At 37.0% G+C, this 1,116,416-nt stretch overlaps 102 protein-coding genes and 2 long non-coding RNA genes across 193 annotated transcripts in view; 56 read left to right on the top strand and 48 right to left on the bottom strand.

The window, feature by feature from the left end:
• Positions 1–10,825, bottom strand: part of LOC132194128 (hexokinase type 2) — a 14,704-nt gene extending 3,879 nt beyond the window's left edge. Inside the window, exons 1-5 of one of the 3 annotated variants that reach the window (XM_059615235.1) lie at positions 10,668–10,825; positions 1,337–1,499; positions 1,075–1,217; positions 803–1,018; positions 478–577 (exon numbers count right to left, since the gene is read on the bottom strand). In XM_059615235.1, coding sequence (XP_059471218.1) covers positions 478–577; positions 803–1,018; positions 1,075–1,217; positions 1,337–1,499; positions 10,668–10,823 — 778 coding nt within the window. In that variant the 5' untranslated portion in view covers positions 10,824–10,825. Of the gene's footprint in view, positions 1–477; positions 578–802; positions 1,019–1,074; positions 1,218–1,336; positions 1,500–4,916; positions 5,095–10,667 lie in introns of those variants that run through there. The other 2 variants (XM_059615226.1, XM_059615245.1) reach the window with 2 other exon arrangements.
• A 1,944-nt stretch (positions 10,826–12,769) lies between these two features.
• LOC132201675 (BLOC-3 complex member HPS1) lies at positions 12,770–17,678 on the bottom strand. Its single transcript, XM_059628036.1, has 10 exons — positions 17,277–17,678; positions 16,417–16,569; positions 15,651–15,763; positions 15,344–15,589; positions 14,938–15,292; positions 14,600–14,826; positions 13,797–14,178; positions 13,628–13,741; positions 13,481–13,566; positions 12,770–13,359 (listed from the first exon to the last, which is right to left on the bottom strand). Exons 1-10 carry the CDS (start codon positions 17,535–17,537, stop codon positions 13,182–13,184), a joined length of 2,115 nt encoding a protein of 704 aa, XP_059484019.1. The 5' UTR covers positions 17,538–17,678; the 3' UTR covers positions 12,770–13,181.
• A 1,136-nt stretch (positions 17,679–18,814) lies between these two features.
• On the bottom strand, positions 18,815–25,006 carry LOC132192518 (uncharacterized). The gene is made up of 4 exons (XM_059612516.1): positions 25,001–25,006; positions 24,356–24,398; positions 24,149–24,201; positions 18,815–23,828 (listed from the first exon to the last, which is right to left on the bottom strand). Exons 1-4 carry the CDS (start codon positions 25,004–25,006, stop codon positions 19,005–19,007), a joined length of 4,926 nt encoding a protein of 1,641 aa, XP_059468499.1. The 3' UTR covers positions 18,815–19,004.
• An 875-nt stretch (positions 25,007–25,881) lies between these two features.
• On the top strand, positions 25,882–28,142 carry LOC132195775 (brachyurin-like). Its single transcript, XM_059617979.1, has 7 exons — positions 25,882–26,038; positions 26,090–26,267; positions 27,016–27,211; positions 27,261–27,424; positions 27,482–27,583; positions 27,638–27,777; positions 27,916–28,142. The coding sequence occupies exons 1-7, from the start codon at positions 25,976–25,978 to the stop codon at positions 28,084–28,086; spliced, it is 1,014 nt and encodes a 337-aa protein (XP_059473962.1). The 5' UTR covers positions 25,882–25,975; the 3' UTR covers positions 28,087–28,142.
• Positions 28,143–30,972: 2,830 nt separating this feature from the next.
• On the bottom strand, positions 30,973–275,312 carry LOC132199845 (cytoplasmic polyadenylation element-binding protein 2). Of its 2 annotated transcripts, XM_059624901.1 has the most exons (10): positions 274,988–275,312; positions 274,194–274,906; positions 171,094–171,214; positions 88,655–88,705; positions 41,000–41,260; positions 39,976–40,088; positions 39,706–39,916; positions 39,469–39,650; positions 38,762–38,872; positions 30,973–38,434 (listed from the first exon to the last, which is right to left on the bottom strand). In XM_059624901.1, exons 1-10 carry the CDS (start codon positions 275,115–275,117, stop codon positions 38,318–38,320), a joined length of 2,010 nt encoding a protein of 669 aa, XP_059480884.1. In that variant the 5' UTR covers positions 275,118–275,312; the 3' UTR covers positions 30,973–38,317. The 2 variants fall into 2 exon arrangements, with proteins under 2 accessions (XP_059480884.1, XP_059480875.1); XM_059624892.1 differs by having other exon boundaries at positions 274,194–275,312.
• A 1,106-nt stretch (positions 275,313–276,418) lies between these two features.
• Positions 276,419–279,182, bottom strand: LOC132205644 (coiled-coil domain-containing protein 149). Its single transcript, XM_059634860.1, has 8 exons — positions 278,958–279,182; positions 278,731–278,898; positions 278,164–278,394; positions 278,019–278,102; positions 277,759–277,935; positions 277,473–277,696; positions 277,226–277,425; positions 276,419–276,928 (listed from the first exon to the last, which is right to left on the bottom strand). The coding sequence occupies exons 1-8, from the start codon at positions 278,988–278,990 to the stop codon at positions 276,822–276,824; spliced, it is 1,224 nt and encodes a 407-aa protein (XP_059490843.1). The 5' UTR covers positions 278,991–279,182; the 3' UTR covers positions 276,419–276,821.
• A 4,229-nt stretch (positions 279,183–283,411) lies between these two features.
• Positions 283,412–289,823, top strand: LOC132205605 (mediator of RNA polymerase II transcription subunit 15-like). Its single transcript, XM_059634764.1, has 3 exons — positions 283,412–283,518; positions 287,165–289,086; positions 289,155–289,823. The coding sequence occupies exons 1-3, from the start codon at positions 283,482–283,484 to the stop codon at positions 289,221–289,223; spliced, it is 2,028 nt and encodes a 675-aa protein (XP_059490747.1). The 5' UTR covers positions 283,412–283,481; the 3' UTR covers positions 289,224–289,823.
• A 110-nt stretch (positions 289,824–289,933) lies between these two features.
• LOC132205687 (uncharacterized) lies at positions 289,934–340,613 on the bottom strand. Its single transcript, XM_059634939.1, has 6 exons — positions 340,585–340,613; positions 334,057–334,154; positions 291,004–291,177; positions 290,692–290,840; positions 290,332–290,565; positions 289,934–290,279 (listed from the first exon to the last, which is right to left on the bottom strand). The coding sequence occupies exons 1-6, from the start codon at positions 340,594–340,596 to the stop codon at positions 290,194–290,196; spliced, it is 753 nt and encodes a 250-aa protein (XP_059490922.1). The 5' UTR covers positions 340,597–340,613; the 3' UTR covers positions 289,934–290,193.
• LOC132197123 (uncharacterized) lies at positions 307,859–310,916 on the top strand. Its single transcript, XM_059620206.1, has 4 exons — positions 307,859–307,965; positions 308,254–308,454; positions 308,511–308,644; positions 308,708–310,916. Exons 2-4 carry the CDS (start codon positions 308,262–308,264, stop codon positions 310,199–310,201), a joined length of 1,821 nt encoding a protein of 606 aa, XP_059476189.1. The 5' UTR covers positions 307,859–307,965; positions 308,254–308,261; the 3' UTR covers positions 310,202–310,916.
• On the top strand, positions 315,340–330,820 carry LOC132198691 (uncharacterized). The gene is made up of 2 exons (XM_059622867.1): positions 315,340–315,435; positions 329,840–330,820. Exon 2 carries the CDS (start codon positions 329,843–329,845, stop codon positions 330,224–330,226), a length of 384 nt encoding a protein of 127 aa, XP_059478850.1. The 5' UTR covers positions 315,340–315,435; positions 329,840–329,842; the 3' UTR covers positions 330,227–330,820.
• On the top strand, positions 333,498–343,861 carry LOC132205625 (uncharacterized). 4 transcript variants are annotated; one of them, XM_059634848.1, is made up of 5 exons: positions 333,498–333,616; positions 341,214–341,334; positions 341,511–342,136; positions 342,193–342,329; positions 342,662–343,861. In XM_059634848.1, the coding sequence occupies exons 2-5, from the start codon at positions 341,327–341,329 to the stop codon at positions 343,709–343,711; spliced, it is 1,821 nt and encodes a 606-aa protein (XP_059490831.1). In that variant the 5' UTR covers positions 333,498–333,616; positions 341,214–341,326; the 3' UTR covers positions 343,712–343,861. The 4 variants fall into 4 exon arrangements, with proteins under 4 accessions (XP_059490831.1, XP_059490821.1, XP_059490812.1 ...); XM_059634838.1 differs by lacking the exon at positions 333,498–333,616 and adding an exon at positions 340,876–341,011; XM_059634829.1 differs by lacking the exon at positions 333,498–333,616 and adding an exon at positions 341,106–341,149.
• A 1,537-nt stretch (positions 343,862–345,398) lies between these two features.
• On the bottom strand, positions 345,399–347,741 carry LOC132205652 (SET and MYND domain-containing protein 4-like). Of its 7 annotated transcripts, none has more exons than XM_059634909.1 (5): positions 347,621–347,741; positions 346,889–346,970; positions 345,905–346,545; positions 345,667–345,803; positions 345,399–345,533 (listed from the first exon to the last, which is right to left on the bottom strand). In XM_059634909.1, the coding sequence occupies exons 2-5, from the start codon at positions 346,894–346,896 to the stop codon at positions 345,426–345,428; spliced, it is 894 nt and encodes a 297-aa protein (XP_059490892.1). In that variant the 5' UTR covers positions 346,897–346,970; positions 347,621–347,741; the 3' UTR covers positions 345,399–345,425. The 7 variants fall into 7 exon arrangements, with proteins under 7 accessions (XP_059490892.1, XP_059490865.1, XP_059490883.1 ...); XM_059634882.1 differs by lacking the exon at positions 347,621–347,741 and adding an exon at positions 347,105–347,567 and having other exon boundaries at positions 346,889–347,039; XM_059634900.1 differs by lacking the exon at positions 347,621–347,741 and adding an exon at positions 347,109–347,567.
• Positions 347,442–351,712, top strand: LOC132205613 (uncharacterized). Of its 4 annotated transcripts, XM_059634787.1 has the most exons (5): positions 347,544–347,609; positions 349,159–349,211; positions 349,540–350,159; positions 350,267–350,403; positions 350,557–351,712. In XM_059634787.1, the coding sequence occupies exons 2-5, from the start codon at positions 349,207–349,209 to the stop codon at positions 351,619–351,621; spliced, it is 1,827 nt and encodes a 608-aa protein (XP_059490770.1). In that variant the 5' UTR covers positions 347,544–347,609; positions 349,159–349,206; the 3' UTR covers positions 351,622–351,712. The 4 variants fall into 4 exon arrangements, with proteins under 4 accessions (XP_059490790.1, XP_059490770.1, XP_059490779.1 ...); XM_059634807.1 differs by lacking the exons at positions 347,544–347,609; positions 349,159–349,211 and adding an exon at positions 347,442–347,516; XM_059634796.1 differs by lacking the exons at positions 347,544–347,609; positions 349,159–349,211 and adding an exon at positions 348,702–348,980.
• Positions 351,713–366,431: 14,719 nt separating this feature from the next.
• LOC132205560 (uncharacterized transmembrane protein DDB_G0289901-like) lies at positions 366,432–370,799 on the top strand. The gene is made up of 3 exons (XM_059634659.1): positions 366,432–366,497; positions 367,531–367,599; positions 368,596–370,799. Exons 2-3 carry the CDS (start codon positions 367,575–367,577, stop codon positions 370,395–370,397), a joined length of 1,827 nt encoding a protein of 608 aa, XP_059490642.1. The 5' UTR covers positions 366,432–366,497; positions 367,531–367,574; the 3' UTR covers positions 370,398–370,799.
• A 3,536-nt stretch (positions 370,800–374,335) lies between these two features.
• On the top strand, positions 374,336–375,596 carry LOC132197057 (larval cuticle protein A2B-like). The gene is made up of 2 exons (XM_059620103.1): positions 374,336–374,454; positions 374,976–375,596. The coding sequence occupies exons 1-2, from the start codon at positions 374,443–374,445 to the stop codon at positions 375,552–375,554; spliced, it is 591 nt and encodes a 196-aa protein (XP_059476086.1). The 5' UTR covers positions 374,336–374,442; the 3' UTR covers positions 375,555–375,596.
• A 132-nt stretch (positions 375,597–375,728) lies between these two features.
• On the bottom strand, positions 375,729–408,455 carry LOC132197047 (mucin-2-like). The gene is made up of 12 exons (XM_059620091.1): positions 408,287–408,455; positions 394,928–395,004; positions 384,436–384,473; positions 381,283–381,370; positions 380,958–381,076; positions 380,673–380,907; positions 380,268–380,521; positions 379,697–379,825; positions 379,033–379,209; positions 377,255–378,596; positions 377,096–377,195; positions 375,729–376,575 (listed from the first exon to the last, which is right to left on the bottom strand). Exons 2-12 carry the CDS (start codon positions 394,953–394,955, stop codon positions 376,362–376,364), a joined length of 2,724 nt encoding a protein of 907 aa, XP_059476074.1. The 5' UTR covers positions 394,956–395,004; positions 408,287–408,455; the 3' UTR covers positions 375,729–376,361.
• Positions 408,456–409,808: 1,353 nt separating this feature from the next.
• On the bottom strand, positions 409,809–413,599 carry LOC132193113 (beta-taxilin). 3 transcript variants are annotated; one of them, XM_059613513.1, is made up of 12 exons: positions 413,477–413,599; positions 412,673–412,842; positions 412,430–412,570; positions 412,119–412,316; positions 411,918–412,064; positions 411,675–411,869; positions 411,413–411,520; positions 411,196–411,354; positions 410,924–411,134; positions 410,576–410,861; positions 410,373–410,526; positions 409,809–410,137 (listed from the first exon to the last, which is right to left on the bottom strand). In XM_059613513.1, exons 3-12 carry the CDS (start codon positions 412,496–412,498, stop codon positions 410,111–410,113), a joined length of 1,554 nt encoding a protein of 517 aa, XP_059469496.1. In that variant the 5' UTR covers positions 412,499–412,570; positions 412,673–412,842; positions 413,477–413,599; the 3' UTR covers positions 409,809–410,110. The 3 variants fall into 3 exon arrangements, with proteins under 3 accessions (XP_059469496.1, XP_059469505.1, XP_059469514.1); XM_059613522.1 differs by having other exon boundaries at positions 412,756–412,842; XM_059613531.1 differs by lacking the exon at positions 412,673–412,842 and having other exon boundaries at positions 413,477–413,582.
• Positions 413,600–413,709: 110 nt separating this feature from the next.
• Positions 413,710–415,200, bottom strand: LOC132193138 (endocuticle structural glycoprotein SgAbd-2-like). Its single transcript, XM_059613565.1, has 2 exons — positions 414,403–415,200; positions 413,710–414,093 (listed from the first exon to the last, which is right to left on the bottom strand). The coding sequence occupies exons 1-2, from the start codon at positions 414,546–414,548 to the stop codon at positions 413,883–413,885; spliced, it is 357 nt and encodes a 118-aa protein (XP_059469548.1). The 5' UTR covers positions 414,549–415,200; the 3' UTR covers positions 413,710–413,882.
• A 131-nt stretch (positions 415,201–415,331) lies between these two features.
• LOC132193127 (myophilin) lies at positions 415,332–422,619 on the bottom strand. 2 transcript variants are annotated; one of them, XM_059613543.1, is made up of 5 exons: positions 422,458–422,619; positions 416,586–416,722; positions 416,325–416,535; positions 415,783–415,873; positions 415,332–415,626 (listed from the first exon to the last, which is right to left on the bottom strand). In XM_059613543.1, exons 1-5 carry the CDS (start codon positions 422,509–422,511, stop codon positions 415,547–415,549), a joined length of 573 nt encoding a protein of 190 aa, XP_059469526.1. In that variant the 5' UTR covers positions 422,512–422,619; the 3' UTR covers positions 415,332–415,546. The 2 variants fall into 2 exon arrangements, with proteins under 2 accessions (XP_059469526.1, XP_059469534.1); XM_059613551.1 differs by having other exon boundaries at positions 416,331–416,535.
• On the top strand, positions 421,831–423,274 carry LOC132193144 (uncharacterized). Its single transcript, XR_009441410.1, has 3 exons — positions 421,831–421,970; positions 422,026–422,136; positions 422,429–423,274. It is a non-coding gene; the product is annotated as an uncharacterized LOC132193144 (long non-coding RNA).
• Positions 423,275–425,537: 2,263 nt separating this feature from the next.
• Positions 425,538–429,432, top strand: LOC132194012 (WD repeat-containing protein 6). Its single transcript, XM_059615046.1, has 14 exons — positions 425,538–425,734; positions 425,799–425,973; positions 426,037–426,189; positions 426,247–426,562; positions 426,613–426,717; positions 426,800–427,067; positions 427,115–427,389; positions 427,444–427,658; positions 427,706–427,895; positions 427,953–428,190; positions 428,246–428,432; positions 428,487–428,815; positions 428,872–429,025; positions 429,082–429,432. Exons 1-14 carry the CDS (start codon positions 425,647–425,649, stop codon positions 429,146–429,148), a joined length of 2,760 nt encoding a protein of 919 aa, XP_059471029.1. The 5' UTR covers positions 425,538–425,646; the 3' UTR covers positions 429,149–429,432.
• Positions 429,166–436,120, bottom strand: LOC132194021 (malonyl-CoA decarboxylase, mitochondrial-like). The gene is made up of 9 exons (XM_059615055.1): positions 435,978–436,120; positions 435,452–435,917; positions 431,600–431,734; positions 431,408–431,548; positions 430,976–431,128; positions 430,352–430,547; positions 429,698–430,165; positions 429,536–429,641; positions 429,166–429,397 (listed from the first exon to the last, which is right to left on the bottom strand). The coding sequence occupies exons 2-9, from the start codon at positions 435,767–435,769 to the stop codon at positions 429,277–429,279; spliced, it is 1,638 nt and encodes a 545-aa protein (XP_059471038.1). The 5' UTR covers positions 435,770–435,917; positions 435,978–436,120; the 3' UTR covers positions 429,166–429,276.
• Positions 436,121–437,369: 1,249 nt separating this feature from the next.
• Positions 437,370–439,317, top strand: LOC132194051 (uncharacterized). Its single transcript, XM_059615111.1, has 3 exons — positions 437,370–437,608; positions 437,667–437,882; positions 438,556–439,317. The coding sequence occupies exons 1-3, from the start codon at positions 437,536–437,538 to the stop codon at positions 438,747–438,749; spliced, it is 483 nt and encodes a 160-aa protein (XP_059471094.1). The 5' UTR covers positions 437,370–437,535; the 3' UTR covers positions 438,750–439,317.
• A 456-nt stretch (positions 439,318–439,773) lies between these two features.
• On the top strand, positions 439,774–450,033 carry LOC132193983 (paired amphipathic helix protein Sin3b). Of its 4 annotated transcripts, none has more exons than XM_059615022.1 (17): positions 439,774–439,922; positions 443,025–443,312; positions 443,372–443,517; positions 444,323–444,510; positions 444,574–444,697; positions 444,811–445,040; positions 445,194–445,461; positions 445,523–445,747; positions 445,838–446,128; positions 446,179–446,458; positions 446,712–447,796; positions 447,936–448,119; positions 448,337–448,521; positions 448,582–448,764; positions 448,816–449,120; positions 449,180–449,348; positions 449,434–450,033. In XM_059615022.1, exons 2-17 carry the CDS (start codon positions 443,045–443,047, stop codon positions 449,728–449,730), a joined length of 4,428 nt encoding a protein of 1,475 aa, XP_059471005.1. In that variant the 5' UTR covers positions 439,774–439,922; positions 443,025–443,044; the 3' UTR covers positions 449,731–450,033. The 4 variants fall into 4 exon arrangements, with proteins under 4 accessions (XP_059471005.1, XP_059470996.1, XP_059470978.1 ...); XM_059615013.1 differs by having other exon boundaries at positions 444,161–444,510; positions 448,352–448,521; XM_059614995.1 differs by having other exon boundaries at positions 444,161–444,510.
• On the bottom strand, positions 450,031–451,568 carry LOC132194043 (methionine aminopeptidase 1D, mitochondrial). The gene is made up of 6 exons (XM_059615100.1): positions 451,244–451,568; positions 450,969–451,185; positions 450,712–450,903; positions 450,504–450,654; positions 450,341–450,451; positions 450,031–450,282 (listed from the first exon to the last, which is right to left on the bottom strand). The coding sequence occupies exons 1-6, from the start codon at positions 451,396–451,398 to the stop codon at positions 450,083–450,085; spliced, it is 1,026 nt and encodes a 341-aa protein (XP_059471083.1). The 5' UTR covers positions 451,399–451,568; the 3' UTR covers positions 450,031–450,082.
• Positions 451,569–451,671: 103 nt separating this feature from the next.
• LOC132194031 (BRISC and BRCA1-A complex member 2-like) lies at positions 451,672–453,734 on the top strand. 3 transcript variants are annotated; one of them, XM_059615076.1, is made up of 6 exons: positions 451,672–451,886; positions 452,150–452,249; positions 452,327–452,508; positions 452,568–452,732; positions 452,800–453,189; positions 453,247–453,734. In XM_059615076.1, exons 2-6 carry the CDS (start codon positions 452,168–452,170, stop codon positions 453,598–453,600), a joined length of 1,173 nt encoding a protein of 390 aa, XP_059471059.1. In that variant the 5' UTR covers positions 451,672–451,886; positions 452,150–452,167; the 3' UTR covers positions 453,601–453,734. The 3 variants fall into 3 exon arrangements, with proteins under 3 accessions (XP_059471059.1, XP_059471069.1, XP_059471050.1); XM_059615086.1 differs by lacking the exon at positions 452,150–452,249; XM_059615067.1 differs by lacking the exon at positions 451,672–451,886 and having other exon boundaries at positions 451,950–452,249.
• LOC132194005 (protein wings apart-like) lies at positions 453,735–459,480 on the bottom strand. Its single transcript, XM_059615034.1, has 15 exons — positions 459,228–459,480; positions 458,763–458,970; positions 458,393–458,675; positions 458,161–458,332; positions 456,935–457,714; positions 456,095–456,343; positions 455,783–456,040; positions 455,509–455,727; positions 455,242–455,458; positions 455,076–455,191; positions 454,919–455,018; positions 454,671–454,847; positions 454,523–454,611; positions 454,370–454,471; positions 453,735–454,315 (listed from the first exon to the last, which is right to left on the bottom strand). Exons 2-15 carry the CDS (start codon positions 458,962–458,964, stop codon positions 454,211–454,213), a joined length of 3,069 nt encoding a protein of 1,022 aa, XP_059471017.1. The 5' UTR covers positions 458,965–458,970; positions 459,228–459,480; the 3' UTR covers positions 453,735–454,210.
• Positions 459,481–459,733: 253 nt separating this feature from the next.
• On the bottom strand, positions 459,734–462,629 carry LOC132205088 (phenylalanine--tRNA ligase beta subunit). Of its 3 annotated transcripts, XM_059633960.1 has the most exons (12): positions 462,579–462,629; positions 462,417–462,520; positions 462,241–462,296; positions 462,007–462,161; positions 461,885–461,951; positions 461,565–461,831; positions 461,330–461,509; positions 461,096–461,271; positions 460,756–461,038; positions 460,293–460,503; positions 460,071–460,232; positions 459,738–459,976 (listed from the first exon to the last, which is right to left on the bottom strand). In XM_059633960.1, exons 2-12 carry the CDS (start codon positions 462,472–462,474, stop codon positions 459,825–459,827), a joined length of 1,767 nt encoding a protein of 588 aa, XP_059489943.1. In that variant the 5' UTR covers positions 462,475–462,520; positions 462,579–462,629; the 3' UTR covers positions 459,738–459,824. The 3 variants fall into 3 exon arrangements, with proteins under 3 accessions (XP_059489950.1, XP_059489943.1, XP_059489933.1); XM_059633950.1 differs by having other exon boundaries at positions 459,740–459,976; positions 462,417–462,611; XM_059633967.1 differs by lacking the exons at positions 462,417–462,520; positions 462,579–462,629 and having other exon boundaries at positions 459,734–459,976; positions 462,007–462,187; positions 462,241–462,271.
• Positions 462,630–462,874: 245 nt separating this feature from the next.
• LOC132202166 (2-hydroxyacyl-CoA lyase 2-like) lies at positions 462,875–465,671 on the top strand. The gene is made up of 11 exons (XM_059628948.1): positions 462,875–463,191; positions 463,283–463,441; positions 463,500–463,644; positions 463,693–463,857; positions 463,928–464,039; positions 464,091–464,191; positions 464,247–464,575; positions 464,626–464,784; positions 464,832–464,965; positions 465,016–465,289; positions 465,348–465,671. The coding sequence occupies exons 1-11, from the start codon at positions 463,048–463,050 to the stop codon at positions 465,528–465,530; spliced, it is 1,905 nt and encodes a 634-aa protein (XP_059484931.1). The 5' UTR covers positions 462,875–463,047; the 3' UTR covers positions 465,531–465,671.
• Positions 465,672–466,050: 379 nt separating this feature from the next.
• LOC132194180 (ankyrin repeat and KH domain-containing protein 1) lies at positions 466,051–483,706 on the top strand. 5 transcript variants are annotated; one of them, XM_059615340.1, is made up of 27 exons: positions 466,051–466,404; positions 467,855–468,017; positions 468,150–468,306; positions 468,931–469,030; positions 469,146–469,293; positions 469,352–469,632; positions 469,810–469,905; positions 471,665–471,863; positions 472,461–472,978; positions 473,039–473,846; positions 474,013–474,426; positions 474,568–475,316; positions 475,380–475,617; positions 475,959–476,396; positions 476,508–476,675; positions 476,731–477,096; positions 477,152–477,306; positions 477,358–477,666; positions 477,717–477,848; positions 477,901–478,769; positions 478,825–478,923; positions 478,977–479,147; positions 479,242–480,247; positions 480,472–481,202; positions 481,401–482,097; positions 482,210–482,407; positions 482,513–483,706. In XM_059615340.1, the coding sequence occupies exons 1-27, from the start codon at positions 466,186–466,188 to the stop codon at positions 482,534–482,536; spliced, it is 9,453 nt and encodes a 3,150-aa protein (XP_059471323.1). In that variant the 5' UTR covers positions 466,051–466,185; the 3' UTR covers positions 482,537–483,706. The 5 variants fall into 5 exon arrangements, with proteins under 5 accessions (XP_059471323.1, XP_059471305.1, XP_059471314.1 ...); XM_059615322.1 differs by having other exon boundaries at positions 468,886–469,030; positions 471,665–471,854; XM_059615331.1 differs by having other exon boundaries at positions 468,886–469,030; positions 481,413–482,097.
• Positions 483,707–483,895: 189 nt separating this feature from the next.
• On the bottom strand, positions 483,896–485,646 carry LOC132194216 (alpha-2-macroglobulin receptor-associated protein). Its single transcript, XM_059615372.1, has 7 exons — positions 485,501–485,646; positions 485,179–485,398; positions 484,794–485,118; positions 484,639–484,740; positions 484,478–484,568; positions 484,269–484,425; positions 483,896–484,212 (listed from the first exon to the last, which is right to left on the bottom strand). The coding sequence occupies exons 2-7, from the start codon at positions 485,389–485,391 to the stop codon at positions 483,997–483,999; spliced, it is 1,104 nt and encodes a 367-aa protein (XP_059471355.1). The 5' UTR covers positions 485,392–485,398; positions 485,501–485,646; the 3' UTR covers positions 483,896–483,996.
• A 269-nt stretch (positions 485,647–485,915) lies between these two features.
• On the top strand, positions 485,916–492,203 carry LOC132194666 (cytosolic carboxypeptidase-like protein 5). The gene is made up of 10 exons (XM_059616096.1): positions 485,916–486,298; positions 486,491–486,622; positions 486,700–486,845; positions 487,404–487,696; positions 487,839–488,165; positions 488,370–488,869; positions 488,934–489,072; positions 489,133–489,337; positions 489,398–489,565; positions 489,797–492,203. The coding sequence occupies exons 1-10, from the start codon at positions 486,208–486,210 to the stop codon at positions 490,634–490,636; spliced, it is 2,841 nt and encodes a 946-aa protein (XP_059472079.1). The 5' UTR covers positions 485,916–486,207; the 3' UTR covers positions 490,637–492,203.
• Positions 491,610–493,585, bottom strand: LOC132194672 (group XIIA secretory phospholipase A2). Of its 2 annotated transcripts, XM_059616118.1 has the most exons (5): positions 493,452–493,585; positions 493,121–493,346; positions 492,639–492,706; positions 492,050–492,218; positions 491,611–491,997 (listed from the first exon to the last, which is right to left on the bottom strand). In XM_059616118.1, exons 2-5 carry the CDS (start codon positions 493,335–493,337, stop codon positions 491,843–491,845), a joined length of 609 nt encoding a protein of 202 aa, XP_059472101.1. In that variant the 5' UTR covers positions 493,338–493,346; positions 493,452–493,585; the 3' UTR covers positions 491,611–491,842. The 2 variants fall into 2 exon arrangements, with proteins under 2 accessions (XP_059472093.1, XP_059472101.1); XM_059616110.1 differs by having other exon boundaries at positions 491,610–491,997; positions 493,121–493,560.
• A 644-nt stretch (positions 493,586–494,229) lies between these two features.
• LOC132205473 (glucose-6-phosphatase 2) lies at positions 494,230–497,461 on the top strand. The gene is made up of 6 exons (XM_059634533.1): positions 494,230–494,453; positions 494,521–494,685; positions 494,742–494,939; positions 494,996–495,129; positions 495,716–496,008; positions 496,064–497,461. The coding sequence occupies exons 1-6, from the start codon at positions 494,368–494,370 to the stop codon at positions 496,301–496,303; spliced, it is 1,116 nt and encodes a 371-aa protein (XP_059490516.1). The 5' UTR covers positions 494,230–494,367; the 3' UTR covers positions 496,304–497,461.
• Positions 497,462–500,275: 2,814 nt separating this feature from the next.
• On the top strand, positions 500,276–513,458 carry LOC132205050 (embryonic polarity protein dorsal-like). Of its 4 annotated transcripts, none has more exons than XR_009442658.1 (9): positions 504,649–504,967; positions 508,651–508,721; positions 509,064–509,269; positions 509,344–509,584; positions 509,643–509,786; positions 509,844–509,942; positions 510,007–510,140; positions 510,194–512,105; positions 513,396–513,458. XR_009442658.1 is itself a non-coding variant. In XM_059633914.1 (9 exons), the coding sequence occupies exons 4-9, from the start codon at positions 509,126–509,128 to the stop codon at positions 511,451–511,453; spliced, it is 2,022 nt and encodes a 673-aa protein (XP_059489897.1). In that variant the 5' UTR covers positions 504,649–504,967; positions 508,651–508,721; positions 508,816–508,891; positions 509,064–509,125; the 3' UTR covers positions 511,454–512,162. The 4 variants fall into 4 exon arrangements, 3 of the variants coding, with proteins under 3 accessions (XP_059489887.1, XP_059489897.1, XP_059489875.1); XM_059633914.1 differs by lacking the exon at positions 513,396–513,458 and adding an exon at positions 508,816–508,891 and having other exon boundaries at positions 510,194–512,162; XM_059633904.1 differs by lacking the exons at positions 504,649–504,967; positions 513,396–513,458 and adding an exon at positions 500,276–500,542 and having other exon boundaries at positions 510,194–512,162.
• Positions 513,459–515,399: 1,941 nt separating this feature from the next.
• On the top strand, positions 515,400–544,709 carry LOC132195019 (protein expanded). 2 transcript variants are annotated; one of them, XM_059616710.1, is made up of 14 exons: positions 515,400–515,702; positions 525,862–526,057; positions 530,779–530,878; positions 532,067–532,146; positions 536,494–536,573; positions 536,936–537,122; positions 537,183–537,407; positions 538,085–538,156; positions 540,137–540,308; positions 540,363–540,551; positions 541,016–541,692; positions 542,053–542,469; positions 542,604–542,866; positions 543,080–544,709. In XM_059616710.1, exons 2-14 carry the CDS (start codon positions 525,905–525,907, stop codon positions 543,297–543,299), a joined length of 2,835 nt encoding a protein of 944 aa, XP_059472693.1. In that variant the 5' UTR covers positions 515,400–515,702; positions 525,862–525,904; the 3' UTR covers positions 543,300–544,709. The 2 variants fall into 2 exon arrangements, with proteins under 2 accessions (XP_059472693.1, XP_059472700.1); XM_059616717.1 differs by lacking the exon at positions 515,400–515,702 and adding an exon at positions 523,720–523,860.
• Positions 544,710–545,476: 767 nt separating this feature from the next.
• On the bottom strand, positions 545,477–553,184 carry LOC132194208 (4F2 cell-surface antigen heavy chain-like). The gene is made up of 9 exons (XM_059615360.1): positions 553,002–553,184; positions 549,933–550,099; positions 549,412–549,507; positions 548,091–548,500; positions 547,344–547,618; positions 547,027–547,278; positions 546,513–546,717; positions 546,203–546,453; positions 545,477–545,864 (listed from the first exon to the last, which is right to left on the bottom strand). The coding sequence occupies exons 2-9, from the start codon at positions 550,096–550,098 to the stop codon at positions 545,627–545,629; spliced, it is 1,893 nt and encodes a 630-aa protein (XP_059471343.1). The 5' UTR covers position 550,099; positions 553,002–553,184; the 3' UTR covers positions 545,477–545,626.
• On the top strand, positions 553,150–560,814 carry LOC132194224 (mitochondrial basic amino acids transporter). The gene is made up of 7 exons (XM_059615385.1): positions 553,150–553,389; positions 553,551–553,710; positions 556,156–556,199; positions 556,275–556,358; positions 557,488–557,691; positions 558,129–558,430; positions 559,435–560,814. The coding sequence occupies exons 2-7, from the start codon at positions 553,677–553,679 to the stop codon at positions 559,853–559,855; spliced, it is 1,089 nt and encodes a 362-aa protein (XP_059471368.1). The 5' UTR covers positions 553,150–553,389; positions 553,551–553,676; the 3' UTR covers positions 559,856–560,814.
• Positions 560,815–561,345: 531 nt separating this feature from the next.
• On the top strand, positions 561,346–563,938 carry LOC132195308 (thyrostimulin beta-5 subunit). Of its 2 annotated transcripts, none has more exons than XM_059617230.1 (3): positions 561,346–562,061; positions 562,602–562,834; positions 563,579–563,938. In XM_059617230.1, exons 2-3 carry the CDS (start codon positions 562,610–562,612, stop codon positions 563,804–563,806), a joined length of 453 nt encoding a protein of 150 aa, XP_059473213.1. In that variant the 5' UTR covers positions 561,346–562,061; positions 562,602–562,609; the 3' UTR covers positions 563,807–563,938. The 2 variants fall into 2 exon arrangements, with proteins under 2 accessions (XP_059473213.1, XP_059473220.1); XM_059617237.1 differs by lacking the exon at positions 561,346–562,061 and adding an exon at positions 562,107–562,148.
• A 5,036-nt stretch (positions 563,939–568,974) lies between these two features.
• LOC132195709 (thyrostimulin alpha-2 subunit) lies at positions 568,975–573,599 on the bottom strand. The gene is made up of 4 exons (XM_059617880.1): positions 573,313–573,599; positions 571,486–571,609; positions 570,375–570,550; positions 568,975–569,459 (listed from the first exon to the last, which is right to left on the bottom strand). The coding sequence occupies exons 2-4, from the start codon at positions 571,604–571,606 to the stop codon at positions 569,367–569,369; spliced, it is 390 nt and encodes a 129-aa protein (XP_059473863.1). The 5' UTR covers positions 571,607–571,609; positions 573,313–573,599; the 3' UTR covers positions 568,975–569,366.
• A 1,439-nt stretch (positions 573,600–575,038) lies between these two features.
• Positions 575,039–579,223, top strand: LOC132198206 (N6-adenosine-methyltransferase TMT1A-like). 5 transcript variants are annotated; one of them, XM_059622110.1, is made up of 7 exons: positions 575,039–575,247; positions 575,304–575,464; positions 576,008–576,249; positions 576,305–576,390; positions 577,731–577,866; positions 578,134–578,416; positions 578,520–579,223. In XM_059622110.1, the coding sequence occupies exons 1-6, from the start codon at positions 575,159–575,161 to the stop codon at positions 578,281–578,283; spliced, it is 864 nt and encodes a 287-aa protein (XP_059478093.1). In that variant the 5' UTR covers positions 575,039–575,158; the 3' UTR covers positions 578,284–578,416; positions 578,520–579,223. The 5 variants fall into 5 exon arrangements, with proteins under 5 accessions (XP_059478093.1, XP_059478083.1, XP_059478076.1 ...); XM_059622100.1 differs by having other exon boundaries at positions 575,043–575,247; positions 575,996–576,249; positions 578,134–578,462; positions 578,520–579,221; XM_059622093.1 differs by having other exon boundaries at positions 575,043–575,247; positions 575,996–576,249; positions 578,520–579,219.
• A 383-nt stretch (positions 579,224–579,606) lies between these two features.
• LOC132198233 (N6-adenosine-methyltransferase TMT1A-like) lies at positions 579,607–597,159 on the top strand. 2 transcript variants are annotated; one of them, XM_059622139.1, is made up of 6 exons: positions 579,632–579,932; positions 579,989–580,149; positions 581,400–581,653; positions 581,734–581,819; positions 582,207–582,640; positions 596,568–597,159. In XM_059622139.1, the coding sequence occupies exons 1-5, from the start codon at positions 579,727–579,729 to the stop codon at positions 582,373–582,375; spliced, it is 876 nt and encodes a 291-aa protein (XP_059478122.1). In that variant the 5' UTR covers positions 579,632–579,726; the 3' UTR covers positions 582,376–582,640; positions 596,568–597,159. The 2 variants fall into 2 exon arrangements, with proteins under 2 accessions (XP_059478133.1, XP_059478122.1); XM_059622150.1 differs by lacking the exon at positions 596,568–597,159 and having other exon boundaries at positions 579,607–579,932; positions 581,721–581,819; positions 582,207–582,248.
• LOC132198261 (N6-adenosine-methyltransferase TMT1A-like) lies at positions 582,719–584,393 on the top strand. The gene is made up of 5 exons (XM_059622198.1): positions 582,719–583,118; positions 583,168–583,328; positions 583,391–583,644; positions 584,018–584,103; positions 584,159–584,393. Exons 1-5 carry the CDS (start codon positions 583,003–583,005, stop codon positions 584,328–584,330), a joined length of 789 nt encoding a protein of 262 aa, XP_059478181.1. The 5' UTR covers positions 582,719–583,002; the 3' UTR covers positions 584,331–584,393.
• On the bottom strand, positions 584,414–585,445 carry LOC132198270 (DNA-directed RNA polymerase II subunit RPB9). The gene is made up of 2 exons (XM_059622210.1): positions 585,205–585,445; positions 584,414–585,140 (listed from the first exon to the last, which is right to left on the bottom strand). The coding sequence occupies exons 1-2, from the start codon at positions 585,331–585,333 to the stop codon at positions 584,862–584,864; spliced, it is 408 nt and encodes a 135-aa protein (XP_059478193.1). The 5' UTR covers positions 585,334–585,445; the 3' UTR covers positions 584,414–584,861.
• Positions 585,617–587,088, top strand: LOC132198249 (post-GPI attachment to proteins factor 2). 2 transcript variants are annotated; one of them, XM_059622184.1, is made up of 5 exons: positions 585,617–586,066; positions 586,194–586,440; positions 586,523–586,738; positions 586,802–586,943; positions 587,013–587,085. In XM_059622184.1, the coding sequence occupies exons 1-4, from the start codon at positions 585,848–585,850 to the stop codon at positions 586,924–586,926; spliced, it is 807 nt and encodes a 268-aa protein (XP_059478167.1). In that variant the 5' UTR covers positions 585,617–585,847; the 3' UTR covers positions 586,927–586,943; positions 587,013–587,085. The 2 variants fall into 2 exon arrangements, with proteins under 2 accessions (XP_059478167.1, XP_059478158.1); XM_059622175.1 differs by having other exon boundaries at positions 585,649–586,066; positions 586,802–587,088.
• LOC132198174 (phenylalanine--tRNA ligase, mitochondrial) lies at positions 586,150–589,003 on the bottom strand. Its single transcript, XM_059622032.1, has 7 exons — positions 588,323–589,003; positions 588,107–588,263; positions 587,911–588,042; positions 587,691–587,851; positions 587,468–587,590; positions 587,091–587,260; positions 586,150–586,454 (listed from the first exon to the last, which is right to left on the bottom strand). The coding sequence occupies exons 1-6, from the start codon at positions 588,878–588,880 to the stop codon at positions 587,093–587,095; spliced, it is 1,299 nt and encodes a 432-aa protein (XP_059478015.1). The 5' UTR covers positions 588,881–589,003; the 3' UTR covers positions 586,150–586,454; positions 587,091–587,092.
• LOC132198240 (dysbindin protein homolog) lies at positions 589,022–590,450 on the top strand. The gene is made up of 6 exons (XM_059622163.1): positions 589,022–589,188; positions 589,351–589,510; positions 589,569–589,701; positions 589,763–589,918; positions 589,970–590,110; positions 590,197–590,450. Exons 1-6 carry the CDS (start codon positions 589,133–589,135, stop codon positions 590,385–590,387), a joined length of 837 nt encoding a protein of 278 aa, XP_059478146.1. The 5' UTR covers positions 589,022–589,132; the 3' UTR covers positions 590,388–590,450.
• Positions 590,022–602,568, bottom strand: LOC132198180 (calmodulin-lysine N-methyltransferase-like). 5 transcript variants are annotated; one of them, XM_059622081.1, is made up of 6 exons: positions 602,414–602,568; positions 591,935–592,007; positions 591,292–591,603; positions 591,006–591,240; positions 590,751–590,949; positions 590,022–590,692 (listed from the first exon to the last, which is right to left on the bottom strand). In XM_059622081.1, coding segments are annotated over exons 1-6 (1,032 nt in total). In that variant the 5' UTR covers positions 602,416–602,568; the 3' UTR covers positions 590,022–590,481. The 5 variants fall into 5 exon arrangements, with proteins under 5 accessions (XP_059478064.1, XP_059478038.1, XP_059478046.1 ...); XM_059622055.1 differs by lacking the exons at positions 590,022–590,692; positions 590,751–590,949; positions 591,006–591,240; positions 591,292–591,603; positions 591,935–592,007 and adding exons at positions 592,049–595,356; positions 596,611–596,871 and having other exon boundaries at positions 602,414–602,537; XM_059622063.1 differs by lacking the exons at positions 590,022–590,692; positions 590,751–590,949; positions 591,006–591,240; ... (1 more) ...; positions 591,935–592,007; positions 602,414–602,568 and adding exons at positions 592,049–595,356; positions 596,611–596,871; positions 601,928–602,401.
• Positions 602,569–602,573: 5 nt separating this feature from the next.
• LOC132198165 (RNA polymerase II-associated protein 3) lies at positions 602,574–604,577 on the top strand. The gene is made up of 8 exons (XM_059622020.1): positions 602,574–602,802; positions 602,875–603,033; positions 603,083–603,196; positions 603,255–603,382; positions 603,432–603,699; positions 603,757–604,059; positions 604,115–604,301; positions 604,361–604,577. Exons 1-8 carry the CDS (start codon positions 602,665–602,667, stop codon positions 604,447–604,449), a joined length of 1,386 nt encoding a protein of 461 aa, XP_059478003.1. The 5' UTR covers positions 602,574–602,664; the 3' UTR covers positions 604,450–604,577.
• Positions 604,578–604,580: 3 nt separating this feature from the next.
• Positions 604,581–616,765, bottom strand: LOC132198149 (voltage-dependent calcium channel subunit alpha-2/delta-3). 4 transcript variants are annotated; one of them, XM_059621982.1, is made up of 28 exons: positions 616,585–616,765; positions 614,714–614,903; positions 614,275–614,491; positions 614,082–614,213; positions 613,401–613,660; positions 613,142–613,252; positions 612,888–613,089; positions 612,695–612,831; positions 612,376–612,516; positions 612,233–612,319; positions 611,977–612,033; positions 610,359–610,439; positions 610,229–610,303; positions 610,071–610,175; positions 609,948–610,019; positions 609,753–609,894; positions 609,084–609,138; positions 608,814–609,016; positions 608,281–608,331; positions 608,128–608,221; positions 607,940–607,972; positions 607,392–607,508; positions 606,940–607,195; positions 606,639–606,887; positions 606,462–606,579; positions 605,859–606,096; positions 605,609–605,804; positions 604,581–605,248 (listed from the first exon to the last, which is right to left on the bottom strand). In XM_059621982.1, exons 1-28 carry the CDS (start codon positions 616,695–616,697, stop codon positions 605,150–605,152), a joined length of 3,831 nt encoding a protein of 1,276 aa, XP_059477965.1. In that variant the 5' UTR covers positions 616,698–616,765; the 3' UTR covers positions 604,581–605,149. The 4 variants fall into 4 exon arrangements, with proteins under 4 accessions (XP_059477965.1, XP_059477991.1, XP_059477974.1 ...); XM_059622008.1 differs by lacking the exon at positions 607,940–607,972; XM_059621991.1 differs by lacking the exon at positions 611,977–612,033.
• A 680-nt stretch (positions 616,766–617,445) lies between these two features.
• On the bottom strand, positions 617,446–634,005 carry LOC132195985 (voltage-dependent calcium channel subunit alpha-2/delta-3-like). 2 transcript variants are annotated; one of them, XM_059618344.1, is made up of 27 exons: positions 633,805–634,004; positions 630,248–630,329; positions 630,064–630,174; positions 627,883–628,201; positions 627,420–627,551; positions 626,550–626,809; positions 625,999–626,109; positions 623,783–624,002; positions 623,587–623,723; positions 622,755–622,865; positions 622,025–622,126; positions 621,893–621,973; positions 621,764–621,838; positions 621,543–621,650; positions 621,008–621,082; positions 620,814–620,952; positions 620,691–620,748; positions 620,494–620,627; positions 620,374–620,439; positions 620,226–620,319; positions 620,071–620,172; positions 619,905–620,017; positions 619,690–619,844; positions 619,156–619,416; positions 619,003–619,102; positions 618,552–618,945; positions 617,446–618,092 (listed from the first exon to the last, which is right to left on the bottom strand). In XM_059618344.1, exons 1-27 carry the CDS (start codon positions 633,924–633,926, stop codon positions 617,768–617,770), a joined length of 3,987 nt encoding a protein of 1,328 aa, XP_059474327.1. In that variant the 5' UTR covers positions 633,927–634,004; the 3' UTR covers positions 617,446–617,767. The 2 variants fall into 2 exon arrangements, with proteins under 2 accessions (XP_059474327.1, XP_059474335.1); XM_059618352.1 differs by lacking the exon at positions 622,755–622,865 and having other exon boundaries at positions 633,805–634,005.
• Positions 634,006–635,975: 1,970 nt separating this feature from the next.
• LOC132194731 (protein rolling stone-like) lies at positions 635,976–639,530 on the top strand. The gene is made up of 5 exons (XM_059616198.1): positions 635,976–636,380; positions 636,994–637,264; positions 638,406–638,510; positions 638,579–638,808; positions 639,021–639,530. The coding sequence occupies exons 1-5, from the start codon at positions 636,045–636,047 to the stop codon at positions 639,225–639,227; spliced, it is 1,149 nt and encodes a 382-aa protein (XP_059472181.1). The 5' UTR covers positions 635,976–636,044; the 3' UTR covers positions 639,228–639,530.
• Positions 639,531–640,030: 500 nt separating this feature from the next.
• LOC132193863 (protein rolling stone-like) lies at positions 640,031–649,420 on the top strand. Its single transcript, XM_059614798.1, has 5 exons — positions 640,031–640,086; positions 644,885–645,000; positions 646,171–646,429; positions 646,499–646,606; positions 647,321–649,420. Exons 2-5 carry the CDS (start codon positions 644,905–644,907, stop codon positions 647,737–647,739), a joined length of 882 nt encoding a protein of 293 aa, XP_059470781.1. The 5' UTR covers positions 640,031–640,086; positions 644,885–644,904; the 3' UTR covers positions 647,740–649,420.
• Positions 649,421–650,143: 723 nt separating this feature from the next.
• Positions 650,144–653,078, top strand: LOC132196338 (protein rolling stone-like). Of its 2 annotated transcripts, XM_059619027.1 has the most exons (5): positions 650,144–650,315; positions 651,316–651,565; positions 651,648–651,761; positions 652,245–652,630; positions 652,692–653,078. In XM_059619027.1, the coding sequence occupies exons 1-4, from the start codon at positions 650,217–650,219 to the stop codon at positions 652,625–652,627; spliced, it is 846 nt and encodes a 281-aa protein (XP_059475010.1). In that variant the 5' UTR covers positions 650,144–650,216; the 3' UTR covers positions 652,628–652,630; positions 652,692–653,078. The 2 variants fall into 2 exon arrangements, with proteins under 2 accessions (XP_059475010.1, XP_059474926.1); XM_059618943.1 differs by having other exon boundaries at positions 652,245–653,078.
• Positions 653,079–653,281: 203 nt separating this feature from the next.
• Positions 653,282–656,390, top strand: LOC132196450 (protein rolling stone-like). The gene is made up of 4 exons (XM_059619160.1): positions 653,282–653,559; positions 653,973–654,219; positions 654,501–654,608; positions 655,796–656,390. The coding sequence occupies exons 1-4, from the start codon at positions 653,464–653,466 to the stop codon at positions 656,164–656,166; spliced, it is 822 nt and encodes a 273-aa protein (XP_059475143.1). The 5' UTR covers positions 653,282–653,463; the 3' UTR covers positions 656,167–656,390.
• Positions 656,391–657,291: 901 nt separating this feature from the next.
• LOC132196257 (protein rolling stone-like) lies at positions 657,292–660,655 on the top strand. Its single transcript, XM_059618819.1, has 4 exons — positions 657,292–657,520; positions 658,560–658,830; positions 658,884–658,991; positions 660,106–660,655. The coding sequence occupies exons 1-4, from the start codon at positions 657,419–657,421 to the stop codon at positions 660,501–660,503; spliced, it is 879 nt and encodes a 292-aa protein (XP_059474802.1). The 5' UTR covers positions 657,292–657,418; the 3' UTR covers positions 660,504–660,655.
• A 3,556-nt stretch (positions 660,656–664,211) lies between these two features.
• LOC132196523 (protein rolling stone-like) lies at positions 664,212–665,896 on the top strand. Its single transcript, XM_059619283.1, has 6 exons — positions 664,212–664,260; positions 664,345–664,439; positions 664,526–664,646; positions 664,751–664,997; positions 665,057–665,167; positions 665,221–665,896. Exons 3-6 carry the CDS (start codon positions 664,554–664,556, stop codon positions 665,622–665,624), a joined length of 855 nt encoding a protein of 284 aa, XP_059475266.1. The 5' UTR covers positions 664,212–664,260; positions 664,345–664,439; positions 664,526–664,553; the 3' UTR covers positions 665,625–665,896.
• On the bottom strand, positions 665,340–669,284 carry LOC132196187 (zinc finger and SCAN domain-containing protein 12-like). Its single transcript, XM_059618699.1, has 11 exons — positions 668,695–669,284; positions 668,270–668,631; positions 667,913–668,220; positions 667,669–667,856; positions 667,526–667,615; positions 667,101–667,472; positions 666,870–667,050; positions 666,641–666,817; positions 666,503–666,577; positions 666,280–666,449; positions 665,340–666,197 (listed from the first exon to the last, which is right to left on the bottom strand). Exons 1-11 carry the CDS (start codon positions 669,112–669,114, stop codon positions 665,955–665,957), a joined length of 2,586 nt encoding a protein of 861 aa, XP_059474682.1. The 5' UTR covers positions 669,115–669,284; the 3' UTR covers positions 665,340–665,954.
• Positions 669,285–670,561: 1,277 nt separating this feature from the next.
• LOC132201453 (uncharacterized) lies at positions 670,562–679,029 on the bottom strand. 2 transcript variants are annotated; one of them, XM_059627629.1, is made up of 6 exons: positions 678,857–679,029; positions 677,085–677,225; positions 675,662–675,768; positions 675,372–675,596; positions 674,314–674,802; positions 670,562–671,151 (listed from the first exon to the last, which is right to left on the bottom strand). In XM_059627629.1, exons 1-6 carry the CDS (start codon positions 678,906–678,908, stop codon positions 670,909–670,911), a joined length of 1,257 nt encoding a protein of 418 aa, XP_059483612.1. In that variant the 5' UTR covers positions 678,909–679,029; the 3' UTR covers positions 670,562–670,908. The 2 variants fall into 2 exon arrangements, with proteins under 2 accessions (XP_059483612.1, XP_059483622.1); XM_059627639.1 differs by lacking the exon at positions 677,085–677,225.
• Positions 671,968–673,246, top strand: LOC132201464 (uncharacterized). Its single transcript, XR_009442283.1, has 3 exons — positions 671,968–672,107; positions 672,755–672,849; positions 672,906–673,246. It is a non-coding gene; the product is annotated as an uncharacterized LOC132201464 (long non-coding RNA).
• A 1,709-nt stretch (positions 679,030–680,738) lies between the features above and the next one.
• LOC132201443 (DNA polymerase delta subunit 2) lies at positions 680,739–682,918 on the bottom strand. The gene is made up of 10 exons (XM_059627619.1): positions 682,634–682,918; positions 682,441–682,574; positions 682,247–682,370; positions 682,079–682,193; positions 681,869–682,023; positions 681,689–681,816; positions 681,541–681,633; positions 681,291–681,483; positions 681,131–681,232; positions 680,739–681,068 (listed from the first exon to the last, which is right to left on the bottom strand). Exons 1-10 carry the CDS (start codon positions 682,800–682,802, stop codon positions 680,926–680,928), a joined length of 1,356 nt encoding a protein of 451 aa, XP_059483602.1. The 5' UTR covers positions 682,803–682,918; the 3' UTR covers positions 680,739–680,925.
• A 25-nt stretch (positions 682,919–682,943) lies between these two features.
• LOC132201430 (probable ATP-dependent RNA helicase DDX10) lies at positions 682,944–686,034 on the top strand. 2 transcript variants are annotated; one of them, XM_059627605.1, is made up of 13 exons: positions 682,944–683,129; positions 683,192–683,383; positions 683,438–683,588; positions 683,647–683,768; positions 683,820–684,143; positions 684,195–684,357; positions 684,410–684,596; positions 684,652–684,828; positions 684,881–685,053; positions 685,108–685,313; positions 685,371–685,534; positions 685,589–685,837; positions 685,897–686,034. In XM_059627605.1, exons 1-13 carry the CDS (start codon positions 682,968–682,970, stop codon positions 685,976–685,978), a joined length of 2,352 nt encoding a protein of 783 aa, XP_059483588.1. In that variant the 5' UTR covers positions 682,944–682,967; the 3' UTR covers positions 685,979–686,034. The 2 variants fall into 2 exon arrangements, with proteins under 2 accessions (XP_059483588.1, XP_059483580.1); XM_059627597.1 differs by having other exon boundaries at positions 684,881–685,313.
• On the bottom strand, positions 685,903–693,152 carry LOC132201423 (thyroid adenoma-associated protein homolog). The gene is made up of 27 exons (XM_059627586.1): positions 693,086–693,152; positions 692,806–692,968; positions 692,552–692,664; positions 692,363–692,472; positions 692,074–692,304; positions 691,738–692,002; positions 691,454–691,671; positions 691,192–691,406; positions 690,952–691,133; positions 690,703–690,894; positions 690,562–690,650; positions 690,275–690,503; positions 689,887–690,222; positions 689,685–689,836; positions 689,478–689,633; positions 689,275–689,420; positions 688,922–689,219; positions 688,486–688,870; positions 688,150–688,431; positions 687,922–688,098; positions 687,639–687,867; positions 687,274–687,589; positions 686,972–687,218; positions 686,801–686,918; positions 686,574–686,746; positions 686,423–686,515; positions 685,903–686,368 (listed from the first exon to the last, which is right to left on the bottom strand). The coding sequence occupies exons 2-27, from the start codon at positions 692,921–692,923 to the stop codon at positions 686,060–686,062; spliced, it is 5,379 nt and encodes a 1,792-aa protein (XP_059483569.1). The 5' UTR covers positions 692,924–692,968; positions 693,086–693,152; the 3' UTR covers positions 685,903–686,059.
• Positions 693,153–693,339: 187 nt separating this feature from the next.
• On the top strand, positions 693,340–694,954 carry LOC132195648 (DNA polymerase epsilon subunit 4-like). 2 transcript variants are annotated; one of them, XM_059617799.1, is made up of 4 exons: positions 693,340–693,429; positions 693,489–693,821; positions 693,879–693,971; positions 694,037–694,954. In XM_059617799.1, the coding sequence occupies exons 2-4, from the start codon at positions 693,492–693,494 to the stop codon at positions 694,184–694,186; spliced, it is 573 nt and encodes a 190-aa protein (XP_059473782.1). In that variant the 5' UTR covers positions 693,340–693,429; positions 693,489–693,491; the 3' UTR covers positions 694,187–694,954. The 2 variants fall into 2 exon arrangements, with proteins under 2 accessions (XP_059473782.1, XP_059473773.1); XM_059617790.1 differs by having other exon boundaries at positions 693,388–693,433.
• On the bottom strand, positions 694,252–698,975 carry LOC132195642 (uncharacterized). Of its 2 annotated transcripts, none has more exons than XM_059617785.1 (11): positions 698,893–698,975; positions 698,239–698,581; positions 697,910–698,174; positions 697,271–697,856; positions 697,080–697,220; positions 696,904–697,030; positions 696,304–696,597; positions 696,094–696,247; positions 695,807–696,034; positions 695,334–695,564; positions 694,252–695,279 (listed from the first exon to the last, which is right to left on the bottom strand). In XM_059617785.1, exons 2-10 carry the CDS (start codon positions 698,571–698,573, stop codon positions 695,334–695,336), a joined length of 2,361 nt encoding a protein of 786 aa, XP_059473768.1. In that variant the 5' UTR covers positions 698,574–698,581; positions 698,893–698,975; the 3' UTR covers positions 694,252–695,279. The 2 variants fall into 2 exon arrangements, with proteins under 2 accessions (XP_059473768.1, XP_059473758.1); XM_059617775.1 differs by having other exon boundaries at positions 695,338–695,564.
• A 476-nt stretch (positions 698,976–699,451) lies between these two features.
• LOC132193471 (sialate O-acetylesterase-like) lies at positions 699,452–701,929 on the bottom strand. Its single transcript, XM_059614177.1, has 11 exons — positions 701,821–701,929; positions 701,612–701,761; positions 701,474–701,544; positions 701,326–701,415; positions 701,120–701,261; positions 700,882–701,053; positions 700,556–700,781; positions 700,090–700,241; positions 699,930–700,026; positions 699,796–699,882; positions 699,452–699,745 (listed from the first exon to the last, which is right to left on the bottom strand). The coding sequence occupies exons 1-11, from the start codon at positions 701,867–701,869 to the stop codon at positions 699,542–699,544; spliced, it is 1,440 nt and encodes a 479-aa protein (XP_059470160.1). The 5' UTR covers positions 701,870–701,929; the 3' UTR covers positions 699,452–699,541.
• Positions 701,930–702,349: 420 nt separating this feature from the next.
• On the bottom strand, positions 702,350–705,082 carry LOC132194355 (sialate O-acetylesterase-like). The gene is made up of 11 exons (XM_059615586.1): positions 704,928–705,082; positions 704,719–704,868; positions 704,588–704,658; positions 704,446–704,535; positions 704,254–704,395; positions 704,023–704,194; positions 703,587–703,812; positions 702,999–703,150; positions 702,844–702,940; positions 702,707–702,793; positions 702,350–702,639 (listed from the first exon to the last, which is right to left on the bottom strand). Exons 1-11 carry the CDS (start codon positions 704,974–704,976, stop codon positions 702,439–702,441), a joined length of 1,437 nt encoding a protein of 478 aa, XP_059471569.1. The 5' UTR covers positions 704,977–705,082; the 3' UTR covers positions 702,350–702,438.
• Positions 705,083–706,435: 1,353 nt separating this feature from the next.
• Positions 706,436–712,983, top strand: LOC132192495 (uncharacterized). Its single transcript, XM_059612484.1, has 18 exons — positions 706,436–706,537; positions 706,606–706,860; positions 706,915–707,078; positions 707,134–707,394; positions 707,579–707,693; positions 707,755–707,935; positions 707,992–708,109; positions 708,248–708,395; positions 708,459–708,635; positions 710,457–710,582; positions 710,647–710,901; positions 710,953–711,116; positions 711,180–711,440; positions 711,665–711,779; positions 711,838–712,018; positions 712,080–712,197; positions 712,337–712,484; positions 712,538–712,983. The coding sequence occupies exons 1-18, from the start codon at positions 706,447–706,449 to the stop codon at positions 712,714–712,716; spliced, it is 3,057 nt and encodes a 1,018-aa protein (XP_059468467.1). The 5' UTR covers positions 706,436–706,446; the 3' UTR covers positions 712,717–712,983.
• Positions 712,984–713,568: 585 nt separating this feature from the next.
• Positions 713,569–716,712, top strand: LOC132196904 (methyl farnesoate epoxidase-like). Of its 2 annotated transcripts, XM_059619846.1 has the most exons (10): positions 713,569–713,713; positions 713,822–714,076; positions 714,137–714,300; positions 714,366–714,626; positions 714,809–714,923; positions 714,977–715,157; positions 715,209–715,326; positions 715,379–715,526; positions 715,580–715,785; positions 716,574–716,712. In XM_059619846.1, the coding sequence occupies exons 1-9, from the start codon at positions 713,623–713,625 to the stop codon at positions 715,762–715,764; spliced, it is 1,518 nt and encodes a 505-aa protein (XP_059475829.1). In that variant the 5' UTR covers positions 713,569–713,622; the 3' UTR covers positions 715,765–715,785; positions 716,574–716,712. The 2 variants fall into 2 exon arrangements, with proteins under 2 accessions (XP_059475829.1, XP_059475838.1); XM_059619855.1 differs by lacking the exon at positions 715,580–715,785 and having other exon boundaries at positions 716,574–716,684.
• Positions 716,713–716,954: 242 nt separating this feature from the next.
• LOC132196946 (uncharacterized) lies at positions 716,955–718,940 on the top strand. Its single transcript, XM_059619918.1, has 4 exons — positions 716,955–717,082; positions 717,176–717,511; positions 718,114–718,551; positions 718,610–718,940. The coding sequence occupies exons 1-4, from the start codon at positions 717,032–717,034 to the stop codon at positions 718,736–718,738; spliced, it is 954 nt and encodes a 317-aa protein (XP_059475901.1). The 5' UTR covers positions 716,955–717,031; the 3' UTR covers positions 718,739–718,940.
• Positions 718,941–719,111: 171 nt separating this feature from the next.
• On the bottom strand, positions 719,112–766,689 carry LOC132196916 (mitoguardin). The gene is made up of 9 exons (XM_059619869.1): positions 766,529–766,689; positions 765,801–765,906; positions 765,334–765,522; positions 722,010–722,203; positions 721,851–721,955; positions 720,823–720,935; positions 720,044–720,446; positions 719,819–719,989; positions 719,112–719,749 (listed from the first exon to the last, which is right to left on the bottom strand). Exons 1-9 carry the CDS (start codon positions 766,589–766,591, stop codon positions 719,603–719,605), a joined length of 1,491 nt encoding a protein of 496 aa, XP_059475852.1. The 5' UTR covers positions 766,592–766,689; the 3' UTR covers positions 719,112–719,602.
• On the top strand, positions 735,515–764,895 carry LOC132196933 (protein unzipped). The gene is made up of 6 exons (XM_059619892.1): positions 735,515–735,706; positions 758,868–759,079; positions 759,602–759,929; positions 760,630–760,828; positions 761,943–762,356; positions 763,770–764,895. Exons 2-6 carry the CDS (start codon positions 758,875–758,877, stop codon positions 764,082–764,084), a joined length of 1,461 nt encoding a protein of 486 aa, XP_059475875.1. The 5' UTR covers positions 735,515–735,706; positions 758,868–758,874; the 3' UTR covers positions 764,085–764,895.
• Positions 766,690–766,803: 114 nt separating the features above from the next.
• On the top strand, positions 766,804–768,968 carry LOC132196894 (F-box only protein 42-like). Its single transcript, XM_059619834.1, has 7 exons — positions 766,804–767,066; positions 767,132–767,266; positions 767,324–767,538; positions 767,589–767,761; positions 767,812–768,091; positions 768,146–768,288; positions 768,343–768,968. The coding sequence occupies exons 1-7, from the start codon at positions 766,931–766,933 to the stop codon at positions 768,905–768,907; spliced, it is 1,647 nt and encodes a 548-aa protein (XP_059475817.1). The 5' UTR covers positions 766,804–766,930; the 3' UTR covers positions 768,908–768,968.
• Positions 768,969–768,988: 20 nt separating this feature from the next.
• LOC132196868 (pre-mRNA-splicing factor syf1 homolog) lies at positions 768,989–772,731 on the bottom strand. The gene is made up of 13 exons (XM_059619804.1): positions 772,468–772,731; positions 772,266–772,414; positions 771,887–772,208; positions 771,640–771,824; positions 771,466–771,580; positions 771,256–771,403; positions 771,041–771,192; positions 770,323–770,983; positions 770,163–770,272; positions 769,906–770,109; positions 769,729–769,845; positions 769,156–769,447; positions 768,989–769,097 (listed from the first exon to the last, which is right to left on the bottom strand). The coding sequence occupies exons 1-13, from the start codon at positions 772,498–772,500 to the stop codon at positions 769,027–769,029; spliced, it is 2,559 nt and encodes an 852-aa protein (XP_059475787.1). The 5' UTR covers positions 772,501–772,731; the 3' UTR covers positions 768,989–769,026.
• A 118-nt stretch (positions 772,732–772,849) lies between these two features.
• Positions 772,850–780,704, top strand: LOC132196855 (E3 ubiquitin-protein ligase UBR2). 2 transcript variants are annotated; one of them, XM_059619783.1, is made up of 29 exons: positions 772,850–773,009; positions 773,550–773,684; positions 773,746–773,907; positions 773,957–774,105; positions 774,156–774,288; positions 774,345–774,424; positions 774,479–774,752; positions 774,807–774,998; positions 775,056–775,205; positions 775,258–775,453; positions 775,509–775,693; positions 775,744–775,898; positions 775,952–776,231; positions 776,280–776,495; positions 776,552–777,063; positions 777,115–777,365; positions 777,430–777,533; positions 777,597–777,714; positions 777,773–777,881; positions 777,939–778,449; positions 778,500–778,601; positions 778,653–778,793; positions 778,861–779,076; positions 779,131–779,304; positions 779,350–779,579; positions 779,638–779,814; positions 779,865–780,069; positions 780,133–780,274; positions 780,395–780,704. In XM_059619783.1, the coding sequence occupies exons 2-29, from the start codon at positions 773,568–773,570 to the stop codon at positions 780,592–780,594; spliced, it is 5,481 nt and encodes a 1,826-aa protein (XP_059475766.1). In that variant the 5' UTR covers positions 772,850–773,009; positions 773,550–773,567; the 3' UTR covers positions 780,595–780,704. The 2 variants fall into 2 exon arrangements, with proteins under 2 accessions (XP_059475766.1, XP_059475775.1); XM_059619792.1 differs by lacking the exon at positions 772,850–773,009 and adding an exon at positions 773,066–773,185.
• A 256-nt stretch (positions 780,705–780,960) lies between these two features.
• On the top strand, positions 780,961–791,649 carry LOC132196926 (actin-binding protein WASF1-like). Its single transcript, XM_059619879.1, has 7 exons — positions 780,961–781,309; positions 781,749–781,872; positions 782,466–782,683; positions 783,239–783,811; positions 786,174–786,282; positions 788,757–788,873; positions 791,208–791,649. The coding sequence occupies exons 1-7, from the start codon at positions 781,064–781,066 to the stop codon at positions 791,309–791,311; spliced, it is 1,491 nt and encodes a 496-aa protein (XP_059475862.1). The 5' UTR covers positions 780,961–781,063; the 3' UTR covers positions 791,312–791,649.
• A 7,903-nt stretch (positions 791,650–799,552) lies between these two features.
• On the bottom strand, positions 799,553–869,939 carry LOC132196938 (uncharacterized). Its single transcript, XM_059619906.1, has 7 exons — positions 869,845–869,939; positions 868,967–869,256; positions 854,233–854,473; positions 850,684–850,893; positions 846,035–846,322; positions 830,731–830,795; positions 799,553–799,684 (listed from the first exon to the last, which is right to left on the bottom strand). The coding sequence occupies exons 2-6, from the start codon at positions 869,245–869,247 to the stop codon at positions 830,739–830,741; spliced, it is 1,077 nt and encodes a 358-aa protein (XP_059475889.1). The 5' UTR covers positions 869,248–869,256; positions 869,845–869,939; the 3' UTR covers positions 799,553–799,684; positions 830,731–830,738.
• Positions 869,940–871,370: 1,431 nt separating this feature from the next.
• LOC132196878 (uncharacterized) lies at positions 871,371–874,601 on the top strand. 2 transcript variants are annotated; one of them, XM_059619815.1, is made up of 11 exons: positions 871,371–871,522; positions 871,687–871,834; positions 871,947–872,023; positions 872,106–872,326; positions 872,381–873,120; positions 873,170–873,345; positions 873,402–873,630; positions 873,685–873,750; positions 873,817–874,015; positions 874,069–874,154; positions 874,210–874,601. In XM_059619815.1, the coding sequence occupies exons 2-11, from the start codon at positions 871,718–871,720 to the stop codon at positions 874,372–874,374; spliced, it is 2,076 nt and encodes a 691-aa protein (XP_059475798.1). In that variant the 5' UTR covers positions 871,371–871,522; positions 871,687–871,717; the 3' UTR covers positions 874,375–874,601. The 2 variants fall into 2 exon arrangements, with proteins under 2 accessions (XP_059475798.1, XP_059475806.1); XM_059619823.1 differs by having other exon boundaries at positions 871,386–871,412.
• A 338-nt stretch (positions 874,602–874,939) lies between these two features.
• On the bottom strand, positions 874,940–877,010 carry LOC132205933 (dolichyldiphosphatase 1-like). The gene is made up of 6 exons (XM_059635329.1): positions 876,761–877,010; positions 876,559–876,659; positions 876,321–876,499; positions 876,162–876,260; positions 875,977–876,105; positions 874,940–875,887 (listed from the first exon to the last, which is right to left on the bottom strand). The coding sequence occupies exons 1-6, from the start codon at positions 876,822–876,824 to the stop codon at positions 875,758–875,760; spliced, it is 702 nt and encodes a 233-aa protein (XP_059491312.1). The 5' UTR covers positions 876,825–877,010; the 3' UTR covers positions 874,940–875,757.
• A 3-nt stretch (positions 877,011–877,013) lies between these two features.
• On the top strand, positions 877,014–878,913 carry LOC132205925 (queuine tRNA-ribosyltransferase catalytic subunit). The gene is made up of 8 exons (XM_059635318.1): positions 877,014–877,172; positions 877,250–877,427; positions 877,502–877,591; positions 877,647–877,800; positions 877,866–877,998; positions 878,054–878,215; positions 878,266–878,629; positions 878,682–878,913. Exons 2-8 carry the CDS (start codon positions 877,284–877,286, stop codon positions 878,850–878,852), a joined length of 1,218 nt encoding a protein of 405 aa, XP_059491301.1. The 5' UTR covers positions 877,014–877,172; positions 877,250–877,283; the 3' UTR covers positions 878,853–878,913.
• Positions 878,843–880,204, bottom strand: LOC132205940 (coiled-coil domain-containing protein 25). Its single transcript, XM_059635342.1, has 7 exons — positions 880,045–880,204; positions 879,831–879,982; positions 879,722–879,769; positions 879,574–879,665; positions 879,340–879,519; positions 879,084–879,286; positions 878,843–879,029 (listed from the first exon to the last, which is right to left on the bottom strand). Exons 2-7 carry the CDS (start codon positions 879,853–879,855, stop codon positions 878,951–878,953), a joined length of 627 nt encoding a protein of 208 aa, XP_059491325.1. The 5' UTR covers positions 879,856–879,982; positions 880,045–880,204; the 3' UTR covers positions 878,843–878,950.
• LOC132205919 (hepatocyte growth factor-regulated tyrosine kinase substrate) lies at positions 880,198–883,710 on the top strand. The gene is made up of 11 exons (XM_059635305.1): positions 880,198–880,356; positions 880,644–880,728; positions 880,787–880,862; positions 880,922–881,110; positions 881,328–881,477; positions 881,532–881,656; positions 881,713–881,791; positions 881,852–881,956; positions 882,009–882,077; positions 882,137–882,724; positions 882,936–883,710. The coding sequence occupies exons 1-11, from the start codon at positions 880,320–880,322 to the stop codon at positions 883,548–883,550; spliced, it is 2,118 nt and encodes a 705-aa protein (XP_059491288.1). The 5' UTR covers positions 880,198–880,319; the 3' UTR covers positions 883,551–883,710.
• A 4,853-nt stretch (positions 883,711–888,563) lies between these two features.
• Positions 888,564–889,839, bottom strand: LOC132195215 (uncharacterized). The gene is made up of 2 exons (XM_059617063.1): positions 889,317–889,839; positions 888,564–888,703 (listed from the first exon to the last, which is right to left on the bottom strand). Exons 1-2 carry the CDS (start codon positions 889,744–889,746, stop codon positions 888,696–888,698), a joined length of 438 nt encoding a protein of 145 aa, XP_059473046.1. The 5' UTR covers positions 889,747–889,839; the 3' UTR covers positions 888,564–888,695.
• A 1,052-nt stretch (positions 889,840–890,891) lies between these two features.
• Positions 890,892–898,416, bottom strand: LOC132195186 (transcription factor E4F1-like). 2 transcript variants are annotated; one of them, XM_059617021.1, is made up of 15 exons: positions 898,237–898,416; positions 897,981–898,167; positions 897,781–897,928; positions 897,632–897,730; positions 897,438–897,567; positions 897,117–897,380; positions 896,800–897,059; positions 896,637–896,747; positions 896,511–896,585; positions 896,358–896,457; positions 896,085–896,302; positions 895,880–896,027; positions 891,651–891,764; positions 891,434–891,544; positions 890,910–890,979 (listed from the first exon to the last, which is right to left on the bottom strand). In XM_059617021.1, exons 1-14 carry the CDS (start codon positions 898,286–898,288, stop codon positions 891,438–891,440), a joined length of 2,013 nt encoding a protein of 670 aa, XP_059473004.1. In that variant the 5' UTR covers positions 898,289–898,416; the 3' UTR covers positions 890,910–890,979; positions 891,434–891,437. The 2 variants fall into 2 exon arrangements, with proteins under 2 accessions (XP_059472995.1, XP_059473004.1); XM_059617012.1 differs by having other exon boundaries at positions 890,892–891,544.
• A 17-nt stretch (positions 898,417–898,433) lies between these two features.
• Positions 898,434–900,050, top strand: LOC132195200 (E3 ubiquitin-protein ligase RING1). Of its 3 annotated transcripts, none has more exons than XM_059617042.1 (3): positions 898,434–898,572; positions 898,635–899,513; positions 899,702–900,050. In XM_059617042.1, exons 2-3 carry the CDS (start codon positions 898,646–898,648, stop codon positions 899,911–899,913), a joined length of 1,080 nt encoding a protein of 359 aa, XP_059473025.1. In that variant the 5' UTR covers positions 898,434–898,572; positions 898,635–898,645; the 3' UTR covers positions 899,914–900,050. The 3 variants fall into 3 exon arrangements, with proteins under 3 accessions (XP_059473025.1, XP_059473033.1, XP_059473016.1); XM_059617050.1 differs by having other exon boundaries at positions 898,451–898,583; XM_059617033.1 differs by having other exon boundaries at positions 898,510–899,513.
• A 2,569-nt stretch (positions 900,051–902,619) lies between these two features.
• LOC132198581 (uncharacterized) lies at positions 902,620–921,315 on the bottom strand. The gene is made up of 4 exons (XM_059622693.1): positions 921,174–921,315; positions 915,913–916,159; positions 914,963–915,452; positions 902,620–904,417 (listed from the first exon to the last, which is right to left on the bottom strand). Exons 1-4 carry the CDS (start codon positions 921,229–921,231, stop codon positions 904,133–904,135), a joined length of 1,080 nt encoding a protein of 359 aa, XP_059478676.1. The 5' UTR covers positions 921,232–921,315; the 3' UTR covers positions 902,620–904,132.
• A 2,147-nt stretch (positions 921,316–923,462) lies between these two features.
• On the bottom strand, positions 923,463–925,691 carry LOC132195464 (uncharacterized). Its single transcript, XM_059617483.1, has 3 exons — positions 925,548–925,691; positions 924,576–924,683; positions 923,463–924,134 (listed from the first exon to the last, which is right to left on the bottom strand). The coding sequence occupies exons 1-3, from the start codon at positions 925,689–925,691 to the stop codon at positions 924,045–924,047; spliced, it is 342 nt and encodes a 113-aa protein (XP_059473466.1). The 3' UTR covers positions 923,463–924,044.
• Positions 925,692–930,800: 5,109 nt separating this feature from the next.
• On the top strand, positions 930,801–933,522 carry LOC132195115 (allatostatin C-like). Its single transcript, XM_059616880.1, has 3 exons — positions 930,801–930,924; positions 932,060–932,173; positions 933,290–933,522. Exons 2-3 carry the CDS (start codon positions 932,060–932,062, stop codon positions 933,449–933,451), a joined length of 276 nt encoding a protein of 91 aa, XP_059472863.1. The 5' UTR covers positions 930,801–930,924; the 3' UTR covers positions 933,452–933,522.
• Positions 933,523–935,392: 1,870 nt separating this feature from the next.
• Positions 935,393–948,636, bottom strand: LOC132194965 (DNA ligase 3). 2 transcript variants are annotated; one of them, XM_059616611.1, is made up of 23 exons: positions 948,361–948,636; positions 943,451–943,588; positions 940,908–941,323; positions 940,344–940,460; positions 939,999–940,105; positions 939,719–939,850; positions 939,585–939,664; positions 939,441–939,518; positions 939,241–939,379; positions 939,029–939,184; positions 938,845–938,976; positions 938,710–938,789; positions 938,563–938,650; positions 938,428–938,505; positions 938,132–938,368; positions 937,973–938,077; positions 937,776–937,919; positions 937,625–937,717; positions 937,528–937,563; positions 937,289–937,435; positions 937,145–937,227; positions 935,726–935,801; positions 935,393–935,656 (listed from the first exon to the last, which is right to left on the bottom strand). In XM_059616611.1, the coding sequence occupies exons 3-23, from the start codon at positions 941,320–941,322 to the stop codon at positions 935,573–935,575; spliced, it is 2,607 nt and encodes an 868-aa protein (XP_059472594.1). In that variant the 5' UTR covers position 941,323; positions 943,451–943,588; positions 948,361–948,636; the 3' UTR covers positions 935,393–935,572. The 2 variants fall into 2 exon arrangements, with proteins under 2 accessions (XP_059472594.1, XP_059472585.1); XM_059616602.1 differs by lacking the exon at positions 943,451–943,588.
• Positions 943,479–948,339, top strand: LOC132194975 (uncharacterized). 5 transcript variants are annotated; one of them, XM_059616632.1, is made up of 4 exons: positions 943,479–943,620; positions 945,493–945,704; positions 946,467–946,692; positions 947,789–948,339. In XM_059616632.1, exons 2-4 carry the CDS (start codon positions 945,516–945,518, stop codon positions 947,872–947,874), a joined length of 501 nt encoding a protein of 166 aa, XP_059472615.1. In that variant the 5' UTR covers positions 943,479–943,620; positions 945,493–945,515; the 3' UTR covers positions 947,875–948,339. The 5 variants fall into 5 exon arrangements, with proteins under 5 accessions (XP_059472615.1, XP_059472641.1, XP_059472624.1 ...); XM_059616658.1 differs by lacking the exon at positions 943,479–943,620 and adding an exon at positions 944,003–944,110 and having other exon boundaries at positions 946,488–946,692; XM_059616641.1 differs by lacking the exon at positions 943,479–943,620 and adding an exon at positions 944,003–944,110 and having other exon boundaries at positions 946,467–946,686.
• A 381-nt stretch (positions 948,637–949,017) lies between the features above and the next one.
• LOC132201598 (four and a half LIM domains protein 2) lies at positions 949,018–974,663 on the top strand. Of its 10 annotated transcripts, XM_059627894.1 has the most exons (11): positions 949,470–949,497; positions 949,566–949,594; positions 950,748–950,830; positions 959,807–959,990; positions 960,361–960,594; positions 961,451–961,666; positions 969,733–969,933; positions 970,057–970,231; positions 971,777–971,946; positions 972,823–973,009; positions 973,099–974,663. In XM_059627894.1, exons 1-11 carry the CDS (start codon positions 949,485–949,487, stop codon positions 973,254–973,256), a joined length of 1,650 nt encoding a protein of 549 aa, XP_059483877.1. In that variant the 5' UTR covers positions 949,470–949,484; the 3' UTR covers positions 973,257–974,663. The 10 variants fall into 10 exon arrangements, with proteins under 10 accessions (XP_059483887.1, XP_059483877.1, XP_059483861.1 ...); XM_059627904.1 differs by lacking the exons at positions 949,470–949,497; positions 949,566–949,594 and adding an exon at positions 949,018–949,251; XM_059627878.1 differs by lacking the exons at positions 949,470–949,497; positions 949,566–949,594 and adding an exon at positions 954,559–954,755.
• Positions 974,664–975,015: 352 nt separating this feature from the next.
• LOC132201591 (serine/arginine repetitive matrix protein 1) lies at positions 975,016–978,568 on the top strand. Of its 2 annotated transcripts, none has more exons than XM_059627854.1 (13): positions 975,016–975,213; positions 975,309–975,478; positions 975,633–975,722; positions 975,781–975,906; positions 975,970–976,140; positions 976,196–976,290; positions 976,415–976,699; positions 976,861–977,011; positions 977,110–977,325; positions 977,380–977,468; positions 977,840–978,095; positions 978,151–978,315; positions 978,380–978,568. In XM_059627854.1, the coding sequence occupies exons 2-13, from the start codon at positions 975,455–975,457 to the stop codon at positions 978,458–978,460; spliced, it is 1,749 nt and encodes a 582-aa protein (XP_059483837.1). In that variant the 5' UTR covers positions 975,016–975,213; positions 975,309–975,454; the 3' UTR covers positions 978,461–978,568. The 2 variants fall into 2 exon arrangements, with proteins under 2 accessions (XP_059483837.1, XP_059483847.1); XM_059627864.1 differs by having other exon boundaries at positions 978,151–978,325; positions 978,380–978,409.
• Positions 978,569–979,060: 492 nt separating this feature from the next.
• Positions 979,061–994,881, top strand: LOC132201577 (ATP-binding cassette sub-family G member 5). 2 transcript variants are annotated; one of them, XM_059627832.1, is made up of 12 exons: positions 979,061–979,220; positions 985,280–990,237; positions 990,397–990,514; positions 991,035–991,240; positions 991,937–992,081; positions 992,139–992,411; positions 992,467–992,677; positions 993,005–993,122; positions 993,188–993,281; positions 993,358–993,496; positions 993,559–993,738; positions 994,327–994,881. In XM_059627832.1, the coding sequence occupies exons 2-12, from the start codon at positions 990,172–990,174 to the stop codon at positions 994,643–994,645; spliced, it is 1,869 nt and encodes a 622-aa protein (XP_059483815.1). In that variant the 5' UTR covers positions 979,061–979,220; positions 985,280–990,171; the 3' UTR covers positions 994,646–994,881. The 2 variants fall into 2 exon arrangements, with proteins under 2 accessions (XP_059483815.1, XP_059483824.1); XM_059627841.1 differs by lacking the exon at positions 979,061–979,220 and adding an exon at positions 982,989–983,007.
• LOC132201661 (beta-ureidopropionase) lies at positions 979,733–982,996 on the bottom strand. The gene is made up of 8 exons (XM_059628009.1): positions 982,727–982,996; positions 982,355–982,459; positions 981,983–982,137; positions 981,474–981,568; positions 981,184–981,390; positions 980,656–980,780; positions 980,121–980,400; positions 979,733–980,050 (listed from the first exon to the last, which is right to left on the bottom strand). The coding sequence occupies exons 1-8, from the start codon at positions 982,828–982,830 to the stop codon at positions 979,964–979,966; spliced, it is 1,158 nt and encodes a 385-aa protein (XP_059483992.1). The 5' UTR covers positions 982,831–982,996; the 3' UTR covers positions 979,733–979,963.
• On the top strand, positions 983,549–984,702 carry LOC132201666 (histone deacetylase complex subunit SAP18). Its single transcript, XM_059628022.1, has 4 exons — positions 983,549–983,742; positions 983,818–983,924; positions 983,998–984,198; positions 984,422–984,702. Exons 1-4 carry the CDS (start codon positions 983,668–983,670, stop codon positions 984,585–984,587), a joined length of 549 nt encoding a protein of 182 aa, XP_059484005.1. The 5' UTR covers positions 983,549–983,667; the 3' UTR covers positions 984,588–984,702.
• LOC132201558 (ATP-binding cassette sub-family G member 8) lies at positions 984,233–990,489 on the bottom strand. 4 transcript variants are annotated; one of them, XM_059627810.1, is made up of 12 exons: positions 990,026–990,489; positions 989,871–989,971; positions 989,292–989,483; positions 987,508–987,934; positions 987,219–987,445; positions 986,806–986,916; positions 986,432–986,711; positions 986,176–986,359; positions 985,849–986,113; positions 985,586–985,703; positions 985,264–985,523; positions 984,233–984,996 (listed from the first exon to the last, which is right to left on the bottom strand). In XM_059627810.1, exons 3-12 carry the CDS (start codon positions 989,475–989,477, stop codon positions 984,811–984,813), a joined length of 2,244 nt encoding a protein of 747 aa, XP_059483793.1. In that variant the 5' UTR covers positions 989,478–989,483; positions 989,871–989,971; positions 990,026–990,489; the 3' UTR covers positions 984,233–984,810. The 4 variants fall into 4 exon arrangements, with proteins under 4 accessions (XP_059483793.1, XP_059483802.1, XP_059483785.1 ...); XM_059627819.1 differs by having other exon boundaries at positions 989,871–989,976; positions 990,037–990,489; XM_059627802.1 differs by having other exon boundaries at positions 990,037–990,489.
• A 20,642-nt stretch (positions 994,882–1,015,523) lies between the features above and the next one.
• Positions 1,015,524–1,063,540, top strand: LOC132201642 (protein eva-1). Of its 4 annotated transcripts, none has more exons than XM_059627977.1 (8): positions 1,015,524–1,015,697; positions 1,049,340–1,049,548; positions 1,051,217–1,051,355; positions 1,052,381–1,052,530; positions 1,056,245–1,056,388; positions 1,057,633–1,057,875; positions 1,060,793–1,060,936; positions 1,062,772–1,063,540. In XM_059627977.1, exons 1-8 carry the CDS (start codon positions 1,015,634–1,015,636, stop codon positions 1,063,116–1,063,118), a joined length of 1,440 nt encoding a protein of 479 aa, XP_059483960.1. In that variant the 5' UTR covers positions 1,015,524–1,015,633; the 3' UTR covers positions 1,063,119–1,063,540. The 4 variants fall into 4 exon arrangements, with proteins under 4 accessions (XP_059483960.1, XP_059483969.1, XP_059483952.1 ...); XM_059627986.1 differs by lacking the exon at positions 1,015,524–1,015,697 and adding an exon at positions 1,026,258–1,026,375 and having other exon boundaries at positions 1,049,352–1,049,548; XM_059627969.1 differs by lacking the exon at positions 1,015,524–1,015,697 and adding an exon at positions 1,026,265–1,026,375.
• A 2,295-nt stretch (positions 1,063,541–1,065,835) lies between these two features.
• Positions 1,065,836–1,081,744, bottom strand: LOC132196191 (dynein light chain roadblock-type 2-like). Of its 3 annotated transcripts, XM_059618674.1 has the most exons (10): positions 1,081,627–1,081,744; positions 1,081,426–1,081,565; positions 1,081,276–1,081,360; positions 1,081,122–1,081,212; positions 1,080,847–1,081,060; positions 1,080,713–1,080,781; positions 1,078,561–1,080,657; positions 1,078,122–1,078,344; positions 1,066,601–1,066,679; positions 1,066,409–1,066,546 (listed from the first exon to the last, which is right to left on the bottom strand). In XM_059618674.1, the coding sequence occupies exons 4-9, from the start codon at positions 1,081,187–1,081,189 to the stop codon at positions 1,066,666–1,066,668; spliced, it is 2,685 nt and encodes an 894-aa protein (XP_059474657.1). In that variant the 5' UTR covers positions 1,081,190–1,081,212; positions 1,081,276–1,081,360; positions 1,081,426–1,081,565; positions 1,081,627–1,081,744; the 3' UTR covers positions 1,066,409–1,066,546; positions 1,066,601–1,066,665. The 3 variants fall into 3 exon arrangements, with proteins under 3 accessions (XP_059474664.1, XP_059474673.1, XP_059474657.1); XM_059618681.1 differs by lacking the exons at positions 1,078,561–1,080,657; positions 1,080,713–1,080,781; positions 1,080,847–1,081,060; ... (2 more) ...; positions 1,081,426–1,081,565; positions 1,081,627–1,081,744 and adding an exon at positions 1,065,836–1,066,325 and having other exon boundaries at positions 1,066,379–1,066,546; positions 1,078,122–1,078,324; XM_059618690.1 differs by lacking the exons at positions 1,078,122–1,078,344; positions 1,078,561–1,080,657; positions 1,080,713–1,080,781; ... (3 more) ...; positions 1,081,426–1,081,565; positions 1,081,627–1,081,744 and adding exons at positions 1,065,856–1,066,325; positions 1,067,187–1,067,308 and having other exon boundaries at positions 1,066,379–1,066,546.
• Positions 1,081,745–1,082,022: 278 nt separating this feature from the next.
• Positions 1,082,023–1,088,811, top strand: LOC132199813 (ornithine decarboxylase-like). 3 transcript variants are annotated; one of them, XM_059624841.1, is made up of 10 exons: positions 1,082,023–1,082,418; positions 1,086,221–1,086,357; positions 1,086,518–1,086,676; positions 1,086,845–1,086,941; positions 1,087,009–1,087,085; positions 1,087,150–1,087,322; positions 1,087,443–1,087,737; positions 1,087,849–1,088,097; positions 1,088,153–1,088,367; positions 1,088,429–1,088,811. In XM_059624841.1, exons 3-10 carry the CDS (start codon positions 1,086,596–1,086,598, stop codon positions 1,088,631–1,088,633), a joined length of 1,392 nt encoding a protein of 463 aa, XP_059480824.1. In that variant the 5' UTR covers positions 1,082,023–1,082,418; positions 1,086,221–1,086,357; positions 1,086,518–1,086,595; the 3' UTR covers positions 1,088,634–1,088,811. The 3 variants fall into 3 exon arrangements, with proteins under 3 accessions (XP_059480824.1, XP_059480833.1, XP_059480842.1); XM_059624850.1 differs by lacking the exon at positions 1,082,023–1,082,418 and adding an exon at positions 1,085,785–1,085,952; XM_059624859.1 differs by lacking the exons at positions 1,082,023–1,082,418; positions 1,086,221–1,086,357 and having other exon boundaries at positions 1,086,554–1,086,676; positions 1,086,745–1,086,941.
• Positions 1,088,812–1,088,823: 12 nt separating this feature from the next.
• LOC132199794 (uncharacterized) lies at positions 1,088,824–1,095,975 on the bottom strand. The gene is made up of 10 exons (XM_059624794.1): positions 1,095,785–1,095,975; positions 1,094,398–1,094,506; positions 1,092,572–1,092,725; positions 1,091,712–1,092,081; positions 1,091,293–1,091,448; positions 1,090,989–1,091,237; positions 1,090,651–1,090,812; positions 1,090,415–1,090,594; positions 1,090,126–1,090,266; positions 1,088,824–1,090,069 (listed from the first exon to the last, which is right to left on the bottom strand). Exons 2-10 carry the CDS (start codon positions 1,094,504–1,094,506, stop codon positions 1,089,851–1,089,853), a joined length of 1,740 nt encoding a protein of 579 aa, XP_059480777.1. The 5' UTR covers positions 1,095,785–1,095,975; the 3' UTR covers positions 1,088,824–1,089,850.
• Positions 1,095,976–1,096,048: 73 nt separating this feature from the next.
• Positions 1,096,049–1,101,287, top strand: LOC132199800 (E3 ubiquitin-protein ligase KCMF1-like). 3 transcript variants are annotated; one of them, XM_059624818.1, is made up of 7 exons: positions 1,096,049–1,096,246; positions 1,096,611–1,096,778; positions 1,097,462–1,097,718; positions 1,098,340–1,098,533; positions 1,098,587–1,098,701; positions 1,098,794–1,099,008; positions 1,099,402–1,101,287. In XM_059624818.1, exons 1-7 carry the CDS (start codon positions 1,096,231–1,096,233, stop codon positions 1,099,967–1,099,969), a joined length of 1,533 nt encoding a protein of 510 aa, XP_059480801.1. In that variant the 5' UTR covers positions 1,096,049–1,096,230; the 3' UTR covers positions 1,099,970–1,101,287. The 3 variants fall into 3 exon arrangements, with proteins under 3 accessions (XP_059480801.1, XP_059480792.1, XP_059480811.1); XM_059624809.1 differs by having other exon boundaries at positions 1,096,050–1,096,246; positions 1,098,587–1,098,707; XM_059624828.1 differs by lacking the exon at positions 1,096,049–1,096,246 and adding an exon at positions 1,096,355–1,096,512 and having other exon boundaries at positions 1,098,587–1,098,707.
• LOC132199830 (acylpyruvase FAHD1, mitochondrial) lies at positions 1,101,278–1,102,354 on the bottom strand. The gene is made up of 4 exons (XM_059624871.1): positions 1,102,161–1,102,354; positions 1,102,007–1,102,103; positions 1,101,805–1,101,948; positions 1,101,278–1,101,746 (listed from the first exon to the last, which is right to left on the bottom strand). Exons 1-4 carry the CDS (start codon positions 1,102,229–1,102,231, stop codon positions 1,101,402–1,101,404), a joined length of 657 nt encoding a protein of 218 aa, XP_059480854.1. The 5' UTR covers positions 1,102,232–1,102,354; the 3' UTR covers positions 1,101,278–1,101,401.
• A 132-nt stretch (positions 1,102,355–1,102,486) lies between these two features.
• LOC132199837 (mitochondrial fission process protein 1) lies at positions 1,102,487–1,104,148 on the bottom strand. Its single transcript, XM_059624880.1, has 3 exons — positions 1,103,883–1,104,148; positions 1,103,338–1,103,465; positions 1,102,487–1,103,108 (listed from the first exon to the last, which is right to left on the bottom strand). The coding sequence occupies exons 1-3, from the start codon at positions 1,103,962–1,103,964 to the stop codon at positions 1,102,797–1,102,799; spliced, it is 522 nt and encodes a 173-aa protein (XP_059480863.1). The 5' UTR covers positions 1,103,965–1,104,148; the 3' UTR covers positions 1,102,487–1,102,796.
• A 1,110-nt stretch (positions 1,104,149–1,105,258) lies between these two features.
• LOC132195296 (elongation of very long chain fatty acids protein AAEL008004-like) lies at positions 1,105,259–1,115,993 on the bottom strand. 2 transcript variants are annotated; one of them, XM_059617218.1, is made up of 6 exons: positions 1,115,832–1,115,993; positions 1,109,055–1,109,146; positions 1,107,951–1,108,141; positions 1,107,162–1,107,542; positions 1,106,734–1,106,898; positions 1,105,259–1,106,243 (listed from the first exon to the last, which is right to left on the bottom strand). In XM_059617218.1, exons 2-6 carry the CDS (start codon positions 1,109,113–1,109,115, stop codon positions 1,106,067–1,106,069), a joined length of 975 nt encoding a protein of 324 aa, XP_059473201.1. In that variant the 5' UTR covers positions 1,109,116–1,109,146; positions 1,115,832–1,115,993; the 3' UTR covers positions 1,105,259–1,106,066. The 2 variants fall into 2 exon arrangements, with proteins under 2 accessions (XP_059473201.1, XP_059473192.1); XM_059617209.1 differs by lacking the exon at positions 1,115,832–1,115,993 and adding an exon at positions 1,113,731–1,113,892.
• Positions 1,115,994–1,116,416: the final 423 nt, after the last annotated feature.

The raw sequence follows: 1,116,416 nt of genomic DNA, 5'->3' as shown, positions 1-1,116,416 counted from the left end.
TCGGAATTTAAAGAGCCTCTCCATTAATTAATTTTTCTAGAATTCATAAACTAGGCCAAATTTCTCAACTGAAATCGAATCGCGATAACAAAAAAGTTGCATTTTAAGGAGGATGAATTTTTTATGATTTTGATTCTATATTATTTAAATTTTTGTGTCCCTGCAAACAAAAAATAGCTTCTGGAGAGGGACTTTAAATAAATATTAAAAGTTTTACCTATGGCCCAAAATTAATTTTTGAAATGGAAATGAGACTTATATTAAAATTGATATACATTCAGCATGCATTCTTCCTCTCCTGATTGATAATTAATATGCAGAAACTCCGTCGCCTCTATTATATGAAAATGATAAATGACCCGCAACCAAAACTGGCCATGCAGCGAGCGATCCAACAGGCTGAAAATAATTATAAAGCGCAGGCAGGGCGGTTTGCTCCAAAAAATATGAAATGCGCGCGAGGCCTGTGGGCCTTACCGACTATCAGCCCGACTCGGCAGTTGTGTTTTTTGTAGGCGCACGACATAAGGGTGCCTGTTGTGTCGTTCAAAACTGCCATCACGTCGATTTGCACGTCCTGCGTTTATATAAACAAAGACCAAAAGACACACTTAAAAATTGAGTTAAAATAGAAATCTCTGCAGCCCTGTAAGATAAATAGCAATTTTTTGAAAATTCAAATTCTGGCTAAAGAAAGTTTAAAATAATATCCTTCTTAAATTCGGTTTTCACCAAATATTTAAAAAATAATCTAAGATTTAATAAAAATATTATTGAAAAAAAATAAAAATCAGTGACTCACCCCGCGCCTAGCAATGGCGTCCTTGAGCAACTGGACCACATCATTGCCCTCAACTCCCTCGCACTTGAAGCCTTTGGTCCAGGTGGACAAACGGGCCTTGGTGAGTCCCTCCTGCACGCAGGGGAAGCTGAAGGTGAAGCCCAGGGGCAACTTCTCTTTGTACACGTCGTACTCCTTCATGAAATCGGCTAAGCACTCGGCAATGTGATCAAACAGCTGCGAAAATTTATAATTCAAAACTGAGCACAATGTTTAAGAAAAAATTTATTTACCCCAGTGCCAGGTCCGAGCATGATGTCCTTGGGCACAGCGTAGATTTTGGAGTCCATGTGAAAGTGCGAGCCCTCGGCCAGGGTGATGAGAAGCACTCGGAAGTTGGTGCCTCCCAAGTCAAGGGCGAGAAACTTTCCTCTCTCTAATTAAAACAAATTTTTTAAATTAGTCTTTTAATTTTTTTTTTATGTGGCCAGTTAAAAGTTGTTCATTTCATTTTAGTTTCATGCTGAAATTATCTTTTTGAAAAAATGTGCATACCTTTGCTATTGGGCAGGTCCTGAACATAGGTGATGAAGCACTTGACAGAGGAGGAAGCGTGCGTGTCCTTGCCGAGGCCTCGCTCGATCTCGTGATTCAATTTGCTCTTGATCTCGAGCACCTGTTCTGTGCTCAATACCAGGTCTTGCAAACGCTCCTTAACCTGAGAACAGAACAAATTTCGTCAAGTTAAAAGAGGCAGTTTTGTTTCTGTTGAGCGTCTACTTTGGCGACGAACAAACTCGTTTTGCTCTCCTTGGCGGCGAAAACGACTCGCCGTCGGTGTAAAATGTGACTCATTGTCAAAGGCGTGGCGCTCATTTGGAAATGGAAATTTTGCAAAAGTTGCTAAAAACTGGGTAATTTTAACAATGGGTTTGCGTATCGGTACAACTGGGTAAAACAATGTAAAGAAATTAACTTAAATTTTGATTGTTTAAATTATATAAAATGTATTGTTCACAAAAAGCAACAGTTTCATATAAAAAATTTAGAAATAAACTAAATATTTTAATATCGTCTTATAAATTGTAATTTTAATTTATATAATGATATTAAAAATATAATTTATAAAAATTTTAAAATGCCTTTCAAGTATTTAAATCTTTGATAATACATAAGAATGAAAATTGAAACAAAAGTTCATGTAATTTTAAATAAAAATATGAAAAAACTGACCTGTTTAACATTTAAAAAATCAAAGTTAAAAGAGACTTTATTATGCGCTTTCATTATAATTTTTTAATTTCCTGCTAATCAGCTTCTTTCGTTTTTTGTTAAATAATAATTGAGAGCTCAAAGTCATTGAAAGTGATTTGTGTTCCGGCAAATCGCAACGTATTTAATCGATCATGATATATTTTCGCCTTGAAAATATTAATCAGTTCAATGGCACCCAGCCGTCAATCGCAACATGTTGCGGTCGAAACAATTTTTATATTATTTATTCTTGGCTTTAAATTGTTTTAAACTGGTTCTGCTGCCATAAAAATTATAACGTTGAATATGACCGCAGGAAAGTGGAAGAACATTGGTCAGTTGCATAATTTCACTTCCTCGAGCTATAGGCGCCGCACCGCTAATTTGTCCCTCTGCTATAAAATATAAAAACACGCTCCGGTGACAGTGGAGTGCTGCCGACACCAACAAGGACTTTCACGAACCGATCAGTCAAACAACCAGACAGGAAAACGGAATGCGAAATTAAATGACTTGTAAAATATTTGGCCTTGAAATATTTAATTTCCACAATTTTTATTTAAATGCCCAGCCTGGATAATTTAATGTCTTTTAACTAAAAGGAAAATAAATAAATAAAATGATTTCATGTAATTATCTTCTAAAAACGTCAGTGTGGGGACGTTTCTGGCCCACTTCCGGACGGATCTTGATCACGCATAGCGTTCGCTGTCGACATTGAAAGAATCTTTTTTTAGACTCGCGTTTAGGCAAATCAGACGCAACAAAAAACAGCGGTTGAAGGCAAAAGCGCATAATATACGTTTTCAGTGATCGCAGTGGTGAACGTGGTGAAATGTTATGGAAAACCAGCTGCAGCGGCAGACATATTGCGCTAACAGCCCAGTGCAATTTTAGAAATTATGTAGGTCAGCCAGAAAGTGCATGTTTTTTTTTATTTTTATTTGGCTCCATGTCCAGAGATTGACCCAAAGTAAGAAAACAACAACATAAACAAATAAATTTTGAATAAATCATACAAATTGAAATTTTTTATAAAAAATAAAATCTGAATAATTTGAACACCATTATCCATAAGTAATAAATGCAATTTTTATCTAAAAATAAAAATTTTAATTTATAATCACCCATTTGGTGTGTAAATTTAACTATAAAATTATAAAAAGTATTTTATTAAAATTTTATTTTTAAATTATTAGAATAAACTTTAAAAAAAAATTTTCTTTCTTGTAAATTATAAATAGCATTTGTAGAATTCTTAAAATTTTAATTGATTATGAGCATATTCTCATTTACTTCAGTTAAATGATAAATAATTTTGTTGTTGTGAGCTACAAATTTAATCAATATTTTGTTTAAAAAAAATATTATATACAAATACAGACCCACCTACGACCTCAGAAAAAAGTGACGCGATAATTTTGAATTATAATTGAAGAGTTAATAGTGAGAAATCATTCTGCTGATTGTGAGATTTTACGTCGCAGCTTGTAAAATCAATGAATGGTATGTGCTCGTTTATATAATGTACATGAAAACATGCATCTCTTTCCTTGTTACACTCGCGGCTGGGGTCAAGGCCTTGTGTGCTTTACTATTATTTATCGTGACGAGAACGAGAGGCAGCAAACTGGAATCACCTTTCGGTCCCAAAACTGTTGAAATCAGCTTCGTTCCGACCGAAAAACACAAACTTTCATCTCGAGAAAGAAAACTGACCGCGAGTGCGCCTTATTTGACACTCACCAAGCTGTTTTCTAGGTGCTTTTATTTCATTTCATGCGGCTGGAAATAGCACGCGCTCGTGATGCCAGTCACATACATAATGTAAATGTAAAAGTATACAAATTCACTTTTACTGCCAATCATTATCTTATAAGTGAGTAATAATTATTACTTCAAAAGATAAAACAAAAAATTTATATAAATCTCTAACCGCAGACAATTGAGCTTTCATTGGAATAAAATTATCGAAAAGATGCAAAAAATATAACCTACATAGTTCAAATTAAATATAATTCCTACAAGTAAAACAGTTTTAACATTATGCAATTAAAAAACTACCACTAATTAATGCTCAACGGGAGAATTGTTGTTGTTTGTGCCTCAAATGGAATATTTAATTTTTCTGTTCTATGGTGTAAACAATATTGAAGCATTTTAATCTAGTTTAATTCCTTTGCTTATTTCAATCAATTTTGCTTCCACTAAATAATTGAGAATTTAATGAATTAGCATGGACAATAATATTATAACTTTTAAGGGATTTTGCGCTTCCAATTTTATTCAATTTTTAAATATATTATATAATTATTGTTTTATTTTATCAAATATAATAAAATCGACCACTTCCGCCTAGTTCGATTCTCGCGCTCCTCTCTACAGCTTCTGCTCTTTTCCAGAAGACAATACACACACTGTATAAAAATATTGCTCGAGGGGTTGATAACCCTTCAGTCCTGCTCTTCCTCTTCAAAAATTGAGTTACAACTGAGCGACCAGCTTGATAAAAATTAACTAATTTCGCGGACGTCATTTGCGTTTTAATTCCAAAAAACTGGAGCCGGAGCAGTTTGAAAAGCGCGCTGCGTTCTCCGCAGAGAGCTTCTCGCTCCACACCCCCGAATCGAGCGCAGTCGATATTTCGTGTGTCCTCAATGCCCTTTACACGAGGGATGCGAGGCAACAACCCCTACAAGAGCCCACCCTGTCACGTCAACCAACACCCAAAATAAACCCCAAGGCCGAAAGAATCTTATTTAAAAAAATAACAATAATAATAAAATAACATATTAAAAAAAAATCGCGAAAAATTTACTCTCGCTCTCGGAAGAGATGGGGGTGGACTTATTATTTTCGCACCCTTGCTTTAGGTACTCACGGTGGGTTTTGGCCGCTTGTTTCTGGCGGTGGCCGCCTTGTTGTTGGCGTCGGTGTAATCCCTCATGGCGGCGGCGGACTGCAGTGTGTGTGTGTTCTTGGGTTCGGCGTGTGCACCGGTGCACTCAACGCGGGCTGCTTTGTCCGTGCTTATGCTTCCCAACTGCGGCTGCGATTCTCACTTTGGCCTGCCTGGCTTAATAGTGTCTGTGCTGACGTCAACGGCCCCCACCGATGGAGGAGCGCCTCGGAGAACGCGATTGGCGCAGCGACGGGGCGTGCGGTGCGAGCCTCCGGCCGACGGGGCCCCCCTCTCCCCACCCTGCCCCATTCAACCCCTTGCGCACGCAAACGCACCCTTGACAGGGGTCAATGAATTTCTCCGTAATAACCAGCACACATTAAAAGATGCGCACCAGTATTTAATTTTTTTGCTTAAAAAGTTTCATAGAAATAATCATTAAAATTTATTCATTTTTTTTTATTATTATTTTCCAATATGTTTTTATATGCAAAATTAGAGTCTTAAACTGCAGCAAATATTTAAAATTTGTGTTTTTAAAATACTCAAATTGTTAAATTGATTTAAACTCATTTTAGCTATTATTTATAATTTGTGTTTTAATCTTAAATTTTTGTGTACTTTTCTACATAATGTTTTAGTGGTGTTTTTTGTTAGGTAAGCCCGAGAAATATCAGGAAATAATAATGTGCCGGCACCTGTGAAAGCGCAGACTTTTTGATAAGCAGAGCAAACACCTATCATTTATTATCATTATTCCTTTCCAACTTACTCAACGATAAGACAAATTAAATAAGTAGGACGTCTGCTGTGTCAAAGAAAAACTTTTAAGTGCAACAACATCGACGACGAAAGCAAGACTTTAACCCTTTCTTGTGACTAATCCGCGTATAAACATAAAGCTAGCTCATGGTAGTATAAACAAACTTAAATGTCTCTAGAAGTAATTAAAACGACTAAACTATGCGACAGCATAGAAAAATATTAGTTTCTATGCATTCAATTTTATCAAAACAACACTCATATTCTCATATATCAAACTTTGAACTGTTGGAATTTCAAGAAATATTTTCCTCAACCGTTTTTTATATTGGATGGGTTTACTGATTATGGAATATCAATCAAATATCGATTGATTGGAAAAGAAAGCAACACAAATTTATTGTTAAATGATCTTTGCTATTAAAAAGGACAATCCAGTTCACCTTTGCTCATTCTCTGCACTTGGGATTTCCTATCACGTAGAAGTTTTTCTGCTGTACAGCCAATGACGATGAATGAAATCACTTTCCTTGTTTGTTATCTTCAACAGCAAAGGAAATTTTGTACATATTTTATTTACCACTTAATTGTCAAAAAATTTATTTAAATATCAAGTTTAAATAAGGTTTTTTTAAATCGTAACTTTGCAATTTATTTTCCGATTTACCTTTTTTTAATTGAAAGTTATGAAAAAAATGATTCAATTTGCTAATAAAAAGGAAATATTTTTATTACTCTTCATATATTTTGTGTACCTGTTTCAAATTTAACAAAATTAAATTTCCGGTTACATTTGTAGAAAATAAAATTGTATTCTTATTAATATTTAATGTCAATGTTTCCGATTATGTAATATCAGTCGATTTCGCGTCGCAGTTCCACAGCCTAGTTTAGGTTGAGGCGAATTTCTGCCACGCTGAATAATGCACCTTGTGACGTCACCGGTATTGATCCGGCGATATACAAGTGGCGCGGAAGGGGTTGCCTGTTCTCGGGGGTGTGTCGAGTTTGCCGCTGGAGGGAACGACGTCCTTCAAGGTGACCTTTGCAAAGCAATGGTGCACGTTGACCTGCTGGTGCATTACATCAGCCGCCAACAACAAACGTCGCTATAATATAACGTGGCTTTTATATTTTTATTGGTGTCAATATGCAGTGATAATGAGAAAGCCTTTAATTGCCAGCCAGTGCAAAGATCTCGCGAATGATCGACATTATTGCGACTAATTTGCGCGGACACTTTCCATTCATTGGCGCAAGTCCAGTCACGATTTTTACATTTTTTTTTTATAGCTTGTAAAGCCGGATACATGATTTTTTTTATTGTTAGATTTATGTCAGCATTTTTCCAGAAAAATTTTAACTCGGCGAGAAAACCAGGGTTGTGAAAAAGTTTTTTGGGCTAAATTTCAAAAATTTCTAACTTAATTCTCTAAATTACAATTATCACTTTTATGAATTATGATCATAAAATAAATATATTAAAAAAGGTTTAAAAAACGCGAACTTAAAAATAAGAAAATGAAAATGGAATTTTTAATAACCACCCCTAATTTTTGCAGGATTTTTTTTTTCTTTCTAACAAACTAGCTAGTTTCAAAATGCAGACAAGAATTACTCTAGCGAAACGCGGAAAGCGCCCCCCTGCTTAAATTTCAAGGCGGTTTCGAATTTCATCACATTTTCATTGTGCCGCGCGGGACCAAAAGAATTACCCTGATGTCCCTGATTAAAGTGCTTGGCGCCAGCACTTGCCAACAACCAAAACGAAGAAGGGCGCGAAAACCACTTTTTATTCTAGCACCAGTACCACTGTGCTAAACACGCCTAGTTTATCTGACACTTGTTTTGGCACAGATGAAAAACACATTATCGCAATTCAGGTTTGATTTGTGCAATTAAAGCATTGAGTGACAACCAGGTGACAACGAAAAGAAAGTTGAATTTTATTGATGCGGTGCGTACAACAGAATTTAATAGCAAAGCAATCTAATCGCGCAAATTTAGTTTTCAACAACATTTCAATTAATGCTGGGTAAAATAATTAAAATTCATAATAATATTAAATAAACTCAAATTATTAACATTTGAATTAAATATTTATTTATTTTATTTATAGTTTATAAAATAAATAGATGAATCTTGAACAACGATTCAACCTTAGCTGCTACTTTTAAACGTTTACGTAGATGAAATGTTAAGGGATGATGGAATAGTGTCAAACGTTGCATAATTTCTAGGGGCCGCAGGAGATTCTCGTCGATATGGTGCAATGCTTGGTGGCACCGACACAACATTTTTTTTTAAACTTCACGGTCAGCCTGACGAGAACAAACTTAGCAATTACACAAGAGGAAAATTTTTGATAAAAAGTGGACAAAGCAAGCCACAAGCCACTCCCTATATTGCGTGCAGCAGCCGCACGATTTTTTATATGAAAAAATTATCGCAATTAAAATACTGGGATTTTTTTTATATTTTTGCCCACGTGTCACGCGAACAAGCAAAGGATGGACCTTTGAAATTGCCAGGTACATTTGGATTTTCCGCGCTGATTCTACCGATACTGGTTTTTAAAACCAGTTAGTCTGCAAACTTTGGTATTTACAAATGTATGGGTGAGGTCAGACGTTGTCGCGCGGCGGTTTGGTGAATCCCAACAAGAAACAATGCGCGCCGTTTATGCGCTTTCGGCTGCCAATCCCATTTCGTGTCACATACAAATTAAAAGTGACACATGTAATTATGCAAAAAAGCTTGAATCAACTATGGATAGTTAAAAATAAAAAGAGATTTATCTGGAAATTAAGTGCATGTCATTTATTTTATTTAGTTGCGCTTCACAGGTTTAATTAAATTTTCTGCACTGAATATTTTTATTGTAAATTTATTTAAAAAAAATCAATTTTTACGTTTTTATTAAACCTATTCTCAATAATTAACACTTGATTCGTGAGGAAGCCGCGATTTCTGAACAAAAATCTAGTCCTTGCGGTCTTTGAATTTAATCAGTAGCTGCTGAGGTCAAATCCGAAGATCGCGGTTGTAGTGATAAATGTCGCCTTTTTCCGCAGTTCATTCCGCAAAAAAAGCGTGCACCGTTTATATCAAAGCGAAAGAATTGAAAGACAATGCCACACACCTGTGCAGTGCGGTGCTAAATTTTGCCCTGCGGCAAGGTGAACTTCCAGGCGGAAGAATGGAGAGTATAATAATTTCCAATGCAAATAAATATATAACACGCGCCTTCTTTGCAAACACACACACCTCTTGTACAGTTTGCTTTTGTTTTGTATAATTCTTTGAAATTTACTTTCTGATACAAAGAAATAATATACTTGATAATTATTTGAATCAATGTCACCAATTCTTGGCTAAATAATTATATAAAAAAAAAATTTTTTCCTCTTTTGTGTAGGAGATTTCCTGAAGTCACGCTAATTTATTTTGCATATTTTTTTTCTTCACGCCTTATTGTAAATCACGCCGCCGACGAAGGTCGATAAAGGTCAAATTTGAAACTCTTCCGGCCGAAACGAAAATAGAATCACTTTTGGATCGGCGGATGGCGGAGTCTTTTTGAAAAAGCACCAATCACCAATGGTCAAAAGCATCATGGGTTCGAAAAGTGTTTCGATATATTTTTATCCACCAAGGCCACATAAACTGAGTGGACAATAAATTAGCATGAAAAAAACTCTCAACTCTTTTATCATCGCAGACGCAACTATAACTTTTGGCACCGCTGATAACCTTTTTCGTTTGTCAAGAGCGGCAGAAGTTTCTTTTTACATAAGACAGCAGTGGCGAAATTAATTAGTTTTAGATTCATCTGAGACAAAGATTTCAGGCCTTGCTGTTTATTTTTTTATAACAAGCTGCGTCTTGTCTTGAAATGCGCACGTGCCTGTTGGTGGAGGAGCTCGATCGGGATAGAAAGGGTTTCTTTGAATGAACGCGTATCTGACGAACGGCACGTCGATTCATTTCTTCGAAAGTAGTCGATTACTGTGCCATCTGTGAAAGTACTTGTCAATAAGAATTTCTTTGATTGCAAAATTAAACTGATGTAATCAGAGTCCGTCTAATCAATACCGCACACATGGAGGGTTGATGGTGAAATTCCAAATGCGCATTACACACCTTCGCGGAAAAAATCAATACTCAAAATAGTGATGCAATTAGAAAAAATATTTGTAAAATCAATTTTGTTCTTATTTAGGAGGTGGTTTTATTTATAAATCGATTGAGCAAAAACATTAATTTTTAAAATTTTTATTTTCATTTAAAAGTAAATTTGCTTCAATGAGAGTAAAAAAGTAACTCTCCTCACTGAAAGCAAACAGCAATTTTCCCTGTTTCATTGACAAAACGTGAAAAAGTATTTTGTGCCTCTTTTCTATTTCACTTTGGCACGGGGCCGTTCGACTGGGCCGCGCTCCAAGTATGCAAAGGACCCGGTGTGGTCGAAAATACCCACACTCTGAGGGTCACACAATTGTGCGTTGTGTTTTATTGTCTGTCTGAGGATAGAATATTTAAAAATATTTTAAATATTACTCTCCACTGGTCTTGATTAAAATCAAACAAATTTTATTTTTTTTTCTGCGGAGTGAAAATCCAGAGGCCGAGCCTCTCAACGATGCGGCGCCAGCCTCCAGTCGAAATGCAAACTTTTTATATAGTTCGCCAGTGACGTATTTTGTGAGCATAACTTACGAAGCAAGGTCAAACCACGCGCCAAGAGCAAAACCTGTGCTGGTAGCTTTTTTGCATATTTATTTTTCCTCAAAAAATTAGCAACAAACCGGTTTTTAATTTTTATAATTTCATTTAATTATATCGATTAAAATTAAATCATATTGTAATAAATATTCAAAATTTGGAGAAAAATTGTTCGAGGGAGACATACATTGGATGTTGGTTTTTTTTTTAAAAATATGTATTGGAAAAAACTATTTTACTCACCATGGTATTTATCGCAGTCATTTTTCCCTTTGGTGAATGTGTTGGTTGACTTTGGCTGAAAAGTGATCTCTGATTGGCTATGGGCAGATTTAAAATTGGCGTGCGACTAGCGTGGCGCCCACAGTGCGACTGGTGTGCGTATTTTTTGGTTAACATCTTTTACAGTGCCATCATAAACAGCATCAGCGGCGCGGCTCCTCCTCCGAAAGGCCTTGCGTAATTTGCTGTTCGCGTTGCACGCCGCGTCACCTGACCGACCCACCGACCGCCGTTTGACAAAATAACTTTAGAGAGTGTGCGAATCACAGCCACCTCGCTAATTTTCCACCTGATGCATCTATGTGTGCTTGAAAAGCGACCTATAATCATAGCTAACAATATTAAGTTAATAACGAAAAATAAATTTTTAAATTTTTCCTGATTTTATTATTGAAATTCTATAAATTTTTGTATTAAACTTACGTTTAGTTTGTATAACTTTTGCAGTTCACAATTTATAACATTAAGAATTGGAATTAAATAATTTATTTGAAGAGACAGGTCTTCTGATGTAATTTTGAACGAGCTTTTCAAATAATTATGTAATTTAATTTTCTACAGTATTAACTGATATGGTTAAACGTCTAACCTTTATTTTGCAAAGATTCAGGAATTTATTTGTGAAATCCTCAAGTAATGCATTTTTTTATATTGATAGATGAAAAAAAAATATGAATTGATACTTGGATCAATAACTTTAGATAAATTATTTATCACGCATTTTATCACAATTAATTTTATTCTCATTCCACCAAACTCTCCATTTAAAAATTTAGGTTAGACTAAATCTAAAATTATTTAGAGATAAAAGTAGATTGCGCTCTTCTCGAAGAAATGCAATGACGTTACCTCATAACACACATGCGTTCTTTCGCATTTGCGTTGTATGCTGATTACGAGGAATTGTGCTAAAACTATAAAAGCGAGCGCGCTTATCATTTCAGTTTGTTTGAGATTTTTTTCTGTGAACGTCCATGAGAAACCCTTAATCGCTATCAAATAATAAAAAATAGGATCAATGGAGCGCTCTTAAAACTGTTTTTGTGTGTTTTTTGAGCAGAAAGTCAATTTATAATAATTTAATATAAAGAGCTGCTAGAAACGTTGTATCGATCATCAGAAATTGAGGAAAATTCCTTGATAAAAAATAGCAATTAAGCATGAATTCAAAATTGAGTGCCAGAAAATAAATATGAATAAAATTTTGCCTATTGTGCTTTCTATGCATAATTTCTTAAAAAAACAAGGATTAAAGAAATTTAACTACAATATTTTAACAATGCTGAATTTTAAATACATACAGGATATATAGTTTAAAATTTTATTTCAGTCTCTAAAGTGAGCGAAACGAGAATTCTTTGCGCTTTTTGGCCCGGAAAAGAAGCGAAGAACAAAATTTTAATGAAATACCTTCAAAGGTTTACTATGAATTATGTAAATTCAGCAATAAACGGGATTTTCAAATCTATTGTTTAATGACTTTGCAAAAATCAGCAAATATCCAAATCAATCAATCACATTAATAGGCGCTCTTCAAGATGAAAATTAGCATTGTCATGACAGGCATGTTTTAGAGATAATAAAAACATCTCTTCTTTCCCTGAAAGATGTAATCAAAAATGTAACACCTTTCATATAGCTTAAGATTGCAAATTACGACTTTCATTTGGAGTAACAATGACAGACAGCACTCTGTGACAAGTTCACTAATCTTTTGGGTACAAAAATAATCCATCTTACTCAATTACTGTCAGAAAGTTGTGTGTGCAAAAAATTTTGAGCCGACGAGAAATGGATTAAGATAGTGCCCGTTTATTAAACAGAAACACGACGGTTTCTTCCAATAAAATTACAGACGGTTGTAGATCAAAATCTTCCTTTTAATCCTCAATACGTTGGCAGCGATAACAGCACAAACAATAAAACCAGTTTCACCCACACTAAAGATAACGCAGGTGTGTAATTAATAAATGCGCGTGCTGCACGTTGATCCCTCTGCCCACAAGATAAATATATTTCCTAACATATTTTCGTTTGAGGTTGTTCAAAACAATCACGCCGGGTGAAGTTTAAATTGGCTCAAAAGCTGAGCGTATTTATTGAACCCATTGAAAACATAAAAAAAACCGCACATCAGAAGAGGATTAAATATTTGGCCAGTGTAAAACTAGATTAATATTTTTTGTACACTAAAAAGCTGCTTTAAAGACTAGAATTTGCATGCTTTCTTTCGCCTCTCCTTGGAATTGAGAACAGTTTCATTAAGAAACACATTACTTTACACATTGAGTTAGAATGAACAAGTATTACTTTGAGAAAATATATGGCAAAGTTAATAGAGAACACTTTTTTCTTATTCGACAAGAATATCGTTTTGATTATATAAGCAACTGAAATATTTCAACAATAATAATCACATTTAAATGGAATAAGACATGAATCTAGTGAATCTAGACTAAAAACTTTTGTAAAATTTTACAAGAGATCTGCTGGGTTCCCGTGCACTCCGGTCACTTCCCAAATTGTAGCCGCCAGTCGCCGAGTGTGCTCAAGTACGCAGGAAGAAGTGGCCAAACCCAAGTGGACACAGAACAGCTCAAAGCACTGCACTTTTCCAGGCGCGATTTTAGGAAAACATGCGCCAATGAGACTCCTAAAATTAAAAATTATTAGAAACACACATAATGTTCAAGTTAGGCATTTAAATCTAGTTTTTGTAAAAATGATAATTTAATTTTTTGTTAAATTTTGTTAGAAATATTAAAAAATCTTACTGATAAAAATCTCCGCAGAAAATTCCGGGCTGAGGCATATTTTTCAAATGAGCGGTTGGAAAAACCTTTGGCCTCATTGGCGCTCCCTGTGGAAAAATGGAAAATATTTTAGATTCCACTTATAAATTTCTAAAATTTTAAATATACCGAAGAGTCTTCGAACCACAGGAAGTAAGCGTAGTTGAATGTGGTGTCCTTCCACATCAGGGAAATGTGTCCGTCAACCAGGTGAGCTCTGCTGAAATCGACCATGGCCCAAATCTGCCAAATTCATGTGTAAATTTTTATTCAATTTGAAATTATTTGCTGGTCTGACCTTCCTCTTGGTGAGGGACATGGTTTCCTCGGAACTGAAGTCGAGGCTGGGCGTCGTCACTCGATGGTTTGTGCGGTCAATGTACAAAAAGTGAACTAAGCCTGGGAACTCCTCTAGGTATTTGTTTATGGACAAAGTGGCCCTCGAGCCCAGCGTGAAGTTCCGCATGGCTTTGACCTTGAGGAAGCCGATGAAGTCGGCAAGTCTGGCTCGCACTGCTTTGGCAACCGACTTGGCCGGGTCTGCCGAGTGCGTGACCGCAGCTTGATCCAGACAAACGAGGCGGAAGATTTCGCACAGGAGCTCCATGAATTTGATGCCACAAGACTCGACCCGCAGAACGCACTCAAGGTCCTGCGACTTGATTAGCTCAACGTATTTCCTGAAACAGATTTAACATTTTTAAATTCTTTTGAAAAAAAAATAATAATTATGAGTGCCAAAAATGGAATGTAAGGAATAAGAAAGAGCCTATTTTATAAAATGAGAACAATGGCCATTTAAATAATAGTTAGAGAATAGAGTGGAATTTTCGGTGAGGTCAAATTAAATAAATAAATATAATTAAATAAAATTATACTTATTTACAAAAAGAAGAAAAACAGCTTTAGTCCTTGTTGAAAAATTAAAGAATTTTTGTTAATTTAACGAGTTTATTTTACTACCAGTCATGCTCAACATAAAAACATTAAAAACTATAATGTAAATCGGTCTTTATTAAAGTTTTTTTTATAACAATTTTTCATATTTTAATCTCAAACTTAATTATTTTGAACTATAATTAATTTGTAGATTTTACTCACTTTCGAAGGAAGTCCCAATTTGCTGTAAGCTGTCGGTGGCACCTTTCGTAGTCTGGTCCCAATGAGCGAATTTTCTTCAAACCTTCGAGAATCTTCTTTACTCCTCCGTCCAAAATCTCAGTCGTGGCCTTCACGCCACTCAAGTCCTTTTGCAGCTGCAGAGACTGGAGCGAGTTCAAAGCATGGCAGGCCTCCCACAGACCGACTGATATGTTGGTGCTTCCAGTCTAAAAAATGATTTAATGAACTTAAATAGTGTCTTCCAAATTGGGATTCTATTAGGAATTAAAGTAATTTATATTTTAATTAAATGCAATGGGGTTTAAATAAAAATTCACCTCTAATACAAGAACAAGGGCCACTTTTTCCGAAATCGGGGCCACATGAACAACGTGCGGATTGAAACCAGGGGGTGACCCAAGAAGAAGGGCCAAATTGCTGCCAGATAGAGGGGTGTTGAGAGAAACTTTGCTCTTTGGAGAACGGAGAAGCAGAGGTCGCGAGGTGTCCTTGCCAGAGTTTCTCCGAGAATTGTTCGGACTGTCCATCGGGCTGAAAAACTCATCCTCCTCCTCTTCGGGGGGCAGTGGCTTGGCCTCTGCCGTCTTGGATTTGCTCAAAACCGGCTGGTAAACCTCAGTCAACAGGGTTAGAAACAAAATGTCTGCAGGCGTCAGATCTTGGGCTCCTCGGCTAATTGGGGAAAAACTTAGTGAAAATTAAAATTTGATCAGCGAATCAAACCTGGAGTAGAGCGACAAAAATTTGTTTTCCACAAAAACGGCGGCGTGGATTCGGTTGAAGTCGGTGGCTCCTTTGAGCCGGTCGCACGCCTCCTGAAGGGCCTTCATGGTGGCCATTGTGATTTCAGGGTTGACACTCAGTTGCTCGACGGCCTCAACCAAAAAGGACTGCTCCGAGTCGCGCAGCAAAACCCACACGTCGATCATTCTTGTCAGCAATTCCGCTCGTAATGGAATTCTCTTCAGCCTGCACAGTTGAAAATGCATTTTAAGTGCCGTGCTAATTGGCTGCAATTAAATCTCAATACATTGCCACATCTGGACCACAAACGTGCTGGACCAGAACGATGCAGGTAGACAAGTTTCTCTTCATTATTTCCACGTCCTCAGTGCTTATCATGGCAAATAGGTAGCCCAGGTACTGGAAAATTAATTAAAGTGTCAAAAATAATTTTTTTTTGTGCTACTTGTGCTTGTTTTAAGATTTTATTTGTTCTCTTGCCAAAACCAAGGATAAAAAGAGAAGAATAAATTGAAATTAAAATCAGGGTTCTTTGAAAATTTATTTTTATTGCTCTGCAACTTCCCATATTTAAATTATTGTTAGTTAATATGGAAGTGGGTAATAATTTAAAAAAAAAAAAATACAAACAAAATAGAAACTCAAGTAATAAAATACGTTCAGTCAGTGTTCGGTAAAATCATAATAAAAAAGAGGCAAAATGTTTTGAGTGTTTGCGGACAATTAATTAAAACTAATAATATAAATTTATAAACAAAATATTGTACGATTTTGCCTGATTCCTATATTATTTTTGCTTCTTGTTAATTTAACTTTTGCATTAACCTAAAAATATGAAAATTATATGATTCAAAATGACTGAAAGCAAGGGAATCCATCCACTATAAACCGGTTACTCCAGAAATTACTTGATGCAATTTGCAAAAGTAACACTGTTATGTTTATACATTTAATGGTATCACTATTAGGCCTTGGTAAAAGGAGCAAGCAGATTTGCATGAGTGAATTCACGCAAACTTTTGTTGTTTCTAGCCTTGAGACTAAGTAATTACCTCATCAAAAACCATAGAAGTTCCGTCCTGGCACTGCACGGAGGAATACGAATTACCAAACTGGCAGCTCATGATCCTCTGCGACGTGACAATTGGCGAAAAGAGCTGCATAATCACGTTTGAGCTCAGGCCAAGAAACTTTTCCTCGTCGTCCTAAAATTGAATTACATAATATGAAATTTCACACTTTTACACCAAAAATTATTTTTATTGTTAACCCTGTGATTAAATCCTTCTTGTTTTGTTATCAGATGCAAGATGCAATAATTCTTTTCAAACAAAATTAAAATTATTAGTAACCAGACTGTTTTATCTGATTAGTGATTATCTGAAATGTATTCAATGTTTGTTTTGAATTTTTAAGTAAGCCAAAAACGAGTTTATAGTTGACGTTTATAGTAAAATATTTTTTCTTTAAACATATTTTCACTTCAATAAAATAGAATAAAATAACATCCTGCAAAATTGAATTAGTTTTAACTTATATATTATGTTATTATTACCTTAGGACAACAGCAAAGACTCAATTTTACATTATAAACAAATTTCACAAAAAATTTAAGACAGGTAGAAAATATTAAAATTTATTAATAAAAAATTTTTGTCTTTTATCATAAAAAAAATAACATTAAAATCTTAATATTCATACAATACTAAAATAAATTAAAATGTTTTTTTAAAAAGATATAATTTAAATAAAATATAAGGAATTAAGTCCCTTGAATCGTAATATAAATTGTTTAAGTTATGTCTGTAGACATGCTAATTTTTGCCAAGAGACAGGAACCTGTCAGGCAACAATATTAAATTAAAGTACGTGCATCACATGACGGTAAGGTGCTCTCGGAACGAACTCTCACCTTTGTCTCGGTCTCGGGGATGAGACCCTGGATGCGGGCGAGCTTCTTGACGTGGTGAGCGAATCTTTTGTCGCATTTCGAGTAGATCAGGTCGTTCAAATGGTCAAAGATGAGCACGCATTTCATGTTGCCGACCCCGCGACCGAACACCCTGCGATTTGTGCAGTTGTTGTGTTTTTGTTGCTCGGTCGGCGACGCGGAGGCGTTGCTGTCCGCGGACGGAGAGCGCAGGATCGCGAACAAATTCGAAAGTCGACCCATTTCAAAGCGCGCCAGAGACAGACGTGCTCAAGTCAAGTGTGGCTGGCCCCTTTACTTTATATTATACACCTCCAGTTTCTCGGTCCGCGCTTTGCCGGCGACTGACGTGCAGATTCGGCCGCGGATCGTTTTTGTGACTTGGAGGCGGGCCGAATTTTTTCAAGTTACGCTTTTTTGGCTTAAGATTGGTTGCGGTTGTCGCTGTACACCGACACCAGACACATCGTTTTTCACGTGACTCGAATCTAAATTGGTATTCGCACTTTGAGTCTCCGAGAGCGAATACAAAGAGAGAGGCTATTTTTAGAAACCGGCAAACCTTGAATTTTTTTCATCGCACTTGTTATCGAAAATACGCCGCAGTAGTTGCCTCTTCCTTTCACATATAATAATGGTAAATGCTGGTGTAATAAATTTTACTCCCTTCTTATTTAAATTTAGCGAGAGTTTTTGAATCTTTTATTCATTTTATTATACTCAAATAATGTATGACCGCAGCATATATATGACTTTTTTGATTTAATAATCTTTTATTATTAATCAGCTTTTGAAAATTATTGTGTTGTTCTACTTGAACTATAATAATTCATTACTGAGTTTCATGGGAATTAATTATTTTTTTAAAATTGGCTTGACTAAAAATTTGAATTAAAAATTTATATTATTTGAAAATCTCTAAGCCAAAATACGGAGACTGAAATCAAATTACCCAATTATTATTATAAATTGCATCATATTACATAAAATTTCATTAAATTGATAAAATTTTTAGTAAAGATCACTAAACCACAATAATGTATAATGAAAAGATCAGGAGTGGCGCGTTCGCACATACATGAAACTGTGCCTTTTCTCAAAATTTTTTCCCTTAAATTGCTAAATCTCTTATCTTCTGTTTTTTTAACATTCAAATTAATATTTATTGTAAGTAACTAATTTAAATGTATTTTAATATTACTGTTACTCACATATTATATATAAATGCAGTAAAACACTGATAAACTGCGCATGGTAATGTGCCATTTTTCTAGGTTTAGATTTTGTAATAAACTTACAAATTTTTTCTATTATGTTCAACACATTCTTTCATCTCATTAAATAAATTTCTATAACATAATATATGTGCCAATAAATTTCCAGTTGAGAAATGGCAAATGGTGGACTCTCTTTTAGTATGGTAATTTGTAATTAAAACAAACATTTAAATTTTTCAATGGCGTTTACTTTTTAGAAAATCAAAATTTCCCACAAATTTTAAATAACTCTTTTTTACCCAAAACTTTATTACTTATAAGTGGACAATTTTATATTTTTGGTTCCACAATAAACTCAACCAAGGTTGAGATATATTTTTTGTACAAATTTTTCAACATGCATTAATTTTTATTGTTAACAATAAAAAGTGAATTCACTTAAAACCACATTATGAATTAAAACTACAAGATTGCTCAAAATCGGAAAAACATGTTACAAGTTGACGTAATTGTAAGCTCGGCTCAGATCAGAGTCGCAAATTGCAGCGCCTTCAGCGACATAGCTACCCTCGCCGACCAGTTCCAAGTCAACTTTTTTCGACAAAAGCCCTAATTTGTGGAATAGAACCTTCGGATCCTCTTTGCCAGCATAGATGAGTTTAAATTTCCACATGACGTAAGGGCTGAGGGGCACGTCTCCCGTGCTGAGCTTCTCCTGTACCTTGTTTCTCGTGACAAAGTTGCCTTTTTCATCACGTTCGAAACTCAGGGTGAAGGTGAGGTCAGCACCACCGATGGCGTAGACGGCGCCGCCGCACCTGAAATAACTCTCTCCGCCGTGCACCATCTCGATCCGAAAGTGCTTGAGCAAATTGTGAACTTGCCAAGCGGCGTCCTCGTCCTTTGAAGTCATGTTTAGAGCCACCCAGTTGAATTTGACGGCGTTTTTTGACCCTGGCACCGATGCCATCAGCGTCACCCTCTCTCCATTCAACAGATCAGCGATCTGCCGCGAAAACTGCACATTGGGCCAGACGAAAAAGGGTTGAGTTGACACAAATCTGGAGCTAAATTCTGTCAACACGACGTCAGCGTCTAGATGATTTTGGATCGAGGTGCTACTGGATGAAAGGTCGTCGCGAATTGACTCCAGAACCGAGCGAAGAATTTCTGCAATTTTTTCTTTGGCTTCCGAGCGTAGAGATAAATGGGTGGTGTTGAGAAGCTGCATTCTGTTGGCGCCAAAAGGGAACGAAACCTGTTGGTAGGCCGCAAAAACGTATGCAAATTCTCGTACAAGTTCATTCGTTTTGATCGATTGTGCAGTTTTTTGCAGAGAGTTGCATGCGTCTGGATCTGAAGTGCTCAGACATTTGACGCCGGCGAGTTTTCCAGCGAAGTCGGCTAAAGGCACCCTGTAACGGAGCTCCTCGATTTTATCGTAGGCGTCAATCAGAGTAGTCAGAAGTTCCTGAAGCTCTGTCAGGATGGTGGCGAATCCCTCGTCTTCGCTGAATAAATCTTGCGTCAATTTCTGCACCATTGAAACACATTTTCTGGCATAGCTTTTCAGGTCAAGTTGCTGGAATAGCAGCTCAAAAGTGTTTTGCGTTTTCAAATTTGATTTCAACGAGTCGAAAGTTTTAACCATTTGTTCAACCAGTGGTTTGAAAGTTTTATGCAAATTTTCCTCGTAAACTGCCATTTCTTTTAGGTTTTCTTGATTTTGCTTGATTGCCGCATCCACCTGATCTAGAACGGACTGGTCGTTGGAATATTGACTGAATGTTTTTGCCACTTCTAGACCAGAATTTGCAATGTACCTGGTAGTTTGCAGCCTCTTTTTCATTAAATCCAATTTTGCTATTTCATTGCCGTCTCCGTTTGAATCTTTCAATTCTGCAATTTTTGCTTTTAAATCGAGATCTACAGCTATAAAGAGAGACGTTATATCGATTGAGTTTAGTGAGTTTTTTTCTGTAGATGTTGTTAAAATGAGATCTTTAACGCTCGCAATATTTTCCTCTCTCAAAAATTTCCCATTTTTATCTGCATCGATGATTTCTTGAGCCGAAGCGATCAAATCTTTTTGCTGCGCCGCTTTCTGCCTTTCTAGCTTATCAAACAACGCTTTGGCGTTCTGAATTGCGCGTGGAACTTGTGACTCATACTGTAATGACGGTGGTCCTGATGCTGCAGCTTGAGCGATGCCCGTAACTGTGGGGCCAATGAGTGCTGCTGACGGGTAAAAAATGCCCGTGAGCGTGGAAATGGAGCTCACTACACCCATAGCCACGTTCTTCCGCATGTGCTCTACTATTTTTTTCCGGTGCTCGACCAGAACTTTGTCGTTTTCTTTGTATTGCTCTTCTAATTGTTTCGTTTTTTGCAGCAAGACATCAAATTCCGTATCTATTTGTATTTTGATCTCGTCAATTTTTCGTTGATAAATATTTTGCATAAGTTTTTCTGCATCAGCAATTCTTGACAACAGCAATTTCTTTTCGGCGGCAACCGCCTCGAACTTACCGACTTGTTCGATCGCCTTATCAACGTCAGTAAGTCGGCGAAGCTGCGCGTCTACCAAAGCTGAGAGTCGCACCACTTGCTTGCCATGCAGAAAAGCCTCCAAAGTGTCCAGCAAGCTGATCAGGGTCAATTCTGTCACCATCACGGAGTCACTTTCACCGCGAATTTTTCGCCACAAGCGCACTGATTGTAGCATCGCAGAGTAGAAGAACTTTAATCTTTGAATCGTGTCTCTCAAATCACTATGCTGTGCGCTCTTTACATTTGATTCTGCAGCGTCAATCATGTTAAGAAAATCTTGAGTTGTGAATTGAGAAATTGCTTGATCTGACGTGAAAAGGAAAGTTAAAAATTGACCTATATTATTTTCAGCTTCTAAGACAAGGTTTTGTTTTGAGATAAATTTATAAAACTCGAAAGCTTGTTCCAACAATCTGCTTTCCGCAAACTTGTATTGCCGAAGTCCTTCAGAATTTCCATCAATTCTGAGGCCGTCAGCAACTGGCGTGAATTTCCATTCGCAATCGTAATAATTTCCCGCGGATGTACATTTCACAGAAGTCTTTGAAGGAAGCGAACATTGGTATTTTTTGAAAGTGCACTGAGCACCCACCCTGCCAGCTTTTCCTCCTTGACCAGGGGCTCCATCGTTTCCATTTAATTCAATTGTTTTAACGCTTTTAACAGCTTCTTTACTTCTTATGAGCAACCGCTGCACTCCAGGCAATGCTTTAGATCCACCTATCCCACCGTTCCCTCCGACTGTCGGTGGCATGTTATCTTGCATTAGACGCACTTCGTTACTTTTACTTGTGCTGCACATGCTTGCATGTTTGTTTGAGAGCATTGGCCAGCAAATATATAAGTAATGGCTGTCCGGAATACTATCTTGAATATACGAAGGCCAGTCGTAAATTTTAACTTCGCACCCGTCACCTCCAGTCTGTCCGGCACCCCCGTCTCCACCTTCCGTTTGCACACTGAGCAAATGTCCGTTTTTAATGTTGAGGGCAAAAAGAGTAAAGGTTCCTGAACTGTATCCTGCGTTTCCCTTCATACCATTAGATGCTTCAGATATTCCTCGCACGCAGCTTGCAGCCTTTCCTAAAACACTTTTACCACTTTCCCCCCGTAGGTGCATTTTTCTTGGAACTCCTATAATTTCTACTTCAGGTGCAAAAAATTTGAGATGCGTGTTCAGAAGACTGATGTCACCGTCAACGAACAACTTTTCGCTAGCCATTAGAACAATTTCACTGGCTGACAATTTTGTTAAAATTTGCTCCTTGATTTTGCTCAAAATGATGTAACGACCGCTGAATGTAACGATAGTGCCTCTTGTTGTCACCTCAACTTCACCTTGCTTCATTTCAAGGCCCAAAATTTTAAGTGCCTCTACGTTGGCTTCGGTTGGATTTAAACTGGAAGCGGATACAGCCGTTTTCTCACCAAAACCCCACTTTCTCAGGTTAGCGGCGAAAGCTTTGAAGTTTGAAAGATTGACATTTGCAATTTCTTGATCAACTTTTGTGCTGCCGTAGAGAAATTCGTAGGTGCCGAAATCATTAATCAAGTATTCCAGAAAAAAATTGAAGCCAAGTTCTGCGTTGACTTTCGTAGCAATAGTTGATTTCAAATCAACGATGATCTTTTTCGCAACTGCATCGAAGAAATCTTTTCCCACTACCTGATAAAAGAATTTTGCTTTGTCAACCTGGAAGTGAATTTCCAGCAGGTTCATTTCTCCAACGCCTCTTTTTTTCGCGAACAACTCAACTTGCTCCATTGAATTAACGTTGCTCAGTGTTGTGAGATAATTCTGACAGAATTCAATGATGTTCCTCATTTTCAGAGATATTGGTCTCAAATTCACGCCGGTCGCTTCGTCAAAGTTTTTGATCAATCTGTACCGTAGATTCTGGAATTCATTTTCCATCGCGTCTTCGCTTTTCTTAAGCATCACTTCGTTAATGAAATTAACTGTTTCTGCAGCAACGGTGATTTGAAATTCGTGGGCAAATGGCTTTGATAACGTCAAAGTTTCAAACACAAATTTCCGCAATTGTTGCCGGTTTTCTTCGATTGACTCCATTTGGAAATTTTCAGGGCGCCAAAAGAGTCGCACATTTTCTCCTTTTAGAAGATACTCCAACAGTCGCAATTGTCTGAACCAGTCCTGCTGTTTTTTCTTGTCATCAGTTTTTTCCGCACGGGCATTTTCTTCACGGAGATGTTCCAGTGTGTCGTCCAGAAAAGCCTTAATTTCAAATAAAATGTCTTCGTCACTGTCCGAGCCGTAAACTTTGGTTGCAACAATGCCCAAGGATCCCTCAAAAGAATCAAAGTTGGCGCCGATCAGACCTGCCGTTTGCTGCAGCGCCCGCGTGAAAGAGTCGCGATTCCCGTTTTGCTGAAGATTGAAAATATTTTCAACTATGACGATTTTCACCCTCTCGCTCGAGTCTAATATTTTCTTGTTGAAAAACCCCGCAAGCAGATCAAATTCAGGACTCCTCGTGTCCTGAAATCCCGCGCAGTCGACCACCTGAGTCCCCGTTTGTTCGTCTACGTCCACGTTAGGAAAGAGTGTTTTTGATACGTGGCTCTTTGTGCTGCCGATTTTGTCCTCGCCATCTGTGAATATCCATCTTCGCCCCGAATTTCTTTCTATTTTTAAAGTTGGGTCTCGGCGGAGAAATTTGGAGAAGGTGCTTTTGCCTGTGCCCGTGTTGCCTAACAAAATTACCACAGGTTTTTGTGTGTCCAGATCAGTTGCGGTGTATCCTTCCTGAAAAAATATTTCATTAAAAAAATCATAATATTAATAATGATAAAAATCAGCAATTTAGGGCACGTGTGAAACCAAAACAACGAGGTAGCAATTAATTTTTGAGGCCAGATAAAATTAATTAAAAAGTATTGAATTAGTATGCACGTAATATTATGTCATTAATATCTTAAATTTTTTTGTAGACTAAAATTAGTTCTACTATTATTTAAAAAAATGTATGTAATAAGAGAGCAAAGAATGATAGTGGGTGGAATAGTTTATAGGCAAAATCAGTATGGATAAATTGTAGTTTCATGTAGAGATGAAAAGTATAATACCCTCAAGAGATTTTCAATGTCAGGTTTGGTATCCTCCTTGGCTCTGGTTTGCACTGTGAGTATTAGAAGAATAAACAGCACTGAGAAGGTCAAATCCATTTCTAAAGATGCTTTTTATCAATTATAAAGGTCTATCAAAAACGTTTTCATTTAATAATGAGATTTACGCTTTAAGAAAATTCTAAACAAATTAAGACGATACTGAACCTTCTTTGAAGATGTTTCCGCCACCAAAGTCCAGATGCAAATGCTGCGTCAAGTCAAATCAAATTTCTTATCAGGGAGCAATGCTCCGCTAATGCGTGCTATCATTTATTTCGCCACCACAACGGCTATAATTATATTGAGACGAAAATAGTTTTTTTTGTCATACCTTAAAAGGAATTTAAATTAAACAAATTCCGTTAGGAAGAATTTAATTGTTTGATCAATGCGCAACAATAGGAATAATAATTAGGATTATAAAATCTTTTTGTTGGACGGATGTTGCTTTAACATTATCGCAAAAACGCATCCACTAAAAAAATATTTAAAATGTAATTTTAATTTAAATTTATTCTACTGATGTGGTCTTTTATTTACAGGTATTAGTGTTGAGAAATTAGCTGCAAGGAATCATTGGCTACAAAATTACAACAATACATAAATATTTGTATAATCTCACAGCAAACTTTCATAAGCAGATTGGTACATTAATTTTATTTATGATCAATTTTATTGGGACACCAACAAACGTTGACAAACAAGGAGGAGTGCTGCCGTTTTATCTCGACTATTCATCTCTTGCAATCAGACTAAAAGGGCGGAGGGCAGGAGACATCAATTTACTCTCGCAGATTTTGTGTTTCTTACTGACATCATAAATTACATACGTGGACCATCAAAAACAAATAGCACGCTATCAGTAAGGTTATAACCCTTAAAAGTGACATACATAAGTGAAACTAATTGGAAGTAAAAGCTTTGATTTATTTTCTAAATTTCACCGTGATTGTTAACTTTTTCCAAGAAATAATTTTTAATATTTTAGTGTTTATTTATTTATTTATTTTTGACCTTACATGTACAGAGTAAATAAAAAGGTGTTGCGGTTCAAAATATATTCATAAGTTGACCGTTGCATCATTCCTGTTTAAGAAAAAACGTGACTGTGTGGTTATTACAAGTCGCTTTTAAAAATAGCTGCAATCTTTTTTTACTTGAACTTATGCTTTATTAGGCAAGTAAAACTTTTGATCATGTGAGTTTTTAATTGCAGGGCAACAGTTGTCGACAAACCGGTATTTAGAGCACCTTTTTTTCGTAAGGTTGAAGCTGAGCAACGCGTTCTAAAAATATAAAAAGTCGCTTTAATGTAAGCAAAAAACGTTTCAGAATAATTTAGCAACTTGTATTTAAAGATAAATTATTCAAAACAATTTTTCAATAGACACCACCTTTCACTAATTCTACATTAATTACATTGTAAATAGACAAAATAATAATTGTGTTCAAAAGTGCACAATTAACATTCGATTATTTTTAATGAAGGTCTCGTTAGGCAGCACATTTGATGATGAACATGGGAAAATCACAATCACAGACTGTGTGCAAATGATGCGAATTTTTTCACTGGTGCGGCGCCGTCACTCGGCCCCGCGGTTTGATTGATACGCATTTCCTCTTGCACAGGGCCTGTGACGACAATCACTATGATTTACAGCAACCTCGTCCGTGTTATATGTGCATTAAAAAACTGGAAAAAACATCTGCCTGACAATGAGCTGGGCATTGTTGCAGAGTGGCGGCCGCGCAGGTAGAAACTGGTGCGGCCCTTGAAACGAAAAAATGATCCTGCCGCTCGCTTTTTTGAATTTCACTCTCACCACGGTCTTGGGAAATGAAACCACAGTAAGAATCACTTCATTTCGTCACAATACAGCGTTGACGACATAATTCCAGATTTATTCTGAAGCTACTGGGACAACAGCACCAGCCCCAGCAGTAAAGAAGGGGCCTACAGTTTTCATTTCGCGTGGCTTCGAGGAGAAAAACGTCCCGAATTTCAATGCCAAGGCCTACGAAAAAAATAACAAACCGAAATTGGACAAAAAACCCCAAGGGAAAAAATTGCCAAACAGTAAGGAGCGAACTTATTCTGTTTTATTGGGATTCACATTGCGAATTTAATGAAAAAATTTACTTAAGTTAATTAAATATTTAGTAAAATAATTAGATTCTCTTGATGTTTGTTCGAGGATAGTTTTTGAGCAGATCATTTGCTGCTATTTCAATTACTTTTTTTATTGACAATTGTTGAAGGGAATATATCATTATATATATTCAGAAAATATGACGAAAATTTTCAACGAGCATTCCTCTAAACAATTAATTTCCTACCAGTTTCCTAGAAAGCTCTGAAAAGTCAATTTCATTTAATTTTTTTATTATTTATTTTTTGAGATCAATATATTAATATTTTGGTTAGCGTTACCAAATATTCAGTTTGAAACAGTTTTTTGACGAGCAATTAAATTTTACCTAATTTTTTTACCGTAATTGTTTCTTTTTTTAAGCAAATATTGAAGGAATTTTCCCCCCTTCCAGGTCATATCTTTTGTTGGTCAGAGATTGCTTCGTGGAACACAAATAAATACAATTATTATAACCTTTTTCTAGCTCATATTTTTTGTAGATAAGCGTCAAAATGAAAAGTTTTTTGCAAATTAAAATAATTAGTAAGTGCCTGATTTTTATAAGAATTATCTTGTAAAAAATACACAAATATTTTTTTCCCCATTTTATTGTACTAATATATTTTTATTCGTTCAAGTTCATGTATTACATTTTAATTTCTTTAAGAAGCTCATTTATTTGTTTTTGCAAAGAGAACGCTGGAAGTAGCACTGACAGCGACGAAGGAAGCATTGAGAGTCAAATTGTCGGCGGCCAAAAAGCAAGGTTGGGCCAATTTCCTTGGCAAGCCAGAATCAACCTGTACGACGCAAACGACCAGGAGTACATGTGCGGAGGGTCTTTGATCGATCCTGAGTGGATCTTGACGGCCGCCCATTGCGTTTACGGGTGCAAAAATGCCAAATAAACATTCATATTAATCTTGAAAATTATCCAGAATGGTGCGATTCAACGTCAGTCTCGGCGTGGTCAAACTTTCCGGCTCCGTTTCCAGCAGAATTAATGTGGCGACCACCGAGAGTTACGTCCATGAAAATTATTCTGACCAAACTCTGAACAACGACATCGCACTTTTGAAACTACCAGTGCAAGTTGAACTTTGTATTATTTATTCAGATTTTGGAAAAATTTGATTTTGAATAAAAATTTTCTGAGCAGCCAAGTTCGTCCAAGTTGTACGCCTTCCAGCCGCTGCTGACGCGACCAAAAATTTTGCAAAACAAAAGTGCACCATCTCTGGGTGGGGAAAAACCGGTGATGGTAGAAAAATGAATGATCAAAAGTACCACACAATTGATTTATGCATCGACACAGATAAAGGCACAAGCGACGATTTGAAATTTTTGAAGCGAATGATCGTTGAAAACACCGTCTGTGCCAGTCTCTATGGGGAAGAAACTGTGATATCTTCGCTGCTCTGTATCAAGAACGTTGACAAGCAGGCCACTTGTCAAGTGAGTAATTATTTTTTTAATGAAATTTAATTTCAAATTTTGTTTAAAAAAAAGACGGAATATTATATTTTATTTTTTTTGTCATTTTGTATTTAAATTCAATTCAAAATTTTTAATTTGACGTTTTGATCTAAAAAGGGTGACAGTGGTGGTCCTTTTGTCTGCAAAGAGAAGGACAAAAAAAGCACGCAAGTGGGTCTCGTCAGTTTTGGTTCGTCTACTTCGTGCATAAAGAGTCCAAGCGGGTTCACCAGGGTTGCCAGTTATTTGGGCTGGATTTCAGAGAAAACAGGGCTGAAGATCCGCTAACAAGACCATTTTCCCAATATTTAATTATGATCAAAATTCATTAAAAGAATGTTAAATAATTCAATACAAGAATAATTGTACTTATTCTTCAATACACTTGACACCTAAAATTAATAAGTATGATTAGTCGTTAGTTCTCATTAAACGTAATGCAAGATTTTGAACTTTTTCCTAAAGAAATATTAAGATCATAAAAATCATTATGCAACACAATAATATAAAATAATACATCCATTTATTAACTTTCTATTTATGTCTTATTCAGTCTTATTGCCGCTATTACCGGTAACTTTTTTTAAGTCTGAAAACAGGAACAATTATTTTCAACCACACGAAATTGGACTTGTGAACAACTTTTAGATGCTTTCAGAGAGGGTTAAAGCAAATGGTAAACCAATCTCTAAGAAAAATCATTTTAGTTATTATTTTTGAAATTAAGTAAATTGAAAGCTTTTTATTCAAAGCAGTCTTAATTCAAAGCTTATCTGCCTTGCCTAACTTTTCTTATAATTTCGCATGATAAATTATTATGCTTGCTTGAACTTTTTTAAACACAAAACATTTGTTTTAATAAATATGTAATAAAAATCAAATTTTTTCCTTGAATTGATTTTGCTTCATAAATAAATTTTTTTTATGTTTATTGCTTTGTATTTTATATGTTTTTTTTTTATCCGAAATTTAGTTGCAGAGTAAAGATAATATCATTTTTCTCATTTTTTCAACCAAATTCATAACATTTTGATGACTCCAATTTTAATAAATTTACATTTTCAAAAATAATATTTTAAACATCATCATATTCTATTAATTATGCTTTGTGTAAGGGTAGCTGATGTTGAAATGAAATCACGGTTGTTTTTTATTTTTAATTTTTGGTATATTGAAACGTACATGTATTTCAAATTATCCACGTACATTAACTGTAAATCGCATGTCGAATAATAACCAATAATTAGGTTGTTACATTTATAGTTTTTTTTCTCATCATCTTTTCTGTCGTATAGAAAACATAAAATGACTATCTTCAGCGTTGTCTTTGTTCTTTTCTCGTAAATTACATATCAGTGGTAACAAAACGCGACCATGTGTGTTTTCTTCATCTATTAGAAAACGCCTTTACACAATCGATCCCATGTTCAATTATATAAAGCCAGCACATCAGTAAAAAATAAAAATATCATTGCTGTGTTCATTTTTTTTTTTGCTTACACATCCGTTTTTCATGCGTGTTTTTTTTGTCGTTTTTTTATGTGTGTGAGTGTGAGTTTGTGTACATTAGAGCATGATATAAATATCCATTTCCATAATAGAGGGTTATACAATTTTTATAGTACAAATATTGTAATTGTATTAAATTTATCCTATTATCAAGGAATATAACAGTGAGGTGAGGTCGCCAATGCGTTTTCATCCTAAATCTTTATATCCTAATTACAACGAACAATTTAAAAAATGAAGCGCGGACCAGGGGCTCGAATTCTTAAAGGGATTCGCGTGTGTCGATTTCGTCGCATCCTTTCATATCATCAGCAATGTTATTTTTATGTATGAAATTACACAGTGAACCGGTTTGAGAGATTATTCTTATCAGCGAGCATCAAATCTTCTTACAAAAAATAGAAAATGTACAAAAATCCATTAAAAAATATCCAGTGGAGGTTATTTAAAAAACGATAAAAGCATTACATTATATCGTGTCATATCATCGTCGTAATTTTTTTTTCACTTTTATCAGAATTATTAATTTTTGTTTTCGCTTTTTTACTTTTACTTATTCCACTTGCAGTCACTCCAAAATTAGCTATAAACTCTCGTCACTTTTAAACAGATTCATCTCATTATAAAATCTTCGACCCCGTGTGTGTGTTTTTTTTTATGTTTCCGTGTGTTATTTCCTTTAAAAATGACCAGATACGTACAAAACCGCGTTGTTGTTACAACCAAGGAGAGCCGAATCCAAGATTTCAATTTTTTACACATCTTTTCTACCGAAAACCGAAAATTCATGTACTGGGAAATCGTCGTCGTTTTATTAACACCCTGCATTGTTGAGTTTACTTACTGACACGTTAAGTTACCCCCGTCTTTGGCTCGTCGGGATTCACCCACCACCTACAAACCCAGCAGCAGTCGTCAACTTCAGTGAGCACCCTTTATTTGATATAAAAAGTGTGTGGGCCGAGTCTTCGGTATGTAAGCGCGCGCGCCCTTAGTCCATTTGTTATTTTTTAATTAGCTCCCTTGATATCGAGAGGACGCATACACAGCAGTAAACTAACTGCACTTTTTATATTTGGAAGGTTCATCTTTGCACCACCGAAACGCAACGAATCGTGAAACGAACAACCGAAAAACTATTTAAATATTCTCTCGAAAACTGAGAAAAGGACACATCATTTTACATCTCGCACATGGGTTAATTTCGAGTATAAAAAGAGCACAGCAGTTTTTCTTGTCATGTTTCTTCGGTTTACAACCCGTAACTAATCCAGCAAACGAGCTACGCGGCATTGTTCACGTGTCGCAACGAGTTTAAAACATCATTGTGAGTGAGATAAATCTAAAAACGGGCCGACTGTTCGCGCTCGAAATCTGAACAATGCGCATGCGCCGAACCTACAGCTCGCGCACGCGCAGAGTGTTTATTCAAACTTCAGAATCTCAAATGCCGGCCTTTGAAAAAGTTGATAGATTTTGTGTAATTAAAAGAGCAAGCGAGGCCTTCGTTAGGTTGGCAGCGCTGGAAAGAAAGTGGCGCGGAATCGGAGGCGCCATTTTTTTGTAAACCGTAAAAACTATATATGTATCGGTATGGTATTGTATCTTGGAGGGCTGCTAACAAGCGGTGTATAATAATTACACAATATTAAGAAAGAGAGACTCGTGTTATTATTTTTTTTTTGTCAATTATTTATTTTTATTCATTTATAAAATGGGAATTAATGGATCAACTATCGTGTAGCCAGTACGTGAGTGCGTCTCAATTAATCGCGAGTTTTTAATTCAACCGATTAAATATCGTTCGTCGCTTTACATCATGTAGAAAATAGATTCGTAATTTTACACTTTATTAATTATACACGTCAGAAAAGCCTAGGTATGTGAGAGTGAGAGAGTGGTTCCTTCTTATATAAATCGTAGGTCCGAGTACTTATCAGAAATAGACAGAACTTCTGGCTGCATTTTACATCAATCTCTCTCTTTGGTTTTTTTTTTCCGGAAATATATAATGATCAATGAAAATTCCCTCTCCACATCTCGCGCGTGGTACACCTTAGAAAGTTTTACAAATACGAGATTTTTACACACTAGGTTTTATTATAGTACAATGCAAAGAGGAATGCGTCTCAAAAAGATATGCAAAATACCATATTGTTATTATCATGTTTACAACTTGTATGTGTAAGTGAGTGAGTGTGAGATTGCAAAATCGTAAAAAGGTCTCTCCTCTGTTTCTTTCTTTCTTTTTTCAATGAAATGCCGCGATTTTGAGATGCTCCGTTATTTCTCCCCCATTAATTGTTTCTTGGGCCACTCAATTTTTAAATATACGTATTTCGGTCTTGAATTAATTGTGCTCTCGTTTACGCGCGCGCGGCTCAAAAATGTGTTACAAAAGGGGTGTACATCATAGTTAAAAAAATTAATTGTAATTACCAGCCCTCACCACCTATCACACTAAACCTTCTTTGAATATCAAACGAGTGTATCTAAAAGTATTTTTTGTTGTTTAAATTTCATTCTCAAAGAAATTTGCACGTGGGAATAAGAAATTGATTTTGACTGCAGTGTATTGCTGATCGATTGATTACAAGTAATTAATTAATATTAGAGAGAGTATGCGTACGAGGGTCCTTTAAATGCAGCGTATCTTTTCATATCGATCTGTATGAAGCTTTTTAAGAGATTAATTTCGCGGAAATCCGATTTTGTATTTTGTGTGTTTCGAGTTAAAGAATAAGGCCACTTGATTTGAAGTTAAACGCTGGCTGAATAGCAATTATTTCATTCTTAAAAAAATTTTCACTAAAGGCAGACTCTGCTTGGTAATTATTTTTATTCTATAATTCTAGAAAAAAAAAATTAAACACACACAAAATCTCCCACCAAAATCATTTGCATTTCAGTTCGATCTCAGTAATTTTCATCAAATTATCTCCTGTTTCATTCCTTAGCCATTTGAATTTTTGGATAGCAATCTTGATTGCAGTTTAATGAATTTGAGATTGTAAAAAACGAAGAATAAAAATAAAACACCAGAGAGGTCCTTTAAACTCGCTTTTAACTGAAAAAAGTATTCAGCCATTTGTGTGTATCCATTTTTTCTGTTCCATTTTAAAATCAGATGCAGTGGAGCCAAAATTCTTTAACTGTCATTCCAAGTGACGACATTTGTTTATTTTTCCACCTTATTACAGAGATATTATTACACGAGAGTATCATGAATTTCTTTTCTGTTTTCTTCTTCTTCTTTTGCCTTAAATCCGAGGTTAAACATGAAATGTTTTACATGAGAGAACCATTTCTTTTTTTGCGATTTGAGTCGTGTTGGCTGAATTCTTCTTAAAAATGGTTAAATACATCTCATTTATACTCGCGCGGTGTTTAATTATATCACGCATGCCGTTGCTCAATACAAAAAACAATCACATCCTCTACGTCTCGCGCTCAAATAACCGTTAAAATTCACAGCTACGATGAATATTATATTAATCCATTTTCGTGGTTGGCCAAAAACTGCTCTCTAATTGTAACTTGCCCTTTATGTTAATAATGTACAACGGTTAGCGTTAGTTTTTCGTGTGTATGTGTGGTTAAAATCGAGAAGCTGCACAAATAATATAACTTTTTATGCTCACTTCGGGTGGGGGACATGAAAAAATAATTTGAGTGTATGTAATTAATTAACTCTATATATTCCTTACAACGAGACAGATTTGCTTAATTTTTTTTTCGGAGCGTGTGTGAAGAACGGTTACAATATTTAGTAGTTATTCAGAGAGCTAAACTTATCCTTTCGCGGTATATAATAATTAATTCCATTGATATAAACACCGAGTTAAAATAACACCAGCTGTGGCTTTTTTGTTTGTCTCGCTAATTTATTTTTTGTTCGTCTTTGTTAATATTATTTTCTTGTGAGTATTGTTACAATTTCAAGTGTGTTACACGAGTGTGCGAATAAGATCAGCTAATTAATCATCAACTCTCAATTGTATTGTTATCCTAGGAGTTGCCATCGCAATTGGTTGTTCAACGTTGTTTGTGACGAAGTGTGTGTTTGTGTGTGTGTGTGTGTGTGTGGATTTTTCCGACTTCTTCTTTGCCCGATTCGAAAGAATTGTAAAGTTGGCCAGAAATTATTAATTCTTATTTAATTACGAATTAGTGTCATATTGCTACGTAGGGAACCAGCTTTGTAGTTAATTTTATATTATATAATATTTTGTTAATATATGAATAATTTGCGAGTGAGTTTGTTTGTTTGTTTGTGTGTGGCCTTAATTAGTCAGTTGATTAGCGTAGTAATTAATCAATCATGTATGTACAAACGTTTCAGATCGGAACTGAAAACTTCTTAATTATTTTGTACCAGAGAGGCTATAGAGACTAAAGTTACAGGCAGTTTGATATTGGGTGTGTGTGTGTACGTGTGTTTTTCAATTGTTGCGAAATTTTGCTGTTCGTCATCAAAGCCGGGGTGCGAGGAGGAGCGTTTTTCCTTCCTTTCTCCAAATCCGTGTATACATGCAAAAGGAATAACAAAAGGAGAACAATAAAAACGAAAAGCAAATTCAAATCATCAATTTTATTTTTTTATAAAACTACAAAGAAAAATATATGAAATCAACTGAAAAAAATAATGATAGTAATAAAAACGAAATATCAACTTTGCATTGAGAAGTTTTTTGTTTGCTATATAAGATTAATTTCCATGCTATAAAGGCAAAATCAACAGCTCGCTTGCTTTTTCACCTTTTTTAACTTTTTCGTATAAAACTGCAAATGTTCCACTCTCGTATTAATTGAATTCCTCTCGAAAGAATTAAACAAGCACAAAATATTTGGCTAAAAAATACACAAAGTAGTATTTTTGGTTTTTCTGGTTTTATACTTCTCGCTAATTTTTATCAGTTACTTTTTATCGATATTGGTTATACAAAAAACAACACAGCTATTCTTCGATTAACACTAGTGTGATGTGAAAATACCAATAGGATATGCCGATAACAAAATTTTCCTTCAACTTGCAGCGCCTTTTCTGATCATCCAACTGTGAGATTTCTCCTTGCGAGGGGACAGAAAAATAAAAATAAACATATCCGGAGGATTTTTCCGGTGGGGGGGGGGGGGGGGGGATTCGTTTCAGACAAAGGCGCGCCAGTTTTACAACAAAGTATTTAACACATTCACTTGGTAAGTATATTTTTGTTTGTTTGTTTTTATATCAAGAAGCAACAACGAAAATTATACATTCTATCATAACTTATTCAATAACTTAGTAGTTTTCCACATCATCTCAAAAAATAAAAATAAATCAGAACAAATAACAGAAAACAAAGGCTGAGGAAACAAATTTTTTTGATTTTGGAAAAGGATCGTATCGTCGTCGTCAAGAGCTGCGAGTGTCGGGTAAAAAAATGGAAATTTTTCGCACCTCACCATATTTCTGTGTGTATAGTAAAATCACTAACCGTAAACCGCGACTTTTTTGTGTGTTGGGGCTTGTTGAGTGAAAATGGCAACTTTTCAATGCAATAATATTTTATCCATACATCATAGTTTAATTTTTTTTTTTTTGGGAGTTTTTAAAACCCGAAAGTGTAGCGTGTATAGTTTTATGTGTGATTTTTTTCCAAACCAGTTTTGTATGAATTTTTCCCTTAACTTGCAATGCACAATTTTGCACATTGAAAAAATGACCAACCATTCATCACATATTCCTATTCTCAGTATTTATATAGTAGTGTGAAAAGTCATACAAGATATTAAAATTAGTTTTTTTTTTGTAACAGTTATTTTTCCGAGAGTTTTCCTTCTTTTTTCACCTTTGAGGCAGAATAAAAAATTACAGCAGAATGTTCCATTTTTAAATTTTGGCATTCTACATCGCTCAGTATCTAAATCAAAGGAGTTCGTCAAGGTTAGTTTAATTCCTCTTTTTTCGCAACGAGTGTAAAAATCAGTTTTCTCCCGCACTCTCTTCCTCCTCATCGTCAACATCCAAAATTTTATTTTGAAAAACACTAGCATCGTGCATTTTTAATTATTATTATCATCTAATATAGTAGTTGTTAAGACATTCAAGTAATGACGAGTTGTAGTTTTTTTTCATATAATAATAAGTTATTATCACACAAATACATTGAAAATATTTAATAGGTTGTTGGTTGTTAATGAATTCTCCTTGTAATTTTTTTTCTCAACTTGCTTCCTTCTCAAAAGTTTTCCGTTTCATTCCCCGCACTTTACCAGATCGCGACGTTCCCGTTCCAGAGAAATTTGAATTTCTTTAGTTAAAAATTTTGCGAGTGATTTCGTGTGAAAAATTTCTGTGCCTGATTAGGTTATGTATTAAATTGCGTCATTAATCATTAATATTATTACTCGTAGAAGGCTTTGCTTGGTAATTTGCAACGGATACAATTGAGTAAAATGGCGAAAACAATCGGTTTAAAAACGGTGTTTGTTTTCTGTAGGTAACTTCTTTTTTTTTTGGCTAAAAACTAGTAATACAATAATCTAATAAGTCGTGCCCACTCGGAGTTGCTTGCTTTTGTAGACCTCGAGAGATTTTCGCAATTAAAAGAAAAATCAAATTATTTACACAGACAACTTAACAACTAAAACAATGTGTTGGCGGATTGTGTCCAAAATTAGTTATTATTACATATGTACAAATTTTTGTTTGCATATATGTACAAATAATAAAAGTCGACTGCAAATTCAATTTGTAAACGATAAAATCGACATAGGAACTAAAGTTGCTTATTATTTTCTCTCTTTGCAAAATAAATATATAACGATTTGCTGACTACTGTGTGTAATTAAATAATAGTTTAATATGGTATAAGAACTCGTTTTGATTTACAAAAAGTTAAGACCCGTCAGTTATTTAAAAAAGACTCAAATTAGGAATTAAATAACAATGAGGCGCGCGCGCGTCAGTCGAGTTGGTGCTGACGAAAGTGACTAAAGTTCTCATTCATCGCGTGGGTATCACAATTTTCTACAAAAGCAGAGCAGCTCGTACAAATTTACGTTTTGTAAAAATTCAGTCGTGCGACGGCCTACGATGGTCACGACGCAAAATCCGAGTGGGGCGCCGGAAACAAAATTCTACAAATCAAAACGACCAATTAAAAATTAATTCTCAATTTGCTTTTTCGCGTTTGTGTGTGTGAATGATCCAAGGTGGGAAGAACGAAAGAGTTTGTTTTTTATGCGTGTGATTCGTTATGATTGATTTCGTTTGTCGTTTTTACCACAGTGATCCGCCTTTCTTCTCTCTCATTCTCTATTTGTTTGTTTGTTATTTTTTTTTTCACGTTATTCCCTACAAAAAGGACCAGTCTTGTTATGCGCAGAAAATAGCATCGTTATTCAATTGCTACGTACCACTTTCTAAAATAAAAAATTAAAACCGACAAACACCTTCTGCTCTTAATTCCGCTTATCAAAAATCTGCATCTGTCTGTCTGCTATTACATGAGTGTGTGAATGCGTTAAGTATGTGAGAGACAATTAATTATTGTAATTTTTCAATTATCTGATCGACTAATTATGCGTGTGTGCGCACCGATTATTATACCCTATTCATCATGTCGTCGTGTGTAACAAAAAACCAGTACGTCTCGAACTCGCTTGTGTGTGTCGATTCGATTTTCGCTTCAGAAATTCAACAGCCTGAGCAATCTAGTAAAAATTATGTGTGGGTTCCAGTTGTTTCAAAGGTAGTGTGTGTGTAAGTTGCGTAGTAAGTGTAATTAATTAGCAAAGAAATTACTTTCTTTCTTTCTTTCTCATATCAACAAACAACTTGTACCGCGATAGTTTTCCAAATGGGAGATTCTCAACATTTTTTTTTCTTTCTAATACGTTACATGAAATTCGTTTCGAATTCTCTGCTCGTATGGAAAATAAAAAACTCCCGAGTGCGTCGAAACAAAAAATCTCTGCCAATCGCGACTTTTGCAAGTTTTGTCGGTACTCGCAAGGGTAAATAATACTTTTTATGTTTCGGATATCTTCTGTTAAGGGCTTACACTTATTAAATCACATAAAAACAGCGTTTTTCTGTTCATCATCACTAGTAAAAAGAATTTGCAACTACTCGCGCGTCGCGTCCGAAGCGGACCGACTCACATTTTATCTCCGTTTCGTGTTGTTTTCTCTTTTTTTTAGTTAAAAACTACATCCTATGATTATATACAGCTGTGAAAAATGGCTTCTTCTTTTTAATTAATTAATTATTCAAATAGAAAACAGTCATTTTTTCTGAGAGAAAAAAGCTATCACATTGAAAAAGCTGTACAAAGAGCGACTGCTGATGACGCTGCGAGCATGTTTTCGCTTGTGTGTGTCTGTCTGTGTGTGTGTGTGTGTGTGATTATTTACACGTTTTGTTTAACTAGATATTTTGTGAAGAAATTTTGGCAGAGAATTTTTTGACCAAAAACCCCCCTATGCGTGACAAAAGTGTGAAAAGTGTGTGCGTCCGGCCGAAAGAGCGCCGGACCGACGCCAACGTGTCTTTTCCGTATCGATTACATAAGGGTCAGTTGCTTTATATAAAACTGAAAAACGATTAATTCCACTAGCCTAGACATGATATAAGCATCAATTAAAACCGTGGGTGTGTGTGTGTGAGTGAGAGTGTGTGTGTGAGAGAGAGATAGTTGGGGTGACGCTCGCTAAATTTGGGCGGGGGTTCGCCATGGGTGCAGGTACTATTTTTCGCTGCCGCCCGTCGGCCGCCGCCCGCCAAAAAGAGAAGACTAAAAACAGAAAAGATAAGGACAACAAGGAGTTAAAACGCAGCGAGTGCGAGTGTTGGGCGGCGCGAGTGCGGCGCCGCCTCGAACCGAGAAGTCAAATAAAAACAGCCAAGTGCCACCCCAAAATTGAAACCTACTTAGTCAATAGATTAACATTTTCTTGACGCTAAATTTCTTGCTTAGTTACTCCCAATTCCCAAAATTTAAGCTGTGCCTAAGAGTTGCCGTGGTTAACACCAGCGGAACGGCACCGCGCGGGGTCGGTCGGCGCCCTCTTTCACTAGTGGCTTGTGGAATTCGCGGCCGGGTCTTGAGTGGATTGTGGCCCAGCAGTGTTCACAGTAGTACTGAAAAATGAGACATCTAGTTAGTGTGGCCCATAAAATTTATGCAAATGTTTTGGTGAATTTTATAAAAAGGTCGTTCTACGCCTAATTAAAAAAAAAAATTTTAATGTTGATTGATATTTTAGTACAGTAGCCCTTTAATTAGTTTTCTTTAAATTTGAATGTGTCTAAAAAAGTGTTTTAATTCCATTCGAAGAAAACTTCCAAATTTGTAAAAACCAAATGAATTTGAAATGTTTTTTTTTTTTTTTTTTTTTAAATATTTTTCAATAATTAAAATATCTCAATCAAAGTTTTTTTTTTGTTGAAATTAAGAATTTTCATTACCTGAAGACATGTGACATTAGCACAGAAGAATGGGGCAAACTTTCCTCCACAGCGTTGGCCCTGACACTCGTCACACATTTGGTCGTCAAGCACGTAAGGTTTCACTTCAACCTGCGAAAATTCCATAAGTCAGTTTTGCGCTCTCGTATGTGTAAATATATTTTTATTTATTTATATGCAACTTTTGCAGGGGGTCAAGTGTGGGAAAAATGAGACAAAATCGGATTTGCAATGCAAACGAGGGGAGGCAAAAACATGATCGCAATAAGTGGTTTTGAGGTTAACTACGTAAGCCCCCTCGGAAAGTCATAAAAATGCAAAAACTGCCTTTGCATGAATAATAAGCGGAAGGGTAACAACACTTGAGCATGGGACAAGCTTGGTTGAAAAAAAAAACCCAATCGATTTAGTAAAAGAAGGAAAGTTTCTCCAAAAGACTTAAATCTTTAATTTTCCGGTTGAATGATGTTGGGGCCTAAAATGTACAAAATGAGGGGATGTTTTTAAGTTCCCAATTTAAATTTAAAAATCAGTTTCAAGAGTTTTTAATGAACAAGGGCAAATTTTCATTTTTATTTTTGGAATGTTGTCAAATATTTCAACAACAAAACTTTTTAATATTTGTTTTGGAGAAGGAATTAAAAGACAGATTTCCAAGGGTTAAAAAAATTTAAAATAATTTTTAAGCTAAGAAATAATTTGTTTACCCTCTTGTCGATGTCTCCGTGCTGCAGTTGGACAAATCTAGCGCTGATGGCTGCTATATAGCTCTGCTGATTGCTAAATGCTACTCGACCCGCGCCTTTTGGATACTTGAGCTCAGGATCTGTGTCGATTCCAGCGTAGCAGACTCCTCCGTAGAGACGGTCCATGATCATGGCCAGTTCCACTGCGGACGAAAAATATTAGTCTCAAGAGAAATCAAAAGCCACATGAATGCCGACCAGCTTTGAGGGGCCGAGGCACGCCGCCGACGAACACCGTTTTTCGCGGGTCCAGAGGCATCGACGCGTCCAGCACAAAGTCGGCGTCCGACAGGCGCCACGGCCGGATCTGCACCGGCTTGTCTTTGATGGTGGGCGACGAGACGCACAAGTACAGCTTGTCGTCGTCCTGGATGCACGCGTCGATCAGCTGCTGCACGGAACTCTCGTCCTGATTGCAAAGGAAAATCATCAAATGATATTTGCCAATGAAAATAAACTTGGATTTACCTGGAAGAGGAGGAAAGCGTAGCCCTTGGGTGGAAAGTAGCTCTTGGACTCGGCTTTGTGCGGCCAATCGACAACCAGGGGGCCGAAACGGCGGAAACTAGCTGTGATCTCATCTGCGGAAAATGAAATTCAATTGTTAATAAGTAAGAAAAAAAATAACTATTTTTGAAAGATAAAATTAAAACTAAAAATCTGTTGCAGAACAAAGGTACTTGTATAGCAAATCGTGGCAAATGATTAAAAAACTTTTTTTTATGCTTGCTTATGTAAATTATTTGTAATTTATGGTGATTTTAATATAAAATTTGGCTTTTCCTCAATGGTTTTTTGGGAGTTTTTTTATTGTTTAAGATAAACAATATCCTGCTCTACATGTTTCGGCTGCGGGCTGCAGCCATAATTCATGAGCTGTGAAATCATTATGACAAGAATTAGTGAAAAAATAAATCTTTTATCAAGAAATTTCAAAAACGAATAATAATTTTTGAAAAAAAAGATTGATTTTTGCGCTAATTCTTGTCAAAATGTTTTCGCAGCTCATGAATTATGGCTGCAGCCCACAGCCGAAACATGTAGAGCAGGATATTTTTTTTCTTTAAACAATAAAAAAGTCACAAGAACCCATCGAGGAATAGCCGAATTTTAAATTAAAATCACCATGAATCAACTCTCGATCGTGAACTTCTGCTACAAAAGTATTTGTAATTTCTTAGAACTTGTGAAAGAGACTGCTTCTTAAACAAATTGAAATTTTAAATAAAATAAAGCTTATTTTAAGATAAATAATAAATATACAAAAGTTTAACGAGGAAAAGCTTGGTTCAAAATTTTACAAAAAAAATTAAGCCAGGTTTGGGAAATTCAAGCAAATTTTTCTTTTTTTTTCTATAAAAATGTAATCTTGCATTTTTCTTCGAAATAACATGAAATCTTCAATTTTCACTATTTAAATTCCAATTTCTTCAAGTGAAAAGTGTAAGAATAAAGAAGTAACGAGAGTTTTGTATTATTGTTAAATATGTACCTTCGTCAATGTCGGGAGGCAGACCGCCGACGAACACCTTGCGCGAGAACCTCTCGCCAGTCTCGGAGCCTTGACTGTGTGGCGACGAGCGCGACGGCGACGACAGGGGTTGCGCCGAGTTGGGCATTCCCTGGGGGCCGCCGGCCTCGCCGACGAGGCCCGGGTGGGGCCCGAGGCCCAGCCCGCCGAGGCCACCGTGGCCGCCGTCGTCCAGTAAGGCGCCGCCGCTCTCGTCCAAGCCAGTGAAGAACGGACTTTTGCCTGCAAACACAAATTTAATTCATTTTAGAGAGAAAATCGCGAAAATTGTTCAAAGGTAAACGCCGAGAGCAAAATGTTGATGAAACAACACGAGCCTTGTTTGTGTTTTTCCTCGAGTTGATTAATTTTAGTTTTTTCGTCTCGATTCATTAGTTAACTGGGGCCGCTTTTTTCGGTCGAATTAAACCGGCTGAGCCACGTGACGAAACTAATTACCATGTTCGCTCGAAAAACAAGCGCGTAGCAGAGCAAACTAATTAGCGCCGTTCGTTCCGAGGGCCAATTAAGGCCAAGGTGGAAATTTTTCGTAAAAAAACGACGCACGCCAAAATAATTGCGCACCAGGCGTTGAGCATTTTTTTTTTATTTCTCTGCCAAAACATAATTTATTTAAGCTGTTTGACTCATTTTCAAATTTGAATAAGGGCTGGTGGAAATTTTCTTGCGACTTTTTGAGTTTTTTTCCCGCGCGCTCTCCAGTTGGAGCACGTTTTGTCTCGTGCTAGTCTGAAATTTCAGCGCGTGCCTCCTCATTTCGTGCCCTCTTAAACACTTCCCAAGTAAATATTCCAAGGGACTGCTGCGTGTAAATAAAGGGCAGATGGTTTCAGCACTTTCAGCGCTGCTAAATTTTGTTCCAACGGATTTTTAGGTATTTTAATATGTTGAATTTTCTTTAAAAGCAGAAAAAATTATCGAAATTTAAAAAAAATTATTAGTTTATAACATTTCTATAAAACTTAATCATTATTGCTTGCTAATTATTAATTCACAGTATAAAAATTAGTTTATTTTATTATAGCTACATTTTAAAAATTTTATTTCTTTTGTATCTTTTTTAAGTTTCTGAAATATTTTAATAATATACGTGTAGTTGTATGTTCTATAGCATGTTCAATTTAAATATGATTTGTTAAAATATTCTTAAATTCGGCTGCAGAAACCTACCAATGTAATTTAAATTAAAAAATAAATAAATGCACGCTTTCAGTAGTGGTGCACGAAAATTGACTTCATATGTGAAACGTAGAGAAAACAATTATTAATAAATTAATAATTTTAAGATTATGTTCTTTAATTCTATGAGTTAACTAGGACCCACAGCTAAAATTTTACGGGAAAGCGTATAATGATTAACAAAAATGAGTTAATTTTGCATATAATTGTATAATTATGAAAATTCTTAATTTTCTTGTGGCTTTTATGTTCTTAAAAAATTAAAAATTGAACTGAAATTATTCTGAAGCTGGATTCTAAATGCTGGCAAAATTTAACTTAAACAAGTGCATCGAAAATATTTCAAATTAAATCATGCTCAATTTCAAACTAAAAGAAGTTTAGTATCTTTTTAATGACATTTTAATCTTGCTAAATTTAAAATTTAGAACACAAATTTGAATTCGTCAATTAACTTTGAAAGTTGTGCAACTTGCATTCTCTTTAATCGTCTCATTAAAAGTGCGATTTTCAAAGCGCACCAACAAGTCTCTGTGTTGCGGAAACTAATTTTGCAAGTTGTCTCATCAAACGAGTTAAAGGACGCAGACTGCGGTGCATCCTCTCGAGAACCGCGCCGATTTACGGCAGTTTCGCACGCGGAACAAGAAAGCAACTTTTGCCATTTGTCGTCACAGTCGAAAGGACGGACGGACATAAATACTTTGCAGAAGCGAAAATAAATAAATTATTATGACAAGCGCAAAGTTCTGGAATTATATGCGTTGCGCGCGGAAAAACAGCAGCAGACGCGAATAAACTGGAAGTTGCATCGCCGCAGAGCGTCCGGCTGTAAAATTCAATTTGCGTCTCGAGTGCGCCAAACTTCTTGTTCTTTTTTCCCAACAAGAACAACTACTACTATTTTCAATTTCGAGTCTCGAGACTTTTCCTTTGTTCCGTTCTAGGTAGGAAACGAAGCTTCCGCCTCATAGATGGAAAGAAAGATAAATCGCTGATTGGAATTTAATTAATGTCTCCCGCGCGAGGAGAGAACTTTGTCGGCCGATCCGGCGAATTAATTGAATCATTGCAGCAGCAAAAGTTTTCAGCTGCACGGAGAGAGAGAGAAAGAGAGGTGATAAGTGACCTTTTAATAGTTGCTGATTTATTGCATCCAAGCGAAATTTATTAAAGAAAAATTGTAAAAGTCCCTGGAGAGCAGGTGAAAAATGAAAATTGATACTTTTAAGCATGTAAAAAACCGAAAAAGGTTAATTTTTCTATAAACCTGTCTTAAGTTTTCTGACTTGGGGTTTTTTTTAAGCAGAAACTATTCTTTTCCAGATAAACACACCTCCAATTTGATACATTTAATTTTTAATCTCTTATCTTTTGAGCTCCACAGAAAATTTTAATAATCAGTATATTTGCAGGCATCTTCAGACAAATATTTGAAATCCAAATCAATTGCGATATCCAGATTTTACATCTCCAAACAACACTTCCGAGGTGTTTCTATATTTTCATAAATTGTATCATTTTATATTATTTAATAGTAATTTTAAATTGTGCTGCTAAATATTTTAATAAAATCTTATTGACTCAAACGTTCCACTACAATATAATATAATTCTTAATTAATTCTCTTGACTCAACGATTCAAGTCCCAGCATTAAAATTAAAAATGAAAATTTTATTGTATTTATGGGTTTTTATATTGTTGATACAAAATCCTGTAAGATCTTTCCATAAATATTTAATCTTTTGTCAACATAAATAAAATATATTTATCATTAGAAAATATTTTAATAATGTTAAAAATTGTTTTATTACGTCTTAAAAAATAAAAATAAACGGAGATTAAAAAAATTTAACAAATTATTTCATGTTACATAATTTTTAACTTAAATGATTATATATTTGAAGTCTCCAATTTCAACTGCGCATTTTACCATTGAATTGATCTGTTTCAGAGTTCATCCTTCCGCTCGCGTGCGTCCGCCTCGTCCCAGATAGAGAATTTTCCACCCATGGAGCCCTCGGATTACCTCGCCTATCGTTGCTGCTGCCGTGTTCGTATCTAACAGCAGTGCACGCGGAACGCCAGTCGGAAATTTTTTGAAATGCGATTTCTGCGTTTGACGTGCAGGCAAATGATACACACACACTCGCTGATACGAATCCGAGTGTTTTAAACGTGGAAAAAAGAGCACGCGGTGCCGCACACAAAAATAAAAACACTCGCATCCGCTGACACATTTCGCAGCGACGGAAAAAGCGGCACAGCATCGAAAATCGAAAGCTCACATACACACGTCAAAACTGCTGGATTATTTATCTTGCGCGTCGCCCGATGAAAAATACAAAAAATAAATAAATCGAGCGTGCTGAAATTGATCGCTGCCGGCCAATTTAACGTTTATTTATTTGGAGAATTTGATTGATAAAAAAAAAAAAAAAAACAATTTAAAGGTTACATAGAAAAATAATACAGAATTTTGGAAAATAGTAGTGAATTTTTCCAGGGGTTAAATAATGTAAATTTTTGCTTTGAATTAAGTTTATAATCCTCATTTTTATTACAAAATAGTGACATTTTTAAAAATTACTTTCCAATTAAATAAATGAATTGATTTTTAAAAATTAAATGAGCATATTAGAATAAAAGTTTTGGATTTTTTTAAAATTTACTAGGAAATTTGAATTGTTTAAAAATGCAACCGGCGCAACTCTAATGTAAAGCAGGTTGCATACTCACTTTTTTAAGATTTCAATGAAAAATAACTACCATAAATGGCTGACGATGAATTCCAGTACTTTGAAAAATTGCTGATCATTTTGGTAAAAAATTACCATTTACGAAACAAGTAATCCATTTTTGAGGTCAAATATTTGTTAAATTTTTTGAATTTCATTAATAAAAAATAAAAATGATTAAATTACATAAAAATATCTTCCAATTTTGAAATGCAATGATTGCAATTAATCTGCTATTTTTAATTAATTTTATTTCCATTCTTTTTTCTGCAACAATTAAATCTTTTCCGTATTACTTTGTAACTCAAGACGGGATTTCGGTCGGCTGGTTCTGAGTGTAGGGGCGATTAGCATGCAAGCGCGGCACGGGGCGGTCCATAATGGGCAAAAAGCAATGCCGTGTATCACGCCATGTCGCGCGAAACGCAGAGGCCACGAGCAGCTGGTGGTAAAAAATTCGACGACTTGTTCTACACGGGGCGAATGTTATTTACACTTTATCTGCAGCTGACATCGCGAAATGTGCACCCAGTCGGTATAAAAATTTCATAAATTATCTCGCGCTCACGCCATTGAGAAAAAAACGAAAGGGGTGGGGGGAGTGAAAATTCGGCTGCGAGGTGGTATTAAATAATTTTATGGAACCGAATATGAGAAGGACGCATTTTCTCGATTATCGCAGTTTTCACGTTTTCGGACTGGTTTTTTATTTTGTGTTTTATATTTATGGGTTTTTATATCTCGATGTAGAGGAAAGTCCATAAAAGAAAGAAAGAAAGCAAAAGGGACTGTTGCGCGAGTTGCGTGCACGCCAAATTTGCGTATGGGCAATAAAATTTGTGAGGGAGAGGAAAAGTAACAGGCAAAAAAAAGTAATAAAAACTATAAATAATTTGTCAGGAAAACAAAAAACTGAATGAAATTTTTTCTGAGTGAAAATTTGTTTAATCATTCTTAAAATTTACTAGTTTAAAAATTCCCATTCATTTTTGATGTTATTTCTTAAAATTTTTTATGAGATAAATATTAATTTGATGAAATTTCATTTTCTTCCCCAGCAATGATAGAAAATTATTCACGCTGTGATTTCCTTTATCGATTTCAATTCTGATGACCTGAACGCAAATGGCCCCTTTCCGTGTTCGGGCGGAATGAAACGGTCTGACGAGTTCTCACCACCATTTCTATACTTGGAGCGTGTTGTGCGTGTTGCATCCTCTGCAACTTTTGTTTTCCCTTTCCCGCGTTTAATTTAATCTCTCTTTTTTACTCTCCTTCGTTTTCCCGTCGGGATTTCTTCTCTTTCTTCCTCCTCTCTTTTTAATCTGTCGCGAGGAGAAAAAAGGAAAGTTTTTTTTTTCATTTGGAGCGAGATCGACTTCTTGCTCAGCGGGAATCGCATTAAGCAAGTTTTTAATTCGACTTGCGACGAGACCAAGTTTCTTTCGTTTGCAGAGAGAGAGGAAAAATGTAATTACCAAGACAAATGCGACGTAATTTGTGTACCCTATTAATTTTGAAGTACCGTCGAAAGGAAATGAAATTGGAGTTGCACCGGGACGCAAGTTTCAAAATTACAAACGGAGGTGAAAAAGGCAGAAATTAGATAAAAAAAAATATATATATATTTAATAATCTCCAAATGAATAAATTATTAATATTGAATGGAAGATTGAAATTTGCCATGTATTTGTCTTAAAAATACCCAAATATGTTGGTTGAATAAATTTTTATTCATTAAGTTTAGGTCACGTGTAAGGGAAAGGGGAAAAAATTTTCATCCTAGAGAAAGTGATTTTAAAATTAAATTATTAATAATTTTTTTCTCTAATAACTATAGAGTTTTGATATTATTTCAATTTATATTCTTGGCCAACTGAGCAAATGAAATTGAATTCAGGAATTCAAAAGCTCTTTTTCCATTGAAAAAAAAATGGGAAAATTTTCTCATATATGTTTGTGGAATAGCTAGAAAATATTATTGCGCTGAAATCCATCCCACCGAGAGTGGTCGATCGAAGGAAAGAACGATTGGGCGCGCACCTCGCTTCAGCTGATATATACATTTTCTTTCTCACTTTGAAAAGAATCCGGCGAGTGTAAATAAATGTTGAGCGGCGAGGAAGGAAAAAGAGTGGTTGGGCGGAATCGAAGTGCTGGCCGCGTTTTTATCGCGCTCTACTTTGCTGCTCAGAAGCATAATAATCGCGCTGCTCCATTTAAATTTCAATAAAGAGCCCCCTGCGGTTGAGCCGCGCGGCTCACACACCCCAATAAACCCTTTCTTATCGCCGAAATAAGCCACAAATCTGTCTAGCGACAACAATTGAGACTTTTCTAAAGAAAACTTCTCTACGTGCAAGCCAAAGAGCTGTTTTTCTATTTTTTACTTTTTCAAGCTCCGTTGTCGGGCTATTAAAATGCTCCAGCCAAGGTGAGTTTGTTTTGTTAACTCGAACTTGGAAAAATATACCAAAAGAGAAGCACGCAAGTGAGAATAATCAAATTATTTCTCCAGTTGAATTTGAAAAAGCCCGATTTTTCAAGAGAGAAAACAGGCTTGCAGCAAAAATTATAAACAAATTCAAGATTCAAACAATGAAAATTTGTAAAAAGTGAATTATTCACTTGTAATAATAAGTGAATTGGTGGATTTTTTAAATTGGTTAAAATAAAAGATCTAAAATTCAAATTATTTACATATTTGATATTTCTTACTCTTTTTAAAATCTTGAATAGAATTTCCATTATTATTTGGAGACAAATTCTGACAAATTCGTCTTTCATCAAAACTAGCCGGTCCAACTCCTTTTTGGCTGATTCCGCAACCGGCACAACACGGCGCCGGGTGTGTCATTTGCGTTCGGAGCTCATTTGCAGGCAGCGACCGCTCCGAAATTGCGGTCTGGCCGTGTTGATGTTTGTGATCTGGACGCGTATCAAAAGGCCGAATGTTGCTGCGCATTAGCATCGTCTCGGTGTGCGACGTGTGACGCACGCAAACACGCGGTGATTTATCATGTCATGTGATCGTTGACAGCGCATGAGAGAGCGACCGAGACCGACTCCACTCTGTTTTCTTACACAAAGAGTTAATGCTTCCATTAGTATAAGTGCTGACCGGCTTGACCTTTCGCGGTGACATTTTGAATTATGACAAAGTTAATTTTTTCACTCCTCGAGCTGCAGCAAAAAAATAACATACACATGGAAATATTATAAAAAAAAAAAAAAATTGTAAATAGTAGTATTATCGATAAAAATTAGTTCCATTGAAGGTGCATGAGTAATTATCGGTCTTATTGATATTTAAGTTTTGATAAAGTTTTATACATTTGTGAGATAATTTTTGGTAGATTAAATTAAATTTTTATCAATGATATAATAATACACAAAATACGGAAAATGACCAATACCATGATTGAGTGGATTGATAATTTGTTTAATATTGTTAAAGTCAGTATTTAAATTACACAGTGGCTCATTCTTTAAAAATCCTTTAAAAAAAGTACAATTTAATTACACATTATATTGAAAATTGTTGAAAATGAGCATTCTTTCAAATCTCAGGCTAAAAAAATTATAAGAAAAAAAATTTAAATTTAATTCATATTTAATTAAACTAGAATAAAATTGAAATAACTTAAAATAAAGTTATATATTATTTATTTTTATTATGTAAGGTTTTTTTAAAGTTACAAGTGATGAGCTTTTAATAAACTTATAAAATTTTCATCAAATAAAGTTTTTCAATAAAAAAGCTGGGTACATTTTTTTAAATGAAAAGGAGTTTGTATTTGACGGATTTTGTAAATGTTTCACTTCATGTCGAAAAGGAACAAATTTCATTTTCATGGCAATAAAGTTTTACATCTTGATTTTTTTTGCTTCTTTTTTATGCGATAATTGCTATTTTATTGATGCAAAATTGCACAACAGACGGAACGAAATCCCATTACCATAGTCAATCGGCAAGAAGAAATTGCCAATTGACCTCTGCTGGATGCTTTTCTCTCTCTCTCTCTATTTTTTTTTTACGTCGAAAACTGCAATTTTCCACTTCACGATCTATTTACGGCAGCAGATGCATTTCCGCTGCAATTTCCGATCAATCTGCATATCTAATTCCAGGCGCAACTGGTAAATTATTAAGCGGGCGTCGAACCCGCACAGGTGCATCGTGTCTCGCCCGGGCGCAATAAATTTCACGGAGCTGCGCTGCCGGTTGCATACAAACTACACCTGCCGTTTATTGAGAGTGGAATCGTCCTCGGCGCGTAATTTACGACCGCGCCGGGCATTAATCGCACGTACGGAATTAATTTCGATTGCATTTGCGAGAGGCCGCTGCTGGACAAAGCATTAAACTTAATTTTGCTTGATTTATAGTTGGATGAAAATTAGTTCCATTGAAGGCGCAACAGTAATTATCGGTCTTACTTCTTTTCGAATTAAATATGAAATGTTATTGCTACTTACAATTAATAAAGTTTGGAAAAAATTTTTATGCACGTTTGAAATAATTTTCGCTAGATTCTATTAAATTCCTTGAATGAAAAATTAATACATAGAAAACAATCAAGCTGAGGCCACGGAGACTGATCAATTAATCCCATGAAATGGATCATACTAAAATAAAAGTTTTAAAAAGCATAATATATCTGTACATTATATTGAAAATTGTTATAATGAGCTTAAGCTCTCAAGTTAAAAAACCAATAAAAATATTAAATTTTAAAATTTTATAAATAATGTTTGTTTAAACTTAAAAAAAAATTAATATAACTATTTATTGAAAGAAACTTAAAATAATATAATTAATGATCATTGAGTCTGCACCTTATTTGCATAATTCTCAATAAAATATTATACACTTCTTAGATTTTGAATATTAAGAGTTACTGCCAAATAATTTTGTACGTCCAAAGAAATCTTCAAATGGAAAAATATAAAATTATTATTTTTATTAAAGGATATTAAAAGATAAAAATTTTTAATCCTTCTTTAAATATTTAAATTACAATTTTCATGCAAAGCGTGTGTTCAAATTTTACTCTAGAATCTAATTTATTTAGAAAACTGTTGCAATAATTTAGCGTAAAATTATTATTATATCTCTTCAAGTTTATGCAGCACTATATTCTATATAACTTTGAGTTCCTCTCTTCCTCTCTCAGCAATCATTAATTACACCCCACGGCCATTTTGAAGGGAACTACCTCTCTCGCTTTTCAGTATTCAGCACGTCTTCGCCGCCTTATCTTACGTTTTGTTGCTCGGAAAATTCGCATTTCCATCTCCGAAGCCGTCGGGCTTTAATAGTTAAAAGCGAAATTTCGCAATAACTCCTCTCGAGACGCTCGGCACTAAAATCCGAAATCCCGCGTGCCATAAAACCGCCGACGCCGCCGTCTGCTGCGCGTGTTTTATGGCTCCGGATCTTGATGTGCAAAAATGCGCAGCTCAATAATTTTCCCCTCTGCTCTCTGCGAGTGAAAATATTTTACTGATATATGAATTATTACTAAATATAGATAAATATACCAAATTTCAAAAGTTTGACGTCTTTTATTACCTTTACATCAATAATTTTTATTCTTAATTTTGTAATATCACAAAGTTTGGAGCATGAAATTGATATCAATATTTTTACACTGTTTCGTTCTGAAAGGGCCAAATTTTGAGTGCATCAAATACTTTCATTGAAATTTCCATTCCAGTCGTGAAATTTGGCCTCCTTCCGAAATGAAGAATAAAATTCAGTACTGAAGAAACCATTTAAAAACAATTTCCGCTTTCCCCACACAAAGGAACAGGTGCGTGAGAAGTGCGTTTTATGTTTATTGATTCGTTTTGGCCGACGGAAATTAATGGAAACGCAGCCGAGCTTGTGCAGCCTTCGGACCATAATTATTTGGCTCCTTAGCGGGAGATAAGAGCGGCGGGATTCACTTGGAGTTGTTTTCGGCCGAACGGGGGAGGATTTTCAAGGAGACAGTGATTGATTCGCGCCCGAGATTTCTCCTTCTTCCTCGAGTGCTTTGTCCGTTGTGTATAATATATTGTTAGAAGAAGAAGGTGGATTTCACCAAACACACAAAAGGATCCGAGCCCTCGTCCGGTGTGCTGATTCTATTCGTCATTTCCAAATCAGGCCCCACTTGAGAGAAAGACAATAGGGACGGCCAAAGACTGACGATTTCAGTTAATTAGAGTTAGATTAATTATGAGGAACATTGTGTTTCCCAGAAATACATATGAGGCTGCGATATATTAACAATGCAATTTTAATTCATTTTTTAGTACAAAATTAAATCGCGCTTAATTTTAAATTATGTTTATTATTATAATATTTTTGTTATATTATAAATACAAAAATGGTAATTCTGGAATTTTTTAGTATGCCGCTATTTACTTTGTATTTTTGTGCATAAAAAAAATGAAAGGCTTCAAATTTCTGACGTTTGGAATGTTAAAAATAAAATAAAAATACTAGTAAATTTACAGATATTTCAGTAATTTTTATTTAAAAATATGTTATTTATTTTTACTTCAAGTTTCACATGCCATGTCAGCCCTGTCATTATTGTTTAATGTTCTCTTGCAACGTTTACTAAAAATGTTTCTCTAGCATTAAAACATTTCCTATCATTCCTATTTTTCCATTTCAGATATTAATAAAAAAATTGGTATAAAAATTCTACTTTAGTAATTTCACCACCACATTTTGAATTTGTGTTTTCAATAATCCCTTTTTTATACAAAAACATGCTGTTAGTCTTTCTGGTTAGAACAATCATGAATGAAAATGAAATTTTTTCGCGGCGAAGTCCCGCGGCGGCCTTGGCGCGAACTCTGACATTTGCTCGGGTACGGGAATCCCACTCTCGGTGGCAACAGAGCAACCCAGCAGAGTCGAAAGCCACACACCAACATCGCTCATTGTGCATGTCTGCTCCGTATGTGTACGGTCGGCTGCTGTAATTACACGCGATTCATTATTAAGCAAAGAGGAGAGCGAGAGAGATGCTTAATCCAGAACAATGGCGGATGATTCTATGAATAAATCAGCCGCACTCCAAAGGGGCGTTAATGCCGCCGCAAAATATGGAAATAATAAATATTTGAGAGTACAAATTGCGCGCCGAGAACACGCGAAAACGCACTGCACACTCGGCGCTAATGGAGCTTCCCAACTCACCCCCCCTCGTTCCTTCTCGGGCTTTTAATTAGCGGGTTAATTCATGTTTAATTCAGTCTGTCGTGCGATTTTGCTCACACACGTGCTGCGTTGGAAGGGAATTGCATCTGAAGAGACTGTTAGTTGTGAATAAACTTGGAGAATAAATAGAATCAAATTTGTTATGCAAACAGGAATTGTTGTAACGGTTGAATGTAAATTGTATCACAATATTCCAATATTTTCCCCAAGACACTGCAGGTTAAAAATTATTTAATATTATTAGAAAAAAATTTACAAAATTTACCGAGAATGTATTTCAAAAGATTATTTTTATTCTCAAATTAAATTCTTATTTACGATCATGACAAATGATTGTATAAATATTCATTTCTTTAAATGCCAAACTTCTAACTTTGGATGAATTCAAATATTCTTTGTTCTTTTTATTAAAGACTGAAATACGTGGCTCATAAACATGCAAGTTTTTGTTTCCTCGTCGCACCCCCGCTGTCTTTTGGTCGACGACGCTCACGCAAACTTTTCAAATTGAGTGATAAAACTCGAGCGAAACTATTTAAAGGAGCATCAGCTGGCGCGGGGCGAATCCGGTGTGTGCATATAAAAGTTTCTGCTCTTCTCTTTCGTCGGATAGTAAAATTGTTTTTATTATCATAAGCAAAAACACATTACGAAATTGCGGTCATTAGCAGTAAAAGTTTTTATTACCTCTCTCTCTCTTCAGAGAGGGATGCATTTTTAATTTTCCGGCGCAAAATCGCGTGACCCTTCAACCCCCAGTCGAAAAGGCATCAATATTCATGTGATCGCGGAAGAAGAGAAAAATGAGAAAAAAGTGCGAGGGAGGAAAAATAAAATACCCCGCTCGGCTGCCGTATTTGCAAAACAGGCCGATTTTACGGCGCTCTCTTTACTCGACATATGCTAATATTTTTATTGCCTATTTTTATTATCATAATGGCGGCACTTGAGTGATTCGGGGGTGGTTTTTTTTTCCAACCCTTGCACGCGCATTATGCACACTTTTTATGACACCGGAGGCTCGATGCAACCTTTACGAGCTCGCTTGTGCATTAACCCTTTTTCATATTTTTCTTTTTTGCTGACAGCCGAGAGGTATCCTTTGCGTCGATAAGGCGGTGTGACAAGAAAGGAGGATGCACCGCGAGGATTTTTATATCTTGCGCGTTAGCGAGCGAAATTAATTAAAAACTACGTCTAGAGAGGAAAGAGTCGCTCTTGATTGGAAAAGTTGGCAGGAAAAACGCGGGTGTTAAGAAGAAAAAGGCATTAAAAGATAAATATATATAGAGAGAGGTGGGTAAAAAAAGCTGGCCATTGATTGATTTATAACCTGCGGTGAACAGGAAAATTTTGCCTCGGGTGCAAATCTTTTTCAAACTTCTGGAGAGAGAGAAAAGTTTTCGCACCGTTGAAAAGAACATTTTTTAACTGCAAAGTGTGAAAAAAAGGGCTTGGAAAGACCTTTTCAGACGCGTTATTCAATAATTAAGTGGATTTTTATGAGGTGAAGAATTATTATGTGAGATTTCCACGAATTGAATCAAATTCAAGCGCAAATTAAAAAAATTTGCACAAATAATTTTACAGAATTCATTACAATTTTTAAAAATTTTTATTTTGCTGCTTTTTTAATATGAATACTATTGAATAATTTGTTAATTTTTATTAAAAAAAAAAAACAAAAAAAAAAACAAAAAGCTGTACCAGTTTCGGTCACGGTTTGCATCCTTAATTCAAGTGCAACTAAAAATACAAAAACAAATTAGCAAAATTGAAAAATCAATTCTTTCGACAATTCTTTTTTTGTTAAATATTAAAACATAAAATTCGTGTTTCATTGAAATTTCTTCAATTGCACTATCGCTGTTGCAAGTTTGTAGCAAATATATTTAAAATTAATATTTTGAAAAAATCAAATTTTTGTAAATTTGATAAAAAAAAAAACATCCAAATTGAAGATTTCATTGTGCATTGGCTTTCGAGTGGCGGAATTCAATTCGCTCTGAGATATTTGCAATTTTCCGTTCCATTTGTCCTTAAATCCGGTGGCACAGACGCAGCTGCAAACAAAGCGGGCGCGCGTTAATCTTGGTCGCAGAGGGCAAAGGTGGTGCCGTCTGATGCAAATGTGGCCGCAAGACGCCCGTTTCCGGCGCCCCAGGGCGACCTAAACGGCCATTTTGGGACGCATTAATATTAATTCCGAGGGCGGCGGCGTCAATTCGGTGCCAAACTTCATTTCAACCAGTGAGCGGTGAATTATTTACTCGGCTGCGCTCCATCTTGCTGATTAATTGTCAGCAGCCAGATTAGGGGCGGATTTCCACCAGAATCGATGGAGATTCATTCCGAAGGTGCCGTCGGGCCGGAATTGGCGAATCTATTTCGGGAGAGAGAGCAAAGTTCGCCACCGGAATTGATATTGACTTCGGCGGGACTTTGGTTGCGAGAAGTGACGCCGTTCAAGTGGGCCCTTTTGAAAGCTTTGTTCGCGGTTATTCGTGATAGAGGGGATTACATCAGGCAGGTTTCTCGAAATTTGCTACTCAAAGAGGTGTTTCTTATGGTCATGATTTTAGTGGCCCGAAAATGTCAAATAATTAAACAGTTATTTTGAAGAGAATTTGGAAAATTTAATTAAAATAAGCTAAAAATTGGTGCTTTGCTTAAATTTGGCTTGAAGCTCAAATATTTTTAAGCTAGAAACATTTTTGGGAAGTTTTTAGTTCTTTCAGTGGAAAAACTTTGACATTTTATGGATTTTTTTAATTTAATCGACAATAAATTTTACAATAAGCCATTTTTCTGATAATTTCAATAGAATTATTTTCCCCAATCTTGGTTATAATCTCCAAATTCTAGTAAAACAACAATTATCAAAAAATTCCAATACCGTTCTTATTAAATTCATTATTGATGAATTCCAGGTAAATGGATTGCTGATGAATAACGGTGTTTTTTTTTCGTTCCAGTGCTTTATTCTCGTTTTTTGTCTGCGTTAGACTTTTCCGAAGGCAATTAAACCAAGAGATCGTAATTAGTATTTTAATTCCGTAGAAATAAAAGGGAAAAGCTTTTTGATGCCCTCTATAATCGGCACGGTCAATTAGACCGGCTGGTCGCAAATGCACTTTTTAGCGCCGACTCTCGTATCCATAAAACGGAAAGTCAGTTTTATTTCCAGTAATTTTCCGCCTCATCGAACTCGACTAGTCCGAGAGGTCTGTCGAGAATTTCCATTGGAATCAACTAAAGCCGTTTAAACCTTCCGAAATTAAAATCAATTGCAAAGCGGGGCTGGTGTAAATAATAAATGGCCGGTGCAGAGCAGAATTATAATTTCGCCGACGAAGGACTTAGTTAGCCACCCCGGCGCAGTCCGAATGTATGTAAATTTGATGCAGCAGCAGCAAACTCCATTATTGTTCGGATGAGATACTGCGTTAATAGTGGTCGTTACATCCACTTTATCTGCATAGATAGGACGTTTCGCCGTGTTTGTTGGCTGTTGCTGCATAATTGATTGCGAAATGCCCCCCGCCGACCGTTGGCTCTGCAGTTTCGCCGACGCATGCATGCACGGATTAAATTTGTGCGACCGTTTTGATCGAGTACCCCGTTGTATTTTTTGCTTTAATTGATGCGCCCCCGCTGGATTATGCTGCACAAATGTGGCGTGAGTTATCGTGCAAAAGGATAAGCGGTTTGTTTGCATTAAATTCGGTTGAAACTTTTCATTAAAACTTTGCGGCGAAAACGTTGAAATGAAATTCAAGGGGGGAGAGTTTAAATGCTAATTAGAGAGGAAGCGACTTTGCTGTGCGGCGAATGTCACACCACGCGTCGTGTAAAATGAAATTTTAATTTTGGAATAAATTTTAACTCCGTAATTTTGAAGGAAAATTATATTTTTGTTGTTGAAAATTTAGTAATGAAACTATGCAGAGGAAATAATTGAATTTTTTTTTACTATCTATTTAAATTATCTTCTACTTTCTATTTAAATTATCTTCTTTTAATTCCAGCAATTTTTTTTTTCAAAAAATCTTGAATTTATTATACTTATCATAAAAAGCTTAATTTTCTTACGAAATTACTGGAAATAACTTTAATAATATTTAAATTTTTTTCTTTTTCTATAGATTTCAATCACACTGATGAGAATATATTAAAAATAGGGTTTAGTTTTTATTTGCCAATAGATCTTGCTTTTAAACAATTATTTACTCTCTATTTTCAATTTCCTTCAAAGGCTTAAAAGATAAATGGACACAAAAACAAGCAATCCCTTGATCAAGACCGACATTCTCTCTCTTTCTCTCCACCAATATTTTATTTCCACGACTATATATTCCGATGCTTGCAAAACACGCTGCTTTTGGTGGCGTAATTTATGCGTTGTCACGTACGCGGCGAAACGCAATAAACAAACTTTATTCCGATCGTTCCGGGCTTTCATTATATTTATTTTTGTACTTCCATTTCTCTCTCTTGGCCAGATTTAATGTCACACGCAGCAGCTTTGCGGTTTGGTTTAATGCTCGCAAATCCCGGCCGTCGCTTTTCTCCTCCCTCTCTTCTTTTATTCATTTATCATCCTGATCATCCGACCGCAGCCGCCGCCGCCGCCGCGACCTCCAGAAGAAGCTGCTTTCTTTCTTATACTTATTTTTATTGACTACAAAGGCCGTTTTATTGCGGCGGGACGGAAGAATATGGCAAAGGAGTGAAAAAGCGACGGAAAACGCTGCCGGCGCTTTGACAGACAGGGCAATTAAGTCTGCGGGCACAAGAAGTTTCATCTTTTGTCGGATGACAGTTTATTTTCGGTCGGTCTCGCTTTGCAATCGCCAGGGTCGGCGGCGGCAATGAGAGAGAAAGACCAAGACACAGAGCAGAGAAATAGAAAAAGAAAGACAAAGCCGAGGTCGTTTCGAAAGCACTTTGCCGGATTGAGTGAGCACCGTTAGTGTATTTTCATTTATATAAACTTGTGTGTGGGTGCCACTGACAGATAGAACAAGAGACCTGTCATTTTAGAATGGAGAGCGGAATTGTAAAAAATATTTTAATACCAGTAACGTCACATTTTGCTGTGGAATTTCTAATTTTATCATTATTTATTCACAAATAATCAACAATTTTATAATAAATATTAAATTATTGAATGAAATTAATTTATTTAAAAAGTTTTTAACTTGAAATTACGAAACTTGCTCATTGTTCAAAATTAAAGAAGTTAAAACCTTTTTTCAAATTTAACTTTGCCTGAGATTCTGTTGCAACCTTAGTGATTGAAACGTTTCTTTAGTAAATTATGTTAGGACAAAAATTTAATGCTATTAGCTCTCAAAATTTCCTCTCTTTCGGTTGTGTCTGCCACAGAAAACAATTTTAATTTTATATAATTTCGCAGTCCTGCCAATTTTTATTGAAAAATTGTCTTCAATAAGTACTCTATCAGAATCTCCAATAAAAAATTAAGATTTTACAAATTTTTCGAACCTCTATAAAATTTTTCGTGAAAACATCTCTTGCAAGCTCTGAATTTGCCTTGCTATGCAAATTTTCCTCCAACATTCATGAAACAATGCACATATTTGCTTTTGACGATTGACAGACCCGTCTTGGCTCGTCGTCTCGCGATTGATCGCTGTAACAAGGCGAATTAATGACAATCAGCGACTTCTTCGGGTTGCACTTCGCGTCGTCGCAATAAATTACGCAGTCTTAATGCACCGGCGGGGTGCTAATCACCGCGACAAATCCGGCGGCGAATCCATCCGTCTTCCTCTCGAACGAACTCGTCATCCGTGCCTGCACGCGTGTAATGATGATTACGTTCTTTGGAGTTATGCGTATGTAAGACGCGCACCCCTTTCGCCGGCAAGGAAGGCGCGGGGGTGTAAGTGATAATGGCTGGGGTGTCGCGCGCGCCGCATAACAAACCTCCCAAGCACCTGCTCAAGTTGAGTGGCAGAAAATAGACAAGATATATGTTGAATTTTCTCTCTCTCTGGCAGTTCTGCACTAGATTATGCAATTAACTTGACGTTCATGTGAGAAGAGGAGCACATGATAATCTAGCGCCGCCATCATCCCTCTTCGGGGACCTGCCGAGAGCGAGGCGTGCCCGAATTAGAGATGAGTGACGCGAGTGAGTTCGCGGAGGGATTTCCGGACTTTCGGGCCTCCGCATCAACTAAATTAAATATCTCCAAAGGCCCCGCTGTGTCTAGTATGCGAAATGGAATATGCTTTTAGTCTGGAAAGTTTCTGGTTTTAATAGAGGAGGGTAAATATTATATAAATCTTGCTTCCGAGTAGAGAAATTTAGTGTCATAATTTTTTTTCCTTTTTCTCAGCTTGTGATTTTCTAAAAAATGTGTGAATTTAATTAAATTATTGATTTCTTTCAGCTTTTGAATATAATTAGTTTTTTCTTTTTCCAAAATTTCTTTACATTTCATTTATAATTTTTGTGTATTTGAATGCATATCATAACAGGCGGTGATTGCCTTGTAAAACACCAATAAACTTGATTTGAAAAAAAAGAATGTTGAATTGTTTAGATTTTTTTTTGTGAAATTAACATTTTGAAGAAAAAAGTTATAACTTTTCTTTTAAATTTCATGATGATGTCCTTAATAAAAATAATCGGTTGAAAAACAAGAAACTAGGATTTTTTTATTTTTACTCAAAATAAGTATTAATTATATTAGAGTAATTTCTGAAAAAATAAAATTGGAAGTTTTTAAATTTATTTAGCAATTGAGTCGGTAAACAGCTTTAATTAAATCCTCGTTTTTGTCAGAAATTTCCATGGAAATTGAAATTTCGCTAGCTCTTTTGTCAAACCCTTTTCCGCGTATAGAATTTGAGAAAAATCTCAATTCCGAGGTTCACTCACGCGCATTCCTTCCTCTCTATTCCTTTGGCTAGAGGCATTGCACGCACAAACCACTTCAATTTTCAGCCGACCACGCGGTCCGACTCGGGTTTTGTCAAAGGGACAATATATGAATGCCGCAAGAATTCGGCATTCATTTCACCTGCTGGCCAGCAAAGTTCTTTCTCTAGAACTTTGCTAATTTTCATACCAAAGTCGGCCGTGCATTCTCTTCGGAGCAGAGAGGGAAAGCAAGCAATTAATCCTGTATGCCGCAAATTCCTCTCGGAGATTTACCTGGTCCGGCGCCGGCTTTTCACAGAGAGAGTCCGGCCAGGCACATTAATTATAAAGTTGTCACTCCCCGAGTGCTGGGCCGAGTCTTTGTTGTGAATATTAATATCCGCGTCAGTGGACGCGCCTGACGTAATATCAGAGCACGCTACTATGCTAGCCACCCTCGGCCATGACGCAAACTTTTTGCCCCGGCCAGAAATGTAATTACACAAGCAAAACACGCGGGCTAATCGTAAAGCTGCGAGAAAATATGACCGAAAACCACATTAAAAGCCCAAGCCGGCCGGCAAATTGGATTTTTTCCAGCACGCGTCCCCCGGGGGCGCAGTTTGCCCGCGCCAAATTGATACAATTATCTTTTATCAACCCTTGCGTTCTCCACGGCACAGGAGATAATAGTAATTTGGTAATTGATAAAGTAGCAAACCTTGCTTCTCTGGCGAGGGTTTTCCGATTGTTTCATTTTCATATATCACAGGAGAGGGACGCACACGTGACGCATGTCGATGAATTTTTCACGCGCAGCCTTCCCCCTTTCGCAACTCTTTCCTCTCCGGGGGCTAAATTTTACGACAACGCTGTTAGCTGTTACGTGAAACAGATTCTTGCTGGATGGCAAGTGGACACTTCTGTTAATAATTACAGCCGAGATGAGAAGTACGTTTCTAAAATTAATGAGAAAGCGTTTCACGTGTCTGTAAATCTGCAGTCGGGGAAAAAAAGTCAAAATAAATTGTCATATGAGGCGCAGAGTGTTGTTTTTTATTTTAAATAAAGCTAAAAACAAACATAATGCATAATAATAAATAATTAATTTTTTAATTTTAAAATATTTTTATTTTAATACTTTTATAATTTATTAATTACCTTTATTATTTATTAATTGTATTTGAATTAATCTTTCCAAGACAATGAAAAAGGTGGGATTTTTTTTATAATTCACAAAAATTATAGTGAATTATAGTACTTATTATAAATATTGTAGACATCATGTCAGTATGGATTAATTATTACGTAGTAATATATATGGGTTTACCTGTTACACTTTATCTTCTTCTAATGCAACAAATAATTTATTTTAATAATCACATAAAAACATTTTAATCTTATAAGAGCTAAATATATCTAAAAACTTGTTAGTGTAAGTTTGATGGTTTGATCAAGACTATCAAGAGCGAGCTAGTTTAATTATATAATTAAAATAATTTCATAAAATATCAAAAACTTTAACTTGTCTAGTGTTAAATCCAACTAAATTATAAAACGAATTTCTCTAATTATTTCCGTTTCAGAGTAATCGGAATTACATTATTTAATACTAGAAATTAAATTATTATTTTTGGAAACTTTTTATGAATAAACTTTCCTTATTTTTAAACAAACAAATTAAGTTCTTTTTGAATTTATTGAGCTCATTTTTTATAAAAAATGATGCATGAAGAGCATGCTCTCTCACATAATCCAATTTTGCCCACGAGTGCTGTCCCCTTGCATTATTTTTCCTTCTCCTCCGACATAATTTCATATTTCAACATCATTAATTTCAATTCGAGGTTAAGCATCCTTTTATGCTGCGCCTCATTAACGGAAATTTATGGAATTTATTCTGCTCTCGCTCGAACGAAACAAAAGCGTTTTCCCTCCATATACTAATTTGGATATTTTGCGTCGCGGGAGAGAGAAAAAAAAGAGTGCTTTGCCTCCCTCGCAAAACTAAATGGAATGGACACATTAATTATTGTGTTTTTCGCATGCGGCCCAAAAACGCTGCTACTTCCAGATGCGTGCGGTCGCCACGCGAAAAATTATTACGAAACAAAAGGAGGGTAAGGGTTGCGTTTTTTTACGCCCCTTTCATATTTCAAAAGGAGCAGAGAAAAAAATACACCTCACGCAACAAACAATGCAGCCGAGGAGGTAGAAAGAGGGCGAATTATGAATTTAACCATCCAGGACTATCTCTCTGGCACTCGGCGGATTATAATTAATAATTAGCGCGCACAATGGAACGGCCAGGACGTATGGAGGTTGGTAAAAAACAAAAATAAGGCACGGAAAAGGCGTTTGTGTTGCTTTTTATCTCTGAAAGAAAGATTAATTAAATTCGCATAACAACTCGATAAGAGGCGCCTTTGTTTTGCGATTCCTGTTGTTTTGACGTCACCTGCCTTTTCTTTCTCCTTTTTTGAGGCAGCTAGGGAGAGTAATTATGAAAAGGGGGTAATTATAAATTGCAGGAGAAATCCCCTTGTCCCCAGGGCTTTAACGTTTTTTGCCTTTTTAATTAGCACTTTCGGATTTTCAAGACGGATGGATCCTTTTAATGATGCGGCGAAAGTAAAGGGCTGGAAAATTTTTAGACTGCGGTCAAAAGTATTTTTGATTTTTATGTATCACATTTTCGCTTAAATATTTGATTTTGAAAATTGGATCTTTAGCAATCGTGTTATTTCGAAGTGAAAAATGAGACTAAAATGTTCAAAATAATAAGTAATTGAGACGATTTTAGGGTCTGTGTTGCAAATTCCTCAACTTTTTTGAATAATTTTCATTGACTTTAATTTACAATATTGCTGAATTTCCATTCTTTTTTATTTTCAGGTTGAGTTTAAAAAAGAGTTTAAAAAATTATAATATACTCAGCTTAAAATAATTTTTTTCTATCTATATTTATATCTCTTAAAACAATTTAAATTTATATTTGTCGCTCTTAAATTTCTTATGTGTTTTTTTTTTCAAAATGAAAAGCAACTCTCTCTTGGAGCTTAATTTTCTTGGCACAATCTTTTGATCCGATTAACAATTCCAAGTTCAAAGCGAGTTTACAGTTTTTGCTGTGGGGTCCGAACTTGCACCCCTCTGAGCAAAATGGCTCTTTTTTCTGACTCGAACAGGTGATTTGCAGGCCGATTAAATTTGCATCAGAAAAAGCAGGGCATGCGCTGGCCGGCGTGTACTCCGTGGCACGCGGGCGTACGCTTGATCAATAGGGCGGTTTGCACCACCACGCGCCAACACAGCCAAGATTTTCCCAGGGCCGCTGGGGCGCCGGCGCCTCGGCCGCCACCGCCGCGATTCATAGATGGAGCGACTCTGCGCTTTCGACGCGACCAGGCCACCCGAATCTTGTTTCCACTCAGGGCGTTTCCCTTTCTGTTAATAAACCACACGATATGGAAACCAGCGTGCGACGCTTATTGCGTCTGGACGAGGTCCAAATTGCGATGATATGGGCGGTGGATGGATGGTTTTGGGCGCTCTTTTGCAGCATAAGGAATAATTATGGCCCAAATAAACGATGCGTTCTAATTGAAATTCACGAATTCAAGCAGGAAACGTTGGCTTCGTTTAAAGAACCACTGATTTTTTTTGTAAAAATGTGTAATTTTTAATTCATTCTCATAATTACAAATAATTTAAATTAAATTTTAAGAAGTAAACGTGGTTTATTTATTTATTATTATTTTTATTTTTTTTATTAAAGTCATGCCAAAATTTTATTTTTATGTTCCCAATTTTAAGCAACTTAGGTGGCTATTTGAGTTTTGCGTCTCAGATTTCTTCAAAAAAATTCAAAATTGACAGAATATTTTTGAATTTGCCACTTTTTGGTACAATTATGCAAAATTTCAATTCAAATGATTTCAAATTCCAGTCATGCACCTCCAAAATCTTTCATGTTTCTCTCCTCCGGAAAAGTTTCTGATCAAATGAAGATGAAAAACTTCCTCTCCCTTCACGTGTCTCCAAATCATATCTCATTTTGACACATGAATTCGAAATCAAGCCCAAAGTTGCTGATTTTATTTTTTTCAAAATTTTTTTTTATTTCACTGCAACTACAAAATGCTAATTTATTTCCGAGACATTTTACATTTTGGAAAGGCGAGAGTTCAAAGGCTCTCATTAAGCTGCAGCGGAAAGGCCGCACGTTTTGATAACGACTTCGCAGAGAGCATCAACAAACCCCTCATTACGCGCCCAGAGAGAGCAACACACGCCGTCAAATGGCGCATGAATAGGTCATTTAATGAGCCCGAGACGCACAAGCAGCCAATAGAAATACACGTTTGCATCAGAGAGATGGGAAAATTATTTATATGGCAAAATATTATTTTGTCCGTGAAAAAAAAAACTGGACGGCCGGCGGCTGACTTTCGATCTGCCGACTTTGTTATTGCAGAGGAAATTGCGTTCTTTTCCCGGGTCCGTCAGAAGTCAGTCAAGAAGTCGGGCCTGAGGCGAATTTCGCCATTTCCAAGAGCCAATAAAAACTTTTGCCACGCGGCCAACAATAACACTAAGCGTCGGTTTCATTGGCTTAAATTCTTTCTCGGTCCGAACGAATACAATGGATTTTTTCTTGGTATTCGCGCCGATAAGAATGGTCTGCGGCGGGTTTCGCTCCTATTGAGTTTTTGGCTATATTAAATAAAATTTATTGAGAAGAAACGTATTCAATGCGGTCGGCGGACCCTTAGCTGCAGAAAGCGGCGGCTTTTTCATACATCCCTCTCTTTCTGCGATTTTTCTTCTTTTGTTGGCCGAAGGGCGGAGGAAAATACGACGAACGCTCTCCGCTGTTTGGCAACTTTTCTTCTCTGCAGAAAACGATGAATATTGACAGGAAGAGCGAATATTTTGCCTTTCACAGAAAAGGGAGAAAGACAGCAGCCGGATCTCCGCCGTTTTCTGCGTATTGCGAAATTTTAGGTGTGGGGTGGATTTTGCACGCGTAATTTCGCCCGGTGAAAAGAGACGTTTTGCGAAACGCCGTTAAAAATGTTTGCTTGGTAAAGGGAAATATATTTTCTTTGATGTCCTCACGGGGCGTGGACTTCTTTTGAGAAAGAGACGCTTTTATTCAACAGATTTTCCACAAAAATATTTAAAAAAAAGAAGAAAAAAATATCTTGCAACTTGAAAATGTTCAGGAAATTTGATTACATATTTTATTAAAATAATAGTATTCTTGCATTTTAAAATATGAGATGGATAATATGAAAATTTATTCTTGCTAAAATACGATATATAATTGAATAGAAGAGACACATGTGGAAGCGTTGTAAAATTTTCAATTGAATAAATAATTATGGCAGAAGTGTTAGATAAATTAAATTTTTTAACGCAAATTTTCATCACAAACAACAACAAATTGTAAAAAGAAAATCGTGTAAGAGAAACAAAATAATTATTTTCTCCTATACATTTTAAAATCTAAAAAATAATATAAAAATTTTAACTCCAATAAGTAAATTATAATTTCAAAATTCATACATTTTGCACATTTGTAACTATTTTTCCTCATTCTATGCATTTTAAAAATAAACGACGGAGTTCTCTTTTTCCATTTGAGCCGTGAAATGTAAAAAGCCCCCTTCGGAAAGAATTTTTGTATGTGAAAAAGGGCGGCAATTGGTGTGTGCGCAGGGTTCGATATTCATCCAACATGTCCTGGCTGGGAACACGGGTTGTTTGAACAGCATAAAAAATTCCCGGCGTCAATCTATCCATCCATCCACTGCAGCCGAGCAGGGACGTATCGAGGATCGATGCTCGCGGCGGGTGGCACGAGCCGGCCGGTGACGTCACCGCCGGTCGGACGTGCCGTGGCGCCGACACGTGGTGCGCTATCGACCCGCGCTCGCTGCACTGCCGCCTGCATGTGCACATCCGCCATTATTACTCGTGCAACAATAAAAACTAATAGTCTGATTCCCATTTCCACGAATTAGCCTCCAATCCCGCCGGTTAACTTTTATTTATTTTTACTTTTTCTGGGCCAGATAATTATTTTTATCGGATCGGCGCGTGTGCGTCGTGTGGAGAAGCAGACACGCCCTGGGAGGTTGTTAGGAGGGATTATCGTGGAGGAATTTTACGGCCTTCTTAAGCTGGACGCTCATTGTCAGTTTTTTAGGGAAATCCCACGGAATTGGCAATTACTTGGACGTTTGGACAACAACGAGAACGGAATGAAAAGGGGCTTTGCTGGAATCGTAAAAAAATATTGCTTTTTTTCACATGGTGGAAAATGAGAATGGGAACTTTGAACTTTGGGATGTCAAAACATGCTCATGAGGGGGAATTTTTTATCACATTTCTCATTAACAATTAATACATGAAATTTTCAATAAAAAAATCAAAGTGGGTTTTGAAGTATTTTTAGAACAATAATTCACTTGTAATCTTGATGGATTCTCAGTTTGATTCTAAATTTAATATTTTCCCATAAACTACTGTTTTCTTTAAATTAAGTTTTTTTTTGTCATGGATCTTTTTTCATCTCTTTCACATCTAATGAAAAGTGAATAAAATAAATTAAATTAAATAAATTAATTCAAAAGTTCATACGAAAACCTTTATCTGAAAGTTTAAAAGTTTGACCTTTTCCAGCGAGTTCAATCGTCATCAGGCGGCTCGTCCTCCCCGCCACCCCTTTCTCTCTGGCGGATTGGATTTCCACGAATGGCACACATAAAAGCCAAGCAAATTTTAATGAACCTGCAGCTCAGCTCGACGGCGGCGGCGGCATCAGTCAGTCAGCCGGGCGGTTCTTTTGAAATTTTAACAACGAACGAGAACATCGGGGGTGAAATTTCCCATCGCTTCTCTTCCAATTAAAAATGAATAACCACCGCCGGCTTTCGCCGAGCGCGATTTGATACGGACCCAGGAGAGATGCGAGCAAGATGTGATTGCAAAAAGCGGAGCAGGAAAGTTTTTCAATCTGGCGAGGCTAAACGGACTAAATCGCAGGTGGGCCGAGATTAATTACCGGCCGCTCTTTTCTTCCGGAAAAACTCTCGCATTTCGAAATTTTTATCTTTCGACACGCGATGCTTGGAGGGCGCCTGCACGGGAGCGCACTTATGCAGCCCGCACGACGCGGCCGCCCGCACAGCTGCATTCCGCCCCTGCAATTCTCAACTTTTCCAATCGATTCTATCCACACGGGAGCGCAATGAGTTGAACGACCAGCAAACACATTCCGACGTATATCGATCGTTTGGGACGAATTGTTATTGGTAACGGCGGAGTAAAAATGAAGTGGCACTTCCGTCGATCGGGGAATGATTCGAGAGTGGCTGCTATTTGCATATGGGTGTTGCAATGCACTGAGAGGGCCGAATTTATTGAGCTTTCCAAAGTTCTCCGAAAGCAGCACAAAATTTTATGCTTTCCCGAAAGAAGCTTTCCTCGCCAGAGAAAGAATAATGGAGACAGAAATTTCTGCAGTATTTCGAGAAAAGTGGCACTAAATTCACAGTAGGGAAGTTGAAAGCTTTCTTAAAGACGGGGTAAACTGAATTTTATCATGTTTTAAATGAAAATATTCTGGCCAAGAGACAAAAACGTCAGTAAAATTTTCTCAACAATAGTCAAATTAAAAGATCTTTTAAATTTTATATAGGCCGTTCTTCTGCTGGATTGAAATTAGCAATTTTTTCCTCCTTTAACATGCTATAAAAACCTCACAGGCAAAGAAGCCCCTTTTTCTCTGCGGCATATTTTTTGGTATTTTTTTTACCATACAAAATTGTTGTTCAAGCTATTTTTTTTTTTTTTTCAAGAAAAACCTTCTTGATTTAATATTAATTTGGAAATCCTGAAGCCCAATTTGAATAAAATTTTCAAATGAAAAAATTGTCTCTTTTGAGAGTTTGTGATTTTTTTTTTTATCAATTTCAATTTTTTACTCGGATTGTTTCTGAATTTGAGCTTGTTGTCATCCCGATTATTCTGACTCTAATCAAAGCACAATTTGGACAAATTTCCCAATTTTGATTGATCATCGAGCCGGAAAACGCTCCCTTTTCACTCTTGATTTGACTGCGTTCCAATTAGCGTCGCATCCGAACGTCAAATTAAGTGCAGAATAATCAAATTCCACTCGACGGCGCGTCACATCAGCTGCAGCTTTCGCTCTCGTCGGCATGCACAAGTAGTGTGATGTGTACAAATTCTCGTCTCTCATTATTCGAGCTGTGTGTGACAAAACAACGCTGCAAACAAACAGGGTGTGCGTCATCGCGCCACTTTTCCCACTGTAATTACAAAATCGATAGTGTTGGTGCGCGCGGCCGGCCCGGCGCTGAGCCGCCCGGGATTAACTTCTGATCGGGATTTAATTGTCGATTTTTGCAGCTGCTGAAAGCCTCTTTCATTAGCTTTCACGAACGACAACGTTTGACTTTTTGCAGCTTCGCCGGGGACAAGTTTTGATAGAACACGCTCTAAAGCTGCAAAACTTTGGTCCACAAACACCAATAATGGCTTCTCTTTTGAATTCTACTAGAGAGAGGCTTTTGTGAGAGCCACTTGGACAGGATGCACGACCAAAAATGCGGAAATATTGGTAAGATAAAATATTTTTTAGAAGTAGCAATTCGGCATTTTTTTTTATTTGGCCTAATTTTTTGTTATGTTAATTTGGCTTAAAAATTCCCTTAATTTTTAGTACAAAAAATTGAAGGATTTTTAAGAAGAAACCAATTCAAATCGTGATAGAAACGTTGAAGTATTTGTATATTTTTTCAAAGTTTCAATTTGTATTTGAAAATTTTAAGGATTTGCAAAAATATTTGAAATATCTTAATTATAAAACGTTTTTAAATAAGATATTTGTCAATTTTCCACAATTTAATTTTTTTATTGTAGATAAGAACAAGAATTTTCAAAATTTGAGGTCACCTAGTACGATTCATTAATTTTACCGTTGATTTGTATCTCAAATATTCCAGGACTAACTTTTTACAGCAAAAACCTTTCCTCTCTTCTCGAAAGTTTTGCCAACGAACTTGAGTTCTGGTTCACCAAATCCTTTGAGCACTTCAGTATCTTTTCATCTTTTATTGTAAGGGACGCGAGCGACCAACTTTTGGCACAAAAAGCCACGCGCGTGTTTTTGTGTTCGGGCAAAAGAAAAACAACCAATAAATTTTCATCAGCTGAAAGAGCGGCGGTCGCGTGGACCACAGACCTAAATCATCATCAAAATGCAAGGGTGGTGCGCGAGGGGACGAAAAAATGCTCACCACTGCCCCGGCACTAAATTACAAACACACAGCGAAATATGAAAGAGAAGAAACAAGGCGATAAAAACAATGTGCAAGATCGTCAGAGCATTTCTCGTTTTTCGCCCGAGGTCCGTCCGACTTGCATCAGAGGGGTGAGTTTTTCTCTCTTTCCACCCTCGCTGCTGCTGCTGCGACACCCCGGCGTACGCGGCGCGTGAGTGGAGGGGAGGCGAGGGCATTCACCCTTCCCTCCCTCGGCCCCGTCGTCAAATCCATGAATGAAATCTGGGGCCGCAAACAGCAGCAGCAGCCGGGAGTACACACGGACGGATTGCGCCGCGTAGTTTTACTATAGATACACGCGCACCACCCCCTCCCGCCGGCGCAAGCCCGGCCACCCCCGGTTCCGTCGCACCGGCCAAACATGGATTCAATGAAATGTTTCCAAACGCATTTATTTTTCGAAAGGATTTTTAATTAGGGCCAGGGGTGGCGCCTGAGCGGGTCAATTAGCATCGCAAACGTGGCTAACTCGCTTATTTGGATTCGTTTGAAGTGCTCTTTCGAATGTCCGCGTCTGTTTTCCACCCTCCTCCTTTTGCCTTGGAGGGAACAAGTAAATAAATTTTATTTAAAACGGAATATTTGATAATTTTTCTTAATAGAAATATGTTTTTTTTTTTAATTAATCAAGCGGTTTTTGAGAGTAATGTGGATGGTCAGAGTTTTGGTATAATTTATAGGGATTTTTTTAGAATAGTTTTAAAATAAATAAATGATTGATTAAATCAATTCTTATTATGAATTTATTTATTAATCTTATTATTTTGTATATTATAATTTTCCTATTTTTGACATAGTTGCCCAAATAATATAAATGATATAAATTCCTTTTGTAATAAATTTTAAGATCAATATTTTAATTTGTCTGTTTTGATAAGTTTAAGCTCCTCAGGCTATGATTATAGAATTTTTGTGCTCTTCAAATATTTCCACAGGAAGAAATACTCAATTTTGTTCAACAATTTTTTCTGGGCTCATTCTTTATTTTCTTATAAATCATGCCTGCTTTTTATTGATCTACTCGTTTTCCCGTCTATTTTCTCCTTTTTATTTGTCTTTACATTCTTTTAGTATTTTGTTTCTTTTTTTATAGCTCTCAAAGTTGCACAGCTGCTCACACTCAACGAAGTGCTGCACATCTTGTGTGTTACATCTCGGTCGTAGAAGTGCATCATTTTACAGCTTAATAAAACACCCGTGTACCAAACGGCCGAGCATTTCTTCCGCCGTAAAACGCGATCAAATTTCCCACTGCTCCAGATTCGCTGCAACTCTGCAAAGCGTCCCAAGCATCTGCCGCCGCAATTTCTCTCTTGCATGAAACGCTGTAGCTGTAAAAATGATTCACACTTGCCGCTACATTTATAAAAACCTATAGAGAAGAATAAAAAAATTAGAGCAACGTCGATCGCGTTTAATAAAAGCGGTAGTATAATTTACTCTTGCACTCACTTTCGTTCAAATATAATAAGATTTAATCTGAACGTGACTTGCTCCAAGTCAGAGAGAGAGAGAGAGAGACGGACAACTAATGTACGCATAGAAAGTTGTTTTCGGCCAACGGTTGCCACAGGCGTGGGCAATTAACAACCGTAAAAACATTCGAGGAGTGACGCTATCTGGAGCTCATTTGTAAATAAAATTAACAAACGATGCGGGCGTGAAATTCTTTTTCTCTTGTAATTGAGCCAGTGTGATCAAGGAATAATTAAAAATTATTAGTGACACATTACTTTTTTTACAATTTATAATAATAATATATTACTTATTGTACACATTTTTCTCAGTTATAAACTGAAGATTAATTTTTATTTTGAACATTTTTAAATAAAATAATAAAAAACGTTTTTATTTTCTTTTTCTGACATTAAATGGTAATGAAAAGTTTTAATTTTCGTTAAATAGCAAAATAATGTTTTGATTTGAATTTTTTAAAAAAAGCTCTGCAAGCTTTCATTAATTTTGTATTAACATGGCCAAATCGCAAATCTTTGGTGTGAGTTCTTGATAGTTAATGAAGAAAATTAAATTATTATTATTAAAGTTGAAAGAATAAAATTAAGGAATTATTACAATACATAAGATGTTTTTGACTCCCGCGCAATAACAGCTACTGTCCTTAATTTTATAGGCCCAGTTGAAATAATAAATTAGTAGCTCTATAGACTGGAGAACCGGTTCATATTTTTTTTCCATAATCAATTTCCATCACACTTTGCACGCGGTGCATGTGTGGCCGGCCAACTTTGGTCTCTGCAGCATAAAAAATACTCCAATTTCAAATCCGGCCGTCCGCGAACTAGTTTTGAGAGACTTGTCGTAGATGAAAGTGAAATGAGATCACGTGTGTCGCGGTTGGTGTTTATCGATTGTCTCTTTCTCTCAACCGCCGAGTGACGCAACTCGCTGAAATTGATACGTGCACATTATTTGTACATTACAATATAAAGCATTTCTTCCTTTCTTTCTTATCTGCGTGTGCACTCGAATGATGCACGGAATGCGACGCACCGACCAGATAAGTCGAGCGTGAAATTCAGCCACCTGTGCACATTCACCTCGCTGGATTTATTCACTCGCTAATGGATCCAGTTTTCTTGCGCGACGACGCAGCCGGTCTGATTGTTTTATCATGCAAATATGAGGCCGTTTTTTTTTTGCTACTGCACTTGTTAAAAATTTATTGCTGCTGAAGAATCTGGTTTTCGCCGGTGATTTAAATGTTCGGGATTTTAGGGGAAAAATTGTTAATTTTGTATACGTCGTAAAATTGTAAATGGAACAAAAAAATCTGGATAATTATTGTATTGATTTTTGAAAGGGAACATTAAATTAAGCAACTTTGTCAATCACTGAAAAATTGAAAAGTTTCTTCATAATTTTTTTATGACTTTGGAATCCGAACCAATTATTGGAGAGATTTTTCAAATCAAAATTTTGTGTTTTTCCAACAGCAGCTGAAAAAATGTCATGTTTGCTTATGCAGAATGTTATGAACAAGTGAATTTATGAACAAGAAATGAAAATTCATAAAAAATACCTCATCCTTATTTCCAAAGTAAGTCCGCATTTTTCAAATATAATCTTCCCTTCCTTTGCTCGCCTTGGTGATCATCCATCTTGGCGGCGTGCGTCTTTTAACGCTTCTTGGAGCCAAAAATCCATTAGGGACGCTTCCTTCCGCCGCCACTTTCGCATTCGGCAAACTTTGCACCAAAGTAAGTGTGTATGAGCATTCAAAAACAAACAAACGCCAACATTTTGAGCGCAGCACGACTGCTCTTCATGGCGGCGGCGAAATTCGAACAAACAAAGTCTCGTCGGCCTCGCGGAAGGGGGCGCATAAATTATTCGAGGCGAGGGCATTAATCACGAGAATAACAAGCGCAAATACGTACACGACAATTACGCCGTAATTTAGGCAGAGTAAATAGAGAGCTGATTACGCCAGGATGATAATTCACTTGCGAGCGAAACTCGCAGAAACCGCGTCGGCAGATTCTGCGAATACCGAAAAGCCGCCGCCGCCGCCACGTCTGCTATGAATTATGCTCGGCAACACTTGCGGCCGTCTGCGCCTTGTTCCAAACTCATTTTGGAATTTTGCACTATCGGATTTCCATACTGCAGCAACAGCGAGGGCTCAAATTCAATATCTGATAAAACCTTGGGCCTGAACGGAATTTTTTTTTTTAAGGGTGTGTTTGGTATTAAAAAAAAGCTGATTGGACGTTTTATTTATGCACTTGACTTCTGAATATTCGCCAGACACTCACTCTCGGTTTTGCTTTGGTAAAGTCGAGAGCCGCTTGCTCTTGTCGGCTCCACTTGAATTATTCATCAGCACACCTAGCGCGCCCAATCCTCGCTATTTATAAGCAAATTTCGCACTCGACGCAATAAACGAAAACAAATCCCTGTGAAACGCGACACATTGTCTAGAGAGACGGCGAAACTTTTGCTTTCAGTCTCTCGCACTGCGGGTGAGAGGAGAATTTCGTCGCAATTTCGAGATTGCGGTGACGGAGCGCGACTCGCAACTTTTGAAGAAAAGCAACTCTGAGATGACGAGAAAGACGCTTTTATCGCGCAGAAAAGCGCCAAATTGTCATTTCTACAGTGACGTGAGAAGTTGAGGAAACGTAAGTTCTGAAGACGGAAGATTTATTTAATTTAGTATAATTTTGGCATTCATATTTGGTGTCAGTAAAATCTTAATTTATATGATGGAGTTAATTTGATTCAACATCAAAACAAAAGTAATAAATTTCTTACGACTCTTAAAAACAGTTTTTAAAATTGGTCTCATTTAAAAATAAAATCTTAATTTCTTCACTACTTTATGCTCCAATTTTTCAGCCTCTATATGAGATTATTTTAATATTCTAATTAAAAATAAGAAAAATCTCCTTTGTGACTTCTTTAATATTTTTATGCTTTTTTTATAATTATTTTCATGCAGAGATTCGTTTGTATTTCATTTTGTCATAACTTTCGACTCATTTGTGTGATTTAATGAGGCAACTCTTGAGATCGAAGGCAGACGTCATCATCAAAGAAAGACTTTCGTGTTTGTTAACCCCGAAAAATGCATAATTAATCATCCCCATGCACAAAAGACGTCCCCCATCTTTCAGCCCGCGGGCGCAAAGAATATTGTCAGCGTTTTTTGATCGCGCAGACGTGCAGTTTTTCATAAAATACAAATTTGTATGAATTTTGCCGGCCAATCGAGCAGCAAATCATGAAATATTCAAGACGCTGCGTACAAAATCTCGGTTGCATTTATTACTCATCTTGCATGCAATTTTCCTCTCCTTTTCCCTTGTTTCATTTGAGGCGCGCGAATGCACACGAAATGGAACGCGCGATAAAGTGCATTATTTGACGAGAGAAAGATGAAGAAGCGGGGCTGATGGAAATTTTGACTGTTTTGCATCGTGTTTTGTCGTAAAGCATGAACGAGACGGGGGCGATATTTTGGTTGTTTCGCCGCGTGTGGGGGCGGAAAACACGGAAAAGCACCAAACTTGCGAACTTCTTGAGTGCTCCTCTGCGGACGCTTAAGCGAAAATGACGCTTTTAGCTTTTTTACCCGGCGCGGCAACTTTTATTTTTGCTCGCACACCAAATGGGAGGAAAATGTTTGTTTGTGCGTTTTATGTACTGCCGTGGTTGTGCGTAAATATACATTTGCTCGCTCCCTGGTCTTTTGACTTTGAGTCGACGTGAGAAAAGGAATAATGCAATATCGTCTCTACAAAAATGTCTTTCAGCCAAATAGAAACTAAAATTTCCTTGAACCTTTGAAATATCTTGAATAACGTATTACGAATATGCAAAATATATGATACCTATTATTTTATTGTTTACAATTAATACTAACATACTTAAATATTTATAATTGTATTTTAATCTAACTCAGCTGATAATGTTGTTCATTTTTTTTTTTTAATTTTAATCCATGAGAGTCCAGTAATTAATTAAAAAAAAAATAAATAGAATAAAATCTTGTATGGAATTTAACTTAGATATTTAAATCATCATTAAGGAAAATATTTGGTGTTGAAAGATAAGTTTACCACTGGTGTTTCTATTTCAGTGCTTATATGACCAATATTTTATTTTTCCATTGTATATGTATTGAATTTTGACAAAATTATTTTGTGCATAACATTTAGATTCATCTTTCATTTTCATCAAAATTTTTATTTTTTAAAATATCGTTTCTCTTTTCTCAAAAGTTTGTACAGGGAAGTAAGTTTCTTCTTTTATTAAATTTTCAGTTTTTCGTTTACGTTTTTTTATCGAATATTTTATGATTCATCTTGATTTGAGATTCCTTGTGATACCATCAATCTCAATTTTAAACAACAAAAATGAAAGTCCATTTTATAATTAATTGATTTAGAAATTTTAAAACTCTTTTGCAGGCGCGCCAGTTTTTTTCCAACTTCATTTTTCCATCGTTTGTGGTGCATGATTTTGATTTTCCACATTGTTTCAGCGTCGCGACATTCGGTTGAACCGTGTTTTTTTTTTTTTGACAGCACGCACTTCTGCCCACGCACGCCGTGGCAGAGAGAAATGACGGCGGCTCATCCGCCAGCCATCGCGCGACAATTTGTCACTCGGTTCGCGAGAGAGCTCTTCTGCTGCTGTATTTATTTATTCACAGGCAGCGACAGACACTCGACGTGGATGCGAGAATGCAGCTGGGGAATGCTGGTGAAATGGATGGCTGAATTCGCTGCTTTTATTCGCACGCCGACGACTGCTGGCAAATAACAATATATGCGATGCTGGAATTTTTATTTCGTGCGTGCGGAAAAAAAAACGCACGCATGGCCCGGTTTTTCCCCTTTATTTTTTAACTCTCGGACGCGTTATCGAGTGCAGAAAAAAGAGAGATGCAGCAAAAAATGAACTAGCACCGAGGGAGGAGCGGAACAATGAGCAGAAAAGGCAAACAGCAGTTTTGCGCCGGGGGTCGGCCATGGATGGATGGATGGATTTTTAAAAAATGATGAAAATGAGACGCGCCGAGGGACGCGCTCGAGACGAGAGAGATAAAATTTTCGAGAGAAAGATCGCGGGAGATGATTTGCGGCTGCTCTTGAATAAAGTAAGGGGCCTTCCTTTTCAGCAGATTGCAAGCGTTTCACCCCGAATTTTGGAAGAGACATTGAGCCCTCCTACGGTCCTCCTTTGAAAAATATCCACCGCACTTGAAATAAAAAAGAAAGACGAGCCACCGGCTTTGAAATGCTCGCTTTTTATCCATCAAGTACGAGAGTTTTAAATTTTTTTTTTAAACGCCGTAAATTGAGTTTTTTTTTTGTCAAAGGGAATATAAAAATGCCTCGTTTTGCAAAAAAAGAAGATAAAAATCAGATGTGAATTTATTAACCAAATTTTAAACTTAAAATTGAATTTCAAGCGTATTAGGTTTTTAAAGGTCTTTATCTTGGCAAAATTTTTTCAAAATAAATTTTTGTTTGCAAAAAAATGATGTTGAATGCAAAATGTGTCTTCCTGGAATAGAAGTTTTTATAATATTTGAACGATTAATTTGATGCTTCAATTTATTGGTTTTCAAAAGTGAACTTCTTTAAATTTGTATCTTACATCGGAAATATTTTATAGTAACAAAATTGATGACATCTGCAATTGTGATTTACAAAATTTGATTTTTATGTTTTTTCTGTTATTTTTTTTACAGAAATTTTAATAACAGAAATCAATTTCTAGAGCTTTAAGAAGTTCTATAAAATCTTATTACATTAATGTTTGCACAACCAACTGAACGTGCACGTTGCCATCCTGTATAATTATTTCGCGTTCAATCGCCGGACGGTGCACGTGGCCAAGGGGTGTTTATTCGAAAATTACGCACCCTGCACTTAATTTGCCGCTCTGGCGCGAGTGCTAGAGAGGAAATTTCGCATCGATTTTTGAGCCTTGTTTATCCAGCCGTTCGGCAAACAGCATTTCCAATTTGGAAAGGGTTGCTCGCGTGATTGACGGACGCATCTCTCTCTCGCCCCGGTCCAACCCCTTCAGGTGACCGTCGCTCAAAGGGGTTCACGTCATTAGTGCACTTAGCGCAGGCACCGACAATGTTGCACCCCAGCTCTCGTGGCCCTCGGGGGTGCTGCACGAAAACCACCCTGTGCGATAAATGGCCCTACCAACGCTGGGGGGAACAACAAAGCGCTCTCACCCTTTCCATGCAAATGCACGAGTCACGATCCGAGGGTTAAAACACGCTACTGCTGGGATGCGCGCTTTGTTCCGTCTCGGGGTGCAAATCGGCCTTCTCGATTCGGCCGCATGTTGTGTTTGCTGGCAAACAACGGTCCGCGCAGCAATTGATTTCGCACAATGAGCGATATTTTTTCGCGCTGTTTTTTTCGCCGGGCGTCGGAGCAAGGGAAGCGCACGAGTGCAGAAGGGGTAGATTTGCATTAGGGGGTAGTACAGAATGGAATTCCATCCTTGGGGGATGCAAAATGCAGGAATTGTGTGTGCATCGTACTCTCAAGTGGATAGTTAGTTGTTTTACTTTTCAGAGGAATTCGCTTGGCAACTGAAAATCCACGAGAATTTGGTTTTCGCAAAAGTTTGAAATGATATTTTAGTATTTTTAAATATTGTTTTAAATTATACCTTTTATTTTTCGTCCAGATCTGCGTTTTTGATCCTTCCAAAATAAAAAATAAAAAGTAAAATTGCAATATTCTGTTGAAGTCTGGACATGAGCAATGAAATTAAATTAATTTAATCAATCTTGCATTAAAATATGAATTATTGTGTTATTTGTAACTTACAAAATTTAAATTCCTCTGGTAGAATTTCTCATCATTATAGAAAATAAATATGATTAATCAGAATCCAAAATTTCAGTTAGACAGGAATTTAACTCATACTTTCAACTTTAACGACAACGCTCATAATTTCCTCAACCAAAATTATCATCTCGAGCGACTTTCTCCAAAATTCCTTCCAACGCCGAATATATAACAATTGAAAATTAAATTCCGCCCCGTTGCTTGAATTCCGCATCGGAAGCGCATCTCTGATTGAATTCCGTATCAGATTTAATTAAAATAAATCTCACCCCTCGCATTTTCATTCTGCGCATTCGAATTCTATCTGCAAATCAATCTGGGCGCCGAAACCGTTTTTCGAGTGCGAAATAAAATCGAAAGAGAGAGAAAAAAGAGCCGTGAGCATATCGGGTATCAAAAAAGTGTCAATTATGAGTGGCGGAATTCATAAAAAGGGGTGCGAGAGCGAAACGCGATACGCCCGCCTAGATTGGGGTGAATTCGAGCTGTGGATCGATGAGTGAGCGGGCGGAGAGAGCGATTTTTTTTTTCATTCATTTTTATACAGAGCGATGCACATCATCAATTCTGCGGCTGTCACGACTGTGTTGCCGACTGACGGACAAAAGGGCCGACCTGTCCGTCCGGAATCGGATCGAAAACCACATCAGAGTTCTGGCTGGATTCGAGAGAGGGTTGGTTCATGGGCAGGGGCGGATTCTTTCAAATTCGGGTTTGATGGTCTGTGGTTGATGTATGGGACGCTTCGAGTGGGCCAATTCCGATTCAAATCCTCGCTTTTATTTGTTCCAATCTGACTGACTGGATCACAAGGGTTGATCAGTTTTTATGTTTTTTTTATCTCTCCTGCAGCTCTTTTTGTAAAGCGGATATTGAATTAGATTTCATTCAAAAATGTTTGAATTGCTTTTGTTTTTAGGAAAATGGAAAAAAAAACTGATTAATTTTAATGATTATTTGAGAAGAATTTATTCATTTATAGGAATGAATTATTTTTTCAACTGAAAATTTTATTATTCTCTTTTACAGAAAAAATCAAAATTTTTCAATCATTTAGAAAAAAAATTCTGCCTCTTTTTAGTTCATCTCTTACACATTCGATGACTTTTTATATATTCTGCCGTTATTTGAATTGCAAATATATAAACATGGCAGGGCCAGACAGCTATAATTGTAATTACAAACTTTGGGTTTGCAAAGAAGTGGTAATTGAGCTGGTCGGGTGCGTTTGCTCGGAACGGAATTTCGAGGGCCGCCATAGATAAACATCATCTCATATCGGTTGGTCGCCGCATGGCAACCACTCGGCCCAAATATCCGCAAAATTCGACGGGTTTATTTGGCAGATAAACTGGGGCTAAACACTTGGCTGGCGATCGGCACCCCATCATCATCATCATCACACACAGCAGGTAGCGCCGATTAATTAAATTATGCGGTCTGCTTCGAACGCAAACACCGCTTTTCGCCGTCTGTTTGCGCTGCCGCCTAACTTTCGGCAAAAACAATTTGCAATAAAAGCACCGACAATATTGATCTAGGACTTGGACCGCCACAGTTTGCAGGCAATTATCGCCCACTCGCCAAACTTCGAATCACCGGTGTGGTTGCGAAATGCGGCTCATTTGCTGATCAAAGTCTGCGTCACCAATCGCTAATGAGTTGTAATCATGGATTTGGGATTTTAACAGATGAAATTAAACTAAATAAATCTTAGGAATATTATAATTTTATACAAGCAATTCAAATATAGACCGATTTAATTAATTTTTTTTATCTTTTTCTTCATTTTGTCTAACATAAAATTTAGTTTTAATTAATTTAATTTGCAGATAATGAAATTTTAATATTTCTTTTAATTTCCTCACCCTTCTAAAGAGATTTAACTTGTGGTCGGTTAAACTTTTCTTTTATAAATGTGCGGTACATGAACATAATGGATATGAATTTAAGAAAATAATATATAATTATTGTGACATTGATTTGTATCTTTGTGAATACATTGATGCATTAATTGAACTAAATGTAAAATCCCTACCATAAACTCTATCAAATTTTGAGGATATATTTAACTTTGGTTTTTGCTCCTTACAAACTGTTGTTTACTATTTATAATAAATTCAGTCTCAATAATTCTGAAATGTCGCCACGCTGGACCAAATTTTATTTCCTCATATAAAGCAACACAAATTTGTCTCTTCTGTCCGTCAGTTTAATCGAATCGCAAAGAGGCTCAACGGAAAATCAATTAACCCTTTTTGAGCGCGTTTTGAAAACATGACAACGGACTGGGGTGCGCCACCACATAATAATTCTTTTGATGTCGCGGCCCATTAAGCTATTTGCAGCACACATACCATCATGCAAACAGGAAAACACGATAATCATAATAATCCGCAACAGCAGACCCTCTGCTTTCGCGCTCCCTTCGCATTGTGTGTTCTGCTCTCTCGCGCCAACATCAATTTTTATTATTTCCCCACGCCGCGGGCATTACTTTTTTTCATTCATTCCGGAATCGATCGAATGCATGTGGCGGAATTTCATTTTCCGAATTGGCTGCGGTTTTTTATTATTACTATTTTTTGGCGTCATCTCCAGAGGCAGAATTATTATATTTATTTTTTCTTTGCCCTGAAAATGCGTTTGTTTGGAGAAAAGGGGTCGTTTCGGTTATATGGGCGGGCTGCATTTTCACTTGATTAATCTTCGAAACGTCTTCCCCCATTTCTCCACTGCCACGCTGAATTATTACAATTTTTGCAGTTTCCTTTAAGGGAGATGAACCGAGAACTCAAGTTTTCACGCACCGAATGATATTATGTGTCTGTTGAACTGAAGAAAATTGGATGGAAAAATCTGAAAATTACATATTTTAAATTTTTTTATTGAAATTTATTTATTATTTATAAAATAAAATTATTCGCTTCGAAAGCTGAAAGGAAAATTCGCCAATAATTGATTTTTTTTGGAAAATTCTTTTTTCTTTTGTTTATCATATTAATTTGCCTGCTGATATGAATTCATCTGCTATTTTTTTTAAATCACATTTTTTTTTCACAGTCTAGTAATTCTGACCATAGGATTATTTTTTCCAGTCCCTTAATTAATTTCGTTTTCATTCGGGGCGCCTTTTTGCAGAATTCAATTTGCTATTTCATTACTATGTTTTGCCATTTCCATCGACGAGCCCTCTCTGGCCATTCGTTTGAATTTGAAACGCCGCAAAAACAAGCCCCACTCACCGGTTATGTTTTTCTTTTTTTTTCGCCTTCAATTTAATCCCGACGGTGCGGGCGCCGTGTCGGCAATCAGCGGCGGGCAAAAATTACACACGAAAAAATAAAGGTTGGGCGGGAAATTGAATTTGGCTAAATGCACTCTGGGCAACGAAGCGCGAGAGCGAAAGAGCATCGGCGGCGGCTGCGTCCCTTATCAAATTAATTTCGAGCAAACAATGTGCACGGCCAATTGAATTAAAATTCCTCTCTCTCCGCAGCAGCAGCGGCAGTACAAAAAGTTCTGTGTCGCTTCGGCGCGAGAGCAGCGAACGAGGGAGTTAATTTCCTCTGCGGGTGTTCTGCTCCACATTCGCAAATACAACTGCGAATAATCTGATTACAGCACCCACGACTGCTGCTCGAGCGGGGACATTTGATTGTGCTCCGCAAACGACTACAGGGTTTTCCAAAATTGCCAGGGAATTGCAATAAAATTTAATTTATATGTTCATTTTTAATATTTTTTAAAATTGGAGTGGGTTTAAGCATTTTTTTTTTACATCTAAAACTCTTTTTTTGGTGTCTTTCCATGAAACTTTTCCCATAAAAAATTTAAGTAAGTTTTTCTAAAATTTTATTTTTCTAACTTGGGGTGATACAATAATAATTTTATGAAATTTATTTAATTAATTTCAGTCGACAAATTTTAAGCTAAAGATAATCATCTATTTAATTTTCAAAAATTTAAATTTTCTTTAATTTAATAGCTCAGCGTACATTACCTCTAAGTTTGTCTTGGTTTTAGTTCTTATCACTTAGTTTTTGTCTTGAAATTTTAGGTCAAATTTCTATTATTTACAAAAAAGAGTTGAACATTGAACAAATTTTATTTAAAAAAAAATGAGTGATTTTCCAAATTTTGCTAATTAATTGTGAGTAAATGTTTGGTAAATGATTTAAGTAATTTGAAATGTGAGCTTGGAACACTCTGTAAGTAAGGGAGAAGCAGCTTTAACTTGTCCTTGTTTTTCTTTCTTTCTCTCCGCCGACGCCTCCTTTCTCGTTTTGCCGCTGCGGTGGTTACACATTATGACGTTTCTTTCTTTGCAGAGTGCAGCGTGTGACGCGAGTGAGCGAGAAATCGCTTGCGGTTTTTGCTGCTGCAGAGACACACGGACCCCTTTCTGCCCGAGGAGGCCGCAGCGCCAAATGAAACAAACTGCACACTTGGAAATTGCTGTCTCGGGGCGCAATGTTTCCTCGTCTGCCTTTTATTAGTATTTTTATACCTAGAGAGCAGTTTGCTCCATATGAGGTGCAGCTGCAGGTTTATTGACGTTTGCGGCCACTTTTATTTCTTGGCATGAATCGTCAAAATTGATCGTAACATTCAGAAGGTAAGGCGTTCAATATTAAATTCAAACACTTTTTGAATGCCTTTTTTATGATTATATCCGATTCATGTCAAATTAGTTTAAAATTGTTATAACATTTGTTCATGGTCCTTTCAATTTTTTTATTTATTTTTCTTATTTGAATTAAAAAATATAGAAATTTAGCCAGAAAATTTAAAATTATGACTAAATTTTTTTGTTTCTAATAAATTTTTGCATAATTTCATCAAAATTACCGTTTTTAATTTCAATTAATTTTAAATTAAATGCTTTTTTTCAGAACTTCTGCATTGTTCCACCTTCAAGTCAAAACCGCAGATCTTCCACGCCGGTAGATTTTTCATCTTTTATGAAGCTCGATGCAAATTTTAACGACATACCAGGGGCGACTCTTTTCTCTCTAGGAAAGTGCGAATTTTTTTGCCGCCGACACTTTTCTCCAACCTCCTCTCGCGCATACGTAAATTTTTATCCCTCGCAAGAGCTCTCTCGCTCGCTCGCTAACTCACTTGATATTACAAAAGCAGCGGTGGCGAAAAAAGAATAAGGGAGTGCCGAAAAATAATCCCGTGCGTGCACGAGAGCACCTGCTGACGCTCACCATATAATAAAGAAAAGAGTTGCACACCAGCTTTTAACGCCTCGCACACGTTCTTTTATTTTTTGTCTCTCTCTCTCTCTCTCTTGCACTTACTTAAAAAAATTACGCTCGCCTAGTCTCCGACATTATTCTAATACGCGCAGAAAAGAAAAAGTTTTCTTCTCTTCCTCTCTTTTTGAAAGGAGCTCCTCGGCGGGACGTTTCATTTTTCAAACACTCTTTGTGTTTTTAAAATGGAAATATATATTTCAACTTCCTGCAACCTCTCCCGGGGGTACAGAGAGGAAGGGGGAAAAATGCAACTTTTTTTATTTCTCACACTCTGAAAAAATTCACAGATAAGCCTCATGAATTTGTAACACAGGCAAATCCTCTTTTTGAATGTTTTTTTCGGACTTTCGACACTGAAATGAGTTTTATTATTTTTTTCCATGTATATTTAAAAAAATTGTCTGCTATTCTCTTTTTTAGATATTCACGCACGCGAATTTGATTAATGTGCCGGCCGCAGGAGTTATTTTTTCCGTCCTTTGTTCTAATTCGCGAGAGGAGTGAAAAATTTTGGCGTTAATCTTGCCGAAATTTTTGGCACGCACGGGAATAAAAGGAAGAATGACGTCCGCTGTGAGCAGAGAATGAAAGAAAGAATGCGGTTTGAGCTCTTTTTATTCGTCCACTGGCGTGAATATGAAGAGATATTGCGCGGAATTAATTATTCTTTCTATTTTTGGTGTTGGATGATGCCCAAGGATTATAATTAATGAGACATTTAAAAACTTTTAGTTAAAATTAAATGAAGTGATTGTGTATTGGAAACACTAAAATTCAATATGAAAATTAAAATCCTTCTCTTTCTGTCGCTCTTTTCCGCAGGAAAAACAAATTTCTAGATGAAATTCTAGCTGTAAATACCTTCAACTACATTTATTAGATTTTTTGTCGATTTTGCTAAAATTTAAATAATTGAGGTTCAAATAACACTTAATCTGATATTAAAGAAATAAATTAAAAAACGTAAAATTAAATAACAATCTAATATTAATATTAAATTTAAAAATTAATATCTGATCTAAAAATTATCAATTTAAAAAGGCATATTCTGATAACATTGTTTTAAACTAAAGTATATTATTGATTTGAGAATTTAAGAATATTATGTATTATCTATTTCAAAATGTAATTGTCATATTTATTTTCTTCCTCCTTTCTCAATAGATTTTTTTTTCATAAGTATCTGTCTTTTCAGATATTATATAAACTTTTAACAAAAGTACATACCTTCATTTTCAATCCCAATGAAAAGAGTTTCGCCACTGCAGTGGCTGGGAGGTGCACTGAAAGGCCCATTTGTACCTTGAATGATGAGCTTAAGGCAAAATGCATGGCTCGAGAGATAATGGAAAATTAAACTCATGTCGCCAGATGAGCCATAAAAGATGCATAAATGAGAGACCCACTTGCTCGTCTCGGTGAGCACCGAGTGAAAAAGGTATACACGATATGTGCCTGCATTTTTTTTTCACGGCGATAAACTCGGTCGTGTCGCGCACAAATAATGGGGCGCATTCATAAATATTAACCAACACAACAAACTGCAGCTGCAGCACAAGAGAGAGATGCAGCCCGACGTGAATAATGAGAGAGACTGCAGCAAGTAGGTCAGCCGAGGATCGAACCCGCGACCCAGCAACGCTGCCTAGCTGCAGTGCAGCTGCATTTCGTTAGGCCTGGTAGGCTGCATTGATTTTCTGGCTGCACCCGAGCTGCCCGGCCGACGACACTCTTTTGCAAAATGAACTCTCTCGAGGTTTTTTGCTTCCTCTCAATTCATTTGAATGTGCAGCACACGTGCAGATTCCCGCTTCTTTTATTTCGAGGGAGAGACTAATGAGCCAGGCTTTGATTTTGAATGAGGCCATGTTTGTTTTCGGCCTCGCCACCCTGCGCGCTCTCTGTTCTCATTAAAATTTTAACTCGGGCGCACGTGTGCTGCAACTCTGCATCAGCTGGGCTGCAAATTGAAATGTTCACGGCTGACTTCAAACATCAAAGGAGAGATGGATGAAAAAAACTTTATCCTTGAAGGAGAATATTTTACAGCAAATTTAATTGAGATAAAACTATTAGCTAATAAAATAAATATTAAATTGAGAATAATTTTTAACTTTTCCTGCATTTTAGAGGAAAATTAGATTATTTGCAATTGAACAGATTTTCACTTATTAAATAAAATATTCTTAAAATTTCATAAGAAGCACATTCTATGAATTTCCATTAAGTTAATTTGCATATTGTTCAATTTAAATGCTTCTTTTTTGTGAACAGATTATTAGAATTAAAAATTGATATCCCTTCTGTAAATTTTTCATAACCATGATGTCACTTGAATTCATCTTCATAAAGGTGTTCTTATTTTATCTTCAATAATTAATTCCCTTTTTCCAATTGAGTCTTCGTTACATTTTACAAACCAGACGAGGGACAAAAATCACGAAGCCTCAACGCGTGCAATGAAAATAAACAGCCGGTTTAACCTCTGTCGCCCCCATTAACTCGGTCGGGTTAGTTAGTTTTCTCGCGCTACTCTTTTTCGGTCTGCACAGCTCTTCTGCATAATTGAATAATTCCTAATTCCACAGCTAAAGAAATTACAGCCATAATCACCGCACGAGGCAAATCCGCCCGCGGGACGCATGTATATTCTAATGAGCCCATAAATTGGTCTAATTGCCGCTCGGCGAGGGTCCAAAAGAGGGAACAAACTCGACGAAACGATCGGAAAAAGCGAATCTGCCGGGGTCACGTCTCTATTTTTCCAGAGCAGCTAGGGAGGCGAGGGCGATGAATGGGCCTTGTTCTCTCCTGGGGCGCGCGAGTTGAATTGAAATTTGTGGCTTGTTTCCGTCCCCTCGATGGACGAATAAATCGCACTTCTTATCCTTTGTTGTTGGCAGGTGTTCTGTTTTAATCTGCTGTTTTAATTTATTGGCCGCACCTGAGCTGCCTGCGAAAATCGACCCTCGCCGGACCGTGGCCGGCGGCGGTTTGTTCGATCCGAGGGGAAGATTGGAAAGTAAAAATCAGGGCTTGTATTTCCGGTCTCTTGTGGATAGATTTTTTTCATTCATGAATTTTATGATTAAGAGGTGATCATAGTAAAAATAAATATTCAATAAATAATTATTCAAGTATATAATTTTTTGCATCAATTTATTTTTTTTTTATTATTGAAGGAGATGGGGGATAAAAATTTATGTTTTGCCGCATCACAAATTCAATTTTTGAATTATCGTTGTTTTGTTTCAGCGATAAATTTCATTATTTTTCTTATTTGCATTAAAAAAATTCAATAATTAAAAATTGACATTTTTCAATAATATTTTTCACATTCACCAAATATCAAACAATTTTCATCTCACTGAATAAATTCCTAATATTATTTATGTTTTGTGTATTGCATCAGACGATTTGAATCACCCAACCAGTAATATTCATCAGCACTCGCCAACTCACTTTCATGATATTATTTTTGTTGTTGTTGCAATTTTACAGCAACTTTTTTGCCTTTCATTTCAAAGGCGGCAACCAGTGTGTTATTATTAGACACACACGCGACGGATAAAAGGTAATCACCGGCAGCATCTCAATGAGCAGACGGCCGGATTCTCTCTCGATATTACTCTGCTGGTGTGTGCGAAATAAAAAGGCTATTTCCTTTTACGCTCTGCTCAGCTGTCGCCTTTGGACGAAAATATTTCGCACAATTTTTATTTTTTATTTTTATATCCTTGGCGGCTTTTTTATTTCATTTTCTCCTTCAATAAAATAAAAGCGCTCCGCTTTTAAAACAATTATTATACAAGAGAGATTTTTTGGAAGAAGAAGAAACTCGCTCGGTTTTATTAAAACTGCAAAATTTAATTCACTCGAGCGGAGCTGGCGACAAATTGCAATTTTCGTGCCAAGCCGTGGTGGAAAAGAGGGAAGCGAAGTATTATTAAGTGGATTGCGCGCGCCAGAGGATTTTTTTCTTCGGGAGGAATTTGGCTGCGAGCGGAATATATTCGTGTTTATCTCCGGCGTGCTTGCTGGGCAAACACAGTGGATATGAAAGCGGAGCAGTGACACGTATTTCTCCGAATGCAAGGGGAAGAAGTGCAACTCTTGCCAAAATGCGTTTGCTGACAGCGGAAGATCAAATCAGGGGAGAGCGGAAAAGAAGAAAGAGAAGGAAAAGCATTGAAAAAGGTTTCTTTGTGAAAGGAAAAAGCGATAAATATATTCAAATATTATTCCAAGAGAAATTAATATTCATCTTGTGGGGTGATTTCAAAGGGGATCATCGCCAAAAATATTGATTTGTATTTTATTTTTTAATGTAACGTTAACTTTTTCATAGAAATTATTCATAATTCATTAGATGAATTTTACTCCATTTGATTTTTTTTTACATCAATATGCAAGTTTATTAATTTAACATTTTTTCAATTACATTTTTCTAACGATTTACGTTAGAACGATTTAATATGTTGTTATAATTTACTATAATAATATAATATAAAGAGCAAATTGTGATTGTTGCTCAAACAACAATCAAAGTTATGATTCACTGTTGTGATGCACGAACCTAGTTCGGCCTGTCATTGTTGATGAGCCAATTTTTTGAACACATGAAGAAGTGGAAATTCTGAGAATTGCCAAAATAATCTGAAAATTATGGCCCAAACACGCGCGTCACCAAATGTATGAAAGAAATGATGGAAAATTTATTTTGGCTATATTTTCCGTCCTTTTTTTTTAATCCTTTGTCACTGTGTGCATAATATTATTAACAAAAAGTTAACATTCTTGGCGACCGGACACTTTCATAACTCGGCCCGGCGCTCTTTGTCAAAGAATTATTAAAAAAAAAAAATTCTTACCTAGCGACGCTTGAAATTTGAGTATTTCATTGTAAGACAACGATAAAAAATTTTGCATTTTGCAACAGTCGAAAAATCTCAACAAGCGGATTCTCATCAGACTGGCAGGGCCGTTATATTTCCATTGTTGCATTCAAATATCAAACGATATAAATTCGCAGCTGCTTTCACCGTTCTTAAATTTTGTAAATCTCGCCGCTCTCGTCTGCAATGAACATCCCCGTGTACCTCACTGACACTGCGGAGGGTGTGATCAGTCAGTGCCCACGTCTCAACCTCTTCATGGGCACGGCGGGCATAAGAACGCACGTCAATGTTGCCACCCAGTACTTGGTCTGCGCCATGAATGACCAGCCCGTCGAATACACAGAGAGTGAGTTAATATTTCCCCATATCTTAACCGAAGCACCATTAATCTATTACGAAAATTGCTTTTCTTCAGGGCGCAGCACCCTCGCGACCAAGTTCTACAACGTCGCCCGCCGGCGCCTGAACAACAACGCCGGCGTCATTCGTCATTTGCCCCTCGCCCTGCCGACCTGCAGCTCGATTACAGCTACCTCCCTGCAGAGCAGACCGACGTCATCAGACACAACCCGTTCCGAACGTCTTGTGCGAGACCAACGGAATCCCAAAGCACGGCTGCATTGGTATTTTATTTCCAATATACTTGATCCCTAGAAGTATAACCCTAATTAATCTCAGATCGAAGCTCGCTGGCGGCCGTGATCGACTGCGAGCAGAGGCGTCGAAGCATGTTTGAGGACCTGCACCCAAGGACAAAATAAATTACTTCTAAGTCGCGCATTTACAGTGTTTGAGTTGACGCTGGGTTGAGAATCTCCTTATTTTCCTCTTTCTTGACGTACCTTTTTCTCTTTTCAAAGAAATTTTAACTGACTGATTTTTATTTGGCTTTAACGTAATTTTAATTTTAATCCTGATCTGTTATTAATATTGTGCACCACTCCAAATCAAAGCAATAAATTTCGTACTTACATGTACATAAAATATTTTTTCGTCGTGTTTTTGCCTCCAAATCCTCCCTACCCTGTATGTCCGCCACCAGCAAATTTAATTAAACTTTCAATGAATATCTCAATTCTCCATAATTATGACTGAAGCAGGCATGATCTTCTCCACCTTGCCAAGGATGCATTTTACCCAATTTCATTCGGAAGCCACGAAAAATGAAGGAAATTTCTTATCCAAAATGCACTTTTGTAATAAAATCTTCATTTTCCTCCGAGCGATCCATACGAGGTAATCAAATTTAAAACCGTTTCGTTATTCCTCGAGACTCTTTAATCCACCCTCAGAGTAAACGGTGGAAACAATTTCGGCGTGTTTATATCCCGGTGAGAGCAAACTCGGATTAAAACGTTTGCATCAAATCACTCCACGTTGTAAATCTGCAATTCAAAATTGGCTCTTCTTCTCATTCGCACCGGTGGCGAGAAGGTAAGAATCGAGAGGGGGAGGAAATCTTTAAGAACGAGATGCGGAATAATTTTTGCCAAACGTAATAGAGGGTGTAGAGAATAAGTGGGGAGCTGCGCAGAGACTATTACCATGGAAATTATTAAAATATCCCCCTGGGGAGGCGAAACACAAAGAAGGCTCTTTCTAGCGCCGCGGAATCGGCGAGCGAGGGAAAGAAAATAAATTGTTGATATTTGCTCTTGGCGAAGAAGAAGTTTTGAGTTGGTACTCACCGTGCAGCTGGGCGAGACTTTGTAGGGTTGCCGTACCGCAGTTGATGAAGCCTGAAACACGCAGAAACAAGGGTTGTTTATTAATTTCTTGGTTGCTACAAAACTGGGGGTTCATTTTCTCGCTATAGCAATTATTATCGCAGGGCGTGTTTTTGGCCTCGGCTTTAATTAAGCAATTTTCTCGTGCGTGCCGCATACCGCAATTTCGGTAATATTGCGAAATGAGAGGGAATCTCGATTATTTGCTCTCGGAATTTTCTAATATGCTGTATACTTTTCTCGTGGAATTTTACTTGGAGTTAAAAAGAGACGCTCCGAGAGAGGATCATCATCGTTTTTTCCTCGGAATATATAAATATGGTGGAGCGAAGAGGCGCATCATTCATCTTTTCCTTGGCAACACACAAAGAAAGAGAGACGATCCCTCTTCGTCTAATGGCGAATTGCATATTCAGCGGCGGCGGCGTGCAATTTCGCGCACAACAGGAGCACTTTCGCCTCTCGTCTTCTATCCTCAAAGCAAATCATTTTTCCGATAAAATTTGCACACAGAAAAACGGAGAAAAAGAGAGCGAAAGCGTTTTTAATGGGAAAACTTTTGGTTAAATTAGTCAGTTTAAATGGATTGCTGCAGCTTTCAATATTTATTTCCACGCCTGGGAGTTAACACAATTTAATTCTCAAATTTACTCGAATTAAAAATTTGATTCTTCTGAATCAGGAAAACGACAACAGATTGATAGAACTTTAACTCGGAAGCAAACAATATAATATAATTTAATTGCATCCAAAACAAATATATTTGAAGACGTGATAAAAAAAAAATACAATAAACGCTGGTGATTTCAATTGCTAAATTAAATTTATAGATAATTTTTATTAAAGCTTATAAAAATGTTAAATACTTATGTATTATAATGAAAGAATACTTTTGAAATAAAAAATTCTATTAATTTACAATATCATAAATTTTAATTAAAATTTTTGTAATGTTAACATAATATTAGAAATGTGATATTATAAGGTTTTGTTTCTTTACTTTTTGGAAAGATTTTTATCTCTTTATCTGTAGAAGTTGAAGCAGGTCCGATTATTAATTAATGAGTCCCTTTTTCTTCCAAGCTTTTCAACCGTTTCAAAATGATTTAATGACTTTCCTCCCTTTTAGCCTTAAGCAAGTTCTCCGCTTTTAGAAAAAAAATATTTACCAGCGTTCTTGCCGCGCTTTATTGAACTTTCGCCCATTAAAAGCGCGATTTTATCCGTAGGCGTTGATGCATCTGGCAAATATATAAATTTTTATCAAACGAGACACTCTGCTTTATCTTTTTTCAGCTCCCCGGAGGGAAACTCGCATAATCAGCGGATGCAAAAGCTCTCGGTTTTAATTATCGCGAAATTCAGGTTAGAATCTAGATTTTTGTTGAAAAGCGCCTGATGGACGAACACTGGAAATAAATAAGGTGCACGTGTTGTTTGTTTTAAAACAAAACACCTTCTTGACATTTCCATTTGCTCGGTGCTGGAGTCGTGACTGCGAGAGAGTAGCGAGCGAGCGAGTGCATGATCGAATTAAGTTATGACGAGGACGCGACTGCAATTAGAAAGCAAATTGCACTCGCCTGAGAGGCGCCGCACAAATATTAGAAAAATCTGTGCGAAAAATTGCACTCCGGCAACATTCCACTTTTCAAGATATTGAAATGAAAAAAAAAACAAGAAACAAAGTTATTTGTTTCTTTATTGGCCTTTGAATTAAATTCAGTTATTTCATTTCACATTGAAAAAAGCAAAGAGTCTAAAGTGATTATCTCTGCCTTTCAAAGATTAAGTTATTTCATTAAAAAATTGCATCGAATAAATGTCCAAAAGTAAGTCATCACCTTTTTAATTATGCTCATATGTGCAGGATTTTATTTCCATTTAAATAAGTCATGATCTTATTTTTAGTTTTTCATTAAAATAATAGGATTTTGTTTTTTTATTCAAATCTTAATTTTCCTATTCATGTTCCAAATTACAACCTTCCTACTTTTGAAATCAGACCTTTTTTCTGTCACGCAATTTGGCTACCCTTGGAAAAGAGAGAAAATCCTTTTTTCTCACTCTCGTCGCACGTCGCTGTAAATTTGAATTTTTATGCAATCAGCGCTCAATCTACGGCACCTCCTCAATTTGAATGGAGAGGCGGAAAACTCCGGCGGCGGCGACCTTTGAATTTTTAAATAACAAATTGCGCTCGCTCCTCTAGCCTTCTTGATGGAGCGTGAAAAGTCTTTCAACTCACTGCTGATTCGCAATCAGATGTTGACTCTGTTTTTATCTTGTTCTGTCTAAAATGTGTGAAATATTTGCAATTTTTATAATGTTCCAAAAAAAAGCTTGTCTTCATTTCCAAAGTATTTTATAAAATTTATATCAATAAATAGGAAAAAAATATTTTAGGCTTTTATATGCAAATCTTAAAATGAATTTCAAAAAGAGAAAATATGCTAAATTTTTAATCATAAAACTTCACCATCAGAACGTTACAACGAGAAGAAAGTAATTCTAAAAATAAACCCGTGCCAATTTCATTTACTTAATCCAAATCCAGGCTCATCTGCGACGGACGTGCTAATACGGCTTGAAAAGGTTAATTTTGACCGAATCTCTCTCTCAGTCAGTGGAGGGGCGACACGCGTGTAATCTTTAAAAGGAAATATGCAAATGAAGGTCTGCAAAAAGTTTCGCAGCGCCAACTACATCAAAATAAATTAAGCCGTCTTTCGGCACGCGCGCGTTAACTTTTCGGTCCGAGATATCATCAAAGTTGCCAGCAAATATACTGGGGATGAGCTAGACGGTGTAACGACTTTATATAGTTGCTACTAATTCCGCGCTAATATCTCCGTAAGTCGGCAGAATTTCAATGAAAGCCTCCTTACACAACAAGCCCTGCAGGGATATTACGTAACTTTATGACGCAAGCCAATTTACGGCGCAAATTCCCAGAAATTGCCGGTCTCGAGAAAGCAAGGGTCGTTCAATCACAACCGGCCAATCTGCCCCTCGAATGTGCGGCGATTTTCGGCCCAAACTCACAAAATTATGCTCGAGTCGAACAAACTTCACTTCTATGCACGGCAATTTTGGGGGGCAAAGGTTTCCAAAGTAATTGCAAGTTGGAATATTACCACATCATATGTTGCCTCTGCAAAGTGGACATTAAAATTTGCAAGAGGGGGAGATCGGCTCTTGGAAACTTGGCAAGTTTCAATTTCTTGAAAATAAATTTACAAAACAATAAACGAGTTTTATTTATTATTATATCTGATTTAAGGGAGAAGCAAACTTAAAAAAATTCTTGAGATTTTTAACTGTAACAAATTTATGTGACAAAGTTTTCTCACATATATTTTTTTATACTAATTGTCACTAATTTTTGACAGTCATCATGCAAAAGTGTTTTATTTCATTTAACTTTATTATTCAAATTCATTGCTCAGAGAAAGCTCATTTAAGCTCTCATTGGTGCGTTTGAGGACAGTTTTCACCTCGGAATTAGCTCTCTCAGCATCCAGCGCAGAAGCAACTCGGTTGGTTTTAAACTTTAATACATACAGTATCTGTTCTTGCACGCGCTGAAACAACACAAACGTGTGCACTTCGCATTTGCAAGTCGTGAGATAACGATTTACGCAAACAACTTCGGAGATTTGCGTGTACTACGTTGGATACACAAGAAGAGTCTCCGCGCGTATTTGTTCAGCGGGACCCGCGGCTGTGTCGGTCCGCAACACCAGAGAAGTTTGTTTTCTGCACGACGAGAGTGTAATTTCATAATGATGATGATTATTTATATGGCATTTGCATAATGTTTATAATTGCTTCGGCGAGCAGAAGCCAAGTCGGTGTAATTGCCGAGAGATTGCGTGGGTGGGTGGACCAGGAAATGACGCACTCAAGTTTTGCGTGGTTTTGTGCTAAAATTTTGAGACGTTCCTTCAGTTGTGATCAAGTGTACCAATTATATTGTATAAAAGTTCTGAAAAATATTTCTTTCAATACATTCCTTAATCTGAATTAATTATTCGAATTAAAAATTACTTTCTTTCTGTTTAATTAAAAATTCAAGTTACCATTTTATGCCAAAAAACTAGTTAAATTATTCCAGAAGTACTGTGGGTGATAAAAATCTCAAACGCATTATCTTTGTAATAAAAATTAACTTTTCTTTTCAATTATAAAATATAAAATTACTAGTAAAGTTCATATTGAAATTTACTTTAAATTTAATAAAAAAAAAATATCATTTTAATATATTAAAATTAAAAACAAATTATTTAAATATTACATTTTGTAATAGATTCAAAGTCTTAATTTATTAGTATCAAATGATTTTTAAATTTAATGTTCTTTTCCGTTTTGGACTCTTTGTAAATGAAATTAATTGTCTGACTTCTGGGACCCTAAAAGCTTGACTTGGAATAAACAGGACTTGCCGGCACAAAAATCCATTGCAAAGAGACACACGTTTAGCAAAGCCTGCAAAGTTTTCCTTTCGACTTTAGGTCTCGTCGCTCGTCGGAAAAGATAAATATTTTCGGGCCGTGTTTGGAAAGGCCGTCCTGCAGACACTGAGAGCAAGAACTGCTTACGTGCGAGTTAAGTAAGTGTACATAAAAGCTAATGAGCGGCGAGTTTTGCCTTTTATTTTCAAGCAATAAAACAATTTGGAGAAGACGACGCGCAGTGTGTGTGCTTTGGAGATAAAGCTCGTGCGATTTGCTTTCTGGGTTAAAGCGAGCGGCTCCGCTTCTCAAGTTCACTTTTATTTGCGGTTTTTTACTGGGTCACGGTATGCTATTTTTTTTGCACTCGCCGCAAGCTCGTTCCTGACCAGCTCAGCGGTTTTCGGCCACTTTTTGCGTGCAAATTTAAATCGCCCGTCAACACGTTTCGTTTGTAGCACTTTGTAAATTTGCAAGCTCGTGACCTTGCCGCCGGCGAGCAGCTGAATCGCTACTTCACGCGAGAGGTGTGAAGTTAAATGTCAATGACAGAGATATTGTTTGCAGAAAAACGATTCGCACGCACTGACAGTGACAACACTGCAAAGGTTTAAAAAAACTAAATATCAATTTAATTATAGACAAAAATAAATTTGATGAGAATTTTTTAACATATTAAAAGACAATTCAATTTCAACAAATCAATTACGTGATCTATAAATAAAATAATGTCAATTACTTCATTTTAATACATCAAAATTCAAATGGATCTCAATGGAAATTGTAGTAATTATAATTTATATTTTATATTTTTGAGGTTTTTCTCAATATTTCAAGAATTTTTATTTGATTTTAGACAAGAGTTGCCAACAAAAAGAATAATTTTAGAAAAAGGTTACTTTACATCAATAGGACTATTTAAAATCCTAAATTCTTACTACAATAACTACATTTTATTTGTGAACTTCAATTCATTCAAACAAATAGGTTTTTTCTCATTAAATAATTAATAATAAAATCGTAAAATAAATTTAAAACTATATTAAATCAAAGAAAATTACGAAATTTTGATTTTGTTTATAATGTGAGCTGCTATTGTTATGTAAAAATATGAGCAAGAAATCCCTCCCATGCCTTCACATTTTCATATTTTCCCCCGAAAAGCTCGTGCACATTTTTAATTAAGGACCTGTCGCGGCGAATGCAATTTAGCCGTGTGGCAAATCCTCGCTCGCGTCAAGCGGCGCCGCAAAATGCAAATAACAGGCCCATTCAGGTGGTGCGCGGCTGTCGGCGTGTGTGTTTGTGTTAAGTGAAAAACGCTGGCAATTCATCAGCGCGGTATTTAGCGCCGCGACCGCAAATTAATGGCAGCGCGCAAAGTACAGTGCACTTTGTTTCGAGCTCCTGCGCTGCACAATAAGGCTTCCCTGCCATGGCCATTTATCATGGCATTGTAAGCGGCTTTGCCGTGTAAAGAGTTCTGAATCGGTGAAATATGCATTTAATTCAGCAGCGCCGCTCGTCGTTAATTTCGCGAGGGAAAACGTTGCATAACCAGTTTATTTCGCACCACGTCGGAATCCTGCTATAGACAGAGGAGTTTCTAATCGCAGCAGAAACATGAAAGTTGCACGAGATTTAATGCAAGGAAATTTTTCTCCATTTGCGAGATAGAAGAATAAATTAACAAGCGTTTGTATTAATTTCACTTACAATTAGAAAATCAGATTACTTGAAAAATTTACTTAGCAGAATATATTGTAAGTTTGCAAATAATAAAATAAAAATGTGAAAATTAATCATTAAATTATTACTTTTTTCCATAAATATGACTCCCTTTTTTTAGGATGGTCCGAGTTTTATCCAAGGTATGGTCGTTTGCCTTGATTTTAAATATTTAAATACGTTTACAGATAATAGAGATTTCTAATAAAAATTTATAATTCGTTTTTTTCCTTGTTCAGTTTAAAATTCCATTTAATTCAAGATCAAACTCACCGCTTTGTCAAGTCCAGTTATTACAAAATTGAAAACTTGATTCAAAACAGAAAATTATTCACTTTAATATAATTCATACTCTGCTTGAATCTGATTCATTTGTTTATATTATGCGGCTCGTCGGGAGGTCTGTACTGGGTATAATGGTGCTTTATCCAACTCGGCAAAATTACTCAATCAGCTCTCTCGGCAGGATAATTTCCATTCGCAGGGCCAAGTTATTCAACACGTCCTCTGTGCGTCAATTAGTTGCGTACTTGCCACATTGTTTCGCCAATCGGCGGGGGTTTGTTTTGTAATTGAGGAGCGCGCACGTGAATTAAGCACTCGTCAGCAGGGCTGCTCTGCGATAAGAGAGCTATTGATGTCTAATTATGTTTCGTCCGTCTGTATAAATGGAGTGGAATGGTATGCGAAGGCCCTTGTTTATGTGTTCCGATTACAATTCAAGCCGCACACAAACACACCTCGCAAACAATGCTCTGTTGTGTGAAAGACAAGTTTAGAGAATCTTTTTTCTATTGCCATCAAGATTGGTAAAAAAAAACTTGTGTATACGGAATTAAATATTAATTCATGATAATTAAAAATTAATGAATTTTTTCGTCTTTATTCCTTCATAATGTTAATTAAACACAGACTACAAATTATTTAAAACCCCTGATTTCAGTTTCCGTCTTGCCGAGTGCTTTTTATAATCACGATTTGCGGTGTTGATTGCCGACTATCTCTCTCACCCGGCGCTTTTATACTTTTCATGGCGCATGCATGCAATTTCCAGTGAAAATAAAATAACTGGGTTGCCGGCTGGCTGGCTGCAGGTTGGTTAGCGTGTGATCGTTTTCACGACCGCCGAGCGCTATCCTCTCTGCGGCTTGCATCGAGTGCAGCTCCAAAGTATTATGTCTGTCTGCCGTTTGCGGAACGCGAGCGACACAGAAGAAAAATAAATTCATATAAATGAGCGACCGAGAAAGAAAGAAAGAAAGAAAGCAAAAGAAAAACCGGCACGAAGGGGTGAAATTTCAGGGCAGTGCAACTCACAAGACCTCGACCCATAAATTTAATATTCTTCTTATTAATTGATATAAAATGATCTATGAAGTTTTTAATCTTTGGAATTTCTTAATATTTAAAAAATAAAAATTAATAAATAATAAAAATTAATGAAGTTTTGCTTCATACTGCTTCTGGACCAACGTACAGTATATTTTGAACCATATTATTTATCAATTTTAACAATACGTCTATATATTCCTTTTGGCTAACAGCAAAAACCCAGAATCAAACCTTTACCGTGTAAAAATATTTATTTTTTGTTGAATTCTTAGTTTTGAAAGACGTTATTCTAATTCTTCCCAAAAACTTATAATCCATCTAATTAATTTGTCCTTTCTCCTCTGCTTCTTACAATAATTAGCTACATTAAAAAATGAAAAAAAAATTTCATTAATCGATTATTAAATAATTCCAAACGCCATTCAAATTTGGATTTTTACTCTTGATAATAATTGAAATTTTCCACGTCCCTATTGATTTTGCGCGTGCGTTTTTATAGATCCCAAGAAATAACCCATTGTCTTGGTGTGCAGTTCGATGAGCCGCGCGAGTAAAATAACGAGTAACAATGCCGAGAGTGGCGTCCGTATTTGTAAAAGTTTTCAATACACAAGTGTGCATGTGAGCGAGCATAAACGGCGCATTATAATGTGCATTCGATTGTATAACTCGCGAGTGCGGGAGAGAGTGCGGTGGAGAAAGAAGCGTGCGCGGCCTTGGCTCGTGACATTTCGGGCCGCGCTCTCGTGCGATCGAGAGCTGCATTTTCATTTTTTCGCTTCTCGGAAGCTCAGCTGCTGCGATTTCTCGTTTTTCGTAATTGGGGAAAAGCTGCGGATCAATACAAAATCCTCTAATGAGGCGCGAGATTGGAAAGATATATATAAAATTTGCCACACGCTAATTAAACAAAATCGTATGGACTCCTTCCGCGCACCGTAAATCACACAAGACTTTCGTTTGACCTGTCTGCATTAAGGCGGATTGTCTCTATTTGGATAAGAATTATACATACACACGCGCCTAATTGAGACGGCGTGTAAATGCGCTGCTTTCACTGATGATGAAAAAATTAAATGGATGTTTACTGCTTCAAACGAAATTTAAATAAATTGTTACAAATAACACATTTTTTTATTTATAAAACAACTGAAGTAATAATCTAAACCTTTTTTAATTTTTTCTCAGAAATTTAATATCGAATAAATAAATTCGATATATTTTTATTCACTTAAATATCAAAACAGGTTTAAACTTTTACAAAAAAGGCTTATACTTTTTATAGGAAATTTTAACTCAAAAAATACAAATTCATTCATTCATTTCACAAATCAATTTTTAAAATTATTAAATTCAGTCTTTCCTTAACACCCAAATGCCAATTCATTTAAAATCGAGCATAAACTTGTAGCCACTGGCAATTTGGAGCCCAAAATTTAATTTGGAGCTAAATTCGTGATGCTTCAATTGATTTAATTTGAATTTGCGAAATCCATTTAGCGAATTCTTGAGGAGAAAAGCGTCACGTTCGATCTTCAGGTCAATCGTTTTTATTTCATCCTCTCTCTATCTTTCAAGTACAATGGACGGTGCGTATATTTATATAGTTACGTAATTGAATTAGAGCGGTAGGTAATGGTATAGAGTGGCATTACGCGCGAGACAATTTATTCAAGTTTTAGTGCGGTTCATAGAGAGCAGTGCACCGGCCGCCGGCAATTGCTAATCCCCATTAAGGGCCTGTTCGGCCTCGCACACAGAGATTAGCCATTCAATTACGCAGACGAATATTCATGTGTCGCACTCAAAGTTAGTTGTACTCTAATGATAACGCGCGTTGTGCAAGTCTGCGCGCATATAATACACATTTGTCGCCGCCAGGTTTCGCAATTATTCAGCACTTTGGCTTCGCGCCGTGTCATTTGCAGATTTTATTATTGTTGTACATACGACCTTTGCCAAATTTTTCCGCCGCACTAGCATGCATGACGAGACGAGAGTGGTGTGACGCAGAGAGGAAGTTGTTTCGGCTGTAAGTGTCCACACAGGTACTTGCATGGCATTGGAGTCGTAATTGGGCAAAAAAATTAAGTATAAATTTGGACTCCATCATTTGAAATAAATTCACGGACGTTCAAGGTACATTAACGGACCCAAGGGAGTTTGCAAAAAATTAATTTGACCTTTGGAATTAATAATTTTTTATGGTGAAGTGCCATCCAGAGGGTCATAATATTTAAAGAGACATTAAAAGGTTTTACAAACTTAATCTGCACAAATTTCTTTGAACATTTTTTAAGTGCCTTTTAATTTTTTTTAGGTGATATGATAAATACAGCACTTTTGTTGACTTTCAAGAAGATCATTCCTAATGAAATTGTGAATTTATTAAATTTATTTTAATATTCTTGTCTCCATCTTCAGACTATATATATTTTTTGTAATTAGGACCAGTAACTATTAAGAATAAGTATGATATAAATTGCACTTAAATTATAAAGAAATAATGTACTTTTTAAATAATTTGTGCTAGTAATAGTTTCTAATCAAATTTTGTTTATTGTTGCCATGTGAGGAATAATTAAAAAAAAAATAGTCTTTTTTATGAACGAACGAAATTTTTTTTTTTTTATTAAATATTTTAATATTGATTTTAACGGCAAATTTACCAGACAGATTTAAAAGTGTAATGTTTGTATTTTATTCCAAACAATTCTAAATAGTTTTGCGAGCCACACCTGGCTTGACTCGCATGAAACCGAGAATTAAATTTGCGTCGGCATTCATAACACTGTCGGCAAACAGAGGCGCGCGACACATGCAACGAATTTATAATTTGAAATATCGCCCGGTGCGCTCAGAGCAAGCAAGATTTATTGTTGTTCCGAACGAAATCCGAGCCGCAAACACAGCACGCATAGAAACAAACAAACAAACCAAATATATTTTAATTAAAAAAAATCTTGTGACATAACTTTTCGTGATAAAGCCGCTTTTACGATTATTGAGGGACGAGCAACGGGGGTCGCCAGATTATTTCGTAATGAAAAAATAATAATAATAATAATCGCGTGTTTACGGTTGCTGGCCACGCGACTCTCGTTTATCGCCGCTAATTTTTGTCATCACGGCTTTTGTTGTTTACGTCGAAACGTATTCACGGTCATGCGGCAGTGGCGCGGAATATAAACAAATAATATTTAACGCCTGGAAATAATTGCGGCAGCTGCGCGAGTTTGCCGCGAACATTCCGCCGGCGTTAAGCATTACTTTGTGCGTCGACATTCGGTGTGTTGTTTTATCTGAGAATTACACAACAACCATGTATGTACGTAACTCTTGTGCTGGCTGCTTACTGGGGGCTAATGCGAGTGAACGTGCAGACGTGTCGCTTTGAATTTCGAGCGGTAATGAAATTTCGCTCTCTCTGCGCTCAAATAATTGCGTTTCGCGAGAACGAACCACCGCGCCGTGATGAACGTCATTTGCCAAATTAGACTCAAATTAGCGTTAAGCACGGCAAAGAGGATCAATTGGGGATAATAAGCTCCGAAACTAATTCGTATAACTTGGTTTGCATGCTTAAGTTTGATCTAATATTTACCTCTATATATTTTGTAAGTATTAAAATAAATTAACTTTAAAATTGTTTAATTATTTAATACAATGTCTAAATTTTATCATTTATTTAAGTTGATATCGTGATATTTAGCACGACATGAAATAAAAATGTATTCATAATTTATTTAAGTAAATATTTATAAGTTTGTAAGGTTTTTTTAAATCTCATTCTAGGAGCTCCATGACGCTACATTTAATTCAATGTGATATGTTATCAAATTTTGATTTTCAATTTAATAAACAATACATAACTGAAAAGTAAAATAACCTAGCCCTGATAAAGCCCAATTGGTAATAAATTAAGCCGCCCGCAAAATAGATTGAAATACTAAATAAATTATACATAAAATAATTTTTGTAAGTAAACTTTTTCAATCTCTCCACACTCTTGGGTCTTTAAATATCAGCAGATTTTTTTTTTACCGTGCTCCTGTTTACATATTTTTTTTGCAACTTTTCAAGTGCTCTCCTAAAACACGTGGTTCGAAACTCGGCCACGGACAAGGCAGGGCGTGAAGTGAATAAACAACACACATTTTAAGCAGCAACAAAACGCGCATACACGTTCGTCGGAAAACAACTTTCCAAAGTGCAAGCGGCGCAACTCTTGAGATACAACATAGCCCACCAAGCAGCTTTTGAATTGTGCAACCACGTATATTGGAAATGAAAACACAAGACGAGATGCTAAGTTTCAACGATTCGTCCGGGGTTGATAATGAATTAAGAAGTTTTGCTCGGCGGAGCTCTTATCTCTTGTTGTATGTCTCGCGCCGTATGATGCACGTGCATATCCGCGCCATAATACTGCTGGAGAGCACTTTGCCGTTATCAAAACAGGGCTAAAGAGGAAGCGCAGCGCCTCCGTCGCCGCGCTAAAAGGGGTTTTGCTGATAATTTCACAACTGATGTGCCACTTCGTATTTGTGTTGGGGCGATAGATAGTCGAGCTGCGTGTGGCCTGAAAATGCACATAGTCGTTTCCAGCAGAGAATATGTACATAAGCACATGTCTCGGCAGACACTTTTCACGTTGCGATAATAATGCGTCCGAGATAAAAAGTGAAGTAAAAAGGACACTGCGATAAAGTGAAATAAGAAAAGTCGGGAATCCTCGATTATAGAATAAAATAAATCTGATTGGAAAATTCCAGGCCTGACCTACAATTCAGACTGACAAAGGTTTGCTTGGGAATTCTTTTTGATTAAAATAATTTTGTTGGTGAAATTACAAATTCCATCATAGATAAGCGGGATAGAATTGCAAGATAACATAGATAAGAACTTATTTTATTGAATTCACTTTCCTCAAGCATAATTATATTTTTTAATTAAGTAACAAGTTAATTTGAACTTCTTTAATGTAAAATAGGCCTTTTTAATTCTATTAAATATCTGAGATGAATAAAAAGCCGATCCATGCAATTTAATTTCAACCACTTTTGCATCGTCATTTTTCATTTTCTCCAATATTGAAAGCTAGTTTTTTTTTATAATATCCTTTATAGCAGAGCTGAACGGCACCAATTGCAACTGTCAATTACCCGTCGCATTTTTCATATGAAAATTCGGACACTTTCCACTTTGCGAAAAATAAGATGATGGGCGAGCGTGAAATCCATGTGGCGCCGCCGCCGCCGTCGCTGCTAAACGGATTATTATTATTGAAAGTGCTGAAAGCTATTGACAGGCGCGGCGGCGTCGGCGGCGGGTTATGTATGAATAAAATTTCATTTTCGCGTCATTTTAAACACAACTTGACGTGTGCAGGGATGAGAGAATTTATCCGTCCGTCGGACAGCCCGCCGACACGTAAGTGAATATAAAAGACTGACTGCGTGAATTTCCCGCGCCTGGCAATAAAAAGGACTCTTTTCTCTCTATATCGTGTTTTCCAATTTGAATAACAATGGCGCCGCGCGCACTGAGTGTGTCTGTGCCTTTTTTGATTCTGCGATGCCCACTTTTGCACTCTTTGTCTCGCGGCGTCCGATGACAAAAGGCACAAGAGCGAAAGAAAAATGCTCTCCTGAATAACCCAAGTTTAAAAAATATTTGCAAATATTGAAAGATATTAAATACTGCTGAGGCCGTTTTTTGGTAAAATAATAAGAACTATAGAAAATATAAAAATATTGATTGGACTTAACTTTTATTTGTGCCTAATTCAATCAAGCAAACTTACCAAGTTGACCAACTAACAAATAATTTCTGCTGATTTCTTTTACATCATAGTTTCAGGATAAGACACATCATATAATAATAATCAACAACCACCCATCGCAAGAAAATTTCCTTTCTGCTGCATCATTTCTATCAATCACAACAGTGACTAATATATTAATTTATATATATTTTTTTTTATCAAGGTAAAAGAATCGAAAATAATAGAGAACTTCAATAATTAATATATTTTTTAATTTGCAATTAGTTTTAAAAATAATTTAATTACACTTTAAATTAAAAGTACTATTATTTATAAACTTGACAAAAGTTTAAAAATTAATAAAAAAAATTATATAAAATTATTATAGTGTATTATATTTTTTACATGCTTTTTTTATCGTCTCTTATTAGATAGGAAAATCTTCCTTTTCCGGATATAAACCTGAATAATTATTGTAGCTTCCTGCCTCATAGAAAGGCATGAATAAATTTCCCTTTCAAATGACAACCGATCTCGAGCTGAATTCCACGCCACTCACATTGTCAGAATGCGAGACGACTCACTCAATACAACAATAATTACGTGTGTGTTTTTACTTTTCGTCCTCGCGATTAAATAATATGCATGACGCTGCTCTAAAGTTATGGAGAGAGAACAAAGTTAGATAGCGCGACGTGCCGGTTCGCGGAAGGAAGGTTACTCCAAGGTGAGATTCAGCAACCACAACCTGCCCCTCTGCAAACCTGATTACTATATATTATAATATTCTCTCTCGCTTTTTATTAATAATTCTTCCATATCGGCGGACGGGGCTGCCGGTGTTGAAATTAATCCTGATTATCTTACCGCAGCTCTCTTTGTATTTCCTCAGACACATACATATATATTTATATATGCATCAGCGAAATGAGACTCCTTTCCTGCTTTTGCATTCGTAATATAGTACATGTGTCGTCAAAGCGACACTTTTTCTTTCTTCTACTGACGAGAGGAAACGCCGTTTTTAACAATATTTGACTTTTGGGCCGTTCAGGAACAGGTTTGCAATGTTTATGTGTATTTTCCTGGCCAGGGCGAACAATGACGCTCGCAAATAATGCCGCAAGAGAATGAAAAAAAATTAGTTTTTCGTAATCTCTTAAGCCAGTTTCCTTCACCGAAGTCATAAATCACAAGGAAGAAAGTGCTATTTGCCTATATGGAGAGTCGAATTTGTAAAAGTCAGAGTCATGATTTGAGGATTATTTGTACGGCCGACCAACATGGTAATGGTTTAATGACTCTTTAAGCAGGAAACATGAAGCAATTTCGATGATATATTTTGATAAGTGAATGTTGCTAAATGGATTTTTGCATACAATAAAAGTTTTGAGAACATTTACTTTTGAAGAAGAACTTCAGGCATAATTTTCAATTAGAGAAAATTAAGAAGTAAAAATTAAATTGCAGCAATTCAGAAAGAAGTTTTCAAGTAATAAATTTTAAACTGAAGTTAATTTGATAATAATTTCCCTTTTCTTTTAATTTCATATTTTTAAATAATTATGAAATTACAAATATCAGAAAAAATTCAACTGCATTTTATATTTTTTCTGCCTAATTTTCAGATGTTATTTTCATGAAATCCTTTACTCAACTTAATTGAATTTGATTTGTGAAGAACCTTCAAAACTGTCAAAAGTTTTCTCCACTTCTAGCAGTGCATCCAAATTTACACACACACACATTCCGCATCTATTTAAAGTGGAAAACAAACTTTGATCCCTCTCAGAGCAAGGAATTCCCATTTGCATCCCCCATAGCAAAAACTCCTGCGCAATCTGCAACCCTTCAACTGTCACATGAACGCATCTTCTTCAAATTTCAAAGACAAACTCGTCATCAACCGCGGAGTGAAAAAGTGCTCCCTCACATGCACACCCGCGCGTCAGTTCAATTTCACTTAATTAATTTCGGAACTCGGTTCAATTTCCATACGCACCACCCTCTCTCTACACAATTTGGACGCACACACAGTCAGCGGGCGCAAAATCTCTCTCTCAATATGTTTGCATATAATTACGTTGATGAAATGCGTGCGCGCTTCATTTGGCGAACACACACGCAGAATATGTACCACCCTCGCCACCGAAATTGAGTCAGAAATCAAAGCGCGGGGAACCATTAATCACATGCTCCATTTGCAGTGTCGACACGCCTATGTATATTTTGATGCGTTCAAACAATTCGCCGTTTTGGAATCAGCCGCGACGGGCGAGCAAGAAATTGCATTTCGTTCGCACCCCTGGCAAGATTAATATTAATTATAAGCAGCACACGTCGCGCTGATTGGCGCCTAATTAATTGACGCTGACACGCCGAAATTTGCGCAAAATTCATGCGTGGTTTCGGCTAGACTTTGAGAGAGACGATGACGACACAAACAATACGCGAGGTGATTTATGGTTGTGTGCATGATTAGCAAGTTTCCTCGCAATAACGTGGTTCTTCACTTTACACACATCCTTCCTCACAGTTGACCAAGGTCCTGTCGCCAGACACAATAAAACTGTTGTTTTTCTGTTTAATTTACTTGAAATATTTTAACCTTCGGTTTGAATCACAAGTTAATTTCAACGTTATAAACTATTTATGGATATTTAAAAGTGACCATTTTAAATCATTTTTAATTCTTAAAAAAAAATGCAAGTTAATTTTAATAAATTGTAATGCAAAAAAAAGTTTAGATATTTTAAAATTGAAAAACTTTGTTGTATTTCTTTTTATAAATTATCGAGTGGTTCAAAATATTATAATTCTATTTTTAGAATCTCCTGAAACGTAATTTACAAGTGTCGAAGTTTCCTACAATTCACTCTAAATTTAATTAACATAAACGTAATTTTGTCTAATGACTCAAACTTTTGTCCTGTGTTTTGTATTCAAATTAATGATTTTGTTGCCCAGCGGTTTGTTGAGGTCAAAACAACTTTTAATTGACCACAAAAGTTCTGGCAACCTCTTTCATTATCTTTCCATCTGTGTACTTTTTTACAATAAATAAGACACTCCTTGTTGAGAATAATATGAAATAATGGCCAAACTTTGCACTTTATAACTTCATTTCAATAAAAGAAGTCTCAAAATTGAATCGAAGCGAATGAAATTTGTAGAATTAAAAAAAAATCGACTCACAGTTGAAGTTTTTGCCTTTGGATAGGAGGTTGAAGTCCCAGGGCGAGGAGAAGACCTCGTTGACAGTTGGCTCTTGCAGAGGAACATTTCCGAACGCGCGGAACATTTTGTGGAAGTTTTTTTCTCGATCGCACTCGCAAGCCGGCTGACAAAAACGACACGCAAATCGTAGCGAGTTCCGCGACTAAAACACACCGACTATCTCGTCGTAAGTCGGTAGGGAGACTCTCCGCACGCTGTGTGTGTAGTGAGTGAGTGAGTCACAATTATTTCTCTCTGCCCCTCCCCCTCCCACGCGGCCCCCTTGAGACAATATTGTAATCTATTCTCTCTCCCATTGAGCAAAGGTTGGGAGGGGGCACCAGGTGAGCGTCGGCCGCACCACCATAATCAGCCGGCTTGCATATTTTAATAGTTTTTTTTCACTGAATGACACATTAAAGGACAAGAGCGAGAGGTGCATGTGCACGCAATTTTTTATCTTGATTAAAAACAGGCCGACCGCTGGGCATGGGAAAGGCGGTTTGCAACGAATCGGCGCTTTTCGGTATCGTTCCCTGCGAGACGAGGTCAAGGAACTTTGATAAAGCGTATGACACTGCGGTGAGGTAAATAAACTGACAACGTTTTATGTTGCATAGAGTATAAATAGCATTTATAAAAGTTATTAACATAAATTAAATAGATGATTGTTTTAAATATTTATTTATTTTACTTATTAAAAATTAAAGTTTTTTCTAAATCTTCAAATAAAATTGAAAGTATTAAATTCAATGTCTAGATCAGTCGAGATATTAAAATGAAAAATAAATACGTTTTTGGAAATTATATACCAATCAAAATATTAAATATATTTCATTCAAAAATTGCAAAACTTAAGTGGAATAAAATTTAAAAATGATTTTTAAGCATTTATTTTAATCCATATCACGCGTAGGAAATTTAGGAATGAATAAAGAATAATTTTAATTATACAAATTATAATTCCAAATTGAACTGAATGGTCATATCAGAAATTCAATTCCACACTGAATTCTACTAAAACGATGAAATTCCACTACATTACATCCTCAAGGTATATGACTTGCTAATTAACCATATGTATATAATTGCACATGTAAAGCATATTTCTTGAACATTTCTCTTTAAAATTTCACTATCGCATCTCATTATCAATTAAAGAGCGAGAGAGTTGAGATTTTGCCAAATTCACAGCTTGGATTTCGCTTTTGCAAATAAGTGACGTCTTTCTCGACCTTTTCGGATGAAAAGCTGCCTGTGCTTCTCTGCTTCTCGTTAAATAACCTAACGCAAGACGAGTGTTGCTTTTGTATGGAGGAATAAAATGTGTGTGTTGGTGTTTGTGCGCCTGATTGAAATGCACAAGCAGGCCGACGAGGACGTTTGAGCCTAATTAGCAGAGTGAGCACAGCCAGACAGACACCTTTGGCGCGATAGAAGCTCAGAGAAGAAAGGAGGAAAGACACCTTTATAAACTCACGCCGACTTTTATGGCCGGGCTTTATTTACAGCCTGCAATTAATCGGGTGCTCTGATCAGTAAGAGAAATATTTATACCTCTTGACCTTTGATCTTTGCACACAGCTGTTCATTAAAATTCAAGGGATAATTTTTATTTCATTTTAATACTTGGTTAATTTAGTTTCATTCCGCTTATATTTAAAATTAGTGATTAATTTTTGCAATTCTCTCAAGGATGAAAACTAGATTAGGAAAAAATGTGTACTCTTTCTGGTTAACACAAATTTTATATCAATTCTAATGCATTATTAAAAAATAAATTGAATGCTGTATTTTAATTTAAGTTTGAACAAAAGTTTGATTGTTTTGCATTAATTTTGGTTTGCTGAGAATCGAAAGATATTGCTAATTTCTCTTTGGTTTTTAAATTAATTTTTTTTCAATTCATCTTCTTTATGACTCCATAAACTTTTAAATTATTGGAGAGGCAGAGGAACAAAAATTTTGAAAAAAACCTCAATTTTATTTCCTATTAATTTGAAATTTTATGAATTTTTAATATTTCAATTATTTACATAAATATCCTCCGTTCTGAAAGGAAATTCTGCAGCCAAATTTCACAAAACAAAATTGGATATCATGAAAATGTTAAAGAACGCACAATTCTTTGCACAACAGACTTTTTATATATTCCTCCAGAACTAACCATTTGATCAATCTCTTGTTTATTTCCATCTCATAAATTTCCATCACCTCTTCTCCTTTTATTTACATTTGAAAATAGGTCTATTGAAAGACGATTCAAAGTTCGATTTAGCGCTCACAATTCATCACTAGACTCTTCTCCCCTTTCCTTGTATATCCACCCTCTCTTTATTTACGTTCAATTTTTTACTCTGGCGCGCGCCTCGAGGAAATTTATCGAGGCAGAGAGAAAGAGACAAACAAACTAGGATGAAATTCGATTGCTGCGCGCAGAGAGCAAACAGAGAAACAAGCGGAGCAAACAAATGCTGCGAATTCGCGTGCGAGAGTGAAACGGAAAGCGGCTCTCCGTATCCAGCGCGACCACTTTCACTCTCTCTTTGTGCGTCTCTCTCTCTCTCTTGCTCTTGCTCTCCTACGCGCGTGCGAAAGCAAAAGGGTTGTTACATTTTATTTCGGCTTCAATCGAGTCTGTCGGTTCCAGCAGGCCCAGCCGGCCGAAACGAGACGAACGCCGGCTTAATCGCATGCAAATTTATTGTGGCCAACTTTGCGCCCCGAAAATACGAGACGGACCGGAGAATCAAAAGTGGCGTGGATTAGTCATAGGCAGTGAGCACCGCCGTGAGCACAGACTGACATACCCCTTGCAGCTTTCACGAGCCATTTATGCTCTCTCGGGCCGGGAACAAAGCAGACAAAAGTTATCAACTATTTAGGCCCTTCCAGGTTTCAAATGATATTATTTTTTTTTAAATAATGTTCGTCTACAGCAGCCAATTTTATTACACAAATGTTTAGAAATCCAATTTAAAGAAAGATTAAAATTGCAAGGGGCTTGAACAGAGAAATAACAAAGGAAATATAATTACCCAATATGTCTGTAAATTTAAATATACATTGAAATAATCAAATTTTAACCGTCTTGAAGAAAATAATGAAAACAGTTTTTGAATTTCACACACTATTACGGTAACGATGGGTCTTGAACTGCATAATTATTTTTCATCTTATTAACACATTAATTTTTTTTACTTTTACTGCTAATTTATTCATGATTGGTGTTTTTGGGGTTTCCTATTTAAATATGAATTTTTATAAAAATTTTGGCTTATTATTATTATTATTTTTATTAATAAAACGAGAGTTAATTAACATTTGAACAAAAGAAGCTTGAAACGTTTAAAGGAAAATAATCTTTCGCTCTATACAAAATTAATTTTTGAGGTGCATAAATAATTTATATTATTTTTCCTTATTATCTCAGGAAGCTAGTAAAATGCTATGATTTTTCCAGATAGCTTTTCAAAACTATACTTAGGAAAAATTGTAATCTGAGATAATTCGTTAAGAAATTTACTTAAGTCTGGCTCGTATCAATATAAAATGAAATTACAGCATTAATTGTGTTAATTGCAATTCTATAATGTTGCTTTGCCTTTTATTTTAATTGCCACTTCATTTTTTTTTTTACAAATTATGGAATCTCTTGCTCAATAGTTTGCTTCGCGACTCATCAATAAATTAAATTTTGCAATAAAAATAACATATGAATTTTTCCGTGTAATATATTAGGTTTTTAAACAACCGTTTATTCTCAACTCTTTTTGTAAATAAAACTGACGACGAAAAAAAATCGCATTTTTCCCAACCATTCAAGACCCCAATATTTTTTCCTATACAAACTCGCCTTTATTGCACAGCGAGTATACATAAAGTTCAAAAAGTGGAGTGTACTGGCTGCTTATGCGGCGATATCGCCGGGCATAAATTTGCTGTCGTGGCATGAAAAAGGGCCAACTTGTTACCATTGCGCGCTTAATGGTCCACATATTTATACACACGCTTCTCACAATGAGTTATTGGAGCGCTTGTCCGCCGCGCCGGGACAAGTTTGCTCCTTATAACGGGTCTCCTTCTCTTCCATAGAGAAAAAAAGAGAACGTGCGTCCATATATACAATATATTTATATAAAGTATATTACGGTGTACAACGAGTACTACGACATGAACACGTGCTCTGAGGCAGCAAATCAATCGGACCGGCCACGCCCTAACGCTCTGGCCATTTTTCGGTTTTGAAATTTCACACAACCAGATAGTCGAGAGAGTTTACAAAGTGAGACGAATCAATCCGATTGCACTCGACTTGGTTCTTTTTTTTAATTTTATTACCAGCATGACTGTCTCACAGTAAGTTGATTAATGGAATGAAAAAAGGCAGCTAGAGAATGAAACAGAGCGGGGACAACTTTCGATCTGGTGCACCGATAAAGGCCGAATTGAATGTCAACCGCGCTATTTTTTCAATCATTATAGAGCTGTCTAGTTGGTGCTCACGGTTAGAGAGAGAAAGAGAGCTCAAATGAGCCGCTATCGCAGGCTTTGTTTGCTAAACCGACCTAGCCAAGCGATTGAACGACAATCGAACGGATTCATATTATTTTGGCATTGATTGCTCGTCAGCGATTTTCACTGGTCACTGGTGTAAGTTTATTTAAAATAATACTAATAATACTTAAACCAGACTTAAACAAAAAACAACCTTTCTCATATAAGATTAATGTAAATATTTAGGTTGAGGATCATTGATTTTTATTATTATTATTTATTATTAATTTGATTTTATATTTTATTGAAATTTTCAATAAATTAAATTGAGCTTAGATTGTAAGGAATAATTATTTTGGGAAATTCCCATGAAGAGGCAATTAAAAAAAATACAAATGTAACCAAAATTCACGAGACATTTTTAAAATTCGTTATGCTGCGCGAAGATTGGATATACGTATAAATAATTGCAGGTTCTTTTATTAAAGATTTTATAATAATAAAAATATAGCATTTCTCTTGCTGCATTATGTATTGTATAATTTGAAATTATCAATGCAGTGAGCTTTCTTAAGAGATATCTAGTGCACAAATCCGATCTCACAATCCACGTTATTTTTGTTTTCACACTGAATCAGTTGAATAATGAAGTACAGAGAGCTGAAATTACATCACAACAATTATACCACCGTCCATAAAGATGTTTTATTCAGCCTCTTATACAATTATTAATGCCACGTTTATATGTCTCAATACAATAAAATATTTGCTCAATCGTTTTCACATCCTGAATCTCCAATCGATTGCAGTAGCTCTCTCGAAAGTCACCTCTGTCTGTGTGTTTACATCTTATTTTTTGCTTTTATCGGCAGCTCGAGCGTTCAATAAAACAATTACAAGGAGCAGCCCGATAAAAAGCAGCGTTGAAAAGCTGCGAGAGAGAGCAAAACAAACGGGCTATTTTCGCAGCACTTGCCAAGGCAGTAAATTTTCTATATTTAACGCCCGGCTGTGTTTTGCTGCCGGAGAGCAATAATTTAATTAAACACATTATTTCCTGTCAGAGCAAACAAAACGGCATAAAGCACCACGTTCTCTAGCTCTTTCAATTAAACGCCGATCCGCTAATTGGAACACGAGTCGTTTGAGCTCTCGTTTTAATTAGTGAGCGATGACAACTTTAATTATGTGCGACACGCATGCGATCCGAAAACGTGTCGCGGATTTCATTAGTCCGGTGCGCACAAATTATTGCCCAGCTAGCTCTCGTTTATTTAAAATAATTTGCTGTGTGCATGACGAGCTCTGTGATGCGGAATTTATGAAATTTCCGATTAAATTTGATATGCACCGCGCAACGCTCACCCTCTGGCCAGATTTATCATTATCGGACCCGCATGACGCATTGTTTTTGATGAATTTTAAATCAAAATTTTGTGTCATTTCCAATTGTGGAATACGTGCATTTTTCATTCTAACTTCATTAACTTAATATTAAAATGAACCTTCTAAAATTAACTTTCATTTGGAAATATGAATTATTAATTATTATTATTAATAATATTTCATCACGTTGAATTCGCGCGATATTTCTCAAAATTGGCTAAGAATCATTAACTGTCATGAAGCATAAAAATATTATTAATTTTCATAATACATCAGACCAAATTAATTTTACTAACCGAACCAAGTTAACTGTGAATTTAATTGAATTTTTGGCCCTTCTTACAATTCAGCAGGAAGGATTAAATTTTTTCTGATTAATTAAGAAATATTCCTTAAAAAAAGGATGTAATAGCGATCTTTCACAATCAGAGATTTAAAATTATTATGTATATACTGAATAAATGATAATTATTCATGATTTTATGTATGTTTAAAAATTTTCTTTTAATAAATTTAAATTATCTGTATTTCGTGTTTTATTTTGTTGTTGTTGTTGTAAACGTCACAAATGACTGCAATAAATAATATGAATGAAATTAAAAGTCGTAATAATTTTGAGCAACAATATTTAATTCAAAATAAAAAAGTTGAGATTTAATTATATGTTGATTGACACTCGTGCCAATAACTACTGCAATGCGGTTTCACGCCACTTTCGATGGACTCGTCAAACTAAATCCAGGAAGCCGGCGCCAAATTCGGCAAGTGTGCGCGAATTAACCGGCTGATTTGGCGGCGCCCGCTAAAGCGCAAACATCCTAGTTGCAATCTCTCGTCTGCTGCTCTCCAATTATTCACCGCACCGACGTCACTCGGTTGCACAACGGCTGCTGCTGCGGTCGCACTCGAACAATCGGTGAATTAGGACCCAGTGATCCGAGTGCTTCCGAGCTCTCTGCTGCAATTATATATTTCCACGGCGAAGAATGAAAGCGCCCGTCATTTGTCTCCGCGAGTGTCGCGAAAAAAGAAGAAGTCGAGCGACTCGCAGTGGTAAAATAAATGAAAGTGGATCGACGAGAGCGCCGACGATTAAATGCATACACGCTTATTGATTGATCGAGAGGAAAAGTTGCAGCGATCGAAAGTTGCTCGATTTGTTTCGATTGAGTTGGGACGCGGCTTGAGCAAAAAATATCAACCGTTGTTGTGCAAAAATAAAATGCAAGCATTTGACAACGTGAGCAAAAAAATAGAGGTTCTGCTCCTTATTCCTTGCAAAATTCTGTAGAGTAACAATTTGGAAATTTTAATAGAAATAAACATATTTTTAACAGCATTTTTTTATATAATATTTATGTACATTTTAATTTTATTATTTTTGTTTGCAAATTTTTAACAGTTAAATGCATTTCTAAAATCATGGTTTAAATTTTCCAAATCAATATTTAAATTAAATTGGACACGAAATTATATTTCATTAATTATTTATAATAATAGCTTATTTTAGGAAATTAAAAACAAAGCGTTAAGTACAGCAAAGATTGCGTTTTGTAGCATAATACATATAATGAGTGTTGACTGTCTGGAATAATATAAATTTATAGCTAAAAGCTTAACAATGAATTTAAACTCTACAATCAAATGTATTGACAATCAAATATGGCTGATATTTGGTTAAAAAATTAAAAAAAATTATGCATTAAATACTTATTAAATGAATAAGTTAAAAATAAAATATGTAAGTATAAATTTTGATTTATTAATTTTCTTAATAAAAATATGAAATAAAAATTCTCTGTCTTAATCCTTGTTAAGGTTTTCCAATGAGTTATGGATTTGTTAGTTACGCAAACAATGGAGGAACAAACTCGGTTCGTCCGTCTGGAAAAGCTGCAAATCCGTCTACTAATAACTAAAAGTTTTTGGCTCTGGCGACGACACCGCGCGCGCCGAGAGGAAGAGCCGACGCAAAAAGTCTCCGGGCTCATTTCTCGCTCGCGCACCATCAATTACTGCTGTTTTTTGCAACACACAGAATAAAAGCTGCCGGCTGCTGACAGGACTGCTGATTCGAAAAGGCAATTACGAGACGCGGCCTCTCTCATTAACCGACGAGAGCCAACTTTCCGCTCTTGTTTGCCAGAGACGCAAAAATCGCCGCCACCGAATTATATAATTAATTTATCTCTCACATTCTGAAAATTCTCCAGATTCAAGCAGCGAAGAAGACGGAAATTAAGAGGCCAATTCTAGAAAACTCTCGGTGCATTTTTATTTTATTATTCTCCGAGAGAGAAAGAAAAAGGAAGAATGAAAGTCTAATTGTAGGAATTGGGCGGAGAAGCTTTTGGAAAATTGATTCAAGCTGACGCCCGCCTCTATTTCCAAACGGCAGAGAACGAAAGAAAGAGGCGTGAAATTGGCTCGTTTGCAAATCTGACAGACGATGATGGAGAATCAAAGGAAAGAAATTTGCTCTTTTCGCGCGAGACGAGATCAGTCATCTGCAATTTTATGTTCTGATTTCACAAAGAAATGTGAAAATGAGTGATTTGAAATTAAATTTGATCTATGTTACGCGTGACAAAATCATCCAAGTACTTCTAATTTCAGTTTTTAGGGAAATTCAAAACTTCCATTGAAGATTGCATTTTTACTGCTAGCAAAAAAATAATAATTTTTAAGATAGGATGTAAATATGAATTATTTAACTTCATAATCCTCCAAATGTTTAAATGCAAAGTTAAACATAAGAAATTAGACGAGGAAACTTCAAAGGACGAAAATTTAAATCCAAAATTTATGTCAAATGGAGAGACTCTTAAGATTCGATGCAATTTCCACTAAATTTATCGTATTTCCCCCTCGACTCTCTCACTTCTTGGGCAATAAAAAACTACTACTTTCTTTTCATTCAAGATGGACGACTCTCTGTGTGTAATTTGACAAAGGGCAGTTCAAAGAAAGATTCGCCAGTGGAACGTGAGCGTGAAAATCGCGATTCATTCCGTTTTGTTTCATTTCCTTGTGCAGGCTGCGAGCAAAGCCGATGAACCAAGATAGAGAGGAGGCGACAGGCGAGTGTCAGCCCGGCAAAGACAAGCGAGATGATGAGCTCGCCGGGTAATGATGTGATATTATTTTGGCGGGGGTGCCGACATAAAAGGACTGCTCGCTGTCACCCTGAGAGGAAAAGCTAGCGTCGGGGGACGGAGCGAGCGAAATGCAATTTGCGATGCACACTTGATGGACACACATGTGGAAAAAGTAAAAAAAAAAAGATAGAGAGCAGCGCAAGGTGTGCGATTGATGGACGCGGACGCAGCTGGGAAATCGACTGGCCGATCGTGCGGTGCATTTCCTATTATTTTCCAGTTCTCCCTCCCTTTTTCAAGAAGCAGCAGAGGTTCTTGTTGCAGAAAAATTTATTTAACGGCCGGTTTATTCAATCAGTTTTATAAGAAAGACGCGCTCTGCTCGTCATTTCCGATTACTTTTTATTGCGTCGTAAAAAATCTCAGTTTCCGTCCCTGTGTGATACGAGGAGCTTTAAATAAGCTCGATCGGAGCGGAAAATATAATTTTTTACGGTTTTTCCAGAGGGAATGCACTTTGCACGAGAAAATAACTTACCGGAATTTCCGGCTGGGACGCGAAAGAGGGGATGTTTTGAAGGTCGTCTCTTACCTGAAACAGAAAATAGAACATGAGTTATTGATTTAGTTTAAGGAAATTTCTAAGCTTACAATTAGCGTTCCTAAAATTTTAAGATGGCAAAAAAACGAGTATGTTCATATGAAGTTGATTTGTTGAAATGTTCATTAATTTTAATCTAGTTAATTTAAAAAAACCTCTTTTGAAAATTATTGTTAAAAGCAATTTTTAATAAAATATAATCATTCTTCAGAAATACACAATGGTTCCTCAATGAAATTGACCTTTAATTAAAAAATATGGTAGTTAATAAAGATACCCTCGATCGTGAAATTCTACTACAAAAAGAGATATAAATATTCATCAAAAACAAATTAATAAGTTTTTAGTTGAAATGTAAAATGAACACACTTAAATGATGATTATCCAATAATCTTTTTTGCTGGGGAAAATGTGTTTCTTTTGCTATTTTCATTAAATTAATGCATTTAATTTTCAAATGTTGTTGTAAAAGAGTTTAAAAAACCCTGAACTCATTTTCCATTACCATTGACAACAACATTAAATTAAAAACTCAGCGAAGTTAACATTACGAGAACTCCGTGTATATAATGCATAATTTAATTTCCTTTCCCGTCTCATTTGAATCCCAAAACAAGTATACTCTTTAAGACTTTTGTTAACTTTTCATCCTCTCCGCAATTCGTAAGTAATTCAAAACGAGCTTCAACTCTTCCGGGAACATAATCAAGCATCTCTCTCTTTCTAAATTTGCTCATTCTCCCGCTCAGAAATATGCTTTACGCGCCAAGGAAATTGCGAAACAATTTTGCATGCCTCCCCAACTCACCGCACACTCGATGAGCAACTTAATTAAAACTCGACGCGAACTGTGAGAGGAATCCATGTACGTACTGCACACACCAAATTATGATTAAATCGTGCCTCGACGCAGCATCGGGTTGAGAGAGATGCAAAATTAAAAGTCCATTTGCCAGAGAGGAGAGCAGAGAGAGACGCTTGTAATGCGTGTGTAATTGAAGAAACGTGCCGCATTTTCTCCACGAAAAACGAATTACAATCATGGCAGAGAGAGGAGAGAAGACGCAAATTGCGTGAAGATTGATGAGTGTGGGTTTGTAAATTGTTATGTAAAATTTCTTTTAGAGGAAAAGAGCCTTAATATTGTCACTAGACTGGTGCTGACTGGTTAAAAATGTCTTATTTTTTTGCAGTTCGCTTTAAAGATCAAGTCCAGCCATTCTGATTAAAAATATTTGGGACTGAAAAGGATGTTTTATACTTTTAATATGATTATATATTTTCACTTATTCTTCTTCTTTAAATATGATGATTTTGAGGATATTAATTATAATTATCGTGTTACGCACTTAAACTAATAGTACTGTTATTGACAAAAATTGAAAAAATTTATCATAAATTTCAATTTCAAGTTATTTTTTTAATACCCGTGCCTAATTTCTTATTATTTCTAAAAGTATAAGAACTTGATGTCAAAAATTTTTTAAGTAAATAGAAATAATTTAGTTTTGCTTCTATTTTGAATAAGAAAAATGGTCTCGCAATTTTTTTTAAATATTCTTTATCTAAAAAAAATCAAATTTTAATGAAAATAGCGACTTTTCCACCAGCAAGCTAAGGAAATAACTTTAATTTTTATATCAAAATACAAGGTTCAAATTTTTGGTAAAATATGTTAGTCATATTTATATTTAATATTATTTCGTATTATTTTATATTTTTCTTAACTCTCTGATATTCTGATGGAAAATGCATTTCAAAGGGAAACAAACAACATTGTTACGAATTACGATCTGCTTTTTCCTCATTAAATGTTGGTTACGTCAGGTTTGATGTATAAATTGCATTGTTGCTGTTATCTTCATCAAGCAGGTTCATTCTCACCACTGCAGACCGAAACAGCCCCTTTGACGCAAAACGATGACAGAAGATATGTATTTATGCAAACTCTCCCCTTCGCAGAGCAGTTTATATTCGCGTACACGGTGCCGCAATATAATAATCAGCCCACGCCTCAAATATGTTTTGCTCGGCAGATTTATGCAATAACGCGCGGCACCGGCGCGTTTTCATCCCCCGCAGGCTCATTATTTAACTCTCTATCTCTAGCCACCCTCCTAGCAACGACCTGCCTATGTGGTGTTGTCTCGTCTCATCCGGCTGCAGTCGGTGTATGTAAATATTTCATTAGCCGGCGAGGTTCATCTTTGTTTGCGTCAGTGACAGGCCGAGGAAGGAAACTAACTGGCCGTCCGGTGCCGGGCCGCCGTAAACAGCCTGCGATTTATCGCACCCCCAGCCACCCCCCGCCGGCTGGATTCGCGCAATTTGCTCCTCTGGCTGGCCGGCGAGCGGCGGAGAGACCACGAGCGAAAGAAATAGAGAGCTCGCAGCGCGCACTCGAGCTAATGACCGGGAAAATAAATCACGTCTGTGCGAAAAAGCAGGAACGCTCGAGTGCGTTTTTTGCGAGTTACGTACGGTTGGTCTCTGCGCGAGCAGCCGCTGATTGATCGAGCTTGAGAGATGAAATTGACAGACGCGGAGAAAGAGAAAAAGAAACTGCGGAAAGCCACCCCAAAAAATATAAATGTGGCTCGCATGTGGTTGTTGGGGTCCGGATACTTTTTTTTTTGTAATTTTCTCTTGTACGTAATATTTAGGAAATCAATTTCTGACTTAGGAAATTTTCAAGTTGAGATGAAATTTAAAATTTATTCTAAATTCTGTTTGTTAACTTTAAATTTTTAGAAAAATTTCATAGTATTTTTTTGAATTAAGCTTTTGTTTATTTTAACGCGACATGCTTCAATTGTAGTTTGGACAAAACGTCCACAATTCAATTTAGGAAAAGAGAACATTTGGAGTCAAATTCACTCTAAAATGGTCATTTTCAAATAAAAATTAAAGTTTAAAAAACCCATCTCAAAGAACCTTCAAAATTTACAACGAACATTGAAATAGATTGTTTTTTTTTTCAATTTCCTTTGTCTCTTTTTTTATATCCAATTTGACACAAAACCTCCTGTAAATTACATTCAGTTATCTTTTTAATTAAAATCCAAAATGCAATTATTCCCCTCACTTTGATAGAGATGTTTGTGTTCTCCATGGAAATTATTATTATTGTCATCAACTCTAGAGAGCTCTTGGCCTCGTCGGCGTCATCTGAAATCGTGCAAAAGTTAATTGAAAAACCAAATAATACGCTTTCGTCGGCGAGTGCACGACCGAGTTAATTAAAACGTGGTGCGCGCACCCACACTACTGCAGACGGGCCGGCGCTTAATAATAATTACAGCGCTGAGCACCGCATCGTCTAGCCGGACACACCAAGACGGATGAGACAAAGAGGACACTCGGGCGTAATCCTTATCAGCAACTCGCAGACAGGCCAGTGTGAGTGATAAAAACGTAATATCTCTCCCTTAGTGCAAAAGTGAGACTCCTCTTGACTCACCTTGCTGGTCTCTATTGAGCCGAAAGTGAAGAGGAAATATCAGAAATATATGAGAAAAGAAGGAGGAAAAATGCTGGTCTGCTGAAATTTCTCGAGATGGAATTGGGGGAAATGAAAATATAATAATATAATCAATGTGAAAGGTAACCAAGGGGAAATGGACGAGAACGTTTTGTTTCCGACAATTTTTCTAACAATAAAACAGGCATAAGATTATGAATTTGGTGATTCACAATTTATTTTAATTTTTTATCATTTTTATTTTTAGCATTAGAACAACGCGAATTGAATTTGCTTTTTTAATATTGTAATAGCTTTCCTAAAAGGTTGTATTTTTGAATAATATTGGATAATGAGGTTGGAGAAAGGAGAGTTTTAAATTTTTCACAAATTCTTATTTAGGAAGAATTGAATTATCAATTATCCATTTAGTAAATTGCTTAAAACAAAGCTGTAAACACGAAGAATAATAATTTAATGTAATAAATATATAATAGGTTTTTGCCTCCAAATTATATAACTTTAACAGGAAATTTTATTATTTCAGAATTAATAAAAAATTTCAAATAATCTTCCTTCATTTTTAAATTCAACTTAATTAAATTGTAATTTTAATATTAAAACTGCTATAATTAACGCTAAAGGCATTTCTCACATTCCCATTCAATAAAATTAATTACTTTCCACTTCCCTTTGATATAACATTCAAAGTTGCAGAAAATTCATCCGTTTCATTTTTAAATTTTAACAAACACGGAAGTGAAATTGGAAACGCATCTGCGTGTGACTCGTCTTTGTTCTGCTTCCGCTTTCATCCCGTTTCTCCCTGCGGGGTGTTTTATTAAAACCAGCAACTAAACTTCTATGCGTGTGTGTGGAGGTAGGAGGCAGGCATGTTCAGTTTAGCGGAGAGGGAGTCGGATTAGCATTTATATTTGGGTGCGTTGGGCTTGATATGATTTCAAAAGGGAAGCTCCCCGTCCGCCCCTATTTAGAGGGAGCGACGTTGTTGTGGCGCGACGATTTTCCGCACCCGAACATGGCAAGTCTTTGCTCAAACGCCGGTGAGCAGCCAGAGAGGATTTATTGCCTTTGAATGCGAAATAAATTCTAATTTCGCCTCACTGCTGACTGCTGCTAGCAAAATGAAAACGGATACACCACCCGCGCTAACACATCACGTGTTGCTAAGCTTCAGACACGCCGAAAGTGAAATGTGCGCACACAAAATACATACATATCATAGAGGGGACTTGGAAAACCACCTCTGCGCGGAAAAGTGTCAGGGGCTGTATTATGGGGTCTCGTTTTCACAATTTATTAACAAAATTGTATTAAATTATGTGTACATTTTTAACAAGGCAAACACAAGATGATGAAATTTTATTTATGGAGCTACATGTAAATAATTTTTAGGTCGGTAAATATTTTATTTGCAAAAAATCTTTATTTATCTATCTTTAAAAAATATTATATTTTGATTTTGATTCATTTTTTTTTTAAGATAGGTTTTGTATTTGTCAAATTGAAATCTCAAAGTAATCTAATATGATTTTGATTTTAATTGTCTAAGAATTTGATACATAAATTTAATATAATATAAAGATAGGTTCAAGTTAATTAAATAGTAACAAATTGAAAATTTTGCCTTCAATTGACGAGGATCTTAATAATACTTAAAATCTGAATCATTATGAAAATTCCCGCGGATATCTTAAAGTTTTGAGCTTAACTTAATTTAAGATTGTATTTAAATTTATATAATAATAATTAAATTTTCAGAACACATATAAACTGGCACATTTGTAAAATAAATATAAAAAATACTTCATAATAATATTTTAGAAACAAACAGGCCAGGTCATATTAAAAATTTATCAAAAACAGAGTAAAAAGAGATCGTGTCCTTTTTTCAAACACCATTCCCTGCTATTTTTCTAGGCACGCCATATCTGCAGCTGGTCTCGTCACTTGCGGCAGTTAATCCTGAACAAATGCAGCAACGTCGTCAGAACCGTAAGTGGAACAGCGCGTGGATATAAAGTGCGCGGCAAAAAAGTCAAATCCTGCAGCAGACAGGGTGTCTCCGTCTGGGCGATAATTAGCATTTCGTGCGAGTATAAATTAGCCGCGACGGAAGTGGAATAAGAAGCATCAGCAGCGAACCCTTTCTTTTTGCAAACAAACAGCGCGTGATTTATGCGCGCTCGGAAATGAAAAGCGCATCAGACAATGGGATAGGCAACCAGCCGCGCACACACGCCGCAACACGCGCTTGCGGGGGTGAGTGAGTTTGCAGGACGATTCAAACTATGTGCGGTCGCGGCGAATTCCATTATTCCGCGCGCACAGCGACTCGCTGGTGAAATGCTCGGTCGGCTTTTGCGGCTAATTGCAAGAATGATGATTGTTGGTCGCTCGGCAGCATTATTCACAGGGAAAGAAAGACACACCCTGCCTGCGATGGAAAAGTGGGGATGCGAGCCTGTTACACGCTTCGATTAACCTATTCAGGCGAATCTCAACTCTCAACCAAGTGAGATTCAAAATGAAAAGCTTCATAGAAAAATTAATTCAACAGAAAATTGAAAGAAAAAAATGTGTTAGATTTTTGCTTCAATTGGTTTATATTAAATTAATAGTTTGTTGTGGATTAATTTAGATTTTATTAGTTAAAAACTAAATATTAAAATTTGTAATTAACTAAATAATTATTATTATACATGATATATTAAATTTTTACAAACTATTGTTAAATTAAACATTTAAAATTTTATGTGATATTTTATTTCTTTATTTCTTAAATTTGCTAATGATCATAACTGTACTTTTTAATATTTATTCTATATCTTCAAGTAAATTTTCTTATAAATTTATTGATATTTCTGAAGAATAAGAACATTAGGCAGATGTGATAAATAAATTTAACTCTTCTTTCATGGCATTCATTTATTAATATTTTTTTTTCATGTTCATTTATAATCAAAGAAATCATAATGAAATTGACAAAAAGAGTAAGCATACTTTTGTACGACGATAAATACTGTATGATTATCCTAAAATTTTGCAAAATAAAACAAGATCAGGTGTGCATTTGTCTTTGAAAAAATGTTGATTATTGATGTAATTTATAATTAAATAAAAAAAATGATTAATGTTTTTCTAAATTCCAGTTTCCGGCTCAATCAGACTCCTCTGAAGATGCGGATGATGCGTTTATTTCCCACCCTCGCATCACTACACAAAGAGGGTGTGTACGCGTGCCCATGTATTTGCATATTAATTTAAATTCGCATGCACAGTCGACCGAGAACACGCATTTCTTTGCCATTATGCTCTCTCGGGCAACAATAATGCCGGTGGGGGTGGGGGCGGGGGGTGTCCGCCGCAAACCGCAGCACAATGGGCCAGCAACCGGCCGGCCGGGCGGCGTAACAATGTAGTTAGGCAGCACGCAATACACCTCCCTCACGTGCTGAATTAATTAATTCGCCGGCCGGAAGCATGAATGAATCTCTCTGCGAGTGCGTCCGGCCAAGCGGCCAGACCGGCCACCAGACACACATTGTTGCTCCAAATCGAATTGCTGCCCGGCCGAGCTGCATTCGGCGCGCGAATAATTAATCACGGCCGCTGAGTTTTAATTAACGCCGGAGTGCGTAAGTTGCGCCCGCGCTAAGCTCCGCGCCAAACCCAAAACGCCGTTTTTCGAGCAAGCAGGAGCAAAACTTTGAGCGAGGGAGGGAGTTACTTTTGATGGAGTAAGATGGATTTTGATGTCAAAAGTTGTCAGTTTTCTTGCGCGCAGGAACTGCTTCTACTTTAATGAACATCGGAAAAGTGCTAAACAAGAAATTACTTTAGCAAATTATACACTAAGATCAAAAAATAATAAAAAGTGGGGAAATTTAAAATTCAAATATGAAAATTTTAATTAAATTTTTTAAAAATTCTTCAAAGAGGAGTCGACTCTCAAGCCTCATATTAAAGCTCAAGTGTAGAAATGAATGTTTTTTTTTATTCGTTCTAAAAATTATGATTTTCAAGCAATTCGTGCCCATTAATGTTAAATATAAAAGTTAACTTCTAATCATAATAAAATAATAAACTGTATTTTTATTTTCATAATTTCAATTGCTTGTTAAATTGAAAAAAAAAATTGAAATATAGAATGCCATCCAATTGAGATTTCCTTTTTAATGAAATTTTTTCTAGACATTCTAGTTTTGTTCAAAATAAAATTAAAATTGTTACCAATTTTATATTTAATTTTAAATTAAGCACAAAACCATTAAGATGAGTATTTTCTCACATTTTTGTCATTAATAAAAAATTAGCATTATCTATAAATAAATTATATTTCATTGATGCTATAAAAAACTTTTTTTGTAAAGTGATCTTCAATTTTGATTTGACAAATCCGTCGCAGTGATTTAAATCCGACTTAATTCAAAAGTTTGATTTTGAATTGAAGAATTTGCAATTCGGTGCGCAATGCGGCGATGCTACGAAAGGCCGGCAATAATTGAAACGGTGGCGAGCAGAGCAGGACTAATTAATTCGACACACCGCTCCGGATATGTTTCGATTTGCGCCGAGAGTGTCTCAGGGGGCTAATGCGGCCGAAAACCAATAAACACCGCTAATTAATCACGCGCAGATGCCGACAGAGAAGAAAAAGATGCTGCGAAGAAGAAGAGAGAGAACTCGATCAGCCCGTCAAATTGAGAATGGGTTCGCTTTTTGCCAATCATGCAAAGCATTTTCGACAAGATGGTGCATAAAATTAGAGCGGCGGCGGCGGAGCGTGCGTGTTATTATCATTACTTGGCGTTTTATGCAAATTGCACGTGGGTGCGTCGCGCGCGTAATGAAGCGCGACTTACTCGAGAGTCGAAAAGCAAGAAGAAGAGGTTCACGTAAATCAATTATTATTTCCCGACGAGAGATTATTTCCAACGGGCGAGAAAGTGAGTTGAAGGGTTCAGTCTTTCTCTCGTTTAATGAATTTGGCTTAAGTTCTCAGAAGCACACGCTTGCGTTTGATTCAAATAGGGTATGGCGGGGGTTTCTTAATTTACATCTCGGGAACTTCGGATCTTTGTTGATTGGTTTTGACGTAATTTGGTTTGATAGAAAGTGCATTTCAACGAATACCCTAGTTGAAAAGGACCGGATTTGTACAATATAAAGAAAATACGAAGGATGAGTTGAAATTTACTGAATTTATAATCAGATCAAGTAGTTTCAACTTAGTTCAAAATTCTTAAAATAGATTATTTCCAATGATAATTTTAGCAATACTGCATTTTACAAGAAAGAAATTCCACTTTGCTACGATTTTGCGCCTAGCAAAGTAGCAATTTCATTAGATGTTGATACAAGCATCGCCAAAATACTTATACAAACTATAGATGATTTTAACACTTTGTTAAATTTAATGGTAAATAATAATTAATATTGACAAATTGACTTTAAATATATTCACACAAAAATATAAATAGTATTTATTCAAAAACAAACAAATAATCAAATAAAACGGTAAATAGTTTTTAAATAAAATATTTATTGTTTTTTAATTATTTGTAAAACTAAAAGTAAACTTTATGTTTAAAAAATTACAAACTACCCTTTCTTATACATTAATTTTAGATTCATAATTGTCATGATGCCTAAAATTATTGAATAAAAATGATTTCTGAATTTATCAAATTTACATCACTTACATCAGGATTCTTGCAAAAATTAGCCAAGATTACTATGATAATATGCATTTAGTGGTTTTATTCTAATTAACTTGGTTTCTGGCTGTTTTGTTAATTTATTTAGTTATAAAGGTGCACACAATTAAATCTTAGAAATACATTAAAAGTCAATTTTTTTCATATAATTCTTCTATGCAGAAAATTTAGCGCCATGCTGGTGACTCAATCATGATGAACATTGGCAATTTTTTAACAACTCGATTTATTTATGTGAATTGTTCCTCTATTATTTAGTTTGTCGCCATTAATTGAGCTGATTTTCTTCAATTACCTAAGTTTTGTTAGTGTGCATTGAAGTTGCCATGGTTTTAAATATAATTTCTATATTCTATTTTACAAAAAATTCGTGGTTTTTATTTTCGCTCTGCACTTCCACGTTTGTGTGCCTCTGTCAGGGAGCACTGTGTGCATATATGTGGTTCTATATATGTGTGACAGAGATTTCCGTCGGCCGCGCGTCATCAGGGGAAATCTCGAAAATGTCAGCAGTGCAAACCGAATGGAACGTACGGGTCGGTCGAGGCCCAAAAGAGCTTAAGCACACACACACGCACGCAAAGAAGAGGAAACTCAATTTCCTGCGGCCGAAAAAAAGCAGCTGAAATTAACCTCAAATAAGCTTCATCTGATCCCATGATGATGAATGACGGCCTTTGCCTTTATTTCGACCGGTGTCTCTGATTAAAATGTCTCGTCAACCGAATATGGGATTAATTCGCCGGGCCAGAGTCAAACGCTCCGAGCTTTGCAGAACTTCAATGGAAAACGGAGAAACGGCCCTCATTGGCTGATCCCTTTCTAGGAAATGGTTCTTTATGGTAGGAGGAAATTGCAATCATATTATCAGACTGAAAGGTAATTTTCATGACTGCTTTAATTGCCCATCCAAAATAACAAGGACTTTAAATAAATATGTATAAATAAAAATCTCTGGATGAAATTTATTTAATTGAGAATCTTCTCATACATTGAAAATAAAATGATCTTTAAAAATTTATCTTTGACATGAGGCATTTCTATTAAATTAATTAAATTATTTATTTAAAAATTTATTGAAGAAAACAAGCAGTTAACTTTAAAATTCCAAGACTTCAATTAATTATTATATTAAGCATCTGAAGTAATTTTTTTAAATACCATTTGGTTTTTTTTTACTGCGAGCTATATTAACTTCATTTCAATCTATTTGGAGGCAATAATTATCAAAAAGGATTTAAAGAAACAAATATTTATAAATTTTCCTACTATGCTGATTTTAATCTTTTTTTTCACTGTAGCATTTTTAATCCTATTAAATTTGTTTTTCCCTGCAATATTTTTCCTCTTCAATTTGCTCGCACTCTAATGCATCTCGAGTTCATATAATAACTTTGCAAATTGAGACATTTTTTGCTGCAATCGCAATTTGAAAAGAGCAACGGGAGCGTGCACGCCAGTCCTATTCATCGAGCATCAAAAGAGCCGGTTCGAAATTAATGCATTTAAACCCGCTCTCTCCCGGCTGTTGTGTTTTATCCTTTGAAAACAAGCCGGGTGCAATTAATCCAGCTTCCTGAACGAGACAAACTCGCATAGAAACTGGCAGCGTTGGACTTGATAAAAATAAAAATTACCAAGAGATTTTGCATTGTGAGCATTGCCGTGTACCTACAATTAAAAAAAAAACGAGCAGGCAATTTGCACTTGAGGGCGGAAAATGCATTTTAATTTCGCGATGGCCGACGCTCTATATAGTTTGTCCCGCTGCGGCTGCTCATTTAAAAAGCAGCTCGAGGCGAATTAAAATTTCTTCAACTCGCACGTTTTTGTACCACACAGTAGGGTTTTTACCTCTAATTGCCAGCGCAGAGAGCGCATTTTATCGAGTTAGCAAACAAACACACACTCTAACCTGTTTCGGCCATTGAAAGAGAAAGGCGTGAAATTCTCCCGTTTGCTCGCTTACCTGAAACAAATGGACAGAAAGAAGGTCAGTTTTTTTGCATGTACAGACAGTATGATTGCTTAAAATTTAAAGGTAATTGCACACAGTATGCTTAATAAATTATTAATAAATATTGTTTTAAGCCTACCATTGTAAACAAATACACAAAAATAATGATAAGAAATAGTTAGTTTTTTCAACAAATAATTATCATTTTCTATATTTTAAATATTATATTTTTAATTATATTGGATTAATTTTCAAAATAAATATATAATTGATTATTTATTTTTTATATCGTTTTTAGCTATGTAAATTTTTAATAGTTTAATGTGTTGAAATATAACACTTACTTTATTTAATTCAAAATAAAACACATGAAATTCTACGCTGCATTGTTACTCATACTTTTAAGTTGACTTGACTCGACAATCGCCCCAGAGTGTTCCTTTAATTTAAATTTAAAATCATGAACAGCACCTCAAATAATAAAATTTTTATCGAAACTAAATGTTACATGATTAAAATTACAATTAAAAGCCAGATAAATTGATAAATTTTCATTGATAAAAGACAAGAACTGAAATATAATTTACCACTGAGTATTGCCTTCAAGCAAGGGTTCGGCCAAACTTACAATTAAATAATTTTCCAATAATTTTACCCTCTCAGAGCCCGTAATTTTTATTAATTTTATGACCTCACAAATACGCAGATAAAGGGAATGAGAAAAAACCTTGCTGTGTCGTGTACATGAAATGCGTTTTTAATTAATAATAAAACTTTCCTTTTGTCGCGGACAAAAGCAGAAAAATATGAGAGAACAAGCGCGCGGACAGCCGACGAGACAGCTCGGGATTCCGCAGAAATAAATCTCGCAATCTCTCTGCAGGGACGAGCAAAAAAAGAAAAACTGTGCTCGCCGAAATGAAATAATCCGGGGCCAAAAGCGTGTCGGAAACAAAGCGCGCGCTTTAGGACGACGGGCGTGTCTCTTTCGCGACTAAAAAGAGAGGACGAAATATTATAAGGCATTTGCATAAAGTGCGGGTGTTGCCGGGCGGCTTGATATCGTAAAAAGCGTTACGTCACACGGCGGCCGCCGCCGCCGCCGAGTGAAAGCAGCTCGAAAAACAGCTGATCGCAGAATAAAGAGAAGCAGCTCCTCGGATCACTCCCATTGTTTAGTTAGTGCCGATATTATTCACCCGAAGAGAAATCTCAGCGGTCTGCGAGACTAATCGAGTCCTCCCGCGCCATTCAATTGCACGACTCCGCAACCCGCCATTGAAAATGGATTCGTTTGTTTTGTTGATAAAAAGTGCTTTAATGGTTCATTCAAGGTCCACTGCCTGAAATGATTCGGTCACTGAACTTGAAAGTAAAAACAAATTAATTAAAGCTTACAAATTATATTGAAATATACTAAAAGTGTGAACAATTTTCAAATGGATTATGTTGACCCTTGAAATTGAAAAATATCAAATCAATAATATTATAATTTTAATTGAAATATTGAACAAATTAGTGTTTTATTTGAAGATTTGAATACTTGAAATATGCAATTCTTTATTTTTTTTTTTTAGAATTTTGTATTTTACAATCCTAAACGGGTTAATTTTTTTACTATTTGTTATCAATGTTCTAGCTTTATCTCAAACAAATTTTGTCTTTCATTTCAGTTATTGCAGGTTTTGGTAATATGGAGAATAATGAAATAAATGCAAAAAAATTAGACAGCAAAATTCCTAATTTTGGTGCCTTTCTATTGCAACAATAATTTTTTTTTATTCTGTTAAAGTATAAAAGATAAATTTAATATTTTTATTAATTTTGAATGCTTTTATCCATCATTTAATGATGATTTTAGACCAAAGAATAAAATGAGGAAAGCTAGAAGTCTTTTAAATTAATATTTTTTATTAATATCATTACAAATAATAAATTTTCTGAACTAGTTTTGGTTTCTCGTTAGAAGACAACATTTTTTTAAAAACCCTTTTTTTATAAAGCAATTTTACATATTCAATTTTCTTCTAGCTATGGAACTGTTGGTTTTAATTTTGAAAGTAGAATTTAATAATGAATATTGATTGTGAACACTTGTTGAACCATCGTTCATTTTCTTTTGTCTCTTTCGGAGAACTTGTCATTTCAATAATTGAACCGTTTTCCCAATGAACAATATTTGAAATCATTTGTCGGTGAAAATTAAAATTACCCGTCATTTAGAGAAAGAAAAAAAATGGCACTTAATTGAGTGTACCTCTGTGTAACGTTCAATTAAAATTAATGGAAACCGACAATTTGCGCTCTGCACTTAATGAGAATCACGCTCGCCGCGCACTGCAAAAACTACTTGGCCTGGTGAGTGTGCAAAAAAAATCGCTCGGCGAGTGTGGAGAAGAAGAGCTCCCGGGGGGATCACGACCTCTCTGCAGTGGCGGACGGTGATTAATAACCGAAGAAGATGCGCCGACCTTTCTTTCGCGTATCTCTCTCGCGTGTGTGTGTAAACCGCTCTTTAACGTGCCATTTAAATCGCGCAAACAAGAGAAAGAAATGCATGTGTGGCGCATGCGAAGTAGAAATTTCACTCGGCACGATTTGTACACATTGACGGCGATTTAAGTTCATGAGTGAGATGCGCTAACGAGTGGTTTGGTCACGAAACAATTTTAAACGCCAATTTAGTTATAGAAGCTGTCGATTAGGTTCACAATGCGCAATGATTTTTATCTTTGTTTTAAAATATGAAATAAAAAATAATCACGAACACATTGTGAAATGGGAATTTGCTAATTATAATTTTCTTTCAATTTGATCTTTGCCAGTATCTATGTGGTTAAAATATTATAAATTCTATTTATTTATTCTTCATTCGATACAGTCATGAATACTCAGGAAAAAAACATTATCTAAAAATTATAGAAATATCCTCAGTGCCTTGCAGATTGACTTGTGGACGTTATTTGAATTGAACAATTCATCTGCTTTATGCATTATAATACTAAATAAATAACATTTTTAATTCACAAAAATTGCTGAGCAAATTAGGAATTTTTATTGGAAAAAAATGCCTTCTTGCTGTCAATTATTAAAAAAAAATATAATTAAAATTATTTTTTTCACATAAAACTCGTATAATTGTCTATTTGTTAAAATTCAATAAAATAAAAAGTTAAAATTAATTTTTATTTTTTATTTATTTATAAATTTAAAATGAAACTGATTTTTCAAAGAAAACAGGAAATTTTGAAAAACAAAATATGACTTATTTTCACAAAAAGAAAATAATTTCAAATATTATGTTTACTTGCATACTAGATTGAATTTTTAATTAACAATAAGTTATATTAAAACAAAAACCCAATTTCTACGTCTGAAGTTTCTTCTTTTCATTTCTATGAATATTTAATTAATTCCAATATGCAAGTCATTTTAAAATTTCATCTCTTACAAATAAAAAATAAAAAAAAAATATGGCTGAAGTATGACTTGAGTGCCAGGTTCGTGTTCAAGTGCGTCGAGCCGTTGGAGATGTTGAGATTTTTTTTCGCTCGACGCATTACATTCGCATCCATCAGCGACGGCGTAAGAAAGAAAGAATGGATTGTCTGCGAGCAGCAATCATTTATTTTTCTTCCCATACGCGAGAGTTGTGTGTGTGTTTGGGCGTTCGTTTTTCAATCAATATGATTGCGTGGAAGATTTTTCTCCTCATTTCTGCGCGCCGAGAAAACGACGACGGCATCAATTTTGCTTCGTCGCCGCAATTGCCGCCGAGATTGTGATTTATTGTTGTGTGCGTTCGCGATCACTCATTTCCAACGAGTTGAGTGTGAGTAACGCTCACCAGACCGCTTCTTCTGCTCCCGGCAAAAATTATGCGCGCGGAAAAAAAACGTCCATAGCAACGCACTTCGCCATAAATATACACATTCGTGTCAAATTGAAAGCTTTTGCACCGAGAGAAATAAAAAAAGAACGAACGAAATGGAAATTTGAGAGGTGGCGACGCAGTAACCGAACGATATGGAGAAAAATGTTGAACTCCTTTCAAATCAATTGGTGTTTCGGCACTTCGATTTGCTTGATTTTTATATGGCATTTTTGATCTGAATAAAAGAATTATACTGACAGAAACAGTGAAAATTGTGATGTGAGACGGATATGAAAATATTCTTAAATTGAGCCAGGCAAACATGATGTAGCTAAAATAGAGACATTTAAAACTGACAAAAACGAGACATTTTAAATCTAAATTTCATAAACACCATGACTAAACGATATATGCAGCCCAGAGCTTCACATCAATTTTCATGCATTTTAATGGCCTTGTTTTAGTATAGAAATCAGAATTTCAAAGAAAAATATTTCAGTATAAAGAACATTTTCTTAATTTAAAATAGCATTTTTTTGGGTTTTATTTGTGTACCAGAGCCATTGAAGGTAAAATATTTGAAGCTATTTTATGAAATTATGAAGCAATACTAAATTTTTCTAGCAAAAAAGTAACGTTTCTCACTACGCAAATTTCTGGTATTATTTTCGATCAAGCAAGGTTATTTTGAGTCTAAAATGGCGACACTCCAGTTTAATTAGGGCTGCGTCAAAGAACCGGCAGAACGAGGAAAGTCCCAATTGAGGCAGCAAAGCTTTCCTCGCAGACGGTTCAATCTCTCAAAGGCGCGCCAAACTTGCTCTTCTTCCAACAAAGTCCTGTTCACTAATTGATATCGCGCATCGCTGCCGAATTTGCTCTCGAACGAAATCGGCAAAAGATCAAGAACTAATGTTCGATAGGAAAATTATCTGGTCCTGCACGTTCCGGCGGCTCACGTTGCAGGCGAGACAACAAGCGGCGTCGCCATGACGACGCCCCGGCCTAGTCGATCGACGCCAGAGTAGGCCGGGCCGGCACAGCAGCCCTGCGATGAATTATTATGCGCCGGTTCTGCGAATGCACCCTTATCTATTCAAAGCGAATTTTGCTTGCTTGCTTGCGTGGCTTCTCAAGGGGCCTGCCTGCCTTCCTTCCTCGCCACTTTTTTCCGTCCACGTCTAATTGAATAGCTAACTGAGCCCCTTAATAGGATTAGAGGTGAAATTTCGGAAACTCTCCACATGCACGTGCGCCTAAAGCGGCCACCGAGCTCACAAAGTCTCTCTCTCGTGTGTAATCGAAATGAGGAAAAAAGTTTTAAGGAGCTTGCGGAGGAACCTTGTGTGTGTTTCTGAAAGCAGAAGCGAGCGTGGTTTCGTCCAGGAAACATCTTTGAATTTCGACACTTAACTGCACAGTTATAGTTTCGAAGGGAGTTTCAAACTGGCAATGAGAGAAAACTTGTCTAGCTTCAATGGTTAAAGAGAAAATTATGCAACATGCGCTGCTTATTTGAAAAGCTGGTTGCATGATTTAAAAAAAATTAATAATTGATTATATAATTATGAAAGTTATTAATTATGAAAGTTATTAAGATTGCTTTAAATTTAAATTTCCGTTTTTTAATAATTATTTCATATCTCATGCGATTGTACATTATTGAATTTCCTTATCAAAAAACATTAAAAGCCATTTTTTTTTTACATTTTATCTGATATTTTTTTTTACGTTTCCAAATATTCAATTAAAAATCTACAGCTATTTTTAAGACAATTCTAGACCAAATTTAATCGAAACCCAAGAACTAGTTATTAAGTCATTTGTCATTTTATATTTTAACATGCAAAATGATTCTTATGCACACATCCACTTTCATTTTCATTCTACTTTGAAACACAATTTTTTCTCTGAGAAAACTCATTCCTCTTAATGGAGTTGAGAGTTTATCCCGAGCAAACTTTAAGCAAGTTTTCTGCTGCCTTAAAACTTTCAAGATCCTTTTAAGAATGCAAAACGCCGTTTGAGATCTCTCGCTTTCTCTCTCTCTCCCCCGCTGCAAAATTAAAATTTAAGTGCACGTCATTTCGGATAACGTCGCGCGAGTTATTAATAGAAAGGCTCCCTGTTTCTCTCCCGTCCTTTCTGCCACGAATTACGTTCGGCCGGTTTGCGACAAGGGTCGTAAAATTAGGTTCAGCTGCAGCAACTACTGCGTGTGCACTGCTTTGGAAAAGACGCATTATTTTGCTCCCTCGCCGAGCCGGCCGACCGACCCACAGCTAACTCTAATTTTCGTTGTGCAGCACTAAAGTGGGCACGACTAGGAGCTAGAGAGGGAAACGCAGGCTTATTGCGAAATATTTGCCCAAGCGAAATGGGCGCTGTCTCGGCCGTAAAACGAGTTCAGCTCTAAAATGCGTGCTGCTGTCAACGCGCGTCAAACAAAATGTCATGTGTGCGTACAGAGAGAAAGGAAAATTTCATTTGAAATGGAAAAAAATTGGATAACACTGTTTAATTGGACCCTGATAAATTTAATTATGTTAAAAATATTTTAGTTTCAAATTAACTTGTTATTTATAAATTTTAAATTTACAATACTTTTCAAGGACCTTTTATTAAATTTCACAATTAAAGTTTAATATTTTTATTTTTAAACACATTATAATATTTCATTTATGTTGTAGTCAGTTGAGGTTAATTAATTTGAACCTAACAAGCCTAATTATTTATTTTATATAGAAAAAAATATCATTTTTAAAACTAGTTGCACGTTTCTTTAAATTGTGCTAATCAATTATATTTGGATGGTTAATCTCAAGAAGTTATTTATTATGTGTAGATCTTAATTTAAAAAAAAAATGCTAATCTAATAAAATTGTAGTAGTTATTCATTTATTTTGGTACATAAATAAATTTTAAAATTTAAGCATTTCGCAGTATGTAAACAGTACTTGAATTATATTCATGGCAACTTTTGCGATTTATATCCTGCAAAATGACGCAGTCCTGTTTGTTCCTCATTTATTTTTTACAGTTTTTTGTTTTAGGCTTGCTCACTTTTCCGAGTGCCGGTCGGCGCGAAAACACGATGCAGAGAGCATAAATTCGCACCATTCAGTGCGTGGGTGCGAGGGAGAGAGCGACCGGATCAAGTTCCTCGGCGCGAGAGAACATCAATCCGAGACGAAATCTGCTGCGAATAAGCGCTCTCGCCGTGTTCCATTTTGTACTCGTCTCCCTGTGTATGTAAATCAAAAGATGGATTTCGTATTTGGTGTGGAAATATCCCTTAAAAGGGTCTTTCGCCCTACAAGCTTTTTGCGAGCACAAATATCGGCCGCTTCCAGTCTGCCGCTTTTGATGGAAATTTCGTTACATTTTTCCCCAGCACATATACTGTGTGTTTTTTCTCCTTTTGCGGCGCCGAGCAGAAATTCCATCAAGCTCGCGGTTTGAGAAAAATGGAAAATCGCGGAAATCTTTCTTTCCGTAAGCCGCTCAGGGAAATACGTGTATGCAAAAATATAGAGCACTAGAAAAGTTTCAACATATGGCAGAGAATGGTTTTGAAATCCATAAAAAAGTTAATTTAAAATAAGCCAGGAAAAAATATATCAACTTAATTAAAATCATAAATTTAAGGTAAGATTTGCAAAAAAGTCTCAAATTTGTATTCTTTCACTCCATAATAATTCATATATACTCACAAGCCCTTGTCAATTGTGCCGTTCTAATTTTATTTATTCCTAATAAAAAAATTAATATTTTTTTCCTTTTTTACAAATATTTTCTTAGATTTTCTTCAACATTTTTAGGCATAGTTCAAAAATTTTTGAAATATATATGCAAACTTTTTAAACTGGGACTTTTTTTTAACTAAAATTTGAGCATAATTTTGTAATTAAAAGATCTAAAAATGTATCAAAATCTTATCAGAGAAATTTATAAATTCAGGAATAAATTACAATGTGGCTGAATTTAGTCAAGGTTTCTTCCAACTCAAGAAGTTCAACAACTTTGAAGACGCATTGTTTGCTGTGGAGGGATTTTGGATTTCCAGTCGAAATTCCTATTAAACATTGATATCATCCCCTCATTAAGCCCCTCGTTAGTAGTTCCTAGCTCTGTCTCAAGTACTGCTGTCTGCGCACTTGAGAATAGAGTAATACTCGACGAGTTTCGTCCTTTCCGAAACCACAACAAACAATCCGCGGCACACTCGATTTATTTGCACACTAGACCAAGAAATAAAGGAAGAAACACGCTCATTGTCCCTTCCGGCTGTTGCCAGGCCGCGTTTAAACTTGGATTACTTAGCCGTTTTATTGGATGTTCGCCCTTCATACCGCGCCGCGCACAAATGAATCCGGCCCCTCGATGCGGACCAAACAAGAAGGCAAACATCCATTTTCAATGACCGCGCACTTCTCAGCCGCTCTCCCCATAAATACGAGATGCACAAGCCATTAGTCTCGAAAATAGATCCGCGTCTCTCATTCTCCGAGGGTACGTCTTTTCCCGATAAAAACGCTGTTTGCCCGCTCCGGCGACTTCCCAGGAAGGTACAGCAGAAACGAAAACAAAGAGAGTTAATGCTGGCTCGAGTATGACTTTCGGCGAAAGACACGGACCGAAATACAAACAACAAACTCTCCCCTCTTCGATTAAGTTGAGAGCGGCGTTTATTTACAAGGAATGAATTCGGTGACCGCAAGTTATGGAAATTCGGGCAGGGCGAAGCCGTAAAATCTCCTCTTCTCTCGGCGACAACAAAAGACTCGGGATTAAATTGGCCCTGGGTCAGCTAAGAAGAAGCCACGTGGCCAGACACAAAGGCGGGAAACAATACACGACAACTTATTTGCAGCCGGGTAATCAAATTACTCTCTGCGGCGCCAAAAGTTGACACGCCGCATTTATTCGCCCTGTCATTTGCAACTGGGGTTGTCCTTCTTGACGCGGACACGAAGGGTTCGCACGGGAAATAATTCACGTCGGACCGAATTATTATTACACGATTCCCTTCGTTTGATCCTGCCGCTGACCGAGAAGGGACAAACAATGGAAAATGACGTTGAGGAGAACAAACTTGGCCTTTTAAGTGTATTTAACCATAAAATAACTTTTGACTTTTTAATAATAACATATAAATAAAATATTTATTACTAAAATGTTTTATTTAAATTATTTTATTATTTTTAACTTAAGATCGATATTTCAAATTTGTTTATTACGATTTTCACCAGCATAATGAATTTTTTTTTTTTAAATATTAGCAATAAAGCGTTAATTAAATATTTATTTCGATTTATTTAAAATAACCAGTGCCACTATTCAGCTACACATTGACGTTTAAGAATATATGGTAGACACAAGACCTAGTTTCCTTTTTATTGTTGAATTGAATCTGATAATTACAATAGATATGGCTGCGTAATAATAAATAAATAATAATATTCGCACTTAACTCGTTAACAGGTTAAACTAAATAATTGCTGATGGAGTTAAAAAATTAACATGTTACAACAATTATTAAAAGCAAATTATCTTTTCTCTCAGTTGAAATATTTAGAATCGAGATTAATCTTATCAATTTTTGTGAAATTTAAGTTACCATTAGACAGAGTGGTATTGATTTCACTACACTTGTATTTACAATTCAAGATTTGTTTGTCTTTTCAAACGAATTTCTCATGCTGGGTTGGCTGGAAAAAATGAAATTTCCCGGCACAAAATGACCGCGTTCACGAGGTCACTTGCCACCATAATTCACCCGCGTGATTTCTGCACCGCCGGTTCTTCATTCCTCCTCTTTTTATTTGCAGGGAGATGCACGGTTGGATTTGCGCCACAACGCAATTAGCAAAAAGCTGCAGCATAGAAAATCGATGTGCAGCAAAGTGAATTGCGTGGATGCATTATTGTTCGGTCGCTCGCTCGCTCGCATGTGAGCACCGGTGCAAAATGCAATAAAGCACAATTAACCGAGCGAGACTGGCTGCTGACAGCGCGCGGTGTTTCCTCTCTCTATTTTTTTGTGTGTCTCTCGCTCGCAACAAATAACGCGCTTTGCTGCGAGCAATTTTTTTCGCTGCCATTTTCACGCTGAGCGTGCAAGCCTCTCCGTGCAATTAATTGCGACGGAATTATTCTGGCCCTTTGTTTGTCGCTGTCAGCACGTCTGGTTATTGATGTTCTCCGCCATTAATTACGCGTCTGCAGCGCGAGTAGATTTTATGCAACCGGCAATGCACCGCGAGAATAATATATTAATTAATTCATCAACGCGCGGGCTGCGTCGACGGGATTAATATAAATAATCGACGAGGCAAATAATTGCGAATGAATATTTGATACGCTTGGGTGTTTCATTTGTTCGCAGCTCAAATTGCAAAAGGTGCATTAGCAATTAATCCGCGCTGCACATTTGCATGCCGTCGAGTTGATTGAAACCTGTGAATTCATACACTACTAGTTGATTATTATTTGCTGGCTCTCGTGGTTTTATATCAGAGAATCGATTAGCTTTTGCTGCTTTATTATCGTGAATAATTCAGAGTGGTTATTATCGAACGCCACAAGTTACATATTTCAGTGCTAATTGAATCCAGGTGAAAACTGTGGAAATTTTAGTATAGAAAAAGTTTGATTGGAAATGCACGAATCAGTTTTTTAATGGAAATGAAGATTCGGGCTTTTCCTCGTTGCAAAAAATTGTTTTTTATTCAAAAACAAACGGCTCTACCAGTTTCGGTCACGGTCTGCGACCCTATTTCATGAGCAAACGCGCTGCTCGCTGACTAATACAAGAATACAAGAAGGATTCTTGTATTAGTCAGCGAGCAGCGCGTTTGCTCATGAAATAGGGTCGCAGACCGTGACCGAAACTGGTAGAGCCGTTTGTTTTTGAATAAAAAACAATTTTTTGCAACGAGGAAAAGCCCGAATCTTCATTTCCATGATCATCTCCTCGAGTGTCAACTTCTTCAAGCAGTTTTTTAATATTTACTTATTGTTATAGAATAAAAAGAAACCATTATAGATACTTTATTAAATCAAAAACCTATAAATTTATTAAATTATTAATTTAATTCCACGAAAAAAAGGGTATTGAATTATTTTTTTTTGTCTATTCATTCTTGCCATTAAAAAAAGCAAATAAATATTTATAAATAATGTATCAAAATATTAATTATAAAATATACTTTTTAATGTTTGAATTACAAAAAAAAATATAAATTTAATTAATAAATAATATAAAATGCAGTTGTTTAATATATTAAATTAAAATATATTAAGTAGTTCTATATCCATAATAATCCATACCCATTACATATAAAATAGATCAGTGCATCCATCAGTCCACTCGCTGGGGTTGAAATTTCATCCCCCGCCGACGGACAGACCACACGTGCGGCCAACAGTAGCGACATTTCGCGTCACGATTCTTTTTTCCGTCTACCATTGGACGCATTAATTGGAATGCGACACCGCGGGTGCTCACTCGACCAAGATTAATTCAGATTGAATTTCCAGCCGACGGCGACCCACGCATTACACAGTGCTGAGGGAGGGAGAAAAAATTAAAAAATGGAAAAGTGCATAAAGGCGATAAAATCCAAAGCAAACAAGCAAAATTAATTCGGGGGAAAAACGCGGCGGCGGCCGGATCGCAATCTGATCAAACATCAGCACAAATTCGTGATTGATCGACCCCGGCTTCGCTTTTTCGTGTTAATTAAATTTCAGCGTCAGCAGATTAGAATCCACCACCCCGTCTGCGGCGATAGATCAAATAATGTGTATTCTGGTGGCATTCCAAAGCGGACCAAGCTCGGCCGTAATGGGGGCGTCGCGTAACTGATAGCCGCTGATACCGACCTTTGACCTTACCCACCACTAATTTGAATTTCCATCCGCAGCGTGCTAAATAATGGCAGGACGCAAAACCAACCGCCTCAGCAGCCGATCTCGTGCGCCGATAGCAGATAATTTAATGCTCGGCAGGATGAGAGATAAAGTCGCGGAATTTAAAAAAATTTTATCGTTCAAGTACGTGTGAATGATGAAATACAATTATGAAAAGCTTGCAAAAATCATTAAAATTATTTTGAAGCAAAAGTTAAATTTGAAAAATAAAATGTTAATTAACTTTAGATGGCAAAAAAAAAAATGAAAATTTTGATATCAAAATCAATTTATTTTTTACTCGATTCCTTCCATTGATATGCTGTATTTCATTTTCGATTAATTTAGTAACTGTAGTTTACTTTGATTAATCTTTGTGAATGGTGTAATTAATTATTTCATCCAAGTTTTAATTTAAATTTTTTGTTTCCTCCCAAAAATAAACGTCGGTGCAAAATTTATGCTCCCAAAGCACAGGCAAAGGTCAGAGTTGAAATGTAACAACATTTCCATTGATTTTTTGCTTTCTGCCGCTTTTCATTTCGTACTAAATCTCTGTTTGCGTGCGTTAGGCTGGAATTATTGCGTGAAAAATTTGCAAATGCATTGCGTGGTGGGCCAGCACGTCAAAGAGTCGCTTTTCGGCCGAGACGGGTCAGAAGTTATACGACTTTGTTATTACACTGGTCGGAGTAAAAATAATTTTAATTAAGATGGAAGTGCGCACCGCCGCCGGGTAATAAAACCGAAATGGAAAATTGCCGCCGGCTATTTGCGCTCTGCGAAAATTAATGCTTTTTTTCGCAAGCGTCTCTCTTGCTGTGGTGTTTGTTGCTATGCGGGAGGAAAGTAGGAACGCCTGCACAGGCGTCGGGTATGCAACGCTCGCAGCATAAACTCACAGCCGGTTGCATAAAAGCACATAAACAAGACATCGGGGCGCGGAACAAAGTGCGTTTCTTTGTCCGACTTCCGCTCGCTGCGAGGGCTGAAAGGGTTGCGGGGGAGGAATGCCTTCTTTAGAATGCTAGGAAAAGGGGTGAAGTGGGGAGTAATTATTATCAAGACGTATAAATTCGGAGGTGTCACTTTTGGGAGTCTTTTAATTCGGTCCAATTTGCCGAGCGCGCGCTCGAGGGAGCGAAAAACGGAAGAATGGGGACGTTTTATTTTTCCGGGTGCGACGAATTTAACGAGGAGTCAAACCTCTAATTAGGATTTTGGAAAGAAGGGTGACAGCCTTCTGAAAGAAACTCGCTAGTCACCCCTTCATTTGAGACAAATCAGCGAGAAATCGACTTGGCGGATTAATTAAAATGGGAATTCGTGGTTTGAATTTACTTATTCATAAAAGAGTATTAAAACTCGTTAGAAAGTTCCTAAATGAATGAAATGAAACTAAAATGCTTTGACATTAACGATTAATATTTTTTATTTTCAATAGACTCTTGCTTTATTAGAGCAAACAAAAAATACTTTTAATAAAAATATATTCCTGATTGGTAAGGGTAAGAGAAGTTTTAAATTATTTTATTTTAATTTGTAAATTTATTCCGCCATAAAATTTGATCAGATTTTCAAATTTTAATGACGATTTATTTTCTTTCCAGATGCTCATTTTAGTAACTTGACGTTTGAGCAAAATGATTGCTGACATTTCAGCTTGAGCAAACTCACTTTTGAAGCCTTCTCTTCAAAATTTTGGAGCCACGTTTGCATTCAGTGCAATCACCCCTTTCAATCTCTCTACCTCGTGTAATTCACAAAGAAAACGAAATTCCTCGCTAATGCGGCTCGAGGCGAAACTTCTTGCACGCGACAAATTCGAGTCTCTCTCATCTTCATAATTTCCACCCCACGCAATCTTCGCTTTTATATATCAGAAAGCGATTTCGAATCTGCTCGCACGTGTGGCGCGCACCTTCCTTTTCCTCCCACTCAAGAGTGACGAATTCGCCTCCCCAACTTCTTCTTCTTCTTCCCTTCTGGGAGTCGTAAATTCAAATGCGAAAAGCAGCAAATAAGAGGGATTAATAATTCTCTCTCGCTCGCTTTTGTTCTTGGAGCGTCTGCGGCCGTGGCTTTTCTCTCTCTCAACTCGCGTGATTTATTTTCATTTTGGTGTCGGCCTGTTTGTGCCGAGCGCTCCAAATTACCATCTTTGCAGGCAAAATAAATCGCGCGTCGGTGCGGCTTTCAAGTGGCTCCTCACTTCTAATTGCTGCTGGAGCGAGCGGATCAAAATTATTATCGTTCCTTTCGGTTTCATCCGAGCGACCTCTTCGCACTCTCGTCATTGCCACATTTGCACACTTCAACTGCGGCTTTCCAGACTAATTTTGCAGGGCGAAATCGCTAAATACTTCAATCTTAAAGTACAACTTGAGGATTAAAGTGACGGTAGTCTTCAGAAATCCAGAAATTTTTTGTTATTTTCATATCAGAAATCTGTAGCAGTAAATATGCAATTTACCTGTAGTTTCAAATTTCAATTTTGTACTCCCAATTAGCTCTTCAGTAAAAAAGAATGATGGAGTCTTTTGATTTCAGAAGTTTAAGCAAAATATTTGCTGTGGTGTAGCCGTTTTTTTGCAATTTTTGAACAATTGAACAATAAATCATTACAGATTTCATCTCAATAAATACCGACATTACTTTAAAAAAAAAAAAAACCAACAAAATTGAACGTCATTTATTGATATGCTAAAAAATTAAGCATTCTTAAAAATTTTGCAATAAATCAGGAATGTATATGGAAAAAAATACTATATTTTCTTCCATCTTCTCTGATATAAAACTCAAGAGACAAAATCACTTTGCCCTTTCCAGCCGTTCCGTCGTTATAAGAGAACAAAATTTTTTCTTTTATGCGCTTCTTTCTTGTTAGGTGGAAAACTTTTGGAAAACGAGCTCATTACTCATTCATACGCACTTTTGTCACGCAGCCAGAGAAGTCAAATTCCATCAAGCTTGACAAGTTTGCGAGGCGTGCGCGCGCGAGTGTGTGTGTCTGTCTGCTGTGTCAGAGAAAGAAAAGAAGAAAAAACATTTACCGAGAATAAAAGAAGGCGGCAGCGAAAAAGGGAACTCTTTAGTACCTTTGTCAAACGCGCGCAGAAAAGGAAGAATGTTTAATAACACTTGACAATTTTCCAGTCTGCAGATTTTTCTATTGCGCGTCGCCGGGCTGGGCGGCAAAAATAAAATACATAATACAGAGAGAGAGAGGCAGAAAAAAATCTTGGGCAGACGAAGAAGAAGCAGAATTCTTCCGGCCTTCTTTTCAATACTACATACGAGGAGAAACGCGCGGCGCCGGATTTTTATATTTGATTTCCGACGAGCTGCTCTCCGATGATAATATAATATCAAAAGGAAGAGCGCTCCAAAAGTGTGGAGGAAACAAACTTCGCTCGACTGCTAAATTAGATTTCGGACCTGCTGCCGTCTCAAGAATAGCAAAGAAAGCTCCTAATTTTTTTTTATTTATTTGTGGACTGGAGAAAAAGTCTCTTTTCCAAGAATATTCCACTCTTTAGGTTCAAATTTTAGTTGAAAACTCCCACGTCGTCACTTAGAGATTTTTTTTTAATTCTGTGTAGAAGTTATTTTAAGTGAAAGATTAGTGGGATTTTTCCTAAATTTATAAGAAACAAATATTAAAAAGAAAAAATTTAATTTAATACAAAATTAAATTCACTAAAAATCTAACGAGAGATTCAACGGTTCATGACGTGCGAGTTTATTTTACATGGTTTCATTTGCATGCATGCTGTTGAGCTCAGTGCCCGTGAGTGACCCAAATAGAAACGGACTCTGCTACTTGTTTGCATCCAACCCTTGCCTTGCCCGCAGCCGGTGCAGGCTGCATCCATAGCAACAGCGACTGGCCTCGTTTCAGCTGCATTCCATCTGCGGCGGCAGCGAGCGGATTTGCGATTATGGAGAGAAAATGCGCTTTGTTTGCTCGGGGGCATTATACAGAAAAGGCATTCGCTGCCTGCCAGGTAAGGAGATTTGCATTGTGAGTGCGCGCTTGCTTGATATACTGCGGAATGAATCTCCTGAGATATGAATGAGAACTTCAATATAATCCGCACAATCCCTAGGATACAACCCAAGATGGATGTTTTTGCATTATTTTTCCGTCATTTTTTTTAGTCTTGTTGTTGTTGTTTATTCTTCCGTTGTAATAAATATGGTATGGCTTTAAAAAAATGCAATTCTTCATGAATTTGATTTTTGTATTCAACAAATTATTAAAAATATAATTCATTTTAGAGATTAATTTCAAATGATTTGTAGATGTTGGAAATATAAATTGTACAAAAACTTAGGTCAGGATATGTCTATGAAAAATTTCTTGAATCATTTAATTTTCTTATAATTAGTTTAATTTGCCAAATATTTTCACCTCAATGATTAATGTTTAACTCTCAATATTTTTAATTTCTTATATGAAGGTTAAATTACTTTTCATTTTTAAATTTACTGATAATTTGAAACAAGTTATATCCTCTTATTATTGAACAAGTTCTTTTCATAAAATACACTTTTTCATTTGAATAAAAATTAATTTTGCATTCACTTAACAAATGTCAATTTATTCTTGACATCAATTGCACTTCTTCAAACTTTGCCATTCAGGCAGGTGCTCTTATTTCCAGTGCAAAGCCAATTTATGCAATTCCCTCAGACTGCGAGCAGCTTTCATAATGAAATTCCTTTCAATTTCACGCTCTGTCACGACGGCGCAGTTTCATATCTCTCGAGCAAATCATATTTAAAACGAGTCAAAGTGCATTCACCTGATGCACTAGTGGAAGAAGAACTGCCGCTGTCGACAAGTTTGGCGATAAAATCGATCTTGGGAGCAAAAAATTAATTTCCACCAGGTTGCAATTTATGTATATCCGGATGAATAATTCCCGATTCCAGTGCAGCGGGATCTCTACCGGGAAATGAATGAATTTTATCAAGCGGATTAAAAGCTAGACGCCGGTGCCGCCGCATGCATAATTTAATGCACTAAGCAAGAAAGTGCAGCCAGACGAGAATACTGATGCCGAGCTGGCACAGGCATAAACTTTGGAATCTATGAGTCGTGCAGGATGAAAACGTCTTATTCTCACAGGAGCTCACAAGGCTTAACCACGCAACTCGTGCTGCCGCGCTTAGATTTTCACTGTGTGTCTTGCTGACGAGATTTGAAAATGTGCTCATCAGGTTGTATTACTTGCTAGAGAAGTGACAATTTCAAGCTATTATTATTTTCTAATATTAAGTAAAGTTAATAATTTTAAGCTAAATTGATTTAAAAAACCTTATTTTATATATTATTTATTTTTACATTTGATTTATATTAAAAATTATTTTATTAAATATTCAATTATTTTTTTAACATATTCTCTGCATGAATATGCCATATTAGCCATGAGCATTTAAAAATATTTAGAAGTTGTAAAAATTAGAAAACAAAAAATTAATCCATAATTATATTTATATGAAAAAAGTTAAAATTATAAATACAAGGTCTTCCTTTTACGAGACTGTTAATAATTCAATAATTTACGATATTAAAAAAAATACAAATTAAAATTGGATTCAAATGAAGTAAATTTGATTGATGCAAAGTAAAAATAGAGTTGTCTAAACTATGCTGGACTTGATGGAATTTGGTCGGGGGTGTTGCGCAAGCAAATCAATTCCGGCAACAACCCTTGCTTCGCATTCTCCATCCTGAGCATATTTTCGCACGCGGCACGTAAACACTGCATGTCCACGGCCGGCACGCCACATGCATTCCAAAAGGGTGTCCCTTGTTTGTTGGCGAATTCCGTCTGTGTCCGCAGAAATTTCGACTTGTTTTGCCGTTATCAATTTAAATATGCAAATGTGCTTGGCAGGCAGGCAGGCAGGCAGGGGATTCGTTTCGTCTTTTAACAAGTTGATTGCTGGCGAGAGAGATGGAGAAACTCGCCCCCTATCTCTCTCGTCGCGTGTCACAACCCTTGCCTCACTAACTCGGCCGGGGTGCACAAATTATTTGCACTCGCTTTTTGATGTGCTTTTTGTTTTCAGTCTGCTTGTTTTATTTATTAAACACGCCGAGACGAGTTTCCGCTAATTTTCCTCTTTAATTTGAATGTCTGATCTTTGAACTTGAAAATAATGAAATGGATAAATTCTCTCCCTAATACATGTGTGCAGAGTGAAATGTAAAAGGGAGCGTTGGGAAAATAAACTCCAAGTGAGTCGATAATGAATGTGCTTTTAACTTAACGCATTTTCTCTCCCATTTACTCACTTTGGTTCTGAAAACATTTTATGCTGCTCTCATGATTGGAAATTAAATCAGTTCATAATATGATCTTTTGATTTTAGTATTAGTTTTGATAAACATGTTCTGTAGTTTATTTGGAAGAAAAAATAATTGATGAAATTTTAATAAGACAATGATAACAAATTGATTCAGTTTTCACAAAAAAGCAGTTTGAAAATTGACTTTAAATCTCTATAATCTATTTATTTTTTAAATTGATTGATGGTGAGCAGAAAATTTTAAACAGAGTAAATTTAAAATTTTACCTATTTTAGTGAAGTTTTTGTTGTTGTTATTTTTTTAAAAAACATCTCTAATGAAAATTTGATTTGAAACAAGTTTTTGGGTTTATTTGATTTAAAAATCTAGTTTTTTGCTCTCTTTGCTTAAACAATTCATTCAAGCTGAAGGATTTATTATTTTACTCTGACTGCGGCAGACGTGGCTGGAGAGCGGAGGCGGAATCCCATTAGAATGAATTTGGCGAAAGGAGGAATATTTTCCCTCGTATTCCTTCTCTCTTGCACATTTTAATTTCTGATTGCCGGTCGGATTCCGTCGCTGTGAGAGGCGATTTAGATAACGGCCGTGTGCGCCACTTGAGCGCCCATTTCGAGAGCAAAAGAGAACGAGATGTGAATCAGCACTTTTCCGAAACGACGATCAGTGAGTGATTCACTCGAATTCGAGTGGAAATAACTGGACCTTATCAATAGACTCTGTTGCCAGCGCACGCTTCGAATGACTTCTAAAAGAAATTACACTCGGTGATCTCCAAATAATAATGTAATCAGCACACTTCTGATTATTGATCAACAGCCAAGATTCAAGGGCATCTCAAAACTTTACAATCGAATTGAATCATCATTCGACCTTTGTCTGTAATTATGTGATTAATTACAGATAATTTTCTGATTCATTTCCAATATCAGACAAGAAAAAACTTTATATTAAAAGGTGGAAATTCCATTTTAACCATTTGACGTAAAAAGAGATAATAGTAAATATTTTTTAAATGAGATTTAGAAAACAATTTTTTATAATTAAAAAAATATGGATGCTTCTTTGTGTTCCTTTTTAAACAATGACACAAAAGTTTACAAATTTTACTCATTTTAAGTCTTGAAAATAATTAACTAGTCTTGTGAATTAGTTTAAATAATAATAATTTGTTTGAAGACAGCAAAAGACTTTTGCAGAACTGCGATAAAGTTTTCTAATCCATTAGAACGTACATTTGCGCCATTGTTTAACTTTGACTTGACTGGTTTCTGTATCTAATTTTCTGCTTTTATAAACAATTTGAGAGTAAAGAGGCCTCTCGCAGAACTACTCTATCCTTTTATGTATGCATCTAGGGGAAGATTGCAATCAAAGTTCATGAACGCGCGCGTCTCTTAAGGCACTTGACAATTACTCGGCTGCATCCACTCGTGCTTTGTCTTTGCCCGCTTTTAACAAAGTTAAGCTCGGCGATATTAATAATAAATATCCCATAAATTTTCCAACGAGTCGAAATGCATAATAATCGCGGCAATAAAACTTCTTGCTTCAGGTGCTCTCCGCCCGGCGACTTAATTAAAGTGTTAATAAAACTCGACGGCAAGTGCATGCATATTAATATAAACACAACAGAAGAAGAACAAGAGGCAAGTTGGCGCAAAATCGAAACTCGCACACGCGTGCCCTTAGTTAATTTTTATTCGCGCATTCATTAGGAATTTTACGAGGTCGTCAAAAGGTCGTAAAATAATCCGCTCTCTCCTGAATTGCGAAAAAAGCAGCCACCCCTCCAAGCAGGGAGGGATGATTATTCGCATAATGAGCACCCCCGCATGTGCGACCGGATTAAAATTTGGCGCGAGATTTTATTAATTAAAAAAGGAGGGGATGTGTGTATGTGTGTGAAATTACACGAGGATTTCTCCTGGTATCTCTGCTTCTTATTTTAAGGGTTGTTCGAGCGTAATTTAGAGCCGGCATTATTTTCATTTTATGGGTCATTAGTTTGATTCGAGACTTTCCCTTTCTTATTCGCAGATAAGAAAAGCGCCGACGACTAACATGGGCGAGGGCGCATTTATAAATTTTAAAGGTCTTTAAACGGTCGCGGCCGATAAGGGAAGCATGGGAGAAATTCTGTTGGGTGCGTCGAGACCCCTGGGGAAAAAAATACGGCGGTTTATTAATTCAAAATTGGAAATGAAATGTTTTGTGAATTCGTTAATGGAGTGGAAAGAGTTAATGACGCAACGCGGCGCCGCAGAATTGCTGAATTTCAAACTAATCTTGTCGGACCATTTTAAGATCTCATTCCCTTCAGATTTTCCTCTTTTAAACCCAAATGAATGAATGAATTTCCTTTATATTTCCTCTTTAAAATTAATTTTTAGGGCCTTTTTGTCCGTCAATTCAATATTTTTATCTTAATAATTTAATAATTAGATTTGCTTATAATAATTTCCAAAAAACAAATGAAAATATATAAAAAAAAAACTAAAGATTTTGTTGATAAAAAATTACTACATTTAAATTTCAAATACTGAAAAATGGGAAAGCATCAAAATTATATATCAATCAGATTGATGAATATTGTGCTTTGAATTTTACATTTCAATCAGAAATTTAATTAGTTCCTAGAAATTTATGCTATTTCCGTTTCTCGTCTTGTCTTTTACTTTTTTCCTAATGAATCACGCGTATGTTCTTGGGTGAATTCGTTCGGCAGCTGGCAAGACGTTGATGAGAGGGTGTCACTGCTAATTGCTACTCTTCTCCAATTACTGCCGACTCACTGCTGCGATTCGCACCGAGTCTCAATTTGAGGTTGTCTGCAGGCACGCAGCGCACAAAGGCCGCCTCATTATCGCCGAAGCCGAAACCGAAGCCGCCACACCACCCAGTATCATTTTCATTCAGGCACACCCCCCGCCAACTTTTTTAATTAAAACCCCCCAAATAGCGGTGACCGGCCGGCGCGTGTGCTCATTTGATTATAATTAGGCTTGCAGCGGGACAATGACTCTGGCCGGGAGTAACTCAATTTGCTCCTCATTTGCCGGCCGCTGAGCAACTGGCATCTGCATGAGTCTACGAAGGGGTGAAAATCCAAACTGCATTATTTGCAAGTCTCTAAATAAGTTAAAGTCAAAATGGTTCATTTTTATTTGAGGGAAATTCGGGATATTTTAATATTATTCTTTAATTTGTGAATAATTATCAATTTTTGTAATGCTGGAAAAATAAGCCAATTTGATTTGAAAAAATTTTATTTTAAAATATTTACCCTAAACTTCTTGAAAATTTTAAGTCAAAGATATTGCACGTGATATTTATAATTTGCTGACAATTTAAGAATAAGGGCATTTTTATTTTATTTGATTGAATTAAAAAGGAAAATTGTTTAATAAAAAAGGTGATTTTTTTTCACCATAGTTTTCAGTTTTTATAGCTAGAGTGATTGATCATTAGAGATAGAAGATCAGTTTCCTACAGGAAATGAAACTAGACGATGAACTAGCAAAAAACCCATTAAGCAGATTTAGCTCTTTGCGCAATTTTAATCAGAGTAAAACTGGCTGGGAATTAAATAAATTTAAGTAAAAAATGGAGTGACAGAGGAGAAAATAAATCCGATTCACGGACAGAGACTCAATCGGGTAAATTGCCTGCGAGCAAATAAATTTATTAGAGTGAAAAGAGAGAGGAAGAAAGAGGTGCACTCCATACATACTTTGTACGTCTCGTTCATTTCCGTTTGCGAGAGCAATCTCATTTCAGAGTGACACAGAGCCACGTGTAATTGAAAAATCACAGAGATGGAAGTAAAGCACGCGTTATTATTCCACGTTTGAATGCAGCCTCGCGATGAATGCAAGCAACGTACGAGCGAGTGTGTGTATATTTCAGTCTTTGTTCTCATTACGCGGCGCAAGACGTTGCTAAATGCGAGATCATTATTCGTGCTGCACACCCTCGTCTCGCTCGGATAAAATTCTAACCGACCTGGCCCCAGACGAGAGAGGCGATTAATTTTGCAGCGCGAAGAAAAGCGAAATAATACAACGCATCTCGAAACTATGCTCGGAGGGTGAGATGAATTCCGGATGGGGTGCCGAGGCAGGAAAATAATGCAATCCTGAGACAAATTGTACTCACCAAGGTACACGGCGGAGAAAGAAGCAGGAAAGTGTCTGGTTCTTACCTGAAACACAGAAAATGTTTTTAGTATTTTGTCTAAATTTACAAAATGGAAATGAAAATTAATTAAGCATATTCAGAAATAATTGTACATTGTATAAATTTATCATCATTTTTTTTTCTTTTATATTGGCATGGCAAATATTTCTGAAATTTAAGAATTATAAAAAGCAAAACATTGATTAAACTCCAACTGTGCAACCTTATCATTATTAGGAGCACAATTTATGAAACTAATTTATTTGCGATAGTTATCTTCAATCAATTTAATTACATAAATATTGTGCCATAATATCATTATTGCGAGTTTTTGATCCATTACATTTCAATTTAGTTTGGAAATTCCACAAGATATATCAAACTATAAATACAATTAACAATTTTTTCTGCCCTTGCAACAGAACTATGCAGAGAGTTGTAACAGATGTGTATTAATTTGTTAAGCTTCATTCCACTATCAATAACGGAACCGTGTTTATTACCTATAATAATGATAATAATGCTATTATTTATCTTCTTTATTTAATGTTGGCTTATTGCCAAGCCATTGTGTGCTTTAGTGGGACTATAAAACAAAATTAATGACATAAGTAAATATAAAAAATAATAAATTGTGGATTTAAATTTAAAATTTTAATTATAAAATATAAAAGAAAAAACAGTTAATTTTAATAATTATTGGTTATTTTTGGACAAACATTTTTCAACTGTGCGATTCTGAGCTACAAAATAATTTTTTTAAATATTTTTATTTCTAGTGTCATTTTGTATTCATTTTTCAGTCATTGCTCTCTGGACACACCAAACGTATAATAATTCCCAATTCGAATTTTTCAAATCCAAACACAAAAAACATTCATATGAAAGCGAATCATTGCCGAGGTCCCTGGACTGCAATCCTTCATCAGCGGCAAAAAACGCCAAGGGGATTCAATAGAGCAGCTCTCTCTTTTTTTGCGTGCGTGTCCACGCAGAAAAATGAGCTAGCACAGGAGACAGAGCGGATAGGGAGAGAGAGAAAGAGCTCGATTTTTTCGCAGGCCGCATTGATTGATGAGAATCAACTCGAGGGTGCGGTTTGTCCTCGATTTATATTCCGTCACATGGCGAAATCCCGGTCTTTTTTGTCGCTCGCCAATGTGCGAAATTAATCACCAAAACTTGTTCTGTACAGAATCAAAATTCAGGCGGAGATAGGCAGCCGGCGCAGCACGCGCGCACCGCCGGTTGCCTCACGCGAAAACTTCAGAGGCTTCTTTTAATTTAGCTTGAGAGGGAAATTCAGAAAAGCGGTCGGCGATAATTGACTGGCGCACGCCGAATTAGGAAAAGACAATGCGGAGGAAATTAGAACCGTCTCTTATTTGGCTACAAAATTGCGCTTCGTTATTTTCTCTTATTTTTTTATAATGTAGGAATCATCGGGGTGGGAAAAACAAAAGGATTCTTTGTACAATCACCAGCCTTTGTTTGTTCTGAGAGAGGAATTTTCTGGTTTATTTCTCCCCTTTTGTGCCAATGATATTATTCAGTCGGGGGAAAAACAGCTCCAATTTATTTCTTTTGAAACTGAGAATTTACTTTGAATTTTCTTTTTGTGAGAGAAAATTTGGTTTTTTAGTCTATAGTCTTGATATAACTAAATATTTTAAAAGAGGATTTTAATTCAATTAAATAAGTATGTGCAAGTAAATTTTTTATCATTCTTTTTGATTAAAATTTGTTTTCTAAATTTAATTTTGTCAATTAATCTCGATTATATTGTGATAAAAAGGTACTTTAGCTAAATACCCACATTTAAAAGGCACCTCGACGTCCATCAAAACTAAATAACTCGAACCCTCGCGGCGGTGTGCAAGTTCTCTCTCTGGTATAAAAAAAAACAGTACTTCAAAGCCGACGCCACGACGCCGCTCCAAAAAGGCACGGAATCGGAAAAGTCGCCAAAGCGAGCGAACAAACAATGAAATTATTCCGGCACCCGTTTTCGCTCTCACCTCATTTGCGGACAAACCTAAAAATTCCCCGCTGGGTGAATTACTCCGAATTAAATTTCCTCGCTGCTCAAAGGCTGGCAAAAGCACGCGAGAGAGACGACGACGAAGCCACAAACGCACACAGAAATGAATATATATGTGTGCTTGCAGCGAGATTCCATTTATATATATTTTTGCGTTAGTTCAGTGTTCGCTTTCTGGAAGAATGCTTTGTCCGGTTGGATGCGTGATGGCCTCGGGGTGTCAGAAAACCGTAAACTACACAGTAATTTTTCAGAAATATAAAAAAAAATTAAGGATTTTTTTTTTAATTGTGAAAATTTGAATATGTTTTACAGTGTATAGTTTATTTTATTTGAGAAGGAGTAAATTCAATTGATAATATTAGAAGCAATAGGATGAAAAACTGTATTGACATTAAAATTAATGCTGAAGTGAAGAAGTAGCTTTGAATGTGATTTAAAAATAGTTATTTATTTTTAAAAACCTTTGAAGTAATTAAATTAGTGATGTTTTTATAATTTGCAAACTTCATTCTGGCAAAGGATCTTTACAAAATAAAAAATTAAATTCTGCTTAAAAATTAATCAAAATTCCACGAAAATAGAACTTTTTCCCCCTTCACTGTGACTTTTGAACAAAGTATTTTTTAAATGTAAATTACAAGAATATAAATGAATCCAGGGCTTTAAAATTCAGATTCTTGTTATTTCCCCACTTCAACTACTGCAAATAAATTAATTGTTCCAGATTTTGAAAACCCCTCCCCCAAAACTTTGATAATTTCCAGGATTAGATTGATTTCCCATCAACATTCGACCTTTCCATCGTAAGTCTGGGGACGAAATGGCCGGCGGGCGACCTCGTCTGTGACGTCACCGGTGTGTCGCTTTGTCCGCCCTTTGTGTGTGTCGTCATCGTCCGTTTTGTGCGTGCGTGTGCATCAACCATTAAGTGTCCAGACGCGGCGTCGGCACTTTTGCGACTGCTCTTTGCACCTAAATTAGCACACAGAGTCGTTCCCAATTACTGCGAGCGGCGGCTTGTTTGCTGTTGGTTCCGGGGCGAGTGGCTTGATTGCCGACCAACCAACTTTGTATCTGACACAAGTAGAAGAACTAGGTAGCAGTGGCGCGCACCGATAAATTTTTAACACGCCTAATTGCCCCACCAAGAGACCGTCTGCTGCTGACTTGTTGTTCGGAAATTGGAACTTTGCTGATCAAACAATTTTCTGTTCAGTTTCTTCACAAATAATGAAATTACAGCATTTACGTAAAAATAAATTAAAATCATTCAATTGTTATTTAAAAATAAATTACTTGTGAATTTAATTCTCGATTTAGGAAAAATAATATGACTTGACACTTGACTGACATTCTTTGATACTTTTTTGGGATTTTTTTTATATTTTTAGGAAATTTTATAATTACACATCAGTTTTTCTTTTAACGACTATAATCCTTTGCTGATCTATATGATCTCATTATTATTATTTTTTTTTTGCATTATTCAACCTTTGATTTCCGGAATTTTTGAAATTAATAATTGAATGGAAAAGGATTTGATTAATTTCCCACATTAAACTCGATCGATTCGTGTGGGAGGAAAATTTGCTGAGGCGGCCGTGACAACAATGACAACACATACCACCCTCGACAGGCAGACAAAAAATGAATCAATGGGTCGGAATCACGCAGTCGATTAGCCGAAGCGGACCGTGCAGCAAACAAAAACTCGTGACTAGGTCGAATTTCGCGGGCCGCCGTGACAGACGGGCGTGATTAATGGGTCGACGCGTTGCGGGTGGGACACCGAAGCAAAAAATAATGGTGTGTAAAAATTTCCACACGCCGAGGCAATTATTCGGCCTGCAAAAAATATATAAATCACACCGACCGCTGTGCGAGCGAGAAAAGTAAAATATCTGACTGCATGAGACGGAAATAGAATTCGGTGAATTCTAAAAAGTAAAAGTAAATTCGTCACTCGAGCGAGTTGGACGCGAGATGACGTCTGCACCAAAACATACATAATGCGATCATTTGAGCGTCTGACACAACTCTCGTGACTGTGAAGTGGCCTAGGAGAGAAACGGGCCAAAGGAGTGACGTTCGAAGAAGAAAAAAGGCTATGATGGATGAAACGGAGTGGCATGTGATTTTCATTCAGAAGTTAAAACCCACCAGATTTTAAGAATTGTTTTATTTACAATTTACATACAAAATTTAATATAGAGGGATAACTCATTTTTTCTCATTCATTATGCATTATACATTGAATATTTTGGCGTGATATTATCATTTAAACTTATTAAATACAAAAATTGAACCATTTATCATGAAGTTATAAACCCAGGATCATTTATAGCGTAATATTAAATGAAGGTTAATTTTAATATGAAATCTATATTACAACTGCGATGACATTTGCAAAAGTAAAATATATTTCATGAACAATACAACAAGTGTTGGGGTGAAAAATTTATATGTTATATTTCTATTACATTAAATGTTTTTATTTATATAAGATACTAATAATTATATAAAGCAAAGAAATAAATTGTTTAAAATGTGAAAATTTTCTGGCACTATATTATCAAAAAAATTTTAAAATGTAATTTATTTTATATTTTACAACAGATTTTATCGACTTCGGAGCTCAAAATAAAATACATGCATCACATTCTAAATTGAACTCTTTCAACAAAGGTAATTTTTTTACAACTTTTTACAGTGTTAAGAACTATCGTTTTAAAGACTTAATTTCACTAAAATAATTGGCTTTAAATAAGCAGACCAAAATCTCTGATTGATTATTTATTTCATGAGGAAATTAATAAAAAAATTAGTACAGGGTAAAAATTTCAATTCATTGAACAATCAGAAAAATTCAATATTTTTAAAGGCTTTAACAGAAAAATTAGATAAAAATGTGCGATTAAAGTACGGAGGCTGCCTCTTTTTCACCACAATAATTCACTCTGCAATTCATAAATCTTTGCGAATACTGGAGCTGAATAACAAAATTAACACTCCGTTTGGCCGCTGTCTTTTTCTATCAGGATGAAAAATTGGCACAGAGGTGGAAAATTCGTTTTCTCCGTCGACAGAAATCGCATTTCCAGACAAACAGCTGCGAGATGGATGGACGGTCGGTCGGATGACTGGCGGAAAAGGCACGCCGAATATACTGAGAGAAGTAAGGTCGGCGGAAAAATTAGAATAAGGCAGGAAGGAAAGGAAGGTGACCTCTGTGCCGGCGGGAAAGGAGCAGCTTTATTGAATTGCGGCGGCGGCGACGGCGGCTAATGTTATGTAAGGACATGGCAAGGTTATTGTTCATTTCATGTAAATTAGCCTGGCGGCGGCGGCGGGCGTTCTCGTCGCTCCTCGTCTGCACGCCCAGTGAAATATCGGCCGGCGCACATGATCCGCCATTTATCTTGCCGGGGCCGATAATGCCGGCCGCCGCTGTCTGATAGAAATTAATGCGCCTCCGCCCGCCAATTGGACGCAAAACGCCTGATTGACTGGCTGCTCGCTTTGCTTGATTGCGCTCTCTCGCCGGCCCCAGACACCGGCCCAATTCATCCCACACGTCTGCTGCCTTTTTTGCACAAACGCGTGCGTGTGTGTGTCGCAGTTGAATGTCTTTTTTTTTCACTAATCCCCGCCGCTATACTATGTTTATTGGTGTCGACTGTGTTTGCTCAGTGACTATGCCAGGCTGGTTAATTATTTTAAAAGGCGACGTCAAAGGCACTGATTAAACTAGATCGGCACAAAATCCACTCTTTTTGTACAAACAAATTGACTCATCCGCAGATAAGTTAAAACAGAAATTGCGGATCTGTAAATTTTATAAAAGCGCTCAAAAGGTCTGTTCAGTTCCATTTCCACTACCAAAATCACAACAAGATTTTTATTTTTCTGTATTTTTGTTAAATAAAATTTTCAATACTTATGTGGAGGCTTAAATATTCTTGTTAAAAAAAATGGGGAAAATATAATAATATAAAACATCTATCGCCTGACAATTTTGGCCTTCTTTGATGGACGGGACATATTTTTGTAATATTTGAAGTTTTAGAAAGTTGTTGCTATGGGATTTTGTCCAGAAATTTCCCTTTTTTCCGAACAAATTGGTTTTTAATAATGTGGAAAAATAAAAAAAACAATAATATAGTAAAAACATGAATAGACTGGCATATTTTTCTAGATTTTGAGTGGAGAGAAAATTTGTTTATACAAACAAAGAATAATTTTGTTCTCATATCAGTTCAAGTTTTGTTCATATAAGTGTAATTCTATAATTTTTCTTTGTAAAGTGTATTCCTATCTGGTTTTGCTCTATAATAAGTGAAAAAAAAATTGAGCATTCATTATTTTTTAACTTCCTCTGTTGCTCTTTTAAAAATGATTTTCTTTATGCATTGGAAAATATCAGTCCACATTCCTCATTAATTTGAAATTCAAAGGCCCCTAGTCTGTGAAATAAAAATATAATAATAAAATATCAATATAAAAGTTTCCAATTAAACCTTGTTTGACTTCCCAGTGATAGTTTGAATTAAAAAAAGGGGGGAAAATGTTTTTACATCGAAGTTGGACAGAAAATTTCAATACCAATTCGCTTGTCTGCAGCTTTTAAAATTTCCAACTGAGAAGCCATTATTTGACGTTGCACAACAGACAGAAAATTTTAACTCTACTTTTTTCCACTTTAAAAATAAAACTGTTCGTGCAAAAAAGCAGGCTGCAAAAATGCTGACTGTCGCAACAACGGTGGAAACCGAGCAACCCTTTGGCGTCCTTTGTGCTGCGCTGTACCTAAATAATGGCGCGTACACTGCTCTTTGAAAATCCAGCAGACAGACGCATTCATTTGGAGCGAGCGAGAGAGAGAGAGAACTGGGGCAAAAAGAAAACTAGACAAAGCAGCAGCGTCGCATTTCGGCAAACGTAGTGCGAGAATTAAAAGTACAAGGTTGGAAGCCACGTTAATAACTAAACTGGTAAAGAAGTTTTTATATTTTCCTAAGGGTGACTATTAGGCTTAAAATTTAGTTTATAAAAAAATCATTTTTTAAAAATAAAAAATTTAAATACTTCAATAGCAATTCAAATTTACAAATTACAAACTATATAATTATATATTATTATTTTTATTTATTATAATTATTTATTTTGAAATTTTTAACATTTAGTATAAATACTGAATTTCAAGAAGAAAAGGGGCACTTTATTTAAAGCTATGTAATCATAAAATATTAAAATATATTTAGGTTGGTTTTCAATGCAATGTTCACTGAATGTTGTAAGCAAGTATATATAATTTTTATTGTGTAGTACTAAAGTACTCATATGAAAAATCATAAAAAATTTTAAATAGTAAAATATTATTAAAATAAGGTGAAAATCATTCCCCCCCCCCTCAATACTTTGAATATCAGAGAATGACCCAAAAAATTCATAAAGATCCTTTGCTATTAAAACCTTCGAGCGAACTTATAAAAAAAACTGACTTTTATGGTTTTACACCAGTTTGATAAAACTCTGGCGATTATTGGGTGTTTTTATTTGGCAGGTGGTGTTGCGAATAATTTGTGCTTCTTGTTGCTCTCTGGGCGGCACGTCGGGCGGTTCGGTATCAAACAGATCATGCCCTTTTTGCGGCACAGAGCAGCGCACGCCGGATGAAAGAAAAACAGGCTGGTGGGTTTGGGCGCGCACGGAAATAATGACGTCGGATTGGGCACTTTGCCCACCCAGCCAGGCAGACAGTGTGGCTGGATCGACCGAGGCCGAGCCCAGCCCTCACTCGAAAATATTAACATGCATCCGTGTTCAAAAATCACATCCCTCTTGCAGGCCGATATTGTCTTACAATTAGGTCGGCCGAGTGGAATGTGAGCAGGCCAGGCCGCTCCACTCTATTTGCCAGACGTCTCGTCTGCAAACTTTGCACAAGATATGGTTTCGGGCGTTTCGGCCAAGCGCGAAATTCGAAACTTGTTTGAATGCTTCAGAAAAATATATATAAAAAAATGGTGCAAAAAGGGAAGAATAATTACAATTTCAGTAAAAATTTTTAGAACAGAAAGTAAGGAACTGAACAAGAACTTTTTTATGTAAAATTTAGCACTTTACGTAACACTTTCAAAATATATTAAGATTTTACGGAAATTTTATATTTAAAATAGGTGAAACTCTCAACATAATATGATAATTGTCATTTTAGGAAGAAATAGATTATGATTTACTCACATATTGCCCTTTAAAGGTGATTTCAGAACTTCAATTTGAACTTTATTTTTATGTATTTTTTTTTTTTTTTTTTTTTTTTTGGAAAAAGATTTTATTGTTTGAATGGTACAAGTGCAGCCAAGCTAAAGAGCTTATTGGCTGGTGCTCATATTAACTGACGAGCAAATTTGCTCAGCAGTTTTTTATTAAAACGGTTTAATTTATTTTCCATTTCCCTAGAGTCAAAATATTCGTCAGATAAAAATTACTACGGTGGTAAAAGGGAGGAATAATCGCAGCAATCTGCGGTCAAGAGTGCACATTTGCCATTTTATGCGGCAAATTTAATATTCCGATATGACGCCCATAAAAATTGTGTCGCAGTCGTTCGCGGTCGAGTGCACGACGCAAGAGTGCCGTCAAAAGAAAACAGCCGTGTCTGCAGACCAGCCGAGTACACAATAAGGGTATTTAATTTAACGACGCGCTGTAAAAGGGGATTGGCAAGGGCGAAAAAATGCAGGCCATTTGCATGGCTGAAGCAGTGTCCACCAGATTACGCCGAATGGCGCACGTAATGTACGGCCGTGTTCAGATTTGCATGCAAAAAGAAGCACTTATTTTTTTCTACTCGGAGCGATTTCTATCGTGCGCTCCAATAATTTTGCAGCGCGCGAAAAAGACGCCGCGCGCAGTTTGTCTCTCGGAAAAGAGGCAAAAAAAGTAAGGAGGGAATAAGAGAGAAAACGCGCTGGGAATTAGGATTTAATGCCGCTCGCTGGATATAATTTCGGTCTGCGAAAGAGCACGTTATGTATTGCCGCTCTCGCTTTTTCTGCAAATACACGCCAAAATGAAAAGTGCTCTCCGCTTCGGAATATTGCTTTATTCTCGCTTTCTCTCCTTCTTGAACCAATATATGGGCAGGGAACTTGCACGATTCATTGCCTCCTTTCGATGAAAGTACTGAACAAGCATTATTTTTACCAGTTCACTTTTTTGGCACTGGAATAAGAAAATATTAAATTTTCCTTTTAGCAAAATTGCTACTTTTACCCGAAATCTATGTTTAAGAGCAATATTGTTTGATGATTAATAATTATTAATAAAATTGATCTTTCTTTCTTTCTCTATTGATTTTACACTTTATTCAACTTTTGAATCTGACGTTGTGTGGATACAATGGTGCGGAAAAAAAATTAAAATTTTTTTTATTTGCTCAAAAATCAATTTTCAATTTTGACTATTTTTTATATATTTATTATGATAGTTATCTAACTTATTTCTCAATATTAAAACCCCCTTTTTTATAATTTTGGGACTTTGTAAATTATTTTTTTTTTGGATTTTTAATGTTACTGGGTGTCACTGTTTGACAATATTTAATAGAAATTTCAGCAAATTTCATCAGGAACTTTAGCATTAAATATGATTTTTTTTTAGCTGAAACAAAAAAAAATTTCATCAACTTGCCTCTTTTTTTAAATTCAGTGCTCCGTCATTAAATTATTGAATTAAAACGGAGTAAAAATATTCCTAAACTTATATTTTACTTCAAGAGTATGAAATGAATCAAAACTTTTCTACTGAGAAAGAGACTTAACTTATCTTCAACTTTTCATTATTTAGATTGTAACTAAAAAGTTTCCTTACTTAGTTTCGGAAAATATACTTTTAATCATTAGTCACGTTTGCATGGGTAAAAATACCTAAAATTTACTTTCCAGATTAAATTCCTTAGCTTGCACCTTGTCGTGACCTTTAAATGAAAAGCTTTTAATCGTTCTCAATCTTTGTTGTGTAATGTTTACTGGCATTAATAGATGAGACTGAAACTGAATTTGCGCCAATTTTCACCTCGTTATTCGGCAGCACTTTGCTCGTCGAGCACACACGCTCAATTTACTTAGGCAATAAACTCGTCGTGTGTGTCACAGGCCATAAAAGTCGAGGTCAACAGAGTAATTATCTCTCCTCTAGTGCTCTTTCCCTGCGTCGGCGGAAAAAATGCTCGTCGCAAACGCCAATCAATTGGAAATTAATGCAGAGGAAAAACTAAAGGGCGCGTTTTTTTCTCGTCTGGGTATTTTTCTTGCTCGTCATTGTCGGATGGCCTGGACGGCCATCATAGGAAGAGCTCATTGTCGGCGCTCTGCTGCCATTATGGGCTATTTTTCTTTATTACACATAAATTGCGGCCGCCATTAAAATGACTGATACAGCTTTATCGTGGCCCCGACATAAAACGAGGCTGTCACAAAAAATAATACACCACTGCTGCTCTAAATATTATACGCCGGGCTTATTTATATACAAGTTTTTTCCCCGTCTAAATGAGAACGTCGCTTCTTTTCACGAGGATGCTGCGCAACGTTGGCGCCCTTTTATTACGTGCTAATATATATGGCGCATATTTTTTCTCGCGCTGACACGCAGCCGAAATTAAGTGACGACCCCCGCAGGAAAATTAGCCATCCATCTTGATGTAAAAAGGTGGAATTTCACTTTTGACGTTTTCGTGAATATACCGAGACTGAATTATATGAAATATGATAGATAGCCCTTTCCTCCTAAAGCAGTGCCAAAGAAATTCATTTAATTTTCATTTCAATCTCCATCAACAACTTGTTCTAAAAAAATTGCATAATGTTAGATTCTTCACTTAATAAATTGCCATTTTTTTTTAATGACATAAATTAAATAAAATCTCTCACCTCGGATTATGTAAATTAATATTTTTTAATCTTTAAATTGAAATTTTTTGGCCACTCTTCAATATATCTATAAATTTTTTATAATTTTCGTGACTTTTAGGGACAAAATTTTATTGATTAAATAAAAAAAATTTAGAAAACGGTTTCATCTTGCACATATTTAATTCATATTCTATTTAAAATCCAAAATATGAAATTTAAACCGTTAATATACCAAACACCTTACCAACAGTGGTATGATGTATGAAAAAGAGTCAACGCAAAAATGGGTAATGAAATTTGCAAAAAATAACTTGCCTGCAGATAACATGTTTGCGCCACTCGCCCGTCAGCCAAAATAGCTTTCAAGTGTGGTTTGGGCTGCGTCATGTCGGCCCCTCTCGATCTCGTTGCCTCCAAACGCCGCACACTCGTTTTGATTAATCCGCGTCCTTAATGCTGCTCATTTCGGCGGCAGACGCGATTTTTCCTCCCAAATTGTCTGTCGCAAAAAGAGCGAGCCGGCTGCATATTACGCGACGATGATGCCGCCAGAGAGGACAAACATCATCATAATTTAGGCTGGTCTTTTTTCGGCCCGACCCAGCGCCAGACGCTCGTAACCGAGCCGAGTGTCATAACATAAACACGGTCACGCAGCCGCCATTTCGACCCGGCAATGATACACTTTGATGCTGCTTATTTAGATTATATTTCGCTCCATGTCCAAAATACATGCAAGCCCCAGAGCTCGTAAAACTGAATTAATTTTTGCTCAGATTTGCATTTTAATGCGGACAAATATTTAAATTTTTACCAAATTTAAAAAAAAAAATCATTTTCATAGTTGTTGAATAATAATATTTTTTTTAAATGAAATGTATGAATTTCTCCATTTTGCTGTAAACATATTATGCAACCCGCTAAACAGGAAATTTAATTTTAATAAAATTTCATTATTTAATTTTGAAATAAATTTTCTTTTCATGCTTTTAAGATTTTGCATTCAGGTCAATCTGCCTTTGTTTGCATTATTTTGAACATTCTCTCTGTGCATGGTTAAGTTTGTTTCTGTTAATTTTAGTTGGGTCGTCATTCGGAAGCTCCACCTTTTTCAAGTTGAATTATTCTCGCCTTTTTATTCAAACATGCGCCGGAATTTCCACACGGTCTGCGTGCGCGCTCGTTTTAAAATGTTAATGTGTGCGTCTCTCTCGCTCTGTCTCTTGTTTTTGTGCTGTCTGGCGCGTGTGCGGATTTTTCGCGTTTGTGAATTAGAGCGGCCGCCGCGGAAATAACATGCAAGAGTGAGGAAATTGGCTTCCGCGTGCGTGAATTCGAGCACCCTACAAAATTTTGACGCTTTAAATACGTTTGAAAAAAAATGATGCATTATTTTAAGGGTGGCGCTGGCTGAATTTTAATTGCCAGGAAATGGAGTACGTGAGAAATTTTCGAGAGTCTGTAAAAATTAGCACTCATCCTATGCATCTTATTGCGAAATAAAAATGGAAGCTGAGAAAGGGCTTCAAATATTACAAATGATTAATTCCTTTTTAAAATTTTTGCATTAAACAAGTTATATCTCAATTTTCATTGAAGTTATTTTAAAATAATTATTCACTATAATTTATTTTATTTTGTTGATATTTTATAATTATATTAACTTGCTTTAATTGAGTTTTATATTTTGAATATACACGTCTAGTTAATTTTTTTTATAAAATGTAAAATAAAATCATTGGAAAGCATATAATTAACACGTGACTCCTACTCCATAAAAATTGAATAAATGGGATTGTAAAATTATTCGATAGTTATTATACTCTCCATGGATTGAAAAGATAAAGTCATAAATAATAATTTACTTGATATTTTATTAATAGATGAACTAAAATTACAAATAATGAAATTCAAAGCTATATTTTAATCAGTAAAAAAACCTTTAACTTATTGTTAGTACTTGTGACAAATCGCCCTTACGTGGAATTACGTTCTGAGACGCGAGATATTTCAGGGCGATTAGTCACAAGTACTAATTGAATTATTTCCAATTTCGAATGGTTTCTTTGGGTTTTAAATTCTCAAGAAAAAAAAAACATTAAAAACATTTCTTGCAGGCAATAAAAATATTAGAGATATTTAACTTATATAACTATCAACAAACTAAATCGATTTTGAATGAATGTAATTTAATTTCATATCATATTTTACATATTTCAAGCAATGCAAAATATAACAAGATAATTCGCATTTGATCAGCAGATATTCTATTTTTTTTATAATTTTCATTCGTTATTTTGTACTTGGAAATTATCTCTATAATAAAAGACATAAAATTTAAATTGAAAAAAATTGAACAGGAATTTCAAATAGGTCCTTTTCTATTATGCGTTTCAACCACTCCGCAAACCAATATCAAAAGTCGGTCTCTTGGCTTTCTGGTTGGGCTGCTGCACAATCGCGGCGGCGGCAGATATTAAATTTCAGGCGCACAAAGCGGAGCACAATTGATTCAGAGTGTCCAATAACCGTGGAAAAGGAAGCCATTGTCGGTGGCGTCAAATTATCGCAAGGGCGGACGGAATATTGTGTCTGTGCGTCTCTGTGGGCGAAACCAGTCGTCGCTTGCGGTGTGTCTGCGCCAAAAACTATTTCAACACACGCTGGCTGGCAGAAACACATGCATCGCGCAGGGAATTTACAACCTGTCATCCGCCTGGCCAGAGCAATCATCGTCTGCAAGTCGCACAAAAGACGAAGAGAGAGACAGACCGAATGGATGCCAGAATGGAATCTGTCTTCCGACTTGCTCTTCCTCCAAAGCTCGCTCTCGTGCTGATTATCATTCTTGTCGGCTGATTTGTCTCCGCAGCCGAGTGTGGGCGCACGATTGAGAGACGCGCCGAACGACTTTGGCACAACAAGAAGGCGAAACTGTCATCGACGAGACGTCAAGTCCAAAAAACTGCTTTTCCAAATATGTCTTTGCATTTCGTAACTCACAAAAAAAATATGTAAAAATTTCAGCTGCGGCAGTAATTTAAAGTTTTTGAAAATAAATAATTATTTAGAATGTTCCAATTTAATATTGAATTTTTTATTTAAATTAGTAAGTAAAATGATTTTTTTTAAATCACCGAATTGATATTAAAATGTTTCATTGGTAATGAATTCATTTAAAATAATTTGCTACTTTTTATCCTGAACTTCACGGATGTTTGATAAATATTTGATGAAATAATTTACTAATTTTGACCCAAAATCTTAAAAGCCTAGAATTTTTATTTTTAAATATTTTATTATAAAACCATTTGTATTTTAATGATGAAGTTCACTCAGAGGAATTCTGATCTGAATTTTTTTGCTTTTGCGTTTTTTTTTTTTATCGTTTTTCCTCTTTTTCTTGGGAATTTATCTTGCAGCTCAAACAATATAAATGGACAGCATTTCAGCAGCATTGAGACTTATTCAGGCCAACTGATCGTGAGAATGAATTGGTTTTACACTTGACGACACATCCGAGTCTTTTTCTTTGTGTAATACTCGCGACTGATCGGAGAGAGGAAGAATTATTGCGTTACACGGGCAGCTAGGTCGGTCGGGTTTTGTCTCGTGCTGCGGCTAAATTGGGGCGCCGTCGAACGCAATTTCGACCCCCGTTTGGCCGGGCGAGTGACTTTGATCGAGCGACACCACACTCGGGCGTGATTAGCGCCGTGGAAAAAATGTCGCAAATCCAATTTCCTGCGGCCGAGCCAGAGAGAGTTGGCCCCGAGCTCCAATACACGCACCAAACTCGATTGGCGTCGCCGCCGCGAAATTAAACCGTTCTCCGCCGATATTTATTGCCATTATCGCTTGCGGTGCTCTAATTAAATGTCGCATGATTTACAGCTTGCCCGCGGGACCCCGAGTGCGCGATCGCTTTTCTTCTTTATTGTAAAGGATTGTGGAAAATTCGTCATTTCCTGCTGCAGAGTTGTGGAGCTTGAAAGGAACAAAAACATTCTAATAATTGTAAATATGAAGTTATCGACACTGTTTTTCATTATTTTCAGCAGATTTGAAAAGAAATTCATGAGACTAAAATTACAAAACAGCTTGGAAGATGAAAACGATATAAATCTCCTTCCCTTTTCTATATTGTAAGCTACTATGTATAGGTACAAGTAAGTTTTTACTTTTATTGATTAAGATTAACTTTAATCTCATTTTGTAGTACAATATCACAATCATGGAGATTTGAATTTAAAGTCAGTTTAGGAAAAGCTGACTTTCAATTCAAATCACCTTTAATCTGATTGTTCATAAATGATTAATAACGAGTTAATAACTGATTCACGCTGTCAACCTACACAACCATAGTGTGATTTTCATTTCCAAAAACTACTTAGTTGGCTGACGCTTGCTATTTGAATACAATCCAAACCAATTTTCCAAACAAGAAAAAGAAGAAAGAAACAAAGTTTGGATTAATTTTATGTTACCCAAATTTACCGTTGAAAATAATACTAAGAAATAATAATAATAACTTTTTTTGCGTTGCATATACTATGAATGGAGAATAAATAAATAAATAAATAAGTAAATAAATAAATAACATATTTAAGTATAAAAATAAATATTAAAATGCGTAAAAACGTTTTAAAATAAGAACATTTCAATAATTTATATTATTAATACACTGCAATATTAATTTGCAACGTTGTTTGTGATTGCTTTTTTCTCTCCATGGTATGGGTTCGCCTCAGCAGCCTAGGCTCTTATGATGAGGGGCGTTTTAGTTGCAAATTTAGTAATTATTCTATTCAATTATGGGCAACTTTCCCTGAATAAATCCACATTATTAAATTTATTACTAATTTTAATTTGTGAAATTATTTCTGATCTGTTTATAATTGAGGAAAAATAATTGATATTATATGTAATAAAAATTTGATAATGTGACTAATCCATACACACTTTTGAAGTGGATAAATTAACATGCCAGACAGAGCTCCGTTTTTTAGCAAAACAGTCTCTTTCTCGTGTCTCAGCTCGTTTCCAACTCTTACTTTCCGATTGGCGCGCGGTGCACTTTACTTTTTACTTACGTGTGTATGTATTCCGCAAAACTTCTTCACTGTGTAGCAGTCGGAAAGTTTCCCAACTCGCGAAGAGAGAGAGAGAGAGAGATTAATCATTTCTCGGGCGCGCAGACGGGTGGCGCGCGAAAAAGGGGCTCATCCATTCTTCACCTCTCGCGGCGGCGGATCTACATAATTCTGTTCGTTCGTGCCAAGTTTTTTAATAAAAAGCAGCCATAGCGAAAAAGAAAGAAAGAAACTGCGTAGATTTTTAGATTTTTCCACTGGCTGCTCGCGAGACTAATGATTTGTGCCCAATTGTGCAGTGCGATTATTTATCGCCGCCGGTGCTTCATATATTTGAGGAAAAAGCAAAAGAAAGAAAGATACTATTTTGCAATGGAATCTGTAACGTAGTGAAAATTGCGAAAGCGGCGATATAAATATATTTCTGCCAGCAATATTTCGAGAAAAGTTTCTCTGGGAAAAAAATGCACTTGGAGACGGAGGTCGTTTCCTTTGGTCCCGGCGGGAGGAGAAGAAAAAGCACACCAGGTAAAAATTAGCACTTGTGAGCTCTCTGGGCAAATCCCTCGCTGCTGGCAAACGGGTCCCCAACCCTTTTCCGCCTTTTTCCTGTCCTTTGAGAGCCTTATTAATCACGTAGAGGTCAAAGCGACGCGCAGAAAGGCCGCCCGAGCACAAAGGGCTCGTTCGCACGTGTGCAGTCGGCGCTGCATTCTCGCGAATTCAAAAAGCCCTCTAAGGGTGTGTGTGCAGCCTCGAGAATAAGGAGCGCTGAATTGGACCAGGGACATCATACAATACTGCAAAGAGGAATCATTTTCACGTTCCTCTGGGCACGTTTAGATCCCTCTCAACATAGAATACATCCATTAGCTTTTGGAGTGTATTGACGTTGCAGGGGAATGATCAAAATCAAATTGATGACTTTCACCATATTTTTTATGTCTCACAAAATGTTCAGACAAAATTTATTTGAATTTATTGAAAAAAGATGTTGGTATTTTACAAGTATGATGAGCCAAGGCTATAGCCGAGCGGTCTTGGAGTTGTCAAGCTACCATCAATGTTCTTTTGTTTGCCTCCTCTTAACAAGTTATGGTCAGGGTAAACTACACGCGGAAATATCGCCCTATTTTGGGGAAGTTTTATGTTTTTAAAATACTATTTAACAACTGACTGAGCTGCAAGAAATAACCCTTCAAAAATATGAGAGGAATATTTCCAGCCTTAAAAGTAGAATTACGAGAACACCTCTTTCTGCTCCATGTTTGCCTAGCAAGGTGTACTTTATTTAAGCTACATATTATATTTAAATTTTTGATTTTGTTATTTCTTAATTTGATAGTCAATAATGATTTACATAATAAGTGAAAATTTTCTTTAATTAATATGACTTAAGTCCTAAATAAATAATAAGAAATTGCATTTCACGCAAAGCCTCGCGGAGCGCTTTGCGCAAGGAGCATTTTTACTTAGGAGCATTTTTACTAGGAGCATTTTGCTCCTAGGAGCGAATGAGCGGTGTGTACCGTGACTCACGCGACTCGTGCGGCTCGCTCAACTCGAGCAACTGGCATGGCTATGGCATGGCTATGGCTATGGCATGGCTATGGCTATGGCATGGCTATGGCATGGCTATATTTATGAACATTAAATAAATAAAATTGAAACTATCTATTACAATTTATGAAATTTTAAAATTAAAAAAGGCACATTTCAATCTACATTCTGTTATGTAAATTCTACTCATGAAGGAATTTCCCTTTTTATGAAGGTTTGATTCATATTCCAACCAATTTCGTAAAAAAACACAGAATTACAGCAAAATTATCTCAAATTGATCTTAAAAATGATAAAATAAAACAATGGTTACTGATTTCTATAAAATTTAAATGATTTTTTATTAAAAAAACTCACTTTAGATTTTAAATATTGTTCATTATTTTGCTTGCTATTGTGTAAATAAACCATGTAAATTTAACTTTCAGGAAAAAATAGATTCACTCTTACCAGTTTATAAATTGTACTTTTTTTTTCCACCTAACTGAATGTTCCTGCTGCTCAATCGACAGTTTTTCGATCTCTCCCCATCGTTCCAGGAAAACGAATTTATCCTCAACATCTCAAGAGGAAGAGTTCGTCTCTGTCACTATATATAATCCTGCATTGGCAGGGAGGGTGTTTCTCAGGTGCATCGTCATTGTTGTCGAAGGGTGGGTGCGAATTTGATTTGCGCAGAGCAGCGGTGCTAACGCGATTAGCAAACGTCCCCGTCTGGGCAGGTGAATTTTGTCAGAAAACATAATATAACCTGGGAGGAAAACTATAAGCGGCGCATAAGGGTGTATTTTGTGTGAGCTGATTAAATTTGCCAAAGTGCCGGCTCGTTAGTATGCAAATTAGCGTCTCGAATTACGCGCGATTGCATTAAAATATTATCCAATTTTCGTGCCCGTTTTATGCAAATTTTGAGTGAGTAAGTGAGAGAGGGAAAGATAAATAAATGCATGCGAGAGAGCCTCATTAAAAGAACATCGCGCGCGCATCGCATTATCCAAAGTGATTATAAAGTGGCTGCGAATATTTTACACGCGCACATACCCCGCCAGTTACTACTCGCACGCATTTTTCATTTTGTGTATTTGCATTCATTTGCGGCACAACTGTGGGTCGCGCCGCCATTGTTTCGCGCATAAATTTGCTTTCATTTAACCCAAGCCCACCGGAGACGGATTTGGTTTTGTTGCTAGACTCTTTTTATTTCATTAAATTAATTTTTTATTAATAAAATCTATTTAATTAAAAAATTAAGAAAAAAAAATTGAAAATAAAAAATTGGCTATGTCTGGAGAAAGACAGACTGACAACATGAGAAAGTCTTTGCTCCCCTCCCAAAATAAAAAACACATAAAATAAAATTTACAGAGAAAATTACTACAATTATTTAACTGATCATACCATGAAATTTTAAATCAATTGAATTTAATTCTTTAATCAATAATGGAACCTTTTCAAAATTTTTAAATTTCAAATGGTCTGTATTTTTTGTAAATACAAAATTTCGAAATTGTTTTTTCAGCGTGCTTGCCATTTTTGATAAATGATTCAAGAACAATTCTCGGAATGGAATTCTAAACTTAAAAGCTTTTTTTCTTGTTGAATTTGTTTTCTTAAAAAATTATGCCCTAAGTCTGCAAATTACTGGATATTATGCACCCTGCAAAACCAGTTGCTCATTTCTCCGATCTAATGCTATAAATTTCCAAGCTGTCTACATTTTACGATTTGTCCCGAGTGCGTTTTAAATCACAGGAAGTCCTTGTGCTCATTTTTTTACTTTGGAATTGGCAGCCAACCTGTAACAAGCGCCAGTTCGATAGGTCACGTTTCCACTTTTCTTTTATCCGTCGTCTGTTCCTGTGCCGGTCCAATAAGCGCGCGACACCTTCCTTTCTTTGGTTTATTTTTTGTTCCGAAAGAGACGAGTACAATTACTACAAGTGAACTTATTACTGGTCTCTCGGTGCGCGCTCGCTCGGTGGCGGCGAAGTTGGCCGCGCCTTTCTTTTTGCACGTCTCGGCGCAGCATCAGGTACTTTCTTTCTTTCTTTCTTTCTTTGGTACAATCTGTCGTCCCGCGCGGGCCGATTCGCAAGGGGCCCAAGAAGAAGTGCGACGAGTTGGGAAAAAGACCGCTCGGATGCTAACTTGGAAATTAGATTTCAGCGCTCTGGGTGCAGGAAAAAAGGGCGCTCTTTGAGCAGCCAACTTGTTACAGCAGCCACCGGGAGATGTGTGAGCCGGATTTGCCGCCGCGTGCAAGAACCAGAAGTCAGACGCTTGCAATCAGACAAACACGTCCGGCACACGCAAACTGATAAGACAAATGGACTTGCAGAATTAAAAATGAAATTGACGGTGTTGTCTTTTCAGTGATTTATTTGAAGTATAAGATAGAGTTAATAAATATCAAGATATATTTAAAATTCAATAGATGTTTTAATTTTCTGTTTAAACTTTCATTTTCACACTTTTTCTATATTATTTATTTATTTATAAATTTTAATTATCTTTGTCATTATTTGATTCTATAAAAATGTTCTTTTCCTTGTAATTTGAATTCATAAGAATATTCACTAATAAATTTTTATTGACTGTTGCAATCAAAGGATAATATTGCATTCAAATTAAAAATTATTTTGTTAGATTTCTTCCGCTTTTTCTTGATGTGTATTAAAATTCATTAAACATATTTGAATAGACGAAATACTTCAAAATTAGAAAATTGATTTTGAAATTATTATCTTGTCTCCAAACCAAGCAAATAAAACTGTTGTACTTTTTTACAACATGCAGACAGATAAGCTCTAATACATTTTTTTTCAAATTTATTAATTTTCAAATTTGTCAGCTTTTCTGACGCAACTTGAATGTATCATAATGAAGTATACAACAATCAAAACGGTCCCTTATGCTCTCTTTTCCCATCAAATAATGAACCCTATCGTACTCATTTTGCTCATTTCGTTTTCTCCCCAGAGCTTAGGCGGCTTCCTCGAAACGCAGCCGGTTGCAGCGACAATAAAACCGTGTCGACAACGGGCCGAGGACAAACAATAAAAAGTGGCCGCCCGGCTCACTCACTCACTTACTCGCAAACTGGCGCTTTTGTTTTGCTCGCCCGAGTTGCACTGCCCAGAATCGATCGCGTCCCAGCACACACGCGATTTTTGCTTTTTGACCGACTGATGGTGGCGGAGAGAGTGAAAGCGCAAGTGGGCGAATTACAAACTCTGTGGCGAAAGGGCCAAGTGGAGCAGAGCGTTCACTGACAAGTTGAAACCGCAAGTTGAGGCAGGAAATTTATTTTAATTCATTATTTTCAAGTCAAAATAGTGTATCAACACAATGATTGTTCAAAAAAAGTAGGTTTCTAAGAAGAATATTTGAAAAATTTCCAAATTATTGTTATCCAACAAAAATAAAATAAAAAATGTTCATTTTGTTGTTGCTATTGTTTTAAAATAAACAAGTAAGTGATAAATTTCATGAATTGCATGGCATATGATAGATTCTTTTTAATTATATTAATCTAATCAATAAAAGTAATATGAAAGAAGCTAAAATCTCAACTCAATTATGAAACAGTTCAGGTTACTGCATTAACATTACACTAAGTAGGTGCAAAGTTTATCAAATTTCTTTAGTATCTTCTTTCATAAAGTTAAATATCAACTGATTAGTAACAGAAATTATTAAATTTTATATTAATAATGCATTTAAATAATAAATAATATGTAAAATTAAAAATAACTTTTATTGAACCGCATTTAAAACCTTTAAAATATATTACAATATAAATAATTTTAAATTAACAACGTTGCATGCTATTTTTTTACAATTAAAATAACCCTTAAAGCTTTTCGCTCTCGCGTTTTTCATTGCGAGTGCCGCTAATGAGCATAAAAGCTGCACATCCTCATCTGCTCTGCAATCTTTCTCTAATGCAAAATTCACACACCTCCCACTTCAATTCCGTTGGAGGTGCGAAGGAACACAGAGGTGCTTCTTCTTCATACAAACATAAATTCTCCTCCTCTTTTGCTTGCCACACACACTATACCGGCGGCGCCAGTATTAAAAAAGAAGAAAATATGGCCAGAAGCGAAGTTGCTTGGTAAACATAACACCCTCCGGGCAGCGCAGAAATCGTTGGGTGCGAAAACTTTTTGCCCCGAAAGCTTTTACGCTAATGACTTGTAATTAAATGCTACTTGTTGGCGGATTCGAGGGCGCTCGTTTTTTTTACATATATATTTGCTCCCTCCTTTCTTCATTTGGGCCCCTTTTTTATTTTCGGGAATGAAAGAGCGCGCGCACCGAGAGAAAGAGAATCACTCTGGAAAATTGGAAAAGAAAGCAGTGCGTCGAGCTGCTTAGCGAATTGCTCTCGGCTCTAATTGGAAAATGAGAACGAGAGAGAACTCGACGACAAAATAAAAATGTAAAAAAAAGCCGTAGAAATTATGATTGCGGCGCGACGCGTTTTTCCTCTTAAGTTTCATTATGTGTTTGGACGGGACCCGGAATTAAATGGAAATTGAAATGCTTTTAGCTCTTACGCTACATTAGCAAGCTGAAAATGGCGGTTCTTTGTGAAATTTTGCTAATGACACTGCTTTTGCATTTTGTAATTATGTTTTGGCGCTCGTTTCCATTAATTTATTATGTTCATCAGACTTAATGTGGATTTATGATAAGGAAAATATATTAAAATGTAAATTTAATTTCCAAAATTTATAAAAACAGTTGTACATTTATTTTCATAAAAAATTTACGTTTGAATTCCACCTTTCTTGGAAGGGTTTTAGATAATTTTGTAGTTTCATAAACTAAAAAACAATTATATTTTCCACGAAAACAATGAACGACTCAAAAGTTCATCAAGGAAAAGCTGAATTAAAATTAAAATTAAAAAAAAATGATGCATTAATCTTACATCATGAAATTCTACTGCGCTGATTTAATATTTGGTTGTAAAAGTAGAAAATCTGCAAAAAAAACTTCATGATTCCTTGACAAGTTTATTTGATCAAATGAAATTAAAATGCACTTGTTTAATAAAAAAGGTGCCAAATTTGTAAATTATTATTCTTTTTCTACTATCAATTATTGCTTTAAAACCCTGGCAGTAACTATTTTTCTGAAGAAAACTATTTGCAATCAAAACTTTAAGCTTTCTCTTTTACTCTTGCAATTTTGGCAGATTCTACCTAGGTTAACCTTTTAATTAAAGAAAGAAAGAAAGTGTTTTCCTACCTTTGAGTTCGTGAGGTTCACCGTTGCTGGTGCCCTGGCTGCGCATCAGATCGTTGAGGTAGTGCTCGAGGCTGCGCATGTTGTCCAGGGGACTCGCTCCGTTGGTGGTCGGCAGACGGTCCTGCAAACAGAAATGTGATGCAATTAGTCGCCGTGCAAATAATCACTCCGCCGTCTAACTCTGCTCCCTCGCCGCCGAGGCAGAGGCGCAGACGAGCTAGTTCTGCAAAACTTATCTCTCGCAAGAGCTCCTCTGAGGAGGCAGAGATGGAAAATTACTTGTTAATTATACGCGTGCTCATAATAGACTTTAACAAGACGAAGAGCTGCAAAAGAGCGACGGCGACAAGAGAAGAGCAGCACTACTATTTCAAACGCAATTGTGTTACACTTGCCAGTCGAGAGAATTAATTTAGATTAAGTAGAGAAAGAAAGAAAAAGGAGAAGAGGAACAAATGAGAATGAAGAGCAAAATCTTGTTAATTTCCCTGACTTCAAGTAGAAGGTTCATTTGCGTAAGTCAATTATAAATCGAATTTATCATTATTATTGTTTGCAATTTCATTTATTGTAAAAAAAATTGCAAAAGAGTAAAAAAAAGTAATTAAGTCAAAATGAGAAATATCAAAAAGAATTATTGAACAGCAATAATTTATTTTTGAAAGATGATCGGAAATGATAGGCAAGGTTCGCGCATCATAATCAATGAAACTTTCTTTGATATTGTTGTTTCAGCGTTTTGATTGTGTGTAATCAGAGCGCTCGACAACAATCAGCATTTGCTCCAATTGTTGTTATGAGCGAACCTTGATAATGAGTGAAAATTTTTTATATAATACGTACACGATTCTAAAACCTCAATTTTAATTAATATATAACATATTGAAAGGGCTTCGTTAATATTTTAATGCTTTATTTTGAAGTATGAGTTTTCCCAAATCTAGATTAAAGTGCAATTGTAAATTATATCAATGTATTTTCTTTAAGGAATATACTGAAATGAACCACTCAAAAAGTAAAATAATTATTTACTTCTTGGACCGTGTCTCGGAATGTAATTCCACTTAATGGTGATAAGTTTAGTAACTAATAAATTAAATTACCAATTAATAAAAAAACAAAAATAATAAAAAAGTAGAATAATAATTAAAATTTGTAGGATATAAGATGACTTTGTATATAAATATGGTGGAAAAAATAAATAATAAAAATTTAAACTCCTTAACCTCAAATTTAAATTCACACTCTCTCATTTTCATTCTTTAGCCCTTGCTCCCCGTACATTTTGCAAATCTCGCAATTTTACTCCTTTGAACTTTTGCGCACCTCTGCCTCCACCCACGCCATTTTCAGCTCCGACGCCCGCGCCAGAAAAGAAATTTCGGCGTTCTCTCTTGAATCGAGCCCCGGCGTCGGTGAGTGCTGGCAAGGGCTCTCAAAATCTCCGAGTAATTTATGCCGCGTGCTCCAATTATTCGCGAGCGAACCGAGTGAGAGAGCGAGCGAGCGAGCGAGCAGGCTAATTTATCGCTAATCGGCGTGCCAATTGCGGACGAGAGTTTGAATTCGCGCCGCCGGCACCAGAATTAATGTGCTGGCGACAGACTAGCTTTTCCATTTTACACCCTTTTTTATTTTCACGTCTGGCGGATGAACTAAAAAATAAACTCTCTAATTTCATTTCGTGCGGATTTGGCCGGGCCGGATTTTATTTCTCTGCTCGTCGGCGCGGGCAGTAAAACAGTGCAGCGCTGCCGAGAATTACGTGAGTAATGAAGAAGGAGTAATTATGTGCTCTCGGCTTTTAAGACCCTTAAACGCGCTTGAAATTCTCAGGGCCCTGCAATGTGCAGCTGACAATTATCAAGAGAGAGTGGAAGGATTTTTACGGCGCTTTTTACTGTGTCGCCACACGAGACGCAACGACGCGACTTTGTCTCAAGTGAAATCGAAATAATCCCTTTAAAAGAGGAAGAGAAACTCAAAAACGCGGCGGGTGGAGCATAAAAAAAAGAAAAACGTCAGGATTATTAAACAGATCAGAAAAAAGAAAAAAATGAGGAAAAAAATGCAATTTTTATTTTATTTTTTTTTATGATCAAATCTTAATCAATTAAAAAAATGGTTTCAATTTTGTTCGACAGATTAAGGCGATAATTTGATCAACCCAAAATTTGAAAAAAATCCAGTTTTACAATATTTCAATATTCATTCACAACAGGAATTATAAATTTGATTGCAAAATATGATTCGGGCGGTAATTTGATATTTATAAATCTATATGTCGCAAAAATGAACCATTATTGAGATAAAAAAAACTTAATTAACTGTAAAAAATTCCAGAACTATACTAATGAACTTATCTGGCAACAATTTTAATGAAGAAAAAAAAACTCAATATTACACCAAAATGTTCACATTCATAAAAAATTACTTTAAATATATTTAAAACAGAGAAAAAGGATAACTTAATTTTTAAATACATCATTATTTGACAGTGACTTATTTTAATTTAAAATTCCTAAAAAAAGGTTACCATGGTTATTTTTCAAAAGCAACAATAACATTATTTCCAACACAAGAGAATTCAAATAATTCAAAACCTAACAAATTTGCACCGAGTGAAATATTGAATTACATCTTAACGATTTCAAACAGGTAAATATCCACGTCAGCTTGTTTTGAAATCAAATTAGAATCTGCACATTTAAGGCAAACCTCAAACAACTTTGAACTTTGCAGCCGACGCGCGCACCTATCGCCCGAACCGACGCGCTTTTAACGACTTGAATATTCTGCAACCGCACACTTTGATGGCGGAAGATCCCTGCAGCTTTTCCACCTGGCTGACTGCGAGGCATCAAAAGCTAGCGACCCTTGGCTGTGACTAAACGCGCGTCTTCTCATTCGACTCATGCTTTATTCACACGGCGCCCTTTTTAAATATTTGCAAAGTCGTAATTAACATGCATGATATTTAAAGCCTTTCGCTCGGCGCAAAACAGCCCCCGGAGAGAGAGAAACAGGGGTGGCGTCTCTCTTTCTCCGAGATGTTTTTGCAGCGAAATTTGTACGTATATTTATTATTTAAATATTTGTGTTTGTGCGCACGGTTCATTTTATGAATAATGTATCGTATTTGTGTGCAAAGAGCCCAGACAGTCTGTGTTTGGAATTTAAATATCTTTCTCTCGCCGCGTCGCAGACGTCGCAGCTACCAGCACATGCCAGCTAATTTAATGTATCTCAACCGACGGCAGAAATAATATGTGCGTCGTCTCGGAATTGGATTCGCATCAAACAATAAAAAGCAGACTTTTGTACGCTTGGCCCCGAGCTAGGCAGACGAAACGCATAAACTTGCAGACGTGCCCCGCAAGAATGGAAATATATATATACGATTTTTGCATGACAACGAGCGGCTTATTTGATGGGGACACGACGTAGGAGTCGATCTCGGATCGAAAAAGGCCAATGCGAGTTATCGCGTCATTTGCGAAATGAATTGGTGCACGAAACAAAGAGATCTCGCAAGAAAAAAATGAAGCAAATTAGAGAAAGAGGAGAAAATTTTACTACAGTTCTGAATTTAATTAAATTATTTTATATTTCATTCTCGAATTGAAGCTAATTTTTTCACCTATTTAATAAAAAATTCGTTCCAATGGTTGATCTTTGTAAATTTTAAATTATTTCTTCTCTAAATTACCGTGATGAAGTGTTATTAATTAGCTGATTTCCAGCCTGCTAATTAAACATGCTTTTCCCTTCTCTTTCTCTTCGATAAAAATCAACGACTTTTTCTCCTTTTTCTTCTGATTGTGAGTACGATTTCAGTCAGTTCAGCTTCTCTATACCTCTCCAGTTTGTTCTTTCCACTCTCTCGGCGCTAATTCAATTTCGACATTCGCTCGCCGCCGAATTCCTCGCCGGCGGACGCGCCTCGAATCCAAAATAAAAAGCAAACGCACACGATTCTTATTAAGATTTCGCCCGTCTTTCATTCTTTTCATCGGAACTTTTTATGATGCTCGCGTGTGTGCCATATTTAGATTTCTCATTACGTGAGGCATGTGTATAAAAATGTTACGACGGAGCGAAAGAAAGAATGTTGTGCGCAAACTCCACCCATTCTTGCTTATTTAACATATTTTCGATAAAATTTCAATATCTGCGTGCATTGAAAAGAAATTGACAGGCTTCCCTTCTTTTCCATCCGCTCGGCTGCTCCTTTCTCCTGTCAGTCTCCCTTTATTATTATATTTTCGGAAATTTCTGATAAGAAGCTAATTTCGGAGGGAGCCAGACCCTCCTCTTTCTTTTTTTGCTCCTTCTGTTTCGCCGGCGTGCGTCAAAAATTTTTTCCGCTCCGGGTCGTCGCGACGCAGATTTTCCTCATTTCGCCAGTCGGCAGGTGATTGAAAAAAGAATATGCTTCGATGTCGGTGGCACGTGAAAAATTCCGCAGCAGACTGGAATCGTTTAATGAGAGCGACGAGAGAGATAGATAGAGAAAGATGCGAAATTTGAAAAGAGTTGCTCATCAAATTTGTCCCTCGTGAATAATAAAAAAAAGGACTGGAGGAAAATTGGAAGGAAAAAAAAGAGACTAACAAAAATGGCAAGTTTAAATAAAATAATGTTTTGCCTTGTAACGAGACCGTTGATTACAATTTTTGGTTGCTAAAAAAAGATCAAACATGAAATTTTGGAAATGAAAAAAAAATATGATTTTTCACGGATTATATCATTATAGGATTAAATTCCGTTGCACATTAATAATAATTATTGTTGTTGTTTATTTTCAATGTTGTTTTCTCTGATTTAATTATAACATGTATAAAAGAAAATCTCATTTAGGATCCATTTGTATAAATAATCATAGATTTATGTTTACACAATAAAATGTTTCTCAGCAATTTCATACTTTATAGTTTCTTAATAATTTTTTTTATCAAAATTATCAGAATCTGAAATTATCAAGTGTTTCTGATTTTAATATATTTTTATAAATTAGTTTGTTTTTAAGTTTTCTGTGATTAAATAATACGATTAAATGATTTTTTTTCCAAAATTTACTGGAGGCCCTAGTAGGCTGCAAATTTACCCCTTCAAAGTTTCCATCATAAATTTTGGTTTCAGGTACATCAATCACTCTTCTCTGAGTGTCAGTTTCACTCCCCGGTTGGATGTTTGCTGGCGTTTCAAAACTCGCCAGCGGACCAATTAATGCGAAAACGGGCAGACGCGCAAATTAGTCTCGCACTTGCCGCAGGCTCGCGTCGATTCGCAACTGGGGGCTGACGGTAAATTCGCCGCCAGTTCTCGTTACTTAATAAATGGCGCGCGCGGCTAATCATAATCGCGCACCCATATTGTCGGTCCTAACTGCCCGTTTAATCTGCCTGGTAAATAATGAAATTATCGTTTCCAATCAACTCTAACGACCGGCCAGCAAGGTGAGTCGTCCCCTTTTATGGAGAGTCTGCAGCACCGACTAACCCGACACCATCTGCGTTTGGAATCTGATGGTCTTTCAAATCTTTGGTCCGGTCGGTGCCAATGTGGATGCTGCTGCACAATTTCGAGCAAACACAACAACTGGTAGGCGAAAATCAATAAAATTTGTGACGATAAAATCACTGCAGAGCAATGGGTATATTCTCTAACAATTACGACAACTCACGAAACCAATCAAGAAAAAGCCGACTTTAAATTCTAAATCACCAGGAAAATAAGAGGTTCATTTGACTTTCATTTACCGTTTCATCGATTTAATTATAATGAGTATGACGAATTTCGATCCATATTATTTGGCACATGTAAAACTTAAGTACTAAGCAGCATGAATGAAAATTATTAATTTCTTATAAAGTAGATAAAATATAAATGTGCTTCAAAAAAATTATTAATTTTTGTTTGATTCAACAATTTATTTAAATATTAACACTAATCCATGTCCTACTCCTAATTTTAGGAGACATTTTGTTATAAATGAATAATATAATTTAAAAATAAACTAAATAATAATAAATTAAATAAATAAATAGTGAATCTTAAAAAAAAAATTAAAAGTAATACTTTACTACCAAGTTTTATTAAAAAATTTGCATTATTAAATATATTTGAAAGTGTTGTTAATGTTAATATTTGAAACTAACAGATAAAAATATGGGACTCCTATTTTAATTTTTTTTTATTGCAGAGAGAGATGTATGCAAGCCACGGAGTTTTGAATCCGAGCTGATTGAACTTCTCCATTGCAGTGTTTGATCCTTTTCATCTTCCATTCTTTTCCCCCGTGCAATTCATCTAGGGAATGTTCGCCGTCTGCAGCAAAAAGCCATAATTCTTAATGAACACGCCATGCTGCGTGCACTCTTTGTCACCGACTGCTGGATGCGTTTATTTTTCCTGCTTCATTCTTCTCCATTTCCACGCTCCGAAGCGCCCTTTCTGCCGAATAAAATATATTTTCGGGGTGGAGAAGAAGAAGAAATCTCTCTCCGCGAGAGACGGACGGACACCCGCCGATATCGCAGCCGAAAAATATTAAAAAGAGAGCGCGTGACATTTTAATTTCGCGCTGATATTATCCCTGTCGAAGAGTGCGAGCGACGGAAATTGAGACTGGAATGAGAAAAGCTGCGCGAAGAATTTTTCCATTTCCCAGTGTCGGTATTCTGACGAGTTGCCACCTTATTTTTTTGTCCAACTTTTCTTTTTCCGCAGCAGACGGCGACACGCAGGCTCCCACCATATTGGTTTCTGCGAGATTTATTAATGCCTCAATAAGAGCGAAAATATTCCCCGTCCGATATTACGACGAGGACGTACATCCCGACAAAAAAGAGAAAGAAATCTCTTATGGCATGCGAGTGTGCGGGAATTGCGCCGCGTGAGAGCTTCAAGAGAGACGTGGATTATTATTTGCCGACGAGCAGAGTTATTGATGAAATTGCAGCAGTTGAGGATTGTTCATTATTTCGTCGTTTCCTACTTGCTGTCGGCATGGGAGAAGAGTCAATTTGCGAGCGACGTTGTTCCTTTGCTCGTTTCTGTCTGGTTTGAAACGCCAACCGTCTAAAAGCTACAATTGTGTGTTTTTGTACAGCTTCAATTCGACAGCAGACGTTCAAAAGCATCAAAATGAAAGTTTTCAATTAATGATTGCATGATATTTCCTTCAAGTATTGATATTGAAATGATGTTGGAAATAAACTGGAGATGAAACACAGATTTACTTGAAAAGGTTTCAGAAAAGTCACAAATTTAAATTATCTTTAGAAAAAAAAATTAATTTAACTTATTTTTTGTTTAAAAAAAAAAAAAAAAACACGTAAGGCAAAAGTATTAAATTTTTGTTACCAATTTAAGTATGAATAATACCTTTTTAAATATTAAATTTAAAAATCATTCCTTTTTCACAGCGCCTTGCTTATTTTTCCTCTTTCACAAAATTATAAAGCCACTCACTGCATGCCAACGTTCCCCTATTCTCTCTGTTTAAATTGAAGACAACAAAGCACTCACAAAGAAATAAATCTCACGAAAGAAGATAATACATTGCAAGAATATTTAAAATTTAAAATTAATATAACAAGCAGCTCATTCCTCATCTCCGTCATTTCCCTTTTCTCCTCGATCGCGTAATGAAATTTCCACCCCCGAGCGAGTACGTCTCATGAAGAATTTATCCAAATTTCATACATAATAAGCAGCTTAAACATCAGCAATCCTCAAACACAAGCTGCTGAATGCAATTGAGAAATTTCAAAGACAATGACACTTTTGCACACGTCAAGCATGCAGGGGTCTGCCCGGACGCGATTCCTCAAGGGGTTGATGAAAGAAGAGCCAAGCAAAGCCACCGATAAAACACACACACGTCGCTACAGAAAGACGGAAAGAGGCCGCCGCGTGTGCATATATCGAACCAAGCGAAAAAAAAAACTCCTTGTCAAAGAGAGAGACACACAAAAAGATGGCAAGAAAAGAAAAAGAGAGGGATATGTGCATCCGCTTTTCTTCAAAGGCGCAAATCCCGAGGGGCTGCAGAAGCGCGGAAAGGAGGCGTCGCGCGATGAATATTATCGCGTGCAAATAAGGATTTTGCTTTTGCACACACGCAGCGTGATTTCTTCGCCAATGGAGGCAAAAGTAGGGCGAATTGCATAATATCAGCAAGTCAAGGGTGAAATCGGGAGAAACATTTCACAATTTTACTGTTCCAAATTAAACAAATTTTGGGTAAAAAGTGATTCAGATCAATTTGAAAGAAGAATAAATTTATATATTCTTTTTCCGTTTGTTGAGATGATTTTTACCATTTTAACTTTCAAATTTTTAAGAAGAATTCTTTTAAATTTTTATATTATATTTTAATACAATTCGCTTAAATAACATAAAAAAACATTGTTCACTTTTGGTTCATCTCACTTCAAATCTCAAGCCATGAGCGGGGCTCAAAGAGTTGTGTAGCCTTTTGATCGATAAGCGTGCGAGTGAACCGCCCGCAGCACTTGACGTTCTTTTTTTTCTTTTATCTTTTCCAACTTCTTATTTCTTTCCCTTCTTTCTCTCGGTGCATTTAATGCAATAAATGCACCGTGTCGCCGAGAGGGCGAAAAATTGGACGAGCAGCAAATTGTTTCCTGCGAGATGCATTTTTCTCTCCTTTTTCGCACACTCTTCCGCCGCCGCCGGGCTGCTAATTGCCTAGTTGCGACGCCAAGTGCAATCTGGGACACGAGTTCGGTTGGCGTGTCTCACGGATGAAATTGCAATTAGCTGCAGCACGGCGGCGGCGAGCCCGAAATGCAGTTAATTGCGACGAGAGCTGGAGAGAGAGACAGACACTCTTTCATTAGAGACAGAACTTCAATCACGATGTGTGTAATTATCAGCTGGGAAAGGCTGCTCCAGGCTAATTTTATTGCACACCAAAGGCGCAAAAACTTTGCCAATCCTGCTCCACTGGCAAATGATGATGTAATGATCAAATTCAAAATTGCTTCAAAATTATAAAATTTAATGTTAATTCATTTTGGCTACATTTGTCGAGCAGGTAGGTTTTTCATTATCGCATCACTTTAAATAAAAAGGAACAAGAATGGGTCCAGGATAGTCTAATTAATCATTTGATTTTAATATTTGACAATTTCTCTGGCACCAGGGGTATATATTTATATAGTTTGATTTGACAAAATTGTGTCAATTTTTAACCTCTTAACTAATTAAGATTGTTTCATTTACAAATTGGTGAACTTTTTTTCATTTTAAATTAAATAACAATGAAAAAATTATGAAATACATAATTATATACAAAACTGGAAAATCTCTTAAAATAATATTTGAAAATTATAATTTTATATTATTTAATAGCTAACATTTTATAATTTTCAAGTTTATATGATAAACTCATCTGGGTACATACAAGTTTATAGAGAATATGTGCATTCTAGAACTATATAAATTCTGTTAAATTTCATATATCTCAGCCAAAAAATACTATTGAAGCTATACATTATTGATTTCTTCATTCTTGTTTCCCTGCCTTTATTTTTCTTGATCAAATTTCAGTAATTGGCCGAGCTCGTTTGATTGACGTTTGTGACAGAAATTCATCCGCCCTCCCCTTGCCGAACCTAATCTACGGTGGCGACCGATGCCCCCAGGATAAAGCTTCCTTATCACCACGGAGGAGAAGGAAAGAAAGTTCGTGTGTCTAAAAAGGGCAAAAACAAACTCATATAACAAATGCAATCGGCGATAAATCCCCGCGGCGGCCGAGAGATGAGCCGTGTGTGGTGCAATCGCTCCGCTTGTGACGATTTACTCGTGTTTTCTTGCACCCCACACTGCTATTGCTCATCAGGAGAGCTTCTTGTTTTTCTGCACGACGAAGCCAATGATAAAATACTCGACCCCTCCATCTACGAATTTCTCTCTGCGGCCATATTTCCCGATTTATACATTTCGCAATAAAGCAAAATACACACCGGGCAGAAAAAGATATACTTTTTGATAAATGGCTTCATAATTTTTAATACCGTCGGGTTTTTTATATGTACGGCAAAAGTTTTCTGCATATATCGCTAATAAAAATTGATATTGATGGCGTCGGACTCACATTTTTATGCGGACGTGGCGACTCGGCTGCCGGACGACGCAAAAAAATACTAATAAATGCCATTCGCGTCGAACGCTCTCGCGCTCTATTGGAATTATTATTATCATTTTTATATACGTATGTGAGCGTACATATTTTTTATTATCCTCTGGAAAATTTACAATCGTCTGTAATGACTTTTTGCGAGAGAGGGAGGAATTTTTATTTTACTTGTGCACCTAACGTGTTGCTATGCAATTTTAGTCGTAGATAAAATTACAGCAGACGAGGTGGAAGAGGAATGGCTTATGCAAAAAATGGACTCTGCAGGCGGGTATGGAATTGGATTTCGCGCCGACGCGCATATTTCACTCTTTGCTGTTTCGGAGCAAAAAGTGGCGAGTCATAAAGTAAAACAGATTTCTGTGAACGGGACAGCGATACATTTTTTATTTAATGTTCAGATGTCTGCCATTTATTTGCAAATCATCAAGCAATTTCACATTTGCAGGTAAATTGAGATACAAATAAAAACATCAGTTATTTATTTCTTTTTGGTTTCAAATTTAATTTTCTTTTGAAGTCAGGTTGCTGGAAAATATGGATTAGTTTTAAGCAAAACTAGAAAATTGCCTACTTTTTTAATTTTTTATTGACTGTCAATTTTTTTAGCATTGGATATTCAGATTTGCAGTTTATTTTTAGTTTTTTTTTCTATATAAAATAGCGTGTGATTCTTCAATACCAAATCACGGTAAAAGTTTTGGAAACTTTTCAACCTCCTCTCTAATCGCCGATTCTCCCTCACTGCTTTCAACTTTTATACATTTTTTTCCAATTTTATAAATGCTTTTCATACCCCCCACGGATGATTGTACACGTACGGATTTATTTACCGAGTTTTCAGCACATACGTCTGTCTGTCTGCCGCGATTGCGAGTCGGCCAATTGAGCAGCCCCGTACAAGCAATAAAACTTTTCTCCTGCTTATTCGGATGAGCGCAATCGTTCAAATAGCAAATGCACGTGAATACAAATCGCAGCGTAAGCAGCCCCGAGTGCGTGCGTAAAAATGCAAAACCAAAGTTTTTTCTGCACCCTCGCGTCCTCGATATGGAAATTGAGCTGTTTACCCGCCGATGTCATCATCCCGGCTTTCAAAAGACACTTTACTCGGCGGATCCGAAAAATCTCGGAATCTCAATTTTAAGCCTTTGCCACGGGGAGCGAATCCAATTTGCAGAACAAAACTTACTTTTGGGGGGTTTATGTTGGGAAGATTCAAGTAAATAAAGGATTTTGTTGCAAAATGATGCTAAAAAAAGGGGAATGTATGTGTGTAACAAATCTAACAAAAACTTTTAGCAGAAAATTGAAAATAAAAAATGTGAAAACAATTCAAGTGCTAAATAATTTGTACGTGAATATTCTCATCGTAAAATTCATTATTAAAAGATTTTCATATACATTATGAGATGAAATTCTAGTGAATATGTCCCTATTAGATAAATTTAAATAAAGTAAGTGGTTTTAAACGTGATTATGTACTTTGATAAAGGATCTAAATTTATTTTTACAACTTCAAATATCTTCTCTGTTCATTTCATAAGTGATTTGATGTATCTGCTATCAGAAAAAGCTAAAGGCGGTGACATGAAACAACAATTTGTACATTTTGTCTTTCAAAAGGAACGTTATTAAACTTATATACTGGTCTTTAATATTCATTTGAATTGATCCAATACCCTCAAATTATTATCCAATTTACAAAACGAAGTAAAAATATCAAAAATTCACAATATTCCTTTTCAGGGAAAAGTCCTAAAAGCAGCAGTTCTTGCTGACTGACGGATACAACTTTTGGTCAATTTTAGTTCCCAGTTCACCTTTTTTCACGTAATAATTCATGACAAATATTATTCCAATCTCCCTTCCCTTTAATATAAGAAAATTATATATATTTTTTTCCCTCGTCGGCCGTCCCTGTGCCAAAATTGCCACTCGACGGAGCGCGAGAGTCATTGATAATAGGGGGCGCACTGCAGCAAAAGTATATCTCGAGGGTAAAAAGTTGGTTGCTGGAAAGAAGCGCCGCCGCCGCCGGTCTAGCCGGCCTGCGGCATAGGCGGCGGCTGCATTTGCAGCGCGCGCGGTGGCAAATAAAATGCATCGGATGCACCCCGGGTCGTTGAACCGGCCGCCGCTCTTGCGCAAGAGCGGCGCACCCGGGGGTGAGTTGGTTCTTCTTGTAGGGGTGCAAAATAACTCTGGCTGCCCTCTTTCTCTCGCCCGCACGTATATTTATCCCCATTAATTTTTACTGCCAGACATGAATGGAGTTTGAATGAAGACGCTGGACGTGCGAGGGCGGCCCCGAATTAAAAGGATACACACACTTTTTTATTTGTTATTCGCAGGAGTTATTAAGTGTTTACGACGCGAATTTATTTTATTTGGCCGCATGGTTATTGCGGACGGAAATTGCGGACCGAGATAGGGGGAGATAAATTAATTCGGCGTGTGGAAATCGAGCTAATGCATTTTGGAAATTGAATTGCAGCGACTTTTGAATCGCGGCGTGAAGACGAGGAGCCCCTAATATTTACTCGCTCGGCTTTATTGGTCTTTTTATGGCTCTTATATCGGCCGAAAATCGAATCTGCTCCACCTTTTGTGAAAGGAGAAAGAGAGGATTTGCCTTTTTTGATTTCGCGTTTTCGCGCGTAATCCCGAAGCCCTGATAGTAAAAAATATGTGGGTGCAGCTCGTCCTAGTCGTAAAACTCGCGATTAAAAGCTTTGCTGCAGAGGTGCGGGCTCAAGTTGCCCGAAAGAGGAAAGGGATAGAAAGTAAAGAATGGAGTTTATCTTTTCGATTACCTCAAAAGGGGCTGATGAAGGTTCAAAATTTAACGTATTTATTTTATTATTTTTATTATATGGATAGTTAAATTTAAGAAAATAAAAGATATAATGATTTATTTTAATTTTGAGTATTTACATTAATTGATAATTTTAAAAATATTATGTATTACAGATTTAATGCACAAGAGTTTGAATTTTTTTTGCATATTTTATGATTTTTAAAATAAAATCAAAGCAAATTTATTTTATAATTCATCAACACACATACTTATGTGTGAATGAACTATAAATTCACTAATTTTTTTATTTCTTTGTTTTTTAATGTCTGGTGAAATTTGCAAATTATTCAAAATCTAATAATCCAAGTTATTATTTATATTTTCTATTCTTGAGCTTGTTGATGACTGTTTATTTCGAGATCAAATAAATAAATCAAAATATTCAAAACATGTCTATTCTATTTCAATTAAAGAAGGCAGTGTGTTTATAGCATTTAAAATATTTTCACTGAAAATTCTCCTTCAATTTATCCAAAACTCAGTACTTTCCTCTTCAGCAAATCCCAAATTTATTTCCCCCATAACAAAGTTTGAATTGAGGGGCTCTGTGCTCTTGGAACAAGAATCGATGCCAAACATTTCCGAAAGCTTTCCGAAATCCAAAAGGAAATTTGGCACGCTCCATCAGTCCTTTTCAAGCAAGTTTGTTTGCCTGCCAATCACGATTCGGATTTGCTTATACAAAATAAAGCGCGCACACATGCCTCTCTGGCGTGCCTACTGGGGCGTGCAGAATTCCGCGACATGGAGATGCGTGCTCGTAAATCGGCCGCGCTGCACGGGTTGCATATATAGCGCGCCGAGCCCTTTTCCTTTTCCACTCCGAGAGAGCATTGAAAAGTTAACGGCGCGCCCATAAAAAGCGGGCCGAATACAAATTTTATGCGCCGGGTGGAGAAAGAAAGAGGAGCTGAAACGTAACTGCTTCACACTTGATTTATTTGAAATTATCCTGCGGGTGCCAACGGCGAAAGAGGAATCGCCGATTCGCGTGTGCGGATCCCTTATCTCGGTTCGTTATTTCTTTGTGCAGATCCCATACGTACGTGAAAGGAAAGTTTCATTAATTCCAAAGACAAGTGCGCTCGCAGTAATTAAAGTGCTATTTAAGTGTGTGTGACGCAGACCCATTAATCAAACTTAACCCGATGGAAATCAGCCGTCGGTGGAACACATTTTACAATCAGAGATTGCTATCGTTTTGCGTTCATTGCACTTGTTTCAGAATGAGAAAGAGGAGAATCGTGTGCTCAAAGGGTTAATTTCGTTTATATCTGCACGCACTTCAATGAATGACTTGCAATTATTATGTTTTTTTTTTAAATAGGCCAAAAAAATAAATTTAATATAAAGGGAACACAAAATACTTTTACGTAATTGAAGTTAAGCATTTTTAAATATTTTTTGAGATTTAAAACCCAAAGAAACCACTCCAAACGGGAAGGAACGTAGTTCCACGTCAGGGCGATTATTCACAAGTACTAAATTAATCATTTTTAAATATTTTAATTTATCGGATTTATTTTCATATGTTTTTGTTTCTTTTTATTTCACCAAATGTTTAATAATTCAAATAAAAAGTGACCACAAATAAATGCTCTTTGAAGAAAAATAAATCAATATTATGAAATTGAAGATTGAAAATTTTACTTAAAATAAATGATAGTCTCTTTAATTACCAAAACCATTTAAATGGAATTACAATAAATTGAAGTTCTTTGCCACAAAACACACCACTCATAGGCAACCTCTCCAAGTTAATTGTTACCAAGACTTCCGACTTTGGCGGTCAAATCAAGAGGGCCATTCTGTTAGATGGAATTCCACTGTAACCACCGTTTCGTAATACCCGACTTCCAAAATCTCAATTTCCGCGTCGGCGTCCATAGAAAGCCGCCAATTCGCAAATTGGCTTTCCTCGGCTTCTTCTTCTTCTCCTCGGACAGGCCCCCTTCCTCCATTTTTCCTCATTTGCCGCAGTTGGCCTTGCCAGAGTACAAACGTCTTGCACCACAAAGCCCCGCTTTGATCCGTCCAAATCATTCTCTCTCTCCGGCCGGGATCTCTCGTTGACCCCCGGCGAGGCTCGTTGCTTTTAATGGGGCCGAAATTCAGAGAAAGCTGCTGTAAACTTTCCGCCCAATAGATTTCCAAGACGCCAAAACGAACCCCCTTCGAGGGGGATGCAACTTGGAGAGGAATCGGCGTTGGAAATTAATGTGCATCGCGTGCTAACGCCGTTGCAAGGGCGCAATTACGGCGAAGATTAAGAGATGCACTAGTTTAATTAAAAATCACGCTGCGATGGTCGACGCAGATTATACGGCAAGTTCGTCCGGCTTAAGTTGCTTTGATCTGGGCAAGCATTATTCCGGCACATTGACTCGCCGCCGCGGTTTGCTCACACTAAAACCACCTTGTTTGTCCACTTTGCGTCTCCCGGAGTGCACTTTGATTGCAGGCCTGCCTCGGACAGTTCAAGCACAGCGGGACGACGCACCCGCTTTGATCGTCGGGCGGATCGAAAAAATTCTTTGTCAAAAGGCGAAGGACCAACTTGTGGTGTGTGATAGATTGATGAGAGGGATAAAGAAAGACGATTTGGCGATTTCTGATTGAAATTTAGGGTCCTTTAAGCTGCGGAATGAGAGCTTCATTTTGACAGCCCAGACAGATCTTTGTTTTTTTCTGTTGAGGAAAATATGTAAGTATTAAATAATTTTATAAAATATATTTTAACATTTAATCAAGCATTTGCTGGATAAATTTTATTGTTTTAAAATGAAGAATTACTGTTTTATATCTCGCATTTCTGTAATTTTTTTCATCTTGAGTATGGAAATTTTAATAATTAAAAAAGTTTAATTATACTATGGAAATTTAAAATATTTCCACACATTATTTTTTTAAAGTTATAATCATACACATATTATTTGTAGCCGTTTTAAAATGAAACATAGAAAGACTTCCTTCATCCCCCGGCACATATTTCTTCTCTTCCATAATCTCTCACTCAAACAAATTCCACACGCACCATCAGCTTTGAATCCGCGCAGTGGACATTCCCTGGCAAAAATGAATATTCTCTCCAACGTAGCAGAAAATCCATTAAAAATTCCGAGAATTCATCCTGGCCAGTTTCGCGAGATTTTTCCCTATAAGAATGCGGTGCGACTTTCGCTTACTCCGGAGACAAATAAAAAAACGGGCACTTCTTTTTTTATATGTAAACGCACAGGAGGAAAGAAAAAATGACATTTCTGTCCGAATCCACTTGCGATCGTCCCCATAGCAACCAGACCGCGTGTGTCTCATGAAATCTCGAGTTATTCCGGTGGGCGGCAGCTTCTTGAAGGTTGTTATTATAATAATAACAGTTTGCTGATTTAACTTCTTTTTATTTATGCCTGCATGCAGCGCGCGGCGTAATGGAAGCTGCTTTTTATTTAATTTATGGCGCGACGAGAGCTCTCGCTTGCTCGTCTTCCTCCTCCGTGCATTTTCTGTGCGAGTGACGCCCGGAGACGGTGGAGCGAAATAAAAAAAAGGAGTGAAAACTGCTCACGAGAATGAAATTGAGACGCGTTTTTGCACCGGTGTGCTGCTGGTTGGAAGGATGGATGGATGAGCTCCTTTCGCCGCCTGCAAATTGGCTGACGACCAATTGACGCTCGACGGAAAATGGGTTTTCCGTCGCGAGAGACGCGAGATGCGATTTTCAAGACAGAATTTCGCATGCAGATTTGCTTCAAATCCGGTTACGGAATATTGTGAAAATTTCCAGTCCAAATTTTGTAATAAAGGCAACTTGTAATGCAGCTTTGCTGCACGGGTTGCATTTAGATACACCATTTTTCTAGGATTTTCTATAATTAAATTTTATAGTTATTTATTATTCAATTTAATTAATTGAAGACTATCCACAATTTTTTAATAAAACTTTTTGAAGCTGCCAAAAACGCTTTGGCCAGTGAGTTCTTTTTGAAAAATAAGGATAAAATGAAAATGCAAGCTATAAACGATTGACTCGTCTTATTTTTTGTAATTTAATTCTAAGCTATCAATTTACTTGCCTTTTTTGTCTTCAACGTTAATTAAAATTTAAACGCCGAATTTGGGAGGCAAATGACGTCATCCGAAAGTTTCTGCCCTCAAAAGACTCTAACTATGTCGCGCTCGAAACGCTCTAAATGTGTGTTCCACTAGCTGCAATTTCGTCGCTCCCGTCTTTTCCCAAAAGGTAATTTCACGCAAGAAGTTCGCCGGCAGCAGGGCGTGAGTTTCTTCCGCCGTGAATGCAGGCGCAGACACGATTTTCTCTCTCTGCAAAATGCCGTCTGAGCATTTAAATTCATATTTGCCACGGCAAACCTCGTCGTGCATGTTCTCTCTGTCGTAATCGTTATGACGATAATAATAATTAAAATCCACGTCTGAGACGCCGAGTTATGCAATCCCGCCTCGCTCTCTAAACACCGAGCTTAAATTTTTCGTTCCTTCTCTTTTTATTAATATTTTTTCGCCCCACCAGCAGGTGCATGTATTTATTCGGTTCTTCTTCAAAAGAGACAACAAACGAGAGAACAAGAGCCTCTGTGTGTTTCATATTATTTTTCTTATTTACTCTCTTTCTCTGTGCGCGCGCTCGGCAAACAAACAAAGTCGAATCTCTCTCTCTCTCTCGTGTCGTTCTCTCATTTTTTTTCCCTCTTTCGCTTTATTAAGGCGGCATTAACAAAACATTACGCACGGGTGCTGCCGAGCAAAAAATGTTTTCTCTCTTGTATTCGTCGACGCGGCGTCATTACTGCCGAAAAACAAAAGAATTTCGGGTGCACTTGATGCTAGAGGGATTTTGCGCCGACGGGCCGCGCCCCATTGTACCTGGGCAAGAAAGTGGAAGTTGACGGGCGGGGGAAAATGCCGCGGATCCGAACGAAATTTAATTTGTGCAGGATAAATACTCGGTTGAAGCGAGGGTGCAAAACATTTCTTTCATTTTAAATCAAATTTTCGTTATAAAATTTATGTATACTTCTTCGTGTCATTTAAATATAAATAATCACAGCTCAGTCAGGACCACTCAACACTATTAATATTTAACAACAGGTAAAAAGTTCCATTAAAAAAGGTTGCAGGAAATGTGCTGGGTTCCCAGCTTTGACCTCTGAGGCGCGTGGGAAGAGGGAAAAGTCGGAAAATCAATCAAGCTAACGAGTTTGGAAGGCTGAAATCGAAACGCGAGCCGTCGGATTTCGCGAAACAAATGCCTGGAGAGACGGGCATTTTGTTTGGAGAGCCGACGTGGATGGCGGAAAGTGATTGACAGCAAATTAGTCTTGCATACCAAATAAGGGGAAAATTCGTTTGACAAGTTATAAATAAGTTCTAGAAAGATTGGAAAAATCCCATCAATTTGAAATAAAAGATATCGATCGTTAACAGAATCTAAAAACAAATGAGAATTATTAAATTCGAAGGCTTACAAATTTTAACAATAATAATTTAAAATAGCTCAAAATAAAAATAAGCCCAATAATTCTTTTTTCTCTCTCTCTCAATATTCAGTGTGTATGTAAATTAGTTTTAAAGTTTATAATTATTTATCAAAGTGGTTTTATTTACATTATTTTTAATTGTGAAAAAAATTCGAATGACCAATGAAACCCATTTATAAATAATTTTGATATTACAATCTTTATTTTACCCTATTACCACCACATATCATTGTGATTCTCGTTTTTTTTAGTGACACTTGCCACTCCATGAAATTTACGAGCAAGATGCTGGGGCCCGTATCTCGCTGAAGGTGATGTTTGGCTCTCCGTAATAAAACAGATTCTCTTTTGGAGGGGCCCCACAGCCAATCAAGCCGGCCGAAATTGACCGCGTGTTGAGGTAAGAAGAAGAATAAACAAGGGCCGAAGCACTTTTGCGCGAAACGTCATTTGCATGGGGCGAGGATCGGGAGTGCATATTGAGTGGGCCGGCGGCCGTATAAAGTATAAAGACGAGACGTAAAATCATATCTGGCGTCCATGGCGAGTGGCGAGAAAAAGAAAACAAGACGGCGGCGCCCGCGGCTGATGCTTTTCGGCGCCGCCGCTTTTGCTGTGTGTGGTGCGGGCGTGGCAATTTTAACTTTATATAAGTACAGAAAGAAAGAATCATCCTTTTGTGTCCAGGAGCAAAAATCTTTATTTGATGTATTCACGAGGAAGGAAAACAGACGACGAAATCCTCCTCTTTCTTTTTTGCCGCCGTCGGAAAAGTAGCAAAAAACGGAGGAACAAGGACGACGTCTTACTTTCTTTTCTTCTTTTTGCTCGGTACAGTACACACACACACACGTGTATAAATAAAGAATATTGCCGGGGCCGAGAGAGGTCCCTCAAGTCATCTCTATTGATAAAAGGTCGCGCAGTAGTCCCTCTCACATTTTTCCTTAATCCTCGAAGGGGTGATACGTTTTAACTGTGTGTGTGCAACGAGCGTCGGACAGACGGACCGACGAGACGGCCATTGTCGCGAAACGTGCTCAAAAATTTGGAATGAGGCAGCGTGAAAAAGGGCGGAAAACCGGAAAGAAGAAAAGCCAAGTTGAACACGAAAGAAAAAAACTAAATCGTTGTGTGAATTTAAAAATGTTTTAACCTTTTGTTGAAATATCTGGAAAAATTAAAATTTGCATTAACAATAAAGTTCATAGTAAAATTATGCAATTATAGCAATTGACCAAGATTATTTTATACTATTTTTCCTTTAGGTCCATTTTGAATCATTACAAAAAACACTAGAAAAATGTAAATTGTTATTAAAATTCAGCGGATTTCTCATTTTTACAAAATAATACAAAAGTTATTTCACTTCTTTATCTGTATTCTTTTTTTTAAGTCTTGATTCTGATTTTTGACTAAAGCCTCAAAAATTACGAATTTAATAATTTCTAGTGCCACGCCCTTCAAAACCTTCTTGAACATTCCGTCCTTCAGTTGATGGAGATTGGAGCTCCTCTCTCTTGACTCTCAAGCTATTAATACCATAACTTTTAATCAACCGACCGAGGAAAGTGTATCTCTCTAAAAAAACAAAAGTGCCCGCAGGCAAGAAGCCAGCTCAGAGCTTTTTCGCGCACATACACTTTTGGGTGGTGCGCTGCTGCCTCATTAAAAAGCGAGAGACCGCGCGCGCTCTGTTGCTGCTCAACGTATTTGCGATCATGAAAAATGCACGCTCTCATTTGCAAGACGGAAGACTCTCGTGTTATTATTTTCTCGCTCATTTTTTTATCTCGTGTCTCGGCAAAAATGAGAGAAAGAAGCAGCGGATCGATGCGAACCGAAAGTGAAAGGTGCGTTTGTTTCCCGGCGGCGATGCTCGTGGCTATGGGAGAAAAAAAATGGGAAAAATAATAAACAAACAAAAAAAGGAAGAGAGATATATAAAAAAAACACGCGAAAACAAACCGGGGAAAAGGACACTTCTTGTTTCGGGTGATGATGCTCCAGATTGCTCGGCAGGAGAAATGATGCGTGTTCTGGGGAGCGAGCGAGTAAATAATGCAAAAGTGGAGTGAACTGAAAAGGAGAAGAGGTGTGCAGGATTGGACATAACGTTTGCCCGCTGCAGTCTTCGTAATGAGAGATATATGTGAACGCACCCCTAAGCACCTGGGGTAGTTGCGGACGAATCGAGGGAGCAATTTAATTATCCGTGACGCTCAGATTCTCATAGGGAGATAATCCATGTTCGTTTTTATACTTATAGATAATTTTTTTAATCAATCTCGATTATAACTGTTTGATAATAATCTATGTCTAAAATAATTAAAATTACTTTAAAACTATATTAAAAAATTTAATGTAATTTATTTTCGTTTGGAATAGGTTAGAAATTTGGAAAAATTTTATTTAAACAATTAATTTTCCGAAGTGAAATTAGAAAATTCATGGCAAGACTTTATTCCGATTTCAAACTTTGCCCCCTCAACTAACAAAATGACCAAACTTATTACGGAGGTAAATCGATAAATCAATGTGCAACTTTCAGGCAGCGGCGGGGTTAATGCTTTCCATTCTCCCTTCTAGAAGGAAATTACGGTGTGCTTATGGGCATAAGGTGTCTCTCTAGTCTTTTTCTCGCACGCCATTAAATGACAAGTGGCACTAACTGGATCAGTCAGAGCCAAGGCGCATGAAATATCAATGAAGACTAGAGAAGCGCTCGCGAATCCCCTGCGGCAATAATTCAGCCCGTTATTATTTTGCTAAGCATCTTTTAAGCCCTGCCTGCCGCTGCCAGCCTCCAATAATTTCAGACAATAAATAATAACCGAGCCGCCGAGAGTGCTTGTGGCTGCTCAAGTTTTGCGCGCCACTCTCGCCACCGAAGAAGAAAAGTAGTTGCCGATCAATACCACGCCTGCCGTCTCGAGAAGAGACGCCGCGTTTCCAAAAAAGTAGCAGACAGACGGTTTTATTCAAACACACACACACGCTTTTGCTACAACTACACTTGTGTGAGCATAAATTGTGTACCGTACGTAAACTCTTTGTGCCGAATCGCAAGCAACTCTACCGTCTGCACACTGCAATTCCAGTCTGCGAGGAAAATTGAAAGTCGCACGCGAAAGGTAAGTATGTACGTGGGATTGTCACGGAAAATCAGTTGGGAATAAAAAAAAACCACTCAGCACGTGTTTTGCACTCTTTTGATAGATATTTGTGAAATTGAAATTGCAGAATGTCTTTCTTGACATTTTCAACAGCTTTTGTTTTGCATAGAAGTAATAATTTATTTTTTTATTTCTACTTTAATTTGAATTAACAAATCGTAAGTAAATGAAGTTTTCAAAAGTTGACTAAACCTATTAAGTTCCAATGGCTCCAATTTTCAAAATTACTTATTTGTTAAAAAATTATATTTTAAAGCTTTAGGAGAACTTAAAATTCTAGACAGTAAAAAAAATTTTATAGCAGTTGTGGGGAAAACAGCTGAAAAGTTGTATTCAATTAAAGACGAGGGTTATATAACACTGCGCATTTGGACCATTGCAGTGAGATGGTTAAGTTTTTTGGAGGTTTATTTTTGTCTTATCAGTCCTTTTCTTTAGCTCCAATCTTTTTTTGGTAGCTCTTTAACTATATTAATAGTCAAACAATTGTCATTTTAAATTTGAATAAAAATGTATTTTAATTTTTCCATTTTCTTTTTTAGTGAATTTAGGTGAAAAGAAGATTACTGTTAAAAAATTAGGCAAGTTAATTCATGTTTTAAAATATATAAATACAAATTTTCAAAATGCAATCAATTTCAAAATCTCAATGTGTCAGTAAGAAATTAAAATCAAACAAATTTATTGTGCCTTTTAATGAGATAAAAATCCATTATACTATAGAGTGACAGATTAATGTTCTTATCGTTAGCGAGAATAATCAAATGGCTGGTTCTCTTTTCAATCGAATTGATAGATTGCTCTCAATGTCTGTGCCTGGATGCATTGAAACGAATCAACCTCGAAAGGTGTCTGCGTGGCTGAGGGCGGAAAATGGAACGGCGGGCAAATGGAGCACGGCGCATCGGAAAATTCAATTATACATCAAGCTCCAGCGTGCCAACCAGTTCTCTCTCTCACTCGCTCGCGTCGATTTTCCTCATTTTCCACCGGCATCTATAACAACCCGTCGATTCTGGCAGAGCAAGAAAGAGAGAGAGGCGCATATAATATATATTTTTTTTTGCAGAAAATCCCCGGCGTTCGTGCCGCTGTCGGTTGCAAACGCGGCCATTATATTGCGAAATGTCTGGCAGGCAGCAAAAGCTGATTGATTGCACTTTTGTGCATTCCCGAGACTCTTCGGCATTAGAGTCTGCAAAACGGGAAATATCTTTTTCGCCCCGACAACGAGCGCGCGATTTGCATTCAAATAGTCGCGATTCTTTCTTTCTTTCTTTCTCTCCTTATTCTTTCGTGCTGATGTTTATTTTTTCTCCCAGCCGGATTTAATGCGCCACTAGTTATTATTATCCGTATGTATGTGTGTTTTTTCTTTGTTGCCATCTCTCGCGCGGAATCTCTTCCTCCGCCGTACATTTTTGCTTGTTCTATTATTCGCGAGAGCAGCTCATGAAAATGCAAAACAGCGAGCGAGCTACGGACCAGTTCCTGCTGCGATTGTGTTCTTGCACACTGCTGTGAGCAATGATTTCGTGATTCATCGTCGCACGACCGTCTTAGTTAGAATTTCTTGCATTTGAGAGACGCAACATTCAAAATACTAGAACGTGGATGAAAAAAATCGAGAGAGAAACAAACATGTTTTACTCGGTTTTAAATGTGGGACTGAAAACATGAATAAAATTCACACCCCAAAAGGTAAAAAAAACTACAATTTGATCACTTCAATTAGTTTTGATCATCCTTCTTTAGTCTAAAAATAAAATGTGGGAATTGTTCAATTTTTGAATAGATTTTACTCATTAATTTTCATGCAGAACATAGTTTTTAAAAATGGTTTTACGATGATAAATATATTGCAATTTATTTTAGGTAATTTACTTTCAAAAGGAAACTTTTTTAGCAGGAAAAAAATAATTGAACTGGAATTAAAAATGAGACGACTTTAATTTTAAATTTTAATTGTTTTTTTTAGTTAGTTAAAATTTATAATAAAGTTCCTACATTACTTCTTTAATAAAAGCTAGAGTATTATTAATATGATTGAAATTCACTTTATTTTATTAAAAAAATGCGCCATTTATTCAAAATGTCCATCAAAGATTTCCATTCCTTTATTTTATTAAGTTAAATAATTTTGGTTGATTTTCATTTAATTTGAAGCGTCCGTCAGCGGTAATTTAAACGAAAGCCAAATGTATCCATTTGCATACAGCCAGCGGCTGTGCGAGTTCATTTCCACTGCGCTCTATTTCTGTCACACACCATTTCACATGTCCGGCAGGCGGCCACGAAAGGATCAGACTGGAGTGAGCGAGGCTTGGGTGAATTTCGTTGCTTGCACTCGCGTGCTAAATGCGATAAGCCCGCAGCCAACAGTTTTCCCCGCTCGATTGCATTCGAACGCGCGCACACACGGCCAGTTTTACAAATTAAGCCTCTGCAGAGTGCGACGCGTGTGTGCGTTTTCATCCACCGAAAACGTCGCGTTCGTATCAAAAACGTCGACGACGACATGAGAAGGAACGCGAAGTGTAATTCACGGAAATTTATTATGCATAAATTAGCTCGGATTATTTCGGGCTGGGTAATTTGTGTCGCTTTTAATTAAGATTAATTTACCTAGAACTCTCGTGTAATCGCGTTTTTCCTGCTAATTTCATTTGCGTGCCCGTGCAGGTATATTATGCTGGAGAGTGGAGAGGAGTTATTTCAGTTTTTGGAATTGGTGGGAATATTTATTTAGCATTGAAAGAGGAGCATGAGTTTTATTAAATGGTTATGCTGAGAATTTTTTAATTCCAAATAATTTTACCCCAAAGTTCTAAACAAATTAATTAAGATCTACTTTCCACAATTAATGTTTGTGAATTGGAACATGCAGTTAATATTTAAATTATATTTAATTGAAATTTTACAATACAAAAATATAGCAAGTGAACAAATTTTTCTTAAAAATAAAATAAATAATAAATGAATAAAGACGAAAATTCATACAAAAAACTTAAATTGATTAAAAATATTAAAATATAACACATTATAATACCACTAAGAATAAAAATAAAATACAATTTTATTTTAAAATAGTTATATAAAAGTGTTTTAAAGATAAATATTAAATAATTTGAATGACGATCAATGGGTTAAGCAATAAGTTGATACATTGAAAAAAGTCCATGAGATATGAAGTATGATTATACTTAGAATTTGATTGTAAATAAATAATTATATAGATAATATAAAATGAAACTCAATGTTTACACATAAGTAAAAATCATTGTAAACTCAAAAAATTAAGATTTACCTTTGGTTACGAATAAAATAAAATATGGCAAAGGAATAAATATGTTGAATAAATAATTAATATAATATTTAATTAGAATGTAACATACGAAAAATTAGCAAAGTAACAATTATCTGTTTTGAAAATAAAAAATATTAATAAAATCAAAAATACATAAAAAAATCTTAATTGGTTTAAAAATATAACAACCAATATAAGAATATTATAATAAATATTATTAAATTACTTTTTTATAGAAATGTTTAAAAGATATAATAAACTAATTTAGATGTCGATAAATGGGGCCAGCCACAAATTTCCGCCTTCTCTTGAACCTTGCAAGTTTTTTTTAAGGCGCGGTTCCTTTTTCTTGGTGGTGTGAGGCGGCAGATTAAGATCCGGAGGGCGGTTGGTTTCGAATGACTCGGCGGAGGAAAGCAAAAGAGGAAGGTGCGCGAGTATGTATGTCGCCTTAAGTGCATGTAAGACTAAAAAAGGAGAAGAAAGAACGAAAGAGTAAAAGCGTCGTCGGCACGACCACTCGAGTCTGGTACAGCATTTTGAAAAGTCGCCCTCCTCCTTCATCTTGGCAGCCCTCGTGCCTATTGTCTTAACACCCTCTGCTGCTTGTTGTCGACTTTGCATATCATCGCGAGGGCGAGCGAAAAACGCCGGCCGTGTGGACGATGATGAAGGAAGAAAAATCCATATCAGCAGTATGTGCGCGCGAGGAGAGCCGCCGCTCCTCCTCACTTTTTAAGTACTGCACGCACACGTACGCACACACGTTCCAATCTGCACCTGCTTTTCTCGTACACATACGAGGGCCGAGCATGAATAAAAAATCAACCACCCCCTTCCTTTTTTCCCAGCTTCCTTCAAAATAGCCGCGTTTTGCATTCTTTCTCAGCTACATGCTTCTGGCGGATATACCAAAGTTTGTGATCGCACACGCACTTGACGAAGGCATAAACAATATCGTGCGAGGAAAACTCTTTATTAAAACAGGAGGACTTTGCCTATAGTGTGCGAGATGGGAGACGCTTCAAAGGCGGCTCTTGATTGTTTAATGTTGGATTAGATTTCGAATCTTATCAATGTTTTCAGCAAAATTTCAATGACTATGGAAGAAAAATTAGTAACACCTATTGTGTATTCATAGCAGAGACCAATTAGAGTTTATTCCCGTAACGTGAATTTCTTTGTGATATCTTCAACTTTGATTAATTTAAGTTCAAATATCAATTTCGTGGATATCATGCTACTTGATCATAAAATTTGTATATCTAAATAATTATTTAAACTCATTTAAAATAAATTAAATATTTTATTTAAGTTATTTTGAATAAACAATAAAATATTTGGAAATGTTTTAAATAAAAAATATGATATTAAATATAAAATTATGTTTATTTTATCTCGTATTAGATAAATTTCAAATAGTTTTGTATTAGTGTTGCAACTTGAATTTCAATTTGGTTGTGTTGTAATTGAAACTTGATGTCCTTGATGCTTGATTTGATGTAACGTGTTGTGCTATTTAAATGTATCTGAATGGATAACAAATAAATAAACAAGTTGTTTTCCATAAATTCTTTACATTTCCTATTTGTAGCTACATAAAAATCATATTTAAAAAAAAAATCGATTTTATAGTTAAAGAATTCTATAATAAATTAGTCTGATTATAAATCTAACTGGAATTTGAAAAAATATTTTCTAGTAAAATAAAATTTGCGATATCCAATTAGCTTTCTAAATATTCACCCCTCCCTTTTGGTCCTTCCGGAAATCTCCTGTAATCCGTTTCAACCGAGGACGTCCCTCGTCGTCACAATGGAACAAAACCGCAACGTTCAACCAAGAATTTAAAACTTTTCAGCAAGGACCTCTGTATTATATTTTTTTCAAACCTTCCGGCTGCACTTGCAACGGATTTCCACTCAAATCCCACCGCACCCGCTGATTTGAATATTCCAACTTTGTGCATCGGAATTTCCCCTCGCTGGGAACTTTTTAATCAAGCGCAGTCCGAGAGAAGAAGAAGAAGTGCAATAATAAAATAAGAGAGAGCAACACAGATTCGGGCCGGGAATAAATCTGCGAGTAGACAAGCTGTTGTGGGTACAGGGCGGAGAACGTCTCTCTCTCGCTCATTGTTGTGCAACTCGACTGTACGTACTAGACCGAGGCCAATTTACATATGTGCAGGACGAATGTGTGTAGTGAGGGAGATAAATTCCGAAATGCATGTTAGCGGCGGCGGCGGCGCTCGGCGCGTACTTAGCGGCCGGGGCCACTTTTCATTCTGAGCTGGTCGCTTTTTGCATCTTTCCTCTTTTACAAATGCGTCGAGAGGGAGAGACGAAAGTACATTTTGCAAAGTGCGTCGCTCTCTCTCTCTCTCTCTCTCTCTCTCTCTCTCTCCAACCAGCGGAGAGCAATTGTGCGACACCCGAGAGAGAGAAAGACTTACTTGCTCCAGCGACTGCAAATTTGTAAATTGTTTCTCGCGAGTTTTCTCTAGCAGAATAAATGTACACTCTGGGCGTCATATTTCCCATTTCGTAGCAGGAAATTCTCATATCGTCATAATAATAATGTTAAACTTGCGAGTCTGCCTGCGTTCGCCGATTGTGACGAACGCTTTCAAGCGGTAATTTTAATTGTGCCGAGTGGGACTCGCAATAAAATTTCTCTCCGAAACTAGAAGGTTAATCTCCTTTGACGACCCGAGTGTGCTTGAAAATGATTATAGAGCTGTGTTTAAACAGGAATGTTTTGATGTAGAGAATCGTTTAAGGCATTTTAAAATTATTTTTGAACTCTTTAAGGTTTTAAAAGTATTTGAATTGATTTTTCAAAAAAAAAATTAAGTTTTGAAACAGACGATTTTTCACAGTTTTGATTAATCCCAATGGTAATGTAAACAATTAAACCAGTTATGTTGCTTGTTAAATAAGATTTACATTTAATAAAATTTAATTTTTAAAAAATTTATTGTTTTTTTAAATATGCTAAAACTTTGAAATGCAAAATTAATTTCTCAAAGTGAAACAAAATTCCATTTATGTTAATTGAGCTCTAATTCAACTCTAATTGAATTTTCTTATCAATTTAGAATTTGATTAAAAATATTAGTAAATCTTGCTAAGCTTTTACTACAAAAAAAAAAATAATATTAAAGAGTGAAATAAATTGAAACAAATTATCATATACATTTTAATTAAAACTTTCCTCTAGAAACATCTATGAAGAAAATGGTCTAATTAACACGTTTTTCTTAACAATCTCAAAATTCCTGCACGCGTCTTGCTGTCACTCGGTCCACCCCATGCAACTCAACAATTAAAAGCAGGAATGTGGAATTTCCTCGGATATTTTCTAATTTATTATTTCACAACCCTCTTTAAGCGGGAGCTGCTTTCACGTCAACTTAGCAATTTTCAAGCGTTGCAAGTGCCACGTATTTTTATTTTTTAACTTTACCCTCGCGAGATTCGTTAAAATATCAAAGGACGGAAGAGGCGTCGCTGGTGCGTTTGGCGCCGAGCCCAGAGGCAAGAAGGGCCCGTTTAATTACGTAATGTATGTACCGAAAGTACGAGTACGTGTTTGCTGCGAGCAGCGCGTTAGTGATTTCCGCAGCCGCGTTCGCTGCCTCTGCTCGCCTCTCGGCTGCACTTCATTACCTCCGATAAATTAAGCACACGAACATACACTCACATACTCTGCTACAGGGCCTACTTATCCTTTGCATGGAAAATTGAATTCAGACATTATTTTAACTAACCAATTTAGGACCATGAAACAAATTTAAAAACTGCAATATTTAAAAAGAAAATTTGAATCATTTTGAGAAAGAAAAAAGTGTGTATTTTTTTAAATTTAAATTTTCTCTTCAATCAATAACGTTGGTAGACAAAATATTTGCCAAAATAAAAAAAAAATGTACCCTCGACAACTTCTTTACAAATTGTAATTTTCCATTAATCAAAGGGTAGTTTTGTTTAAAAAAATTAATTAGCTTTTAGAAGGAGTTTCCTCGTTCATACCTTCTATAGATGTATTAAAAAACATTAAATTCTTCATTAAGGCTGTCAATTTCCTCTTTTCCTTAAAAATTAAATCCTCAGTCTTTTCAAGATCGCACTTTTTGAGCTCTCATCAGCCGAGAATCCGGCCAACTTCGTCAAAGAGACGCAAGGCATTCAGTTCGAGCGCGATTCCCGATCTTTCGGAGACAAATTAGCGACTAATTACGCGCCGGCGACGGCGGAAAAGTTTTTAATTAGAATCGCGCAGCGAAAATATTGACCGAGAAAGCGAAAGTCTCCGGGGCTAATAAAACTAATTCCGGGCGTCGACGATGAGAAGTTTCTCGCCGGAGCGAAATTGAGAGCTCGCCTTAATGAATTCGCCTCTTTAGCTTCCTCGCGCGAAATTAGTTTCCGAATTCGCGCAGATTGATACAAAAAGAGGAGGGCCTCATGTGCCGCCGCCGCCGCCTCTGTACTTTTGCTTTCCTTTTGTGCGACGCGCGTCATGATAAATTGCCTCCACTCTCGCTCGCCCCGTTATGGATGCGTCTTTTGCCTCGGCGTTTATTTAAAATTCAACGTCTCCGCTGACGTAATCCGCCGCCGCCGCCGTCGGTATTGAGGGAGTGAGTAACGATGGAAAGTAATGCACGCGCCAAATTTATTTTAGGCCGCGCGAACCATTACTTACAGCACTCGGTGTACACAGTAATGTACCCCCGGCCAAATGGGCTCGTACATTAATCCGCAGGGCAAAAAAAGTTGAGACGCGGAGGTGTTTTTGCCGAGGAAACGAATGGAAATTGATATTGGCCATTAAGGCCGTCGCAATTTGTTTCCAGCAAAGGTGAAAGACTTCATAAATCTTGAAAAAAATATTTTTTTTAAAAAAAGAAGGATTTTTTATTATTAAAAACAAATTATTTTTCAATTCAAAGTAAATAAAAAATTTATGATAATTGATAAATTATAATTTTGAAAAACTTTCCAGGTGTCTAATTCCGCTTTATTGTATATAAATAAACACTTCATAATTAATATCAAATATAAAAAAAAGAATAATAATAAAAACTATAGGAACAGAACGGTATGATAATTCATGATTCATGACTAAATTTGCAGTTTTGATTATTATAATTTTTTTTTTAATTTTTAAATTTGTAATTAATTTTTATTATCTGACCATCAAAAACGAAAAAGTATCATTTAAAATTTCATTCATGTGAATAATTGCGAGATTGAATTTATAAAAAAATATTTGTTGTTTTATAATTGAAAAAAATATATTATATATTGTAAATTTCCTTACAAAATATGATCAATCAATGTAAAATAAAAATATTTTAATTATAAAAATTAAAAATTTAAATGATGTAAGAAGTTTAGATAAAATTATAAGGATAATTAGCAGGATATTGTTTTTCTTAAACAATAAAAACTCACAAAAACCCATCGAGGAAAAGCCGAAATTAAATTCAATCCACCAAAAATTATAAAGTTCATAAATAAACTATTACAAAATTTAAAGAAGTTTTTATTACTTTTAACCAAGTTAAACTTTTATAAAATAAAATTAAGTGTTAACTTGAATGTCTCAAATTAAATATTGAATAAAAAGGTAAGTTCCATTATTTTTTATAGTCTGATTTGCATAAATTCCTGAAATAAAACGCAATCGATATCTTCTCTAAAACCAAAGATGGCCGATTTGGGCTGTCTGTTATGTTGCTTGTTTTTCGTGCGTACGAAAGGCAACAAAAGTTTGTTTGCCCCACGAAGCGTTTCACTTTCGATTTTCAGCGACACGCTCCTCTGTACACATTTCAGGCCGGGCGAGGCCGCACACAACAAGCAAGCAAGCAAGCCCCGCTCGATACACACGGATCGGGTCTCATCTATCACGGCTCTGGGCTGCGGCAAAAGAGATCAAATTTTCCGTGGAGAACAAACACAAGCCGCAGAATTGACATCTGACAAGGAGCTGCAAATTCTGGGCCCGGATGAATAATGCTCACGACCCGTTCATCTTTCTTATGTAATATTTTTATAATACCTACACAGCCGAGGAGTTGGGTCGGCTGCTTTCTCTGGGTCATCAATCACTTGCGCGCGAGGCCTGTTCACGTCGTGTTTCAATCACTTTCAGAAACTACCCTGGTAATTATGCGTCTCGTTACATATTTCGCAGCGTTAATTTCGTCAAGATAAGCAACTTTCGGACATGCATGACCTCGATTGGCCGCCATTCATCACGGGCCGTCCGACAACTGCGGACTTGCGATTGGGGGAGTCGTTCCGAGGGGGACATTGATTGCAGCGGCCTTTGGCTCGCAGACAAATTTCTCGAGGATCATCTCATTAAAGACGTTAGGGGTGCATAAATCCACCCCAGCAGCAGCGAACGACTTTCATTCTTATTTTCCTCCCTCTCTACATGAACTTTGAAGACGTATGGTAATTAGCTGCGTTTCCGAGCAAAGTGGGTGCATTCATCATTTTGATTGAAATGCAAATTCCTGCGCCGGTCAATGAGCTGGAGTGGAAATTGATGTTTTGCTTTCGAGACCCCGCGGCGCTCGAAATTGAAACATGTGTAATTTATGCTAATCAGCGCAGCATCACAAATGGGACGTAAAAGACGCCAAGTTCGGGCCAAGATGTTTATTCATGGCACTTTCGCTTGGTATTTAATTACGTATGCATTTCCTTGCTAACTGCGTTAGTTCGGACGACCGACCCGACTGCATCTTCCGCTACAACGACTCGGATAAACTTTGAGAGGAGTTAATTTCCTACAAATGTCTAAATACTAGTTTCAAGAAACTTCCAACTCGGGGCTCGAAGTTTAATCATGGAGCAAGTTTCGACCGCAATGATTGATGAGTTTGTTTGGAATGGTTCCCCACTAACTTCGGTGAGAAAATTTTGGAAATTCAAATTTTTTTGTTTGAAGTGGATTTTCTTTTTAATTATGTTAAATATTACCGTTTAAAATCTCAATTTAGCTTGAAAAACTAGATTTAATCCCCTCAGGATCTCAATAGTGCTCTTTTAATTGTAATTTAATTAACTGGTTTATTTTCCAGTTTGAAGAATAAATATTTTCCAAATTGAACGCGGAAAAATTTAAATTGATCGTTTGCTGCTTAAGAATTTGAAACAAAATTTTGTGTAAATTCTTCCTGTTTTAATTGGGTATTTTAAAATTTTATCGAAATTCCAAGCTCTTGAGGAATTTTTAATTCAAAAGTAACGAGGTGCCCGTTTTCGAGGAAATCGACGTTCCAGGGCGCAAACGACACCCCCCTGTATACATATATCTTTGGCAGGGAGATTAGATTTCCACGGGAGATAACCCCTTCAAGTCCAATTATTCAGATGCGCACGCCAGCCGGGCTGGCGTCCATTAATTTCGGCTGCAAAGTCCGCTTTGACGGAAAGTAAAAGAAGAAAATTACCTTTTCAGCGTGCGCTCTATTCATCATACGAACGACGGCGACGGAATAAAAAAAGGCAAGAGACAGCTGGAAACTCACCTAGAACAGAGAGAGAGAGAAAGAGAATTAGTTAAAGTTGCGTCGGCAGGGAATTCAAGTGTGAATTAATGTAGTTTTAAAGTGTAATTACAGCAGCCACGACGGCGTTAAAAACAAAAAGCGGCCAGACGAGAGCTTTGTAATAATCAAATGCCGCGGCAGGGGAAACTTTTGGCCAAATTGCGCGCCGTTTCAATTAAGCCAAATTGCGAGGAGCAATTAGAAAGGCCGCCGCCGACACTCTCTATTAGATCAATCACATTCGGTTTTGTTTCTTGCCAAACAAAAGATGACGAGGGCAATTACACTCAGAGGGCGGGCAATAAAGGCCGGGTCATTATGTATAATTTGCGAGTGACGAAATTACAAGTGACTCTGCTCTGTGCAGGTAAATGCCGTGTAATTGCTCGCGTGGAAAGGAAAGGGACCTACTGGACCGAATTATTTGACCCGAGCCGAATGGAAATTCGCTCGCGAAAAGGACCTCTCTTCCGGAAACAAAGGGCCAAAGGAGGTAATTGGCAGTTGCCGAAAATAGAACAAGAGAGAAGGCCAAATGTGCTTTAGCCTCTTTGGTACAAATAAATAAAAGAATTGGGATATTTCTTTTCACTGGGGAAATTCTTCAAACATAACATACTTAAGGTATGAAAGATATAAGTTATATTATTTTTTACTCCCGCCGCGAAAGTGTTTTATTATTATTATTATTTTTTTTTGTGTCAGGCCAAGACAAAGTGTCTTATTGACCTGTGCCCCTATGAGCTTGCAGAAGGCAAGCACTTCATTTTTTTTTTTTTTTTTTTTTTAATTTTTTTTTGTCAAACTCCCCTGGCTCGCATTTTGGCTACTTATACTTGCATCTGGATTTTTTTTAATTATATTAAATTAACAAAAAATAGTATGAAGATTTTTTATGAAAATTCCAATCAATTCAGCTTGTCATAGATAGTTTTTAATTAACTAAATTTTCACAATTTAATTTCCTGCAGCTAAAAAATGATTTTATTACAAATCTTCAAACTTGTTTTGAGATCGAGCGAGGTGTTGCCATTGAATATTTTCCTATTTAGCGGTGCAGTATAAAGTTTTAACTGGTTATTATAAATTTTTTTATTTCTTGTACACAAAAAGAATTTTGAAAAAATGCAAGCCTTCGGTTTCAACTTCTAAATAAAAAAAAATCTTTTTTAATGGCATGGAACTTCTCAATTTTCCTAGCAAACCCTTCAATATCTCAGTCGGTTTTCTATAAAATTTATAATACTTCATTAAAGGACCGTGTCAAATTAGTTGACCCTTTTCAATGAAGTTTAATTTCACTCTCTAACAACCAATTTGATCATAATTGATTTTTCCCATCCCCTGATTTTGCTGAAAAAGCCATTCTCCCGCCTTTTTCATCTGATTAATCCAAGTTTTAGCGTCGACGCAACGCTATTTAATCCGTTTGCCACCTTTTTTTCGCCGAAAAAAGCCAATTCCCGCTACTTTTCAACTGCAAGAGGGTGAAAAATTTATCAAAAACAACACATTGAGCGGGGCGGGCAGCAACTTCCGATGTAATCCAATTTCAGTCAGGTGTAGCCAATTTATCCATTAGCGCACCCTCATCCATACTAAAAAAGCAGCAACCGGATTAAAAATTAAAAAAGGCCTTTTGCGCCGCCTGCCGGTACATCCGCCACTCGCCGTTCGCCCAAATCGTTTTTCAATACAAAAATCCTCTTTCTCTCTCTCACTCTCGCCCCACCAACGGGGTGCATTATTCCTGGCCCCGATTCCGGCACGCTCATTCTTATGCAAATCAGGCTTTGCGTTTCGAGTGTCAACACAGAGAGAGAGAAAGAGAGATGCGTGCGGTTTCTGTAAACGGGATCAGCCGAATACATCAGCGGGCAACAAGCCGAGATTATTGCCGCCGGACACGACGAGCACGCGGCGGGACAAAAAGCAAGCCGGAGAGAAACACGCGCTCGGAATGCGAGTCACGCGCCGCCAAGATTAAACAGATAAAAAGCGGCCAGTTTCCATTCAATGGCCCTTGATTTGGCTGGCAGAAGCGAATTCTCGATAAAGATACGTGCTCAAATTGGAAATTTAATATTTCTAATTATTAAATGATAAAATTAAGTGTCCATATTAAATATGACTAATTTTAAATTTCATGATTCTAACTCACTTTTATGTTTGGAAATTTTAAATGACTAAATATTTCATGCAAATTAAGATCAATAATTATCATAATAATAAAGTATTATTATTATCATCGGTTTAAGCACATTGAAATTAAAAAAGTCTGATTCGATTATAAACGTTTAGAATTGTCACTATCGCAAAACCCTTTTTTATTTAACGCGTGCAATTTCCAGCAGGGGAACTGTTTTCTCCCTTTTCTCCGGTTTATTTTTTGGCGTTTTGCTCACAAACGTAATCAAATGCAATTACTTCTGAAGCCCCGACTTTTCCACTTAGAAATTTGTTCCTTTTTAATTTTCCACCACGGGCACCCTTTCGGTGTGTTGCGTTTTGCGTACGGCGGCGGGTGCGGTTTTTTTTTCATTCCTCGTCGCGCACCGTGTTTCCCGAAGCCGCAAACGCAAACAACCGATCCGGCAAAGTAAATTTTCGAAATTATGTTTGTTCTCGTTTAGTTTCCATTCTTATTCTTTGCCCGGCATAGTTGTTTGAATAATTGTGTTTAGCTTGTAAATACACATTTTGCTCGTTTCTCATTTAAAAAGTTGTTTGTTTGCGCGCGCGCCAGTCGTGGTGGCGGCAAAATCATTTATCTTTCACTACTATTATTACTTTTCCTTCACTGCGGCACAAAGCTGACGACGACCAAGCTGGAAACAAATTAAATCTGCTTCTGCTCGCGAGCGTCGCAGAATTCGTTTTCATTAAAAGTTTTGAAAGTATTTTTTTTTCTAGTTTTTCCTGTTTAAAAGTTGTTGTCTGCTAGGAAGTTTTGTGATTTGCATAGAAATGATGCTATTTTTTACTTATTAACATTCAACCAAGTGTAAAACTCGGTTTGCTGGTTTTGAATTGCGAGAGTAAAGCCATTTCCAACATAGCCATTACTTATTCAAGCACACAATCAGCTATTATAATAGTTTTTGGCCCTGTTTGATGATTTACTTTAGCAAAAGTATTCTGATTTTTGTGGAATAAAAGATGAAAACTTATTTAACAAAAATTAACTAGAATAATTTGCTCTTTCTATATTTCTTTTTCTTAATTTTGAAATTTGTGAAAAACGTCTTATTGATTTTTTTAATTTTCACTTCAAAATTCATTATGACAACAGATCTTTGAGAATTTTATCATTCTGATATAAATATCTATAACTGAAGACAACTAAATTTCCACATAAAATTTATTACTTTGAATACTTTTGACTTTTTCAAATTTTTGGATTACGAAGAGGATTTTCTTCAATTTGTTCACAATATTAATACTTCTCTCTTTTATGTTTAAGAATACTCATTTAGCAAATTTCACCTCGCCATTTTAATATACTCGGGTTAAGAAAAATACTTTCTTTTGCAAATTTAATCGTTTCGCTGGTCAAATAAAGCACACGTTGGGTTCCATCAAAGCGTTTCCGTCAACCAATTACCCATCTCGAGAAAAATGAAGAACAAACACCTCAAACCATGCAGAAAAACACACCAGTTTTTTTTTTAATTAAAAGGCACAACAAGCGGCACACTGAAGGCTGGTTCTCGGAAATGTTCATCAACGAAAAAACCAGCCCTTGCTTTTCTCCACTCTTTTTTTTACCTTTTTGAAAAATGCCACGGGAAAATTCCACGCCGCACACATATTTCGCTATGCTCTCGGCAAACAGCGAGCGTGTGTGTCTATGCGTGGGCTGCGTTTGTCGTTTTCCTCTGGCAGTGGCAGCAGAGAGAGAGAGAGAGTTTACTACTAGATAGGTCTGCTCTCTCCGCACGCAGCAAAGATACTGTTATGCAACCCGGTGGGCATCCGCGGCGGACGCGTTGCCTGCCGCTAGAAAAAGCAGGGGGTTCCCCCCATGTGCGCCCGCGGCTGCCGACATTGCTGCAATTCCGCTGTTACTGAGCGAAAGAGAGAGAGAGAGAATTCCATCGACGGGAGAGCAAGAGAGAAAACCGACGTTGCCGGAGTAAAACGGTCTGCCGGCGCCGAACGGCGGCACCTGAACGCTCACAATGAAAGCAATCGCGCACCTTCCGTCGTTGAACAGCAAAAAAAAAAGTTAAAGGAGATACACTCTTTGTGTCGGCCCCCGAGGAGCGAATTCCGCAGACGGGAACAAAATTTGTGAATTATTTATCAGCTTTTTGTGTGAGGTGCAAGCCAACTTAGCACTCTCGCTGGAAATTGTATGACTTTTTCGTCCCGCAGAGAGTAAACCGTCTGGAAAGGGCAAAGCTCCGAGCAACGCCGACTGAGGCCAATTTGCACAAAGTGTGATAGGTTTTCATCCCTTGTTACGTTCAGCGTTGAAAAAGTGTGGAAAGTAAATTTCTAGGAAATGGGAAAACTTGGATTTTTCAAGCAGAAGGGGATTTTTTGTTGACTTATTTCATGCATATGCATGCAATGTTTTTAAACTAACAAAGTTGCAGTTTAAACAAATAAAATAAAATAAACTTCGCCACTCTCAATGATTGCTCTCGAAATAGTTTTCATAAAATATATTAGTTTTTTATGAAATTTATTAATATATTTAATAGAAATTCTTCATTTAACAAATATTTTTGAAAAGAGTCAAATTTTTTCCCTCCTTACTTTAATTTAGTTGATGGTACCTTTCTCTTGCCGTTTTATTGGGTTAAATTCATTTGAAACTAAATGAAGGCCCACTCATGTTATCACTGGTAAATTTAAATTTCTTTAAAAACTTGTAAAAATGAAAAAAAATTAATTTAAATAATTATTATACAAAAATGGATTAATATAATAAGAATTGAATTGGCAACTTAAAAAGATTTCTGGTTTTATAATAATTTAATTCACTACATATTTGAATTATTCAACTAAATAACTAGTTTTCAGAGTAAGATATTTCATTCAAAACATAAAAATATTTTTTTATTAAAAATTTTTCCAGAAGCTGTATCCGATTTTAAATTCAATTTTAATGTAAATGCGATACATATTGCTCTTTGAAAAACCAGAGCTTTATTGCATTTCGCCAATCCTATAGATTCAAATGCATTTCCCATCTCTCAGCATTTCAAAACATCCTCTGATGGGATTTGACATCCTCTCTCTCAAGATATTTATTTTCCACCGCTGCCAAAGTGCACCGGAGTAAAAAATGCAACATAAAAGGAAAAATTGCGCGCGCCCTCCGTCGAGCACAATCTCTTGCAAACGAGTTGTCAAACCCATCAATTTCTCGATATTACCCGCGCGCTTTCGGATTAAATGCACGCCGCGGGTCGATAACTAATTTCATTTTATCCGAGAAACCGAACAAGAGCGGCAAAACAAAAAGCGGCCGAAATTGGAAGAGGCCCGAATTAAAATTCAACCAAGCGAGGGGGAAGCAAGAGCGTGCCCGACGTTTATTTCGAGCGCGTAATTCACTGGCAGATCTTTATTATCCTCCTCCAAGAAAAGCGATTCGAAATAGCCCCAGGCGAAGAAAAAAGTAGAAAAACCGATAGTTTTCAAGAAGTGTATCAATCTGGCGTGTTTGAATGTCAATTACAAATCCACCGAAATTGATCGCGCCAAAGTAAATATAAAACGGAGAGAAAGAGAAATGTCGGAAGACACACAGACCCGCGGCGAATAAAGCTCTTTTTCCTGCTATTTGTTGCTGCCAAGATTGAATTTGGCTTCGGCGGCGGCGGCACATGTGGCTGTTTGTTTGATATTCAAATGTGGCGCACGCACCGAGGACGGAGAGAGCCGCTTTTTTCCTCTGCGTCGTATTTAATTTGGGAACACACAGGAATTGATTCCACCGCCGCGGAAAATAAATATTGGAAAAGCGGCTTTATTCTCGGCAAAAGTGATGCTTTCTGCGGCAAAATTCTCCGAACTAGCTGCCTTTGATCTTGCTTTTAATCTGTTGTAAACGCATTATTTTTTTCTCCAAAAAATATTCAAAAAAGTTAATTAAAAGCTAAAAAAATCGAATTAAAATGAGGGAGAAGATAAATAATCCAAGCTCTGATCAAATCGGTTAAAATGATTAGATCCCTGAAAATATTAAACAAGTACTTTTAATTTTTATTGCTATTTTATATATTTGTAGAACTTTTCCATATTTTCCCTCATGAAATAGGGCTGCAGCCAAAACTTTTTTTATAAAAAAATTATGCATAATATTTATCCCTCTTTATTTATTGTTTAATAATTTTTTATGGAAGAAGAGCTCACAATCAGTTGATTACTTATTAAAATTGGCGCCACAAGAAAATAAATGGATTCAAATTTTTTTTGTTATTTCAAATTGGGTTAATTCCGAATTTTATTTTTTTGTCTTTCGTAACAAGACACTTTAACTTCACTTTCGTTCGCTCTTTTTCATTGTTTCACTCCACCTCACCCTTATTCCCTTATTCTCTTGTTGTGTTGCGAAGGTTAAGTCTCTTCTTCTTTTTTTTCTTATCTTGAGCAGTGTCATTAAAAGACACAATAAGAGGAGCAAGGCATTATAAGAAAAAAACCGAAAAAGCTGCTGTCGGGGCAAATTGGTCTTTTCTCTCTACTCTTTCTCTTTCGAAATAAAGAAAGTTAAGCACGGTGTCAGGCGAAGCTGCAACGAAGGCTCTTTCGGCTCGTTATGTATATATTTTGTGCGTTTGCAATCTGCCGTGCCTGATATAATGTATTCCCGGAGCAAAAGCAGGGAGTGACGAGTGTCGTGACAAGTGTCTGTCACGTCGTCGGCGCACAAAATTTGCCTACTATCGCCGCGCCAGCAAACGCAAAGGTCAAGTGCTGGAAAGAGAAGAATTTGCCATTGCTGCATGTGGGACAACTTTGGATAAATAAATTATTAAATATATTTATTTAACATATATTTTTTAAGAATATTATTTTTAACAATATTTTTAAATTATTATTTCATTTTCAATCTTTCTTATTTACTTCATCGTCATAATTTTAATTAATTAGTTTAAATAAATATTTACCTTAAAAGAGACAAATCATCATCTAATTTTTTTAACTACCAAGCGCGCAAAATTTTTGAAGATTATGCAATTTATTTTTAATAAAATTGGTTATGCCAGTTAAAGATCAATACTAAATTTTAGAATTCTTGAAGACGGAAAATGATTAAAACGTTCTTAATACAATATCCAGAATCAAATAAATGTAATTAAAATGAGAGATGAAATTAAAAATGGAATTTTTATAATAAAAATACGTAGTCTAAAGAACTCTAAAAAAGCATTGAAATTAGTCTTTATATATTTAAGGCCTGTTCAAATCCTTCATAAAAAAAAAATAATGAATAAAATTTCAGTGATTGGATAAAAAAAAATAAAAGTTTGCGTTAAAATGGATACGTGAAAATCTTATTTCATATAAAAGATTATTTTAGCTAGTTCTATTCCGAGAAAATCTAAATCCAGCGAACACAAAAAAAGAGAAATTCGACAAGGAAACTAATCACCAGGGCACCCTTGGACACGCAAAAGCCGCATTTTCCGTGCTCTCGCCGGCGTCTCCTTTGTCACTCGGGCGCAAACCTCCACTTTTCTTTCCTTTCTGTCACCAGTCAAAAAGAAAGAAACCCCCGTCGCGAGTGTGTGAATAATAAAAAATCAATTACCGGCCCGAGAGTGGCTGTGATGAGGACGGCGTCGATCGAAAAATTTCTTCTTCTTGTGCCTTTCCCGGGAACAAAGACATCAATTTTTGTATACGCGCCACTCGCGGCGGCGCGAAATGGCTTCTCGTTCGTGTGACCCAGAAATGAATTAAGCGGCCGACTGAATTTGGCGCCGTGTTTGTTTTGCACACCTGTCTCTCTCTCTCTCTGCGGCACCGACGGGATCAATGCAGCACCACCGGCCAACACCTACCAAGCTCTCTCTTTTGTCAATCGGACCCTTTTGTCGGAGCCGGGGCAGGTGAAGCTTTTTAATAGGGACGAAAAATAACACACAAAGGGTGACAAAAAGTAGGAGGTGTCGACTTTTTAATTCGACTTGAGTCGATTTATTCTTGAAAGCGCCTCTTGCATTTTTAATCAGTGGAAATGGACTTTCCTTTGTGTCTGAAATCATGTCGCTGAAGGGTTTACTTCCTTTAAAGAATCAATCTGAATTTCATCTGCAATTCTTTTAAAGGATTTAATTATTATTTGAATTAAGAATTACAGTAATTGGTTAAAATTTAGAACAAAAAATAATAAATCCAATTTTTTTTCCAAAATGCAGTAAGAATTTGAATTTAGTATACCTTTTTTAGCATTTTCTTGCTTTCAATGACATTAAATATTACGATATTTCCTAAATAAAATTGAGTCTACAAAGTACTTTTTTGGAGAAAAAAATTTGAAATTTTTGTCACAAGTTGTGGATTTTGAAGAGTGAAATTGGTGATTTTTTTCTTCTACGATAAAATGTATAAAATTCAGACAATGGAATTAAAACTTTCTATCCATCTAGCATTTTTTCATTTTGATTTTTTTTTTAAATTAATGTTTCCAAATAGCATTTTGACCATCCCTTGGCAACCAGTTGTACAACGTCGAGTTTTAATCCTTCCCTCTGGTTGGAAAGAAATAACATCAAATAACAAGGATGCACTCTGACGCGGGCCCATTAGCTGCTGCACCGCCACGTGTCCCTTTGAGATTCAAATGATGCGAGTTTCGGCCGTTTTTAACGAGTAGCCTTTGGCCGGAACCTAATTAAAAAGGCAACCTTTTGAGTTTTGTACGGCAACACGCGTGCACCAGAGAGGAAGAAAGAAAAAGAAATTTATTCCCTTGGCCGCATCACTCTCTTCCCTCGTCTGACGCGAGACAGGAGGAGAAACAGCGAAATAATTCTCATGGTAAACACGTTTCACACACGTCACAATTTCTGCCACGCACGAGAGAGGAGGAAAAGCTGCCGCTTTTAAAACGCCCGTTTCATTTCTCTCCGCTTTTTGCCACATGAAATGCATGTATTTTATATTTTCCCATGCGTGAGTTTCTTTTTTCTTCTGCAAAGAGAGAAACTTGGTTAGTTTTTCCGCTTTTTCGAATCTCTCTCCGGCGGTGCATAATTGACGTGAAAGAAAGATTTCGGCCGAATTGATCGGCCGCCCACGTCCATCCGCCCCAGGGGAGCCGCGCTGTCGAACAACCTGCTCGTCCGTCCGACACCAACTCCACAAGTTTAGGGTTCTTCCTCCTCCTTTTTTTTTTTATTTCGCTCCGGACATGTTGAAAGTGAATTTGCAGCCGACGAATCTGCTTGCGGGAAGTAGATAGAAAAAGACGAAAGAGAAAGTAGTGCACACACGTGTCTGACAATGAGATTCGGAGGCGAGGGTTGTTTCAATTCCTGAGAGATCGAGAATACTGAGGAGCGAATAATGTGCTGAAGGCTTGCACATCGACCATAAATCGATAATAGCAAACTTTCAAGAAGTGCCAATCGCATTGAAACATAAGTTTTAAAATATTAGACGTTGTGTTTGTTTGTTGTTTAAATTCCCTTCAAGTTCTTGATTTGAGAAATTTTTCTAATTTAATTGAAGTTGCTCATGTAAAATTTTTGTGAAGATTGGAAAAAAAATTAATAAAACTTTTTTTTCAAATTGTTATTTAGCCATATAATTTTGTAATGAATGGTTATTATTGAATTAAAAACTGCAATTATAATTTGATTAAACATTTCTTTGACAATGAATAACTTTATTCCATGGTATCAATAAATTATTTCATTTGATTAATGCATTATCAACATCAAGTGAAAGTTTAATCGAAGTGATTGTAATTTATAGCAAATTCTTTATCATCTTTTAGAGGGTTGGAGTTATATTTATGTTAATTTTGTTTTTGATTATTTAAAAAAATGACATTGTATTATTCATTTTTAAGATTTAATATTTTAAATGAATAATGATAATAATTTAATAAAAAAGGATATTTAATTAAAAATTATTATGTATTAAAAAATTTATATTGAGGGCGATCCAAAAGCCTAACCTGGCCCAGGCTAACTTGACTTAGCCCCGGGCTAACTTAGCCCACCAGCAAAATTGAATGGCGGGTTAAATTAGCCTGGGCTAGGTTAATTTAGCCTGGGCCAAGTTAGCCTTTTGGATCGCCCTCATTAATATTTCGGAAAACTGATAAAAACAGGTATTATTATTACATATAAATATTTTAAAATATTAATGTTTCTTTATTACAAGTTAAACAAGTCTTTGACAAATTTTTTTTTCAAAAATGATTTCTCTAAAAAGAAATTACAAAAATTGTTTCATGCCAGTTTCCAGTTTAGATTAGAAGTTCGTCTAAATTCACGCTCTCAATTAGCATAACCAAAGGAGCAACAGAAATTCAAACTCATCTTCCGATGGAGAAGGATTCTTTGCGGTTTAGTGAAATAGACATTGCAGAGAACTCGATCCGTAAATGCAATGAAAAAGATAAGAAAATTATAATAAAAATGATTTTGAAATCAAAATTTCAATATAATTACTATTTGACTGGGGAATAGTGTTGAGAGTAAACAATAAAAAGTTGAGTGAGCCCAACATATTTAAGGGATGTCAAATAAAAATTGGAAAAAATCTATTGTTTTCCAAGAAAAAGTGTTTTGAATAATGTTGATTAAACTTTTGCTGAACATTTTACGATGAAACTGATTTTATTTTCAAAAATTAATTAATTAACATTATATGAGACTGTTTCATAATTAGTATGTGAGAAATCAGACTGCTTCAAAAATTCATTCATCAAAAAATATTCGGATTATGATTTATGAGAGAATAAGGCACTGGATAATGCAAACAAACGAAGGGCACTCTCCCCATCTCTCTCTGTGGTTGTTGTACTCGAAATCCACTACTGAGATGCATTACTTTCCATTACAGGGCGAGCAAACAGGCGCGCGTCACTGTGCACACACAATAAGACGCGCCCCGGTGCAAACCGCATTCTAATCCCGAAGAGGCAATTAATCATTCGGCCCGCAGGCTGTGCGCTTTTTTCGCCGGCGATAGATGAGAGGAGGTAGCAAGGTGAGCGGATTACAGGGCTGTGCAGATCAAACTGGGCTCGCTTGCACGCACTTTGTGTCTGTCAAGCTGTCATCCAGGCGTTCATCTTTGTGCAGATTTGATGCCGCTCTCGGGGCTAGAAAGAGCTTTGGCAAACATCTCTCTCCGAACTTCCACACACACACGTCAGCTTCTCTCGCACACGCTAAATTTGCCCCAGCTACTATGATGTTTGAGAGAGCGTCGATTCGGATCGGGAACGTGCTGCGACGAGTAATTGCACGCTGCACGTAGAAGCGGCAATTTGTTTGCCGAACACATCGATCCGGGAGCTCATCGGGGGTCCCTCCGCGCGTTCCGAATTGGGTGAATAATGTGTCTGACGAGCAACGCAGCGGGACACGGCTTTCTTATAGTTGCGAATTTCAGTTTCTACGGAAACGGAATTTGAATAGAACAAAAACAAAGTATTGTTTTTGAAATGTTTTTGAATGATTCATTCCAAAATTATTTGATAGCAAAACAAATTTTTTAAAAGAGCAAAATAAATTTTTGAAAAGAGAAAGAATTCCAAATTAAATTGAGAATCTTTTCTCTGAATATAGATTTAATGTAGTTCCAATAAATACCTCTTAATTATGAAGTTTATCAAACTTTAAGGTGAGCTAAAGCTATAGAAATTCATATCATTAACAAAACAAATATGTAGTTCAAATATTGACCTTTTTCACAAAGAAATTGTTTTTAAAATTTGAATGTTAACATTATAATGTAACAATTGGAAAAATAAACACAAAAATTAAAAAATAGTTTTAAATACAATAACTAATTTGTAGGTAAAGTAAAGGCTTCTTACTATCGTTGAAAATCTTCATAAAATCTGTTCATTTTACTAGATGTGAAAGCTGTCGAAAAACACACTCAAAGTCATAAAAAGGTTATATAAAAAGACTCGTATGTTTTCCTTCAATACAAGTTCAAAATTAATGACTTTCTTCAACTTTTTTTCAACGAGGACAAAACCAACAGTTCATTTATGTCACCTGAAATGCCCACTTCTTCTCTAAAAGTATAAAATTACCTTTAAGGCTGCGCCACAATCCAATATTGAAAAATTAAAAAAAAAAAATGTCTGATGGCTTTTCAACAATAAATTGTCTAGATTGTAATTATTTCTGAAATTCTTTTTGTTTGTGTTTTCAGTACATATTAAATTTATATCACTTAACACAAAAATATTTCTTGCTACATTTTTCTGTAGTTCTCGGAAAAGAATGGAGTAAGAAATGAAGGAAAGCCGATCGCATTTTTCAATTTTTTCGTGAGTGTCGGTCACGCATCGCAGGGCAGAGTGACTGACGTGTGCGTCTGTGTCCTGCACGGCGCGACAAAAAGCGTCTTTGGCGTTCGGATTTCACTTTTTGCAGAGCCCATCCCTGGCCGTGTAAAGGGCGGATGACGTGGTGCGTAAGTGCGACACAGACGCACCCGCAGCTAACTAACGGGGGTGTGTGTTGGCTTTGCGGGTGACGTCAGTTGAGCATTAGCTATCGATCCTGGCGCGCATCCAGCCCGTGTCGACGAAACAGCCCAAAACGAGCGCGGATAAATCATATTTGCACCGAGCCGGGTTTCCTCTGCGTGCGCCCCAATCCATATCTCTTCTGCGACGAAAGAAAAGTAAGTGGCGCGAGCGCCGGGCGAGGGGCAAGAAAAACAAACAACCGCTTTTTTACGATCCCTTCTTCGCTATGCTGCGGCAATATCCGCCCGAGATGGTGGCCTAATTTCTTACTCGCCGCCCCAATATGCATGCAAACCTAACTAAGTGCCACTGCAAACTTTGCCGGCATTTTCCCTCGTTGAGGAAATTATCGAGAGGCGCTGAATTTCATTCCAAGAGAACCTTGAAGAAACTTGTTGTCAAGGGCAATTTGTTTTTGCTAACTTCCGAGGGACCTGAAAATCGTGAAACATTTGCGGGAATGTTTTCAATAATATTTAAAATATTAAATTTCATTTTTCAAATCATAAGAAAATACAAAAAAATAAAATAATTATCATTTAATGGGAAAAGTAAAGCTTTTATTATCTATACAATTTTTATTTTTTTATTTCATAATTTTCTTCAACACTTGGCATGCTCAATTTCATGTAAAATTTCCATTTCAAAATTCAGTAAAAAAAAATTAATAAATAAATGTACGTTACTTCCGAATTTTTAACCTCCAAAATTATATTTAAATTTTGAAAAAAAATACACATAATAAGCATGCATAATCCATTTAGTTTTATCTTTCAAAATTCAAGCAATTAAATTTATATTAAAGAAACTTAAATTTGTGAGCTACTTTCAATTTTGTTTAACTCACTAAATGCATTAACCGTCGTAAGGTCGCTTTTTTATAAATGCCCCAAATTACATTCTAGACCAAAATATCATTACTCGAGCACCCAAACAGCTTTGCCTGTAATGACTTTTAAGAAAACTCGTCGCCACTCTAATCTCGTTCCATTAATCTGAATAAAACCTGCAGCAGTTCTCAGAGATAACATCGCGCGCTCCTTTAATTTCCAAGCCCCATGTGAATAAAAAAACTGCTTTGATTCTCGCGTTCGTGTGCTGGCTGGAAAATAGTGCAAGTGGAGATGAGCGCGCACGCCATTGAAACTAAAACTAGTGCTTTTTGTGTGCACGGAATTTCTTCAAAGGAACTAGAGAAGAAGAAGAAGTGACGCGGCGCGAGAAAGAGTTTTTTGCCATCGTCAAGAGTTTCCTCTGGTGGTTTCGAGTAAAAAGAGGTAAAAAAGCAGGACGGCGCTTTGTGCATATGCGACGAGTGTTTCACTTAACGCACTCGCTCCGCAAGGCATTTATTTTTACCTAGCACGTCGGTCGCGAAAACCAATTTCGCCATTACCGAGGGCAAGCAAAAAAAGATGAGACGCGACAACGCCCGGAATGCACCTCTCGCTCTACAAGCGAGAATTTTTAATAATGGCGCTGACTGGCTTTTTATGCCGGTGGAATTGGAGTTGAGAGCTAACTTATTAGCAGAGACAAGCACTAGACTAGGATAAACAAAAAAGAGGCTGGTGTCGATTACACCAGACCAACTTTGTAACGCAATCGCCAAATTGAATTACGGTAAAAAATAAGTAATGAGCTTTTCTTTCAAGAGAAATAAATGATAATTATAATAAGTAATTTAGACAAATCACCAGACAATTTGTTAATATTATTGATAGTTGAAATTAATTTTAGTTTTTAGTTGACTGCGAGATAAATTATGAAATTTTAAAATGAAAATTGAATTTTATGAGTTAAAAAAATTTATGAAACTGTTTGCTTTCTGAAATTACAAATTGCATTACAATTTTACTCTATTAATTAATTAAAAAGCCTCTCCCTTGTCTCAAAATTTCACATCCAAGCAAACAATCACTCTCAGTTGACTTTGGAATGAAACTTGGCTGTTTGGCTGCAGGCGAGTGGAAAGTTTTAGTTAAACGGCCCGGCCCGCATTTTAATTAACCGCTTTTCCAATTTCCTCGGTACGATCGGCGCCGATAAAAGGAAAACAACATTTTTGATTGTGTGAAACAACAGCTTTTCGCACACGCGCGGAAAACAAACTTTTTAATTAACCGCAGGAGCCTCAGTCGTCTTTTTTTTAACCAAAGTTGGGCGCACAATAATCGAACGTAATGACTTCTCGCGACTCATTTCTGATTAGAAATAATTCAACTGGTGCGGCGCCCACTTGGTCGGCCTGCTTTTGCCACTCAGTCAGATCAACTTGAGACAAGAATCATTCAGCCACACCGGCTGCTGATTTGAGAGCGAGGCGAGCACTCCATTTGACGGAGCACGTCTGCGCTTGTTTCTCTTTTTTCCCAACAAACTCGATTCTGACGTTTTCAACAGCACTCTCTAGCAAATGAAAATTGAGGATGGGGCTTTTCTCCCATCTTATCTTTTATTCCTCGCAGTTAATCTATGATAATTTATTGATGGGATCTGCCATGTTCATAATGATATAATTGAGTAAAATGAGGCACTTTAGATAATGGGCAAAAAATACTGATTTTATTCAGCAGAAAAGTTTTTTTTTAGTTCAGGATAGAAAATTTATATTCATAATTATTTGTAAACCAATTAAAAGGAGAAACATTAGCAAGGATGGAAATTTTTTAAAGTAATGTAATAATTAAGAAAGAATTATTTTCGCCGAAATAATTGCTTGAAATCGATTCTAATGAAGAGCTTATTCTAAATTGATGGAGTAAATTAGATTTTGTAATCAGTTTTGATGGAGCAAACACGGTTGATTTATTTCCCATATCTCTATAAAAGCATTTTTATTCCTAATTATAAATATTTCAAAATATCAGACGATCTTTTGAAAAATTTAGAACAAATTGTGTTTATTTTACCGATTTTGGTCATAAAAACGAATTATTTATAAATACTTGCTTTGACTAGTAATTCTTTACTTTTGTTTAATCTAACAGGCGAGTGAATAAAAAATATAATTATTGAATATAATCTGAACTAATCCTTCAAGATTAAAAACAAAATATAGCCAGATATTATTATGAAATAACAGCATTTTTTTCAGTAGAAGTTTAAATTCCCACTAAGCAAATCCAATTAGCACTGATTACCACCCGAATTGCGTTAATTCCAAGGGTAGACCAATGGAAAAGGATTAGCAAACGCAAGTAATCAGACTGCTCAACACTTCAAAGCGAAAAATTAGTCGCGAGCCAAACATCTGGAAGAGCGAGGCGTGGGTCGGTCTCGGTGTTTGCGGACGAATTATCGGCGTTGGCTCGAATTTCGCGTGCACTGCGGAGATAAATCGGGGGTGTTTGTGAGCACAAAGAAGGCTGGCTGCTTTTGATCGGTTTACCGATATCTCGCCAATCGCACGCACGATCGAATCTTTTTGGGCCGGCCAACCAGACCAGGCTGGCTGACCACACTTTTAAAGGGTTGAATTAACTGGCCCGGCCGCCCCGGGTAAATAAACTGCGAACGGTGATGGATGCCTCTGTTGGCTTTCGTCCGCTTCATTTGCCCCGAAAGATATCTTCTTCTGGCGCGGCCAGCAGCCGAATGGTGATTTTTTACGTCCGGCCAGCCAAAGCCGGCCAACTTCTTTATGTGCGGCCGGGTTTTTATTATTTCTCATTCGTGCACATACACACACGCACCGCCGCGATCAAGCTTGTTTTGATCGAGATTGCATGAAAGAAATGTTGTCGCAGCCGTGTTTTCTTTCTCGGTAGTCGGCTCGGAGGGCGCACACGGGCGGAAGAATTTGATTTATGAGTGCGGACGGCAGAAATTGTGAATGGCCTCGGAGGCTATGACGCAAAACTCGCTTTCGGAAGCATTGATTCTCGTTCGGAACATTAGTCCTCGACAATGAGGAAAAACATTGTAAGTGCTGAATTGATTGTTCTATATTCAAAGGGCTCAATTATATTGACGAGGAAATTACTTCACGAATTCTTGAATAAATATCACATTATTTATTTAGACTTGTCTGTTAATTTCTCTGTAAATAATGATTTCAAAATCAGAATTTTATTCTATTTTTGTACCGTGTTTCACAAAGAAATTATTTTCTTCAGTGGAGCTTTCCAAACTTTTTAAATATAAAACATTAATGACTGAGTTTGTTCCAATATTAAATTAGCGTATAAATTCAATTCATTAACATTTTGAATTAGTTTCTGAGCTTGTCTGTCTAATTATGCATCAATTCCAAAACCTCTGCGACATTTTTTCTTAATAACTTTTTTAACTAAAATATTAGCCTAGAAAAAGGAATTCCACCGATCTAGAGTAATGAAAAAAAATTAAATAAAATGAAAAATTGAAACCCATCTTGGGTGTTACCATTAAATTTAAATAATATGCCTCAGATTTAAGCTATTTTAGATATTTCTATCTGTATATAGAAAAACCCTTCTTTACCTTAATTACTGTATTCTCGTCAGTTGAGCGATCGATTTTATTTAACAAATTAATGGCGTCGGCAAGGAGAATGCCGCAATTTGCGGCGGGTGTGTATCGCGACACTCATTTTCCTCTCGAGCGAAGCCGCGATATTTCACCGTCGGCTCGGGAGTGCGGCTGCGGCGTATCTTTCTCTCGCAACTTTGGAAATTTATATATAGAAGAACCCAAAGGTGGAATTGCACACGAGAGCGAAAGTGATTCCGCTTTATGGCTGCGGGGAGTCTTCTTCGTTACGTAGTCATGGAAATAGTTTTCCATCTCTGCGCTCGAATCACTCAATCCGGAGCGGGCGAGGGCCGAGGGCGCGTGATTTCGCAGCGCGATAATAATTCCGATGCAGGACACGATTCAATCGGCGCGGCACAAATTCCTGATCGATCCGCCTCGCCCGCCGGGTTAATTGAAACCCGATTATACGACCGTGCACTAGCGAGTGGGCGGAAGGGCGGCCCCATCGATTTTCCGCGCGCTTTTTCCGAATATATATCTCTTTTGATGTCTGCCCGAGTCGTCGCCCCGTGGTCAAGAGGCGGCGACACTCTTGTGACCATTTGCTCTTGTGGATCGAGTAGGGAAATTTTCAAGAGGAAAGAAAAGAAGGTTCGCCCCCGACGTCAGAGGAGAGACGGTTAATTTGAGGAGAAAGGGGATTTCGGCCGACGGTGGGAACCAATTTCTGGAAATTTAATTTTCTCCAAATCGTCTAGGGACGGCGAAGGAGCTCCGAGAGGAGCTTACGGAAATTCTGCCAAATTAAATTATGAATTTGTTATGAAAGTTCAAGTGAATAAGTAGTGCGACTTCTCGAGGCAACGAATAAATGTTTACATTTAGAAAATTGGAAAAGACAAATACATGAAAATTTTCAAGTGATTCTCAAATAATTTATCTCTGGGATGCAAACTGTAATTAAAACTTATTAGAATTATAGAAAAACTGAACAATGTAAAACAAAAATATTCTTGAAGGAAAAGTGACGAGCATCAATTTTTGGGTTCTTTCTTTTTCCATTTCGCTTTCCATTTTTATTTGTTCCTTTTTAACATGATAAACAACAAATTAAACTAATTAAGTGGCAAAATCTTGCACAAAATTTCAAGTTTTCAAAGGTAAAAAATCACATAAATATGAATTTCAACCCCCTGAAATTGATTTCCGCCTAAAAATTAAATTTTTCGCTCCCCCTGGTCAATATTCAATGGGAAAAGGTCACCCTCTACTAGTTTTTCGATTCCGTTTTGTGGTGATTGTTGGATCAACAATGGTGATTTTCCCATGGCGAAGGGGCCGTAAAGCGGTAGTTGGGGTGCCTTTTCGCATTCCACAAAGACCGGGGATGCGTCAAATCTCAATTTTGAGCCCGGAAATCGATTCGGGAGGGTTGAACAGAGTTTCAATAACTGGATTAAAATTGTTCAATTAAAGGTCATCGACAAAATCCGACTTATTTTTCTTTTTTAGGAAAAAAATTGTTGACAAAAGAAAAATTATTAAACTGACCACGCTCATCAAAATTTAATTTGTTTTTTGCTAATTGGATCTAAATTTTATATTAAAACAACTCAAGAATTTAAATATAAATTTTTCTCAATTTTTTTTCCTTTTTTTTTGCCCGCCGATTCATTTTTTAACCGGGACATATTCCTGTGAGGTGAGTTTGTGGCAGAAACACCGCAGAAATGCAGCCGGAGCTCGACGTCGGCCAACCGCACCGAATTCCCAGCTCGCATCTGTTATCTCTTCCCACAGCAAAAATTGTCCAGATGCCGACGATAAATTCATGCACACGAGGCATTAAATCATGAGAGAGGGAGCAAGTGGAAAAACTACTGCCGCTTTTCCGGGCGGTGGACTTTTAATCAAGCAGATGGATAGAGCGCAAAAGTAGCAGTGTGTGTACCTGGCGAACGCAATTCGGCAGAGATCAAACGCGGCCGCTTTCAATCAGTTCGAGGCCTATCCGCGGCGGCTCAGCAAGCACAGGATGATCGAAAAGACGTTGGGTGCTTCGCTAGAGGGAGCACATTTATAATCCGTATTCCGTTCAAAAAAGCTCTCTTCATTGGAGAAGCGCAAATAATAAGTGAAACAGTCAGATAATATGCTGAAGTCATATGACAATACATTAAGGAAACAAGACAGGTTTAATTTTTTTCCTCTCTATAAAAATGTAAATTATCACAAATTTAAAAGTTTGTAATAAATTCTTAAAGAATTAATAAAAATACAAAATAAATACACCCAACGATCTCCAGGCCTGTAGCCGCGCGAACTGGAGCAGTGAACTCTCTACACTAGAGCTGCCACCGCTCTAAGCTTAGAGCAGCCACCGCTCTAAGAAAAAGCCCATAACGTTACACTAGAGCTGCCACCGCTCTAAGAAAAAGCCCATAACGTTACACTAGAGCGGCCACCGCTCTAAGAAATTTCCCATAACGTTACACTAGAGCGGTGACAGCTCTAAGCTTTGTTGCGTGTATAATTAATAATTAATAACGCAGAAATTAAAAAAAATCAAAATTTTGGAAATTGAAATTTTTTATTACATAATAAAAAATTATTTATAGTGCATTTTTTTCATTGTTATTTTTTTTTAAGAGTTCTTGATCGCTTCATAAATGATCTGTCTGTCTCACATGCACCTTGAGACAAGGGAGGTTTTAGCATGAAGTCCTCGAACGACACATGGATTGCGCGTCCCGTGGGGCGGCGGTCGTCGCGACCGACCGGTGGGTGCAGCAGTCGGAGTTCAAAGGCTTTGCATGTCATGTGATTTGCCCTATGTACTCGCGGCATGTACAGACAAGTTGTAGACTGGCTTGGATTGCACCCTTTCTCGATGCCGCTCTCGGCGGCCGGGATAGAGAAAATTGCCGAGATTTCGCAGCGCCTCTCTTTTGCATCCGTGTAAATATTTGCGAGCGACGCCTGCTGGCGCCGAGCCGTCTGTCTGGCGCGCCGACGAGCGCCCTCCTCGAAATATGTACAAGCCCGCCCTGCCGCCGCCGCCGCCTCGCAACAGACACAAACTCTGCACTCGGGTTTCAACAGCCCTATTGAAACGGAATGTGATTCTGCGAGTGCTCCAGCCCCGTATATACAAGGTTAATTTTTGCTCTGCTCTACAGTTTGCGTAATAAAATTTGGCACAACAGACACACACACACACACAGCTGTCGTTTCGGCACAAAAGAATTTTTTTTTTGTAAAAAAAAAAAAATAAGCACACAACTGCTATTCAGTAACATTATTTTTATATGGTTCCAATTCATTTCATTATATATCACCACCATTTTCTAAAATAAAAATTTCATTGAGAAGTCATATTGTTTGTTTTGTAAGCCAACAGAAAAATAACTAAAGCCAATAGAGAAATGATATAAATATTTTAAGATTTTAAAAAAATTAAATTACAACGTTTTCTTTTTAATCATTAATTGTTTCAAAATAAAACCACATTTTCTATGAAATATTTGAACGACTAAAAAGAAGATGGAAAAGCAATCTTAAAATACAGATTCTTACAGTAATATTTTTCATTTTTTTTTTTTTGGTCTATTTGCAATTACAAAAAATGGTAACAAAGCTTACAATTTGAAATATTTCGTGGTAAATTTGATCTCAATTCATAATGTTTCAATTTCAATGAGAATCCCAAATAATTATTGTTCTTTTACCATTTCGAGATTATGCAACCAGCGGAACAGACGAGACGATCGGGTCGCCTAATCACTAAAAAGCAGTCTTGTTCACTTATTCATTTCAATTCATTTCGCTTTTCCGTCCGTCTGTGCTCATCTTTCTTTCCCTTCCCGCAATAAATATCGACCCATTCCAATGATCTCTTTTTTTCTCTTTCCTGCGCCGGAATGTCGATCTTCCTCTCGTTACGTATGAGGTCGAAAATAAGATGAGAGTATAATTCTATGGTGGATGATGCGAACTGGGCGGTAATAAGGGCCGAGGCAGTGCTAAAGAAGCCGTAGCGAGCGCGCCATTATTATTAAGCTCATAATAAAATGCCAACGGTGTGGCGAAATGGCCCAGATCAAATCTCGAGTGGCAGCACTGCGCGCGTCCACGTCGCACTACTTTTGTTCCAACAAATACATATAGCAAGAGAGAGAAAACAAACAAAAGAAGTGCGCCTCAGAAACACAGAGGCGCGTTGTAATCGCAGAAACCTGCGGGGAATCCCTACAACGCTCGCTCGCAAAGCTCTAGCTGCGTGGAGAGGTGCAAAAAAAAACCGAATCCGTCGTTTGTCACTCGGCAAAAGCCGCACCAAACAACACCCAGAAAGTCGTGAACGTTTGGGATTTCCACCCAATTCAAAAGATGGATTGCTTCATTTGTTGTTGTTTTAATTTGCACCAATTAACCAAAATTTATTACGCTATAAAAAGTTAGTGAATTGTGTACTTTTGATTTAAAAATACCTGCAAAATAGACGTTTTTCATAATTATTTTATTCCAAATTAAAAATTGGTTTCTGAAAACACACCTTATTTTGGCAAAGGGAATTTTTAACGTCATTAAAGGTATTAACATAGCAGTTGTTCCAATTTCAATAAGGTTCAATGTTAATATACATTAACGTAATAATATAAATCCTTAAATCCAGTTGGCGTATTCAATACATGGGAGATGTTGATGTAAATCGGGTTACTGATAATTATTTAATAATAATGGCTTTGATCAACACACAATATATTTATTACTTCATTACAGCTTCTTAAGAGTCTTTCCATTTCCTCTATGTAAGTCAAAAGAACTTTGTTTAATATAAAAAGGCAGAAATAATTTAGAATATATTAAATATATGATAAAAGGTAAATATTATAAAAAAAAATTAATCTTAGTTATATTGGGCATAATAATTATTTTCAACCTAATTTGAACTATAATTTTTTGTATAAAAATTATAGTAAAAGTTTTAAGCAAATAATCCAAAAAGTTTTCGGTCTGATGGTGAATCCAGTGGCGAGTTTGCTGCTTTTTTTATATTATTGCAATCCCGCCTTTATTTCTGTGTGCTCTCGTCGCACGCCCGGTTCTAATTGCTCCGGCGTCGGACCGAAATGGAAAAGTGGAGGAGCAGTTAACGAAATATCATTTTCTGCTCGTGTTCATTTTAATCAGCGCGCCGCGGCTAACGAGTGCAGGGCGAAGAGAGAGCTGGGTGGTGGCGGCGGAGCGGCAGAATGGAGCCGGCCGGGGCATAATCAAAACGACCGCATTGGTTTCATACTACAATAACGCCGAGCAATATTAATCAAGCGAGCTAGGCCGGCCTCAGACCCGGCCGGGTCGCACTTTCGTGCGGCCTTGTTAATTAAGGAAACGTACCGAGAGTGGAGATGGTGCCAAATATTGCAACCATTAAGTGGAAAAACTCGAATGTTCCAAACTTTCCAAAGTCGTCACAACTTAGGAAAATTTTAATTTTAAAGCTAAAAAGGGTGCGAAAATTTGAAATTTTTATAAAACAATATTTATTTACTTGGTATGAAATTAAAAAAAAAAAACAATCAGCAATCTCCTTTAATATTTGTTTTATTTATATTGAAACAACTACTATGGGATTTTTTTATTAAATCATGTTATAACCTTTTTAGCACATTCTAGTTCAAAACTTCTCATTTTATGCTTCAAAATATAACAGAAATTTTGAGTGTAAATATTATTGACAAAAATAATAACACAGTAGATATTTACGAAATTTCAAGTTTTGATTTGGTGGAAATTACGTGAAGAACATTTTGAAATCAATACCTACAAAACCGGCATTATGAGCTCCCAAATTATTGTTGTCACGGCGTGACCGAAATCGTGCTGATGAAAAAAGTAAGCCCAGAGCCTACACAATGAAAGAAAGTTTTTCCTCCTCCAATATATAAATAAAGAATTCTCACGCCTCTGCTCTTCAGCAAAACTCCCCGAGCACTTTCATTTCTGTTTGCTTTTCTTTCTATTTTGGCCCGAAACAAAACATATTAATAAAAATGGCACGAAACAAGCAACCGCGCCTCTTAGTAAAACATCAGCCGACGAAAAACGGCGAAAGAGTGGAAAATTCTTGGTGCTCAATATTGCCATCTGGCCGGGCCACTATACTACTTTCTCCTGCTTTCGGCAATAATTTACCGCCGGCCGGGCCATAAAAATAAAAATTCCACCAACGGCAGTCCTTCTCTCTCTCGCTGCTAGCAATTTTTGCGCCACTAAATTCCCGAAAACTTTTGTAGTCCGAGGAATGAACGGTTGCTTGTCTGTGTGAGTTCTGTTTTTTGTCCGTGCTTTCTGACCTTTTCGGCTATTTTTTAATCCACCCCGGCACTGCTGCCACCGCGCCAACTATCGATCCACTTTGCACCGATAACGCCTCACCTGGACTAGAAAAAAATGCTGCGACTCTATTTGAACAAAAAACGTATAATTATTTCCAACGCATAGCATAGGTTCTTGAAAATATATTAAATTGCTTTAAGCGTTAGAAATAATTAAGGAGCAAGACACCTTATGAACGAATGAAATTAAAAAAAAAATTATTTAGCCTATTTTGATAAAACTTGTACAAAACCCAGAAGACAAACAATTCAAGCAAAAATGTAGAGGTCATAAAAATAGATTTTTTTTTAATTCAAAACAGATTTAAGAGATATTTAATTTTTTAAGTGCTAAACTATAAAGGCCATTTTTTCTAAATTTTAAAATAATATTTTCTTTATTTTTAATTGTCTTTATATTATTAATTTTGCATTAAACCTTGAGATATTTTATGTTTTACATATTTTTACGTCTTTGAAAGGTTGTTCTTAGTAGCAAATAGTTTTAATAAATCACCTTGCAAATAGAATTTTGGGCCGAAATTTAGGAGTAAATTTCAATTTTTTTTCCACCTTGGGCAAATTTCATTTCATCGAGCCGTTGTTCCAATTTCTGCAAAAAAATCATCAGTAGGCCTCCAGCCGGGGGGCGGCGGCTCGAAATTAAACACACACGCAAAATGATGTGTGCACACACTACTTAAAATTCCCGCAGCATTTCCTGCATCGGGCGGAGAAAGCGGTGTGCAAATACAGCACACGATGCGAGCGAGCGAAAGGGAAAAAACGGCCCGCGGTTATTTGGTCCAATTTTCCGGGCTTGCACTTTCGCTTTGAGCCTCTCAAATCAAGAGTTCACGCGCGCCAATTGCGCCCGCCAGAAAAAAATATATTACACGCACAATTCAGGCCGGTGGGAAAGTTCCGATGGCAAAAATAATGATTTTCGGGCGGACCGACGAGAACATTCTCGCCCAAGCTCGACCAGGATGGATTTCAAATTTATCGCTCTGGCTGCAGGAACGCGCGGCTCGCAATTTTACTTTTCAATACAAAGGACTGGAGTTGAATTACAGACAACAAAAATGCTCTACTGGAGATAGTTGCCACGGAAACGGGTTAAGTTTGTTAATTTTTTTTTCTTTGAATAATAATTTTTAAAAATTTTACTGTGAAGACAGAATCGAATAATTTCATGGTCTAATTATTTTGTAGGAGTTAACTTTTTGTTTCGCTAATATCCGGAGGGAAAGTTTAAACAGAGTTAATTAGATATTCAAATTTTCCCGGAAATTTTGCCCCAATTTTTCGCCGCAACCGCAGCAGCTCCAATTTACGTTTCAACTTTAGCTGGAAAGTTATCCCGGGAAAATACGTTCTCTCTTAAATCTCACTAATTGCCGCTCTCTCGCAAAGCGCGCAGAATTTTCTTGCCGCTGCGGGCTATAGGAAAACAAACTTTTAATTTAACGCCACATACACGAGATTATGAAATCGCCAGGCGGAGAGAATTTTTCCATTCTCTCGCATTTTGGTTTTTATTTTGCTTCGAGTCTTTGGCTGGTGTGTATGAAAAATAAATGCCGTCCTCTCTTTCTATACTTTCGCTCTCTCGCGCCAAAGCTGCTTACATTTTGTAATTCTTATTTAAGCTTTTGAGGATTGGCTTTATGCGTCTGCAGGCCGCCTCCGCCATTACCCGAGGCTCTTTCATTTTCAGATAATGCTTTCCAGACCAGACGCGCGGTGCTAATTTCCTAGTCCGATTGTGCGCCACTCTGGACGAAAGTGATACTTGCAGATTTTCGGCTACTTTTCCCCTCAGCCTTTTATGTACCTCATATTTGCACGAGATTCATTTCCGTTTGCTTGTTCAAAACGTTTATCAATTCTTATTTTTTTTTTTAATCTCCTTTTTCAATGTTAAAAGCTGAGAGAAATCTCATTCTTTGTTTTTCATTTTCATCTAATCTATTAAAATTATTGTTTGTTTTTGAAATTTGATAAATATAAAATCTAGTATCAAACGTTAAACGATCTCCTTTAACAGTAAAATATTAACGGAAGCCTTGTCTTCTCCTGGTCTTCTCGTCATATTTTTTGCACCATTTTCAATTCATAGGGCAAAATCAATCGATTTTAGAAGGAGATCCTTTGTAAAAACTTCATGATGTTTTAAATTTTTACCGCTAGTTTAAAAAATTCTATAAATAAAAATTTTGCCATGCAATTTGTCGCATTTTTTTTTTAATATGTAAATATGATGAAAAGTTATAGTGAAGATAATTTTTCACCTGAAATTAATTATAGATTTTTTCCTTGTTGAACTTTCTTTTATTTGCATAAAAATTTGTACAATTTTGAATGACAATGTATCAAAAGCAAATTTCAGTATTTTTCCTTTCTAAATTACAATATAGGGATTTTCCAGACATTTTGACTTGCAAAAAGCAAATTATTTTCCTTTTGGGCATTTAACCTTCAAACGCGTGAGCCTCTCGTTTGAGCTTGGCTACAGAAAAGAGACAGATTGTCTGCGTGCAATATTCACGTGTGTGTTGGCAGCAATCTAAAATAACCTCTTTCCAATTTTTCCACTGCTTCTCTTCGACTTGTGTGTCGACAAAGAGGAAAAGCCTAGGGAAAAATGAGATAACGAGTCGCTCACTCGCTCGCTCACGCAGCGAGAAAAGAAAAAGACGCCGAGAGAGAGAAAAAAGGCAGCTCCGATGGTATTTGAGGAGTCGCGCTCGTCAACTTTGATAAAAAGCAAGCAGTTTTCAAAGAGAGCCGCCGCAGCTAGTGTTGTTTAAAAGGTCTCTTTATATACCAGCGGCGGCGGTGGCACACACGGAAAGAGAGAAGTCTACTTTTCTGCTCTCTCTCTCGCTCCTTATTATAAATCAATAAGGACGTTATATTCAACCGCCCTTGCTTTTGGCGGGGCAGAGATCCGATCCGCCCGCAGAACGGCGTGTGCGGTTTTCTTTTGTGCAGCCTTTTCCTTCCCTATCTCTTTTTCTCCACGCGCTTGTTGATATATTTTATATTCGCCCAATTGAATTTGAAATACATCAACGTCTGCGGGCCAAACCAATCGGCCGTTTTCCGATACCATTCTCTTTATGGACTGCCCGGTCATTATTTTTCGCGCCAGTTTTTTTCTGCTTCTTCTTCTCTGGGGTAATAATTTTTGGATCCGGCTCGTTTTTACAGCCAAACTTTGGTCATTATTTATCTTTAATTTCCAAGCGCGCCCTTCCTTTTGAGTTGCTCCGATTTATGTGTTTTTGTTGCCGAGGGGGGTGATTATTATGATCCGGCAGAGAAATGAGAGCGCGATGCACCCTCGACGGCTGCAGTGCGAAAATTGCCGTTGTCGAGAGGAGTGCGTGTGCGATTTTCTATGCGTCGGCCAAATTGGGAGATGAAAAAGTCGTTTTGTGAATGAGGGGTATTTATACCGCACTATATACTCTGGCCGTTATTAAGTCATAAAAAATTGAATTATTATTATGTATTTTGGTGAACATATAATTTAAAAGCAGTGGGATGAGGCCGGAAATTTAATTTATGTCAGGTTTTTAAAAATATTCCGTCTTTTTACAAATTGGAAAATATCCAAATATTGTAAAATGAACCAATAATTATAAATAATAATTATGTTCAAAGATAACAAAATAATAATAATAATATAATAGAAGCTCACATTTTAGGCTTTTCGCAACACTTTTGCACTCAAAATCAATCATTTTATTTTTTGAACATTTTCATTGTGGTTTAAACTTAATTCGATTTATGATGCAATTTCATAGCTTCCATCTTATTCAAGAAAATATGTATTATTTTAAAGAATTTGTTTTGAATAATATGTTACATTTTATGATTAACTTCAACATCAAATATCAACCAAACGTTAAAAGACTAATTTTTAGTCTAACAAAATTTCTAAATAATTTTATCGAGAATTTTAAAGAAATTTCAAGGAGAAGCCACCGTCCATTTCCAACTGGCAATCACCTTAATTTGGGAAAGGGAAATTTAATCATTTAAGTCATTTTCATTGTTAACAAAGCAATTATTCGAAATTTTTCAATTTTAAAATTCATTGACATAATAATATAAGTCTTCATATCCAGTTATAATATTAAAACTTGGAACTTTACACACACATCTTCCTGACGAAAATCAGGTTTCTAATAAATATAATATTATTTAATAAAGGCATTGTTCAACACGAAATATATTTATTACTTCATCACAGCTTTTAAAGAGTTTTCCATAATGCATGTTAAAAAAGAACTCTATTGAAAAAAAGGACAGAAATATTCATAAAAAATATAAATAATATGATAAAAAATATAATTATGCACATAAAAAGTTAAATCTTATATATAATGAAAAAAATAATTTTTCTAACACAATTTGATTGAAAATTTAAATAATTAAATATTTGATAAATTTAAATATCTTAACTAGCATTTTTCCGACTGGCTATCTTGCAAAAAAATTTGTAACTTTTTTTGCCTTTTATAAATAATTTTTATATAGTTAGCAAACAAATTTTTTTTAATTGTTACAACTTTTTCATTAATCCCTCTAACTTTTAACACCCCTTTGAGCCATTTATGCAGATTCGGCAGATTCCATTGCTTTTTAATTTCCATCAATGATAAAAACTTCTCTTATGGTCAAACTTGTCTTAAAGGTCGCTCGGTGTTGGGGATCGTTTGTTACAAAACAAAGACGGCGTGAACGGATTCCTCGTCCGACTTCCCTCGGTGAATATAAATAAATCTCCCGACAGAAACAATCGAGGTGCAAATAATTACTGTGGCGGAAATGGAGCACAGTCGTCAGTCGGGCAAACAACCCGCGTAAATCCGTCTGCCAAAGCAAGAAAAGTACTTAGCAACAAACGTGCACGCGTCCTTCACTCGGAGCGAACTGCACTTGCGAATTTATCGTCGCGCGAGCAATAACGACGATGCACCAGTTGCTGCCCTTAGTGCGCGGTTGTTTGCAGTAAAAAAAGAGCACATGTTGAACTAGGACTTGAGTTTGTGCCCAGGTTGGTCTCTCGCTCAACTAATTGCATCCGACGGAGAGTTTCAGCCGCTCGCAATTTATCGAGTTAAGATGCAATTAAGGCGAACTCGGTTGATCGAGTGCAGCAATTGCCTTTTGTTTGCAATAATAATAATTATAACGAACAGGTTGCGAGTTGAGATTCGCCGCCGATCGAGTTCTCTTGCTTGCTTGGAGAATATGATGCGACGCTCTTCTGTGTGCACAGAGAACCTGTCGGCTTTGCTTTGCGATCAGGTAAATTGCAAGCGGAGTGAATCGAGGTCGAAGCTCTCTTAGAATTATTGGAGTTTGCTTGCGCGCTCCCAATTCTAGCGTAATGAACGCTCAAATAACTTAGTATATCAAGATACGTGGTAATTCATTGAAATTAATACCAATGACTTGCAATTAGTATAGAATTCTATTTGATTTGATCATTAAAATTTAAAAAAATTATGAGCTGACATTTTTTCAGGCAATTGTTTGAATTGATAAAAAAGTACATGGGAAGTTAGGGATTTAATCAATTAATTTTTTGCTAAATATCTGCAATGAGAGTCTGAATGGGAAAAATATTTATTTCATGAAAAAAAATTAAAATGAGAATAACCTTATATATTTTTTTTTTCAAAAATAAATAAAAATAGGGTTTAAAACAGAGAGATTGAAAAAACGGAATATTTTTTCCCTACTATTAAATTAGATGTATTTTTAAAACTTTTTAGGGCCAAATTTTTATTTTGGAGGATATTCACAAGCTAAGTTAGCACCAGCAAATCCCATAAGAAAGTTAGCATGTGAATATCCCCCAATTTCGCTTGTTTTTCTATTTGACATTGAGAATTCGAACATATTTATCCTTTCATAATTATTTTTATCTGTAAAATATCGTAATTTTTTTTTTTTTTGCCAATTTAAATGATTTTAATTAATAATGAATATATTTTGTCAATAAATTCAACCGAACACTACTTTTGTATGTCATTATTTTCAATACGTGTAAAGTTTTAAAGCCGCAGATTTTTATGAAATCTTTTCTCCGTCTGGGAAAGGAGAAAAAAAGGCAGATTTAAAGTCGTGTGCATTTGCGAGAGGATGTTCGTCGTCTCGCAAAAAGGATTATCGCCAAAACTGTTGCACACTCGATCTTTTCTGCAAGCGTCGTAAACATGTCCCAATAATAAACAGCACTCGCGATTTACTGCAAAAATAAAGCTGTTGAAAAAACAAGGAACGGAAGCTGCTCTGCAAGTATTTATACGTCGGGAATTTTTCTTTTGTCGCCGGGGATGAGCGATGGGAAGAAACAATTCGCGGCGCGGATGACGTAAATCTGCAGTGAGTTGTGATTGCAGAGAGAGAGAAGAAGAGGTCGTCGTTTTTCGGACTTCTCTTAATACAATAAAGAGCAAACGGCGCTATCATAAAGACGGGAGGAAAACGTTTTATGGAGTTAAATCAGCATTCTAAGAGCGCGCACCACAAATGTTAATACACATTAAGTAGTGGCCATAAATAAAGATACAGGCCGCTGCTCATGCACAGTCGTGTCTTTATAGGTCTGGAATGAGCGCGCCCGGCAAAAAGGAAAAAAGGCCCTTTCGCTATATTATTTTCCCGCAGAGTCTCTCGCGCAGTAAAAACTTATTCATACGGCCGAACTACGATATTTCATGCACGCTGCGAGAGCGGAGACAAAAACTTCAAAAAGACTTTCTCTCTTTTGCAAGATAAGCGCGCAAAAAGCGGCAAAATTATTACCTCGCCGCGCAAAATAATAAAGTGTGCGGTTCATTTTTTCGCGTTCAGATTATTATTATTACTGTATAATACGCTGCTCTGTCTGGCCGCACAAATTCTTTTTGCTGTACTTATATTTTATTCCGCAGGTCCAGATGTGGGCAATCTCATGCGCAGAGTAAGAAGTTATGGTTGTGGTTGAGCTCGCTTACCTGAAAGCAGAAAGAGGAAAATATGGTTAGAGATTATATTCAAGTGGAATAATATTTTGACGTAATTTTCTTTTAAATTATAAAAGAAGGAAGACTTAGTTATTGTAAGTTTGGAATTGGTGAGATTCAAATTATTGAGGAATAATTTTTTGTTTTATTTATTCCAATTCTTGAAAAATATTTTTGGGGGGGGGGGGGGGAAAGAAAAAACGTGATTGTAACGATTTGACGGATATAAACCGCAGCAAACAATCAACATTTTAGACTACCACGTGAAATTAATTTTTTTTTTTTTTATTTTAGACCCTCAAATTTACAGTCAAATGGTCGAAAAGATGTGCGTTTGGAACTTACAATTAACATAGTTTGATTGTAAAACAAATTTTCATTTTATTAGCAAAATAACTTGAATAAGTGACTTAAAAATTTACTTCAATATACCTTTCTAAATATCATGTTCTGTCTAGACTTGGGCTTTGAAATGATTGTCTGAACATGCTAATCAGCTTAAGACTAAAAATAATTCATGTAGACGTTCATAAATTTAAACTTTGTAAGGAATATTTATTATCTTTCACTTCAGAATTCATTCATTTTTAATAAGAATCGAAGCAATTTCCCTGCAAGATTGATTGATATTGCTGCTTTAAATAATTCAGCAAATGAGACCTGGTGCAAAAAATAAGCATCAAAGCTGCGAATTGAGCATCGATTGCCGACGCAAGCCAGGCATAAGGAAATCGCATTCGTACCCGCTTCATTTCCCCGAAGTAAATAATTGGACGCACCCTTTCATCCGACCAAACGCATCGAAATAAAAAATTCGCCCTCTTTTCCCAGTTGCTAAATATTTAATCCGTGGATGTGAAAGTACGGTCGCCACAAAAAAGCAAACAAAAATTATGAAACGCTGCAAGAGAGAGAAAAATAAAAAATAAATCCCTCAAGCACATTTCACCATCATTATTGCTCACAAATGAAGAGATTTCTGGACGCATTAAATATAAAATAAAAAGAGAACGCGGCAGATTAGTCGAACTCTTTTTTTTTAATATTTTCAGGGCGTATAAGTTTTGGTCGCTTGGCAACACACGCGGCGGCGAAAGGCTGGAAATTTAAGGAGCTCTTCACTGCGGATAATCTGTCCATCTCTCTTTTTTCCGGCCCCTCTTGTGCATGTTTGTTGGAAAGAGAGAGAGAGAGAGAGAGAGGGTGGCCCTGCCATGCAAATGGCATTTTTATGCGATTCGCATAACAATGCTCGGTGTCATCAACAACAGCGTGCCCATCACAGCCACTGGGCTAATGCAGAATTGATACGTTTTTAATTTCGGGCACGCGGGCCTGTGACAAGACAAGGGCAATTAAAATGCGCGACGTGATGCGCCGAAAAATTATTCCAGATCAGTCGGATGAAAATGTGAAGCGTTGAGCGTTTTTTTAATTATAAAAAAGGGGGGTCTGATAGGATGCCGTACGCCCTTGGAATTTCTAATTGACCTTTTTCTAATAAAACAGTCATTTAGAAGAATTAAAAAGGTTAATGATTTTTATAGAACTTTGGGTAGAATTTTTTTATTTTATAAATCCAGACAAAGGAATTTCACGCATGATTTATATATTATTATTCGTGCCAGATTTTTACCCCTTTTTTCCATCTGACACGAAAAGCAGCCCTGTGCTTTTAACAGTTTCAGCGCTGCAGCCACATCAAACACAGACACCCGCAGAGCGGCTTGTTCCGTCCTGTGTGTTTCATTCGATTGAAACTGCGGCTGCGGCGGTACGTCTCTGGCTGCAGCTTTTCCTTTTCTGACCGACGGAACATGGTGGTGGTGCCAGATAATGGCCCTTGCATACGTTATTACAACGGCCGCTCTCAGCGGTAGGTACATCGGACGCGGACACACCCCTTCGAGATAGCGCGCGCTCTTGATGATGCATGATGTCGTCGGCAGCACCACCGGCGACAAACAACCGCGCGCCATATAAAATGCAAATGGGACGAAAGAGCAAACAGAGTAGCGGTGCGGATTTATGAATGCATTAGCACTAAAAATTGCAGTAATTACACACGTTATACGGCGAGAAAATCCACAACCGAATGCATATCGCATAAAGTGTGATGAAACATCACCATGCATTCTGCATGGAATACACAATAACAACAGAAGGGTTGCGGATGAGATAAAACTTTTGATGTACATACGCCTCTTGAGCTTTGTGCTGCGCGTAGCGACAAAATTGTTACTTTGCAGATGAACTTTATTTTGCACTTTCAGACCAGCATTATTTAATAATATCATTCACAGAGTACAAATATTTACTTCATTATTATTGATATGGACTTCATTTTTTTTTAATAAAAATTTTTATGTTTTAGCAAAGGGGATATTTAATGTTTTAAATGTTAATCATGGGTTCAGCTTCTATTTCTCTAAACTATAACTATAATTAGATGTGCAAATTATAATTTGGAAATTGAATTATTGAAACTACATACAAAATTCAAATTTATTAATTTTTGAATAAAAAATTAATTTTATTAAGTATCGTTCTGGTGATTATTAAGATTGTGTTTAAGAATGAACTATAATTTGAAGCAAATTTTTTACTTTTAAATTCTAATTATTTATAATGATTACTCTGTGAGAATTTTTGTTCATTTCCATATTTTTCGTTCATGAATTTTTGATTAAAATTTATTTATAAATAGTGGCGTAGAAACTTTAAAAATTTAGAACTGCTAGATTAGCCGACATTTGTCTTCAAATTTAAACGCCAGTGAAAATGCTTACTTTAAATTGATAGAGATGGTTTCTAAAATAATTATTTTTAAATTAATTAGTTTTTAAAATAATAAGTTTTAATTTTTTTTATTTGATACCGTTTAATCCAAAATTCACAGATTAAATTATAATTAAAAATCCCTTTAATTCAAAATGAATTATTATAGATTTTATACAAGCTGATAATCGTTAAGTTTTCATCGGAAGCCACAATAATTGCTAAAAGCCACTTCCAAAAAGGAAAACTCTCTCCCGTTCCGCTCGTTCCCCTCGTAAATTTCCGTGAAAAATGCGTTCTGGAAATGCACACACCTGCATACACGTATGTTGGTAAACAAAACGCAGCCCCTTGAAACAAAGAGCTCGTAATTAGACGGACGAAACAAACTCCCCCGGCAACGCAGGCTTAAAAATAACGTGTGTATATTTCATCCGAACACGCATTTTGCTATATCTCTGCATGAAATATTAAACGAGAGCGAGAGAGAGAAGCATAATCACGCATAAGCGGAGAAAAATACATATAACAGACACACACGTAGCGAGTCTTGTTTTGAGAGTGGGCGGCTGTTTTTCGTCCGGCCATCCATCAGGGGGTGGCAGCGCCACTCCGCCCCCGGCCGGGGCAGCATCAAGTCTCGCGTGATCTGGCGCTGAGGGAAATAATTTACGGTCCAAAAGTGCAGCCGTCGAAATAACGCCCACCAGAGAGAGAACCACGTTTGCAATTTAATTGCGAGTGGCCTTTGCTCTTTCTCTCTCTCTCCGGCTGCCAACCGAATTATTGTTTAATAAAACAAAACGATTTAATTTTGCATGCGCCGGCCGGCCGGCCGGACCTTCCTCTGCGCAAACACCAGAGTAATTTACGGCCACTTTTCAGCCGACAATAATAATGCCCGGCTGCAGAATAATGGGTCTCGCGCGCGCGGAATATTTGCACTACTCGGCGCGTCCGGCTTGAATCGAGCCCCGGCCGCCGCCGCCCCGCAATGTCACAAGTTGAACGTGCATTACATTACACACTGTGTAGCTCGGCACCGCGGTCGCGTGGTGCATGTTAATGAGGCTGTAATTGCCGTTTGCTGCGCGAGAGGGATTTATGTGTAATTTCATTTCGTGCACTTGCAAATTAATGATGGTATCGGTATTGAATCAAATCACCTGCTGCAATTTCAGTAAGATGCAAAATTTTTGTTTTCAATTTTTTATAATATCTAGTGAATAAATTCCAATGGTAATTATTCTTTTATCATACACTTGATTAACAGAAATTTTTATAATGACCTGGGAGGTAAAACTAAATATTTAAATGTAGCTAGAGATTTTTCAAAGATACGCAGTAAGTTCACTATCAATTTTTTTAAATTACGACGTAGCAACAATTAGTAAAAAGAAAGAAGATTTTATAAAATTTATGGAAATTCAAGGAATGCATACTATCAATTTTAAATTCCCCCCCCCCCCCCATAATTTCTAGTTTTCCATTTTCATTTCAGTTTTTTTTTCAATCTTTCCCAAAATTTAAACCATTTCATAATCCTTTCGAATCAAATTCAAGTTTAATTCTTTGATCTAGAAAGATTAAAAAAAAAGAGTAGCTAGATTGGTTTTTTTCCGCCTAAGTATTTTCTGCATTATTGAGAAGTTTTAAAACCCCCAATTCATCAGATTTTATTTTGAATCAAATTGCATTTTCATAAGTCCATAATATTTTATAAATTTAATTTTAATAGGTACTTTTCTCTCTTTCAATATTATTACTTTAGGCAACTTAAAATTAGCAACGGTCATTATGCATAAAACAAAGATTTATCTTGCTTTTCGGTTTAAAATAAAAATAATTACATCAAAATTCTTTTTTAATGACCTTAACGACCCAACATCACAATAAAACAAGGGTTGCAACCGGAACACACACATTGTATTAAATATATATGTTTTGAAATAATAACATTCTTTTGATGAACCAAAACAGCCCGCGGCGCTCAAATGCATAATCCAATTTACTTTCCGATGCATTTGAATAACAGAAAATAACAAAAACGGCTTCTCTCTGTTTATTTAAAACGACCGTCCGAAAGCAATTACAGTCGAATCTGCGCGCATTTTGAATGCCGCAAAAATTCTCATGTCACTCGCATATTTTAGATGCCCCCGTTTCGTTATTACAAAATTCTCCACCACCGTTTTTTTCAGTTAGCTGGCAACGTCGAAATAAATATAGGGGTCAACGCACTCCGGACTTGTTTGCGGGCGCGTAATTGATGCATTTTTATCTACCCCTGAATCGCGGCAGCTCGGCCGAACATTCTCATATTTCACTCGCGCTAGAGAAGAATGCACGCCACCGACCCTCGCGTCGGCACCCCCGAAAAAATCATGCACCCTCGTTCGTCCGTCGAGGTCGAATTAATAAATTCTGCGTGTGTGAATTTATGCACTATTTGCTCTTTTCATTATGTAATGCTTTTGTTGTCGACGGATCTCGCATTGTCCTCTCCGAATGTATTCAAAGGGAGGCGGAAAAGATCCGGTGAAAAATTAATGGACGTTGCTGGGGAACAATTCCACGGAGAGTTTAAATTTAAGAATACAAAGAGAAAAAAATGTTTGATAGCAAAATCATGCACAAGTCTGTCTAAATATGTTTGTTTTTAATTAAAACATAAATGTCTTCATAAATTTATTATTTTTAGACTCCCAGAAAATTTTATCAAATACAAAATACAAAACATTTCTCTGAATATGATCAGTAAAAAGTTGTTTTCATCAAATTCAATTCGAAAAAATGATTAGCTGAAAGTACTTTAATTAAAATGAACTTACTTCGGAATTTTCAATTTAAACCTGAACAATAAAAGTCACTTTTTTGGAAGAAAAAAAATGCCATCTCACCAATCTGTCACTGTCTTTAAATAATTCTATGCTCTATGCTATTATCAATTTGACTGGATTATGCTTTCAATTAAGAACAACCTATAAGTAAATCTGCTGCAACAAAGGGCGAACGAGCATGTTTTTCACGGACATAAAAAAGCCCATGAGCATTTTACATTTGACCCCCTGTTCGTTTCGGTTGGCGCTGCTCACCCAACTCTCTCTCTCTCTCGCATTGTGTGTAATTAACTTTCATTGTGCTGAATTTAATGGCATTACCGTGTTTGCAGTGTCTGTCAGTCAGCTCGAGCAGAGTCTGCATTTATAATTACACGGCGTATCTGCCGCGGCCATTGTGTCCGCGCAGTCGGAGCAACAACAAAACCGCGGCGAGAGTGTTTTCAGGAGAGCGTTGCCCTTCGCCGTGTCAGAGTCGTGTTTTTGCTCGCTTTGTTTTGCGTACACACGATCCAGATTCATGACTAGTCGCGGCCAAGGGGTGCACTTTTTGCGACGGAGAATTCGGGGGATTAATGATATAATATGGAGCCAAATTGGAGTAACGAGAGAAGATCAAAAGGGTTTTGAAAACGTGGATAATCATTATACTATGGTTTGGATATAAGCATAACAAAACGAGCAGTGCTTTTAATGATAATAATTTAAGATATTTAAATGAATGGTTTTTTTATATATTAAAATAAAAAATACAAAAACAACAGTCATTCAAATCTAAAAATTTAGAGAATTTTAAAAAAAAATTGGCAGTGTAATTTTGACTAATTTTTATAATAATGGGAGAAGGGCATTTATTGAAAAAAATCTGTTGGTGAAAATTTTACAAATTATTCAAACTTCAATATTTATTCCAATGCAATTCATTTAAAACAATCAGAAATTCAGCAGAAACAAAAATTTGTTAAGCACAATAAATAAATTTTGAAATTAAAAAAAATTTGGAATTAAAATATTTTGGAATTAAAAAAATTTTGAAATTAAAACAATCGTAATGAAAATGGAAAAAAATCAAATGAAGCAAAATATTTCTACAAGGAAAATGTAGAATTTTGCTGAATTTTGTTCAAAAAGGTTATTAATTTCCATTTGGAGCATATTCATTATTTTAGAGGAAATGTTTGATATTTGACAGAATCGTGTGGGCATCATTGTAATGCCTCGGGTTTGTCAGGCAGACAGCAAATTTCCAATATGGCAATCAATATGAGACGTGGCATGTTCACGCATATTTCCAGCTCTGTTTGTCGTTTTTGCGAACATGTCATCTCTGCGTAACACGACCTATACGCGTTTTTTATTGCCTGTGTGTGTGGATTTCGAGGAAAATATTTTCCAACTAATGAAAATCAAAGGCAAAATTTCCGCCGGCGGTCGCGAATTTATTAATAAACATTCGTTGGTCTCTCTCTCGCTTCAATGTATATATATTTTTTTTAATATTGTGTTTTATAACTCTGAGCTGACGTACGTATATAAGTTGTAATAATTTGATATATTCAAAGCGGGGAAATAAATAAATGACGCCGAGTCGCGGCCAAAATCGATGCAGCTCTGACATTGTTTTTGATTAAAACGCGTTCGCTCGCGTCGCCGGCTCCATTCACTTTCCGGCGTGTTTTTGCGGTCGATTTGAAATTATCGGCGGTAATAAAATTCCTCTCTCTCTCACTCGCTGCGTACGTGAACGAACATTAAAATGCTGTTTTTCCGTCCAACTGGCTGGCCACTCGTTATTTATTTGGCCGGGCCCGCACCACGTTCTAAAATAAAAAGCGCGAGAGTTGTTAATGGCCGCGATCGATGAATTAGTTCCAAAATAACGCTAGCCCAGCACCATTGTTTGTTCGCCATTCCCATTCTAGTCGCGCCGGCAAAGCAAGCGGAAAAAGCTTCTGTTTTGTTTATAACCCGTTAAAACTACGCAAACAAAATTGGTAAAAGCGTGCATGCATAGCCATTATTTTTTGCCACACTGCGTCGATTGGGCGGAATGGAAACGAAAATGAGAAGCAAATATTTGATTTGGAAAATGAACTGCCAAAAAATAATAATAAATAGTGAACACAACATTTAAGCGTAAATTTCTGTGACAAAGTTCCCAAATTTATTATAATGCGCTTGTATTTCTCTCTATCTTATTGCATATTTTTTCAAATTGTTAACAATCAATTTTTGAAAAACATTTTTAAAATATAAAAATAATTAATATAACATTAAAATTGACTATTTTGTATTAACTTTTAATTTTAAATATTGCAAAATACTTCATAATATGGTCTTTTTATCTATCTTGCAAAGTAATTTAAGACTTGTAAATGAGATATCAACTTATTGAGAGAAAAATAATTAATTTGATAATTTTCATTATCTGAATTCTTTTCCCTCCTAATTTTGTATTGTTACAAAGACTAAAAACTGGAAAATCAATAACGTTTTTGAATTTATTTTATTTTTCAACTATGTTTGGAATTAAATTAATTGGAGCAATTTTATAAGGTATTTAAACCATTAATTTTTTCTATGTACTTTTTTTAAGCCAAAAAATACGTTACGATGTTAATTCTGGTAAAAACCGACATTTTCCGCCACAGCTACTCTGCAATGAAATTTTTATTACCAACCACGTTAAGGAGAAAAAGCTGCTTACTTTTCGAATTCAAATCGAAGCAGGGAAAGATTATTTAAAACGACGCAAAGAGAGCATTATTTGCTCAAGGGCTTAATAAAAAGCCGCGTTTCGAATATTCAAATGACTGCTTAATTAAAACGCAGTCTCGCGGCCGGATAAAGACATATATAAAATAATAAAAAGGGCGGGATAACTTGGGCGATTGAAGCGTGCGTCTCTCTCAACCCTTTCCCTTTCTGGATTAATAATCCGCATAAATTCCGAAACAAGCGCACGTCTCGCCCTCGAGAGTCTGGAAATCGAGCCGGGCGGAAATTAAACAAACACACGCCCGTGTGTCTTGGGAATTAATGCAACAAATTTCCAAATCTTCCGCTGTCTCTATATATTTTACAACCCGCAGTATAAAGTTTGGAAATTCACGCACGAATATCCTAATAGAAATTAAGGTAGACGTTCTTTTGATGTCTCTGTCTTTTGTGTGCCCCCAGCAGGTTTCCTCCTCTGCGCCCCGTTTTACTGCAACTCGTAAACACGGCCGGCGCAATCCATAATAAATGAGTTTAATAATAAGTGCCTCGCGAGCGCGCGTTAAAAAGGTTTTTAATTAAAATTAACAAGTTTTGCGGCGCGGCTATATTCTTCTTCCATATACAAGCGACGCACGGGGTATTACATATTCCTCGAGGGCGATATATAAAAGTAACACATACGCGGCTTTATAGTAATTTATCTCTCGCGCGGAATTAACGAGAGCTTCTGCTCGTCGCTCTCTCTCTCTCCAATAGAGGAAATTGCGGATAATGAAAGTTGAAATTAAAGTTTCGCTGCGCGACGCCACGTGCGGTCTGCTTTGTGGCGAATAATGTTTGGTGAATTATTAACAAAAACGCGTCTCGTCACTTTCGCCGAGCTCCCTTTTTTCCGAGCGAAAATTTCGTTTTCCACCTCATTAATTCTCATTTGTTTCGCCAACTTATTCGCTAAGCGGCCGGAACTGATTCTTGCATAATTCACTCCAACCTTACTTTGAAGCGGGAAAATTTGCATTAGTTCAAATTATTAATTGAAGAGATATAATTATAAAATTAATTAATCTGGAATGAGAAATAATTCAAAAAGATATAGAATTAAAAATGAAATAAATATGAAGAGAATTTTTTTAACTTAATTAAAAACTAAGCTCATATATGCCCCAGTTATTTATATGAAAATCTAATGAGATGCCTTAAATAATAATCGTTTGTTGGTAAAAATTGTTACAGCTAAATTGTTTGAATCAAATTATTGAAAAAAAACGAGTATTTAAAAAAAATATATTAATAATTCTGGCAAATTTTATAATTTGAACTTCCTAGCTATTGATTTCCGAAGTTTTAGCAAAATTCTTGCTCCGTTAGCGGTGATGCCATTTTAAAAATTCAATGTTTCCCCCGCAACACTGATTATGTTCCAAAATGCAATTGAATTGGAAAAATAATTAAAAATAAAATAATAGATAAAAAAAATTGTGAATTGCAATTATTTCCAGGCAATAGACTTTTTTCGTGAGATCATTTCATTGTTGAATACAAAAGAACAAACAAGTCAATCCAATCACCCTAAAACGTTGGCCCCCGCAAATCAAAACAATCTCGTTTCCACGCTTTCTTTTCGCCTCCATTAGCCACGCGTTCCACAAATTCGTCTCGATCATTTCAAACGCGGCTAACCTTTCCCCCCTTTAGCAATTTTGGGGGTGAACGAAAGAATGGTATGAAGAGGCGAGCGGGCGAATTAGCGTTTTGGCAGCGACGGAATATTTTACATCGGGTCTGCAATGCAGCACGCCCAACTGCACCACCGCGCGCCCGACAAGGGTTGGGGAGGGCGAAGCACTCTATTAGAGCATTACCCTGCACGCTGCCCACCCGTGTCTCTCTCGCTCTTTCCAGCAGCTATTATTTTGTATTTGGTGCCGCGCTCGTGTAGATCCAGTCACTTGCAGCCCCTTTTGCTTACATTATTTTACATCGAGAAGGAGCGAAAAGAGCGCGGGCAGGGAGAACGTATTTGACAAAGGGAATTGGAAATTAGAAATTTTCTCGATGGCACGCCAGCCAGACCCCGCCGAGTGCGAGAGGCGAATGTTTGCTCTCGGAACAAAGGACCGTTTTGGCGACGATGCACAAAAGGGATGGAAAGTTTTGTATATTTAAGTTTTGGAATTTGAAATAGATTAAATTTCGGCGTGCGGGTGAGGAGGAGAAAACAGCAAGTTTCGACTTCTGTTTTAAAGGGCCCTTTGCGTCCAACTATTTTCTTTCAATTTAAATCACCCCTTTTAATCTCTAACAATAAGTTGGAAACTTGACGCGAAAATCATCAGAATTGTACGCCATGGCTCACATCTAAATTTATTTAAAAAGTTCATAACACTTGAATATCTGAATTTTGATTATTCAATTTTTATTTTCAAAAGGTTGGGGCGAAATTTAAAATCTCTATGTTCAAATAAGCAACTCTTTATTAATCTGAGGATTTCAATGAGTTTTACAAAATTATTCGAATAATAAATAATAAATAATGGAAAGCTTAACAGATAAAAATTTAAACAGTTAAAACTATCAAAATAATATAGTTTATTTCATTATTTTAAGTACTGCAATATTACATTTAATGTTTAAAATATTTGTATTTATAATTGTTTAAATACAAAGTCATCCAATTTAAATATAATTTTTCACCAAACGTTTTGCAGTTTTTAATTTTTGATCTCCTTTGAACATTCAACAAAAAACTTTATTCCATTAAATCATATCTAGAGCCTCTTTTAATGTTCACTGCTCCCGCGTTTCTAGAAACTTTTGCACTCGGCGGGGACGGATTCCGGCGGAACTTTGTTGCCTTTGAGTGCAGCGCAGCATCTCGTCTCACAATAAAATGCACACAATGCACCGAAGCTTTGAAAGCAGCGACGAAACAAATTATTCCTAGGTGGAATCCCCATTATCCACATAAAAGATCAAAAAGTCCAAATTGTTATTAACCAAATGAGTGCCTGTGGGGCTCCCCCGGGGAAAGGGCGGCTCCTCGGTGTTCACCATTTTATATAGAGAGCGAGCGACTTGCTTGGTGAAATGTCAAAGGAGTCAAAAGGAGTCTATGTGTGAGTGAGATGGAGAGAGAGTCGCGCGCGCAGGGAGACTTTTGCTTTGTGATTTTGCTTCCTCTCTTTTCTTTCTTTCTTTCTTTCTGCGCCGAATATATTCAATGCATGTTTGTTTGTGTGTTTATGAGATGGCTCAGACTTATTACAATAAATACTGCAGCGCGCGCGTTTGATACTTTCTCTTCTTCTCGCTCGCTCGCTCACTATGCCAGAAAAAGAATGAAAAAAGGGACTGCACCGTCACGTCCGTTGGTGAGGCAGCAGCACCCCGTCGAAATACATTATTTGTGTTTTGTGCTGTGCGCTTGGTTGCCGCTGCTTTTTACTGTTGAAAGCGATTTTTGGCTCAAACTTCCTCTTTTTGCAGAGGGTTGCTTGGTTCCTCGCTCGACGCCGTTTTTGTCCGTGGCTTTTTACATTTTGGTGCACGTCGAAACTGCGCCATTGTGCGCTTAAAAGCCCGACTGAAAATTTTACTTGATGACGCAATGTTGGAAAAATCAACTACCATTGTTCATTGCTCAGCAAGAAATATAATTGATCGTCAAATTGACACACATTTGAAATTTTGGTTAGATTTAAAAAAAAAAATCCACATCTCAGCAGATTCTAGCCTAATTTCAAACATATTTTTCTGTACAATAATGTCACCGCAATTTAATGAGAAACTTTGATGTAAGAAATAGTAGTTAAATTACTGCAAATCAGTCCTAAAAATTAACAAGATTTTAATTATTTCATACTAATTACCGCGTTCTTCTTAATCCAACAAAAATATTTCATAAGACACAAAGCAAAACCTCCATCTTCAACATTTTTATGAAAGTTAATTTTAGAGCTAATTTATTTTTAAAAAGCAATTAACATCTTATGATTTATTCTTAATCATTTTCGTACAGAGTAATCGCATATATAAAACTGGAAAATCTTGATGAGAATTTTCATAGTTGATGAAAAGCCAAATTGCTCTTCGCAACTTTTGATAGTTAAAAAAACCAGCACTGTTTTTTTCTCCGAAAAGACCGAGCGGGACCGCAAATGAAATAATGATTGCCGAGTCTTTATGAAGTGCCTCCCCAGCAACGTCAAAAATTGCCTGCGAGTGAAACGCCGCTTGGAGAGATCAAAAAGAAAAGTTCTCTCTTTATTTTTTAAGATCTAATAAAAACTTCATAAATCACAAGTCATTTTCCTCATATTCTCTCGGAGAAGAAAAAGACAAATTCGGCCGACTGTTTTGTGATGAAATTTATTATTACGATTCTCTACTCGCAGGTTCGTTCGCTTTCCTCCATGCAAGGGCTTCCTGCGTTTTTCAATAAAGCACATTAAAGGCGGCTGGCGACGGGGGCGATGCAGATAAAAAAAAAGCTAGTTGATGATAAAAGCTTATGCAGTTGGGGGGAAATTGGCTGCGTGTGATTTCCATTTCCTCTCTTTCTCGGTCCATCAGGTGCCGGCGGCAGTTGCTTTGAAAAATTCGGCCGCCGCGTGAAAAGCGGCGAAAATGAATTAAACGCTGCACGCGTGTGGCGGTGTTTGAATAATTCGGGCGGGCAGGATTTGCGCTCGATGAGGCGTGTGATGTGTTTTAGCCTGGCCCGCAGGTATGGGTGCTCTTGATTACCAGCAGCCTCCTTTTCCGACCGACACGTTCCGACTTTTCCTTTTTTACGCCGGCAGAGCGTACAAGGTAAACACCGCAGGCGAAACGAAACAAACTCCAGCCGCGCGCGCCGCACTCTGCGTTGGCTCCCGCCGGCAGGTAAATCGAAAAACCCTTTCTTTATTCCTCGCCGCGCCCTCACTTTATTTGATGATAAACAACTGGCTCGGCTGCGGGTATGAGTGCTGAAAATGCGAAAATGCAACAAACACATGCCGATATCCGAAAGGTGGTTTTAGCTTTTTAGGCGAAAATGGAGCTCAAACTGAAAAGGTTGCAAGGTTTTCTGATCTAATTGGTAAATAAAAATAAAATAGGTAAAATTATAATTTCAAATAATTTCAAATAATTTTTGAAAGAATAGATAGAAAAAAAAATTTATAGCCTGTTACACCTCTTGAATGATAGCTGAAACTTAATTATAGATTTAAATATATATTTTTTTTAAATAAAAAAAAATAATAATTTAAAACAACTTCAAGAAGTTTCCAGATTAAGTCCTGAATACTTTTTACTTTACTGTTTGTACTTACAAGAATAAGAAATCATAATAATCAGAGCTAATAATATAATTTAAATTTCCCAAATTGTTTTAATTCATATAAACACATTCTAAACATTTCAATAATGTTGAGAATTTCTGCTTGAATTTTTTTTGATAAGAAGAGTTTTGAATCCCGAGCCGGAAATTGACCACTAATACGAATAATACCTTTTCACAAATCATGATTAATTTATTTCCCCTGTGATGGCTTTGATTTTGAAATTAATATTTTCGGAAGAAGCATGCAAAGTTTGTTTTACAAATTGCATAAATTTCCGATTTTCCGGGTCGTTTATCTGTTTGCTCAGCGCTTATTTCGCATGCAAACAATCCACACCTGATTCCTCTCGCCGCAATCGAATCAAATCAAATAAACCGAAATCAAAATTGCATCAAACAACGTGCCGATTCGGCTCGGGGACGCCCAGCGCAATTACGTTATTTTTGCCAAAAGCCCCTTTCCGCCCAATTACTTGCATGTGTGTGTATTTTCCCCAATCGCGTTTGTTTGTTTTACCGCACCAGTAAATAAATGAAAGCTTTCACCAGCACTTTCCAGCTTTAGCAACAATGGCGGGCGGTTGTTCATCAAAAAGCCATCACTTTCGCATCAAAAGAGGGAGCGAAAAACTCGCGAATATATCGGCATTGTTTTTCAGTAATGGCCCCCCTCGCGAAATTAGCGCGGCTTGCTTTTAATTACACGCGCGGCCAGACGGAAATTGCGTTTGCGAATCGCCGCTTAATGGCCCGCGCGAGTGGATAAATTTTATTGTCTTTTTTTTCCTTGCGAATAGCGGCAGTAATAAGGAAATTAGTGTGTTTTTTGGCTTGTAAAACGAATCGTCTGCTGCTGCTGGCAAATATAAATTAGCGAGTGCCACACATACTCGCTCCGAGCAGAGAGAAAGAGCCAAGTAGACTGTGGTGCTGCGCGCGGGTCAAGTAGATTCGAGCCAGCGCGAGCGCTCCAGACAAATGGCATAAAAATTCCAGCCATGATAATAATGGTGCAAAAGAGAATAGGAGCAAGCGGTCGTTTCTTTCAGCGCGGTCTGCTAGTCGCGCTCGATGTGCACCAAGTTGACGTTTCCCGTCGCCGATTCGTCCAAGAGCAAAAAAAAAAGTGCAGAAATTTAAATAGAAACGAGAAAAGTCTGGTTTGAAAGCTTAGAATGAGAAAATAAACGTCGAATTTTGAAGGGTTTTGAAATCCTTGGAAATTCTTTAAGATTAAATAAGTTTCGAAATTTACTTCCAATGTAAATTACAAAAGGTTAACTAATTTTAAGCAATTTTTTCATTACTTTATTATTATTTGAGTTTTCTTAATTTTTTTTTTAATCTATAAAAAAAATTTGCAATTGGACCAAATTTCTTCAATTTTCAAAATTCAAAGGATAAAAGCAAAAAATTTAATAGATGTACAATTTCAAACTTCGTAATATCCAATTTAGAATTAAAAATATTTTTATGGGCATAGTTAATTCAATTCTTTACAACAATAGGATAAACTTCAAATACCACTTTTAAAATATACAAATGGATCGCCTTCATTAATTTATTCGTCCATACTGCAGCAAAAGAACGCCGTAATTGAGAGTTATGCAACCCCCGCGACACAACTGCTCACATTGTTGCATAACTTTCGCTAGACATGTATAATACAAATTATTCTGATTGTAAGTTTACAGTGACCAAAATAATTTAAAAACATTGATAAATTGAAGCAAATTCAAAAAATTGATCAATTAATTAAAAAAATTATAAGATTTATATTAAAAAATTAATTTCATACAATAAAAATCTTATCGATTTTGAAATTATGAAAACTCAAACGATGAAATATTTAGAGTCAATTACATTTCTCCGGGAATAATTCAATTGAAGGATTTTTTAATTATTAACTTTTAGTTTAAATTAAATGCAATTCACATTTTATTCCATCGATTTTTTCCTTGCTTCAATAAAAGTTCGATTTGTTTGCACGCCCTAGTTTCTCGGCGCGCCGGTATGTATTTTGGATCAAACCTGGTCTCGGCTGCCGTCGGTGTGGTGTTTGGGCATTAATTGCTGACAGATAGGCCGGTCAATCGATCTGCCCGTGGCGAAGGGGCGCTCCTTGCGAACAGCCACCCCCGGCGCGGCGCGCGAGTTGGCTCATCCTTTCCTCACGTGGCACGTGACCTGAATCGCAACCCCTCTGTGACTTTTGTCTGTGTGTGTTTGTAGCGAGCCAGCGAACTCGGAGCACATATATTGTCTCAGGTCAGGGATCAAATTTATCCGCGCGTTCTGTGTGAACGAACGAGAGAGAAAAACGACGACGGATAGAAATGTGCGAACCCCTTCGCCGCCGCGGGTCTGTTTATTTATTATTTATATGTGTGGCGCGAAGCAAGATCGAGGGAGAGAAGAGAATCGAGAGACTACGGAGCTTTTGACCTTTGCAAAGGAGGCGAACGTGAGCGGCTGTCGTCACATCCAAGCGCTGCCCTTTAGAATTGAAAAGTGCATATCAGATTGGAACAAAATTTGTATTCATAAATGCGACACGGTCACGGTCCCCACTTTGAATATCTTAATAAATAAATAAAAATGCAAACATTTATTTATGATTCATTTTGGAAATAAGAATTTTGAAAATGCAAAAAGAAAAATTCGAAAAATTCAAAGTTTATGTTTCTCGCCATTTTTACATTAGAAAGTATTCGAATATTTTTTTCAGTCAGTTCAATTTTATTCTGATTTTTTTTTGTCTTGTGTGGTAGGAAATTAAACGAGAAAATCTTGATGAGAATTTTTATTTACAATGGAAAGAATTGCCAAAAATAAAAAAAATAAAAAACTCTTACAAATGAACTATAAATTGCAAATCAAATTATATAACACTTTATTTGTATAGATTTAACAAACCTTTTCATTAATTTTATGAGTAAAAAATTAACTTAATTATTAATTTTGTAATTTTTTTTGTCTGGATCTAAAACTTAATCTTCAAAATTTGGTATTAATTTTTTTCATTCTTGATAAAAAGAACAACAACAAAAATTTATCTTATAATCAGAATTTTTTCTGGAACAAATCGATTAATTTTTCTGCTTTAGCTTTCTCTCTTTGCATTTCAAACGTGATTTACTTCCTGATCCGGTCTTCCTCCATTCTTTGCAGCATCCGCAAAATGCGCTCCCTGTTGCCTACCGCGCGAAATCCTGCAAATATTTGCACAAAATTGTGCGGAACAAGCCATTTCTCAGTTGCGGCGGCGGCGCATCACGTTTTTCGTCGGTAGTAATCGACACACGACTGCGTGTGCTCTTTGCTCGTAAAATTAGTCGCGAGGCGATAAAATTTTACGAGCGACGCGCACTTCTTGCTATCAGCCGTTCGACAATATTAATTATGGCGGAGAGAATTTTGAATAATGGAGAGAGACGCTTTCTTGCTGCAGCTTAAGTGAAAAGTTTTGCGCACTGCGAGCAAGTGTGTGTTTGCTGTGCATTAATTTGCACCTGAAATTGAGCTTGAGACACTTTCGGTGCATACGATTTGCATAATGCGCTAAACTTCGACCTCGATAACACCGCACAATGATGAAGCTTGGCAAAAATTTGCTTTCCCAACAGGACAAGAAATCGTTTGACTTTCGAGTAAGGTTTCACAACCTGCATTGGATCGATCAAGTATAAGAATTATGGAAATATGAGGGAAAAAATTTTTAGTCAGAAAATTATGATTTTTTTCTTCATAAAATCAATTTTTAATTTTTTTTTCTTCTCAATACATATTTGATTTTTGAAACGCACTTTTAGTTTAAAAACTTGGATTAAACTTTTTTGCATCAATTGTGAGAGAAACATTGAATGCAATGTGAAATATTTTTAACCATTCGGAAAAAATTTAAAAAAGTTGAATAGTTAAAATCTGAATTAAAATATGTAAACTTTTTCTAGTTGAAAAATTCTTTTTTCTTTTGAATATTTCATTTTCAACAATGAATAATGAAAAACTATTTTGTTAATGAAATGGTTTGTTTAATATGAAGATAACTGGAATTAAATCTAATGGCAAACAACTCTGAATTTATTGTGTCAATTTTTAATATATTTTAAGAAATTTGAACAAAGATCAATTCTGCAGGGTTTAACAAAAAAAAAATAAACCAAAATATAAATAATGAAACTTTTAATAAAATTAAACAAATCAAATTATGATATTTTTCAGAAATTAACTTTCTGCCAATTTCCCTTGGATAAGCAAAATTTATTCTCCTTCCACAGTTTTACCCTCGCTTACAATCCAGATAAACCAGCAAGTTTACATATCCCGCGGAGATTTTATCTCTGGCGTAGTTTTACTGTGGGTGAGTGAGCGACCAGACACCCACGTCCATATTTTCTCTTAGCAAACTTCGTGCTCTATTTGCACGCGAAATCATCAAGTCCCTGCGTGGCGACGACCGAATAAACACACGAAAAGCAGCTGATTGAAAACGACTGAAAAACAAAAAATTAGAAGAAGAAAAGAAAGTGCAAACGAATTTGGAAATTAATTTGGCCCAAATGTTGGCGCCCGTTGGAATAAGGAGAGCAAGAATTAGCGCCACGGCTTCTTATTTATCGACGCCGTGTTATTTGCGTTGCGCTTCGAGAAGCCCCGCTAACGAAAAGCGCACGTGAGTCGCCGCGTCACGTGACCCCGTGCGGAGAAATTCCCATTCAGTTTCTTTCTTTCTCTCTGTCGCTGCTGGCCGACCATTTCGGTTACATTTATTTGCACCTGTCCTGGTGCTCGCTCGCTTGCTCGGTTCGCCTCCGGTTCTAGGGCGGCTGCGCTGAGAGGCACCAGCCGAGTGTTCGTCTGTTGCTCGTTCGACCCGCGCCTCGAGACTTTTCTCTCCGTTTATTGCGCCTCAGAAAATTCGCCGCTTTTCTGCACCAGCCTCGATTCTTCTTTTCTCCAGCTCGGTTCGAGACTGATTTGGCACAAGAGTGATTTTTGTGGGTTTCGCAGAATTGGGAAGATTGGAAAATTGATTCAGGCAAAATATTCCGAGATTCAATCAGAAATTTCTTTTCTATTTGAATTTGATTGATGTGCACATACTTTTCGGAACTACCACGCGTGTTCAAATGACGATGCCAGAAAAAGGCTTATTTTTAGAATAAATAAATCTCTAAACCACATGATCTGGAGGGAAAAAGGAGAGAAATTGAAAATTAAAAAGAAAATTCAATAATTTTCAAAAAATATTCATAATTCTGTTGATTATAGGAAATATTTTTTGCATAATTCACGTATGTAAAAAATTATTAAGTTCCAAAGTTAGTAGAGCTATTAAATCAAAGAACCACTTAACTTAATTGTAATGCAAACTGATTAGATTAAAATTTTCATTGTTTAAACGCGCCACAGAGATGCAGATTGTTTTCCAACAAACATCAATTTAATTAGTAAATATAAAAATAAATAGGAGCAAAATTTCCATGAATGGAAATTACAAATAAAAGTTTTTTTTTCTAATATCTCTTTGAAACGAAGAACCTGATTTCAATTTTTCAGTTAAAAAAGAGAGCAAACAGAAACAAAAGAACATTAATTTATTATTAATTAACATTAAATAAATTTTTAAAAAACTCATGGCACCCCCTTGTGCATAACAAGAAGACTCTCAAGTGTTCAAATCAAATATCAAGTGTCAATTTAGCTTATTTCTGGCTTCATCAACTTATAAATTTATTATAACTTGTTTCTTACTCAATGTGATATAATTTAAAGTGTAAAACATTCCAGAAGTTCAGAAAGCTGTATAAAAATACCCTAAAATATGAACTTCAACCAAATATTTCTGCTAAAATTATTAGTCAAGATTTTTAGTAAAAACTTAATAAACTTTTTTTTTATAAAATCATATATTAGAAAAAAATTTGGAATTGCAAATTATTTCCCCCAAATCCAAACGATAACCAATTCCAATCTACGCGGAGATATCTCTGCTCCATTTTCGCGCAGAAGAGGCCAAATTGAAATTTATTGGTGCCAATCCCGGCGAGAGACGTTGAAGGGAACAAATCGCGCGCTTCAAAATCCGACTTTGATTGAAAACGCTGCTCGCTCTTGGAATCGAAATAGCAGCCGTAGAAGCTCTCTCGCCATTTTCGCCAACACATTTCCCGTTCGCCGATCAATCAAAGAGCCGCGTGCAGTGTCGCCGAAATAACTTTTTCTCCTTATTATACAAGTGGTGCGTGCGCGACCGCAGAGAGAGCTTTATAGGCCCGAGCAATAAAGCTAATCCGAAAACCACCGCCGGCGTTTGGAGTTGCTTTCTGCGAGCGCGTCACCCCGCCCGCCGCCTACGGTGTATGCAACCGAGCAAGCAACCCTTTGGCCCTTAATTCTGCCCGAGCGTGATTTACAGAGAGAGGCGGGATTTAAATTTTAAATGGGACTCTCCGTCCGCAGAAGTAGAGACGCCGAGTTTACTTTTACGCTTTTCTGTGTCGCAGAAAGGTCACCGGCAGCTATAAAATAATGGTTGGTCTCGGCACTGCCTAGCTCCGAGGCACATCCTATTGCACTCGCTCTTTGGGTGCCGGCGCGGCAGCTGTGATTTTATGGCCCATGACTTCCTTCGACTCCCGCACTCGAATTCGGCCCACGAATCGTGATCCAAACGCCTAATGGTTCATTTTAAAACCGAAATTGCGCCACGTTTTGAGTGTGATATTTTGGAATATTGTTGCCACGTTTCCATTTGTTGCAGCTGTTTGTCAATATTGGTTGAGCAATTTGATATTTAATCGTGTTTGTTGTGTTGAATATTGAATTTCCAAGCCAATACTCCAAAGCCACTAAAATTGAGCCGTTATCAATTCGCAGGAAAATCACAAATTTTTATGGAAATTGAGTAAAATTTTTATTGCTAGCCAAAGGCTGAATATATTGGTTAAAGCCTTTCGATTAATAAAAAATAAAAATTAACACAAAAGCTCAATATTTTGGTTTCCCTCATACTTTTCCCTAAAAATAAGTCGCTCTCCAATTTTAACCGCTTCAAACCATTTGCAAATAAATTAGATTGCTAGTCAGTTAAAAATTTAACTAAGCATTGATAAATTTAAAATTAACTATTGGGTAAGAATTTAGGATCGCCTTCAAATGTTGTTTAAAAACTAAAAAAAAAATGATTCTTTAAAATTTATTAAAAAAAAACTTTCTATTGAATTAATATATCTGAACATATTGATTTGATGAATATACATAAATAGTAAAGTGCTTGAGAGATGCAACTTATTTTTAGCTTTTACTGAAAATAATTGTTAAATAAAATGTAAAATTACAGCAAAAAATATAATCGAAGAGTTTTCATTACATTAAAATTGAAAATTGAAAGGTAAAATGGAAATTCACAGAAAGTTTGCCTCTGCGCCGTCTGATTCTTTCTAATGGAATTTATTTTATTGGTTAAATTAAGTCTTTGTCATCCTCTAAACCAAAAGCAATCATCATATTGGCCTATTTCGCCTCTTGTCGTATGCGCATAATCATTTAAGAGAATGGGTCAGATGGAACAACCGGGGCCGTGTGGCACGCGGCGTGCTGCGTGCTCGGCGCTCGATTTTATTGCCACGGCGATTACCATGCAGCAATGACATTCCAGGAGGCTGCTGATGACGATATGTCGTCATGCAGCACCAACTTCCTCCCTCGAGCCCGTCCGTCCGCCCGTCGGATGGTCCTTGCGGTGCTGCTGGCCAATGGAGCAAAACACACGCCGCAGCCAAGAGCTCGGAAAATCGCACCTCCTGTACTTACACACCCGTCTACTTTTTTACACATAAACACACACACACACACGGTCTCATGTTCGCCGCGACGACCGACGTCTGTGCCGGGAGATAAAATTTGCGGCGAACGTGGAAAACAAGCAAGACTTTCAGCGATTGATGATAAATTTAGCTTGGCTCACTGAACGCCGAGAAGGGCTGTTGATTTCGAGATTGATGATGATTGTTTTGGATTTGTGACAAATTGATGGAAGATGAATTCAAATAAGAGTTGGGAATTTGATGTTTGAGAAAATCCAAGAAACTTTAATCTAAGAAGTAGATAATGATTAATATTATAAATACTGTTAATAAGTTTTTTAGTTGCAAATTGTGTTTATTGATCTATCACAAAGGCAATTGCTGCCCATAACGGGATACATCATTTATACATTCAAAATTATACAAGTTAATATAATTGAGAGAAAAGATGATAATTTTACATACAAATTTTTACATAACAAAATACAAAACAAAAAGAAAAATTAACAGTAATAAAGTTCTTTGGATAACTTTAATAAAAATTTACTGTAAATTTAATAAAACTGCACAAATTAAATTGAGCTGAGAACAAATTTCTAAGAAGTTGAATAAGAATCAAATAAAAAGGAAAATCTGTTTATTTGATAAGAGAAGACTGCTGAAAAAATCTAAATTTCATACTGACAATGAATCTTTGCAAATTTTTTCATTCAGAATCAAAATATCGTTACACTAAAAAATTCTCGTACAAATTTATCTTCAATTCCTTTTATTTTTTTATAGCCCAAAAGAATTGTTTCCCTCATTCTTTAATTTAAATCATGGTCACAATTTTCCTCCGTCTCTTATTTTTTTTTTAACATTTGTTTGTCTCCCCAAGCACCAAAAAACTGCTTGTTCTTCTCCCGAGATAAAATCCCCTCGCGTGCACTCCAGTAGCCATCAAAATTCCGTGGTTTCGTCCGTGTGTGTCCCTTGCAGATAACATCCGAAACTTGTTCCCTCTCGTTCTGCGGCCGAATCTCGTAAAAAAGCGGCGGTCCGTCGCTTTTAGGACCATGCGGGGTCGAAAGACCTCCTCGGGGCCGCGGTGGGACGGCGAGTTGTTCGTCGTCGTCGGCCAGCCTAGGGCTATTTTCAGACCCTCTCCTTCGCATCTCGAGCACTCTCCTCCGCCGACCGCGTGTGTGTACCATAAAGCGAGAGAGAGCAAAAATACGGCGAGGGCCAGCAGCAGCGAGTGCACGCAAGAAGATTTCGCTCGGCCCTCGTTTCGGGTGGTTGCGCAACGTGCACGTTGCATGCTAATCAGGGGCTGCTGATTGGGATTAGCTGGCTGCTTAACGAGGTTATAACCCCTGGTCTAAAGTGTGCGGGGCCGATCAAATTTTCCAGCCCCCGGAGCTTTTAATCGAGTGGGGAACAGTTGGATTTAATTAAAGATGGAAGTTATGGTCCCTGAATTATCCAAAGTGGGAATTATAGGTTCTAACAATAAGTTTTCATATTGAGTGGTCGATCAACCAAATTCTAGATAAATGAGTGGACTATAATAACAATAAATAAATTATTACAAAAAATCAATTTAATCTTAAATAAAATAAAATTTTAATTAAATTTTGTTTAAAAATGTAAATTAAATTTGATTGGAGATATTAAAAACTATTTTTAACCAGTTTTTAAGGATTTAAAAAAATATTTAAAATTCGATTTTGTCTTCTTTTAAAACTTATCTACTGGCATTCCTATGTTGATGACACCGCAATAATTTTAGGGGCGGAGGTTGGAGTGCTAGAGAAATCTGAGCAGCCTCGAAATTGTAATCAAGAAGACAAAAGCAAAAATTGCGTCCTCACTTTCAACGCTGCTCTCTCTCTCTCTCGTCGCGCGATATGATGAAATTTGATAGCATGGGAGGCGGTGGCACACTATGCCGCGCTGATAAACTTTTCCACTCTTTCGGGCCCAATGTAAACATCCACCCACCCAGCACCAATTTGTATCGCGCTGCACACCCGCCAAAAGTAGTCGAAACGTTTTCTTTACAACGCCGGGAGCAAAATCTGACACCGAGTGATAATAAAGCATTTCGCCGAAGCAACTTTTCTCACGAACGAAAGGGAAGAGGCGCGTCGCTTATTATTATCGTCGTCTCGGGAAATTTGAAGCAAAGCTCTCCGATCTTGATGAGATGAAAGTGATCTTCATTATTTGTGCTTTTCTACCATGCCATTATTATACTTGTGAAAGTGATCCGGTTTTCCAAGCGCTTTTCAATTAAATTATGAAATTAATAACAGAAAAGTGAATATCGAATACCAATTTTGTGGAATTTAATATAATTTTGAAACACAATAACCTGAGGGAGACTTAAAATCCTGGCAATTGATTGGCTCAATTTTAATTAAAAAGATGGGAACATTTTGTCCATACAAATTGTTCTTTTAACTAAAAACAAAAAATGTTTTGAGAGTAAATATTCAACAAGACTGGCTCAAAGGAGTTTAGAATGCTTTTGTTGAAATCTCGAATTTAATTTATACCCTACAGAGATATATTTCATAACTCAAACTCAAATTTTTAAATGATTTTAAGTGCTTTTGTTTGGAAACTCTCGTGCTTTTCAGCACAAATATTATGTGAGGCTGGCTGAATTGATAAATAATCCTGTTATTAACTTGGCTGCATTGTTTACGGCCACCAAAATTTAATTCAAGTCCCAGACTTTCATCAGCTTGGTCAATTAATTTGCCGACAGGCATGATCCGGATTAACGAGCAAGTCGTAATTAAAATCAGCTGCTCTCTCAACTGGGCGAATTTCCCGAAATTTTGCGTTTTCCCGCCCAAGCAAATCCCTTTACTCTGGGCTAATCCCCTTTCGCTCCTCTGGGCAACTTTACCGCAAAGCTTTGCGGTCGACGCAGACATTACTTTCGCATTTTCCATTGGAAAAAAGCTGCTGTGTACAGTCGTGGATTATTAATTTCGTTTCCAAAGAGGACTTTTGTGTGAGGCAGACAAACGAATATGTGGGCATAAATTAGCCATATATTCCGATATTATTTATTTATTCATTCAAATTGTTATTGTTGGCGACGATAAATTAATTCACCATTCGGGCGAGTGCATATTTTCGTGCTTTCCAATTGGAAATGAATTATAGATGAGGCCGTAAACACAGCGGCGAGCGAAATAATACAAGATAGATGAGGATATTGATCCCATTCGGGCGGCGTTTTCACGCAAAACATACACCGAATGGCTGCCCCTTTTGTGCGAATCCACACACAGAGGGACAACGACGATCCATCACCGTCACTCAACCGACGATTTCCCTTGCCTTAATGCTCGGGACGTTCAATTTTTGCTCGGCAGCTCAAACTTTTTGTGATCGCGATCCATGTCAGGAAGATGAAGAGGAAATTTATTAAACGATGGTAAAATGTTTTTGCATGAGACAGGACACGAGTACATAGCGCTTTTTGCAAATTAACAACTTGAATGGGAAAAAGGGGCAATATTGGGGGAGTGAATAAGTTGATAAATTCAAAATCAAGGCCTCAAGTAGAAAAAAAACAAGCAACAACCAATATGAGTATAATTTTGCATTTACAATTAATCATAATTTATAAGCACTACAATTTTGATTGAATTTCAAGAAAAATGAATGCAATTTGTAAAAATATTTGTTGCTGACTTGGGGAATAAAAAATTAATATGGCTACCCTTGAAATTACATCAGCCCTAATCTTATTTATTTAATTTTTTGAAAAGTGGTTAAATTCCCAGTTTCATTTTTTTTACCATAATTTTTTCCCCTAAAAATTTAAAAACTGGTATTATTAATTTCTTGTACTCTCTTGCGGTGATACGATCCCTTCTCTAGACCTAAAAGCCGGAAAAGGAATAATCAATCCATGAACATATTTACCGCAAAAATAAAAAGAATAAATTTTAGAGTGGTTTTCAAAACTGCAACGTAAGCACTATGCTCTACTTTTCTGATAAAAATTAAACTTTTCTAGTGCATTAGGGAATAAGAAACTAAAAACCGATCTACCAACAAGATCATCTGTTTGAAACGCATTCTTTAGCGTTAAATGTCGCGGCGAGAAAAGTGCACTGGCGCCGGTCGCACGTTATTTGCAGCTGCCCGAACGGACAAGCGCGTCCGAGAGCTGCACTTTTTGCACAGAATAATCTGCGACGACGAGAATAATGACTGGGAAGCGGCGGAAAATTGGTTTTCCAACTCGGCTGGTGGTTTGTCGCCGTCGTCTAGACCTCTGGCGAGAAATCGCACGTCAGCCGGCAGCGGCCCTAGCTCTTCTTGATTTGTTTGGGTTGGACCGCGTTTATTTTGCAGCACCGAGGCAAAAAGCTGGCCGACGACACGACGTCGAGCCAGTCGTCAGCAGTCAAGCGGACACGTCGAGTGTTTTGTTTGTTTGCTTGCTTGATGCACCCTTCGTGCACCGCGCTCGAAATAATGGCCGCTTGATAGACAACCGGGTTAAGTGCAAAGTTAACTTGCACCGGTATTGACCGACTGGAGCGCACGGTTTGTCTAATGGAACATGATGAGTTGCGAAAAAGGCTGATTCGCAAATAATCCAAGTCAAATTTAAATTGAATAAATGTAAATAAGTGGGTTTAGAAAAGCAATATATGTTCAAGTAGGTCTTTTGCAATTTATAATTTATGCAATCTTTTCTATTTATTTAAAGCAGAACATAAAAAACGAGTTATTTCACGAAAATGTGGAAAATTGAATAATTACTATCTTTTTGTAATTACTTTATTTAGGTTTCCAGGAATTCAATTACTATTTTGCACTAATTTTACATGAAAATTGTAAAAGTTTCAATTCTCTAAATAAATATTTCACTCAGCATGTTATTATCATTACCCATGTTTTTTTTTAATTTATTAATGCTTAATTTATTAATTTTTTTTTAAAATAATATTTATTTCATTTCATACTTTTAGCTGTAAAAATTCTTATGTTTTCTTTTTAAATCCCTCTATTGAAGTTATTACTCTTTGTAAGTTTCAGATGGTTCAAAGCACCAGTTTGATCCGCTCCATTACGAAAAACAAATCCGCAGTAATAACAAAACGCAAACTCTCTGCAAATCACCGTTTTTCACCAAACAACTCGTAAATAACGACGATAAATTACCATCATTTGCATGCAACAAAAGTCAATAATAATAAAAAGCAGAGAGAACGCGTGCTCTCCATCGTGTGTGTGTGTTTTATCAAAAACGAATCTTTCTCTCGTCGGAAAAGCAAACAGGGTACAGTGGGGCGCCCTTATCCGATTGTCCACTCTTTTCTCGCACTCTCTTTCTCTCTCTCGTAGCAGCTGAATTTATTACACCAAAGAGAGGAAAGTATTTGATATTAAAACGAGTGCGGGCACGGCTTTTTCATTACATATTGAATAGCATAGACCCTCCAGCTCTCTCTCTCTCTCTCGTCTCGTGTGATGTGATGGATCTGCGGCGTTGCATTTACATTTTAAGGAAGGCCACTTAAGCGCTGGGGTCCCCACGCAGAGAATGAATGTCCCTCTTCAATAATGGGCAGTGGTCAAATAATGTTTTATTACGCCCCGGTGACAGCTGAGGAATTTCAATTTCGGAGCCAGAGCGGGCGATAAATTTCGGTTATCGATGCAAATCTGGCCCATTCATAAATTTGCCGAGCGGGGAAATAACAATAATAGGGCGCCATGATGTATTTGTACATTTGGGTCTGGCGCCGCTCCAAGTTCGTACGCAGGACTTTGTATGAAAATTTCGGTCCGAAACTCAGCCATTAGCATTTTTGCACACAAGAAGAGAAACAAACTTTGCTCAAGCTTAGCCCGGAGTCAATTTATTGTAATAAGAGAGGAGGAGAGCGCGCCGCAGAAAACTATCAAGATAATAAGCAGCAGTCATTATCAGCAGCCGACTTCTTGCGCAAGAGTTTTGGGAAATTTGTTTTGTGTTTGCGAGATATAGAGAGGGCGGAGAAGGAGAAAAGTTTGCGGAAGGAATCGTCGAACGGAATAATGTAGTGCGCTGCTGCTTTCGATTGTGTGGAACAATTGCGTTATTTCGTGGTGCGGCGCCGAAAGCAGAGCTTTTGTTTATAGTATGAACGGCTCGCCGCGTGGAAATGAGACCTTTTGCAGCAAAAAGGCCGGCAGATATCTCTCCATTATTTCCACTGGAGTGGATTTTCTCTATTCAAAGAGCCCAGAGACGCGCGCACTATTCAATTCAATTTACGCAAAGTTTGTTTTGAAAGAAAAATTTCAGTGGAATTAATGAATATGGACAGATTATTGAATCAGTCACGTTTTTTTTTTCTTCTTTTTATTCAAACTGATGGAATTATCTATATAGAATGAGTATTATTCAATAATTTATTAGAATATATAAAGAAGAAACCATTTATTATTGGTTTCTATAAATATCAAATTTAAAAATGAATATTAAGTCATAATATGAGTTGAGAATAAACAAATTCATTTTTGGTTGATTGAGTTTGATTAAATTTCAATCCTTCCATCTAAATGGAACGTTTAAAAGTTAATAAAAACAAAATTTTTGATTGACGAAAACATTAATTCTTTCTTCCAAATTTTAAACTGTTCGTATTCCAAAATTTTAACTTTTTCATTTTAGACGCCCACTAAAGCTTAGTCCACGATCAAATTTTTGTTCGCGCGAACTTTGGTCGCGCGACCACAAGTTCGCGCGAACTTTTTCGGCAGTCGCATGAAGCGTCCACGATCAGATTTTCTTCAGAAGATTGCGCGCAGCTTTTAATTGGTTGATGATTTTAAATAGTGACGCGAAAGTCTCGTGATGATTACAAAAACAAGCAATCTGATAACGGACCATTTTTTTAAGAAATCAACAAAGAAATTTAGTAATTGAAAAAAATAATATTAATTTTCAAATTATTATATTTTTACAATGTCTTTGTTTTGTTTTTCTTATATTTTAAAAAAATGGCTCGCTAAAAGTTTCGCGGGGACCAAATTTAGCTTGTTTCCAACTATTTCAATCTATTTTTTTTTCAACAAACGAATTTTGAGCTTTTTATTTTTTATTTATTTTTCCATTGTTTAAAGAGACAATTGTTCGATGCAAAAATTGAATTGTTGGACACAATGGCTAGAAATAATTTAAAAACAAAATACAAGAAGCACGGTTTTAGATCGGAATTTACAAAATTTTTCACACAGTTTATTTATTTATATAATTTTTTAATTTTCATGACTAGATAACTTTTAAAAAATGATAATTTGCAGGGAAAAGCATATTTAATATTGAACGAACGGTTTAATATCAGTAAACAAATAGAACAAAACATTTTAATCGCGCGCGAGAATGATTTTTTCAAACCTGAGGTAGGCGAAATTTTAGATAGAAATATAATTCATGTAATTAATTTAAGTTAGAAAACTTATCCTTCTAGCTTTTCTATCCATTCATTGCGACAAAACAATTCTTTTTTTCACGGAGTCTAAGATAGTTTTGGAAATAAAAACAATCCGTCGCCATGCAGTCGATGCCGTCGCTCAGCAGCAGCAGAAGAACCACTCCCACTTTCAGCGGCGCATGCGCGAGCTTTTTCGTTCATACGAATTCGCACGAGTTGAATCCAGTTCAACTCATACGAATTCGTACAAAGTTTGTGCGACCACAAATTCGTTCTTACGAACTTGATCGTGGACGCTCAATGCTATTCCCATATGTTTAACTCGCGCGACTACGACCAAAATTTGATCGTGGACTAAGCATAATGGACTGCATGTCTGTCACAACTGGTGGATACAAATGTAAAAAAATTCCAATTCAATAATCTGCGCGTTTTAATCTGGAATTCCAAAATCAATTCTCCGACAGCGCAACTACCATATCAGACATCAAAACTATAGAACGTTTATGTAAGTAGCATTGAGCGTTATTATATCGTGTGTGTAATGCAGCGCGGCACATTATTCTCTGCACATATTATTATCTCAGGCGAAACACTTACAGTGTAATTGCTCGCATCGCTAACGAGATTCTGAAACAACGAATGAAGAGAGAGAGAGGCAGAATCGAATAGAACTCTCTCGGCTGCCGCTGCAATTTCAATTACATTTTCAGCACATTCAAGAAAGGCAATTCTGTGCCGCGAGAATGTGTGTTTTCGTTTGAGAGAGCGAGTGAGCAGGTTCTACTGTCTTTTGGCGCACACACACGCACAAATCCGAGAGCTCTCCATTGTTCTCTCATGTCGCAATCCTTTCGCCCACCATCCCCCGCCCGCCCGCCCGGACCATCCACCCCCCGGCAGAACACGGCCGCAGCTCTCCCGTCTAATCCGCGGCACCGGCGATAAAATATTCAAGGTGTAATCAGCCTTTGGGCCCCGGAGCTGCTGCTGGGCACAAAATGCTGTCGCGTCTCTCGCTCGTTTCGTAATTAAGCCGCCGCAACATCGGCGCGTGGCCCACCCTTTCACCTAAATTAAACATTACACTTTGCAGCGCATGATAATCATCATTTCGCGCGCGCATCTGCAGGTGTCACCCCCGCGCAACAAAGGCCTCCTCCTTTGTCTCTCTTTTTCGTGCTGCCTGGCTGGAGCCGCTGCTCTTTGGATAATAATTTGTATACGCGCGCCGGGTCATTAGCGTCGTCGCATTTTCTTACTCGCGCCCTTTGTGACCTGCCGGTAATTAACATTTAAATTAAACCTCGTCGTGCCGAGCAGCCTTTATGTATACACACGGATTCGAGGAGAGTCGTTAGCAAATGCGCGAGACGAGAGCAGCGCTCCATTTTTTTATTACACTCGGCATTGCTGCCGGATAATTAGCACCGCGGTTTTTTTTTTAATTTTGCTCTCTGCACCTCCGTTTTTGCTCGGCGAGTTTATTCAGGTCAAGCACGTGATTTGTTTAACATTTAACAGCTTTCAAAAATTGCTTTTTTATTACAAAATTACATCTCAAATATACGAGAGGAGAATCTATTTCTTTTTTAATTATTTCATTTAATTTCATGCGAATCTTCTTGTATAAATGTTTTTGTGAGATAAAATTTAAATTAAACTTCAGTAAGTTTAAAAAAAAAATAACAGTACAGGAAACAATAATTTTGAAATAGATAAGATTATGGTGTTTTTCAAATTGTTAAATCGCATAATAGAAAATTATTGCAGTTTACAACTTTCAGGATATTAAATCTAGAAAATTTAACTAAACCCATCAATCAGCTATTAGCAAATTTGCATACAAAAAATTTGTTATTTTAGAAGATTGTTTTATTTTCTTCTCATATTTTTAAAATAAATACAAAATTAAATGAACGCAGACAAATGAACATCGTCTTTAAATGAAAATATAATTTTGAAATAAGGTTTTTTCAACCGCAGTAAAAAATCAGAGCCGATACCAATTCTTATTTTGAGTGTTATTATGAGTCAAAATCGGAATGTTAAGCGGTGCTTAACTTGATTATATCTTTCAAAAGAACACTACAAACATCAAAAAAGTTACATTGGCCGCTATAAATACGGAACCGAAACGATTTTGACTAATCCTGCAGTTTGGAGGAAATGAAATAAACTGGCTGCGTTGTTATCAAACTGTAAATTCGTCCTCGCGCCTGTAAACACTGCGCATTCAAAGTGTATTGTATGGTGAAGCAGCGCCGGCGTGGTGGCGGCGAAGGCGAGCAAACCGAATTACGACTGCTTCCTCTATTTTTAACCCTTACATAATATTTATCACCGCGAGCGCGCAACTCGGCGCAAACTGAATCACAAGAAGTTCTAATTGAATTTCGGTGTAAGTGCAAAGAACTACAAGGAGAAATCCGAGATAAAATAAAAATCCGTCTCATTATATATTATTTAAAATGGAAAAGGAGCAATTTTCCTTGTTTGGCGTGTGCGTGCTGCTTTGGCCGCGGCCGCTGCTGCGTGATAAGATAAAAATACGTTTCGAGCAAACGGACGCTTTATCAGGCCGCCCGGCAATTAGCCCATGCAGTGCTAGCTAGCAACCCACACGCATGTATACGTTTCGGGCCAAACATTGATGCGCGGCGCTAACTTTTTTTATCGCCCGCCGAGCTACACAGAGATGACGAAACCACGCCAATTAATTAACAAGGGAGACGCGAGCCAGACTGCAGCTAGCCGAGTTCAGTCGGTGCTCGACGCCCATAATGTTTTTTCGATATGCTGAGTGCGCCCCGGCACTGTAACCAATTTACAAATCCAGTCGGCTAATTTCATCACCAACTATATCGGACGAGGCTTGATCGATCCGTCATTTTCGAGCAGGAGAAAAATGAATATGAGCTGATTATCATTTTCATTGGCCACAATAAGTGACCAAAAAATCGTTGAAAATTGGTTGGATTTTTCATATTTAAAAAAAAAACAGTATGAAAATTTTCACTCACTTTTGACGAAAAAATTCATTAGACTTTCCGAAATTTAAAAAAAAAGTTAATATATATAAACAAAAATTTTTAAATATAAAACTGAGTAAATAACTATGCTTTTAATAATCTCTGAATTTAATTTATTTTCTCAAACAACCTCTAATCCAATTAAATTAAAGGTTTTTATTGCTTTTTATTTAATTGTAAGCTTTCCATCTAGTAATTATTTTTATTTCAAAATGTCAACTCGCGCTATAAGAAATATATACTTCGGTTAAATTTCGAGTAAAAAGTCGTGTCAATGCCCTTTTAACTGGTGCCTGTCAAACTTAATTCACTTCCAAACTTGTTCCTCTCTCCAACAAATTGGGACTCTTTCACCCACCCCTCATCTTTTCGGGAGACTCTTAGCTGCGCTTTTACTCCTTTCCAAGCACCCAGCGTCGCAAGCATTAAATCAACACTGACGCACGTGTGTGATGGGATGTTTCAACCCCTTCTTTGAGAGAGGTGCAACTTTTCCCCAAATGCACCTTGTCTATTTCTGGCTCCCTTTTACACGTGCAGCAGGATCGAGAACCAAAACACGAATCGGTCCAAGTGCAACAACCTTTCTTTCTTTCCGTCCCTCCGCTGTGGATTATATTTTTTTTTTCTCATTTTATTTTGGAGCGGTTGTGGCGCAGTACAGCGAGTTCAATTGGCCCGCTCCCCGCTGCACTGCATCCTCATTCATGCAGCACAAAAAGCATCCAGCGGTGCTACACTGCTGCTGTGGGGACATAAAAATAATTACCAGCGACGCGGCACAATGGAGGGCGTGAGATACGAGCCCCGTTTCTCCGCATAAACGTCACATCCGTCCAATTTAGTACATCTCACTTAATGGTCGCGACGATACAGAGAGGACAACCAGAAAGAGAAAAATTGGCCAACGGCTGCAATATTGCACACTCTTTTTGTGCAGCAGATGCACTAATGTGACGTCACACAAGAGACACTTGCTGCTCAATTGGAACAGTTGTATGCAAAAGGTCGATTGCTCCAGTTTATTCCAGCACACAGTTTTGATGAAAAATTCTAATTAAAATTTTTTTCCAAATAAAAATTCAGTATATTATCCAAAAATCAATGCAATCCTTAATATATACTAAAAAGAAGATAAAAATTTAAATTTGTGTAAGATTTTATTAAAGTATATTTCCTGCATTAATTATTTAAATAGATGAAACATTTTCCATTCTCTATGAATATTAAAAATCCTTCTATAAACTTTCAAAATATATAAATCATTTTCAAATTATGCAAAATTTCAGCGAAAATTCATAAATTCGGCTATTTTTATTAAATTGCGCCATTAATACTGAAAGTGTGATCAGATTTTGTTGCGGTCCTTTTTGAGCCACACACTCACTCAGCTGCGAGTATGTCGAGCTTCTGCACGAGGGTCGGCCTAATAATCTGCAAAGTGCAGAGCAAACATCCGATGCAAAAAGCCGAGGGACAATGGCGCGTGCCCGGCCGCGTCAAAATTGCCGTGCCGGGCTGAAAAAGATGAAACGCTTGCGTCAAGTGCGGTGTTAGTGCCGTGATGGTCGCGTGGTCATCCTCGTATATTTATTATGTTAAAAGGCGAAAGGGACAACAAACACACACACAGACCGAGTGAGTAAGAGGAGCGACACAAAAGCGAATGAGCGGGACAAAAACAGCGCTATCAGACACAAAACACACAGCCCGCGTGACCGGCCAGCAAAAAGGGTTCAGAGCCAACTTCAATCAGGTTGCGACGATGCTGATTGCAAACAAAAGATGAATGGCACACCCGCTGCTCGCCACTCGGATTATACAATATATTATCTGGTCTCGGTCAAAATTAATCGTAATCGAGATGGAAAGGGGTGAATTTATGGAATGAGAGGAGGGTCAATTAAGATGATAATTTTGTTTTTGTAATTGTGACCCAGATTTAAGATAGTCATCTCTCTTCATGTACCAGAAAAATTATGAAGAGGAAAATTTTGATGGATATACAAAAATATCTTTCACAAATATTATACAACAATAAAATATTAACCATTTTTTTAAATCTGAAAAAAATACATATAACTCTTGATTTTTACTTTTGTTAGCCACAAACAACATCGGAGAAAAATGAACAAATTATTATTCCTTTTTTTTACCAATTTCGGAGTTATTTTTAGAAATTGAATCCATTTATGAAAAATTCAGAAAGCTACTTTACTGATCAATAAGAAAATATTGCATAAAATAATATTTAAGGAGTTTTAATAATAATATCTTGATAATTTTCTGAATTATTATATATTGAAAAATTTGAACTCTTTTAAATTAGGAATCAAAGCTATATAATAGTTTTTACAGGTGTACTGTATTTTAAACTATTTCCAAATATTTACATTTTGACATTATTTTCTTATCATTAATTGAGAAATAATAGTCATATGAAATTTCAATTATGAGCCCTGTTTGTTCCAATCTGCAATCCTCACCCGTTATTTATGACAAGGTCTGTCCGAAATGCGAAACCTTTTCGCCCTCTGGCCAGCGGGTCCGGCCGGCGAGATAAGGGTGCACGGGGGACGAGAGAGGGCGCTAATGTGACATAAAGCATACGCGGCTGGCCCATAACCGTGGAGTGTCAGCTGCAGTGCTGGTGCAACCGCAGCGGGGGCCGTAAAACAAAACTGCTGCTGCAACTGGACTTCTTTACGAGAGAGCGCTGCTGTGACTAACAAGCTGCGGCTTTAATAATATGTATGCATTCGCGTGCTCGGTGATATAAAAGTTGGGGCCAGAGGTCAGCTGGCACTTAATGCAAACGAGATCAATCACGGTGTGCCGGAGAGTATTTTATTTTTCCATCTGCAGCAGCAATAAGCGCGACACAACTGCTGACGTTTATGAATAACAACGATTTGCTTGCTCGTTAAGATAATAAAGCATCCGCCGTGCAAATGCTACATTAGCTGTCGACATGCACACAGAGATCATTGCTCTAAATGGCCGGGAAATGTTCAAAATAATGCTTCTGTTGCACTCGCAAGACGATCGGGGGCTTCGGAGGAACAATGAAGGTCCATTAGAAGGACAAAAAGAGCGGCTATCAAAAGTAGAGCAAAGCATTTTGAAAAAATAATCTAAGTTTTATTTTGATAAGTTCATTGTAGATATTTTTAATTTTAAAAATGATATTTCTACTTAAAACCTCATTAATATAAATGCAATTTGTAAGGATAAATATTATATTATAAATTTACGAAACACAATCCAAGTTAAAGTTTATTTGTAAAATACAAAAGTTAAATTCAAAGAAAATAATTAACTTTTTTATCTGATGTCCTAAACAAAGTTCCATTTTAAACCATTTTTTAATCACTTTTTTGCCAAAAACACTGGACTTTTAATGGTCTAAAAAATCGAGGATTCACAGAAAAGTTTCTTTCAAACCCGGCTTTTGGCTAAGAACAGCATCGGCACGAACAACGAAAATTCTGGAAAAACACGAAACATAAATTAACAAAAAGCAAACAAAACCCGCAAACACCGCCACCAACTTCTTCTTCTTCTTCCCTTTTATTAAAATAGTACAAAGCCAGAACACCCAGTAGCAGCAGCAGTCAAGTAAGAGAGAAAAAAAGCGAGTACTGCGCGTTCAATGTAAAAAGTTTTAATGCATACATGGCCGGGACAATCGAGCATAGTCACGCACATGCAGATCCGATTCCCATTAAGAAAAATTCAAAGTGGACGCAGAGGAAATTGCGGCGGCGTGTAATGGGCCTGGCGCGCGGAACGAACGTGCAATTCAATCAATCAATCTTAGGCCGAGGGCGCAATCAAGGCGGCCAGAACCGGTGAAAATGCTGGTGTGGTTTGTTTGTCCAAACGTGCACCTCACCAAATGGATTCGACGAGAGTGACGGGAAATAACAGTGTTTGAACACTCGTTTCGAGTGAGAGGCTATAGGGCTAAATTGAAAACGTTGGTGGAAAAAAATATGGAGGAGTCTGGTTTTCCGATCCAGATGTTTCTCGCTGTTCAAAAAACGTTGAATGAGTTTTAATTTTACTTATTTCTGGCAACCAAAGCGAAATTCAATTTTTTTTTCAAATTTGTAATCTTTTTCAAATCAGGTTAAATTTTACAAATTCTTAATAAATGTATCACAAAAAAAATTCCTCAATTATATATTTCAAATTTATTTCTCAACTATAGAGAATGCTGGTTTTCATATATTATCGCCGCAAATCAATAAATCAACCCCACATATTTTGGTCCGAATACGAGGAATTTTCACATTTGGCTTGCAAATTTATTTTCCCCGCCTTTTCGGAGCCAACATTCCCTCTGCAGTCGCAAAGACACACGCATATGCAGCCGTAAAAAGCGACGAATGCAATTCTGCCGCGGAACATGTGCCAAATAACGCTGCTCTCTGTGTGTGTTTGTGCGTGTGTCATTTTTCGGCCCCTCTCTTCCGTTCGCCCGAAATGTGTTTCTGATGAAAAGCGGTGCCGCGTGTGCGAAAAAATCCAATATAGGCAAAACAGGGCGGCTTTTTTTATGCGCCAAAACTCGGGGGTGCAGCGGAGGGAAAAACCCGCATTGGCGGGAAAACGCCGGACCAAAACGGGAATAAAGAGAGTTGAGAGAGAGAGAAACGCGGGCGATTTATCTCTTTGCCTCTCGCGCGTCGCAATGAGAAATAAAAGAAAAGGGATAGATTTGTGTCGTCCGTCGGGGTGAAAATCAATAGCATGAGGGTCGACACGAGCAAAAGGAGGCCGGTCGAGAGCGCGAAATCGATCCATCGACCACATCGCTCCCTCTTAAAGCCGATCTCAACGGGAATGAAGCGGTCGCATTCCTCAACTAATGCTAAAACACGAGTAGAACTTTTAACAGCACAAAAAATATAAATCATTTTGAATATTTGTGTTCTCTCAATTATTTAAAGATTCATTTGAGAAGGTTTTTAATATTTTAATGAGGTTTTTTTTGTGCAATTACTAGGTCCAGTACACAATATTTTTTTAATTGGTTTATTAATGGAGCTGTTCTTGCTAAATTTCTATCAAAACTTAAACATGTCGTATATTTTTATATCAAGTCACCCCTAAACTTCATTTTGGTTATATTATTTGTTGATTTAGAAAAACTTTCATTAATTTTAGCTGGAGAGATTTCGAGAATACAATTTTTTACTAAATTTGAATAAAATGTAATTTTACCCTTTGGTTCGCTGAGGCAGTAGAATTATTTCTTGCATTAAAGACAAATTTTGGAACTAAAGCGCTTTGTTAGAAAGTTAAAAATGTTAATTGGAAAATATCTATTTTTGTAAAATTTATGGATTAGCTGTAAAAAAAAAAATCAATTCTATTATAGTTTCCATAGTTATAATAAAAAACTTAATTGTGATCTGGAAATTCGCTATAATTTAAAGTAAATAAAATACAACTTTTCTGAAAATTGAAATTCCAAACAATTAATATCCGCATCATTCGTTGTTAATTATACATTTTTTCAGCTTTTACAAAACTTCTGAGCTCATAATTTTTATCTTATTTAAAAAAAAAAAAATCAAATAATGTATTTCACCTCTTGTAAGTTACTCTCAAATTCGCATGCTCAGTGCAATGTTTCTTGTCTTTTATTTTCACAGATTTCCTCTGAATTCATATTTCAACGCCTCACTTAAATACAAAGTTTCTTTCTGATCCACTTTGAAAGAAAGGGTTATTGGAACGACGCATAATTCATTTCGCTGGGGCTGTCGGCGCGCGTTCGCCGTGGTGCGCTGCCTTGGCTGCTCAATGGGGCTAAATTTAAAGTGATGTATATCATTATGCGTGCCAGCGTCCACCGGCTATAAATAAATTCACCGACTTCTCGCTTGCTCTCGCCAGTTCGCTCTTTCCGTGCAGCTGCCGCCGACTCGAATCTCTCTTTCATTTCTCGGCCCATACACCTGTGTGTGTGTTTCTAATAGACCTATTAATGCGCCGAATTGCGTGTCGGCCGTGCGCATTTATTACACATATTATTGCGCTTATATTGTTCATTCTTTCTCTCCGTGTACGTGACGCACCCCCGAAGGAAAAGAAAGAAAAGAAAGCAGGCTGTTGCCGCTGCACGAATTTTTTAGCCGATCGATCTGTCATCATCGTGGGCAGGCCAGGAACACGCACCACGACACGGAAACTACGTCCAGGGACACTTTTTCATTCTCTCCGACAGTTAGATTATTTTTAAATGTAAAAAATCGTTGAATATTTTGATGAAAGAAGAAATTTGTCTGTAATCCGAATTTATCATTTTTTTTTTTTTTTATTGTAACTCTAAGCAAAGAAATTCAGTAATTTATATTTAGATAAATTATTCTTTTTTTCATCAAAAATATCAAAATAAATAGTTTCATAAAAAAATTGGAATTAAAAAAAAAAATATCAATAAATTTTTTATGCTGCAAATTGTATTTTTTTTTTCTCTGAAAGAACTTTGACTTGCTATTATTGTTCTTTTTTCCTTTTTTGATTATTTCCTGTGAAAAGCAGTTTGGTCAAATTTTTTCAAATATGATTTTGCATATCTCGCAAACGAGGTGAAAAAATTCAATTCAATATTGTTTGTTTCGTAGCTATTGTGCTGCAAAAATAAAGCGAACTAAAAATGTCAATTGCCATAAAAATTATGCATAATATAGAGCAGCGTTTCCACATTTCCTAGAATGATTCATTGGTGAATATTTTTTGTTATATCTGACCTAGACGGAAGCAAAACGCGAAACTTCCCCGGCATACGCCGGTTCCTAAATTACTCTTGCGTGCATTTTGATTTTTGCATATAGAAAATATACATGATTTTTCGTTAAAAATTTTCATTTTGCGAAATATGTTCATATTTGTCTCTATTTTTATATATTTCTTTTCAATTTCCTAACATAATTGGAACTTTATTTAATTTTCTACACTGTATTAAATTTCTTTCAAAGATGTTCAATTGTGTTGAACTTGAGGGAAAAAAATTATTTCAATACTTCGGATCAGTCGGAAGATTTGATAATTTAAAAAAAAATACAGTTCACTCAATCAATTCAATTTTTCTCACTATGTCTCAAATGAAATTTTTTTAAATAAACATCAGCATTAAAATTAATCGAGGTCTTCAATTTTTCTCTTGATAAAATCGTGTCTAATTTTCTAGGAAATTTCGCAAATTCTCTAAATATGTATATTTTTTCTAAATTTGATATCGGAGATTTGATTGCAATTTTTTTTTTTTAGTTTAAGGGCGCTGCCAACCTCTGCGAATTTTTCAGCCGGCGCAGTAGAGGCTGGAGTGTGTCGGCGGAACGGCTGTGTGGCCTCGAAATCGATCCGAGTCGCGCGCCCTGCGCCGGCAGCACACCCGCCGCTCGCTCAAATCGGCGGCGTCAAAGAAAAATTATCAATACAAGTCCAAGTAGGCCTGCCAACGTGAGCGAGCGCTTTCGCAAATCGATCCGCAGCCGCCGCCGGTCTCGCGGCACATGAAAGAGCGGAAAAGAGCGAGCGGAAAATCATGTGCGACGGACGGATGAGAGGATCGAGCGGGAAATTCGAACTGACTTTTCCAACGTGGCGGACGGACAGGAAAGAGTTTGAAAAAAAGACGAACAGTAGCCATCAAGAATGAATCAATTATTATAAGACTTTTGGTGAACAGAGAGAGAGAGAGAGAGGAGAAAAAGAGAGAGATTATATTTAAGTTGTATGGGCAGGTGGTGGGGGAAAGCAGTGCCCACCCCTACCTAGACTTTAAATAATGCTATAAAATCAAACAGTGTGCACGAAATTAAAGAAGTCTTAGTTTTTGATTTTAGGAAATTACCGAAATTTTCATGTAAATTTTAAATTTGAATGGAACCTTCACCGAGGGTTATTTTTCAAACTTATAGTTTTTTTGTTCAAATAATTGTCAAAAATATTTTTTTTTAGTAAATAAAAATCCTACCTGATAGGCGAAGGTGTCCCTGTTGTCCTCGAGGGCTGCGATGTCGTAGGCGCCGGCCGGAGGGTAGAGGGTGTTCTTGCCAGGGTAGGAGGTGCTGCGTCGGTACTTGGAGGGCGAGATGACCTGCATGTTCTGGTGTTGGTGGTTGAAGGTGGGGCTCGGCTTGCGGTTGGCCATCGGGCCGGCGGCCATCGGGTTGAGGTTGGGCACCGAGCGGCCGCGGGCGTTCCACGGGTTGTGGCCCATGGGCGGCCCCGCCGAGTTCCAGGCCGACTGCGGAGGCGGCTGGTGGGGCGGGGTGGCCCCCTGCGGAGGACTGGCCGCCGACCACACGGAGGCCGGCTTGGTCTGCGCGGCGGCCGCCGCGGCCAGGAACATGTTGGGCTGCGTCATGTGTCTGGCGGCCTGCATGGGGAAGGCGGCCGTGATGGGCCGGCGGGGCTGCTGCTGCTGCTGCTGCTGGAGGCCGCCGAAGTAGGCGGCCGCCGGGGGCAGGCCGTTGTGTACGTTGAGCAGCAGGTCGTCCGACCAGGGCGTGTTGTTCTGCTGGGAAGGGCCGTCGACCTGGTGGTGGTGGTAGGTCTGCTCCTGCTTGCAATCTCCGTTGGTGGCCGCTTGTTCGTCGACGTCACCCAAGAGGCCGGCCGCCTCCTTGGCCGCCTTGCCTCCGTCCAGTTGTTCGGCCATCGGCGGGTTCGGTGACATCTTGCTACCTGCGGACACGGAGGGTTTCTCGATTAGTAGGCTGTCAGCCGGCATGCCGCCCCCGGACGAGCCGCCTCCGACACTAATACCGGCTAAGTACGACGCGTAGAAGTCGCCGGCTGCAGACGCGCTGCTGTTCGCAGAGCTGCCGCAGGTGCTGGACGTGCTGATGGTGCCGTTGGTGCTCGCCGCCGACGCACTCAGTTTGAAATCCCCCATCAAAGAACGTCGTGGCCCGAGTTCGACTCCCCGTCCGTCTCTGACTGACTCGTCGCTCGCTGGCTCGCGCACTCTGCCTCTGCTGCCGCGGCTCCCAATCGATTCCAACGCTGACTGCTTCGTCTCTTTCTCGTCCGTACGTGCGTGCACCGGCAGTCCGTCCCGGTCCGCAGACTTGTTCGTTCTGGCCCGATCGCTGCTGGAACACAAGGTGGCAGCACCCGGTGGTGCTCAGCCCGGTTCCCCATCTCCCCATTGGTCGCCCGACGGGCATGCGGAGCCGCGGCGGGGTGGCCGCGCGCCGCGCCGCGGTCCCGCGGAGAACGCGCGAAACCCAACGCCTAATGCCTGTCGCCGTCCCGCTTTTTTGCGATCTGTGAAAAGCGCGCGAGTCAATCGTTTCATCTACATAAACTTAAAATTTGCCCAAATGGTGATTTATATTCAAAATAAATTATAATTTTGATTGGTTTTTGCGTGCTTAATACGCTAAATACCCTAAATACTAATTTTGGGCAAGTTAATTTTCCTAATTTTCATTTTCAAATATTATCAATATTTTGTTCGATCCGTTGATGTAACAAATGGAAAATTATTATTATAAGGAGCTTTGCACATTATTATTAAGTTTTTATATTCTTCGTTTTGTGTTTTGTTGATAATATTACATAAAATACAGTAGCCACATTTTTGTATACTGTTTTCCCATGGAAACTCTTTATATATTTAGTAATGCAAATGACATTTAGAAATAAAATATATATAAAATTGTCAAAATTACAGTTCCATTGATTGCTATTTGTATAAAAATCTAAAAATAATAATTATATTTTCCTTTTTCAATTAATAAAAGAGAGGAAAAAATTTCTCCAAACTCTATATTTATGCCGCAATATTCAACTGTGTCATAGCACTGTACTGTAAGTAGTGTGTTTAAATGCAAAATCTATAGTATAGTTGTAATCTTGAGCTTTTTTATAAATTAATTGTAGGTACATTTTGCTACATTCTCAATGTATGAAATTTTCCAATAAGGACACTTCTTTTATAAAACCAAGAAACTGCATTCCCCACTTCTATAGAAAAATAGCAATAATTAATTTATGAATTTGGAGAAACTCAACCTCATTTCAATAAAAAAAAAAAAACTCTAAACTTCCAGCAATTTAAATATAGAATCTAGGATTTTTTCTTTTTAAAAATAAATGCAAATTACTTTACAGTACCAGCAGCAACTATAATCCATATATCCACATCTAAACCATTCTTAACGAGATGATTCAATAAAAAATCCAACGTAATACAAATAATCTTTGCTTCAAATAAAGGATTCTTTATTTATTATAAAAATTTAAAATGGGCGAGAAAAAAATAGCAAATAGGCTAAAACTTAAAACATGATTTAGTAGATTACTTCTTCTCATCTTTGGTATGCTTGTAGGTAATAATTAAAAATTACTTTGGAATTACTCTTCAACACGTGTTGCACAGCATTTTGTTTCATTAACATATATCGGTATGCAAATAATGCATAATGAGATAACATTGTATGCTTATTATATATAATTTAAATGCACTCTATAGTGACCAGATGTTTTGACTCAAGTATTCTCTTGTTAAATCTTTCCAATAATCCTTTGCAACACTTTATCATAACGGTGTTTATGACTAAACAACACTCATGGTAATTAAAGTTTTGTAGATCTAAGTTTCAGATGTCTCTCTTCTGATATCGTTAAGGGCTTGCAAGACCATCTGCTGCAGATTGGGAGGCAATGTGTCGTCACCATCAACTTCTGCAATTTTCGGCGCTGAAATATAAACAAAATTTAGAATAAAAGTCAATATTAAACTATATTATGTAAATTTCTGCTCACAATCAGATATATAAAATATCTTAAGGAAAAATAAAATACCTTCTGTGCACCTCTCATGGAACAAAACATAGTCTCCATATTTAATTTATAAAAAAGCGCCTCTCCTTTTAATAGTTTATTTTTTGCATTAATTCAAATTATTTAAATCATTAATTATTATAAATCAAATAACTCTTCATTAAATAAAGAAATAAACATTTTGTATATATTTCCAAAAAATAATTAAAATACCTTCACTAGTTTCACTGACGTCACTTGTGGAACTATCAGGAACAGTGTCATTTTTCTCTTCAGCTTGGGCCAAAATCTGGTCGACCTCTTTGTCAATGTCCACAACTGAATACCCGTTGAGCAGAACCTTGGACGGATAGGCATCATCACCAAACGCCTCAAGTCGGCGCTCTAGTTCGGCTATCCGCTTACCCAATATTCTGCAAAGTAATTAGTTCAAGTTAAATCAGAATAATTTAATTCACACCTGTTAGTTTTCTTCTGGTGAGCTAACGCTACATTCTTGTCATTTAAGGCCTCGAGCAAAGCTAGGTACAAACTATGAAGATCAGACTGCGCTGCTGGGGTTCGGGGAAGATCACCGTTTTGGAGAAAGAGTTGCTCGACTTGTTTCTGGGAAACAACCAGGCCTCCATTTCCACTGCTCCCTAATTTTATGGCCCCCTTATTTCTCGACTTCTCAATAACACTCTGTAAATTAAAAATTAAATGTGATTTAATGCAAATTTAAAAAAAAAAATATCAGCAAATACCTTATATTTATTTAAATTGTGTTCAGCCATTTGTTTCTCTTGCTCCATTTGCTGCAGACGATCGTGCAAATATGAATTCTCTGCAACCAGAGCATCGATGTCGATGATGTCCTTGGAGCTGCTGCTCGAGTCTTTTCTCAACAACACTTGTTTTAGTTCAAAGTTCAATCTATGAACCTGAGAAATTTGATGTCATGAGATATTTTCATATAATTTAATAAAACTAAATTTTAAATGTCCCGAATGAATTGAGAAATTACTTTGCTCCGAAGTGTGTCTCGTTGAACAATTAACTCCTCCTTTTCGTCCAACATTGATTGAAGATCTTGTCGTAACTGAACACTCTGCAAATTTCAATATCCGTATAAGAATTTAATGTAATTTAAACTTTTATCAAATTCATACCTTGATATGCAAAGCTTCCAACTGCTGAACCATCTCTTCTTTTTGATGGGCTGGAAAGACGCCACTCTCCGTGTTACTCGCAGGTGAACTTTTCAAGATGCCAATTTGGGTGCGAAGGGCCTTCATGTCTCCGTATGCATCTCTCAATTTTTGCTTTAATTCTTCATTTTCTAATTTTAGACTCTTGTTTTTCTCTTCGTGAGCATCGCCAGTTGGAAGTAAGAGCATTGCCTGGAATTTAGCAGAAGTTAGTGAAAAATGATCTTATTAAATATAGCATATAATCTAGGTTTTAATAAAGAACTAACCACGATGGTTAGATAAAAATGGCCTTTGCGGTTATGTTGGCCTTCATGTAATTTCTTATCCCATAAAGGCTTTGAAATAACTTTTTTAATCATTAATTATTATAAATTTTTATACAAAATAAAAATTCCAAGGAAATTAAATTTTTGTGCCTCAAGCCTCGACTGATTATTATTTTTTTTTTATTGACAAAGTAATTTTTAGAATTATAAATTTAATTATGGTTGGAAATTAAATTTGTTAAGAATTTGATCGTCAAACCTGTCCCAGATGCGAATACGGCTTCTTCTTGAGGGCCGAATACCTCTGCTGGAGCTGCTCGGCCATCAACTTGAACTGGTCCCTTTGCTTTCGGCTGTCGTCCAGTTCCTTGGTCAGAATGAACAGCGCCTCCGTCTTGCTCTGCAGCTTCCTCTTCAGGGCGGTATTCTGCATCAAAAGTGGTCTTTTAGAAAACAGATTTGTGCAAACCAAAGCAAAATTCGTACGTCCGCGACCAAGTTTTCCACGTAGCCCTCCATGGTGGTTCGAGTCTCGCAGGTGAATAAATTACCGAGTTGTTATCGCACGCGAGTCGGGAGTTGCTCGTCGACCTCTCATTTCCTGCGATAAACGCGAGCGCTCGGGGAAAAAGTAAAAAATAAATCCAGCACGCTGCGCTCCATCGCGACGATTGTGGTTCTCGCGACCCCAGTCAGCTGTTGTTATGGTGGCTTTCTCGTCCTACTTGGCAACGCCGCACTGCTGATGCTGGCAACTTGTACGGCGCACGTGCAAAGCGGGTTGCGTCTTGCAGCGTGCAGGGGTCTCTGACGCCCGCGGGAATGGCCGAAATAGGGCAGAACTGAAAGGAAAGGAAAATCGAATAAAATATTTATTTTATTGTAACAAAATTTTTTTATTTTATTTTTCGCTATTATTTGTGTTAATAGCTCATGATTGTGTATATTAAAATCTCATTGAAATAATATTTTTTTGCAAATATTTTTTAATTATTTTGAATAGTTTATTCAAATATAATTACTAAGCAATAATGTTGAATGAACGATTTTAACATTAAAAAATATAATTTATTAAATGATTGGGAAATTTAGAAACACAAACGCTTTGTACTTCAGAACACTGAAAACACCAAATAAAAGGTAGGAATGGTAGGATTAATTTAATTTTTCTTATAAGAAAAAATGTATTCAATAATTATTTCAGTTCTGCATTATTGAAATTATTTTTTATTCTTCGTCAAATTATTGCAAACAATATAATAAAACCTGAATTTATAAAGACTTGTGATTAAATAAGGCGATTTGTAACTCTAACTATAAAAAAGACGACTTAAATTGATTGATAATCCTAATTCCAAATTTAATTAAAAGATTTTCATCTTAATTTTGAAACCAGAAATCCACTTAGATTTTAACAATTTGAAGAATTTAAAGTTTGAATTCTATTTTATTGTCCGTTTATCCTGAACTCATTTTTCTTCACTTTTTTAGGTATATTAGCTTCAAAGAGTTATTATTTACTTTAATTTGAATACTAATTTGTTTCCACTGCCCGATTATAATCCTAGGATATTCCGAATAATACATGTAAACTTAAATTCTCCAGGACTTTGTCAGATAATTTTCACGTTAGTGAAATTTTGTGTTCAATTTTTTTCACTGAATATTAAAACCAAACGAATGTTAATTTTTTCACTTCAGGAGTTTATGCCTTTTCTTAATTATTTTTTCGAGAATAAAAGACCAAGAAAATGTAAAGCCAGGCAGAAAGTGTCTGCAAGAAAAAGTGCCTTGTAATAAGTCAGGACGTGCACGGATTGCACCTTTTAAAGTGGCGGTTGTGTGAATAAGGCACTCTTCTTCTTTCCGACAACAAAAAGCGTTTCTCTGTCGCGCGCTGCACAAACTGCAGAAAGTCTTCCTCCTTCTTTCTTTTAATGAAAGGTCGTGATCGTTCCGGCGATGTGCATAATGAATAATACGTGAATCGATTTTATTTTATATAATTCTCGTGGGAAAATTCCGCTTCCTCCATTCCATTCCTGAGCAGATCGAGTGTTATAATATTCAAACAACGTTTTCTTTGTGTGTAATTATTGTTATATAAATCGCGCGACAGGTTGATGTGTAGTAATTAATAATAACACACTTTCGATTGGGAAAAAAGAAATGTCACGTTCTTCAGTGTATCAACGAGATCTTTGAGAGGCACGAACAAACGAGTCCCCATACATGCACGCCGCGGTTGTAACTTAACAAAGGCGAAAATAAAAGTAAGGCCGCCGCGCGCAAGCTCTCGGTCAACCCGCGGCTGCACTTGCACTTTCAATACTGCAGTGTGCAATACTGCATTAAAACGATCTCGATCTCGTCTGACCACGTGCGGTGAAAATTTCATTATCAGGTTTAACAAGAGAAAAATAATGCGTTCAAGTGGTTCAACACAAGAGACGAATTAAATATTGTATATGAACTGGATTAACGAGATATTGAGTTACATTGAAGAGGTTCACACAAGGTCAAAAATTAGTAATTAATGTCATCAATGATTTAATTAACTAATATATATTTTTATTTTTATTAAAAAAAAAATATGACATTAATGCATTAATTATATTTTAATTTTTTACAGTAGGGAAAAACTAATTTAAATATCATTTTTATTATATTTTGAATAAAATAATATTTTGTAATGAAAAATTTGTACCGTTTTTTCTACATTGTTTTCGGCATGATTTTCGTACTAAATAATATGAAAATGCAAATAATTAGATAATCCTTTTAATTTATAATGCTTTTATAGTGCAAAATAGCTTATATATAAGATTATTGACTTTGATTGTTTGGAGAGAGGATCAGATTGAAATTAAAGCTTGAGTGAAACGTGCTTATCCTTTGTCTTTGGGAGATTGTTCATTGAATAAAAGCAATTTCATCAGCGAGGGTAAAAGCCTGTTTCTTCACTTGCATTAGGACGTTTCCGCAAGTGCCTAAATCTTTTCTCAAATTCTTTTCAATTGTCAACTCTCAGGTTAAGTTTCACTTGCAAGAGGTAGATAAATACAAAGTTAAATCCTCCAAATTTACAATTACCATTTGAAAAAGATGAGATTTCAATTCTGCTTCAAGAATTATGTTGCAGATAATTAATCAATTATGATAATGAAACTATTTTGTATTCTCAAAAGTTTTCTTTAGTTCAGCAGAAAATAATGAAAAATTATTTGTTTTTAATTTTTTTGTTCTAGTTTACAAATATTTTCTCTAAAATGCTTCCTGTTTAACGCATCTCTCATGTAGAGTCGTAAGTCGTAATCTTGTATTTAATAGATTTTCACTTTCAATCGTACATAATAGCGCAGGTCGCTCACAGACGCTCGTGTGCTTCATTCTTCCCATAATTGCAGCAAACTGACCGAGAGGAGGTCAGCTTTTGCCGCCTCACGCAGAGAAATGGACAATTTCTCTCAAACAAACATAGTGACGAATCAAGCATGATTTTGCACTCGTTTGAGCGAAATTAATTAATTAAATTGTCTTGTTAATTTGCTGCGTGTGCGTGCGAAAGTGTGCGCGGACTGTGCCTAACAAAAAAAAGTCGCCGATAATACATAGTGAAAGGGGAAATGCGAGCAGCAGTGCATTTTTCAGAGGTGCTGGGAATAACCGGATGAGAATTAATATTATATTATTTTGTTTTAGACAAAATCAGATCGCGACGCCGGCCCTGCCATAAAACTAGAGAAATCTTTTTTGTCTCACGTTAAATTATGTATGTGCATTTTAACAGCTCCATTAGAAAGACACCTTGCTGTTTTATTTTTTCTTGAAACTTTCCAACTTGTTGTACATACGCACTTTGTTTCTGGTTCGAGTCGTTAAAAGATGCGACGGAAATTTAAGTTATGAATTTTTATAAAGCTCTCTGTTGTTTTGTTTCAAAATGCGGATAAGGCTTTTGTTTACAAAGATGGCTTAATTATGCCTTTAAGGTTTGTGATATAATGAATTGTTCTATTTTAATAAATTTATAATCGTGGATTTCCCACGTTAGATTTCCATCCTTTGCTTATCTAACCATTAACGCCCAAATACAAATCGCAAAATTAAGTCTCAAATAGGCATTTTTAAAAGATTTCCCTCCATAGAAACATAAATATTGTAAAGAAAAGACACATTACTGATGGTAATTTTTTATACTTTTCGTCACTCTTTGTGCTAAACGAAATAATTGTTTTTCTTATTTTTTTATTTAAAAAAAACCACGCATGCGGATGGTACACACAAATATACAATTAATTTTTCTGAATTTTTGGATTGTTTTTACGATTTTAAATGAAAATAAAGTTAAACTCTATACATCTAAAATTTTATTTCAAAATATATTTTATATTATATATAAATTTAAAAATTAATTTCTAGCTAATTAAGAGAGTGAAACTGAGATTCATTCAAAGAAAAAAAAAATAAAAAAGAAAATAATAAGGGATTTTTAAAGAACATCAATTAAATAAATAAAATTAAAATAACCACACATAAAGTATTTTTAATAGAAATAAAGAATTGTTGAATTATTTCTGATTTTTAAATTTGAAACTCGATCATTTCTTCTGCTCGTCCATTCTCTGACATTTTAGAGGAATTTTGTAAACTTGCGGCTAGACATGCGATCGGCTGAGATAATTAGCGCCCGGCCTTTTATTGATGTTATTTGAAAGCCAATCAATCCCCTTAAGTATATTGCTCTGTGAACTGACCTCTGCGGATTGATCGTGTTCACGATTGAATGCATGCGGTTTATTCGCGCATTGCATATATTAGCATTTGCATTTATTGGGTCCTCTCACCGCCGAACGACCTATGCTGGCGACCGACATCCCCTCCTTGACTCGCAGGGTGCCGTGGCTGGAGAGACTAAAACTCTCTCCTTAAAAAGGTGAGGCGTGGAGCGCTGCGTTTCAGTAAAGTGGTGATCGCAGAGCCGGCTCAACCAGAGCTGTTCTCCCTACAATGGTGCTCAAGATTGCTTCACTCGTCCTACTCTGCGGTAAGTCGTCCTTAAAATTTAACTAGAGGCGTTTGACATCGCAATTTTTATTGCCAACCTATAACCGGCTTGGCTAAATACACTAAAAATTAGATCAAATTCTTGCAACTTTCAATAAAATTATAGAGTAAAAGTGAAAATTAAGAGCTTTCAATTATTTCAACGATTGAATTTCGGGCGCTCATCAATGGAGTTACGAGATCATCAGATCATGAAAGTATACGTGGGATGATTAAACTACTTGTTAAGTTTTTCACTACTTTCTTTTTCATAAGCCTCATTTGCTCAATAATTTACAATTAGCGTGGACGGTTAACTTTCGCAGATCAGAATTCCGGTCCTTGTTTTAAACCTTGTTCCGTTCTCCTTATTCTTCAGCTCCATTGCACAAGCTAAATTTTAGGACAAAGTTTAAATAATATGTATATATCTATTAACAGCTACATAAAGTTTCAATTCTGTAAATTATAAAATAAATTTACAATGTTGAAAAAGTATCTTTTAAAATAGTCTACTTTGTAGGCTAAAAATTAGGTTTGAAAAAGTCCCGTGCAGTCTTTTTTTAAGCCAAAGTCTCAGAAATTTTTAAAAAAGTCTCGGTAGATATTTTCTAAAATTCCAAACTCTACAAAATGGGCAATAAAAAAGCTGAACGTAGTAATAAGAAAAAACTAAAAAAAAAGTCTTTTCCCTTTACCTGAATGAACTTTGGGTCGTTTTGTTAAAAAAATCAAAAAGATTTTTCACCAGTATATTTAAAGTTTGAAAGAAATTTTCCTATATAACGGTGAAATATAAAACCCGCAAAAATGTAATTTAGATATAATTTTACTTAAAAGTTTCCTTGTATTTTTCTCCTAATTGGGCGTGATGATCGAAGTAATTAAAAAGCACTTCAGACTTCGCCTTTTGCAATACCATCTTCTCATTGTTGCTTCACATAATTAGTGGGTAAAAATTATTTCTCCGTGTTTCTAATCAGCCACAAATATCAACAGCCGCCGGCGAAACTGCGGTAACTTTTCCAACTGGGTTTGAATTTCAAAAAAATTAGCAATCAAAACAAAGAAAGGATCGATCATCAATATGGGGGTCAAGAATCTGACACTGAAATAGAAAGCGCATGCAAAACCCGGTCGGAAACTAAGACGTCACACACACACACTCACTCAAAAATTGCACAATCGGAATGGAAATAAATTAAATTGACGCACCGGCGTGCACTAGAAAGAACGGGAGCACAGATAAGTAAAGCACTGCAGCTGGGATTGAGTTTCCACGTGTGGAGTCGAGTGACCCATGGTTGCGGGTGTAGTTATATGGGTGGAGTCGCCCGAGAAAAATTAGCCTGGCGCTGCTGCCAGTGAAAGTACATCTTACGTTATATTCTCAGCTTTGCCTATTATCCAACACCACGTTGTGACCGTGCTGATTAATATTGTTCCTGGCCTCACGACTTCCACAAAGCGCTGCCAATTTCGCACAAAAGTATTCAACGAGCTTTCATGTGTTACCTTCGAAGGGAGAGAGGCGGATGCGCAATCAGTTCTCTTTTTTTATTGCAATTTTACGGCACTACGAGTAATTTATGGAAATTTATGACAATTTCACACACAATTTTGGGGTTTTAAAATTTGAATCTCTGTTTTTTAACGACTTCTTTGAAAGTGCAGAAGACTTAATAATAAACCTTGGCGAGGATAATTTTTAATGGGGGTACGAATTGCGAATTTAATTACGGTTTAGAAAGGAAAAGCAAATCTGAATAGGGGATTGAGAAATGCAACTGTGTTGGATGCACTTGTTTGTGGTTTTCATTGTTGTTTTATGTAAGAAAAGGGAGAACAAAACCGTGACTTTTGCAATCACTTCAATCTCCTTTTGGAGTTTAATTTCATTACTATACTTGAAAGGTTTAAGGAAACGGGATAAATGTTCAATGGAATCAAATTTATTTGCTAAAAATTCGAGAAGAAATGTGAAACTATTTTGGTAAAAAATAAATAAAAACGCAAAATAAAAAATTATTCATAAAAATAAACCAAAAGATAGACACACCATTGTTTTGCGACTGAAAAAATTAAACCAGGTTAATATTCTCTTACGAAAGTTCCACTAAAAACTCCTTAGTCCTTATTGCAAGGAAAATTTTATTCAGACACGGCTTCTTTCTTGCTCAACAGGGCGTCTCTACTTGAAAAATTAGGCATACCAATTAATCTCAAGATCAGCTTGGATTAATTCTATGTTTTAATCTGGTTTAATTCCGAGCTATTTTTTTTTATGAAAATTTCAACACAATATCAATTTATTTTCTCCTTTCTGTAGATTAATTAATTTTTATCCACTTGCATTCGAATTCGCTGCTGATCTGCGAATGCTAATTCTCTAAAAATAAATTGCCCTGCTTTTTAAGTACCGCGTCAATTAATTTTGCAACATTTTTGGCACGAGCCCCAGTTGCATGGCTAACAAGCCGGTCTTGTCAGGTCTCCTTTTGGCAGACGCGGAAATTCAGGACACCTTTTAATGAGGGACAGGTCTTTCCGGTCTACGTGGCTGCTTCTCTTGTCGGTTCAATAATCTCTCTGCATAAAATTTATTAAACTGCGTTTTGAGCAAATCTTGAGCCGCATCTAACGCCGCGACTAATAAACTAGTGTGACCACATGTCTAGCAGTCTTTCAGAGAAAGTGAATCCTTCCGTCGCCTCCGCCGAGAGATTTATAATTTGATGAATATCCCCTCAGATTCTGCCTCATCCGCACCGAAATCAGAGTCAAGGCGATCGACCGACCGGCCGGCCGGTCGATGAAGCAGTGAGAGTAACACAGTGAAAGTGCTTTGGAGGAAAGTGCAGTTTATCTGTACCAGAGCCTAAGGCGCTTTCGCAGCCGATTTACCAGCATCTATAATTATTATCATTATATAATGGCGGCGCCTAGTGAGCTAACAAGTGATGCGAGTGGGCATAATTTGAGCAGATGAGACGCCGAATTTCTATTATTTGGCTTTCACCATACCGCACGCTCAAATACAAAAAGCAATTCTTTTACGAACCGTTGTTTTATTGGTTTGATAATGAAATTTTTCGTGACGCCCGGCGGGAGATAAAATATATAATATGCAGGCTGCCAATTATAAAAGTTTTACGCATCTTGGGAGCGCATCAAATGCGCCCAATAAAAAGGAAACTTTGGCTCAGACGCACCCAATTGTGACTGATTACCATGTAATAAGTTTTAATAAGCGCCGAAGCGCGCTTTTTCGCTCCACGCTAAATCCATAACACGTGAAATTCGCTATATGACCGTGAAAGTTGCAAGAAAAACTCAAATTAGCGATATTTTAAAATGAAACGTCAAATTTGAAAAAAACTAAAAAAAATTTTTGTAAAATTAATATTTTTAAATACAAATTAAATAAATTGTAATAATTATGACAAAAATATCTGTCAGTTACACTACATATTGCCGTTTATAATTAGTTTATAATTTATTAAATTTTCTTAATAAGAAAACTTTGTGTTTCTTAGAAATTATTACTGTGAAGCATTTAAAATAACAAATTATAATTTTTAAACCATTTTTTGGCACTTTTTCAATTTACATTAATTTTTTTGTATTAATTTTATTCAATTTTTCAGGTTGCATAGCCGCTGCCAAGGAAGCTGACACTCAGCATAAGAGGCAAACGTACTACCAAGGAACACCACAGGCGAGTCGCTACCTGTCCGGCGATGCCTATCAGCAGCACCAACAACGGTTGAGCGCCTCCCTGACACAGGAGCAGGACGAGGCTGTGCAAGCCCAACTTGAGGCTGAGTTGCGTCGTGATGCCCTCACCAATGCAAAGAGTGCTGCCGAAAGTTTCAAAGAGTCTTACAGACAGAGCCGCGTCCAGCAGCAGCAGCCTCAGTTTTACCAGCAGCAGCAACAAAGGGCGGCCTATGCCCCAACCCCCGCCTCCCCCCAACATGTCCAGCAGCAGCACCCGCTGGTGTACGAGCAGCAGGAACAGCAACCTGCCCAACAGCAAAGGGTAGCCTACGCTCCCACCCCTGCTGCCCCCCAACAGCAGGACTACCAATCCATCAGGGCCCTGTACCAAAATCCTCAGGCCGTCCAAAGAATCCAAGCCCCCACATCGCAGGCCTCCCTTCAGGCCTATCAGGCGCACGCCCAGCTGGCCGAAGAGGCGGCTAAGGCCTTCCAGGAAGCCCTCCAGCAGCAGAGCGGCCGCCAGCAGAAGAGACCGCGAATCCAAAGCCCGCAGTACATTCTGGAGCAGCAACATTCCTTTGTTGTTCCGCAAAGTCCTCCTCAGCAGACCGCAGAACAATACAACTTGGCCGCCGTCCAGCAGGCGTATCAGCAGATCGAGCAGCAGCAGCGCAAGGCCACCGACGAAATTCACGCCCAGGAGGCCAGACCAACTGTCCAGGCCGCCCCTCAGGAGTACACCGAGGAACCCACCTTTGGCTACAACGTTGGTGACGGTCCTGCTGACTACGAACCGGCCCGCCAGAGAGGCCAAACCAAGTACCAGCAGAAGAACCAGCAGGACGCTGTCGAGATCAAGCAGTCTCGCCGGCCTAGCCCTGTCCGGAACCGTCCGGTCGTCAGCCAGACCTATCAGGCCGAAGCTCCCAGAGCTCCTGCTTACCAGACTGAATATGTCCAACCTACCAAAGCTGCCCCGGCACCTGTTCCGGCCTACCAGCCTGTGCAATACGAGGCCCCTAAGACTGAAGAGCAAGTCCCTTATGAAATAGTCCAGAACTTCCAGCCACAAACCACTCAAGAGTCCATCATTCCCACTTACCAGCCTGTCCAGGAAATTCATAGGGCCCCAGTTAGACAGCCTGCCCAAATCCCCACAGCCGTTCCTATTCCTGCCCAGCCAACTTTCCTGCCAACCCCTACTCCTCCTGTCGTCCGAATCGCTCCTCCGGCTAGGGTGGCCCCCACTCGCATTTCCGCCCCCACCCCTGCCCCGATCCAGTCTCAAGCTCCAGCTAGGGCTGCACCTGCAGCTCCTGTCCGAATTCCGGCAGCCCCAGTTCAACTTCAGTCCACGCCTGTTCAAATCCCAGCAACCCCTGTCCAGTACGCCGCTCCCGCCAGAGTTGCTGCCCCCGCCAGAATTGCCGCCCCCTCTCCCTCAGAAGATGTTGACGGAAAGTTGGTCAATCTTGATTTGGACCTTTTGCGCTCATTGTACCAAGCGGCCGAAACTCTGGCCCAGAAGCAGAAGGACGAAGTTGGTCCTATTTCGGAAAACGACCTGATTAAGGCTTTGCTTGAGCAGGGCAAGCGTGAGCAGCAGGTTGCAGAGCAGCTGAAGAAGGCTGCCAAGGCGGAGCCGGAGCAACCCAAAGTGGAGGTGGTGAGAATCCCTAAAGCTCAAGATCAACGGCCAATCACCCAGGAAGAGCTCCAGGCGCTGATCGCTGCCGGCTACGACATCACTCCCCTCGAGGAGGAACCGACTCCTAAGAACGCTGACCCCATCAAACAACAGTACCTGAGACAAGCGGAATTCCTCGAGAGACAAGCTATTTACAGGGTATGAAATAAAAGATAATTAAAATTTTGATCAAATATATCAGTGAAATTAATTTTTTTCTATTTTAGTCTCAAAAACAAAATTCAAGAAGAGCGCGTGACGACAAAGCTGTGCAGGATGAGGTTGCCACTGATTAGAAGTCCAGACAGATCCTAACTAATTTAAGGTTTTATTGTGTTGCATTTGATGAGAAAAAGTGATTTCCTTGTAAATAAAATCAAATTTTATTTTGCCATAGCACATATAATTGATGACACTTTTCATACTTTTAATATTGCTAATATATGTACTGTATATATAAAAAAAAAATGAAAGAAAGAAGTGCAACCATAATAAAATTGTTTTTTCTGAGTTTCTTAAATTCTTGATAGTTGTTGTGAAATGAAAGTGAAAATGAAAATTTATAAAAATAACTAGAGTTTCATTATTTAATAAAAGCCACAAAAAATCTCCATAATTGTCATGGGCCTGGTGGAGGTTAAAAAAAAATAGACACTGTTGCAGCGATCATTATTTCAATTAAATATGCAAAGTTCACCGCTCCCGGTGACCTCTGATGGGCCACCTCCAGTTACAGGGTTGAACAGGAGGACCCTCGGCTCGGCTCGGCGCACCTGTCCTCTGCTAATTGAGTCGCCTCTTTCCTCCATGAAAAAAGCCTTCTCCCCGGCCCCCTTTCTCTATCAAAAATCATTAATATTAAACTTCATGTTTTTATAAAACAAAATGCTTGGCTCAAAAATAAATATTAAATCTCATAAGGTAAATTTTATTTTTTAATTCTGCTGATGCATGACCATTTTTTAATTGTATACAATTATCTATCAGAGATAAGGAAGCCCAATAAACAAATTCACGTTCACACAGTCTACGAGTCTAGTTAAATTTTTGGCGCTTGTTCTACAGGGCACCTTCTCTAAGCTTCAATTCAGTTTGCTTGAAGCTAAGAGCGTCTGCTTTTTCTCTTCAGCTCATTGGCTGCGAGAATTCCACTGTTGAAGTTCAGCAAGTCATTCTGGCGCTGCACTTCCAAGGCTGTCTCCTGAAGTTGGGCAGCAGTCAAGGTAGCCTCCATCTGGACGCTCTGCCGTTGAGTCTCCAGTGCACTTAAACAGCAGCAGACTCTTCCATTGCTGTGATAAGAGCTTTTGCTCTAAGGTGCTTGATGATTTTCTCAATCAAAAGACCCTTTTCTGAAATTGATAAATTTCCGTAATAAATTTAAAATTATAAATTTAGAATTACCTTCATCATGGTCAAAATCAATGCCCAAGGAAGTCGCAAACACAAATGCAAATGTTGGTGGGACTACAGAGCGGATTGAGTGGATTCCCTCCGTCAGGGGCTGATGATAAGGGCTTTTTGTGAAGTCTATTATCATGCTGAGGCGCTGAGAGCAATCGTCCAAGCTCAGAATAATATAATCATCGCAATTTCTGACCACAGCATTAATTGCAGGCTTGAGAACGCCATTCACGTCTAAAAACATGACAAAAAATAATTATTAATTACCAATTTAAGTTACTTTACAAATTTTTTGAAAATAATTAGAAATATACAATTAATGTTATTAAAATGAAAACATATTGTACGGAAAAAATTTACTGTCTTTGAAGTTGACGGATATGGCCTTCAGAGCAGTAATTAACGTGGCCCAATTTGGATGCATCTTCAGCCAAATTTCACAAAAATCCTTTTTGATGAAAGCGTCGAGGAGGTTGTCGTCCAATTTGTCAAACAGTTTCAAATAAGACCTAATTGTATGAACGATCATAAAATTTATAGTTCCAGTTTGTTAAAAAGAAATTTTAAATATCTCTTTAATTACTAAAATGGCATTTAAGTATAAAAATAATGCTTAAAATGTTTTATAATTAGAGTGCGTTTTTAAAATCGAATTTCCTCATTTTTACTCACTTTGTCTCGTTCCATTCCATCACATCTGGCTTTGTGCTGGAGTTAACCGCGAGGGAAGATCTGATCGAGTGTGGCGTAAGTTCGGTTGATGCAAATTTCTCCAAGAGCGTGTCCAATATGTCTTGAACCTTTTTTGCTTCCTGGGCTGCTTCAGCTACTCTTTGAGACGCTTTCCTGTAACTTTTTTACATCAGAAATGCTGATGGAAGACATTTTAACGGATTTTCTCGATATACTTTTGTAAGATGAACGTTGCCGAATTTCAAATAATATGCAACAATTGAAACACAACAAACAAGAGGACTGGTGATAGAAAATAAAATATAAAAAAATGCATGCTATAGTTTAAATGTGCCGATTGTTGTCCGCTCTAGAAAAAAGGCGCCCTTCGGAGAAACTACTGCTAAAAATATTGCCTCATCAATTAATTATGTTCAAAATTTTACGGTTTGCATAGAAAAGTTATGGCGAGCAGAAAAAAAGGTTTGCTTGACCTTTTTGACCCACTGACACTGCTCCATGTAAAGGAGTACTTTTGACCCCTCCAGATTACAACAATGAAACATTTTGAACAAATTAAAGTATTTAAATTTTCAGAACCATCCTTTAATCCTAAATGTGTACCTAATAAGGGCGAGAATGGCCCTTTCTAGAATTTATAATTTTTACTGCATATTTAGTGCAGTTTAATTTTGAGTTCAATGTTAAATTATTTTAGCCATTCTTTAGCAGTTAACACATTACGCCCTGCGCCTCCACAAATGTTGATAAATGTCTAACTTTTGCCCTATATTTTTAACTATTTCTCTCATGTAATAATAAAAAAGCCACTAAATGCAGTCAAATAATACTGAATTGATTCAATTTCTTATAATCGTATACAAAAGGAGTCTTCTGGAATCCACAAAGAATTGCGCGACTATTTTCTCATATTTTTTTAAATTTCCAATTTATATTTTTCTGCCATTTTGCCGTAATAATTGTTATTAATTTTAATTGTTTATCTGCTAATTGACCTTAAACAACACAATAATTCTCATTCCTCTGCTATTTTATCAATGGAAATAGCCTGCCACATTATTTTGTAAACGACCGATTGAAAAACAAAAATATTTACCTGGAAAATTCAAATTATCTGCAATAAAATATTACATTTTTTGGATTTATTCAATTTATTTGTTACTAGGACAAAACATTGGCAATGTAAATATTATTTCCACATGATCAATTATCAATTGAATTTTATATAAAATTTGTTTGAATCCGTAAACATTACATTTTACAATTCACGTTTCACTCAGCTGGAGACTGAAACGCCTGGATGAAGAAATATATGCAATACGCTATGCACTTATGTAGGTCCGGTTGCCTACGTGTTGATTTTAAAACGCACTCTTATTCTGTATGCCAGAATTAAGCGGCTTATTGTCAGGTAAGCAAAGCATATATTCAAAAAGCTTTGCCAATTCATTTGAAAGTCTCGAGCATTTCATTCCACTCCCAAACATTCTTTTCAATAAAGTTTCCTTTCTCAACAGAAAAAAATCCCTGTCTTTGATTGGCGGCGCAACGCTTGAAAAAATAAAATAAAAAACATGACCGATCTTAAAATAATTTAAAAGGAAAATTCAGAGTTATTTATTTCTGCTTGTTCGCACAATGCATTTTAACGATATATAATTGTCGGTGACTTTACGACGCTTATTGTGGGAGGAGCCGGAGGGCTTCGACACGAAACTGGACGTGTTTGATCAAGGTCTGTGACTAACAGCGGGAGAGGTGAGAGATCAAATGGAATCGGCAGCCTTGCCAAGGCAGTTTCCCTTTCAGCATCGAATTACTCCCGATAGACGAATCCATTGGACGAAAATTATTATTTAATCCAGCTCCACCCTTTTCAGTATTTTTTCATAACATGCAAACCTTTCCCGACCTCGAATAATTGATTTGTCTTGTCCGCAGCACGCGACCTGTGTAAAATGCAAAATAAAATAAAAAATAAACGAGAAACAATGGATTAGATAATTTTGGCGCAAGGAAAGATTACGTTGCGCTCCAAGTTAAATCAGAGCTAGGCGCCGTCGACTACGCCCTGGCCATTCACCTTGGCATAGAGATTGGCAGGCGAAATAAACATACACTTTTAATAAACCTCTGAACTGCGTTCCAGATCAAATCGTAAATTATTAATAATCTCCACAACGGAGTCGGCGCTAAATTGTTTTTGGACCAATAATTTCGGCATTGGTGCGGCAAATTGGCTTCAAGTGTGTTGTGCGTCATGCTTTTGGAATTGCTGCTGTTAATATACAAGTCCGCCTATAATCACTTTGGCCTAATTAAAAGAATCTCCATCTCGACGAAATTAGCACTTTTTTAAGTGAGAAAGTGAGAGTTAAATGTGAAAATAATTAACTACTCGAAAAAAAATCTGATTTATGTTTTTTCCTAAAAATTTACAAATTAAATTTTTTATGGCTTTAAAATCCAGTCCAATTAAACTACAAAAATAACTTTATTAAAATTTACAAAATTTCATTCTTTCTTGTTTACCAGACAATCAAATATTTATCAAAAGAGAATAATAATTTGAAAATAATATAAAAAAAATGTCAAAAACACGTATCTGTATCAATATTTGAATACTTGGAAATGCTTACAGAGACTTTAAATTACGCTAAAATAAATTTAGCAATCAAAAACGGAAAATCCCTTTTGCATGGTAATTATAAATTCTCTCCAGCATCAATACAGGACATTTGGTATAGATAATGATTTCACCTTTAAGTTAAAAGCTTACAAAATAGTTTTTTTTTCCAGTTCTGCTGCAAAAAATAAGGCGACCTAATCACTTCTCATTTGAGAACAAGAAGAATTATGTGTTTTGTTGCGAGAACAATGAAGCACTAAATTTTACAGGTACGAAGCAGAAAGTTTGTACATTATTTTGAGAAAAACCAGCAATTCCGCATATCTGCAAAACCTCGGGCAATCAAACAACGAACACTCTTTTGCTGAAAAGCTTTTACTTGGTTGCGCCAACTCGGAATCAAAACACGGCATCTTCTCTGGTTTCATAACTGGAGCTATTCTTGACGAGAGCGAGAGATAATTTTTCTCAATCAAGAATGCATTCAGCAATTCGATCCGCAGAAGCTCTATTATTTTGTAGAACTCCCTGACACGTATTCTGCTCTCGCACGCCATATATTATTCAATAGCACAGAGCCCTAGCTTTTTTCCCTCCAGCAGTTGTTGTTTTTATTCGGCTCGTATAACTCGGCTAATCCAGTTCGGAGGATCCAAGGGCGACTCTCTGATTATGTTATCCTTTCGCCGAGCATCGGCAGAGATAATTTATAATTTATTAATAACTAATTTGTAGGAATTAATGACGAGGCGGCGATTATTAAGAGCAGGTAATTTTGTAATTGGAGCAATTCAATCACGATGAAAGGTGGAATTTGTGGCGTTTATTTTACATGACAGACGCGCCGAGCCGTTAGTTAATTGCATGAAGCGTGCAATTAGAATTAATACAGTAAATTTTGTAAATTTAATTTGCATGGAACGATTTGATGAAATTTGAAATTAAAACTTATTTAATTTAATAATTTTAATAATAAAAATTTTTGTTTGATCAACAGATAAAAATTGTGAATTATTTTTAGATTTGGTAATTGAAGTCCGTGGACCTTTTCTAGTTAAACAAGAAAATTCATATCATTTTTATTGATTTTTATCACCTTTGAAATTTAAATTTGGCATTGATTTCAATTTTTCAGTTACTCATTGTCTTTGGCATCATTTGAGTATATTATTTATATAAATAAAAAAGCAATGTTGTAAAAAGCAATAAAAGTTGGCTATTATTGAATAAAATTTTTGGTTAATTCATTTTCATATCTTATTAACTCTTACTTAACTACTGACGCACCCCATAAATCACATCCAATCATTTTCAGTTCAATTTCTCTTTGCAAACAAAGCACTTATTCTCTCGTAACACTAAATGATCGCAGCCTCCAAGTCATACCTGCTTATTTTGATAACCCTGCCGTAATATATGATATTATAATAATAAAACGAAAGTCATATGCATGGAGAGAACAAACACGTCTGAGGTGACTTGCATCAATCAGGTCTCTCTCGTAATTTATTACACAAGCACTCTGCTCTCGTATATGCACATATATAAATATAATATTGAACCTGCTCGTTTCGGAGATGCGAAAGATAAGCGGCAGCTCTCGCACAGCAAAACACAGCTCCAATGTGTGTACGATTGAAAACTCGAAAATATCCGACTCGATTGCGGCTAACCACTGAAACTGCAGCTTTCAACGCGAGCTCCAAGATTCCCAGCAGTTTGGTTTAAAGTGAGATAGGAAATCTCCATTACTTTGTTATGAATCAAAAGCATTTTTTCCCTTCAATAAGGCAGGTCATTTGTTAAGGTAAAAATAATTTTATTGAAAATTATGAGAATTATGTATTTTGAAGGAAAACAAACTGCACTTCAATTATAAATTTCTAAGCAAATGCTCTAATTTTAAATTTAAAATGCCACATCAGTTATAAATTTTTTATCAACATTTTCCTAGCCACGCGGCCTAGATTTTCTTTTGCCAAAAAGCGTTTAGAAAGAGTTTTTTTTTTAAATGAGAACACGCAGCAGGTTTTCTGGCCAAAAAGGCTTTTTGCCCACAACATGTAAAATTATAATCCAAATAACAACGCATTGGGTATTTATTTGAACAACAGTAATTACATCTCTTCAGAGCAGATAATCGATTTTTCGGCGTGTGAAAGTTGCAGAACGGGTTCGCCGCCGTAGGTCGGTTCAGTGTCAAAATGCAAAGAGCTAACCATAGTGGGTGGGTCAGCGCTCTTGTGTAACCGAAATGCTTTATTAATCTGTTGCGCCGGCTGGCCGGAGACTTATTTTTTATATTTCTGTCCGAGTGATGCAATTTATCCGATCAAATGCATGAGTTATCGGATACGTCTTTTATTATTCCATCCCAGGTGCTTTATTGTTGCATCTTGGTGAATAATTTTTGTATGCATGTTGCCGCGAGGCGCTTTTCTATTTTCACAAGTACTTGCGAACAGAGAATGACTGTAATGATCTCATTGGCTCTTTGTTGTTGTGAATTGTTGGGTGCGTCTTTGCTTTGTGCCAGAGCGATTTCTTTTCCTGCGCAGACCGAATTAATTGTGGTCACGCTGGTTAAGCTTTTGTACAACAATTTTAATCGGTCTGCTTTAATGGTCTTTACCGAGACTAGAGGTACTTCAATCGCGTTTTGCAACTCCACCGCAAATGAGTGCAGCATTACAATAATCAAGAGTCGTAAAAATGAGCGTTTTTCTTTTAAATTCTATATCAAAGGGCACAGGCTATTAAGACAAGTTTGTCTTGGCCTGATAAAAAATAATAAATATTATTTAGATTAAAATTATTTTAAACTGGATTTATATTTGTTAAAAAATTCAATCTTTCAGAATTCCATAAAATCGTTGTTATAAAAAATTTATATATTATATTCCATACAATTTTATGCATTACAGCAGCTAGGATTTATTAACTAATGAGCTTTATTCTGCACATTTGCATTGAAATCCTTACAATATTTATTAAAAATAAAATTGCTATTTTATTTTATAAGCAACCCATTTTATAATAAACAATTTTTAAAAATTATTCAATATTCATGAAAAATCTCTAAATAAAATTATTAAATTTTATCATTACATATTATTTAAATTAATAAATAATTATAATAAATGTAACATAAAAAATAACTTGTAAAAATATGTGCTAATGCAATTATAAGGTTTTGTGGGTTAAAATTTTATTGACAAATGGATGCAAAATTCTTTTGGTGAACGTCTATAACATCACGTGCAACTTGACGGTCACCTGGCCTTTACTTTTCTCCCAGGCATAGCCTTAAAGGGAAATCGATCAACAATTTTGACACTCATTACACTCCGCATTTGGCTACGGAGCGAGAGACTGGCGGCGTGGCCGGTTTAATCAAATCTACATTAAGAATGCCTCTCTGAATATTTTTAGGCTCGCGAATAAAAAGTAGTGGGCTTGAATTACGGCTGTGGAAATGATTTAAGTAAAAGTTAAATGATTGTGAGTGAAATTATTTTTTATAACTATGAACCAGCTTTATTTGGCCATTGCACTCAATTTAATTAATGGTTCAGGTTGAAGAAATATTGCATGCGTGATTATGACGTTAAATGCACACAAATACATTTAAGTCGCCCTAATTACCTGGCGACTTGTGTTATGCAGCATCAGAACTTCTTAAAAGGTAAAAGTGTTTAAGCTTTTATTTAAAGCACGTTCATTGCCTTTTGAGCATAGCCCAATCTAATTTTTTTTATTCTGCTTTTATTCAAACCTGAACAAAAACTGCAAAAAGCCTGAGTGGAAAAAAACTTGACAGCAAAATGATATTCTTTTTCGTTAATTTTTCAAAGTGAAAGGACATTTTTTTTCAATTTAGCCTTTCTAATTCACTCCTTTTATTACTGATGCTCTATTGAAACCGCGAAGAAAAAAAATCCAACAAAAACATCACTGGAGAAAATAAATAAATTAGTCTAAAAATCTGCAACTTGTTTTAATGCTGATGAAATTTACTGCACGGAAGATAAAACTAAATACAGAGAGTTGTCAAACAGGATTTACTTTAATGTGGAAAATACGGCGGATCACCTTTCCACAAGGGCGTAACGAGATCGCCAATTATTTTCATCAAAATAAGCGATAATTCTCTGCAGTACGTGCCGAAAGACAGGCCAAACTGGAAATCCTGCCAATCGAGCTGCGAGATCGAATCTGGTCACCGTAGCTGCGCGACGATATGAGAGTGAATTTGGGCGTGGAGTTCAAAAACTGGATTCGGACCTAACCCTGACCCAAAAGTGCAAGGCAGCTCCTGGCCGAGTACAGAGGCGGAGGAAATTATTCGGTGCGAAAGTAATTGCGCCTCGAGGGTAATTAGACGGCAAATAATTCGACGCGTTTTGCATTGTTTGCGTGACAAGATTTGTTTGACTCGAGTACACAGTTTTCGTAACAAGGACAGATTTGCAAGTCAAAATGTGCACAAAAGCAGTGCGAAATAATATTTGTCGGCAAGAGTGAAATGTAAATTGCGTCACAACAAGTGATCCGAAGGTTAAGGAGTATAAAATGCACGCAGGTGCTGATTTAGATAAAATTTAGAGTAGAGAATCTAGAGTAAAAATAGCCTCTTACACAGCTTACAAATCATCATTGTTTTCATAATTGAGATAAATATTATTTTTGTTATGGAAATATAATTATTTGGTAATAAAAAACTGAATCTTTTGGCATCAATCTGTAATGGAATAATCTCTTGGTATTGTATCAAATAATTGATGTGTTCTACTTAAAGAACTAAATATTTTGATTTTTTTTTAATATCTATTAACATTGCAAAAATTCATTCTCAGAATCAATTATTGAGATCATGAATTAAAATAAATCATCATCTTAATAATATACCCAATTTAAATAAATAAATTATACATTCAGTAAAAAATGATAATTAAAATTATATTTGAATTTTAAATATTTACTTTATTCATTAAAGCAGTTAAATCATTGAATTATATTTCACTTTGTCTTCACAGTAAGTGTGTATATTAAAGCAGGATAAATTAAAAAAAAAAACAGATCTTCATTTAAATCAATCATATAAATTTGTAACAGCTTTTGTTGATCCCAATGGATTTAAAAAACCTTTAACTGCTGTCAGAGGAGCAGCACGAGCGAATAAACATAAATTATAATTATCCACGCAGCCAACGTGCCTGTGTGTAATTAAATAAATTAAAAGTAGAAACGTCCGGCTAATTGCAGGGCTAATATCTTAGCACCTAGTGATCATTTCGCAAGCCTCTGCGAATTACACGCAAAGATTGACTTCTGCCCCGATGGAAAAATTTATTCCGAGAAAGTCTGGATATTTGGACGACAGAGTTACCTTTCAGGTGGGGCGCTCGTTTGACTAATTGACCGCGTCTTTGCAAATATTACACTCGAATAATTGCCTTCAATTTGACGAGGTGCGTTGGACGAATTGTAATGAGTTTAATGAGCAAGCAAAAGTTATTTTTCCTTGTGCTAATTTCGAGAGTGAAATTAGCCAGCAACCTTAATTATATATGGAGTTTTGAGGCAATTATTTGAATTATCCCATTCAAAATTAATGAAGTAATGAAAAATTATGTTCTTTAAAGTAAGATAGTTGTGATTATTACTAATAATAATATAGTTTTCCTAAAAGTTACGAGATGGTAGTAAGAGTAAAATAAAATTATTCTTATTTCTAGCAAATAAATTCCTAAACTAAAATAATAATATTTCCTGCTAAAATTATAAAATTTTGCCGTTTTCATAATAATTTTAATTTTGTGCATAGCTAAATTGCATATGTACAATGATAGATTGTAAACTGATTTTTATTAACAATTTAATTACTTTTTTAATTGAAATCACCTACTGTCAAAATTAATGCATTAAAAATTGCTCAGAATAATAAGTTGATCTCAAATTTTCCCGACGATGTGTCAAAATAAGTCATAAAAAAATCAACATATTTAATTATTTTATTGAATAATTTGGAAAAAAAATAGAAATTTTGTATACAAATTGCAAATTGAGCTATTTATTGAAAGGAACCGCAGAAAACTTTTGATGTGATGCTTATTAATTTTGTTTCAGCCTTTTATCCAATTAGAGCTGTCGTCACTCTTCTAACAGAGAAATGATTAACTGCGATTTTCTCTCTCATTATTCGCACGATAGATCGATAGACACGCAAATATGCAACAATTTCCGGCACCGCTTTTAATAACACGTAAAGTCGTGAAAATCGTTTCGACAAGTAAAGGCGCGCCTCTTGAGCAACACAAAGAGGCATTAATTTCATTTTCTGATTGGACCGAATGTGCGGCGTACAATGCACACCATTATCGCATGTGTGTGTATTACATTATTTCGCACGCATGACTGCATCGCGGGCCGCGCAGACTCTCGGTGAAACACAAATGGAAATAAAAATTGCGGCGGCTCCTCCCACACGACAGAAAAGTTCGAAGCCCAAGAGAGTGAAAAGGAGAGTGCATTTGAATTCATCTCATTTGCGTAATAAGGAAAGAAACCTTTTATCATTACACACGTACACACACATCGGAATACCTGTTCTCTTTTACATAACATGTATAGCTGCAAAAGAGATACAACCCGATGATTTTTTTCTGTATGTGTGGAAATTACATGTTTTATTATTTAATATTTTGAGCCAAATTGGGTTACTTGGTGAAAAATGTAAATTGCAAGAAAATGAGGGACTTTTACTCTTTTGTTATGAAACGACTGGTGATCGACTCTCGTTTGTTTTTCCCGGACCTATTTGTCGTGATTTGCTCGTACTTGAAGTACCAAGTGTTGTGTATAATCAAGTTGGTCGTTTTTTTCTTCTGAATTTCATATGGATCATGCATCTTGTTACATCGACGATCGAATCCAGACTCGTATTTCACAGCTGCTGAAAGCGTGGGAATTGAACTCTGATTTAAAATGTTTTTTAGTCTGAAACTCACTGCCAGTGTTATAAAGCAATAGGAACATTTTAGCACCTTATTCTTGTAAACACAAAATGTATAGAAAAAGAATTATTTATGCGGATACATCATTTATTTTATGCATTATGATTTCAAATTTCAAAATATTTTCAAATAAACCAAAGAACAACCAAAGCCTAAAATTACAGACGAACAGATCGATTTCTCTAAAGTACATAAGTGGCAATGATGCTCATCAGACGAATAAATTTCTTTCAGAATATGAAAAGATAATAAATTTTACATCTTTGAAATGACTAAACTTTTCCAATTTATCGTATTCTATGTTTTGAGATTTTTTATGAATAATAATAGGATAAATAAAATAAATAATTACATTTTAAAAACTAAAATATTATATTTTAAATATTTATGGTAAAAATAATTAATAAAAAATTATTAAAACACGAATTTTAGCAAGTTTAGTTTCAATTATATTTCTTTTCTGGCGCTTGCCTTACTTTACTAACAAAAATCGGCTCAATCTTTAATGTTATATGTTATAAATAACCCTTAATGTCGATTGAAGGAGACAGTACCGTGACAAAGGTTGTCTGAATTACCCCAGCCTTCCTGCTTTGCTTTGCCGCAAAAAGTATTTTCGGAAGCTAAAGTGGTCCTCCATGAATAAATGAATTTTGAACTGATCCATCCAGAAATCAAGTATTTCAGGAGTTGGAAACCTTTGACTTAAAGGTCAATTTCAAGGTTTGTGTTAAGTGAAGAATAAAGTTTCAAGTCAAAACCTGCCACCAGCTAATTTATCTATTTGTGCGTGCTTTGGAAAAAAATTGTTGCCAAGTGAGTTTTTTTCGGCAAGGGCATTATAATTGATAAAACCGGCGAGGATTTATCGTTCTAGTTTCGCTCTCCGACAATAAAGTTTAACTTTCTACCTAGTTGAAATCCAAGTTGCTTGTTTTCGCCGTAAGGCCAGATGTTTTCAACTCCATTCATCTCCTAGTTATGTGCCCGGCGCATTATTTCAGCCCACCTTCCTCGGATGGAATTTTAGTACCACTTTTGATTTCTCTTCATGGTCTCAGCATTTTCTAGCCCTCTTTCCCTAGTTTTCGGCGAAAAATTGCAAAATTAATTAATTTTCAAAATTAAATCCAATAAATTAAATTATTTTCACATTTTCTGTTTTTATGATACACCTTTAGACGGATTTTTTTTAGGAATTTTGTATGCTAATGATTTGTGATTTCCACATTTTTTTACAGGTAAAGTATATTATTTCATTATTTGAGATTTGATTTTCCATAAATTCAAGAATAAACAATTGTTTCTTTCAGGTGAAATCAATTAAAAAAAAAAAAAAAAAAAAAAAGACAATTTGATTGACAATTTTGGATGGACCGGTTTTGTTGATCTTTAGACTGATATATCAAGTTGGAATTTGATATGGAACTTCCTATGAGAAAGTGATCACTTTTGCATTACATGGTGACTAAGCCAATAATCGGCGATTTCTATCCATGCAAAATCAGAGTGGGTTAATAAAAAATTGTTGTTTGCCTCAGGGCGATTATTTGATAAATTAAGGCAAAAGTTATAAAAACAAAAATTGCGTGTTGACAGGCGCCAGAAAATTAGAGAAACCAACACATTTCTATTGATTTATGGAGCTAATATTTTGCGTATATTTTATTGCTAATTAGCTAATTCGGTCGACCTCCCAAGCGTCCAGCATCATTAGAATATAAATCAACCAGAGACCTAAAAAGGCGTATTCTCACGCGATGATTTTTTTTTATCTAATTTTAAATTTCCTCAAAAAAATTAGCTTATATAGATAAATAATAATTATAAAGATAAGTTTTACGTTATTCATGCAGCTTAGTTAGATTGAAATCTTGTTATTGTAATATAAAACATTCTTAATAGTTAAGTCGCAGAAATCTTTAAAGAAAAATATGGGAATTCTTATGATAAATTAAAATAAATAAAGAATTTTATATCATACACAACTATATACTTGGATAATTATAAACTTGCTATAACCAGGTATAATTTTTTAAGTAATGATGACGTAATTAAAAGTTTAATTTATTTATGGAGAAGTTACGTTTTATATGTGATAGAAAACGTGTATTAAAATTTAAACTTTTAATTTACATTTTTATTTACCTTTTATATGTTCAAACTACGTGAATTGCACAAAATAGGCCGTAAAATCATGCATAACTTTATTTTGAAGGCTTTAAATATTTAATCCTCACTTTCATTGTCACCAGGACTGAACACAATAAACAAACACATTCTAGAAAATACTTCCCAAAGCCCACACCCTTTTATGAAACTGTCTGATTGCGTTCGTTACAATAAGGTGCCAACACAGATTTAGCCCCGAATAAAATTGGATTTTTATTGCTCTCGTTGCTTTGAATCGAGTCCCTGCCGCGTTTTATTTGAGGACCACCATAATTGAGACGATTATGCAACCTCTGCTGATGTGATTTTTACGACCAGTTGGCAACATATTTTTATCGGTCGCTGCTTCAGATTTCAAGGTACAACTTTTATCAACAAGGAATGCGTGAAAAATATCTGCAGTGGCCGGTCGGGAAACACCCACGAATTGTACACACACAAAAGGCCAAAACTGGAGCAGCGGTGAAACAACATTTCTTTCTCAAGGATGGCGTGCCAAGTTAATTTTTTGCATTATTCATTATCTTCATAATTAGTGCGAATTTAATCTGATTTTTTTCATGACCAGCAGGTGAAATTCAAATTATGGTGCCAATCGGAATAAAAATTCTAATAAAATTGCGAAACGTTGTAAATTTTATGATGCGGCCGAAAAGCTGCGTGCACGCCATTGAGATGGTCCAGTTCTCCTTCGGCGAAGTGACCGCGCCAAGATTTAGTGCCGTGCGGGATCGGGGCAGACGCTCGAGCGAGCGTCGTTGGCACTGCAGTGAGCGAGCGTGAGGATCACCTCCGTGGACCCGAATCTGGGTCACTTCGCGCGGCAGGCGTGCGAACATGAGGAAATTTTCAATGCAAATCCCGCCGCTTTTGTCAATATTTGTCGCATTGCGAGCACTTTGATTTGACTAAAAGTCATGAGAGTGAGAAGTAAAAGGTGTTGTGCAATTTGTTGAATAAAAAAAACCGACGTGAATCAAATTTTTTACGAACATAAATAAAATTTAAAAGTAAAAAATTTCAAATATTACAAAGATACCCTTATATTGATTTGAATTATTCTTTTTTTGGCAAATAAAATTTAAGTTTTGATTTATCTTGAAAAATATCATTGGAAACATATTGTCAAAATATTTTTACAGTTTAGAAACTTAATTAGCTACAGTTTTTTATTAAACCTTTCTACTGGAAAGGATGAAAACAGTGAAAAAAAAATTCGTTTTTCCACAATACCATACAAAAGATGGAAAACATGATTAATATATTTAAATTGCACGTTACTATGAAGAATAATATATACCAACAAAGAGTAATTGAATGAATAAATTGGTCATTTTGGCCAAGCGGAAGCTTTTATCCCTTGAATCCCAATCCATAAGATTGATGATTAAGGCCTTTTACGACAAAGAAGACGCATTAGCAAAATTGATTTCAGACCGAGGAAGCAGACGGGCTACTGACTTAAATTAATGGTCTGAAGTGCCACACTTGAACGTTTGCATTTTATCGGAATTTTTTTTTTTTTTTTTTTGAATTGTAGAAAGTTGGTAATAAAAGTATGGTTTGCAGCACCCAAAGCAGTTTGTCTCTGAAGGCGGGCGACGGCGACAAAAAGGTTAATTGGGGTCAATATGCGGCTTTCTTGTTAGACGCGATCAGTTCATATATTGTATAAAGAAAATAAGGAAATATACAAACAGCGTTAGACTTATTATACAATATTGGAAATTTGCTTAAATTTTAATTCTATAGTGCAATTTATTATAATTTGTTTTAATTAAAAATAAACATTTGATAAATATTATTAAAATGTTTTAATCTTTAGTAGATTATTCTTATTTTATGGACCATTTTTAATTTTTTTTAATCAATTATTAGCCATAATATTATTAATTAAAAATCAATAATGTGCATTAATACAGATGTCAACTAAAAATTACTGTTGAACTGTTATACATATTATTAATTTTGTGCAATAACATCTTCTCCAACTAATCAGTAGTTCTGTTGAAATGATTAATTAAAATATATGTATCCTCATTTGGTTCATTTTTACAAATTTATTTATGATTCGAGAAACACGATATTTGATAATAAATTAATAATATTATTTTGAATAATAAATCTTGACCGCGTTGAAATGGTGTATTTTATTAATAACAGCTAATTAAAATATAAGATGATAAAAAGATGTTATAAATTAGCCTAAAATAAAACATCAGCTAGGATTGAAAAAAGAACAAACCGCATTCAAAACATTCCAAAACTATAGTCATCATAGAGGATTTAAACAAAAGATTAAATATAAAATTTGTGTGTGCGTTTCAAAACGATTCAACAAAAGAGTTTCACACAAACACTGCGGCTTATTTACTTTAAGCGTAACTCGCCAGTAGTTCTTTTGATATTCAATTAATTGCCGCAATTATAATTGAATTAAATTCAAACAAGGGAGCCGTAATTGTATATGGAGAACGTCTTTTGAATTATAGTGCACTGAATCAAATGATCGCATTTACTTTTCGCTCGAATCCAACAACAGTGAAAGTACAAATTCTCTGCCACACACATTCGAAGAAAAGGCGGCGCATCTCTGCGCGCGCGAAAATCTAGCCGGCTCGATTGCAATGGAGGACTTTGATCGCTTGCGACATTCAATACATGCACACGTTCAAATTATGAATCGATTGAGTTGTCGCTCGTGCCGCTGCCGATCGCGCAAACAGAGACAATCGACAGATAAAACGCTTTCGGTTTATTATTGTCGAGGCGTAATTTGCATTCAAACGGCGCGAGAAGCAAGATTTCATATTTTGGAGTTCGTCCAAGAGTTTAATGAAATTGTGGTATGCAAATGAGGAAGCACATTGAGTGGAAGCTCGTTTCATCTTCCTACTCGTTTAGATACGGATACTTGGTTTTATAGCCAATTTGTGGTTGTTGGAGAATAAATTATGTGTAAATCTAAACTGGTGATTAAGTAATTATAAAATCAAATTTTACACTTGATGAGCATTAAACATATCATAAAAATGTGTTAGTTATTATTTAAAAAAAATCTCTGATTGTAAGTTTCAAATTACCTTCCAAGACGAAAATAAATTCAAAATTAATAAAATGCAACTATATAATTTCTGTGTTTATTAAATTGATTAAAAAAAAAACTATACTCTGAAGCGAGCCTACTTTTTGTCAGAGGATGAAAATGCAAATCTCACGCACATCAACAATTAAATAAAATTAGCAAAATTAGCAAGCAACAAATGTTGCAAATAATGAGCAACGTTTAATAGACTGCTATTAAAAATAGTTTAAAAAAACAGAAACATTCAGATTCCGCAAGTCACGAGCCTGCCACGTGCAGATCGGTAAAAATTCCTAAGACGCGCAACAAATCAAAGCGCGCAAATGCGTTTTGCGACAGCCGCGTCAAAGACCCCGGCGGCAGCTCGCGTTTCTCGCTCTGTAATTTAATGCGTTTGAATGCGCGCCCGGTCACGATCTACAAATCGGCCGCCGCTTGATTACTGTGTCAGATTAGATAGTAGTACTGTTGAGAAACTGAGCCCCATTAACGGTTCTGATCCTGAATGGGTGGGTGTCCGCACCCGGCAAAAAAAATATTTTCAAGGTCTCCAATTTAAAAGAATGCGCATTAATTAGCGGCGTTTTCTAGGAGGTGCGAGATCTATCGCGGCCCCTCAAAAATAATATTTTAATTAGACTGGAATTCTCGAGCTTGCAATTGATTTATGTGTTTGAAAAAAAAATTGGCAAGACCATTGTTCGCGTGCTAAGATTGATTGATTTGGGCCGCGGAGAAACGAAATGCAACCTGCTCGATTGACTGCTTTCTGGGGCGGGTAGACCACAAGGAAAGTTAAAAGCCAGACGGCGTAAAAGTGGATTTAATTTTTACTAAAGCGGTTTTCGTGCGTTGCTAAATACTTTTGGTTTTTTGCTGAAAGTAATTTTTCAGGTTTATTGCAATACCAACATAAATTAAACTGCACTTCAAAAATTAATAAATAAAAAGATCAATATTAAAAGCAGCAGATAAAACTAAATTTATATCCTTTTAATGTTCTTATCTCCGAAATAAAAAAGTGAAATTATTGGCGAGGAATCTGACTGTCGGCCTCTTCCCGCAAGCTGATTACCCAATCTTATCGATGATTTAGATGGCAGGAGCGCGAATTCGGGACCTCCCCCGTTGCAGCAGCTTCGTCTTCCTCGAAGAAAGTCGAAACATAAGCAAGGCATAGGCGCCGCATCTTGCAAACTGGATTTACATCGCTCACATTTAACGCACATTAATATTGCGAGGTGTGGTTTTCCCTGCTGTGTTGTACCACATTTTTTTTGCTCCATCTCATATGCATGCGAGGACCTGTCATCTTATACAAACATTACGGTCATTCATTACTTTTTTCAAACAATTTTTTATTAACAGTGCAACGTTCACTCGTGACTCATGTTACAATTTTTTTTATAATCAAGATCATTTCACTTTCAGTCTTTTTCAATGCGGAAGATTAAAAAAAGGAAACAGAAAGAAAATTAAAATTCTGATTGCAGATTAAGTCTCTATAAAACTGAAGTTATTATGTAATCAGTGGATTTTTATATATAGATTTTTTATTATATAAAAATTTCACGAGTATTTCACAATTTTTTAGAAAAAAAAAATTCATAAAATGAGATGGATTTGCAACCATTTCAATAAAGAAATTTTAAATAGTTGCTTAACCAAACGATCAATTTTATTTTTTGTTCTTTCAAAAGATCAATTGCAATTAATCACTGTGAGAGTCAACCTTCAATAGAAAAGTTCGCGATCGACGAATGCATGCCGGAACATCTTTGACCAAGATTTGCATATCAAATAAAGAGAGACATTTCCTCGCCACAATAATTATTATTGTCGAAGGGTGTCGTGTGTCGAGAGCAACGACGGGCAACTTGTTCGTCGGCTCGGCAGGGTTGTGGTGTGGAAGAGAGTGCAGGGTCCGCCAGGGTGGGGAGTGGTCCTAAGGTTGAGAGCCCGGCTATATAAAGAGCGACTACGCCTTCAACAGACGTTCAGTTCACTCTTTTGTGCACTTTTACTGACTCCTCGCCTAGGTAAGCGGGTCAGGCCTGTGTGTGTCTGTGTGGATATTTTAAATTGGATTACCTTCTGCGCCAGCCGACGCCCGATCGAGACGCATTATTTCAGACTCGCCGACCTTACGTTTGCGACTTTCCAGCCGGCGATAAAATCTTTTTAATTTCATTCTTAAATCTTGGTTTTTAAAATTTTTATTTTTCTTCAAACTCTTAAATATTTAATTTATTTTTTAAATCCGTTTATAATATTTAATTAAATTTTTATTAATTGGATTTATTTTAAATGTTAAAAAATTGTTTCAGGACGCGCTATGTTGCGGTTGGTAGTTTTGGTGTGTGCCGTGCAAGTGGCCCTTGCTGGCTATTTCAACAGTCATCTGAGCCCAGCCTCTGTCACCTATGTGAACGGCCCTGCACCCGTCGCCCTGCGCGCCGGACCCGCCGCCCATTATGTCACCCCCACAACATACGCCGCTCCTGTACACACTTATCCCTCTCACGTTGGTGAGTTTCGTAAATTTTTTATCAAAATTGCAAGCATTAAAATTATTTCCTTACAGTCAAGGCAGTGCCCACCGTCCACCACGTGCCCGCCTACACTAACGTGCCCTTCAAGACCTACGAGCACACCCCCGCCGTGTTCCAGAAGACCGTGGATGTCGCCAAGCCTGCCATCCAGACCCGCAAATTTGAGGTTCGTCCGGAAAAATCATATTTTTTTTTTTTTAATTTTTAACTGTTTTCTTGGCTTTTGCAGTTGCGTCGTCCTGCCATCCAGAAGCAGTTCTACGACATCGAAGAGCGCGTCCTCATCCGCCCCGCTGGTTCCGCCCTTGTCGAACTTGACGAGCCCACCTCCCGCACCCAGAAGGGATCTCCCGTCATCTCTCCCCTGGCCGCCATCCACGCCGTTCCCCAGTACGCTCACTACCCCGTGGCCGCCTACCCCGCTTACAAGCAGGCCGTTTATCAGGGATATCCTTTCGCCACCCCCGTCTACCCCGTAGCCACCCCTGCCTATCCCTCTGGCCCCTCTGCTCCCGCCGTCGAGGGCCCCTCCGCCCCTGAAGCTCCCGTCGCTCCTGCCGAAGAAGGTCCCTCTGCTCCCGCTCAGGACTCTCAGAACTTCAATCAAGACAACTCTCAGGGTTTCCAACAGGACAACTCTCAGGGTTTCCAACAGGATAACTCTCAGGGATTCACCCAGCAGCAGCAGGGCGTGTCTAACTTTGCTCCCCAGCAAGATCTCGAATCCGTCTCCGTTGACAACCCTGAGTTTGGCGCCCGTTCTCTCAACCCCGAACCCTCCAGCACCGAGGCTACCCTGACCTCCACCACCACCTCCACCACTACCTCCACCACCACCACCGCTGCTCCTGCTCCCTCCAACGAGCAGTACGAGGCTGAGATCCGCACCATGTTCGCCGCCCGTCGTGCCCAGTTCGAGGCCGAGCAGCGTGTCGAGGCCATGCAGAGACTCTTCCTGGAACAACAGCAGAACACCCTCCAGCGTCAGCAGTACGAACAGTCCCAGCTCTTGAACCGTCAGGCCGCCTCCGTCGAGGCCACCCCCGAACCTGCTGCTCCCGTCACCACTGAGGCCGCTCCTGCCGTCACCGAGGCCGTCACTGATGCCACCCCCACCAGCACTGAAGCCCCTGCCCCCGCCCCCACCCAGGCCATTCCTCAGGCTCCCCTCGAGGCCCGCAGCAACTTTCCTGCTGAGGCTCCTGTCCAGGCTCGCAGCAACTTCCTCGGCGCTCAGGAGCAGCAGCTTCAGCAAACCGAAGACCTTCTGAGGGAACAGGTGCTCCCTGAGGCCCGCTCCGTCATCCCCTCCGTGCGCAACCTGAGCCCCGAAGTCAACAAGGCCAACCAGCAGCGCCTGATCGAGCTTCTGACCGCCCGCGGTGGTATTGCTGAGGTGCACGGCTACGGTGCCGCAGCCGGACGCACCAACGGAAACGTCGGCGATGCTGGAAACGTGCGTGCCCGCGTCCTGTCCGCCACCCCCGCCCCCGAGAACTCCGACCCCACTGGCGAGCGCGTCTCCACCCGTCGCATCGTCGTTTCCCGCCCCATCGAGACTGTCCAGGAGATTGAGGTCGTCGAGCCCGCCACCAAGATCCACCGCGTCACCTACCAGCAGCCAACCCTGATCAAGACCGCCCGTCTCGGCGTCGCCAGGGTGCAGACCTCCGTGCCCGTCTACGGAAAGTCCCTGCAGGCTCACCCCATCGCCTACTACTAAGGCCTCCAACTGTAACACCAAGTTACCCCGCGTCCACTGCCGAGGGCGCGGTAATTTTTTAGATGCTTAATGTGTCGACTGGCAACCAACTTTATGTATTTTTTAACCGAATCGCACCGTTTTTGGCCACTTTCGTAATACTCAAATCAAAATATTACATTTTATTTGCTCCAAACTTTTCTATTCACTGCGCCAAAAACGGTCCGAATGCCACTGAAGAATGTTTTTAATATTATTTTTATATAATAATTATATAATATATAATGAACTGTTAGTTCCTTTTTTGTAGCACCAGCCGACGTGGTTCTAGTCTTCCTGAACCGCGACAATTGTTTTTATTTATTTGTCGCGCGTTCACTGAGACTTGCTGCGAAACGACCCGAGCCAATCGTGCTGATAAAATTGCGCAACTTATATATTTCTTGGCGAATTTTATCAGCACGATCTGGTCGTAAAATGTTGTAAATAAGCTCATACGTTTGGTCCGAGTTCAAATCCGGCAGCTTTTCCCTCAAAGTGAAAAGCAGACAGATTTTACCATCGGCCAAAGTTCATGTCATCATTTCCTCTCTTCTCTCTATTTATGCGTCTGCCCTGTCTTTTTCACAACTTCACCCTGTTATCTGTCTTTTTCTTTTCGTGTCTTTTTTGTACATTCACGCGCCTTATCCTTCGACTGTGTCTGAATAAATTATCTCGACATTCAAAACGAAAATCACATTGCCTTTTTAATTTCGTCTGGTTCCCAAGGTGCTCCACCTCTCTGCCCTAAATCTACTTTTCTTTTCTTATTTTTTCTCGGGCGGCCTTTCTTTTAAATTATTTCAACATTGCCCAACGCACTGCGGAATGAGATAAAAAATAAACTCGCTCGCCTGTAGCTTGCCCAGCTAGGGAGTGGTCGCGATGCGATTTATGAGTAATCTGCTGCAGAATGTACCAGAGCAGTGGCCAACTTGTGCAATCGAAAGTGAGAGGTTATTCGTCCTAGCAAAAGTGTCTCGATCACCAAAGTGCCTGCCAAATGGCATATTCATTCATCACAAACATCTCGGCCGCTTGAGCAACTCCGCGTGTGTTTTACTTGATACGCTCACTCGCCTGCGTTTTATTTCGATCGCACACGTCTATCAAAAACGCCTTGTAATTTTCAGGCAAATAATAAATCACTCTTTGAGTGCCCGTCGTTTAATCCCCCGCCTCCCGAAATTGGGTCAAATTTTAGGAACTTTTCTCCTTTTTCGTAAAAAAAAGAGAGCCGCATGATTTCTTCAATCACGAATCAGCAATAATGGGAATCAAGTGCTAAATTAATCTAGTGCCTGGCGAAATTTTGAAGTCGATTTTCAGGGCAGATATTTATGACAAATAATTATTCCAACAATAAGTTTCAAATTACAGTGTAAAAATATAATTGTTTTAAGTACTGTCCACTTTCAATTTTTTTCATCGTTAAAATTATTTATTACTGCATAAAAAGTGATAAGTAATTTTTGTTGTTGTACATTTCTTAGTTTAATTTTAAGATGGGGTAGTTTGAAAAATCTAATATCATCTAACATTTAGTTAGTTTTATGACACTAAGAGTGTTATTTATTAAAAATAAAATAATAATTTGCATTTGGCAGTAGCTTATAAACATACATAAAAAGTGATATTCATTTATTTAAGAATGCATTATGTGAAATGAATAAATACAGATTTTCTGATTTTAATATATAGGCAAATAAAGGAAAGTATATTCTGCACTTTGACGTTGTGTAATATAGTTGTAATATATTAATATAAATTTACAAAGTGGTTGAAGAAAAACAGATAAAGAGTTTTCAATATATTATAATTATAAAAAAAATGGCAAGAAAGGCAAAAAATTTCGTACTCTTCATTGCAATAACCTTATTTATTTGATTTTATTGTGGATATATATTTAATTTTTAATGACTGTAGGCTATGCAACCATCTTGACTTCGCCTCATGACATTGCTGCATAACCTAAAAGGCGCTTTGTCGCTTCGAAAAGTGGAGGCAATAGAAAGCTTTTGCTGACGAGAAACAATTACTCTCAAACGTAAGAGAAGGAGCGCCGTATTGTTATGTTTAGGTGTTATAACAACAGCTCAAGACTACGCAAATCGCTTCCCGTGCAAACAACTCAAATGAAAAATAATGTAATTTGCATTTTGAGATAAGGTGACAGTTAACAACCCTTTTAAAATCAAGTAAACTTTCTTCAAAACAGTATAGATATCAGGAGAATATTAATGAAACTTAAGCCAATGCAGAGATATTTCTCAACATTAATGTAGAGAGATATCTCTACATTATTTTGCAGGTATTGTTGAAAAAAATATTTAAAATTCAGACACTAATTAGATATTTATACTCTCGTATTTTATTGACTGACTGTTGGATATGCAACTATCTCGTCTTTGGCGCATGACTTTGCTGCATAACCTTCCAGGCACCTGCTTGTCGCTACCAAGTGGAGAAGGTTGAAAGCTTTGATCTTGCTACCTTTCGATTTCACTCAAGTGAATATTTTGTAGATTTTATCAATTAAATATTTTAAGTAATTGATATAGGGTGTTGAAATTTGTAACTTGAATTCAAGTATTTAAAAACTGTGTAGTTGAGGAAATTAAAACTGTCCTAAAGTTCCTTTTTTTTAATACAAGGAGACCTTTTGACACGGTACAGGGAAGTTGCCTTTGAGAGAGGAATCTAATGAAATCATCGACCGTCACGACAGCTTTTAGTGAGTGGGATCACGGAAAAGCCCTCACGTTAATTTAACATTAAAAAAAGGAATTATACTTCAAATGTCTATCTGAATTTTAAAATAACCAAAAATAACAATAAAATTGATATTAATCCAAAATTTGAGATTAAAAAGAAAATTAATCAAGCTCAAAAGGTTAGTTTTCTAATTGAGAGGTTGGAAAGAATAAGTTTTTGTTCTGGTGAAATTGACAGCAAAGTCGTGTGCTGTGTGAAAAGAGCAACTCGTTAAGTTAAATTGCCTGTTCGCGCTGATCAAGCCCATAGTGGCGTTTCTTTCTTTCTGGATCTAAACGCCGCCCAGAGCGACTGCTGATATGTGTTGCTCTAACGGAACTGCATCGCCGGTAAATCTCGCGTGAATTTGTGAAATGCTACAGGCGCCACATCACGCTGCCTTCTCAAAAAAGAGAGCCTTTGAATCAGTCGTTTTATTGCGGCGGAAGATTAAATTTTGCACTCTCTCATCGAGAGGTTTTGCGAATTCGAAAGAGAAAGAGCGTATTTTTGTGTGCACACTGTTTACTCGATCGACTTTTTACGACGCGTTTTCCGCGTGAGAGTGCACACCATTAAGTTTAATTTCATTTACTATGCGTATATACATGTAATTATGGCTACTTTTATTTCTGAAGTGCACAAGAAACTGAAGAAAGTAAGCGTGAATTAATGTGATAAATAAATTACAATACTTTATAAGCAAGTTTTTAAAAAGTGCAGCAGCTTTTCACTTCGTAAAATTCTACTGAATCAATTTTTTTATAATTTTTGTTTAAATAAGTCAGTCAACAACTTAACTTTGTTAAAATTTTCACAAATATATAATTTTCTGTTCAAATTAAAAACTTCATCAATCTCACTTAAGATAATTTTCTTTTTCAAAATAATTCATTTCAGGGATACAAAAATATTTTATCGTTTTATTTATGTATTTCATCATAAGTTATTATATTAATTTCAAGTTAATATCATCATTAAAATATCTAAATAAAAAAATCACCTAGTCTTCATGTTCATACATTCAAACCAATGTTGAATGATTTTAAATAAGATAAACGGGGTTTACTTCTGATTGCTACAAAAATTATTATATAAAAATCAAGTCAATTTGGTGAAATTAATTTTTTTTTATTATAGTATAGCTCCGTAAAATTATTATATTTACCAGAAACGATGATTTTTTTTCTTTTTTAAATGTAAATTTATAAAGTTTACAACAGTGAAAATCCAATAATTTCTTCATCAGAATCATCGTTTCATTTCTTTTTAAGAGTGTTTGTTCGTCTCCAAAGTTGGCTTCGAGGCCAGGGTGTCACTTTTGGCTTCTTGTGCGGCAATCCTTGATTGCACAACACCTTCGTTAATTCCAAGACTCTACGCGACAACAGCAGGAGTCGCACTCCATTCCAAAGCTGCGACAAAATAATATTTTCACCAGAAAATTTCTCTCTCCCGCGAGCGCAAGGCCGTTTGCAATGAATGCTTTTTCTGATTAATGGCTGGGCTTCAAAACGACAAACAATGCGTGTAATTACCTTTCGGGGGTTTTGCATTCTGTGCAAGTTACTCCTCTTAAGATCGGATATAAATTATAAAGCATGAGAGAATTAAATTATATTTTCCATTAATTGTGTTTAAATTCCCAACATAAAATAGTCAGTAGATTCAAAACCAATTGAAATTTTGTTATTAAATCTTGTAATTTTTCTTTTTCCATTTTCTTTGAATTTTTATTTGTAACATTTTTATCATTTAAATTATAATCATACTTTTTTATTTTCATATCATATTTGAAGTGGAATACTATTGGAATGGTATTTCTAATATTGAAAGTCCTAAATTTGCAGACATATATTTTTAGTATATAAAATTTAGAACAAACTTTCATCATGTAAGTTGAAAAATTACTAAGTCCAGGTTTCCTGTCACCCTCTCAAAATCATATATTTTAATCAATAAAGTCACTAAATTATTCAAACCAAACGGAAAATTAAAATTTACTAAAACTTAATTTAAAATAATAATTAGTAATGAAGCAGTTTTTTAATTATAAATCGTAATCATGAATATATTGGGAAAAGACAAATTTATATTGTTTAAAATCTTTGTATTAAAAAATTAATACTTGGGGTTTTGCTAAAAAAAAGATTTTTAGCGAATCATCATAAAACATAGGATGTCATTATTATTTTGAACAGCAGATTTTTTCTCTTCTCGATTCGATTACGGATAAGCAATAATTAGGATGAAGATTCGGCGGTGTTGAGCACAGGTGTTTTCGCAGCTGGCGCCACACTCGAAGACTCTGCACGTCCTCGAGGTAGGGAGGAGCAGGTGGGAAGCAAGGAAGGGAGGCCGTCGAGCGGCGCGTCCTACGGAGCCATCCATCCAGCTCCTCGCTCGCGCGGCAGTGCACATCACCACGGCCAGGGACGACCTGCGTCCATCAACTGCACGTAAGTATAACGACACCACTCCTCACCCTCTGCAACTCCGAACGTAGCAATTTTTTGTTTTTTTTTTGTTTTAATTTTGAAAAAAAAATAATTAATTACTTATTAAATGCTAATTGTTGCAAAAATTTAAGGTAAACAAATTAATTTTACTCCCAGATGATTTATTTTATTTTATTTAAAACCCAAAATACTGTAAAGGTTTAGAGCAATTTTTTGAAACAATATAATTTTTTATAATATTTACATCAGGAAATTAAACAATATTAATTTCACAAATCTATTGAAATAAATTATATTTCCGCATTACATTCCATTCTAGAAGTATCATGCTCTAAAAAAGTCAGGTAGGAAGTTAAAAGGAGCTATAACTGTGACAAACACGTGCTAAATTTTAAAGTAGAAGATCAAGTCAATTAGGTATTCAAATAAAACAGGAGGTGCGAGTCAAATTGAAATATTCGCAGGCATCAAGTGTCAATAATTTTAATGCTGTAAAAAGTAGCTCCACTTGCCAATTACCAAAAATATGCAGAGCGATCGTAAATCGGACGAATAAAATTAATCCGCGCTGATAAAAAAAGCGTTAAATGCGCGCGAGAGTCGCCCCGGGCATCTGGCACATATAAAAAATTGAGCATAATATAAATTCAGGTAGCAGCTCTCGCGGAATGCTGACCTGAAGGTTCAAGGTTGCATCCGTTCTTCGATGACGTCACAGTCAAAGTTTTTTATTTTCGTTCATTATTACGGAAGAGAAAATTATTGAGAATTCTGGTCGCGACTGCTTCTCCGCACTTTTTTATTATTTTGTTTTACAATCTCATAAAAATAGGCAACAGGGTCAGCTTTCTTTTCGGCCGAGTCCGCTTGGATACAGAATTAAATGTGCATGGATTAGCCTGCTGCAGATTTATCGAATGCTCGTCGCATTGTAATTCGGACACAAAGCGCATTGTACGCCCGGTGTCGATGGATCCAATTTTTTTTTATTAACTCTTCAAATTGATTTTGTTATTCAATGGAGAGGTGAAGAAGAATCGCCATTGTTTGGAGAAATGGAAACCATTGTAGTGCGACGTGATCCTAATTTAGAAAATCGACCATTTTCTTTCAAAACCACTCCAGTATATCTCATTTCAATGAGCTTTTACTTTTTTGTGTGCACGTGCCTTTGAAACAAAAATTGAGACTTATCAATTTCTAACCACTTTCGTCGGTGATGAAGTTGTCAGCATCCTGTGTAATCCTAGAGTTGGAAATTTAGACACGATGCTCTGGCGAAAATCAAATCCGCTGACCCAGAAACCAGTTTGAAAACGCACGCATTTTTTTCGTTTCTGTTCCGACAACATTTGAATATTTTCGAGCCGATCAGAATATCCATTCAAAATAAAAAAAATGCAAAACAGACTCGTGAGGTTAGTGCCAAAGTAATTATTGGTGCGTGATGCGAATTTAACAAACGTCTTTGCCAATCGTTGGCTGGCAGCTGGCGGAGGTCACATTACAATTTGCTAAAGGTGCAGCTTCTTTCGAATGTGGTCGAGCTTTTAATCAATTTTTATATTATAAGCTGCGCATTTATGGCAATTACGGCGGAGCTTTTGATGCGCTGCGTGCCCGTGAGGTGTGATTTATTCGGTTGCGCGAAAGGCCAAATCTTTTTGTTACATCATCATTCAAATCGTTTGACATGATTTGGCCATGATGGGGCTAAACGCAGATTTTTTTCATAATTGTTTTTTCTCAATTCAAAGCGAAATTGCACAGTAAATTAACTTTGAAGTATATATTGTGCTTTAAATTTTATTTCCTTAATTCACGAATATATTATATATCTTTGAGGCGTAAAATCAATTTCAATAGGTACAGAGCACGTAATTCATGATCGATGTTTAATGAAAATAATTCATTAATGCCAATTTTGGGAACTGGAATTTTAAGATTAATTACTTTTTAATATTTTTGAAAATTCCTTTTCGGAAATCACTTCTTTACAAAATAATGCTTTTTTTAATAACAAACAGTTTTTTTTTAATTTAATAAAACGAAAGTAAAATATTAATGAAATAATAAATTTTCTTCTTCTAAACTTAAAATATTATTCATAAAAAAAACGCACAATTGCCTTTACAATATGCGCGTTTTACCTCCTGAAAGATATATGACTACACAGTTAATTTACATAAAACATGTCTTTCGAGCACGCTTACTTACACAAACATACGAAAATCTTTAATTTTTTTCCACCACGTTGGGAGATCAGCAGGCCCTGTACGAAAGCTGGCGCTTGTTGGCTGAATGCGCGCCGTTTAAACCAACAATATAAAAAGCAACGATCATCGTCATTACTGAGGATCCACCTTTTTGCAGCCTAAAAAAATTATAATAATAATAAACCAACACTCAACCAAGCAAAACAATATTAACAAAACGCCGTAATTACCACTTTCAAAAGATAGCACTTGAATAATTTTTTGCAGACTATTTCAATCGAAAGGGAAGGAGACTGAAAATAATTAAGCCCATGCAAAAAATCCAGAATAATTACGGGAGTCATGACGATGAAACCGTGCGATATGCGTTTAATCTTTAATTGCATCACGAGCACCATCTGCGGCATTCAGAGCGGAACGCGTTGTTTTTTTTTCGTTGTTTTGCTTTTCACCGTCGGTTGCGGAGTAAAATTAAATCACATGCATCGGTTTTGCTCTCGCTCCAAACATGCATGGGATGTTATTTCATACTTGGCAGTGTGGTACGTCTGCGTGCGCTACTATGTACATTTCTTGGCGACTAAACTGCTGCATTTGTTTCGTTGCGCTGAAGAATTATAACACCGTGAGCACCCACACTTTGTGGGCACACGCACTTTCGATTTTGTAATCAAAAGGCACTCACGGTCTAGACACGTTCCCTTTGTCATTACCTAACGTTGGAATGAGTTCAGATGTGCGCATTCGCTCTGGTTTTTGCTCCAAAATTTCCTTCCTTAATTTAATTTATTTAATTTCAAGCTTAAGCTCACTGTAAATTTTGAGAAGAAATGATTGTCAGTTGAACATCGTCTAATTTTAATCATGGAAAAAGTTGGAAATGAAAGCGTTTAATTTGATTGAATTCATTTAATATTCTGGGTTAAAAATTGTACAAATGTTAAAATAATTTTTATTTAAAACTAATATTTAATGTGTATAATATGTAAAGTAATCTTGTGCAAACTTTGATAACATGAACAAATAATTAACAGATTTAATAGAACTAGAGTTCAATGATTATGGATTGATATAATTTAAGTTGAAAATCATTCAATTGCACTTCTCCATCCTTCGCTCAAAAAGGTTGATCAAGGTAAATTAATTTATTAAATCTACATTCAGATATACCTTAAAAAACCTATTTTGTTATGCTCACAATTAATAAATTTCCCGTGCAATGTTCGATTTCCCACTCTTTAATTTTCAAGTTTATTAAACTTTGCGCTTTTCTATTTACTTTTTGAGCTACGAACGATGTACTTTTAATTTAATTTGGAAACGAGATGATAAAAACGTGGTTAATTCTTTTAATATATTTTCAATGTTGAATGGAAAAAAGAATTAGTGAATGAAAATCTGACGGACAGAATCATAGAATTGGGACAAAATAGAAAAACAAATGAGGAATTTCGGTCAAGATTTTCTTATAAATAGCAATTCATCGCATAAATAACATTTAAAATTATAAATATACCAAAATTACTATCCAATGTAACGTTCAATCACATAATTCTTCTGAGAAGAAAAGCTTTGTTAAAATTAAACATTGCAAATGATGTGTCAAATTTATAATCAATAATTCCAGAAAAATAAATTATCTTTTTTTGGGAATTATTCAGCATTTTTCTAGGACGAAAAACATAAAAAATACCTATTTAAGAATTTTAAGAATTAAAAATTACAATGATTTAAAATTTAGAAAAAAAAAATATAAAACTTGGAGAAATTTATAGACTAAAAAATATTTTTAGCAACTGGTGATGCGCTTATTTGGGAAGACCGAATCTTGCAAAATCTTTCTTGTGATGAGCGCTAATTTTTAATTTTCGGCGCCACAGCTTGTATATTTTCTTTTCTCGCCGATCAAATTAGTCACAGCGCCACAATTAATCAAGAAAAAGCCTTGGCGGCAGCTAATCGACGTGATCATTGACTCCTCAGGACGTGCTTGAATTTTGAAATGGACAATTTCTCCGCGCGCGAACAACAAAACAGCTCAATTCGTTCTATCCACGGACAACTCTCGTTTTATATTAATTTACACACACACAGTCGCGCAATAAATTAGCCCTTCCTTTCAAAGAAAATTTCCATTGCTCGCTGCATGCAAAGCTTTCCTCATCTCGGTGCATCTCTTGCAAGTACACGTGGTGAGCACGCCTGTTTTTCCCCTATTAGAAATGTGTGCACTTGCAATATCTCTTGAAAGACGAGAAGTAAATGTCTGCGGCTTCTTTCGAGACGCTAATGATCGCCGCTCTGCTCTAGGCATCGTGATAATGAACTGTTTTGACGTGTGTGGATTTTATCATTTCCACGCCTGAGGCGCGTTTGACACTTCTGGTTTAATTCGCAGCAACAAATCCAGATTTCACGCCGCTTGCCAAGAGAGAGACGCGTGTCTTGTTTTTTCCAAAGCCGTTTTTAGGCAAAATGATTGGTTATGTCGAGAAGAGAAACACTGAAGCCAAAATGCGTATATGTTTTTTGATTGAATAAATATGTATATCCTGAGACACGCTGACGCAAATCAATCAAGTTTTGGAATCAATTATGAAAACCACAACACAGAGCAACCGATGTTTACATATGAAAATAAATTATGAAACTCTTCCTAGAAAGTTTCTTGTTGTTTGTAAACTTTTTTTAGTTATCAGTTTTCTAGTTTGTAAATCGATTACCAAAAGGCTTTAAAAATTAAGACAATTTTTACCCTCTCATAAAAAACCTAAAGAAATCGATTTACAAAATGCAGAAACTAATAATTAAAAAGTTCATTACATACTAGAAAATAGTTCTGCAAAAGATTATTTTTATCATTATAAAATTTTTTCAGATCATTAAAATTTGATAAATTAAAAATGTGATCACTTTACTTAAAACTAAACCAACAGAAGCAAATCTCTGTCTAGGAGTCATTTTTTTTAAAACCTGCTCTTTCCTCGCTCAATTCAGTTAAGGGCAACCTCTACCTTGAGCTTTAACTTATTGTTTATTGTGAGTGATTTCCAGGTTGACCCTTACCTGCTAGATCAAAAGTTTAATTAAATTCAATTATAGAAAATTGCTGAACAGGTGTTTTAAAATTTCATTTTTCATGGTATAGTGTTTTCTCCTCTACGTGGTGGTCATCATGTCATTAAATGTTTATAGTCTGCACTTAAATAGTTTTAAAATAAATGCCACTTTTAACAATGCAATCAAAAGTATTGTATCTTAAAAAATATATTTTCATATTTTTCTTATTATTATTCTTTTTAATATAGATATTATTGCAAGTAATTAAGAGTTCTTTTTAGGCTATGCTATGAATATTACATGATGAAGATTTAAATAATTCAGAAAATAAATTTCCAAATTTCCTAAACAATATAGTTTTTATTAGTTTTTGCTATTTTGCTGTTAGTTTTTAAACGCGTTTGCTTTAAAAATAGACTTAATTTATTAGTCCGTAAAGTAGCGTACCCAGGAGCCGCGAAATTTCTACTTTTTATCTAAAATGCCAATCTATAACTTTGAATAAAAAGCAGCACAGGTTTCTAGAGTCTCATACTTTTATAATCTGCGCATAAATCACTCTGCCAGTGTCAGCGGATCAGATAAACGCGCTCAAAATTATTCACTACTGCAGAATTTCACTGAACGCTCTAGAAAATAGCAAAAAAACAATCAAACGATATAATTAATTACGAAGGAATCGAGTGCATCTGCATAAACTGAGAGAGACCTTGCACCAAATCCATTCGTTTTCCAAAGTAGGTTAAGAGAGTGCATCGCGAATGCAGAGAGGTTCGAGCTGGGCCGCGGGCGTCCGAGTCAAGGTCCGGCCGGTGAACTTGAACGAAATCGAACGGGCGAATAAAATTAAATGCACTCGCGGCGGTGGCGCGAATGAATCTCATTGCTGCAATGAGCATCTTTAGCAGAGAAAGCAGCCATTTTACTTTCTCTGCAGCCGGGGCTTTCTCCCCGCGTGTCCGAGCGCCGTCCGATCCGATTTCTTCAATGGAGATGCTGCACTTTTCCGCCGCAGCTGCATCCCCGCAAAAAACACTCGAATGCACTTTTATTCAGAATTAAAACGCAGACCGGTTGCTGGAATAATAATCTTCTTGCGTGCAGCGACTACTTTTATTGCAAGAGTGAGAGAGAAAGCCGCGAGTCTTCTTCGGCGTTTGTTTTTATTGCAGTCGCGGCGGCGCAGGAAGGAAAGAAAGAGTTTCGTTGTTTTGTTCGGAGAGCGATTGATTTTGCGTCTCTCTGTGTGGAGAGGGTTGCGGAGAGCATCTCTTTCTTTCTTTCTTTGTAAATATACTTTCCAACACGGTTTCACAAGTTGTATTATTGTTGTTGATGTCGCGGCGGTGTGACTAATGACTTATGAAAATAACGCGCGCGCACACACACGAACTCGTCTCTCAGTGATGAATCGACTTTGCTTCTTTCCGAGAATAAAGTCGTATTTTAATAACACCACGTTTGATGACGGGAGCCTTTTTGCGCTGCCAGTTTTCCCACGGTCAAAGAGAGATTCTGAAGTTTTCAATTCGTCGCTTTGGCTCTTTATCAGCGAGAATCTCGCTTGAGGTTGCATCACAGATGATTGGCATTTACTTTAGTCGGTATTTGATTAACACACCATTCCAATGTATCTAAACGAAATTTAACCCTGCTTTTAATTAACATATATATTACATTTTTTTAAATTATTTATCAAAATTAATTTAAATCTTTTGCTTCCTATACATTTTAAATTACCTATAAAAATTAGTGAATCAAGTTTATTTAGATTTGCTTCTAATTACTGAGGTTTACTCATTGAGACATTTTAAATGAGGGCACGATGCAACAATGAAATTCGTTTGCATTGTTTTTAGCCAATTAGAGGCGGAACTAGTTTGATTGGTCCCCTAACAATGAAATCAAAATTCATTGTTGTATCAGGCCCCCAGTGACATTTTATTCTATTTATTTATTTTGTCCACTTTTGATAGAATAATAGTTACATTGAATTATTAACAATAAGTTCATCTGGCATTTTCAGCTTCCTTTTTACCTCTCATTTTGCTCATTATCCATCATAATTATTATCAGCAGTGATCAGCAGTACATCAATGCTGACTGTTTATATAATTACTGCCTTCATAAAAATTAATGCGGAGAAAATGGTGATTTATTTTGCCATTGATTTTATATTATCATAAATCACATAGTGATTAGAAGTAAATTTCATATGTCATAAACATTTAAAAAGATTAACAATTACATTGTAACAGTAACAATATGATTTATTCAATAACTAACTTAATTGACTGAATGAGCAATTTTATATATTTATTGTCCTTGTGTAATAACTTGTGATGCGATAAAATTGAAGTGGTCTTTATGTTTAGAAACACAATATTTTATAATATTACATAAACAAATTGAGTTAAACAATTGAAATAATATAAATTTGATTTTATAACTAGTAAAATTAAAAAAAAAATAGTGCAAGTAAAATTAAAATATTATAATTTTATTTAAATAAAAGTAAACTTTGTAAATTTTTAAATAATTAAAGTGCATTAAAATTTAACTCAACAAAACTTCATCATGTTATTTTGATTCAATAGAGTACCTGACGATACGGATGTAATTCACTGCTCTGCACTTTCAGCCGCATCATTAACAGCGAGATGGGATCTCTCGCGATCGAGAGTAACACGTAATTAGCTTTTGCTTTCGTGCAAATGCCATGAGACACGTAATAGAAAAGCAGGCATTACAATAGAGCGCGCGAATTTAATAATATTCTTCCTGATCTTTGCCGGCGTCGGTGAAAGGCCAAAGTCGAACACCAGCCATAAAACGTATAAAGCCACACACACCAGTTCAGAGCGATCGACTCTCGGAATTTCGGTCAAGTTCGGAGGCGGCCCGTGCTCACGGCCGAGTTTTGGTCAGAGACGTGCAGGAAGAGAGAAAAAACGAATTATCGCAGAAAGATTATCTCTGCAAGTTCAACCGCGTAAATAATTGCTGCCATTATCTTAATTTTTCAGCACTTCACCTCGATTATAAACATCAACTGAATTAAAAAGTGGAGCATTTAATTTAAAAAAAATTAAACAGAAATAAATTGTGTCTTATTGTTCAAATCAGCTCATTATTAGACCTCAAAGATCTGTCTTATTGATAGGATGTTCTACTATGTCGGTATCTCTTCTGAAGATCAAATTGCATCTGACCTTACTTTTAATTAAGCCAAACGTTTCAATCAAGTGCTAGTCGAATTGCGTGGGTGACAGCAGGGAAAACAAAAGCAAACTGCCTTTCTGATTTCAAACTAGTTTCAAGCCATGGGCGACCGACCACCTGCGAACCATATCAATATTTTATTTACGTGTTGAAAAATCAGAACACAATCTCGGTACAATAATTGGCGAACTTGTGCGCATGCACGTGTAATACTGAAATTACTTGAATTTCTCATTGTCTCTATCTCCACCGTACATTTGATCTTGATCCAGATATAAACGGGTGCTAATCACGGCAGATAATTGGATCTGTTGGCCACCGCGTCACAATTCGCCTTGGAATTATATGTGCTGCTCGTTAAATCAACAAATATTATCAAGTACGAGCTGGAAAATTGCTTTTTTCATTGATTGATTAAAGAAAAAAAAACTAATGCCTGGGAGCAAAAGAAAAAGGTCAAACAGGTGGAACGATTTATATTTTTCTTTCCCCCATTTCGTGTTACTTATTAATTTATTAGTAGAAGATTTATTCAGTAAGATTAATGGTTTGGAAACAAATTAGTGCAGCGTCACAACACGCTGAATTTATAATTAATTTCCTCACGTTGTTTACAAAAGGCTCTCCGGCCGCTTGCACAATAGTTATTTTCAAGCTAATCCTCTCTTGTCGTTCTTTCTCATTGTTGAGAGCATGTTCCTAATGGACTTTGATTTACAATTTCGAGTGACGCAATCTCCTTGACACGCTTCATTCACTTGGGTCCCGCAAAGTAAAAACAGCGAGACGTTTGTCGTCTAATTTATTGATCGCTCGGTCTCATTATACAAACCCGAAGAAAATGAAGCAAAGCGTGCGAGTACTGGCTGCGCGGTATTTATCAGAAGAGGTTGAACTTAATTGGAATAATTACCAGGCGAGTTAAATAAATTAGCTTTGAATGTCTTACTTGCAGGACGAACTTTCTATAATTTTAAACAATGAACCATGTGAAGAAGTAGTGAAAAAACTTCAAGTTTATTTATAATAATAAAAAATGTTTTTGCTGAGGTTTTTTCTTAAATCTCTGTAATTTTTATCCCTATCAACAGCGTAATCAAAAGAATTTGAAACTTACTTTTATTTTTAGTGAACTAAATAAATATTACTGCAGACATCGTGGATATTCAAATTCTAACTTGCTTGTGGGATTTGCTGGTGCTAACTTAGCATGTGAATATCCCCCATTATCTTTTATTGCTACAAAGTTATTTTTTAGTGAATAAAATTCAACGCGATAAACTGCACGTAATTGCAAATTGCGATAAGCGCGCGCGTTGAAGGTAATCAATACACTTTGTCAGACAACAAACCGCGAATCACACAATAAAGAAATAAAAGTGGCTGCGCACTTTACTTCTGGAGGAAACAACCCTGAACGAGTGACTCTCACCTTTCAATGTCAACGACACCGCAATTAACAGACTGCGCGCGCCTTTGCATAAGGTGGCGTCACCAAATAGCTCGCACAAATTGACGTGTAATCCCAATTAGCGACAGATGGCAATCCTTTTGTTCGTAATCGCAAAGTGGAATCCATCCACTGCCGAGTCAAGGAGATTATGTCATTACGTTTTTTCAAATTGAGTATTTTTCGACCTCCAACTCTCGAGATCAAAGATCCACACGCGCTTCGTTTTGCAGTACGCCCGTTTTTATTGCTCGGATTATGCAGTCGTAAAGCAAAATCACGATTGTCTGCCAGCCAGTTGCTGATTATTCTTTCAAATTTAATTGGTGCATTATGGTAATCACTACTTTACAACAAGTACGCCAATGCAAAAGCCATAAATAATTTGCAAACTGCGTGCCGGTTAATTGTGGTTTTCCTTTCGTGTTTTCAGAAGTGAATGTTGCACTGCTCCAGATTGATTTTTTCTGCTTTAGATTAGACGTGGTTAAAATTTGATTACAATCATTTATTTTACCCCCAACAGCGTAAAAAAATGTTCTGAAGGTTAATATGTTTGAATGAATTTCAATCTCAAAAACAAATTAGTTGTGTATTACGAGTTGTGTTCATTGAACACGGTTAATACCCTGATCTATAATTAAAAACTAAATGAGAATATAATTGAACAATATTATGATGTTAAATAATTATATCTGAGAAACTTAATGTAAGGAGGCTTGATTAAAATTGTTACTGGCAAATTTATAGATTGATTACTAATTTAATCCAATGAACACTGCGTAAATACAAATTCGTCTGCTTTGTAAAAAGACAAATTAACGTTCAGACGAAAGACGCATCTATTTTTCTTCAGATCATTTCAATAAATCTATCCATAAATTGTTATTTTTTGTGTTGAAATTATTTTCAATTAATTGATATTAATCAAATTTAGCAATTATTAAAAAATTTTAACTACCTTTAAAAAAACACATTTGTTTTTGGAAAAAGTTTTAAAAGCATTAAATTAAAATTACACATTAAGATTCTCAGTTACTGAATGTATAGATTTAAAAACAAATTGCATTAAAAAATTAAATTCGTGCATGAACTTGCTGAAAAAAATAAATAATAATATAAAACTAAACTTACCCTACAAGGCGACCTGCTCGTACTTTAAGAACCTAGGTTTTTAGGGGTCCTTATTATGGGGGAGGGAGGAATTTTTTGAAAATGAAATTGGAAATTAAAAAAGGTCATATATGCTGCAAAAATTTTTAGAAGTAAATTTGCTGACTTTAATTATTAAAAAACATTGAAAATCAAAACCTTTTCTAACAAATTTAACTCAAAATGTAACAACAACAAGTTTATTCAAATTAGGAGATTCAATCACTCAGTGGTTTGGGATCAATTAATCACATCAGTTCTAATTTTATAAAAAAAAAAAAATGGTGTATTCAAACAATCTCTGAAGTTATAAAATGTTTTGACAAATATCAATGCCTCTTATGGAAAAATAGCAACCAGTATTTTCGTTTCCTTCAAAAAGGAAAGACTGACAATGAGAGGTGCTAATTGAGAGTAAAAAGTGCTAGGCAGAGAAAGGAATGCCACCGCGAGCATACACAAAAAAGTGTTCCCTTGGCAGAATCGCGGGCGACGAGGAAGTGGAAGCGAATCTGAGTCAGTCAGGTCGGTCGGGTGACTGTTTTCGGTGACCTCTGGGTGCGCGCGCGCGATCTGGATGGTCCTCTCAGGGAGGCGGATTGAGAGCCAATTGGTCGGCGGCGGCGGCTTTTGTTCTGGCAATGACCGTGTTTTCCAAGGCCCCGCTACCTGGACTCCCTCTGGCCGCGTATAAAGTCAGGTTCGAGCAGGCAGCGGCTTTATTGCAGGTGCAAATCGCGGACCTAACCCTTTAGGTAGGTGCATAGGCTAGAAGCGCTCGTTGGTCAGAGAGACTGCTCTGGTGTGTTAGTGCGATAGTACGTAAATTCCGATCTCTCTCGCGTGCGGCTGCGGATAAAAGTGTTGTTGTTGAAACTTGATCTTATTTTGCAAGCGACAAATCGTAAGTACACATCCACGTAGGAATTTGGATTTCGTAAAATGAATTAAAGAATTTGGTGATTTAGAGAAAATCATTTAAATTTTAATTTTACCTTTCAATTTTTTAAACTTGAAATTCTTAAAAAAAAAAATCAATATTTTTATTGAAGCAATTTAATTAATTCAATTTTTACAATTTTATAATTTAAATGTTTTTAAGATTCAATTGAATTGAGCTGATTAATTATTACATTTAAAACTATGCTTCAAATTCAAAATCTCCCAACACTTTTTTCCTATTTTTTCCAGCAAATCTTTACTCCCTTTTCGTCATGCAGTTGCAGTCTCATTGGTCCGTATTCGTTTTACGCAACGTTAATTGCTCTTATATCCTCAGCGATAAATCTTAATTCGCCTATTTAAGTCAGCCAGGGCGTGTGCTATTATACCCGAGTTGGGAAATTCGAGCTCATCCGAGTGGAACGAAAAGTGCCGAGAAACGCACGTTCTCAATGAAATAACAAACAATATAATAATAATTATTGATACACACTCGCACAAGTCCCGCGCATTAGTGAGTGTGTAATCGACTATTATGAAAAGCGGTTTTGTAAAGGTCGGTCTCGATCGTCGGCGGGACGGATGCCAGATTAGCTCACGACGAAATAAATTCGCAACCCGAGTTGGCCGCGCGACAGTACTTCTTCGCATATTGTAAAACAGTACTCTATTTGTCACCCCGTTTTGGAGCGAAAAAAGAAAGTGTCAGCTCATTAATATTGCACCTATTGATAAACATTGCATAAGACGTGTGTGAGTGGACTTTAAATAATAACTTTCCTTTTCGGTATTCGATATACTGCGATTCTCTTTTTGAAAGGATCCGAGCGTTTTCGGTTTGTTGTTTTTGGCGGTGAATTCAATTAGAGCGCGAGGAAGCAGACTCGCGAGTGCCATTGTGTGGTAATTGGTGAAAGAGGAAGCACTTCTTGCACCGAGAGTGACTCGCGTGTTTTGGTGGTGTGGAAAAAAGTTATTCCGAATTAATTGACTTGTAAAAAAGACGAATTTTTCTTATGCAATGATTAAAAACTGGGTCAGTCTTTGTGTATCTCATTGTTTTGAAAAATTTGTAAAAGGGAAAATCGAAGAGAATTTAATATTGTCAGAAATTTCATCATGGCCAAAAGTAGAAGAGATTTGTTATTCATAATTTGTTTATTAACCTTAGAAAAACATGGAATATTTTAATTATTTTTCTGTTATTGTTTATAATTACTGAAATTCTCCAAAGATTTCTACATTTTTTAAGAAATCTTCTCTTTTTTCGTAAATTTCAACCAATAACCCTGTATTAGAGTAATTACCGTCAATTATTCAAACTGCGAGCTGAGAAATCGCATCTTATTACACGCGTTTCTGCAGCGAGACGACTCATTCAGGATTCCCAGGCCTAATTACAATTATTCTTAATTCCGCGGAAAAAGTTGCTCAAAATCGCGAAACGCGTCATCACGGCTGGCGTCGCGACTTAACGAGCCGGATGACATAACACTCGCAGACACGCGCGAAAAAAAATAGAAGGAACCGGCAGGCGGAACTACTGTGGATTCGCAGAAGGTCGCGCGGATGAGATTTGATGGTTTTGGAAGATCGAGCACGCAGATCGTACGCGAATTGGGTCACGTTCACGACCTTGGGCGGTGGCAAGGCTGCCGCCGCCGAGTGGTCCGCGGTCCCCTCAGGCTCCGAGTAAGCTCGCTCTCTTTCAAGGGTATGATCTCGGAGCAATCGCGTCATTTAAAGACGATTCCGGGTTCAATTCACCCTCAAAGGACACTCGCTCCCTTTCACTTCCATGCACTGCCGGATTTAATTTTTATTAATAACTCAGGCTCATTGACCAAGGTTGAATAATTTGCCAAAAGCAAGTCATTACTTTTTTGCTTTTTACTTTAATTAACGTTAAAATAATATAATTATTTATGAAATTATTTCTAGTTTGTTAAATTAATTAATCGTAATTCTTAATTTTTACAAATTATTTCATTTTTATACTGAATTTTATAATGGAAACACTGTATATTTCCTCATAATATAGTATATTGTTCATTATTGAATTCTTAGTTAACATTTAATTTTTAAAACTTTGAAATTTTATGGCACTCTTGCTGTATCCAGAACTCAATTAAAAATTAAGTCTGAAAATAGTTTTGTCATTTGAATATTCTGGGCAATTTACAAATTGGAAATTGATATGGAGCAAATTTATGGCTATTTAATGTTCAATTAATCTTTGTCAATTCTGTGTACCTTTTTATAACGAAGTTACAACTTAAATCAAAATCAAATTTTAAATAATATAAAAAGTGTTCACAATTCACAATGAATTGGTCTAATTTGAAAAATTCTCTCTTTGCAGAAAATGAAACAGACCACGGTGCTGATGGTGCTGGCCGCCTTGGCCGCCGCCCACGCGCAAACCTTCTTCCAACCCAGCTTCCAGCCTGTGCAGTACTCGGGCCTTGTGCCGCCGCCGCTGCCCATTTCCCGCGCCATCGGAGGCTTCCCCGTGGCGCCCCAGCAACAAGTCCGACCCGCCCATCGCGCCGTCGTCGAGAACGCCGAACAGGAGTCGTTCCTGCCCGAGCAGTTCAAGAACCCCTTCTACAAGAACCCCAGGATCGCCCAGGCCCTGGCCAAGGAGAGCTGGAAGTTGAACGGAGAGGAGCAGGTGTTCCAGCGGGAGGCTGAGAAGATCCCCCGCCAGAAGGTCTACTCGATCCTCAAGCAGGCCGGCTTCATCTAAACAAAACACGACTGCCATCCGTTCTACGACTAACTGTTCATCTCGTGGGTGGTGTTTAGCCCCGCAGTGCCAAAAATGTGTGACAGGAGCACCCACGACGCACTGATTTTTTAATTCCAAGCAGAGTTTTAAAATTTTAATTATGATTTTTTTTATTTAAACTTTACTGAACTGGATTTTTTTAAATATCTCTCTGCTGCATGTTTTTACATTTGTCGAATCCAAAAATCACAATTGACGACTAATTGTAAGAAGCTGCATCAAAATATTGATTAATTTTTATTCACGAACGTTGATAATTTTATACAATTATTTATTTCTCCGCTGTTTGCACTCGCATCGGGGCCAGTGATACTTTTTTCGTCTGAAATTTTTATTCGAGGCCTTTATACGTTTCAACGCTAACAACGTACGGTTCTTTTATTTTTATCACTGAGAATAAAAAAAAATAATAATAATAATAAACATGAAACATGCAAACCCACTTCTTCCTTCTAGCAATGTAAATACATCGTTCTTTTTAAGCAAATGAGAATGTGTGCCCTGAGCGCGTGTATATAAATAAATGTAAATAAACTTCGTTTTTAGAGGAAAGTTGCAGTAGCTTTTTATTCCCGCAGTGTGTGACCCGAGTGTTCTCTTGATGAGATGTTTCAAGTATGCAGGATTATTTGGAGAGAGAAGAAGAAACCTGCCAAGCCAGTCCGTTGTCTCTCACGCTGGAGATGCAAGAGATTTGAATAAGTGGCTGTCAAAGGGTTTATTTTAAATTAGAGCTTTTACGTGCTGGAAAGGAATCAAAGTAATTAATAGAGTGAAATTGCTTTAAAATTGCATATAAATTGGATAGTTACTTTTTCTCAGAAGACCCGACAGCATTTTAGAAACAGAAAGTCGTGCGAAAGGGTCAAGATGTAGAATACTCTATCATGCAGGTGGGACAGTTTTCGCATGAAAAATGGCTTCTGCCCACAGCCTCCAACTGACGGTGGTTCGATTAATCAAAGAAAGCAAGGGAATTCCCTGACAGAGCACGTGAAGGTGTGTTCCAATGCTGCCCTACAAGTGCAAGAAGTGTCGCTGACCATATATAAGAGGTTTAACAGATTTAATCAAGAAAAATTATTGCATTATTGCTTTTCAACTTTTTTTATCATTTATAATTGCAACACAGAGAATCTGTAATTTCTCTTGAATACTTAAAATATAAGACAGATTTTTTTTAAAATAATTTTTAAAAATCTCCAAAAGAAGAATTATAATTAATAAAAACATGAAAATTAATTATTTAATTCAATCATTATGATATTGATTATCTTCATTAGTTTGATAAATTTATTAACAAGCAAAAATTTTCTGTTCACTTTTTTGCAAACTGATGCTCATCATGCAATAAATATACAATTTAGCGCCGCCTTTCACCGGGAATATTTATTATACACGCCGAGTGTGCGCTGTGTGTGTGTTTACTGCGAGTATTTGCATCTGCGAGCGCCGAGAGCACACATGCATGTACTTTCACATTTCATATTCAGCAAAACAGAAAACACTTTCACGGGTGATCAGCGCGCTAATCAATAATGACCAAGATCGACAAATTGCGCCGTCCATCATAATCTTCCGCGCTCTAAGAGCGTCGTCGCCCAACATTATACGAATCGGAGCACTGGAGTATTGAGAGAAGATCAATTATCATGATTGACGACCGAAAGTGAGAGAAACATAAAAAGTAATAGGTAATAGTAAGTTCAAAATTTATATAGAATTTGCGTTCTCATAAAATTTTCTAAATACATCGCTTAAAAAAAATCAATTTTTATTCCTCTAGATGATTTGGAGTTAATTCTACTGCATTTTTAATTAAAGAAAAATATAATTATTTTGTAAGTTCTGGAGGCGAGTTTATTTCGTCTCCTAAAAAGTATGCAACCGGCAAAGCAATCCTGTCCGCCAGGTTGCCTATCTACGTCTTTGAGCTATTTCTTGTTTGTTGAAATTGTCTGCAGAGCTCTTCAGTCATCGAGCACCAAGAAAGGTGAGCACCGAAACCACGCGACCTGACCGACAGAGGGCACCGCCGTGACGGAATGCGTAGGTCGCCTCGGGTCGGATTCAGGTCAGAGGGAAACGCATTCAGGTGGGCGTGCTTTCTTGCGGTCCAGCGGCACGACTCTCATTAAGGTCATAATTAATGGCCAATATACGTATGCAGCAGCAGCACGCGAAATAACTGGCTGGCGCGCTATGTAATTTGCCGCGTTTTCAAAAATTCATAACTCACCGAGCGCCGGGATGAGCTACCATATCATTTGATTGCGATTATGAAACGGCGCAGATTGAATACAGAGAGGCTGTTTGGGTTTTATGCACGTTTTCTTGATTCCAAAACACGCCCTAAACCGTTCTTAGAGGTCAACAAGTTTTTCTAAGTATATAGCTTGTTTTTAAGTATGTAATTATTAAACATAAATAGCTATGCTTAAGAATTATTTGTTTTAAAGGAAAAAAATATTTATTTTAAAAACATTTAGTAAAATTTATAATAATAATAATGCAGCCAATGATCAGATTCTATTGATAATAAGCTTTATTACTTCATTAAATTTTTTAGATTTTTATATTTAATAATAAATAAAAAGTTGATTTCTTTCACGAAAGACAAAACCTAGTTTGTTTTTCAGATTGAAATGCATCAATTTTGTTTTTTAATATTCCAAATATTCATTGCATGTTTTTTACTGTTGAAATTGCAAATTACTCACATATTAATATAATCAGATTTAAAAAATTTATTATTCCCTACCAAGATCAGTAGATTTGTAACTCGATATTATCACAATTACTAATGTTTTTCAGATGTATTGCAACGACCAATTATTGAAAACAATTGCATTGCAATTCTCAGCACAAACCGTTGCAATTAACACGCCCGTCCGAAGGCAAATTGTGGAAATATGATCGCATCTCACGCGTGTTGATAGCGAAATGGACAACGGTCTGCGGTCTCGGGTCACTGCATGCAGAAAATATATGACACCTTGGACAGAAGTAAAAACGCGGTTGAGATAATCGAGGATGGCAGCCTGCAATTTGAACATGAAGCTCCAATGCGAGCTATTGCGCGACTCAAGAAAGGCCACGTTACATACATGTGTATTTGCATAACTCGCAATTCACCGGTGCGCTTATCTGCTTTGAAAAATCGTCCGCCGTTCGGAATGTTTGGTTTGAAGAGTGCACAGGTCGCTCGATCGTGACTTATCCAATTGAGAAGAAGAAGAAGTTGGAGGTTTATTGTTTATTGAGCGAGTTTTGGGCTGGCGCGACCTTGGCGTGTACGTTCAATAATTTTGTGCACGTCGGCGCAGGTGGACCACCTAATTATTCCAGGTGAACCTCGCAGATTTTAATTAAGAAGATTTGCAAATTAGATCTTCAACATTTTCTTTTCTACTCAGAATTCTCTCTAATCTGCATGCAAACCAACTAGTTTCTTTTGCACTCTTGACACTACTTGCAATAATTGTACACAATTTCTTGAAATGAACGTAATTAAGAAAATTACTTTGAGAAAATATAATTTTTGAGTTATTCAATGTAGTGGAGCTCGAGAAGAGATCTTTTGCAACAATGAATTGGAATTTACGAAAACAAAAGAAACCCGCCGCAAATTATGTAATATTTTCAATAAAATATCCGTGTACTTTTAAGGCGCGTTAATCTCTTCGCCCGGGCGAATTAGCAGCACCAAAATGGAATTCGTGCATCATCAAGGTGCGATGTCAGAACAACAAAAAATAAATGTATATAAGTTGGCGATTTCCACTTACCGCATAATGTGTATGCTGATGATGGTGATGGAGTGTAATTGCTGCGATTCTCGCCGGCACAATAAAAAGGTCGCCCGCCAGATTTCACCTCGGATGCGCTTCAACAAAAAGCATGAGTACATTAAATTTTTGACTATTAAGGAATTAAAATCGTGATACTGTTCGTGAATTACAGCATAAATATCTAAGGAGACGCGCCGCCGAAAAGGCGAGAAAATTGAAAATGCTGTTGGTTAAATAAACACGGACGGCCCAAATTGGAGAGAAGATCTCGCTCTGTGCAAGTGAATTATATGTTAATGCACATCGCACACAATCATGTTTATAGCGTTGATGAAAATGCACGACGATGAATATGGTATTTTTTTGAAAAGCGTTGCCTCACAACGGCAGCCCGATTGGCCGTTATAAATCCATAGCGTATGCATCTCTTTTATTATGCAACCGTGTTGGCGAAGTCGTAAAGTAATCGACACGAAAAACAAACTAATCAAAGTAAAGCCCGAAAAGTGGCTCGCATTGAAAATATAAAATTTTCAATGAAAAGTCGTGTGGTAACGAGAAGAAGGAAGGAAAACTTTTGTCGTTTCCTTCTTCTCAACATTCCTGGTGTAATTAATTTTCACTTTCGCTTTCTGTGTGTGCAGAGCCGACACGCACGCGTCTTATAACACCTAAAATAAAGTTCACAGACCTTGACAATCACACTTTTTTGAAAGACGCGAGCCGCACACAAAGAAAGCCGTGAAAGCGGAATGTTTATAATTTTTGTTTGACATGTAGTTATACCGCACAGGGGACGGTAAAGATGAATGATGGAGTGTAACAACTGCAACTTATGTTAATTCAAAATCAAAGAATAAACAGAAAAGATCAAGAGAAAAGAGAAGAGTAAGTTATTACAAAGAAAAAGGCAAAACGGATTAGTTTATCTGGCGGCTAGGAAAAAATACAAATGGAAAAGAATAAAGAGACACCGTTATTAATTAATTTTTGAGATGAACTAAATGTAAAGTAATCCCTTTGTTATAAAATAGTAATTCATAAAATTCGAGATCAAAAGTAATGATTTCAGTTTACACATTTAAAATTTTATATTTATGTCAAGTGTGTCTCGTGAAGATTTATGGGGTTTAATTACTTTTTTGCCGACTAGATAGCAGAAAAGTTATTAAGTGAATATTAAATGAAAGTTTAAATTTTGATATTAAAAGCAATATTCATATAAAATCTTTTTTAACTCGCGTTAATTTTGTAGCATCATATGTTTTAAAATGTGGTTTTTGCATTATGTGTTATGTTCACTTCACTCTCTTGATGTTAGCAATGTCCAGACCACTTTAAATTTCATCTCATTCGTCAATAAGATTATTAAATCACAGAGATGGTCCATCACATAAGGAATACTCTTGAACTTTGCTTAAAAATAAGCAATTTTTAAAATTAATTGCTGAATATTTTACAATTAAATTGCATCAACGCATATAAATGTGTGCATAATCAAAGAATTCAGTTACAACAAGAGGATTATTTCAAACGAGATAAAACCTAGTTTCCCTTGCCGCGCGCACATAATGCATCATTACATTTTCGCAATGTCTCTCCTGCTGACGGCAAAAGATGAAATATGAGTTTTGCGCGGAGAACAACACAATTCGCATTTTTCCGCATTTGCCAGTTGTAAGGTAATAATTAACCATTAGCCGCATTATAATTAAAAGGCCATAAGTAGTACGTCTAATCATGCACGCGAGGCAAACGTAAATTAATGCAAAGCGTGACGCCATCGCCAGACCAGAAAAGTGCAAAAATTGACGCGCTATGTTATCTTCGAAAGCTCATCACCCGCGTTGATGCAGCACAAATTTTGCGGCTGCGAATTGCAGTTAACCTCCGCGGTCGACTCGCTTTTTATCTCGTATCAAACAGGATTATCTTTGGGTTAAGCAACACCCGCGGAGTGGATATTTTATTTTCTTTCTCTCTCATTAAAAGTGGAGATGAGCTGCTGGCGAGAGTGAATTATACCAAGTAGCGCCTCCAGGCCTCCAAATGCTCTAATGACCAAACCGTGTTTTGCTCTCATGACCAAGGTGAAAAAACGCGTTTGCGTGCGAATATTCAACCAATATGCTATTAAAAAAATGTGGATGAGATTATTGCACATTTTTTGCTACACCATATCCACCAGTGTTAGCAATGACCTTACGTTAAATTGGCACAATTTTTATCTCATTTGTTGTTGAAAAAGTTTCTAGAAGCTTGAAGATCAGCAAAAAGGTTGACTGGCGAAAATCTCTTTATTTAAAATTTATGAGGCTTTTTAGGCTCACATTTTAATAAAAAAAAGACTAGGTCAAGTGATTATTATACAAACCAGATGCAAACAGCTATATTTTTGAGCAGGCAGTTGGTTCTAATTAAAAATTAATAAGAATTTAAATATAATCCCAACGTAAAAAGAAAATAAACACAATGAGAAAATTATCTTAGTTTGGTTTAAATTAATTTCGTCATTAAAAAAACAACCTGCATATTTATATGAATGAAATTACAGTTTGAGCCTTTTAACGAGCTTTTGAATTTTGTTTTAAGTTGGTTGGTATTCGCAGCACTCGCCGGTGAAGTGGTCCTTAAAGAATTGCAATGACCGCCGTCGCATTGCGTTAAACCGCTATTACACAAAAACTATGCAATTGCCCCAAAGGTATATCCCTCACTCAACTACTCAGGTACAATTGAGTTAAAAATCTCCACTTCTGCATGTATAATACGTGCATGCCATGTTAATTGCCCTCAACAATGAGGGAACAAAATTATTCCCATTTCAAAAGCGTCTTTTATTTTGAAATTACTTTGATGTACTTTCACCTCGACCACTTTAAACGGCCTCTTTGCATTCTTCTTTTGCAAATTGATTTTCAATTATTTTCATCGGGGTATAATAAAAATAAAAATGCTTCATTACTGTCTTGGCTCGCGCTATGGATTGTTCGAAGAATAACCGAGAGTAATAGGAAACGAGACGATCCGTGTCTGCGTGTGCGAGAAAATTACACAGCTAGTTAAAAACCGCCATGAACCTTTAACTGAAATAATTATGGTTGCAATTTTTTGCAATTTAATCTCCATCAACGTTATAAAGTCTGTAATTTGATGAGATAATTTATAATTTGCATTCGGTAATTTGATATTCTATTGAAGGCATAATTACTATAAATGAAGAAAAGAATAATTATAAAAATTTAATTTCTTTACTTCATTTTTCATATTATTCTTTCAATTTCATTATTTCCTGGCGAAGGTTCTTTTATTTTAATTTCAATAACGCCCAAATCTGACAAAAGTAACAAAATTATATTAAAGTAGATCAATCATTTTTTAAAATAGGAAAATTTTCTACTCTTCTAAGCTTACTCGTGTAATTGAATAAATATAGTACTAACTTTTTTGAGTTTTTTAAAATTAAGAATTTATAAATAAAAATCTGATTTCTCTTGCGAAAAATTAAACCAAGCGAGTTTCGCCATGACTGCAACTCAATGTGCACTTTTGCCAAATGAGTAATTTTTTTAAGATCTTTCGAAACGACCGACGAAAAGTAAATGCCAACAAAAATCTATCGGGTGCTGAAAAACATGATAATAAAATTTTACTGCCTCAAATTTGAACAAATTTATTGTTCACCGCGAGCACCGACAAAACAAGCTCACGATGATGTTGTTTCTCGTGCTGCTCACACTTTGACATTCAAGCGCAGTCAGTCATTACAGATCTGAATCAGAAGAGTGAGAGAGAGAAGCAAAGTTCAAGCTTAATAATGCAAACGAAATAATTTCAACAAATGCACCAACTGCTGCAACCCTGACTGTATCATTATCATACAAATAGGTCTTTTTTGGTTATGCAACCGAATCAATAAGTGGGCAGAAGATCAATATGATTTTGACTGACGCTGTCTGTGCGAGTGAAATTGTTTTCTCTGCGCAGTAAATCAAAAAGTGCGAGGGTTTGGAGCGAATCCCAAAGCGGTCTAATAACTGACATTATAGTTTTCCAGCGCGCAAAATTTAATTACAAAGACTGTCGGAGAGAAATTACGAAGTAGCGCTTATCTCAAAAAGCATCAATTAATTGTAGTTCTCGAGCTTCTGTATATTATTATTGCCGTTGAATAAACCGCATTTTCAAGTAGACTGGCTGAGATTATTTGTTAAATTGCTTAACGTTCATATTATATTCTTGTGTTCACGGCTGACGAGGTTATTTATAGATTGAATTTGTTTTAATTGAATGAGACGTCCTATATTTGTACATTCAAGATTCACACTGCCTGTGCGGTTTTGTATTAGAATTCTCCAGCCGGTTTATGTGAACGCGCTTGAATAATGATTTTATCAAGAGTGTGTATTACCAAAGAAGCAATAAAATGATTTACCTTAAATGGATGCAACATTTCCGTCGAATAAAGGAGATTTGATATTAATACGCATGGCACACCGTCTTTCTTTCAAGAACGAAAGAGAGAGAAAAGTTAATCTTCAAGCAGCCTTATTTTTTTTTTATTTTTTTTTTTTATATACTTTTTTTATATAAAACTTAGCAGAAAAAAATAGCTAAATCAATCCACTTTTACAAATATGATTCACTTAAAGGGACTAAAGACTGACTGCGCCACTTTTAATTCAGCACACAAAAAATAATTATTTGCAAATCAGAAAATTAAAATATTTATCTATTAAAATTTTAGTTTCTTTGAAATTGAATTAATTTTAACAAAGAAAATAAGACAAAATTATAAAACAAGAAACTGGTCCAGATTTAGAGCAGTTTTTGGTAAATGGTCTGTGGATTTTTTTAATTTCATGTCAAAATTTGTAAAATTTATTGCAATGCCACAGTTGATTCATTAGAAAAAAAACCTTTTTTTAACCATTTAAAAAAGATAATTAAGAATAAATCAAAAGTTCCAACTTTGGTCTAACTAAATCTAACATATCCTTGATTATAAAAATGCTTCCATTTAGAGAATCATTAGCTATTGATGTTTCTATTTCACAATGACGATTGACGATAATTAGGCATTCATATTTTTTTTTATACTAAAGAGAAAAGCAAAACAGCATCTATCACCATTATTGGCCCAAATGTTGTGCAATGTTGTCCATAATTTAGGGACTCGATAAAAGATTGACCGCATCAAATAATGCTAAACCGTCTATCGATGCATCATCATAGATCATCGCTGAGAGATTAATTAATCGCATTTGACCCTGCACGATCTGCAGCAACAAGGGAGGTGAAAGAAGAAGCATCTCATAGAATGTACTAAATAGGATGCGCTGAAAGGACTAGTCGTGTTTTTGAGCACAAAAGCCTCTCGGTTACCAATTTCGAAACTGAGGCGAACAATGGCGCACGATGGATGGGCAGCGAGCAAGGATGCGCAAAGGTCGCCTCTCTCACACTTATTTCGCGCGCGGCCACTGACGTAATTCGCGATTAATTAGAATCCAACCATGATTAGTCGCGATTCCGTCACTCGCAAAAGGGTTCGGCTCCTTTCAACCGACGAGACGAGAATCCACTTGAAAAAATTGCCGAGCGCACAACAATCGTAATAAAATGAAACGGTGTCAGATAGAGGCACCTGATTGTGATTTTGACCTCACACTTTTCTCACCTGCACCAAGGTGCGCGCAAAATGTATTATTGTGTGGAATTTTATTAAGGAGCGCACATATGCTTGGGAGGCCAATTTTGATGATTCTCTCGGCGTGTGTCACCTAACCTTTGCGACGGCCCATTATAAAAGAATTAAGCGCGCTTATGTCACTCGGTGGGTGCAGGCGCGCTCTTCCTATTAATGCAATTTCCACCTGAGATTTAAATAATGCATAGTCTATGTTTCTTTTTTTGTTCATATAAGACCTCAAAGAATGTTTTTATTACTATGTACCAGTTTCTTTACGTAGGAGCATAACCACATACCTCTCCATTTTAATTTTATAATGCATTATGATCGGGGAAAAAAATTAGTCTGGATTTATTCAAGAATAATTAGCGTCCTTGATCCTCATTGTCAGAGGTCGTATTAAAAAAATTAATATGCAATATCATTAGAAATGATAACTGTTTGAATTAGATTCGTTCGTAAAAGAAGCAAAATAAATTTTTTTTAATAACAAAAAAAGTGGAACTTAAATTATTTAATTTTTACAGATTGTATAATTTCAGGTTTTTGTCAGTGGCGCCGACAGATAATTTATTTCATTGTGGATGTTTTTATTTATTTTTTTCCAATCGTTATTAAATAAGTTTAATATTTGCTGTTCAGTAATTTGTGCGTGAAAAATAAAATTTCCTGTCCATCCTTAGGACATGTTGTAACAAAGAAAAATTAAAAGTCAGTACTGCCGAACCTGCCCATAATAGTATATAATTATTTCTTTCAAATTGTATGCTGGCATTGCACTCCTTGAAAATTGTATTCTCATTTCTCATTAGCAATAATTATGATGTACTTACATATGTCGGCATGTTGTTTTAAATCCTAGCTGTTTTCCTTTTTTCTTTATTTTTAAGAAACTTTTAGATCCATCGCGGGGACCGAGCCAAAAGGAGCGCAAAAACTATTTCAAATAACAAATTCAAACTGTTTGTCTTTCCTTCCGATTTCTCCAGCGCGATCGACATCGACCTGCGCTGTGGACGCAGTCCAAGAAGGCAAGAACAGGTTTTATCATGTTAACTTTACTATTACATACATGTCCCATTCTGTTCAAAATTACAAAAACTAAAATCACCCATCACCCCTCTCTAATATTTATGGTTATGTCGATATAACAAATTCCACTCACTCTTCAAGTACATATAATAGTGTTGGTGCTGGACGGCAAATTATATCATGCGGAATTCGGTTTATACACTCCCAATGTGAATTGCACAGTTTTTGGTAAATTCCCCACTTTTTGACGCATCACCACTTACGCCTCATAATTTTCTCTCTCGCCTTCTCCAACTTCTTTCTTTCTCACTATGTTTGTAGTGTTTGTGACAGAATGGCGTCGATAATGTCGATATCCCTGTGCGTGTGTGTATTTCATAGCTTTTCGCTCATCAAAATATGTATTAAAATATTAAATATTTCTTTTCAGTTTCTTCTGACTAAGTTGCCATAAATTTAACTCGCCAATTTCTACGATTTTTGCTGCTAAAACGTCACAGTTTATTTTTGATCAAGAAGAAGCAAGAAAAACGACAAACAGCCATGAATTGGTAGGCTGAAAAGAATGTTCTTCACATCCCTTATATCTAAGTACAGTGATAGAAATAAAATTAATGACAAGAGATTTTTGTTATTAAATTAATATTAGATAAAATTAAAAGTTTAAGATAATCGGTTTCCATTATTAATATGGCTTAAATAATTAAATTACCACATTTTTATTCAGGGGTGGCGCAGCAGACGTTTCTGAAGAGCTTGACGAAATTGTCCTCAAGCGTGAAATGAGCCAGTTCATCCTGGTGCAGCTGGACCCTGCAGAACTTCGAACAATTGGCAACAAGTTCTACAGCAACGGCGACTACTGGAACGCAATCTCTGCGTACACCAAGAGTTTGGCCCGAGCACCTGCCAGCAGCGAACTGCGCGGCCTGGCCTACGCCAACAGGAGCGCCGTCCTGCTCGCCCTGGGCTATTATGAAGAGTGCATCAGCGACGCTAAAATCGCCCTGGAGAACAACTACCCTGAGAATTTGGCCCACAAACTGCACACAAGGATGGCTGTAGCGTACAAAGCTTTAGGGATGGAAGTTGAGGCTGAGGAGAAATTGCAGATTGCTGTGAAGTGGGTTGAAGCACTTGGAGCGAAACCTAGTGTGGAAGAAGCGGCCATCAAAGAAATTGTTGACCAACTGAAAGACCAACGCACACCTAAATTGCCTTCAATTAGAGTGAAATACAATGAGCCTCCACAGCAAAGCTATGGCGCAAATCCTGAGGATCCTAAATTGTCTGCTGCTCTCACTGTTTCTGCAGATGGAAAAACTATTAAAGCCAACAGAGACATCAAACTTGGTAAATAATTTTTTTGCTTGCTATATGATGTAATTTGGGATTTTGTAATTATACAGGTGATGTGCTCCTTGTTGAAGAACCATTGCTCTATGAGCCAACTTGTGTGGTCAAAGAGGGTGAAGCCTGCTGGATTTACTGCAGTGAATGCTTCAAAATGTGCCTTAATCTTCAACCCTGCCCATATTGTTCCTGGGTATGGTGTTAATTGTTAACTCAGAAACGTTTCCTCTTCTTTTAAATTAATATTTAATAATGTCAATTTTTAACTTTTTCCTCGAGTAAAAGCTAAGCAAAGTTGATGCATTATAATAAATTAAATTTTTTGTTACGTTTTTTCAAACAGGCATGCAGGTATTTTCAAAGACCTTAATTCAATTTAAAAGTAAAATATATTCTTATTACTTGTCTCTTTAGAATTTGAAATATATTTTTAAATAAAATTAATTTTATCGGCTGAAATTTTTCATATGAATATAATTGAAGATTTGAACTTTTGGATGTTATTCGATCTTGATCATTTTTCAGGCCTGTTACTGCAGTGATGAATGCGCCTCCACAGCTTGGGAAAAGTTTCACAAGAATGAATGCTTTCCCAAACAGAAGACCCTGGAGGCAATGATAAAGAATAATGACAACACAGTCCCTGTCTCCTTCCGCAGCATCAATTTGGTCTGCAAACTAATCTCTGTTCTTGGCCTGGAAAACTGCATTAATGCTGCTGCAGATGACAAGATGCTGGCTTGTGCTCCAGAGCAAATCAAAAGTATTTTTAATATGGACCTATTTCAATTAAGTCCAAATGTCGTCAGCAATTCTGACATGAAAGCAATTGAAGTGGTGCTAGATGCCTTCGAAGTCGCTGGCGACTCTAAGGACAAACTGCTTTGCTTTTTGGTCAAAATTCTGAGAATTGTTCTCGGAAATATGAAAGATAATTTCACCGCCAAAGGCTTGCACATTGACGGACAGTTCCTCTTTGGGCAGTACGATATTGGCATGGGCGTTTATCCTAGGGTTGCCACCATTAATGGAAGCTGCGAACCCAATACCCACTGCTGCTTCTACCAGAAAACTCTGGTCCTTCATGCAGCTAGGCCCATCAAGGAAGGAGAGGAAATTTTCCAATTCATGGGCCTGAACTACTTTAACCATAATCTCCAGGAGAGGCGCGAATTCTGGCAAATTTTTACCCACGAATGCCACTGTGACGCCTGTACCGGAGACTGGCCCTTGGTCAAGGATTTGGTCCCCTGTCACAAGTTTGTCTCTGAAAATCCACTCTACGAACCACTGAGGAAGCAGTTTGAGGCGCACTGCTCCGAAGGAATGATGACACAACTGTCGGAGCTCACTCCAGAGAACTTCCTGTTGTGCAGCAAGATTCAGGAGCTTTATGGAAATAAAAGAAGAGATGATCTGCAATACAAGCTAACAAGTGACTTTGTTAGGAATTACCTCTCTTCTCTCACGAAGAAATTTGAGGTCACCTTTAATGAACGTTCCAAGGAAAATCTTGATCACTACATTCCTGCAACTGGTATCAGGCTAGCCTACATGATTTTGCTCAGCAGATAGATTTTCTCAAAATATTTTCCAACTAGAATTATATAACTATACTGTTGAAAATAATGGATTATTTTCCATTATATTGATTTAGATTTTCCAGGCTACCTTTTGTAATAGGAAAATGTTTAAATTCTAGAACAAGCGAAAATAAAAATTGAACTGAATATAATATCTGAGAATAGTTTGTCTCTCCTAGCTCTGAGAATGCACCAATTACCATTTCATTTTATCTTCAGAATTTTATTATAAGCCCTATACCAATTTACTGAATTAATTGAATGTTTCTTTGTTGTAATATCGTAATAATATACATAATAAATTACATAAAAAGATGAGAATTTTACAATTCAGTGGAAAAATATTAATTCACCAAGTGTCCCAAGATGTGTCCATTGCAATATGCTGGCCGCTCGCGCGCTTTTGTCTGTGTTACTCCCATGTTATACTCTTATGGCACGTCGATCAAAAGCGAGAGACGAAAGCGATATTTTGCAGGCTAGCTACCTATATAGTTATTAACAAAGAGACGACTAAGTAAAAAAATTTTGAGAAAATAACCCTCAAGATATGGGAAATTTAAAAAAGAAAAATTAGGAGCATAATCTTTACTTGAAATTTTTATTTGCTTACAGTACTACACCGATTATAACTTATTTACTTCATAAAAAATTGAAATGAAAATAAAGTATTATAATTACGAAAAGTAAGTAGCACCGTACACTTATATCTTGTCTTGATTGATATATATAAGAATACAAAATACATATTCATCTACAAAGTTATCTCGCTACATCAGCAGTCTAACACCAGTGGCAGAAACATAGTGGTGCAGGCCTTGAGAGAGATGCTCGACATCATCTGAATCAATGTGAAACTTTTTGGTCAAGCTGGCAAAGTACACTTCAAGGAAGTCGATTGTCCTGTTGAACTGCTTATCATCCCTCCTTTGATTTTCATACAACGCCTGAATTTCGGCACTAAGCTCAAAATTTTCTGCAGTCATCACCTCAAAGGGAAAGCCAACTTCACTGAAATCCTCTACCTCATCTTGCCACTGCCGCCTGAGAGATTCGTAGTCAGGGTTGTTGGAAACAAAATCATGGCATGGGACCAAATCCTCTCGCATGGGCCAGTTTCCGACACATGCATCACATTTGCATTCATGATTGAACATTTCTTACGCCTTTCCTCGAGATCATCGTAGCAGTAATCAATGCCCTTCGATTGAAAAATTTCCTCTCCCTCCTTGATGGGTCTTGAAGCCTGGAGCACTAAGGTCTTCTGATAGAAGCTGGGTCGGACGTTTGGCTCACAGCTTCCATTAATAACTGCAGCTTTCATGTAGAGGCCGACGCCAATCTGGTACTGTCCAATGAAGAAAAAGTCAGCAATGCGCGACAGCTTAGCACTGTGGATGGGTCGCCAATTGGATAGCATGAAATACAAGGCATCTTTAAAGAAATTGATCAAGGCCTCTTTTCTTTCTCCAGTTAGTCCAAGACTGTCCGCAATTAATTCCATGGAAATTTTGTCTCCAGCGCTGACGCAAGTGGGACAACCAAGTGATGAAGTTTTTAGTTCCAAGAAGCTTTCAATTTCTTCAGTTATGTCATCTGAAAGTGCTCCATCCTTGTCAAGGGCATTAATGCAGTTTTCAAGACCAAAGACGGCAATCACTTTGAACAAGAAATCGACGCTCCGGAAATTGATTGGGATTTTGCCATCATTTTTTTTTTATCAAAGTTTCCAGGACCTTTTGCTTCGCAGAACACTCGTTCTTGTGGAACTTCTCCCAGGCTCTGGAGGCACATTCTTCACTACAGTAGCAAGCCTAAAACAGTAATGTAAATCATTATGCAAACACGCAGTGGGAATAAAAGGATATTTAAAATAATGTATGTAATAAATTTATACAAAATAATATATACAATAAAAGTATTTAATTTTCTATCTAAAATTCTCACCCAGGAGCATGTTGAGCATGGCTTCAAATTCACACACAGTTTCAAGCATTCACTGCAGTAAATCCAAGCTGCTTCACCTTCACTAACAACACAGGTTGTTTCATAAATTACAGGCTCCTCAACAAGAATGACATCACCTGCAAGTAAAAATAATAATGTATTATTATGTTTATTATTGAAGTATACTTTTGAATAATAATAAAATTAACCCCATCAAAGTTAAGAAAAAATTACTAACCAACATTAATATTTCTATTGGCTTTGAAAGTATGAGTGAGGAATCCATCTGAGGCAGTAACAGCAGCCGAGAGCCGAGGATCCTCAGGGTTCGGCCCATAGCTCAGTTGAGGGGGTTCAGCGTACTTGACTAGCATGTGAGGAACTTGAGGCACGTGGTCCTCTTCCAGTTCATCGCGGAGGCTTTTGATGACTGCCTCCTCCACCTCAGGTCTCATTTTCCGATCTTCGATCAGCTTCAATGCAACCTCCAAGCTCTCTTGAGCCTCGGCTTCTTTACCCAAGGCTTTGTAAGCAACTGCCATTCTCATGTGCAGTTTTTGAGCCAGATTCTCAGGGTAGTTGTTCTCCATGGCGATTTTAGCGTCCCTGATGCACTCTTCATAGTAGCCCAGGGTGAGCAGGACGGCGCTCCTGTTGGCGTAGGCCAGGCCGCGCAGTTCGCTGCCGGCCGGTGCTCGGGCCAAACTCTTGGTGTACGCAGAGATGGCATGCCAGTGGTCGTTGCTCCTGTAGAACTTGTTGCCCATCATCCTCAGCTCCTCCGGATCCAGTTGAACCAGGTGGTATTTCATCATGTCTTTTTGGAGGAGAATGCTATCAAATAAGGCTTCTAGCCCAGACATGTGAGCACCTTGATGTCTGAAATAGAATTCAACAAAAAAAAAAAATTAATTTTAACAACATGACTACAAATTTGACTTTGTATTAAATATGAATTATTATTCGGCATGTTATGTTTCGCAACTGTGACCATACCTTATCTCTTTGGCTGATTTTTTTTAAGGACGAAATATTACAATAAATGGGTCGGTCAGAATAGATCATTAATTATTACCTCAATCAATATAAAACAGTAATGCCACAATTATGAGTTATGACTTAATGATAATTTATACGAACTGCTATGCATTTAAAAAAGATTTTTATTGAATAACAAAGAATATTGTTTGATATCATATATGTATTATGCGAGTATGCTTACCCAAACATTTTGTTTGCTGCCTTAAATCTTGTTTATAAACGAGTATTTATGAAATTCTGTCAAAACTAATGGCCGGTCGTGCCTGTAAACTTTTCCCTTTCAAATTATGTATTTTGTACTTTTCCTCAAATAATGGGAGTGATATGAAACACTAAAAATTATGAGAGACTATAACATCAATTGGCCATGTGTAAATTGTGCGCGAAAATGAATCACACACAAATGACACAAATATCGGTCTTCGGTCAAATTCACATTCGTCACGTCTCAGCCTCAGCACTTTTCTTACTTCTCTTCACTACTCACAATTCACATTTCGCATCGCCATAGAAATACATATTTATTTCCACAAAAATCCCCACATTCCCCACCGCAAAATCGCACACGATCGCACAGGCGCAGTCGGCGCACGCAGCACAGACATACAGTACAGTACATATGTAATATATTATTATGTAATATAATAATATATATATATATATATATTCCTTGTTGTGTTGGCCACTTGGCAACAGCGCCCAAAAAAATCAAAAATGCAGAATGCAGAGTTGCAGCGATCCATGGCAAGCATACATAGGCCGGCCCGCACAGGAACACTCGTTCGCTGCCGTGCAATGACTTGTTGACCGTAGACGGCGTAGACACTACTAATTACTTTCCTTTCTCACAAGCAAACTCTCCGGATATATAAAAATTGATCTTAATGAAAATTGGCATGGAGGTAGGGTTGACCTTCAGGAACAACGTGTCGAAGTTCATTAGTCGCGATCTAGCATGGTTCGGCCTACAGAGCCGCCGAAAGTTGCCGATTTTTGCGTATGCAACCCGCTCCACGTCCCCACCGCCGCGCTCTCTTCTGCACGCTGCTGATAGAGCGGCAGGCGGAGAGGCGAGAGCAGCGCGAGAGGGGCTCTCTCGCACAATGCATAGCGAGTTTGAAATGAGACTTCTTCGCAAACGCAATATTTTTTTAGAACGCGTTAATTTAAAATATTCAAAATTTCAGCGTTGGTAGATAATTAAATCATGCATTTTTTGATATTCTCGTTTCAAATTTATTTTGACTAGGAGCGGAGTTATTAACGTTTCCGCGAGACTTTTGTTTTTTTAATTTTAAAATTAGAAAAAAAATTTTAAACATAAAAAACCTAATAGAAAAATGTTGCCAATTAAATTTCCTACAATTTCTGTTATAGGCGTGATGACGTCAGAATTGTGTATGCTTGTGTACGGAAGGCTCAAAGTCAAAATATAATTTTTTAATATTAAATAAAATTTTTGAGAATTTTTTGAAGATAGCCAATCGATTGGAAATTTAATTTTGTTCCTGGTTTCAAAATTTCATTTAAAAATAATTAGCTGTTTTCAAGCTGCAGCTTACTTTCTCATAAGCGCTCTCATGCTGCCTTCGTCTTCAAAAGCATGTTGAGGTGCCATCACATATTGCCTTCTCATTTTGAAACGGCTGAATATTTTTGAATGAAATTTTATTCAAAGGGTTAAAATTAAATTTCCAATCGATTGGCTATCTTCAAAAAATTCTCAAAAATTTTATTTAATATTAAAAAATTATATTTTGACTTTGAGCCTTCCGTACACAAGCATACACAATTCTGACGTCATCACGCCTATAACAGAAATTGTAGGAAATTTAATTGGCAACATTTTTCTATTAGGTTTTTTATGTTTAAAATTTATTTTCTAATTTTAAAATTAAAAAAACAAAAGTCTCGCGGAAACGTTAATAACTCCGCTCCTAGTCAAAATAAATTTGAAACGAAAATATCAAAAAATGCATGATTTAATTATCTACCAACGCTGAAATTTTGAATATTTTAAATTAACGCGTTCTAAAAAAATATTGCGTTTGCGAAGAAGTCTCATTTCAAACTCGCTATGCATTGTGCGAGAGAGCCCCTCTCGCGCTGCTCTCGCCTCTCCGCCTGCCGCTCTATCAGCAGCGTGCAGAAGAGAGCGCGGCGGTGGGGACGTGGAGCGGGTTGCATACGCAAAAATCGGCAACTTTCGGCGGCTCTGTAGGCCGAACCATGCTAGATCGCGACTAATGAACTTCGACACGTTGTTCCTGAAGGTCAACCCTACCTCCATGCCAATTTTCATTAAGATCAATTTTTATATATCCGGAGAGTTTGCTTGTCAGTCTTGAAAGTCTGGACTGAAGGCGTCGAGAGCAAAGTCTTAGCGTTACACGAAACTCAAACGACTCAAGAATCAATATTTATTATAGTTACATTGTAATTAACCTCTAGCAGACAGCAAAAATCAGTTAAAAATCTAAGTGTCGCTGTCGCAACAAAATGTGGTAAGGCTATAATGCAAAAATTTGTGTTCGAAATCATGGGGAATCACCTAAAACGCGAATTTAAATAATGATTATTTTCGTCTATGGATATCAATTTTTTGTCCTGGTATAAAAATGATCGGATAATTTTAATGTTTATGCAGCGTGTGTGTAAATTAAGGATATTTTTTCACAATTTATTCCCTTTATTTCGTATAATACAAAATATAGGGAATAAATTCTCTATATTAATTATTTGATACATGTTTGAAATTAACATAGTTTTAATTATTTTAACAAAGCAATGTATTATTTTCATCCATTTTTAGTTTGGCTTCAATTTTTTTAGGTCCTTATTCAATGATGCTCAACCAATGCCTGTTATTGACCCAGGATGGAATAATTTTGGAAAACCATCCTACTTCAACAACCCCGAGGATCTTAGAGAAATAGGCAACAAGTCATTCCGAAGTGGTGACTACAGGCGCGCAATCTCTGCGTACACCAAGAGTTTGGCCCGAGCACCGGCCGGCAGCGAATTGCGCGGCCTGGCCTACGCCAACAGGAGCGCCGTCCTGCTCACCCTGGGCTACTATGAAGAGTGCATCAGCGATGCCAAAATCGCCCTGGAGAACAACTACCCTGAGAATCTGGCTCAAAAACTGCAAATGAGAATGGCGGTTGCTTACAAGGCCTTGGGCAAAGAAGCCGAGGCCAAAGAGAGCTTGCAGGTTGCAGTGAAGCTGATCAAAGATCGCAAATTGAGACCTGAGGTGGAGGAAGCAGTCATTGAAAGCCTCCGCGATGAACTGGAAGATCGTCATCAGAAACCAACGGTGTCCAGGGTCAGAGTTGAATACGTCGAGCCACCCAAATTGCGCTGCGGCCCAAATCAAATAGACCTGAATGTTTCTGCAGCTCTGACTGTGAAGGACAAGGTCTTGATTGCCAACCGAAGGATCAATGTTGGTATAAGCAGAGTTTTTGTTTAGAAATAATTATAATCATTTTATATAATTAATGCGTCTGATTCATATATAAATCATTTAAATAAACTAAAATATTTTATTTTGTAGGAGACGTATTGATCGTTGAACAACCTGCAATTTTTGAACCCTGCATCTCTGATGATTCAGATCATCCCTTTTGGATCTATTGCTGGGAATGCATGAAGCTTTGCCTTAATTTGAAGCCTTGCTCAGCTTGCTCATGGGTAATAAATTGTAAAAATTAATTACTTACATGGCTGCCTAAAATATTAAATATTTAACAAAATATAATCTGTCTGCAGAAATATAATTTACTTATTATTATTATTTGTTATCGTCAACACAAGTGGCTGATATGTCTATTTTTTTGCTTTTAGGCATGTTACTGCAGTGATGAATGTGCCTCTGTGGCTTGGAATATTTACCACAAAAGCGAGTGTGCTGCTAAGAAGAAAATCATGGAAACTCTTGCCACAGATGATTCCCGACAAATCTTTGCCTTGAATTTCCTTTTTAAGGTTATTTCAACATTTGGCTTGGAGAATTGCATCAACGCTTATTTAAATTCAGTGGGAGAAATTTCTAATGAAACGCCCATGAATTTGCAGAAGTTCTTACTCCTAGAAAACTGTGACATGGCAGTTAGATTTGCAAGATTACCTTTTTGTATGGAAGCAATCAATTTGATGGCTGAGAGCTTGGGCACCAGCAGCGAAAGGAAATGGGCATTGTTCAGGTTTTTGGAGCGAGCGCTTCAGATAATCTTTGGAAACTGGCACATTGCTGAAGACTTGCGGCTCTTCCAGGCCGGAGATGATTTTTACTTTAGCTATGACAATATTGGTTGCATGGGTTTTGGAATCTACCACTCCGTCACTTCAATGAAATCCAGCTGTGATCCTAATGTCAGCTGCGCTCACTACCTGAAGACGATTGTTGTTAAAGCTGTGAGACCCATTGAAGCAGGAGAGGAAATTACCACCTTGAGAGGGATCCATTATTCAACTCAACCAGTTCAAATGAGACGTAACTGGAATTCCTTCAATCTGAGCAAACAATTTGTGTGCCATTGTCAAGCCTGCAATGAGAATTGGTCTCCTTCATTCAATCAGGTGCTTTGCCACAGTTTTGTTGCAAGAAATCCTGCCTACACAGCTAACATAGAGGGGCAGTTCAAATCTAAAATTATGATGACCATTTCCAACAAACCCATTGCCCCAATCTCTGTGTTCACTCCTGAAAACCTTGCCATTTGCATCAGTATCATGGAGTTGTATGGAAACAAAAGGAGAGATGATTTACAGTTCAACCATGCCATGAAATTTGCGAGGATGTATTTTGGATTTGTGACTAGAAAATTCTCGCTTAAGGCAGGTGTCGCCTCAAAGTTGCACCACTATGTACCCGTCAAAATCCGGGAGGAGCATCGTCAGTTTTTGTAATTGTGAAGCCTAATGGTTCAGTGTTTAGTTGCATTTCACGTATTATCATTTCGATTTAAATTCATTTCCAAAAATTATGCAAAACATGATTTCCAATAAAAGCCTGATTTGATGAATAAAATTATATAAATAAATTATTTTAGAGAGTTCATAATTTGAAAAATCTTACACTAAAAATTTGGCCCCACAATGGGTTATTTGATACTTTTTTCTTTTTACGATAATCTGCATCCTACTCAATATGTTTCGGCTGTGGGCTCATGTAGTCAAAATTCATGACACGACAGCTTTTTGAATTATTCAAACAGGAATATTTTCAACAATTGGTTACAAGATTTTTTAGATTATAAACTATTATAAATTTGTTTGCAAAAAATAAATATTTCTCTCAGTAACGATTCACTGACACAATTATTACCAAACAAAATTAATTATAGGCTGACAGAACTGTTAATTTTTTAAGAACCTTAAATCTAAAGAGATTTCTTTTTACACCATACTTATTAGTCAATAATTATGTTTGACGTTACTATTATTCATTCGGGGTTATACCACTAATTCGCGTGTTCTACAAATATTAATTTTTAACATCACAGCAGGTCTCGCAAAATATAGGCAGACTGCAGGAAGCCGAGTAAGCGCGGATATGCAACTGGGTCGGCGATCCGCGTTCGTGATTTTTATCGGACGTCTTTTGTGAATGCAAATGAGCTCGGCTGAACGCACCGCATAAATTCATAACCTCTATTATTTTTCATTGAATAGAGAATATTGCGAAGATGAGGTCCGCTCACATTGCATTGTCCAGGAAGTGCTACTGATTTTGTAAGCACTCAAATGCGGGGCAGCGCTTTACCGCTTCCGCGGAATTGACAATTAGGAAACTAATTGAGTTGTTGCACATCTGCTTATTTTGCGTGTAAACAGGACGTGCCGCCAAAGTAGGATAAAATTCTTACATAATGTCCTTTGCGCCGAGGGAAAGACACACTTTTTACAAATTCACTTGGATTGCTTAAGATATCTTTATTTATTTTATGGAATTGGAGGTAAAATTTATAGGTATACTGCTAATTAAAACAGACTAAATATATAATCACAATGTGATAAATTATATTTCCCAAACATCATTAAAAATTTAAAAGAATTAAAAAAAAATAATATTCACTTTTTATGAGGGCTTTATTAAATTGAATTTTTTTAAATAATTAATTGTACGCAAAACAACAAAGATGCTATGAATCTAAGTTAAATCAAATTTGTAGAAATTCAATGGTTTGAAAAAATTCATTACTTGTTGCGCGATACCAATGTCGCAAAAAGCGTTTTTAACCTAGAATAATCAACGTGTCGACCGTTTAAAAGCATATTATTCTCACTAAAACCAATTATCCTTTGAACAATCGCGTCCACGAGCAGCATAATAAGTCGCATAAAAAGCACCGCGGCGCCGTTAATCCTGTGTAATTACAGGCACATGTGCTCAATAAAACTCTCGGTGCTTTACTCCATTGTGTGAGCGCTCGTAAAAAAAGAGATAAATTTTCAGCACTCCACATTTAGTAAGTACCAGTGTATTTACACAAGCTTTATTGCCGCTCTTCCTTGTTGTCAGCGTCGGCGTGACTTACTCGCATTAAAAAGAAAATTAAAAATAAAATGCATTTCTCGGTGCGATACAAATAATACGAAACATACATTTAAAGCAAGCGTGTTCAAGAGGGAGAAAGAGAGGAAAATGAAAGATGCGCCTTTGTCTGCACTTTCACAGGTCACAGGGGTCGGCCACTTGAAAAGCGTCCCTATCCGAGTAGCGCTCCTGTTCGACGGCACGACTCTTTCGTAAAAATCAAAATGGCATAATCGATTTTATTGAGACTTCGCCTTGTGGCACTTTGGCAGGGGCAGCACTAACCAGTTATTTATAGCTGTAATCATTGAAATTATTTTAATTTGTGTACTTAATAAATACAAAAGTTTTCAAATATTAAAGAAAAAGGTAAAATAATTAAATTTTTATAAATCTTTAATGAAAATTCTTTGGCCCTTACAAGAGTTAAAAATTACAGTGTCATAAAACTAACGCCAGAGAAAAAATTAAATTTTAACAGTACATAAACTTGTAGTTGGGATAGGTCAGTTGTGGGACTAATTAAGCGTCTAAAGAATTAACAAGCTGCTCGTTAATTAAACAATTTTGAGGCGCAGAGGTCAAATTAATTAAAGTCGACAATAAAACCGACCATTAGGTTCGCGGCGGCGGCGGCGTCAATAAATGGCACGCCACTGCCGAGCGGCAATTCATCCTCGTAGCACAGAAGCTCAGTCGTGAAAGTCACTTTATCATCTAATGCAGCTAGTGTGCGAGACTTCATTCCAATGAAGACCTCAAATATAATGAGCTGAAGGTGTCTCGGATTATTGGATTCGCTTCATTGCCACTTCAAGGAAAACACGCGCGTATACCACAAAAGTTGTACAATAGAGTTTAAAAATTTCATTGCGGTCCTCCATTTTTCTTCGGCCTTTATATATTTTGGCAATCGCTTTTTTATCAGTTTGCACGATTTTCTGCACTTTTGTGCTAAAAGAGTCTTGCTGATTTTGCCTTAATTGCCTCGCACTCTCTGCCAAAAAAAATTCCCAGCCTTTCTTCTGGCAGGGAAGATGACCCGTTTGATAAGCTGGATGAACCATCTTCTCTGAATTCTCGCGTGTTTTATTTCTTTTAAAAGCTGTGGTTTTTATGTTCATTTTGTCAACATTCCTGCGCTTTTCATGACTGGAGCAGCGAGATGGCTATCCTATGTTGCACGGAGAAAGAGTGAATCGAGCTGAAAGATGATCAGCATGCAGGGACCGCACGAATCTCAAATTATGTGCATTTTGTCGGATGATAATATAATTAGGTTGCATAATCATCTAACAGCAATTTGGAGCTTTGACGTCACGGGCGATACGCTTTGGATCATGTTAATTGGGATTTGTGAGTTTTGAGCAAAATGATCGAAAAAATAAAACCTCTCCAATAGGTTAGCTGACAATGAAATATAACATTTGGGTGCCTCATAAGAATGGTTCTATCGCACAATTTTTTCTTATGTACTGCAGTAGGATCGACATTTTTTATTGCATTAATTTATAATAAATAAAGTAATTTATTCCATAAAATGAAAAAGATAGTACATATTTAAAAAAAATGTTACATTATATAAAATATGATATTTTATTTTAGGCTAAATTTAAAGAGGATTCAACAAATTCAAATCTGTGCGTTATTCGCGCAAATTAGAAGAATCATTAGTTCTGATTAGCTCTTCATGCAAATTTCTACCACGCAAACGGTATAAATTAAATTATGATTTTTTTTTATGATTATACCCCCCATTATTTTATATTGAATTGCCAGTTATTTTTAAGCAATAAATAAAAATAAAATATAGAGTTTCTATCAAAATGACCATCACTGCAATTAATTAATTACCTCCCTCCGCTTTGCAAAGGTGTTTATCGTGCTTCGTGATTTTGCAAACGAAGGCGTTCCTTAAGGGCAATAATTTACAACCTCTCCAGTAATATTACAATCTTTTAATTAATCATAATGAGAGCTGACCCGCGCAAGTTGAGGAAGACTCATTTTTGCTTTCGCGCCAATCAGTTATAGATTTTAATCATGGGTATTTGCCAATAAATGCAGATTTAAAAAAAGATAATCTTCTTAATTTTGCATAAATGCAAGTGTTAGTGAAAAGTCCTGAAAGATGTAGACGAATTGCGTTGAGGAGCAGGTGGTCAAATTTATGGGCCTAATTTGATGCATGCATCGAGTTTTGAGTGGCGAGTTTGCATTTTATTTAACAACTTTTTTTATTAGGCGCGCTAAAATTGAAGACGAAATGCATGAAAATTTTTTAATGAATTGTGTAACTTGCATGCTTTCACGATTGCTGAGGTACTTTGCGCATCTTTATGAGAATTTTAAAATTAAAAAAGAAAAATATATATATATTGAAGCAAATATCACTCTTACATCATTGCTTTGCATTTTGAATTTTTTTATCAAACTTTGTGCTCGATTAAAAAAAGAATAAGTGGGTCGCAAGGTCACCGTGTTATCGGCTCCGAAAGGGGAGAATCCGAGTTATCGGCCCTTGCGATTTAGCAGCCTGTCTGCTACCACTGGTGCCTTTCCCAAGAGGGATAAACAATTATAAAAAAAAAAAAAACAAGTTGAAAAAATAATATATTAGAAGCCTGTATTTAAAAATGCAACAATAATTCATTTGATTAAGTCAACTCGAGTTCCGTGTTGTCAATGCCAATAATTTTCTAATTTCGGAATTGCCAAACGAGACCGTGTCCAAAGTCCTACCTGCCCACTTCAAAACAAACCCAATATAAAGAGCCGTATTTTACGATTCGCCTAACTCAGCGGCGAGAGCGAGCGTTTCGTTAAATATGGAAATGAATTTTCCATCCGCTTGCTTAGCGGCGAATAAAAGTGTCGCCTCCAATTATCGATGTGTGAGTTATGAATCTCGAAACATCAAAAGTTAATAAAATCCCTCTAACAAAAAAGCAGCCGAGGAAAGTGAAAATTGTTTTTGACTGCGTGTGTGTGGCTGCTTAAAAAATATGCACGCACTACGCAGACCCCACGCAAAAGAAAGGAGGAAAGATTTTAACTTCCTCTTGCATTTAAGCTTCTTGTACTTGGCGACAGAGTAATGCCTTTGCCAAAATCGCGACCGAGTAAGTAAATCATTTGAAGAGGAGTGCCAAAAGAAAGCAGCGAATTTGTCACGCAAATCAAAAGATGCATATATAGTCGTTTTCAATGGCGAAAAATTAAATGTGAAAAGGTTTTCTTAAAGAATGTTGGGAATAAATCACTGCAAGTGAATTATGCATGTATAATGGTGGTCATAATTGATTATAATTTAATGCATTGAATCTTGACGTGCAATGAAATATACTATAAACTGCAGCGGAGTTTGAAATTTAAAATAAAGTGGAGGCATTCATTCATTGGTATTACTTTAGCATTACAACAATATTTTATCAAATTGCATAATCAGAACAGCCGTAATTATTTATTATTTTTTTATGTCATAAAAGTTTGTAAACTTTTCATGATGTATAAAAAACATTTAATTTTGTTCATAATTTAATTTCAATTCAAATCACTTATGTGCTAAATTGACACATTTTCTGTTGATTGTATTTTTTAAAAATGAAAAAAAATCTTATCTTTAATTTGGCAGCTTCATATTTACAATATTTATTTCATAAAATTAAATCAGAAACTGACCTGCATCATTTGAAAACTTGTTTAATTATGCATTTATAAAGTCATATTATTCAGCAATGAAGCGTTTGAATAAAATTATGACCATCAAAGCTGTCATCATCGGGAGCAGACGAGTGTTTAAGCCGCTGCTTTCACGCAGTGTGCCATTATTGAACAAGAGATTTTTATTCTTCATAATCCTTCCTGCTCGCTTGTCTGGCCTAAATTTTCGCATTCATTGATCCGAATAAAAGATTCGCAGCGAACAAATAGAAAAGGGAAAAAATATATAAGCGACTTGAATGAATAACAATCGTCATATTTTTTACTTTCTGTTGTGTGTGGGAGTGCTGGCGAGGAGACTTGAATGCGCGGCAGAGCGGATTCGCGTGCGTTGGCCGAGCAGCAGCTGCAAAAGGAACGGAATACGTGCGACCTCCGACCCCCAGCCATTTCTTTCTTGATCTGCAGCCGCGCAAAAAACGATCGCTATCGCTTGATGCGCAGAATAATAATCCAGCCAGTACTTCCCGATTTTGCATCCAATCGAAAAAATTTTGATCGTCTTTTCGAACGAGCAAGTGGAATCTTGACATTATGAAAAATAAATTAAGTTTGTGATTTTCAGTTAAAATTGGCAAACTGAGTTTTTTATAGCCGCTGAAATGGTAAATGCGGTAATTCAGATTTAATTGGTGGCTCACTTTAAAGCAGCCTGTTGTGTGCGAGCTTTCGTTCACTTTCGATCTTCAAGGAAAAAACGTACGTCACAGCTAATCGAACCCTCGAAAAACATATTTTGGAGAAGATCAAAAGGAGGTCACTCAAATAGGATGTAATTAAATCAGTGCCAAGCATTTTTATCAATAATTAAATAATTGTTAAGTCAAAATTTAAGGGGAAAAAATATATTTTCCCCCTTTTAAACCGCTTTAAGGCAAAGATTTTTTTCAAATAGTATTTCCTTGAATTTGTACTAACTTTTATGTCAATCGGCCCTTTTGTTGGAAAAATTTATATAAAAATAACAATTGTGGAAAATAAATAACAAAAAATAAAAGGTAAAATTTTAAGGAAAAAAAACATGAAAAAATATCCAAAAAATCAATAAGACCTCAAAAGTCATTGTTTATAGTTTTTATAACATATTTTGAGTGCGAATTAAAAAAAAAAGACTTTTTCATCAGTCTACTAAACTTACAGGTGAGAAAAAGAACTTTGCAATAAATTTAGACATTTAAGCAATAGAGGAGGAATGTGTGCTAAGTCATCCTCGCACTCATCAAGTCAATGTGCATGTAAATGCGCGCGGTATAATAATCTCTCTGCGCGAATTACACGAGTGGCCGAGCGCTTTGAATCTAATCTCTGTAGCGTGCGGATTGTAAAATTTGTGCAAACTCACCGGTTTTGCAGCAAAATCCATCCAGGGATTTTGCGAATGGTGCAATAACAAGTGGGGTAATTAGCGCGTGTATGTTGCATGTAAACTCGGCGTGTAGTACATGTGGGAGGAGATCTAATCAAGGTTGCGCATTTTGCGCCGAGCAATTCAATTAAACGTGCAATGATAGGCTGATTAAGTTTAGCTGTGGGAGCGTAACTTTGGAAATTCGCAAGTGAATTATCATTATGATATGTTAGGTAATCATTTTTGATTGAACTTAATATTATACATAATTAATGCTTCCTGCAGCAGAGAAAAAGAACGTGCTGAAATTTTCAATTTATCCTTCTCGTGTCAGACGATATGCCAATTTTAATTGAATTAAAACTTTTATTACCATCATTCAGAATCTTTCAAGTCAGATTAATTTTCCATTTGCCGAATTTGATTTTATGACTAAAATTAACTTAAAAATTGAATCAATCAAGGTTAACCTGCAATGAGAAGGCAGAATTAATTGATTTTTAAGGTCAGGCAGTCTTGTGTTGTCCCAGCCTTCCTTTCCTGGTGATGCACTGCACAAGTTGCCGCTTAATTTTACAATTTTGAGTTTATCTAGATTGAAAAGCCCGTCAGTTTTTTCATCAAAGAGTCCCTGAAAGTAATCTGGTGTCTATGTTTTGGAACTGTATACAAAAACGTACGGCAAAAAATTTGCTTCGCAAGCACCTTCAATTGAGAATTATTGTTGCTTCCCACAGCTTGCATGGTACAAAGTGACACAATGCACAATAAGCTCCTTGTAAATGCTTCTGGCTACTTTTCTGTCTGATCACCACGACTATACCTTTTTATATTATTCTTCAATTCAAGTAAAGACAAATTAATTCTCTTCGCAAGGCGCACTCCGCCTTCTTACATCTGTGCAAGAAGCAATTGAGGATTTTTATACATACATTCCTTGAACCGGCTTATGAAAAACGCATGTATGCAAATGAGCACGGAGAGTAGTTTCTGAGTTGCGTAGAGTAAAGAAAGAAAGTGGTAGAATTCGCGAGTGGTTCCTGTCGCGCGGCGACGCACGCCTCGAAAAGAGCGATTTGTCAGACAGAAGAGAAGAGAGTCTCATTTGGGAGGAGATGCGGCTTCTCATGTTTGATGGTTAAATATGTCCAAGAGCTTAAGTGCCAAATTAGTAAGCCTATCAGCCATTTACATTTTTTTGAAGCTAAAGATATTCTTTGAAATAGAAATAAAACAAAATTAACTTACTTAACATTAAAATGTTATTTTTTTACTATTGATCTTATATTCTTTTAAATTTAAACTAATATTCAGGTCGTATTCCAGGCTTTACAATAATTAAATATAAATATAAACGTAAAAATTTTATGTAAACAGTAAAAAGCAATATTAACCATCTTGCAATGTAGGATTAAAAATGTTAACAGTGCTATCACAACCTTTTGATCAGGAGAAATTTTTGATTAAAATTAAATGTCAATCGAAAGAAACTTTTTTTAGAATATTTCACTATTCTTATTTATTCCTGCGTTAATTCCTCAAAAATAAAAGTTGTTGTGCTTTGATGTGAAAGAGTTTACCAAAGTAATGAACTTAATTCTTGACGAATAAATAATTTTGTTTCTTTGAAAAATAAATCGGCGTTTCGTCATGGAGCGTGGATAATTAATACGACAGGCGATGGAGGCCGATTTGATTTCTTTTCAAACGGCAGCGTAAAGAACCTTTTTTTACATCTCTCCATATTGTCTATCGCAGCATGTCCATTGGGAATTATGAAAATATCAAATCCTGTTAAAAACGCATCCGCTCGATCTCTTACTTTGTTGGAGAGTTAATCCCCAGGTTAATATTCTAGACTCGAATCGAAGACGTTAAGTCGGAATTTTTGGATAATTAGAATGCGAGAGAGCTCGCGGTGGTTGCATAATTTTGGATCTTCCCGAGTCATCTCATCATCTCGAGGTGCTGGACATGACGCCGAGAGAAAGCGCCCCTCCATTACATAAACACATCTCGCCGCTGATAAAATTATTACATGTGGACGGAAAAAGTTTTTTCGATGACGGGAGCACTTGCTTGCTCAACACATGCAGGAAAAGATACTGACCGGTCGCGCGCAGAGTGCAAATAAATAAAAATTCACGCGGCGCCAAATTAAACAAAGGCACTGATGGACTTGTTATGTTCGCCATTAAGGACCTTCTCTGCTGATAATCTCTGTCTTGTTTATTTTACGGCTCGACGAACGATTCCTCAATTTGGATAAATATATAATAAGGTGCGATATTTTTGCTCGACAAACAGAGGATCGAGGTCGAAGTAATTTCTGATGTGAAACGAGAATGAGGGTGACATATTTTTTATGATGACAAAAGCGAGGTGACGAGCAATTTGCAAAAATTGGATCAGTGCTAAACGGAGCTGTTATTTGTCTTGCAAAAAATTGTACCTTCACTCAAGACAAAAAATGGGGAATAATGATTTAGTTGAGTAAAATTGAATTACGTTGTTTACACATTTATATTATTCAGAAGTTAACATAGAGTTTATTGATTGGCATGAAATAATAGTCAGCATATAACTGTAAAATTGACAGAAAGCTTCAAAAATAAATTATTTTGTATTTATTGTATTTATTTTTATTTAAATATCACCTTAGTTTTACTCATAAGATATAAAGAATTGTAGTTAATTTTTTACTTTAAACAATTGATATAAAATTTTGGTCTGTTGCTCGTAGACATATTTAATCAACAAATGAACACTAATCATTAAATTTTAAGAAGTTATGCAAAATAAAACTCATTTTATGATCGCCTCAATCATAATAAATATGTTTATCATTATTAATTATTATTTATTATATTATACTAAATTTTGCTAAACTTTTTATTACTATTTATAGTAAAGGACGTTTATTTTGATTAGAAACCAAGTCTTCTATTTTCCAATGGAATGAAAATCTGCAATCCGAATTATTATTAAATTGTAGTTTATTCTTGTCCTAGAGATTACATACATGTTATGGCAAATATGGCAAGGCAAATTGAAAAATATTAAAACTTAATTCAAATATTAAAACTTTTTAGATGTGTATTTGATTGCGTGTCAATAAAGATTTCTTGAAAAATGTACGCAATCGCATAAATTTCCAAATAACACATTTGAGAGACAACATAAAAACTTTTTTTATAGAGAGCCACTTTGTTAATACTGTATGTTAATTAGACGACTGAATTGAGATCACGACCTAGGAAATAATTAATGCGTGTAAAATTTAGTCTATGACGCAACAGCTCTAGTAAACATATTGTCTTGAAACGGACAAGAGATGAGCACAATCTGTCCGTCAAATCGGCAGCTCAGTTCTCAGTATTGGAAAATAACATAATTGAGTGCCGCAACGCAAATCGCAAACAAAACAAAAAATAAATTTGTATAAACGAATCTCTGTCTGACAAAAGAGTGAATTTTTAATCGACTTGTCCCTCTCCTGCCTTGAATGCCGCGCTAATGAGAATATATAGATTCCTTCGCCTTGATCGCGAATGCAAATTGACACAATGAAAGCGCGAAAGTAATTAGCTATTGAGAGGATGGGCCTCTTTTGCAAGACGTAGAAAGAAAGAAAGAAACCAGATTATATATTATGTGCATTGCGGAGAGCCGCAGGATGAATCGCGCCAACCGCCACTCGATCAACGGAGAGAAATCACTAGATTTTTTTTCTCGAAGCGTCGGTGCGGTACTACATTAATAGATCGAATGCGAATAACCTCTCCTCCGCACACCCCTTGACCATAATTATTGTTGTTGCACATCGCAGATCGCATTGAGTGAGATATTTGTTGCGTCATCACATGCACGTAACAAAAAATAATGATGATGAGTTGCTTTCATTGTAGTTGACGAGAGTTGAATGAGAATTATTTTGAAAAGCTAAAAAGTGAATGCTGGCTAGACACGCTTACTTTTGTCGGACATTACACATTATTTATCTAGTTTAAGATGTGACATGCGTAATTTAACAATATTTTTTTGCTTAAGTAAAATGTACGTACTTTTTTTTGCAATTCTAAACAACAGGTTTAATTGCCTTCGTATCTTTGCCTGATCACCTTGAAATTGATTATTTTATAAACCAATTAAAAAATTTGTATTTTATATTAAAAACTAAGATAAAAATTAGTCATTTATTTTTAACTCTTTTATCCTTTGCTTAAGCGCTGCGAAGGACAACTAGCTTATTATTATTTTACCCTTGTTGGCTTATACTTCAAAAATTAAGTTTTTAGTAACAAAAAGTTCGCATTCAGAGCACATCATTTGAAAGTAATATAATGTAACCTCGAAACTGAATAATTGTAGATTTAAAATTGACCAAACGTTATAAAGTAAAAAATAAATAAATCAAATTTTATTCATTAATTCATCAATTAATCTTTTTGAGGGTTCTCTTCCACATACCGCATCCAGCAAGATAAAATAAATATTGGTCAAAAAATTAACATTACTTTTTGTTGAAACTCTCTTTTCACTCTTCTAAAAAAAAAAATACAAAAGTCACAAAACAAATGTTTTTGGAGAGCAAACTTTTAATTTTTAAAATGCTTTCTTAACGTGATTAGACAATTCAAACTGTAAAAGTTACGGTACTTCACAAATATAATTATAATTATTAAAGTATTAACTTTTAATGATGAACTTTATAATACGGTTATAGTTTTAATTTGTTATTATTTGTTTTATTTAACTTAATCTTTTGCCAAACAAGTGGTTTGTTTTAATAATTTAGTTTCAGCTCTCCGATCAAGAAGTGAGAAGTTTAATGCTTTACTCAGCTATACTCTAATGTGAAGATTTCAAAATTCCCTGGAATCCTTGTTTTATATTGTGGGGGTTTTAAAATTAGTAATAGGAAAAAATGATGTTTTAAACTTTTTGATTGTACAACAGATCTGACTAGGAAATGAACAAAACCCGCCGACCATGAAGGTGCATCATCTATTTTCAAGAGATGCATTTAATAGGCTCACGCAAAAAGCCATCAGCCGCCTGTCAGCGCAGTCGGACAATTAAAAGATCATCTTTCCGTTATCTGCTTGATAAGATCTAAAGGGTATCATTATCCACAGTATCATCACCAGGAGGTTAATTGCAAGAGCAAAAAATTAAATTAATTAATTCTTTCTGAGAGTGCACTTGACGTGAAAGGCTTTTAATATTTAAGTGGTTTGTTTCATTTCCTCAAAAATTATTATTCATCAATGTAAAAATTTCCTTCTTTGAGGTTCATTTTGCAAGAAATCTATAATACTTTTCACTTCGGAATGTAGGCTTTTCTAGGAAAGAATAAAATTTTATATAAAAATCATAACTGCGCGATGAATGTTTGTAAATAATCGACGTGAAAATCATTTGGCGCACGGTTTCTGAGGAAATTTGCAGGTTTGCTTAGTAAGGCCAATAAATTTTGATTACACTTGTTTCCTTAGAGAAAAAAAAACTATTCGGGGCTAGGCCGTGGCCTCTCTTCTTTACAAAAAACAAATGAGCATTGAATTTTAAGCTCTTCTTCTCCTAAAAAATTGAATAACCAATAACTCGCCTATTATTCTAAATAATCGACTAACTGCGAGAGTTATTTACGGCATGTGATGAAATAAAAGTCGGCGCATCTGCAGCCGCCGAGCAATAATAATATAATAAACCGCGATCGTGCACATATATTTAATTTATCTCGGTTGCGTGTAAATCGCGAGAAAATAGACACCGGTCGCCGGATCGAACTTCTTCTCATTCACAACTTACACACATTCCTGCGGGAAAGGGTACAGTGAATAAAACCTGTCGCTCGGATTGACATTTGATATCCGCCACAGACACACGCACACTTCTGATTGCCTGCGCGATAGTATTGCACTCGCGGCGAGCGCGTATGGCACAAGAAATAAATAATACTCTGCTATGAAAGACAGTCCAGCTGCATTTTCACACATTTTGAAACCGCGTTGCTTGGAATGTGTGAGAAGCGCGAGAATCGTGTTAATTATTGCAATACAAATTTCATTGATCAAATAAAATAAAAATACATTCAATTTTTCTCCACATTTTTTACCTTTTTTGCTGATAAGCAAATTTGAATTAGTTTATATCAATTGTGATAGATCAATAAACACAATTTGCAACTAGTTTATATCAATTTAAATTCACAACGCTGAAAATTTACTTTAATCTGCCCTCTTATGCCGGTTTTGGCAAGTATTCTTGATTGAAAGCTCCTATAATATAAAACAAATAAAACATTTGCATTTTTTTTTTATAAATTGATTCGCGATACAAATTTTATACTTATATTTTGACATATACTATAATTTAATGCATAAAGTTAAAAATTAAATCAATTTTAATACTTCAATTTGCAAAAACTGTGTGTTCTTTTGCGATTATTTCACATCCAAGATTGTAAGCAGTTGTATTTTTTTTTAATTTTAGGTATTTTTTTATTAAACTTAAACGTTTAAAAGCACGGGAGAAAGAGCTATTAAAAATCATTTTCAGAAGTCGGTGAACCGCGATGAACCCTCGGAAGTAATAAAAGTGGCTTCTCATTTGGCGGCAGCCGTTCGTTCCGAAACATGCAAGCGTTCGTTTTTATGCGGCAATCAAACATTCTGACAATGTGACTGATGGACCAAACGGCCGCCGAATTATTTTATTTATTTTTTCCTTCTATGCCTCTCGTCAACTGCGTGCACCGGAGAGAAGAGGTGCAGCGCGATGATGAGTTCGTGGCCTTGCAACACTAAGTGACATGCCTCTTGACAAGGTCATTATTCTCCGCCGGTGCCCGAAAACCACTTGATTCGGTTTTCACTTTCAAAACAAAGGGAAAAGTACAACACGATGATGAGATAATGTGTTTGGAGGATCTTTGAGATAATCGCTGATCCTTGTTTTAATTAATGGAAGAGCTTTGGCCAGAGTTTATTTACTCTAATGAAAATTTATGATGAACTAATTGGGATAAAAATTAATTAAAAATTGCAAAATTCCTGCTGAAAATTTTCAAAGCTAGGATATAATTTAATTATAAAAATGAAACAGTTAAATATTTTAATTTTTTTTTTAACTTTGGCAAAGTTTCTATGAAAATTGAAGAAGCCTTTTTAAAAACAAGACAAACAAGATACAGATTTTTAGGAATTATTTCAAATAGAGAGTTAATTATTGCAAAAATTGCTTTTGCTATCTAATGAGAATATTTATTTGAATAATTTAGAACAATTTTGACAAAATGGTAAGAAAAAATAAAATAAAAACCTAGAATTTTTATTAAAAAAAATTTACTCCTCAAAGCTGAACAAAATAAATGAAATTGACCTGAAATTTCCGAGCTGGAAAAAACAAGCAAAACAAGCTATTATAATCAAGATGTACTTGTAAAAATAAGGATAGAAAAAAAGATTTCATCAAAATTGCCCTCTTTCATTGATGATGACGTGTGGATGATTTCATGAATTTTTCGTTTCCATATCATAAAGCACCGTGCGTGCAAATGTAAGCAACAAATTTCCATCAACGTACACAGTAAAAGTGATCGATCCACTGCGAATCAAACAAATTGCCTTTTGCAAACGCAATTAGATTCTATCGTTGCCGGCATGAAAAGTGCTCGCTCGTTTGACGTTGAAGTATCTTCCGATCGACAGCCGGTCGGAGTGAAAAAAAATCAAAATTATTTTTATGCTTCCTGAATCGCCCTTCTCCGCCGACGAGCTATTAAACAAACATTTCGGCGAGAGGAAATTTAGAGTCGATAATTAATGGCGGCCGGCGAATAATGAGCGGATCATACGCGAAAAGTGTGCAATTATCATTTTTCGAAGAGAGGTGATGGCGAGCAGCGCGATAAACCGAAGGAGCGTGACTCGCGGTTACGTTTCTCGTTTCCAGCAGATAGAGCACCTCCTGCGCATCATTTCACTTTCTGTCTGCGGTAACCTTAGCGAGCCAAGCAAGAGCCGCCGCCGCCGCCGCCGCCACCAGACCATCCACCTCTTGCACCGGTGGTAAGGGAAGCCCGATATAAATAGCTGCTGGGGCCGTGGACCACCATCAGTAGTGCATCTTCTTCTTCTTGGTGCTCTTTTCCACGTGCACACACAACAAGTGAGTCCTGAATTCGATTTTATTTTTATTGTTCATTGTACATAATTTGAAAAGTTTTAATTTCAAAACACGCATACGTACTGGACAAAATATTAAGTATAATTTCAGACCAGCTTCCGTGGGTTGATTTTGTACATGCAGCACAATTTGTAATATGAACAAGTCATTTAAACAGTTTTATTTTAAATTTATTTTATTTTAAAATATTTTACAATTGTTTATCTTATTGTTAATTATATTTTTTATATAATATTTTTATTTCAATATTATTTGCAGCAACATAATTTTCAATGTAACAATAAATTTAAAAAATCAAACTCAAATTGTTTAATGGGCTTTAAATGTTTTTAATGTACAAATCATTCTATTCAATCATTGCCTACTCAATATATGCTGCACGCAATATTATTTGCACTGCTAATGATGTGTTTGATTAACATTATATAATTATGCAATCCATAATAATATAGGAATTTCAATTACAAAATTGAAAAATTATTTCATAATTAATATTTTAAAGTGTAAAATTGATACAGATTTTATTTAAAAAGAAAAATTTTTTGATGAAATATGTTAAAGATTAAATATTATAATATACTGATCTTGCTACACGTGTAAACTGACACAATCTTATTGTTGGCTCCATCAAAAGTTATTTAATCTCTTCAGATATTCTAAAATAAAGGCGCATATTAAAAAAAAAATTAAATTTTATTGCAATTTTATTCAATTACATTTTTAATAAATATATTTGCATCTAATTATGGAGCTAAAAAAATGGTTTTATCTAATTTATATCAATGAAGAGCATCAAGCCATAAATCACTGTTTATATCCGTTTGATTTCATTTTTTCTCCTGTCTTCCAAAAGTCAATAATAATATCAAAAAATTTGTTTATTAAAATTTTTCCTACAAATTTAAAACAATGATTATGATGAATTGCGCAATACGCACTTTCATTTTCCAAATCGTTGCTAAAAATGACCAATTTTCCATAAAGCTAAGCCTTTCGCAATGCTTTCAATTTTTAGGCAGCGCCGACCATAAAGCAGAAGACGCAACGACCGCAGTAGCCATGAAGTGCGCTCCTCTCATCCTAGGTAAGTGCCACTTTTGATTGTTCGCTGATCTCCCATTCGCGATTGGACGCGCCAAATTAGCGGTGCACAATCGCATTTCAGCAGTCAATTACCGAAAGATCGCGAGTCCCGTGAACTCTGCAAGGCCGCACAATAAATAAATTATCGGTGCGACTTCAATTTGGCCGCAGAGAAAGATATAATTAAGAGCTAAGTAAGAAAGACAATGCATGCAAATCTCAGGCAGTGGAGTAATTCTGCACCGCGGGTATTCGGAATTACATAAGAAAGATGTAGATGCTCGCGCGATACAGCCTCATTCACACACACGCTCATTCACTTTGTGAGAGTCGCAAACTCGCTCGTCCTTTCCTTCGCATTCTCCCGCCTCTTGCTTTTTAAATGTGTACGCATCTCCGGTCGCTTTGAATACCAAATGAGTTGCACTCGGCTAAAGCTGTGAACAAATTAATTACGTGGCCCCTCGTGGCTTTCGATGCGTTTCAATTATATGTTTTGTTTCGGTTTTGCCACATCAGACCTTGTTGTTACGCATCCCGCGAATTTGCATAGACTTGGCCTATTTATTTTCCGCTAAAAAAAATAAACAAAGATAGTGAAATGTCATATTGTTCCGTTGAGTTGAGCCACTTTCAAAACAAAGGAAATTTTGACTCTGATGAAAAGCGCAGTGATTGCTTCTTAATTGAAACTTAATATTAAAGTAAAAGTTTTGCGAACTTAAATTTGGAACTTCCTTAATTTACGGTTTCAATAATTTAGTTTTTATTTTGCCGCGGAACTAATTTGTGCGCATTAAAAGCATATTATTGCAAAACTTACTACATTATTTATCTATCTTATAAGCGTGTTAAAATTTCATTAATCATTGCGCTTACTTCTTATTAAAAAATTATTTTATCACTTTTTTTACTAAAACAATAGCATTTTAAAACTTTATTTTAGTTATTGCTTCTTTTTATTCATTTTTTAATTGCAAATTTCATTTCGTTGCAGCTCTGTGCATTGCCACAGCAGCGGCCCAGAGAGGCTATGACTATCCCAAGCCCAGCCAAGGCTTTACCACGGGCAACAAACCCCAGCAGCAGTCCAGTGGCGCCAACCAGCAGACCCAAAGCAACGGCCAGCGTCCCCAGCGTCCTACCACCTCTTTTGTGAGCAACGACTTCACCCAGCAACAACAGACCACCAGGCCCCAGCAGAACCAGCAGGGTGGTTACCAGCAATCGACTGGACAGAACAACCGTCCTCAGGGCTTCCAGCAGCAGAACCAACAGGTTTACAACAACAACAACCAGAATGTTGGCACCAACGGCTACCAGTACCAGAGGCCACCAAACACCACCCCTTTCGTTTCCAACGATGAATTTGGAGGCGATACCACCACCAACACACCCTTCGGAACTACTTTTGGATCGTCATTCAACCAGGGCAGCTCGCAGTCTGCTGGTAATTTGGGAACCATCAATGTGCCCTCTGGACCTTCTTCCACTGGTGCCTTCGCTGGAACCGGACCGTCTGGCCCCACTTCTGGAACCTTCAACAGCGGTTCTACCTCTGGATCTTCTGGAATCAGACCTGTCATTGGCAGCAACAATGCCGGTACTACATCTACTGGATCTTCCAGCTTTGGTCCCTCATCAGGTGGATCTAACAACTTTGGACCCGCAACCGGTGGCTCTAGCAATTTCGGGCCTTCAACTGGAGGTTCTTCCAACCTTGGGCCTTCGACTGGTGGCTCTAGCAACTTTGGTCCCACCACTGGTGGCTCTAGCAACTTTGGTCCCTCCACTGGTGGCTCTAGCAACTTTGGACCTTCCACTGGAGGTTCCAACAACTTTGGACCTTCAACTGGTGGCTCCAGCAGCTTTGGTCCTTCAACCGGTGGCTCCAGCAACTTTGGCCCTTCATCTGGTGGCGTATCTTCTTCTGGTAACGATGATGGTAGCTACGAAGGTGGTGACTACTCCGCTATCCCCGGCAACCCTGACACCGACTACCCTATTTTGACCTCCATCCCTGCCACGTCCTTCAAGTGTGCGGATCAGCAGTGGCCTGGATACTACGCTGACGTTGAAACTCGCTGCCAGGTGTTCCACGTCTGCGCCAACAACCGTACCTTTGACTTCCTGTGCCCCAATGGAACCATCTTCCATCAGGGTTATCTTGTTTGCGTGTGGTGGAGCGACTTTGACTGCAGCACTGCCCCCAGCCTGTTCGGAAACAACGCCAACATCTACGATTACTCTCAGGACGGTAGCCAGTCGGCCAATCAAAACAACCAGGGCGGTTCTTCTCAGTCGGGCCCTAGCCAGGGTGGCTTCAGCCAAACCGGACCAACCCAAGGAGGATCTTCCCTCACCGGCCCCAGCCAGGGAAGCTTCAGTCAGACGGGACCTAGCCAAGGATCGTTTGGGCAGTCCGGACCTAGCCAGGGAGGATTCATTCAGACCGGCCCTAGCCAGGGTGGATCAAACCTTGCAGGACCATCTCAGGGAAGCTTCAGCCAAACTGGACCTACCCAAGGAGGATCTTCCCTTACTGGCCCTAGCCAGGGAAGCTTCAGCCAGACTGGGCCCAGCCAGGGTGGCAACCAAGGTTCCTTCCCTGGACAGGGTGTTGGAAACGGTGGCAACTTCCCAGGCCAGGGAGCTGGAAACGGAGGAAGCTTCCCCGGACAGGGATCAAGGCCGAACCAACAAGGATCGAGACCAAACAACCAGGGCAACAACCAGAACTTCAACCAGGGAGATGATCCCGTCACCGCTCCCAACCGTGAATATCTGCCACCCTACTAAAGAAGCTCCAGCCCAGGGCCGCGATCTTCAAGTTTTATTTAATTTCTGCCAAGTACGCGGCTCTGCTCGCTCGCAAATTTGACTGAGCCATTCCCGCTGAGAATTTTCACAAGCTCAAATACAACAGAAGTTACCCAGTGTGATTTTTTTATAACATATAAAGAAGAAGTTACCATTTTTTGTACCGATGTAAATTTTAAGAAAAGCGGATTAGTAATAGTGGTCCTGTTTTATGGCATTTTTAACACTTTTTTAATTTTTTGCATCATGTATTGTACAGAAAAGCACTTTCCACCAAATTATTTATAATATAACAACAAGTGCCTGAACATTTTGGCAAGACTTTGCCAAGCTTTGTGTTTTGAAGTGAAACAATAAAGCATTATGCACGTGAAAACGATAAAATAATATTCTTTGTTTTTTGAAACTTGCAGACGCAAAAAAAAATTGAATTTTTAAATCCGGAGGGAAAGTATAATTGGTCAGGAACACATAAAATAAAATTTTGGCAGGCGGCCATTGTTTCCTCTTTTTGGCAAATCTGTCCATTCATCATAAACACTTGGCACCGAGAGTAATAAATCCGAGTTACATTCAAATTTATATGCTCACCGGATTCTTGGCGCGCATCACTTGTAGAATGCGCCGCAATAAATCTTCCTTTCAGCTTTCAAAAAATAACTTTGCATGATTCGCGCAATGGTAAAATACTCGTCTTGCATCATAATTAACGGAGAGTATTTTATTTCCCTTTAATTAGTACATACGTGCGCGTATTGTAAAATGATGCTACAGAGAGTCATTATCATTATTACTTTTACACCGCGAAGGGGTTTGTCTGACGCCTCTGAAAGTGACCAATAATGAGTTGTTTCCAAAAGTGTTGGGCAACCAAAGCTCAATTGCGTTGCGGCTCTAACAATTACCATCCGACATGCGAGTAGATTTTTTACGGTGAGGCGAGTGAGAGTTGCGAATCGTCCGAGTCGATCGAAAGGTACAAGGTATGCAACCTGAATTGCAAGTGCGCGTTGCTGGATGTGAAACTACAAGGTTTTACGTAAGGATATAATTTTTATATCACAATTATTTTTTGCTGTTCGTAATTTAAATTGGTCAACTTTCAAACATCTAAATTGATTCATTTTAAAAATAAAAAAATTGCAATGCAAGTTTCAATCTTTTTATTTTTGCTATTTTTCAAATAAAAATCACGAAGTGTCAAATCAACGAGTAATAAACAATTTCTATAAAATTTATGTAAAATTGTATTAGCTTTCAAACTAAATAAACTTTCATTGAACCAAATTTTTTATTAATAATGTACCAATTTTTACTTAAATATTAATTTTAATTTTAACAATTTTAGTAAATAGTCATAATCGCAGACTTGATGTGTATTGTTTCAATTTTATAAGTTCAAGTTATTTTACCTTTCCATCTGCACATATAATTCTCACGCGATTTTTTTATCCAATTTAATTCGTGCAGAAACCAGTAATGAACGACCTCAAGAACCTTGACCAACTCGCCGTTCGCCGCTCGAAATGAATTAATCACTCGCGAATTCATCCGTGCTGCTCGTAAAAGTGTGAAGATCAAATACACACAAAGTGCATCATCGTGTTATGCGCAACCCCTGCAGCGTTGTTATGCAACCGGCGCGACCGTGACGACAAGTGGAATGCCTAACTTGGCGAGGGTGAACTCTCGATGACGATCTTTTGGCATTTCAAGCATAATTGAGAGCGACGCTGCACGTTCATTCTTATCACCGCAATTAATCTGGTTTTCCAGTGCTGACAGAGAGGAACAATAACGTAATGCAATGGTGGCGAGACTATCCAATTATTTACGATTTTATGTAGACTCTTTTGTTGAATTGTTGTTCTCTCACACGTCATCATAAGTTATGATTGGCGCCCGACTCTCACTTTCATCGCCGGCTTTATTGAATGTGGTTCTACTTATTGCCCGCGCGTGTGCATGAGCAATTCCTACTTTTTTTACTGTCGCTTGTAGCTACGCTAGAATGGGGTTAATTTATCAAAATGTGTAATGGTGGTGTTAATTGGAATAAATAAAGAGCTTGGGCGTGATTCAGATTAGACTTTCAATTCGATCTGAAAGGTAAAAAGCTATAAATTTAACAAAAAGACTTTCAAACTATAAATTTAAAATATCAAAAAAATTTATTTGAAAATTTGTATTTTAACAGTGCGCACTAGTGGCTATGGATGGGACTGAACGACACGCTTTTTTCACAACTGTGGCCGCGTGTGGTCCCAGAGCGATCAAGGTAATAAAGTCATTGGAATTATGCTTGCGGGAGGTAATTACGATCTCGGTTCAAGTTTCGTCGCGGCAAAACCTGCCAAAATTTTATTGTTTTTTCCTTACATAATAAATCCACTTAAATACGTCGTTAAAATTTTATTGCCGATTAGTTTGAACGGCGTTGACAGGCAAAAATTAACACATTTTGATTAAGTGCTGATCAGATCATAAAAGTCAACAAAAACGATAAATATATAACAAAAATCACCGGAACATGAAACATTACAAAATTTAGTACATTAATTTTAGTTTTTATATTAAAAAAAATAGTTCATTTTAATAGACAGTTTTTTTTCACAGTTACAATTTTTTATCAAAACTAACTGTTTTTTTTTTAGCTCAGAAAACCCATAATTACATCACGCGGAGGTTGAATGAGACTAATTTCATTTTTTACTTCATATATTTTTTGCAATTGTTTTTGCACCAGTCATTATTCTCGGTCAATACAATTTTTTTTTTGTGATTTATAAGTTAAGTGTAAAGTGTTTATTTAGTAATACCAGATATGGTCTGTAACGATTGAAGGTCGAGATTGCGTTTTTTTCGTCGTAAGTAGAAAAATTAATGATTTGATTCATTCTTGCTGTCTTATGGTCACGATTACTCATTGATTTATGTTAAATTTGGTTTTGCCCAAAAATTGTGTTCTTGCAAGATCTCATACGCAATCATGATTTAACCCTTTCTAACAAATATAGATCTTGAGACAAAATATATTATTAAAAACAAACGTGGATAAAATTAAAAAAAAAAAAAAAAAAAAAAATAGAGATATATTAATTTGCAACTATATTAATTTCTTGCAACACGGTTATTTATTAAAATGTGTGCATTAAAAATAAATACTAATTATGAAGTTTTTTTTATCAATATAGAGGTACTTAAAAGTTTAATTCATTTAAAAAAGGAGTTATTAAAACTTATTAAGTATTTTCTAGGCTAAAATAAAGAAAATCAATAATTAATTATAATTTACTTAAGCTGTTTGTGGACGAATTGGATAAAACTGCCATATCTTTTTTTCTCTTCAAAACATTAACAAACAATGTAAAAACCAACGCAAAGAATTAACAGTGGAACAAATTTGCACACATTAGACGGCGGTCATTAGACGAAGGATAATGATCATTAGAAAAAAACTTCAGTCTATCTGCCTTTGTTTGTCTACCAGGCGTCAGGTTGCTCAACCTTTTCAATAATTACACCAATTTGAAGGGCGGCCTTACTCGCGGTCCAATGTCAATGAATTCTACCATCGAGGCGCAGCGCAGGATTCCTTCTTTATGATAGGAAAATCATATTTGAAATTATCATATCTTCAGACAGAGGAGTTGACCGTCGGTCAGACGATCCAGTTTCGCACGCGATTAATTGTCAAAGCTGTCGTGACCCACATTTTTCTCTCTCAAAATAATATACATGTACGTGATGCTGGAGCCGCAGCTTCTCTTTCTCGTAGGAGGCTAATATTTGTGGCCCGACAAATGCCCCTCCCTGCTAAGGTTGCCGCTCTCGAGGTGTGGCAAGGCCGCCCTGACTGGCTCGCTCAGCGCATTTCGGCCCTTAAGGCGGCTCTGCTCCGGATAACCAGGGTTAGATAATCGCAGACACACACGGCCAGGGTTACGCCAGCTCAGACGGGTATAAAAAGGCGGCGGTCACCTTTGGACGGCATCATTCAATCCTGAACGATACGCAGACCAACATGGCATTCAAAGTAAGAAAATCGCTTTAATTTTTCTGTTGTCCCCAGCTTCAGTTTAAAATTAAAAATGCTGTTTTCTTTATTTGATTTTTAAAAAAATTTAAAACTGTGCTTAATTTTTATTTCAGATTTAAAATTAATTTTGAATTGTTGAGTTTTCCAACATTATTATAATTTTTATTACTTTCATTTAATTTATATATATTTTTTTAACATATTTATTATTCATCTACAGTTTTAATATTCTATTTCGAATTAAATTATTAAAAATTTAACACAATAATAATTTTACCGGTTTGAAATTATTATTTTTATTGGTTTCTTTTGCAAATATTAATAATTTTAGACTTTTTTTTAAATTAAATTAATAATACTCACATTTTTCAAAGCTTGTAACTTAAAATAATTCTTATTCAGTACCCATTAAATTCTGATTTAAAAAATTAACCATTTTTCTGGTTAATTCCGTATTTCATTCGGTTTCATTTAAATTTGATGTTTATTTGATGATTGCAATAATTTTTGTGCTTCAGTTCGTCGCCTTCGCCGCCCTGATCGCCGTTGCCCGCGCTGGCGTTCTGCCCGCCGTGGCCACTTATGCCGCCGCCCCCGTGCCCGTCCTGGCCAAGGCCGCCGTGGCCGTCAACGCCGATTACGACCCTCATCCCCAGTACTCGTACGCCTACGACGTGCAGGACGTTCTGACCGGCGACAGCAAGAGCCAGCACGAGTCCCGCGACGGTGATGTCGTCACCGGATCTTACTCCCTCACCGAGCCCGACGGCACCCGCCGCACCGTCGACTACACCGCCGACCCCATCAACGGATTCAACGCCGTCGTCCGCAAGGAGCCCCTCGTCGCCAAGGTCGCCGTCGCCGCCACCCCCGTCGTCGCCAAGGTCGCTGCCCCCGTCGCCTATGCCGCCCCCGTCGCCCACTACGCCGCCCCCGCCGTCGCCCACGCCTACACCGCCCCCGTCGTCGCCAAGGTCGCCGCTCCCCTGGCCTATGCCGCCCCCGTCGCCCACTATGCCGCCCCCGTCGCTCACTATGGCGCCCCCGCCCTGAGGGCCTCCGCCTACGCCTCCCCCGCTGTCGCCCACCCCTACTAATTTATTGAAAAATGTCTGAATAAATAATTTATTGCGAAACTGAAAACACAAAATATTTCAATCTAAATTTTACAAATGGAATTTATTAATTAATATATACATATGAAAGTATAACTTTACTTTTACTTCTGAATATACTAAATTATAATATTTTTATACTTAATTAGGGTAAAATCAAAAAAGTTTAGTTCCACTTAACAACCTGCTCAAATTTATTGAATATTATTTTACAAAATTTACTTTCCGAATCCAACAACTACACTTGTATTCACTAAATCATCCCCAAACAAATATTTATATGTTACTTAATTTTAGGTACATTTAATTAATCATGATATCATATGAAAAAAATGGTAAATTTAAAATTTTGAATATTGACAAGCCAAAATAAATTAAATCAATTCAATTATAACATTTCCTGCTTTTCTTTAAAGCACACAATAATATTTATTCCAAAAAAATATTGAGACAAATTAATGTTCCACACAGTTTGAGATTGTGAGAAAAATACTGTTCTATATCTACAATGACACTTATTCAAGGTGCACGCGGACACTTAGGTAGATACATTATAATATTCATACACTTGTTGCAGCAGCTGCAACCACAACTCTGGAAATTCGCGTGAATAAGGCACAGACACGAATCATAAGGCGTATAAAATTGAGGCTTCTCGGATCGCGATTTTTTTGCCACTCGTTGACAAATTCGGAAGAAGAAAATTTCCGAGAATTTTTAATTTAGTAGAACTTTCGATCGATCCTTTATTGGCAAATTCGCAGCAATTATAAATTATTTTCAGGCTAATTATATCCACCTCGTCGCCAGAGAGTAGAGTGACTTTAGGATGTCTAGTGCTCGCGAGTCGGAGTGGTTGAGGCTGCTCTTGCGCGCCGTCCTGCCTGAAGACGCATCTCCCGACAAATCTTCGACAACCACTGCTTGCTCCGTGCTGGATTCGCGCTCCTTTTTCTCGATCTCTTCTTTGATCTTTTGCAAAATCTCAGCATGTTTCGCACTCCTGTGAGAGAGAAATAAAATATTACTCTTATTCACACTAAAAAATAATAATAATAAAAATTAAAACTTTAAAGATATAATTAAAATTGTATTCAATAATTATATTATGTAATTTAATTTTCAATTAAAAATCTTGAGAGCCTGCCTAAGGCCCTAAAAATTTAATCGTTAATGAAAGATACCATAAAAATTCAAACGCTTTCAATTTAATTTTTTTTCTTTCCAAATCAATTAAGCACCAAAATTTCCCAAACCATGTGTAATTGCTGCCATTTTGGGAAAGTATAAAAGTTGTTGATTCGAAATAAATTTTTGTTATAAATTTTTCAATATATCTTGATAATAAATTATCATTTCTGATTTTTTTTTTTAACATTTACACTATGAAAAAATTGCCCTTTTTCAGGGCCGCCAGCCATTTCACCATAATAAGGATTTGCTCCAAAATTTTATTTATACTTTAATACAATATCCATCTCATTATCTAAATAAAATATGTGATATTGTACAAAACTTCTTGCCTGTAAGTAGTGGCTTCAGGAGTGCTGCTCACCAACCTCTGGAATATAGGGGTTGTAGAGGGCACCGTCGCATAGCTGACACCCACTTTTGGCACATCCACTATTAGCAATAAAAACATTTATTATTTTAAAATTAGTTTACTACACAAATTTATATGCCTTGATTATTTTTCTCTTGCTGAGACTTGAGCAGCGCCTCAATCAGCATCGTCTTGCTGATGAAAGGGGTTGACGGGCCGGGGGTGGTGGCTGCGTTTTTCACGAGCAGCAGCACCAGTTTCGAGTCGTCGCTTCCGTCGTCCACTTTCCTGGCGCGAGGCACAACCTCAGTGGTGGTGACGGCCTCGGTGGTGGTGCTTGGCGGCAGGGTTGTCGGGACCTCGGTGGTCGAAGGGATGAACTCGGTGATGGGTTCGACGGTGGTTGCGGGGGTCGTGGGGGCGGGGATGGACTGCGAGACGTACTTGGAAACGCCGTCGATCGAGTTTTCTACCAACTGCTTGCTCTTGGCCGACCGGAAGGAGTTGGGGAAACTGGCCGTTCCTTCGGACACCAGTGACTCGGAGGGCAGGGGGAAGAGCAGTTTGCTGATCATGGGCCGGTTTTGGGTCACGGAGGGTTGGTTGCTGACGTGGATGTTTTGGGGAGAGGACACGATGGTCACTCGGTGGTCGATGCCCTTAGGGATGTGGACTGAAACGGAGACAGGGGGTTGAGTCGGACTGGGACGCGTTTCGATGTTCAGGATGGAGAGGGAGTTCAGGTCGGAGGGCACGAACTGGTTGATGTCGTACTGAGGAGGGTGGAAATCGACCTGAGGGACCTGCAAAGGGTCAAAGTAACTCCTGCCGGTGGGGGTGCGAGCCAGGGAGGGTTGGAATCCGATTTCAACATAGTCCCGGGCGTTGGGGTAAAATTCTGGAGAAGTGAAGGGGATCTTTTCAGGGCTGATGGGGAAGGAGGAAGGGGTGGGAATGGCGTCAACCAGGTTGGCCGCGGCTACTTCGGGGGTGTTTGGCAAATAGGTCCGTTCGTCCACATCGGGGCTGGTGAAGTCCGTCGGGGTGACGAAGGAAGCTCCGTCCGGAAATCTCCTGGCCGAGAGATACTCCTGTTGGATTTCGTTGACCTTAGATGCCACGTCGTTGCGTCGGTTGGTCACTGGGTCTTCGAATGCAGCGGTGGTGGGAGGTTCAGGGGTGGTTGTGGTCGTCGTCGGCCGGAAAGGTTTGGTCTGGGGAGCGTCTGAGAAATCGAGAACTTCGTCTTTGTCCTCGTCAAGCAAAAGGTTGTCGCTGACAAGGGGGAGAGGGGGAGGGGTGGGGTGGACGGCATTCAGGGACTCGCGGAAGGTCTCAGGGTCGTGCAGGTAGTCGGTCAGGGCCTTGCTGAAGATCTTGGCCAAGTGGCGCAAATCGGGGTTGGACGTGTTGAGTTTTGAGTTCTGCTGTTTCTGCTCGCGCATGATCGACTGCATCAATAGCTTTTGGTCTTCGGGAACCTGAAAAGAGTATAGACGACTTAAAAATTGCAAGCGTTCAAGTCTCGTTTGTTAAAAATTTTAAAAACAATACATTTTGCAGATTTAAAAGATTCTGTAAAATAGACACTTAAAAAGTAAATGTTAATTTAAAAATAAACTTTTACGTCTTTAATTATACAACTTAACATTTAAAATACTATTTTTAAATGATTTTTTATTATTATTTTTAATTATGCAGAATACGTGAATAAGAATACAATAGACACGCGTTTAATAACTGAAGTTGGACTTTGGTCAACGATGTAATTCATTATTAAATAAAATGTAAAAAATAAATGGAAATATAAATGATAAAAGCATATAATCTTTCAATCTACTGGGAAAAGTTACAAAACCTTCGTTAACTGAGCATTATTTAATCATATTTTAATAAATTTCAATTTTTCGGGCGTACCACTTTGTCCAGCTCCTGCCGAGTCTTATTGTCGGCAGCAAAGTAGGTGGCCAGCGAGTGCAAGGTCTGCGGTCTGGCGACCAACGGCACGTCCTCCAGTCGTTGCGCCCTTCCAGCGCGGCCCTCGTCGCTCCTCCGCACATTTTGCAGCGTGTTGACCAACTCGGAGATCGATTGCTGCAACGAGCGAGTCTTACATTTAAAAATCACAGTGACTGAAAAATGGCACGCGCGCCCTGCGATTATGCATGGGCGTGGATTGTGCTAAATCGCGCGGCACCTGCAGATGAAATACTGATTGGCAAATTAGCAGATCGACGTCACTGATACTCATTTGTATTGATTTTATTCATTTTTTAATGAGAAAAATCAAGATGACGGTGTTGCTCCGAGCAAACTTTTTCTTTTATGATTGAATAATGTAATTTCTTGACACTCACTCGGCTTGTTATAGATTATAAAACCAGTATTACTGCAGGCGCTTGCTCAAAGTTTGTAATTTCAACATTTAATTTTACAATAAAAGATAAATATAATCTGTTTAAAATTTGCATATCTTTTTTATATAAACTAGTTATGAAGCGCTTTAATGGGAACCGTCCGACTTAGGGTTTTGTAAGGATAATTGAAAGTCAAGAATAAAGTACGTCAAGTTTTAACTCACTGGCTCTGTGACTGGTGGCTGAGTTGTGGGGGAGTTGAACCATGAGCTGTGACTGCCCTGCAGGGATTCTGAGTTTGCTATTTGATCGTAGTCGCTGAACGTCGTGGCCTCAAAGGTTGTGGTCAGAATCTAAATAAATTAAGAAATTTAAATTAAAGTAATAATTTCAAAACGCTATTTATAAAAGTATTTTAATTTAGTATTTGTTTACGTTGATTAATAGAGGCAAAGATTAAAATTGAAATTGATTTTTCTTTTGTTGCTGTGAGAAATGAGAAATAAATTGATACTAACTCATAAAAATGAGCTAAAATAAATTTGCTTACGTCAGTCATAATTTTTATAAAGAAAAAATTATTGTTTTGATATTTCTGTTGTGAAGTAGAATAATAGGATTATTGGATTTAAGATTATTTAAGATTATAGGAAGTAAAATTAAAAACAAACATTTTAAATAAATATTAAATATAATATTATATTAAATTGAAATTAAAAATTCCAATTATTAGAAGTTAATTTCAAATTTCAATTTTGCAGTTAAATCAATTTTAAGAAAAAGCCCAACACGTACCTCAGTGGTCGTGACAGGGGCTGCTGTAGTGGTGGCTTTTGAGGTTATGGACGGAACAGTCGGCACATAAATGCTCTTCTTGGTTCCGAAATTGGCAGGCGTCGTGTTCGGCCTGGGTTTGTTCAGCTTGAAAAGGCTCCTGCCTGCCTCAGTTTCAGTTGTTCCATTTGCCGCCTTGTTTTTCTGATTCTTGGCCAGGTTGATGATCAGCGACCCTGTTTCCGCCACCTCTTGAGACTCCAAACTGTTCGATTCTAATAAACATACTATTTTGTTTTACTTTGTTCAATTATTTTATTTGACTTCTCCTTTAATTTTTATCATCTTGCTCATTTATTTTACTTGGCCATTTTAATTTATTAATAGAGTAATTTTTTTTTATAATAAGAAGAAAATTTTCCATACTGCTTTTGCTGAGAACAGGGACAGGTTTGTCGTCAAAGTTGAGGGGTTGGTTTTGGCCGGACCTTGGCGTGTTTCGGTCCTGCCGAAGCTGCTCGGCGCTCGACTCGTAGAACTCCAGGGAGGCGCCGCAGTCAACTTTATACCACCAGTCGCACGTCATCCGCGACTGCCGGAAAATGGTGCCGTTTGGACAAAGGAAGGACAGTTTTCGACCATTCTCGCACAAGTGGAACACCTTTGAAAATTTTATTAATATTTTTTTCTAATATAAACTTTAAACATTACTTGGCAGTTGGTTTCCATGTCGGCGTAGTAGCCGGAAGCTTTTACTTTCTTGCAGGAGAAAGAGGTCTTGGGAATTTTTCTGTACATCGGAAAGTCAATTCCGGGGCTGCCTCCAAGGTCTACAGAAAAATCACATTTCAATATTATATGGTGGTAAAATGACAACTATAATATCAAATTTAAATTACAAAAATAAATCCAATCTATTTACTTAAGATTTTTTTATATTTTTCAAATTTTTATTCAGTTTATAAATTTTTAAATTCATGCATAAGCTATAAAAAGATGCATTGGTTATTTTGATGCAAATTTGTGTAGAAATTACTCAAGAAAAGCAGAGGGTCGGCGTCAAAAACTTCTCCTCCTTGATTGAAGTTCACCACCTCGTCGTAATCTGCACTCGAGGCTTGGCGCTGAAAAATTGTAATAAAAATATTTTGTTAAAGAGGCAGAAAATATTTTGGTTTGCGATAAAACAAAACGAAACCTCCGCATTCAACCCATATTTTGGGAAGACAATCTTAAACTTCCATTCATATAATTATTTTTTGAGAAAATTTATTATTATCATCAATTAATCCCCGCAACATCAATAAGGAAAACTTTATTGCTCAAATGTGGTTGAAATTGTTCTTAAAATATTTTCCCCAAGACAGCGGATGTTCCTCAACATAATTTCACAACAAGTGATAATATGCGCGGGCCTTTATAAAATTCGAGTACACGTGAAATTTTACAGGGAAAATCGCCGATTCGTGCATTCGTCGTGAATATTGAGATCTTGTCGTTGAGCACAGGTCGTGCTCGCAAGTATGATGTTTGCGTCTCGACGGGTCGTATAATTACACGCGGAAAACGAGATTACGTACGATGCGAGCGAGACGTCGCAATATGCGACTGTGGAGTTCACTGAGAGCGCTTGCAAAATTCCACGTTTTGGCCTTAATAATTTGTCGTTGTTGAAATTTGGGTAATTGAGCCCAAGCTCACATCCATCTTGCTAAATTGAAGAATGGGATGTATTATTTTTGTTTCATTCAATAATTTACTTGCATGGTAAGTTATAATTTAGGATGAATAATGCAAATTTTGATACAAAAAAGAAACAGTCCCACAGGAGCCTTTGTTGAAACCTCTACATTATGACCTGCAGATTTAATAAATAATTACGATATATTAATTATTTATTTACATTTTTCTATTCATTTCATTCAATTACATTTAAAATACCTTCAAAATCTGTTTTTTAGTGTAAGCATTTAGTTAAAAAAATAATAATAATAAAGAATATAAGAAACTTATAAAAATTAATTTAAAACGATTAAAAACTATTGAAAATAGCTTTAGTTTTATTAGCTCTACATTTTATTATACTATTAACTTTAAAAAAAACTATATGAATATTAAAAGAGATCATTTTTTTAAGCTCAATGTTTCCATCAATGAAATCCGCCTATAATCTGACCTAATGACACGCGAATGAAATTCGAGACAATTTTTTTTATATCTCGGAGATCTCTTGCCGGGCAGCGAATTGAGAGAAAGCTCTCTGGGTGATCTCGGCGGCATTGAAAAATTGCTGCCGCCTACCTGCTGCGGAGAGGATTGGACGAAATTGGCTCTCGCTAGAAAGAGAGAGATGGATGCGCGCACCGTGTGAGATACTCGCTGGGTGACCCCGCCGAGAGCCAGAGGTCACTCAAAAGTTGGCGCGCGTGACGCTGAGCCAACGATCCAGATCACATATAATTACAATCAGCCAAATCACTCATCATTTTTCGTTTTTAAATTAATGAATTGCACGTTGGTACTTTCTTTTGAGTGTGTGTGTGTGTGTGGGATCCTCTTATTGTTCGTCTTTTGAGAAAGGAATCGTTAATTGTGGAGCGGAAAAGTCAAACTCCTCTTTTCGTATTTTATTTTTTACGCGAAAAGCGTTTGGGATAAATTCGTAATTGGCCATGCCGGGATTTTCTCCTTTTCTAGTCGATCTTTTCACCTGTGCTGAGCGCGAAATTAATAGAGAAATCAGCTACATTTGCACGGCCAATTTACGAATTTCCTTGATGATCGTCGTGCGGGAGTTATCAAGATGCACACAAAATATCGAGCGAGTCAATTTTTTAAATATTTTTATTGTTGAAAAAGAAAAAAACTTTTGTTGCTATTTGTAATCAAAAATTGAATTTAATTTGTAAATCTGTGCCTCAATTGTAAAAAAGTATCTTAACTTCATTATGAAACAAAAATTGTTAACAGTTATAAATGATATAGATAAATTTTAATTTACTGACAATTTCAGTGATTTTTTGTTTTTAAATTTCATCACTTTGTCAAAAAAATCACAAAATAGTGATTTTGCGTTAAGACAAAATCCAGGAAATTCATAATTTAAATTTTTCTTTCAAATTATTATTGTGATATGTCTTCAAAAGCCAAGGTATTGAAAATTTAATTTTTATGAGCTATCTTGAACGCGATCTATTCATTAAAAATAGATATTTTTGCTGCATAAACGAGTGGAGGCTACGTCAATAATTTATTTTTTAACACCTGCAGCTAGAAGTAACAATTGGAAAGAAACCAACAATCTTGTTTATCGAATTTTACGTTTCACTAATTATCACATTTGAAATAAAAAAAATAATATTTTTCATACTGAAATTTTTGATTAAAATAAAAAAAAAACTAAAAATAAAATAATAATATTAATAAATAAAGATAAAATAATTTTTTTAATTTTAATATAAGACCCAATTTAAATAATAATTAATTTTAAAACATTCAAATTTTGTTATACACCTAAAGTATAGTAATATAATAACATGCTTTAAGAATTATTATAAGAGAGCTCAAGTTTCGTTAGCGCGTCGCTCCAATTTTATAGCAAGCGTAACTCATACATAGCCATGATGCTCTCAGCTAATTCATCGAGACACAATTAGCCAACCGAGTGAGTTCTTTTCCCACGGGCCGATCGCGTCACAAGAAATTTATTAAGCCTCGCTCGCTTGAAAAAAAACTCGCGAATTCTCTCTGTAGGACCTTTTACTTGTGCTGGGGAGAATTATTATTCGAGCGCCACCCGGGTCGATGCGAAATTAAAATTAATCATTAGGAGGTGCGACGCTTGGCAAGCAGACCGCGGATAATAAAATAATATATTATTTCAGAAATTACTTTCACTGCAGCGTAAAGTACACGTGTGTTTACTCTACAATCAAAGGGGTATTACCGCTCTTTATTTAATGGCGTTAGTCGCCTCACTGTAATCTTCTTAACAAACGCTCAAAGAAACATTTCTTATAAAGAGAAAAACTTCTGAAGACACTGCTGCTGTCTCGTAAGATTAAAAAGCGGCTTACAATTAATTGATGATGTAAAACTTTCCAAAACGGGGATTTTTTATGATCAAAATTATGAATTTGATGATTCAAAAAATAATAATTCTGACGATAAATAATTTAAAACAACTTACCTTTCGCGTTTGAGCATTGCAAAGCGAGACCAGAAGAACTGAAAAAACAAAAAACAAGAATTACAAACGGGCATAGCTTTCTTAAGTGAAATAAAAATTGTAATAATATCAATTTTGAATGCCATAAAGATTCGTTTTGCAACTCCTTATTTCAATAATTTGGATAAAATATGGAATAATTTGCATCTTTAAATATAATTTAAATTAGTTATTTATTTTCCAAGTCAAACTTCGTCTGAAATTAAATACAGTAGAGTAATTATTTAAATTTTTATTTTAACTTCATTGAAGCTTAGAAATAAGTATGAGATAAAATCGGGCTTCCTCGGTAAAGATGAGCATCTTTATTGTTTCTGGATGAACATAAAATCCCTGCTCTACTAGTTTCAGTTGCGGGTTTCAACCCTAATTCCTGAGCTCTATTCTCGTCAGAAGGATGAAATGAAACTGGTTCCTCGAAAAAGGTTCCACAACAACAACTACAAGAACACCTCTATAGCAAACTATAAATTAATTATTCTAAGAAATGATTAGAACAAAGAGAATGATTTTTCTCCCATTGCATTGCTCAATCTTTAACGACCCTTCGCTTGATGTAGGAATAAAGGATACAATAATTTCACTTATTGAATTATGAGTAGATTTTTTCACTCCGTAAATTTTGAGAATAGACTTATTTTTGAAAAGTAAATTTTTTTTAATCAGTAAAAAATGGCAAAGACAAAATTAAGGAAATTTTAGACTTTGTCAGTAAATTCATCTTTGGCTTGCATATAATTTATTAAAATATAAAATTTAACTTTTCCGTCAAGAAATGTTGCAATTATTATAACTTTTTAAAACTTAATCCATTTTTTTTTTCTTAATTTGTAGTAAAATAATTTTCTTGAACCTAAAATATTTTTTCAATGAACAAGGGAGTGCAATTTTGTTCTGCAGTATTTCTGAAATTTCTCTGTATCTGAAAGTGATGTAAAAAAATAGAAATCCTCTAATTGTAGACTTTTTATATTATAATGTATTTGATTAAAAAATTTAGCAATGACATCACAGACAGAAGCACGCAAACTCTCATTTTACGACTTCCTCAAGCGAGAGTGTCCTGATTTCTGCGGCCCATTAACAGAGGAAGATGCTTCATTACCTCAAAAACGTTACGTCAACCAATTAACCCGGAGCTAATTGGTGTTTTCTTCCGCGCGCATAATTATTTCCCTGGTGTACGAAAAAAAAATCTGCGTTGATTCAAAAGTGTCACTTTCGGTGTGCTCTCGTTTTACGCAACGAATTTTTTATGCGGTCGCGAGAACGACAATGTAGGCCAATTTGATGCTGCGCGTGAATATTATTAGCCTCAGATATAAACGCGGTCCAAGTATTTTTATTCGCAATGCAAATAAGCAATTGTGCCTTTCACCTCGCTCGTCGATTTGCCGCTTGCACCACAACACCTATCAAAACAAACAAACAGCAAAAAGTACAACTAGTTTATTCGGCGAAATAAGCAATTAGCAAAGATCGACTGGCACGACGATTCAATAATTTATTCAGACTCAATCAACTCTGACTGACGGCTTTTTGAAATATATTATGTTTTAAAGCAATAATAAAAATTAAATAATCATCTTGTTACTTTGTATTACTATGACTTTTAGCTTTTAAAAAATTCACTCTACTGTTGCACAATCGACGTGGAAAAATTTTAAAATATTATTTTTATTTTTGACAAAAAAAAATATTTTGCTCCTCTATAATCTCTTGAAAGTATTTTCTAACATTTTTTAATATTTTCAAACCTTTTTTTTAAGCCAGATTCTTTTAAAACTCTTTACCTTTTTTAAATTTTGCATTAATTAAATTTTTTTATTAGTTAATATTGTTAAACATTATCAAAAGTTTTTGGTAAAACTTCCTAAAAATAAAAAAGATAATCAATATATACGTCAGGGTAAAAGAAGTGTTAAGAAATGATCAGTAAAATTTAGTGGAAGTTTTGATATTAAATTATAAGTTCCTTCCTTTTTTTCCTTTTTTTTTTTATAAAAACGACATAACGAAAAATGAAGAGGTCTTAGTTAATTTAGGCTTCTAAAATACCCAATCTATTATATAAAAGAGGCTAAATGGCTTGAAAATTTAATATAAAAAGTATTTTTTATTTAGTTCAAATATTTTATTTAAAAAATCTCATTTTTTTAAAAAAAATGCAATAATTTAAAAGTGGCAATACTTATTAAACAATTCACTATAAATAAATAAAATATATTTCAAAATGTTAAAAATATCTTTTTTCACAAAATTAACAATAATTTTTTTTAAAAATAACGCTTGCATATTAAAAATTAGTTTGTTTATTTTAAAATTAAACTTTATTTTTAAGCGTAGATTGTATGTAATTTTTTATACTTTCTGACACGGCAACGGTAGCTCTACGCAAAATCACACGAGAAGCGGAGAGTGACATAATTTCTAGTTTATTACGTTTTTCTCACACTTGCACTTTTGTTTCAGCGTCGAGTTGCATAGACACGCATTTTCGCGCTCGTTGCGTCAACCCAATTATTATAATCTGATTGCATTGTTTGCTCGCCTGTGTGTATCAAATTCGCAGGAATCAAATCCTGCTTTCATCGACGCGGCGCGGGAAGAAAAAACAGAACTAGTTCACGCGCGCACGACGAACCAGAATTCATTTTATTATTGCAGACGAGAGCGACCTTGCCCGCGAAGCACGATTATTAATTTTCGAATCGCCTCGAACTGAGTAATGCTTTTTCCATGCTAATTATGCTTAATTTCATTGCATTTCTTACAGAGGCTGCAACCTCCACTTTTCCAAACTACACACTTGGGTAAACAGGACGATTCGCCAGATTTGTTCGCACCTTGACTCTGATTGTTTTTTCCTCCTTTTGTTTTCAACACACAAATAAATCATATGCAAAAATTAGCCTTGTCCTTAAGTTTTCTCCGGTTCTAAACTGGATTTCAAAGTCGATCAACGTAAATATTTTTTAATCAAATCCTATTAGATTCATTGTTGGCCAAGGATAAATTTAATTTGCGTCCAATCTTGAGATCTTCCTGATGCACAAAACTTGTAAGTTAAATTGAAATTGGATAGAAGATGTAAAATATAAATTTCGGAGTTTATGATTGGAGATTAATTAAATAAATGAACATTTGATGAACATAGTGTTGCTGTAATCTTTCTGTACTATTTTTTTTTAATGGTAATTGGAAAAATAACTGCTGAATTTCAAACAAAGCTAATTTTACATTTAAAGTGCCTAATTATTTTACTTTATACATGAATAACTTAATCATCGCTGTAATTAGTAGCAGGCAAAGAACAACTAAATGCAATTTTTTAAATGATATTTTCCCTAATTGTCTCGCCTCACGTGCATATTGATTAAGCAATTTTAGAAAGACAAGTAGGAAGCGCAAAATACAAATCATTTTGGAGCAAAATGATTCCGAGAACAATGATATTGGTCGTGCGTCCATTAGCAAATTGTTTTTAGCGCCGCGCCGACTTATGCATATTCAGATAAGAAATTGAATCGAGTTCCGATGCCGCGTGCCGAGATGGTGTCAAAGATGTGAAAATCATAAATCAGAAGAAAAGGAGTGCAATGGTTCAAGGTAAATGGTGTGAAAACTGTGCCGACAAAAGTTCAAAGAGCGTGCGCCGCGCGAAAAGTAATTCGTAATAAAAACTCTCGCGCACCCTGTCAAAATTTCAATGCAAAGGAGAAATCTGAAGAGAGAAGTTGTATTCTGCGTGAAAATGTGTGAGAGGATTAAAGAGACGTGACTGCGGGTCTGTAATGAGGAGGAAAAGTGTTCAGGAAAGAGTTAAAGTGCAAAAGAAAAGGGAATAAATGATGATTATTCTGTGTAGGTGTTAATTTTGTCAGTATTTATGGGTCTCAAGTGCAAATTCCTGCGTGTCTTTGAATTTTTTTAATAATGGAGGAGAAAATAAGCCGTACGAATGAAACGTCTTTCAAAATTGAAAAACTAATTTTAAATTACAACGAACATGCTTGTGAAATTCTAGAAGATTACTTCTTAAGCCAAAATTTTCATAGTTTTATGAATTAAAATTCACCACAGGATATTTTTTTTATTCACAATGAAAATGTATTCATAGCGTAAATTAGCGATAAGTATCATAGTTTTCTAAAACAAAGAATTATTATGAATGAATGATGTGAGGATTATATTTACTAGCAAGAAAATACAAAAATTATTTTTACCTTACAAAAGTGAAAATGATTTATTATGTAAATTTTAAAAATTTACAATGAAATAAATAAAAAATTTAATTTTTCATATATTTCGCCGCAAAAATCTGTAAAAATATTAACTACTAAAATTATTTAAATGCTTAAACAACGCTAAAAAATCGCAATCAACATGCAACTCCGTCATTGTGTCAATAAACAAATCAACATTTAATTTTCGATCTTTACACAATTATATTTAACACCGCGGCTGACCAATTTATTGTTGCTTTAGTGTGTGAATATTATCAGCGACATTCGTGTTACCTGCATTTTTTCATCTCAACGAAAGTAAAAATGATGAGCTAAATGCAGAACCTTTCACCAGAGATGCTTGGTTGTTTGTCACTTTGAGCAAACAATAAAATTGCAATGACAAATTGCTCTCACGTGTTTCTTTAATTATTTTTTTCCATGTCTTATTCCCATTCCGGTGGCAAAGTCGTCACAGATATAAAAGCAATTTTTTTTAGCTGCAACCGCGATTATAATTATTTATCCCTCGATTCAGTTCACAAACAATTTTTGGCCTTTCGAGCACAATGAGAATATTCGTTCTGGGACCGAGAAGTGGCTTTCGATTGAATAGTTGCTTGAGTGAGGTCGTTTGTGTCCGCAGGGAATAAATTTATTAACATGAGATTGGTGCTTCTTTTCATTTTTCATATTTTGAAGGTACAGGGTAATTTAATATTAGTAATTTAATGTGATATAACATAAATATCCTCACTAATCACAAAAAAATTGTTATAATGTTTCATTTCTCTTGTTTGAATTTTAGTTCTATTATATTTATTGCGATGTATATTATTTATGAAGAGTCAGAACGGCTCTAATTTTAAATTGAAATATTCTGAATTTTTTCTGCGTCTTAAATTCTAATTAATTATTTTAAACGTGTGAATAGTACTACTAACTCCAATTGAAAAATGAGCCGCAATTGGGACAGCGTTGATGACTGGCAACCATTATGATTTTTCATTATACAATTATTAAACAGTGCGCTTTACTCTGAATTTATAAATATAGGCTATGTAGCAATATTTTACAATAACATATATATGCTTCAATTATTTGGAGCATTACCAAATATCAAATATTAAACATGTACCTTAAAAAAATATAATAATATAAAATAAAAATTAGAAAAAAAATTTATTATAAAATTAACGACGATTTTGAATTAAAAAATATTTAACTTATAATATAATAAATAAATACAATTAAAACAAACAATCAATTTAAAGGTCGTTTTACTAAACGAGCTGCATCCTCAGCAATTAAAGCTCAATAACACAATAGAAAGAGAAGAAAACGCGCTTTCTTTCCAGCTGAATGAGTGACTCTGCATGCAATTATCGCGTCTGCCCAGCACGGACGAGCACTTCCGAAGCGGACGTGCAGGACCGAATTAAAATATATTCATGTGCGGCGCGAAGGTTCAGAATCGACTTTTCTCAAGAACATATGCACGCAATTAAAACAATAGCGGGAGGAGTGAAACCGGCAGGCAACAAAGGAGCATTGAAGAATTTCCACGCCGCGCGAACACGAGCCGTGAAATTGGCCATCGCGAATCGTCTAATTACTAACCTTGCACTGCAAACAAATTGCTCTCGCCACCATTTGGCCAGGCGAGAATATTCTTTCTTGCTTGTACGTATCAGGATAAAAATCCTTTGCCTTTTTTAAAAGTACCAGAATTCAGTGGAGAAAAGCTTTGTGAATAATTTTTAGACTGGTGGAAATTATTTCTCATCTTTTGATTCGCTCAAATATTCATTCTGACAGTCAATTTTTTGTGAATTGTGTCGTTCTGATGCAAAATTTTTGTGTTTTTACATGGCAAATAATATTTTGAAACTTTTATTTAAGCACGCATTTTAATTCTCTATTTTTGCATTTCCTTCATTTGGTTCATGCTGAATTAGAAAAGAAGGATTAGCTCAAATATTTTTTGCTTGAAAAACAAGATTTTCATCTACAATTTGAACATAAACAAGCCCATTAAAAAGACTCAATTGCAGTCTTCCTTTTTTTTAAATTTCCTGATGGCTATTAAAAGAAATTTATTTTGTAAATTTAAAAATGAGTCTTGAGATCAAATGTGGCCAAAACAAAACGGAGCATGTCTTTGCCATTTGTAATTAGGAGATCATGCGCGGTGATTTGTTATTAATTATGTCCGAAGCGTAGGTGAAAGTTCCAGTTCGGCCGCGATTTTCTGAAGAGTCATGAGTGGCCAATTTTTTCGTGCCGCATTCCTTCGTTAGGGAGAATGTTAATGTTATCATTATTCAAAATGAAACATACAAGCGTCGGCAACAAAATATGAGCAGAATTCTTGTCTGAAAATGGCATCAAACGTACATTAATATAAAAAATAATGAAATAGAAATCCAAAATATGCAATAGAATGGTTTTTATTTTTATTGATTTAATGATTCAACTGAACAATGAAAAAACGTTCCAAACTAAAGTTTAAATAATATTTAAGAGAACTAAAATTGCAAAAATAAATAAAACACTACTTTAATTTTCAAGCTTGACTGCAGGGGAGTTCAATTTTACATTGTCAATAGAAAATTTATTTATTGAACAGGTCATATTATTAACTTTTGGAATTATTGAGAATTAAGCTTCAAATGTCAAAAAATTCTCCTAAATCAAAAGTTACGAGGAAATCAATTTTGAATAAATAAATTTCCACTTCACAATTGTTTAATTCTGGAGGATGCACAGTTTTTAAAACATTCAAACTAACTCAAAAAATTTGGCATTTATTAAAAATCATAATAATTCATGCACATCCCTTCACTTTCAACAACTACAGCAGTTATTGTTTTCGTGTTATTATAGAATTTTTCACGGAGCAAACAACAATTTGTCTATTTTTTTTTTGTGTGAATAGAAAATTCGAGCGTTTTCCCACCAGCCGAAATCTCACTGCGCGCGTGGCACGCAAATTTTATCTCGCTGGCCGATCTCTCGTCGCGAGCATTAAAGTTCCCATCTGTGTTTTCTCGTCGAAACAATAAACAATCATCTCTCAGCACATCCACAGGTAGCGGAAGAGTTTTTGCATTCAAATTTTTTGTGAAGCTTTACAACTCTAGCAAGTTCAAAGATCAATTAATAATAGATAAAAATATTATGTGAAGCAAAAGTTTTCAAAGGAAATTTATGTAAAAGTTAAATGGATTCATCTCCAACTAGATGCAAAAAAAGAAACAATTAATTTCAGGTTGAAAAAGTTCATACGTATTTTTTTGTTGAACTGCCTTTAGCCGCTAACTTATTTGCAAAAAGATATTTAATTTTTCATTATAATAACTAACAGCTTTTTTTCTGATGGAGAGAACTTGATTGAAATTAAAAATTAAAACTCAACATTTTGACCGAGGAAGATAAAAAATTATTTTAATTCAAGAAAGGGGCACTTTACGCTTCATGGTGATTTTATTTTTGTATAGCAAACCGTTGTGTGCAAAATATTATAATGTCATTTGAATTTTCAACATAAAAAGGTAAAGCACGCTTGAAATTTTACTCTTTGCACGTTGGAGAGAACAATCGCCCGATCTTAAATCTTTAAAGACAGGATCGTCTGCTTGACCTTTTCAACTAAAAAGGATCCGATCGTTAAAATCGCGCTGCCTTCGGCACGAATTTGACGTTTGAATTTAAAAAAAATCCAAATAAATCCACGTCAAATCATAACGAGCCGAATTTTAAACACTCCTGACAGTTTTTTTTCCCAATCGACTTTTCTCTTCCTACTCAATAATAATGTGTGATTTACTCCAGAGTTCATCAAGGCAAACAAAATAAATCTTAGCAAACAATAGCAAGTGAAGCTGCTTCGAATGCTCTACATTTCCGGTCGGCCTTCCGCGTACATATTCCAAAATAATAATATTCCGAAATCGCTAATAGATTTCCTCGACCTTTCGATTTGCATGCGGCGCGGCGGGTGACGCAACAATTGGAGCGAGCGTCTCTGGTTGCGCAATCAATTGTTGCGCCGCGCGCGTTTAAACAGTCCATTACGGAAGAAATTGTGTGTGTGAATCCACGCAAAGCTCTATTTCCGTCGCTTTGCAAAACACACACACACACAGACATACATAAGGATGCGGACGGATGCTGATTGTAGTGCGCTCGCATTTTCCCACACGCCTGCACCATTGGCCCGAAAAATTAGAAATTATGCTGATGCATTCCGAGTTACGGCACAGCATGCGGACGCATTGTTTGCGCCTCCGCTGAAATAATTTATGCACTTTGACGTAGAAAGTTGCCGATTCCTTCTTTTTCGTGTCAAAAAATTACAACAATAAAAAACTGAACATTTTTACATTAGCCTAGGTTTTGCAGTGGTGCAAATTTATTTTGTTTTATAAATTATTTTAATCTTCGTAACTTAGATTCAACTAAATTGTATGCAAATATTTTTAGATTATTTGCGTGGAAGTTAATGAGATCAAATTTTTGTTAAAATAAATCAAAAGATTTCAATAAAAATGGAATATGTAAAATAAAATATTATCACAAAGAATTTTAATTTAAAAAATTTCAATATCAAGAGTTACAGGATAGGAAAGTGACCTTTTTAATAATTTTTTTCAGTAAGAACTAACATTAGTACTAATAATGCCTAAATAAGCGCCATTTATAAGTTAAAATTCAGATTTTAGAATTTAATTGAAGTTTGCGAATATTTTCAAGGTTTTGAGGGGGGAAATAATGAATTTCTCTGACTGGTGGTCCACTTGTCTCACTTAATTAAATAAGATCTGCTTCTTTCACTATCTGCAAAATAATCGGCAGCATCTTTCTATCTTCGTAAAGAAGAAAAAATAAAGACGTTCTCCGGGCGTAAAATGAAATTCGCCACACGAGCGGTGCGCGGCGAATCGCGAATCACGCCCATAAAATTCAATCTGTGCGCGGCAGGTCGCGCTCGGAATTTGCCGATCGTTACACTTTTCTTCTATTACATTCGATCTCGAGCTGTGAAATCGTGCTTAATGATCGAGCGTTGCATAAGAGTGTGGAAGTGCAAGGTTGTTTTGGAAAGGATGCGCTGCTTTTTCATTTTATTATCATGCGTCTCTCGTTAAATGATTTGGACCGACTTCTGAAGGCGACCTTAAATGATTTAACGACGTGCGATTTACTTTTTTCCACGCCGCTCTCCAGCAAATTCCAATCACGAGGCGACAAACGGTGAATTCACCTTCAACTTTTCATATTATCACGTGAGCAAAAAAATTGAAAGAATTTTTAAACTAGAAGCGTAAAAGAAAATTTTTTACAAAAACAAAATCTATGTACTTAAAAAAAAGATCAGTTTTTGTCATTATTAGTGCCAATTTTTTTATGTTTGCTTAACTATTTTGCCCAATTGTTTGTTGTCAATTCTGGATCAAGAACTTTCAGGTTTGCATACATGAAAGTAGCTGATTATTTAGAAGAATTTTTAAGCTCAATTTGAAACCGAAAATAATATAATTTTAAAGATGTTTGAAAATTTAGTGAGAAAGATACTTAAATATCTCTAAATAAAACATCATTGTGAATATTAAAGTTAAACGTCTTGAGGAAGAAAGAGCAATGATGATATTAATTAATTTTAATTTGCGCATCTCACGTAAGTAAGATTTTTCATCTAATGTGTGTCATATAATATTTCAGAAACGGTGAACAACAAAACTTAAAACAGTTGTTAGTACTTTTCACAACACTTCATTTAATTACCTTTAGTTAATTGGAGATAAAAGTACGTAACTTTTTACAGCTCCGACGGTTCCAAGTTTTTTTTTATATTGTTTCTTACATTTTTTGGTAGTTGACACGAACATTTCGCTGCGTTTTGAGACACTAAAAAGTCTTTATCACGTCAAATCTTTTAGAATGCACGCAATGCTTGTTTTTTAAATGGACTAAATGGTCCTTTGCGTCAGTACAAGAAACTTTCCTTTGAATGCATTGACGGAATATGCTGCCAGTAGCAATTTGTTAGAGTGTAACGATAAAAGTTTTGGTGGGCAAGTTCAAGAGTCAAACGAATTATGGTGAAGCGAAGTAAGAAAAAAAAAACGCAAACGTGCAGATCACGTTTGAGCTTGACAAACAATGGGACTTTGACGCTAGCGTTTTGATGTGTGTATTAAAAATCATGATGACACATTACTAACCTGGAAATATCCAAACGAGATGATTCATGGTCGGGAACTTTCTTGAAATCACAGCCGCAGAACAGGAAAGGGAGTGCCTGGGAAAATAATCATTTGAAAAATTAGAAGAAGAAAAATCAGAAATTATCTTTACTTAATTGGAAAAAAATTAACTGTAGATATTATTATGTTTGCTCATTTGTTATCTGTTTTTAGATAAATAAAAATTACAGATTCGTATAACGAAATTAGTATAATTTTCAAAAAAATCACCAAAAGAATTCTGGTGTTGCTGAAAGTGAGACGAAGAGAAAAGTATGCCAAAAAGTAAAAGATATGAATGGGTTATTCTCTCAAAAAATTATATTCGAGTGACCTGCATCGTGCCATATTTTTACAATTTCAGCCCGTCTCTCTCGATTTGGATGAAACGAAACAACTCCGTCTCCACTCGTAAATAACAGTAATAATTCAAAACGTTTGCCCCAATAAAAACAACTTCGATCACGACCGACCCCTCACAGGACAATTTAAGCGTATGATTGGCATGAGAAAAGGAGGAGAAATTATTCATGTGAGAAACCGCCCGACAGCCTTGGGTTCATTTAATTCGCATCTTCAGGTCATCAATGCGCCTGACCCATGTAATTTTTACACATGTGTTTGCTATGAAAATTATGATGGATGAATTGAAAAATGGTTTGCTTATGAAAACAAGGCATTTTTAAGGCAATACATTCAGTTAAATGAAGCTATCTACATATCGTCGGCTACGCGGCCAAATGGCCGATCTGGTAATTACCCCTGTGGGGAAAATGGCAAGTAGCCACTTTCCCCGTTGGGGAAAATGGCAGATGAGCCTTTTTTTAAATTTTACAGGAGAAGCAAAAAACTGATTATCTGCTCCAATTTTCAATGTTCAGATTTCAAAATTTGAACCAAAGTTCAGCATGTTATTGCAGATAATTTGGTAGACTTAATTTTCTTTTAAACCTTAATATACACCTGTTGTAAGAAATTTAAAGGGAAGTAATTCCACACTGAAAGAGTAAAACGTACAATACAATCGAAATTAAACCACTTATGCGATTATTTCCTGCTTTTCTTTGTTCAATTTAACTTGATAATAATATTTTATAATATAATTTTATTTAAATTCATCGTTTTTTATAATATTTTTATTATTTTATTTTATTTAAATTAATTTAAATTTTATTCTTTTATTTGCACAATAGTAAACAATTTTGGCATTAAAAGCATTTTTTTCTTATTTCACATGACTCGGTGTCACTTCTAATTATAATCTCATGAATAGTTTTACTGATACTTTCTATAAATTGCAATAATTAGTAAAGTAAAATCTAGCTCGGATACAACATAAAGCTTCTGGTTGTATGTCAAATATTTTAATAAAAAAATCTATACTTTACTATTTATTTAATTTTCAAATTATATCTATTTTAAAGAATTATTTGCATTATCATGCAAAATGCATGAAAAAGCTATCACTTTCGAATACAATATTGACGAAACTTCAGCTTATTCTGATATTTTACTTCTTACTTAATGTTAGGTATTTTATTAAATTTATTAAAATTTTATTTTTATATTTTTTATATTTTCATTATTTTTAACATTTATGGCATTTAAAACAATTTTGGCATTATTCAGCAAGCGGGAATGCTGCCTGCTTGCTGTGGAACTTGGTAAGGGGGCGTGGCACTGCCTTACTTTTGCTCCCCGAACTCGCGATAGTGAGACATCTACCGAGAAAGTTGATACTTTTATGGTTGTTTCTGATGCAGATTTTTACACTGAATGCATTGGAACAATAAAAAAAATTTGTCCGGAAATGCTCATCTGCCATTTTCCCCAACGGGGAAAGTGGCCACTAGCCATTTTCCCCACAGGGGTATTTACCAGATCGGCCATTTGGCCGCGTAGCCGACGATATTAATTTTATTGAATTATCTGCTTAGTTAGTGCCCATAATTACTCGTATTTAATTTATTAATTCATTTTATGATTGATAAATAAATCCATGATTCTGATAATGAGTGAATTCAAATAATTACATATTCTTGTAAAGAGCTAGAAGAACTAAGACATTATTTACATACATTAACATTTTTTTTCAACAATCATGAAGCAATTTTATATACCTTTCGGGAATTTATAATACACCTACAATTATAACAAAAATTCCACTCAATGACATTAAATATGTGATCATTTTGGGCTCTATAATAAGTAAATAAATAATAAATTAAAATAGAATTATAAAATTAAAGTAAAGCGACAATAATATTTTATATCATTAAAGGGAGATTAAACTAACTGTTATTAGCAAACAAATTAAATAGGAACTCTTCAGTAAAGGCAACTTTTTATGTTCCAATTTTCATTAAAATCCAGTTGGAGTTAAAGAACTAAAATAAAATTACAGAAAATAAATATATTTTAATTAGTATTAAAAAAAAATAATAATAATGAAACGGACTTAAAAAAAAAGCGATTTGAAAAAGTCATTTGCATGAAAGTTTCTGATTAGATTTTAAAATTTTATGATGTTGTCAAACAGCAAGAACTAAGGGGTGGAAATAAAAATTAATTAAAAATGAGTCTCTAAAAAGAAAAAAATCTGAGATTCCTTCATAAATGAGTAAAAAAAAATATTTTCATCTAAAAATGTTTTGAATAAATTCAAAGAGATTTACTGTCAGAATTAAAAATAGCAACGATAACAACTCAATCGTTCTTATTGCTGCGAATAACTCTTCATAAATTTTCGCAAAAGTATGAGATGATGAATGATCAGGAGACCAGCGGTAGCCGTGGGACTTGATTCACTGTAGTGATGTCGGGGGGCATATCTCACGCGCGGCAGCTTGGAGAAAAGAAGAAATGCTTTCTCCGGAGCACTTTTCCTTTCACCCGAGGGCCACAGATAACCTCTGCCCGGGAAATTGGCCCGGCAATTAAAATCCTCTTCATTTGATCAAGAGTCAATAATCGCGTTTATAGACTCGTCTATCTGTATGCATTGGTTTTTTAACTTCTTGATCAGTCGCTCGTGCGATTCGAAAGAAAGCAGCGATATGATTTCTCATAAGACTGCCGACTAATCAGTGGAAATGAACTTGATCGCGATGATAAATTGGCCGCATTCTGAAAGCTTCCTACCGCTTAATGGTCACGTATTGTTCCGCGCAGGTTCCTTAATTTTGTTTATATTTTCTTTCGGGAATGATCTTTGCTCTGTCTGCTTTTTAAATTGTATCTAGTTGATTAAAAAGACAGATTTTTAAGTAAGCAAGCAGCTTTTAAATTGCGATTTGTTCAAATTTTTGCCATAGTAAATTCAGAATTTACTGTAAATTACGAATTTGAAACCAAAAAAATCGTCAACCTAATTTATACGTCTGTTAGATGAATTACTTTTTTTAATTGAAAATAGAATTAATTACGAGCAAAAATTTGATCTTCTTGAGAATTTAATTTTTCCCTGATTCTGAATTTGTTTCTACTTATTTTTATCCTAATTTGAATTGTCACAATTGTAAGAATGATTATTTTGAGTAGGTGTTTGATATGAGACATGATTTTAATTTGTGCCTCTTCGTGATTTAATAACATACATTTAAGATAAATTTCTCACAACTTACATGTCTATAAGAAAAAGACCACCCTTCAAGCCAGGTAATTTGCAATTATCACCCGAATTCCTAGAAAAGAAGCACCTTCCTTAACACATGCACGTGCGTTTTAAACTCCACTATCATTATTTTGATTATTTCGCAGTTCAAAGGCGAGAATCGGCAGCATAATTAAATTTTTTAAACTAAATATCGTTGGACGCGGAAAAATAGTAGTTTTTACAAGCCAGTTGCGTGGGTGCCATTTCGCAATATTGTTTATAGTTACATATAATTGTTTACGAATTAAAAATAGAAAGCCGGCGATTATTTTCGTTCTTCATAATGAGCATCTCTCGGCGCCCTTTTGCTCTTTCGATTCCGCGAAGTTCCTCGCGTTTTAGCGCCGGATTGATTAGTGATTATCTCGAGTTTCCTCAAGAGTTTGTTGAAAATAGGGAAATGCCAAGTACGTAATTATCCTGTAAAAAGCAGGGAAAATATTTTACGAGTTTTAGCAAAAGTCGAAATCAGAGAGATGATTTTTACGATTATTACTTTTATATCACTAACGACTTTTTAATCGACAGAAATTAACTTTTTACAACATCGCGTGAGCTTTTGCCAAACAAATTTATCGTCCGTTCTGCAGCTTGCGGAGAAATTGTGCTCTTGAACAGGTTCCAAATAGGGCAGATGCAAATTACCACCCTCGCCCAAATTTGGTGTGTCTTATTTGAGTCTCATCTGCCGTTTAAAGTATTGTTTGTTTTTACTTTTATCGGTCAAATTGCCGGTCGCAAACAAGCGCACCAAAAGATACCATCTGCACGTTGCTTCGCATCGATGTTGATAAATCGAAGAAAGTAATAATATTCCTCCTTATCTCACGCGGTTAATGTAATTTCGTCTCTAGTCCTTTTACAGCCTCTTTGTCTTAAAGAGTATCTCTTTAATATAGATGGAAACGCACTCTCGTTGCTTTATGGTCTTGGAAGAAAGTTATGAGTTCATTGTTCCACAGGTTTATTAGTAAAACGGCTTTTGTTGCTTCTCAAGCAATGCTCGGCCTTTTATGCAAATTTCAAACACCCTCGCAACTCAATCGTAAAAGCTGCAAAGGTTGAGGGTTAATTAATTTCTGAATGCTATGCATTCCTACTGCAATCAGAACAAAATAGCAGAGAGATTTCTCTATGAAAATATTTTTCAAAACATTCCTTCTTTGTTTTGCCCATAATGATGTATAAAATGAAACGAAAGCTGAATGCCATTTTCTGTGATTATTTTCTTGGGCGTTTGTTATTTAAAAATTGCACTGCTTAGCTAAACTCACCTAGTAGGTTCACATTTCTTTTATTTTCTTGTAATGTGTATTGAAGTTGAATGACTAGAGTGGCAATTTATTTTTTAAAATTAAGACTCAATTCTTGCTAAATTTTCTATGCATTTCATGTACAAATTGGCAAGCAAAAAGTCCGCTACAATAAAATCTGTATAAAGCTCATAATTTTATAATGTTCAACAAGACCAATAATAAATGCGCGCATTTCAATATAAAAGATCTTTAAGAAAGGTTTTGAATCTGCAAATTTGTCAGAGAGTAATTAATTAGATGATTGAAACTTATTTGTCAATGGAAACAGTGTTAGTCGGATGTATTTGATTTTGACATTGGTCAGGTTGAAGTTCATCCTATACTCAATTTATTGGTCATGCAAGGTTAATTTAAAAATATAGTGAACCGAGTTCTCGACTTGGATCTGGAATCTTGGATCTGCATGCAAAGAAAAAAAAAGCGATTTTACTCTTTACATCACTTTACAAGATTGATCCTTAAATTTTTTATTGGTTTATTAAATTTTTACAATAAATAAATGCAATGATACAAATACATCCAACTTGCTTTCACAAATTTTATGTTTTTAATAAACAAATGAAGCAACTTCAATATTTATTTATTATTAGTTTTATGCACTGGCTTTACATCTAAACAAGTATTTGATAAAATATAAATCAATTTACAAAATTGGTAAAAAAAAATTAAAAAACTATAAAATTTAATAAAAAATTTAATTCTTTAATAATATTTTATTTCAGAAATGTAATAAATTTTAAATTTTAATGTTCATTTTTAATTACATTTAAAAATTTAAAAGCAATTATATTTATGCTAAATTTAATGTGGCATTTATTTATATTAGAAGATTATGGCCAGCTTTACTTCCCACCAATACACTACTGCTTCTTTTACATTTCACAAGTTTTGAATTTTTTCTTTTGGCCAATGCAATTTTTCTACCTTAAATTGGGTTTAAATTCAGCTTTTGCTATAAAGATCCAATTCTGATACACAATGCAAAAGCTTTTCTCGTTCATAAATCGCTCTCATTAAATTCTTGCATTCAAATGCACGTGTGCAGAAAGAGAGAGGTGTAAGTAAATTGCCGAACAACTGCATTTTCTCTGCACATTATAACTGCAAAGAGGTGACTGTCAATAAAACCAAAGCACTTCTCGGTAAAGTCTTCCAGTCTCCACCCGAGGCGAAATTTGACAAATAGGAAAATACCTTATTCTTTGCGCTCCGAGTTGTTTCGAACTGAAAGCATTCGTGCTTTTTATTTTTTATCAATTTTCAAATGATTATTGCATCTCGTTAATAAGCAGAGAGTGAAATTTCCCTGCCTCTGCTGGCGTTATTTTACGACGCGGGCTGTGCAGGTTCAAGGTGCCGATGCTGTTGAATTCCCCGCGGAGAAAATGCACGTGGATTCCTGGCGGGCGGTTCGGCTTTTTATTATTGGCGGTTTATGTGCCTTTTTCGAGCACGGACGAATTTCACTTTGGATCTTGTACTCGCTTAAATGTGTGTGTGTGTGTCTAAATACATGGATACACACGTCGTGACGGACGTCCATTTATGTAATTTATTCGGGACCTTCCGATCACGACTGGAACCTTTGCTTCTTCATCTTCCTTGAGTGCTGCATATTGAAAACGGGCACTTCGGGAAAAGTGCTAATGTGTAGTTTCATGCCTTTTTACAAATCAAAAGTACCAAATTCACGCCTAGTTATTAACGCTAAAAAACTTTCCATTGCTACTTTCGCATATATTTAGAAATATTTGGCTGTTCATTCAAACGGCCTTAGTTTGTTTTTTATATTTAAAAATAGTTTATTTTGGACGTCTGAATGTTACTTTCAATTCAAACGTAGATTGTTTTGTGATCATTTAAATATAATGCTGATATAAACTTGTAGATCAATCAACTGGTAGAGAGAGCAGGTGTAGTTTACACATAAGATATTAATTTCACTACAGCATTAAGTAAGATATTTGTACAAAAGTAATAATTATAATATGCTTTATAAATTTTGTAATGCCGATAAGAGACAATTAAGAAACAATAAATAATATATACCATATTTAAAAATATAATATATTTTTAATTAAGTTTTAAATTGTTTTAAATTTAAAAAAGAATAACATTATTATATTACCATTAAAAATAGTTTAATTTGTAACTAGCGTTTATAATATTATAACTGTTTTTAGTAAAAAACGAAACAAAATTTAAATGATCATTAAGCTTGCCCTCTTATTTCTGTCATGACTCGCATAGCTGCAACAAGCACATTTTTGCTTAATAATTCGACAATGCTAGAAATTTGAGAATGTTGGTGCAACAAAATTGAGGATGCACTACTATTTATATTTCACAAGAGGCGGAATTAAAGCCACGCCGATCTATATATTATTTCTCTGAACGAAATCGTTTTGCATGAGGAAATAAACACATGAGATTAGCATCATCCTCTCTGTTTAGTACGTACGCTTGGTGCGTCGTCTGCCGCAAAACAACACGAGTTGCGCAATTGCATTTGACGGTCTATGCAAATTACACATATACAGTATAGGATGTTGCGTGAAAAACGCTTTGGCTCGTTTCCTCCTCTCTGATTATTTTATTTATTCTAATTAGGGATTGTTTCTGTGGCATATTAGAAGAAATAGAAAAAAGTAAGTGGCCGTTAAAGTGCGGGGGAGTGAGAGTCATTAAGGATTTCAAAACTCTTGATTGCCCGGCACTTTCAGGAAGCTATAGTTTGTGTACCATGCGTTGGCATGCGGCCAATTTGTTTTCTAGGCTGGTTTTTAATTTGGCAAAAGTATATAATATGCAAGAGTGTAATTGCGGTTTAAGAAGCAATTTTTGTTGAATTGGTTGTTGCGTCATTCATTGCAGAAAAGGTGTTGGAAGTTGTGCGTCTAAAGCAATTTGTTTACAATTAAACAAGGAAACATAATTTACTTCATTAAGCTCCGTAATGTTTTGTCAATCATATACATACAAAAATGATTTTTAATCATATTTTTATTTCAATTAAAATATATCGGAAAAAAGCATTTTTTTTAAGGATAGCGAGTTTTTTTAATATGGCAGGCTATTTTATTTCTTTGAAAGATTAATGTTAAAATTACGAAAATCTGCAGACATTTTAATTAAATATTTTTTAAATATTCTTTAGCAATCAAAGAATTTGCTTAAACTTTTGAAATAATATAAAAATTATTATATGTCCATAGAAAGTGAATTATTTGCTTCAATTGCTTTTCAAAAGTTGAAATTATATAATATATAACGTAACTTTCTTTTTTTTTTAAATTAAGCAATGTAACACAAAATAGCAAAATATTTATTTGCCATTGATAAGTTCGGTCTTATTTCGTCCACAATCTAACATTTTTATTTTATTTTTTTATTTTCATCTCAGTCAGTTCATCTTTCACTTCACCCCTTTGTGTTTATTTCATCATGTTATTATCATTAGTAAGCTCGCAAAAAAAAAGGCAAAGCCGCTTTATTTGGTCAATTATCCCTGGAGCGAAAAACAAAGCCTGATGGATTGGCCGCTTCGGATTTCGTGCGAACCGCGTGAATATCCAAATGATACGTCTCGCAGAGAGGATAATTAAAATAACAAATGACTGCACAAGAATGGAATGGATTTAAGGCAAGGATTCACATGCACGCTCATCTCGCACAAAAGCATTCGGCGCCGCGAGTAATTATTGTTTGACCCGACAACAGCATTTCTCTCTAATGCTCTTTGCAGCTTTCGCTCGCCTGATGTGATAAAAGTTGTCGTACTAAAAATAAAAAATATCTAGATAGTTGTTACAATTTAAATGAAATTTTATAGATTTTGAATTTTCTTTGTATTTATTTATAATGCTATATTTTAGGCGATGTGACCCCATCAGGCTAGATTATTTGCTTATGAATTATGTTAATAATGATCAAAAATAAGGATAACAGTGCGACAATGAGAGGCATTCAATGAATTTAAGAAGGAAAAAAAACATTGTCTCAAATTATCTTTCTACAAATTTTAGAAAACAACCAGAATGTTAAGAATAATTTTTAAATTTATATTAAAAAACATTCTTAACATAAAATAAATTTTGAATAAATCAAGAATTAAAGCGTTTTTTTACAGATTGACTCATTAATAAAGCTTTTTTGAAAATTCAGTCGAACAAATTAGATGTGTGCGTTCATTCAAATCTCGAAGAGAGCAAACCTGTCATTCGCTCACGCATTCATTCACGGCGTGGCTCGAGTGTGTACGTTTGATTGGAATGTGCGAGCGAATTCAATTAATCACGCTGAGTTTGCATAAAGTGCGCGGCTGATTGATCTCGACAGCATTGATTGTGTGTGTTGACTTTGTTGGACGCGAAATGTTTACTCGTCAAAAGTCGGCGCGTTTTGCTTCCTTTCGCTTTAATTGCAGTGCTTTTCATGCATAAATGAGAGCGATCTTTGCTTTTTGTTCGCATTGGTTCCGGACGCACAATCAGACGAACAAAGGGAGAGAAATGCGTGAATGGAGTTCAACTGTCAAATATATGTTAAAGGCGGGTTTATCCTTTGGATTAATCTTAACAATTTCTTTTCATTTTAAAAAATCAGCTGCTTTTGACAGCCATCATGTCTCATGACTCATTACAAGGAAAATGTAGTCTATATTAATTATGGAAAGGGCAAACATGGATTTTATGAAACTGTTCAAGAAAAACGACTTCAAACGACGGAATAATTATAGCGAAAATCAAACAATCCATGAAAAGATTTTATATATATATATATTTTTTTTTTTATTATTTCAGCGCAAAATTGAATTTCAAAACCAAGGAAAATGACTTAGTATTAAATTTTAAATTAAAAAATATAATTTCAGAATAACTTTATAATATCTTTGCCCTGTAGTGAACTTATCAAGGTGCAATTTGATATTATTTAACATTATTTAAGGTCTTGGCTCGCGTTTATGCAACAAAGTGTACACAAAATTTTACTCAATTCAAGTGTCACTCACTTAAAAGAGCACATTCTTTTGCATAAGCTTTTTCTAACCTAATCCAGGTGCAATTCAATTATATGATAATAACGCGCGCTTCCTCTTTCACTCCGATTACAGCAAGTATAACACAAAAGATGAAGCGCCGCTTTCAAAATCGCCGGACAAAAGAGCCGCATCACGCTACTTTTAATTTGAAGTGCGTCTCTAGGAGAAATTATTATTTCTAAATACTTTTTTCCAGAGCATCTTTTCGAGAGAGGCGCGCTAGTCAAAATCAACTAACTCCCTTTTCAAACAATGGTAATGAATCGAAATGAAAAGCGCACGATTCCCACGCACTCGATCTCTCTTGCTTGGGCGCCGGCGAGTTCAATCGATGCGTGATTTATGGCTTTTCACGCAGGACCAACAATGGATCGCGACCACTTTTGTTTCTTTTTTCTCTCTCCCCAGAAGATGAGTCGGTTGTGAAAAATGAGCGAGAGTGAATAGAGACTGCATGGAAAAAATTATTTCAAGGAGAGAGCGAGCGACTCTTTTGTGCTGTTATTATTTTGGAATTCCGCTATATTTGTTGTGAGAGATGCGATATCGATCTGTTATGCAACCGACGGTCCGTGCGCGAGACCCTAATTTCCATGCAGATGTATGCATGCTCGTAAAATAAATTTGTAACTCTTTTCCTCCTATTGCAGAAGAATGATATATAATATTATACCGACGATGATGATTTGCCGGCAGGAACCAATTATGCTTTCATACGACAGGAAATTTGTAATTTGAAAAGTTTGCATCTTTGAATATTGGGAGTTTTTTTCTTGCTAATCCTCTTTCCGCAAGTTGGTAAAATGATTGTGGTATATTGCACATCAACTTTCATTACATATCCATTAATGTCCCTCCGTAGCCCTTCTAAATTTTTGAAAATTTTAGCTGTATAATTTCGCTTAAAGATAAAGTTTATTTTGATTTTACTGGAATTATTTGAGCCTTTTTATGCCTATTTTTTACAAGTTTTTTTTTTAAAACAAAACATTGTAAAACCGCCACAATCCATTTACACAGAAAAAAATTCATCAAAATACTCAAAGTTTTTGTAAAATAATTTTTTTTTTTTTTAAATAACAAAACGATTAGTTAAAAGTTAAAATATACTCTAGCTTGTATTGAAAATATTGCAGAGTTCTTGCTTTATAAATGTACTTTTGAACAAGGTCTCACTTATATGGACATGAAATGCAAACTTCTCAAGGTATAATAAATTGATCATCATTAAACCTAATTGAAATCAAAAAGCAGGATCAACGTTGTAAAAATTCCTGTAAATAATAAACATTTCAATTAGACTTTCATGAATAAATTGAATTATCGACCTTCATAGAAAACCTCTGCAAACTGAATGCAAATTAGACGGAAAATTCCTAACCTTTAGTTCTTTTGCATTCAAATTTTACTGCTTCGTTTGTATAATGCTCTTAAGTTTTATTTTACTCCACTCAATTTGCTGCTTAGTTCTTTAGGAAAATATCGAAGACTTAATTGAATAAGAGTTTTACTCCTTCAAAAAAACGGCAATTTTGAATATTTTTAAGGTAATAATTAATTACCGACCAGTTAAGCAACCTCTTGAGTCATTTCAATTTTGGACTTAATTAGTAATTAAGCATAGATATTAATCAAATGTAAACCGTGACTCCCTCACAGGATTCATCTCAATTTGGATGAATTCCATCTATCATAAGCGAAAAATGCCTAACGGTTGATTGGCACACGACCGCGCCGATTGGGAAACGCTAATTGCGGCATCCAAAGGCGTAATCTGTCAATTAACGAGCGCGTTTCTCATTCTGGCCGACGCCGAGATTAGAATGAAAAGTTTAGCTATGGTAGTGCACGAAAGAGACAATCGAGAGCTGTGTGAACAGGTGATAATTATGTAAAATCGGAATTTTCCCAAAGGCTTGTTAGCGGCTCGGTGACTAGGCATTATTCAAGGGTTGATAATCGCAAAATTCCTTTCACTGTCTCACGCGCGCGCGAGCCAAACCTTCGTGCTTGATGATGATAATTAAAGCGGCGCAACATAATTTTCATTTCTATCCGCTGGCGTGCAGTGTTGTAAAAAAAAGCGTGGAATTGTCACAACGCTGTTTGCACTTCTTGCTTGATGAGAAAATAATTATAATTCTACTGCAAGTAATATATTTGCTGCAAAGTCACGTGACGGGATTAATTAGAATTATTACTATTGCACTGGGTCAGGTGTCAAAATAATACATTTTTTGTTGTTTTCCTCATTACTTACAATAAGCTTTTGGAAGCAGAAGAAAGCTTTTTTTTTATAAATATGCATATCTGCTCTATTAAAAATGAAGCAAAATCTATTAACGTTTAAAAGTAAATTACTCAGGAAGCTGATCGTGCTTGGGAAATTTAATTAATGATGCATCCAAAGAAGATGAAATTATTTTTTAATATGAAGAAGTTTCAAAATTGTATCACGCAAATTATATAATAATTATGGAGAAAGATTATTCACTTCTATTTTTTACCATTTTCTTTCCTCTTTGTAATTTATTCTTTTCTAATACAATTATAAATTATCCAATTTCTTACATTCACGAACTCCTCGTTTTGCAATTGTTCCAACTGAGGAACTCAAATGCAAATCAGTTGATTGACACAGTAATAACTTTCGATTTTTATCGCGTGCGGGATAAATAAAAATGCGTGTCTACGTTACTGTAAGACTCGCTTTCCGCCGCGAATAAATATGGATGATCAAGCGTGGAAATTTTAAATTCAGTTGCAAAATGTCTCACTGTGTCTGCGCGGTATACATAATCTCTTACAAGCTTACTTGCTTCATTTTCGCCTCAAAATTCAAAACCTTATTGCTTTACGACCCTGTTTTGAATTTAATGGCAGAAACGAACAAACGAATTTCCTTTCTACCAAAATTTAGCAATCGTTACGTAAAACTTGAATGATTTAGCTCACAATCAGTGAATAAAATCGGGGAAAAAAATTACCAAAAATAACTAGATACATTTATGCTACAAAGTAGGTGATGAAGACTTAGAATTATAATTAAGTTTGAAAATATATTATGCAGTTTGGTAATTTTTATTATTATTTATATAAATGGTATAAAAGAAATAAAAATTAATCAAAATAAGACACGTTGCATTTTAGAAATTTAAAAAGTGCATTAATGTTATGTCTCTAATGATTATTAAGGAAAACCCTATTAAATTATAAAGTTATTGAACATAAAAATGACCATTTTTATATAAAATTGTCATTAAAATACAAAATGAGCAATTTTTGTTAAAAATAAATAAATAAGAATAAAAAAAAACATTAATTACCGTGTGGTTGGCACGCAGCTGAGTTAAGGCTGCAGAGAAAAGTCTCAGGATTGTTCAGGTCTGCAAGTTTGGGCCCTCGGAGGATGTGCAGCAGAGTGTGCGAGGTGCGACCGACTGCGAGTTCTGCGGATGGATGGGATGAGCTGGAGGAGCTGCACAATTCGCCAGAGTGGGGTCCCGAAGTCGACTGACTGCCTCCTGACTCAACTGACCTACTCACTTTCCGTGCACCCGCCGCATGTGCATCTTCACAGGAGAGAGAGAGAAAGGAAATTATTGTTCTGCGCTCTCCGCGTGTTATTATTTGCAGAGGCGCGCACACTTCTATATTTCGCCGGCAGCTCTCGCGAAGGTTCTCGCTGCCTTGCAGTAATAAAGTATATTTGCGCGAAATTGCAGCCGTAATAAATAATGAGCATCACTGTAGGATCAAAGTCAGGCTCGCCATTCAATATTTTTCAATTTAGTGGCTTGTTACTTTTCAATTGGCACGCAGGTCCATTCATTTCGTTTAATTAATTCTTCATTTGAAGGCAATTGTAAAGTTTTATGAATGGAGATTTGGAATTAATTAATTATAATCATGAAATCTGGCAATTAAAAAAAAAATAAAACTTACTTCAACGCTATAATGGTGTTCCTATATTATAAAAGTCGATTGAAAACTCTTTTAGAATTTCCTGATTTATCTTAAATAAAAGGCAGGAAATTTAATTTTGATGCATTAAGCCCCCATATGATATGTAAAAAGTACTACAAAACAAAGGATTCTCTTGCATTTTCTGAATTAAAAACTTTTTTTATCAATATAAGCTTATTTTTATATTTCATAAAAAAAAATATATTTTACAAAATAATTTCATTTTTAAATTTAATATGTTATGTTGATTATATAATTAAATTTCAATTTCCTATACTCCACATGCATCATTGTAGTCTATAGTCTGTAAAATTACGAAAAATAAAATATTGTCAGAGAAAATATTATAAATTACATGACAATTTCCCTGTCGATATGATTTTTGAATCATTTTCTTGGGCGTTGACAGGATGAATTCATTTCGCACTGATCTTTTGGAGAGTAGTGTGAAAGTGAAAAGCAGATTCACAAAGGATGAGATGATTCACCGTGAGAATGTAAAAAAATTTGTTGTTCCTCGCTTTGAATCCAGAAGTCATTATTAATAAGTCTAGACTAAAAACTTCCTCTTAGAAAAATGGCAAAATTGCCGCAAAAATAAGGACGCTTGCAAAAAAATAAACATAATTTTCGCAGGTGTCAGAAGTTTAAGACGCATTATATAATAGAGGGCAGCGAGAGTGTGTGAATAAAGTGATGCGCGCTTTTTGATAAAGGGAAGATGCGACTTTCATTGTTCGCCCGTCGTCGGATGTACCGTCGGAGCACCGCGCCTTGACCCACATCCATGCTAGGAAGGCTTTTTTCTTCAATTTTATTCCACCCACCATCACTTATTCAAATTGTTCAAGGAGTGAGGAAATCAATAAAATTCAACAACGATTGATTTATAAGATTTAACTATTATTGTTTTTGTTGCAAAAAATGTTAAACTAAAACTACACATACAAAATATCCACTTGAACGATCAGCGAAATAAACCTTAGCTGTGAAACACATTCATAAATTACTACAAAATGATCAAACTATAGGTGCGAAAAATCAAGGTGGGACATCGTAAGAATCTAATGCATATACAGAGATGTAAAACAAATAATGAGTCAGTTGTTTTAATACTGGTAGTCAAAAACTTTTTAAAACACAGCCATCTGATGGCAAGTGAAACTTCAATATTGGCCCAGCGTCTATTTCTTCTTCTTGCGACCAGTCTCCTGGAAGCAGTAGAAAAGTTTGTTGTTAAACGCATAATGAAAAAGTGATTATTGCAAAACTATTTCAGGAATTTTAATTAAACAGATCAAATTATAATGAAAACATTTAAAAAAACATCAAGAAATATCAAACTTTATTTTCCATGAATAAACCCTTGATTGTCAACTTTTACCACAAAATAAAAAATTGTCTGAAGTTAAAATAAAGTCATAGATTTTTAAAATATTTGCAAACCTTTGCTTTCTTTTTATCTGGTACTGGGGTTGACTGTTTGCTAGACTTTTCAGACGAAGGCTGCTCGGGCTCGGATTCAGGCACTGGCTCATTTGTTGAGGTTGTAGTTTCCGAGTCGTTTAAGCTCACAGGCATCTTGTCAGCACTAGATTTTCTAAAGAAGATTTTTATTACATTTAGAAGTTTCAGGGCATTATTTCTACTTTTCAGTCTGTTCATTATCAAGGGAACCGTTTGTTGCGACTTCTTCTTCGGAATTCTTTGTCTCGGGGACTTCGTCGGATTTCTTAGTCTCGGGGACTTCTTCGGTATTCTTAGTCTCGGGTACTTCGTCGGATTTCTTAGTCCCGGGTACTTCTTCCTCAACATCAATGATAGGAGCTGAATCGATCACAGGCATAGGTAGCGGAGGCTTTGGCTGCTTCTCGAGAAGCTCGTCTATTTCTTCCTTTTTCATTACCGGCTGCGCCTTGCCCAATTCTTCTCCGTCTATATTTCATTTAATTGAGATTTTATTTTGTTTTGGAAAAATTAAAGTATAGAAAACTCACGTTCTCGCAACTTGGCAATGTGCTTGGTGCGCTCCTCCTGAAGGGTTCGGCAGAGCCGCTGGAGTTGAGCGACCTGTTTTCCTGCGAGCAGAAGTTCTTCGTCCCGCTGCTGCTTGTCTGCAATCATGTCACACAAGGCGCTGTGGCTATTTTCCCAACGCTGCTTCCAAGAGCAAGTCTCCTTCTCCAATTTGATGATTTTCTTTGACATCTGGAATAAATTTAAAATTTGTAAAAATAAACAAAAGATAAACCATTTTAATATTAAATACCTTGTCCATTTCAGCTTTGAAATTTGAGAAAACTTCATTGCTTTTTGCCAAGGCTTGCTGAAATTCTTCATACTTTTCGGAGTACATTCGGATCTGACCTCGAAGAGCATCCTCGTTCTCAGCTTGCTGCTTTAGCTGCGTCTGGTAGCTGCTTAGTTCCTATAAGAAATTAAGCAAGTTAAAAATTAATAAAATTATACTCTTTTGGAAAATGTACCCTTAAGAGAAGTTCCTTCTCCTGCATCAACTCCACCTGAACTTTGGCCAACTTGGTCTCGGAGAGTTTGCCCTCCAGCTGACTTTGCTTCATCAACTTTTCAACTTGCTAAAAATAGAAAATTTATTGAGGAAATTTGAGTACTACAGGAGGAATCATATTAATGTAAAACTGAGAATTCTCTTTTTATTGAAAAGGGCTAAATTGGTCCCATTTGAAATCTTTTTCTAAATAATTATTATTTGAATAAAAATGGTCTTACCGATTCTCTCAGCTCGTACTGCTCACAAATAATTTTAAACTTTTCTGTCAGAGCCTTGTTCTCCTCTCTGAGCTGATTGTTTTTCTCGGTGTTGGTCTGCATAAGCGTGGTGATTTCATTCAGAGTTACGTTGAAGCGAGTCGAAAGCTCTTTACGCTTTTCCTCCTCCTCCTTTATTCTTGCCAAACTTTCATCCTATATTTCAAATTAGAAACTAACACTTTTATAATGTCAATTTCCTACTTTAATAATCTTGTTTTGGCGTTGAAGCTCCCTGCAGAGATTCTCAAGCCGAGCTTTGGTTAGAATGGCCTTTGTACTGTCATTCTGGACGTGCTCCTTCTCTGCTTGAAGGGCAAGAGCTCTTTTCTCACCCTGCTTGACGGCCAGCTGAAGTAAAACAGTTTAGGTAATTTAAGTTTAAACCAATTTCCACAATTTTACAGCCAGCTTTCTGTTGTCCTCGAGAAGATCTGCATATTTCTCACACAGAAGAGTGATTTTCTCCTCTTGCGTGGTCACAGAACTAAGAGCTTTCTTCAACTCCTCGAGACTTTTGTAGCCGTCGTCGACTTTTTGCTGCTTTTTTGAAAGAGACTCTTTGCCATTGCGGCACTTTCCGCACTTGCTGCGGCTTTCAGGCTAAAAGTTGAGTAGATTTTAATGAATTTAAAAAAAAAATAGTGTTTACATTTCCATGGCAACTGGCTTCAAAATGAGCTTTTTTAACACAAAATTCATACAAAAGGACTCACCTTTTTCGGAGGAGCTTGTTCTGCAGGTTTTGCATCACCGTTTATGGCAGGTTGCTCCGCATTTTCCATGGCAAATCTTCAAAGTAAGCAGGAACCCTCTCAGTTTTGGGAAAGGCTCAATCAACAACCGCTGCAAAATCTCTGAAAAATTAACTAATTAATGAAAATAGTTGAACTTATCGCTTGAAATCATTAAAAACACGATACAATGATTGATAACGTAGTTAAATTTTCCAAACAAACCTGGTTGAATGGATTAAATTATTAATTATTCTCTCTGATTTGACACTTTTCGTTTGCTGCGAGTGTTGCCTAAATTTGTTTACTTTCGAGCGGGCAGCGCTTCTGATTGCTGATTGGTCGACCCTTCCCCCACTCTAGGCTCCAAGACTCCAGCGCGCGAATTCCAGGGCCTGCCAGGGACAATGTAATTTTATGCTCCACGTTTTGCACAGTTTCGCATTTAATAATATTAAAGTTAATTATATAATTTAAATGTTAAGCCCTTGAAAAAATTCAAATATTAAATTATTCTTCTTTTAAATTTCAAAGTAACCTGGTCCATTTTATAAGAAGAAAAAATAATAAGAAAATCCTAAATTCTGAAAACAGCTTTAGATTATTATTATTATTATTATTGTTGTTTATTCTTCACAAATCAAGTGACATGGGAAAAAAAATTACAAAATGTGAAGAAACGGCAACACCTCTGGCAAACAAGTTGCTAAAACGCGGGGCCTCAAGAGAGGTCCGCGCCGAGATGGGCCGCAAGCTATTTTAACTTATCACAAAAAAAGTTAATCACTAAAATTGCTGCTGCCACACGAGATTTTTGCACAGGGGGGTCACAGATCTTTAGGGATATCTGAGAATTCACTGACTGACTTAAAAGTTTTTTGCTCTCTGCAATGAAAAATCTGTCCGCCATTACTAAGAACTTCTACTCGCGTGGATCAAATTTATGCTTTCAACTCCGCCAGCCTTTCAATTTGGAGTTTGCAGTTTTGGAATTCTGGAGCCTTAAGTCTGCGAAATTCAGCTACTCACTTTCAAATCGACGCAATCAGTAAAAATTGACCCGAAAAACAGATAATTCTGGAGCGTTACACGCGTGGCCGAGAACTGAAAGCAAGCAGGAGTGCAATGCTTACGGGCTATTTTTAAATTAACTCTCGTCGGTAAATAAGACCAGGTATATTTTTAGAAAGAAAGTGAGTCGCGCACGAGACTCCCGTCTGACCAACACTCGAGTGTGCCCACTAAAAATTTGAAAACAAAAACTTTTTCTATTTATGTATTTATTTTTTTCATTTTTTGTTACAATTTACAATTATTCAGAATCGCAAGTGTCGATCGTGAAAGTGGAGACGAAGCAGTGGGAAAGGTGCTCGGGCAGGGTGTAGGCGGGAAACTCATCTTCCTCCTCCACCTCCCCCTCCCTGCTGGTGCACCCTCAGGCCTTGGGGGCCTTAGGCAGGTGGTCGCCGCGCACCCTGAAGCCGAACTCGTCCGCGATGTACGAGAGGGAGATGGGTGTGCCGTCGGGGCTGGTGTACGCAAAGTTGCCCTCCTTGACCAGCACGTTCACCGTCTCGCCCTCGTCGTTCACCAGAGGCACCAACTTGCCCTTCTCTTGCACGTGAGTGCCATCACCGGTCAGGTAGCTGAAGAATCAAATTTATTTGAAAAGTTGCAACTTCTTAAAAAAAAAAGTATAAAGAAACTAAAATATAAGTGTGAGGTGTATTTTTTTATTATTATTAAAAATATAATATAAAAATATAAATATTTTAAAATGTTATAAAGTTAAATAAATATTGTAACATTTGGTACTTAAAATTTAATTAATTCTAAATAAATTTTTGCGGTTACTTTTATTAAAATTATGTAAATATAAATTTTTTCACTTTTTAATTGTAGATTCTGATTTATTAAAAATTTCTTGCTCCTAATAAATATATAATTTTACTTACTCAAGGGTGAATGCTCCATCCCGATTGTGGGTCTCGATCCTCTTCAAAACTGGAATCGGGGGTATACGTCCCAGGGGAAGGGGTGCTTCGGCGTTGACCGCAATCACAGCCAGGGCGAGGAAAACAGCGCAGGTGATAGCGTGCATCTTGATGGTAGTATTTGTTTTACTAAAGCGTTCACAGAACTGTGTCTACTGTTGACAATTTGGAAGGTTTTATACCCAAATCATAACAAGTTTCTATCCGAAAAGAGGGGATGGCAAAACAAATCAATTTATTGGGAGGCACGGGTGTGCGTAAAATTAATTACAAAATAATGGTTGTAGTGGCAGCTTAAACATAGGAACAATATTTTGCTGTTACAAAATATAAAAGCAAACAACCCAGTCTGCCTGAGGCAACTATTTCTAATTAATGTATATCCATCAAACTTTTCTCTTATTAAAATTTAAAAACGAAAACGTGAAATTAAAACTATAATTGGTTTTTAATTCCATATAAAGGCATTTTTCAAATAATAAGAGGAAAACACTAACAAATTTATAGCATAAGGCAATAAATTATGAACTTCTAAATAATACATAACCAGCAATATTATGTATTTTCATTATTTTTTTCAACAACTTTTCTCATCATTAGCATCATGTAGAGTCCGCAACTAATTTTCTTAAAAATAAATAATTACTCTCATAATTTTTAACTAAACATAACATACTCTTTGAAGTTGCTTATTTTTACTTGGATTCTCAAGCGGCAGTTGATAAATATAATAGTGGCATTGAGTAGTATATTTCAAAATTAGTTTTGATATTATTTCTATAATTTTTTTTTCTTTTTGTTGGATTGTTTTTCTCGTTTTTCTTTTACATATCTGCATCATTAATTATATACTTAAAAATTGCAGGCTTTTTTGAAATAAAACGCATCTCTCTTACTCCAAATATATATTGTTTAACACCTTAAAATTTTACATTCGCGTTTATTCTAAATGTGGAAGAGCTCTTTCGGGCATACAAAAACAGAAAAGGGAAAAAGAGAAAGGGAAACAAGAGAGGAATTGTTGCTTTTGTTCACGTTCCTTCTGCTGACCGCAGACAAAAATAAGTTACAGCTTGTGCGCGCACGACCCGCCGAGTGCGGAAATTTACATGTGTCTTGTGTTGCCAAAGTTGATGCCGCTCTGGGTGGCACCCTTGTTGCTTCCGTACTGCAGACTGATCACGCCTATGAACCAACACAAATCACATTACCATTCACGTCACAAGACCACGCAAATAATTTATGCCCCATTCATTATTAAACTCTTGGGAGAGCACCAATGAAATTGATTTCTGATTTCAAGAATAATTTATAACTAAAATTTTGTTACAAAAAACATACCCTGTCCAGCTCTGAGCTGTTCATCAGTGAATTGGCGCACATTCTTGTCAGCTTCCTTGGGTCCAATGCCAGGAAGTCCATAGTTTCCAGCCTGAGAAAAATTTATAAAATAATGAGTAATTTTATTTCATTTAAACTAAAATTAAGAAAATGAGTTTTCCATGCTGTGTTTATAAACCAAATTAGGTGATTTTAGAACTTATTATTACACAAATAACATGCACTAAATAGGTATAAATAAATTCATCATTACACATCAAAAATTAATCACAAAACACACACAAGAAAACACTCAAATTCAAACTGCAATTGTGTTTTGTGTTGTTAGTAGTATATTATTATTGTTTATTGTTCAAAATCATACATATTGTAATTATTATTTTCACAAAATTTCTAGTCAACATTCGGAAAACATTTTTATATTTTTTATTTCGACTTCTTGTTAGTGTAAAATTTTGGTTGAAATAAAGGAAAGTGAACGGAAGGCATGCCTTACCAAAAACACACCGCGCATGCACTAGACACCCCTATCATGCACTTACAGATACCTTGCGACCCAGCGACTGCAAGCAGATGACCACTGAGTTGAGGTTCTGCCTTTCCCAAAGGTCAACGGTCTGGAAGGTCTCTTGCGCCGGCACGCCCAGGGTGCGGGCAACGTCCAGGAAGGCGTTGATGTTCTCCATGCACTTGAAGGCCATCTGCGACTCATTGATTTTCTTCACTGAGCCGGGCTTCAGTTTGTTGGCCAATCTGAACAATTTATTTAATAAATAGCTAGGTTAAATGTCACATCATTTTACCTGCACAGCCTGGTGCCATTTTTGAAGACCTCGTAGAAGTTGTCCATTTCGCCTGAGGTGCTGAAATCCTCCTCGACGATCTGCTTGACCCATTCAAGGCACTCCTGGGCCAGCTCTTCACTGTATTTGCTGTTAATCTGTCAACATATAAAATGCCATTGTTTGAAGTGAATTAATGCAAAATTAGAATGAAATAAATAGTGCTATTCTGAAATTCTGAGTGAGAAACCAAAATTTTAAACATCCTTAAAACTACTAATATTTTACTTTACGTTTATTACCAGTATTTTTATTTTATTTAAACATTTGAAAAACTATATTTGATGTTTTGTCTTGGTAACTTTTCTAGTGGGGCTCTCTCGTGTCATATATAGGCGACAAACCGCCCTTTGCGGATATGTTTATTGATACAGACGAGAGTTGGTCCCTTGCTTGGTGCACTCTCGCGCTGCTCGCTCATGAAGGGTTTCCGTGTGTGCTTCTCTTGATATTACCCAGCGCAGGGCGAGAAATAAGGCGCTCCTTCTGTGTGTCGCCTGCCACACTTTTTTATCTATTTATTTTCAGCGTATGACGCATTTGCTCAAAACGGAGGCGAAATTGCGCGACGGAACTTAAACGGATTTAATGCTGGCTGAGAAATTTGGAACTTTTTTCACTAATTTTAAATTAAGCATGTGTATAATTTGCGTAAAATGTGAATGAAAAAATAATCTCCTAGAGATAAAAATTTGTCTAAGGTGAAAGATTACACGCAGGCTCTTGACTTAAGTGGAATTTTAACGAATTCGTGTTTTAGTTGAAGAGACAGAGAAAGCTTTTATCGCAGCTTTAATACAGAACTCGTGCACCATAGTCACATTGGACTTGGCAGCCGAGGTGCTGATTGTGATAAAGACTAAAAGAGCTTTTGATAAAGGCCAGCAATCATGCTAAGGAAACACAGCTGCAACTTCTCTTATTTATTAAGAAAATTTAGAAATATTAAAATATGATTATTTGGGGATGGGGGTAATTTCACTGAATTTAAATAACATTCTTTTTGTATATAAAAATAGGAGTGCTGGATAAAATTAAAACATGGAAAGAAAAACAATAAAAATTTAATCAACCAGGAATTTGTATTCCAATTTAAGGTGCCAGTCAAAAATAAGTCTCTGAAAATGTAAATCCCCTCCGCATTGTTTATTCCGTTTAATTATCATGCAAATGAGGGGGTGGCGCGCTGAACAATGTGTCGAATTTGAAGCCCAGGAAAAAATAATATCCAGCCGCGGCGCCTCTCACAATTTATTTTCAACAGGCGTCACTTTGGTTCTTCCTCCTGCCCACACCATTTGGTCCAACGCATCACCTTCTCTCCAAATTACATTAATTACAGGCCCGACGAGAGCTGAGAGAAATTTCACATCTCTCGTCTTGAAAAAAAAGAATAATTCAGAAAGGTCGCGTGTCGAAGGCGCTCAGGCTGTTTTTGTCACCTTTGCCCGAAAAGGCAAGGTGGCGATCGATTGAAATTAGTGAGGGACAACAGCAGCAAATCCTTGCATAAATAACACACACACATGTTGAAGTAGGTCGGCCGGTTGAAAGTAAACGTGTGTAGTCGAGTGCCCACGACCCAGTAAAGAGGCGCCCTTATAAGGCAAAGCCTTTTGCAGTGATTCACCGCCTCGGCCGTATTTGGCCCTATCGCATTTCTCCGCATACGCAGTCAAATGTTATTTTTTTTCCTTTGGCGAGAAGAGAAACACCTTCTGTTGCTGCTAATTGGACCAGTGCTCTTGCTATTTATTTTTCGAGTGACATTTTCGCGCATATGGCCGAAAAATTCCTTTCGATTGCAGAAATTTGTTACGCAAGAGCGGGCAGAAAAAATTAAACTAAATGGTCAATGAGGTCGGTTTAAATTCAATTTATTGATCGTCTTTCTGCTTGGATGGCGATTTAATCGCCGCGTCAAGACTAACAGGTGCGCCCAATGACTCATTTTGCCGACCGGTCTGCGGGATTTGACCGGATAAAAGCTTTCAATTAGGAAATATCTGCGTAAAGAAATCGTATGCGGGCTTAGTTAGATTTGAAATCAAGGCTGCAAATGATCGCGTTTTCCGCTGCAGTAGTTTGAATGTGTAGATCTACAAAAGGAGAAAGGGTATTTTTTTGCTTTGTCCAAAAAAGGTGACAATTAGGACGCAAATTAATTCAATTAACGACATTTTCACTTGAATAGGATAGGCAACTAGCTAATGCATTCCACTTAAGGCAATATTTCAGAAAAATAAAAATTTAGTATACTTTAAGTGGAGATTAAAATCAGGCAGTTCATGGGGTGTATTTTTAGTGCGGCTTTTTTCAAATAATATTTATATAAACAGAAATTTATTAAACACAAAATGTGTACAACTTTTCAACGTACAATTAATTATTTATGATTCATTCTCGCAGCTTCAGACAAGCTTAAGTTATTTTTACAACATTCACTAACATGATACAAGTTAATTTTCCTCCCACATTTTTCACATTCGCAATCATTATTTACATTTAATATTTAAAATTAATTTATCGCCGGGAAAATTAAGTTTCTGGTTGGAGTTTTTCTATCTCAAATAAGTCGATCTGAACTCTGCCCGTGTGATAAACCAGAGGCAAAATTTCTGATTCCTTTTAGAATTTGAAATAGAGTTTAGAAAAAACCTTATGCAGTGCTTTTTTTGTATTATTATAAAACTGGTTTTCAGTATTATCTTTTAAAGTATATTATATAATCGTTGAAATGTGTTATCTTCCAATATTTTCAGTAATAAGCGTCCCTTCCATTTATTGGTGTGGCGCGATGGCGACAAGAAATTTGCGTAGGCGCAATGTAGGTGGATTAAAACATTCATTTTCCTCCGACGTTTTCGTCATAAAAAGATTAAGGCAATCAATCATTTTGATAACACACTTTTGCATAGTACACCCACTGTTCTTGCTTCACTCAAATATTTTATACAAAAGACATCTGGCTACATTAACGTTTTAATTACAATTTAATTAGCTGAAGTTCTCCCTTCTGGCGAAAAACAAATGACAAAGACTAGAGATTCAAATCTCACGCGCACTTGACTTTTGTGAATGAAAATTTTCGTTCCATTTCCACTGCCTCCCTTTTTCTGCGTTTGTGTTATTTTTATATCAAGATTGTCCAACGTCGTCGCGGAATGCCATTTTTAATTTGACAGCGGCGGCTCTTGAAACGACTGTTGCTTTATATATAATATGAGAAACGGTGACTTTTAAAGGATCATTATAATAAATTTCGCGGTTGCCCTTTTGCGACGACACAATGGCAAGCCCCAGCCACAAAAAAGCATTGTGTGTTCTCGAAAAATCTTTTCACGAAATCTGCCCCAGGAGAGTAATCAAAGCCGGGCAGATAATCTGATATAAAAAAAAGGATCACTCGGAATTGGTGGAAAATTATTGTTTGCTCTCATTTAGATAAAAACAGACGCGCTGCTTTTATTTGAGGTTATCGACGTACGAGTTCTGCGTGAGATAGGCAACCGGCAGATCGTAAAATGACATCATGTTTATCAGCAGTTTGATTATTATTCTCCGGGGCTTTAGTTTCGCCGCGAGGGAGTGGTTTTCGTTGCTCTCCACATCCTTCATTCGTTGACTAACAAAACCGACCGACCGACCGACTGCGGACGAAAAGTGGAAGAAGTGTTTGATTTGAGCATATTGTTATTTCTATTCTTTCGCAAGTGCGGCACGGTGTGCCAGCCAGTCGGGAATGCCAGTCTGCCTTTTCAGGCTGCTATCCGCGCGCCAAGGTTGCCCGAGAACCACCTTCGCCAGGTTTTGCATTGTCAAAGAAAAAAAGAGATGAGGATGAAGGCACGGCCTCTCTCACAGTGGAAAAAATATATGATGTGTACACTTTGGCTGCGTGGAACTCGAGAGGAAAAATGAAATAAAATACTTTTTATACTTTGCGTTGTGACCATGGAAGCCCACGCAGTTTATATTTAAAACAAAGATATAAATAAATAAATATTTATTTTTTCATATTTTTATTTTATTAATTTTATTTTTTAGAAAATTAAATTTTATTTAATTTATATATTCAATAATTTATGTAATTTATTTCCTATTTTTAAACAATTAGAGTGTAATTATTAAATACAAGTTTACAAAATATCTACGATTAGTATAAGGTTGATTGGTTCTGCTTACATTGATAATAATAATGTAAGATATTCTTCAGCTGGATCCAAGATGTTTTTTACCATAAATTTAGAATAATTTTAAAATGGTTAATGTGCTAATCAAGTTAAATTAAATTAAAAATCTAATATTAACCTATAAGTAAGATAAATTAATAGATCCTTCTGGCTTAATACATTTCAAATTAAAACATTACAACAGTTAAATTTTCGCCATATTATAAGCCCAAAATTAATGATCTTATTGTTAAACGAAGTATCAATTAATTCACCTAATATTTAATACAGAAATACTGCAGAAATCTAATATGTATAATTCAAAAACATCAGTGCTGTTTAATCTGAAAATTTGATTAATCATCTAACCATGGTCGGGAAGAGCAGTGACGTCAATGAAGCTGTACGAGGAGAAAAAATTACTAAATTTATTTTGGTTTGTACTGCATTATACATTTAAATATAAATAAGTTACATAAAAATAAAATTCTGTTAAAATCCTTCCAGTTATGAGAATCTTTAATATATTTAGAAAAAGCGACCTTTATGCTCATTATTTGCTAAATTTAAATTAATTTTTGTAAAATCGATCCGTGGGAATAAATCAATAATGGCTGGGGCTGCACCGAATTACGCAAGAGCATGTGGTCCTGGCAAAAGTGAGAGCAGCTCTAGGCTTCAAATGCAGCTGGGATGAGGAAACTGTGTCGGCACGCGGATCAATATTAAAGTTGATGGAGCCACCAAGTCCCGACTCCATGTGATTTTTCGCTTTGCCATCCAAGTATGGAAGGTCAAAAAGAAAGGTTTTGCTCGCCGGAGGGTATTTATAATTTTTTCCCGTATGAATCATTTTTCATCGCGGCTCTCAACTCGAGTGGAAGATTAAAGAGCTCGATCAAGTGTGCATGTCGTGAATGTTTCGCTTCTTTTCTCGGCACTCGCCAACCGTCCGACCAAACACGAATGCACTCACGCCCAGCCGGCAAATATTTTGCAATACATACATGCGCGACGTGCACAATCAACGACGAGCCATCTGTCGCCTTGAGTCGTTGCTCTTATCGCCGCAGAAATTTTCCAGATTGCCTGGTATAATTGTTCAGCACATACCGAGAATTGACCAATCATTCGAAGAATTAAAATCGCGAGTTTCCTTTCTTTGTTTGCAAGGGTGAATTTTATTGGCAATTCGGTTGAGAAATATTTGTACTAAAATTTGTCACCAGGAAGAAGTAAATTGCAACAGTAACGAGAGCAAAAAGGATCCAAAGATTAGCGCGTCAGCACTGGTGTCACTTTGCAAAACTTGTGACGTGGAGATTAAGAATAAAAAAGGCGTATGTGTATTTTTTTTTTTTTAATTTAGCGAGATGTTTAAAAATATTTGATATTTTGGATATTAATTATTACTATATTATACAAAAAATATAATATTTTTAGAGTCAATTTCAAAATTTAAATATTTAGTCAAAATAATGATATTTAAACTTTTTTTCATTAACAAACATCAAATTTCCAGATGGTACAAAAGTGCTGATTAAAATCAACTGATTTTTGCAACACGTTAACGACGTTAATTGATAACTCTAAACATTTATATTTATTTTTAATAAGCTTTGTTTTAATCAGAGTTCCAGAAAAATAGTGAGTTTTTTTACCTTCCTCTGGGCCTCGGCGGCGAATCCAGACTTGGCTGCTCTGTTGTTGGCCATGGTGATTTGTGTGTTGTGCAAATTGCTGCGGTGTCTTCGGTCGCAAGTTCGCTGCAGACTAACTGCTGAAGCAAAAGCCGGCGGGCACCTCAGGTTGGCCTCTTCTCTCCTGCCCTGCGCCCGTCGTCGTGCTGATAAATCCCCCTCCTCTCCGAAACCGCGAACGCACGGCGACGACTAACGACTCCTCGGCTGCATTATTTCTTTACAAGCGCCGTCCTTTTTTATACACGGCATAATACGCCTTGTATGGAGAACAATCTGACTAAACTCATTATAATCGCGAGAATTTTAAACGGGTGACTCTGTTGAACATCGTGGTCTTCTGCGGTCAGTGTGGTTGATATTTTAATTGCGTGTGTTTTCTTTTTTTCACCAAAGTTGTGGTGTTTTGTTTACATATATGTTGAATTAAGATTTTTCATCGCTTTCTAAAAATTTAATCCAACTCGTATTTTTGGAAGTGTGACGTTAACACTTGACAACACCATATTAAGTAAAAAAACAATAGCTCCTTCCTAATAATGAGAAGCACACAGAAATTATTTTATAATCATCCTTAGATAAAGTAACATAGTCTCAAAATTAATGTTTAGTATTTAATAAACAAGAATCTATAATATTATAAATTTTTTAATTTAATGGTTTATATATAAAATTAAATCAGTATAGGTAAATTATTAATTTTTATTACAAATAAATAAGTTTCTGTATAGGTTCTTGAAGTTGTTTTTGTGGAACCTTTTGGCACTTGAGGTGGTCATATTTGTTGAAATAAGTATTAAAACTTCAATTTACATTTTATTTAGTTATTTTTTTTTAAATAATATTGTATTTGTTTAATATTTCGCTTTAATTTAATTATTTTTATTATGTGTACTAGTATAATTATTAATATTTTATGGGGTTTTATCAGAATAAATATTTCTATTGTCATCAAAAAAGTAACATACAACGCAATTATTCTTAAATTATTTTAATTTTATAATAAAATAATAGCGTCATATAATATGTCGGAAAGAAACTATCGTGTATGAAGTAAACATATCCGAACCTTTTTTGTGCCTGAGTTCCATCCATGCTAAACTAAAATATATAATTAAAAAATTGATTAATCATTTCTTCTAACGCAAGTATATTTTGTTTCTTATAATTCTTTTTAAAATATATCTGCTCATCAAATAAATTAGTAAATTAAGCAAATTTGACTTTACAGCTGCATTCCATCATTTAATTCAATTTTATAAATATCAATATTAATAATTTATTTCAAAATTCTATAAATTATGCTCTTCAAATAAAATCACTCCATTTGCTGGTTGAAATAATCAAATAGCATAGGCAATGATAATCATCCATTTTTTTTCCTTCTTCTTCATCTGCATTTTCCAAATCTCAAAATTAAAAGTATCCTTCACACAAGAAAATTAACCTAATTGCGATGAAATGCCTTTAATTCTAATTATTAACAAAATTATCTTAAATCTACAGCGATAAATCATCCAATTTTGAACAATGGTGGTTCCAAAAGTGCATTAATTGACGACGGGTGCGTCGATCAAAAGACAGTTGGCCAGATCGGTGGCGGCTTGCAATGCCTGTCTTTTTTCTCGACGCAAAAAAAAACGAACGAAAGGGTGATGAATAAAGTCGCGCGCGGCGGTTGTAAAAATGACGTAATGCGCGCAGATGACGTAACCAGCAGCTCTCGTCTTGACCGTTGAGGGTCTCCATCCTGAGGTTGAACCGTCGCGAATATACACACGCATGTGGATATAAAAAATAGGAGACGGAGACGGATGAGGTAATGAGCAGTCTCTCGAAACCTCGACTCGGCGTCTGATAAATAAATTCTCCTGGCAAATGCCGCGCTAACTCCTTTTTCCCTAATGGTCTGTGAGTCTTGCGCCGAGTGTGATGGATGGGCAGGTGCGATTTGTATGATTGCAAAGTGCCATGTGCTGTTGCTGGGAGGGAAGAGAAGAATAAGTTCGCGGACCTGCTGTCGAGGAATTCGCTGACGGTTTAATTTTTCATCGCGAGACACAAAAGCATCTTGATGATAAATGGAAAGCAACGTGCAGGAACTGCGAATTAGCAATTATTGGCAGTTACAAGCGGCCTGAGCGTTTTTTTATTAAATAACCACAATTACTGACCTTTTTTGTGAGAAGCGAAATATTTGCCAAATTTTATTACTTTTCCATTCAACTGACTTCCAACTGATTTCTGAAATTGCTGATATAGTCTGAAACGGATTTACCCTGGGACCCAATTATTTAGATACTGCTCTTCAATTTATTGGAATAAGCGAATAAGAAGAAGAATAAAAGAAACACATTGAAATTTTTTTCCGAAAATAATACCTGCAGGTTAAAAATTACAATTTTAATTAAGTGGCGCTTTCAGCAATCAAAAAAAAAAAGACGTTGCATGTTCGGTGAACGGCTAGAACGTGAATATATTTTGCCAGTCATTCTTCAGCCAACGATATTTTATGAAAGACGGTTGAGGAGATTTATTCCAGTATATATAAATATAAACCTCAAACCTGCTGACGACAGAAACATGACTAGTATGACTATACATATGATTGATGTTGGGCGGTTGCCGGTTACGGAATATTTTAAAATTTCAATTTATAAAAATTGTTAGCATTTATCTTTTTTATGCATACTGAAATGCTTGAAAGTTTAAGATAATGGGTAAGACAATATGCGTGAATAGAAATTCTAATTTGAAATCATAAAAAAATAAAAAAACACTTGCACAATTTTAATACACATAATTGTTTCGAAATATTTTTTTTAATTTTAAAATTTATAAACCAAATAGGAGGAAAACTAACAAATATGTATTAAAAAACTATTTAATTTAAGTATACGAAAAAATTGAAAAATATGAAAATATAAAAGCAAATAAAAACATAAACTTTACTTAGATTAGTACATCATAATGCCGCTCCGCGCCTCATCGCGCTTGCTACTCTACTGCGCTGGCATTGGTCAATATCTGCCGCACTGCCAATGTGGTTCTGTTTACATTTTTGGCTCGGTCGGATTTCATACGTTTTTAAGGCTATTTGACAATTTTTAATTATTTATCAATGAGCTGAAGTAAGTTTTAAGCTCCAGCATGAAAAGCACAAATTTTGAAAGCACCGTCAGAATTACCACTGACGTCACAGCTCTGAAAATCCTCAACAATCGAAAAATTTTAGCAGGTTTTGCAGAAATGAAATTTCATTACTTTTTTGCCATTTAAATATTTGATTTTTTTGAACGCAGGAATTGGAGGATTTATACACGTGTTCATCTTGGACGAAACTGGGTCTGCAACGTTGGATCGCACGGTAAGAGTGCTCGAAGGCCAGAAAATCCACGGCTTTTGTGAAAAAGAGGAAAAACTGGTTGTTTTTGGAGGCAGACAATTCCTCGTTGTGGACTGCCGCAGTTTCACCAAGTAATACTTTTACCTCTACAAACAGTTAATTTGACAACTTAGTTTCTATAAAAAAAAAACTAGAGTAGAAAAGGAGTCAGCTTTTTCACAATGGATTCAAGCAGCTCAGTGGTTGGAAGACAAGTCCGTAGCTTTTGCTTTATCCAACAATTCCCTTGTGCTGTGGAAGGATGGAAAAATTTCTCAAGAGGTCATCTGCCCCATCCAGTGCATAATGTAACAAAAAGAAGGAAATTAAAATATTAAAACAATTTGAACTTCACTTTTTTACAGATATTCAGCTTTGCTGTTAGGTACAAATTGGGACTCTTTAGTTGCCTTTTCAGGCACCGTCTTCTCAGAAGTTCTGATTTGGAACACTAGTGGGCACGTTCTAAACCAGCTGAAAGGCCACAAAGGGGTGATTTTCAGCATTTCCTATGATGAACAACGACAGCATCTTCTGACAAGCTCCGACGACAGATCGGTCCGAGTTTGGCAACAAACGGAGAGGCCAAATCAATTCGAGCAGGTGCAGGAGCTCTACGGACACCAGTCAAGAGTCTGGAGAGCCCTTCCAACCAAAATGGGCCTTGTCAGCATTGGAGAGGTAGTATAGAAAAATTTTATATTAATCTAAATTAAATCAGTTCATTTTAGGATTCGGTGATTTGCCAATGGGATGAAAGTGGAAAGGTGATATCGAAATTCTGTGCCCACCAAGGTGGAAGTGTTCGGAGCGCAGACATATTCTCAAACTTGTTGGTAAAAGAACAAAAAATCTCTATATTCAATTTTCTCCCATGCTAAATTTAATTCAATAAAGACACTTTAAAACAAAATTTAGGTCACTGGTGGAGCAGACGGTGGTATAATGTGTTGGAAGCTGAGCTCAAAGTTGAAGGTGAAGCAAAGTGATCTCACGGTGGACCTGAGGAGAGTATTGTGGAATTCTGCAGGGCAGCTTCTTTTGGTCGGAGGCGATGAAAAACTTTACCTTCAGGATTCCATTGGTCCCAAAAGGTTGCTGCCCAACTACGCAGTGCAGCTTATTGACTCAAGTGAAAATTTTACTTTTATGAGTACCGTCGAAGGGGTTTTGACCATAGTTAAAGGTTTGTTATACGTTTGTATTTGATAACAAAAACTAAAATGTGTGTAGGAGATTCATCTTCTCTTGAATTGGCTGCTGAAGGAAAAGTGTCGGACGGTGCAGCAGTTTTGAGCTTAGTCCTTTTGAATACATCAACTTTTCTTATTTCTTTGAGCAATGGCGAGCGAGTATTTTGGTCTCACCATGACAAGCAGCTTAAGAAAATAGCCTCATATGTGATGGGTCCAAGGACAAAAGGTGCCTCCACCGGTATTCTCATAGAAACGTTTTGCCTTATTGGGGACCAAGAAGGATTTTTACAGCTTTTTGATATGTCAAGACAGGTAACACAGTTGTGGATTTGTTTCACTTCATATTTGAAAGTATACCAATTTTAGGAGCTCGTACAAAATTTAAACCTCAAGTCAGAGGGAATAACTGGTCTCTGTCAATACAGAGGCTTAATTTGGGCTAGTTGTAAGGAGGGAAGGCTCCTGAATTTGATTCTCAACAAAGGAAATATTGAAGTCATCAACGCAGGTCAGCCCCGACTTGGAATGCTGGCCGGCTTGGAAGTTTTGGACATAGGACTTCTCCTTTACTCATTCCACAAGTAATAGCTTTAAAATCCTATACTAACTTTTAATTAAATTTTTTTAGGGAATATTTCTCTGCATGGTCATGGGATCAACAAAGACCTATTTTCCGACTCCACTGCCCAGGTGGAGGGCATAGGTCATGGAGCTTTAAAATAAGTGACCAAAAAACCTTGTGCTTTGCATTTATCAGGCACAAAAATGCATTTTATTTAGAAAAGCCTATGAGTGATATCATGGCGCCTGCGATTAGGGTAAATTTATCATTTTAAACTTTAAGCCATTTTCATTAACATAGAAACCGTTTTTAGATTGGCCTGCATTTGAATTTGGTCAATTGTATGGTGCCTTTGGATGACGGCCACTTGCTGTCCGGAGGAGAGGATGGCTCACTTAGGATTTACAAGGAGGATGTAGGAACTCCATTAACTGTTATCCAGGCTCATTTGTCAAGCGTCAAATCGCTGCTGAAAAGCAAATCTATTCTAGTCAGTGGAGGAGGACGAGCTCAAATAACAATTTGGAAAATTTTCAACATAGGATCAAATTGTCAGTAAAGTACTTATTTTGTTGATTGTTAATTTATTCCTTTTGCACATTTCAGTGGTAATGAAGTCACTCATTAGCCACATGCTTCTTGAAAATGGCGACAAGCCTGACAAAACTCCTTGGAGAGACACATACCAGAACCCCAGGCCTGACCCTGAGACTCGGTACATGTCCTTCTGCAAAATATCCCATGAAGACGAGTGCTTGGTATTTTTGGCAGCCTGTTCCGACTCTTTTCTAAGGTTATTGAAATTAATTTCTGTTATATCTATTGCTTTAATGATTTTTTTTCACAGGTTGTTTGAATTCTGTGATGCATCTTTGGAACTGAAAAAAACCATCGCACTTCACAAAAGTTGTGTCATTGCTGTTAGTTCTTCGATCAATTTTGTTGCTTCTGGAAGTTCCGATGGTATTGGAGCTGTCTGGAACAAAAATTCCCTGCTTTCCGAGAAAGCAACACCCCTGTGGAGTGGGAGACTGCACCAAGGCGGAGTGACTTCCATTGTGGTAACAGATGAAAAACTACTGCTTTCTGGAGGAGACGATGGTATTTTGAGAATCAGCACTTTTGCCAATCAGCTTTCAACAATCCATCTATTTGAATATTCTAATCAAGTCACAGGTAAAAACATTAAATTTTATAATCGGTCAGAAATATATTTTCTTGCATATTTCCAGGAATTGAAGTCTTTGCCAACTTTGCCATATCTACAACTAGCGGCCAAAAGGTGAGTGTTTGGGAAAATGATAGCAGCACAGGATGGTGCAAAAAATGGGAGAAAACTTCCGAAGTTTCAGACCTCCAAGGTTCAGCAATCATCAAGAGCACTCAGTAAGATATTTTTGTTTTTGGTAAAAAAAAAAATAATAATAATTAAATTCATTCAGATCTACTGCGAGATTCTCTGTATTTGGGAGAGGCAACGAGGTGCTGCAATTGAATTTTTTGCAATAAAGGTAACATGCACTAGCTGATAATTTCCTACGCTTACGCTTTTTTATTATCATTTTTCATTAACATAACAAGACAACAGTTACCACAGACGTTAACATGAATTTGGTACTTTTTAATAATTTTAATACTTATGGAAGGCTCATCAACACTTTTGCCTTTTCGGCTAAGCTCATTATTTGCTCCGAGGCGTTTATTGTCTGGTCTTCCAAGTAGCTCTTACTGTTTGACTCCGCATCCTCCAAAAAGTATCTTAAAATATATACAAAATTTGAAAGTAGACTATGGCCTTGTATTTTTTTTTTATATATATATATATATATATATATATATATATATATATATATATATATATATATATATATATATATATATATATATAAAACTCACCTGTAATTAACCATGAGCCCAAGAGAGTTGTTCAGTCCTTTGACGGTGGTGTCTGCTCTCCAGTTCAACCTCCACATCACAGCTCCATTCCTCAAATGGAAATTTCCTAATACAATCCACTGTCAATTAAATCGATTTTATTAGAAAATTTGATGTTTGTACCAACACTGTCCAGGGCAAAACCTCGGCGCTTTTCCAAGTACAGGTACCTTGAGCACAATCTCATCAAAGGATCCTCCATAGTTTGGACAAAGACATGATCAGTCAGCCAGTCGTTGGTCGAAAGAAGCGTTCGCACATTGGCAGGGTCAGCAGGACAACCTAAGTGGGCCGACAGAATGTCGATTTCCTCAGAGGTGAAGAGCTGCTGCAGCTTGGAAACTTTCAGTCGATCCAGTAGCCACGAGCGAAACTGAGGAATGGGGGAAAGAGACGAGAACTGATGCACCAGGGGGAATTCAGCGCGCAGCTCCTTGACAACTCTTTTGATTAGGTAATTGCCAAGCTCGATACCTTGTAGTCCTCGTTGTGTAGAGGTGATAGAGTAGAAGATCGCAGCTTTGACAAGGTCGGCATTTTCATTTTCGGCCATCAGGAGACCGGCCAAGCCTCCAGCAGCACTTGCATCAACTATGAGGATAGAATTGTTTATTAAAAAATTCAAGTATTTTGCTAGATTTGTGAGTATTTAGAAAATTGAAAATTGCAGACAAAAAGAATTCTTAAGCTTCATTTTAGTTCTTGAGCTGATTTCCCAGGAGAGGTCATCAAAGGAACACCTGTTTCCATTATATTGAAGCACCTCTTTTGGCTCACCTGAGAGTCTTTGAGCGGCTGTTACAATGCCTCTCATGCTGGAGCTGATGGTGTCCGCCAGGGCAGTGTGCAAAACGACGATAGGCTCTCTCGGCATGCTGTCGTGGGTGAACATGAAACACCTCCTGTACGGCCCCACCCTTCTTTTGAGGTCAGTCCATCCCCTCATCGGATGCACCGCCTCGTAGTCACTCACCTAGAATAAACAAAAACACACATGCTTAATCACTTTGAAATCAAAGAAAAAGCACCCCCTTCACAGGTGCAAGTTGACTTTGAAAAAGAAAGAGATGAGAGTTAAATTTCCCAAGCTCGGAGAGTCAAAAGAAAGCTCTTGTGGCGACCTTAATTCACAGCCATGTGCTTGGTTTTGTTTTAGAGGCGCACATACACCAAAGTAGTGGTGATGCCAACCAGCCAACCCGTGTCCTTTGAAACGGAAAAGATTTGTCTACTCCGCGTGTATGCGGTATGTGTTTAAGAGTATTCGCCAAGGAAGGATATGCTCTTGAAGAGTGCTCGGTGTGCAAAACTCTCTCAAGCTTTTTGTCGAGTGCCAGAAGTGAACAAAGGAAAAAGCGCGTGAGCAACTAATTATGCGCCGGGGGCAAGCCGCGTACTCACCTTTTGCAAGAGGTCGCACGGCGATTGCCAGGTGACTCTCTCCAGACGCAAGAAACCGACAGAGAACCACATTGAGAGCAAGTCTCGTAGCGTGGCGTTCAACTGCTGCAAGTCGGCGGTCACTGCTTCGTCCTTGCTCTCTGCCAATGCGTCCTACATAATTAAGAGAAGAATAAAAGTAGTTGCAGAAAAGCACAAAATGAATAAAAAAAAATTTCTTGCACTTGATTTAATTCCAAATGCGTCCAAATGGATTGGAGCACAAAAAACACACCATTCAATCATAATTTAGAGCAGCTGAAATAATTATTTGATTATAAATATCTACAAAGTCAATTTAATTAAAAAAAAAAATAATAATCTGCTTTTACTTTTGATGCCCATTTGAAAAATATAATCAAAATGAATATTTTTTAATAAAAAAGAACTCACCAAGACATCCGTGCGCAAATCGACTAGGAACTTGACACCACCTTCCAGACGGCCCATATGCGTAAAGAGCCAATGGTACCTTGGTGCTAATTGGTCCCGCAGCTTCTCTTGCGCTTTGACAGCTCCTCTGTGGTCACCAGGCTGCAGAATTTTATTAGTTTTTCATAAATTTCAACAATTTATTGCTTTCACGTCCAAACTGAGCAGCGCTTTGGCCGCCTCCTGCAGTCTGGTGTTGTCCACTGAGTAGTCGCAAGCGATCATCTTGAGAAAAGCGTCATGGCTCGGCATGCATTTGTATTCCGCGCACAGCAGCTTCACTTTGGTCTGTGAAAAATAATAATAAAAAGATGAATAAATGCAATGCATAAGGCTAAGGAAATTTTATCACTGTGATCAACTCAATTTTTATTATAATAAATTCTGAAATTATTTCCAGTCTCATTTCATCATTCGGATTGAGAAATTCCTGATAACTTTTTTTCAGTCTGTTGATTGAATACTAAAATAAAAGTCGAGAAATGAATAATTTTTTATTGCTTCGCGTGACCTGTCCTTGCGTCACTCTTTCAATGATCAGTGATCAGGATCTCTCGTCACACCAAACAAAAACTTTGAAAATTCGTTTCATTTATTCTGTATTCACCCTGGACTTCCATGGCTTTTAGCGTAATACAAGCAATCCCATTGCGTATTCCCGCAGGTGTCAGTAACAAATAAAAAAGATGTGCCGGGCACGCACGCAGGACCGACGTTTTTTTCCCTCTCGACGTGTTTCGCACACACGGACGTACGCGGGGTGTCAACCCCCGACGGTCACGAAAGAGCATTAAAATTTTTCTGGGTCGCGGTCCCCGCACTTGAATGAATAATTTACAAGCGGCCGCAAAAATAATTAGCTGCATTAGCCTGATTAAAATTAATTCTGTCCGACACAATAATACGTGCGAGGGCTGGCAGGTAGCGTCTGCCTATCGACCTTCTCTGCGGTCGGCGGCGCCTTCCCAGAGGAGGCGCGCGCTCTGGGCGCACGGTACGGTGGCCGCTCTTGTTTTGCTCACAGTCTATGGCTGGCAAGCGCGAGGGCTTCGTCCTGCAGCATGTGAACCTGCTGCTCGGCGGGTCAGTATATAACACCCACCCTTTCTTTCCCCTTCATAATTTTTCTGATTTTCCATCTGCATTGCATTCTATATTTTAATTTTTATTATTATTCTTTTTAATTCAATTCGTTAATTAATTTTTAAAATTTTTGCATAATTTATTATTATAAAACTAAAATAGAAACACATATCTTTAGCTTTTAATAGGTTTTTAAATTCTTGGTTCATTGGTTGGAATTTTATTTTGGTATATAGCAGGCGAATCTGACCATTCTCTCTCATCACTTTGGGTATAATAATATGGGGCCAATGCGCGCGTTGCCATAGAGACAGTTGCCAAACACGCGATACTGACTTTATTTAGGCTTGCATTTTCTATTCTAGAGTTGTATATAACCATTATGGCAAATGTATGTGCACACGGTTGTACCAAGGCCTATAGCCCGCTGTCAGGGAAGTGCGACCACTTCTAAAAATTGCACGACTTGTTCTGGTCGGTGACCGAGTGAGCGCCGAACATGCACACAAAAATAGTCAGCTGGAAAAACTGTCATGCTCCATAAAACACATTAGATTAACTCCAGTGATTAAATTTATGACGAGAGAACCTTAAAATTTTATTATTTCTGTTGGCCTGTTTTTATTTTTTAACTTTGTGCCCTTACAATACCGATTATGTTAAAAATACCTTTTTAATTCAATTACAGATTTTTCGGCAATGGTGAAAAGAGAATTATCTGAATATGAATGAAAACACTTATTTGCGAATTTATTTTTTTTATCAGATTTTAATCACTCCAGTTAAAATATAGATTTTTATCTCTTTATAATAAAAAATTATCGTTAAAATATTTCTTTCTTTTTTTTAAATTTTCTGCATTTATTAAAGGGCTATGCTAGGAGGGCTGGTGTTGCTGGTGATCATGGCGTGCTGCTGCTGCAGGTACAACACTGTGCGAAAAGACACCCTTAGGACCCAGTCTTCCAGCGCGTACTGGCTCGGAATCGGAATGGAAGAGGACCCGCCCTGCAGCACACCAGCCCAACAGGCAAAAACTCATTTTTATCAATTTGAATCTTTACTAACAATAAATCTAATTTTGGCTCTGAACATATTAATTTCCACGTTGGTAGAATCATTAAAATTGATAAATTGTCTAAATTTAAATTTTTCAAAAATTAAATTTCAAAATTATGCAAGTCAAAATTTTTCAATTTTTTAGCAAGCACCGCCCCCGCCTTACATGCAAGCAGCAATGGAGAAAGAGGAAGACCCGCCGAGCTACGAAAGTGCCGTTCACATGTGAAAAAAAAATTTGCAACCGCATCCATTTGGGTTATTTTCACAATTTTCTCAACACCACTTGCCTTAACTCTTAATTAAATCTTGAACTACCCGCGAGAATGATAAATAACGAGGTGTAATTGTAAAACCAACTAGTTGCATTTTGTAATGAGAGAGGATCAAAAAAGATGAGAAACCTTTGAACTGACGATCTCAATCCGCTGCAGCATATTTGTGAACCACGCGGGAACATTGTGAATTTTAATTAATATAAATGTTCAAAGTAGTGTTGCGACATGATTTTTTATTGTATAAAATATCACATGCAATATATTCCAGGCTAATTAGCAATACATGACATGTAATATTCTAATTGAGAGTTGACGAGAGCGGAGATAATTTGAGTGTAGAAAAAGACGAAATTTGTAAGAAGAGTATACATTAAAAAAAAAAATACAATAACTTGTATAAAAACCTGTATGATAAAGCTTAGTTTTGTGAGAAAAAAAAATTAAAATTACATTTATTATGCGGTTTTATAAACAGTTAATTTTAGATTTTGCAATTATTCGACAAAAATACTTGCAAATATTAAAAACAGACAACATTACTTTTTTTTAAAAATCCTGCTTAATAATAAGATAGAAAAAATGTAAATGCGTGTAAATGTAAATATTGCATTTTTGCATTATTTTCAAGGACGTAATAATTGTATTAAGTCGATGAAATGAAAACTATTTCTACAACTTCAGCAGCTTATAGCAACAATTGATTTTGATTAAATATGAAATACAATTAAAAATGTATGTATATCTAATTAAAGTTTTAAAATGAAAAGGAAAGATTTAAAATTCAAATTAATTTGTGTTTACAACAGAAATTTCAACTTTTCTGCTTCTCAAATTGATACCAAATGCAATCAATTTTGAAAAATTAATTTTACCCTTACAGGCTGTTTAGCCAATAAAAAAAATTGGCCAAACAAAATTCATTCAAGAGGAGGAATATTGTTCTTGCAAATATAATTAACAAAACAAAATGTATAATCCTGAATGAATGGAAAAATATTTTATAATACATCATTGCCTAGCTTTACTTATAATTTTAAATTTTTTCAGTGCTGAAATCTGAAATTAAAATCAAAGAAATATACCTAATTTTATTTATTTTTTTCTTCTTTTAAATGCATAAACAAAAATAACAAAGAAGTTAATATTTTTGGGGACAATTAAATAATTTAATCATGTTTAAGGCAGACTTTTATTTTCAGTCATAGTATGTTTTGTAAATTATTTTATTGAAAAATTTAAAGTGTAGGTAGATAAATATTTATTTTTAAATCAAATTTAAGTGTGTTTTTTAATTTCATTTTAAATTAAAACTTAATCTAAAATTCAAGTCATTAAAAAAAATTATAGCAAAAAATAATAATTAATTTGTAAACTAAGCTTTTTAAAATAATATATTGCAGCTTTGTTATAAAAAAAAATCATTTCACCAATTTTGACAATCATCAAATGTACAAAAAAAAAATCCATGAAAAAATTGGATCGCTGAGCAAACAAAAATCTTAGATTGCCCAAGAGTTTTGGTCTGGCTGCAGTAAAAATAGACCAAACATTACAACTGCAGTGGTGCAATGCACAATTTAATTACCTCGACGATCCAATTGCTGACGGCAGAGTCCCTGAAGGAGAAAATTTCCTTGACCAGGTCGCCCACCCTTTGCTCGTCGTCCGCCTCGTCGAAGGCGCCGAAGGCCCCCGCCAGGGTGGCCCCTGGGGACGTTTCGTCCTCATCGAAGGTAGGCAGGTGGTGCAGCTCGGGGGTGGGCAGCATCGTCGGAGGGGCAACTGCAGCTGCGCGGCGCAGGACTGCGCGCCCCAGCGAAAGCAGCATCTTTTGGGCAGCGGCCAAAAATTCGCACTTGATTGCACCGTCACTCAATTCTTCTCTGACGGAACGTTTGCTCATCAGCTTTTCAGCAGGGTTTCGCGTTTAGAAAGCATTTTCACGGGGAACTCTTTCGTCTCGCTGTTAAATAGGCGGTGGAAAATAGTCCTATAATTGCGGTTGTGCAGTTGCAATTTGATATGGATTATAAATGACGTCGTATTTATTACTGCAAATAAATTAAAATAAAATTAAAACACGGGTCTTGAGAGGAAATGATAATGTAAACCTTCTCTCTTAATTTATCGTGGAGCTGCCAAATTTCTGTGCATAGTGAGAGCAAAATATGAACGTAACTTTAAGAACATTCGACTCGAGCCACTTGACTTTGTTTACATTTCTTTTTGCGTTGCCCCTGCTTTGCAATGCGCAAACTCAAACTTCGGTTTATTTTTTGTGCCAGCAACGCGCTAAGTTGCTGAAATATTTTGGCCCCATAGTTTTTTTTCCGCTTTTTCCTATTTATTTTTACTTTATTATTATTCTATGCGTTAAAATTTATACAGAAATTTTACGAATTTTCAATTGACCAATTGAAAAATTTTGGAAGAGAAACAATGATTGCTGGTCAAAAATGCACCAACAACAAAGAAAAAAGAGATTTTGCTAAAAACTTATGTACTATAATAATAAGATTCAACCTGTCTCTCATTTTCTTTTGAAGAAATTAACAAAACCAAATCATATCCTGAAGGAACAGGCTCAATTTTAATTAAAATTTTAATTGAATTAAAAAATCCTCTGATAATTTTTTTTTTTTTTAGATGGAAAATAAGGTTTTGTTGTGCGATCTTTGTTACTGATAAATCCCGATATATTTTTGAAATATTTTTTCATATTTAATTTTAGAGTTTAAAATTAAAAAAAATCAAAACCAAAATTTGAAGTGAGAGCGATTTCAAAATAAGATTAACTATAAAATTAAATTTACATAATATTTTGTTAATTTATTAGGATTACATGGTTTTCCGCACTAGATTTTTGAATTTGCCTTTACTGCCCTTCATTATTACAATGTAAAAAAGTAAATCTGATTGTTTGTTTGTTTCTGAGGAATGCAATGCTTTTTTTTAGCACTTTTGCGCAATAATGCTTTATGGAGTGTGCTAAAAGTAACTAAAATTTACATTAAATTGTAGATAGCCATAAGAAAATAAAAATAAGAAGCTCTTGCCAGTTATTTTAAATTTTTCTAGACATTCAAAATTCAAATACAACGTTGAATTTAATTTATATTTAATTAAATAATATAATATCAATAAATTTAACTGAAGCAATTATTGGAAAATAGAAAATAATGCGTTCATAAAAAATTAAACAATAAAAAGAATTAAACACCGTGTAAAAAATTGACTATTGTATTCTAAAATTAAATACTAAAAAGAATTAAAAATTAAATACAGAATTATAAATTAATAATGTGTTAAAAAAATTATGTTTAAACTTTTTAATTTAATAAGGACATGAAACGTGATTAGCATTTCTTCCTCGTACTTGTGCATGACCGCTAATTAACACTGATTGTGAGGCACACGAAGCGAGTACACATGGAAAATAATGAAAAAGGGTGATGATGACTGTTCTGTCGCGAGACCACGACGCATGCGGAGTTGAAACTGTTTTCTCCGTCCACGAACCGAGCGCGATCGAGCAGCTGAGAGAGCACTTGGAAACGATTGACTTCGCAGAACGAAATTCGTCAAATAACGCCGATTGTGCAACTTTGGCCGCAGTTGGTTTTTGCGACGCGTTTCTTCGACCGCCGAAGGCTCGCGCCGACCGCCGAGATGGCCCCGACGGCGCCCCAAATCCTCGTCTTCCTGCTTTCCGTCTGCCTGCTCCTGCAAGTTGCTTCCTCAGGTAAGTTGGAAAATCGGCTCAACCTGCGTAATTATCACCTATTTGTTCTTTCTCACAGCGGCCAAGGGTAAAGCATGCCAGTTCGCCGACATCGAGGCGTGCGGAAAAAACGAGATGTGCGTTCAAAGTGTCAACAAGGGTTCGGACGGCGTCTGCCAGTGCATCCCAGGTTACGGCAGGAATCAGGGCGAGTGCGTCGGAGAGCACCCTGTGCCCTCAACCACCCCAGGCTCGTTGCCCACAGCGTCTCCACACACGAATGGACCTGACCGACGTAATTCCATAATAGTTTATCAATGATTTTAGACAGTAAAAACTTGCGATCCAGAGGAAAAACCTTTATTTATTTATGCATGGCGATTTTTTTTAATAAAATTTTTTAAAGTATTACAAACACTTTAAGCTAGGCTTCTTTAAAATTCTCTAGATTTGTTCATTTAATATTTTTAAATAATGTTTTCTCTCTCTCGGTTTCTCGATTTTTTTTTTTAAATTGTGATCTAGCAGAACTAGCAATTTTATACAAAAATATGTCAAATTAAATCCGTCTCAGGTCTTGTGATTACAGATTGTGAGTCAGATTTAAAATCTATGCACTTTGCCTTTATCAGCTTCTACGTTAGTTTTTGTTTACGGCCATTCTTATCAAAACTCGCATTAAAATAAATAATCACAACCACAGTAAATCATCTTACAGTTTTACCATCTTGAAGTTTTTAATTCCTATTTTAATTTATTATCCACCAGGACTTTCTTTTCTTCCCACATAAAAATTGAATAATGTAAACTACTTTTTCTAAGAAATCATCTTTATTAAATAAAACCATACAAAAATCTTTTTAATCACCATGCTAGAAGTAATTTACTTAAATTTCCTCCTCATCCCAGTTTCGTGCAACAACAAGATATGTAATTAATAAATTAATTTTTTTTTTTAACAATTTCAGATGACGCTGTTGTGGGCCACATACTGGTTCCGGTGCTCCTGGTCTTAACCTTGGTAATCGTGCTGGTCTACCTTGGCCACAGGTACAACTGGCCGGCTCGAGCGCGACTCCTTGCTCAAAGAGCGATGGCATCCAGGAGGACCAACGACGTCCTGATCCGAGGGCCGGATGACGACGACGACCCAATAGCGTGAGACAGGTCGGCCCAAAGCTGTGTTTAGAGGGACGCTGTCGAGTGCGACTGCAGCTTGTGGGTGATTCGATTGGCTTTTCGGAGAGTGCGAGGCGGAAAACGAAAGTAGCCACCCTCAATATTTTGTACCAAATGATATGAGAAGAATATTCCATTTTTTGTAAAGAAATCCAATTATATATACATCAAACCAAGTATAGACAAAGACCGAAGAGATAGGTTTAGAGATTGTGACTGGAATCAAAACCAGGCGTGAAAAGAAGGCGAATGTTTTTTTATGAAAAAATAATAATTGATGTTCACGAAGATGTAATATGAAATAATCACCGTTTTAATTCCATCTTTGTTCCCAAGCTGATGCTATGTTGTAAAGGCGCTCGAGAAACACACACTCAGTCATTAATTTAATTTTGTAGCAAACACTGTGATGAAGATAATTATATTTCTGTTACATTGCTTGACTGTTTTAGTTGTAAGTAATAACAAATAAATAAGTACTGTAAAATCAATGCTGTATTGAATATTAAAGAAAAAACGAAATATAAACTCAAGTCGCCGCACTTTTTTTATTTACATGAGGGAATATAACAGTATGCAGCTTTTGTAGTGGTACAAATGATAATGTAATCGCGCAGCTACTGATATTGACCATGCAACAGAAAGACAGTAGTGCTGTGGAATTGGTGCGCGTCGAGCAGTTCTGTTTACTAGAAAGAAAGACACCTTCCAAGGTCAATGACCCGTTTTGTCAAAATTTTATTCTTTTTATGTAAAAAAATCCAAATAGTCAAGAATATTTTCAAGAAAATTATAATTTTAATTTAAATCTGTTATAATATATAGGGTTGCGTGAATTTGTTCAATCCATTCAAATTTATTTCGCGACATAACGCAAAAGGAAAACAGAATGTTATGTGTATATCTTGCAATGCAACATAAAAAGTCAGCCAAACTCCTGGGCATTCAAAAGATGCCGCGCCTCACTGTTGCGTTGCTTGGTGGGAGGGACTTGCAGTCTTTTCAGAGAGTCGAGCGCTCTCATTGGCTAAATTCCTACCCCAAACAATGTGACGTCACGCTGATCAAAATTTAGTGGCAAACATTTATGGCGGATGCCTTAAGATTTCTCTCCACAAATCCGCGATATTCTGGTCCATCAGCAGCAAAATCACAGGTATGGCACTTTCAAAATTCATTTAAATATTGTAAAAATCCGATACCAGTCTTAGTCTGGGCCGGATGATTGCAAAACCGCAAGAAACCTTAGTAGCAAACTAGGCCCCCAGCCAAGTCCGATCATCTGTTTTCATAGCGGGAATTCGCTGAAGAATAAACTTGCCCAAAAAGCCCATTATTTTTATTCCAAAGTCAAAATTGATTTGTGATTCGCATGCCTGACCCGAGTCTGCGCCTATTGAGGGTATAAATAAGTTTTTACGCCCATTTTTTGCTTCAAAATCGGCCGAATTCCGTCCGCCCGTTTCAACGACGAAGCCAAGTCGCTATTCGGCCTAGAAGCGGTTTTTCGCGAAATTCGCCTGCTCCCTTCTTAGTTTCAATCTTCTGTACGCCGAAATCAATTTATTATGAAAATTGGCCGAAATTCGGCATAACCAAGGCATTTGTTATTACGATCATATGATCGGCCCCCTGGCTCGTTTTTCCGCTTCTCGGGCTTTCGCACAGCCGCACGAGTCACTTTCGCTAATAAATATCGCGCTCAGCTCTCTCGCCGAATCGCGTCGGGCCGAATTTTGCACTAATTAAAAGTTGGCGATAATGGAAACCATTCTTTCGTCGTATGCACTTATATGTATATAAAAATACATACACAAAAATATATAAACGCGAGTAGAAAGACACACACTTTTGAGGGGAAACGGCACCTCGGAGGGGAACTTTTTATTTTTTCCTCCGCCGCTTGAGCTGTGGATGAGTCGATTTTTGATCAAGGGGTGTCCCGCACTACCATATCAACCCATCACTTTTTCGGCACGAATCCGTTCGGCCGACCGCCGAACTTGGTGGCGCCGCGTCAACTGACCTTGGAACGACCTGTCAGAGCCGGAGTTTGGGCCGGGGTTGCGATTTCTGGCCCGGGGGGCCCGCTCGGAGACACTGCGTTTGGGGGAGTCCATTTTGCTGGCTGGTGCTGCTGCATGGAATGAACCGACCCGTGCGCCCCCCTCCGTCCTCCTGCTGGCAATAGGCAGCAAGCAGCAGCAGAGTGCGAGCGAGCCATGTTCCTATCACCTGCTGTCACAGTGGAAATTTCAGTTCGGGTGCAGCGATTGCCAGTGTTTTTCAATTATTTCACCTGGTCTCACTCCAATTTCACATAGAGCTCGATCAGGTGAGTGTTTTAGCCCAAAACTCGGCCGCCCCGAGCCGTTTCCTGCCCCACATTTCACAACGCATGCAAATGCTCAGGCGTTCGAGGCCCACTTTCTTTCACTTGCTCGGCCGATTTTCCGTCCTCCTGCTACGCACTTGGCCACCCCAAACGGTTCCCTCCGCACTTCCGCTTGATCCTCACTGGAATTTGGCGCAAACCTGATATTTGGAAATTTTCCCGGAAAATTCTGTTGGCCCGAAAAGTGGGCGTTTTGGATCTGAAATTTGGCCAGTTTCGGGATTCGGGACGCCCAGTATTGTAAAAGGGCAATTTTTTGCTCTTGAATGTGTTAAAGGTCATCCACAAGCAAAGCGTGATGCCGTGGTAATCACACTTGGGAGCTGTTGCTTTAGAAATGCGTTGCATCACTTGGGGGTTTTTCGAGGAAAATAAAATAATAGTAAATGGAAAAGTTTGCATTTCCCCCCGAGAAGTACAAAACATCGGAATTTTCACGATTTTACGGTATTTTTCTTTCCCACAAATTTATTTTTTTTCTCTGCAGGTTATTTATTCGCAAGTGTGCTGAGGTGACCGTAGCTATTGGGACGCTTTCTTTATTACTTTTGACTTGACGGGCCCTGTGCTTGGGACTCTGGCGGCCGCGGCCCCCCTTCCGCCCAACGACCTCCTCTGCCTTGACTGGCCATTTTGGAGCAGACCGGGTTGCCCCCTTGAATGCCCCCTTCACCTATATGAGTGTCCAGCATCCCTTTCGCGGCGCCCCGACCGCCTGAAAAGCATTCCCTGCTGTTTTTCTCGAAAGTTAATCGGGGGGCCAGGGTTCGGGTTGTGTTTACCCCCGGAACGCGGTCGTCTGGTGCGTAAGGTCGAGTTTCCAGTGCTCCGACTGGGAGCCGCCGCCGCGCCAACGGTGTTGATCCGACGGACGAGAGTTGGTCGGGCCGAGCGAGATGACATTGGCATGCGCGCACCGCGGCTATCGATTGAGTCGCCGAGTAGGCGTACGTACTTTGAGGCAGCGTTGCCATGCACCGTTTTCTCTCTCCGCGGTGTGCACTAGAAATAATTTCGCGCACTCCGTTTGGAGAACGGCCAGCCAGAGCGATCGAGGGGGCACCGAGCGCCGGCGGGGGCCCCTCGGGCCCGACCCACTGCACACGCTCCCTCCCGCGTTTTATTTCGGTCGGTTAATCCGTCCGCTCGCTCTGGCGAAATAAATGAATGTTTGGCTCGCAACTTTCTTCCAATTACGCTGATGGAGAAGAAGAAGAAGTTGTGCCTGCCGAGTGAAATCTCTTCGGGGGAGGGGTCGCCTGCCTGCCGCCGCGGCTTTGTTGCTCTCGGCGATTTACACACACAGGACGCGAGAGGCAGCAACTGCCTGTTTATTGTCCACTCGCCGCGCGGAATTAATGCCGCTGACACGTACCTGCGCAAAAAAATAATGGTCTCGCGAAATTGAACGGAGCGACTCGATTGATTCTCAACTAGAATTTGCTCGCCAATTCAAACTACATTCAAATCTGCTACCTTATTTGCAAAATTCTGGCCTACATGACAATGATAAGACGTAGATTGTTTCAAAAGATGCATGAATATCCGGAGATATAGCTTCTTGTCACCTTAAATCTTTGTTTGGGCAAACGCGTAGGTTATCGAGTTCACATTTAAAACACTATGAATAATGATTAGCAAATTGAAGTTGGCTTGGAAAAGAAAACATTGAAAAGCTTTTTGATACAAATAATTATGAAATTAAGTTGATAACAATAATTAATTTCTCTCTTGCAAGAGAAAAAATGCCATTATTTCATCTATCTTTATTTTAATCATTTTTATGGCAATTGAATATTTCTAAATATATTTAATATATAATTTTCGTTCTCTGCACATAACTAATTGTGTTCCTAATTTCAGATTCCCAGATGTAATTTGCGATGAAACGACGTGCTGACGAGCTTTTAGTAGGAGTGAAGTCAGAGCCCAGCAGCGTCGTTCCGCCAGCAGCAGCTTCCGCCCTCGGCCCTGGCGTCTGCCCACCTGGGGTAAGAGGTCCCTCAGGGCTAGGTGCAGTTCCTCCACCACACACGGTGGTGTTGAGTAGACAGTCGCCAGCCCCCCAGCAAATTACTCCCCAGCTGCAGCAACACTTGCTCTCAATTCCCGCCAGCTCCCAGTGTGTGCTCACCACCAACTCAATCGCAGGTTTGCTTTTTTGCTTTGCCAAGCCCATGCCTTACCTGCTAACCGTGTGCTGTAATTAGGCCCACCAGGACCCACTGTAGTCCAAGCTTACAGGACCAGTTCGCCAGTCATAAGCAAGAGCGACGCCGCGCCACCCACAATGCCAGGCAGCATCCAGTTCCCAGTGCAGAATTACCCCAACCCTGTGCCTTCTGCTGCGCCAAAGGTATTTTTCTGCTTTCACACCTATCTCTCTCTCTCTTTTGTTACCGCACCACCCTGCCCAAACTCCCTTGAATTAATTTGCCGAGGCCTTCTGTAATTATAATTTATCAGTAGCGTCTAAGCTTGCTTAACTGAATCTACTAATTACGTTACGCAGTAGCTGCATGTCTTATTGTGAACCAACAGGGATCTCGATCACACTCATTTGAAAAAAGCTCAAATCACTTTGTGCTCAAACTCTTATCACCGAGCGGTTTTGAGGTTGGGAGTCACGGCCTTTCGTAGGGTCGGCAATTTCAATTAAACAAGCACATCTAAGAAAGTTAACATTTAGCATATCAAATCCAAGCTGAATTTTTGATTTTCAAGTAGAGGAAAATAAAATTATTGCTTATTTAATTTCGAAATATTTTAAGTTTTATAATTTGTTAACAAAATAATGCAATTTCTGAACTTACGTCACTAACAAATTAATTTTGCAATTCAATGCTGTAATTTTAATAATTGAAGTTCATGCTAATTGCAGCTTTGTTTGAAAAAAAAATTATTTTTATACCCGAGAGTGATCAAACCCTTTTGGTCCAGTTAGAGCCGCTTGCTTTTCTCTGTGCACGAGGTTTCTTACCTCATCTTGAACTGTGCAGGGTTCTGCTGCGGCTGGCGCTCCAGCCCCCGTAGCTGGTAGCTCCGCAGTCATATCTCGTAATCTCGGGGCTAGCCGACCGCCCAACAAAGTTCCGAGGCCCAGTATGTCGCGCCCCCTTCCTCCCTCTAGAAGTGGCTCAATCGATGGGGCTTCTCCTCAGGTTCCAGTCATGCCTCCAACGCAGCCCAGCAGCAACCTTTCTTCAGCTCAGCAGAGCCAGCAGCAATTTCAGCGCCTCAAAGTCGAGGATGCTCTCTCGTACCTGGATCAGGTCAAGTTCAAATTCGGCACTCAGCCGCAAGTGTACAACGATTTTCTGGACATAATGAAGGAGTTCAAGTCACAGAGGTGAGTTTGGTTAAATAGAGCTTGGCCGTGGCGTGAGTGCTTACCCTGCCGGCTTTCTTGCAGCATTGACACTCCCGGTGTGATCGCAAGAGTTTCAAACCTCTTCAAGGGTCACCCTGAGTTGATAGTTGGTTTCAACACGTTCCTTCCTCCTGGGTACAAAATAGAAGTGCAAGCAAACGACCAGGTGTGTATTTGTCCCACTCCTCGGCTTAATACCCCTTAAATCGCTAGTCACAATATTATAGTATAATCCCCACACGAACTTGTAGAATTGGCATTCTAATCAAAGCTTTGCAGGGCTATGCATTTCAGGTGTCTGTGAGCATGCCGAGTCCAACAAACACAAACAGCGTGGGCACCATAACGCAGCACCACACGCTGCCTATATCAACGTCGACAACCACCCAGGTGATTACCACAACCATCGTGCCAATCGCCTCCACTACCACGCCGACATCAGTTGTCACTCAGCAACCAGCAACACCCCCAGCACCAAGTGTTCCATCTAAGCCTCTCACCGTGGCAAGGTAAATATCAAATTAATGTTGATCCCGTTATTAATTTTGTAAACATAAGTTCAGAAGAAGAGTAGATCAGTTTAATATGCTCAAAATAATACTTGAGATCTCATGAATGCAGTGATTCAAAGTGCTAACATACTGTTATTTTTTCAAATGCAGCAGTGCACCTATTGGGTTAGCTGCAGTTCACCATGCCGCCACCTCTCTCCATGGCTATTCTACAGGAATGCCTCCCTCGAGCTCCCCTCACCACCCCCAAAGTGGCTCTCAGCCACCTTCGATACCACTGAACTCGGCACCTGCTGTAGGAGGTGGACCCTCATTATTGGGCCACGCAGGTGCCATGCTGGCAGAAACTATGCAGCCAACGCCGCAGAGCCAGCCTGTTGACTTCTCGCATGCAATTAACTATGTTAACAAAATCAAAGTAAGTTTATCAACAATTTGCAGCATAATTGTTGGTGCTCACACGCTTAAAATTATTCCAGCATCGATTCCAAGGCCAGCCAGACAAGTACAAAAGTTTTCTGGACATCCTTCATGCATATCAGAAGGAGCAACGCAATGTAAAGGAGGGCTTAGCCACTCCTGGGAAGCACCTGACCGAGGCTGAAGTATATGCCCAAGTGGCAAAGCTGTTTGAAAATCAAGAAGATTTGGTTCAAGAATTTGGCCAATTCCTACCCGACGCAACAAGTCACCAAGCAGCACTGGTAAGTGTTGTGCATACCACTTGTTTTGTTCTCTCTTTGCTTAGCATGTTGGTTGGATTATTTGTAAAACAACACCTTTATTTTTGCCAGATGGGAGCATTGCAGGGCAGTAAAGGGCTCAGCAATGACCATTCATCAAACAAAAAGCCATTGGGCTTGAAGCCAAGTTTCAATAATGCAAATGCTGGGCTGTCCAATCTGAGTATGGGCTCGAGTGCCATGAGCGCCAGCAGCAAGTTTGGTCAAGTGAAGAGATCCTCTCCATTCTCTTCATCAGGCCAGCCAATGAAGAAGGCTAAAGTGTCTGCTTGTCTTCGGGACGTAACTCTAGCTGAGGCAGGAAAACTAGGCAACTTGACCGATTATGCCTTTTTTGATAAGGTTTGTTTGGTGCAAATTTTTTAGCTTCATCCTAATCAATTCATTTTCAGGTCCGGAAGGCACTAAAGAACCCGGAAATTTATGAAAATTTCCTACGTTGCTTGGTTCTGTTTAACCAAGAAATTGTTTCTGGTACCGAGCTTGTACAACTTGTTACTCCGTTCCTCAGCCGTTTCCCAGAGCTTTTAAAGTGGTTTAAAGAGTTCCTTGGCCACAATGAAACGATGGTTGGGAGTTCAACATACCAGAGCTTGCATTGCTCCTCTGTTGATTCCACAAATAGCTCAAATCGTCAGGACAGAGCAACAGGAGAACTTGCCATGGAAATAGGTAAGCGCCATTGCACGATTGATAGGGGTTATAATTTGGCAGATAAGAAAGCTGAGGGCTATTTCATAGTAGCTCTTGGAGAGCATTTCTGCAAAATCAAAAGCTTGTTTAGCAGGTAAATCTTACTTGCTCTAGTAAAGGTTTGTAGTCAAAAATCAGGCAACAGATAAATTCAAAAGACAGTTTAATTTTGCATTGACGTGCTAGACACAATTTCTGCATCATAGAATTGTTTTTTTTTTTTTTTTTACAGATTATTCTACGTGCAAACGCTTGGGCGCTAGCTACTGTGCTCTTCCAAAGAATTATGCTCACAGCAAGTGCTCTGGCCGCACTGCTCTCTGCAAGGAAGTCCTCAACGACACATGGGTATCTTTCCCAACATGGTCTTCAGAGGACTCAACCTTTGTTACTTCTCGCAAGACCCAGTTTGAGGAGTCCATCTACCGTTGTGAAGATGAGCGCTTTGAGCTGGACGTGGTTCTGGAAACCAACGCAGCAACAATCAGAGTGTTGGAGGGGGTGTTTAAGAAGATGACTCGCATGCAACCTGATGAAGTGGCAAAGTTCCACCTAGACGATTGTCTCGGGGGAACATCAGCCACCATCCACCAACGCGCCATCCGCAGGATTTATGGAGACAAGGCGCCAGACATAATCATGGGTTTGAAAAAGAATCCAAGTGCAGCAGTACCTGTCGTGTTGAGGCGGCTCAAAGCCAAGGAGGAGGAGTGGCGTGAGGCGCAAAAAGGCTTCAATAAAATTTGGAGAGACCAAAATGAAAAATACTATTTAAAATCGCTGGACCACCAAGGCATCAACTTCAAGCAAAATGATCTAAAGACCTTGCGCTCCAAGGCCCTTTTCAACGAGATTGAGACTTTGTACGACGAGAGACATGAACAGGCTGAAGATGGCAATAATGAGCAAGTCACTGGGCCACACATGGTGCTTCGCTACAGGGACAAGACTATTCTTGATGACGCTGCCAATTTGCTCATACACCACGTCAAACGCCAAACTGGCATCCACAAGGATGACAAGCAGACAATCAAGCAGCTGCTGAAGCAATTCCTTCCCGATATATTCTTCCATCATAGGCAAGAGTTAAGTGATGACGAACGTGATGATGATGCGTCAGATAAAGAGGATTCTGAGGGCTCTCCAAGCAACAAGAAGGTCAGGGTCGACAAAAAAGAACCAGAAAAGAAGAACGGCAATGGAGACAATGCCAAAATAGAAGTCAAGGAGAAGCCTAGTACAACAACCAATAGCTCAGAAGAAGTCAAGGTTAAAGAAGATTTGGCCACTCCAGCCCATGCTATCTCTGCTGAGCCGGTCAGTATAATTTAGTTTTTTTTTTATTATCATTCGAAACATTTATTTGCTCCATTTAAAAATATAAATTTTGAAAAGATAAAAATCATAAAATAATTAGCAATGTTTAAGTTAGTTTCTATAACGTTTAAATTTTTAGGATGAGCATTACTCACTGTTCATGACCTGTAACACCTGGTACTGCTTTTTGCGGCTACACCAAATCTTATGTGAGCGGCTTACTCGCATGTATGAGTGTGCGCAAAAGTTAGTGGCCGAAGAAGCCTTTAATAAAAGTGACAGGAAGGAGTCTACAGCAATTGCCTTGAGGCTGAAGCCAAAGAGTGAGTATTCTTTAATTTTATGTTTTGATACGCATTTTGCACATATGTTCAGAATGGGAAACGGAACTAATATGCCGTCTCCCTAAACCATGGTGTGCAAAATAAACTTTGCGGAAACAGTAAGCTGCGATATTTTGGTCTCGGCTTTAAGACAACTGCCACACATAAGCCTGATCATTTAAATAGTGGACAGGATGCACGCCAAAGTTAACCTTAGTGGTGCATATTACAGGTGACATTGATGTGGAAGACTACTATCCTGCATTCCTCGACATGGTTAAGAATGTCCTTGACGGCAACATGGACACCAATGCTTTTGAAGACACCCTGAGAGAGATGTTTGGCATCCATGCCTACATTGCATTCACCTTGGACAAGGTCGTTGCAAATGCTGTGAGACAGGTAGGAATTTAGCAAGAAAAAATCTGTTGCAAAGTTGCTTATTCTTCTTTGAACTTGCAGCTGCAACAGTTAGTGGTGGATGACAGTTCTCAGGAGTGTCTTGATATGTTCAACGACGAGAAAAAGAAAGGTGCGACGGGTGGTTTGTGTTCTAAGGCAGCTCAGAATGCAATTTTGGAAATGGCATATCAAAAAAGAGCAGAACAAGCTCTTTCAGAAGAGAACTGCTATAAAATTTACATAGTAAGTGATTTTGCAAATGCAACAGTGTTGAATTAATGTAAATAATTACAGTATAAGAAAGATTGTCGGATGACAATAGAACTCCTCGATACCGACGGAGAGGAACAGGAGGCACCAGCGGAAGCAGAAAAACGAGAGGAATACGCTGACAAATACGTTGGGGAAATGGACAGCATTCCAGAAGAAATTAAGGAGAGACTGTCTCGAAAGCCAGTCTTCTTGCCAAGATGTGTAAGAAATTACATGGATAGGAGCAAACAGTTCCAGAACCAGGAGAGAAGCAGCACCGCTGTGAGCACCAGTGGTAACAACTCGCCGTCCAGTTCTAATGAGCCAAAGGAAGCTGAGGCAAAGAGGTAAATAACATTAATCATAGACATCCATAGATATTTAACAAATTTTCTTTTTTTTTTAGTGATGAAGAAAAGAAGAAAGAGGGAGGAAAAGTTCGGGCTGATTCACCGCAATCGGGCAGCATTGATAGCAACGAATGCAGATTTAATCTCAATAATTATGCAAGGATATTTTTTATGGACAAAGATGCTCTTCTCGTAAAAAAGAATGCCCTCCTAAATGCAAGAGAGGTAAGCAATTGAACATAATTCTAAAACCTTCTTTGTTTCAACAATCTTTTTTGCTTAATTTTGACATTGTATTTCCTATTTACAGGCTCATCCTAAAGTCACAAAAAAGCTTTTGAAGAAATTCCGGAGCTGGCATGAGAAGTGGGCGAGTGCGCATGTCAGCGAGGACCAGCAGAAGTCTACAAAGGATTGGCTAATGGGCCTCGGGGAGAACATGGTGCAAAACCGGACACGCGTCCTCACAGACAACGATTTGTCAAAGACACCTTATATCCCCTACAATAGGTACCGAGTGGAGTTGGAGTCTGTGGTCTCTGCCGTACCTGCGGCTGCCCCTGCAACGGCAACAACCACCACTAACGGACCACCACCCTCTCCATAAAAAGAACTAGTAGTTGTGCTCAAGCATTTAAAACACTGCACAAGCAGATCTCCTGTGTATAGTGTAATTGTGTGTACATTTGTATTTTTATACCTCAAATCGTTGAGCATTTGCATGCACACCAAAGCAAGGACTTATTTTGGAAAGAAAAACATATTTGGTTTTGTATCCACAAGATGCATGCAAGTTCTCAGGAAACGAGAGGACTTCTCAAAGTAAGAGATGTAAATAAGAAATTAAGATGGAAAGAATTGAAAAAAAATGACAAGCAATTTTACAAAGAATTAAAAATCTTAAAAATTACTAGTGCTTTGTTTAATTTCCGAAAAATTGAAACCGATATTTAAATTTATTAATCATCAACTTCAGTCAGAATAGTGGCATCTTGAGGGTTGATCAATATAGTCTCTTCAAATTGAGCCGTCCTAGCATGGTCAAGGGTCACTGCTGTCCAGCCGTCTTCTAGAATAACCACTTCTCTCGTACCCTGGGTAATAATTGGCTCAATGGTAAAAATCATTCCTGTTCTCATGAAGCCACTAAAAGAATTTTCTAAGCAAATAAAAAAAATTACTATAATTAAATTGCTTTGAGCAGGATTTATGTTTACGGCAATGATAGATGTCAGGTGGTCCGTGAAAATAGGTGCCAATTCCATGGCCTGCAAAAGCTGGTACTACATCATACCCATGACTTTTGGCTACAGTTTCAACAATTCTTCCTAGAAAATACATTAGTAATGTTATAAATTAGCTATGTTAATTTTCTCTTACCAATATTTGTAAATGTTTCATAATTTTTACAGCCCTTAATTGCTTCGTACAAGCATTTCCGTGTTACCTCCACCAATTCTCTGCCCTGATTGTCAACATTACCTATCAAAAATGTTTCAGAACAATCTCCATGATATCCATTGAAGTATACCTAGGCAAAATTATAGTATTAAAAGTTGAATGTATTTTGATAGGAAATTTTCCATACAGTAATATCGACGTTGATAATGTCTCCGTCTTCAAGTTGCCTATCATCAGGTATTCCATGACAGGCAACATTGTTGATCGAAGTGCAGACAGATTTAGGGAAGCCCATATAGTTTAAGGGTGAAGGGTAAGCTTCGTTGGCAATGATTTTTTCATGAACCAGTCTATCAATTTCGTCTGTGGTCATTCCAACCTTCAAAAAAGAAAATGACAGGGTTACAATGCAAGTCATCAGAAATTTTATTTTAAGTTCAAAACCTTTAGTTTTGTTCCAATCCAATTTAGCACTCGTCTGGCTAATTTACAAGCCACATCTGCTCTAGCAATTGAATCGTCGTCATGAAGTTGAATCTCTTTAGGTGGAGGTGGAGGCTGCATTGACTCAGCGTACGGAGGTTTCAAGATGTGATCTGGCACTGAACGTTTTGCAGACACTGAGCCTGGAGCCACTATGCTGTACTTGCCAAAGTCTTTTCTGGGGGTTCAAAGTTCAAAATTGTAATTTTTTTAATTATTTTTAATATCAAACTTACGGGGTTCTTGCCTTGCCCTTAAATAAATCAAACAGAGCAGCCGGTTTTGTGGTGCTAAAACTACAAGCAGAAGTGCCAGTTCCTATTCCGACCAAAGTGGGATAGAATTTTCTGGATATTGCTGAGCTTACGAAGAAATACTTGTGCAAGATCATTTTTAGGAAACACCGAAGTCAATGGAAAATCAGAAAATTTGAGACAAAATTGGGAGAAGCACAAAGAATAGGGCAAAAATAGATTTCGGGCAATCTGTGAGCCTGCAGTGTTTTCTTTTTTGAAGTTAGCGCCACACGTATTGACCTGATTTTTGACCAATCACGTGTAGAGACTGTAGAGGAGCCCCCGCCAAATGGGAATGCACGACTCTCGCCAATCGCTTTTTGTCGGCTTTTGTTTGGCTCAAAAAGAACAAGGTAGAACACGACGTCTCCCGAGTGATATTCGTGAGCGGGGACCTCATTATCGCTTTGTTATTGCTCATTGTAGCACCATTTGACGTTGACCTTGATCATAAGAATAACATTACAAGGTCATGCAATGCTGATCGCTAATAATGAAGTTCCTGCCTTGGTTCCTGCGGCCGGAAAGCTGGCTTGTAGCCAGAGATAAAGGAGAATAGCGCGGCTTGTAGCCTTTTGTTCTTGTAGGTTTCAAGTTGGTTTACTTCTTGCACTTGGTTTTGTTTGGCTTTAGTTGCCGATGTCAACCCTCCCCTCCTTTCTCCTCCTGTTCCTGCTGATACTCCTTCTTCCTTTTAGAAATAAAAAACAAACGAGACAAACAAGCGGATAATATCCCTTATCCCTTTGCTCATGCTCGTCGTTTTCGCATGCCATTTTCATTGCCGGTCTTAGTGCGCTATCAAGAAGATTTTAATTAGATTAACATAAGTATTTTATGGTGAAGCCAATAGAGGATCTGGAAATGCCTGTCCCGTGCGAGGCAATGATGGATTCGCACACTCACTTTGAAAAATTCTTCCGAAGCTTCTCTGCTGGAAAATTTGGTATATATATTTTTTATTCAAACAGTTTGCACATTTTTCATTTTTATTTTCAGGTTAATATCAAATTTCAATTCCAGGTACATTCGATGGCAACATCCAAGTTTCTACTCTTCCCCACAGCAGAAACTTCATGGAGGGGCTCGCTTTCGGCTCGGATAGATTCCTGTTGCAAATTCCTTATGCTGGTGACTGTTTGGAATGGCACGTCCTATTTGACAATCAAGAGCCCGAGTCTCCACCTCAGTTCATTTTCAACAGAGTACGTCTGGACATTAAAATGAACAAAATCATGTAAATAATGTATTTTGAATCATTCAGAGCTCAGATGATAGATATGAGAGATTGGACTCTGGATTCTTGGAGGATTTCAGCGTTGATCAGTTGGAAGAAATACTTCCAAGCCTGGCCAATTGGGACTCTGACAATGAAGATGCATTGGCTGAAGTTATCCAAGAACTTCTGATAGCCTTCAGGAGATATCAAGTAAAAATAGTTCATTTGATTCGGTACAAAATCCTATAATTTTAACTAAAAATTTTCCTTTTCGCAGTTGGAGAAATTGGAAGAAATTAGTGGTGATTTGCTGAGCGTGCAGTTCAAAATTCGCCAACTTCTGGAGGCCCAGAATATTTCTGAGGATGATCTGGAGCTACTCGTCAGAAGTGATGATGTCACATTGCTCGTCCGCTTGGCTGTGGACATTTCCAAGGTGCCTGAACTTCTGCTGCCACCAATAGAACGAGGACGCCTGGAAATTCTGGCCAGCGTTTTGCTCACTCTTGGCAACAACGGCCAATCCTCCAAGTTGAATTTGTCACCCAGGATGCTGCTCATTTTGGGCAACTCTGATAGGGACCTCAAAGTCCTCTTCAACTCCAGGACAAATCTTTCCAATTATGTTGATGCCATGAGAAAAGCTCTCAACGAAAAAGTCAAAATGGTTTGTCTAGCATAAATTTTTAATTTCATTTTTTCAAATTTGTTATTATTGATGCAGATTGTTGGAGGAGTGAACCACCGGAAGAATTTCCTGACAGCCTTAGTGGTTTTGATGGGTAGAGCTCTGGTCGAACATGATACTAAGAAGTACACCAAGAGCACTTTCCTCTTAGAGTGGAACAACTTCTACTTCTTAGTGCATTGCTGCTTGCCACCTTCTTTCCCAGACAGACAGCCTATTTACTTGTTCCAATCTATTTACCATAATGTTAAGCAAAGGCCTTTTACCTCCAAGTGCAGTGACTACCCTTATGACCCTAATTGGTCTTACACTGAAATGGCAGAAAAAGCCCAATCCTTCATCTTAGAATATGTCAAAAACTTCCAAAAAGATTCCGTTCGCGCTTCCTAATTAAGCCAAATGCACTTGCGAGTAAAAGGGTCTAAGTTTGAATGCCTCTTGCCTAAATAAGATGTTGCAATTTTTTGTTCACTGAAATTTAAAGGTTGTTATCTATGAGCAATAAATATAAAGAAGATATTGTTTCGAAAGTGTTGTCATTAATTTATTACGAGAATATATACAAGCAGCCAAGCGCTCCGGTCTGGTAAACTTCGGGGCTCAACGCTCAGCAGAAAATAACGCCACAATATAAAGTTACTTAAACACTTTAGTTACGATGCTATAGTTGTGCAAAATACAATGGTACGCACGGATTGCCGAGTGGAATGAGCTCTTACATTTAAACCTCAATATTTACATTTTAGCCTGATTCTTTAAATACAATACTATCCTATGGCAATAATAATTTAATTAAGCTAACAGTTGAAGGTAATTAATTTCACTCCATGAGCAGCTGTCTGGCAATATTAAGTTCACTTAGGGCACACGCAAAAAATGTGTCCACACTGCAATTAAACTTCATTTAAGGGCCCAGTACAGTTTTAGGTAGGTTTGGTGCAGATGCTGCAGGGTAGCCAAGCTAAGCATGGCTTTCCTCCTGAGCATCTGTTGGCAGATCTCAGCAAACCTCGTCAACTTCCTCCTTCATGTGGTCTTGGTCGATAGTTTTCAGGTACTCGATCAGTCTCTCGGTGTCAAGTATGCTGCGACTCTTGCTGACAGTCTGGAAATTTCAAATATCAACTGAGAGTCATCCGAAAGTTGCATCAAAACTTACTGATATAGTCAAGACCATAAAGTTGACAAATTTCTTCAGAACTTTAAGCATGGACTGGAAGTTTTTCTCTGGAAGCTTTTCGCGGACAAGGAACTCGTAGTTCTGTAAAACAAATAAAAATTTGTTCCCCACAATTTAAATTTACAGGTATACCTTATTGTCCATAACAAGATAAGCAACAAGCATGGAAATGTATGCCTGAATCAAGTTGCATTCCATATTCTTGCCAGCCTTTTGGAGTACTGTTTAAGTTTACAATTTTAATATTTTCGTTGATTATACATTTAAAGTTAAGAGTTACGTTTTTCAACAATGTCGTTGAAGATTTCATCAGGAGTTTTGGAAGCTTGTTCTTCTTTCGGAATGATTTCTTCCTTTTTGGAATCAAGAATTGCATCTGTGTTGCCCTCCTCAATCTTAGCAATGGCTTCATTTTTCATAAATAGCTCGATCATAGCATCAATTGCAGTTTGGGGTGCTGGTATTAAAAGTAAAAATTAAATTTGTTAATTAAAAAAAAAAAAAAATAATAATAATAATGATGCTTACGCAAATAAGGTTTTTCAAAGTCTGGTGGAGTCACAGCATTCATGATTAAATCTCTGTTAGAAATGGGTGCTTCTGCAAGATTTATAAGTAGACAGAGACCCTGAAAACAAAAGTTTTGAAATTTTTCCGCTTGAATTTGCTCAACAATAGAACGTACAACGACCATGATGTCAAATTGCTTCTCTTCAGGATAATAGTGTGGTAGTCTCAACACCAGAGTCAGACACATGTCTACAATGCTTGGCTGCTCTCCAAGCATTTCACTGCCAAGAGCTGAAAGACAAGAGTGTTGAAGATATTCAACCCTTCCAATTTAGGCGTACCTTTGCCGTCAGAATTGTGAGTGAGATCAACTAAGAATTTTGTAGTGGAGAGCAGAGTTTCCCGGACGCTGGTCGAGAGGCTCTCCTTGTCTGTCGAAATGGGACACAATGGAATCTCGCACAGACACAGGTTCAGCAGTTGAAGCATCATAGGAATTATCTGGCCACCCTCATACGTGAGAAGATACAACTGGTTCTCGAGGTTCTTGCTCGTAAGCTGAGTTTAAAAAAATCAAAATATTGCAAATAAATTTTACTATACATTACATTGAACAAGACCCTGAGGCATCGGTCAACCTTCTTCATCTTGGCCAAGTCGACCTCATTCCAAATGGTTGGCTGCCTATTGGAGAGAGCGCGACAACACTCAGAAACAGTCTTGACAATGTGCTCGAGTCCCCCGAGCTGCCGCAGTTCTTCCTTGAACCACTCTCCAGCCCTTCTGGAGGTCAAACTCAACAAAGACTCCATGGCCAAATTCCCAACCTAATTTAATTTCAAAATTAGAATTTAAAAAATTAGAGTTTTATTTTAAAGGTACAGTTATGTTGTCCAAGTTGAGGTGCTTGGCATGGCCCTTGCTTTTGATTTCAGCGCAAACCTCTCTGACTTTCTGTTTGTTTTTCTCCAGCTGAGAGCAACTTATACCCTGCTGGACTAAAGTGTCCAAGGCATTTGTGTGGCTGGCGTCCGTGTCCAGGAGGTTTAGCATTAACTCGAGACTGGCCCTATCCAAGTCCATGTTAAGTTGGTCCTGACTCATTACAAACATGACCGTTGCGGTGCACAAGGCCAGACTCTGCAGCAAATTTAAGTTAAAAATTGAAAATAAAAAATTGAAATTCAAACTGACCGGGTCGTGGGTTGCATCTTGGAGGGCACTGAAAAACTTGGCCACTATGCCATGAGCTCGGACGTGCATACGGAAGGCGGGAACCATGCACTTGGAAGCGAGTGAGATTGCCGACAGACATCGCGTCGCTATAGGGTTATTCGCGCCCAGTGTGTCAAGAATGTAGTCAACATCGTCATTGAAAACATAAAATTCGCCAGTCTCTTGGATTTGGTGAGCATTTTTTACATCACGAACAACAGTGAAGTACTGAAAAAATTATGAAAAGAAAAAAAGTCAACATAATTCTTAAAGGGTTATAATTCTAAGCATTTAGCTCAGTTTGTTACAAACATAACGGCAAATTGTTCAATGAAATGTGTCAAGAGGTGGTTCAAATTGGGCATCAAGCCAACGTCTAATATAGTGATGTGATAAAAAGTCACCCCATTTGGAACAAGCTTAATAATAAAATTGAAGAATTTTAAACCAGAATAATTTTAATTTCATAATAAATAAATATTATTAAATCATAATTTTTTACTATTTAAAACATACATCAATCCAACTTGTTATAATTTTTGGATGGATCAAAGAGTAAAACCTAATTTTGACTTAGACCAGAGACTGACTATTTGAAGAGATAATCGTCACTCCCAGTCACTCCATAAGTCAATAAAGATAGTAAGATTATTCTGATTACAAGTATGACTGAATAAATGAATAAAATCATCATGTGCAACTTATATTAACATATATTCTCAAAAATAATGAACTCCTGAATCATATCTTTGGCTTCTGTTTTTATCCATAAATTTTAATATTCATTTCTTTGTTTGAAAAAAAAAAATTGATAAATACCTTTCTGGCCGCTTTGTTGCACATGACGCCAGTGACATCATCCCCATCACCAGACGGGTCGTCATCAGTGGCAGCTCGTTTGACTCTCGTCAGAACAGGCGGTTCAGCAAAATCCTCGTCAAACACGGATGCGTCAAGTTTGGTTTCAGCGGCTGCTTTGGAAGAGGCGGCGGCTAAAGCTGCCTTTTCCTTCTCCTCCTTGTCGTCGCTCCACTTGTGCTTGTAAAGAGCCAATCTCTTCTTTGGTCCACCAGTCAGGAGTCGCCTGCTCTTAAAAATACTGCCCTTCTTTTCAGCGTTCGACACGTCAGGCTGAGAGAGACTCTCATGGATGACGTCTTGAGAACACTGTTCTGGCTGCACAAAGGGAATATCTGAAGGATGGATAGGCTCCGCCTCGACCTGAGGAAGCACTTCTTGCGCTGGAGGAATGGGCAGGGCTGGAGGAGGATCGTCTTCGTCCGAGTACCAGTCATTGGCAAGATTCTTCGAGGACGACATTGGAAGAATCTGCTTTGGGTCGACCAGCATTTTTTCGGTGGTTGGGTAGTTGGTGAAGGTGTTGGCCAAAAGGTCATTGCCCTGATCTTGCATTTCTTTGTCGGCGGCCTCTTCAGCTTGGAAGTTACGGTCGCTCTCTGGTTGCTCGGCGCCTTCGTGAATTCGACTCATTGCCATTTCAATCTCGTCGGGTACCTCCTCGGCGGCAGGCGGATTTTGATCTTCAGGTTCTTCAGATTGGGCACGAAAGGAACACTTCGCTTCCTCATCATCCTGTGCCTGAAGCATCATACAAAATTTTTATTATTTAAATAACTTTGTATCGATTTTAGTTTAAAAATTCATGTGTAATATCAATATCAAGCATAAATTAAGAGCAAATTAAAAAAACAATCAAATCTCTTGGCTTGCATTATGGTGATACTTATCTTTTTTATTCTAGATATTATTTTTTTAGTTTGTTCAGATATTGATCAGCCCAAAGTTGATTTAGCATTTGCTGGAGCATCAGGAGAAATGACAATTTCATAAAATTTGACTACAAAGGGCTTAAAAAAAATATATGCTATGATTCAAAGAATGAAGCGCTACAGTGATTAATAACTGGAAAGTAAATTTAATGTACTTATTTACAGATATTAACTAAATTGAATTCGTTGATAAAATTCTTTGAAAATTATAACTTTTCATACAAATTATTTTATTACAAAGATACTAAAAGTTACCATTTCTTCGTCTTCATCTTCGACATCATGCACAGGTGAGGAAGCGTCATTCGAATCGCAGTCACTCTCCTCTGTCCCACTGACAATTTGTGATGTACCCTTAGTCGTAAATATTCGCAGTTTAATTGGTGGTTTGGCCTCTGGTGGCTGCGTTGGTTCAGCAGGAGCCTCACTGGAGACAATCATCAAATTTCATAAAACTTTTCTTTCCCTCCCTGAATCTAAAATTAACCTAATCCTTGGTTTCTCTGGTGATGGCTGCGGCTTGGGCGGCGATTGGTATGGGTTTGCCATGGTCTTGGCGTTGTTCACCGATCCATAGACGGCGGGCGCCGGAGTTTGAGATTCGCTGCTGCTGCTGTCGTCCTTGGCATTTCTGCTTTTGAAAAATTTCCTCGGCTTATTAGGGGCCGGTTTGGGCTCAGCAGGAGGGCAGGACATAGCTGCGGCTCCAGCTGGAGGGTACTCTGCCCTTTTCCTCTTGGTCGTTGCCTCCGAAGCAACACTCTCAGAACCTATCAAGGGAGATGGAGAGAATTAATTAGATCATCTGCTATCAATGTCAAGCTAATTGTTACATAATTGGCTAATTTTAAACTTGCCATTCGTGTTTACGCTGCGCAGAGATGTGAAGGACGTGACACCCCAGCGGCCGACGGTGCCGGCAGATTTGGCCGCCGTCGGTCGTTTGTTGTTTTGGATCTCCAGAACGTTGTTGCCAAAGGTGATGTTGGTCGTGGGCACTGGACGGCCGCGGATCGACCCCCGGCCTCGGCCCGTGTAGAATTTGTACTTGCCCGACATGCTCGCCTGCAAAAGAAGTTTTCAAATGTGTCAACTGCGGCTGTGATCGGGGAAAATTACGCCTATGATATTAATGCGAGAGCGACTTTCAGCGACAAAAATCAGAATCCAAAATCAGAGGAAAAGTATTAATGCTCGTTTATTGACGAATTGACATTTAGGATTTTGCCGAGCATTCAAACTCGGAGTCGGAATGATATTTTCGTTCGACCGAAAGGCGCCCAGATGAAAATAAAAACAAGGCATTTCCGTGCGTGACCTACACTCTTCAAAAATTCACTTTCTCAGCCTGCGAACCGCGCATAAAATCAAGCCGGACTCCTCTGCTGCATTCTTGTGAGCACTGAGAATTTTCGGCCGGTCGAGCGGTCGCCGGAAAGTCACATGAAAAGCACAAGACTCGCAAAATTGAACTAGCTAATTTTGGCAAAGCTTTCCAAAATATCAATGTTTGTGCTGCTCTCTACAAGCCATATTGAATGGAAGAAAACTGTAAACTAAAGGCAAGCATTGGCCGAAGCTGCGCCGGAGTCACGTGGTTCACACAGAGGTCGCGAGAGGGCCGTGATGCGCCGTCGATTCCGAAATGACACGGGATGAGCCGTGCGGCGAACTGCACAAAGATACACGAGCACCCAGGAACCTCACGGGTTAACGAACAATGCATTTTTTTCTATTTTGGGTCAGGTCAGGCGAAGACAAAGTGCCTTGTCGGCCTGTGCCCTTATTAAACTAACAGGAGCCACGCTCTTTATTTAAAAATACAAATTATTAGTATAATTGAAACTATAAAATGACATTATGTGAAATATTAATGAAAATGATTTATTGGCTAGTATGTCCTTATACGGAGAATCATATTACAAGAAAGGTTCTATATTGATTTCCACAGCAGAACAAGGCATGGTTAATTCGAACTTCGTGATGACATCTGGGTGCAGAACACCAATCTTTCCAATCACATTTCCACCATAAATTATCTTTGCACAACGCTTTGGAAAATAAGTTGGATCTGGAAAATTTTCAATTTATTGTAATTTAGAATTTTTTTTAGTAAATTTAATTAGTTTAGTTGCAAATATTATTTTAGTTTATAATACTTTTACCTTCATCATGCTCCAAGTGATATCCAATGCCTTCTCCCTCAGACCTGAAAGGCACTCCTAGGAGCTGCATCACTCGATCTAGCAAACCATGGACGACTTCAAATCCAGAATTTTTGTTGTAGTAGACAGCGCACAAGTGGCGCTCATTTCGAGCTCCAACCTCTATTAATGCATTTAAAAATAATTACACAGTTGTTTTTATAATTTTAGTGTCAAGTTTACCTGTCATCAAATCTTTTAGCACAACGTCTGAAACTTCAAACACTTTGATAGGCAAAGGCATATTTCTGTTTGCAGCGATGGTTTTCAATAGGCCTGACAGGAGCGTCGTTCTTGCAACTTGGAACTCCAGAGTCTTCGGATTTGAGATATGCACTGCAGACAATTTCTCAATCGACCAGCCAAGTTTGGTAGAAATGTCATCAATGGAGCACTAAAATTAATAAGAATAGGTTTTAAAAAAGAAAATCAAATATAATGCAGCCTGTTTTGGCTTCAAGCAAATTTTTACACAAGATTTCTTAAATTAATTGTGGTATGACCTTGATTAAGGTCAAGGCCATTTTAAAATTTTGCACTACTGAGCTCCCAGGGGTGCTGCTGTTTCTGCACATCTTGATTTTTTTTTACTATACTTAATACTTTATTTTTGAAGAATTCAAAATTATAAAAATTTGGATCTTACCAAGGAGAAAGTCAGTGCTTCCGTGAATCCTGCCTGAGCCACCTCGCCTCTCAACTGGTCGGAAAGTTTATTAAGAGGGAATTGTTGGGAGATGGTAGCTGCCGTTGGCAGGGTCTTGGGAATATTGTTGTACCCATAGGCAATGCCTACATCTTCAAAGATGTCACACGGATGAATGATGTCGTGGCGCGTTGGAGGAATTTCCACCTTAATTTTTTCTCCCTCAACTTTGGTCCCCAGGCACATCTTGCTCAGCAATTTTGCAATATTTTCAGGAGACTCTCTGTGTTTCAAAATGAGTTAGATTTTGTTTTCTAAAATTTCTATGTTTGTGACTAACTGAAGCCCAATGTATGTGTTGGCTTTGCTAAAGTCAATGATTTCATTTCTGTATGGCAATGCAGGGCTGTTCATGACTTTGCCATCAGGGTACTCAACTTCACACAACTCAACCTCGTAGGGCTTTGAGCAGTACTTGCTGAACATGCAGACAAGAGTGTCCAGCACAATTTTGGCCTGAGGATAATGGAGAAGTTATAGTTATAATTGTGGATGAGTCAAATTTTTTTATTACCTTTGTGAGGTCAGTGGCGGTGACTTCAATGAAAATGTTTTTTGTGTCTGTTGAGATTTTAGAGTGATTTCCGTTGATGATAGGGGGCATCGACAGAACAACTCCGTTTTTGTCAAAAATCACTGGATAAACAGGACTGTCCCTGATGATCGGCAAGTACGTTTTCAGCTGAGCGTGAGTCTGTTGAAGAAAAAAAAGTTAATTTCTTTCAAGTTGATTTGACTTCAAAAGTTACAGAGTAAAGCTCCATTAGTTGAGCAGCATCATACTCCTTATCTTGGTTTAAGGGAACAAACTTGATTTCTTTTGGTGGAAGGGCGTCGTAAACAAATGGACCTTCGATTGTGTCTAAGTCGTGGGTACCAATAGCAACAAGAGTTCTTTTTCTGCAAATATTCTGATGCAGTTTGTCCTGCAGGTCAATGAAGCTGTTGTATGAGTTCTTGTTTAACGTGACACCTCTGAGAATTGCAGCCGCAGCAAAAGGTCTGATTTGGGCCGTCTGATATTAAAATTTAATTATGAATTTATGAGTTGCATTATAATGAAACCTACATTTTGCTTGATGACCATCCTTTCAACTTTCTTGGGCTTAATTGTTTTGAATCGAGGCATTTTCATTCTGCAAGAATAATTTTTTTATAAGAAATCAAAAGTAGTGCAAAAAATTTCATTACTTTCCGTGGAAGACATTTAGGCCTAGCACTAAGCCTTCAAGACAGAGTAGATCGTATCTATTTGCAGGAATGTCAATACGATAAATTACTTCCTCAGAAGCGCCTTCAGATTTCCCTTCTCCTTGCTCCTTGGAAATCATTTGTTTCTCCGTGGTCTATGTACAAAAAAAATGTTTCAAAGCTGTTATGAATTTCAAACATAAAGGTACATAAGAAGGTAAATTATGTACTTACAACTTCGTCCAGCTCAAGCCCAAATTCAAAACACAGATCATTGAATTCTTCATCCGCTAATAGAAAACACGAGATTTTTTAATTAATACATATGTAATTAAAAATTTCAAATATAATAGTAAAAATAATATTAAAATAATTATTTTTGTATGGCAAAGGTGGAAAATGAGACTCACTGTAACTTCTCCCCAGCGCTTCAAAAAGGATATCCCGCTTTACACCAACTGTTGGCATCTTTTTTCTTAGAGGTGAACCTTTTAAGTTTCAGTTTAATCAACAGCTAAGTAATAAAAACAATTTAAATTCTCCGAAAAACGTTAATTAAAACACAAGACTACCTCGCAAGTAGCTTGCACGTTTCCATTGACCATAAAGGGGCGTAGCTAACAAGAACGTGGGCAAAAAGTAAGTGCAACCAACGTAACAGTTTATTAATCTAATAAATGTTCTGCCCAAAATTATACAAGTTTCACAAAATAGCGTTTTATTTTTATGAAAAATATTAAAATTACTATTTTTTTTTTGTAAAATATCCGTAAATATATTTTCATATTATTCTTCAATGCTCTGGAATAATTTATCAACGGTTGGCATAATTGCTTAATCATCTGTTTCTTATTTTGAAAATCTCAGTTCCTCGGCAAATTGGATTCGATTGATGAATTTTTTGGTCCACAGAAGATAAATACATAATAAGTGTAAAGGTTGATGGAACCGAAGTGGTGATAACGTCGGGAACTGTTGATAAGATAATGCAGCTTACCCATATAAATTAAGATTCCGATCACGACTTTGCCCTTTCTAAAAATGGACTCGTCACCAAGCGTTGAAGAAGGTTCAAGCTCTGCATCTTCCTGCTACAATAAGATATTTTTTGCCTGCGGTTTTTTGGGAGTTTGTGCAGGACTATTAGTCAGAAAACTGAACTTGGTCTACATCTGGAAGCACAAGGTTTATTTTTGTTTTTAAAGCTCAGTACTTTTCTAATAAATTAATATGCATGCCATATATGTACAAATATTTTTTCTAAAAAATCGTAAAGGTAGATGCTACATCAAAGAGAAATGGAGGTGAACTTGTTGCTGAAGTTCTGAAATCCCACGGGGTCAAGTTTTTATTTACCCTTGCTGGTGGTCACATTTCGCCAATTTTAGTCGCAGCCGAAAAATTGGGATTACGAGTCGTGGACACTCGACATGAGGCAAATTACAATAATATTGCCCAGAAAAGGACCTTCTAATTAAAAAATTATTGAGCAGGTCAATGCAGTGTTTGCTGCTGATGCAGTCTCTAGACTTTCAAGGACTGTCGGAGTTGCCGCCGTGACTGCAGGCCCCGGAGTTACCAACACTGTGACTGCTGTAAAAAATGCACAGCTAGCCGAATCACCACTCCTATTAATTGGTATGATTAATCATTGAAATACAATAATTTTTAATTTCCTCCTTCAAGGTGGCGCTGCTGCTGGGATTTTGAAGGGAAGAGGCGCCCTTCAGGACATAGATCAGATCAATCTCTTCCATTCCATTTGCAAATACAGTGCCACTGTCAAGACTGTCAGAGATATTGTGCCAACCTTGAGGAAAGCTCTGCATGAAGCCCAATCTGGCACTCCAGGTAAAAACTCATTTACGGTAGTTGAAGTGCAATATTTAGCATTTTTTTTATTATTATTATTTTTAAACAGGGCCAGTTTTTGTTGAATTCCCCCTCGATGTTTTGTACCCCTACGACATGGTCAAAAGGGAGCTTTTCAACGTTCCACCTCCAAAATCTTTTGCCAGCAAAGTAATCAATTGGTAAGTCAATAATAAAAATTTAATCACTGATATTATTTACTTTGCCTTTAGGTACATGAATAATTATCTGAGCAATCTATTTTCGGGCGCTTGGGAGCCAGTAAATACAACTCCGATCGAAGTTCAACCTTTAGTTGCTGATACTGCCACAAGTAAGGGTTTGCAATTTTGCTTGTAAAAGTCATATCAACTTTAAAATATTTGCAGTGCAAAAATGCGTTGAGGCCCTTTCGAAGAGCAAGAAACCAGTTTTTGTGATTGGCAGTCAGGCCCTTTTGCCCCCCAACAGCGTCGAAAACCTGAAGAAGGCTCTCGAGACTCTGGGTGTTCCTTGTTACTTGAGCGGAATGGCCCGAGGGTTGTTAGGAAGAAAGTCTGACATCCAGATGCGGCACCACAGAGGTGACGCCCTGAAAGAGGCTGACCTTATCATCTTGGCAGGTGCGGTTTGCGATTTCCGTCTGTCTTACGGACGGTCATTGAGCAAATCTGCCACCATCATTGCTATCAACAGGGACAAAGATCAGCTCCACAAGGTATAAATGTTTGTCATCAGAACTCTTAATTTATTACAGAAAATTTTCAGAATGCTGGAATATTTTGGAAACCAACCTTTGCCGTTCAAGCCGATCCTTCCTTATTCCTCTTCAAACTAGCAATGTGCTTGTGCGACTACAAATGTGATGATGCTTGGCTGTCCAAATTGCGAGAGAGGGATGCCAAGAAGGACGAAAAAAATGAAAAAGTGAGGTTACTTTTGATAAATACAAAAATGTCATAAATTTTCATCAGATGTCCCTGGAGCCAACAACCAAGTACCTGAATCCAATGAAAATCCTCTGCGACCTGGATAAATTTTTACCCGACGATGCAATTCTGGTGGCTGATGGTGGTGATTTTGTTGGCACTGCTGCTTATATTCTGAGGCAAGGAATTTTCTACGATTTTTATCAAATTTAATTTACAAACAATACAGGCCAAGAGGCCCACTTCAGTGGCTCGACCCTGGCGCATTTGGAACTCTGGGTGTCGGAGGTGGATTTGCTTTGGGTGCAAAGCTATGCCGACCCGACGCCCCAGTCTGGATTATTTGGGGCGATGGCTCTTCTGGCTACAGCATTGCAGAGTTTGATACCTTCCGTCGTCACAACGTCCCTGTCATCGGACTTATTGGAAACGACGCCTGCTGGACTCAAATTGCAAGAGAGCAAGTGCCCATGTTCGGCACCAGTGTTGCTTGCAATTTGTCTGTAAGTAGCAATTTACTATGTTCTATTTTAGTTATTTAATAATTTTTCATTGTTTTAGCATTGTGATTATCACATCGTTGCTGAAGGCTATGGTGGAAAAGGAATATTGTTGTCGGATTCCACGAAGAGCAACACAGAGGTCTTTGAAGAGGCTACAAAATTGAACAAAGAGGGTCACAGTGTTTTGATCAATGCTCTTATTGGCACAACTAAGTTCAGAGAGGGCAGCATTTCCATTTAAAGGAACAGTTAGTCATTCCCTTTGTTATTAATTATTTCTATTTTTACGTTATGGGCAGTATTTTGTAATCTGATCATGGGCCAGTATATAAATGCGCACAATTTAAAATAATAAAAATATTTACAGAATGTTATATCAAAACCTGAGACAAGTTTTTAAAATTAATTTATTTTGATTAAATTTAAAATACACAAGAAGTATATATCCTCAAATAAGCTTCTCAAGAATTTTTAATTTAAATCTTGAAATGATTAATGGAAAATAAGCTGTGTATTAAAAAAATGTCATATAAAATAGTGTATGACATAAAATGAAAGTAAACATTCTTCTTGGTGAAGTTTAAATTTTAAAGAGATTCAACTTTTTTAAATCATTCTGGAAAACCGGCGAAGCGTGCGGTACGTTCGTGATTTCGCGGCAGATGGCCACGAGCAGGGGTGGCCTCGTGGCTAGTAACGGCCGGTTAGTGCCAGATGGCAGCACGTGTTAGCGCTCTTTCCCTCATTTTGGCATCCGGGTGCCATACGCCATATTAGACATGGCGGGTCACATCTTGGGAGAGTGATGGTATTTGTAAGCGAGTAAAACCCGAAAATTAACTCGTCTAAAGGTGATTCAAGTGTCTTTATGAACCGCTACCAATGATCAGAGAGCAATGAAGAGTGTCAAAATGCCGAACGTCGCAAAGAGTAGCCAGTCGGAAGGACAGAAACTCGAGAAAGTAAGTGCTGAGCGCGACTACGGAAAACCATCGTCAACTCCCCAATCGTCGGGATCGAGCCCGAGGAAATCAGACGAGAACAATTATCTGGCGATGCAGAACTTCATGCCAACCACCAGCTCGTCCGAGAGTGACGAGGAGGAAGTGTCCGAGGTGAGAACCGCATGCCGTTGTCCCACCGTTCGCAATCGCACTCGCCTCGAGGTTGCGAGCAAGTTTCAATGAACTCGGCGGAGAGACATCTTGTTGCCGCACCGCCGCCGAAACCTTTATTTTGCCTCGACTCTCCTTGGATTCGGCCACAATTATTCAAATTCGGTCGATTTGGGCCGCCAGTGGGACCGTCGGCGGGCGTTGGGGCCGCCGAATCGGCGGCCGCAGGCGGAAAAGTGGCGCCCACATGAGGGCGCATGCATGCAGAAGTGATCGAAGTTGCTAGGGTATTGGGACAAGTAAGTGGCGGTGTGGGGACGTGGTATGTATTTGTTATCCATCGGCCCGCTGGGTAGGGAGGCTCGAAATGCAGGAAGTGTGGATGTAATCGCTGAATATGCATCCTGATTCACTTGCCCCAGTGCATTAAAGGGCCAATTAGGCCGCTCCCCGAGATTGATTCGCGATCGCGAGACGTGCACTCGATTTTTCCCTTTCCGCCTCTGCAGTTTCTCCTTACTAATTCGCGAAATTATTTTCATTTTATTTATTTAATTTTTTTTTTTAGCTTAAAAATTAATTCCTGCTTAAATTGCAAAGGGTGACTTTTCGCGGAGGGTGACGAGAGTCGCCGGCGGTCAACACCCTTCGATGCCGGGGGAGGGTGGCGAATGCGACTCGCGTGTGCGAATTAACGCGCACTAACGGTCTCGGGACGGATGCTCCCCCGTCGCCGCCGTGTTTTGCACCTGTGTAATCTAATCAACGTGGTTGCAGCGTCCCCCTCGCTCATCGTCTGCCGAGAAAATTCCACTTTTCGTTCAGTGCATGCTTAAATAGCATACGTGCATACCTACTTGCTCGTCCCTTATCTTGCTAATGAACGCGTGTGTTCATAAATTTTATCGTCCCCCGAGACTTTATTTGCTGCATTTAGAAGAGCAATCAGGCTGGGATAATAAACAAGAAACTGCCAGGCTTTTCATAATTCTCGGCCAATAATCAGCCGACTTATGTGAGGAAGAACAAAAAAAAATTAGTAAAAATATTAAATACTTTGAATAAAAATAAGGGTACGTTTTTAATTGGCTATCTTCTGCAGTAGCACACGAGTTCACTTGAAAGTTACGATTACATAATAAATTTTTACATATTTACACCCCTAAGACAGAAGCTGAGGCAATTAAATAAATTAATTTTTGTTCGAAATCGAAGTTGTGTTCGTTTTTCATCTGCCTAGTTAATATTGAAATTAATGCAATCTGGTGCTAATTGCATCAATTGGTTGAGTTCATGTTCGTTCCGGAGATGTTTCCAAAATTAGGCCAGATTGCAGCTCAATGGAGATGCAGGTACCTGCATCCATTGTGCGCGCCCATTCTCGGTGAAATGCGGCATAAAAAAGATGTTTCACTCACTGAAACACGATTTTGTTTTCTTGTTTTGACAGGTGAGCCCCTTTGTGATAGACAACCCTGAGTTCGACGAGGTGTCCAAGACCTCGGAGAAATTCCTGGCGAGGAAGGCCTCCCTTCCCGAGGACTCGGACCACCTTGACAGAACCGTGGACCCTGAAACGCAAGCCAGGCTCGAGGCGCTGCTGGAAGCAGCAGGTAATTATTTTCATCAATTAATGTGCAAAGAATTTTTTTTCAATCATCAATAAAAAATGAAAAATTAGATAAAAGTTTTCAATATTATTAAAATCGAAAGATATAAAATTCAAGATTTTCCCAATGTTGCAGGCATTAGTAAGCTGTCGTCGACAGATGGAAAAGCGTTGGCGGACCCTGAAGTGCTTCGGCGCCTCACGTCAAGCGTTTCGTGCGCGCTGGACGAAGCGGCGGCCGCCCTCACCAGAATGCGGAACGACAACCCCCGAGCCCCCCAACAAGAGACCAGGTAATTTGGGGGTTGACCAATATTGGAGTTTGCTTTGCTCGGGGCTTGTCACATCACACGGCCAGTCCCTCCAAAAGCAGCACCAGAATAAACTCGTAAAACCCAGGGTGGTTCCATTTAAATGATTCAGCTGTTTGTGTTTTAATATAAAATTTTCACTGAAAAATTGTTCTAGTGTTAAGTGAATTCATTTGATCTAAAGGGCTGTTGAACTCAAATGGAATCATCTTTGCCTTGTAATACAATCCGCCTCAACAAGTTAACGCATTATCAAAATTGGAGACTGTTGAAGCTTCCATATGACAAATTATTTCGACACTGTGTGTATGGAATAACACCCACCCAAAATCCGCTTGCAACGTGATTATTCTGTTGTAAATATACTCGTCCACCTCCACTCAAAATTAACAAGGTCGATAGATCGCAATGTCACTCCTCTCGACTGGTGCCGAGATGGTCCCTCTCAAAACATCCCCAATTAAAAGTATTAAAAGTCAAAACTAGTGCTAGCTGTTAGTGTTGACAAACTGCTTTTAACAAGTGCTGCATGTGACATTGTGGTTCTAATGTCCCATTTAGATCACTGGTTGAAGCTTGCTCCGACGGTGACGTTGGCACCGTCAGGAAGTTGCTTTCAGAAGGGCGAAGTGTGCACGAAACAACCGAGGATGGCGAGAGTCTCCTTTCCCTAGCCTGCTCAGCGGGATACTTTGAGCTAGCTCAGGTGAGAAAATTTTCAGAATCCAATCTGTAAAGGGAGGGAAAGTTAGATAAGGGGGGAGCAAAGGCCATCAGGCAGGCAAACAAGAATGAGAAGTGAATTTGATTTTTTTTCGCAGGTTTTGTTAGCAATGAGCGCGGGAGTGGAGGACAGGGGCATCAAGGGAGACTGCACACCCCTCATGGAGGCAGCCTCGGCAGGCCACGCAGACATAGTCCGGCTTCTCATCGAAAACGGCGCTGACGTCAATGCACAATCATCCACAGGTACTTGCAAAAATTATTTCAAATTTGCATCTTTTAAACCTTTTTTTATCTTCTTCAGGGAACACACCTTTGATGTATGCTTGCGCCGGCGGCCACCTGGAAGTTGTGGAAATTTTGCTGGCGGCAGGAGCAAACGTTGAGGACCACAATGAGAATGGCCACACGCCCCTCATGGAGGCAGCGAGTGCTGGGTACGTTAACGTGGCAAAGGTTTTGTTAGAAAACGGCGCCGGGATCAACACGCACTCCAACGAGTTCAAAGAATCCGCCCTCACCTTAGCCTGCTACAAAGGCCACCTAGAAATGGTCCGATTTCTTTTGGCTGCAGGAGCAGATCAAGTGAGTATATTTTTACATTAGTAGTCTTATAATTTAAATGATGATTGCAAGCATTTTATTTTTTAATGTGGTTGAAAAATGAACCTGAAATTAAGGGGAGCTAAATTATTTTTGTAAATTTAATTGGAGCTTTAGCTAATATTGTTTTAATTGTAACCGTTCCATTTTTATTTGCAGGAGCACAAAACAGATGAAATGCATACAGCCCTGATGGAAGCATCTATGGACGGCCACGTCGAAGTCGCCAGGCTGTTGCTGGATTCGGGAGCACAGGTCAGTTACATAGCTTTCTAGCATTTGTTTTGTTTTTATTTATAAACGTTTTATATCAATTGATCGGCTGATACTGCAAGGCATTGATAGTTGAGAGATAAATTTAAGTTATTGCTTTGGTTTTTTTACCAGCAAATCTATTTCACTGATAACTGGTTCAAATTTATGTAGGGCAGTTATTTGAATTTTTTTAGATTTCTTAGTAAATTTTATAATCGTTGACCGTAAACATGCAAAGGATCTTGATTCCTATATAACTTTTATTGCATGTCATTGGACATTGAGGCTTTAGTTAATTGTTGCGTAATTCGCCTTGGCCGGAGTACCCACGGTGAATTAAACAAAAAATGCAAACACGCCCAAGCACACTCTAATTTCAAACGTGCCTATAGAAAGTTATGATGTGCAATTTTTTTTGCGAGATTTTGCATAGCCGGTGCAATGGCGTGAATCAAGGCGACTGCTCGTAATAATTTCGAGCATGCAGCGTTGCAGCGAAACGTGGGTGTGGCTGGAAATTCTGCTCATCGTCTAATCTCACGAGACAGAGTAAAAAGCAGCACTGGTTATTATGCCCCATTCGGCGCAATCGATACTTCGCAATGTGGTGCCTAATTAAAATATTGATTTTTTGTCGCCGTTCGCCAGCCAGCTTGGCCAGACGGGCCGCTCGAAATTCGCGAGTGTGAAGCGAAAGAGAGACATGTCTGGCACACACCGGGCAGAATAAATTTTCCCACAGCACTCGTCTGTGTTGAAAAGACGATAGAAAACTACTTGCGCCCCAAACTCGAACCTATTGATCGCGAGTGGCGCGTCTATGGTCGCAGCCACACCGCACGCCTTCCTTGCAAATCTCGGTGAACAATCCAGGCGCATGACGTCACGGAACTTCACGCTGCCGTGCCTTCCTTTTCTTTCTCTCTTCGATCATAGCGCAACTCTCGTTTTGTTCGCACTGAGGTTCATTAACCTGCTACATAAAATGCATCTACCAATTACCGCTTGCTGTTCATGATGGACAGGATAACAGTTTTCAGCCAGAATTGGCGCGCTCACATCCGAAACGGGACCGAGCGCTTCCAATCTGTGTCATGCGAATTTGGAGTAATTGCTATGCAAGACAAACAATAAAACAAAAAACTTTCCCCCATTTAAAATTTAGGAAATTATATAATTTTTAAACTTACACTGAAGGTATTTTCATATTTTATTTGTCACTGGATTTTTTTTTATTTTTTACTTTCAATTTTTAAGTTCGTTTCTTATTGAATGCTTTTCTAGAACGAAATTCTGGATTTTCCCAGCAACAACCACTCCTTGCTGTTTAATTCCCCCCTCGGCCTTCCTCCCCCCGCGTCGAAAAATGCATTCATAGCTCTGCTTGTGGGTCACGGCGTGACCTTGAGGTTTGGGAACGACAGCAACAGGGGAATGCCTTCTTTCTCACACGGCCGCGCGCAACTGGAACCAATTAAATTGCTCGTCGCGGCGACTGGTTGAGATTTGCCTCTCATTTAATTAATTAGTTTGAAGGAAGTAACAACTGATCAATTCAGTCCATCACAAAGCAATGGTTGTTTAAAGATGCCGCTGAATACACCCGTCTTTTTCGATCAAATAAAGCGTAATGCCCGTCTCAACTCGCAATGCCTATGCAAATAAATTTTATTGAAATGTTTTCATTGACTTAATGAACTTATTTGAGTGCATAAATTAACTTTCGTGTTAACTGTATTTTATTTTTCCTTCAATTCAGGTCAACATGCCAACTGACAGTTTTGAGTCACCCCTTACCCTAGCAGCGTGCGGTGGTCATGTCGACCTTGCGCTCCTTCTCATTGAGAGAGGTGCAAACATCGAAGAGGTCAACGATGAAGGATACACCCCCTTGATGGAAGCGGCGAGAGAAGGGCACGAAGAGATGGTTGCCCTTCTCCTTAGCCAAGGTAATTCTGGTAATTAAAAATTGTAACTTAACTTAATTTTTTTATATAATTTACAACTTTAATTTCTTTAAATTTTTTCTAGTGGATTTTAAACTTTCATTTAAGGACTCCTTATTGCAATGCTAAGAGTACCAAAGAGGTTTTTTTGATATCCCTTATGCCCAATGTAAAATTTTTGCCCCATGAACCCCCAATTTTTTTCTGCGAATCTGTTTAGGGTCATTCAATTATCATTTTGTGCAATTTTGAGCAAAAAATTTCGGGTAGATTTTTTTTAATCGCCAAAAACAAAAATCGCCATAAAACGCCTTGTTAAATTTCAAAATATCAAATTTCAAGATTAATCCGCGCGACCCCCCATTTTTCTTTGTGCAATCAACTCCACTGATGGGCAGGAATCTATAAAAAAATCTGGGTCCAAAAATTTCGGGCCGATTTTCCGCAAACAGGAGTTGTAGATGTCAATAAGGAGGCCTTAAAACAGATAAAAAAATATATGCTTAATTTAACCTACATACTAGAGTATTCAGTGCATTCTAATTTTAAAAATTAAATTTTTTCTCCAAAAAAATTATTAATAATAACTTTTACTTGTTACATTCACAGGAGCCAACATCAATGCTCAAACGGAAGAAACGCAGGAGACCGCCCTGACGTTGGCATGTTGCGGCGGTTTTCTTGAGGTTGCCGAATTCCTGATCAAGGCTGGTGCTGACATCGAGGCGGGCGCATCCACGCCACTGATGGAAGCTTCGCAAGAGGGCCACCTGGACCTTGTACGCTACCTTCTCAGTGTAGGGGCAAATGTGAACGCCACCACCTCTACTGGAGACACTGCCCTCACTTACGCCTGTGAAAATGGCCACACGGACGTGGCGGAACTGTTGCTGCAAAACGGCGCCGACCTTGAGCATGAGTCTGAAGGAGGCAGGACGCCTCTGATGAAAGCTTGCAGGGCCGGCCACCTGTGCACTGTCCAGTTCCTTGTTTCCAAGAACGCTGACGTCAACCGGCAGACTACCAACAATGACCACACACCACTGTCATTGGCTTGTGCTGGTGGTCACCAGTCGGTGGTTGAGTTCCTCCTCGCCAACCAAGCAGATCCTTTTCACAAACTGAAGGTTAGATTCTATTTAATTGCCTATTACATTCTTTACTTACTGAGAATTTTTATTCCTTAGGACAATTCTACTATGCTGATTGAGGCGGCCAAGGGCGGCCACACTCATGTCGTCCAGTTACTTCTCGACTACCCAAATAATGTGATGATCCAGCAGCAGGTGGCCACTGCTGCTGCCGCCGCGGCAGCAGCGGCTCCTCTGCCACCTGGTTCTCACAGCAATGCCAGCACCCAACCTCCATCCCCTGCGCCCACACCAACCGCCACCCAAACCACCCCTGGCCTCCACGAGGCGCCTGATGGGGTCCGAACTGCAGTTCCTCCCCATGAGGAAATAGCCCCCACGCCCTCCGCATCCACCACCTCTGCCAAGGTTGCCGCGTCTGCTGCGCCAGCACCCAGCCAGGGCAAAAGTGCAGTGCAAAAGTCCCTTATCCGCAAATTTCGACCGAGCATAAATCTTGAAGGCTCTCCGGCGTACACGCAGGATGTTGAAAAGCGGTTGATGTCCATGGCCGAGACAGACTTCTTGGCGAAAGGGATCGATCCAGGGTTGCTCTCGCAGAAGAGCATCACGCAGCTGAAAGACTTGGAGACCAAACTGAAGCTTGAGGAAGAGAAGATTCTGCAGAAGAAGATACTGGAGGAATTGCAGAGAGTCGAGGAGGAATTGCAGGTGACCTCACCCCACATTCTCTTGGGGGAACCTGTGCCCCCTGCGCAGCTAGCTGCTGAACTGCCACCCTCTGGCGCGCCGTCGTCGTCAGGGTCATCCTCCTCTGCGTCACCACCTGCCACTAAGGTCAAGGTTCTTGACATTCCGCTTGATGATATCTCAAAGGGACTCACCAACATCACCCTTCCTCCAGGTAAATAATTAGTTAAAACTTCCACTGTTAACAAACAAAAAATTGCAATAAGATTTAACATTACGAAAATATAAAATCTAATACAATTTAGCTCCGTTTCTTAAAACTAAAAGTTTTGTACTTTTTGGTAGTTTTTGCTCTACAACATTTATCTTCTTGTTCGCAGCAAGTGACATTACATTTAGTAGTTTGCCGCCAAACTTCTTCTCCCCACTTTGCACTGCCACCCTACCAGCGAGTTTTTACGGGAGCCCTGCCAGCAAGGTCCCACCCCACCTGGGCCAATCGCTCAGTGCCCTGAGCCAGCAGGGCATCGACCTAGGTGCTATGGCAAATCAAACAGGATTCACCCTAGCATCGATGCCTTCTCTTAGCTTCCAAGCACCTACAGCTGTGACCTCTGCCTCAACTACTTCCATCCAAAACGCTCCTGTTCCAACCGCGGCTCAAATACTCGGTGACGTGCCAACCAGCTTTCACGCCGTCACCCCTCCCGACTCGACCACCTTAGGCTTTAATGTTGCTGCGCCAACCCCCATTCAAGATCGGCCTAAGGCAAAACCTGTGTCTAAGAAAGATGGTAAGTGTAGAGCAGAAATTGTTTGAAATACATCCCTTTACTTTTGGTCTTAATAGACATCAATTCAGATTATATCTTTTATTATTTGTTGATTCTTATAAAAATGATACAAAATTTAAAATATTTAATTCAATGTTTCAGCTAAAAATAGAATCAGCAAACAGCAGCTGGCTGCTCTACAGCTACAGCAAATCCAACAACTGAATCAGCAGCTCCAGGCGCATGTTGCCAACCAAGCGGGCCCTCCGGTCAGTGAAGTGGCAGGAGCCGACGTTGCCAAGGTGAGCAGCGAAATGGCGCAAGCTAAATCGCTGCTGCAGCAAACGGCGCACACGCAGCAGACCCTGCAGCAACTTCATCAGCTGCAGAACCAACTAAAGCAACTTGAAGAAGCTGGAATCGCTGGCATTGGTGGTGCATCCCAAAGCCAGATTCACCAGATGCTTCAGAAGCAACTCAAAGCTCTGCAGCAACAAGCTCCAATCACCCGAGTTCAGGACAAGAGCAGCCAGGCTGTCAAAGAGGACAGTGGCGGCGAGACCAAGGATGGCAAAGAGCAAACTGTGGAAGAAACCTATCCTGAATCCCTAGAGAAGACAGCTGACCTTCTTGCAGCTCTGAAATTGCATGTCGACGAGAAAGCACTCGAGACCCAGCTCACCTACCAGAGGGCTGTTGAAGAGGCCATTAATCTGTCCCTGTTGACACCTCAACCACTGGCGCAAACGCAGCAACAACAGCAGCAGCAGCCAGGTTCTCAGCCCCTCAACATTCAGTTTCCTGCACCGCCAGCCTTGGATGCTGACGCCGCCACCCGAAATGCAGCTTTTCAAAGGCTCGAGTACATCCCTGTGAAGATGCAGCTAAAGCCAACTAATGAAATAATCGTGGTTAGATTTATCACTCTTGTTCTTTCAACGGAGTTAACTATATTTTGCAAATAATTGTTGCAGCCTGGAACAAATATCCACCTGTCGTACCAACTGCCTATGAATCAAGCGGCTGTAAGTCTGCCAGCGAATGCATTTGTTCAAACTCCTGTCCAGCCCGATGAGTCAAACTTGTTTGCCAGCGGCAGCGGCCCTCCGGGGCAGGCTCAGCTGCAGGCAATCAGTTCTCGTCTGGCACAAGCATCTGCAAGTCTGGGTGGTTTAAAACCACACAAGATACCAATGCTACCACCACAGATAGGTGAGTGCCATTTTTTTTTTAAATTTTGTAATTAGTTCTTTAGACTATTGTTCCATACTTCTAAAAAGTTCTTAAAACAATTTTAGTAAGATTGATAAACTAATGCATATTGATCATTCAAAATTATTTTTCTGGAACAATTGTCACTTCGTTAAATAATCTACAATTATTGAAATTTGCATGTCGTTACGTTTTGAACGATTTTCGCCTTTCACTGAAAATCAAGAATCTTCCCAAACTTGTAAATGTCATAAACTGAAACTAATTTGTTTTATTAACTACCTAACCTAACTTTGGTCACCTAAATTTGTGTTTGACTAACCTGCGACGCTCGACCACAGCTCCTCAAACTCCAGAGGGAGGAGCGACTCCCACGTCTGTGCCGAGTAGTGGCAGCAGGTCATCCTCAACAAGTAGTGGAAGTGGAAGCGACGTTAAGCAGGCTGTGACCACTCCAAGCTCTGTGGCTGCCACTGTGTCCGCCAGCACTCAGTCCACCACGAGTATCGCACCCTCGGTAACGCAGGCAGCAACGCAAACGCCGAACAAGAAGAAGGGCAACAAGAAAAGCCCGTACCTCCCTGCTGGAACCCAACCGGCGCGCCCAACCACCTCAACAGCAGCTGTTGCCACTCTGCAGCAGCCGGCAGTTGCCCACCAACAGCAGCAGCACACTCACCACCACCACCACCACCACCAACAACCTGTGGATGACGATAAAACGCTTTTGCCTCCGCACCAGAATATCATGCAGAACTATCAGTATGATGCGACCACAGGTCAGTTTTGCCCAACTGTCAAATAACCATAATTGTTGTTTTCATGCATGCGTTGACTGATTTGAAAATAATTTAGATATCCATTGATATGTTTACATTTAATTTTCTCAGGAGTTCCCATTTATCAAAATGGAGTAGCCCCTTACACACCGCAGCAGTTTCACGGAATTGACGTTGACTCCGAGACGGACAGCAACCATGACACAGCTTTGACGCTTGGCTGTGCTGGTGGTCACGAGGACCTGGTTGAACTTTTGATCAGCCGAGGAGCAAATATAGGTAATTGTTATCTTAAAGCCAAAGTTCCTCAATGTTCTTACAAGGGAACTTTTAGAGCACCGAGACAAGAAGGGATTCACTCCTTTGATACTTGCTGCAACCGCTGGCCATGAGAAGGTTGTCAAAATTTTGCTGGACCACCAGGCAGACATCGAGGCACAGTCAGAGAGAACTAAAGACACGCCCCTCTCCTTGGCCTGTTCAGGCGGCCGAATTGAGGTGGTTAGCCTTCTTTTGTCCCGAAATGCCAACAAGGAGCATAGGAATGTGTCTGATTACACACCTTTGAGCTTGGCGGCTTCTGGAGGCTATGTGAACATAATCAAACTGCTCCTCAATGCCGGGGCAGAAATTAATTCCCGAACTGGCAGTAAGCTTGGAATTTCGCCTCTCATGTTGGCAGCAATGAATGGCCATACAGGTATTTCAAATCCACCTATTCTGTTAAAAAAGTTCTTATTATAAAGTTTCAATAGCTGCTGTGAAACTTCTTCTTGACATGGGAAGTGACATCAATGCCCAGATTGAAACAAACCGAAACACAGCTTTGACGCTCGCCTGCTTCCAAGGCAGACATGAAGTTGTCAGTCTACTGCTGGACCGCAAAGCCAATGTTGAACACCGAGCAAAGGTGCTCATTTGCTTTCTCTGAAACAGGCTCCTTATGCAATTTCTTTTACAGACTGGTCTCACGCCTCTTATGGAAGCTGCAAGTGGCGGCTATGTGGAAGTTGGCAGAGTGCTCCTCGACAAAGGAGCCGACGTCAACGCTCCACCAGTTCCGTCATCGAGGGACACTGCCCTCACCATTGCGGCTGACAAAGGCCATGTGCGATTTGTTGAGCTCTTATTGAACCGTGGAGCTCAAGTAGAAGTCAAGAATAAAAAGGGAAACTCGCCGTTGTGGCTCGCAGCCAATGGAGGACACCTGAACGTAATAGAAATGCTCTATAACCATGGGGCAGACATCGACTCTCAAGACAACCGAAAGGTAATGATTTTGCTCAAATTTTGATCAAATTTTTAAAATTCCTTTTTCAGGTGTCGTGTCTAATGGCAGCGTTCAGGAAAGGCCATGTTAAGGCTGTTAAGTGGATGGTCCACCGAGTAACACAGTTCCCAAGTGATCAAGAAATGTCCAGATACATCTCCACCATTACCCTGAATGAAAAAGTGAGTTTTTGCAGTTTAATTCCAAAGAAGAAGTAAATAATTTGAAATTTAGGAATTGCTTGACAAGTGCGTTGAGTGCGTCCAAGAGATTAGAGCTGCCAAGGACATGCAGGCCGCCAAAGCCAGCATGAACGCTGATAACCTACTAGAAGAGCTTGATCAGGAAAAGACCAGAGAGGAATCAAAGAAAGCGGCAGCAGCCAGAAGACGAGAACGCAAAAAGAAGAAGAAACTTGAAAAGAAGGAAGAGAAACGCAAGGTAGGAGGTGATGAAAATGATGATGACAAAGAGAGTGGCGATGAGGATGACAAGGATCAGGATGAGCCCCAAGAGACTGTCGAAACCAAGGTGGACGTGCCTCCTGAGAGCCCTGCAGTAGTGGCGCCTCGCAATGAGGTAATGGTTGACAAGGAAGAGGGTGACAGTGGCATCGACGCCAACAGCCAAGGCAGCTGCAGCAGCAATGACGTCAAGTCAAAAGAGAAGCGCAAGGAGAAGAAAAAGAAAAACAAAGGCCCTGTGGTCACTACTGCTGCTACTGCTAAGAGTGATAAAGAAAACTCTCCTGTTCCCGTCCTAGAGAAGGAGGCACCCAAGTCAAAGCAGCCAGCCCCTGCTCCTCTTCCCACTTCCAAAGACATAAAACCTCCAGCCGCAATGAGCCAGCCTGTTGAAAAGTCGGCGCCCACCCCTGTTCTGCAGGGTAACAGCCAAACTCCCATGACTGAAACAAACAACATCAGCAACAAGCGTGGAAGCAACAAAGTAAACAAGATCCCTCATCTAATGTTTGAGGCGACTCCGAAGCCACAGCAACATCAGCATCCTGCTGAGAGGGAAGACTTTGAAGCCACTGGAAATGAGACATATGTTCCTTCGTCCAAGAGCAAAAAGTCATCAGCTTACCTAAGCACCACCATGTAAGTTGAAACTTGATAATAAGTAATTATTTTTCATTAATGAAACTCTGTTTAGCCAATACTGTGATTCAGAGCCTGCTCCTGTAACCAAGAGTTCCACAAGTCCTAAGCAAGGTGGTAAAAGAGAGGAAGGTTGGAAGGAAGTTGTGAGAAAGTGAGTAATTTTAAACTTTTCTACCAACAGATCTGCAAATTTTTTTCCCCCAGGTATGTCAATTCTCCTTTCAAATCTAAGAAGGTCCTTGTTCCCTCAAACGCCATCAGCAGGGTGATTGGCAGAGGAGGCAGCAACATTAACGCAATTAGAACTGCCACAGGGGCGCACATTGAAGTTGACAAGCAGACCAAGGGCCAGGGCGAGAGAACTATAACCATCAAGTAAGTATATTTACTGCCATTGTTTTCAATTGGCATAAAACTATTCCATATCCCTTTGAAAATATACTTAGAATTTGCCTTCTCTTTATTATAGGGGATCTTCCGAAGCCACAAAGCAAGCGCACATGCTGATTTCTGCTCTTGTCAAGGACCCAGAGGCGGACCTCACAACCATTTTGCCAAAAAAAGGTGCTACAGCGGCGTCTTCGGCAACCAGTGGAGTTACTTGGACAGCCGAGATGACCAAAGTTGCTGCACCTACAGGCAAAAGCAGCAAGTCCAGTGCTGCTGGTGCAACAGCGGCGTCCAAGCCTATTCCTCTGTCCGCTGCTCAGCCTAATGTGGCCTCAAAGCAGAGCATTGCCACGGCCCAGCTGCAGAAACTTGGTTGGTTCTTAGAAGGCAAAGTGGAGGCTACTCCAGAAATGCTTGCAAACGTCCTCCCAGGTGCCAGCACTAGCGCGCTGACCTCCTTGTTGAATTCTAACCTGAGAAGTGCAGTGAGCACCAAGACCACCACCACCATGGCCAGCAGCCGAAGTGCTGCCACTGCTCCGAGACATGCAGCTGCTGCTGAAAAGAGAGCCGCAGCTGCCGCTGCGGCTTCGAACAACACAAAGACCACCATGTCCTACACAACGGCCATCATGACTGCAGGCAGGGCAACCAAAATATCAACCACCACCACTCAGACCTTTGCTGCCAAGCTGACTGAGAGCTCGGCCCCAATCCAGGGCTTGACCACCAGCACAACGCCCTCGCAGCCCAAACAGTCCAGAGGAGCAGCAGCTGCTTCTTCGACTCCTCAATCCACTCCTGTCCCTCAGTCGCCGATCAAACATTCTGCTGCTCCAACGGCGTCCAGAGCTTCAACTGCCGGAATTCCTTCCTTGATAGATGCTGCACCCATGGTGAAACCTCTGATGGCAGAATCTGTTCCCAACGGGCCACCTGCTCAAGCTCAGCACAGCCAGCAGGGAAGAAAGACACCCCAGGAACAGCCACAACAGATGCAACCTCCCCAGCAACAGCCCATTGCAAGGCCGTCCAGCCGGACAGAGACTCCTCTGCAACAGTACTCCCTCTTCAACGACAGCAAGGTATTTTTTTTTTTCAAATTATTTATTATTTTAAATTTGAATATTATTATACTATACCTCTAATTGTGTAATTTAGAAAAAAAAAATACTTATTTTGAGCTAAAACTCATTTTGTTAAATCCACTTTTTATTTTTGGCAATGATGATTACAGAAAATGTTACAGCTCAAAATATTCCTTTAGCAAATATGTTTTTCGTTTACCAACATTATTTTTTGATCCTAGCCTGTCTGGGGATGTGAGAATGATGCTGCCTGCCAGAAGGGTATGAACTTTGCCAGTGTGGCTGCTGCAGGTAATGCCTCAGGCCCTGGCCAAGCAATTGCTGCCCCCAAATTCCTGGACAGCCTGCCGCCTCAGGTGGACGCCTCCAAGGCTCCCGGCTACAGAGGAAGCTCCATATCTTCGCCGGTGCTGCCCAAGGCGTCAATTTCGGTTCCTCAAGTGCCCTCCAACTATCAGAATGCACCCTCGAACTTCACTGAGCCACCACCTCCTCTCCCAACACCTATTGGAATGAACACGTCGCCCAACCAGAAGCAGGCACATCCAATTGCGAGACCAAGCAGTCACGGTGACATCGGCCCTCCACCTGTGTCGCAAGCCGAGACCTACAGACAAATGCTGAATGAGCGGGCGGAAATGCAGAGAGCCTCTGGCCACATGCACATGTCCTCGTCCAACATCATTGAGCCTCCGCCCAACCAGCAGCAGCAGCAGTACACCTTGGCGCCTTCGCCTGGTTACGAGCACCCACCACCATTGTTGAAGGTTGTGCAACCGCAATCTGGTGGTCAAGGTCACCACCAGGAGGCCGGTCAGCAACACATGATGGGTCCCTACCCTCCTACGCCACCACAAAGTGCAGGGCCCAACATGCAGCAGCACTATCAGAGCGGCGCCAATGCCAATCAAGCCTCGGCAGCCTCCATGTCTCCACCCAGCATGCATTCCAGGTAAGAAATTTCTCCTACAACATTTTTCCTAATTATCATGCTCAATTAAAAGTTTTTATCTCAAGGAAAATATCTTTTAATGTCACATCTACAGAAAACATGATTAATATCTTTAGATACATTTTTAAGGAAATCAATTTGATCATTGGCCAATACAACCAGTCAAATTGATCTGCACGCTTTTCATTCTAATTACAGACTTAATCCTAGGGCTCCGGACTTCTCAAGCTCCCTGCATGGTATGGGCGGCAAGCAGCAGTCTCAACAGCAGCAGAGCATGGGTTCGCAGCAGCAGAATGTGCAGAGTGGTGGTTCGCAACCCCAGCACCAGCAGATGTCTCACCAGATGCCCCAGATGTACAACATGCAGCCGAACCAGGCCAACGCCAACCCGATTATTCTGAACCAGTTCAAGCCGAACGCCTCAAACTCGTACCACCGAGGCTCAGGGGCGCCCCCAAGCCACCACCAGATGCCGCCCACGCGCTGGTCCATCCCAATGACCCACAACATGCACCACCAGCAGGATCTCCTCAACTATCTGCCGCAGAATATGCCGCCCGAGATCCTCGGTCTAGAAAACGGCGCCCAGCTGCACCACCACGGCTCACCAACCAACATGTCGCCGTCGGCCAACAACAACTCGCCACCAGTTGACCAGTTAGCCGCCGCCCAGTTGGCCAAGCAGTTGGAGGAGCAGCGAAGGGTCCCGAGGCCTATTGGCACCGAGAGAGCGTGGAAGTACTCGATGAACAATGCTTCCGAGCAGGACGCCTGGTTGAATCAGAACAAGATGGTCAACCCTTCTTGGGCTGGCAACCCTCCGGATCGTCTACCCTATATGATGGGTCGTCCTGGAGGAATCAGGCTGGACGAGCTTGACAATGCGTACCATGTAATTATATTCTGCAATATATTATTTCACAAAGTTTTTAACTCAGAATAACGTTTAATAATTTTTATAATTTTTGCAAATAGTTTTCAACCAAGTATATTTTATTTTACAGAACCAGCCTGATGGATCCCATAGCTTCTTGAATGGAGCAGCACCGGCCATGAACATGATGCAGCATGGCATGTACATGCCGTTTGTTGGAGCCGGGTTAGGTCCTGACATGGGCCCAGACATGATCGGCAAACTGGAAGCTCCGAGTTGGGACCCTACTGCCCGTATGGGATTGACTGAATTGCCAGACAAGCCTCAAGTAAGTATGATTTCAAATGCCTTGATGTGTGTAACTTGATTCTGGAGGACCTCATTTTTATTTGCTTACTTTGCTTGTCTTTAATTCCATTTTTGCAACTTTTAGGGTTGGAACAATTGGAGCAAATAAGAAGATCAAAGTGGTAGTTGCAGCAATTGTTGAAGATGATTTACGATGCAGCAAGATACTTGAATAGTCAATGCCACGCGCGTTTACTATCACATTTTTTAAACACACGCAAAGAATTCAATCCTACCATCCGTAGTTAAACCGGTCAAAATGTTGAAGAAAAAATTACCACTGCTTTGTCCACTCTTCTCTAATAGTTCTGGGATCCAAACGTGTTTGTAGCCTGCTTAGTAAGACCTGTTATTGATTAATTGCATTCTCAAGAGACCGCTTTGGATGCTGCTTAATTTCCAACTGAACTTAAATTATTTCATTTTGGTACGCGATTATTATTTTTTAGTAGATTCGATGATGGAAAAATACCTTCCAAGGATAAACACGTGCGTTTGCTTTTTGTTGGCTTTTCGGAGTTGTACGATAAAAAACCATCATGTGGTTCTCAGGCCACCTGCCTGATCACAAAATATGACTATTATGAAAGTATGGATATACTAAATGAGCTGAAGTGTTAAGTGGGATTGTGGAGCGGACGTCGACGAGCGCCGCCCGACCCACAGCTGCATATTATGTTCTTGCGTTGGCCCTTCGACTGAGCCGCCTCCTCCTGATGCACCGGAGGAGAGCCGCCCCGACTGGCCACCCCCACCTATGATTGCTCTCCCATTTCAATTACCTTGATAATTATTATCTCACAGAGTGTGCAAATACAGTGTAGATGATGGGATGGGTATTAAAGATCAGTTGTCAAAACCACCTGCCTCTTTCTATCACACACTTGTCTTGACGAACATCCTAAAGATAGCTAACCCCAACTAGTGGCCTACCTTAGTTTGTAGAGTGTCTTTCAGCAAAGCAAGGTCCTCTTTGTTTAGTTGATAGGAGTCGGACAGGAAGCGAGTCCTGCAACTTCTATGGCAACTTGGAAGCATTTTTTTGAAGCAGGATTATTTGTTTATCTTCCATATTTCTTTTTAGAAATGATGCTGTATTTATTTTTTACAATTGTATCTTGTGTTTATTACTACCTTGCATGAACAATGATGATTACATGATAAAGCTTAAGGATTAGAAAATCCCAAATTGAAGGGTCGCAGTGCCGTGTATAAATCATTCGCTTGTACATTATACAAAAAAATTATTTAAAATATATATCCACAATACGCACTGTAATGGTTAGAATTTTTAGTCAATCACATCCCTGACTTGAGTTTTGCATGTCATTCATTTCAATTAAAGACAAATTTTTATTGCAATTATTTTAAAGTCGATGCTGCATGGAAATGATGAACTGAACAGTCATATTTATTAAATATTAGACACTCAAACAGGTAGGTTAGTTGCTCAAACTAAAATGCAAAGTTATTTTTTTAAATTTCAAGTCAAAATTATCATTTATTAGTAAGACCAAATATGGACAAAATGCAATAATTGTTCCTAAATCTTTCGGCAAGCGCAAAACTTCACAGCTCATTGTGCCTGGACAAGATGCGAGATTCTAAATCGTAATGAAGCTTCTCTGCCTTTCTGACTTGCTTCTTGATCTTGTCCATCTGGGTCAGCGCCTCTTCAGACATCTTCCCGTCCATCTCGGATTTCAACCTGTCCTTGTGAATCTCAGCCTCAACTTGGAGATGTCTGAGCTTCAGCAGTCTATTTTCATAATGCAGAAGTTCCACCTAAAGTTTAGATAATTTAAATAAGCATTGAACACTGGTTTAAACAGAACGCTCACTCTTAGCGATTCGAGTTCGTGAGTTGTGAAATTTGACTGGGCAGCAATTCTCCAGAGTCCCTGCACTTTAGGCTCAACGAACTCTTTATTATCAGGTCCTTGTGCTGCCAAACGATGAAGCCTATCATAGCCATCACGAATTTCTTGGTGGTGTGCTCTACCATTAAAATATAAATTTGAGCTGTTAATGCAATAATGATTTTAAATACTTTAATTTTTTTGCTTGGCCAGAGTATTTCTTCTCTTTCTCCTCGACTTGCTCAATATCATTGAAACCAGTGTTTTCTTCATCGAGAGAATCTATATTATGATTTTTTTTCATTTAAGTATGACCATTTGAATTTTTCAGATTTTTATTTAATTTTCCTACTTGCAACATTTCCTTGCTCGATGTCGGAGAGCAGGCCGTGATACTGATCAATTTTGTCCTGGTGGTGGGTGAATTCCTCATGTAATGTTTTTAATTCAGCAGCTGATGGAAAATTTCTTTATTTCAAAAATAACAAAATTATAAAATGGTTTTACTTGTAAACCCAGATTTTTCAGCTTTCATCCACAGCTTGTTCAGTTTCTTGTCTCGGAAGACTAATTTGTTTAGATGTTCGTCACCTGCTTCGTTGAAAGCTGGGTGGTTATCAGGTGTTTTGAGCTTCTTTGGGTCATTCACGTCTTCAAAGTGCTCCAATAACCCATAAGTGCTCATTATCCCTATTAATTTTTTCCTCATCTCTGCCTCTTTTAAACCTTCCTTGTCCCCACCGTCAGACTTCATTTTCTTGAAAGTGAGCTCCTCTTTGTCGTGGATTTTCAGTTCGCTGAAGAGCGACTTGAGCTTTGATTCTGTCAATCTCTGAAATTGACAAAAAAAAATAAGGTAAATAAATTATTTGCATTTAATTAAAGAAAAGACTTTCTGAGCCTTTGACCACAGAATGTTAACTTTGGCCATTCTGAACGGCGACTGCAGGTTCCTAAAGTAGGATAGGTCTAATTTGGCCTCCTTTTCGTAATTCATGTTGGCCTCTTTTGAATATTTATTGTTCCCACATTCCACGACGCTGGAGAAAAGCACCAAGAGGAAGAGCAGGTGCAGCGCACAATGGATTCCATTCATTCGTTTCATGGTTTATCTGCACATATTAAATATTCAATTAAAATAATGTACATAATAATCCGTATAAAATTATGTACTAGAAAAATAACTTCAATATTGCATCAAAGAAAAACCATACCTCAATAGAATTGTCTAAACAATTAATTAAATTTCGAGCAAAATTAATTCACGATTGTTTTCATCCCTATTTGCATTATTTTTCCTCTCTCATCTCTCGTTGTTTCGTTGCTCCTGCTCACTCCTGCTCTTCTCCTCCTTCTCCCCCTTCTCCTCTCCTTTTACATTTATTGCAATGCGGCCAACCTAACTGTAAATGGATGTTTTAAAATATAAAAAATTTAATTCAGAATCCAAACGTGTGTGAAAATCATGCTAATCACTTTATTTACAACTGAAAATGGTATAGAGTTTACATTCTACAAGCAATTAACGTACTTTATTGAATTTATAAATCTATTTTGTTCCCTCAAATGACGTCATTGGTTGGCAACATTGTTTAAATGGCAAGACCCAGCCCATTTTGCATGGAGACTGGTGGGTGAAAAACAGAACAACTACAGATTACTACAGAAGGGACTCAGCTGTCAGCACAAGTTTGTGACACAACCAACTCTCAAAAATAAAAACAAAATCCAAGAGCAAGCACAGAAGCTGGTTACAGAAGTCGTTTGGTTGGAAATCCAAGTTCCTTCTGCTGCTTTTGCAAAGGTTTTTTCGCCACCAAATCGAGCGAATCCAAGAATTTCATGTTGACCCAAATTTGATTTGCAAAGAAGATTTTTGATCGAGTCGCGAATCTCGAAAACTTCGCGAGCATAGCCAGCTATGGAAGTAGAATGTGAGGGATTCACGTTCACTTCGAAATTTGACTCTGGAAACTTGGATCGGGTCGAGTTCGTGCCGAAAAACAGACCAGGTAAGCTTAAAGAAGTTTTTCCTGCCAAAATAATAATAAATTGGTAAACTGGCGTTGTCACAAAATTGCCAAATTTTTTTCCTAAATTTTAGACGAACGAGATTCTTAAAATTCATACTAAATAATCATACCTAAAAAATACATATGTATTACAAAAAAAATCGTGATCGACAATCTTGACGATGTTTCTAGAAAATCACAATGGAAAAACAAACTCTGCGTCTGAACATCAGGACTTTGAGTTCAATTTGTGGACCAAACCAGATTGTGGACACACAGAGTTTGAGAATGGAAACAGGACATGGTTCTACTTTGGAATCAAAGGTGGGCATCAAATATATTATATATTTTTTTTTTTACATTTTATAAATTAAATATCATAAATTTTATTTTAAATATAGGAGGACCTCCTTTCTCTTTGGTCAAACTCAACATTATGAACATGAACAGGCAGCACAAAATGTTCAGTGAGGGAATGGCTCCTGTATTCAAAGTTGTGCCAGGACGAAACCATTGGGAACGAATCCACGACAAGCCGGCTTTCACGGTAAGTCCAAAACTGACATGCACTTGCAAAAAAAATGTTGTGTAAGCTTTTTATTGATTTCGGTTCGCATGAACCAAATAATATTAGTTTCCAGGAATTTATTGCATAAGACTGATGGATAAAAATATTCTTCAAAGCCAGACAAGTGCAACAAATTTATTCGATTTTATTCCTTGAATTCTATTTTTGCAGTGCTTGTGACGCAATTGATCTGCTCAATTTCAAAATAAATTTTGTTTAATCACAACGTTTCATTACATGTTTTTGGCAAGGGCGCAAGCGCTTGAGACATCAAAGCATGCGGAGGGCGATTGTATTTTTATTTTGGACAAGGTCACGCTCATTTGCAATTCATATTTTCTCATGCTCCTTTTCCGTTCGACCAGTGCTGTAACTTTTTTTGGGCTGGTCTAATCACTAAAAGATTTGGTGCTGAATTATTCAAAAGTTTGCAGTTGTTTTGCTGCATTGGCCTTGGCCGTGACAATTAAATTATTTTGTTGTAGAACTTCAATTTTAATTCAAATCAAAATTAAATTATTGCCGTCTTGATTTCAGACTGAGCAGAAAAAGTTCACCCTGAGCTTCAAGTTCCGCACCCTGGAAAACCAGAACGCCACCACCTATTTTGCCTTCACCTACCCGTTCTCGTACACGGACATCCAGAACCACCTGAAACACATCGACACCAAATCTCAGCCTTACAAGCAGCAGTACGAGCAATCCAAGGATCCCAACACCATTTACTACCACCGCGAGTGCGTCGTCAGGTCCACGGAACACAGGAGGGTTGACCTTTTGACAGTCACCTCTTATGATGGCATCAGTGATGAGCTTGAACCCAGACTCAGGTAGATTAAAATTTTCATTTGGTCCTTTTTTTCCTGTGATATTATGGCTATGTATTGTTTACAGAGAGTTTAATTTAATTAGTGATTTGTAACTTACTATTTTAATTCAAAATTTGAAAAAATTGAAAAATTTTACCCTCAGGTACCTGTTCCCTGAGACCAATGTGCCAAGACCCCACAAATTCCCCAACAAAAAGGTTGTTTTCGTCAGCGCCCGGGTGCACCCTGGTGAGACGCAGTCCAGTTTTGTGCTCAACGGCATGCTCAACTACCTGCTGCAGCCCACCGACCCTGTGGCGCAGCTGCTCCGCAAGCAATTTGTCTTCAAGTTCATTCCGACCCTCAACCCAGACGGCGTTGCTAATGGACACTACAGAACTGACATGAGGGGCGTCAATCTCAACAGGGTGTATCTCAACCCGTCTCTAATCCTGCACCCCACCATCTTTGCAGCAAGATCTCTCATAAGGTAAACTTAACTCTAGTTTGTATGTAAAATAGCTGTAAATTTACAACCAAAAGAGCAAAAAGTTTCAAACCTTCCTCCATTTAAAAAAAAATTGTTTTTACGAATATAAAGAGGGTTTGTTTGTAGATTGAATTGAAATATTTATACAAAGCCATTTTAAAATGATTTTTTTTAATTTAATTTGAAATTGGTCTATATTATTAGATACCACCATTATGGCTGTGAAATGCCTGAGGAAGACAATATCCCTTGGGATTCAAATCTGTACACCACCTCTGAATCCTCAAGCCCTGACCTTCTGCCTTGCGGCTCGAATTCGGCCGTGTGTCAAGAGGAGAGCGACGGCAGCTTTTCCGACGGCTCCCCCAACCCAAAGCAAAGATTGTTGGCCAGCAAGAATGACGACGCAGCCAAGTTTGACGAAGACACCCGCAGCTCAGAGGGATTCCTCAATGCCAAGCGTCTATCGGAAATGAACATCGTTGACGAAAACAGCTGCAGTATTGTTTCCGTTGACGATATCACCAAATGCTCAGTTATGAAGAACAAGATAATCATCCAGCAATCCAACAGGACTGAAGTGGCGTCATTTGAGAATGTCCTTCTGACTGAGAGGAGCAAGAAGCAAGAGGAATTGACGCAGGAGCCTGCCGAGTCTGGTATTTTCATGTATTTGGATCTTCACGGCCACGCTTCAAAGAAAGGTTTGGTTTGAACTTTTTCCAAAAAAATAAATAAATAAATAAAAATCATTATTTTCTGTGGTAGGTGTTTTTATGTATGGAAACCACTTTGAAAACATAGAAGACAGCATTGAGACGTTCTTGATGCCGAAACTCATGTCTTTGAACAGTCTTCACTTCCACTTCACTTCCTGCAACTTCAGCAAGCGCAACATGTATCTCAGGTAATTAAATTATTAAATCAGAATTTGGATACAGGAAATTTAAAATTTTTATTATTCTAGGGATAAAAGAGATGGAATGAGTCGTGAAGGCTCTGGCAGAGTTGCCGTTTTTAAAATGACTGGGCTTGTGAGGTGCTATACTCTTGAATGCAACTACAACACTGGCCGTATTGTCAACACTTTGCCGAGCAGTGGCAAAGACAATGGAAAATCTCCTGCAGCACCTGTTGTTCCTCCAAAGTACAATCCTCCACTTTTTGAAGAAGTAATGTTTTTAAAATATTTCAATCCAATCTGAAATTTAACGTGCTTCTCTCAATCGCAGGTGGGAAAATCCATGGCAGTCTCGATCTTGGATCTCACAGGCTCCAATCCGTTGAGCCGCATCCGCCACTCCGAGTTCAGAGCGCTGTCTGGTGTAAAAGACTGGCTGAGACGCTACATCCAGACTGACCTCAGCATGCCTCGTATCCAGCGGAAAACAAGTTTTCAGGTAGGCCCTCGACATGATGACAATGAGCAGTCATTTTTCGTCTCATACTCACTGTGATTCTCAAATTCCATTTTGACGTTAGTCTATTGACAATAAAATTTTAAAAAAACCAATTGGTTATTTATGTTTGGTTCACAATTTATTTGTTTTGACCTTAGTTTGGAATTTGACATGATAAGAATTAAAGAAGGCCTATTTCATAGTTTGTTTTTGGCACATATTTGTTGCCAGGTGACCACCACCACAGGTTTGTCCTCCTGTGTCGTCTCCTCTGCTGGACCCTCCTCTCTGCCCCCTCTCGTAGACGCTTGTTCCTCTGCAGCTAGCCAATCCACCGCGCGCTCTGGTCGCCGAATTAAAACGCACCTCACACCCCTGGTCAACAAACCGGGCTCCAAAAGCGCCGTCATTGTGGTCGACCTCAAGGAAAACCTCGCCTCGAGCAGCCAAAACGCAGACTCGGTGATGAAACTGAAAAACCCAATGTCGCCCAAGGAAAATATCCTTCAGGCGCCGTCCTTCTCCAAAAGCAAACTGGGTCAAGAGGCGTCGGCGGGAAGAGTTTCCAAAACGCGCAAAGACAAGCCGAGCAGTTCTCCGCCCGAGGCGAAACTGATCAAGAAGTTGGAGAAGACGGACACAAGCGCCAAAAGCGTCCAGGTTCTCAAGCAAGGATCCAAAAGGCTGCGGATTTCGTCGGTGAAACAAGAGGTGCACTTGGAGAACACCTTCCAGGTGTTGGCGACCAAGCCGGACACTCTCTGGGACAGTCCGACGACGTCCAAGGCGAGTGGCTGGCGGCCCTTTGTGGAGCAGCAGCCCCTCAAGAAGCAGCAGTCTTCAGAGTCTGGTAAGGAGGCGCCGACTGGTGCCAAAGGTAAGCAGGTGCGCACCCCCAAGACGGCCCAGTTGCGGGGGCCGCACCTTTCGCCCATCAAGAAGGGCAACCTGACCAGGAAGAAGAGTTTCGAGTGGGAAAAGAAGAAGAACAAGATGCTGATCAAAAACAAAAAGCTGACTATCTCGAGTGAGGAGTCTCTCGAGAATGCTCCTCTGCCCGAAAACTTCTAATCGAGCGTTTCGAGCAGTCTGATTTTTTTCTCGTTGAATTTTCAATTGGTTTGCTACTGAACAAACCAGCAATTTTTACACGATTCAAATCCATTCAAGGGAGTTTACCTATAGGTCTGGGACAAAATTTCTCTCTGCTAAACGTTAACAAAGTAGACCATCTGTGATAAAAGTTAAAATCATCTGTCTTTATTTCATTTTGTGATTCGCAAGTGGTGACTTCTGAAAATTTATAATGACACAATTAATGCTATTTTTCAATTAAGATGATAAGTCCACCAAGTAAAATCTCTGATCTTCAAGTTTTTATTGTTATTATTTTTCTTGGAAAAAATAGAAAATTTCTTTTATATATTTACACCATGCTAATCAATTAAATAACCATAGTAAATAAAAGTTGAAACATTTACTATTTACTACTGAGAATAGAATAGCGAGTTTAAAAGTTTAAACCAATAATTTGGAAAACGGTACCAATTTTTCTAAATTAAATAGCATCGGCTTTTAAGGTGCAAGAGTTTCATATTGAAAATTATAGAAATATGAAAGTTGAATTACACATTTCTAGAGCTGTGCAAGATATCTATCTGTTTACAATGGAAACTATATATTGATGTGTTCTTGTGAGGCAGTAAAACACTCTGCCGTTAATATTTTATTTGAGTGAGACACTGCGATTAACGATTCAAATATTTCATTTGCTGAAGTAGCGATTAATGATTATCATGTCTAATCTCAAAAATTTTAGTGCATTATGCAATGCAATACCTAATTTTTGGTATTGTAGTCTTGTATTATTTACTTTTGAAGTCAAATTATTTTGTACATAATGGAGAAATATGAAAACCTGTTTCGACCTTTGTGTAGGCTTCAAAGTTACTAGTCTTTTGTTCCCTTCTGTTGCCAGACTAACGAGTCTTGGAATATTCAATAAAAGTACACCCTAATCAATTCTCAAAAATATATTAATCATTTTTCCATCACCCTCGGCACATCTTCCATATCAGAGGTTAAATAAAAATGGTTTGTTAAATTGCCTTCTTTGGATTTGTTAACTTTAATTAAGAATTACAATAATTGAGAATCATTAAATTTCATCCAATTGAAGCTGCACTTCCTTTATCATTGACTAGGACATTAATTTTTCACATTTTATCAAAACCATCCACTCGTCTCTTTTGTTTCTTGAGCACTCATGAAAAATAATCACAACTCTTTCTTGTCGGCACCAGTCGTGTACTTGTTGTACTTATTGTTCTTGGGTGGCAAACAGTAACAAGCCTCTGTCTGGCTGTCCATGTAGGATTTGCAGCCGAGAGTCATTGTGGCGGTGAATAGCATTTTAGACGCCGCCTTGCAACCTTTAAAGAAACCATGAAAACAATGTGAACCTTTTGGATAAAAAAAGGAAACCTTTTACAAAAGGTTCGCCCATGTGTTGGTGGGCCTCGCAGATCTTGTAGAGACACCTTTTGAAGTCAAAGTCGCACTTTTCTTTATCGACATTGCAAGTGTCGTAACAAATGTCATGCTGGTTGCAGCATTCGGTCATTTCAGCCACAGGCAAGTACTCCTCGTCAATCTTCAAATTTTATATTTTTATTTCTTAGTTGCGAGTAAAAAGAAGTACTAAACAATGTAAGAAAAGGAAAGGAAAAAATTGGCAAAAATATATATTATTCTAGTTGAGCTGTAGTTGAGTTTGAAAATGTTCTTGAATTGTTTAAAATTTTTGAAAACAAAAAGGAATAAAATATAAAACGGGAATAAACTGGTTAACGCTCATGAAATGTCATTATGAATTTTTTATCTTACTCTGAACAGATTCTGAAATTCATTAATTCACTGAGGGGCATAAACTATTTTGCTTTTTTCTTAAAATAAATTAAATAATTCTAACAAACAATCAAATTTAATTTGATTTTATAGTACTTTTTTAAGTATTTGTAAAAAATTAAGTATAATTAAGGCTTTGGGACTTGATAAGTTAAAGGGTACTCACTGTTACTCCAAGAGAGCCGCATCCATCGGAATTTGGTGTGTGATATTTATTTCGAACTGCTAACCCACCTACAATATGCAATAATACATAATGGTAAAAATCGTAAAAAAAACACACCATAAATTAGTATTTTAAGTGTAAGTAAACAGAGAAGAGTAAAATATATATAATATTTTTATTTTTTTCGTACTCAAAATGTTTTGTGCCAATCTAATGATTATGATATCCTTTGATCTTCCATTTTTAAAATTTATTAGTTTAATTCAATAAAAAACGCATCATGTGATGCAATACTATGCACAGCTAGGCTATTTTATGTGCATCATAAATCATAAAAATAAAAAAATTTAACAAATTGCAAATAATTATTATGTAAATGTGTGTAAAATTAATTAAATAAAAACTTTTTGAATGAAACCTATTAGGGTATAATATTTTATTTGAAGAAAAATAATGGTAAAAAATATTAAAGCTGACTATACCATTATTGCACTTAAAAGTACATGTCTCCTCTACGGCGGCGTCGAATACACTGTGGATGTCCCTGAAACGCCTGGCCACAGTGACGACATTGCCGAGCACGTCCTGAAAGACGGTCTCCGCGGCCAGCACCGCGTCCCTCAGGTTGTTGAGGGCGCCCGACCCGTAGCCGCTGTACGCGTACCCCAGAAATGTCAGCGCGTAAATGAGAATCTTCATCTTGGGAATCTGCAACATTTTCGAAAATTCACTCTCTAGTCCGCACGAGAAAGTCGAAACTCAAAATTAATGGCAGGCCCGATCAAAAGAAGCGCCGCCGGCTGGGTGTCTTACGTTCGGACACTCTGGTTGATGCGCTCCTCGAGGGAGGCGCAAAAATCACCCTGTTTTTATTTGCAGCCTCTTTTTCTCTTCTCAATGTGCGTCAGCTGGTCGCGCCGGAGTGCTATTTTCAGCGGGCAGTCTCAGTTCCTCTCCCACGTGACGTGATCATCCACGCCTGTCCGCGAATGAGAGAGCGGACAACGCATGCGTCGGACGTCCACGTCGCGATTAATTCCTGTTGGACCACTTGGACAAATCTTTAGTTTTTTGCCTCCTTTTAGACAAGACCACGACTTTTCCTGCTCCTAGATATTATATTAATTAAAATATATATTATTATTTACTTATTTTAATGTAAAATATTAAATTATAATAAAATAATTAATAATTTCAATGTAAAGTCATTAATTGATAATTTAATTTATTTTCTTAGCCGATAATATCTTATTTTTAATAAACTTGCTTTAAAAAATAAATTTTCTATTCCCTTGCTTATCGTTTTACAATTTTTTTTTTAATTGTTTATTCAATCATAGTGATGCAAAGGACGGGCAAAATATTTATTTTAAAAGTTTTTTTTTTAATTTTTTTTCATCATTCCGTGTTTAATTTTCATTTATGTTGCCACATTATTTTGCTAGTAGTGTATTGAGCTCTGCCGCCGCTACACTTGACTGACCTTTCAAATATATAATGCACACCCCGGGTCCCCCCACATTCCATTTACATAGTTTTGAGCTTTGTTCGATGGTGCACAGATGGCGTTTCGTACGTCCTTTGCGAATTTTGTTTTTTGTCGCAGAGAACTAACGCAAAGGCAGGCAAAACATTAAGCGAAATTGAACTTCTCAAAATGCACCCCTCTAATTAACCGCACCGTTTTCACTTGAACCAACCTTCACTGACAGCAGCCCAGCGTCGGAAAATGTACACGGCCATGGACTACTTTGCAGACCTCTACCATTCAGCCCTCGAGGCCGAGGTCCACTGGATTCATCATTTGCAGAAGAGGTTTAAATTTCGAAAACACACACAAGCCTCGTTTTAGATGTCAATAATTAATTTTATTTTTCCACAGTTTTCCCAACGGAGACCACTTCTTTCAGTCCATCACGGAGACGGCCAACCCTTACTACGCCTTCTCCATCTTCTTCCCCGTCTTTTCCGTTCTTAGTCCTCACCTGGCTGCCAAGATCCTGATGACAGCAACCTTGTCTGAGTGGATAAACGCCCTTTTAAAATGGTTAAAATTTTTGAAGCTAGATTTAATCAAATTCTATAATTTTTAATTAATCAAAGGTTGCTGATGGGCCACCGTCCATTCTGGTGGGTCCGAGAGATCCTCGAAGAGAACCAACCACTGAGCACTCCGAAATTGCGCCAGACGCCTTTGACCTGCGAAACAGGGCCTGGAAATCCGTCCGGCCACGTCATGTCTTACGCCTCCATCTGCCTGCTGCTGGTTTTTGCAATTAACGAATTCACCGAGAGGAAATTGTGTGTGCGCTTAATTTTTTTGCACTCAAGAATTTTCTAATCTTGATGTTTCGCAGGTCGGAGTCACTTCACCAAATGATCAAAGTGGCCTTGTGGGCTTTCTATGCCGTGTCCCTGGTGATGGTCAGCTTGTCCCGATTGTACGTCGCTGCTCATTTTCCTCACCAGTGTCTCATCGGAGCTATAATAGGTAAAATTCTCAAAGAGGTTTACTATTTTTTGTCTAAGAAAATTCTTTACTTAATTTTGTTTTGGGCCTTAAATAATTCAACAAATTAAAAGTGGACTTAAAAAAATAGCAAGAAAAAGCATAAATTATTATAACAAAAAATAATGGGATAGTTTAAACAAATTTATTGAAGAAATTTTTTTAATGGAAAGAAATTTAATTTTTGTAGCTCTTTTTCTAATGGAAATTGAGATATCGGGCTTTTCCTTGTTGCAGAAAAATTGTTTTTATTCATTCTAGTATAAGTCAGCGAGCAGCGCGTTTGCTCATGAAATAGGTTGGTACTTGAATTTGTTAGTTTTAAGATTTTATTTTTATGTTAAAATGTGGTGTTTTTTTTTTTTCATTTTTGCTGATTTTTGGTATTTTTCTTGCTCATGAAATAGGGTCACATTTGTTCCGTGACCGAAACTGGTAGAGCCAATTGTTTTTGAATAAAAACAATTTTTCTGCAACGAGGAAAAGCCTGATCTCTTCATTTCTATGATCATCTCCTCGAGTGTCAACTTCTTCAAACTTTTTCTAATGCTTTGTTTCTTTAAATTAGGAGTCTATGTTGGATACCAAGTGGAAATTCTGTCTCCGTGGTGGCTCAATGACTGTTCGAGACGCAAAATGCTGAAAGGAGCTGTTCTGATGATAGTCCTGGCGTTTGCTGCCTATTGGCTGCAGCGCCTTCTCGGGGTCAATCCTCAGTGGTCGGTCAAACTGGCCTTCAAGTGGTGCAACTCTCCCGATCATGTTCACGTCGCGACAACGCCAATTTTTGCCCTCACCCGTGACTGCGGCACGGCTCTCGGCCTTGCCCTCTCAATTCCAGCCATTCCTGCTCCACGAAAAGTAGCATCTTCACCAAGATTTGTGCAATTTGGTTCTAAATTTTATATTCTTTCAGCCCTGCTCGAAGTCGGACTTGGTGACCTCGTTCGTCCTGCGCGTCTCGTCCGTGCTGGCCGTTCTGTGGGTCTGTCACGTCGCCAAACAGTCCATCCCGACCAAGCACACATACATGTACTTCTTGTGCTTCTTGTTGCTCAACGCATGCATCCCAGTAATGCTGCTAGTCACTGTTCCATCCATTTGCAGTGCTGTCATGAAGACCCTTTTCGGAACGCCCAAAAACAAAAAGGAGTAATTTTTTTTTTAACTCCCAATTGAAATTTCTCTCTTCCAATTCCATTATTTGCCTTAACTCATGACGCTCTGCAATTCATTTTGATCTGCCTCTTTCTCTCTCTCTTCTAATGTCGTCCCATTCCAAAGTTACATAATTTGAACTTTTCAAAACAACTTCTCTCATTTATGATTGAGCTAGCTAAAATGCTGCTGCGCCCTCATTCACCTTGTACCACTTTGTGCTTTGTAGAAAGAGACTAAAAGTGTGGCAATGTTCATCGTTCTTATAAATGCCTTGTAAATCTAGTCAGGTAGTAATTAGCACTGGCACTTGAGTTCTTCATTATTTGCTGTCGCTCACTCATTACCTGCAATGCCTTTTGAAAATTCATTCAATCAAGTTGTGATACCAAAGTAAACAAACGCCTTAATTGCACTAATTTTATTTAAAAATCACAGTGCTTGGAACACAAGTTCAAAGTAAAATTCAAATACAATTTTGCTGTATTGCGAGAAAAATGCTTCTTGTACCTTGATATTATCGTAACGTCTTTATCGACTTGCCATATCAAATACCGAGTCCTCCTTTATCAAATGGGTTTTATTAAATTTACTTTGTGCATTTGAAAATCCGTTCGGCAAATGCTAGAAAAATACAATGTTATTCGACAATACAAATATGGATTTACAATTTTCCAATTGCAGCTTAGCTTTTTATCAGATTGATTCAAAATGTGTTTAGCTTTCTGCTAAATATTGTTGATGTGCTTTATTATGGTTGCATTGATGTGCACAAATAAGCGTTGCCTATAAGTGATAATATACAAAAAACGGTAATAACTACAATTACATAAACTGAAACTGCACCAAATATGTGGAAAACTGCTGTGAATGTCCACTATAAATTTTAAAAATGACATTTTTTTTAGATTTTGTAAGATTCAAGTCATTCATAAAAAAATTGTGCTATTTATCAATATAAATTGTTATTTTTAGCTTTCCAGTTCAAAAATTTGTTAAATACTCATTAAAACCATTTTCCTGTGCTGTGCACAAATATTTCCAAATGATTCTTGTTAAGTTTGATGTTTGAATGTCATTAAAAAATCTGAATTGTATGCTTTCATATTGACACGCAATGTTAACTATAAAAGCATTGATTGTATATGTGTGAAGTGTGAAAATAAAAATTATACAATGACAATGATAAACTCTCGTATTGTTTCTTTGTGGAATGAAAAATTATTTACAGTGTGATTCTCTTTTTCATTTTGTATTTTAATGCACCAGGAAAACGCATCTTTATTTCTTGCTTGCATTGGCTTCATAATTGAGGCTTGCAGATAACATAATTACAATTGATGAATGGCAAACCATTATACACACAAATTTTATCAAAGATTTGACCACAGCGTTTGATTTCACAATTCATTAGTTTATATCTTTTCCTTCTGGTTGTGAGTCATTCATTTCCTTTATTTGTATATAATTCTTTCCTTCAAGGAATAAATATGAAATTCACTTAAAGAAAGAAAGGCAACCAGTTCAGGGGAGTGCAGCAAATTGCATAAATATCATATATTAAGGGGCGAATCGGTCGAAAAATCGACGCTTTTAATGTTTTTGAAGTAATTTTTTTTTAATTGAAGGTTCTTAATACTGCGTGACAGTTTAGTTGCAAATTGTGTTTACTGTACATTGAGTTTTCAAATTTTCCCATATTATAAAGATTTTAAATATGATTATTGTATTGCTCGGAATCGTTTCACTTTTAGTTGGGCTTTGGGATAATTATTTATAGATTTAAGTGAGGACAGAACGCAGAAGAGTAAACTGGTCTCAAAATGCCACGGTCGGAAAGTAAATGAACTAATTGCAAACGAGTCGAGAGCATTCGTTGTGACAAGTACAAAGCGCGCAGTATTATGATGCTGGGTGTTGTCACGGCCCACGCCAACTCTCTTGAGCTTTCACTCCTTAGTGAGCCGCTAATTTCAACGCGACTCGCGCTTTTTACAAAAGTACACTCCACTCTAGTCGCATTTACGCTCTTTATTTTTTGAGTGGCCGTGAAGATGCGACCCTCGCGCGCGCTTCTGCTTTTGTGTTTCCCCAGTGCAATTCCGGATCGGCTCACCACTGCACGTGTTCACCAAATTTCGACACCCCAGCGCAGAAAACTCGGTCTTTGACTCTCGCGATAAATTAAAAAATAAGAGAGGAGCAGTGTCCTATCCTCGCTTGCAATTTTTTGTACGCAATTTTAATTCAAGAGCGCGGGATTGGAACGACTGCCAACATATTTGTTTGTGGAATGCTTTGCTGATTATAAATTACGCAGAACAGACTCCGCGAGAAATTAGTTGTGATAGAGGAGAACGCTTGCTGTGGTTTTTAAAGGCATTCAGAAAAAAAATAAGTCTAATTAATTGTTTTTTAAAACAAGCATCTTTTTATCATTAAAAATATCGGCGCATTACTTATCATAAAAAATCTTAGTTGCAGCTCAATGATGGTTAAAATTCCATCGATCTGAATTGCAGTTGATATACAAACGAGATCTAATTAAATGCTTTAAAAAAAAAAAAGAATGTGAAATTTGCAAACTTAATGAATGTAAATTCATTACTCCAACTTGAAGAATGTTTTTTTTTCGTTTTGAATTCTTTATTTTCTTGTGTCAATAATAATCATAATTTAAAACACGGCACCAGAAATGTTATATCTTCAAAATTGAATGACTAAGATTTAATTTTTTTTTTACCAAAATCTGTTTAGAAAGGGAAAAGTATAAAATTAAATTCCCAAATTTTCATTAAATTACATATTACTTTCTTTTTCTTTCATAGGAACCACGCACAGTATCACAGCTCAAAACAAAATCAAAACAACAACTCTGTTCAAATGAGTCACAGTAGTTCCTCTAATTAATAAAACAAACCATAGGGAAAGTGCGACTGTAAATAGCCTAAATTTCGCCCCCAGCGAGCAGGGCAGCGCAAATTACATCATCCCTCCAGAGTTGAGTCACTTGCTTAGGGGATGAATGGGGCGGGTGACTCAGTTAACCCTCGACCTTAAATAGCAACACTTCTGAGAATACGCGCGATCAATACCAAAGATTCAGAGAGATTGCAGAAAAGGATGTAATAGATGAGCAGCTAGTGTACAGGGGTGGTTTAGTCATCACCACCTGTTGCTTCATCGCATCCACCCCCGTTAACAAGCCTGAATCACTTGTTTACAACTTTAAATTCTTTGAATGAAAAAATAAATGCATTGTTGATTTTTTAGTAAAGAAGACGGAAAGAATAGCCAACTTTTAAGATTGCGCCTATTTCGTGTTATTTATTATTTATTAAAAAATTAATTTAATTAAAAATTTTATTTAATGAAAAATTTTAAAATATAAAATATCACCAAATTAAAAATAAAAAAATTAAATTATTTTAGAAAATGAATTATTATTTATTATTCAAATTAAATTCCCGAAGTATAAATACTTCTTGCATTGTAGATTAAGTAGATTGTGCTTAATTAATATACACGGAGCTCACGCTCCTTCATAATCAAAACAAATAGCCTCTCCTAATTAGGCGCAGCTCATTAAACTCTGAGCGTCAGCAGCTACCTTGTTTGACTTGAATAGAAACAATAATAATTCCGTCGAGCTATATTGTTTCCTATTCGCATGTGCATAAATTTAATCCAATAGTAGTTCCGCGACAATTGATAAGCTGAAAAGTGAAGCGAAGGCGTTGACGAAGAGATCCGCTTTTAATTACAAACCGACACTCCTAGAGAATTTTATAGGGCATCGGCAATCGCACTGCACAAAAATAAACGCAGTCGATTTTTCGACTTCCCCCGGAGATAATTTCGTCAAGTGCTGACTGGCGAGCTCTGGTGCTGGGAAACACGCGCGCGGTCGCGGGTTTTTACATAATCGTCGCATCCACTGGTGATAAAACTTCCTTGCTTTAGTGCCCACATAATCAGTCACGATTGACAAGCCGCCGTTTAATGACTTCATTGCGAATCGAATTTTAATAGGGTCACTCGAGATTTGTTTTGACGAAGTGCCGCAGGTGTGTTTTGACAGTTGCTTTATTTTTTTCGTCGGGCTGGACCTAAAAAGTTAGTCACCCCCGTGTATAAGGTCAGTCGGGGCGGATGCGTCACCGCAACAAAAATATCAAAATCACGTTTTGACACCGACTCGACATCAACCATCGGCATCATCCAGGCGCCGACATGCGTGAGTATATCTTTGAATCTTCTCATTTTTACTGCTTGTTTTTATTTTCGGTCGCGGCGTGTGTACAAATTAAATTAAACTATTTTGATTAATTTTATTTAATCGTTTTAATTATTAATTGCAACTAATATTTTTTAACGGATACAGTTAAGTAATTTCTCTAATTAACAATATTAATTTTTTCAATTTTCAATTTCCATGAAAATTGATTTAATTTTTAAATGCCAGACTTGCAAGCAGCATTTATCTTTCAATTATTTTTAATATACAAAAGCAAAATTGATCAAACATATTATTTTTGTTTCATTAAAAAAAATATGCACCCATTTTATTTGGGACTTTTTCTTGCAAATGCTTTGCACAATGAAATTTTAAATTATGTGCCAATTGGATAGATACGCTGTAATTGTAAGAGTGTAACAACGCATACAATTATCCTGGTTGGCTAATTTCAGGGATGGGACAAAAAAATATAATAATAAGGCGAAACAGTTTTTATTCCTAATTTTAATTTTATTATTAGAAAATGTTCAATTTTGCAAAAAATGACATCAGTTTTTCAATAGTGTTTTTTTTTATAGTTACGGTTCAATAAATTGTTTTAAAAAAATTTAAACTTTCAATTAGGAACCTCAGTATTTCTAAAAATATAAAGCCCGTTTTCAGGAAATTCATTTCTCTCATTAAAAAATAATGAAAAAATAATGAAAATCGCAACACCTTGTTCAATTTAAAAAGGATTTAATAAATAGTCTTTTTTATTTAATTAATTATGAATAAGATCGTAAAACTGCACAGCAAAAACTTGAGTACAGTTGTTAATTTTGATTTGTCATTGTCGCAAAAATTGCTGTTGGGTGAGGCAGATTTTTCTCGGAATGCTCCTCTCCTCTGCCTAATTAGCGCGGCACTTTTTGGGCGCGAAAATCAGCCACCCCTTGAGTGGTTCCTGCTGATGAACTCGCCTATTTCACCTATTAAGATGTGTGAGCCATTAGGCCACTCTTTTAAAATAAGACAAATCAGTAGTTTGCGTGCCACCACCGCCTTCGAGGCAAATTTTTCCCAACCCCACGCAACCGCTTTGTTCTTCGCCCGCCAGCTAAACTTTGGCCAATATTTTTTGCGGGCTTCTTCGGGTTGAGATCATCGCTGTTTATACAGCGAGTTTGGTGCCACCGATGCTGTTGAATGTTCGTTTTTTATTCGTCCAAACGGTGGTCGACACGCTTTGATTTCTGCGAAAATCCCTTCGAGTCTTTTAATTTTTACACAGGTCATTTGAACGTTTTAATGAGAGAGCGCGATAATATCAAAGCGAGCACGTCCAATTCCAACCGGTACTAATCCGTCGTTTTAGAAATATTTCACTTCTCACACAATCAACTCATTATTTTGGCACACGACAATTTTAATCTTGAACAGCGTGAAATTGCATAGAAAAAAATCTGGCGCCCGAGAAATTTGCTCTTTCGCAGGAGCTTATTTTAGAGTAGATTTTGAGCAAAAAAAATCATAAAGAAACAAAAATCTGAGAGGATTTTGCATATAATTATGTTGCATTCTGATATTTTAATGCAATGCAAATTTAGTGATACGTAAAATAAAACATTTTAATTTAATCTTGAGTGCCATAATTTTTGTTTTTATTTAGTCAACTTAAATATTTTGCATTTGTAAGACAAATAAAGCATAAAGAATAAAACTATGTTTCTTACATTTGGATTGAATCTTAAAATCCATATTAAATTCAAATTGGTCTATTGGGGAAATAAAAATAAAAAAATTTAATGGTTATTTGGGAAAAAATAAAAGCAAGTCATTGAAACAACTTTTAATCTGATTTAAATATTGGCATTGTTTTGACGGTGATCTGATAAAATTTAATACGATAGCGCTGAAGTGATAACAATCAGCGAATTGTGTTCTACTTTTTAATTAATGATAAGCAGCAATGGGGATTTTTATATAGATAATCAAATATTGCATAATTCAATCATTCCCCCCCCCCCCATTAAATAACAACAAATCAAAGAAAAGTAATTTAATCTTGATTATTATGAAAGATTACAAAAGGACAAATAATTTGTTGAATTAAAAAATATAATATTTTATTTGCATTTATTGTTAATAATTTTTCAGTAACGCTTTTTAAAACTAATAAAAAATAATAAATTCATGCGAGCCAAACTACTAGTGCTAGCACAACTGGCAGACTTTTTACTTCAACACATATTTCTGTACTCTTTTTTTCCAGAGTGCTTTTATATGAAACACAAACACGCATAATTATTATGTTTATTCGCTCTCTCTGTCAGACGGTGCACAACCCTTTTTGTGTTGCATTGCACCCCTTTGGCCGCAGACAGGAATTGAGATTATGGGCCCCGTCACAACATCGCAAAACGCATTTAAAAGCAGCCAGTGCGGAGAAAATAATGCGATATAATTTTTCCTCCCTTTGCATTATTTTGATTGTGCTGCAGTTGTTACGGGGCAGTATAATTCACCCCTAGCTCGGTCGGGTGGTGAGTCATCTCGAGACTGGCGGCACACGCATGGCTGGTGTGCGCCGATCTGCCGCCCACACACCCTCGCCCCGATATAGGCAACCCCTGCACGCCGCCCCGACTCACTCAGCACTAGCGGCGCCAGTGCTAAAATTGCTGCCGGTTCAGGGAAAAGACGTGCCGCCAGTGGTGCTCACACAAGAAACACACCCCGGCGGATATAAACAGCTCAAACTTTCCTTAAAAGGTAATTTATTGAAGCACTTCACACACTTTCCTGTGACGTTGTCGCTAAATTAGAAATTCCCAGTTTTCATTGAATATTCCTTCGTAATTTTTACTACCTCCTGTTTTACTTTCAAATTTAAATTAAAAGTGAATTTTTCTGATATCAAAATTTAATAAAGTTCTTCGTATGCTAATAAAATTATTGGGGAAATTTATTGTGCAAATTGATTTCAAAATACGGAGAACTCATTTTTCATCGGCTTTATTGGAAATTGATGTGAATTTAATGACGCGCGCCGATAAAATATTGTTTTCTGAAAAAGTAGCTGATTTCAAGAGGAAACATTCGCGACCATTTGTCAAATGTGCAAAGCAGAGTGGAAAAGCGGATGCAGATCGCGAGTGTGTATTGAAACGGAAGTTGTCGTATGACACGTATAACCTAGAATGACAGTATGGTCAGATCAGCAGGAAAACATAAAATTTTATAGCAAAATAAGCGCGTCAAATTTCACTACATAGATTCTGCTAATTTTTATTACCATCTTCCTTTTGGATTTTTAATTTTTAAATAATTTTGATCGGAGGCTAAATAAACGAAAAAAATTTCAGTTTTTTGAACACTTTCATTTATCATTAATCTTTTTATTAAATACTTGTACAGAGTTTTATACAATATTTAATGTTTATTTTATTTGATCAGGAAGAAAATTTGTGAAATTTATTAATATTTTTGATTCTCTGTTTGTGTTATTCTCAGTAAAAAAGAAAAGAATTAATAATTAATTATATACTTAATTTCCGTGAATAAGTAAGTAATCAAAGTGAGAGATTCACATATTTTTTATTTTAAATTTTGAATTGTTATTTACTTTTAATATTAATTAGACTGAAATAATTTTGCAATAAAAAACTATTGAATCACACAAGTATAATATAAAATAATTAAATTTAACAATATAATCAAATAATTTTTTACTTTATAATTTACTTTTTAATGCTTTTATTATTTTTATAAATTTTGTATTTATTATTATTTAAATTTATTACATTTATACATTTTTTTAATGGAATTTATACTCTAAACGTTTTTTATTCAATTTATCATCATTTTTTAATTAAATCACAATTTGATTATTTTATTTATTTCATTGATAATAATAATAACATTAATTGTACTCGGACCCTCAAGTGCACCGGTAATTAAATAAGCACTGCGCCTGTCACCACCCCTATTATTCTACCCCTTCTGACAACACCCCGGCCGGCGCCTCGTCGCCGCCCCGCCGCGAATTAGTTCGAACGCGCGGCGCCACTCGCGGATCCGGCTTCAGCTTCGCGCTGTTGGTTTTCAGTCGCGCCGCGGCTGGCTCTCTTTTCTCGCCGCGGCCTCCGTGCACCACCGTCCGTCTGTCCGACTAGCTGCACTCGGGTACGCCTAGGGTCACGTGACGCGGCCAGCACCTATCACCGTCGGGCAGATTTCTATACGCAAACTCGCAGTCATCCTTTCGGTGCTCTGAAAATAACTCTGGTTTGTGAATCCAGTGGCTGCGGACGCGAGACGATTAGAGGCAGAGACGTCGACGGTATCGGACACTCTCGTCTGCACACGCGTCGGACACCCCGCAGCAACGCGACCCCAAGAGTGGTGCGCTTTTGGTGCTCATGTGGACACGCCACTCTGGTCAGTAGTCTCTGTGGAATTTGCCCTTTCAGCGCCACAGCGGCGCCGCTTCGCCCGAAATTCAATCCGAAACGGATGGAACCGATCCCGGATGACCATTTGGCACCGATTTCGGCGCCGTTCTCTCAACTGCACGGGCGCTGTTGAATTTCAAAACAACTTTTCCTCGTTCTCTCGTTCATTTTTGCGCTTCTCCCCTGTTTTAATCAAATTTTTACAGATGATTTGCGTTAATTTCGCGCCATGTTGCGCCCATTCGGATTGGTGGTGCCGACGGCATCGACTTCGGCGCCGCAGAAAGGCCGAATTCGACGGTGCAACTTGTTGCATTCTGGCGTTGCGTGAAAAAAATAATGACAGGCCCCGCCCACCTGTACCTTTCCCTTTTCGTAGGACGGACGGACGGTCGTTCGGTGTCCATCGCCCTTTGTTTATTAGTTTGCTATTATACGAAAGCGTCAAACAGGAAGATTAATGCCGATTCCGGTCAAACACATCGTAAAATTCATCGCCGTTTTCCCGAAACAATTCAGTAATTTTCAAAGCAGAGAGAACTACGATTTTGAATTTTATCCAGCCGCACAATAATATACACACCTGTGGTAAACAAAACACAAACACAGACTTAGGTTCTCACCGGTTTATACCTGTGTGGCGCTATGTATTCTCTACTGCGTAATTCACTTTGTTTTCTAATGAGGAAAATTACTTTTATTTTTTAGATCATTAAATTTTTTTTCAGATAAATGAGGAACTTTACCGTACTTCTATTAAAGTTTTCACCGAGTTTATACTTTTTACTGAAAATTTTTCGTCTCAAAGAAAATTTACTTCAAAGGGTTTTTTGTTTTATTTAATTTTTAGTATCCTTAAATCCTTTAGAACCAAAATGCTGGCTGGAAAATGGTGTACGGAGACACAATCATTCCACCTTATGATTCGGTTATTATTTTTGTATATTAATTTATCTAATATTCTTATTATTTTCAAAAATTTACTATTTTCAAATTTGTTATTTTCTTATTTTTATTCAGTGGTTTTTTTATTTTTAGAACAAAAATACTATTTTTTTTTATTTTTTTTTGTTCAAAAGCTCAAAATAAATTTTTTCCCTTATTTAATCACAAATATTTTACTTCACTTAAACAAATTTTAGAATTAAAATTTAAGCTTAACATGTGGGTCATTTAATCCATATTGGGCAAAGGAAAGGAGATAATTTTTTGCGGTTGAGGCTGCTTCCGGAACCATTATTATTAGGTCAATATATTATTGTTGGATGGTTTAAATGAAATCAACAAAGTATCAGATAATTAATTTAAAACTAAAATGAAGCTTTTGTTTAATTTTATTTATTTTTTGAACAAGAAAATAATGAATAAAAATAATTTTTGAAACAGGCAAATTTTTATCAATAATTGAATAAAAGCCACAGACTGTTAGTATGTAAAAAAAAAACTCTTGATAAGAAAAATAAAATTTTCTGTGAAATTTTCTAATACATTGATATGTATAGGGAAAATGCTGTAATTCTTTCTTCAATTATTTCTAAACCTAATTATTCTTGTTTGCATTCTCTGCATGATTTTTCCGTTTTTGTTTTAAATCGCTTGAAAATTAAATTCCAAAATATAATATAGACAAATCATAATGAATCTTGAACTAATCTGAAATTTTCATAAAATGAATAAACAAAATGAAACGAAAGTATTTTTCTAATTTTTATTACCATCTATCTGAATATAAAATCTTTTGGCTCTTTTGTTTATGTTTTGCATTTTAATTGCTCCTTCTCAAACTTGACTTTTCTATTTTTAGAATGGAAACGTCTCAGGTGCTCGCTTTGTAGACTCACAGGTATAATAATACTAAAGTCAGGTTTTTCTCGGCGTATTTTTATCTCGGAATCGCCTGCAAAAACCAGTTTGTTACTGCCGAGAGGTTCGCGTCCGCGACCTTCGGTTTCATTAATGTTATATACCGGCCAATTTCTAGCACGAAATAATATAGTTGCAATATTTCCGGATTTTTATTTGTGGAAAAACTGAAACTATGAGGCTTTAGTCACGTAGCTATTTTTGTAACTAGTGGAATCTCTTCATGACTGAATTACATAATTAGAAATAAATTTGGATAAGGAAAATCCAATGTTAAAAAAAAGCATTTGATAAGGTTGTTAGACTCTGCGTTAATATCTCGTCGCTCCAGCTAATATGAAAGAGATTTCCGGCTGAATTTTCCCACTTTTTGCTACGTTTCCTCAAATGATTTTATCTGCTCCACCATTCATATCTAGAAAAGCAACAACTTATTTGTTTGACTATGACTTTTTTAACATAAAAGAAAGTGGGAAACCCCTTTTCATTTTAACTAGTAGTATTGTTATTAATCAGTTATTATCCAGTTATATTTTGTATAATTTACAATTATTTGATTTCTTTGCATGATTCAGATATTTATTAATTATTTCAACAACATAAACATCAATGAAAATAATTTTTAATAGACAAATAAAAAGGTGTGCACTGAAAATAAATATATATTATGAAATAAAATAAAATTTATCAAGGTCTCCTTATTGTATTCATATTTTGTTTTTTACAATGAAATGGAAATTTTAACCATCAACTCTTAATATGAAGAGACGTGATTTTGCTATACCAATAAGGAGCCCTTTTAATCATGATGAAGAATGAAAATATAAATATTTGAAATGAAATAATTTATTGAAGATTTTTATTCATATAAGAAATCTAAAATAAAGTAACAATTCCAAATTTAGTCGTATTGTTGCTTGCAACTTGATTTGTTACAAGAACTTTGCGTTAGGTATCGTTTCCACAATCAATTTGTAGTGACTGGTAGATAAATTCATGGTTACCACTTTTGTCTTTTAACCAGATTCATTTTCTCCAGAGAGGATGATGATTATCCGGATAAATTTGTTAATGGCAGCTGATTGTCAGTTAATTACATAAAAATTTAATAGAGTTAAAAATGTAATCTGTGATGAGTTCTTCTTTAAAATTAATATTAGCGCAAATTAAATTTGAGGTAGCAACAAAAATTATAATTAAATTTTGTTAATAATTAATTAAGAAGTAAAAATTAAAGATAACAATTTATAAATTTTTCAATATTTGGTGGAAATCTTATTTCTTAATAATCATTAACTGCATATTATTTGAAAAAAAAAGTATACTTTTTTCTTATACATTTTTTAATCAGAATGTATGGTGACTAATTTCCTCTCTGGAGATAAACATAAAACGAAGGGAAGGGTTGTGGCGCCAGGGTTACGTCTCGGTGCTCTTTTTGCAGGGGTTCGTGCTTGCAACTTTGCTCTTCATCAGCGCGTGGAGTGCGACGAGTCTCGTTCGGAAGCACAGCTGTCTAGAAATAGAGGCGCCCAAAGTTATTTTTAAATACCTTGTGTGTTCCGCGAGCGCGTCTAGTGTGCGTGCGTGTATATTTTTTTTATATGCGCCGAATTTGATAGCCCTAAAATGCAATCGGCGCGAGTTTTTGCTCGTTAGTGGCAGACGCGCGCGTTGACAAGTCGCGGCGATGTCATAATGCAGGCACGCTTAATTTCGCGTCGGAGACAAAAAGCAAAAAGCAGTTCGCTTACATTAGATCCGGCTTTTTAATTTTTTACTGATGGCTGGATTTTTCTGTTGCAGATGCTGAATCAAGTTTAGAGTGATGGATAATGACTATGCAGTTGAGTCTGATTTGGCGATAAGTGATGTCAGTAAGTATCAAAATAATTTCGTCAAATTTAGCTTTTCCATTCCTAATAAAATCTTAATCCCTCTGACCATAATTTTAATACATTTCATAAATAGGATTGGCTTTGTAACCATTAGTGCATGATGCATCCTTGAACTCTCAGGGCGTGGATAAAAAGAATATTAATTGGTGGTGAGTGGAAATTTTACCTAAAAAAAAAAATGTGCCACAAATTAGCAGCTTTTGGCAATCTATACACTATTGATTTTTTTTACCTGTTTGCTTTTCCTTATCACGTTGAGTCGTCTGATTGAGCGCCGTCTAAAGGTCACACTGAATGAAAATTTTCGGTTCGTTTTTGCAGTTGAAGTTCTTCAGAGTGCCGACCCGAATTTCATAGAAAATTCTCAACAAAGCAAAAGCAAGATGAACCACGAGCCGAGAGTGGAGATCATCGAACAGCCGGCGCCCAAGGCCCTGCGCTTCCGATACGAATGTGAGGGTAGATCTGCGGGGAGCATTCCGGGAGTGCACGCCACCAATGAGAATAAATCCTTCCCCACAATCAAAGTACGTCAATGGTTGAAAAATTAGAAAAATTCAAATTTATTAAATATACATTTTTTTTTCAAAAATGTGCACAGATTGTAAACTTCACCGGTCGGTGTATGGCGGTTGTGTCCTGTGTGACAAAGGACCAGCCTTACATGGTTCACCCGCACAACCTCGTTGGTAAAGACGGCAAGCAAGGTGTCTGCACAGCGGCGGTGGACACCGAGACCATGACATGTCAATTAACCAATCTCGGCATTCAGTGTGTCAAAAAGAAAGAAGTGGAGAGGTCGTTAGAAGTAAGGAGGAGGCTCAGAATAGATCCCTTCAAAGGTTACTTTTGATTACAAGTGAAATGAGAATTTTACTTTTGACCGAGATTTTGATTCAGGAGGATACGATCACGGAAGCCAGCCTTCCAATATTGATCTGAACGCCGTCAGGCTCTGTTTCCACGTTTTTGCAGAGGGCGACGAGCCTGGGAAGTTCACTAGACCCTTACCACCAGTTGTGTCTGAAATTATTTATGACAAAAGTAAGAATTTGAACACCTATTTAGAGTTAATTTATTTATTTTATGTGAAAATTTCAGAAGCCAATACTGACCTGCAAATAATTAGACTAAGCGACGTTTCGTGCAGTGTGGCTGGTGGAAAGGAAATGATTCTTTTGTGTGAAAAGGTTGCCAAAGGTGAGATTCAGTTATTAATATTTTTATTTTTAATTAAAAAAAAATGCGGCCTCTATATTTTCAGATGATATTGAAGTTCACTTCACGGAGGAGAAAGATGGCCAAAGAGTTTGGCTGGAGAAAGGAGAATTTCAGCCGTCGGACGTCCACCGTCAATACGCAATACCTTTCAGGACGCCTGCTTACTCAAATATACATGTAAAGAGTGCCTAATTTTTATGATTAAAATTATTGACGAAATTTGTTTTCAGGTGCAAAGTGAAGTGAAAGTCAAGATTCAACTGGTGCGTCCGTCGGATGGAGCGTGCAGCGAGCCTCGCGACTTCACCTACTTGCCATTGGACTCAGGTAGGCCATTTTGGTCTTTAAAAAAGTTGAAAGCCAACTACGGCGTCTTCTCGAGTATTCTTGCTACAAACACTGCGCTTATGACCGCCCCTCGCCAACCGATCACCATCTCGAACGGCCACGGTTCCGACGCTCAAGTGCAAGAAGTGCCTGATGACTCCCCGCAAGAGGTCAAAATCGAACCTGCGGAGGAGCAGCCAGGACCTTCCGAAGAGCCCGTTTACGAGTTCACTGAAAACAGCTGGGATAAAAATGAGCAGAAAATCTTGGACGCGTACTCGGAAGAACTTGCTCAAGACGAAAACTGCAAGTCTTTGAATGACCTGCTTAGCACGGTTGCCGAACTGGAAGAAATGTACCCTGAACCCCAGCCAGACCCCGACCTGACCGAGTGTCTTAAACATTCGGCCGCTTCCGTCCCTACCAATGTCCCCATGGACGTTGATGATAGTTTTGAAAGCGGACACTACACTAGTCTCCAGTTAGCAATGAAAAATCCAATTTTGATAGACATAGATTTTGAAGACCCTCCGCCCCAACCAACCCTTATTCTGCCCACGCAGAACGAATTCATTCTTCCTCCCATGGCGGAGGTTTATATTCCTCCAGAGCAAACTGTTGTAAATAACAAGAGGGAAAGTACCACCGACAAACTCCCCCCACTGCCCCCGAAACGTTTCCGCAAAAATAAGGACGACGACTCAAGCTCTATAATCACCATCGACGAACCGGCACCAGAACTGCCCCCAAGGGCAAATCCACCCCTGCCCCCTACCAAGGACGAACCCACCAACGTTAAGCAAAAGTCCAAGAACTTTTTCCAAAAGCTGTTTTCGCGCAAGGGCGGCCGCAAGAACAAACCTCCCGGACTGCCTAAGACAGGCTCTGTTCCCTGCAATTTGTCTGAAGTCAACCAGAATAGCATAAATAGTGCTATTGTGGAACCACCGAGTCCTGCGGTTGATTTGACGGAGGCCGAGCACTACGCTCTATACACCGACGTCGCCCCCAGGGCCAACTGCTCAGAATTTGACGAGACGTCATTTTACTACAGCCCGGTCGAGGGTATCGCCGAAAAACCGCTGCCCCCGGAGCCCCAGAAGAGCGAAAAACGCAACAGCGTTTCCAAAATTTCGGGCAGCATCCGAGACATTTTCTCGTAACTTGCCGACTATTCGAATATTGAACCGAGACCAAAATTTGATCACTTTTGACCAGCTACATTTTGTGATGAATGAAAAAATGCCACAAAATTTGCTGATGCCAGTGTATAATTAATTATTTCTAAATGATAGATAACGAAGCACAGCGCTCGGCAGATGACGCAGAGGTCCATATGCAACCATCATTCGATGATTAATATTTTTTCACAGCAAACTCAAAACTCGACTTCTTGTGCCATTAAATTTTTATACTAACCATATTGCGTCAAATCGTAGTTGGTTTGAGATTTTTATAACGATCGAGATGCAATATTATAAGCCACTTGAAAACAAAACTAGTCAGAACTTGAGTATTAAAAATCGGTGCCTTTTGTTGCCGCTTGCGCACAAAGCTATTTATAAATAATAAAATACTAATTAATAAATGTGCAACTTTTTTGTAAGACCGCGATTTTGCACTGGAAACAAACACAATACTATATATCTATTGATTCAATATTTACGCAATAAGTGTATTATTATGCATTGATTTGTTTGACTAATCCTGATGCTGTTTGTGTTATAGCGACCATTTTAGTCAAACGAAAGCAGTCGAAATATAGTGATACTCCGAATGCAAAGAGACATGCAGCCTCTAGTTCTGTTGAGAGGAGTGAGTATTTTTGCACAATTCTCACTTGGTGGTGGCGGCGCCGAAAAGAATATTATACATTTGCTTTGTTGCCAAAAATACCGCTTTGGGACTGCTTTGCTCTGTAATTGACTCAATAAGTCAGACACTTTTTCTTATTTTTTCCATCTCTTAATTCAAAATCAAATCTCATTCAGATCAGTGTTGTCGGAGGTTATTTCCATGCAGATATCAAAACCAACAAGTAAGTTCATTTTACTGTTATGGAAATTAAATTTGCATTTAACTCTCGCAAATCCACCAACTGCAAAACTGCTGCTCCCTGTGCTGATGCAATAATTTTTAGGAAACAAAAATCAAAATTATATGATTTTTGTCAGATGTCAGAGGCAATTTTTGGCATTTTAATGGTGTACATTTCACTCTTTCTCTCTTGTAATTTTGTTAACTTTGGATATGTATGAGTTCAATTTTTCTTCTGTAATTGTCAGAAGTTCAAAAGCATTTGAAGTAATATTTTATCATCAGCTGTAATAACTCTTTTATGAACTGTGAATCAAAATCGAGCGACTATTGTGATGCTAAATTGTGTCCTTTTCGAATGAAGTTACACACATTTTAATAGTATTTTTCAGATTATATTGTGCGATTTTTGTCGTCATGTGTTTGTCAATATGGGATTGTTCTTTTTGTCTTATATTCGATTTAAGGCTGTGCCTTGATTAATAGTTTTTTGATTATCCAACTTTTAGGATTAAAAAATGACACGTACTTTGCAGTTTGCAATTATTAATGTATGTGCTTGAATTGTTTTGTCTGGAAGGAGGTGCAGTTTATGTTATGTTGCAATCAGAGATTAAAGCGTCGAATCAAAGTTTTTCTAGAATTCTTATTCACACTCAAACTGATTATTTAATTTTGAAAAATAGGTCAGAATGCAATATCATCAACACTACCACAAAGGTACCTACAAAAAAAATATGTGTGACTGATTGTATTTTTGCTAGAATTTTATTGTTTATTATAAATTTGAAGTTTATATTTTACTAGTTTATGAATGTATTATTTTTTCTTTGATTGTAAAAATGTGTTTTTCCTGTCCTAAAACGCTGCTTTTTAACCAGCTAGCTGCTGAAATCTAACCAATATTATTTATTACAATTCAATTTGAGCATGTAAACGTTTTGATTGTGTCGCAAATTTTTTAAATTTATATTTTTATTTATTTATTCATTGCACTGATTTGCATGGTCAATGTTACTCAAATGACACTCAAAAATACAAATTCATTCAATAAGCTTAATTTTTCAGCCGTCCAAGCCCCATTGCCATCAATGTCTCAACACTACCAGCAGCACGTCAAAATGGAACCACAAGGTTAGTGTGAGTTAAAAAATGAACAATTGCAAAAATGAAATAAAATTATGTGTAAATAAAAAAAAATGTAACAAATAAATTATTTTTTATAAAAATTTGAATTTTATTTTGCAATTGTATTATTTCAAATTTAAAGTTTCATAATTATGGATATTTCTTTTTTCAGAATCCAATGCCTTCCCAAACATGAGCCCACGGCATCCAAACGTGAGCCACTCTCCGCATCAGATGAACGTGCTCCAGCAAACTTTTCCTTCTTCCCACGCCATGCCGCAGCTCTATGCAAATCCCCAGGCGCAGGAACGCTTCACCCCCGTCATCAACTTCCCCTCGGCTTTTGCCGGAACCTCACAGGCCACATTTGGGCAGCCCCAAGCTGATTTTGTCGCCCCCGTGAGCGCCATTTTCAACAACCAGCAGCCTCAGCAGGGTCTCATCAACAACCTGAGCGCCCCGACCGGAGTTCCGAGTAGTTCCGTAATCGCAGACCTGGACAATCAAAATATTTTTGCTGACGACCAGAACATTTCGGATAACCTATCGGGACAATTGAGACTGTGCGGCATCAACTCGAATGACCCTGGCGAGCAAATGATTTCGGTCGAGAACATGTCCACTGACAGTTTCTGTCGGAGGTACTTAGGTGGGGAGTAGTTAAATTGTAAATTTTTTGTACTAAATAATTTTTCTACTTATTCCTTTGAAGAACAAAAAAAATCCTCCCTCAGTTTCGGTTTTCCATTTTCCAATGCCCGAACAACTGTGATTGAACTCCTTCTGTTTAGGAGAACAAAATGCAATTTTCCGCAATTTTCAGTTATCTGACAATTTAAATTTTTATAATACACTTAATTTCTTTTGCCAGCTCAACCTTATAGAAACATTTATACTCACGTCAGTTGGTCTCTGGAGTTTGTTGATATTGGTGCTGAATCGAACAAAATGTTGCAAAATTAAATTCAACATGGACAATTATTATTGTGTTGTGGGCTTCATTCAGCTCCCTTTTAGTTTAGATACGGATAAAATGAATTATCCCCTTAATTTTCTTCCGAGAAAACCAGTTAACTGAGAGCGCTTGCTTTTTTCGCACGGAAAAAATTTGCTAAGCCTCTCTTGCTAAACATTCCAATACTCTTTCCCTCTATTTATAATATTGAAGTGCTGTTAAAATTATTATAATGTGACGTGCTGTCAGTGTTTGGAGTAATTTATATTTGTACAATCAAATTTTACAAATGATAAGTTACAAGTAAGATTGACTGTTGATACAAATTGTGACCAGAGGGCTCATCACTTGTCAAGATAAAGCTAAAGATTCAAAATTTGAGAGAGAAAATATATACTATCCTTTGAACTTCTGTTATTTGTGTTATTTCTCAGCCATTCCCATTTTCTATGACTGTAATTATAATATTAATTTCGATTGATCCAAGAAAAACAAAATAAGTTTATATATTAAAAATTCTCTTTGGTTTGTTAGTCATTCATACCTTTTTAATTAATTGTGTTGAAATCTGAAATGAAATAAAATAATAACTAGCATTTTCTTAATGCGAATAAATTCATTGCACTTATTAAAAAATTAAAACATGCATTGATCTTTAATCAATCGTGGAACACCATCTTAGCCCCTGTTGAGCATGCAATGAATGCAGACGTGCGCGGCCGGTTGCCTACGGACGCAGGTACATTCAACTTTGCGTCGGTCGGTGCTGACCGTGCTCTCGACAAAAAGAGGCATATACAAATCACACACACAGCACGCATTCCAATGGGAACACCTGGGAGGGGGAGTTATGCGGAGAGAAGGCATGCAGGAGAGAGAGAGAGAAATTTGTACAGGCGGTGAAAAAGATTTTTCTGAATCCACCTGACGTGGCGGGGGAAAAGGTGGGCTGGCGGTCGGGCCGGCAGCACGCGGCGCGCGGATTAAAGTCGCACCCTGCGAGGAGGCTAGCGCTGATCCAGGTAGATGAGGCGCATTCCTCCGGCCCTGATTCAATTGTAGTGAGACCGCCGCTCAGCTCTCAGGTGCTACGAGGTGCGCTCTCGTCGCCCCAACACACACACGCGCGCGCGCGCCACTTTTCCTCCGGCCAGTTTTTCCGCAGTGCCCCCACACCCCACAGTGTTTTGCCAGTGGTGACCGCGGACACCACTTTTGCCCAAGTGCCCATGGATACGTGCTGCTGGTGCTCGCACGAAAATGCACCTGATTTGGATTAACCCCACTTTGAGGTAAATTGAACAGATTTTCAAAATGTTTTCAAATTATTAATTAAATTTAGTTTAAATTTGTAACAACTTTATACCAAATAGTTTTAAATAAAATATAAATAATATTATTTTATTAGATTTACTTTTGTTATTTATAATAAAAGATTTTAATTTATTTTTAATTATTTTCAAACATTCAAAATTTTTAATTTATTGTTTAATATTCAACTAAAATTCAGGGAAGTATGTTTACTTTGACTTTAAATAAATCTAATATTAAATTTTAATACAGCACTGGTGGTTTATCTATTGATTGAAGACTGAATGGTTGTTAGATTTCATTGGTTTGCTTTATTTTAGAACGTGCATTGAAAAAAATGCTTATATCCTAATAAATGAAAATTTAAAACTTCTCCAAAATGTTAAAAAAAAACAGCCCAATACAATTTAACTACTTGTATACCTGCCGAAAATAAAATCCCCGCAGTGGATAGATTGTTTGGCCGGCTGGCTGGCTCTGGCTGGCGTGTTTATACCTGAGGAATGCGACCTTTCAGAGCGCGGCCTCTCCCTCTCGTTTCACAAATAATAATGAAAGAGCAGCCACTGTGTGTTTCCGATTCAGTGGAAATATTTGGGCCTCGTTTGGAAAATTTATAAAAGGTACAAACGAGCATCTGTGCTTTGCGGTGCGGGCAAAAATTCCTCCCCTTTGTGCGCCCAGGGGTAAATTGCTTTTTGCCGAGGTGCACCTGAGATCACAAATTCAACTATACATTGAACGGAAATAAAATTTTGAGTTAATTCAGAAAGTAGTTTTTCACAGAAATAAATGAAAGGAATGACGAATCGGCTGTCCTAGGAAAGAATTGGAAATCGTTTGAACGGAAATAAAATTTTGAGTTAATTCAGAAAGTAGTTTTTCACAGAAATAAATGAAAGGAATGACGAATCGGCTGTCCTAGGAAAGAATTGGAAATCGTGGGAACACGAAATCGAAATGCATTTGTTTTTTATTATTGGCTGCCGCGCTCGCATGTGTATATTATTTTCCTTTAAATGTTTCCGGTCGATTAAAATTCCGGCCGCGAGCTCCAGCGGGAAGAGCGCTTTGGGTTTTTAAGGAGCCGGCCGGCCCTTTTCGAGAAATCGCTCTCGCAAACGAGCAGCAGGGCTACTCGAATCAAAACACATTTGACGCCTCTGATATCTCTAATGAAAACATTACGATTAGTACCCATCGACCGGCCGCGCGCAGGGAAAAGTGTCACGAAGAGAGCTTAATTCTAAATGACCCGAAAACCCACTTCCGATCCACGCACGCCGCTCGTACTCGCGCTCACACATTTTCATTAGCGCCGGTCAAAAACATCACATTCATCGCCACGCTAATTAAAGTATAATTTACATTTAAATATTTTAACAAAAATGGAAAAAAAATAATGCTAGTCTTTTAATTCTTGAGGTTTGTTCAAATTTTTTTCTTCTAAACCTGCGGCTTTGAAAAGTGTAGGAAAAATATAGTTTCAAAATTCTAATGTAGGTGTCTGGCAAATTAAAAAAAAAAACTATTTTATTAGTTAAGTTAATTGTTAATCTCCTCTCTAATTTAAATTCCGTCCCCGGAGAGGTTTTCCCTCCCGGTTCTCTACTCAATGAAAGAATTCGGCATTAATGAAGAAGTGGGTGTGCCGTCCAGATCAGGAAATGGCCTTTGTTTGTACGCTGAACCTTGGCATGCGACTTTTAATTCAATTTGCTTGGAATAGTCAACGCAACCTCGCTGTGTATTTTTTTTTCACTCCCGCTCACGGTTTTTCAATGAAAAAATAAAAATTAAAAGTGATTGGTACAAATCTTGCAAAGGCCATTATAAAAATTAATTTTAAAAAATTGGAAGAGGAAGATTTTGATTATTAATCGTTCGGTAGAACTGCAAATTGTTATTAAATGATGAATTAAGTCTCTTGTGTAGTTGCCGGCGCGCTTCATTATGGTTCATTTTATCAGTGCGGGACCATTAACAATTTATTCGCTTTATTGCCTGCGTGAACGCCATTTATTTGTATACCGGGCTAGGTGAGCGCGAGAGCGTTTGATCTTGTGCCGCGCGAAATACTTTCAAAATAAATGGTCTTATCAGTAGTGCTGCGAGAATGAAAGGAACGATGAATGAGTGGGCTCGGCTCCAACCTCAGCAAGACTCAGCACACCATGAAACATTCTTTGGGATCATAATAAAGTCTCTCATACACAAATCCAAGTTGATAAAAATGTATAAATTTGTGCAAATAAATTAACTAAATGGAGTGAAGTAATATCCAGTTCAGTGAACTTCCCTCTGCACTAATAGTGCCAGGGCATGATTTGTTTGTGACGCAAATTAATTTAATTTGAGATCGGAGGGACGCGGCACCGGCAAATGCAGCCTCGGAACAATTTGCTGATAAGGCTGCTCTTTTTGTTTTGTTTCAAACTCGGCAGCCATCGCTTTTTTGGTTTTGTCGGCGGCAAACTTGCACAGGAAACATAAAAGTTTTCAGCTCTGGTTGGCACATTTCACAATAGAGCTTTGATTGCTATTCTAAAATTCAGTAATTTGGTCTTTTGAACTGTTAAAATGCAATTAAGGTTTAAAGACTTGAAGACATGATATGATTAGTGCTATCAATTTTCTAGATTTACATACAAGAAAATTCTAGTCTCAACAATTTTATTTTATTTTATCGTTGTTTAAATGTTTTAAATTATTGCAGTATGCAATGAAAAAATGAATAAATATTTTTTTTTTCTTTTCAACGAGGCTCGCTCGGTTTCAATTTTTCATGCAACCCACCTCGAGTGATACCATGAAGTATGCAATGTTTGAATTTTGAATCATTAATATCTGGTGTAATAAGCATATAATAATTTTTTTAATTTGTACTCAATCATTAATATAAAATATTTAAAACTATTAATGCAACGTTTTTCCAATTTACATTGTTTAAATTTATAGCGGAATGAAAGTTTCTTAAATTTTCTAGTTTTCTGATGCGATAAAATTTTTATTGTCAATTTCCATTAAATAAAAAATGTTTATATAACTTTCTGTATTTTTAGATCAAATTGGAAAAATTGACCCTCTGGAATCTGGATTCCTTGATGTTTTCAATTCCTCTGTGTCGCACTTTCTAAACTTGCACAAATCAGTCTAGCTTTTCTCCCGCGAGTAATTAGCACCGGCCGCCCGAAAAGGGCTGCGATGAGGCAAGCTAGAAATCGCGGTGCATACATAGCATGTGTGTGTGTGTGTTTTACGTAGATGGTCGGGTCCGTTGGGAGAGTTGCGCGCGCGAGTGAGTGAGTGAGGTTGCTCGGATCGACTCTTTGGCTTGCGAAGGTCGACAGCATTCCTGCATCCCAAAGGAGCAGCAGCAGCAGCAACTCTTTGAAATGAAAAGGGGGGAGGCGCGGGGATCGTTGGTGTGGGTTGATGCTCGGTGCCTCTTCCAACAAAGACCGACGCGGCGAGCAGGTGAAGAAGGAGCACTCGAGCCAGCCAGGTGATGGACCCTCTCGAGATGGACCCGATCCGCCCAAATGGGAATAAATTATGCGCTGGTGTCTAGCAGGCCAAGAGTCAATGCACCCTTTCGCAAATATAAATAAAATCGGAATTCGGTTGCGCATTAAAATTTCCAAGTTAAAATGCATTTATTTTGGTAACATTTTTATAAGTTTATACAATAAATATTTGAAGTTTCATTAATAATTATTAAATTATTATTATTATCTAATTTTTAAAAATTGCCACTGATTTAGAGGGGCTCGGATTAAACACTTCTTAAAGTAAATTTAATTTTGGAACAATATTTCCTCTGGAATAAAGAAAAGTTAAATTTTTGCTTTTTAAAGAGCTCAGTTAAAAAAATTAGTGTTTTTTTCCACAAGTAAATTAATATACCGTAGTTTTTTTTACAGCTGGATCAATTCTACTTTAATCCAAAATATAAAAAGGTGAAAATTGAAAGAAATAAGTTTCTTACAATACAGTTGTTATATTTAAAAATAAAAGCATAAAATCGTAAATAAAAAGGAAGAAAAATAATCAAAGAATACTGCACAATTGGAAATGAAGAAAGAATACTCTTTTCTAGAAACAGACTATTAATGTCAAAAACAAAACAAAAAAATGGATAATTATACTGAAGTGTAAAATAAATATAATTTTTTTTTATAAGATAAATCATTTAATAAAAATGATAAAAATGTAATGCGCTTAATGGATAAGAAGCGATAATAAGTGTAAACTATGTTGTAACCCTTCCATTTTAAAGTTCCAAATCGATTTTTTTTTTTTCAAATTTTTCCTTTTCACAATTGTAGTAAAAAAAGGCATGTTATAATCAATTTTCCAAATTTTTATTCCATTTTAATATCCTGCTTTTGGCAAAACAATTATAAACTTAGGAAGCAAAAATATGTATATTCGTGCACAAAAGCTGACAATTTTTTGCTGTCAGCCGTCTTGTAGGGATAACACAGCATGCATTTTTACACACGGCGAACTCGTCGGTCGCGCGTTCGTGTGCTGTGTATAGATTTACGTACACATTTCACGCGACCGATGAGGCAGGCGGCTTGCGGTGTGCAGCAACACCTGTGGAATGTGCCTGCGTTGCTACCTACTTTGATCAATAATATTTACGCGTGTGCTCCCTGCACGATATTATAAGATAGGGTTTCTCTGCGGCATTATAAAACTGATTTAAAGTGAATTGAATATGCGTTGATTTATTTAAAAAAAATTATTCATTTATTGTTATTTATTTTTACTTTCTTAATTTATTCTAAGTTAGTTTAATTAATTTGTTCTATTAATAGTGAACAAATTATTATTTGGAGAAATGGGAATAATTTACAATATGAAACTCATAGACTAAACGATTTTTTTATTTTGTTTATTTTAAATTCGTTTCATCAGCTGGAATTTGGTTGAAGTGATTGTTAAGACAATTTCATACTAGGTATTAAATATCATTTTTAATTAAATGTTTTTTGTGTTGAAACATCACTGGAAACTAATTTAACTCTTCAAAATTTAGATTGCCCTTTATGGTCTTATCATGTACCATGAATGGAGAATAAATAAATAAATATAAATAATTTTTCTTTTAAATGTACAGGACTGATTGTATGAAATTTCATTAAATCAACACAATATTAAACTTATGGTAAATGTACAAAATAAGACACAAATACATATAAATTGGATATTATTTTTGAAATAATCTTCACTCATGCTGTTTTGAACAATTTCGTTTTTGAATAACAAAATCGAAAAAAAAAAATCATCGGTCCAATTTTTTATTTTTATTTTCGGAAACGGGTCATTTAGGAACGATATTAATTAGAGGTTGGCAGAACATAATTCAGGGCTGCCGAACGGAATGCGCGAGCCCGTGGGCCTGGGGAAGACCGTCGTACTTGGATAAACATGGACATAACGAATTCCCGCAGCATCCTTGTTTTTTTTTTACTCGAAAAGCGATTGGCGCCCACAGCGAGATCGCGCGCGGTCGACGGACGAATCTGTTTCACTCGGGCCCTCGGGTTCTTTCTTTCTTTCTTTTCGAGAGAGCAGTCGTGTCAGGAAATTTGTACCAAATAAATTGTGCGCTCAAAAGAACGAAATCGGATGCCCGCACAGTTCGCCACTCAAGAACCTTGCATTCCAGCAGCCGTTTAGCGCGCGAGTGCAAAAAGAAAAAGTAGCGTCTGCGAGGAGAGCGCGTTATTTGCAACAGCAGGCTTATTTATTGCTGAGAGATGCCAAAATCCTTGAGAGCAGCCGTGTTGCTTGCCTGCCGGCGCAATTTTTACATTTTTCAAGCCGCGGCTCCACACAAAAAAACAAGCTGGTGGCTTGGCGCGGAATTTGGTGTGGCGAAATATTTATTATACACCCAAAAGCTCTACGAACCACTTTCAGTACGCAGTAAATTGGCCTTTTCCTTTTTTTCTTTAAAAAATTATGAGCTTTCCACAAAGAATGCGAATATCACAACAACAAAATTCCTTTTTTGCATAAAATTATTTTAGTTAGAGGCCCTTGTGGAAATTTTCCTTATTTTAAATGGATTTTATTTCTTTTCAATTATATCTGTCAGTACATTAATCATTTTTGTTTATTTCTCCAAATTGCTACAATGAGAGTGAAACAATTTTTGGGGGAGTAACATTGAATTGTTGCAGGACATAAATTTGCAATGATTTTGCTAAAGCCTCCAACACCAAAACACCCCGCATGTGAACCATGGTTTGTTTAGTTTTTGCTCTCATTTTAATGGTATTAATACAATTTACTTATTATTGATTTAAATTTATTGCTGCCAATTCTTATCGGGTTAAAGTACAAATTTTTTTCATAATTTCTTACTTTGCTGCATTTTTGTTCAATTATTATTTAGTATACAGTTTATTTACTTGCCTTGTTATATTTTTAATTTACGATCTGTTCATATAACAAGTTCCCAATTATATAAAAAATGAACAGTTTGAATTGGTTTGAATAGCTCGGAGCAAAAGACAGTCATTTCACAAGAAATACCGCAGCACTTTGCCCCGATCTTGAGCATATTCACACGCGTAATTACCTTCATATTTATCGGCGTCGTCGAGTTGCAGGAAAATGAAAGGTGGGGGCCGCGCGACCGACCGACTCATATTATATACACATTGAGCACATTTACACACTCTGCTATAACATAAATAATATGGTAATTCCAGGTAAATATTATTTCCTCGGTTTGAAGCGCGATTCTAATTGATCTCACGGCGTCTGCCATAAAAAAGAAACTGTTTATTATTGGAATGAGGATGTCGACGGGAGTTTGATCGGTTCAATCATGTTGCCGGTTGATTTGCGAGTCTTGTTATAAATATATAATTCTTGCTCGGGTAATGAATGAGTTAATGCAGCTTTTTGTTATTCGCACGCAAAAAACGGACTAAATTAACCGATCGCTACTTTTTCCCTCTCCATTTATTTAGTAATTGCAATCATATTATTATACATGCGGTCGCGCGGACACGCACAAGTGCACTTGATATTGAAATTTATTTGCATCCACCAATCGGAAATTACATCGAAATAAGGCGTGGAAGCTTAACATGGATAAGTGGTCAAACAAGAAAATATGTAATGATTATTATATGGAGCTGGACCATAATTTTTAATGGAATCTGGCGGGGATGCCACGTACAATATTTATTTAAAAATAAACTTTCCACAAACAATCGCAATAACTAACTGATTGTAGTTACCATTAGTGTCTCTAAATAAAAATAATATATTCTTATCCCACTTTTTCTTTCATGTGATAATACCCAACTAATGGCTGCAATAATTCAGCACACGTTCCATTATATATTTGAATATATAATCTCGCGTTCTTTTTGTAAGGAGAGACTGAAATAATTTACATAATAAATCCTATGCTATGCTTTCGGAAATAGAAGCGAGATATAGAAACTTGATATTCTCTGCTGCGGTCACGCTTGCCCAAAAGTTATCGCCCCTTTTATTTTTAAATATATTCCAAAAGATTTTTCTCCTTTTGTGGGAATATCTGCTGCTCTGATGCAACAACAAAGTCTCTCAAGAGCGTATTTATTTATTTACTTTGTCTGCTGCCGGTGTCAAATTTCCTCCAAACCTGCTGTTCTTGTTGGAAAGAAATAAGACCCACCCGAAAAATCGAATCAACAAGTCAATCTCAGCAGCCAGGTGTGAACGAAACACAAGAAAAAAGTCTGAGAAAAAGTCACTGATGAGAAAAAGCATTGATAATTTCGATTTCCACGGCCGCTTCGTGACACACAAACGCTGCACGCAGGCATTTTTCCTTCACGCATTAACAACGCCGAGGAATGCGCCAGTCGTATTATTATTATTTTTTTCTTTTTAAGATAAGATTATGTGTGTGTATTGTGTCGAGAGCGGCCGGCGCACACTCCATCTCAAGTCTGCACGACGAGAGGACGTCTGCAGTACATCAACAATAACAACTGCATAGTGTGTTGCAAACAATTTACACGCGCCGTTTACTTGCTACTTATAGTTGTTGGCGGACGACGATTGAAATCCTGCACGCTCGGGTGCGTTTGCTGCCGATTTCCACTTTTGCATGTACAGGTTCAATCTCTCGTTTAATTTTTGCTTTCATTCGCATAACTGACTCATAAATAATTTGACTTTTTTTATGTTTTGAAGGAATCCTTTCAGTTTTGAATTCATCCAGATCATAAAGTTTATTTAAAGATCTCATTCTTATGTTTTTATTGTTATTATTAAGGACTCCTTATTGACATAGTCAAATCAAGTCTTTACAACAATGGTTTGTTAAATTTCAAATAATAGCCGAAAATGGCTTATATTGTTGTAAAGACTTGATTTGACTATGTCAACAAGGAGTCCTTAAAATATATTTCATGTGCTTGATCAAATCAAGCATCAAGCAATTTTTTGCTCAATTTTGCGCTCTGAATTTAAAACTACTAATTTATGGGTCACAAGAGTCTCTCATCATATCCTCGACATAATTTGGGAGATAAAAAGCAATAGATTTTAATCGAGGCATATTCTGAAAAGTCTTGTCACGTTATTTTTTTTTATTAAACTTCCAAAATATTACTCATCCAGATCAGAATGGCAAAATGAAATCATTGATATTGAGCTTGTGGAAAGCTTTATTATTGTTGATTTTATAGTTTTACGCCGCAAAATAATAATTTCTCCCTGCGCTCTAATAACATTGAGCAAAATTGCAACGCCAAAAACAACATTTGAAAGTTTTTAATAAACGTTTTAAAAATAAAAAATTTAAAATAATAGGATTTTAAAAAGCAAGTTTAAATTAATATAATATTTATTATAATTTAAAAATATTTCTAAAATTTTTATTATAATAAATATTTAATTCAGATATTAATGTTTTCTGTAATTAAAACTTAAAAACATATTTAAATATAACCTGCTGTTTAAATAAATTTAAATATGATCATCAGTCAGCTAATATCAAATTTTCTTTGAAAACAAAATTTGTTTTTCTTTCTATGATGTAAATTTAAACCGATAAAATTATATTAATATTATCTCATTGCATTTAGCTTTGATTTCATTATCCTTCAGACAAACTAGTTTTTTTTTAAATATAGTTTATTCTTTGTGTAACTTTAACCATTTTTGTGTGTCGGTATTTTGCAGCCTAAGGTCCACATTGCAAAATATCCGCGGCGGTCAGGACCATTTACGCTGGAATTCCACCATTATTTTCCTAGCCTTCTACCTGATCATTATTTATTTATGCACAGCACATAAAAATTACACGCAAGTCACTAAATTTATTTCTATACACTCACTGACGAGGAAAAATAAAAATAATTTACGCGTCGTCAAATTATTATTCAGCGCCGAGCAATTCATCCGCGAATCGGATGTTGTAAAATTTATGCTCTCGAGCGCAGAACGCGATGATGGATCGCCGAAGTTGAATATTATTAATATATATTTGCATGCATGGCTGTATAATGGCGGTTGCACGATGTCTCTGCCGGGGCAGATTGTAAACCCATTACAATACAGGCTGCTGTAGTATAATAACAAGTGTATTATCATCATAAATCCACTTCTGGGAAAATTATATGCATTGCGATTAATGCCTTCACCATCCGCGTTCGATTTTTTCCCAACTTTATCGCCTCTCGCGCGCGCTTTGCATGAGTAACACCGCAAGTGCATATCGATTTTGCCGTCGAAATTTATTCCGATTCGCAGCCGGTGATACGCCGACGAATTTCATTAATAAATTACCGCGAGCAGGGAATATATCTAAGAAATCGAAGACTTTTGCAGGTTTATTGCTCGCAGCTATTTTTTAATTGATTTCGGCAATAAAACCGCAATAACAATGGGCAATGAAACAATAATTCTGAAATACCTCAGCGGAATTTTTTTATCGTCCTGTTGATTTCAGCCAGACGATAAGAAAGATCTCGATTTACGACTTGATATTGGTTATTTATTGCATTGTTTGCAAAATCGAGAGTTTTGCTCAAATTTCGTCCCCTCCTGTAATTTTATAATTTTCCTTTTGTATGAAATTTTTTCTGATTTGGGTGACGTGTGTGTTTGCAGGTTGGTGGGCAGGCACCGTGGATGATGTAGTTGTGGCGGAAGGATGCGGCGCGCGAGCAGCGCTGCTGGCACATCTGCACCTGCCTATCGGACAGGGGTGCCTGTGGAGCACTGCAGAGCACCCCTGTCCTCCCCTACGCTGCGCTATGCAGCAGTCAACCTCCTCACCGGACAGCCCCTCCACTTCATCGTTGAGGTAAGTTTGGCAGTTTTTCAAATTTGATCTTTAACTGAAAAAAAACCCAGCTTAATTATCAGTTTTTGTTACATAATCATGATTTTGATTTTTTTTTTAAATTTTTTGGGTTAATGTTATCAAAAAGTTGTTAAATTATAGAACGATTTAACTTCTTTACAAATTCAAGGGAATTAAAAGGAAAATCGTATGCTTTTGTCCAGAGATAGATTTTCAAATCCTTAGCGAGACCAGGTGAAAAGCAAATCACCTAATGCACACGCAAACACCGAAATGAAAAGCGACTAGGGGTCAATAACTTTGGTTAACGAGCATACCGTGTGTGCCTTTCTATTGCACGTCCGCCCTATTTAGTGATAAGAATGCAGTAAAATATTAGTTTTCGTGCTATCTCTGCGGTGGAAATGATTTTCATCGGAATGCATCTACAACACGGAAACACAATTGTTCACAAATTAATCTCGTTTTGAATTCCCTGAACTCGGTTTTTAAGGGAAAAAATAGTAGTAATTGTTTTTTTTTTAGGGTCAGGCCAAGACAAAGTCTTGTCAACCTGTGCCCTTTATTAGTGGTGCAGAAGGCACCGCCCAATTAATTATTTTTATTATTATTTTATTTTATTTTGGTCCAACTTTATTAACAAAATCATCGTTTTTTGCTGGCATATCCTTATTTTGGTCCACGCGATGATGTCAAACAAAGATGAACACTAAAAAAGAGAGAAAAGATTAAGAAAGGATGTGGATTAGGTTGGGGTAAGGGAAGGTCAGATTTTGATATTTTATGGGAGGTTGGATTTAATGCATAATTTTTGTGCTAAATTTTTATTGGTTATTCTTATTCGTGCTGCAAATAAAAAATAAAAAAAGGTTTTTAATTTATTCTTTTATTTTTGTTAAATTTTTGTGTGTGCTGGAACTGCAATTTTTGTTCAGTTTGGAATTAACGTTTGATACCGATACCATAATTTTATGTTTTCTTTAGCCGTATTAATTGTATTAAAGTTTTTTAAGCAGACAGTCGCGGCATATTAATAAAATCCCACGTTCTTTCATGAAATCTATTCTGGCTTATTGTAAGAGGCATCACTAGCGGGTCAGTTTGCGCCGTCGCTTACTTTAAAAGAAATGTATCAGATTTTTAACTTATATAATTTATTCAGAAAAGTAAGATAAAAACGGTTTTTTCTTCAAAAATTGGTAGTTTAAAAAAAATGACAATGATAATACCGTTTGTAACAGGAAATATTTTCATCTCCAACAGGCTGCACTTTTTTTCATTTCTCCGAAAGAAAAACTACTGTATGAGGAAAGTCATCCTGGGTTAAAAAAAATCAAGCGAAGGTCATTCGTGGCCGGCCAGCCCATCTGTCTCTGCCGTGGATTTGAAATTAAAATGCGTGCATGTTTATTCTCTTTGTATGCAAAACCAAGCGTGTCCCAAATTACCAAATTATTACCATAACAACGCGCGCAGCACCAAATTAGCTCTATATGTAAATCAGGCCTGATAAACATGTCAGAGATTCACCGATTTCCATTCATTAGAATTTCAATTTTTTTTTTACTTTTCAAATTGGGCCTTCTTTCGTCACTCGGCAGCAGTTATTTTTATTGCAGGTTTCCTGCTTCGGGTGGTCTCTCAATTATATTTTTCTGCCCGAGTAAAAGCAGTGGCAACAATAATAAAAATATCGCCGTGTTTAAATTGTTATCCACTGAATTAGCCTCGGTACGCTTGAATTGCGCGAGGTGCAATAAAGGAATTAAAATATTTCCCGCATGAATCACGTGTGTGGCGGCAAAGGAGGGCCTGTGTGTGTATTAATTTATATCGCTGCAGGTAAAGAAAGTTGAATTTCGAGCTGTGTGGATTTGTTGTATGAATGATGCTGCTGCTTTCTTGGTCAAAGACGTGCAACAAACGGGCCAATGCAGCAGCGCCTATAACCTATAATGGAGAGAGATTCGCGTTTCGTAACAGCTGCAGCGGCCCAGGAATTTCCTTGGCCTGACAAAGATGACTTGGCGGAATTCTTTCTTCAAATTATAAAATAATATATTCCTCCATTCTGTATGGAAATCTAGGTTTCTGAGCCGCGACAATCAAAACTGTTGCAATCAAATTAAAATTTCCAAATTGTTGTTAGCGTGCGTTATTGAAATTTTACACAATTTTTGTTTTTTATTGATCTTTCTCATTGTTAGACACAATTTGCAAAGATCCATTAATTGAAAGCATTTGACGCTTTTTAATTTAATTTATCATTACAGTTTTGTTCATGTATATTTTTCTATATTTTATAAAAAAATATTTCTGTGCAATATTTCTGGTATTTCATATTATATTAAATTTAAGCTTAAATTATTCTAGTATTAAATTAAATAATTAACAATAATTTAATTTTATCAAATTTTATCAAGTGTTCTTAATTTGGCTAGTTTAAAATTAAATATTCACAAATATAACTAATACGTAATAACAGTGAGGTAGAAAACACAAAAGTAGTTTCAAATTTTTTATTAAAATGTTTAGATGGAATGTTCACACATTTTTAAAACAAGATTTTCAATATTCAGAGGTGATAAAAACACCGATTTAATTAATTTACGAACCCTGCGTTTGTGCTCAATTACAATGTTCATACCGACATGTCGCACTAAAGTCGTACTCTTGCAGAATATCTAAATTTATTTATTTATTTATAATTACAATACCAAGTTGGGTGCCAAACGTTTCCGTGGGGCCAAACAAACATGGTCTCCACTCCGCTCTCTCGCGTCTAATGTCATTTCTCTCTGTACTCTGCACGCACGAAAACACGCATTCACTCACATGCGCGCCGAGTTGACGAAATTTGCGTGGCCAGAATACAAATTAGCGCCAATTTCTTTTGTACCCACTGAATGGCAATGAGGGGTCCGTCTGCAGTCTTTTGTGCGACTATACATTTTTTTTCTTTCTTGCTGCGTGCATACGTGAGAGAGACACTGACATTGTCCTATTCAAATAAAATATAATTCCCGAGTCGCTCCGCAAACGAACAAAAAGCAGAGAGACTTCTTGGCCGATTTGCAACACCTCGTTTAAAATTCCTTTTTACCGCCGCGAACGTTTTATTTCTATAAGCTTAGCGAATCGAGAGTTATTCTAAGAAATAATTTATAGCCTGCATGCAAATCGATATTTCCATTTTAAATTTAAATTTCTATCTGCATTTAAAATAGAGTAAAGTTATTTTAGTCACTTCAAAATTTTACATAATTACATTCCAAATTTAAAACATTTGAGTCTAAAAACAATCTTTTTTTAAAGATATATTTATTTGAATATTATAAAAGTCAAGCCAACTCCACTAACTGTTACTATTTTGAGACTTTTACTTTTCCTGTAGAGAAAAAAATGGAAAAATCAATTTTTAAATTGCAACATTGCACGTTACTGTTGATCCGAATTCAGCTATTTCGTGTTAAAATGCATAATTTATCTCTTACAAATAATTTCTTTTATTTGGTTTTCAAAATTCTGTTGATTTGTTGACATTTTTTTTTTAAATATTTTACTCTAATTCTATATAATATTCTCAATTTAAAGTTGATTTATAACAATTAACCGATTTACATTCTTAAACACCTTTGGGAGAACATTTACATCACAAAGAATTGTGGAAAAGTATTAAAAAATTTAATTCTTTGCTACATTAATATTTTGTGTTGCAACTCAACTTATTTCCATTCTTGCTGTGTCTGTTGCTAAAATCTGTTCACTCACAACAAACGCAAACGGTCGTGGCAAAAAATGCGCCAAACCCAAGGCCACTGCGGATGGCATCTTTTTCTTTCAACATCATTTTTCTTCTTCTCCGCCTCAATCGTCGCTTATGTTGCAAAAACTTTCAACGAGGAATTTCTGTGCGAAAATCCTTTGACGTCACGTATTTTTCATATTTTCCTCGATCACCAAGGTATGCCGATATTAAGCGTCTTATGCGTATGTTTACATTTGCTCCCATTTATCTGCATAAGCCAAGCACAATCGACTATTAACAGATACCGCAAAACATACACTCTCGGTGCTGTCTGTTTACTCGATTTTTTTTTCTTTATCGCATTGCGAAGTGCGAAGGAAAAATAAGAAGAGATGATTCACGCGAAAACTATTCACCGCTATGTTATTTTTTTTATACACTCAACCGAGCGAGTAAGAGATATCTTTCTCTCTGCTCTCTTGAATTTTTATACACATGCAAGTATAATAATAATAATAAAGGAGCACAAATTGCAATTCGGTAGCGCATAAATTTTTATTGCGAATTCCACTGTGGAGTACATAAATAAACAGTAGCTCGATGAGGTAATGCCTGCTGGAATTTATTAATACAAATTTTTTCTACCTCTCTCTGCGAGGGAGATTCATTCGAATGTATAATTTTTAAAATCTCAATAGACGCCTGGAAAATAGATGTATAACTATTTTTTTTTTATGTATTCAAACCTGTTCTCGCGGCGGGAGTGCGAACTGAAAAATTTGACCTTTCGTGGCCTGACAGGGTCTCCCTATAGCTGTTTGCTTTGGTGTGCTTCGTCTTGTACCTTGTCAAGTGAAATATTTTGTATTTTTTATTTTTATCAGCGTGCTGGTGTGACCCTTGAAAAAAAATGTATACAGGATGATTGATTGGAACAGTGTGTTGAAGCGTCGTTTCTCTTGCATTGTTACAGGCCAAGTCGCGAGTCAAAGATCTTTTGTCCCAGACGCGAAGACATCTGGCTGGGATGGGCATGCTCGCCTCTGAACTCCTCGGACTCTCAGTTATGCAAGGTAAGGACCTCATTTGTCATTTTCATACGCTCAAAATGCCATCACGAATTTCGAGATAGCTCTAATGGAAATAAGAAATTCCTGCTTGCGCCATAATAGTTGTGTAAAATACGATAAATTACAAACACACGTGATGGATATTGTTTTGTGAGTAACGGCCACGTTTAATGACCACGGGCGGGGCCATCGAGGTGCCAAGAAGCGCCTTAATTATTGGCTCTTTTTTTCCAAAGAAGAAAAAAAAACATAAATGCTCCAATTTTCCTCTTCTTCCTGGTTGCCAATCTAGGAAATTCCGATTTCTGCTTTCAATTTATATATATTTTAATTTTTTAAAGTGTGTGATGGATGTGGAAAAAAATATAATAATTTCTTGATCGGGTGCCGTTCATTTCTCTCTATACATTTTCATTGTGGTGCGCTTTGAAAAGCATTCTTCGTTCGATGCCAGCTAGGCCATTCACTGCATGCAGATAAATAAGCCTTTAATATTTTGTTGTTGATATAAAGGAATAAGGAATTCCTATGGTCGTGATCATTGTTGGCCGAGGAATGTGTCAGGAGCCCCCGCTGATGCTTCTTCGGCCAACGTTTCTCCACGCGCTCTTTTTATAAAAAATAAACGCATTATTATTTATGAAAAAAAAATTATAATTCATGGGTGCTGGAATTCGTTTATTGTCCTCCATCAAACATTTTTTCACTCATACCACACACAAATTTTGTGTATGATAGATTATGGATCCTGGAGGTACATTCCTCAATCGCCCTATAAGATTTGGAGCATGAAGGATACCTAAGGCCACCGCAATAAATCAAATCAATAGAAACTCTAAGATCTTACAAAATCCTCATTGAAAGAAATGTAATAAATTTTGTGGTAAATTTTTCCAATTGATTTAATTTTCAGTTTTTCTATAAAAAAAAAAAACAATGCCTACGCATAATAACAAAACAATTTAATCCAATTGCTGTTCTATGACCACCATTTGAATTTGTTTAAATTGAATTCGTGACTGCCGGTTTTCCTCTCGTTTTATTCTCATTGTCAAAAGTGCTTTAAAGACAAACACAAACGCACTTGAAAAAAACAAAGGAACATTATTTCTTTCCCTTTTTATTTTAACTGGAGAGCGTGAAATTTGCAAACATTCCACTTTATGCTAATGGCTTTCATTCATTTCGCAGATGGTGAATGGCTCTTCGTAGATCCTGAAAGCAAATTAGCCAAGTACGCTTCCAAGCAGTGGAGGTCGCCGACCAACTTCGTGAGTATTTTCCTTTTTCATCACTTTTATTTTACCTTGCATTTTTCAACCAGTCGTTTTCTGCATTTTTCAACCAAATTTTAAATGAGCAGCAAAAAAAAAATCCGGCGTGTCATTTTTCTTTTGCGTTATTAAAGTATGCAAATATATGCTTGTCTCCCTTGCAAGGTGTGTCCAGCTGTGGAGCAAAAAATAAATTTTTCATTTGCATGTCTGCCGGGTCATTTTGGCACACGTTCCTGTCGCAAAAACAACATTATATGTTCGCTCACGCCAGATGAAAAAATTCAAAACAGCTCGCACTCGACTCTCTGCTCGTCTCGAGAAGAGAAAAAGAATAAAAAAATCAACACTTGAAAAAAAATATGGCAGAAACTCGCGCGCGCAGGGGCACTCCCTGGAAATTCCTCTTTTGGCTCTGATATAAAAATGAGCAGCAACGTGTTGTTGTTGCCTTGATTTGACGATGCTGTTGATGACTACAGTGTTTGTATCGCATTCCCATGCATGTTCTTGCCCATGGCGCGGCACTGAAACACACACAACGATCGCACCGCGCCGTCGGCATCAAATTTCAACCTGTTCGAAATATTGGCGATCCTCCATTCAAATTACACTAAAAATATTTTGCTTAATAGAGAACTAAAAATATCCGCCCAAATTTTAATTGTAATTTAGATTAACACCCCAAATTAAAAAAAATTGAATAAAAATATATAAATTGTAATTAAAAATTTTGTTTATACATTTTGCTTAGCTATTTTTTTATTTCTCATTATTTTATTTACTATTATTTTTTAAATTAATCTGTTTATTTTAAAAGTAAGAAAATAGAAAGTTAAAATCAATATTTTTTATACAACTAAATAAGGTGTATTAATTACAATACAAGAAATATTCTTTTACATCATAAACCAATCTTTAAGGATTATTATATAAAAATAATAATAAGACATATAAATCACTTTTCATATACAAGTTCTAGTTCTAAATGAATTACCCAAATTAATAATGATTAGTCAATTATCCAGATATAAGATACAACATGTAGGACTATATCTTTTTTGTCAGTTCTTTAACATTCTTTAAGTATTTCATTTAACCGAATAAAATATTTATTTTTTATTCATTTCTTTCTTCTCTGTTTGATTAGCTACATATTTGAATTGTTTTTCATATACTTATTAAACTTCAACTGCATCTCAGAAGGACAACTTCAGTTAATAAAAAACTCTTGGGCAATGATTAAAAATGGTCTTCGTTGCATTCCTCCATCGTTTGCACCTCACACTGACGCTTTCGGACGTTCTTCTCTCACCTTTAATGGCAACACGCCAATAAATTATCAACACCACGGGTGCGATATTACATTGAATCATAACATTCGCGTCGGTCATTTTCTTAATCAATCGCGAGATATAACCAATTATTGCGATCCTCGCCGGCACTAATGGTGCGTGTGCCCATCGAGGAGGCGCCGCGCGGATAATTTTCATTTCTCATGCGAGAAATTGTTTTTCCATCTTGAGGAGAACGAGAGAGAGCGCGCAGCTGTCTCTCTATTTTAATATCGTTTAACCTTCACATTCCAGGCACACACAACTCGCGCGAGCAGGCAATATTTACCTTTTTGGCCTTGCGCAAGAATTAAAAAGCCAACCCGCACCTTGGATATTTTGGCTCGACAGCTCACGTCATTCGGGCGATTTATTCAGGAACAATTTATCACTTTTTTCCATAAGAGTAGTCAGAGACGCACTTCTTCTTTAATCACCTCAACGCGATCCTAATTTTTTTACTATCTATATACATGTGTAAATTATTTTGCAAGTCCTGTTCCAAGATTTTTTTTGGTAATTTTTTTCAAGGGCCTCGCCAGTAATTTTTTTTTATTAATTTTGAAATAATTTTATGACTGAAATCAAAATCGCAATTCATTAATTCATACATAAAACAAGGATTAATCAAAATTTAACATTTTCCCGCTAAAATCATTTGATAGTGCAAATTTTTGATCACTTATTTCCGATTTTACAGGAATTTTGTGTTATTCTTTCGAATTCAATGATGAAATTCATTACCGGATTTCAATATCTCAAAGTCACGTCCGCGAGCACCAATCCTTTGACAAATCCTGTTCTACGAGGAGATTATTTGAAACAAAGCCGCTCGTTGTTTTTCAGGCGGATGTCGAAATAAAATAGTTTTTGCCACGCTGTAGCTCGCAACAAAAATGAAAGGTGAAATTTATTCAGAAAACCTGAAGCGGCCATCTGATGCGCGCGGATGAATGAAAAAGCAGTCGTCGTTTTTGAGCTGCCATTCTTGTTTTTATATATTCCAGCTCCATGTTTATATTCCGCGCTTAACGAGTTTTGTAGCATTCTGCGCTGCTACTCCGCCCTTTGTTTTATTACTTGTATATATTATGCATGAAAAATAAATTCCTCTGCGATTCAGCATTAAAAGTCATGTTCGCAGCCGAGACTGGGCGTCAAACGAAATTAGGCGCAGAGAGAGGCAAAAACCGGACCTTAATGAAATTAATTGAGCCGCTCGCACCTATTACCGAATTAAGTACGTTGGGATAACAAAACAAAAAATGGTTCCTTGCGTGCATCTCCGATTGGACCACAAAATATAAAAAAGATTAAACCGTAATTAAAAACACATCATGTTTTATGGGATCGTTTTTCTTATTTTTTTCTTCTTCTCAAGATTGTCCCTATACGTGAATTTAAAAAAATGGAAGTGTGCGGTCAGTTAGTTTTTGATTGTGTCCGGAATCCGTCTCGCTTTCGGTCTGCAAAGTTTTATTATATAGCATAGCAGCCAATGTTTTGTGCCCCGTAGCGGTTTGAATTCCTGCGCTGCCGAGCCAAGGATTTCGTTCTTTCGTGGGCTGCCGGCTAATCTCAAATCTGGAGCGGACAAATATTAATTTATGCTTGCCACAAACTTGAGGCTAAAAAGCAGCAGCCTCGGATAGAATAATTCATAATTCACTGGAGGGGATTCAAATTGTTAGAATTTTTGGGATTAATTTACATTTCAAATTTTTTAAGAACAGAACGATCATATTATTAATTTGATTTGCATTGAGAAAACTAACAAAATAATAAAATATAATTTTCAATTCACGATCAAAGCAATTTTCAGCTTAATTTTTACTAGAATTTAAGTAGTAAGTAACGTTTTAATTTTGAAAATAAAATAATAACACGGTTAAATAATTTATCATTTATTAATTATTATTTTCTGTTGCGTTTCTCCTATTGTTGACTTTAGAAGCTATTTTTTAAATTAACATATTCAATATTTTTGTTACTTTACTGAATATTGATCCTTCAAGTCCTTTAAATATTCCAGATTTTGTTAAAATGATTTGTTTGAAGCAAACATTTTACACAAATGAAAGGTCAAAGAGAGATCTTGCGAACCTTACATAATTTCTACTCGCAGAAACTGATAATTATTAATTCTGGAAGATTTTAATTATTATCTCATGATAATTTAAAAAACTGTTTGCACTTAACAGTCTCTAATCTTGTTAGAGCATCAGCATTTTCGACCGAACCTGTATTCAATCTTTTTTGGCATCAATGCCAAAATGGCAAGATGTTTGAAAGGTGATTCACAGCATAGGAGTAGAAATGGTGACAAATCGCACACCTCAGTGGACTCGTGGCCCCTCACAAGTGAGAAGTAACCCCGACGGCCGGAATCGGAATATTTTATTCAAAAATAATGATATGACCTTCTGGCGAGTGCGAGTCGATTTTCGCCGCACCCTGAAGTGCCCGCGGCAGGGCGACGCGATTGGGCGAGCATACATTTTTCTCTGTTCTCCATCATCAAGTCAAGTAGCCCCCCGCTCGATTGCTGCTACCTACACCGCGCGCTCCTCCAGCCGCGCTACTGTGCAACTCCTCTCTCTCTATGATACTTATTTTCTTAAGCATTGCGCCGCGGGCCAATCTTATATACCGCAGCAGACGCCATAATTTTTTTCTTAATAAACCTTCCTCGACTTTTTTCTTATTCTTCTCTAATAAAACTCGAAATTTCTGGAGGTATTCTTTTGTATATAATTGCTACTGCGAAATGAGGTCCTCTGCGCGCACTTCTGCTGACGCAATTAGATTTATTTGCCTTAATGGCCGCAGAATATATAGAGTTGCGAAAATCCGACCTGACAACACCATTAAATTTATTGTGTCTGCGAAAACTAACTCTCTCTTCTCCTGACAAGAGCTCCAATTTGTTAGAAAAAAGTGCAGAAAACGACTGATTTCGAGCGTTGAAATCTCCTAGAGCTCTGTTTTTTTACTTTTGTTTCTTTTCTAGGGTTTGGACGGCGACGGAAATCCATCTTTAGTATTTTCCTTACGGGTGCAATATTACGTTGAATGCCCGTTGCTTCTCAGGTAATGAATTTTGGGAATTTTGCCAATTGCTGCTAATTTCAAACTAGCTAAAATCTTAATGTAATTCATTTAGAACTTGGCTATTTTAATATTGCTTAATTTTAACAGTGCAAGATGAAAAATCAAGTTCTTCCATTTAACTCCATTTTCTTTTATTATTTCGCATTATTAAACATCATGTAAGAACAATATTGCTTTGTAGGTTAACTGGGCTTTTTTCTAAGAAAGATAAAAGATTTTTTTTATATCAGAATTTTCATTTTTGTTTTTTATTCTCCTCCAAGAAAGTGAGAGATTAATTGATTTTAAATGTTCATTTATTTACTTCTTAGCGTTTGTTTAAATTTTGATTGATTTTTCAGGGACCCCATTTCTCGTCTTCACTACTACCTTCAACTTCGGCAGAACCTTCTTCAAGCTGAGCGTATTTGTCCGCACGATGAACAGTTGCTGAGGCTGCTGGGCAGTGCTCTGCAAGCTGACCTCGGCGACTACAAAGTCTCAAAGAGCAACGTCTACTTCAACCCCTCTGATTTTGTTCCTACACATGTACGTCCTCTGTTAACCAATATATACAATTTAGTCATACAATTTTTTTTCTAAATCCAGGCTGTGGAACGCATGGGAGCCGAGCGGCTGGTGTGCCTCGCCTCCGAAGTGCACCTCTCGTTACGCGGCATCTCGATTTCGGAGGCGCAGGTTCGCTTCATCAATGAGGCCTGCTCGGCCCAGTCCTCCCTCAACCTGCAACTGCACAGGCTGCAAAGGGTCAAGAAGGAGGCCACCCCATCTGCCTGGATTGGGGTGGGCGCCAGAGGCATTGAAATATTTGAGGTGAGTTTTTGACGAATTAAAAATTAAGATAATAGGAAATAAATAACTAACTTTAATTTAACATTAAATGTACCCTTTTTGAAAAATATTATTTAAATTTTATAATTTTCATTACTTTTAAATATTGACGACTTTTTAAACTAATAAATTCCAATTAAATATATTATAATAAAATAATTAAAGTTAATTATTATTGTTTATTCTACAAAAGCTATTTTTTGCTTCTGAATTTTTTTTTTATATTGTGGAAAATAATTATATTAGTTCTACAGTCCAGGAAATACAAAATGTTGATAGATTAACATCGTGTTGATATTGGTAGATTGTTGACCTGTGCTATCATATTATGTATTTCTTGTTACTCTAATTTTATTACAGTTCAATAAAATAGTTATATCAATAAATTGAACAAGATTGAAAAAGTTAGCTCTGTTAACAGAAAAATTTAAGAGTGAAAGCTTGGAACTGCATAATATCGTTTTTTTTTTAATTGTATTTGATTCTATTTTCAAATTTTATGTAATAAATTGTGCATTTTGCAGCAATATTTTTGTATGTTGACTACTAAAACGTCTGTATTAGTTTACTTAACTAAACATTTTTTTTTATTTTACCAGAGCTTATCTCCATACTTTTTCTCGCTTTTTCTAAGTGAACATGATTGGATTTATTTACAGGAAAACCAGGGGGTTGACAAGGAAATCACCGCGTCGTTCCAGTGGGTCCAAATAGCCAGGGTGTGCTTCGATGTGAGTTTTCAAATTTTTATTGGTTCTTCTTGTGCATTACCTTCAGAATTTTTTTTTTCATTATTCAAATTTCTTTGTCGCCTATATTCTATTGTACGCAGAGTTTTTAAGTTGTTTTTCTTGGATGCCTTTTTCTTTGTTTACTGATGTGACTTGCGCATCTAAAGAGAAATTGCGACAAACAGGAGCTATTTATAAAGGAAACACCATGGCTCGCTTTCTGCAGAGTCCATGAGCACTTATTCCACCACAATAAGGCAGCTATAGAGAGTTTCCCAAAATATTATCCAAGTAAAAATTTTACTGCAAATTTTTTCAAAACAATAAGAGCTGTAAACCATCAAACCATTTCTAGTTTTATAATCTCTTGGACTTTTTATATTGAAGCAAAAATGATTTTTTTGGTAAAAGTTGATAATTTCCCTGCCGCACCAACAAGAGGCGAGCAATTAGGAAGAATGAGAAAAATTTCTCCGCGCGCGATCGATTCTTCTCTGTGAATGGTATTGATCGGTGAGGCTGATTAGAGAGACCTGGCCTTTTTCCTCGGCCGCGGCGGTTATGCGGCAGGCATGTATAATATAACGTGGACGGAGGAGATACGTGGAGGTATGCGATGGCTCTCTCGCAGCCGCTACTGGGGCCACGCGCATTCCGATGTCCGAGGCAGGCGGAGTTATAACTCGGCTTTTTTGCCGTAATCACGCCACGGCCGCGGGCCATCCACCGGCTCCTCTCTCTTCTCTGCTCTCAGCCAGACTTTTTATTGCGCCCAACACCTAGCAGCACTCGGCGCCCAATAAAAATTAAATACCACTCATCCGCATGATTCAATGCACTATTTTTGCTGCCCATTTTTCCGCCAGCTCCCGCAACATTCGCAGTTTTTCCTCAAACTTGAAACATGAATACAGATGCGAAGTGAAAATATTCTCATCATTATACACAAAGAGGAGACTTTTCATGGTAAAATTTTGGTCATTTTGAAGCCATTAAAGTTTTTTTTAAGAAGTCAAAAATCATGTTAAATAAATAAAAGGATAGGAAATTCCATTTTTCTTATAATTCTTATTATTTATAAAGGAAATTGTTTTCGGAGTTGCCAATGAAATTAGAAAAGGACAGTTTTTTAATACTTTTATATAATACCTTTGAATGAAGTTGATGGTTTTGTGGTCGGCAGCTGCACGTTTGACGTTTAATTGCTGACTTAACGATTCTTTAATTTTTTGTAGTCCTTTTGAACCGTTGGAAGAAATTCGAATTTTGATTTATTTTGCCCTCTTGGCCCCTCTGGTCAGAGAGATAAGAGGGAAAATAAAGTATATTTATTATTGCTGGTAGCGTCGTCTCTCTTGTGAGGAATTTATTTTTGTGTGGTGGTAAAAAGACGCCATTGCGCCTCGAGCCTTGACATTTTTTGAATTTCCGACCAAGACAAATTACATATTTGTCTGCTCGTCAGCACAAAGACTAAATAAATTAGGCTCCATAAACGAATTCAACTTCTGTTCGTCCTATCCTTGGGGGACGAAAAATTCCTTACCCCGTCATAAATAATGAATCTCTGCGCGAGATAAATCATGCATTCTTGTGGGTGCCATTACTTTTTTCCAAGAGTGTAAAAAGGAGTAAATTATTTTTTACCCTTCATCACGCGGCCGTGCAATCAAAAGCACATTAGAAGGCAGCCATCACGAAAGATGGAGTGCTGTGAGATGCTTAAACACTCGGGTGATAATTCGATAGGCAAGAAATTTCCCAGCCTAACATTTTTTCTAAATATGATCTTCCTGCTAATTGCTAGAAGTCAGTTTTCATCTGCATCAAGATACACACTTTTTGCTAAATAACAAAATATTTATGTGCATTACTTTTGCATGCTCGAGACAAGAGGATATGTTTTTTTGTAGTAAATCATATCATATTTATTATTAAAAAAGGAGCTCGTTTTAAAACTGGTGCACTTTTGCTTTGCAGAAAAAGAAATTCGAGGTGCGTGCCGTGCAGGATGGCAAGGCGGTTAAGAGGTCTTTTTACACGGGAAGTGCCGAGAGGAGCCGACAACTGCTCCTTTTGTGCAGTTCTGCGCACCAGTTCACCATTTCCCTGGGGCCACGACTGGCCCAGCTACGCAGGGAACAGGAAGAAGGCAAGTCGATTTGATCAAGCTTAATTCTGACTAATTAATTGTGTGGAAAAACAGCGGACAGAAAAAGACTTCGGGACTGCAGTTTGGTGCCGAGGAGAATGACCACGCGCGACAGTGACCTTTTACTTCTGGGCAGCAAGGCGCTCAGAAGTGAACAAAGAGAATCAGTCATCAGCAGTGCCTCTTCCAACACAACGTCCGGAATCGTCTCTGACAGGGTGCTCAGCTTCGATGAAAGTGAAGGTCAGTGCAAATTAATAAAATTACTCAGCAAGCTATTTTAAAGAAACTGAAATATAAAATTGTTTGTACTAAATTGTATTACATATATCATATAACAATTATTAATTTAATTTAAAATTTAACATTAGAAATGATACCTTGTTTAAGTATTGTAATTAGAAATAAAATGAACTGGCAGATTATTTATATAATAAATAATTGGAATAGTGATTATTTAAAATCAAGTATAAAGAAAATCAGGAGAAAATAAAATAATATAACGTTAAATATACAATTTTATCATTAAATAAAGAAAAACATTATATTTAATAGTATTAAAAGAAAAAAATATAAATTAAAGTTTTTATTTTTAATTTCATTGGGTTCTGTTTTTATATAAATTTTTATCCAAAAAATCTCCTAAATTTGTGTTCTTGGAGAAAAATAATTTCACTGGATTTATAAACATTCGATTTAAATTTTAGATGACCTGGAGCGGGAAATCATGATCAACTCGCCTCCAGCGCCAGCCGCTGTGAGTTCGGTGGAGTCTCTGGCCTTGGAGCACCTTCAAGACCAGGAAGACCCCACCGACCAAGAAGAGGAGGAAATCGACGACGTGGTGGACGCCCCAGCTGCTTTGCCGCCGCCCGGAACCCCCGGCGCCACCGAAGGCAGCAGCCAGTGCTCCAGCTCGGGCTCCACCATCAAACACAACAAGGAGGCCTCCGGGGGCGGCTCCTCCCTCGAACTGGGATTCAGCCACACGGCCCAGAACTCGCAGTCCGAAACGGCCGCTGCCGAGTCGCTGGACTACTCGGTGACCTCCGCCCAGGCTAGCGCCGGCGCTTACCCCTCGCGCGCCCCCTCCGTCAGCCTCACCCTTGACTCAAACAGTGACTACGTCCAGCTTCCCCCGCTGTCCATGTCTGACGAGTGTCCGGAGGAGGCGCTCTTTGTCACCAGACCGTCCATTGGCGTCCTCAACGGCCATACAGTTCCCGCGCCGAGCATTGCTGTGCCCAACCTGGCCCATGTTTCTCTCAAGAAGCAGCAGCCGCTGGTGGTGGCCAGGAATAATTATCTGGACGTCCGGGCCAGCGGCGCCATGACCACTGTCTACGCCCGGCAGCTCAGCCAAAGTCAAATCGAGCAGTTCCAGGTAAATTTATGGACTTTAATTATCCCAAAAATCAAATTTATCTCTGTTCCAAAAAAGTTTATTTGACTGTTTGGTAATTTTTCTTTTCTGTTTGGGCCTTCAGCTCGGCAAGTAGGTTTTAATTTATAATTATTTTTTAATTTAGCCCTCTGAGTCCTACAATTAGTTGCCAATTTTCTTTTATTGATTTTGTTCAAGGCAAAATTTTAGTAAGTTGTTTATAAATGTTGGCTTAATGTTATCTCCATTTTTACTTATTTAACTTCTTGAGAGAGAATAAAATAGTTGATATGATTTGCATCTCTATAAATTGTTATATGGTTTCAACTCTGGAGAATTTACTAATTCTTTTTTTTCCAGCGCCAGTTGTGCTCCGACGTGGACTACGTAATTTTCCCGGTTCGAGACCCGGCGATCAGCAGACAAGAGTACGCCGACCACAAGTTGCTGACACGCCTGCTGCCCCCTCCGTACTGCAGCTCGAAGAGCAGCCTCCTCTACCGAAGTGCCCCGAACGTGCAGGCCTTGGGCGCCACCGTGCGGCCACCTTCCTTCCAGTACGGACAAAGCAACTTGGCGGCGTTGCGCTGCTTCTCGACGCACAGCCTCACCAGGGCCAACTTCGAGAATCCTCCTCCTCCAGCCAGAGCAGCGTCTGACGACAACCTGCTCTCACCACAAGCCCCGCCACGACCGCCTCCGAGGCCGCCTCCGATGACCTCCAGGGTGGTCCTTCCGTCCAGACCGCCACGATTCCCGCCAACTCATCAAAGTGCTGTGAGTGAATGAATTTAATTTTTATTTATCAATTGTAAATACTGCACATAATATTATTTTTTGTTTAAGTTTCAGTTTACACTTTTATATAAATTTCGATCAATAATTTAATTCAATGTAATACTTGATTACAGGCGTCTCCCCCACCATTGCCTTCAGTGCCTTCGATATACCCGAAACTCTCAGTCAGCACCCCAAGGGTCTCTACGTCTCCACCCCCAGTGCCACCCCACACCTCAAATTCATCCCCTGCCCTAATGACAGCTACCGGTTCCTCATCGAGTTCAACTCCGATCCTCAAAGCCAAAGAGACCGGAAGTGTTCTGGACATCCGGACGCTTCGGGAAAAAAGCAAAAACTTAGATCTGCCTCTCATCCAGGCTCTTTGCAATGACAGGTCAGTTAAAATGAATGATTGAAGTAAACAAATATAAATTATTTAAAAAAAATTCTTTTTCAAAACAAAAGCAACTAATTTTAATTCTAATTTTCAATTGATTGAATGGCATAATTAAAATATAGATTTACCAAAACATCAGGGAATTTATATTTTACTATTTCTTGACGATTTTATTTCATTGTTTTTATTTTATTTATTTATTGATTTTAGGTCTCTGTTGCGACAAACCAGAGGGGAGAACAAGAAGAAGACGGCCCACCATGCCATTTCGAGAAACAAGTTGTACCCCAGGGGTCAAATTGGTGCTGGTGGCAGCGGCAAGACAAGGCAAACGGCCCACACACACCCCACACAAGTGATCGCCACTCCGAAAAAGAGCGCCAAAGGTGCGACCGAGAGTGCCGTTGCCGTCGACCTGAAGGCGAATTGAGTGAGGACTTTTCAATTCAAACTTAAGCCTCAAGTGTCTCTACAATTAAATCAACGTTTGCTCAACTCGACTTTACCAACCAACCACGAATCAAAGTTATCGGATGGATTTTCAAAACATTTTCTGTTTGTTGCCAGTGTGGAGAGTTTCAGTTTTAAACTTCAGGAATTATTTAAGTCGTAATTTTACCTAATGACGAGGAAGAAGGAAAAGCCCCAACCAAGTTCAAATTTTGACCTGAAAACTCTTTCTATTTTTTTTTATATTTTTATTTAAAAATTATAAGCTGAATGCAATGGTGCTATGATTTTCTATGTTAAGTTCGAACCGCCAATTTTTATAACAATTCACCAGTTACAAACCAAGGTTAAGTGATTAATTGATAAATAAATATTTCTGCGTTTGTGTACCAACCCACCGAGTCCAGATGCACTCCCACAAGCTGAACCACTTTTTGTAAACTAATTGTTACGCTCACTTCATCCTTTACATTTCAACCACTTTTTAACAAATGATCCAGTAAGTACACGCACACATCAATAAATAATGTATTTATTAATTACCACAAACTATATAGGAGATGAAATCTCGCAATTCGAGTGCATGTTGAGTTTTTTTTTAAGATTTGTGCCACACATTTTTAGAAGAAAAGGTAATTGTTTTGTGTTCAAAAAAATAGGAATTTTTCGACAAAATTAATTAAAATTTAATTGTGTAAATATAACTTTAATAATGGAATGAAAAGAGAATTAAAGTTATTGATCGAATAATATATTCATATCGTAAAGTGTGATAATAAAAATATTACGGAATAAGTAAAGAACAGTAATTAAGAAGCTTTGAAAAAGCACACTTGTATAAAAAAAAAAACGACCGAGGTCTGTACTTTTTTTTCAAAATTTGTTTATTTGGGACGATTATTTGCTAAAACGTGCTTTTATTTATTCTCAGGGTGCCATTTCCCTCTTTCAGATTTATCTCCGGATTTTTCCTTCCACAAGAATTATAATAATCAAGTCACTAATTGTTGCTCAAGTGTATTACTTTGCCTTTTGTATTTTATTGAAGTATTTCTCTACTAACATGAATGGTGTGATGACTTAAATCACTAAACTCTATAGACAAAATATATTGCGCAAAAATCACCTGTGCTGCAAGACTCGCATACACGGTCGGATTTCAAATTGAAACAGATTTGTGCGTCCGAGCCTTGAATAATAAGTTCAATAATTAAATTGTTTGTTAGAGGTAAACAAAAATTACTTGGCGTGTCATTTGTTGATTTTTTCGCTATTTTTAATTATTATTTCAAAATGAATTTGTGAAATTGTTTGTACTGAAAGGAGTGTTGTAAGTGTTTTTGTAAAAAAAATTGTACATAATAAAAAATTTTAATACAATACGCAAATAATAAAAATTCGTTTTAATGGACTGAATCATTTTTGGAACATTCAACAATTGAATTAGCAATTGTAAAAAAGTTCTTATATAATTATCATCATTTTTGCGATTTAAATTTTTTACTCAACAAAAATGAAAAAATAAAAGTGCATTATTTGTGAGCAGATATCCGCTTTATTGCATCTATTAATCAGAGCCAGATTAAAAAAATTGTTTTTGCTAAAAAAATTATATTCGGACAAAAAAAAATTAAAATTATTTCTGCGATACATCCTAAGTTTTAACTGCCTTCAACGTGTTTAGGCCTTTAGGCGTAAACAAAGATTGGGGCATTAAAAATAGTGGTTACCAAGCTTTTTAAAGAGCCAGATAAAAAAAATGGGTTTTAAGTTCCTTTAGACAAGAAAATTAAATTATTTCTGTGTTCTAGAACGTTGCTTTTTAGTTATTGCCGTGTAAGAACAAAATTTTTGTACGCATATGATAAAAAATGCCAATAAAAATGCAAAATACGCAAATAATATAGAAATTGTCTCATATTTTTTTTATCGTTTGAAAATAAATGCAGAATATAATATTACACATAGAACAGTTCTGGTTTTATTGGTTTTGTCACAAAAACAATACATATTTCAAAAACGTTACAAAATAATACAATAGGGATATATAAGAAGAAATTCTAAATTTATTAAAATAAAATTTTGTGCGGGATCAATTTTTTTACTTATCACAAAAGTGTAATAATACTGGATCTAAATAGAGTAAATACCTAGAAGTTCTGTTTTTTTTTTTATTATTATTATTATGGGAGCAAAAATTCGGCAAAAATTGGCTTTCAAAAATAGAAGTTTTGCGCGAGATAAGCTGCATTTTTTCTCCTTTTTGTGAAATTTGATATAGATCCGAAAAATACACAGAGAAAACCTTCACTTGTCGACTTGCATGACCAGAACTTCGCCGGCCTGCAGGGGTAGTCTGCGCATCTTGATATCCTGACCTTGCAGGTGAGTGTGTGGGTAGGCGATGAGCACTTTTCCTCCGTAATAGTACGAGGACATGTCAGGGGCTGCTGCAGAGTAGCCGAGATTGGCGATGGTCACAATTTTGTGCCGACGCTGGAACCAACGCTGAACCGCAATCACGCCAGTCACGTTACTTTCATATCTACAAAAATTAATTATTTTAATTTCTTTGATTAACCATATAAATTTGGGATTGGTAAAAAGAATTTGCCTGAGGCAGGCCTGAGGTACAAAAAAGGTCTCATTGATAATTTTAATTTCTGGACGCTTTTTTACACCTTTTTTTATGAAGACGTCCTTTTTATATATATTTTTTTTTCTAGATTTTTGATTTAATTTTTTTTTCAAATTTCATTACAACGTCATGCAACAATTTTTGCTTTACAAAAATTCAGGTGTGACATTTTCTTAAATTTGATTCTATTGAATCTTTCTTTTTATCGCAATTCAAGAATTAAAAAATAAAAATAAATAAAATACTTGATGACAAAATTCTTGGCCCCCCTGGGCATTCCAATGGTGCGATTGGTCATGTAGAGCTGAGGCGAGTACTTTCGAAGAATGGCCATTTTGGAAATAGCCGCCTGAGCCCTTTGTGCGTCCGTGTTCTTGAGAAGGGCGTCTCCACTGGGCATCCACGGCAGGACGTTTGGGTCGGCGAACCTGTTCTGGTTCGAGTTGGCCCACAGCATTGGCGGTAACTGACGCAGATGTTGAAGCTCATCGCCGTGCTAGTAGAAAATAATTCATTATCTAAGATTAACGCATATTTATGAGAAAAAAATCTTACGTCGTCAAGTTCTTGGGACGCTCGGAGACCAATTTCGTCCCCATAGAGGATGGACGGAGTGCCTGGCAGAGACATGAGCAGAAGCAAGGCGGCTACCGTGTTGTTGTTGTTCTTGAGGCGGTCGACGAGGCGCAGGTGGCCGCTGTGTCCGACGCTCCATAGGATTTTCTGCGACCACAACTGCAACGCGCCTGATATCGAGGACCTGCAATTTTTCAACAATATGAAACAAAAAAATTCCCATTTAATATTTAACAAAAACATATAAGTCAATATATTAAAAAAAAATTATTGTTGGTCAGAATAATAAGCAAAAAGGGAGTAAATGAAAAAAAATATTTAGCTTTTCAACAGTTGATTGCAACCAATGCATGATTGACATGATTGTAAGGAAAAGATAGAGCAGCATTAATAAATCGATAATATTAATCTTTGTGACTGCCGAATTTTTAATTTCTGCTTTCAAGTCACTCTCTAGATTATTTATTTAAAATAATTTTTTTGTAAATTTTACCTGAGGGATCCTCCGTGGTTAAGGTCAAGGGAAACGTGCACCAAGTCAATAAGATCTTCCACTCCCAAAACTGGAGGCGCGATGAAGAGGTGTTTCTTTTCCACTGCTCGTCGCCACCGCTGCAAGCGTGTTCGAAGGTGCGGCTGGACAGTCTCGTTGTCCAGCCCGACGAGATAAAATCCGTCCACGTCGCAGGAGCGCCAGAACTCCAAAGCGTTCACCACGGGGTCAATATAATCCGGCCCCGCTGAGCTGAATAAGTAAGATTAATTTAAAATTCAAAAATTTTGAAAGAATAAAAAGTGTTCTAAATTTACCTGTTGTACTTGACGATATGCACTGGCAAGTCAAGGATGAGCGAAATGTTGTTGGCGTGCAATTTCTTGGCAAGCGTCCGAACGTCCTCTAGTGAGCCCAATTTCTGGTTGACGTCAGTCAGGGACTCGGCGTTGTGGTAGTCCTCAGGGTAGTTGTGCGATTGGAAAATTGAGTTGAGTCTGACGGCACCGATGCCCAGACTCTTCAGGTAGCTGATGCTCTCAGGACTCACAACGCCGTTCAGATCTCCAACACCGTCTTGATATTTTGAGTCCTGTCACATAAATTAATTTTATTTTCTACAGCAAATAAATTTATTGTAAATAATTTTGCTAAAGGGAATCAATTCGAGTGCAAGTAATTTGAGGCATTTGCTCGTATCTTGAATTAGCTGTCAAAAAATCATCAGATCACATATTTAATAATCATGCTCTATCTTCAATCAGGTCTACATAGTTATTGTTTATTGTTCAAATGATAACAATATAAAAGTCAGTTTGGGCGGAATATAGTTAATTTAAAAAATTAAAAACAAACATTAAAATTTAATGATAGCTCTCCAAAAATTTTAATTATAAATAATATAATAAAAACTGAATTATAAATTTAAAATTGTAGTTAAAACTTTTTTAAATAATTATATGAAACAATATAAAATTTAAATAAATTTTTGCAGTATTAATTTTATATAACTTTGAAACGCTTTAAAAACATGCGTTTAGGTTTTAAAATTTTATATTATTTACTTTGAAAGAGGCTGGAAAGATTTCGTAGACAGTCGCCGAGCTCCACCACGTGTGTTCAGGGTCGCAGTCCTTTTGCAGAGTGGCGACCATGGTGACGGCGACCCCAAAAGCTGCAATCAGAGTCGCGACGACGAAGAAGGAACTGATCTGTCTGATGAGCGGCCAGTTCCACGTGGTGAAAAAGTAGTCGGCCACGTTCGAGTAGTGGTCGAAGGAGAGCGGCAGGTTGACCGGCGCCCCGTTCTCCTGCAGCTGCCCGTTCGAGTCGCCGTCGCTGGTCATGTAGATGTGCTGGTAGTTGTGGTGAGGACCGAGCAGTTGGACGCACGCGGTCGGCTCGCGGCCTGAGCTGCCGGAACTGGTGCTTCCCTCGCTCTGCACGCTCTGCCGGGGCGCGCTGAATTTGGCACCTGACAAAATACAAAAAGAAACACTTGAAAATTGGTAAAATTCAAATGGTTCATGTTTAAAAACAACTATAATTTCAAATTTGAATAAATTTGAATTATTAAGTTATGAAAATAATTAAAAATTGTCTTGATTCAAAGTTTGGTAAAAATAAGAAATTTATAAACCTAGCATTTCTTTTTATTTAAATCATACCTATCACTAAATAAAAATAATTAGAATTTTTTTTAGGAAACTTGTTAGCGAGTAATAGACAACTGGTAGTGACGGTATAACTAAATGATGGCAACCTGCACTACACGCGTGCCAATATGTTGCATACACAAGCTTTTTAGCGTTAGTTTTACTTCAGTTCTTGCAAAACAAGATACTATTTTTATTTGCATTTGACTGCAAATCGCGCAAAATAGAATTAAATTCAAATAAATATTGTAGCAGATGTAAATAAAGAAGAGATTTTTTTAGTGAATTTTAAAATTTGCTTACAGTTAGAGAAAGTTTTTCTTTAAACTAATTACTTTTGTAAATAAATACCTAATGCGTTCAATTATTATTGATACTCTTGTATTGTTGGGCATGGCAATTTAGTACATTTTTTTTTACTCTAAATGAACAATTTAGTACAGATAAATTGTTAAAATATTATTAATTAAAAATTAAAAAAAGAGGAAATTGAGGACACCTACAACTTTGAAAATATTTTTTTTTCTTTGTCAAGTGGTATATATTATGGCAAAAAAAAAAAACGTTGTTTTATTGATCGAATTGCAGTCCTACATAAGTTTTGCCTGCTTAATTATAAAAAGTCATTTTACAAGTAGATTTTTGAAAATGAACTCCTTTTGGGCTTGGGCTTAGACGTTGTATTTCCTTTGGCGTGAAGAAGATTTTGGGGATAATGAGGATATTTTACCTTCAAGGGGTGACTGAAAGTGGGTGATTTCGTCATTCCCGTCATCAATCAGAGAGAACGTGGTCTCGTTTTCCGGCGTGTACTGCTCGTTTGCAACTGAAACAAATGAATTGAAAATTATGCACGTACTTAGATGATTGCTATTGCATTAATTTATAGTTTATTAGTTTTACGAGTTAGCCCATACATAAATTACAACAATTCAAGAACAACTATTTATAATCCTATGAGAAGTTAAATGAAATTTATTTTAGGGTGAACGCTGCGGCAGAAATCTAGTTTCAGTTAGAAGAATCATGATACATGAAACTACACATCGCTACACATAATATTATAAAGATATTTGAAAATAACCTTGCTGTGCAAATTTAAATCCTGAAACTTAATTGAAATAAATTGCTTAATTTAAAATAAATTGTGAAATTTTATACTAAACAATAATATTAAATCTTAAAAATGAAACTAAAAACTTTTTAAATAAAATACAAAATTTGATGCGATTCTAATATTATTTATATTACTTGCAGGAGGTGACGGCGTGAGAAGTGGACATGTAGACCGGGCCTCCTCATCGCCTAAGAACTCGCTGTTGGACGGCGACTTGGCCATATCGGAGGTGGGCAGCGCCAGTGAGGACAACGAGGTGGCCGCTTCGACCGCCGAAACCAGTTCGGAGCCGTTCATCATCCTTTGGACGAAGGCAAATTTCAATTATGATTTAACATGGTAGTCGGGTCGGGTGACGAAACGACTCTCAGCTGGGGTTTATTTTGCTGCGACGGACTGTCGTTGTCGGGTCGATATTCCCGACCCGGCGTAAATTTAGTCCCGCTGGCACATGCGCCCCGACAATGGTGTCGGCGGCGCCGCGGCGTGCTGTGGACGGACCCCTCGTCGAACACGAAGGCTTGAGCAGCGCTGCCAATGCGGTCCTTGGCTGTACTCTTACCAGTTTTTTTTATTTCTACTTCCGCTATTTTTTATTATTTGCAGTTGAAGTTTATTTTTAATTTTTATTGGTTAAATACCTGCAATATCTGATAATTATTAATGCAATTGTACTACTGTGGCTAATGTTTTATTTGCAACGTGATAATAATTTCAAAATTTGCAACTAAAAGAACTGGCATCAATTAAATTTCTATAAATTTTAAATTGCCTTTTGTTCAATAATATATAATGTTTTTCTCCAAAACATTGCATTCCTCGTTTTGTAAAATTTTTGTAACATAAACAAACAAAAAACAATTTTTTTTTTATTAAATATTATCAAATTTTTAAAATTACATAATGAGTACCAAGAATGTGGATTATTATATTTGATTACAAAAATAAATAATTAGTTTTAAATATTATTAATAAAAGATAAAAAATTTTACAGCGTGTTACGCAAATGATGACACCAAAATACAATCGCATATTGACCATTGGCTCCAAAGCGTTGAGCAAATAATTTTTTGCGTCAATCACTGCTTTTCGTGTAGGATATAAAACTGATAAGGAAAATAATTTATCAGAGGTTGCACGGGTCATCACAGTCAACTCTTCTTTTGCGCTCACGCTATCTTTTTGAGATGAAAAACGTGAACCACTCGCCAAACTTGACGTATGATAGGAATGAGGTTGAAATGTTTTTATTATCGGAGGGAAAGAGTTTAATAATAAATTAATTCAAGTGGCCCAAGGATAAATTGATTTATGAACACAACGAACTCTACTCTTGAAATAAACTAATTCAGCAGAATCCGACTTTTCTATGGGCATTTATTTCCGCACATGCGGTCGAAACTGGTTTGGAACGTGAGTGTCATTTAAAACAAGGCCGCCAGACACAATCCACCATCGGGGACTTTGTTTAGGACTGCAGAGTAAAAAAAGTCCTAATGATGTTTCATCAACGTGGTCAGGGGCACTCCTTTATCTTGAGGAAGAAATTCGCGGGCCATGAATGAATTTTAAAATTATCAGACAGCCGTCGGTGAGATTCATTCAGCCGAATAAATTGAAAAAATACTAAATGAATGAAATGTACATTACTTAAGCGACATGTTAAGGACACATGCTCCTGAATGGAGTGAAGTGTGTAAAAAAAGTCATATTTAGGATCGAAGTTCAATCACGTGCTCTGAATACGGATTCGACTGAATTGCGTCTTTCATCTGCTGATCGCGTGAGATGAGAGTGTATTTATATGAGCATCATCAAAAGCAATGACGAAACACAATGGAATTAATAAAAAACAAAACGCAGACAATCACTGGAAAGTTGACTTTTTGTGCCGTATTTATTATTTACGTTTCAAATGGACCAAAACAAACGCTCTCAATATAAATAATTTGGAAACGAATTTTGTCATTCTGAAGCACTTTGAAAATCATTTCCTTTAACAATTTTTTTGTAACTTCATTGAAGAAAAAGCAAATTATTTTGGCCCTAAATCCTTGTATTCCATGATCGCCGATGGCAATTTTAATTTTTGCCACGCAAAATACACTCGGTTTATGAATATAAGTACCAGGAAAACACAAAATAAAAAGGGAACACCTGGCTAAAATTATAGTAGGGGGCTTGTCAGTCATTACATTTTCCTCAATGTCAAAGAGAAAATCATATATATTTTAATGCGCCTGCCTCAAGTTGAAATGAGGATTTTTGAATTAAAAATTAATGATCAGCCAGTATTATTATGAAATAACAAAGAGTTACAGGTTTTATTTGAAATATAGAAACTAAAGTCGTTTTTAGATTTTTACACTACTTATTTGCTTGTTCAAAATTAATATAAACAAAAATTATGAGGAAACCTCTTAATTAAAAAAAAACACTAAATAAAAATTTGATTGCAATGAATTATATACTAAAAGATGCAAATTGATTAGCTTGGATTCTTGGTGTGCATTACATTAATAAATAAAATATGCATATAACCTGCTAAATTAAAATTGAATTTATTAAAATCCTCAAGATTTTTAACTTCCCTTAAAAAAAAATTGATATTTATGGAAAAAGTTTGAAATACATATTATCGACTCTAAGTGACAAAATAAATTTAAAAAATATTGTTAGTGCCATTCATATTTCTTACAATAGATTTGATAAATTAATTACATTAATCTTCTACAATTTTAATTACTGAAAATATTAAAGAACTCTTGATGTCTTGGTGATCCCTGAGGGCAACGTAATTTAACAGACGCAGAGAGATAATTATTCAAAATTGCACACGGAAAACTTGCTATACAAAAAGAGAGCCACTTGCACACCTGGGAGCAATTTGAATTATAGGTTTGTCTCAGACTTTCTTAAAAGTTGAATAAATTGAACGCAATATATTAGGGGATGTTACGAGATTCGTTTGAATCATTGAATTTCTTTCATTGGGTTTTACATTCAAACAAAATTCCCTGCTATTAGCAGTATTTTTTTATAGATTAAATTTAAATTAATGTATTAGCTATTATTGTATTATAATTTTTCCAAATGGATTGGTTCATTGCTCAAATCGTTTTTTATTTTAGAATTGAACTAAAAAAGAATATGTTTTTCATGGAAACAATTCTAGAAGTAAAATATATATAGCTGGTGCTCACTGATCAGATTTCTGGTTGATGCGAATTTGAGTGGAGCAGTCGGACGCACGGGGGTCCAAGGTCAGCGTCAGAGCAGAGTTGCGGAGCGGCAAAAAGGTCAGGCACCAAAGTGATCCTCTGCAGAGACTGCAGATAAACGCGAGCGAGTGGAGAAGTGGAAGCGTCGCCGCCCTTCCACCGCTGCTGACCAGCTCGACTCATACATATTACCCTGAGAGGTGGACCGGCTCGGCGGCAGTCGCATCAAAGTCGTCATTTGGGAGCTCAGCAATCCACATCCTGCGTCCGAGGAAGCCGCAGGTCCTCACCCAGAGTGACATCAAGTGTGTTTGGCAAATTTCAGCCAGACGCCAGAAAAACCACAGCCGATTAGCCAACAAGAATGAAAGTGAGTTTTCTTTGTGCGGTTTCCCTTTAGACTTAATCGTAAGACCTTTTGAAGTGTATAAATCTAAAAGAAATTTTTAAATTAAAAACATTTTAGAGACAAGCTTTTGTAAATATTTATGCAAATTTCAATTCATTTTTTCGTTGTTATTTTTGTTGAAGGTTGGATTTCGGATACGTTGCACGGATATTCGCACGCCTCTCTGAAGAGATTGCCCCGTTTCGGATCACGTGTCTGCTGGAGATTTGGTTTTTCTCGTCCTCCATATTTTTGCACCAATTATACAAATGGCTCTCGACTTCTTTGCAGGATGTGTCGGAGGTGAGTTTCAATAAACTTTTTACTCAAATTTAGTTTGATGGAATTAACTGGATCGATCTGATTGAAATGTCTGTTATAAAAGAAGCTAAAAGTAGCGTTGTTTCCTTAAAAGTGCGCCCGCGATCGCAACCGCTTCTCTTTTTCACGCGCTGACTGAGCCTCGCAGGCACAAATACAGCGGCATTGGCAAGAAAGCGCCGCGCGCGATAAATATATGGTTCAATGCGGGGCACGGCGATAATTTAAATGTAAGCACTCGCGATTCGGTCTGCGGCAATCAGTCAGATCAATTTCATCAGCAATGACAGCTATTTGTATTTTTTTTCTTAAAAAAAAATTTACAAAAATCTAAAAATATTAAAAAATTTAATAATACATTAAAATAAAGCAAAACCTCTTTTAATGCTATTAGAAGTTATACAAGGCGATTCCTTTACTATTCGATTCTAATTTAGATAATTGCACACAACTTATTTTTAATTTGTTTATGATTTTAGTTAAAGTTGATTACATAATTTGAAGGTAAATATAATGGCATTAGGGAGTTGGTAACCCTATGATATATTTAAAAATTTTATTTTTTAAATTAAATAAAAACTTTGATTTTATATTAAAAAATGTGTTTCTGATCAAAAATGGTGATACTGTGTTTATATTGATATCAAAAATGTTTAACAAATCTGGCTGGTCACTTCAATTTTTTCAAAATGTTTTTACAAATTTGTATTTGAATGAGAAGAATAAATTAAATAATGTATAATAATTTAAAACTATTCCCGTTAAAGGAGTCGCAGTTTTATTAAAAATATTATTTACAGTTTATGGTACATAGAAAGTATTAAGTATTCAAGTTCTAAGATCCTTTAACAAATTCTTTTGGCCTTATTTACACGCAAAATTTAAGACTAAAACCAAATCTAAACTATAGGTGAGTTTTAGATGTCATTGCATATTTATATCAACTGTATTTAATCGGCTTATAATGATGGTTTGATGGCCAAAGATGCAAATAAAACCAGTCCGAACCACTCCGATTCAATATAGCGCCAAATTTCACCTTTCCATGCATGTACGTCATTCAAAATCTACACATCGCGCGGGTTTTTTTTTCTATTTCAATGCCATTCCTACTACGCCACTTCTTGCATTTAAGTGTCCCAACAAGATGAATCATCCATCGGCCCCCATTAATAAAAATCAGATCACAAAATTTAAAAAAAAAAAAATAATAATAATCAATTGATAAAAACGCAGTTTGATTTTTATTTTAGACTTTATTCAAATCGAAATTTAATTTTACTGCAAGAGTAGTGATTCCGGAACCAAATTTGGTCAGGCAGAGGCGCATCATAGAAATTGAGGCGTAATTTTAGCTTGGGAAAGCCTCGGGGCGAAATCTGCGCGCTCTCCGTTTGCAAAACTTAATATTGGATGAGAAGCGTTTTGTACGCAGAACAGGAATATCTTGGGCCGAAGGAGATAATATGAAGTTTCGTGCTGCTTCCTTTGCCGATTTCTTCACCAGTAATTGCATGAAAACGAGGCAAGCGAGAGAGGGAATTTTTGCCTTAATTGTGCGACAAGATGAAAAAATCTGTGTAATTATGCGGAGAGTTTCTGCTTTTACAGCTCTCAAGACTGGCTAATTTAATAATTCTTGTCGGACCAAAACAACTATTAAGGCCTTGAAGTGTAATTTCGACAGTCAAATTCCATTTATTATGCTTGAAATAAAACTCTGAAGTTGTCTTTCTAATTTTGGACATTGTAGTCCACTTTAGATTAGCATTTGTTAAAGGCCAGGACCATAAATTTGTCGTTGGACTGAAATTTGCAAAACATATTTCTTTTAAAAAAGGCACGGGAAAAAATTAATCAATATCATTTTTTTTATCTTCCCCTTGTCTTGCTACAGAAGGAATTAAATTCAGATTTTTTTTTAAATAAATGTTAATTCAACGTAGAGTGAATTTCTGAAGAATTTATGAATGCAAAACATAAATGCAATTCGCACCCCGTGTCCCATCTAATAAAGTGGGATTAAAATAAAAATGCGAGGAAATCATTTTGGCTTGGGAAATTCTTAGTAAGGTTTTTCAAATTGCTCAATTTTTTTTCTGCAACCAACAGAACTGCGTTGTAAATTTCACATTAAATCTTGTACCAGATGAAGATTCCACGGTCTTTTGCGTTTTACTTTTTGTTTGAACCTTTTAGTGTGTTGGTAGCAATTTTCCTCCATAAATTATTAAAGTGCACTCAGTTCAGCTCTGCCTAATTGTTTTACGCACGGGAATTTTCCTCTGGCTTACGTTTTCATTCAATGTTTACTCATGTAAATTACGCGCCCCAGGGCTAAACTGCAAAACTGCGCACAAAATTTAATCACACATAAGAGATCCAATCGATATTTGACCACATTTTCCTTGTTTGCGCCATTCACAGGATGCTCCGGTGTGCTTGTCGGACACCCGTTGGACACAATCAAGGTGGGCTTCACAATTCACCATGATTTATTGATTTTATATTTTAATTCACAATTTATTTTCTATTGAATTGTCCAGGTGCGCCTCCAGACGCAGGATTTTCGCAATCCTGTTTACAGGGGAACGTTTCACTGCTTCAAGACAATCGTTGAAAAGGAATCGGTGAGACCAAATAAAACAACTTTTTATTTAGATTTGCTTAAAAAAATGTCAAAATAATCAAAATGCGAGAGACAAAGTTCAATCCAAACCCAAATAAGGAATGTTTTCGTGAATAAAAAACTTTGTCGCTTGATCTTTTGATTTCGACATCAGTTTTTTGCAATTTTTGCGAGCCCTCTGCTTCTCATTAAGGTTTTGTATACATTATAAAACAAAAACCGGATTTCTCCTAATCTGCGATGTGTCCACGTTTGATTTGAGCTGCAAACCTGTTTTGTGCCTTCGAGTGTGGAATTTTATGAGTGGCGTGACCGCCGAGGCGACGAGCCTCTCCAGTTTTAATGTTTCAGAACTGCTCCAACTCCGATTGGGTTAACTCTCGCGAGATGCATAATTTCAAATAAATTACCATGCCCTTTGCATGCAGAGAGCGATAATTAAAGTCTTAAGGATATTCCACAACGTTTGGTTGGAATGAATTTCAAGCAGTGCATTTCTGCAGACATTTTACACTCCTAAGCCGATAATTTAATCTTCAATGTTGCCGCTACCAATTGCGGAATAAATTGTTATGTTGCTGTAATTTATCATTAATCGAATGAAATTACTGGTTGAGAAGGACGTGAGATTTCAATGAAAAGTATTTTTAATTGTACTTATAACAAATAAATACTTTCTATATTACAGCTTTTCAATTTCTAAAATTTCTTTAGCATTTCTGATAAAGGAAACGCGAGTAAAATTTTTTATTTCCCAGTTGAGATTTTGTTTTCCACGGGTTGTCTTATTCTCACTTATAAATTCTCAACTCTACACACATATATAAATTCTTTTAACATTTAAATTAATATATTATGTAACATTTCTCCCCCACTATTTTCTATGCTCATTCTTATCAAAGTTTCTATAAAAAAAGCATGATATAACCCAAATACCAGCCAAATGCAATTAAAAAAGAATAAAACCAAATGGCATCTTAAAATTTTCTTTTCAATTTTTATTCTTATCCGTATATACAAAATTTCGAAAAAAAATTTTATGGTATGTTATAAATATTAAGTAATAATAATATTAACTTTTGGAAATTTATTAACACAAATTTTCAAATCCTGGTAATGCATGATTTTAGGTAAGAGGTCTTTACAAAGGGATGTCATCCCCTCTGGCGGGGGTCGCCTTCGTCAACGCCATCATTTTCGGCGTGCAGGGCAACATCCAGCGACGCCTCTCCGAGCCCGACTCGCTCAAGTCACATTTCTTCGCGGGCGCCGCGGCCGGACTTTCGCAGAGTTGGGTGGCCAGTCCGCTCGAACTGGCCAAAACCAAAATGCAGGCAAGTTTCTTATCAAAATTTTAGATGCAAATATTTATTTTGAACCCGAGAGCTGAGATATTAAAATATTAGCTAAAAATGATTTTAATTCAAACAAATAAAAAAAATTAAAAATTATATCACAAATTAAATGAGTTAGTGAAATTTATTTTAATCCTTACCTATTTTACTTTATTTTTTTGCCACTCTGAATGAAAAGCCCTTTCACAGGTTTGGATTTTTAGCTAGGAAATTTTGGTTTCTTTTTATGACTTTGGTGACTATCTAGATTAAAAAAAAAAAAATTGGAACGTTTATTTGGCTTTACGCTTGCTCTCTTTAAAGCGAAGTAAATTTTTTACTTAAGAAGATTAATAATGTGTACAATTTCATCAAATGCCAAGAATTCGGAACTCTCTTCTCCATTAAATAAAATTGTGAGCTTCGTAAATTTGCAGATTCAGCAGGGCGACCGTCCCAAGTACCGCAACCCGCTGCACTGCCTGCGAGACGTGTTCCACCGCGAGGGGTGGCGCGGCGTGTTCCGCGGTCAACTGATCACGGTTTACCGCGACGTGCCCGGCTTCAGCACCTACTTCCTGTCCTACGAGGCGATCGCCAGGGCCATGGCTGGCGACGACGGTTCGCACACGCTCGGCACAGCGGCCATCCTCTTCGCCGGCGGCACCGCCGGCTGCATTTCGTGGGTCGCGTGCTACCCCTTTGACGTCATCAAGTCGCGCCTGCAGGCTGACAACAAGTAAAATTCTATTAAAACTTTTAACTCGCTTTTCCGACGAATGAGAGGGAAAGACTCGATTAGAACGAGCCTTTGAGACTTTCAAAAAGCCACTTTTCCTCTTGGGCTAGCTGGGGAATTTTAACTTTCATCTTTTAGTCATTGTTCTTTTTTATATATTCGAGACTTATATCTCAAGTCGTCTCAACCGTCTTGTCTTACATGACGTGTAATTATATAAATAATTTTTAAACTTTGGACTTGTGTTCGGTAATAATGTAAAATGTATAGCCTTGAGCAAAATGGGATTACCAGCACATTGCGTAAAGTTAATCTCATATTTTGTGTAAAGTCTTTAAACTCGACCAGCAAAAAGCTTGATTGCGAGAAGTTAAAAAAAATTTAGAAACCACAATCAGACTTGCGGAGGAAAAGGAAGTCCTATTTAGAACTTTTTCAAGTTTAAAATTGTGATAAGAATTGAGCTTTTCAGGTTTATACGATTTAACCCAGATTTTAATAAAACTGAACCAATCCTAATTTGACCTAATTTTCACAATAAAAATGTCAAGGGCTATTAATCTACAATAATGAGTATTAAAAAAAATCATCATAACATAAAAGAAACTTTTAAGTTCATAATTTCAAAAAATAAAGCGCAACATTAATTTTTTTATTATTTTCTTTGACAGACAAAACTTAGAAACTTACATTACAATTTAAATTATTTTTATTAAAAAAAAAATAATAATAACTTTATTAATAATGCCCATTAAAATCAATACTGTCATTACTTTTTGACAAAAATAAAATTAAAATTTACAAAATTTATTTAACTATGTCTAGAATAAAAAAACAAACAAAAACACAAGATATTTGGAAAAAAAGCAACTTCAGCAAAATTTAAATAAAAACTAGGACATGTTTTGAGATCAAATAATACTTGCATCAAATATGCAATAAAATAATTTAACTTTTAGTATCATTTCTTCGTTTTAAATTTAAAATTTTTGTTTTTGTTTCAGGTACAAGGGCATGGTGGACTGTTTCAAAGTGAGCTACCGGGACGAGGGTCTGCGTTTTTTGTCCCGCGGCCTCAGCTCGACGATGATCCGTTCGTTCCCAACGAACGCTGCCACCTTCGCGGCCGTCACTTGGGTGATGCGTGCAGCGGGGGCGGTGGAGGCGCCTGCCTCCGACCACTTGTCCGCCTCCGAGTTCTTCGAGGAGATCCGAAGAATTCCTTTCGGCGCGGCGGCCTCGGCCGCGATGCCCCTGTCGCACTTCATGAACTTGCGGCTGGCCCGCGCCGAACGCGACATGCCTTCGGTCAACGGCGAGGAGGGCGAAGAGGTCGCCAGGAACATCGTCATGTCCGCCGGCAACACGATTCTGGGCACCCTTGGACGCCTCACCATCAGAGAGGTCGAGAGCGCCATCCTGTAAGGTCTGCCAACCTTCCAAATCACTTTCAAAAGCAATAATTGAATACTGGTGAAGAAGACTTTTTAGGCTCAAATTTTGAAATAAAAATATCAAATAAGACTCTTAAATAGAGAAAAAATTGGTAAAATTCTTAAATTTCTATTAAAATATTGCTAAAAGCACAATCAAATTATAAAAGTCTCAAAATAGTTAAAGTTCAAGTGCGCAAAAGGCAACAGAGTGCTTTCAGTTTCAAATTTTTGATCACAGTGATACAAATTAATAAAAACCCATTGTAACAATGAGTTTTTAGCTCACTAAAAAGAAAAGCTAATTGATTATTTTTTCACCAGTCTAGCAATAATTATAAAATTGGTTTAGCTGATGTTACGGGTCTTTTGCTCAAGCGATTTTCTCTCTCAGAATCGCGTGTAGTTTTAATTTTATTGTAAATATTAAATATTTTTATTTTCTTCCACGGATAGTCATGAACAATCCAGATGGATTAATGTAATAGTGATAAATGATAAATCTAAAGACTGTGATAAAACGGCGAATTGACCTAGAAATTGAGAATGTGTAATTCATTTTAATTGAATTGTATCGACACACAATTGATCGTCTGCCTAGCTATAAATAGGACGCAAATCAAAAGAAGAGCAAACTAATTTCTTGGATTGTAATTTGAATTATATAATAAAAAGAGGTAGCAGCTAAATTTATCAACTACGCATCAGACGAGATAATCAGGTGGCAATTAAATTTCCATCTTGCCGTTGTAAGAAGAATAGGAGGAATTCAAAAATTTGTGATTTTTTTAGAAAACAAAGTGCCAACATTGCTTGTAATCCAGAAATCAGAAAAAGCGAGATATTTTTTTATATATTTGTAAATTACGTAAAATAAAATGTAAATTTTTGTGACATTTTAAAATAAAAAATTCCCAATGCCAAATCAAATTAAACTACGTTTCTTTTCTTCTCATTTCCTAGTTCGTCAACTCAACTCAATGCATAATAAAGCACACAAAAAGTAGGAAGTCGTAAGATAAATGTTTTGTCATCTGCCCTTTTTATGTTTTTGCACACAGCATCGCAGGCGCCGAGAATTATATGATTTCTTTCAGATCATCTCTTTCGAGCCGAGCGATATCAAGTGTCGTGCGTTGTGCCGCGGACATTGCACGGGTTGAGAGGTCACGGGTCACCTCGACAGGTCACACAGATATACACACATATATGTATTCTTGCTTTGTCCATCCAAGGCCTTTCGTTTGATGCGGAGCCAAGCAAATCGTGGCAGCTCAAGTTGTTGCATAAATAGGAAGGGGCGAATTGGCTAATGGATCTGCATAAGAAAAAATAAAATAAAACAGCGTATGAAATGTGAAGTATACAAGAATCAATAATATTTTTTTTCAAACAGAAAAAATATAGTGATGACATAAAAGAAATAAAATTACTACGCGTGCGGATAATTGCTTGTGGGATCTGTTGACATCAATTAAATTAAAATGCACATGAAATAAAATTTACTCTATTCTTTTTCTAGTTTACAATTATTAAGCTTACTATTTTCGTTTCAAACAACTTTCTTTTGTAGATTTTAATTTTCAGCTGAAAAGCCTAAAACAGGATTAACATTGCTCGTTTATTTTTAAACCTCTTTTTTAAGTTACATCTTTTGCATTTTCCCAAGCCTGCAACAGAGTTCAGAGCTCATATATTTTATCACAATTGCAATGCTTTGCCTTTTGTTTGATCACAAAGCTGACAGAAAAAAGCACTCTTAAATATTGCGAAACGTAAATTTCCAGCAACTAATCCCCGTGAGTCAAGTCTCGAAATCCCAGCATGAATGGCAAAGCGCGCGGCCATTCATCAAAGTAAATAAAAAAATTAAATTACTTTTTCTCCATTCAACCCTTTCGTTACGTCAAAGTGAAAATTTTCTCCCCACCGTCGGCCGCCCCCGGGAGAAATCGGGCGAAAACCGCCCCAACGTCACAAATACGTCGGTCAACCACCCCCCGGCGGTGCTCTCGTGAATGAGCGCGCGAATTCATGAATGAAGCAGGGATGGTGACGCCCCGTGCCGGCGCCTCGCGAGGGCACGCGCCCTGCCACCCTCAGTCTCCGCCCCCGAGGATGTTATCAGCGAGCACCAGGTGGGCCAAAGGGCGAGTTTCCGCCGACGACGCTCTCTTATCTCCGCGTCCACACTCCAGGTGAGTATCGCAGCCCCTATTGCGTCTCATAATCTCCGATTTGCACTTTGACTTTTGCAGAGAGAACCCCGAAAACACTGAAAATCTGTGAGAGTTTTTCTCACTCTGGGCACAATCTTTTTTATAGTGAACATTTGATATTTTTATTGAAGATATTTCTTGAAAATTGCCATCTTTCTCCAAAAAAGATTGATGATTATTTAGGCGAACTAAAAAATTCTGAAAGTTCCAATTAATTATAATATATGTATCTTAAATTTTGGTATTTTTTTGGAACAGAAAAAAATACCATTGTTTTAATCTTTGATTTTTTTTATCTATTTTTCTCGGCAGCCTGTACAAAATTTCTGAATCGGGTTCGCTGGAGACCACAAGGGAAATCACCTGTGGTGCCTATATCCATCCCCTCTATTAGATAATTGCATTTAAAGGGTTGACCGCAACAAATCGCTGCGGTGCCACTAACGCAATTTCTCTCAATTTACCCCTTTCTTGTCCTCTTTCCGACTTATATAATAACTCTCCATTATTTTCCGGCAGACGCTGCCATGATCGCTGCTCTGCTTTGCGGGTTGCTGTTGGCGTCGGGCGGGCTGGCCGAGCTCGAGTTGAACCCCATCCTGTCTGAAATGGCGCAAATCGACATGGCCCACACCCTCGGCTGCCACCGACGGCTCTACAGTTACAAGGTCATGCAGTCCGACCCTGCTGGACGCACTTGCTGGGACGTGGTCAACGTCATGTCCTGCTGGGGCCGCTGCGATTCCAACGAGGTCAGTAGAGTTTCAGTACAAATTTTATATCAAATTTAAAATAAATTGCACTTCATGAAGAAAATTGGAAACTTAACTTAAAAGACTGATTTTTTTCTTTAAAGAAGTGCCATTTTTTTTTTGAAAACTAATTTTTATTGTTTTGCCACTAATTGCAAGTCAAATAATTATAATTCAAATCCAGAAATTGTTCATTTTTTTAATCTTTAATCATATTATGCAATTAAATGATTTGAAATAATAACAATTAAATAAAATTGAAATTTTGACAGACTTTTTGTTATGATTTAAAAGATTTTTAATTGATTTTTAATAGAAAATTTCCATTTTGTCTGTTGGCATTAAGGATAAGAAAAACAGAATTAGCTTCCACTCCCAAAATTGGAAATTAATCTCAGCTCCAATTAAAAAATTTACATCGGTTCGCAAAGAAATTGTGAATGCTTTCAGACTCTTTGGATTTATTTCTCGGCAATTTTAATTTTGCTGCGGTTTTGCCACATAATGAAAATTGATTTTGGGCTGCTGAGGTCAGTCTTGAAAACTTAGCAGCAAACATTCCGTGGGCGAGAATATTATTTTGTACAGCCGCTTTTAATTAGTTCCGAAATGCCGAGCTGCAAGATATTGCTTAAAGGGGGTGGATCGCGCCGCCGGCAAAATCAACAGGTTGGATTTTTATTTTGTCCGGGGCGCTGCGTGGAATTTCGGTAAAATTTTCACGATTTTTTCTTGTTGTTGCAGATTTCAGACTGGCGGTTTCCCTACAAACGTTCCTTCCACCCAGTTTGCATGCACGACGAACGCAAGCCGATGGCCGTCGAGTTGAAAAACTGCGACCCCGGCGCCCAGCAGGGGACGGAGAGGTACATCTATTACGAGGCGGTGTCTTGTCGCTGCGCCGTCTGCAAGTCCAGCGAGGCCAGCTGCGAGGGCCTTCGCTACAGAGGACAACGCTCAGGAAGAAACTGATCTTGAATTTGAGGAAATTGAATATTGTGAAAATTGTAAAATAAAAATATGTAGCTAGTGAAAACAAATTATTAAATAGTTTTTAAGTTACATGTGTGGCCAATTCAATAAAACAGCAAAGCATTTGCTAAATCAGAAAACGAAACTGAATTTTTGCTCATTTTTATAATCATGAATTCCTAAGAAAGAGTTGAAAGCAATACTTTATACTTACAATATTATTAGAGGTATATCTAAAAATTTTGATGGTTTAAAAAAGAATATTGAACAATGGTTTCCTGCATTTGGAAGAAAAATGCAACAAAGAGTGATATAGGCTTGTTTTTGAAAAAAATTTGGTTTTGTGAATTTTTTATTCTAAAAGCCCTTTTGTTTTCAAAATTACAAGGAAACTAATTTGGAATATCAATTAAAACTTTATTTTTTGCACTAAATTTAGAAAGTTTAAAAAAACTTATTTTAAACCCAAAAAGCTAATAAAACTTTTCAATAAATGTGATCTTCTCCAGTTTTTCCTTCAAATTTTGAAGCTGCAAATTTTCTGGAGATCTAGAATGTTTTGTTGCATAATATTAAGCAAAAATTTTAACTTTCCTCTCCAAATGAGAGTTTTGGTGTGTTGGAGGATGTGAAAAATTAGAGACAATCCATAATTTAGCAAGGAAATGAAACTCGATCCTCGCAGTTCCCGTTGAGTGGCAGTTAATTTTTTATGAAATTAGACGCTGGGCGGTGGCTATATTTACATTCTGGTGTCAAAATGCGATGTTAAGGGTGATTTTTTTATGCAATTAAAAAATTTTGAAGGTCAGTTTTACATAATAAACATTTTTTTTTTTAATTATTTTCCGCAATGCAGAACTTTTACCAAAAATTGTTTTAGAACGGTTACCATAAAATAATTAAGTGGGTTGGCTGGACGAGGGCATTGCCACGCGGCGAGAGAACATAAAAGAGAGGTAGATCAACCAACCCCTGCGCCACATCCCTCTTAACGCAAATGCAGAAATTTAATTACCCTCGGCGTCGAGAGAGCCGGTGGGCGGATAAGGTGAATTTTAAGAGCCAGGTTAGAGTTGGTTTTATATACATTTGCTTAACGGAAGCTTTTAAAAGCAGAAAGAGAGAAAGATAAGGCAGGTTTGCGAAACTTTTTCGCCTGAAATTCCTCTCTTCTGCGGACAGACGAGCTGCAATTGAATTTCGGGCAGCGAGACGTTTGAAAACCGAGAGTTTTGTTTTTAATTAGAAACAAAAATCGCCTTTTCACGGTGTCGATTCAGGAATTGATCTCTTCACGGCCGCTCAGTGGTTGTCGCACTTGATCGCCCGCCGTAGTTAATTATCAATCGAGCGCTCGCTCCCCCTCTTGTTCTGTGGTCATTTTATATCCCCTTTAACGCTAATGCACCTGTTTTAAGTGCCCCATGAATCTCAATCTGATCGGCTGCTGCTCCTCTGTGTGTGACCTGCAACTGACCACACAACTGGAGAAACGGCGATTAATCATTCAGAGCGGAATCTATGCTTACCTCAGTAGACTCGTGTTGCGCTTCTAAAGGTTGGTGCAAATTAACTTTATCTAATCGAACTTTTAAATTTTAATTAAGCTCAAATATTCAGTTTTTTATTAACAACTAAATACAATTAAATTGAAGGAATCGTAAAATTTATCAATGAAGTTCAATGACTTATATTATAACATTATTATTGTTTTACTTTTTATTTTATATATTAAAACATAATTTTATACATAATTTAATAAATTGCTGATTTTTTGGTGAGCCTAATAAGCTTAATGCTACTTACTTTCTCTCTTAAAAATAAATCAATTCAATAGCAAATTAAATTATCGTAAATTATATTTATTCTAATCCTATAAGAATATTCACTTTCAGACGTAGTCCTTGTGTGCATATAAAAGAAAAGTGAATTGAAATTGAAGTTATTCAATTAATTTTACGATAGATCCATATTAATTTTTACAATGGACATGTTGTGATGATACTTTATTTTATTTTATTATATTGAGGTCTAACGATTATTTTTTTTTTAAATAATCAAAATTATTTAAACGTCTGATAATATTTTTTCAGGATAATCTAAATATTTTTGTTGATATGGATTATTGAACAAAGACTCTCTTTCGCTGTCAAAACAATGGTCAGGTGGAAGGAACAGTTGAAATTTGATAAATAATTAATTGTAGAATCAGATTTTAGCCCCCGCAAAAACTTTTACCGATACATTTAATTGAATTAAGAGAGAAAAATATCTGGTAAAAGAAATTGGAGCCTCACAAAAAAATGACGTTGTTTCAAAAAACAAATGTTAAAACTTTATTTCCCTGTTTTCCTCTTTGTATTGATCAGATAAATTTATTCAAAAGGTCTCCCAGCAACTTGTTAAACGAGAAACAAGGGATGTGTTTAACTCAATTATTATCCGTGCCGTTTTGCGTGTGGAAAGTTTCCGATGTCGCGCGAGAAGTGTATTTCATGCTCGTCATGCGACGCCAATCCATTATTTGATCTCGCCTGACGTTGGCCGGATAGGCCGCCCGCTCGTCGCGGCTGCCTCGCGGGTTGCCTGATTTCGACGCCTTTTTATCGCAGCAAAACGAACGAGGATTTTTATTGCCGACGTTTTTCATTCTGAGCAGATTACGCGCGTGAAATGCCGCGGGTAATGAGGCTGGCGTGCATAAGTAATGGCCTCGCGTTTGTCATATTTCACCTGCCGGCTCGAGCAGCAAAGTGGAGGAATAAAAAGTGCCAACACTTTTTGGTGTCGAATGTGTGCGATTTCGCTAAAATGATGGTTCGGGGCAAACTGTGAAGAGTCAGCTCGGTTTGCAAGGTCGTTACCGAAATTGGTCCGTGACTAGAATTGCTAACAATCTGATGTAAGCAGCTCCATAAAATAGGATCCTATACGTTATAGAATTTGATATAAATAAAAATTATACTAATTATTATTGTAATTGTTTTTCACTTAATGAAATTTAAAACGTGGAAATGTTACTGTTTTGCTATTTAATCATTTAATCTCTTCCGAGAAGAAGTTAAAGAGTTTTATTTTGTTCAAATAATCATAAATATTTTTTAAATACTAACTTTTCTTGACCATAGCTAGAATAGAAAGATATTTTGAACAAAATAATAAATAGATAAATACACAACTTTATTATAAAACGATTTCCTTGCAAGAAAAATAATGTTTTGAACCATTTAATTTTAATTTCCCACTCATAGCGTTAGAAAGAGAATTAATTATTTTTCCAAATATTCTTAAAAGAAATTAATTGTCGTGACCCAAATGCATCCTATCCTGAGACGAAATAAAACCCACCACTCGAAAGTGCGCGTCATTACCACTCGGTGTAACAATTTGCGGAGTGTCTTTCTTGACTCCGGCCATTACTTACGCCGACGTCAATTTGCATAATCGCTGGAAAAGAGACTCGCGGAAGCCGAGCTAGGTGTTTAAACAACACGGCAGAATTGAATTTGCATGTAAATGCGGCACTAAAAGGGGTGAACCTCTGCTGCCCCGCAGCCTTTCCGGCCAGCGCGTGTCCATTTATTTATTATTATGGGCAGCACCGACCAGTGACGTCACGCCCGTGTTTAAGGCTGAGGTTGCATTAAATGACGCGGAAAAAACGCGGCGTGTATTGTTCTCTGCAGGAAATTAAATTTCGAGTGAGATTTGCGGCCGCACCAGAGGGTGAGTGATGCCTGCTGAAAAGCGCAAACAAATCATCCCCTTTTCACTCTTCTTGTGATAGGTACATAATATTTCGTGACGTCAGAGCTGCAAATTGCTGCGAGTGGGTATTGCACGGCTGGCAGGGAAAATAAGAGCGACTCGGTGACAGTTGAATGGGAACCTCTCTTCGGGGGCTTTATTCACACGTCACACCCTTGGCTCGTCACGTGTCACGCAGCTTTTTGTTTTGTCCCGGAAAAGGCATCAGGTTTCTGCTCTGTTGCAATTAGTTTTCCGGGACACGCACTACTTTTTTACTAATTAGGTTACTCTCCAGTGGAATCTCTCCAGATCATTCACAAAATTCCTGCTTTAAATATTTTATACCGTCACAAGCAAAAATTTACCATCACGAAAGGCTAAGTGCGTTTTGGCGTTAGTGGATAAATAAGAGGCTTTATCCTTTAAAAGCTCTGAAAACTTTTGACCTTCATGTTGTGCTTTTTTTAATGAAAAAAATCGTTATTTTTTATCTAGTGTTTTTGCCTGATTTGCTCACACCCCCTAATAGGAGGTGTGATGAGATTTTATGTAGGCCAATTTGGGAGAAATCGAATTACAGCAAATTTATTCCAATGAAAAATAGTACGTCGCCTGAATTATAATAATGTAGCCGTGCAGAAAGAAGCTAAAATTGCAGATTTGAAGAATATTATTGAATTCTTCTTTAAAACTGAACGATATCCTATTCATTCAAAAGTTGAGCAAAGAAACAAAATTCTTGCATTTTAAAACAATTTTTTATTACATCATGATATCATTTAAAATTTTCATCAAAATTTATCGCCCCACTATGACGTCAGTTTTATTTAACTTCTTCATATTGAAATACAGATTATTGTTGCAACATTTTTATTGCGCAACTCTTTCAGTTATAATTGTAGTGTAAAGCTTTAAAACTGCGAAAAAGTTATTTTTTCCCGATAAAAGTGACTTTTGAGACTCAAATTTTATTAGTAGAACAGGTAAATCCGTTTTCAAGAAAACAAATACGTAAATCTAATTTTGAGAGTATTTCCCCTTCAGATTCTATAGAAGTAAAATAAATTGCTTACTTTTTTTCAAAATTTATGACAGAACTGACAGAATTTTCAATGAGAAAAAGCACGTTAAATCAAGAGCTCGTATTTGGTGCCTCAAATGAGAAAAAAATCACATTAAAGACAACCAAATCGTTTTTATTAAAAAAAAATATACATAGTGGATAAATTATTAAAGATTCATTTCCAGAATGTCTTGTGCAAAGAATCAAAGATACACTGTACGAAAAAGATTTCCACCTGCTACATTTCAAATAATATTGAAATCTTCCCCCAAATATTTCATATATTAAACTCTCGTAAAAGGGAATACAATTTAGAATAAAAAGCAATTATTTTTTGTTTATTTTTCTGTCAGCCTTTATTGTACAAGTTTAATAAATTTATACACAATTTTCCAGAGAAATCAACCTCATTAGTTGGCACACAGGTCAAACATTCTCGTCGACTTCCAAGTGCAGAGAACCAAGTTTTCCTTCCGCCTTTACAAAACCAATCGCGCTCAAACTCATTTATTATTTTTTTTTCATTCCGATCTGTTTTTGTTGTTCTCATATTAAAAAATAATTGACTAAAATGTAGGGAGATAATCAAGAAATATCCGAATGCACATAGTTGAAATTGGAAGGAACATTATTTTTAAGAGGCAGCGCTGAAAACCAATCCCAGCCTTTGACATTCAGCGCCGATCAAGGAAATGAGTTAATCGAGACCAAAAATGTGGAAAGCGATATGGTGATTGGTGTGAATTAATCCTTTTTGCAGTGGTAACAGGAGCAGCTCTTCGCCGACTTGAACACCAGATTCCGGATGCCGTCTTTGCACAAAACCTCAGCAGTCACCTGAGAAAAAGGAAGACGAACAATTTTGCAAAATTAAAAAACATTATAGTTTTCAGACGATCAATTAAAAAGGTTCAATATTAAAATTAACTTATCATTTTCATCATAACTTCTAGCATTTAATCACAGATTTAGTGCGCAAAACTGCGTCATTCCTTAGGAAGATGGCCTTTTTATTTATAATTGAATTGAGACACAAGTACAAGCAAATTGTACCAGATTTGTGTAAACTTTGCATGAATTTTTACGTCAATTTGCTTGGATTGGCCACAAACTTAGGATTCGTAGCTTTAATAAATTTATTACAAGTGATTTAGGTTTTCTGGGCAGTATGAACAAAGTAATAATTAGACAGATTCCAAAAATTAAGTTAGAAGGTTTTGAAATAGTGGTTATTTGCTATTTTCTTTTTAAAAGGGTGCATAGTTTTACTAAATAACGCAGTTTATTAAAAAATGCTGTTTAAAAAATTTATATTATTATATATTTATATGTTTTTATAATTTATTCGTAGTAATATTAAAAATAAATTTTTTAATAATTTCAGTTTTATTACTTTTATTCTTAAAATATCATGCATATGTTTATAAATAAGAATAAACTTGTTAACATTTTCAAAAATATGTAAAAGTGGCAATAAACTATAAATTTATTTTTTCTTGATACAACTAAAACTCAATACTGAAAACAAATTTTTCGTCCTGCTGATCCTTTTCCTCGAATAATTACTTCGAATATAATTTTAACCAACACATTAAACATACAAATGTAACTTGAGAGATGGAATTTCAAGTTAACTTAAAGGTTGGATTAACTTTAATTAATTTCATTAGCGATTAATTAAAATAAAAACAAGTAAATTTTATTTTAAAAAGCAAATTTCGCCATAAGAATGTTCAAAAAATTCCCACTTACGTCTTCAGTTTCCATGATGTTGCAGCACTGCCCAACCGACGTGACCACCTGGTGTGGGTTCGCGACCACAGTATCCATCTCAGAGGGCACCGACCAAGACTCGCAGAATCCGCGACAGGCGTGGGTCGTGATGTAGAACTCGACGCAGTCAGGGATGGCCACTTTTCGAGTGTGGCCTGCAATCAACGGCAGACACATTACTTTTCGTCAAAAAAGGAAAGAAAAGAAAGTCGGCGTGCACGCCCCAGTTCACCCGCTCATTTTTCAGATGCACACATATATGCAAATTAAAAAAAAGCACGGCTGGTGTGCGAGAAGAAGCATTGATTTTTGTTTGTTTGTTCATCCGACGCCGACGAGAGAGAGAGAGAAAGATGATCATAACAATAATAACACGGACCAGAGGGTTAAGCATGCAACTCACACAGCCGGCAGGCTTAATCTCTGCAGCCGCCGCCGCCGCCGCTCTGTTACTTTCAATGTGTGGAAAAATTTCATTACCACAGGCCGGTTATTAAGGGTATGTCGTCAACGGATTAGCACGCGTTCTTTTGTTCCGCCCGCGTCATTAACTGGCCAGACCAATTTTAGTAATTCCGCACGGTCATCGCACCCACACATTTAGTTCATCATTTTTTTTAATTTGAAAAAGACAAATTAGATTCTTTCGTTTGAAACGTATTAAATAATTTTTATTGATGGCAAAAAATTTCTTATTTTGAGTGAAATCATGCATTATTGAAAAGATTTTTACTTTTATGGCTCTGGAAATGCATTTATATTTATAATTTTCAAAGTTGAATAAACAAAAATTTTTTTCAACTTTTAATCTACACAATAAAATGATGGAATTTATAATTTTCTGATGTTGATAAATTTGAGAAATATGTTGACTAAATAAATTTTCTTTAACAAATTAAATAAACTAGAATTTAAAGAAGTTTCTCTTGCTATTCTAAAAATAAAAATTATTATGGAAAAATTTGAAGAATCAACTGTTCTGATAAGTTTGCAAAATAATTTAAATAACCAAATTCAAACTTAAAATCTTGCAATTTGTTCAATAACAAAATTTGAGGGTGTGAACTTTTTAATAAAATACTTTACTCACCAACTTTGTGGCAGCCAGGCCGCTCCCACGCCTGGTCCTTCAGTCCCGTGGCCTCGCTCGAGTGCACCAGAAAGACCAACAGCACGCAGCAAGCCGCCACAGAGGCTGACACACGGTCCATGTGCTAAGGTAGGAAAAATAGCCAAAGGATTTTCTTTGTTAGTATATTTTATAAAACCTATTTTAATAAAAAAAATATATAAATAAAAAAGGTATTTTTATATTACTATTTCCACATTCTATTTTCACATACTATTTCTACATTCATAATATAATATCTAAAATATCCACATTTATTAATTTAAAGACTTTCTTGTAATTTGTAACGTTTTTAATTGCTAAACAATTACATACAAAATTAAAGGCTAATATTTATTTATTTGAACTTGGTAAAGATTTATATGAATTGGAATGAAATTTAATTGATATTTTGTGTTCTTATTAATACAACAGAATATCACAAAATCAACTTCTAATTTCAATATTGAGAAACGTAGCTCGCAGCGGTGTCAGATCTTGAATTATTAATAAAATGGTTTGATACATTAAGGTGGCTCAACGAGGAAAACAAAAGTTCCTCTGGAAGCTCCCAAACACGCAATCGTGTTATATAACCCAAATTGCTAATTGCAAAATTTCATCAGCACTAATTGATTTGACATTGAGAGCATCGAGTGGTTATGCAACCGCGAGGACACGCGCGTCGCACAGGTTGCCTGAATCCGATTTTTTTCCCACCAGAGCGCAACGTTTGTCGATTCCCGCGCAATTCAATCAAACAATTAGGCGAAATCGGTCACACCCTTGATGAGTGCGAAGAGAAGTTTGCTCTTTTACCTGCCCGACTTAGTTACACGACGTCAAAGAGAAAGAAAACAAACTTTTGCTGCTGACAAAGGGAGTCTCTCTTTCTTTCTCGCAAAGAGGAAAATAAAGAGGTTTATGCTCGTTAAACGTGCAGAGAAGGGGATATTTATTTAAAACGCTTAATGAGATTGGCCGCAAGACAAACGAGGCCTATTAAGGCGAATCGGCCCGCGACTTCAAAGGAGGGAGAAAAGCAGGGCAAACACTTGTTACCCTCCTGTGACGCAAAAGCGCCGCGACAAATCGCCTGCATTTTTCTGCCCGCGCCCGAATTTCACGTTGCTTGAAAAATCGCCCTCCCCGAGAAAGGGTGACCGCAGATAAATGCGCCCGCTTGACAATTTTCGGTGGCAAATGTTTACTTTGCGGTCGAGGGTTTCATTCACACATTGTTTCTCGCCCACTCTCAAAATTTATTGGGAATAATTCGCTGACGCAATTTGATGGTGGATGTTTGGTGAATAGTAAAATAACTGATTTAAAAAATTGCAATAATTGATCTACAGGTGAAAAGCAAGGAGAAATTTGCTACCTGCTGGATGGTTTTTAAAGCAACAAGTACAGCAAATTAATGTTTTTTAAAGTGTTAGAATTACCTTATAATTAAGAAAAATTAATTGTTGGGCTTTAGTAAATGTCCTATGAAAATTGAATGTAAAATAGCAATATTGATATAGGATAGATTTGCCTCCACTAAAAAAAAGCAGTTTTCTTTAAGTTAAATATATTTTTTTCTATTCAAAATTGAATAAGCAAAGTAATGAAATTATAATAATGCTAAAAATGACCTCTCTGATTTTAACAATAAAATGAAATTAATGAATTTTTAAATTAATTCGGTTCAATTGCAGTTTAAAATTTGACTCGTTGCAGGCAAGCATCAAGTAAATGCAAGTAAATTTCATCAAATAAAAAAAGGAGGATTTTGAGGAATTTCTAAGAAGCGAAAGGCGGACTTACGAGAACCGTCAGAGTGCTTGGGCTGAGCGAGCGGTGCGTCAGGTGGCGATGCTGGTGTCAGGTGAGAGTGCGGATGCTGCAGATATAGACGAGGGTCGCGGTGACGCTGTTCATGCTGGGGGCGGCCCCTTGCGCCCCGGAGGCGGACCCTCGGCGCAGGGCGCCACCTCGAGCGCCCACGCCAGAGTCACTGACGTGAATGGGCCCATTCATACGAATTATCCACCAACTTTATTCTCGCCGCACACACACACACACACACACACACACACTCTCGTGTCTCAATTACAGCGCCATGCATCAGAATCATCATCCCCGCGTATTTTTTTTGCAGCTAACGACGCTTTTGCTCTTTCGGGCTTTCGCCGCCGCCGCGAAAAATGAGATTACGGGCTCAGTCTCGGTAAGCGAACTGCTTTTTTGCCCTTGCGTTGAACCCGCCGCCGCCCGCGAGCTGTTTATGCTGCAACGTGCGTCACTTGCCGACTCGTCTCTCGGCCTGCGATGAAAATTTATTTTAATGCGGAAAACGGCACGAATCAAGTGTTTAATTGGACACAATCGCAATAATTATTAAATGTATCCTCATTCATTTAATATGGAATTAATATCTATTAAGAGATTTTAATTGAAATATTGAAAATTTGGCAAAAAAATTGTGTTATTTTCCTGTAGATGAAAAGTTATAAATAAAGCTACCACTCATCCTGCTCACATCAACCTTCCATACAAATAATATTTTTCTTTTATCTTAAAGGGTAGTTTGTTAATTTAATATTATTTTATTTAATTTTATGCAGAAAGTTTTAACTAAAATAATAATGTACAAAAACTGTTAGTTTTATGAAGGCCATCATGAATTTTTTCAAATTATTGTATTATGCAATTCACTTAAAATTTTATTTAATCTTAATTGATTTTTAATTTTTTTATTTTAAACTTTTTAATAAAAATTATTTGATGTTTCTAAAACAATTATATAAATAGCTTTTTTGTACTGTTTTGTACTTCATTTAAATAATAAAAATTAGTTATTACATTTTAATAAGTATTTTTATTTGCTAAAGTCGCACCCTTGTTATTTTTATTGCTGTTTATTTGTCCACATTGCTACAAATAATACATTGTCTACGTTCAATTTTTGAAAAAAATTATTGATTTGTTTTCTTAGTATCTTTTTTTAAAGTTTAAACTTTTATTTGATCTTAAATATTTGTCACCTATCATTGTAATATTGACTACGCAATTTTGAAGATACACAAATAATTATATTTTCAAAGACAAACTCTCAAATTGGCATACAATTATTCAAAATATTTGTCCTGCGGCTAAATAACCAAAATTCCTCAAAATAAACAAATAACATTTACTTTTTAGGCCAGCCGCATTGCCAGTGGCAATCAAATGTACACATTAGTTACTATCTTGTTTTGTTTTTGTTGCGCCACACGTCTCTAGTAAAGGTATAGGAATTTAAAAAAAAATTAAACTTCAAGTAAAAAAATGATCAATCTATGCTTAATTATTCTCGGGTCGATAAAAATTTCATTTATTCTAAAATAAGTTTTATATTTAAATGTACTTAACTCAGTTTTCCAATTTCAAATTTCTGTCGGTTTGATGATTATATTTAATATCTCGTTTGAGATAAAAAAAAAATCAGAGTTTAACATCTCGAAGTCTCCATCAAGAGCATTAAAAGTTGTTATGCAAATAAGTTCATGGTCCAATCTCGGACCAATTTCTCTCTTTTCATTCTCCGTCTGGATAGTTGTTGTGCTCTTGCGCTTGTCAGCAAGAGTGTGTTAGGATCGGAGCAGAAAATTTAACTTTTCAAAAACTAAGGATGTGCTTCTTTACTTTCGCCACAGTTTGCGTGGTGCTCTTTGGGCTGGGCTTCTTATTCAAGAATCAAATATTTGTTTACAAAGAGAAGTATTATATTTGCGATGAAAATAATCATGTCTATTATTAAATTCGTCTCCCGAAAGGAAATTTGCCGACTTCATCAACCGGTTCATGGCCTTGTACAACACAGCGGCAAAAGTCCACAAGGAACGCTTGTTTGCCGAGCTGAGGAAAATCAAATCGAAAGATCCGCAACTGCAGAAGGAGGGAAAACTCAGAATTTTGGAAGTTGGGTGTGGGTCTGGTGAGCTTATTTTATTATTGCTGTTATATTTGAAACAAAATTGTGTAAGAATTATACTAAAAATGAGACAATTTATATTTAAATAATCGCTCATACTTGCAAAATTTTTATTTGTAGAGATAATTTTAAATGAAAATGACAGAAAAATCATAAATCATATCATAAAATTTATCCATATGAATTTTTTTGTCCCCATTAAATTTATTTGTATTTCTTTGAATGGGAGATTGCATTTAATGTTTTATGACAAAATTGATCAAGGACAATTTCTATCTTTAAACATTTTCTTAAATATTTGTGTATGCAGAAAGGACCAATAGATAAATTTTCATTGATTTAATTATTTAAATTTTATGTCTACGCCGGGTCTATACTTTTATTTTATTATACGTTTTCGACGAAATAACATTGAACTTTGAATTTTAAAATGCGCCTCAGTGTATTTCAAAGAACATCAAATGTTAAAAACGTAGAAAGGAAATTATAGTTGCAAATTATATTATATTATATTAATTCAATTAATCTAATAAGGTGCAAATTTAGAGCACCTTCCCAAGGGCAGCCACCTGATAATGCTGGACCCGAATGAATCATTCCGCCCACTGTTGGAACGAAACCTGCAGAAGCACCCCAGCTTAAAGTTGGAGCGCTTTGTCTTGGGCAAAGTGGAGGAGATGAGCAGCGTGCGTGACGAGAGCGTGGACGCGGTCGTGTGCACCCTGGTGCTGTGCTCGGTGGACGACGTGGCCGCCGCCCTGGCCGAGGTGCGGCGCGTGCTGGTGCCCGTGAGTTTCGTTCGTATCTCTCTTTAATTAATTAATTCAATCCTCTCGCTCGCAGGGCGGCAAGTTCATTTTTCTCGAACACGTAGCTGCTGAGCGGGGAAGCGTGCTACGTGCGCTGCAGTGGTTTTTGAGCGCGTCTCGGTAAGTCCTACTCGGGGGTACCAAATTTTGTCGGAAAAATTATAAATTAGAAAAGACAAGGAAACTTAATAACAACAAGTTTCACGATCCGCAAATGTTAGAAAATAGTATGAAATCTCATCGATTTTGCATCTTTCAGAAACTTTAATTCATTTTAGACAATTAAATAATAACAAAATAAATGTCAAACAATAAATTTTGATCAGAATGTATTAATATTAATGTGTAACTAAAAAATTGGTAATTACATCATTGCCCGTTTAAAATTCTTCTAAAATTATTAATTCCTCAGTTTTTTTGTCAACATTTGGCGACCCGCGGTCCTACAAGTTCTCGTTAGTCGCTGCTTTATTTCATTTTATGACTCGCCGCTTACCAGAGAAAGAGAAAGACACCCCTGACAACTAATTCCCTCGTTCTCTGCTTATATGTAGTATATGGTATAACTAACTCCATAATACACACCGCGCGGATCTAAAGTATGAGGGCTGAAAACTACGCCGCACATACCAAGCAGGGGCTTACTTTCGACCACCCGCCCCGAAATACGCGGACGAGCCCGCGCTACTTGGGAATCTTTGAAGTTTATTTGATATTCTAGGAAAGATTGCCGCGCTCTTGAAAGTTAACCCAAGGAAAATAAACGTGCTATGCGATGCATTAATGCCCAGCTGCCTTCATTTTTTTTTTTTTGCATTCAAGACTCTAAAAACAGAGAAAGTAAAAAGGAACCCATTAAAACATATTTATCCTTCCAAATTTAAAATTGTTGATTTTTATAGTAGAAGTTCACAATCGAGGGTTGATTCATGGTGATTTGAATTTAAATTTGGCTCTTCCTCGATGAGTTTTGTGAGTTTTTATTGTTTAAGGAAAAACAAGATCCTGCTCTACATGTTTCGACTGCGGGCTGCAGCCATAATTCATGAGGTGTGAAAACATTTTGACAACAATAAGTACAAAAATAAATCTTTTTTCAAAAATTATTTTCACAGAAAATTGTCAATTTGAAAGAAAAATAATTTTTGAAAAAAGATTTATTTTTATACTAATTGTTGTAAAAAATTTTTCGCAGCCGAAACATGTAGAGCAGTATATTGTTTTTTCTGAAACAATGAAAACTAAAAAAAAAAAAATCGAGGAAAAACCGAATTTAAATTCAAATCACCAATCACCATATTTATTTTTACTTATATTCACATTGTCATTTACAAAAGAAAAGTTGAATTTGGGAAATTAATTTAGATTAATAGGGAAGGGTGTCAAAGCTGGTAGTCTATTGTGCCCAAATTGCAAACTAACATTCCAGCTACAGTTCATGCTTTTAAATTTTATTTTAGACTTTGGCCGTCTGTCTTTTGCGGTTGCATCCTCAACAAGGAACTGGACAAACTCGTGAAGAACGCTGGTTTCACAACATTAGATCTGCAACCTGTCGATATTTTTCACCACAAAATGGTCTGCATCTTCTACTTTGTAAGGTCACAACTTGCAGGCATCGCTACAAAATAAATACATATATAAAATAATTGAATACTGGACGCTCTGAAATAATAAAAAAAAAAAATAATAATATAAATCTCTAAACAATTATTATTCTGGATATTGAAATTTTACCGCTTAAAACACATTGTAATTGCATAAAAGTAAATTTTCAATAATGATATTTTCCATGTGCATTTTTGTTTGCTAAATAAATTTTATTTCTGGGGAATATTTGGTAGCCAATTTAAAAATTTTAAGCAACGCAACAAAAAGGCACCAGGCCCCCCACCACATAATTGCTGGTGTGTCTGCCGCGATCGGCTTTGCTCGCATGAGCTCGAAAGAGCCGCTGCCGTCTGCTGCCATCAGCCGCCGTCTGCAGACAGCAGCAGATGTGGAAGGCCTTAACTGTTGTGTCCATCAACAACTTTTGCGCTCAAGAAGAGTGTCTGCGCTTTTAATCTGCGCTCGGCAGACAACTTCTGAAGGTCCTCGGGGCTGAGAAGGCCAAGTTCACCATCAGGACTCTAAGAGAATTCAGGTGTGTACTATGTGTATCAACAAATCTAAAGGACAAATGTCCAAAGGTAGCTGCTTACTTTAAAACTTAAAACAAATTTTATTTTTATTTTTTTTTGTCACAGTCAAGATGTGCCGGCAATCTAATGAAGGTGGAAATTGTGAACCCAAATGGATTCATCACTTCGTGTTTTTCTTCGGCAGACAGTGATCAGACGTTTCCTCTGAAGCTGCGAATCAACAACTGTAACTTCTTGCGATCGGTAGTTGTTGTCACATCGGTCGAGGAAGATGTGAATCTAGCCTGGATCGTGTCGAAGTACACGAATGCAGATGTCTGGAACCAGATGGACAGCCCTGAAGGGCATTTAGAGGCTCTTTCCAATGTGAGTGCAAAAGTCTCAACCGTCCTATACAAAAGGATTCTGTAGAACGTGTGTCGTGTATATGAGTATGTCTTTGAAAAATTGTATTGCGGTGATATGTTTTGTGATAAATTGTTCTTTAGTAATAGCTTCATAATATGATGTTTTAAGCAAATTTTTTTATTATATTGTCAATGTTTTGCTATGTTAATTGAATTTTTAAAATGAAAAGCAGCTTGTTACATTTTAAAGTATAGCCAGTTTACTTGAATTTAAATTGATAATTAGCTCAAGTCTTTAACTCAAAATACAATTCCATTTCATTTTGCCCATCATAATAATTATGGTTTTGTACTATTTATAACTTATATGTATCTGGTAAACAGTCGAGCTTCTCTGAATAATTATCTCTTGTTTGTCATTTTGAAATATCCAATGCATATTGTTTTGCTTTTGAATCAAGAATAAATGAATACTTTAATCTCACTGAAAAGTTTTTTTCTTAAAATTATAACGGTTAATTGGCAGTTAGGATGTTGCAGAATTTATTACACACATATTTTTATTTGCAAAATCTATTTCTTTTTTTATATAATTTTTTTTAAATTTCACTTTCCTTCCCTTCACCCTTAAAATAAAATTGTACGTCGCCGAACAAGACCAGAGGCGGCGAGGGAGCTGCGAGAGTGAGAGTGCTCGCCTGCAAGTGCACTTTGCACCTTGCACGTGACGGGTGCCGGAAGGTGCGGAAAGCTCCGCGGTGCCTCCCACCTTCCGGCACCCGTACTACATGTATGAGATATAACCGAGTCAAAATAGAAGCACTTGAGATGGACAGGGTCGTTCGTATTAGTGGAAATAACCGCACATGCTTTCGCTTCCTATAAACGTTCTCTCGCGCAATAAAGTTGTTCCATTAAGATAATAGAGTCGCGCGAAGATCGACGCGCACCGGCATAAATGCATAATGGGGCCAAACTATTATTTGCCTTTCCTGTTAGTCAGCGCGGCCGCTCGAAAGACAAAGTGCAGACTGCCGAGAGTGGCTCAGTCCGCCGGACGCTCAGTCATGGACGACTGGCCGCTGCTGAACGGCCTGATGGCGCTCGTCGTCCTCGTGCCGCTCGCCTACACCGTCGTCTTCAGCGACAAGTTGCGCAAGTGGCGCCGGAGGTGTGATTAATTATTAATTCTCCTCGGGAGATAAAATTGTATGTTTTACTCTAAAGGTGGTACTCGGAGTTTGTGGGCGAACTGCGGGTTGTGTGGAACGCGGTTTTGGACGAGAAGAAGAGGACGTTTTTGGCGCCACTGGCCGAAGCGGTGTCTAACGATGACCAACTCAGATTGAAAAAGTCGATCAGGATTTTGGAGATCGGATGCGGAGCGGGTAAGAAATTTGGCTCCATCAATTTTATGATTTTAAGAAAGAGAGAAGTTTTGAACCGTCCACAACTCGTACAAGAAAAATATTTCATAAGTCATAATATTCATGAGAACGAACGGAAATTACTGAAAATAAAATTATTAAAAAAAATATACATAAATATTTGAGGCATAATTAAAATCTATTATTAGATTTTGTAACTTATTCAACTGTAAACCGACGTTGTATTTATTTAATGAATTAATGAACATTTAATAACAAAATCTTATTTGTTAGCGAAATATATTATGTTGGCCCAAAATTTTCAATAAAATACGAAAATTTCAATTTCAATTTGTTACTCTATGTGTAGTAAGAGGTTATATAGCATCACAAATTATAGCAAATTGATATTTTGACGATCTCTTTATTATTTGAGTAAATTTATACCACCGATTAGAGAATTTAAATCTATATTTGCAATTTGTATAGTTTAAATTTTAAATTAAACAAGAAACATGTTTAATTTAATATATGTTGGTTTTTCAATTAAAACTATTTATATTTAATATAAGTTTTTTAATATAAAAAGAATAAATAATTACCCATATTGTTATTTTTATATATTTTTTTTTATTTACTGTTAAAATTTTTTAATGAATTTTTATTGAATATGGGTAATTAAATGTTTATCTCCCAACTTTGCCTTCAAATGTTGAAAGATTAAAACTTATAATTTTTCTTCATGAAGATAAACTTGTAAATGATATTCCTATTCATGCTTCAACACCAATAATTAAGAAAATCTTTAAAATTACTGACGTTATAAATGTGTATAAACTATGAACTCTAGAAACACTAAAAATACCAAATCTAAATAGCGTCTTCGCAGATGAAATTGGATTTTTTTATAAGTTATTATTAAAACATTTTACAAGCTTGAAAAAATTGCTTATTTTGATCTTCTTACAATATCTATCAATCGTCATTATAAATAATTATGTTTTAATTACAAGTCAGCCTAATTAATATAATTATTACATTGGCAATGATGGGACGCTGGAATAATTATTAGTGCTGGAGATGACCTTAAGAAAAAAACGTATTTTGTTTGCTGAGTTAGCAATCTGTTGCGGTGATTAAATTAAAAATAATTTTCCACTGAATTCTGTTGCAAAAAATAAACGTAGCAGTGAATTTAACTGTTTGGATGTTTCTGATTGTGATGTTTCGCTTTGTTTTGATTCGCGCGGTGCCGCTATTTTGGTTTGCAGGCACGAATTTGAGGTACTACCCGGACGGCGCGAGTCTCGTTATGGTCGATTGCTCATCAAGCTTCGAGGAGCGACTGCTGGAAAACGTGAAAAAGTACCCGCGGCTATTTCTGGAGCGCATTGTTTACTCGTGCGCCCAAGACATGTGCGAGATCACGGACCAAAGTGTGGACGCGGTCGTGTCAACCAATGTCCTCTGCTGCACAAACGACGAGCGGCAAGTGCTGGCCGAAATCCTGCGGGTGTTGGCACCAGTAATTCTCAATTTTGACAACTTCAGTCAAACACAAGCAAAGAAGTGCGTCTTTCAATAAATAATAGCTCTTGATTTCAGGGAGGAAAGTTTTACATGATCGAACCGCAGCCTGCGGACAAGTTAAGCTTCACCTTTGCTCTTCAGTGGATACTCACAAATTCAGGGTAACACTCTTTTTATAGAATAATGATAGTAAAAAGTTGACGTCAAACTTTCATAATATAAAAAAGAAAAAAATTAAACTTTTATTCCAAAATGAAGATGTTATTAAAAGAATAGCATAGAAGAAAATTTTGAAATATTTCTCTAATAATTTATTTATTAGTAAGATCAATATTATAAAATAAATTATGAAAGAATAGAAAAATGGGAAAATTCCTAAACTTTATTCATTTTATAAGTAAAACGGAAAAAAACTCGTATAAATTTAAACATTTTTTCTTTCTAATCTTTAATTATTTATTTTATTATTGTTAGAAATAAAAGTGGAATTACTCCAAATTTTCTTTTACTTTTAACTATTTTAATTAGTTTAATATTTTCTGTGCTAGGATTTGGCCCTATTTATTTGACGGTTTTCGATTGACCAGGGATTATGAGTGCTCTGTCAGAGAAGCTGGCTTTTCAGCAGTGGAGTCGACGACTTTTGATCTGCCGCGAAGTGCACACTTTGTTTTTAGAATCGTGTCCAAGCAAATGTGTCTTGTCGCCACCAAATGAAAAATTTTTATATATAAAATTTATAAAAATGAAATAAACACAAGTAAAAATTCCTAAACACGTTTTATCATAATCCAGCTGCTACGGAGAACAAAAGAGAGAGTCAAGGTCGTGACCTTGGTATCGGGAGATCAATTCGTCAAAGGGCATAGCAGCGGCGAATGCGCTCCACACGTTGAAATGCTCTTTATTTGTCCAGTTGGGCTCATTTCGATGGTCGCATTTTAAACCACAGCATCTGAGAAACGTCTGCCCGAGCCGAACGGTCAGTTAAAAATTATTATATTAAGTTTAATTTGCACTCTCGTAATTAGGGTAGAGATAGGCAGAAACCTTAATACTTTGCTGATAAGATAAAGAGGAGTAAATATTATCACTCGAAATGGGTTCGGGTGAAGCAAGTGCAGAATAACAGGTGGACCTAAGCAAATATTTAACGATTGGAGACAAATTTAGAGTATTTTTTATTTTTTTAATTTTTTACTACGTGGGATGCAGCGGCCGCGAGATGGCTCTTTGCGAAAATGAATCACGGCAACGACGTTTCATTCAAGTACACATAGGAACGAACGATTGCGAAACATTCTAACGGAGTGCCAGTGGCGCGCGAGAGAGCGATTGAACACAATGTCCCAACTCGACGTCCGAATGAAAGAATGGGTGTCGACATTCGGAGGAATTTTTCTGCTGCTGCTCTTGATCTTCTACTTGACGCGCGGCTACCTCCGAAGATACCGAGACAAGTAGTGAATTTAAATCTCTAAAAATTAAATAATTAATTTTAAATTTAAGACTTTTCGCAAAAGGGGAATCGCAATTTGCCGAGATTTACAACGTGCCTGCGGGGCCAGTCAAGAAAAAGCTGTTCGCTTCCCTGAGTGAAATCAAGTCAGCGGACTGGGACCTGAAAAACAAGGGACTCATTCGAATCCTTGAAATCGGAAGCGGCAATGGTGACCTTGACCGCGAAAATTTATTTAGAGTTTATTTTCACACCTTTTTGGTTTGGCTTCAGGGGCCAACCTGCAGTATTTCCCAAAGGGCGCTCACCTGGTCATGGTGGATCGCAACGAGTTTTATGGACCGCTCTTGAAAGATAATCTAAAAAAGCACAATCATCTACACCTCGAGAAAATGGTGTACTGCTCGGCTGAAAATATGAAGCAAATCTCTTCGGACAGTGTGGACGTGGTCGTTTCAACCATCGTCCTCTGCTCCATCGATGACGTCAGAGCGGTGCTGACAGAGGTCAAACGAGTCTTGGCACCGGTAATTTTTTTTTTCTTAAATAGTAAACAATAGCAAATAATAATGATTTTATTTTCCAGACTTATTTGATTTAAAAAATTTATTTAATTTTCAAAAATAAATTGTGAAAATGAAGTCCTTGTAAAATTCTCAACAAATAAAACAATTTAAATAATAATATAAATATATAATTTTTTATAATATGAAAAAATAGTAAGGAAATTTATAAAAAATTGATAGGATTATCAGCTTTTTTATTACACTTATTTTCTAACGGTTTTGCTTCAATTTTTTTTCGCCCTAGCAAAAACAACTTCTGGCTGTTTTCATTTAAAAAAAACCTTGTTTTGCATTATGAATGTCTCCTCCATTCTAAAATGTATTTATATTTTAGGGTGGTAAATTTTACTTCCTGGAGCATGTGATGGCGCAGGAAGGAACAACCCTTTGCTCAATTCAAAAGTTTCTGTCGATCTCAGGGTAAGAAAAAATGAAAGTTGTAAAAGTTAATAATTAAGATTACTCTTTTTTTTAGTATTTGGCCTGCCTTATGTGGAAACGGATGCAGACTTGACAAAAAAACCGACTTTGAAATCAAAGCTGCGGGCTTTGCAGACGTGAAACTAGCCCGCATGGATATTTACACGGACAAAATGGTTGTTTTCAAACTGATCAAGCACCACATTGCTGGAGTGGCAACGAAATAATTTTTATGCTTCAAAAATAAATCTATTTTTCTTACAGTGCGTTTTTACTAACAATAATTGGATTTTTATTAAGAAGTCGTCGGTTAAAATTTAAACGTATTCAGTTTGGTTTATTTCTTATTTTACGCAAATACAGCCACGAGTCGATAACACTATTATTATCATCATTCACAGAAATGCAAGAAATTCGTTCCGAATTAAAATTTTTTTTTGATTCTAAAATACTTATCACGTTTGGCAATTGTTTGTTAAGCAAAATCGTAAAAATCAGACAAAAGTTCAGCCGGCAACGCAACTATTATAGCACATGTTTAGAAGAGGAACTTTGCGGCTGATTTAGTCGACGTATGATTAGACTGCAGACTAAGCACAAAATTGTTTTGGCAAAAACTAGGAATTAAAATCGAAGAAGATTCTCATTCCGATATTGAGAATTGGTTTTAAGTTGGATGCCAGTCATTTAAATTAAAATATTTTTCCGTGACCTTAGAACAAGAACAAAACTGTAGAATCAACCTTCCTTCTTGGGCGTTACTCGGTCCACCTGTTGAGGCACTTGCGGTTGGTGCACACGTAGTACAGCCTCATCTCATCCTCGGCCCTCCTGGTCTGGGCCTGGAAGAAAACAGCCTCGGTCTGCATGCACTTGGGGCAGGGGTGCTCCTCGGTACGCGGCAGGGTCGGGTCGGACACCACGTCCGGGTTGATGTGCTTGATCTCGTCGATGTCGTGCGTCAACTTGTTCACGTAGATGCAGCTGCGCTCGGCCAGTTGTTTGTACTCGCAGTTGCGACAAGCGTAAAGAAGCACCTGAAAAATAATTACAATTTTATAAGATGTGCGTCGTAGGGAAAAAATAAAGTTTTGTTCAAACCTTGTTTTCCTTGTCCTCCCTGGGGTACAGCATGTTGTTGCACTCGGGGCAGAAGATGATGCCCACGTACGCAGGACCGTCGTCCTTGTCGTACGCGGTGAAACCAGATGTTGAAGGTTTGCGGCTCATGTCGGCGACTGAAAATTTCCCTGAATATTCTGGAAATGTGACGCCGAAGAAGAGACCACGAGTGCGGATGCCGTGGGGGGTCGGACTTGGGAGAACTTTGGAAAGTTTCGAATTTGCCGCCGCTTCCAGCTGAGCCCAAAAAGGAGAGTGCGGAAAGTATTTTAACGATTTTCAAAACGAATTGTTTTTTGCGTTGATTTTAACTCACAAAGGCAACAAATATTAGAACAAATTATATTTTACTACAAAGTTAATAATAATTAATCGATTCTATTCTATCTGTCTTCATTTCGCACTGGAAAGTATCAAATCAACCTCATCTTCTTTTCATTACTCGATTTGAATTTGTTTATTTTTTTATCATATCAAAATCTCAACTCGTTCCATTCCATTAAAAATGCAAGTTTATTGCTGAAACATCGACTTTCTCCGACTGCATTTCTATGCATGAAGTGCACACGATGACCAGACAATAACTTCTGCCGCCGACGTTCTTGTCCAGCATCGATGAATCATGGTTCCGAGCCGAGGATCTCCGTTCTCCAAAATCGGCTACTTGCCGCTGAACGAAAAGGACGTCGGCCGCCAAAAGCAACGGAGTATCATTTTCTGCATGGTGCCCTTTGAGAGTCTGGCCAAAATCACCGTTGCTCTGCCCCTCTTGGCATTTATATTTTGTATAGTCTGGTCAGTTTTATTTCACTTCGAAACCACCGTTTCCACACATTGCAAGGTGAAACGTCAAATTTTCTTTTTTTTTTTGCTAGCATCCAATAAGTTACGCCTTAATTTTTAATTAAAAATTATTTTAATTAATTGCTCGATTAAAAATCTAATAATATTTTTATTTATTTGCATAGGTTTCAAATTGGCTACCATCCATATCTGCCGCTATTGGCAATGAAAGTCCACAAAAATATGTCTGGATGTTTTTTATCGCACTTCACGCGCCCACCAGGTTCCTTGTCGTATGGATGTATGTAGAGTACTTCTGGAAAGTGCTGCACGGAGATATCCTCTGGCTGGCCGGGCTTACTTGTTTACTAAACTTCATCGAAAATGTTGCTTTATTGGGCTTGACGTTCTTCACTTCAGCAGAACATTACCGTAAGTCCTCAAACCTGCAAGAGGAAAAAAGATTAATCGATTTTTCAAAAAAAATTAATGATTATATTTCTAATTGTTTCAGCCATCCATGAAAAATGCTTCATTACATTCATTGCTACTTCGGAGCTCTACATGATTCTCAGTAGCTACCTTTTGTCTAGAAGAAGGTCCAGACCCACAAATAATATCGAAGGTAGATCTTTGAGTTTGAAAGTGAAACTGCTCATCGTAAACGTGACGTCCTTTATGATCGCCGGCTACTTTTTCGTTCGGCACAATAACTATTGTGAACCATATGGTAAAAGTTTTCCTATTTTAAACAGTTACATTTTTCTAACTGGGATAAAAAAAAACATTTCAGTGTACACCTTGTTTGCGCTTTTTGAGTACATTGTGGTTGTGACCAACATGGGCTACCACATGACTGCCTCGTACGATTTGTTCGACCGGGTGCTCCATGTTGGCTGCCCATCTTATGTAACTTGACACAGACAATAACTTAGGCAAGACCTTTCAATCGCCTGTATCTTTATCCCCACGACTAAGATTAATAATGAATGTCATGTCCACAGATGGCTGAACGAGACACACATATTTTGTTACACATCCGCTTTTGTTACGAAATAAAAAAGTATTAGTGTTAAGCTTACTTTTAACGTAGTGTGATTCCCAAATTCTGGGTGGCTAAACTCTTGATTTCCTCGTGAATCTCGTTAACCTCAGTCTTTGTCAGGGTCTTCTCCATGTGTCTGTAGATGATCCTGTAACAATGGCTTGTTCTCTTCGTCTTAGGGTTTGTGAATTCATCGACCAGGGTCACCTTTATCAATGGTTTTGTTAGCATTTTCTTTAATATTATTGAATTTTCAAAGTGAAGAAGATCAAAATCTGAAGGGTAAAATTTAAAAATCTTATTTGCATAAAAATAGCTTCATAAAAAAAATTTAAAGAAAAGAAAAATCTTGAATACAGTAAAAGGGCACAAATTTTCTTCATTTTTTTTTAATAATGTAATTGTAAAACTCACCTGCTCAATAATATCACCTCCAACATCTCTTACGAGGTCGTAGAAGTCATTAGGTGAAAATTCAGTCTCCTCTGGGAGCCAAAAGCTCACATCGTTTGTACACTGAGGGTACACGCTTACTGTCTGCAAATTGTTTTAATTGAAATCTTGCTTTATGTTTACACTTTAATTATAACTTATTCTTCTCAGTTGGAATAAAAATTGAAATAGAGAAGAAACTTACTTTATAAATAACTTTTGAGGTAGGAGTAGCGTTTCGAAACTGGTTCACAAAGCCAGAGTCTTTGCTCCAAAACAGTCGGATGTCTGGAATTTGATAAAGGCACATGGCCAGACGCTCGAGCCCCAAACCAAAAGCCCACCCAACTTTGTCGGTGATTCCACCTGTTAAAAAAAATCGATTTAAAACAAAACTGAAAAGGTGATTTTCTTTAAATATTTACAGTTGGCCAAAATTTCCTGTTTTGTCACTCCGCAACCCAAGAGCTCTATCCACTTCCCGTTGTGGTGAACTTCCAGCTCAAAGGAAGGATGTGTGAAGGGAAAAAAGGAATCGACCCACCGCATATCAACCTCTAAAAATTATTAATTATTCCTTGTTATTATTACATCTATATAATTTTTTTTAAATTAACATACCTTCGCCAAATAAATTTCTGGCCAGTCTTTCGAGGCAAACTTTGAGGTCATTTTGTAAGAATAGGGCTGTGTCCAAAGTGTGCACATCCTGCTTTTCTGGTGTTTCCTCTCCGTTTTCAAACAAGCGAATTCCTCTCAGATCTTCTTGCTTGTAAATCTGAAATTTCATTTTATTTAAAATATGAAATACTTAAAATTTTTTAACACAAAGATTACTTCATGTTTTGAGTAAAGTCTGGCTGCGTCCAACTGGTGGAAAACAGGGTAGTGGCTGGAGTCGATCTCGTCCCTTCGATAAACGTCTCCGACAGTCAGGTAAGCATCAAGTCCCGATTTGATGAGGTCGGCCTGGTGAGCAGTCGTGTGTCCCCTGAGCAAGTGTCCCGCGTCCAGGTAGTAGCAGTCGCTCTTCGACCGACTGATGTGGTCCTTCGGCACCAGAAGGCTGTCGAAATTCTGTTCCACAGTTACAACTGGACTTAGCCGATCAAAAACGGAGAAAATTGGATTCCCCGTGCGGCTAATGTACTGCGAGTAAAAGTGGTTCACGATTCTAGTCTTCAGCAGGCCAAGAGGGTGCTTCTCCTGCAGGTGGAGGTTGCGACCGACGTGCGACAGAATTTTCGGGGTGGCGTTGGTCCATTGGTCGCGCGCAAACTTTCTGCCGCAAACTTCGATGCTTTCTTGTTGATCGACAGCGACGGTGAATGCTCGGAATTGCCCTGCGAGTCCTTTCGGAACTCTGGAGCATCTGACCAAACACAATTCCAGCATTTTTGAAGCTGATTGGAATTTCGAGGGGTGGAATTAACCCGTTAGGCCCCAGGCGACTGACGCCTGCCTTAAAAATGTTAAAAAAAGTTGAGCAGGGTTGCCGGTCAGCAGCCAGTCACAGCAGCTGAGAAAAGGGGGCGTGGCATGTTGTGAGTTGTGAAAACATGGAACCAACTTTGTGACATTTTAATTTTCCAGCTCCAAAATTTACAATATTTTGGGTTGATTAATTCAATTAAAAAAGAAGTAGTCATGTTTGGCAGCATCAGAGACAAACTCCAAAACGTGCAAGAAGGAATATCGGCTAGGTTTGTCCAGTTTTGAAGTATAACAGCCTCCCAAAATTTGACATTTCAAAAAATAATGTCAATGTGGCAATTTTATCAATACTTTGTAAAATCTCTATTTATTAAATTTTCAAATGCTTTTCTGGAAACAGAGGTGAAAATAATATATGCCTGCCTTTTCAGTTTCCGTTTGCTGACTGTGAGTGAGGTGCCCCGGAAAAGTAAGAGCTCTCCAAGCCGAAATAAGATTAACTTAAATGCTGGCGCCGAGTTATTAGACAAATACCAAACAGACTGGAAAGAGCTTCATGAGATTTCTGAAGAAAATGCTAAAAACGCAGAGGTCAATAATATAAAATCATTTTAAAACTGTTATTTAAAATTAAAATGATACTTGCTAGGTGGTGGACCAACTCATCGAAGGCCTCCACAAAAGTGTTTCTAAGCAATGGACGGACATAGGCAATCTCTGCAAAGTTTTGAATGAGGTTCCTAATTTAATTATTAGAGTTCAAGATCTCATGGATGACGTTAGTAAGTGTTGCATATTTAAGTAGCATTCCATAAATCATACTTAAAATATTTCTTTTATCAGACAATCTGAAACACACTTTTGAGGACGTTGAGCACTCTCTACTAGCGTTTGAAGACTTGGTTGAGACCCAAGCTTTGCAAGAAGAGCAACTAGAACACAGATTTCAGCTTGCTATGTACAAAGAAAAGAAATTAGCTGAGCTCGAAGACTGTAGAAGTAGGATTTTATATTTTACTCTAAATCGTGAGTCTTAAATTTTTCTCTCAGAAAAACTCGAACAAGATTACTCGGAAAAGTTAAAGCAACATGATGAGCAACAAAAAAAGGTTTTGATGGAAAGACAAGCAGCGTTTCAAAAGGTTTTCTCAGAAGATATGACCGAGTTTAAGAAATCTGGGCACATTCCAAGTAAGTTAAATGTACTTAGCAATTAATATATGTTTTTTCAAAGGAATTCTATATTTTTTAACAGTTAAAATTTTATTTTCTTTTAGAATTAGAAGTCCGAGGTCAATTTGAAAAAGAAGTATCATTGGAAGAGGTTGATCTTGATGCAGACGAATCTGCACTGGACGAGTTTTTGCGAGATGTTGACAATGACAGCGACACCAATATCGATTTTGCCGCTGCACCCAAAAGTGCCCAGACAAATCTCGAAAATCCATCACCCCCCTCGGATGATTAGGTTTTGCTATGATATTGCTGCAATTTTTAACAAACAAAATCATTAAAATATTTTCACATTGAGCTTATCGTTAGTTTTATTATATAAAAGTAACCTAATCATCATCATCATCATTTCTTTGTCGACCCCTAAAATTTTGAATTTTTCTTTTCTTGAATGCAACTGGCTCTGAACTTGACCCAGCAGTTGCAGTTGATTTGACAACTTTCTCCTTGAACTTGATTTCGGGAATTTCCTCTTCAGTAAAAACAGGCAACACAGGCTGAAATCGGTTGTTGTGCGGCAGCTGCAGGTCCACTTGTTCTCTGCTCAAGAAGAAAATTTACTTCTTTTAAATAAATTTTAAAGATTTTGATGAATTACGTCTCTTCCGCTGACTTGACCTCTGTCCAAGCACCGTAAGGATTAGGTTTTTCACATTCAGGTAGTGGATTTTTAAGCGGATTTTTCATAATTTGCCACTGCTGCTCTTTTTTCTTCAGCTTCTCCTCGTCCTCTTTCTTGTTTCTCTCCTGCAGTTCCAGAGAGACAAATCCGTCCTCTGGTTTTTCATAGGTTGTGGCTGAAATTGAAATAAATTTATTAAGATTAATGAAAAAAAGGAGCAACGAATTTAACCTTTTGTGATGATGTTCCAGTAATAAGAAACTCCCTCCTCAGTTTTTGCTTCATACCAGTTTGGAAGTTTCTTTTGGAACCTGTAATTCTTTGGACGAAGTTTCTCTGTGCCAAGAACTTCGGTCGACGTTGCTCCTGGACCCAGTTTGACCAGTGGTTTGTAAGACTCGGCCCTTTTGGCCGCAGCCTCCATGGCATCTTTTTCAGCTTGAATTTGCATTTTTTTCATTTCAGCCTGATGAAAATTTTATTAAAAAGCAAAGTATGTATGATTTTATGATCAAACCTGTTCTTTTATTTTCTTTTTGGCCTCCGCCTGGAGGTCGGCCTGGGTCTGCACAGTGGGCATTGCAGACGGTCCAGCAACCCCTTCGGCCGGCGCATAGTCCTCTGGCAACTCCACAAACTGCGAAGAGTAGTCGGCTTTCAGGTAAACGTCGTTCATGTACGACTTCATCGCATTCTGCTCCATCATCTTAACCTGACGCGCCTCATAGTCTTTGGCTTTTTGGTCCTTTTGGCTCTTCCTGCCAATGTCCTTGATTTTCTTCTCCACATTTCCAATGTGTCTTTTACCTTTTTCATGAAAATCGATGCTCTGAAATATTTCTCAAGTTTTCAAAACGATCCCCAGAAATGAATTTTTTTAATTCTGAGTGAGTTTTAGTCTTTTTCTTAAAGCAAATAATTTTGTGAAAATTTTCCTATAGATCAAGTTTTTAGAAGGTGATTTATTTGGTGTTTTTATTATGCAATTTAGTCTATTCTAACTTAAAAAAAATCAAATTTCCCAAATATATCAAATTTACATTATTTTATCTCACAACGAATAAGAAATAATGAAAATTAATAATTTTTTTTAGCTTAGTCTTCAACACATATTAAAAAAAAATTGTTCGTTGTTTAGAAAAAAGTCTAAAAATACTTACAGCTCTGTTATTCGCGATCCAGCATTTGCAGAAGTCGCAGAACTTCTTCTCGGTCGATTTCCAATAATCAGCCCTGAAAACAAAATTAGGATGAAGAAAGATGCGCTTTGCCAAAGAAAACAAAACAAGTCCCCTCACCTCATCAATCTTGAAAGCTCAAATCTATTTTTATATTCTTTCTCTTGGCCTTATGAAAAGATTGTTCATTTTTCTTTCTTTCTTAATTTTAGAATGGGTCAGAATTCATAAAACAAGGGTTCATCAGTAACAACAACCTAGTATGTATTGTTCTAAATACAGTATAACAGGCACAGTAACACCTTATGTAAATTGATACAATTGAGGAGGCATGAGTACAATAATTTTATTCAGCATACATAATATTCTTATTTGAGTACAACGTGTCTAGCTTTCTAAATTTTTTTTATCCAACGTCAAGAGAAAAATACACATAAATGTTCATGTGATCAAGAGTGCGTTTTGCATTATGTTATTGTTCCATTCCGACTAACAATCTTAAACCTGCAGGACGGCATGCCTTCTTGATTTCATTTATATTCTTATAAATTCGATGAGCATTTATAAAAATGCTTAACAATTTTATTTTTGGCATTTTCTTCAACAGAAATTTAATTTCACCTGCATTGTGCATTTCCCCAAAAACGCAGATATTAGTCGAATGGCGATAATTTACAATGCGTCTAAATTTATGTGCCGCCGACAACACTTACGCATCCAAAGGCACGCAGTATACAAATTTATTGATCTAGGATCAGTCGGTCCGCTAGAATCTCTACCTCTGTAAAATTAAATGAGCAATTTTTTTATACAACTTTCCTCCGTGTGCAATTTAATAATTTATTTTTAACCTAAACACGGAGTTGCGCATGTTTTTAAGCAAAGCCTAAGCGTGTCTTTTGCGCAGACAAACAATTGTCGAGGAATCGAAGCTGGGATGCTAAACAGCGAATGTGTCCGAATGAGATTCAGCCCCGCTCTCGGCGTTTCAAATATTATGGCATTTCGGGGGCACTGTTTACGCGCTAACTTGAACAAAAATGTCTGTCTGCCTCATGTATATACGCGTCGAGTGTTTGTAAAACATCACAGCCATATAATACAGCACTCAGCATTCTACTAAAATAGAATTAAGTATAATCTCGCCTTCCGCCGTCGTCCGGCGCTCAACCCTTCCGATTCGACGAAATCTCTAACCAACTATACTTCAAAGCGATTTCAAGTGCAATTTTTGCCTCTTGGAGGACTAATATACGAATCTAACAAGAACTAATTCATACTGAGTAGAGTATAGATATAGAAAAGGACTTGGGAGAGAGAGAAAGGTATTGCAAAATCATGCAAAATGAATAAGAAATTTACTTTGGAAAAAAATGGTCTGAGACCTTGGCAATTTTTTTTAGGGAACACATTATTTTACTCAATTTAAGTGGCCACTTTTTTGAGTACAAAATAATTAAATAAGATTTCATAAACAAGAACATTAAAAGTGGGGCATAAAAAAATCTAACACTCCAAAACTGAAGAGAAACAAAGCCAAGTGAATTAACTAAATCCATGGTTTACAAAAAGAAATGTTGATTTTCAAATAGGCTTTTTTTGAGTTGAGATGCGACGTTGGCAAAGAGAATTAGCAAAAGCGTGATAGCTGTATTAAAAAACAAAAAAACGTAATCCGCTGATATAAGTTAAAAGCTAATTTGAAGGAAGCATTTTTATAAATATTTGTGGCGGAAGAGACGACAGATTATTAGGAATTTCAAGTCATCGACGAGAAAATTACACCGAGCAAGACAATAATTGAATGAGAATCGATAAAAAACTACACCGAAAGAGGCAGAGTATGAAGGAATGACATTACATGGAATTGACAAATATAATACTTAATACAGGGGAGAGACATAAATACTGGTCGCTTTTACAGGAATTGAGGAATCGTTTTAACCTAAGCATGTAAAAATTTTAAAATATATATATTGAGAAAAATCAAGTGTATAATTATGAGATTCATCAAGATGTGTACGCTAGAAACATCAAAGCAGTTTAAAATAGAATTATAAATAGTAAATTGAACACCATATTTTGACAACATTTTCACGTTATTTGGAAATTATTTGAGAACATTTGTGTGAAAATTTGCTTTTGCCCGTTTACTATGATAGCTATGGCCTTTGTTCAAATAAGAACAGGAGAGAAGCGCAAAGATTGCCCTCCCAGTTTAAAGGATGAAATTCGCTTAAAAGATACAATAAACACCTTATAAGAAAAAAAACTTTTATAACAATTATCCGAGAAAAAAACTTGTTTCAGTATCAACTATCAACTTTGATAATATTCAAGGGAATTGAGCTAAAATCCTCTATCATATTTAAGGGAGAGGGTTAAGGCCTTATTTGTTGATTTTCTTTCAGAAGAAAAAATGAATTTACAATCCAACCCTTTTACTTTTTGCATTGTTCCTCCCAGCAGTTTTCAAATGACTTTTAAGTTTTTGGTAGTGGATTTTACCAACAGTTTCTCATTATCTGCATGAAAATTTGATTAAAATTGGTCACTGTAGGTTTCAATGTTTCAAGCAAAATATAATTAATAAAGAAAATATTTTAATCAATTAATAATTTAATACTAGTAACTAGTAAATTGTTTTGATTTTAAATAGTTTATTGTTAAATGGTTCTTCTTTAATTCTATAGGTCCTTTCCGAGTAGAAAAATTGGAAAATTTTAGATTTTTGGAACACCTGCCAAAATTTGAATTCCATCCTTTAAAGAGGGGGCCATTCAGCTGGGTTTCGTGAGCACCAGCAGCAGCGGGTAGTGGAGGTCCTCGTCGTAAAAGGGGCCTCCCTGAAGGTGGGCCTGTGCCAGGGCCTCGTGACTGGCCCAGACGGCGTCGTCGTAGCGCCTGGCGATAGAGTACCTGAGCCCTTTGCGCGCGGCCTCCTGCACGAAAAGGTTGAAGGTGCCGCCCCTGGCCGGCGCCATCACCAGGGCCGAGCCGCCAGGCTTGAGCAGGAGGTCGATGGCCTGCGCCAGCGCGGGTCGCGCTTCGTCGAAGAAGAGGCAGTCGGCGCACAGCACAAAGTCGTAGGTCGCCGCCGCCGCGGTGACCTTGACCTCGTGCCACCTGAGCACGCTGCACGCCACGTCGGTGCGCAGCTCGTTCTGCGCCACGATGCGCTTGACGTTGGCCATGGCCGCAGTGTTGCCGTCCGTCAGGTGCACGTGCGCCGGCGCGACCGCCTTGGCCACCATCAGCCCCGCCAGACACGTCATGCCGCCGCCCAGCTCGATGACGCGGCGCCCTGCGAAAAGGGCCGGACCCTGGCGCAGGCAGTAGTGTGTCAGCACCTCCTCCGACGACCACACGCGCACGTTGCCCGTGTTGTTGAACCCAGCAAGTGCCTGCGGGACCACAAAGCACAATCCATCTCGTCATTAAACCAAAATTTATGATGAAATGAAAAAAGGGTTCTAACCTTGTTGAAAAATGTATTCTATCAGAAATATTAAACGTTTACTGAAATGCAAAGAAAAAAAAATTCAAAATCAGCTTGAAAACAACACGAGTTCTTTTTATTCAAATTGTTTTCTTGCTCATCAAATCCAAATCCACTGAAACATTTATTAAAACTTAACAATCCAGACCGTTTTTTTTTTTATTGTTTTGAACGAGAATAAAACCTTTTTTCAATTAATTAAAAATTTTCTTCTCTGGATTTTTGTTCTTCAGTTTTTTTTTTTTCAAATTGATTAGTTTTGATATTATTATTTTTAACAGTATTGTGTGCAATCTCATTTTTATAAGTTTAAGTTAATTGATTATTTATGTTTCAATTTCATTTATTGATTTTTTATATCGTTTTTAATGGCTCATATTTTTTTAGAACTCGGCTTGGGGGTTATTTAATCGTAGTTGAATGACCACAATTGACTCGTAGTTTTGCGCTTACAAAATTGAGCTATTGCAGAAATTACGTCTCTGCTTCTCCGTAATTTAATAAAGTGCAAACAAAATAAAGATCATATTAGATTTTTTCCAGGAAATATTTCTTCTCTTCTCATATTTTGAAAGGTATTTGACACAAATCATAAAATATTAAATTGAAAAATAAATTAAATTAATACTTGTATCAAGAAAATAATTTTTATCAAGCAGTAAGTTCAAAATTAAGCAAATTTTTATACTAAATTACATTTCGAAATTTTGTAGCACTTGAAGAATTCTTTTGTGGAAGAAAAACCATCAGATGAAGGAAACATATTAATGAAGGTGCATGTGAACGAAGTTGATTAACAATGTAGAAATTGGAGGAAATGTAAAGGAATGAAAATCTGGATCATGCAGACAAGTTCTGTACAGAGCAGGAGAAATCGTTTTTTTTAAGACTATTGAATGCAAAAGGGAAAAACCAATATATTTAAAAATTATAAAAACACAGAAAACACATAAAATAATATCAAAAATTTAGTTAAAAAAAAACACTGTAGAATTATTTTCAGGATTGGGCTAAAAATTAAATATTTTGTCTGAATTCCTTGCAAAATACAAAACAAATCATTGGTTTGATGCGGCACATGAAAAGCATAAAAATAATATCTTTTCTTTTCCAAAGAACGGACGAAAGCAACGACATGAAAACGAGCTTGAAAGCGCACCTTTGGGGAGACGGCCTCGCTGACGTGGCAGACGAGCACCTCGAAGCCCTGCGCGGAGTACAAGAACCAGCCGTCCTCAGGGGTGGGCGAGCACCGCACCAGCCCGAAAGAGACCCCCATGCAGGAGTCGGCGCCGTCGTGAGAGGCGCCGCGCTTGAGCGCCTCAGCCAGGAGCCGCCACCGCTGGCGGGCCGCCTCGTGGCGCGCCTGGCCGATGTCGTCGGTGCCCAGGGCGACCAGCGATCCGGACATGCTTAGCACCTGAAACGAGCCAACTTTGCACAAACAACTCGCTCACTGGCAGCGACGACACAATAAGGAAACTGCGAATTCGCTTTGGGCAAATCCTGATTGACAATTGATTGGCTAAAGCAATTTTTCAATTTATATCAAAGCGGTCATGCATTGAATCTTTTTCTCTTGCTCATTGGAATTAAATTAATATTCTAGGATAACATTGACTGTTAATTTAATATTCAAGGAAAAAATATATTTCCCAGCCATTTTCGATCGGAATCTGTCATTTTTCATCCGGCATTTTTTTTGTAGTGAATGGAAAATAAATTTGTTTCATGTAAAATTAAAAATTAAATTGTCTGAACTACCCCCTATTGTAGGAATTTGATAAAACTACCCCCTTTTCAATTGATCTGCTTAGTTTGCTCCGTCCATTAATTTGGTAATCACAAATCATAAAAGCAAACAACGGTAAATTATATGGCAAAAAAAAAGAATGACGAATGTCAAATTTTGAGGAATTATTAGAGAAATTATAATACTTTGTACACCTGAAAATGCCTTTTTAAAAACATCATTGGAGTTTTTTTATAAAGCAAAATTTTTTCAGAATTTAGCTAATAAATAGATAACTTAGATAATCAAGCTAGTGAATTGCAGTATAAAATATTTATACCCATAATAAACTAAATTAGAAAGTTAAAATTTTTCTAGAAATGATTTTGACAAAACACTTTTCATTTTTTAATGTTAAAAAAAACTGACCTCAAAATTACAGAAACAAGATTACTAACTTTGGCAGCAAAAATATATGTTAGTAACAAACTGACAGAATACATAATTCTAAGATAATGCATTATTTGTTACGGATAATTATATGAGATAAATTTGTTAAAATTGGAATGTCGTGGTGAATGTTTATTTCAGCTTTTATGGAAACGATTGCATATAAAACATTATGTGACAAGTTAATCTCGCTGCGCCTGAAAGTTCCCATGTATTTCAAGAACTGATGGCATTTTCCTCGACTTTCGTGCGTCCTGTTGTGAAATGATTGATGCTCAGACCGCGCATAATAATATACATCATGTTAATCGCGCATCGAGCGGCCACCGAAAAACGTCGGGATCGCGTGCGGGCGGCGATATGAGAAGGGCAAAATATTTATGTGTGGAAAAGCCGGCGTTTCCAATACAATCCCGTGAATTGGCCGGCACGTGAGGCGCACAAAACACAAATCGGAAAATTGGAACGAGCATATAATTTGATGCACGAGAGGCGCCTTTTGAAGTTGCACTGAACTTGATAAATGAAAATGCAATGAGACCAAAAAAGAAACTTCAAAGGGCTTTTATTGTTAGTTTTGAATAGCGGGGACAAAAGAGAGCGAAATCACACATGCAACCACCCGAACTTATCTCAAATCAGCTGAAATTGCGCTTGTGGGGAGCGAATTTATCTTTCGAGTCCATCGCTCTCACATCGATTTCCACGTTAAATTTGTACTTTCAGTTGAAATTTTGTTCCGAGAAATACACACGGGCGAGACAAGATTTTTTTAAACAAAGGGAAGCCCCGCTTATTTTTTAGCCGGTGTGCGCGATAAACACACAAGGGTATTGAATAACCTCAAAGCCGGACAGAAATAGACCTTTATGGCGCTAATCTGGCGATAAAGGCGCTTGTCCTCATCAATGGCCGGCTTAAAAATTTCAACGCCGTCGCATAAGAAAGATTTTATGCATCCGGCTATAAAGAAAATAATAAACTGTGCGAACTATTGTTGTGTTAGCTGCAAACTCACCACAAAAGATATTTGCGTGCAAAAATCCGACCTTAGAAGAAAAAAAATCTAATTGAAGTTTTACTTTAAAGATTCGTCTTGCCTAGACTTAAGATTTGAAATCTTTAATAAAAAATTCCAGCTATAAACTTGTACGAGAAATCGAAAAAAAAAGATTAGAAAGTTTTATAGCTGTTTTTTGTTGTTGCTGGCTTCTTAAATTTATGGCGTTCTATCGCGAAACGCGGTTTCCCATAACCGCGTTTGCCTGGCCACTAGAGTCTATAATTGAAATACCTATTTTGGATATTTTGTTTTATTTGTCATGAGCATAAAATTACTAGCCATGAAAATTATTGGATAATTGCCTGGCAATTAAAGTGACAATAAGACATCTTCAAGGCAATGAAGACCGAATTTCATGAAGCTTTTTTCCACAAAAAAGGCTAACAATTATTAAAAGAAGCATTAAGGGATAAGCTTGATCGATTTTGAGTAATTATTAGTATTTTTTGTTTTAGTAATTTCATGATTTTCTTTTCTGACAGCTAGGAAACTTATTAACTAAATTCAATAAAAAAAATGAAGATTCAAATTAGTGAATATTTTAATGTTATCCTTTGGTATTATCGGATAAGTGGGCAAATAAAAATAATAAATGAGGGTTTCTCAAAAGAATTTCCCTCAATTTTAATCTGTGGACTGTTAACTGAAAGACGAAAATTTAAAATAAGATTTAACCAAAATTAACAATACTGTTTAATTTGATTGGACTACAGTTGAAATAAAAACTTAGACATAAAAAAATCGACGCAAATTATAAGAAAAACTTGAAATAGCTAATTATGATAAAATTATGGAATAAAGATTAATTATATTTTTGACCAGACGATTAAAAAATACAAGAATCAAAGAAAAATTATAGGCTAGTTTGAATGAGCAAAGTTTTCATGCGTTGATAATTTAATGAAATGAAAAATCTATTGTTTTCCATTTTATTATAATTCACAAAATTAATATTCGGACACAGCAGATTTTTTCTCTAATAAATATTTGCAGGAAAAAAAATTGCATTGCCTTGATTAAAAATAACTGTGAAACTTTTAGTCACCAAGGTTCCTTCTGCGACAAAAAATCTATCAATCTTTGGCGAAAGATCAAAAGTGATTTGGAGTAAAAAAATAATTATTACGATCGGAATTTCAAGACTTGCTGTGATTGCAAGTGGGAAATAAGAAGTTTCAACTAAACTTATACTAACCGCAAGTAATGCTCTTTCGCGAAAGGGAAACACATTTCCTCGCACGAGTTTGTTTGAACTGCAATGGTGAGGAGTGTGTTTGAAAGGCTGCGCGAAAAGGGAAACAAAGGGGGCAGTAAATCGTGGTGGGCGCGCGCGGCGACGGATAAATAAATGATGGTCGAAACGCGTGGTGCCAAATTGCGCGCGGGCAGGCCCAATTAAACGCGGTCGAATCAATCTTACCGGCGGCGAGTGCGAAGGGCCGTCCGCAGTCTGCATGGGGCAGCGACGACGAGTTTCCGACCCTTGCAGCGTCCGAGTCCGATTGACGGACTGACACGTCCCTCTGATGTAACCACAAAAGCGGCGGACTAATTTGGAATAATGCCTAACTTAGTGTGGCATATTGGTAAATGTCATGTCTGACACTGGTCGGTCGTCGGACGGCGCGGCCGCGAACCAACAAGAGCAAACCCTGCCAAATCGGCCCGTGCGCCGCGTGCCCAGAAAATAAATAAATACCGACCGACCGATGCTGCACCGCTCCAAATCGCGTGCGCCCGACAAACACTTGCCTAAACAAAGCTCTTTCTTCAGCAACAGTTCTTGTATACAAATTTTAATTAATCTTCGCTCCAAATAATAATTCTTGTTCACAGAAATATTTCTTTTCGTCCTCGAAGTTGGAAGAAAAAATTTTCAACAATTTAATCACATCTTTAAATTTTGAATTGTGAACGTTGTGAACATAGACAGTTTTAATTTTCTGGACTGCCGTAGTTAAAAGTTTCTAAAAATAAGAACAAAAAAGGTTCTAATCATTATCACAACAATAGGAAATAAGTTATGTTGAATGGAGAAAAGTGTAATTATTCTTAAAATGGAAAAAAATATGAACTTTCTGCAAGGTAATGAAGCGATAACCTACGCATTAAAAATTTTGAAAATCAGAAATTTTATAGGACAATGGTTTTAATCTGTCTGAGATTTGGGAGAAATTGAATGCCATGTGTGCTCTTCAAACTACTAAAACCTCACTCATTTTGCAACAAATATAGGAAACATTAAAAAATTAACGCTGGCCGGATATTTTTTAGTTTGTTGCTGGAGGGCATTTCCTTTTGGTTTCTGATGAGACCGCAAACGTTTGCAACTTTCAAAGTTTTTTAATCTACCAAGTTTTATTTGACAGTTAGTGTAATTACTTCCCAATTTTCTTTTCAATTTGCTTTGAAGCAAGACAAACAAAAATTAATTACAATAATAATTTAAAAAATTTCTTGATTATCAATGACTGCTCTCCATATAGGTTCAAAAAAATTGCCGATTTCAAATTGGAATATTATTGTCTGTTGAAAGATGAAAAAAATTTCATCAAAGAAGATTGTATGATGATGTGGAGTATAGTACAACCAGAAATGGAAATTTTGTGATGCCGATATTATTATTATTATTATTTTTTTTTTTAAATCCTGCGTGAAAATTTTATTTTTATTATTTATATACTTTTTGGCCTCGCAATTGATTGACAAGCTTTAATTTATGAGAGGAGCAAGTATAGAAAGTTTCAGAAATATATCTATATCCCCTAAAGGCATCGTTTTTAAGTGATTTAATCTTAGATGGAACTTTACAAAACAAGCTACTTGGGTTCAAGAAAAGTAGCTGCTGACCGAATTAATTAATTTTGATTAATCAAGTCTCTGAAAGAAAGGTTTCCGAAGCGTACCAAAAGCAGCAGAGCACCGTGTTCTTGTCGGTCCATTTTCTGGCGCGCTCATTATTTATTTTTAACCTGTCCCTAATGGTTTGTCATTTCCACTAATTACCTTTTGCCTCTTAATTGCATAATATATTGTTCGGAGAAAAAGGGTTGACGACGAACGCGACTTAACGAGCAGACGCCAATTAGCGCCCAAAAAAACCGTCACGAAAAAATCCAAATAAATTATCAGGCGCTTGAATATTAATGAGCTCGAACGTAATAAAAAGTAAATGGGCTGAAACCGCGAAAATGCAGGGATAAAAATATAATTATATATTTCGCGACGTACCTACGAAGCAGTAGAAATCACACTTGGCCAGTGCAGGACAATTCGCCATTCACTTTTCGCTACTGCATTGCAGAGGTGTGTGTGCCGGTCAGTTAGTCAGAAGTCGGTTTCACGCCGAAGAAGAGCAGTGGCCGCGGAAGAAGGGGTTGAGCACTGCTCGGCTTTGCTTGCGCATTGACAATCAATCTGATCTGACCGCGAGAAACAGAGGTGGTGACATGACACTCGCCACTAAGGTCCAAGATTTAAGCTTTCGTTCGGATTGATTCTTCTTGATTACGGGAGCAAATTTAGCACGAAATCTAGGGCTAAATTTAACCTCGATCACGCTCGATTGAAACCCATCAGGCCGCCGCCGCATTGTTTACTTTTCACTCGCATTCCCGGCAACGGCGGCCAACAAAAGTTCCCGCACTCGGTTTTCGCAAACTTTTGAGTTTTCGCGCCCGAATTTCAAAGGCCAAGAGAAACAAGTTTTCGACTTACATTTTGACAGGTCGTTCGGTCCCGTGGGGTATGGAGAACGGGCAAAGTTCAAAGGTGGAGTTCCTCCGGCAGGTCTTCAGGGCTCCTTCGCCGACGCCATCAAAGTCGCACCAGCTGGGCCTAGGAAAGCAACCAATCAGAGCGCGCCGATTCGCTCGATCGTCTTTTGTTTTGCCATTGCTTGTCAACGGGGTGAATTATTTGTAAATAAGTCGCCTTTGATGGAATAATTCGCACGATTGCCGGCTAACATGGACCCTGTGGCCCTTCAGAAGCAAATCAAGGACAACTCTGAGGACCTGACCAGGTTCCTGGGCGACCTGAACTCCTGGCAGGAAGACATTAAGCAGAAGGAGAAGGAACTGGAGAAAAGCCGCAATGACAACAAGGTTGGACACATGTCCTCGACGCGTGCCGAGTTAATTTTTAATCATCATTTAATCCTTGAATTTCGTATTTAGAATCAAATTCCTCCTGTCCGAAGCAAGAAAAACAAAGGCAAAACAGCCATTAATAGTGACGAAGTCGAACCTTCCCCTTCGGAGGCTCCAAAAGTGCCCGAAGAGAAATCAACCCCTAATGGCCAAGCGTCTGGTTCAGAGTTCATCAGCTACGACTTTGTAAGATAAATAATTTTTATAATTTAGGTTTAAACAATTTTGAATGTAGGCAAAGGCGACCAGTGCTTACAACGATGAGAGGGGTGGAAAACCCTTGGCGGACACAATTTCAGACGCTGAAAAGCAAAAACGGCTGGAGGAAGCCAATTATGAGAAAGAAAATGTAAATTACATACTCTGAAAAAAAATGCTTTGCAACCTATTATTTGGAAATGTTTCAGGGCAACACCAACGTCAAAAACAAGAAGTGGAAGGAGGCTATAGGTTGTTACACTAGGGCTATTGCCTACGATGCTACAAATCCAATTTTCTTTGCTAACAGAGCCCTTTGCTACCTCAAGATTGAAAAGTAATTATTTTCCGTCTCTTGCATTTGATGATAAAATTGTTCTTAATAGATTTGAAGGAGCCGTTGAAGATTGTTCAAAGGCACTTGAACTTGACTCTAATTATGTGAAAGCCTACCTCCGAAGAGGCTCTGCATTTACCAGCTTGAACGAACCAGAGTTGGCAATCAAAGACCTGACCATGGCTGTCAAACTAGAACCTGCCAATAAAGAAGCAAGGAAGTGCCTGTTGGAAGCCAAAACGCTCAAGACAAAATTAGACGCAAGTGATAATTCCATGGTCGTAGCCATCAGCAAGGCCCATCATGAGAGATCTAAAGTACCTTCTTGGACCTTTCCTATTAATTCGCCTATTTTACCTTCTTTAAAATTTCAGGCTCCCCTGAAGAGAATCAGTATTACAGAGGTTGGCAGTTGCACCGAACCTCTTGTCAAGAAAAAGGAAACAGAAACTTCCGAGTCCAAAGAAAGACCAAGCAGCCTAGAATTGAATAAACCAAATACGCCCTGCTCATCTTCCAGAACTACCACTCCAAGATCAATACCTAGGACACCTATAACTCCACTAAGTACCACACCTGTATACCTTACGGAAATTCCAGAAGCACCTATAAACTCTGTCCAACTCACACTTACTTGGAGCCAACTGAGACCTGAAGACCGATACAAATACATCTCCGTAAGATCGTTCATTCTTTACTGTGTCAAAATTGTACTTTTTTTTTTAAATTTAGAAAATTCCTGGATCTTCTCTGCCGCAAGTGTTTGGGGATTCTATGGAAAGTGAAATTTTCACTGATGTTTTGAGAGCTCTGAAATTGGCAGAAGAAGATGATCCTATTGCCGAATATTTATTTGGTCTTTCTGAAACCAAGAGATTTGGAACTCTTTCCCTCTTCATGAGCTCCAGCGACAGATCAAGTAATTAAAAATTATTTTAAGGATTCTCTTTCAAATCTTAATAAATAAATTTTTTTTAGCTGTGCTAGAGTTGATCCGGAGAAGTTTGGAAGCTCAGCATATCACAGAGAAAGAAGCCGCAGATTTGAAATCCAGATTTGGCGTTTGATCTCTTCACCAGCAAGGTATTTACCCATCCAATTCATCAATGTTCATTTATAAGAAATAAGCGTTATTAATTTGTGCTGCATTATTAAACAAAGGCAAAACAAGCTTAAAGATAAAAAGATTCTGTTTGCATTCTTTCTCAACATTTTATTTCGGTAGAAATACATTCTTTTGATAAATTTCACATAATTGGTGATGATAAGAGAGCATCGTAATAGGAAAATTTAGTATCCATGTTCCATAACCGTTATCGTTAAATTTGATTTACAGTAATCCTTCTTCCTCCGCTCACGTCATTTCAATATGTACATAGAAGTGGAAACTTTAGACACAATACTTAACAAATGGTAGAAGCACGTCATGTGATGTCACAAGTAGAAATATAAAACAACTCGTCCTATAATATTCTGTGCACCCAACATTTCCGTCGGTGGCTGCAAATCATGGCAATATAAATATGAACAAGGCATTTTATATGCGTTTTATATTCAACAATTCATGCACAGTAGAGCAGTTGACGGCGCACAATCAATATACACAGTATGCCACAATCTCGCGTCGGTGTGGCCCAAATTTTGCAAGGAGCGATACTTTCTTGGTCGATTCGCGCCGGCTCGGGCGCCGATTCACGTCGATGCCTCGGTGTGGCGGCAAAACGCGTCATTTGGTTATATCACAGTGTAGGGAAAATTGATTGGAGATTATCCTGTGGCCGAAAGCCAAACGAGCAATGCCAGGATCAGGCCGCTCCACGCGTGAAGTGGCCGGTTGGCTCGACCACAAAGCTCAATTTCTTTCTCCTGACAAGAAAAAACGAAAATTATTGATGGTCAAAAATATGATTTAAAAAAAAATCATAACTTTTCTTCTCTAATATAATTAAATTTTTCATCCTTCTTCATTTGTTTCAAATTAATTTCCCTAGTTTTTAAGTTAAAAAAAAATATATATTTCTGACTTTGATACAAGATTATTTTGTATTCATTTAGCCCTAAATCAAATCTTGGTTTCTATCTACCTTTATCTACCCATTTTTTTTATTACAAATTTACAACTTAAAAGAAAATCAGACTAAATTTCAATTTAAATGAAAAGTGGTGGGAAAAAAAATAAATCGAAAGGCAGAATCTTTTTTAAATGCTGTTAAAATTGTAGCTTACCCGTGGGTGGTGGTTGATGCAAGTGCCAAGTGTTTTGCGAGGCAGAATGTTCCCCCGAATGCGGTGGCACGGCAACGACTCATTATACGAAACTTCGCTAGGAATCACGCTCATTTCTGCGAAAGGAATTTCGCACTCGAGGTCAACGACCACTAATAACATATTGCTAGCGTCCACAGGCTCTATCAAAAACGGCCTGCAAAGTCGAAAATTAATTTCAAAATTTTTCGTTGTAAATTTATTATTATACCTGTTGCATTTAGCGTCATATCTATTATTGTTGGTGGGCGATTTGCCCTTTTTGTCGCTCGTCACTCTGGACGGCTTGTCGCTGGCCGTCCGGAGACGCGCACTCAATTGGTACAGGTCCACATACTGGTCGCACGCCTGCGGCCTGGTCCTGTTGATGAGGACTTTGCCCTCGTTGCGTTTGTGGCGGTCTCCCGGCTTGCCAGACTCGGTGGTGTCCTCTTCGTACGCGTCATAGGCTAAAATTTTCAATCGAAAACATTAATTTTAATTAAATTGAAAATGAAATCAAGAAAATTAACATGAATCGCAAGTTTGGCGCATTTTTAAGCCTTAGGAATGACTTACATTAAAAAATAAAATGATTTTCTCTTTTTACATCTGCACAGCTGCTCTATAGCTGACAATTTTGAGTTAAAATGAATTAAACTAATTTAACTTTTTTTTCTTTGAAAAATTAATTAGATTATTTCAAATTATTTGATATATTTTTTTTTTTTTTAAATTAAAGTAATAAAAGGAAACAAATCTTAAACTTAAGGTACGGTACTTTCCTGCTAAAAATACTTTTCTTTTTAATAATTTTCAAATCAAATTTGCTTACCTTCCTCAGTAACAAAGGCCCATGACATGTGCCAAATATCTTGCAAACTCGACTGCACATAAAACCAGAAAAAGCGGCTGACCAACCAATCAAAGAACCATCCTAAAATGTGCTGCTTCTGAAACAAAAATGTTTTTTGTTTAGTTTCTTTAGCATTTGTAAGATAAATTTTCTCACCACTCTGGCCGGAGTTGCGTCACTTGTAACTCCGTCTCCTTTGAAACAAACAGCTTGGTAGTCGTAAATCCGAATCCTTTGGAAAATTCCCTCGTCAATCATAGTCTGCATGACGTATCCTTGAATTTCTCCGAAAAAGTGTCCCGTCTCTTGAAGGTTCTTTGAAATAATTATGTATCCGTGATTGTCCAGAAGATAGCACGCCACATTCAGAGAGGAACACGATCTCTTGCAATTTGGACCGGTGCACTAAAAAATTTCCAGTAATAAAGCATTAAAAATTATTTTAAAATTTATGTACTTTGTATGAAGTGATGTTCATGAATCGGTTGAAGAGGGCCGACTGCAGAAACTGAAATCCAACGACCGCGACCGGAGCCTTTCGCTCGTTCTTGTAGAGGAAGAGAGCGTGGCTGGCGGTGATCAGGGTGTCATTATGGTGGCCTATCTCGTGGGGCACCGAGTACACGAAACTGTCCGGCTGGGTCATGTGCTGCTCCACAGCCCTGCGGTACCACAACTCGTCTGTGGCTCTATTGTGGTGCGAGCTGAATTGCCTGGACAATTAAAATTCAATTCTCTTGAAAAACAGTAGTTCAAATAATTTAATAAATTAATCATGAATTTCGGATTATTTATTATAAAATTAATTAATGAAAACGAAACCGTATTGTCTTTCAGAAAATTGAAGTTCAAAATTCTTTGGTAATTTTCTTAATTGAAGCATTTCAAATTTCATTAAAAATATTCTACCCTTCGACTGTGGCGTCCTCCGGGTCGAGTCCGAGTGGAAAATCGTGCCACCTGGTGAGACCGGTGTGCGTGGCGATGAAAGAGACCGTAATTCCAAAATGCTCCTTCAGTCCCTTTCTGAAATTAATTTAAAATCAGAACGAATTCATTCATTCTATTTTGATCCATCAATATTAAACATTTTATACAGAAATTAATCCTCGATCGGCAATCTCTGCTCTGAAAACGCGATATACATAGGCATGCTATTCATTTACAAACACAAATCCTCGTTAGCTTGAAAAGAATTTTTTATTGCTCCACCGTGGAAAAAAGAAGTTACAAATTAGTTATTTTCCAACGATCTCTGCTCACGCTCCTTCCTCCAGCATTATTTGTATGTTGTTTTATCAAACAAAAGACGATTTCACTATTCTAGCATGCATTGATTTAAATTCAGAGACGTTTATTTGATTTTTATTGACAGTGACGGCCAACATTCATAGACTAACTCGACTTTTCTATACAGTAGCAAAGTGATCACTGATGCGGTGCTTGTTATACTTTACCTTGTGAGTAAAACCATGAACATTGCCATTGGTCTACGTTTGTGAGAAAAAGTGGAAAATTTCAAAACAGTTAGTGCCAAGGTTGTGAAACATTTTTAAATTTGTAGAGTGATTTTGTTCATGCATTACCGAGTGGGTCCTGCTGCTAAATGACTATAGATATTAAATTTGTATTTTTCTGAACTTACTCTGAGTCGTCTTGAGTATTTGTTGTGAAATTTTGCGAAAATCCTTCTGTCATTTTTGCGTCAAATAGGAGTGAAAGGAACAGAGTCCTATCGCCTATATTGCATAGAAAATTTACCATAAAAATCTATGAACAACTAGAAATTTGAACTTACAGTAATACGAGTCCTTGTCAACTTTTCCGTTTTTCCCACCCGGTGAAATGTCTGCGTGTTTGCAAAAAAGAACAAGTTAGACTTGGTTCGGCTATAATTTTCTCTTTTAGAAAAATAAAAATAAAAAACACTGAAAAGAACATTTAACACCAAAGGGTTTTCTAGCTAGACTAACAGTGAGTGCAAGAAGTTGACAGGGATTTCACCACGTGCGCCACGCGATTATTTATGTACACATTTTAGTTCAATCCTTCTCTATATATAATATGTCTTTCGACAGTTTAGGTTCAGCATTTTATAGGTCGAGCCGACTAAAGCTAGCGTTTATCTACACTCAAACACTTAATTTTATCTCTGCTCACATCAAAAAATACAAATACTTTCTGTGTGAAATGTTTTGAAATGAACGAGTGAGTGTTTTCATATGTTTTTCAAAAATGAAACTGAATACGATTAATTAAAATTGATTTTCGAGTTTTGTGGCAACTGCTGGTCGTGGTGGGACCCCCAAAGTGCAGACTAGGCCTACTGACTGGAGGGGGGAGGGGGCCGCGTGCGCGCCCTGCCGCTGCCACCTCTACCGGCCGTCTCACCCTGCTGGCGTTCGGGTGGGGTGAAGAGTCTCCGCAGGGGCCAGTGCCACCCTGGCCGCTGGGCGCGCTCCAAAAAGTGCAGCAGCTCGTGTTCCGCGGAATCGAACGGGTGTTCCGTGTCGTAGTGGTATTTGCAGAAGATCCTGAATATAATTCAAAATTATTATCATTAAAGTCAGGTTCAAATTGATGGAAGTTTATTCAACGCACCAGTCAGGGTGGACCCTCCAGTTTTTGCCTTTGAAATACGACATTATATTTTGACCTAGAAAGAAATTGCAGTTTTATCAAAATGTCTAAAAATACTTTAAAAATAAATTTAATATTTTTAGGTGGCCTTCATGTTTATTTAAATAAATAACTTTATAAATTTTTTTTCATATTAAATTAATCATTTACTAAATTTACATTACAAATTTTGGCATCAAATCATACTAGTATTTTACTGATAAATTTATAATTTAGTTTTGTAAATGAAAATTAATATATAAATAAAGTAAACCAAGCAGGCAACTTGTAAAGTATAATGATTAAGATATAAAAATTGTAATTAAACTCTCTGAGTGATGAAGTAAAATGAAAGTAATTTGTCACTGATAACATTTAACTTTTTTAATACATTTAAGTTTTCGATAAATATTGATGATACTCTCCTCAATAATTAAATTAAATTTAATCTCAACACAACTTAAATCATTATTTCATAACTCCTTGAAATTCTTAAAAGGGATGCTGAAGCACTATGATCATTTACTCATAATCCCATTTTGATTTTCTTAAAAATAATCAGTAAACTTAATTTTGTATTTATATGTTTGAACTTAGAAAAGCTGAAAATGTAACTAAAATTAAATATTAAATTGCAAAATAACAATTTACCTTCGGCCAAACTCCTTCTAATTTCCTCAACCCCGTGCACTCTGCTGGCGCCGTACTTGTCGGGCAGCGAGACAACCAGGGTGAAGGGCGTCGAAGGTATGGCCGTGTAATAATAATGCCGCCGCATGCGAGCTGACCGTCGCTATAAAATGATCATGAATCGGGAACAGAAGATAAATAACATTTAATCATTACCATTCCGTCAAAGTGGTATCTCGTGTCCAGCGTGACGGTGCCAGTAGATTGATTAATCACGGCATCACGAAACTACAGAAAAAAATTTGATGAAAATTGTAATGACAACATCAACAATAATACCGCTTTCATGGCGTCGGTGAGATCGCGGGCCTCATTCTCAGTGTCCATCAATTCGACCTCACTCATGTCCACGCTATTATAGCTGGGCTTGAGGATATCTTGGAACTGCAAATCGTAATTAAACAATTTTGATTAAAAATAAAAATTGACCTACGTACCACCGGTCTGAGGTCAGGGTGGGTCAGGATGAAGCCGTTGTTGGTTATAATGAAGGCGTAGCCGTTGACACCAAGCTGAACAAAGGAGAATGAGTGACGGCGAACATGCCCAACTTTGACTTTTCATTACCACGTGTGGTGACAACAGCTTCAAAATGTCCTGGATGGGGACGTCCGTGCCCGCTACACCGAGCAAGTTTGCTACCCTGGTCTGCGAAAACGAATCGAGTTAGTCGGTTTCTTTTTTAGGGGTGGCGAGTTGCTGGATTATAATCTGATCGCTAATTAATTGAAACACACGCTGGCAAACGCAATATGGTTAGATAATAATAATAATGAGAGTACCATTTAAACCAACTTGTTGAGCAGCAATTTTTTAACAGCCTCAATCAGGCGAGCAATATATGAATTTTCCGATTGACTTGCTCAACAAGTTGTCAATACAATACCAATGAAAACTGAGGGCATTTTTTTATCATAAAATATAGCCATAACACTATAGATTACTATGTCAAACTAATGATCTAGGGTTCAATCAATAATCTGCTTCATAATAATAATTTCTGTTAAGGGGTACTAATCGAAATCGAGAATGTTTTGCAATAATTGGTAGCACCTAAATTAAATATATATATGGAATCGTTAAAGTAACACTAGCAGTACGGATTGTAATCATGGCAGAATAGCAGCGAATCTTTTTACCGCTTTTTACTTTTCTGCAGCACGATAAATTGTATATATATTTACATAGAGAAGTACGCAGCAAAATGCATGGTATCAATACTGCGGAGTTTTCGCTCAAGTGTTACTTAGTTTTGTCAGAACGGCATAATAAAAACTTCTTTCAGAAAGCTTCTTTTATTCCGTTCTAACAATAAGTTTATTTAAATTTATTAGTATGTTAACTACTTAAAACTATCGATTAATGACACACGTCACAAAACAATGAAAAATAACAGGCGCCTAGTGGTCTTTTGCGCATGGAAAATAGAAAATAAAAATTAGAAAAATACATTAATATATAGTAGTACCAGATTGGTGGTGGAAAATAGATTTAGCCAAACAGTCGTAGCTCAAAAATAACAAAAAATTGAGATTTAAAATTTAGATACGTCAGCGATAAGCAGAGGTTAAAATTTTTAATTATATCAGCGTGATTATATGCAGAGCGTGTTTTAGCGATTGATTGATGATGATTTAATTAAATGAGATCTTGTTTATTTTTTTATCAATTTAATTGATTGCTTTTAAAATTATCCGTTTGTTTTAAAAACTACAAACTACGGACGATTTCTATTTTTCGCCACCTCGAATAAATCCTAAACAAAATTTATAGTGGGAAGTTTAAACCAACAAGTAGTAATGAAACTCCATAATACACCGACTTAAGTAAGTAGCATAAGAGACACTAGTTAAGTATGTTTATATCAGTCGATATTAAATTAACTGAAAGGGAGAAAGCCTTGAACGCGCGCAGCACGCGTCACGAGGTGTTCTCCCCAAAGTTGGAAAAATACTATTCAAGGACAACATTTATGTGTGTATACCAAAGAAGTAAGTTTGTGGCTAAAATTTCTTTGTATACACCTGTTTAAAAATTAGTTTTGAGAGACAGTATAATATATATATAATATGTCGAGAGAAACTACTCTATGGGGGATGAGGTTCTACAGCAGTCCAAAATAATAACAGCACGGCTGCGCTACAGCATGTTGGGCTACCTTCATGTAAAGTGGAATTAGTTATACCTCTCGTGTGCGCTTTACCCAGTACGCCTCGTTAATTAGAATTCTCTCTGTAATGTTCTGTTAAAAACAACCAAGAAGCGGGAAAGAGACAGACAACGGCATTAGTCGCTTGAATCATTTAGATCAAACATCAAAAGCACATCTTGAATCCACCAGATTATTTCACATCAAAAATTTTGGCGGATTCTGCGCTTTATGTATAAAGCGTGATTCCTTATGTAAAAATTTACACTTAACAAATGTTTTCAACACTTACTGCGTTTTCGCGTCTGTCAAACACCGGCATGGACACGGAGGTCATTAGTTGATATTTGATCAAGTCGCCGCTCGTTTGATCTTGAGTCTGTTGAGATAAATTTTTTAAGTCTTTTGTGCCAGAGATTTTGAAATCTTATTTACCCTTCTGAGCTTTTTGGCAAAGCGTCGGTCTTGCTCCTCCTTTGAGTCAAACTTTTCCTTGTCCCGCCTGTAGCTCTCAAATCGCTCCTTTTGCTCGGCGCATTCTTTCATCTCCCACAACCAATCCGTCATTTTTGGATCCTAAAATTTTTCAACATTAAGACGGGGACTAATTTAATTGGGAAATAATTTGATTGAAATAATAAATAAATTTAAAAATGAAAAGCCAATTTTTTAAACATAAAATGAAATTTTCTATATTTATTTAGCATTTGTTAAAAGTAAGGGCATAATTCTTATAAAATTTTCCAACACTTACGGTGACGTCAGCGTAAACAGGAGTCCAGACGACCGGATGCTCTGTCCGATGGAGCACCATTGGTCTCGCCATTACCGAAATGTACTGCAGAACCTGCTCCCTTACTTCCGCCAACGTACTTAAATGGACATAGTACCCTAACAAATTTTTTTTGATCATGAATTTTGCCCACTTCCTTTGAACTTGAACGCACCTTGATTTGCACAAGCGACCCACTTGATGCGCTCAACGTCAGGCACCTCCCTTCCAATCAAGTACGTGAACATCCTGACCGGCATCTTTGGCAAATCTTTCCAGTTGTACTCTTGGAAGAGCTCTTCGTACATGGCAGGCACCTCGTCGGTGACCAACATGATTGCCTGGTTGCAATTGGCTCCGTATCGTTCCTCGCGAGCCTGTGAATTTTTCAAATTTATTTTAAAACACTTCATCTATTGATTTTTGTACCCATTGCAGAAGTTCAAACGCTCTACTTAGGGCAGTGGTAAAGTTGGCGATGTCTTTCGTCTCAAGTTCTTCAAGGGCTCCTTTCAACTCCCTCACATTGGCCAAAGTTGCCTTGAAAAGAAAATTAATTAATTCATCATTCAAATCTTGAAATTTTTCTTCACAATTTGCTTTAAGTTTACAGAATTCACCAATTTTTTCAATTATTTTTTACTTGCCATCTTCTTATATTACATTATAATAAATATTTTAAACTCACTTGAACAAGCGTGTCTCTGAAGCACGGAATGAGCTCTTGCGTTTCCTCCGAGAAGGTGAAAATGTTGACGAAGTCGTTGTTGCTCAGCGTATCTAAGATGTTTGTGACCGCGTGCCGAGCGATTTCCTTGCGCATCCCAGTCATTGAGCCAGAAAAGTCGACCAGGATTATGACGTCCTTGGCACTAGTTGCCGCTTCAATGTACCACCCTCGCGTCCTGCAGTCGTACAAGTCCACGGGCTCCTGTTTCCACTGCAAAGCTGATTTTTTTTCACGATTAGAAAGTTTATATTGTATCTACAGAATTATTTCAAAATGAAAATTTGTAAATACCTTTTTTAAATTTTTAGGATTTTTCAGATTAATTAAAGGTTAGAAAATTATTCAGAAAACGTGGAAATTACAATGAAAAAATCAAGAAGATGAAAACACGTACTTTTAGAGAATTGTGACAAAATTATTATCTGTAAATAAAGAATCAATTTTTATTTGTTATTAAAAATTTTATATTGTTCGCATTTAAAATATGTTCTAAAAAGCAACTCTTTGTTGGTGTTTAATTTAAATTATTAAAAATACAAAATAAGCTCCTGATTTTTTCTGATTTTATGTTTGAACTATATTTTTTTTACTAATTACCTTATAATTTTATTATCCTGATTATAATTATGATTTTTATACCTGGATATTGTCTCATGAACCCAAAAGAGCTACCAAAGTACTGCCAAGACAAAGACGGGTCCATTCTGTAATTGTTGGTGAAAATGCTGTCCAAGTTTTCGGACCACTTGATGGCGCGCATGACGTCAGGCGCTGCAATTCAATTTATTGAAATAAATATATTTAGAGTGCATGATTTATTTGATTCACTCACCGCCATCAAACACGTTAGTTGGCACATGCACTGAAGAGACGGACGTGTTTACTGGGATGTTGTAAAAGTGCGAGTTTGGGGTGAGAACCATTTCGCGGCCTCCCTTTGGAACCTGCTCACCCTCGGGCACCATCAGCTTTGCGTTCAAGTAATCGTGCTCGAGGACCAACTCGTCGTGATGGGACATGGCCGTGTTTTCCGCAGCGTCCATTATTCTCTAAAAAAACCAAAATTTTCTCATTTCAGATTTTTTACCACATTCTTGACCTAATTATTATGGCACGAAAAATATATGCTTCAAAGAGTTTTTTTTTTATTATTATTCGGTGACAAAGGAAACGGAGAAAGTGACAAGGGAGGGTGTGTTTTTGTTGCAAGAGATGTAGTGGCGAGATAAGAAAATCAATGTGCGCAGCTTCATTCAGAGCAGGTCGCCTACCTTGACGGCGCTGATTTTGAGGTCCATCATGTCCTTGACGTCTCTGGCCATGTCCTGCACGATGCCTGAGCCTGACCTCTCCATCACAGTCGCGTGTTCTTTGTACCTGTGGAGCAGTTCGTCCCTCCTCGTCACGTACTTGCCGTACGTCCACAGCTCCATGCCGAGCATCTTGGCCCATTGTTGAACGCTTAAATTATAAAAAGATAGAGAAAATTTCTGACGATTGAATTTTAAAATTACTAGTAAAATATTTTGATTCGATTTTTTATTTTTAGTCTAGAAGTTAATAATTTTATATAAAATTTTTAATCAATCAGAGATAAGCCTTTGAGAAGTGGTACGATAAAAAAGCCCGAAACCAAACAGCTCCTGTACCGTGGCAGAGACAAAACCCAAAGTTGAAAAACTATGCGAGTGCCATTAAAAAAAGAATAAAAAATGAATCTAAAACATGGTAAATTTTCATTATAGATCGCGTAACTAGCTCTACAGAAATAGGACTATACTCAATATTTAGTTATTAGCGGAGTTTTAAATGTAAACGAACGCTGTAATTCGCAATTGAAAGACAATCTCAATTCTTATGATTAACGATTTTACTTTGTGAAAAAGTTTGAATTACATGGCAATCACTTTTCAGCTCAATAAGAAAATTTTTGAAACCATTTCACAAAGTTACATTTTCAGAATGATGGCAGAAACAAAACTTTTCATGGTTTAATTAAATAATAAAGAATTTAAAATTCCTAAAATCCTGACAATGAACCAGAAAATGTATTCGGAATATTCAACCGACTAAAAGCAACACCTTATATCAATTCTAAAATTTATTTCTTTTGCTTTCTCCTAAACTTTTCTTTTTGCAATTTTACTCCAGGCCGTGCAAGACATAAAAAAAGGCCGGCACCAGTTGGGGAGAGGAAATAATATTCCAGCAGCGATCCATCCATAAAAAAAAGTTGGCGACGTGAGTGGCGCCCGTGTTGATTATGCAACTGGTGCGCGCCTTGTGTGGAGCGGATTGCATACCCACGTTCTCTGCAGGCGCATTGCGTCGACCCAGTGAAGTAAATAAGAAAAGTAAAAAGAAGTGACACGCGCGCGGTGTTCGCACAAATCTGAGACGCGAGTCTTGCTGCGATTTTCCGTCGTTTAGTCTGGGTCACGGATCGCAAATTGAAACGGAGACTGAGAGTGTCAACTGACCGCTGGTAAGAAGAAGAGATGAAGCCATATAAAATATCCATAATCAGGATCAATACACATGGTCTATTTTGAGTGGTTGCGAGAGCGACTGGCGACCGCTCGACCAATTGACTAGGAATGCGTGTAACGACGATGGATAAAGTCAATTTAGCACTTCCATAATTCAATCAGGATCAAATGTTGAGAGTTTTTACTTGCAAGGAAATTAAAAATCGGAGGAAAAGCAAAATTTAAAACCATGTAATTAATTACTGATTTCATGCCCTTTATTAAAGTTAATTAAAAATTTAAAAGGCAATTTTTTTATTATTACTGTAAATGTTGATGGAAACTTAAGAATACTTTAATATTCATTTGATTCATTTAGCATAATTTACTTTTTGGTACGATAAATTTCAAAATTGAACCAAGCCTGGGAACTAGAAATCTTTTGATTTCAAGGTTTTCCGTTCTATCCTGAGCTCAAAACTTGAATGGAGGCCAAGCGATCTCTGGTCGAGGAAGGAAAGTGGAAATCTAGGTAAAAAGTCAGATAAAAAAAGAGGCCACACCACAATTATGATCCGCGATGCAGAGTGCGGTGACGGATGTATCGATTTCCTGCAGATTTCCCACATGTCCGGGGGTAAATAAAAGGGCGCGGGAGGGGTGGGCGGCCGTACCTGTGTGAACTGATGAGCTCAGGGTTGCCTGGCTGGGCGGAGACGAGCAGCAACAGCAGCAGCAGGTGCATCCTCGGCACCGACCCGCATCTCCTCGTCTCTTCCTCTTCCATTGGCACCAGATGCACTAGCCCTGAGTGTGGTGCCCAGTGTCGGTGCCATACAGCAGAGCGCAGTCCGATCGATACCGCGCCCCGAACACACCACCCCGGCGCCAACGCCATCGCGCAGCACCCCCACGCACTCGCTCTTCGCACCCCCGACAGTCGACCAACCCTCCTCGAACAGCGCCAAAACGACTGCACTATTATCTTATCTACCTCTTTTTGCTGTAAAACATAATTACAAACAATAAAATGTTCTGTAAAATGATGAACAATAATTATTTTTATTGCTGCACCAATTTTTTTTTTTTTTTATTTATTTAATTGACTAAAGAAAAAAACAAAAGAATGGTTCATGGCATTAGCAATAATTGTAAAATATATAATTTAATCCATTAAAATGAAATGCCATCTTCTGCACCAGGGAGCATTGAAAAGGTAAACAATGAAAATTAATTAAAGTTATGTTTTATGTTGTTAAATATACTTGAAATATTTAACGTCGAATTTTAAACGCTATTTATTTTTATAGAATCTTAAATGATAAGAGATTAACATTTAAGATTTGTGAAACATGAATGAATTCACAAATATGAAATTTCTTTAGGAAAATTTGTTCGTACTCTGCAAGTTGTACATTATTTTATTACATTCAGTACCATTTGAAATGAAATTTCAGCATTATTAGGTATGGCTCTAAACTCATAATGGATTTTAATTTTTAAGTTTGGTTTCCTGAAAAAGAACCCCGCAGCCATTAGTTTTTGTGCATTTTACGCTTTATTAGTCAAAATTGAACATTAAGAATATAACAGGAAGATCAATTGGTTCAAAATACTCGTCGCTCATTTTTCTTTCTCATTCAACACCCAAAATACAATAAATAATCAATGAAACTTCATATAATTATAATGTCTATAACGATCGATGGAAGCGGATTTGTAGAATTTGATTAGGCTACTTTCCAGAGCCACCTAGCTCGTCTTGAGTTGGGGCCGAATTTTCTTCTCACAATCATTTTTAAATATTTTATATAAAAACAGTCCTTAGAGGTGAGAGAGATAGATAGAGAGTTCGTTTTAAAAGAGCAAGGATTCCACTCTGAGCATGGAGATGACCAAGGAAATCGCCAAAAGGCCAAGGCCGAGTGAGGCTCCCGAGGGAGTGGCGCGTCCGCACTTGTCGATTTCCGACTCTAGTTTGTGCGAAGAGAGACATCCTTCGAGCGGGCGCCGCCGCAAGTCGTTGTATTGCAATTTGTAGCACGGGAAGCTCTGGTTTTGGTAGTCGACGACCTCAGGACTGGCCGACCAGCGCTCAGGTCCCGGGTCCATCTCTGGACTGAGGTTGTCCACCACAACTAGCAGCAGGTTTGTGTTTGGAACTCGCTTAGCAATGACAGATCTGGAAAAAAAATTAAAAACAAATAACTTTCATTGAAATCTTGGATGAAATTTTGAGCAAATTGCATATTAATTTTACAATTATTTATCTAAGTTTTCATTTGCATTTAAATATAAAAACAAATTAATTTTATGGTTACAAAAGGATAACAATTAACCAATACCCATAAACATTTAATTATCTCTTAGACGCTTTACCATAGAAACTAAGGCAATGGAGTAAATATTAAATAGGAAATAGTTTTATATGTATATTATTTTTCACAGTCTCATCATTAAAAAATTTGATGTCCAGTAACAAGTACTTGATTAAAAAAATTCAAAGTATTTATTATATATAATAAAACATTAAATGGCAACTAAATAAAATAAAATAAAAATAAAACACACCCAATTTTTTAAAATGATATGTTTAATTTTTGTAACTTCTAATTTTGTGAAAAAAAAATGCAATATTAACCTGCTTTGGAAAACAAACGGAGCCTCTGTTGCTTCCTCTGTTGCTTCCTCCTCCTCTTCTTCGTTGTTCTCAGTGTCAGTGTTTTCGGTTTCGTACTTCACTTCTCCTTCACCGACCCCATCGATTTCTTCAACTTCCTTTGGCTCCGGCTGATCATTTTGAGGCGCTTCGGCGTAATCCAGATCAACTAAATCTGTTGAATTCAGGAGAATTTCCGGCTTGGGATCTTCGTAAACCAGGGGCTCTTCTTTGGCGGTCATATTGAGCAACGCCAAGAGACGCATTTTGTCGCAAGGTTTGCTGTCCACTTTTGCGTATGTGTAAACAGGTCTGCGTTCATCCTCCTCGGCCTTCTCCTCTTGAGACAGATCCTCGTCGTAATCCTCGTAAAACGCTGAAAAAAAATTTAAAAAAGTTTAAAATGATAAATTGTGACAAATAAAACATTTACTATTTTGAGCTTCAACGGGGGTCCACATGTAATTGTTGACTGCTATTTGCAAAAACTGGCCCACCATGTAGCTCAAAAGACCTTGGACCCAACGAACAGGCTGAAATTTAAAATTCAGTTAGAAAATAATGATAAATTAGAGGATTGAATTACCGCCAAGAAAATTTCAGCGGCACCAGAAGTGACAATGGTTTGGTTGATGCAAGTGGCCTGATAGTCGTAGAGGACCATCTGTCTGTAGGCTCCGATTTTCTTGAGCGCCACCATTGCGTCGGGAGCGACGTCTCCGAAGAATCTACCCGTGTCGTTGTACTCGTCGGACACAACAACATATCCGTTTGTGTCCAAAAGGTAGCAGGTGATTTCTTCAGACGCGCAACCACACAATTCGGTGCTTCCGGTTCTATTGACACACTGAAGGGAAAAATTTATTTAATTTATTCGGCAAGTTAAATACATTTTTTACAGCTTATTAAATTAACGTATGTGGTAATTTATTAATCTTTTATATGAAATTTTTGAAACTATCAGATGCAATAATAAAAGCAAAAAAGCAATTTTAAACGTGCAAAATGCATGAAACATGTTTTAAAGTATCCTTTTTTAATTTCATTAGACAATTATTACGTAAAATAAATTTATTGCACCATTAATTTTTATTATCTCTGAATCAAATTTAAGACTTACAGAGGGGGAAGCGAGATTCTCCGTAATTGCATACAGATGTTGGTGAAGTTTGTGAATGGGAAGTTTGAAGCCGGCGACCGCGGCCGGAACCTCGTGGCCGCCGTCCTGATGGTAAATGGCGGTGAAAGCAGTAACGGCAAGGTCAGGGTCACTTCCTAAGAATATAAATTTTTATCATCATATTTTTTTAAAAAATAATTTAGCCTAGGTCTTACCGGCTTCAAAAGGTACATTCAACAAAAGCGAATCCGGACTTTCTTCGTGGAGCAAAACAGTGGCCTTGTACCAGTCCTCGTCGATGGCGCGATTATTGAAGTCACCGAAGTGACTGTTAGACAATTAATTAGAATAATCAACGGAGATTTATTTGATTTGACGAACCTTTCGATTGCACCAGTTTCAGCGGCGTGTTGCCACCGTGTCAGACCCGTATGTGTTGCAATGAAACGCATGGAAATGTTAAAATATTCCACTGGTTCGCGTCTGGTGAAAACATAAAATGTACATTTTCTAACAGATAAAAAAAAAATTCTCACTCATTTTTATCCCTGAGATCCCAGTTATCGGTACCATACCAGTTATTAACAGCCTTTGCCTCAAGCAACAGTCCCAAAATCAGCTCTTCATCGCCTATAATATTTTTTTTTATTGAAATTTTTCTAAATAAATTTTACATTAGCTTACAATAATAGTGGTCCTCAGGAATAGGACCCCTTCCACAAGAGTAATCAGGTTCACCCCACTCTGGACCTATATTTTGTTAAATCAATATTTAAAAATATTTTTAAAAAATCAAACACATACTGAACGGTGCGATAGGGTCAGAAATCCACTTCCATTTGTCCTCTTCCTTATCCTTCTTTTTGAAAAAGTGCATCATCCGCTCCTCAGGAGTGGTGAAATTCTTGATGTTATCATGTGCATACCTGCAGTAAACCCTAAAAGGTACACAGAAGCATAATTTACTATAGTAAATCAGTTTTAAATTAAACTCAGCTAACCAATCAGGGTGGACGCGCCAGTTGTTGCCGTGGAAATAATTTGCCGAAGTGATCCCAGCTGATATAAAATTGTATATTTGGATCAATAAAAATTAAAAAGAAATCAAATTATTGGGTAAAAACCTTTTTCCATTTTCCGGAATTTGTCACCGATTTCTATGCTGAAGGTACCATAATTAGGCGGCAAACTGACTCCAAGTGAGAATGGCGTGCCACTCACTGGAGAGTAGAAAAAGTCGCGGGTCTCCACCGTCAAGCGTCGCTAAGCAAAAAAATTAGTGATTTATATTTGAAAGGAAAAAAAATATATATTTTACTTGATCATCCAAAGCAACCTTTATTTTTATATCCAAAAGGTTGCCCTCTTCGTGGGCCACCATGCTGTTCCGCAACTAAAATATATTATGCATGATTAGTGCTCAAAGATGGAAAACATAATTAAGTGCAAATTAAGTTTGAGGCCACTCTACATTTTGTGTTGAACGGTTTTTTTAAATCCTTTTTTCTGTTGAGACAAAAATATTTAATAAAATATTTTATTTTATTAATATTTAATATTTAAGACAAAATGAATTTTTCATAAAATATAAAAATATCGAGTTTAAAATTTTAATTTAAATAATATTAAAATTGTCTGAATATTTAAAAAAAAATTTGTTTTGGAATAACTTATAAATCTGAATATAATGATTTGTATACTTTTATTGACATAAATGTAAATAATAGAATAATAATTGTAATAATAGTAATATTAAATATAAATTTTGAAGAGAGAAAAACCAATTTTGAAATTTTCAGGAACTTTATAGCAATATATAAAAGATGTTTTAAATTTTTATCCATAATCCATACCAATAAAGTGTCGTTGTTTTTCTCTCGGGGTTCAACAGTTCCGTCATCAACCATTTCTATTTCAGTCAAATCAACGCTGTTGAAATTGTCGCGAGCAAAACCTTGAACCTGAAAAATTCTGAGGTTTAGAGATCTCCATTTGGCATTTATACAGTTATAAACTTATTAAATAGCTTCCTTGTCACAGAGACAAGGTATGAAATTTTGCTGAGGTCACTCACCACGGCCTTTAGCTCCGGGTGCATCAAAATGTAGCCATTGTTGGTGACCAGAAACGCGTAACCGTTCACGCCGATCTGTTTCAAAGATTGTTACACAATTTATTATATTCCCCTGATGAATTGAAGTACCTTGTATGGTCTGGTCCTCTCGTGGAACAATTTAATCGGCACGTCGACACCCGCGACGCCCAGCAGCTCGGCGGAGACGCTCTGGAATTTTAATCAGTTTCGCACGATCCCGCTTAATCAATGGCAAATTACCGCGTTGTCTCTCAGATTCCCATGCTTATCAAATACCGGGATGGACACGGACGTCAGCAACTGAAATTGCTGCACCTTTCTCGACTTAATACTCTCATCGTCCTAAGTAATAAAATTACTATAATAAATTTGGTTAATCAGAATTTAAAGCACCACTCAACCTTTTTTTTCTCAAATAAAAAATATTCTGTTCAAAATTTTTCAGTTTAGGCAATCTGTTCTGAGTGATGATTTGAAAAATTAAATAATGTTTCCAATGGTTTGAAATCTTTTTTCAATTCAAAATTTAATTAACCAGCGAAATTATTTACAGCTTCAGTAACTTCAGTTCACAAATCTCAACTTGCAGAAGAGGATTTTTTTATACACGAGGAGAAACAAAAACAGTAAAATCCTCATAGCTCATCACCGAGTTTTCAGTAACTCAACAAATATTGTGTTGGAATCATTTTGGCGAAAGTTCAAGTGGTGCTTTTTGTAATATTTCTGAAGCATTGTGTTTTTTTTTTATTCATGTGCTGTTGGAATAATATATAAAAAAGTTTTGCAAGTTAGTTCAAAATTCTGAGAAAAAGCAGCTGAAGAGCCAAAGTCGACAAAACTTTTCCAATTAGCGTTGGTTAAATCTCGAGGTTATTGGATGAAAAACTGACTTGAGTGAGTTTCTTTACGTGTTTTTTTGTTGGTGGTGATGGTCTGATCGATCGTTTTGATTAATTTTGGGTCTCACCGATTTGATGACAAAGCGCCGGTCCTCCTCAGCCTGCGTATAGGCTAACTCATTTTCTCTGTCCATGTGTTGGCCCATAAGATCTTTGAGCCACTGAGACACTTTTCTGTCCTGTGGTTGCAGCGTTAAAAGGAACAAAAGGCACACTTTTTATGAGGCTAACTACTAACTGCAGATAGAGGGATTATTCTGTGATTGCGCAACAGAGAGAGAGAGAAAGGAGCAGCGCGCCAAATAATACAGAGAGAGGCTGCGAAAACTCCACACAAAGATAAATCTATCGATACTCTCACTGCCAAAGCGTGAGTGATTTTTAATGTGAAAAATCATTAAGGGACGAGAAGAATGGGACCGTTCACAAAAAATTTAATATAAATTGGCAAACTTTTTGGCGATCATCAAGTCGTAAAAACTTGGCGAATTTCAGCAAAAGCTAACAAAATTGTTTGAAGCATTAAAAACCAAATTTTTAAAATTTACAACCACAATTAGCTGAAAATATCACCCTCCTACAAACAACAATCACACAAGCACCATTTGTGCTCAGAACTCTAAAAATATACTTCAATGGGTTTGAGGGTAAAATGAAATTGAAAAACATAGAATGGTCGTCGCAAGAAATATTAATATATCCAATTTATATTTAATTATTATTACTCGGTCTCAAATAGAGAATTTAGGAAAATAAAATGATTTTTTTCCAAATAAAAGTCATTTTTTTAAGGGTTGAAGGGAAATTAAAATTAATAATAATAAATGAGTTATAAAATAGTGAGTCGCGATTGCTGTTTTGTTTCACTCTAAATAAAGTTAATTTTGTGTCAGGTCCTACCTGGAAATCGACGTAAGCGTGGCTCCAAACAACAGGGTGCTGATCCCCCTGGAGCACCATGGGTCGCGCGATTACGTTCAGGTACCTCAACGCTTCCTCGCGCACCTCTTCCAACGACTGCATGTGCGTGTACCATCCTGTGAGCAGGGTTTAGAAACAAAATCCTCTTTTTTCTCTTCGCTCCGATTGCACGTACCCCTATTCAGACAAGCCATCCACTGGATTTCGCGCACGTTGGTGACCTCCTTGCCTAACAAATACGTGAACACCCGCACTGGAATCTGCATCTCGCCGGTCTCGTTGAATCGGTTGTAGGTCTCGAACACCTCGGTCAGGTTGCTAGGGACGCCGTCCGTGATCAGCATGATTGCCTGGTTGCAACTGTCGCAACCCTCTCGATCTCTGCCATCTCTGTACTGAATAAGATTATCATATCCAATTAAAAAAATTTGTTGCAAACTAAAATTTATTCATATACATATTAATCTAATTTTTTAATTCAAATTTATACCCCTAAATTATAGATTTAAGAAAATCTTTATCAGAATCAAAAGGTTTTGTAATAATTTTGAAAATAAAAAGAACATTCTATTAATCAGTCATCCATAGAATATAAACTATGAAGGAGAAACAACTATTAAAAGTTAATTTGTAATGGAAATTATAATAACTCTGGCTAGTTGAATTTATAAATAAATTAAATGTAAAATAAACAACTTAATTTTATTTGGTAATAATGTTAAAAAGTAGTTGCAATTATTTTTTAATGTAATAATGTTAAAATTATAAAAAAATATTTAAAATATTAAAATCTATTCATTTATTAAATGAATGAAAAAAATAATTAAATAAGGGAAAATTTTTAAAGTTTGTATTTAAAACAAATTTATTGTATAACAAATGTATATTTAACACAAATTTTTTTTCTTGTGTAACACAAGGTTCTAATAAACCAAAAAAAAAATAATAATAATAATTTGATCCAATAAAAATATATACCGAAAAGTTATTTGTGATTATCTTAATTAAATTTTCTACTAACGTTTTGAATATTTTGCTTTTTTCAATGAGCAAAATCGACTCAATAATGTTACCTGTTAAAACAAAGGAAAATTTTTCTTTCTCTTCCCCACAACTTCATTAACTTCTAATTTTAAAATAAATATATAGCTAAAGGAATCTATAAAAGCGATTAAAATTGCAATTTTTTCAGGGGAACCCGACTTAAATTTGCAAGTCTAGTTGTGACCTTTAGACAGGAAAATAGAACTTGTCGTGCGGTGAATTTAAAGTGGCTTTGCTAATTAACCGCGACAGACAAAGCCAGGGCAAAAAAATCTTGGTCTCCTATACATAGCGTCCCATCCACTTTAAACTCGGCGGTGGAACTCGAGGGCATGCTGATTTCGAGGGTGCTTTTCTTTTCCCCTGACTTGTGCAGAAAAATCGAATCAATATTACACACGCCGCATTCTGAAATTAGGGGTGACAGTTTCAGAGAGCTCACACACAAGAGCATCGATTTTTATGAACTCTCGAGTTTGTCAAAGGCTCCTCGTTGCCCAATAATAATAATAATAAGAGAGAGATGCTTCAAGTGATCTCTCGCCGGCGAGAGATGTAATCAGAGTCTCGCTTGCTCTTTCGCCTCGCCTCCCTTCGATCACTCCAGACGCAACTCTAATTCAATTTGCAGATAAATGCGCTGCGCGAGTGACTATCATGGGTCTTGTGTGTAATAATTTATTTGATAACTACACTGGTAAGAAGGACTTTTTTTGCAATTTCGCTCCTAAATTTATTCAGAACGATGGATCTCTACGAATTGAGTTTATCTATTCGTAATAGTAAAATGATCTTTTTTAAACGTTTCCCAAACCATGCTTTTATTTTTATGAGCTACTTCAATTTTTTTTTAAATAGTTTATTTTTGTCAAAAGTTAATTTTTAATCTCATATTTTTATTGTTTACTGTTTAATCAAAGTTTTAACCAATTCACGGTGTAAATAATTTTTAAATAGAAAAAAACAATGAATTTTCAAAGCTTTGAAAATAATTTCTGTGTTCTGTTCTAGATTCTAGATCTAAAAAAATATACAAATTATAAATTATATTTACATTTATTTTGGTTCCATCGATTAACAAACCTGCTAAAACAAGTTTTTTTTTTCAGATTCTAGTTTTTAAAACGACCTATTTCATGACATTTAAAATTGCTTTTTTCAGCAAAAATGCTTCTTTAACCAGTCCTATAGATATGTAACGCCAAGGTTTGCGGATTTTTTTCACTTCGCTGCTTCCAAGAATAATTTTCATTTTCAAGCCCGGAGACAATAGTGCGTAAGTGACGAGCACGAAATCTGTTCTCAACAGCCGCGGGCTCAGCAAATATTTGAATGTTCAGCACTCACCGACTCGAGGAGCTCGAACGCTGCGGAAAAGGCGATGGTGAAGTTCCCATAGCCCTCGATGGTTACATTGTCCAAAGCTTCCTTAAGCGCCTGCACGTTTTCCTTGGTGGCCTAAAAAGCAAGAAAAGTTTTGGTTTCAAATTAAAAATAAACACTCTTAAAACTTGGTTTCAAAAAATATAAAAAAATGGAGCGAAATAATTTGTTTTCTAACATTCATGCTTTCTTTTCAGATTTTCTTTACTTAATTCAAAATTCTTAAATTTCAAAAAGAGAAAACCCAGATTGCCTAGATTGCACTTATTATTGCAATGAGCGTATTTTAAAGTTTGGGTTCAAGAAGGTGTTGCCTCACCAGTAAATTTTAATTGTAAAAAAACTTTGGTTTAAAATTGATCGAAAATTTGCTACATATTTAGTTAAATGATTGCCAGTTCCAAATTTGATGTAATGACAAATAATTTTTATTTTTATTGGGATGAATCATGTGCTTTGGATTTCAGTTCAATTATATTGGGGAAAAAGTAAAAAATAAAGGAAAGTGGTCTTACCTGGACAAGCATGTTTTCAAAGCACTCGATTGGCGTTTTGACCGTGTCTGAGAAAGCCAGGACGGAGACAAAGTCGTTGCTGGTGAAAGTGTCCAGAAGAGAATGAGCGACCAATCGGGCGATGCTGAACCTCATGCCCGTCATGGAGCCAGAGGTGTCGACCAGGATGACCACCTCCTTGCTGCAGGTCACGGCCGAAATGTACCACGGCTGCATTCGGCAGTCGTAAAGATCCACCCCGTCCGATTTCCACTTCATTCCTAATAAATAACATTTGGGCAAACATTGCAAGTTTATTTGAATTAAAATATTTTAAATATTCCTATTTAATAGACCAGTTTTTGGGCAGATTAAAATTATACTTTAATAATGCAGAAACATTTTACATCAGTAATGATCTTTGTTGGAATAAATAAATGTAATAAAAAATATGTATTGTATAAATTTTATTTTATTAATTGTCGCATTAAAAAATTTTCAATTATTATTAAAAATATTATAAATAAAAAAAATTAAAATAAGTATATTCAGTTAAAATTCTTTGTTAAAAAATTACATTTTATTTAATATTAAGAAAATGATTTTTTTTAAATTTGAATGTGCAATAAATATATAATTGCAACTTTACTAAACTGGCAGTTTTTCAACGTTTATTACGTATTGGAATTTTATCCTCATGGTTACTAAATGGTGCTTGCATAATGGAAATTAATTTGATGCGAAATTAATAATTTCGAGCGCCGCAAAGCACTGAGCAGACGGCTTTAATGGATGCTGCCGCTTTTGCGTGGGGTATAAATTGCAATACAAAAGCCTGGGAGCGCAACACACACTCACAAGTTTGCCGAGTCCATTAGGGCGATTACTCACCTGGATAGGTGCGCATAAATCCCTTGGCGCTGCCGAAATACTGCCAGGTCAGCGTCGGGTCGGCCGCAAAGTTGGCCTCGAAAACAGGGTCAATCTTTCGCGACCACTGGATCGCCTCTATTACCTCCGGAGCTGAAAAAATTTACACCATTTTATAAATTTAAATATTTATTATTGTTGTCGTTTATTTCTCCGCATTTTTACAATCATGTCTTTGGTCTTCGTTAATAAAAATTTCCAAATCATTACGTTTTGCGAAAAATTTTCCTTGTTGTTAGAATACAATGCCAATTTACTACATTTCTCCTTTTTTTATGGTCATTATTTCGTATAATAACCTACTATGTTTAAAACAAATTGGAAATAATTTGTATTCATTTTTTAATAGGATTAACTTAATCTTGGTCTTGCAATCAATTTTTGTTTTATTCTCTGCTGGATAAATGAAGTGAATTTTTATTACCTCTGTCAAACACGTTGGTTGGCACGTGGACCGTGCTGAAGCTAGTGTTGACAGGGATGTTGAAAAAGTGCGGATCAGGCTCCAGTTCTATTGGCTGGTAGTAGACCGGGGGCACCTTTTTGCGATAATGGGCAATGCCTGTTGTGTAGTTCAACGGGGGTTCAGGAGTCGGTTGGGGGTAATCTTCGGCGGTGCCCAGTGGCGAAAATTTTGCGCTGCGGTAGGCGAACATGCCGCCGTCTTCGTCCTCCTCCCGCAGCAGGTCTTCCCACCTCACGTGAGGCACGTATGATTCCTCCTCAGCCCACTCCATGATGCACTGATTAAAAAACATATCCCAAAAGAAAAGTATGAAAATTCATCATATTTTTGCCAATTTTTTGACATGTGAAAATTCTCTAGATTTCAGCGATTAGATAAGATAATGAGGAAATCTTTTTTTCTTTGCAATTTAAAAAGACTAAATAGTTTGTAAATTATTAATTTAGTCATAGTTTCGTATGTTTTTGTGATAAAATAGGGATTTTTGTATATTTTGAATTCACCAAAGTTCAGAACCACGAAGGTGAGAAACTCTTAAATATGAAACAGTACTAAAAAATGATATGTTTCTCTCATCTGTCATCTCTCATCAATAGAGTATTCAGCAGATTATGCAGTTAATAAAAGATGCATTAAGTTTATTTTATTATGATTTGAGCTGCTCATGCTTTGCTAAAATAAATTAATTTACAATAGTAAAGTTTGTGGTTCAAGATATGGTGAAAATATTACAAAAAAACATAATACTTTGAGTTTTTAATTTTTAATGTTTGATCAAAAATATTAAATCATTTTTTTATATCTGCCAAGAGAGTTTAAATAAATATGATATAGTAATTTTAGTGATTATTATCTTCGTGAAGAACAAAATTAACAGAGAGTAAAAATGACATTTAATTTTTGTAAACAAAATTTTCCTCTAATTGGTTCTTTGAAAAAAGTCTCCCTTCCAATTTTTTTTGTAACAAGTTGGATGAAAACATCTCTGGCAATGGAAAATTTTGGTTAAAAAAGTTTCGTTTTACTTCATATGAGCATTTTTCATTTTCCCCTTGTTTCGGTTTATTGTCCATTAAAAACTCCTGCCCAAGTAAGAGAAAATTTCAGCGTTTAGAAAATGCTTGGTGCGGCATATACATCAGAAATTCCATTAGCTTCAGCTGGGAAATAATGGAGAGCCTCTTTTTGGAGGAAAAAGCAAAAGGGCCTTTTACGCGCAGGCCCACGGTTTTTCTGCGGCAAAATAATTTCGTGATTAAAGCCGTCGGAACGGGCAAAAAGCAGCAGCACCGAAGTGCGTGCCAGCCGAGCAGCGCAGGATAATGGGCGAATTTTCAAAGGATGAGCCGCACACGCGAAAAACATACGAGCACGTTTATATTCTATATAAAATGGGCGATAAAAAATTTACGCGAGGAAGCTTCCCGGCCGCGCTTTTCCAGCTTTTAGAGCCCCACGGGTTTACTTTGACTCGAGCGAGACACACACACACGCATGAACATTATCCCCGGCTGAAATGAGAGGGGCATCCCTCTTTCCCAAACACCAGAGAGCCTCAAAGGACGAGAGCTGCCATTCCTTTGTTTGCCTCAAAAGTTAATTCTCAGGCAAAACGTGAATTTCGGACGCACCTTGCCTAATCTGACAGACTAAATGCGCATAATCTGGAACCCCACATGAAAGATTTTATCTTTAGTTTTAAAGATTAAAATAATTTACTCAGCATATTGGTAACTTTTTAGTTTGTTTTAAAAAAAAAAATCTTTCTTGGAAACATTTGAATAGACTAAGAATTATGCACGGAATGGAAAGAAAATTAAAAATATAAATAATTTAAATAAAATCCAAATTTTAAAATCTTGAAAGTAAATTGAAGGTGAAAATAACAAAATTCAAATTAATTAATTTTAATATTTATTTAATATTTAGCAAAACAATATCAAATAATAAGTAAATAGTGATATATCCCGTTAAGGACAGCAATTGTCTCTTTGTTGATCAATTACCCCAATTTGCAACTAATACTGGTTTATTTTTGCTGTTTCAAAGAAAAAAACGTGAAAATTTAAATTTTCAGTATATTGTTATTTCGCTTTATTTTCATAGTTTGCTTGCGCAGAATAAACTTGACGAACTAACCTTGACAGCATCCATCTTCTGCTGGACCATTTCCTCGATGTCCTGTCGGATCTCCTTGATGAGCGTGTCGCCGTCCCTCTTTTTGATGGTCGCGCCGATTTGTTTGTACATCTGCAACAAAAACGTGGCTCTCAAATATTTGCTCCACAAGGATTGCGTTCTCCGCATGTTTGCACTCATTTACCTTCTTGATGTCGTTCACCCTGGTCACCTTGCGGCCCATGTCGGACAGGGTTTTGCCCAACCGCTCGGCCCATTGTTTGACTCTGCGAACACACACACACACAAGCAGAAAGTTAGTTTTTTATTTTCAAATTGGCTCTTACGCGCTCGGAGACTCAAGAGCAAACATCGTTCCCTCTTGAGCTTCCGGCACGCACTTTTCCGCACTTTCCGCCGGATTGGACCAATTTATTGATCAAATCACTCTCGGCAGGAATTATAAAAAAAAGTAAAAGCAGCAGCCAGAGGGGAAATTAAATGTCGAGAAGCAAAACATTTTCCTAGTTTTTTTTTTTTTTTTATCTTACTTTCTTTAGTTTTTACCCAACGTTCTGGAAAATTTGATATAAATTATCCATCCAAGTTTGTCTCTTTGACAACTTTTGCGCGAGTGGAAATGGAGTGCGAATTTTTTCTGCCGGCTTTTGTGCTCAACCCTTTCCCCCGCCAAACATTAGGGCCAGCAGTGCAGAGCCTTTGTATTAGGTCTAATGGCATTTTCTCGCGCTTCCCCGCCTTTTGGCACCGAGTCAGAATCTGTTGGCGGTGTTTTGAGTATTTTCACTCTGGTTACTCTCTCGTTGTGTGTGTCACACACACACACACACACACACCACCATACCACCACCGAGAGCGCTGAGAACCTCCGGACGTCTGCCGAGTTATGTGTGTGTTTTGTGCGCAGTCTGCTGCATTTCCTCGCCCCGGCCGCTGGAAAAGTGGAACGATCTGGCCGTTTTCCCAAAAGAAATCATTAGACATTTATTCAGATGTCATAGTGGAAGGACGGGAGACCCTATGAGAGAAATTTCATATTTATAACTCGACACAATTTTATACAAATTGAAAAGATGAATTGGAATTTGTGTATCATGGGGTTTTTTTACTTCAGATATTTGTTTTTTATTAATTTCAACCTTTTTTTAATAAAATGATTATTGCTCAAAATTCAATGAATAAATTTAAAACTACTAAAGAATTTTATAATTGATAATGTCCAGCTTGAAAGGGATCAAAATGGCTTCTACGAAGAAATCGATATCAATGATTATATAAAGACGCGGGTGCTGATCAAAAAATTATAGATCAAATATACCGTTTCACTTCATTCATATCAATTAGATTAAACTTTTCATTTCTATTTTGTTGGAAAAAAGTATCAAATGTAGTCTTTAAAATAATATATCAGGTCAAAATTTTTTATTTATATACAGTGCTATAGAGCAAAAATTCAGATGTCGGCAAAAGGAAGAACGGCAAGAAAAAGTATCACGAAAAAATCATTCAGGGACTCCTTGTAATAAATAATGAAATCTTTTGAAATCTTTATGTTTGCAAACATCCAACAGGAATTGTATTTAAATTTCAATCAGGCTAAACCGGATAATCTGCAAATCTGCTCCCCGAGGGCCTCGTTCCCTCGCCACAATAAGAAAGAGTTATGTTTGGCATAGTCGAGCTCAGCAAAGAGTGTTTGAATGCATCCACGTTTTGCATTCAGCTGCCATCTCAACACTGCATTTGCATGGTGCAGTGTCGGCGACGCCGAGAGATGCATTAAAATTTCAATCGTCCCCATCGAAAGTGGGTCATCCGTGGGGTGCAGATGAAAGACTGCACGTTACATAATAATAATAATAAATATAAGAGAGCAAACAAAGTTTTGAGAGAGAGCGAAATTTCGTGTCTGGGTCAAAGCAGTCCGTGATGGGTTAGCTCTCCGCTTTTGCCAAATGCGCGACTGAACACATGCGCGATATTAAATATTAAACACGGCGGCCGCCGGAAAACGTTCACGTCGATATCGCACCTCTCTCCTCTCTCGCGCGCTCTGTTTATTGGCAAAACAATGCCAAATGACATGCACAGCCGACTCTCTCTGGAACAGCCTGAAGCAGTTTTGCGAATTCATTTTGCCGGGTCTCATTTTTGAGCTCAGCCCACGTACACGCGGTTCCAAAGTTTGCAAACTCCTACTAAATTCGGCAGCAACATGTGGTTTGCGGTTTTTTTTTACTTTTAAACATTTTTTTCCAATTTGCAGGCCTGTTTGTTTTCCTTTCAACCTCAAATTACTTTTTCCTTTTTTTTAAATCAAGGCCTTGAATTTTATCACGCGCACACGATGGTTTTTGCGGAATTGTATAGAAATAAAAATCGATGTGGGAACAGGGAAAGATGGAATGAACGAAAAACCACAACATTTTGGTCATTTTTTCAGCAAGGATGAAGATGTCAGATTTGTAACGACGAGATGCTATAAAAAATATTCAAGGCGCAACAAGCAAAGTGAAACATCATCAAAACCAAGAATTTTTGGCAGTAGATGTCACAAATTTTAGTATTCACCTTTCTATGGTCAGAAACTAATTTGTAATAAATTTCCTTTTTTTAGGAGTAAATACATTATGACGTTTTTATTAATTTTCTTTAGCTGAATCATATTTAACTCCTTTAATTAAAAAAATTATAGTAATTTGCTGCATTTACAATGATATATATTATCTGATTTATCTGCCCTTGACATTGTTATAAAAAATTCCCTCAATTTTCCCGTTGTTGCTGTGTGCTCGTGTAAGATATGACGCGAAAGTTATTTTCAACTTAATGAGCTGGATCGCGGCAGTCTTGAATGAAGACCGCTCAGTGCAGTCTTGGGCATGCACTAGTGGACAAATAATGGAGAAAGAATGGATTCGTGGATATGGTAAATAATGAATAGCCCTCTGCACTAGTAATTTATATACATAAACGCCTCAGTTCAGAATGAAACGCGGATGCCGCGCATTTATATTTATCACTTTCAGTGATCTATTTATATCACAACTCATAATTATAAACATGAAAATCGTAAGGTCATGGTTAATCCAGAGGGTTTTCGTATAGGATCTAAAAGTGGACTAAAATAGCAACGTATTTTTTTAAATTGGTTATTTGAATTATTTTGCAAATAAATTTGGCAAAAACTTTAAATATGTTAACTTATTTAAATGGTCATTTGTTTTGAGGCAGAGATAAAGCAGTGTGAATTGTAATTTCTTAATGATTGTTAAAAGTGTAAAAAGCAGTTCGGCGAGTTTCATTTAATGAAATTGTGTCTTTTTTTTTTAATACCATGTGGCATGTAACATGTATTCTTTATTTAAGAAGCGCATATTCTCCAAAACACAAACGATATACCTCCTCATGTAAAAAAATAAGTAATTCATTTATATAATCACAAGCCAAGAGACATGAAACCTTTTTTTAATTAATTATTTAATAATAAATTGAATGTTATATTAAAACTTTTTTAGTGCCAAGCAGGTTAAAGTTTGTAGTCTTCACAATCTCAACAAAAGGTTCATGTTTATTTTAGAATATCACTCTGTATCTAAATTTAGCACTTTTCAAAAAATAGTTGAGTTACGAAACAACAGGAAGTGCGATATTTAAATCTTATTTAATAGCTGGTCTGCAGATGGAATGAATGGAGACTGCGGAGGAGCGCATGGACAGAAAATTGTAAGACACACTCACACATCAGGACTGGCCTGGTCGAGCCACGCAGCCTCCGAGGGCAGGACGACCTGCTGGCAGACGACAAGGGCCCCGAGCAGCAGGAGCGGGGTGCGCCACCCGCCCTTGCGGATGTGCACCATGCCAGATGCGCCTCTCGACTACCCCACGAGGGGATGTTTGGGTGGCGGCGGCGACGGATCACCCTGCCTGCTCATGCTCGCCTGCGCTGGCCCAGTGTGCGGCGCGACGCGAGCGGGCCCGGACCGCATTAGCGCTATTTTTAGACCACGGCCGCGTGTCCTGCCCCTTTCGGTCCTTTTTGGCCGCATTTTCGGACCCTCGTCCAATCTGTTTTTTCCGTTTGCAGTTAATATTTTGAACGCATATTGTAAATTGTAAAAATTATGCATTTAAATAAAAAAATAAAAATTTAACGTTTATACTATATTTTATGTTTATTTATATTTTTATATTTTTATTTTCTTATTATACTTATTATGTTATTATAAATTTTTTATTTTTAATAATTAAAGATGTTAATTTTAATTTTATTATTTTTTAAAAGTTAATTACTTTACCCCTCTAATATTTTTGAGGGTAAATAAATATTCAAATTGTATATAAAAAAGTCCAAAGTAAGGACAAAATACTTTAGTTTGAAGAAATGTTGTGTGTCTGTCCACTCGTAGTTGCCATTAATAATTATGAGATTCACTTAAATTAAAAAATTCTCACTTAAAATAAAAATAATATGATATGGCCTACATCAGTCACATCAGTGATCTGAACTAAAATTAAATAAGGACAAAAAATTAACCAAAAATATAATTATAAGATAGCATTGTGTACAAGTTTATATTGGCGAAAACACGCGGTCTATTGAGGCTTGTACTAATTAAATTAGGTATTAAAAAGTGAAACAGATATTATAAAAAATATCAAATACTCTCGTATTAGGAGTCTATCATTCCCAACCCTATAAATAAAATAAGCGCGTTTATAAACACCGAAAAACACTGTGATGCAATTTAATTAACTCCCACTGAGGTTCTGCAATATATAATTTGGGTTGCAAAATCCAATTTGCGAAGAGTCCATTCAGTCGCGGACTGGAAGGTCAGATAATCCAATTAAGCCTATTCAAAAGTGCTGCGACGGATCAAATTCTGCGAATTTGCATGCGTGCGGCCAGATGGCGAAAAGGGATACACGCTATAATATGGAGGGTTTCCCTTTCAATGAGTCTGCACTAGTGACACAACAACTTGACTTTTAATCTACTTGCTCCTCTTTCATCAGCGGTCAAGTGGTTTAAGCAAAATTTGAGCTGAATGAAAGCCCAAGTCTAGAAAATTATTCGACCCGTCATCAACTCGGCCAAATGATGATGATGAGAAGAAGGAGTTGAAAAAAAATCTTCTGGCTCGAGGGGAGAGAGAGAAAGATATAAAAACAGAAGCTTCTTGACCACAGAGATATGCTGATGTGCTATTTGTTGATATTCACATGGGGATTTATTTTTAGGGGGAAAAACTTTTAATCCTTCAATAATTTTTTTTTTCTTGTTGTTAATTTGTAAATTTTGGTGCAGGAAAATATTATTTTCTTTTAAATTGATTTGTTTAAAGAAAATTTATAATCAGTTTTTTTTTTTAAACAATCAAGGAAATTTTTGTCACTAAAATTATGATTGAAGCAATTGATCTAGATATTCTTGAAGTGAGATGAAAATGAGCTTTGTTCTCAGAATGATAAAAATAAAATATTGTGCTTTGTTGCGTGAAAATTTCAGTTTCAAAAAAATTCAACTCAAAATATACAAATTATTTTGTGATGCCAAAAAACACGTAATATTTGCAACAGAAAAGAAAATAAACAATGCAGAATAATTTCATTGAAAAATTTTAATCATGATGCATCTGCAGGGCTGATTATTTGAAAAAACTAATATATGTAATTTTTTTTTTAATTAATTTTAAATGATTTAAAGTTGTATTATGAATTAGTACGGATGATGCGATAACTGCCTAAAAATGTGAAAATTGCTTTACATGCGGCGGTGAGTAATTATCTCCAACAATAGGAAGTGTCATATATTCTTGGAGGTATGCAATAGTGCGCCTTTACTTTGCCCCTCTCCGTAAGCCATTGATGAACCACCAAGGCAAACGTGTTCGGCACTTCAGGTGAATAGGAAGGAACAAGTAGTGTGATCGCGGCGGTGGAAAGTAGTTTCAATTGAGCAAATCGGCGAGGGAATGTGTTTTTCAAGCGACTACGTGTGCAGCGAAACACCTGAAAGCGCGCGCCTATTCAGTGCCGATCGAGCGCAGGGGGGTGCGTTGGCGAGGGCGAATTGCATTTGCTGCACAGTCGCTGGCCAGCCACGAGGGTGCGTGCATCCAGCTCTCAGCTGTTCCCTGTTTTTCCACGCTCTCTTCCAGAAGGATCGGAAAAAAACTGGGATTTCAGAGGAATTCCTCACGATGCGACCGAAAAAGTGGCAGATTTTTTTCGCGTCCATCCGCAGGGAGATGCAGTGGAGCTCTCTGGGGCTGGAGTACGCCAGGCCGAATAGATTTTGCAAAAGTCAGGTAAATTTAGGCAATTTTGATTGATTTTTATATTCTGTTTAATTGGAATTTCAATCTTCTATAATTTTTTTTATTATTATTTTCCCAATGTGCAAATTCACGTCTTGCAGCTTTTATGTATTACGTTTACTGTGGGAGGTTTATTATAAAAACGGAGGGAATCAAGAAAAATACTGCGGTGGAATCATGAATAATCAATAAATTTGGTGCTGAGCAGGGGATGTATCGCTTCTGCATCTCCATTTCCGAAAGAAGGAAGGGGTGCATAAAATATTTATAGCAGATTTATAGAAATTCAATTTAAACGTAAAACTACAGAACTTTATAAAATTTAAGTATCGAAATTGAAAATTTAATATTAATACAAATTTTAATATTATTAACTTTTATATTTTATTCTTTAAAAAAATTTAATAAAAAAATATCTAGATTATTTTTTAATAAATGATAAATAATATATAATTTAATAATTAAATTTTAAGTTAAGTAATATTTACAGTAAAATGTTTTTTTTATTAAGATATTGTCAAATTTTTAAACAATCATATCCATCCATACCAACTAAGTGAATTTTAATAATTAATATATTCCACATGGCTTTGTATCATTTAAGTGGCATTGCGCCGATTCAGTGAGTTGCCTGTCAACGTACCTGGTGTTCAAAGTGGCAGTGGCCGTTTATCTATTAACTGGCGTGATGCTCAACATCATTGACCTGCACGCCCTGGAGAGAGGCCTCGAGTGGCCGCAAAGTCTGATTCACCGCGCCAAGTGGTTCATCTACCTGACCAACTGGACCCTGATGATTTTGACCGCTCAAGCCCTGATCGCGGCCGTCCTCGCCGTCGAACACCAACTTTTCCCACCACAAGGGAAATCAGCAGGTACATTATTTTTTTTTTTTTTGGACAGCTGGAAATAAAAGAAGAATGCTTATGGTGCTTATTGAGGGAACGGTGTTTGTGTTTGAGCAGCAACAGTTAGCTTGGCAAGACGCACACACACGATTTAGTTTGCACTCCGCCTGTCAGATTTGCACAAATATTTATCAGCGGACCGATCCAGCGCTCCTCGATATGCTTGATAGAGTCTTAAATGGCGCGTAGGCCATAAAAATTGTTTTTAATATTAAAAAATTATTATATTTTAATTAATTTATTAATTTCATTGTTTTTATTTTATAAATAAACATTATTCGAAATATTTTAATTTTTTTAAGTAATCTTATAAAAATACAGAGCCTGTGAAAAGTCCAAACCCACAATTCAATAAATCAATATTCAATAACAAACTCTTGTTTTATCCTGAATCAAATGTGTCTTAATTGAGACTAAGGATGAAAATTATCAATGAAGAATAAGAATACAAAGAATACCAATAATGGCTGGACATGTGGAAGTCATCTGTTATAAATAAATGTATTCTGATGCTTACAGATGTTTGGAATAATTTTTTATTCTTTTCTTCAATAACTTAAAAATTTTTTGCATTTGAAATGTTTTAAATTGACAACAAAATAAGTATGTGGCCGCTAGACAACAGGCCTTACATATTTTTTTTAAACACATTTTTTTAAATCGAAAGTAACATTTTCATAAAAATTTAAATCAATACTGAAAAACATAGAAATAATAATTTTATCAATAATTATTACAACTTCCCCAAAAATGACGGCAAGCTTAGAGATAAACCAAGAACAGTTCATCATTTTCGCCAACTACTTTTAGTGCATTTTTGCCGGGCATCAGGAATAAAACTAAAATGAGAGTGAAACTTTTTAAATTTTCTTCAGATATCTCAAACGCGCTTAAAATTTTGACAACCATGCGCTAAAAAATCAAACAAGTTTAGCCCTTGTGATTTTGTCAAATAAGCTAGAAAAACATTATGACTTCCAAATTTATTGAATGTGAATCAAAAAAGAAAATTGTCAGAAATTATCTCAACATTTTGAACCGACGGGCTTTACTTTCTAAGCAAAATATTATTTGAAAAACAGAACAAAAGTTTATTTAATTGTTTTAGGAAAAATGACCAATCTGCACAAATGGTACTGGTTCCTAAATAATCTTTGCAATGTGGGATCGCCTGCAATAACTTTGCTCTTCTGGACCAGCGTCTACAATAAAGGTATTTTTCGGTGTCTTTCAGATTTTCAATTTGTTTCGTTCAAAATTTAATAATTTTATTCCAATCAGACATCCATCGACTCGACTTCGGCAACATTCACGGTCACGTGATGAACACCGTCTTGGTGGTGGTCGACCTGATGGTGACCGCGCATCCAGTTCGACTTCTCCACTTCTACCAGCCCATGATCTTGGCCTCCACCTACTCGCTCTTTTCTATTGTGTATTTCTTTCTGGGCGGCACCAACAAGCAAGGAAACTCCAAAATATACCCCTTCCTCAATTGGCACAAACCTGACGTAAGAAAAATTTAAATTAATCAAAATTAGTTAGAAAGAGGGAAAAATTGTGTGTTGTTAAATTTAAAATTTATACATTTTTTATTATTTTAAAGAAATGAAATGAGAATTTGAATAAAAAAAATTCAAATTTTTTGTAATCGTCATTTCATTTTACTTTCAATTTTTCAAGAAAAAAAATTGTTGAAATATATAATTCGATAATTTTTCAGGTTGCTTTGACGTACATTCTGAGTGGCTGCGTCCTTTTGATGCTCATACACGTGGTCATGTGGATGTTCTACCAACTCAGAAGGTTCATCGCCCTTCAGCTCGGAACCCTGGACTACACAGATTCCAAAACTGAAAAGGTCACGGTCGTATTCACAATGGAGGAGCAGATGAAAGAAAACATGCAGGTGACAGTGGCGCAGCCGTGAATGGAAAATAATAATACGTGAGTGAACGTCAACAACCATGAGCAGTGCAATTTCTCACTTGCCAAATACGGGGATGAGAATCGCCAAAATCTACCTCAAAAACTGCTTTTAATTAGGCTTTAAGCAATTGTTTATACAAAAATTAACTTCTGTCATTGTTTAAATGATAAAACGTAGCAAGAACAGTATGATTAATGATTATCAATTTTAATAAATTCTTTTAAGACCGTTCCATTCCATTTCTAACTTGGAGTTTTAATTAGTTTTTAACCGAAAAAATAACAATGAAAGGAGCATAACTATAAATTTATAAAATTAAATGTCAACTCTATGTATTTTTTGTAAGACAGTGAAAAATTTTGTTATTTTTCATTTGTTCATTTTTTTTTAATACATTTTTTACTATAATTTTTCATATTTTTATTTTATTAAATTTTCTTGTAATATAGCTTCTTAAACTGTGACCCAAACTGACAGTGCTATTTTTTTCTCAATCGAAATAAAAATGTACTCAAACCATCTTTATCTAATTTTGATGTTGGAAATGGTAGAAATGAACTGGGACCTAATTCTGCAAGCTGGTCAGGAATCCAACTAAAAGCTGGTGCAAATCAGATATATGTACAAACTAATTATGTTTTATACATAATATAAAACAAAGCCTTTGAGTTGTTTCCACTTTGAGTGGGTCTGGGTCGATTCGCGTCGGTCGCTGCTTTGTTGCTTTTTACACGTTATGGCGCGCGATTGCGGCCGCCGGTCTATCGACCCATTCATCCGACTCGTCGCTTCGTCCTGCAGAACTGCCGCCGTATTGGTCGAGGAACATCAGCTGATGTCGGCTGGCAGGTGCCACCAGGTGAGCAAAACACGTTGGACACGAAGGGTTTGGCCGACGTACCTCCGGCTACATTGCATGTGAGTCACTTTCCTGCGAAAGGTCCTTTTCCGCACGGCCCTACCGCCGTACCCTTGCACATGGGTAGAAGAAGGCAAAACTTTGTGGCACTTCCGCCAGAGGTATTTTTAAAAAAACGTATTTTTTTGCACACTGACGGTTTGAATTTCTTATTTGGCAAAAAGGCAAAAAGCTCGTTTTTTTTTCTTGATCTGCATTAAAAATGTGCGCTTAAGAATTTTGATTTTAGAAGGGAAATAAATATGATCTAAAAAATTACCATTCCAACACAATAACTCATTTCAAGAGTGAATTTATTTATTAAAAATAAAAATAAAATTGATTGTTAACCTCAAAAACGTTTAGAGAATTATTTTTATTTTCGTCAACATAATAATTTATTGAAAATACCACGATTATTTTTATTCATAAAATAAAATTTAGATAATTTTATTATCACTTTCTAGGATAGGATAATTTATGCCTTAAGAGGTATTTGATTTTTAAGGTCTAAATAAAACATATGAAATTCTAGGAAAAGCCAATATTTGGTAACTGGGTCAGTCACAGAATTCACGAAACACGTTACAGGCTAAGAATCGATCGGTGTAATTAAGTGAAAGGGAAAACACGATTACAAATGTATGACCCGTGTCTGTGTCAAACGTCAGAAATCCAATAGACTCAGGAGCTACTTTGAGTAGGACTACTTTAAGTAACAAAAAATGCAATGTGCAAGAATTGAAGAAGCACAAACGTTTAATTAAAATACTGATTTTAAAGAATCGATATATTTAGATTCTATTATTTTGTTTCTAGACATAACAAAATTTATAATAAACATATTTTTAAACATTTCTAATAACAAGAAATATTATTGATATTTTAACAAAATTTATAATTTTAAAAGAAATTTTCCCTTTAAACTAGCTGCTGTGAACTTTGCTTATCCACATGTAATATCCTCTTCATCATTAGCATTATCAGACCTTAACATTACCCCAAGGTTTTCAAGGGTATATGTGTATAAACCATAAATGAATTTGCATATTGAATAATTTACAGTATAATATATTAGAGCAAGAACCAGGTGAACACTAAACTTAAATTCCGCACAGCAAGTGAAAGTACAGACAATTGCAGAGTGACTTATATTATATATAATTTAATTAAGAACAATTAAGAATATAAAAATAATTATTGTGACAGATGCGATTTGGTTTTGTAAATCGTTTATTAAAAATTAATAAATAATTTAATTAAATATAATATTTCATTTTATTTGAGTTATTTATAGTACACATTGAAAGTCTATCTTATTCTTAAATTTATAAAATGTGATGGAAAATATTATTTTATCAACAAAGAAGTTTGAAATAAATTTACAATTAAGCAAAACATGCTTAATGTAAAAAAGAATAGTAAATTAACGTCAAGTAAATATTGCAATTTCTCTTTTAAAAGTTAACTGCATTCCTTAAGTAATTTTATTATAATGCATCATTCATAAATTCGAAAGTAAACAAAATAAAATCAGAGGAATAAAAGTGAGATTTTTTTTTTTTATTCAAATAAGTGTTGTATTAAAAAGTAGAAAATAAAATGTAAATGTTTATGCTTGAACCTCGGGGGATTCAAAATAATTCAACAGTCTGAACACTTTTTTCACGTCTTTTTTCCAGTTTCACAGAATAGCATCTGAATTTCCGCGACTGTTTTACGCTTTTATGCAACTAAATGCATGCAAATGCACTGCCCACATCTCGCGGCTGGTCTTGGGTCGCGCGTGACAGAAATTCGATCGACTGATGGGTGGCCGAGGTCGTGGGATGACTGGCGCGGGAATCGATCTCTTTGCGATGCAAATGAAAAAAAAAATGCTCTCTCGGCCAGGCTCGGATGGACCTCCATCTCTGGCTGAGCGCGCATCACTGATTGATCCTTTTTCACGTGTGCGTGCGTGGCTCTCGCACCAGTCCCGCGCGGGTCAACAGTCACTTGACCCGACCCTTGGCCCGATGGGACTTCCTCACTTCTCAGCTTTTTCAATGAAATAATTGACCCAATACAATTTAAACATTGGAATGAATGGTTTTTGGCCCTGAATTTTTGCATTAAAAAATAAAATTTTCAACTATCGTGAACTGGCTTTTGGATAGTGGTTTGCGTTTTGAATATATTAATTACAACCGCAGACGCTGAAAAACTATTCGAACTGTTCCTGTCAGCAAAACCGCAAAGCTCAATGTTCTCTCCTAGTTTTATGCCTGTTACGGAAGCCGTAGTAGTGAGGAACCCAAATCTTTTTTCACAGCATATTTGCTTATTCCCTATATTTAATTTAAAAGAGTGGACGTGTGAGAAAATGTTATATTGAATTTAAATTTTATTTAACTCCTAAAAAAGCTCCAATAATACTGATAGGAATATAATGAGAGAAATTGACATGGCAGTAGTTTAAATTTAATTTATTTGACACAAATTGGGTCAGAATTTTAAATAAAAAAAAAAATGTCTTTTAACAGGTAAAATCATTGCAAATTACATTTTTTATCCACCTAAATTTAAGGATATATCATGCAAGTAAAATTAAAGCGAATAAAGAAATTGCAAAGCACAGTGATTTTTATTTGTATATTTACGTTCAACTTTTCTTATGTTAAATTATTGAAAATCTATTTAATTTCAATTAGGGAAAAAAGAAGTTTATATCCAATGAGGGTTTTTCTTTTTCATCAACTAGTGATAAAGATAATTATAAAAATTATAGTTGTATGGTAATATTTATATGTTGCTTGTTTAATTATGTTAATTGCTCAATAACGCATCATTGAGTGCGTCACAAAGTAAACAGAGAGACGCGCCCCTCGAGACGAACTAATCACTGTGCTTTAATTTTTCACTCATTGCGTCAGAACATTTTTTACTTTGACTCTATAAAATTTAATTAAATCCAACTCTTCCTCTCTCACCAAGCAGTTTTTCCTCTTGGGACCGAAATGGGTGCTGCGGTGGCGGCCGACGCTCCTCCTAGGGTCGCTTGCGTTTTTTTTTTTTTTTTTGCTCCATTGTTGTCGGAGAGTGGCATGACCTGCATGCAGTCTGCAGAAAAGGGAATTCCTCTTTCCTTACTCGCGGTCTGCCGTGACGTAAGCGGTGGCGAGATCGCAGCGAACATCAGACCACCGCGATTCCCCACGCCACAGGCACGCCGACTCTGCTTTCCTTTCGCATTGTATCACAATTGACGCAAATTATAAGTCATTCATAACAGTACAATTACAACTGTTATCAACATAATAATGTAGAATCCCCATGAATTGGGGTTCAAAATTTATATTTAATTTACATTATCTTACCTTTTCATTAAATTTTGTTGTTTAATTTTAGCTGAGAGGGATGTTAATTTTAATGAAAAATTACGATATATTGGTAAAATTTTCAAAACCTTTTTAGAGACAGTTTGCGATTATTTTTCTCGTAGACCCATTTGTACATTTGTTCACATTATAAACAGCAGAGCGTAAAAAGCAACTCTTGTTGAATTACTTTGTGCAGATGGGAAAGTGGCATGGTGGCTTTTGCCAGCTACTATTCGTTCTGTTAAAATGACGTTGATATCATTCGAGGAAATTAATGCTCCAAAATTTTTTGATGAAGAGAATTCCCCCAACAATTTCCTCTGCACAAAATTAATAGCGTGCGAAATCTGAAGATCTGAACAAGGAAAGTGAAAACAACTAACAACGTTGCAGCGCAGATGTTTGTTACAATTATTATTTGACCGGAGGTCATGTTATTTTATCACACAGGTCACGCTGACTCGCAAAGACGCAGGACATGCTTGGCGTATTAACCCTTTTAATTGAGGAAAGGCCATCGCCTGACACATTATTAGTTTACAAGGTATAATCTGATTTCTGCGAGTTTTCCTTTAAAAAATTGTGCAACTAGTTGAATTTAAAATTGCTTTGATTTTTTTCTCTCCTCATGATGGCCTTGATAAATCAAAGGTTAAATGTGGCTCTAAATTGTCATTCTACGAATGATTCACATAAAAAAAGGCTGGCAACAGGAATACAAAAAAATTATTATATTATTTTTAAAGGAGAATATAATTATTGTCAAATAAATAAGCATGCACTTTTATTTTGGTTTTGATCAGTTTTCATTTGATTAGTAGCCACTGAACATTTTATTCTTGTTGTTTATTTTTCCAATTGCTACTGTTAATTATGAAAGCGTAAATTTATTGAAAGTAAATGATTAAAATGAAATTACAATATTTAAATTAAAAATAATGATTTGTAAAGGGAAAAATAGTTTTTTCTCAATTACTGACATTTTTACCTGCAATTTTATATTTCAAATTATTCATTGATTACTTTTAGCCATTTAATTAAGACAAAAAAAGTAAAAATTATTGCTCAATAATAACAAATTGTCGCAAAATTTTTAATTTTCCCCACCACACCAATTTAAATAGCATCCAGGCGAATCTCTTGAGAAAATCACCTGATGGCGTGTATTGCCATTTGTGAGCGTCAGTGGGGAACTTGGAGGCCGGTACACGTTGTTTTATGCCATACAAAGTTGGAGAGCTTTTCGCGTCTCGCGGTGGGGACTAATATAATTTAAACGGCGCGCTTGACGGTGGTCAGGCCCAGTGTCTGTCGTGGTGTTGCACTCACTTGAGTTTATTGGCCGATCTCCTTCAATTCAATTTGCACACTTTGAAGTCCTCGAAACATGTTCCCAGGAAGCAGCACTCTGAAAAGGATGATCACCGCGATCATTTACACGATCAAGCGCGAGTTCAAGGCGCAATCTCGAAACCTCACGCACGACAAGCCGGACAGATTTAGCAAAAGCCAGGTAAGCAACAGCTAATTTTTTTATGGATCTTTTATTTGAATATATTAGAATATTTTCCAATAATTGTTTTTAAATCAAATTTTCTAAGTGTTCCCATGTGAATTTTAAATAGTCATAAAAATTAAATTTGGTCCTCTACAGTCCTCTATAATAAATGAAATTATCTACATTTGAACTAACTGCAAATATGTATATTAATAAATATAGAAATTTGTATTTTAATCAACTCTACAGAAGACTAAATTTTGTTCAATTACAAGTCTAATTTTAAATTATAAAATTTCAAGCAGGTTAGCTAATTTTCCTTAAATTAAATCAACAATTCAATAACATTTATTATTCAATAGTCATTTCTGTTGCTTCCAACTGTTTCGTCGCAGAAAAGACATTAAAGAAAGCATTATTATTGCGCTTTCTGCATCACGCCACATTCAATTCGCAGTGCAAGCAAAAATTGCAAAAATACACTACTTATCTAACTAATTGCAAGTGCGCCTTCATCAGACTAGAGAAATGTAATATGCTTTCCTATTATTGTGGGTTGCACCAGTCATTTCTTCCTTGTGCAATTTCCGATATTATCCGATATATGATGAAAACAATTGAGATCTCCCGCGATGTCTTTAAATAAAAAAAAAAATCCTGGTCGCCACCACGTTCTTGATAATGACCGTTACTTTCGCTTTTACTCTCTGGTGGTAAATTCAAAGACAAATACTCACGCCTCACGCCAATTACTGTGCGGCTTCTTATTCATGAATAGCTGCGGTGGCGTACTATGCAACGCTGGACGTGCGCGGCGCTCTTTATCAATGAAAGCTCAATTGTCGTGCAGCCACTTAACAACGTGAAGATTAATTAACCATTCAATCATTCTACTCAATTTTTTTTTAAATCAAATAAAAGAGTAAGAAAAATAAGTAATAGAAAAATAAAGTTTTTTTAAAAGCAAAATTTATATTGCGAAAATAATTCTGTCGTTTTGAACAGATTCACGCATTCTTAATTTAACACAAATATCTACAATAGTCTTTTGTATGTTGCCCAATTGCCAATTGCCTGTAAAAAAGGTTTTCACCGTTGAGGAAACTTTTGAAAATTGCATCAAATAGTAGTTTTAATCGGTTTTAATCAATCTTCTAATTATCATTCACATTTTTTCTCTTTCAGTGGGTCCGTTCCGAATCGCAAAAATGCACGTCCATCTACCTGTGCTACAAGTGGTTGATCGCCGCGTACCTCTTTGTTGGGCTCATCATTACCATAGTGGACATTCGCACCCTGGGTCAACTGTCGTGGCCAGAAAACGTCTTTTTCAGACTCAAATGGGCCGTCTACGTCACTAATTGGTCGGCCGTCATCGTTTTCGCCCAGGCCGTCATGGCCGCCGTCCTCGCCACCAAACATCACTTGACCTCCGGTCAATCAGGTGCGTCAAACTGACCCACTTTTCTAATAATATAAATACAAACGGTCCTAACTTGACACGTGATTCCAGATCGCCAAATGACCAAGCTGCACAAGAGTTACTGGCTGCTTAATAACATGGGAAACGTTCTCGCCCCGGCCGTCACCCTTTTATACTGGACAACTGTCTACAATTCCAGTAAGATTTACTTTTAAAATTAAATAATTGCTTGCATACAATAAGGCAAAACAAAATTGAATTAAGAAAACAGCTTCTTCATCACAAATTTGTGAGGAATTTATATTTAATTATTTTACAAAATATTAGAACAATGGCTTTGTTTGATATATTGTAAGGAACTAGTTTTGTGGCAATACTGACAAAGTTTTATTACCTAAAAGATTTCCAAGAGGCAAAGTCTGAGAAGATTAGAAAATGGGAATGGTATTTTTGCAGCAAAATAAGCGAACATTTCAAGTATTTTTTGGTCATACAATAATTAATTGTTGCAAAACATTAGATTAATTTTATTTTAAATTAAGATATTATTCTGTTAACTAATTGTAAGAAACACATAAACGCAAAACGCTAATTAAATTTTTGTTACCTTTTCTTATTTTTTAATTGTTAATTTAACCTGACAATAGCACCATCAATTTAGTTGATTTATATTTAATTTAGTCGGAAAATTAAATAGTTTTTACATCAAATATAGTAGGTTTTCTTCCTTGTTTTTCTCCGTTAATTTCCTAGAGAAATTAAGACAAAATTTATTCTGTTTGGAGAAAATTGAGATTTCTTGCTATCAAAAATATAATTTTTCGGAATTTTAAAGCAATCATTGATAGCTCATTGTCAGCTAAAAAATGAATTTTTCTATTTTTAATTTTCCCAATAAAAATTTGTTTGCAGAAATGCACAGGCTGGACTTTGTGAATGCGCACAACCACATCATGAACTCGGTGGTGGTGGCGGCCGACCTGGCGTTGGCCGCGCACCCCGTTCGGCTGCTGCACGTGTACCAGCCGGTGCTGTTCGCGATGGGCTACGGCACCTTTTCGGCCGTGTACTTCCTGTTCGGCGGCACCAATCGCGACCACAACTCGAAAATCTACCCGCTGCTCAACTGGCAGAAGCCCGGCCTGGCCGTCGCGGCCGTCGTGGCCGCCTGCCTGCTGCTCGTCGTCCTACACGCGCTCGTCTGGCTCTTCTACTTGCTGAGGAGGAAAATCGCGTTGTTCCTCGTGGCGTCGCCCAGCGGCGGACAATACGCCGTCCAACCCACTCAAGACGTCCCGCCCTCTGTTCGCGAACAGATTCAGCTCTGCTAATTGCCGTGCGACCCCGACCTCTTGTTGAAATTTGAGGAGTGATCAAGGTTTTGCATTCATTAAGTTCATTTAGGGCGGGGAAAAAATGGACAATTTTTTTAACGTTTTGTTTCATTTTTGAAACTATTATTCTTTTATATAGACATGCTTTGATTAAAAAGAATGATTTCTTGATGAAGATGAGCTCAATTTAAGTTTAACATAAATTTTAATCACGACTTGTTATAAAGCCTGAGGAGTTGAAATTTATTTTCCATAAAAATTGCATCTTTATAAAAATTAAAAAAGCGTGAGGGGAAATTTTATACATTAAGAAAATTATATTTTTCATAATACTTGGCTCAAAATATGGAAAAGATTTTAAACTTGAACTAATAAATAATTGGCTTTATGCAACACAAAACTATCAAAAATTGCTAAAATTAAATAATAATATTAATCTCTATTATCCTGACTTATATGATAATGAATGATAATCTTGGTTATTCCACCTCCTTCAAATCTTTTATGCAAGTCGAAAGGTTGATAGACGTTTTTTCCCAGCCCTAAAGTTTGGAATCATTAATATAATATTTAATTAATTTTTCGGTCAAAGGGGGACCAATAATTTTTTTGCACCCATTTGGAACTTTCAAATTTATAAGAAAAAGCAGAAATTTTTCCACCCATTTTTTCTAAAAATGAAAATAAGTCGCATGTTCCTGAAAGTCTCAATATTTTTTTCCATTCCATGAACAAAAAAAAAATATTTCTAGATCAACTCGAAAATAAAACAATTAGGTCAACACAATTTTTAGGGAATAATTGTAGTGTAAACTTGCAGTCAATTGCATTGTAACTCTTTTTGTATCTCAACCTGTTCCATGCTCATTATATTGATTTAATTTTTATGAGGACCAACGCAAAATTTGTTTTTAAGTTCTATTAAAAATGACGATTTTCTTGCTCCACTTCAACTCAATATTTAACTGATGGTTTTCGCAAAAAGGTAATTATCTAATTTTATACACGATCTAAACAATACTGAGAGTTGATCTCTCTTAACCCATACCAACATTTAAAAATGATGTGTGTTTGTGAATATTTCCTACTTGACCAAAGATGAATTTGTGTATTGTATGTTTAACAGGGCTTAGCTGTGATTGTAAAGGACGCAGGACACCTTACTTAAAATTGTAAGAAAGGAAATCATTGACTTTGGAATGCCGGGAAAGCAATTGTGTGCTATTTATTAAATTATATTGTAATTTATTGATATATATCTATTGTGTTTGTAATGTAAGTAGAAGCAAACTAGTCCTGGATGACACAATTTGTAGCGTGTTTTAGGTTTGGAAGCATTTAAAACCCACAGCTCTCTCTATGAACAAGAAAACTTGTAATTAAAATATGAAAAAACAAAAATACTGGTCTTTTCTTCTTCGATACATAATATGTACATAATTCATAAAGAAAACTGTATTAGTTCACCTTTTAATAATTTTTGAAGCAAAGGATTTTAGTGATTTAAATAAAAAAAAATCCATCTTTTCTTTCTTTTAAAAGAGACACACATTACAATTCATCTGTTGACGCACTTCGTTACTTTAATATAGATACTTCATTTAAAAGCGGCAATTGGCATGTTTATTTTTAAAGGCGTACAAATGTCATGCAGCCACAATGTTTCAACAGCTTCTAGTTCAGCTGCAAACGCTTTTTAAATTAAGTTTTAAAATAAAAATGGCTTGTGTACACAAATTTACGTTGAAAAGTTTTTTAAACAATTTTTTCACATTGACCATTGTTACAAATCAATTTTAGTTTAAAATAAAAAATTGAATTATATGGCTCTAAAATTTGCGATAAAAAGATAATTTTTAACTATGACATCTTTTTTCAGTCAAAATTATATATAATAAAATTTAAAAAAAAAAAAACATTCCTTATAGAGCAAGAGCTTGTTTTCTGTAAACTCTATCGGGCCGACTGAACCAAAAATTAATTTTTAAATATTTAAAAAAAAATAATAAAATATTAATAATAATCAAAATATTTCAGTGAATTTCATTATTTTTTTTAGATAAATCTTAATAAGCATTTTAAAATAAAATGTGGCTTAGCTTTAGAATTATAAAAAAAACCAAAATACATAATTATTGGCTTATCATATTTTATTTCCCTTTGAATTATAGGGAAAACTAAAGTATACCTGGTGGCAAAATGGATTTGGAGGCTGGGAGCGAGAGCCATTAGCACGACACTCAAGAGGTCAATAATATTAAATGCAGCACCTCTGATCTCTTTTTTATTAAGACAAATGTCGCGGAGGCGACGGACAAAGCAAATTAGCACGATGGAGAGGGGCAGGGCGAGCGAATTGAAAGGGCCCGAGCGCCGCTCCTCCGCAGCTATTTCGCAGACAGCGTCTCCAGGGCGAGATTGGACCACAGAGTCCTTTGACTTCCAAGAGTTTTCTTTTGCTACGAAACCCGTCCATGATGTTTCCGTCGGTGGGATTCACCTTCAAGAGGGAGTTCAGCGCCCACTATCGCAGTCTGCAACACGACCGGCCTCAGGATTTTGTCACTAGTCAGGTATGCAAATTTGCACAAATTTAATTTTGAAAGTGAATATTTGTTGAATTTCATTCTTTTTTATGTTTAGTTTTTATTTTAATTATGCAATGAAAATTGAGTTCAAATTAGATCAGAAAATTAATAGGAAAACTTTGCAAATTTTTTGTAATTTTTTTTACAGGGATCAAGGCAATAATTTGCCAATTTAGTAATTAAATATTTTAAACAGTCGTATATATCAAAATTATTAAATTTTACATTCAACCTTAAATTTTTTTAGTCTCCCCAAAGAAATATTAAAAACGTCAGCTGGTATTCATAATTTATTATTCTATAATACTTACAGTTCTTTTTAGTGTCTTTTAATTGATACAATTGGTAAAAAAATTCATGTTCAGAGGAAAGCAATTGAAGAGAGGGAAAAATTGAAATATTGTTGGTATTTTCATCTTTGTAAAATGTTGTTGAAATTTTCAATGATTTGCCAGTCTTTTGTCATGAATAAAGAGTGATCATTTTCATTTTATACCTGTTGCTACTGCTGGTAGTTTTAATCGAGAAATTCATTAAAATATCATTGATATTCAATTGAAAAACAGTCTCGACGGATAAAGTAATATATTGTGATAATATTATGTGATCTTCCATAAGGAGCGTTAAAAACACAATTCACGAAAATTGAAATTCTGGAGAGAAAAAAGATAGCAAAGCTCATCCATACATATTTCTCGAGAGAACTTATGAGGAGTGAAAAACGGACTCTGCCCTGGTTAAATTACATTGATTTTTATCCAATGGATCCTTTGTTTTTCAAGAAAATTAATTTTCAACGAAAGCAAATTCCATGTTCAAGTAGCAGGTACATGATATTATAAACTATAATCTATAAATCCTTCATCATCTGTATTTTTTTTACATTTTTTTTTAATGTTTGTATCAATAAATATTATGTGGATCAGTCAGTTTAAACTTGGTTTAAACTAAACATTATTATTAAATTTCTCGGTTTAAAATACAGTGGCAGGGCAAGGGATCGAAGCACTGCATTTGCACCTACTTGCTCTACAAATGCTTCATCGCCGTCTACTTGGTCAGCATGCTTGTGCTAGACCTGATGGACTTGGGTTCTATCGGATCGGCAGACAGGACGGCGCGCATTGCCAAGTGGCCCGTGCATCTGACCAGTTGGAATTCGGCGGTGCTCACCCTCCAAGCGGTGCTCTCCGCTATTCTCGTCTCGAAATTTCATCTCAGCCTCACTAACTTTGGTAATTGTTTGTCTCGTTTGCGCGCAAGTGCTTGCCGTGAAATTGGGTGAATTCAAAATTTCAAAGTTATTAATAATTTCAGCCTCGTGCTCCGAAATGACGCGGCTGCACAAGACCTACTGGGTGGTGCACAACATTGCCAACGCGCTCTCACCTGCAGTCTCTCTTCTCTACTGGGCCGCTGTCTACAAATCAGGTAATTTGTATTCATTTTTTCTCTCAATTTGATATATATTTATATACGTAGAACTAAAACATTTTAATAACTATCTTCAATATTTTCTTTGGATTAAAGTGCAATAATTTAATTATCCATATTGCGCCATATTGGAATTCTGTAAGTAATGAAAAATCATTTATTTTATAAATTATGGTTGTTGGAATCATTTTGATCCAGATTATTCGCTCAACATTCAAAAAATTATACGATTCAACAAAATTTACTACAACTAGGTTATTGTGTGCAGAACTTATATTTTGTAGAATATGTGATAAAGTTTCACTCAACTTCATAATTAAAAATAATTTCTCTAATAAAATTTACTCGTGCGGCATGACGGCTGAACATTGCTTTACAAAAGGAAAAAAGAAAACAATTTATGTTAAGTTAACATAAATTGAAATTAAACTTTTTCATATTAAAGTAAAAATGAAATAAAGAGCCTAATATGTTCCACAGATATGCACCAAATCAACCTGTTCAACATCCACAAACACCTTTTGAACACGATAATCATAGTGGTGGACTTGCTGGTCAACAGCCACCCCATTCGCATCCTCCACGTGTATCAACCGGTGATTCTTGGCGCCTCATACGGCGCCTTCGCGTGGATCTACTATTTATGCGGCGGCACTAATCGCGAAAACCAGACCAAAATCTACCCCGTCCTCGACTGGGAAACGCCGCACGTAGGTATTCTGGCGTCGGCGGGCGCCTGTGCCCTCCTGGTGGTGATTCACACCCTTTTGTGGGTCATTCACTTGGCCAGGGTGCGGCTGGCGAAACTGATTTTCTCGACGCAGACGGACCTCCAAATGACCGAGACTCCGCAAACGGCTTGAAATGTGACTGATTTTTTTTTCGCAACTACTCGAACTATATCGATTTTGTTCATTTGGTTCCCAGACGACGGCAAACACGCAGCTGCTGTGATCCATTTTAACTTGTTACTGCCTATTTGAATTCTATTAAAGCGCAATTGGTCCAACTGAACAGAGCGACGAGCTTGAGGAATATCAATTCAGCTCAAAGTTTCCGTTTGACCTTCTATCACCAACCGCAGAAATAACTTGGGAATATTTATAAAATTTATAACAGTATGAAATTAATGTTAGATTTTTTTATACACTAAATTTATTAAAAAACTTTGTTTCGCACAAAAAATATTTGCTCTAGATAAAAAAATTAATTTATTAGATTTGGGAAAATTGTTTTGTAAAGGAATTTGAACCAGATTTAAATTAATTTTTTAAATTTTTTTGCATTTTTAACCCATGAAATTTGAAATTTTTGGTTAGTTATTTTCTACTATAGCAGTATTTTTTTCCTTCTTTGAATAAAATAAATGACGTGAGATTGCAGCTATTATTAATCCAATCCTCGGTCACGGCCGAATATTAGCAAGAAAATTGGCACCTGATGCACCTGCCGGGGGTCTATTTCAGTGGGTTCTATTTAGACGCCTTGCTGGCTCGGTGCGCCACCAGCAGCGCTGAACCAGCAGCAGTCTCGGTGCAGAAGCCGCGCTACTTTGTTGTATTTCTGCGAGCTCTTTAACCAAGTTCGTTTTCACTTTTACGCCGGCACGTTATTACGCGAGGGGCAAATTTTCCTTTCCTTTCGTCACTCGCAAGAGATGAATGGTTAATGAGCAGCTCCGGTGAAAACAAACAGAGGGATGTTGCTCTTGGCGTACAAAACTCTCAAGAAAGAGTTCAGCAAAGAGTATAGGAGCTTCAATTGTGCAGACCCAACTCTGTTTCAGCAAAGCCAGGTCAGTTTTTTTATGACTAGGAAAAATATTTAGAGCTATTCAGAATCACTTACAAGGGAAATTATTCTCTAATAATTAAATTTAATAATTACATAAAAGATGATAAGATAAGACAGATTGCATTGAACGTTTCTTTTTATAATTTTTCAATGTTCCTGAATAATTAGTTGTTATAAATGCAGCAAAAGCTATATTATATAAAAGGAACGTTAAATGTTTGAAGAACCTCTGACATTTTTTAGGTGTTTCATTAAATTTTTCATTACTTTTTGTGTAATAATAAAATTTATTACCTTCTTGATTTATACAATATATTGTTATATCAGATTAAAACTAATCAATCAATTTTAAGATCAATTAAAAATTAAAATATTCAAGTGTTAATTTAATTCTTGGGATAATTTCTTTGTTAGTGGCAAAACGATGGGCGCAGGAGGACTTGGTACGTTTGCTACAAATGGCTGGTGTGCATTTATCTCCTCTATGGGCTCATTTTCGACTGGACCCTTTATGAGTTCAATGAGACCAATTGCAAGGGCAGCAAGATTGAGTGCCGGCTCAAGTGGTTCGTCTATTGCACCAGTTGGGCCTATCTTTTGCTCACCTGCCAGGCTCTGATGGCCGCCTACCTAGCCACGACTCAGCCTGCAGCCTCTGCAAGTGAGTGCCTAACGCTTAGGCAACCGTGCATGACACTCCGTTCCAGCAAGTTGCATAAACTCGTGTTATTCAGTGATGCTAAATAGTCGGATAAAAATAATTAAAAACGATGTAAACTAATGTAAATAAATAAGTTTACTTCGGCTGATTTAAATAAATAATTTTAAACTCGGCTGATGTAAATAAACAAGTTTACACTTTAATATTTCTGTCTCGAATTACCTTTAGTATTTAAGAAAAAATAAATAAATAATCTTAATATTAATTTCTGTTGTTTGAAGGAAGTCCGTTTTCAACATTCCACAAAATATACTGGATGGTAAATAATATGGCCAGCGCCGTTTCCTTGAACGTTACTCTTGTCTACTGGACGTTGGTGTATTCGCCAGGTAAGATACGATTAACATTGACGAGCTAATTAGTCTTTCATCTACTAATCGCTGCTCATTCATAATTATCTCATCTGACGAATGTTTCTAATGCGTAAACATGGCACATGTCATTTCAAAATATTACGCTCTTCTTGGGCAAGCGCACATGATTTCCCATTCAAATAAACGGCCGCTGCAGAAGAGAAAATTTTAGCTGTTTATGTTTACCTTTTGTTGTTGTCCGAAAACCGATTCAAGGTTGGCGTCTCGTCACTAAGTCAATTGTCACCACATACCACATGCAATTGTTTAAATAATCACTATTCACAATATTGCGAACGTTTTCTACGATTATCTTTGCACGAGAGAGGGTTACATGTTAGCACACACGTTACACTCCGAAGGTCAGTTATAGACTGACGCGGAGAGGAAGTGATGAGATGTTGCAAAATTGGAAGTGAATTCCTACTTGCGGTGGCTGATAAGAGAGGGGGACAATATGGTATGGGGTTGCTCTCTACTGCGTGTGTTTGTATTTGAAAAGCATAACAAAGAGCAGAAATAGAATATGCGAGAGTTGGAAGAAGTTCTATACATTAAAATTACTGTTTTGGGTATTTGGAGGAAATCCTTGGTTAATGCAAAGTGCAATGATGCAAGAACATTGCCAAACTTCGTCATTGTTAATCTATTTCACAATAAATCATTTAGAATGTAGAAATAGATTAATTCAGATGGCCAATCCAACCGTGCATTTAACTGTCATTATTCATTAGAATTAATAAAATTGTATATATATTATTGTATTTTGTTTCAGAACTAGATAATATTTTTTGATAAAAATTATCCAATTTATATAATATTTTAAATGGCACGTAAGCCAACAAAGCTTTATTTAATTAAACATATCAAACTTACAATGATTAAAATAATACAAAATATTACAAACATAAAATTTGTAGCATGTCTTTATTTACTTGTGTTTTATATTCTTATAAGGTTTTCCAATACAAAAACTTTTTGGCTCTACATAGTATTTTATCTTTAAAACTACCTTTTTTAGATAGATAAGCAGTTACCTGATCACTCTTAATTGAAGGGGGTCTAGTCACGCTTTACCGAATTTATGCAAATTTTTTTGCCAAAAAATTTATTACTGACGTTTATTTGTCCACATTGATGTAAATTGCTTTTTAAATTTTTAGATAAACCTATTGACTTCAGCAACGTCAAGGGCCATGTGACCAACAGCTTGTTGGTGCTGTTGGACTTGATGGTGGTGGCGCAGCCGGTGCGACTTCTGCACGCCGTCCTGCCGATGACTGTGGGCCTGGTTTACGCCTCCTTCACGGTGGTTTTTTTCTACATGGGCGGCACCAACAGGCAGCTCGAGGAGGCCATTTACCCGCACTTCAACTGGCGCTGGCCGCCGACGGCCGCCTTTGTGGGCGCCTGCTGCGAGGCCGGCATTCTGCTGATGCATGTGTTGGTTTGGTGCGTGTTTTTGGCGCGACGAAAAACTGCTGCGCTCGTAATCAGGAAAAACGGCAGTGACGAAAACGAGGACATTGTATGAGAGATAATGAAAATTATGGGATTTCCTGATTTGAAATGAATAAATTTTCAAGAGAAGCAATTTCCACGTGACCAAGAATATAGATATTGACTTACTTAATATATATATAGATCATATTATAGAATAAAATGTTTTGATGAATGTACGACCCTTCGAAATTGAGTTAAAATTTGCTCACAATATATTGTGTAATAAAAACGATTAAAAATGAACAGTTTTTTAATAAAAATAATTATAAAATAAATTATTTGATTTTAATGCGCTTTGTACTTAAAAGTTGAGATTTTGAATTTATTGCGACGATAATCATACTATTGTGACAAAAGTAAGTAAATATTTAAATTGTTTTTAGAAAAATTTCTTAAAAATCATTAACAAACTGACTCAAAAATCCTTTGAGGAAAAATAATTCAATAAACGTTTATTATTATTATTTTAGCAATTGCAATTACAAATTTCTTGTAAATCATTTTTACAATTATTATTGCTACACATTTGGATCAAACTAGTTAAAAAAGTAGATCAGAATCTGAAAATAAATCAACCTTTTTGTCAGCTATCGATTAAAAATATTATTATGATGCAATTTTTTCCTATAAAATCAATCAAAAATAAATATTTGCTATTTGTCATTTAATGAAATGAGCAACTCGAAAATATTTTGTAAGAGTCAATTTAATAACTACATTATAATGTTATGCTTTCTTGAACTGTTTTACCATCTTTTTTCACCAAATGCATTAAACTTACTCTCCCTTCGCGTACAATTACTGAAATACTCACTTCAACACAACTGTGTATGGCAAAATAATTATATTTGATTTTTTGCGTTCACGGTGCATTTCATAAAAATAAATTGCATAATTTTCGACACTTTGTTTCTACATTCTATAAAGAGCATGCTGTTTGAAAATAGGTTGCTGCACCAGCACATGCTGTCTTATACAGATGCAACTTTTCTTCGTTGCGCAACGCTTTCGCCTCCATGAGATAATGGCCATAATGGAAAGTTGCGCTGCTCCAGCTGAGTTGGTCGACCTGCTCTATTCATATACAAGCGATTTTTTTAATAAACATAGACGACGGCGCGCGCAGTGTTATTTTCCTCGCGTGTTTCGCTGGCGCGCACCAACTCTCACAAAAAGCCAAATGAGCACCGAGTGAGCACCACGCGTTTGCCAAGCGCGCTTTTTCCCATACGTCGTTCGGGCGTTTTTTTTTTAACTTTTTAGGCGACAAGTGAATTTGAAAAATGTTGAACTCAGTGTGCAACTTGAAGTTTTTTCGCGAAGAGTTCAGTTTGGAGAAGCGAAAATTGCGACACCACGATGCGACCGACTTTTGCAGGAGTCAGGTTTGTGTTAATCGCTGTCTTTTTTGTAACCTTAACGACGGTGTGACCAAACTAAATAATATTCACTCTTCACTTACACACGTTTAAAAGAAATTAATATTTCACAAAAATCATTAAATGGTCATAAGATGGAAAGAGAGCAATATTTGATTGCAAACTTTCTTGTTGTATAGTGTTTATAGAGTCAAGCTATGAAATTGTTAAATTTTATTTTTGTTGAAGTTTTTTTTCATAAATGTATTTCAAATAATTTTGATAAATTAAATTTTTATTCAATATTATGTGAGCTTTGTTAATGTTATTTGTGTAATCAACATTTGGCTACATTTGAAATTAAATAAATAAAAACCAGCTTGACCTCTTTTTTCTACATCTTTTGGTTGGAATTAGTAGGTTAAAACAAAGTTGACACAAAGTTTTGTTTGGCATCCTTTCTCCAATCTGTTTATGGAGAAGTATAATTTCTCAATTCCCCAGTATTTAGCAAGATGATCTCATCTTTTCCTAGCAATTCAAATGTCGAAGCAAAATTAAAAAATGTAAAAAAGTAAATCACAACATCGAATTGACACAATTACCATTACAAGTGCGACATTAATTCAATTAAAATTTTTCTTCTCTCCAAACCAGTCAATATAATATCATTGAAAATATTAGTTTTTATATTATTTTGATTATATCAATTATGATGAATATTAGGCTTTTTTAAATAAAATAATTATTTTTTAGGTTCATTTTATAATAAAAAATCTAACATACTGTTGTTTTGCGTGTTTTTTCATTCCGCATTTTACAAACAGTGAGGGATATTCTGCTCAGATGCTAACAATAAGTTAGCTTTTCGAATTTGCAAGTGACTTTGCCGGCCACACCCTTATTCGTTGGGAGCAACTTTGAAGGACCCTGAGTTATGGGTTATCACCTCATTATTTAAATTTAATTTTTAATTTTGAATTAATATTTTTTTTTAAATTGACCAATAAAGATTAAGCAGTACATTTCAAAGTTTTCATAATTTATAACTGTTTTCCAATTTTAGTGGCAACATAAGGTCAACGGAGGTCAAGCGAGCTGGAGTGCACGCGCGTATGTGGCCTACAGATGGTGTGTTTTCCTCTTCGTCCTGTTCGGCGGAATCGCCTATGACATGCTACACACCCTCGGCGAAAAAAAGTGTCGGACGTCCGAGCTGCACTGCAAATCGATTTGGTTCATTTACTTGACCAACTGGAACACCTTCCTCCTTTTGCTTCAAACTGGAATGGCTACTTTTCTGGTAACAAGACATCATTTTTTGCCAATAAAATCAGGTCAATAAATTAGTCCGAAAATAATTATTATAATAACGAGACATTGTTTAAAGGCAAAAGAATGCAGATTATTCATAGAGCGTACTGGGCCGTCTACAATATGTCCACGGGCGTTGCTCCAATCGTTACCATAATGTACTGGGGCTTCGTGCATGATTCAGGTAAATACAATATTGTATTATTTCCACTTGAGCTTCCATTTTTGGCATGAATTGGCGTTTTAATTGAAAAAATTTCAATTTCAAGATCGTTTTAATTAAATATGTATTTTGTACTTTATTAATTAATTTAGGAGCAACTTCATCTGAAACCTTTTCATTTATTTTAAATTTTTCGTTTTTGGTTTAATTTTGTAATTTTAAATTCCATTATATATACAACTATAAGAATAAAAGGGAATGAGTGGCCCAAGTAACGCACCTGCAGAAACCCAAGGCCTCGATAACACCGACACGCAGTTGCAGTAGATAAGAAAGAACACAGGAGGCCCTTGCCCTGATTTCAGTTGTGATGAAAATTTATCCAAAATGTTTCTCTTTAATATTATTTTGTCGTTCATCTAAAAATTGACAATTGATCTCTTAAAACTGTTTAACATTACAGAAAAATTATATCGAAACAGCAGGAATTACACTTCTTTTAGAGTCTTTCTTGTGTGATTATGTAAAATATATCTGCACCAGTCACGCTCACTATAAAACAACTTTTATTGAAAAAAAAATAATGTTAATTTTCATTTCAATAACAGTACACTGTTTGATGGTTTTTGTTTCTCCGCGTGACTTGAATTATTTACTGCTCTTCTTTTATTGTTGTTTTTCCAAGAGTATAGAAAATAGTATTTTCAAAAATATGAATACATTATATAATAACTTCGATTCACTTAGATTAAAAATAAGTATTGGAAATTATGTGATTCCAAGATGGACATGGCTATAAACAAAAATTTTAAAAGAAATAATTTATTCAACTTAAGAGAAATATAATTTAATAGAATTTTTCCACCATCAACATTTCAAGGAATTTTTTGTGGTATGGTCATCAAAATTAGTACGTAAGCCAATTTATTGAGCATAATTTTATAATAAATAGGGCTTTATAAATGATAAATTATAAATAATCAAATAACATAAATTACACACAATAAGAAAGCAAAAATTAAATCCAACATTTTTTTTTTGTAAGATAATAATAACGCAATTCTTTTTCACCTTAATATTTAAATGCATTTTAAATAATCTAATCGAAATTCATAGTAAAATTTCTACTTTTCAGAAATCCACATTGTGGATTATGCCAACGTGAGAGAGCACGCGGTCTTCACGGTCATCGTCCTGCTTGACCTGCTCATATGCGCGCACCCGATCCATCTGATGCACGTTTATCAGCCGGTGGCCCTCGGCCTGAGCTACGTCGCCTTTTCGGCCCTGTACTATTTCTTCGGCGGAGTGAACCGACTCGGCCGCCCGTACATTTACGCAATCATGGATTGGGACGTTCCTGACCGAGCAGCAGCGATTTCGATTATTACTATCCTTTTCGAGTGCGTTGTGTTTTTCTGCGTGTGGACTGTGCATTTAATCAGGCGGTTGCTGGCAGAAAAGTGCCTCAGGTCTAATGCTCTGCAGAACGGCTGCGAGAAAAATAGCGCGCACGAGTTTGGCGATGCTTGAAAAAAAATTGTAAGAAACAAAATATTTGTTATACATAATAAGTTCTACTTCTCTATATTAGAGGCAGAGGAAACTTTTTAATACAAGAATAACTGCAAGCAAAATTTTCATTTTCTGACAATCTGATTTGTATAAAAAAGGAATAAAATAGATTTAAAAAAAAATTATAAGTGGTTTTTTTTAATCAAACGTAGCTCAACATAAATGATAGATTTAATTATTGATATACTCATACTAGCTCTTTAATAACAACAAAACTTCTATGCTGTGTATAAAAACCCTTACTTAGTTGCAGAAAGAGCATCAGGCGGAAATTAATCGCGTGTCCCGTGTCATCATAAGCAGAAACGTAATTAGATCTGGCTGAATGGTCACCACCAAAGCCAAAAAATACAAACACAACAACAACAACAACAAACGTAGCACCCACCACCCACCATGGATTTGTTGATTCGTACATAATCTTCCGTTCGTAAGATACGGCGATACGGCCATACAGACATTATCTACTTCATAACTTAATATAACGCGTTTGCGTACAAATAAACTTGCTTGGCAGCAAGAAGTATAAAATGTCACATTTTATACTTCTTACAAAAAAAAAAGATTTTGAATTAAACGCTTTTGCATTGCATACAACTAGGGTGCAATGCAAACACCCTTGAAAAAACGAAATCTTTCGGCCCCCGGCCGATTTTCAATCCATCACTCGCATTTCCAGCATGAGAAATCAATCAGGTTTCCCCCGAGAAAAATCCGTCTGGAGTGGGAAACGAACTCACAACATCCGAGGTCTAGGGTCAAGAGCATACTCCACTTAGCCACTGCATACATGCTTGGCAATTCCACTCTTCCCGCTGATCAGAACCAAAGCAGAACAAAACGAATAAAAGTAATTAAATCTGACGCGAGCACCACCTGGTGCCGAATTGTAAAACTAGATTTAAAACAACAAACATGGCTGCAGCCAAAAGACATTTTTTCGTCTTTGAGCCGAGTTAAATTATGGTTAAATTACTATGATTGTGTTCAAATGTGTCTAAAAATGTTTGCGATTGATTATTTAAGGCTTTTCCTTATTTCAGTTGGTAAGTTTAGTTTTTTTTTTGTTATTGGTCATTATTGAAATATAATCTAAAATTGAATTTAGAATCATTTTGTTTTGCAGTTTGTCATAAATATGCATTCTTAAATTTAAAAAAAATAGTTGGTTTATTTGTTTCGGAAATTACAGCTTTGGCAGGAAGAATTTATGCATCTCCATTTGTCCATACATTGACTTGCTGTCATTGTATCGTTTCTATAGTGACGTGAATCATAGTTCATTGTTGCAAAATTCTGATTATTGCCTTTCCTCTTTTCACGCACAAACAATTCAAATTATCCGTTGCTCTTCGTTTTAATTTAAATTCATTTGCAAAATTTGAATTTTTACTTCCACTCGCTGCCAAGATGAACCTTCCGTTCGATTTTCCCGAAGAGGACGAGGAGATCATCAGAGTGGCCATCAGTCTGGGCCCACTGGAAGCCACCGCAGCCATCAGAGAAAATAATTCCGTTAGGCTCTCTGCGGTGTCCGCTGCTGTGGCAAACGAGATACGCGTGGACAGCCACACTCGTAAGCAAAGAAAAAAAAACATTTAATTTTGAGTATTTAGTACATTAAATTATTGTTGGATTAATTTTGCTTAGGCCGCAACGCGTTGTCATCTCAACTGCACGCCTGCCTTGTGGATGCGGACTGGACGCTGACGGCCAGTTAGTCCGCCTGAAATTATGGCCTTATTGTCTTTCCTTTTTTTTGCACGCCTAATTAAAATTAACCGTTGCTGTTTTTAAAATTCATTCTCAATATTGAAACATTCTGCGCCGACAGCTAAAAATGAACATCCCCGATGATTTCCCAGAGCGAGATGAAGAAATTTTTACTGAAGCCTCTCTTCTTGGCCCCCTTCAAGGCGCCGCTCTGATTCGGGAGACGATGCCGTTTGGTTCCCAGGTGTCTGCTGCTATTGCCAACAAGTTGACTCTGAATGCTCACACTCGTAAGCAAAAGAAACATAATTTATTTTGTGTTTTTAGTTACATTAAATTATTGTAAATTTTACTTTTTCTTAGGAATTGATACCCTGCCTCCAATTCTCTATGAGTGTCTGGTGCAAGCAGATGGAGTGTACTTGAGCGAGTGGAGCAGCAGCAGAGGTTGGCGGTACGTCTGGACTACAGCCAGTTCTCCATTTCCGAGCGGCAGCAGCTCGAAGCAAACCCAAAGAAAGCACGTCTCTCCACGCTTGTGACCTTTTGCATTGCAAACTGCATTAGCCTTGGCAGGTGTGTTTGTGAGTAAACATTGCTATTCCCAGATTTGACTAAAATGAACTTCTTCCTTTTCAATACAGGTCCTGTGGATCATTGATTGCTATAGGAACCAACTGAAAATCAAATATCGTGAGCGCCGAGAAGAAGATGAAGCTGCGGCCAAGGAGAATCATCAAGATGGCCAGGGACTGGTTGCCAGGCTTCTCGGACTCATCTGGCCAAGAGTTTGATCCGCAATCGTTGTCTTCTCTGGAGTTTTCATTAAATCATTGTTTTAAAGCACCTCACATGGTACTTACTTTTTTATCAATAGTTCTTTCTCCAGAATCAATTTTATATTTATATTTCGTTTAATGACATTTTCCTTTTCGAAATTAATATATTTTTAATATTTTTCTGCCTGCCTTCAATTTGTGCAAACCGTACGAAGATCTGAAATATCCTTACTTCTGCCATGTTGTAACTGCAAATTCAAATGTCGATGTTTTTAAAGTTGTGGACTGAGCCGTAATGAATCTTCTTTAATTACAAAGATGTCTATCATGTAATGGTTACAGCCAAGAGTAAGAAACAACCTATATTTTTTTTATTAGAAAGTTCTGTATCAGCAGACGGAAGCTGTACGAAAGTAAAATTATCAATAATTTTTTCGGAAATAAATTCCTAACTTAATTTGGATTAAATTAATTTTCTTGCTGGAATTTTCAATTTTTATAGTAAATTTCATATATTTTGTGGGATTAACTTTTTAAGGATGTCAGAGGGATTACAGTTATAAAAAATTATTTTCCTCAAAATACTTCAATCTCAAGTTGATTTTGCCGCATCGCCTGGCTTCAAATAACACTAAAAGTAAAATGGCTTTTGTTTTGATTCATTCAAGATGCACCACTAATCCCACTAATCTGTGAAGACTTCCAGGAGTTTGGTGGAGCCGGACAAAAAAATGTTGGTGCACCCGTGGCTGCCAACTGCCTCTCGCAAAACAACAGCTTGATCATAATTATGAGACCAAAATATATACCAAAAAATATTTTAGCGCTGCTAAGCTTTTGTTGGGTCATTCATTCGAGTGCTCTCTCTTCCACTCACTAGTTACCAAAATTGTAACGGGAGAAGATATAATTTTGCAGCATTTGCTCCCAGCGATTGCTTTCAAACTACGTAGTTTTTTTTAATGCTTTTTTCATCACGGCCTGAGGAGGAGCTTAACGCATTTTCATCGTGATAACCATTATGCTTCAACTGACCTCAAAATGAGCACCGTACCTTAAACCGGATCCCACCTCCAAATTATGCTCAAATGATTTTGACTTGGTTCATCTGTTTGGCGCAGATCATGCACAAAGAAGCATCCCTGGACAGTCTTATGGTTAGAAGTGTTTAAACTCCCTATTTCTTGCAGAGAATTAAATCAAAACGCGCGATTACTGTTGGGGTGAGCTGACCTACTATTTCCTAATTATATTCCATCTCCTACGGACTGGCGAAAGTGGATATTTAAATCATGATTTTCTGACAGGCGCTTTGCCTATATTGTTATGCAGATCGCATAGCAGGATGCAAAACTGTTGCCGAAGCAATATTCAAACCTTCAATAGATTCATTTCTACACCGGTGAGCTTCCACTAAATATAGCTTTTCTAAATAATTGCAGGGATAAATTCAATTATTACAGTCTACAAGTAAATTAAATTTTGCAGAATTTTGCAAAAAAAGACTTTTGAAAGGATGGGGTCATTTTGCATTGACTTTCACCGCGAATTCAAATTGGAGAACGCTTTGCTGGCGCACAACAATGCAGCGAATTTTGCCCAATGTCGGGTGTGTATTATTTCTAAAAATGTCACTTACTATCACACAGTTAACTCGTATTTAATATTAAAAATAAATTAACAGACAATATTAAAATCTTCAAAATATTCCAGTTATCACGATCCAACACCAGACGTATTCGTATTAGCAAGATCTACTTAAGCTACAGGCTGGCAGTGCCGATTTTCTTGATTGCAGGCATTTTATGGGACTTGATTGGAATTGCAGACAAAAAGTGTAAAGTTCCAATAGGCCTTTGCCGAGCAATGTGGCCCATTTATTTAACAAACTGGAACACTCTGATTTTGGCCATGAACACTTCCCTGGCAGCCATGCTGGTTTTGAAGGACCAAAGAGCAGGTAAAATCAAATCGTTTCAAAGTATATATATTATTTTTAAAGTCACTACAAATTTTAAGATAACATGCAAGTAAGCTGCATCGAGAAATTCTATTGGGTTCTTAAAAATCTATCAATCGGATTGTCGCCACTGGTTTCTCTCATGTACTGGACGTTGGAGTACAAACCAGGTGAAATTTAAATTTCTCAAAAAGAAAATCCCAAAATAAAATTTCATGTTTAGAAGTGCATCCTCTGGATTTTTCCAACGTCAGGGACCACATACTCAACACCGTCATTGTGTTAGTTGACCTTCTGGTGTGCGCCCACCCCATCCGCCTTTTGCACATTTACCAGCCAATGCTGCTTGGCCTCGTGTACCCGGCATTCACAGCCATTTATCATTACATGTTCCATGGGGTGAATCGAAATGGCAAAAAATACATATACGAAACAATGGACTGGGGGAATCCCACCAAAGTGCTGATTGTAGCAGCAGCAGCAATTCTATTTGAAGGATTTGTGTTCTTTGCAATGTGGTTTCTTTACTTTAATACAAAAAGATGTTTTGTCAGAGACGAACAAGATGAATATGAAATGACTGAAACGAGTGATGCAGCAGAAGGGAACACACAAATTGCTGTTTGAAATTGTGAGCAAGGACATAATAATCAAATAAAATGGAATCACTTTCATACTTTTGCCTAGGTTTATATTATTGGCTCGTCGATATCACATTTTGCAAAAGAAGAAACACTAACAAGATAATAAAACGAGCGCGAGATAGAGAATTGTAAAAACGTAAAGCTTCTCATACCAATAAAATAAATTAGGATGATTATTAGTAGAAGCTTTTGATCGTAAATGCCACGATGAATCACAAATTATGCCAAAAAAAAAAAGGAAAGAAAAGTAAATTGCAGTCAGTTTGTTTGTTCGAACTCCAAACAACCGGGGAACAAATAACAAATGCACCACTCACTCAAGGTCTCGCAGATTGATGGTCGACTCTGCAAATTCCCTCTGTCTGGTGTCCAGCATGATTTGGAACTCGATTCCCTGCGGTGTCACCAGGAGTGAATCGTTGAAGATGTCTTCGGGTAGCAAAGCAGGTGCCGGTAGAACATTTGTGGTGCGGTTGGCTTTTCGGGGAACCAGGGGCAAAGGGAGATTTGTGCGGGCACATCCAACATGGCTGTCATCTTCAGACTCTTCTGCCAACTAAAAGAAGGAAATTTTATCAGGATCGGAACAAAAATAACCAGAAAATTCTAAATTTCTTTGTTCAAACAAAGGCACTTACTAAATTAGAGAGATTACTGGTCACATTGATGCTATTCAGGTTTGTGTGGGAGTCGTCTGCTTGAACCAAAGTTGGCAACTCTGGGTCGCTGGAAAGCATTATGTCAGCTGGGTTGATTGTAGAAAGAACAACGGCATTTTCAATGGGATCGGACACTGAGAATGTTTGGCCTGAAAACAATAATTTTATAACAAAGAGACATTTTATTCTGAACAAAGCTGACCTATAAGAATCTCCTGTCCGTCAATGGGAAAAGCCAAGAAATTGTTTGAGACTGCTGGACTCTCAGTTGAAGAATCTAGATTTGATATGGAAAAAAAATAATCAACGTATACAAAAAAAATTTAGATCTTAATTGTACCATCCACAAGCTGCACCTGATGATTTTTCACAACATGGTGCCTCAAGCTTGCTTTCCGTAGGTACTTGTGATTGCAGTTTTCGAAAGGACAAACGAACATGTCCTTGGTTGTGGGGGATTTGTGTTTCTTCACATGCACATACAAACTACTCTTGGCAGTAAACCTAGCCTCACAGCCTAGAAAAGAAATTGTTGAAACAAAATCCCGAATGAAATTAACAATTCGTACCTGCAACTGGACATTCCCAGTTTTTGGTGCCTTGGTGAGTGAGAATGTGTTCGCGCAGGTGTTCTGGCCGTAAAAAGGCCTTAGGACATCCATCCATGGGACACTTAAAATTGCGTTCATCCGTGTGTTTCTGCGAGTGTCTCCTCAGCTTGCTGGCAGTCGAAAACGACCACTTGCAGCCCTGACAAGATCATTTTAGTTTTACACATACTGAGAGTGACCAAAACTCACTTCAAATGTGCAAATGTAGGGCCTGTCTCCGGTGTGAGATCGCATGTGTGCCCTCAGTCTGCAAGGCTTGTCGAACCTTTTTCCACAGCCAGCCCACTGGCAAATGACCTCCTCCTCCTTGTGCTCGTGGCCCCTGATATGCATGTTGAGCGAATTGATCGAGTAATAGCCTCGCTTGCAGTAATGACACTTGTAAGGGGCATGACTCGAGTCGTGCTCCTTCAGGTGCAGCTCCAGTTTCCGTTTTGTCTGGAAACTCGCTTCACAACCAGCTACTGTGCACACGTTCTCCGCTGGCCTTTCGTGCAGCTTCTGATGAGTGTGCAAGTTGTAGATCGTGGTAAATTTCCTACCACACCCCTCGTATGTGCACTGAAATAAATAAAATTTGATTTTGAGATTAAAAGAAATTAATAAAAAAATACCAGAAAGTCCTTTTTCTTTAAGTGGGTTGCTTTGTGTCTTTTCAGTCTAAAATGTGTGTAGAACGACCAAAAACAGCCTTCGTAGTCACACTGCGGATTAAATCGAGGTTGAATTTGAATTTTAAAATTTTATAAAAATTTGCCTTGAATGGTCTTAGACCATAATGACTGAGAATGTGGACCTTTAGGGCGCTTTGCTTTGAATACATTTTCCTGCAGTCTTTAACCGGACACATCCACATTCGATGTTGACTGTCCGTTTTAACATACATGAGCGATTCGACTTTGATGCCAATTGCAGCCAGGGCTTCAATCAGCGGCTGCTCATCTTCTGCAATAATTAATTTGAAAAAATATTTTTTATATATTTTTCAGTGAATTCTTTACCTTCATTCACTTCATCCTCCTCTTCGTCTGACTTAGCAATCATTAGAGAATTTTCATTATCCTCATCCTCCTCTTCTTCTTCTTCTTCGTCAGACATAATTTCATCAGCATTTCCAAGCTCCTCATTTTGGTCCTGAACAATTTCAACGTTGATAGCATCTTGCTTCTTAACGCTCTCCTCTGCCTGGAAAACTGTCGGACCAGTGCTGATGATTATTTGTGCTGTATTTTCATCCGAATTTGCCGATATGGCAATAATCGCCAAATCCTCCTCATTTTTCATAGAATCACTCGTGTCCAAAACCGAACTAAAATAATCATTACTCACAATGTCAACAAACTTAACAAATAATATACTTGATTAAAACTGTCTCGGTGGCATTATCTTCATCCTGGACGCTGGTCATAAGGGGATCTCTGTTCTGCTCCTTTTGTAAGTCTTTCGGCAAAACTTCGACAACTTTGTCCATTAGCGGATCTTCAATAAGCTCTTTGCTGTCCGGCATTTCAATCGAACATATCTGGTCGAACGGAGGCACCAGATTGAACTCCGGAAAGTCGACCTCCTTGACTAACTCGTGGCTCTTCTGGCTTGTGTTCGACATCAGGTCCCAATTCGACTTGTCCTTTTCCAGGTGTTCCGTCCAACTACCCCTTCGTCCGACCAGACCATCTTCATCCTTCAGCCGAGACTCCTCCTCAACCAAAAACAAGGGTGTCTGTAAAAAGGTTAAATTTTAATTTTTAATAACAAATCTTACATATTTCATTATTTTTCGCACCTCCAGAGTGGTTTTTCTGGGTTTGTCCGGCTTGCAAAGCAAATCATCCGAGAGAAGCAGACTGGACGCATCCTCGCTTAAATTCTGATTCTCGTTGGCCATGCACAGGTCGACGGCTCCCTTCGGCGTCAAGAACTGATCCAACTCGGACAGATTTGTGTTTTCCTTGGCCGCGGCGTCAGTCATGGACACGTCCATGTCCATACTGGACATTGACTCGGTGCGGCTCTTCAGCCACTCGTCCACGCAGACCAGCTCATAGGTGGACGCGGAAGACTCGGGCAGCATCTCCATTCCGCAACACATCTTGTCCTCGCCGAAGCCCTCGTTGCTGTCCTGTCCGTCCGAGCAAACGGACAAGCCCACGGTCTGCCGCTCGTACTCGGCTATCGACGGCTTCAGCACTTCCTTCCACGACATTCCGCTTTTGAATTTTGAATGTGCAGTTGCAGAAGAGAGACAAAAGTCTTGGCCGTACAGTGGTGCTACACACACATTAATTTTGGCACCCGTCTGCCTTTCAGAAGAGAAATTCGGTACGCCTTTCGAAAACAAAACAAAGTTTTGACCATTTCTTGATTTTTTTTTCTTTTGCTCAACGCTCAACTGCGAATGCGCAGAGTCGATGCGTCTTTGTCTACATTACTTGTTTTGAGTTGATATGGCGGGAAAACGGCATGACTCTTATTTCATGTGTATAATTTAATTATATTAAAATATTCGAAAAATTCATTTAAATACTATTTATTTCATGGAAAGGTTGTTAAGTTTAAAAGAATTAAAGTTTTTAAGCTTAATTTAAAATATTCTACTAAAATTTTTGTAGGAGACCCAGGACTCGGTGCTTCTTACTGTTTCAACGTTCCAGCAGACACTGAACACAGTCCCTGCTCATTGTCAGATTAATGACAATAATGACGACACGTTCAATACGGTATTAAATGAAATTATCGAAAACGCCAATTCTGGCCAAATTTGCTCTATACTGATGATGAATGATGAAGCGTCAGAATTAGAAAACCCAAATTTGCCTGAACCAGTAATGCATGGAAGGGTACTTCATCATGAAACTGATGGTATGATCTGAATCTTTATGTATTAAAAAATATTTTCCTTAATTTCTTTTGCAAAAGTAGCAGCCTTGCGTTCAAGTAATAATTGTCTTTTGGAACACGAAGACCTGCAGACCTTCCAACAAAAGTCTGGTATACTGAAAGAAATTATCACTGGTTGTTTCCTTGCAATCTCTTTAACTGGTACTAAAGGAAAATTTTATTATCAAATTATACAATTCAAGTTTTTTTTATTATAGTCTTCTGCTTGTCGTATTTTATTTTGGCTGAAGTTTTCCCGATTGCTATGATTGTAATGGGGTCCATCTATTACGGCGAGTGTCCAGCAGCACCCAAAATTCCGTTTTACCTGATCGTCGGAGGTCTGAATTTTGACATATTAACTTGCAAATAATTAATTCAACTAATGTGTCTTCATATAGGTTTAACAGTGTTTTTAGATAGGCTGGTCGGCGAAAAATGGAATGGCCCACTAATGGAAATGCTCGAATTTGCATTTGTGATTATTTGGTTTGTGCTCGGCTCGATTTGGATCTACAGACTTTACAAGCCGAGCTGCGATTTCAATGACAAGGATTATTGCCATCTACTTGTTTGCATTCTGGATCACCACTTCCCAGTGGATCTTTGCAGGGTTGTACCTTTTTTTGTCATTTTAATTGTAGCAGCATCATTTATAAGAAAATTTTAGTTAATGCTCATCTCCAATTTTTCTTATATTTAAATTGGCATTTTGATTTGCCGATAAAGAATAATGTGAAATATTTTGAAAAATTTATTATATTGCTATGAGGAATAAAAAAGCATCGAATGAAGGAATAAGTTTTTCATTATTATTTCAACAAAATTATTGTATGAGAAAATTATTAGCTGTCGATCTCTTTACAAAGTTTAGTTACCAAAACTATATTCTATTTATAGCCGCGCAATTAGCAATTATACATGTATTGTGTATGGTGAAATAAATAAATTATGGCAAACAGTATGATTTATAATATTTAACATAATACAGGTTGCGATGAGTGAAAGTTTCGTGAGTTTTGAACAAAAATAATGCTCTCAATTGTCTCTTCTCAAAAAGCAAAATAATATAGTCAAACTGCGTCCATTGGAAACGTTTTCACACACAAAAAACGATATTTTATGCTGTCGTCGTGGCTCCGGGATTGGCGTTCTTGTAGGCGGAGAAGAATGCCAATGCTTTCATGAGCTGGTAGCTCTTGGAAACGGGAATGTTCGAGTCGTACAGTTTTTCCGACTGGGCGCAATCGACGTAAACAGACCAGTTGCACTTCAGCACGCTTTGATCGAAAAGGGTGTTCTCAGGACAAAGGAAACTCTTTTGCACTAGGCCATCGTCCGTAAGGGCGCACACATGATAAACCTGTAAAAATAAATTTCGTTTTTATATTTGTCGGACAAAACAGCACGACCACACAAATACAGAATTTTGCTAAAACTTCCAAAATTAATAAAACACTATCCACCGATCCACGGCAGTGAGCATCAATAGTATTTTTGTTTTTTAAATTTTTTAAACAAAATTACATGATTTGAAAACTATTTACAAAATATACTGCGTGTTTTCTTCTTCTATCCAATTCTATCATTTACAGATTACACTTTATATTACCATATTATATTTAGTCACTTAAAGTAAATTTAACATGGGTTTTGGAAAGGTTTCTTCAAATAAATTTTCCCAATAATAATATTACTCCTTGAATGTTGCTTTAGTGTTGCAGGCCATATAATAAAGTAATGAATTTTTTTTATTCTCCGTGAAATAATTTGCATACTCTCGCCGAATTTGAACCTTAAAACCAGGGCAATTTTTACATGGAATTTGGATCAGCCACTTTTTCGGCAGACATTGATTGCACGCGGCAATTTATTTTGACGATCAAGGTCTGCGAGCACATCTTGAGTGACCTCGAAATTTCATATAAATAAAATGTAAAAAAATTCCCGCGCGTATATGAACAATTATCAACAAGCCGTAACTTTTTTCTGGTCTTAATTCCTTCTGCCTCTTTTTCACGGAACCTGCTTGCACATTAACTTTTGCCAAGGAGAACTCGTAATTACGATAACAAAAAAGCAAAAGCAGCGAACATTTCGAAAACATTAGACTAACTAAAAAGTGGTGCACAGTCATTAAATTGCGGGAAATCTTTGGCTCTCCGTGTCAAGTTAACGAGGACCGTTGTCATCAGAGGTCATCTCATCAAAAGCGAAAATTTTACAAGACAAAGAAAATGGAATTGATACGTGTTGCCTTTCAAAAAAGTCCTTGGCACGTCGACGCGATTGAGACTCTTGGTTTCTAACAACTATAAGGTTTTCCCTTTATTTATATTAATCACGGCTCTGGAAGTGTGCGTCTGTTTTGCGCAAGCAAAGAGTATGGTCATCTTATCATCATACGTCGGTCGCAATTTACTAATAACGCACTGCTAACTAAGCTCCGTGCAGTGCCGCATTAGCCTACATTCTCCAGGAAATGACAATTGAGCCTCTTTTTTCTAAAGGCCTATAAAGTTTTGTTAGCTTGATTATTGTGCTAGCGATAGAGGATAGAGATTCAATGGTGAAGATAAAATAAATTCAATCATGACAAATGAAAAATAGAGAGAGGCACTTGAAAAGGGTATTCGGGTCTTTCATAAGCTCAACACCGGTTGCTGCATTTGATTGACAAAGGGACCGGAACTCTCAAAATTCGTGCCAAGATAGGTATTGGCACGCAATATTTATTCTAAATATTTATTCTTCTTTTTAAAGCAAATATAGAGATAGATTTAACTCCATTATCAGTATTTCTATTATTTCGACATATATGAATTTTGATTATTATTTTTTTAATTTTATATTTATTTATTATACATAGTTTAAAATAATATTAAATGTTGATGTTTTTTATTTTATTTTAATAGAAAAAAGAAATTGATTTTTCTACTTAATTCAGTACGTCTCGTTTCATTCAGTGCTGCACAACCTGCTGGACCACAGCAAGAAAAGTTTCAATGTCAGATTCTGCGGCCGAGCAAGGCCAGAATGAATACTTAATTATCTTCCAGAGGTATGTAAAGGTGGAGTTGGTTATGTAACTTGATCAATAATCTACTTCCACTCTAGCTTGTATCATATAGTGAGTGAGAGGATCATCTACAGAAAAAAATGTGGAACAAAGGAACACGATCGGTTCTGTCCGTCTAATGTTTGAAGGCCACTTGTGTGTTTTCATGAAGATGCGATTAATGCAAGAAACTGCAGAGATAATATCGTTCCTTTGCAAAGACTGCAATAAATAAATTTACTTCGAACCAGTTTATTAAGGTTATGTATACTCTAACGTCACGATTTATTATTTTGATTAACAAAATTAAAAAAAGGAAATTGAACATAAATTCAACTTGTTGATGAAAGGTTGTTTAGAAAAAATATTAATCAAAATCTCTAGAAAAATAAAAATTAAATAAGCCTACTGCAATTTTGAAATTTATACTACAATTATATTGATATATAATACAAAAAAATAGTATAAATTAGCTTAGCAAATAAATAAAAATTATTTATACAAAAATTTAATTTATTTTTGATATTTTTATCCTATTGGGAATTTTGAGAGCTCATTTTTTTTATTATTATAAATCTCCTTTCGCTCTGTATCAGAGCAAAATGCACTTTCCGCTTTGTAATTATATATAAAGACTTGTATATACTTTATATTTTATATGCAAGGCGCGAGCAACGTGTTACTGAATCATGTCCTAGATTTGCCCACCGTCTCTCGCGCTTTGTTTAGTCAGGTAAACATTCAACTCTCGCCGCACCTTTTTGTATATGTCAAATCGAGCCTGATTTGTGCGCTAAGTGCTAAATAATCAGGCATTCTTTATTTTCGCGTGGATCAACAAAAGTATGCGACAGTCACGCTGGATGAGCAGATTCTTTTCAGATAGACACAAAGACAATTAAACTCGCGAGCCAGTGTGAAATCCGACTCGCAGTCGTTAAAGCGGCCGTGCAGAAAATTGCATAAAAACCTTCGCGCATGATTTAATTTAATGGCGACTCTACCCCGCATTTTGTATATGTGCAATTGAAAGTTAAATTTTATGGAAGGGCCAATTTGCAAAATTAAAAATTAAAAACTCGCATTGAAATATTTATATTCAAAGAAACAATATTGAAAAGAAAAAGTAAAAGGTGTGGAAAGAGAGAGAAGACGCGTTTTGTATGCGTGTACGTGACAGTATTCTCAATTTGCATGTCACTTGCAACAATGAACCCACAAACACACATTTCCTTTTGCATCAAACTCAAACTACAAAACTACTGACCTTGGTTGCCAGCTCAAAACAAAAATTTATTAAAATGTTTGTTCCTATTTCTACAAACTTTCTCATTCAAAAAAGAACAAGACCAATATATTTAAGTTCCCATTAAAATTTGAGCCTATCCATTTCGAAAAAATTAAATAATTATTAAATATTATATATTTTAATAGCAAAACTAAAAAAAAAAAATAGCAAAAACTCACCATGCATCCAAGGTCAACATCTGCGTAGAGTCCAGGGAAGTGCTTCTGATTTCCACACTGGAAGGACGTTGGCGGCATCTCCACCTTGGTCTTGAAGCCGTCGTCGTAGTTTTTGTCGTAATTGGCCGGATAGTACTCCTTGGGCGCGTTCATCACATACTTGGTGCCCACCTTCTGGTCCACATTGATAGTGTTGTACACAGGTTCTGGTTTGTACACCGGAAGGGGCCTGTTGGTGGTGGTCGACGTGGTGACGGCCGGCTCGCCATTCAGGAGAGCCACGGCGGCCACGGCCTGCTGCAGCTGCTCGCGGTTGTTTTTGTCCCCGAGGGCCGCTTTGATGGTGTCCACGCTGACGTTGGCCGCCTGCGCCAGCGCCTCAATATTTTGCTCCAGCTCTGCATCAATCAGGGCCAGCTTTTGCTCATCCGACTCGGCCGTCCTCGTGTCTACAGTGATGGTTGGGACACTGGCACGCTCAACAACCACCTTGGTTAAAGAACAAAATGATTTGCAATTTTACAAAATAATCAAAAGAATATTGCTGGTGGGCCAAGGCTGTGTATATTTATTTTAATATAAGTAAACATTTTTTGATGATCTGAGTGTTATTATATAACACAAATTTATTTTTTTATGACATAAATACTAATTCAGATAAAGTCATATAATTAAAATGAAAAATCACTCGGTGTAAATGTAAATTAGATAATTAAAAAAAAAATTAAAAATATTTCTTTCTTTCTTTCTTGTGTCTTTACTCTTTACTGCCCTTACAAGTAATTTTTTAATAAAATAAAAATAAATTTTTGATCTAAATTTATCAAGAGCTTCAAATGTTTAACAACACTTAAGGTAATTTAGTCAGCCATTACAATTGCATAATTATTTACATTAACCAGGATCGCCATCTGTGATAAAAATTTCCAAAATTCCATTAAGTTACAAAAATAACGCAATGAAAAAGAAAATTGATTTAAAAAAAAAATTATTTCATTATTTAAGAATAACGTTCTATTCATGGATCCGTTTTTGGCGGTCCAGTTAGGCTCTCTCACCTGCGGGACCGGGCGCACTGTGTTAACTGTCTTCCTAATTGCATTCCTGAACGCGGTCATCTCTCTGCCGTCGTTTGGTTTTCCGACCACAGCAGATCTCGAAATGCTCTGCTGATACATGGGTGCCGCAGAGGAGGCCGGGGCCGCGGATTTCAGCATCGGCATTCTTTGCGGGATTTTCTTAAAGGCCGGAGCGTCGTTCGCTTCGTCGGCTCTCTTTTGTGCCTGAACGAGTTCAAGAGAGCAAAAAAAATATAATTATTATCAAAAGAAAGCTGAAATTTTCTTACTGAAGCAGCTGCAGCTTCCCAATACGATCCGGAGACGGACCTTCTCTTGCTGCCCTCGACGTTCGACAGCGATTGCGGGAAACCCAACTCGTCTCCTACGCTCACACCTTGAACGCATTATTGAGATAATTAGCAATTGAATTTCTAAATATTAATTTTAAAAATAAAATGCACATTGCTTTTCAATAATAAAATTTGAAGAGAGAGTCGATGTAAAAAAATGCGTGCCCAATAATGTCGAGATGTCATTTTGCAGTCTCTGTATTTTCGTCTAAAAAAAATGAAAGAACCGAACTCAGGTCTCATTTCAGCGCAGAGTGGATTTTGCATTGTTGTCATTCTTAAGTGCGCGCATCACTTTTGCGTTTGTCATGCAAGTTAATTCAACGCGTGTAGTCGGCCGTCTAAACTTTCTTTCCAGGCAGCCAATTTTCTAGTGCATGCATCGGAGGTGTATGGAATAAGAGAAAGAGCAGAGGATTTTAGTGTGTCACCGTCGCGTGTGCGATTCACAAGAAAGACACAAACGTAGCCGGCCAGACGTGTTACTTGAAAGAATAATAAAAAAGCACAATGGACGTGGGAAATATACAAAAGTGACTTCTTAAAGGATTTTCAAGGGTTTTTGCAGAGCATGAAATTTGTGGTATTTGTGGCGGTGTAATGGAGAAAAAAAAACAATCATTATTTTTGTCGCGGCGCTGACCAGTCACGTACAACCAGGTGAAGGATATATAAAAATGATTAAATTAAGTGCAAAAGAAGATAATTAAATAAATCGTGCGGAACAAAATTCTAAATCACGCTACAGCAGAACTAAACAATGATATATTTTAACAACTACAACGTGCATCAGAGTTAATTAATTATTTTGATTTATTGTGTAATTTGGTGGATACAAGGAATCTATAACACGGGAAGTGAATCATTAAAAAAGCAGCATTATTGCTATTTGCTATGTGAACAAATACGCAACACGCTCAACTCTAAAATTCAATTTGTGATTTTATAGTTTTAAAATTTTAGATCACATCACACCGTTGAATTCAGGTCATATTCCTCTTCTTCTAAATGTTAATTTAAATAAAAAATAACAAATCACTGGAGAACCTGATTAGAATAGTTCTTTGAAAGATTACATTTTGCATGTTAAATTTTAAAAATGAACCACACGTTAGGAAGTTCTGGACAAATTTGTATTATGTAAGATAGAAGACAGAGAAGGGTGAATTGACCTGAAAACAATCTTCAAAAGGTTTGGAAGAAAATTTAAAAAAAGATAAATGAATGTAATTTTGTTTTAATTAATGGGTTGCAACTTGTGATTATACTGAAATAGCAAATTTAAAAAGCATAAGAAGTGTGGAATAAAAGAGGTCGTGAGACAGTGTTTGAAGGAAATTTACCAAAATGAGGGACTCACCCAACCCAATGAAGCCCTTGACACCTCCGAGGTTTCGAACTCGGAAGATACCGGACTGTTTGAAGGCGCAGTTGAGCTTGAAACCAAAATCCTGATCAAACACGCATGTGGACACCACCGGCCTAATATTGGAGGTCACCGCTGCAAAATAACATCCAGAGCATTTCGTTAAAAAATCCAAACCAAATTTACAAACATTCCGAAGCATAAATCTTGAAACTTTCATAATAAACCTTTCGATGTGTGAAGAGCGGATGTTTTTATTTTCTATGGCCCTAATTCCTGATGAGGCTCAAGAAATAATAGGAGGACTAATTTTATGAAATCCTGTCACGTTGATTCAACACATAATTTGGTGCGCGTCTTGGCATTTGAGCTCTTTATTAAACGTTAAAGAAGTACGCTTGGTGCATGTGTTTGCGTTTCCTCTTAATATTTCAAAAAGAGAATTTCCCAGCTTTCCCCCTGAGCACTCAACAGTCAAGAGCAACTGGTTTTTATTTGCTCTTATGATGCAACTAGTTATGCGGTACACGTGATTTAATCAGAGGTGATGGATAAATAGCTTCAATTTAATAGCATAGCAACTGAGTAATTGAAGAGCGCAAAAAGCAATTGAGTGCGGTATGTTATTCTCATTTACAATCACACTGACTTCTGTCAAACAAAAAATAAAAATCTTCATTATTTTGAATCTTTCTGTGCTCAAAAACAAAGGGTGGTAAAACTAATATTTTAATCTGAAAAAATTATAAATTATTTTTAATTAACAGAGCAGTATAAATTACAAAAAAAAAATATTTTTTCAGATTGAGCAGCAACTTAATTATAAAAGATAATTTCTTCAATTTTGGTTTCAGAGGTTGCATGGTCTAATTATTTATGGCGCGCTGGATTATCCTGCTGACTACTTATAACAGAAAACAAATTCTTTTTCCAATTTCAAGATTAAAACTTTGGCTTTTTCCTCCTTGAAAATTTGTAGGATTTATATTTCATTAAGAATAAAAAAAATCTATAAATATCTATATCTCCATTTTTTATGATGTGAATAATTTTCTAAATAAGAACATTTACGTTCCCTAGTTTCCGTCTGAATATTTAATCAAATCATAATAGGCAAGAATTTTTCACAGTTAATTTGCTCCCTTCAAATATTAGAGTTCTCGAGATCTGATTGATCTAATCTTTTAATTTCACGCTTAGCTTAGAATTCTCCTCTTTCTAATTTAAGTGTGAATAATTATTATCATTTATATAAAATGCAGAGGATTTTACAGCTTTAGTCAAGAATTTATAATTTTATGAATAATTTTTAATAAAGAGTAATTATGAAGGATGTTTATTTCTTACATTAGAAATCAAAATGCAGTAATATACTCTGCAGCTGCAAATTTCAAAAGAGATAATCTGATTATTGCAAGCAAGCTTTCCTTCATTTGATTAAATAAGCGCAAGGTTGAAGGCGGAATTGGAGAAATAAAGATCCGCGTTCTTGCGGCCCAGAAGTGATTGTGTGAAATATTATGAGAAAACGCGGCCTTTACATGGAATCGGCAAAGGTTGGTCGATGGACGACGCGCGTGTATAATCGCCTCTATTTTTCAGCCCAGGGCTTTTCTCGCTCTCGTGAGTGCGCGAAGGTGTGCTGGGTATACGCACAGAAAATGGAGCAAAATCATTACAAGAAGGTCACTCGCGCCGAAAACCATAAAAAAGTAGCATCTTTTCCGCAAAATAAAACACACACAAATTTGCGAAAAAAATCTCACCTATGCAAACTGCAAGCATCACACAGGCGAAACTGAAATGGGCACGCGCCATTGCGGTAATTCACACACGACCAGGGCTAATGCGAAAAGCAGCGCATAAATGCACTCGTTTGTATCCGCCGTCGGCACCGACTTTCCAAATCACCAGTCTAACGCACACTGACGCAGCCGAGCTCCTTCTCGCGGCAGAACCCCTTCCAACTCAAGCGCGCCGATATCCATCCACCTGACGCAGCCTGGTGCCTTAACCTTGCTGTCGCTCCAGCATCCATATCCATGCGAGATTCAGTCAGGAACTCTTTTGCCGGCGGATGGGCACCCGAATAACGAGTTTTGTTTTCTCTTCTGCTCAAGTATGAAGAAGGTTACACTCTTTTGACTCGTCTGATTTTCGCGAAAATTGTGTCATCCTTCATGATTCCAGCAGCTTTCTCAAAAAATGCATTAATATAAAATCGAGGCTCAAAAATATGATTAAGAAGAGTGAAGTTCAAAATAGTGATTTTTTTAATACAATATAATTTGTATTTTTCATGACAATGAATTTTATTTTGAAAAATAAAATTCAAAAATTATGTTACTAAGTTATATGAGGCTACTCCACAATAACATGGTTTGGAATTTTTGTTATTGAGAATTATTTAGTCAAAATGAATTTACAATTCATTCAAGTATTTCCTCTTATTTAACTATTATAATTTTTTTCTATAATATAATATTTCTTTAAATCTAAGTTAACAGTTTACACTAATAATGCAATTAAAATTCAAAATATTTAAATAAAATAATTAAATTATGATTCCAAAAATTTATGATTTATTACATGTAAAAAATTAGCTTTTGGGATAAAAATATCAAATATTTATAAGAAAATCTGACACAAATTACAATTCTTATGCTTTTAATGAAGATTCTTCTGCAGCTGGTCCATTTCCAAGTTACTATAATAAAACTGCAATATAAGAGGGTGCGCTTGAATGAAATTCTTTTCTCTTTTCGCCTCTCATCGTAAAGTGCACGCGGACACGATGCGAAGATGAGCACACGCGGCGCGAGATTCAGATATATATTTGTTTACCGGCAGTCTTGGCGCAGCATACCTTCAGTAGGTCACTATGCCGCAAGCTGCCGATCGGAGCAACCAACGGCTGATGTCATAACCAGAGGAGCCGTTCTATCCCAGGCGAAACGGGAAACAAATCAGCTCGGCTGCTTTACAGTGTATCAGAGAGAGGCGCGGCTTCATTAAAATTATAGGCATCAACGATTGCATTAAATAATAAAAACGAAGATTAAAATTTACGCAACGGTCGAGAAGTGAAGAAAAAATCTTGCACATTTTTTTAGTAGATTTCTTAAATTTTTCTCTTCTATTTACAAGTTAAGGCAAGTCATTTTCTTTTATGATCACGGTGTGAGTGACACGCATTCGCTTTGTTAAAAGCAATAACTGCAAATCATCTTGCATTGAAAGTAAAAACGCATCCAACACATGGACTCGCTTCTTGTGCATAAATATCGGTTTTGTCGATCGCTCATCATAAAAAAGTATTAAAGAAAGGTGCACTGAACATTATAAAGGGGTAACGGTATTAAACTCACTAGCGAGACGCCGGCGGAGAGAAACTTCCTCGTCGATCGCGCGCGACCCTACTTTTTAGCGTGTTTGCCTTTTGATTACGGCCGGCGAGCGCGCCTTGACCCTGAATTTTTCGTATTTAGCATAATGGTCCAGATTCAAGTTGGAGAGTGCCAATATATGATCTGCAGCTGCTTTCACATGGACTGTGTGACGTGCAGAGGCACACGCGGGAACCAAATTTTCAAGTTCAACCAAGTTGCGATCCAGCAAAAAATGTTCCAATTATAATTTTAGGCACAGAAAAGTAACGTAAATTTTTATTTCTGCAAAAATAATGTTTTATTTATAAGAACTCTAAAAAAAGTATGGTTTGAAATTTTTCACTTCAATGAAATATCTTCTTTCAATTTATTACAGAAGAGTTGTCAAGCTTGTACCAACTCTTATTGATGAAATTTGAATCGACATACCTCCTGTTCTTTGATTATCATCTCTCAGCAATAGCTTTTGGCAGGTCAATCGAAAAGCTGAGAGGGTGGCAGTCGAGAGTGTTGATGTTGACCATTACTGCTGTCTGGGTCTTCGAAAAAGAAGGAATGCACACAAGACAAACTCTCTGTCCTTTCTCAGCTGCAAAATAACAAATATAATCAATAAATTAAGTTTCATTTTAAAAATTTCAATTTCCCCACTTGTTATGGTTCTGGTTTGGAACTCTGGTTGGTTTCCTGCAAAGAAAATGTCAGGGCAGTCCTCAATCATGAATGGGTCATTGTGGAAGCAGGGGTAAGAATCTGCAAATGTTAAACACGATTTTATTTATTTTTTTATCAGACTTTTACAACAACTTACAAAGGGTGTCTGGACAGGTTGGAGCCATGTGACCCCACCGGATGCAATTTTCGAGCACGTCCAGCCTGTTATCAACTTTGCAGAATGAGTGAATGTCAGAAACTGGCTGTCCAGAAGATCCCAAGATGAGACAGTTGCCGACCTCACATTTGTATGGGTTTGTAACCAAGTGCAATGTGTTAAACATGGTCGACTGGAAGGAATATTAAGATATAAAACAAACAAAGGTAAAAAAAATGTTCAAAAATACCTTTGGGAAAATACATGGATGGAACGGCTGTTGCGGCAACATTTGGCTGCAGGGATCAAATTCACCAGGCAGGATGTCCACATCGATGGAAGTCTGATGATTAAATTTTTAATAAATTATTTAAAATTAGAATTCTATTAATACTTACGAGCATCTCTGCAAAGTAATCATCTAGACGTCTAGCACTGCTCATCAACATTTCTTGAGTTTGAGCGTCCACATTTCGCAGCTGCCTGGTGCCCATATTAGCTTGCGGGTGATCTTGCAAACTGTTACCTGTTTTGATTTTTTTTAAAGTTGTAAAAAATTAATTATCATTTAAATTTACCAGCAAAAATTGCTCTCACAACGTGAGACATGCGCTCCTGGTCTTCGGGACTGCCTGCCTGTCCCCGGAGAAACTCGAGAAGAATTTCCGCACACATTACACCGTCCCCGGAATTGGGATTGCCGATGCTCAAACCACTCACAAGAAGTACATATCTTAAAAAAAAAAATAATCATTGCACGCCAATCCTTTGCTCTAGAGAAAATTTACTTGTCAGGGCCTGCCAATGGTTTGTGCACTCGTTCTTTTGGTGTCGGAAAGCAACAGTCCTCAACAGTAAAATTTCCTTGCCTATCGTCCGTTCCAAGAACAGCTATTACAATTCCTGTAAAATTAAATTATAGTGACTAATGAGATGGTTTTTGAAAGCGATTTTACCGGTGACCAATTGTTGTACGTTTATGTTCCCACAGAGAGCAATTCTCTGCAGCTCATCTTCTAGCACCAAACTGTCCGAATCGTCAGCAAAAAATGTGAGTGTTGACGTTGCTTCGAGCTGGTGCTAAAATTTAGTAAACAGTTAAAACCTGGTTAAATAAATTAATTTCATTTCAGATTATTTGTTTCATTACCTCTTCACTGACTTCCTTCAAAATATTTGGCTTCAAGGATTGATTTTTGTACAATGTTCCCACAATGATGCACTTCTTGGGGTCTTCGTTACCATCCTGCAGCTGGTAGAGTTCGATAATGGGAACATCTTGGCCTAAAAGTAAATATTCAATGCTTCAGTTTGTTTTGCGCATAATCTTATGAATAACGTACCCCATTTCTTCCTGGCAAGTGCCTTCAAAGATTCACGAATGGTCTTCAGACGCATCATGTACATGGGAGCAAATTGCCGGTTGAAGTCATCGGTGTTAGGGAGAACAAATTTTGAGCTTAGATTTTTGTATTCACACGTGTCTCTATGCAAAACCTCTTCGGCCGACATTGCTGAAGTCGGTATACAATTGTAAAACAGAAAACAAGATTGAAATAGTCGAAAAATCGGCTGCAAAGGGCAAGAAGTTTTACTGTTTGTGGACAACCCAGTTTCTGGCGCGCGAAACTATTTCTTGCGCCACGCCCCCATTTTCCAAGACAGCATGAGACAAGCATGGCGTCCGATACTCACGTGTCAGATCAAAATAAGCAGAAATATCGCTATAAAAACGGCAAGAAATTTGGAAAAGTGAAAGAAAAGCGATGGGAACCAAAGAAGAGACCTTACGTTGCAGAGCTGGACAGTATCAAGAGTCTCCAGGAGAGCTACAAACAGGTTAGCACTTAAAATATTTTGACTCAAATTTTTCTTATGAATTTTTGTTGCTTTTTTTTTAGATTGATCTCTCAAAAGTGAGCAAATTTTCGGATCTCCCTTTGTCTTGGAAAACCGTGAAGGGTCTCAGTGAAAATGAATACACCAGTCCGACTGAAATTCAAAGGGCAAGCCTCCTGTACAGTATGCAAGGAAATGATATTCTCGGTGCTGCAAAGACGGGCAGTGGAAAAACATTAGCATTCCTTATTCCCGTAAGAATGATTTTTTTTTTAATTAATGATTTTACTCATGTAAATTATGAACAGGTCATTGAAAGGCTTTACTGCCTACGATGGACAAGGTTGGATGGTCTGGGAGCTCTGATTATTACGCCAACTAGAGAATTAGCTTTCCAAATTTTTGAAACCTTGAGGAAGGTTGGCCATCATCACGACTTTTCTGCTGGCTTAATTATTGGTATTAAATATATGATTGAATAAATATTGCATAATATTATGTCCATTTTTCTTCAAAGGTGGAAAAGATTTGAAATTTGAGACAAAGCGAATGGACCAATGCAATATTGTAATTGGCACCCCCGGCAGGATTTTGCAACACATGGATGAAAATCCACTCTTCGACTGCGTCACCATGAAAGTAATACTTTACCCAGTAATTTTAAACTTTTATTAAATTTGTTTAAAATAGATGCTGGTTCTAGACGAAGCTGATCGCTGCCTCGACATGGGCTTCGAGAAAACCATGAACAGCATTATTGAAAATCTGCCACCAGAGAGGCAAACGCTGCTTTTTTCAGCCACCCAGACCAAATCTGTAAAAGACCTTGCTCGTCTGAGTTTGAAAAATCCCATGTACGTGTCGGTCCACGAAAATGCCAAGCACGTAACTCCTGAAGGACTGAAGCAGAGCTACATGGTTTGTGAGCTGCATGAAAAACTGGCCATGCTTTGGTCATTCGTCAAGCACCACAAGAGGAGCAAGATCCTCGTCTTCCTTTCCAGCTGCAAACAGGTATGAAATGACCACAAAATAATTTCAAACCCTTCAAAAATATTTTTTAAGGTCAAATACATTTACGAAGCCCTATGTCGTCTTCGGCCTGGAATCAGTTTGATGGCTTTGTATGGTTCTCTCCACCAGATGAGGAGAATGACAGTGTATGAGGATTTTTGTAAAAAGAAACACGCTGTCCTTTTTGCCACTGACATTGCTGCTAGAGGATTAGGTACTTGAAACAAAAAATTTGGGAATCTTTTACATAATAAATTAAATTGCAGACTTTCCTGCTGTTGACTGGGTCCTGCAGCTTGACTGTCCAGAGGACGTAGACACCTACGTCCATCGAGCTGGCAGAACTGCAAGGTTTACAAGTATCGGAGAAGCCCTGCTTGTTCTTTTGCCAAGTGAAGAGCAGGCCATGATAGAGAACTTGACAAAGAGACGAGTTCCGATAGAAAAAATTCAGTAAGTTGAATTTTTTTTTTAATTTTTTTATTTTTATTATAATTTTTTTTTTCAGGGTAAATCCGAGAAAGCTGAATAATCCTCAGAGAGCGCTGGAGGCGTGCTTAGCAAGGGACTCGCTTCTCAAAGAATCAGCTCAGCGAGCATTTATTTCTTATTTCAAAGCCGTGTACCTAATGAAGGACAAAGATGTCTTTGATGTCAAAGCCCTGGACTCTGAAGCGTATGCCAGGTATTAATTTAAAAATTAACTTGCAAAATTTATCTAACAAAATAATTGTAAGATCACTCGGCTTAGCTCTTCCTCCAAGAATAAGATTCTTGGAAAGGAAAATTAAGGCAGAAAACAAGAAGAATGTAGATGCACAGAAAGATGAGGCACAATATGCTGAGGAAGAACTTTCGCATCAAAATCAAGCTAAAATTCCTGCACAAGATGCTTATGACTTCAAATCGAGTAAGGAGATGCAAATTTTGTTTTGCTTCAAAGCTAACTTATTGTTTTATGTAGATTTAAGTGATTCGGACGATGATGTGCTGACAATCAAAAGGAAGAACCACGCCCTGGAAGGCGCAGATGACGATGCCGACGATCTAATTGATTTAAATGAAGACAAGTTGGGCAAAAGAAAAGTCACAAAAGCAGCTGTAGCCAAAAAGATTTTAAAGAAGAAAATTGTCGCAAACAAAAAGATGACATTTGATGAGGAGGGAGAGGTGCTTTCTAATTTGAATTTTTATTAAGAATTTTAGTTAATCTGAAAATTTTAACAGGCTGTGAGAGATGGCACTAAAGAGAAGGTATCAGAGGCTGGCCAGCAGTATGAGAAGAACACTGAGGGTGGCGGCATCAACATTGAAGAGGCCAAGCAGACTATGCAGGAGGAGGACAAGTTCGACAAACAGAGATTCCGAGAGCGACTCAAAGCTAAGAAGAGGTAATTGAATAATTGGATTTTTCAATGGTTATTTAATTTTGTGATATAATACAGAGAGGCAAAGCAGAAGCTTAAACAGAAAAAGGCAGAAGAGAGGGAAGCTGCCCTCTTTGATGAAGGAGAAGATAGTGACGAAGAAGGCCCAGACTTGTCGTGGCTACCTGATCCAGACAAGATTTATGGTAAGGACAGGGAGAGTGGAGACGAGGAAAGTCAGGAAGAAGAATCTAAATTTGATGATGATAGTGAGAATGAATCTGAACAGATGGATTTGGATGAAGACGAGGAGCCTCCGTCTAAGAAGTAAGAAATCTCATATAACCAATTGACTTGTAAATTAATTTTTTATTTTTTTTTTTCAGGAAAAAGCCAAGTAAGAAAAGTGTTTTATCTTTGGAAGAAGAAGAGGAGCTGGCTTTGCAATTCCTCAGAAGTAGAAAATAATTTTTTTGTGAAGAGATTAAAAACTTTTATTATTAAAATGATTAAAATATATTCTTATTGAATTACATATATATCATTTTATCAAGAATTGTCTAGCATCAAAGACTTCTCAAATTCATGATACTGCATCTTTCGAAGTATGCAAAGTTGATGCTGGATGTCGAGAAAATGGGAAGTTGATGTGCTGAATTTTTTAACTTTAAATAGGATGTCACGGCAAGTAAATGAGCCATATGGTGTCCATTCTATTGGGGTATTCATAGCGGAATTGATAGTCTCTTTACCATTCTTGGTTACAAGTGTTTTAAGGGCTGAGGATGCAGCCTCTGAAAGCTTTAGTTCCTCAGAGGTGACATCAACATCTCCTTGCTCAAAAACTTTTCTATGGTCCTGGTGAAATGTTGAATGTTCATTAACTATTATAATATGAAGGACAATTCTCACCTCATCATCAAATTGGATAGAATTTTTGTCGCACCCAAAATCGTTCAAAACATTCTCTCCAAACGTCCATACAATAAGAATAGCCAACTTGAGCTAAATAATAATGATTCGCAAAAAGTTAATTGCATATTTAAACTTGATTATATCTTACCTCTAAGGAGACTTTTTCATCAACAGCAAACTGCTGCGCAACTGCTTCTAATGCTCTACTACGGGTTACATTGACGGTACTAGGGTTCAGTCGAAGTACAATATCTTGACCACTTGGAGAACTCTGCTGTAGAATTTCCATCACAGTACAGAACGAGGTCGCGGTGACGGTATCTAAAAATCAAGTGTCACAAAATTTACCAACAGAAAACAATTAAGCTCGATTACCAAATAGGCCAAAGATTATATCTTTATTAGAATAAAGAGATTGAGCAACAACCATGTTGCTCTCAAAGCTGAAATCTCCTTGGGCACAATCCAACAGGCAAGACGTGTATTTTAGAAGCTGCATGTTAAATAATAAATTAAAATAGTTTGGAAAAAGGTACAATATTTTACCAAGTTCTTTGAAGGCTCCTTGATTGTGTTGTGCAGCAACTCACCAGCACAGGCTAAAGTAATAAAACTGGCAGGACCCAATCGTTGCTCTTGGTAGAAATTTAGTAAGGTTTCCACTTTGGACTCTAAATTGGTAATGTGGTTGTTCCCAAAAGTCCACTCTGACAGCAATGCACTTTTGCCAAGGCGAATAGTTGCAAGGTATATTATTATCCTCGTTTCATACTGAACCATTTGCCCATTTTTCCTACAAAATATAAATATGTTTTATTTAAGGGTAAAAATAAATCAGGAAAACTTACGGGGTCCACTCAAGAGCTTTTTGTACTAAAGCTTGTGCAATACTATTGGAACTCTTGATTTGTGTATCCAACAACTTTCCTTCTCTCTTGCCAAGATCCAAGCCCACAAACTTATGACAACCTCCATTTATTTCCTGGTCAGATAGCTCTGTGTGCCTTAAAATAAAGACACAAGCTTCGTGAACAACCAATGGAAGTTGGTGGCTTAAAACGTCAACGATGACTTGCTCCTTCTGTTCGAAATTCTTAATTGCAATCGTCATTTGCAGCAACAAGCGGGCTGCTTTTTGCTTCATTACGGCAAAACCAAATTGATCTGCAGAAGGTCAATTTAATAAAGAGATAAATCAAATTATAAAATATACCTTCGCAGTGCAGTACGTCCAGTAGTTGGTTATTGATGGAATTGCTCATCAACTTCAAGTTCAGTTCACTGAACTTAGCTGCTACTTCCAACAAAAAATCAAGGAAAGCACCTTTTGTCACTGCACACTTGTGCTCAGGTTTGAGCAAATAGCTGCCCTGAGATATTTTGTCTGTGTAGACTATGACCAACTCATCAGTCACGGGCAGGTCTTTAGCTAGTTTTCCAACCTATACCATTAATAAAATAGTACATTTTATATCTTTAACAAGAAAACCAAATACCTGGAGAAGAATGCCATGCAGAGTATTTTGTGGCTGAGGTTGAAAATTCAAGGAATAAATGTATGCAGGAGCCTGCTGAGGCTCCACCAAAGGAACCAACGCTTTGGCAGCAAGGTAGCGAGTGTGCATCACTGGACTTGCTGTGCAGACACTGACGTAATCAAGAAGTGAAAGGAGCTGGTTTTTGTTTGTTAAATTATTGTCAAAAGTTTCAAATAAAATTCATACATTTAAAGCACTATCTGTGCCTTCCAGAGATGAGGGGTACAGCCTTGCCAGTAAAAGTAGTACAGGGTACAAACTGCCCGCCACAACTTTGTCTTCTCTGATGGAAGCAGAAACACTTTCCAACTCATCAGCCAGAAGGCCAAAGAGGTCTGGATAGAGCTTGAAGAAAATTCTGCCGGTCATTCGATTCTTCCTGGGCAGGTCGTCATGACCTGGGGTATGTTTCACTCCAAAAACTCTGCTCATAAGTGCGCTGAACATCAAAGTTGCAGCATTTCGTTCCTTAAAAAAATAATTTGATCAAAATTTTAAATGTGCGACAATATTTTAGCTTACAGCCCAGTTGGCACTTTTGAAAGCTTGAACTGCAACAACAAAGCCCTCCGAGATGTACGGAGCAACGTGCTCCCCAAGGTGGGCACTTCGGAAAAGGGCTCTTAAAATATTGAGTGCGTGAAGTTGTCCTTCCGATCCAGAAACTTTCGCTAGCCTTAAAAGGGTAGACACAGTTTTGTGGAAGCATTCTGGTTTGGCTCGCACTTCAAGCTCCGTGGTGATGAGAGCTTGAACTATGAATGGTACGCCTGCACTGCGACGAGTAGTGCAGAGTTTCGTCAGTTTGATCGAACTTGAATTTTTCTCTTGGTCTCTTCCACAAATTCCTAACATGAGCTCGTCTAGCCATTTTGCAGGGAGCTGTGGCAACACTCCACTTGGTACCCTAAAATTGAAATAAAGAAATAAATAAGTTCAAACTAAAAGAGGTACTTACTTCCAAAGCCACGAGCACAATTTGCAGAAGCCAACATAAGCCTGCTCAAAAGCTCCTCTGTGCTTGGTTTCACAAAGTAAACTTGTGAAATGTTCTCCTATAAGCAAGAGTTGTTGATTGCTTAGCAGATACTGTTCAGCCTCAGACGCTGGAGCTTTGGCGGCCAAATCTCCCAGGGTTAACGACACTTCTTTGACTGTGCGCCATGCACAAAGTAAAACCATTTGAGCCGTTACTTTCGGAAAGCCCTGTGCTTCTTCCATCGTCAAACTATCAATCTCTTCTGGCAGATTAATGTCTTGATAAAATATTAATTGAAGTCAAATATGTCTGAAAGGAATATTGCAACAAACCAGTTTCAAAATCCATTGGCAAGTGTCCCTCTGGTGAAGAACTGTTTACTATTGGAGCGACCGTTGCGTTCATTTCAAAGCAGAAAGTCACAAGCTGGTTGATCAAAAATCTCCAAGAATTTGTTTCACTTCCTGTGGAAAGAGATCTGCAGAAAAGATAAAATTTATAGTTGATGTGAAAAGATGGCATAGTTTTGCCTTACCTTAAATCCTGCTCAATGATCAGGTAACGCAGGCAATAGAGAGTTCCATACATCGGCCCTTGAGCAGACGCTTTCAAAATACTTTTCTTAGCCACATTCAGTTGGAGTTCCAGTCGCTGAAGTAGTTTCTCGCAGATTATTAAACAAGAGCTTGATCTGTCAAGTTTAAAAATTAAACTATTTTCCCTAAATTAAGAAGTTTCTCACTTTGAGTTGTTTAACTTATGCAGTATGGGTTCTACGTCTATGCAACTGACAATCAAAGAGAGGACGCAGGCCGCATTGGTACATTCAGGTGGTTTGTGACTTTCGGACATCAGCAAACATTTCTGCAGCAGTTCTTCCAGGCACTCTTGCTTCTACAGTATGAATACGTATTGTGATCAAATCCGATATAAAAAAAACATACATCGAGTCCCAAAGTTGGTGTAGGAAAGGCTTTCAGCAACTCCAAGGCCATCTTCTTGTTGACCTCGTAAGTGTCCGTCAAACAGCTTAGCAAAATTTCAGCATGATCGGTGGTCGTCTGCTGACGCCAAACTCCACTCCATGGCTCTTCTGAAGCCATCAAGTCTCTAAATAAGCAAAGTGCTTGCAAAGAAAAACTTCTTCTACACAAACTCGAGCCAGGGAAAAGGTCGGAAAATGCGTTGGCGCACAAATGAGACACAAAATTGACATATCCTTCGTGGATATGTTCCTTGTTTTTGGCGGCGCGATAGCTGTCAGCAACTCGTGACAATAGCTAAACATTCATCTCAAATCAGAATTATACCAAACGAATCAGCATGTTTTGCCTTCTTTAATATCCCATAAGCAGTGTGACACGACGATGGGGAATCAGAATCTCCACAATATTTGAATCCTGTCAGTAGAGACATTAGCTCAATAGCATTCAGGGGTTCCGTTCTTTTTCTGGTTTCTGTGAGAAAAGAAAGAGCAGCCAGTCGAACTTCGTCGTCCGAGTGGCACAAGGCGAGCATAAGTCGCTGCAAACCCACAACTTCCATCCAATCCTTCTTATCACTGAAATTAACATTTAATATGTCGAAGCCGGCAATGTGATCAAAAGTTGAGATAATACCACTTTGCATGCTTTTTTGCCATCATGAGGCAGCTCAGGAGAACTTTTAAGTGGTTTGCAGAATCTTTGGATGCTGAGGACTTTGATAACTGGAAATTATTCAAATTATAGATAAGTTTTGGAGCATATTGATTGTGTTACCTCATTTGAACACACTTCAATTATGAAGTTAAGCGTTTGAGGTCGAAGCTCCACCGCCTTGGACAAAACAGGCTCCAGCGCTGGACACGGCATCATAAGGACTACAGGCATGATCCAAGTATTATACCAAAGCTCAACTGGGACTTCGATATTAATATGGCTTTTCATCAAAACTTCCAAAGTGCTGCTAGCCTAGAGTTTAAAATTTGCTGACTAATTTTGATTCTGTCCATATTATAGATTTCTTACATGAGGAGCAAGCGTTGTATTTTTTAGAGAATTAAGAAGCCAGTCGACTAAGCCAGAGAAATGCATTAAAACTGTGGAAGATCCCAAGCTGCTGCCCAAAGCAGCAACACCAAAAAATTTTGCTTTTGAGTCTGATGGAAGCTTTTTAAAGCTGTTTATTACGTATGATGTTGAAGTTTCATCTGGAGATAAAAGTTTGTGTTTTGGAAAAAAAGTAAATTTTTAATAAAAATAATATACCATTTTGACAAGCAGCTAGAAATGAGGCCAAAAACGCTTTAGTGGCGTGTCGAACACTGTCCATGTGATGCTCTAAGTAAACTATGCAGTGCTCTGTAGCTTTTGGCAGCAGAGAACGAATGAGGTCAGGGCAAAGAATTGCTGCTTGGGGCAAAAGTTTGCCAAGAGCTGCAATTGATCGACAGCTGCCCAAAATTATGTTTGACTCCGAGCTCCTAAAAATGAATATAATTTTTTGTCGAATACTAAAAAAAAAATTTACCTGGCAGACTTGTCGGCCAAAAATTCAAAGACTTTCAGCAATAGATGCTCATTTTTTAAATTGATTCTTGCCAATTCTTCGACTTTATAAATTCCAAGCAAGGCAGAACATAGACTGAGTTTCACCGGTGTGCTGCAATCCTTGAGCGCAATCCAGTTTGAGGTTTCCACTTGTTCTTTTTCAACCATTATCACAGCTAACACTTGTAAAATTTTTGTCTGAAAAAATAAAAATTGTTATTTATTGTTAAAAAAATTTACAAATAAAAAATTTTAAAAACAAACTGCATTCGACAAATTTTCCTGAAGCCTGTCGGCACACAAAATTGCACTCATGGCACAGGAGCTCAAGGTGTCAAATGGAAGCTGTGGTGGTGGTTCGGCAAGAAGTTCGGTGAATGTCCCTAGCAAGTTGCTCAGTTGGTCAGTAGCTCCTAATCCAAAGCTCAAAGTTTTGTTTGCAACTTGCAAAACTGTGGATGCTGCCTGAGACAGAATATGCAGACCTCGAAAGATGATTTGCTGTTCAACCGCAACCATCTCGGAGAGACTAAGAGGAATAAAATTTAAACAATTGTTATTGCCTTCACTTAAAAAAAATAATAATAATGATCGTCTCACTCTTTCAACTCTGAATGTGTTTTAACTCCGCATTTGAGGAACTCGAGGGTGTCTTTCCAGCAAGGAATGATAAATTTTTCTGCAAGAGCCAGACTTTTTGTCAAATGAGTTATGGTGCCTGCAGCAGAAGACTGGTCTGATGTCTTTTTGACAGCGCTGCGTAAATATTGAGAAAAGAGCTCTGCAACTTTGTCCCAAGAATGCTCACATTTAACACTTTGATCCAAAATTCTGAAATATTAGAGAAAGTCTTATATAAGCGAAACTAGGTTTATATAAAATTACATACTTAAAAAATGCATTTTTGACATGACCCTGGTAATCAGCCAGAAGGTACAGGACAACCAAACACTGCAGGAATTGTGTTTTCTCAGCACTATCCAAATTATTTGGCCAGCCCTGTAAAAGACAAATAATAATTTTAAATTATCAAACCATTATAGTGCAGGTTAATTTTAGTTTATTGCTCATTTTTTACCTGGCTTGAAATTTCTTTGACTTCCTGGAGAATTTCCTCTGGAGGAGCTGCAGAGCATACTAGCTGAAAGAGTCGCACTTTTTTCGTGATAGAGGAAAATTCATGGATCAATCCTGAAACAATACATGAATCATTTTTTTTTTAAATTTCCCCCAATAAAACTAGAAGGGAATAATTTAATTTTGATGCATAATAATTTACAAAAAAAAATTCTGTGTACGAAAATTTGAAAAGAAAAAAAAATCTTTCCAGACCTGAGTGCAGTTGCTCACAAAAATCGAAGCAGTGGTTTGGAAATTGTGATGGATTCATAGACTTCACTGCAATCTTTTTCGACTTGCTGCCTGTGATCCGCAAATTCATTGTTGCCATGATGAGCTCTCAAGCTCTCTCAACTGCGATTTCTACACACAAAATCTGAAAATAATAAGAAAATAATAAGTATAATTTTAAGGTTATTGATAAACTATGAAAATAAATATATTCTCTCAAAAATTATGACGCTATATTATGGATTCCAGAATTAAAATTCACTTGTCTGATCGTCTCATTTTCATCAAGAAAATAACAACCACATGGACTCCTGTTGGACAGGTCCCACATGGACTGAAACGTCATTATGACCATAATAAATGGGCAACATCACAATGATCCACTTTAAAAATGTTGCTTTGTTTTTTGATAATAAGGATAACGTTTATCAATTATTTTTTATTTATATTTTAAATTTAATTTGAATGAAAATTTAGCATAAATTGTGTAATTTAATTAGGCAAGAAATAAAAAGATTTTGTCAGCAGGCTTTATTGCCTTACGTTGGCTAAACTGATTTCTGAGCCCAACCAAAAGCGCCAAAAAACACAGCTGCCCGAGCTGCCGTAGGTCTGCAGATAATTTTCGTTTTTCTTTTCTTCTGTCCTGCAATTTTTATCTACAGATCATGGAGTCGGACACTCCAGACACTATGCAAATGGACTCTGCCGAAACCGAGCCAAGCACACTTTTTGATTCCGACGTCGCTGAAGTCGAAGTAGAAAGTTCGGAGCCCGCTGCCGAAGAAAACAGAGCCAAAGGAGAATTTAATGAGGAGGATGAAGAGGACGACGAAGATTTGGACGATGACATGCTAGAGGAGCTCTTAAATGCAGACAGTGATGAAGAGGGTGATGTCGAAGACGTTCAGGAGGATGCCATGGCCGTCGAAGGTGACGGAAATGCGTCAAACAAGCAAAGTGAAAAGTCCGGTTTGACGACGGATAAAATTGTCCGAGTATGTCTTCTTAATTAATTTAATTGCATTTTCTTTTTATCGATATGTTATTTACAGTTGCCTCTATCAAGGATCAAGCAAATTATAAAACTGGACGAGGATGTAGATAGAGTCAATGGAGAAGCAGCATTTTTGGTGGCCAAAGCAGCTGTAAGAATTAAATATATATGTAATTGAAAATAAATTTATGCTTCTATTGATGTGTGTCTTTTCAGGAACTATTCATCCAGAGTTTCGCAAAGGAGGTGTACAAAGTGACTGCCAGGTCAAAGAAAAAGACTGTTCAACTGCGAGACATCAATACTTGCATTGATGAGGTCATGTGCATGCAATTTCTTGAAGGTTGCTTCCTCGAGCAGTTGTGAAGTTCTAGAACTCTCATTTTTGTAATTATATCCTAGGGAATATTTATAAATTACACAAATAATTTTTGAAAATTACTGTATTCATCATGTTATTTACTCAAGCGCAATTATCAGCAGTTAAATGATTTTTAAAATTACAAACATATCAGTTATTGAACTTTTTTTGCACACACAGGTATGCAAGTCAAAATGCTTTTTTTTTAGTTTTCATTCTGCCTTCAAAGTGTTACGATTTTTATATCACAAGTCTTTCTGGGCAAAAAAAATTCATTCCATAAAATACCTTGATCGCTGTTTTAATACGGCAGAGGTGACCGTTTCTCTTTTTGCTGTACAAATTAAGCATGATTTAGGTCGAGATCCACCCATCACAACAATGAAACACTATTTGATTGTTGCTAAAACCCATCAATTGGGCACAAGACAAGTTGAATCCAATCGAAGCTTTTGGTAACAATTCAAATGTTATATTATGACGTGAGGGGACTTTTGTTTAGGTGGAAATCGTGGGAAACTCTCTCAAGTACTACTTACTACTACTTCTTGATTAAAAGATTATTCATGATTCAAATATCAGGAAATCCAAAAGAACAAAATTTCATTTCATTGACTCAAGTGAGCCAGCTCTGACACCTGAAGTGGATTAAAATAATTCCTGAACTTTGGTTTCAAATTTTAGTGATTATTTCCGATTAATTCATTATTGGGTGCAAAATGACAGAATTTGGCTCTAGGAAATGGTTGTTAATGGAGATTCAAATTATTTTTTAAGAAAAAATCCACTGTCGACAAATTTTAAGAACTGAATGCAGAATTTTGGGAGTACCTCTTTGATTTTGCTGCCACAACAAAATTGCACAAACCTTACATCAGTGAAAGTAAAACAGGTGTTGCATGGCGGAGATGATGTGGCAAATTACAAGTATCTTTAAAAACAGAATTCCAAATGTGTTTTATGAGGGAAGAAGTTTACTTTTTGCGGCGGGCCTTTCGTTTTCGAGCTTGCTCATTTTGGTGATGGGGACTGTCGTTTTCCTTGCGTCCGTTGCTCTGGCTGTACAGACTGTTCAGAAAGTCCTCCAAATCTGGCTCACTGTGAAGGAGCATTACTTGTTTACTTGAAGGTTGAGTTATTTCCAACTCTAACCTACCTCGGCTGGTCCGTCTTTCTGCCGTCAGCACTGTTCTTGCTTGACTGGTTGTTGTTCCTCTTGCCCAAGACTATGCGGTATTGAACAGCGTGGCTGTTGGCCTTCAGGTGGCGCAGGTTGTCTGCTTGGCAGGCTGCCCACTCAGTAATGTCATAGACAGATCCCTCCATGCAGGCGTAGTAGTACCAGAGAAAGCCCATTACACTGCTCTCAGCCCAAATGTCACCCTAGACAAAGAGGAATTAATTTGGAAATTCTTCAACAAAAACGTTGTTGTTTTGTTTTTTTAATTTTACTAACATAATTATATGTTAGAAATTGTCATATCTTGCTTGCTTCAAAAAAGCAAGCACAATATAAGTTCAATATTTCAATAGTTTTGCTGTTGTCCGTCAGCGACACATTTTTGACAGGTGACCAAAAATGTAATTTTGGATGGACGTAACTTGTAATATGGTTTTATTGTTACCTCTCTAGCAGAATGGTGGATTTTGCACTGCGAACACATTCGGGCCGCATAGCAAGGTCTGTCGACGGGGATTCTTCTGTGCCTCTTGCCGCAGTTAGTGCATCTGATCGTGTTGGCCGCCTCCTCCATCTTCTGGTGCAATTGGTTCAGCAAATCACTCAGCTCGCTGTAAGCGGCTTCCTCTAGGTGGGAGCGAGCAAGCTCAGTGTCATAAAGCTGACGCTTTCCCTGAATAACAAAATTAATTTAGAGGATGAACAAGTATCTCAACAAATATTAAATATTACAGGTTCGCCGATAAGGTCGAAAGCGTGGACAAGAATTTTGAATGCTTCTTCAGCACCGGGTTGGCTGTTTTTGTCAGGGTGGACAAGAAACGCCTGGCGCTTGTAATATCTCTTGATGTCATCGTCCGTGCAAGAAGGTGCTACGCCAAGAATGCTGCAATTTTGAACACAGCATTAGATGATTCGTATTAAAAAATGAGATCCACTGACCTATAGGGGTCTTTTCCTCTACAAGAGAGCAGTCTCTTCATTGCCTCATCTCCTGTAGCGGGCAACGGCAAATTTGCCTCCAGTTTGGACGGCTCATTGTGCTCCCATGGCTTCTTGCTGCCCCACTTGAGCCACTTGGGAATCCACTTGTTCCACCAGCGAGGCGGTGAGGCCTGGTGACGGTGCCGAGATCGACGCTGCTGTTGCTGAGAGGACAAAAACGGCAGAGAATTCTTCACGTAGCCCCAACTATCACTCGCCAATTGTTTCACTTTGCCACAGGCAGATCCACAACTAAAACATAATAAAGCATCAAAAATTCTGAAACATTAAAATAACATATTAATTAACCCAAAAAGCAAGTAGAAAATGGTTCATATAAAAATTAAGATTAATTATACTCAACAAAAGTCTGACGGAAAATTGAATGTATTAAAAAAATGTTAAGCCGTTCAGTCTGCAATCTGGAAAATCCAAATCGCATCGCTTCACAGCAAATTTAATTTAGTCCGAGCGCGACACAACCTGTCCTTGAGAGACTGGTTGTAATTTGATGCTGGACGTTTAGAAATTTTAAGTTTTGATTCTTTAGACTCTTACAGGTGCCATCCTAGTTTTGAGCTCATGCCAAGGACGTCAGAAAGAAGGTGCAGGAACCAAGAAATGGCCAGCCAGGCCACAGCGCACCACTGGATCAAGTGGCGGTACACAATTGGCCAAACGGCACCTAACACAATTATTAGAAAAATTCAACCATTTTAGGCTTAACTACGTACTGAATGAATAGGGGCAGTCCTTCTTCTTGCCTTTTCCTTTGCGGCTGCCATTGGCGGACTTGTCTTGCCCTTGGCTAGAACTTCTAGTTTTGTTGTTTTTCCCTTCGCTCTTTCCACCGGACGAGGTTGAATTAGTCACTCCTTATTTTAAATAAATTGAATCTTTTAAAGTTCCAATGAAAAAAATTTACCTCTGCGGTCTTCACCACAATTCTTGCAGGGTTTTCCTCCACCCTTGACCAAATTCTTCTCAGCAGCCCGAGGTGGCAAGTTGAGATTGTTGTTAATGTGCAACGGGCGTTTGGCCACTCCAGGCTTGGAGGCTTTGTGGTTGTTCAATGGCACGCCTCCCTCCACATTACGGCAATCACTCTTGACAGCGCGGACCTTGAAAGAGTCTGAATTCTTAGCGGACGAGTCTCCCGACTGCGAGGAACTGTCATGGGCAGACCGGTCTTCATCTTCGTCTCCTCCGATCGAGCCGTCCTCAACAGACGCCCTCCTCTGGTACAAAATTGGCACAGGAGATGAAGTTCGAGCTTCAAGACCGACTTTCTGAGGGCAGGGCTCGTCACCTGACAGCTGTCGTTTCAAACCTGATCCATTCACACTGCCTTTCTTTCCGTTGGAAATTTTGCCACTTTTCAGGGTCGTCTTAGACGACTTGAGGGCAGCCATGGAATCGGTTTTGTTAGAGATGTTGGGACTCAAATTGCGAGGTTTTGTTGGTGGTGATTTGCTCACTATGTCCGAGTACGAAGGTCGCATTGGTTTCACCTGTGGAAAAAATTATCAACCGATTCAAGTGAAAAAAAAAACTAAATTATCACCTCAGCGACCATTCGCTTTTTAGGGACAATCTTTTCTTCCAGTGGTGGCGGGGGTTGCGGTTGAGGCTCTGGCAATCTCTCTGGAGAACTCACTATACCAAAAGGATTGTAGGTGCCGCCTCCTTGAGAGGACCAGTTGCACATCAGATTGTCAATGTAGTTTCTCTCCTGCATCGGCTGCGGAGGCAGCGGAGGCTGTTCAGGGACGGGTCTCCTAAACAGTCCAAACTCATCACTTTCGCAGTAGCCGGCAAAGTTGTTGAATCTAAAAAGGCCAGGTTTGCTATTAACATCGTAAAATTATATAGATTCAGGTCTTAAAGATCAACCTCATGGCCGACGTATCTTGAAGAGGAAACAGTGAGTTGACCGGTGGGCTGCTGTAGTTGTAGAAACCAACAAGGTCTTCGTTGTGGGCCCCAATGATGGGCTGTGAACTGGGCCTTGGGTTGCCGAGTTGGAAACGGTGCAGATGGTCCGCCTCGTGGGGCACAAAGGGCTGCGGCTGTTGCTGCTGCAGGTAGGGAGGCCATTGAGAGGCAATGGGCGAGAACCCCAGCTGATTGTACTGCCCTTCGCTGTCCACTCGGTCGGCCGACAGGTTCTCGATCAGGTCGTCAATGGACCTCTTCTGAGGACCCGCACTTTGGCGTTGATCCTCCATTTCCGAAACTGCAAAAAAAATTCCGAAATTCAGACTCACGCCATTCGCACGAAACATTAGTTTTTCAGTTTAATAAATCGTTTAAATTTCTGATTGTTTCAAATACAAATTGAAAGTTTCGACAGTGTGGCTGATGTGTCGAGAAAACTGGACTTTATCCTCGACCACAAAGACATGGGAAGCTTGTACAGGCCGTGAAAGGCGACCGAAATTGTAAGACGAGCAAAAGAGTTCGACTTGAGAAAATCATACGAACACGGCCAGAAAATGATTCAAGAAGTATTCAAATAGGATTTCAGTGGGTTCTCCACACAATTACCTTCGAGGAATCGAAATTCTACTCGAAATCACGACTCTCACAGCCTAGTTGACATCATGGCGGCCGTATGTTTATGATTCGGGTTCGGGCGGGCGATGCTCGATTGTTTTCCGCCAAGCAGCAAAACCTGCAAAGGCGCGAGAGATGTCGTAACCGCGTGTGGCACTTAAACATGTTGTACGCAAACGCGTTTAATAAAAGAATTATTACAATGCGACAATGCGCAGTTTTTTTTTAATTTAATATAATTTTGTTGCTAATTGTTGATGAATTAACATAAAGAGAAAAATCAAATTCGAGAGAGGCACTTTGTTAGACAAAAACAATTAAGGCATCTGCTGGGCATCAACATATATATAACATTTTATAAAATTGAAAAATGTATATATTTTGCATGCGTGACTTTCATATTATTAGTTTTCATATTATTGGTGATTTTTCCATAAGATATGAAAAATTCTAAGCTTTATGAATTTCTCGCTGGCCGAATTTTAGCCGGAATAAAAATTACAAAACATAATCATAAGAAGAGAAAGGCAGGAAATACCAGAAATACGTCTTTAATCGTTATTTATTTATTTATTTTTATTTATTTTTTTACTAGTGGATGTTAGTTACACAAAGAGGGTTATTATTTATTATATTTTTATTAAACTGGCAGATCCCACTGCCAGGGTTGTGCTGGCAGATCCGCGGCGTCGTCAGAGTAAATTGAGCACTGCTTGTACTCGCATACAGTTGACCTGTAGGCGTAGGTCAAAAGGACGTCATCAGCAGCGACAGCAACAGTCACAGTGTTTCCAGTGCTGGCGACGATGCTAGTCGGCACCCAAGCTCCAGCAGAATTTTGGGTCTAAAAAATTAAGTTTAAATCCATTTTACCACGATAAGGAAAGTGCCCACAGCAAATCCTTCGGTGCCAGAAACTCTGATGTTTCTATCGAAAGTGATGGTGATCTCCCCAGGCGCGCTCACCGTAGAATCGATGGGCTGCATTACTTTTTTAATTTTATTTTCTTCACAATAATTATTTTTACCCTAGGTCCGTAAGCCTGAAAATCCTCTCCGTAAATGAGTTTGCGAGCAGCATTGGACAAACGGTCAGCAACGGTCTGTTTGTCCCTGGGGTGAATGCTAAATACATTGGTTCATTAAATTAATAATTCACTAATTATTTTTTTCATAAAAATAACTTACTCTCCTGTGGGCGCATCACGGTCAGTCAGATCGTAAGCGGCAGCAAAGAAAGCGTCTGCCATCAAAGGGTTGGGCAAAACGCCTTGGTCGGCAGTCTGGTGGAAACGAAGTTTGCCCCAATTGTAGTTATCTCCTCTTTCAGTAGGTCCAACCTATAAATTTCAATAAAAATTATATTTTTAGAAAATTGCTGACAATGCTGACTTTGCTTCATTTTATTTTTTTATTATTGATGAATTTTTTATTTGTGAAAATGCTTGGCAAAAGTAAATATGAATAAAATTTATATCTTAATGCAGAAACAATTGATTCTAGTTTTATTTATTGAAAGTTATTTTATTATTTGCATTTATTTATTGAAGAATTTAAGTGAGGAACTAAGATTTAATTTGAACAAATTTTCAATTAATCCCACGCAGAAAATAAATGATCAAAAGCTTATATTTAATTGAAATTCTATAAATACCTGGACAACCCCAAAGGGAAAAGCTACGTCATTTTCAGCTCCAACTTGTCCATCAACAAAAGTTAGCTTCCAGTCTCTGACCAAAGCTGCAATGTGGCAAGCGTAGTATGTGGGATTGTTGCCTACGTTTGCCTCACCCTGGTACCAAATTGCTCCACGGACAGAGGTCTTGGTCAAAGGAGCAATCATGGCGTTCCAGAGAGCAGATTCAGAGTTTTGGTCAACGCTATTCAGTTTCGATTAATTATTCTTATTTTTTTTTATTTTGAATTTTTTTATTATATATAAAAAAAATTTTTTTTAATAAAAACGTCTTTTGCTTTTACCCATCGTTGGCAGGAGTGAGGCAGTAGACGGGCACTCTCTTGGAGAACCAGGCCTCAATACGAGTTCCACCCCAAGTGGAGTCAATCAGGCCGATGGGCCGAGTGTTTCCGAGAGCTTCAGAAATGCGCTCGCCGTACAAAAGGCAAAGGGCAGAGAAGCCAGGAACATTGCCTGCAGGCATTATTTAATTTGAAATAATTTGTTATGCTGCATAATAATCTAATCATTTTATTTTACTGGCGGTAAGTGCACTCCAGCCAACGTTAAAGCTGTTGACTTCGTCAAGTTCTGCGTCTATGGAAAATTTCCTTTCAACTTTTAAAATACGAATATTTGGATACAGGAGAGCATTGTTCACTTCTTCAGTCGAGTTGTAAATCTATTTTATTTTTTATCAGAGTTACTAGGTTCTATGGTTATTATTCTTCAATAATTTTATATACCTGACTGACGGGCATTGCCATATTGCTTTGACCACTGCAGACCCAAACGTCTCCAAACCAAGCCGTTAACACAGTTCTGTCTACGTTGTTCTAGTGTAATAAGTAGCACATTAATTTCAAATTTCAAACGTTTCTTTCCTTTTCCTACGTGTATAATTTCAAAATCAATTGGACCTCCCGCTGCGTGAGGCAAAAGAGTTACTTTCCAAGTACCATCGGCTGAAATAATTTTAATTAATATATTGAAAGTTCTATAACTTTAAAAGTAAATATTGTATTTAATTACCATTAACACCAGACACGATCTGGGAATTTTCAAAATTCACTTCAATTCGCGCACCGACTTCGCCAAATCCCCAGATTACGGCGCGCTTTGGCTCCATTTGCAGGACCATATCATTCTGGTAGTAGTTTGCTAGGCGGAAGGCGCCCTGGCCTGAAATAATAATTATAGTTTAATGTGAATTATAAAATTTCAATTAAAAATATTCCAACCGCTGGCGACGGCCAGGCATAGGGCAAGGATCAGAACAGATCGAGCCATATCTTTTCAGTTTCTGTTTGATGAACGTCGGACTTCACATTTTAAAACAATGGATTAATCTAATCTCAATCACGCTCAAGTGTGGTCCAATAAATGAAATCATTGAACTTGCTTGGACCCATCCACAGTTCTCTCGCAAGTTTGACAGTTAAAAAAATTATAAATGCATTTTTTGCATAAGAATAAGATAAAAGGTTAATAATTCACGAGACAATTATTATTTATATTATTATTATTTATTCTTCTCGGTCTGTATTTATTCTTAAATTGATTTTAAAATATTACTTCTTTTATATTGTTCATTTTCAATTATTGGAATTGTTGAAAAAAAGCTAGAAGCGCTTTTTATTATTCTTTATATACTCAAATTCGCTCAATTTATTATGATTCTTTTCTTTTATGCGTTCTTAAAAAAAATAGCATCAAAGCAGTGGCCCAAAACACAATACGTTTCATTAACAGATGAAAGACACTACAAAATTTATTCATACCAGTCTCAAAAACACTTCATTTATTTTTGCGTACAGTAGATGATAGTTATACAGAGAGCGTTACTATTCATAAAACTTTTAAGCCAGATCCCACTGCCAGGGTTGTGCTGGCAGATCCGCGGCGTCGTCAGAGTAAATTGAGCACTGCTTGTACTCGCATACAGTTGACCTGTAGGCGTAGGTCAAAAGGACGTCATCAGCAGCGACAGCAACAGTCACAGTGTTTCCAGTGCTGGCGACGATGCTAGTCGGCACCCAAGCTCCAGCAGAATTTTGGGTCTACAAAAAAAATAAAGAAAAAAAATATTTTTAATAAATTTTAACATTTAAACAAAGAAATGCTCACAGCAAATCCAGTGGTGCCTGAAACCCTGATGTTCCTATCAAAAGTGATGGTGATCTCCCCAGGCGCGCTCACAGCAGAATCAATGGGCTGCATTAATTTTTTCGGTAATTTTATTTGTATTTATAAACTAATTTTACCCTAGGTCCGTAAGCCTGCAAATCTTCACCGTAAATGAGTTTGCGAGCAGCATTGGACAAACGGTCAGCGACGGTCTGTTTGTCTCTGGGGTGGATGCTAAATAGGGAAATTAAAAATAAATTATTATTTTTTATTTGAAAAAAAAATTGCTTACTCTCCTGTGGGCGCATTGCGGTCAGTCAGATCATAAGCGGCAGCAAAGAAAGCGTCGGCCAGCAAAGGGTTGGGCAAAACGCCTTGGTCAGCAGTCTGGTGGAAACGAAGTTTGCCCCAATCATAGTTATCTCCTGCTTCATAAGGCCCAATCTGTTATTAATGAAAACTTGTTTTTAATAGTATATTTGCTGATGGCCTGATTGGATATTATCAATTATCAAAATATATTGTTTATTTTTAGCTTTAATAACTGAAGAAATACTCACACGTGTACAGTAATACAAGTACCGCATTTCCAAAATTATTAATATAGAAAATAAAAGTTTTAATTTATTTTATTATTCACTTTCATGATAAATTTTATTGCTATTTTATGATTGCATTGAAATTCATTAAAAAAGCAATTTTGATAACATACAATAAAAATTATAAATTATTAAAATGATATTACATTCAATAAATATAAATGCTTAAAAATGTTCATTTAGAAAAAAGAATGTACTTTTTTTGCAATATGTAATGTTGCTATGAATAATGGAAGATAAATAAAAATAAATAGACTGAGTAATTAAAATTTAAGAAATACCTGGACAACGCCAAAGGGAAAAGCTACGTCATTTTCAGCTCCAACTTGTCCATCAACAAAAGTTAGCTTCCAGTCTCTGACCAAAGCCGCAATGTGGCAAGAGTAGTATGTGGGGTTGTTGCCGACATTGTTCTCGCCCTGGTACCAAATTGCTCCACGGACAGAGGTCTTCGTCAAAGGAGCAATCATGGCGTTCCAGAGAGCAGATTCAGAGTTTTGGTCAACGCTAAATCAGAAAAAAATGGTTAAAATTTCATTTAAAATATCTGCCATTTGTGTAACAAAAGGCTGCAAGTGAGTGTATTAGTGTAGATTTCATTTACATTTCACACTGAAAAAGGTGAAAGCTGCGTTGATAATTTCAACAAATTAATTTAATTCAAACCATTGTTTTTTTTTATTAATAATAATAATAATAAATGGGTAATAATTTTACCCATCATTGGCAGGAGTGAGGCAATACACGGGCACTCTCTTGGAGAACCAGGCCTCAATGCGAGTTCCACCCCAGGTGGAGTCGATCAGGCCGATGGGCCGAGTGTTTCCGAGAGCTTCAGAAATGCGCTCGCCGTACAAAAGGCAAAGGGCAGAGAAGCCAGGAACATTGCCTGCGCGCAAAATTTAATTTAATTTTCATATAATATAAAAAAAATATAAATTTATTTACTGGCGGTAGGCGCACTCCAGCCGACGTTAAAGCTGGTGACCTCACTCAATTCAGTGTCAATGGAGAAGGACTTTCCGAGCTGCAGCAGGCGGATGTTCTGGTACCTGAGGGCGTTGTTGGTCTCTTCAGTAGCATTGTAGATCTAATTTCGATTTATTATAAATGACAATTAAAGAATAAAAAATACATTACTTGGATGATGGGCATTTCCATGTTGCTTTGACCACTGCAAACCCACACATCTCCAAACCACGCAGAAAAATTGATAGTGTCCACGCCATTCTAATAAAAAAATTAACTTTCAACTAGATTTTTTTTATTTGCTTTTCTTTACCTGGATGACTTGGAAATCAAAAGGACCTCCAGCAGCGTGAGGCAAAAGCTTGGCTTTCCAAGTACCATCGGCTAATATTTAAAAATATGTTAAAAACTAAATTCAATTTAGAGATAAGACTGATTATATACCGGCGACACTTGTAACGACCTGGTTGTTGTCGTAATTGACTTCGATCGACGCACCAACGTCGCCGAATCCCCAAACGACGGCGCTCTTTGGCTCCATTTGCAGAACCATATCGTTTTGGTAGTAGTTTGCCAGGCGGAAGGCGCCTTGGCCTAGAAAAATTTCACATTTTAAAAGAAAAAAAAAACTCATTTTCAAGCAAAAAATTTACCATTGGCAACGGCCAGGCAGAGGGCGAGAACCAGCACAGATCGAACCATCCTGGGAGTTGGTGTGGACAAGTGACTTTGCAATTGCCGGACCACGCGTTTTTAAACCAAAAGCCAAATCTTATCTCAATCTGGCTCAAGAGCCCCGAAAAACAAAATTGATTTACGCTCTTTCGAACCTAGAAGTCACCAAATTAAATGATTTACGGCTGTTTCTTAGGATTATAATTTAATCCTGTGGGTGAGATATCTTGTTTTTTAAGCTACGTTATATTTGGAAATTTTCTGCAATACCGGCAAAAAGAGATGCTTTATACGATTTTTCAGTAAAGAAACTTTGAATAGAGACAACATGTGTGGATTAAATAGTTGATTATAACAAAAAATGGTGATTTTGAACTTCTTTCGCATTATGTAGAATTTGTTATATAACAATTAACACCGCCCTCAATGTTGCGCGTACCCAGATATAGACCAATGTAAGGATCAATCGGCGATCTCAAGATAAGGCACTGTAATAAAACACGCTTTTTGCTGCAAATCTATTGTGGCTCAAAGTTTAAAACAAAAAGTAATTATCAGTATGGCAAAAAGTGAGAGCAAACATTATAACTAAAAGTAGTGTAACTTAAGTTGAAAAATTAATTTAATTAAATACATTAAATGTGGAGTTGTAAGTGGCACACGAAGGCTTACATCATTGCGTTGAAAATTTACCATTAATTTTATAACAAGAAATTTTTAACAAAAAGAAATCAATAAGTTATTGGATAAACGGGACTTTGACATAATATATATCCACATAATTCATCCAATAAGAAATTTAATAATTGAATTTCAGTCAGATATCAATGCGCAGAATAAAATTCACTCACAACCATTGTTTCAAAATATAAAGATTTTTTTATATTTTCTTGCAATAATTTATAAGCGTTCACTGCTACGATTGGATCTGCCGACAATTATGTTTAGACGTGCTTTTTTTTAGTATAATGAAATGTGAAATCTGCGCGGTTGCATGATAAGGTTATACTTATATTTCATATTTCAGATTGAAGAAGGCAATTAGAGATAAAAAAAAAATTGGTGATAATAAATATCAGATCAAAAATATTTAAAATGGTTGGTATAATTGCGTGCCTATTTATAATTTTTTAATTGAAGTATATGAACATAAAATTTTACATTCTAGTTTGAATACCAATTCAATATTATGGTTTATTACAATTATATGTTAAGTTTCAAGTTTAAATCAAAGTTTGAAAATATTAAAGAAAAAGTGTTGAAGAGCACTAGCAAGAACAAGATACACTTTGACATGGAAACCGATTATAAAATTAATATAGAATTTGTTAAAGCCATTGAACTTCTTGAAGGTCATACACCAGACGTAAAAGGATAAAGATAAAAAAAAATTGACAAGAATTTTTTATCAAAACACTATTAGATGGTACATATATATGCGTTCCTTTATAATGGAAGAAACCTCAGCTAAATTTCAGTTGGACAGTTGGAGGCACAATGTTGGTCGAATTGGTGCTGATTCCTCTTCTCGCGCTCATCGCCCATTTCATTTACAAAGAGTGCAGCAGGCCAAAGAATTTTCCACCAGGCAAATATTAATATATTTTAATTTTAAATAACCGGCTCATTAAATTCTTTGATATTCTCCCCTTTCAGGTCCGCAATGGTTTGTCCCCGTGTTTGGAAATTTGAACCTGACCTACTCTCTTAAAGAGAAACTCGGCTACCTTTTCTTGGCGCTGGAAAATTTGGCGGAAAAATACGGACCAGTTTACGGGTTAAAATTAGGCCAGGACGTGACCGTCGTCATCACCGATTATGAGATTATGAAAGACGTTCTCACCAGAGAGGAGTTCCAGGGACGCCCTAATGGATACGTTTTCACAATGAGAACTTTTGGGGAAAAATTAGGTGGAAAATTTTGATATAACTATTATAATAATTATGTTTTCTAACAAAATAAAGGTATTGGTTTTTCTGATGGACCCACTTGTACTGCGGTGCGCAATTTTACCATGAAATGCTTGCGAGACGTTGGTGCTGGAAAGCAAACAATGAATTGGTACATTACGGACGAGGCCTCGGAATTTGTCAAAATGTTAAAAACGAGTTGTGGAAACACCAAAGAAGTAATATTTTAATATTTAGCTGAATACAAATATTTACAAAAAATCTTTTTTATAGACGTCGAAATCGCTTAAACTAGACCAATTATTCAAATTGACAATTCTGAACAGCCAGTGGCTTTTGATTGCTGGAAAGCGTTTTGATTATGACGACAAAGAATTTATTCACCTTCTTGAATTGCTGACGGATTTTTTGAAAAATTTTGATGGCGCAGGAGGACTCGTGAGCAGACTGCCGTGGATTAGATTTGTGGCACCAGAATTATCTGGCTTTAACAAACTCAACAATGCCATCAAGCCGCTGCAAGAGTTTTTATGGGTAAAAGCGGGGTAAAGTTAAATAAATTCAAACAAATCATCACTGATTTAAAAAATTTATCAATACAATTGTATATATTATAGGGGCATTATTACAAAGAGAGAAAAAATCTAAATAATATAATGAGAATGTTTTTCTGATTATTTTTTTAATTTAATTATTTTATTGATGATATAAATAACAGAAATTAATTGGAGAACGCAAGGAAAATTTTGATGCCAATGCTGAGCACAACAATTATGTGGATTTGTTTCTGGCGGAGATTTTTAAGCAAAACAAGCCAAGCAAAGTTTTTAATGGTGATTTTACTTGAAATTGTGATATGATTTTCTTTTTTCCATAATCATCAAACGTTTGCAGAAAAAGAACTTATATCGTGCCTAATGGACCTTTTGCTGGCCGGCATGATCACAACAAGCGACGCCATGGTCGACATGCTGCACTTTGTGGCGCAAGACCCTAATTTGCAGAGAGAGCTCCATGTGGAAATTGATCGCGTCATAGGTAGAAACGTAGCTCCTACCATGGACTTCTACAATGAGTAATTCGGGAAAAAAAATATCCAATAAAATAAATTCTGTATAAATAATTATCCAGGATGATTTGGATGCGCGCCTTCAATTTGGAAACTTTGCGCTTTGCGACAATTGCGCCGATTTCAGTGGCTCGAAGGGCAACCAAGGATACAAATCTGTTGCAGTATCGCATTCCTAAAGTAAAACTGTTTTATAGCAATTCATTAAATGAATTTTTTTACTAGTTTCTTTTTAAACTGTTATTTTTCTTTGTTTAACATTTTATTTTTAAATTATACATTATACAATGCATAAGATTAATTTACATTTGTATATAGGACGCGGTAATTGTGCCTGTTGTTCACAAAGTATTAATGGACGAAGGATACTGGAAAGACCCCCAGGTTTTTCGGCCCGAAAGATTCCTCGACGCAAGTAAGACAAAGTTCATTCCGGATGAAAGGGTTAACGTTGCGTTTGGATATGGTAAGTTCTACCGACAAGTGACAACTCAAATTATTCTGTACATTCTGCTACTTTTTAATCTAGGAAAGAGACACTGCCCAGGAGACTTCATCGCTTACCGCACCATGTTCTTGTTCATGGCAAATATTTTGCAGAATTTCACTGTCGAAGCTGACCCAAATGCCGACACAAAATTGCTGTGGGATGAGGGAATTACTTTAACGCCACCACCGTTCACTGGCACATTTAAATTGAGAGAATAGAATTATTATTGGCAACCATTGGCAATTAACGATGTATTGATAAGTTTCAGAATGATGACTGTATCATATGTATTTTGCATCTAGTTTTTTTTAATAAACACATTTTTGTAAAACATATACCGTGTTTTCAACTATTTAAATATAATTTATATACAGACGAATTGTATTTTTTTTCAGCCTGCCATACTTTCAACTATAAAAAAAAATTAAAGTAAATCTGAAAATGATGTGGGGCTGTTTCACTTTTTAGTGGAGATTATTAACATAAAAATAAATTTATTACTTAATACTTATGACAGGAATAGGAAATAATGAAGGCTTTAAGAATACGATTTTTTTTTTAAATTAATGCATCCACAGTTTTTCAATTTTCTTAATAATTTCACCTTATGGCTAAAATCACACGGTGCTCAACACTTGATTGCAAATTAGTTTCAACTTGCAAACAAATCATATTGTTAAAAATAATAGCTAGTTAATAGTGTTAATACACACATTTATACAAACGAAAGAGTAATGTGTGCCAGGGCCGATTTTTCACCTTAAAGATTTTATTTCTGTATTACACACTGTATTAAAAATTGAAAATTTTGACAATTAATTGTTATAGTTAGCGGAATGCGAAAAATTTATTACTGGCGAAGTTTAGGCAAAGGGCGAGGAGCCATCAGCCTCGTCGGGCCATTCGGGGTTAAACACAAATTAATCTAATCTTACAATATCTTGTTTTTGAGGGCTCCAATCAATAAAAAAATATCTACTGTGTTTAACCTAGATTTAACGCGACCAAATCAAATGATTAATGACATTTTGTGTGTTTTTTAGGATTAAACATTATCGAAAATTTTTAATTTTGTAAGGCTGTATCAAATGTTCAGCAAATTTAAGCCTGGAGATCAGATGCATGATTTTTTTTATAATGAAACCGTTAATTTATTTATTTATTTATAATTATTAAAATAATTTCTAAATATTACTTAATTAAGTAGTTACAAATAAATGAAGGGCGATTGTAAGCTACTTTTCGAGTTTATTTATGATTATTAATATGCGTCTACAACAGTAATAATATTACGTGTGATTGACACCGCCAATATAAATATCGATGCGCAATTCAAGATAATAAGTCACGTGTACAAGCACATGCTTGTCATTGCAAATCTTTTTATCGCAAACATTAATATTAAAGCGCGGTATTATAATTGAGGCAACATTATTTAACAAAAGGAAAAATTATAAGAGCAGAAAGTATTGAATCGTCTAAAATTTCAGATAAGATGAGATTAAACTAATAATAAGTGGCATATATTATAGTATATGAGTGTTGCCCTTCAAATAAAAGAGCACTTTATATTGCGTTCTATTGCCAATAAGAAATAATCCATACAAATTTTATTTGGCCATTTGGATTCTTAAACCCTCGTTCTAAAAAATTTGAATGAAAGTTTTTTTTTTGCTTTATTTTTTTTTGCTGCAAAAATATCGCATCCAAGGTTGGCGTTGTTGAAATTTGCAAAACATTTCAAATTCGTCAATCTACCAAGAAAATTAAATTTTCGATCTTGATACAAAATGAATTTAAAAACAATTTAATGCCGATTTATTAAATACTATTAGATTCTCCTTGACAAAAATAATTAAGAAAGATTGCCACAAATTAAGTTAGACGTGCTTGTAATCTTGAAGCTGGTTTTCATACATATCGTCATGACATGCAAATATTCAAGGCAACATGCAATTAAGATAAAAAAACAAACAAACAAATAAACAATACGCAATAAACAATAATCATTATCACATTGATATTAAATGATATAAATATGCGTACAAAAATTACCTTACTTGAGATCTAAAATGTTGATCGAACTGGTGATCATTCCTCTTCTTGCGCTCTTCGCTCATTACATTTACAAGGAGTGCATACGACCTCCAAATTTTCCACCAGGTAATTAGTTTACATTTTTTTTACACGGCTCATAAGATTATTACTTTGGTAAATTACTTTTGAGGTCCGAAATGGCTTGTCCCTGTGTTTGGAAATTTGAACCTGGCATACTCCCTTATACAAAAACTTGGCTACTTATTCTTGGCCCTGGAAAATTTGGCAGAAAAATATGGACCAGTTTACGGATTAAAATTAGGCCAGGATGTGACTGTCGTTATCACCGATTATGAAATAATGAAAAGCGTCCTTAACAGAGAGGAGTTCCAGGGACGACCTCATGGATACGTTTTTACTATGAGAACGTTTGGAGAGAGTATAGGTATAATGTATTATACAAAATTAGAAAAAAAATACTTATTTTCAACAAAAGGCATTGTCGTGGGCGATGGACCCGCTTACACGCACGTGCGCAATTTTACAATGAAGTGTTTACGAGACGTAGGCGCTGGAAAGGCAACAATGAATTGGTACATTACAGAAGAAGCGTCGGAATTTGTCAAAATGTTGAAAACGAGCTGTGGGGACACCAACGAAGTAAAATTATAATATATAATCAGCTCAATTGCTTCAGTTCTAAATAATTATTTCAATTTATAGACGTCAAAATCGCTTAAACTTGACCAGTTATTCAAACTGACCATTCTGAACAGCCAATGGCTGCTAATTGCTGGGAAGCGGTTCGATTACGACGATAAAGAGTTCATTTATCTCCTAGATTTGGTGACGATATTTTTGAAAAACTTTGATGGTGCAGGGGGAATTGTGGAAAGACTGCCTTGGATCAGATTTGTGGCGCCAGAATTATCTGGTTTTAATAAACTGAACAACGCAATGCAACCTTTGCATAATTTTCTATGGGTAAACAAATTAAATAACCATGTAATATTATTATAACATATTAAAAATCTTAATTGTTTTAATTTACGTTGTGAAAATAACAACATTTTTAGAATATAATAATCGAAGATTTTAAACAACAATCAACTTATCAAAATCAAAAGCTCTTTTCTTATATTTTAGAGTGTTATCCCAAATATATAAAACATAATTATATATTAATTATCATCGTGATGATATTACAGAAATTAATAGGAGAGCACAAGGAGAACTTTGATGCCAATGCTGAGCACAACAATTTTGTGGATTTGTTTCTGGCAGAGATTTTTAAGCAAAAGGAGCCCAGTATAGTTTTTAATTGTACGCTGGAAAATTTTGTTTTTTTTTTCTGAGTGAAACCAACAATTAAACTTTTCAGATAAGGAACTTATTTCTTGCCTTATTGACCTTCTGTTGGCTGGCATGATCACCACGAGCGACGCCATGGTCGACATGCTGCATTTTGCAGCGCAAAACCCTGAGTTGCAGAAAGAGCTCCATGAGGAAATTGATCGCGTCGTAGGCAGAAACGTAGCACCTACCATGGATTCCTACAATGAGTGATTTCAAATTAAAAATATAACAGAATAAATACTTTATGTAAAATAAAAAATTATTCAGAATGGTTTGGATGCGCGCCTTCAATTTAGAAACTTTGCGCTTTGGGACAATTGCACCGATTTCAGTGGCTCGAAGGGCAACAAAGGATACAACTCTGATGCAGTATCGCATTCCTAAGGTAAAAATTCAAGCGCTTTAGCAAATGTTTTTAAGTGTTACTTTAAATTTTTTAATTAATATTTCCAATATTTTTAATATATTATGTACATATTAACGTTTTTACTTGTTTCTTTTTAAAATTTAACATCTATTTTTAGGATGCGATAATTGTTCCTGTTGTTCATAAAGTGCTAATGGATGAAGGATACTGGAAAGATCCTCAGGTTTTTCGGCCCGAAAGATTCCTCGACGCAAGTAGGACAAAATTCATTCCCGATGAAAGGGTTAACGTTGCGTTTGGTCTTGGTAATTTCGTTGACTTAAATCCAAATTAAATTAATAGAAAACATTCAAATTAGGAAAGAGACACTGTCCAGGAGACTTCATCGCTTACCGCACCATGTTCTTGTTCATGGCAAATATTTTGCAGAATTTCACTGTCGAAGCTGACCCAAATGCCGACACAAAATTGCTGTGGGATGAAGGAATTACTTTAACGCCACCGCCGTTCACTGGCACATTTAAATTGAGAGATTAATCAGAGTGCATGATGTATTCATAAGATGTTTAGGAAAAAATTGATATGTTGTGTTTATGATGTTCAATTAATTTTATTATATTTACCAGCAAAAAATTGCTGTTAATAAAAATTGAATAATTTTGAATCTGTGATAAAAATTGTAATTGCATCAGAAATTAAATTATTTGTCCATTCCAGCTTTATATTTGAGTAAATTTAGGTAAATTAATAATAGAAAATTACATTATTTGTTTTTACTAATAAAAAGTGGAAAGTAAGTTAAAATGCGAAAATATAAATATTTTTTACAAATTAGTTATAGATTAGCAATAGAGGCAAAACTGTGTTGAAATTTTATCTCCATTTATTTTAACTTTAAATTACACAGCACTGAACACCCAATTGCACGAGGTTTTAGTTTCCTAATTAGTTAAAAATTGATAAAAATCAAATCACCCAGGTTTAAATAATCAAAAGGTGCGATGGTTTGGGGCAAAATTTCATCGTCTCACGCTCAGTTTCTGTATTTCTATTCCCTATCGCAAATCGTAAATTTAGATAATTGGAAAATTAAGATGATCTGATTGCCAGTGTAAAAAATTCTGACACATCTACACTAAAAAGCATCACAAAATTTCAAAATTTGTATAGCAGCAAGAGTTTTTCTTGTAATTGAGAATCACAACTCACAAGTAGCAAAACTAAAAGGCACTTTGAGCAACTACGTGCTACGATAATTGTGTGTGGTTCTAAAGTGCGTATAAATAAAGCCAATTACACTCGACCTTCATATAAATGCTGGAATGATTCAAGCAAGATAGCAAATAGGCATTATAAGCTATTATAAAAAATGTAAATAGTTCATGAGGCACGAGCGCGCTTTTATTGAAAACAACCTCAGTTAAGTCTTGCTCGCGATCAAGAATGTTGGTGGAATTAGTGCTGATTCCTTTTCTTGCGATCATCGCTCATATTCTTTACAAAGAGTGCAGGCGGCCAAAGAATTTTCCACCAGGTAAATATTGAGTAACTAAAACTGCGGCCGGTTTATCTGTAATAAATCGTTTAACTATTTAGTTTTCATTTACAATTTTCTAAAATAATTTTATTTTTTAAACTCAAGGACCAAAATGGGTTTTGCCGGTGTTTGGAAATTTGTACCTGGTCTACTCACTGAAACAAAAACTGGGTTACCTATTTTTGGCACTGGAGAGTTTGGCTGAAAAATACGGACCTGTTTATGGACTGAAATTAGGTCAAGACGTGACCGTCGTTATCACCGATTATGAGATAATGAAAAGCGTCCTCACTAGAGAGGAGTTCCAGGGACGTCCTAACGGATACGTTTTCACAATGAGAACTTTTGGAGAAAAGCTAGGTAGAAATATTTGAAATAAATTAAAATAATAATAAATATGCTGCTGATTTTCCACAAAAGGCATTGCTTTTGGTGATGGACCCACTTGCATGGCCATGCGCAATTTTACAATGAAATGTTTGAGAGACGTTGGCGCTGGAAAGGAAACAATGAATTGGTACATTACAGAAGAGGCGTCAGAATTTGTCAAGATGTTGAAATTGAGCTGTGGGGAAACCAATGAGGTACATATACTAGTAAAATGGCAATCAGAAATAAATTAAATCAATGATTTATAATATTTTTCAAGACTTCAAAAACAATAAAATTGGACGAGCTGTTTAAATTGACCATTCTTAACAGCCAGTGGCTTTTGATTGCTGGAAAGCGCTTTGATTATGACGACAAAGAATTTATTCACCTTCTTGATCTGGTGACGGGGTTTTTAAAAAATTTCGACGGTGCTGGAGGACTTGTGAACAGACTGCCCTGGATCCGATTTGTCGCGCCAGAATTATCCGGTTTTAATAAACTGAACGACGCTATCAAGCCTCTTCAAGACTTCCTATGGGTGATAAAATTAATTATTATATAGATGAAAGTCTGGAAAAAGCTTATTGCTTTTGACATTTAAGAATTCGCAATGGAGAATTAGTAAAAAGCATCTAATTTTTAATTATGTTAAATATATTTTATCTATAGAAATATTCAAATAGTTATTAAATACTAATTATTCCACCAAATATTTCACAGAAAATAATTTCCGACCATAAGGAAAACTTTAATTGCAACGCAGAGCACAACAATTATGTGGATTTGTTTCTAGCAGAGATTTTCAAGCAAAAGGAGCCGAGCAAAATTTTTAATGGTTATTTTCAAGATTCTTTTTAAGAATTTTTCTATAAAAGATTTAAACTGCAGAAAAGCAGCTAGTGTCGTGTCTGATTGACCTTCTTATGGCCGGAATGATCACCACAAGCGACGCTATGGTCGACATGCTTCACTTTGCGGCGCAAAATCAGGAGTTGCAGAAAGAGCTTCAGGCGGAAATTGATCGCGTCATAGGCAGAAACGTAGCACCGACCATGGATTCTTATAATGAGTAATTAAAATAATAAATTTTTTAAATCTTTTATGCTAAAATATAATGCAGAATGGTTTGGATGCGCGCCTTCAATTTGGAGACTCTACGTTTTGCAACAATTGGGCCGATTTCAGTGGCTCGAAGGGCGACAAAAGACACAACTCTGATGCAGTATCGCATTCCTAAAGTACGTTATTATTCAATTAATTGCTTAATTAAAAAAATTTGTCCATTCTAAGGACACGGTTATTGTGCCTGTTCTGCACCAAGCACTGATGGACGAACGCTATTGGAAGGACCCGCACGTCTTCCGACCGGAGAGATTCCTCAACGCCGACAAAACTGAATTCATTCCAGACGAAAGGGTTAACATTGCGTTTGGTCTTGGTAATTTCTTTGATTTTAATTCAAATTAAATTAGTAGAAAACAATCAAATTAGGAAAAAGACGCTGCCCGGGGGACTTCATCACTTATCGTACCATGTTCTTGTTCATGGCAAATATTTTGCAGAATTTCACTATTCAACGTGACCCAAATACTGTCGAAGGAAAATTGCAGTGGGTTGAGGGAATCACATTAACTCCACCACCCTTTACAGGAACATTAAAACTCAGAGATGAGTAATTCTGGAGTTGAACTGGAAGTGTATGGAATTTTTAATTTTTTAAATATATCAATTGAAGTTTTATTCTTTATATTATATAATTTTAGGTAAAGTTCTAGAGTTAAAAAAATTTATTTTACAAAGTTCATATATAATAAAAAATTTAAATACAACAAAGTAGTTTTAGCAAAGTTTTTGAGGTTTTCTTAAATAGTTAACTTTATTTACAACCAATGCTGAAAATTTGATTGTTTTATCTCAACGTTAACTAATAAAAAATAAAATTCGCGCAAAAGTCTGGTGAATCCGGCGCGCCGCTCTCCGCCGCTTGTTCAGCCGTCGAGTCGTCGAGTGAGAGAGAGAAGCGACAAGCAGAGGCCGGCGCGTATTTATGCTCATAGCTCAACTACGGTTGCTCTGGGTTGCTCGAATCAAAAAATTAATCACACCACGAGATTCCCCATGCTTTAGTTATTAATCTAATTGATACTTCATTGCCCCAAAAAATATAAAACTTAGAGAAATCCAACTTCATTTTATTCATTTCATTTTGTTAACTTTAAAGAATGAAAAGATTTTAATTAAATCAAATAATACTTCAGGTTTGAATTTAATAATTAATAGGGCCACTGTATTCTGCACTTTGTTATCTATGATATAAGCCAAAATTTATAGATGCAACAGGGATGTAAAGTATAAAATATATAAATTTTTTTAATTTTCTAGGTTTGAAAGCTCAAATTAATATTGGAGTATATGATTGTGTATACTCAATAAATTTGCATACTTTCTATATCGGAAGATAAGATATTTTTATAATTAATTTCAGCGCGCTAATTGTGCTGCTGGGTGACCCTCAACCACTGATCCCTCTGCCTGGTGACAAAGTATTGAGTGTCTTTCCAGCTTTTCCAAGCCCTCAAATGGATTTCATCGTAATGACTGAAGCGATTATATATTTGGCTGCTTTAATAATTAATAATGTTTTTGTTTATAAATAATATTATAATTAAAATTCTAAAATATATATATTTTTTTACTCCTAGTCTGCACAAAAAGTTTTTGTCGCACTTTTAGTTTCAATCATGTCTATTAGTGTTTTTTAGTCTCTGAAAATTAATGATATCTCCGCGCAGAGTCATCGCTTTCAAAAAGTGCAAACAAAAAACAGAGTGTCTCTAGATTGAAATTGTTTTGAACAAAATCAGCACGCGCCCGTGACAATGGGTCAAAATATCAACAATCGCGAATCAAATTCTTCCGAGGCCAACGACGACCAGTTGCACCATGGGCGTCCTACCGACTAGTGTCACCAACCCCGTCAAGCCTCCCCAACAGGTTTGCAAAATATAATTATAAAAATGAAACCAAAATTTATTAATTCATTCATAACTAAAATTATTATCCCTTAACCAATATTTTTGTGCTCAGGATGATGAGGAGAAGGTCTTGGAGGCGGAAGACGAGGCCCCCGCTGCCCAAAAAGGGGCTGCCCACGTGCTGGCGTCGGGGGTCTGTCTGGTGACCAAAGTGCTGCTGCTGATGATGGCGGGGGCGCTGATCGGTGTCGCCCTCGCTTCGCTCCTCCGACTCATTTTGCCGCGACTGATGGGGCTTTACGAGGCGGAAGGACTTCCGAAAAGGGCCCACTTGCACATGGTCACGACCAACCTGACCGTCGGCGGTGCGTGCGCCATCGAAGCACTGGCAAGCAAACACGCGAATCGCACTTGCAACCTGGTCTTACTCCAGCAACACCCTGCAAAGGTAATGAAATTTCGTGTTCAGAGAAACTACTGCAACTGAAAAATAGCCAGGATTTAAATGGTTTTTCAATTCCTGTTTTCTCTTATAATTTAGAAACCCAATTTTTTTTAGATAAAATTCAAGTTCTTTTCCTTAGGAATAAAATTTTGGTACTTTAATTAATTTTGAAAGTCACATATTTTAATAACAGATAAAAATTTTAAATATACCTTGTGTTTAATCAATTTTTGCATTTTTTATTAGCAAAATAATATATATCTTTACGTCCACAATTCAAAAGTTTTTATAATTTTCGTGTCATTAAAAAAAACTTTTGTCACGGCAAATATAATTGCTATTATTTTATTAAATTTGATTTAATACTACGGAAATTTTTTCACTTTAAATTATTATCTTAATATTATTATATTTTACATGCGTTCATGTTTTTTTCTGCTTTACTGGTGTTAGGTTTACTTGTATAACCAGTGAAAGAGAATAATATTGAAAGAAGCGTAATCTGAATAAATATTTCAATTTTTACTAAAAATTAAATAATCCAAAATAAAATCTGCTATTTTTTGTATCAATTATTTTCGTCTAATACATCAATTTTGAATTAGGTGCACAACCTGGTCAGCCTGTTGGAAAAACACTACCCCAATCTGAAGACTCATCTGCACCCTGACGTCGACGAATACTTTGAAAGTTCGCCCCTCGAAGGGTTCGAGACGGACGTTGAGCCAGACCTGCTTGAGTTGGCAGCGCGCGTTTTGGCGCTGTGGCGTCACGGAGGTGCCAGCGTTGACCTCAAACGACCTGTCCTTGACCAACCGCTTGAAAAAGAGGTCGTTCACCGCTCGGCGGGTGCCCTGCTGCACTTTCCGCAGCCGTGCCACCCCGCCTTGCAAGGCCTGTTAACCACCCTGGGCAAGGGCAGCACTGGGTCGGCCGCCGAGGTCGTCGAACAGGCCACGTCCTGGATGTGCCGACCTCCGGCCGGGGCCGAAGACCCTTTTTTGCCAAAGCACTGTCTCGGAGTTCACGTGGTCACTTCCAAGGTATGAATTTTCATTTTGAGAAATAATTTCTCACTTTGACTTTTTTTAAATATGCCAGATTGAGCCTCATGAACAACTGCAGTGTCCGCTTGTTAGAACAATCCACACTTCCTTTGACCCTCTGGATCAATTAAAAAATTTTGAGGAAGGCATCTTGAGCAAATTTTTGCATAACAGAATTATGTGACATCTGCTCGCTGAAAATATGAATAGGTTCTCATACATTATGTGATTTTGTATTTTTGTACCATCATTATCTAAAGTTGTCAACAGTTTTTTCCCCCATTTACATATATTTCTATTATTTTTAACGATCTGGAATTATTTTTTACTTAAATTAGATAAATTTGACTAATTGCACTAAAAAAATAAAAAAATTTAAAAAATAAGAAATTGTTTTTTAAATTTGTGCAACTCGCCTTACTCAGATGTTAAGCCAGTTGCATATCTGAGAATATTTTGCACGTTTCGACTTTATAACAGACACAACAACTACTATTACGCTGCAGTTAAATCTCAATAACAACGAATTGGCTGACTCGGTGTAAATTAAATCAGGTGAAAATAATGGCATTGCCTTCAGTCAGAATATAATTTATTTTCTTACACGTAAACAAGCACATCGATTAAATATCTCCAATTCTATTTTGTCGATTCTGAGTCAGGAATGTGCGTTAAAGTTTGATGATAGTTGCCTGTGTGAATGAATTGAGAAAATGCTAACGTGGCACATTGTTGACTTAAAGAGTACAAAGTGTAGGGATTCAAACAATCCGCAAACTATTCAACCACTCGGACTAGTTTACAAGTTACTCTTAAAGGCAGTACTTATTTATTGTGATATTGTTAAATAGGGTGATGCAGTTTAATGCTTCCAATATCACAATCCAACAGGCTGTTGTATTTTTTTATGTTGCTAATTGCAAGTGTTTTTCGCACACATCAATTTACAAGAAGTGACTTTTTGATCAAGTCTTACTTATTTTTTCTAAAATTCCTAAAAATATCCAACAGTAAATAAAAACTTGACGGACAGGTTGTGGATAAACTACTATTTCTGCTGTGGTGCCAATCTCACTTTCAGTTCGTCCACTCTGATTTTCATGTTAGCAAAAATGTCTTCGCCCAGAGTGTCGACGCTGAAGTACCTCATTTTCTCAAAGCTGAACATGTCCTGCAGAAAACCGACAACTTGATTCTGAAAGAATAAAAAAAAAAAACAGACCATGAATATGAAAATAATTTAATCTAGTTAATCATTTCATACCCTAAAGTACTTGCAGGTCTCTTTGAGTTCATCATTTGTGCCCAAAAATCCCCAAGCCATCAACGGTGAAATGTGCTCCGAGATTGTGTAAAAGTGAGACATGAAGCCGTGTGGATTTTGCAGCATCCGCCGCTTTGCTTTTAGCAGCGAGTAAAGGGCAGTTGATAGGGCCTGGAATAGTACACATGTCTTTTTAGTTATATAAAAATCTAAATGGAAACTTACCGCTTCTTTAAAGCCATTGGACAGCCACCGGTTTCCGACCACTGAGGACACACAACTCGGAGGAGCGTCCAGGTCATCGAAAGCGTCCATCAGGATGAGGTCGAGGGCTATATCAAAGAAGGTCAGCGCCTTGACGTCCCTTTCGTTCATTTCGACCTCCAGGTCTTTCCAGTTGGATTCTTCGGCCAGGTATTGGATCATGTCCTCGTAGGCTATTAAAAAGTCCCTCGGGTCTTTGTCGGCGTTAATCATGAGGTCGGCCAGCACTTGACGACCTGTGTCCACCAGCCAGAGCTGGTTTTCCGGCACTTGGAGGAGCCACTTGAAGGCAAGCCGGATGCAGTGCAGTTTGCATTGATACTCCTCAGCCGACAAACACCGCACCAAGTCCGTCCTCAAACATCTGTTAAAAAAGAATAAATTGCATTTTATTTTTAAAAAGGAATGAGAAATCTTAATAATATTTAAATAATTATAATTGCAATTTAATAAAAAAAAAAAAAATTGTCGCAAAATAAATCTGAAATTGTTCTTGGATAATCAAACTTGCGGGTCTGAAAGTGATAAAATATTAAATTAATTAAAAATAGAATATTAATTATTAAGTTTCACATAAAAGAAGTAATAGTCGAAGGCAAACATGAAATATCAATAGAAATTAAGGATTATTTCTTTTTTATAATTTTAAATAACAAAAAATCATTTTCAAATTTTCAAGCGTGTTAAGTTTCTGCTTTAAAGCGAAACTTATTTTAATTTGTGAATGAAATAGTTCAGACCTGTAAGGGATGCCATTATTTTCTTGAAATTGTGTCCAAGCTGACTGATAAAGTGGCATAGAGTCCAGGTCAGGGATGTCGTTGAACTCCTCCAAATCTCGTAGGTCGGCAATCTGGGAATTATTAAAAATTTAAATTTTCAAAATAATTTGGTTACGATAAAAATGGAGAGGTTTTAAATTAAATTATAAATTTACAGTGCGGAAGTGGGCAGTAGAGACGACCATGACGAAAAAAACAGACGTCCACGCTCAAGAAATTACTTTTTATTTTAGAATGAATAACCTTTAGTAACTTAATTTTTCACAAGCAAACGCGCTGCTCCCTGACTAATACAAGAATGAGCGAACTGAAAGTGAGTGTGTGTGTGTTGATTTGGGGGAGAGCAGGGTGATCTTAATTAGGCGCCAGCGGAGGCTAAATTGCGCTTACTGGAAAAAGAAGTTTCTGCTTCCTCTGTAATAAATGGAATTCACCTTTGGTCTCATTGATGACTTAACTGACTATTAAGGTTTGCAATGCATTCTATAACCAATAATGCTTCTAGAATATTTCTTAGTTAGGCGATTTTATTACATTTCAAATTTAGATTTCAAACTGGCTTTTAAATTAGTTTAAAGATTCTAAGTGAAACTCCTCTTTGCGTTTATGTACTACATACAAATTACATTTATTCACTCTGATTGTGAAAAATGCACGTCCTTTTCCGTTATGAATAGCGCAAACTTGGAGTGTCGTTTTTTTATTATTTTATTTGACTACGTACAATTTAGACATATTAGGGTATTTGAATTGGTTTTTTTTTTTTAAATTTAATTTACCGGTTTTCATAAATAAAATATTTTTTGCGTTTTTATTTAATTTTTTGGTTCATGAAAATTAACGCTGACCAAAACGATGTAATTGATAAAAAAAGTATATATCAAGGAGAGGCCCATTTTAAAATTTATATAACTATAGTTAATGTAAACTTTGAAATATTTTTTCAATTTATTTGACCAATTTAATAAAAAAAAAATCAACATTACCTCATCTTGTGCAGAAACAAACGAGTCCTTCGAGGACCAGCTCGACCTTGACCTCGTCCGCCTGCTGTCGGCCACCGAGCTGTCCGTTCGGAACAAGACCGATCTCTGAAATCAATCGATGAGACAATTTTGGAGTTCATTAGCGATCAATCCTCATACTTGGTCAAGGAAGAGCAGCTCCGAGTCCGACTGCAGTTTGTAAGCTGCGTCGAGTAAATTCTGCAGGTCTCGCGTGAATTCGGCCTCCTCGGCAGTGGTCACCGCGAGGGCGCCCCTGTTTTCCTTGGACAAATTTCTGTACGCTTCCAGCGCGTCCTCCCAAAAGTTGATGGCCGTTTCTACAGCCTCCATTCCTGTCAATCAAGCAATTTAACAATGCTTTTATTTGCATAATATATAATTTTGATAACTATTAAATATGTACATAAAATAAATTAATAGGGTATAATTTAGATTTTTATGTAAATTGTAAATATTTAATTAAAAAAAAATTGTATACATTAAAATTTTAAATTACTAATTTTAGTGTTTATTTGCAAATTACGAATCACTGCTGCTTAAACGTAATGATTGTAGCGTTAAAAAAATTAAATTATATTACATTAAAACCTGCAAGAGTCTGTTCATGGATCGTTTACACAATACACATAAGTGTACTGAATTCTTCCTGCAATGAGTTTGCTGCTGATCATTTAAATTTTTGTCTTAATTAATTTGTTCAAAATAGCATCAATGATTAAAGATTAAAATAAATAACATAAAAAAATGAATTTCAATGGATTAATATCAAAATGTTTTTTCCAATTTACAATTTCAAATAATAAGATTAAACTTGAATTTGATAATTTAAAACGTTATTATGCCAGCTGCATTAGTTTTATCTTCAGAGGCTGTCCTATGATCTACATTTTCAAGCCCAAACACGTGTGAGAGATTAGCATACTAATAACAAAGTTGGTCTCGGCAGAAAAGTCGCGCGGCTGACAAACTAATCCAGTCAGCCGGGAGATTTAACGTGACAGGGTCTGGGCAGATTTATTAAATTATGTTCTTTTGGCAGTTTTCGCCAATCCGGTCAGGTGCCTTTTCGCTACCAGCGTTCCTGACTTCTGACCAATGGCGAAACTTGATACCTGCGGCTGGACAGCGTTTTGCACGCACGCTTATGCGACTCGTTTTCATACTGGCAGAGACAACCGCTCAATTAAAAAGTTGTTTTTGCGCATTTTCCTTATCTGGATGAAAGACGAAAGAATGAACTTTCCTTGGAAATTATTAGGTGGCTCCAAAATTCTTGTGGTTTTACAATAGGACAGGATGAAAATGTGACTTTTTTAACAAAATAAGGCATTAAAATAATAATAATTCAAATTTACAAAAATAAAATGTTATGAAAATTTGTCTTCTAATATTTATTTCTGTTTTTGGAATAGTATGGTTGAATGTTTTAAATTTTGATATTTAACTTCGTTTTAAGGCGATATTTTTCTTTCTAGTTTCATACAATCACGTTACCATTAGAAATAAATAATAATAAAAAATCCTAGCAAAAATATTTTTTCCTCTATAAATTCACATTTTTTTCTTTTTATTTTGTGATTTTAAAAGTCTGTAACATCAAACTTTGTGAGATTCAAAATAATTAAAATGCTTAATATTAAAGAAATTTTTTAAAAAAATTACCAAAATTTGTATTTAAAAAGGCAAATTAAATCAACATGACTCATTTTTGTGTCTCATTCTCCAACAAATGGCAATTTTTCCTGGTGCTCATTGCAGGGCATCACGGTGGCGTCACCGGAGACAATTGTTGTGGTTGAAACTAGGCAGGGCGGATGACACTGCCTGCGTTGAGCGTCATCCCGTCACGATCTCTCGCCTCCTCAAAGGCCTATTCGAGTGAAATGAGAGACGGTCTGCATCAGATTAGCCGGCGCGAACAGCGATTCGGCACGCGCGCCTCTCTTGGTCTAAAAACATTTTTTTTCTCTCCGAAATTTCGAAGGAGAAAAAATATCCGAGAGGTCGCAGGTGAACCCAATTAAAAGACAATAAAAAAATCATCATTCTCGTCTGGCGAGAGAAATCAGCGCTGGACGTGTCAAAGTCTTTTAATGAGCGCTAAAGGCACCTTCGGCACTCCATTAACGGCCCAATGAAGAAAAGGGCTTCGAGGCTCCAGAAGCTTTTGTCCTGCAATGAGGAAATGCACTCTTGACGACAACAGCTGTGGAGTGCAGCGGCTTTTGGATCAAACCAGTGACGCAAGCAACTGGGATTTAATTAGGGCAATAATATAATGCAGCTTTTTGTTGCTGAGGAACAATTTTCTGCCCTTGAGGGACAGAAAGTTTAAAAAATATAATTTCAAATAAATCCCAGTCATTATATTTAGACAACTTTTAGTGAGAATTATAAATTTTTCTAGAAGAAAATACTATAGAATTAATATAATAATTATAATAAAATACATTTTAATTTGTTGAATTTTTATGTACATTCTCTTAACGCCGTTTTTTTTTTTTAAATTTTATATACAAACTTATCCTAATCGTTAAATTATTAATTTCTAATCTAATTAAGTAATTTTGAATCTAATTTTGATAATAGATAAGCAATTCAGAATTGAATCACTTTTCATTACAAATTTTATGAATGCTAATAATATAAAATTGTATAAAATATTTTTTTTTAACAAATTTCCAAATGCACAGCTTCTTGTTAAGGTAATTATATTATAAAATCCAGGATAATATTGGATGATTTAGATAGAAATATAAGAAAGACTATCGTTTCCAATTTGTTTAAGTCGGTTTAAGTATGCCAATATTAATATATTTGTTTGAATTGCCGCAATTGAATTTTATTCATTTTCAATTCTCCTTATTCAAAAAATTTAAACAATCATATTTCGACAAAATGTATTATCAAGAATTTATTTCTAGACATAACTATTTTATGTATTTATTATTTACTATTAATGTATTTTATGGAATATCTTCCCACCCTTTCATAAATAAATACTACATTTTTATTGACCTTTGCGAGGATCAAAATATCAAACGGCATCCATTTGATGCATATCGTGCTTAACCCACTTTCAAATCACATATTTATTTGCTATTTGCCTTCAGTATCAGCAGATTTGAATGACTGCAGCCGTCGAAAGGCATTTGTAACAAAATTGTTCGCCGATCAAAGACAAAATCTGTGCCAGTTGGCCGCGGGCTATTTGCTCAGTCAGACCTTCCATATGATTACATGTCTCGTGTAAATGCATGTGTTCGAATTGAGCAACCGCACCCGATAAAATCGATCGCCCACTCACTCTGCGATTGCAAAAGGAAAAAAATTTCTTCTGCTCTTATATTGCAGTTTAAGAGATTTATCCCGCAGCTCCGACCTCTCGCCAGGGTTGGCAATTCATATTAAATTTCGCAGACAAAGTTTGTTTCCGGCGCCGACTGCGTTGGCGGAAAAAACTGGCAGATAACCTTTCGGCGGCTGGACGTGCTCCAGCTCTGTGAGCGCGGCGTGGAATGATAATTTTTGTAAAGAGCTGCGCACGCTATCATCTGACTTGGCCATAAATTTCCCACGCCAGCGCCATGCACTATTATTTCTTCTAGGGAATGCCAAGGACTGCAAAATTGTCTGGTGCTGAAAAGCGGCGATAAATGACCCACATTGCCAAGGCCTCGCCGCCCTCACTTTTCGCTTTTTCTTTCATCATCGTCGCAGTTCCGAGCGGAGCTCAACTTGAGCTGCTTTCGTCAGCTGCAGAAATGGAAATGAGCGTTTCAGAGAAAATTGCAACGAGCAGAGAGACGTAGTTTGTTTTTGAAAAGAAAATTGCGCTATTTTTCAACCGGAGGTGACTCGGTGATTCACAAATTGCTGAAAGTGAGAGATTATTAAAGCAAAACAGAAGCGTCGCAATAGCTTCATAATAACATTCCATGGCCGTTGATTTTTTTGCAAAGTTTGAATAATACAAAAGATTTAAGCAGTAGAATAAATTTATATTTGGGTTCAGTACTGGAATAAAATAATGAAGGATTTTATTTGATGTAAATATAAATAAAATCAATTTTTAAATACAAATTTAAAAAAACCGACTTTTGATTTTTTGCTCAAAATGATCTTCTATGAATTATATGAACACAAGTGAGTGACAATTAATGAAACAACTGTCCCATTTTTTTTAAAATGAGAAAATATTTTAAATTTAATAAAACTTAAAAATTTTAATCAATTGTTAAAGTTTGTATTTTTGTTATTATGATTTCCATTTAAATATTTTCCACACCATCGCTTTCTCGCCCTTAAGACCCTTTCAGTTCTCCTTTTATTCGTTCAAGCCTTTTATTATAATTAAAAGTATCGTCAGGATGAACAAAGGCCCAGGATGGCTTATTGGATTAGAATGGGAATTTAATTCACTCTTTTGAAAAACCAATTAATGGAATAAACTGCTTAAAATAGTCAAATAACGCTAGAAGTCAATTAAATGCTCTGATTCAGTGCTTGATTTATTTACATAATTTCTGACAAATAAAATAATAATCAATGAATCATGGATGGGTCAGTATTCCAACCGTTCCAGCACTCACTATGCATTCAGTGAATGCCGCTTGTCAAGGCAAGTCGCGCGACTGTTTTTCTTATCAATATTAAGTTCTTATTTTTAAAGTGATTGTGTACTTATTTAGAAAAAAATAATACTTTATACAACATTCAAGATGTCTTTAAGCGACATAAGCGAAATTACTGCGAATGCAGGAGTGGTCAAGAGGGCGTTGAAGGCACTTGAGTTGGGTCAAGCCACCGACTGCACCTTTCTCGTCGGCCCTGATGATGAATCAGCCAAGGTTAAGTTCAAAAAAATTTGTTTTTGGAACCGTGAAAAATTCTTTAAAAGCAATGATCTTTTATTTTGTGCAAAGAATGATTTTTTCCTTGGTAACAATTAACAAAAAAATCCTTAAAGGAAAAGCTGTTTAAAATTCAAATCATCACGAAAATATTATTTTTTATTGGATTATATAGGAAATCCACGGAATCAAATTTGACCTTCTCGCTGCAAGTCCCGAATACTTCCAAGAAATTTTCAAAAGACCCATCCGGATCAAGAACGTTGAGCCTGAAATCTTTAAAAAGCTCATTGAGTTAGTACATTTGAGTAGCAAAAAACTACTTGAAAATTAATTTATTCTATTTATTCTTTTGATTAAGATTCTCCCACTTTTCGTGTTTGCATACGGATGTGCCTGACATGGATTCGGCCCTGAAGCTGGCTAGGGCGGCTGTCGACTTTTTCATGGACGACCTTGGCTTCTTCACTTGCACAATTTTGGAAAAGATCATTGACATCGATGTGGTGTGGAAGATCTTTGATCAGCACCGCACCAACAGATTTGTAGCCCTTGTTTGCAATAAGGTAAAATTCATCTTTGATAATTTTTGAATTTTTCACTCAAGATAAAAATGAATATTTTGTTACAGTTCCTACGCGTCAGGGCCATTTCGTGTCTGCAGCACCCAACCTTCTTGGAGATCAGCCAAGAGGCGTTTGCGACCTTTGTCGCCTTTGAGGAGATGAACCTGCCGGCCGAATCAATGCTTGTCGATGCTTGCGTGAGGTTGGCCAACGCAAAAGCAACTGAAGAGGAAAAAAGGTGCGATTTTAACTGACAAACATCAATTTTTTTCTCAAAATGATTCTTCAGGGGTGTGGTAAGAGGTGCCATTGGCCACCTGCGACTTCTGGCTGTGGCTGAGAAGGACCTGAGGGACATCTTCAAGTGGTTGACACCAGAAGAGCAGGCCTACCTGCTGTACAACTTAAAAGAGGACAAACCCCTTTTGGATTGCCCCTTTCTTCGTCCCGACAGCATGTGTTCCACAATAGCTCCCAGGTACATCACCAGAAATCTGACCCTCATTGCGGACCAACGAGAACAAGTGGAGCAGGGTGTGCCAAGATGCTGTACTCTGCAGGCTGGCATATTGTACAACTTTGCTTGCAAGGCCAAAAAGCACTTGCTTGTCCACGGCTTCGACGTCCTCTGCAAAACCCTCAACGGAGACGATGTCTTGTAAGTGGAAATATTGTTTTAAATGGAACCTCTTATCATACTTTCATTGTTTGTCAGAGATTTTACGACAAAGTCGGAGTACACAAGGGACATGAACGTCACCGTCAGCGTCAGTTTAGGGCAGCAGACTTTGGAGACCATCGTGGCCGAGACACACTCGGAGTTCTTGTACAACTACTGGTCACACTTCACCCAACCTGTTTTTGTTCCTAAGGGGGCCGTTTTCAAGGTCAGCATCTGCTTGACGAATAATAACTACTACTATTGGACTCCGGGCGTAGCCGAGGAAGTGTTCACATTCAACGATTCCGTCGCCCGCCAGCTTTTTGAGGATATCAATTTTTCCAACCTTAGCCGTCAAGGCGATGGCCCTTACGTGCCCATAGGGGGTCAAACCCTTTGCCTAGTAAGAAATGTCCACTACTCTTTTGTCAGATAGATTCTGCTTTCTCTCGCGGTTTTCTCAGCAAAATGACAAATAATGAAGTCTTCCCAGGTGGAGGAAGTTATTTAGTATTTAAATATAACAAAATAGGGGCAAAATTTCACTCTCATACAACCGCATCTGTTTTGGGGGGGTGGGGGAGATAATTTAAAATCATTTCAATTCTGCACATTTATAAATTTTGATCCCTTTGGTTTCCGTGTAGTATTGTGGGGGTTTCAATATCTTATGATTATCATTATTTTATTTATTTTTTTTTATTTTTTCACAATCAAAACTATATTAAAATTAAGTTTAAAAGCCAAGGTTTCTACAACAGTGGAACAATAAATTTTTATTTAACCAAAAACTGTACTTGACGATAGTGAAAGAACAAAAACCAGTTATGAATATATTTCTGTTTAATTTAATTTCATTATCAACCTCATCAAATTATTCAATGCTTTTAAAATAAATCTTGAATAAATCATAAACATTTTCAATTTTTTAAATATCACTTAATTGCATATATGTACATAACAAGCAAAACTTGTCTTTCGTCAAACTTAATATTTACTTCTTTCGCCCAGAGTTAAAAGCAAAAAGTAATGATTTCATGCAGCTGTGCACTCAACCCACGAATTTCTCTTGATAAAAAGTGGCCAGTATAAATTCGGCAGTACTGTTAGGCTCGCTCGGCTCATTATGCAAACAGAAACAGAGGCGGCTATTGTGGCGAATTGCGCCGAATGAATTGATGTGACCTGGCACCGACCTCCGAGAGAGATCTATCTGACGAGAGGATACGCTGAGATGAACTATCACGCCCATGCACAGCGCGGTAATTTATTTTGCCATCACGATTCGAGTACAGTAAAGCGGGTACTGACTGGATAATAATGCAGAATCTCAAACACGAACTGGCAGCCAGTCAACCTGCATCAGATTCGAGAGCGAGGAGAGTCAGAAGTCAACGCCATGGGCAGATATTACAGAGATGGATTAGTTAATTTCCTCCATATTGCTCATTGACGTAATAATGTAAATCGGAATTGACTTCACTGAATACTAATGTGATGAATGCAAATTTATGGTCAATCAAAACCATATTTAATAATACCAAGATTGGTCCATTGTTTGAAAATATAAAATAACAACAACAACTTATTCCTCATTATTTTCAAAAGTTGGAAAAAAAAATCATTAAATGATTAAATCTCTTGATATGTCTTGCAAAAAATGACACAAAAAAGCCATGGATGACAAATTTATCGCGCATTGGAAAAAAAATTGAATTAATTGCATTTTCTAATAAGCTCCATAGCAGCGTATCAGAAAGGGCCAAATAGCACCCTCATTATTAATGCAAAAAAATCTCATACTTTACTTTTTAAAAACAGTTAAATATTAATAAAACTGCAAAATGCCTATAAAAATGTAAAAAAAAACATAAAAAATTTATATAGATTTAAACAGTCTGGTTGGTGATGCTTTAATGTAATTCAATGCAGCAGAATTTCACGCTTCAATGCATCTCCACAGCTTTTGTGGTCAGAGACTGAGGCACTTTTTCTTCTTTATTGTAATGACCATTGATTGCCGAGCACCTCCTCGTGACGAGCGTGCGCCTAACCCTTTCTTTTATGCTCTTCTGAACGGCCGGCAGCAATAATGCATCTCTCATTTCGCTCGTGCAGCCCAAAACTCAACTATAGTTTATGAAAATTTGTGATATCAATTTTTGAATAATAACAATTTTCGTCTCACTTTCAGCAGGAAGAGCTCGTTTTGAGACTTAAAGGCCGGTTACGGTTGCATAACGATTTAAAGGAAAGATCATTTTCTGGAGCCGCCGAGGAATTTTTCTCTTTCGTTGTTTACCTCTCTGCGGTCTGGAGATCTGAACCGGCGTTGTTTGTCAGAGGACATACACACGATTTGCGGTCTCGATTTCTCACAAGTCGGTGGGAATAACGAGATAATTGGTTACGATTTTCAGGCTTTGAGAGAGTCAAGCGCAATGACTTATGGTGTAGAGGTGAGGAGCTCCATGAACCTCTACGAAAGAATAAAATTGTTAGGTACAAATGAAATTTAGTCAACTAAAGATAAAATTATAAATTAAATACGGATTAAATACTAAATTTTATACATCACATGCATTTCAACAAAAAAACAATATCCATAAAAATTATATTTTTTCCTTTAAATTTTATTTCTCATCTGCATCATTTCTAGGAATTTTTGACCGTCTTTTCTTCTCTAATAATGAATGCAAGATTTTGCACAGAAGGTGTGTTTTGCTTGAGCAAACATATCCTATTTTGTGAGGAGAAGAAATTTTCAAAAGTTAATTGCAGCCAAGCCTATTCTGGACCGCAGTGCTAATATTTAAATTAGGCCCTTTAACTTTTTTCTCGCCTCGGCACGCACATCTGAACTCGGTGATAATCAGCTGCGATCCACTTGAGCGTTTTTTCGCCTCTCCTCCACTTTAACGAGATTTAAATTGAGGATGGCGTCTAACGCTCATTCTAGAGCTTTTGTCCCTAACGAGGAGTTTGCTCAGCATCCCGGCCACGTCATACCTTCCTTCTTTCTAATTCTTTTCCCTCCTCCGAGAGGACCGAACGACGTCACTTCGTTATGACTGCTGGACGAATTCCTCTGAGCGGCAAATTAGATTTGGAATCGGGACGTTTTATGGCCTCGGAGAGAGAAAGAGATTGGTGTTGCATCATAGAAAACACACACGCGGCTGCTGCGCGTCTCTTTGGCGACTTTTTGCCGCTGGAGAGATGAAATAACAGGCACACGCGATAAAGGGCAAAAAATCGCATTTTCACGTTAGGTGCGGCGAGACGCATTCAATCTAGAGGAAAGGTCGGTTTGCTCAAGAGGGAAACACGAATATATGTGTCACTGATGAAGACAAATGGGATTTTTTTCCTCAAGAATAGTTTACACAGGCCTTTAAATATCGAAACATGTTCAGATTAAAATCAATTTTTAGTACAATAAAAAAATTCTGATTGCCCTAACCTAATCCAGTAGAGGTTAAAAATTACTAGTGTTAATTTTGAAAAGAATTTTGTTATTTATTAGGCCAAATAGTTTTTAATATGATGCTGTGATCTTCGCTGAACGCAAGAGGTTTTATTTTATTTGAAGCTTTAAAAGAATGGCATTTAAAGACATAATTATATATTTGAAAAAAAAAATTAAATTTATTTATATTGTTTCAATAACATCGAGCAATTCTTTACAATTTTCATAAAAAAAATTCACTTTATGAATAATAAATAATCCATAAATTTAATTACTTAGCTGCATATATTGTTATTTCTGTCGTACAAAACTTAAGCATTTTTCATTTGTAAAGAAAAAGCGTGCAAACTTTTCATTTCATCCAATATTTCAGGCTTACCCCAGCTTAGCTCACAAACGGTTTTGCGCATCAATCGACCGGCAAAACACATTATCCCGGTAGATTGTGATTAAAGGGGCGGCACATATGAAAAAGTCGCTGCATTATTTTTCACCTGGGCCAACGCAAAAGCCATTAAACGCACATTTTTCACTTCGTGCTCCACTCTGCGCCAGTCAGACGCGCCGCGGCAACACCATTAGGCCCTTTCCATTTGAATTATCTGCAGTCAGGGCCGCCGACGCGTGAATCATCCGTTCTCATCCCTTTTGCTGCCGGATAAAATCAAATTAGGCGCGACTCATCGTTTGAGCAAAAAGGAGTGACGTCACCAAACAGCAGATAACATTTCGCATGGGCGAAATTGCTGTCACTACGGCCGTTGGCCAGATTTTCCTGACGTCACGGTGCTAATTAATCAAAGTGCCGCCCAAGGGTGAACTCACCTTGCAGCTTTTATTGGACCATTTCTTGTCAGGTGATGGCGTGGGTCGTTGAGAGAAAGAGAAAAAGAGCCATAAAAGACGATTCTCATCGCAATCTTCAGATCTGAATTGTAATTAAATTGCACACTTTGCGGGCTGTAAAATTGGCCAGATACTTTAGTCTTTCTTGAGATGTCCCACTTTGATTAACTCCTTATTTGAATACTTGGCAAAGTTCTCTTCCATTGAATTGCACGAGAACTCGAGAAAGTACTGCATTCTTTTTTTTTAAAACACTGCATGTTTCTTTTAAAAATTTTTGTGCATTTTTAAAAACCAGTTCATGTTTGTGTCTAATTATTTAATGGGATAAAAAACTTTTATTAACATTTAAATTTAATTTTTAAATCAAATCTATAAATATTCGTCAGAAAAATAAATAAATAAATAAACAAGAAATTTCTTCAAGAGCCAAGTTCTATACATTTTCTACCTTTTATAGGCCTGCAGGTTGAAGATTCAACAATAAACACAAACTTTTTTCTTTAGAAATTATATTTATATAAATCTATAGTTTATATTTCATTTAATTTTACGTTTTTGTTTAGAAAATAGTCAAAGTACTGAATCTTGAATAATAATTTTTTTATTAGTATTGATTAGCCTTTCTTTCTTGAGTTGTTAATTACTTTTCCGCACGAGTTTCTTCTACATTTTTATTTTTTGTACCTTTTCTGTCAGTTGGGCGAAACACGATCTGCATCGCAACATGTTTGGGTTGACAGAATGATAAAAGTAATCCAAGAAGCTCATTGATGTCCCAACAAAGAACAAACTCGCCATGATGTATAGAATCAGATTCTCGGTATGCTGGAGGGCTTTTTGTCTAACAGTGTCACGTAACTCCCTCCAGCATTGAAACGTAAAAAAGAAAAAAAAACTTCCCGTAGACTTGATGCTGAGGAAGAGACAAACACAAAATGCAAATTAAATCCTAATCACATAATACAAAACTCGTTTTGCTCTCTTTCTCTTATAAACAAATCTCTCCCGCTCGGGTTTCAGCTGTTGTCATTCAGATGAGGGTACCGCACACCTTTATATACTTTCGGAGTCGCGTGGAAGCCAGAAAGGAAAAAAGCGTTTCCAAGCAGATGCGCCAATAAATTATGAACTGATTGCTCTCTTTCGGTCCATCGACTCGCTGCCCCCCGCTGCTTTCAATTGTCATCGCTCGTAATGAAAATGAAAGGCCCAATGAATAATGCACACCCCCCTTTTGACCATGTGTCAATATCGGCCGACACCAGGTGTTTGTTATTTCAATTGGCACGGCCGAATCGCTTCATTTCCACTCTGACCGCACTCTCTTGTTTTCCATTTGGACGCCCATCCACAAAATTCGAAGGGCGGTTTGTTCCAAAAACATTCAGTTGCCCAATTAGAGCAAGAGTCTACTCTTGGCACGGGAATAATAAGCACCGAATAATTGCCAGAGAGCTGTTAAGAGTGTTGAGTAATTGCTCTGGAGTGCTTTAATGACGACAATTGCAAGTGTTCGATAGACTCGATAGTAAGTGTTTCGTAAACCAGAACCAAAGTTGTAAAGAAATTATAAATGTTTTTCAATTTGCAAGAAAATTTATGGTTTTAAATTATTAAAACACATGACAAAATTTGTTATTTCATAATTTAAATTATCAATTTTGATAAATATTTTGATATTAAAATTATATTGAAATATTAAATCACTGTTTTTTTTTTTAGCAATTTTCATTAAATGTAAACCCCTACAAATTGGAACTTTTAATAATGCTCATATTATATTTTGTAAGAATAATAGTTTAACATTTCAATTTTAAATTTTAACGAGAACCCGTTTCACAAACATCTTTCAAATTTAAATTTCGTTATTTGTTCATATTGTGCATATTTTGTTTTTATTATGATGTAACTCAACAATATTCAATAAGCCACTTCTTTAAAATTGGATTTTGAGACGTCACGTGGATAAATTTGCAAACATCATGCATGGGTTGTTCGCAGCACCTGTAAAATATTCCGCCGGCGTCTATGTTATTTACATCGATGTGTGGATGATACGCCGTCGCATACACTGAAATTACGCCGAAGTTTCAATTACGGCGCTTTATCATTACACGCCCGGCCTTTGCGGACCATGCTAAAATGAATTCAAGTGAAGTAATAACACTTGTCAGTATGGAAATGTTGGGTTCCGCATTTTTTTTTAACGCGATATAATTCAATGCCGAACGCACGCTCTCCCTCACATTTGATGATTTAATGGGAGAGTAATCAATAAGAATAACATGGACTGATGATTCAAATTAATCGAGAGATAAGTGGCCGCATCGGTCCGAAAAATCAATCAACGCCGAACACAGACGCTCATGCTGCGGTGGACGGACTGAGTGGGTTATTAAATTTGGCCAATCAAGCGGAAACTTAAATTAATTTAATACATCGCGCACGGGCAACATTGAATTTTATTTATGATGCACGCAAGCGAAGTGCCTATTCATGCCTGCGCGCGTGGGATAATAAAAACAAAATTGCAATTGGTGTTATTGACCGATTGTGCAACAACAAAATTATTCAATAATATGCGCAGCGAAAATTATTTCCAGACTGAGTAAGAAATTTAAAGGTATAAATAAAAATTATTGTCATTTTCTCTGCGAAAGTCCCACACAAAAATCATTTATTTGTGTATGGTTTGCAATTCACATTCATATTCATATTGTGTTATTATTATTTTGAAATAGTAAATCGTTGAATTTTTAGTAATAAAAAGAACATCAAAACTTAAAAAGAGAAGGTCAATGGCAGCGCAATTACCTCAGAGTTCAAATCAAACGCTACAAAACTAGCAGGCTCTGAACCTTATTTATTTTTGAATAGACAATAAAAAAATATAGCTTATAATTAATAATTGATCAAATTTTTATGAAAAATAAAACATCACCAGTTGTGTGGCCGATTTTTGAAAAAAAAAATAATAATTATGGATCATGAAATAAAATAATTATTAAAAAACATATTTATAAATAAAATAATAATTGAAAATAAACATAAATAGCAGATACAATTTTTGTTTGAAATGTCATTGTTTATCGTATCAGGTACAATGTTGGTGTCCACCCAATCCACCTTGCGAGGCGTGTTGCAGAATAGGATATGTTTTATCAGTTTGGAGAGACGCCGCCAGCAGCGAGAGACGGCGCTTTGGAAGCGCGGCTTGGGCCGCTGCTGGCTCAGTTCGTCGCGTGGCTTCGCAGCAGCAACATCGACACCCCGATTTCTTCTGCGGTGGTGCGACAACGAGAGTGTTCTAGCATAGTGCTTTTTGCCCAGTGATTTTTTATGGCGGCGTGAATACAGCGCGGATTTGTACACAAAACGGAAAAAAGAGAGCGACACCCGATCCCGTTTTTCAGATTGGATTACGTACCGCAGCATAGGTAAGAAAAAAAACAACCGAGTAACCAGGAATAATAAAGAATCAACACCGGAAACCTTTTTCCTCCAACTATTGCTCCTTTGTCTAGTTAAGGTTAACAAACTTATATATTATATTTTCTCTCAAAGTTTTAGAATTCCGTTCAACACATAATAATTATTAGTTTGCGATTCTATAAATCAGTGTGAAGGGCACTTAAATTATCATGGGAATTCGCACGGAGCAACAATCACATTTAAAAAACCGCCGGCTCAATTCGCACACTATAGTATATTTTTCTTTTACTAGGCACGCAAGTTCAAAGTCAAGTTCGGTCGTCGTACGAACTTTGCTTTTCTCCTCCGGGGGCAAACATCCCGGGCCATAAATCTCTGGGGTAAATATTTATGAGCGAGGGACTTTTTATCTTCCTGGCTGCACTCGGGGGATAATTTACCGGCTAAATTATTGAGCAGGTAAGACGACGCCGATTTTTGTCGAACTGGCGTCGCGTCTCGTTTTACAGCCAATTAGTTCGCCGTCGAGCCTTATTAATTTGATTTTGTCCTCGTCGCGGCGTTTTCGGCGGCAGTCAATGCGCTTCAGCTTTTTTCGCTAATGAACTCGTTTCTTCCCAGATACAATCTTGCTTTGGATTTATGATATGAATGACTGATGCATGAGAAAATGTAGAAAATTAGGCAGGGGATAAGAAAATATAAAAATGAGGCGGAACCTCATCAATCAAGCGTGAGAGAGAGGAAGACGATGCTTCAGCTACTGCAGGAGATTGTGTGTTTATGTTTTGTTTATATGTACGACTATTAAGATGAATAATGTGCCCAAAAATAAACAACAGACGCGTTTTAGGGACGGATTTCTCCAACACTTCTAATTACTTCCAAAACAATGAAATAAATTTAATGGAAATTATTTTGAATTCAAAAATTTTAACTAAATAATATTATTTTTTATAAAATAAGATAATAATATTGCAATTAGGAAATTGTACAAATTTAAAAAAGAAACTATAAAGTCAATAAAGAAAAACTCTAGCTTCATAATTTCATCTCATGATCTGTTCATTGAAAATGATGATTTTTTTTGGATTTTTAAAAAACAAAAATAGTGTTTTCTTATAATAATAAATTTACAAATTCCCTTAAAAATAATAATTTAAGCTTTTTATTTAGTTAATTTCTTACTGTATTTATCTTCCTACTGGCAAAATTTAAATTAATCACAATAATTTTAGCGTAAAAATTGTCATAAAAATAATTTTAGCCCATGTTCCGCATGAGATGCTTAAGTTCCCCTCCTTTCAATACGCATTTTTTTTTTATTCAATATACAATGAAATTTTCAGGAAAATACACAATGAATATTTTTCGCATGAATGAAATCATCGCTCCCTTCTTTTAGCCCGCGGTGATTCACTTATACACGGCAGTAGTTAAATTGCACATTGCCTTCACGCTCCATTGAGAAAAACGCTGATCCGACCCGCCAATATTGTTATATAACAATAAATAACCCACCTGGGCAATAAATTTGAGCTGCCCCATTCAGATAACCATCATTTTTCATTTTGCCAAAAACACGGCGCCCATTTATATTCATTTTCTGGGTCAAAATATAAATTCGCGTGCATGACACACGCCCTGATTTTGCACGTTAATCTGACTTGACACGTCACTCCTTTTTCGGCCTGGCTGTCCCTTTTTAATAAATCCAGCCGCGCTGAGATTCATTTTCGCTCATTACTCTCCGTTATCTCCACTGGGGCACGCCCGCATTTTTTGTAAGACGGAAAGAAAGCCGGCAGCCGCCGACCTCTCTAAATCCGCGGCAGACGTTGCGCCGCGAAAATGACACAAACACGCAGCCGTATATTGAAATGCGTTCCGGTTTTCAGCGCACCTGAGCACCACTTGCAAAAATCCGACGCTACCAGTTAGCGAGACGAGTGCTGAAAATTGTTTTGCTTCAAGCCTATAGCCGTGCCTCGAAAGGAAAATAAAAAACAGACCGAGACGTTTTACTTTTTGAATATACAAGAAAAAAATTATGAAGAGGAAAATTTTCAAGAGGCACGCACACCTGGCAAACCGATTTGCTTTATCTGTTTTGTTTACAACTCAACGCTGGACGTGATGATTTGAAGAAAAACCACATTTTCCTGCACTTCTTTCTGTTTGAAAACATTGAAAAAATTCAGGCATTCAAAGAATTTCTTTTTAAATAAAATAAGGATTGAATTTCCGTCCTATAAACAAATCTAAATAAAGTTTAGTGACGTGCACGCTGTTTGGTGCCGCAATTACTATTCATGTTCCTTTGTGTTGAATTTCACGCAGCCTCAAATTTTGCACTCCCCATTCAACTCGGCTGTACATGTTGTTTTTTTTTCGCAAATGGATTTCTCTCGCCGGTACATTCACTGGTTAGCACCAACGGGGCCGTTTAAATTTCACCACAGCCAACTTCAATTAATTTAAAGTGAGTCATCAGTGCTTTTTGATTCCGATTCGCGTGGTCAGTGAATCAACACAATACAAAAAGAAAGAGGAGGTTTTGTTATATCAAATTTGTAATTAGCAGCCTTTCCACTCTGTGGGAGGCTTGAATCAGGCACGAACGCGCAAGGATAATTAAATTAAAAAGAGAGGCGCTGCGATGGGTTTGGTAAATCAGTATAATTTAATAAATAGAAAAAGGCAGGGAGGAGCTTTAGAGAGTAGCCAATGTGAATCAAAATTAATTTTAGGGTTCTCCTTACCTTTTCCTGTTATGATTAATTAAAAACGTGTCGCCCGGGGTGATTTATTTGAGAGTGATTCTTTTGAATAAACACAAGAGGATTTAATTGAAAGAAACTTAAGTTTAAAAATATTATTCTAATTTAGCACAATTTTTTCATTTCTTTCTTCAATTTTTTTTTTTTACTTATCAAGTCTGGTTATGAAGGGTCTCAAAATTTGAGTTGCAAAGGTTAAGGATCAAAATTAACGTTCTCAAGTGGGACAATTAAATTGCCTTGTGGCCTGAATGTCAAAAGTTGTTCCGTCAATTGAGCTACACAACGAACCTCTTTATCTCTTTACGACAAAACTTTGCTCCTAAAAGATGAGAGATGCCTATTCATACCTAAACACACGCACCTGAATATCTTTCTTTAGAATCTAGTCTTTCACGGGTAGCTGTGAATTAGCATTTAAATAATGGAGAACATAAATAAACAAACAATTGAATTGTGCACAAGTGACGCAACTGCAGTGACATAATGACTTGATAATTCGCCAGCAGCGACACCCTCTCTCTCTCTCTTCATTACAAATGGAATTATAGCTCTAAACGCAAATTTATATTACATATGCACTCATTGTTTCAAGTGCACAGAGAGATGACTTCACTCTCAATAATAGGGAGAGAATCACAAGTTGCATCAGTGCGTGAAAATACTATATGCGGTGCTAATGCAAGTTATATTAATGTTTAATGCCAGGGTGACCTTAACTGGCATTAACATGGAAATTTATCGCCCTATTTCGCTCCGAGCATTTATAATATGAAAGGCCGAAGAAGTTTTCTTTCTTTGCAGCTGAGAGCGAGGGTGTGTCCGCGATTCTCTCAGATTGCAATTGCAGTGAACATTGTCTCTCAAAGATAATAGTGCAGAGAAATGTATATAATTCAGTTCTCGCAGGTTTCGTTTTCACATGGGAAATATGCCGTTTGAATAAAAAGCGCCGCGAGATCATGTCATTTGATTTATTCTGCATCTGCCCCTTGGCAAGAGACAAAAAACTCACTTGGCGGCGCAGGAAAGTTTCTTATTGAAAAAGAAAAGAGAGAGACAGCGTCTTGCGAGAAAACTGCCGTTTGCCAGCAGCACTTGTCTCCGCAACGCTGAATGGAATTTTTAAGCAGGAGAGCAGTTGACGTTTTTGCTCGTTGTGCTTTTAAGTGAAATTTTTGTAACATGCTAATGCAAATTTAATGGCCTGTGAAGAAAATTTTTCGTTGACGCTAACAAGAAATTATTTTTAGCATGTTATTAAAATTTTAAAAAAATTTGTACATTTTATTTAATCATATTAATTTTATCATTTACACTGTTCAAGCTCTATCAATTTTATTTTAAATAGATATAAAAATAATCGAAGTTTAATCATAAGGTGAAAAATATAAACGGCACAAACTAAATTAATTTTAACCGCAGTTATCATTATTTTCTCCAGAAAAATACCTTTTTTCAGAACGCACGAAAAATTTCAAATTGATCTGTCACGAGCTGATCAGCGTTTGTTCTTTCCGCCTAATTTGAGAGCGACCATTTTGGATTTTGGCTATGGACCTCACGTGCTCCTCGTCGGCGACGTGTTCCGCACGCACAAAGGTCCATCCAGCAAGGCGCCATCAATCACGAAATGCTCACTTGTCGCCGCGCCACTCGCTCCCTAATGAACCGTCGCGCACGGATAATACAAAAAGCAGAGCCCCTTGCTGGCTCTTTTATAAAATGATGTGCTACATCCGCCGCCACCACGAAGCGCCGATCCAAATTAATGACGAACGCGGGCCGAAAAAAACACCGCTTGTGAAACATGCGCCCTTTGTTGTGGACGGTGCTATAAAAAAAATACACGGCCGACGAAAACTGCATCCAAAAATAAATTTAAAACAGAAATCAAGGGAAGAAAATAATATAATGCTACCTCTCTTGGCCATCACAGAAAAAGGAAAAGAAATCTATTCAAGCCTTTTTTATTTTACAATTAAATTGCTTCACTTTCAGTAATTTTTTTTTTTTTTACAAAAGAGAAACTTTCAAATTTTGTATTTCAAATAATTTAATTTTCACACAAGTTTTCCTGTTGTGCTAATAATCTTGGAAAGTTGAGATAATTAAGTTTGATTGAAGTAAATCACTCTTAAATTACAAGGCAAATCACCGCGTCAGCGAACCAATTTATTCTCACCTGCACTCATTTAATCATTATTGAAAACAGGAGCTCTCGTTCTTACTGTGCTGATTAAATCTCCTCGCGTTTTCCAATCCTTTCAATTTTAATTGTCTTCTCCGACCTCGCCTGACGGCACAGTGTGGCATTAAAGAGCAAATTAAATCGTCATTCGCCGTGATCGCGGCGGGTTAAACGAGCATCGGATTATATAGAGAGACCGACGCTGCAGCCCTCCAGAATGGAAGGTTTAATTAAATAACTGAGGCGTGTTATTATTATTTGGAAGTAACGAGGGGAATTTGCTGCCGCCGCTCGTTATTTTTCTGTTATAATTTTATAACTCCAGCAGAACAAAAGGAGATTAAAGGGACGCGAGCTCAACTCGCTGGAATGGAATATATAATTTTAATGACCAAACGCACTAATAACAAAAAGCGGCGTCTCGTCGACCCTTGGCTCTTCAGCAGGCCGCTATGCGCAAAGAAAAGAGATCCTTTTGTCTCTTCAAGGAACAAAAGCAAAAAAAAAAAAAAAAAAAAGCGCGTGTGCGAAGTTGCAGAAAAATATATTTCTTCAGGTGGCTATTTACTTATCGCACCTTCCAGACGCATTTTTATGCCTTACCAATTTGTCCATTCATTAAAATAAACAAAGATAAAAATAAAAGGAAATGTACGCGAGCATATAAAACATAAATATTCAAACAAACGCAAGAATAACAATGGAAAAGGATAAAGTGCGCCGTGCACGCGCGAGAACAAATAAGGGTTTGGATTGCATTTTTCTTTCACGTTTGATGACGCACTTTATTCATTTGCTGCTTGGTTAAGAGCACTTTGCCATTTTCATAAAGGACTTTTAGAGAGCCGCATAATAATAATACCCTTTTCTTTCGCTGCCTTCTTTTTTTAACTCTAATTGCAGTTTCCATTAGTCATCACTAGAGTGGAGAGCAAATTAAAATATGTTTCTTGTAAAGTATTCTGGTTCTTTGTACGCTCGATTAGGTCATGAAGCACATGCATTCGCTCCAGTTTACTTCAAGCAGGGTCATTACCACTTCGGAAAATAGGGCATTGAGTTGGAAGGGCGATTTGCGAAAATCAATGCGCAGTCGTTGTTGTGCATTTCGTTCAAAGATAAAAGGACTCCTGCTTGAAAGAAAGAGAGATGAGCAGATAAGAGAGCAGTGGGCACGGAGAACACAATGTTCATCGGTCTTATTAGCATAATTAATTGTTCAAGCTATTTTCAACACTGCGGATAAGTGTGATGCTTGTTATCTCTGTCGACACGGCTAATAAACGTGGGAGTTCTATTTTTGCTTGCAATGGTCACTCATGACGATGCTTCTAGGAAAAATTAGCTCATGGATAGAAAATATAAAATAATTAATTCCACCATAATAATTGTAACATCAATTGAAAAAAAGGAGAAAAATCTTTACTTAATCATTCTGATTTTGAAGAACTTCAATTTTTTTATTTAAAAATTTGCTGTATAAAAAACAACAAAAAAGTCATCGGAGCTTTAATATTAAAGATTTGCAAAAATTAAAAAATTAAAGAATTACAAAAATTTTTATTTCATGAAGTCCCCGTTTTCTCTTTATAATGAATTTCAAATATTTTCACACGATTACGCCCATTCCTTTTTTAACAAATTCCGTCTTCTTTTTGTGATGCAGTTGAAGTCTCAAATTTCTGAACAAAATAGAAAGAGCGATATAGAGCCAAATGGCCAAATTCCAACGCCTGGAGCAGACACTTTGGTCATCCCCACATGGCCATAAAACGCGAATTCCTTCCGCACAACATCCCAGTCCTAACCCAAAATTCGCGTCTAATGAAGTGTTGGTCGACCGCCCCCTGTGTCTATTTAACAAAGGGTGCTGCGGGGCTCACGAAATTAATGTGGACACGCCAAACCTCCAGCAGCTTTTTTTCTTTTTCCACGCTGCAGTATCAAATTCCCTATACATCCTAATGTAAGCAACGCAAAAGCGTGAAAGCTTTCTTTCTTCTGTATTGACAGCCACCAATCTTTCTGATATAGAATGGCCGCCGGCGAGCCACAATGGCCAAGCTTGGGCCTAATTCACAGCAGCTAGCAGGACTGCATGATGTCACACACATGCCTCTCGCTTCTTGTCAAGTGTATAATTTCGAGTCTGGCTGATGACACGCGCGAAAATTGTTTGATTTGTGGGATGCATCAATTTTCATTTCGAAGCGATTTAAAAGCCGCTCGCCCACGCGCCACAACCTTGAAATTTAAAAACCTGCTGTGATAAATTTCTAGAAGTAATTGGTTAAGTTCAAAGCGCATGTTAATTTTAACCTCAATCTCAAAATGGTTTATGTGTAATTTGTCTTCAAAGAAAATGAAGAAATCTTTCCGTTTGAAGTCATAACTGTGATATTTTCCAAAATTCAGTAAAGTTATTATTTTTTTTTTAAACGTTCTTTAAACTTTCTTAACAAAAATATTAAATAACATAAAAAAAATTAATTTAGTTGGAAAACTTGCACATGGATGAACAATTGGGCAGGAATTTCAATGATGAGATTCCTCATTAATCAAGCAATTTTACATTTTCCACTTAAACATTTGGGTCTTGTAGATTTAACCCCTTCTCCTTTGATAAATGGACCTCCCATTGAGATTAACAATTAACCCTCTTGGACCATAATTCAAAACTTCTTGCTTCCGAAACTTCTTCTCGTTTATAACCACAGCAGCAATCTTTGAATTTCTTGAGCCTGCGGAGGATTCATGTATGAAATATAAAACCCAGTCTTTAATAACGCCACCCACGCCGATCTCGCGCCATATCGCACCTTCACTCTCTCCGGCGAGACCAGCCGGCTACTAATTAAGCCAGCACTCTGCTCCGAAACGATTTTAAGCGCAGCTGTGGCATATATAGGGTCATTATTATGTGCTTGTATACGCTGCGTTGTGAATGCACGCCTCAATTATTCAAGTTTGGTGTTAAGAGTTGTTTAACATCTGCGTGGGCGATCAGAATAATAATGATCGCCGCCGTTTTAATGCTTCACCAACGCGCGCGCCGGCTGGGGGACCGAAATTGGAGCTTGTTAAGAAAAAAAACTCACGAATTTCAAGCCCTTTAAAATTTTCTCATTTCCCACTCGACGCTTGCCGAATTTGGGCAGATTTAATTGCAACGGCAGATTTATGCAGAGAAAATAATTATTAAACCCGAGGGAGGGAGAAGGAAAAATAAACACCTGTCTTATTCCAAAAGGGAAATGTGAGAGGGAGAACCGCACTCGCGGGTTATTGCTTTATTTCCGCTTTTGTTTATCTAAGGGGTGCGCATGGAGTTGAAGAACGGCTTTTAATAGTTAATAAAAAAAAGAAGTGTTTATTTTGCATTGCGTAAACAGCTAGTACCATGCATATAATAATTCTTTCATTACCAACATGAAACTTTAAAAAAAAATATAGAGCTTGTCTTGTTTCAAAGCTGTGACCAAATAGTGATAATTAATTTATTGCTTAGCGTTTGTTTGAATAAGCGAGCGAGAGCATGGAAAATTTCACCCCAGAGGACCATATCGGATCGAGTCAAACGCAGTTCTCTCTGCAGAGGAAATGCAAATTTTAGCAGCAGGCCGAGCGACATTACAATGGAGCCAGCCGCTGTGCGCCAACGATATTTTAATTAATTCGCGCGCACCCGTCACAACAAGGGAGGGAATAATAATGAAATTATTGCGTCTGCATTATTGCTGGTGTATTTTGCAAATATCTCGGTCTCGGGACCGGAAATTCGGAGGAGTGATTAGCCGCGTCTTGCTCAAGACGAGCAACCTGCTTGACGAGTGAGCAGAAATGCACCCCAGATATGGAAATTATGCCCGCAGGCTGTGATAGAGTCCCCGCTCGGCTGGGATTTCAATTTCCGTGCACATCCATACGCATTAATACACTGCAGACGAGAGAGGGCGCTACGGCCAGGGGTGCTTTTTATCCCGCGCGCCACCGAGAGTTCATCCGTGTGGCGGTACGTGAGCGGAATCGTGATGCACTTGATGAAAAGCGAATGAATATTTAGAGCCTGGCAACAGTGAAAAGAAAAAAAAAAGATCCAACCAGAAAAATAAATACAATTTATTTTTATTTCACTTAATATTTATCGATATTTATGAATAATTTTAAATTTTATTTATTTCTCTAGTTTTTATTGTTATAATTAAGCATTAAATTTTTACTTTTAATATAAAAAACTATCTAATAAACTAGTCACAATGGAAATAATATAACTTTATCAAACTTTATATTAAAGCAGATTTATAATTCATTTCTTTTCCTTGATTTAATGTTAAACTTAAGACCGTTGATCTGACTTTTAAATAGAAACATATAATCATATCATGCTACAGGCGATTGTGATTTGACTTAAAATATAATATTGAAAACTTGAATTAAATCCCAAAATAAAATCAATTACTTCATATTTAATTCGCTTAAAAAATACAGATACAGAAGTACATTATTAATTAAACAACATCATTAGACGCAGGTGGCTGAGGTGGAGAGAGAATGGGAAAATAGGAATATTTATATAGCTATTGTGTATTGAATGTCCGTTAATTCAGTGCCTACACCGCAATTATTGAGAAATGCATGAATTGAACAAAAACTGGTCTTACACCGAGTATCCATTACCAAAACGATCGCGCAGTTGCAATTGATTTGAATAAATATATCGGCGAGCACGCACGTCTTGGTGCAGCCGCGCGTCCAGATGCATTTCTTTCTTTTTTTTTTTTGTATTGCGCAAGCCGGCGATCCGGTCCAGAGTGACGCAAGGTGCGTGAGTTGCACCACAAAATGACGAAGCCTCAACGTCAAAAAAGTAAAAGAAGCAATCTTGCAAAAGCATTGAAGGGGCTTCATAATAATAATAAAAGGAAGAAACAAACGTGCAACAACATTCAAGCGAAGGTCAGCCTCTCTCAAAAATGTAAATATTATTATTCGTCTCCAAGGAGATTTTGAGATCATTACACGGCGAAAGCCCTCTCGCTCGGTTTGCTCCGAGGATGCTGTGAATCTGCCTGGCGGTGCTTACAGAATAAATCTTCAAAGAAAAGCAAGCGGCTCCCTCTCTAGTGCTGTTTTCCGTCTCTTTTTTGCTGATGGTCATTATTCTAACAAAGAGCGTACGCTGTGGGAAGTGATGACAATCTTTTATTATTTTGACATAAAAGGAAGAAAGAGAGCAGCACCGATTGTCAAAAGGGGATTCCAGATACAGACAGAGCAGCTGAAAAACGATTTTTATCTCGCGCCTTCTACAAATTTACGCGGATCAAACGGATACTAACGGCTTCTTTTGTATATTACACCGCGAAAGGGAGCATTTTTTATAAAAAAAAAGAGCTCGCCTTGCCAAAAAGTCCTCCTTCTATCTCCAGAGGAATAATTGTTATTCTTCCCATTAACCCAGCCAGCCTAATGAAGTGGAGTTGCACAAGAGGAAGACATTGCCTTTTAATCACATTACCAAGTCTCCCTCTCCCTTCTTTCCCCTTTTCCGGCGGCGCATTTTTGCATTAAAATAATTATCATTGGGGCCCATTTTGCTGTTTTCTCGTTCATACCAGACATTTTAATTACAACGAGTAAAAAATTTATTTATTTTTCTTTCGATTCCAAACCAGACTTGTTGTTGTTCCCAAGGGCTGTACACAGTTTACGCCCTGAACTCAAATGCACACTGCGCCCTAGTTTATTTTTATTTTTTCCCTTTCCTAATGAGCACCTTTTCAAAAAGGCGGGAACAAGCGACGGCGGCTGACGAGGAGTATTTTCGGTGTGTGTGTATTTTATGCCCGGCACTTCATTCCGGTCGGGAAACCTCAAAACAAGCGCAGCCGTCAAAACCTTTTGGGGCGCTTGCACTTCAAATGTCGAGACGGTCTGCACTTTTTCCCCGGGGCGCACAATTTATTTATTTTCCCACCCCCGACGAAGGAAAAAAGCCCACGCGGACGAAAATGCCAAGACCTGCCACGCTTTTGATCCGTTTTGGCAATTCGGCCCTCTTTTGTGGCCGGAGAAAAGGATTTGATTGCGAAATGCAAGAGGCAACAAGCGTGCGAGGGAGTTTCTTGGCGGATCGATATGGAGGGTGCAGTGGCGAAGGCCGGTGCAGAGGGAAGAATTTTATCCTGTACTGCAGCACAGAGAGTGAATGAATGCATCCGGGAAGAAAATCCAGCAGAGACATTTAATTGCGTTTCAGGAATTCTCTCTCTTGTGTTGAATTTCTCCATGGGTGGCGATCGATATGTAGCAAAAAGAGCAGGCGTGCGAGAAGAGCCGTGAGGGAAATTAAGTGCTAATACCCGTGGTGCCGATAAAAAAGTTGGAAGCAAAAAATTGCTCCTAAACTGACTTGTGAATTTGTTACTTTTTCCGCCGCCGCCAAGATGAGATTAAAAGGCGTCGAAATCCTCGCCGTTTAAAAAAGTTGTTTCGCTCACGGCGCTACGGAGTATGCGGAAAAAGACGATTTTCACAAGTGCGATTGCGTGTAAATTTCAAAGGTGTGTGATTGACAGGCAGCAATCTCGTTTGCGAAGAACCCTTTCAGCAACGCGCAAATACAGAACTTTTTTATTAGACTAGGATTTGCGGCCCCTTCAGCTCACCGATTCTGACTTGACTGACACACACAAAGGGTGCACATCTCTCTCTGACGCAGCTGAATTATTTATTTCGGAGAGAAACTCGCAAGTCGCGTGCAGTCTTCGTGTATATTTATCGATTAGGCAGAGGCGCCGAGGTGTCTCTCTTTCTTACCCTCTCTAACGAAATGAATTTCCAACGAGCTTTTTGTCATGCAAACTAGCACGTGGAACGCAATAAAAGCGGCGCGGACCCTCTCTCTATTTTATATATACCGAAGCAATTAGCATTCGCCTACCCGCACTTTGTTTTGGAATTCGGACCGGTGGATGCATAATAATAAAATGTAGAACAATGGAAGTGCGTTTTGGTACAGAAAAAAGCCGACACAGGAAAGCACACTTGATTAAATGTGCATGACAGAGAAACATCACAACACAACAAAACGCCGCTTGGATCAAAAGCCGATTGTCCACGCTTGAATTCCTCTCTCAATCTTGCAGAGCAACGTGCTCGAAACTCAATCACGATCGCTTGCTCACATTTACAATTCCTCTTGCAGCATTATTTTCGGAAATTGAGCGCGGCGCGACCTGATTTGCCCTCTGGTGCGGTTCTCTCTTTGATCTGAGGACTTTATTAATGAAAATGCACGCCACGAGCTCATTATTGGAAAACTGGTTTCCGAAGAAGAAAGTTTACACAATCGATTGTGGCTTATTTGCTTTTTAATATATTTAAGTTCAGGTTTTGGAGCTGATAATTATCTCGCGTCCGCAGACGATTGACTTTCTCATTTACGCCGTATTAATTGTTCTCCGAAACTTTAAACGACGCCAATTAACCTCAAGTCACCGCAAGAAAAGCAGGGGGGATTAATTTTTACCCAAAACTTTCCGCCGAACTAGAAACGTGTAAGTTTAGTTATAATTGCGCTTGTGGTTTCGGTAGCTATTTTAAAGGGGAGAGCGTGGATTCAGTCACGCATGCTGCATAATTGCTATGAAGGAATTTCCTTTTCGTTAAATACTGCCCTCGTCTACAATATTCAAATTAGTTTTTGGCTGCTTATTTCTTTGGCACCTGTACATAATTCTCAGCTTCAGATATAGAAACATGTATGCGCAAATACAAACACACGTGTATACGTGACTTGGCCAGTTGTAAAAAAGCAACCTGTTGGATGCTTGCGATTTTTTTTTCGCACTCTCCTGAGAGAGACCTTCACCTTGTACAATTTTAAAATCTGAACCCGCTATGGACCGTCTTTATTCTTTATAGCGCAAGAGAATAAAAGGCGCGCGACGAGATTTTTATTTGCACTTAAAAATTTACAACTGCCGCTTAACAAGTTGACGACGAGTAAGAGTGAAGAGCTCATGAGAAAATTAGTTTTCGAGCATCCTAGAAGATCATAAAAATTATACGTTGCTGGTTTCGCGAATAACAGTTTATCATCTAGCAAGAAAAAAAAGGAGAAATTATAGAAAAATTTGATCCTAGAAAAACAGCAGCCGAGATTAATGTTTTGATACCTTTTGATTTATCGTGTTTTGATTGTGCGTTTCTGGCTAGGAAGCTTTATATATAAAGAAGATTCTTTGTAATTATGTAGGAGAGTATAATGATCTGTGTTACCCTTCCCTCTTCTCTCTCTTGCGTAGTTTTCGAACTTTTGGCCTTGAGTGCACTTGGAAACTGCACCGTTTGCTTGCACAGAGGGTGACCCTTGCAAATTACTCTCTTGTTTTTGCTCTTCCCTCTTTCATGCGAACAATGAAAACACACAATGCGCAAAAAGCCTCAAAGGAATTCCGCAGTGGTCATGCGTGGTGAATCGGATTGTGCTTTTCTCCAACGCACGATGAGGTTGCATAACTTTCAGTCAAAAATTTCGGCCTGAACAAAGAGCGAGTTCATTAGCAAGAGAGTGACAAAGAGAAAAAGAGAGGTTCGTTCTTTTATTGTGGCCGACGAACTCGGGATGAGCTACTTGCTTGCGTAAGGATAATTTCATATCCCCTTGGCCGCGCAATTAGACAGATGAATTCCCATTCATGTGTCGAAGACTGACTGATGACGGCATTGTCACGTCCTAAAAATAGACAAAACTGGTCGCTCAAAGTAACAAAAGCAAAAAAGGGACTGAAGACCAGCAGGAGAGATGAAAGATGAAAAGGTTAAATTTTTTGCCATTGTTGCAAATGCTGCGCAAAATTTTATTAAAAAAATAAATAAATGAATTAAAAATTGATTTAGAATTTGGATATAGAGATATAGATAATAAAAATATAAACATTTGAGAAACATATTAAAATAATTAACTGCATGAAAATCGTGTAAAGAATTCACCCAACTTATGAATATAATAAATCGTATTTTATAAAACGGTTTCTATGCTGATCATAATATATTAAAATAATTTAAAATATTTTTATACATAAAAGTTTTTGGTACAATTAATTTATAAATTTTATAAATTAATTCAAAAATAATATAATCAAATGTTAATTTAGATGGTAATTTATAATTATTTTTTATTTAAAAATATTAAAATTTATAATAAAATTGTTAATTTAATACAAATTTTTTTTTTTAAACTTCATTTATAACTGATTATTTTGAATTTTTAACTTGATTTTTTTTTAATACGAGAATATTTTCTATCTTTTCCATCCCATGCTCTTTAAATTTATCATTTAAACTGTAAATTTAATTGCTTTACACACAATGAATGGGAATTTTTATTAAAAAACTTGTAGCTCAAATTCTAGGAAAATTGGACTGGTGGGAGCTGGCGGTGCTGCAATAAATGCAGCCGAAAGTGTTTTCACGGTCAATGACGCGCAGTCGGAATTCTCTTTGTGTCACGAAATGAATCAAGAGGGAAATGAATGTTATAGACTGAACGAATTAGAGAGGAAGCGAGTGCATCTCTCTGCGGCGGCCTCTCATAAATTTCGTTCACACAAGAGTGCTGCCATAACGCTGCTGTTGGGAAAATTTATTTCATTAACCCGCCGGCGTCGTGCGAGTCGAAGCAGAAAGCCGCCGGCGGCTCCCCTTGTTTCGCGATTCACCTGGATGAGTCAGACTTTTGCAGAGCAGAGGGTAATTGAAATCATCAACCTGCTCTTTGGAGGGTGATTTTCCTCCCTACTCACGGTGCACGTCAAGTGCAGAAAGCAGCAAACACACAAAAACAAACCACCGCGGCGCACTTGATTGGTTTCCCTGGTGCTATTTTAACATTATATATCAATTAATCTGGCTCAAAAGCGCAAAAGCTCGCGAGAAAATAACCTCGTGTTGGATTTGAAAAAAGGAAACCCTTTCGGAGCAAAATAAAAAAAAATGTTAAACCTTGTTACAGAAATAAAAAGCAAACTTGATATCTCTTTATGTAACTGAAGAGATTTCGTCACAGAGTGGAAAATATTTTGAAAAGACTCTGCAAAGTCAGTCAACCCGTCTTTTTCCGCACTGAAAAACGCCTGGCGCCGGTTCTGAGCAGACGAAGCTGTGATTTTCGAGTCGCTGAGTAAAAATACATAAAGTGCTCAAAAAGAAGTATTAACGGTAAAGCGACTTCAGTACGGGCCGTGTTTACAAATGAGCTTTCCTGTTCCGTCGGTGTGCGACAAAAAACCTCAAACGCCATTGAAGGTAATGGCCGATTACTTGTGCAGAACAATTCCAAGTGCGTATGCCCGCACCGACCGAACTGTTTTTGGTATTGGGCACGTCAGACGCCGCCGGTGCAGGAATTAATACAAAGCCTGCATTATTTATTTGTCTTCCGAATGAGTTTTATTTTGAATCACACGCTGTGCTTTTATGTCGGGCTTATCTCTTGAAAATATTCCTATTAACCCGCTCACGGTTGATATATTAAAATAAATAAAAATGAACTGTCTAATGGAGAGCAGTGGAGCTGCTCACGCGAAGTATTCAGGGTAGCATTCCGAGAGCTCTTTTATAATTGATGTGCTTTTTTGTCTCGTTGGAATAAAATGGGTCGCGAGTACACTTGAGAAGGCTGACTCTTTTAATTAAATTCTGCACCGCGCGTAAAATCTATTTTCCTACAGCCGCTTCGGAATAAATTATCTCGACGGTGTTCATAAATATATCGTCTCGGATCTTCAAGTTCTTGAAGGTGGTCAGGAAAATTTGCAATCAAATGGCCTCTTTTACTCTCAGCGGCGAGATTTCTCTAAAGAGATTAAACAAAAAGCCTGGGCTTGAAATGTTAAGATTAGGCAGAGATACCAGCACGATTTCAAGTTTCAACCAAAGGAGAAATGTCTGTTGATTTTTCATTAGATGAAGATGTTTGATATTTTTAATTTAATATCGCAGTCAAAATAAATTGATGGCCCCGAGGTGCTGAAATACATTGTTAGAACGGTGGGAGCGAAATGAGCCCAAGAGAAAAAATTCGCATCCATCCGCCGCTGATTGCCACTGTTTGGAGAGATAATTTTTCACAAATGATGCATCATGTAATTAGAGAGGTATGTTAACGTCATCCAGCTCGGTCCGTTCACACAACCAGACACCAATAGTCATTTCGCAGCAATAAAATACGCAGTGAGAGATAAACTCGTTTATAATCCCGGTACAATTGATTGTGCGGATTTGGACAAAGCAATTAAATTGGGATAATTTTCGCCTCCGTCGTGCAACGGTTTATTGGCTTTTGGCGCCAAAATTACTGCCAGCAGAGATAAAATAATGTTATTGCCACTCTCTTTTGATATATATTTTTCTGGTAAAAGCACAGAGTGCATGTTTGGGGTGAGCAGGAGGTGCGGGGGAAATAAATGGGGCGAAAGGTGCCGGACAAAGCGGGATTGAATTTGGTACTGCGCCGAGATAAAGTAGCCAGCAGCGCAAGCTTTACATTTGGTCCGGCAGATTTGTTGCGACGAAGAATAAAAGAGACCGAATTTCTACTAGGGGGCTGCTTTTGCTGACCAAACACACACGGCCAGTGTCAACTGAATGAAAACCGGCGGTCCTTTTGACAAAATTTTATCTCTTACTTCGCAAACAGCATTTTTTATACCTCAATTTAGTTTTAACTGAACAAACTCAATTATTCAAAATTTGGAGCTCGGCCAACGCAAAAAACCCTTTTAGTATATTTGTCTGTTTGCATTGTGATAAGGGAGGGAGGGATGATCCATTGGCAATGCGGTTTGGACTGCTGGAGTGTGTTTGGATTAAATTCACGGCCACTTTACAATCAATAGAGAGACGACGGAGCGTCTCTCCCTCTCAATTCCAAGGGTCTAAAAGGATGAGAGATGCAAATTGTGCGGGGGTGAGCCGCGCTTTTATTGAAACTACACCCCATTTGCAGTAAATTTCAAGTGCGCCGGCGGGACGGATGAGCCAAAGCGGCCACATTTTGTATTTACGTCTTTATCGCTCCGACGATTACACGAAAATACGCACCTAACTGCTCGTTGTATAAAAATGAGCGGGGGTCGCAACCTGCCAAATTCGCATATGCATAATTACAGGCCATTTGACACGCACTCATTACAACCAGATTTGTGCCCGGTTTAATCGCGCGCTCGGCTTGTTCCCTTAACCACGATAATTACAGCGCGGCAATCCAGGCTTTGCACATAAAGAAAAAGGGTGGGCACCAATTTTGTATTTCTAATTTTGCTAAATGTTCTTTTTAAATGATGGTTCTATTTATAGAAGTTATAACAGAATGACTTTTTTAACATAAAATTCTCAACATCAATGGATTTTTTTTTTAATAAAATGAAAAATCAATAAATAATTGAATTTGACTTGTAATTTAGAAACTTCGACTTCCAAAGACACATCAATCAATTTGACAGATTTGACTCTTTGTCCATTCAATTACACTGAGTTGCTTAGAGATTTAAAATCCTTTTTTAACCTTTAAATAAAACTATACGGTTTTTGTTTTTACAAATTTAAAATAGAACTTTAGAATCTTTATAAAGATATGGAAAAAAATGAAAAATAAAAAATATTAATTTAATATATTAGAAAAATATTATATCTTACAAATTAAATTATGTATTAAATAATATAAAAATGAATATTTTTGTTATTGAATGTTTCAAAATAAAAAACGTGTTTGTTAAAGTCAACTGTGACTAGAAATTAAAAGAAAATTTTTACCCGGAACGAAATTTTTTTAAATGTTCTTTTTACATCTAGTTGTATCAATCTCAACGTCAGGATTCGCTAACGTAATTTCACGCCAACCAAACGAAACCATCCCTCTATAAATATTTGCGCTACATGCGGCAGGGATTTTTCCGAACACGCACGCAAATATTGACAAGCAGAAAAACAAATTCGCTCTTGCAAACATCCCAGAGAGTCCATTTTTTATTTCATCAGCCAAAAAAGTAACAACATAAAAAAGGGTGAGGAGCTCGAATTCAAAACAACAAAGAAGAAGGGGATCACTTGGCACCGGCGGAGAAGAAAGTTTATGCCTCCTGCAAGATGGTGTGCGACGGGAAAATAGGGTTGGGGCGCGAGGGGGTTGGTTTCTTTTCTCTCTCGGTACAGGGCGCGGTATCACCAAAGTACTTTAAAAAGTTACCCTCTCATTCCGGCCGACTGGTGCGTACAACGGTGCTCTTTCTCTCCCCCTTTAGGCGAACACATGCACACGTCCGTCCACCTCCAGCGGCACTATACTGGCGGTAACCATGGAAACTGCAACACTCCCTCGCGTCATCCACCCTCGCCGAAAAAGCTGCTGGAAACGCTTCCAGCAGCCGCACCACGTGGGCATCGCTCCCGCTTTTTAATATTTTATTAGGGGGCGCCTTGATGAAAAAATATCTCTTGCCACTAATTGGCTGGTGCCGCCCATCAAAATTTATTAAGCAGCTAATTATTCACCAGGGGTGTTGCTCAAAAGGTGCGCGATATTTCCGCCAAATTAAGGCGCAGTGTCGCGTTTCAGGACGACTTTTCCGCTCGGGCTGTTTGACACCTCTCATCCTTTAAAACATTCCTTGGCGAGGGGGGAGAACCGTTTGGTTTTCCACGGGGATGATTTTCCCATCCTATCATTGCTACCTGTCCTCTGCTCCCCCGCAAACGCAACGAACTAGTATCGATCTGACTTAGAAACAAAAACGCCGAGCCAACTTCACCGCACCCAATTTACAACTTAATTGGTTGAAAGTGTTTTTTGAATATTGATTGGCCGGAGAATTTTCGTCGGCGCAGAAGTCTGTTATTTGAGAGCCGGGTGTGATAATATAATAATTATTTCCACAGAATTCGTGCGGCGTTTGTAAAAATAATGCAAAATTTGATTAAATTATACACAAAGAATTTCCTGCATGCATGAGACCGTGAATCCAGGAAAACTCATTTCAATAATCATCGTTTCCCAGAGGCAACGGCACGACCACAAAAATTACATATAAATTAAGACGCGATAAAAAGGAGGCGGCGCCCATGGAATTTTTTATTCCGAAATTTTTAAAAGCATTCCCTAATAAATTAGCTCAGCAGGTATATTTTTTCTTTCTCAACTGCTCTGCTTTTGTATAATGAATATTTATGCGTCTCTCTCTCTTATCTCAAAAGTGCGTCACTTTGGAGACTTTCAAGAGTCGCATTGATTAACTTTTGTATATAATCAGGGGGAAACAAACACACCCTAAATCCTAGAAAATAATGCCCGTCATCGTATGCTTATTCAAATTCTCCGCGTGGGCCAAAGTTCCAAATCACGTCGGTGTTTTTTTATTAATTTCCAAGGTTCTTCCATATCGATAATAAAAAAAAGAAGGAAAAGGAGGGGTGAGTTTCGGTCGAGGGACTCCACCCTGTCAAGCCTCGACGTGCATCAGTCACGCGAAAGCAACGAATTGCTTGGAAAAGTTTCGAGGGCAGACGAGTTTGGTCGGAAATAGCGACAATAATAATTTATTTTTGGTGACGTCATTTACTTTCTCGGTACATGTCGTAATAAAAAGACAAATTGCCAGTACTTATTTTGTTGATTTATAGAAGCAAGGACGAGTGCCATTAAAAGACCGCTATTTTATGATCGATGAGCAAAAAATCTGTGCGAGTTTTTATTTATTCCTGCGTGGAAAGGTCGTCGCCTTGTCGGCGGAAACCCTTCATTTCCAAGAGGATAAATGGAGAGCCGACTCATTATGGAGGAGAGAATCGATTGCGTCGAAAGCCATCATCAATCTATCGAAAGAGCAAACAAAGTGACGCCGGCGAAATGGACGAGAATCCGGCTGATTGAATCGGCTGCTAACACATAAATAAATATAACGGCTGCACAAGAAGGCGCGTCGGTTATGGTCCATAAATGCCAAATTTTATGTATCAATCTCCACAAGGATTTTCCAAATTTATACGTTGCAAAAGCAAGAATTTTTATTCTTGTGAAAATCTGCAGGAATATTATAATTTACGACTGAGGGGTTTTTGTATTATGCTTGGCTCGTCATGATGAATTATTTGGAGGGAGAGGGATGCAAATTTCACAAGTAATAATTCACCCATGGATTCATCGAATTTTCGGACGAGCAGCTGGGGGAGCCGCGAGGGTGAAACTTTTCTTGCATGTGCAGGCGCGTAAAAAAGAGCAGTCGGCTGGAATGCATTCTGTGTTACATTAATGAGCGATCAATTTTCTGATATGAGATGGGATTTTTTTCTTCTTTTTTTTTCGCGGATCAAGTAATTGTGTTGGCATGGAAACAAGATTGGCCTGGATATGGAAGCTGCTCCCTGGGCGGTGATTAAATGGCAGGGCGATGGACAGGGGACTGTCTTGGCGAAGGACATTCTGTCTCCCTCCGAGTGCTTCTTAACTAACACAAGCTGCTCGCAGCCACGGGGGATCATCTGCACTGGAAACGCGAAAAAAGAGGAGGAAAATGCTTTTAAGAGGCAGTGGATATTGCGTATCGATGGATAGATGGATGTAATGCTCAGTGGATTTGACCGAAGACAGCAAAATGGATTGTGCTCTGATTACATCGTCGAGTAAAAAAAACTTCTTCATTCTGAGACGTTTGGTCAAATTGCAATGTTTGTTGGTTAATAGATTTAGACAAATTTCTTACACGAGGATTAACAAGAGATTATAAAAATACAATTTTCAACAATAAAGTACAAGAATTATTTATTATGTTTTCAATTAAAACGCTTTAAATTTTCAATGATTTTTTCCTTTTATTTTTATATTTCCAAATCTGCTAGGGAATTGGATTGAAGATTTTTTTATTATTTAGGCTTGATTAAAATTTAAAAAATCATTCAGTATCAATCCATAATTGAATGTAGATATAGATTTTTATAATTTCCTTCCTTACACTTACTAAGTAAGAGAAATTTTTTAAATTTTCTCATTTTATATTTTATTGCATTTAAATTAAAAGCACGCTGGTTATCATTTCAAACTTATGTTCTATCGGAATTATCAGTCAACTTTTTATTATTATTTTATTTTTTTTATAAATTTTTGGCCATTTTGAGTCGTACAGTTTTGCTTCCATAAATAGACACAAGACAACGCGGACTTTGATCAATAAATTTCGCTGTCGTTTTCCACCAGCCGACCTTGGCGTGCAAATTCCGTAGTGAGTAAAAACCAGTCTTGTATTTATGTACATAAAATAATTACTGCAATTTCGCGCGCTTTGTCGAGCAACAGACGTTTTAATTTGGGTAGCAATATGATTTCCTCGTTGAGCGCGCTGGTTGTTAAAAAAAAAAATTAACCATACAGCGGATCCTTTAATGAATTCAGCAGAGACTCGTGTGTTCCCTTTCTGCACGATTTATTAACACCGGCGCTCAACCCAAACAAGCTATTACTTTGAAGCATTTGTAATGCGGCGTATAATATTTTATAACTCGACTCTGATTAAGAGCATTATGCGTGTTCGCATTACTAATATAATTTATCAGGGGCAGATGCGATGAAATGCATTTTCCGTTGCTTGCCGCGTGTATATAATATTGCGAGAGCAGCTGAATGGGAAAGCACAATGCACTTATGGGAAGAAACGCCGAGTGTGCACAATTGATCGCTTTTCTTTCGTACATCATAACGTGCATGTGTAAGGAGGAAGGAAGAAGAAAGGAAGCGGGAGCGCCCCTATTTTCGGCTTGGCATTGACCTTTCTCTTTTTTGCTCGCGAGGGCACATTTATGCAGTCGATGGAGCGGCAACTTTTATTGCCATGTACGATAACAAAACAAATGGAGGGCAGGCCCGCGAGTCGAAAATTGCGTGCCTTTGAATTCAGTCCGGGGAAAAGCGCGATTTTGGTTTTCCGCCTGGAAAAATCTACAATAAAAATTTGGCTTTGAGGGCTGCATGTGGTCATTAATTCGGTCAATAATGAACATTTTATAACGTTCATAATGAGATTTTGAAATTTGGAATAATTTTTCGCTGACAAAGTTTAGATTAAGTAAAGAGGAGCAAAATTTCACATTCCAGTATTTTTGAGAATGAAATATATAATTGATGTGTTTCCATATTTAATTTTGTTTCAATTAACAAAAAATTATTATTGAATATTTTTAAAAAACTTTTAGAAAATTGGATAGGATAAATCATTATAGATGCAATTAAATCAAAGGTGTTTTCGAATTTTGGTGCTTAAATTTTGGGGAAAATTGAAAAGACGTCATTTAATAAATTTTAAATCAAAAATAAATATTCAGTTAATAATTTAGAAACGCGAAACTTGCAATATGTTAACGCTTTGCAAACAAAAAACGCGCGTGCTTGTGTAAAACGCCACTTCCTACTCTTTTTTTAACTTCATGTCATTCATATGTGGCAATTTAAATAATCCGCAGTGGGCAATTTTTCACTTAAGCTGTTACATCGGAGTGATAAAACGTTTAACACGGATGGTAAAATCGTGATTTTTTTCAAGAAGCAAATTGCACGCGACGATGATAGAAACGTAAACCTCTTTAAGCCCTCAAGTCACCTTTATAAGAATTTGGCTCGGTTCATATCGTGAATAAGAAATTATTATTCCGATATAACGCACCACAATTTCGGCCAAATATTGACATTATAAAATAAAAAACTACCAAAAACTGAGGCGGCCTCGCGTCACGCGATCTGCAGCATTAGAATTCTGTATGATTGTAGGTGCGACTGCTACGTGTGTGCCCCCCAAGAAGTGAGAGATAGTGAGGCGCATAAACTACTCAAATATTCATGGAAACAATATAATTTCCCAGCAATAAAAAGGCAAATTATATGCTCGGGTTGTAAAACGAGACGCTGCTGAAATGTAAATTGCAGAACCCATCTAATTTCGCGCGCCGCCAGAATATGAGAGAGAGAATTTTTATTTTTTACTCTCCGCCAGCGAATATAAATTTTCCGCGGAATTTCAACTCTTTCGTTTTGATCTTCAATGGTGTGGAGAAACTCGTTTGCAGATTAATAAATTAAGATTCTTTTTCTTTCTCGTGCAGCCGCCGTCGCACAATAAATCTCAAGTTCACTCTGTGTGTGTGTTTCAGTCTCGAGATGAGCAGCCCGATTGTTTTGCTGGTCGCGTGTCTGCTGCTGACGGCGGCGACGACCCACGCCGACGAGAGCGTCCGTTTGATGTCGAGAAGAGGCAGCCTGTCCTCCAGTACGCTGCGCTGGGTCGCCGGCACCGAGATGAACAATTACATCAACGAGATGGTCCCTGGTGCGCACACGAGGCGAATCGAAGACCTCGAGGAGGGTGAGTTGATATTTTTGAATTTTATTAAATTAATTAATAATTATTTTTATTCTTAGTTATTATTTCTATCTTAAAATAGGCATCTTATACATATAAGCGTTTTTCCTGATCAATTAATATTAAAGGTTTAAAATAAATTTTCCACGACTTCAAATAACACTTAATGGTTATGATTAAAATTAATTTTTATCAAGTTGCTATTAATAGATGCTTATAAATTGGAAAGAAATGTTTTAAAAAATTAAAACAATTATAAGATGCAATTTTTTTAGCTCCGAATGAAAATATTTATGTAAATTTGTTATAAATAAGAACATTTGGTTCAATTAGGTAAAATAATGATAAAAAACAAATAAATAATTCAATCAATTAAAACTGCTTAATGTGGCTTAATGAAGGAAAAACTGCACAAATTTTAAAATTAAAACCCCTCACTCAATTTCTGATAATTCATATTTTTTTCTGACAATGAGGTGAAAATTTTCGTTCATAAAATTTGAGCAAAACGCAATTTCATTTCAGGATATCTAGCAGATGCGTCGGAAGCAGATGAGGAGTTCCACAAGGTGCACGTGACCGAGGTGGACGAGGAGTTGCGGGACGAGTCGGACGAGCAGCCGTACTTTTTGTGCCGCGCCCGCCACAACGGCATCATGCTGGTCGGCGGCCTGGTCGACGGCAAGTGTTACGTGTCGCTGGCCAAGGAGGTGCGCGGCTACGAACGCTTCGACGTTTTGCGCAACGTGATGAACGCGGCGCGGCTCCAGTGGCGTCACTGGGACCAGTACAACGGCCGGCCCTACGGAGCCGTCTCGGCCGCCGAGGACGGCAAAGTCTACGTCGCCAGAAGGTAATTTGAAAAAAAAAATGGCCTCAGGGTGTGGGAAAATAAAATAATAATCTTCCTGGTGCAATTAGCCGCTCACGATGCATTCCGGCCGACTGGTTACGGAGGAATTAATTCTAATTTATGCGCCGTAACGTTTTATTAGCACTGACTCTGAGTGACTCTTTAGAATTTCACGGAGCAGGTGCTTTTAACATTGATACGTGTCAAGCCGCAAAACATTTAATTTAAGAATTGACTTTTGATTTTTTCTAAATTATGACACATTTATTATTGCAATACAAACTTTACAATTTTGTTTAAAAGTTTTGTATGAATTTCAAAAGAATCATACAATTTTTAAATGCAATTTTTCTTCCGAAGTAATCTTTCTTATTTTTCGGAAATTTTTGAAAAATTTTCCCCAAAAATCAATTTCAAGTTCGGTTTTTTTTTTTTTATAAATTTGAAACTTTTAGTGTACTTTATTAATTATAATCAAAATAGTTAAATAAATAAAATTTTAAACTGCAAATATTTAAAAAAAAAAAAAGCTTGCAAATGGAAAAATGTGCATCAAATTGAGGATGATGTAACGTTTTCCATCTTCTAAAAACTGCCTGAGAGCATTCCGACACTCGGCGCGCACAAAAAAGCCTCTGATGAAACCCGTGCACAATTAATCACACACGTTCTTTCCATTTCATATTTGCTTCTCTTTCAGGAGGGCCGACGCCACCGCCAGGCAGACGCACTACCTGGGCAAACTGGACCTGAGCGTCGGCTCGGGTCGCATCGTGACTATGGAGCCTGAGGGCGAGCATTTGACTGAGAAGGACCACTTGAAAGGCGAAGTTCTGATCGAGACCGAGCCGGTCAGCTACGAAATCAAAAACATCAACTACGACGAGACCAGAGCCAAGGCGAGAAAGAACAAAAATAACATTTATTAGCAACTTCACACAAATGTCCGAATCGACACCCTGAAATTATCAGAGATTTTTTGGTGCCTCGAAGCGTTGTGGAGAATAAAGAGAAATAGAAGTGAATAAATCAAACGGGATAAACGGCCGCGAAGGGCGATAATCAATTGAATAATAACAGGTGATCGGCAATAACGAATTGTTGCCCGTCCATCGACAGGCAGATTATCCATCATGAATCGTTTCGAGATGTAAAAAAGCTAGGCGCTGGGAGAAAAGCAAGGCGCTTGTTTATCTTGCTTGAATCTCGTCTATGGAGCGGGAATAAGAGAATGGGACTCGAAGTTTACCTGGAGCGCCGAATTATGGTCGGAATAAAACTTGATGGTTATGAGGGGTGTCAACGGAATCGGGGAAGGGCGCTTAGAAACGCGAGTTATGAGCAGAAATGTGAGCGTTTGATGTTGAGATTAAGACGTTTTGAGTCAGAAAGACAGTGAGAAATGTAAAAGGAACCCTTCCTAGGCTTACTTCTGAATTATGCCGAGTGGTTCTATAAGGAAACTAGAACCCTGCGTTTGGCATTATAATGATTTTATCAGTTTATTGTTTACAATTTATTTATTTATTTATTTATTTTATTTATTTATTTATTCTCCATTTATAGTACATACAACGCAAAAAAAAGTACACTGTACAAAAAAAAGCGGAATCATGCATCGACATAAAAAAGTACAAGCATACAAAAAAATGCCGAAAATCAGGAGATTATTATCTGTTTCAGATATTATAATTTTCTTTAACAATATTGAGGTTAACAATATAATTGTTTTCTAACAAATCAATGATAAAGGTATTTCAAAATTGATTTAAAAAAATACAATTCTTTCTATCCTTTCTATTTAAAAAAAAAAAAACAATAAACAATTTAACTATCTTTTATTTTTCATCAAATTAAATTAATCATTGAATTAATCTTTTGTATATTAAATAGAAAATTTTAGTGACTTTAAAGATGCAAATAAAAAAAAATCGGGAAATAATTAATTATTGTTCATTTTTGTAGAAAATATTATCATTTTTAGCAGATTTTTTAAAATTCTGTCTTTTTTAGACAAAGCAAACGCCGCGCACTTTGGCCACAACGACCCTGAGTCTGGAGGACGTGGTGGAGGGCAACGACGCCCTGCCGCCAGGCAAAGGCATGGTTGGCCGCACCGTCACCTACTGGAAGGACCCCAGCAGCGAGTACTGGGGCCAGGGACGCGGCATGGCCATCGGATTGGCCACCAAGATCAACCTGGCCGACGATATGAAGCCGCACACTTTGGCCTGGGGCGTCAACCAGACGTGGCCGGGGGAGGAGGTGGTCATGACCGTGGAGGCCAAGTTGCTGCCGGGAACAGGGCAGAACGTCACCGTGACCGGCAACCACACCATTAGGGAGGTGCCCTACACGGCCGTCCTCGTCTCCCACTACAAGGACAACAAGAACCGCGAGAGGAAAATCGATGGGATTTTGCACCAGGTAAGAAAACTTTAATATTTTATTTCATAAATCTCTGCAGCTTTTAATCTATGGCTATTTTTAGTTTAAAAATATTTGTTACCAAATAATGTTTAAAGCCAAATTTTAATGAATTAAGACGGGTCTGAAAAATAAAATAGTGCCAATGTTCTTCCAAGCCCTTTTTTGCAACTATAATAATACTCATTTTTATAAATTTCATAAAATCCGATAAAATCTTTACCTTTTAATTAAATAATTAAATATTAAATCTTATTGAAGGTTATAGCATTAATGACTGTTTTAATAATTTAAAAAGAAATTGGTAAAAGTTAATTGAATATGTAAAAAACCTGGATCAGTCAGGAAAAACTTCTGAACCTTGAGACGGAAATTCATATATGCTTTGAAGCAAGAAAATTTAATGTGACAAAATGTCAATTGAGGGAAGCCCTTGGTGGTGCATTTTTTAATGAGGCAGGTGAACTTATTTTAACAGCCACTTTGGCACCTGGTAGGGGTGGAAAGTGGAGAAGCCGCAGGAAACCCTTACGGCTGGGAACAAAGGGTTGGCTTGTCCGGCGGGATTTCAACAAGAACAAAAATAATAATGGCCACGTCATGTTGAGAACAAAAGACGAGTCAGTGGGGCAGAAATTTTTTTGTTTGGGACCACCGCGTGAAATTTTACTCCTAATCGAGTGAGTCTGTAACTTTTGATTATCCAACCAAGTATATCAGAATGCCTTTGATGAGTTCATCGGAATAAATTACCGTAGAGTTATCTTAAAAATGATTTCGATTCAGGTCACACACTACTGCAGGTGGTGCACTGCGCTAGAAAAAAAAACAATAGAAACAAACACACACGATCCATTCATTAATGCAGGTGCAATAAAATTGAGTGTTAGTTTTCATAATAATGACCAGCATTTCTCGGAACCGAAGAAAATACTATTTTGAGGAAGTTTACATGGGCAATTAATTAATCAGAATATAGCTCGATTGTTCTCAAGATCCTTTCTTATTCTTAGTATTAGGATAATAAAATGTTTTCTACACACAGCCTTAATTTTAAATATTTATATAATTATTATGCAATTAAATAAAAATGTTGATATCAGAGGCTAATTTTATTAAGACATTACAAGTCATCTTCAAATGATTTTAAGTCAAGAATAATTTAATTAAAAGAACCAAACTTTAAGACCTCTTTTTCTAAAATATTTAATTTTATGAATTAAAAACACAATGAGTTGTTTAAAAATATAGAAGGAATTTAATATGATATAAAAAAAGAGACAAATTTGATTAATAATTGTAATCATTTATTTACTTATTTGTTATTTATTAAATATTTTTAAATTTTATTCTTTGAAATCAAAATTCTAAAAATAATAAATTTATTCAACTTGTGTTTATTTTCTATTCCAGATTTCCCTCCGAGGCATAACCGTGAGCTACAGCCCACACTATTTCCTTCATGACGGGTCTTTGGTTCCGACGACCACTACCACCACAACGACTACCACAACCACAACCACGACGACCACCACCGAACCTGCAGTGACCACAACCATGCCCAGGTCACCCCATCTCAACCCCATGCACAACGAAGTTATCGAGGAGAAGACGATGATGATGACCGCCGGCTTGGATACGTCGGGGGCGGACGCCGCCCCCGCCCGCCTCCTTTCGACCCTGCTCTTGACAATGCTGGCGGTCGCTTTTGCAAGGATAGGCACATGAATGGGCTAAACTGATTGTGTAAATAGCGAAAATCACTCACACATAAAGGAAGGCTGCGTTTTAGTCTCTGATTTAAAACTAACGACACTATATTGATTGTACAAAATGTATCTTAGTTGTTTGTTTTGTTTACGTTGCAAAGAATTTGATAATCAAAAAGTCGCAAACGGCCTTATTATCATTGGACATCAGTAATTTATCTCTTTCTCTGCTGCTTTCGGCGACGGAAACGATTAGTTTTCTTCTCTCATTAGTTAGTTGAGCGAGTATTTTTGTAAGTTTTTGAAGGCCACATGTGATTCTAGTGAGGTTAAGTTAGATTCATTTAGCTGATAAAAAGCCACATTGTTTACTTTTGTTTTTTGGTTTTCTCATTAATTTGGTTTGCGCGTAGCCCGATTCGAAGGAGGTAATTAGTCGCAGCTTGAAAGTAAAAGGATGTCCGTGGAAATAAATATAAACACTTATGCGTATATATCAGCCTGGCAATTACATTAGCGGTCGCATTATATATATTTTCTCTACGAATTGCCGTAGGAGAGAGGTAGAACGGTTGTAATGTACAATAGCTGAGACTCGACAATGTAAATAATACAATTAGTTGGAAGGGGACGAAATTAAAAAATTTCTGCTAGTGCCAATTAATGCGTTCAGTGTAAGGATTCAATTGGCGCCGATTTAGATTGGAAGAGAAAAGTTTCCCCTTCGATTGAATTAATGATGAATTTTTGAGGAAAATGGATGTGTAAATAAAAGGAGGACAAATCCTTTGATGAATGTTGTAAAATAAAATTTTGTTATCCGCTAGCAATTTCTTGTTCTTCATTTTAATAAGTACCCCCCATTAGAAGAAAAATATAAAAAATATTTATACTTGTCACAATTTTGTATTTGGCAATATCCCAAAATTTTAAATGGTTCTTAACGATCAGAGAACCTTGCCAAAAATAAGACAATGTCAGATAAAAGAGACACCACATAACGCATAGAAAGATATTTTGCAAATTGGGTCGATCTCACTTTAGGCATTTTTGATTCCTTACATCTTATTGTTTGCAATTCTTATAATACATTTTTTTTATCAACTTTGATAATATTATATTAAACGAAGAACCGAAAAATTTGTTGATAATAATTCCTAAATATGCAGAATTTTCAGCATTATTACTTTAATTAAAAAAAAAATTAATTTTACTTCAAAACATTTGTTTAAAATTAAAAATTTATAATCTGGTTGTTTTGTACTCACCCATGGCTCCTAATTGTTGAGGCGTGAGTTGCTCCTCGCCAAACCCAGTTCTGAAGTCTCCGCTGTCCAGAGCAGTGCCCGGGACAGTGATGGACATTCTGTCACCAACTGTGGACATTTGGCGGTACAAACTTGCAGCTCTCCGGCTGCTGGCGGCGCTGATCACCGACGGAGCTCCTTGTTCTGAAGCTTTTAAAACAAAATAATAATTTTAAAACGTCATAACTTAAAAACTTACACAAAATAGATAAATAAATAAAACTGACCGCTTGGTTGAAAATTGTTCTATGTTTTCAATTTTTAAATTTGTTTCACCAACTGTAGAATAATAAATAATAATAATGATGTATAAAAAAAAATTTATTTTATTTAGTGTCTGATTGGTCTATAATTAAAGAGTGAAATTTTAAGAGCCGATGCACTTTTAATGTGCGAATCTATGTCAAGTGGACAGAAAGTTTCTTTACCTCCGTAATTGGGACGGCTTCTATCTGTCGTCACCGGCCTTCTTCTTTTGAAATAACTTGCAAGCATTCTGAGGAGACCGATTCCAGCCACAGTTGTGACAGTGATCTGAAATTTAAAACACAAAATTGGCAGAATGACACGAGAGCAAAAATCTGGTTTTAAATAAATGCATATTGTACTTCTATAAAGGAAAAAATCTGCTTAGAGCGTGCGGCAAATTACTTCAAATTTTAATTACAAATCAGATGTCAATAAAAGAAAATTAATTTATTAGCAATTTTCAATAATTTAATAGACGGGAAATAAAAAAAACCCTATGACTCATTTCGAATCGTTGGATTGTTCTGGCTGTCGTTTTAGCAATTTTTAAATAAGGAAAATTTTAAACTTTTACTAAAACCCTGAATATCATAGATTAATCCCCGTTTCAAAATTGTCTGAAGACTTAGTTCATAGAGAAAAAATCTGAGTGGGAAATTTAACGTTGGAAAAATTGGAAATTGGGTACTTTGCAAAAATTTCTAAATTCCTTCCAAGTGAAGCGAAATTGTTAAAAGTAAAAATGCAGCAAAAAAGTTGAAAATTTTCTTCAAAAACTTGGTTGTCAGTCAGAAAACTTCATCCGCCGGCGGAGTTCATCGTCGCGGCTAAAGAGTCCAAGACGACTTTTGCGAAGGTAAATTGTCATGCTAGAATTTGCAAATTTTTCAGCCTGTGGATTTCTTACCACGATCACTCCTCTGTAGTTGTTCCATGGCCCGTTGACACTCTTCACCGCCAGCATGTGCATCCGATCGTGACAAGTCAACAGGCAAAAATTCCGCCCGATCGCGAGAAATTTGCACACAGGTCGAGTGCAAATTTATTTCAAAACACAAACTGCATGTGGTGAGACAGGTGCTGCCGCGACCAGCTGTAAATTTTGCATTCAGCCTATTGGTGGCCGGATTCGGAACTATTGCAAAAGGGGCGTGGTTATTTTAGGCTTTGTTGTCTCTTGAACTGACAAGTAGACAAGTCAGACAAGTCGTGGAAAAATTTTCTTCAGTTTCAATTTTTCCACGTCAAAATTTTTTCTGAGATTTGCGCTGGCTAAATTTTTGAAAGCCGTGATTGTTATATTTTGAAAATGTCCGATTTGGAAGATTGCTTGTTGGACAGGCTGCCAGACGAGGTGCTCGAATTCATTCTCTGCAATGTTTCGCCCTATCTGGATTTGCAAAATTGCGCTCTCGTTTGCAAAAGGTGGCGAGAACTTGTCAGAAGTACGGCTTTTATTAAATATCATCAAATAATGTAATTAAAACTTAATTAATTGATCAATTTTTAGCTGTGAGGAGAAGGATAAAGTATAATTTTCATCAGGCCATAGTCGATTTCAATATTCGCTGGACAGAGATCCCAGAGGTACACCATTACGTACTCACAATCGCCAAAAGGCACTCTCACTCGGCCTGCTGTTACGGTAAATCTTGCAATTTACATCACTGTTATAATCCTACAAATTGATTTTTGCACACAGATAACTCGATGTACATTTTCGGAGGCTGCACATCAACCTCTTCAACTTACAACGATCTCTGGAAGCTCGATCTGACCAGGCGACACTGGGTGCGACCTCTCACCATGGGAACCTACCCCACACCCAAAGCGTGTGCTTCGATGGTTTGCTATAAAGGGAAACTGATCCTCTACGGGGGTTGGAGTTTTCCTTCTCCATACCCTTTGCACCAAGAGGTGGGTTCTTGATCAAGATTTGTTCACATTTCTAGTTTCATATTTTCCAGGCGTACACTCTGTTCAACGAACTCCATGAGTACTGCATTGAGACCAACAGGTGGACTGCCATTAACACAGTCACTTCTCCGCCGTCGGTTGCAGGTCACAGTGCCACCATTCACGGCTCAAAGATGGTTGTCTTCGGAGGAATGAGAAAAAACTCTCCCTCTAATTTTGAAAGGTTTTCAAAGGTTTCTTTTTTGAAATAATTATTCTTTATATCTCAACTAGATCAAACCGAGTTTGGGTGTATGATTTTGAGGAAAATGACTGGTACCACCAACCTACCTCTGAAGTCAAGCCAAAGCCTCGTTTTGGTCACACTCAAATAAAACTGAGTGAAACCCACCTGCTCATCATTGGAGGTGGAAGGCAGTTTCCTGTGGTGTTTGACGACGTATGGCTGCTAGACATGAGCAATGAAAATCCAAAGGGAGAGTGGGTTTGGAGTCAAATCGAAGTCATTGGAAAATACCTGCCCAACAAGGCCTGGTGCAATTCTTCTGTGAAGGTTTGATATTTTAAGAAATGAGGATGCTTATATTATCTTTTGTATTTTCTTCAGGTTGGCCAGTATGTAGTCACTTTTGCTGAAAACATCCATGCAACGGCTTTGCCCATTCCAAAGAAAAATTTCAAACTTGGCTCTAGTATTTGGGTCCCTCCGCGGGAAGATGAAGTCCCTATCGAAGGGCCAGCACCAAAGAGGTAAAAATCATTGTTGAATCAAACATTCTGATATTAATTATATACAAAATATAGAAATCCTGTGGCAAGAGATAGAGATGTGAACGTCAACGGTCGAAGAGGAGTTTTTCAGAGGAGAAATGCAAGTTCAAGCAGTGAAGAGAGTGATGTTGAAAATCCAGCCCTGGGGCAACCTCGTCCCAACATTTCCAACCTGAATCCCAGACCTGGTGTGTCAGCTATAGCCCAGAATGCTGGTAGACCTGCAGCGCAGCTAAATCGTCTTAGAAACAGAGAAAGGCAACTAGAGATTCTGAGGAGACAGGAGGAAAAGTTCAAGAATAAGGGCCAGATTGCCAAGCAACCAGTGGAAACGCCAAAGTCAAGGAATACAATGGCCATGTATGTGTTGGACATTTCCGAAGTTCTCAGTCACAAGAGGGCCACGTGGTTGCCACCAAAAGTTTCTGCCGAGCCGCACCATGCTCCTGAGAGCACTGTTCTCTACTCGCTGGTGCTTGGCATGAGTGAGCTCATCATGTTTGGAGGCGTCGAGAAGGACGACCAGGAACTGAACAATTACGAAAATACAGCGTGCTCGCACTTGCGGATTATTTCAGCGCCAAAGGATATTATCTAAGAATATTATAGAAAATATTTGCAAAATAAACAGCACCCAGTCAAACTTAACTAAGGATTTTTTAAATTAATAGTTCGTCAATTAGGATCTTAAAATTTATTAAAAATTAACTAAGAAAATCAATTTTCCTCGTCTTTACGCAGACTTCCGAAAACCTTTGAGGGAATCATCTGTTTCTTGACAGGCAGAGCTGTAAAGTAAATGAGATTTTTGTGTGAAAATACTTGAATTGGAAGGATAAAATCTACCTTCTTCGAGGTCTTTCTCAGTTTCATCCTCGTCATCTTCTTCACTACTTTCATCGTCAATGTCAATCTCATCAGGATTAACAACCTTGTCTTTGGCGGCCTGGCCCTGTGTTTCTCCTCTGATGAAAGAAATGGCACCTTGAGGGGCAGGCTTCTTGGCTGTTGGCTCTGCCATTTGAGCAGCCTTGGCCTCCAACATTCGCATGCCATCCTTTGCTCCAGGAGCCAAATCGGCCACAGTTCCAGCCACCTGCCCAGAGGAAGTCAGCATCTGTGCCGACATCATGTTGACCTGAATAGAATTTAATTTCATTAGTTGCAAATTATGATTAAAAGTAATTAACTATATAATTTAATTTTTAGGAACTCAGTTATTTCAAATCTCATCTGATGACCTCAACTTAAAGCACATCTTTAATACGAAAAAACACCATGGTATTAACTTATTCTATAGTTAATATCACAGGTCACTTCCCTATTAAAGTAGTGCAAGGATATCAAACCATCGAATTCGCCTTTGACTCATCATAGTAAAATTTTTAAATTTTAACACCACAGCAGATAAAAATTTACCTGGGTATTGTATGTGGCTTGGACGCTGCGCTTGATTCTGAGCATTTCTCTCATGGTATCTTCATTTCCATGACGAATTTCAAAGTCCTTCCAAGTTTGCCAAAACTCTGCAGTTACCTAGAAAATATTAATTAAAAGTAAAAATTATTTACATATTACAGAATAAAAAAAACTTACTCTTGGATCGCACATCTGGCTGCAATGAGCATAAATTGCCCTGGCTCTGTCAATTTCACCAAGTTTGGTTTCCATATCTGAAAATCGCAGGCACATGTCTCTAGCCTTCTCCTCCGGCAAAACATCAATGGCTTTCTCGTAAATTTGCCTTGTGCGGGCAACACCATAAAGCTCAGCAGCTTTATTGATGTAAATGTTGAACATCTAAAATATATCAAATTAGCATTGAAAAGGTATATATTTTTTAATTCATTTACCTCAAATTGCTCTTCAGGCAGCACAGCTTGGGTGGCTCGTTCGTAAACAGCCATAGCATGCCTGGCAAGTCCATGTTCCTCCTCCAGCTTTGCATATAGCAAATACAGGGCTGTTCAAATTAGATTAATTTAAGTTTGATATCACATTAATAGTTCATACTTTTGGCGAATTTGTTGGGACAGTGTTCCAAACACTGTTCAAAAAGATCTCTGGCTCGCTCCAATTTGGTGCCTCCATATCTTTTCAAGAACTTGGTCAAGTATGTGTTCCAGATGTCGTAAACATTCGGCCACTTGAACAGGGCAATGCCCTTTTCATAAGCACGGAAAGCTTCTTCGTAGTACTTGTGCTCCTCAAGGAACATTCCGTAGTTGATAACAATCTGCGGGGTTGCGATTTTGAGGTCCAGGATGCGATCATACACAGATTTGCAAGCTTTGAAAGTTCCAAAGCTCTCCTCCAAATCAGCAAACATGGACCAAATTTTTAGAGACTTGTACAGCCTGTTTTGCACTGTCTCTGCATCATCGTGGTAGGCGACTTTTCTTGGCGGAGGAACTGTTGCTCGGTGCATCAGTTTCAGAGCACCATCGTAGTTGTCGTGCTGCAACTCAATTTCTGCCCAGGCACACCAAACTGAGGCCAAGTCATCTACTTTTAGATAGGCTACTTGAATGGCCTTCTCGAAGACCAAACGAGCGTCCTCCAGTTGATTGTTAGAGTCATAAAATTTGGCAAAAGCGATCCACAGAGAATGCAGTTTGCCGACAGCTTGTTTTGGATCGACTGTTTGAACTGCTTCGGTGTAGGTGTTGATGATCTGCATTCAAAGTAAAAGATCAAGTAATTATGTTTATTTAAATTTAAGAGGCTATACCTCATGTGGTTTGCCTTCCAAAAGAACCACTCTTTTGTGCCACTCATGAACATTGTGCGGATTTTGGCGAAGAAGCACCGAGTTTAGGAGCAAAAGTCTGCGGGCCATCAGATGTTCGAATCGGGCCATCCGCAAATCCAACTCGATATCATCTAGAAACAAAAAGGTACAAAAAATTAGTATCGCTTATTTTATTTTTTTAATGATCATCTAACCTTCTTCACTTGGATTCTGGTTGTCGGCAACTTCCTCCATTCTTTTGGTAAGACTCAGTTCCTCAAACTGGGCATAAGCATCAAAAACTTGAGTGAAATCTCTTACAGTGGTGACCGTTTGGATGGCCTCTTCATACACATCTCTGGCCTAAATAAATTGTAAATTATAGCAATTATAGAATATCAAAAATAATTTTTTCAAAATTTTACCCTTTCAAAGAGGCCAGATCGGATGTAATAATCAGCAAGAGACTGCCACAAACTGCCTAACTGATCAGAATATCTTCGCAAGCCCCCTCTGATAATAGCATCAACGTTCAGCGACCTTTTTTATAAGATATTTTTTTTTATAAATTGCAGAATTATTTAAATATAAATAATTACTTGACTTTTCCTGGATTTTTAGAAATAAGCTCGCACAGCTCATTCCAAAGCTGGTGGTTTGACTTCCCATGTTTGGACACAAAGTTCTCATTATTGACAATTCCTGCCAGTTTTATGGCCGCTTCGTCCAATCTTCCGATGCTTGCAAGATACTCTATGTAGTCTTCAGTGTTCTCAGGGCACAACTAAAAATTTAAAAATTCAAAGTTAAGCTAAAAATGAACAGTAACATAAAAGTCTTATGTACCTTCAAGTAACGTCTGAATACTCGAATTGCAGTTTCATGACAGTCATAAAGGCTGACAAACTTAATGTACAAAGGCCAAATCCTGTGGTGCTGAGTAATTGGCAAAGCCCTCAAAGCTCGGTCAAAGGCTTGCCTCGTCCTAGTAATTCGCTTCTGGTCTACCAGGAACGAGCAATAGTCCATCCAGATTCTGGGCATTTTGTGCATGAAAACCAAAGCTCTCTCGTGAGCATTGTTGACGTCCTCGTAGCTGGGGTCGGTGATGCATCGCCCTCGAACTTGCCTCCTCCTTAATTTTAGGTAATTGTACCAAAGCTTGTAGCTGGAATAATAATCAGTTTATGAATCAACAATAGATAATTCAATTATAAAAAAGTACCTTCCCGGAAGTTCTTTCAAGGCTCGCTCGTAAATGATGTTGATGGCGTTTTGCGGACCGGCTTTCTTGTGCTCAATGTAGCGTAGCCAGTGCTTCACGGAGTATGGATTTCTTAAGATTTCCTCTTCGTAGGGAAGATCATCGTCAGTCTGTTTATTTATTAGTATGAAAATCACGAACAAGAAAAAGTAATAAAACTTACAAAGACAAGAGAACTTGTGTCAAAGTCCGGCATCTTATTTGTCGCCTAATTCATGTAATATAACTTTTGAAGAAGTTGCTTAAACTTTAATCAATTTACGCGTAAATTGATTGGATGGTTAAAAATTTGAATTATTAGTAGATTTTGGTCAATATATTGAATTTTTCCTATTGTTTACAACAACAGCAGCAGCGCGTGTGATCGCTTTCCGACTTTTTCCGTTTTCGGTTTTTGTTAGAAATGGATTAATGGAACACGGAACGGAATACGGAATGCGAAACACGCATTAGTCACGTGATCGTGTTTATCCGTCCGCCTTATCCACTATCCAACCTCCTTGGCGGCTCATGTGCATGCGAGTGGAGGTAACTTCACTTCTGTGGTTCCGTCGTGCGCCTGCTTCGTACCGATTGGTGGATTCAGAAAAAGTGCATAAAAAATACATACGAGAGCAGGCACCAGCAGCAGCAGCAGGACGGAAAATTCCTCCGCTGGCAGCTGTTTTCTGATTTATGATTTTCCTGCTTTCCCTGGACGTTTTGGTAAGAAACAAAGAGCAGTTCATTAGCATTTGTCGGGTCAGCGATTTGTCTCTTGCGTAATTTGCTGAGTGTCTCTTTGGAACGTTTGTCTAGTGGCGATGGAATATCAAAGTTGGGCTAAAACCCTGACACAGATTTTCAGGGCTCGAAATTTCAGGGTTCTCGCGTCGTGGCGCGTTTGTATTGATTTAGGATTAGTTAAAGCGTTTTATATCATTGTGATATATGGATTAAAATTGATCTGTTTGATCTAAATTTCGAACACGGAAGTTTTTCATTTTTTTCGTACTGCTTCATTTGTTATTATTTTCTGCATCTCACTGTGATTGACTCATTAGGCTAAGTGCGCGCTTGATTATCTTCTTTATTATCACATTATTTATTTAACTTAAATTGGTTTTTTATTTTTTCTTCTTTATTATCACAGTTGATATTAACGTCTGCAATAATTTAGCAGAGACTTTCTAATAATTGTGAAGAATCTCGCGCTGAATTTATTTATTTTACCAGCGTCGATCATCATTGTGTGTATTGTTTCAGATTAAATGAGCTGTAAACATGGAAGACACCAGCAGTTCAGAGGTCAAAATGATCCCCTTCAAATATCCTGAAGTAGCAACCAAATTGTTTGAAGAAAAATATCGAAAGAATGAGCTCACGTCCCTTGAATTTAGGGTAAAAAATTTTCAATAAATCTATATTTGAATTATGAATCTAATTTGTTTTTCTCAATCAGGCATTCTGGCACGGGCATGTTCCCAAGCTATTCAAAGTTGTGACCCACCCGCAAACCAAAGTTCCCAAAATAGAAACGCAGCCAAATTATAGAGATGTCCTGATTCGTCCAATTGAAGATTTCATTTACAACGCTTGTGGAAGCAAAGAGCACACCCTTAAAGTAAACCATTTGTTTGTTTTTTATACAACATAAAAATTAATTTATGCAGGAACTGAGTAAAGTTGAGTCGACGGTTACTTCTTGTGGCCACGTTTTTCGAAATGGCGAGTCTACCTACACCTGCCGTGACTGCGCCATGGACTCGACCTGCGTCTTGTGTGTTTTGTGCTTTCAGAAGTCCACACATAAACATCACAGGTCTTACTTTTTTAAATTCATAGGACCTTAATCAAGATTTTTTTGGGCAGGTATAAAATCACCTCTTCCTCTGGTGGAGGGTGTTGTGACTGCGGGGATGTGGAGGCCTGGAAATCTGACCCTTGGTGTTCGGAGCACAAGGGAGGAGATGAGGAGACTGATGTCCAGGCGTCTCAGACTCAAGTAATTTTTGTATTGGAGATCTTTTAAAATATAAAGCTTTCCAATTTAATGAGCAGGAGAATGAGTTCAGTGCCCTGGAAGAACTGAATTTGGACCTTGCTGAGAGAATGAAGTTGATTTTTGAGTCAGTTACTAGGTTCGTACATTAAAAAATATTTTGATGTTGGCTAAAATAATTATATTGTTCCAGATATGCTTTCACTTGCCTCTCATACGTAGATCAAAATATTGAGACTCCCGTCGACAGAGTAGATCCTACTATCCTGCTCCTGCCAGGTGCAAACTCTCATTTGCAAGTCAAGGACTCCTACTGCCTTGCACTGTACAATGACGAGGTTCACACCTATGAGGCTGTTTCGACTGCCATCACAAGGGCAGTAGGTTGTACGGCAAATGTATCGATGGACCACACGCTGAAAGTTGATAACATGGGCCGAGCCATAATCAGATATGGAAATTACGAAGTATTTTTTGAAAAGGTTCTGGAATCAGAAAAATACAAATTATAATTTTCAAAGGCTTGCTCCGAGTCTAAAAAGAGAATGAGAGAACAGCTGCTGAGAAACATGAGCATCCCCCTCAAAACGGAGATTTTGCACGAGTACATAATCTGCCTTCAGTTTTTCGCACTGGAGCTTTTGCAGTGGCTGGAAAATTGGGTCAAAGAAAGCAAGGCAGTGCGCCAGGCTTTGTCTTTTGTTCTCCTAGAGGTCAGTGAACTATAAACTTTAAATCAATAATGTTATATAACTAAATGATTGTAACAGAGGACTATTGAGGACAGCTCTCCATACACAATTTTGGAGGGAGTCATCAGGCAAGACCCAAAGCTCTGGAAATCTGCCAGGTCGCAGTGGAACAAACTTCTCTTCCACAGCCTCTTGTTTGATTACAATTTAAAGAAAAGATTTTCAGAGGTGCCTTTATATTTAGTTTGCAAATGTTATTCCAAAAATCATTCTTAAACAGGTCCTCACTCGGAACTACAAGTTTATACTCTCAGAATTCATGAATGACGACCACGACCTTTCTTACAGCGTTGCATCTTTGGCGGTCCAAGTATTTACTGTGCCCTCGCTGGCAGTCTACTTAATTGAGCACCATGATGTCATCTTCAGTATACTAAATTCGTTCTACGAGCATTGCATCGCCTTGTGCGGGATCAGTAATTTACTAAAATTTTAACTTTCATGCAGATCTTGTTAAAAAAATTTCCACAGGTGGGGAGCGATTGGCATTCACTTTCACCAATAACATGGAAGTGAAGCGTTTCAAGAGGGCCATGTATGTGTTGTGGGACCTGCGTTACTTGTTGACTTTTAAGCCTAAGGCGTGGAATTCAGCCTTGAAACAGAACTTTCTGCACGGATTCAGTATTTTTCTGAAGCTTTTATATCATATGCAGGTAAAACAACCATCAAAGTTTATCTCTTGGCATCTAAGATTTTCTTGCAGGGAATGCTTTCATTCACAAGATTGGTCCATCAACATGCAGAGTACGAGCAGGAGTGGGAACTGGCGTTCCAGTTGCACTCAAAGGTCTCGTCTGTGGTTGCGTTGGCCCACGAATGGTGTGGTGAAGACAAGCTTGTGCTTATAAAAGCAGTCAGGTATTTAGTTTTAAATAATAAGCTATAAGAAAATAAAGAACTCTCTTTTTTAGGGCAACATTGAAGAAGCTGAATGAAGTGTCCGTCAAAGACAGTGTTTCAGGACCAAGAAAAGATTTGACTGTTGCTAATTGCACTGCAAAGTGCTTGGATTACGACATTTCAAAGCAAAGCGTCAGTATTCACATCCCTCTGACAAGACTTTTGGCTGCCCTTTGCTTGCATTTGCCAAAGTACAACCTCAATTTTGAATCTGACGAACTTATGTGCACCGAATTGACAATCGAACAAGTGATGGAGCCTGCTTTGAGACAGATGGCCTTGAGAGCTCAAGTAATACATGTTTTTAGGTTTATGATCACTTTTTAAATTTTATGTCAGGTCCAAGCTCGAATGTGGAGACGTAACGGGCTCAGCTTACCTCATCAGTTGATGATGTGCTCCAGCAGCAAGTGCAGGGGTGAAATGTTGGACTGCGACGTCATCATGCTCCAAACTGCTCTCACTCTTATGAAGCCAAACGAATTCTTGATCACAATGCTGTGTCGATTCAACCTGACAAATTGGGTGCAGCCTTCTTACATCCACGAGCAGAGGGTTAGTAATGTTTTCTTGATTTTAAAGTGACTTTAGTATTTCTTGATGAAAATCAGAGTCCTGAGGATGACAGCATCAGGGAAAAGAACACTCTGGTTGAGGAGCTCCTATACACCCTCCTCTGTGTTGTGGGAGAAAGATTCAAAGTTGGAGTTGGCGAGGTGACCGCTCAAGACTGCTTGTGCCATGAAGTTGTGCAGCAGCTGTGCATCAAACCCATGTCACACTCGGAACTGAATGACCAACTTCCAAGGGACGTGAATTACGAGACTCATTTGGAAAGTGTGGTCGACTTAGTGGCTGATCTCAAGGACCAAGCGCAAGGCAAAAAGGTCTATGAGCTGAAGACCGAGCGACGAGACGAGTTCAACCTTTTCTTCTACCACTTTACCAGAGAAGATCTGAGTATTGCTGAGGAATATCAAAGGACCTTGAGGAAGAAAGAGTCTGCTCAGTTCAACTGCAGTCCTCCTCCGTTGCCACCCATGTTCACAAATGCATACAGCAAAGTTTTGGATGTTCTTGAATGTGAAGTGATGTTGGCCCTCATGGAAGCAGTTCTTACTAGGTTTGAAACAGGATTGAAGTTTCCAAACTTTTTACTAATCTAAATCTTCAGGATGATGAATCTGATGACACCATGTTTTTCTGAGCTTCAGCTTCAGGAAACTCTGTTCCTTATTGGGTATGCTTTGTTGGAGGAAGAGAGACAGATGAAGATGGCACAAACAGGTGTGCCTCCTGACAGACCGATCAAATTTTCTACCAGGGCAGAAGCAAGACAGATTCTTCCTTATCATGTGGAGCAGCTGTTGAAGGGCAGGAGAAATGAGGTTGAGGAACAGTTACCCTTGGTCAACTGGGTTTTAGGTAGGCTGACTTTACACCCAAAAATATTATTTCATTTGTTGTTATAACAAAAAATTTTCTACAGCCAAGTACAAGGATGTTGTCAAGCTGAGAGATCGCAAAGTTGAGGAACCTTCGAGCAGTGCGCCAGTACCAGAGGCCCCTGCAGAAGATGAGGAAGCTGCACAGGTATTTAAAATTTTTAGGCCAAAAAATTAATTCTTGTATAATATATTATTTTCTTACTTTTAGAAAGCAAAGAAGGCGCGTGCAGAGTTAGTGGCTCAGAGACGAGCTGGTGTTTTGCAGAAAATTCAGGCACAGATGTATTCATTCATGCAGGAAAATGCTGACGAAATGGCTTCTGTTGGTTAGTTACATAACTGAATTAAATAACAACTGAAACTAAATTGAATTCAAATTGCCAGATGAAGACATGCAAGAAGAGAGTGTGATCAATCCTTCTTCTGCCTCGATGGTCGGAGACCCTGTTGCTTTTGGCCCCGATTACTGGACAGTAAAAAAAGAGAAACGAAGGTATTGAATTTAAAAAAATTGCATCTCCTGTGAACTAACAATAATTATTTTCAATAGGGTCATTTGCATCCTTTGTCAAGAGACAGAACTCATCAGTTCCTCATCCAGGGATTACAAGCCGGTTGTGATGGCTGCTCTTGTACAGCAGTCAACCGTGTTGAGCCGCCACAGATCTTCTGTGATGGACGACCCAGCAATGAATGTTGACGGCAAAATCCAAACCACTCCTTGCAAGTCAGTCGCCAACCTTTGCTTGACTAGCAATCTTGGACCTGCTCCTCACGTCAGCTCTTGCGGCCACACAATGCACAAGTCATGCTTTGATAATTTCTTTGAGTCAGTCAGGAGGAAGGAAGAGCAGCGGGCTGTTCGCAGGGACAACTCCTTCTATGACGTCAGACACAAGGAGTACCCTTGTCCATTGTGCAACAGCCTGAGTAACTGTGCCATGCCAATATTTGAGGACAACTCTGATATAGAGGACAGGTGTGCCAGACAAGAAAGCATCAACACCCACGAAAACTTGGCAGAGTGGTCGGCCATTTACGAAAATATCTACCAAGAAGCAGTGCGATGAAATCGAAACGTATCTAAAATCCAACTAACTAATTTTTTCAGGTTAAACATTGGGGCTCCTTTGCTGAAAACCCTCTAAGTCGTCTGAATATTGGAGAAGGAGACAATTTCCCACCAGACATGGGACCCTTGGAAAGGAAAGATGTAGGTTCGCAGCATTTATCTGATTGCAGTTGTTCCTAAATATTTTTCCAGTGTGAAGCTACTGTTGAAGAATCTAGTCTGAAGAAGAAGATGGCTTCTTTCATGAGCCACAACAGTGATAAGAAAAAGAGGTTCAAGCTTCCGACTCATCTGAAAGACTGCATGGATGCCTTTACGGAAGTTGTGTTTAATGTAAGTTTGATCAAATTTTCATATGATATAAAATATTTTTTTAATTTTGTAAATTGTCTTTTGGTAGGCTGCCAAAATGAAGAAAGATAGGACTGACTGGAATATTTACGCATACCGACTCGCTTACCTGTGGCAAGCCAGTGCTTACACCATCCACTCTCTTGAATGGCAACAGCGTGACCCAGAGAAGAGCCTTCTCGGAAACTTCACGGAACGACAGGAAGAAACAATACGGGCACTACTACTTACTTCTGCCATGGAACCACAAGATTTACACCCTTCGGTAGAAATTTTTTAACAAACTTGCATTTTAACTCATGAAATCCATTATTTGCAGATAATACAACCAGTGGCAGTTTCTCTTTTGCACACTTTTTACCAAGGAGATGATAAAAATCACCCTTGTATTTTAGAGGTGGACCAATTTGGTTTCTTAGTGAGTCTTATTTTCACAAACTCGTACATCTTCTCCAAGAGGAATAAAGTGAAAATCCCCACCTGCTTCGAAGAGGTAATATGATAATAAGTAAACATCTCTTATTAAATTTCTTCTCAGGATCTGGCTTTGTTGAGAATGGCGTTGTTGGCCCATGTAGTTACTCTTATGCTGGGCATGGAGTGGCAAGAGGAAGAAATGCCCATGGAGGTAGAGGAGTCTCCTGCAGACGTGGAGGAAGGCAAACTGGCCATGAAACTTCTGTACGCTGTACGGTCTATTACCAATTTGCCTCTGCCTCCAGAGTGGCTCAGCCCGGCTAGTCTGTGGCACAGAATAACAAGGGAATGGTAGGATTAAATGCTTACAAAAATCTTTTGAATCTCATGTTCTATATTATTATTATAGTACTCCTTTCTTGAGATGCTGCGCAATCTTTTTCAAGTACCTGACTGGAATTCCGGATCCACCTGCATTGACCCAAAGTGGTGGAGACACTTTCCAAGAGTTGTGCAGATTCCTAGCTTTGCCGGGGAACTGTCTTGAACTTTTAGCATCTGATTTCCATTTGAAAATGGCAACAAGGTTGGTATTTGGCATTCGTTTTTGAATTCTTGTTAATTTTTTTTCTAAAGATGGTGTCAGCACCCAAGGATAAAAGCCACCCTGGAGAGCCCTAAGTTTGTACGCGGGCCCATCAGAGTAAACCAACTGGTCCCCTTGCCTATGGATTTTACAGATCTCATTAACTCGGTTTCGTCGGTGAAGTGCAGAAGCTCTGACGAGAATGCAGCAAACCCCTCCATGTGCCTTGTTTGCGGACGATTTGTCTGCTTCCATGTGAGCTCAAATATAATTTCATGCAAACAGTTACTTAAATGTCCCGTTTGTATACATATTTAGGGCTATTGTTGTGCGGTAAAACTAGAAGATGGTCAAAACGTTGGCCCATCTATGTTTCATGCATATGAATGCGGAGCTGGAATTGGACTCTTCTTGAAAGTCCGAGAATGTGAGGCTTTTGTTCTTCGACATCACCAAAGAGGTGAGAGTGATATTTATAAATAAAAACAAATTTTTTGAATTTTGTATTAATCAAATTACTTGCCAACAGAAGCCTGAAATGTCATATTAATCAGTTTCTAATAATGTTAATTATTTGCAGGCGTTTACATCACTCCTCCTTATGTTGACAAGTACGGCGAAACTGATGAGGGCCTCAGAAGAGGCAACCCCTTGACACTTAACACAAAAAGCTACAAGGAGATGCACAAACTTTGGCTCTCGCACACGCTGTGCCAATCGACATGTAAAATTTTGGAGGATGGATTTTATCCTGTCCTGACCAATTGGCAATTGCTCTGAACTAACCATTTTTCTTCGGATTGTTACCTATAGTAACCCTCGCTCTTAATTTTATCATTTTGTGCATTAAATCAAATCGATTAGAAAAAAATTGTAATCATTTATAAACAATCGCTATCCTTTGAGACATTATTATGTCATATAACCTTTGTTTTGATTATATTTGCATATCCATTATGTAACTTTGAGCGGAATTCCCTTTTTTTCATTTTCACTTTTTGCTCTGGCTCCGTTCAAACATGCAAAATTCCATTTGAGTGAACTGATCTCATCTGAGGAAAAGGTGCAGCTCACAGTCATAGTTTTTGTCCGACGGAGCTGCAAATATTTGATCTGGAGGTGTTTCGCTTTTGAAGCTCACTCGTCCCTTTCATGGGTCACTGGGGCAAACACACTTCCTCTCCTGCGTCTTCGTATAAATATATGATCTGGATCCGCTTTCGGACTATTTTCGCAGCGAGTTTAAACGATGCCACTGCACTGGTGGCTTCTCGCGCTGGCTGCCCTTTTCAGGGCGGGCAGTGCGGTGGAAAAAACAGCATCAGGCAGTGCACGCGCCCCCAACCACAGGTACTCCAATGACAGTGTGGTGGAAATCCTTAGCCCGAGGGGCCCAGCGACTTACCTCAGCACCAAGAACGTCTCCGACGAAGTACCACTTGATGTCATCTTCATTATCAACAAAAATTCTCAAGAGGCGAACAGCACCCACGCGGTAAAATTCTACAAATTTTACATACATATTCTTTTTATAACATTTTTATTCATTTTAAATTTGAAGAAAAAAAAATATCAACAAATCTGTTGCCGCAAATGATTGATTTTTTTGCGTCTTACATTTCAAAAAATCTATTAAATTTAGGTGATAGGTGGTCATTTTGACCAAAATTTTAAGTCTTTTTTGATGCCAGAGCTTAAAAAATTCTCCCATAGCTTTTCAGGGCAAACGAAAAATAATGATTAACTTGCCATTTCCCACTAACAATTTTCAGCCCTTATAGACATTTTAAAAATTAAATTCGTCTACATAAGATTTTTTATTATTAACTTTTAATGTGTTAATCTTGACATCAAGATCGATTTTATTGAGCATGATTTTTGTGACTCTCAAATAAAGATAATAAATCATAATCATCGTCTTATTTTATTGACAGGCTATAGAGTTGAAAAAGTCGATGAACGTGACAGGCGGTGCTGCTGCTGAGCAGAGGCTTTTCTGGCACCACCAGCACCCCCCGAACAACTGTCCTAATCACCCTTTTCCGCCCAGTGGACCATGTAAGTACAGACATAGCCATCGATGCCTGTCGTTTTAATTAAGCCGCTCAGATGGGGGCGAAAAAGGTCAGAGACAAACTGCTGATTGAAAGACTACTCGCCTCTCTACAGCTGCGTTTGGTGAAAATCTATATAGATTTTGAGGCAGAGAGAGAGAGACAGACGGATCCTTGGCTCTCTCATATCTCTTTGGTGTGCACCATGTGGAAATTGCCGTTCCTTTTAATAGTTCGCCTTAATATTCGCTTGTGCCTATTTTAAGCACAGAGATACATATTATACATAAGTATCAAACAGTAGACCCGCACTTCCAATAATTGACGTGATCAAAAAGCTCATTCTAAGTGCATAAATGTAAATTGTTCTGAAACTTTTGAGGGCGGAATTTGCTTTTTGCATAAAATAAATTTATGGAAGCAAATTTCGCGCCGGTGAAAAAAAATACCGTTGTCGTCCCCGCTGACATCGAGTGTGCTTTTCAAACTTTTTTAATAAACATTCCTGATATGAACTTTTTTAATTAAGCCGATTGTGATACGCATTCATATAAAAATATGCGTACATTTAAGCAAAAGTTGAAAATCTGTCGCCAGATTTGCCTCCGCCGCTGCCCCCTGCCGTGCCTTGCGGGGGTATATTTGCGAGTCAGGTGTCGGTTTTGGTCAACCCGAACCATCCCGGGCCTTATCCAATGAATGCCAAGTGCGTCTACAAAGTAAAAACGCCGCTTCTCATTCCTACATGTCTTCGAGTGTCCGTCGCGCATCTCGCGATCAGGTGGACACCAAACTGTGTCCAAGACTGGATTCAAGTAAGTTATTTTATATAGACGAGGTTTTTTTTTACAATCTTCCTTGCTGATTTTGATTCATATTTTCCTGTTATAATTAAAGTGAAATTAAAAAAATGCTGATGCTAATTGTGAGCTGTGTTAGAAGTTTTGAATTTGTCTCACTCATTGTCAGAGCTAAAAATTCAATACACATATATCAATTCAATTCTATCTCATTTAATTTCATTTGGTTTTTTTTTTAATAATTCCAGTTAATAATTATTTGAATGTAATATAATGACAAAGGGAACCTTATATTTCCTTCAGGAATTCAGTTAATACTGTCAGTTCAATTTTTATTTATATTTATATTAAATTAGCTATTTTTTTTTAATTATGCTGATTAACTTATATCGATTTGAAAGAAAGAAAAATTAGTTAATTTACAGGTAAAATCTTTTTTTCAATAAATTAATAACCATTAAATAAATATAAAAAATTTATATATAAAAAATATTTTGAATATGAAAATTAAAACATAATAAATATATTTTAAATTATGCTAATAAAATGTTATTTTAACTGTTTTTACAGATAGGTGAAAGTCAACCCCGTCTCTGCGGCGGCCTTGTGGGAGAAAAGTACTTCCGGGTCGAGGGTGGTTTCTTCCCCGTAATCTTCCACTCGGGCCGTCTTCCCGGACCTCCAGACTCGGGATTTAAAATTGTCATCTCGCAAATTCCTTGCCAAATTCTGCAGCCACCCCGGCCGCCTCCACGGCCCCCGATCCACCACCCCCGACCTCCAGGGCCGCCGATCCCTCCCGGACACTATCCTCCTCCCCACAAACCCATCCCTTACAAGTGGCGTTGGCTGTGGCTGCTCAAGTGCGAGTGGGGCGGCATCGAGAATCTGCCTCCGGGCCACTGTCCGCCCCCGCACCCACCCCGACCGATAAATCGGCCCCCGCCAGGACCGGGTTTTCCACCCCCGAGAGACAAGACCGACCCGCCGGCTCCGCCACCCCCGCAGCAACAAGGGCCTCTGTGCAACAGGGCGACGTCTGAGCCGGAATTCGTCACCGTCAGTTCGGAGTGGTTGCCGTCGCTGAGCAACCTGGGCAAGCAGCACTGGAGCTGCAGACTGACGGTCTACAAGGCGCACCCGGTGAGTCTGCAAATAATAAATATTTGGCTTTCCGCAGCCAGCGCGCCGCACATCCTTTTCCTTTAAAACACTGCTTACTTTCTTGATGTCAAACGCGCACTGTAGACCTTTTTTTAAAACTTCCTTTTTCCTGGAACTTGGAACTTCCTGGAACGGGCTTGCTTATCTGAACAAAAGTAACATTTTAAGTTATTATTCTTATTATTAATAATGCGATCCAAACGATCAAATACAGACTAGGTTTAAAAATTACTTTCACTTGCAAGAGTTACAAACGTATGTTCAAATTAAAAATTAATGTTTATTGCACGAAAATACTACTGACAAATACAACTCACAATCAGGTGCTACAATAAAAAACTAAAAAAATAAGCATACAAAAGCAGCAATTTGTGAAATTAAAACTGAATTATTTCCCCCAAAATAAACTGAGAAAATTCAAATTAAAAAATCCCTTCTAGTTTTCAAGATGTGTTGAAAATTAAATACTTTTTAATTAAAATTATTCAGTTGGAAGATGTCCTTGTGTAATATAAAAAATAGTTTTTGAATTTATTGCTGCTCATAAATCAAACTTCTGCAAATTTTAAAGCATCTTGTTGATTTTGATGGTGCTTGGCGCTTCTTTGTCTTATGGCTCGTCTGGCGCACTTACGGAGATTGGCTTTCCAATTTACATGCACTTTATATATTCAAATCGCCCAAAATGTTGAGAGAGGGGCTTTAATTTTTGTTTGCTCTTCCGGCGGACAGCAAGTCAACAATGAAAAGCTCTATTTTCAGAGCAAATTTTACTTTTGTGTTTAACTTTGAAAGTGCGCCGACGAGATTTCCTTATTGATTCGCCCCCGCCAAAACTTTTCCATTTCCTCGACTATTTGAAGAGCACGTGCTGCGCTGTTGAATGGGAGGAAGAAAATATAAATGGAGGTGATCGTGTTTTCCAGGAAAAAAACAGCTTGCACCGTATTTTCAGTTTCGCGTATAGGGAAGACGTGTACAGAAAGAAAGAAAAGCCCCACGGGTGGGATGGTTATTTTTCTATTTTCCCGAATCGCAGCACCTCTTTTTCCCATCAATAAGAGAAAAAGATGAAACGCACCGTGCAAAATCGAATTTCATAATATCATCTTTCTAAAAACAAAAAACACATTTATCTTGTGTTTTAAAAGCATGCTTCACATGCCGGAAAATTGGAGAAATTTAATCCTATGTTGTGGTTTTGTTACAAAGAGCAAGCATAATATTCCGCTAAAGAATGAAATTTTAGAGCAAACGGGATATATGTTGCTTTTAAAGTGTTATTTTATGCATAAATTAAATTGAAGTTAAAAATGGAGGTAGGTTCATGCAAAATTGAAACCAAATTCACTTTGAAAAATGAATGAATCAAGTAAATACTCGTGATATCCCCAAAAGGTGACGTGCGGGCTCAAACAACCCTAGAATTTCTTGCGTGTATTATTGGCAAAAGAATCTTATTTATTAAAATAAATAGCTAAACAGATAAATACATCTTAAACTTATTTTCGCTAAACCTTTTTTCAATTTACCGTAGTCCGCAAGTCGTCTTTTGGTATCATGTGTTCATTTATCAAAGAGAGGTTAAACTCGGGTTCAATTTATCGTTTATTTTTCATAAAAATTAAATTATACAAGGAAGGAGTGGTTGTGAGAAGACTTAAATAAGTTAAAAAACCTAGCTTTGACCTTGCTGAGAACGTTTTTTTCGTTAATCGTCGAAACCATTTTTTAAATAAAATTTATATTAATTGAAAAGCAATTTTGAAAATCTGTTTTTCCTTGATATGTGCAAATAATATTTTGTTAACTCAAATATATAAACACTTTAAACTTACCATTCACAAAACACACTTATAATGGTGAAGTCAATGTTAAAAAATTCTTAAATTAAATTGTAGAGAGAGGTATTATATTTGTTAATTTTTTTATCCCTGTATAATTAATCACAAGAAAATTATCAAGGAAATAATTATATCTATTTATAAAAATAAGCCGTAATAAGCAAGAAACACATTTTTTTTTCAATTAATCTAATTGTAAGTGTTACATGTAAAAATAAGTTAACAACTTTAGATTTGACGTTTTTTATGAAAGAGATTTCTAGAGTCAAAAATGAAATATTATTACCCTTCGCCTTCACTTTTCTTCTATGTATCTCATTTCGGAGAGCTCTCTCGCCGGCGGCGTTCTTTGTGATCTGCTTTTACTTTATACACAATCAAGTCGCAAGATATTCGATATTCCAAACACAGGAAGAGAGAGTGAGTCTTCGCCCTCGCATAACTTTGCATTTTCATATATATAAAAAATCTTTTTTACATTCTTTTGATGTCGGCAGGACGCGTGCGAGCTGCAGCTGAACCTCGAGCGCCTCGAACTGGACTGCCGGCACGAGTGGATCGAGGTCGACGGCCAAAGAATTTGCGGAGAGCAACCCTTGAGACAGCGTGAGTAAAAGAAAAATAAAAGAGAGATGATTTCGAGTATAGAGCCTTCTTTGGCGAAACCCGAGACGTTGCCGGGAACAATGGTCGGATTAAAAAAAAACTCCGTTCCGGTCTCAGCGAAAAAAAAAAACAGCCGCTCTTTATTTATTGAATTAACGCCGTCGAAATGCGCAACAACTTTCACGAGAAAAAGAGAACGAGGCCGATATATATATTTGCAGCAAACTTTGATCCCCGGAGAACCGGCTATGCGAATTATGAAAAGCAAAACAAAACAAACTCAATTATATTTTTCGACTCTCTCACGCAGCCGGCCGGCGATTCTCTCCGCACTCTCCAACTTTTTCAACTTTCACGCGGCGCTTATTTTGCCGGAAAGAGCCTTCAATTTTTCTGCACAATTCGCATCTTTTTTGCGCTTACAACACACTCTCTCTCTCGTTTAATAAAATTTTCCGCCCGGAATAAAATTCCCAGTGTCGACGAAAAGTTTCGGCCAGGCAAATTGCGGATTTAGTGACATGAAAGCCTGACAAAGCAAATTTGTTTGTGGTGACTGACAGTGAGTTCTAGAAATGGAAAATGAGTTGCAAGTTTAGAAGGATAGGGCGAGGGTAAATTTATAATATCCTCAAAATTAAAAAGCTTTAGTTAATACACAAAATTCGCCCATTAGCTTAAATTTAAAAAAAAAATCGTCCAGATCTACCCAAAAAAATTTTTTAGTTCTTCTAGCAAGGTTGAAAAATGAGTAATTTGTCAAGAAAAAGGAATTTTAAACATAATTTTTTCAATTATTTCAACACAATATGTCATCCTATATAGCATTTTGCTCAAAAAATAAGCTTTTATTTTAATTTTGTTGAAAAAAATTACCGTTGAAGCCACTTAAGAAGAAAACTTCCAGAAAATAAAAAGTTTTTGAGAGCCTGATCCAAATTTGCAAAACGAATAAACGCTTTTAAGAAAAAAAAAATTTTAGCTCAAAATCGGAGTTGGAAGTTTCCAAATTTTCCCATGCGGCAAAAATTGCTTTTTTTTTTGGGAAGCCAGCCCCTTGCTTGAGATTCACAAAATATTTCCAGGAATAAAATTGATAATTTTTGAATTTGAGATAATTATAAAATTAGATGAAAGCAGGGTGACTCCAGCAAAGGATTTACTGTGGGAAAAATTTCTCTGTGCTCATGATTTTTATTTTCCCTCGTTTTTCTTTCCATCATTCAACATTACTGAACAAAAATGACAAAGAACTAGCTCGTTTTTTTTTCTCCTTCAAGATTTCCCAGAAGGCAATTTGATATCTGAGGAAAGTGTGTCTTTGTAGTCGGTCAAACGGCGGAGTGTGTGTGTATCAAAACTTGCCACTCATCGTAATTGCTCCGTTTTCCAAATGGCGAGGGGCTTCGTTTCTCTGGTTTGACTGTCAAGAAATCTCGGTTCTGAAGTGCAGCCGCAAAAACGGGGGCTCCACAACAGCATCTTCTTCCCCTTTGAGCTCCGCTAACTGCCGACAGTAGAGAGATTGAGTTTCAAAGAGCGGCGCAGCTTCGGCTGACGTTTCGAGTTTCGCAGTTTCGGAGCGCCGCTGGGTGATTTGTAACTATGCAACCGGAAGAGCTGCAGTCCGTTCCGGTGCAGCATCCTGCTGCAGCGATTAATTATTTCATGTGCACGAAATCGAGTGAATAGTGCAGCGCAAAACGCCGGCATTTCGCAACAAAGGGCTTTTGATGAGAAGAGTTTAAATTGCATATTTCTCTCTATTTCCATTTAAAAATATTACCATTTGTTTTTATATTTCATTCGGTGATAGGAATTGAGAAATTGATATGTAAAAATTATGTGCTTATTCAAGATTCACAAAAAATTAAAAAATTTAAATTCAACCGTTTCAAAAAAATTTTGCAATGTTATTTTTCACAATGATTTAAGGCAAAAATTAATAAATTAATTAACAGCTAAGTTTGATCTCGACAATAATTTTTGGATAAATGTAAAATAAATCCTACCTAAAGTAATTTCCAAATCATCTTGATACGGAAAGTTGGTGGAAACTACAAATTGTCTGCACTACGCCGCATGCAAATTGGCAAAATTATAAATTACACCACCCGTAAATAAATACAAATGGCCGGGTGCTTTGGTCCAAGCCTGAATTCTTTAATTGAATTCGCCGCAAATTGCACTGGTGAAAGATTCCACCCGAGTTAAATTGTAATTAGACCGGCCGAGAGAGAGAGAATCCAGCGGCCATTTCTCTTAATTTGGTGTCTGCGTATAATTCGGGGGCAGCAAAGGGCGAGAATCGAGTCAGGCCTGATTCACGAGCGCCATATTTTGCGCATAGCTAGGGTCAGTCCTAATTGGACGCGTAATCTAATTAATAATAGTCCTAATGAAGTTGCGGCAGGGCGGCAACTGGGAGCTTTTTCGCCGATTCAATTAACACAGCCTTCTGTCCCCGCCCGCAGTGAGCGTTGACTTCCGAGGGCCGGAGGCGCGGATCGACTATCGCAACATGGGCACCAAACGGCCCGGCACATTCCTGGTGCGCGGCCAGCAGAGCTTCGAGTGCAACCCTCTCAATCGTGAGTACCCTGTATTTTAGTGCCTTCTTCCTCCCTCCTTGTCGCCCCGGCGCTTAAAGGGGATATCAACAATCTTAAACTTTTCTTCACTCCGAATAATTTCTACAGTTTGGTGATGAAGACTGAAATTTTCTGACAAAAAAAACTCAAATTGGAAAACCTGAAGGGAAACCAGACTTATTAGGGGAGGGAGTTTCTTTCACATAGAAAAATGCAAGCTGACAATGAGAAATTTAGAACCTTAAAGATTTTAGCTATAGTTTGACAATATTAAGATCCTCTTGACATCGCTTTTATTACTTGCATTATTATATACGCTCTATTCGTTTTGCATTTGTATCCGAAATTTAAAATCACGGTTCTTTAATTTATTAACCTTTTTTAGAGACTTTCACTTGTGAGCACTTGTGATAAAATCAGAAAATGAAATAAAAACAATTACACCTTTCTTAGAAATTTTATTAAAATTATGCTTCTTCAAGAAATTAAAATAATATATATATTCAAACCATATACCATTCTTTTGTTTTATAAATTTTATTGCTTTTCGCATAATTTTTTTATGTTGAATCTACTTATATTATCGTTTTCAAAAATGGGTCTCACATCGAAGGAAATTTAGTGATTTCAAATGTCTGCCAGCAACATTATATTATTGATTCCCATAGAATATGCAAGCCTATTAATTAAATTAGAACGAATTTGCTCTTTTCATTCAATTAATTTTCCTTGGATTATAAATATCCACTCCTTTTTGTTTTAAGATTTTGACCGTATTTTATGAATTCAAAGATCAGCCTAGACTTTATTAAACACATTTTTTCAATGCCCTTACTTTTGCGAATGTGTCTGGAAAAAGCGTCCCATTTTCATTTGCCTCCTTGCTCGTTTTTCATTCGCATCCAGACAGAAATTATTTATTGCTTTGGCGGTGGGTCCACGAAGGCGATTAATTAGATTCATTTGCATTTGCGCTGAGAAAAAATATGTATTTCGTCTGTGACAGGCGACAACGGCCTGTGTGAAAAATGGAGCGGGAAACGTCGCGCGTTTATTTCGCAGTCGAGAGGAAAAACGCAAACAAATCAAAATCCGATTTTGTGTCTGTGAAGAGAGAGGCGACGAACGGACCGGAGAGCTCTATGGATTTTTTAATAAGTTCATTACCGTTTGATCACGTAGACCCTTTTTCCTCTAATCCCGTTCGCTCTCATTAAAGATTGAAGGGCGAAAAGAGCGTCTTTCTCTTCGTTGGAGCGGAATCGGTTAATCAATTCGTTCGTTCCTACATTCTCCAGATATGAATTTTACATGAGAGAGTAATAATTGGACATTTCTTTTTATTCGGACTTTATCATAGAAAATAATTAATTGCATGTTCGCAAAATAGACGATAACTTATTATTCCTATTTTCATCTCATTGGCTATTAAATTTGAGAAGTAATTGAGGAAAAGTTGCAAATTAATCAACCGTTATTGAAAAAACAAGCTTCAAAATATGCCTCATTGTAAATTAAAATATCTCTCTCACTATTGAAAGCTGGCAATCAATTCGTAAATTTAATTGCAATTAAGAAAAACTTTGCATTCCTTTGTTTCATTTCTTGGATCCTTACTATAATTTTTTCTTAATTTCCACCCTCAATGTCAGCAAAAATTATGAAAAGAGATATATTCTGGATTTGATTGACTTTACAAGGAAATTCATGCTTTGATAATTTTTTTTTTAATGCCAAAATTGAACTTTAAAACCTTTCAAATTCTGTATTGAGAGATAGAGAGATGAGATTCTTAATTAATGTTACAAAAATGTTAAAATTCATTCTCTTGTTTACAAAATTCCACATAGAATTTCTCCTTGAAAACTAATAAAACAAAGTGGAATAAACTATAATATTGTTGAATAAAAATCAGAGTTGATTTCTTTTTGGCATTCATGCAAGATGGCTGTGAAGGTTTTTTTTCTCAAAATAAGACACAGAAGTTCTAAACAATTGTATGAAATTAATTAATAAGATGAACAAATAAGTGCTTAAATAAAATAACGATTTTAATGTTGCGCGGGCTGCATAATTATTATAAAAAGCATTAACAATTCTCACATTTAACTTTTATTTCTCAAAAACTTTGTGCCCTTTTAATGCAAATGACATAATAAAATATACATTTTGTGAGCCGTAAAAAATTTAAAGGGGTCACTGGGCGTTTCGAGGATCAGGGGTGGGGGCTTTAAGCATATCCACGGGGTAAGACAAAGGGCCGGGCTAATGAGCAGCACCCTTAATCCCCATCCTACTCGGCTTCGCGGTGTGAATTTTGATTGTTCTCCACAGTGGGAGTGACGCCGGTGAAAAAATTAGCAGCAGCCACGCCGCCCACGCCGGGCAATTACATTTCACGGCCCATCGCACAAAATCAGCCGTGGCGGAAGAAGTGAGAGGAGAGTTTCTACAGAAAAACACCAAATTTGTGTACATTGTGATGGCAAAATATTAAATTTATTTCGTGTTTAACTTTTTCTATACAAGAATAGAGATGCGTCCTTTTTTCTGCGCTGCTGTTCCCCTAGTACCGTTGTTGTTGTTTGTGTGTCGTGCGGTTTGGCTTTTTGTCCGTGCTATATGCGGCAGCACCACACGGCGCAACGGGTGTATACACGGGTGCAAAAATTGACTTGTGGCCCACGAGGGTGTGTTTTCATCACAGCGCGACGAGCACACTGCATGACACACTCGGAAATTCAAGCCTGAATAATTTAGCTCGAATTATGGCGAGAGGTGCAGCGAGGCAACATGAACTACAATATCATCCAATGAAATGGAACACGTTTAGCCGATTTTGAAATTACTTTGCTGTTGAATTTTCAAAATATAACGCTAAATTAATTTTTTTTTATTCAAATTTATTTTCCATATTTTTCTTCAAAATTTTAGGATGATTTAAGGAAGAGTTAAAACTTAATACATTCGCTGGACAGCTGTACAAATTAAAAGTTTTAATATAAAAATAAAAATTGTTAACTATTCAGAAACAAAATAATTACAGCTAAGACTTGAAAAATAAATAAATGAAATTTTGTTCTCGACTTAACTTTTTACTACAAATTTAAAATAAAAATAGCAACTTTTTTTTAAATTTGAAAGTGTTGCTGTATCATCAGCATGCAAAAATCTTAATAAAATTTACTAATCAGTTGCCATTGGACTGGATAAATTATTAAATTTTATATTAAACCCATCTTAAATTGCAGGAGCATTAAAACCTCTAATTTTTGTAGTAAATAAAGCTCAGAAATTTAGAAGAGGATAATTTTTAATAAAGTTTTGCAATATCTTTTTAAAATTCAACAACGTTCATCAAAATTCTTTCGTTTCCATGATATGCAAATTATTTTGTGGAAAATTTGATGCAGTTTTCGTCTTGTCAGAATTTAATTATTGAACCAAAGTGATCCCATTATGTCAGTCCGGGACCAACTGAAAGTCCCTCGAGCCAAACAGAAGGGAAGCAATTATATAGACCCGAAGCGATTGAATTTGGAAAGGCTCTTCGGGGAGCAAGTCAATTTAGTCCGGTACGTACTCGTCGGTGGCCGTGCGCGCCGCCGCTTTTGATATAGGTATGTATTTTAGACACTGAAACACACACACGCGCTCATGAATTCAGCGGCCGACGAAGCGAAGGTTCGTCAGGATGTTTCTGGCCGGGCGTTTGCGGTTGCAAAAGTTCACTGTCCGGCCCGAGTTGCCGCCGCGGGCCTCGTGCAGGGCCAACAACAGGCGCACCACGTCCTCGCGGCTCGGCTTGCACTCGTACCGGTCCGCGTGTCTCTTGTGCGATCCAAGTCGTCGCCGGCCGCTCGTCGTCCCGCCCCGCTTGTCCGGAATCTCCTCCACGTACAGCAGGTCCGGCAACGCGTCCAGCAAAGGCGGCATCGACTCCAGCTGCTGCCACACGTCCACGCTCGCATCTGAAGACAGAATATTATGGCAAAAATTTATTACAACTTTTATGATAAGAAAATTTTCCATGACAAATTTTAGATAAAATTAATTATTTTAGATAGGAAATTTTGATTCTTGCAATTTTTTATTTTGCATAATCAATGCTTTATACAAAACTGTCATTTTTGCTATTCACGGTTTATTTCATTATGTTTTTTTAACTAAATAGAACAAAGTGCTTAATTTAATTAAAAATTTTTTTAATAGTCACAAAATAATTTAATATCCTGCCTTGGAAAATAAAACGAATCTTCCTTCAATTGAAAATACTACGCAAAGGTCAATAATAAAAAAATGTTGTGTAACTTTCATTATTTTATCAAGTCAAATTAATTAAAAGTTATTACAAAATTTTTAGCAAAAAGTTTTAAAAAGTATTATATTTAAAAAAAATGTAACAAGTTTACCATTTTAAAAGAATGAAATATGTTATTAAAACAATTTTATGTTTTAATAATTGTTTTATATAATTTTTTGATATATTATATTATATTATCTCAAAATAAATCAGTTTATATAAGTAGTTAAAAAATTAATTTAATAATATTTTTTATATCATTTAAATTCTGAAATTTTTAGTGAGAGTAATTTTTTTTGTCCTGAGGTTGATTATGTCCATAGTACTGATATATCATTTTTTTACTTTTAATAAATTAATAGTTAAGATAAAAAATTTGATTTCATCTAAATACAAGTTAAAACTAATTATCATAATAGTTAAGATAAAAAATTTGATTTCATCTAAATACAGCGGACTAAATAAAGCGCGAATTACTACGGGGCCAACTTTGCGAAGCGACGACAGCAATTACCCCCGTGCTCTGCAACCGGACGCGAGAACAAAATTCGGACGCGAGGCGTTTTCTTACCGCGTCGTCAAACCGTGGAATGACACGCCACCCGCCTTAAAAGACTGTACCGCGGCACAGTTTCCAGCGCTGTGCAAGGCGTATCTGTGGCTAAAACTTGATCCGTAGCCCCCCTGCCCAATGGCTCTAGCGGCCGGTGCGCTCTTCTTCGAAGGAGAGTGCGCCGTGCTTTAGCAAGTTGTTTGCTAGCGAAGAGCCATTTCTCCATTCACCCCTCTAACCAACATTCTTTACATGTATTTTCAGTGTTTTATGTTTTATATTGTGTATTGACTTGATGTAATTAAGATGTTGTGTTTTTTCTATTGTATCTGAATGGAGAATAAATAAATACATAAATAAATAAATAAATAATACTATTCTAACACTTAACACGTAACTCCACAGGGTTGTGAGAATTTAAAAAAAAATGAATGTTGAATATATTTTACTTGTTAAGACCTCCAGAAATGGATTTATTTTGCAGGCACAGAATTAAGATCTGATGCACATCCAAGTTTCTTAACAAATGCAACATCACTTTTTTTTGTGAATTGGAGCAAAACATTGTTTCAGACGGTTTCAGAGACTTTTAATTAAGGCAGAAGAGAGTGAAAATTCATCCCAATGCGATACTTTTTTTAAATTCTTAATCGTTGATTAAAAAAGAATCAATGAATAATTTTATAACGAAAATGTTTAATATATTTATATTATTTTAGAAAAGGCGTGACTTGATCGTTATTTTCACTCAGGGGAGCTTATGCAGGAGAATATGAAAAGTGTAGTTGCGAAATATAAATTCTGCCCGAGTTTGACACTTTTAAAAGACTTTTATCCGAGCTCGCTGCAAACTTTGCCAAACAAAATGCACATCTACTGCTGCGCTGTAGGAAATTTATGGAAATTTTCACATCTTATTTTTAAATTATAATTCTGCAGCATCCGTGAGAGCATCTGGACGATTTTTCCCAAAGTACATGAGGAGGAAACTTTTGCTCCGACATCAGCAGAGAGCAAGCAAAAGGGACGCTATATAAATTGTCTAGCAGAGACTAATCCCGTTTCCAGGCGTGAACTTTGGTGGGAGTTGGCAAAATAATTGTTGTTGCCGAGCCGAGCACACGCAATTCGCCACATTAGAAATGCATATAACGCGCGGTTTTAGGTTTTAGCTGAGAGGGCAATAGTTTCGAGAAGCGGAGTAAGTTTGTCGACGAGGCCGCCGCCTTCTTAATAAGCGCAATTAACCCAACTTTGCATCTCACGAAAGAAAGATCAATCGATTTTCGCTTAGCCGCGGCTAAACTTTTCCCGAGTGGATTTTTTTAAGTTTGGAAAGTTTTCAAGCTCTCTGTTGAGCACTGCACTCATGAATAATTGGCCGCTTTATTATTTGCCAGCGCGCAGCAAATTGATAAATTTTCTGCTCGACCGAGAACACGTACAGAAACAATAGAAACAAATCACCGTTCGTAAGAATAGAAGCCCGTTGTTTTTACTTGAGAGTTTATTGCCCTGCGCAAGAGATCGAACAAGTTCAACTTATAATCACACCCACGCTAGAGCCCATTGATTTGTCTTGGAGGTGCAAAATAAATAAACCAAAGAAGAAGATCCAGCAACGAAAAGTTTGTAGATTTGCCAAAGAATATTAATTTTTTTAATGTTTTATTTCAACGGAATGCACTATCAAATTAATTTGGAAAAAATGAAAAATTTTATGGAACAAACAAAATTTGTGACAAAATTGATTAAAGATTTTTTCTTCTATTTTAAGTTACTTTTCAATAAATGAGAAAAACATTGAAAATAAACTTATTCAATCTCTATTTATTAAAGGCTAAAACATTTTTAATTCATTACAATATGTGCTGAAGGGTCTAAAAGTGTACTTGGTATGAATTTTAATTTTTAACCTGCAGCTTTCAGGAAGAAAGTCAAATTTAGTCATTTTTTTTTTCAAAATATTTTACTATATGAAATAAAATTAAAACTTTGTAAAAAAAAACTGAAGGGTAAAATAATTTTTTCATTGAAATTTAATAAGTACCAGCAGTAAACGTTTTAGCTTAATTTTGGAAGGTGTTCTAAAAAAAGTAATAGACGTTAAATCTATGAATAAAAGAATAATTTAAATAGTAAATCTAGAGAAAAAAATGAAAAAGATTACCAATTTCTGTGATTTCTGCAACAAAAATCAGAATACATATTACTGAATTTTGCATTAAAATGAGATTAAATAGAATTTTTTATCCAAAGGAAGTGGGAAACAGCAAATTGATATTTATTTCCCTCCGACATTTTATAAAGCAAAAATAAATTAAAAAGAAACAATGATTGATGTTGTCAAAAAGTTACTTTCTCTACTCTTTCAATCAAAAACTTCAATTTGAAATAAATTGTGCTTTCACAGGAGCTTCTAGTTGGAGAGAAAAAGAAGATTATTGGAGCAAAGCACAATCAAAGGGATTGTTAATAAGTGGAGCAGAGAATCGCGTATCAGCGGCGACCAAAGGAAAGAATGAATGCATTTGTGTGTTTGCGAGGAGGAAACCGCTGGTGCAGCAGAAAGCAGGGGAAAAAGAGTGGGTCTAGCTAGAATTGCAGTCGAGAGTGGAGTTCCAATTATGATCGCCGTCGTCTCGCGGGTAATGGAATCCTCTCGTTCCGTATTCTATGCAGCGTGCGAGCTACGTTTGCTTTGGTAAAAAAAGAAGCGCACGAGCTGCAGGCGATTTTTTCAACTCAACTAGAGCGACAGTGTTATTTTTTTAAGTGAACCGAGCCGGCTTTTGCTTACAATTGAGCCGGAAAAGCCTCATTTTACGTCGGATTACAAAGGAGCTTCCTAGGAATCCGCAGAGATTGATTTCCATTTCTAATAATAAAACAAGGAAATGAAGGCCGGTGTTGATTATTAAGTATGGAAGGTGTTTTTTTGGAAGATCGATGTTGATTTGATTACTTTGAGGTGAAATGCCCAAGGACAGAATAATTTTGTTCCTTTTGCTTGTTTTGGAATTTTTATTTATTTTCCATTTCACTGAAAACTAAAACAGAGGACAGGACATACCCTTTGAACTTTTCCCTTTTTAAAAATCGTGCCATCAAATTTTTCCTCTGCTTGTTTTACAAATTTAATGGAGCTAAGGGTCAAACACTCCAAGGCAGAATTTGTGATCGGATCAGTGAATTGAACTAAATGTAAAAATGGCAGAAGTTTAATGTCAAAATAGACTGTTTTAGCAAAAAAATGATCCCGATTTTTTTCTACCAACATTTTTTTCTGACAAACAAGGACAAAGTTAAACAAATATAAAAAGAACAATATTTTTTTTACCATTGATCGCGTGGTTAATAGTTTTTTATTTTTGTAAATGTCTAATTAAAGTATTAATAATAATTATGATTATTAAATACATTCATAATTTACACGTGTTTTTTAACAACTTTCTTGGGCTTCGTATATTAAATTTAAATTAAAGTTTGATATGCAGTTTCCTATTGCTCTTCAAATGAACATAAAAACCATTATACATTTGCTGACATTAAACTATTTTTTTTTTGTAAAAATTAAAAATTCTAATCACATGATGTTGTAAAGTAACAGTTTTGAATAGTTTGAATATTATGTAGCAGAGAAGATAAGACCAGTGTCGTATAATAATTCTGGAATTCCTGAATCGAGGTCATCAATTGCATTGAACAACTTTAAAACAGCTCTCCACTGATATTATGTTCGATAGGCGAGAGAGCAATGTAGCTTTGTGCACTTCTTCTCGATTCGAATTTACAACTTTTGCATTTAGTTGGGAAAAACAAAAGGAGTGGAGCGCGTTTAACAATAAAAGCAAAGTGTTCACGATGCAATCCAGGCCACGTACACTCGACGCGAGGAGTGAGTAATGGAGTTTCAATTGAGCGGAAGTGCCAGCTCGTTTTTGCCGCAGAGGAGAGCGTTGGCAGAAATAAGCTCGGGCGTCCGTTCGCTGGCCCGCAGACACTTTTATTAATTTTGCATCGAGCATTTCGAGTAGGTCGGTTTTTGCTGCACCGAGACTTACGCCGAGCCAACGGCAGTCGTTTGTTGTCTGGCGAGCAAAAAGTGGCCTTTTGTGTGACAAACAAACAATTCGGCCCGGGCCGCCGCTCTGCATGTTGTTTGGTTAAACGGCTCTGGTGCGCCCGAGATATGCATGTAAGTGGTAAGAAAATACATAAACATCATTAGTGCCGCTCGAAATCGGCTGGCAACGCTCCAGTTTGCGTTTATACGATTTAACAAATATTTAAAAAAAAATTAATAATAATATTCACTCTATTTCAAGAAGACCCTTTTTTGCCTTGAGAAGATAATTTTATTTCAAGCTGTTCTGTGTAATCTGAACTTAAAAGAATTTATTTTATATTTAAAAAGAAAAATCTGCAAGCTTGAATCCTGTCTGATTCCGTATGATGGTCTAGAAAATCGTATTTATTTTAAGTATGTTTTGCCAAAATAATTGAAAATTTAGTCCTTTTAAGTCTTTAAAAGTTTTAAAGCCGAACAAGCGAAATTGCAAAAATACGGGGTTTTTAATTTAAAGTTTGAAACTTCGTTTTCTCTGAGAACAGACCCAGAATGAAAAAAAAGTTGTTTGGCTGAACTTTTCTACCTTGGGCAGAAAAAAGGGAAAGAAATCGCGAAAACATGAACAGGCGCGCCAAAGCTCTGCAAAACTTTCCACTTATACACACGCATTTTTCGTCTACTGCTTTAAAAGCAGGTGGAAAAGTAGCAGCGACCAAAATCACTACAGTTCCCAAAGAGTTATTAAATTCAGATTTCCAAACTGCGACCTCGCGAGAGAAAACGGCTCTTTTATATTACGAAAAAAAAGCTAGGCCGAGACAAATATTAAGTCGGCGCAAGTTTCGAGGTGGAAAAAACTTTGCGAAATCCCGCGGGCCGCATAAAAGCTTTTTCGCGGTGTTTATCCATTAAATTTGTGTATATCTTGAAAAAGGTGGCGCAACGGCAGCGGCGTGCAATTTAAATTTCCAGCAGGCGGTCGGGCAGATTTGATAAAAGCCGACGACGCGCGCTGTCTGTCTGACTGACTCGCGCGGAGGTAAAACTATGCATGCAGCATTTTACATTTGAGAGCTTTTGCACACACAAAACAAGAGCGGCAGAGAAAGAGGAAGACGGCGCGTGGTGAGCGTGAGTGTGGCGCGATTTCAGTCAAAACTCCCCCTCACCCACACACACGGCTCTCGCTCTTTCTTTGCAGCGCCGAAACCCTCCCTCGCACGAATTTGACTTTGTAATTTTGGTTCAATTTTATTATTTGCAAATCAACAGAGTTTTCAAATAAATATCACAAAGTATAATCAGTTTTTAATTATTTCTAAAAATAAGAGGAAAGTTTAATGAAAGGAAAATTTTAGTTTCCCTCAACGTGTCCTGTTTTGTGGCTATTCCAATATGTTTATGAAATTTTTGGAAAAAACTGATGACCATAAGTTAATGACATGTTAAAAATTTATCCTTTTTACAGCTTTAAGACGAGTTTATTCTTTAATATTTGATTGAGAAAATAATTTAATTCATAATATAATTTAAAGATAAATTATTATCTACAATACAAGCAAAACTTGATTCCAACAATAAAAATGAAATTATGCAATTTTCCCAACAGCAGTGCTTAGCACGTTGCCTACTTCCACAAACGGGCGACTCGTTTTAAGTTTTAAGAGTTGTAAACGCGATGATTGTTACAAGCTGAGGAGCATTAAAACGGGTGTGTGATGAGTCTCACCTGTGGGGTCGAACTGCTTAGTGTCGAGGAAGGGCAGGTCAGAGAGGAGGAACGGCGCCTCGTTGTTTTGCAGGTTGTTGTTCGGCGGCAGCTGTTGGCTCGAGTGAGTGGCTCCGAGGAGCACGAGCAACGCGGCGCTCAACACGTGCAACATCTGCAACCAGCACAGCGCCGCGAATTAACTCATTAATAAATTATAAAAAGAAGACGGAGGCCCGGGCTGCCAGGCACTGCGGATAAATTATAATCTGCGGCCGAAAGAGAATATAGACCTAGCTAGGAAATTTGCCAAAAAGTTTGTGATTTTTTTTTTACACAAAAGAATAAAATGTAGAAGACGGAATTGGAGGAAGGAAGAGCGACCGCTTGAGTGATTTACGAGCGATTCAAATTAAGAGTCGGCGGCTTTTTTTCTAATTAATGGTCGCGGCCGTGAATGGAATAAAAATAATGCGACGAGAAAACGAGGGCGCCGACTTTGTGGAAACAGAAAGGGAGCGAAAAGAGGCGAAAACATTCTTTCCTTCCGCCAAGAATAAGAGGAGGAGGAAGAAGAACAAGAAGAAGGGGTGATTGATTCCTTTCGGCTCAAATAAAAAAGAGAAAGAGATGAAAATCATTCGCGAATTTTCAAAATTGCGATGGAACACGCTCATGGGAGCAATAAACGTTTTTGTTCGCAGTCGATTTGCTTCCGAGAAGGACGGGAATTCCAATAAAAATTTGAAAAACTTGCCGTCTGAGCTGATAGGAGCCATAATAAAACAATTTGCCGGGAGAGACGCGCGGCCGTAAATCTGCTCGGCACGCGAGATAAAAATTCATTCCGTCGGCGGAAGAAGAAAAAGCGAAACTCACCGTTCGGACTGCTCGGACTGACTGAGAGCGATGGCTGTTTTCTTTCTTTTTCTTTCGGCGCGCTCAGGAATTTAATTTCCTTAAAAAGGAGAGGGGCTTTCGGCGTGCGTGGTTCGCATCGGAAAGAGACCGCCCTATGTACTCACCCTGCCAGGCCTAGCTAGTTTCGTCTAATTCACTTTTTTCGACGCGACTTCCGAGGGGCTGCGAGATGCGGATTCGGCCGAGCGCCGTGTCACACTGGCACCCCCAGCGCCAGCCGATCTCTTTATAAAGGGGCCTGCCTGCTGGTGTCATCGCGCGAGCGTGCTGATGCCTTCATCGCTGCCGCCGCCGCCGCAGCATCCCAGCGAGCAGGACCAAAACTATTCGCGCGCGCGCCCTCTCTTTTAATTATACTCTCCACGCTAAAAATGAACTTTTTCAAAATTTTAACGCTTATATTCAATTCTTTTAACCGATTTTTTTCCTTCATCAACATTTTTCTGAAGATAACATAAATAAATAGTAGCTTTCAAAATCTTAAACATTTATACACAATGAGCAATTTTTTTAAAAATTCAAAGAATTATGTCAGGTTTTGATAAAAAAATCTAATATGATCAAAAATAAAACAAAACGTATTTTAAAAAAAAGAATTCAAAAGTTGATTGTTATTAATTTCAATTTCCATTGATCGCACATCCTATTATGAAAATATTAAATTTATTTAAGTTTATTTTTAAAATTTGTACATCATATTGTAATGCATTTTTTGATCAGTTTGAAAACTGAAACTTCAAATATAAATTTCCAACTCATTTTTTTCCCTTCGACATTGCAAACAGAATTAAAAAATGGATGCATTTTCTCCAGTTTCTTCAATAGATTCTTATTTTATGATTAATTCTTGAAACACCTCACAGACGATTATGTTTGTGACCTTTTTTCTGCAAAACATGTGAACATGGCCAAATTGCACGTGACGCTTCAATTGTTATTATCATTATTTTGTGAACCACTTTTGTCAACGGATGATCTCGGTAGGCTGAAGATTGGAACTCGCAGTTAAAAGTAGAGCAAAATTATTCGCTATATAAAGGATGGTTCAAAACATCCTCTTCAAACGCCATGGTGATTTCCTTTTTGATTCCCAACTTTATTCGGCGGGCGGCTAACTTTGAACATAAGCCTGCTGCAGTGTGTGTACTTTTATCGTTATAGGCGGCGTGTACGTTTTACATTTTCCGCCCGCTTGTGGCTTCCGAGAGCAGCGGCCGTTGCGCTCGCCTAGCGAAAGGGTTAACTCTGGGCGTGCCTATTGGCTGCTGGATGTATTTATCCCGGCGGCCGCTGCGGCTTAAATAAATCACACACGCACGCACCTTATCATAGCGAGGTCACTCCGAGCATGTAAAGGAGCGAACCAAGTTTTTTTTTCGAGAGGCAGAAAACGCGAACGCAAACATTTTTCCGGCTATTTGTTGAGGATTCGGCCGGACAAACATATCGAAAACCGCCAAGGTAGGAATTAATAATTGAGCGATTTGCCTGGTCTATCAAGAGTATTCACGAAAACACAGAACTTTATCCAAACACAAGTTGGTCATGTTCAATAATTAAAAATGGCCACATGGAACATATAGAGGAGTTTTTGTGACTTAGTGAGGGTTGCTTCGCCAGCCGGACCATTTCCACAAGTGAGTCTGTTTGTTTACTTTGTTAGCTGTTTTTATACTTCTTGCAATATGTTCTGGAAATTTGCATTTCAATGCTAGACTTTTTACGAAGGAGGAATAAATTATTGAAGAAGTTTATTGGTTCGAGGAGGGAACGGATCAAATTTCTAACAAGCATAAAATTTTTGTATCAAAGCTATATTTAATTCAGGAGTTTTTTTTTATCAAATGACTCTGATTGAAGTTCATAAACCTGCAAAAAAGCTGTCAAAAAACTAATTTTTTAAATTTAATATTTCTCACGAAAACTTAAAATTTTCAATCTTCTGATGTTTTGAAGTTTTAGTTTAAATTTGTTACAACTTTCAATTCTTTTTTGTTATTCATATGGAAAAAATTCCTTCGACATTATAAATAAAATATAAAAATGTTGTTGTCTGAAATAAAAGTTATGAATATTTGTAAATGCTGGTCTAAGTAAGCCATTCGCATCCCCCGGCGGCGTGAGTAGGGTTCAGACGCGGCCTTGCTCATTTCATAATTAAGTAGCAATGCCGGTGAAATTGCGCAGAATGTCGGCGTGCGTTTAAAAATTCACGAGCGCCGTCAAGGCTGCAGTGGCGCCGTTTTTTCCTAAGATTTTAATGCAAGAGCGCAAAGTTTGGACGAAAAAAGGGAGTTAAGCCGACGGCTTGAGCCAGGCCCAAGGCGGCGTAAATTAAAAGCAATTTTTGTCCATAACCTCATAAAGTGGCGAGATGATGCTCCGGGCGCTTAGCCGTTGCCAGCCAGCCGTCGCGGCCGTGTTTCATTTTAATGCGCACACATTTGCATTTTTAAGTAATTTATGCCTCTCAAAAACCAATTTAGCGGACGGAGAGAAGAAAAAGACGTCTTGCTTTTTCCGCACGGCTGGCTGCTCGGAGGAAATTTGCGGGGCACAGTAAAAAAAGGAGAATTTTTTGTTAATGAATCGCGATTTTGGGCTTGACGCCCTCGATTAAAAGTGCGGTGGCTTTTGGTGCTGCGAGAGGTAATTGGTGCAGCGCAGTCCACTCATTCTCATTTGGAGGCAGCCGGCCGTGCAGGAGAGAGGAACACTCAAAGTTAGTTTCTGCAAACTTGGCTAAGCAGCTTCTGATTCGGAAATTATCCCGGTGGTGTTGTGCGCAGTTAGTTGCCGACGAAGATACTTTTTGCCCTCTCCGTGACTCGAATCGCAGCATGTGAAAACGTGCTGCAAACCTCGCCTTTTTAATCCCACCGATCCGAGCTTGTTTCGCGAGAATTTACTCCGCGCGCTCCGTGATAAGAATGCGAAAATATTGAGGAAATAAAGAAAAATGAGAAGCAGTCAATTGTGAAATTGTAAAACGATAGTGAAAGAAATTTTGAACGATACAAACAAGTTGGGTTTTTTATGTCAACTTTTTGAATGCAATAAAGTTAATTAGTTGCTGTTTAAATTTTTTTATGCGAAATCTTTAGACAAAATTTTATTATCATTGTTTCATCTTTCCAGAGGCAAAGGCTAACAAAAATAAATTGATAACAACGACGTTCAAAGAGAAGCGATTTTCTTGTAAATTGTAAATTAGAGCTCTCTCTCAAATGAAAAGTGCTTTATAAAAAGAAAGTCTTTAATTTCAACTTTCATAAGTATTTGATAAAAAAGGCAAAATAACAAAAAAATTTAATAATGTTTCTATTCTTTAAAAACTTTAAAGCAATTTACGTCCTTTTGCAGTTTCTACGTTAAATTTAAAAGTAAATTTTTTCATGTTGAAGTAGGAAAATGCACAGACACAAAATAGAGAGAAATCCGCCACGATCTCATTTCAGACACAGGCGCGAAAGAGCGATAAATTTCCGCGTGGGAGGTCATAGAGAAGATCCGACTTTTACTTTCCGTCGGCCCGACCTCTACCGAGATCGCATCATTCCGACTCGTTCCATTTCATCCAAAGACCAAGTTTCAATTCGCCGGTGTGTCAAAACAAATCTCAAAGTAGCGCCATCACATCAATAAAGTGCCGCTAAAAGCCCAAATAAATACCGCCCGTTTGGCGTTTTTACAGCCGGATTTTAAACGGTGCTTTGACCCGATATAATGCACTGCACCCGAAATAGGAGATAAATTTTTATCGGCGGCCTCTCGGCTTACGATCGACCTATCAAACCAGCGTCTCGTTCACCTTCTATATAAAACCAATATACCGAGAACTTTTTCATTTAACTTTGGTTAAAACAAAACAGCCAAGCACGGTGTCTTCTTTCTCGATTTCTCTTTGGTGTGCAGAGTCAAGTGGAGGAGAGAGAGAGGCACAGGATGACTCACTTGACTCTGGAGAGAGAAAAGGGTCACCATCACTTTTATGAAACTCTTTTGTCCCAAATATGTATCTCTCATGGGGAAAATTTTCATCTAAAACCTCGTTTTAAAATTAATTTAAAAATCTTGCTAACGTAAATATGCAAACGTGTTTTCTATTTTGTTAAGATTTCAGGCATATTTACACATCGGAACCAGAAGAAAAATTAAATTATTTTAATAGACGCTATGCCCAAATCGTTATTTCCCCTCTTTATGCAATGAAAATTTTGCATTGGTTTAACAGGACGCGTTGAGAGGCGGAAATTTTTGTGTAAGTCAATTCTGAAAAATTAATTATTCAAAAATTGAAAAAGAAAGGCGACGTTTAATATCCATTTAAAATTGCAGATCATAGAAAATTCAGTTTCAACTTTATTTTGTTCAATATAACAGATGACTTTGCCCCATACAAGAATTCATCCAAAGTGCAAAACGAAAAGAGAAATATTTTTAAAGATTTATTTCCGAAATAAATCAATAAAAAATTAATAAATAAATAAAATCATGCAGATTAAAATTTTTGTTTACTTTTTTTTACAAACAATATTTTGGTGCAAAAGGTTCTTTGGTTAATTTTTTCCTATTCTTTCAGTGAATTTTTTTTACAAAAGATAAAAAGTGCACTTCGTATTTGGGACAAGTGATGGGTGCCCGTTGAACGCGGGGCCAGAGGCGGCGAACGCGGCGTTATGCTCCAATTTGCGCGGATCCGCGCATAAATCACGCTAAGATCGCAGGCAATTTCTTTGGCGTGGCTCGGCGGCGGCGGCGGCCGGGTATGTGTATATTGCGATTTATGGCACCTCGGCTATTATGTAAATTCCGCGCGGCTGCTCGTCGTGTTTCGCCGCTGCAAAAAGAATGCACCCCGTGCTCTGCAAACGCGACAACCATCATTGTGCTGGAGAGGGTGAACTGCCGCACCATTTCGGATTTATAGGGATATGCATGCACGCGGCAATCGATAAATCACACACAGGAAAATGATGGGGCAAAAATGAAATATTTCTTGCAATATTCCGAGACGCGGCGGCGGCGGCGTCGGGGCGGCATATTTCGCGTGAGAAAAGTGACAGCTCGGTAGTTACTCAAGAAAAGTGCGCGCTCTTTCTCGGCACACTCGGACGAAATTGCCACAAGAAAAAACGCAGTCAAAAAGTAATGGAAACCCGCCCCGTCGATGTGTGCTTTTCCTATTTCGTCTATAAACTATGCATGGGCGTTGATGAAATATTCAGAATATTATATGCGCTGCCCCGAGCTTTCCCTTGAGGGCCAAAATGTATTTCTAGATTTTACGTGATCATCGTGCTAACTCCAGAATAGGAAATTATCCAATGGAAAGCGACAATTTTTTTTATTTCTCTATTGTTAAATTATTTACGAAACTTGAACTTCTTGTATTGCATCGATTTAATCTGAGAAGAAAAACCATGGTAAAAGTTAGTTTGATTCAGGATTTTTCAGGTTTAAAAGTTCAAAACACATCTAATTTACTGTCGATTATTACTCAGATTTCTCTAAATAAAATATCGAAAATAAGTATATAATTATGTTTCTCTTTTGCCTGATTCAAAAAGTAGGTTCAGCAGAAACGTTTTTCCTGTGGATAATGACTCTAAACATCTTATTTTTTTCAACATAAAAAAAATCATTAAATCAATGGTTTTTCCACATAACATTGTTTTTAAAGTTTAAATCTAGTTTATTCGTCAAAATGATTTCTTATTAAAGCTAATTTTTGCAAATCAAGATAAATTTATACAAGGTTTATCAAATCATTCTACTTTTTTTCTAATTTGCAACCGTGGATATTAGCTATTTGCATATACAACACTAGCGTTTTCTAATCAAAATAATCTAAATGGAAAGCGCAGTGGATAAAAATCAAATCAACGATCGGAAGGGTTGAAAAAGCATCAACACATTCAAAGCTGCAACGTTGGCGCATTGAGGGCGAGACCATTCACGTGCATGTGTCGGGATTGACGTGGAAAAGGAAATAAATCCATCGAGAAAAAGAGAGGCGAAGACATTATGTAAAATACAACAATGCAAAGGCCACAACGTCATCTGACATGGAAACGAATGGTCATCTCGGCTGAAAAGATCCCTCTCGACATTTTTCCATCTGCCGCCGATTTCGCAAATGGATGCTGCGGTTGTGCCAGCCCGGGATTTTCTGCATTATTAAATAATCCCTACTCTCTCCTTATCGTCGACGAAAGAGGGAAAGAAAAAAACGAGACTAGGCATCTGGCAGTCTCCAATTCTGCGTCGACGACGACGTCGAGTGAGCCACTTTAGTCGTCCCATTCAGGTGCGGCCTGTGTCCTACCTGCTCTAGCTTTTATTGTGCACCCAGGCAAATGGGTCTCTGCATTGTGTCTGTACTTTTTTTGCAGCTGTTGGTGTCGGCTGGAGGCTCGAATGTGTTACCAGGATTATATTAGGGTCAATGACGGCGCAGCACCATTTTTATAGTCGCTTTAATTATTTTTACAATGCATTTAATCCGGCGGCGGCTCACGTACCGAGTGTGTACGTAATCCGCGCTGTTTTGTTGTACGAGCTGGGAAAAAAATACACATTGTTTTACAAATGGAGCACCGCTTTTTTATTGTCTGAAATAAACATCGCGCAGATAGCAAGCAGACTGGCCTCCCTCGCTTTTACGACTTCAATTCAGAAAATAGCGGCTTCCGTTTTTGTCTGTGCATGAACTTTAAAGTCGATGTAAACACCAAAGTTTTTTTTTAAAGACGTTCCAGGTACTCCTGATGAACTTTAAGATAAGAAGAAATTCAGGACAGTTGCCTCAATTTGAAGTTTATTTTAACACATCAAAAGACAATTTTGGAGTAAAAGGAAAAATTAATACCTAAATAAAAAATTGTTATTTTTTGGTAAAATCAAAACTCAGCTTCTGAATTAAATTTTCTGTTTCCACTTGAAAAATGTTGAAAAACCCAGAATTTTATCAATAATAATTTGATGATAAAAAACTGCTTTCTGTTATTTACCCTTTGTTTCCAACGGTTTTACAAGCACTTCTAATAGACACAAATCTTTATTATTTTCTTAACAGTTTGAAGTTTTAGATAATTATAATTTAAAGATTACGCTACTTTCAATTAACGCATCTCGCGGGAAACAAAATTCAAGACCAATTTATTTCGTCAATGAACATTTTGGTTAAATGTCTAAAGTTTAATTTTAAATCATAATTATATTAGTAAATTTAATTATTAAAATTATAAAAGTTAGAGTATTTTACCTAGACCCATTTCCAGTTCTGTCTGATTCCTGACTTTTCGCCTTTGAATTGTTAACCAAAATGATAAGCAAAATTGATATTAAAAATATTAAAGAAACGGAAAATATTATGATATAATTAGCCAATTTATTTATTTATTTTTGTTTATTTTTTAATTTTAGACGTATTGTATTTCTTGCCAGTTTATTGAGAAAAATTGTAGTTAAACGATAAATTTTTAGTGTGCCAAATTGCTGCCCAAATGGAGATCAATCATATAAAATTCTTGTAAAAGAAAAACTACATCGAGACGACGAAAATGCGCATTTACATTATTCTGTAAGAGCTTTTACTGATTATTTTAGTTTATGGTTTACATCTGCTTTAAAACGTTCACACAACACACACTACACGTCATGCACCAAACGGACTCATTAATTTTGCTAAAAGGAGAGTGGTGTGGCCGCGCCGAGAAATATCGCGTGTGATCTTCAAACAGACGCGATTGTGTTTGTGCACGAGGGGCTGCTGCTGAATTATTTGGTACGGGCTGCGAAATGGGAAATTAAGCCACAAGTGAAAAGCATGTGCCGGCAGATCTTTTGTTTCGCGCAAACACATGTGCCCCCGGCGCCTCTCTCTCGCTCTCTCTCTCTTTTGTTTCCACTTTCGGATTGAAAGCAGAGAGCGGCGGCAGCCGCGGCAATTTATCCCTCGATCATAATAACGGCGCCGAATCCGCGCGTTGCCGCCGCACCGAGCGAGCGAGCGATTCCCGCAGAAATCGAGGGGCTTATCTCTCTGTAGAGTTGCCGCCGCCGCAGTGGTGTTCCTGCGGGAATCCGCAAAAAGCAGCGACCTCTCGTTTTCCGCCGCAGCCACCCCTGCAGCTCCAGATGTGATTAGCGCGAGCGGAGCGGTGCGAACTGTAAAATGTGAAAGGCCCCCCTGAATCCCTTTCATTGTTCCTCGTTTGAAATCATTCCTGGAGATCAGTAGGAAAAGATATAAATCCTTGATTGATTTTAGGATTTCAACACTGACCATAAAAAATGCAGTTTTCGTAAAGACCAATTTTAAAAAAAGGGACTGTAGAAAAATGTAAATATCAAATGAAAAAAAACCTGTAAAACAGTAAGCAGGATTTTTTTTCAATATGAAACACTAAAAATCTAAAAAATATACATATTATCAAGGAAAATTTGAATTTAAAGCAAATTTAATTAAGAAAATCATTTCTTATTTTCAGCATCACAAATGAATTGGATTTTTCTAGGACAAATTTTATTATTTAGTGTATCAATAAATCAATATTTACTAAAGAACTAATCAATTTATTTTGATATGCATTGATTGTTAACAATATTGATGCTAATAATCTAATTTATCTAAATAAATAATTTAAAAGACAAATTCAATAAAAAACTTAAATTATTATAAAAACAGATCCACGTTGTGTGTAAATGATGTTATTTTTTTAATAAAAAATAATAATAAAAAATCACTCTACTAATGAAACCTGCTCTTTTTTATGTTTGTGTAAATAAATTGAATTGTTGCATTTTTACCATCAATGCTGATGTAAAATAGTAAGGCAACACTGGTAAATAAAAAACTACAACAATCAAGAACTTTCAAAACAAAAATTCACTTTCATGTCATTGTTGGATCATTCAAACCGTTTTCTCATTTTTCAAAAAACGTCTTGGCCAGTTCGGAAGCAAAATTCTTGATCTCTCTCATAAACGTCGGTGATGAGAAATTCGGCAGCTAAATTCGATAAGTACAGTCGCGAGGACGAATTCTCGAGACGACGAAATTTCAACTTCCCCGAGGAATTCGTGAAAAAGCGACCAACCGTCAAGTACAACCCGTTCCAGGCCTACTTTCGCAGCCCCAACGACGACGACGCTCCGACCGCAACATTTCCATTAGGCCGAGCGCCGCTGGAAAGCGCTTTCGGGAGATGGATTCGCATTCTGGAAAAGCACGACAAGCCGTCGTCTGACGCGAACCACCTGCTCAAGGACAAGTACAAGCTCAAATACAGCTGCGATGACATCAGGCGGCAGCCGATTCCACCCAAACACAACTTGGGCTTATTTAGAGACCCGTTTGAGGTAAAGATAATCTACTGACGTGAGAGGCGTTTTTTTCCCCAAATAAAATTATAAAATTAATCTTAAAAAAATCTTTCGAGCAGGTAAAAATGATTTCTTTCCCTCTACAAGTTTGGAACAAAATAAACGTGAAGGCTTTTAAAACTGAAACTTTTTCTAAAGCCCTCTAGATAAAATTTCTTTTACTCCACAGATCTTAAAATGGAAGTATATTTTTCTTCTTATACGTTTGACACGATCTAGTATCATTTTAATTTGGAGTAAAACCAAACACAAACAAACGAATCGATGCGCGCTCGATATTTCCAAAGTGATTTTCTGCAATGCTGTGTATTTGCAGGCGCGAACGAGCAACGGCGAGACCTACGCCAATTACTACGGAGACGAGCCAAGGACCAGGCAGATTGTCCCTGAAAACAAAATCGACCAGCCGATCGGCAAATTCCTCTTGAAAAACCGCTTTTGCGAGTTTGACGAGGAGGACGAGGAGTTTCGAAGGCGGAATTTGCACCCTCCGGCCCAACTGGTCCAGGTCTACCGGGGCTACTTTGACAAGGAGGCCAAGACGGCCAAGTTCCAGAAGGCCTTCAAGGAGTGGGTCGACATTCTGACCAAGGGCGCGCCCTTTCATAAACGGCTCGTGAAAAGGGACGCCGCGAAACGAAAGGAAGCAAAGTTGGCTGATTTTGCTCTGGAGCCTCGTCAGAGTTGTGCTGGGGTCGAAAAGTGCTGCTGCAGCAAACGACCGCCGATTCTGCCGCGACACCAGATCAGCCCGCCGCGAGGCGCAATTCAGGTCAGCACCCAGTACGAGCGCGAGTACGCGGACAAGGGCTACCACTTGCGACAGCCCATTCTTCCTATAGGTATTGTTCATTTTCTTCTTTCAATGGTGCAGTGTTGCTTTTTTCTTAGAAAAAAATAAAATTGTTAATGCTCTTTTTTTTTAACTTTCCCACTTTAGTTCATAGTTGGTGTTTCCTGTTATGATAAAAGATTTTTACTCAATTTTGAGATTTAAACTGCCGTGTATCTGATGAAAGAAAATACATATTTTACGCCCAAAGTGTCGAAATATAAATGTGTTCATTACATGGGTCATTATTTTAAGCACTTTATATTATGCTCTCTGTTGTGCTTAGATTTTTTAATTTATTTACAATTGGTCTTTAATTTACAGAATTTTTCATTAATTTTTGTGTGTGATATATAAATCAAAAATAGATTTTTTCGATAAAATTCACATTATTTTATGCAGTACTACCTAAGGAAAATTAATTGCAAACTTTAAAAAAAAAATTAGCATTCAGTTTTGTTATGCACATAAAAAAATCTGCAGTAAAATATACAACATTTTTGATAGTATGTACTCAAAGTTTATAATGTACAATTTAAACAAGTCTATATATTATTTTAGTTATTTATTTTTATTCATTTTTTTTTTTAATTTTTAAACTTTTTATCACAATATACCCAAAACTTTACTGATTTTGACAGATCGTTTATTTAGTTAATTTTAAATAATAATTTGTGCAAAACAGACTTTAAAATTATTTTGATTCAACCAATATTTTAATTTTCTCTTCTTAAAGATTTAACATCTTATTCACCAATTTTCATTATTGAAATTACAAAAGTTCGGAACTTGCTCAATTTTATTTTGCATAAAAATATTTTTCCAGATGGCATGAGTCCTCCGCACGGCGCCATTCTTTCGACCACCAATTACAAAGACCAGTTCGTGGAAAAAGGCTACGGTCGCAGAGCATATTTAATCCCTCCCGAAGGAATGAGTCCACCGCACGGCCACATTTCCTCCAGCACCAACTACGCCCACGAATTTGCAGAATCCTACTCGAAACGCGACCCAATCGTACTTCCTGGTAAATTAATTTTCCAATAATTTAAGCAATTCTGTAAAATTTAAATTTAAAAGGTGCCATGAGTCCCCCGCACGGAGCTGTGGGTTCGAACACGGCGTACAGGGACGACTTTTACGAAAGAGGGCCCTGCCGAAGGACGCCGATCGTCAGAGTCGGGGACTTGAGTCCCCCGCAATCGTCCACCTCGTACTTGAGGGACTTCCAGGAGGGTGGCCACTGCAAACGGGGCTACATCGTCCCCCAGGCCGGAATCAGCCCGCCGCATGGCCACTTAGCTGCGACCACCAGCTACGACCACGACTACTTTGAGAAAGGGCTCAGCAAAAGGGCTCCGGTGCTCATTCCGAACGCCATTAGTCCACCGAGGGGTGCCGTGCAGGACAAGACCAGCTACGGAGAGGCCTTCAAGTATAATATTCTATTATTTTTCTGGATTTTACTAATAATTTTAGCAACATATTTTGCACATTCTAGTGAATTTTGTTTGCATGCGAATAGTTTCTGTTGCTACATTAATAATTAATCAATCTAATAGTTAGTAATATTTGCGTCAGTTTTATCTGTTTTCAGAGTAAAAAATAAGTAATTTTAGACTCTATTTTTCGATATTGATAATTTAAATTACCATAAAATAGAGTAAAATTTTATCAATGTTTTGTTATAAATGAAAAATGATGGTAAATTGAGTTGTCGTAAAATTAAGTTATCATGCGCATTATTAATTAAAGTATTTTATTTTTTATTTTTTAAGTGATTTGTGTTGCTCTTTGTTTGTCGTAAAACAGAAAAATTATCCTCCTCAATATAAGTTTCATTTATTTTTCCTGATATAATAAAAGCAAAATTTCATACAATAAGTTAGGTTGAACTCTTCATAAACATCTCTTTGAATTACCACGTCTATTTACGCTGCATTTATTATTTCAGTTCTTTTCTAGAGTTTTAATAATACATAATGTACACAATACTAATCTCTTATTTTATTAATAAAATAGGGAGTGCCAGTTTTGCAAAAGATTTCCCATCTTTCGTGCCGATGAGATGAGCCCCCCACGTGGACCAATGCAGTCAGAAACGGTGTACAACAAGAATTTCACCGAGAAAAAGTGCCGCCGCAGCGCAATCAGTCCTGATAACCACGGCGAGTGTCAGCCGCTGACAAATGGTCCGTCGACACCTGAAATCGCGACTCGCAGCAGCCCGGCTGAAAAACTCGCCGTGTGGAGCGTCGAGGCCGAGGCCGAGGAGGTCGACATTTGCAACGAGGCGTTCAGCAAGTACGTCCTGGAGAGACGCAGGCCCAAAGTCAACCCCAGGGAGAGCGAGGCGAAGAAAAGGAGCAAGAATAACAAGCAGCACCGAGAGAGGGTTAAGGAGGAGCCGCTTGACTCGCCAAGGCTGGCGACCGTCTCGCCACCGCGCTCGCCAAAACCACCTCGCAGGATCAAAGGGATTTTCGACACTAGTTACTGCAAAGCGTACGGCGTCGAAGCCATGGGAAGTTTGAACTGAAATAAACAAAATGGCCGCTAATTTATTCAGGGGTGTATCTTTTTAATTAAAATAATTTTAATATTTGTTTTAACCTTGGCTGGATTGTTTCGTTGAAAAATAACCGTTAAATTATATCAATGCGCATGTAATAGGGTTGCCATGGATACAGACGCAATTAAGAAATAGTCAAGTAGCTTTTATTAAACCATTTTTAACGAGCATTTGCCCAGTTATTATATCCTTCTCATCTGCCTATTTTTTTCCCAAGGCCAAGGGTTGAAAAATCAAAGGGCAGGTTTTTGAGCTCTTTTTACCCTATAAAACCCTTGTTATTACCCAGAACAGTGTAAAAAAGAGCAAAAACGCGTTTCATCAATTTAATAAATCCGCAGCGCCATGAGTTTTTTATTTAAGAATCTAAATGTTTCAGTTGGAAATTTTTTAACATTAAATTTACAATTTAAAATTTAAGTTGTAGGATGTTAATGAGTTTAATGACTTTCAGTGAGCCTCAGAATAAAAATTACAGCACTAGATTATGTGGTTTTATATAATTCCTTCAATTCAGTTCAAATTTATCTTGGCTAAAAAAAAAAAATCCTTGTTTTAAACTATTACTATTTCAAGGGAATTTTAGTAATTTTTTCTAATCTCTTATCCTGATTTAAAAAAACTTATTGAAAGTTCCTCTTAATATTTAAAAGTTTTGAAACTACACATGACTTTCTACCGACAAAATAAGTACCTAGAAATAAAACTTTCTCAAAATATATAAGCATATTAAATTGAAGTAAAAAATACAAATAAAATCATCACTCAGCCCCTAGATTGCCTAAAATCTGTTATGTGTCACTGTCACAGCATTTTTTGTATATTTTTTCCGCATATAAAAGAGGACGAGACCTTTTGCTGTGGTTATCTTAGACCTTTAGAGTGCTTGCTAGTGGCGCAAGAATATATTCACAATCATTTCCACTCTGCTAGTTTTTCCTGGCTTTCATCTCTGAAACTGCACCCCGCACATTGTTCTGCCTGACTCTCTCCTTTATTATTTTTTTTTTATCTTTTTTGTCACAGACGTGTCTGCTCAAGTGGCTGTCAAGGAATCGATTTCCATTGTCAACTACCACGTATAGTTGTATAGGTGCCATCAAAGTCCCCCGCCGTATCTCTCCTTCTTCCGAACGAATGACGTGCCTCGGCGCGAAAATATTTTCAGCAAGTAGAGCAGAATTAGCCCAATTCAAATGTTGCGAAAGGGAAAAGCAGGGACGTGCGTGGGCTGAGCGAAATTCAAATCGGCGCGGCGGCGAGAGCACTCGGTGTGAAAACACGTGCTAACGGAGCGGAATTGCGAAAAGTTGGCCCGCCGTGCATTCCGGTGCAGGAATATATGCAAATTAATGTAAAAACACGAAAAACTTTTGCTCCGGGGGCGGAAAACGCGCGCGCGTAATTTATACATAAAAATGCAGCCGCTCCGGGCAATAACTCAGCCAGCGAGAAATTTAAATTCAAATTACGCCGAGAGCAGAGAAGGGAGTTTGAAGAGTTCTCTCGCTCATAATGTTTTAAAGGCCCGCTCCAGTAGCTACTTTTATTTTTGAACTCAAAAAAACGCTCGTCAAAATTTCACCTTTAGTGGGTTCATCGAACAATCCCATTCATTTGAAATCCAATTACAAAATTCGGGCAAATATGCAAGTTCCTTCTGATGAACCTGAGAGATTAAAAATTATTTTGGAGGGAATTAAAAGGTGAACCGTTGCGAGTGTGAATTTTTTTATTGCAATTTCAACGTCGGCCATGACATGAAATTTTTTTTAATGCAAGAATAAAATTTTTCTGCGGAGAGAGCTTTTAAATATAAAAAGTATGTCACCGCTTCTTTTTTATGCTCTCTCTGGGCCGTTATATTTAAATATAATGATATGGCGCGCTAGGTATGGCGTGAAAATTACTGCCGTGTTTTATTATCAAAGCCGCAAAGCGACGGTGGAATATATTTACACCGTGTGTGTATAATTTATAGGCGGCCGCCTCTCTTTTGCCGCGCGCACCACCAGAGCACAATTGATGTGCGGCTTTCGCCTCTTAAATTACACCGGCGCTGCCGCCAACACACACACAGAGACAATGCCGTCGAGGACGCGTGCGGTTTTAATTAAATCTCATATAATTATTATCGGATCGAGCCAGCCGACAAAATGTCTTACGCAGGCAAATTCACAATTAGTGAGGCGCTATTACTTAAACCTGATGGAGAGTGTCTCAGGTAAAATTTTGCTGACTCTTCAACAGGAGGTTTTCATAGGCGACTGCGTAAAGCATAAATTTGTCAAGTATTGTGTATTTATAGTGCTTGGTTTTAAGGCCGTGAGCCAAATTGGAAAGTGTTATCGCAATTACTGCAACTTTTTTTATGTATTTTAAATTTAGTTGCAACTTGTGTTTATTAATGTATTTAAATTTACTTTTATATTTAAATTTATAAATGTTAATTACAGTTAACATTGGAAATGAAGAAGTCGGGCTTGTCCTCGTTGTTAAACCACCACCAGTTTCAGACACGGTCTGTGACCTCATGAGCAAGAAAAAAATACAAAAAAATCAGCAAAATTGGAAAACACCACATCTTAACATAACAATTAAAATCTATTTGAAAAATTAAAATTATTTAAAATTAAGAAATGAGAATTTTTTATTTTTTATATTAATTTCTTCTTTAAACATTAATTGTCATCGACTGGGATCAAACAATAAGTGGGTGAAAGGTCAATTTCTGAATTAAATATTAAACAATCCAATATTTTAGCTGTAGTGAATCATGAAAGAGTATCAATTTTACTATAAATTTGCCCCAATATTTATTTATACTAATTCGAAATTATAGAGACTAAAAAAAAACGTAATAAATGTTTGGGTTATTTTGAGTTTTTATTGTAATTTCTTACTTAGTAATCAATTTAACATCATTTGAAAAATAGGCAAATTATAATTTCACTGAGTAAAATCTTTCTGCATGATTAACGTGACAAGGAAAGATGCTTTCATGACAGCATCATCATTTCATTCAGATTGTAAACTAATGAGAATTAATTTCATATTCATTGAATTTCACAATATCAAAGTTGTATTAAATGAGCATCAGATGATCCGCCCAAAATGAAGCAATTATTGTAAGCGCACAATCAATTAAGCCGCTTTCAACAGCAACTTCGGCCGTATAGTTATTGTGAAGCACTCACTAATTGCCTGGCGAAATTGTTTTCGGTTCCCCTTATACATATGCATAATACAGTCGGTTCACCTTTGCACTCACTTGAACATTTTGCACGTCACGCTATTGATTACCAAATTGAAACCGCCACGCGTTCGCACGCGAATACGAATAACATTAAACCCGCGTCGCTTCTGTTTCTGTTCGCGTGGGGGTTACGTTTGTGGAGCGGCGCGCGATAATGGCGAAACAGCATAGTCGGGATGAAATATTACCCCTCGGCGCTTTTGAGGCGCAAGAATCAGGAAATGACGCTCTTTGATGTCATTATCCCGCTGCCGGCGCGTGTTGGAAATGGGGAAATTTCGGGCTGCACTTGCGATTCGCTGCTCCCCGATGTGATGAGGGAGAAACGAAAAACGCATTTCGTCCTAATGCGCGGCAAAAAAAGAAAAAAAAAACTGCCGAGGTTCTTTTCCGCAGGACTACGCATTGTTTGGCGGATGACAGATGGATACGAACAAGAGATTTCGTGCAGAGCACTGCTTGTTTCTTGTAATCATTAATTATTTCTTCTGAAACTTATCCTTTCACTTTGCCAGGGAAAAATGATTTCCTGAATTTGTTCTAAAAAAAAAAATCAAACGCACACATTCACACTGCTTTCAGAATAAAATTAATTGGCTGCACAAGTATGTTAAATAAAATAGTGCATTTGACAGAAGTAATTTTTGCTTCTGGGAACTACGGATTTTTTCCCGCTCTCAATCGCTTACCCTACGGACAAAAATTTTCCGCCCTCGGGAATTCCCAGTCCCTAAAATATTTTCTGGGACTCCTGTCACTTTTTTTTTAATTTTGATAAAGATTTATATTTTTTGATGTTCGCATTTTTTGATTAATTTTTTTTTTTTGAAAGTGAGTGAAGACAATTACATCAGCTCAATGGCGAAATATATTTTTACATCAGCGCAATGTCGAAATGTATTTCTACATCAGCGCAAGACTAAAATGTTAAAATTTTTTTTTAATATTTAATTCATCAATTACACTTACATTCTTCGACAAAAGTCTTGCAATTTTAAGCAACAAATTCTTTTTTAAAACCACCTTCAAGCAATATTATTGCAACAATTTGACAAATAAAGAACAATAGTAACTGCAGCATTTAAAAATTTTCTTTGGTATTCCAAGAAATGCAACGTAGCCAATAAATTTAATAAATTTCTTGCAAGATTTTGGTGTTTTCGTTTCATAGTGTATTATGATATGATTTCAATCTGAGAAGAAGGGTGATTTTAAAAACAAAATCAATTAGAAAATTAGAAACAAAGAGTAGGGAAAAGCTAGTCTGGAAAGAGTTGGCAATAATAATTTCTCGTCGATTACGCAGCTGTTTGGAAGAGACAAGAGCACGTGTATTAATGCCGGACAGCTTTTCCGCCGAGCTGGAAATCTTCTTATCAGATTGGAGTCGTTCTGTCTTTGCCGAGCACACTGTTCTGGCCCATTAAGTACGTTGAAACGAGGCCGTTCTCTTTCTCGCTCCAGACGAGAATTACACCCCTTTTTATTGTTCCCGACTCTGGCGCGCAAGGCTTGATTAACACTTCCATCCCGGCGAACATTTTCCAATGAGCTAGAAATTTCCTCGGCTATGCAGGAGCTTCAAAGCAAACTACACAACAAAGGCCCGGCGGCACTTTTCATCCGCTTAATGAGCCAGATTATTCGCGTCACTTCGTAAATACGGCGCTAATTACAAGTACTTTGCTCTTCTCATCCATATTTATAAATCCCCAGCCGGCAAAAATGCAGCGCGATCAAGGCGAGCAAAGGACTCTCGTTTGAAGCGCACCGCTGATTAAAAACACACTGAGCGAGAGAGGAAGAGAACTGAAGTGCCGGGATCTCTTTAATGAACTATGTAACAGCCGAGCTTCCTTCCTCGACCCGCAAAGGGCAATTAGAGAGCACCGACGGGGCTATCGTCTTGGTCGTCGCCGAGAATGATCAATTTTCTCACTCCGTCGATAAACGGCCTCCGCATAGGAGCGTTTATGCAACCTGCCGGACACGGCCACTTAGCAAATTGCCTACCTTCGGTTCCTGCACCCTTTTTCCCACCGGCCCTAATTTGAAACCGAGGGAACCGCGGCAGATGGGGCTCATGGAAATTTTGGAAAGTGGCCAAGACGCTCGAAATTGTTTGCTCTTCCTTCGGGGGCGCTTTGCATTTTAAATGGAAAGTGAATTCAGGCCACCTAGAATAATGTCGAGTGGTTTGGAATAAGTAATAAGTAATTATGAGGAGGAAATGATATGTAAATTTTAGAATTCAATCTACGTAGACTTGCAAATTTAGGATAAAATTATATTTTTCAGTTAGTATGGAGGACTTTAAAGTCAGTACATAAAGCTGGAGATGTATACTTACAAAAACATTATTAAAATAATAGATTTTCTCAGAAAAATTTATATTATGAAAACATCTTCAAATGCAATTTAGAACAATGCATTTTACTATTTGTTATTGATCACTGTCAATTTTGACGCAATTTTTGTTATCAAAATTCGCCTGTACACAAATCCAATTGACCATTTTCACATTCAACATTCATTATAAATACTAAACCACTCATACATTCATATCGAAGCCTCGGGATATTCAAATTGAGCAGCAGATGGACGCGAGCTGCGACTACATCACATCAAATAATATAGTAATTGCTAAAAATTGATCATCGTTTACAACGTGTCAAATTCCCACACGACTAGCGTCGCTGTCCATTTGGAGCGAAATTCAACAATTGGAGCGCCGCCGGTTTAATGTATTATTCACAATCCGTCCGTTAATTCCAGCCCGTCAATATATACGAACTTTCACAAGCAATTAATGCCGGCAAAAACACGTTGGATGCATAATGCACTAGTCCTGTCGTGTTTTTGCTCCGCTTGCTGCATGTTTGCACAAGGCCCATTCTCGTCATACATCTCGGACGCGCGCAAATCCTCTCTCACTCTCGGCGAACATCGTCGTCAGCGAGATTAGAAAGCCGCCAACGGAGCCACTTTTAGTGCTCAATCAACTCGATGGGCTTGTTAACGCCTAATAAACACACACAGTCGCGTTAATTTGCTGCTCAATGGGCAAACACAATGAGCGAGTCAACAATATCGCAAATGCGCCGATCCGACATAATTAAGGTGCGAGCTCATTCCGTTTTGTTTGCACTGTCCGCCTGCCCGTCCGTCCGTCCGCCCACCAGACCTCCTCAAATATTTATGCCCCACTTCAGCCCACGCTCGTAGTGCAAAATCGCTTTCTCGCTGATTGGCCTGCTGTTTGAACAAACTGCGAAACTCACTAAGCGCATTACCATCCAAATTTGCAACTCAATCACAACTCCTATAAGCTACTTTGAAGAATTCGAACGTAGGCAAGACGTAGCAGTAATTGAGAAAGTTTAATTGAGCTAATTAAAAACCAAAATTTGCCTTTGCATTGGAAAATATGGTGTTTCAATAATTTGATTTTAACTTGAAATATCTCTGCTTTGCCAATCCAGAAAAACCAAAATTGATTTGTTAAATTGTTCTTTCTACTTTTGTGATTCTCTATCATTAAAAAGGCTGATTACGTTTGCTTGTTTTAAATATAAGTTAAATTTTAAAATTCACCAGATCAATTAAGTTGTGACAGTCCTTCCCATCATTTTGACAAGTTTGATACTTGAAAAGCCAGAATTGAATCCATATTTTTATCTTAATTATGTAAAATGTTTGCCCTCAAAAATTAATTTTCAAGTTTAAGGATTTATAATATTGTCTACAAATTTGGTTTACTTAAAATTTAAAAATAAATTTACAGTATTATGATGTAATAAATAAATCAAAAAATTTTTTAATTAAATCATTTTATATTTTTTAAATAAGTAAAGAAAATAGTTATTTAGGCATTATATTGACAGAAAATTTAATTATATAAACTAGATTTATTTTCTAAAATAAGCTCGAATTTGTATGAATTTCCCCATAAATACAACCCTCGAAAATGCACCACGGCTAAACATTACTTACAGCTGACTGTATAGTCATTAATTAAATTTGCTAGGTGGGTTTTCAGATCATGTCCTCTGCGGGCTACAAATCATAATATCACCCAGTCTGCGTCTGCACGATAATTGCAGTTGATGGCACTAAAATATTGGGCGTGGTTTTAGTTTGCCTCGAGCAAGACGAGCACCTCGAGCTGTGCTTTCTGCCTGGCGTCGTCTCGCTGGTGTCGCTGGCATATTAATATCGTCACGCGAGCAGCTAAATCTCCCGAGCATCGGAATTCCATTCAGCGCAGCGTCTCATTCCCCAGAGTTATATCCCGGCTTTTATTCTCTTCTTTGGGAACCCCGTATTGGTCAGAAAAAAAGCATAGATATGTTTAAATCAGAAATTAATTTCTCCGCCTTAGCAGAAAACAAAACCGTTAATAAACAAAATCCTTTGCTTGAATATTCTATAAATAAATTTGGTAGCTCTACTAAGAGATTTTTTGCACAAATGAAATTCAATAATGTCAGAAATAAATTTTTGATTCAAACTCATCCTCAAATATTTGAGGTGCACATTTTTTGCGTTCGACATAGTTTGAACAAAAGATATGGCAAACTGATGCTTTACATTTCAATTTCGTATTATTTGCTGAGAAATTATTGAAGATAAAAAATCAATCTTTTTCTTTCAATTTTGAACTCTCCTGACCAGCTCCTGACCTAATTAATAAATGATGAAGAAAAATTAATATTTTATTTCTTATCTTTTCTTTTTTTTATGAATTTATTGTGACAAATAATGAAAATCACGATTTCTGGTTGAAATATTTCTGTAGTTTATCCTTTCCTGACAAATAAATTTCTGTTCAACAACGGCGACTCCTTGCACATGCAGCACCACTCTTCACACAGAATTCACTCGCTTCCTGTTTGCATCTCTCGCTTTTGTATTATTTTCACACAGACACGTCTTCTTCTTATTCTCTCCAAATGCAAATTTCCCTCTTAATTCTGGAGTGTTGCAGTCGCGCTTGACTTTTTGTCAGCCACCGCTGGCTGGCGCAGGGGCGGAGTCGCGTGTAATTAGCGATGTTTGAACTTTCCCGAATGGTCTTCCACAATTTTTAATTACTCGCTCGCTTGCCTCCGGCGCGCAGGGAACTTCTTTTTTGCCCCAACTTTTTGCTTGCGTTGCTTTGAGGCGCTGATTAAAATTCCTTTTGCTGGAATGGCCCGGCACGCAGGTGAAACGTCGGCAGATGATCATTTGAACTTTCTATCAGGTTGGGCATTTGTTTTTAGGTATGGCAATAATATTTTATAGGCGAGTAAAGACACAAAGATAATATAATCGCTTTGAATTTTAATTTTGTAAGCGCGCTTTTGTTAGAGATATTTTATAAATTTTATCGGGGGATATTCACATATTCGCAAGCTAATTTAGCTTATATGGGAATTGCTGACTCTAGCTTAGCATGTAATATTCCTCATTTTTTTTTTTTTTTTTTTTTTAGTACAGTTGAATATTTCAGTTTTAAATAAATTTTGGGTCGTAGCAGCTTAAAAGATAATTAATTAAAATAATGCATTCATACATTTTTCTTGCTTTGAAACAAAATTACAATTGCGTACAAATTCTTAATGACAAAGAAAATTGCATGATCATGCTTAATTTATTTTTAAGAATTCCATTTATTCGTGAAAAGCAGAATTACTTTAATAATTGCACGCAACTTTTTGTTAAATCCATTTTTTTGTATTTTAGTGTTGATTTCGAATGAAATGTTGGTAATGTTCCCAAATTTTCAATGGTCATTTAATTTAGCACAGACGTTATTTTTTATTTATCTAAAATAATTAGGCATGTATAAATTCAAATAATTTAATGTGTATTTTCCTACGTAATACTTAAATTAAATTAATTTTAAAAATGTTTTCAAATTATTTATCAATTTCAATGTTACTCATCAATTTATTATTAAACATTTTTAATGAAAATTAATTTAAAAAGAATATTCAAAGTCTACTAATATAATAATATATAATGTAGTTCACCTTGGCAGAGTAATTGTAGCATTTATTAAAATTAACTTATTTACAATTCTGCATTACTGGCTTTACGAATTTACGCATTTAATCATGGTGATGTGGCGATCTCTGCCGACTCCACAACAACACAACACATACATACACTACCATTCAGTCTAACCCCAGGCCACCGGCGTAGCCCGCTCAGCTAGTGCGAAGTACAAGAGCATAGCCTCCTCCACATAGAAGACCAAGCTACGTCGGATCGAGCCAGTGTGCGGCCACACACTTTTCCCACAGTGACATGAGCAAATTAAAATATCACGAATTAATCAAAGTATTGAAAATGAACAATTGGCTACATACCTAGACCAAATTAATGAAGTCTCGTTTGCCTTAATTGAATTAATTTATTCTTTGTCTCACTTAACGATTTCCGCTCGAACAAAAAAAGCCAACTTATTTACACCGAGCGCTCTCATACATTCATAACTGCCAACTCGCATTTAAGTCAACGGCAGGATTATTCATTTCAGGCATAAAATTGAATTACAACTTGGCTGGTGGAGCTCGTCGAGTGGTTCACGTCAGATGTTGCGCGCATAAAAAAGTTCAAGTACAGACGGCGCGGGTAGGTAGGTAGGTCTCTTTGGTTTTTGACATGAAAACACATCAAAAGAGGTCGCGTCTACTCGAAGGGAGCACTTCATGTGCACTCGGCGAGTGCCGCGCGCTAGGCGTGTTTATTGAAATAGGGCAAAAAGCATGCGAGCCTAGAGCTGCTCTCCGACCGCCGTCGTCATGACGATTCAATTGACGGCCCATAGTGTGCCAACTTACATACCACAGCTCACTCACACGTGCCCGCAAAAGTCATCAAGCCCGTCGGTTCCTTGGCATTTCCATTTGTTTTTAATTAAATGCACGGCGCCCTTGCGGAACGTGAGCGAATGCCATTTGGGTCAAATGCTGCACTTAATTTTTGTTTTTGCATTTTAATCGTTTCACTCCCTCCCTCATTCTGCGCTCGGGAAAAGCAAAAATTCTAAGGGTTAGGAATTTTTGAGCGAAAAAAAAATTGTATGATTTTTAAGGGATTGTTTTTTTTCCAGAAAATCTAAATTTCATATTTGAGATCTTCAACGTAATTAAATACTAATTTTTGGCAAAACATACAAAGTCATTAACTTCCACAGTGACAGGAAAGCCTTATATGGTGTTTTGTGTAAAAAAATACCCTTAGAAAGTTTCAATACTTTGTGCTGAAAATTTTAATTTATAATAATTGTCAATTTAAATTATGCACTTTTGAATAATAATAATAAAAATATCACATAATTATACTTTAATATTAAATTATATATTAAAATAGCCATATGAGCTTAAATTTTTTTTCTTATTTCTTTAGAATAGTTTGAGTAATTTTGATCGCTTTTCAAAATTACCAAGCGAATAAATTAATATATTGCCGAGTTTGAATGGAATTTTTGCGTCTCCCTGCGGCTGAATTTATAAGCAGCTCTCTCTTCTACACTAATTTTCATCACCGTCATCATCATCATCATCGCCTTTATGGCAGGCGATATTATTACTTTTTGCAATTAAGGGACCGGCGAGAGAGTTTCTTAAGCTTTTTAGCCTCTCACAAAAGATTAAAGCGGTGAAGTCTTATTAGTAGCCGCGGCCGCGCTGTTTTCAGTCGGGGGCCAAAGTTCAAAGAGCATCTCATAATCTACAGATGCGTAAGGCTGCGCATTTCGTTCACGTACACTTGGCGGAATAAGAGAGGAACATAAATCATTGTTGCACGTCGTCGCCGGGCAAAGAGAGATTTCCCCCGGGCGGAAAATTGCTGCCCGACTTTGAGCATTCGCGTGTATAATGAAACGTAAAAGGCAGGTTTTCTTTGCCATCTTGAGTGAAGGCAAATCTATTTTTCTCGCGCACAAACACTGCTAAATTGGCAAAACACGTTTTTTCCGGGTGCGAAAGCAAATAAAAGAAAAGTGCCACGACGGACATGGCCCAGAAGCTTTTTTCCATTTCTCAAGATATGCGGAAAAAGCGAAGACAAAAGTATGCTTTTTCGAAGCGCATGTACGACTTTGGGAAAGTGCCATAAATAAAACGGCTTGACATTCGAGAGGGCACATAATCGTAGGAACTCGATCAATTTCAAGCATTCTGCTCGTACATCATTGAGAGTCAAAAACATCAACTGCATCGATTGCAGATGTTTAGAATTGGTAAAATATACAATTGACAAAACTATTTATGCTGTTTAATAGTGTTTAATAATATAAATCACAATATTTAATTATTCAATTTACTGCAACCATTATTTGATGAATCAGCCTTTGTCCCATTATTTCCAATGAAATTTGATTACCTTAACAATTTAGATGTTCATGTTAGATTTATAAATGAAAAATCATAATATTGTTATTAAATAATTTATAACGTGATGTTATTTCTATTAAATAAAATTAAACACAAACAATTTAGCTTTTTTAAATTATGCAAATAAATGTTTTTTAATAAAGATACAAATTATTCAATAAATATTTTAAATCAATTTATTTTAAAATTTATTTCTATAAAATAATATAATGGTTAATATTTTTAACATTGGCAATAATAGCTCTGTTAGCTTTAATGACAATATCTCCTATGTAGCAGTGACGAATATTTCAATTAATTTTTCTGTTTAAAAACATCTTATGCTAACAATCTTGTCCCTGACAGTTTATAAAGAAGTGAGAAGTCCTTGTGAAAAATGGCCTTGCTTATTATTATCGTGAGGCGGTGAAGAACTGGGAAATTAAAAAGTGCCGGCGCACGTCTTGACCTAAAAATTAGCGTCAGCGGCTCGGCCAATAAGTATGCAAATGAGCACGCGGGAATGCAGATGAGGCAGCGAGAGTAGGTCTCGAGAGGCGACTCCTCTCGTCAGCTCGCTCTGATAATGCGGCCGCAGACCATTATTAACGTTATTATGCAGCAATAATAATAATAACGCCACATTAGCAGTGCAATCAGTCGCGGCCAGTCTCGCTCTCGCCGCACTGACAAGGTTTGTTTTTTAAGTAAGACGGGCCCATTTTGATGTGACTTTTGCGTAGGCAAAATTTAAGCAAAGAATAATTAAGAGCCATATTTTATTCATATTTTTTTTTGTATACGTTTTATATCTTCATTGGTATTATTGTCCTTAATCTTACAAATATTTTTGTCAATTAATTCATTTTCCCTCAATTTTAGCATGTCAAGTGCTGATTATTGATGGATTTGGAGCTGTTCCCATTTTTCTATATAAATAATAAAATAATAACTATTTATATCGTTCTTGACGCAATAATATTCCGGGTACAGTAAAAACAGCGCAAATCACGTGGTTGCCGGTAAGTACAAAAATAAATAATAAGTTTCCAAAATAATCCAAATTAAATATTCACGTGAAACTTCTTGACCTGCATATTTAGTAGCTACAGCAGAAGTTTATATTCGGCCATCAAAATTCTCACAGTCTTCTGATAATGATGAGCTCAGCTGTTTCAGCGGATCTATAATAATTTTATTGAAACTTCCTTATATTCGTCAAATCAAGAAAAAGCAGGACTAAATTTCGCCAACTTTCGTGCCAATTTTAACACACAAAAATCGGTGTTTTGCTCGTCAAAAACATACCTCGTGCGCCTTACTTGTTACAATATGCATATAGGCTTTGCATACATGTGTACACAAGTACACAATTTCACGTAGCCGGGCACACATCAAATGCATAATGAAATCAGGCCGCTGTGTTGTAAAAAGGGATCAAAACTCAATTAAATCGGTGCGATTACGCGGCCAGCACTATAATCCCCCATGGAGTGGAGCCATTAAAGCAGCGTTACATCGCTTTTCCATCAGCGAATCTATTTAATTAATTATTTTTAGCGTCGACGTAGATTTACTGATGCCGAGCGGCTTTGTTTGAAAGAGAGGATTCTAATTAATTTTGGAGACAGTCGGGACGAGAGCCGCGGCTTTGCTACAAAAGCGTTTCTGTGAAAACAAGAAAAAAGCGAATACAATCCCTGAGGGGCAGAATTAAAACTAGTTTATTTGACAAGGATCCTCGTTCTATAAATCTAGCCTGTGTGATATCGAATTCGTCTTTCCTTGTGTCATAATTTAGACTTTCATTATTAATTAAAATCATCAAACTATCACATACATTGCAAGTATCGTTTGATAAGAATTCATGAACAAGAACCATTAAAAAATTACTTAAAAGAAAACGTTTTGTATTATACTGAAGTGTGGTTTGTGAAATTATTTATTTAAAATTTTAAAATGAACAGAGTAAGTAAAGAATTTTTAAAAACTTGGAAAAAACCCAGCTAAAAATGAGTTCTAAAAGTCATTAACACTAGTTTTTATATTAATTTTAATATTAAAAATAATGTATAAAATAAAAAAATATAAAATTTTAATTTTATAAATTATTTAAAATGATATATAAACATGAACTAAAATTCCTTGTTGTTAGGTAACACTGACTTTTTCCAATGTTTCATGACCAAAAACAAAAATAAATCAATAAAACCAATTTTTCAGCAATCGGCTAGTTCGGTAGCTCTCCTAGAAAGAGTAAAATAATAAAATGAATTCTCTGTTGGCACGTAACACTTTTTGCACGAGCAGTATTATTTGCATGCGAAATCGACAGACTGAATTGAAACTCTGTGCACATATTGATTTAACATAATAAGCGCGCACTTTGTGGACGAGTTAGTCAAGTATGCAGATGAGAAGCGAAATCCATTTCACTGCGCTGCATGGGGATGGGAAAATATCGCATCATTCGATTACAAAACTGATCCAGCAGGTGCATGTCTGTCTATCTCGGCCAAGGCAATCTCTCTGCTGTCTCGTATTTTTAACATTTGCCAGCCAAACACATTTTTTCCATTTTTCCACGGCAGCTTGTTTGTTTTGAATAAAACATATAAGCGGACGGACGAATACACAAAAGCGGTTTAATCCCCCTAATGCCACCGTCGCTGCTGTGAAAATGCAAAAAGCCCGCGTTAAAAAATAAATAGGAAGAGATACGCCAATAAACCGTTCTGATTCATGCGTGGCTGCCGCAGAAATAAAAGAGAAAAGCAGGGATTTAAAGTATCGCGTCGAGCGCTGAATTGAGCTGCACGAGAGAAGGACACTTTTATCAATTGACTCGCTCTGGCTCGTCGTGGAAAAATGCCAGCAAAATACTCCCACGAGTGTTCGTTCCTTTCCTTTCCTCTATTACGTGAAACAAGAAAAAATCGGGAGAGATGGTGCTGCGTGTGACTACAAAGAACGGCCCTTAATCGAATTTATTGCAAATCGCATCCATCTTCATCATAGCGTGCTGATGCAGGCGGCACTTCTTCTTTTTCCTTTTCCGCCAATTTTTTTCCCGCTCCGATAAAAGAATGTTTGGAAAGATCAGCCGATATTATCTCCCGGCGCCCCTCATTTCATATTCAGCCGCAGAGTGACACCCTTTTTCTGTTGCAAATGAGGCGCACAAAGTAGAGGGTCCTGATTAAAGTGACGGTTTCCGATTTAATAAGCAGAATTTTAAATTAATGCTATTCAAAAACGAACAGGGCCAAACCACAGCACACGGTGCTTGCTTTTTCTGCTTTGTTTGGCCAAATTGATGGCTCGCATTTCATTAATTTTTTTGCTACATGTGCAGGGTGTGTGTTTTGTACACCTTGTTTGTACGCCGATATGGATTGTGGTTTTGAATACACAGCAAACGCAAAAAAAAACATGGATTGAAATTCCTAGTACTGGTCGTAATGTAAATCCCTGCTTTGCAATTCAATAAAAAAAAGTAAGTGGCGCGGAAATTAAAAGTAAAGCTTGGCCTGTTATTGATATAAATTTAGTTGTAAATATGAAATTCTACAATGAATCTCATTTCCTTTTTACTATTGAATTTTATTTATTATTAGAATTAAAATAGCAAACAACCAAAGACTAATAAATAAAAACTAATTTTACCAATTGGTAATTTATTGGTTGGGAACATATTAAAATTTTACACTTAGAAATATCTTGTAAACTCGGATAAATTAAGTATTTTGGCCTAGAACTATGAAAGTATGAAATTACTTCCAATGAAAATAGTTTTCCCTATTTTAAAATATAAAAAATCAATGGTTAAAATTAATTTCTCTCTTTTATTTTTTTAATAGTCTTAATAAAAGTGAGTGTAAAATATTTAAACTTTTATTGAAAATAATTTAATCCTTTCTAATTTTCAATTGTAATTTTACCATCAATATTTTAAATGAGATTTTGAAAGTTGATACTTCCTAATAAAATTTCTTTTAACGCGCTTTGGGTATTAAAGGCAATATTTTTTTCCGTTTTTTTTATTGTTTTAAAAAAGTTGAGTCCGATTAAAAAATAAATGAGACGGTTTAGCCTAATAATTTTGATATAATGCTTGTAAGTTTGCCATTTTCTTCCAACAATGAGAATTCTGGCGACAAACTATGAAACGTCGTCTGACAAAGCAGCTCCGGGCAAACTCCAAAACTTGAGAGGAATTTGTAAATGAAATAAGTTGCCGGCAGGAGGGTCGGAATTGATAATTGAAACGTCCCCCGCCGATCTTTCTCTCTGCGTCAAGATCGACGGTGCACTTGGACGAGAAAGTTGTTCCGGTCTGAGCAGCTCCTGCGTAATATTGGGGCGCGAAAGAGGGCTGTCAGAAGTGTGAGAGAGAGCAAGGGTTGCTTGACTGACGAAACTAATAACAGCGATTTCCTCTCGCGCGAATTTTCCATTCGCCGCCAAAAATTGCACGCAGGCGGCAAGTTGAAAAGAAAGCCGGCGTGTCAGGCCAAGTTTGCAAGACAAATTTCCTGCCTGTGGGACAGACGCGAAAAGAGAATGCGAGGAGAGAGAAGCCGGTCCGCGCCCTCGTAATAAAACGGGGAAAATTGCAGTGACCCGCTGAAGAATCGCCGGCAAAAAATGATGACGAGAGGAGCGGCGGCTCCACTTACATAAATCATTGCAAGGCATAAATTTCGTCTATTGCTGCGAGCAGAGTTAAGAGCTTGAGAACGATGGTGGCCATTTCCCCCATTTTGAAACGGCTTCCCAGGTACTCAAGCAGTCGGCTAATGGCTCGAATGGACAAAAACTTGTAAACCCCAATGGTGATCTTTTTATTCTCAAAAAGACATTGTAAGAATAAGGAATAGTAAAAATGACATTAAAGTAATTATAGTTTTTGAAATGTGTTCTGAAAATATAGTTATTTTTTTCTTTGCAAATTTTGGTTTTTCAATCGAGTTTTTCTATTTGGTTTTTGTAGTGCAGAGGATTTTACAAAATAAATAGGCATCTGTTTAATATGAAAATCAATATGAAATCAATAAAAAAAAGTAACGTTCAGAATTTTTTTAATTAATATTTAATTTAGCCATCCACCTGAATTTTGAATTTTGTAGCTCAAAACTTGGTTATTTTAACATAAAGTTAAATACTAAAAGCATGAAGCCTGATCTTATTATCTCCCTTGCCTCAGTCATTTAGGTCAATAGAACATGATAAGTTGGCGCAAACTATGGATAGATTTTTATCTCATTGTAAAACAAAGGAAAAATGAAACGAAAAAATTCCCTATTCTTGTTCCATATAAAAGGCAAATTATGAAGCAATGGTATAGATTCATCCAGCGTGCACAAAAAACCAATTGCATTTCACTTTGTTTCCTTCAACAAAATAGAGATCAAAACAATTTCCGCAAATTTTTTCCTTCCGAGATTCCTGTTGTCAAAAAGTATTGACGGAAATTTGGTTTCGCGGAAATCGATCTATGAAGAAGAAAAAAATGCCACTCGGAAAGGAAATAAAAAGGCCTTCCTTTCGTGACTGAATGAGTATAAAAAGAAGGAGGTGGAGGGTCGCCTGTGCTCATAATAAGCCGACAGCATCAATAAGTGATGAGGCGGCGGTGGAAACTCATCTCCTTTCAATCACGATTGCAGCGCGCGACGTCGCCGTAAAATTAAGCCGCCGTAATTTCACGTGTGAGAGCGGCCGGGAAATAATGTTTCTATTTCAGATGGAGAGAAAGATCGAACGGTCTCTTGACTGGTATTAAATATTTATGTTTCAGGCGCGCCGTAAAACGGCAGGGCTCACTTAAGGGGATATAAACAAAAAGGGTGATTATGCTGGCGATCGGTCTTTTACTCACCAAAGGTGTCAGTGCTTGGTTTTGGCGACGATCTCCGCGGCCAGTCGGTACAGCTCCTCCACGTCCTGCCGGCAAAAAAACGAAAGATGCACCGTCAGGGATGAAAAAGAAAAAATAGAGCTTGATGTTTAAACAACGTGCAACGTGAAAATGAGCGCGTCTCTCGCAACAGATCGTAAAATTTTTAATAAAAGAAAGAACGACGGCGTATAAGGCTTATGGAAAAAGTTCCAGCCAGATAACCCGAGAGCAGAAAAAGCTGTCCTTGCACACACGACCCGACGAAAATGGTCGTCTCTGGAGATAAGGAACGGCTAGAAAAAGAAACAAACTCCCTGGAAGTAATGATGATTCCGGTCTGACTTGCATGATTGCGAGAAAATAAATCATTCTGTAGGATGAATGTGGTCAGATAAATCAACTTTTTGTCCTAGTCAATTCTTCTCTGAGTGAGATTTTCACGAATCCTAAGTATAAATTATAAAATATTTTTAAAAGTCTCCAATCAACACAAAACTGATTAATTGATTTAAAAGAGAAGGTTTACTTATTCTCCAATTAAATTTTAATTTTCTTTCAAAACACAATTTTATGATTAACAAAAGTGCAGAAAATATTTTGGAATTAATGATAGCAATGTAAATTCGATTAATTGTGATTTTTTTCATTTATAAAAAATTCCTTAAAATTGTCAGGAATAAAATATTTCGACGTTGTGTGATATAAATGTGTTACTTTAAAAATCCTGCTTATATTACACATCAAAAGTAAGAGTTAAAAAATCTAAATTTACATGACTCTTCAATCGATTCTTACAATTAGGTGAAACCACAACTGTAATTGCGTAAAATTCAGCCATGTACCACTTTTCGCTATAATATAATTAAGAATTCCAGCAAATCTTGATTTTTACTTGAAAACAATTTTCTTTGTCTCATAAAAATTGTTAAAAAATGAAAAAGAAAAATTATTAATATGCATCAAAAATTTAGCAATTAATTTGTTTAATTTTAAATAAAACTAGAAAAAAATTGGTTTTTAGAAAAAAAAAAGTGCATAGCGTATATAGAGCTATGAAAAATTGACAGTCAATTATTTTATTTTAGCTCAATTTTCATCTCTGTTTGAAGAGTTTGTATTTTCTGTAATGAAAATCAATAAATCATTTAAATACGTAGTTTTTGTTCAAATTTTGTACCGAAAAATATTGATTAAACTGAGTATCCCTTCAGTCGATTTCATTTCTGGCAAGTCCCACTTTCTATATTTACCAGCAAGCAGCAGGAAGTGCGAACCAATTTATCGCAGCACCGTTTTGTTTGTGCGCGTTGGCGCGCAAGTTAAATTTGTTGCTCTTTGTGAAAAAAGCAACAAGCTTTCCGGACGATTGGGCATCAAGTGTTGGACCTTTTTTCCCCGAATACATTCGCGCCGCGCACCGATCAAAGGCAGTTTGTGTTTTATGTGCGCCCGTTAACTCCGCCGCCGGTTTGCAAAATTTATAACTTTCATGGCAACGGCAGGGGGGCCAGCAAAAGGGGACGCGGAAATTGGATTTTGGGCTTCAGGTTCCGTTCGACCGGTCAAAATTACAAAAATGGAACATTCTTTATTCAACAAAGTAACCAAGGTTGACATAGCGGGGTTTGATACAAATATAAATAAATGTTAATAACACCCTAAAAGAAGTATTGTTTATTTATATTTTCAACTATATATAACGTAAATGGACAATTTTGTAAAAATTAGAATACTTTACTTTTGGGTCACAGAGTGGTGAATCAATGGCACTCTTTAGTTTTACTGGAATATCAATATCAGTATGTAACTAGAGTTTTTCATAATTAATGACAAATTGTATGAAAATTATTCACTGCATAACAAAATATTATTATTGCGCATTGCACATTTCCTCTGAGAATTATGTTTATATTTAGGATTGAAACAATAATATTTATATCAACATTCATGCAACATATATGGAGCTCGTTTTAAATTACCACTAATTGTAAAGTCAAGATCGAGTGATTTGTCCAATGTGTTTACTTTCAAATTTCAAAATAAGCTATTCACTTTTGGACTTGACTGAGTGAGGGGTCAACTATTACTATAGAGTAAATCAATGAATAAGATTATTATATTATTTGCATGTTCTATCACACTCATTCTGTATTTCCCCTCAAGATAGAGAGGGCGACGCATCAGTGCCGCACAATAAATAGAGCAGAGCGATAAAACCAAAGTTTCATTTAGTTCACAGATGATCAACCGTTGGTAAATCTTTGATCCACATCCTCTCCAGGCGTGCTGCAACCAATACCATCGAGGTGATATGAGTGATTCAGGTTTCATATATAGTATAACAGCGGCTAATAACCTTAAAAGAAATAATTTATATTTTGATTATTAATACTTTAATTTTTTTTTATCAAATATGAAAATTTATAAACTAGATTTTATCAATTTTGTTTCACAGATCAAGTGGTCACCTTTAAAAAAAAATTTATTGGAGAATCTTTATAGGTAATGTAATTTGACCTGTTACAACTAAATGTAAATCAAAGAAAAGTCTTACATTTTATTTTATCATTTACCGATTATTGTTCGATGTAATGCAAGAAACTTAAGATTAAGAACATTATTTAGAATAGGAATTTTCATATAATTATATATTATTTAAATTATTGCAGATATTTTATACCTTCGTGGGCAATAAATATTTTTTATTTTATTCATTTTATATGGGTTTTAACATTTTTTGTTGATATTTATTTTGCAGGCAATGTCAAGTACCAGCCAGCAAGAACGAAGCAGCCACCTCAATGATGTGACGTCAGTGGTCACTGTAATTGTACGATTTTATACCATATTATATAAATTATAGATTTTAAATACTAAAAAACTTAATTTCTATTTAAATTTGTGTGTTAGGAGACCCATGATGATTTAGTGACTCCTGCTTTGACTATGTTCCAACAAACACTGACATTTGATGCTATAGAAAAAATTTGCTCACGCCTGATAATGAATGAATCAGAAAACCTAGCAAACTCGCCTCAACCGGCAATGCGTGGAGGGGCTCTTCATCATCCAACTGGTGGTATGATCCATATTTATTGAAAATATTTTCCTTTTTTGTTCGTGCTAAAACAGCTTTAAGATCAAGTCATGATTGTCTTTTGGAACATGAAGAGCTGCAGACATTCCAACGGAATTCTGGTATTTTCAATGCTACCAATTTGGACTGTGTGGATGTAACTGGTACAGAGGGAAAAATTTTATATCAAATCTTACAAGTTTTTTTATACAGTCCTTGCGTGTTGGGTCGGGCCCGTAGTTTTCTCAATTGCTTCGATTGTAATGGGGTCCATTTTTTACGGCGAGTGTCCAGCAGAACCAAATATCCTGATTTACCTGATCATCGGAGGTCTGAATTTTGACAAATTTAATTGCAAAAATTAAACTAATGTTTCTTGAAATAGGAATAGCAGTGCTTTTTCTGCTGTTTGAAAAGTGGTTTGTTTGGTTTGATGACAAAGACCTCTTGAACACTCTTTATATATTCATGATTGTTTGGTTGGTGCTCGGCTCGTCTTGGATCTACGGTCACTACAAGCCAAGCTTCAACCTCACCGACAAGGATTATTGCAATCCCTCCGTCTACATGTTTGCATTCTGGATCACCAACTTTCTGTGGATCATTGTTGTGATTTTGTGCTCAATAATTTGCATTGTATGCGTGTTGCGAAAGATGTACAATCGCTCACCATGAGTGCCTTATAATATTATAGTAAGTGAAATATTTTAAAACTTTAAATACTTAGTCATTAGAGGAATAAAAAGCATCTATTGAAGGAATAAATTTTTCATTATAACTTCAAGAAAAAAATTTTATAGAAAATATTTGCTGCTCGTTTTGTTGTTTAATGTATGTCCAAGGTATTCTATTTCAAATTTTATTTTTAACAGCAGATCTCTCGTTTAAAATGTTTCTTTTTTTACTGGTAAAATTGCAAATTGCACTACCAAATTTAATTGAGGTTTGTGAGAAGGAGAAAAAATATGAAAGGATCAGCAAAATTGAAAATTAGAAAACCTTCTATTTTTCAATTTTTTTTTCAATATTCTGTCTTGGAAAGTGTCCCAATGTAAGATTAGCAACCCCGTTGTTTAAATTTAAAAAAAAAATGGCTGAAAAATAAATATATTAATGGCTTCAGATGTGTTTTATTTTTATTCGGGCTTTTTAGCAAACCTTTACAAGTTGTGATAATTTCCGGCTAATTTTTTTCTTTAATTTTTTTCATTACTTTCTAGTGTAGAATAAACAATAACAAATGGTTTATTTATTCAAACAGAAGTAAAAATTCTGCATATTTTTTCCCTTGGCAATAAAATGTGAACAAGGTAAACAAAATTTAAACAAAAAGATCAGGCATTTTTGCTCTTTAGTTTTTTTTTATCCTTTATATATAAAAAAAAAAAATATTATAGATATAATATTTTTTATAACAGAAAAACTGTTTTTAGTTGTAAAAGAAAGATGTCATGTAATAAAACACACAAAAACCATCCCATCAAAATTTGATACAAAAGAGCTGATGAGTGTCAAGAGCAGACGGTGTGGAGTAAAAAAGCTGCACAGCGCAATTTTCATGAATGTGACGCGTTGAAAAAAGTAGTGCTGGTAATTTCCATCATCCGACAGCAAAAAAGTTCCCGAATCACAATTTTCGCTCAGCTCATCGATCAATCAAAAATCGCCGCGGCCGCAAACAAGCGGCCTGATTTGGCCGGGCTCAAATCCATTTAGGCAATCAAACGACCGCAGGAATTTCGTCCCTTGTACCTGGACGAAAAAGGGACCGTCGTCTCTTCGGAGAAAAAAGCAAACACGGAGAGAGGGGCTGCGATAATTTGTTCCCGCTGAGTGATTAATTCGATTAGTTCTGGTCGGCGTGGCGCAAGAAGTGGCGTGACGCGCCATTTGAATTTCAGCCAGACCGTCCGGCGAGCAAACCGAGTTCGACGTATCAAATTCCAGCGCGGCCATAATTCAGGGGATCCGCAACAACTTTGCACGCTGATAAAGGGCCAAGTGGCCTTCGGTGGGCAATCACAACATAACCTCAGCCTCGTAAATCACGAGTGGCCAAGAGGAGAGGTGACTTATGCCGCGGGAGTCGCCTGCTGATAAAACCGCACCACCCTTGCCACTTTCCTTCCCGAATTTAAAATGTTCGCGAGTGGTTTTCGCTGTTTTTCGCCGCTGATCCGACACCAAATTCGACTCGTAATTGCTTTTCACGCCCCGCGGATCTGGAAATGTTGAAGGGAGAAACGCTTTCCGTCTGTCAAGGAATGCACAAGACCATATTTTTCTATTTGGCCCAACTTAAATATCAGATGTTCAAATCAGTTGAAATTAAAATGGATTTTCAGCCGAAACTCAAAATCTGTTTTGTTTTGTTTTCTACTTTTTTTTTAAGATTTAATCTCCGGTGTAAATAATGATTGAAAAATTGACTTCAGGTTTGCATCCTTGCTCTAAATGTACTGTAAAAATCTTTGAAAAATTGCATCATAGTATTGAATGGAGAGTAAATAAAAAGTGCTTCTTATCATTGCGATTTTTTTTAATTTATCTCTTTTGGCGTCACCCACACAGCTTTGCCTAATTTTTCCGATCAACGCTTACTTACTCTTTAGATTTTATAATCTCTATTAATTGTTAGTATAAAATAGGTACATAATTATTATTACTTTATGTTATAATCAGAAATGAATTTCCATTCTTGCATTCTTGAATGAGATAAACAATATTAACTTCAAGAGATTTTTGTGCAATGAATAGCCAATTTTGATTTGTTAAATGAAAATAATTCAGACCTCTAGATTGAACACTATTTATATTCTTTATTCTCAAAAGTAATTCGAATTCAACCATTTTTTGGAATACGATTTTGCCAAAGGCGCATCTCCCTACAACGTTTCTACGCGGAACTGCTTTGAATTGCAAATAGCCCGTCTTTAAAAGGCCGTGACACATACACTTTGGTATATGTATAATTTAGCGTCGGCCGATTCCTTTTAAAAAGCAGGTTCACAAGCCGAGTGACGGGGCGGGTGCGGACCGGCCGGGAATATCACACGGGTCGGTTGGTCTTTCAGAGCGGGCAAGGCAAGTCATCTGCCGAGAGCAAATATGCCTGCCAGCGGAGAAATGGGATTGAGACGGCGGAGAGAATTGTTTGTTGACATAACACAAGGATCTTGCGATGCGATGGGGATGCAGTGAATTTGCAGCTACAATTTTGCCGGTCAGCCCGGGGAATTTAGGGACACGCGCTTGCCTGCGCCTGCCGAGACGTTTATTAAGACATATTAGGGATACTTTCTGCGGCAAAATTTACTAGAGAGACGGCGAGGAGTGGTGAAAAAAGTGCAAAAGAGAGAAAGTCTGTGTGTTGACGGAATACACAACGCTTTTTTGCGCGTGGTTTTAAAAAGATTGGTGGCGGGCAAACGCAGCTTTTAACGGTGTTTCATAAATTGAAGTGTGCGATGAAAGCACAAGATTAAATTTTTTGCCTTCACCGCTACAATGGATTGTTTTGTTTTTCTTGCATAATTATTTGAAGCCATGCAGTGCCCGGTAAAAAACAAAACATTTTCGTAAAAATCTTCAAAATTAATTAATTTTATGGCCTGAAAATCTCAGATGATGAGATTTTATACAAAATTTATATTTATATTTGTTCAATGCTCCGACTATTTTATTGATGATTAACGGAACTCTCCATTCATTTATTGCCAGGACTAGAAGACACGAAAAAAATTTGAGAAACTTAAGAAAATGAATATGTACCCAAAACGTTTTCTTATCGAGTTAATAAAAAAATTTAACCTTTAAATGAGGCACTTAAAAATCCTTTTGAATTATTCTAACACAGTAACATTTACGTCTACATTCAAAACGTGAACTTTTATTTGAAGGTGTCGTTCTCATTTAAATTTAATGCAACCCTTTCATGGAAAATTCTCTCTCGCCATTTAAGGAGTGAATTGAAATTTCAATATAATTCCTCGACAATGCAGCCGTGCTGAGAATTTAACTTTTGCAACGTTTTCGCTTTGCTAAACGACACACGCTTTTGTTGAAAATATCGCAGCGAGGGCAAAACAATACACACGCCGGCAAAGGGAAACGAGCCCCAGCAACGCTCGCATTTATAGCTCAAAGTCTCAAAGTAGCGCCGGCAAAATTCCAGTTTGTTAAATCTCACGCACGCACACGTATTCACCAGCGCCAGATTAAATTATGCACGCGCACACTCAAATGCACAAATTGTCGCGCGCGTGCTGCGAACTATTGCCTCGTCTGGCAGCTCGGCGCGGCTACTAATTTATCACCAAACACGATTTAATATTCGCAAAGGTTGGCTTCCATGGCAGGTGTGCGCCGCCGTTTCCCGGAAGAGACAAAGTTAAGGCTGCCTCGCTCCGTCCTTTGTCCCAAAACCACCGCTCTTGCAAATGTACTTTGCACAATGCAATGATAATAATCATAATCACCCAAACGAGCAGGGCCAGGCCATGTGCACAAATGTCGTTGGCGAGAAGCAAATCACGTTTGCAAACTAACCCAAGGAACATTATTGAAGAGACGAATGACGTGGAAGATATTTAAAGCGTGAATTTCAAAAGCTGATATTTTTCATGAATTGCGTACTTTCTTCTTTGAATTTTACCACAACCTCTCGAGCATATTTAAAAGTTTGATTAAGTTCAATAAACACTTAATGGACTTCTATGCACAAAATCTATAAGTGGATTATAATGGAATATTTAAAAATTTAGGAATTTACTGATTACGAAGGCTGGAAAAACAGAAATTGTCAAGAAAAAAAATTCAATTTTGTGCTTTTTATAAGTCAAATTTTCAAAAGAAAATATTGAGTGCTTTTGCTTAATTTTAAATAAAAATAAAATTTCTTGATTCTCAGTGATTTAATATTTTACAATAAAAATATATAATAATAATTATTAATTAATTTATGATTTAGAATAAAATACAGCTTTAATATTTTCATGCATTAAGAAGTGCAATGAGCAATGAAGCTTTTGTAATAAAAAATTAACAGGATTTAAAACTAAGACCTTTTGGACAAAAAAATTAAAGAAATTTTTTAGGAAGTAGAATAAATTGCTTCTTGTGTATAACAAACACCTTGGCCATAAACACAATACAAGCTTTGGCTGCTGGAATATTGTTACAGGCGTGCATGTTATTGGTGGACTGCACGAGTAGGCTATACGGGCAATAAATCGGCAATACACACACGGACATTTGAATATTCAATAACGCTCCGGACACACGTCATAGTTTTGATCGAGTCGTAATGCAATTTGGTTATAACGTCGTGTTTTCGCAACGGGATACAATTGCGCATCGGAAACGGTGAGGCCGAAGCGGTGGAACTTTTACCCGAAAAATTGCCGCAATCATACCAACGAAAATAATCGTATGCGTGCAAACTCAGCTTCGAGGCTGGATTATCTCTGATTGGCGTCGATGCAAAATTTGTTTGGGAAAAACTAATGAACTTCCTGCTGAAAATAAACGTGATTGTCACGGTTATTATATTTCCAATCAGGCCGATGGGTCGTCATAGTTTCGCAAAACTTAAATAAAGCTTCATGTGGAACGGGAAGCCATAAAATTGATTAATTAATTTAATAGCCATTTCATTACATTCTGCATCGGAAAATATAAATGATACGCACAGTTAAAACATAAATCAGTGATAAATGCAAACCTAGAGGATATCCGCTCAAATGAAAATTTTTTACTTGGTAATGAAGCATAAAATTTTAAATTATTAAATTTCTATCAGGCAAAGGGGAAAGTATAAAAAAAAATTCAAATTAATTAATGATTTCAGCCTTTGTGAACACAATCAAGCGGTTAAAATCAAGTTCTGGCCATGGAAAATTTAATAAATTGGGTTTTTCTTAATTTCACTTTTCTTGCCTTCGCTTCAAATTTAATCGTGCACGACCTGAATTTATCACTCGATTGTATGTTTTCAGCCTTTGTGAACACAATCAAGCGGTAAAAATCTAGTTTTAGCCATGGAAAATTTAATAAATTGGGTTTTTCTTAATTTCACTTTTCTTGCCTTCGCTTCAAATTTAATCGTGCACGACCTGAATTTATCACTCGATTGTATGTTTTCAGCCTTTGTGAACACAATCAAGCGGTAAAAATCTAGTTTTAGCCATGGAAAATTTAATAAATTGGGTTTTTCTTAATTTCACTTTTCTTGCCTTCGCTTCAAATTTAATCGTGCACGACCTGAATTTATCACTCGATTGTATGTTTTCAGCCTTTGTGAACACAATCAAGCGGTTAAAATCAAGTTTTAGCCATGGAAAATTTAATAAAATGGGTTTTTCTTAATTTCACTTTTCTTGCCTTCGCTTCAAATTTAATCGTGCACGACCTGAATTTATCACTCGATTGTATGTTTTCAGCCTTTGTGAACACAATCAAGCGGTAAAAATCTAGTTTTAGCCATGGAAAATTTAATAAATTGGGTTTTTCTTAATTTCACTTTTCTTGCCTTCGCTTCAAATTTAATCGTGCACGACCTGAATTTATCACTCGATTGTATGTTTTCAGCCTTTGTGAACACAATCAAGCGGTTAAAATCAAGTTTTAGCCATGGAAAATTTAATAAATTGGGTTTTTCTTAATTTCACTTTTCTTGCCTTCGCTTCAAATTTAATCGTGCACGACCTGAATTTATCGCTCGATTGTATGTTTTCAGCCTTTGTGAACACAATCAAGCGGTAAAAATCTAGTTTTAGCCATGGAAAATTTAATAAATTGGGTTTTCTTAATTTTAATTTTGTAGCCTTCGTTTCAAATTTGATCGTGCACGACCTGAATTAGTCTCTCGAATTAATGATTTCAGCCTGTTTGAACACAATCGAGGCGGTTAAAATCTAGTTGGAGCCCAGGAAAATGCTTGGAAAACCACTTGTTATGCCATTCAACCCGCAATATCACGAAATTGAAAAAAATCAGTCTCACCAATTTTTAACGTGTTTATGACTACCAACTAGAGCAACTTTTGGCTATAATGGAATAGAAAAAAATTTATGTACTAGGTACTTTGGTGGCGTATCAAAAAATTCAAGCTCAAAAAGTTGAGCCTGAACTTTGACCTATGACCTTGGTCACCGTGGCAAAGTTGTAGGGCGTCTAATTCCCTACAACTTTGCTTTACACACATGCGCTATCTGCAACAGGATCTGAGATATGTTTGATTTTCGAAAACACCTTTTTAAAAAATCGCTAACTTTAAGCCCTTTTAAAATAGGCAATTTTTAGAATTTTCAAAAATCCTTCTAAACTATTTGTCTACACCCTAAGGGCAACTAAACTACCAATTTTCAACAAGATCCGCCGACCCCATGCCGAAAGTGGGTCCCTTAAAAAATAATAATGCCAAAAATTTAAAAAGTAATAAAAAAATATTATAAAATTAAAATGCATTTGTAGTAAATTTTTATATTTTATTTAATTTAAATAATTATATAAAAATATTATTTCTTTTACTGTTGATCCCACTCTAATCTAAGAAGGAATTTAAGAAATTGAGAACTAGAGCAAAAAGGTATTCACAAGTTACAACTATCAGGGATATGCAAACGCTCAAAATCAAAAGATACACAGCCTACGCGGTGAAGCCCCACTATCGAAAATAATAGCTAATTTTGTATTATATTTTTTTTAGCAAAATGTTTATTTGATTAATATCTCAATTTTATTGCGTGTACTGTAAAAAAACCTTGCTTACTTTAAATTATGTCAGAATAATATAAAAAATATTGAATTTTGTTTTCAAATTCTCTGTCACTAGAGACCATAAGCTCAAGAACTCCAAATAAAACTGGTATATAATTTATTATTATTATAATTGTTAAGTTTTGTAGATAATTATTATCATTATTATTTATTCTTCTCGGTCAATACAAAAAATTTAAATTGGAAAAAAGAGAAGAAAGGGTTTACAATTAGCAGATGTCTGCTAAAACGCCCGACATCAAAAGAGACGGCAATAATGTTTTAAATTATTGCAAAAAAATGCAACTCATAAGTTTTCACCATTTAAATGGAAATCGTACTGTACCCCTCAGAATTAATTAATTAGTTGTGAACTGTGAACCCTTTCTTCTCTCTTAATTCCAATTAAAAATTTTTTATGACCGAGAAGAATAAATAATCATATTATAATAATCATAATACATGAAAAAACATTATACTACATTGCAAATTGATAAATTCAACCAATCTAAGTAAAAAAACAGTTGGCAAATTTGACATTTTGGCAAATGTATAAATAATGGAGGTGGCACATTAGAGGCGCGACAGGAGGTGAGAGATGAGGGCATTCAACACGGAAATTCGATAAATTCCACGAAGGGCTGCGAAGTGCAAAACTGCGGAATATGAAACGCGCGTCACCGCGCGTCACAGAGAGAGCGAGCATTATTATTAATTTAAAGGGTGCGCGTCCGCCTGTGTGCGGATGACGAATTCGCGTCCATTACGGCCAAATGTGTTGTTGTGCATTATATTTATGAATTCGTGCGGGCCCCCCCAATAATAAAGCCTGGCAGGCTCTCGAGGACCGCCGCAGTCGGACACATTTACAAAATAATCACGTTGCCAAAAGTTTTGCATACAATAAGGATACGTAAAAAGCTGTTGCCCGAGTATAACAGGTTGCATAACAATAACGTGGGCCGCGTTCCAGCTGCCGCTCTCTCTCGTTTTTCATCCGAAATTCTGCACGTCAGCCCGCGCTATTCATGTTCTGCGGGAAATATTAATGATTTTCCAGTACCGCCGACAGCAATACGCATACATTTCCGAATTCATACGTGTTGAAAAAAGATAAGGGCCACACCACGTGGAGCACCGAGTAATGGAGTGAAAGTCAGTCGGTCTCGGAAAAGCACCAAAAAAACGGGCGGCAGTTCCGTTTTTTTGGGACTTGGCCATTATTGCGCGCGGCGAAATAAAACCTGTTGGGAATTTTCCGAGAAAAAAGAAAAGACGCAGGCTACTTATCTCGTCGCAGGCTTTTAACTTGTTAGCCGGCGTCTTTTGAGGAGACACACGCGAGCAACTAACTAAGTGCGTAGGCGCATCATAACAAATTTATCTTGCTGCATTTTCATCTTGAGAGGATTAAACGCGCCCGGGGCAGTGAGCGAATGATATATCAAAAAATCCTTATCCTCAATTCAGCATCACGACAAGGCGGGGGATGATGTCAAAACAAATTTAATGTATAACCATAATTTGGATATCAGAAATAGAAATAAAAATAAGTACATAGCACGTTTAGAATACTATTTCTTAACAGAAAACTATTTAAAAGTTTAAATTTCAAATTTAATTCATTTTTGTTATAATAACTGAACAATTTTACTTATGTTATTAAGAAACATTATTTGAAAATGAATAATTTATATTTTTGTTTAGAAAAGTATAATCAAATATTTCTATGTTATTCGTTGAAATCTTTTCCAAATTATTATTTTTTTTCTAACAGGAATTAGCATTGCTGAATATTGAATACTATTTACGCTCACCAATGTTTGATGAAATCAGAAAAAAATACATAGACTTGAATGTGCACTTCCTTGCTTTTATCTCCGATTAAAATGAATTTTGGTAATTGGCTTCCAGGAATTGGATATGATAATAATTGCCTTTCAATTCAAAAATTGCTTCTTGGCTTGGAAAAAGAGAAAGTAATTTTCTTTTCACGGATATAAATGGGAACGCTTTTCATTATTTCCGAATGGTAAAAAAGTAATTTGTGAAAGTTGAAATTTTCGCCGAGCCAAATTTTCTTTTTCATACAAAAGGACACAATGGCGCTTTTCAGCATGTAATTAAATCTCAATACAACTGATGTGCCCGGGAGAACCAATTCAGTTTCCATTTGCCCTGAATACCTCGGATCGATTTGGAATTTTTGCTCGGGATTGGGAAAATCCATGTGGGGCTGTGGACAAGCGCCGCCGTGATTGCGAGAATGAGCACGTGCGGCGAATATTACGTACACAAACACACACACACTGCGGGCAAGTGAGGCTAGATAGGGAGCAGCCGGGTTTATCGTCGTGTTTACTTTACTCGCTCGTAATTAAAAAGCTCGTCGGAGCGAGTTGGCATCCATAAGACAAATTAATAAAGATTCGCTTAATTAAAAATGGTGTTGCACACGCGGGGCGTTCCGCAGTGCAAACGGCGCCGCGCTGTTCATTAATATAATGAAAATGCAAATGAAAAGTGACAAGAGTATAATTATGTTTTATGCGCTGATGAATAATGTAGAAGTGGGTCGACACAAGGCAGGCGACTCGACTCGCTGCGGTGTGTTGTATTTGCATTTTTCACCCGCCACGGATGAGCGTATTTTTGCCTGAGATGAGAGCAGGGCGTCTTCACAGGCGTCCGACGTTGTGCCGAAAAATTGTTAATTGATGAACTAAAGGTACTAAAATTTATTGACAAAGTAAGGAAAAACAAATAATCTCCGTAATATCGGTGTTGCAAATTTTAGTGAGGTATTTTTTCAAAATTCAATATTTTTGATCATAAAAGATTTTATTATGTGTCGAAGACAATTTTATGTATTTGTATTAAAAAAGTTATACAACATAGATTTGCTTAGGTAAGTGAAGTAATTTTTTTTATAAATTAATAAGAATCTCTTTAAAAACAATTTTCTGAAACATAATTATAATTGCAAGTTTGCTACCATTTTAAAGAATTTTTTATATTCGAACAATTTAATATTATTTAATTATTTTTTTCTTAATAATGAAATTAGAATAACTAAAAACTAGAAGTATTTTAAATAATTATTTTTAGAAAAAATTTATCCTTTTTATTTAAATAAATTAATTCAACTTGTACAATTTTTGCTAACATTCACAAAACTCCTTAAAACTTCTTTGCATAATAATTGAAGACAAATTAATTTTGTTAACAAAAATTAATCAAATGGGCACAATTCTTATTGTCTGCAGCATTATTTTCGGCACATTTTTGGCGACTTGTCTCTCTCAAACAAGGAGATTTCGGAGCGGTCGTGCGCTCCTTGGGGAAAATGGAAATGTCTGCGAAAACCTGCCGTCCAATTAGTTCTCTTCGCAAACTCGGTGCGAGCTCAAAATAATGGATAATTGAAGAGGCGCACCCGTCTGATTACGTCGGCGGCTCTGCTACTCGTTTTGAAATTCACATTTTCGGGCGTCGACGTGACCCGCAACGAGGCCATTTCCACGCGCGGAGGCCTTTTGCTAATCAACTTTCCGGTGACGGGGCCCAATTTGGAAAGTTTCATATCAGGAAGCACCTGCAGCGCTCCCAATTCCTTCGCTTGACTGTTGCCCCCGGCGCATATTTTGATTCCCCTACCATTTTACCATTTTACAAACAATGCTGAAAGTAAGAATCCATTTCGAGTGGTATTCAAACGGGTTTTTTATATTTTGTTCATCAACTCACAAAATTTTTCTTTTATATTTTTAACTATACTAAATACTTTGCTTCTGAAGAGCTTCATATTCTTGATGTCAGTGGCAAATAAAATTTGGATTCATAACAAATAGACTGAAAATTGGTTAAAAATTTACTGAATATTTATTAAAACCCATTTTTTTTTAAATCTACAACAGAACGGCAACAGATGTCATGTCAATTTGAAAGAATCTTAATCACTGAGAATTAAAATTTAAAGTCATACTGTGGGTCCTTATCTTTTAATAATATAAATTTCAAATTTATTTTTGTTTCCAGAAAAACTTGTTTGGAAGATTATTTTAATTTCTGAAAAGTTTACAAAGCAACTTTTGTGATGTCTGTACACTGATAGATATTTTGAGAATCGCAGATTTGATTTTACGAAGGTTGTCAGATCCTTCTTTAACATGAGCCTTCGAACGGTACCGAGATTAAATTTATGCCCCCGGCGGCGGTGCTTCTATAAACTTTGCTTTCCGCGAAAATCCCCATGACTCGCAGTGCGCGATTTCAGCCTCATTTTCGCCGGTTTAATTTGCGCGTTGTCAGATTCCTAATTAGTAATTCCGGCTCGGTCTCAAAGTTCAATAGCCAGACTCAGTTTCAACCCCTTGCACAGGCAAGGCAACAACAACAACAACACCGGAGGGAGATTCGAGTGCAGACGCGCACAAAATTAAATTATACCTCCACTTGACGAAGGCGGGCGATGAGCGGCGACTCGTACTTCTTGTCGTCCTCGTGTTTGCCGAGCTCGGCGTCGTCAGCCTCGCCGGTGCTTTCAACCACTTGGAGGGCGTCCGTTTTCGCTGGGGCCCCGTTCAGCAGGTGACCCTTCCCCACCACCGCCTTGCACGCCTGCAGAAGGATGGCCAGCCGGGGTCGGTGCGACAAAGTCGCAGCCTCCGGAACGGGGCAGGCTTCGTCGACGGTTTCCTGCTCGCAGAGATTTTCTTCATATTTTCCGTTTTGCAACTGAAACAAAAGGAAATTTTATATATTAATAAAATCACTAAATTCAAATTTTTCTTTGTCCGAGAGCATACATTATATTATCATAAAATTGCTCACTGACTGCCAATAGAAAAACGATTGCTATGGACGTAAATAAATAAAAATGGAAAAGTTTAATACTTTTGGCGAGAACAAGAAACCGGATTGAAATTGAACCTAACCTGCTGCTTTCGCTGGAAAAACAGCTTAAATTGAACTCGGCCAATGCGTGTTGCCGGGCAGGACCGGATTTTCTCTTGTTTTCGCCCGAAAAACCCCTCTTTTCGATCAAATTTTGGACAGAAAAGCGACACACCAAATGACTAGACACATTGTAAACAAATACTGACTCCGCCCACCTAATTTCCTCCTAATTCGCAGCACACGAGGGCGCGATTGCATAGTGCACTGTTTTGCACTAGGCAGCGTCCCGGTAAAAGGTTAAAAAAAAGCTAATTATATTTCCTTAAAACATGCATCAGCACACAATAAGAGCGAAACAAAGAAACTCGGCAATCATGTCGTCAAAGTCTTAAGGCTGCTCTTTTTTTTAAATTTTGAAGCATATTTTCCAGATATTATAGCGCTTTGAACAATGCTTTGATTGCTTTGACTGTTTTCACAATTTTTAATAAAATCATGGATCGGCGCAAAATAAGAGCGAAAAAAAACTCAGCTTGCGTCGCGTCAAAATAAGTGTTAAGGCTGCTCTTTCATTAATTTTAAAGCTTTTTTTCCTAGATATTAAAGCGCTTCGAGCAATGATCTGATTATTTTCACTATTTTTCCTTCAAAAAATTTTTTTTTTCAAAACGAAAAACCAAATTGTTGAAAATTTAAACTTTAAGAACTTTGAATTAGCTTTATTCATTTGAAATGATCAATTTTGGAAAGAAAATAATTAAGAAATTTTAAAACAATTTTTTATATACATATTTATAAACAAATATAATGATTCAATAACTAAAAACAATGTGTCCAGTTGCCATCACATGACCATTCAGTTTGATCTCTTTCTTGCAAACAGCAATACTATAAAATTTAATGCCAGCTCCAGAGTGTCTATATATTTATTATTTTTTCAAAGAATTATTAATAAAGATTAAATAATAAAAAAATAATAATAAGATATTGAACATTGCTTTAGGTTCTTGATTCCAATTTAAGGACTCCTTATTGACATAGTCAAATCAAGTCTTTACAACAATGGTTTGTTAAATTTCCAATAATTGCCAAAAACGGCTCCTATTGTTGTAAAGACTTGATTTGACTATGTCAATAAGGAGTCCTTAAATTTAAATTGCTTTGAGCTATTTAAAAAATATTCACTATGAAAGTAAACATTTGAGTGGATCAATTGGAATTAAATTGTTATTATTTTTAATTCTGTTAAAAATTATAAAAATTAATAAAAATATTAAGATCGTTAATATTTTTATTGCTTTCATTTTAATCTGTTTTATTAATTTAAGAATTCGCTTAGATTGTTGATTTAAATACAAATTTACTTCAATGAAAATTCACTGCAGTGAGAATCTTTTCGCAAGAATCATTGCGCGAGAAGAATTTCTCTGATACGCTCTAATAGGATTCCAACTATTTGTAATTTTGATTTTACGTAGGTTTTCAGACCCTTTAAAGATTAATGTCATGTTGCTGTCACAGTTTAAAAACAAACAGCTCTCGCTTGTCAGATGAGATTTGCATGATCGGCCCCAAATTTAATTCAGTTTAAAATTTTTAATTACGTTCACTTGATGGCGTCACTTGCAACATTGATCAAAGGGACTGTGCGAGCAGCACCTGATTCACCATTAGTTTTGATCCATCCAGAGTGACGTACTAAATTGGCAGTTGATTATCAAAATTGGCTGGAGACCGGAGGAGCGTCGGCAGATGGGAATCCGCCCGCACTGCTGCGTCCCCGGCTGTGCTGCGAAATTAATAATGTGTTTTAATGAAATAACCGGCGACGAGCTGCACGTAAATCATCCAATTTTCGCGAGGAGCTTCTTCCTGCCTCCCTCCGGCCGCAGCCGAGAGTCCCGGAGGAAACTGCGTTTGCCTTAATATACGAGCGAGGCGCGACTCAAATTACTAACGACTTTGTCGCTCGCACATAAACGAAACAAGATCACTTTTCTACAAATAGCAATAAGAGGATTATCCAGCAGATTGCACATTTTTAATCTTTTATACAAAATGGAAATTCTGGAAATAGTTTTTGGGTTTTATCTAATTTTTGAGCTTAAAATTTTTCAATTAAATTAAGAATAAAAAATTCGTTGAAATTTTTCATCGTGTGTTGTGTAATTTCTCAACATGAATGTGTTGTGAAATTTTTCAACATGAATTTTTTTATTATATAAGAAATAATGTTATTTCTACGAAAATTTGATTGATGAATGGAAATTAAGGGAGTCTTAAAAAAGTATTGAAGTTTTCAAAGGGAATAGGCCTTATGAATTTTCAAGGGAGGAGATAATTTTAGGAATTAACGGAATTAAATATGCATAGTCTAAATTATAATAAATATTTCCAGAGACTCGTTTAAGCTTGCAATAAACTCAATTACTAAAAATATTAGTCCGCCTAGTGAAATTTGCGGTTCAAAGTTTATGAAAACGTTTAGATGAGTTTGTATTTCAAATTACAAACAACAAATTAAAATTAAAAAAGAATCAGAGATGCGCCTGTTGGAAGAGCGGAACAGCGGAAAGCAACGCCAAATAAATGAATTACCACCGGACATGACTGTGCACTCCGTGTACCGAGCAGCAACTTGACAATTACACAGGACAGCAGTGGCAATGTTTGGTGAGTCGTGAATAAAAAATGTACCAGCCACTCACGTGTGGACATGATGTCGCGGCGAGCAGTGTGTGGCGAATGCAAATATTTGGCCGAGCGCTCAATTGGACTCTGCGCAGAATGCTAGTTAAATTAACAAGACCCTCTCGGTCAGAAGTTTGCTTTTGACCGGCGGAAAAAATCTTTCCAAAGAATGTCGCCGACAGACTAAATAAATCAGCTTTCACGATATATGGGCGGCCGACGAGCCTTTGAGAGGCAATGCGCGCTACAATTTAATCAAACCCTAAACTTTTCCAATTCCTTAAGTCCTCTTATTGTTAGTGCGCCTTTTTGATTGATCGTTTGCCTATAGTTTCAACGCGAATGAATGTGTTCAATTTAGATTAAAATAAAAGTTCATATAGAACCGTTTCAATTCAATTAATTGCTTTGATCAGCATTTTTAAAGTTCAATAATAGATCGACGAAGTTCTTTAAAGACGATTAATTAAATTAAATTTAGTTGAAAATCGTATTACTGATCAATGACAAAAGAGATTGCTGCCCATAAATTTAGTATTCATCAAAATTTAATACATATGGCATGAATTGTAAGAATTATCTTCATTAATATAAGTTATTGAATGTGCGGCATGATTTCAGATCACTTATATATCACTTGCTAATAAATATGAGCAATAAGTGCATATCAAACGGTTTACAAATCTAAATATTATTGAACAGGTAACTAAAATTGTTCTTTTCGTCAATAGTGTGGGTTTATCGAGTCTCTTTTGATGTCGGGCATTTTAGCAGACATCTGCTTATTGTAAACCCTTTCTTCTCTTTTTTCAAATTTAAATTTTGTATTGACCAAGCAGAAATTATAATTTATCATATTATATTATAGTAAATATGCTAAAAAGTTTCATATTTTTATCAAAAATAAATTTTTAACTCAATGTTTAACTAAAAATATTTTTAATTTTAAGCGCATGCAAATAGTTACTCAAATTTATATTATAAATTTGGGTGTGTCAGTGCACAATAATTTTAATTTTAATTACAAAATTGATTTATGCATGTTTACCGTGCATCTCATTTTTACTTCAAGTAATAATTTTTCAAGATAAGGTTATGAAAATGGACAAGAAAAGAGGTGAAAAAGAGGTGAACCTTTAATAAATCCCTGTTTCAACACTTAGGAGTGCGAATTTTTAGATCGCAATATCGATTTCAGTCTATAAATTTTGCGTTCTTTCTAATTAAATATTTAAAAATAACGTTAAAAAACAATGATTGCTAGATAAAAACTTTGATTATTTTGAAAATTGGCTAAATACATCATACTGCACCTTAAAAGAAAATATTAGAAAATGAGATAAAATCAATTTTTCTTAATAATTATTCGCAATTCAAAAATTAAAAAAAAGCATACGGAAGGATCAAAACTGAATCTTCTGTGCGATTTGAGATACGAATGCAGGTGGCCCAGTGTGATAGCCCGAGGGAGTTGAGTCAAAAGTGCTGTGTCTCGGCGTGAGACTCACCTGCTGCTCGGTTTGTTGCTTTCCGGGGGCGGGCTGCCTCTTCGGGGTCCGCTGAACGCTGGTTCTGGAGGCGTGCCTGGCACTGCCACCCTCGGAAGGCCGGGGGCCCGACCGACGGGGCAGCAGCGGCGGCACCACTTCTTGCCCTTTGTGGGGGTCGACGAGCAACCCGGCCTGGATCATCTGCCGCTCGCGTTGCGCCTCTTCTGCCTGCACACATTAAAAAAACCAAAGTTATGCAACGCCGCTCGACAGACGTGTCGGGCGGGAAGTGGCAATTTGGAAGCTTCGACGTTCCGTGACTTTTACATCGCACACGGACCGCGATAAAAAGGAGAGTGAGAATTTCATAAATCATAAAGTTGGCGCGCTTTTTAATGACTTGCCGGAGATTGATGTTAAAATTGCAACTTTGACGCCAGTAACAAAATATTACATGGCGTGCGCTCAGAGAAATTTTTAACCGTGACGTGAAAAATGGAATTTCGCCGGAAATTATTTCTGCTGGCGCGAATTGCAAACTCCAGAACGAGTTTCCGTCGTTTTTATTATGCCAGTTTCTGTTGAATGACGTTCTCGCACCTCTCTGCAAAAACTATCAGTTTGTCTCTCTACTTCTTGCCCTAGTACGTGTGTGCACATGCTTGTTGACAGATCCATATCTCGCTTTCTCTCTCTCTTTTATCACGAAAACAAGTGTCGAGGGAGCCAAAGGTGCTTGATGGATGAAACTTCTTACCGTTGCTGACGATTGCGTTTTTACGTGAGTGTGTGCGCCTCGCGAGGAAGTGTTTTGTGCGCGGAAATAGCAAACTGGAATTGCTGCTTCCCGCGGGGGAGCCGATCCAACTTGAGCTTCTAGTGTGTGAATACGAAAGGGAAATGGTGTTTGACGAGTGACAAGCCGCGCTAGGGTGGCACCATTTACACTTATTTTCCGGCCCGCGACAATCGTTGCTTGCAAGTAAAGAGTGGTTTTGTTGCTGACAACGCCGCAGCTTTGGTCAAAATCGAATTAGTGCTTGCAAACAAATGGCAAATGTTTCCGGTGGAGCTAGAATCAAAGAACTGTTTCTGTCAGCATGGAAAAGTCCAAACTTGGCGTTTTTGACGTAGCCTAGAAATTTTAAAACTCGTCCCATAATAAAAAAGAATTAACAATTAAAACAACAACAACAACAACAACAGAGTTAATGAGATGCCTGAAATTTGGATTTTCAGATCCGATGAAGTGTGAATTATAATCAATTTAATCTATTAATATATATTGAAATGACTTTTTTTATGATAAGATATCATAATACATTTTCATGCTATTTTCAGCAAATTTGTATCTTTTGGAATTATTTTCTTGTTTTTATGATTAATTTGTTTGAAAAGTTTATGTTTGTGGCATAGATTCCCATTAGAATAAAATAAATTTATGCTTTGCAATTGAATTTAATGAATTAAACTGTAGCGAGTCTTGGCCGCAGATGCAAAAAACTATTGATTGACTAAAAAAGTACCCAGAAATCTTACATATTAAACCGATATTAGTTACATTTGAGATCTTTCAGCAAAACCACATTTCTTTTTCAGGGCCATGTCTTGATTCACGGTCTCATAATAAAAACGATAAATCTAAAAACTGCTTCAAAATCTGTTCAACAAAAGCAATAATCTATTTATAGCCCTTACAGAGCAAATTTAGAAAAGGATATTTGCACCCAATTCGATATTATCCAGAAATAGCGTACATAAATCGTCAATTGCTGCCATAAAACAATATATTCAAATGTGGCAGAGAGGAATTTACACCAGCATTTCGGTGAAAACGCCATGAATTTTAAGCAGAATTTCCGTGTCAAACGCACATTGGGCCTGAGATAAACGTTTTAAAGCGGCACCCCGTGTATGCTGATCTCCAAGAAACTTTTTTCAAGCGATCTCGTTCTAATAAGTTTTATTGCAGACCCCGAGTAAATTGCGAGTCGGTACGTTGGCTCCATAAAGTTCTCGCCGGCAAGGAGCAGCAACTCCCAACGGTCGGTTGCTCTGCCATAATTTTCACCATTGGCACCCTTTATGTTCAGTTTACACGTTCGTCGGTCGGTGCGCTCGCCCGCTCGCACGTGGGAAGAGCGCCATGACTGACAAGGCAACATGAAACTGTCAGGAAAAATAACATGTGCATGCATAATAATCGGCAGTGCAACCGGAGAGATAATTTAATGTTTGAAACGAGATTTCTTTGCTAAAAATAAATAATAATAAAAAATAAAAAAATCGCATGAGACGCTCTACATTATTTCTCATTATATGAGGAATGGAAAGGAGTTTATGTGAAAATACAAGGAAATGCTGTGCGAAATATAAATGTGAGCCGTTGACATTGTAAACCGTGACAGGGACTTTCTCAAATGCAGGCAAGTGTGTAGAGTAAAGCACTAAAATAAATGTAGTTTATCAATGTATCAAGAATATCACAATAACTTCACAAGTCATTTCAAAATATAAATCTATTTATTTATTTAAAATCTTTAAATTTCAATATTAGGAATAATTTGTAATCAATGTAATTTATAATAATGAATTTATGGATGATGTATTTGGGCAGAGAATGCCCGATGGTACATTAATAAACATAATTTGAAACTAATTTTTGATTATTATCATTTTTTTCTATTTAATATAACTTTTAATTTAAAAGTTTTAATACATACAAAAACTCCTGTAAGGGTGAATTAATTCTTTAATAATAAATGATTGAAATCTAAGATAAAATAGGTATAAGTGGTACTTTAATACGACTTTATTTAATAATTTTCCAAGCAGAAAGTACTTCTTGAATAATTTACCCTTTGAGAGCAAGAGTGGACTTTATATCTCTACTGTTTTTTTTTCTATCAGATACAAATTATAAATTACACAATTTCAGTGTGGTACACATAATAAATTAATTTGAAAATGTTTAGCCCCAAACCAATAAACTCTTTTTTATATAAACTGTTTAATTAATCCCAAATAGGCAACGCTGTTAATTTTCAGTAACAAGGTAGTCTTGCGATTATTGATAAACTGCGGTATTTGTCAGGTGTTTCCTTTTTTTATAAACATCCACAAAAATCATGCTATTTTGCCAGAAAATGGTCTTTTGTTGAGGTTCAAACTTCAAACCGCATCCATAAATACAATTGCCTTATTAATCTTATCATTGCACACAGTTCAACTGCTCACATATATGCAAATCTGTTATTGTTTGGTTATTTAAAATCCATTTGAGTATGTTTATTATTTTAAAATATTTTTCATTGGACTTTCGCACACGGCCCGGAACTCAGCGAGTCCCGCTTTTGAGCCGTATAAATACGAAATCGGCTCAGCGGATTTATTCCTTCGCGTCAGCACGACGCGGTTATCATTTTTCAACGTGACACCTGCGCTCGGAGAAAAATGGGAATTTGATATTCGGCGCGCGCGAGATAAAACAGCCGCAATTCATCCGCGGGTGTGTCGGAGTGAAAAAATGAGTGCTGCGCTTTCGGTGTTTGCTCGTTCACTTTTCACCTGTCTCTTTTTGATCCTCTTCTGGATGGCCTCCTCGTGCTGCTCCACTAATCGGCGCTCCATCTGCTGCATGTAGTCACGATCCATAAATCGTTGACTCTTGCCCGGCTCGAATTTTTCCTGGTGATGCCGCGGATAACAATGGGGCGTCGCAGCAGCAGGTCTATCTTTGCATCGGCGACCCTTGGATTTGGCCTTGGCGGGGCGCGCGAGAGGGCTGCTCGTCGGGATCGACGGCAAACTGCGACAGAAAAAATCACGTCCTCATTATTGCGAGAGCTGTCAAATAAAGTTCACTCCTGGCTGGGGGGGACGGGCGAAAATCGGAAAAATCTATTCTCTTACATAGGAGGAAGGAAACGAGAGAGAAATGGGGTACGACATGCCAAGTCCATACTGGGTTCGACGCATACCCTGCACATTCCCTAACTATGAGCCTTTGGCAGTTAATAACTTTAAAAAAGGACTCTTTTATTTTCTGATTTTATTTGTTACTTGCAATAAAATCTGCACATTATTCAATTTCAAATAATATATAAGTGCATTCTCTAATCTTCATAATTAATTTGCATTTCTTATTGTAGAGCAAGTTTTCTAATTAAAAAATAAAAGAAATGTTTTATGATTTTCAAATTGCCAATGTAAACAATCATGAATAATTTTCAACTCTAATATATATTCATCACAGAATAGTTAAAATCATCTAATTGTAAGTTCCTGATAGAATGAAAATGTGAACTGATTTAACTAAATTTACTAAAAGCAATTAAAATAATGTTAGTTTGTCAAAAAATGCAAAATATAAATAATTTTTAAAAATTTATAATTTTCAATTTATTCCAGTATAATTATTGCACTTTTTTTTAATAAATTTTTGTTTAAAAAGGTGCGATTTTCATACTTTATATGGGATGCGTTGAACCCTGTATGGTTTTGGAATACGAGTATGGGACGGATGCACACCAAAGTAATAAAACGACATCGATGCTGCGGAGCTTCTAGCTTAGCTGGTTTATGAATTGGAAAAATGAAAATCGTCCCGCTGCGGCATGCACGAGATTCGAATGACTCTCGGCGGTCGTACAAGTACATAAAACCGCCTTCGCATTAAATAAGTACACGGACTGGAAGTTGGAAATTGGCTACGTTTGAAGAAGTTGAGTTTCAATTATGGCCACAGACTGACTCAGATTCAATGCGGCTCCAAAGTGTAATGCACACAAACCGTCGTCATTGAAAAGTCACAGAAGTTACGACTAAATTTAATCGTGTGTATGTGGCACGTGTTCCCTCCCATCCGACGGAGTAATAAGTTTGTCGGTGCACAATCAATTCAATTACATAGTTGCTCTCTCGCACTCGAGTACTGCGGCACCTTCTCTTGAACAGATGGAATCGGAGGAGTGCGATACTCAGACACTTAATGTGCAGATTACATTACATTTGGAACTATGTTTAATTAACTCAACAGTAAATTTCAATTATAGGCTCTTGAATCACTGAGATAATATTATAATACTAATTTTGTTCCCTAACAAAAAATAATTTATTCGGGTTTTAAATTCTCAAAAGTCATGAACTTTTTTTTTCTTTCTTTGAATTTTGGATGAATTCTTAGATGGGGAAAAGATGCCTTATATCAAATTCCAATAAACAAATCTTTGAAGCTAAATTATAAATTTCAACGTTTGTTAAAAGCATAATTTTTTTAAATGACATTAAAGCAATTGAAGCAGAAATTGAAAATACCTGTTCTATTTTTGTTTGAGTTTTGTAATTCAAGAGGCAAAAATCACATAAGAAAATATATTGATATAGCCAAAATTATGATAGAAACACTTGAATAAATCATCTCATGGCCATCAGACAATTGGAATATATAACAACCAGCTTGATACAAAATCTAAATTTATTCTGAACAGTATTTTAAGGAAAACAATATTTGATAAAAAATAAAAAATAAATTAATGAAGAAATAAATAAGTAAATATTACATGCAAGTTTCAAGCTTGGAGCGCTTCAGGGAAAAGCGCATCTCCCTTCAATATCTCTCTACTCACAGTTAGATTTTCCAATCAGACGAACGAAATTAGAATGGAGCCGAATGTAATCAGAAAACGGAGTCTGCAATTTATAATCTGCGTTCACCTGAAGGCCCGAAGGGAGCGGCGTCGCGGAATCGGAAAGTGCCTGACGTTGTAGCGCGATAAATAAAGAGGCCTTTTGTGCGCCAACAAAGTGCCACGAGTACATAACGTGCGCGCCGAAAGTGATTTCGCCCCGCAAAGAATGGCCTGTGTGTTGTAGGCAACAATCTTTCTTTGCATAATGCGCTTAACTTTTTAACAAGTTGCACACAAGTTTTCCTCTGAAATTCTTCAATATGCATATACAAGAGAGAGAGCCAATGAAATTTCGCTCCCAAGTATACTCTTCGCCAAGACAAAGTGGAGAAGTTGAATGGCGGAATTATTAAATGGGACTCGAGCATGACAAGAAAAGTGGAAAGTTTAATTTACTGCCAACTATAAGCGTCATCAGGCGATTTCCTGTTGAGCCGACAAATTATACACACAATTAATTGCAAACACAAGAGCAGTGCAAAGTTTCGGTGCGCGCAACAAAAGTTACCGGTAAAAGTTCATGTCGAGGGACTACGTGTGCATCTCGCCAGTCGGCCAAGGGAGGTGTGAATGGAACGCGAAACAGTACCTGATCTTGCTCTGCATGCAAAATCATAAACGGCTCGGGCCACGTGATTCGCGCGAGGTGCGATGGGCAGGTGGATATTTTCACTTACACGGTGCATAATCATGTGGAGCGGAGCAAGCAAGGAACAGCCAGGCCTTCTTTTCAGAGAGATTGCGCGCGATATTTGGGCGTCATGCGAGATGAAAAAAGTTTTTTAACACGCCATCGGATCCGGCCGGGGCTGCTTTTTCTCTCTCTCATTTGATATTGTATTCCAATCGCACCCGCGAGCGACTGAACATATTCCCAGCGATGTCGTGACTCGCAATACTCCTCGATATTGTTCACGTGCGGCTGCCCTTCTTTTCCGCCGTCCACATTTTAATGCATGCGCCCTGCCGCCAACCATTCAACAGCCACTGTTTATCGTTTTAATATTTTCGTCCCCGCCGCGCTGCTGTCCCGTGCCATTACGCCCACTGCATTTCGATTCATTGCACATGGCTGCGTGTGTGTGTTTGTGTGTCACCGCCCTTTCCCTCTTTTCGTCGCCTGGCTTTGTATTATTCGGTTTGCATGCTCTGCCGATCAACTTTGAGAGCTGCCTTGAGCCACCGGCAAAAAAAGGAGAAAATGCGATTTTATGTACAGACGAGTATGTAAAAAGGGGTTTATCCTATCGACCGACTTATTTATACTCGGAATTTCACTGTGAAATTTTGAACTGCGCTTCAAGGAAAAAAGCTCAACTTTTATTGTTACTTTTCTTGCACAGTTAAAGAGTTTCAATTATTTTTACATAGCTTTTTCTACTTTTAATTTTGAATTTGAGGAAAGTATTTATGAAAAAAGAATGAAATTATAAAAACATTTATTATATATTCTTCAGTAATATTTTGACCTATTTGTTTAAAAAAATCTCAAGTTTGTCAAAACCTAAGCTAATATTAAAGTCGTTGATTTTTGCATCTACAATATTAATAATAAAATTTACCTCTAAAATTTTATTTAATTATCTGCAATTTTTTTTTTACCTTCATGAGAATTCAAAAACATTTTGATCAATTTAATCTTTTGCTATGCAATTGAACAATTAATTTTTGAGCATTTTCTTTTTATCCCTTTCCCTATTAAAATTTCAAATAAAACTGAAATTTTTCATTTAAATCGGTAGATACAAAATGTGTACACAAATTTTAATGGAAACGTGCAGTTAGGCTTTTAACAATAAAAAGCTTTGTGATCAATTGACGAGGTGGAAGATATTTTAGCTCTATATGTTGGCCGGAAATCCAATTAAAATTGAACGTCAAATGCGCCTTTTTTTGACACGTTTCGAGTTTTTATGCTTGTTAACACCGAACGAAATGGCGCTTTTTCGTGCGCAGTGAGGTGCAAAAACGGTAGTTGGAGTCGAAATAAAAGCCCCATTCAGTAAAAGTGAGCCGCAATATATTAATTTCCATAAAGGGCCGCGCCTGTGTATGTCTGTTAATTACGCTCCGCCGATAATTTTTCCGCCGAATTAATGTAGATAAAACAGACCGTTCGCGAGCACGTTCGCATTTTATCCGCATTAATTTATTTAACTGCATTGTGTGTGTAAAGTGTTTGTGGCTGCGAGTCGGGATATATTCGCCGTTTGTTATTGATTCCGCGGGCTAGTGTGTATGCATGTTATATTCAAAAGGCCCGACGGTATTATTTCAAACGCCGTTTATTCGCGATCATGGCGAACTGCACCCTCTTGACCCCGTTGCCCGCCCGAGCTTATTGCACACGTAGGCCGCAGACAAAAGTGCTAAAATAAAATAATATAATAAAAAACCACAACGTCGAGTGGGAGATATAGAGAGAGAATCGTGCTCTGGCACTTTTCCGTGGGCTACGATTTTCATTCCCCGCCAAAAAGCGTTTGATCGAAGGAGTCACCTGAATAAGTCCTAAAAAAATCTCCGATAATAAAAAAAAATTCATCATCAACTCAGTCAGTGCATTTTAAAATATTATATATTGATGCAAAATGGGTCATATATTTCTCGTTGTTCAAATGAAAGTAATTAATCTTGTGGGAGGTATAAATCCAAGTTAAGTGTAGTAATTACAGTAAAAATTTAAAAAATTAGTTAGGAAAATTAAGGCTTTAAATTTGAAAACCAGCAACATGTAAATTATGTAAATTAGATGTGCAAGACAGGGCACACCTTTTTAACTGTGCCGTCCTTTTAAACCAAATTGACCCCCTGCAAAACCTGAGCAGGACAGAAATTGAATCTCAACTCTATTGGATCGCTTGAAGAATGAATAGCTGAAAAGCTCAACACATCTGGCATAAAAAAAAAATAATAATAATAATAATAACAGAGAGCAAAATCATTTTAATCAAAATTATCAAATTTTCTAATGTATTTCCAGCATTGTACATAATTTTGATTCCTGAATTTGCGGCTTTTTTTATGTTTGTACTTTTTCATGTCGATGCATGATTCCGCTTTTTTTTTACAGAGTGTACTTTTTTGCGTTGTAAGTACCATGAATGGTGGAAAAATAAATAATTGTATATTAGTTCACAATTATGATTTATGATTGAACTTTCTGATTATCAATTAAAATTCATTTGCATTTAAACAGTGCCTAACATTTATTAATTTGCGGAATTTATTAAACTAAAAATTTGAAACCATTTTTTTACCAATTTGATCAATTTAAAGTAAACAGAAATGATACACTAACAATAAAAAACATGATTTGAAACAAGAATCTTACACTATTTGATCATATTAGATTATTCTAATTTAAATTTAGATATATATTACAGACTTCAACCAGCAATACATTGACGTTATGCACATTTGAATTTAGTGAAAACAATTATAATATTCAATTATTCTAATACCAAAATTCTCTTTTAGCACTTACAAATTTCTGAGCTAAGCGGGTCTTCCTGGTGTAGGGCCCAGTCGCGACTTGCGATTCAGGTCAGGCAGGGATGAGCCGTAAGTGGTTCTTAACTCCCACTCCATTACTCGAAATTGAAAAGTCCGCACCAGAGAGGAACAATAAAATAGTCAAATCAGGCCTCCGGCGGTGAAATAAACCGCCTGCCATATGCAAATGGATTGAAAGCCGTTCGTTTGCCGCCGATCAACTCCTGCTCTGACTGAATAAAAATTTATCCCCTAGCAATTTGGGAGAAAATTAGAAGGCAGCACCGTTTTCTTCTACGCATGCATGCATAAAACTTTAGTGCTGGGGCGCAATTTAAATTATTATTCTCGGGAGCGTGCCTGGCTGGAGGGATTAAAATTGGGCCCACTTTGATCCAATTCCTCTGCTCCCCCAGGCAGTCGGAGGAGAAATAATCAGGCTTCTCCGGGTGTAATTTGATTGCATGCTGCACCGCCGCTTTTCCTTCCCACTGATCCAGGTGACGACGGCCAAAACTCCTCCCTCCTTTGTTTGATTTTCTACTTGCGAAATTTATTACAAGCACGCCGCACACGACACACGTCCTTGTTGTATGCATATTAAAGCGCAGGTTTTGCCAAGCAGAATGTGGCAGCAAAATTTCATTTCGGAGGCACCGCCGCTTCAGCTCGTTCGTATTATGTAATTTTAATTTCGCAGCCGGGTCAAAAGCCGGAAAACTCATCTGTCGGCTTGGATTTGTCGCTGCGTTGAAATTTCGGTCCGTTGGTATAAAAGAAAACGGCATTCGCGCGAGCAACCGGCTGGCTATCTCAGCAACAATGACTGCTCCATCTCTTTGTGTGTTTGTAACCAGTTAATTTTTATGTTTGCGTGCGAGCAAGATAGGAAAACAATGGCCATAAAACGGCCAGCGGGAAACAATGCAAGGGAGCGGAATTGAAGCAAAGATATTGAAGTTTAATCGGCAAGTATTTGTGGAAATTTTCTAGATATTACCTAAAATCGCGTCTCCTCGTAAATAAACCGATGGCACGGCAATTTTGTGGAATTACATTTGTCATAATTTTATGGTTCTCAACAGTCGCTAATCTGATTTCCAAACATTCATTGTGAGATCAGACAAGCTAGCATTAGGGGAGCATAAGGAATCTTTTATATGGAATATTCAGTAACTCAATGAGATACAAGAGTACAGGGGACTTGCCCTTTATAATTAGGAAGAGTGATTTTTTATACTTTTCTATTTTATAAAGCGTTTAAATTTATTTCTTTTGATTGATTTTACATAATTTTTATTAAAAAAAACTAAATATAATAAGTCGAAACTTCAATTTATTAATTTTAATCTACATTAGTTTGTTTGATATGATTGTTAAGATTGTTTAAAATGCTTGTTACTTTGCATTGATGTTTTGTCTTATAGTTTGCATATTTTTGTTAGACGCGCCGCCAAATAATTTTTAAATACGTGCATGCAAAATCATGAGTTTTTTTTTATCTGTTAGAACAATAATATGGTTAAAATAAAGAATATTTTACAAAGTTTTTATTGTCTCTAAAGATAAAAAGAAAGAGAATGGATAGTAAATAAATAAATACAAAACACCCAACATGATACAAAAGATTGCCACGGATTGTTGTTTTATTCGCAGTATAAATCCATATTAACCAACAGCAAAGTTGTGGGCACCGCACTGAATCTTGATTTGATTCCCGGTTTTCGCAAGTGACTGAACTTTACGAGTTGCCCCCTCTAAATAAAAAGTGAAATCGGAACGCAAACCACGGCAACGTCTTCTACTTTTATTGCCATTTTATTTTCCCATATCTCCATAAAGCGAAAATAACCGGTTATGATTTTATATTGAGTGCCGTGGTTGGTTGGGAATATACAAGAACGAAGAACTCTTCCTGGAGTAAGGAAAAAGATTCCAGCGCTGCGTAAGTGGAAAGTTTCTGGCCCGAATGTAGGTTATCCAAACAAACGCGCACGCACTTCTTTCCTCGCAGGAGCAAAACTGCAAATCCCCGCCTACGTCATAATATTTCCATCCGGTTTTAACACTTGTACGAGGGCACACAAGCAACATTTAATGTTTATATACATTATAATAATGCACGGCTTAGCCGAGGCTTGGTGCCATTCAGGCCAAGTGTACCGAGGCTAAGCCGCGTTTGCCGTATGTAATGCAATCTGGATTGAAGAGACCATAGTATAAACTGGTAGAGCGAGAGAGAGACTCTTTTGGCTTATCGCAATCAATATTCACAATATTGGTCGGTCGTCGTGTATTGCAGTGCTTAGCTCGATGGAAAAGTACTGAATACAAACTGCCTCCGAGATGGAGCAAAAATTCGCCAGCCTAAAATTTTATTGTTTCGCCGTAAATTATAAGCCATCGGAATAATAAAAAGATACTAGTGGCATTTCTTTTTACGACCAATCGCGGCGTGTTTTTGGAGCTGCGTTTTTCGCATAAAAAATGAGCACCGGTTGTAACTTTTCATTCAGTCTGACCAAAGTTAACACACAACAGGCACGAGGGAAATATATAAGATGCCCAATTAGCGTAACATTACGGGCCATATAAAAGGAAGGAAGCAGCAGCGACTCGGTGAATATAAAAAAGAATGAACTCCGCACCCCCTGATTTCGCAGTCAGCATAAATAAGGGAAAAATCTGCGGGTGATGATGAAGAAAGAAACCCTCCAAGTAAAGATATTAGGATGCGAGCGGGGTTTCTCGCCATTGATTTAATTAAAAGAGGAGGAGGTCGATCTTGAGGCGCCGGCTTTAATGACACGCCGCCGAATTGAATTTTTTTCTGCGGTCCCCAGCTTTTTTCCCTTCCTGGCACCCCTGCTGCGTCAAAATTGAATTTCCCAGCGAGACAAAAGCGGAGTGTAATAAAAAAAAAATCCGCTGCCGATTGACGCGGCCACTCGGCAGTGCCTTGCTCCTCGTCGCGATTTGGTTATTGATTGACTATCTCATCAGGCCATGTCATATTTATAATAAAATATCACCGCCGACTCAGCCCGTCCCCTGCGGGCGAAAGGGCCCATCCATATAAGTCAGGCCGCTGTCTAATATGTACCCGTCATGTTATTATTGGCCGAACATCAGCCGCGAGCATTGTCATGCACGAAATTCGGGAAAGGCCTATATAGACAGCGAAAGCACACATACACATAATAAAAGGGCCGTGCGCCGTCATAAATTTCATTCGCCGACGTCGAAATTTCATGCCACGATGAGCACAGCAGCTTTTCGCCCTGATATTATATTTTAGCCATCCATTAATTAATTACCACGCCTGATTTGGACTTATAGGGCGCCCCGTCGGGACCCAAAAGTTTCGAGCGGAAATTTCATGCACTCTCGGGACTTTGTTTTGCGCAACGAAAAGTGACTGACGCGAGAGCTTTTCTCTCTCTCCGAGTGTGTGACACTTGTCTTTCTTTCAGGCACTCGCGCGAAAATTTATATGACGGCATGCGACACGCTGATAATTCTGCCTTAAGTGGCGCTGTTGTGTTTTAATGAGCGCCTGACGAAATTTTCGCTCGACGGCTTTAATTTCGGCGCCTCTCTCCGAAGAGCGAGCGGCTGTGTTTACACACGGCAATGAATAGTAATCAAGTAATGGAACACGGTGGATTTTACGGTCTGATGGAGGTGCTGCTTATGGAGTCATAAAAAAGCAATTATGCTGCGGAAAAGTCGCCGAATAAAAATATTCACAAGCTTTTATTCAAGAGTGCTTTGCAAATGGAGAGGCGCAGTGATGTGGATTTTGGACTACTGGAGCGCTAATTTATATGTAAAAAAAATGTGATGAAGCATCTGCATTTGCTTGGTATTCAATAAAAAATATATTAAAAAGGAAAAAAAACGCCCATTCAAAGAGTCTATGTTTGTTACAAGGGGAGGTTCAAGATAAGCCCAACTGAAATCTGACAAGGACCTAAACTTTATTTTTTCTACGGATCAATACAGGTATGAGATTTAAAATAAATTAATAACTAAAGTTTAAAATAAATTATAAGTCACTAATTTAGAAATCTTTTAGAAAATCTGCTGATTGTGAGAGTAAAATTAGTTACCCTAGGAAAAGAAATGATCTAAGGTCTAACAGATATCCTTGTAGAATAAAATCATTATAAAAATTGTTTGCATGCCCAATTACTTGAAAAAAATTGGTAGTGGTGATGCCGTTCTTTTCTACAAATTTCATTTCTTTTTAAACAAATTTCTTGAATAATTTTAAGTAAAACACTGTGAATGAAATAATATTGTTTTCAATCTTTTCTCTACAGTCGTTTTGAACCAAACAAAAAATCTAAAATTTATTATGATTTTGAATGCAATTAAACTAATCTACTCCTTTTTGAACGCTTTTTGCACACATACGTAACACACACAGCCATGAAAATGACATCCGTCCTGGGAAAATGCGAAAGCAACAGACCGGGGAGCAATTTTTGAGAGCGAGTTCATGTGACTGAATAATGAAGCCGCTGCTGAATTTTTATGGCGGCATTAGCAATAAAGACCACTCTTTAGGAGCAAAAAAGCGGCATGCATGCGAAATTGGCAGAGACGAGAAGCTTATTTATTTATAATTGCCGGCCAACACTATGGTACCGGTGCATATATTTGAATATTAAAACGAACACTCATAAATTATGAAACGCAATTTGGAACGTGGCGGCTGCAGCTCAGCATCATGCTCGGCGGCGATAACAAGAGAGGTGGTTAGGCAAACAGTGCGGCACGCATATCAGGCGGCTTGCATACGCATCCTCGGTGCCGCAGCACACTTAGCTGCGCTGGCGCCGAACCACTAAATCCGCGGAGAATGTATTCGGCTGATATTATGAAAATTATCTCCGAGCCCGAAATTTATTGCCCGCCGGCAGGCCCCTGAGTTTAATTTCCTAAAATAATAACGCGACCCCCAGGATTGCAGATGATTGTTTTAAGTGCTCCTTTGATGGCAGCCACCGCAATTAATGCACGGGGTGGAGAGCGCATTAAAATACCTTGCCCGCCGGCACCCTTGAACGCCTGCTTTGCTTTCGGTCTAGTTTAATACGCGGAAAGAGAAAGAGATCGAGGTGTATAACACGATCCTCGCGTGCCGCCGCAGGTACGTCGTGGAAAGTGAATTCTCGTGCCACCTGCGGCCGAACGCGAAAATCTTCTGAAAGTGGAGCCACTCGGAGAACGGCCCTCGAAAAAGCGCGGCGGAATTCGCTGCTGCTAGGAAAGCTCTCGACTTTTTGAAAAGGTGCCTTTGTTTTGGTGCTGCTCCAAAACGAGGACGCTTCAAATTTCTTTCTGTCAAGACGAGAGAGGAGAAGAAGCAGCTCTGGCCCAAGAAAGGGGCCAATTAAAAAAGGGGGATGCTGCTAAGAGGATTACTGCAAATTGCTGGTGATCTTTTGTGCCAAAACACAAAGGTTTCTGAATTATTCATGGGCGCTAAGTTGCCGAGAGCAGCGACAACCCATTGGCTAGTGTGTTGCTTGCTAGAGATGGGTGGTATAGAAATGAGGAAATGTAAATTGTGAAATAAAAATCTCACTTTGGTTGAAATGCTAAATTATATATAATAATTGCACAAACGTGGAATTTTATTAAACTTTGAGAGAGTATGAGCACCTTAAGTTGTTCTGATACATTGAAATTAATACAAATGCAGCTACACGATATTAAATAATTTAAAAAAAATTTTCAAGCAATTCTTGTATGCCTGCCGTGTCAATTTATGCTCTGAAAAGATGAGGGTACAAGGATATGGGTCAAACCTGTCGTACTCGTTATTCTCAAATGAAATTAATTTATTTTTTATTATATTCTAGGATATCTATATAGAAAAAGGACTAACTTTAAGTGAAAAATTGTGGTTTATTTCAAGCAAAAATAAGCAAAACATTAAAAAGCCTCCTGAATAAAAATGACAAAAATTATAGGCTTTAAGGTTTAAAAGACTGGAAAAGTATAATAATATAATTATTATTTTCTAAAGAACACATTAAAGACAATATTATTAAAAAAAAAAATTGGTTGCAAAAGAAATTGTGAAGCTTAACTGAGCTCCCTTTGCAAAAATTTACTTTCAAAAATCATTTAGATTTTGATATGCCTGCTTACAATAAGCGAGTGATCAAATCTACAGAATAAAAACAAAATTATGCATTGAAAATAATTTAAAAGGCATAAAAATAAAATAAAACTGAAAGAAAATATACAAAATTTAGTGAATTTAATGCAGTATTTTATTGTAATTAGAATTTTTTAGACTCTGAAGGAAATTATTCATAAATGAATAATATTCATGAATAAATCTGATTTCTTTTTAATTATTGATTAGAAAGAAATTTTTATGGCCTACGATCTGGTGAATTTAATTTGTCCATCACTCACGTTGACTTGTTTCATTGATGACTCTGAATTCCTCATTGTATTTAATTCTAGAAATGCACCTTAATTTATTAATTCTCATTGAGTGATTTCGTTGTTAATACAAAATAATAAATGATATCCACCTGTCAAATACCTTTCTTCTTTCTGAGGTCGGTCCCATTTAAACAGTTTCTGTTTTGGAAAATTTTGAGCTGATTTTTGATTGGCTGGCCGACCACGAAATGACTCGTGAATAATGAATGCTTCACATGATGATGTCGCTGCGCTTGAGAAAATAGCCAGCAGGTGCTCGTGGGTGCGAGGAGCGACTTGAAAATGTATTCGCGCCTCCGAAATTGCACCACTCACTCGCCTCGCTCACGCTAATGGCCAGGCAGGCGTCTCTGACACGCAAATTGATCCAGAATCTTCGTTCGGCACGTCTATTCATAATATTCAAAAAAGCAATTCCGTCGGCGGCGTTTTTGCGAATTATCGGCGCGAGTAAAGAGAGACACTTTGGTGGAGAAGCGCGAGAGAAAGTGGCAAAAAGTGTAAATCCGCTGCTCGGCGAGCCCAAGGGGTTGGCGCGTGACTTCGGCGAGAGTTTACGAAGGAAAACATTATTTCCTGCTCCACCCCTCGTGCTCTGCTTCTTATCAGCGGAGCAAATTGTTTTCGAGTAAAAAGTTGCGCCTAAAGTAAATAAACAAGCAGCTTGCATGCTGTTGCTACTGCCGGTTTCATTTCATAATGCATGTGCCGCTTGAAAAGTTAATAGAGACTTGAGAGGAAACATGTTCGCGAGCGTGTTTGTTGTTTTGCTGCTTCACATCATAAAATTCCGTTTCAGCTTGAGAGAAAATTGCAATCGATAATGGTAATAATATTATTATTCGCGCGCGCCCAGTCATGAAAAATTTACTCTCTAGCAGATTAAGGGAAAAATTCATTAAAAGTTTGATGCAGCTCGGAGATTAAAATGAGAAACGTAATTGCAATCATGTCCCTCTTACTTAGAAGACCTCTTGCTCGCGACTATAAGTAAATGGCTCCTCTCGCGGACGCCGGATGCTGAATCTTATTTTCTTATCTCACTGCAAGATTTATTAGCAAACTTCTCGTGAAATTCACTCCGTGGAAGTAAACACGCGCGCCGAGTCCAACTAAATGAGCTCCAAATGCATCAAGTAGAAATCGCTTCGTTTCGCTGCCCCAAAAGAGACGTGGGATAGCGAGGAAGTTTGTTTTCTAAGTAAATACACACTCTCTGCAGGGGCTCGCGAAAACAACAGTGGCTGCTGCCAGAAAGGGAGAAGTGGATGTAATTAATTATCAATAACTGTAGAATTCCTATAGGACAAACTCTAATGACTTGATTATAATCCGAGTATGTAGTACACATAGCGCGCCCTGACGGCGAATATTTACAAAACTTAAGTCGGACACCAAACCATGTCATCAAACTTGTGCAGACTTGGGATGTTGTTTGAATTTCTCCCCTCGCGCGAAATTAATTCCGCATGTTGTGTCTCTTGGTGCGAGATTCGGAAGATTCTACTGTGCAGAGGCCGCTTTTATTTGTATGCGCCCATGTTTAGCAAATTCGCTTTGCGTGAACTTCTAATGATGATTCCGACTTTGAGGCTTCTCCCTCTCTGAAGCTCGGCTGCACGCATCATTATTATTCCGCCAAGAGAGGAGAGGAGCGGCGCGGTCTCTCTTGCCATTGAAAGGCGCGTTGGAGCGCGCGCGTTATTTTCGCAGGCACTCGTTTCCACAGCAGGTACAAAGCGCGGCCTAGCATTATTTTCTCGCGCAACATTCATCAGCAGTCGGCATTGTGGCTGCAAATTGAGTTCTTTCAATACCGCACATGTCTGCCGAGCTAAAATTTCTCACGCCGCTGGGTAGTCGGTATAAAGTTTGGGATCAAACGGCGCCACCCTATCGCCTTTCGATTCTTAAGCTGCGAATCAAATGCATCATAGGGCATGTTTTTCAGTCAACGCTTAATTTGTAGAAACAAATACTTTATGCGATTTGTAAAAAAAAAAATATGATAAATAAAATAAATTTTAAATTTGAAAAAAATACGATTTAAAATTTAAAAATTTTTTATAAAAGTATACATATGTATTTCCTTTATTTCAAATGATACAATGCTATGTACTAAAAACCAATGATATAGAAATCAGTGTCAAAACTAAATCTATAAATTAGACGCGGATATAGAAAATTTTTGTTATTAAAATATATCCCACTATATCTAATTTCAGTTTTAATTTCCAAATATTTTAAGATAATTTAAGATTTTGAAGGGAAAGTGGGAATTTTGTTGAACTGGCTGCAGCAATGATCGACGATAGCTTAATTAGGATTGCAAAATAATCTGTAATTTCCATTTACACCTTATACTCCCTGAATTTTTTTTCAAACATTTCAAATTTCCAGTTTTATAGTTTATGTTAACAAAAGAAACCGTTTTGAAACTGAAAATTTTTGAGAAATAAATGAAAATATGCATGATTAAATTTCATTATTTTCTCACTTTGAACAATCTTAAAATTAATAATTATATCTTGTTTAAAGAAATATTAATTAATATCGGAAATATTTATTTGAAAAACAGCAGCTATTAATTTTGGATGTAACGTTGCTGTTGCTGTCATTTAACTTTATCTAGTTTGTAAACTTACAAGGAGGGTTGCTGCCTCTCCGCTGACGACTTCCGCCGTTTTTGCCTCCTCGTCATTTGGTGCTGTCGCTTTTTGCAGAGACGATGCACGTGGCCTCCGCCGGACACAAGCGCAGCATCTTGAAGGCGAGCCTTCATCTCCTGGCGCTCGGCTAATTGGTGTCGGAGCCACTCTTCGAGCGCGGACCACTCCTCGCTGCCATCGTTCTCGCAACGGAATCTTCTGTTCAGCACGAGGATGTCAACGGCGAACCACAATGTGGCAGCTGTCCTTCGCACCATTGTCCGCAACTGAAAACAATAGGTGTTGCTAATGAAAGGCTTAAATCAAATCATGCAGAGAAGTTGAAAACAAGCGCCGGGAATTTGTGAACAAAAGGAAAGGGGTATTTTGGTGCGAAAGATAAGTGCTGCTGGCTGAAATCTGCTGACAGTTGTTTCTCGTGGTAAAGTAACGGGAGAGCGTACGCGTCTCTTCAAAAATGAATTTTCGTTACGGCAACACAATTTTCCAACGTCAAATTATTAAAAAGATAAAATTTCTATTTTTCAAAAAACTATCTAGTCAACAATCAGGTTGTCAACTTCATTTCCAACTAATAATAAATTCATTAATTAATATAATGTAAGAACACAAAATAATAATTTGGTATTAATCAGCATTAAAAATCATAATTTATCACATATTAGTGCAAAATTTTAGTTGCGTAACAATTAATTGCTCTCTCTATATTTTAAACACAACTGTGTTAGCTTGTGTGATTTTGTGATTGATTAACGAAAATAATAGCGAGTGAACTATAGTGGTGCAAATTGAATTACTCAAGCACGTCGCAAAGTGCACTTGACGAAATTTCGTTCCAAACGTAATGAGTTTACCTGTTAATTCTGGGAGCGTGTGAGTGCGAGTGAGGGCGAGGGCGCGTGACTCCTTTGCGCCCCCGCGGCAGTCGATAGCCCTCTGCCACTTTTCCATCACGCCATTTGGCCGACAGGTGAAAATTCAACTCTTCTCATGTCTGGCACGATTTTCCGTGGCCCACTCTGGCTTCTTGCTCTTGGAAAAGCACCTTGCGTGGTTCTTCCACCGCAGCTCTCGATATAAATTCAAATCGCCAAGAGTTCCTTCCTGTTCAAAGTCAAATCAAAATCGTAATAATCATCTGAATTATTTATTGGAAAATGAGATAACAAGTAAATTTTGATTTTTTTTTCCTAGTTCCATTTATAAATCGGTCTATATATTATTTTTTAAACGATAAAATATAATAAGAAAAAATAAAGAAACTAGTAAACACAATTATATATATACTTTTTTTAATTGACTAAAAATTAAGAGTTCAAATATTTTTTTGTCGTCTTTATACAAAAACATATATATGAATAGTTGTGATTTTTCCACGAAATAAAAAATAAAATGTTAAAAAAATTAATCATACTCCTTTGGAGATTTTTTTAGATTTTTCCCCAGAAGCTCAAGAGACATATAAGAAATTTTAGAAAGCAAACAAAATATATATCTATAAGAAAAGTAGTTAATAAATTACATAAGAAAAGTAGTTACTTAGTTAGAGACAGTTAGATACTGGATCATATTTATTCACATTAGACTTTCATAAACACGCATACTGAAAAAATAAGCAATAGAATTAGAAGTTAAACTCGTGCCTAATTTCTAAATTTCATAATTTCTAATAACATTATGAAATATACAAATTTCATTGATGATTTAAAAAAAATGTTTAATTTTTATTGCTCTGAAAAAATAGAAGTCAATTAAGTAATTAAGAAATAGAGCTGACGAAAGAAAATGTGCTATGTATGCAAGGATGGACTGAAATTGACGAACAGGAGAGATCAGTACAAATTATTTTGTCGTGTTTGAAAGGTGCTTATTGGAAAGGTGTTAACATCATGGAAAAGTTTTGAGTGGTCAATATTAAATAAATTAATAAAAATGGATCCATTTCCCTAATTTTTTCCAAAGGCCAAAGGCAATTGAAATAAATGTCACGGCTCCGCGAAGAAAATTTTAAGAAAAGTTAATTTTGGTAAAATTGTTTGTTTTATTTTTCTGGTATTTTATTATAAAGGATTTTGTATTAAACGCTTTGGTGTACATTGTGTACAACTTCGGTGCAATTCAAACACCCTTCTCAACACAAAATCCTGCGGTCCCCGGCCAACTTTAGCAAAGAACAACCCTCTCGCAGTCCCAGCATGAGAAATCACTCAGGTTCCCCCGAGAAAAATCCGCCTGGAGTGGGAATCGAACCCACAATCTCCGGGATGGAGGGCAAGCGCACCGTTTTCCCTCAAACTTATTTTAAAACATGATGGTCCTGCCATCTACCGTCTCTGATTGGGTGTGAATTCTCGGCGTCTGCGCACAACAGACAGTTGGGCCAAGGCAAGAACTCCATCACCTGCATTTGCCGGTCGTTTGGGTCGGTGATACATAATTTTGAAACGAAAATAAATTATATTTCCTCGCACGGAATTTTAGAAAAAACGTCGACATTCAAAGCTTGACACCTTCGATTTTCACTTTCGCTAGGTATTTCAATGTGATAACCATTACTAATTATGAAATCTTCGATCTAAATCCAGTTTGGCTGGAGTTGCGCGCCATTTTTTTCACCACTGTTCGACCGTTTTTGTTTTGCTTCCTAAATTTTTCTTTTCGTCGCTATTAATAACCTGACTCAATGACTGTTTCAGTTGACGCTATTTAGAGATCCAAAGCCCCATCATGAGAAAGCCTGCAAGAAAAAGCAGCGTGACTCCAGCGCCTGCTGTTGTGAAGACTTACAGCAAGGGAGACCTTGTGTTCGCCAAAGTACGAGGCCATCCAGCTTGGCCTGCCAGAGTACGTACAAAATTAAAATCTCTTTGTGTTGTTCTTGATTTGATTTGTTAGATTGTTGATTAATTACATGAATTTTATGGCAACATAAATTCCATATCTTTCTTTTTTACAGATTGAGGAAATCATTCTTGGAGACAAAAATCCCTCTCTGGTCAAATACACAGTTTTCTTCTATGGCACCCATCAGTTGTAAGCATTCCATTTTTTGTGTTTAGAAATTTGATAATGCGTCGAATAATTTTTGTCTATATTTTCGCTATGAATTTTGTAGCTCGACTTGCAAGCCAGACGAGCTCTGCATGTATTCTGACGTTAGTGATGCTATGAAAACCAAGTGCAAGACTAAGCGCTTCATTGAAGCCATGAGAGAGGTTGAGGAAGCACCTGATGTTGCTGCGGAGTTGCCAGAAGCAAATAAGAAGAGTGAAGAGGAGAAACCTTCCAACGATGAAATGGAAGAGACAGAGGACATAGATGCAGAAAAACCAGAAGGTATTATTGTACCAATTTTGTTGCAGATAATAGTTTAGCATTGTGTCATTTCAGAAGAGAAACCTGTTGAAAAGCCTGAGACAAGTGCTAAGAAGGTAAAATCTTCCAAGGCTGCTGCCACTCAGAAACGCAAGTCCAAGCCTGTTGAAAGTGAGGAAGAGTCGAGCTCTACAGAAAGTCCAGTAACAAAGAAGAGGAAAATCAACACTCCCACATTGAGGGTCAACCTCGAGAGATTGCCAATACCTAAAACACCTACAAAGGTGGAAGAAACTCTTTCTGAAAGTGAAGATGGTGATTATGATAAGGTGGAACTGCATCCAAATTCACCCGAAGCAAAGCAGGATGATGTTGAAAAGGCCAAAAATTCTGAGGAGAAACTGACTGAAAAAACTCACAAGTTTGATGAGAAGTCAAGTGAGATTGAAATAAAAGATACTTACCTAGAGTACAGAGAACCTGAAGATGAAAATATGCCTGAAGATGAAAGAATTGTCAGGAGACTGATAAAGAATTCCATCTGGGATTACAATGTAGACAGTGAAGGACTGAAATTGGTCCTTCGTCAGATGGGCTACCACTTCAATGAAAACAAAATCAAGAACTGGGATTCGTCTGAACTCCTTGAAATGATTGCTGCTGAAAGATCTCATGCTGAGGAGAAAATCAAAGATTGTCTCACATTCAATCCTGACAAACCTTTTGATGAGGACACAAAGGCCAGAAAGAAAGCCAAGTTTGATGGTGACGAAGAGTCTGATGACGATTTGGAGGATCAGGATGAAATGGACAAAGTAGATAAATATGTCTGTATTGTTGTGTTCTATAATTTTTGTCTTTCAGGAGGAAGGAGTTTTTATCAAATACTTCCCAAGACACAGCGTTGATCTGATGCTGCAAATCAAAGATCTAAATTGCTGCCCTGACTACTTTGCTTACATTGTGCAGTTGGCTACCAATAATCCTGAAAATGACTTCACCATGGAAAGCCAGCCTTTGCCATTGGAGCAGCAGAGAAAGTAACCATATTTTGCTTGGTGATTACTGCGAATATTAAAATTTTATTTATATGCAGGCTTTTCATAAATGAGGAACGGTATTTGCTTCTCACTGAAGAAATTCGTGATAGACTTCGCACAGGAATCAAGCACGACACAAAGACTGTCATTGCTCTTCTGGAAAACATCATGGATTTGGAGCTAAATAATATCATGATTAGCAAGCATCCATTTGCTGTTTCCAATATTTGCCTTCTCACTCAGTACCACGGAAGTGAAATTGATGGACTGTCTAAAGAAGAATTGGTATATGTTTGAAAACTCATGTATTAATATTTAAATTGGTGGATTTATCTTAAGGCTAACGAAAAGGTGGATGCTGAGATTATCAAAAATTTGGCCTTTGAAGTGGTAGATAAAATGCAGGTTGGACTCTTAATTCTTTTTTTATGTAGACGTTTTACATTGTTATTAATTTTTTTTTTTTGCCAGTTTGTTGTACTTCCTGAATACTTGCTTGAAATATTGAAGTCTCATGAGGATAGCCAGTCGAGTGGAGATGATGAAGAGGAATCAAAAGGCAAGGGAGTCAAAATGCTGTTTGACACCATTAAAACTTCACATTTGACCATGTCGAGGGCATGTGAAGGCAATGAGAATGAACTGTCCAAAATTCTGCAGTCTCCAATCAGTAATTTGACTTTTTATTTTACTTTATAATTTGCAATTAATTCTATTCCTTAGTTGTTCAAATGACAAAGTCTGAGTGCAGAAAATTGTACACGTTGCGCCACAAATTCTTCAAGCGCAAAGATCGGGCAGAGAAAGAGGTAACAGAATTCATTTTTAATGTGAAGATACAAAACCTAGTTGCTATTTTTCTAGGCTGCCTTCCGAGTGTGTGCTTTAGCTCGTAGTTTGCATCCTTGGTCTGATGTGCCAACAGAGTCTTTTCTGCCTGTCCTACTCAAACAAGAGGCTTCTGAGAATGGTGAAATCACAAACAAGGTAGCAGGCAAAAAAGTTCCAGCCGTAAATGGCAAAAAGTAGGACAAAGCAAAGCTTGTCCGATTTCTTTCAATTTATGATTGCACTTGCATAAAATTTACATTGCCGTATGAGGCGCATCAAATTTTGACTATCAAATGCAGGTAATTGAGCTTATAAGACTTTTTTCCCTCTTGGTATTGTGCTGGGATACTTGATAATAATTTGTGTATTGATTTCCCTAAGAGCTACAGCAATGACCATTTATTCCATAATAAAAAACAAATAAATAAAAAATTAACAGTTCTAATAATTTCATAATACATTTAGATACCTATAAATAACTTTGTTGATGGTTATGCCAAAAGAGTCATTATAATCATGTTCTTATGTTTTCAAAATTGTTAAAAACATTTTACTCAAAATAAAAGAGTGGGTGGCACTTGGTTAAGGAAAACACCGTGGCTGTGTATGCCTCCTCCAAGGGGAAAAGGCACCCATTAGCAGAAGCTGTACTAGGTGGGAGGATGACTTTGTTATTAGCTATGAGGAACCCTCTAAACTTGTCTTGAACAAAACGCTCCAGCAAATTTTGAATTTTTAAAACGCCAGGAATAACAAAGAACGCTTCAACATATTTTGATTTATTTAAATGCAAACTCCAAACATCAGAAATCATATAAAAAAGTGAGCAACAAAACGGTAGCTGCTGTGTCTGTGATACAGTGACAAACAAGCTGTGGCGATCAATTTGTTAAGTACAACAGCAGATCTCCTTTGACAATCAGGTTTAAAATCTTGTAAATATAGATCAGCGACAAGTACCACACGGGGTGCACCAGAGTTGTGTCACATCAAAGTTACAAAATATGAGTGGAAACTCCTAACATCACTTTGTTCTCGAGAGCTCAATAATATGTCATGGGCTTCAATTTCCACAGTTATTTATAAAAATCCAAAACGCAGAGTTATTTCAAGCACAAACCGTTCCATCAAGTGGACCAGAATCGCACACAAGCTCCACAAATATCATAAAGCCGCTGCAAACTGAATTAATGGAAAGAGTATATTTATCAAAACAATAAATGCTTATTGTGTAAGGGCAATACAAATACATCAAATTTGTCACATCTAGACTTCAATGAATGGGACTGCAGTCGGTATTTTAAATATATGTATATTGTAATGGAATAAATTGCTAAAGACTGATTTGTGCGTTGCGGTTGCTAACCATAAGGTCTTGATTATTAAAATGTCTTAAGCTGCCGAGTCAGCCTTGAGGGCGTACTGGTGTGCATCCACCATTACTGCAGGACAATCACAGCCATTGAGTAACAATTATTCTCCTATGGGTGCACTTGTTATTTATTTGTTGGCTCTCCTGCAAATCTTCGCCAAGCGGCCTAGCATGCTTCGAGTATTGGTCATCGACGCTGGGCGATGCCGTCATTGGGACTTCATGGTAACGAGCTTGCGGCCACGAGCCCTAGCTTCTTGCCTTGTGTTTGTGTACTCGAACCACATAATATTCGGAATCAAGGTTGTGTCCCGAATCAATAGCAGCTCAGAAATTTTCCTGTAATGAAAGACAATATATGTTCAGTGTGTGTTGAAAGGAAATTTAAAATATTATTATGACATAAAATATTTCATTAATATTTTTACCAAGTAACAATAGTTGGGAAGAGAGGAGAAAAGACTAAGTGAGTCATTGCAAACCAGAATATTGCAAAAACTATGCCCACAGATGAACCAACGAGAACTTGCTTCCATGAGTGGTAATGTAGATAAACTCTGAAATTTACAACGTACCCTCAAATAAATTTTTATAATTATTTTATATATCATACCTTCCGCAGGCAACAATTATTGCCAGGGAAATGCAGCCAAAAACTAATCCTAGCTTCCAAAAGCTCTCGAGGGTACTGCTATTGTTCATGTGATGCAATCTGCGGGAAAAAAAGTAATCAAAGGATTTTAATAAAATTAGAATTTCTAGATTAGCAAACCTTATGAGAACAAAGAGGACACAATATGTGGCAAAAAACCACATAAATTGTGAGTGTGACGAAGGCATTCCATACTCGGTGTACAGACTGTTTCTTGCCATTGGTCTTGCTTCGCAAATTGTGTGTTTCAAGATAAGATTTAGCAGCTCGTTAGCAGCCGTGCCAATGAAGAAAGTTATCTGAGAAAATTAAAGGGTCAATAATATGAGTCGGGCCAACAGGGTCAGCTATTTTTTACTGTGTGCAAGTCCCTGCGGAATAAAATAAGAGCAGCAAAACCAGCCAGGATGGCAAAGGGAATCAAGCTGAACAGGGCAAGCAGTTTTCCAAGGTAGTCTCCTAGAATAAGAGGAAAATTTTAAAAATCAATACAATTTCAGGCGTTGCGGATCGTGAAAAAAAATCAATTTTTCACTATACAGCAGTTTCAATCGTTATACCTTCTGGGTATTCCACAAGGGTCAGCGAGAGCGGAACCCACTTTTCTGCGCTCTCTGTTGACATTTTTGGAGGGTTGGAAATGTTGCCTGTGGTCGAAACGCGTTCAATTCGAACCTCGCAATGCGAAAATCGAAGGAAACTTCATAGACCTTCTTTGTTTTGGGTTTTCGCGACTCAATCCACATTCCACAACACCTATCAGATGGAACTTTTTTATTTTGGCCATTCCATCCAGAGCGCGTGCGTCCGCTGACCAGGGCCACCCGCCCACCCCATCAGCGCCACCGGAGGGGGAATCGGAGAACAGGAAAAAAAATAATTCGGCTGCGGCTGCGGCTGGCAATGCTGGCATAGTGGCGGCATGATAATAAACAGAAACGATAAAAACATAAGCAGAACTCACACGTGTGTGTAAGTAATTTTTTTAATATGATAAAATTATTTGATTTTGGCTGAAATCAGTTGAATTTATATTTTGTATTTTTTAGTGAAGCTCCGTTTGAAGTGTGCTGAAGAAAATTCATGACTATCAGGATGGGAACCAAGACGAAGCCGCTTGCTTTCCAAATTTTGGCTGAGTGCTCAATAAGCAAAGCTCGGACAAGTTTACTCGAACTTCCACATCACACAGTGGAGACCCCTGTTTTTATGCCCGTTGGAACACAAGTTCGTCTGAACACTAACATTGAATTTTAAATCTTTCTATAAATTATGTACCCATATTTTTAATATTTTTGCAGGGTACCATGAAAGGTATTCTACCGCAGCAGCTAGAAAAGCTTGACTGCCAAATTATACTCGGCAATACCTATCACCTTGGAACAAGGCCGGTATGTAATAACATAATAATGAAATTTATTTTAATTAAAAAAAAATTCTTCAAAGGGTCCTGAGCTAATGGCCAAAGTTGGTGGTCTTCACAAATTTATGAACTGGAAACGAGCTCTTCTAACAGACTCAGGCGGCTTCCAAATGGTGTCTTTGCTTAAATTGGCCACAATAACTGAGGAAGGAGTTAATTTCTCTTCTCCATTTGACGGTTTGTTGATTCCTTATCTTATTGTTTAAAAAAAATTAATATCAATTTCTTAATTTGAAATTTAGGTTCACCGTGCATGTTGACCCCGGAGAGGTCAATAGAAATCCAAAACGCAATTGGCGCTGACATAATTATGCAACTGGACGACGTCGTTAAAACAACCACTACTGGTCCAAGAGTGGAAGAAGCAATGCACAGGTAAAAAAAAATAGCTTGACTGTGTAAAACGTTTTGATTAAAATTTTTGACACAGAACCACTCGATGGCTGGACAGGTGCATCGCAGCCCACAAAAACCCAGAAACGCAGAACATTTTTCCGATTGTCCAAGGTGGTTTAGACCCTGAACTTCGTCAGCAGTCTGCAAAACTTCATGTGGAAAGGAATGTAAATGGATTTGCAGTAGGCGGTTTAAGGTCAGAAATATTTTAGTATTTTAATTTGATGTTAATTTTTTCATTTTAAGTGGTGGTGAGAGTAAAGACGAATTCTGGCGCGCCGTCCACCTCTCAACAGATATTTTGCCCAAGGACAAGCCCCGCTACCTGATGGGCGTTGGTTTTGCTCTTGACCTTGTGGTTTGTTGTGCTCTGGGAATCGACATGTTTGACTGCGTCTTTCCGACCAGAACGGCCCGATTCGGATGTGCTCTTGTTGATTCCGGACAGTTGAACTTGAAGCAGCAAAAGTATGCAGCAGATTTTGCACCGATTGACAAAAATTGCGACTGCAGCACTTGCCAGAGGTACACAAGAGCTTTCCTACACACGATTGTGAAGATTGAGTCGTCAGCATGCCAAATGCTGACCATCCACAACTTGGCCTATCAGGTAAAATATTTTGCAAAATAAATATACAGAAAAAAATTGTAGCAATTTCTAGATGCGACTGATGAGAGGCATAAGGGGAAGTATTAAAGAAGATCGGTTTCCCCAGTTTGTTCAAGACTTTTTGGATAAGTTGTATCCAGACCGAAACTTCCCAACTTGGGTTTGTGATGCGCTCAGTGCAGTGAACGTCAATGTGGACAGAAAAGAATCAAAAGATGATTAATTTTTTGTATCTTTTACATTTTGAAAATTTTCGACCAAATAGACACCAATTTACAATGCAAGTGAGCCTCATTTTGTTCAGACCCACTTCAACTTTGTTCACATGAAGTCGTCTGAGTCGCTACCTCCGTCCAGGTTGGACTTCATGTTTTCACTCTTCATCAGAGAGCTGTAACTTCTGCAATAGTTTTTAATTAGTATTAGAATTGCAGAAAATCTTATAATTCTTTGCCTTATTTCAGCCTCCTCCTGCTTCCGTTTCTGATCCAATTTCTCCTGTTCCTTTTGCTCCTTCAACTGTTTCTTCCGGTCCTCGCGTTCAAGTCTATCTCTCTTTTCCTTCTCTGCCCGAAAGTCTACTTGTTTTTCGACTTTGGTTTTGTTCAGACGGTTGACTGCTTCGGCATTCCGTCTGGCCACTCTAATTTTTCGGACCTATAGCACTTCAAATTAAATATCAACCTCTGCAAGGTTTTGCTAAAGAGCACCTCTTTTTCCTTGTGGAATCCAACCTGGCCAACTTCCATGCTGTCCGTCTTTTTCAAGTTTGCCCACATGGTGTAGACAACGTCGATGTCATTCATTTTGTTGCCACTGATGCTGTTGGCTTTCACCAGCTGAGCTGCTTCTTCAATCACGGTTGCCGGGACATCGTCCAGCGACTGACCCTAGAATTAACTTATTGGTTATAATTTTCTCAGTAAATAAATTTTGAATAGTACCGGATTGAGTCTCAAATACACATGGGCTGACGAAACCTTGTCGACGTGAAACCACACATCCTCTGGCCAACCCCATTTAATTAGGTCTTCATCTAAAATGAGTAGATCTTGAAATTAACGTTTACTAATAATATTAAAATAAATTTACTCTCATATTTGTCCAAGCCCATAAACAATGTCACCGGCGGAGTTGCAACTAAAAATAAATGAAAATATTCAGAATGATTTTTATAACTTTTTTCGATAACTAAACCAACCATCACTTGTAAAATAGAAGACCATTTTCTGATAAGCCTTGGAATTCCGAGAGCTTGTTTGTAATTTTGGAGCAAACTTTTGTCTGAGCTGTCAAAGAGAAATCTCACGCCGCTTTGATTCTGTCGAGATAGGTCCGACTGTGATCCAAAATCTGTAATTTAAATAAATGTTTTATTTTTCACTAAATAATTAAAATAATTCCATGGATTTTACCCAGATCTTAATCTTAATGCTTGGCCGTGATAATTCGCAAAAGTTTCCGCAAACACGGCGCCCAGCGCGAACGGCAACTCGAAAATTTTGCGAAAACAAAACAAAGCAAAGTGCAAGTTGAGGGCGCTGCTATCGATTCTGCTGCAGCTGGGCTGGGGAGAAGAGGGAGTGACGTCGTCCATCACCGCCCGTGTTTGACGTTTCTTTTCCCGATTGCTATTTGTTAAAGTTTAGAGGCGAAATTTCCACCCTGCCTTCCGCTGGACGCTCAAAAAATGTTTCGGACCTCTTCAACTTTTGACAAGCTTTTAGGTAGGCACTAACCTTTTGTCCAAGACTTTAAAATCGGTGTTAAAAATGTGTTCCAAAACAATCGCAGTGAGTCACAACAGACTAGAATTATTTGTCATTATCATTCCAGATTCCAGACCCCTCTTGTATAAATATTTAAGTTGAGTCGTTAAATAATTCATATTGCTCGGTCACATAGGTCGTACTCAAATTTTTGTATTTTAATGCTTAGAATTTTAATTTGATCGTACTTAGTTTAAAAACTACATTATGGCATGTGTACAATAACGAATGTGTTTTTATTTCAGACAGGGCAACTAGCAACCTTCGTTTGGAGCCTGACTGGCCCGCAATCATACAAATATGTGATTTGATTCGCCAGAGTGACGTTCCGTATGATTTAATATGAAATATTTATTCAAGCAAATAAACTGATCTTGTGTTAATTTAGGGCGAAATATGCACTGACTGCCATCAAGAAGAAAATCTACCATGCGAATCCACACGTGGCCATGTTTGGACTGCAGGTAAATCTTAAAAACAACTATCAAACTATTAAAAAATAAGGAAATTGTTAACTTGTTAGGTGCTTGAGTCGGCTGTAAAGAATTGCGGCAACTTGATCCATGACGAGATAGGCACTCGAGCGTACATGGAGCAGATGCAGGAATTGGTCAAAAGCTCGCCTCATGAGAATGTTCGCAACAAATGCTTGGAGTTGTTGCAAGTTTGGGCCCATGCGTTCCGCAACTCTGCCAAATACCGACCAGTCCAGGTGAGTTCACAGCCTCAAATTCAGATGGAGTTGCTCTTGGTTGTTACATGACATAAGTGGCTTCCAGTGCTAATTAAATTAGAGCGCTAACTAGTGTTGGAATTTTCTTTTTTGACGAAGAAAATGTCTGACGTTGAAGAGGAAATAATATGCGATGATGTCTCTTTTTCTTAAAGGTGGTCTTATCTTTACTTGATCAAATTATTTTCCATTGCAGGACCAGGTCAATATTCTCAAGACCGAGGGCTACCAGTTCCCAGCGCTCAAGGAGAGTGATGCCATGTTCTCTGCTGACACAGCTCCAGAATGGGCTGAGGGCGAATGTTGCCATCGCTGCCGAGTGCAGTTCTCAATGATGCAAAGAAAGGTACTAATTAATCATAATCATTATTAAATTTACTTACTTATTATTTGGCATTAGCACCACTGCCGAGCGTGCGGACAAGTGTTTTGCAACCAATGCTCAGCAAAGACCTCCACCCTGCCCAAGTTCGGCATCGAAAAAGAAGTCCGAGTTTGTGAGTCATGCTTTGAGAAAGTCAACAAGTAAGTTTTTTTTTATTAAATCAGCCTCTAATTTTTAATGACTTCTGATTTTAAAGGCCTGGGCCTGCGATTAAGGGCAGTGAGGCAGAACTGCCAGCTGAATATCTAGCCAGCACATTGGCTCAGCAATCACAGGTATTTTTTTTTTCTTATAAAAAAATATTTCCAATAACTTCATTAATTGCACATCTGTAGACCCCTGCTAAAAAAACTGAGGAAGAGTTGAGGGAGGAAGAAGAGTTTCAGTTGGCATTGGCACTGTCAAAATCTGAGGCCGAAGAGAAGGAAAAGGAGCGTGAGGTATGTATTTGCAAATTATAATAAGTGCCTATTTAGAATATTTTAAATTTAGAAACAAAGAATGCGTACGGAAATGATCAACTCGGCTTACAAACAGTCGCAGAACAGTCCAAGCAAGCAGGTATGTAATTTTGAGGGAAAATTATTTTATTTGTTTTTCATTGATTTTTTTTGCTACAGCTGGAAACCGAGTTGAAGTTAGACAATGGAGAGAACACTGGCGAACTGGCTCGCTACTTGAACAGAGGGTATTGGGAGCAGCGACAGGAAGGTCTGCCCAGCGCTCCTGCTACAGCCAGCACCACTTCCTTGGGGTCTCCCGTGCACCTGAGCCCTCGCAAGTTCCAGGAAAACGGAGGCAATGAAAATTTAGAGGACTTCATCCGAACCCTGCGAAGCCAGATTGAAATTTTTGTAAACCGCATGAAGAGCAACTCGAGTCGCGGTCGTAGCATCGCCAACGATAGTTCGGTCCAGACGTTGTTCTTGAACATCACCTCCATGCATTCTCAACTGCTGAAGCACATCACTGAGGAAGAAGACAGGCGCATCCACTTTGAAGGCCTGCAGGACAAGTTGGCGCAGTTGCGAGACGCCAGAGCTGCTCTAGATGCGCTTCGAGAGGAACACCGAGAAAAGCTGCGGAGGCAGGCTGAGGAGCAAGATCGCATCAGGCAGATGCAGATGGCGCAGAAATTAGACATGATGAGGCAGAAGAAACAGGAGTACCTGCAGTACCAACGACACTTAGCTTTGCAACGCATTCAGGTAAATCCTAAAATATACAAAATTAAAATAGACATCTCAATATTTAGTTTACTAATCAACATATTATGTTATTTGTAACAAATTAATATTAAATATTTATTTATCAACTAAAAAAAATAAATTTAAAATTAAATAAAATATCCATAGAGAAATTTTATATTTCTTATATATGGTATTTCCAACTAATTTTAAATTAAATATTTGCCTTTAGGAGCAAGAACGAGAGATGCAAATGCGCCAGGAGCAGCAGAAGCAGCATTACATGGCGATGGGCTCTGGTTATCCCTTCCCGCCCCAGCACTATCCTCCTGAGCAGTACGGCGCGATGCCGCCTCCGCCGCACGCGATGTCTCCAGCCAGTCACTACCCACCTTACCCTGACTACCAGCAGTACCAGCCTAGAATGATGATGCAGCCCCCGATGGGGTCCATGCCGCCGCAAATGGGCCCCCCGACCACTCAACCGCAGGCCATGCCCATGGGTGCTGCTCCGTCAGGGGCTCCTCAGATGCCCCCTGGAGTGCCGATGGGTGTCCCTGCTGGACAAATGCCACCACCCGGGGCGCCGCAGCAGATTCCACAGGGCATGATCCACCAGGGTATGCCCCCAGGTGCCCAATTGCCTCCTCCTGGTGCTATGCAGATGCAACCACCTTCTGGATACGCGCAGCAGCCACAAATGGGACAACCGATGATGCAGCCACCCTACGGACAACCCTCTCCTATGATTTCTCCCCAACACGCTCCTCAAATGCAGCAGCAGCAGCCACCCCCGCCCCAGCAACCTCCTAACACCCAGACTGCGGAGCTCATCAGCTTTGACTAATTTTATGCTAAATTTTATGAAATATATGCAAGTTTGTTTCTACCTTGTGATTTGATGGTAATAGGGGTTGAGGGCTGCGCTAGAGCCGATTTTTATTCTTCAATGTGAAATGCATTTTAGTTGTACAACGCATATTAAACTATATTATTCCATTGCAAAATGATATTTTCTTTGAAGATAAAATATTCCTCGGGTGAAATTAATCTAAAAAAAGTATAAGAAAAAGCAGTTTTTCAGAAAGTAATTAAATTTTATTTTTATAAGGCATCAATTTTTAGCTACACAGTAAAGACGAGACTTAAATTAAAGAAGTTTAACACCGCGTATATTAATTTACAATAATTAAAACCCCAATTTGATTTTTTAAACCCAAAACTATTTAATTTTTTTGTACATTTGTGATAACTGAGGCAAAATCAGCTTACTCAACCGCCATAAGCATCTTTAAATATCTCAACAACTTCCTTTAATAGGAGGATTGCAACGCTTTTATTTATTTTCTCATAACAACAAGTCTTGATTATTCTTCAACTTTACTCAATATTAGCAGCATTTTCATAACAATTTATCTAATATGACTTAACTGTTAAAATCACAATTTTTTTCGTCGCCTGGAGACACGACAAACTTTAAGTGACATGGTTGACACTGGTGACGAAGTGAAGTCCATCAGCGTCGAAATTAGAACAGAGTGCAACTTTTCTTCTGTTGCTCACTGTAACAAACAAAATTTTGAGGAGGTCAATATGTGTGTAATGATAAGTAAAACTGATTAAAATATGTTATTTAATGACTTCATAGTGATTAATTCCAATTAATTTAAGAGTTAAATTTTATTTTAATTTTTTAAGTCAAGATATACGAATCACAGAAAAATATTTTGACTACATTGTTAACATTTTTTTTTCGTTTTGTATTTGAATAAATGAATTGAATTTAAATATTTAATATTTTTTTAATAAATTATTAAAAAATAAAACTGGCCTGTGCCAATAAAAACTAGCAGTAAATCAATAATTGGGACTAATAAACTCTTAAAGACCGCAATAAAAGTGTACGCTCTTGAAACGTGAAATTTGAAACGCATGATTTCGCAGCACAAGACTTGCCTTATCGAGGGGGCCTGCGATCTGTGCTTCAGGCGGAACTCGTTGATTTCATTTCTGAATTCGTGAATAAGAGAACTGCCTAAGTCTTCGTCGTTGAACCTGTCAAACACAATTTTCAGGGGAACATTGTCCCTGAGGTCGTCCCTCACAAATTTCGGAACTTCAGCCACCCCGTTACTCAGCGCCTCCAGCACGTCTTCCCTCGAAGTACCTTTCCGCAGCAGGTCCCACACTTCTGCGGTCTCCTTGTTGCGGTGCTCGGTCAGGTAGGACTTGAAGGCTTCGACCAATTCCTTTTCCTGATATTCGCCAAGTCTCAAGTCGCACCACTCGCCCGATCGCTGGAAACCCACTTTTTTGTAAATTTTCTGGCGCTCCTCCATTGACATCTCGCCGTCGTCGCGAGTTTGAAAACACGCAATTAGTGGATTCATATGTTTGAAGGCGCAGGTCTGCACGCGACAAGCGCACAAGGGGTTCGCGGTGATCGATAACGTAGGGCGCGTTTTCGAGTCGCGGGTCACGACCCTAACGTAATCTCCTATATAACAATCGACTGCTTATTCTCTTCCTGGCCAAATTTACTTTGGAATTCACACACCGCGCCTGCTTTTTTTCTGAACGTCAAGTAATTCGGCTCGCGAGCTATTTTTAAAGCTACACTCGGAATGTTTTAACACGGGGCGCACCGCAAATACAGGCACACACACAGGAAGTACACGCGGCCCCGTCCTATCGCACGCAGTTCACACGACTACGTCGCTCGCTTGACTGCGGCACCTCCGAAATTTTTCCTCCGCGCAATGCATTAAAGTCAAAGACGCTTGGGAAGGGACGCGTTTTATAATGCATGTTCGCACGCTTCGTTTGGCACAGGAGAGGAAATAAAATGTGTCTTGAATAAAATCCGCCTGCTTTTTGACTTACTATTAGCCCCAGAGATAAGATAGATCGACGAGATCGACGCAGAAAAAGAGATCTTAATGCCGCTTATTAATGTTTCAGTCGTTGCTCATTAGTCTAATGAATAATGAAATAAAGCAAATTGTGCATTACTCTTTGAAACCCGTCAGTTGGTATAATGACGGTATTGGTCATGAATTTGAGAAAGTGGAAAAAATAATTTTACACACATAAAATTATTATAATAAATTTGACTTGATTTGTGAAGAATAGACATCAACAATAATAATAAATAAAAAAGCTGAGAATTTGGAGTGAAGTAACAAAGTGCGTATAATAATTATGTATTTTACGTATTTTACTATTGTTGAATAAGTGTAAGTGAGGCGAACGATAATGTTGATAGTTTGATTAAATATTGGAGCAATGTATGATGGGAGCAAATTGATTTTTACACTCACAATTAAAATCCTTTTATTATAGTTTAATATCACAGTTTTAAAAAAATTTTATCTTCAGTGAAATAAACTCTTCTCATTATTTGGTGAAGTAAACAACAAGTGGTGACAATTTCCTTTTTATACAATAAATAATATCCCCCCTCCCCCAGCAATCACACATCCCTCGCAAAGGCCATCGCCCATCAGTTTCTGTTTCTGTATAAACATATATTATAAATTGAAACAGCAATTTGTTACTCCCGAGAATAGAGTGAGACCGCTAGCAATAATCATGAATTCAAAGTATCTGCTATTGATTTGTTTGTGTCTTTCAACCGTCCTTTTAGGATTTGCTGCAAGGCTACCTATACCTATATTATTTCAAAATAAGCATGGAGTGATAAGAGATGCGACAAGAAGGAGATACTGCCATAGGTCTGACATGATCTTTGATCCCCGTACGAAAAGGTGCAGATGATGCAGACCTGCAACTTAATGAACTTCATGATGGAATTAATAATATTAATGTATACTGTATTGTTTGCCACCTTCATAGTGTTTGTGTATGCGTGATTAAAACTGTGTACTTTTAAGATAAAATAAAGGCAAAATATAATGTAGATAGAGTTTTATTCATGTCATCAGATAATAAGATAATATCTGAAGGTTTTAAAAAAAGAAAACGTTTCAGGATTTGTGTACGGTGTAATGCGTTATAATTTTAATGGGATGGGAAAGTTAAACGATACACTTTATTAGTTCTGTGTTCAAAACTTCCCTTAAAATTAACTATTTGATCCATTTTTTAAGGAATATAAAATTATTTCAGTTAACCATGAGAAGCACCAAAATTTTAAAATAACTTTTCAGTTATTAAGAGATTTTTGCCTGTAGTTTATTGGGAGTAAAAGTGAGTTTGTAGTCTTTGCGCAGTGCACACAACTATTTTGCGCTCTCGCTTGACTGTGGCACCTATGAAATTTTTCTTCGGCGCAATTCTGCTCAATATACGCTGGGAATTAAGGGACGCGATAATATAATATAATAAATGTTCGCACGCTTTGTTTGGCACTAGTATGAGAGGAAATAAAATGTATCTTGAATAAAATCCACCTGCTTTTTTACTTTGGGTGTCCTTTGAAGCAAGTAAAATCGGATACAAATTTTAATTTGGCTATATAAATATGTCATTGATGAAGGCAATGACACAATTAGTTAAAATGACGCTTAAGATAAGACGAACAATAACTGAGTTCTTGGAACAATTCAGTCAGTATTGACCGTATTGCAAAATATTATCAAGATAAAAAAAAAGCAAGAAGTATGACATAATTAATTGAAATAAATTTTGAAATCTTCAAACGTTTTTACGACAGAGACCCAAAAAACCACACATCTCGACACAATGAAACTAAGAAGTAAGAAGAATATCTGAAATGAACTTGGTGACATGGATTTCATGAAAAATTGAAAGCGGCTTTTATCATTAAAACCTTGTTGAAAAAATGAAAAAGATAAAGGACGCACTTGGCTTGCAGACCATATCTCGGCGCGCACCCCTTTTGAGGCCCCGCGTTTAAGCAACCTGTTTGCCAGAGGTGTTGCCGTTTCTTCAAATTTTGTAATTTTCTTTCCTTCTGAAGATTTTTCTGAGATTTGTGAAGAATAAACAATAATAATAATAGCTGACAAAAGGCAAATGGCGGTAGAAAAACTAGGATTTTCTTCTTGTGTCATTCTTAATTTTTCAAAATAAAAATCGGACTGCTTAATTTTTAGCTTTGCCCTATGACCTATGAGAAATGAGCATTGAATAAATAATTGACCAATATTAATTCAAATTACAATGTTGAAAAATATTGAAAAGAAAATATTTGTATGACTGCGCATATTTAAAATTTTCAAATTTGTATACAACATTGTATTTTTATGGCTGGAAAATATATATGTATTTAAAATATTCACGCAGTATGAATATGATTTATTTATATTTTTTTTTTATATATATTCTTTGAATAAAAGGAAAATCCAATAATTGTCTTTTGGGGTCGGTTTAAGCGTGTGCTGACAAATAAAATTGGTTTAAAGACGCCTGCCACAAAACGATAAGACTATTATTATTGTATCAGACAGTTGTATGTTATATATCAATGATAAAAACTAAAAATTAAACGTTATCACTCAAGTACTCATGGAAAAATGTAACCGGCTGGACTTTTCTAACCAATGAAGGACAACTGATCCAAAAAGGTGGATTGCGCTGCTACTTTGAACAAAGTTTCTTGTGTTCATGCAAATTACTATGGAGAGGAAATTATAGGATAATAAAAAAAATATTGAGAAATTTTGATAAAAAAAAAAACTGCAGAAATTCACTTTTAGCTACTGGGCCAGTTAACTTCATACTAAATTTCTGCCAGACACTTAAAGCTGGTGATAGGGATTCTGCAATTTTTGTTTCAAAATGCCCATTTAACCGTCCTTAATTTTTTTCATCGAGGTTAAGTCTGGTTCAATTTTTCTAAAAATATTGATTCGATCCAAAACAAAACAAAAACACGTAATTTTAATGCTTTTTATTTTCCTTGTAATTTGACAAGGTAAATGAATCGCAGAAAAATCGCATCAAGTCATCAATTGTTGGTTCGGGTGAAGTCCATCAGCATTACATCAGGGTTTTACTTGTTTTTCTTCTAATTCCCTGCAACAAAGTGTGCGTTGAAGTTCATTAACAATAAGCAAAATATGAACATTTTGTATTGCTGCGTAGTAGTATTTTCAATGTCTAGATAAAAACAGAAAATAAAATATTATGGATATTACGCTAAATTTTAACTTGTCCTAACATCGATGTAAGGAAAAGTTAAAAATCTATCTGATCAGTTCATTTTTAAAATCTGTACGTTCTTTTACTAATATAGAAAGAGTATTATTGAACACAACTAGGTGTACAACGGGTGTCTAAAGAGAGCTAATTCGTCTTCCTAAAACAAGTTTTACAATTAAGCTTGTTTAGACAATTATTTGCAAAATACAAAGTTCGTTAATTTTTATTTTTGCAGCCTCTCTGAGGCTTAGTTTCCGTTCATTACATTCTAGAATATGGTATTGTGAGCACTTATTAATGCAGTGCTTGCATTCACAATCTATTGTCGCTTTATAGTGATTTATAGCCATATTAATCATAATTAAAATTAAACTTGCGCCAAAAAATAGCTTTGAATCAATTGGGTTGGGACAATAACAGGATGCTATAAAAATTAAAGACATCTAATTGTGATAAATCTGATACACATAATTTTTGCAATACTTGCCTCTATTCGAGCTCTGAACAGTACCGAATGATTTCATTTCCAATCTGAAATCATCCGCAGGGCGAGGAGTAAGGTCTTTGTTCAAACTGTCAAATACTGTTTTCAAGGCAACATTATTTTTCTCGAGGTTCAGCTTCACAGCTTCCATTTGCAGTCTCTCCAGTTCATTATTCTTATCCAACTCCTTTAGAATATCCAGCGCCTTCTTCCTCGCCTCTTGCTGGCCTGCTGAATGGTTATTTTCGGCAATTGTGCCGATTCGCAGCAGGTCCCATACTTCTGCAACATCCTTATGGATTTTTTCTGACACGTAAGACTTAAAGGCTTTGGACAAATCCTCATTTTCCGAAAACTCCAAAAGTTTATTATCGTGCCATTCCTGTAATTTCTTAGAACCCACTCTTTTGTATATTTCGCGACGATCTGCCATCTCGCCCCGTTGTCACGCTGGAAGAGTATACAAATTGGTGGATTTTCAAAAAGACAGGTTTTCACCAAGCAAAGACAAAAGCACAAGTGGATGAGATGCTCATACTTCACAAGACAAAAGCAGTTTCTTATCAGAGTAGGTCCACCCATTGTCATAATATCTAGCTATCATTTCGTTTGATTTGTATAATAAAAGAATTGCGCAATTTTTGGCGATTTTGAATTTTTTTTAATTTTAAGGTTAAAATAATGAATAACTACTCAAATACTCACTCATTATTACACAATACAATAATATCTATGTTTTTAAGTATTTTTAAAGATCATACGACGTAAAATCTTGAAGTTTTATTCCGGCAGAGTCCGGACGTCCTGGTCAAGTTTCAGATTTTGAGGTTTTGGTTCTGTAAATCAGGTCAGGAAATAGAAATACGTGTTTCAGGAAAGATTTCTTGGCAGCAGGTCACATTTGCACTTGCATCCAAAAAGTAGACACGAAGAGAGGAGACGACGTCAATTGTAGGGCTGTCATTCGCGTCAGTGAACTGGGCAAGTCGATTGATATCAGGATGTCGCGAATATGGTAATAATATGAAAAACATTTTTTTTAATTGCAACTTGTCTTAAAGTCTTGGCAAAAATATATTTTTTACTTATCATTTTCATATATTTGATGAAAGAATGTAATAGAATATAATGTATTTAAAAATTTATTTAACAGATAATATTGATCTAAAATCATTTTGAAGATAAATACTCAATAAATACTGAATTTATCTTCAACCAAATAATTTTATATTGATGACAAAAAAAAAACCATTTAGTATAAAATTGATTGTTTTAACTTGGAATAAAATATTATCATAATTGATATTGTGTGCTACGCTGTTAAGTTTCACTTACTAGCTCTACCCATTAAAACTATTAACTATCATCACTTATATGACAGCAATGACCAAAAAATGAGGAATAATTCAGGGGTAAAAATCAAATAATTTAAGTAAGTACAAAATATTATAGACAATCTCTTGGCGCAAATAAGATTTGAATTACGGTTTCATTTAAATTATAGAAAGAATATCATAATTGCATTTTATAATATGTAAAATTAATAAATGATCAAACCAAACACTGATCGTAAAAAGTACAACAATATTATTTTTATTAGTTTCCAATTTTTATTGTTGTTACAAACAAGCACATTAAGCTTTTATCTCTTGGACTCGCGGCCAAGCTAAAAGCATAGGGCATAACATGAAAATAATGACATGCTGATAAGTTTGTCACAATAATATGAAGCTGATATTATAATCATCTCTAATATTGATTTCCTCGTGTACATACATAGTTGATATATAAAAACTAAATGACAGAATATATAAATCTTCTGTCTTATTTTGATTTTTACAAAATTAATACATTTTTGCTGCAACCCTTTACAAAGGAAAATAATTTAATGGTCTTAAAAATGGCTCAAAATAATTTATTCACTTTGTTGTTGAAAGAGCTTACTGTTGTAAAAGTAAACTGATAACTAGAAGATAATATAATTGAATTTCAAATAAATTAAAAATATTTTAAAAAGATTTTTTTTCTTTATTTCTTTAAATTTTTAATTTGCTTTGAATTATTTCTTTGTTTGTAAACATATTGGAAATATTTCATTTGCAGAAGCAAATTTTTCTTACCTTTTCATTCAAGCATGTCCTCTGGTTGGATCATGCTGTTTTCTAGCATGCACGCCCCATCTCCTAGGACTAGAGCGTTCTCATCTAACACAAGGAAATACGTGTGTTGATCTGTAACACATAAAAACGCAAAAAAAAATTGTATTAAAAAAATCACACTATGTAGTCAATTTTTTATTATTACAATATTATAATATTACACACAAAAACTACTCACTTGGACTTTCAGTCTGGTTTTGAATAGAAGATATGTTGGCTGCGGCTGTTTTTGCTTCATTTTCGTCACTTTTCTGCTCAAAGGCAGACGGCGTTACCTCAACAATCCCAGCTCCTGAAACAAAAATTGCAACAATAATTATAAAGTTTCTGTTTAGGTTCTTGAAGTTGTTGTTGTGCAACCTTTTGGCACTCGAGGTGGGCATTTTTGTTGAAATAAAATCCGAAACTAGTAGAGCAGGGATTTTCTGTGGCATGCAGAATCAATCATTAATCAAAATTAAAAAAGACAAAATTGAGTGGCGCCTTCTGCGCCACTAAAAAGGGCACAGGCCTACAAGACCTTGTCTTGGCCTGACCCTAGAAAAAAATTGCTCATCTCCACCGGACTTTATTTCAACAATAATTATCAACTAAGGGCTATGGAAAAAAACTCAATTAGAAATTTACAGATTTTATTATAAAATTGTAGAACAAAAAGTCAATGATGCCATGGCAAAGAATTCAATTACGGACACGAATTATGTTTCCCTTAATTTAATTTCTTGCTAATATAAATATTATTAAATTGAGAGCGCGGCATTAAATATTTCATTTTAGACCAGTTACCAACCAAAGTAATTTAATGATTATCATCTTAATACTTATTGTTATGTTCCTCCAACTGCCTTCAATCATATATCATGGCAATAATATAACTCAACTCTAAATTAAAGAAGGGTCAGAATAGGATAATGTTGGATGGTGTTTTTAGCTTCTGATCTTAACAGCTCTAGATGATTTCAGCTTGTTTAGCACAACTGAGATGAGTCAGCTGAGTCAGCAGATTGATATTGACCTTTTTTAATTTTGAAACGTCATAAAATATGATATTTTTCCAAATTTTAAATATCTTTAAATGCAAATTCAGCTCAAAATGGTTTTTTACTAGGATTTTTTGTTAATATCAGTATTAATTAATTATATAATATTCTATTTTTTTTTTTAAACAAGAAAATAATTTCCCTTTGAAACAGATTTACACACTTATTTTAATTTATTTTGCCAGAAAGTTTGCGCTACACTTTAAATATTATTTAAATAATAAATATATTCAATTCTCTATAATTATCTCAAAATTGCAAAATGTTCACATTTGAAATATTGAACATTGATGTGCGAAAAAAATATTAGATGAATATTTTATTTGCTGATCACATATATTTTATTAAAGAAATTTACGAGTTGAGGAAGGCATGCAGCTAATGTTGGTAATGAGCACAAAACTTGAATAAATAGCAACAGGCTATTATTTTTTAAGAATTACTCAAACTCGCGCAATAAATGTCAATCAAACTGATTGCATAGACTTTTTAGCTGCCTCTTGGATTGCACTGCTGGTTGCAATGTAAAATTCTGAATCATATTTTCTGATAAAAATCACAATCGCACCAACACTGACCTCTTTTCATTCCAATTTGAGGGCTTTGGATAGGAGGAGAAGCCAATAAACTTTTAATATTCAACGTCCAATTTGACATTTAAATATTAGAATTTTATTTTAGTGAAGTAAAAAACTGCTGAAGAAAAACCAGCGCACAGAAGTTTTCTTTCCTGTTCATTACAGGCATTGAACTTCAAATGCTGAAAACGCCCCAAACAGGAACAATGAATTGTATGTTTTTTCAGGAAATATCTTACTTGGTCTTTTTTTAGAATGGTGTACTGACTCCAGCACCAGCCGAGCAAAGCTCTAATAATGCTGATAAAAATGTGACCGCGGAGCATTGACTAACTTATAACCCAAAAGTGCAGTACAGGCTAAAGAGTTTGCAATGTTTATTTCCTTTTTTTCATTCAAAATTTGTTGTGAAATATAAATTGGTGAAACTCACTGTCCTCTGCTTGATATTTTTGTTTTGTTCCGCGATTTAAAATTATAATGAAGCAAAATAATAGTGACCTGATTTAATAATTTGCTCCTTTCTTTTGACTCCGTATTTGCAAGTTAGTTAGAAAAACCAGTTCTGTTTATGATTTTTATAATTTATTAACATAAGTTTTTTTCTACACCAATACTGATGTGACTGACCATTTTGTTTATTAATTGCTGATACTGCTCGGAAAAATTAATCTTAAAATTAGTTCATTCTTGGATAAACATTTATAACTTAATTTTGAGAACGGGACTTCGAGGCGCAATTTTTTTAAAAAAAAAGACAGGTGCATAAATATTAAGCACGTGAGCACACATTGCAGCCGTTTGTGCTCAAAGTTCGGCTCCAGTTCGGCGAGTAGGTTTAAGTTGGAAACACTTTTGCTTCCAAATTGAGCCTATGAGTTTTAGTAAGTTGTTTACTAGAGCTGGCTGCCAATTCTCTCCCAATGTGATTTTTTAATTTTCTGTTTGACTTGTTGCGAGAGAATAAATGAATTGAAATAAAGAGTCTCTGCTGTTGTGTGAAAAATGCGGGATTGGCAGGTGTTCAAGATTCACTACAACCCAAATAATGTGAGGAGTTGAGTTGTGATGTGCAAAGTACTAAAACAATTTTTCAAGCTTAAAAAAAATACCTTTTAAAATATTTGTTACCGTTCAAGTTTTCACAGAATAAAACACAAAAAAATGAGACAAAAATAAAAACATTGTTAAAAAGGTACGGAAAAAAGGTTATTAAATTGTCCATTAATTCACAAATTATTTTTACAATAATATACAGAGTTAGGTTTTTTGAGCCTCTCACTAATGCCTGCGGCCGCGGTTCAGAACTAATAACACGCACGTGTTGTATCACATACAATATGCATTGCACAAAAGATAAAGGGAATTTGACTGCTCAGGTATAATAGATGCGATGAGCATGCCGCTTTTCCTCGTGTTTTATGAGTTCCAGTCAACGGAGACACGCAGAATGCTTTTTTAACATCACGTTTTTCGAAAGCATCTTTGTGGTAGCTCCATCATTCTCCCATTATCTCCCGGGGGGACACTTTCGGCAAAAGGTGAAAGAGCGAAGTCACGAAAAAGGTCACAAACGGTATTGCTGCATCGCAAGTATCTTTGATACTGCGCTGATTTGTTATGATGGGATTTAATACCACATTGATAATTAATTATAAATTAAAAAATAGAATTTAAATTTTATTAAAATAAAAACCTCAACGCGTCCAGTTCCAAGTTTTTTTTTAATAAAGCAAGTCGTTATAAAATTATTGAAGAAAATTAAATTTTGAAACATCTGTATTAGTTATTTGATCAGAGAAAATAATTCAACCGCAAAGAAATAATCGGAGCAGAAAACACTTTCATGGATGTGGGAATACTATGAGAGACTCAAGGTGCATCTCAGGGCACAGTGGAATTTTCATCTATTAAGCAGTGCCATCTATTATAGGATACATTTTCATTGTCAGCAGCATCAGCCAGCAACTATTATTAGTCTATGGTCGCGCCGAATAAAGAAACTTTCATTTTCCCGGTTCCTTCATTGTTTATGCAAGACACGCTAAAATTCTCTGCCAGTAATGTGAATCGGCATCAATTATAATAATAATTTCGAGGCTGGGTTTGGCATAATATTACGACAAAAGGATGTTCAATCATTACGACACAAGATGACGGGAGAGAAAAGCCATCAGCACCCATTAGCAAAATATTAAATACTTTTTTATTATACAAATATGTATAATATATATGATTGCATGTAAGAATCAATGTTGCACCATGTCGTGAGTGAGGTGGCCAACAGAGAAGGATAATATCCTTATCTCTGGGGGCTAGGTTGATTTACAGCGATTCGCAGCGTTGAGCATCCTCCTCAAATGTGATTAACGCGCATACAATTGCAATTAAATGGGTTGGACCAAATTTATAATTATTTCTTATATTTTGAATTTATTTAAACAATTATTTTAACCCTTGCAAAATTTGGAACATGTTAAACCTTTGATTCAAATTTTTTAGTTGGAATTTAAGCGAAATTAAAAAATATTTTAATACAGATGATACAATTTTAATAAATAGAGTTAGATTATTTAAAAAAATTGAATAACAAATTGATCATAATAAAATTGTGTTTAAATTGCAATTTCAATTAATATTTTAATTTCCCGCCGTCTAGAGCCGTCTCTAAAAACGCCTATTATAGGGCTTCAGAGATTGCCGACGGCCATCTTAGGCTGTCTCGGAACGCTAATAATTGCCATCTCGGAAACCCATAAAATTATAAAAACTGAAAATTTCCAGCCTACCTGTTGATGTGCTTGATTTCTTTCCAACCCCTTTATGCCGCTTCGAATGTCGAATAAGTGAGCTCTTGTTTCTCAATTGCTTCCCACAAGTTTCACAGCCGAAAAAGCAATCTCGACTGTGAGTGGTTTCGTGAACCTTGAGAACACACTAAAAACAAGAGTTTGTATTTGAAATAAGGAAAAGAAACTTATTTGAGCCTTTTACCTGCCACTTGAAGCTTCTGTTGCATGTCTTACAGATGTAAGGCTTCAAATCATTGTGGGTTCGCATGTGATCCTTCAAATGACTCAGTCGCTTAAAAGTTCTAGCACACTTTTGGCACTGGAACGATCTTTTAGATGAATGTGACACCAAGTGCTTCTGGAGGGAGTCCTTGTTGATGAAGGTCCTTTTGCATACATCACATTCAAATTGGGCGCCGCCTTTTGAAATAACATTTTAAATCTGATTTTTTAAATCATTTTGTAGTCTCTGTACCAGTGTGGCTGTTCATGTGTAAGCGAAAATATGACTTGTGGCTGAACTTCTTCAAACAAACATGGCATCGATTGTAGCTTCCTGCTTTTTGCCCTGAAACCTGAGACAAATGATATTAAGAATTAGAACACGTTTCATAAGATAAAATTTCACTTTTTCATCCAAAGCATCATGCAGTAAAATCAACTGTGTTGAGGCCACTTCAGACCAGTCTGTTGGCAAAATTATCTGGAACAGGAAAAGTCCTTTAATTTTACTTCTGTGCTATTAAACCCTTACCTTAGAGCTTTGTTTGCTATGGAAATCCTTTGAATGTTTGGAGAGGCCGTCACAGTATTTATCAACGTAATAGCACTTTTCACACCGAAACTTGTAATCCTCTAAATGTTGCTATTAAAAAAAAGGCATAAGTTTTTTACAAATTAAAAACAATTTAACCAACCTGGAGATGCTGAGATAACTCATTTGCATTTTGAGATTTTGTACTGCATACGAGGCAATAAAAATTGTGCGTTGAAATTTGTTCTTCAACAGTTTCCTTAACTTTGCTCAAAACTTGCAGATCGACCTCTTCAACTTGATGCTCAATTATCGGGTGTTGCAAAGCATAGTTTTCAGCACTCATGGCTTTTGGGTATGATGATTCTAGAAGCTGGATCAAGGATTGTGAGGCATCCTTCTTCAAGGAATCAAGAGTGTCTTCTGTCATTTAATAATGTTTATAAAAAATTTACCATTTATTTTTAAGATGATTCATACCAGAGAGTGTAATTTTGGCTCCTTCTTCCATACACTCTAAAATTTCTTTCGACGGGGCATCGCAGTCTTTTGGGACAACAATTTCTACAGGCTTTGCTTGCACTATCTGTGGACTCCTTGCTCTAGACAAACTAGGTTTGCCGTACCTCGGAAGAGCGTTGTCTGACTTTCTGGTGCAGGGCACTCTCGACTTCACATGTCGGGCTAAGGTTCCAGATTCACGGAAAGATCTTCCACAACTTTCGCACACAAATGGTCTCTCTCCTAACATAAATAAAATTGAAGATGCTTCATAGATGTGAACAAGCAAAATTGTTATACCTGTATGTCTACGTATGTGACGTTCCAAAGAGGCTTTGGTTTTGCAAGCAAAAGGGCAATGTTCAAAATCACAAGCATAAGGTTTGCCAACGGAATGCACAGTTGCGATGTGGGTCTTCAGGATGGTTGCCTGTGTGAAATTTAATTAAATAGAATGTTCGAATAAAGGAATAAATAATATGGCAGAAGCTTACATCTCTGTATGAATTTCCACAAATTTTGCACTCGCTCCTAGTTTTTGTGCCGGGAAGTGCATGTAGAAAATTGAGGCTTTCGTCACATATTCCGTCCACCTATTGACATTATAATTCAATGAATATTTATTGAATGTGACAAATTTAACCTTTAAGCTGAAGCTTCTCTCGTTCCTCAAGTTTTGCTGAGTCTCGTCCTTTGATGAAACAACCTCAGGTTCATCTTGGCTACACGGAGCATCATTGAGCAATGGCTCAACAGATTCTTTTGAAACCAAATTTGTGTCTTGTATAAATCTGAAACATGTACATGAAATTCAATCATATCAAGCCAAAGTAATAATTTTACCTAGGAATTTGAATCCCACTCAATTTGGGAGACGGTAGAAGGACAAGACTGCAGCTCTCTTCATTTATCTTATGAATGATTAAATCTTCAAGCTGATCGTACTCTCTGGAGCAGCATCCGCAGCGATAGAAATCGTACGTAAATTCCATGTTCTTGTCATAAGGATTTTTAGCAAAGCCGAGCAGTTCTATAAGAAAACGTAAAATACATACAAGAGTGATAAAAATGTATGTAACAAAAACATTCAAAACTTTACCAGAATGATGATTAAAATTTTCGCTTGGTGAGATCAATTGAGCTTCTGCCATTATTATTAAACTTTCGTGAATTACAACAAATCGAAATCGTTCAGTAATGAAAAATGATTGAAAATAACAAGGTTTGTTATTGTTTTTCACTTCCTCAGCTAAATTTCGAATTTCCCACTCCCCTTTTACATGCCACGCCCCTAAGAAAATGCACCTCCTCGCACTCGGATCGGAACGAGGAATGAGAAATTTGCTCAAATCAAAATAGAGGATGATGGCTGAGCTGAACTGGCTGAAGCTTGAAGCGCTGGAGTGGCCGTGGACTTGCGATTGATAACTTTACAGTGAGCGTCCTGTCAGAAGCCGAACTCAATTAGTAAACAAATAACCAATTTTGTCCGAGCAGACGCTGCCAAGATGTCTGCGAGCGACGCCGCAGGACTGACAAAGACATGGGAGCTGTCCCTGTACGAACTGCATCGGACGCCGCAGAATCCGGTCACCGACAACTCGGAAATTGCCGTGTCCCCGCGCAGTCTGCACAGCGAATTGATGTGTCCGATTTGCCTGGACATGCTGAAGAAGACGATGACCACGAAGGAATGTCTGCACCGATTCTGCTCGGACTGCATAATCACGGCCCTGCGCTCCGGAAACAAAGAGTGTCCGACCTGCCGCAAAAAACTGGTGTCCAAGCGCTCTCTGCGTCCAGACCCCAACTTCGACTCGCTCATCCAGAAAATCTACCCCAGCAGGGACGAGTACGAGGCCCACCAGGAGAGGGTCATGGCCAAACTGAACAAGAGCCACAGCCAGGCGGCTCTGATGAGCAACATATCTGAAAGCATCAAGCTGCAGAACCAGAACCGGCCTCTGCGTCGTCCAAAGGGCAACGAGGCGGACACCACCAGTTCGACTCCGACGGGCACGGCGCCCTCCACGCCCAACCCCCCGTCAGAGGCCCACGGGAGCTCCAGCCACGCCCCCAGCCCAGTCCCTGCGTCCTCCTCCGGACAGCAGCAGCAGCAGCTACAACAACAGCAACAACAGCAGCCCAATCAGCAACAAAACAAACCAAAGAAGCTGAAAGTCATGTCGTCAGACGACTCTGGATCTGATATGGGCCATGAGTCCACTGGCGAGGGAGAGAATTCGTCCGACCAGTCGTCCAACGAAATTGAGCTGGTCTTCAAACCGCACCCAACGGAAATGCCCAATAACGCGGCAGTGAAGTCCCTCAAGGAGAACTCAATACGGTTCTTGAAAACCACTGCAAATGCTACTGGTAAATTTTTAATCACAATTAATCAATTTAATTATTTTATTAGAATTTTATTATAACATAATAATTAAAAATTGATCTGAATTTTTGTCATTGCAACTCTTCGAGAATTGAATATTTTAATTTTTTCTATTATTAAATACCAAAAAATTTATTTTGAAAAAATAATTGAAATATTTCAATTTTTTTAGTGGACCACTTGAGCAAGTACTTGGCCATGAGAATTGCTATCGACCTGCACTCGGGACCCAAGGAGAGTCTCATCAACTTCTGCATCTACATTTCACCATCACCTGGTCAATATGTTGTCCTGAGTGGAAACCAGACCCTGAGTCAAGTCATCGAGCGCTTCTGGAAGGTCAAGGACCCTCTGGAAATGTTTTACTCGTGGAAAGATTCATAGATTATGTGAAAATGTATGATCTGAAATATTGTGAATATAAAATATTGTTGTATGTAATGGTCCTAGCAATTAAGGTTTGAAAAATGAGAGCTGCTTGATTTTTTGATACTTAAATACACTAAAATACATAAAAAGTCTATGAATTGTCTCATTTCGAAATTATTCAATTATGGGTTACTGAATAGGAAATAATTTTATGGAGTGAAAAGCCTAACAACACCATAGTATTTCTAAATTTTTAGTTAACATGCGCAGAAATTATTTGCTTAATTTTTCATACCATTTATTTTGAGAGGTTCAGGAGATAAAATTTGATGATTATGAATAAAAAGTTCTATCTAATTTTTGTTACATTTTAGATGGGGCAGGCAATCGTTTTTATAGGTTTTTAATAATTTTAGTGTTTTAAATGTTACAATAAAATTAGTGCCTTCCATTTGGAGAAAGCAAACATGCACCATGGCCCCCCCCCCCAAAGTATCAAGGTTATGCAACCCGCAAGACATTCCTGTCAAGAAGCTGCCTAATTTGCAGGGGTGTCTAGGCCTACGTGAAACGAAGTTACACCTACACCTGCCAGCATCTCAGAGGCTCACGAATTGAAAGGTTTTCATTTTATAAAGAAATGTTTAGAGAAATTGTAATATTCTCCAATAATGCAAAATCTTGTGCGATTTTGCATTTTGGCTGAATTCAAAATCTACTGTATTTAGAATTTTTATGTTCAAATTTTTCAGTATTTTTACTTTTCATATTTATACTTTTGATTTTTTACGCTGAGTTACTTTCATTTTTATTGCTGTTTATTAATTTGTCTAATTGTTACATCAAATTGTTTGCATTCAATTTATAAAAAAAAACTATTATGAACTTCTGTTCCTCAGGACATAATTGCACAGCAGAGGCTGGCGCGGCTCAATAACCACTATACTTACATTAATTTTTTCACTGAGGAAAACTTGATGTTTTGAATTTTTGAAATTCTACCTTTTGCTCCAGGCATATAAAGTAAATAATTTATTAATATAAAAATATCGTCGGTGGCTGGATCGCTGGTTTGGCTATCTGACGTGAGTTCCCCAACACAAGAAAGATGGAAAGGCGTGGAATATCTTTTTATTCATCATTTTACTGATCAGAAGTGTAGCAGAAGAGCCTTTTTTGATGAGACTGCCCGCATTACTTGGCGTCACTCCCTTGGAAAAACATTCGGTCAGTTTGGTCGTAAATAAAATGACTTGTAGGAACCGCTCCTCTTCTTGCGCGCCGCGCGGCCTCACCATAACTTATTAAACGTTTTTACGGCTCTCAAGCAGAGAATTCTGTCGACCAACTAGCTGCTGATGGCTTCATTTGCTTCGTGTATCTATGTGTGTGCGTTAGAATAAATTAAAATGACATTATCACAGCTCCTCTTCAAAACCAAAAATCTCAAATATGCGTACTGTAAAAGTAAAACGAAAACAAATAATAATTGGAGATTCAATGTATAAAATAAAATTGTAATTTTAAGTTCCGATTTGAAAATTTTATAGGAAATATAAAATGGCCATTTCTATATACAAATAAATTTTTATGCTGTTATTTACTCTCCGTAGACAATCGAGACTTTAGGCAAGACAACAAGGCCAGTATGTATCCGTTTGTTTATCAATGCAGATGCGCGCAAAGAGCGGTGAGTTTCTGATGAGTATTTTTTATTCCATTTATTTGTGGCCGCATTCAGTCGCAAGATACTATTGTTACTATTTTTTTTATTTTGAGTGCAAACTAATTATTTATAATATAATTCTTTTATAGGCGTGAAGCAGTGTGAAGGTTGTTGCATACACGGAAAAGTTCTTGATTTATTAAAAAACTAAAACATAAATTGAAATTTGTGAAATATATATTAGAAAATTTTATGAACATTAAGGTGTACAAAAACATATTACAATTATCAATGAAATATAGAATTAATTTTTTTTTTAATCTCTCTAAATCTAAAGAATCTAAATAACCTTTCTCGTCTTTTATTGTTTTCATCACTCAAATAAAATCAAACATTTACACAATAAAACAAAAAACCTGAATGTTCATGCAAGATGTTTTAAGAAATTCTATGAAATAATAATTATTGAACATTGAGAAGCGCAAAGGCAAAAATATAAAATGTCTCTTGATAGAAAAAATATACTCCTGCCACGATGATGAAGACTCATAAAAACCTTAATTTTTGATGCCGCTGATATCGTAAAGTGTTATGGACGGCGAAAAGTCCAGCAGATATATAATATGCAGCGGCGCGGGTCATTATGCAGAGCGGTCAGAATTACTTCTTCGGCTTCGCATAGCGAGGCAATAATTACCTTTTCGGCGGCAGTCAACTGCGGACAGAGAAGAAATTTGTGGAGCGTGGAGATGCGGCGTGGCACCGACCGAATTATTTATTGCAGAGAGGGAATGGAGCAGAAGGCAATAAACTCCTTCTTGCTTGGACTGCTCGTGTTATGAAAATTAGAAAGGGCAAAAAAGGGGCAGAACGAATGAGTTGTCGTCACATGCCACTTGCTTTAATTATCGCAAAATCTTTCAACTGTACATAATTCAAGGATACTATAATTCCATCTTAAATTGCTAATCTAGAATATGCTGAACGTTTTGGATAAAAAAAATGATTAAATTCATTATTTTCTATGAAGATTATTTTTATTAGGACCAATGCACGATTTAATCCGCATTTTTTTTACTGTTTTTTACATATTTCTTTTAATATTCAGAGCGCGCAATAAAAATTTTCAAAAATGCTCTAATTTTTAGTTAGACGAACTCATCTCATTGAGTGGAAATCGCGTTCTCAATTCATGAGCCTCAATGAAACCACAAAATTTTTTCATAATTTTCATACTTCTGGAATTTTTGATTGTAAGAATAGAAATATGGAGTAAATTTCAAGAGCGCTCAAGTAAATTAAATTGGAGTGTTCTTTGTGCAGATAGCCAGTTCCACATTATTTTTAAAAGAATTGAACTTTTTCAAAATGTTTGTGTTCAAATCGAAAATGAGAAAGTTGCATCTTTGTGTTTTACACCGCTGGTGTTAAATATGTAACAATTATAATCTCAATTTCAAAAATTTCAAACTCATCAATCATATCAACAATGCTACAACATTAATATTTACAAAAAAAAAAATTAAGAAATCTCTACGACTACTTCCATTGTCCAAAACTTTCATAAGTTTATGACATATTTATAAATACAACTTAAAGTAAACTAATTGCAAAATGAAACGTATTTTATGATTTGGGGCCTTGCATGAACAATTATAAATCATTCTTTTATTAGTTTCAAGTTAAAATTGGAATCATATCTTTTTTAACACTAAATCTAGATGTTTATTAAATAATAAATAACGGTCTCAACTTTTTGCATGTGATAAAAAAAAAAGAAAGAAAACATAATCTGGAGAACCGATAATAAAATACGAACTTCAGAAAGGTCCATAAACAACTTCTTGATCAATACATAATTTGAACTGGGGAAATCTTGTAGAAAGAATAGTTAACGAGTCAAAAGCAAAACTTTGAGGCAAAGGTTGGGCCAATTTTTTTTTTCACAAATGTCTCCTTGAGTGCTTATTTCTTGCTAAATAAAAAAAAAATCATTATTTTAGCCAATAAAAATAATATAAAGTAATTTCAATTCTTATCACAGATACTGTTTCTCATCTTTTAAAAAGATCACTCTGACCTTCAAATTCAGATTCAGAAAAATGCAGTTTTCATTTAATAAAATAAAAGCACTCACTTCGTGTTGCCGATTTAGATTTTTATTTTCTTCAAGTTTATTTTTTTATTTTTTTTTTATTAACATTTCTATGTTATAAAATTCTACACCTCTTGCAAAACATAATGAGATTTTTCTGCATGAAATGAAAAAATGAATGCAGAACTAGAGTGACTAATCTATATTGAGATATATTTCAGGCATTTTCGCGACATGAAACCCAAAAGGTATATAAATATTAATTTATGCAATGAGGTTCCAATAAAAACAATAAAGTGAAACTACTCTATAGCTCAGAATTTAGCACAAATATTCACGAAAAACGTGCTGGGAAAAATGTAGCGACAAACAAATCCGCCGCCAACAGCACGCACGCTGCACTCTCTTTTATTTTCTCTCACCTGACAATGGGACGCAAATTTTATTAATTGAGCAATGTACAAGTTGGCTTTTCACGACGCCGAACTGCTGGGACCGGCACTGGGGGCACGCGGCGGCGCCAGCGGGGCCTGTGGCGACGCCGAGTGGCGCGGCGAAAGCGCGTGGGTGGCGGAGGGAGAGGCGGCGCGGCCGTGGCAATGCACGCAGTGCAGACAGGACGCGCAGTGTCCGAGCCGGCGCGCCAAAGTGGCTCGAAGCTTCAGCGCCGGTCCCAACTTCAGGCCCAGCGAGTTGGTCAGGTGCTCCTCGGTCAGCAGGGGCAGCGCCGAACCGTCGATCGACTGCTCTCGAAACACCTTCAACAAATTAAAATTCATTTCAATCAACACAATTCACATCATTTTCGGTAGTTGTAATTAAAAAATTATTTTCTGACTAAATTTTTACTCGCGTATATGTGAGCGATTTGCTTTCTAATTTCTTGGAATCAATTTTCAGTGTTCTTTTTTTATATACTTTTCCATAAAACGAACTGATATATTGTTTTATTTAAAAAAAAATTTAAAAAAATGCCACAGGCCAAATTATACATATGAACCGTTTGGCAAACTTGTCATAAGTAATTTTACAATGGACTGAGAATATATCCAATTAATTAGCGCGCGGAAAAATAAAACCCTGTAAAAAATTCGAATTTGCTAAAAATGAATGAATTAATACAATTTTGATGACATTAGCAATATTTAAGTAGCGTTGGAGTTTATTCTTTAAAAAAATTATATTTTTTCTAATTATATAATATTTTCTCCAAAATTTTACCTCAATAGTAATTAAGATTCTGTAGAGCTTTCATTATTTTGACAATATGGCGACGAAAGAAAATGAAAAAAAAAAACGCAAAAAAATATTGAAATAAATCTGTGCTCGGTGGACTGCATTGCAGGAGACGTTTATGCGGATCTAATTGTAAAAAGTGCGTTTCGCTGCATGATTCGTCATGCAAAGAGTTGTCATGGAAAATAATCCCCCAAATGAACACGTACGTATCGTGTAATTCCAAAAAATAATTGACTGACCGCACGTGCTGCGTTTTTCGCTCCGATTTTGACACGGCCGAGTGTGACTGACTGTAAAGCGGGATAAAGAATAAAAATTGGATGCAGCGAGCAGCAAGTCCAAGCAATTTCATAGGACGGTATGCTCTGTCACGCGTGTCTCATTACTAGGAAGAGAGAGAATCTAAAAATCTCTGGCGCTCGCGTGAAAAGCTAATGACCAGCACACCTGTGGCTGTTCATTCCTTCTCACTCAGACCTACCGTTCCGGACGCCGAGCAACTCATTGATCTCGCACGCGGCGAAAAATTCAAAATTGCACCAAAATAATTATTTAAATGAAAAATAAGCATAAAATATTAAGCCAATTTAAATCTATAATTAAAAAATGTTTTTAGATATAAATATGTTCTTTCGTTTAGATTTAGAGTTAGCTCTTTCCTTTATAATTTTATTGCGGTTTTTATTTACACTAAATGCAGTGGCACATAATTAAGCGCAGAGTGGCGACCACCTGTTGCACTTGGCCATCTGTGCGCTACACTGCGCTGCGGACAGTTGCGTTTTCCACAGATTTTTAATTATCAAATTTTCGCCTGCTGCTGTCGCCAGGTTAGAAAAGGACATTAACCCGAGAGCAATAACTTGTATTCCTTTCGGTCATAGATACGGCTGTGAATGTGAAACTTATGATTTCGATAAGTTTTTTTACAAAGTAGACTAAATTTTAGACCGTTATTTGGGCAAAAAATGAGTTTTGGTCAGTTTTATTGCACAAAAAAGACGATCGAGATTTTTTCGGTGTCAAAAATTGAAAATTCCATCGCAAGGAAATTAATATTAATGAAAATAATAAATTGCGTCAAAATTTTTTTTATAAAGGCAAGGAAAAAAACAAATCAAATGCAATTTTTTGACAAGTTGTTACTTAAAAATATCTTGTTCTTATAATTGATCCATATCTCAAATCGCACAAAGCATTGCGGTAATAGAAAAACATTAACAAAAAAACTTTTTACATTATTTTGTCCTTTCAATGATTTAAAAGAAAACCCCTGCACAATATTTGAGTGAAGAAATCACCGAAAACGGCACTCGAGGAGACGTTCATGGAGTGGAGAAAATAGGCTTTGTATTCAATGAAAAATTGTTTTTTGTTCCACCTTTTTCTTTACTCCATCATAACTGATATAGCGGCACACACAAATTTTTCCACATTTCAAATTTAATCAGATATTTTTAAAACAGTAGTTATAAAGAAAAGATGCCCTTAAAAGATATATCTACGGAAAGTAGGAAATTTTGGTAAATTCGTGACTTCTAATGTTCCGATGAGGTTTTAGTGGTTATTAAATTTTTGTAGTCTGTTTTAAACAAATTCAAGTGGGAGTTAAACGCCTTCATACACATTTAACACAGTTTTGAACTTTGAACTGATTGTTATTGTTTAATTGGATGATCTGAGAAAACAAAATAGTTGGTCATTCTGAGCATAGATTATAAAGTTATGCTCCGTTATATTTTTTTAATCCCTTTAAATTTTTGCGAATGTTTGTGTCCGCGCGTCTCTCTTTCTCTTCTCTCTTACTTGAATAAATCAATATCAGTGGTAAAAAGAGCTGCGGGCAAACATGATTTCGACGAAAAAATCCATCTTGCGGTGAGGCGGGCAATTTGGGAAAATAATCGCCGAGCAGCACGTCTTGTTTGATAAGCCATGATTATAGCTTATGACTTGATGTAATTCCGTCTTGCTTGTGCCGTGGCGAGAACGGTGGAAAAAGAGCAGAGATGATCGCGCGGTGGCATCTCTCTCTCGCTTGGAGGACCCAAAGGCCAACGCAGAAAAACAGACCAGGGTCCTCGGTCCAGGTCAGGTGGCCGCGGGGCGCTTGTTACTTGGGCTGGTCACGACACGCGGCGGCGGCCGGGTCAGCAGCGTTTAATGCTGCGCGCGTCCCGAGCTGCATTCCCATCTGTAATTACGAACCCGCCCTGCCGCCCGCGGTAGCGAGCACCAATTATGCGCGCGGCCCTAGCTCGTCCGTCGCGCGCGATCCCTGCCCGCGATACCAAACCCACTCGGATCCGTTCAGTGTCGGAATGATGGGCGAGTTCCCGCTCAGGCCCATTACCGCCAATAACTCACAGATTCATCTCTCTCTTATAATATATTCTCTGCGCAAAAGTTTTTTACTCGTCGAGTCGGACCAGGCCAATATTTTGCGATAAACATCTCGTCCCTCACATGCTTCAGAGACACCCCAAATCACCATGCATTTTGTCCGATTCTTACAAATCGTTTCACATGTTTGCCGAAAGAAGTCTTTCTTCTAGTTCACTCCGGAGTACTGCATTTTGACACCGTAATACACCGTAATATGTAATTTAAAAAAATCACAAGTTTAAACTCGTTTTTTTTAGGCTTTTCTTACTAATAAAAAACAATCTTAAATTTAAACGTGATTTTTTTTAAAATTTGAGCATAATTTTGTTTGGGAAAAATGACTCTTTACAAGTAAAAGCTGCAATGAATTAATTGAACGCAACTTGCCTACTATCATGTGGTCAAATCATTTCCATTTTTCTGTATTTAAATTTTCCGTACAACTGAACTTCACATCTGATTGTAAGCTTATTTTTTATAAAAATAAACAGTCTGTCCGATTGCGACTCCATCCAATCATTGCACGTTGTATTAACTTTGTTAATATATAACATAATATTTACGCCAAACGTTGGTAACTAATTAAAAATTTAAGCAACTTCCTATTAAAAGCATTTTTAACAAAATTCTTATTTAATTATAACTTAACTGTTATTTTTATTGTGATTTTTTTATTTTACCAAATTGTCACAAAAAACTTCATTTTAAAATAGAAATAAACAAGAATAAAAATAATTATATTACGCAGGGACAAATTTAATTGCTGGGCAAAAAAGCATTCAATAATTACTTATTCTTCTCTTCTGAAACTGTTTGTATAATAAATATTGATCCTGAATGAAATAAATTATCTGAATTGAACGGTGCACAGATTTTAAAGATAAAAAAAAATTGGACTTTGAAAAAAGAAGCTTGCTCTGCCTGTTGTTCCAAAGTTGAACAGAAGTTGTCGAGCTGGTCGCGAGCTATATAATTAATGTTAATAATGAGGATATATAATCCGCGGGCAACTTTGCCGCGATAACAATAAATTGCCAAGTCAATGCAATAAATCTTGGCGTCTGCGTTTTTTGCATTATGAAATTCAGCAGCTCGAGTGAGTGAGCTGGAAACAATGAGAGCCTCTTGCTCATTACTGGACCAGAGTTGAACTGTCCCCGGCCAGCAGCGAGCTAGGCATTGCACCTGTCCGCGCACACCTGTGCTTAAATACCGGCCGGCCGCCGCCGCCGCCGCGCACTAGCTGCTCAGAACAAACGATCTTTTACACAGCCTCTGAACCTGATCTGCTTCTTCTGCGCTCTCAACCTGAACCTGCTGATCATGATTCTTCCCCTCTAAATAAATGTGCCCTGGGCGTGGTTGCCGAGGTCATTGGAGCACATGCCTTCCTTTCTTCTTTCTCTATCGCTGCTACCCAACGCGTCGCGCTAACTTTTCATTTTATTTATTTATTCAAATCAGCGAAAAGGTCTTTAGATAGCAATTCAATCTGAAATTAAATTCAAGCTTTTATAATGCTTAGTTTAATATTTTATGACTTATGACTATTGCAAAAGGAGGTTTTATATTGTTTGTTGCATTAAATTAAATTCCAGCTTTTTATTTTTTATGCGGAAATTAAAAAAAGCGAGACTTCATTTTAATTGTGCCCGGTTTAAATTTTTCACTAGCAATGCTATTTAATTTTTGTACAATAAAATAGAAAAAAAAAATATTTCAATAGCAAAAAACAATAACAATAAAAAAAACCAGAAAATACATCAAAACACCAAAAGAGATTGGCACTAATTGGTGATCAGTAATGCAGAAGAACTATTTTATTTCTATGTGATGACCTTCTGCTTGAGGTTTATCAGAAAAAAAAAAACCGAAAAAAGGAGAAGTTCAACGATTTTGATTGCGAGGTAGCCAGTCAATATTTTTTCTTACGTCCGCAGCCGCAAGATCTTTGTATTGGTATATATTTATTTTGGAACCAAGCCGCAGCTATATTACGCAGACATTGCTTTATGGTTCCCACACCGAAATAATAATGGATATATTATTAACTGATGATCACTTCCCATGGCGGACAACGGCATATTTTTGTGTTATTACATTTCTCACAACCTTTGAGAAGTTTTGATGCACCCATTTGTGGCTGTCCAAATCAATTTTGCGCACTTAATCGAATGATTCAACAGTTTGTGAGAGATCGGTACTAATTCCCAGCAGCAAGCAAATCTTTTTATAGATGCGGCCGTTGATTTTTAGTATGGCAGCGACCACAATCAATCATCAAATAAATTATTAAATTTGTTGGGAATTTTTTATTTTATGAATTTAATTTTGATGTGTTAATTTCAAATTATATTAATTTAATTTGCCTATTTACCTACTATGCTGCATTGATCGTCCAAACACTATTTTCTAGACTGCCAGATATGAACATCCGGGTCTCATTTCAATTGCCTGAATTTTTTTGTTGCTTTAAGGAAAATGAGAATTATCTGTTCTATTTGATCTCTCAAAAAAATTATACACGGGAGCCCTTCGGAGTTTCGTGCGACTTTTATGGCAGAAATTTAAGAAATTCGAACACACAAATAATCTTTCCCGCTATAACTGTAGAATTGGAAAACAAAACATGCAGATTTTGAAGGCATAAAAACTGTTGAAAGGAACATTTATATTATATTTCAATAAAATTTTATTCTCATTGAAGAAAATGAAAATAATCATATGAAAATCAAAAACTTTTTCCCTTCAATTTCAAACATGACGTCAACAATGGCACGATTTTAATTGAATTCTAAAACATGAGTAAAGTAAATATGATAAATGCGATAATTGCAAGAATTTCAACTTCCTCATTTTTATAAAAAAAAAATCTGCATATTCAACTTGATAATTTTTTACAAGACGAGCCAATATTAAATTAATAAATAGTAAATGAGATCATATGAGATGAACATATTTGTATTTTTACCGATCCTCCGGAGTGCAAAACCGCGTCAATTGATTGGTCTGTGAATAATCTCGACAGAACAAACCAAGGAGAGGAAAACGAAAAGAATAAGAATCTTTGCTTTATCTTGACAGAGAGGAATAAACGAAGGAAAGAGAGCGGCCGAGTTTGCGTTTCGGAGCAATTACGTTTGCCAAAAGCCACGCGCATTTCCTCACGTCGATCCCCGGGGCGCTCACGGCGGCCTCTGACCCGTGCGCTCGCATGCAAACACGCGCACCCTGTGGGCCTTGCGTGTCCTGCAGAATACCCTCGCGTGGCAGTCCCGGTCCACGGCTCGTGACCTCGCGGCAGCCATCAGGCCGGACCTAATTTTATTGCGTTCAATTATATACAGAAACGTTAAAAGCTGATGAAGCAGAGCAGAAAAGATGAAGTTAATAGCACCTGCAGAGATATGCTCCAGTCCAGCTCTCTTATTCCACTTTATATAGAGCCCAGCCTTTTTTGACAGTTAGATCAGTCCAAGCTTTTCATGATTACTACATTTTATGGGACCTTAGGTTTCTTTTCTCATTTTTATGTATTTTAAAATTCCGGAAAGATGCGCGTGTTCGCATCCGATGAAGCCTTTTTAATTATATAAAATTATAATGTATTTTTAGTGTATATTTTTTTAATTGAAATATTTCTTGCAACTTTGATGCAGGTTTATTCATATAAATGATCTTTTTTTTGTACTTTTTCTTATGCAATAAAATAAATGGAGAATAAATTAATTCCAATGATAATATTTTTAACGGTGACAGTAAATTATGTTGTTGGGGTGATTGAAAGTGGCTGTTCCTAAATGGTTGACTATGGAGTTCTTTTACGGGAAAAGTTACCATTCTAGAAATCAGGAATGTCGTTTTCTTAATTAATGCTACATTTTTCCCAATTTTTCCTACGCCCTAAATATTTTAGGTGTGCTTTGTGTGCGAAATTTGCTTTAAAAAGTAGTGAAATTTTCAAATTGAGCTACTCAAAAATGGTAATCAGAAAATGATTTTGGCGTAAAAAAATATGCTTTAGAGTGAATAAAGAATGTCAATTCTCAATAGGAGTAAAGATAATTATTCAACATCTTTAGTTTTTCTTTTCCTTATTTTTATTTTATTATTAATTCTATAATAAATAATTAAATTTTTTTTAAATTAAGGTGTTGCAAAACGTTTTCATGCAAAACCTAGCGTTTAAATTTTTTTGAAGCAGTGCTGATTAGCTCTGTTTGTTAATTCTGAATGACTGCAATTTTGATGGAAAGAATTTTGTGACGTAAATTTGCAAATTTCATTTTGGAAGAGTGATTTTTTTATGAATTTCTAAATATCCCAAGATATATTTCAATTTTCCGAATCGAGACGAACGAACGGACTGCAATCGTGGCTCTATCTTGGCGCGTTGATCGCGGCATGAGCTGCGCGCGGTCCTTGACAATGGGCCGCGCGCGATCGGCGATGATCGCAAACGAATGAGTGGTGGCGATGTGTTTTGGTCAAGTGACAGGTCAGCGCGTTTTGTGAGGGAAGGGCTCGTGTTGCGAGTTCACGAGAGTACACTTGTGGCCTTGGTCGGCGGGCGGGCGGGCGGCCGATCCGGCGAACGGGCGGTAGCTCTGGGCTACTGGCAGGCGGGGCGGGGCAACTGGAGCAGAGAAGGTCACGACCTGAGCAAGGTGGGGCCTTTGCCGCCGCCTCAGGGTTGCTTTTTTACGTTGCTCTCGTCAGTCACGCCATATCATCCTCTATTATTGCTGGCCGGAGCCGCGAGCGGACGACCTTCCGACCCTGCCAACTCATCTCTCTCTCTCTAAAAAAGTTTAATTGTCTTCTTCTCCGAGACTGCTTTTCAATCTCGAATCGACCAATGTGTCTATATAAAATTTTGATTTGTTAGGGATGTGTTACAAGTTTAAGCGTCTTCACACCGCAGAAAGGAACGGAAGCAGAGTTGAATCCTCTCTGCTTTCTCAATGAAAAAGAGCAACGAGCCGTGAAATTCCTATTTCCCTTCTGTGTGACCGGATGTGACCTTCTGACCTGAGGTGGCCACCGCGGTTCACCGCAAGGCGCGTCTTGCAACCAGTGTGGAGCGGAAGAACGCATATGTACATCTTGCGCGCTCAACAACGGATGGCTCTTTTTTTATTGATAATAGTAGAGCGATGCTTTCATTCTAGTTATTTCCTTGCAAAGAGTTGAAAAATTGTATGTATTTATTATATTGTGAGACAGAAAGGCAATAAATAAATAACATAATAATATATAATATATTCATACTTACTAACTTATTGGGTTTTAAATTGTGATTTGACTCTTTTTGATCATTTTCAAATTATCTATTCTTATTTTGAATGTAGAACACAAATAATAAACGACGAGATTTTTATCACCGCCGCTGGCTAATGTCAAGTAAACAAAAATTATTATTTCGGTTGTTTATTAATTTATCCAATATTTCTACTGCGTAGATTTGTGCATTTTAAATCAACAGATTTTTTTTATCTTTCATAGCTGGGGAATTAATCAAAAAATTTAAAATTTAAAATTTTTAATTGAATGTGAATAAACAAAAACGTTATTTCGTCTCGGGAAAAGATTTTAATTTTGAAACATAAATTAATGCTAAATTTTTATATTTTATATTCTAAAGGTAGTAATTACATTTGCATCTAACAGAAAATTTAAATTGAAGTTTTGACGTTAAAGTTTCCAAATTTTTGCAAAGTATGAGAGATTAGGGGCGGCAAAGTCAAGTGTTTTCCCATAGGAAGGATTTTTCAGGCGAGACTCGAGTGTCCCAGGGGCTGCGAGTTATATGGGTAAAGATCTGCTTTTAGCACGCCCATTGTTAACCGCTCTTCATAAATCTTTAAAACATTGACGTATAAGAGCTCCCTCATTTTGGCTGCTTTAATTATTAATGTTGCTAAAAAATACTTTGGTCTCCGCTTTCAATTTTCAATAAGTGGGCGATCGCCACAAGAAAATATGTACAAAAAATATGATATATCACTGCTCGAAAATGGTCATTAAAACAGCTGTTTAAATCAGAGATGTATAGTTGTAGAGCGACACACAGGAAGTTTGGTATTAATAACGCGCAGCGTGCGAGCAGGTGCAGCTGCGCAATCTGCCAACGAGCTGCTGTGGCGCGGCACGGCTCGGCAAAAAAGGCAAAGCAGGATTTATTGATGCCACGCAAGTCACCAGACCTGTCTTGTTTCTGTATGAAATTATCACACGGCTGATTCCTGTCGCCGCCACCACAAAAGCTTTTAACTTTATAGACTTGCGTTAGTTTTCTTGTTGTTCAACACAATCACCAACATATTTTGCCAGTGTTGCTGAAATGATGATAAATAACAACACATACGACTTTCAGATTCAAAATCAAATCGGATTGAATGTATAGCAATAATTGGTCACATTTTTCTCAAGTCAGATAGTAAAAATGGCAAAAATCCCGTAGGCATCGCTATTGGTTATAAATGGGAAACGAGTCTTGAGTAAATTTATTTCATTTTATCGTGTCACGAGAAAAAGCGCGGAAAAAACTAGATCAAACTTCAAAAGCTTTCCATAAATATTAATTTGTATTGCATACTATACCATTAATTTTAAATTTTTATTATAATTTTAGTCTTTTAACAAAATTGAGTATTGTTGTTATTCCTCAGCCTAATTTCAAATGAAACATTATTTGCCAAAGATTTAATTAGCTTTTAGCTGAAGAATAACAAAAATGCATTTTGTCAAATCTAATGTAATCAATTAAGCAATTATTTATGCGTTTATATTGAATATTTATTTGTTCATCCCGGTTTATCCTTTTTTACTATACGCCATTCGGATTTAATATTTAATTGCAACAATATACCATTTTTTCAAATTGCACTATTCTAACACGCGATATAAGAAACTTTATTAGCTTAAATGCATTAAACTCCCACGAGAATAAAGAGCAGTCAAGTTGCATTTACGGACAAACGCGCGAGCAAGCGTGCGACGGACAATTTAGATTCTCCATTTCTTGCCTCTCGCTGCATGTGTATACAAAGAGCATTCTATATTATCCTCTCACAAAAATCATCAACCTTATATAAATGAAGAGCCGAGCTTGCGCGGCCATAAATAAATAAAACGGACGACCTGGTCCAGCAGTACACTGAATCACGCCAGCCAACAACTGCTGCATTATTCATACCGCATAACACTATATATTAAATATTAATGTACCGCAGAGATTTCAACCTCCGGTAAAATTAAAAAGCAGATCGGCATTTTTTACTCATATCAATTGCTTTGTTTATCTTTCAACAAGTGGCATCAATTCTTTAAATTTTGTATTTGGGAGAACGGATTTGTGAATCTTGTTGTTATTATTATTTTTATTTATTTATCTTCATTTTAACAGCCACATTGTTTCTATTCAATTCGTTAATTGTGTATTTATTTTTGTAACGCAAAGTCTATTTGTAAGAATAATTCAGGTTGTTCTGAGCCTGTTTATATTTATAACAGTTAATAATATTTGAGATTTTTGCTTTATTTCCGTTTTATGTTTTTGCAAGAAACCTTGACAAATTTTTTCCTTTAAATGGATTGTTATAATTAAAACCTCCAAAATTTGCACCATAAGGTGTAAACTGCAAAAAATATAAAACAAAATAAAAGTTTTCTCTTACCTCCGTGTATTCTTCGCAGATGTCGATGCTGCCAACAAAGTTGCACACGTCCTCGACGCCCCAGTGCGAGACGCCCTGACCCTCGCAAGGCCGGTCGGTGCACAAGGAAGGGCAAGTGTGGCCGGCAGGGGCTGCAGGGCCACTGTTGGCGCTGCCAGAGCTGGCCGAGCGAGGGGGCGGTTTTGGCGAAACGCTCTTGAGCTCTGAGCGGACCTTTTTGGCGAGGTGTGGCGCGGCTGCGCTCAGGTCCAAAGGGCCCTGTTTGCCCTTAAAGTACTGCTCAAGGTTGGCGGAACGCACCATGCTGAGCAGCGCCTGCGTCGAGCTCATGTCCATCATGCCTGGGAAGCCGAGGGCAGGGTGGCCCAGCAGAATCGGCGACGGCTCGCCTGGCTTGGAGACCTTCGGGGTGGGCACCTCGGGTGCAGAGGTCGCCGCTTCGGGGAAGGGACCTGATTTAAGGTAGCCGTTTCTTGAGCAGCTAAAGTAGCTGAAACCACAATCAAGCAAAATCGTGTAATTCCCATTTTAGTGCGAATAATTTGATAGTTTTGAAATATTTATTGAATGAGCAGAGTAAATAATTTTTATAAATTTTCATAGGTTTCATATGTTAATATAATTAAGGAATATAACGTAATGTAAAATTTTTTTAATGGTTTTTGCTTTTTTTAATTGAAGCTGTTCAACACTTAGTAATCAAAGCGCGGGATATATTTTAATGCATGAATTTTAATGTTTATATATAAGATTTTTTATCAATTCTGAAGTTTAACAGGTTTATTTTTATAAAACTAATATAATAATATATCGCTTGATAGGAGGAAAACACGATCCTTCTGACGATTTCCAAACATTTTTAGGTTTCAGTACATAAGAATTTTCAAAAGTGAAACTGTTTAAAACTTCAGATATTGCTTTAATATAATATTTTTCCATTTTTTACTTACTCATTTGGATTAGAGTTGTTGTACTTGGCTGCCAGGCTGCGCATGAAATCGCTGTAGTTGCGGTTCATCATTTGTTCCATGTGCTTAAGAGCGGGCAGGTTAGCGCCGCTGGGAGACGGCGCGGGACTTACCCTCTCCGTCTTCATTTCAGCCATGTCCCCGCTAAGGGGTGCGGCTGCCTGTTGTGCACGCCGCTTCCGTGATTTTGGTGTCTCCGTGGTGGCTTCGCCTTCGGTACCACCTTCACCTGCAACAGACGCAGAAAAATTTATCAGTCAACTAATCATTAATTATTTTCCATTCAAGATTTAAAGTGATAAAATAATACAATATTTCAACAAAAACAAAAAGTGAAAAAGCGCATTTCAAACTTTAAATTGAAGACGTGCCCCACCGAATTGATTACAAATATTAAGGACAAGAATTAGAAAATTATTGGCAATAAAAGAATTAACAAATAATAATTAGGAACAATAAGGAATTTCCATAATTATTAAAAATTATCGTTTTGGCCTTACTTGATCGATGATTTTTTTACCGCTTAATGGCAAGACAAGTTCATTTGATTCGGAAACATTTTTTATTTCCAATGGGGCCCACGAGCATTTTACTAGATCCCGCTGCCGAATCTGTCCCAATGCAATATTCCATTCCTTGTTTTGAGTTGTTGCAAGAGAATAAATGAATTGAAGTCAACTTTATCCATCTAGACAGCTTTTCATACTGAAAGGTACCCATGGATTTTTTGTATTATTTTCGAAATGGTGAGAAAATTAAGAACGCTTCGACCACAGCATTAGTAAGAAACGGCGTTGCACGGCAGTGACCCGTCCCATGTGCCTTTCTTATTACAGAGCAGCCACCGAACCGAAACTCTCAATTCTGGGAAGCGCCTCGGCCTGCAGTTTGTAATGTATTGATTGATGTAACGCGCAACGTCGGCTCGTCATTAGGGTGGGCATCAAGGCGTGAAACATGCACCGAAATGTTCAGCGTCACTCTAAAATATTGGCTCCCGGATCGAACGACACGGCGCGATTCATTCCCACGCCCCGCGATCCACATTAAACACGTTTTAAGATATCTAATAACGCTGCAATGATTTTGTGCAAAAATTTGAGTGACATTTTTCCAAAAAGAGTCAAAAGACGAGCACAAAAATTTCGTCAAACAAAAAGTAAATTGAATGTTACCTCGTCTATATCTTGAAATTTTTTCACAGATTCACACTGTCAATTTTTGGGCAATTACATAAAAAATGTAACAAAAGTTAGCCTGGTGAGCCTTGATTTTTTTTAATATTTTTTCCCTTTTTCTTTTTCTGAACCGTCTCAAATGGGGCGCACTGCGATGAGAAATTTTATCGCCGTGATGAACTAGATGAAGGCAATAAAAAGTGCAATAATACAGCATAGCAATAAACTCACAACTGTATATATATTGCACGAAATTGCTGCGACCCCAACGCTAAAATAGGGTAAATCTGTTCGCATGCATAAATCAATGCAGGTGAAGTGATTTGCAGAATTAGTCATATTTTGAAATTGCAAACAATGAAAAACGCCATAGGAAAGGCAAATCTGTGGACTCGAAGCGAGTCGGGGAATGAAAAGAAATGATGGCAAATAAAAGAAGAGCAAACATTGCGAGAGAGCATAATATATAGAATCGTATCTAATGCAACTGCTGGGAATGGATTTGCGGCCGCGTCTGGGATGTCCAGCGGGGTATTGGACGCTGGACCATGCGGCCGTGGATGAAAAACGCCGAGCAGTCGTCACGCACCTGTTGGACCTAAAGTGCCAGTCACTGTGCAAACAAAAGCAACCACTGTTCACGACCAGCGAGCCTTGGAAAAAGAGAGGCTACCGCGCCGGCCGCTGCACAGAGATCTTCCTTCGTCTTCATAATTTACACAGCCGAGACTTGGTATGGTTTGTGGTGCACCAGTCAATCATTAAACCTGTTCTGATAAACAATATAAAAGTTTTATCTGACCCAGGAATATAGTGATAATTAGGAGGGCAGCGACAACACATTATTATTTTACAACTTTTGATAGAATTGTCTTCTTCAAGCATTCTTTAGTTTCCTCTAAATGCAAAATATTTACTGTAATCTACGTATTGCTTAAAAGCGTGTGGTCAGGGCACTTATGCAAGATGTGAAGTATTTTAAAAGTTAGATAAGCCCAATTGCCAAGTAGCAACCCTTGCGAAGAATAGTAACTTCACTTTTCTTTGAATAATAATCTTTACAATCAATGAACTTTTCCTTAGTAGAGCAATTCATTAAATTTAGCAATGATAAATATCCTAAGAATTAAGATTATTTTACAAGAACTCCCTTTAAAAAGGCACGAAGCGCGGCTCCACTCTAACGATAAGAGCAACTGACAAATTGTTAAATATCTATAGCAGAGATGCCAAAAAAGAGACCAAAAGCCAAAAGAAACATGGCCACCCTGCAATTTAGAAAAAGTTCAATCACTATGAGTTTGAAAAAGTTTTAAAATTCCAATATTTTTCTTCAATCACTAACATTTTGTTATTTCTTGTTTCATTTCAATACAAAAACTTTTCCCAACTTAAAAATTTTATTGTTGAATGTTGAATAAGCAAGAATATTTTGTTAGGCAGACACAATTTTAATGGGAATATTATAAAAAGTTCTTGTTCTTTACTATTTTTATTAATTTTTATCTTTATACTTTATTTAAAGTAAGTTTTTAATTAAATTATTTTTAATCAACTATTTAATTTTATATTTACGAGAAATAATGTTAATCAATTTGCTACCATTTAAATTTTTTTTCACAAAAGAAATACATTATAATAATAGTCTGTCGTTCGAGTCTCAATATTAGTATCCCTTTTGCAACCACTTGTGTCTTCATGTAGTTTTTGGTTCTTATTAATTATGACTTGCGTAGAATAAAACAATAAAAATTGGCCTATAATTTATCTTTTGAAAATGGAATTACATTAGAAAGCTTTCCACCGTAATAAAAAAGCTGTATCAAAATATGGACGATTTTTTGTCATACGATTAATCTTAAATTGATAATTCCATACAAATTTACATTGTCACGCGCCCAAGTTGGTGGAGCACTTTAAAAAAATATGCTTCTTAGAATAAGTCGTTGGACAAAATGCATTGTGGTGAGCGGAGAGGATTTCAATAATGCAAAAAGCACTATTTGTCACAAGGCAGAATAAAAACATTTTGACAAAGAGTAAAACAGTATATTATGCAGCTTATTTATTGAGAGCACTCTTCGTTTGGGCATCTCACCACAAACTCAAAACGATCTCTCAGTTCAATTCGCTTGAAATCAAAATGCTCACACAAGAAATAAGTACGTTCTCGGCCTCAATGCCATGCTCTGAATCCTTCCGCTCTTTTTTTTCACTGATGGCCAGGGTGCGCGGGCAGGACCATTATCAGTCACGCCGTTGGTTTCTTTAGCAGATACCGTGGAATGATTAATAGAATCACCCGCAGCAGCAGAAGCTTTTCTCACATCTCTCTCGGTTGCACACACCAACGAGTTTAATATTAGCTATTCACAATTATTCACAAGCGATTTTAATTAGCGCCGCATTCAGCAGCGCGGGGGCCAAAAAAAGTTATCCACGTCGCAGCCTGGTTTCTCCATTCATTGGAAAAAAGGAGGGAGCAATTTTTCAGATGCTTTGACAATTAGCGGCCAATTAGATATAAGATTATATAGATAACGCTGAATTTTAAGAATTTTTTATGATCTAATAAAAGCTATTTTTCAAACAGGATACGGTGAAATGATTTGATTCTAAATATATTGGGCTTCAATATATTAAAAAATAATTTTTGAAACTTAAAAATTGTAATGGCCAAAAATAATTAATCCCGGTGAAAATTCGTGAAAAAGAGAGCAATAAGTTCCCTGCTTATTACCCCTGCACTAATATAGCCTAACAAAATTGGAGTGTCAAACACTCGCCCTTTCGTTTTAGCCTTCCGCAAAAGCAGCATGAAATACTACGCCAATTGACAGTCAACTCATGGATACAATTAACGACCTTCTGTTTTTTAAAAAGTGCCTGGGCGGCCAAACTGACTGACTATATGATGTGATGGCGCGCATCAGTTCTCGTGGCGACTTTTGTAACAATTGCTTTGCTGTTGTTGAAGGTTATGAATTGTTCGGTCAGTCCGTGCTAGCCACTTTTATCTAATGATCAAATTCATATTTAAAAGAATCAGTTTGAATGATTCAATTCGATTTTCAAATTATTATATAATTATGATTATTTCATTTAACTGCTGCATGAAACATGGAACCAATTTTTGTTTTCTTTTTTAAACACGGCATTGTAACAAAAACAAACAAGTTCCCTGTAGACTTCAGGGAGATTTGCGCGTCAGTATTCAGCGAGGCCCTTAACATTTATTACTGCGCCTGAAACCCCACGAAAATATTTTAATAATAAGAGTCAGCAATCAAAATTTTGGCCATGATATTTAAATTTTACGCTTTTATATCCATATCCATAGTTCTCTCATTTTTTTTTTGCTGCAAAAATATTGGGGGGTTTTAAGTTAAAGCAAATAAGTTACTCTTAACTTTGTTATAATTATTTAATTTTTAATTTGAATGTAAACTGACTAATAAAGTGAGTGCAACCATCTTTAATAAGCTACTAACCAATCCTTTTAATGCTCTTTTTTACAATTTTTTAACTCGCTAGAAATTTTATGGATTGACAAGTATTTTGATGACGTGCACCGTATTGTGATCGTGCCAATTAAAATTGTCATTCGCCATCTATGATTTTCTGGATCATTTTCTATATCATATAGTTGAGAGGGGGCAAACGGGAAAATCAAAATGCGGATGATTTTCATTGTTAATTAATATTACTGCCAATATAAATATTTTTTTAAATTATAATTTATTTGAAACACTCAATGAAATAATTATGTATCATTGTAAATTTGGTTTGTGCAGACAAAGAATATTTATTTTATTGGACACATTGGAATTGATTTAATATAACACAGAGTCATGTTAACTTGGATAAATTAATTATGTGCCTTTCTAACGTTGAATTGGTAAATATTAAAATTGAACACCAAAATTTTGATGTTTGTAATTTATAATTTAAAAGTAAAACAATAAATAAAGTTGGTTCAAATGCATTAATAATTAACAGACACTTTATCGTTTGTCGATGGACAAATTGGTTATAAATTTAAAGCAAAGAAATGAATTGGCCTACCTGAGTAACACCAAGCGGGCCACACCACTGGGCTGACAGTGTCCAGCTCTCTCATCATCCCAACACGCACTGCACCGGCTGGCTTGGCTGGCCGGCGCGGTGGCCCTTCCTGCCACCTGAGAGAGGGAAAAGGTAGTAGTAGGGCGATCGCGAGAGCAGGGCTACCGACGCCGGCCAGCAGGTGCACGCGCTCGGCTACCTGCGCCGGCCGCCCGCCGCTCCTCCCTCCTAATGACACGCGGACGCTCGTTCCAGCGCGCCGTGATTTTCACACGCACGCACCCTTCATCTCATGAATCACTCCTTTTATCGTGCGCACCGCCTAAAGTTCGGAATTCCAAAAGTGCGTGATGAGATTTTTCCACGTGGTAACTTTAAATCGAGAATTAACAATTCTTAATGCAGTTCAAGCGATTGATTTTCCGCCACTTGAAATTAATTGGGTGAAGTGGTCAGGTAGTTTATTTTGATAGAGACGAAAAATGGAATGAATTTCTAGTTTTGTCAGCCACAGAAGAAACGCTCAGGGCTCAGTAGCTTCCTGCGTTGTGATGGAGTAAAGTGAATGCGGTACACTAACTTTCAAAATTTAAAATTTTGATTTTTAACAGACGGGGTTGATATTTAAAAATTTTAAATTGATTTATTCCTATTTTATTATTTTTTCATCTTTTGTGAGTTTAGCAAGAAAGTTTCAAAGCGACAATAATCACATTTTTTTTGCAAGCAGCCAAGCAAATTTTTTGTTTCTAATATCAAGAAAAATACGAAAGCCCATTTTTCTCGAAATATGTAAATTATTTTGATAACTTGTCACATTTTTATTTACCACAATATTTATATTTTTTTTTGCAATTTTTTTCAGTTTTCCATTTCAAATTTTAATTTAAGTTTAAAAAAAGAACTTTGGCCGTTCTAGCTATTTGTTTTGTCCCGTCGCGTCAAACATTTAATCCTGACATAATTTTCAAAATTACGACAAAATTAAATTTTGTCGCTTTTCAGAATTCCTCTCTGAAGACACCACCTAAATAAGCGCGATGTATACAAGGGGCTGACACTCTCATTGCAGTGCGCCCATTGATTTTCAGCACGCCTTATATTTGAAGATGAAAACAAAACACTTTCTCTCTCGATATTCAATGTAGATCAACAAAATGTTTGTAGATCAAATTTGCAGAACCAATTCACAGAATTCTCCAAAGATCACAAATCTTTTGGGCGACAAATCTAAATTAGTAAAAAAGCAAGAGACAAAAACTTTTTCGTAGCCAGACCCTTAACATGAATTGAAAATCAAAGATTTTTAGGTGCACACAGCAGGCAACGGCGTATGCGTTGTGGCTCATTAGCACGCAAATCGCGACTGCCTGGCCTTGGGTTGCCGTGACCGCACTGTAGATGCTGCGCGGCGACCTCGCCACCTTCCTGCCACAGTTGGCAGTTTTCGGATATCGAACACCCTTTTACAGAGGCAACCAGAAATGATGCACACAGGACATTTTCAGACTGAAAATCGAAGTTTTTGTACGTCAGTCAATTAAAATTTAGTGTCCCTAGTTTGAAAGTAAAAGCTACTAAAAAAAATCTGTGCTAATTTTTTTATAGCTCCTACGTGTCAAAGGCTGGATGGAGAACCAGGAAGTGTGAATTTAAAATTAAATAATTTACTTGCACAAGTTTGACTCGATATTGGAACGCATTTGATTGTTAAACATTCAGCGCTATACAGTTTTTTTTTTAACATATTCAAAATTCTAAAATTCTATTAAAAATTATGAACTTTTTTCGTTTTGAACTGCCAAACGCTCCATATAGGTATTAAAATCGTATATCCTGTCAGCCTAACGAACGTTCGTCACCAACTCAATTGATTTCCTCCAAACATCATAAATCATAAATTACACAAATTAAGTATTCACAATATTCCAATTCGTAGGAGAAAAAAGAATTAAAAAAGATTAGGGACCCAAAAGTGCCACCAAACCCTTTAACAAAAGGATCCGCCTTGTCTGAAATTTAAATTTTCTCATGCCAAGGAAGTCCTTTCCTGCTTCATCCTTTATCCACATTTTTTCCATTTTAATTTCTTTATTCCTACGGCCAGCGATCTTTTATAACTGGCACAATCAGCTCCTTGATGTCTATGTCGCTGAATTTGTTCACTTCCTCAATATCGCTGGATAAGCATGTGTGTTTTTTTTTTAAATTGAAAAAGAGAAAATTATAATTTTTACCTTCCATGGTAGCGCAAATTTTTAACTTTCAATAAGAAAGAAATGTAAAGTGTCACGTAGTAGTCGCGTGTTTTTTTATTCATCGTAAGAAATACAATGCATGTTATGTCGAGTAAAAACAGACAGAGAGACACGTTTGAATTTTGTGAGAAGCTGAGCTGCTCCTAGGTGTAGGTTGCTTTTGTGTTGAAAATGAGACGTGATTGAGCTCATGCAGGCAGCGCGCAGGTGATAAATAGTTGCCCGTGTAGGTCACTGGGTTGTACAGAGACCGCCAGAACAAACTAAATTATTTCAAACAAGAAGAGGTGGGTTGGCAGCTGCTCTCAGAGTGGGAAATTTGTTGGTACAAAAATTAGCGATATAATTTTATTTTGTTGAAAATAATTATTAGAGACATAACTCAGTTTGAATTTTTTCGTCAAGAAAACAATAAATTAATACAGAGATGAGATCAAATAAAAAAATATATGTTGAAAATTAATAATAATAATCTAGATATTGACAACTCTTAATATTTATGTTGGATTAAAATTAAACTTTAGACACAAAAGTTTAATCGACACAGCTGAATTTGAGTTTCTTCTACTAAAAAGAGTGGAAATACAGGTGCGTAGTTGATAAAACTGCATTATTATTTCTTTCTCCTAAAGCAAGTTACTGCGTTGAAATAGCATCGCAAATAGACGCGGCCCTTCTGCTGGTTCCGACGCTGCAAATCCATCTAAAAATATTTTTTTCAGAGTTAGAATATTTTCAATCAACAAGATAAACGCTCAATTAATAGGAGTTAGTGTTCAAAGTCATTAAATTATTATTGCATCCAATTTTATTGCATTATGGCGTGATGTTATAAATATCACCCTTTGACAATTTCATCTGCAATTAGCATTGTGTGATTTCCATGACATAATAATCATAAAGGTTTTTATATAACACGTTCTTGTTGTTTATATGTTTTTTTAATCTTACATTAAAAAATTCCAGTTTATAAATAAAAACACTTTTTAAAGATCCTCTTGCAAATAAGATAATTAAAAAAGGATTAAATTGTTTTAACCAATAAAAATGGGTAATTTTCTGAGCCATGCTTATATGCTGTAAAAATATTTAACTTCTATTTGTGAATTGTTGAAAACTGACAATAAAATGCAGTGATTCGTACCTGTTCTGGCTGTGCTGCACTTGTGTTGAGTGTCTCATCATCAAGGGCCCTCTGCAGGGCGATCATCATTTTATCAAGCACCATGGCTGTCCTTTTCGGCACAGCAAACTGCAACACAAACAGGAGAAGCAGTCAATTTGCTCCAGCGAACGTGAAATTGGATCCTGGCCCATACGTTACACTCGTTTGCAAACATGTAAGAAAATTCGGGCCAGCAATCTGAGCTACTGTCTCAGATAGTGTCGTTTTTCCACTTATATTGTAAAAGTGCAAAAGTCAAATGTCAACAAGGTAACTTTTCTAGCGCACAAAGTCTTGGAAGCCGCGAAAGTCGATTAACAAGCAAGGGTGCCGTGGATTTATTAAAAGATGCGGTTTTAGCAATTTTTTCCAAGAAGAAACTTTTTCAGGCCACAAGTCTGCATTTTTAAAAGTAATTATTTTTCTGCATCGCACCTAAAACTTGCAAAGTATTCAATTTTAAAAATTTTTGCAATTATTAGCCGCTGAAATTGCAGATTCTGCAAGAATAATTTGGAAACCTTATAAAGTAAATTAAGAGGTTCATATAGTGCGCAGCTTTTATAATTTGCTGCTGATTTGATGAACCAATTTACAATTAAATTAAAAGGAAAAATGGTCAATAAAAAAAATATTGTAATCAATTATTTAATTACACAAAATAAGTAATTGATAAAATACAATTAAAAATTAGACAAATTGCCAGATTCCGTCCGAATGATTTTTCTCACTAGAATATTTAAATTATTTTTAATAATTGAAGTCACAGCCAAAATAGCGTGGATCAGATTTCATTCAAACAGGTGAAACACACAATAAAATTAAAGAACGATTCACAAATATTACCATAAATTTATATCCTGTCTTTGTGAATTAAAAATTTTCTATTGATTTCCATTGATAATTTTGAATCAAGCGGTGCATTTGTTGAGCCAAAGCAACGATACTCACGTAATTTTGGTCCGGTAGGAGAGATTGGTCCTCGTAGTCGAACTCGGTGGCTGGGCGGGCGGTCACTTTTGGGGCACGTCCAAGCAGCAAAAGCACCAAAAGTGCAGCGCCCGCGAGCACGTGGAGCGACGGCCACACGTTCATGTCTGCGTTCGGCGCCTAAGCCACGCTCTGCCTTTATAGCAAATCACGCCTACGGTGGGGGACATGCGTCAACTTTGCAAAATTCCTCTTATTCGCTTATATTTTATCATAAGTAGTGCGATCTCGGATTATAAAATTTATTCTCCTTCTCACATCACATCAGTCAAATAATAGAATAAATAGAGAAGAAAAAGGGTTTATATTTTTTTTTTTTTTTTTTTTTTTTTTGATTCATTTGAATAGACTATGATCCTGCCAAGCTCCATTCGGTGCTTATCGGCTGGAAAGTCTACCAAATTAGCCAGGTGCCGCTGGACTTTATGAAATGCCCCCATTTGGTGCAGGAATTCCAACAACTCGAGGAAACGGCACAAACCTCGAGCAGACAAGTTCGGCGCCTTGCGACACCTCCCGAACATGAGTGACGATACAGAGCACTTTTTGACGCGCTAACAACGTCAAAGCATTGAACTCTGTACCTTCGTATTGGTAGCCTAACACTCAAACCACTACGCCACTCACGCCGGTATAACTATAGCAGTTTTGCTGAAACGCCTACAGTAAAAAAAATCACAATAAATTTCTCTCTCTCAATCAACATTATTCCAAAGAGTTTTCTGATTTTGACCAAAAAATGGTGGACCATGAGGCGTCGCACTACCCATTAATTAAATCCCATCTAAAATTAAATTTTATTTTCAAAATTCACTTAAGGCAAGAAAAGCTGAAAAAATATCGTCATTGCTACAAAAATAAATTTAAATCACCATGAACTCTGTTTCTCACTTCCAAATTTTATTGTTATTGCATAAAGCTCATAAATATCTCTTTTATCTACTGTTTATTCTGTTTGAAGTGTTAATTTTACTTCAAATTATTTTTGCCGTTCCAGAAATTTTTATTTCCTCAAACGAGCGGTTGGAATTGTCAGTGTTTTAAAAAAATCAGCTTAAAGAAAGATGCTCCATCCTCAAAATATAAAAATTATGTTATATTTTGGATAAATCTAGAGATTTTGATGCGCGTTGCAGATGCTCTCTTGGATAATGTGTACTTGAAAGTCAATCCGGGGTGGAGTTGTATTTTATTTTATGGAGTTTTCAATTTCATCTCAGTTTACAGAAGCTATTCAAAATTTACCTTGAGCACTAATAGCTTACAATACAATCTAACGGACTAAAATTCCCGAAACGACAGTTTGAATAATTGAAATAATTGGCTCGGTTACCCAATAACCTTCAATAACAGCACCAATGCTACCTATAATTCAATGATTTCATACTTTTCCTTCGCGACTCACTCATTTTTTACTTGATATCATAATTTTCAGTGAATTTATTGCATCCCGGCAGCTTAAGAGGTCAAATTCACTGCCTCGCTGATTGAAAAAAAAACACGTTGTCAACTTTGTGCAATCATTTCTGAGCACTTTAAATGAGCGAACATTTTCCTGTAGATTCAGGATTCCGGTGCTGTGAAAATTGGACGCACCTCTTTAGCGCGTTAGGCAACCGGTTAAACGTAGCGATGCAACAGGTAGCCTAACTTTTAAGACCAATTGGCGATTCATACACGTTGGCGAATATACTGCGTTGCGTTGGCGGATGTGAGCAAATCAAGGTGCCCCGCTGGGTTCATTTGACTCGACTTTTCCATTGGCGGCCCCTGGGCTGTGGACACCCCATAGCGGTCCGCGCGCGGGTCACTCGGCAGGCGTTTTACGCCTATTTTATGGATTCATCATTGAGCTGTGTGATTTACTCCAGTGTCTGATTTTTTTTACTCTGCACCTATTTATTCTAGACCTTCATTCACTTCTGCTCAAACCACTTAATTTTTATACCATCAAAATTCTCAATAAATTGAACACAAAATTGTCAAAAATCTTTAGAACAAAAACTAAATTTGTTATCTCATATTTGGAATAATTTATTATTATTGCTGACGAAAATAAATAGCCATAAAAAGTTCTGAAAATTGAAACATTTCTTTTTAAGTTTTGAAAATCAAAATAAACTTTGTTCAATAAGATTCTATTTCTATTTTTACATTTGAGATGATATCAGGTGCTTTCATTATCTAATTGAAATATTAATGATTTGAGATTCAATATTATCTAGAAAAATGTAACTTGTAGAAAGAGCATTTTGGAATAAAAATCTCTAAATTTACTCATAGTTAAAAAAACCATTAAAAAATTATTTATCTATATACTATTATTTTTATTACTTATAAAAACATTAATCACTTACTAAAAACAAATTTTTTAATTTATATACAAAGAGGTTAACTAAACAAACAAAATAAATAAATTAGTTACTATAATGAAGGAAAAAACAAAAAAACTGTGGATGAGAAATATCATGCCTTCTTGCGGCAGTTTTTGACACTATGCGAGCATTTCTTTCCATCAAAAGCGCCGGCGATTGATACGTTCGAATCAAGAGCTACTGAGTTCTTTTGCACGGACATTGAAAATAAATTTGAATGCTACGAATGTCTCTATAACTGATTGCTACTAAAATGGGCCTCCGGAAAGAATTATGAAAGCGTTTATTAAAAAGGCATCTCTGCTCGCAAAATTTGTACAAAGAAAAATTAAATTTTTTCTTCCCGTTTTCAAATTAAGTAATCTAGATAAAAAGTTTTCGTTTGATTTTCCATAAATCAAGTCCTCTGTTATTTGTTATGTGCATATTTATAGATTACGTTGCATTTTAAAATAAATTTAAGTAATGATATTTATCAATGTTTATTTACTTATGGTACTAAAATACAATACTTGAGCCCAGTTTGATCAGAAAATGAATAAATATAAAAACAGAAACTAGCCAGCAAATCTTTTCATCCTGTCATTGCAGAAAATAATTCCATTTTTTTTTACATAAAAAAACCTCAAAATTTAATCTTAATTTATTTTATTTTTTTTGTCACTGTTACTTATCACATTAATTTAATTTAAACATGTTGGCTTCTTCTTAAAGGCTTAAGTAATTATTGACCGTTCTTGTATATTAACATTCATAGCCACACTTTATTGGTGGTTACACATTAATTATCAAGACATGCGTGGGGTGGATAAGGATGGATGTGGGGCTCGGCGGCGCAATATGCTCGGGCCACACTGTATGTCGTGTGCTTTGGATGATGGATCACCAAAAAGCTGGCCGGTCATCAATTTGACGCACATGTCCAGGTTCCCGGAAAATTATTGACTTACTGGCGGGGCGCTTAATTGGAATAACTATATCTCTTTTGGTGCAAAGAGATTAACATGTGTGTCGTGGGCGCAAAGACAGGTCTTTACAGGCAATCATTTCTGTTCTCTATAGACTTATGGCAGGTCATCATCACTGAAATCAATGCAAAGGCTCCTAATTTAATATCACATGAACGTTAATATTTTGCTAAATTGGAATATATTCTCTAGATCTCTAAATCTCTATCTTTTTAAGTATAAGTAATAGTATGTGTTATAAATAAAAAAAAATCAATCATTAATTCCATAATATTGCAAAACTATAATCTTGTTTTTCATAAAAGAAAAGATTTGAAATGAAATCATCAGATTGTATAAATTCGCTAGCAAGCTAACTTTGCTGCTTGGAAAATAATTTTCATTGCCAGAAACGCTTGAAGGGCACTACTAATCTTAAAACAGATTATAGCCCTGAAATAGTCAATTCAAAATTGAAGAGGAAATGGCCCGGATATTGGAACAGTACAAGGCGAGATTGTTTGATGCAAATAAATAAAATCGATGCTCAACAGGCCAAGATGTATAGTTCATAGGAAAATTGAGAAACGTGTGTTTATGACATAAATCTATTCGTCCTGCTGAGAGAATGATACAGCGGAAAAGCGGACATATCATAAAAACTAGCTGTGTAGGCAGGAGAATTTACGTTTCACAATACATATGTGCGTTTTTCAATATTTTCAAGCTTGTCTGCGCATATAATGAATTGTATTGAATTTTTTATGCTGATTTGCTTAAAGAACTGAGCGTAGAGTGGGCCAAATCCAAAACATTGCAAATTCCTTTGTTTATTCTCCAATCAGTTTACATCAAATTTTACACACGCACCCATAATAAAAAAGATCTCTTTTCTAATGTTTGACTTTCTCAAGAGGGATAGATTATGAATAAATAAATGCCATGTGCACCAAAATAAGTTCAGTGCTTTTCAACTTTCGTTGTAAGCCATGTTTTAAATGAGAAGCGACTCTCCAATTAATTTTAACCGCACCTGCGTCCTGCCGGTTGAGGCCAAACAACGCAACCCCTCAGACGCCCTCGCAACTTGAGTTTCCGAATCAGCAAAGTCATAAAAAAAATCGCGTTTCCATATTTTTCCAGACTTTTCAAAACTTTGTGCAGATCATTTGCACTTCTAAAGCAAGGCTTGATTTTCATCCAAATGCGGCAATAAATAATTGTTGAGAAATGAAAGTACGCACTTTAACCGCAATTGGAACTTTTATATTGTTAGCGCGAATCTTTTGACGCACGAGTTCTCTTTTGTCGTCACGTGCCAATCCATTGTATTGTTGAGAAGAGTTTCTCCCGATTCAGGAAAAGTTCTTATTGAATGCCGCAGGGGTCAGAAAGATGCCACTTCGTCTCAGGAATATAAAGATACAAAAAAAAAATGTGCGTGGGCGGACGGAAGTTTTTTTAAAAAACGAAAACTTATTACAAATAAAACTCCACTGAAATATACTTTAATTGTAAGAAAATCAGATGCTATTATTGTACAGAAGTGAGAAGAGTCTATATTTGCAATTTTAAATATAATTACATTTCCTTTTGCGAAAGAAAATTAATTTGACTGAACATGAATATTCAAATTGCTTTCTTTGAACTAAATTGACGACACGATAAATTAGCCCGTCTTGCACCTTCATTAACCCCGGACTCAAAATTTAATTTAAAGGAAGATTCGCATGCACAGTTCCTGGTGGAAGGATCGAGGGTGTCGCACGCATGAAATGTGGAACACGCGTAGGTGAATAATGAGCATCTTATGGAGTTCGAAAGTGGTGGGACTGCGTATCGAAAAGTGGGGGTGTTGAAAATGAATGACGAAGTATGAGGGTTTGCACCGCCGACGACTTATGACACGACGCGTCGCTGATCGCAAAGAGTCCCGCGCATGCACTGGCCTACGGAGATAAAGGCGGCTGCTGGCCCACCAAAACCCTCACTAAGCTAACCAACAGCAACACATAGGTGAGTATTTATTTCCTTGCTAGTCATAAAATTTTTTACTATCAATTTTTATTATTTACCAATTGTATCAACAATTTGTTCGTATTTTGCATTATATTTCCTTTATCAATTTTAAATATCATTTAAAATGTTTCTTGTGCCTTTTTTTAATTAAAATGTTTGAAACGAGAAATGGATTAAAACATGATAGGTATAAATTTAAACAATTAATTATCAATAAGAGTTCGTCTATTTTCCGTTTTTAATCATTCTAATCTTTGTTTTTACAATCTTATTTTGAAATTCAAAATAAATATATTAATAGGAAATAGATTTGGAAGCAACTTTTTGAGATCAGAAATTTTTCAAAAATCCCAAAAAATTATAGGCTTCAATTCAAATTGTCCTTATTTCGCTTTTAGTCAAGCATAATCAAATAAGACGATTATTCATTACTATTTTTTGTCTTTTTTTATTGTGCTATGTAATAAATTTTAAAGAGATTTCTTTTGCCGTCTTAAACTATTATTTAAAATGGCCATTTTACAAATAAAAAGTTACTATTATTTTCTTAATTTGAAGATGCAAAACGATAATTCTTTATTGATTTTTGCTGAGACCCATTGTGAGCTGCAACAAGTGCAAACTGGCGGGAGGTTGTTCCAAAGTCCATTAGTATTGTGTAATATATTTTGAGAGTGGAGCTACCCTCTTTCATCAGTTTCAGTGAGGGAGGAAAAATAAAAATATATTTTCTTCCCAATAACTATCACAGCCCCTATAATGGAGTTGGAATCTAGCCATTTTTTATTTGCTGAAATTTGTTAAAAAGGCAAAATTTAAACTGTAGTTTAAAGCTATAAACATAAAAGTATAACATTAAATTCAAGGGAGCACTGTAGTTGAATTTCAGAAAAAATTAATCTGAATGAACCCTATAAATTAAGTAAGTTTTATTTTTTGAGAAGTTCCAACAACAAAAATTGATTTTAAAATATCAGAAGGTCAGATTTCTGGATGAAATTAGAAATATTGAAAGAACTGGCCTGTAGGCTGGACAAATTTCCTATATTTTCAAACATTTTAAATGCCAAGTTTTAATTTTAATAGATACTGTTGATAAGTGTTCAAATAGATACATTTCTTGCTCTTGCAGATGCATTCTGCAAGCTTTACTTTTGTCGCCCTGAGCTTACTGTGCGCAGTAACGATGGCATGGTCCATGGCCTTGTCACCGGAGCAGAAGGACCGCCTCTCCAACACCCTAGAGGTGAGTATCATCCAAAAATTTCATACGAGGTCAGCACCATTTAATTTAATCCTCCAAATAAAAAATCAGTCGCTGCAAGCAAAATTCGATCATCGTTAAAAAGAACTTAAAGAGAATATTAAACGTGAATTTTCCGAACAAAAAAAATTGCTCTAGCCCAGTCGGTGTCAGAATTGAGTGATAAATAATCCTTCCTGCTGTGAAATGGTGTCTCCTTTCATATTGATGGGGTAGTTAACGATAAGAGTTTGGTCGTTGCCACTGTTCTGTGTGCTAATAAACTACGCCGATGATACAAAAACATGAAACAGCCCCCTGTAGTAACTGAAAGCGAAAGAAAATTCTAATGAATTTCAATTTTTAATTAATTTTCAGCGTTTCATTTTAACAAGACTTTTTTATTTGAGAAATATTACAATTATTTTTAAAATATTCTCAATAGTGAAAATAACGTCTTGATCAGAAAACGTTTCAATTAATTACCTGAGAAATCTGAAAAATAATTACAAACAATAATTAATTGATCTCAAATTTTATTTCAATTAAAAATCTGTCTCCATTCAACTGATTATGTATAGTTGATTGTTCAATGTTCTTCACCTTTTCACAAAGAATAAGCATTAAAAATTGTTCTTCAGATTTTTATTGGGCGAAAAAATATCTGAACGCTACCAATCAGACAAAAGATTGCTCGACCGGAGTGCGGAAATGAATTTTATAATGGGCTGCTGAAGAGCGGTGCTGAGGCGACCTTTCAAAAATCCGTAATATCCGAGCAGTGGGTCGTGAAATTGCTTTTCTTTGCATTAATCTGCCAGCATCTTCTTCCATCCACCTCTGCGACAAACTTGAAAATTAGTTTAATTACGCATTGCGAGCCACGAATGTAAAGATCACCCAAATATACAACATTATTTGCAGCAAGAAATCTTTCGCAAGACAAGTCAACAACTGAAAGTGAGACTCACTCAAACACAAAATGTATCTTCTCCCCTGAGAATAAATATTTCTGAGAATGTCAGCCATTTATTGCATCGGTTTCTATTCGGAAATTTTTTATTTTCCTGAAGCGATAGAAAGGTTTTTTTTTTTAAAAAATTGAAAATTTTGTTTCAGCTCGGCGACGACGATGGTAGCGTTGAAACAGCTTTGATGAACTACCTGTTTGCCAAGCAAATAGTCAGCAGGCTTCGCAACCAGCTCGACGTTACTGACCTGCAGCGTAAGCGCTCCTACTGGAAGCAATGCGCCTTCAACGCCGTTTCTTGCTTTGGATAACTCCACCCCTACCAATAATAATAAAAAATACATATAATGCCAATTAATCGCGAATTTGCATTATTTTAAAATCGTAGTTGTTTCCATCGATCTTCAATCCTCACGGTTGCCCACGTGGAATGTAATGATTCATTCTTTGTAATTTTGTATATCTAAGTAAATTTATTCTTTGTGCAAAGTCATTATTGGAAACATCGTGAAATATGCAAATTAAAAAAAAATACATTGTCTCTTACAGAAAATTTAATTTCTTTATAAATCTCTTCGATAAAATATTGAGGTAGGCGGGCCTCAAATTTATCTTTGTGGGAAAGAGTTTTCTCAAAAATTACCAAGAATGAAACATTGAAATAATTCATAACATAATAATTTGAACGAAAAGCTGGCAGTAAATTATTGCTGCCCCGGAAACGTTATGAGTATCGAAATAATATATCAGCCCCTGTCATCACTAGGAAGTTTTAATAAAATACCAGAATAAAGATGCTAGAAAAGACTTTTCTTTTAACACCCAAAACACGTCTGGCACAGTATTGTGTGCTCCGGACGCATTCAGAATTTGCCAACTTGCTAAAGCACGGCACACTCTTGCTGCCAGAGGAGAGAGCCCCATTATCAAGGTGCAACTCTGAAATCTCGCCACAAGACAAGTGCGCCTTGCACGGAGGTGGAAACTGTGCCGCAGTACAGCACTTCAATGCGGGTGGCGTGTCATTCCTCGGCCTGACGTGCGTGGCGAGCAACACGGCGGAAGAGCGCGTCATGGCCACGCAGTTATTTTGTTCCCGACCAACTTTTAACTCATAAATAGTAAATTAAAGTTCAATGAACACTAACTCATTTGCTAAACAGCTTGAAAATAACTGAACGAATTTTGGTCGCAGGCCAACAATTTTGAATTTTGCCTGGTGATGTACTCTGTTGCACAGTTTTCGAGGATATATGGTTTTCCCTTGAGATTAAGCCGAGGGTTGGATAAACGCTTGCCAACCCCCGCCAGCTAATGGTGTGCCAACTCCCTCGCGAACATTTATGAATATTTTGTTTAAAGGACACAAGCTGTAAATATTTGGGTTCCTACAAAAATAGAAATTTCTTTTATGCTTTCATTTTAAAAGGTACTTCAAACTTCAAATCCATAACATTTTATTCTGCTTATCTACGAAGGATAGCACACTATGAGGTTTTCCTCAAATCCAAATTTTTGAAAAGTAAGAAATTAACAATAAATTCATTACTATGGAGCTACTTGCGTATATATGAATTAATTATGCAAAAAATTTTAGATATAAATATTTTCTAATTTTTAAAAATTTAATAAAAAGAATTTTTAAATTATACGTGTGAATATTTGCTGGTCTTAAAGACTAAAGGTCTATCTGAGAAAAGGCTGGCAGGCTCAAAGATCTTAAACTCTATTGGAGTAATTAACTGATCTTCTTTTCAACAAAACGTGTACAAAACTGGATAGATCGTGGTATAAGGCCAACCAGAAAACTCGCACAAGGTTCCGTTTTATGCAAAAGATAAAGCGTCATTCTTGTAAGGTAATTAACACAAGGACCCTCTGGGCCAGCGTGAAAGGCTCTCAGAATGATATAGGGTGCTTACCATGGGATCGATTTGCCCCAGGGGCACAGACGAGATGGAACACGCTACACGCTCTTTGTGACTTTGCAGAACCTTCTTGACTTTTCTTTTTCTATTTTTGGTGGATCAATGTCATTAATTGATTCAATTAAAAAAAAGTCCTCATTGAATAAAAAAAAAAAAATAGGTATTTTATGTTGATATTTGCAGATCCTTTTGAGAAGTTTTTTATTTTCATAAATCTTAATTACATTTACGCCCACAAAAAAAGAATATAAAATTAAATTTGAGAGCTTCGGCCACTTTTTGTAGACGCCAGCCAGCAAAAATAACAAGGATCGAATAAAATTGAAGATGAAAAATCAGTTTTAGATTAATATTAAAAAGAGGAACTTTAATAGCCAAGTAACTTGCACAACAAACATTCATATTACAAAAATTATAATATGAAAGCCATTTTTACTGAACAAAGCTGGTCATCATTTCAATCTTCAATGTTCTGATCACGTCGAAGAATCTTCACTTGACCAATTATGAAACTGGTTGCAACTTTTTCGTCCTAATGGAATTAATGATCCACTGTGATCTAACAGGAATCACACTGCCTTTTGTGAGCTGCAACATTTAAATAAAGCATTATTAATTATTTGATGGGCGAAAGGAACAAAGAAAGGTTGCGCTTACTGGTGGATGTGCCGAGTCATAAATGCAGTGGGTTGCTTTGCTTGCTTGCAATGGCGTTAAAATTTCACCTCCAAACCTTATTTAACGTCAAGGATAATAAATTTCAAGAAAAGTCGCAAAAAAATTTCATGGATGACTGAATTTTCTGTATGTTTTTTTATATGTGTTCTAATGTGTGTTTGTGGTTGGCAAGTGACGCCCTAAGTCTACCAAAGTGATGTTGGGCAAAACTGTCAGAGGGTAGAAAAGTTGTTGGAAAGTAAAAAAGAATGCCCTAAGCCGCACCATCCACACGAGTAGGATGAAAGTCTCATCAGGCCTAATAATTCCCCTTTTAGTGAAAAGCTGCAATGCGGGGAGAAAGTCAAGAATTAATTGGTTCTTGGCATATCGAAAACATATGAGTTTTTTGCTCGCAAGGTTCGTCTATTTTTCTCTAAATTAATTACTTGGGGACATCGATATCATATTTCATATTTTGCTTTCTCATCCAGATTTTTTTACTTAAAACGCATTTCTCTGACAAGGTTTTTGAATAACTTAACAGGAACTACATTACTACATAAAACTTCAAAAAATTATAAATCACTACAAAAACCAAGAATGAGTCACAAGTTTCACAAGATTATGATTTTGGTCCAAGATAAAAACTATAAAAAAAAAGCTTTTTGGCCAAAATGTGGTCTTAAATATTTGTGTTACAGATAAAAAAATTCACTCTCCACAACTAAATAAGAGTATTTTTTTTTTTTTACAAATCAATGACGCGATGCCTTCCACAATCAGATTTTCAATAATGCTAAACTATAATTTTACCAAATCCTATAATTAAGACCAATTTCGTTTTACTTCAAAAAATTCAATTTTCTCTAATTAAACGCGGTGCGGTAGATTCCAAAGCCCTGATTTTCCTCTTTACTATGATGGTTCATAATATTCCACGGTCCCCAGGTGTTGCACTTTGATGACATCAATTGACTATTGAGAAGAGCGCTGTGTGATGCGCCAGCGCGCTCTTTTAGAACCTTTCTATCGATCGGATGCCACTTAATTAAGCACACGCGGATCACACTGGCAAATACACAGTCGAGATACACATGTCACGCGTCAGAGTGTCAACCGAGACATTAAACCACACAATTCCGGGTTCTATCACTAAATTAGGCAAATAAATTTGATCGATAGTGGATTATCCAAAATCTAAGACTTGATGCGTGATAAGCACACATTAAAAGAGCCGAATTGGCGCAAAATTTATTCATTGGCGTTTGATTACCATGCAATATCAAACTTTATATTTTGAAGAATTCTAATTTTTTTAACCGAATTTCTAAAAACGTTTCATCTACACGCACCTCTGGTTTGAGTCTTACCTTATCACTGGATTCACATATTTTTCAAAATTTAAAAAAAGGATACGCAATGAAGTACCGGGCCAATTCTCGATGCTGAACCCATGAAGGGAAAACCAAGCGGACTCCAGTAAAAACATCAGGCAGAGGCTGTTGAAGTAAAGCAGACGATATAGTATTTTTTTATATTTCATCAAGAATAATTACTCACACAAATTAAATTTGGATCTTTGCAGGGGTTCGAAATTATTCGTTTTGGTGAATGTGGAATGTGTGATTCTTTGCTAGTTGCATCTCTCTCTGCTTTTTTCCCAGCCTTTACAGTTTCTGGCTCCTTTTTGACTGGGGACCCAAAAAACTAAAACAAGAAATTCTAATCTGAAGGTTATGCAAATAATATTATTTGAATTGTAAAAAGATGCATAATTTAATTTTAAAATCTTGCCTTACCTGCTCAATTTTCCTTCTTTTTGCAACTGGAGATAGCTGAAAATTACCTCATAAATAATTTCATTCTTTTCTAAAGCATGCCAGGTATTGTATTCACCTTTTCCAAATCTGTTTTCTTTGAACTCTCGCCATTTTTGTCCCCAAAGAGCGAGCTCACGTCAGTTCCATTTCTTGAGTTTTGGTACAGGGTCTATGCAAAATAATATCGCGCTTAATTAATTTTTAAAAACAATCTACACACATTTTACCATAAGTTCTTGCAAGTTGGTAGCCTCTTTAAAGGTTTTATCATCACGAACTCTAGTCACGCGTGGGAAGCGCACTGATATGCCTGCTGTGTGAGCATCGTGTGAGGTGAACTCTGCTCCGGTAATTTCCCAAACTGGCATTTTCTGAAATAACAACCCATGACAAAAATTTTTTATTGAGAATTTTGCAATTTCACCTCAGGATCAACTGCAATAAAATCCGGAGCATGATGTCGATGGCAGTGTAACCAGGATGGAATTTTTTCAAATTGCTTGCTAATTTTCCTCATTTCAAGTGATGTCTGAAATAAATATTGCTCGCAGATTGGCCTTCATAAAATTTATAATCTGCATACCTGCAATTTCTCCAGCTCCTTGTTGTCAAACCCACCATGCACCTTAGTTACTGTGACCCACACCTTCTTGACTGGATCGAAAGAGCACATCAAAAATATGCTTTGCATCCCTCCCTTGCTACCAGTGCCGAACCACGAGCCAAGAGGCACCAGGTCAGCAGTGTCTGCCATTTTCCCACCAGCTAGGTAGTCCTTTTTTATTTTCAACCAGTGTCGCTTGCCAGGTTCGTACTTGCTCTATGAAAAATATCAAAATTTGTTAAGCAAAATTAAAAATGATCGTGTTTGAGATTTACTTGCAAGTCTTTTAGAACAAGGCCCTCAAGACCTTCACTGAGAACTCGAGCTATCATCTTTTCCAGCTCCAAAGGTTGCTGTACAAAAAGAAGATAAAACATTTTAAACCAAGAAGAACAAAAAAATTTATTCACATGAATAAGTTTCGTTTCCGAAAACACAACATGATGAGGAACTTCAGTCATGACTTCCGTCAAGATCTCACGCCTCTCTTGAATTGACCTAAGAATTAGAGAATCAAGTTAAAATATTGCTTAACAAGCACAATTTTAAGTACTCACTTATTCAACAGGGATTTCCCGTTGTAAAAAAGACAGTCGAACACAAACAAGCACACAGATGCATCCTCAAATTCTGCTTTCTAAACAGTAGACAATTCAGATAAAGTTATGCTTCAATAATTCTGTTAGTCTCACTTTATGAACTCCCAATGTTCCGAAAGGTAGAGGTTTTCCAGTGGTTGTGTCCATCAGCAGGACTTCGCTGTCCAGGACCAAGTTGTGGCCATGTGGAAATGCCTTAGGAATATGCTTAGCAAAATGCTTTATCTACAATTCAAAATAATTAACGTAAGTGTTCATTTATTTCGCATATGTTTACCTTGTGTTCTTGAACTGGTTTAAGACTACGAGAGAAGTATCGGAAAGAGTCTCCAGATTTGTGCACCTGCACTCTTTCTCCGTCGTATTTGACCTCTGCGAGCATGCCGTTTGGACAACGAGTCATTGCTTGCTCAACACTTTTGCAAACTTCAGCCTATAAACAAATGAGTTATTAAAGTTCTAGGGAAATATAACCAGAAGTTGAAATACCAGCATTGGTAAGCAAGGCGTCATGAGGCTGAAGCCTATTTTCAGTGGTGCGCTTGCTGCTGTACTTTGGTTTATTACAGTTCGAAGATCTCTAGAATTCTGGAATGCCTCATAAGCATCTTTGTGAACACCGTCCAAGCTTTGAATTAGAATCAAATATACAATTAATTCGTATCCTGAGAGAAAAGAGAACAGCTTACATGTGCTTAGGCCCAGCGTTTATGCGTAAATCGTGCACTATAAGGCGGACAATCATTAGCAAATCGTTGCTTGTGCATCTGGTTATTAACAGAAAAAATTAATAAAATTTTTCATTGGAGCATTACGCTCCACAAAAAGTATACCTTCTAACAATCTTCTGTAAAATCAAGATTTGTTTGTCTTCTGTTCTAATATTTGAGAGCTCATCCAATAATCCATCAACCTATAAATCACATTTTAATTAAAATTTTGTTTGGTTGTAAGATTATCGCGTTACCTCTTGAAGGGAGAGGGTACTTTTTCCAACTGGTGGGCATTTGCTGCTTGCTTCATAAAAAGTTTTTATTGTGTTCGCCACATCTCCTTGCTCTAGATCTTCCAGCATTGCATCATGATTAGCTCCAAAAATCTATAACATAAAAAATTATTCACTGCAATCATTTGACCATGTTAAGAAGTTTTAGAAGAAAAAAATATTTAATAGCACAATCAAATTTAAATTTCCTAAGTGGAAAAAGCGGGAAAAAGAATTTATCAAATATTAATAAGTAACTAACTTGGCTAAAAAGTTTTATCAGCTGCTTGCTTTGCAAATTGTAGATTCTTTTTTCCACCATTGGCAGCAGCAAACGAACCCAAAGAAGTTTGTCTCCAGTAAATCCATCTGCAAATTTAAATTAATTAATTTTACAATGATATTTTTCCTACTTATCAATCAAGCTGTAAATCATCTACAAAGAAAATTTTGAATTTAAAAATAAAAATTAAATAAATAGTCGTAAATAATATTATAAAGTTTTTTGTTTCAGTGAAAATATTTTTAAAAATTAAATGATAAGGCAATTAAATTTCTAGCTAGCTCTTGTGCCTTGGCTTGCAGAGCTCGAAGTTAAATTTCTCACCTCCAGAGCTGCCTTTAGTCAGGAAGTTGTGAACAATGTTGCTCTTGTCTGTGTAGGCAGGAACTTCAGCGACAAGCGAACAAATGCGACGAAACTCTCGGAACGAGTCGTCCTTTCCTTTAACAAACAAATCCCTATTTAATTGCGCAGCCCCTTTACTTTTAATCACAGCTTCTAATGAGACGTAATGAGCTCCCAATATGCAAAAGACCTCGTCTCCTAATTAATGTGAGAGGGTCGATCGGCCGCTCATTACACCTTTTCAATCAAGGAGGCTTAAAATGTTGTGACGTAGACGGTTGAAAGAAAATATAACTGTGAGAATTGTATGGGAAGGTATTACTCATCTATTTTGGCTTGAGCAAAAATAATTATTGGAAAGTAGGAAAAATAAATTCAGCATAGCATTTGAAAATTAACCTTCTGTGTGTAATATTTTTTAGGCATGGGAGTTTGATGTATTATATGATTTTTTTTTTATATTTTGAAAAAAAAATGTATAATTTCTTTTTTTTTCCAAGAATTTTACTTAAAAAAGTTTGAATAATTTGAGAAATTTCTTGCCACTTGTCTGCTGTTGCTCTTGACTACTGCCTGCTTTTGCCACTTGAGATAAATTTTTTGACGGACTCTCTTTTTCCTTTGCTTTTGCTGCAGGAGCTTTAGTCTTAGGAGTTTTTGGCGCTGGCATGTCTTCCAGCTGAGCTTGAATCTCGTCCTTGTCCTCCTGGCTTATCTGATCCCAGCCTTCAATGTCCTCTTCGGGATTCTCAATTCGCCTGGTCGTTGCACGCGCTTTGGACAACGCGGTGAAGAGACAAGGAACGTGGTGCCAGGCCTTCATTGTGCTTCCGTCGCCACCAAAAGGATTCGACTGAATCCGAGCGATTCGCAGCGTGCCCGACTCGATCTTCTGTTTGCAAACCTTGCATCCTGACCGGCCCGTCTTGGCTCTGTCCACTGCAAACGGCCTCTCCATTCTGACAACACAATTTCCATTGATAGTTTCATATAAATTTTCATTGGCTTGTGAGAAAATAAATTAATTTAGCTGATATTACATAAAAAATGTTTGCATGTAATTGTTCTAAAATGAAAAAAAATAAGGCCTTAAGGTTCTTAAGATATAATAGCAGTGGAAATGAAGAAATAATAACTCCCTTTTTATAAAATTATAAAAATTAAATTATGATTTAAAATCATGAAAGTGGCGGTATATATTTGATTTTATTCCAATTAAAAATTGTTTTCAAACAACTGAAATATTTTTAAATATTTAAAATTATAAACTTATCATAAAATGGGCGAAATTTTTTAGTCAAATTTTGTAGTTTTATTAATCAAATGAATTAAGCTCTAAGTACATTTTACATTCCAAACGCTCATATGCAATGGTTCAGATTGCATTTGGGTCAAAACTGAAAATTAAGTAACGCTTATACTCTATAGCATTAATGCTTCTAATCAAGCTTAAGGTTGAAAGAGAGCAACCGACAGACAAGAGAAGCAATCAGAATAATAAAAGCGGGTGCTCTCATCAATCGCCGCAAGAAGATGTCTAGAGAGAAACAAGTTGCGCCGCGAGCTGAAAACACGGAAAACAAAAGAGGTTTTGTGTTTATTGGCGAGAGTTGAAAAGGGGAACGTGACGCAACTGCGGTCAGTAGATTTATTTCAAATCGGCCCACGCTTGTTTATCCCTCGCATGTGAAAAATGGATCCGATGCCAAATGCAAAACAAAAGCCGCAGCTTTGCAAACTCGCAATTTTTACGACTGCAATTATCATATCGCCAGCGCAAATTACTCGCGCGAAAGTTAATCAGCCGCAGCTTGGTTTTCAGATTATTGTGTTGGTTCGAAGTGATAAAATAAAAACGCTATTGTCAGTTTACAACTTATCGCGACGCCATATTTGAACAAGGCTGAAAATTAAGTTTCCGTGTCGGGACTTAGGTGTCGATGACAGCTTCATATCCGATCTAGGGCTACTAAATCAAGTGGAAAGCTACCCCTACGCTTGCTTTACCCATAAACTCGCGGATCCGGCTGAAATAATACTAAATCAAATACATACAAAAATCGGCTCTCCTCTCGATATGCGCACGCCAGACGCAAAGGGCAAACTATGGGACGACTTTCGATTGAAAATCAACCTTCTTTATCGCGATGGAAAGTCAGCTTTTGAAAAGTCAGTTGCGTTTGTTCTGATCTTTATCTATAATGTCTTTATAAACCATAAAATATAATCAGCCCAAAAATTAATACAAATTTATTTATCAAGCTGTAAAATAAATATTTCGTAATTTTTTTTCACGACATGCTCGTGGAATAATAAAATAAAATGGAAGTATGCAAAGGAATTCATGCTGCTCTAAATGTCTATTATCAATTTATGTTGTGATTGTTCTTTTTTTTCAATATAGTGTGGGTTCACCGCCGCGGCCGTGTCTCTTTTGATGTTGGGCGTTTTAGCAGACCTCTGCTACTTGTGATACCCTTTCTGCTCATTTTTCCAATTTCAATTTTTTTTGTATGACTTGAGTAGAATAAATAATAATAATAATATACGTTTCTATTTTAACTTCTGTTGATTAAAAAGATAGTTCAAAAGAAATTTTGGTTTTTGCTGAATAAATTAAACTTTAATTGTATTCTGAATTAAACCAAGTGTAAAAATTACATAAATGGTTGATTATTTAAATAAATTTCAATATACTTTCAACAAACTTGAGCAGGTTTGAAGTGGGGTTGAAATAGTATGCATTTGGAGAGATGTTTCAACTTCAACAACAGTTTCAATTAAAATTCCCAATCGGTATGAAGAGTGAAATAAATCAAATTGAAACCCTGCGTTTTAAATTTAATTTTTCATTGACAATATGTGCGAATGTTTTATTGCATGACGTGTTCCCAGAACCAAGTTGTGGATCAGGCAATATTTTCAACTCAATCGGATTCACTTTAATTAGAGATGACAGAGACCGCCGTCAAATAATTTTTGCAAGCAAGAGAAGAAGCGATTTGCCCTTTGACACGCATCTGGGCTGGAAAATGGTACGCGCGGACCGCTAGGCAATTGAGCCCTAAAGTAGCGCCGCAACCTACGTGTGTGTGGCAATGAGATGGCGCAGCTGCCAGGTCAGAGGTCATGGAGAAGATGAAGTTGGCTGGCTGGCCGGCCGCTGGTGCCTCGCTGTCTGTTGCTGGTGTGAGAGCAAAGAGGGATTCCTACCACGTGATTTGCTAACAACAAAAGAAAAAGCGGCAACGTGAAGGTAAGCGTTTGATTGGAGTAGTTTTTAATGAAAACGCAAACGGGATGCAACAAGTGCACATTTTTTGCTACAGGAAAAAATAAAAAACCTCCCAAAGGAAGGGACTGCACTTAAAATGAAAGCTAGATTTTCAAAATGATGCAGTAGAAATAAAAGGATAACAAAAAATGCACTCCCTCGATATCTCAAAATTCAAATACTCTCAGGACGATTTTTCCATGACTTTTGCAAGAAATTTAAGGTTGGATTGCGTTTGATGCTTCAATTTAAATATGATTCAAAATCACACTCAAGTTTTATTTTTTTATAAAATCAGTTTGTGTATTTTGTATCGCGCGGCGATTGCCTCGATCATTTTTTTCTAAAAGCGGGGGTGTAGAGATGGCGGCCTCTTCCACCAGCCTCCCTCACCCCTGTATAAAAGGCAAGGGCTAAAAGCGGCTTGTTCACTGCACCCTTGCACATCTCCGCCGGCACATCACAATTACAGGTCAGTCGTTTCAAACAAATATTGATGCCTGATTTTATTGTTTTCAATATTCGATTTGCAAGCTTTTAAGGGACACTTTTTTTATAATATGATTTTTGGGATTTTTCATCAGACTTAGTAATTATTATTTAATGGGAAAGTGCGCGCTAATTTTCCTGGTCTTTTTTTCTTTAAAACTTAATTATTTTTATTTATTAAATATTAAATTTCTCAATTAGGAGAACAATTTTTCTAGTACAGTTTCCATAATATATTATTAAGAGATGGTGGAATATTTACCTATTTCTTTTCCCACTTCAACACTTATTAAAAAAATTAATATTTAAATGGTTAATTATAAATTTTTAATCTTGGATTTTAATGATTTTTAAGTTATTTTCCAGGGTGTTGAAGCTGAAACGGAACAAAAATTTCCTACGATCAGCAAAGCTATTTTAAATTCATAATTTCAAATTTTTATATGATCCAAGCGACGCTTTCTACTCCAGGTTCTCATTAACTTTGTTTCTGTCTAGAATTTTACTCACAATCAGTCCCGAATATTTTCAGTCTATAGTTTATGCTTTATGGTAACGTGGCATTTACGCGAATTCTCACTTTTTATGATGTGTTGCAAAAAGATAAAAATGTCCCACGCGCGCACCTCCCCATGCACTGTGTTTACACCCTCAGTGACATTCAAGCAGCAAAAGTTACACGCACGCAGCATCAAAATATCTTGGAACATTTGGTTCACGCAAAAAAGATTTGATTTTACCAAGCAACCTGCACGCCCCGAGTGAAAGGATCACCTACCGATCTTTGTTTAAGCAAATGATAGCCTGTGAAAAAAAACACTGGAAAACGCAGCAAAAAGAACATTCCTCCCTTTTCAAACTGAGTTGTGAAGTGAAAAATAATTTTTTTAGTGTGGTTTCACTCTGGTCATTTTCTGCTCATTTTTTCCAGCGTTTATGCTCAAGTCATAAAGTGAGTATTTAATAATTCACGATTTAGAGTAAATAATTTTTTGATAATTAATTTCTAGAAATTTTATAAATCAGTTAAATGAAATTTTGATTAGGATACTAATTCTTAGATAAACTGCATTTCTTTTACTATATATGAAAAAAAATGAGAACAATGATAGGTTTATTAAAATTATGCGGAAACTGCTGGTATTAGGGGATAAAAAAATCAAAGAAAATTGTTCGCCATCCAATAAAACTCGTCGCATTAATTTTCCCATCACACCACTTCACTTCCATGTGGAATGGCGACCGATCCCTTGGGAAGTTGGAAAAATATATGGTTAATCCGGAAGTGGCATTATATAAATTAAAAGTTTATGACAAACGCAGAATAAAAGTTGAATATTAAAAAGTTGGTTATTTTTCCCACAGAATTACCGATCGCAGTGTCAGGAATGCCACTGATCCGCGGAGGGACATATTTGCTCCTCCTTATCATCGCCGTGATTCACAGTGGACAATGTTTGCCTCATGGGCCAGTTATCGAAAACAGCATCATTGCAACTGAGGTGCTGAAACGGTTGCACGAGAAAATGCAGCTCAAAGACGATCTGGACGCGATTGAGCAAGAGTTTGAAACAGTGGTAAGAGCGACACATTTTTTTTTTAGTGTCATAAAGATGCATTATGGAAATGCCCTTAATATTTCCACAGTTTAAAAGTTGAATTCCTCCTATTACTTTTTACTTTTAAGTTTTTCTTTATCAATAAGTTAGGTTTTTAAATTTAGGAACAATTGGTAAATATTTATTTACTTTCTTTCCTTCTTTATTCTTGATAAATGTATTGCAATCAAGCAATTATATTATCTTTGGTCATTTTTTTTTTAATTACTTACTTGAAACTCGAAAGCTCCAGTTTGCGTACTCACAAAAAGATGCATTTTGATAAATGGAGTAAATATTTATATTTACCAAAATATGAATCAAATTAATATAATGTCTTGTGAATTTTTTAAATTTGTCTGAATGGCAATTTCAGCTCCAGAAACTGCTTAAAATGTCACTTTGATAACAATGACTGACCGCACATCTCTCTTTCCTCCAATTGTTTAAAATTTAAGAACCGGCAATTATTAAGAAAAAAAATTAGTGTTAAATTTGAAGTACAAGCTAACGCAGTGTCACTTTTTTAAAGTGCTATGAAAATCTAATTTTTTCCCATAAATTAAAATTCCTTTTTTTAAATTTTAAGCAGGTTCAACCTATTTTGGTTGTAGTTCAAGACTTAATAAAGTATTGCATTATTAGTCAGGTTTGAACTAAAAGCAGAAATTATCGAGGAAGCGAAAAATCATCTGCATCATTGCAATTAGAATTAGAGTAGAATAGCCGCACTGATAACAGGCCAACTTGTGTTTGCAGCAGTTAGCGAAAATGCTTGACAATTATAAGCAGCGGCAGAAAGAGCGGCCGTTGGAGCGGCCACACACATACCAAGACCCCCTTTACGAGCAAGTGCAAGGGCAGCTGGAGGAACAGCTCCAACCTTACGAAGTGGACCAGTGGACCGACGAGGACAAGTTAAACGCCATCATGGACCTGCAGCCCGAGGACGACAAAAGAGGTGGCTGTAAGTGCATGTCAAAGAGACAGAAAACATTCAGCAGATTCAATTGAAACTCTGTTTTTCTTGCTAAAACCTCTTGCTTTCGCCTTCTCTCCTTAGCACTCAGATTTACTTCAAACGGGGGTGGCTCACTCAGATTGATTTGTAAAACTTTCTTTGCAATTTTATAGTAAATTAATTAAAAAATAATTAATCCATATTTGAAGGGTTTCAAAATATTAAGATTAAAAATTAATCAATTTAAAGGGGTTAAAAAATTTACACATCAATAAAAAGAGTTATTCCACAAAATCAGACAATTTTTGTGGTAGATTTCTATATCAACTGACAATGAGAAGAATAAATAAACAAGTGAGTAGTGCTGTGTTCTTATTTTCAGCTGCAATATCACCTTGTACACGCAATAAATTTTAAATAATAATTAATTTATTAAATTCTGTTCAAGCACTAAATTATCTGGCAAACCAAATGTGTATAATTAATTTTCTAAAACTGGTTTGCTTTGTTATAATGAAAATTAATATATAAGAAAATTATTTCAATTTTTTTTACTGGAAATTAATTAAATCTCTTTATTCTGGTCTTCAAAACCGGGCAAACCTTGTTGCAAAAAAAAATGGAAAAAGATATTTGCAATTTTATTTTAAAATATGCAACCTTTTATGAATTAAGATTTTTTTTCATGATAAAATGCATAATTTTTTGGCACTTCCTTATTATTCCTAATACAATATTAGAGTAGCAAGACGAGTTATTAACATTAATTAAGAAAAACACAAAATTTTTGAATTCGATTCTATATTCTCCTGAATTTCTGTCTAATTTTGTAAAGCAGAGCTTATCCTCCTTTACCCTTATCTTTGTTTAGATTAAAACTTTTATATAATATATATTTTTTTTTTCAATAATCCCCATTTCATATACGGCTGTTTTCTTTGCCTGCATCCTTTGCTATTTTGTGTGTTATGTTTGTCTACTTTTGTGAATTGTCCAAGCTTAATATTATTTTTTAACCCTTTCCATCAATTCAGAGCTCTGTTGTCTTTCTGTCAACATGTCAGAAATGAACAAGATTTAATTCGTACTGCTTAATTTTCAGACATGTCATTGTGCCATTTCAAGATTTGCAATATGGGCCGGAAGCGCTCTGTTGGCTCTGCAATGCCTCTTTCTCAGATCCCATGAGAATTACCTCAGCCCGTGTTTCCCATCAGCAGCTATAACTTGTACAAAAATTTCAAGCGACAATCAATAAATCGGTCGCCAACCAAGCAAAATCAACACTAGGTAAAAACATGCTGCGGTAGGAATTCGGATAAAACACACGGGCCTGAAAGACACAAAAGCAAACATCTCTGACCAAAATTGAGCTCTCGAGGACAACAATCATCGCAGTCATCTTCAGCGCATAATATTATAGTTTATATTCAATAATTTCTTCATCTTTTGAACTGTAATAATAATAATAATAATTCGGTTTTAAAAATCAAATCGAGGCTGGCATTTATATGTTGTGTTGCATGATTATTAATACGTCAATCTTACAATTATGTAGCTTTAAATTTGTTTTTCAAACGAATTTATTTCAAACGACGAATGTGTTGAAAATAAACTGAATCGAAAAATGTTCCATTTTTTAATAAAAAAAAATATTAAATTAAGGTCACTTACCTTGAAACTCCTTATAAGTCTTGAAATCGACACCAAAACCCTTTTGGCAGAAAATGTGATTCAGAGATGGTGGAAAACGACAGCTCGTCTTGCTGCGAAATTAACCTTTAAAAACACCGGTGCAGACAACGGACGTTCTAACGTGTAACTTAAAATGTAAAAAGTTCAAGAATTTCGTTAAAAATCCTGAGAATGAATGTGAAAATGACCAAAATGTGCGTTAAAAAAGTGGAGACGAGTCTTCAAAAAGTAAACAAAACAGTCCGATCCAGTCGGATCACTGCGACCAATCAGATTTCGCCACGTCACTATGACGTCACCAGACGTCACGATAGCAAACATTTGAATGAATTGCGTACGAATGACCGAGCGAGTTGGATTTGACGCCGCTAGGTGGTGCTCGAGGCTACGTTTTATTTTAACGCATGAAAGACTTGCTGCCGGAAGACAGACGTGATCCTCGTCATCGATATGATCCGTGAGTGTGGTGATGATGGTGAGTGTGGTGCCGATGCCGACGCTTTACTTTATTACCACTTCTTGCATGGTGCGCGAGTGGTTTCATTAAAGGTACAATTTATTTTTATAATATCTAATATAGTTGAGCCAGCAGTCGACAGGTGTCAGCGCTGACGGCGACCTGCTCGTAGGCAAGTCCGTGCCTGCCCATGTAAATTTGCTGTTCAACTGTCCGAACGAGACATACATACACATACACACACAATTCACACGGGACAACAGGCATTGTGTAATTTCGCAAACCGCGACTGATCGAGACGCACGAATGTGCAGGTTCGGCACACTTTTTCGGCCGGCTGTGACACGAGGTGTGGCCGACGGGAGGCGCACCGACTCAAGCGAATGAGAGACCTTTCCACGCAAACCGATATGGTTGGTATCTTTTTCTGACAAGATCTATTTACGTATTTTCCTTTCGACTCTCAAAAAGAGAGTGTCGGACCAACTGTTTGACCGCCACATGTGGATTAACAGTCATTTAACGCTGGCTGGGCTAATCGTGTCCGAATCCGAGGGCTGCGTTGCGACTGTCAATGTTGTGAATTAGGGCAATCTAAATTTTAATCGGATTTTCTTTATTTCCCTGAAAACAAACAAGAAGTTTTATGTTCGTACATTGTAATTCACAAACACACAAAAATAATTACATTATGAATATTAATTTATTTAAATATGTATAACGTCAGCACATGAAGGTGATTCTGCGGCAGGCAAGGTATGAGCAAGAACTTAACCTTCCCTTCTCTTTAAGTACATTAAAAAGGTTATATGCAAAATATTCAGGTTTCATCAAATTTATTAAATATAATATAATGTTGTCTGACGTTAAAAGTTCAAAAAATGCTATTACATAGATAAATGTGCATAAATACCAAAATAAATTTGAGACACACCAAATATTATGCTAATGAAGCAGTGTCTTGAAATTTTTAATCGAAAAGATCATATTTTTATTATAATTGTCCTCAAAGTTGCCCTAAATGCCCTAAGTAAGCTTTAATTAATTTAAAACCGAGATGTTATTTTCTGCTCCATGAGTTTTCTTCTCCCCTTCATTATTGCTTTATCTACGCTCGTCAATTTACAGCATCTGCTATTTATTTACTTTGCTTTCTTTCTTTCTACCGTTCCCTTTAATAAAATCCCAGTGTCAGATGGCACAGAGCTTGCCTGGCTCGTCCAGCGCATTTCATTAAAAAGCTGCTGGCTCTACTTTAGTGGGATTTTTATCTTTTTTGAGCCCCTCTATAAGTGATTTTTGCTCATCCGTCTCCAAGAGCGCGTGTTTGGGATTTTGGAAGGCTCAGTGCGTTGAGTGCGATCTTCTCAGCCGCCAGTGTTTGTCCTAAGAAAGTGTTTCTAGAGCAGAATATTATAATTTTTTGCCTCCATCGAATCAAGTTTGCCTTAGCCAAGTACTTCAATTTCAAATTTTTAGTTTTTTAATCATATGAATTATATCAATTTCTAGCGATTTTAAATTGAGATTTTCATATATTTCTATATTTACTATGTGATTTTCTCCAATTCCCCAAAATAATGTTTATTTAATCCATACATTATTTAAGCTTTTAAAAGTAAAAATTCGAAATTTATTCTTAATTTAACCTATTTTACTCTCCATTAATTACTGATATTTTCATAAAAATGAAAATTTAGTTCACAAAAAAAGAAACTGCAACTAATTAAATGAAAATTTAAAAAAAACCTTCTAAAAAATGTAAAAAAAAATCAAATTAAACATTTTAGCTAGTCAATTTTACGGATTGACATTTTTAATTTTCTAATTATGAGAATAATTGTAACTTACCGCAAATCAACCCTCAAATTAGAAATTCCTCTGTAATATTTTGCTTCATGTTTTGCAGAACGGGGTCGTTATTAAGGAAGTGGACGTGGGCCAGCCTTGTTTGTCCTGCAAATGCACGGGCTTTACATATCACTCGTGGAGGTGAGTTAAGAAGCGATTGTTTTTTTGTTTCGCCCGCTACTGTGTGCGTGCGGTTTTCACTTTTGTTTGTGCTGTCCACCCATGTTGTGACAGTTTTCAAAGGAGTCCCCGATAAGCAATTTTTACAACCGAACTCGCTTAAAACTCGCTTAATTCGGACTGAGGATATTACCTGGGTACTGCGTTGTCAGGCGTTCGAACGGTCACTGATTCAGTGAAAAACGCAAAACAGGAGCAGTTTATGGTCTTAATGACCTGAATTGCACGCCGGATTGTAAAATTATTACACAATTTTTAAGTAGGAGAGGGACCAACGAAGACACCTTAAGCGAGGTAGTCCACTTTATACGCAGGCAAAAACGGCCCCTGGACGATAGAAATTACCAGTCAGCCGCACGCACCACAATTGAAACCACTTTCAAGTCCCGAGCTCCGTCTTTTGCCATGCAAAGCATTAAAGGGTACGTAATTATAGAATTGCATTCAAATTTGGCATCCCTTGGCTGATCCACGATGAAATGGAGATGCGCCAAAAAGGATGTTTTACCCCAGATTCGTAAATAGGAGGCTATTTATTGCACTTCACTCGTGGGCCAAAACTTTCATAACCAAGCAGCTGTGAATTTTGAATCATTCGTAATTGAGGGGAAAAAATTTATTTACAAAGTGGTTTTGCATTAACTTTTTTATAATTTTGGTAGTAAAACAAACAAATTGGTCTTCATATTATGTTGCAGCAAAATAATTTATTATCGCTCTTAGCGCCGAGAAATGTTTTCTCCTAAAACACGCGTTTGTTTAGAGGTTCCGACGCGTTAATTCTGGCCACACCAAAGTCTACGCATAATAAAGTTCCATCTTAGCTCGTGAAATCTATTTTGGCCGAGTGTCATAAGCAGCTCGGTTTGTTCCGTGCGCGCCCCTTGTATGAATGGAAAAGCAATATCGCTGATTGAATTTTGATCAAAGCACTTCATAAACACGCTGGGTGAACCAGTGCGCGCATCTCCAAATTAAATTTTTTTTAAATTAACAAATTGGATCTGGCATTAAAATCTATAAATATTGCAATTTAATAGTAATAAAATTAAATATTTGTAAAAATATTGTAGAATTTTATAATATGGTGATTTGAATTTAAAAATTTGACTTTTCCTTGATGGGTTTTTGTGAGTTTTTTTATTGTTTAAGAAAAAAAAATATCCTGCTCTACATGTTTCGGCTGCGGGCTGCAGCCACAATTCACGGGCTGTGAAAACATTTTGGCAAGAATTAGTACAAAAACTAATTTTATTAAAAAAAATATCTTTCTATTAATTTAACACTTATTCGTAAAACATTATTTTAAGGTTACAATTTTTCACAAAAAAAGTGTTAATTTGAAAGAAAGATATTTCTTTTAAAAATGTTTTTTAGTACTAATTCTTGTCAAAATGTTTTTGCAGCTCATGAATTATGGCTGCAGCCCGCAGCCGAAACATGTAGAGCAGGATATTGTTTTTCTTCAACAATAAAAAAAACACACACAAACCCACCGAGGAAAAGCCGAATTTTAAATTCAAATTACCATGAATCAACCCTCGATCGTGAACTTCTACTACAAAATTTTATAATACGCCTAAATTTTATTATATCTCATAAGGCCAAACGCGTTTGAATTGGCTTTTGATCAAATAATCAAAAAAGTAGTTTCCGGTGAATTAAAAAAAAAATGCCTTAAATCTTCTGAATAGCAGAATAACAAAAAATTTAATTATAAGAGAATAATATAAAAATTTCTTAAATTCTTATATTGTAAAATAATAAAATTGTGTACGAGGTAGTGACTTCATATAAAGAACTCGGTCTGTAAATATATTATATTTTTGTTGGTGTAATATTTATTACAAAATGATTCTTGTTTTGAGTGCAGATTATCGATTCGCTGCTGATTGTTAGCGTAGGCGGCGTAGGAGTCGAGCGGGACTAATTTTTGAGATAGACGCACGCAGCTGATTTGAGCGTGGTGTTCTCGCGGCTATGGTTTTTGATAGCAGGCGACTCGGTGCGATCGCACCGGTGCAATGCTGCTCTGACCACTTTTCCAGAATTGCCCAGGCTGCCTGTCTGACGGTGCTAAGGGGTTCGCAGCCAAGCTCACTAGAGTCGCTCGCGTTGATTTTGCAGGTTGATTTCTTTTCCATTTCCTTCTCGTCCGCTTTGCACTAACTTGATAGCCGACGCTAGTAGCTCTCTCAGTCCAGTTAACCCGCCCTGCGGAGAGAGCGTTCCTCTCTCTTATCGCAGGCCACTCCTAGTTCCTTCCTTCCTTATTGCGGCTTGTTTTGGCCCAAACTCTCTAGTGTGCAGAGTACACGCACCCAGTAGGATGGAAGTAATAATGGTAAACGCAACTGCCTCTAATTCTCATCTGTCGTTCCTCTGTGTTATTTTTTTTTCTTTTTACAATTTGCACGTGTGTTCATTTTTATTTAAAATACCTGATTCTATTACAAATTTGAAAAGAAAAGTACGGACGCTTATTAATATAATCTTTTCAGTAGCCCTTCCGGGACACAAGTCAAAAGCAACTGCGTGAAAGAATATTACTCCTTATTTTGCTTCAATTATATCAGAATTTAGCGGTTTCGATTATTTAAAACGTTTCCTAATTGCGAGGCGACATTTGATCACAACTTCTGTGTAGCAGATTCTAGCAAAATCAGTTAATACCGATCAGATTTTGCGTCCATTCAAAGAAAATTTTATAACTTTCTGCTTGGCAACAAAAAGGGGAAAAATTAGGATTTTGTAGACAAACATAACTAGTTTCTAAAGGGAGATCAAGGGTTATGTTTATTTTCGGATAAAATATGTTTATAATTTGCAGTATTTACCGACTTTATCTTTAATTTTAGAAAATAAGTCTGTCCGCACACATATTCGGGTGTATTTTTAACCGACTAATTATCTGAAAATTTATGTCGGGATTAAAATGAATTTTATTTTTATTTTAAAAATTAATTTAATACAATTCGCCCACAAAAGCAAAGCGTGAAAAAATTTCATTAATTAATAAAAAAGATCACTTCATGGAAAAAAAATTTGAAATAAACAGTTAAATCGCAAAATTATTAGATTATTTAAAATCGTTTTAACAAAAGCGTTGAGGAAAATCAAAATAATTTTCATCGTAGGAAATATTTAACAATTATTTGTAAATATTTCATGAATTTGTAAACATTACTTAACTATTTAGATTACAATTAGTATGCGGTGTTAAAAATATGTTTGCCTGTGCAAATAGCCGTAGCGTCATTTTTCATCTCTTCAAAATAAAAAATAAATAATTAAAAAAATGGCCATTTTAGCAACATATCATAAGAACATGCATAATAATATATGCATGTTCCATGTTGTTGAGAAGAAAAGTTCCAATAGATTTTGTTGTAAAAACCTTACAACAAATGGAGACTTAATTCTAGAAAGAAACTTATTACTATGCCAAACTATCATATAATTATTTTTCAGCAACATGCTTTTAATGCTTAAATGGGTTACGTTAATTAAACATGACGGCATAGTTTAAGAAGAGAAAACACGCTTAAATTCCTCTTTAAACCTGCGTACATTGAGCATTTGTTTGTTCTTGTTTGCTATTTTGCTGCCTTTGTCTGTGTGATTCTTTGTAACCGCTGAAAGATCATTTATAGTAATGAAAAAAATATTATTATTGTGTACCCAAACAGGATGCGCTGTAACGGGGTGAGTTGTCACCCTCGACACACGAGCGTAACATGCAAGTTAGCAAGTGCACTGGATCTGACGTAAACCCACTTTCGACTTCTCTAATACCATGGCCGGGCATGCGACTGAGTTGCATTCGGATCCTGGAACTCTACTGTAAGGTTTTCAACCAGATCGAACTGTATGACCTGATTATTAGGTAAAGGAAATAGAACGCTATGTCAAGCTGTGATGTTTTAACCCATTTAACTTTTTAACCAACTTGCATCGAGATCAAAGTTAAGAAAGTTAAAATGTAGCTAAATTGCATCACTCATTAGCATGGAATTAATTTAAACAAAGGGGGGAAATTTTAAGCGGCTGCCGAGTCTCTTTTCATGTTGGACCTTTGCAATAAGTTAACATCAGATATCTTCTCATTTAAATTCAATAAAAAGTGCAACACATAAAGTAAATATAAAAAAATAAAAATTGTAATAAATACATTAAATATATTTAATTGTTTATGGTAGCATTAGCCTATAGGTACAAAAAACAATTATTTTGTGTGTGTGTGATTGTGTATGAAGTAATAATTATTTTAACAAATAATAACGCTTTTAAGATGCAGTAAAATGTCAGTTTCATCAATTTGTAGACAACATTCACGCTTTTTAAATAATTCAGAGTTGACCTTTGCGTGAGGACGCTCCATGTTATTATCTACAGGGGTGAAAAGCGTTTAGGGCATTTCGCCAGACCCCCACTTAAATCGCAGTGGGGGACCATTACGAAAAGCCCTGTAACAGGGCGCATGAAAATTTCAGTTTGGGGAAAACAACATAATTTCATAATTAAGATTCTTGACGAACTAAAACCGCTCTTTAAATTTGTAATTTTTTCTGTACAGTTTATTTAGCTCGATTCGACCTGCAGTTTAATTATCATCCATTTTGAAACTCTAAAGTGAATTTATTAATAACTAATTGTTAATATTTTAAGAAGATTGACTAAATCTCCCGATATCATAAATGAGCACTATCAAGTACAGATTTCAACAATAATGTAATTATTCATACTGAAAGCTAACACTAGAGGTGGATTTGAATTTTTCATATTTTTACTGACGATTATTTTCTCTTCGTATTATTTTATGTTGTTTTTATAAGCACAAATTTGTTTTTAATTTTGTATTATTACTGGCCCTATTTTGTCATAAAATATTAATTTGCGATTATCCTTATTTATGGCGTGAAACTCTGAGATCCATCAGCAATATTGATGAAAAACTGCACACTATAAATATTGACACCTTTCAAGCCAAAGCACAGGTCGATTGGCAAGGGGTCGTGGATTTATTTGCAAAAAATCAGGTGAAAAGAACACAAAATTTGACGGATTTTGGCGTGGAAAAAACTCGGAAAAGTCAAAAGCTTTCCCGGAAAAACGCTACTGTAGTTTGAACTTAAAAATGGAATATCTTGGGTTCTAATTGAGATACAGAAATGCGGCTAGCACCAAAAATTTTCTTTTTACCTCCTCTTCAATCCTGAGGGGTCAAATAATCCAGAGGTCAAAGGTCAAGGTCATTTTTCAGAGGTCACACGTACAAAAAAAATTCTAGCAAAAATATGTCACCTTCGATTGGGCTGAAATTTTTTTCTAAGATAGTCCTAACATGTAGGAACAACATATTAAAAATTCAGAATGGCATATTTTTTAGATTTTTTATAAAAAAATCACAAAGGTAAAAAAACGTGAATTTTTCGCATTTTGCTCATGATCAAAAATTTATTTTGAGAAAGTACGTATCTAAAATGGGTAAATTTATTTATTTATTAACAAAAAATTGCTAAATTTTCAAAAAATCTCTTACAAATTCTAAAAATCAATTTCCGACCATTGGCAAAATGCGAAAAATTCACGTTTTTTTACCTTTGTGATTTTTTTATAAAAAATCTAAAAAATATGCCATTCTGAATTTTTAATATGTTGTTCCTACATGTTAGGACTATCTTAGAAAAAAATTTCAGCCCAATCGAAGGTGGCATATTTTTGCTAGATTTTTTTTTGTACGTGTGACCCCTGAAAAATGACCTTGACCTTTGACCTCTGGATTATTTGACCCCTCAGGATTGAAGAAGAGGTAAAAAGAAAATTTTTGGTGCTAGCCGCATTTCTGTATCTCAATTAGAACCCGAGATATTACATTTTTAAGTTCAAACTACAGTAGCGTTTTTCCGGGAAAGCTTTTGACTTTTCCGAGTTTTTTCCACGCCAAAATCCGTCAAATTTTGTGTTCTTTTCACCTGATTTTTTGCAAATAAATCCACGACCCCTTGCCAACCGACCTGTGCTTTGGCTTGAAAGGTGTCTATTTATATTCATCCATAAAATTAGTATTTTTTTATTTACGAATATTTATTATTATTTCTAGATTTATGGGTCCTCATGGCAATATAATTTTGAGTACTTTTCCTAGACGATTGCTTATTTCTAAAAAAAACGTTATGAGCTCTTTTCTGTACGCTCCTACGCCAGGAAGCGTCCTCATTAAGACAAACTTCCTGGTTGCCGCAGATTCTTTGTTTATTGAAAAAATAAACGATCCTCTAGATTGAGCCGTGCAGCCCGCCCTAAATATTATATATGTAGACTGTAAATATTCGTTTGTTCCTAATATATTATTTTAGCTTAAGTTGTGCAAGGGTATAAAATACTGGGATAAATTACGTTTGCCAAAGTTTTGGCGTTTTAATAATCAACTAGACTTTCCTCAATCAAAAAGCAAATTGAATTATTGTAGAAATTTATTCTCCTGTATATTTCGGATCAAGATATGACTGTTCTTGTTAATGATTAACGCGAGAGCTGTCATTTTAAGGGGGACGTTTTGTTGATTTATTTGGCCCTTTGCAAACCCAAATATTTGTCTGGCTTTTTATTGCCAGCGAGCCTAGAAGGCCAGACTTGCGAGGGGTGAAGCGAATATGGGCCGATAATTGGACCGGAACAACATTTCCACATTAATACACACTGTAGGCCCCACGTCGATGGGCGGCGGTTGGGCCAACGAGGGAGAGAAGGGGTTCGAAATAGGTCACACCCTTTCCGTCAGACAGAGATAGATAGATAGATGCCGCCTCGCAGGTATCAGCAGGGGTAAAAGTTCATAAAATACCAGATATATAAGAGAGAGAGAGGCGGAGGCGCTGCCACAAAGAATTACTTGACCTTATTAGAGCAAACACGCCCAGTAATGTATATTCGGCAAGCGGCGCTCCGTCCTCAAAAAGACTAGCAAAGAGCTGCTCCAAGGGTCGACCATGAGGTGATGTAACGCCCAATTAGCTAGACACCTTCCTTTTTACTGTCCCTTGCTGTCGTTGCCAATATCATATTCGGCTAATGCATGCTTTTCTTCCACACGTGCCAACTATAAATTTAATTCATATTCGATCTTGCAATGCAACGTACGGGAAAAATAATATTGATAGCGCAGAGGAAGCGTGGAGAAACATAAAACCTTCAACCTTACCAATTTTTGTTGACACTTCCATTTTTATTTTAAACTACCCTTTTTTAGGAAATCTGTGCAAATTGCCTAGAAATTAGGATGGTAAAAAAATTTGCGACTTTTAATATTGAAAAGGAAATCAAACTACTGGCTGGAAATAGGATTGAAGCTTGAAAATGTGTCGATTGGTACAGTTTTAAATTTAAGAGTGAAGAAGGAGACTTTTATCAAGGGAGAAAAAAATAGGCTTTTTCTTTTAAAAAAAAATTCTTCTAAATTGAGGTTTTTTAATTCTCAATGAAATATGTCTATTTCTAACTATTCTCAAATGTGAAAATTTACTTTTTGTTACAAATATTTATTTATAGAAAAAACACTCCTTTTGTCTAAACCGAAAGAACGGAGTTCCAGAAATTAGGGCATTTATTAATTTTATTATTTTTTAATTTTTTTTCTAACCTTCACATAAAAAATGACATTGTCGCGGGGGAGAGATGAGCTTCCAAAATCAACATCTTTGTGACGTCAGCAGAAGCGGCGATCACCGCTGGAGGGGTGCGCTTGGCCCTGCTGCCTCTCTGGAGGTGGAGAACTGGAAAGAAGGCAGCAGGCCAAAAGGGCGGAGCGCAAATTGCACCCGTGCAAAATCTCTTGCCGGATATTTGCTAACTTCTTATAATAGATCCTTTAATTTACTTCACATGAAGAATAGAATTGTTGTTTTTTTTCCATTTGCTAGGATTTTATATTTATATACTAAATTTGCCAACGTTCTCTTCGTGCAAGTAGAAAGTTTTGACGAATATTTGGTTTTCAGAATTAATTACGGTCACAATACCTTAGCTCACACGCCACGATCAGCGGGGGTGCTTGTTCTATTGAAAATGTGAAATCCCCTTTCAATCAAAGTCTGCACGCACTTCACAATCTTGCAAATTGGTGCGTCTCGGTTCCCCACGCCATAGCACGTCATACGTTCAAGGAACTATTTATAATAAAGTGCATTGACCTCAAATTTAATAACACAATAATAATTAATAAAAAAAATACTAATAAAACTAGCAAATATCCTGAACTTATGATCTGGAATTTTTTTCCTAAACTTACCTCCGACACATTTGAATAATAGAACTGAAGCGGGTAAAAATAATGCAGTCTTATATGAATTGATTATTTTTGTTGGTTTAATGGATTACCCAATTGAATATTTTCATTGATTATATTTACTATATAGCTATTAATTCCATCGTTAAATTAAAGAATACAACTGTACAGCAGATATTATTCATCAGCAGATATTATTACTAATTAATTAATTATACACATTAAATTTGACTGTGAATAAATGCATGTGAAATATTCACATTGACAATTTCATTATACTCTGAAAAGAAGTTAATACTTAATACCAAATTTAATAGTCATTCTTTAGGTTTAGAGTGCTTTAGACTAATTATGCTTCTCCTAAAAGTGTATTTTATAAACTGTTCTGATTAATTTGGATTTATTGACTCAAATCATGGTATCACAGTGAAATCGTAAATTAAAAATTTGGAATTTGTGGACATTGCAAATGCAAACATCTGAGTAGCTAGGCGCTGTGTGTTTGTGTTTGTTTACGATTTGTTAACGATTTTTTGTTATTAAAATTTAAAAAAAATAAAATAAAAATCCTCTCATTCATAAGTGTGCGGGTAGAAATCGCTGATTTTTGTACTGGATGTCTTGCTAATCGATATTGTTTTAATTGACAGGAAATCTTGCAGCACGTGCAAGTGCCCAAGAGAATCTCACGACATTTTCCACGAGGAGTGGGTTAATGTCAAGGACCGCATCGGGTGTAAAGTGCAATTGAACTCCGACCTCAAGCTCAGCACAAGGGAGCAAAGCATCAGCCAAGGATACTCTTGGATTCCTGGTGGCCTCTCACCTTTACTTGTAACTATTATATTTTGAAATTGTGAAAGAAAAAAAAATTATAATATTTGAACGTATAAATTATCTAGAAACAGTTTTTAATATTTTATAGAATTTAATAAATTGAATATTAAATGCATTCATAAAGTCACGTTTTATTTTTCATTTTTTTAGCCTCTGATAAAAACTTAAGGGAAAGCGCTGTGAACGACTATAAAATTGCAAAAATATAATATTAAATTTTTATCTTTCATTTAAATTTAGAATACTTTTAATCTGATTTTAATGTGAACATTGCATAAAGAACACAAGTTTAAAAACACCATTAATTTGGCCTTTTTTAAGTTATTTTTATTTAAGACAAGATTTTCAAAATTTTATTTGTTTGCAGGTTCAAAAGTACTTTACCTCACTGCCATCATCGAAAGTTCCTAAATTGGGTACTGCTGGTGAGAGATATCGAGACCGGCAGTTGCTACTACAATTGCCCAAGCAGGACCTTGCTTTGGCGTATTGCAAACACATTGATGCCTTTCAGCATGCTTCCTACGATGACTTTGTTACTGCACGAAATGAAATCGCCTTGGACATAGGATACGTCAAAGTCAATCTTAGTGATACTGTGGTAATTATAACGTGTTGTGTTATTTCATTTTTTATAATATTTGTTTTGAGATATAGAACATCCATGGCTTGGGCCAATCTAATTTTGTTAGGATTCAAATCAAGTCGGGTTCTGTTTTCTCTTTTACTTTAAATTTGTGGAGAAAATTTTATTACATAAAACATAAGGATTAGTTGAATTAAATTAATATTTGCTTTTAATATTATTGCTTTTAACGCTTTTAATTGTATCTGCCAGCAATAAATAAAAAAGAAAACATGACTCAGATTTGAGAAACAAGTGTTTTAAGAAGTACATTTTTATGAAGGCATTTACTCATTACAGGAAAGCAGTATATATTTGTTTTATATGAAGTATAAATATTTTGAATCCAAATAAGCTCACAAGAAATTCAGTCTTAATTGATTTGATTAATACGGATTATCAGCACGTGTAAAATTTATGTGTGCCATCCATGTTTATTAAATTCATCAATTAATTCATTTTGCTTTCCTCCCACCAATTAAGAGCATAAATTTACAAAACATGCTTTGTATGCCAAGTACACCAAGTACTTTAAAACAAATCATGTGGGAATAATTATCTTTTTGTATGTGGAGAGTTTGACAATCTCTTCTATTTATTGCAATATTTTTTTTTCATTTTTTGCATTTGACAGAGAAGATATTAAAATAACGGCATAAACAGGATTTTTTCCATTTTTACAAACAAATGTGAAGCCCCTTGAAATGTGTCAGTGTCTCAGTGTAAATGCAAACAGCCCATTCGATCTTTATTTTATTTTCCCAACATACCAATATTATTGTGTTTTCTATGAGAAATATTTTAACATAATATTTTATAACTCTGTCTACAGAAATGCCACAGATGCAAGGATGTGATCGGAACCAGCGAAATCAGCGTTGTGGCGCCTAAATTTGGGGAAGATGTCTTGTGGCACCCAGCTTGCTTTACCTGTGATTCGTGTTTAGAATTACTTGTGGACTTAACTTATTGTGTGCATGACGAAGAACTGTACTGTGAGCGCCATTATGCTGAGCATCTGAAGCCACGATGTGCAGCTTGTGATGAGGTGAGTGATTTATTTATTATTATTTTTTTTAGATATTTTTTTATTGAAAGAAATCAAATATTGAAGCGGAGTTATCCGCGTTGCGTGTAAGGACAAGCAGGCAGGATATGATACACAATTTTATTGTCATCAATTCATTTCATTTTGTTTTTATGTTAGCTTTTTGTTGGCTCTTTGTAAATTGGCTAATTTGTTCCTCAATCAATGAATGGTATTTCTCAATCAGTGTGGCCTCTACAAGAAAATAGAAAAGTGAAAAGGCTTGATAAAAATCAAGCATCAGATCATTTTCTATTTGCAATATGCCAAATTTTACAGGTTTAGATTTCAAACTTTATATAAAAAAATATTCATTTTATTGATTCTTCATTCAGAATTAAAATGAATTGAAAACAGTCTTTCATCAAATTATAAAAATATAAAATTAAAATATAACCAGAAATACATAGGAAAAGTTGGTAGTTAGAAGGGATGAATGGAAAAAAAGCACAGCCTAAAAATTTATTGGCAATTATTCAGCATTTCTTCTCACAAATTACAACCAGCAAGCAATTTAATAAAAAATATTCACGGCATCGCAAGTAGTTTGTGGAAAACATAGACATAAAAAACATTACAAAAATTACAATGGGCCATTCATTTGGCCTTTATTCTTTCGAATGGGGAAAATCAAATCAAATGATTTTGAAATTGCACAGACGCCAAGGAGTTTGCGGTGACTTAAAAACACGTTTAAAACATTTCCAAATGGTGAAAACTGTGCCGCGGTACATCATTTGGAAGGGATGGCAGGTCATTCCACGGTTTGATGACGCGGTTCATGAGACGTCACGGCCAAATTGGGTTCTGCGGCTACAGGGGGTGCCTGCTTTTATCGCCTGCACGCAGCGTTCGGGGCCAATTGCTATGCGCGCTCTTACATCCATATTGGTCACCCCAGAGTCTCATCTCTCAAACTAATTTTAAGTTTGTGTATCCACTGGCATGATGATATTTCTGTTTAATTATATCTTCAGTGTGCAACTCTCATGCAATGCCAACTGCAAATTTCACAAGTGAGCTGGTATTTTTATTATTATTATTTATTTTTTCAAGTCAAGTCAGAAATAAATGGAGGGATTAGGGAACACCTCTAGCAAACAAGTTGATAAAACGCGGGGGCCTCAAGAGAGGTCCGCTCAGAGTTAGGCTGTGAGCTAATTATCACTTATTACACAAAAACAAATAATTCCAGTACAGTTAAACAAAATTAATTTTTACCATTAAATTAATAATATTTATTTGGCTGTTTAATTTTTCCTTTTGATTAATTCTTTTTTATTAAATTTCATTTTCCAATAAAAATTGAATGCCTGATGTCCCAGGCAAAAGATACAAAATTTGAGTTAGAGAGCCCACTTATTTTTCAAATATTTCTTTAGTTTTTATCTGTTTTTATCATGATGAAAATGTATAAAAATCCAATCCCCTCAACAAAAGCTCTACCAACTACGGTGATAGCCGTTTTGGAAGAAAAATTATTAAATTAATACTCTTAATGAAAAAAATTATGATGCAAAAAATATATGTAAATTATTTAATTATTTGATATTTTATACCAAAAAGATTATAATAAATTGTCTCACAATGAGCTTGAAATCGAGAGCCAGCGCTCACAATTCCGTTCAGCAGGTTGTAGAGAAAACAGGTGTGGCTGATGCAGTTAACATCAGAGACATTCCCTTTCTCTTTTACGTTTGACGTTTTCCAGGAGCAGAAAAATATTGAAATCCTAAAAATATTTATTTATTTATGTCAATATAAAAATTTAAAATAGATTGAAGCTCTTTTAGAGATTTTAGAAAAATTTAAACTGTTACAAAACAAGTATTTAGGTAAACAGAATTTAATTTTGAGAGTTATTTTGCTTCAACTCCGAGTTAAGAATAAAAATAACTTTATTTAAGTGAAATATATTGATTGCAGAGCCTCTTTCACGCAATATTAGCCTCGCAGAGTATTTCTGGAAATTCAAAACCATTACGTCACACATTACTCGCTCCTTATTTAGCCTCTTCATCTCGCACACTCAGCGGCGGCTCCAGAAATTAAGGGAGCTGCTTGCTGTCAGTTGCGCGCATTGAAAGCGAAACGCCTCTCCCCAGATCCAAAAGTCGCAACGACGAAGCTCCTTTGCGTATAATTTGCATCTCAAAATAAATTCCCAAATTTATGGAATAAACCGAGGTCACTGACCCTTTTGTTTTCGTTTTATTGCAAGGAAAGTTGCATTTGGAAGTTGAGCGCGAAAATGCTTGGTGCCGTGTGCAGTGCTGGCGATGCTGCTGCGCCGCTCGCTGTGTGCGTAGATGCCTCTTTCCATGGCGGCACAACTAAAAAATAATCATATTAAGAGTGGCTGAGAGGCCAACCGATTGCTGTGGGCCCGTGTGCAAAACCTCTTTGTAACCTAAATAAACCTGCACTCTGCCCAATGGTCTTAGGCAAACTAAGCTGTTCTTTCATCCACTCACCCTCTGCTCTCTGCTCTGTTTGGGAGGCGAAAGAGAAATTCGCTCAAATTGGGCAGCGCTTTTTCCCGATTCTCTCTTTTCTTTTGTCACTAGACAATTTTTTCTGAGGTAAAGACCAAACACGCATTTTTCCACGTTTTTCAACCTGAACGCTTTTGTTATGAAACCCCTTTTGTTATTTTTCAATTGAAATTGTGACACCATCACATCATTTTTTACCACCAACACGTGCACACTCAAAAAATTACATTAAATTGATAAAACTGGATAATTTTTGTCCAAAGCATTTTTCTTTGCAAGCAGCGAAAAAACCAGAGGCCTGTTTGCAATCAAACATATAATATGATACCAATCAATTAAAAACCTTTTTCATTGATCCTCTCATTAAATCACGTCCAGTTCATGTATTACAATATAGAACAAACAATCCAGTCTGGAACAATCATCCAACGCTCCATAGCACAAAATACAACAAGGATGGACACTGGCAAGCATGAATGCATCCTTCCTATCACAGAAGAAAACCTCACCAAAAACCCTGTCAAATAGTTTTGTCAGACTCAATTGACACACATAAACACGACAGTATACATAATTATGACATGCGCCTAAATGTAGATATTTTATTTTCTTCGCTCAAATGTGATTTTAAACCCAGATATTGCTTAGAGATTAGGCCTTTTTAATTCTGCTTCAGTAGATCTAACTATTCAAAAGAAGGCGTTTGCAATAACGATTTGATGTATGCCATATGATTTCTCAGTATTTCAAGAAAATTTCGCATGAATAAGAATTTGAAAGATCCGCAGCCATGTTAAACAATTCATTGGAATAATAATAATAATTTATTTATTTATGGACTGCCTAAAACTAGTAATTCAAATTGCTCTAAAAAAATTTTAGCATCTATTATTATTATTTTCTTCTCCAATCCATCGTTACATCACTTTAAAAAGTGCATACATAAAATGCAAAAATCAGCAACAATAAAAACTCTTTTAAAAAGATGATCAGTTATATTCACTATTTATTTTTAACTGTATCTATCAATTGTCGATTTCGGTGGAAACTTCATTATTGAAGGTATAAGAGAGTATATATTGAATCTTTATTTGCATATTTTCTCCTTTACTACATATTTTTACATCTGTATATAAACTTAATGAATTCAAAAGGAATAACTAATGCAGAGAAATTTATTTAACATTAAAGACCTCAGTAAATCCGCGCAAAAATCGCAATATTTAAAGAAAGGGAAAATTTTTAGTGCAGTGCTTTTTGAGGGTTGGGCTAAGCTGAATGAAAAAGAGCGCAGACAAAACACACAGGGGCGGTTGGAGTCATTAACTTCTTAACGAGCGATTCTTTTGCCGCGGGGGGTGCAGTATAAGAAAAAGCAGACGGCTGGGTTTTTTTTTTGAAGGCAAATACTGAATTATATCTCAGATCTCTCGCTTTTAAACTTCAAATTTTCACCAAGCTCTGTACCATTTTAATTAAATATGAGGCTGTATTTCTAGCAATGTCTTCTTTAAATTTTATTTATTTACTATAAGAAAAAAACGCAAGCGGCGGTGACGAAATAAAACACAGCGTTACGAATCGCCAGAGTGAATTAATTATGTAATAAATATTAATAATAATTTTATACAAGCGCTAAAATTACAAATCAAGAACCTATAAATAAACACCCTGATTACAAATTTTAAGTGAACACAACCTGAATGACGACAATGAATATTTTTCATTATGATTTTGACAGTTGAAAACTTTTTCATGCCCTTCTCTCTCTCTAAACAAGATGAAATTTGAAATATCCAAAAGTTTAAAAGTAAATCGTCCGCATCGAGGTCAGACGATCGTGCGTCTGAATTTCAAGACAAACAGGTAGAATTTATTTCCACTCCAAGCGCCCTATAAAACATAAATGTTTTGTCCCGATATTGTAGTCTAAATTAAGAAAGAAGACGCGTTTCGGGGCGGCGAACGGCACGGATGGAGCGGGCGCTCCAAGAGCAGTGGGGATGCGCCAGCTTACAGAGCCGAGAGCCGCCTGCAATTGTACGACAAGCTCTCTGCTAGCAGGTCGTAGTTTTCACCGATCTGAAATTATTCTGCAGCGATGGCCGACGTTGAGGTGCAGATGCAAATCACCACCGAGCGCAAAGTGCGCAAGGTGAAGAAATCGAGCAAGCGCCGCGAGAGTCAGGACGGCACCTTCGAGACGGTCACCATCACCGAAACCTCCGAGACCAACAATGCCGCCAGTGAGAAGGAGAATCAGCAGCCCGCGATCATGCAGCCTGAGGATAACACTGCCGGGTACGTCGCCGGCCGAACGGTGTCCCCAAGTCCCGGCTAATTAGTGAACAGTCGCTTGGTTATATTTAAAAGACAGTCGGTTTGAATTTCCAAATAATTGTGTAATTTCACTTTCTGTTATGTCAGAAAAATTGTGGAAATAATTTTTCAGTTCTGACTATGATCAAGTGGCTGTTTATAATTTTGAATTTCAAAATCGAGAATGTGATTCATGATGTTTTAATTTAAAGTCAGGCTTTTCCTTGTTGAGTTTTATTGAGTCATTTATCTTTTCAGTAGAAAAGAAAAAAGTTTTTTATGCAAAAAATAAATGACTCAAAAGGCTTCATGAGGAAATGAATTTATATTCAGACATCATGTTTGATGAAAAATTAAAATGGGATAACCCCGTTGAAAAAATATTGACCGACTCCATTCTGAATATGATGAGGAGGAAATAACTTGTAAATAAAAATGAGATATTTAAATAAATTTTGAAGAAATTCGTTTAGCAACTGAGTCCGACTGAAATTTCTAGGGCATACACCCGTAGATTTGAAGCTGTTGATTTTCTTTTTATATTTTGTTGTTAAATGAATTTTTGCAATTTTTATTTAAATATTCACAATTTTATGTTAATTTTTTCGGTCAACCTTTTACCATTCTTTCAACATGGTTAAGCCTGGTTTCAATTTTTCATCTCTGTGAAATCAAACTCGAGTTTAACTTTCAATCACATATTATACAAACCTTTGTGGAAAACCAAATAATCTGTAAACTTTTGCTTTCCAATGTTCAATTGTCGTCATTGATTTTTGTGTCCACTTAAAATTTAAAAACTATTAGACCAAATACTTCCAAGTTAAGAAATTTCCAGCAAATCTCATAAACAGTACCAAAGATTTTCTCCTCACACATTTTTAAATTTTTTTCCAAATTCACTAAAACATCTTGACATAAATCCCAGATTTTTAAATATTTTTCATTTTCTCGCTCATATATGCGCCCTGTGCGTGGCCAACGCCAAACTCCCAGAACACTGATCCTCGCAACAGCTACTCATAACAGGTAAAACTCTAAACTAAACCACCTTCAGATCCAACAATTGACACAAAATAATATATATAAAATTTCTGAAATTTATATTTTACTTTCATGTACATAAAAAGTTGAAAATTCGGTTTGAGGGGGGAGGGGGAGAAAGGGTGGCACAACAGCAGATGTTCGCTAAAACGCTCAACATCGAAAGAGACGGTGAACCCAAACTATCGCGAAAAGCAATCACAGCTTGCTGCCAAAAGTGTCGCTCGCATAGGGAAGAGCGAACATTGTTTGGCAAATTTCTCTCGTTCACTATTATTTGTGTTTTTACTGCCTCACGACAGTTGTGACTGATTTTTGAAACAATAACAAAATCTCATCTAGTCAAATAAAAATAGCTATTTATAAAATCAAATAATATAAATAAAACTTTGAATATTATTTATATTTTATAATTTGAATTTTGTTACGGCTTGAAAAAATTAAAATTAATAGTTCCAATTAACAGATCAGGGACAATACTTTACTAAAAGCAAATTAGCCCAGAAACACAATGTAATTGAAATGAAAAGGAAAAGTTTGCCTTATAATGAAAAAATGCTACTCTTTGTATTTGTGAACAAAACAAGTGCGCGACGGTCCATACAGTGAAAACACGCGACCTTAACCATGGAGCATACGGTTTATTCATCGCGGAAGTTGTTTCTCTTCACTTCAAAATTTTTTTTGAATGATTCTGAAAGTTATTCGTTTTGTGATTTAACTGCTACTTTCTATCTTAAGGCAAATTTATAAGTTGAAAATTTAGTGGAAAGAACATCGTAGGGGAAAAATTACACAATGCCCTGATTTAAAGAAAGTATGTTTTATAGGAGTGTCCTGATCTGAACAGAAAAAATGGAAAATTAAATAAATACAAAGTTATGCGCGGCCAAAAAGGTTAGCGGTGGATAATTATCGATGGCTTTAATTGAAAGCGTGAGTTTTTAAACACAGCTTAATATGAAAATGATATTAATTTTATAGCTTTGCAAAAAAAAATCAATCAAATCTCAGCATATAAGACAACCAGTAGAAGGGGGGAGGACATAGTCATCTTTTGAAACTGCTTGCTTTGAGATTGTGTGTCTCTGCATAAATTTTACTACAAAAGAGGATTTACTCACTAACTTAATGTTTATTTCAATGCTATTCTATTTCCTTCTTTTGACCCATTTGCAAATTGCAAATTACGACATTGTGTAAAATCGCACAACAGCGAAATCCGTTTTGTGAAATTTGGGGACGGTTAAAACAAACATAAAGCAATTGGCTTCGTGCAAAGTCACAATTAATTTATGGGGCAGAACACCTCATTTGTGAATTGGCTGGTGTCCAAGACGGTATTTAAAAGTGACCCTGTTACGAAATACGTTGTACGGGTTGTTTCTCTGTTCATTTTGGATTATGTTTTACATTGTTGTAGTAAATAAGAATTATAAATTTAGATTCATTTCTGAAAATAATCTAAAGAGACTCCCAAAAATAAAACTGCTTCTATTTAGGAGGGCAAATTGTTTGGCAATCTCTGAAGATCGGTGTCAGTTCGTTCCAGAGCTTGACTAAACTCTGACCGTCGTCGCCTCGCAGCTGTGACAATTTTCCTTTCTGTCAAATATGACTTAAGCCACCGACGTGCTCATCAGTTTTAACACTTTCAAAAGTCATACTGCTCATCAACAGATAATTAATTTTTTAAACTAATATTTTGAAATAAAGAAATAATTCCGCAATTTAAAATGTATTTAACAGCTTTCTAGATTATTGATATTACCGAGGAAAGACAAAAAATATAGTTGTTATTCATCCAGAGGCAACTTTTATTTGCTTTGAGAAATATCAATTTAAATTATTTAATCGCTACAAAGAGCCAGAGTTATTATTATTAATGTTTTAACAAATCATCAAGACAAAATATTTTCCTCAAAAGGATTCCAGTTAAATCAACTGATAATTTCTTAAGTTGTTTAACTTCTCCATTATAAGACTTTTACGACGCCTGCTTCCTTTCATGCACCTGTGAAAACAAAATGATAAATATAAAAATTAATTCCGTATAGGAGACTTCCTTGTTATTTCAGGCTTTTCAGTAAATTTTATCATCAATTTAAATGTTAATAAATTTTGAAGAATTTTAAAGCCCAAAATATTAATTTTTTTTTTTTTGCCCAGTTAATTTTTAGCGGAGAATACACGAAGGCCATGAACAAGGACTGGCATTCCAGCCATTTCTGCTGCTGGCAGTGTGACGAATCCCTCACTGGACACCGATACGTCTTAAGGGATGACCACCCTTACTGCATCACGTGCTACGAGTCTGTCTTTGCAAATCAGTGTGAAGAGTGCAACAAGACTATTGGCATCGACTCTAAGGTAGTTTGAATTATTAAATTATCTGTGTTATTATTTGAACTGTCACAAAATTTTAAGATAGAAAGCATATTTACAAAATATTTATTCCGTACAAGATCTAAATATTTATTTAATTGTTTTCAGGATCTTTCCTACAAAGACAAGCACTGGCATGAGGCTTGTTTCCTGTGCAGCAAGTGCCGCGTGTCTTTGGTGGACAAACAATTTGGGGCTAAAGCAGACAAAATCTACTGTGGAAACTGTTATGACACGCAATTTGCATCTCGTTGCGATGGGTGCGGCGAAATCTTCCGAGCAGGTGAGTGAATTTTTTATCATAGGTTAAAATTTGAAAATAGCTTGAGGGAAACTATTAAGTGAAAAAAAATCCCAAGAGAGGTCATTAATATAAAATATTTGAGGATAAGAAAAAAAAGTTGAATTTTAGTCCGAGATGAGAGGAAAATTACTTGGCCGTCATTTATTATTCAAATGAACTTGAATCTTTACATGGCATTTGATCTCCGACGAAGTGAATCATTGAGGCGTTTGCAAATACGTCCCACCACTGTGCCGCATTGAGGTTTTTCATTCCTTATTTGAGACAAGGTCGCGGGGAATGAAAGAAAAGGAGGGAGAGTCTGTGTGGGTGTCGGGCCAAAGGTGGGCTGGACCGCTGCGTGTAGCGCGATCCGCATTTCGCTGCGACAATGACCACGAGCAACTTAAGCAGTAAAATCAGCCTCAAGTTGTCCAACACCAAGACAGTTGGTGGTGACCGTATCAATCGCGCGCTCCGCAATGGGGAAGATGTGGCAGTCCTCTATGACGTCATTCCGCAGGCGCCTAGTTCAAGCGGCAAAAACTTCCACTGCACCCTTAACAATTACTGCCGACAAGGCAACCCTGATTACATCCAACCAGGTACATTCTTTTTTATCCGGCGTAAAATCGAACTGAATATCAATATCGAAATAACTCATCCTCAAGAAATTAAAATTTAGGCAACTTAAATTAGTGTTTACTGAATGACGGCACCCTTTTTTTTATCAAATATCAAGAGCTCCGCTCAGCATTCACTTATGAGTCGTCACTGCAATGTGGTTAGTCATTGCTGTACGTGTTACAAAGTAATAATTAAAAAAACCTTGACTAGACTTTTAAACTTTTAAATACACGCATCGCAGCAGCATATAAATTTCGTTTCAAGGACACTAAGAATAAAAAGACAATTTAAAGGATTCTGTCTTAAAACTGGCCGATTTGCGCTAGAACGAAAAAACGTTTTTAGCCCTTTAAAAACAAATAAGACTTTATCTCTTTTATATCTATCGGGTATTTACTCACAGATTAGCGAAATTTATAAGCAAAAAATATGAGTGGCAAATCCATTCAGACAAAGAGTGGCCGCGCAGAACAAAAAGAGGCACTGTGCGCCAAATGTGCTCACTCGTCAATTCTCTCGCTTCTTTATTCTGCCTCAGAAAACTTCGCACAAGAGAGCTTTAATGATCTGACCCAAATCATAATTCCCATGCAAATTTGCCCAAGAATAAAAAAAATAAAATTTTCTTATTTTAAAACATGCCAAAATAGGTATTAGGTATTACACTAAATATTTTCAGTGTACTATTTTACGCTCAGCTGATATTTTTTTCTATTTCGTGGTCAGCGGTCACAGATGTCAATGACTAATGTAACTAGACCTCAATTTGTGGATCGAAAATAAAATTTGATTCTTCAAACGTGCATTATATTATTGGCTGCGGTTGCCTTTCTGTGATTACAAATTTCTCACCTTCAACATGTATTATGAGCATTTTTATAGTGTTTTTTTTTATCCTTCTTTGGCTTTTGATTTCAGGCACAAAGAAGATGGAATACAAAACTCGCCAGTGGCATGAGAAGTGCTTCTGTTGCTGCGTGTGCAGCACTCCCATTGGCACCAAGTCATTTATTCCAAGGGAGCAAGAAATCTATTGTGCTGGCTGCTACGAAGACAAGTTTGCCACTCGCTGTACCAAGTGCAATAAGGTAACATGATTTTTTATTTTTTTTTATTCATTATTGTTTTAAATTTGGGTGCTGGCCAAAATAATCCTGGGCTAACGCCCATTCCATTTTTGGTTCCTCATTTTTAATAATTTCGCTCTCCTGTCTTGTTATTGATACAAATATCATAATTTTCTCTTTAAATTTGCATAAATATTTCCTGTGAATGTAATAATAGGGCAACTGTTTGACACATTCCCACTCTCTCATTAAATGCGTCCATCCAATCGATCCAGTTTTTTTACTTGCTCGGCCCAAATTAAGTTAGTCCAAATTTTACTGGGTTTCGCAAGTCTCTCCCCTTGATTTTTAAGCACCTCAAGGAAACTGAAGGCGGACAGTGTGTCTGTAGGCGAACCGGCAGTAGTGGGCGAACAATCATGTAGCTGTGCGTAGGAAAAGAACGCTTTGAGCAGGTGCTTGTGCGTGATTAGGAACTGGGTTATCCAGAGGCCTGAGGATTAAAGGCTGCGCCTGTTTTTTAGACGAATTTATAAATTTAAAAATAAAATAAAAAATATGACAAATAAATAGTTTGTCTAATGTTGTAAATTCAATTTCTGTTAACCGTTTCTTGTAAAGAAAAATTATCTCTTCTGCTTTTCACAGCTTTTACGTTGCAAGTTATTTAGGATTTTTTTTATTTATAACATTATAGATAAAAATTTCATCAATCTTTTTATATTTCTCTTTTAATTCCTCTTATTGCAAGTTAAACTTATTTTTGTAATAATTTCTTGGGCTTAAATTGTTATTTCTGTTATTTTAGCATTTGAAATTTTTTTCAATTACCTAAAAAATATGTCAAGTTGAGTAAACTAAAAAATTGACTCAAACCGTTGAAAATTGACATTCCAGGTGATTACTTCTGGAGGCGTGACTTACAAGAACGAGCCGTGGCACCGTGAGTGCTTCACATGCACACACTGCAACACGTCCCTGGCAGGGCAGCGTTTTACCTCCCGTGATGAGAAACCGTATTGTGCAGAATGCTTTGGAGAGCTCTTTGCTAAGCGTTGCACATCGTGCAGGAAACCAATCACTGGTATGATATATGTCAATTCGTAATTAACCTCAATTTGTTCTTTGCTAGTCAGTAATGACCACATTATAATGCTTGCAAATTTTTCACAGGTATTGGTGGCACCAGATTTATTTCCTTCGAAGACCGTCACTGGCACAACGACTGCTTCGTGTGTGCTACTTGCAAGTCATCTCTTGTGGGCCGTGGATTTATAACCGACGGCGATGATATTATTTGCCCAGAGTGCGCAAAGCAAAAGCTGATGTAATTGTATTGGAAAAAGCCTTCTCAGAAAGTGCCTGAAAAATAAACTTAATAATTGCCTTAAAGTAATATAATATATTCACTTTGAAATATAGGCATTAATAGGCAATGACTTTAAATTAGCGTAACATCAAGGCTTATGACAAGTATCTAAACTTTTGAAAAACTACTTACACACTTCTTATACAAATAAAGCATAGCAAACAGGACTCTAACAAAATAGAAATATGTATAACATTTATTTTACGTTTTTTATTTATAGATGAATTATTTAATTTTTATTTAATGTACTAAAAAAAATTAATTTTCACATCTACAAAATAATACTTGTATGTTACTTTTTTAAGATGCACGTAAGAGCTTTATCTTACACGAATATACAATCTGACTTAGCTGACGTAAGGAATGAACAAGCTTGAGCTTTAAGATCTTTTGCTGAAAAATGTGAATTTTTATCTTATATCACTAGTGTGGAAGGAATTCACTTTATACTAGTTTGATATATTAAAAAAAAGTCTGTAAAATTATAGTTCCAAGTCTGTCTAAGTCCAGTGCTATCTCTTTTCCCGACTCCGGTGCTTTGCTTAATTATATATTTACACAAGCAGGATTTTATTGCCTTTTTATTTTTCCTAATTTTGACTTGTGCCCTGTGTTAAATTTTGATTTTGGCCCGTCTCCACAGTGATCAATATAATTATATTTAAATAAGAAACACACAAATTCATATTTTACAATGGTGACTATCTTAATTCAGGTTGTGATGATGTCTTCTGCGATCATGTACTTTTTCGGGCATTTAGTTTTTATTGATTAAATACAGAGCCAAACTTAAATAAGAGATAAAAGTTTTCCGCAAAGTCATAAATATAATATCATAACAATATATTATGTGCATGTGATGCATTTGTTCATTGGTAAACACAGTTTACACTGGAAAAGTCGCCTGCCTTCTTATCATAATTTAAATGGAGGCCTTTTAAGATGATAATCATATAGAGAGTGAGGATTGTTAAAGGCAATGTTACTTAAAACGAGACTTCCAGTAAAATTTTATGTATGTAAAATGTAATTGCCGAAAGCGTTTCACTTACTCGAATGTTGTATGTATATCAATGTTTAAATAACATTACCGATAGTATGGATTGTCTTTCTTAACATGCAAATATAAAAACCCTTATATTCTGAATATTAATGTTGTGTGGGAAACAAGATTTTAAGAGCTTAGCAATCTCATTTTTACTATAATCGCTAAAAAAAACTGTGCTTTTACTTTGTGCAATTGATCTTGATCTGGTGAGGGGCACACTGTTACTGTTTAGTCGAATTTGTGTTTATTTCCATCACAAGTAATAAAGAATGCCTCTGATTGCCAGGTTATGTCAATATAAGAGGCAGAAGTGGTCTGTAATCAATTGATATTTTATTGGTTGCTTTTCCTGAGGGCAAAACCCTCAAAATCTTGCCACAATATCTCAGTCGACTTAGTCAATAAACATCTGTTCATTTCACCACTATTCGCATAGGCCTCGCACGTGTTGTTGGCGCTGTTTTTTAGATTCTTACGACCATGCGACACCTAGTGGTAGAAACGTCGTTGCAAGGCAGACTGGCAGATATTAGACGTATAGATTGGTTGAGACGCCATTTTTCGGTTTTAGCTCCCCTGGCCAGCGCAAGGGCCAGCGTTGGGTGCTGTGATGAAAAAATGGCGTCTTGACCGATCCTGTTTTGTTTTTAATATTCGTAAGCAGGCCCTGCAGGCCGTTGAGTTTGCTAATATGGCGGATCGGCGGATGTATTGTTAAAAACACAAATTAAATTGTGCACTGCGAAGCATCATTTCTGTGTCATTATACGTCCTCAACTCTCAAAATTAACGCATTCTAGGCTGGCTCGGCATCGCGCCAATTAATACTGAAAATTTGAAGGTCTTGAACTACCCGTTTTTTCCTGAGAAGGTAAAATAACTTGGCGACGCGGTCATATTTAGTCCATACATTACCGGTCCAAATCAAAATGATACACAAATTTATAAAAATTTCTTCTTTTTCAGTTCAATTCGATCGTTCAGCTCTGCAAACTACTCTCAATCGAAAATTTGACTGCAACTGAAGATTTTGCTGCATCCGACAGAACTTTCACGGTTTGTTTTGAAAGGAGGAACTTTTTGAAAATTCTTTTTGAAAAGCAAGCAAAAAGATGACGGACGCCGGATTTTTTCGGGTAAGTGTTTTTTAGTTTGTAGATCACAGACTAAACCTTTATTTGATTCTTAATATGGATTAATAGCGAAATTGCTGATCTTGAAAATTAAGCGATTTTATACATAATAACAAAATAATAGTCGAATAATAATGTTGTATTAACTTAATTTCAGGGAACCTCTGCTGAGCAAGACAATCGATTTAGTGACAAGGAAAAAAAACTTCTAAAGCAAATGAAATTCGCAGACCACCTAAGCAAGAGAGTAATTAATAATAAAAAGCCACATTATTTGTGCCGACTAATACAAAATTTATGTGTAGGTGGACATTCTCAAAGTGAAAATTGACGTCATCAAACCGTGGATCACACAACGGATCACAGAACTCCTTGGTATGGAGGATGATGTTGTGGTGGAGTTTGTTTTCAATCAACTTGAAGATGAAAAAGTATGCAAGCCTTCCAAAATCATGTATTAATTATTTATTAACCATTGCTGAGTAATTTTTCAGAATCCTGATCCAAAGAAGATGCAGATTCTGTTGACGGGTTTTCTAAATGGTAAAAATGCTAGAATATTCATGTCTGAGCTTTGGGAGCTATTGCTGTCTGCTCAAGAAAGTGTCAGTGGCATTCCGGAAAAGTTCCTGGAACTAAAAAAGGAGGAGTTAAAGAAAAAAGTGGTAGGTTATTATAATAGATGCTACTTGCTTGGAATATTAAGCTACATTTTCGCAGGAGGAGCAAGAAAAGATCCATGAAACAATTAAAATGCAATTAGCGGAAAAAGAGAGACAAAGAGATGATGCCCGAAAAGAAACAGGCCACGATAGGTAAGAATTATTTATTAATTATAATCAAAGTCACAAAATTGCTTCTCATATATTAACATGCTTAAAACATTTGCTATTTATTTTTAAGAAAGTTATTGATAACCCATCCTATTTATTCTTATAGAGCGGGTCGGTCCAGGAGCAGGTCAAAGGGTAGATCTCGAAATTCACGGAGCAGATCAAGAGAAAAGAAGAGGTCAAGAAGCAGGTCGAGAGAAAAGAGGAAATCAAGAAGTAGGTCCAGAGGCAGAGATCGTGGGAGCACGCAAGGACGAAGCAAAAGGTTCTCTCGCAGCTCCTCGAAGGAACCTCTCAAGACACAAAACCAAGGCGAAGTTTCGGAAAGCTCAAAAAATAAAAAGAATTTGCCTGAAAAGGATGATACCACCAGTGAGCAAGCTAAAGACAGGTAAAGATTTAATTTTAAGCCAAAGAAAAGGCTGTTTAGCTATTATCATAAGGCATTAAATTCTGTGTCCAATTAATGGAGGGTAATTGTCATGAATTGAAATTTCCTGTTAAGTTGAAGGAAAAAATTCAGGATTGATTGATGGTAACTTGCGTTTGCAGAACAAATGATGTAAAAATCAAGGAAGAGACCAAGAGCACTGAAGCCGCAAAAGATGGTGACGTTCAGATTCAGAAATCGGAGCACAGTGTTCAGCGAAAGCGGCAGTACCGCAGGAACCGGGATTCAAGTTCCGGCTCAGATCAACCGACTGTAAGTGTCAAGTTAATCCTTTAAAGTTTATTTCTTATTTTTACTGATATAAATTGATCAAAGTTTTTTCACGTTGCAATTAATGTTTTATTGTGCAGTGGAAAAAATCAAGATCTCGAAGTCCTGATCGTCGTTATCGTGGTCGCATGCAAAGACGTCATGATGGACCTCATTCCAGAAACCGAGACCGTGAAAGGGATTATGGCAGGCAAGACTCGCGAAGGCAATTGCGAACTCCGCCTCGCCAGTCTCGTAACAGTCGACGGTCCATAAGCCCGAAACACAGAGATCGTGATTCCTATAGTGATAGGAAGGTAAATAAAAAACCTACATTTCTTAAAACAATTTCCTATATTTTCACTTTGTAGCAACATGATTCTCGACACGAGAGACGTAATTCCACTGAGCCTAATACGTCCAGAGATAAAAGAAGAGAAAGGTCAAGGGAAAGGAAGCGGTAATACTTTTTTGTACAATAATTTCCTATTTTTGTTTAATAGAAGCGCAGGTTATTAAATCAGGCATATTCATACAACACATTTTTATTTTATTCACATTTTATATATTAAGTCAAATAAAATTTAAAAACGAAAAGTTCACAATGTGATGAAACTGATGAAGTGGAATTTGTTCTTTATAATCTTTATATAATTCTTGAAAGAAAGAAAATTGTTGTAAGGAAACCATTTTTGAGGTTAATTGTTTTTAATTTGTGATTAGCATTAGGCATGGTTTTCGTGTGATTTGAGTAACATGTTTTATTTTTTTAAACAAGTCATTTCACACATTACTTTACTCTAATTGCAATCAATTTAAATCTCGCCACAGGAGTCCATCACAAGACTCTCCTAGGGCTACTAAACGGGCCGGAGACACGGACTCTTCTGATCATAATGGTGTGACAAAGCAAGAGCCAAAGAGAAGCAAGTCTCCTGAAAAAAGATCAGATGGATCCGAAGGTGCACCTCCAAAGTCCAGAAATAGGAGTTCGTCGGAATCTTCAGCAAAATGTGACAGCAAGTCACCTTCGCCTAAACGTAGATTGGCCAGCTCAAGTCCAGAGAAAGGCTCCCCAAAACCCACGGTATAAATACAAACTTTGACTCTTTATATAATAAAAAATAATAATATAACTGTAGGAAGACAAGCAGTACAGTTCCGACTCGGATTTTGAGAACGAGGCCCAAGTGAGCGGATCGGAGGGCCACGAGTCCGAGAAAAAGAGGAAGAAACACAAGAAGGAGAAGAAGCAGAAAAAAAGCAAAAGGAGTAAGAAAGAAAAAAAGAAAGAGAAGGGAGAGAAGGTATGAGAAAGTAAATTTGCCCTTGTTGCATTGAGATGAATCATAACAATTTGAATGCCAATAGGTATCAAGCGGTGAAGATTTGGAGAAGCAGCTGCGAGAGAGGGCACTAAAATCGATGAAGAAGGGTCACGACGACAACTGACGTACTTGCGGAACAATTTTTAACAAACATGAACTGCAATAAAAATGGTTTCCTCAATCAGTCTGTAGCTTAAATAAAACTATAATTCACTGCATTTAATTTTATCTGAATCATTTAAAATTCAATTATCTACAATTAATAATTTAAATTTTGCCTCTTGCATGGGTAGATTTAGTAAAAAATTATTGATGAATGTTAAAGTTTTTCTGTTCTCTTGTGGACATTATGCCTAAAATTTGTACTTTAAAATTAAAATCCAACAAAAATTTGTTGTCTCTAACGTTGCACATAAGGAATGGTAGGGAGAATAAATAATCACCAAGCTTGATAATTTAGGGGAAGGTTTCAAGTGATGTGTATGTAATTTCTATATAATTATACACACGCAATTATGATTTTTTCCTAGGGATGAGTCGCATCACATTTAACAAAAGTGGGCAGAATGGTTGAACCTTCTTGGGTTGAACTAAAGAAATCACCTCCCTCCCCCTCCACTCCATCGGAATTTCAAGGAAAGGGAACAGAAGAGGGATCATATTTTGCAAGTGCAAGCAGTTTTCGTTTTCAGGCGCTTCTCTTCAATCTCTTCAACTCTTCTTCAGTCAGTTCTCGAGCGTCACGCACGTTGTTTACGCTTTTTCACGCCTAAGCATTGCATTTTCGGATACATAATCGGCAATCAACACGTGTGGATGAGTTTTTTAGCCATAATTTAGGCGTCTCATCCTTATATACAAAAGTTTGCAAGCAGATCTTTCTGGTAAGTCAATTTTATTTTATTCATCCCCTCCAACACGTTATTTTCGTTTATTTTTATGCTCAGACTGGATCATTCTCATTGTCAGACTGGAGAAGAATAAAATCACATGAATTCACATGAACAATAAATTTAAATCATAGTGAATTATGTAACACGTTCGCCCTGAGCTGAGAGCTCCGTTTTGTTGCATAATTCGTCAAATTTTAAATTGCATTGCTGGTTTTTTCTGCACGAAAACGTCATGCCGCTCTGCTCTGGATGAACTACAAATCATATTTTTTGTTCATTAAAAAAACTTGCCCTGTAAAAATGAGCAAGATTTAACCAATATTCTTGCAGCAAACAAACCTATAGTGCAATTAATTCATTTTTCTTCTTCTTATAAATAACCCACTTTGATAAAAAAAATAGTTATTTTAAAGAAATTTTATGCACATCATTATATGAATGAAAATTACCTTGCACGAAGCCAATGAAATTAGATTGTTTTAAATTTCACTTGTTTGTAACATTTATTTATTTCTTTGAAATATATTGCAAACGTGTAGGAATTAGGCTTTCCAAATAGAAGAAAACGATTTAACTAAAATTTGATAATAGCTTATTTGATATATGTAATTTTTTTCTTTTTAAATACTTTTTTTATTCCATGGTTCTATTCAATTATTTTTTACTGCACAATCGGCCACCAGAATTTAAAATAAAGTTTATAATGAATGAGAATAATTTTCAACATAGAAAAATTAATTTTCGTAGACAACGTCTGGCTTGTAGTCCTGCTTGATAGCCTGAGAAAGGGATTCTGCATAAAGTTCCAAACGCTGGGTCATCTGAAAAAAGGCAGTTTTTTTTAAATTAATGGTTAAATGCGGGTTAAAAAATCTTTGACGAAAAAAGTACCCTGAATCCCCAACTGTCCTTTGTCTGTCTGCACAAGTTGAGGTCGACCTCCGTGACAAGGAGACCTTCCCTGGTCCTGGACAGTCCAGGAGTGCGACTACCGTCCGGAGCGGCCGCGTAGCTCGACCCGTAGAAGTGACCAAAGTCTTTGTGGGCCGGTTTGCCGTCGGCCGATGTGAACTCGTTCGGAAAATGCTCGGTGCCCACACGGTTGATGGCAAAAGTGAAGTAGCTGTTGGCGATCGCCGCGTTTCGCGCCTCAATCCCCCACAAGGGCTCGCTATGAAATCAAGTTTTTTTTAATAAAATTAATATACAATATGTATGTATAATATAATAAAACTATACAAGAAATAAAAAAAAATAGCAATTTAAGTTAATTAAATTTATTAAAGCCAAATTCTTAACAATGGAATCCTTGCAAAGGAAAATTAATGAATTTGAACTTTAAATTTTAATTTAATCCATAGACGGTTTGTTTGAACAAGGCATAAAGCACTCGTTCAGTTTTGGTTGAAAGAAATGTGGTACATACCTGAGCCCGCCGATAGTCGCAGAGGGGTTGAAAACAATCTCGGCGCCGTTCACACCATACATAAGCCAATTCTGCGGGTGGTGTCGCCCGTAGCAAATGTTGACCGCAATTTTACCAAACTTTGTCTGTGTTTACGTAGAAAAGTCAGAATAAGTAGTAATTTGTAATGAAAAATAAAATAATATAATAACAAATTAAATTCTATATAGTCACATTGTGATGTTATGACAAATAAAAAAAAAGACAAATGAAATTAGTGGGAATAATAAGACACTTTAAATTTGAAAATAGCTTTCTGCTCATGCAATGATTTTCATGTTTTGTTCATTGATCGTTTCCAAAAAAGAACTAAACAGAAAAAAAATATGTGTGCACATGATTTTAATTCATTAAACTTAAAAATGTACAATAAAATTCTAAAAAATTCATCACCATTGATCAGGTATTTTTTCTACATCAAAACATATATTTATTTATTTATTATTATTATTTTTTTTGTGATTGATGGATAATTTAAATTTCACTCACTTCGAACACTTTGTGGCCAGTGTTGCCCTCGATGTAATAGGTGGACTCGTTAAAGTCACCGACCCGCGGGATGTGGTTCTTGCGCGTCTTGCCGAGCACGTTGCCGTTGGCGCCGACGACGACGGTCGTGTTCCAAATGGTGTCCCCGTGAATTGTGTCCCTCTCCAGAATCGGTGACAAAATCACCATTCCGTGTTGCCGGGCCAACTGCAGCGCCAACCAATAAAGTAAACGAAAAAAGTCAACGCATAAGTCAAAAACAATCAAAAAAATAAATATCTTTTTTAAACCTTTTGAACGAATTGAGTAGTTGGTCCGGTTTCCGCGTCCTCGGCAAACTCACACCACGGTTGCTTCTCGCGAGTGCAGAACGCGAATGGCATGTCTAGGGATGGGGAATAGGGGATCAATTTTAATCCATTTTTCTAATTATAATACATTTTATGAAATTTATTCATATAGCCTAGATTCCATGTTAATGCCTTTATCTCTAGTTTAAATTATTTATTTTGAAATCACTTGATCTAAGTAATAACAATATAATAATTTTCATCCATTTTTAAGATCATCATTCAACTATTCCGCATATTTTCATTACTTTTTTCAAAATTAGCCAATGCAAAAGTGTTTATCTAACAATAAGCGAAAAATCACATAAATTTTATTACAATATTATGATACTTATATATCTCCTAAATTATTTTCTCAAGGCAATCAATAAGCATGTCTGCAGATTAATTTATGAAGTTGAGAGAGCTAGGCAATAAAAAATGAAAATAAAAAATATTTGGTTACTCACTCCATGCCTCCTGAAAGCAGAGGACGTTGACGCCGCACAGTGAGGCGGCCTCGACAATTGTGCCGACGCGCTCGAGAATCGCGTCGCGTTGGGCCTGGATGGGCGCCGTTGTCGGCAACACGATTTTATGCTGAATTATGCCCACGCGAACCAAACTGAATTTTAATTTGAATTTTTTTTAGTTTAAAATTAATACGAATTAAAAATATGCACGCTTATGTAACTCACCAAAATTCAGAAATTTTCTTGAAAATAATCGTTTATTGAAAAAAAGGTTTTTCAAAAATTAAATATAGAAATCCAACTTAAACTGACCCGTTGAAAAATTTGTTTTGGGTTTTATAGATGCTTGAATTAAATTGTAATTTATACCGTGGCTTCCTCAGCTCTTCTGGCGCCGCTGCAATCTTGAAGGCCTTCAACTCAAAATCTCCACTTTTTCGAAGCGCCTCTGCTGCCTTCGGGATGGGAATGCCTCTAGAAATGATTGACAAATTTTAAAATTCATAAATAATACAAATTAAAATGCAATCTATTTGATGAGGGAAACTAATAATTCCTAAAAGCAATCGCTCTTTTTTATTACCCCAGCAAATAAAATTCAACATCGCCCAACGAAGAATGAACCAAGTGAGACGGAACAAAGAGCGTAACTTTTCCGGAACGAGGTCTTTCCCTTTTTTGTCTGCTCTTGCCCAGTATATTAAATCGTCCCTTTTTCCCAAAGCACACAAATATACTCACTCGACCGGTTTGCCGAACAGGATTCTCTTCACCTCTGCCAGCTCGGGCGCGGGAATGTGTTTTTCCAAACAATCCTCCAAACTTTTAAATTCTCCGGAGGACATTATGGAAATGCAAGTTGTTGTGTTGCGACGACACTGGCCACTCGAGACAGAAAAAGAAAAGAAGAAGTTCGCTTCCACGAGATCCGATTCCTCCACTGCCGCAAAGAAAAAGAGGAGCGCTTTTTAGAGAGGCGCGCAGTTGGGCTCGCGAGGCATCTAACAAGATGCTAAGGCCGAGTAAACAACCTCTTTATCAATATGCACGTTAACCTTGACTTGACACTCGGCGGAAAAGTCAATTGAATTCGAGTATCTCGTATCTCATTCATTATGTCATAATAAAAAGCTATTAATGTCGCTTTAATTTAACTCTGTATAGAATAGGGCACACAGCATTGAATGTATTATTATTTAAAGATATAATTTTAAGTATTATAATTTGAAATTAAAATTATTTTTATGAAGATTCAAAATCTTCATTTATATATACTTTCTCAATTTAAATATATATGGACGCAGAAGAACTTCACAGTTTTCAATTGAAATTTTCAGAAAAAGATTTTATGCAATTTAAAAACAGAATGAAAATTTATGTAAAAATTCTCAAAATCGCTTTTATTTCTATTATTTTTTTATAGGAGAATAGGAAACTTTGAAATTTAGCTCAATTATTAAAAAAATTTAATTTCCATGTTTAAATCCACTTCATTAAAATAATTTCCGATGGGTTGCTGTTGCCACCTACAGGGCGTTTCGCGTACTAAATCAGTCTTTCGCGTTTCGCGTGCGTCCTTCCTTTTTAAAACATAAACACATTCCGACACCGTGTTACCGGCTTGATTTTGTTCGCTTTCTGAAGTTTATTGAATTCATCTGCAAACTGAAACCAGTCTAAAAATGGCTTCAGGAGGCTTGGAGTCTAAAATTGTGGAAGAAAAGTCCGAGCAGGAAAAGCCCGTGAACAGAGAAAAGGTGAGAAAAACGTTCTCTTCCTCACGTGGAAGTCGCTCGAAAATTGAATGATTCATGCTAAATCGTACTTTTCAGACTTGCCCTCTTCTCCTGCGGGTTTTCTGCAACACCGGCAGACACAACAGCATTCTGCAGTACTCCGCAGGGTCTGTTCCTGGCAATGAACTTCAGATTTACACATGGTAATAAAATTCACCTCAGCTCCTGCTCTTTGAGACAAAAACAAAAACACTTCATTTTTACGTTGTCTTCCAGGATGGACGCTACTCTGAGAGAACTGTCCAGCCTAGTGAAGGAAGTAAACCCAGATGCCAAGCGTAAGGGCACGACCTTGCATTTTGCCCTGGTCAGCCCTGACCCGACGAGACCAAACTCTCACCTGAGAGCCAGAGACTTGGGCGCCACCATCAGTGGACACAAAGGCCCCGACGACAGCAAAACCCTTGCCCAACTCAAGTGAGTTCAAAATATTGAAAGACCAAGATTTAAGTGTACACAAATTATAATTTATTGTCTTGTGATAAATTACTACAACTTTGTTAAACATTTAATTAAGTCCAACTAAAATCCACAATCTTCACAACCTGAACGTCGACTTCTTCCATTCCCAAACAAGCATTCACACAACCTTGTTGAACTCTAAACATTTTTTTTTTACAAATTGTTCATGTTGCTGCAGATTCCGAATTGGAGACTTCCTGGACATTGGCATCTTCCCGCCGTCTGAAACTATGGGCATGGATAGGATGGACCGGGTGGGCATGGAGCGCTCCATGCCGGACAGACTGGGCATGGAGAGGGGCAACATGGACAGGCGTCAGAACCGACGAGGACGCCCTTTCTGAATAATTTATAACTAACTTTGTAGATTTTAAGTCCTTTGTAATGTTCAAATCCTTTCAATTGTAATTTTGCAATGTTAAAATAAACTAAGAAGAGCTAAATGCAGAAAAAAAACACTTGTTTCGTTGGACGGCTCTCAAATGGCAGGGGCTGGATTATTAAAACTATATGCGAGGAAACTTTGGGCTTCATCACAACGGGAAAACACTCTTTTTTTACTAACGATCAGTTCAGGGCGAGTGCAAAGTAGGCAAAAATAGTCCACACTAGAGTCAATATAGCGACGGCACTGGAAAGCACAGGTAGCGGTTCATTCCACGGCCAGCCGTCGGACAGATGCAGGGGTCGGAGAACGTCCAGACCTGAGTTTAGGGCGCATGGAAGCTGGACGATAATGTCCTGACGTTGAACCTAATAATTAAATAATATTGTTATTAATTCAAATTAAACATTTAAAGGATGTAGTATTACAGAAAAATTATTCAATGATTCCAAAGAATAATAAAAATGTTTTTTTTATATATTTTTATTAAAAATATATAAAAAAAATGTTCCAATAAAATTTTTGAAGGAAAAATTTAATTACAATTAATTGTGTCAATTTTCCCTTTAATTTTGTGTACAATTGAAACAATACTTTTTAATTTTTAAATTGATAATGTTTGCTAAATTTGCTACCTGGACTGGTCTGCAGGTGACGGAGGTGACTTGCAGCAATTCAGGCCGCACCAGCGCGTCGAGCACCCAGCGAACAGGAGAGACAAACTGCATCCACGCCTGACCAAGGTCTTGCAGGTGCAGCGGATAGCCACAGGAGAAGAGCAACACCCAGTTGGTGCCCAGAGCCAAGGTACAGCCCATAATGGGGGATTTTGGGGTGAGTGCAAGGAAAAACTGCATCGCCGCGTGCGAACAGAGCGCGTACAGCATCGAAATGCCTGTCGAATTGACATTATTTTTAAATTTAATTTCGATAGAAAAACAGAATTTGATCACTTGCCTATATAAATGGAGAACAAGTCTGCCCGCGGGGGAGCAGTCACGCTGCCACTCATCGCGTAGGCGGGGGCGAAAAACGCCAGCGACAGACACAGCAAGGGAGGGATGTCAAGCAAAACCTGCAGAGTTGAAAATTATTTGCTTAAAATATTTACGATTATGCAAGAAAACTATTATTTTAATTTGATGCGACAAACTAAACTTTTAGTGAATTAAAAAAACTTTAATTAATTCAATAATTTTATTGATAAAATAATGGCTTGCCTTGCAAAGAGCCTGCACCGGTTGCCAGATGCAGTTTTTGTCGTTGGGTCGTTTGGCCAGCGCCGTCCAGAAGCTCAAAGGGATGTTCCACATTCCCATCATGACCACGTAAAAACTGAGCCAGTCGGGCAGGGAGTCCTGGGAGGCCGCGGGGTTTCGCAGGTCCCAGAAAATGGCACCGATCGCCACGGACAGGGCGGCGCACAGCAGCAGGTTGTGTGAAAAACGCACCAGACACAGCGGCCAGCGCAGAATCAAACCGCGTCTTTCAAAAGAAAGAAAAAATGTTTTGTAATATTGCATTATTTTAGGATAAAATCTTATTACAAAAGGAGTGCCCAGATTTGAAGAAAGAATCCGGGTGGTTTCGAGACCGAGGGTGGTTCAAGGGGTGGTCCTGGATCTGACAAAGGCGGTTGGCGATTCGCAAAAACTTCGGTCAATTGCTGGATCCGCTGACTCGACTCGAGCATTGCTTCGGCTGACAAATCGTCCAGTGTAACCAAGTCGACTAGAAACAATTTTTTTTAGGAAAGATCAAATTATAAAAAAAAAATTGTAAATTGCAAAATTGAAAACTCACTGTAATAATCCGAGGGGTTTTTGAATGCGGGGCAGGGGTACTCGATGTGCTCAAAATAGGGCAGCATTTCTGTTCGGCGGCCAGAGAAGGCCAGACGGCCGGCGCAGAGAAGTGTGACCCTGCTCAGCATGCTGAATATTTCAAAAGTGAGTGGATGGATGGTGAGGAAGACGATGCGCGGACCCGCCGAGGCCCATTGCCGCAGAAACTCGAGCAGGAAAAAGGTGTCAAAAATGTCCATGTTGCGCGACGGGTCGTCCAGCGCGATCATGTCGCATCCCTTTAAATTTTAATTTAAAATGTATTCAACGGTATTGAATTGACAAAAAATTTAAGCTAATCCAAAAATTATTATTAAGTATAAAAAGTCCTACCTGCAGCAATGCACACGCAAGTTGCAAACGTATCCGTTCTGAGTGAGTTAAAGCGCCGATACGAGTATTTCGAACTTGACTCAGGCCCAGTTGAGATAATAGAGCCTCAACCTGTAAACACAATGAAGTTTTCTGAAATTAAAAATAAATATTTTTTGAATGAGGAAAAAAATAATATGTTGAATTGATAAGTTTAAGAATTTAATTTAAGTCCTCTCTGCATATTCTTAATCATATTGTATTTTTTTAAATTCAATTTTCATTTAATTTTTCCAATATATCAGAAAAATAACAGTTCTTGAAAAAGAATCGAATAAAAAATAAAACAGACAATTTTTTTACAATAACATTTTTCTGCTAACAATTTAAGGAAAAAAGTGCTGGAATATTTAAAGATTATTGTGAATTTTTACCTCTGCTCTTCTCACTTTGGCGTTGGGCGCGTTGCTGAGCCACGAGTGGAACCTGAGCGTCTGCTTGGCCGTCAGACTGGCGTCAAAGTTTTCGCACTCCCTTTTCACAACACTGAAATGTTTTTTGAGCGCCCGCGGCCTGACGTAGCGCCCGTTGAGCCAGACCTCGCCTTTGGTCGCCCGCAGCCGGCCCGAGATGATATCGAGCAGCGCGCCTCCTTCCGTTCCTAAATTAATGGTAAAACAATAAGCACTTAATGAAAGGACAATAAAAGCCGGATTTGCGTACTCGAGGTGGCCATAATTCCCAGCATGTCTCCGCCGCGGGCCTCCAAGTTTATCGTCTCCAAAACTCGGCTCGGCCCTTTTTCGTAGTGCACGTTGCGCAGCTGGAAGTTGGGCAGACTTTTGTGCACGGTCCTGCGCTTCGGCCGCAACTCGGACATGGACAGCAAGTTGGCCTCGCTGGCGCTGCGCAGCGGCTGGTTGCTCATCACGTTGAGCGCCGTCTCGCTCCGGCTGCGCAAAACGCCGCCGCCTCCGCCGCCACCCTTGGGGGCGCGCGGCGAGCCGTCGTCGCTCGAGTCGTAGCCGCTCGAGTTGTCCCTCCGGACGGGCGGAAAAACGCGCGGCAGACCAAACTTGAGGTAGGTGTACATGTTGCCCGTCAGCTCGCTCTTCGGTCCGTAGCGGGGGTGCCGCAAAATGGACCGAACCTTGCAAGGAAAATAAAGAAATGAGGTGAAACTGTTACAAGTGCCTAAAAAAAGAATGATAAGTTTTGGATGTAATTATGCAAGAAACAATACAAAATAAATAACCAATCAAATTTTTTTGCTACTTATGAAAGCCAAAGGCAGCTTAATCAACCTTGATTTTATGATTTATAAATATAATTTTTCTTCAGTGAACCATTAAAAATTGCAAGAATGTCACAACTTGAACGTTAATATAAATATAGGCAAGATGAAAATATTAAGAAATATAACAAATCTAAAAATTCTTCAAAATTAAGATGAATTTTTTATACAAATTTAAGCAGTAGAAGTTCACGATTGAGGGTTGATTCATGGTGATTTGAATTTAAAATTCGGCCATTCCTCGATGGGTTTTTGTGAGTTTCTACTTTTTTTCTTAAACAATTAATTAAATGTGTCTATAATACATGGTTAATCCGATTCCTTGGGAAACATATAGAAAGACGAAATAGGAAGAACACTTTTTTTCAGATCCTTTTTTTTTAGACATTTAAATATGCATTTTTTTTTAACAGCAAACTTTGATTTCTACTATCTTCGTCACAATCCTTAAAAAAAGAATTAAAATCAGTCTGAAATTAAACGATTTTGTTTTTTTAAATTCCCTGAAATTTGAACATCAACCAGAGAGTGATCAGTGGGCAAACGAACTTAGCAATTAAGCACAACCGTTCCATAACAGATGAAATTCGATGGGCTTCTTTATTGTCCTTAGAAATCAAAGGAATTTTTATTGCGCACATTAGTACTGTGCAATTACTGCGCTCTGGCCCGGAGGCGAGAAAATCACTGAACTGTACACCGAATTCTTCCACCAGCAGAGATGATTTCTTCTTGTCAAAAATTCGAAGTGATTAAATTATAAGTTTTAAACGCATATTAAATTGAATCGTAGCCAATTTGGAGCGGACTGGTCTCAAATAACAGCTTCTAGGTGGAGAAAATTAATCTAATTAGACGTGCCGGGAGAACAGAAGCTGCTCCGGAAAAGGCGGCGGCACGCATGAGTTGGGCAACGACAACACACTTGTTACTCTCTCCTATACATACTTGTCGCGTTGAATGCACAACTTTGCCTATCACCGTATAATATCTGCGGCGTGCCTGTTGTAAACCCTTTCTAATGAAATTATAGCCGAGAGCTTCAGGCAATTCAGCCGCTGATAAGCTAATTGCAGTCGAAATCTGTGAATAATTCACTCCTCACCCCTAATTATTACCCACGCTCACTTTGGCCGAGAGAGCTTAGCATTCCAAACTCTCAAATTTCGCAAAAGTTGGGGGTGCAAATTCCAAAAGTTGTGTTGATACTCACTGTCGATTCTCTGAGCTGGAAGTTTCCGTAGGGCAGAGGGCTTTTCTCGCCCGCTCCCAGGGCCGAGTCGGCGAAGTCCGAGTTGAGGTTTTGTCTGTAAATGGACCACGCGTGCAGATCCTCCGAAGCGAGCTCGTGGAGCCGCGGCTCGTTGAGGGACGGCACCGAATAGCGTCTTTCGTTCATCCTGCCCTGCAAGTTCAACACGCCCTTGAATGAATTATTTCCGAAACGCGAACACTGCGAGCACACCCGAACTCCAAGCTGTGCTCTCGCGGATATTCAAATTAAATTACGCTCGGAGGAGGAGGAAGGGCGCAGGAAATGCTCGGGCGGGTGTTATTAGCCGCCTAATTACATATTCCGCACTGGTCGCTCTCCTTAATTTAACAACAATGCCGCAGAGCAGTAAATTCCACAGGTATGAGCGGGCGCGCTAATCGCCCCCGATCTTCAAGTTTAAAATATAATTTTCCCGTCCGAGAGAAACAAAGAACGGGGTGTCCGCAATTGTCTTGAGAATGGTGACCTTGTCAAAAACTGGGTGGGCCCATTTGATGTCGCGAATGCAATAAATACCTGGGTTTTGTTAGCATCGCTCTGCCTCCATGACTCTCTTGCTTGATCGCAGTCGGATGGACCCGTCAGGGTAGAATGCCTCTCGCTCTAGTGGAAGGGACCTAAACTAAAGTTGCAGTGACGTGTGTTCCATACCCTGGGCGTGAGTTAAAAACCTCTCCTTTACCTGCCTGCGCGTTGTTGTTTTCCTCGCTCGCTGCTCGGCCGCAGTGGACCTGAAAAAAAACACAGCTCTCTCGTCAAAAATAAAATGCACTGCTGCCTTTGAGAATTTCAATTTTTCGACCAGCAACAGGTGCTAATGAAGATGTCCGCTCGACACCAGCCGTCTGTGCTCGAGCTCTGCAACATCTTCCACACCGGACAGGCGAGTAACAAGTTTTCGAATCGAAATTTATTGCACTTCAAAAGTCGGCCCCCGAGGAATCTATCGCGTGAGTTATGCTCAGACGCGCATCGAGACCTTGGCTGGCTTTTGAACTTTTGACGGATGTTCCACGAAAATTAATTCGCCCTGTCGCAACAGGTGGAGAGCGGCGGCTGTCTGAAGAGGCTCAGCGGCAGGGTGCGCAGCGGCCTGGTGCTCAAGGACGTCTCCATGGTGGTGCACTCTGGAGAGCTCCTGGCAGTTTTAGGATCTAAAGGTGAAATCCAAGATAATTATTTCCATATATTAAATATTATCAAAAACAATTATAAAAAATCAGCTTTAAAAATATTCAAACTTGTACCTAATCAAATTATTTTTTCATAAAAAAAATGAACTTAATAATTATTTTTATTATATTTTACATTAAATAATTTTTTAAAAGCATGAAATTATAGAGATATTTAAATTATAATTGTAACATTTGAACTAAAAATCATATACGGTGGTTTGGGTCTTTTTGATCTCTGAAGTTTTAGCAAAATTCTTGCTAGTGGTGGTGCCGTTTCGTCCAAAAATTCCTTTTTTTTAGTTTTAATTTGTTCAAGAATTGAATTGGAACAATTTATTATAACAATATGGACAAAGAAACAACAACAAAATGACATACATATGATATAATTTCATCGCATATAATCTTGTAAAGTTCTTTACAAAGTTATGTATCATTATTTGAAATCTACTGCTCCGTTTTTTCACAAAACCAATTTAATTCATTTGATTTGAATGTGTTGAAGGCAGTGGAAAACGGGCCCTACTCGATGTCATCTCAGGACGGGCCCAGGGCGCCACTAGAGGCCAAGTGCTTTTAAACGGCACGCCGCTCGGTGCTTCAGATTTTCAAAAGTGCGGCGCCTATGTGGGCAAGCGAAACGATCTTTTGACAGGGCTGACCACCGAACAAACTCTGCTCTACTCTGCTGCGCTCGAATTGGGCTCCAAGGTACGTTAGTTATGCAAATGGAAAAAAAAAATGTGCAAATCCGCCAACAAACAACCGTCCGTACTCACCGCCGGCCCCGCGTGAGCTGTTTGCATTTTGAGTTTGCTCTCAGTTTAAACATCATTTGCATGCATGCGAGAATTATTGATTCGGGCAGCTTTTCGATAAACAATGTTTGCGACATAATAATTATTTTGCTTCCTCCCAACACACGAGCGTGTCATTGTTTTGGTTGCATAATGAGTTGCCGAGCTCGATCCCACGACATTTTTCATGAATTTTTCGTTTAAAATTTATCATTAAAAACAGTTACATTTGCGAGTTCCTTTATAATCTGAGAAAAATAAAACAATGTAAATTATTTTATTTGCGTAGAGAAGAATTTAAAAATAATTTTTGGAGAGAAATTCTGTAATTGAAAATCTAGTAATTTAAAATAATAAATTCTAAAAGTAAAAATTCTAATAATCTGTTTTTTCGTAATAACTTAAAAAAAAATATGTTTGATATTTTGATCGCTCATTTTGTAAAAAAAAGAAATTTTATTATAATCGCGTTAATGTTTTATTTTTAAATTAAAACAATTTCTTTTTAAAATTAAAATTGTCACTTTATGAATTTTCATTTCATTTACCATGTGTTTTTATTATTGTAATGGAGAGGGGCAAATATTTCATTAAGAGTAAATCTTTTTAGGTGTCCAATTACGTGCGTCGGGCTCGAGTGAAGCAGGTGCTGGCCGATTTGGCTCTGACGCACGTCGCGTATCGCGGCGTCGACGGACTCGACGACAGCGAGTACCGGCGGCTGGTGATAGGCGTGCAGATCATCAAGGACCCCAGTGAGTATTTTTCACTGCGGATTGAAGTGAGTGGATTTTTCACACGTGGCTTTGCAGTTATTCTGCTGCTCGATGAACCGACGGCCGGTCTGTCGCCGCTTCACGCCTACTTGGTTTTATCAATGCTTGCAAATCACGCGCGCAACTGCGGCCGCATCGTCATCCTCTCGATGGAGCGACCCCGCTCGGACGTCTTCCCCTTTCTGGATCGCGTGTCCATCCTGTGCCTGGGCGACGTCGTCTACGCCGGCCGCACCACCCTGCTGCTCGACTACTTCCAGCGGATCGGCTTCCCCTGCTCCGAACTCGAGAATCCCCTCATGTACTATTGTGAGTCGACACGAATGCGTGAAAAATTAACATTCATATTTCTGCTTTTCTTCAGTATGTCTTTCGACCGTGGACCGACGCTCAAGGGATCTCTTTATGGACTCGACCCAGCAAATTGCTTCGCTTGTTGAGAAATTCAAAATCCAAGGGAGCGCTTATTCTCATGACATAGCTGGTGTGCCTCTGTCTCCAGAGAGAGGCCACAAACTGCCTCTCTGCGTTTTGGGGCAGCCGGGCGCGCTGAAAAAATTCTGGGCCCTCTTTTGGTGCGTACTCTAATTATTTCTTCTTGTTCTCAAATGCAAATTTTTCTTTACCACATAATTTTGCAGTTTTTTTTTGTGGTACAAATTTTGTCTACGCGTTAAAAAAAATAGATAATATGAAATTTCTCACAAGAATAACAATAGAAGCATCTCCAGCTTTTTAAACCTGTTTTTTGAGGCAAAGAGAGTTGTCAAACTAAATGAAGTGTTTTGATGTATTAAACCTCCCTCCATACTCGACGGAGGTGATCAAACCGCTTCCACTGTCAAACGAGAACATTTTGATGGATCGCCCCGAATTATCCGCTCAATATGCGCCCATTTCAGTCGGCAGACGGCAACCACGTTCAATCTTCGACTCACAGGGCTGAGGTCTTTGTTCCTGCAGCTGTTCCTGCTGCCTATTGTGTGCGCCTCCACAATGCAGAGCTTTTCAACTTTACTGGTAATTAAACCACACCCTGTTTCACCGTCGCGCGGCAATTTACAGTCTGCTTATTCTTTCCGCAGGACTACCAGCGCTCGTACCCGAGCGTGAGCGCTCTCTGCTTCATAATACTCGCCGTCGCCTACTACAACTCCACACTCGTCACTTGCCTGCTCTGTAAGTTTACCTACCGTGCAACTGCATAATTAATCGCATTTGCACGGACCGGTTGTAATATTTATGCTAATCGCAGATCCGGAGCTGCGGACGCGTTTCTATCAGGAAAAAAGGGACGGATTGTACTCGGGATCGCAGCTCGTCGTCTCCAGCACGCTGCTCGGGCTGCCCCTGAGCGCCGCCTCGGCCGCCCTCGCCGCCGGATTAATTGTCATGTAAGGCGCGATGATTCTCCGCTGCAACCGCCAATTTAATTTGGGTAATGCGCCCCCATTAGCTTGACAGGTTACCAGTACAAAATCTGGCTGGTGCTGTTTGGAGCGATCCTGGCTACAATTTTGGCCGTCGAGCAGCAAACTAAGGCCATTCTCGTCTACCTGCAAGACAGCCTCACCGCGTTCCTCTGCAGCACCTTGGTTTTCTCCTTGGCTTTAATACTCTCTTCCGGCACTTTAAGGTATATTGAGCACTCAAGAGATTTATAGGCACTTCTCCCTGATCTCCGTTAGTAAACCGTATTAGATTTTATTGCGGTGGAACTTGTAAATTTTCCCCAATTAATTTTTTTTTTTCAAAAATATAAATATATTTAAGAAATTTTAATATAATAGAATCCTTTTTATTTGTATTGTGGTGTGATACTACAAAAAAAAACTTTTAAAAAGCGAACAAAAATTAGACTTCATATAAAAAATCAAACGTTTAAAGAGGTAAAATTTTGTATGCCAAGCAAAAATTGGCTTTTTTTTGCACTTTCTTCCGGAGATAAACGTGAATATTTTTTTAACATAAAAGAAAATGACAGAGCTGCAATAATGATTTTTATGAGCACTTGAGGTCAGATTGACGAAATTTACCTCTGGCGGTGCGGCTCCTTTTTCGCTGACTTTAAAAATAACACAGTCTGCCTACCTAAATCGTTCGGCTTTAAGCGCGCAGGTTCATTTCGGTAAAAGGCCGACGGGGCAATTTTCAAGTAGCTCCAAACTACTTTTATCAAAGTTAATTTAAAAATGCTCTTTCTCTCTCGTTCCATGTGCGGCAGGGCGCAAGGTGGCATGCCGGGCTGGCTGCAGTTTTTGACGACCATCGCGCAACCTCATTACACTTCAACGGCTCTCCATCAAGCGTTGCTTGCAGACAGCATCGCCGCGCCGCACAACGCGACTCTCACTTGTCCCGTTTTCAATAGTCCCGAGTGCAGATTCAAGGACGGAATGGATTTTTATACGGAGAGATTAGGTCCTGATATTGGGTACTCGCAGGCGGTGGCCTTTTTGTTCCCTCTCGCCGGATTTATATTCAATTTAATTTTATATTCATTGCCTCTGCCAGAATACATTAAGCAGAAGCAAAGGGAGTAGTAGAGAGGCGCGTAGCCTTTTAATGGGGCCAAAGAGAGCGAAAGTAATGTATTTTGAATGATATTAAAGTTGACAAATAAATATTTTATTTATGTAACATACGTAGGAGGTAGTATAATACTTGACTGGGATGTTTGATTATTCATCATCCTTTTGTGTGCTATATATGAAAGCAACTAAGCCATGATAATGCAACACATGATGATATTTTATTTCGCAATAAAGCTGAATTACTCGAGCTATGTTGGATGGTTTAATTTTTCATCACACAAACCGGGCAGATCTGGGTTCGGAATTTCGGGACAATCAGTTTCTTTTCCTCGTTTCGCCCTTTATGGATGCGTACTTAAGAAGATTACTTCTTGCGAATCGCCGCCGCTACTCCCATGGTGATCGGAAAGGAGGAATCTCTTTGGTATTCACCGAGCCGCGATAGAGAAATCCACGCGCGTCAAGAAAAATTGTTTCCATATATTGCATCTCTCGACGGAGCGCTTCGCACGTCGTTCGCTCGCATAATGCCGGCCTGCCAAGCTTGGCTGATTGTCGGCAGAGCGATTGGCAAACAGTTTGTATGCAACCGGGCCGACGCGCCTGCAAAGCGGGTCAGCCACCGGTTGCAACGCAGGGGCTCTGAGTTGCATTGAGCGCTCCTTCGCTCGTTATGATGCATCCGCGCACAGGCTGTTCGTTTTACGACCGGCGGAAATTTTGCTCGCAAGTGGAAATTGCCATGCGACACCTTCACAACTACTCTGTCTCATATAGCAGTTTGCAAGTCTGCTGTTGGTGACCTCCTAAACCTCTTGAATATAAAAAGAAATTTGAAATATAATATACAAATAGGCATGAACATTAACTTAACTTTTTTATACGTCGCTGAACTGAACAAAAATGAAATTTCTGATCAAATTACGTAATTTTCTGCTTATTAACACCCATTTATATAGATTAACTTCAATTTCAAACTATAGCAGACTCTAGGACATTTTCTTTATTAAAAGTAGGTGTTTCCAGACTTTTCCAAACTATCAACCATAATTGTCATGAAATTTAAAAAATTGTGAAATGTCCTTATTTTTTAAAACTTTATTTTCTGCTTTTTAAGCATTTAAATGAAGCAATAAGATAATTCAAATTGTCATCAATGGATGAAAAATGTATATTCTAATTTACTGAATTTCAATAGTTTAAATTTACCTTATAAGTAATTTTTCCAAAATTTAGCTTCAATTTACAATTCAAAACACTAATTTGAACGCATAAATCCAAGAGAATAAACAGAGTAAATATTTTAAGTGCAATCTTTAAAATAAATAGATAAATAAACACATTTTAAATTTTGCACCACCAACTTCTGATTTTTTTTTCTTTTTAATTCACTATCAGTATTTTTACCAAATTTATATCAACTGAAAATACATTGACTTTTTCTACTTCTAAAAGCTGACTATAATACACTGGCCTAAAAATATAATTATACATGTGTTTGAATTGACCTTTTTCAATTAGACTCTACTTCCAAAATGTCAAAGAATTTATTCCTGAATATATAATTTAAATTTCCAACCATCAAAAAATTAAAGATTCTGGTAGTATTCTCTAAAATTTTTATCACTCCTGGGTATTTATTTCTTTTAAAATCTTTTCAAATCAAGCTAACTTAACTGGAGCTGCCATTGAGAATTGACTGAATATTTTAAATTTATGATAATTCATGCACATTGCATTTTTACAAACGATCAGTACTAATGCAATATCCTCCTTTCTTGTTTAAAATTAAATGACAAATTGATGTTTCGAGTAGAGCTGAGCCTAATTATCAAAGTGGCCGCTGCTTTGTTGGGAGATGCAAACCGCGCACACAAATTTTCGCTCGGCTCAGCAAATTAGAGCGAAATAATTGCGTTAGAGACTAACAACGTGAGAGAGGCGCGAATTCGCCTCCTTGGCAGTCTTTCGGTCTCTGCGGGTGGAAGAAACGCTCGCCGAGATTTATCTCCGCAATCGCTTCCCGGGTCTGAGTTACGAGTGAAATTGATTTATTGTATTCCACCGAGAGGGAAAACAAATAAAAAGTGCGTCGTGTCTCCGATGAGTCTCTTTCTCGCGCGGCCCGTCTCGCGGCGCGGGACAAAATCTCTCTCGCTGCCTTTAATGTTGCAAATGTTTTTACTTTCGCCGCCTGAATTATTTATAACCGAAGGCGGAAATTGCCGCTATTCAAGTCTGACGGTGCCGGCTGGTTGCTTGTTCGCTCGCTCGCGCGTGCGGCAGACCGATCGAAATTTATTTCAATTTGTTTGCGCGCTCTCTCGGTGCTGATAATTTTTTACGCGCAGCCACACACTGCAATTTTTTTGGCTCCATTCGCGCACTTGGTGACGCGCTTCGTCGCGCCGCGAATACATCAAATCAAAACAGAAAGAGAAATATTCGCAGCAGCAGCAGGCGCGAAAAATCAGGGCAAAAACCTGAAAATATCAAGTATCGCTTTGTCAGAGCCACGTAAGCCTTATCGGCCGGGAAAAAGCGCGTGGTGATAAATTGTCCTTCCATGCGCTTGCAGAAACATATCATTGACTTCCTCACTGCCCAAGCAATACATTCAAGGGCGTTGGTATCGATTTCACTTCAGCATGCGTAGAAATACAAAATACAGTCTTATTAATTTGTAGAAAAAAAAACATTTTTAATTAATTTATAAGAATAATTAAAAAATTTAACCATTGCCCACCACTCCTTTATGAGCTGTTTATGAGCCTGATATTTTTAATTTAGTGTTTTCAATTTGAAACAAAATTTGGAAAATACTTTTTTATTTAGAGTAATTCTTCAAGCAGGAAAGAAAAAATTTGACTCGGGGTAATAATTTAACTTTTTTTGAAATGATTTTAATAAAACTAATAATATAGCGACGTTAAATTAATTGCTAGAATTTTATATGAAATTGAAGTAGAAATTGAAAGACGATACATATAACATCAATGAAGTTGTTCCTCATGTATTTTTGCAGCTTTTTTTCTATTTTCACTCAATCGCATCTCACCATGTTTGCTTTTACGTTTATTGCAAAATGAAATAAAGGAAATAAAGTCGTGTTTGTTTGCTTATGTGTTTCGCAGGAAATGCGAGTGATTGAGAGAGGCGTGAATTCAATCAGGGAACACGATCTCGACGCCGAAGCCATCTTCGCGTGCACCAATAAGTAAGGCCGCGCGCCGTTTTCCCGGGCATTTATTTTTTTTCTGGCCCTTTCTCCGCTGTCTATAGCTCTAACTGGAGCTGCGTTTGGAATTTCAGAATGTACGACCCGGCCATATCGACAATTCTGATGGGCACCGGGGCGGAAGAGACAATCCCCTTATTTGAGAAAGCCAATGTGACAATGAAAGCGTTCCTCCTGCTGACTGATGACGACTTGAAGACCATTGGAGTCGCGCTGTCGAGCACTCGCAAGGAAATCCAGGCGGCCGTCAAGAATTTCCACATGAAGGAGTGGGTGGAGGAGTCGCTGCCCTTGACCCGCGGCACAGCCATTAGGTAATTGATAGAGTGCGCGGCCGCACCAACATTGCTTTAATTATTTTTCCATTAAGAGCTCAGCAACCCGCAGAGCACCACTTCTTCTTGCGGCTTTTGAACTTGTTTGTTTATTTTGCCGACTTCTTTCTTCATTTCTGTCCGCGCGTTTTTCTTGCCGAGAGCAAATAAATTTAAATTAAGCGCGCTCCCGCGGTCTCACGGACAGGTTGATATGCATCTGGAAAGTGAAAACAGACTAGATTTATCGCCTCCCTTCGCCGCAGATTAATCACGAGAGTTTTACAAAAAGCGACGATACCGATTGTGAGTGCAATTGGTGCCGATTTTTGTTTGCAAACAATCAAATTAATAATTCATTTGCCACTGATAAATTTTTTATACCCTATCAACTGCTAAATGGTTCAACGGGTGATCGATTGGCGACCCAATGCGTGGAAGTAATTTCAATGTATTCATTCCCCGTTCGATCGACGTCTGCTCTTTTATCATGTTGATTTTAACAGCCCCCGTGTCTATATCATGTCAGCACAAAATGTTTATTCAATCATTTTGCTTTATTTGGAATTACCTCTGATAAAACAGCAGCTCTTATGTGTCTAGTTTGCTACCCTTTTAAAATTAAAATCAAGCTTTTTGAACAGCAAAAGATTGTCGTACTTAGATGAGCTTCCGGAGAGATTGAAGCGAATTAAAGATACTAATATTTTTATTGGTGAAGTGAAGAAGTTGTTCTACGACAAATTATTTTATGATATCCATGAGTATCTGCTGTGTGAACTTGAATGAATGTGGAATGTTGAATTAATTATAATTAGACTTATTCCAAAGATCGTTGTAAATATTTGATCTAAAATGGAATAAAAATTTATTGAATTGAATTGAATTGAATGAAATTTAATTTACCAGATTGCGTTCAGTCTTTGCCTTTTCCGCAATTTCAAAAATACAGGAATATACGTTTTTGATCAATACAAACTACATTATTTTCTTTCCCAAACAAATAAATAAATCGGCCAATATCTCTTGTTTTGCTGGTAGTACGTTTATATTGCCGATGAAAAATGAATGTTTCATGCATCACGTTGTTATCTCCAAGAGACGCAATCAACGTCCTTTTAAGTGATATTGACAAAAGGTCCATCCGAATTCCGCAACGGTTCTCTTCTCTCCAGTGTGCTTTGAGAAAGAGAAAAATCAAGATTGGCAACGACCGAAATACCGAACGATTTCCAGCTTTCAAGTTATTGCCGGGCACAAATAGCCGAGCAGCCCCTTGTGATCCGTATCCCATTTCTTTGCTCCATTTTTCCAAGAGGGTGGCGATCGTGTGTATTTATTCGATAGGGATGTGTTTGGGGGCATCCGGCACTTTATTTTTAGGGAGTCACGTACGAATATTTATTTCGGTCACAGTTTCCAGGAGGCCCTCACCATCACAATGAATTCCATGAAACAACTGCAGTTGCTCGCCTGCTCCTTCAAATACATGTCCGACGGCCTCGAGCGGGATTCGCCACCTGTGCCTGTAAATAAAGACGTGCCTGTGACGGCGGTGCTGTGCAAATGTATCGACGCAGCCATCGCGGCGAATAAGCAGCTCGACGCCGAGATGCACGCCTTGAAATTGCTCGTAAATCAGGTATGTCTTTAATAATATTCCGTCGCCCCGCGCGTCTCGCAAAACCGCGCGCGCCTTCTTCAAATAATAATAACAATAAAGATGCCAGCCAGCGTTCTTGCTTCAGGTTCACGTCTCACGTGGCGCGTAATTTTCGTGCGACTTACACTGATTGCTTTCTTTAGAATGACAGCCTTACAACTTGCTTATTAAATGAATTTTAATATTAAATTTTCTTCACTTGTTTGTGCTAGTATAAATATACTTTTTAAGAATTCATCTATTCAAAATTAAGTTATGAACTCACAACGAGTTAAAAACATACAGATTAAGCCGTAACAATAATTTAAAAAACATAAAATTTTAAGCAAAAAGTAACATTAATTTTCAATTTCATCTTAACGTGCAAGCTCAAACTATCACAACATAAAACGTTCGAGAATGCTTGGCTTGTCTTCGTAACCTTCATTACTTATAAAGAAATTAATGATATAAAATAGGAACATTGAAATATATAAAAAAAATCGCCACAATACTCATTCCATAAAATAATCAAAAATAACCAAACCCAGGAAAAGTATTAATTTGAATCGTTTGACCAAATTGTTCTTAGAAGTAGATATAAAATGTCATCCCTTAAAACGTGCTATCACTCAGATTTGCCGACGGCTTTGTGTTTCCAATTATCACTAGTTTTTGGCCAAATTGACACCGACTGTGATGAGTCGAGAGTTTTGAGCGTGGATTAGTAGAGCATTAGGAGGTTTAATACGATTTGTTGACCTGGGTGAGTGTGCCAAAGTTTTTCTCTCCGCCGTTCCCTTTTTCTCTCCAGCTCGACCGAATGGATTTTCTATCTATCGAAAATCTTGACTGGCGCGTGTGTTTTCACCGAACAATGCAAGCAGAAGAGCTTTTTCTCTTATTGACCGGCAGCACTGCTGTGAGAACAGAGTGGACCTTAAATTCAATATTAAGACAATTAGATTTGCTTTTGTGACGCTCTATAAATTTTTCCCTGTTGAGAACCTTTGATGAAGGAGAGAGAGAAGTGGGAGGAAAATTGGCAGGATGGAAGACTTTTGCAATTCGTTTTATTTTCTTCTCAACTTTTGCAGGGAGAGAGAAAAAATATTGATGAGAAAGAAAGACCGGCGGGTTAATTAGTTGGACAAGTTCCGCAACACGTATTGCTCCATTTTTTTCTTTCTCTCTCCATCAACTCGACCATTTTTATTTTTCCACTTTTTTCTCCTTGCAGGCTTTAAAAGTTGGTTGTCTTAATTTTTCACGCAGCTGTGGCGGCGCGAAAAATGATAAGGGCTTTTTTGCGGTTCGCGCTTCTTGCGTCCATTTGCATTTTGCCTCCGCTTTTTGCCAGACAACAAATAACGGAATGCTCCCCCGAGCCTTGTTTAAATTCCCGAATCTCAACAACGTATGCATAAAACCGTGATAAACGCTTCCAATTAGCAATTATGCAAATGAGACGGAGCGCTATGTGTGCAACACCGCCTCGCTTGCTCGCTCGCTCGCGCTTATTTTATAGCAATTTCCCTACATCAATCAAGCACAGCGCTGGTTTATTTTGTGTATCGCAAAACAGCGCGCGTCACCAAAAGGTGTGCGTCAAAACGACAGGCACTCTCTATCTAGTTTAAGGACCGAACAAAAAGCTCTAAAAGTTTCCAATGAGAAATTCACTTAACCTCTCCGTGAAATAGAGTTACTCTGCTGATGTTCTTTTTATTCTGCCAGGGGACCCACGGGGAAAAAAGTTTGTCCCCGACATGCGCATTTTTCTACTTCTGATTTCTCTCAAATACAAGCTTTTCACTCCGGCTTATTACTTTTAAAAAGTTTACTGCAATTTAAAACTAATTCTGCTTAGTATTGCCAAGTCCAAAGCGCAAATGAAAAATTAATATTAATGGCCGCATTTGCATTCTGCAGCGCACAGGGTTGGCGGAACGTCACTTTAGTGCTTCTTTACTCTGTTCTATTTGTCTATTCTTTTCTTCTCTAAATCTTTCTTAATTATAAAGTTCTTATAAGAAGTGCGCCGTCGCTGCCAACGTATCTTGTACTGCTGGAAGAATAGTTGCACTCTTTGATGTGAAAAGGCAGAAAAATGTGAGTGGGAAGAGAACTGAGAACAGAGATACTGCAATACGTCCTTCTTTTTCAAAATTAATTGTCAAAGAGTTCCACTCTTTGTTATAGCTTTTTATAGAGAGAATATTTTAAACTACAAGAAAAATATTAATTTAAAAAAAAAAGATGGTAATATTTAATATTTAAGAAACATAAGAGACAAATAATTTCAGCTTTGGTTTTGAGTTTCTGTGAGTTGTTCACTTGCACAGTATGCCTATTTTTCCCGCAATAAATTTTTCATAAGTGATTAATTTGACTTATTTGGAGTAAATGAAATGAATTAAATTTGCTTAAAAAAAGAATGCTTGAATACACACATTTAATATTTTGTTTTGACTCTCACATTTAAATTGGGGATGTGTGATGTTACTGTTTCATTGTATTGATGTAAATAAATATTGATAGGCAAAAGTCTGAGTTTCCTATTTTTTTTCTTTTTTTAAATCAATTAATAAAGCTTAGCCAGGTGGGAGGAGGATAACAAGACTTCACATTATAAGTAGCTGATTTTCTGGATTTATAGAAAAACCAAATCAAAAATTTCTAACCATTTGGAGGAATGATTATATTAATGGAACAGGCAGTGCTAAGGCTTCGCGTAAATTTCCTCTTCTGTGTATTGTTGGGAGGCACGCGTAATTTGAGCAAAGGTCCCTCGTCACTAGCGAGTTTGCTCTCAGACAAGGAAACTACCCAGGCAATGTTTAATAATTGATCTAGAGGCACCTACAAAACACCGGAACAGGGGCGAGTTGCGTCCCAGCAAAGTGAGTGACGCTCACGTGCAAATTCTGTTAACCATAGCCAAAATGTCACTCTCCGCGCTTTTGATGAAAAATTCACTTTCCAATTTTCCCCTTCACTCGCAAAGCAAAACTTCAAATCCGAATGTATGAAAGGATAGGCGAAAAAATTGCTCTTTGGATTGCACCGCGTCACACGCGATGATAAAAATGGGCCCATTGTTATTTCGAGAGCGCGCGCGTAATGTTTTTCGTGTCAAAACTTTTCAGGCCACTGCTCTGATGCGCATTGACGGATTTTCGCAAAAAGTCAAAACGAAAAACAAACACAGCCGGTGCCGAGTTTTCGCTCTCTCAGTGAAAGTAGAAGGCAAAAACCAACACACATAATTTTTTCATACAGCATTAAATCTGCGAGACTTGTGCACATTTTCTCTTATTCGTTCGCCTCTAAATGAGACCGCCGGGCTGTAATGAAGGTGTGGTCGTTTAAAAAGAGTACAATATATATGGGGCAGCCAAGAGTGCCGCCGCCGCTTCTGTTGTCCCGCGTTTTAATTTATACGCTTGTTTAAACGGAGCTCGTTGCGCGGGGAAGAAAGAATTTGGTCGCGTGTGCGAGCGAAGAGGACACGCGGCGGGGGTTTGTGCGGCAGAAAGGACGGCGCCGCGCCCTCCACGCGCGTTTTAATTGGTAAAAAGCGCGCGCGAAAACTATGAGCAGGAAGATTTGGCAAGGGAGCAAAAGCTGCCCTAGGGTTGCCAGCTAATTTTTTTCCTTCAGAATTTCACCACTGATGGTTCACAAACTGCTGTGAATTTAGTTGCCTGCATATTTTTATTCCTACTTAAAAAAATTCCTAAGTATTCTACAATTACTTATATTTTACTTAAAATTTTAATTTAATTTTAATAAATTTTTCTTCTGGAAAATTTTAGTTGCAAATTAGGTTTATTGGTGTACCACAAGGCAATCTCTGCCTATAACAAAGATACATCATCTAGATATTCAAAATTATAAATGAAAACTACAAACAAAATTTAAGAATTAATTTGATTCAAACCCAAGACGTCTTCTTGAACTGTGCCCTTTTAAATGTAATCTGTTTGTATTTTTATTTTAGGTTGATCTCTATTGAAAAAAAAATAAACATTTTAGCTCTTATTCCCTCTCTCTGGTGATGGCAATGGTAATTGTAGTTAAAAAATTGAAATAAAGAAAAAAACGGGAAAGGATGATTGGTATTATTTGTTAATTGGGGTTAATGAAGTTAGCTGCATTTTTTAAATTATTTTTTAATTACCATTTTAATCTTTATTCGTTAATTGTGATAAGTTCTGTCTGTAAATTGCTTTCTGAATCTTTTTTGAGTCAAGGAATTTTAAATGAGGGCGGATCTTGGCAACCCTAAATGCATGGGGGAATCTTTAAGTAAGCACTGCAGACTGCAGCCAAGGGAGGAAATTTGGTGGGAATATTACGGCAAAAATTAATTAATATTGCTGCGCAGTGATCGATAAAAGAAAAGCCCAGCAATCTCTTCATACTATCGCTCTCCAAGGGAAAATAAAGTAGCGCGTCAAAACGCCGCTTGGCTGGAGATGCGCGCGAGTCGCGGTTATTACATTATTAAATCTCATAAATTGCCGTTCATAATAACCCTATCGCGTGTCCCTGCAGTCTCAAAACACATATATATATATAAATTTCGCAGATGCACCCGGGCGAGGACGATGCAGAGGCGGATTACATCCTCCCAGCGCCGCCAGCAAGGGAAACAAAGAGCGCACTGGCGCTGCTGGCAATTTCCATCGGCCTGTTTGCAGCAGTCTGCGCGGCCACCAAAACCGATTTCCTCTCGAAGCTCGATTTCGTCCGGCGCTGAACTGCACGCCAAACAATTGCGAGCTGTTTTAATTTGCCTACAAATATTTGCCTCTCCTCAGTTTGTAACCGCAGTCGGCAGTAATAAATCTCCCCCTGAAACGACTCGGCCGAGCGAATTTTTTCTTCCTTATTCTTCCGACTTTTTCCACCCTCGGGCCACGTGCAATCAAACTGACTGTGTCTGTCTGAGTGAGCAAGCCAAGCTGGCTGACCTCGACAATGCGTCGATGTTCCGCCCTGCTGCCAACCAACTACCCCTTCCCTTGGGCGCAGAAAAATTCACCGCGCACACCAAATTCTCTCTCTTCCGACGCCCAGTGTCAAATGAGGCGGCTCTGGGATTTTAGGCAAATTTCACGCCACTTGATAACTTGCGAAAGTTTTCTAAAATATTATTAGATTGGATCACAAAAAAAATTATCATGACTTTTTAATTTCTGTAATTTAACTTTGGAAAACCATAGTGAAGGTTAATTTGGCATTATTTTCCCTAAATAAATTTTTAAAACACTTTTTTAAATTTATAAATTCATAGAATTGACTGTTTCTAGCATTTTTAGTATTTTCATTTCATTTAATCATTTGCAACAAGTCACGCAGGAAATAGATAAATTTGGAGAAAATTTGCAGCCAACTCTAATAAAAAACTCATAGGCCCAAGTTGGATTGGAAAAGCAAGTGTTTCAAAATTATTAAACCTACTCGCCAAGCGGAAGCTGTAAACGGGGAACAATAATGAAAAGTTAAATATTCTCTACTTGCAATTTTAAACTGGGCAATCAAACAACTTTTTAACGCGGCTGGCGGGGCATTCCACTGTTTAGCGATTTTTTAAGAAAAGCTTTGTCGCTTAAATATTATAAATCATTTGTCGCATTTATTGCTTTTCCTTGCTTGGCATTTTACTTTTAATTTTCCCGAAAAATAAAATAATTTTTAAAACTCGTCCAGAAGACTTAGCGGGAATTGTCATATTTTTAGTCCGATGCTGGGCAGATTCCAACAAATCAATAATACGGCAGCGCTTTCTTGTAACCCCCTTTGGTTTTTGGGAAATGCAGGGGTTCTTTCCATATTATACTCCATTGGCCAGAAAGTAGGATGTGACGCAGCAAAACCGTCATATTATTGAAATCGTCAGTGTCCCTGAATAGTAGGAGTGGCTGCCCAGTATATCAAAACAAAACCAAAAGGGAAACAACGTCAGTCGATCAGTTTCGAAACATCAATGAAGCAAAAATTTCAAAACTCTCCAGGACGGAAGTGAGGTGGATATTATGCATGGAGTTTTGAACAAAATAATATTTCCATTCTGCCTTTGATCCGTTACCAACCAGCCGCGTAAATCTCGCAGGAAAAGGTCACTGTTGAAAATGAAGACTCTGTTGACGGTGTTACTTTTGATCCAAGTATGTTTGCAATATAGAATGTGAGAACATATAAATGTCGATGGTTATCAAAGGCTGCGTTGGGGTTGCCTGCGACGTCCGCAGTCAATGACAAGAAGTACCTTCGAGTCAAGCCTAAGCTGCAGACAAGGCCTCAAGCTAGCGAGCGTCTCAGTTCCTCCGAGTGGAAAAAACTAATGCAGGCCAAGCAACCGATAGTCGACCACAGCCCAAGTGCTCCAGAAATTGTACAGCGTAATTTGAAAGCCACAATATATTAAACAGAATACACATGAGAGAAATCAAAATTTTTGTTAATGATTGAGGACGAATAAAATCACATTTTGAATATTTTTAATTAACAAATTTAAATGAATACTACAGTATTCAATTTTTTTCTTAGTCCGAGTAGTTCTTTGTTTTTTCCCAATCACGTCCAATTTGCTATTACATCTTATTTAAAATTTAAAGAAGATTTTAAGTAATTAACTTTAGAGTAATTAAATTGGTACAATTTGATCTTTAAACAGCGGCGGTCGCGGGCACTACGCTCTCGTCTGGTATCAGCAAGGAAATCATTGGTGGCTCGTTGGCCACCCTGGGTCAATTTCCGTGGCAGGCGCTGCTGTACATTGACAACGTCTGGCTATGCGGCGGCTCCCTCATCCTCTCCCAATGGGTTATGACGGCTGCTCATTGCACAGGGTCAGAGTCTCATTATGATGGTGATTAGGATTAAAATTAAATTTGTGAACAATCAGATCCTCGTACGACGTTATTCTGGGCACCATCAGCCAGAGCAATCTTTCCACTGGCTACATGTGGATCACCTCGAAGGTCAACTACACGCATGAACTGTTCGGTAGTGTTAACCTCTACAATGACATCGCCCTCATAAGCTTCCCTCGCCGATCACCTTTACAGGTCGGCTATAAACCAAAAACGCTTTATACATTGTCTTGTAATTTACGAAAATCTTAAGCCACCATTTCACCGGTGAAGCTGCCGTCCAAGGCCGACGCTAGTATCGAGTTGATAGGCTTGCTGCTCACCGTCAGTGGCTTCGGCAGGACTTCGGACTGTAACCGCCGCGCATTCTTATTTTTGTCATAATATTAAAAAAATTAAAAACTTAAACAGACTCAAATACCAGCAACGAACTCAAGTTCACCCAGACGACGGTTGTTGCAAATGAGGATTGCGCGACTTACTACGGCTCCATGATCATCAACTCCACGCTTTGCACACAGCAATTCCAAACTGCCGCTTGCCATGTTTGCTGATTCAATTTTGAGACTAAATAAAAATTAAAACTAAATGCAAATCTACACGCTAGGGTGACAGTGGTGGACCACTCGTCTTGCAAGATGCCACCTTGACCAACAACCTTTTTGTCCAGTTCGGTGTGGTGTCGTTCGGCTCCGTGGCGGGGTGTCTTGCAGGGTATACAGGCTTCACCAGAGTCACCTCTTATCTCGACTGGTTGTCTTCTAAAGTTGGACAAGGTCCTTTTAGCATTTACCCGCTCTGCCTATTTATTTCAAATATGTAACGAATTTGTGCAGATGTGTCTGGGTCAACAACGGTTCACGAGACAACAACAATCGCTCCAACTACCGTCACCACCACTCCAACAACGACGCGTCCAACAACTACCAAGACGACAACTAAAACTACAACCACAACTAAACCTACAACTAAAACTACCACTACAACTAAACTTGCAACTTCAACTAAAACTACAACTAATACAACAACCAAGACGATCACAAAGCCAGCTACAACGGCGGTCACAACAAAGGCGGCAACTACAAAGGCTGTGGGAAAATAATTTTAATAAGACAAAAATAAAAATTCAAAATTTTCCTGATTGGAGAAAAATTGAGAAAAAATCTTCTAATGGTTTTTTTATTTAGTGGTTTATAAAATTTAAACAGGTTTCCTCAAATTATCGAGTTTTTTTAAATTTCTGCACGAAATGTTTAATTGTCATACTTTTGCCAATTTTTTGCTAAACGTTTGTTTTTCAAAAAACCATCTGAGCTGACATCTGAATTTTCCAAGGGACCAGAACCCAAAAGTGGAACAATTATATTTTGATAAAATTTCTTTATTGAATTTAAAATGAAAACTTGTCCCTCTATTACTACCCTAGGTATGTCTCCGAATCACTACCCCAGTCACCAATCATGATTTGCAACCGGAATAAATAAATCTCAAATTTTCTGGAAATATATCACAAAACAGCTTTAGATAAATTGCTTCCCTTCCAAACTTTCCGATTGGGAGAATGATTCATGATGTAGCCCAAAACTCCCCTATACACAATTGAAAATAATTCACCTACGCAGATCTGGGCTGGCGTGTGGGACAAGTTTCCATCATAATTCTGGAGGTCAAGCAGGACCACAAATTTCATATGAACTTGGTTAAATTCAATCGAAGCAACACAACCGGCAGAATTGGCCCGACGACGGAAGAGTTGTGTCGGGAGAAAGAGGGAAAGAGCCATAGATTTCGATTCGGCTCACAGATCTACGCGCGCGATTCCCCCAAATCCTTTCCTGCCCTATCTAGCATGATTCACCAGGCAGAGGGAGTCGTAAAGGAGATTTATACGGGGTATGCAACCTGCTTGACACCCGCTCCGGCAGAATAGAAGTCTCAATTTCACTACAATAAAGCGAAAATAACGCGTCTGCATAGGGGATAAAGGGACTTTTTGATTCTTCACTGGGCGGGATAAAAAAGGAATCGGAAAGCAAATCTGCTTTAAAATTACTTTCAGAGAGGAAATTTCATTCTCGTCTGAATGATTTGCCTAATTGGAACAAGGAATTCCGCTACAATTTTAATAATAAAATTCCCCGAAGCAAACTTAAACTTCACGCTACATTAAACACCCCCTAAATTTGTAACGAGGCTCGTGAAATGACGTTGCATAATTCGCAAGGAGTAATTTTTATATTAAACAGAGTGTTAGGGAAAATGAAAAAAAAAAAACTATAACAAGATCTCTCATCTTGAATTAAATTTTAATTATATTTGAACGAAGGATAATTATCTGTAACTAATAATTTTAGCATTTTAAATTTTTTCAAAAGCCCAAAACATTTCAATCAGGTTAAAATTGAGTGAAATTAAAATAATTTTTCATTCATATCGATTTTTATAAAGGGACTTGGCTGAATTTTTTATTGAGCAAACAAAGGCTTGACTAAAGTCGCCCTCCCGAGAAAATTTGAGCAAAATAAGGCCGGCCAAAGGCTTTCTTTTCCGTTCGCTGAAAGCTCAAGTAGAGATTTCCTCGGCGCTATCTATCGCGCCATATTCTCTCCTCGCCTTGGCGTTGATTTGCCTGCAAACCTTTTTACCAGATTTCTCGTACGCAGCCGGGTCAAACAAAAGGAAAACACACCCCTGCCCGTCGTCGTGTCAAGTTTATGGTGCTCGTCTTCCGTGTATTTGCGCCCGAGCTAGCGAAATTGCGTTCGATGAATGAATTTCAATCAGCCGCTCGCCCGCCCTCCCTCTCCATCTTCCGACGCATCAGACACAATAAACTGCCGAAATCGAGTTGCCTTCCGACTCGAGTTGCCAGTTCAAACAAACGCCCCGGTGTAAATATGTTCTCGCGCGCGCACGCCTCTAATTGATTATTTGCCCAGCAAGAAGCAGCTCGCCGGCAACAAGCCCGTTTTGCTGCCTCAAATTGATACTCTTCATGGAACTTAAAATTGCTTTATTAGCTGCTTAATTTTCCAGTAAATGCCACCGCATAACACACGCTTTGCAATTCAAATAATCATAATCTCCAAAAACTTGGAATGACATTCACATTTCTTCAACTTTGAGTGTAAGTTGAATAAATGGAGCTCTTGAAACGAAACGTGCTAACTGCAGGAATTTTAATTTAAAACAATTTTATTTTTGCTGATCTCAAGAAGAGAAACATGTAAAGTTAAAATTTTTCTGATCAATTTTTAAAAATTTTGCGTTTGATTTAAATTGTTTTCTGCCATCATTTTTGTTTTCACTAACGATAAATTCAATCCTGGGAGAAAACAATACTTATAAAAATTTCCTTGGGATCGTAAGATTCAGTCTAAAAATTTAAATTTGTTATTTGGAGTGAAAATTTGTTACAAAAAATTTTTGCATTTAGTTAAATCGTACAGTTAATTTATCAGTTATTATTGAAGAAAAGATGAAAATATGCAAACTGTTGTTCACTATTATATATTTTTACTATTACATTTTTATCTTCCTACACAATCTTTGGTAGGGAAGCAGCGCACTAAATTTCTCGCGGTATGAATAATATGTTTATGGGCGTGCGGCATTGCTCCTCTCTCGCGGATGCTTGATTAATGCTTTCACGCCTGAAACGCGCACTCGGTTAATTTATATTCGCGTGTGCGGGAGAGCGCTGGAGTTCATTCATGTTGCATGTGTACCGTTGTACAGAGTGTGTGTGTGCAAAGTTGGAATTTAACATGATGCGCGCGTCTGTTTATATAAAATGTATTATATGCCGAGTTCGTGAAACGCACCACCCACAGCGGGGTTTAGGTGCGCACCCGTTTTCCGACTCGTCGGCGTTGAGCGTTTGAAATAAATAGTTGAAAAGTCAAAGGAAAAACTTCGGTAATAATTAAACCGTGCAGCGCCGAGTTTGCCTCTCGTCAGCAGCGATGTGCATGTTTGCTGTTTGTACCACGTAAACTTGGCAAAGGGCATCATAGGGGTTGGTTGGATGATTTTCTCCGCTGCTCTTTGGTCAAAAAGTTTATGCGTGGCTACGGAAGGCATTAGTTCAAAGAACAGCAAAACCCAACGGATAAGAGAATAATAATTTGTTTGCCCAGCATTTTCCGAAGTGTTAATTTAAGCTGGTTTCATCCCCTGTGCGTTTCCCAATGTATTCAACTATCATTTATATTATTCCCAATTCTATCCCTGATTGTAAATATGGGGTTGGTACGTTTGGTAGTGGGAAAAAACGTAGCTTTAGCGATTAATCCTGAAATTTCAAATGATTTTCCAATTTTTTTAAAGGCATCAATGGCATATTTAGAGAAGATCCCTCAAAACTTGACACATAAGTTCTAAGTTTTAATTATTTTAATTAATTGAATTGAAAATAACATACGAAATTGTTGTCGAATTCCCAGACGAAAAAAGGTGAATGAATGTAACTTATTTCTTCACAAATTTTAATAACAAATTAAAACTTAAATGTCAAATGAAAACTGCCGTGACATTTCCTCCCCGTTCAAAGTCCTTTTTAATTCTTTACCTTTGGCAAAAATCATTTTAAATGTTTTTTTTTTATATATATAAATTATCGTTGTTTTGGTAGAGTTGCCGTTGAAATACGGGAATTTAATAAAAAAAAAATTCAATGATGAATAAGGTTTAAACACTCCAACTTTTTTTTAACAAAATTGAAAATGCTATTAAGCGAGTTTCGGAGTTTCATTTTCAGCACATTCCAAAATGATTTTTTTTTTATCAAAGGATATAATTTATTGGAATATTTTTTTACAGGATGAATGGAAATTCGACTATAATTACGCTTGAAGCTCTGTCAAGAATTTGCATGTATTCCTTTAGAGACTCAAAAATCCAATTTCCGTGCGGAGTATGTTCTTGGCCGAATGATTTCGCGAGCAAAACATTCCCGGCAGCAGAACAGAGTGCGGGCTTAAAGATAAGCAAGAAAATATGTATTACTCGCGTATTATTATTGCAAGAGAAGAGGAAAGCGGCGGCTCGTATTGAAATCCAATTTCTCCGGCGCAGCCCTTGCGATTGTTGCCGCGGTTCCGATTCTGCACAACACATTTATGTGGAATTTACATATTTTCTTGCAGATACACTCACCGAGAGAGGCTTTATTTATTATGCTCTTTAATGGCGCAAAAATGAAATGCAAACACGCGCTACAGGGAGCTGCTCCGAACTCAACTTCGCCATTTCCGAGCAAGAGAGTCGAGTGGAAAAAGCTGAGCGGAAAATAAATTTTAATAAGTTGCTCATTACCAGCGAGTGGCAAAAGAAGTAAAGCTGTCTGATTAAATGGCGCGCGCCACTTTTTGTCGTCAATTTCTCCTTTGTTGTTTGTTTTATTTCCGAAAAGCAGCAAAAAGGGAGAGAGAGGGTGGCGCGTTTTATTTCTCTCTCTTTTCGAACGACGCAGCCCGGCCGGAGCGAGGGCAGTCACTCAAAATGACTTTACGTCGCTTTAAGTGCGTTTTCCCGGCCCAAATTCCACACACACATTTCTTCAGCACACGCGAGAGTAAATTTCAATCTAGCGTGCACGACGCGCTAGAAAAGACGCTGACAAAGCCCTATTTTTAAATCTGGAATAATTTTTCCCGGTGGGACTGCGGCTTTTACTTCTCCGCGCCGAAAGCCTCTCTGCGTACCCTCGCCATAAAACGCCGAATGAACGCGCCATTAAACACCTTCGACCCCGCGAGCGGCTCCGGATATGTAAGCGGGCCTTGTTTATTTGCTTAGGGAAAAATTAATTTATTTGCTCGTTCACGTGTCAGACCCATTTGCCGGCGGCGCCCTCCTTATTCTCTCTCTCGCCGCCACCGAGAAAAGAGAAGAGATGCTGCAGTGCTGGCCGCGGGCACGCCCACGCACTGCTGCACTGTGTGAAGAGAAAGAAAGGCCCTTTCAAAGTCCAAATCAGAATTTATAGATCGAGTGAGAGTGGATAAATTGTTATTTTTCTTTTATGCCGTGCACTCGCTGTGCCGCCGTTTTATTTCCTTCCTTCCTGCCCGCCGGGGCCGCCGAACGATCTTTTGGTAATTTCATTAGAGGACCGATTGAGTGCGCCTCTCTCGCTGGGGGATTGACATTCGCCCAGTTGCCGCCAGTCCGCCTACCTGCCGAGATTTTAATCTCGTACTTACGGCCATTAGCCGCAACTTAATTGAAATTGATCCGATTCGGTGATAAACAGAGGAAAAGTTTGATTGCACTCTTTCGAATGCTGACTAAGCCAATCATAAAAAGATAAATGCCCCCGTCAGACAAACTTTGGCGCGATTACAAATCTCAAACTTCCTCATTGCAACTTTTCTAGAAAGTTACTAAAGAATAGAAGCATTAATATATTTTTTCGGAGTTAATCCCAATGTATAATTTCATCGTTGCTGATAGCTCTAATATTTTTTGTCAAAATTGAAAAAAATAGTGTATACAAACTTAATTTTTTCCAATTTGAAGAAGCGTTGGAATGGACGAAAAAGGTACATATATTAAAATAATACATTTTCATCGTGATTTAATTATTTAAATTATTATTTCTTTTCTTCTCTAAAACCTTTCATATTTATTTTGTAAAAAAATTGCTCACTTTCCAAAAGCTACTTTAACCGAACGTGGGAAACAACAAATAATAATAATAATATTTTCCCCTCTGGTAGATTCTTATATAGTTCCCATTTATTTTTCGCGTTTATATCTTCAATAAAAACATTTTTTTGCGCAGAATAAAATAAATGTCTTCACTAGTAAAATTACTAAAATTACAAGAGGAACATTGATCTGACTGGATATCGCGTTCTTTCCCATTGTTTCTCGTTTTTCTTCCTTTTTTAACCCTGCAGCGACAGACAAAGAAATCGAGCGAGCGAGGAGATGCCCCTGTAGCTTTCCGATTTATGCAGCACGCGTGACAGGCAAGACGAGCAATAAGCCAGTTCCATTCACGCCATGGGAGTCATTCTCTCGTTTAAAATGTAGTTAGTCTGGGGTGAAAAATCTGATCCACACATCCTTATATAACATTTTAGATTCACAGAGGCGTAAGTTGACCAGATTAAGTTAGACTGAAGTATTAAGGAAAAGATGAGAATGAACCGGAGCAAAGAACCTGCGTCTGCTTTGCAACAGTTGCTCTCTCAAAGTGTCGCCGAAAGTTATGGACCAAAAGTTAGGACGCCCGCTGGCCAGTTTGAATTGCTCTTGATTGCTTTCGTCATTACGCAGAAACTTTGTTTTGCGTGGTCAACCCCGTTTTTAGCCGCTGCGATGCACAATCAAATTATTGCGTTGCCAGTTGTTCCAAATAAATTGCGGGCCCGGTTCAAAAATAAAAAGCAAACAAAAGCAGTGCAAATATTTGCCTGCAATTATTATTTTTTCGTTAATGAAAAGCTCAATTGAATATTTTTACAACTCGTCCACAAAGCGTGCGTTATGCGAAATTCTTGCCTAATGGAGCTGTGCGCAAACCAAATCCGCTTTTGGGCATGCGGTGGAAAAAACGTCATTTTTGCCAGCGAGGGTTAAAGCAATAAGCGTGCGCTCATAATTTCCTGCGCTCGCCCGGTCCCCGCAGTGGTCACCCCATTTTTATACACCGCATGTGTGTGCCCTTAGGACAATATTATTACAAAATTTCAATTAAAATTTCCCAAAATGTTGTTTTGCTACGCAATCAATAAATCATACATGGGTGCGCTCAACAATTTTGCGCTCGCGCTCGCGCTCGCGATCACTGGCAACAGTGCGCTCGCGCTCTGCGCTCGCGATCAAGATTTTGAAAATGTTGCGCTCGCGCTCTGCGCTCGCGCTCAAATTTTTTAAAAGTCTTGCGCTCACGCGTTGCGCTCAAAAATATTTTTATCCGAAGAAAAAGTGCGACTTTTTAGACAATTTTTTAATATAGCAAAAAATACATCGGCAATTGGAAATGATTAAGTTGAAGTTAAATCACCAAAATTGGGATCAGTTTTGAAGTTTTTGGTATAAAAACACTGTTTTTCATTACAATTTTTGAACAAATTCGGGAATTTTTACTTTTGGTTTGAGCGCAAAATGAGCGCAATTGAGCGCTGCGCTCAGCGACCAATGCGCTCGCGCTCTGCGCTCGCGCTCACGATTTTGAAAATCGTGCGATCGCGCTCTGCGCTCGCGCTCATGAGCGCAGAGCGCGAGCGCAGATCGCAGAGCGCAAAGTGCGCTCTGCCCATGTATGCAATAAATATTAAAGGACATTAAAATTGAGGTGATTTAATGTTTTAGTTTTTACTTCGATTTTCCTCGTTTTTTTTTCGCAATTTGTTTACAGCGTTTAAAGAAAAAGACTATGTCTTGATAAAATTGTGGTCTGAAAAAAAGAGGAAAAATTTAGCTCAGCCTTTAAAGCAATTTGTATAATTTAATGGTATTTTTTCTACTTTAGGTTACGTTAAATCGCAAGAATATTAAATTTCTATAGATGCCTTACTAGATGCGATTAAAATGATCATGTAAGGATGGGATATAATTTTGGTGCGTGTGGGAGGCGTGGGTATTCATTAGAGGCTCATTTCCGGGCAGCGAAAACCGCACGGCTGGGTTGATTGTTGCATGCAAATAATCAAAACTCGCGAAGGTGGGCACGACACTCACAGAGTCGGTGGGGGCTGCCGGCAGCCAAGGGCCGGGGTGTGCATGCGCCTTTCGGGCCTGGCGCGCAGCTCGGCTGGTGCCTCGTCCGTCCGTCCGTCCGTTGTATGTGTGTGTCTGTGCGCGGTGGCGAACGCAGCTCCCCGCTCTCGCTTCCTTCGAGTGTCTTTCAGTTATGCATTAGACCATTAAGGGCGATGTGCTAGCGCGCGGAATTACGCGAGAATTATGGTGCCACTGGCAGCGCTAATCATCCTGCTCGTGCCAACGTCGTTAGCCTCCGACAATTTGGGTAAGCGCACGATTTGTCAACTCATTATCTATTATCTCGCTGCACCTTTTTACCCCCGCAACTTCCATCCCTCAAAGCCCCAAATTTTGCAACAAATCCCGAACGTAATTTCTCAAACTACAATTACCAACAAATAAAATTTCCTATCATAATTATTGTTTGTTAGTTTAGTTTTGAAGTCATAAATCATTTTTTACATTATGAATTTGGGTTTAAATTTTAGCGTCAGGGAGCAATTTAAATTGACAAAAATTTATTTAAATTAGAATCCAAATTAATCCCTTTGATAGTATTGATTTTCTTTAATAATTTTGAAAATAGATTACGATAGGGCAACTACCCACTTATATTGACAAGGGTCGCTTATTAGGGGTGGACCTATGACTAGGGACGAGAAAGGGCTTTTAAAAAGTTTGGTAATGAAGTAAGACAGTGACCCTTTGGACCCTTTTCTTGCATGAGAGCAGTCAATTGGGTGCTGTGTGTTGTGCGGTGTGGAGAGTCAGGCTTCTGGATTTTACGGTCCCTTCTGCGAAACTTTTAATATAACGCGTTGGCCGGGTGTGCAATTGCTCCGTCCGTGTCTCTCTGCGCTGCTGCGGTGCCTTATTCCTTTGTGCCGGATTAAACAGTGTGCGGCGATTAGTTTTGCACAGATGTACATGCATGCTGCTCTCTCTCTCGCTCTCTGTTATTGTAAGTCTCGGGGTTAAAAGTTGCGCTCCGGATCCGAATAATTCGCCGGCCTAATTGAGCACGGACCGCAGCGTGTTTTCTTAAAGCGCGCTCGGATTTATTTGCCTTGCTGCGCCAAGTGTTAAATTTTGGCTAAGCTCGGAACTTTTGAGTCAATACATCCTCGATTTTCCTCTTGTTCCACTCGCACTAACTTTCAACGAAACAAAATTTAATTAAAATTTAAATTTATTGAAATATAAATATAACAAATGAAAAAAAATAAGTTTGAAAATGCTTACAATGAATTTCTTCCATACTATTTTTTTGCCTATACTTAAAAATAATAAAAATTAAACCTTTATAATTTTTTTTATTTAAATTTAAAACAAAAAATTTTGAAAAGTTTATTTACACATAAACAGAACAATTTATATTCCGGTAAATTATAAATTTTTTTAATTTGTAGATTACTAGTGGTTTCCCATTGTATTTCAAAAATTGAAATAAATTCTAGTAGGAATAGTTTTAGGATTCTGGTACCACGGATTAACTGGTGCAAGCTAGTCGCATTTTAATTCAAATTGAGAAATAAATATTTATTATATGTACATGTCTTTAAACTTAGTCAAACCATCAATGGCTTTAAAGTCTCTCCCTTAGGCGTTCAGATATGTAACACATGATGAATCCCACCTCGCACTTATGCAAAACTTGTTGCAGGGGGGCTGTGCATGTGCTACGTATTTAACAAGCAAAAATAGGCCGAAACTTTTCACGAGCGTGGGTTGTTCGTTCGCAGAACAGTGAGAAGCGTCAGACATAAAATGATTGAGGGGCAAAATATACACCGTGGGCTCTGAATAATTTAAACCGTGAAACTTTTGCGTGGATTTTCATTGGTATGATTGGGTGAGAAGGGCTATTTCCTGGATTCGGTTTTGCTGCTCTTTGTAATTAAAGCCTTCATATCAAATAATAAACGTGCAAAATCAACAGGAACGATGCTTGTTCAAGTGTTTGCACAGCTCCGCACTTGGGAATGCTTTTTGATATGGTGCTTGACGGGAAAAAAAATCACTCTTCCACGCCAAATCTGATAAAAATGAGTAAGGGAATGGAAAGCACTGCCAGAATTTATTTTCGGACCTCTTCATCCATTTTAGCATATGTACATGAATTTTTCTCTGTCCTTAATTGATCCTTAAGAACAGTTAAAAACGTAATCTCTCAAATGAAAATCAGTTTCAAAACCTTGGTTTATTAGCTTAAACCTCCGATTTAATATTTAGATTTTAATTTCTATTTTGGTTCAATATTTAGTTGCAAATTGTGTTTATTAATTCTCTGCCCAAATGCATCATCCATAATTATATTCAATATTATTAATATTCAATATTATTTCCACAACAAAAGAAAACACATTAATCTGGAAATTTTTCTTTTGTTCAGATATAATTTTCCTTGCAAAAAGTTTAACAAGGTGTGTTTGTGTGTTTGCTCACCGGCGAAATTGAAACCAAGTTTGCCTTGCGACGGTGGAGTGTGCGCGTCGCTCGAATTTCTCAGCAAAATCTAATCAGCTTGGCGCGGCGATCATTTTACCCGCCGGTGGAAAGGTCGATTTTAATTAGCAACGCATAATCCTTTCAAATCCATTTTCATACGTACATGTTTTGAAAAGCTGAAAGTTGACTCCGGTGTTGTTCCGCAGTTTGAGAACGCTCATTAGATATTCCACCCCTGGTCTGAAAATTTCTGCTGCCTTTTCCGTGAGCCGCAAGCGGAAAAGTTGCACTCTTTGCGCGAAACCACTTCGTTTTATTTAGCTAATGGATTGTATCTGTGTGCAGCTCTTGTATAAGTGCGCGGCAACCTCAAAACTTGGCTCTCCGACGACCTAATTTAGTCCCGGTGACAACAACACGTAGCCGAGTGGGGATGGAAAAAAACGGGGGAAATTATTCCGCGTCTCGCTTCCCGCCGCCGACCAACTTTTTGCCGATTTTTTGCGCGGCTGCCCGCTAATAAAGTGATTCCGTCGCGTTTGGAGCCGAAATTATTTCGTGCCCTGCGCGCGCGTGTATAAATTTGCGCGTGGCCCTTGATGTCGTCGCCTCGTGCATAAATTTAGCCTCGTCCTTTATAATACGAACCGCCGCACGAAAGCTCTTCTCTCTCCTTTTCGTTCTTTTCCCTGTGTGTCTGCAGCGGGAATTATAGTTATTTCACCTCGGCCGTATTTCGAAACGGCGGCGAAAAGTTTTAATAATAAAACTAGCGCTCAACCATGCAGCAGCGACTCTAATAAGTCGGCCAGGCGCGCACCAGCCACCGGCAGTCCTTTCTGCTAACCATAAATATTATCTCTCGCATCAAAAAACAAGCCGAAAAATTGATAACATTAATTTAATAAAAACAACAATACTTGGGATGGAGCGTGTTCCAAGACAATTTCTCAAATTCAAAAACAATTCTTCACTTTTAACCCGTCTGTATTAAATTTTTTACATCCCACATTTATATTTAGCCCAGTAATTTACTAAATTTAAATAGAGATTTAATCCTGATATTGTTAAATCTTTTTTTCATCAGAAAATTCACATTAAGGGAGATCACTTTACTTACGCGGGCAGTGAGTAATAATAAAAAAAAAGAAGTAATAAAAATCTTTGCGACATAAGGAAATGCATCGTGTGCCACAACCGTCTTCACGTCGCCTTTAATTAAAACACTTCACAAGTGTTTCTGGTCATCTTACTCAGTCAGAACTCTGAGCTCATCTCTTACACACTTTTGAATATCAAAAAGTATTTTATCGTTGGAATTTAAGAAAAAATGTTTTCAGGAAACAGTTTCAAATTCATCAGAAATTTGATTTTTTGTGAGAAGTTTCAAAGTGTTTTGCCGTTTCTAAAGTAAGTAAATTAGGCTCCATAAACTAAGTCAATACAAAAATAATTTTTGTAGCATAATTATATATGCTAAAAATTATTTACTTTTTCCCATGAAATGTGCATTTTTTTTGGCAACCCTTCTCAAAGCTTATTGTGTTCAAGCGTGCTATTTTTGCCAGCATGAAAATTTATAACCCGTTTCTCTCTCGATCTAGGCGTCAAAAAAAAATGAAAAAGTCTGACATGCTGGCAATCGTCTCATGCCGGCGAACGCTGCATTTTCATCGGCGTGTGCACTTAATAAGCGGCAAATGAGAAAAGTTTGCCCATTTTGCGATAAAACTTCTATTTTGGCACGTAATAAATATCCAAGGAGCCGTTTTATTATTATGTGAGAGAGCGTTACGCACTCTCACACGCGTCCGCCCCACATAATGTATAATGCGCCCGAACCGCCTCCGCCGCCGCACAATAACACTCAAAGGTGCAGCTGATTAATAGTCTCGAATTATCCCGCAGAATTCGCGATTCACCCCAGACGAAATTAATGGCGCAATGAAATGCGAGGGAGGGCCGAATATATATAAATTTTTGGCTTGTAACGTCATAAAACCCCAACCCTTCGTCGTCGCTGCTGCATGACTTTGGAAGAGACCGGGTTACAGAGGTAACAGGACGGATATGTTTCGGGAGGCAAAGGTCAAACCAATTAATTAATGAAACTCGTTAGAGTCAAAAGTGATTCGGAAGTTTTCAAAATACTAATTAATTATTATGAATTATAATTATATTTATTTATTGTCTCTTCATTATTTTAAATGACGCGTAAAATATTAATTGAAATAGAGTCAAATTTGTAAACAAAACTGTTTTAGTTATTCATTCAAACAATATAATATAATACACAAAGATCAATTGTCAAAATTCATATTTGAAAGATGAAAAAGACTTTATTGCGAGTCTATAAAATCATTTTTTTTTTTTGTAGTAATTTTTAATTACTTTTTTTAAATCACTTAAATTCTTTTCTAGAATAAAATTTTTGTACAAACAAAATATCTGAAGAATATAGGAATGAAGCATTCAAAAGGATAATTAAGCAAAAAATAAATCAAGTCGATTGTGGCGGAGAATGCCCCAGTGCTGTTGAGAGAAATAAAAATTTTATTGCGCGCCCACCCTTGAAAAATATTTCCCTCGCATAAACATACAACGGCTGCGGTGATTGCCGTTATTACATTCCTATGCGAATCGCTCTCTCGAATTATTGTCTCCGACGAATGAAAAAGGCCGTCGGAAAATTGGCTTCGCTTCTGTTCTCAAGCGCAATAAGTCACACACGCGAGCATATAAAATAAGAAGAAGTGAAAGAAAGTCTCTCAATTTTTTTTAATAATCTCCATTTTCTTGTCTCGGCCAAAATTGTGCGTGCCACAATAGTACGCGGCGGCTCCATTATGGCGTCCCACACACAAAAGCTGCTGTCAGCAGGGAATAATAAAATAAAAAAGTCCTAGTGCGCAAAGCAATCTCGGCGTAAACTCATAAAGTCGAAGCATTTTTCATTTCCTACACTTTCCGTCATTGGCGCTCGCTCTTCCATTATTAGAGGTGTGCATGTGAGTGCGTGAATAAATTCATCGCCCGGCTGCATTTGCATATCATTCTCGACCCTAATTCCCGGCAGCCGGAACTCGGGAACGGTTTGTCGTTTAACAGAACTTGCTACACAGCGCGCGCGAGTCTCTTTTGCTTCGTCTCTGGTGTGGCCGGCGGCGGAACGTTGTCCGCTCGCATACTAATTCCAGGGGCTGCGGTCGACAACATTTTTCGGAACAAATGCGGATGACAGATCTGAGAGGGCGTAATCTCGCCTCCCTTTGCGACGCAAAGCCACTGCCGATTTTCGCGCCCGAATTCCTTCGCCTTTTTTGTGTGTGGAAAAGTCATTCGGCCGAATTTCCAATACCTGTCTGTCCATTTGTGGGCGGCACGGTTGACATTCGCCAAACAGACTAACCAGACGTTTTCATCTGGACGTTTTGCGAAGCGCGAAAATCGGCCTAAAAACTTTCGACGAGCCAAAAGATTTTAGATTTATTTGGCCGCTTGATTTAATCCTCTTTGCGGATTCTTGTCATTGCAGAGAAAAGTACGCAATATAACTTTTGGTTTCACTTTCGTAATATAATATGCAGTATATGCGTTTGAATGATATCATACATACTCAGATTTTACTTACTTTAATTTTTATTTACTAATTTCATTTTCTTCTAAACGAAAGTTCGAACAAAAATAATATTTAAGAAGAATTATTTTCAAGCCAGAGCTGATAAATATAATGTATTTAAAAGGCTCCAGCCAAGGGAAGTAAGCTTCAATTGAAATAAACTTTTAATATGACCATTAAAATCCTAAATTATTAAATTGTGTTAAAATACGAATTATACAGCATTTGCATAATAATTTATTTATAAATGGAAAATTTTCAATCCGTTCTGATAATTCCTAGATATTTTAGTGAAATAATTTATTTTTTAATATTTATTTTCTTTATTTCTTTTGGTCTTTTAACATTAAGTACGCTGAAAAAATTTTCATTGCAAAATTCAATTATCATATTTTAACTTATTGTTGATTTCATATACATACAACTTGATTAATACTGTGGATAAATTTGTATGCAAAAATCAGACCTTAACATAGAGTTCGACAAGATAGCATACAAGCCAATTAATATGAATTATCGAGATAAGTTTGAAAGAAATACAAACAATTAAAAATTTTACGTCTAAATTTTAGACTAAATTTTGATTTTCAAAAGAAATGCCTACATGACAGCTTCCCATGCTTGCAGTTTTTCTAACTCAAAGTGAAGATCATTTGGGTCAAACACACTATCGTCTGACTGACATTTTGGCCATTTATCTCGCCATCCACAAAGGCTTTTTGCTTCGTCGCAGGCCAATGCCACAGCCAATTTAACACCAAAGGTGGTCCACGTACAAATCATCCAGGCCATTTCACGAAAATCAACGACCGCCTTTGTCTCACTCTGCCTATACCTGCTCGGTTTTACAACCCACGAAAACAACCCCAAACTCTTTCCACCCAATAAGTTTGGAGCAGTAAAAATTTATTCGAGCAGCTTTACATTTTATTAATACTGTTATTGTTCCGTGTCTGATTGTGAGTGGAGGAATGATTTAAATTTTTGTTTATACCTCAAAAAAGATGTTTCTCAAATTGTCTTGGCGCCGCAATCCGGCTCGCCCGGGGAAATATGCAAAAAGATCGCAGCATGATATCAATTTTCTCTCTTTTGAAGTGCTCTGCCGGGAAACGGGATGAGATCGTGCGCATCTGCGCCACTCCCTTCTTTTCCGATTTTATCAAACTGCAAGGACGTCAGCCGCAGAGAACGAAATCGGGACGAATTTCACCAAATGTTTTTTTCCCTCGAACGAATAAGAGAGACTCTTTTACGACGTTTCTCGTCAGGCTGTTCTTGGGGTGACATTGTTGTGCGCCCAACTTAAGTCGAAACCAAAACAAAATGTTTCGATAATGAGAAAGGCGGGCGGGCGGGCGCCAGCCAGCCAGGGCGCCCATAAGAGCTTAACTGAACAAAAAGCAGCTTATTTTAATTGTTCTTTGTGGAAGTCGTAAAATCAATTAGTGGGTGGTGCTCTGGAACCGTAAAAGCCGCCGCTGTTATCGCCCCCTAGTGTATAGCTGCTCTTAACAGGCCTTGTTTACAATAGTCTCGCAGGGGCTGCTCTCACGTTCAAGTACAAGCCGCATTGCACGTGTTTTGTGAATTCTTTTCAAATGCATTTCAAGAAAGGCGACGACGGCCTAAGCAGATAATCTCCGAATCTCCACATGTGTGTGTGTGTTTGTACGTACCAGAGTAGTAAACGCGCCGTGTATTTATAGTATTTATCCTAGCGCGCGGCGGCACACACAATATTTTGGCAGCTGGTTGCGCACATGCCGCGACCCGGGACTCCCTCGGGCACGGGCCTTCCTCAATGGACACCAGTTTAGCTGCTTAAAATTATCCCTACGAGTAGAATAAGTTAGTTTACTGTCCAAATAAAATAAGTGATTCGGATAATAAAATGGTTGGGAAATAAATTTTAATACATTTAGTAATTTTCAAAAAAAAAAAAAATGATAATCAATACAAGATAAAAGTAATAAAACATTAAAAATTTAAAAAGAAAAATGGAAATTTCCAAAATTTTAAACGAAAAATATTAGAAATTTAAAAAAAAAATTAAAAAAAAAATTTAAAAAAAATCAAAGTTCAACACTCCAAAAAATTAAAAACAAGTCTTTCAAGCGTATTCTACTTTTTTTTAAAACAAATTTTATTTTAATAAGAATTTATGCATTGCAAATTTTCTAATTTTTTCTTAATTATATGAAATATTGTAATTTGATGCACAAGTGCCTTATAAACAGTTTAAACAAGTATTGGATTTTTTTACTCTCACAATCAGAAGGATTCATATTTTTATAATAGATATTGGCGAATGGTGTCAATCTGATTAAAAGGGAGAATTTTTACTTATATTTTTTTTTCAATTAATTAGATACTTCTAATTTTTACCATTAAATCCTTATATTTTTTCATAATATTAAAGACAAAGAATCTTCAAAAAAAAAACTATTTGGACAAAACCTTTTTATGTCTCCCACTCTACTTTAAAAATTAATGGTTCTAAATATGAGATGAAATATTGGTGATATTAAAAAAAAAATTATATACCACTCATATAGAATTTCGTAATAAACTTGAGCTGGAATATTTTAAACTAAAATATGAACCTTAAAAGTCATTTGAAAATAAATCAGTCTTGTTTTAATCACAAAACTTTTCATTTTCCCGCCTCCATCCAAAAGAGAAAGGAGCAACCAAGAAAATGGTATTGGTTTTTGATCCTTTCATGGCTTGACGTGTTGTTGGCCCACATGTCAGTGGGTTCCGCTCCAAGGCACACACACTGCGGGCCCGATGGATGGATTCTGCTGATTCCAATGCTCTTCTTCTTTTCGCCCTCTCTCGCACACAATGCGTGCAGATAGAGAGGAAAAAGCGCGCGGCGCACAAGTGGCCGCCGCCGCCGCCGCCGCCGTCGACGCGCTATTTTTACTGTACCAAAGTATTTCTGCCCCTTTCTTTTTTCCTACTCTGTCCCCGGCTGCAGGCGAAAAAAATTAAGCCCCGCGTTTTTCTCGGCCTGACTCACTAACGCACACGCTCGGCCTAATTAATTACTTCCCTTATCTGAAAAGCAGTGTCTTAAAAGTTGCCAGACTAACTGATGTTGCCCGGTTTATCTTCGCGTCGCCGGCTTGGGTGCTCAACCCCAGGCAAAACTTCTCGCCTCGATTTATTTACGGGAAAATTGAGCGAAATAACTGCAGAGAGCAAAGAACTTCTTCCTTCGGCGCCAATTCCAACAAATAAAGCCCATTAATTTTTCGCCCCCCGGCCGCCGCACGCCCAACTCGTTAAGGGTGCGCTTCACACAACACGCGCTCTCATTAGAAAATCCATCAAACAAATTATTTTCCTCTTCACTCTTTCGGGGTGGCCTCGCATCGCCTGCAGTGCAAATGAGCTGGGCTGCCAGTGATGAAAAATATCTCCATCAAATATGGCAACATTCTGTCAGTTGGTGATGTGCGGAGAATGAATAAATAGATGGGGAAGGGATTATTTATTTATCAAGTAAAGATAATCAAAATTTGAAGTTTTGCCCAAATGATATGAGAAATTAATCGATATTTATGCGCGAATTTCATGAAAGTCTTTTTAAGATTCTTACGGGGTTTTACTGAAAGTGTGCAAAAAAAACTTGGCTTAAAGAATGGAATACAAACCAAAATTTTGTCTTTTAATTTGCAAATTAATTTTTTTAAATGGCTCAAAAATTAATATTTTCGAGTTAAAAAAAAACCAACACAGAAAAAGACACTACTCTACACTAATTTGAGCAGGAAAACACATGCACGATAACAACTATTTGAAGAATTCATGTCATTCATTCATCAAACACTAATAGTTGGTCACAACAATACAATTTTCTTATTGTTAAATATAATTTATTTTGTACTTAAGATAGAAAGGAAAGACTAAAATTTTCCAATTTCAAAGTGGAAAATCTTTAATAATGCATTTATAAGACTTTAAATCAATTTTAAAGTGAATTAATAATATTAATGTTGTATTTAATTTATTTAACAAAAAGTACTTAAATGAAAACATATGCATTGTAACAATAGCAAATATAATAAATATTAATGATTTTTCGCAACGATGATTTAATTGTAAGTCGATATTCTATAACTTTGTTGTATTTTTTCGATAATCATCATCATGACGGTTATATTTAGTTGCAAATTAAGTTTATTGGTGTACCATATTTAAATTTTTTCTTGTCATCAAAGACAACCTTTTCCTTGATATTTGGAACTTTTGGGCCTTCAGCGGTATGGAATAATATTCTTTTCAAAGTTGTATGTGATTTCTTAAGAAATGAATTCTTCTTTTCACTGGCTTCAGGCGAGACCGTATGTCGCGTTATAATGGAAAGAGCGCGCTCCTTAATTTTATTTACCGTGGCACACACGTGAACCGCAGAGAGCATAATATCCAATTTCCAAAAGCGGGAAGTGCCTGCAGGGCACGAAAATAACTTTTCCGCCCACTCAGCAGAAACTCTCGGAAAACGAGAGCGAGAAATCATTATTCCCAATTTGGTCTCGGAAATAAAAAAAAAAAGGGGCGCGACGCCGGTGCGTATCGAGCGGGTTTTTATTAATGAGATAAATCAGGTTTAACAAATTTCCGAGCCGAACGAAATGAGCCGATAGAGTCCGATACACCGGAAGATTCTCTCTCCCGCCTCTCTCTCTCTCTCTTTCTTTTTTTCCTTTTCTTCGGCGAACGCGCGGCGAACGGGGGGCCAGTCAGTCTCCGTTGCAGCTCCAGCGTGACCCGTTCGTCCGCCGCGACCATGCCATGTGGATGACGCTGCTGCTGTTTTGTTTGGCGGCGCGAGCACCCCATCCGGCCGCAGCAAATAAGCTAGGTAATTATCGACCAGCAACCCTTCCTTTCGCGCAATCATCCTCCTGCTCTGCAGTGCATGCGTGGCCCCGGCAATCGTCACGACTGGAACACATACCAATATTTGGCTGCCGCGCGCGGTACCGTTAGGCCTTTATCTATGCAAGTAACCATCGCAGCCGCGCCGCGTGCTTTTCCCTTCACTCTCCTCCCAACGTGTTTCTTTCTTTCTTTTTCGACTTCGCTCCTTTTGTTTTTGGCGCTTTACTCACTCTTCATTCCATCATCCTTCTCTGTTGTTCTTTTTTGCACAGTCTTTTTTTATTATTCGGTCTCTCGGGAAAAACTTATCGAAAGTCGGAACGGAAGTTTACATTCCGGTTTTTATTTCCACTCCAATGGTGCTTTATTCAATACTTAGCAATTTTTTTGTCAATCAAATATTCCGCACCATTTATTGTTCTTGGCTTTTAAAGTTCAATACCGACTTTAAAAGTTTGAATAAGAATTAATTTTTGTTTGAAAATTTTTTAAAATTATTCGCAGCAATTTTTTGCTGTGGTTTCAGAAAGCAAAGAGCTTGTTGTACTGAGTATTTTTTTTTTAAATAAATTATTGAACAATTTATGCGATTTTAATCATCAATAAGTTGTTCTAACTTTACTTTATTTTAAATTATTTTGACATAAAAAGTAAATAAATCTCGTCGGTAATTATGTCGAGGAAATTGCATTTTCACAGCATTAACGTCAAAGTTGCGAACGCGCAAAGTCGCGGGTTTCTGCATAGTGCGCTAATCGACTTTTCCCGAGAATAATCGTCGCAATCAGGCGCACGGCAGGCGCATCAGTAGCGAAGCCAAAGAGAGAAAAGTTGCGAAAAGCTGCATAACCTTTTTATAATTACGCTCTCTCGCGAGCGCACACGGAAAATAGGGAAAAGAGGGAGGAAAGCGTCGAGCGCTTCCTTCATTAAAAGTAAAAAGCGGCGCCAACGTTTAATACCTCTTGCAACAGAAGCAACACAAACATTTTGCACAAGGGAAAGAGCCAGAGCGCGTACTTTTAATTGAATTTAGCTCCAGGTATCAAAATAAAAGAGAGGGGTATAAGCTTTGGGACAAAAACGTCGGCGTTTGCCAAATGATGAAAAGGTTGAATTGAGCCTAGTTTATTTAACATTTAAATTATATTTCAGAAAAGCAGTGGGATGAAAAGAAGAAAAAACAGCTCTTCCAATTTGATCACGGTCTGTGATTCTTATTTTATTGGCAATGATAGAAAAATCACTAAAAATTGGACTGCTATTATGTTATTTTTTTTTTTAAATTATTAAATATTGAAAAAACGTTAACTTCGTAGAAGGTTCAAAAAATTCTTAACAATCAACTCTGCTTTTCATTTATCACTGGAAGGTTTAGAGTTTCAAGTTTTTTTATTATTATCATGAGTAAAAAACTAGAAAATTATTATATTTTTTATTAGATTTTTAAATTCTGCTCAAATCCAAACTCTGAAATAATATTTTTATCATTTTTAATTTTGAATTTTTCTCCAAACGATTTTCGTCACGCTTGACGACATTGTTGAGCGTTTCTTCTAGTGAAAATGAGCAAAAGGAGAGCAAACGTCTGTTTAGAAATTCTGATACTTTGTAATAAAATCCGACGCACCGTTGCAAAGGGGTATGCATCACGTTGTCTGACTTTTTCCGACAAAGGGAAGGGAGCAGCTCCCGCTGATATAAATTTGCATTATTTTCCGACGTGAGCTCGTGTATAGCGGAATATATTACAGCGGCAAGCAGCGTGAGCCAGCGCCACCCACTTAGCGATTTCATTCAATTTGCGCGTCTCAAGTGTATGCAGCACGCAGGGCAGCGACGAAGAAAGAAAGAGCAGTGGCAGAAATCAAGTAATTATATGGCGAGCGAGGAAATGCGCCGGGCACACGCGAAAATCCATTCAGCTCTCTCTCGAGTAATTAGCAGAGCGGCCGCGGCAAACTTACACAGAGAGGAATAAAAAAAAGGAAAGAAAGAACCGGGCGCACAGTTAGTTCTCCTCTAGCCGGAGAGAAGAGGAACGCGCCCATATTACTTCTCTTTTTGTTTGGCCGAGTGAGTTTACTACTCCTTTGCCTCCTCCGACGAAAGGACGGACGGCTCTTTGAAGTATTAGCGAGAAATTATTCTCATCTGGCTTCTTCTTCTTCTTTACCCTAACTGGGGTTTTTTATTATTATTTTTTCTTCTCATATTCTTGAGCCAGTTTTGATGTCAAAAATGATAAAATGGGGCGGAAGAAAGAAAGGGATCCAGCAAAAAAATGCACCCCTGCGCGCGCCATTGTAATAATGAGCGCCACATTTTTTTCCCACCATATACGTTAAAGCCGATGTGCGCGAATTTACATTGACGGCGCGCCTGCATACATGAATTTTGAGCTATGGGGGATTTTTTTTTATTAATTTTTTTGCCCGTGTATAGAACGAGAGCATTTCGAATGGCCAATTTTTTCGGCAATCGATATTATTATTTGCTCGGGTTGAAAGGGCTTTGAAATTTATGGATAATATGTTCACCGAGAGGACCATTAACAGTTTTAATGTAGTGGAAATAAATTCGGGCGTGATGGATTTTATGTAGAAAAATGCGATGCCCTGCGGATTTACGATGGCGTGCGTCTCGCGTGTATGATTTAGGATAGGCGGCTTTTCTTCTAAAAGGCAGGGATAATCTCGAAGCTGTGTTTCAAAGCAATTTTCTTTAAGTGGGAAGTTTGGCATAATATCATTTCCATATTTAGCACAAAATCGGTTCTAAATTGGATACAAATAAACATTGTTATAATTTCATAAATTTAATATTGATGAATTTTTGGAATTGTTTCTAGAAAAATGAAAAATAAAGTTAATACCGTCATTTACAAGTTTGATCTTGTTTTCAAGTAACGAATACATTCCCATATTTAAGAAATTTTAATTGCAATTCCAGCCATTTGAATGATTCTATTTTTTTACCTAGAAAAATAGGAAAATGCTCAAATTTCAAATGTACAAAATCTAGTTCAAATTATCTTTTTTAATGTTAATATACTTAATCGTGAATATTTTGTTCTTCACAAATTTCACTTTCAAAGTCAATTTAATTTACGCTAAAATAGTAAATTAAAACACCTCGGACAAGCTTTAGCTGCCTTTTTTGTTTTATCAAGCAAGAAGATTATTGCGTTAATCAATTTTTTATTAAATTTCTTGTCCGCATTGGAGAGTGTTTATGTTGCTTGAAACCAATTAAAAGCATTTCGGTCGCACCAGCCCTGCCAAGAACAGTAAATCATTTTAAAAGGTTCTTTAGCCGCCCGTCAAAATAATACCCCCACCGATACAATGTGTGCTTTATGCTGGTGGAGGCACTCGGGGTGACGCCGAATGTGTTTTCAGCCTCGGTGGACGACGCAACGCAATTTCGGGCCGAGTCATATTTCATTCAATTAATTCAAAATCAGACCCGTCCAAATATTTACCCATCCACTTTGAGCAGCACGCGAAATACACTGCGGATGAATTTGGCACATTTCCTTGCGCCATAACTCACGAGGGGAATCGCGAGGGCATTGGAGGCGGAAAGCAGCAGCTTTTTGCTCTCTGCGCCGTGGCCCATGTGTGTGTGTATAAATCCTGGCTCGCGGATTAATTTTTATTCTTGTTGCGTCACCCTGGATTCATCATCGTCAAACAGCCGCCGCTCGGCGAACATGAATCACGACTTTTAATTTTCCCGATTGCTGAGCGACGCAGGAAAGATGAGAATAAAATAAATTAGTTGCAGCTGAATCTTGAATAAAATATACATATTTATTTAATTCAAAATAATAATTCTGAATCAATTAAAAAAAATCACTAAAATAAATAATTTAATGAATGTAACTGGCAAATGGACACTTATCACTTCCTTAAATGCGCCTTATGTACCAGGAAGCCTCGAAAGTTAATTAGAGAAAATGAATATGTTTGCCTTTTATTATTCTGTGTTTAATTTTTTAACCAATATTTGCATTATTATGTATTTGTAATATACACTGGCGTTCAATAAACTCATAACAATTAATTTAAATTATTTTGCGAAATATTCTTATAATCTCATTAATTAAAAAAAATCATAAAGATCACAGATATTTACATGCAATATTTGATTCTATTTGCATACATAATTTTCTAAATTTTAGCATTTGTATAATTTTGTTTGTAAACAAGTACTCTTGATAAATAAACAATAACTATGAAATTGCTTCTACAAAACTCAATATTGAAGTTAAAAAAAATGTTATGATCTAAATAAATTGGCTGTAACGCTCATCCCTGGAGTCATGCTTCACGGCGGAAAGAGGAATGCGAGATGACTGACTATGATATATACAGCGAATGAGAGAGAGAAGAACAATGCAGAAAGGAGGCTGCTTTTGTCGAGTGCTCGAGATGGAGAGGCGCTCTCGAGCCTTTGCTCTCCGAAGACGAGAAGTGTAATATTTGATGAAATAAAAACGGGGAAAAGGGTTTGATTATTGCCTCGCGCGCGCTCCTTTGGCTGCTGCTTCTGGCTTTATCATTGGCGTTGCGTCGGGAATAAGAAATAAGTATAAAGCGCGGGCGGGCGAACGAAGCCCGGCAGGATAAGGATCTGTCATCCGCAGAAGCAGCAGCCCAGAGAGCAGAGCACATTATGCGGCATTGATTTTCCTCGTCTCTTCCTTTTTCGAATCATCTTCGTCTCTGTTGCATAATAATCACTTCCGCCTGCGCCAACTCCTTAAACAGCAGTAGAAAGTTTTTCGGCCTGTTCGACGAGAGGTCACATCACACTCATGCAGGCGTGCGCGCGCGCCACGGGTCACTGACCCACTAAATGCACCGAAAACACGTGAAATGACTCGACTGATTCGGTCAACACACTTTTATGTAAAATTTTATACGGATGCTCATGCCAATTTAACGTACAAGTCATCAAATTTTGGAAATTCATTCCGTCTTTACGATGAACGGCGCCGGTGAAATGGAAATGAACGCATAAATTAACTATTTGGCGTAAAAAGCAGCAGCAGAAGCGTGGCTGAAACTCTCTTTACTCAGCGCGATCGCTTTTTCTCTCTCTTCAACAACAAAGAAGAGAATTCGCGGCTCTTCACGCAGCAATTTATTTTTAAAATGAGTTATTTCGCGCGATTCTCTAGAGAGCTTGTTTCTTCTCGCGTTTTTTTGTGCGTGCCAAAGCCAGACGTGCCGGTCGGATAAGCGCGCGAATTTAGAAGTTTTGAGCTGTTTATGCAAAATCCGCTTGCAAAGTTTTGGCGACAAAAACTCAGCAAACTCGGTCAGAAGGTCAATTCTCTCGCAAAAATTCCTCATGGAGGAAAAGTTTCATACGTGATACATCTGAGAAAAAAATTTATTTTCTCGCCTTGAGTAACAGTCAGGGTGAGAAACTTTCAACCCTATTCATAGCCAACTTATTCGATCCACTCGCGAATTCATACAATTCCAAGCATTAAATAAATTGCTTTTACCTTTTAATTTTGCCACAAAATAGAAACAAACTTTTTGTGTGGAGAAAATCAGAAAAAAATGACAAAAAATAAAACAAAATAATATACCATTAAAAAACTACTTTTGTAGAAGTGAAATAAGCATAAATATAATTTCTCCTTCTAAAGATAAAATTTCAATCACTAAATGAATTATAGTTTTTCTGAAGTTTTAATTGGTTTTATTGGATACAATTGCAAAATAATTAAAATTTAAATGAAGTGCAATCTAAGTAAAAATTGCAGCAGTTAATCAAGCTTCAACCTTCAAAGTTTAATTGCTTATAAATATATTCTTAGAATTTAATAACTTGAACTAATTAAATGACAATTATATTTTACTGTAAGTTCTTTCACGTCTCTATAGTCAAAGTTCTGCTGCCACAACTTTATCAAAAGCCTCTTTTCCCTTTGAAAACCTTCCTTGCACCTTCTTCTATACAAGTTGGTAAATAGCGGAGGCGTCGTATTTGTCGTCTAGGAAACAGACTTGTGCTCACACATAAATTGTCACCGGCAATTTCTCACTCGACAAAATCGGAGAGGGAAGAGAAGAAGAATTAGTCGAACAAATGGTACAGCTCGGGTGTGCATCAAAGGTCGATTAATGTCAGCCGCTCCACTTAGTAAACCCCTGGCTCTGTTGTGCAAAATTTTTCTTGTTTGAAAGTTGAGCCGAACACAATCACCGTCGGCATTAAAGTATCTGTCGAGACGTGCGACAGCTCTTTATTTGTTTTAAAGCTGGCTTGATTGATAACAACGTTCGGGAGGGCGACGCTGCCGCCATCAGACCGCAACAACAACTTGATTACTCTGGTGGTTGCAGAGCCACTTCACGTGGAGATGCTCGCTGGCGCAAATGAATGCAAACCTAGCTAGGCGAATGTTAATAATTGCGTGAGAGCGCTGAGTGTAAATAATTATTATTCGCGCTGAAGTTTCAGCCGAGAAATTCAGCCCGACGCAAAACAGACAAAGCGCACGGAATTAATTCGCGGGTTTGGGACTTTAGCTCTCTCTAATCCTCCTGATTTGGACGCAACCGGCCAAAATTAAACTGGCAACCGTGACGCAAATTTCTGCGTCAAAATCGGTTTGGCACATTCATAAATGGACAGATTAATTTTGTGAGCAAATTGAGAAAAATTATTTGCGTTGAACCGATGGTTATTATTAATCGAAACTTTTGTATAATTTTGCTTGATTTTAATTTTCTTTGCTTGCATAAAATCGCATAAAATATGAAATGAAATTAACACAATTTCCTCTGACTCCAATTTGGTTGTTTAGCTCTTCTGGATTCAAAACAGTGCGGGTTGCTTTATGCTTTGTTAACTTTGACTGCAAAGGGAAATTTTAATGAAGTCTGCGTCCATAATTATAGTCTCTAACCACGTCAGTGAGCTCATATGTGCATGCAGTTATTGCAATTAACGTCAAAAGTTTTTTTCAAATTAAAAAAAGGAAAAAACTAGATATTTTATTTCACTCAATTTCTATTAAAAAAGCCCTGAAACCAAAACTAGGTTTTATTAAAAAGAAAAATAATAAGTTTATTTAATTGTAAACGTTTTTTTGATATCGTATTTTGGCTTGAATTTCTGTTGTGGGAAGTAAGCAGGAAAAGTTTATGCTTTGCACAGAAACTGGGAATCGTTATCATCCTCCAGCTTTTCGTTCTGAGAAATATTCCATTAAGAATTTCTTAACTTGTGAGCGTGGCTTTGAATTTGTATGAATGGGCACAATTCTGTTTGGATAAATTTGCATAATACATTCTGAAATTCTCCAGACTAATTTTGTTTAAGACTGCTCTGCTTCAATTTATTCCTCTGAAAGAAGTGAAAAATTTATCACTCTAAGAAATCAATCAACGCAAGAAATTACTCAAAAATTTTAATCCAAGAAACTTTTTTTTTGTATTTTTCTCTCTTGATGTCATTAAAAAATAATAAATGCACTTAAAATAGATCCCAGCACTCTGCACCCCGGCCATTAATTCGTTGGCAAGTTTTAATTGAGGTGGAATTACGACCATCAATTTGCATTTAAGTCTGCTTATCCAAATGGGCCCCCCGAACTTATCGATAAACACTTTGAGCGAGCGGTGGGTGAAACTAATTACCCTGGTCGGCCGGCCTGCATGCATTACCTCCTCATATATGGAGGCAAACGACGCTTGTAACGAATTCAGGGTGCAAGTTTGCGAGGCGCAGCAGCCTTTTAGCCTTAATCCGGTGGCCGGCGTTGGTGCGTTTCGGCAAATATTTGCCCCGCCGTTGTTACACATAGATGCACGCCGTGTTCCGACCCAGGTGCGAACGAGGCTGATGGCGTAATTATCGGCCAAATATTATACATAAAACTATAATCATAAAGCGACAAGATTGAAAATAAGAGGATTTCGTCAGTTAAAAAATTGCAATGTGTATTAGAATTAAACCTATATCAAGCTGTTAAAACTGTTGAATAATTTATTTCTTTCCTTAAAATATTTTAAATAGTATTATTGTTTGTAGTTTTTTGTAATTAAATAACATTTTTATTTAAAAAAAAGGTAGTTCTATGGAATATTGAGCAAATTGAAAAAAATTTATTTAAATAATTATATTTTTTTAACATTACTACTGCAGAATTTTTTGGGATTTAATTTTGAGGACAGTTTTCTCATTCACCTCAAGACTAAAATTGTGCACCCGCAGACGAGGGCTTTGCACGTCTCTGGAACGGGTAAAGTAAGAAAAGCGGCTGTCCGAGCGAGCGAACGAGATCCACTCTTGCAGCGCGCTCGCTCAGCGTTATGTCATACATATTAAGTAAGTGGCCTGGAAGACTCGCTCACTTACTTAGTTAGCAATACACCATAACCTTTTCCAATAATAACAAAAGAATACATAAAACGAGAGAAAGAAACTTGCGGCGTTTGTTTGTTTGTTTGCTTGCTTGCTTTTGCAGAGATAAAAGCAACGCCCTTGCTTTGTACATGCGCGCGCCTTTAAAACCGGATTTTTATTACTTTTTATTTTTATCTCTCTGTCTTTGCAAGCAAAGCAGAGTGAACTGCGGTCGGAATTCCGAATTGAGCTGCAAAGCATCCGAGTGAGTTTTGTTTCTGGAAGCAGGTATTTTACACGAGTATGGTGCCGTATTGAATTCGAATGCAATTCCAACTCGGGCGGAGGCGACAGTTAATGATGTGGCTTGCGCGCTCATTCAGCAAACTTTGATTTCCCAGGGCCGAGTCAAACGGAGCTGCGGCTTTCCGAGCTGAAACGATTCAAAAAGCGATTCAAGACTTCAAAAGGGGCTGTTTACGCCGGCAGCGAGTGCGGCGTGTAATTTCGCAAAATGATTACAAACTTGGAAAATGCTGGAAATTCCATCCGGGAAAATGCTCAAATTTTCGTTTAAGAATAAAGAGTGCGCAAAAAATCTCCGCCCGGTATGAGAACTGAGTCGGAAAAAAGCAATTACCGTGGCTTTGTCCTTTTGTGTTTTGTGCGAAAAAGGACGTGCTTTTCACTCGTCGCGAAAATGTGATCCATTTGCACCCCTTTTTGTTTATCAATTAAAGCCGTTCCGTTTGAAAAGTTGGGCCGCTGGTAATGGTCTATGTGAGCGGCTATTGTTTCGGAAGCCACAGTGCGAAGAGCGTCCGTAGGCGTGAAACAAAATGTAATTCAATTTCAATGTGAACGGCAAATTGCGTTAAATTAGACTTTTATGGCGCGGCTGTGTTTACAATTTGCTAATGAAGGGGAACAAGGAACCAATGAAATTGGCAATTATAAATTGTTTGGGTTTGTTAACACAATTTGCGGTAATTTAATTAAAATAAATTGATATAAAATTTAATTTTCAGAAATTTAATTGAAACAAATATAAATGGTGCAAATAATAAATTTGCCAGTATTCAAGATTTTTTCTTATTCTAATATTAAATTTTTAGAGTTAAAATTTAAAATGATAACTGAAGAAAGCTTGATATAATTTAGAGAAAACTTCCATCTCCCCCACGTCATTTTCTTTAAAGAGGATAATCTTGTAAAAAGTGTCCTGTCGGTGGCCAAGACGATTTTGAGCATAAAGGCAATTCATCTGGAAAAATGAATGGGACAATAAAATTGTAATCTGTTCCTCGGCAGTTATTGATGGACGCTTTTATGGAGCTGCTTTGGCCTTTGTGTGTTCCTACTTGATCTCGTCGTTTGCATAATTAATAATAAACTCTGTGCTCTCAATCGGCGCACAATATCGGGAAAATTCAAACGCACCCACGGGACGTCTCTTCGCAGAACGACTCAATAAACTTTTCGAATTTATTCGCGGGCGATCGTTAAATTCACCGCCTCAAAACTATGTCAATAAAGCCGGCGGGCGACCAACCAACTTTTCTTTTAAGTCGCGCACATAAATCCTTCGATCAATTCTCACTGTGAAAGAGCTCCGCGCATATTACGTTGCATTACCTCTCGCCAAGCATTCCGCAATAAATAAAAAGGGTTTGAAAGCCTCTCTTCATTGGTACGACTCCATTACCGCAGCTGGAATTGGGCATCAAGCCCGGCCTGCATTTTTCCAATTCCGCCACTGTCACGGGGGCTCAGCGCAAAAACTTTGCCCACCGGCGAGGGATATAAAATGAAATGAAAATTGCTAACAAGGAAATAATGCCCAATAATACAAACCGCAGCTGCCAAACGAGCAGATGTCGTTAAAAGTCTGAAAATTACACGGAGATAAAAACAAACTGTGCTTTATTGTATATTCTTTAAATTTATCATTTTTTTGGATATCTTTAATAATGTCAGGTGTTGCCTGAATTTTTAAGTTTAATAAATTTGTCGACTTTTAAGATTTTATTACAAACTGAATTTTTGAAAAAAAAAAACACTTTATTAATTTTTTATTTATATAATTTTTAATTATTGTTGTCAGAGCTTTGATTTTGACAAAATGTGTTGAAAAAAATTTATTTTTTATTATTATTATTATTATTTATTGGGGAAAATCGTGTAATACAATGTGGTACATTATCTGGCAAAAATGAAAAAAAAATGTGGAACATAAAAATCTTTCTAAATTTAAAAGTTGTATAGATTGAAGTTTAAATCTTCTTTGAAATTGATTCTCATCTTTTTCATTTTAATCAAAATTTTTGTATCTTTTTCGCCGTGTGAAAAATTTTAAACCACATGCGGCTATATTCTGGAAATAAAAGTTTTTGAACATGGCGCGGCATCCGCAAACAAAATTATAAACACGATACGTCGCCGCGAGCTGATAGTGTTGCAAAAAATAAGCGTGTGCGCAGAACTCTGAATTATTATTTTATTTCTCTATATTTGATGAGCGCGGAGCGGAACATTTCCCGGTAGAAAACGATTCGCCACCGAGAGGCAACGAAAATATTTTTAATAACAAAATTCCCCTGGCTGCGCCCGCGTATATAGAAATGTTGCAAGTTTGCAAAAGCATATCTATGTACTCGAAAGAATTTTCATTGCTCGCAGAAATAGATCCAGACGCGAATGTTTTGTTTTTGCGCTCCTCTGTCTGCGTGTGTCTCAAAAGGACTGCCAATTAGTATGGCTCTCGCTCTGCGAGAGAGAAAATGTTTTGCTCGAGAAACGCGTCCTGCTTTGAAGTTTTTGCCCGTCAAGGTGCGTGGAATTAAGGAGCCCTCTGACGTTTATGTAACACTTGATAGGCTTGCTTTTTTTGACGGCGTTTGAAGCGGTGCGCGAGGAACAAAATAACGAATTTAATTTCAACCTCAAAAGTTTTCCTTTTCCTTCGTTGAAATTTTTGGCGCTGCTCAACTGTTAAGTTCAAACAAATTTTTAGTTGTTTCATTGATTAACAATGTTAAAATTTAAAACGAATATTTAAAGTGTGTTGGAGCCAAATATTGAGTAATCAATCTTCTCAATATGATTCTGACACTGTATTCTCATGAGGCCCATTTCACTTGAAGGTATCTATTATTTATTTTTTTCTTCGTGTTTTTAATGCTTCAAAAATTATCAGTAATAAAAAATTGAAGCAGGAAGAATAAGAAAACTGATACAAATTTATTTATTTCACTAAATTACACGCAAAATCGGTCCCAAGAGAATCGGACCCAACCCTATAAGCTTTGCAATTAAAATGTTGGTTTATGCTTTTGATATTATAATTACATGCAGAAAATGAATATTTCCTTTGCGCCGCCTCTCCTGGCTAAACAAGCGGAAAACAGCGCTAAAACTGGATTTACTTTTGACGCCAACACCGAAGGCAAAAAAAAAAATTATCTCGCAATTTGCGCGCGGAAACAAGGAGCAGAGTATTGTGACACCCTCTGTAATTAGCTGCTGTTTGCACACGACCTTTCCAGCGTTGCTAAAAAATCCTTTTCCCCCTTTGAAACGCAATCGTTTTGAGCTTTGAAGGCAACTCTCGCTTAAACACGCTTTCCGCATGAAAATGTGTGTGTTAAAATAACAATTAGATGATAAATGAGTTTAGCAGAAAAACAAAGGTGTCAGCTGCCACGTTACATTTAAGCTGGAAAGCATTTTCAATTTTTTCATTTAAAGTAGAAAAATATCCCTGGCATTTTGACAGAGCAGGGGGGAAAATATCACAGTCCTACAAATACGCTTCCTGAAACAAAACAAAATAAAAAATAATTGTTATGGATTAAAGTGTAAAATTTAAAACGGTTAATATCTTGTGAGAGACCGAGAGGGATCATATTATGTTAAAAAGAAATAATCAATTGTTTATATAAATATACAAATTGTAATTTAAATTAAACCCGTAATTTTGCGTCTTTAAAAATTAGCATCACGGGTCGTGTTCGCTTTAAGAAATTACATTTATATCGATTTATATACACAATAATTATTTCATTTTAACACATGACCTCTCTCTGTCTGTCACAATTTAATTACCTATTTCAATTATATTGAGTTCAGTGTCTTTCCTTGAACGAAAGATCCAAAGCACGTGGCAAATATAGAATTCGTTTTAGGATCCACGAAATTCAAGGAAACTTGTGCAGGAAACGCTTCTGAACAGATTTAAGGCATTCCAGGAACCGAAGAGTGCTTCACATTTTCAAATTTGCCATCTAAATGGAGCGGCGCCGCCCTCGTCGCAGGACAAACGAACTCAATTAGCTTAAATAATTAGCCCAAAAGAGGCCTTATTACTGGGACGGGCTTTTAATTAGCCAAAAGCGGCAGGTGACAGACTGACGAGCATAATTGGCCAAACGAGCTCATTTCGCCGCAATTAACAGACTCAAAGAACAATAAATTCGTCGACGGTGGCTCTGCTTTCCGGTAGGGCGGCAGGAAAGAGGCGCAAAAAACAATAATGAGTGACACAACAGGAAGAATTAAAAGAAAAAAGGACAAAAATAGAACTCTGTACTTTGTGTATCTCTCTGGTTTTGTTTAATTCGAGCTGCACAACAAAGGGGCGCACACGCACCGGCTGCTTTCTTTATTTTGGGCCTCCTTTGTGCCCAACGGCGAACAAGACAGGGAGATAAAAGATGAGATAAAATCTCTGTAAGCACGGCCGTGAAATGGCTTTTGTGCCTCTCGCAGGCGATAAGGAGAGAGATGCTTTCTCTCTCTCTCTCTCTCTCTCAACTTAATTATCCACGCGTACGAATATGAGACGCCCGGGATTATCGAATGTGACACTTTCTGCCTCGAAGAGATCGAAGCAAAGTGAATAAGCATCGTAAGCCTACCCTGGGTATGGCGAAGAGAGTTTCTGTTAAGAATTGCTGGGATCCCCGGAGGGGCTGAAATTTGGCAGACAAATTGAAGTCGAAAAGGAAATTACTTTTGAGGGATGTAAACTTTTTTCGAGCTGTCAGAAATTGATATCAAATTTTGAGACAGTTAAATTTCCTCTCCGTTCTTTCATGTCAAAGAGAAGAGGAACGCAAAAAATAAATTGACAGAGGTTAAAGATATTTTTCAATTAACTGTCGATTTTGAATAAAATATTAAAAATGAAAAAAATAATGTTTTTTCCCATTATTTTTCATATAATTTTTAAATACGATCCACTATTTTGTGCTTGAAAGTGACGTTTTATTTTCTGCAATGTTGCCTGTGTGTTATGCAATTCGATCAACTTTAGTGCCTTACAGGTTGCGTCTCGGTCAACAATATGCAGGATGCCGAGATTTCAGCACTTAATTTATCGTTTTCGCTTTATTGACGTTGTGTAATATTGAGCGAGGATAAATATCAATTTAATGATAATTTGTAGAGGTTTTTACTGAAAATGCGCATGAAAAACTTTGCTTTAAAGAATTGAATGCCAAAACTTTTGCTTTTAATTGTGAAATTTATTTTTTAATAACTTAATGTTTCTGACACATCTACTTCACAAAATTTCACAAATTTTTTTTATAAATAAAACATGCATTTTTAGAAAATCTCCCGCAAGTTTGCTGGAAATTCAAATTGTGTATGTGTATTTTTTTTTTAATTTTTAGAAAAGCGTAAGCAAAACATTGCTTGTCCAACAGGAACATCTGCAACCATTTAATCTGGCCAATATTTCACTCGGTGCTGAGGCCTGACAAGCAGCCGCCACGTTTTTCGCCGGCGCGCTGCGTGCATGTTCAACTTTGTACACGCGGCCATTTATTCTGATAGGGGTGTCTGCGCAAAATTCGCGAGAGCGATTTTCAATTACAAGTGCCACTCGATTTGCAGCTTATTTCGCACACCCCAATGTCCGATGATGATTATTATTATCGTCGGCTGGTGCGGACGCAATTTGTTATTATTTTATCGCTGCCGCTCTCGTGCGTAATTTTAATCCGGCGAAATTCGCCACTGCGGCGGCTTTTTCTTCGTGCCGGCTGCTGTTTCATGACGATTATATCTCAATTTATTCCTCGCTGCAACGAACAAAACATTTTCGCCTGAAATCACGTCCATTTGGCCATCATCGCCGAGTGCGAGAGTTTTTATTGGTCCACCCGGCGGATGATAATTGTGCGGCCCGGCTGATTACGAGAAGTGCGCCTCTGCTCTTCATTACCACTCGAAAAATAATAGAATATAAAAATAAAATAAAAGCGCCGGGACTCGTTTTTATTTTATTTCACCCCGCCTGTTATTCAGGCTTTGCTCGCTCTCTGGCTCGGGTTTGTGCTACTTTTGTAGTTAAACATTGCCGACGGTGTGTGCGCAGGAATGAATTTAACATGATGCTTTTATTCGCGCCAAACGCTGCCAGGGTTGCCAGGTTCCGCAGGGACCGGCACAAGGAGTTTCCAAGAACGGTTCCATCTTTCCCTCTGGATCTCCCTTGAGCAAATATTGTGTGTTCAAAAGAAGCTCCTGTTCCGCAGCAATTTTTGGGGGAAATGCTCTATTAAATATTCAGGCTTATAAGATTTCCGTCTTTAATCTTGACAAGAAAATTGGTAAACGTTGGTTTTGACCTGGAAATTGAGTAAACCAACAAAAATAAATAACAAATTAAAAAAACCTTTTTAATTGGAGTTATATTATTAAAGATCTAAAAAATTTGAAGTAAAAATTATGAACAATGATTTTTTTTTTTTTAAATTTTTAATTGTGAAAGTTCTGTATGAACATATATAAAAATTACACATTTCCATACAACTGAACGACACTCAGAAAATGAAGATGTGTCAGATGTGTGAGTGAAAAGCCAGCGTACACGCAAGTGGGTCCTCTTTAAAATTGACAGAGCGCTGTCGTGCGGCCCTTTTATCCGACTGTGAAAACACGCCCGCTGAAATTTTGACTCTTTTTCATGGTTTATGTGGCAACTTTTCATGTTCATCGCAGTTTTCCCTGCGCCTTTACGACCGCATTTTTTAGCAGCATTCATTTCTTTTGCCGAAAGGCATATGGTCGAGAGCGGAAAGGTAGTTATTTTTTATGGTAGACTCCTTCCTGCCGTGCAAGCCGCGCTCTGGTCACGCAGGTTGCATACATTCACGGCGTTACGGTGGAATTTGCATTCTGACAGCAAAACTGCCAATTTAAACCTGCGAGAAATCACTGCGAACAAAGTTTTTAATTAAATTGAGTTTTGATTTGTGTTCCTTTTTTGCGTGTGCCAAAATTCCTGATTTCGATAGGAAAAAAATACGCTTTTTATCTACATCATTTACATGTAATGCAACAGGCTGTATTTTGTTGCATGTCCTTCACAAAAAAAATTTTAAACTTGAATGACATTGAATGAGAGGTTTAAATTAATTGCAGCATCCATAGCAGTGTTATTTTTTATTATTATTATTAAACTGCGCTAAATTTGATTTCAAATCAATTATCTTTAACAAAAAATTGAACATTTGTTTTAATTTCTAAATTATAGTCAATTTTCCTGAAATTCGGATTGGCCCTTGATTGATTTGCGGACAATCTTGCGGTCATTTGCGAGTAATGTTGTAGTGGTCAAGGCTTGTTGAAATCTCTGGCAACCCGCGGCGCACTGATGCTGATGATGACGTACAGCAGCTTTTCCATAATGAGCAGCCCCGTAACACAATAGAGAGCGGCGGGCGGAGAACAATGAGCGACGGCGAAGCGAAAGACGAGAGAGAAAATCGGTGGCGAGAGCGAAAGACGAGAGAGAAAATCGGTGGCGAGAGCGAAAGGCGGGCGCGTGCCTCTCGCTTTAGTTCAAGTTGACAAGCTCCTCTCTCTCTTTCTCGCTCGTTCACTGGCGGCCTTAAAAATTATTTACACAATGCGCGATGCAGGTTAAAAATACACCACCTCCGAAGTTATGCGTGGCGTTCGCAGCTGCGGCGTTTTATTTCCACCGCCGAGTTCTTTTTCTTTGTGTTCAACTGTTGCCGGCGATGTATAAAAAAATAAAAACACTCCAACTTGCCAATACCAACCACTCTATTCGAGGTGTTTAATTGTTTATAAGCAAGGCCCGTTCACCCTGCATTCCTTTCCTCTTTTTGTGTGCTTATTTTTGCCAAGAAATGCGAAAAACAACCGAAATTCTGTAGGTTAATTTAAAAAAAGGTATTTTTTCTATTTTTTGCTGTAGCTAGAAATAAATAAACATTAAAATTAAATTGAAAAAATGATTGAGTAATAAATTCATCATTAATTTCAATTTCAAATAATTTTATGTTATGTTTTGTTGCCTCCAAATTTATACTTTCTGAAAATTTTCACATAAAACTTTTGGTTCAATTGTTCAATAACATATTAAGCTAAATTATCATACTTTCAGAGCTCTAACAAGCATATAATTAAATAAACAATTTTATTCATTAAAAAGACCAATTTAATATTGCAAAACAAGTGATATCAATTTAAAACTGCGTGGAATTTTTCCTCTTTGTTCGACACTTTTGCAAAGCGTGGCATTTTCTACGATTTCGCAGCGGGCAAATTGTCGCAGCGATATTGGCACAATGCAGCAGGGAATCGGCACTCGCTCGCCGGCTCAGCTCACGCACTCGTACACATTCAATTTCGCGGCATAATGCATGTATCGCAAATTGATATGCTGGGCGGGCGGGCGGGCCCGAAAGCCACGCTTGGCTGCCGCCGTCGACACAGAAAGGGCCCTTTTGCTCTCGAGCCGCCGCTGGCTGGCTGCTCTACAAATGCCTTCTATACACAATCGCGAAAGGAACTTTGATTTTGTTGATGGTGCACGCAATATTGATACACGTACGTACGTACGTACAGCCGGAACACCATGTATTATGCCGAAGAAAGGCGCCGCGATAGACGTGGAAATTTGAGCTGCGCGAATTTGCGCACTCCATTCGCCATGGCAACTGCAGAAGTCTGTTATTGAACGACGTGAACGTCAGTGCCTTCCAAAGATTGCTAAAGAAATTGAGTTAGCCTCCAAATTCAAATTACTTTGGCCCCGTTTAGCACATTTATTTGCGCAGAGATTTCAAATTAAATGTACAAAAATAGAAATAATCTATCGCAAAATTTTGCAAAAAAAAAAAATAATTATATCGCATTATCTAAAAAAAATCACGCACACTTTCAATATTTGAAAAAAAAAGTAATATTATCGAATGACTTTGCAATGAATATTGTGAATTTTTGTTTAGTTTTAAATGCTTTGTTTTGCGTTTCTCTGGTCATTTCATTTGCAATAATTTTAATAGAGAAATGGAATTTATGATAAACTTTGAAAAATGAAATTCCGTTTGAAATTATTTAATGGGTGAATTTGAATTTAATTAAATTTCTATTTGATATAACATTAAATTTTTCAAACACAAAAGCGCAAACAGAAAAGATGAAGTGGTTTTTTTTTTATATGTGTCTGATATTGATCTAGCTCAACATTATTTCCATGCACTCGACTGGTCCAGAAGGGCCGGCGGACTTTATATTCATACCGACGCAGTGTGCCGGCCTGAGCATGTAGCACCTCATTTTTTGCTCTCCCTCTCGCACATCCGTATGTCAAGAAAGTGCCAGCGCAAATTCCCTTTCCCACACCGTGCTCAAACCTGAATTCCGTCACTTTATCTCCTTTGTCAACAGAAATTTCCTCTCGCCGAGAGAATAATTCAAAACAAAGAATTAAGGCGCACGATTAAATTTAGTTCCGACAGAGCCAAACCAATATTTCAAAATCAGACAATGAAATAACTGCCGCTCCCGGCGGAATATGATTGGAAAACGCATGCATGTCGAGACTCATTAATAACCGCGCGGCCCAAAACGTTGGCAAACGTCCGCGATCGATACCCGATTGGGAATTCAATCTTTCTGCAGCAGCAGCCCGGCAGCCAGCACGCGCCGGCACACAAATTAATCTTGTTCGAAATCCCCAAGAAAAGCGCAAAACCCGCAAGATAAAAGCAGCGCGCAGAACAATTAAGAGGAAAACCGAACTGCGAGTTTGTAGTTGAGAGCCAGGGTGCTTCGGAGTTTGTTGGCAGTAATTCAAGCGAAACTGCTTAGGCCGGCCAGAGATGGGTCGACTGATAATAAATTTATTTGATATTAATTATAACAAGCGCCGGGTCACAAGCTCAAAGCGAGATTAAACTCGGGGGTGCCGAAAGCAGGGCCGCATGTGCTGGGTTTCAATTTGGCCGCCCTGCTTGTCCATCTTGCATTATGTTGCTTGGGTTCTCTGGGGAGATTTCGAGATGATCACTCGTCGCTCGTAATGTAGTGGAACTAATCGCCTGTGTGACTGAACGCCCTTTTTCATTTCACTTTGGCCCCGGCACTAAAACTTGGCCCCAGAGTGATTTAAAAGTAGCAGTCTCGAGAGCTTGAAATCTGCTTTGAAGCTGCGAAACGTGCGCACTCTTAACCTAATGGAATGAAATGTGCTTTTTGAAAAATGCCTTTGCTTCTCAGAATCTGTTTCATTTCGTGACCAGCAAGAGAAGTTTCCTAGTCTGGCGCGTGTATTTCAGGAATGAAACTACTCGCCCTTAAAATGTTCAAAGAACATCATTTTTTATCTCAATTTCTATGTACATGTAAAAAAAAAGAAATGATCTATTCATTAGTGATAATTTGATCTCTCGTACAAACAATCATTAATTAAAGCTAACAAACAACGCTTAGCCCTGTGAATACAAATTAATTCGCAGTTTAAAATAAGCAGCGCACACTACAGCATTATTTAATCATGCATGTGTCTCCCACTCAAGCGACCGTCATGTCATCACGTGCACGTGCCGACAGACTAATTGGCAGACGCGCAACACAAACACAAATAACCTGCAGTAATTTCGCGATCGGCCGAGATAATAATCACACTTTGACTAGGTGCTGTAAATCGCAATTAAAGACCGATGCGGATTTTTTATCTTATCTTCGGGCCAATCGGGCGCCAGATCCAATTACCAGGCTCGTTTTTGCTCTGCTCGCTGCCGCGACCCTAATGAATCTGCCCGCATCACATCGAAAAGCAATAACAACACATTGCACCGCAAACAATCCGATTTTTCCGCCCAATCCTGCGAAACTGCTTTGGGTGTTTGTGGCTCTAGCCAATTATTTGGGATCGAATGGTCAGAAGGGAAGCAAAATCCATCTAATTTTAAGGTTAGGCCAAATTGACTGGAATTATTTGTACACAATCCATTATCTGCAAGTTATATTTAATTTTAAATCATTTCTCTAAATTATAAGGCAATTTTATTTTTTTTTAATTAATTTTTATTTTAAATCCAAACAGATTGTTCAAATTGTTAAAATTTTTAGCCGAAAATTATTGTGCAGAGAAAACCCATTACCAAGATTCAGCTACTTATGCAGAAATTTTGCCAAGAAAAGCAAGTCAAGTGTCTGTTTTGTACAAGTTATAGCCGCTACATGTGTGTGTGTATTTAAATTTTATATTATGCTCTCGCCCAATTTCCATATTTATTATCTCCGGCGGCGGGCCGGCTGTGCGCTCGACCGGCGCGAGGCAAGGCGTTTTAAACGAAGCCATTAAATTTACACGGAGAGTTTGAGTTAAGAGATAATTGAAGTAAAAAGCGCTGCCGGCAACCCTCTTGAAGCGCCCTCGACAACACTCGCGTGGAAATTGCGCGCTACAAGCTATTTTTTCCCACCCCTTTTTCGCCGGGGCAGTTTAGGGCCGCGTATCTTTATTGCGCGGTGGTGCAAAGCGAATGCGCAATTTTACGAGTGTATATATTTCGGTCGCTCGGCTCGCGGATTCTAGTCCTTCTTTTCCCGTTCGATACCTCGACCGATTTGCATAAAGCGGCGAATGAAAATGGAAATTGGTGCGGCTCACACAAAACAAATTCGGTCATTTCTCTCCTTGTCTCTGCGAACGAGAATGGAAATTTTTCTTGGCGCTCGCATACGTCTCGGTTCCGAGTGAGTGACAAAGTGCGTCCACTTTGCCCATTTCAACACCACTTGGCACGCAACTTTGTCATCACTCAACCCACCGGCTACACTTACATGTGTGCAATTGTGGTACATACGTTTGTGTGCGCACAGATTGCTGCCCGATTTCGGTGCGTCGATCTGCCTGAAAAGAATAAAAGGGCCATTCAATTTGTTCCTGGTGAATAGTTCGAGGAAAGTCGGTCTTTTGTTCGTAAAGAAACAACTCCACCAGGAAAGTAACAATATTATGGAAGTTTTATTTGAATTAATTTCTCTCCCTTATTTTATGTTTTAACGCGTAAATAAAAAGTTTCACCATACAAATTTTCGAGAACAACTTTTTTCGAAACAGCTCAGTTGTTATATTGTATAGCCGTCGCTTTTATATTATTTGGTTTAAATTAGGGGAGAGCGAAATTTCCGCCGACAAAGGCAAAATCAGCCTGGTTTTAGTGTGCGTCGCGAATATGCTGGCGATTATCCAACAGGCTTAATGAATTTTTCAAATGGATTTCAGTTGATTTTAACGTCGACTGTCAACAACAAACAGAGAGAGCCTGCTTTGCTTTTGCCTGGGCAGTGGATTGTTTGCTGAAATGGCGAATTGCGAGAAAGTGTTTCGCGGAAATTTAGCGACGCGTGGGACGCTTTCCAATTTCCACGTTGGATACAAGAGAAAAAAGATTTTGCTAAACCCTTTTATCTTGAAGCGAATTTCTAGAGCTGCAAAAAATTTCTAATCTGTGAACAACATAGGCAACCTGAATACACGGGCGTTGCGCAGATTGCATAAGTCCTCGTTTTATTTATTTTTTAAAACATTGTTTGAGTGTAGAAGAAAGTTTGGAAAGTTACATAGTGATATGGACTATGTATGGAGTAGTTGACACGTTCATTTTGTAGTATTTTTTGCTCAACATACCTAAAATGACAAACTTTCCAAAGAATGCGTTGTAATTGAGATATTTTACTGCAATATCATGCGTTTAGTTTTTAATATTCCTAATGAACGAGACAGGGAGGAGGGGATCTGGCCTTATTTTTCTGTAGCGCAGCAGGCACCACTGAAGTTTGTATTTTATTTATTTATTTTTAAAAGAATTGATTAATTAATTATTGTTGTCTATTTTTCTAAATTATTGCAAATTTTTTATTTGTTGGATAAAACAGCACCACCACTATCAAGAATTTTGCTAAAACTTCCGACACCAAAAAGACCCAATTCATGACATTAGTTTCAATTTTCAGCTGGGACGAAAGTATTAAAAATTTTAGTGTTGTCGTTTATTTGTACAAATTAGTAAAAACATATTTGATAATTAGTCAGTTTTTTTTAACTTTAATTTTGCTAGTTTTTTTCAATTCTAAATTAAATTATAAAAGGTGCGACCCTGTTCTGCTGAATCAAGCCAATAAACACAAAATAAAACGGATCATAGAAATAGTTCAATTTTGAAATTAATGATCTGAAATCCGCGACCCGGAGTAAGCGGCTTTAATTGGTAGGCGTTGCGAAAGAAGCGCCGCAAATTTTAGCACGGGCGCCACTAGAGTAGAGATAATTGAAAATTTGCTTGGCGTGCTAATTTTTTGACGTTGTGCCACGCGCGCGGGCCGGCGACCGGTCGGCGAGTTTGCGGAACACTCGAAATTCTGGCAGCGCCCGTCGGGAGGGCGGGACGAAATTTATGTGCTCAAATGACAGGCACACGTCTCTCTCTTCACTTGTCGTATATTTATACGCACCCTCGGCAGCAACAGCCGCGCTCCAAAATGCTGCCGAGTCGAATTTGAATGCCGAGGTGCGCGTCTGCTCCTCTTATCTGCCGAGTTCGTTTCTGCGATAATGACGGTGTCGAGCGGCGACGAGCACTTGACTTTGCGCGAAAAGAAGCGAAAATTAAGATTGAGAACTTCGTCCGCATTCATGACGCTGGAAGGAATTAAGTGGTGTGCGGCGGCGTGTGTGAGTTCGAGTGGCGAGGGGACGTGAAACGTAGGGGTTTAAAAATGAAAAGTGCAAATTTTGCATCATCAGTCTTCAATTGTTTGTTGAATTTCAAGAACGTTCTCAACAGGTTTATTGGAAATTAAATAAAAGTCTGAATATTGATTTTTTTAACACTGTCATTTAATTTTTTAATTTAATCATAATGAAAAGGAAAGTTTTAAAATGAAAAATAAAAAAAAACACTAGATTTTTCCAATAAAAACGTTGTTAACAAAAACCTCATCGACGAGATCCCCTCTCAAAAATCTAATCCCGCCATTCAACTCTCGCCAAACAAAGCCGAACGCAATCAGCCTCTTTTATTCTCTCACTTCCCCACGCCGGCAAAGCTCCTGCGCGCCGACCCTAATAAAATATTTGCCAGGCTGTGCCCCTTCCGCCCAGACCGCTTCTAATGCATAAGAAAGTTTGCATGCTAATAATTGATTCGCCCTTCTCCGCCTACTCTATCTATCTATATGGTGATGGCCTGTCGCTGCTCTAACCCTGGTGCGTGTTTGTTTTTGATCCAACAGCCCTGCTCTCAGGCACCCTGCGGACCTACACGCGCGTCAGCTGCGACGACAATGCGGTGACCTTGCGCTGCCCACAGGGCACGACCATCTCCGTGCAGCGCGCCCAGTACGAGAGCGACGACCAGTGCCTCTGCAAGAACGGCCAGTGCGTCGCCACCTCGTCGCCTGCGGACAGCAATGCACTCTGCGTCTGGCCCCACGCCCTCCAGGTAATTATCAAATTCCAATCAATCGAAACGCATCCTATAATTTATTCAACTCAATCATCAATTTCAAAACATAATCACACATAAAACTATTGATTTTTGAAAATTTTATTTTCCAAATGGATGAAAAAATTTACAAAAACTGTTACATTTGAAGGAAAATGCAAAATATTTCCGGGTAATTAAATTTTAAATAAAATGAAATTAAAGAAAACAATTTCAAATAAATTTTTAAATTAGAAATATCAAATTTTAGAACTGGATATTTTCAGTGGAAAATTTATAAAAAAAAAATCAAAGCTCTGCCCTTAGTGAAACAAGCAACCTTTCACACAAAATTAAGCTATTGTATAAATCGGAATTAAAAATTGAAAAGCAAGAAATCAATTCCTTCGATAGCCAAACAAAGTGCACACACTGCACTCTCCTTTCGCTCTATTTCTCTGCAGACGTCGAACGTGTGCTTTAAACTAGGAAGTCTTCCCATTTGTTATTTTTTGCTTCTTTTCCACACTCGAACAAAGATGTCCTGAGTCATCCAGGCGGAAGCAAAACGAGCGCGTCTTGTGTTGCTTTGCAGAACGTCGGGAGCTTTGTTCGGACTTGCGATGATCAAAGTGAAGGAGACGAGGAGCTTGCATTTTGTTCTGGTTGCACAAAGTTGCGAGTCAAATTAAAAATGGGAGCATCGATGTCAGAAGTTGATTCAACAGGGTGTTGCACAGCAATTGCTCTCTTGCATGCGAAAACTTTTCATTCCTCTAAAACTTTTGCTTCACTTTTAATGTCTTTTATTTATATAAATTCAATAAAATTTTATTAAGATTTTTATCCTAGAAAATAAAATTAAAACATTCTATTTATTTATTCTTTTTTTTATTAAGGGGAAATAATTTTTATTTAAATGTTTTCATAACAATTTCTCCCCCTTCATATTTATCATGGACAAGATCTGTTTTTTTTTTTTAGTTTTTAAAGTACAGTTGACCGATGGCCGCCTCTTGGGGTCAGTTGCACTTTTATTTTTCCATTTTTTCAACCAGATTAGCAAATTTCAATTTAAATGAGTGAAAATTGCCATTCTTTAAAAGTTCTAGTGATGTTTGCACAAAGTATTTTTCGTGTGGATGGTTGCTTGATTTGCTGACGCAAGAGTGATCTTTGCAAACAAAATTCGCAGTCCGTTATTTGCCACTTTCCTCGGAAATGGAAGAGGGTCTGGCGGAAAATTAGCATTTTGCCTCGAAAGTCAAATTTGCCGATCGGCTGAGTGCTCGCGGAGTGTCAACAGAGCAGAGGAAAGTGAGGGTGCGGCTGACGACCGGTTGGCATTGGCACTTTTTCCTCTTGAGGCGCAGCAACTTTTCGCCCCTCGACTTGTTTGACTCGCTCTTTCATAAGAGGCACAAAATTTGCCAAAACACGTCCCGAAGGCGGCGGGACGATGATGTTGTGCTGATGGAGAATAATTTTTATTGATTTTGCAATCACCGAGAAAGCGGTCTCGTGAACGAGCAACCTTCCACCCACCCCAACAAGGACCATTATTTATTTCAACCTCTCTGCGCTGCTCCGGTAGCGAATAGAGAGGTGCCCTTTTTATATATAGAAAAGGAGCCGGGGTCACTCTCCTCCTCCGGCTTTTCCAGCGGCAGCTAATCTGTGGTGTAGTATTCTTTATTGCAGACGGTGGTGGAGGCCTGCCAGAAAAAGAGGAACTGCAAGTTCCATACGTCACCCAAATCTTACGGCGGCGATCCGTGCCCGAGCTCACGCAAGGCTGTAAAAGTGGCTTACAAGTGCAGGCCGTGTAAGTGCCCTATATTTACTTTGCATTTAAAAAAGCGAATAGTGTCCTCCCTCCCTGACCCCGACAAGTGCCTCATTTGAGTCAAGTGCTGGGAAGATAAAATTTCACTCATTTATCAGTTCGAGTCAAATCCATTCGAAGGCAAAATACCTCAAAACGTTTCCCATACAAAATCGTTCAAAAGTAGAAAAGACAAAAATTAAAGACCCACTCCGGTCATTTGTATTGCTCTTTATTATGAAAGATTGCTAAATTTCGAGTATATCTTTTGAAAACAATATGTTCCCAAACCGTTGCGATTTGCGATGCAATCAAAAGAAACCCTAATACGAGTGATTGGCAACTCAATTCTCACATTTTTTTCGTGCGAATCACTCGTATTTTAGGTTTTGGAATTTTCACATGTAGTGTTGTGTGTTGTCACAAGATATACTCGAAATTAAGCAATCTTTGAGAATAAAGAGCAATACAAATGACCGGAGTGGATCTTTAAATGAAATTTTTTCCAAAACTCTGGAATAAATATAATATGACCATGACAAATTACAAATTTAAGTTTCTCTCGAGAGGAAAAAATTCGTCCTGGTCAGACGGAAAAAGAGACACGCGGGTAGCAATTTTTCGTTTTCCCAGGCCGTCGTCAGTGCTCTCGGCGCTGAATATTTCAGCGGGCTTCCTCTTTTGGCAGGCGCTGACGCAAAAGGTTCCGATTCCATGCACCTGCCCGGTGCACACCCGCTTTTTTTCCAGCCCCCCGGAGTGTAATAATTCAAAACCCATCATATTCCTGCCGCACAGTAGATTATTACCGCTATAAATTAGTCGCTCAAGTGCCATCTCATTCTTCTTTTTTTTATCAACTCGTTCGCCGGCCCCGGTATAATGTAATATCTCCCTTTCCGCTCTTTTCTGAATCGGACACCCAGCCCAGCCCCTGCCATCGCGATGTAACAAAACAGGGCAGCTTTATTGCGTTGCATTCTTTGCCAGCAGTGAGAGATAAATGGTGTAATCGTGTTTTCCAGATGAGTTTCGTTCCAAAGTCGCCTGCATGAACGAGCTGGTGCAGATCAAGTGCAACCCACACTCGCGAATCGCCGTCTACTCGGCCAGTTTCGGCCGCACCGAGTACGAGAGCATCCAGTGCCCGCAACCCCAGGGGGTTCCTGAGGAAAGTAAGTCCGAGTGCAATGATGATGATGATCCTCTTCAGCTACCCCAACCCCAACTAACTTTCCTTTCTTTGTTTACGTGTGGCTGATGCTGCGTGGGCTTTGCTGAAATTAGTCGCGTTTTTCGGGCGAAAAGTCTCGAGACGGCCGAGGGAGTTAACTTCATGAAGCTGCTAAGCCGGTCGATTCGTTTCTCCCGACCGGGCAAAAGTTTCGCGTGTATTTCGAGCTGCTCGTTGTGTGCATGTATGCACGTGTCTGCCAGATGCAAAGAAAATATATCCCGACCGTGCGAAATGGGCTCTTCGGACTGCCGGCTTTTTGTGTGTCTGACTTTCTCACCTGACACACCTCGCCTGCTTTTATAGAGTAGCACAGCGGTTAAGTGGGCGATGATGATTTTCCCAGTTGAAGTACAATTAAGTGGTGCAGAGTTATTACTCGATCATTTCTCTTATTATTTATATGGGGTTCCTTTTTATTAAAAAAAAACTAGTTCTAAATATTCTTGTAGTTAATTTTAAAAAAATAATAAGACAATGGAATCCGCAAGTACAATGTAATTAATTGCAGTTGGAGATTTTTATTTTTCAAAAGCAAGACTAAATTTGGTGAAAATCCCTATTCCAAAGCGGCCTCTAATTATCTAATAACATCCCATCTGATGTCAAATGTATTGAGGGAATAATGTTAAATTAAAATCAGCGTATAAATTGATTTGAAAAAACGGTGTCAACATATTTTATTGTGGAGAGATTGAAAAGAGACGATTCGTTCAGGACTGCCAACCAAAAAAACATAGTCTGGAATATACTAGATATATACCAATTTATGTATTTAAATTCAAAATCAAATCCAAAATATTGAGAGATATTCACGTGCTGAGTTAGCTAAGCTCAGTTTTTAGTAAATTCATAATCCATAATTTTGTCTTGTAAACATTATTGAGCTACACAATAGATGCAGTACAGCCAGAATCCGCAACGACTTGTGCGAAAATCAATAAACGGAGCCTATCAAAACCGGGCGTCGTCGACACACACGTGTGCGCGGCACATACATTTAATTGAATCCGTGGTCCCAAAGTGCTAATTTCGCAAATTCCATGAGACGAAACAGAGCGTGCTGAAATTGAACACCGCGCTTTTGAGATCCGTTGTATTTTGAGCCGAGCTTACTTCCAACCGAATAGTTTGCGTGAAATCCAATCTGAGTTAATGTTGCACTTGTCGGCCGCCGCTAATTTGAATTCGAGGAACGCGTCCTGCACGCAAAACGCAGAATAGTTTTGTCCGTGTTGGTGTAATTTGCAGCAGAGCGAATTGTTGTGGTTCCGTCCGGCAAAATATCTTCATTAGCCCAAAGTGAATTCTCTCTCTCTCTCCTTATTCGAGACGGAAAGAATGGAAACGCACCCTGCTCTCGCCACTTGATAAATTGCTGCACGGATGAACACATTTATATAAACAGGACCCACGCGGTGATTAAACGCTTAGGAACGACGAGTTTCGCAACTTTGTACTTTCGAATGTCTCTGTTAATGCTTTCCTAAATGGCGCTAATTACGTGTGAAAATGTTGTTTGTTTTATCCGGCGCTCGTTAATTCCCGACGCACTTTTGTAGCCGCAAACTGCACACACGCCACGGCACGCTGTAATCGAGGGCAGCTAGGTGTGGAGCAGGATAATTTTGCCTGCTTGGGCGGATCCAGTCTGGCTGGCTGCCTCGTCTGCCCTGGCTGCGCTCGGCGCTCCGAATTATATTTAATTAATTTGACCTCCCCTCGGGGAATTAATTAGAAATCAATGAAGCTCTCTGCGTCCGGATTTTTTGCCGGGCGTCCTCCGACCTGAAAATTAAAGCGCAGCGACACACGTGGACGCTTTTTGCTCCGGTGTCCAATTAAACACACGATCTCTGCCCAATGGCGGTTTTTAAACGTTTTTTTTTTTTACCAAACTCTTCATTTGCAAATGTTTTTCCCTCTTTTTTTATCAATCGCCTTTTACATTTTAATTTGATATTTAAAGCCGAGACACGCTTAATTTTTTTTTCTTTTAGACAACCTTAAAACAATTTTTTAATAAATATTAAAAAATTGTAGTAGAATTTCACGATTGAGGGTTGATTCACGGTGTTTTGAATTTAAAGTCAGCTTTTCCTCGATGGGTTTTGTGAGTTGTTAAATTAAAATAGATTCAAATCACCATATATGAATTTTTTTAGTAACAAATCAATCTTTCGTGCATGGGCTTGTTCACTTTTCAATAAAAAAGTGCTATTAAATAAATTAAATTTGTCATCATTTTTCGTGTTTGTTAAATTAAACCGAAACAAAAACGTTTTTTACTGCTCTTCGTGTTTTTGCTTAACCTTGTAAATGAAAATGACATTACTCGCTAATGCCAAGCCATTACCCACTTCATGATGCCACGCGTTAAAAAGTTTTTGGGCCAAATTTATCATATAAAATCGGCGCTTTTTATCGCATCTGCCGAGGCATAAAACAAACTATACAGGCCAGACAGCGCAGGGTATTAATTTAGATTAAATTCGCAGACCTTGGTGGTTGTTGTTTGTTGCAGGCCCCTGCCCGGCTCTTTATCAGATTAACGAGCGAACTAACAAGGCTTTATACGCGCGCGCGTGTGTCATAGGCGAAAAATTCTCCCTTCCGCGCGGCATCCGGTGGGCGCGGCAGCCTCGGCCGCGCATTAATATTCATGTGTAAATTGCAGCTTATTACACTTTTGATGCTAACCGGCCGCGCGCCCAACTTTTCAAATGCCGAGTGAGCAAGATAGAGAATATAATAAAATAAAAATTCGCAGCGAGCGCGAAATGGAAAAAACTGATTTTCCGCGCCGACTGTTTCTTTCCTCATCCCGAGGCAGCTCAAAATACCTCATTCCTTGTTTTGCGTTTTGAATAATCTTTTTGCGTTGTTAGCACCACCGTGTATCATCTCTTCCCAGGACATATTACATTTTCACCTGCGCGCCATTCTCCTGTTGCCGTTGTTGTTGTTGTTTGTTTGTAATATAATAATATATCAGCACACGCATATTATGCACGTGGGCACAAAAAAGGCCCAAAGTTTGTGAATTGGCCAAAGTTTCGCCTGTTATGTGTATGGCCGGTCTTTTTCTCGGCAACTTTTGTCAAAGTTCATTCGCGTGTGTGTAAAATGAAATGGTTGCCTGCCCGGGTAATCTCGCCCTCAACAAAAAGGGCCTTTGTCGACGAGACTACAACTTTCTTCTTTTGCCAAGAAGTAGTTATCTCGAGAATTCATATTTCCCACTTCCACGCACGGCCCTACAGCAGCGCAGCTTTGCCGAAACTTTTCATGACGTCTGGCGGAATTTTAAAATTTAATTGCGGATTACTTAGAGGGAGGGCAAAGCAGAAGGGCGCGAAAATTAAGTTAACATGCAACGAGAATGCCCACGCCTTTTCTTTCTTTCTCTCTTTTTTTGTGCCGTATCTCCTTAATTAAAAGGCCCCGCGAAAGAAAGATTCGTCTTTTTGGGAGAAATTTTTAGCGCCGCCCGCCCAAGAGCTTTATTATTGTTTTAACACAACGGCGTGTTAATTAAGAAAGAGAGCCATTTAATCGCGGCCCCTCCCGTGCACTCTTTCTTCATCCCTCTAATTAAATTCGCATTGTGTGCTCAATTAAGATGATTGATTGATTAACTGGGTGCGTTTGACAGCGTGCTTGACGAGCTACGCGACGGAGACGGTGATGCAGCTGTGCCACGGCAAGAGACGCTGCCAGTTGAGCTCCGACACGGCCACTTTCGGCGACCCTTGCAGCGAAAACTCCCGCATGTACCTCAAAGTGGTCTACACGTGTGGTAAGTGACCAGCCTTTTCCCTCTTTGCGATAAATATTCAAGTGGATCCTTGGTAAAGAGAGGATGTAATTCAAACACTCTTTCCGCCGATCGATTTTATCTAGGAATCACCATTTTTGGCAAAACTATCTTGTTTGTTTGCTCAAGCCACCATCAGTCTAGTTAATTTTTTAAATCAATTTTTTTTTTAAATTTTTTTTTCATACACAAAGTAAAAAATATCAAACTGTCAATTTTCATTGTACAAAAAAAAAACGATTTAAAAAACTCATTTCAACACCATATTCATCCATCACTGTACTTTTGATTGACTTCCCTTTTTTATGGAAAAGCTCATTCCAACTTTTGCTTTGGAAAAACGCTCAACTGGTGAATGAAATCTCTTCTTTTGTGTTGCAAATGCAAAAACACCGCAACTGACACACTTTCCAACTGGTGCTAAACGATATGCTGATTTTTCTTTCCGTTCGCGTTATAGTTTGCTTTTTCATGATGAGCCTGGAACTCCCGGTTGGAAAATCGAGCAGTTTTGAAAGATAAACTTTGAACATTATATTTTATGCACCAGAGGAGTCCCTGTGCAAAATTGATTTTCACAGTTTGCGCAGGAGATGCACTGAATTAGTGAACATTATCATCCTTACAGTTCAGTAAACCTGGAATTTTTCAATATAATTTTGATTATATGCATGTGAAAATTTCATATTGAAAGAGCCTTTGTCTAAAGTAACTTAATTAAATCACTTGTGTAAAAACAAATTGCTTACAATCAACTCTCTTTTTTTATAAAAAGTCACATTTTAGTCGTATAAATTTTCAGCCAGATAATTTAGAGCAAACTTTTTGATCTCACTTTGCACAGTAAGAGAAAAACTTGGCCTTCTTCAGTCACTCTGCGCAAAGTTTGGTTTGCGCAAACCGCAGCTCACACATACACTACACAAATTGCGAGCGGAAGGAAATATTTCAGCAAGCACTTAGGAAATATGTGCCTGCAAAATATTTAGCGAGGCGGAGCACCAAAATCTCTGGCATTACACGACGAGTCTTTTCCGAGCTCGCCGAAATTTATTAATGGCACATACACGGGCCAAAGTTTCTCCGAAATAATCTCTTGGAATTTTACACACCCTCTCTTGGGCCGAGATTGCAAAATCAATGGCCCGATGCTAAGTAAATATCAACCGCAAAGGAGTCCGAGTTGGCCACTCACTTTATATTAACCACGGTGCATTTGCCTGCAGTTCCGAGACGGGTGCTGAAAGAGCGCTATGACGAGGGTCAAGAGGAGGACGAGTTTTCGACGCCGACCTCGTTCGTCGGCGACTACGATATTGACGAGGGTGTCGACATGGACTCGGTGTCGCCGGCGCCGGCGGCCGCCAACCCTGAGCAGCCGCAACCCACCAAAAGTTTGTTCGCGCCGCCGCCGCCGCCTCCGTTGACGCCGCCGTCGCCGCCAACCAACAAGCACCACCTTCCCAAAGGTAATTATTTGATCGATCAGTTTCGCGCTGATTGCCAGCAGCGTTCTGCTGCATAATACGGAGCAGCGTTTTGCATGTGTTGCCAAAACTTTTCTTCCCTCTCCTCACACACACAAACAGTACCGCATCCGTGCACGGCTTTTCCCTCTTTAGAACTTTCTTTGCACTACGGGCCACGCACAGCCAAATCGCTGCTGCCGACAGATCTCTTTTTGTCCAAGTTGGGCAAATTTCCAGAATTTTATACTTCATCTGTCAAAAAATAAATAAATCTGATTAATGTTTTTTTTTTCACAGAAAAAATATTAAGCAGTTTTTACTAAAATTAGACTTATTATTAAAATTAGTTATATTTTGCATTTAATTTCTATTATTTTTATGAAATAAATATATTCCTGTATGCAAAAATTTAGTTATCAATTCTCAATGAAATTAATGTTTTCGGCCTACAGTTGTTAATAATTGTTACATGGGAATACAGAATAAATTAAATAATTTTCAATCAATAGAGTTGCATTGATAAAGTTCATCTGGAAATGAAATGGAATCAAAGTTAAAAAAAATATATATATTAAATATCGTCTCAATTCTCAGTTTTCTTAATTCTTATTTTGTATTTAATAAAATTTTCAAAATGTAAATTTATGCTTTTAGATTTTCTTACATGTTGATAGACAAATGTTCCCTAAATTATCAAAATTAGCATTTGTTATAAGAGCTGAAAAAAATTTAGAAATTCTTAAAAAAAATCCTTTTGCAGATATAACTCCTGTGCGTGGCCCGCATTTTAGGCAGCCTGGAATTATGCCTTTCTTAATGCGGGCTGCTCTGCTTGTTTAAATAAAGGGTCGAGACGAGAAAAGCAGAAGAAAAAGAAAAGTGTGTCGCATGTTTTTGCTCTCTCTCTTCATCTTTCGCTCTTTTTGTCACTCCTTTTTAAATTTAACCTCTCCTCACAGCAGTGGGGCGTCGGTCCGTTGGTGGTTTTTTAAAAAGCTCCTCAAGCAGGTCGGTCTCTCAGGCACTCTCTTATATTCTGCTCATATTTATATTGATGTTTGCATTTCGCCGCCGTCGCGCGCGCGGCTTCTGTTCTCTCTGAGCGTGTGTGCCAAGAATGAAAAGCTTTGATACTTCTTCGCTTTGGGGAAAATGAGCGCCGCTTTTTCTTCCGCCTGATACACTTAGCGGTGAATAAAAAGCGCCCGATGAGATATCCCGCTTTTGTTATTAGGCAAATATAGGTTTTTTTTATTCACCACCCAAGGAAATTTTTTTCAACGTCTTGTTTGCTGGCAAAAATCGTAAAATTGTGCACACATAATTACAAAGAGCCCTAGAGAAGCAGCCTAGAAATTCATCTCGCTCGCAGTCGTTAGCCGGTTTCGTCATCAGGTCTGAACAAACACCGATTCATCTTCATCTCTCTGTTTGAGCAAATACACATCTATACTTGTCATCCGGAGCCGAAAATGGCACAAAATAGATTACACATGCCACTTTTTCGCTTAATCGAAATCGACTTTTAATCTGCCCGGACCACCAAACTTATGGTAATCTGTTTCCTGCAGTTCAGCTGCAAAAAATTTAGAGTTTCGCGCAACAACTGTGTCATTATCGCTGTGGAAATGAGGAAAAGCGGCGTTCGCTTTGAACAAGTGTTTGCACTCACTTTGCGCCGCATGTATTTTCCTCCGGCGGTTCCGCCACCCCGTTTTATTTACATTTTACTTTCAGTGGTTGTTCATCACACGCAGCCGAAACTGCCGGAATTATTATTCTTTTGAGAGGCCAAGGTTTTTTCTTTTAAAGTTTTTATCGTGTTTAAACTTTCTCTTTTAGAATTTGTGCCTTTTTTTCTTGAGCTATATTTTATTTATTAAGAAATTATGAATACAAAAATTATTTTGCGGATATACCCTATTATTTCCCAATTATTGTTACAAGTAGATGATATTGTTTGCCTTTTCAAAATTGAGCTTCATTAAAGCAAAAACCTATTTAAAATTCGCAGTGTCCCAAAAAGCTCGTGTTATAAAATTTGCATTACTTGAATTTGAGTAGAGTCATAAATCTTCTCTAGATCCCATTGCAATTTGCGTGCGGCGTTGTTTCGTTTTGTGTCCCGCCGTTTAATTTCCTCTTCCCGTCGCTCACCCTCGCCTCCGATCCACCCAGTTTGTTCAGCTCAAGTGGAAAAAGAAGCCAAAAGTTTTATTTCCTCGCGCCAACGGGACACACTGCGTCGGCGGCGAAAGTGGGTGCCTATGTCAACAGTGAGTGTATTAACATAACTGAGCGTAAGCCACTCTGGCTTAGCAGCCGTCTCGTTATTTCCATTGCCGCGCGACAACAATAATAATAATAACAGCGGTGATGCTCGAAAAACACGGAGAAAAACGGACCTTCCCAGTGTAATAAAAATGAAGTTTAGTGCGCCGTTTGTCGGGCCGCCTGTTAATAAAGCATGCAGAGTTGAGTTATTACGTTTCGCAAACACAATTTTTCTTCGGCCTCTGCGTGTGTCACCGACGAAAAAACACCCGCTCATGAAAACACATGACCGCCTTTCTCTTTGGACCACTCCGGGTGTTTACCATTTTTAAGCGAGGATTACACCCGTGTTTAATATTTCATCCGCAGCTTTCTGCGCGCGACGGCTCGTCTTTCTCTGCTCCGAGATGAATTCCACGTGGGACGACCTCCCTAATAAATGCACGGTCAGCTTTAATTGGGTAAAAGCGGCTGCATAATTCACGCGCCGAGGGGTTTCCTCTTATTTCTCTCACTCTCCGAGGTGGTTTTTCTTTCGGTGGTGGCTGGATAAATAGACGGTGGCTGGTCTCTTTAGTACACACGTAGATACAGCGATGAAGATGCCGCTTGTCGCTTAGAGCGTCTCGCTTGCTTGTTTCAGTTATCATTGCTACCAAAGATTTATCCCTCCAGGGAGCCGCAGACGCGAGTAATTGCACCACGGTGATTTTTAACAAAGTAGCTCCGCGCGCCAACACCCTGGGTTTCGTCTCCCAGTGGGTGGACACGTACGCCTTCCTCAGCAGTGAGTAGTGCATGCATTTTTTACCACTTTTGCCTGATTTGCATTTTGCTCGCCCCTACATCCCTGAACCCCCGACCTAGATTTTCAGCTCCGTGCGTGTATATGTAAGTATGAAGCGGCGCAGCAGAGCAAACACCTGTTTTTGCTCCCGCAGCTCCATCCAATTTGCACAGGCCCCCAAATGGCTTTCTATAAATCCGGTTGAATTGAATGTCCCGCTCTCTTATTGCCCACGGGGGTCGTTTTTCGCTCGGTCCCTGCTGAAAAGCGCCGGCGAATTTGTGGATATGAGGAAAGGTGGGAATTTGTCATGCGATTCATGCGTGAATTTCATCCCAATGGCCGGCCAATCACGATTGAATAACTTTTCAAGCCCAAACTTGCTCGACCGATAAGGCCGCAGTGACAAATGTGCAAATCAACGGAAAAACTCCTCACATTCAAACTTTTTTCTGACCGTCTGTTAAAAAAGACTCAGTTTGGAGATGAAGACCACTCTATTTTCTATGTTCATTGTTCCCATTGTTCAATCTTATTTAAACTAAAACCCAGTCTGAATCAATAATGATAATCACATTCTATGCTTCACACATTATAGAAATAAGCAGTACTACCTTAATTCATAATAAAAAATAAAAAAAATGAATTTTTCTGAATTTTCACATTGTTAGAATCCATCAAAGTGGAAATGAATCTCAAAAATTTGTTGATTAAATTTTCATTCCCTTGTGCCTGGAGTACTATTTAATGCCAAGTAAATACCGCAATAAGTGTGACTGCCTTCTTGTTGAACACAGCTGCAAGTTCACAAAGCAAATCGCGTCGATCTGACGATACATCATCACCTACTGCTGTTACATGGTTAACTTCAAACGGCAAACAACTTTGCTCGAGCCTCCAGGGCTTTTCAGCAAACGGAAACAGAGCGCCCGAGTTGTGTGGCGTAGGCAACCTGCTCGACGCCGCCGTGTTCGGGTTGCATAATCTCTATTAATGACGAGCTACCGGAGCGTTTTTCGCTCGTGATGAAATTGTCAAAATCGAGGCGGATCGCTTCGTGACTTGTCACCTGTCAACTCGGGCCACGCAACAATTTAAAGGGAATGGATTATACTGCGGTGGGTTTAGCGGCTGGATTTCCATTGTCCTCCATTGCTCCCAGGCGAATGATTGATGCCAAATGGAATGTCAACACGCATCGATTTTTGCTCACCGCCTTCCGCTGGCTTTTGTTCTAATTTGATTGTTGCTCTGAGCAAATTACTCGAGTGCAAAAAAATCCCCTTTGTTCCCTTGTCTTGCGTATTCTCAGAAAAAAGTATAATAAAAAGAAAATAAAAAAGCAGCCAGTTTCATTCTGCTTTAATATAAGCTTCATGGAGCATAATGAGATTCGTATTAAAACTTTTTGCGTTGCCTCGAGACAGTATTATCAGGAGAAGAAACTTTTCAGTGAGAAAACGGCAGATTTACAAAATGCCAGGAGCCAGTCTAATTGAGTGTAATTAAACAGTTCTTTGAACTTTTTGAAGTGGAAATATTTCAATAACTGAACACTCTTTGTGAAATTTAATTTCCTGGGGATAATCAATGATCAAAGGCAGTTGAAAAATAATCCTCTTTTATTAAATATTTTCAGTACAAACATATCAATAAGAAGACAAATTTTTAGAGAAAACTTCTTGAATTCTTTATCAAATTGAGTATTTTTTCTTTTAGGTCAGGAAAAAGTAAAAGAAAAAAATTAATTCACCCAAAAAAGACACAAAATATTTGCCACATATTATACAAAGCATTTTATTAATGCAATGTTTCTTGTTTGGCGGCGCTTGCAGAAAACGAGGAGAAGCTGTACCTGTACCTGATCGTGAGTTGCGGCCTCGGCGTGGTGCTTCTGCTGCTGCTGGTGATCGCGCGGCTGCTGGTGCAGAAGCGCAGGGCCACCGGCGGCGCCAAGTACAACCCGAACGACTCGCTGCCCAACGAGTTCGCCGAGGAGATTTCAGAAATCGACGCCGACATCAGTCTGGCGGCGACCACCATCCCGGCCATCCCGCCGCCCCCGCCGGCCCCCGCGCAGAGCGAGGTGGTCCGGTACGGGGGCGGCGTGCGGAGGCACGACAGCGACACCAACCCGCGCTCGCTCAGCAGGCCGGGCAACAGTCAGTACTACTACGGGTGAGGCGAGCTGTGTGGGGGGTGCTCCATCATCCCACCGCCCCCCACCTATTGCATCTGAAGGACTCGTCGCACTCTCCAGTGGTGCAGGCTGTGATCATAAATTATATTTAATTAGCACGAATTGAAAGAAGCTTATATCAGACTGATCGATTGTGCTCTCGGACGTGATTATTCCGGTGCGTGTGAGTGAATGAGTGCGCGCGGACAAAACAACTGAAAAAAAGTAAATTCACCCTGTTGCGCGGCGCGCGGTGTTAAATTGATGTACATTATGTCTCTCTCGTTGTTGTTGTTTGACACGAACGCCGCGTGTTTGACGAGCGAGCGAGTTCTTGCTGTTGACAAACCCCGTGAGAAAAGATTTTATACACATTGCGAATCCCCTGCCCTGTTTAAAAGCTCTCTGCTGCTGTTTATATTAAAAGTATTTATTATTAAAAAAAACCTAATGCGTCTCTCTCATCACACTCAAACCCTGAATCTGCGACGCACATTTGTATTCTAGAAATCATAATTTCAAGATTTATACATAGCAGTAAAAATAATCTTCTTTCTTGTTCAAAATGGTAAAAAATTTATTTTGAATTACAAACATGAAAAAAAAAAATAAATAGAAAGCAACGGTGAAAAACTCATTTGAACCTGAACCTCCAAAATCTTTCAGTACAATTTTACAAACAATTCATATAATTTTGCAATTATATTTTTTTTTTTATTGACGGCAATGAAAAGTTTTGTGAAATGTGTTATTATTTTTGTCAGGCCATTAATAAAACAAACAAAATTCCTGATTGAGAGATTCTTAAATAAAATGGTTATTTACAAAAGTAATTTAAATGCTGAGAATTATCAAAAATATCCATAATAAAGCATAACATAATTACAATAATAATTGTAATATTTTAAATCAGTTTACTCTGGGCTGATGTAAAGAAATAAGTTTACACTCAGCTGATGTAAAAAAAGTGTACACTCGGTCGATGTCAAGATGTAATTTTACACTGAGCTGATGTTAAAAAATAAGTTTATGCGCGGCTGAGGTAAAGAAATAAGTTGTGGTTTACATTTTGGTTCACAGCTTTTGGACCAGCTAGATAAGGAGGCTGTACAAAGATTCTGGCAATTCTGCCAATCAATTCAAAATAAAATTCGCACTTTATTGCCCACCGCCTGTCGATAAAATCTACCTGAAGCTGGCAGGCGAGTAAATACCTCGGCTTTTGCCGCCACCCAATATACAAGGTGAGGGTGACAAGTAGTCTTTGCCTGTTGCGTATTGCATGAAGGGGAGACCTCAGAATGCTAAACAGTTAAGACCCTTTTTTGCGGTGCGAGAGGTAAGCGGATTTTAGAGAGCTTCTTTTTTATTTGCAAGCGTCAGAGTGGAGAAAATAATCAACTCTCTATTTATTTCACGCTCAATATTGCAGAGTTATATAAAATCTTTAAGAATGAAAGAAGTGGCAGTGCTTTATTAATAAGTATATAACAAATTTAAATAAAACAAACTGGAAAAGACTTCTAAAATTTTAATGGGTGTAAAAATCTAAATAAAAAGTAAATTGTATTTCTAGTTAATTTTTCATATAAACGATTTGAAGTACTTCTTTTTAAAATAAAGCCGGAAGAGAATTTAAAAAAGTGCGTTTTTCCCCTCTTTCCCGTTTTTTATTTTAGTTTGTTTTCAATTTTTTTCCTTGCATGATAAATCTCATGGGTAAAAATAGTCTCGAGGTACAATAATAAACTTAATAATTTAAAATTAGGCTATAAAAAGCAATTTATTCCCTTGCAAAACGTGGCTCTTGCGCGGCCTTAAGTTTCAGGAGAGCTTGCTGGTGTCGGTTGCCCTTCCCAGCCCCAGGCAAGGCATAATATAATGCCATTACCATTATAGAATGGTAAAAAAATCTTATAGATTTGCTTACAATTTTCAGTTTCCCAAAAGTAAGAAGAAGAGTGGAGATACGACGTCGCGATGACACCTGAAATTCATTCATCACACGTACACGCGTCGGATCAAATCTCATCTTCATGGAAATGCGAGACGACGCTCAGGGGGTGAAATCATGCTAAAACCACCCCGCGTCCAATTTTACGCCGCGACGGTTCCGCTAGGAAAGAACCTGCCGCTGACATTTGAGAGCGTCGCCGACACATTTTAATCTCTGGCTGGCTTATAATCGCGCGCCCCCGAGTTTTCTGGCTGCGGCGCTGAATTAAACTAAACAACAACCGGCACTCTCATTCATTTCAATTTGTCCAACTTTTATTGCTGTGCGAAATTAAATCGTTGCTCCGCAGCCACTCGACGGATTCATATGCATATTTTATAACTTTCTAAGCAGATTAAATATGCAGCTTTTGCTCTGTCGTGCAATCGCAACTTGCTGTCGTCTCGTCGTCGTTCGCATTATTGTTATTACAAATGTGCAAACACAAGTGGCTGTGTTGCATTGTGTAATTAGCTTTTGTGGAATGAGAGGTATATGAATTGCAAGCGGAAATTTGCATTTTGTTAATATGAGCTAGAAAACAGAGCTGCCGTGAAATCTAGTTAACAACGCTTGTTCTATTTTTGATATGCTAGAAACAGCAATTTAATCAATTATTCAACAATATAATATATTATTATATGATTAATTAGAAAGCTTTCTTTAATATAATAATTCAGAGGTAAATTAATTTTTATTGATAAAATTTGATCAACTTCAAATTTAGCCTCTATTAAACATTGTCAAAAACTCTTATTTAGGGTGCATAATTTTTCAAATGGAATAAAAAAATTCAATAACTTGGTTTTACACAAAAAGGAATCATCAAACGCTGGTCTTTCTTTTCTTGTGCTACATAATAAAGTTTATTGTGCTCCTTTCAACAGAAAATAGAATTTTTGCATCCAAACCAGCTTATTTTGCTTAAAATTTGTTACATGATATGATCAATGCAAAGAAAATATTTTTATGCTCATTTTTAAAAAGCTTTTTAACAATGACAAGTTTAATAATATCACCAGAAAAGTAAATGTATGTGCACTTAACAATACGATTATTGCAGCTTAATAACTTATCCAAGGTGCATTATTATTAAAGTAGTTCAAATATAAATCATAAGTTTCAGAGTGAAGATTTTCCACTGGCTTGAAGGGCTCATTTTTAACAAATTCAGTCAGAGGGATTCTGTATGACGATTAAAATGTAGTCCTTATCTAAAAATTAGATTTATTAAAAATTAAAGAGGATTTTTCATCATAAAAACTACCAGGAGCCAGCATGATTTCATGCTTCTTGGTCCTAACCCTGAGGAATGTGAGGTCATTGGTGGGGTCCAAGTCTCGAACTACACTGCGAGCTTTATCTGCGAGCTGGCTGACTAGCCCAGCGTATTGCACGGTCGAAGTGTTGTCCATCGTGCTTTTGATTGGAATTCCTGCGGCAATGAAAAAGCAGAAGTTAGATAGAAAATAAATAATACAATTCTAACCTTCAGAATTGACGACGATTGTGCCAAAAACACCTTTGTGGGACTGGATCCTTTTCAAAGTTTCTTCAACTTCTGCGGCCTGAAATTGGAATAAAAATAGATCAATTATGCTTAATTTATATTCCACTAACAAAACGTATTATAAAATTAATAAAATTCCTTGCTCAACAAAATTTTAACTTGGCATCTTCGTCAATAATTAAATTTTTCACAACATATTGCAGTACATTACATACATTATTTTATTCTTTGGAACAAAAAAATATTAAATTAATATCAAAACGATGTTTTAATAAAAAATAAAATTCACAATTTTTAACAAACTACATTTGGGGGTCCATAGAGACTTTTTGTCATCTCCGCTGCGATCAAATTAATCATTTCTTTAATTATAATTTAATATGTTGTAAAAGGGCACTATAAGTTGTAATAAATAACCATAAATTAATAATATAATAATGTAATATTAATGCATCCGGTTAAACTCTGATAGGAAACTTTTTAAATTCATTTCAAATTTAAAATACAAATATGTACTCTATAAGTGAATAACTCATGCAGTTTGTCATTTTTATGATTTTCTTACCATTTTAATAAGTTGATCCAATCTTTTTAGTTAATTTAAATAGGTGAAAAACGAAAAACTGCATGGAAACGGAAACTTGTTTAACACTTTTTTGTTTTGGTTACCATAGGACAAAAGTGCCACCAACATAATTTTATTTGAAAGGAAACAGGAGAAAAATTTAAATAAGATTATAATTCAAAATTCATAAAAATAGATAAAAAATTAATGTAAATTTTAAAAATTTTATATATTTCGTTAAAATTTAAACTAATTGACAGAAATTTATAATATTCTTGAACTTTGTTTTGTTGGCTAACCATATGCAAATTTGAAAATGTAGGAAGCAAAGCTCTGAGAACTTGGCCACTCGAGTTAGCCACTCAAAAGAAGTTGGCCACTCGGGAGTGCTGGGCAGATATATATTGATCAGTGTTGCCAACATAATGGAAATTTTATTAATTTTTGTGGTTTTGTGGCAGTCATTGCAATTAACTCGACGCGGTCTCACGAATACCTGCACTACACAAATACACCTGAAGCTCTGTAAACAAAGTCAAGAAGAAATAAATTCATCCAAGTTATAAGCCATTGTGGGAAAGACAAGCAGGTTAAATAGCAATTTGTTCCTTTAAAAAATATATATTATTAATATATCTTTTAAAAATGCAAATAAAGTTGAACCCTGGCGACGAAATATTTTTTTAACATTCCTATCAGGGTTTTTTGAAGAATAGCTGCAATTTCGTTGGATGGTTTTAAGATGGAGGGTAAACAATTAAATGGAAATGGTACTAAACACATTACAAGAGAGATGCTGGGGGGAAAATAAAAATTACTTTTATTAAAAATTAAACAACATATAACGCCGCGAGATAAATAAACTAAAATTTAAACTAAGTTAAATATCGCCGATCGATGATTTATTTCAGATGGTGAGTACTGGTGGAGATTTGGGGAAGGGGGATTTCATCAATGCCCCTTTAGTACAGGGGCTGCTAGAGGTGTAATCCTTCATTCCTGAAAGATTTAGCCCAATCTACCGTTTAGTTAAATTTAAAAAAAATTAAAAGTAATTTTTTTAAAGATTTTCGGGGTATTTTAAAAGTGGCTGAGTCCTGGTGGGGATTTGGAGGGGAGTTCATCAATGCCCTTTTGCACAGGGGTTGCTAAGGGTGTAATCCTACATTCCTGAAAGATTTAGCCCAATCTACCGTTTAGTTAAATTTAAAAAAAATTAAAAGTAATTTATTTAAAGATTTTTGGGGTATTTTAAAAGTGGCTGAGTCCTGGTGGGGATTTGGAGGGGAGTTCATCAATGCCCTTTTGCACAGGGGTTGCTAAGGGTGTAATCCTTCATTCCTGAAAGATTTAGCCCAATCTACCGTTTAGTTAAATTTAAAAAAAATTAAAAGTAATTTATTTAAAGATTTTCGGGGTATTTTAAAAGTGGCTGAGTCCTGGTGGGGAGTTGGAGGGGAGTTCATCAATGCCCTTTTGCACTGGGGTTGCTAAGGGTGTAATCCTTCATTCCTGAAAGATTTAGCCCAATCTACCGTTTAGTTAAATTTAAAAAAAATTAAAAGTAATTTATTTAAAGATTTTCGGGGTATTTTAAAAGTGGCTGAGTCCTGGTGGGGATTTGGAGGGGAGTTCATCAATGCCCTTTTGCACAGGGGTTGCTAAGGGTGTAATCCTTCATTCCTGAAAGATTTAGCCCAATCTACCGTTTAGTTAAATTTAAAAAAAATTAAAAGTAATTTTTTTAAAGATTTTCGGGGTATTTTAAAAGTGGCTGAGTCCTGGTGGGGATTTGGAGGGGAGTTCATCAATGCCCTTTTGCACAGGGGTTGCTAAGGGTGTAATCCTACATTCCTGAAAGATGTAGCCCAATCTACCGTTAAGTTAAATTTAAAAAAAATTAAAAGTAATTTTTTTATTGATTTTCGGGTTATTTTAAAAGTGGCTGAGTCCTGGTGGGGATTTGGAGGGGAGTTCATCAATGCCCTTTTGCACAGGGGTTGCTAAGGGTGTAATCCTACATTCCTGAAAGATGTAGCCCAATCTACCGTTAAGTTAAATTTAAAAAAAATTAAAAGTAATTTTTTTAAAGATTTTCGGGTTATTTTAAAAGTGGCTGAGTCCTGGTGGGGATTTGGAGGGGAGTTCATCAATGCCCTTTTGCACAGGGGTTGCTAAGGGTGTAATCCTTCTTTCCTGAAAGATTTAGCCCAATCTACCGTCTAGTTAAATTTAAAAAAAATTAAAAGTAATTTTTTTATTGATTTTCGGGTTATTTTAAAAGTGGCTGAGTCCTGGTGGGGATTTGGAGGGGAGTTCATCAATGCCCTTTTGCACAGGGGTTGCTAAGGGTGTAATCCTTCATTCCTGAAAGATTTAGCCCAATCTTCCGTTTAGTTAAATTTAAAAAAAATTAAAAGTAATATATTTAAAGATTTTCGGGGTATTTTAAAAGTGGCTGAGTCCTGGTGGGGATTTGGAGGGGAGTTCATCAATGCCCTTTTGCACAGGGGTTGCTAAGGGTGTAATCCTTCATTCCTGAAAGTTTTAGCCCAATCTACCGTTTAGTTAAATTTAAAAAAAATTAAAAGTAATTTTTTTAAAGATTTTCGGGGTATTTTAAAAGTGGCTGAGTCCTGGTGGGGATTTGGAGGGGAGTTCATCAATGCCCTTTTGCACAGGGGTTGCTAAGGGTGTAATCCTACATTCCTGAAAGATGTAGCCCAATCTACCGTTAAGTTAAATTTAAAAAAAATTAAAAGTAATTTTTTTATTGATTTTCGGGTTATTTTAAAAGTGGCTGAGTCCTGGTGGGGATTTGGAGGGGAGTTCATCAATGCCCTTTTGCACAGGGGTTGCTAAGGGTGTAATCCTACATTCCTGAAAGATGTAGCCCAATCTACCGTTAAGTTAAATTTAAAAAAAATTAAAAGTAATTTTTTTAAAGATTTTCGGGGTATTTTAAAAGTGGCTGAGTCCTGGTGGGGATTTGGAGGGGAGTTCATCAATGCCCTTTTGCACAGGGGTTGCTAAGGGTGTAATCCTTCTTTCCTGAAAGATTTAGCCCAATCTACCGTTTAGTTAAATTTAAAAAAAATTAAAAGTAATTTTTTTAAAGATTTTCGGGGTATTTTAAAAGTGGCTGAGTCCTGGTGGGGATTTGGAGGGGAGTTCATCAATGCCCTTTTGCACAGGGGTTGCTAAGGGTGTAATCCTTCATTCCTGAAAGATTTAGCCCAATCTACCGTTTAGTTAAATTTAAAAAAAATTAAAAGTAATTTTTTTAAACATTTTCGGGTTATTTTAAAAGTGGCTGAGTCCTGGTGGGGATTTGGAGGGGAGTTCATCAATGCCCTTTTGCACAGGGGTTGCTAAGGGTGTAATCCTTCTTTCCTGAAAGATTTAGCCCAATCTACCGTTTACTTAAATTTAAAAAAAAAATTAAAAGTAATTTTTTTAAAGATTTTCGGGGTATTTTAAAAGTGGCTGAGTCCTGGTGGGGATTTGGAGGGGAGTTCATCAATGCCCTTTTGCACAGGGGTTGCTAAGGGTGTAATCCTTCTTTCCTGAAAGATTTAGCCCAATCGACCGTTTAGTTGATTTAAAAAAAAATTCAAAGTATTTATATTAATGCTTTACAGGCCGAAATAGGTAGTGCATCGAAAATTGGTACTTTACTCGGCAAGCTGAATTAATTTGTAAGGACAAATTGGACCTAACCTTTTATTTTTATAAAATGTGTGACAAAAAGTCTATTTTTTACTTACCGGAATAAAATTTAAACAACAGAATCGTGGTTGTCGCCCAATTTTAGGCTAAAAAACTCTTAGTCCCGTTTAATAAGCCAAAAACTTTAAAAGTTTTTAAATTAACATTGAAATCGCAAGAGAAATTTTCCGTTCGTGGTTGTGGCTACTTTTCAGTAACAATGCGTTGCAGCAAAGGATGCCCATAGCACCAACAAAACTTCTACAGCTGAACTTTATTCTCCCGCTGAGAAAACTCAAATATCTACATGCGTTCAATTTGTTAGCAAATTTAAAATTTATCGTTGAATTTGGGGCCACCCTGTAATATGGAGATTTAGAGTTCATTTAGGTTTTTGTATTATCATGCTACAAACAATAAAAGAGTTGCAATAAAAATAATCAATATTATTATTATTTCATTATTTCTAACATAAATTTATGTATACTATTTGATTATCAGGTGGAATGAATATGAAAAATAAATGAAATCTTAATATTTTATTCAACGGCTCAATCTCCACTTTCGCCACCGTACTTGAATTAAATAATCCTGCGTCTAGCTGAAGTGAAATCATTTAAGTGCTTTTCAAATAAAATGATCAAATAAAAATCAAATGAATTTAACGGAATTAGATTTGATGTGTAAAATATTTCGAGAGAAGTGAGAAGTGCCTGCACGCACAATATACTGCTCGCTGGCAAACACACACATCGCACTTTATATCAAATGAGCGCGAACACACTTATCGAATGAAAATGATGAATTGTCGAACACACAATAAAAAGGAAGGGCAGGGTTTTTGGGGGTTGGAAATAAATATAATCCAATTGAAGTCCCAATATACCTTATATTGTGACAAGTAAAACAATTAAATCCGGAAACACTTTTGCTTCAAAATTGGCCTATTGAGTTTTATTAACAAGTAATGGTTTTGAGATGAGACACCCCAATTTTGATGAAATTTCCCCAGTTGCCATTAATGGTGTACAACTTCTACTACCAATGGGCCCAATGGTACCCCAGAACGGCCATTAATTTTTTGCCTAATTTTCCTTGTTTAATTTTTGCCATTTAAACTCCATACCATTTGAATTTCATTGGAGAGATCTAAAGTACGCAAAATATATACACAGCAACAGAGGACGCGTGCGCTTTTGTTGCCTACTTTTGATCGTTTTTAACATGCGTTTGAATGGGAAATCTAAATTTTTAATTAAATTTACTGACAGTCTTACATTACTTTAAAAAAATTATAAACTGAAAACTCTATTTGTAAACGCTATTTTGATCACATTAATGTTAGGGTATAGAGTTTTAAAGGGTGAAAAATGAAAAAAAAATAATAATAATATTTGCAAATACATGGCGTCGCTTAAATTGGGACCTTTTTTTAAAGAAAAATATAAAAAAAAATCAAATTGTTTGGGGTTAAATAAATTTTAACCGTTTGTGCATACAGATATAAATTTTTTTCAATTTTCTAAAAAAGTGTAGGTTTAACGCGTTTAACGTTTAACGCGGCGGCCGAGTCCTTTTCGAAATCGGGCGTTTTAGCATACATCTGCAGGTTGTGAACCTTTTATTCTCTTTTTTCTAATTTACAATTTTTTACAGAAGAATAAATAAAACATAATAATAATAATTGAATTGGTATTTATCTTATTGCATTTAAATTTTAAAAGTCTTAATGGTAGAAATAGACAATTTTGAAATTTATTTATTATTTAAAACGAAAGCAATAAGAAATAATATAATAAGCAACGTATAGTTATGTAATGCAAGAGCGCGATTGTACAATACTTGAGCGAAACAAACAAATATAATGAAGCAGGAAAAATCTTGTTTTGAAAAGGGTACACATTTGTAAATGGACCAATGAATCAAGCCTCAAGGCCTATAACTGTAACAATAATTGGCGGCGAGTGCAAATGCACTTATAATTATTACTTTTTACTAAACACCTTTTACGTGGAATTACGTTCCGAGACGCAAGATACTGAGACAAAACCAGTGTATAAAAGTTACAAAATTCTGGATGTGTTAATAAAAATTGAGTCGCCGTTATTTGTCCTAAAACCATTTGTCCTAAAACTGAATTCGTCATATGTCCTAAAATCAAAGGTCCTAAAATAAATTGTCCTAAATTTTTCATTTCATTTGTCCTAAAAATAAGTGTCCTTGTTGTGGGTTTACCGCGGCGGCCGTGTCTCTTTTGATGTCGGGCGTTTTAGCAGACATCTGCTAGTTGTAAACCCTTTCTTCTCTTTTTCCAATTTAAAATTTTTTTGTATTGACCGAGAAGAATAAATAATAATAATAAATTTGAAAATCTTAAAAGGGTTTATTGCTGGAAAAATTCAATCTATGATCTGCAAAGAAAGGCAAAGGAGAGATAAATTGGATAGTTTGTTAACAGGGAGAAAATGCCAATAAATATGTGATTCATAAAATTAAAAAAAAAAATTTAGAACCAATAAACTTGAATAAAATTAAAATCCTTGGGATTTTAAATTATTGTTTCTATTCATAATTTTTATTTTATCTTTCTAATGTATTTCCAGCATTGTACATAAATTTCCGACTCCTGATTTTCGGCATTTTTTTGTATGCTTGTACTTTTTTATGTCGATGCATGATTCCGCTTTTTTTTGTACAGTGTACTTTTTTTGCGTTGTATGTACTATGAATGGAGAATAAATAAATAAATAAATAAATAAATAATAATCAATTGTTGGCTAAACCAATGAACTGTGAATGAATGTGATCTTAATTTTTTTTTTTTTTTAGATTTTTCAACATTCAAAAATTTTCATTTTCTACTTCAAAACAATTTTGCTGAATATGAGAAATAAATTAAAAGGTGATTCCTTATAACGCTATTTTTTTTTTAATCCGGCTACATTGCAATCTTATATTAAAGACCGAAAATAGTGTGTGGGCTTGTTCACTGACAATAAGTCACGTGCAGCGCCAAAAGTTGCAGTTTGCATCCAGGTTTTAGGACAAATAAATTTTCGGACAAATGCATTTAGGAGAAATGAAAAAGTTTTACGACAAAAAATTGAGGGCAAAAATTTCCCAAAATTAATACATTTTAAAACCACCCCAAACTTTCCTCATCGTTTTGTGCTGTACAAAAGGATACGGACACATTGGGATGGTTTTAAAATGTATTATTTTGGGAAATTTTCCCCCTCAATTAATATATTTTATTATCACAACAGGTATTTTTCTAACTATTTTACACTGGTTTTGTCTCAGTATCTCGCGTCCCGGAACGTAATTTCACCGTAAAAGTACTAATTTAAATTATTTCCCGTTCAGAGTGGTTTCTTTGCAGTTTTTAATTCTCAAGCACATGCACTTCTTTCTCTCTTCTCGGCACCGCGCACTCGACACATCTCACACGCAGAATAAAATTTTGACAACCAATAAATTTAATAAAACTAATGTGTTTGTGTTTTTGTGTGTTCAAAGGGACAGGATTAATTACGAAAGAAATATTCAGTTTTAAACAATAATTCCAAATCAAAATTCCGAAATATTGTCACATAACTATGGTTTTATACTTAAAAAAGTGAAGATCAGATGATCATGAATTGAAAAATTAAGTGGAAAATTGATGAACTCCCCACCAAATCCCAACCTGGACTCAGCCACTTTAAAAACACACCGAAAAAAAATTACTTTTAATTTTTTTTTTAAATTTAAGTAAACGGTAGATTGGGCTAAATCTTTCAGGAAAGAAGGATTACACCCTTAGCAACCCCTGTGCAAAAGGGCATTGATGAACTCCCCTCCAAATCCCCACCAGGACTCAGCCACTTTTAAAATAACCCGAAAATCTTTAAAAAAATTACTTTTAATTTTTTTTAAATTTAACTTAACGGTAGATTGGGCTACATCTTTCAGGAATGTAGGATTACACCCTTAGCAACCCCTGTGCAAAAGGGCATTGATGAACTCCCCTCCAAATCCCCACCAGGACTCAGCCACTTTTAAAATAACCCGAAAATCAATAAAAAAATTACTTTTAATTTTTTTAAAATTTAACTTAACGGTAGATTGGGCTACATCTTTCAGGAATGTAGGATTACACCCTTAGCAACCCCTGTGCAAAAGGGCATTGATGAACACCCCTCCAAATCCCCACCAGGACTCAGCCACTTTTAAAATACCCCGAAAATCTTTAAAAAAATTACTTTTAATTTTTTTTAAATTTAACTTAACGGTAGATTGGGCTAAATCTTTCAGGAATGAAGGATTACACCCTTAGCAACCCCTGTGCAAAAGGGCATTGATGAACTCCCCTCCAAATCCCCACCAGGACTCAGCCACTTTTAAAATACCCCGAAAATCTTTAAATAAATTACTTTTAATTTTTTTTAAATTTAACTAAACGGTAGATTGGGCTAAATCTTTCAGGAAAGAAGGATTACACCCTTAGCAACCCCTGTGCAAAAGGGCATTGATGAACTCCCCTCCAAATCCCCACCAGGACTCAGCCACTTTTAAAATAACCCGAAAATCTTTAAAAAAATTACTTTTAATTTTTTTTAAATTTAACTTAACGGTAGATTGGGCTACATCTTTCAGGAATGTAGGATTACACCCTTAGCAACCCCTGTGCAAAAGGGCATTGATGAACTCCCCTCCAAATCCCCACCAGGACTCAGCCACTTTTAAAATAACCCGAAAATCTTTAAAAAAATTACTTTTAATTTTTTTTAAATTTAACTTAACGGTAGATTGGGCTACATCTTTCAGGAATGTAGGATTACACCCTTAGCAACCCCTGTGCAAAAGGGCATTGATGAACTCCCCTCCAAATCCCCACCAGGACTCAGCCACTTTTAAAATACCCCGAAAATCTTTAAAAAAATTACTTTTAATTTTTTTTAAATTTAACTAAACGGTAGATTGGGCTAAATCTTTCAGGAATGAAGGATTACACCCTTAGCAACCCCTGTGCAAAAGGGCATTGATGAACTCCCCTCCAAATCCCCACCAGGACTCAGCCACTTTTAAAATACCCCGAAAATCTTTAAATAAATTACTTTTAATTTTTTTTAAATTTAACTAAACGGAAGATTGGACTAAATCTTTCAGGAATGAAGGATTACACCCTTAGCAACCCCTGTGCAAAAGGGCATTGATGAACTCCCCTCCAAATCCCCACCAGGACTCAGCCACTTTTAAAATACCCCGAAAATCTTTAAATAAATTACTTTTAATTTTTTTTAAATTTAACTAGACGGTAGATTGGGCTAAATCTTTCAGGAAAGAAGGATTACACCCTTAGCAACCCCTGTGCAAAAGGGCATTGATGAACTCCCCTCCAAATCCCCACCAGGACTCAGCCACTTTTAAAATAACCCGAAAATCAATAAAAAAATTACTTTTAATTTTTTTTAAATTTAACTTAACGGTAGATTGGGCTACATCTTTCAGGAATGTAGGATTACACCCTTAGCAACCCCTGTGCAAAAGGGCATTGATGAACTCCCCTCCAAATCCCCACCAGGACTCAGCCACTTTTAAAATAACCCGAAAATCTTTAAAAAAATTACTTTTAATTTTTTTTAAATTTAACTTAACGGTAGATTGGGCTACATCTTTCAGGAATGTAGGATTACACCCTTAGCAACCCCTGTGCAAAAGGGCATTGATGAACTCCCCTCCAAATCCCCACCAGGACTCAGCCACTTTTAAAATAACCCGAAAATCAATAAAAAAATTACTTTTAATTTTTTTTAAATTTAACTTAACGGTAGATTGGGCTACATCTTTCAGGAATGTAGGATTACACCCTTAGCAACCCCTGTGCAAAAGGGCATTGATGAACTCCCCTCCAAATCCCCACCAGGACTCAGCCACTTTTAAAATACCCCGAAAATCTTTAAAAAAATAAAAAAATTACAATGGGCTAAATCTTTCAGGAAAGAAGGATTACACCCTTATAGTAACCTTTGTGCAAAAGGGCATTGATGAACCCTAACTCAATTTCACTTCAGGACTTGTCCATACTTTTAAATACATCTATAATAATTTTTTGAAGTTGTCTGTTCAAATTAAATTGACCGTCTCTGTTCCTGAATTTTTAGAAAATTGCACACTCTATTATCAATCTGCCTTTAGTGTATTATACCGCACTATCCATCATGCAAGGTGCGCGGCCTTCCCCAAATGTCCCCTTAGCCCCCTTAGGACTTATTCACTTTTAGAAAACTAGAAACCATTGTAAATCCTTCTTTTGTATTTTTTTTTTTAAAATACAAAAACTTTCATTTTCTTACCATTTATTTCATCCATTTATGTAAAGCTTTTCATCGTCGACGTGCAAATGTTATTTCAAATGCAAGATTAAAGCGCCAAACATCTTTTTTGCTAACAGTGTAATTGAATACTAATTTTATTGTTCTAATTTGTTAATATATTTACCATATTTACTTATGTAATGTATTTTCTTTACAAATAATTTTTAACTTGCCCTTTAGCTGCCCTATCAGCTCTTTGTAGCAATAATTAGAAATAATGCGACTCCGGGGAATCGCATTGATAAAAGCGGAAAAAGGTTACAAAATCACATTTAGGTTGGCAACATTGCTTTTTGTGTTTGGCTGTGAAAAGTGGCCAAGTTCTTTCGAGTGGCTATAAAAAGTGGCCAACTTCACACCGGTGGAAGCAAGGAGGTTTCGCGCCGAGTGACGTCACTCGTTCGATCGGTGTCGGAAAAGTCAAAGCAGCACAAGGATCTTTCATTGACACTAGCGGTTATTTCATTTTGTACCACTAAGCGTTTATAACTAGATTCGTAGACTCGACAAGTTGGGTTAATATTAAAACCGTTTCTTCGTCTAATGCTAGCATGAAATAGCTCTAAATGGTCCTGACTTAGCTTAAAAGTGAGCAGATAATTCAGATCACCACTTTTATCAATTAATCTTTCAAAAATTTGTTTGGCTGATCTCATGCATACAATCATGCCTAAAGCTCCACGTTTACGTCCACTAACAATTAGAAGCTTGTTACTTTTGTCCTTCTTGTCTTTTGATTTTTTTTTCAGACTAATGTTTTTTTCTGGCTCTTCAAAATTTTGCCAAAAAATTTCATCTAAAATATTTGATTCATCAGATTGACTATTGCTTTTTTTAGCCTTCTTGGCATTTGGATTAGTTTTCAGACCTTTTGTTTTTCCTTGCTCGTCAAGATTTTGGGATGAATTTTCATTTGCAGGATCCAAGTCTTCAGATTCATCATTCTCACCCATTATTTGCAGAGTAGAAAAATACTTTTCAGCTTCCTCAAAATGTGTTGTCCATGCATCTTTGTTTTTTTGAGTTAAAGGCGCCTTGAAACCTTTCCCGAATTTATTCCTGGAGTTGAGCCAGTCGAATGTATCATTTATCTGCGCAAAATAAGAATAGCAAATGAATATAATATAAAATATTTTTCACTAACACAGCCAAAGATAATTTATATTAAATATAATATATATTTCCATTTATATATTACACGTAATATAACATTAGAATTATGTTACTTGTTAATTCAATTCATTTGAGATGGCTTTTAAAAAAAAGTAGAGTCCCAATAAAAAATGAAATAAAAATTTCTTTCTCACCATTCTGATAAACTTCACAGTTGCCTCAGATCCTTGAAATTCCTCTAGATGCAATTGCTTGTTGCAGTACTCGATTGCAGTAGCGACGGATGAGCTGAAGAGTTGGGCAGCAAACTTGACCTTCATCTTATTCTTCCAGTATTCAATGTGTGCTGCTCTGAGCTTATTTGCAAAGTGGAGTCCTTCCCTCACCTGTAGTTCATGGAGGCTCTTAATGTATCGCCACTCAATTCGACCTCCACTTGAGTCAAAAAGCAGTTTTTTATCCCCTAGAGTGTTTCGCAGAAGTTTCAACATATGCACAGCATCAAGTAGCACATTAACATTCCTGGTAGGGTCGGCAGGGTTGGGGAAGGTTGGATTCAATTTCTCAAAGGAGTCTAAATTTGCTCCCAAAACAGAGGCCATGGTGATATTGGAGGCTGCCCCATCAAAAGTGACGCTCTCTATTTGTACGCCAAGGTTTTCAAGTTTGACGATGCATTCCTTAAGTAGCTCTGCACGTTCTTTGCCAGAAAGTGAATCGATGAAAAAGTATCCACATGGCATGATGAGACGAGTATTGTAAGCAACAATCATAAAATTCAAAGCATTTTTTGCTTGGGCTTTGTCGTCTTTAGATTTTTTTCCAACATTGCCCATGTCTACGTAGCCCATAACTTTTTTCCCGTTGTATTCGACTTGCGCTTTCAGTCCCATGTCGTCCAGCAAGACCCCTGCGATAATTTTTTCTCCCTTCTCCTTTGCCTTGGAGACTCTCGCTTCAATCGCTTTCCATGATTCACCACAAAATCCTGGCCCAGCTTCAATCTCGGAGAACCATCCAATAATAGTTGCTCGGTGTGGTAAGCACTGTCCAAATGATTTGCGCACATACTCGTAGGCAGCAGGAGAATAAAAGTACAAGGTGATTGCAAAGCTCCTTATGTCCTCATCGTATTTCTGCTTCGAGGTTCCCTTTTGTCCCTCTGGACTTTTAGCAACCCTGTTCAGGAGACTTTGGGTGCTAGCAGGCAGCTCCATCAGTTTTGCAGAAAACTCATCTGACAACAGTTTCTTTTTTTGCAAATCTTTAATTGCCTGAGCTGCAGACTCCAACTTTCTTCCTCTCAGCACATTTGATTTTCGAAGGGTTCGAATAACTTGACGCTGTTTCTTAATTGCTACAGATTGCCTTTGAATAATACTTCTGTCCCTTTTCTGTATTTTTTTTGCCTCCCTGACCTCCTTCTCTAGCTCTTGAATTCTGGCTGCATAACGTCGGTTCATCTCATCTACCAGTGAATAATCTGGCTGCAGTTTAGCCAGCTCTTCGAGCTTCAAACGCAGTTTCTCGTTTTCTCCTTGATCCTTTTTACTACGTTCCTTATTTGACTTTAATTCTGAACTGAGATTCTCTTCTTTCTTCTTCTGTGCTGCGTGCTCTAGGTGGAGAGCTCTGGTTTCTTCTTTGAGCTTGATATATCCAGACTCAGAGCTTCTTAACTTCTGTCGTACAGCCTCGATGGTTTCAACTAGCGTCTGTGCCCGAGATTCCAAGTCCTGAATTTTTTTGTCTCGACGAGAAAGTGACGCATTTAGAACTTTTTGATTGGCTTTCAACAAAATATATTCAGCCTGGACAAATTCACTGGTCTCAGCATTCCTGACCATTGATTCGATCAGTTCCTCTTTGATGGCCTCAATTCCCCACTGCAAAATTTGGCTTTGTAGTTTGAAGACATTGTTTTGAAGTCGAGAGTAGCGGATGCTGTCATTTTTTTGCAGAGGGTGCTGCTGGTCAAAAGTCTTGATTTCCTCTTTCATGGACTCCATCAATTTAAGAAGCCCCTTTTTCTTGCTTGACTGGATAACATCAGCTGTGATACATGGACTTGATGATGGTGCATGTTTAGTTCCAGGTTCATCTGCATCATTGGATATTGTTGAGGATTCCTCCCTCTCCTCTGTCAGTGGAGCATCTTCAGAGCTGATTTCAGCATCAGGTGGCAAATAATTGAAGTCGCAGTCAATAGAGGACTCCAATTCAGGCAGGTTTTCTTTTTGATTGTGTGCGTTAAACAGAGAGCGCCCTTTCTTCTTTGATGGCGAGGCAAGCTGGGGGTTTTAGTAAAATTAGATTTAATTAACAATGTTTAATATTAAGTATTACCTGGTTCACCTCATTGTTGATTGCCAAGGGCGGCTTTTTAGGAGTTTTTCTTGGGCTGCGCTTTCGTTTCTAAAAATTAAATTAGTTTTAGGTATATTACCAACAAATAAATATAATATAATTATTATAATTACTTTTGCAGTTTGGTTCTCCTTGTCAAAAATGCTAGGCACAGCCAACTTCTTCAAAATTTTGTGATATGCCACTCCATTTTGCTCATAATCTTCAGAAACAAAGTGCTTGGAGCACAAAATTATTCTTCGCGTTTTTGGCTCCCACCCTTCATCTTCTCGGGCCTGTCGAATGAACTGAACCCATTTTGCTCTGGACGGTTCACTTTTCGGCAGACTAAAAAAAGAAAATTGAAATCAAAAACTTTATAATTTAATTAATTTTTGGACATATTTACTTGTGGAATGAACAGGTTTTTAGCTCCGAACTGTATTTCTCCAAACATAAGAAACATTCAACAACCATTTTGTATTATGTGGGTCGCCTTCCTTTAAAATAAATTTAAATTAGTATGAAACTTCTGAGTAAGACAATTTATGGATCAAACTTACATATAAATTAGACGCGTTACGAGACTGCCAATCACACCGTCTTTAATTTGATGAGGGATCCATTTTGGAGCTCCTCTCAAAGATACTGTAGGAAAATGAAACAACTAAAATGTAGAGAAGATAGTAAACTATTTTTAAATGATTCATTACCTTATCATAAAATAAATTTGGATCCTGCTGGAGACCAAAATGATTACTCAGGCGTGTCCAAAGCGGAAAGATGTTCATATTATCACGCACAGACAGCCTGCCCTCAAAGCCCAATTCACATTTTTCTTGCCAGATTCAACCTTTTAACAGATACACATAATTATTCATTTCTTCCAAATTGATATAAAGTTATATCCTCACCAATTTTTCTAAATATAACGCTGAATATAAGGCAGTAAGAAATATATTTAGGGCTTTCTCACAACCTCTTCATGTTCTCCATGCCTGTTTGTTTACAACAAGGATCTGCTTCTGGATTGGCTGGAGACGGACCGAGGCGACAAATTTTAATGCCAACATTACAGATACGACAATGATAATGTCAACCAAAATCCTCTTCAAAAATGAGGACACGATGGAATCTTTGTGCCAAAATATTATTAAAATACTTATTTCAATTTATTTAATCTCCATTTTAACACAAAATCAACAAAATCCAAATAATTAAAAATTCTTTCTAACTTTGTTCAGTTAGTTATCTCTGCGACCGCCATTACTCCTATCTCATGCGATATCCATATAATAAAAGATCCTTGAAGCAGCACTCCTTGTTCGACGCCCTCGCTCGGCAGGCCGTGCTTGTTCTTTCCGAGTTTCTTTTCGTCGTCGCATGACGACACTTCTGCTGAACACATTCGCGTTTGTCGGGGTCTAGGCCCACCACAGCGAGTCGCCTTTGTCCAGACCGCGGCAAATATTTGCTCGGCGCGTGCTTTTCCTCGCAGCCTCAGCGGGGACTTCGCTCTCGTGTGTGTCCGGAGAGCAGCACTTCTGTTGCCACTCAACCGTCGGGAGCTGTATGGTGTCCTAAACAGACTCCACTGTCCTCCGATTTTCGCGTCGATCCCTCTTTTTGAGACTCCAGTTCACTAATCAATCACCATTACGCCGACCACAGCAAGCCAGCCGAAAGGGTGGCAGTCTAAGGCCCAGGTGAGGACACAAAAATTAACCCCCTCGCTGGGGCCTCTGCCAACATTGTTTTCTGCCAACTTTGCAAACAAATTCCCTCATAACGGGTTATCTCGGTTTGCGAAATGATCACGGTTTCTGCATTCCTGCACACTTTTCTCTGATAACATCTTTTAATCTATATTTGAATTTTCAGAAAATTTCTTTTCCATAAGGTTAATTAATTTCTTGCTTCAACAATGGACTTTCTGATAGAAATGTCCTTGAAATTAATCGGATATGACGTGTGCAAAATTTGAATTTGCTTGGGGATGATAAGATTAACACTGATGACCGCATGTACCATGGAACTTTTTTTAAATTATGTAATAATTAATGTGTCACCTAATTAAACAAAATATTTATCTTCTAAAAAAGAGATGAATATAAAAGAAATTCATATAAAATTATTTTCATAGAACTTCGTAAAATATGTTTCGGAGATTTTTTTAAGAGCATAAAATCAAGTCATTTTAAATTTGAGATTGTATATTTTTAAGAAAAGAAAACCAAATTGAAACGATCGCGACTAATTTTTCGAGCTCCTCGCAGTGTCTGTTATAACCAGTTAAAACCAGTTTCCAGGCAAATCACACACTTGGAAAGTTGGTCTCCTGTTTGTACCAACTTGTTTTTTTTTGTCCGAAGAACAAATTTGGCCATGGACTGATTTGTTGTCGTTTTTTTGCGCGCCGTCCTGTCAACCAAAGTTTGTCCATCCGTCTGCCTCCCTCAGATAATCAAAGTCAATTGCCCTTTTTAATCACCGCCAATGCCAATGTTGGTTTCCGCCGCATGAGCTCTGACCTTAATTCGCAGGCTATTGACCTCATTTTCTTCCTTCACCGATTAATTAAAATATGAAAATTCTCATTTTTTTTATTTAAACTTAAAAAGAACCAAACTTTTTAGTGATCATTCCACTGATTATCAAATATTTGAAAAAATATTTTTTTTGTTGATCTGAAACCTTCTCAAAAATAAATATGAATTGTAAGAAAGTCCAGTAGGATCAAGTTTTTCTGTTTTTTTTTCTGACAATTATTTATATTGCAATTAGGAAATTATATAAAATAAATAAAATTGATATACTTTGGATAATTTAAGAGGAGATAGAAAGTTCTGCTTGGAAACACGAATTTTTCTGAAAATGAAAATATTCAAGGACTGAATAATTTTCAATTTAATGCAGCTTCAAAGATTTCAGCATTTTTGAAGTTAAATTTTAAGAGTAAATTTAAAAACAGGTATCAAAATCACCAGCTCTTGTTTTTCTTCTTCAAAATTTTTTAATTAAAACAAATCATGGCGAAGGATTACTCAATCAAGTTAAAGGTCAGGTCGAGTGACATCTGCCAATGCCACTGTTTAAATTATTGTCTTCAAAAGCAGCGGAAACTTCACCCATTTGCACCGCAGCGACGGCATTGGACGTGGTTTTTATCTTTGTCTTTTGCCGCCGATTTTTTTTATTATTGCGAGTTTAATGTTGCTAGTAGAACCCTTGACACGCCAACCTGGCGAATTCATTCATGATTTGAAAAATGCCGGGCCGACTTCCTTATCACCTTCGGGCTGGAGGTGAAAAGCAACCGAATTATCGCGGCCTTGCGACCGAATTAACACTTTTGTCTTGGGTCCACGTGCCTCCTGTGAATGACTCGATCAATGATATTTTTCTTCGCGTCACAAAAACGCACTCGCTATGGCATTCATTATACTAATTGAAAGTCTGCTTTGGAGCTGCAGAGATAAGCAGACAAGAAGTTCACTGGAAAGCGTCGGCCTTTGTATCTCTCATTGCTCTCAAATAAAGATGAATGGCGCGTGTTGACTTGCGGGAAAATAATTGTCTGAATTATGAACCTTGGCCGACGGCCAGACAATCACAAAACTGCTCTTATTTTGAGGCCTGTTAAATTTTTAAAAATGAATTTAAAAAAAAATGAAAATTAAAAAAAAAAACTTGTTAAAGCAGTTTAAATTGGATTGTACAATATTTCTGAATATTGGAGCGTACTTGCAATGGCAACTGCGCAGTTTCTAGATTGATACGTGATGTCCTCTTCCACGTGCTAATTCAAACATCGCAATATTTTATTCAATTGCCATCATAACATCCTGCGCAAAACGCAAAACAAACTTGGCGGTTTTTTAGAAAGGAAAAATGTTATTGGAAGCCACATTTGCACACGTTTACTGACCATAAGGTTTCCCCTGAACGTCAACGCAAGGAGGAAACCTCTTTAGCAATTTATTGTTTTCTTTTTTTACGTTTCTTTCGCAGGAAAGTCACTCGTGGAATATCAGAAATTTGAGGGAAAAACATTAAAAAAAAATTAATTAATTTTTTGAGCTCTGATTTAATACTGGCGGCTCGTTTTTATTAGCTCATTAGTAAGCGTGAAAAGCGACACTTCAGACTGACACCCTAATCTTGACCCAATTCTCTTATCTTACGCCCTCATTTGTGCAGTTGTTGCCAAGTACTAATTAAAAAAAGCATCACGTGATGAGAACTGCAGCTGTGTTGCTCTGTTTACCCTAATTTTCCGGGTTTTAATTGAATTTTTGATTTTTTGTGACTATAAAATATTAATTTTTGAGCCACTTTAAAAATTAATTTCTCAATTACAAGTCAAAAATTTTGGTTTATATTTTGTATTCCATTCTTTAAAGCCAAGTTTTTCTCAAACAGTTTCAGTAAAACCACGTAAAAAACCTCTTAAAAAGAGTATTGATTAATCGTGTAAATCTAAATTTAAATAATATTTCAATTTATTTTTTTATTTTTGTTGAATGTTTTTTATTTTATTCTCTATTATTTCTATCATGATTTAATTTTTGAGGGCCAATAATTTCAGTAATAATATTAATTATTTGGAGTAAGTTTCTTTTCGTTGAATTTTTGACGAGTTATGCAACAACCACAATGCACAAAAACAGGATCTACACTCAATAACAATGACAGCTCGAAAAGAATAATATTTTGAAATTCGACTCGCGTGACGTCCAGTGTACGAAGCCGCAGGTTTTTTCACTCGAAACCAGTGCGTACCAGTAACAGTGCCTTTCAATCGACAAAAGGCCAATCAAAATTAAATCATAATTATCAATCGTGGACTTTCCTCCGACGTGACCGGCGTCACAATTCCAAGGAAAAATTCAGTCAATGAGTGATTAATCGATGTTGGGGGGTAGCGTTAGCAGGAAGGTCTGGCCGAAACCGGATTTTTCCACGTAGAGGCCAGCCGGTGCGTGCGGTGGTCCCTTCCACGGCGAATTTTGGAGCAGCTCAAGGCGCACTCGGTGTCGTGGAGGCGAGCTTGGCCGCCGCCGAATGTCAGTGCTTTGCCCGCTCCTGCCCGAAGCAGCTCTTCGTCCGCGCTCAGACGCCCATCCTAAGTGCAAACCTTTGCTTGTGTCGCGGCGACGTGACCAAACTTAGGTTTTACAACAAATTCACGCGAGAATGTGGTGACATTGGCTTTAACTTAAGCCCTTAACCAAATTATTGTGAGTATTTTTACCGAGGAGGCCTAAATAGAAGTTACGAAAGTCAGTCTTGTGATAATTTTACAATCGGTCGGTTTGCTTAGAATGCTTTTCTTGAGTAATGCATATTGGAATTTTTGAAATGTTTGGACTTTGGTCGACGAAATAGGAATTGGAAGCTTTGATCATTTTGCAAACAGAAGAATCATTTTTCAAATAACATAAATATATTGTTAACTAAATCTTTAAAACAAAAACTTTGCTAAAATCTGAATGTAAAATGTTGCAGTTGACAACATCATCCAGGCTTCCAGCACCGCCTGTTGTTAGCATCCACAACAACAACTGGCGCCTTGTCCTCAACGGAGATCCTCCCTGGGCCACCCTAGAAGGCTGAGACTAGTTGTGCTTACACTCTAATTTTAAGTAAGTGAAGTCTATAATTTTCATATTAAATTTAAATTTTTCCAGCCAATAAGCACCAAATTGAGCTTGGCAGGATCATAGTCTATCCAAATGAATTAAAAAAGAAAAGAAAATATTTAAAACATATTTAAACTAATAATTTATTCTTTGTGGGTTTCAGGAGCCCCAAAAACGCTTATCTTCACATATAGTTTATACATCTTGTTGTCTGTTCATATCAACTACCAACTCTACAACCATGAAATTCGAAGAAAACATCAACCTTCTGGAGCCAGACCGCTCCGTGTGGCAGGTGATCGAACAGATTGCCCACTCTGAGGTGAGTGCAAAAATAATGGCCGAGGCGTAGACACGTTTTAAAAGATGAAATTCTGTTCGAACGAAAAGGCGGTTGCTAGTTGCTTCCATATTGATTGCTGCGGCTGAATCTGAATCTCTCTGTCACAATTTCGGTTACTGACTTGTCGATTTTATTGACCATTGGCAGATGCAAGAAGAGGCATTCTACGTTCTGGACATCGGAGACATTGTGCGCAAACACAAGGAGTGGAAGCTCAAACTTCCCAAAGTGGAGCCTCATTACGGTACAATTATTATTCACCCGATGGGGAAACGGCAATTTTAATGTAATTGGGCTAATTTTGGTTTCAGCCGTCAAGTGTAATGACAGCATGATGGTGCTGGAAGTCTTGAACTCGCTCGGAACCAGTTTTGACTGTGCCTCCAAGGTGCGTGTCCACTTGCAAAACAAATTGGATTTTGAGAGAGTGATGTCAACCTCACTGCTTTCAGGCCGAAATCGCCAAGGTGCTGCAACTTGGGGCGGACCCTGGCAAGATCATTTTCGCCAACCCTGTCAAGCAGGCGTCCCACGTGCGTTACGCCGCCAACACCGGCGTCACCACCATGACCTTTGACAACGAGACCGAGCTGCACAAAATCAAGTCTCTCTACCCCTCAGCCAAGTAAGACATCGTAAAAAAAATTTAGTGGCAATACAAAAGAAATGGATTTTTATATCTTAAATTTGGTTAAATATTAAAAATTGAATCAAATTTAAAATTATAAATGTTGGACATTTTCAGATTGGTAATTCGCATCCGCTGCGACGCGACTGCTGCTCAGTGCCCTCTGGGCATGAAATTCGGGGTCGAGGTTGACGAAGCTCCTTCCCTGCTTGAGGCTGCCTACGCTCTTGGCCTTGACGTAATTGGCGTCAGCTTCCACGTGGGCTCTGGCTGCTCTGACGCACCAGTCTTCAATCGAGCCATCAGAGCAGCCAAGGATCTCTTTGAAGATGCCAAACGCATCGGCTTTGACTTCTCTTTGCTTGACATCGGTGGTGGATTTCCCGGCAACAAAGGCTCCTCCATCGACAAGGTAATTGAATTTTTTACTGACCATTGTTTTCTATATTTTGTCTCCATTTATTTTATGTATCAGTGAGTCGAATAACAAATAATTCAATTCAAAATATTTTATTTTGCAAAGATTGCTGATGTTGTCAACTCGGCCCTGGACGAGTACTTCCCTGACGAGTGTGGCGTCCGCGTCATTGCCGAGCCAGGCCGTTTCTACGTGGCCTCTGCCTACACCCTGGCCACTCTTATCCATTCCAAGCGTCAGGTCAAGAATGAGGGGGGCACCTACTCCTACATGTACTACATCAACGACGGAGTCTACGGAAGCTTCAACTGCCTGCTCTACGATCATGCTGTCGTCACTCCAATTCCACTCAAAGTAAAATCGATTCTTTTCAAATTTGGCTTCAGGTTAACATTTTTTTTTTCATCAGGACACTGTTAACATGAAGAAGCAAGCCCTCGGCACCATCTGGGGTCCTACGTGCGATGGACTGGACCAAGTGACTGGTCCCCTGATGCTGCCCGAAATGGAGATCGGCGAGTGGTTTGTGTTCCAGAACATGGGTGCTTACACCCTACCTGTTGCCAGCACCTTCAACGGAATGCCTGTGCCAAAAGTCCATGCAGTTGCCAACGAAAGCACTATGTATGTTATTTTTTGGTACGCTCAACGGCCTGTAATTTAATTTTCCCTATGATTTTTATAGCCTCATGCTGAGGGACATGTGCAACCTGAACAAGGATGAATTTGGCACCAGCAATTTGTCTAACGACCTGCTGGCAGGACTCAACTTGAGTGAGCCAAATCGTTTCCTATCAGATCAGCAGTCCAACTCTTCGTCGCTCGCAAGCTTCCCACTCAGCTTCTCATCCGACAGCTACATGGATGACTTTGTGGAGCCGGTAAACTGATTGTTAGGGAATCTTTTGGTTTTGTACTTGCTTACAAGATGTATTATCAAATCATTCTTTGCCTATTTTACTCCTCGATACGTTTGGTTCACTCGTGGTCCAGAGAAATATCATGTAATCTGTTTTGCAACTAACAATAAATTATTGATGGTATTTGATGAAAGCAAAAAATGTTTATTTTTGTGTGAAATAACACATTCATCATACAAATTATCTTAAATTTATTCCTCAAAATCCATTATTTTATAAAATCATATCTGTGAAATTTTTGTGAGCCAGTCATAGTTTTTCGTAGTTCAATAAATATTTAATTTCTTAATCAGATTAGCAATAAATACATGATAAATCCATTGATATCCAAATAATAAATAAGATTAATACTACTTTAGAAAGCCAATTTTAAATTCACGTGCTCGAAAATTATTTTGATCACAATCAAATAATCAGAAACAAATCCGAGCTTATTATTGCAAGTACATTGTGACTATTTGGCTGCCTAAATGTTAGTAGAATTTTATGACTCCATCTAAAAGTTTTATAAATTAATTATTGATGAAACTTGTAGGCAAGGAGAAATCTAAGAGACAGGAAAGAAAGCAGCAAGAAAACTCCTTCAACATGCAAAATTATTATACATTAAAAAAATATCATCTTTCCTCAATTATAGTTAAAGCGTCAAGAAGTTTGTTAATGTCTTCTGTGCAATGCTCATTCAAACAAAAATTTCTTTGGCTACAATTTTGCAATGCCGACAAAGCACACGTCTTTCTCGCCAATTCCCCAATCATAAAAATATTCCTCTCTTCAACATTGAAATGTAATTTCCCCTGGTCAATTTCGCCTCATTTCACACATGATCACAATTATCCGTGCCATTTCTGGTCTCAGAATTGACAATCAACACCACAATAATTTAAATCAGTCTGCGATTAAAAATGGTGGCAAGACCAAAGTGCAACAAGGCATTTTCTTTTTCATTAAATATTGAGTTATTAACATTATAAAAACAAATTATCTTTTTTAAATATAAGCAGCTTTTGTTCTTAATCCAAAGCGCTAAGGCGCTGGGCATGCTAGTGAGTAGTTTTTTTTTATGCTTCAAGACTTTCTGTGTTAGAAGCTGGTCAAATTACTGACATTGAGTAATTATAGTAGTTCAGTAGTTGTTGGTTGAAATGCAATAAGAGAATGTCAAATATCAGGTCAATTGTCTGCAGTTATTCAGCAGTGGGAGCAAAAATCTCAATACTGTCGTCAGGCTTCTTTTGAAGTTTGGCTTGACGCCTCCTCTCTTCCAAAATTTTCTTGCGCTGCTCGTCACGAATGCGAGCCGCTTCTTGCGCCTTCTCAGAAAGCGGCTTTGAACTGACTTGAGCACTTTTGCCTTTCACTCCTGGCTTTGCTTGTTTTGGGGTTGCAACTTTTTTTGGGGTAGTCTGAAAAATTTATCAAAAAATTAACCTAGCTCGACATGAACAAAATAATATTTTACCTCAGCAGGCCATCCTTTTTTCTTTAGATTGGCCAATTCATCAAACAGACTGTCCACATGTTCCACTTGCAAGTATACCATGTCCCAAAAACCAGCAATATCTTCGCAAGTTGTAGGAAAAGGTTCATCACTGTTAGAATCCTGAAGACAAAAACAATGCAATAAATAAATTATGCTTAATTTAATCCATCAGGTAGAAAAAAAATAAGATTGTGCCTCCAAAAAAGGCACAGACTAACAAGACTCTTTAAAAAAAAAATCGGAATAAAATCAACCAGCTAGGACTTACAAGATTTCTGTGGCAAAGTCCTTCAAACTGCTTTAATTTCTGTCGAACAAGTAGTCTAGCCTGGCCAGTAGCGGCCCTCAACTTTCCCATGAGGTCTTCACTTAGGTCAGAATTGTTCTCCAAATCCACCTCGTACTCGTCAGCCAACTTGAGCAATCTCTGCGACTCGGCCGAGTGCAGCTGCAATGAAACGACTTGTGACGCGGCGTGTCATTAATCATCGCAAATGGAAATACCTGCAGGTAGTAATGAGCGTCTTTGTCCTTGTTGGTGTGGCTCGGGGCGACCGCCGAAGTTATGGGGATTACGTCAACAGCTGCTGGCTGCATGTCTTGTGGTACTTCTTGCGCCTGAGTGGCAACATCACAGACCATGTCTTTAACTTCGTTGGCGCCAATCTAAAATGTGAATTGAAATATGTGTTGTTTATTAAAATTTAATTTCGTTAAAAAAAGCAAAATAAAAAAAATGTTAAAAGTTAATGCAAATTAAAAAATACCACAATGTCATTTCTAAATCCATTAATTTTTTATTTATTAATTGCATGACTTGTATTTTAATAGAAAAAAATTACTTTAGGCTTGGTAATGATGTCTGCCTCTAGGGTGATAGGAATGATTCTCTCTTGTCCATTGTACGAGGCCGGTTTGGGCGCGGTGCTACGCAGCTGTTGCCTCCACCACGGGGTGGAGTGCGCAGAGTTGATGACGAGCTGCTCACGAAACTCGGGCCTCAGCAATTTCAGCACAGGCAGCTCTGGGATTTTAGTGGGAGAAGAGTTTGCAGTCTTTTCTGGATTTGTTTTGTTCTCCTGGCCGGGTGACTGAGGAAAATGACAATTAAAAGAAACATGCTTCACGCCGGTTGATTTTCCTTACGAGGCTGCTTCTCGGCGAGGTACTTTTTTGCTTGAAAAAGGAAGGCGCGAAGGCACCTCTACCGTACAGCCGCTCCACCCTCTCCTGGATGAACGACTTTTCAGTGTTGGATTCGGTGCCGTTCGTGGCGCCGTTGGTGTTCTCCGACCTTTGGGACTACAATTGAGATAACAAAAAAGTGTTAAATAACAGGACAAAGAGAAAATTTTCTTATCGCAAGATCTTATCAATAGTGAAAATGAGCTCTGTTGATATTTTAAAATTTGTCTGTTAAATATTCAATATAATTTCCAATAAGTTTTTTTTATGTAGATTTCAGTTTCATTTTAATAAAAGAAAGGAATAAATTTAAAAAAAAGTAATAATAGTTTTACAAAGTTGCAGGTTCAAATATATAAAAAACTAAAAGTGAAACTCACCGAGGTGTAAACCGCGGTCGACTCGACGCTGGACATGCGGTTGTTGTTGTTGGTGAACAAGTTGCTGCTCTTGGCGAACTGCGAGCAAAACGAGTCGGGTGATTGTCGGGCGAAGAAGCTGCCCGAGGAGCAGTCGACAAAGTCGGTCTTGCTGTGGTTGCCGTTCATCATCCCGGTGAACGAGTGCGGCTTCCGTTTGGTCAACACAAGGGGCGGCGTGCTCAGACTCTGCAGACTGCTGAGGCCGAACTTGAGGCAGTGGTAGTTGATGGCAGGCGTGTAGCCGCTCACCGAGCACGAGATGTTGACGTACGAAGGTCTGCGCGGCTGCCGGACGCCCAGAATCGAGTCCTCGCTCTTGTAGATGTCCCTGGAACGAAAGAGAATTTTTATTAGGCCGAGTCGTTCTTTCCAATGTCAGAAGACGGATAATCAATGTTGCCGTTGGCTTGGCAAAAATGTGAATGGTTACTTGGGAATTTGAGGCACTTGCGGTCTTAAGAGTTTCTGAATTTATAAGAACACATTCTGTGCTTTTGCATTCCAAGAATTCACAAGTTCTTACAATAAATAAAATTGTTTTTTTCTGTTTTAATTAAAATGTCATAATTAATAAATGATTTACTTTCATGCATAAATTCATTTTCAATTAAATAAAAACAATAAAGAAATTAATGAACAAAATAAATACAGAAAATATTCCAATTTTTGTATGAAACAATTTATGTTAATTTTCAAGATCACAACCAAATTGATATGCGCCCTCGAAACGCACAAGGACCAAAATTACTAATTCCCTCACGTGCAGGGTTGGGAACTTGCGAGCTGGGTTCCGCGGATCGATAGATGACTTGACTGACCTGGCGTTTGCGAGTTTGGCGGCCTGTCTGCGTTCAGAGGCAGAGGCCGTGGAGATTTCCTCGGAACTCTGCGCCAAGAGTCGCTGCGAATCGAAGCTGTGCAGGGTCCGCTGCGACGGCGACGGCTTGAACCCGAGCCGCGATGTCAACAGAGCTGTCAATCACACCCAAAGTGTTAAAAATCGACACAACATTCCGTTCGCGTCCGACATCAACGGCACACGCGAGAAAAGAGAGAGCCGGCGCAAAAATGGCACAAAGCTTGCATTGCGCGCGACTAATTGCGCTAATCTCGCCTTTTCTCCGTTCTGAATGCGTGATGCGGACTCTTGATTGATTTAGGCAAATGAGTGACACCACAAAACACTGTGCAGAAAAATTGCTTATATATTTAACATATATGAGAGTGAAAAACAAAAAGGTGCGCCTGAAATAAAAATGAGTTTATGGAAATTAGCGAAATAAGGTCAAAATGATGCAAAATTTTTAAATTAATTGACAGGCCAAAAATATAGTTCTATATCCTTTCAATTTTAGGACCTAAAATGGAAAAATAAGGAAAATGATGGTTAAAAATTAATTAGACAACCTTAAATTTAATAACTTTATGTTGCTTGTATTGTTTTTAAAAAATTTAGAAAGAAATCGGGATTTAAAAAAAAAAATTAATTTAATAATATAGCAAACTGGGGAAGGTAATTAATTGTAGCTCAAGTATTTACGTCTCATTTGTTTCTCAAAGATTGATCAGAATCACATGTTGTAATTCTGATTTTGCGAAACTTGTCTTTAATTGAACTAGCTAAGTTTCTGACAAGAACTGCAGATAAATTATTTACATTATTTCAAAATTAGGCAGATTTTTTTTTATTATCCTCAAATTTTTACATATTTAAATTTATTTATTTTTATATTTTAAATCCTGTTTCAGTAAATTTTTTATAACATTCCATCTTGCAGGAAGTGATTGTAAATTACAAGAGAAATTTCTGATGCAGATTTTCAAGAAATAAATTTCAAAAAGTAGAATGCCCCATTAAAAATACAGCTCATGATATAAATTTAGCAGCGTGAAATTCGCATGGAGTCGGATTTGGGTTAGCGAAAAATAAATTTATTGCTCTCAGTCAAATAGTTTGACCTGGAACGATACTTTCCAGAAGCGCGATCCGACCACACGCTTTATTGGCAACATAAAAATGGAAGCACCATTTGTGCGGAGGAGGCTCGTAAAAATTTATAAATATTATTTTTGCCACTCAAATTTCTTTGACTTCCTCCAATTCACCAGAATTGATGAAGTTTGCATAAATGAAAATTGAGTCAAGCGTTGATTTTGAGTTCCTGGTTGGATGAAAAAACAACGATAGGGGTATTGAAACTTACAAATTACTTGAAAATCAATTTTGGGCCATAGAAAGTTTTGCAATTTGAACCCTGGAAACGGAAAAAAAAGAAGTAAAAATCGTTTGTGCGCAACAAAAAAGAAAGAAATTAATTGCAAATTCAACAGAGTGCATCACGGACAACGAAAATTTGAATACAGACAATGCAAGCGCAAAAGCTGTGTCGCCAACTACTACAACAATTAAATATACAGGAAGCGGAATGAAAAAAAAAAATGGGTCAAAAACATTTAAATGTTAAGGAGGTCTGCATTCATTCACCAACCGACCAGACAGGATGGACACTGATTTGCATTCTGTACACTTGGATGAGAGAGGCAGCATGCGCTACACACGTACATAATTAATTCTATATATGCAAATCAATTGGGCCGCGCGAGCGACCGCGTGGGCCCTTTCTTTCTATCTTTCTTTCTTTACCTGCGTTAGATTCACTTGTCGTGTAATCTACGTCTAGCGAGCAGCTGCCTATCGATTCTGCGGACGCTGCCATTTTCAGGAAGCCCTCGTTTCTTACATCTTTACTCATCTTCCAAAAAGAACATGTTGTTAGAAAAATTAAAAAAAAGTATATAAATCTTTCGGGAACAATCAGCGGTCAATTTACAAGAGGGAATGCAAACAAGGGAGGATGCAGATAGCACAGATCCACCTGGCGCTGTGATTAAACTAAAAACTATAAAAAGTGAACATTTTATTTTAATTTTTTTTTTTTTTACAAAATTCAGAAAAGCTTAAATTCCTTGATTTTACAATTCTAGGAAAAAACTTTTGATCATTTTAAGAAATTTTCATTGATGAAGGTATTTTTTAGTAAATTATACAAACACTGCAGTATCGTCCGATTAAATTTTTCCTCTGATCATTAAATCAATTTTGTAATGAAATTGTTATTGAAAATTCAAACCTCACAGGTAAATCGATTCAGTCAAGCATTTGCAACGACTTTTATTATCCTCTTCTGAATGTATATAAAAATCAGTGAAGCAAAATAATTGAAAATCATCGTCTGCGTATCTGCATCGACTTTCCACAGCGCGTGAATCGTTTGTCTGCAGCCCACGGAGGAAAATAACAAATGATTAAAATGGGAATTATTCTCATGCGCCAATTTCAGTGGGAGTTCATGAATAGCAATTATCGGCAGCAATTGCACAAACAGGCCTTTCTCTCGATTGAGACGCTTCATTCATCCAACGAGACGATTAATAAAATAATAAATAAAAATTGGATCTATTCCACTTTGGCTGCGTCAACTCGGGGAAGTAGGAACCTTGAGCGCGAATCAAAATTTTGCAAGCTCGAGATTAGCTGAAGCAATTAAGCAAATTAATGCGAAGAATCGGAGGCACCCTGCCGAGGATTTGGCGAAAATACGCGTGAAATTCGAGCGATTCGCAGTGATGCGTCGAGAAACGAAGTTTAATTGGGCGCGGTGTGTGCTCCGGTTTCTTTTTTTCACAGCCTTGGGAGATCCGACCGAGTCTACCAAATTCGTGAAGGTGCCTCCGATATGGTCATAGACCGCTAGTGTCAAAATCCAGCAGCAGGTGATGACGTCGGAATGCATTAACAGCTACATACAAAATCCTCGCAGCGAAAAGCTGGAAATCAAATATAAGTGGAACAGAAAAACAGATTAATTGGTAAAAACAGAGCGAGTTGCAAATAAAAAACAAAATTATATGCGAGAGCGTGCGTGTGGGCGCCGCGGCTGCTGCTCCAATGACAAAATGATATAAAAAGTCCCCTTGGGTGTAAAATGTCACGGTCTGGCTAACCACAACATCTCGACCGGATTCGGTACCTTTGCTCCGGAAGTGCCCTGCTCAGGGTCGGTGCAGATCAGCTTAGGTGACAAATCGTGGCAGATTCACGGTTCATCTCGACTGCTCCGTTCGTACCACGACAAAATAAATAATAATAACACTCGAGAACAAATTCGTACTGCTGACGGGCCGAGTTGCTGGTTGCTGACTGCCCTGCGGAGGAGAGGCGACTCCACCCACCCGTGGCCGCCCCTCCCGTGGCAAACCCCCGTTCGGCCAAGGAGGTTCGGGAGCTCCTTGGCGAGCGGTGCCCCACCAATCGGGCGCTGGAGGAAGAATTCACTCGCAGCTCAATTGCGAAATGGAGGTCTATGTCATCTGTGAATGCACATCGCACTCTTAATGTCGTGATTACTTAGACAACGGTCGTTCTCTTCTTCGCCCCGATAGACTTAAAAATTTACCACTAACCACTGGATTAACTATGTCTCGCCATGAAGGTGAGTGCGACTCGGACAGGATGGCCGGGGGCGGTCGCGCCGCCAGCCACCCGAACTGTTTCCCAACTCTCCGTTCGTTCGTTCTTTCTTTCTTCCTGCTGCACCCGACACTTGCCACTATTTAGCAACCGCCCCCGGTTTGGCACCGATCCGTGTGCCCTTCGAAGCGCGGTCATCGAACGAACGCCAGCGGGAAGCCCACTCGACGACGCACTTCCCTTCCTACTTGTCCATCGGGGGCTAATTTAAGGAGGGCATCTCCCAGGGTCATCCGCGCGCAATTCTTTTTTTTCCACCAATTTTTTTTTATCCTCCAAGTATTATTTTTATTCCAAGTGGTTCTGACGAATTTTACTGTTTTCAGGTGTAAGCTGTGATTCTTGCCTTAAAGGAAATTTCCGGGGAAGGCGTTACAAATGCCTCATCTGCTACGACTACGACCTGTGTGCCACTTGCTACGAGTCAGGGGCAACCACCACCAGGCACACAACAGACCACCCTATGCAGTGCATCCTCACACGTTCTGATTATGGTGAGAGTGTTGTCCGTTGAACCAATGCTGGCCAAACTGTACCACGGAATAGATAATTATAAAGAAATTTATTATGCAATATTGTTACTTAAGGAGCAATGGTTTTATGGTAATTAAATTTAAAATTGAATTCGTTTAAAGAACATTTTAAGAATAATATTCTGTATAAATTTTGTATTAAAATTCTTAACAGCTTGTGATAATTTTTTAATCAAACTTAAAAAAATAATTTTAGAAATTCTGCTAGTTGTAAACCCTTTCTGCTCTTTTCCAATTTAAAATTTTTGTATTGACCGAGAAGAATAAATAATAATAATAATAAGAAAGACAAAAATTGTAGACAAAAATATTTGCATGCATTGAATATTATGCAAAATATTAAAAATGTATGTGAAACATGGTGAATCACATAATAAGAAATCAAATTTTAACTTATGCTTAGAATTTCATACCATTCTCCCTTTGCCGCGTATTTTGGAAATTTAAATTTTAAAAAGTAATCTTAGGAATTGTAATTTTTTTCCCTTTATTTTTAATTATTATTTTTTATCCTTTTTTCAAATTAAAAGTTCTGGATATTTAAAAACAAAATGTTATGGTTTACCAATGTTAAATTATGAAAATAATTTTTTATAATAATTAATCGCTTGAGTTGTCCTCATATTTGCCAATTATGCTTTCAGAACTGTATTATGGAGGAGAAGGTCTGACTGTAGAGCAACCTCAGGCATTTACCTGTCCTTTCTGTGGAAAGCAGGGCCTCACTGAAGCCACCCTTCAGGAGCATGTTGCTGCTGAGCACGCGGACATCACCTTTGAGGTTGTGTGTCCTGTTTGTGCGTCCCTGCCAGGTGGCGACCCCAACCACGTAACTGACGATTTTGCTGCTCACCTGACCTTGGAGCATCGAAGTGGGCCTCGAGATCTCATTTCTTTCCTCATATCCTTTTCATACTCTAATCAATTTGGTTAATCCTTGGGACTAGTATTCAAATTACATAGTCTGATAATTTTTTCATCCCTAAGAATTGGTTATTCTTATTTAAATTAAGAAGCGTAATTTTTTAATTTGAATAGAGGAACGCAATTTTCTGAAGTAAATATTATAAATTTCAAAATTAGTTCACAAATGGTGGGATAAAAATTCATAAATATATATATTTTTTAATGAAATATTACAATTTTTTTACCAAACATTTGCAATTGAGTGGGTAGCAATGTGTGAAAATACCTAAGTATTAACTTGTTGGAAATGTTTATACTATAATAGATTAAATGCTAATTTATAAACATGGTGGTCCTAGATAAAATGTGCTGCAGGATTATTAACTTTTTTTGAAGAGGATAAGACAAAGTCTTGTCAGCCTAAATGTCCCCTTTATTTGTGGTGCTGAAGGCAACTCCTAATTACTTATTTTGTTTGTTTTTGGTGCAAATTAATTTCACATCATTTAATTTCAGTGAGGAATATCAGAATTTCATAGAAATCATCAAAAAAATATTTATATTGACTTAATTTTTGATCAAACATCTCCACATTTTTCCTTGACTGCTAGTTCACGATGAGCCCTCAGTGTCACGTCATGGCGGAGTCAGGAGAATCCCTCACTCATCCCGAGGCGGCTCAGGAGTTCCTCGAGCAAGGCGGTCTAATATGCACTTTAGCTCATCAGGAGGACTATCAGCTTTATCTCCCTCCAGCAGGGACGTAGACCCCATCGCAGAATTATTGTCCCAGTTGTCAGGAGTTAGAAGGTACATTTGTTTTAAACCTGCTGGTAATATTGTTAAAACTGAATCATCCGCAGGTCTGCCGCCGCTGCCTCGTCAATGGCAAATGCAAATGGCTCTTCCAGCTCAGTCGGTTCGACTCCCTCGCAGCTGCAGCAGCTCCAGATGCAGTTACAGCTCGAGCGGCAGCAGGTGAGGGTATGCAATGTTTCACTTTTCTTTTCACAACTACTCAGATTTTCAACGTTTGTCTCCAAACGACTTATTTATGTTTGACTTTGCAGGCTGCCCGGCAGCAGTTGGAACGACTGCCCAGGCGGTCCCAAGCTGCCTCAAATGGTGCTACAGTAGGCTTGGCTGTGAATCCACTCACAGTCCTGGGGGGCTCGATGGCCGGGTTGACTGCTACCAATCAAGCTGCCACTTCGGGAGGGGATCAAACTTGCGTGGCTAGTCAGACGTCGACATCGCAAAGCAATTCACAATATATACTTGGCAGGTCAGTATCAACTCTTTATTTTTTAAAAAATTATATGAGGAAGGTTCAAAGTCATAATAAAGAAAGGAAATTTTCAATTTAGCTAATTTTAATTCGCATCAAAAATTATGAGGTCTTAATATGTATAAAAGTATTCGGCCATTTTACAATTAAATCTTACCTCTTGAAAAATGTCCTGTAAACAGCTGTTATTGTTGTTTATTGGTTTACATTGTTACCATGTAAAGTATATTCCAGGTATATTCAATCCTTTATAAAGACACAGTTGAAAGTTATATTGTTATGAAATGTTGAATTATTGCTTACTTAGCTCAAATTTTTAAGACAAAAATTATAAAGAAGGTCTTAATTTTTTTCTTTTCGAATATTGATTATTTAAATCTTTGACTGCAGGTCGTCCGAGTGCCAAATATCCGAGGAAGAACTTCATTCCATGGAGGAAACCCGCGCTGAACATAGTCTGTTTGTCCAAGAACTGTTACTCTCTTCACTGGCCGACGTGAGTCTGCACGACTGTCCGGCAGGCGCCGCCTCGCTGCCCCTGCTTGCGCACCTTGAGCAACAGCAGCAGCAGCAAGAAGCGCGGCCGTCCGGCCCCCAGCCGCCCCCGCACGCGCAGCCACCCCATCACCAGCAACCAAGCGCCAGCAAGAGTCGCAGCTTGGAGCCGGCGCGGGGCCCGCAGCCGCACCACCAGCAACACATGCAGAAGCAGCAGCAAAAGCCAGTGGTGCGCTCGGCGGCCAAACAAGCGCCCCCTCCCATGTGTATATTGCCAACCCAGCCTCCTGTGATGATGGTGACGGGCACCGGCACCATTCGAGAAGTCCCCCCGCAGTCGGCGGCGCGCAACCCGGCCAGCAGCGGCGCCGGACTCGGCTCGCAAGCAAGCAGCGTCCGCAGGAAACCCATTCGGCAGAGCGACCCGCGGAACCAACCAACCGATCCGCCTCCTCGCTAACACGAGCTTTAAGGAAAAACACACCCCCACACTGGATCGTAGATTGATTGATGATTGATAGAGGTGCAAACGAACAACCAAAGTTTGTTGCAAGGAAAGATTATCTGTTGATTATTATTATTATTATTCTTAATTCATTGCTACTACTACCGCTGCTATCAGACTTGAACAGAAATACACTCCCATTTGAAATACAAACCAAAACTCATGGACGTCTCAAGGTTCGTTGGCGGTGCACGATGTGAAGCCAATTTTTTTTTGTTTTGTGCGGATTTCAACTGTTTGCGTTCAATCGTGAAATTTCATTTTATTTTTCTGCTCAATCATATCGAGTTGCAAACGCTTTCGAGGCGAGACGTCCACACATATTTGGTCCGGCATCAATGAGCAGGCTGCATACACACATGATAATATTTTCCATCACCAGTGTCTTTAATACAAGAACAGCGAAAATTTCATGGTCAGATTAAACACAAGCGCCATTCAACAAAATTCACACCCACACAAGAAAAAGAAAGAAACTTGTAACAACTCTCTCTCTCTCTCTCATAAAGTTTAAAAAATTTTAATGATCAACACACTAATAGATATTATTATAATGGTAAAATGTACCCCCAGTTAATAACCAAAAAGAGAGTGTTATAATTATTGATTTAGCCACACTAGAGATAAGCTTCAATGTTTAAAAAAAAGAGTCAAAAAGAAAGAGTCTACTTTTGAGTTTCACACTCGGGACAAAAACATGATTCGCTTTGAGTATTGTTTGATGCCTCCTTAGATTCATCCATCTTTCCCGTCCTCTAAGACGACTGCTGAAGGTTTCTTGAGCTACTTTGTGTTTTGCTTTTTGTCATCATTTGCTGTAAAACTAATTATACCTGTTAGACACTGGTGTTCCTATTGAGATACTTGATTTGAACTGTTTGATCGCGAGTTGTTGCAAATGAGAGCAATTGTACGAATTAAACTTCAAAACTTCAGTGCAAGTGTGTTTGTATAAATTGTCATTAAAATACCGCGGGGACTGTTAGTAACACGAGAGCAAGAATTTTTCTCATACAAATATCTTTCTAATCAAAATACTGGAAACCCTTTTTACCCTATATTTCAATTATTTTAATCCCAACTGGTAAAACTTTCGCCTGCTCTGCTGACGGCAGGGTGAATCAAGAAATGCTCTTGTTTTACATTTGGGAGCTTGATTGTGATTGAAGTCCTGCTGAAAAGCTGTACATTAGGAACGTATATTTATTTGAGGATTATATATAAATTGGTTAGTTTTTAAGTTGCAAAATAAACTGCCTGGAAATCATTTAATTTTTAAAATTTTATTGAACCATATTGGCAAGTCAGAATATTTATATATTCACCCATTTGATATAAAAATAGCTCTCAACAACAACATTAAAAAACCATGGCAACAAGATAATGATCATTTCCGATCAACGATGGGGAACTTCATTGATAAAACGTCTCCAAGACCTGCCTCAATAACGTCCCCAGCTTTGACGTCGATCATCCCTGGAGGTGACCCGGTCAAAATGAGGTCGCCGGGCTCGAGGGTCATTATTTTGCTGACGTAGCTCATCACGGTGGCCACAGAGAAGAGCATGTCAGAGGTGTTTCCCGTCTGGCACATTTTCCCATTGACCTTGCACCATAAATTTACATTCTCTGGATCAGGCAGTTCCGAGCAGGACACAAAACGGCTCACAGGGCAAGAGGTGTCAAAGCCCTTGCTCAAACTCCACGGCATGCCTTGCTGCCTCCAAGTAGCCTAATTAAATTTTTTTGAAAATTTATCATTATTGACCAAAAAAGTAAAAAGGACGTACCAAATGCTTGACTTCTGTCATGTCGAGTGCAAGACAATAGCCTCCGATCGACTTTCTTGCCTCCTCCTCAGTGATATTTCTGCAAGTTTTTCCCACAACAACTCCAAGCTCTGTTTCTTGATTAACTACAAATCCCTCAGGTATCTATAAATATGAGAAGGATATATTTTTTCATTCAATTTTATTTAATCCATTTGACAACCTCTATACTTTGCCCCTCAGCAATGTAGGAAGAGGTCGGTTTGAGAAATATGACCGGATTGGGTGGCGCCTGCAGATTCCTCTCAATTAAAAGGGCCCTGTTTTGCATCAGAATTTATTATTGCGGACAGGAGTTTAATTATGATTCACTTAACCTGTAGTTGAGTCCGACTCCGACAATTTTTTTCCCCAGGTTCATAAATCGTGCTAACTGAGTCGTGTCCATTTCCTTGTTAATTTGAGGGCACTGATTAATTTTATACTTTCTATATTTTGATTTGGAACCAGTTCAAATCTCAATAAATGAAAAAGGAATCTCCACTCGCAATTGGTGCTACTTCTGATGTTGAAGGTCACCACCAGGCACTGCGCCGCACTCTTCATGGCGGGAGTCTCAAAAATGTTGAAAGTAATGGAAATAAAATTATCAGCTATTCCAAACAGCAGTTTCCATGCAAGCTATTTAATGAAACAGATATTTTGCTTATCAATTAACATCTTTTAATGAAAATTATGAAAAATTTACAACGCACTATGCAAAACTGCATATGTTAAGTATTTAGGCTTTAAAGCTGAGTATTTAAGACAACCTGAAAGTCAATCTGGAATTTCCTCATTTGATTTAAATTCCAACAACTTGAATATCTTCTGGTAATATTAATACCATTATGAAATCAATTATGTATGCAAGGCAGTAAAAAATGCATTTAGGCAAATTTGTGCTTAACTAGAGCAAAATTAACTTTTCTAAGGGCTTGTTCTAAATCTCATTTTCTAAGGAATCCTAGTCTTCAGTCAGACTTGCTCTGCTCTGCGGGGTCTGAGCTCAGCACCTTTCTGATGGTCATGTCCATGGAGACAGTGACCAGGTTGTCGATGGGGTGGATGATGAAGGGGATGCAGGCAAGTCCGATGGCCGTGGTCAGCCACTTGCGGGCCGGCTTGGGCGCCAACTTGAAGCGCTTCATGAGGAAGTAGGAGCCGGCGCACACCCTGTTGATGGTGAAGCCGGGGATGATCACAGAAGCCAAGGCCTGCCACACAAGAGTGTCTCCAGCGGCGATCATGACCTTCTTGGTGCGCTCAGGGTTGTCCTGATTAGCCTGAGGAAGGTCCTTCTCATTAGAATAAGAATAATAATGAATGTAATGACTTATGTAATGAGACGCAAAGTAATTTAAGATACATGAGTCTGGACAAAAAACTAGAAGAAGCATTTTTTTTTTTTTAATATGACTTTTGAGTTAATTAAAAACAAATTATTCGCTTTATTACTAATTTAAATTTTAGCCAAAGTATCTGAATTTTAAGATAAAAAAGTGAAGGGCTTACATTGTACATTTTCTTTGATTTATCCACTGTGTCTGCGAGGACATAGAGGCTGGCCACGCCATAGCTGCTGTGGACAACGTTTTTGTGCACCAACGTCCGGAAAGCTTCTCCAACCTCATTTGCATACCCTACGGAAATTACACATATAAATAGATAATAAATAAACTGATTTAACAAGAAAAGATGTTGAAAAATTAAGTCGTTCATAAAAAAATAAAAATCAGCAGACTAGTTTGCACGATCGACGCAAAAAAGAAAGTAACACTGAGCATGACGCATAATATTAGTATTAGAGTCTAGCCAAAAGCCAATTTAGATGGAAGCAGTTTTTTTTTGTGTTCACCTATATCCTCACTTTCTCGTAGACATGTTACAGCCTCGTTGCTATGTACTATTTTTTTTTACACACCTCACAGAATATTTTATAGCTGGCAATTACCAGAGCAATAACTGCGTACGGGGAAAATTTTAAATTAAATAAAATGCAATTATATAAAATTATTGGATTTAGAATGGCAAAACCTCTGATCTATAACAATACCAACCTAGAAATCGAACAGGAGTGTCTCGGTAAATGTCAATTTCTTTCTCGTCAGCCTGTTGTTTTGTCTCAGGTAATTGGGCCATTTCGATTATGGCTCGGGGCGAAATTTGCAGATCTCAAAGAGCCGAATTTAATAGGAATATACGTGACGAAATTTTGCGTAGGCTTTCGTCACATGCCTCGGATTATCGCCGAGATTAACACTTCACTTCTTCTTCTTCTTGTTCCTGGTTGAGGTGAAGCCAGTCATGCTTCTGTAGACGATCAGCTGCTTGTGTGAAAATAAACACGGCGTGCGAGGGGGAGGAAGAGAACAATAGAGCGCCTGTACCATAGGCATATCTTTTGGCGGCGATGTCGTGCGGGAGTGCCTATTCGGATCCCCGCAGGCAAGGCACTATCTCTGGAAATCGTTTTGCAAGCCGGTCTGGGAATCAGTGGGATTGGGGTAGTAGCGGGACCCTGGAACCTGAATGCTAATTAATGTTATTCAATTGAACAAGGGGCCATCTAGTTTTTAATTTTATACGGAAATTTTATTACCTCAAGGAATTTGACTATTTTGCCTTGGGGAGTTAATAAAACTAGATAATAATTTTTCTGAATTGATTTATACATAGTATAATTTTCAAGCTTCTCAATGTCATCGTTAGGATTTCTGTTAACTCTCTGTTAACTTTTTTTTAATAATTGACCAATCAAAGAAATCTCGCAACAGGCGTTTTTAAACTGGTTTATAATGGTCTTACAAAACATTTGCCTAACAAGATTGCTTTTAAAAGACAGCGCTGCTTTTAAAAATGATAATGAAAATCCGAATCCGATATTTCTACCCATTTATTTTATTATTAGAATTATTTTTGAGAAGTGTACTAAATTGATTTTATCTTGCTTTCCCCCATTTGTAAGTAACCGTTGGTAACCATGTTGCAAATGAATAGATTGCGCTGTGTATCTGCAATATGTAACACCTGAGCGCTCATTATAAATGTGATACACATCAATTTAAAGTTTAATTTATTTGTGTGTGTGTGTGTTATAAATTAATGGAATATTATATTAATTTAATATTACTTAAATTTATTTAAATTTAAAATATGTTGCTGTTGAATTTATCTTATTTGAAAATAGTTTAAAGAAAAAAGCACAGATTTTCTCTACGTGAGTTAAGTAATTTATAACCGCAGCAGTCGCCGCAATTGTGCAAAAAGCGCCTGCAACTGCGCATAACCATAAGATGAGCTCAATGACTCAGTAGATTGCGGGGAAGAAAAATTTTGACGCGAAAGAATTAATCAAAATTTATATGACCCAGGGGTAATTTGGCGATTGCAAAAAAGGCACACCTAGGTGGTTATATGAAATAATGAGTGCGCATTTTAGGTACATAATATTTTTCGCTTTTATTACAAGTTTTCATTTGTACAAAAATGCTTATTCACACATGAGTAAAAAATAGGAAATTCGTCGACAATCATACGTTGAAATGTGCTGACCAAGAAGAATAAGGGAAAAAAGAACAAAGACCATCCACTGACTCTTGACACTGGCTGAGAAACAAAAGGCAAAGCACGTGCGCCACGCGAGAGTCGAAAAACAAAAGATTCCGAAAATTTGGACCGAAAAAATCGATTTCCAGTCCGCGTTTGAAATAAATTACAAGGCAGCTTAATACACAATTAGCTAAAATTGTTTCGATCACAGTTCGAGTATGGCTACGGAGACTTTGCCGGAAGTTGGAATTTTTTCACCTCAGTTTCTCCAGACATAATTAGGCAAGTAAACTATTGCATTGCTGAGACACCGGGGCAAAGGGGACAGTATAGGAGGAGCATTTAAAACGCTGCTGGCCGATTTTGCTTTGGTAATTGCTCAAAATCGGCCTCAACCCAAGACAAAAAGAGCAAAAAGGGACAGAACAAAAAGCCGAGAGAGACGCGATATAGGGAAGTAGTGTAAATATTTACGTTACTTTTAGGGGAAACGAAAAATCAGAGGCTAACCAAGAGGGAGAATTCAAATTTAAAAGAGAAAGTAATAAAAAGAAGGGATAGGGTGGAAATTATGAAAGTTCAACAGAACCTAGCAAGTGCAAAAGGAACACGAATGAAATGCAGTGCATTAAAATTACGATGGAGAGACTTAGAAAATCGTGAGGTGAATCGCCAGGAGCGCGACGCAAAGTTTATTGCAACGAGCTGCCTTTGACGTAGGCTCTGTTTCTCATGGTCGAGTCGTGGGGCGAAGTGAAACCGTTGGCGATCTGCTTGTTCACGCTCTCCTCGGGGGTCTGGTAAAGGGCGCCGGGGTGGCAAATGTTCACTCCCTCCGAGATCTTCTGCGACAAAGACTTCTGGCCCGCCTAGAGAACAAGACAAAATAAAAAGTTATTAAAAAACGTTTTATAATTAATATCAATTCGAGTTTTGAAGGCTGTTTTGTGAAGTGGTTATTTTCTCTCGTTTGCTGCTTCCGATGAATAACATTCAAGCGGTTTCTGATACATTACCATACTCGTCAATATCGGAAACCCCTTGAACTTGTTTTGCTCAACTCTAATTAAATAGGAGAGTACCGTGGGCGATTCAATGACGCGTTCAATTTACAATAATTAACATTTTTCTGATATGATCGTGTCAAAACAAGTTGTATTGTAAGAAGAATTGAACTCAATTCCTGCTCTTCCGGGAAAACACAATACGGATGCGCGCACGCTGAACGGTGTAGGAAATCTCACAAAACCAGTTCGCGTGTCTAAGCAATGCAAATATTTTTCAGCCAAGGTTAATTGCCGCGCGGGAATACAGTGACGCAAAATATTGTGCCACAGATATATGGATGACCACTCTCACCTTCTGGGCGGCGGACTTCTTCTCGTAAGACTGCTTGTAGAAGTCGGCGAACAGGAAGTAGAACATGACGGCGTGCATTCCGATCCACCAGACGAAGGCGCGAGGGTAGTTGCAATCGGTGAACAGCAGTTGGAAGGCGTGAACCATCACAGCGACGAACTGGACCTGTGAAAAAATGACGCGCGAGGTCCATGAGAAAAAGGAAAAGTTGTGCAGATCACGACTTTCGGTTATTGACGCGCGTTCGAGCTAAATTACTCAACTTTTTTTAGCGCTGAATTAGATTAGCTTTCACATTGGCTGCAATTGCCATTCAATATTAATCATATTTTGTTGCTTCCCAATTCCCAATTGTATTAAATCATGTATATGGTATATTAAAAAATTATTCTCAGTGAATTTAAACTAATTGAAACTTGGAAATTTACCATCTGGAGGGCAGTGAGGTACTTCTTCCACCAGATGAACTTCTGGAACTGGGGTCCGAGGGCGGCGACAAGGTAGTAGGCGTACATGATGATGTGCACAAAGGTGTTAAGAAGGCCGAAGAAGCTGCTGTGGCCACCAGGGGTAAACTTGACGCCGAACCAGACGGACAGGGGCATCACTCCGTGGTGGATGACGTGCAGGGTGGAAATGTGGTTGTTCTTCTTGCGCAGCACAAAGAAGAAAGTGTCGAAGAACTCCGTGAACTTGGAGAAGTAGTACCACCAGCATCCGCGGGCCATCCTCAGGGCCATAGGGTCATTCGAATAATCGACGGGCTGGCACCTCAGACTGTAGTGGGTCCACCAGCCAGAAACAAGACACTGGAAAATGCATAAATGATTTCGATTAGAGAAAACAGCAAAACAAATTATGAAGTAGCGGCCGCAGGCCTTGTTCGTTTCGGCGAAGGGGCAGAGCCGTATATGTGCGGTTTTCTTTATAGACCGGCCAGTTTTACGAAAGGAAGGAATCTGGGTGAGCGGCCGTTTATTTTCTCGTGTGCCCGCTCAAATCCGTTATTCCACTTTCGGCTCTGTTTTCACTTTTAGTGTCGCTTATAACAAGACTCGCTCGGCTCGCAACCTTTTTGGCCAAATATTGAATTATAAAAGTCCGTTTAATCAGACAAAACATAACACTTTATAAAAAATTGCGGTGACGTGAGAGAATTAGTTTTTCGATAAGCCGCAAATAGTCTTGTGGGTTATTGGATTATGCAATTTGCGTACCTCGTAGAAAAGCCATGTGCTGAAAGCAACCTGGAAGGCATTGTACCAAATGAGAACTTGGCGAAGTTCAAAAGGTTTGCGGTTTTCCATCAATTTCGGTCCCAGATACTTGACGATGAACACGTAGGTGAGGCAGATAAGCGCCGTCGGCGCCGGTCCGCTCATCAAGAACCAATCGTTCACACGAGGGTCTGCAAAAAACAAAAAGAAAAGTTGGATTAGCGTCTTTATTACAATTACGTCTCGCATTCAAGTCGCTGTTACGCGATCGCCGCGCGCTCAACAGTAATTACCGATTTTTCTGACCTTCTTTACATGCGATTCCCGACGATAGTATCTCATTACAAGTATACACGGCTATAAATAAAGTAGTAGTGGCGGTGCACAATAAACCTTTGCTCTAAGGTGCATTGACTTTTTCCTTGACAAGGTTGGCGCTACATACTTTTTACTCAATCCAGGAAAGAGCTAGAATTATTTTTTTTTTTACTGGAAGATGAGATGAAATCAATCGAGAATCTGCGTAATTGCTTCCACTTGAAGAGGCAAATAAAAAAAATCAGGTTTTTCAGCCCATGACGCCTGAGGTTGAGCCTTGCCTATTCATTTTTATTTAATTTATCATGCACACGCAAAAAAATGCACGCGTCATTCGCGTCGAAGCAAACGTCACGGCTCTTCAATTACTGCCTCTAAAATTAATAATCACCCCTCTGTGACTTCACTCTTTTCCATTGTGTCTTCTCGGAGTTTAATTTTGTTAAAATGGGATAAAAACACTTTGAATCTCGCGAATCGGCGGTCCAGACGTCACACAATGAGTTGCAGCTTTTTTTGCAAAGAAAATGAGCCCGCGAGATTGGAGGGAGATTATTCCTCTTCACGAGGACTAATTATATTGGTGCCGCGCAGCGAATGAATGACCTCAGCAAAATAATTATGATTTTTTTTGTGCCCGAGTACGTGCATGCGTTCTCATTACTGATGCTTCTTCCTTCTGACTGCGAATTCGAAAACCGGACCCGCGGCTGCTTTGTGCGGCATGAAGGCAGAGAGAGCGAAAAAGGAGACGTGCGGTGATCTTTTACGATTAGTATTTCTTACCACTTTTGTTGTCCATAAGGTCACGGTAGCCGTCAACAACGTAGGCGATGACTGATGCCATTTTATCTGGGAGCTGTCAAAATTTGTGGTTTCTGTAACATGAAGAAAGGACACATCCTTGTTAATTTTAATATATTCACCAAGAGATATATTTCGAAAGTTATTGAATACTGGACCATCCAGCTAATTTGGATATGGAATTGAAAGTCAATTTAATTTTGTAGTAATTTAATTATTTATAGGATTATAAATTTTGCATTTATTTTGCAAATGATGATTGTGATTATTTTTTTTACTCCTTATCTTCTTATAAAAATTGGAAAACGAACCTGACATTATAATTAAAACCCATTTCTTAATTTTCAAACATTTAAGACGCTCAAAAAGCTGAGATTGAATTAATTTGTATGATTTCTAGCTGTCAATCGATTCTGCTTCTCATTTTGCTTTTAAAGGTGAACTGCACCAATTGTGCAACGCACATTTGATTAAAAAACCACCATTTTCCTTATCCAAAGCCGCGACTGCTGCAAACACAACGTGTTCTCTCATGCTCCCATTCGGCGCGCAACAGGTTTTTAAAAGCTAAATTTCACTCTCCGTCTTTCTCTCTGATTCATTGAACCTAAAGGTGAGCCTGTTCGCGTTCCAAACAATTAGTTTCATTCCTTAAGTGAATATATGAGAAAGAAACGTTTGACAATTAAACACAATTGTTCGTCGCACCGACTAGGTAAAAAACTATTTTTAGAAGTTGCTGGCCATGAAGTGCGAGCGAGCAACGGCGACCTGCCGCGCGACCGAAGGTGAGGATGCCGTGCGTTTTTACCTGAAATCACCTGCAGGCCACTCGCGGTGCAACTCTACACACATACGTATCATATGTATAGAGAGGCTTGAATAAATAAATTATAAAGTGAAACTTATCTATTAGCCCAGCGCGGTAGCGACCTAGTGGTCCATCGCTTCTTATTTTTGAAAGATCCTCAACTTGGAGCAAAGTGACCTACTAATTGTGTGTATCGTCATTCGCTGATAAAACTTAAAGAATCTGCCACGCGGCCAGCCCGTTCTACCCGTATTAAACAACATATGTGCCACTTGCACGAAAAGTGAAACCTCCCAATATTTTTTGAAAAGAGAAACGTGTGTTTATGCGAGGGCCAGTCAGTTAGGAAATAAGAAAATTGGTAGGAGAAAAAGACGAGCGTACTTGTCTGCCGAAATGAGAATTATCTTTTAATTCGCACTGCGAGCGAATTATTTGACGAAAACCGCCAATTGTTTGATCTATCAGAGCTCCAGGTGAAGTTTATCTATGATCTCGCGAAAAAAAAACAATTTCTCGTGACTTCGGCCTCATTTGTTCCAGGAGATCAACAAGTTCTTGCTGACGTGCATTAAGCTCAATTAATTGCAGAGGATTATTTTACTTTGCTCACCGAGAAACAATCCGAGTTTTCCATGTCTCAACCGGTTCTTTGCACAAGTCTTTTTCCAGATTGTTCTGTTGGCGGAAAAACCACAGAATGTGGAACAAGAAAAGTGCAAGACCCGTTTGAAGCGAGGAAATTACTACCGTTGTAATAAATACAGTATGAAAATGAACAATGAATTGCGCGCAAATAGAGTCGTTTATAAAAAAAAATTGTGCCTATAGCTTGGAAATTTTCCGCGGCATAACCACAAAATTGAAACCGCGAGGAAGCAAGAATACATGTAATGCGTACTAGATCCAATGCTGTTTGGAGAAGTGCCATAATAAGCATAATAAATTTTAAACGTCAGCTTTATTTTGCACTGTTGAAGTGTCGGTGGAAGCGTTATGGTTTTGAATTTCTCAGTGGGTTTTTTATTTGTACTAAATTATGCGACCAATTTATTGCAAATCATTCTTGCTCCGTCGTGATAGTTCTCATCAGACAAATTTGCATAATTTTCAATTGTCCCCGGCGGCCACCGAAAATGCGAACAAAGAGCTGCATTAAATAGAACGAATGGACTTTCAACGGGCTCTCATCAAAGTGCTGAGATTTGGCACACCGGCGTGCGTGTATATTCACCGAAAGTATTGCCCCGAGGGCGGCAGGAAATTCGCAAACGTCATTACATAAATTTTTTTCGGCCTCAAGAAACCATACTCGTTTGGCTGCTTTGAATTGTAATTATTTGAAAAACTACTCATAAAAGAAAATGGGGGACCACAAACATAATTACTGTATTAAGGATTCGTCTTGTTTGAAAAAAGTTAATAAAAAAACGCTGGTGCTCGATTTCCGTTTCAATAGAGTGCATGTGAAAGAGATGATTGCGCATTTAGCTCGTATTCAATTTTAATTACTCAGCGTCTTGGCACACTCGCGCACACACGCACATTAGAGTGACCGTCAGGGACGGCAATTTTTCACTTCGCGCGCGCCCCTGTCTGCATTCAAAGAAGCCATTATAAATCAGGACACCTGTTTGTTTATCCAATATATCTCATTCTTTCTCTCTCGTGTGCTTCCGGAATTTCAGCAACTATAATAGCGGGGATAATTGTTTCGCCGTGATCGCGACTCTTGATCGAGACTTCGCCCAAGTGTTGCTGCCCTTGGCGAGCACCACTAAAACGAGTCTTCCGTCGCGCGCGGTCACCTCGATCTCGCCTTATTTATATTTTCACATAAAGAGCGCGCGCGTGTGATTTAAAATGAGCATCATTTCCTGGAGATTTTTGCAACGATACGAATCCAGTGAAAAAAAGCGAGCGTATTTTTCATAAGGGCGTCTGCGAAATGCGAAAAACAGGTTGTCGCGGGTCGGAGAATTTGCGAGAGATGACCGTTGGCGTGAAAACTTTACAAGGCTCTCTTGAATAAAAAAAATCACTTCCTGCTTGTTTCTTTGTCTCCATTATTTTTTAATCTCGAACAACACAGGAAGCAGAATTTAGTGAAAATTATTTTAAATTATATGTTGATTAAACAGATCATCATTTTTTAATAAAAAAAAAAAACTGGTTAATCCAATTTGCAAACCGTTAATTAAGTTAAAAACACTGGAGGCGAGAATTTTAAGCACTTTGAATTGTATACTTGGGTAACGAGAGAGTAATCTACATTATCAAGAGAATAGGAGCATTTAAATGACTGCAGATTTTGCTGTCTCTTTCTGTGAAAAAATTGCACCAAAAATCCGTTTTTTTTATTGTGGTAATACCGAGATCAACGGTGCGCGATGTAGTAAAAAAAATTGCTGCAAAACGAAATTATTGATTAATGGGATCCAGTTGGTCCAGTTATTTGCAAGGTTGTTTACTTTATTTCTACACTCTCGCGTGTTAAAAACTCCACAAAATATTATCTAGAGAAACTCCGCGCGCGGCGCTGATTTTTTCTAAGTAGCCCAATTGTCAATCAGGTGGTCCAACCAAATCCAGAGGCTGCTAGCAGTCGAAAGCGAATGGAAAAAATCGAAACCAGCCGGCAGCTATACAGGTTTCTTGTTTACATAAAGCGAAAATAAGGAGCAGCACGAAAAAAGGAAGAAATCTGCGTTGCGGTTTCGCGTAATTCAAGCGAAAGGACACAAGTGTTCAAAAGTAATTAAAATATGCGTGCAATTATTCGATATTTGCAGATAATTCATTCGCGTGTACCGACCTTGCAACTACTTAGGTAACGACTTTTTAGGTCAAAAGCATTAGAGAAAAAATGAGTGGAAAATTATAAATAACTCAAAGTTAAAGTTTTGTTTGATAACTGATAAGTGAGATTAATCAAACGTCAAGCGCAAGCAGGCGTCATTGAACGGCAAGGTGGACGAGCGCATACTTTTTCGTGCCGCTGACCGTCGTGTAGGTCTCAAAGTGCGTTCAACCCTCAGGGTTGCAATTAAATAAGGAGCTGCTCTCGAGAGAGCTGGAGAACTTTTAATTACGCAACCGACGCTAGAAAGGTCGCCTCCTCGCTCAGCCGCATTTGCATAATGTAACTTTGACAGCAGCGCGTTTTATATGTATATTGACACAAAATAATGCGTGCGTGTGTGTGATTATTACTCATGAATGTAATATGTGCGGCACACATATTAGAAAATAGAAAAATTCAACTACTCATTGTTTCTCTTTTCATCTGGAGCTGCGCAAACAAAATTTGCATTTACAAACAATGTTAAGGCCATGACAAAAGCCCAATATTGAATCTGCCTTTGTAATTTTGAGCAAATACGATTACCGCATAAGTTCTTCCTCAAATAGAAAATTGACTAGACAGTCTGGAGTTATGCCCAGATAAATAAAGCTAAATAGCGTGCGAATTTTTCTGTAACCGATTCAAAGTGCAAATATTTTCAAATTAGCGCTACAGAAATTTGTAAATCTGTAAATTGTTCCTTTTTTTAATATCAAAGGGAGATTTTATGGTTATTTTGTTTCCAACAAGATAGAAAGTGCTTGATCGCAAAGTTGCAACAGACTTGACATTTGACTAATATTAGGGTCACTAAAGGTGTGAATAAAGGTGTGCAGCCGAACAGAACAAATAGAGAAGAGAATTTTTAAGTTAAAATTCTGAAATATTTTTGAAATATTTAATAGAAAATTAATAAAAAAAAAGGATCTAATAAATTTTTGAATATTGAGGAGTTTTGAAATAATTAAAATGAATGATGATTTAATGGAAATGATCACTTACCTTAAAATGTAATAAAAAAGCGGGAAGCTTGTTGGGGGAGGAAAATAGAAAATTGGAAGTGCGGGGTAGAAGCTGATTTTCTGTGTAAAAATCACTCCTCTACAAATCTGCCACTAAACTATCTATTTCACCGCCTGACCAGCGACTGATGTTGGACTAATGAGGATCACATTATATACTAGGTGCGACTGGCAGGGAGGGGGTTCTCGGCGGCGCTTATTCTCGCCGTACAAGTGGAAGAGCCGGCCAGGCTTCCACACACTTGCGTACATGTTATTATTTTCCAGCCTAGCCATGACTTTGGAGAATCTCGCTCGCGCACTTGCGAATTAATTGCGTAATTTCCCATCCGTATTTATCTTCCGCGATACTGTTTGTCCGGCGCGCTAGTCCGATCTGCACACTTGATAGCCTCAAATCGGACCGGTCTAGCACTCGCGTTGATGCAAAAACGAGTTCATACATTATAAATGTTCCGCATCCTGGGCGCGCATCCCCTGCCAGGGTGAGCGAACCTGTGAGGTCGACTCGCTCCGTCAATGGACATATCGCAGTTGCGTACTTCTTTTCCTATAGTGCTAATTTGTCAGTCAGGACGTGCATTTCAAGAGCAGCGCACAATATACACATATTCGGCCGAGGTTCCAAACTTGCGGCGAGCGCTTTCTTTTGAGACACGCGCGAGGAAAAAGGTGAGATGACACTTTTTTGAGTATAGAGTGACTCTCTGCCGTACGTTCGAGTTCAAGGTGGGAAGAAAATGGCATTGCGGTAGCGGCACTCGATTTCAGAAGTTGGCAGGTTAATTCAAATATAGGGCTTGACACACTACCTAATTTTCCTGTGTATCTTTCTTTGAGTGTTTTGTTCCACAATCTTCATTCTTTTGACAATTTTTACTGTTAAATGATTTTTCCATCCGACACACATTTTAATTCTACATAACCAAACTTTCAAAAATACTGTTGATTACTTCATTTGCAACGATCATGATTTATAATAATTTAATTTAATGACGCCAATGATACTAAAAAATAATCCCGACTCGGGAAGAGACGCGCGAAGAACGGCAAGATCACCAGCGGCTGCTGCATTCCATCGAATCGGGGGATTTCCAATGTCTGCAGGTCTTTTTATTTTCATTACTTTGCATGTTCTTTTTACGGGTGTAAAATATTATTAACTTAAAAAAAATCCAGAATCTAATATTTTTAAATTCCAAAAATATTGCTAACCGTCAAAATTTTTAACTCTTTTGTGTCTTATTTTATGATATTCGAATTAATGTGTTCCTCTCATCTTGCTTGAACTTGTAAAACTGGCATTTAACCTTGCAGACCATCTTGGCGCTGATCAGGCACGGACCTTTGTTGAGGCCCCCGCGCGTTTCAGCAACCAGTTTTCCAGAGATGAAAGTGTTGCCTTCTCTTCACATATTTAGTAATTTTAGTCCCCGTGACTTAATTTTTGAAGATAAACAACAATATCAATACTTTCCAACGTGAAATTTTCAAGTAAATCACTCGCAAGTGAAACATGTCCACAGGCGATGTAGAAACTGTTGCTCTGAACTAATTCAAATTACTTAACACATATATGAGCCAAAATTTTCAGCGGGTGCTGTATCATAAAATCATACTTTTATTGCTTTTAATGCGCTTTGCCTCAAAAGAGAGCGGTCCTGTTTTCAACGCGCTATCCTATTTCCTAACCAATATATATCGAGAATGCTTTGGTCTAAAACTCAATGTCAACGTATTATGCTATCCTTGAAATTGTTTTAGCGTAGCCCATATTATTTTCTATGTTCGCTGCCTAATTAAAAAAAAAGAATTAAAACAAAAAATAAGTCAATGGCACAGCCAAGCCAAATGTCGTTCAACCAGCTCTTGCCAAGTATGGCAAGAGACTAAAATATAACAACCTGCAGTGCAAAAGAAAAGGTAAAATTACAGCCGCACCGCTTGTCCAAAAAAATAGTGGAGGGAATTAAAATGACAAAAGAAAATGAAACATGCGTGTACAACCTGGTGGAAGCAAAAGACCTTGTTAATTTTTCAAAATGGTGTACGCATACGGTGCAAATAATACAGCCTTTTACCTGCGCGGCGGAGACCCAGAGAGGTGCGGACGCACTTGTGAAATCCGCTTGTGTGCTTCTCGGTCAGCAGCGGCGATCGTACAGCCGAAAATTGTGGATGAAAGTTCGCCAGGCGCACTACCCACCGAGCAGGTCTTTAGCAATGGAGCCTCAAAGATGTTCTGCGGCGAGCTGGCGTGCGTCTGGGTCTACTCTGAAATGTCCTCATTTCAAGAACCTGACGGAAAGTATTCGCAGCATTTTGGGCAGGTCACGTGCAAGGAAGAGAGTGAGTTCGGCGGAAAAAAATTAAATTCAATGGAAGAGAGAATCATTATCACAGGTGCAAAAAGCTCTCGTTTAGAAATACAAGATGCGACAAGCAGATCTTCCATTATATCTTGATTGAAAGGTGGCTACCGAGTCCCGCCCGCAATCAAAAAATGACATGAGACAGCATAATTAATGAAAGTCAAGGGCGTCGAGGCCACAAAATTGCAATTTCTCTTTGCTCTGTCATCCTAGGTGATCTCCTGATGATGCTCATCTTTTAACGAAGATGTATTTTAAAATAATAAGTAATCATTTTTCTTCAGCGATGGTTTT

The sequence above is a fragment of the Neocloeon triangulifer genome, unplaced genomic scaffold (genome assembly GCF_031216515.1).
Source record: "Neocloeon triangulifer isolate White Clay Creek 2 clone unplaced genomic scaffold, ASM3121651v1 ptg000001l, whole genome shotgun sequence".
In the NCBI taxonomy this organism is placed as follows: Eukaryota; Metazoa; Arthropoda; class Insecta; order Ephemeroptera; family Baetidae; genus Neocloeon; species Neocloeon triangulifer.
This window is presented reverse-complemented; position numbering and strand designations above follow the sequence as displayed.

Coding starts and splice junctions, on each gene's coding strand:
- LOC132201675 (XM_059628036.1), bottom strand. CDS start 17,537: ATGGGTCGACTTTCGAATTTGTTCGCGATCCTGCGCTCTCCGTCCGCG. Junction 14,179..14,599: donor AATTGGGACTTCCTTCGAAA/GTGAGTAAAATC, acceptor AATCTGTTTCAG/GAAATACGTTGAGCTAATCA. Junction 13,567..13,627: donor TGTGGTTCGAAGACTCTTCG/GTATATTTAAAA, acceptor ATTTTTCCACAG/GGAGCGCCAATGAGGCCAAA.
- LOC132192518 (XM_059612516.1), bottom strand. Junction 24,202..24,355: donor CGGAAACATCTTCAAAGAAG/GTTCAGTATCGT, acceptor TAATACTCACAG/TGCAAACCAGAGCCAAGGAG. Junction 23,829..24,148: donor ACATTGAAAATCTCTTGAGG/GTATTATACTTT, acceptor ATATTTTTTCAG/GAAGGATACACCGCAACTGA.
- LOC132195775 (XM_059617979.1), top strand. CDS start 25,976: ATGATCCTGCCGCTCGCTTTTTTGAATTTCACTCTCACCACGGTCTTG. Junction 26,039..26,089: donor TCTTGGGAAATGAAACCACA/GTAAGAATCACT, acceptor ACATAATTCCAG/ATTTATTCTGAAGCTACTGG. Junction 26,268..27,015: donor AGGGAAAAAATTGCCAAACA/GTAAGGAGCGAA, acceptor GTTTTTGCAAAG/AGAACGCTGGAAGTAGCACT.
- LOC132199845 (XM_059624892.1), bottom strand. CDS start 275,117: ATGGGGGATTTCAAACTGAGTGCGTCGGCGGCGAGCACCAACGGCACC. Junction 88,706..171,093: donor TGAACCTCACGAACTCAAAG/GTAGGAAAACAC, acceptor TGCGTGTTTCAG/GCTTCATCAACTGCGGTACG. Junction 41,261..88,654: donor AAGTCTCGCCCAGCTGCACG/GTGAGTACCAAC, acceptor TTGTGTTTGCAG/GCAAAAGTCCGTTCTTCACT.
- LOC132205644 (XM_059634860.1), bottom strand. CDS start 278,990: ATGGAGGGCTACGTGGAAAACTTGGTCGCGGAC. Junction 277,936..278,018: donor GAGACACACTTCGGAGCAAA/GTAATTTCTCAA, acceptor CAAATTTCTCAG/GTTCATAGATTGAACTTTGA. Junction 277,697..277,758: donor ACAATTTAAATAAATATAAG/GTATTTGCTGAT, acceptor TTTAATTTACAG/AGTGTTATTGAGAAGTCGAG.
- LOC132205605 (XM_059634764.1), top strand. CDS start 283,482: ATGGTGCTCAAGATTGCTTCACTCGTCCTACTCTGCG. Junction 283,519..287,164: donor TTCACTCGTCCTACTCTGCG/GTAAGTCGTCCT, acceptor TCAATTTTTCAG/GTTGCATAGCCGCTGCCAAG. Junction 289,087..289,154: donor AGAGACAAGCTATTTACAGG/GTATGAAATAAA, acceptor TTTCTATTTTAG/TCTCAAAAACAAAATTCAAG.
- LOC132197123 (XM_059620206.1), top strand. CDS start 308,262: ATGTTGCGGTTGGTAGTTTTGGTGTGTGCCGTGCAAGTGGCCCTTGCT. Junction 308,455..308,510: donor CACTTATCCCTCTCACGTTG/GTGAGTTTCGTA, acceptor ATTTCCTTACAG/TCAAGGCAGTGCCCACCGTC. Junction 308,645..308,707: donor TCCAGACCCGCAAATTTGAG/GTTCGTCCGGAA, acceptor TGGCTTTTGCAG/TTGCGTCGTCCTGCCATCCA.
- LOC132198691 (XM_059622867.1), top strand. CDS start 329,843: ATGAAACAGACCACGGTGCTGATGGTGCTGGCCGCCTTGGCCGCCGCC.
- LOC132205687 (XM_059634939.1), bottom strand. Junction 291,178..334,056: donor ATCAGCATACACATTATGCG/GTAAGTGGAAAT, acceptor AAAAAGTTACAG/GAAAGCGTCTCAAAGAGTAG. Junction 290,280..290,331: donor TGATTTTGACCATGATGAAG/GTAATTCTAAAT, acceptor TATCAATTTCAG/AAAAGGGTCTTTTGATTGAG.
- LOC132205625 (XM_059634848.1), top strand. Junction 342,137..342,192: donor CAACAGAGACATCAAACTTG/GTAAATAATTTT, acceptor GTAATTATACAG/GTGATGTGCTCCTTGTTGAA. Junction 342,330..342,661: donor CCTGCCCATATTGTTCCTGG/GTATGGTGTTAA, acceptor ATCATTTTTCAG/GCCTGTTACTGCAGTGATGA.
- LOC132205652 (XM_059634872.1), bottom strand. CDS start 347,226: ATGTATTTCTATGGCGATGCGAAATGTGAATT. Junction 346,546..347,194: donor GGCGATGCGAAATGTGAATT/GTGAGTAGTGAA, acceptor ATTCTATTTCAG/ACATCAAGGTGCTCACATGT. Junction 345,534..345,666: donor CATGCTCAACATGCTCCTGG/GTGAGAATTTTA, acceptor TTACTGTTTTAG/GCTTGCTACTGTAGTGAAGA.
- LOC132205613 (XM_059634787.1), top strand. Junction 350,160..350,266: donor CAACCGAAGGATCAATGTTG/GTATAAGCAGAG, acceptor TTTATTTTGTAG/GAGACGTATTGATCGTTGAA. Junction 350,404..350,556: donor CTTGCTCAGCTTGCTCATGG/GTAATAAATTGT, acceptor TTTTGCTTTTAG/GCATGTTACTGCAGTGATGA.
- LOC132205560 (XM_059634659.1), top strand. CDS start 367,575: ATGAAGTGCGCTCCTCTCATCCTAG. Junction 367,600..368,595: donor GTGCGCTCCTCTCATCCTAG/GTAAGTGCCACT, acceptor ATTTCGTTGCAG/CTCTGTGCATTGCCACAGCA.
- LOC132197047 (XM_059620091.1), bottom strand. CDS start 394,955: ATGAATCATCTCGTTTGGATATTTCCAG. Junction 380,908..380,957: donor ACATGGAAACCAACTGCCAA/GTAATGTTTAAA, acceptor AAATTTTCAAAG/GTGTTCCACTTGTGCGAGAA. Junction 377,196..377,254: donor GCAAGAGAAAAATAATCAAG/GCATATAAATTT, acceptor TATTGCTAATAG/TGGATGTGCCAAAAGTGGGT.
- LOC132193113 (XM_059613513.1), bottom strand. CDS start 412,498: ATGGAAAATGCGGAGCAACCTGCCATAAACGGTGATGCAAAACCTGCA. Junction 411,135..411,195: donor TCAAAGCTGAAATGGACAAG/GTATTTAATATT, acceptor AATTTATTCCAG/ATGTCAAAGAAAATCATCAA. Junction 410,862..410,923: donor CATTGCCAAGTTGCGAGAAC/GTGAGTTTTCTA, acceptor AATGAAATATAG/ACGGAGAAGAATTGGGCAAG.
- LOC132193138 (XM_059613565.1), bottom strand. CDS start 414,548: ATGCACGCTATCACCTGCGCTGTTTTCCTCGCCCTGGCTGTGATTGCG. Junction 414,094..414,402: donor GATGGAGCATTCACCCTTGA/GTAAGTAAAATT, acceptor TTGATTCTTCAG/CTACCTGACCGGTGATGGCA.
- LOC132193127 (XM_059613543.1), bottom strand. CDS start 422,511: ATGGCCAACAACAGAGCAGCCAAGTCTGGATTCGCCGCCGAGGCCCAG. Junction 416,536..416,585: donor AATGGCACCAGGCTGTGCAG/GTAAAATGATGT, acceptor TAAATTGTTCAG/ATTGGCCAACAAACTGAAGC. Junction 415,874..416,324: donor CGCTGGGTCGCAAGGTATCT/GTAAGTGCATGA, acceptor AATTTTTCTCAG/GCTGGAAACTATGGACTTCC.
- LOC132194012 (XM_059615046.1), top strand. CDS start 425,647: ATGAAAAGCACAAATTTTGAAAGCACCGTCAGAATTACCACTGACGTC. Junction 425,974..426,036: donor GACTGCCGCAGTTTCACCAA/GTAATACTTTTA, acceptor AAAAAAAACTAG/AGTAGAAAAGGAGTCAGCTT. Junction 426,190..426,246: donor TGCCCCATCCAGTGCATAAT/GTAACAAAAAGA, acceptor ACTTTTTTACAG/ATATTCAGCTTTGCTGTTAG.
- LOC132194021 (XM_059615055.1), bottom strand. CDS start 435,769: ATGAGCAAACGTTCCGTCAGAGAAGAATTGAGTGACGGTGCAATCAAG. Junction 431,549..431,599: donor AAGCGCTGCTCAGTTTGGAC/GTGAAAGCAATA, acceptor AAAATTCTGCAG/CCTGGTGACCACAGAGGAGC. Junction 429,642..429,697: donor TTTTGCCCTGGACAGTGTTG/GTACAAACATCA, acceptor GGATTGTATTAG/GAAATTTCCATTTGAGGAAT.
- LOC132194051 (XM_059615111.1), top strand. CDS start 437,536: ATGGCCCCGACGGCGCCCCAAATCCTCGTCTTCCTGCTTTCCGTCTGC. Junction 437,609..437,666: donor CCTGCAAGTTGCTTCCTCAG/GTAAGTTGGAAA, acceptor TCTTTCTCACAG/CGGCCAAGGGTAAAGCATGC. Junction 437,883..438,555: donor CACGAATGGACCTGACCGAC/GTAATTCCATAA, acceptor TAACAATTTCAG/ATGACGCTGTTGTGGGCCAC.
- LOC132193983 (XM_059614995.1), top strand. CDS start 443,045: ATGAAACGACGTGCTGACGAGCTTTTAGTAGGAGTGAAGTCAGAGCCC. Junction 445,462..445,522: donor ACTATGTTAACAAAATCAAA/GTAAGTTTATCA, acceptor AAATTATTCCAG/CATCGATTCCAAGGCCAGCC. Junction 448,765..448,815: donor ACTGCTATAAAATTTACATA/GTAAGTGATTTT, acceptor AAATAATTACAG/TATAAGAAAGATTGTCGGAT.
- LOC132194043 (XM_059615100.1), bottom strand. CDS start 451,398: ATGATCTTGCACAAGTATTTCTTCGTAAGCTCAGCAATATCCAGAAAA. Junction 451,186..451,243: donor AAGGGCAAGGCAAGAACCCC/GTAAGTTTGATA, acceptor TTGAACCCCCAG/AAAAGACTTTGGCAAGTACA. Junction 450,655..450,711: donor TTATCAACGTCGATATTACT/GTATGGAAAATT, acceptor AATTTTGCCTAG/GTATACTTCAATGGATATCA.
- LOC132194031 (XM_059615067.1), top strand. CDS start 452,141: ATGGTGAAGCCAATAGAGGATCTGGAAATGCCTGTCCCGTGCGAGGCA. Junction 452,509..452,567: donor CTCAGTTCATTTTCAACAGA/GTACGTCTGGAC, acceptor TGAATCATTCAG/AGCTCAGATGATAGATATGA. Junction 452,733..452,799: donor TAGCCTTCAGGAGATATCAA/GTAAAAATAGTT, acceptor TCCTTTTCGCAG/TTGGAGAAATTGGAAGAAAT.
- LOC132194005 (XM_059615034.1), bottom strand. CDS start 458,964: ATGTCGGGCAAGTACAAATTCTACACGGGCCGAGGCCGGGGGTCGATC. Junction 458,333..458,392: donor CCAGAGAAACCAAGGATTAG/GTTAATTTTAGA, acceptor GATTGTCTCCAG/TGAGGCTCCTGCTGAACCAA. Junction 455,459..455,508: donor GCCTCAGGGTCTTGTTCAAT/GTAATGTATAGT, acceptor TTTTAAACTCAG/CTTACGAGCAAGAACCTCGA.
- LOC132205088 (XM_059633960.1), bottom strand. CDS start 462,474: ATGCCAACAGTTGGTGTAAAGCGGGATATCCTTTTTGAAGCGCTGGGG. Junction 462,162..462,240: donor GGCTTGAGCTGGACGAAGTT/GTAAGTACATAA, acceptor TTTTGTACATAG/ACCACGGAGAAACAAATGAT. Junction 461,272..461,329: donor CCGCCACTGACCTCACAAAG/GTAATAAAAAAA, acceptor CATTATCCTCAG/GCCAAAATTGTGCTGGACAC.
- LOC132202166 (XM_059628948.1), top strand. CDS start 463,048: ATGGACTCGTCACCAAGCGTTGAAGAAGGTTCAAGCTCTGCATCTTCC. Junction 464,040..464,090: donor GCCAGCAAAGTAATCAATTG/GTAAGTCAATAA, acceptor CTTTGCCTTTAG/GTACATGAATAATTATCTGA. Junction 464,576..464,625: donor ACAAAGATCAGCTCCACAAG/GTATAAATGTTT, acceptor GAAAATTTTCAG/AATGCTGGAATATTTTGGAA.
- LOC132194180 (XM_059615315.1), top strand. CDS start 466,186: ATGAAGAGTGTCAAAATGCCGAACGTCGCAAAGAGTAGCCAGTCGGAA. Junction 468,018..468,149: donor GGCGCTGCTGGAAGCAGCAG/GTAATTATTTTC, acceptor CCAATGTTGCAG/GCATTAGTAAGCTGTCGTCG. Junction 475,317..475,379: donor CAACTAATGAAATAATCGTG/GTTAGATTTATC, acceptor TAATTGTTGCAG/CCTGGAACAAATATCCACCT.
- LOC132194216 (XM_059615372.1), bottom strand. CDS start 485,391: ATGAAACGAATGAATGGAATCCATTGTGCGCTGCACCTGCTCTTCCTC. Junction 485,119..485,178: donor TGTGGTCAAAGGCTCAGAAA/GTCTTTTCTTTA, acceptor TGTCAATTTCAG/AGATTGACAGAATCAAAGCT. Junction 484,741..484,793: donor TGAAAAATCTGGGTTTACAA/GTAAAACCATTT, acceptor ATTTTCCATCAG/CTGCTGAATTAAAAACATTA.
- LOC132194666 (XM_059616096.1), top strand. CDS start 486,208: ATGGAAGTAGAATGTGAGGGATTCACGTTCACTTCGAAATTTGACTCT. Junction 487,697..487,838: donor GAGCTTGAACCCAGACTCAG/GTAGATTAAAAT, acceptor TTTTACCCTCAG/GTACCTGTTCCCTGAGACCA. Junction 488,166..488,369: donor GCAGCAAGATCTCTCATAAG/GTAAACTTAACT, acceptor CTATATTATTAG/ATACCACCATTATGGCTGTG.
- LOC132194672 (XM_059616110.1), bottom strand. CDS start 493,355: ATGTTGCAGATTCCCAAGATGAAGATTCTCATTTACGCGCTGACATTT. Junction 492,707..493,120: donor TACTTTTAAGTGCAATAATG/GTATAGTCAGCT, acceptor TGCATATTGTAG/GTGGGTTAGCAGTTCGAAAT. Junction 492,219..492,638: donor GCGGCTCTCTTGGAGTAACA/GTGAGTACCCTT, acceptor TAAAATTTGAAG/ATTGACGAGGAGTACTTGCC.
- LOC132205473 (XM_059634533.1), top strand. CDS start 494,368: ATGTACACGGCCATGGACTACTTTGCAGACCTCTACCATTCAGCCCTC. Junction 494,686..494,741: donor ATAAACGCCCTTTTAAAATG/GTTAAAATTTTT, acceptor AATTAATCAAAG/GTTGCTGATGGGCCACCGTC. Junction 494,940..494,995: donor GAATTCACCGAGAGGAAATT/GTGTGTGCGCTT, acceptor GATGTTTCGCAG/GTCGGAGTCACTTCACCAAA.
- LOC132205050 (XM_059633904.1), top strand. CDS start 508,673: ATGGATAATGACTATGCAGTTGAGTCTGATTTGGCGATAAGTGATGTC. Junction 508,722..509,063: donor TTTGGCGATAAGTGATGTCA/GTAAGTATCAAA, acceptor TCGTTTTTGCAG/TTGAAGTTCTTCAGAGTGCC. Junction 509,585..509,642: donor CAGAATAGATCCCTTCAAAG/GTTACTTTTGAT, acceptor ATTTTGATTCAG/GAGGATACGATCACGGAAGC.
- LOC132195019 (XM_059616710.1), top strand. CDS start 525,905: ATGCGGCGCGCGAGCAGCGCTGCTGGCACATCTGCACCTGCCTATCGG. Junction 540,309..540,362: donor ACGCAGGGAACAGGAAGAAG/GCAAGTCGATTT, acceptor GTGGAAAAACAG/CGGACAGAAAAAGACTTCGG. Junction 540,552..541,015: donor CAGCTTCGATGAAAGTGAAG/GTCAGTGCAAAT, acceptor TTTAAATTTTAG/ATGACCTGGAGCGGGAAATC.
- LOC132194208 (XM_059615360.1), bottom strand. CDS start 550,098: ATGATGAACGGCTCCGAACTGGTTTCGGCGGTCGAAGCGGCCACCTCG. Junction 547,279..547,343: donor CATATCGTCAAGTACAACAG/GTAAATTTAGAA, acceptor TTACTTATTCAG/CTCAGCGGGGCCGGATTATA. Junction 546,718..547,026: donor AACCACGGAGGATCCCTCAG/GTAAAATTTACA, acceptor GAAAAATTGCAG/GTCCTCGATATCAGGCGCGT.
- LOC132194224 (XM_059615385.1), top strand. CDS start 553,677: ATGGCTCTCGACTTCTTTGCAGGATGTGTCGGAG. Junction 556,200..556,274: donor ACCCGTTGGACACAATCAAG/GTGGGCTTCACA, acceptor TGAATTGTCCAG/GTGCGCCTCCAGACGCAGGA. Junction 556,359..557,487: donor CAATCGTTGAAAAGGAATCG/GTGAGACCAAAT, acceptor GCATGATTTTAG/GTAAGAGGTCTTTACAAAGG.
- LOC132195308 (XM_059617230.1), top strand. CDS start 562,610: ATGATCGCTGCTCTGCTTTGCGGGTTGCTGTTGGCGTCGGGCGGGCTG. Junction 562,835..563,578: donor GCCGCTGCGATTCCAACGAG/GTCAGTAGAGTT, acceptor TTGTTGTTGCAG/ATTTCAGACTGGCGGTTTCC.
- LOC132195709 (XM_059617880.1), bottom strand. CDS start 571,606: ATGGACCGTGTGTCAGCCTCTGTGGCGGCTTGCTGCGTGCTGTTGGTC. Junction 570,551..571,485: donor GCCTGGCTGCCACAAAGTTG/GTGAGTAAAGTA, acceptor CGTTGATTGCAG/GCCACACTCGAAAAGTGGCC. Junction 569,460..570,374: donor ACATCATGGAAACTGAAGAC/GTAAGTGGGAAT, acceptor CCTTTTTCTCAG/GTGACTGCTGAGGTTTTGTG.
- LOC132198206 (XM_059622100.1), top strand. CDS start 575,159: ATGTGCTTCTTTACTTTCGCCACAGTTTGCGTGGTGCTCTTTGGGCTG. Junction 575,248..575,303: donor ATATTTGTTTACAAAGAGAA/GTATTATATTTG, acceptor GTCTCCCGAAAG/GAAATTTGCCGACTTCATCA. Junction 575,465..575,995: donor GGAAGTTGGGTGTGGGTCTG/GTGAGCTTATTT, acceptor TAATCTAATAAG/GTGCAAATTTAGAGCACCTT.
- LOC132198233 (XM_059622139.1), top strand. CDS start 579,727: ATGGGGCCAAACTATTATTTGCCTTTCCTGTTAGTCAGCGCGGCCGCT. Junction 579,933..579,988: donor TTGCGCAAGTGGCGCCGGAG/GTGTGATTAATT, acceptor TTTACTCTAAAG/GTGGTACTCGGAGTTTGTGG. Junction 581,654..581,733: donor TCCTGCGGGTGTTGGCACCA/GTAATTCTCAAT, acceptor TCTTGATTTCAG/GGAGGAAAGTTTTACATGAT.
- LOC132198261 (XM_059622198.1), top strand. CDS start 583,003: ATGTCCCAACTCGACGTCCGAATGAAAGAATGGGTGTCGACATTCGGA. Junction 583,119..583,167: donor CTCCGAAGATACCGAGACAA/GTAGTGAATTTA, acceptor TTTAAATTTAAG/ACTTTTCGCAAAAGGGGAAT. Junction 583,645..584,017: donor TCAAACGAGTCTTGGCACCG/GTAATTTTTTTT, acceptor TTTATATTTTAG/GGTGGTAAATTTTACTTCCT.
- LOC132198270 (XM_059622210.1), bottom strand. CDS start 585,333: ATGAGCCGCAAACCTTCAACATCTGGTTTCACCGCGTACGACAAGGAC. Junction 585,141..585,204: donor GGGAGGACAAGGAAAACAAG/GTTTGAACAAAA, acceptor ATTATTTTTCAG/GTGCTTCTTTACGCTTGTCG.
- LOC132198249 (XM_059622175.1), top strand. CDS start 585,848: ATGGTTCCGAGCCGAGGATCTCCGTTCTCCAAAATCGGCTACTTGCCG. Junction 586,067..586,193: donor CCGTTTCCACACATTGCAAG/GTGAAACGTCAA, acceptor TTATTTGCATAG/GTTTCAAATTGGCTACCATC. Junction 586,739..586,801: donor TAACTATTGTGAACCATATG/GTAAAAGTTTTC, acceptor AAAACATTTCAG/TGTACACCTTGTTTGCGCTT.
- LOC132198174 (XM_059622032.1), bottom strand. CDS start 588,880: ATGCTGGAATTGTGTTTGGTCAGATGCTCCAGAGTTCCGAAAGGACTC. Junction 587,591..587,690: donor CCTCAAAAGTTATTTATAAA/GTAAGTTTCTTC, acceptor AACAATTTGCAG/ACAGTAAGCGTGTACCCTCA. Junction 587,261..587,467: donor GAGGTGATATTATTGAGCAG/GTGAGTTTTACA, acceptor CCATTGATAAAG/GTGACCCTGGTCGATGAATT.
- LOC132198240 (XM_059622163.1), top strand. CDS start 589,133: ATGTTTGGCAGCATCAGAGACAAACTCCAAAACGTGCAAGAAGGAATA. Junction 589,511..589,568: donor AAAATGCTAAAAACGCAGAG/GTCAATAATATA, acceptor GATACTTGCTAG/GTGGTGGACCAACTCATCGA. Junction 589,702..589,762: donor AGATCTCATGGATGACGTTA/GTAAGTGTTGCA, acceptor TTCTTTTATCAG/ACAATCTGAAACACACTTTT.
- LOC132198180 (XM_059622081.1), bottom strand. Junction 591,604..591,934: donor GGATCGCGAATAACAGAGCT/GTAAGTATTTTT, acceptor GAAATATTTCAG/AGCATCGATTTTCATGAAAA. Junction 591,241..591,291: donor AAAAGAAAATAAAAGAACAG/GTTTGATCATAA, acceptor AATTTTCATCAG/GCTGAAATGAAAAAAATGCA.
- LOC132198165 (XM_059622020.1), top strand. CDS start 602,665: ATGGACCCTGTGGCCCTTCAGAAGCAAATCAAGGACAACTCTGAGGAC. Junction 603,700..603,756: donor CCCATCATGAGAGATCTAAA/GTACCTTCTTGG, acceptor TTAAAATTTCAG/GCTCCCCTGAAGAGAATCAG. Junction 604,060..604,114: donor ACCGATACAAATACATCTCC/GTAAGATCGTTC, acceptor TTTTAAATTTAG/AAAATTCCTGGATCTTCTCT.
- LOC132198149 (XM_059621982.1), bottom strand. CDS start 616,697: ATGGAAGAGGAAGAGACGAGGAGATGCGGGTCGGTGCCGAGGATGCAC. Junction 614,214..614,274: donor AACTAACGTGTTTGATGGCG/GTGAGTGAATCA, acceptor ATTGAATTGCAG/CGCCTGACGTCATGCGCGCC. Junction 607,973..608,127: donor AATACTCAAGACGACTCAGA/GTAAGTTCAGAA, acceptor TCACAAACGTAG/ACCAATGGCAATGTTCATGG.
- LOC132195985 (XM_059618344.1), bottom strand. CDS start 633,926: ATGGTGCACATCCGCAAGGGCGGGTGGCGCACCCCGCTCCTGCTGCTC. Junction 620,749..620,813: donor ATTCCGGAAAATGGAAAAAG/GTTTTTACCCAA, acceptor ATTTTATATCAG/CTGGGATCACTTCGGCAAAT. Junction 620,320..620,373: donor TCCTGAGGACCACTATTATT/GTAAGCTAATGT, acceptor AAAATATTATAG/GCGATGAAGAGCTGATTTTG.
- LOC132194731 (XM_059616198.1), top strand. CDS start 636,045: ATGTGTTTTTCAAGCGACTACGTGTGCAGCGAAACACCTGAAAGCGCG. Junction 636,381..636,993: donor ATAGATTTTGCAAAAGTCAG/GTAAATTTAGGC, acceptor GTATCATTTAAG/TGGCATTGCGCCGATTCAGT. Junction 638,809..639,020: donor TCAATTGGCACAAACCTGAC/GTAAGAAAAATT, acceptor ATAATTTTTCAG/GTTGCTTTGACGTACATTCT.
- LOC132193863 (XM_059614798.1), top strand. CDS start 644,905: ATGATCACCGCGATCATTTACACGATCAAGCGCGAGTTCAAGGCGCAA. Junction 645,001..646,170: donor ACAGATTTAGCAAAAGCCAG/GTAAGCAACAGC, acceptor TTTCTCTTTCAG/TGGGTCCGTTCCGAATCGCA. Junction 646,430..646,498: donor CTTGACCTCCGGTCAATCAG/GTGCGTCAAACT, acceptor ACGTGATTCCAG/ATCGCCAAATGACCAAGCTG.
- LOC132196338 (XM_059619027.1), top strand. CDS start 650,217: ATGATGTTTCCGTCGGTGGGATTCACCTTCAAGAGGGAGTTCAGCGCC. Junction 650,316..651,315: donor AGGATTTTGTCACTAGTCAG/GTATGCAAATTT, acceptor TTTAAAATACAG/TGGCAGGGCAAGGGATCGAA. Junction 651,762..652,244: donor GGCCGCTGTCTACAAATCAG/GTAATTTGTATT, acceptor TATGTTCCACAG/ATATGCACCAAATCAACCTG.
- LOC132196450 (XM_059619160.1), top strand. CDS start 653,464: ATGTTGCTCTTGGCGTACAAAACTCTCAAGAAAGAGTTCAGCAAAGAG. Junction 654,220..654,500: donor TCAGCCTGCAGCCTCTGCAA/GTGAGTGCCTAA, acceptor TGTTGTTTGAAG/GAAGTCCGTTTTCAACATTC. Junction 654,609..655,795: donor GACGTTGGTGTATTCGCCAG/GTAAGATACGAT, acceptor TTAAATTTTTAG/ATAAACCTATTGACTTCAGC.
- LOC132196257 (XM_059618819.1), top strand. CDS start 657,419: ATGTTGAACTCAGTGTGCAACTTGAAGTTTTTTCGCGAAGAGTTCAGT. Junction 658,831..658,883: donor TTTTTTGCCAATAAAATCAG/GTCAATAAATTA, acceptor CATTGTTTAAAG/GCAAAAGAATGCAGATTATT. Junction 658,992..660,105: donor GGGCTTCGTGCATGATTCAG/GTAAATACAATA, acceptor TCTACTTTTCAG/AAATCCACATTGTGGATTAT.
- LOC132196523 (XM_059619283.1), top strand. CDS start 664,554: ATGGGGTCATTTTGCATTGACTTTCACCGCGAATTCAAATTGGAGAAC. Junction 664,998..665,056: donor TTTGAAGGACCAAAGAGCAG/GTAAAATCAAAT, acceptor ACAAATTTTAAG/ATAACATGCAAGTAAGCTGC. Junction 665,168..665,220: donor GACGTTGGAGTACAAACCAG/GTGAAATTTAAA, acceptor TTTCATGTTTAG/AAGTGCATCCTCTGGATTTT.
- LOC132196187 (XM_059618699.1), bottom strand. CDS start 669,114: ATGTCGTGGAAGGAAGTGCTGAAGCCGTCGATAGCCGAGTACGAGCGG. Junction 667,473..667,525: donor TAAAGAAAAAGGACTTTCTG/GTATTTTTTTAT, acceptor TATTTATTTCAG/TGCACATACGAGGGGTGTGG. Junction 666,198..666,279: donor CCAGTAATCTCTCTAATTTA/GTAAGTGCCTTT, acceptor TCCTTCTTTTAG/TTGGCAGAAGAGTCTGAAGA.
- LOC132201453 (XM_059627629.1), bottom strand. CDS start 678,908: ATGGCGCGTGCCCATTTCAGTTTCGCCTGTGTGATGCTTGCAGTTTGC. Junction 677,226..678,856: donor GATGCTTGCAGTTTGCATAG/GTGAGATTTTTT, acceptor GTTATTTTGCAG/CGGTGACCTCCAATATTAGG. Junction 675,769..677,084: donor CAAGGGCTTCATTGGGTTGG/GTGAGTCCCTCA, acceptor AATGCGTTCAAG/GTGTGAGCGTAGGAGACGAG.
- LOC132201443 (XM_059627619.1), bottom strand. CDS start 682,802: ATGTCGGCCGAAGAGGTTTTGCATAGAGACACGTGTGAATACAAAAAT. Junction 682,024..682,078: donor CCATTGGCAGGCCCTGACAA/GTAAATTTTCTC, acceptor TTTTTTTTTAAG/ATATGTACTTCTTGTGAGTG. Junction 681,233..681,290: donor AACCTGTCCAGACACCCTTT/GTAAGTTGTTGT, acceptor TAACATTTGCAG/ATTCTTACCCCTGCTTCCAC.
- LOC132201430 (XM_059627597.1), top strand. CDS start 682,968: ATGGCGTCCGATACTCACGTGTCAGATCAAAATAAGCAGAAATATCGC. Junction 683,589..683,646: donor TTCTGCTGGCTTAATTATTG/GTATTAAATATA, acceptor TTTTCTTCAAAG/GTGGAAAAGATTTGAAATTT. Junction 685,314..685,370: donor CATTTGATGAGGAGGGAGAG/GTGCTTTCTAAT, acceptor AAATTTTAACAG/GCTGTGAGAGATGGCACTAA.
- LOC132201423 (XM_059627586.1), bottom strand. CDS start 692,923: ATGGCAACAATGAATTTGCGGATCACAGGCAGCAAGTCGAAAAAGATT. Junction 689,837..689,886: donor CACCAACTTTGGGACTCGAT/GTATGTTTTTTT, acceptor TTCATACTGTAG/AAGCAAGAGTGCCTGGAAGA. Junction 689,421..689,477: donor ATCATTGAGCAGGATTTAAG/GTAAGGCAAAAC, acceptor TCTTTTCTGCAG/ATCTCTTTCCACAGGAAGTG.
- LOC132195648 (XM_059617799.1), top strand. CDS start 693,492: ATGGAGTCGGACACTCCAGACACTATGCAAATGGACTCTGCCGAAACC. Junction 693,822..693,878: donor CGACGGATAAAATTGTCCGA/GTATGTCTTCTT, acceptor TGTTATTTACAG/TTGCCTCTATCAAGGATCAA. Junction 693,972..694,036: donor TTTTGGTGGCCAAAGCAGCT/GTAAGAATTAAA, acceptor GTGTCTTTTCAG/GAACTATTCATCCAGAGTTT.
- LOC132195642 (XM_059617775.1), bottom strand. CDS start 698,573: ATGGAGGATCAACGCCAAAGTGCGGGTCCTCAGAAGAGGTCCATTGAC. Junction 698,175..698,238: donor CAAGATACGTCGGCCATGAG/GTTGATCTTTAA, acceptor TGGCCTTTTTAG/ATTCAACAACTTTGCCGGCT. Junction 697,221..697,270: donor TTGTGGTGAAGACCGCAGAG/GTAAATTTTTTT, acceptor ATTTAAAATAAG/GAGTGACTAATTCAACCTCG.
- LOC132193471 (XM_059614177.1), bottom strand. CDS start 701,869: ATGGCTCGATCTGTTCTGATCCTTGCCCTATGCCTGGCCGTCGCCAGC. Junction 701,416..701,473: donor TTGATTTTGAAATTATACAC/GTAGGAAAAGGA, acceptor TTATTACACTAG/AACAACGTAGACAGAACTGT. Junction 699,746..699,795: donor CTGGCACCGAAGGATTTGCT/GTGGGCACTTTC, acceptor TTAATTTTTTAG/ACCCAAAATTCTGCTGGAGC.
- LOC132194355 (XM_059615586.1), bottom strand. CDS start 704,976: ATGGTTCGATCTGTGCTGGTTCTCGCCCTCTGCCTGGCCGTTGCCAAT. Junction 704,396..704,445: donor TGGAAATGCCCATCATCCAA/GTAATGTATTTT, acceptor AATCGAAATTAG/ATCTACAATGCTACTGAAGA. Junction 702,794..702,843: donor TGCAGGCTTACGGACCTAGG/GTAAAATTAGTT, acceptor AAATTAATGCAG/CCCATTGATTCTGCTGTGAG.
- LOC132192495 (XM_059612484.1), top strand. CDS start 706,447: ATGTTGGTCGAATTGGTGCTGATTCCTCTTCTCGCGCTCATCGCCCAT. Junction 710,583..710,646: donor ACCTCCAAATTTTCCACCAG/GTAATTAGTTTA, acceptor ATTACTTTTGAG/GTCCGAAATGGCTTGTCCCT. Junction 711,780..711,837: donor GCCCAGTATAGTTTTTAATT/GTACGCTGGAAA, acceptor TAAACTTTTCAG/ATAAGGAACTTATTTCTTGC.
- LOC132196904 (XM_059619846.1), top strand. CDS start 713,623: ATGTTGGTGGAATTAGTGCTGATTCCTTTTCTTGCGATCATCGCTCAT. Junction 714,301..714,365: donor GCTGTGGGGAAACCAATGAG/GTACATATACTA, acceptor ATATTTTTCAAG/ACTTCAAAAACAATAAAATT. Junction 715,327..715,378: donor TGCAGTATCGCATTCCTAAA/GTACGTTATTAT, acceptor GTCCATTCTAAG/GACACGGTTATTGTGCCTGT.
- LOC132196946 (XM_059619918.1), top strand. CDS start 717,032: ATGGGCGTCCTACCGACTAGTGTCACCAACCCCGTCAAGCCTCCCCAA. Junction 717,083..717,175: donor CCGTCAAGCCTCCCCAACAG/GTTTGCAAAATA, acceptor TTTTGTGCTCAG/GATGATGAGGAGAAGGTCTT. Junction 717,512..718,113: donor TCCAGCAACACCCTGCAAAG/GTAATGAAATTT, acceptor ATTTTGAATTAG/GTGCACAACCTGGTCAGCCT.
- LOC132196933 (XM_059619892.1), top strand. CDS start 758,875: ATGAGCAGCCCGATTGTTTTGCTGGTCGCGTGTCTGCTGCTGACGGCG. Junction 759,080..759,601: donor AATCGAAGACCTCGAGGAGG/GTGAGTTGATAT, acceptor ATTTCATTTCAG/GATATCTAGCAGATGCGTCG. Junction 760,829..761,942: donor ACGACGAGACCAGAGCCAAG/GCGAGAAAGAAC, acceptor TGTCTTTTTTAG/ACAAAGCAAACGCCGCGCAC.
- LOC132196916 (XM_059619869.1), bottom strand. CDS start 766,591: ATGCACATGCTGGCGGTGAAGAGTGTCAACGGGCCATGGAACAACTAC. Junction 719,990..720,043: donor CCAATGGCTTTAAAGAAGCG/GTAAGTTTCCAT, acceptor GTACTATTCCAG/GCCCTATCAACTGCCCTTTA. Junction 719,750..719,818: donor AGACCTGCAAGTACTTTAGG/GTATGAAATGAT, acceptor TTATTCTTTCAG/AATCAAGTTGTCGGTTTTCT.
- LOC132196894 (XM_059619834.1), top strand. CDS start 766,931: ATGTCCGATTTGGAAGATTGCTTGTTGGACAGGCTGCCAGACGAGGTG. Junction 767,067..767,131: donor GTGGCGAGAACTTGTCAGAA/GTACGGCTTTTA, acceptor ATCAATTTTTAG/CTGTGAGGAGAAGGATAAAG. Junction 768,289..768,342: donor GAAGGGCCAGCACCAAAGAG/GTAAAAATCATT, acceptor TACAAAATATAG/AAATCCTGTGGCAAGAGATA.
- LOC132196868 (XM_059619804.1), bottom strand. CDS start 772,500: ATGCCGGACTTTGACACAAGTTCTCTTGTCTTT. Junction 771,404..771,465: donor GATCTGGCCTCTTTGAAAGG/GTAAAATTTTGA, acceptor CAATTTATTTAG/GCCAGAGATGTGTATGAAGA. Junction 769,448..769,728: donor AAGCCACATACAATACCCAG/GTAAATTTTTAT, acceptor AATTCTATTCAG/GTCAACATGATGTCGGCACA.
- LOC132196855 (XM_059619783.1), top strand. CDS start 773,568: ATGGAAGACACCAGCAGTTCAGAGGTCAAAATGATCCCCTTCAAATAT. Junction 773,685..773,745: donor TCACGTCCCTTGAATTTAGG/GTAAAAAATTTT, acceptor TTTCTCAATCAG/GCATTCTGGCACGGGCATGT. Junction 776,496..776,551: donor CTTACATCCACGAGCAGAGG/GTTAGTAATGTT, acceptor GATGAAAATCAG/AGTCCTGAGGATGACAGCAT.
- LOC132196926 (XM_059619879.1), top strand. CDS start 781,064: ATGCCACTGCACTGGTGGCTTCTCGCGCTGGCTGCCCTTTTCAGGGCG. Junction 781,310..781,748: donor AGGCGAACAGCACCCACGCG/GTAAAATTCTAC, acceptor TTTTATTGACAG/GCTATAGAGTTGAAAAAGTC. Junction 782,684..783,238: donor GTGTCCAAGACTGGATTCAA/GTAAGTTATTTT, acceptor CTGTTTTTACAG/ATAGGTGAAAGTCAACCCCG.
- LOC132196938 (XM_059619906.1), bottom strand. CDS start 869,247: ATGGTGCGAAGGACAGCTGCCACATTGTGGTTCGCCGTTGACATCCTC. Junction 850,894..854,232: donor AGAGGATCAAAAAGAGACAG/GTGAAAAGTGAA, acceptor TAATGTGTGCAG/GCAGAAGAGGCGCAACGCGA. Junction 846,323..850,683: donor AGCAACAAACCGAGCAGCAG/GTGAGTCTCACG, acceptor CTTTTGTTTCAG/TTGCAAAACGGAAAATATGA.
- LOC132196878 (XM_059619815.1), top strand. CDS start 871,718: ATGAGAAAGCCTGCAAGAAAAAGCAGCGTGACTCCAGCGCCTGCTGTT. Junction 873,631..873,684: donor GACTGTCTAAAGAAGAATTG/GTATATGTTTGA, acceptor ATTTATCTTAAG/GCTAACGAAAAGGTGGATGC. Junction 874,155..874,209: donor AAGATCGGGCAGAGAAAGAG/GTAACAGAATTC, acceptor CTATTTTTCTAG/GCTGCCTTCCGAGTGTGTGC.
- LOC132205933 (XM_059635329.1), bottom strand. CDS start 876,824: ATGTCAACAGAGAGCGCAGAAAAGTGGGTTCCGCTCTCGCTGACCCTT. Junction 876,106..876,161: donor ATAATTGTTGCCTGCGGAAG/GTATGATATATA, acceptor TGTAAATTTCAG/AGTTTATCTACATTACCACT. Junction 875,888..875,976: donor TTCCCAACTATTGTTACTTG/GTAAAAATATTA, acceptor CTTTCATTACAG/GAAAATTTCTGAGCTGCTAT.
- LOC132205925 (XM_059635318.1), top strand. CDS start 877,284: ATGACTATCAGGATGGGAACCAAGACGAAGCCGCTTGCTTTCCAAATT. Junction 877,999..878,053: donor GTGGAAGAAGCAATGCACAG/GTAAAAAAAAAT, acceptor TTTTTGACACAG/AACCACTCGATGGCTGGACA. Junction 878,216..878,265: donor TTTGCAGTAGGCGGTTTAAG/GTCAGAAATATT, acceptor TTTCATTTTAAG/TGGTGGTGAGAGTAAAGACG.
- LOC132205940 (XM_059635342.1), bottom strand. CDS start 879,855: ATGGTCTTCTATTTTACAAGTGATG. Junction 879,520..879,573: donor TGTATTTGAGACTCAATCCG/GTACTATTCAAA, acceptor AGTTAATTCTAG/GGTCAGTCGCTGGACGATGT. Junction 879,287..879,339: donor GATTCCACAAGGAAAAAGAG/GTGCTCTTTAGC, acceptor GAAGTGCTATAG/GTCCGAAAAATTAGAGTGGC.
- LOC132205919 (XM_059635305.1), top strand. CDS start 880,320: ATGTTTCGGACCTCTTCAACTTTTGACAAGCTTTTAG. Junction 880,729..880,786: donor ATTCGCCAGAGTGACGTTCC/GTATGATTTAAT, acceptor GTGTTAATTTAG/GGCGAAATATGCACTGACTG. Junction 881,111..881,327: donor CCAAATACCGACCAGTCCAG/GTGAGTTCACAG, acceptor TTTCCATTGCAG/GACCAGGTCAATATTCTCAA.
- LOC132195215 (XM_059617063.1), bottom strand. CDS start 889,746: ATGGCAGATCGTCGCGAAATATACAAAAGAGTGGGTTCTAAGAAATTA.
- LOC132195186 (XM_059617012.1), bottom strand. CDS start 898,288: ATGGCAGAAGCTCAATTGATCTCACCAAGCGAAAATTTTAATCATCAT. Junction 896,586..896,636: donor ATAGCAAACAAAGCTCTAAG/GTAAGGGTTTAA, acceptor TTCCTGTTCCAG/ATAATTTTGCCAACAGACTG. Junction 896,303..896,357: donor ACACATGAACAGCCACACTG/GTACAGAGACTA, acceptor TTATTTCAAAAG/GCGGCGCCCAATTTGAATGT.
- LOC132195200 (XM_059617042.1), top strand. CDS start 898,646: ATGTCTGCGAGCGACGCCGCAGGACTGACAAAGACATGGGAGCTGTCC. Junction 899,514..899,701: donor AACCACTGCAAATGCTACTG/GTAAATTTTTAA, acceptor CAATTTTTTTAG/TGGACCACTTGAGCAAGTAC.
- LOC132198581 (XM_059622693.1), bottom strand. CDS start 921,231: ATGATGAGAGAGCTGGACACTGTCAGCCCAGTGGTGTGGCCCGCTTGG. Junction 916,160..921,173: donor GCCCGCTTGGTGTTACTCAG/GTAGGCCAATTC, acceptor CGTCTGTTGCAG/GTGAAGGTGGTACCGAAGGC. Junction 904,418..914,962: donor TCTGCGAAGAATACACGGAG/GTAAGAGAAAAC, acceptor AATTTGTTGAAG/GTGTTTCGAGAGCAGTCGAT.
- LOC132195464 (XM_059617483.1), bottom strand. CDS start 925,691: ATGAACGTGTGGCCGTCGCTCCACGTGCTCGCGGGCGCTGCACTTTTG. Junction 924,684..925,547: donor TCCTACCGGACCAAAATTAC/GTGAGTATCGTT, acceptor TTTGTGTTGCAG/TTTGCTGTGCCGAAAAGGAC. Junction 924,135..924,575: donor GTGCAGCACAGCCAGAACAG/GTACGAATCACT, acceptor AAATATTTTTAG/ATGGATTTGCAGCGTCGGAA.
- LOC132195115 (XM_059616880.1), top strand. CDS start 932,060: ATGCATTCTGCAAGCTTTACTTTTGTCGCCCTGAGCTTACTGTGCGCA. Junction 932,174..933,289: donor GCCTCTCCAACACCCTAGAG/GTGAGTATCATC, acceptor ATTTTGTTTCAG/CTCGGCGACGACGATGGTAG.
- LOC132194965 (XM_059616611.1), bottom strand. CDS start 941,322: ATGGAGAGGCCGTTTGCAGTGGACAGAGCCAAGACGGGCCGGTCAGGA. Junction 940,106..940,343: donor GACTAAAGGCAGCTCTGGAG/GTGAGAAATTTA, acceptor TTAAATTTGCAG/ATGGATTTACTGGAGACAAA. Junction 939,185..939,240: donor CGCCTTGCTTACCAATGCTG/GTATTTCAACTT, acceptor ATTTGTTTATAG/GCTGAAGTTTGCAAAAGTGT.
- LOC132194975 (XM_059616632.1), top strand. CDS start 945,516: ATGCCACTGATCCGCGGAGGGACATATTTGCTCCTCCTTATCATCGCC. Junction 945,705..946,466: donor AGCAAGAGTTTGAAACAGTG/GTAAGAGCGACA, acceptor CACTGATAACAG/GCCAACTTGTGTTTGCAGCA. Junction 946,693..947,788: donor GGACGACAAAAGAGGTGGCT/GTAAGTGCATGT, acceptor CTTAATTTTCAG/ACATGTCATTGTGCCATTTC.
- LOC132201598 (XM_059627878.1), top strand. CDS start 954,607: ATGCAAGTTAGCAAGTGCACTGGATCTGACGTAAACCCACTTTCGACT. Junction 970,232..971,776: donor CGGCGAAATCTTCCGAGCAG/GTGAGTGAATTT, acceptor TTTTGATTTCAG/GCACAAAGAAGATGGAATAC. Junction 973,010..973,098: donor GTGCAGGAAACCAATCACTG/GTATGATATATG, acceptor AATTTTTCACAG/GTATTGGTGGCACCAGATTT.
- LOC132201591 (XM_059627854.1), top strand. CDS start 975,455: ATGACGGACGCCGGATTTTTTCGG. Junction 976,141..976,195: donor AGGAGTTAAAGAAAAAAGTG/GTAGGTTATTAT, acceptor ACATTTTCGCAG/GAGGAGCAAGAAAAGATCCA. Junction 978,096..978,150: donor AAGGCTCCCCAAAACCCACG/GTATAAATACAA, acceptor ATATAACTGTAG/GAAGACAAGCAGTACAGTTC.
- LOC132201661 (XM_059628009.1), bottom strand. CDS start 982,830: ATGTCCTCCGGAGAATTTAAAAGTTTGGAGGATTGTTTGGAAAAACAC. Junction 981,569..981,982: donor CTGCTTTCAGGAGGCATGGA/GTGAGTAACCAA, acceptor CCCCATCCCTAG/ACATGCCATTCGCGTTCTGC. Junction 980,781..981,183: donor CTGGCCACAAAGTGTTCGAA/GTGAGTGAAATT, acceptor ACGTAAACACAG/ACAAAGTTTGGTAAAATTGC.
- LOC132201666 (XM_059628022.1), top strand. CDS start 983,668: ATGGCTTCAGGAGGCTTGGAGTCTAAAATTGTGGAAGAAAAGTCCGAG. Junction 983,925..983,997: donor GAACTTCAGATTTACACATG/GTAATAAAATTC, acceptor GTTGTCTTCCAG/GATGGACGCTACTCTGAGAG. Junction 984,199..984,421: donor AAAACCCTTGCCCAACTCAA/GTGAGTTCAAAA, acceptor ATGTTGCTGCAG/ATTCCGAATTGGAGACTTCC.
- LOC132201558 (XM_059627794.1), bottom strand. CDS start 989,477: ATGAACGAAAGACGCTATTCGGTGCCGTCCCTCAACGAGCCGCGGCTC. Junction 986,712..986,805: donor TTGCGTGTGCATTGCTGCAG/GTAGGACTTTTT, acceptor TAAAATTTAAAG/GGATGCGACATGATCGCGCT. Junction 984,997..985,263: donor TCACCTGCAGACCAGTCCAG/GTAGCAAATTTA, acceptor TTTAATTATTAG/GTTCAACGTCAGGACATTAT.
- LOC132201577 (XM_059627832.1), top strand. CDS start 990,172: ATGAAGATGTCCGCTCGACACCAGCCGTCTGTGCTCGAGCTCTGCAAC. Junction 992,082..992,138: donor GCAGATCATCAAGGACCCCA/GTGAGTATTTTT, acceptor GTGGCTTTGCAG/TTATTCTGCTGCTCGATGAA. Junction 992,412..992,466: donor GAATCCCCTCATGTACTATT/GTGAGTCGACAC, acceptor GCTTTTCTTCAG/TATGTCTTTCGACCGTGGAC.
- LOC132201642 (XM_059627969.1), top strand. CDS start 1,026,306: ATGTGGATGACGCTGCTGCTGTTTTGTTTGGCGGCGCGAGCACCCCAT. Junction 1,049,549..1,051,216: donor TCTGGCCCCACGCCCTCCAG/GTAATTATCAAA, acceptor TCTGTGGTGTAG/TATTCTTTATTGCAGACGGT. Junction 1,060,937..1,062,771: donor CACGTACGCCTTCCTCAGCA/GTGAGTAGTGCA, acceptor CGGCGCTTGCAG/AAAACGAGGAGAAGCTGTAC.
- LOC132196191 (XM_059618674.1), bottom strand. CDS start 1,081,189: ATGGTTGTTGAATGTTTCTTATGTTTGGAGAAATACAGTTCGGAGCTA. Junction 1,080,782..1,080,846: donor AGGAGAACCAAACTGCAAAA/GTAATTATAATA, acceptor TTTAATTTTTAG/AAACGAAAGCGCAGCCCAAG. Junction 1,080,658..1,080,712: donor TCAACAATGAGGTGAACCAG/GTAATACTTAAT, acceptor TAAAACCCCCAG/CTTGCCTCGCCATCAAAGAA.
- LOC132199813 (XM_059624841.1), top strand. CDS start 1,086,596: ATGAAATTCGAAGAAAACATCAACCTTCTGGAGCCAGACCGCTCCGTG. Junction 1,087,323..1,087,442: donor TCTCTCTACCCCTCAGCCAA/GTAAGACATCGT, acceptor GGACATTTTCAG/ATTGGTAATTCGCATCCGCT. Junction 1,088,368..1,088,428: donor GTTGCCAACGAAAGCACTAT/GTATGTTATTTT, acceptor TGATTTTTATAG/CCTCATGCTGAGGGACATGT.
- LOC132199794 (XM_059624794.1), bottom strand. CDS start 1,094,506: ATGAGTAAAGATGTAAGAAACGAGGGCTTCCTGAAAATGGCAGCGTCC. Junction 1,090,267..1,090,414: donor GACTTTGCCACAGAAATCTT/GTAAGTCCTAGC, acceptor TTTTGTCTTCAG/GATTCTAACAGTGATGAACC. Junction 1,090,070..1,090,125: donor AAAAAGGATGGCCTGCTGAG/GTAAAATATTAT, acceptor TAAATTTTTCAG/ACTACCCCAAAAAAAGTTGC.
- LOC132199800 (XM_059624809.1), top strand. Junction 1,097,719..1,098,339: donor GAGATCTCATTTCTTTCCTC/ATATCCTTTTCA, acceptor CTGCTAGTTCAC/GATGAGCCCTCAGTGTCACG. Junction 1,099,009..1,099,401: donor TCACAATATATACTTGGCAG/GTCAGTATCAAC, acceptor CTTTGACTGCAG/GTCGTCCGAGTGCCAAATAT.
- LOC132199830 (XM_059624871.1), bottom strand. CDS start 1,102,231: ATGGACACGACTCAGTTAGCACGATTTATGAACCTGGGGAAAAAAATT. Junction 1,102,104..1,102,160: donor GGAGTCGGACTCAACTACAG/GTTAAGTGAATC, acceptor GATGCAAAACAG/GGCCCTTTTAATTGAGAGGA. Junction 1,101,949..1,102,006: donor CTGAGGGGCAAAGTATAGAG/GTTGTCAAATGG, acceptor TCATATTTATAG/ATACCTGAGGGATTTGTAGT.
- LOC132199837 (XM_059624880.1), bottom strand. CDS start 1,103,964: ATGGCCCAATTACCTGAGACAAAACAACAGGCTGACGAGAAAGAAATT. Junction 1,103,466..1,103,882: donor CACTCCTGTTCGATTTCTAG/GTTGGTATTGTT, acceptor TAATTTCCGTAG/GGTATGCAAATGAGGTTGGA. Junction 1,103,109..1,103,337: donor AATCAAAGAAAATGTACAAT/GTAAGCCCTTCA, acceptor GACCTTCCTCAG/GCTAATCAGGACAACCCTGA.
- LOC132195296 (XM_059617218.1), bottom strand. CDS start 1,109,115: ATGGCATCAGTCATCGCCTACGTTGTTGACGGCTACCGTGACCTTATG. Junction 1,107,543..1,107,950: donor GCACATGGCTTTTCTACGAG/GTACGCAAATTG, acceptor TGCATTTTCCAG/TGTCTTGTTTCTGGCTGGTG. Junction 1,106,899..1,107,161: donor ACCTCACTGCCCTCCAGATG/GTAAATTTCCAA, acceptor ATTTTTTCACAG/GTCCAGTTCGTCGCTGTGAT.